We start from the raw sequence: 1,153,433 nt of genomic DNA, 5'->3' as shown, positions 1-1,153,433 counted from the left end.
AATTAATTATGCAAATCGTAATCAACTGTCTTTGAAGAGCTATTCAAGAAAAATAAGCTGTACTAAAAGGGATTCTATCACTCTATCAACCAAAAAATGTGTCAGACACGCCTATATCATGATAATACCATATTATATTGTGGGAGTCATGATTTGGGTGACTTGAGGCCCCATCTAGAAATTTGCCAAGTCACAATATATGGCATACTTGTCTTTTGCAGAAAATCTAACATTTCCTGTGAGCAGAAAATTTGCAAATATTTTTTTCTTAATAAAACACGCTTCTTAAAATCCAATGAAACACACACAAACAAAAACCTAGTTTGTTAGTGCAGGGGAGGAAAAATAGTTTTCCCTTTATCCTTCTCAGCTGAGATCCTTGTAATAAAAGACAAATTAACAAAAGAAAATGAAACAGAGTTTTATTACCATGTATACCTCATGTATAGAAAAAATAACCAAGGAAAATTTAGTAATTCTCAGAGGTATCTTAGAAATCCGGCTTAAATACCATCTTTAAGGGAAGACCGAAAATGTGGTAACCAGTTATGGGGAGGCTACCTGGGAAAGCAAGATAAACAAGAGTAAGGTTTGTTATGCAGATTTAAGTCTGTGCCTTCTCTAGTGTCGGGGGTCTGCAGTTGTCTCCCAGGATTAACCTTTGTACTTCCTGTTAGAGAGGGGAGAAGGGACACATTAGCAAATTTATGTCCTGCTTTTAGGCAAATAGAAGAAGGACAAGGGGCTTTTCTTATATCTACTTCTTCCTAGTCTCTCAACTATAGTGGCCATTTCTTCCACCCCCATCAGCATGCTCACCCCACCCTTTACTGGCATCTGCATAGCTCTTCTTCTCCTCACCATTCCATGTATTTATCTGTTAGTTGGTTGCTGCATTCAGGAAAGGGAAGGGAAAGAAAGAGATTGGAAGCGCAGGAAAAAGATATGAAGGGAGGATTTAAAGGCAAAGAAAACTAGGAAGAGAAAATAAGAAGAAATGAGGATTAATACATGTGAAAAATATCATATAATCATATAAGTGAATTACTAAAAAGAAATGAAATAAAAAAGACAAGCTGCAATTTTTGATTACTAGATTCAATAGATGTAAAATTGCTCGGCCAAATTGCTATAAACATTTCCTCTCAATTTCAGTATTTATTTTATTGCAAATGAATTACCCAAACAGTTTAGGGACTGCTCATCTAAAGTTATAAATTTCAAAACATTTGTCTGTTTTTAAATCCAAATTAGACTTTTATCATTGTTACATTACTTTATGCACGTACATTAAATTAGTTTTTTGAGTGCATGGTTTTTACAAATGCAAGAAGCTACTGAGTATAGCAAAGAAAGGCTGTACAGTGTTAAATATACAGATCAAGTGATGTTATCTGATTATTTTATTTTCAAAAATTTGCACTTCTTTGCTAACAAAACGATGTTCTATGTTGATAGTTGACATACTTCTTTCTGGAGTGCTGGTTCATGTTCTTTGCCACTTTTTTTTAAAGGATAGATATCTAAAACCTGATTGCTAGGAATTCTTTATATATTGTGCACATTAACTTCTTGTTCATAATATACTTTGCAAATCTTTTCCTAATTTATTGTTTGTCTTAAAAAAGAAGTTAAATATTTTTGCTTAACCAAACCTACCCCCTTTTCTTTGTTTTATTATTTCTTACCTTCCTATCTTGCTTTAACAAGTCTTTCCTGCATTTGAATTATAAAAATATTGGTCAAGGGCCTTGTTTTTAGTTTTTATCTTCCATTTAAACATCTAATCTATTAGTTGTGTTTTTGTGCCTGATGTTACTTAAGAGGTTATGGATTATTCCTAATTTTATTTCTAAATGCCAAACCAATTGTTGCACAATCCATCTTTCCCTCTCTGTATGGAAATGCAACCATTATGAAACACACAAACATGGATAGATCTCAGGAATTTCTATTATTTTCTAGTGATCCATCTGTCGATTCTCATATTGGGACCATGCTACTTAATTACTATAGCTTTACAGTAAATTTTGATATCTGGCAGAGCAAGTCCTCTCTCATTATTTTTATTCATAATTGTCTTTCCTATCGTCATGTATTTATTCTCCTGGTTAAAAGTTATTATCAAGTTGTCAAGGTTTAAAAAAAAATACATTAGGATTTTGATATGAGTGGCACCCTGTTTATAAGATGATTTTGGGTAAATTGACATCTTTACAATCTTTAGTTATCCCATCCAGGAAGGCAGTCTCTTGTCAGCAATTCAGGTCCTCTTTTATGCCCTTCAGGAACATTTTATTTTTTATAAGCCTTACTTATTCCTTATTATGTTATTTCTAGGTATTTCATAAGTTTGGTTGCTATTCTTTCTTAATATGAACTTTTACAATTACATCTTATAACTGGCTCTTCACTTTAAAAAGAAAAGCTAACTTATAATTAACCTGGCTACATCACAATACTCTTTTGGTAGTAATAGTTTTAATAACTTTTTCCTCATGGAAATTTTAGGTATGTGAATATAATATCTTCAATAAGTCATCACTTTATCATTTCCTGTATAACATATGCCTCCTGTTTTTTTCTTATTACATGGTTCAAAAACTTTAAAATGACACTGAATGGTAAAAGAAGGAAGTTTCAATGAAAAGTAAAAATTAAATCATAAATACGTATGATGCTCACCAATGCATTCCAGCAAAAGTGGTTCCATGGTTTTCATAGGATGTGTGCTTGGTGGCCTCGTTAGCCCAGCTGCATTCAGGTACTAGTACTGACTGTGTGAGGGGATTCCTTCCCTGCACTGAGGATGGAGGTAGTGAGAGTTCGGGGTCCAAGGATTAAAGAGGAAATGAAAATGATCAGCAGGATGGTTTTTCTCAAAGTCTGAAGATTGGATTAGTGGGGGGGGGGGGGGGTGTGATGTGGTTATTAGTAAATCCTCCCAAGTGATAGTCTACTAAACATAAACAGCTCATACGTTCTACAGGGTCCCAACTTCTAGTTGTATCAGTGTCACCCAAAGCTGAAAATTGTCCTCCAGTTATTTTCACTTTTGATAGTTCCACAGGTAAGCATGAAGATGAAAACTTGGAAATTTCCACTGTGACTAGAACTACATTAAGGGTTTATTGCAAATTAGAATGAGGAGACATATTTTGACCCAAATTATAGATACGGTTTTCCAGGACCACGCGTTATACGCAATTTGCTCCCATTGCAGTGATAAAGCTGTTTGGCTGGTGAGTGCACAAATCACTGATAAAGACGTGTAAAGTGTGGTGTTTACAAATAAAAGGGTGTTGTTGCATAACAGATTTTGTTCCTGATTTCCTTCTTTTGTTCACTGATTTGGCCATCCTCTTAGGGCAAAGGGCTTTGAGCAGGGGAAAAAAAATAGGCAGGATATCACCTGCAAACATGATCCCGTCGGTAGGAGAAGCCAACATAAGCTCATATTGAACATCATTCCACAGTCTAAATATGGTAGCAAGAGTGGCTTTTGTGGCAGCCCTGGGTACATAGCATACCTCCATCCTACATGTTAACATTCCAAAGTGCTTTAACAAAAATCGATATGACAGAAAATGTTTATCTGGCCCCTTCCGTGTGCTTACACAAGCTACTATAACATGCTTTGGCATTCGCGCCTTAAATCAGAGATGGCATTTTTTACGAGTATAAGGCCTTTGTCCTTCCCTGTCCATCCCTCCTTCTTAAATCTCTCTCAGAATGATCTGCTGGTCACTCACTCTAACCTTCACATCTACCGGAAACACCTTCACTCGAAGTCTTTGCACTGGTTGATCATTTTCATCTTCTTGGCTTCTTTTTCCTTTTTTTTTTTTACACCCTGGTTTTGCAATCCAATGGACCTGTTTCTCTCTCTGAGACTGACACTGTTAATCAAAAGACATCCTTCCTCTCTCTCGGCTTCTAGTTTGCCTGTTTTTTTCTCCTATCACCTATTAGCTACCCCTCCCTTATCTGACAATTTTAAAACCAGCGGTGCTTGACCTCTTGCAGATTCCTGAATTTCTTTGGAAATCTACAGATGCTCTTCTCTACAAAAATATATGTATATATGTAAACAATGACTCTTTTTCATGACATTTCACAGCTTACGCTTCCATTCTCTCACTTGGTCATCACAACTGTCCTGTTAAACGTTCTGTATTGTACACACTTTATCAATGGAATCAAAACTCAGGGAGTTTCGATGACACACAGACTGACTTGGCACATGGTACGGAACTAGGTAGGCCAGAGAATCAACAATCGAATCTTGGGGTTTCGTTGCCAATACAGCAAATTGGCTGATAAAAGACTTTTGAGTGATGAAGACCACATCAACAGTCTTTATTTTTTTTAGAAAAATGGATGTGATTCCTGAGACAACAGCCTCAACCTACATAACCATCTTTTAACATTGATCTTTTAATCATTATCTCTGGCCACAATGACATTTTTTTTTTCTTCATGTCTTCATATCTTATTCCTGTTCAAATACTATATTCATAGGTTAATCGAAGAAGCATATTTTTGGGGAAGGGTTTTAGTCAGATGCAGAATTATCTTTCAGCCACTCATTTACTGTTCTAGCAACCTGTTTACCTGGGTTATTTATATATGATATACCGATCAATCAACTCGTATTAAAAAGTTGTAAAACATCTCTTTCAAAATTACATATATATAGAAAAAGTGAAAGACAGTTTAAACAAAGACCTACATGTAATAAATTTCCCTTGGGATCATAAAATCTTGAGCAGTAAATGGAATTTCCCTGGGAAATCAGCATTATGGTTTATAAACTCCTTCCTAATCTATTCCCTTGCACATTTATTTGAGATTTCCAAATTTCGTAACAGAGATGTGTCTCTTTGAGGCTTGTGATAAAGAAATAAGAGTAGAACTGAGAAGTTTCTGGCAGCGGTGAAGGTTTAGATTACACGAGCGAAGCAGGCTGGATGCTTTCTGTTGAAATAGACTGTTAAGAACTTTGTCAAAGAATGAACTCTTACTGTAACCCACACCTCATTTGTCACCCTGATGGGCTGAGGAAAAGTGACATTTACAAACTGAGAATGAAAGCACATCCATTTCGCCAGTCTGACACCCTGATATAATAACTATTTACCTTGAGAAAGAGGCACTGAGATTTCCGATTCTTGTGAATCTTCTCACTTTGGCACTTATTTTCTCACTCTGTCAACCAGCCTCAGATTAATGGAACAATTTGTTCAACAAATCATATTAGTAGAATGCACAGAGGGTAAAGAGAGAGAGGCGGGGGAGCAGAAAATTTTGACTCATTCACAGCAGTGGTATCTGTGCAAATAAAAATGTAGTTATGCCTGACATTTACAGAGGGACAGTGTGAAAGGGAAAGAGTGTAATGACTTTGGGCAGCGGAGAGATCATTTTGTAAGAACAGTAGTGCTCAAAGGGGAATAAGATAAAGTTACACATAACATCTAGATTGAGCTTCCTTCTAGAACATATCTGTCAAACACAGCAGGATCTTCTTGTGACCAAAAAAAAAAAAAAAAAGTTTTCCATTAAAATTAAGCACCTTATGTTTTTTATGCTACACAAATATACTTCTTTCCAGCCCACATGTGGGAAGTCTCAAAGAGTTCCAGAAACATCTTATTGCAAAAGAGATGATTCAATACCTCAGGACAGATTATTGATACAGAGTCTTGCACGAGATTATGTAATTAGGATTGAGATCGCTAGTTCTGCTAGGCCTTCAATTTACTTTTCAAAGGCAAAAAATAAAAATAAAATAGAATACTGGGTGGAGCTATTACAATTCATAGGTGTTGTGCCTTTGTGCCAGATGAGGGCCTAACACTGGCTACACCAAATGTGTTTATTTAAAAATATATCATCTATTGCTCCTCTTCACACACCCACAATAATACATAATGCCATGTTTTCCCACTAACTTTCAAAGGACACTCAAATTTGACTGTGATGTTCATTTATTTGTGTTAGGGTTGTCACACTGCTATTATATCTTGTATCTGCAACAGAAATTGACACTCACTTGCCCCGTTGCCGTATACCATGGCCTTGGGTGTCAAGGGAAAATATTGCTCTGCATTTTTGCTCCTTTGATTTCTCTTGCCTTTCTCTTTTTTTCTTTTTTCTTTTTTGAAGGTTCTTGACATATTTTTTGAGCCGTAGGAGAGATCCCAAACACCTCTCGACACAGAATTAGTTCCTGGAAACCCCTAACTAATTTAGAGAGAATGCTTACCCCTTTCCTGGTTTGGAAGTTCCAATTGACAAATGGTCTTTTTTATCCCAGGTTTCTTCTAGGAAAATCTAAGGTTTATTCTGTTTAAATCATTAAGGAATAAGGACAGCTCAACAAAAGACTCATTTCCAGTGGCGTTTAAAGGTAACAATTGGAAGCCTCCTAGGCTGTCATTGATCCAATTGCCTCCGGGAGAGTAAGAACCCTAATCTTAGGTATTCATTCTGTAGGAAAGTATTTTGTTTCAGAAAGTTCAGGCCGCTCTGTTCCAGCTTACTTGCCCCACTTTTCACCCAGTCAATATTTTATCAAGGAGGTTCAAGATATTTTGTGTTTCTCTGCAGGAATCTTAGGGCCTAAATGAATAGGAAAATAATTGCTACACCAGATATCTAGTGATTGTTTCTGTTGATATGTATGTGTGCATACACATATTTATTTTAAAGAAAACATATGTTCATGTTAGAAAATTTGAAATGTATATGAAAGATAAAAAATGCAAGTCTCTTCTAAGTGCATAAGTATGCATGTTTCTGTGTATCTATGGATATGTATTTGTCTATATTATCTATCAATCCATCATCTATATCTATCATCTATCTATCTATATCTAGATCTATGTATCTATCTATCTGTCTAACATCTATCAATGATATAAAGGCAGAGATGATTGTCTCAAATCACCTCAATAAGTAGAGACGTGTTTTAGGGCTATGCGTGAACTAGAACTTGTGACAGTACACTCTCCTGGGTGCAGATAACTGTAATTGGCTTGTCTGTTCTGTCTTTTTACCACAGTCATAGTCACATGGTTTCTTTGCTACCCTTCTTGAGTTTGTTCTAGGCTATCTCTATTTCTGTATAAGTTAAGGTGACTAAGCACAATACAAGTTCGCTATTCGCTCAAGACACAGCCCCACACAGGAATCCAGGTCAGGGAGCAGCTGTCCTGCCACAGCGATTCAGGGATCCAGTCTCTTTGTGCTTGTGGCTCTTTGGTCCCTCTGGACTTTGAGGTCTTCTGAGCTTGGCTGTGTAACAGGAGAAAGACAGGAGTCTGTCTTTTAGCCTAAAAGGCCCAGCCCACGGGTAACACATATCATTTCTTTGGATGCAAAGAGGACCGGGAAATATTATTCCTGGCTTCCAGGGACAACTACCCATTATGGAGAAAAAGGTGTAAAGCCAGTAATTGCTAGTTAATTCATTTTCTCCACATTCCACGAAACCTTCAAGAGAGCACCAACTGCGTGGATTTCTCTATTTGGTTCTGGAAGCTTCTGCTTCCTTATGACACAATTGAGGTCCTGGTTTCACATGACAAATAAACATCCGTTTCTCCATGTAGATAGATACAGACTTGCCATTTTAGTTTTCAAGGTATAGTTCCCTCTTTAGTCTGCTACCACTTCAGGAAATAGAATATGTCCACGTTGGAAGGAGGCATTTTGAATTCATGGTGGTTTCTTTAAAAAGAAGGAATCAGAATATTTGTCTTGTCTATGAAATATGTTACTGCAAATCAGGAATTATGGTCATAATTAGAGAGAAGTTGAGTTGAATTATTTTGATATGCCTATTGATAGATACCATTTATTGAATGTGTGTATTTTTTGTTTTGTTTTTTCCTGCTGGGCACCCTTCCAAACCAAATTTTACATTCATTGTTTCAGTTCCCACAACTTTCCCAGGTAGATGTTTTCATCTCTTTCTTCAGAGGAAGAAGTGATGGTTCAGAGAGATTATTTTACTTGGTGAAGGCTCCACCACTAAACACAAGATCTGAATGTCAAATTTAGTTCTGCCTCTAAATCCTATTTCCACTGTATGTCCATAGCCCCTCAATTTGAATATATTGTGTTATCTTGCTGTTCCTTATGTCTTTACCCAAAATACCTAACACAATACAGCAGAGTACTATAGAGTCAACCACCGTTTCCTGAATAACCACCGTCACAAAGATTATCTCATTTATTTCTTCAACAACCCTGGCACATAAGTATGATTAGTCCCATTTCATAGATAAGAAAACTGAGGTTCAAAGCATTAAGTAACTTGTTTGGGCCACAGTCTTTAAGTGGCAGTGGCCAGGAGTTGAATATAGAACCTCTGGCCCCAATTCTGAGACCCTTTCTACTTCTTCTTGAGTTTTCAGTAGTTAATCAAAATAGTTCAGAGACAATGATTGCTTTCCATTAGCTTCCCACTATAATAACCTCTCAGTTAGTGTTCCATATATGTAATAAACAAATTAAAGAAATTACGTTTTGTATCTAATGCTGAACTAAATCTGTCACTAACTTTTTTTTTTTGCTGCTGCTTTTCCTTCGTGCTTTCCTTTTGATTTGGTGTGACTTTTAATTGGGAGGTGTGATAAAAGATAGTTTTCAGGAAAAGAATTTAAAAGTTTCCGAGAAAATCATGACTCTCATACAGATGTAAATATGAAGACATATTAAAGAACTTATTTTTCTCCTACAATATGAGGGAACCTGGGAGATCTTATAACCAGTTCAAAGGAAAAGTCAAAAGAGCACAAATGTATGGGGAATGTATGCAATAAGCACAGATGTCTAAAGCAAAATTGAGGAGAATTACAAATGGAGACAAAACTGGTTTTTGCACAAGAGAGTTTGGTGTTCAATGGAATCTTTACTAGATAGGACAGAATTTACATTCCGATCAGTAACCTGCAATTTACAGAGTTGCCAAAGAGCTCAAAGACAATGAATGATCAGGGTCTCTAGAACTGGGCAGCCACGAAGGGTGTGCTATACATGATGCCTATTTTCCCATTGAAATATATGTTCTTTTTTCTAGTAGGCCCCGGGGTGGTCTTGAGGAGCTTATTTAAAACATTATATGTAGTCAAAGATAAATAGGCAGTTTGAAACAAACGTAATGTGCTAGTCCCATATAAAATAGATTTATGAGTGAGTGGGTTGTTTTTTTTTCTATGCTATTTCCCTGATTCTGGTGGTGATGTCTGTAGTTAACATCCCTGTAGGTTTGGTGTAAGGGAAACACAGAAACCTACCACAGCAGAGAAACCGGGATTGAAGTGCTTCTACTCTAGAGAAGACAAGGGTATCCATCAGACAGACCCCGTTCTCTTAGATCCACTAGTTCAAGTGCGTTGGGGAAGGCCTGGGGCAAGGATTTTGAGCAGGTGAGGTGGACCGCTTTGGCCCTGGCCTGCCATCCCTCAAGGGTCTCAAATTTACACTTTTAGAATCCCTTGGTCTCCAAATGCGGTTGAAGGGATTGAGGAAAGAAAAATTTCATCATACAGCTTTCAATGTATCATTTCCCACCACTATTGCTTAGAATTAAAAAAATATATATACATATATATCTTTGAATCTTGTAAATTAGCTGCATGCTATTGATGGGTGCCCTTGTGCATGTATAGATTAAACGCGTTCATTTATGGGGGACTTTTTTATTTTGGCGTTGCACGGTGAATTTTTGTTTTCTTAACCATAAAGCTCACCAAGGCCAGTGGCCTTGACTCTTCCAGAACTGGGAACTGACAGGTCTTACCCTGGCCCGAGGCCAAGGGCATTTTCTCTGGCAAATCGCTGGAGATGCGATCTGTTTGACAAAGCTCCTTTAAAAGTCCTCTGGAATGCCTTGGCTTGGTGACACCTGAGGGGCGGCCCCTCCACCCTTCCGGTTTAGGAGGGTGGACGGCAGGGCCTGGGGGGGTGGGGGGGCGGTCACAATGGCCAGTGTCCCTCCAGAGGGCGGGCAGCGGCGTCCAGGTGCGGGCGGGGCTGTGCATCCCTGCGGCCCGGGAAACTTTCACTGGGCGTCCGCGGGGGCGCAGACAATGGGCCGGGGCCGGGCCTTATCGGGGCGCGCAGGCCTTCCCTGAGCGCAGCGGGCAGGCGGCGGCGCTTCCTCGGCCCCCGGGCCACCCGCCCCCGGCCGCCCGCCGCTTCCTCCCGCGCTTCCTCCCCGCGACCCTTCGGCCTCTGGGAGAGGCGCGGCGGGCGGAAAAGCTTGGTGGGGTGGCCACTGCAGCGACACGCGCGGCTGGGCCCGGGAAAACAAAGGGGGGATGTGTGCGGCCGAAAGTCCGGAAACGGGGCGCCGGTGGGGGACGCGGGCGGGCGTAGTTCTGCCTCTCGGAGCCTATTGTTTGCCGGGTGCACATCCACACGCGCTGAACAAGAAATTAACACATCCTGCCACCTCTTATCAAGCCATCGGCCGCCAAACACACTGCAGTATTATTTTGCACGGGGAGGGTTTTTTTTTTAATGTGATGACCAGGCCCAATTCTATCTCAGGCCCATCCTAGAAATCCTTCTCTTTGTTTCTACCCTGCCCTTGATACCATTTATGATGGTCATGCCCTGAGCTTTTAAGAAACATGTATGGTGACGGAAGGACAACTGACTCTGGGTGGTGAACACACAATGGGATTTATAGATCATGTAATACAGAATTGTACACCTGAAATCTATGTAATTTTACTAACAATTGTCACCCCAATAAACTTCAATTAAAAAGAAAAGAAAAGAAAGAAATGTGTTACTGTTTGGGCCCAGGGAGGCCGAGGTGGTCGTCTTTAATTTTCTTAAGATTCTGAAGATCCGCAGAGTAACGTGATGATAACGATGGAGAAGATGATGATTTTGCTGCTAATACTAACATTCATCTGGTCTTAAAACGTGCCAGGCACTATTGTAAGGGCTTCATGTGTCTTCTACTTCTTTTTCTTTTAATTTAATTATATTTACTGGATTGACAATAGTTAGTAAAATTACATAAGCTTCAGGTGTATGATTCTATATTACATCATCTATAAATCCCACTGTGGGCTCACCACCCAGAGTCAGTGGTCCTTCCATCACCATATATTTGACCCCCTTTACCCTCATCTACCACTCCCCTCCCCCCTTACCCTCTGGTAACCACTAAACTATTGTCTTAATTCTTTATTCTCCAAAACAACCCTATGTGTTTGGTGGTATTTTTATCTTCATTTTCCAGATAAGGAAAGACAGACACAGAGGAATCCCACCGGAACCCAGAGATAGTAAGTGGGGTGGTGAGGATTACAAGGGAGCTGGTTCTGTCCTCTGCAGAATCTGGGCTCTTAACTTCTGGAATGATGTCTCCCAACTTAGTTTTTCAACTCTTCGTTGCCATGGTTTTGATTTTAATTTTACTTTCTGATCACCGAAATAAAGAACATTTCTCTAGCCTATGCTCTTGCTGAACTGGTTGTCTAGGAAATCTGGTATCAAAGCAAAATTTCACAGGCCGTCAGAGAAGCAAGGAACTTCATTGAGCATATATATTTTGTTGTTGTTGTTGTTGTTTTTCCTTATTAATGACTTTCCACACACTTTAGGAATTAGGCTTTCTCTGGATTTTTGAGGAAGTGTGGTCGAACTGAAGTGGAATTTGTCCTTTCTATGAAAAGTACATGTTGTTCTTGCTATGCTAAGTGTTCCAGTGGAAAAATCGAGCCAAATGAGCACCAGTAAGCTTGAAACCAATTAATTCATCCATGTGGGTAATTAGTTCAGAGTTTCAGTTTTCTGATTCCTTCAAATTGGGTGAATATGGTCTGCATTCCCCACCAATGAGTGACTGAACATGTTTCGGGTCATCTGGACCCTGGGTGCTGTTACAGAGAAATGTCAACCCCACTGCCACAAACCAGCCTCTTGTAACAGTGGAGGTCACCCCAATTAACTTGTGCTGAGTTCTCACTAAGGCCCAAATGCACTTTGGGGACAGAGGGCTCATAAATGAATAAGACTCTCTTCATATCTAAAGCAATAACTCACTGGCTGGCCAGGGAAGATAATAACCAATAACTAAAATGTGATGTGATAAGTGCTGTATAATCTGGAAGGAGAACACAGAGGAGAGATCAGTACTTCCACCTTGAGGTCAGCATGTTACAGAGAGGTTCAAACACTTCAAAACACTCCTATTGTCTACAAATGACTTTTAAAAAATTATTCATTCGACAACTAGTTATTGAATCTTATTAGCTGCAGGTGCTGTGTTAAAACAAAACACTTATAGATCCTAATTTCATGGAATTTGTAATCTAGTGGAGGAAGATAGAAATGAGTTAAATAATTACATGAATACATGAATATTGTAATTACTCATTTGTCTGGTAGGAGGTACATGATCTTTTAAGATATAAAATAGGATTTGTGCTCATTAGGGCAGACAAGTATGGGCAAAGAGAGGCTTCTAGGCAGAGAAAAGGGCAGATGGCAGTTTCCTACTGTGGCAGTAGGACGGTGGTGTATCTTAGAGGAGAATGAGCAGATGCGTGTATGGCTGCAGCTCCTGGAGTAACGGGGAGAGAGTGATGGGAGAGGAGGCTGAAGAGAGGACAGGGCGATCAGTGCACACGCTGTAGCACATGTTAGACATTTAGGTCTTTAGCTCATGAAAAATGAATGCCATTTAACGGTTTAGACAAGGGGTTGAATGTATATATGTGTGTGTATATGTATATGTATACACATACACACACCCACACACACACACACAGTGCCAAAAAAGATGTATACACATTTCAAGAAAGGAAAAAAACTGTATTAAAATTGTAATACTCAATATATAATGATAACAAGATGAATACAAGTCACATTTGACGTCTGCAATGACAAGAGGTGCTCAGAGTGGTTACTGTCAGTGTACTTTTAATACAGTTTTCTCCTTTCTTAAAATGTATATATATATATATTACTCTCTTTTGGCACCCTCTGTATATAGGTATTTCCCCTGTAAAGTGTCTTTGACTGCTCTATGGAGAATAGGTTTGAGAGGTACCCTACTGTTACGAAGATACTGTGTTAGTTTGCTTCACAAATGATGGCTGATTCTATTGGAATGATGAAAGTAGCAAAAAAAGAAAGGGGGGGCAGTTTGGAGAAATAGGTATTTGGGGGGTGAAGTAGACAGAACATGATAAGGGGTGGGAGGAAAAGAGATGTGACAAAGATGACCTTAAATTTCTGGTTTGTGCAACTACAGGGAAGGTGGGGCCGTTCCTGAGAGTGGCAAATGTGGAGAGAAGTCAGGTTTTGAGGGGTGGTTATGAGTTAAGTTTCAGGCATATTGAGTTTGAAGTGCCGTTGAGTCATTGAGTGGAGCCTGGCGAGGTTGATGGTGGTCCCAGGAGGAGCTTTGCTTCTCCCGGGCAGTGTCTGCACTCAGTCTGTCGCCATTTGTCAGCTTCACCACATAGATGTTCTGTAAGTGTGCATCCTGCTCCAGGTAAGAACCGCTTGGGTCTTGTCTCTTTCCAAATGTGCCTGGCCCTCCAGAATTCATGGTGGTGGTTTATCTTACAACTTCAGATCTGTGATGGAGCTTAGAAAAGGCATTGGTGTCAGGTGTTTTTTTTTTGGTTTTTTTTTCTCCAGCTTTTACTTGTTATAAGGACAGACACCCACAACTTCCAAGGTCTCTATATGTCAAAGCTGAAACTGGAAGTCCTCCCGTTGATAGACTTTTTAAAAATGTTAAACCAACCTTGCATTTCTAGGATGACCATCACTTGGTTGTGATGCATAATTCTTTTTATATATTCATGGATTTGATTTACTGAAATTTAGCTAATAAATTTTGGGTGTTATTCACTATTGGAGGTTTTCTTTTTCTTCTTTTTTTTTTAATGCTCTTTTTTTTGCTTTTGGTGTATCAAGTTCACTTGCCTCAAAAAATAAGCTGGGTTTTCTGAAAAGGTTGTTTTTTTCTTTGTTTTTTTGTATTTTTAATAATTGGAATTGTTTTATTCTTAAAAATTGGCTAGAGTTTATAAGTGCGTGTTGTACCTTTTTCGCACGACATGTTCTATAAATGTCAATTAGGCCCAGTTTGTTTTTAACAGTACTGAAGTCTTCTGTATTTTTACTGACTTCCTATCTGTTCTAATAAATTACTAAGATAGGAATGTGGAAAGTTCCAACTGTAACATTTGTTTATTTATCCGTTCAGTTCTGTTAGCTTTTGCTTCATACATTTCAGAGTTCTCTTATTTGGTGCACATTCAGGATTGTTATGATCTTTTGATGAATTGACCTTTTATTGCTCTTAGTCTTTGGGAATATTGCTTATTTTTTGTCTGACAATCAGATTTCTTATGCTTAGTGTAACTTATGTGTGCTTTATACTTATTTATTGTAACTAGGATATAATTGCCTCTTTTTTATTTATCCTGACTGAGACTTGAATCTCGGTCTTTTAATTGGAGTGCTTAGAACTTTTACATTAAGTGTAATCATTGATGCAGATGCCTTTAAATCTACTATTTTGCTATTTGTTCTCTAATGTTCTCTTCTTTGTTCCCACTTCACTCTGTTTCCACTTCTTTTTGATTAATTTAGTATCCTAGTTCATCTCCACTAATACCTTCTTGTATTACCTTTTAGCTATAACTTCTTGTACTATTTTTGCTATTTTTCTACATTTAACAATATGCACCTTTAACTTAGCAAAGTTTATCTTTAAGTAACATTGTATCATTTCATAAATAACATATTACTTAAGCAGTATACTTCTATTTCCCTTGACCTTTTCTTTCTGCTGTTGTTACATATTTTACTCTAATTTTGTTTCAATCCCTACAATATGTTATTTTAATAACTTTGCAATCTCTAATGTAGTTGATTGCTTTCCCTTGTTTAATTTTCATAACTATATCCTTGTTTCATTGAATCAGCTCAAATGCTCTTCAGATATCAAATACTATCTGTTCAAGCCCTATTGAGTTTAAAGACAGAGCTATTGGAGGAGATAACTCTAGTGTGGAGAGTTCTGTGTAAGGAAAACTGTAGTTAATCCCTCCTTACCCCACTAAACAAATCAGTTAAAGTCTTACTCTCAGCCCCTTCCCCAAACTAGAAACTACCTACATTATAGACTACCTGTCCTATAGATTTGAAGGAGTAAAGAGTAAGGATGAGGAGGAGAGAATCCCCAAGGCTATTTAACCCAGACCTTTTTTACTCTGAGATTCTACACGTTCTGAATGATGAATATTTGCTTTCTAGGACTTCCATTCTGTGTTCATCTAAAACCATCATCGCTGTTTGCTCAGCATCCTCAAAGGGAGCTCCATCTCCTTTGGAGGAAAATCCAGAGTCATAATTATGACCTTGGAGGTCTTCCCTGACTTGGTTGACACCTTCTCTCTGTCCTTATCTTCTACGACTGTCCCCAGTTCATTCTGCCCTGCTGACACTGCCCTTCCTACTGTGCCTCCAGCACACATGTACACCCCAACACACCCTTCATATTATTTCTTTCTAGAATGCGCTACCTATAGACATCAACATTACTAGTTCCAGAATTCCTTCAACTCAACACCAATTTGTACCTTAATATAGTTTTCTCTGAACACCTTATATAATATCGCTCCCCTACCCTACTGCTACTTCCTATTCCTTCTATCCTATTTTATTTTTTGTTTTTGTCATAGCACTGGTCATTGTCTGCAGTGTTATATGTCCATTTATTTATTTGCTCACTGTGTGTCTTTCCCACTAAGATGTACATTTTTCAGGGCAAGGCCTTTGTTTTCTTGTCCACTGCTCTTCAGCCAGCACCTACAATAATGCCTGATACATAGTAGGTGTCTCAATTAAGATTTGTGCAAAAATGACCATTAATACAAGTAATCATACTGCAAAACATTAAATTACTTTCACAGAAACATTACACTTATTAGGCAAAAATAAATTGCTCATTGATGCACAATTAAACCTTTTGTCAAATCTTCCCCCACTTATTTCCCAATGAAATGTAGAAGGTTTAAATGTAGGATATGTGTTTATGTAGGTTATGAGCTCCCACAAGACTGAGATTCAGTTCTTTTACATTTGTTATAGGAAATAGCCTATTATGAGTGCTGAATTAATATGGATCATGATTGATTTAAAATGCATGGTGTTTTGCACTGGTATTCAACCAACGTCTATATTCAATTAAATAATCATTACAGTTGCCTGTATTTGTGCATTGCATTATTGGAAAGAGCTACACTTGCAAAGGCTGGCTTTTATTCTGGGATGATATAGGTAATATACCAAGTCTGGGTAAGATGCCGAAATTTTAATTTCTGTCTTCATACATTAGTTTGCAGAGTGTAGGGTCAACTCATAACAGCCCCTGATTTTAAAATCTCCTTGTGCACATAACAGAAAACAAAGGGATCCCTCATTTCTACTGAGTTTGGACGATGACTTGGAGAACAAGTTTGCATTAAATTTAACTGTAAAATGTGTCCCTTTTCCTCCTACGTGAAGCTGTAGGCAGCATATCGTTCTGTAGCTGATTCACCTGCTCTGCCAGGTGTCCTCACCCATCATATGTATAAATATTTGTCTAAATTCTTCCTTTTTTTTTCTCATTGTGTTTTCTTGTGTATTAAAGAACCAGAACCAATTTGCTCGGGAAGAGCAACTTTCCCAGCTTCTTTTGGCTGGTGGTAACTTTGCTCTCTCTGTAGTCTCTCTGTGCTTGGCTGGTAGGAAACAAACGTCTCTGAGCTAAAAGCAAGCTCAGCATGTTAAAAAATAAAAGACAAAGGTAACCTATTCTCTTTCTAAGTGTCTCAAGTTGCACAGATGTGTGAACATCTTTTCAATGTGTCTTTTCTCTGGGAATCATTTCACACTCACCCTTTTTATATGGTGACAGGCTTAGCGGCTTTAAAGTCCCACAGACTTGGATTTGAATTTCACCTTTTTCACTCCATAGCTCTGAGATCTTGAGCAAATTGCTTGATCTCTCTGGACCTCAGCCTACTCATCCATGAAATGTGTGAATGTGCATTGCGGGCTTGCCGTGCAGCTCTTCCTTCAGATCCCTGCTCACATGTCACCTTCTCAGCGTGGCCTTCACTGACTGCCTCATGCCAAAGCACAGCCCTGCCCCAGGGCATAGGAAGCATGTAACACGGTGTCTGCTCTACAATGGATGCTGAGTTCATATATCCACCTTTATTTTGACAAAGCCAACAAAAGGGGGTGCTGGGACTCTAGAACCTGCTTGGTTAGTCCTCTGCTTTGCTGGATTCATGAAATCAGTGTACAATAGGCCCAATGTGGACATACATATTTTTGAACATGAGAGAGTTCTGCATTTGCACGGGGTTTAGGAGAAAAGTGGACCCCCAAAACCTTAGAAGCAAGCAAACCAACAACAACAAAAAAGAGTGAACTCAACCAAAGTCAGAAAGTTAAATGTCATTAACTAGTATTCAAATTAAATCACTAAATATGTCCTGATTCCCTGTTTAATTTTACACAGAGGGAAAGAATCTTATCTACCATATTACTGATTTTTTTTTTTTTTTTTTTTTTTTTGTCATTGAATTCGGTTTTCATATGGATTTTGTCTGGACACATTTTGGCACAGTGGGAAATGGTACTAAACTAGCAGTTAAAAATGAGGAGTTTAGCCCCTTTCTCCATCAATTAGCTGAATAAAATTAGGAGGGTTTGCAAGTCATGTCCCTGAAAAATAATCTTGCTTCATTTAATTTAAAAATCATTATTATTGTTGAGAGAGGCAGATTGATGTTTAGTCTGTTTCATCTCGTAAGTCCCCAGCAATTTTTGACTCCTCTGCTGACTTGAGACCAGAAAGTTGGGGAGGAAATTACAAAGAGAATATGGCTGGTCTTCAGCCAGCTTGACTGATCTTGTGTAAACTGGATAGAAGAAGTTTTGGGAATCTTCTTGAAGTCATTATGGCAAGTCTTCTAAAAATGTAACTTATTAACATTGAATTATAGCTGTAAGCGAAATGACATTATATGTAAAGGCAGGTAGGTAGGATTTTCTAAAAACCATGGATTCACTCAGTATCATTTGTTTGGACTGGAGAGTCACTCAATATTTCTGAGTTTCACGTTTCTCATCTTTAAAACAGGCATATAATTGTCTAACCTGTAGGGTTACAGGTTGGATTGAATTAACTAATATACATACTCTATTTAGCCCGAGGTTCCTGGACTGTCTTGTACATGATTATTTTTGAGACGAATAAAAGAAGCTGGTAGAACTTCTACTGCATTATATTGGAACTACAGCCTCATACTGCGGGTTCTTGTAGATGTTTGGCTCTTGATTCTTATAAGGTACAACTTCATTATTTAACTTTTACAACAAAACACAAATCTATTTACATGTGTTTGAGTCATAGAAGTTTAAAAATAAAATATAAATAACATATGCTTGCAGGCAGGCTAGATAGCACATTACAAGTCTTCCTGTATTGCCTAATTGTCAAGAGAGATTTGCTAGTTATCTTATAAGGAGGATGATTTGAACACCCTAATATCTGTATTTAGACTTTCCTTTATTCCTTTTTATAGTCCATCCAGTAATTGCAAGCTTAATGTTCATGAGAATTCCTCTGCAAATTATATATGGCATATTGGGGGTGGGGGGCTCTCAATGTGGTTTTTACAATAGATGGTTATTAACACCCTCGAAGATTTCAGGATTTAATTGTCTGTACAATGTAGCATTCCATCCCAATAAGTATAGCAAATAATTCCAAGGAGAATTATTCTGGCTCCAATGCCATGTGTATAGGTATTTACCATGTTTGAAAGAGACCCATGGCACAGGCGTCAGTGACCATCAATCCTCCTTGAGGTCAGATCTATTTGACTTTCCATTAGCTCAAATTGACTACTTCTGATATTATTAACTTATTCTTCAATCTCATCCAGCCTTTCCTCCCAGTTCTAGTAAGGCTTCTCCTTCTTTACTCCCTGTGGCTAATTCCTTAGCTTAATAACCTTTTCAGTTTCTCAGAGTTTTGTATTGATTGCTTAGCTACCCACTGGTTCAAGGGCTGCCTCCATCTGGCTATGGTCCAGGCATCGCAACTCTTGCCCAGCTGGACTTAAGTCCATCGATTGTCAGGAACTCTGCATATTCCTGTCACTAGAATCCCCGTTGATCCTGTTATTGCTGCTGAAGTTTCTCTGAGGTGATGCTACCCTCTTGCCTGGTCTACGCGCACACACTCACCTGTACACCAGACACTCAAGAGACAAAAGGCAGATCTTGAAGAATGTTTCAATTTCCTTGGTCGGCTCATCTTTCCAGTAATTCTACTTGCAAGTGGAGTAAGGGAACCCTACTAGAGAGCTTTGCAAAAAGAGTAAACATCTGACAGTTTCAGTAATTCAGCTCTCTCTGTAACAGTAACATGAGTCACTGAAACAGCCAAATTCTAAGAAGAAATATATTTGACTCTGATTCTCATAAATCCATCTGTTCAAACTGGCTGTAGTATACTAGCTACATGTAGTTTTAAATTGGTGCACATTAGGACGTGCAGCTTTATGGCTGGAAAGAGGGACGGTACTAATGAAAACAAAAAGTATTCAGAGTTTTTCATAGCCCCCTTTAAAACAGTAAGGTGTGCTCCTGGGAGAGCTGCAGAGTAAAAGATCCATGGGAAAACAAACCCCAGGTTAGAAATCAAACAACACCGAACCATTTCCATTTTCAAAACTCAAATAGGGTATATATGTAAATAGTCTGCTACCTCTCTGATGGCTAACCAACATGCCTTGGTTACAATTCTTTTGTTTCTCTCTGTTTTCACATTTAGATGTCTTCCTTTGGCAAGTTGAAAAAGGAGGAAAAAATAAATTAATCCTCTAGAGCTGAAACAGAAACATTTGGTTCTTCTGTAATCCTCAGCTCTTAACCTAATGTGGCAGCTCGTAGGGAAGCTGTCGGGTCTGCAGTCCTAATTACTCTAAGTTGCCTCCCGCGTGTACACATGTAACGGTCAGGAGTGAATGTGCGTTGACAACTCATCCTCTCTGTCCCACGGCTGTAAACATCCCTAACGTGCGTGGCGTTTTATCTCTGTGACTCTTCGGTGAGCTACATCAGGGCACCTAAGTAAGTGGTAGTTGCTGGAGTGGCCGCTAGTGTATTCTGAGAATACCCCTAATGGGTACTGAGACACGCATGGAAATAGAACCTTACAATGTTATGTGAGGCATGTGGTGGCATCAATCCAGTGGAACGTTGCTTCTTCAAGGTCACAGCCACTGAGACGGTGACACATAAAGGACCCCACCGTATATGTTGCATTGAAACACTCTAATAACTACGTACGAAAGTGCAGTACAACCGAGAAGAGTTCCTGTTAGCACTAGTCAAATGCTAGTGGAGTGTGGGCTTTTATTCTCATGTTGAAAACGTTATATGGTGTTTGTGTGTATCTTCCCACGTAGCTGTGTACACACATGTGTGCACATACACACACACACAAAACACAGGGGACTGTCATTAAATCAGTGTGGGCAGTTGGTAAATCCTCAATCAATGCTTGTTAAACTAAAAACAATACCAGATATAACTGAGCTGCTGTAACAGGTATTGTCTCATGCTACTCTAAGGGTAACTGGTAGAGGGATTTAATCAAATTGATATGGTCACTTATACTGGGGTAGAAGAAAACCTTCCTAGTTTTTGGTACTGGAAATTGGTGAGAAATTTTACATTTTTTGCAGGACTGGAATTTTGCGGTGACTATGCCCTTGAAAAATTGATATTTAGAGCACAGGGACCTTTCATTTTTCTAATCAAAGGCTGAGTCTTTATTGACATAATAAAGTTAGTAGGTCTCCTTTGTAACATGGTAAAGTTTTAATAAGCTCCCCTGTTCTAAAGGATTGACGATGAGCTAGAGAGGTCAGCCCCCACCTCATGGTCGCTGCCATTTTTATCCCCCAGCCCCTCCCTTCGTCTCCTACTCAATCCTTATAGAAAGCAAATGTTCTTCACTAGTGCTTCTCAATCTTCTCTACTAAAATTCTTGTAACAGCAGAGGAATCTTACTTTGTTCCCCAGGAGTCTGGAAGGCAGGGAGGGTGGAGGCATGCACTATAGCCTGCCAAATTTGTTTGCCATCTTATGTATGATTTTAATGCACTCAGGTAATTTTTTACATTCAACTTGATTACATATATGTATGTTTTTGTATTAAATTATCCCCCTCCTTCCAATGAAAGGAAGTTGATTGTTTACCATAGTTATTTGATGGCTTTTAATACACTTTGGCAGATGAAGCGATGTATGCCCATTTTGAAGCTTTGAACTTTGATTATTCTAGCTTCTTGTCTACTGATGGTTCACCATAAACCAGCTTGGTGATAATCGTGGGTCTGTGGCTCCATCTGCATAGGTCCTTTGGTAACCAACCCCTCTGGGGCTCAGGTTTCATTCGGTCTTAGGGCTGAGAGCTTCAAGTTATGATGAAGGAGAATTAGGCTCCCTCCATCTCTTGTTCAGATTCAGGGAAAGCTCTAGACCAGTTTTGTATCAGCACCTAACAGCACCTGACAGCACTGAATGTCAGGCAAGAAGAGCCTGTCTGTCAGTGTTGCTCCCATTTGAGGAGAACTCCCTCGAGTGAGAACTGCTGTAGCTCGTCCTTCCTGGTCCCAGCAGAGGCAGGTAACAGTAGTGCTGACAAATGCTGAATGACTCTTCTTAGTCATGATTTGGTGCATCTCAAGTATTCTAATTGTCTCGTTCAATGGAAATGTAGTTACCGATCAGTTCTCATTTAATAAATAACACCATTTGCTTTGCAATAGGATTTCTGTGGTTTTCCATTTATTCAAAAATCTGGAGGACAGATGGATAGACCCACTTTTGAAGATGGCCTATTTTATCTATGCTTGATTGCATATATTTTATAAAGTGGAAATAGAGTTACTTAGAATGGGAATTTCAAATCATCTCTTTCTCTCATTTTGTGTCTCTGAGGAATAATCATCTATCATTCTGTAGCCCACTAGAAAATAAGGACTTTGCCTTATGTCTCTCTATTCCCAGAATCTAACAATGCCTGCTCTTGGTGGGTACTCAATAACCATTGACGGCGGGGCAGATGAATGGAGTCACACTCCTAGCTGCTATATAAGTACATATCTGGCAACACTCTGGCCCAAGAGGTAGAGGAAGAGAGGCTGCGGGTGTGGTGCTAAATGATTCTGCAGTGACAGCTCAACTGACTACTGTCATCTTACTGAGATAAGATGGAGATGCTGATGAAATAATTTGGTATGAGTGAGGATATTTGGCATGGAGTAGTTACATGGGTCACCTAGCTTCTTTGCTCTCCTTGCTGGGAGGAGATAAAGCTGAGGAGAAATTAGTATTCATATTATTAACATCATCATTATTAAATTATTTATTAATCTATAGCTGAATTAACTAGACCTTATAAACATCAAAAAATAGGCAATTCTGGCTGGGAACGAGATTGATAGCCAAAAAAATTTCAAGGATCTGCTGTCACATACAGAGTTGAGGTTTATCTGCGATGTGTGCAGGGCATGGAACATCGTACATCTCCTCTGAAAATATCTTAAATGCTGTGACATTAGTCACTTGCTTATAATTAAAGTATGTTGCCATTTCACCAAGCTTTCATTTACAGGAGAAAGTTCAAATTCCATTCCCCTTGAACTTTAGCTATTTCCAACTTTTTTTTCTTTGTTCTTTTCTTTAAAGCTTTGCGACAAATGCATCCCCATATGCTTATATTAGTTAATCTAGTATTAAACATATTGGCTGTGCAAAATGTTGGCATCCATTAATAAATGTTTTCATTTTTTCATTTTCTCTCTTTTTTTAACTTTAGATTCTTCCTTTGACTACATAAGCAACAGCTGTCTAGCTACTTGCACAAGACTAGATCTAATGCCTCTACAGAAATCTAGGTCAAAACACTTGGAATGCATGAATATCAAACAGAGTTTTCAAAACAGCAAATGAATACATCTTTAACTGGTGACATTTTCCTGTAGCATATGGCTGCAAGCTCAGGGGACTGGATGCTTTTTTGATGAATATATTTCATCAAAAACTAAGGGATGGCAGTCAGCTTTTGCCACCTCCTGTTTTGCCTTGTGAAATGATAATGCAAATGCATAGATAGATCTAATGACCACAAGGCTTTTACCTTCAGACTTATTCTGAAGGTGCATTTTCCTTTTTGGATGAATCATGTTGTCTTGCGGTGGACTTGGGTTTATACATAGCTGTCAAAGGTGACAACCCATGGAAGCAGTTGTCTGTCTTGGGCAGAATTTGGTGAGTGGGAATTTTCCAAAAATTGAACTGAGCAGCAAATATTCTCCAAAGAGAAAAGTTGGGAGTTCAGTCACATGGTTAACTTATAGCCACAGCAGCAAAAGGTCAATCCCAATCCTCGTCAAATGTCAGTATCGAGAGGCCGGATAATCATTTATGAATGAAGAACACAGAGGAAAGTCCTGGCAGATTGGAGGCTGGCTCCTTAGTTCCAGGTCTGCCACCAGTATGCCACATGTGACCTTGGACATGCCCCTTCATCTCTGTGCCATTACTGTCCTTCTGCTCTGTTATGTGTAGGGTCTTAGTCCTAGGCTTCTAAGTTTGTGTAAGGTTATGAGGCTCTTTTATTGTGTGTTGCATCTGGTTGTTGGAAACGGTATAGCACGGAAGAAAAGGCTTTGATTTCTTTTTTCATTGGCTGAAGATTCATTTCGTAAAAAGAAAAATTACCCAGAATCCTTCCTCTTCCCATTTATAAAGTAAGACAGCAGTGGAGCTATTCTGGTGACGCAGAGGAAGGGAGGGCGGATGTGCCCTCGGCTTCTCCTGTCCCCACCTCTCCAGGCAGCATCTGAAACCTCGGTGTGGAAAGCCGCTGACTCCACCAAACCCAGCTTGAAAACCACTGGCTAAGAAAGTGTGTGTGTGTGTGTGTGTGTGTGTGTGTGTGTGTGTGTGTGTGTAGGAGGGCATTTTGTAGTAATAGTGGTGATGGTGAAGAGTTGGAAACTGCACTCGTTTTTTTTTTTTTTTTTTTTGCATTGACCATATTTGTATTAACCAAACAGTCCCTTTAAGTTGCAGGTTACAGTTTAAGCTTCATGTACTGCTCCTGGTTTGCCTATTGTTTACAAAATAACCAGCACAGCTTGTGTTTGGCACAGGAATCTATAAATGGGCCCTTTTATTCTCCAGGTGGACTTGCTATCCTCACCATGATTTGGTGGTGTCACCAGCAATATTCTGGAAATCACATCTGGAAACATGCTCATTATTTTAGAATCACTAGACTAGAGGTGAGTTCTTCCTTCCATCACAGTCAGTGTGTTTCCAGGTGTCATTTGCAAGAGCTACCACTGTTCCAGGTGCTTCCCAGGCCATTCAGTGTAGTCTATGCATATTCACTTGTATGTATACATGATTTTGTGTGTGTATCTTTCTTTTTAGCAAAGTGGTAGTATATGGTACATACACATAACGCTTTGCTTTTTACACTTAATATATCTTAGATATCATATCCTAATACAAATGTATAATCTGCATTTTTTCCCCAAAGTCTTCTTAGCCCCTTATTATGGATGCACAATTTTTAAACCAGTTCATTTCAAAGGGCATTTGCTTGGTTTTATTTTTTTTCTGTTTACTTATGAGGTAGTAATAAATATCCATGTATGTGTGTATTTGTGAATAGATGTGAGGACACCTAAAGGCTAATCTCTTAGAAAGAATATGGTGGGTCAGGGATATGTGCACACCTAATTTAGGTACACAGTGCCACATAATATTTAACTATAGTTATTATTTGCACTTTAAAAATAATATTACTATAGTTGAACATCTTTTCATGTGTTTAAAAATTACTTATATGTAAAAACTCTGTTCATATCCTTTGTCCATAAATGGAGTTAGGACAACTTAGTAACCATCTGGAAAAAAAAAAAATTGTATTTCCAACACCAAAATAAACTCCAGATGGACCAAAGATTTTACACTAAAAATAAATGCATTAAAGTACTATTAGAAAACATGAGAAGATGTTTTTGTAAGTAATCCAGAGCTAAGGAAGGTCTTTCTAAACATAATACAAAACCTATAAGGACGGAGTCTAAAGATATATATAGTGTCAGTGTATTTTGAAAATAAATGAAAAGATGAGTGATAAACGTAGATGAATGACAATGACACATTTGACAAGAGTTGAATGCTTTAAATGGTTTGTAGCTTTAAATGGTTGTACCTTCTAAACTCAGGATGCAGAAAATTCAAAGACTGTTGTTCTCACCCCAATGAGCAAAACAAGCTGGATAAGCTACAAAATCATAGTTTATTTAAAAACCAGCAGAGGGCTAAGAACACGAGAAACCTAAATGCAATTAATTCTAGAAAACGGAGATACCTTCATAGGTGGCAATAGAGCCACAGCCGCTGCCATCCCTGGTGGAGCTACGGGAAGGAGAAGACAGGCTACAGATCAGGGTAAGGAGACACCAGGCTAAGTTTTTTAAAATTTATTTTTCAATTAAAGCTGACATGGCAATATTATATTAGTGTTAGGTGTATAACATCATGATTAGACGTTTATCTCATTTAGGACGTGGTCATCCTTTGATTGGCTCTGTGTGGGCTGGTGGGACAGATTTGAATTCCACAGTGTCTCAGCCTTGTGCCAAGTCTGCCCCCACCCTCCAGCTCTTCCCCCAGGTCCTCATTGACTTCTCGACAAAGTGCACTAAAGGCGGGTGACATTTTAGGATGCCTGAGAGCTATATGCAGTCCACCACAGAGAGCAAAGCAATCACCATACACCGACATAGATAGAAATATAGATGACATACAGAGGGTGCCAAAAAATGTATACACATTTTAAGAAAAGACTATTAAAATTGTAATTCTCAATATATATAGATAACAAAAGAGGAATCCGATTCACGTGTGACTTCTGCAGTGACAAGAGGTGCTCAGAGTGGTTCCCATCAGCGTCCAGACACTTCTGATGATGGCGAACTACTGCTTGAGCAACGCTGACCAAAGTGTCCCCTTGTAGACATTTTTTGGCACCCCCGGTATAGATAGATATAGATATAGATATCTATAGATATATGAAATAGTAAGTGCAAGATTTTTGAGATGGAAATGAATCAGCTGCCTGAAATTAATTATAAGTAACAACTTGAATATTAAACTCAAAAGCAAATGTCTTCTTCATTTCCTTTCTTTCTTCATCCATCCCTCCCTCCCTCCTTTCTTTCTTTCTCTCCTTCCCATTTTTGTCCATTTGTTTAATGATTAAAACAGTAACTGTGCAACAAAAGGATAACTATGATAAGCCCATAGACCAGAATATGGAATTAGGAACTTGTATTTTCTTCTCATGGAAAATGCCTTCATGTGAACCTACAAATCAGGAAGTCATTAAACAGTGGTCGCCTGTGAAAGCAGCCTCAGAAATCATCTGCTCTCGTTTTACAGATGAAATCATAGCTTTTCCAAGGTCACACAAGTAGTTAGCAGAGGTGCAACAGGAATCACATTTCTTGACTCTCAGTTCAGTAGTCAAAACAATTCTCTCCAGTGTCAGAAGTCTAATGATTAACTTGTTGATGTTAACTCTTAAGTTATGAGTAACGACACTTGTGATTTTATTAGATCTCCTTGGTATGTCAGAGAACATTGATACCAAGGGGGCCGAGATGGGTTAGGAGACCTGAGAGGATTGGCAAAAATTGGAGGCAGAGAGGGTGAAAAAGACAGAGAAGTGGTTTATTATGATTCCTGCCTCTTGATTTGGGTCATTCTAAGGGTGGCAGAATTTACCTATTACTGTTTGAAAGCCATCTCTTGAATTTGACAGATGTTGCTGGTTTGATAGGAAACAAGATATGCTCCTAGAGTCCCCAGGATTGTTTTCTAGTGTGGCCTTTCAAGGAATACTGGAGAGGGACATTGCTGCAAGATAAGACCTGTGCTTTTTGGACTGATCCGTTCGTTGGATATTAAGGAACGCCTGTGGTCTTTGTTTCTGGTTTCTGGGAGGGAAACTCTAAGCGCTTGGTATTTCCCAAGTAACAGGGGTGTCTTAGTTATTCATGGTGGGCCTCTCAGACCATACCTGAGCTTATGCTAATAAGTTGAACCTGTGGTGCGCCCCCAGATGTATAAAGATGGGTGCCAGTCATGCCAGAAAGACCAAGCACATGATTACAGGGTTGAGGGCTTTGAACCACGTAATAGTGACCTGCCCTCCTGAAATCCAGAGAGAGAGGAGGGGTCTGGAGATCGAGTTCAGTGATGTAGCCAATGATTCAATCAGTTGTGTCCATGTAATGAAAGCCCAATAAAGCCTCTGGATACCAGCGCTCAGGTGCATTTCCCTGTGGCTAATCACACATGAATGAGCTGGGAAGGTGACGTGTCTTGGGGACATGGAATCTTAGCATTTGGAAACCTCCCTCTGCATCTTTTCATTGGCTGCTCCTGATTTGTATCCATTATAGTAAAACTGTAATAATGGTTCCCTGGGCTTTGTGGGTTATCCTAGGAACTTACCAAACCTGAAGGGGTAGTGGGATCCCCCAAATTCTTAGCCAGTTGGTCAAAAGTAGAGGTGACCTGGGAACCTCTGAGTTTGTGGCTGGTGTCTGATGTGAGGGCAGTCTTATCGAGAACCATACTCTTAACCTGTGAAATTTGACCTCCATCCCAGTAGTAAGTGTCGGAATTACATTGCACCAAGAAGTAAACACTTGCTTATGTATATCTGTGTAAGTGAATGCACGTTGTACGCCTCAGATGTCCCAGCACTGCTCTGCCACGTCTCAGCTTGGACAAAGAGCTGCCCTTCCTTTCATAGTTTTCAGCCTTTATTAAATAGAAATAGTAGAAGTAACATCCTTCTAGGGTTATTTTGAAACTTAAATGAATTAGTATGTCTAAAGCATTTTACAGTACTGCCCAGCACCCATAAAATACTCTTCAGACTATTTTAAAATAACAGTTCATGGTTCTTTTCACCAAAATAATAGAACATTGAGAAAGTTTCACCTAAAAAGTAACCTTTTACTTCCTCAGTCAATTGCCTTCTTAGGAGGATTAAAACAGTTGTAGTGGAAATAATACATTAAATATAAGGTGCCATGTTTATATGAAAATTATTCACATATTTGGAGTAGAAAAATGTACTAATTATTTAAAAGATTTTATCATCTTACTAAAGTTTCCCTTACCACCTCCACAATGAGTGAACTTTTGTCTTGTCTGTAACACACTGTCTGTGGTCCAGGCAGCTCTCCAAAACGGAAGAACTCACTCTAGAGAAAGTAGGATAAACAGGAGATGGGCAGTCACATCTAATCTGGGATAGCTGTGCTGATTTATGTTCTGTGCTTATTTAATTTTATTTTCTAAATCAACATTGAGAAGGAAAAGTTGAAATATTAATTACCCGTTTACTGTCAATGTAGCGGAAAATGTAATTTATAGCTTACTTGCAAAAAAAAAAAATTAAATCTGCGTGCTTAATTTAAGAACTCAAATTATTCAAATAACATTTTGAATTTGATTATTCATTTAATTTAAATGTTGCTCTTTCGGTCAGAATTGCTTTTGAGATTCCAATTTCAGCAATAGTTAACTAAGAGCTCGCAGTGGAAAGGATAGAGGGGAAATCCACAGATCAAAATGCAGGGGGAAGTAACTGTGTTTGGTGAATTTACCTGAAAGAGATGGTCAAACTCATTAGCAGTGTTTTTTTTTCCTTCATAGAAAGAAGTCAGGCTTGAGTTGAGGAGAAGAGAAGGTCAGTATTCCAGGGTCAGAAGGGTCTGCGTCAGAAAGAATGTCCCTCTCTTCCTGCGATAATGATATCTTGTGGCTGGCTATCCAAGCGAGGGTCTCAACTCTGCAGACTTCCACACTGAAAAAAAAGACAGCAGATACACTCTGCTAGACAGATTTGGCAGAATTTATTATTTTTATCATTAGTAAGGTCTAATTTGCAAACAACAAAATTTGCAGTTTTTAACTACACACTGAATGAATTTTCACAATTTTGTACGGTCATGTGACAAACACCGCAGTCAAAATATAGACCCTTTTCAGGACCCTGGAGTTCCCACTTGCTCTTTGCAGTTGATCAATGTCTCTGACCTACAGGCAGAAGCAACCACTGACCTACCCTCTGCCATTATAGTTCTGCCTTTCCTAGGATTTCAAACGACAGAATCGTGCAGTATTTCATCATTTTGGTTTGATTTGTTTGACTTAGCATAATATTTTTGAGACTGCATCCATGGATTATAGCAACTTGAACACACACATGAAGGTATTCCGTGAAGTTATGCTATCATTTCCTTTGGGTAAACACTTAGGAGTCAGATTGCTGGGTTATACGGAAAGTGTAAGGTTTACTTTGTAAGAGATTTCAATATTGTTTCCCAAAGTGGCTATACCGTTTTGCAATCCCACTGGAATCATCTGAGAGTTCTAACTTCTCCATATCGAAAGACTTGAATTTTAGCCATCCTAGTAGATGTGTAATGGTATTGCTTTGTGATTGTGTTTATTTTTCTAGTTTTATTGCGATATCATTGATGTACATATATTGTGAAATGATTACCGCAATAAATGTAGTTAGCATTCATCATCTCACATAGATACAATGCAAATAAAAAGCAAGAAAAGGAAAAAAAAAATCCCCTGTGCTGATAACTCTTAGGATTTACTCCCTTAATAACTTTGATGTATGTCATACAACAGTGTTATCTATAGTTACATCCCCAGGACCTACTTACCTTATTACTGAAAGCTCTGCACCTTTTGACCACCTCTGTCCAATTCTCCTTTCTTCTACCACCCACTTCTGGTAACCACAGATCTGAGCTCTTTTTCTATGAGTTTGTGTTGTGTGTTTTAGATTCCATACATAAGTGAGATTGCATAATGCTTGCCTTTCTCTGTTTGATTGATTTTTTATTTCACTTAGCACAATGTCTTCAAGTTCCATCCATGTTGTCACAAATGGCGGAATTTCTTCATTTTTAGGGGGGAATAATATTCCATGATTTTATATGGAGATACACACACACACACACACACACACACACACACACACACACATATTTCTCTCTATATATGTAGAGACAAATATATGTATCTATATATTTCTAATTTGTATCACCCTGATGACTAGTGACATTGTGCATCCTTTCATGTTTATTGCCACTCATATATTGTCTGCTTTGAACTATTTGCATAAATCATTTGCCCACTTTTTAATTGGGTTATATTACTCAATTCTAAGAATTCTTTATAAATTCTTGATATCATAAGCCCTTTGGCAGATATATGCTTTGCAAATAATTTCACCTTATCTATGGTATCCTTTTTTCTTTTCTTAACTACATTTTTGCAAAAGCAAATGTCTTTAATTGTGTAGTTGTTATCATTATTATTTTCACTTGCTTGGGTTGTGCTTTTTGTGTTCTCTTTAAGAAATATGGCCCAAGCCCAATATCACAATAATTTTTCACAATATATTTAATAGTTTTATCATGTATAAACCATTTGTTTATGATGTGAGGAGAGAGTTGAAATTGATTTTTTCCCATGCAGATACTAATTTGTTCCAGCACCATTTTTTGAAAGGAGTAACTTTTCCCCATGAATTTCCTTGTCACCTTTGTCAAAAATCAATTGTTCCAATTCAGGTCTTACAATCCATGAATCTGTTATATTTCTGTATTATTTAGGTCTTCTTAATTTTTTTCTTTTATACTGTTATGCAGTTTTCAATGTACAAATCTTGCATATCTTTTGTTGAGTTATTTCTAAGTATTTTTTCAATGACATTATAAGTGGAGATACTTTAAAAATTTCATTTTCTAATTTTTCATTGCTCCTATGCAAACACAGTTTATTTAAAAGTTATTTTTATTAGACCTTGTATCCTTCAAACTTGCTAAGTTTACTTTTATTTCTAGAACTTTTTTTTTCCCCTCTAGATTCCTTAGGGGAATCTAGAACTTTTTTTTTTCCCTCTAGATTCCCTCTAGATTCCTTTTCTCTACAAGCTATCATGTCATCTGTAGATAAAGACAGTTTTCTTTCTCCCTTTCCAAACTGTATGCACTTTTTGCCTTATTGCTTTGGCTGAGAGGGCAGGACAATGCTGAAAATAAATGGTGAGAGCAGACATCCGTGGTTATTCTTGTTTCCAGGCAGAAAGCATGGATCCACTTACTGAGGATGATTTACCTGTAGGTTCTCAGATATTTCTTTACTCAGAGGAAATTTCCTTCTCTTTTTAATTTGTTAAAAACTAAAATTTTTCTTCCTGTGTCAAATGCTTTTTTTCGTCATGTATTTCAGTGGTTATACGGCTTTCTCCTTTATTCTATTCATTTGGCTAGTTACACTGATTGGTTTTTCAAATGTTGAAACAACATTGAATTTCTGGGGCCAGTCACATTTGCTTATGATGTATAATCCTCCTTATGCTTTGATGGATTTAATTTGGTAATATTTTGTTAAGAATTTGTGTCTATATTCAAAATGGATGCCTTGTCTCGTTTTAGTATCACAATTCTACTGCCCTCATAAGACGACATAGTGTTTCTGTCTCTATTTTCTGAAAGAGGTTTTGTAGCATCAATATTATTTCTTCCTTAAGTGTTTGATAGAATATATTAAGGAGGATACCTGAGTGTGTAGTAAAGAATTTGTCTTATCTGAAGGTCTGGCCTTTGATCATAGCTCCTGGGAAACGATCTCTAAACCTTGGAATGTCCTGCCTGATAAGAGTTTCATTGTTTACCTGGCAGTCTTGGGCCACGCCAGATAGCTTGCAGTGTGTTTTAGGGTGGGGCTTTGGGCGACACTGTAACAGCTTCACTTCCATACCTGCTAGAGACTATAAAGGTCAACCACATGGCGACTTGTATGGTCAACCCTATTTATGTGAATGACTGAACTCAGTAAAACTGGATTAATAAGGCTCAGGTGAGCTTACCTGGTTGGCAATACTCAGTGTCTGTCAATAGACATTGTTGCTGGGAAAAAATTAGCACTGTCCATATCTCTACTTGTAGAAGACAATTTGAAGCTTTGCTTTCAGAAATTTCCTGTACATTGCACCATGGGTATCTGTCTTTGCTGATTTTTCATCTGTATCTTTTTACTGCACTAAACCATAACCTTAAATATAATAACAGCTTCAGTGAGTTCTGTGAGTCCTTCTTGCAAATTATCAGACCTGAGGGTGATCTTGGAAGACCCCTCCCTCCCCAAACTCTGCAGTGGGTAAAGTTCTTTATTTAGAACTTAATTAAAAAAAATTAATTAGAGTTATTTGAGGTTTATATTTCTTTCTGGTTCAATTGGTAGTCTATGTTTTGAAAGGAATTTCATCTAGACTGTTAGATTTATTGGCATAAAATTGTTCATAGTATTTCCTAATCCTTCTAACATCTGCGTGATCTGTAGTGCTGTCCCTTATTTAATTCCTAATTTTGATAATTCTATTTCTGTTTTCCTCCCTTGGATCAGTTTGGTAAAACATATTTTTTAAATCTATTCAAAAATCTAGCTTTTGATTCCATAACTTTTCTATTATTTTTTCACTTTCTGTTTCATTGATTTCTGCTCTTATAATTTTTCTTTACATTCTTTGGGTTTCATTTTTACTTCTTTTACTAATTTCTGAAGATGGAAACTCAGATAATTGGATTTAGATCTTTCCTCCTTTGTAATACAAACATTTAAAGCTATAAAATTTCCCTAAGTACTGCATTAATAACATCCCTGAAGTTTTGATACAGTGTATAGTCATTATAAATATTTTCTAACATCTCTTGTAATTTTTTGTAATCTGTAATCTAGAGGATTATAGATAATCATGTAATTTCTTGTCTGTCATACACACACACAAATAAATGACAAAAAGTACACCTGACATCTATATAACTTTACTAACAATTGTCACCCCAATAAACTTTAATTTAAAAAAAAGTTTGCAGTTTATCTAATTCAACTTTTAAGTTAAATTAAACTACCATCATTTAATTTTATTTTTTGATGTCTATATTTATTTTTCTATTTTTATTTATTTGTACCTGTCATTGTAGTATTTTAAATGGAAGTCTAGAAATCTTCTCTCTTTATACTTTTATAAAGTATGTTTTTTGAACCTCTGCATATTTTGTACATGAGACCCATTAAGAAACACCATTAACTTAAAATAAGCAAAGAGTATCCACACTTCGTATCCAAAACAAATGAATCCCATGAAGATGACGCTAAAGAGGACTTTTTCTAGTTACCTAAGCTAGATAAGCCTCAAGGATGAAGGGAAAATCTTTTTCCTTGGTTGCTGAAAACATCAAATGTTACTGTAGAGTCTCACATAATATTTTTACATTTTCTTCTAAGAATACTGATTGACATTTTCATAGAGGGCTAGCCCGACTCATTCTAAATTCCCTTCTATGCTGTCATTTCTTACTCTAATGCCCCCTTTGGCAGGGAAGAGTTAAAAGGCCTCACGAAACTGTAAATGGCTGACATTTAGCTATCCCGTGTGAATCTGCAGTTAGAACATCTGTGCCAATGAGGTTCAGGTTTGCTTTTTAAATATGGAGCACCCTGGTAGCTCTCCATTCCTCCTTTTTTTCTTCTGTCTCAGCACTTCATTACGGAAGGGGACAAATTGTAGTAGTTTTTCTTTTCCCCCTCTGTTCCAACCCCACTGAGAATTAGACTTTCCAAAGAAGGTTCTCATTCTCATGCTTAAAGCCCCTGCTATTTCGCGTGACAAATTAAAGGTGGACTGAAAGAGAAGCGGGGGGCTTATCTGTGAAACGTTTCTACCTCTGTCTGTGCAGCCAGTGGCAGAAAAACTGGAGCAGCAGAGCCAGCCCAGGGACCCCCGTGAACAATTTCAGTGTCTGAGTGGCAGCTGGAGACAAGGCGCTGACTGTTTGCCTGCTGCCCGTTCTGGCATTATTAGGTAAAATGAAAGTCCTGTTCTCCGAAAAACTTTTTTTTTTTCCCCAATAAAACAATTCTCAGTCATTCACAAGTCAAAAGCAAAGAAGAAAGAGCCTCAGTGTAAATGCTGTAAAGTAGCACATTGTCTTCTGTCATTTTCTCACTATTCACAGCTGAAAGGGGAAGAAGATGAGAAGGGGAGGAAGGGGCGCGTTAAGGCATCTTTCCACAGGAATGTCTGATGGCAGCAGCCATGGGGTCTTCCAATCCTGTTGCTCATTTGTACTGCACAATCTGTTCCAGACTCGCCAGCCCTCCCTCCAGGCCTAATTCCACCCTCTGTCGCCTCAGCCACTTTTCTGTCCCTCGACTCCTTTCATTTTATCCGATAAGGCAGTGCAGACCTCTAGCCCATTCCCGTTTGTGGCATTCTCATTCACGGTTTGGTTCCACAGATATCAGACCGTAATACATCTCGTGATTCAAGATGCTATTTTCAAAAGTCGAGCTGAATGCGCTAGCCTCACAGTGTTTCCACATAGTGTTGGGTGTTTTCGACGGTGACATTGCGTCTAGAAAAGTTAACAAAATGGCAAAGGATCTAAAACCAGTGGTAAACAGATCATAAGCGCATCCCTTCTGCTTATTGCTTTATTTGCATTTCTGTCTTAGTCATGGCAAGGTATTTGCCCATAACTGATGTCCTCATGGCCAGGACCCCCGTGTTCCAGGAGGGAGGTTGGTCACAGAAGATGAATGACCATAGTGAAGTTCTAGGCCCTGGTGGTGGGCAGCGGGGGCCCCTGTCACCAATTCTCCACGTTAGGGTTTATGTTTGTTCGTGGGCTGCAGCTAGTTTGTGTTGTGAAACCAGTGGTAGCTTGAAATCAGCCAGGGTAGAACTATGAGTATTTACACCACAGAAATTGGCAAATGCTATAGATGAGGGCATTTATTTGTTTGTTTATTACTAATTAATTTTTCCCCCCAGAGAGCTGGCTTACTCGCACACCACTGCTTACAGTGTACCATACTTCAGACAAGGCCATCCAGAAGACCCCTGAGATGCTCAGGATGAAAAATTAGTGGTTTATCTTTGAGGTAGCAAACATGCTAGAAATTCTTCCAAATGTTGTCTTCTGCTTAAACCTCAAAGCAATGTCTTCGATCAAATAGCCAATCCTGCATTGGCGTATTTTCACATATCGTGAGTATCCCACGTGATCCTGAACCAAGCCCCTAGCTGGTTGCCATCTGAAGAGATTCCACGAGTTTTGTACCTGCCAGGTTAACTGCTCCCCTCATTAAGATTAAAAACCCACTAACTTCCTCCACTGGGTCAAGGGCGCCCCCCAATTTTATTTTCCTAGTCCTCATTTCTGGGTTAAGCACAAGAGACTTAAAATTGAACTATTCTTCATGGGATTGAGTAAGGAGAGGATTCAATTCAACAAATGGCTATTGAGTACGTGTTATGTATGGCATAATAAATACATAAAGCATGATTTGAAAACACCCAACAACTCTATTGAAGAGTAATAGAGATGTTTAGAGAGTGTTTATTTGGGAATGTGGATGGAGTTTATATGCAATCTCACAGCAAAACATCTTTAAGATCCTTTTCAGATATTTTTTTCAACTCATTTTTTATTTATTTTTTATTTTTTTATTATTACAAATGCCTAAATCATTCTCATGGCCCCATTTTTTTTTTTTTTCTTTCTCTATCTTTTTGCACGCTTCCTTACTGCCTGTTCCCCTCAGGTAACCCCTGTCTTTCCTATTTTTCCATCTAGACATCTTCCTCTCTCCTTTGTTTTTTCTCATTCATCCACTTGACCTCCCTGGTTCTCTCTAGTTGAACAAATATTTTCATGGTGCTGCTCAAGTCAACAGCCTATTAATTCAGACACGAGTCTTCTTTTTCAATAGCAGGAACATGGGTTATTAGAAATGCTTACAATTTTGTTTCCAGAAATACCTCTTGTCTATGATTTTCTGACACATTCGGCCTTTTATTATAAAGAGATATTTTAGTAGTTCCTCATGACAGAATTACTATTAGGTTGGTGTAAAAGTAATTGCGGATTTTGCAATTTTAACCCTTTAAACCGCAATTACTTTTGCACCAACCTAATAATATATTGGGAGCCAATGCAATTAATATCTCATCTTCGTGGCCTAGTGGACTACCTTACATGTACTGTATGCTTGATATATATTTGCTAAGTGGAAAAGAGCACAAGTGTCACAAAAGCCAAGTCCCACCTCTGTTGGGTCTATTAAATAAACTTTATTTTATTTATATGACACTTAACTAAAACCAGTTTCCCAGAGACCCAAATAAGTATTATGCAGAACCACCTAGAAATGAAGTCAGTTTTTTGACCTTGAAAAGAACGCAATGCCCGTATTGTCAAAGTCAGGGTGATGAAGCAGACATATGTCTAGTAGAATTAGCACAGGAAAGAGAGAAAATGTGGATGTACAGTGGCTAGCTGCAGGAGAAGCTCGTCCCAAAATGCAGAGTTACTGTGAGTCTGAGTGGTTCTGTACAGGACGCTGTCCCAGTTTGGTGGCCATTGCTCAAGCCTGTTTTTCGGTTGAGTTGCTGTGAGATTTTAATTCACTAGAGGGAGCCTGTGGGTAGCAGTGATGCACTTCCCATACAAGGATGATGGATGGCCTTCATTCAATCCCCACAGCCTGAAAAATACTTCCTATTTATTTTATTCAGGAGCTTGTTGTAACATATCCCAGAGTTGCCTAGTCATTTTTTTCCACTAGTGAAAAGTCTAATTTCCTTTTCCATTTTTTATTCCTCTATGCAATTCGCTCAGTCCCCATAATGGCCTCATGTTCCACTGTATTTGACTCTCTTAGTCCTTATCGGGTCTCATCACCAATGTTCTTTTTTATCCCAGAGAGTGGTCAATATAAGAGACAATCCAGTTGAGGTGCTTACCTATTCCCTATTTGAGAGATGAACGTTTTTTCCTGATTGTTCAACCACTGTTTGAACAGTAAAAAAGATTGACTTAACTTTGGTTTGTAATAAATCTAACATGCCTTACTTACCACCTTAACAGTGTATGTCAAGTACAAGGGACATATTTACCAGCATGGTGTTTTTTTACTTGTTTTTAGGTCAGATTCGAAATGAGAGATCAGTATAATTTAACAAAAATTATTTTTCATCTTATGAGTCAGCTCAAACCAACTAGTAAGCAGCAATTCAGATATCAATCATTATAAGCGTCATTTTGGTATATGTGTTTGTATCCTCACTGGGAAGAAGGGGTGAGGGAGCACTCTAGGGCTTCCTGTATCAGGCACTCGTCCCATTCACGAGGGCTCTGCTCTCGTGCCCTGATCACCTCTCACAGGCTCCACCCCCTAATGTCATCACCTTGGCCTCTAGGATTTTAACGTGCACATAGGGCAGGGTCCAGGGGAAACCAAGTGTTCCCTCTCGATGGAACCAAGCAAAGGCATGCTTAATGGTATAGGAAACACACGTGCAGTGTGGCCAACTAGGGAAACTCAGTCACGCCTTGGTGCCCAGGCATTTTCTTGGTACCCAGTGACACAGACAGGCAGTGTCTGTGAGTCATTTGCCGCTGGAGTCTGAGTTGCTCCTCAGAATCCAGCCCCACCAGAGCAAAGCAGGCCTTCGTCATAGATCACATTGTTAAGATCAATGTATCTGGACACCTTGCTAGAGTAGACTCAAGGCCTCAGGCATATGAAACCACTCTCATCATGCAGAATATTCTAAGGGCTCAGAGCTTCTTTCTCATGAGCTGGCCAAGGGCCAGGTTTGAAGACAGGTCTTTCCTGAGAAGGTCCAGGATTTGAGCCACCGAGGCTCGCTGAGTTCAGCTTTTCTTGTAAGTGTGACTCAAAGATAGATTTCCTAGGCCAAATATTTGGGACAGACTGAATGGAGTAATAATAAACAGCTTTCTCCATCCACGGCCGTGCTAAGAGCCACTGCAATACTGAAGTGTGTGAGTGTATGTCTTTATCTTCACTATGTCTTTCAAAATCTTCCCCCTCCTTGGAGATGGAATGTTGTTCTAAATGATTCTTCACACTTGAGCAAAGTGTCTCTGTCCAGTCAAATGAAATGTTAGCTAATGGGGCCAATGGAAAGACAAGTTGAAGCATAAGAGTTACTGATAAAGAATCCATAGTTAGGTATTTGTCATGAAGGATTGTGTTTGTTTTTTCTTAGTATCTGATGTCTCTACCATGTTTTAATTGATTTCGACTATTTCACAAATCTTCATCTTGATAGTGTTTTGGTAATAAACGCAATGTGTTTTCTTAACTTACGTCACTCGTATCGTAAAAATAGATACTGGGGTAATGTCATATTTATAGGAATGAATGTCCATGTCAATACATAAAAAGTATTTAGGTATTAAAATATAACAAAATGTCCTATAAAAATCGGGAGTTCATGTTTATTTAAAAAAAATAATCTAGTTTCTGAACAAAAGGTATTCCACATTTTAACGTATTGATTATGTTTGAAATTGCCCAGATATCAGCTAGAATTGACTGAGCCTACTAGTGGGACATTGAAATTCTTCTTATTATAGTTGTTACTCCTATTCTTATTCTGTGAAATCTGTGGCAGAGCCACGTGAAAAAAAAATGGGCAATGTAAAAGGCAATTTGAAATTAGCAAGCAGTCATTTGAAAACTTGGTTTAAAAAAATCGTATGGTCCCATTAATGCAACATAGTGTGAAAACACTCTCCCCAGCGTTTGTCTGACATAAAACCAGGCAGTGCACACATGGATTCTGCAGACAAAAGGAGAAATGAAATCAAGCCAACTTGTTCACAAGAAAATGTCTCAGGGTTCAAGGATTATGAATCATTTATTCAGTTCTGAAATCTAATAAAACGTCTTTATGAAAATGAAAGCATGTTTCATTACCAGGGACAGTTTTGATCTGATAGCGGGCAAGTTTTCTCTTATTTGTTGAGCATATGCATTACATATGTTTTTGACATAAACACCGATGCCTAATAAAATAAATACTATCCAACCAGGCATATTTAATATGTTCTATGTTGTGCATTAAATGGACACATTCTAAACACATAAGAAGCCTATTAGAGTATATTTAGTATGAAATACAAAGTATTTTAGGCTCTGTCTGATGTTCTGTGTATTTTTCCCATAACTGGTATCAATGAAGGCAAGCAAAAAATACATCAACATCTTTTCACCTTTGTTTTTTAAATAAAAGATTCATAGACTCTGAATACTCACACTTTTAGAGTGTAGAATGTGGTAGTATATCCTCATAACAGGTGGTGTGATATGTTTAATCAATTGATAAGCCTTGAAATTCAGCAATCAGCAAGAACAAAAAGCTACAGTGCACAGCATTTCTTTCTTGGTTTTTTGTTTGTTTGTTTGTTTGTGGGTTTTTTTTTTGTTGTTGTTGTTTTGTTTTTAAAATCTTTGGAGAATATTGGGGAACAGTTTGTTTTTCCAGGACCCATCAGCTCCAAGTCAAGTAGTTGTTTCAATCTAGTTGTGGAGGGCGCAGCTCACTGGCCCATGTGGGGATCGAACCGGCGACATTGGTGTTACGAGCGCTACGCTCTAACCAACTGAGCCAACCGGCTGCCTCTCAGAGCAATTGTTAATGTACAACAATGTGAAACCAAAATTCAAATGCACATGAGAACGGCATCGTAGGAAGAACAGGTGGGAGAGGTGTGTTTCCCATAGTAGACATGACAGGAAAACTCACCCATGGTCCTCAGGCTCATCGAGGCTCTTTGGCACCATCAGTTGCTCATACAGGCCCTCAGATATTTGAAGAAGCTCAACATTTAGACCTCCTTTATCTTCCCACTCTAGCTTGCCGTAGGATTTAACCTCAAATCAAGTCTCCTATAGACAAGAGGGGCCTGTAAAGTCTTCTGCAAATGACAATCCTTAAGGATCTTGGGATTTCATTAGACAGCGGTGTGTGTGGAGGGCCTGAGCCAGGATATGCAGTATCTGTGTGAGTCGCTTGGGCTGAAACCAGTCTCCAAGCTGCTTTATCATGCCTTGTCCTGTATCATATCATTTTTAAAAAATAGAATATATCACACAGAAATGAATTCAGGCTTTTCTTGAGGAAATCAGTACCTTTGGTAGCAGTTGGCATGACGACACCATGTAGGACCCATGTACAAGCTAGCCCTTCTGAAAAGACATAGCCATTCATTTCTCCATACGGGCAGTCCTCACTTAATGCCATCGGTAGCTGTTTGGAAGCTGGGACTTTTAGTGAAATGATGTATAATGAAACCAATTTTACCATAGGAAAATTGATAGAAACAAGAGTTGAGTTCCTACATCTCATCAACATTATAACAACGTGGCGTTGAAGGGAATGACATTATTTGAGGACCCGCTGTATTTGTATCTGTCACCTGTCTGACTCCTGTAAACACATGTGCTCCCAATTCCTGGACTCAGTTCACCCAGTTACACTTAAGAAAAAAATAGAGAAAAACACATTAAAATGAGAGTTGCATGGGTATTTATGGAACAGATACAATTTGTGGTCTCCTGGGAAATTGAATGTGGACTGTCATCTATTTTCCCTTAATAAGGATAACCGTCTGATTTGTCCCTCAGTGGGGCTGCGTGTACCCATCTGCGGACTGATATTAATAATCACCCTTCCAATGGGAAGGGGGAAATATAATATAAGAAAAATAAATTACTGAACTTGGGCTTTTGAAATATGCCTACCCTGGTTGAAAGTTTGAGAGTTAAACTGCTACCGCATTAAGGGTAGAGAAATTTGGAGTTTTAGAGTAGGTTCCAAAAGTTTGAGAGTTGCTCATTCATCATCAACTATTTGGTTTAGTGGAACATTGAAAATACGGTGGTGCCAAATTCTGAAATTCCTCCAAAAACCCTCAAAGAAGGAGGACTTTAGGTCTCGTGTGGTCTGTCTGCACCACCCTCGTGCACCATGTCTTGGTGAGTTTTTACTACAATTCTCGATATACACTGTTCCATAAACGTGCTTAGACGTGGAGCTCTTGCCAGCTTCAAGTTGTACAAACACACACACCAAAGGAATCTTTCGATGCCTTTTTACTTGCAAAAAAGATGAGCTTTATAATCGCCCCAACTCCAGCACTCGGCCGAGAAACTTGGTGACATGTTGAGTGAAATGCTGCACTGTGTTAATAACGGTTTTGAAAGAAATCAGGGAAGTTAATCATGTGTGGACACAGGGTTAAGAAGCAATGTAACAGACTATTAAGCTTAATATAGATATGTGATATAAGCATATGCAGACAGCCATTAGCATAAATCCACGTTACAGAAGAGCAGCCCGGCATGCCATTCGGTGGGTTCCTAATGTATGCGAGGGTCAGGATGGAGATCGAGAGGAGCTGAAATGGGTCAGAGAATCCATATATACAGGTCCTGGATCATGTTTATAAAAACCACTGCAAATTATATCCGCATTATTTTTTGAATGGTGTTATTGCCTGACTTTATTCCACAGACGAGTCAAGTAAAGTTTCATGGCAGGGCAATCTCCCACAGTTTCCGGTGGGTTCGGCATGAGAAATAGCCACCTCTCGTAGGAGAACTAGCTTTCCTTAATGCTCCCAAACATCATGCTGATGTTGAATAACTTTTATAAACCAGAAAGTAGACTATTTTGCTATCTTTTATGGGAAAATTTGTAGATCTCAGTAATTCTAGAGGTAGCTATCTCTCGACAGTCTTTCCTTTTTTATGACACCTCACGCCATAAAAATTACATATGACCATCAAGCAAACGTATTCAAATACTTAGCATTTATAAATAATTTTCTGGGGCTCTGTCTTTCAACTAAAACAAGCAAATAAATTCTTCTCTCTCAGGTTCCATCAAAAACCCCTTATAAGACTTTGTGAATTATGTCTGGGAATCCCCACTGTGTAGATGTTTCACTTTTTTTGTTTACACGGCATAACAAAGAATTTTGTCCTTGAGAAGGTTTTAATAGATCTGGAAAATAAAAATGCCTTCAAGAACAGAAGAAAGCAGTTGTCATCAATTTCATGGTTGAAAATTTTACTTGGATTGGGTCACAATCTGTCTTAATTGATATATTTTTTTCCTATTTTCCCTAATTTCTTGGAATTGAGAAATTCTCTTTCTAGCTGACATGTTCTTAGACTCAGATAATCAGAATCAGAATAAACAGTTTCTAATGTTTTTAAAAACCATCACCCTGCCCACTTTTTTTCTAGGAGAAAACAAAGCTTGTAGTAGGTTTAGTTATCAGTCTCCCTCCCTCCCTCCCTCCCTCCTTCCCATCCTTACCCTCCCCTTTGTTTTTCTCTTTCTCCAAACATCTCTAGTGCCTGTAACTGGTATCAGAGTGTGCTAGAGATGACTACCATCATTTCTTTTCTGGGAAGCTCTCAACATCCTTTAGGTTTCGCTCTTTCTTCACTCCTGACCAGCTGTTTCTGACCTCTCATTCTACTGCTTAAACTCTATCCCTTTGGCTTCTTACTTAATATCTTGTAAATATATATATATATATATATATATATATATATATATATATATATATATATATATATATATATCCCTGGAAAGACCATCATTGAAAGCTCTTATCCTTGTTTTGCTTCTTAGGTTAAAACATGGGGGTGAGAGGAAATGAAAGGCCAGTGAGGCCAAAGCCCAGAATATGAAAGAAAAGAGAAAGTCAAAGGGAATCCATGAATCAAGAAGGGAAAAGAATCAGATGCATGGGACACCATGAGCGCTTAAGAAAAAGCTTTCAACAGTGAAAGTGGTAATACCAGTGCTATTATCATATTCACGGCAATGACCATAGCTAGCGTGTCATAAGAGACAGCCCAGCCCTTTTCTGTAGATTATACGTGTGTTATACCCCTGCAATCACACGACAATATTCAGGAGCCCAAATTTACTGATGATGAAAACAAGAAACAGAGTTTAAAAAGCTCCCTTCACTAAAACCTCATGCCTTTTCCTTATTTCCACGTATTCCTAATGATGAAGGAGGAAGTCCAAATCACAGTTCTAGATTGCATGTAAAAAGGAAGGTAAGGTGTCCATGAAGAAGAAGGTAAGCTTCTAATGGAAAGGGTGGCTGTACAGAGAGAAGCTAGGGTTGGCTCTAGGATGAACAGTGAAGTTCCTCCCTCTGTGGAGAATTTTTAAGAAGTTTAAATGTACAACATGAGTTTTTCCTTGGTACTTTGGCAAAAGGAGTTATAAATATAGCAGTCTTTGCTTAAGGACCTAGAGAGCAAAAAAAATTAAGTCACTCTCGGATTTGAACTCAATGGAAAATAAGTAGCAGAGATTTAAGCTGTGTATAATATAGTTTTCCAATTGGAATTGCAGTGTGTGTGTGCCCACGTGTGCACATGTGTGCCAGGTGGTTAATTAAAGGCAAGAGAGGTAGCTAGAATGAATTTAGTACGACGGCTCATGCCCACTTTTATTAAAATTTGGAATGGGATTAATTTAGTAGTTTCAAGATATTTTTAGACTCTTGGCTGTTTCTGCAATATGTTTTCCACATCTGAGAAGGGGAGACGTGGTTAAACGAGAAAATGGCTGTTTCTTTAATTTCTAAGTTTTCATGAGGAATTTAAATTGCTTGGAAGTTGGCCTACTAGGTTCTAGTGGTAGCATTAAGAATGCCTAATGGTTTCCTCTCTTTATCAGGCATTTTTAATTTAAAGTTTTCAAAGGGATCTTTTCCTACCTCTGTGATCGGCTGCTGACCATTGATTTTACGGTTTATACCAGGTTCAAGGTAAGGTAGTAAGGAAAGGATTGATTGAAAGTAGGTTTTCAGTGATTTTGCTGCTGGGCAATGAGTAAGGGATTCACCTTGGCTGTCTCCTTCCAGGTTACTGTTAAATTGGTCCTTCCTTTCACTTTTTGAGCTTTTTGTTGTACGTCCTAGATTTCCTTAATGCATGACGGTTTTCTTTTCCTAATAGTAGTTAGACTGCACACCTCTGGCAACCAGTAAGCTCCTGGCAAAGAAGAATGAACATTGTCTTGAGCTAGTAATTTGAATGTATCTGTTATCTTAAATGAGACCTTCTCAAGGTAAATGAAAACTATTTTGTAAATCTTCGAAGTCATTGAGAATCCTACAGTTGACCCCACTCACCCTGACAATGAGAAGTGTTGGTGAGCTGTTGGGCTGCAATGGACCATGGGTAGCTAGTGGCATCCCCTAAGGAGAGCACAGGAGCAAGTTCTGACAGCCTTGTTCCCGGCCCGGCCACTCACGGCCATACTCTAGGTGCCTTGGAGGGACTATAAGAACATGATCTAAGAGGTCTAGAAGAAATTCTGTCCAGGCAGCACCCCAATTTCCCAGTAGGCCCGTGGCCACTTTTAGTTATCGCTGCAAAGGGAGATTCCTTAATTCTCTTTAAGGAGAAAGCCAAGGCAGGGACGGTTTATTCCCCGGAGTGGTCACAGTGAAGGAAATTGAAATCCCAAGGAAATGCTGAAGCATCCACATAAACCTGTGATGACAGGCTGACCCGTAGGAGCCTCACAAGCTTCCCTGATGATCACAGCACTGCCAGGGTCAACCAAGTAGTGGGTGTCCCACTTTGATTAGTAAGTCACTCAGCTTGGGAAAAAGAGGAGAAGGAGGAGAAAGAAGAGAGGAGGAGAGGGTGGGGTGGAGAGAGAGACAGAGAGAGAGAGAGAGAGAGAGAGAGAGAGAGAGAGAGAGAGAGAGAGAGAGAGACAGAGAGAGAGAGAGAGAGAGAGAGAGAGAGAGAGAGAGAGAGAGAGAATCCCCCCATATTCAAAAATAGCAATCATCTGAATTACATTTTTGAAGCTCTTTCTTTGATGCCAAACAGCAATATGGGTGACTTGCACTGCTTTTGCATACAAGGTCAATATCCAAGAAACTTTGGGGCCAGCCCCATGTTGCCAGGTAGAATATAACACGCTCTCGACAGTCAGATCACAAACTACGGGTGCTTTTATGCTAGGAATGTGTTGAAATTCTTGAGGAAGTCAAGGGGGAATACAAAAGGGGTAAGGTGTTGCTCAAACAAAAACTAATGCATGCAATGACCCTCCAATTACAGAATACAACAGCTCTTCATAACAGAGGAACCATGCCATCGTTGGATGAAAAATAAACAGTGTGTTTTATAGGACATGCAGACATAGTGTGCTTCCCAAAGAATATTTACCCCCATCTACCACTGTCATACTGTCATCCCTTTCCCATTTCTTATGGGAATTGCAAATGTTAAAAGAAAAACCCAACCCAAACCAAACCAAACCAATAAACAAACAAACACAGTTTCCTTTGGTGCTGTTGGAAAGTGTTTGCATGTTCCAAGTCCTGCCCTGGTCCTCTATGGCCAGGCAATCAATGGGTTAAGTTAGATCACGGTCACGTGTTCCCTGACCCTGGAATGCTTCATCAAATGTACTCATTACTGATTGAGCAAGGGAATGAATAGTGGTGAGTTTCAGCTTAAGCGCTGATGGGATTGTGTGTAAGCCCTAACGTGGTCGAGGTATTTAAATTTTGATTTTTGTAATGGGCTCTGACATGTTTCATTTCCTCCGAGGGAACACTCGAGACCTCTGAAAGTAAATGTTGCTAAAAAGTCATCAAGGCAGAATATTAAAATGCCATCAAATGAAAATTTCACTAATGCAATCCGGCTAGAGCTCCAGGTAGTGGAGCGAAAAGGGGAGTGTCAGAGGTCCGGGTTCTTTTGGCGAAACGTGATTTGTTCCTCTTCACTGACTGTTTCTCCAAATAAATTATTTAAAGTCTTATTTCTTCTTCCTCCTGGGCCTCTTAAAGTTCAGCTGTACTGAGAGGTAGCAGGAGAGGCAGTAGAAGGAGAAAGAGATGGCACAGCTAGAAATCCCAGAAGTGGTTGTATGGTGAGCACCTTCACTTTTGTGAGCTTCTCCCTTCATCCCACAAGCGCTGTCCAGCTGCGAGGTCAGGTGAGAGGGTAAGAGTCCTCAGTTACCACCTGAGGGCTGAAACAGACCTTATAGGAGTAAAGCGTAGTCAGAACTTTAAGAACTCAGCAGGTGTTAGGAGTGTGCGAGGTCATCAAAGCATCTTCAATTAGTGATGTGTGCAGCACATTAGAGCTTGGGAGAAGACGCTATTATTTTTCTCAGTGGTTTACCCAAATGTCTTTGCGATTTTCCTGATATTTGAGTTTTAGGTAAATTTTGTATTGCTATATTTGTGGCTGAGGGAAATCAAAATTAAACTCTCTGGATCTCTGGATCTGAATTATTTATATATATATATATATATATATATATATATATATATATACATACACATACATATATATACATATACATATGTATATATATATGTATATATATATTTTCATACATATATGTATATGTATTTGAAATATCTATCTATCTATCTATCTATCTATCTATCTATCTATCTATCTATCTATTTGAATTCTAAAATGCCTACTTACATTGAATAGTTCCTGGAAATGAAAAAACATGGATTTCCCTAAACTTCATTTTTGACAGATTTTTCCCTAAGTGTAAGGGATTCTATTTGCTTATCTTTGGGCTACTGTTCCTACTGAACCTATAATTTCCTCATTTCTCCTGCTGACTGGCAGGATCTGTGCCAACCAACATCTGGTCTTCTATTAACTCAGCTTGACAGCTTCAGTTCTGTCCATCTAACCCATAAGACATATTACTTTATTGAACCTGTTGTGTGAAATAGCAGGTCTGCTGTTGGGAATCAAATTTCTGCCGCACACTGTTGAAACAGCTTAATTTTAAGTGTCCAGAAGCAGAACTATTGGCTAGAATCTTGAGTTGGTTTTCCAGTCCTGTTGGAAAACAGGGCTTTAACGGTCTGTGTTTTATACCAAAAGATGATGTATTTTCATGGTTAAAAGGGTGACCTCTAGCCTCACATTGTCTGGGTTTGTTTCCCAGCTCATCTATTTTTGACAGTGGGACCCTGAGCAAGCTGGTGAATCTCTACGTCCCACCAGCAATAAAGCAGTACTAATAGTATTTACTTCATTCGTTCATGAGACTTAAATGAGTTACATGTAAAATGCTTAGCCTAGTAGTAGATGAATAGTAAACCACTTAATGAATGTTAACTGTTAAAATTAGAGTTCATTTCATAAGTGGTCCCGTCACAGTGACTACAGATGGACCACTGAAAAGGCAGAAGAATTCACAAGGCATTCTGGTTAATATTTTTGAGATGGCATGTTACTTAAGAGGTTATGTACGGAAGACAGAGAAAATAGATCTCCTGATATGCACCTGTCACTGTCATCTCAGATAAGAGGAATTTATCTCTGAGATAATTGCTCAGGCAACTAAGACATACAAATGACCAGTCTTACAAAAGGCAGGCAACAGTATCTTTCCACCTAACTGGTGAGAAAATGCTTTTCAAACTTCAATTTGAAGTAATTTGCTGAATAGAATATCGCTTTGAGAATTTTTGAGAAATTCTAAGAATATTATCATGATACAGAATCCACACCTTTGCTACTTTAAAAAATGGTTTTAACATAAAGCTGTCTCGTTACCTATTATTTTGAAAGAAAACCAAACATTTATTCAATTATATGTGGCCAAGTAATTGTGTTAATTACAAATCATTCCAATGAGTACTTGTCGAACATCTATCACGTTCAAACAACGTTGCATTATCAAAGCTCCGTCAGATTTCTACTTTGTGTTTTATCATATGTGCCTGAGAGTAATTTGTGGAACCTCCTTTGAAATGACCTCTCATGTCCACTCTTCAATAATTCTGACTGGCCGTCGCTCCACAATGACCATTTGCTATGTGTAGAGATCACGTTAGCACATGTTAGGTAAATGTATCATTAACTTAACATCCTAATTATCAGAAGGCATGAAGATTTTTAAAAGTTGACTTGAATTGCCTGGTCATCCATCTAGCTATTCCTTCCTATATGGCTTCCAGAGAGCATTTGCATTTCTCTAGTTTCAATTCTCTAGAGAAACGAGAATTGAGGCAGTGGATATGGATTTTCCAGAGCCTTCTGCTATGTGGTCACAAAACATAAAGTACTGAATGCTGTCTTATTAATCAGCTGCTGAAAGTTTTGGAGGGCTCCTTAAATGGGGTACCCCACAAGAATAGATAGTGAGGACTGATACCTCTCACTTATTTACTCTCAAGGAGTTAGAAGGTTCCTCAGGTCAAGACTTGATGGGAACCTGACTGTTGATATGAACACCTCTAAAGAAAATCTGTCATTGAGGATGGCAGTGGCCCTGAAAAGCAAGGGAAACAATAAATTAGAGAAACAGCATAGGGCTGTGGTCTCTCGGCCGGACACAAGAGAAAGTACCTAGGCTCTTGAAAGTAAGTGACACTACACAGGCATCGGAATATCCCATTGCGTGGTTTCTGCCATTATGATCAAATATGCGTCGGTAACACCTCTTGTTCTGGTCTTTTGACCTCCAAGCAGTAACCCTTAGATTAAAGTCTCCTGCATAAATCTGTCCACTGAGAGAGAATATTGTAATTCCATTTGATAGTGATAAGCCTTTCTGGGAGTTAACAAATTGACTGTTCTGGTTTTATTCCTCAGTTTTCTTAGGTAATTGTTTCCCGTAATTTAGAAGCCTGGAGTCCAGTCCCCCCTGAGCATACAAGAAAATTGAATTGTCGTGCCTATGCAGTTGATAACTAGGCTTTGAACTTGGTAGCCATCTATAAATACTATCAGTGATTGCAACTCAACCACTGTATCTTTGAACAAATGAAGTGAATTCTCTGAGCACCTTATTTGTAATATGTAATATCAGCATTGCCAAGTAGACAGCATCTAACAGCAGTGTTCACCAGTTACTAATTGCAATTAGTATATAAACATATAAAGGGTAACTTTGGCCTTAATAGTTACATTATTATTATTGTTTTTATTGATCAGGGGGAGTTGGGGGTAGAGAGCTTTGTGCTAATGAATCAAATCAAGGAAGCTGAGAATTCATTTTAATACCCTTATTTTGTGGCTCCTGCTAAGAACCAAAGGAAACTGCAGAACAGTATTTTCTAAAGGAGCATCTCAGATTGGTATAGGACAAGTTACATTTCTTCTCTATGAGGGTAGTTTTTCTTGTTGGATGTAGCAGATTATTTTTCTTCCAATTTTAGGGCACCTGACTCTTCACCTCCGAGATAAAACTTCCAAGAATAGCTGGAATAAGTGAAATAAAACCTTTAGCTTATGAGAAATTATATATTCTGTGACATGGAAACTTTGCTAGGCCGATTGTCTATGGCTATTTAGGATCTCATCAGATTTCTTGGGGCAAAAGAAAGTATACTGAGTAAGATGCATTTGTTTGATTAAATATCAAAATGTATAAGCATCTAATATACTTTTCTGGGTAGAAAGAAGTATAGTCCTGAGTCAGCAGTGGTTGGGTAAATGAAATTGCTGACGAGAAAAAAATTTTTTCTGAATAGCAGGAAATAGAAACTGTATAGCAGCAGATGAACCTCAATAGTTCACTGGTTTGGGTTAGGTAATCCCTCTCACGCTCACAATTTTATCTGAATTACATCAATTAGGGGTCTGGTGTGGGGATTTTTTTTACAATTTTCTGTATTTCCTTATTCTGAGGGGAAAAATACTACTATTATATTCTTAATATATCCAATCGGTGTGAACCCAGGCATACACGATTCAGCGTGTCAACTACATTTTGAGGAACATTTAAGATTTTTATTCACATTAAGCTTAATTGGGGTCTTAGATTATGTCAGCCTAAATCTTCTTTCTTCACCAGCTATTGATGGATTTTTAAAAATTATTATTCCATTTTGTCTCCATTATTGGCCTATTAGTTGTACCCATTTAACAATTTTTTTAATGGTTGCCCTGTGGTTTTCAATAAATCAAATGATACATTGTTGCTATTTTGCTTTAACCAGTGAATCATTTTTTAGAGTAATATAAAGTATGAAACAAAATCTTTTACTTACCTTTTTTTTTCTTAAAAAAACTGCAAAAAACCTTTTCCAGAGCTCTTCATTTTTTTATGTGAGTCCATGTCTTTTTGGATATCTTATTCCTTCTGTCTTAGTAACTCCCTTTAATATTTCTTGAGGGTAATACACTGAGAACAAATTCTTCAAACTTTTTTTCCCCCTGAAAAAAATCTATTTCACCTTCACGTTAAGAGATATTATCACTGAGTATAGAACTCTGAGTTGACAGGACTTTTTCTTTTAGTACTTTACGGATTTCACTCCACTGTCCTCTGGCTAGCATGTGTTAAAAATTACTTCCAATTTCCATATAGTATTTGTTTTTATTTTCCACTAAACAAATAGGTTGCCCTTTCCCCCTTCCTCCTCTCCCTTCTTCTCTTGAGTTTTATGCTACTTGATATACTTTGGGGACACTAAGCCCATGACATTTTGTATTTGTTGCAAATATTGCCTGTTACTTTGTGTCATTCACCTCCCTTCATTTTTTAGTTTGTTTTCATGTTTTTCTTCTACATTTTATTTTCATATGTCCTGGAAATTACTTAGCCATCATATCTGCCAATTTTTCTCTCCCTAGTCCTTTTCTTTAGAAATTGCAATTAAACATGACACATGTTCTCTTTCTATTCTTCATGCTTTATTTAACCTACTTTTCATATTTTACATACCTCTGTTTTCTTAGCTCTTGTTTGAGTTTATTTTTCATTTATATCTTCCAGCTCACTAGTTTTTTCTTCATCTGTGCCAAATATTTTGTTTATTTCCTCTGTATTTTTTATTTTCAACATTATGTTCTATTGTCAGAAGTTCTCTTTAACTTCTATTCAATGCTTCCTCATCATTTTGAGAAAATTTTAAGCATTTGTTCATTTTTATCAATAAAATTCTGTCATTTTAAAATCATTTTATACATTTTAAAAATCTATATTTGATAAATTAAAAATCTGAGGTATTTTTAAAGACCCGAAATCTGTTGTTTTTCTAAATCTGTAATTTAAAAAAAAAAAAAGTGTGCTAGTTGTCACAGCAGTTTGTTTCCTTGTATATTTGGCAGTTTTACTATTTTTTTTATTTCTTCATACTTTACCAGGTATTTTCAGGGTACTAGTTTGAAGATCCTTGCTCTTTTCTCTATAGAGAATTGGCATTTTTTCCTGTTATGTGTGTGGTTGACATGAAACAGCAACCACCTTAATTTCTTTACCTGGGATGCTCTGAAATTTGGTGATAGGAAAACATAGGACCTGTGGTTTTCTGGCTTGTAAAATCAGGCCTGTCTCTATGCATTCTCAGAAGAGACCACTTTATTTCTCACCTGGAGCAAGATCACAAGCAAAATTTTTCTCTGCCTCACTTTTCACTGATGGTTTGACCTTATTAAGTATCCTTTCTTTACGTGTAAGTTTCCCATTCAAACCCTTCAATTCTTGTGGGGCCAAGGCATCATCTTTCATTTTTGAGTAGCCATTAACTAGAAAACTCTGTTCCCCAGGTATTGGTCTTTCAATAGAATACCATCTTCTGTGTTACCTTTGCTTACATCTGTGTTTTCAGCTTACTCTTTCGTTCTTCAACTTCTCTTGTCTATTCAGAAATGCATTTAAAATTACATCCATTAAAATTCATTCATCGTCTTGGTGTTTTGCAGGGGTGACGAACTAATCATCACGCCCACTTTCCCAGGTCGCAGGAAACGTAAGTTCTATGCCTCATTTATTCATTCAAAAATATTTTGGGGACATTCACACCTAACACTGTTTAATTCCTCCAGGGTTTTGTTAAGCTTATAGTAACAGTAAAGCTCCCTCTCTTTATGGAGTCTTATTAACTCATTCATTCAACAACTGTTTTATGAGCACTTACTAAGTGCCAAATTACTGTGCTGGGACTAAAGAGTTAATGATGATGGAGAATGGCCTGAGCACGTTTGTCAGCCTCCATCACATTTACAGTCCAGCTGAAAGGGTCCAAGGTGAGGTTCGTTTTGTAACTGGTATAGCTGAATGACCCACACGAAAGGGAAGAAAAGCTGTGTGTCCTATCTGTCCCCAAAACTTCAGGGGGCTTTTAGAGAAATCAGATATATTTTCACATTATATTTGGGATAAGATTTAGCAGAGAATGTGAATTTAAGGTAATAACATACCCTGGAGGCATTAACTCACAGTCGTGACATGACTTGGTTTGAGTACTTAGAGTACCAGACAAAATAACGAATTAACCTTATAAGATTAGAAATTAAGTAGAGAAAACATGTAAAGTGGTATGGTATTTCTAAGTATAGAATTTCCGAGAGTTTTCATTTTATAAGGATACATCAAGTAAAGGGTTTACTAAGAGTAAGATTTCAATCCAAAACTGATATGCTATCCCCGATGTTTGGGGCAAATCCTGAAATCAACTAAATATTAAGAAAATGCCAAAAGCAAATTTATGCTGTCTACCCTTTACTTAACTCTTCTGAACATGGTGGTAATCAAGGGCAGTCTGAAAGATTTTGGTTTTACTTAATTTTTTCATGTCGAATACACCATGGTTCCTGAACACCATGGCCCATTATAGATGGTAAAATGCTATTTTTTTAATTATTAAAAAAGTATCTTGTATGATCATGGTCTTAATTGACCTGCATTTCATTGTGTTAGGCTGGATAAGAATGATTCTAGATCTTAATTTTTCTCCTAAGGCGTACTGTATCCTTCATTTTCTTCATATGATTAAAAAAAGGAAAGAGAGAGAGAGAGACAGAGAGGGAGGGAGGGAGAGAGAGAGAGAGAGAGAGAGAGAGAGAGATAGAGAGAGAGAGAGAGAGAGAGAGAGAAAGAAAGACCCTAAACTTCTTTGAAAACAAATTAAAAAGGCAACCATTAGGCAACTCGACTGGTGCAGCAGAATTTTCTGAATGAGCAAATAGCAATGTGAAAATAATCAGTGCGAGGAGAGGGAGCTGAGCCTCAGGGACTACATGGTTTGTATTGACTGTGGAAGGTGCTAAGGAAGGCTGCAGATGTGATCTTTATTAATCCCAATATTTTATTGTACACCTGAACTTATAATTGGGTCTTAAAAACTAAACGCGATGTCATTACTTCACCATCTGTTGTTCCAAAAGGAAGAGGCCCGCTTGGATGTTGTCAAGGGTCACTTTACAAAGATGAACCCTTGTCGTGTTCAAAAGCTGTTTCTGCAGCCTTTTCAGATTACTTTCCATTTCAATAGGAGGGAAAATGAGGAATGTAAGTGGAGAAGTTGCCCCCAGCCTCGTCTTACTGCTCAGCATACATGGGATGTGATTTATTTCTGAGTGCTCTTCTCAGTCCCTCAACACCCCCTTCAGGATAACCGCTTGGATTTTGATTTTAGAAGGAGGAAGGGCTCCATTCTCCCACAGTCAGGCCCAGCCTGGAAGGGTGGCCATTTTGTTCCCAGTGGTGACCCTTTAGGTGTGAGAGGGGACAGATCTGGCAGGGTGCTGCGGTGAGAATCTCGCATAAGCTATGCACAGTGTGATTGGTGGGATGTCTAGTAAAATGTGTACAGTCTGCTTTCCTTGATCTGCCAATCTGACATCTCACTAAAACATAAGAAGATAGGGACACACATATTTTCAGCCTTGGCGTGGTTTTCTTTAACGTAAAGCAAACAGTTTTATAGCAATCATTTTATTGTCACCTGAATAGGGTTCCCATTATGTCTGAGTTGTAGATCGAATTGTACATACATGTGTGCATGTAAATATTTTTGTAGTTATGGCTTAAAAACATATATATGTGGTATCCTACATATACATATCATACAATCATGCATGGATACAATCTATCCAATACCATGAGGGCAAGAATACCAAATAAAAACATGGTCCTGCAGTGTGATAGGTCATTTGTTTTTCATCTGGGATCTTAACTCAAATTTGAAGCCAGATTTCGAAAGTCAAATGGCTCAAGACACAAACCCAGTGTTTCCTGAGCAGGATGGAGACGGGGGGATGTTCTAATATTGACCCGGATGGGTCCGCATCTGTCAGAGGCCTCAGTGTTCATGGTGCTGAAATCCGTCACAACCATGTATTAGGTTGGTGCAAAAGTAATTGCGGTTTAAAAGGTTAAAAACAATTGCGAAAACCGCAGTTATTTTTTCACTAACTTAATAGCTTTCAAATCACAAAGCCTGTGTGTTCCTAACTCACACCATGAAATTCCATGGGAAAGAGCCCTGTGGACTTCTGCGTTCATGGAGGAAATTTCTGCCTACCACCGGAAATGGAAGGGGTAACCATTTCCTCCTTATTTCCCACCTTCCCTACCTTCTTTCTCCCACCCGTAAGCCGAGGTTAGACCATTCTGAGCCTGAATGTCTGAACAAAGTACCGAGGAGGAACATTGGAAGAAATAAAAGTCAGGGTACTAATTCCTGCACTTTTTTTCATGGAATTTTAATGTATATCTGTGAAAAAGTAATAAACGAGCTATAGTCCATTAGGCAAGAACAAATTTCCCCCTGTAATTTTATCTATGTTTAATTGAATATTTAATTAGTATAAATATAAAACTAATTTTGGAATGTGTTCAGTACATTTAGCAGGAAGGGCTGGCGCTGGGCTGTGTCCTGAGAAGCACTTGTGTGGCCGCGGCCGGCCACCGTGCCCTCCTCGTCCTCCTCTGCGTGTGACAGAGGCGAGTGGGCCATTTGGCATTAGCAGAGGAGTAAGTTAGCATTTGCACTACGCTGGATCTTGCCAGACTGTGCATATTGGAAGCTGCAGACAGAGGCCCCTTTCACGTTGATGAATGGGTTTTTTCAAGCGTTCTGCTCCCTAGTTATGAGAAGGGTGACCCGGTCAGGAGACGACTTTATGAAGCTATAAAAAATGTATGTCACTTCGGACTCTCTAATGTCACAGGGAAAAAAAAAAAAAAAGAACCTGTGCAAAAATGGCAGCGTAATAAGGCTGTTTTCAATGCTCGAAATGGCTTTCTGTCTACAGTCATATGTAGCCCTGAAACTGGGGCAGTGGAGAGGGCCCACGAAGCACTGTTGCTGGTGGATTAGGGGGAAGAAAAAATTTTGGCTTTGTTTGGCTTTGCTTGCCTTCACAGAAATGCGTATGGCGATGACAGTAACGGCTTTCCGAACACAGGTCCGGTAGCTGTGTTAGAGCTGGGGAGGTTGCCATGTCTGGTTAAAACCCAGCAATATGCTTAGGTGGTGACGACTTCTGGGTATGTGCAAGCGCCAGAAAGGGACTCACTGCAAAGCAGACACATTTTGAAAGGGGTCTTTTCATCTCCTAGTTTATAAAGGTTTTTCTTTTTTTTTTTTTTTTCCCTCTGCATCATAAAGAATTCAAAATAAAAAAATTAAAAGATTTGCCAGGTACACTTGCCCCTATGCTTTCTGGTGACTACTCTGGAGTTTATAGTGACATGCAGATTGTAGCAAAAGCGGTTCTCTCTAGACCCACAATTTAGCATTCATTGAATTCTCTCTCGCCTCTCATCAACAGGCACATTTCGTGGTAGCAGGTGCTTTCTTGTTGTGATAGGGCACATGTTCCATAACTTGGGTTCAAATGTTAATTTCCACAAGGTAGGGACCCCACAGGACCAAGGTCAGAGGGTTCGCCTTTATTAGGGCTGGAATTAGTCACAGGTGAACCTTAGAATGTCCCCACTGGATCCACACATTGGTTTTGTCATGGTTGAGTGGTACAACAGTGGAGTGTCCCCTTCCAAACCTGGGTGCCCTTTGTCATTTCTTCTCTGGGGCTTTTAAATCTCCTCTGTCAACAGGCCCGGAATGGGGGAAAAAAGAAAAGAAAAGAAAAGTATATATTTTTTAATATATATATATATATATATATATATATATATACACATATATACATACATATATATGTATATATGTATATATATATACATACATATATATGTATGTATATATGTATATATATAAAATATATAAATATAAATATAAATATATATAAATAAATATGTATATACATATATATACACATACACATACATACATACATATGTATATAAACATACATATGTATATACACATACACAAACATAGAGAAGGTTCTGATGAGGAAGGAGAGACCCGAGCTTCCCACCCACAGGATACTAGTTCGGCGTTTCTCATCCTCATCCTGATGAAGATGTCTGTACACCTCAGGCCATAGTCGGTTCTCTGTATACGGGTCGCTCTGCTTTCTACCATGTCATCTTTCCATCCTGGCCACCGGTAACCAAAGAGCCCATAGAATATCTTGACCTAAGAATTCTCCCCAGTGTGTAGACTGCTTTGTAGGGCCACTGTACCTCTCCATCAAGTCTACAACTCGATTGAAGGCGCTTGAATGAAAATACACAGAAAGAGTCAGCAGTCCAAAGAAGCCTGCAGAAAGAAAAGGAAAGACAGGAGGGTATACTGAATCACAGGATGGACAGAGCTGAGATTGTCGCTGTACCTTAAAAAGCTATGGTGTCAGAACCCAGTCAGGACTTCCCAATCCCCGACTGACTGCTTGTCCTGACTTCTCTGGGCGTTGTAAGTTCTCATCGCCTGCAAAGTTCCAAGCTGCTTTCTCTTTGTAGCTTGAGTGACACAACCTAACACAACAGGCTGCTGTCGTATTTCAAAAGAGACCTCGAGTTACAGTAGAGTATTTATGAACTTCACATGAAAAGCAACTGAGAAAGAATCGTCAAGGGCTCGTTTTTTGAGGTTTTTTGGTTGTTGTTTGTTTGTTTGCATGGCTTATATGGGATTTTTATTTCATTTTTTTAATTAAAGTTTATTGGAGTGACCATTGTTAGTAAAGTTACATAGATTTCAGGTGTACAATTCTGTAATACATCATCTATATATATCACATTGTGTAGTTATACCCAGAGTCAGTTCAATAGTTTAGTGGCTGCTAGAGGGTAATGGGGGAGGGGAGTAGTAGATGAGGGTAAAGGGGATCAAATGTTGGGTGATGGAAAGTGCTTGTTTTTAAAGCATCTTAAAGAGAAGAGTGAACATACTCAGTGAAGGCTTCAGATTGATTATTTACCGCTATACCCTAGAAACCAAAAATCGTTTCACAGACTTGGCCTTTCTACCTGTTTGTTTGCTTGCTTGTTTGTTTGCCTGTTTGGATGCATCGCTTTGGCTTAAGGCAGCCCTGAGAGTTAAGGTGTGAGGTCCATGATGTGAAAGAAAATCAAATCAGATTCATGAAACTTGTCATGAAAACTGACTATGACAGAATCTGTGGTGCTTCTCCGACCCGCTCTCCTCCTGGCTCAGCAGATTCCCACAGTTTAATCTCCTATGAAGGGCTAGTGGGCAGTGGGTAAGCTATGCCCCAGGAACAGGCAAAAAGGGGCCACATTGTCTGCAAAGAATCTCAGAACAATGATAAAACTGGTGAAAAGTAGATCTACTTTTTATTATCACCACCATTCCCTTCCACCCTGACCCTGGGAACTCCAACCCCATCTTGTATAAAGACTATGCGTCTTCGCAATACAAAATGAAGGAATTCTTGAGTAGGAAACAGATTCAGCTTTCTGGCCGTGAGTGATCCGAAGGCCTAAATTTGTCAAAATGAGGAATGGGCACCAGGACGGATATTTAGAGCTCAGTTTTCATTATTCCTGAGTCCCACACTCTCCAACTCTTTGAGCCCAATAGCATAAAACAGATAATTTTTTCAAGAAAAACTCCACATCACTTAAGAATTTATTAACAATTTACATAATTGCTTAAGTAATCTGCATAATTGACAGAAAGTTTAATTTGACCCTGGTTCAACTGTAACACTTATGGTTTTAAATTGAAATTGGTATAATTCATTTATGAGAGTAATTAAGCCACGGTGTCTAACAAATACAACGTATGATGCCTGAGGCCTCCAAGACCAGAACATGCGATTAGAATGTTTTATTTAAATACATCAAATCTGTTCATCTTCACAGCCACCCATGTTCAACTAGAGCAAATGGCTTATTTGACCTTGAGAACAGGGCTTCTGCGAGAGGGCTCTGAAGCACATAATTTAATGATCTTTCTAGAGGAATCCACAAGCTAAAAAGTGTTTAAAGGAAGCCTAAAGTTTACCTAGGTTTCGCTTCCGGGACGTGTTGATACATATCTGATTCTACCATAATCGCAGAAGTTATTAAACCTCAGTTTTTCAGAAATGGATGGAAAAATGCCCCAGACTAACGGATTGTTAACTTATGATAACTAAAATTCATAACAGTGAGGGAAGTGGGGAATCCCTCCACTGCTCCTGAAATGCATGCTTTTTTATACTTACATGCATAATTAATTCAACTAATTGAAGGGTAGTCATCCCAAACAGAAAAATAACAGCGCTGACAAGAGCCCTGCATTTGTCTAGAGAAGGGCAGAGATTAAATTCATCAAGAGCCCATGGCATGCAACAATCTCTTCACTTGGAAAATAGTAGATCTGGTGGCTTTACTTTGTCACTGCCACCTGTGCAGCCTAGGGGACCGGAGGAATATGGACGAGGGTCAACTGCAAGTGACATGGTTATGTAGACAAAGTCTCTCTTGGGCACATTCAAGATCCATCCTTTTGCAACACTCCCATGAGTGTTCTAAAGACAATCCTATAATGTATCATCACGCATGACACCATATTCCGACACTCCAGGCGCCACGGTCCTTTCCCTCATTCTGCTCTTAGAATTTATTTCCTGTTCCTTTTTATCATCGATCCTTCACTCTCCTGCTCAACTTTCCTTTTTCCCTAATTCTCATTTTCTCTCATTTGCTTTCTCATGAATCCAGAGTCTCCACCCTGCCCTTAAGTTTTGCACCACGGAGTTGATAGTTACCGCTATTGTTCAACAACTCCTTCGCCACTGCCAAACGCCATGCCAGGTTTCTGAAGTCATTTGTCTCATGCAGTCACCATTGCAGTCCTGCCAGTTATCTTCATTGAGCAGATAAGGAAATGGAGGGTTTAAAGGGATTAATTGACATGCCCGACGTCCCGAACAATCTGGGTTGCAGCCATGACCTTATGACCAGGTACACATACTCTTGAAGAGTTCCCCTCTGCTATATAACCTCTGGGATTATGCCTTCATCTCCTTCTGTATTTCATAGCAACAACAGCAACACATACAACACAGAACCACAGAAACAAACCTGTAGCTTAATAAATTATTATGAGGCCAAATCACCATCCTGATCAAGACCTTGAACTTTGTTTGCTACACCAGCACCCCATGTGTGTCCAGTCCCAATCCCAGCCCTCTTCCTACACGTCACAACACCACCCCTTCTACCTGACCATCATCATTTCTTTGCGTTTCTTCCGCTGTATCATCCCTGGATATGATCGTGTAATCCCTTTTCAAATTAATGTCTCTTACACTTATTTTAGTCTGTAGGTTTTTTTCTCTATTCCTTTCCTATTCTTTCGGTATGACTAGTGAAGGCTTATAGAGTTTCCCACAGTCTGGATTTTACCGATTGCGTACTGAGTGCAGTTTTTCATGCTCCCATGTCCTCTATAGTTCCTAAAAATTGGCAGAGAACACTGAGGTCTGATGAGACTCAGGTTTGGTCCCTCTGACAAGAATAAAAGTGAACTCAGTTCTTTCAATGAAGGCATGTAGTGTTAGCTTGTCTTTTTGTGAAGTTATCCGTCATTGATACTCAATGCCTAAATCCATTGATTCCTTGGGGGATTACAATATGGAAGCCATTCTAATTCTTTCAATTCTTTTTTTTTTTTTTTTTTTAATGTATTATCTGGAATACTTTTAGAAAGAGATGCTTTTCCTCTTTGGTCATGTAATGGGGCTGTTCATGTAGAAAGGTAGGATAAATGCTTGATTTTTTCTTCTTAATTATCATTTTTTATGACAACCAATATGCTCCTAATATTATCTTGAGGTGACAAATTATCTTGTTTTTCATATCAGTATGAACTATTTTAATAATATTTGTTGGTTTTCAATGCATTATATTTATTATCGTTACCGATGCTCAAATTGTTACATCTTTGGCAATGGAAGCCTTTTCAAATTGGCTTTGAGCTTGTGAAACTTTCAGTATGTTAATCCTAATTTAAGTTCTCAAATAAACACTCAGCTTTCTCCTAAATTACCATCAGACCAGCAGACATCCAGTGAGCTCCAGCTCACTGGATTTATCTATATGTCTTTCCTTCCATCAATTTCCATAGCTCTATAATATGCCTTGAAATCGTGTAAATTGATTCCTCCCACTTCCGTCTTTCTTGAAATTGTTTTCACCATTATAGTTCTTTTGATTTCCATACAAATTTTAGAATAAGCTTGTCTTTGACTATAAAAAGAAATCTTGCTGGGATTTTTATTTTAATTATGTTAAACCTATTTATCAAATTTGGGAGGGCTGCAGTTTTTACCATGTTGAGTTTTTAAATTCATAAATATGGTATGCCTCTCCATTTGTTAAGATTTTTATGAATTTCTTTCATCAGCATTGGCAGTTTTCAGCATTGATGTTTTGTTTCGTACATATTTCATTTATGATATGTTTTGAAGGATGTAATGCTTTTCATTTTGGAGTCTACATGTTCATTGCTAGTATATACAAATATAATAGGTTTTCCTATCGTTATCTTGTGTCCTGTGACCCTGCTGAATAAACAACAGTTATAGGCTAGTGTTTATATTTTTGGTAGATTCCTTAGGATTTTCTACACATACAACTGTGCCTTCTGCAAAGAGGGATAGTTTTATGTTTCATTTCCAATCTGTGTGCCTCTTATATCCTTTTCCTGCCTTACAGAACTGACTAGAACTTCCGACACTATGTTGTGTAGGTGTGATAAGAAGGGGACATGCTTATCTTATTCCTGATCTTAGGAAGAAAGTATTCAGTCTCTTATAACTAAGTATAATGTTAGCTGTAGATATTTTGTAAATGACATTTATTAAGTTGAAGCATTTCACTATCTGTCTCTGGATGACAATTGGCCCCGCACTACTTCCTTCCAGCCGTTCTTCTTCGAGTCCCCAGGCTGGCCCGCTCTCCGACCTGGCCCTGATTTAGTCTATGAGAAACTTGTACTCATCCTTGGTTTTCATGAGTGTAAGTGTGTTCGGCTCCTAACTTGGACCATTCTCCCCTTTTCCCCTTTAGCCAGATTTTTCTCTTTGGATTGTTCACTTGATTCATACTCTACACAGCCTCGTGTTTTCAGCTCTAGTCCACTGTGCCCTATGCCTTCTCCTAAACTCTAAGAATCACATCTCAAACTCTCCAAGTGATCTCTTTGAAGACTCTCTCACCAGGGCTGAGATAAGGGAGAAGCACACTCATTCCTTTAGGAAAAGGAGTGAGGAAAAAGGCGATAGAATTTTAAGAATCTCTTCAAAGAGATTCTCCAATTTCTAACACCTTTCGCCGATTTCCTAGACTTGGCTTTTATAATCTGGAGGTGGGCAATAGGAGAGGGTGGCAAAACTAGTTTTTATATACATCCTTTGCAAATCCAGAAAAGATTGCCTGATGTCTCTTTGCTTTTTGGAATGTAGATTTGTTGGGTGCTGCTGTGGTGGAGGGAAGCTGGGACTGGGTAGAAATGGGGACAAAAAGAAACCCATTTTAATACCCTGATATCCATGGCACACGTATGAGGGAGGAAGGAGTGTGATGAAATTGTGTTTATCATTGAAAATCCCTGCTCCAGAAGAAGTGAGTTTTTAATTAATTATCGATCATTTTGTACAAAGTGAAATAAGATTAGGTAAGTCATGTTGGAAGCAGGACAACAGGTCACCCTCTAAGTGGCAGCCGATAAGGGTCCGTGATGTGAGAATAATGTCTGTTGTACGAGAACAATAGGAAACAGTTGACCAACAACAGTTGTACCCCAATCTTACCCCAGTCTGGACTCGGTGTTAGAGGTGCTCCAGAAAATTGTTACTATGACAATAGAGAGGCTACTGAAGGCCTATTCTGTATCCTGAAGGAAGACATTTTCAATAAGGTCTCATTTTCCAAAGGAAACAAATACTCTACCTGTGCAAATTAAAAATTTTGACTTGCTTTTCTTAATTGAGGAATTACGTAAAAAATGCTTTTTTTATTGCACTGATCGAGCCAGAAAAACACACACACACACACACACACACTTGAATGATTATAAGTGACACGTCTAAGTGACACATCTTAGTTATTCATTATTTGGAATAGGCTGAATCTAATTGTATGGTACTCATAGCATAATTTTTCATTTTAAAAATAGAAATGAAATATTAGAATTTCTTAAGGGCAGCTAACATTTTTCACTTCTGAGGGAAAAAAAATAATAACTGAAGACATGTTATCAGAGATATTGAAAGAAATGATTTTCAAATTTGGCACCACAGGTGAAGAAATATTTTTCAGAGCTGAGTAAAACTGAGAGAGGATTAAGAATCTAATGCAGCCCTTACTGTTCCAGCTTTGAATGTCAGGAGAGATTAGACATGGCGTCTGATAGTGTGAAAAGAGGAACTTTCAGTGAGAAATATTTTCATAATTTGAGGCACATTTTAGATCTAAATATCCAGAATTATCTGACAGATGCTACCAAACATTTGCTGACACATGCTACAACAGAGATGAAATTTAGGACATTATACTGTAGGATTCTGCTTATATGAGGCACCTAGAATATAGTCACATTCACAGGAGTAGAAAACAGAGTGGTGGTTGCCAGGGGCTGGAGGGAGGGTGGAATGGGGAGTTATTAGCGGTTATAGAGTTTCAGTTTTGCAGGTTAAAAATGTTCTGGAGATTGACACATTTGACGCTATTGAACTATAGACTTAAAACTGGTTAAAATGGAAATTTTGTTATGTGTATTTTACTAAAATTTAAAAAAAAATCTTAAAAAATTTTTTGAGGGGACCAGATTTACTGTTAAAGTCTGCCATCAGCTCAGTCTTTTATTATACTGAGTACTTTTCTAACAGTCAGAAACATCAATTGTTAACCACTGTCAACCATTATTCCAAAGGTCCTATAAGTTTATACATTTATCTACACTGGGACTCTAAATGGTCTAGAATAATGGCTTTGGCTCTCGTTATTTCGCTTGTCTAAGAAAATTGTGTTTATTCTTTACTTTGACGGAACTGGGAGTTTGAGAAAGAAAATAATGGAAAGCCTTTCCACCAGGAAATTAAATGCTGCCTTGTGCATTATTTGTGGGTCTGAGATATGTACGTTTATGTCGTAGCCATATGTTTTCAATATGTGTACATCGGCAGACACTTTACTCTTCGTATCCTGTTGTGCTGAAGATTTCAAAGCACTTTATGAATAACAATTTCCTGAGATGTTAGCTTCTGGAAGCTACAATCAGTTTTTCTGATAAGAGGGCATAAGCTTCATCCTAAAAGGTGTAGGGAATGTGGAAAAGAAACCTTATCCATGTGCAGGGGTGGGTTTAGAGAGTGAAGTGTGATGGGACAGGAAGAGGAGAATACCTCCCTTTGGCCTCTTGCGGTAAAGTTTTAAAAAAGAATATAATAATCATCAACCTGGTATTTAGAATGGCATTTAAAAATGTGAAATCAGTAGTGCTTTCCTTGAATATGTTAATGAGTCCAAAAACAGACAAACAAATAAGCACTGAACACTTATTAGGTGTTGTGAATTGTGAAGAAAAGTAGGGTACAAAAAGGAAAACAACAAAAACACAAAAGAAGCTGAGTTCCTAACAGGAAGACCTTCTCCTGTGTGTTAGTTTTCCGTTGCTGGGTAATAAATCACCACAAAGGTAGGAGCTCAAACAGCACAGACTTATTATCTCACAGCCCTGTAGGTCGTCAGTTCAGGTGCGGATCAGCTGGGCCCTCCGCTCAGGGTCTCCCCCTCCTCATCCAGGACTGGGGGATCCTCGCTGCGTTGCACCCACCCTGAAGGGGAGGCAGTCACGCAAGGGGTGTACACGATGGGCCAGGAAGCTTGGTGGGTATCTTAAAAGTCTGCCTCCCACACCCTCTTAGAGTTAAGAGAGAGACGTGCATGAATAGATCAGGGGCCGTTTTAAAATGGTAACGCTGGGAGCTCTCTGCTCAGGACGTCATGACGTTCAGAGGACTGTGAGGATATGAGAAACCTTGGCTAATAGGAGGCCACCTGAGTCTTGGGAGACACGCAAGACTAAGGTGGGCACAAAAGGTTGAGATGGGCATAGATGAACTCAGAAGAGAATGGAGAGAGAAGACATTGGGGTGGGGTGGGGAGGGCAGGCGAGGAAGCAGGGCATGTTGGAAGCAGGGCAACAGGTCACCTCTTCCTGGAGGGAGAGAGAGAGAGAGAGAGAGAGAGAACACCTAATCAAGAACCCTAGGGAAGCATTGCTTCAATGGGGCAAGAAGAGGGGCTTAAGAAAAATGATCAGAGAAGCACAGAGGGAATGAAGAGTAACCCAGAAGCCAAAGAGGTAAAAAATGGTAAGGTGTGAGAAATTATATTAGTTTCCTACGGCCGCTGTGGCAAAGTACCACAAACTGGGGGACTTAAAACAACATTCTGTGAGAGTTCTGGAGGCTGGAAGTCTGAAATCAAGGTGAAGGCGTGGCCGTTCTCTCTCTGAAGGTTTTAGAGGAAGAATCTTTCCGTGCCTCTTCTTAGCTTCCGGTGGTCGCCTATAATCCTTGGCTTGTAGATGCATCTGTCTGTTCTCTGCCTCTGTCTTCATATGGTCTTCTCCTCATGTGTCTGTGTCCATAGTTTGCTCATCTGATAAGGACAGTAGTCATTAGATCAGGGCCCATCCTAACCCATTATGACCTCATCTTGACTTGATGACATCTGCAAAGACCCTATTTCAAAGTAAGGCTCCATTCCCAGGTTCTGGGGTGAGAACATTAACTTATTTTTGAGGTGGACACAAGTCAGCCAATGACGATCACAGTGCTTAAGATAAATAGTACAGGAAAGATAAAAATTGAAAGGTGACCCCTTGTTGTACTAGGAGAACTCAGGGGCGAGCTCTGCCTGAGAACTGGGACTGTAGTGGTTGGTGAGGGAATGGGTGGTGCAGAAATACAGACACGGAAGGAGAGGAGAGGGAGGGGAGAACCTAGAGGAATCCATGTCTAGGTCAATGGGGGCTGCTGGCAATGTTTAGAGAAAAGGGAAGCAGAAAAAAATGGGTATAGAAATGACTACACCTTGGGGAATGTCAGGTAATTGCAATCACTCGCTCTTCATGGCCTCAGCATTCTTCATGAATTAGGATGTGGGGCTGAGAAAGGAGCCATTGGTGATGGATTGGGCTCTTGAAGAGGGTGGCATCATTTTAAAACTACTCAGTCAGGGCAACGTGAAAGAGCTAACAAACGTTGCTGAAGTTGGAGACTGCAGTGTGCGATCCGTTTCCTGCAAACAGCAGCAGCCAGGGAGGCTCAGGATGAAGATGACGTGATTCAACCAAACGCACGCCTTCTGCTGGAAAGCTGAGGCCAGGGCTGGCTACCTCATTTGCAGGAACCTGGGGCAAAATGAAAATAGGGAACCCCTCGTTAGAAAAGCAGGAAATAAGCCTTTTCTTCCATGGTCTCGCTATTGACCTGTTACCGTATTTTTTTATTGGTTGTTTGAGGTTGTGGTGCTCCCTCTGGGTCCAGGATACCTGTGGGTATCCTCCCAGGCCCCCAGAGCCCCACCCATACTCAGGGTACAGGGAGCATGTGCCCATCCCCGATCCAGGACCCACCAGGGGTGGAGGGCCACAGTGGTTGTTGGGCAGTGAGTGAGAACAGGCAGGTAGGAGCTTGTCCCTGGAAGGTGAGGGGGTGGGAGCAGGTGGGTCCAGGAGCAGAGGCTCCAGCCCCCTGACACATACTTCACTGTCCCATCAGGTTTTATCTATAAAACACTAATGCAAAGGTAAAAATTATTAGTAATTTCAAGATGGCGACTGGAGAAAAATCAGCCTCAAGTTGGGGGCTGCTTTCTGATCGTGTGTCCCTGTGTGACTGTACTGGTCCCCGCCCCAGTTGATGCATAAGGTGGAGGGTGTGAGGCAGTTCATGACGCTGGTTCAATGAGGGATCATTTCAAAGAAATTATCCATAGGGTTCAAGGTCGAGCCCAGAGAGAAGAGATGCCAGAAATGTTCTGATAGAAGTAGTGAAGGAATCGGGCACTAAAAGTCGTGGTGACGTTGAGAAGAAAGTAGAGTGTGACATATGGACTGAGAAAGACCTGAAAAGATAGGAAGTCACGATCTGAGATTGAGAGGTGAGAGTCTGACACTTTGGTGGCCAGGGTCCAGGAAGCTGAAGTGGAATGCAAAGCAAAGCTTTCTGTGTGTGGCCGTGCAGGAGCCACAAGGACGGGTGGTGATGGCGTCTTGTCACGTTCATCCATTTCTTGTTCTCCTGCAGCCCCCAACCTTCTCTCTGTAGAAAGGCAGGGGAAAAATTGAGTCACAATGTTTTCACTTAATAACATTACTATTTCTAACCATCTCATACAGCTCCCAAAATGTACAGGCACAAATCATCAATTTGTGTGAGTTAATCATGTGAAAATTTCCCCTGCAGCTAAAATATCACGCAACTGCTTTATTTCATTCTAAAAAGAAATCACAAATGTGATACTGGAGACACATAAATGCGACAATTTGTTATTTGGGTGACCTTTTTTTGGGGTCTCTAAAGGCAAAATGGAAATTTAAACATACATAGTCAAGGCAGCCTGTGTGTTTAAGAAAACAGAAAAATGCTTTAAAATATTTCAACTGTATAATGGAATAGCAAACATTCATATAAATACCTTTTGTGTGGAAAGGGAGATGAGAGCATAGGGCAATATTATCTCCTTCTGTTATGTTTTGTATTAAATTTGTTTTAGACATAATTGATTAATATCACATGTAACAGAGCTTTTTAACTGGAGAAGAGACCACTGAGGAAAAAAAATAGTTATTTCTAATGACTCTTTCAGGATGTTTTCTTATTGTCAAGGCTCATAAAATTAGCAAAACATTGGGAAGAAGTATCTTATCTGAGAAAGAATATTAAAAGCAAGGCAGGTGACTTCATAACTATAAGAAAGAAAGAAATATTAAGGAACTATAATTTCCTTATACTTGTACAGTTTTTAAAGCAGTGCCCACTTCAGGCATCAATTCGAGTTTATATTTCATCTTCACCTACCGATGAAAATACTTTCCTTAAAGAGAGGCCAGAGGCCCCACTTAAAATCCAAATATATAGGAGCTTCAAGTTGAAACAAATTTGTAAAAGAAGTCCTGAGATTCTGCTGTGGCACTTTTTTCTCAGTGGGAGTAGGTTAAGAGTACCCCATTCAAAGACCAAATCACCCACAGAGAAGAGCGTAGAAAGGGTCAGTGAGAATGTCTCTTTTTTTATTGCCATCAGTTTGAGAGTTACACCTGGCTGGACTCTCCCATCAGTTAGACATTTAAAATAGACATTTTGATGATAGGAAGAAGAAAGAGGAGAGTTGCAAATGATGACAAGATGCCTGGGCCATTTGAATGCCATCTGGATTCCTAAGTGTGACATTGTGATTGCACTTTTCTGGTGACGTAAAACAGCATTAGGGACCCATTAGGAACCTGGTCTACCAGCGGATCAGTTTCACAATCTCTCCTAATGCCCTGGCTGCAGTCCTCATAAATTTTAAATATCACATGGCCCCTGGTACTTCAAAAGAGATGTAGTAATGCACAACTCAGATTTAAAAGAGGGCGAAAAGAAAACCAAAAACCTGTTGCATGGAAGATTCTAATGCGAACGTTTTCTGGGTTTCTGTTCTGCTAAATGCTAGGATTCCTGCAGATGAAAATAAAACCTCCTTCAGATTTTAAATCAAAGGGCAATTCACTGTATTGGGGTGACGTAAAAGTTTGATTTAGGGAAAACGTGCGTTTATGTATTTGTATAATGAACACAGAGAACAGAAACCGGTTTTAAAATGTGTCCTGAAGAGTCGTTCTCTTCTTGAAAAAAGACAGGCTTTTTCAGAGAGCGTCATTTCATCCAGAAGCAATATGCCTGCTTTTCACCTAACAGGAGTGGGAAAGATCCGTCAGCTCATCAGACGCGAGGGGTTTAAGTACAAGTGAATTATTTTCCGCTTATTCTGGTGGCTCCAACCAGGCACCAAGTTTGCATCCCGGCACCATTACATGGCCTGGAGTTCTTAATTACCAAACAAATGGAAAGTTGCTGCCTGATGCTGACAGCTCCTTTGTGGATCATTCTTCCCAGAACATGAATGATTAATGGAATTTTCCCAACACAGTCAAAGTTGTTTACTGATGGAATTAAAGCTGACGTTGGCAGTGTCCTAGTAGGAAGACGTTTGCCGTAATGTCAGAGACCTGCCAAGCTCTCCAGATGAAAAATAGGAAAAATTAGCAATGGCCCTGAGTAGTTCTGGATAGTCTTAGGGTTTGGTTCCAAGTGAATGCCACCTTTATTTGAAAGTTGTATTGGGGGAAGGTACTGACATCCTGTCCCTCTTTGTGGATTATAAACATCAGTGACAGGGTGTGGGTCCCCATGAAAGCACCGTGCTTTTGTCAGTAGTAAGTAGGAAGGTGGCATCTTTCCAAAGTCTGAGCCAGAGAGAATGATCACAGTCCAGATCTGTTCGTTTCAGCCCCATCCCTCTAGAAGTCCCCACACATTTCTGCTTAAGCTCTCCTGGGAGGGGATGATGGCTTACGCTTAGCTTTATTAAGAGCTGTGGCTCTGGAGACAGGATATTCTTAGTAATTTAGGTAGGGGGGAAACATGGTTCAGCCTAAAAAGATAACTCACCAGGGTTCTTCTGTACATGGTAACACCAACCGAGTGCCAGGTAAGGTTCGTGCTTAGTAAATGTCATTGATGCTGGTGTTGGTGTGAACAACAGGATATCAAAACATTTCATTAGTTTCAATTGGCAATAAACCCTGCCAAATATACTGGATACCACTCTGTGTTGTTTTCCTGTTGCCTCTTGAAATCAGCTCCCAGTGAAATACAAAATAAAGGACACGTTTTGATCGCCCTAAGAGCTCCACTGGGACTTCTGTGGTCTGTGCATTGCAGACCTGTCTGTGTCTGAGTGAGCTGGTGTATTTTCACACATTTCCTCACCTATTCCAACCAAAGTGCTGGGTGCCATGCTCGAAGGCAGATGCCAGGGTGATTAGCTAGAAAGCCACGTAGAAAACCTCCTCTCTGAGCAGTTCCAGTTTGGAAAGGGCTGTGTGAGTTGTCTCAGTATGTTTCCAACACCATCAGAGACATACAATCGTCCCCCTGGGGGAGCAGAAGGAGCAACAGATCGCCAAGTATCTCTAATCACCAGGGGAATAGTTATTTTATAATCATCGCATCCTTTTTTTTTTTTTTTTTCATCGTCCTACAGTTTATAACAACTAATGACTTAGGCAAGCCAGGGTGTGAAGCACAAAATATTTCAGAGAGAAACGATTTTACATTCTTTTCCCAACTCAACATTCAACTGGTTTTTACTGCCGCCTTCAAAATCTGCCCCGTGACTAGAATGAGCTGAACACACACAATGCATCAGGCAGACCCTGGGAGAGCACGAGAATGTGGTTTCTTTCCTCTGTAGATTTGTAGATTCTGGTGCGTGATCATTTTTAAAGATGAAGGTAAGAATCAGGGAATATCCAGTGGCGTATGAAGAAATGACGACCCAGCGATTCTTAAAGTGAAGTCCTCAGATAACACGCATTTATACGCCCTCTGAGGTTCACACCTTATCAAACTTAACTAATGTCTGAAGGCCTTGGGAGCAATGGAAGCCTAGTGACCAAGAGAACTGAACACAGCTTATTAGTCGTGTCCCTGACGAGAGTTCTTTTCACTCTTTGAGCTTTGATTTCCTCATTAGTTAAGCAATCTGTATATTTGGTATACAATTACGGTAGTGATTACATGAAGTGATCTCTGTAACTGCAAAGCACAGTGTTTGGAACACAGTCAGCAGTCGATAAATCGGCAATTTCATTGCCATTCTGATCATTATTATTATTATGGAGATAAATTCTGGTTTTTCAATAGCTCTTCCATACTGAGTGGCCCAGAGTTTTGTTTTTGCATAGAAATAACCAAATTGACTAAATGCTACGTTTAAAGGTGTGTGGGCGTGTGAATGTGTGTGTGTCCAATCTGAGACCAGAGTTTTACACTCTCCATGGTTTGCTTATCTTGACGATAGAGCGTTGAGGCCTCCAGAATAAAAAGCCCGTGGGTTTTTGCGCCCAGGAACTCCATAAAACTTATGAGACAGAAAGAGAGGGGAATGAGCCATTCCTTGAACTTGCACTCTCTGAGATAATTAACTCCTCCGTTTTACTTTGCTCTCCTTGCCACACCAAGTTTGTTTGTTTTTTTCAGCTATTCTGCAACTATGAGTCTCTTATCTCGTTTGTTTCTTGGAAAACCTGAAAAACGCATGAGGATTTTTATAATGAGGCCTCAAGGCGACACATTCACCGTAAGCATTTGGAAACTATCCATCCAACAGGATGAAGATAGCCTGACAGGCAGTGCTACCTTCTCCCCCCGCCCTGGAGGGAGGCAGCTGGCAGGAGAACTTATGTTGATAGATAGGATTAGGTGAAGAGAAGGAATCGAGGAATTTTTCTCTGTATCAAATTTTGACAAAACTCGTTTGGAAAAAAAAAAGGAAAACAATTATAAGCTCTTGGAACTTGGGCAGGTTATATAACCTCCCCCTAACTCAGCCTTCCTCACGTCTAAAACAGGGATAATAATAAGTATCTAACGCATCAAGTTGTTGTGAGGATTCTATGAGTCCATTTTTGTAAAACATGTAGGACAGTGCCTGGTACAAGGTAAAAGCGATATGAATATTTGTTAAACAAATATATTAATGAATCAAGTAGGATAATACAATTATTATTGGTATTATTGATTTTCTTCTTATAATAATGCATATATTATATATAGATATTTATATATATTAGAAGATACCCAGGAAATATGCAATAAGGAAGACGTGCATTAATTTTGAGTCAGAAATCTAAACCGAAATTTAACTCAGTTTGTTTTTGTTATCCAGATCTAAAAGTTTCAATGTTCTAAATTTGGTAGACATTTCCAGAATTCTCTTTGGAGCCCAGGAATGTTCTATCACTTCTCTGAACTCCGAGTATTCATCTTTGAAGCTCTCTAGGCCCCTTAGAATTCTAAGGGTGTGTGATGGTAACAACCTTTGCTAATTATACAGGAGGCAACCCTTGAGTTGCGTGCTGGCATTCTATTCTACAAAGTGATTGGTTATGAGTCCTGTTCGTTGGGGTCTCTGATGGTAATCACCTCCTCTATCGTACAAAAGCACTCCTGCTTTATTTATTCATATTATTATGTTCTATGAAGTGATTGGTCCTGACTCCTGTTCAATTAGTGAGAATGACACTTGGCTTCTTGAGAACTTGGGCTAGTGGAGCTTCCCAAGCCCAAAATTTCATGGAAATTGTTTGGTTTATTCCTTATGAAGAAACTAATCAGAAAAACAAAAACAAAAACAAAACAAAAAAAACCACACAAACAAACATAAAAACCAAAACAAAACAAACTAACAAAAAAAAACAGTCAATCAAGGAATCAAAGCTAGTTTCATCTTTGCTTGTCTCCTTTTTCTTGGAAAATGTTACCATGGCCCAAATGAGCTGCTACTCAGGCTTGCTTACTATGGTCATATTCTGATAACAGTACCTAAGACTCATGTCTGCACGGATAGCAGGAAAGAGCCAACTAAAACCTCAAAGGCCTCTGATTTGAACCACCAACCACCAGGGACCCACCTCAGTTGTTAAAACTCAGGGGAAGGGCCCAGAATGAGGGAAGGTAGGGGCAGGGGCAGAGAGTGCACTCAGTATTACAACCGTGGAGATTGTTCAGTGACCCCTCAGAATATCTTCTCAGTCTAAGACCTTTTTATCATTTCAGCCTACGCCCAGGACCCTGTCATGCTCTTTTAAACATATAAAAAGTGCATCAGCGGATACTACCATAAAAAAGACAGTGTCTATGGGGTTTTGGTTGTTTGTTTGTCTTGTTTGTTGCTTTCAGTTTTATATCCCGTATGTGAGTTAAATCATATGGTTCTCGACTGATGGGTCTGACTTATTTCGCTTAGCGTGATAACCTCAAGATCCATCCACAAAACAACAAATCAACTATAAACTCATAGACCCAGACAACAGTTTAGTGCTTATCAGAGAGTAAAGGGGAGGCAGGGAGGTAGAAGAGGGTAAAGGGGGTCAAATATATGGTGATGGAAGGAGATTTGACTTTAGGTGGTAAGCACCCAAGGCAGTATATAGATGATGTATTACTGACTTGTACACTTGAAACCAATATAATTTTAGAAACCAATGTCACCCCCAATAAATTTAATTAAAAAATTAAAAAAACAACAAAAAACAAAACAAAAAACAACAACCAACAGCACATTTAGATAGCAACCATGGTGACCCTGTCCACCTTATTCCTCATTTTTTCTTTTTTAAGATGAAAAATGCAGGGGAAAAGGAGATAATTGGTTACAGGAAAAACACTAGCAGAGCAAGCCCTGTTGGAACCCAGACTTTTCACCATGGTGGGAAAGCCTTCCAAAGGGGAATCATATCCTGGGCAGAATAATCCCGAACTAATTCCATGGGTTTTCATCTCACAGTAAAGCTTGCCCCGATATTCATTGTTAACTCATAGTGGTAAGAGTAAAGCGCAGTATCACAACAGATGTCAAAATCTTGATTCTACTCCCCACTAACTACTTTGGTACTGGGGATATAAGACACCCTCTCAGCGAGCCACACGCTGTCACTGCCCTGCTAATACTTGCTCTTCGGACACTGGTGAGTGAGGCTGAGTGGTTGGAAACTTCCCCTTAGGTACTTAGGATGGAGACCTACCAAAGCACCTGCAGATAACGTTATGTACACATTCCACGGGAGTGCACAAATGTGTTTCTTTCCAAATCATCACAGGATAGCACTTCTGAGGCACGCTCTTGGGAACATTTCCCTGGCTTGACTCTATTTTTGGGTTGGTGCTGTGCTTTCTAACGGCTCAATGTACTTAAGTTCTTCACGTGTGATGAGTAGGTATTCTGTCAGGAGGCTTCACTGCACGCAGCAGAAAGCTGTCAATGCTGACTGCTGAATGGAGAATGGGAGGAAGATGGTGACAGCATTTTGGATTATTGGATTCATTGCTCAAGGCTTTAAATGAAAAGTGATGGTGCCCATTTTTCTTGGGCTCTGTATTATCGTAGACTTCAGCGATCTGTGCTTGCCCCATCAGAAGTTGTACTGCAGTGAAAAATAGCCTTAGAAGAGTACTTAAGAGACCAAAAACTCCACGTGGCACTCTGATTGGATCAGTCTTTTTCACCTGGGTGTTCACCAGTCTTAGCCTGTAAAATGGAAGTGTTGGATAAATCCACTCAGATTGGACTTCTAACCTAAAAGAACTTTAGACAGTGATTTGTGTTGATTTATGATACAATGTTTGTGATAATTTGTTACACACCACAATTGAAAACAAATACCATAACCCTAGAGACTACTTGTTAATTATAAAAGGAAACATGCACTTTTATAGTGGAAGTATCCAGTAGTTATCACACTGACAAAATTCACAAATCAAACAGCGTCACCAATCAAAGGACCACTTGACATGATGCCTAATGAAATACACATCACCTATGGAATCATCTTGCCAAAAAAGTTTAACATAAATCTAGTTCATCCTCTCTATCTATTTCCTAATTAAAAGAAATACAGGGGATATGAAGAAAAGATAAATAACACCTTGAGAAAGCAATAAGATACATCTACAATGAAGCATAATCTACGACCAACTGGCCTACAGGCTTTAAAAAGTCAACGTCCTTAAAAATACAAAAAGGTAGGATAGAATTCTTCTGGTTGAAAAGAGAGTAAAGAGAAAAAGATCAAATGCAACAACCTAGCAATCAACACAAGTAAAATATTAATACGAACTCAGTAGCAATTAAAAACCAAGGACAACTCACTGAGACCCTAATGATGCCCTGATAACAAAGCTTACTTCCTGGAAACGGTGGGAATTCCCACCATCTGCTTATGTACCTAAACCAGAGGAGCTTCACAGCACTGCTAAGCTTTCTGGAGCAGCCAGACTTCCTGGCACCATGCTGGCTTCAAGTCCAGAGTAAACTCTCTTAGCATGCTAATTTTAGTTTATCAATATCCTACGTTAGGACTTTTTCATAACTCATTTAATAGCTAGTAGTGGAATTTGATGTCATTTGCATATAACCAGTGCACAATGAATTTAAAATTTCGGGGTCAGTTCTGGGACCCTCCAGAAAAACTTCATAGTCCACAATGGGACCAATGCTTTCACCTTGAGAAATACGTCTTAAGTGCCCACCAAACATTGCAGCAGAACAGGTGTCACTCGGTACATCTATTTAACCCATACCTAACGTCAACTTTTTAAATAGCAAAATGTAGAGTTACATGGATTTGAGTGATGCTTCTATGCCATATAAGGGTTCTCACTCCTCTTTTTAGGAAAAGTTCTTCCAGTGGATTATTCTTCCTCACTTTTGCTAATTTTCTCTTTTATACTTTCTCATGAATCCTGAGTCTAAAAAGAAAGAACGTCATCAGATCAGCGCTAACATAGAAAAGATCAAAATTGGGGATTCTTTTTCCTTGAAACGGAGGCCCGTGCTTATTTTAACTTCATCGCAGGCAGGAGGTACCTGAATGTAACTGGTTTCGACTTTCTGGACCTATTTTCATACATACTTTGGGAGTGTTTTAATGATTTTAATGAGCTCCCTAAGCCATTGCCTGTTGATACACAAGGTTTTCAAGATCGGGAGTTCTGTCTTGAAAGAAAAAACAAAACAAAACAAAAAAACACCTCTCACTAGCTACTCCCATATCCTTTCCCTTTTAAAATACAGCATTGCTACACTTGAGTGAGTATAACAGACTTGACACCTCTGAAAGTAATGGGATTACTCTGGCACCACAGTTCACTGGCTAGCCTCATTTTGGAAAATTCATCTCTCTTAATGTTGTTACAGTAAGGTGAGGCAGCCCTAACCTGGTAGAAGTTACTTCTGATACTCTGTCTGCAAGGGAGGGGCGTAGAGTAGCCCCGCAAAATATGTATGCACAAGCTTGGAGAAGCAGCTGAGTAAAACGATCTAAGATTTCCCACTAGGCCCAGGAGAGTCAGATTTTTTCATTGATGTGTCATATTCACTGAAAACAAGGAAGAAACTGTGATGGTGAGAGAGAGAGACACGGGGGGGGGGGGAGAGAGAGAGAGAGAGAGAGAGAGGGAGAGAGTTAGTTCACAGTGTATAGCATGGGGTTGGAGATATTCACAGCTGCCCACCTCTGGATCTGGCCAACAGGGAATATGTGTATGGGATATCCTTTGCTCAGCACTGTTTGATTCAGCAACCATTCATTTCCCATCTACGAGGTCACAATCATAGCACTGAATCGAGGAGTGCCTTGTAGACTCTATGTTTGGGTCCACAGACCAGTAGGAAAGGAAACTCAAACAAATGTCCTCGACTGTATCTGAGTGTGGTGTCGTGTCAGAACTTGTACAGAGTAAGGGGTCGAGGGGGTAAAAAGGGAAAGAGACATATAACCTCCCAGGGCAGGGAGAGGAATCAGGTCAAGTCTTCTGTAAGGATGAAATGCTTGCTTCTGTGAGGTTTTGAAGCGTCAGTATCCAGGCAGAGGGAACAGGCTGAGCCGCTGGGGTGCCGTCTGAAAACAGTCAGGGATTTGGGCTAGCATGGGGTAAGGCGGTGTTGTGCAGGGTCACGAAGAAAGTTGTGAGCTACACTCAGGCGTTCGGGCCCTGCTGAAATGGGCAGATGGCATTTGGCACATCCCTGGGCTGCTGTGTGGTGGCCAATGGGAGCTGGAGGGTGAGGACAGTAATGAGTTGGCTGGTAACGATAATCCAGGAGAGACCTCATGCAGGATGGACCTAAAAGCTGGGGTTGTACCAAAGGCATGGAGAAATGAGTACAAACAGAAACACACAAAGTTAAACTGCACACCCCAGAGTCTTTCGTCGCGGTCAGGATGCAGATGGAGGGACTAGGGCTGTGCTGGTATTTGGCAACCACAGCTAATGCCCAACTCACAAGCACAGCTTCGTCCTACCGGACAATTGCAAATATTAGGTGGGTGCATAAGTAATTGCGTTTTTTGCAATTGTTTTTCACCCTTTAAACCGCATTTACTTTTGCACCCACTTAGTACACGTCGTGCCTCTATGGCACGGGGACAGTTTCAGTTTCCACCGCAAGTTAAGAGGTGTGCGGAGGGCGCTTATGCAAGAAAGGATGGTAAATGTTGGAAGGTCCTTTTTCTCTCATCAGTAACCCCCAGGCATAGTGCATGAGGCAGAAAAGAGGGCGCCAATTTGGGCCTTAAAAGGTGCCCGGCTTGTAGGAACCTTATGTGCAGAAACACCCGCATATATTCATCACTACCTGAATATGGATGTCCATTTCATCGTTGATGAAAGAGTGAAAATGGAAAGCAAGGCTAAGTATTCGGCACGAAAGGAGTCATGTACCTGGACTGTGGAACATTGTGCAGATGTTGAAAGAATGTCATTACTCTACAGGACCAAAGTGGAGAGATGGGTGAGACGTATTTTCCAGAGAAAAGGGCAAGCTCCTGCTCAGAGTGTAGAAAACAGGGTATTTGGGGAAATGCCTAGGGAAATGTGAAGGATCTATACTAAACCTTAATCTGTGCTTTCAACTGGGAAAGGGACAGGGACTTGTGGACTGTGGGTAAAAGGGCCTTTTCACTATAATCCAGCGTCATCCATGGAACCGTCCACAATGATGAGAGTTCGAAATGGGGAAGGTGCAGCCGAAGAGCTGAACTTTGAATTGTATTCAGTTTTAACTAACTGAAAGGCTAAGGTGCGTTTCTTTTGAAATTGCCAACCATCGCCGCCATAAAAAGTAAGGGGGTAGGACAGAGAGGCCCAATGTGATTTTTAACTCTCTGAGTTCAAATTCCTTTCTTTTTACTCAGATAACATATGGGTCACCTTGCTTGGGCACTACGTGAATAGATTAAGGCGTTGAGAATACAAATAAATGCGTGAGAGGGATACTTACAGAAGTATCCCTATGGAGATAGGAAAGAAAAAACAAACACAAAAGTCTTGGGGTATGATATTCTCCTAACTGCTATCATGGAGCCATGTTGTTTTTTGATGCCACTGCATCCTGTCCTGAATTTCTACCTAAGTGGCTAATGAGGCAAACTGATGGATGGAGCCGGGATGTGGAGGGATCTGCTGTTAGAATATGAGGGTGGAATTTCTCTGGTGCCAAGTAGGGCCACCTAGACACCCGTCTCTTAGAGATCTGAATCTCTCAGCTGCAAATCTCCGAGAGACGTTGCATCTCAGAGAGTAGAGAAGTCGAGCTCCGAAGCTCCATCATCCTTACCAACCTTCCATGTGGCTCAATGACATAAATGTCCCCCTGCACCTTTCAATCGCTTTGATGGTGGCAAGCTATCTACTTACTGCCGTAGCGTCTACAAGGTAGCAGTCACCCCGGCTGTCTAAGTGATCTGTGGGCTGATGAGAAAGGAGAGGAACACGGAGCCTCCACAAGGTACTGGCAGTGTGGCAGCCCAGCCTGTGCTAAGCAGGTGTCCGCGAAGCTCTGACTTAGAAAAGTGGACTTTTTGAAGTTTAGAGATGCTTCATAGAGCCATTCGATGTTCCACCATGCTAGAGAAATTGCCAAAAAAAAAAAAAAAAAAAAAAAAGGAAAAAGAATACACACCACAGGTTATTATAGGAAGGAATGCCTGAACATGGAAACATGATTGGAAAGTTTAATAGTTGCAATAAGAAAACCAAGTTTCATTTTTGTCTAGAAAGAGCTGGAAAGTGTCCAGCCAGGTCCAGTGTTTGCAGAAGCAAGATATGCCCCTCTTACTTATAAACACGAAAGATCAAATATATGGTGACGGAAAGAGAACTGACTCTGGGTGGTGAACACACAATGGGATTTATAGATGATGTATCACAGAATTGTACACCTGAAATCTATGTAATTTTACTAACAATTGTCACCCCAATAAACTTTAATTAAGAAACGAACAAAAAAAACAAACAAAAAAACACACAAAAAAAGAGACACAGCCCTGATACTGTAGCATAAATGCTGCATCCACTGGTGTTCTTATTTCTAAGTAAAATAATTCAACAAAAGAAAAGACGAAGAAAAACCAAGTAGCTTTTTAGAGAACTAGTTATCATCTATATTTTAAGAACCAAATAATCTAAGTCAGCCTACATCGATGACAAAATTTACATTTGTTTGACATATTGTGCTGCAATATTTGCAATTGCTAATAAGTCTCTCAAGCTACTTTATACACGAAAACAAATTAAACCTGCCTATTGTAAAGAAATAACACCAAATATATGAGATATTAAAACACACAATGTTTCCCTTTAAGTACTTTCTTAAGGCAGGCCTTTAGGAATATATGAGAAAGGATGTAAAGTTTGTTGCTTTTTTTAGCCTGTGCAAAGCCATTTATATTTGCAAATGCCATTCTGAGCGGCCTCTGGAGTGGAAATGTCATCTTCATAGTGTGTTTTAAAACCAGCCTGCATCTATGGATGGGAATGGGGCATAACGCTGACAGCTTCTGATCTAACATAGTAGTTACTGGGGAAGAGAAACCTTTTTCCATCTTAGACCTTGGAGATCAGGTACATGAAAAACTATATTCAAGGGAAGTCACCATTTGTATAATTGATCAGTTTAGTGCGTTTGGAATGTTTGCTACATTAAAAAGGAAGATCCTTTTCAACCTGGAATTGTACATGTTCTTTTAAAAAAAATCCCATGTTTAAGCTGTCACTTTTTGAAATGATGCATCACATTTGAATCCCCTTTAACTTGCATGACATCCTGCCCCATGGGAGAGAGCTGAAATTAATCAAGGTAATTCTGTTGTATGACCTACGCTGGCATTTTCATCTGACGGAGCCAGGAAATGGGCTGGCTAATAGTCCATTTTGGAGTATTCTAAGATCTTAGCAATTCCATATTTAAGGAGGTTAATAGGATACTAATTGGGGCCTAGGTGAAAAGTTCACAAGAAAAATGAACTCACCTGGATATGAGGACTGCACACAGTCCAGTGGCCTCCCCTGAAAAACTACTCTTCTGAACGCCTTCCCCTTGGAACTCTGAGGGGAAGAAATCTCGCACCTTGGGAGATTTGCACACCCAGCATTCTGACTCCTGGCCCCTGGGTAACAATGGCTGGCCCAATGCCAGGGTCACAGGCCACTAGCAAGATCAGCATTCTGCTTCTTATGAAACGGAAATAAGGGGAAAAAAACACCAAAGGGGGAAAAATTCATATCGAAAATAAGGCCTATTTCAGAGCTGTTATGAACTTTTAGGAAAAGCACATGTTTTGTTAAGACTTGAGACGTTCTAATTAAAAAAGAAAAATCAAGTTCTATTCATCACCTCTGCAAAAGTAGAATTAAACCATTTTTCTGGAAAAGAAAACACACAAAAAAACCAAACATGAAAATCCAAGGCCTGGGTCATTATTGACTAGCCAGTGGTTCTGTTTCTCAAGACTAATAAGGAAGCGATGATAATATTCTTTCTCAATTTTCTTCCTTGTAAATATTTGCAATAACTCCTGGGTGACTCAGGACATTTATCAATATAAAAAGCAGTCTCTGAACCATTTCAGTCTCTCCCGCCTGCCTTGTAGACCCTCTGGCAATGTTACACTCTCCTAATGCTGTCTTAGTATTATCATTTCTCCCTTGTTCTCATTACACTGCATCCATAGATAGCACACTGTGATTTCCTTAATATTCCCTTAGCTTTTTATGTGCAGAAAGAGTTAAGAATTTTTCTGCTGCAAAAGCTATGGCACGTCTTTCCGTCTCTCACTCAGTGTGCAATCCATCTTCCAAGTTTCCAGAAGTGGCTGAGATTTTTAAAAACAGCTGTAATCTGCGGTCATTGATGGTGGAGTAGATTGTTGGCCAAACTATTACCATAACTGTCACCCGAAATCAGAAAAATAATCTCATCGTGCTGGACAGATGCGTTTCCTGCATTATTGATATAGTCACTCCAGAGTAATAGAGGAATATAAAGCATTGTTCTATTTACAAAAGGAGATTGGCCAAGTCCTTGAAAGCGAGCATGAGGGACAGGCATTTACAGGAAGTGAGATATAGTCAAGTCGGTAAAAGTTATGTGTCAGGGCCACGTGACCTCTAAGTCAGCAGTAGAATGGCAATGCTCACGCGCTCTCTCTCTCTCTCTCTCTCTCCCCCCACCCCCAACCTGGCTTTCAGGTCAGTTTTGTGGCTTGTTCTCAGACCAAAGGAGTTCCAGAATTGATGGGTGGAGACCCTGTGGAATTTGTGGTGCATTCTTCTCTCTGTCACCCCAGCAGTACCCCTAAATATGTAAACTGTTCTGATGCATTCATCACACGCCCCGGGAAGCGAGCGAATCTCTCCAGACCACGACATTACAGAATAACTGAGTTTGTCTGTTTCAAGCATATGATCCCAACATTCCATGGGAGCAAAGAGTTCAAGATACCTCCTGGCCTCTGGCATTGCAGGAAGGGTCAGCCATGGCTCCACCATCATTAGAGCGGCGAATAATGCTGAATTTGAGTAAATTTGTTTGTTAAGCACACAAACCATGGTGCACCAGCCATTTTACATTTATTCACATTTATTATCCACAGAACATGCTGGCTAAGGTAGGGATATCTTTTTAAATCTCTGTTGTACTGCTGAAGACATTGATATTCAAAGAGGTTGCATGGATTGCCCGAGGTCACACAGCTCTTAAATAATCAATCTGGAGTTGGAACCCAATTCTAGCTCCAGGTCACAGGTCCACTAGATCACGTTCCGTTCCATCTTATTGAGATTGAGAAGAATACATCATGCTTTTGGAATATTTGTCTCTCTCCAGTGCCCCTTCCCCAAATACTTATAATTGCACAAAAAAGCCGTTATAAAGTTATCTTGAAATCTCCTAACAACCCATGAGATTTTGAATTTATGAACTTTTATAACTTCTAAGATGTCAACTTTTGGAACTTAACAGTTGAACAAACTGGTTTCCAGACAGTTGATCTAACCTGCCTCCCATTATAGGCACGTATTCAGATCTGAAATTCCTATTACCCTCTTCCTGATACCAAACTATATGTCTTTCCCATACTCCAGATGGTCTGGTACATCCTCTATCATCTTGTTGCCTAAAAACACTTATTTTCGTTCAAAACAAATAGACTATAAAGGTGCAAATTATATAATTTGGAGCACCTCTGGTGCAGTAAATAAGGCAAAGTGATTTTTCCTTAGGCAGACGGGACAGCATGTTTTCCCCTAAGTTGGTTTCCAGGACTTGTCTTCTTCCCTGAGCACTTGATACCCTGAGAGGCTGAGAGCATCCAGGTAACATTAGTAGACCAGTTGCCGAGTGAAATAAAGACAAATTAACTCATCCTCCAGGTGAGGACAGAGTTAATTGCTCTGCTTGTGGGCATCATACGTTATTGCTTGGTACGTTCTGTGGTAACCCATGGGCAAGAAAAGGATGGTCATCTCATTGACAAAATTTGACTTGTTTGCCCAGAATTAGGACCATCCTGCAGATACACATATCGAACTGGGCACTGGCGTTAGGGTGCTTGCTACCGACTTGCTAGATGAACTTCAGGAAAAACTGTCCACCTCCAAATGTCTTTCTCAGTGACTCGGAACATAATATTGTCTCAACAGACAGATAACGTTTACAAGAGAGCTTTAAAAAAATGTCTCCTTAAAAGAATTGGGATAGGAAAGTCCTTTGCGCCCCTGCACAACTATTTCTGAAACATGTATAGAGACTCACGGAAGTTACCGAAACAATTATGAATTGATGCAATTAACCTTTGTGTTTTGGTTTTGACCCAGCCTTTATAACTGCCTCTTAAACTCTGGAACACCCCGAGCCCAGAATGTAGGCGTGTTTGTTTTTACACGCACACACACACTCACACATTCACACACACACTCACACACATATACTCTTACGCAGATACACCAACTGCAATAGCATTTTTTAATTGAAAAGCATAAATTTGGACTGCTAAATCTATTAACGATTTGTTTTAATTAGGAACCCAGCTGCTTCCTGAGATTTTGCAGTCTGGGTTTCAGAACTTTTGCCATACTGAAAATGAGTCTCAAGTGGGTTGCTTCAGTCTTCCAGATCAGCATTTTTAAAGACTTGTTGGAAGGGTAATGGCAAATGTTCTTCTGCTGTAAAATTATAGCTGCCTTCATCCTTGGGTGAGGATGGCGCTGCTTTGTTAGTGTAGCCACTGCCCTTGACCTCTTCTCTTCAGTATGCTCAGTCTAGGAGCCTGCCTGATCTTTGGCTCACCTTGTACACTTGCCAACTTGGCTCTCAGAGATGCCGCATCATGGTCGATTTTGAGGTCCCTGCTTATCCCACCATCGGTAGGGGGAGCTGTTACTTAATTGAAGTCTAAAGCGTCGAATATCTCTTTTTTTTCTTTTGAATTTTCACTAGCTGAGAATATAACTCTGTGCAAGTCAGTTTACTGAAGGAGGGTCTGAGGAACAACAACATTTTTCGCACTTTTCTGGTGTTCAGCTATTGCCAGCCAAATAACTTGTTATTTGGGTAACGTTACATGTAGCATCACGCGTTCTGTTCATCCGTCAGTATGGGAGACGTTCCTTAGTTTGCTCACTCACTCTCTTATTTGCTCATTTAGTCATTCATTCTTTATTGGTTGCCTACTATGTGAAAATGCAAGGAGATAGGAAGATAAGGATTATTAAGGCACTGCTTCCGCCCGTCAGGAGTGTATAGTCTAATGGATAAAACACGGAAGCAGAAGAAATAATTACTATAGTGTGTGATAAATGGAGGTGTGTACTGAGTGCATTGGGGACATGGGAGAAGACTAAGAATGACTAGGATGGAAGGAAGGGGGTCAGGAGAGATTTTGTGCCCATGGCACCAGGAATATGCTCACTAAATATGTGTTGCATAAAATATTGATAAAAGGAAGAATGAATGAATGAATGAATGAATGGAGAAAAATGAGATGATTGGAAAGTAGGGTGGAGAAGAGCAGGTAGTCCAGAAAAAGTGGCGTGAGGGCTTAATAGAAAGGACTGGTGATTGGAAACCATGAGCAACTTGCTGTAGTTAGAGCAGTATAACATGGAAAGAGAGGAGGCGTGCAAGAGAAAAAGGAGACTGTTCAGGAAAGGCTTACGAGACTGCTGGGCCCGGGCAGTGCTGAAGTCCGAGATGTATTATAGAACGGTCATTTGGGAAACGATTTACATGATGGTGCAGAAATGTAAGACTAGAGGCAGTACAGAAAAAAAGATATTTTCAATAATATGAAACTTTATTTCGAAGTGTGAACTAAAGATTGTGACAGACTGGAAAGAGATTTAGAAAACAAATCAGTATGCTCTAGCAGCTAATCGAATACGGGGCATTAGCCAGGTTTCGGGAAAAAATAATCTCCATTGTACTCCTGTGTGAGTACAGACACACATCTCCGTGGAGACCATGTTTCTAAACACTGATGTATACAGATCACTAATGGATTGCTTGCTCTCTATTTGAAGAAGTTACCTGAAGAAGTCTTACAGCCATTTTGAAAAAAATATAACGATAGAGTGTAGAGTTTGGGCTAGCCAGTGTCAACATTTGTATAAATTGAATTATGCATGGAATATTTAGAAATACTCTATTTGAATTCAAAGAGCCACTGATGAATTAATTCAAATGTATTTATCGCTTCCTTTACCAAGAAATTAATTCAGCATTGATATAATAGGAAATAAGGGTAGACTAGGAATTGGTAAACCACAGCCTCTGGGGCATATCCAGCGCTCACCCTTCCCTATCTCTTTTTGTAAATAAGATTTATTAAATAAAGTTTTATTGGAACACTGCTAAGTTTGTTCACATGTGATCTGTGGCTGCTTTCGTGCTGCAAACACAGAGCTGAGTAGTTGGGGCAGAGACTGTATGGGCCAAAATCTGGCCCTTTATAGTAAGAGTTTGCCAAGCCTTGAAATAGACTATCAGAAAGTTCTTACCCTGGAGAGAGTTGAAAACAGGAAAATTGAAGGGAAAAACGCATCACTTATTTGGAACGCTGGTGTGCTGTTGTCCCATTGTTTTTGGGCTCGGGGGAAAAGAGGAGCAGACATGCTCGGAACTTCTTGCTGGGACCCTGATTCACTCAGTCCATTGGTTGGTATGAAATGAGAGGTAGTTCGTGCATATGAGGCCAAGAGCAGTGAGTAGGCGTGTGGGGCTGACCTAGTGAGAAGGTCACTAGAGCCCTGATGCATAAACAAGATCTGGACACCCCAAGAAGCAACCACAGGAGGGCGGCAAAGTCACATGACACTACAAATATGTACATGAATGCAGTAGTCGTCACAAGTGTGTCGATTAAAAAACACCATTTGGCATTTAATGGGTTGGGCACCCATCTCCGGTGGAAATTTCTTCAGCAGAAATATATACGCCTGATAATCTCTGGTGGATCCCAATTAAGAAACATTCAAGAATAAAATCGGCTTTTGGGAGAAGCCAAATATGCAAGAGAACAAAGCACTTTGATTAGGATGAGATGTGTCAGTACAGGCCACTGAGAATTTTTACTTCATAGAGCAGCATGGATACATGTTCATTAAATAACTAGTATTATTTTGACTGACTCACAGGAAGAAAAAGATGAACTCATCCCAGCACATCGCCCTTCCATGGAAAAATATTAATAGTGTATTTTTATATGTTTTTCTTTTAAAAAACAAAACAAAACAATCAGCATTGAGAAATAGCATCTTTTTTTCCTTTTTATGTCCCCTCACATTTATTTATTTTGTGGCATATGTGTGCCAAACATTGCACTAGAGAAAGAGGATCTAACATAAGAGTAAAAAGAGAGTGATGGAGTTATTTTATAATTTAAAAATTTTACCCACACCAAAAATAATAACCGTCTCTTAAAAAAAAAAAAAAAAAGCATGATTTAAAATTTTAGTTTTGCTTTTCCCTCCATTTCCTTGCCTTAATCTTAGACATATATTAAGCCACTTCTGAGTTTCGAAGGGTAGTCAGTCAAATGTGTTCAGAATCTTTGGTTTGGTCAACAGAAAGAAGTTTTTCATTTTAATGTAGACAAATTTACTCATTTTTTTCTCAAGATGTTTTTTAAAGTTGGTTTTTAAATATATATTAAATGTTTCACTAAAATTCTAAGTTGTTAGGATACTGATATTACAACTGAACAAGTCATTTCTCAGCTATGACCTGACACTGGTGCCTGTTCCCTAATTAACTTTTGTCACTGGTAGGTGTTTCTTATTTGCGTGTAGTGCATCTATGATAAATATTCGCTGAAACAACGATTTCCTCCCCTAATATTTTTAAGGGAAACATTAATAATTATTTGAAAGTTCTTGATCAAGGTCAAATTTAACCAGATCTTTCCAAATGAAGAGAAATGATTAGAAGCTAATTAAAACAGTTAAAAATGTGAAAATTTTTCTTTTATGTCAATAGTTAAAGCCTTAGACTTTGGGAACCAGAACGAAATTTTGTAAAAATAAGGAACTTAATCAAACTGTGGATATGTCTGTGTGTGTGTGTGTGTGTGTGTGTGTGTGTGTGTGTGAGAGAGAGAGAGAGAGAGAGAGAGAGAGAGAGAGAGAGAGAGAGAGAATATCTTAGCTTTGGGATAGCCATAAAAAGCTGTGGATAGGTATTTATAGCTCTTATTTGTTGACCACAGTCCATGTAAGCTGTAGAACAAAAGTTTGTGAGAAAATAGCACATTTGATTGCTACATACAACTCTTCCTTTCCCGCTTCACTTTATATAATTTCTCCAGGATAGCATAACTTTCTCATTTGAGTTCTCTGAGCTTGGCTTGTAGGATGTTTTGTCAGCCTGATGGGGTGAAGAATTCTCAATTTAGCCATGGTCTCCTACAACCCCACAGTGTGTAGATTAAAAACCCATTTGACATCTAGGGAACTTAAAATGGGATATTTGGATTCCCCCAACTGAGTTCCAGGTAAAAGGGTCCCTAAGCCTGAGCAAGCAGACAGAAATCTCACTAAACAGACGATCAGGGATTTTAGCTAGGCGCCCCAATGTACAAAGGGACGTGGTCACAGCACAGAACGCATTACTAAGTGGTCTCTCCCAAAGTCCGTTTATCAACGTGTACTCTTCCTGATTCACTGAAATCTTGATGTTTCCCCATAGTCATTCCTCTGTGAAAAACAGGTGCTAGACTTATAGTCATACTTTCTCCGATGAAAAATAAAAATGAAACAAAAATCAGATGAAGAAATGAAAAAAGAGAAAAAGAGAGAGTATTAGGACCTCGTGCAAGCTTTGGCTTCGGATCACTGTCTAAACATTTCTTGAGCCCCTTCAAATGGGAATGTGGTTTAGAACAAAAGCTAAGGCTCTGCTTTTGAGAAGCTTGTACTTTTTAAATAAGAAAAGATAGAGGTGTATTTCATTGCATGCTGATATATGGCATTTGGACTTTAAAAAAAAAAAAATGCCCTGGGAGTCTACATCAGAAAAAAATATATATAGCTATTTGGAAAAAGGAGAGGATTTTGTTTTCTTAGCAGCTGGCCAACATATAATATATGTATTTATATTGCTGATAAAGATATAATGTCTATGTTTCTACATAACTAGAAGAAAAGAAAAAACATACGACCAAAAACTAGGACAAAAAAAGACCTTATTTAAGAAGTTAAGATGTGGCCAGTTAGTTCAGTTGGTTAGAGCGTGGTGCTAATAACACCAAGGTGGCCGGTTCGATCCCCACATGGGCCACTATGAGCTGTGCCCTTCTTAAAAGAAAGAAAGAAGGAAGGAAGGAAGGAAGGAAGGAAGGAAGGAAGGAAGGAAGGAAGGAAGGAAGGAAGGAAAGAAAGAAAAAGGAAAAAAAAAGTTAATTGGGGGGCCGGCCCGGTGGCTCAGGAGGTTGGAGCTCCATGCTCCTAACTCCAAAGGCTGCCGGTTCAATTCCCACATGGGCTAGTGGGCTCTCAACCACAAGGTTGCCAGTTCAATTCCTGGAGTCCCGCAAGGTATGGTGGGCTGTGCCCCCTGCAACTAGCAACGGCAACTGGACCTGGAGCTGAGCTGCGCCCTCCACAACTAAGACTGAAAGGACAACAACTTGACTTGGAAAAAAGTCCTGGAAGTACACACGGTTCCCCAATAAAGTCCTGTTCCCCTTCCCCAATTAAAAAAAAAAGTTAATTAGGTCCTTAATTCAAAAGCTTCACCCAGTTATTTGTGTTGCTAAGGGAATGATTAATAAGGGGCATACAGTTTTTAAAATGAACTTTAGTGGCATTTTGTTAAATTGAAAAGAAAACTCCTGTTGGTATTTTGATTGGGATAAATAGCAATTATTTAATATTGTAGGGAGATCTGACAAGTTTACAATATTGTCTTCCCAGTTGAGGGCAAACTATTTCTTCTCATTTATTCATGTCTCCTTTTGTAGTCCTTAATAGAGTTACAAAGCTTGCTTTACATACGTAATAATATAACTGGAAATATGTGTGTGTGTGTGTGTGTGTATACTAATATATATATATTAATTGTTAATTTTACTTTTTTCATTATATTATTATCTGATTATTTTTGTAAATATTATAAAAAGTGCATTTGAGAATTATTGAGATATTTCTAAAAAGAGAATAGTATGAGGCTTGATTAACCTAAGCATATAATAAAATATTTTGTACAGGTACAATTATTATACTGCTATGATACAGGTATACAGGTACAATACAATTATGCAGGTACAATAATTAAAGCAGTTTGGTAGTAGGGCTAAAGAATATACAGATCAAAAGAATAGAATGGAGAGTCCAGAAATGGATCTAATTGCAAATGAGAATTTAGTAGTTCATAAAACTGCCATTTCAGATTAGTGGGAGGAAATGTATTTATCCTTAAAATCAAGTTGTTTCTAAAGCATGACACATGAGCCAGAAAGGAAAAAATAAATAAATCTAAGCACATAAAATTTAGATATTTTTGATGGCAAAATACCACAAATAAGGTAAAAATACAAATAGCAAACTGAAAAAGTTATGACAGATGGAAGACTAATTTCATCAATTTACAAAGAGCTTCTAGAAGGCAAAAAAATCAAATATAAAATTGAGCAAAAGATTCAAGAAGGCAGTCCTTAGGAAAATAAAAACAAATGGCTAAACAAAGGGAAAAATGCCAACCTTATTCATTTTGAATAAATACAAAATAAAACAAAAGTATATAACGTTTTTCTCCCATCATTTTAAAAGTATTTATTATACTTACTGTTAGTGGATATATAGAGGGAAAAATCACTTTACTCTTCTAGGGGTACACACTGTGATACTATTTGGATAAAAACTTGGAAATATCTATTAAAATTACAAGTCCACATGCACTTTGACACAGAAATTTCAATTATCCCATAGATATATCAACACAAGTGTTAAATGAGCTATATATAAATATATTTATTTCAGTGCTGTTTGAAAAACCTAGTAAAGAAGATCATTTTGTACATGTATATGAGGCCAATTAAACAAACGATGGAAACCTATGCTTGTATTAAAGCATTAAGTAAGTTTATACACATACTAATTTCGAATGGTATCCAGGATATACTGAACTGAAACAAAAACAAAAACAATTTGCCCAGCAGTAGGTGTGGTTTGATTCTATTTGTGTTTAATAGACACATCTGTGTAGTTACCAGGGTCCAGGGGTGGGATGGAGAGTATCATTACAAAGGGACAGCATGAAGGAATTTTCTGGAGTAATGGAGTTGTTCCCTGTGTCATCTGTTATCGCGTCCTGATTGTGGTGGTGATTACACAAATCTACACGTATGTTAAAATCTGTAGACCTGAGAGTTCTGTTAGCAAGATGGCGGCCATGGAAGCTGCAGACGCTCATTTCTCCATGGGAACATGAACTAAACAACTGGAAACAAGCACTGTAGATCAAATGGACCTAACAAGCACGTACAGAGAACTTCATGCAACAGCAAAATGCACGTTCTTCTCGAGGGCACACGGCAAGGATGTGGAGACATTCGAGTTCTTGTACACTGCTGGTGGGAAGTAAAATGGAGACGCTGCTGTGAAAAACAGTGTGGTGGGTCTCAAGAATTAAAAATAGAATTACCATATGATCCAACATTGCCACTTCTGGGTGTACACCCGAAAGAAATGAAAGAAGGGACTCAAAGAGACATTTGTACATCCATGTTCATAAGAACGGTATTCACAATAGTAAAAGGTGGAAGCAACTGAGATGACCATCAGCAGATGAATGAATAAACAAAACATGACCTGTACATACAATGGAATATTATTTGGCTTTAAAGAGGAAGGAGTTTTGGGTGAACCTTGAAGACATTATGCTAAGTGACATAATCCAACCACAAAAGGACAAAGATTGAATGATTTCCCATGTATGAAGTATACAGAATAGTGATATTCATGGCGGTTGCCATGGGTTCAGTGGAAGAGGGGATGGAGAGTTATTATTTAATGGATGTGGAGTTTCAGTTTTGGGAGGTAAATGTTCTAGAGATGGGTGGTGATGAAGGTTGTACAATATTGTGAAGTACTTAATGCTACAGATCTGTAGACTTAAATATGGTGAAAATGGGAATTTGATGTCATACGTATTTTACAGCACTAAATAAAGCAAAACACATCATACAGCCATATAACAAAAGAAAACAAGTCAGCTGCACTGTATGGTTATTACAAATTAAAAAAGTATTTTTACAGACCTATTCTTAAAAACACAAAACAAAAATAAACTGTCATTCGTGGTTGTTATCTATGGAGTTGGAAAATGGCACTGGAATGGGCTGATGTACGGTTACTGGTCATTATTAATCCTGTTTCTTTGTATTTAAAATCATGAGCACATTTTTTTCAGAATTTTAAAACAACATATTAAAATATCCCTCCCTCACTCAAAAAAAAAAAAAAAAAAAAAAAAGAAAGAAAAAGCGGTGTACGCCTGTGCGATGTGTGCTATTCTTATTTGCATTGGGCTCCAAAGGAGCTCAACTTGAACTGTATTACAAGAGGCTGCCTTACAAATGCTTTCTTTCCTTGCACTTAGGAAGTATTTCTTTTTTTTTTTCTTACAAGTTTTGAGTAGAAGTAATGTTTGGCTTGGCAGATATGTGAGATGTATGAGACTAGAGTGTGTGTGTGTGTGTGTGTGTGTGTGTGTGTGTGTGTGTGTATGTATGCTTGCATGCGACTATGGAAGTCAGCAGTTACTGACCAGAATTTGGATCTCATTCTGCCACTGACCTGAGTGAGATGCTTCGGAGAGAACAGGTTGTGGATGACCAATCCTGCCTCTTCCGCTGGGCTTAATATAAATCCCTCTCTGAACTCTTCTCCACCAAGTTCTAACTCTGTGTTGAGTTCGAACCATGGTCTGTCTGTTGCAGGCTTCAAGGCAGTGCACTAGACTAAGAAACTCAGACTTGGGGTCGAGGTGTAGGTAGAACAATGCTAACAGATCTTGGGGGTGAGGCACGTTCCTGCTGATGGGGTTTCAGGAAAGGCAAAGGGAGGTTTCCATCGCAGAATACCTAATGGCAGAACTCAAAACCGTCTGTTCAGGGATGCACTTGTAACAGAACTTGAGAAGAGTATAGCAGCTTGAAGGCAGGTGTACAGTTTAGGTTGGAAATGTAGGAGGTGTTTGGCTTCTAGCAGTATCCCTTGAGAGTGTTGGTGATTTTCTTGTGTTTGGGCAGACCAGCCATTGTCAGCTTGGCCACGTTCAACAAGGAACATAACTGCATCCAGTTAAAACAAGGGCTTCTTGATGGTCCAGAATAGATAACAGGACAGGTGTGTTTGGCTAGGCCTTGCTATTTCACCGCTGGACTGCTGAATCAGTACTCCCCACTCCTGTAGTCAAACAGGGCAGACCCAGTTCCCTGGGGGGAAATACAAATTGACTGGACAAACTTGCCGCCATGATGGTCTCCATCATCAGTGGACCCCGTGCTCTAACTGCACAGGTGAGAGCTGGAACCCCTTATTCTTCTAAGCTTGGATGCCTTCCTCCTTTCCCTTCCTCTTGTGTCTAAAAGTAGCTAGGATGTGTCATTAAAGCTGTTTTGTTTGTTTTGTTGTACTCTTATCATGTGAGTCTCTCTAATTAAGAAGGGGATAATACTGCTGTCAACTCTACCTTTGCAACAAGGAAATTAATTTTAACCAGTATCAACCTCAGAGGTTAACAGTTCACGGCATTATCACAGGAAGGGAGCCTCTTTGAGGCTCAGATAGCAACGTTCAGAAATGGGGTGTGCTTTTTCCTTTAAGCACCTGACTCCACATGCTCTGTTATTCTGGAGTGGGCTCATAGCATCATATTCCCCTGAACATAGTATTATGATTAGCTGTGGTCATGTCGATTTTATTTTAGTACGATCTAATTGGCTTTCTTAAGTGATTCCTGAATCGGGCAGCCTCCCACATTGCCACTAGAAGGGTGCTCCCATGAGGTAGATGAGTTGCACAAAATGGAAGGTTTTTCTGGGTAGAAAGAGGGTGGGACTAAAAGAGTGGATTATTTCACGCCAGGGTGATCTGTGCTCCTGGAGGAAACCACCAGTGCCAGGGCTGGGCCTGTAGCAGGAAGGAAGCCAGGGGAAAATAGGACAATCCCTGTCTCCTCTTGTCCTGCGGTCTTTTCCCACGGCCTCCCAGTGGTGAACTAAAAGAGTGGATTATTTCACGCCAGGACACCCTCGCTTAAGGAAGGCAGGGGCTCTTACTAGGCAGATTCCTCACTGGTGCTGATTGGGAAATTCCAGGCTGATTGGTTTAAAAATTCACTCCTGGGAGAGGCGGAAACTGCACTTAAGTTAGGGATTCACTTTTGGTGGGGTGACATGGCTTAGAAAAGTGACTCCGTTTTGGCCTGTTGTTACTTTTTTTAAAACAAAACTTCAGGTAGGAAATTAGCAGAGGGATGTTCCCTTGCGATTTTCTACTTGCTGTCCAGTGCAGCAACCAGGAAGTAGGAGGTTGAGTTGTGTTTCTATGTGGTCGTTTTTATTGTCATGACAAACATAAAGAGCACTTATTACGTGTCAGGAACGGTAAGCATTTTACAAGTATTAACTATATTAATATTAAAATCACAGATGGTGGGATCCCACCAGACTGTACAGGAAGGGGCTACATATGAGCTGTGGACAGGGCAGAAAAGACCAACCAGGATATGAGGTACCAGAGGCCAGCGAGAGCGCATAGTCTTGCCACCGTCAGGCCTAAAGGGAGTGAAAGACATCGTGAGCAGAGCTCAGTAAGACCTGGGTCGGTCTTGGGGATCTGTGCTCCTGGAGGAAACCACCAGTGCCAGGGCTGGGCCTGTAGCAGGAAGGAAGCCAGGGGAAAATAGGACAATCCCTGTCTCCTCTTGTCCTGCGGTCTTTTCCCACGGCCTCCCAGTGGTCAAGCCCAACGGTCAGCCAGTAGCCAGGGTTATGCGCCATAGAGGTCAGCTTCCCTGGGCAGCACCACGTGGGCAGAAAAGGGATCTGGGGGGACAGTCACTGGAAAATCAGCCCACACCTCAAATCAGTTTTTGGAATGAAACAGAGAAAAAAATAGCAAAATAATAAAGCAAATCCTAATCGTTTACGTTTTCTCCCTCACTTGACACACCACCCACTTCCTCCTGGACCCTTACAAACTACTGAAGTCATACATGGCCTGTAAATGTCAAGATTCTAGCTGCCAGGGTACAGCTGAGCATTCAACACCTAGAAACGAGCCCAGGCTGCTCCCTGATTGGACAAAGATTTTACAGTGACCATTTCCTTTTGCTGGATAATTCTAGGGTTCATCTGTCACCCTCCCTCACACCACCCCAGCCTGTGATACTGACACTTAAGAAACACAGGGCTGTTTATATTTTGGTGGAGAGCTCATACTATCAATTTGCACATTAGTGAGGGCAGCTATTGCTCTCTTCTATCTGGATCTATTGAGTGGCAGCTGGAGAGATATCTGCTGTTTAAAAAAAAAATATTTAGCTGTCTGATGAAATGTTTTAAATGCATAGTGTTCACCTTGGGGTTGGCTGCTGTTCAGATTTTATCCATTAATAACACACAGGACTGCCTCTGTGCTCTCCGGGGCTGAGAGGAAAAATAGTAGTACTTACAAGTCCTTGCTTTGCCCGAGGGAGGACATTCCAAATGCTGGTCGTGGGTTCCTGTACACACACACGTACATATGTGTGCACACTCAGTTCACACGCATGCAATAGTGCTTCCTGGAGGGGTTTTTGTTTGTTTGTTTGTTTTGTTTGTTAAATGACACGTAAGAGGATTTTTCCATTACAGAATATTTTCTTAGGATAGAACAATTTTTAAGAGAGAAGAAGACAATGTGAGTGTCAATGGGAAGACTGAACATACACATATATTTCACACAGATACCCATGGATGTATTAACATCATTACTTATTTCAAGTCATTTGATAGCATGTTTGGACATGGAAAGGGAAGGTAAACCCTGAAACTGTGACCCCTTTCCAGTTTCTGCCCTAATAGATCTTAAGCTGACATTTGACTCTACGCTATGAGCACAATTAGAATTGCTACAAGAAGCCAACATACATGTATTACCTGGAGATGTTGGCTTCTATTTACGTTCTTAGCAGTAGGCTGCTGACTCCCATCACTCTTTCTTTGGGACTTAAAGGAAAAATTATGTTCAAATAAGAGCCGCTAACGGATTAGGTTTCTGCCTATGAAGAATTTGGCATCCTTTTACTAAGAAAGTACTCGATGTATTGTATCCCCTGAACGTTGCCGATGGGATTATCTGAATTGTGTTGCATTGTTTTCTCACTTCCAGTGTAAACCAAACTGCCGTTTGCTATGGAGAAGAGTTATTTAAGATGATGAGTCTTTTATGTATAGAAGCATGAAAAGGATAGGGAATACTGAGATGGAGAGGGGAGGTTATCACTGAAGGATTTTCTGAAGAGTTGTGCTAAGTAATTACATTTAAAGCAAGAGAGGGATGGATGACTCTAGCACTTGGCAAGTGAAAAGTGATTTGCTAATTTTTCTTTCTCTGCAAAACTCAACTGCTTCAAGTTGACAAACACCTTTTCAGTCACATCATTATATACTGAATATTTATTTATGCTATTAGCTGTAATGGCGTTCAGGGCTAAAGTTAAGTGAACACGTGCACCCAACCCCCATTTCTGGAAATGAAATTGATTATCTCAGAGTAGTTATATCAGACACTAAAGCAAGCAATTGTCAACCTTGGGTTCTCTATGTTGGGTTAAGCATTTTATTTTACAATTATCTGTTCTAAAAAATTACTCTTAAGCTGAATTGCCCCATTATTTATTATTATTATTTTTTTTTACCAGAGAGAACTCACTGAATTAGAATGGACTAGAGACAGTTGAGTCTACAGCCAAAATTGCTATTGACTCAAGGCTTAATACTTGTTCACTAATTAACTAAATTCTGTAAAGATGCTAAAAGACCATGATGCCTTAGAAATATTTCTACACATATGGCATGTTTATTTTTAGACGTTTCTTGTAATTTTTTTTCTCATAACTTGCCATAGAAATGACATTGAATTCCTGGCTTTGACATTAACTGTGTGACCTTGGGCAAAACACTTAGCCTTTCTAGGTATCAGGTTTTTCAGCCTTTAGAGTGGAGATAGTAAACACTTCACGGTGGTTATGTGACACTCAAGAGAACTAAAATATATTTATTCTTTAAAAAAAGCTCTTGGTAAAATGTCATAGAAGAATCTGTTTATGGTGTGAAAGAAAATGATCACACTCAGAAGGAAATAGACTGAGGGCAAAATTTTATTTCTTTCTATTTAATTATTAATTTCTACCGTGCAAAAGGTCACTAAAGGCATAATTGCGACCAAAATATCATTAGAACCATGATATAAGGACAGGAGTCAAGTGGTGAAATGATGAAAATTCAACTTAAATCAAAGAAAGTCAGAGCTATGGGTCGCTGAAAACAAGGTCCACAGCCCAGTTTCATGTCTCCTCATTACAGTACAAACCAACACAAAACAACAGAAAGTAAGATCTATATAGAAACTGCATACTCAGCATAACCTGAAGAAAGATGAGGCCTAACCTTCAAAATCACAGTGATTTAAACAAGAAAAATCAACAAAATTCCAGCTTAAGACCTCTCTCTGTCCCACCACCACTCCATCCCAAAGATGAGGCCCCCAAGGGAAGGCCCCACCGTTTTTCAAGGTATCAAGAAAATCTGGCAAAATACAGAAGGACTTACAGAAGCTAATGAAGACGACAAAGTGTATTCTTAAACTACCCCAGAAAAAGCAAGTCTACCCCTAAGTCTAAAAACTATCCTAGTGGAGCAATGCATGAACTATAGGGAAGGGTTTTCGGTGTTTGTGGGAATTAAAGTGGCAGGCCGAATTTAACAGGCAAGTATGAGACGAGAAAGAGAGAGAGAGAGAGAATGAATATATCACTATTTGGCAATGGGTAGTGAAGAACAAAAAGAGAAAAGGGGAGAAATGTAGGGTCCTGAAAGTCAAAAGTGAAATATAATTGAAAAGCTTACAACCCCCATCCCCACCCCTCCAAAACAAATTAGCAAACTGGCCAAAACATCTGGACTGTTACATTGATAGGTCAGGATTCTATTAAAGTATTAAGTTGGTGCAAAGATAATTGTGGTGTTTGCAATTTTTAACCTCTTAAACCACAATTATTTTTGCACCAACCTAGTAGAAATCATGTAAAACAACTTAATACTATAAAAGTAAACCAATGGAAAGTCAAATTCAAACAGAGCTATTACAGAAAATCAGGAAACAAAATCTCATACATATTAAATGAGGAGCATTCCCTCTGGAACAAAAACAGCTATGAATCAGAAGACACATATAAGTTAATATTTCAAATAAAATTAAATCTGCTCAAACAAGCAATTAATGTATGGAAGGTCAACTTGAGCCAGAAATTTTAAAAGTAAAAACAAAAATGGACATCAAAATTGGAAGAAATTAAAAGAAAGTTAATTTAATTCAGGAAAGATATGGCAGAAAAAGATAAAATTTCCTCAGAAATGTGTAATGTATTGCAAGGAAGAATAGACTCAAATGATAATTTGATAAAAGTCATTGAAGAAAGACAGGAAAAGAACAAAGAGAATAAAGATGAAAGGGTCAGAGAGAAAATAGTGGAAATGGGAGAAAAGCACAGAAGGAATCATATTTATTAAACTGGACTCTTTGAAGAAAAGTAAAGAAAACAATGGAACAAAGCTAATATTTAAAACTATAACCCAAGAAAAATCATTCTTATAGCCTTGATATTTGAAGGACTGATTTACTATACATAAAATGCTTGGTTCACTGTTCTTTTTTTCTTTTGTTTTTTTGAAAATGAGGTGTTTTTGTTTTATTTTGAATTGGGCTCCATCATTGTCTTATTTTTGTATGTTGGTTTAAAAAAGTCCTATGCCTGCCTAATTTTTCTGTCTGTAATAGTGATTTGATCTTTTTCCTGAAATCCCTCAAGATTTTTATATTTACCTTTGAAATTTAATAGTTTTTCGAGGATATTCTTGGAGTTGATTATTTTGGGATTTGATAATCTCACTACTCTTGAGTGTCTGATAGTTATTAACTGAAATCACACATTTAAAAATAATGACATATCTTTAACATATCAAATATACTACACAGCAGAATCTACAGAGTATATTGAAAGTGGTGATCAAAGGAAAATTCACAATACTAAACATCTTCATTAGAAAAATAAAAGAATGAAAATAAATAAATTAATTAAATTCTCAGCTCAAAAAATAGAACAACAAAATAAGTTAAAAATGCAGAAGAGAGGAAATAATGAAAGTAAAGCATAAATTGATGAAATTAAAAATAGTAAAACAATAGATATAATTAATAAATCCAAATTCTGGTTTTTAGTAAATTTAACAAAATAGACAAACTGCTAGCTAAATTTATCATGAAAAAAGGGAGTACAAAATAAGGATTAACAAGGGGGAAATAAGCACTGGAACAGAATGAAATTTGAAAATCATAAGAGCCTGCCTTGTAGCTTTTAATGCAAATAAATATGAAAACCTAGATAAAAATAATAATTTGACTGAAATTGTCCCCCATTGCTAACAGAAAGCTTAAAAAGACCAATTTCCATTGAAGGAGAAGAAAATGCTGAAAGAAGTGTGTTTGTGTCACAGAAAGCACAAGGCCCCAGTAGCTTCACGGGGATTTTTATTCCATCTTCAAAGACCAGGGAATAGCTCTATAAATTATTTCAGATCATTGAAAAGGTAGAAAAAAATCCTAATTTCTACTATTAAATTTTATAGCAACAATAATTATTAAATTTATATTATATAATATATGGTATTATTATTTTGATACATAAAAAATTTCAGTCTTCAAATTCGTAATCCTTTAGGTTTTCCTTTCCTCCACTGAGAGTCTAACCTTTGATTAAAAGGCCCAGATTTTGTGATGGGATGATTCCCAGTTGAGGAGCAAAAATGTTGCCCTTCATTAATAGTAGGTCTGAAGTGAGAAATTTCTGAGAATTTCTTGCCAGGAAAATCTTTGTTTCCCCAAGGATTCCAAGGAGCTTTTTTTCATTCTCATGGTGAGAGCTAAATATGTAAATTCCTGTGTCACATGTGTTTTTCCTTACTCTTGAGAAAATCAGACTCTGATTTGATATTTATTTTTGACCCAACTATGAATCCATATGGTAGAAACATTTCTTTCCTTTCTTTCTATTTTTTTCTTACGTATTTCTATTATTTTATTGAATACATGTTTTAATATAAACTGCCTCGTATTCTTTGGAGGAAAAAGACTTACCATAGGATTTGAGCTTGCACTGGGAGATGTTTGAGGAAGATTTTGAAAAACAGGAATCTGTTTTGGATTGGGCATTGGTTGTCAGGAAGCAGAGGCAGTGTAGCCCCGGGGCTCACTGCTTTTTATCTAGGAAAAGTAAACAAGGTGTTGTTATTAAAGAAGCAGTAAAGAGGGAGATGTCTGGTCATTTTTCCGGTGGCACAGTGGCCTTCTCTCTACTACAGAGTGGTCTTGTGTTTGTCCTATTTCATCATAATCATGGAGCAGGCACATCTGATTGTCACTATTCTGTGAGATTGCCTGTGTTCAGCGGGGGAATACCAGTGTAGTTGGTGGTTGCCAACAGCTAATTGTCAGAGGCTCAATTAGCAACTCTGAGAGAGTGGGCCCAACCTCAAAGCATTGGCACATTTGTGACATGAAAGGAAATGAGCAAGGCCACTGTTTGGCAGTCTTGTGTTGAGGACGGTAGTAGTGAGAGCCTTCCCTTCAGTACTCTGGTGGACATGCAAAAAATATTAACATTGGCAGTACCTCATTCATTCATTCATTCATTCATTCAAATATTTATTGTCACCCTGCCAGATGGGGTTTGTGATGGCAAAGCCATAATCCTCAGCGGTTAAGACAAGCAAGAGACGTTGCTGTAGACTGAGATTCTGAAGTCAGAGACTAGAGAAAGGGTATGGGGGGGTGGGGGTGGCAGAGAAATGTGTCAGCCACCCAGAGCTGTGGGTTTGAACTATGTATGATTCTATCATGTGGGGGGCTCAGAGTCCAGTATGGTCTTATCACTCTCACAGTTATACGCTTTGACTGTCTTCCCAGTTGGACAGGTCCCGGCTGTAGGCCAGGAGGAGTGGTTGCAAAGAACTCAGGGTGGTAGACAGCTTTGGCATGAAGGGGTTCCCAATGGGCCTCGCTAGGATGTGTCTCTGGTGTGTGGATTGTTTTGAGCTGAAGGCCGTCGAGATCCCCGGCTCACGAGAAACTTTTATGTCTCCTTTAAACAATTTAAATTGGTGGCCTTGCCCATATTAAGAGTTGTTATCAGAAATAACTTCTTATGACCTGTCTATACGACAGGGCAAACATGTCATTACTGAACTCTTCTTATTGTCCTGTGAATGACCCTCCTCCCCTCTGAAGCCTCAGGCCCCTTATCTCATCCCTTAGCTCAGGATGTTACATATTCCTTATTTCACCTTTCCATCTCAGAACCCCTCATGTATGTAGGATCTTGAACACTGTCATGTATGTGGGGGTTTTATATACGCATGTAATTAAAGTCGGTTATTTTCTCTTGTTAATCTGTCTCATGTTGATGTCATTATTAGGCCAGCCTAAAGAACCTAGGAGAGTACAGGAAAGCATTTTCTCCCCAACAAGAGAAACTGGAATGGACTGGGAGGAGAGATCATAAATGGCATAGGATAACACTGCTCAGCAAATAGGCCCCATAAAGAGAGAAAACTAACGTGAACAGCATGAAAACAATTGTGAAAAAGACAGACCCCCTCTATTTTAATCTTCACTCCTGTTTAATTACTCTGCATATTCACTAAAAATGATAGCTAGCCGAAAAATTGTTTTAGTTAGAAAAAAACGAACAGTTATGGGACAAAAGAACCCAGAATCAGTCCAAAGCATCATCATCATGATAATTTGAGCAAAGCAAGTATTGACAAATTCAGAGTGGCCAAAACCATGTCTTCATTAGCTCTGTTTAATGTTTAGAATGTCTATAAGTACTTTTTTTTTTTTTTAGCAAAAATTAGAAAGCTGAATCTCCTTGGCAGGAAAATAATTGTGAAGTTCTTAAGTAAATGAAAAGGGCTCTCTTGTATTGAAATGTAAAGCTTCCATTGCCTCTCTTTAAATGTTTAAAGAATTTTTTTGTCAGTTTCAGCATGAAGAAACATTAAAATTCATCACAGCCGAACCCATGCTGGATAAAAAAAAAAAAAAAAAAAAAAGATGTTTAAATATCAGCAAATGGATCTGATAATCTGCAGAGTATTTCTGCTGTCAAAGAAGGGACCGTGGGATAAAAATCACATGTTTTGGATTTGACATCCCTTGGCATCTTGTAAATAGCCTCCACGAATCCATACCTTAAAACTGCCAACACCAGCAAAATTGTGCCCAAGTTTCTAGTAAGTTAAACAAGCAAAGCAGAGAGAGGAAATGCGGCTAGATTGCATATAAAAACCCAAGGACCCTGAAAACTGACCTCAAACTCATTTTACCAAAAGATAGTCTGTGCACTTTTGCAGAATTGTCCGTTTATTTATAAATCAAAGAGCATTTTTGTGGTGTGTACATATGAGTACATAAGAATATAGAGAGCTGAACATTAGGTGGGGCAGGGGAGGATGATGGAATAAGTGGGAAGAATTTTCCATGTGAAAAAAAAATACTTGCTGAATAATACAAAATAGATTTTTCTCATTATTAAAGTTTCTGCCTCAAGAGAATATCGAAGTGATCCTTTGGCCTGGATTTCTAACATTTTAACACCATCTTCTTCAATAGGGAAAAAAATGCATTTATCAGTGTGTTTTCAGATTCAAAAGTCAAAAAGGTGAGTTTGCCCTGGAGTTGGGAAGTGCTTTTTCCCTTCCTGTGCAAATCGCTAACAAGGGGTCCTCCCAAGAGACTAAGAGAAGGCCCATAATGCATCCTGCTGCGCAAAGCTTTGGGTGACTAGCCACAGAGCTAATTGTTTCCCCCCAAAACTCAGAGCTTTGAAAAGTTTGTTCCATCCACCATTTCTATTAAGTAATAGCTCACTCCTTTTCTTAAATTATTAATTGAGGAAATGACAATTAGAACTTCTTATTAGCAGATTACCTGTGAACACTACCTACCACGAGTTGTTATTCCCTCCCCCAAAAAAAAATTCTCTTATTTTTGCTCTCTGAAAATTTTATTTGGATAACTGTGTATCTTGATACATGAAAAATGACAATGCCGTTGATGGAGCATATATTGTCCAATAGAGTTTTAGAAACATTATTTTATGTCATCCTTATAATGAATTAGCAAGGAATGAGAGGGATTAGAGGAGATTGAGGTCTGTAGAGTTGTCGAGAACTTATGTAGCCAGGCAGGTGCAAAACTGAATTTTGAGCACTAATCTGCAGGACGCTAAAGCCCAAGCTTTCTCCCTACTCCCTGATGCCTTTCTGACAAAGAGCTTAGTCGCCCATAGTTTCAGGGGCTCACAGGTTCTGGGCACTTCTGCTTGGACACATCTGCTTCTCTGACCCTTCTCTGACCCTTCTGAACTCTGACCCAAACACATGTGGACGTTTTCCATTACTTCTTGCAGTAAACACCAATAAACATGCCATATTCAAAAATAAAATTTTAATAAAGCCATTTTGCAACTTGTGTGTTCTGTTAATACCTATAGATCAACCTTTTAAAGGCAGATTGTTAGATACCGTACCATGATGTATGAATATTCACTGTTTTCTCTATTGACAAATGCTTAGATTATGTTCCATTTCTTTTGCTATCACAAACAATTCTGCCACAAATACAAACATTTATTTTTGGTGGAGGTGCACAAATTTTTCTGATCTCTAGCACCCAGACTTCCATGGGCACGTGACTGCATAGCTGAACATTTGAAAGACATTGCTGGATGGCCCTTCAAAAAGTCACCATGATTTTTATTCCCACTGACCCAGTTGAGAACAGCCTGTTTCCTAGTCCACTGGCCAACCTGGAAATTACTAACTTTTTTACCAACATCATAGGAATAATAGGTGATTATGTTTTCATTGCATTTCAGATTTTTAAAAAAATGCTTTGTGCTATTTTATAGGTTTTTTGATTACTTACACATTTTTTGAGAATTGTCTGTTCGTATTCCTTATTCATTTTCTTTCCTTATTGATTTGTAGGAACCAGTGGTCTGATTTGGATACTAGTGCTTTGTTACACCTTTGTTTGTCTTTACACTTTGTTTAAATGCCTTTTGCTACATAATTAGACCAAAAAATGTGTAGTCAAATTATACGTCCTGCTCGTCTAATCACTTGGCCCATGAGATGTTTTCTATTATTTCCCACATTGTACAGATGAGAATACTGAAGACACGGGCACCCATCAGCCAGTTGCTAGGATAGCAACCCAAGTAGTCTGGCTGCAGAGTTGCTAGAGCATATGGCCCTTTTCTGTTGATTCCCCCCCCACCCTTTAATGACTTCTGAATTGAAAACGTATTTCAAAGACAGTAGAATTATGAAGTTCCCAGCTTCCCAGAATAAGAGAGAAGGCTTTGGACTGCTTCTCACTTCCCACAAAAGGTTAGGGCTATGGTAGAGTGTTTTGCCTTTGACGGTTGCTTTGGGTTGGCCTTCCTACGCCAAGGGCGACATAACCAAAGTAGGCATGGATACAAGAGTCCACGTATGTCCTGAGAGCATAAACTTGCCATTAGTAATATATGGGCAAGATACACGGAGAAAAAACATGCCCTTCAACACAGTTCCACACTCTCCTATGCAAAGGTGGTAAAGGTGAACATGGCCACATGCAGAAGACTCCACAGCGGAAACCCCAGGCTGCTGGAGGAGGTGGTATGAGACCGCTCTCCGCTGAGATGGATTTGGCTATCGCCCGGCAGCCTGCAGGGTTGACAGGAGTGTTTAAGCAGCTCTGCCTTCCTCGGGAACACTTGCCCAAGAGCGCCAGAATGAATTCCCTGACTGGAACCCTGGTGGAGCCTTAAGCTGCCCGACTCTGTCCACTCCTGGCCTTTCTGCTCAGGCGGCAGCCTCTCGCATTCCCCCATCCTTGCCCCTTAAACTCAAAGTTCATTCTGTTTCTTCCAGTCACTCTCCCAGCGCCTCCCAGCTGGGTTCTCCCCTCTGTTTTGACAGTGTCCTGAAGTATAGCTCAGAGGGTCCCACCAGCCTGAGCCCCAAACTGTGCCCCAGGTGGTGTTCCCATCTCATTTTTCACAGGCCTCACAGACTCCTTCCTCCCTCCTGAGGCCGGCTTTGGAGCTCTCCCCTCAAAGCTCTCCACGTCTGCCTCCCTAACTGCACAGAAGTTTCTCCTCAGCAGCAAACAGTGGCTGTTTCTCCACCAATGGCCCCACACGTTGTCCGATTCTGTGTGACTTCATGAAAACAAACTCGTCTGTTGCATCTAATCAGCTCCTCTGCACAAATATGATAATGGGCCACAAGGGCTGAATGCTATTCTGTCCTCCAAAGGATCAGATAGGGAGTTAGCCGTGAGGGCCCTTCATCAGATAATACCTTAAACCTCCAAATCTGGTTCAAATGATGAGCACCAAAGCTTCCACCCCCTGAAAATAATGCCTATTTTCATTATTCATTAAATTACACTGGAAAGGTGAGCTACCCACTCCAGTCTGCATGGAGCTCGGTCTAAACTTAATCAGTAGGTTCAGAGAATTTTTCAAAATCCCTTTCTCATTTCACAGATGAGAACTGCTCTTCTTTTTGTGTTTAGTGTGTCCGTGCCAGAAAAATGTCCATACTTCTCTGCTCTGCCTAGCTTGTTACACAACTCCTCAATGCGAAATTTGATATGTGAAAATTGGTTCTTTTAAAATTTTTATTTGTATTTTTTTTGGCAGGCTCTGGGAAAGGCCTGTTTCCTGGCACCAAAAGTAACCAGTCTTGGCGTGAACAGCCCCTGACAATTTCCAGCATATGGTAAAAGAAGATGCTTCTGCCCACCCATCAGGTAAGTGCCATCTTTCTGACTAGAGCAATGATCGATGCCGTGCTTGGAGAGCAATGACTGCTGGGAAAGGTGCCAAGCAGCCAACTGGCCAATACCAGTGAGTAGGTCAGAATGTACCAGGCCTTTGGGTGAGGCGGCCTGCTTGTTCCCAGACACACGGAGGCCATACGCTGGAAAAATGTACTCAGACAAGTCCTGAATTTGGCTACAGAGCTGAATATCATTATTTGTTTTGCTAATGTCTGTAGGGTGTTCAATGAGAATGGCAGTATCTCAGCGTAAATTACAGGAAGAGAATGTTGCTTCAGCTTTCAGGGGAGAACCCCATACGCCGACCCTGTTATCTCTGGAAAGGACAGAGCCATCTCAAAGAGGGGACACTTAACAGTCCAAATTTCTGCTACCCAGTTTATCAAAGCATTTTACCTTCTGCATGGGCAGCTGTTGGTGTCAGTCATGGTATCATTTTGATTCTTCTGGAATCTACTTTGTTGTTTCATCCAAAAATATGTGTGTATGCTCAATGTAGAAAAGTGCAATGATGCATAAGAATGAAGAACGTAAAGATTATTCCGATTCCACTACCTAGAGATTATTGTAGGTAATGCTTTGGAAAATGGTCTTATAGAAATCTCTCTGTTCACGTACACAATATTTTATGAATGAGCTCACGCCGTGCATGCTCGCTTATAACCTGCATTTTTCATTTAATACTATATCATGAATATTTTTTAAATGTGACATCAGAGGCCATTGCATATGTGCACAAGTATTTACTTAAGCAGTCCTCCAGGGAGGACATTAGGTTGTTTCCAATTTTCTAAGATTATAACGGTGCTGCTGGGAATATCTTTTTGTGCTTACGCAATTATTACTTTACGAAAAATTCCTAGAAACGGGATTGTTGAGTCAATAGTGGGGACATTTTGCCCTTTGGTGTATATTGCTAAACTTTCCAAAATAAATACTTTATTGATTTCCATATTCTTAGCAACGTGGAGTTTTTGCAAATGTTATAGTAGGTGTTTATGAATGAATTTTTATTTGCAACCTGGGAAATGATAGCAGCTGGTAGTTTTCAGGTAACTGCAATGAAAGTGCCTGCTAAGGAGGTGGACTGGGACCCTTTGGCGGATATTGGTGGGGGCCATTGATAAGAAGCTGGCAGAAATCTCTGCTGAGATTCTCCAGATTTACAAATGCCAGTAGTTTGTATGTGTTACATGTGTTTCACTTCTTCTGTTGCGTTGACTAGGCCATGGACATCCATGGTGAATCATACAAGTCAGAAGGCGTAGACATGAAAGGGGATGGTTTTAATATCCCACCTACGTAGAATGCTTGCGTGAGGTTTCTGTTGGTTCCCTAGCCCCGTGGTTCTCACCAGCATCAATGTTACCACCCCCCACCCTGGAGACATTTGGCAGAAGATTCAGGAGGATTGCTACCGGAATCCAGTAGATAGAGAGCAGTGGCATAGCTCAACATCCTGTAATGCACAACACAGACCCTTCACAACAATTATCCTGCCCCAAATGTCGGCATTGCCAAGGCTGAGGAACCCTGCTCCGGCTCATGATACCGCTCAGTCTTTAGGGGAATGGACTTGGGAGACAGATTGCCTGGGGTTGAGTCCTGGCTCTCCCACTTACAGATGGTGGGGCTTGAGCAAAGGAGGGGAAGGCTTTAGTACGTGGTCTGTCATTGCTTTTGGAGATTCCTCCACATGCCATTGAAGAGTATAATTAGAAAATAGCATATATACAATAAACCCTAATTAAGGGGGGAGCCATTGGTTTTCTGTCTCACCGCACTTTGGGAAACAGTTTTGGAGTTTTGTTTTGTTTTTTTAAATGGATTTGCTCCCCACGGAGAAAATGAAACCGTGAGGAAAGAATTTGCGTCCCTGGTACCTGAGTGGAGCACTCCTAGGCAAGTACTTCCTACATATCTTGCTCCTCTTGAACTTCGGTAAAAGCCCATGTGAGATAATGAATCTTGTGGTTCCATGCTTCTGTCTATTAGCATCTCTGAAAGTGACACAATAAGCAGCTCTTTCTCTTGTTGGCCAAATTGAGTTGCCTTGGAATCAGAGCAGCTTACCTTTCTCTCCCTGCACTTACGTAACCCAGGAGAGTGAGACTGACCCTTCCTAGAGGAGGAGGGAAGAAGGGTGCCATCGGCTACCCCATACTGGTTCCTTTTCTTTCATTTTCCTCACATCCTTTGAGCTGTGTTCTGGAAGAGTTCCTTTGGTTTTTCTGCAGACTGAAAATTACTCTTCAACTGTTTATCCCGTCTGTTAAACTTCTCATTGATTAGGTGTCATTTCTCTATTTGGACCATTATATTTTTGTTTTCCTTTTCAAGGGGTTTAATGTTAGTCATAGATAATGAATATAACCTATAATGTAGTCCCCATAGTAATACATGATACATAGTTGTCTACAGAGTATGCACTCTTAGCTCTAATGGTCTCTTCCTTTGATTATTTCTGTAGCCTCCTATTCTGATGCCCTATTGTCGTTTGCCAACCTTCAATCTCCAGAGTGGCCAGGGTGCTTTTTTAAAATCAGGACATGTCATCAAACGACTTCAGATACGTCAGTGGGTTCTGGCTGCATAGTAGACGGAACCCTTGTTGTTTGCTGAAGACCAACAAGTTTCACCAGCCTTTGCTCCGCTCCACATGGCGTTTCCTCCACTTCGCAGATGCACTGAGCTCTTTTTCATGTCAAGGACTCTACATATTCGCTTCCTCCCTCATTCTCCTCCTGGCTACCTCCTGTTCCCTCCTCACATCTAAGGTTCCAATGTCCTTTCTTCCTCTGTGGACACTTCCTTGAATCTTCACTTTGAGTCATCCTCTCGCTATTAATTAACAACACCCTGGTTTTCCTGCTTACATTTCATAGTAAATGGACAAACTCATACGGAGTGAGGGATTGTGTGTAATGTCTAGCTCGTCCTTGCAGGTGGCTCCGTTAGGGTGGTCTGTGCCAGCCCAGGGCACCGCTTTATCTTGCGCACGCAGCTCAGGCCTGGCCCACAAATGCGGGGAGGAAGTCTGTGACAAATGATTGAATAAATACATGGTCACACTGAGGGTCGCACCCCAGAGGACGTCTATGGGGTTCATTCAGTCTCCCCGGAAGTGCATTCCTGGCCCCTTTCCTCTCCAGATCTTGCAGAACGGCACTTCTATGGCGTGTAGAGTAGGGCTACTGGAGTGTTGCAACCACAGTACCAAGAAAGATGTCACTAGTACTTGTTATCTTTCAGTCAGGGATCATTTCAGGAAACCCAGTAACGACATCACAGGGCGCTGCAGCTTTTGTCTGCGGAGGCAAGTCTGCACGGGAGACTGGAACACAAGCTGTCCCCAAGTACCTGCACTTACTGCCACCTTGGGGACCGCAGTTAGCAGGAGAAAAGGGGTCTTGTTCTCCAAGGCCCCTTCCCGGCTGGGGCTTTCTGCAGATCTCATCAGCAGACGTACCAATTAGTGCTCATTAGGAAGGTGTTTGGGTTTTTAAATTTATTTTGTTTTCCTGATGTGGATACCAGGCCTGGAAAGAGTGGACTGAAAAAACAACGTGTTCAGGAAAGAGCGCATTGTTGAGGAGACAGCTGCTTTCCAGACGCCACAGAGGGAGGCTACTGTAGGCCTTCATGACTGGACCGTGCAGACCCTGTCCCCAAGTCCCCAAGTCCCCAAGGAAGGCGCTGTGAGCGAGTGGGGCTGCCAACTACCCTCGTACCTGGCGGCTCTGGCTAGGTGGCTCCTCCTGACGCAAATTAGTGTCACTTCATAGGGACACCAGTTCCACTACAGCCTGTGTTCGGAGACTGTGGATACAATGTATAGCTGGGTTGGTTACAATTGTTAAACTACTTATCCTTTTTGGACAAGGTAGGATGAAGTGGGCCGAGTGAGTTTCCTGAACTGGGTCCCAACCGCCTTATGGGTCTTGTGGGAAAGGAGGCGAGAAGCACTGATCTGGAATAATGGGCAATTGTACTTTGTTTAATGCATATCAGCTCCCCTGCTTCTTCCATGTACACAGTCTTGTGCAGGATAAGCCCTACTTTTTCTTGTATAATTTCTATTTTGCCCGAAATGGCGCAAAGAAGATACAGATTAAAAACCGAGGCTCTCCATGAGCACAGGATTTAGTCACAGGATGTGAATTCCAGCCCCAGCTCTCCAATGCCTAGCTGGGTGACCTTGAGCTCATCATCAACCAGTGTGAGCCTCAGTTTCCCTAATGGTGGAGCACAGGTAATAATACCTGCTCTGCTTGTACCACACGGCTGCTGTGCCTACTAGTAGAGTGTTATAGACTTAACGTTTGCATCCCCCCAAAAAAAACAATTGTGTGATAAAGTCCTAACCCCCAATGTGATGCTGTTAGGAGGTAGACCCTTTGGGAGGTGACTAGGTCATGTGGGTGGAGCCCTCATGGATGGGATTGGTTCCCTTATAAAAGAGGCCACAGATCTCCCCAGTTTCTTCTACCGCATGATAACACAGTGAAAGACAGCTTTCTGTGAATCACGAGGCTCTCACCAAATACCTGGTCTGCTGGTACCTCCATCTTGGACTTCCAGCCTCCAGAACTGTGAGAAATAAATGTCTGTTGTTTATAAGCTCCCCGTCCCCCCACCACTGTCTATGATATTTTCATTGTAGCAGCCCAAACAGACCGAGACACACGATGTTGTATGCGAAATTTCTCTATAACCCAAAGAAACTATGGATTTAAGTCTCCGTACAAGGATGGTCAGTCACTTTATTGCTGAAAGCTTTATTTACAAAAACAGTTGAATGAAGCCAGCATGACCCTGGTAGCAAAACCGAAAAAGAAAAATTCAAACCAATATCCTGCATGAATAGAGATGCAAAAATTCTTCACAAAACATTAGCAAACATGCATACTCTTGAGAGACAGGCTGCTGATTTATACTAACGTGTAAATGACTGATGGCTAATGATGACAGTCAGCGGTAGTCATTGGAGCCGCATAAACCTAGATGAGAAGCCCGGAGGTTCAGCTGAGGAAAGGAAGAGAGAGAGAGATACCAGGTATGGGAAAATAGCTCCCTCTGCCACCCCCCCAAAAAAATGTACAGTACATGGACTGGCTAGTGGGCAGTTTTGCGTTGGAAATGTGCTGATGGTAATTTCTAAATCATGCCATCTGGAATTATTATCTACATTTGAATTGGGGCATTTCTTCATTCATTTATTCACTCACTCACCAGCAAGTTGTGTTACGTATGTTTTCTCTGTACAGCATGTGGTAGGTGATCTAGGAGAGAGAAGAATATATAAAGCAACCTTCTGACTTGAAGACGTTTGCTATCTCAGATGGAAGAAGAGAGAAATTGGAAGACTAAGTGTAACCCAGGGCAGTGAGATAGGGGCAACAACCTTTAGTGGTTCCCCACTGTCCTTGAGGTAGAGGTGGTTTGGGGTGATTGGGTTGGGCAGTGAAGGGTTTTCCAAGCAGGGGGAGCAGCAGGAGTGACAGCTCAGTGACCCGGCTTCCAGATGGGCCTTCAGTTAGACATTGACTCTTCTCTGCTCAACAAGTCTTCTCACGCTGTCTGAGAACACCTGCCTTTCTGCTTCTTTCTCATCTTCTCCTTCCCCAGGAGCAGCGAGGGCAGCTCCTCTGGCCTGCGTTTCTGAGAGCAAGACTGCCCCCTCCTCTCTTTTTGCGAGTGAGGGTAAGTTAAGTCCAGGTGTTTTCACTTCAGAGACGCCAGTAGCCACCATACGCTCAGCACTTGGGAGGTAACAAATTTGCGATGTCACAGTTGATAATCAACTCTAGTAAAAGAATGTCCAAATCAATTGAGCTTTAGCAAGGGCAAACCAGCTGGACGCAGGCAGGCTCCCTGCTCGAGCTGGCTGGGCTTGATAAATTTGCCCTTATTATAGCTATTGATGTTTAAATTTCTTCAGGGATGTTGTTACATGGGTGCCTGGTGGTGACAGAGGTACGGTGACCTCCTTCGATCCTTAATCTACACCTGTTAGTTGGCTCCCTGGTTGCCTGTGCGTATACTCAAGCTTAAAGGTTAACAAAAGAAAAACAGGCCAAGTTTACGCGACTCTAGCACTGGATCAATGCAAGTAAATAACCTTCTCTGTCTTATTTCCCCAAGCATTATTGATCCAAGTTCTTTGTTCTTTGTCATGTTTCTGTCTTCTTTTCCTGGGGGACACTCAGCGATCAGCTCGTATTGGACCTGTTAACTGGCCCATTATGACAGCTACCATTTTGTCACTCATTGTGGTGATATGTACACACACACACACACACACACACACACACACACACACACACATACATGATTTTACTTTGGTGTTTTCTAAGCTGTGGACTAGTAAGTGAATCTCAGACATAAACTTCTTCCGCTCCAATTTCTTTTCTTTGCTTTCTGTGGCAAGTAGTTAAATTCCGTAAACCCCTGTCATACTAAGAGGTTGACTTATTTGTGTTAAATACCTATCGAAATAGATGACGATCTGACAGTTTCAAAAGCCAGTCACTCATCTGCCGAAGGTTAGGGCATATTCCCGCTACATTCTCCATGCCGATGTCTGCTCTGACCCCTGGGACTTATTTTTCTTTAGAAAACGGGTCCTTTCCTTTCACAGTCATTTCCCCTCCATTTTCTTGGTGGAACACGGAAGGGTGTTACAGTGATGGCAGCGGCCGTCCCAAACAGCCTCCTTTCTCCGTGGGTTCCACTGGCGCCAAACGGGATTTGTGCTCGCCACGGTGAGTATTGATTTGAACATGTCGAGCTCTGTTACCGAAGTCATTCAATCCCATCCAGGTGTAGGCATGCAATTGCAAACTAGAATTTTCCATGGAATTGAAAAAAAAAAAAATTCTAGGAAGGCAGGAAAGCCATTGCACTTTGAGACACATTTGTTTAGCTTTAAAAAAAGAAAAAGAAAAACTTCCCCTTTGAGTTAGTAAATAAGGAAAGCCGGGTGGGCGATAAAAGGTGGCAGTCTGTGTAACACCCCTCTCTGTGGGTCTTCTCAGCTGGGATGGATGGTTTCGTTCTGAATCAATTCTTGAAAGAATGTAAGGGCATCATCAGGTATTCTCACCCTTGGCATCCTGAGAGGTAAAACGACTCCTTTTAAACTAAAAGCTAAGTTGAATGAAAACAAACATAGGATGCCGTGTTTATTGCTCTTAAACATTTATCATGTCAAAGAAGATGAGGCCAGTATTAGTTATTTTGCAAAGGAAAAGGTAGCCTGTTAGCAACTAGCTAGTGCCAACATTTCCTCTATAGATAATCGTTTAAAGATTAAGTCGATGGTGCTGGTCTAATGTGGTGAAGCAGACTGTGATTATCCAAAGTCCTAGGGTCAAATGGCATAAAAATCTTGTTTCTTAAACTATTTCACCAAACAATCGTCACTTGCCCAGAGATGTGTGTATACTGTGTGCTTCTCTCACTCTTTTGCCAAGCATTGAAATGCCCTGTGTATCTTTTTAACACCACTATGAAATCCCTTGTTTCTCAGTTCCCAATTTAGTATTCTGTTTAATCCCCTGAAGAGTCACCTTTTAAGTGATGAGTTGATGCAACATGAAAGCTTATTTCTATCATTTCTCTACAAGCAGAAATCACTGCAGGCGTTGCTTGGAGAAGGTGGAATTGGTTATCATTCATGCTTAGAGCTTTTCATCCTGGGTGTGCTTTGCAAACACTAATTAATGAATCCTTGTATGACACTCACACCAAATGGAGTTGTTAGTGTTTTCTTCATAAGAGCTCCTGGCTTTTGGCCACTTAACCTACCTCACTATTTCAGAGACAGCTTCAGTTTAGCGGGACAGGTAGCAGCCCCAGGACCATATGCGTCTATGTGTCATCTACTGGGATGTTCTCTGAAATGGCCAATGCGTATTCCTGTTGGATATGCCCATCTTACAGCATCCCGTCTTGTCTTTTAGTTGTGTCATATCTCTGTTTCATAGAATCATGGCACTAACACGCCATTAAGAAAGAACATTTTGTTTGCATGTGTAATTCAGCAGATTATACCATATATTCTAGAGATAATTTTGGAATTAACCTTCATTTTTAAGTTTTTGGGTCCCCCCCCCCCCAAACACTGGCTCTCCCACAGAAGGTCAGTGCCGTTTTAAGAAAACAGAGTCAAACTTTGAGCAGAAATAAAAATGAAGTCAACTGAAAGTATTTCAACCTTTGGATTTCTGCCAAATAACCTATTCCTTTCTATCCCTCAAGCTGTTGTTGGAAGTTAAAGGAGACAAAAAGGGCTATTTTTGAAGCTTTACAGTATTTGGTTTTATAGGAAGGGTCTGTTTGGGAATTACTTATCCCTCCAAATAGAATTTTGTCAGTTCATGCCATACTCCGTAAGAACCATTTTTTTTTCCCTTTTTCCCCAGAAATGGTATTCAAAGATTTCTGTAGGGTAGAGAATGAAAACATGACCATTACCATTTTTACAAGGCTTGTATTTATTTGTTTTCTATCCCTTTCAAGATATACCTTTCTTACAAGGGTTTCAGTGTTTAAATAAACCGTGTAAAGTGTTTAGATATTCCCAGGGTTTACCCAAATCAAAAAAAACAAATCCATAGTAGCTTTGCTTGGAGAAGGTACCAGTGTCAGAAATGATAGAATCTCAGGTTGTACAACTCACTTATCCAGAGAAATTGGAATATTTGTAACGCACAAAAATTTTAATTCCCCCAACATAGCTCAGTACAGTGTGTATTTACGTAGGCTGCAATAGGCAACGCATGCTAAATAAATTTTAATAATTCAACTGCCTAAGATGCATATCAGAGGCTAATTATCATGAACATTCTTGCAGCGCATGACCTCATTGTACATCAGGTACTGCCCTTCTTTTTTGTACGTTGAAGGTCACTATGACCCTCCTCACTTGTTTATATCAAGCAGTGCCGCTGAGACGGTTGTGAACTTGACAGCACAGCCGGTGTCTTGGTCTCCTTTGCATCCTCAGTGCCTCGCGGTGTCTGCATATGGAAGGGATTTCATCAATGCATGTGTGAAGACTGATGCTCACAGCCCCCAGGAAGGGATAAGTGGTTCTGTTCCATTTTCTGTTACACTCTGTTTTACAACTGGGAAATGGCTATGCTTAAAAAACAACTGAAGGCATTTGTGATGCCGTGAGCATCCATTCTTTTTTCCCGGATGATGGTCCCATAGCATAATTTAACCATTGTTTGACTACTCGTGGCTTACAAGGAAAGTATAACCAGTCAGAATAGGTTAGCGAGTGCTGCAGGAACAATAACCCCCAAATACCCATGGTTTAAAGAATAATGTTTTATTTCTCACTTTTATGGTACATGTCCATTTTAGATCAGGATTCTGGGGTGAAAGGACTATGTTTGTTGACGTTATGTGGGGACATTGGCTGCTGCAGCAGCCACCATCTTGACTGTTCTAGTTGCCAATTCAAAGTTGACACACCACATTCTGGAGTGTTTTGTGTTGATAACTGGATGCACCAGCACATGTAATTTCCTCTTACAACTCATCGGTCTAAACTACATACGTGGTCCCATCCAACCAACACAATGGGCACGAACTATCATCCCACCATGTTCCTGGAAGGGAAGTAACTAGGAATAGTTGGCAAACACTCCAGTGGCCAAGTTTACACTATCAGACACAAACCTTTAGGCTGCCCCCATACCCCTGAGCTGTCTCCACTGTGAGACTAACTACTCACTTATCTGGGAGTGCCAGGCCCCCCTCCTTTTTGGCAATACAGTGGCCAAAAATCCTCACAATCGCGCACGTGGACCCTCCCACCCCACTGAGACTCTGAATGCAGGGTGAGGCGTGTGGCACCCCTCAACGCTGCAGAAGGGAAGAGATGATGCCCATCAGAGAGGTGCCTGGGGGTTCACCCCCAACCCATCTTACAGCACCTTACGCCCACACCATGCAGTCAGCTTTGATTAATGACAAAGAGAAACTCTCTCTCTTTCTTAACCTTCCAAAACCGCTGCTGAGGTTTAACCTTGCAGCTATCAGGAAAGCCCTACGGGCTTAGCAGACATGTCTACTGAGTGAGCTTAAACTGCTGTAACTCCCGGTGCCTCCTCACCAAGGAGCAACCAGCCTCACAATCCAACACTACAAGTTCCCTTGCAGTGTCTCCTGCCTCAGTTTCCTTTTTTTCATCTTCCTCAACCTGGGCTTGCACCTCCCAAATGAAGGATTGACACTTGAATCCTTGCTGTAGGCTCTGTTTTCTCAAGAATCTGGTTGTGCCACCTAACAAATCCGGTTCTGCTTATACACAGTGCCATCGCAGACGTCTAACCAGACTTACTATTTCTGATGCAACATGGAACCCGACCAGGTCATGTTTATTTGGTGGGAGACCTCCAGAGAGCTTCCGTATTGCCAAACTAATATTTTTGGTCATTTTCATGTTTAACAGCTTGGGTAAGAACTTATTCAACTATATCAGGAACGGAATCAATCATTATTAAAACAAAAATATTGCCTTGGCACTAGTATCATCTTGTGCCATTATTTGGGATGAATAATTCTTTGTTTGGGGGGCTATTCTGTCCGCTGTAGAATGTTTAGCAGCATGCATGACCTCTACCTACTAGATGCCTGTAGCACCTCCAGCTGTGACAATGAAAAATGTCTCTAGACCTTGTCAAATATTTCCTAAGGAACAAAATCAGTCCCGGTTGAGAATCACTAAACATTTTAGCAGCTTAAACTTTACAAGGTCATTACTTTTTAAGCCATGATTTAAAGGTATTGAATTGATCTTCCATATTGTTACATGGAATAGGAGATACTATTTATATAGATGTGGATTATCTATAATATAACAATTTCTATAATATAATTGTACTTTTCTCCAACAAATTAAATACCATTAATATGAAAAACATGGAAGAATGCCATTCTAAATTAATGAAGATGTGACCTCTCAGAGTTAGACAAATGAAGTTAGAAAGATGCATACACAGGTAGGTAGGTAGGTAGATAGATACAGATGATAGGAAATCATAATACACTGAATATTTCTAAATAGATGGTATGCTGAATACACTTTAAGAGCAGATACTATGTCTTCATTGCATACTCATTATATTTATGTACACATGAATACCTTACTTATTTTATAACTGGAAGTTGATGAAAGGATATTTTGAGAAATTGAATATGTATTGAAAATTAATACACCTAACTGACTTCTTAATGAATTTGGAGATACCATCAAATAATGCAGTTCACTGCAGCTTCTAAAATGAATAACATAAAAACACATTTCTACCTTTTACTTACTTTAATGTAAATTGGAGCTTCTTAAATGTGGAACATAATAATTGTTCAACATATGTTAGATCCAGTGGGAAAAACTCATGTTACTGTTCCTTTGTTTAAATGCATTGCTATGCCTTTATTCCACAGTAATTGTTTCTCTACTTTTAAATTTAATTACACTAGTCTATTGTATAATCTATGGGTTCTACCTAGTTTTCTTCAATAGACAAACTCATGTTATAGGCTTCATTAAATTGATTCGTTTACTTGAGTCACTCTGCCTGTGTATGTGACCCCTAGTTAAAAATGGCTTCCAGATAAAGATATACGTTATAAATGTATAATAATGTCTCTCTCTGAGTGGTAAGATTAAAAACTTAAAAAAAAAACCTTTTTCTTTATACTTTTCTGTTTGAATTCTTTACAATAACTACCTCCTATTTTCACCAAATTTTTAGGTGTTCTTCAAAACATTGTTCGGTGCTTATTGAAACATTTTAAGTGAGTAATGTTTCAAAAATGTTATTCATTTTTAGTATGTATTTAATTTCTCCAAATATCCTTTCACAAACTTCCAACTATAAAACAAGTCATAGTGATGTAATGTATAGCATAGGGAATATATTCAATAACATTGCAATAACTTTGTATGGTAACAGATGGTAAGTAGATTTATTGTGGGTATCATTTTGTAAGGTATATAAATATCGAATCACTATGATGGACACCTGACATTAATAGGATATTGTATGTCAATTATATGCCAATAAACAAAATCCCTTCAGAAGTGGAATATGGTGCCCTGTATTTTAAAATACTATGTATTAATATAAGAATACAATATTAAAATAATTTCTTTCATGCTTTTATTTAAATTTTAAATATTGCTAGTTGCAAAAATTAGGACTTAAAAGAAACACATGTAATGGTACTATTTTTCAGCATTTCAGTTTGACGTCCTAGTTCTCATTTTTTGATTCGTTCACAAGTCTATTATTTCCTTTCACTGGGATTGATTTGTTACATGTACATATGCAAGTACACTGATAGTTTGTGAACAACAGCATTGATGTGACAAATTCTTGCAGCAAATTTTGCAGTTACGTAGATAGAATTCATTAAATAAATGAGCATTATATTATAAATAAAATATACATTATATGTACAATATATATAAAATATTCTACATACTCTGTTTCCCGGAAAATAAGACCTAGCCAGACCATCAGCTCTAATGCATCTTTTGGAGCAAAAATTAATATAAGACCCAGTATTATATTGCATTGGACCCGGTCTTATAAGTAAAAAAAAATTTTTTACTATAAAAATTTCTTTTTAACATAAGTAAAAAAATTTTACTTATAGTCAAATAACATTGGCTCTTATATTAATTTTTGCTCCAAAAGATGCATTAGAGCTGATGGTCTGGCCAGGTCTTATTTTCAGGGAAATACGGTAGAACACTCATTTGTTTAATTATGTCTCTATAAATAAATGTATATAGTATGTAACACACACATACAAACACACATACATAGGAATTCATTAAGGAAAAGAGTCCTCAGAGGACATAGCATTGACTTAACTCCTCATTTTTATATATTACTTAAATATATACAAATATAAAACTAAGTACAAAGTCTTCATGCTTCTCATTCCTTTCCAACTGAAAATTCTAAACAAACACACAAATTAAATGTATGCAATAAACCATTATTTTCAACATGCTGGATGACTTTATTTTACTCAAACCAAAACACCGAGGTTCCCGTTAGAAACATGTACCTTCAGACATGGTCCTACATTCAATTTATCTCTGTGTTTCAGCTCCAGTATTATCATTGTAGATGTTATGTGCCATATAACTATATATGTAATATACAGAAAACAATTGCCTTAAGACTCTATTTACTATTCTGGGGTTACTAGAACTCAAACTTTATCCAAACTCTTCATGTAAGCAATCTCCAGACACCAATTTTAATGAATCATGTGATATATCTGCAAGGCTTTCTTGTTCACTTGCATATAACGTTGGTGTTACTGCTTTATTGATAACTGTGCTAAATGGGCATCTCATTTGATTGTTGCTGAAAGTGGGAATATAAAATTCTTCACTGTCTTTTTAACATTACACCTACTGCTAATGAAATGGTGCATGCTGTTACACATAAAACACGATCCATTCAACGTGTCTGTCTCCAAGGTGAATATGGCATTCATCCTTGACACACTTTTGTTTAAATAATAAACCCAGATGCAATTTGGCCTTCATTTGGGTTTAATATATCCAAAACAAAAAATGCAAATTACAGCGCTGAAATAGAGTGGCAGAATTTAATTTCTAGACATCCAGAATATGCTCACGGTGTTTTGTTTATAGACTCATTTTTTAAAATTAGAAAGGTGTTGTAAAGGATTAAAGATCCCAGAAAATGGGTTTCTAGAATAGGTCCCAGGTTGAGAAAACCCTGGTTTAGTGGAAGTCACAAGTTTGAAACTCAACTCCTGTCTACTCATTAATTAAAAATTTTTACTGAGTACCTCTTATGTACTAAGGGGGTATTCGAGACTAGATGAGTGGGATAGACTTGTTCCAAGACCTCCAGGAACTCAAAAGGTGATGGAGTTCATGTAACCGGGAAGAAATTAGACTCTCTCACTTACTATGTGAGCTTCAACTCTCTGAGCCTCGACTTGCTCAGCTATCCAATGAAGGCAGAACCTTCTCTAACCATCAGATGACAGGTCTTTTAAATGTCTAAGTAGCGGACAAGAGGAAAACAATATTAGTCACATTTATGCCAAATTAAGTCGAAATCAAGATAACTACTGACAAAGCCATTTGCAAATGAGTTCAACTTTCACCATAGTATGAGTGCAGCTAGCTACATGAGTAATTTTATAGTTCTAATCCCCATCAAAACTAGTCTGTTTGAACTCTAAATCCTAGTCGTGAAATCTAAATCCAAAATAATGGTTCTGACGACATTGTTACGTCCCTTATTGAAATCAGTCATGTCTGAGTGTGACATGGCAACCATCGAGCAGCTGTCTGAAGTCCTACAGATAGATGGCAACAAAAAAGCAATGTTTTCAGCTGAAATTTCAGGGCAATGTTCAAAGGAGGTAGCACATGGTTTCCTACCTTGGAATGCCTCCGGGATCATTTGAATTACCAAGCGCCCAGCACTGGTGGAACATAGCACGGGTGCTTTAATGAGCATCTTGACTTCTCATCTGAAAGACATCATTTCTCACAGCCAAGTGTCTGATGCTTATAGCACAACACATGAGGAATTAGTGGGGTAGTAAATCATCACAACACTTTCTGCAAGAGAGGGTTTACTTTGATCCTTCTGATATTGAAAAGAAAGGATCTGAAGCGCCTGAACTGCTAAGGCCCTGAGCTCACCTTTACTCCAAGGCCACTTTCCCCACCATTAGTGGGTTTGTGCTTAGGGAGCGCTCATTTTAATATTGGCTTAAGGAAAGCATAATTAGAAAGATAAATCTGCTGAGGGGACAATCAAATTATATCTTTCTGTGTGTGTGTGTGTGTGTGTGTGTGTGTGTTCTTTAACCAGATATTTCAAATTATGTCCATTCTTCTAGAGCAGTGCTTAACACACAGTAGGTTCATAATAAATATTTCATGAATGTATAAAATAATCTCTTACGTATTCCAAATAATCAAAAGATGAATTGTATGGCTACCAATGTCTAAAATTGCCTGAGTTCAATTTTTGGATCAAGGCAATGTATACAAAAATAACTTCAAATAATATGTATTTGAAATTTTATATGGCTATATATTCCTTTTTCTGACTTTGAAAGTAAGATACACTTCTAGTAGGAAAATTTAAACATATATAAAACATAACTGGTTTATAAGCCATCACTAATCTGTTCATCCATTGATAACACTATAGGATAACACTTTAATGTATTTCCCCATTATTTACATATGTATATAATTTAAATGAAGTGTATAATTTAAATATACGTATGTATATAATTTAAATTAGAGCATTGTCATTGGTGGCACTCGTCTTTTTTGGTTCCTTCCTGATGCTCCCAAAATTGGAGCCTATTCTTACTGAGAAATAAGAGACATATTTTCCAGAATAAGTCCAGATATGGCATCAAGCATATATATTAAATTAAATTAAATGTTTAATATAAAAGCGAATTAACATGTTGTGTCTTTAAGAAAAGTTTACTAAGCCAATTTTGTCTTGGGTCAACACAATTCATCAAGAAAGGGCATACAGGACTAAAAATGCTATGAAATGGTATTTTCCCCCTTAGTATAAAATATTGCTCATTTACGTCCCTTTTTATTCAATATCATTCCTCTGGCTTTGCAGCATAAAGCAGAGCTGCCTGGAAACCTTATTTAAAAATTGGGGGGAAAGAAGTAGAGAAAAGTGTAATGATATTAATGTGTTTCATTAATTGTAGAAAGTGTAACCTCATTTACTCAACCGCCCTGGGGATACTGTTGCTGCTTTAAATGGAAAGCAACTGGCAAATTGGGAACCAAGAGTTTTAATGCTTAAAACAGAGCTTCTAGTTCAGAGACAGAAAGTTATGTTCCAAAGAAAGCATAGTCTCTGCTTTGCCCATTTAAAGCTGAACAAAATGTATTGCAACTGAAGAATGTGAGGGAACATGAAACAGCTGTGAAATCCTGGGGGGAAAAAAAGAGGCTGAGTAAAAGTGGAATTTTTGATAACTACATCAGCATTATCTTTCCCAGTGGTGATTGCCAAAACTGTATTTGTTTATAGTTACTTGAAGATAAAGAACTAACTTTGAGCTGCGGGAGAAATACTATATTTCCATGAGAATTAAAAGTGTTTGAGATTCTCTTGCAACGTCTGGAAATCATGCCAGACAGGCCCGCCTGTGGGGTATTTCCTGCTTAATTTTGTAGTCCTGAGGGGTCATGATATACTCCAGAAAAAAAAAATCCCTATTAAATTGTGCTATTAATTTGGGAAGAGTTCAGAGGTGGGGATGATAAACTTGCAGTTTGCCCAAGTAGACTTAAACCTGCAAAGTAGAATATCATTGTCAGGCTGAGTCTCTTCGGATCAGCTCTGTGGATTTGGGGAAATGTTGATGACCCCTGGTTTCTGAGCCTGTAATTCATTCCCTTGTGAGTCATGAACTTTCCACGCTGTCCTGTCACATATTTTATAGAGCATTACATAAAGTATTCAAACTCTCCCCTATGGTGTATATGTCCTCCATGGTGGGACCTTGACTCTACTGACCCTTTACCTTCCCCTTTTCAACATCTTTCTCATCAGTGGTCTACTTCTATGCTCTAACGGGACCGTGCTCTCTGGGTGGGCAGATGAAATCTAGAGGGTTGGAACTCCTGCATCTAGCTCAGATCTTTGCAATAGGCAGGTACCAATGCATGTTTATTTGTTCATTGGACTTCTAGGCTGCTGCAGGCAAGAGTGAAATACTTGTCAAACCGTTTTGCAGGCCCTGTGGATAAAAATGCCTCCCCCCCACCCCCTTTGGAAATGTTTCATAGTACCGGATTGGCTTTCATAGAATGTTTGTAGATGAGTCCCTGTTTAAGGTTTAAAATGCCAGTGAATCGAAGTAGTAAGAGCTCTGAAAGGCACATAAGAACTTGGGGTAGGGTGGGAGCGGGGTGCAAAAAAGACTTGCAGAAGACATGGGTGAGGAAAAGATCCTACACAGGCCAGGTGTCAGGTATGGGTTGGAAGTGGATGGATAGGGCCCATTCCAGGACTGGAAGAAATGGTTAGTTAGACCCCGATATTGTAAAAGTCAGGATTCTTTGTGCTGTTCAAAAGGCAAGTGGTGCAATTTCTCTCCCCCAACCCTCCTATTGCTTTTCTTCTGCACTCAATTTAACTACAAAGTGGATTTCTCCCCCTATAGCTCTAACCAGGGAGGATGTCTCAGGTTCTGCTCCCAATGGTAAAATGTCACCACGGTCGGCTATTTGCAATGCAAATCACCAGGCTTCAGCATCCAAGATTGATGTCCCGGTGAGAATGTACTTAGTTGCTGGGCTGGAGCTGAGTGGAAGTGACACAGGTCTCTTCCCAGCCTGGAGTTGTCGTCAGAGGTAACAAGGCAGGGCCAGGGGACAGATGAGCCTGTGCCCTTTTGCACCATCCATTAACAGCACATGGTATTAATGCATCTAAATTCTAAATTTAGTTGGGGCCATCAAGTCTGGGCTGAGGGCAGATGGCATACCCAAGCTGGGGCCGAGGGCAAGAGGACTTCCCATAAACTATTCTGGAGACTAGTGAGAAGGCGCAGAGCCCAGAGAGGCATGCACCTGTCCGGGTCAGACGCCCATTTGCATTCCTCGCGTTTCTAGGCAGCTCAGGGTGGTGTCAGGTGGTCTTCAGGCCAGGACCGGAGTTCCCTGGGCAGCCAGCCCTGGATGCTGAGATTGGCCTGTGGGCCCCCAGGAAGTGGGGTCATTTGAACCTGGGCCAGACCCTTTAGGTGCAAGAAATTCACAAGAAAGTCTGGAAATGCTCTGGAAAAAATAAAAATTCCATCTGAAACCCATCTTTTCCTTTATGTGGTAGTCGTTGCAACTGGAAAAAACAAATGCTTTTATTAAACCCATTACCATCTGTGGAGAGTTTGATTTGCTGACAGTGGTGTGGGAGGAGGAGACTTCTGTCAGGGCCCCAGAGATGGCAGTTATGCAGCCATCGCTTGGCTCGTATTCTCGTAGATCTTTGGATGAATGTTTCTAAGTACTCTGGGAAAAAGATAACATACACCAAAGAGAAATAAAGCATAACCGTGTATCTCCCTTTATAAGTATAATTATTTTGTAATTATGAATTACAGGATCAATATAAAACACAGAAAATACCAGCAGAAAAAAAAAATCACTTCTTTTGAGAGTCACCAAATAACCTAAATATTTAGAGAAAATATGTAGGCTGTGAAAATTTTGTTTAGGGCTTTCTAGATAGACACTCATACACACCACACTCAACTTGCAATATAGTATAAACATTGTATAATTAATTGTTAAGAAGCAGGAAATAGCAATTTTCTATCATTGCTTTTATCAGCCGCCGAATATTTGATTGTACACTTGTACTGTTGTGAACCTTACGAGTTACCCCTCCAGAACTGTGCACTTAACTTTGTTTTGCTGTTAAACAAAACAAAACAAAACAAAACAAAACAATGAACACCATTGTGCTTTCGTCTTTAGGCATCTCTCTGGTTAAGCATTCCTATTTTTAAGTACAACTTTTTTGGATCATTTGTCACTCTGTTATTTTCTATTGATCTTTCTCATGTGCCCTCATAACCTCCAGGCCCTTTTTTAGATTAAATGATTCAGAAGAACTTGTCTCTTTGGGTCAAGTTAAACTTGGCAACGTTTCCACCATATTTAAATTTGGGCCACCTTGGGAACAGGCAGAAACAAAAAGATGATGTCACTGTTAAGTTCCTGGCATTGCTTCCTCTCCTACCATTTGCAAGTTGAGCTTCTATAACTATTAGTGCAAATAATGCGCAATGTCCCAATGTGTTACCCCAGAAACTCATTTATAAATTGGACACTTGGAACTGGAAAAGTGTTTTTCCATATAAATAATATTTAAAAAAAGAATGTGTAACTCTTCCAGGAGAGTAAAACAAAGCTTACAGAACCCTAGCAATAATGGTATTTAACATTATTGAGTGCCTTCTCTGGGCCCAACAATTTATACACATCACCTCTAATCCACATGGACCCTAAATTATTTATGTTCGTAATTTTTTACTGTAGGCAGTATGATAAAGTTATTTTTTTTCCATTTTAACATCATAAGTACATTTACCTTACCAATTTCATGATGTATTAGTGAATATAAAAGAATTAAATGTGTTCTGTCGTCATTCTCCATTTTGTTATACTCCTAAAAAACTAAAACTAAAGGGCAAAAACAATTATGTGGGAAATAGCCTTTATTGACCATGGAGTTAGTATTCATGATGGGTGATGGTCTTGTGAAGATTCTGAAGCGGCCCCTCTGAGATACTTCAAGGGCCAAGACCAGGAATGACCCTGACCCTTTCCTATGTTGAATTTTCTTTTACAATTTATAACAGTTTTGTCCTTGATTGACATGATTCACAAGTGTACTACTTATCAAGGTGTCAGAGGAAGGAAGGCACTATTCTCAAAGGAAGAAAAATCAAGGTAGGAAATTGCTAAGTCCTTTGGTATGAGGTAACGTACATGCTTCCCTAGTCTCAGTAGAACCAGTTATGTACCCAGTGGGAGATGAAAAAAGCCCAGAGAAGGTCCATGAAACAGGGCCACGGAGAGACCAGGAATGAAAGTGGAGGCTTCAAAAGTGGGCAGGAATCATTGATGGAAAGCAGTGTTGACGAGTAGCATTCACAAGACGTGGACTGGATGGGGCCAGTCCTTCCATGGGGGAAGTCAGAGAATTCCTATAAGAGACCCTTTATCACAAAGTGAGAGTTGAACTCCAGTGGGCCTAGAAAATGCTCAGTGACCAGAGGGAAATGAAGGCAGGGAAGAAAACGACTGGGAATATGACTTTCTAAGACCACGTAATGAGCTAGCTTGGATGTGCTAACTTTGGGACCTGTTTTGCATGATTACCCTTTCATATAAAATAATAGTGTTAGAAAAGCAAACGTGTGTAAACTGCTAATTAGTTACTTGTCAGTTAGGATTCTTTAAATCAAGATGCTATTTAATAATTCTGATAATTCTATGAAGGTGATACAATTACCATTCTTGTTATCCATGGATGACTGAGGCTTAGAGAGTTTTAATAACCCAACTCTAATCGCCTGAAATTCTGACCAAGGTCCCTGACTGCAGAGCTATACTTGGAACTGCCTATATTAACCTATACCTTGAACATTCTGGCTTCTGTTTTTAACTCTTAATTTAGATGGCGGGGGAAGCGAGACATTTAGGGGACAGAAAAATTGAGAAAAGTGGCTGTGGCAGTCCTTTGGTGTACAGCCAAAGCCATTCCCCTTCTGCCTGGCAAAGAGAGTGGATTCTAAATTCCTCTCCACTATCTCTGCAGTCTCCATTAGAGATTCCGACAGTTACTAGATAAAGTTAAAGACTCATGTAGTGATCTCCACACTAATTGGACTGTAATGTATAGCCTCGGCCAAGCACATCTTTCCCAGCACTCCTCTCTGCAGACGGCAATCAAGCCATTTACAGAAGATGCATTGGCTGCCGAGACCCTAGAGCAACCTTAAGTGCCACTGGCCTTTTAGCAGAAAACACAATTAATTTTGATACTGAAGGGCAATTAAGACCGGGGTTAAAATAAAAATCTTTTGGAACATAGAATGTCAAAGACGGGATAGCAAATGTTTTTCCCTCCTATATTTCAGAAGCCCATGAGTCTACCAACCTCTGGTTAACTCCAAGTCAAGTTGCCAAATTCCTATTTGATTTCAGTAAACGTGAATTGAAATGAATAGCTGTGTTAGCCGTGCTACTATTCTGAAAGGAGATCACTTACATGAACTCTTTTACCAGCAGTAGCTCTGAAAAACACATGCGTTCCCGGACACCTGTTACATTCATACATTTGTAGAAACAACTACACAGATTTTTTTTTTTAACGCATGCACACATCCATGGATAACACACCATGTGTCACAAGTTGCTCCAGCTAATTTCAGCTCAGAGAAAACCTTTCTTGGAAAAATGTTTTGTTTCAATAAAAGAACACTTCAAAAGCAGGGGAAGACCCTGCTGATAACACATCACTTAGAAAAGATTCAATAATTGCACGATCAATTGGAAGAAAAAAGTGGAATAGTGGAGAAAGCCTGGTTGTGATTTTGGGAGAATGCGTATTAATGTTACATGTGTCACTTACCTGGTTTCCACCTACAATTAGTCAATTAGCTTCTCTCTTAGTCATCAAGTTTATTTTTTTAGAATTTCGGTTTACAGTATTTTCCCCCCGTTTTAGTGAAAATATGTGTTTTCTTAAAAAAAAATTAACTTATAGGAGGTTTTATTAAATGTATGTTCTAACACCAGTTATTTGCTTAATATATGCATGACAATAACCTTTTCCCAGGACGGCTGTCTGATGACCACAATATTGTGCTGGTGGACATACACATTGGTACACTTCATTTAAGCTGGATATTGCATATGCTATGTTCCAGGATTTTCATGAGACATGTATGAAGGTGCTCCCTGAAGCATTGTTTGTAATAAGAGCTAATTGTTGCCAAGGCCTTACTATTTCCCAAGATCCCTTTTAAGCTTTTCATTTGTATTACATAATTTAATTCTCAAAATGACTCTATGTGATACGTACTGTTGCTATATGAGTAAACCAAGGCACAACAATTAAATAATTTCCCCCAAATCACAAAACAAATAGGAGCAATCCAACAGGGATTAGAGCCCTGGAATTGTGGCTTCAGAATTCACACACATAACCTCTATGCTGATCTGTCATCAGTATGGGACTGAATAGACTGCAGTTTATTGTTCAATGAAATACCATTCTGGTAAACTGTGGATTTACATGCGTCAGGATAGATAAATGTCAAAATGATAATGCCAAGTAGAGGAAAGCTAGTTTCAAAGACAAATGCATAAAGATAAGGTATTACTCAAAGAACACACAAAACAATATGATATAAATATATACTCATATATTTTGTGTATTTATTAATATGCAAAAATGTGCAAATATGGTTAGCATTAGCAGGTGTCAACCTCAAAAGAGGAGTAACCTCTTTAGAGGGAGAGAAGTAAAGATAATAAATATATTTCTTTCCTTAAAAATTACAAGAGGAATCTGGAGCAAACATAGCAAACTATTACATCTGTTAAATCTGAGTAATGGGCACAAGGATAGCTGATCTATTGTTTTCTCTACTTTTCTGTTTAAAATATTTCAGTAATGAAAACTTTAAAAGAAACAAAGAAAATAATATGTGAGGGTCCTTTGTAAAACTCGCATGCTGTACACATGGGAATTTTTATTAGCCTAACCTGCAGCATATTTGCTGAAAAAAATCAACAACAATTGTTTGACAGCCCAGTTGTCTGAGTCAGAGGTAACAGCGTAGGCTCCTCTCAGGCTCTGCGTGAGCCGTCAGTGAAAGCTGCCTGTCAGACCACTGGGGGCACACCCCACAGAGTCTCTAGCAAAGCTTGGGAGAATCCCTGGTTTGAAAAAAGACACCCAAAGAAACAGGGAAGTATAACTCCTACACAGAGGGTGGGGAAAAAAAGCAATCAAAGACGCTGACTCTGAGGAAACTCAGATGATAACTTCGTAGAATTTAAATCAGCTAGCATACATATGTATGAAGTACTACAGGAAAACATATGTAGACAATTCAGGGAAAGAATGAGAATGTGAATGTGTCCCCAAGTGAAGAATACAGATAAAGGGATGGAAAGTATAAGAAAAAATAAGTAGAAATTCCACAGTTAAAAGCACAATAACTGATATAAAACATTCACTAGAGAGGCTCAACAAGAGATTAGATAGATAGAAGGAAGAGTCAGCAACCATGAAGACAGGTCAGTTGAGATTATGCAGTCTGAGTAAGAAAATGAAAACAGAATAAAAGGAAATAACAGAGCCTCAGAGATTTATGGAGCAGTGTCAAGCATACCAACATATGGATAATGGGGACCCCAGAATGAGGGGAGAGAGAGAAAGAGTATTTGAAGTTAAAATGTCCAAAAGACTTCCCAAATTTGACACACACACACACACACACACACACACACACACACACCTGCAATCCAAGTGGAATAAGCAAAGGGCAAACCAGGAAGTGGGCCCTCACCACATATCTGCCAGCACCAGGACTTCTGGCTTCCAGAACTGTGAGAAATAAATGTTTGTGGTTTAATCCACCCAGTCTATGGTAACTTGTTATAGCAACCCAAATGGACTAAGAGAGGACCACAATTTAAATTGTCAGCAAGCTAGCTTCTCTCCAACATCCCCTGATCCTTTATTGTTTCACTTTCCACTCTTCTCACCTCCATCCTCTGCTGGTTTCTGGGTCTGCCCATTTGGGGTAGGAATCCATACGAGGTCCCCTTGGATCTATTCCCTTTACCTCACTCCAAATGGATAACCCACGTTTGAGATGTCCCAATCTACCCCTCCCCCATCTTCATTGACAATGAACATTTCTGGATCCATAAGTGCTTTCCAGTGTTACTTCCATGTCCCTGGGAATAACAGTATCTGGAGTCTGACAATTCCCCCTCTAACTTTTGGTAATCTTGGCCAAGTTACTTAATCTTTGAGCTGAATTTTCTGCATCTGTAAAATTGAAATAATAAGGTATATTCTCCTTTTCTCAGGGGTCTCTTCTATGGAAAATTTGAGATGAGAAAGTGTTTTGCAACTTATAACACACAGCAAACACGCTGTTACAATGTTTGTTGAAATTATGATAATGTATCAGATAAAATAGTTGTTCTATTTTTGCTGGGTATTAAGGTAGACTCTAAATTTTCCAATTACAAAATAGTCTATATAAATAATAATAATAATAATAATAATAATAATAATAAGTTGTTGTAAGTAAATGAAATAAAATTTCTTTGTGCTTAGCTTATCTTTTTTGGTGGAGATAAAAATACCGGGGGTGCCAAAAAAATGTATACAAGTGGACACTTGGGTCAATGTTGCTCAAGCAGTAGTTCGCCGTAATCAGAGTGTCTGGACGCTGATGGGAACCACTTTGAGCACCTCTGTCATTGCAGAAGTCACACGTGCCTTGTATTCATCTTTTGTTATCAGTATCTATTATTACAATTTTAATAGTTTTTCCTTTCTTAAAATGTGTACGCATTTTTTTGGCACCCTCTGTATACTAGTGTATTTCTGGATCAAATGGTATGAAAACTCCTGAGTTTTTCTCAATTTATTGATAGCTTGCTTTCCAAAGTATTGATACAAATGTATCCCAATTTAAACCAATGAATACAGGCTCTGATTTAACTGCACTCTTGCTTGAATGAAAGTGGTCGTTAATTTTTTAATTACTTATTTTCAGTTAATAATGTAAAGTGTTCTAATGTTAGCATATTGCTTTGCATCTATTTGAGAACATTTAAGTAGATCTCTGTATTTGTCTTTCTTCTCCTTTGAATTTATTTATATCTTTTCTTACTTGCTTTTTTTTGGTTTAAATATAAAAAGAGAACACTTTAATTTTTAAAAGAAAGCTTAGAAGAGTATCTCATAACATTAGAGTAGGGAATTTTTGACAAAAATTTGACAAATAAATGACAAAAATGAGAAACCATAAGAAAAGATATTAACACGTTAAATTATTGATATGTCCTGTGATTTTGATTTGCATTTTTTTTTTTTTTACTTACTTTTGATATACCTACATTTTGGGTTTTCTGTTTGTTTGTTTCTTGAACTCTTGAAAAATAAGATGCTATGCGTACTTGGAATCTTGTCCCGTAGTCTGATTTCTCTCTAACAGAGTGGGGAGAAGGCAAAGAAAGAATCAGAACCCCATTGCTCCGTCTCCAATAGACCTGGGTTTCCCTCCTGATTGCTCAGGGGCTTATTTCCCTCAGTAGGTCTCTTTACAGCATAGCCACTGCTTTCTCTTCATAGAATTGGGAAATGCTCCTACAAGTTGTATGGAAACCACTAACTGATGTTAGATTTGCACAGTGGGTAGTTTTTATAAATGTTTCTCTTGAAAAGCAACATCACAGGGAAATCCCTGGGAGGCATGTACAGCGCAAGGCTTGCTAGCAGCTGCCAGACTGTGCTGGAGGTTCCCAGGGTTGAATCTATTGCTCCCAGGGATTGATTCAATTTCTGTTCTGTCAGCCAGCTTAACTGCGAGCTGTAGTGTTGCTCCATGATTTTATACACAAAAGAAATATGGCACGAACAGAAGGCAGGATCCCAGAGAAAATGTGAGCCAGTGCATCACCATGCAAATGCTACACGTTGCTTGACCCCAAAATCTGGTGTGTGGACTCCTAATGCAGACAAAAGGAAGTGGGGCCCGAGGCAAATATCTGCATCGTGAAAGTGCAGATATTATTGGGCCTAAATAGTCAGACGGTTGAAGCAAAATTGAGGCGATTTGCTTTTGCCTATAAAACAGAAAATAATTGATTTGTCTCAGTCCCCACATCATTTTCATTTTTCATGTGGACCGAGTTTGGGGTTGGGGGGAGGTTATTGATCTAACAGGCAGAGCCCTGGGCTGGGACTTGGGGCCTGAGGCCACTGTCAGCGTCACCACTAACCAGCTGCATGGGTTGCACTTCCCTTCTTGGAGCCACCTTTGCCATTGGAAAAACGAGGGTATTGCACCAGGCAATCTCTGAAGTCCCGTCCATCCTTCAAAATCTGTCACTCTTTTAGGGACATTTAGGCCACTATCTTTTTTCTAACATTACATGGATTTTTTTATGTATATACGAAATAAGAACTGTGATATGAAATATCCCTGTCTAATCTTGCAGGGTGCCAAATGGCTGCATGGATATAGTAGCTGGACTTGTGTTTGATTGAGACCAATAATAACACCTAACCTTATCATAGATGCCTCAGTACGTTGAAAAAACACAGCTACGGCACTTCTGAGAACCTACCAAGTATGCATATTATTAAAGAAGTCTGCATATGTTTTGTTTTGTTTCTAATGTTTGGTTTCTAGCTCACAAGAGGTCAGTAGATTCTGGGAGGAAAACTAGAAATCAGAGGGTCCCAGAGGGAGGGAGTTCCACAGATTCCCAAGGACATCAACGGGGGTCTTTGAGCTCCCAAAACATTTTTCAAGAGACAAACAGAGGACATATCTTCTCTGTAAAGTTGGAAAAAAATGTTGAAATGATCTACTTTTGATGTGGATGATATGGTTCAGTACATCGGAATCTATCTTGATGTGATCTCATCCTGATCTTAAGCTCGAATAGGCAGCTATATAAGCTTTTAGTTAAATAGAAAGAAAAATTATAAAAATAGGTTTCTAGGCAAAACACGTCAAATGATGGGGTAATGCAGTTCAGTGCGTACCACGAGGAAGGGCAGGAAGAAAGATCTATGGAAAAATAATCTCCATACGACATGCTATGTTCTGCCATTGCCCTTTACAACTGGTCGTCAGGGGGTACACAGAAAGGAAGGTGATCCTGGCAGGTGGAATGCTTCGGCTGAATCATAAAAGGAAACTGAGGAGAGAACCTTTGAGGGAGATAGTAAAGGACTTCCCAGGAAAGCAAGATCATCTCTGTAAGGGCAAGAGGTGGTAAAGACTTTGATGTGTTTGGAGAGCTCCGGGCATGAAGTTTGAGGAAGTGGTTGGTAAGAGATGCATCTGAAGAGGCAGCAGGGGTGCTGTGGTTGGGGCCTCATGTAGGCATGAGAAGGCTTAGACACTTCTATATGTGGACAGTGGGTCCTACAGACAGATTTCAAGAGCGCGTGACAAGGTTAGTTTTATAAGGTACCTATCGTGGAAACGAATAAAGCATGCTTATGGCTGAAACATTTAGGAACAACCGCTCTTAAGTAGTCAAGCAACTGTTTTACATTTCATTATTTCCCTGCACGTCACCTTTCACTCCATGTCGGTTGCCCAACATCACCTGCCCTGCTAAGCTAGAGAAGGGTCAGTGAGTCTCAATACATTTGTATATTTATGGCTCCTCACAGCAGACAAATTTCTCTCACACTAGATGGAAATCGATGTTAGATAATTAGCCAATACCAGGTCAGTAGCTTATTAGTAGTCACTAATAGTCCATGATAAAATAAGCTGTATTCCATGGATATGGAGATCATTCCATGTAAAGAAATCAATTAATATGCTATATCATCAATATATCAAGGAGGAAACATCTACTCATCTCAAAATCTGCCAAAAGGCAATCGATAGATTTCAACATACATTTGGAATAAAACTTTTTAAAAATGTGTTCATTGATATTTCTTTAGTATGAGTATGATAATATATTTTGATAAATAAGTAGCCAATATTATGTGTAGCTGCAAAGCACTAGAGACATTCCATTAAAGTAGAGTAATTCCAACTGTTACTGTTACTATGTGAATTGTCTTTAAAATGCTAACAAATGCAACATGACAAGAAAAAAATAAGTATGAACTAAAAAAAACATAAACATAATTTTTACCATTTGTAATAACTGTCTAGATGGAAAATCTAAGTGAATTAACTGGAAAGAAAAAACTTGCTGGAATTAATAAGACAGTTCTCTAAAATGGCCAGTTGTCAAGTCAACAAAATGAAATGAGCATTTACCTATTTATTGAATAGCAATATCTTATACTGTAATATAAAGAAATCTGCTGTTTACTACAAATTAAAATCATAAAATGTCTAGGAATACTTGTATCAATAAGTCTTCTTAAGATCCATTTAAATCAATTTACTTTTTTTTCCTGAGTGACAAAAAGGCTTTACTACATGGAGAAATATGGGGTGCTTTAATACACAGATTATTAAGTTATCATTGGCCTAACAATGTGCACTAGGTAAAGCCTGCCGAGTGCTGACATACCAGGCACTAGACGCACACCTTCTGTCATTCTCAGGCAATTCTACCCTAGAGGTAGAATAATTCTATTTTGTGATGGAGATAATACGGCGTGAGGCACTAAGTAATTCTGCAGAGCCACCCATTGGGAGGGGCGGAGTTGGGATTAGACCTGAGCATGTCCAAACCCAGTTCCAGTGTTTTTTGTTCACCTCACACACCATGGAGACACTCCAAACTATGGGTATGTGTGCATTGTCGGTGACTTTTTAAAATTAAAAAAAAAATTTTTTTTTTAGAGATTACATTTTATTTTTATTTTTTTAAGGAGGGTGCCACTCACAGTGGCCCACGCAGGGGTCGAATCAGCCACCTTGGTGTTATTACATGGCACCATGCTCTAACTAACTGAGCTAACTGGCCACCACCCTTTAAAAAAAAAAAAATTCTCACTATGTGTGTTTTCCAAAAGTTCTAAAGTAGGTGCACATTGCCTCTAAAATAGAAGAAACTCTTGTTTTTGTTTTTTGGTTTTGTTTTTCAGTAAGAAAGACAGCTAAGGATATAACATAAAAAGCTGGTGAAGGGTAGAAAATTAAAATGAGGTTGATGATGGTCAGCTCTCGGCTACCCTTATAATGCAGCTGGGGAGAGCAATGCATTCTTAAATATTTCAGGTATACACACACTGTACACACTTTCCTCTTCTACTCCTTACAAGGAACCCCAGCTTGGATCAATATGTCTTCTGTGATGTTCTTTGATGTGAAAATATGGCCGTTAGGCTCTGATCGGGTGAATGTCTCTGAAATGCCCCTTGGGTTGCTTTGATTGGGGCTGCAGAAAAGTTGGAGAGTTTGGTTTAGTTTTGCTGTATTTGGATGCCCTGTGGGCCTTCGGTGGTCTTGGGCATGGCCCCAGCTTGGGGTGAGGAGCAGCTGCACCGGAAGGAAGCCAGCAGGTCTGATGTTCCTCCCAGGTACCCAATTCACCTCGAGCTGCCTCATTATTTTCCTCTATGAAATAGTTTCACTCTGTGCCCTCGAATTGAATTTAAAGTAAACACAGAAGATGACGTCTCTGTGTCCTCACTGACGTCTCCATATTGCTGATTCCTGTGTACTCCATTTTCTTTCGGCTCCCTCTTTTACTTGTCTGTGTTTTCCTTTGACTCTAGCTTCAGTGCTAGGGCTGGGTCACAGGCGATGCTCAGAGTGAAGGATTGCTTCTTCTGACCTGGAGCAAGCACTGGGGTTGGTGGTGCTACCTCTTCGCAGGGTCTAATTTCTTTCTCTCCGCCACTCATGTTTCCAGAGCCCTCCCTCCTGAAGGCAAAGACTACCTTTGATGTGTTACTCCATTAGTTCTGACACTTAAGGAGTAATAATAACAAATCAAAGGCATTTGTGTATTCGGAAATCTATCCCCGTACTTTCCAAAGCATCCTGTCAGTTGTCTTGGGACGTTCAAGCTCACTGGCTCAGCTGCTGTGTTAAGCCTGCCTTGTGGCCGTACCTTACTGGGCATTGCCCTCTGAATCCCAAGCCCTGTTCATGGGTCTGACTGCTATGTGACTCTGAGGCCCCATTTGTAATCACCATAAACCGGAGGGAAGAGCCACAGGGCTACCATCAGCCCTGCAGAGATGGCTGAGCTGAGGAGTCTAATTATGGAAATTAAGGTCTGGAAGAGACAGGGGTTGACAGTGAAAGATCTGAGAGCACCTTGAGAGCCGTTGTGCAAGTATCTCTGGGTTGCAACAACGGAAGTACGCCACCATTAATTAGCTTGCTGCACCCGAAGAGAATAATTTAAATGCAGAAGATAATCTCACTGCCCTTTTGAGGGGGAAAAGTTGTCCTAGACCGAAAGTTTTGATTTGCACATCGGGAGCGTGTGTGCTTGTACATTACAGCAGCAAGGGAGGTAGAAAAGAACAGGGAATGGGCAGACGTACATTTTTGTTTTTAATTTAAGTACAGTAGGCATTCAATATGATACCAGTTTCAGGTGTGAAATACAGTGATTTAACATTTAGCTACCTCATGGTGTGATCCCCACACTGTCTAGTCACCATCTATCACCATGCAGTTATCACCCCTATGTTCGTGGCAGCATTATTTATTTACCAAGGGACAGACATAGTGTTTTGAACAGTGGCTCTGCCAATCACTGTGTGATCTAAGGTCACACCACTTATCCCTAAGTCTCTGTGTTCAGTTTTACCCCTTGGAAATTTGTAAAACTCGTACTCATTTTCATGGTGTACTATGGATTAAATATAACAAAGTGGATATTATCTGCAACAGATGAGAAAAGTCCCAGGCACATTATATCCTCTAGAAAGAGCTGGGTATTTTCTATGTATATATCCAGGCATCTGTGCACATATAATTTTTTACCAAGTCCTTTTCATCTTGGTATTGCCATTTAGTCAATTCTGCTGGCGGTTATTAAAAGCCTTCCCAACACAATAGCAAGGGGTGGTCAACAAAGGAAAGCACACACTGCAGTGAAAGCTATTGAAAAATGTTCATTCACCCTCCCCACACCCTTAACCTCGAGAATCAGATCACTAACTTTTCTGCTCTTCATTTCCCGTTCCTGCGTCCACAGTGAAGGGAAGTTGGTTGCAACCTTTTGCAGATAATATGACACGGGGCACACAAGAGCGGAAGGGAGAAAAGCATTTCAACAAAAGCCTGGACCGTCGGTTTAGGTAAATTCAGGAAGGAGAGAGAGAGGAAATGGCAGCAGCTTTGCCAGGAACTAAAGGAAAAGGATTCTGGCAGGAGCCCCAGAGCAAAATGTTAGGTCATCTATAATAGGGGCTGGGTGAAAAACCTTCAGCTCAAAAATGGAAGATACAATGACACAAAAAAACTTATCGAGGCAACCTTTGAAAGCAGCTGGGACATCAATTCTTCTTTTCTAAAGAAAGTCCTCAGACAAAAGAGATGCCCTGATCAGTCTGTGGTGAGTTCCTTCGAGTATAAGCTCCCTACACTATCTCATGAGCCAACTTTCTCAGTCAAATTTTTTTTTTTTTTTTAAATTTGTGAAGAAAAGGAAAGGAAACAGAAACTTAAAAATAAAATGAAGATGATTAAACTCACTATTCCTCAATTAAATATCTTTAATAGGTAGTTTCTCCTTTGGACCAAATTTCTTGCCATTTACATTTTCACCATTATTATCAGTGGCACCGACAGAATGCAACTGGAAGTGACAGACAAGTCATCCAGCTTACATATAAATTCCGAAGAAACATGTCCTAGCCCATAAATTACTTTCCCTTTAAAATTTGAAGATGAGAGGGAGAGGGAGATCGCCAGCGACAGCAATGTATTTTTCTAAAGAGTGCACAGTTTGGTTCTCTTGGCACTAGACATGCTGAACTTCTGAGAAACACGTAAATCATGAGATCATAGCTATCTCACAGCTGAATGGGATAGGCTGATTTCACATATTCTAGGTCTGAAATGATTGTCTTTCTCTGCTAAAATTTGACTCTAATCAGACATGAATTAGACACATCATTCTATATTAATTTCAGATTGTTTTCCAACCAATTGTTTACAAATGGACCGGTTATCTTGCACAAATATTATCCAGACCTAAATGCCTTAGTAGGAATGCCATCTTGGTAGGAATGATGTGCTTATTTCGACCCTAGCACCTTAAGTGACTCAAATTATTTTTGTGAAAAAAATAGGATGTTCTAAAGCCAATATGGGACCGTTTTGGTGTTAACATGCAAAGGGAGAGAAGAAAACAAAATCGTTTTTCTCCTCAATAATCTCCCCAGTTGTACAGTCAAGTAAATGGAAAAGTTCTGTCCTTTGTTGTGTGAAATCCCTACCTATCTCCTACCCTTGGGGTTGATGAGGAGAATTATTAACCACCAATGAAAGTGCTTACTGTCCTGGAACACTGCACATACTGGGTGGAAATTCTTTCAAATGTATGTTAGAACCTTCTCTTTAGATGGCAGGCCATTCTGACTTCGTGTCTGAAACCATGCATTGCCTGGTCCATCATTTCTTCATTTTTCTGGGGCTTGTTTAAGCACCTCACGTAGGAATTTTAGACACACTGCTCGGGCTTTAGTTGAAGACATATCCCTTTTCAGTTTGGTAAAAGTCTACCCAGCCATGTTCCCATAATGCACTAAAGGACACATTTTAAAAATGTTTTATTTATGTAGGCAATGGTAACTATCACCTCCCAGGTATTAAGCAATTCTCTAGCAAAGTTTTCTTCTGTGACAACTGCCAGGCCGTATCTTCATTTTATGGGTGAGAAAAATTTTGACGCAAGAGAAATTTGAGAAACTTGTCTAACTTCTTTCTACTAGCTGAGTGACAGCTGAAATGTGAACTTAGGATTTGCTGTTTCCAAAGTCTGTATTCTCTTGCCTTTATGTTCTAATGGCTTTGTGTTTTACATAAAATACTCATAAACACCTTTTCCCTTAAAGCAATGACTATTTATTATTAAGGTTAATAATTTCCTTCTCGGTCATCAAAGAGTTGCTTTTCTATAATGTGGTTTCAAGTTGGTTTCAAACAGGACTGGTGATCCTTGTGTCTTTTCAGGTTCAGGGCAACCATCCTCTCCAATTCAGCCCCGACCCTCCCATAATTGCTGCCCCCATACCCACCCTGAGTCCTTCCTTTTCCTATTTGAGCCTCTTGATGTATGCTCAACACACTATTAATTGCTGAAGCAGCTCATTTAGTCTTGCCTTGCAAAGTCTTAAAATCCAGAAATTACAAAGAAAAGGGGACTCTTGCATGTGAATTTTGGCTTTTTCTTTTTGTCATTGTAAACACTGTCCATAGAAAATTAAAAAGAAAAATAAGAGCCCATAAAGGTTCTAGATATAAGCAACTTGATTAAAATTATTTAGCCATTGAATCAGAGCTTTAGGGAATCCATGTGGATTTCTCTATCTTTGTAGTCAATCTCATCCATGGCTGCCCAGATTTATTTATTTTTTCCTTTGGAAATCAATTTAATTATATACTCGAGTCTCATTTATGTGCCCCGAACCTAAGCAGTTGGAATACAGATTTCTCCTTGCTCCCCACTCACTGACTTCACTTTAAATTCTTCTCAGCTGATGTGGTTTTAAAACTAAGTATGTTTTCTTTCTTTTATAGCTTAATATTACGCAAGAATTTCTCTGGTTCTTCAAACCCTCATGCCACACATGACATTCTGTCCTCATCAAAAATCAGATCATTTCTCTCAGAACTGGCATCCAGGCAAACCGTGGAGATGAAAGGAAGGGTTAAGTTTACTTTCAATATTAGGGAATGATTCGGAAATAAATGTCAAGGTTAAAAAGTCCAGATGGTAATTCAACTGTATCCTTACTATAAACATGATTTGATTTATGAGAACTACTAATGGTATCTCCGTTTAGATCTGGACTGCTTTGCTTTCTCTCATCTGAGTTTTAAATTCATCAGATTCTTTTACTCCCACTATCAATCCTTCACTACAAAGAGACCCTCGTAATCAAGAATTTGGGAGTATTTTAAAACGCAGAAATTGATAAATGTTAACAACCCTAATCCATGCAAATTACTGTCTGTTGTCATTATTTATAACCTGGAGGAACTGCTTATTCAAAAGCTCCTCAAAGGGCTCTGACAAATCATCTTTGCTCTTTTTCCCTCTCATAAGGGGATCACACTGAATTAGTTTTCACTTTTTTTTTTTCTTTGCCTGACATGGCAATTATTAGCTTTCTTGGCTTTGTCAGAAAAACCCATCAGAAATGTTTATCTCCTGGGGCAAATCTCAGGGAAACAGCATGTTTATCACTTCAAGGGGCTGTAATCCAAAGGCAGCCCCCGGCCCACCAGTTTTATAACACAAGAACTGGAGGAGAAATGTCCACGTGATTGAGCAGCTATGGTACAATAATCCTGTCATGAGCCTCACGGCCTTGCCAGCCCTTCTTTGTTCTCTGACCTCTGCTGATTAAATGGACAAGCTGAAATAATACTAATTTAATCTCTGATTTGCATCTGACTTTGGCGACTAACAAAGTATTGGTCTAAAGAGTGAACATCCCCTACGATGAGGTCACCTTCTCCCTTAGTGAGAATCAATGTGTTTCATGGGAAGCTAATGCTGACTAACATCTCATTTGAATATCATGCTAGGGAAGAAGGTAATTTAAATCCCAAGGATGGTCAGAATACTCAGCTCAGCTGCCTTTTACCTTATTACCTTGCGAGGATACATGTAACCGGGGTATCTGTTCTACGAGAGACGTGTAATTTTGTATTGTTCTCCCCATTCTTTCCAGGCTCAGTTCCAATGTCATTTCCATTATGAAAGCTTTCCCCATTCCCAAGGCTGAATGCTCTACTCCATCCCCTGTGCTGCCTGCAATATTTTGGATACACTGTGATTCATTCGATATGCAACACAAGTTTTTTAAAGTTCTAGGCACATGTCAGAGCACATGAAATACAATCAGGGCCAATATAAGTTGAAGCACTCCAGAGAGAAAAGTAATGGGCGGTTACAATAAACCATCCATCGTGGTAAGTTCAAGATCTGATCGGGGCACGTAAAAAGGGCATCTTTCTTGTCGGGTTAAGGGCATGACCTTCCAGAGTTCACAGAGGCAGTCCAGCCCCAGTGAGTAGGAATAGAAAGAAGGCGGGAAAAGCCTTCTTAGTAGAGGAAAGTGGATGTATGATGCTTTCTCTTTTCCGAAGTGGAAGAACATACTGGGGGCGGCGGGGAAGAACTTCAAATAGAATCAATTGGTTTATGCATAGAATTCAATACCAAGAATTGATTAAAAATGGACTAGACAATTAAGCAGAGGTCAGTTCATAAAGGATTATGTTAAAAATTTACGTTTTATTATAAGGACAATGGAAGCTGGGATTTACAGGTAGTGATAAATGGAGATCTGAATGTAGTGAACACTTAGGGGAATGGAGAAAAGCAGAGAGAGGCAGAAATTATTAGAAGATAAAATCAACAGAGATTGTTGAGTATTTGGGTATGAGAGAAGTAAACAAAAAGGTGACACACAGGTTTCTGTCCTGACAACCTGGAAAGTAGTGATCTCTTTGGCTGAGAGAGTTAGAAAGTACCACTTGGAGGAAGAAAATACTGAGTTTAGTTTCGGTGTTGAGTTTATGTTGCCTGTGAAATATTCATTCGAGATATCTAAGAAATGGCTATTTCTCTGCTGAGTTCACCTTCAGAAAGACTTCCAGACTGGAGATGAGTATTTGGGAGCAACAGCCCCTAAAGTTGGCAATTGATAGACGAGACTGTTTAGGACACGTGTGTAGCATATAGGATGGGAAAGGGGCCTATACTGGTACACGGAGGAAATGCAACAATTTTCATTTGAGTACAAGACTAAGGAGAACTGACCAGGGAGGTAAAGGAAAACAGGGGAACTCATTACTACAGAAACCAAAGAAAAAGAGCATTTCAAGGAACAGATGGGGTCAGGGGTCATACATTTCAAGGAAGTCAGTAAAATTGAGAGCTAGTAAACAGCCATATCATTTTAGAAGTAAATAACTCATTGGTGGACTTGGTTGTCGCATTTTTAGGGGTGGGGGGGTGGGGGCCAAACAAGAATTGCTGAGACCTGAAGAGTGACGGGAAAAATAGAAACATGCAGTACAGTTTTTCCAAAGACTTGGATGAGGGTAATAAGTATCTTTACTACAGACCAGGTCATTTCTTTGCAACGCGCAAAATCTCCTCTTCTCGCTGCCCCAGTCCACTACACTAGACTGAATTTTTGTCGTCAGTTGAGTTTTTCATTTATTTTGAGATTCTCGGTGACTAGCCTACTGCCCGGAGTCTCAGAAATATTGTTAAATAAATGAGTGACTGGGGCAGAAGTGATGAACATTTTTTTCCCATCGCTACTTTCCAGGGAAACACCAATTATTGGGATGGAAATTATTCTGAGAGACTGGAGTACAAATCTGTGTGACGTGAATTAAGTCTTCATGAAGCCAGGATACCACGTACTTAATTATACTTGCAATGAAAGTCAGTGATATCCTCCTGTCTGATGGAAAACTAACTTTCTAAACAATTAAGTGAATCCAAATTTGTGTGTGACAGGGTTATTATTCCAGCACCAGAACCACTGCAAGCATGTGAGGCTGTCATAGCAGTAAGTGTTGAACTAAAATAGATGTCTATACAGACAGCTACACACTGAGTGCCCGAGGCTCAGAACCAATCATAACTCGAGCTGAACTCCATTCCTCAAAGCACCGGAGGAACCCGGAGGAGACTTCCAGATGACCTCTGGTTGACTGGCTTCTGGGATATACATAGCACAGGCTGAAGTGTGCTGTCAAGACTCCGCAGTTAAGTATTCTCAACTCTGTTAAAATATTCCTCTCAAAAAGAAAGAATGGCAGACCCAGTGCAGGAGCCATCTGCTTTGTGACTTCCAGAATCTGGAGCTCAGCAGGCCAGTGGAGCTGGAGATATGGATTGGGATGTGACCAGGAGAGGGTGCCTCTAGCAGGGAGGGTCAGTGAGAGTGACCAGAGAGCAGTGATATCATTGGTGGAGGAGAGGGCTGTGTCCTGAACCCTGTGGAACACCGGCATCCATCACTAGGCAGGGAAAGGAAAAGTCTCAAAGGAACTTGTGAGGAATGGTCTCTGTGCTGCAGCCACGTGCATTCTATTTCTAATGTTCCTCCTTTGGCGTTTTGTACAAAGGAAAACAAAATCCATCAACGCAGGCATCAGAAGTCTCTTAAGATAAGTTTTCAAATATTGCGTCTTCCCTTTAAAATATTTCCAAATGTGTTGGTTAGGGACTTTGTTGTACATACTCAGCCAGAATTTACTGAGCACCTACTATGTACCCGACACCCCAAGCAGCAGCGAGACACATAAACTTGCATTATTTCATAGAAGGCCCCCCACCTCAGGCTAGTGGTGAGGAATTAAGGCCCACAGAGAAAACGGTCCTGCATCACATCGCAGTAGGGAGGCAAGGAGGAGCTGAACCCGTATCTTCTGAAGTCTGTTTTTTTCATGATGGTTCATATGGCTATTTATACACATATTACCATAGAACACATGTTCTCACATCTTTCTCAAATCTTTAAGATTCCAAATCCCGTAGAACCAGTCATGTCATTACCCGGTGACATTGCTAATATTTTAAAAGGCATCAGGTATATAACCCTTCCCATAGGTGTCTCCTTTGCTTATTCAGAGTTTGCGTGGCCGTGGACCAGAGGTATAGAGTTGGGTGATTATCCTCTGAACTTGCCTTTCTCCATATTCCAGTGTATAGAAGAAGTACATGAGACAATGTGTGTATTATACTGGCCCAAGGTCAAACAAAAGGAATCATAGCCTACATGTGACCTTGAAAATACAATTTTCTGTATTTTAGAAAGTGTGTTGGGCATCTTTTCGCCTTAAGGGATAATCCCTGATAATTGGGACTTCACGTCAGTTTGGTTCTTTTCCATCTGTAGTGGGGTGGATCAATTACATGGTAAAAGAAGCATAAGCACCTTAACCACAGTATAACTCACTAACCCTCATAGGTTGGCATCTCCTACAAGAAAAAAGGGAATTTCTAAGTGGCACCCTGTGTTCATAGAACATTAGATAACTAAGGAAAATTTCAGGAAGAGTAGAGAGGAGGGACTTGATACTGTCAGCTTTCTGAGAGATCAAAGAGGAAGAACCCTCTTGTTCTCCAAAAAAAAAAAAAAAAAACAAGGGTGGAATAGAGGGCTGTAGGGGGAGGGACCTGTTCTGTGATCTTAGGCAACCTGATGTGTAGTTTCAAAGCTTCAAGTGGCCTGAGAGCTATTTATCCTTATTTTAAAGCTTTCATTACTGTGGATAGAAAACGCATGTACAAAAATGTATCCGTGACACATGTGAAAGAGCTCAGTGAATTATTATAAACACACGCATAGGTAATCAGCCCCTGCATCAACAATTAGGGTGCTCCCAGAAACCCCGCCCCCAGCAAACTCCTTACCCCAAACATCACTACTCTCATGACTTTTAAAGGAATTATTTCTCTATTCTCCTTCTACACTCAAAACCTACATATACATCTCTAAACATGATAGTTGAGTTTTGCCTGTTTTTCAACTTTACATAAACTTTGTATTATTCTGTTTCTAGCTCCATTAGCTACATTATGCTTGGGAGAGTCGTCAGGTTTTTGTGTGTAACTGCAGTTCATTGATCGGCTTGCATATTCCAGCATTACATACTCATAAACTGTTTCCTATTCTATCATGTGAGTTACTTTGGGTTTAGATCTATTAAAAATGTTGTGTCTGTGAACTTTCCTGTATCTGTCTTTTGATACATGTTTGAATATGCATATCTTCAACGTTAGAGAAAAAAAAGCTACACAATTATTTAAAGTGGTTGTGACCAGTTTCTTCTGGTAGCGGTGTATGAGTGTTTATATAGCTTCACTTAGTAGTTTTTGGATTTTTGTTTTTGGGTTTTTTGTGGTTTTTTTTTGGTCTGTTTGTTAATTTTAGACATTCTGGTGGATACTTAGTGATATCACCTTATAGTTTTTTATTTTGTTTCTGTCATAGGTAATAATATTGAGCATTCTTTTGTATATTTATTGATCATTTGGATATAGTCTTTTATGAAGTGCCTTCCCAAGTCTCATGTCCATTTTTCTATTTGGTTGTTTTTCTTCTTATTGATTTATAGAGGCTCTTTATATATGATAGACCCAGGACATGAGCTAATTTTATTACTTTTGTAGCAGATAGCAATGAAAATAGTTTGTATTGATTGGTTTGTGTTGAACAACCTTGCCAAACTCACTATTGATTCTAAAAATGTGTTTGTTGATTATTCTGAATTTTGTACATAAAAATAATGTCATCTGTAATAATTGCAGGTTTATTTATTCGTATCCAACCCTTAGGAATTTGATTTAATTTTCTCGTTTCTTTCATTAACTAGTACACATAGGAAGTATATTTTTATTGCTATAGCAACCTTGAAAGAAAAACTTGGAATATTTCACTATTAAATATGATTTTATGTGTAAGTCCTGACAAATACTCCCTAGCAGAGTAAAAACATTTGTTCTATTGATATCACACTCACGTTTTTTAAACAAATATGAAACATATTGATCTTTAACAAATTCATTGTTTCTATTTATCAAAATACTCCTATCATTTAAAAAATTTATTCTGCTACTGCAGTAAATAATAATTTTATATTTCAAATGCTAAACTAACCTTGCATTCTCTTGCAATAGCTCCAAGTTGACCATTGGATTTGCCAATTTTAATTTTTATTTAATGATTTAAAAATTTATTTCTATTCTCCCCATGTTTCAGATTTTGATATCAAGGTTATGCTGACCTCAGAAAAACAAATTTATGATTATTCTCTCTTTATTTGCTCTCTGGAACATTTTGTGTGAGATTTTTCAGGGTTTTTTTTTTGTGTGTGTTTTTTTAAAAGCTTCGTGAAATTTGCTGGCAAAATTCCCTGAAGTTTTTCTTGAGGCAAGAATTTTAAATCATTGATTCAATTTGTTTCTAAAAGGAATGGTATTCAACATTTATATTTATTTTACATTCCTTTTGCTAAGTAATAATTTTCTAGGAACTTGCCTAGAGCATCTAAATTTTCAGATTTAGTTCTCTACATTTTCTCAAAATATCTTTTTATCTTTGAATGTCATAGGCTTAGTAATGATGGCCCTGACATAAATTATTGGTTCCTTCTCATGTATTTTTTTTTTTATCAAACTTACCACAACTATAGCAATTTTATTAATTTTTGTTCTCAGTACCCAACTTTTACTTTGTTGATTCTCTCCATTATATATTTATTTTCTATTTCATCCATTTTTGCTTTATATGTATTATTTCATTTTTTATACTTCCTTTGAGTTTAGTTGTTCTCTTTCTGACCTGATATGGATTTTAAGATTATTACTTTTCAGCCACCCTTATTTACTAAGATGTGCATTTAAGGCTATAAATTTTCCTTTAAGCATGGCTTTAGCTGTGTTCCAAAAGTTTTAAGATATCATACTTTTTATTATAACTCAGTTCCAGATACTTTTGAAATGTTCTTTTTGATTTTTTTCCTTGACCTCTGAGCTATCCTTCCTATCTCCTGGAGCATAGTAAACACATTTATTTTAAATTCCATGTTTGATAGCTCCAATATCTCAAGCCCTTAAGAGGCTTTGTGTAATGTCTGGAGTTTCTTCTGGTTTTCCTTTATTGTTTCATAAGCTGCTGATATTTTATTGTGTGCTGTAAATTATACTGTCCAAACTGTTGGTAGAAATAACACAAAGCCTAGGATGATGTATCTTCCTCCAGATATGATTTGCAGTTGTTTTTGCCACGTACCGGAGACATGAGCAGTCTGGAATTCTCTTCATCCGATTTGCTGATTGAGACCATTCAAAGCTGAGCTGCCATCTCTACGAGGTCCACGTCCACTTCATTCTTTTTCCTAAACTTTAACTCTTCCGTCTCTCTGTGTAAATGAGAGTTTTCATCTAGGCTCCTTCTACTGAGCTCTAGACTCTGGTCTCTGATTCTCTTGTCTCCCAGGATGGGCAGAATCACTAATGATCCCTCATCCTCTCCAGGGTAAAAGTGACCTCCAGTCTTAGACTCATTCTCTTTGGATCTCTGTCCTGTTCTGTGTCATGACCTAGTCATTTTTCAGAGACCTATTAGCAATCTTATACCTTCAAAGAGAATATATAACCAGCTTTGATGGTTATCCTCACCAGTCCAAATTGCCTAGTTCATCTTTACTAGAAGCAGAAGTCCAGCCAGAGACAGTTTTCTTCTATAATATAAAAGAAAGACAACACAAGTCTCCTTGCTTTTGAAACAACAAATTTAACCCGACAATATAAGTTACCAGGCTTAACTTACTCACTGTCTTAGCTTTTGTCCTGATGCAATTGGATCTTTACTCAATTATATCGTTATAGCATATTGCTCTGAGCGACTTTTCCTGTTATAAGCATATGGTGTTTTTAGTTCTACTGTTAATTCCTTTCCACTGGACTTGTTTAAAACATGCTCAGTTTCAATTTAGATCCAGGGTTATGCATGCATTACTTTCTAAAATGCTTGGCTAGCTTCCTCAGGAGATGAAATTATGAACTGGTCACTTAGATTTGCATGCATTTTCCTGGACTTATTTGCAGAATTATCAAGTACCAGCTATGCAGGCTTTGAGAAAGTTGCTGCACACAAGCCTTGCTAAACTAGGAAGCATGGCCCACTCCACCCTCCCTTATTTCATGTGGAATGTCTCTCTCAAAGCAAAAGTATGGGAGCCCTCACTGGAGACAAGTGTTGACCCTAAAGTTGTATGAAACTATTCCAAAATTAATTCATGGTTTTTAATGAAAACTTACAACCAATGGAGCATGCACCTACATACTTGTTACTGTGGAATGGATTACCCAGGCTTCCTTGAAGCTGTCAATCAAAATGAGGGGAAATAAGTCTGTGTAAGAACGCTAGAATAAAAATCCTTTTGTTTAGATTTCTAATGATATTTTATCTCTTCTGAATCTCTTCTTTCTTTGGGAAATATCTTCCTCCCCACTTTGGAGAAATGGCTTCCACTTTCCTTTTCAAATATGTGATCTGAAATGGTGCCACAGTTACCTCCATGGTCAGAATGTGTGGTCTATGTATGGAAACATTTCATAATCTGACACCACATTTTCCTCTCAGCAGCCACTGCTCTGAGGGGTGCGTAGATGACCTGAGCCTGGGCAGTGAACCCAGAACTTGTCTAGGATTGTGCGATGTAAGCTAATTAAGAGAGGCTTTCTTTCTTTTTCCTTTGTGATGGCAAATCTAGGAAGACGTGAGCCCGAAGTGCCTGGCAAAATGAGACCAGCCGAGGTAATGAGGCTCACACAGAGAGCGGCGTAGAGGAATAAAAGTGAAACTTCTGATGATGCTTGAACACCACGCCCCACTGACCAGGAGGCCCCGTAGAACTCCTTACCCTCCTAACAGTGGGACAAATGGCCCGTTAACTTCCTCTTCCTTGGTCTAAGCTACCTTGAGCTGATTCCTTTCATTTGTGGCTAAATTTATAAGGTTGCTAGATAAAATAAAGGATTTCCAGTTAAATATGAATTCAAATAAACAGAAAAAAGATTGTAGGTGTAAGTATGTCCCAAATATTTCACGAGACTTCCTTATACTGAAAGTTATTTTTTGCTTACCTGAAATTCAAATTTAACTTGACAGGCTCTATTTGTATTTGCTAAAACTAATAACCTTGAGTTAAAAGAATCTTGACCCATCTATGGGCTATATTCTGGTTGTACATTTTGAACCTTCATGGATAAAATTATTCCATTAAAAATGTGTTAAAAATAAATAAATAATGTGCTATTTTATTAACTAATTTATTCTTATAATGACTAAATTATTTTTACTTAACCTCCATTTAACAGTTTTACTTTTATTAAATGTCTGCTATGTGGCAGACACTGTGCAGGCTGCAGTAAGGGGTAAAAATAGATGTGTAATCCTTGCTTCTAAGGACTCCAAAATCTAAGTAAGGGAGAAGAGCTAAATTTGTTGTTGTAATTTGTAGAAAATATAAAGCAAGAGAATGCAGTCTCCTATTTATTTAGCACTCTAATTTATAAACTATTTTCAAATAACTGTTCTCACTGAATTCTTACAAGTTTGTGAAATAGCATTATTATATTTGTTCCCATTTTTCAAAGAAATACATTGAAGTTCAAAGACAGACAGTGAATTTTCTAGATCTCCTGGATACCATGTAACACAGCCAAATTTTAATTCCAGTTATTTTTACTCCAAAGTTTTCCATGAGAGTTTCCCATTTCCATTCTATTACCCTTCCATTAATTATTAAGTAAATCTTTGGAATAGATGGCATAGAGTCTACTGTGTTTCCCCGAAAATAAGACCTAGCCGGACAATTAGCTCTAATGCATCTTTTGGAGCAGAAATTAATATAAGACCTTATATAACATAAGACCCGGTCTTAAATTATAGTAAAATAGGACCAGGTATTATATTATATTATATTATATTATATTATATTATATTATATTATATTATATTATATTATATTAATTATATTAATTATATTATATTATATTAATTATATTATATTATATTAATTATATTATATTATATTATATTATATTATATTATATTATATTATAGACCCGGTATTAAATTACAGTAAAATAAGACTGGGTCTTATATTAATTTTTGCTCCAAAAGACACATTAGAGCTGATTGTCTGGCTGTCTTATTTTCGGGGACACACGGTAGATCAAGGGCGATGTAAGGAAATGTCAGGTGGACTCAGTAGAAGACTTTGTGAAAGATATAGGACATGAGACGGGCTTTAGAAAATGGATATGATTTAAATAACAGAACTCAGAGGAAATAAAAGGTATTTACGAAACAGGAACTCAAGGGATTTGAGAGGAGCGGGAGCATAGATTCATAAGAGGCCACTGGAGTTGATAGTCCTTCTTGGATAGAAGTTAGCAAAGTTATGAAATTGAACTCTTCCTGCACTCACCTGGGTGAAAGAGAAAAACATGATCGTCCACTCAAGACACTGGCAGGAAATTGTAACACATACCACTCATCCATTGATTTGACCACTCTACTGAAGAAGCATTTTATGACATTTTTATCTTTCAAATTTCCAACACACCCATCTTCATTCTTAGTCTCAGCTGATGACTTTTGTTTCTGGTTCATGGGGAAACCAGAAACCCTTAGTCAAGAAGGTGCTGATGACTTCTAAATGTAAGTCTTCAGACTATTGCCTCAGCTCCATGCCTGTATATCCAGTGGCCTGTTCCTCACATTCATTTGAATACCCAATAAGTTCTCTAAACTTCCCATAAGCAAAGCCTCATTGCTGATGTTCTCCCCCCATTCCTGCTCTTAGCAAGTGGTAATGCCAGCATTCCACGTGATTGGGCCACGATCCTCAACTTGTCTCCTTCTCACAATCCATCGAAGACTCCTTCTGGTGCAATACATCAAACACGCCCACAATTTAACTGCTTTCCACCAGCTACTATTACCCCCTTGGTACAAAACACCATTATCATCACCCAGATTATTACCACTGACTCCTAACGGGACCATCTTCTAGCTGTGCTGTTCTTCGATCTCCTATCTGCCGAGTACCTGAGTGAGCCATGTTACCTGTCTGCACAGAAACTGCCAGTGGCAGCTACCCTTCCATCTTTGGCACAGTACGAGTCCTTCCAGTGGCCTACAGGGCGGTGCAGGGCCTGGCCTTCCGTTGTCTCTCAGACATCTTCTCCTCTCAGCCTTTTCTTTCCCAGCACTCTAGCTACCGTGGTCTTCTTGCAATAGAGAAAAAACATGTGACCCGCTCTCCATCAGGGCTGTGCATGGATGTATCCCTCCCCAATAGTCTTACTCCGTCACCTCTTTCAACCCTTTTACTCTCCTGTGATTTTTTTTTAAATTTGTATTAAAAATGTAGCTAGCATACAGTATTACATGAGTTTCAGGGGCACACCATAGTTGTTCAACATTTATAGACCTAAAGAAGTGGTCCCCATGATAAGTCCAGCAGCCATCTGACACTGTACCATGTTATGACAATGTTATTGACTATATTCTCCATGCTGTATGTTATAGCCCTATGACTTATTTGTTTTACACCTGGAAATTTAGACCACTCTTGCCTTTCACCTCCCCACCTCTTTTTAAATTTTCTATTACAATTGACATTCAATAATATTTTATATTAATTTCAGGTGTATAGCATAGTGGGTAGACATTTATATAATTTAAGAATTGATCACCCTGACTAGTCGAGTATCCACCTGGCACTATACCACATAGTTATTACCATATTATAGATTATATTCACTATGTTTTACTTTACATCCGCGTGACTATTTTATAACTACCAGTTGGTACTTCTTAATCCCTTCACCTTTTTCACCCTTCCCCACCCCCCTCCCGTCTACCACCCCAGTAACTCTAGTACCCATCTGGCATCATACATGGTTATTTCAATATTACTGACTATATTCCCTGTGCTATATCCTACACCCCCATGCTACTTTGTAACAACCAATTTGTGCTTCTTAATTCCTTCCTCCTTTTTTCACCCACACTCCCAACCCTCCTCCCATCTGGCAACCATCAAAATGTTCTCTGTATCTTTGAGTTTATTTCTGTTTTGTTTGCTAATTTTGTTCTTAGAGTCCACATATAAGCAAAATCACATTGCATCCGTCTTTCTCGGACGTTCCACTCAATACAATACCCTCCAGGTCCATCCGTGCCACTGCAGATGGTTAAGAACCTATCTCAGTCCCTGGCTGAGCAATATTCCATTGTATGTATGTACCACCTCCTCTTTATCCGTTCTTCCATCTCCATTGACAGATACCAACGCTGCCTCCACATCTGGGCCATTGTAAACAATACTGCAATGAACATATGGATGCACATGTCCCCTTGAAATACTGTTTTGGATTTCTTTGGATAAATACCAGAAATGGCGTTACTGGGTCCTTCTTTGTCTCTTGTTATAGCCTTTGTTTTAAAGTCTATTTTGTCTGGTATAAGTATGGCTACTCCGGCTTTATTTGTTTATTTCCATTTTTATGAAATATCTCTTTCCATCTGTGTGTGTGTGTCTTTCAATCTAAAGTGAGTCTCTTATGGGCAGCATATATAAGGGTTTTGTTTTCTTATCCATTCAACCCTCCTATGTATTTTGCTTGGAGCAGTTAATCTATTTACATTGAAAGTAATTGTTCATAGATATGTAGCAATTGCTGTTTTATTATTCATAATTTTGATATTTTTCCCCCTCCATCTTAAGGAAGTCACTTTAACATTCCTTGTAATACTGATGTGGTGGTAATGAGCTTTTTTAGCTTTTTTTTTTCTTTCTTTCTTTCTTTTTTTTTTTTTTGTCTGGGAAGTACTTTATGTGTCCTTCGATTTTAAATGATAGCCTTGCTAGGTAAAGTACCCTGGTTGTAGGTCCTTGCTTTTCACCACTTGGAATTTTTTGTGCTACTCCCTTCTGGCCTGCAAAGTTTCTGTTGAGAAACCAGCTGACAATCTTAGGGAAGCTCCTTTGTAAGTAACTAGTTATCTTTCCCATGTTGCTTTTAGGATTCTCTGTTTGTATTTAACCTTTGCCATTTTAATTATAATGTGTGTTGGTGTAGGCCTATTTGGGTTCATCTTGTTTGGGACTCTCTGTGCTTCCTGGGCTTGTATGTCTATTTCCTTCACTTGGTCACTTGGTTAGGAAAGTTTTCAGTCATTTCTTCAAATAGGTCCTCAATCCCTAGCTTTCTCTCTTCTCCTTCTGGTACCCTATGATGCAAATGTTGTTACACTTGATGTCCCGGAGGTCTCTTAAACTCTCCTCATTTTCTGGATTTTTTTTTCTTTTTCTTTTCGCTGTTCTAATTGGGTGTTTTCTGCTACCTCGTCTTCTAAATCACTGATTTGATCCTCTGCTTAATCTAATCTGCTGGTGACTCCTTCTAGTGCATTCATCATTTCAGTGGTATTTTTTTACTTCTGACTGATTCTTTTTTTTATGGTTTGTATGTCCTTTTTCATGCTTGCTATCTCTTTGTTGAAGTTCTCACTACATTCCTTGAGCATCCTTATAACCATTGCTTTAACCTCTGTATCTGGTAGGTTGCTTGCCTCCTTCATTTAGTTCTTTTTCTGGAGTTTTCTCCTGTTCATTTATTTGGGACCTATTTCTTTGTTTCCTCACTTTGGCTGCTTCCCTGTGTTTGTTTCTATATATGAGGTAGATCTGCTCTATCTCCCAGTCTTACCAAGTGGCCTTATGTAGTAGGTGCCCTGTGGGACCCTGGCACAGGCTCCCTGGTCACCTGATTTGGGTGCTCCAGGAGTGTCCTTTGCATGGGTTGTATGTGCCCTCCTGTTATAGCTGAGTCTTGATTGTTTTTGGCACATCAGTGGGTGGGGTTGACCCTCAGGCTGACTGGCTATGGGCTTTTGCCAAGTCCACAGCTTATAGGCTGCTGTGTGGGGGGCTTACCCCACTGAGTGGAATTCATCCCAGTGGGCTCTGGTGCCTGTTGAGACTTCCCTTTGTGTCTGCCTCTTGTGGGGCTAATTGGGTGGTGCTCTGCTGTGGTCTGAAGCCAACCTCCAAGTATATAAGTTCTAGGGCCTCTTGGGAGGGGCTCTGGTGCAGGCCCAGGTCACCCACTGCCTGTGACCAGCTAGGGACTACCTGGTAGGAGCTACAAAGTGATCCACAGTTGTTCACTGCCTGTGCTAAAATTAGAGGCACGTGGGAGAGGCCACACTGCAAACCACAGACAGCTGCCACTAGTACCGGGCCTGGGGTAGCTCCACAAAAAGCCAGGACCCCCCAACGCCTGCTGCCACCTGCCGGCTCTTTTAAGGTTCAGCCCCTGATAAAGCCTCGTGAGTTCCATGAGTTGGGTGAGGCAGGGTCTCAGGGAATCAGTAGACTGTAAAGAGTTGTTGTGGTCACCAGGTTATATAAATTCTGGTTTGGTGCCAGTGCTGAGCCTGGAGCTACTCAGCAAATGTCTCAGAGCACATGGAGGTCACCTGCCACCCACCTGGGTCCTGAGGGTAATGCAGGCAGGGCTGGTGGCTGCAAGAAAGTGCCTCTGTTGGGGGCGTTGGGTGGGACGGGGTCTCAGCGGAGCTCACCAGGCCAATCAGATTCCGATTTGGCCGTAAGCGTAGGGGGCGGGCTCAACACTGGAAAAATGGCGCCTGGCTGCTGGCTGCCTGGGAGGAGGTCGCTTCACAGGGAAATGCTGACTGTCCACCAGCCCTGGCCTTGCAGCCACACACCTCAGTCTACTCCCCGTGTGCCTCCGACAACCCGCCCGAGTCACCGTCGCTTCGTTGGAGCCTAAGATGAGTCCCTGTGAGTGAGGGAGTCTGTGTGCGGCCTTTTAAGAGGATGCCTGGGTATCCCACCACTTTCTGTCCCACACAGATGGTTAGAATCCCCACTTTTTTCACAGTCAGATGTTGTAGTGGCTCCTCTTCCTGTCACCAGTATTCCGGGCTGGGGAGCCTGGAGTGGGGCTGGGTACTTTGCTCCTCTGGGGCAAACCTGTGTGGTCGGGTATCCTTCCTAATTTTCACCTGCCTCATGGAGGTTTGGGACCAACCTGTGTCACATCTCTACCCCTCCTACCAGTCTTGACATGGCTTCTTCTTTTTATCCTTAGTTATAAAACTGTTAGCCAGACTTGAGATGGTTCTCCAGGTTGATGGTTCTATAATGTATTTGTAATTTTAATGTGTTCACAGAAGGGAGCACTCTCTGTGTTTGTCTCTTCCGCCACCTTGGGTCTCCTTTTTCACTCTCCTTTTTAAAATTGCAGTTCCATGCCAATGCATGTCCTTCTGTATCCGCTTTCCCTGCTTTATTTGCCTGTACTGCATTTATTGTAATCTGATAGATAACATTTATTTTACTTACTCGTTTATTGTCTATCTCTGGTCGCTAGAACATAAGTTCCACTGGGGGAAGGGACATAGGCTTGCCCGTTGATGGATTCCCATCGCATTTCACATGGTGTCCACACTGGTCAGCTCTTCGGCAGGCTTTGAAACCAGGAAGTGAAGTGTAAAGGCACTGAGCCACTAAGGTTCTTGGCAAGATAAAAATATTTGGGAATTAATATGGCAGAAATAGCTAGTATATATCAGGTAGTGGAGAAATTAAGATAATAATTAATTATCTGAGAAGCTGGTTGGTGGTGGTGGCAGAGCCCTGGAAGGCCACCACAGGGTCAGAGAAGGGAAGTTTCTTCAAGTTTTCTCACAGTTACAGGGTATGATTACTAGACATAAAACAAAGAGACCAGATGGGTGGCTGTCACAGTATTCCAGGCCTGAAAAGATGCGGATATGGATTAGGAGTGTGGCTGGCAATGAGGAAGACAGAGGGGCACATGTTTGAGAGCCCATTAAAGAAAAACACATGGGATCAAATGGCAAAGTGGAAATAGAATGGATGCTGCAGGTAATTGATGACTTTGAGGTTTGCAAATTAGGATATTGGAAAGATAATTGCACCCTGGATTTAAAAGAGCTATTTGGCCAAGTTAAATGTTTTTGTTGTTGTTGTTTTACTCATTTTGTACTTCTCAAAAAAAACAAAAACAAAAAAAAGTGGAGGCTGACTTTATAGTCACTAGAGATTCCTCAGTTTTCCAGATTAGTGAAAATTCTTTTGGAGATTAGAAAAATACTTGCACATTCTCTGGGTCCCTCCAGATCTGTTGGATGTTGTCAATTTGTACTTTTCTCTCAGTGGTATGATAGAACCACATATTTCCTGTCGTTTTTTTTATTAAAAGGCACTTTTTTATAGTTGCTGTCATCCCATTATGCTACCAGTAAAGATGTGTTTGGTGGTGTTAATACAAAGTAAAGTCAAGGTCACTGGGGAAGTTTTTGGCTTTGCTGGGAATTCTCACTCACTAAACTATCAGTAGTTATGTATGGGAACAGGTCACGGTTACGGTTTATCAGCCATGCTCAGTGGTAGAAGCTCACACACCATCTGTTCTCAGATGCCTGGTTTTGCCCAGAGCTATTTGTTCCTTTCTTTTTTTTTTTTTCCCCACCAATTTTCACAAATACCAAGCAGGAAAATCTTTACAAATTTTGCTCATATTGGAGTGATGGAGTGTTAAAGGAATTAAGCTTGGGGAGGCCATGTCTTCAAGGGATGGTGTTGAACTTCATACATACAAAGAAATAGCAATTGCCCTGCGAACACGTGAGTTTTCTTTTCGGTCCCTGGACAGACTTGTCTTAAAAGGTTAGGAGGAGATGAGAAGTCATTCCCTCTTCGCTGTGTGGCTCCTTCTGCCAGCCACTAACGCGGAGGGAAGGAGGGATATTCCCATTTACACAGCGTTATAGTTACCTGCCATTACTGAGAGTTACCTGTGCTGGTCTCTCTACCTGGCCTTTTACGCATAAGAGCACCGTTAGTAAGAAGTTATTTAGGTAGTTCAGTGAAATCTTTTTTTTTTTTTTTAAGAGTGAACTCATCTTTAAAAATTAGAGTATATAGATGCCTTCATCCCATCCTGGTGAACTTATTCCAGAGGAGAAGCTGGGGGAACCTGTGTGTTTAATAAGCGACCAGTGATTCTGGGTTGGGCAAGCGTGGACATTATGAAGAGGGGAATAAGCTAGTTAAGAAGCCAGAGGAACTGGTGGCAGTTCCAGCTCAATGCTTACCAACTGAGGCCACTTTGATTCCATCAACCTCCACCAATCTTGGTTTCCTTGGTTTTGAAATAAGAAAAACAGTATACACTTAAAAAAAAAAAAAAAAGAAATGCATAGGGGTAATCACCATTGCACACGCACCTCGTACCAAATCAATATAAAAGAAATTAAACCTACTATTAATTTTAAAATTAGAGGACATAAATACTTTGATACATTTGAATTAAGAGACTGTTCAATGATTAATAAGCTGCAAGTAAATAAGGTTATGATGCTTAAAATTTGGACACCAACTAAGAAATGGAAGCCAACAAACCTTTAAAATCGCTCAGGGCCTCCTGTTGAACCTGACGTAGTAAACCCTGTAATTCAATAAAGCAAATCAAGATGACTTGTGCCAAGGTCGGAGAGTATAGACACTCCGAAAATCCAAAATATATAGATGAGCCAGGTGGGGTTTGAGATAGTCTATTGGATACTTTATAACGTTTTGCCACTTGTTTAGTTTTGCTTGTGGAGCTATTCTAAGTATTACATAATCCATTATAGGCAGTTTGGAGTGAAATTTTAGACAAAGGCCAACAAAAGTTTTAAGGGAGCTAGGGTTTACAATGCTAAGTAATTTTCTCTGTGTTCTTTCATTTAGTACTTTTTCAGTCCTTCCACACACAATGTCTAATGCTGGCCACTGAGGAAGAGTATAGTAACACTCAAAATACTGCATTTATAAGTTAGTGGCAACATGGAGGGGGAAAGTCAGAAAAGGCTACAGTCAGAGAGGGAAGATTACAACATCTGTGCTTTCCTCCCTCAGAGATGCTAAGCCTCAGCTCTGTAAGTCACGTGTGTCTGTTTTACTCATATAGATTAAAAACCTGTTCATTTCCCTCCTGACATTGCAGCTCTACAGACATGGAACCAGGCGAATATCGCTTAAACGTCAGTGTTGATTTTAGCCATGTCCACAATTGACCTGCTTCTCTAAGTTGAAGGTTGTATCCTAGGGGCTCAGAAATTAAGGAGGGAGGAGGCAAAGCAGTTAATCAACCTGGGGTGGCAGAGATTTGGGGTTGAGCCCCTGTCTGCTTCTTGCTTTCCATGCAACAAATATATAGGTTCAGGGCCTGGTTTCCTCATCTATAAAAATTGGTACTCTAGTGAACTAGCCAGAGAGGCCTTTTGATAACAGGAAAACTGCTTATTTAATAGGTAAATCTAAAGTCCTATTACTCTATAAGCTGAGTGGATAATTAATGATAATAATTACTGATCTAAAATTTTAGAGCAATGATATTAAGTTTGTTTTTAAAGAGGTCTTATCTTTTGAAGGTATGTATTGACGCCTATGGAGGTTCTTTGTCATGCTATCTTTACTTTTATATACTGAAATATATAAATTGAAAAATACATACATTTATACATTGAAATGTTCTATAACAAAAAGTTTAAAAAATGCAAGTTATTTGAAGAATGGCATGAAGGGAAGGCCTTTCCCAAAACCAAAACCTTGGTTTTTCTCCTTATCTTTTTCATGGCTTTTGCCATTTTTTCAGGGATCCACTGGGTATGCATAGGGAACGGAAGGAAAACTATGGAAATAATTCCCCAGCATCCTTAAACTAAAAAGGGAAACCATTGTACGATGCCAAAATTAGGGAAGGCCCTCTAGCTTCCCCACCCCAGGACCCCTTTTATGGTGCCTACTACAATGTGAATTTATGTTCACCAGAAAATCACCTACTGTATAACAAGTAGAGTATGAAGTACCATATTGGGTTACCATATGGCTACTAACCTCAGAGGTTGGTAGCAACTATCAATGTAGAAATTTGAGAGCAGAATGAGCCTCAGGATAGAACCAGTTCTCACTCAAGCATGCTATATAATTGGCTGTAGTGAGAAACTAAAAAAATGTCTCAGAAACCAGATGGGTTTGAAATGTTCCATTATTCATAAACACTTTTTTTTTTTTTTTTTTTGCATTTGTACTTGTTCCCATTCCCAAATATTCTGCCACAGAAATTTGCTGAAGAAGGTGTGAAAAGGGACAAAAATCTTTGCTTGCTTTTCTGGAAGGTGTCTCTGCAGCCACAGCATGCAAAGAGTTAAAAGAAATGGCTGGGGCATTTGTATTATCAGTGAGTGCATGTGTGTGGGGACACCTGGGGGGGGGGGGTCAGGGGAAGGCTTGTTGTGAACATAGGTAATCATGGGCTCTGTGAGTTTACAGCTGTGGAAACTCATCCTCTCCAGACTCCAAGCTGCTAGTTCCCCCTTTTTAAATCATTCAAATGAAGTCATTGATGTCCTTCTGACAGGAAGTGGCTCCCCCAGGGAGAAAATTGCTCAGTCTACTTCCTACCTCCAATACTCCCCCACCCTCCACTCCTTTCCTCCAGTTGGAGAGAGAAGAAGGCAGGGTGCTTTGATTGGAGGTGGAGACTGTTTTTCAAATAAATAACGCAACAAAGGAGAAACTCATCAGTGTCATGTATGAACAATGGAGGATTTCAAAACCCTCTCAGACCAGCAGCTTTGCAGTTTGCTGATTTACATACCAGATGAAATGCAAGAAGGAGAGCACCTTTCAAAGAGTGTTTGTGGGAAAAGAAAATCCAGGCTCTTTGCTCTGTAACATGGTAATGGAGACTGTAAGATTGTACAACCATGGGACACCAAAGCCATCACATTTCATCAGACATTTTCACTCTCCTTAGAAATAATGCATCTACTCTAGGGAGGTTTGAGAAAATGTCTGTTTTAGGCATTAGCGTAATTATTGTTTAGGGGGCAGTTTGTTTTGTGTGATTTATATTGAGAACTAAATAACGGATGGATTTGAGGTTGGTAATATACAATTAGTATGAAAGATTGATCCTATCCATGCTTTCACACCTAAATCTTCCTCATCCCAACTTCAGTCTGTGCCGTCAAAATTGCCAGTGTGTATAAAACAGGACAAAATCCACAACTGAGAACATCAATTTAAATGCAGGGAAATGGAACTGTTGTAATGATAAAATTCAACATGTGTTTGGTTAGGTCACTAATAATTTTATTGTAGCTACCTAGAATTTTTATGTCTGGGTCTCAGTTTTGGAGAAGAATATGCCTTTAGATGACTCAAATAGAACACAGTTTGTGAATGACTTAGCTATAACTGAAGGATATATTTAACATTTTACAGAAATTTTACTTTTTCCATATATTAGTACAGTAGTAAAGATGGCTTGCAGTTCTCTGCACACATATCACTTGAGATGAGCAATCCTTCTAATCCAGCTTTCTAGGCCAGCGCCAATCCCCAGCCCCTCAGCTCTTCTCTGAAATATTTCCCAGGGACTGCTGCCTAATGCTGCCACTAATACTTGTGTATTCTCAGGTGTTTGCTTTCTGTAGCATGTGTTATCTCTGCCAAACAATATTGTCTTTAAAATCTCCCACTGTTTTGTGGCCTAGAAGAAATCTTAGAGGCCATTATTTTCCCCCCAGTCTTCTCTTTCTGTAAACTAAGGGACAGACATGAAATGACTTGTCCAGGGTCAAAAGCTGTTTACAAAACCAGAAGAGGAAGCAAAATCAGCATATACTTCTCAGAAGGCAAGATACCATCTGATTATAGTCAGTTTCATATCATTGTTCAATCGCTTTGATTATGACTTATTTCCTGACTGGTTTATAAAACCTTTGATAGCAAGGTTTTTAAAACCTTTTATAAACCTTTTATAAGGTTTTATCTATTTTTCTCCCACAGGGTAATGCTGGAAACACACTAGAAAAGCAATGACTACCGTGTTTCCCTGAAAATAAGACCTAGCCGGACAATCAGCTCTAATGCGTCTTTTGGAACAAAAATTAATATCAGACCTGGTATTATATTATATTATGTTGTATTATATTATATTATATTATATTATATTATATTATATTATATTATATTATATTATATTATACCCGGTCTTATCTTACAGTAAAATAAGACAGCTCTTATACTAATTTTTGCTCCAAAAGACGCATTAGAGCGGCTAGGTCTTATTTTCGGGGACACACGGTAATATTCCATCATATGGATATACCACAACTGGTTTGTTCATTCATCCAGTGATGGACATTTAAGTTGTTTCCACCTTTCAGCTCTCATGAATAGTGCGGTCATGAACATGTGTGCGTATGAATTTGAAGAACTATTTTCAATTATTTTGATTGTGTACCTAGGAGTCACATTGCTAATTAATATAGTGATTCTACGTTCAACTTTTTGAGGGACCGCCCAACTCTTTTCCATATGGCTGAACCACTTTACATAAAAAAAATACAATCTTGGATTAGAAAATTATAAAATACAGTATGATTTTAGTGTACAAAAAAAAAATACTCCTTGGCAATTTGGTAAGAACTGCTGTGCAGTTAGCCATTTATATGCACACTCCGTTTCTAAGTGGGAACTCTGGCATATCCGGATTTTATAAGATGCATATGGTGAGTTTTCCTAGGATGTGTTTAATTCATGAACCCTCACAAGTTGATATCAATGCTTTCATTTCTGATCTCTTGGATAATTAGTAGTGCTGCCACGCACCGTCATTCAACTTGTGTACACCCTACAGTGCCATGTGCAACTAACCTGATTAAAGAGTATTTGATTCCTCAGACTCCAAACTTGGCCTTTCTGATATGAGCAGCTATCAATCTAATGTTTTCAGTCATCCTTTGAAGTCGAAATACTGACTTTCCTGCAATCAATCAGCAGTTGTAATATCTCTAATGTCATGCCAGATCCTCAGAGGGTTCCAAAAGGTATAAGATGGAGGTCTTACTCTCAGGGAAGTTAAAGGTTATGTAGAGAAATGAGACTGGCAAGCTTGAAAAATCCACTAACAGTATAGAGAGTCATTGTGTAAAAAAATAGGAAGAAAAAATAATCTGGCTAAATGATGACAGAAGATTTGCAGAAAACATGTAACTTGACTTCAGTTCTGAAGAAGAGGAAAGTGGCTGGCATTTTTAGTGTATTGTATAAGGAGTAAGCAAAGGCATAGAGCAGATTTAAGTGGAAGACAGAATGTATGCAGCAGAGTCAGGAGAGGTATGAGATTGTCATGTTCTGGTCCACTGGTCAAAGATTCGGAATGTCGATCTGGTTTCATTCAGAAGATACAAGGTCTTTGAAAGGGCAATAATGATGCAAAGCAGTCTCTTAAATATATTACTCCGACAAGATGGACTGAAGAGGGAAGAGGGTTATGAAGCTTTCATTATACTCCGGGCGTAACATGATAAGAAAGGATCTGAATTAAGTCAAAGGCAGAAGAAACTGAGGGTCTGTGAGAGAATCTCAATGATCAAATCAAGAGGTCTTGGTGACTGATAGCGTCCGGGTGTTAGAGGGAGGCAAAGGAGTGGGGCTGATGGGCCCTGTGAGGTTTCCAGCCTGCAAGACTGAACACACAGTGGCATTCTCTCGCGTTGGTTCATGTGGACCAAGGGAGGAGAAGAGAAGCTGGGTCAGTGAAGACTAGGAGGCATTGAAGGAGACACATGTGCTAGGTCATCGTTTTAGAAAAGAGACTGTCATGTGACACCTCTCACCTTTCTAGAAAAGGGGTTTGGAAAGTTGTGTGGATAAGGTGATGTGTGAAAGCGCGTGAGATTTTTGAGGATGTGTGCTCAGCGTACTTATTTTGGGACGTCCCCTTTGTCTAATCCCAGGCATATATATATTTTTTGATACGTTTATTTCAATGAGACATATCCCCCAAAGAGAAAAAAAACAAGGAGTCTTAATGCTCTCCTCCACCACCCCTATCAAAAGCGATGCTGAGAAAAATACAGGTATTATCCCTATTGTGTTCAGTACACTAAACCTGAACCTGTGAATTTCCCGTCTTCTGAATGACCCTTAAGAGCCAGAGGTGGTGTTGGGCATGTGGTGGCTTGGAGCTCAGTCATACTTCTGTGGCGTAACCAGGTACCAAATCTAACCTGAACAGGGGCTCATCTGACTATGACTTTCTCCAAGGTGCTATTGCAGGTTCTGTAGGGGGTAAAAAATCAATCAGCATATCACTTTGCCTTACTTGGAATAAAGAGGGACAAGCTTTATTTTTCCTAACTGGTCTGAGGAGACAGGTGACAAAAACAAACAAACAAACAAAAAAACCCCCAAAAAAACAACACGTGGCCATGGTCTCTAAGCAAAGAAAAATTAATTTAGAAATTTTTAAATATTACTCATTCTGCCATAGTATCTTTCAGACAACATTGCAAACATTGCCTAAGAGAAAAGATCATAATCTTTTCTCTTAGATTTATTAGTTTCAGCTGTTCCCAAAACAGGTAAAATTGTTCCATGGTAGTTAGTGCCAAGTGTTCTTGATTCCAAGCAGGGAATTCATGCCTCTTATTTTATAGGATACAGAAAATATTTTCAAGAGTTATGGTGGAACCATGACTCGAGAACCCATGGAGATTTGGACAGTGTGACTATGTAGTTGTCACTTCCGCCCAGTCCAGTGACTTCCTCCGAGAAGGTGTTGTAGCTTGGGGGTGGGAACATAGAAGGTGGTGTAAGACTGAGAAAACATCACTTTGCAAACACAATGCACATTCCAGGTTTATTTTCCCTTAAATCTTTATATATACCGGGGTGCCAAAAAAATGCATACAAGTGGCCACTGTGGTCAGCGTTACTCAAGCAGTAGCTCACCGTCATCAGAAGTGTCTGGACGCTGATGGGAACCACTCTGAGTACCTCTTGTAATTGCAGAAGTCACACGTGACTTGTATTCGTCTTTTGCTATCGGTATATATTGAGTATTGCAATTTTAATAGTTTTCCTTCCTTAACATGTGCATGCATTTTTTGGCACCCTCTGTAAATGGACTTAGCTGGATCTACTTCTGCCTTTGAAAGTGTGCTCTTCCTTCCTCATCATCCTCTAACTGGTTTGTGTGACCATTTTTGCTCTGAGTGCATGTGATGGTCCCTGCCATTTCTAGTCCTTGTCAACCTTAAACAACCCGAGCACCACTAATATTTTAAACATCTTTTGAAGCTCCACCGACCACCGCCACCAAAGAATGGACACATGTGCTGTATGGATCAGCATTTCCTCTTGACTATTGAACAAAAACCTCCCTGAGAGGTTGATAAGCAAACAGACAGCAACAAGAGAATGGCAGTGAATTCCCCAGGGAGGCTGACGGAAGTCATACTTCCCAAGTCAGGAAAAGAAAGGCAGGATGTGGGTGATTCAGGGAAAGGTGCAGCGTTTCCGGGACAGACAGGAAGCGCTGACATATGGCCACTGAATCAAAGGGAACCGTTGAGTCTCTGTTCGATTGTTTGAGTCACAGAATCCATGATCCTTAGGCAATGAGGTATTTTGACCATAACTTGAGTGACATCAAAAGCAATGGTCGATGGCCAGGTCTGTGAATGAAAGAGCATTGCAGAAGGAGTGAGAATTCATTGTCGAATGAATATGAATGAGATATTTGGCTTTGATTGTAGTTGAGGGTCATATATATGAAGATATATTGTCTAAGGGCTTTGGGTTTTTTAAGAGGTTCATTTGCATGAAGATTTTGAATCTTCGTAGAGCGTGTGCTAATTTAAAGTAGAACCGAGATGAATTCCAATTAAGAGCTAGAGAAGCCATACATGGAGGAATAAGAAAGTGGTTATAAAAACGTTTTGTGAACTCTAAATCATGATTTAGACAATAATAGTAACAGTCCCACTGAAAAGGGTCCAAGTCAGGATCACAAACCTCTGGGTTTGCTAAGTTTTTTATCCGGTTGCAAAGGAAATTCTTTGACAGAGAAAGTAGGTAAAATCCTTTAAGTAGAGAGGCAAGGAAGAGAGTGTGGAACCCAGGACTCCTAAGGCATGTCACTGCCAGCCTGCTTCCCCGGGGCAGTTTCTGGCCAACACACAGTGGCCACCTCTCTCTTCCTCCATCTCCTGAAGTCACTCAGATAAATCCCTGTTCCTTGGAACAAATAGAAGTCCCCACACTCGTTAGTCTCGTCCCAACACATGGCCCATTACACTTATCTTACGTCAAAGATACACTTGAGATCCTGGAAATGCCCTATGCATGTATTCACAATTCTGAAAGGGGAAAGAAAGTAGCAGGAACAGACAGACTAGGCTGTGTGTTAGAATATGTGGTAATATTGAGATTGTCGGGAAATGGAAAACACACCTGATACTCCACATTCTTATTAAAATAACCGTAACAAAAATCTAGAAGATTGGAGGCCTGCCCAGGAACTTTTTCCTTTCCCTGGCACTTGTAGTCCTCTTTAAGATGGATTTCATTTTCAGTGATATCTGGGGTGAGTAAAATAGCATTTCACTCAAGAGTTAAAAGGGGTCAGTTTGGGTCTTGTCGGGGTGGTTTGGGTCTTTCTTGCTGACCTGGAATTAGTGCAGGTGTATCTAAATGCTACTTCAACTACCCACCACACCATGAAATATGTTTTCCGCTACAATGATATTGCTGGCAGGGCATAAAACAAATGGACTGGGTCAGAAATAGCCTGACTCCACCTTTCCACGGAACCTTCCGGATATATGGTACCTGGGAGAGCACTTTCCAAAAGTTTCTTCTATTACTAAGATTTTTATTTATAATTTTAATTTCCATCTATAGAAGCTATGCATAACCTCAATTCATCCTTGGAACAGCTTCGTGGCTGTTATGTGTTGTAAGCCCCAAAGCACAGGAAACAGGTTCAGAAGCTTTCACGTCTTGTCCCACTTCCCAAGCTAGTAAGTGGTAAAGCTGGGATACAAACCAGGAGCCTGGAAACCTCAAGTGTGTGTTTTGGTCTTGTCTACTCTGCTGCTCTGACTCATTTCGTGTGAAAACTTCATCAGTTAGGGTTTGGGTTCTGCTACATACACCAGATCATGCAAATAACCAGAGGTCAGGTAAGACAGAGATTTAGGTTCCTCCCACATGACGATAAATTAAGAGCTAAATAGTCCAGAGCTGGTAGAGAGAAAAGGCTGTCAGGTTTTCCACTCTGATCAGGCCCATGGAGGCAGCTGCCATTCCAGCCATTGTGACTGTAACCCAGGAGGCAGAAAAGAGTTAGAAACAAGAAGAAAAGTGGAACCTATGTCAGGAAAGCAAAACTTTTCCAGCAATACACAGAGATGGCCAGAAATGCATCTCATGTGAACACTGGTAGTGGTCTAGCATCCTTAGAAATATAATTTTTTCTGATAACATTACTGACCTCAACAAAACAGAGGTACTGTTAGTAAGAAAGAAAGGGGCAGTGGGTTTTGTATATAAGCATCCATAAGTATCTTTCCCCCAAGACGTGTACGTCTCTACTTCAAACATCCTCAGATGTTTCCTCGGGGGCATTTTTGTCCCAATGGCATACTCCTACTCAATATTACATATTTGTCAACTGACAGCTTGTACACATGTTGACCGACAGTCACTTTGATTGACACTTCATCTGCTATATAAAGACTCTCCATACGACTATGAAGACCACACCAGGTAGAGGCTTTACCTGTTCTAGAGGTTTTGATGTTCTTCTAGTTCATACAGTATCTTCCTGGGTAAAGTTACAAAAAATAATATTTTCTGGAGGAGTAAGAGGGGGAAAGTTTGGAATACATAACTCAACTAATTTCAGGTATTGAAGAAAGGCAACTAAAATGAACAATATTACACGACATCTGATATGTTAGCCAGTCAAGAAATGCCGTTAGAGTTGGAAGATGACCTATTGCCATGGGTATTTGTTTCTCTTGAGTGTAACTCATCTTAACCGCTGATTCACACTGTTCACTCTGCCATTTGGCAGTGGAAATCAAATGCCTTGTGATTCAGTCTCAGCCTTGGAGAAGAGATTTATAATGAAAAAGGTTTATAATGTCCCTAGTCTCCCTTGGATTCCTCTCCCTCCCCCTTAAATCCCTTCTAGATTAAGGGATTTTATAAGGACTTGTTCTCAGTTCTTGCTGAGCCAGTGAAGTTGTTTACAAGGGATTAGACTGTCAACTTCCCAGCCATCAAATTGGCTAATTAATCCCAGGTCATAATGAACGTGCACTAGAGAACATGAACCATCCAGAGGATGAGTCCGTAGGACATAGGGTGAGGTGGGGTGGGGAGGGTCTGAGGAAGAGGAGACAGCAGTAATGACTGAAAAGGAACGGCCGGTGGGATTGGAGGAAAGCCAGGACAGTGTGTGGCTCCACGCCCAGGTGAGGAATTTGAGAAGACCACTCTAACCTCTGAGTAAGACGATAGGAGGCTCTTGGGTTTGGAAATGATGATATAACTGATGGGTTGCTAAGGTAGTTTCAGAAGTGTGGTCATGGAAAAAGAACTTAAAAAACAAAACGGTGTTCAGTAGAAGTTTAGAGAAAAGGGAAATGTAAAGTAGGGATGTTAGTGGCTGACTGCTCAGTTTTTGGAAGCATTCTGGTGAAGGGAAGGAGAAAGAGATGGTGGGGACCAGGGACGTCAGCAAGGTTGGTGGCCAAGGTTATTAGTACGGTAAAATCTTGGGCACACTTCTAGCCTGTGGGGATGTAGTCAATAGAGGAAGGATGGAAATGAGTTTGCAAGGAGATGGAGCCATGGCTGGACAAGATGGGGAGAATCTTATATCACACTGTATTAATATTTAATTAATAGCATAGACAATGCTTTCCTATGATGGTCCCACTAAATACAGAATATTCACTTCCAAGTACTAACAGAATACAGACACACATATAGACACATACACACCTTTATATAAACCCCAGGTATGCACAGTGTTACAAACGTCAATGTATGAGAACTGAACGCATAACATGAGTAATTTAGAAAGGTGATTATTAGATGATAATACATATAATAAAAATAACATATTTCAGGGTTTCTTTAAATGTTTACTCATCACTCCACACAATTCAATACCAGGTCTTTTGGGCATTTTAATTTGTTTCCTCTTTTCAGCTGCACATACCATGAGCAATACAGGTTCTGTAGCTATTAATTTAAATCTTCTCTCATATTTTGTCTGTTGGCATTGCTTTTTTAGTAGGATGTTATATTCTTTACTTATCTTTTAAACCGTCATACTTCTTGGAGTTAGGTTTCCTGATTCTTGATTTTGGTAAAGGTTTTTTTTTCTTTCTTTTTTTTTTTTCTTTCTTTATTTTGTTATCTTTTAAAGTTGTGGACTCAACTTTAGTGAAGATAGGTTTATTTTTGTGGGGTTCCCAAGCCAACACAGCTATAAGTTTTATTTTTTCACACACTCAAAAGAGGATGGGGACATAAGGTTACGTTCTTTGCCTAAAAGAAAAACAAAACAAAACAAATCCCTCATACCAAGTTCATAGGTGTACCTAGAGACCAGATGGAACCCCTCTACTCCATTCCTTACCCTGATATTAGAATAATCACATAAAGATTGAAATTGGGCTATGTTACAACTCTGCTGAATAGACTAGCATAAAGCATAAAGTCCATTCCTTTATACTTTATTCTGAACAGAACCGAGCCAAAACATTTACTTAGTTGAGCACCCAACTAAACTACCACTCCAAATCTATCTGTATCCCTCTGGGGCCTTGTGAATCAGTTCTCATCAATGGAATTATGTTTACGTGAAAAGTGCCTCTCGTAGGTCAAGGCAATAAAAAGTATATGTGCCTTCTCTGCACACCTCTCCCCAGCACAGACCTCCGGACTGTAAAGCAGAAGTCTTTCATCCACCAGCATCACATCAAACTGTGAGATATGCGAACGAGCATAAACTTGTGTTTTGCTATGCCCCTGAGATTTGGGGGGTGTTTGTTACTGCAGCATAGCCTAGCAAACACTGACTAATACACTTGGCCTACATGGCCCTCCACAATAAGCTTTTTGTCTACTTCTCCAGGCTCATTCTGTACAATTCTCCCCTTGTTCCTTACACCCCTAGCACACTAGCACTGTTCAGTTTCTTAAGTACATATCGTTCCTCTGTCAGGGACACTCGTCATTGTACTCTTTGCCTGCCTTCGTCTTCAATTCTCAGCTCATACACCAATTTCTTCGGGAGCCTTTCCCTTGTTCTCCATTCTAAACCATGCACGCTTTTATCGATTTTCTCTCTCATAGAACCGTATTCGTTTCTTTAATAGCATTTTGTTCAATATTTAATTATGTGTTTGTTTATACATTGTCTCCCTTCACATGCTCTCTGTGCTGCAAGGAAAGGAACTGTACTATTTACGCTATGCAAGACAGGGATTGAACACACATATTTATCGATGAATATTTATTTGTTGTGGAATGATTGAATTGCTCATTTTGAAATATTGCATTTGGTAAGTCCCTAGGTGAAGGGCTTCTATTATGCGTTCTTTTGTGAAATGTGGGGTGAAAAGTATGATACTCAGCTATTCGAATTTGATAATATTCGTAAAAGTCTCCTGAAACTTTCCTTGTCATCCTAAAATTATCTTTACTAATTATTATAATAATTAAGCTGTATAATCCTGGACACATCTGGTAGTGTTTTATCAATAGATGAATGGATGATAATAGCTTCATGCCATAGAGTTTTCCCTGAAAATAGAAAACCAATATACACATATTTAATACATGATTATATAATATATAAATAATTCATAGATATAAATATATTTCATTGTTGATTATAGAGTCATTATTTTATCTTTCATATCATGAGCAATTTGAAGACATAATTTTTTAAAATTTTCTTCATAATCTTGGAAATTTGCTGCTTAATGTTCATCGCATAATAGATGCTCAATGTGTTTTATGAAAAATAAACAAATGACTAAATGCATTAATTTTCATCTGATTAATAATAATTATAACAATAGATAGTGACCACCATACAACTGAAAGAAATAATAAGAATTTAATTCTAGAACCTCAGTTTCTTTATGAAAATGCTCATCTACAGGTGATTTAAGAGGTAAAAATGTCATGAGAAGAAGAGGTTTCTGACACTCTGAATCATCCAAGTCCAGACAAACATAAATAACAATGAAATGATAATACAGTGCATTACCCATTGGATATTCTTATTACTATTCTGAGAAATCCTGCCCTATTTCCCTGAAAATAAGACCTACCCGGGCAATCAGCTCTAATGCGTCTTTTGGAGCAAAAACTAATATAAGATCCGGTCTTATACTATATAAGACCTGATATGATATGATATGATATGATATGATATGATATGATATGATATGATATGATATGATATGATATATGATATGATATTATATTTTATATCATATAAGACCCGGTTTTATATTATATTGAAATAAGACCGGGTCTTATATAAATTTTTGCTCCGAAAGATGCATTAGAGCTGATTGTCCGGCTAGGTCTTATTTTCGGGGAAACACAGTATGACTGGATTTATCCTGTAATGATTCCAAGCCAAACATAGACTTCTTAACAATTGGCTGCAGTTTTGAAATTCAGTAATTATATCATTCATGTGAGATAAAACTATTTGACCAGAAAACTATTACTTGTTCAAAATACATGTAAGAGCTTTGTTTTTCCAATGCGAAATCAGCTGTTTCTGCAAATATGGAAAAGAGCATCCTCCTCGGTGAGCACATCCTGATGTAAAACTGAAGGATTTATTAGGAAAGGTGTTCAACATGCGGTCACTCTGGCTTTCAGTCCCTGGGGAACAAAGGACAAAGTGGCAGACGGTGAATAAAAGCAAAAGAGACTTAAGAAAGTGGTCGTGAGAGTCAAATCTAGCTTTTGAAATAAAAGTTTAATTAACACATGCGGTACTCAAGATGACACCCAAAGCCCCAAATTCTCAAGAGGTTAAAGAGGGCTTCTGAGAGAGAGAGAGAGAGAGAGAGAGAGAGAGAGAGAGAGAGAGAGAGAGAGTGTGTGTGTGTGTGGGGCTTACAGGTTAAACACAGCAAACTCCGTCTCTCACTAGGAAGTTGAAACCTCACACCCAGGCTTACAGCCTTGGGCTGAAACTGATGGATGCATGTCACAGCGAGGAGCTAAAATTATTTCTCATTGTCGACTTCATTCCTGTCAAGTGTGTGGACATATGAAAGGTGGAGAATTGAGAGAATCTGAAAGCAGAGGCCCAAAGAGCTTGGGAGGAATCAAACGTATTGAGCAAAGCGACGAGCAGAGTCTGATGAGCTTGCTGTAAACAAAACAGCTTTCAGCTCCCACTTCACACTGTTCACTACTCAGGTCCCTGACCTTGTTCCCATTGCTCAAGCCGGGTGAGGCCCCGTCTGGAGACAATCCACCCATCAGTCATGACCAGGACTTGGTTCCCCTTTGGGGGGGCCACCCTCTTCAGGGGTATTGCCTCCTTGTGCCTGAAACCCTTGACCCATTCCAGCTTTTAATTCATTATTCATCAATTTTCTTAGTCCATTAAAAAAACAAGTGGTAGGGTTGCTGCTCAAATATGGGGTGGGGGGGTACGGGGTAGGGAAAGTGGCATTCTGAAAAAAAGGACAACCCTGTCAAAACATGACAGCCGATCCAAAGCCTGTGTTATACTATTCATAGAAAATGCCAAATTCTGCAAATAGTAACCACATGCAAACTGGCTTCGCAGACTCCGTGTTCTGCTCCAAAACGAGACGTTCTTTATTTTAAGCGTGTCATCAAAGGCGGCGAGAATATCATTCTTGCTGTGTCGGCTTAGCCCTGTGGGGTCTGGATTGCTGGAAGTGTCACATGATCAGCACACACGTGCACACACGTGCACACACGCCCAGGCCACATGAGCAGCGACCCTGGTCCACGCCACCACCACCCGGAAAGGCGATTCGATTCACAGATCTGTTCCCAGGACGTTTTTATTCCTAGCCATGGGACCGTTAAGTGACAAGCCTGCATCTGATGTGATTCTCTTGCTTGCTTTGCCAGAGTGCAGGAGGGGGGCAAACAGCTCACGGGAATCTGTAGCAGGAGGGGCATGCAACCACTCAGACGCCTGTGAGCTCAGCAGCCAAGGCAAGGGTGCCTGAAGACCATCTCTTGCCCTGGCTCCTGGCCGGTGCCTTCCAGGATTTGTTTGGATGCAGCAGGACTGGTGTTTCAGTGCAAATCGCTTGTGCCCTGCGCTGTCTTTTTGGAGGGCCTGGCTGGGGCTCCCTTGTACTAACATTTAAAAGAGCGGCTGCACAGAACTGAACAGGAGAGGGTTTTGTGCACAGCGGACCCAACTCGATGGCTACCAGCTGGTGCTGCGGCTGGGCCCTGCTGTTGCCCAGGAATGCTTCTAGCACCTTCCACATGACCACTGGCTCTAACGGGGCCTCCTGTTTATCTTCTCCTCCACAGCAAATAGTCTCTGTAGCGGCTGCTGTAAATCTCTTTTGGTTTGGAAGCCTTAGCCACGGCTGTCTGTCCTCTGGCCTCTCAGGTCTAGCTGGCTTCTCCCCCCTTGGCCTGCATTTGCTCTGTTCTTGACAATTATTTCAAAATGTCTGTACTTAGCCTCGCGATGAAAACAAAAGATGCCATAAAGCATAAGGAAACTTCTCCCTCTTTCCATTGGGACTTGAGTACCCGAGCAGGGCAGCATGTCCCAGGGTGATGGCATCCGCCTGCTGTTTCCAGCCTCCAGCCTTCACCACACAGGCCCCGGCCGATCCTTTCTAATGGCAATAAATAAATGACGGAAGTTTTAGGCACCAGCCTAGTGAATTGGTGGTTAAGCCTCAGGCTTTTATCTCTCTGACCCCTGTTTGAACTCAACCTTGGTTCCTAAGAGCAGGGCAGACAAAGTGGGGTGGGAGGAAGGTTTCTTATCGACACGAACACCCCTTCTAGCTCAACAGAAAGAAATATGATGCCGTGTGTGTGTATGTCTGTCACGCGGGGGCTACGGTGGGGGTGGGAAGGGATTTGTAGGAACAAAGTGACAAGGGAACCAAGTACCAGCTATTATTTCTTGATGCTTCTCCATGGTTCAAGAATTTAATAGAGGACATATTAATTAATTCCATCAGCATTTACTGGGGCGGGGCTGGGGGGGCCTGTCACTTTTATGCAAGGCGCTGAGCACGCTGCTGAAGATACGAGTTTAGAAAGACAAAGTGTTTTAGGAATTTGGGGACGAATAATCCCAGTGCTGGCGCTAGCCATGGCTAACATTTGCTGAGTCGTAAATATGCCCACCGCGATGTGAAAACACGTTATCTGCATTCTTTTGTTTAATCCTCATAGCTCTGTGAAGCAGGTACGATTACGCTTTCTAATTTTACAGATGAGAAAACTGTGATTTATCTCAGGTCACATGCCTGGTAAATGGTGGAGCCAGGAGAAAAAGCCTGATCTGTCCAACTTCATATGACATCACCTTCTTAAAAAAGGAGCTTAGCACTTACCATCCGCTGCTTTGATGCATGAGGACCACGCGCCTCAGCCCAGACTCCACGTGTGTATTCTGGCAGTTCCAAATGTCCAAGCGACAACTCTTGGCTGGACTCTTGGAGATTCGGCTTATATTCTCTCCATGGAGTCCATTGCCTCATCTGAAAAATGAACATAAGCATAATGTTCTCCAGTGTCTTTTGGGGGAGATGAGTGTCAAACCAGTTTGTGGAATGAATGACTATCTGGAAACAGGTTGAGATGTCATTTGAAAGCAGCTGTTTGCCATGCCCTCCGGCCAGATACCCAAGCTCATTGTCAGAACAGTACTTGCAGTGTTATTGCTAACACCTTGAATGTTAGAGAAGTTGGATTCTAATTAGGAACCCTTGAGTCTTCTAAGTAGGAACAAGGCAAAGGGGGGGATTTCATGTAGGTTTGTTTTGGTTGCAATGGTGCATGACCAAGAGACTGGTCAGGGCGGGTAGTGCACATATTGGTGGAAGGTTGACAGAATGCGCCGATCTGGTTTTGGTTTAATAGAAAAAGAGCAAGTAGGCATTTTCGGCATTTGGATGTTTGCTTTCTTTGATGTCGAAGAAAGGCTTGGATACTTAGATGTCAGATTCCATCTCACATTCCTGGCTACTGTCCTAAAATCCAATCCAGCTTCTCCGCCGAGATAGACCTACAGATTTGTGAATATAAGCAATGAAGGCTTGCTTCTTGTAAGCAGCTTACCAAAGGAGGTCGCAAAGAATGACCTCTAGGCCGAAACACCCAAGCCTTAGGGAGTCTTTGAAAGGGAACCACGATGGCTTAGGCGCTGGAAAACACGCAGGTATGTCATTGCCCAGTGGAAACGTCTATGTATCCCCATCTACATGTCACCCACACTCCTTCACCCTCAACAAAATGAGCCCTAATCATACCTCGCACTCTAACTTCCTATGTTGCTGCTTTTTCTCTCTCTGACCCGAAGGTCCATGTTCTGATTTTCCTCTAGATTTGGATCAAGACACACGTCATCCCTTTGCCTCAGGGAGTCCATCACCCACAAGGCAACAAGTACTTGGCATCGTGTCTTTGTGTCTCATGCCAAATTCCCTAATCTCATAGAATCTCAATTCCCCCATTGGACAAGGGCATGGCAGCGTCGGAATTACATGAGATAACATGTACAGATTTGCTTCCAGTAGGTGTTCTTTTAAATGTGCTTTCTTTACTACTTGTATATAGAGTTTATTGAGGTACTTTTGGTCTCCATATCCTCTACGAAGGAGATGCAACGTTTTTATCTTCTATACTATTTAGGATGTAAATTATTAAATTAGGCGTTTAGTAAACACTTTCCAAATGAATGATAGGGACGAATTAACTAATAAATCCCTTCACAGACACATGCACAGTTTAAATGATATGGGAGATAGGGTAAAGGCTGAAGTTTCTTTTACTGGAGGGAACTTTTCTTTGCGTTTCTTCTTCTTTCTGTAGTAACAATAAAATAATATGGTTAATTAGTATGGACTTTTTTTTTTTTTTTAAAGCAAACTTTTGCACTTTAATGTTTTGGGGAATTTAAAGCAGAATAATCTATTTTCAAATATGGCATATATATTTTTTTTAATTTTATTAGTTTCAGGTGCACAAGACTTTTTTTAAAAAAGCTTCAGTGCATAATCACAGTGAAATACATTCATTGGGAATGAGGCAAGGTCCAGAGGCGTGAAAGTATTTACTTCGAATGGTTTTACACCCCTCCTCACCCCACGCTGGATATTTGTCATGAAAGACTAAGGGGAGCAGAGGGTTTAAAGGGAAGCCGAAAGAACTGAACCGTATTGGAAATGCAAACCCAAACTTGTCACCTAGACAAGCTCAGAGAACTTTAATTCTGGACCTTTTTCTAGACTCTAGAAAGGTCAGTATAACCTATTATGGGCAAGACCATCAACATCTAATAAAAATTACTTGATTATGAGCATTTTTATTTCAAGTTTTAAACAAATGTCTAAGCAGAGATTTTTTAGATTTTTACTTTGAACATACTCCCCCATTTTCCTGGCAACATGTTTCCATGTTTCCTTGAAAAGTCATTTAAAAGTATTTTAAGTAACATTTTAAAACCTCCCCTCTGTTTTTAAGGGAGAACAAGGGGGAAAAAATCATGAAGTTGCCGAAGAGAAGTGAGGTTGTTTTCTGGCTCCTGTAAAAATTGGGGATTATGTTTAACAACAAAAACTGAATGGGAGCGCTCAGTCTAAATTAGGCACAGCTACGTCAATGGCTGAATTTCTGAGGGCGTCTCACTTGGGGTACCGATGAGACAGCAGCAGGTCCAGCTACTGAACGGGGGTTGTTGGGACCCTTTGGCCATTTGTAACTAGTAAATAAGAAGCTATGGAGTGAGTGACGACCAACTCATGACAACACTGTCACACAGCATGGGACATTTTTCTTAGCCCTGATGGGCCTCAGCTAAGGAGACCGGAGGGGGTTACAGAACATTCTAGGGCTCCAAATCTTTATCCCCTTTTGCTTGTGACAATGTCCTTCCCACAATGCCTGTTCAAGGGAAAGTAAAATTTATACTCGCACTGCCTTAAAATGCTGACATTCCATGTTTACATGGATTGTTTACACAGAAAATTAATCAGTTACGGTTTTAAATTTTAATTAAAGAATGTTTTCCGGTGTTATTGCAAAACAGACAAAAGCCCATAAAGTGTATATTTGACTGCTGTGGTGTGTTGTCTTTGGATGGAGGCACAGTCTTGAGATCAATCATGCGTGATATTTTTGTGAACTTTTCTTTTAACAGAACAACCTTCCCATAAATTAGGTTCATTAAAAAATATCCATCAAAATAAAAGTCATTCTGAGAAATTGCAGGATGGAATTTCCTTTCCACTTAGCAACAAACTCCTCCCTACTTGTTCTGCAAATGATACTATGGGGAGACAAACAAGTAAACCCCTCAATTGTGCAATAGGCTGCTCATTGCCAAGGCACCAGAAGTAACTTTATAGGAAGCTACACATTTTACTCACATTTTGGTCAAGAAAAAAATTATTGGTTCAATGAACATTGGTGAAAATAGTTTGGTTCCAGATGGTGCTGAAAGCTATGCATATTTTAAAGATTTGTCTTGTTTTTTTCCATTTCTATTTCTTCTTTACCTTGCTTTATTTCCCTGATTACGTAAGAAACACACGATTCGTATATAAAAAGGGAGAAAAGATGTACATAAAACCACATGTTTTTAATAGTCTCTCTTAATAACAATTGTTAACACATTTCTCCAGTTTTTTCAATGCATGTACTAAAATCATTTATATATTTATTTGCATAAAACCTTTATAAAGTGCCAAATAGCACATCAAATGTGCATAATCCTTGCCCATTGAGAGCTCAAAATCTAGTGCTAAAAGCACTAGTAAAAATAGTTACTATGACACTACCTAAAATTAAAAGTATATATACTGCAAATAAAATGTGCAGCATCTTGAAAGTAGATAGATTTATTGTAGAATATTACCACTATAAAAAACAAAACTAAAGCATCAGATGCTGTTGCATATTGCTTTCTATTGTTTAAGGACTTTGTTTTTTTCATTCACCAGTGTATACTAAGCTTTTCCAAGTATGTATTCTTCCAGCCACGCTTTAGTGAACTTATTTATACACGTCGGATATTTTGTTAAACTCTATTGCTTATGTAAGAGCTTCTGCAGGATAAACTGTTAGAATTGGTCAGTCAAAAAACACATTTTATTTTTCATTACATTTATTTACATTTTTGACAACGTAATATATGCACATATTTTTATAAATAAAAAAACAAAACACTGAACAGCAAATAATAAAAAATCGTGACTCACCACTTCTTATTACCCCCATTCCTCTTCCCAGAAGCATCCACCCTCACATTTTCTTTTTTTTCTCTGGATTTACCTCCACATTACTAAATGATATGTTTATGCGACTATTTTTTTCAAACACCAAAGTGGGCAAAATAGTATCTCATCAATCAAGTTTACAAATCATCAACCAATGACCTACTCTGATATATCCTCACCCCCCCCCCCCAAATTTATACCTCCCGATCCATTTTGAAGCAAATCCCAGACATTGTATAATTTCAGCCATAAATATTTCAGTATCTGCATTTAACAGATAAAGGTTGTTTAAACATAACCATTACACAATTATCATATCTAACAATTTTTAAAATAATACCTTAATATAATCAAATATTCAGTAAGTGTTCAAATTTATAATTATTTCATGAATATCATAATGTCAAAATTTTTTAGCCATTTAAAAAAAAAAAAGAATCCAAATAAAATGTAATGCATTGAAAGTGGTTGATCTCTCTCTCTCTCTCTCTCTCTCTCTCTCTCTCTCTCTCTCCCTCTTGCTCTCCCTCCCTCCCTTCCTCCCCCCCATCAACACTATTTTATAGTACGTTTTCCATTGCCATCAAAAGCCACATACTATCTGGTTACCTATCCTTTTGCAGTATTAGCAGCCAATAATACTTAATACCTAGAATCATAAGGCGATATCATGTTATTTTCTTATTTGTTTATTAGCTGGACTACCTCCATAAATAATTATTTCCCCTGATCTCATATTGCGTTGTCTTGGTGTTAACAGTTTTTACTATAAGGAAAGACAGTATAAACACTTAACGCATTCCCTTCACTAACCAGTTTTCAAATAAGAAGATAGCTGTCTAGTAGTTAAAATAACTTCATGTAGCATCATTATGAAGTCAAAAATTCTAACATATTTTGTGTGTTTACATTTATTGCAGTTATTCTTAATGAGTCTCACATTTCTTCATCTTTTGCAAAAGGAATCTTTTGACATTGGCTCCTGAGTCCTTGGACCTGACCCGTAGTCTTTGATAGTTGCTTTGTTATTATTATGACAAGATGTTCTAGAATAGTCTTGTCCAGTGCCTGTCCATGTCGTGGAATCAGCCGTGTTTCCAAGGAGAACTGGTTCCTTTGAGTGGACAATTACAGCTTAAGAACACAATTTGGGGGTTAGGAGTGCTCATTGTTACTGGATTGATTGATGGATATAGGCCTTTTCAGTGACACAATAAGAATATGTTTTTTAAGATTAAAATACATATGAGTTTATACTAATATTTCCTGTTCAAATTCAGACTATAACATTTTTAGTTAACCTCTTGTATTTTCCCGATATTGAGAATTCTGATGCTCAAGGTCACTAAAAATGGTAGTACTGGAATATCACTCACTTATTTGCGTTATCCCCATTCCTCCTGGACCTATCTCAGAATAGCAACACCAACATGGCCACTGAAAATATGATTAGTAGAGAAAGCTAACACAGTTTTAAAGCAATGTGGATGCAGTTTTTATCCATAAATTATCCCCACTGGTATGTGCAAATCATTGTATTTTTAAGAAGATATTTTTTGGGGGGATTACTACATAATCCAGCAACATGTGTTAAGTCTCTTTTTAAAAGATCTTCATACTTATCAGTGTAGTAATTATACTCCCAAAGATTTACTCAGAAGCACACACTAAACTATTTTCAACACAAATTTCCTATTTATGAGAGAAAAATTGAAGCAACGTAATTGTCCCAAAATATGAAAGTAGATAAATTGTGATAATAATATAATAATATGTTTCTTAGAATGGCATGCATCTGTTAAAAATATGTGGGGACAAAGCACCAATAGAACCAAATTTAAAAGGAAAGAAAGAAAAACAAATTTAAAAGGAAGAGTGAATTTAAAAACATAAGAACAAATACATACAACAGACAATGCCTTAAGGATAGAAATGTCACCTTTAAAATGTCTCAAGGATCTAAACTAAATTCACTTTGAAACTTTATTACTGGACATTCACAAGCATGTCAAGTCCTCAATTAATAGATGAAATATTATCTCTTTTTTCACTCTTAAATGTCTTCCAAAGCATTTCATAGACATGCAAAATAGTTGGTTGATATTTTGGGGAGTATCCATGGAAGTAATTGAGCACGCTGGCTAAGAGTAGTTTTTGCACTAATTAAATATTCCAAACTTCTATCAAGATTATTGTCACCTATTTAATGGCTCATTGAGTTTACAAGCTATGCAAGTTCTCTTTCTTCAGTAGAGTTAGGACATCCATTCTTGAAATGACAAATTAGAGAGCAGGCTAAAAAGGGAAAAGAACATCTGAAGAGTATTCACATTTCCAAATTTCTGACATGGACAATTCTGTTCATTGATGAGATGAAGAATCTGATAAGCTTGGAAGATTCATTTTCTTCAAAGAGCCCATTTCCCCTTTATCACATAACCTAGGGCATTGAAAAGTAATGCTGTGGGAATATTGAAGTGTACTTATTTGAGGCATATGGAGAAAAATACCTCTAATATAGTTGTAAAATCTTATCTTCAATAGAAATTTTTAGCACATGTATTGAAAATGGTTGAAACATGAAATTTTAAATATTAGCTCTATCGCTTTTCAGTATAATCTATCCAGATTCAGTGCTGGGACAGGGCTTTTCTCAGCTGTGACCAAAGAAGTGCACGGATCATACTTTTAGACTGACATTAATGCTCAAGGCAGCAGAACCACCTATTTAGTTGATTTTGTTCCATCAACTTGACTGGTCATTGGGCTGAATTGACCAGGAGTCGCCATTTTGCAGACACAGCGAGTTCTGTTTTTCTAGAGAATGTAAGCTATGCATTGAAACCTGCATTAACTATTTTAGATCACATGACTAGTATCCTGCCGCTGAAGTGACAATGTATTTTAGAATCAACTTTATATGAAGAAGGTGGTGATGTCAGAGAGATAAAGATAATATATGGGTTTTCTTATCTGTACCATCATATCTGGGTTGTCTCTTCAGTTCAAACAGCACAAATTGACCCTGATTAAGTTAAGCGGAAAAGAAATTCATGAAAGAGTATGAAACAGATGTTAGGGATAATATGACACTTGAACAAGAGGCAAAAACCCCGGGCACCTCCTTGACTAATGAGTGCTTGGATCCTGGGTTGCTGGGACTAGATTGGACTGGGCTAGTTTCTTAGAATTTGTTTCCAGTATGTGTGTACAAGGCTGAGTATCTCTCGTAGTACGGCTATTAGTACTAATAACAATATTGCTTTATGACACACAATGAGGTCCTACTATGTGATGGTAAGCAATTTATGGCTCATACAGACTTAGGAATTAGTACTATGCATATCTCCATCTAATACGAGAGGAAACTACAGCTTGGAGAGATTGACCTTCCACAAAATCCAATGGTTAGCAGGTGGCAGAATCAGAAACCCTACCCATAGAAAAGCAGAGCTGTATTCTTAACTTCTCTTCTAAGTAGCTCAAGTCAACTTAAAATAATGGTATGTCTGGTTAGTTAGTACCATGTAAGGAAACACAGCCAGGAGAAGAAATTGATTTTCATTTTTAATTTTTCTCTTCATCATTACACTTTTCCTTTAGGCCTCTCATAAGCCTGTGTGAATATATGCCTATGATTAAACACCCAATATATACAATTTTCAATTTCCACTTAAATCACACCACACACATATTACCAAGGAAAAGAAAGAATTGACTATAAGGAAAAGAGAATTTTTCTAAAACATGTTTTCAAAGGATTAGGAAAGCTCAGCTAAGACGATATAACATACTAGTTATAATGTGTTGAAAGAAGCAGAATGATACTCTTGCTGTATGAAAATTATAAACATGGTTTTAGAATGGAGAGACCTCTGAAAGACGTCTTCATTTCCAGAATTCTGGCAACTCCAACATCCAGCACTCGAAATGGGAAACAGATTCTGTAATGACTGTGAATGAATAATGACCATGAAATAAAAATAGTAGAGGGAGAAATTCACAGTGGTAAACCTGCTGTCAGACTCATGTTCAAAATCAGGTATGCAAGATTTTGGGTAAAAGAATGCTGTGATTCGTAAATGGCGTTGGAAGTTCTCATAAGCAACAGGACTTCTTCCCTGTACTAATTGTAAATCAATCTTATTATTTATATTTAGCTCCTGGTGCAGATAGAAAGTGAAGGTGCAAAGTGTTTCTCACAGTAAATTATTTTTCTATTTCTAGCAAAAAACCTAGGGGTGCAGATTTCTGGGTAGGCAGAAATACAAATATATTGATTTCCTCTAAGGGGAGATATATAAAAAAAAAACCTTCCTGTGTTTTTGTTTTTATTTGTTCTCCACATACACCATTCAGTGGAATAAGATGTGACCAATCTGGAGAATATAAGCAATTATATCCATTATATTTGGTTGAAATACCGTTTCCATTCATCACCCACTGACAGCCCAAATTAACATGAAGAGGCTTAGCTCTAAAATAAAAGTTATTTACCTCTGTATCTCACTCAAAATAAATACATACCTTCTATTTACATAAAATGCAAACTGGAATCATTTAAATGAGGAAAAGAGTAGAACTGCTGAAAATAATGTTTTGAAAAGTTTTCAGGGAAGAGTGTTCACAGCGTCTTGGCAACACTTTGAACCAGAGCTCAAATACATGAGAGCGGAGTCACCTCACACAAAGACTCCTAATCAAATGGGCCTTGTTTTGCAGCTCATATTTTAACTAGAAGTTCATTTCCAATACCTGCACACATTCTTCCATTCATATGTAAATTGAATCAAAGCTGTTATTCTTTCTTCCCCACAGTCCACTTTTAAAGTAATAATGCAACGTGTGAAAGACCGCCATGAGAGGTAGGGGCTCACGGACAATGGCGGGTTCTGGCTTTGCCCCAAGCCCACGGTGGCCAAAGTGAAGGAGAAACTGTGTCTCCCTTTCCCTCAGGGGCTCTTTGGAGCATGAAGGGGTTATCTCTGGAACTGTTATGGGCCGTAGACATTTCCACTGAGATGACATTTGGATTCCAATGGCAATTTTATAGCTCCCTTTATAGCTGTGATCACAGTGGAGGTGTACAGATGGCCTCACTGCCTGTCAGGGTAGGGAAGGTTGTCTGCTGGTCAGAACAGGACAGGAAGTCACACACCCTGGCTTTGCCAGTCACCTGCTGGATGCCTGGAATAAGTCACATAAGATTGCAGGGGCCTCCCTTTCTTCTGCGTGCAGATTAATTGCCTGTGGCAAATGTTGCGTGAAAATTTCAAGGGCAATTGAGTCCTGTGTGCTTTCCCACTTGCTCCTCCTTTTTTTTTTTTTTTTTTTTTTTTTTTTTTTAAGGGCATGAGTTCCCAACTTAATGTGCAGTTAAGTCGTGTGCATTCCCCAAATTAAGTACGGCACCTCAACTCACTTTAAAACTATCAATTGTACACATATCCATGATGTGTGATTTCTCAGGGGATGAACCCAATTCTGCTTTGATGGAGTCATTTTTTATGGACACTTCTTCCTATTTTACAAGAGTGCTATGGTTATTAGTTTACACCAAACAGGACATTTCGTTCTTAATGTGCCTTGGTTTCTCAATGGGTTAAAGTATAAGGAAATAAAGCACATTTACAGAGCGTCTCAATTTGTTAAAGAAGAGGAAGGGTTAATACAATTTCAAAAGTATAAATACAGAATATCAACAGCTCTTGCATGTCATGTGCCCCACGTCGTGTGCACCATTTAAAATGGTAGTTTTTAAGTGTGTTTGTTAAAGAACTCGGCCAAACTATCTTCTCTCAGGGAGGGAGCTTTGAATCAAGAGGGCCAGCTGGGATCAGACAATCATAGATTTAAATCCCAGTTTGGTCAATTGCAGACTCTGATTTTGGGCAAGTTATTCTCTCCTAAGCCTTAGTTTTCTCCTCCTTTCAATGAGGGAAATGCAAAAAACAAAACAAAACAAAACGAACACAAACAACAGCAAAAACTTACCTTGTAGGACACCTGTACCAATTAAATTCCGTAATACATGAAAAACCCAGCCTCCACCAGGAGCTCTGAAACCAATGACAGCCGTTATTTACCACTTCTCAAAAGTTCCTTTTCGGGAAGGCTGTGATTCAACCATCTAGAATCATATGGAATAAATACTGCAAATGTTCAGGGAAATTAACTAGGCTATCTGACGCAGGGTTGGTCAATAAAATAAGTAGATATTTCAACGTTTCAATAATAGTACTGGACTTGTGCAGGCAGAGGTGATGGTTATGATGCATTTGCCCTGCTTCCCAGCCCTCTCGCCCTATAGAAACCGACAAAAGTAGGGCAATACTCTTTCCACCAAAGGTCCTTCTGTTAGTGCTGTCGGTTCGCTCATTCACCTCATCTCGCTCCATCTTCCCTAGTTTCCCCTTTGGTCTCCTTTATATATCATTTGCATAGTGTCAAATTTAACAAGTGACGTTAAAGATAATAAATCCCACAACTGCGATTTCTGTTTGAAAACCGTGACACAGTGGGGCGAAAGCGCCACACAATCTGGGGTTGGCTCATGTTGGCAGGATATATTTTTTTTTCTTCGCATATTTTACTGTCACTTCCTTGACATTTTTGTCAGCTTAGAACTGGAGGGCATAGGTGCTGGCGGCAGGTCTCACCATATTTTTATTCCCCATTGCATTTTCAGAGACTATGAAAAACAGGAAACGGAGCAGAGGATGGGGGGACTGAGCAAGGTCTAGGAAGAGAGGTAATGCTGTGAAAGGCAGAGCAATGTGACAGGAAGGTTCTGGAAGTCAGAATGTGCAGCCTTTTCTCTGGCAGCTGGCCTCACCATGCGAGGGATTCCACGCTGCTCCGTAACAAGCCCCCCACCTAACACTCCCCCAAAAATCCAGACACAAAAATGCAACGTACTGTGAAAGACATGCCATCTTCTCATTTCGTCATTATGCCGGGCAGGTAGAAGGCAAATACATGAACCTGTTTGCAGAAGAAAAAAATTTTTTTCCCCTGACACACTGTAGGAGAAGGGTCTGCACAAAACAGCTATTGTGTGTCCTACAACATCGCCCCTGACTCTAATCACCTTTATGGTTTTCTGCCCTTTAGAATTAGGAGATTTATTTATTTTTTTTAAATTCATGGAAAAACATATACAGAGTGGCATTCAAGAAGTGTTAATTGTTGGAACTATCTTTTCTCAGCATCTCCCTGCTTTTGTAAACAAAGGGGAGCAAAAGGACTATCATGGGCATCTATTCAATTTTGACCCCCAACAATACTCAAATAACAATAATAATAATAATAATAATAGTAACAATAATAAAAACTACATGTATATTATATATAGTTCAGGACCATCTTCTCAAGGAACCCCTGGTAAATTTTTTAAATTTCTCTAAGACTGTATTTGCCAAACTATTCACAAAAGAAAACTTGTTTTCTTATCATGTACATTTGGATAATGTACATTCCCAAACTTCTTCTAAAATGGACCCCCTTATTTTCCCCATCAGAACATGTATTAATATGGAAGGGGGGGGTATAGGGCTCTAGAACTATGAACAACATAGTTCTAGTAGCCAGTTTATAATTTCACCTTTTTGAGCACATTCACTGTAGGTTTTATTTAGTGCATCTGATGACTTGCTTTCATTGCAAAGGAAGTTCAAGTATTTGACCATTTCGGAGAAGGTCAAAAGTTATGTTCCAAACTATTTCCAGAGTATGCTGTTGTTCCCTTGGATATTAGAACAAAAACAGAAACATTTAGTAAGGCTTTAAAAATAGAGAGTTGAGTATAAAAATAAATAAAGTCGCTTTTACTAGCCTGCGAAGATGGCCACGCTGATATTGACGATTTAAACAACGTAAGATGTGAATATGGTTGGAAGAGTCAGACAGTACAAATATCTGCAGACACATCAGTAGGGCAATTGAGTCAAAAGGGTCATACTTTCACAAATTTGACGGATGTCACAAACTGCCTTCCAAGCTGGTCACATTGATTTATACTTCCACAAAATCATTTTTGATGTATATTGTTCTTTTTTGTTCATTTGCCCTTTCATATCATTTCTTCATTTCTCTGTTGGACTATAGATGCACTTAAGTTGATATTTTAAAAGGATGTTATCAACTATATAAATGAATTGGGGAAATTGACGTCATGTAGTATTGAATCTCACTCTAAAATAGTCCCCCTCCCCCCAATTTTTCTTTTTCCCCTGAGTTAAGTTGTAGTTTCTTTTAAATGGTGATCAGTGTTTCTGGGTAAGGTGCTTGGGCGTTTTATATATTGCCTTGTTATTTTAGGTCAGAGTTTGCCTGATTATTTTTTTAAATAAAACTGACTGGAACACAGCCATACCCATTCAGTTACATACCATCTATGGCTTCTTAGACTTGAGGAATTGCAACAGAGACCATATGACCCGCAAAGCTTAAATTATTTACCAGCAGGCCCTTTACTGAAAAAGTTTGCTGAGTCCCGCTTTAGATCATTTGTTTCCTTCCATTATATTTTTAATCTTCACTTCTATACAGAAAAATTATCATTTCATTGTTAATTTTGCAACTGATCCCGTTACTAAGATCTCTTATTTGTAGTCATTTCTGATGATTCTCCTGAGATTTTTAGGTATTTAAGATAACATATAAAGTAATTATAATTTTATATTCATATTCCCATTTATGTGCTATTTTTCTCATTTGTCTAGTTGTAGTAACATATATAGTATATGCCGTGTTTCCCCGAAAATAAGACCTAGCCAGATCAGTTCTAATGCATATTTTGGAGCAAAAATTAATATAAGACTCGGTTTTATATTATATTATATATGATCCGGTCTTATATTACAGTAAAATAAGACCGGGTCTTATATTAATTTTTGCTCCAAAAGATGCATTAGAGCTGATTGTCCGGCTAGTTCTTATTTTTGGGGAAACAGGGTATATAGGATTTTATAAATATGTATATTATATATAATTTTATAAATATATATTATATATAATATTGTGTTTTCTTTATGTATATATTTATATATTTATTTTTATATATAATATTACATAACTTAGTTTTATTTTATTAAAATACAATTTAATCAAAAATGGATGTTGAATGTAGTCAAATGTTTTCCCACATTCATTGAGATATTCATAAATAATGGCCTTTGACCTTTGGAGATGATGCATTTTATGAATAGATTTTCTATTTTTAAGTCATGGGGATGAGACTCACTTGGTTAGAATATTTTATTTGCTAGTGATTTATTAAAATTTGCATCATAATATTCAAAAATATATATTTCTCTAGTCTTGTGGTTTGTAAGTTTAGGGTGTTAAAGTTTCATTGGGCCTATAAAAATAATTTGGATGTTTTCCTTTTTTCCCATGCCTTGGGTTAGTTCAGATCATCAGAACTGTTTTTTTTTTTCCTTGAATGGTTAAAGAATGTTCTTATGAATCCATTTGGACACGGGGGTTTACTGGGCAATATTACTTTAATACATCTGTCAGTTTTCTTCATCACTAAAGGACAACAAGCTCTGTATTTTTAGGAAGAAATTTGGTATCTTATTTTTATTAAAAATAACATCTTTACTTTTACTATTCATTTCACTTAGACACTTGATTTTATTTGTATAGAAGAATTGTAAAATACAGATTTTTTTCCAGATTTTTAAGGATTTACAGAATTTACTTTCTGTGTATCCGTGGTGATATTACTTGACATACTTCAGGAAAATGAGGGTGAATATCAAGAAAGGAGAGAATGTGTGATTAAAAAAAAAATGGTGGCAATATTCCAGAAGAAATTTACTGGATATAATTTCCTGGATCATGGCTTCCTAAAAAAGCAATGAGCCAAAAATAAAATAGGAAATCAGTGGGTCCCTAGATAAAGAAAAAAATGAAATCTATGTAATAGAAATGATACAAAACTAGAATTTATAAATGAGAAGGTAAAGAGGCATCTTTCAAAAAACCAAAAAGACAATTAGATACTTAAAAATAACAAGATTGTAGAAAGAATATCTTGAGACAATTATGAAGCAAATCATAAAATGGAGTGATTGTGAAGATGTTATGCAGGTTACCAGAGGGTAAGGGGGTGGGGGGAGGGAGATGAGGGTAAGGGGGATCAAATATATGGTGATGGAAGGAGAACTGACTCTGGGTGGTGAACACACAAGGGGATTTATAGATGATGTAATACAGAATTGTACACCTGAAATCTATGTAATTTTACTAACAATTGTCACCCCAATAAATTTAAAAGAAGAAAAAAAAAGATGTTATGCAGAAGACGTTGAAGCAAAGAGACTATGCTCAGCCTGGAAGTTGGGGGCATCCTTTGACTTGTATGGGTGTCATAAAGTGAGCCAGTAGGAAAGAAAATGTAACTGCAATATCCTGTTGGTTCAGCAATAGACGATAGTTCTGCAGTCATAACGTGTATTTGGTTTTCCAATTTTAGAATCAACCTACAGACAACGTCTGAAAGATTTCAGTGTAGTCTAAATGTGATTTGTCTGTGCTGAAATGTGAGAATGGAGAGGGGTAGGACAGTGGGGAGCAACATAGGAAGGAAAGTAGGGGCTGCAAGTCTTACACAGAGAGGAGCAAAGAGGTACCTGAACATGAAGTAGACTTTTCAGAAGCATCATTTAAAATTTGAAAATAACCCACAGAACTACTAAAAATAGCATTGTGATCTGCCTGTCAAATGTTGACAGGATAGGGAAGTGGGATATTTTAAGCAGGTTTAGTCTTCTCTCCCAGTGAGAGTCAATCATTAAGTGTCTAAAATTGGCAAGCCAAATATTTTTGTGACCATCCATTAGAGGTGGGGACGTAGCACTAGAAGGATTAGAATAGACAAGGATTAACATGGTTGCCTTTGAACGGAGGACCCAGTAGGAGAAATTACTTTGGAAGGAAGAATATGAGCCCATCCATTTGAGTTGATGACTGATTGATTTTTTTTCCTATGATGTTCATAGTTTACTACTGTAAAAGACCGTGTTCACTTGGGGAGCTTAGAAAAAGCACAGACATGTTGGTTTCCCTCCTGGAGATGTTGGTGGAGCCCAAGAATCTCATTACTTAAAACGGCTCCAAGGGATCCATTCTTAGGCGCATTCACCTTGGGAACCACTCACTGCACTGCTCTTGTTTCCTTTTTTCCTGGCCAAATTAGGGCTAAATTAGTTCTTCGACTTTAATAGATACGTGAGACTCCACAACTTCTGTGTCTTTTCCCCTTGATGTTGGTCTTTTCATTTTACTTGGCTATATCTTGGTCCAGACATCTTTTGTTTTAAGTGAATAGAGAAATAAATGCATACAATTCATGGACTTTCTGAACAAGTGGTTTAGATGAGATTTATTATTTTGCTACTTGTGCAATACAAGACAATCTGCTCTGCTAAAGCCTCTAGCTGCCTGGGAACAGGGGTTTAGCTTGGGCAAACCCATTTTACTGGTTTCTCCAGGGTTGTCACGAAGGACCATAGTATGCATATGGCAAGTTGTCTCTATGCCCAAGGACAGTGGTACGTGAACGTGACCTTACCCGCCCAGAGCTATGTATTTACATTCCATACACCTTGCAAAGAACAAGTCTTTAATCACGTGGATGAGAGGCCAAGTTCTAAGGAGACTCTCGGTGAGAATTCCGTCGTGGGTAAGAGAGTAACAGCAGTCTGTGGTTATGATGGTGGTAAATGTGCTGGTGGAGTGGAAACGTCATGCTTTGGAATTTTCTGTGACACGGATCGTGTCTGCTTTTGATATTGTGGGCAATTTTAAAAATCTAGATGTTGAGAGGTTACGTGTCATGGGGCTTTCCCTTCAGTGGACTCTCAGAAGCAAGGCAGCAAACAATTTAAGAAACTGGGAAGAGTGATGGTCGACATTGCTGGCCCCAGTTTCAGATTTTTTTCCCCCTTCATCTTCAAAACCAAGCTCCTTTTAATGAGCATGTTTACAAGGCATAAGGAGACACAGAGCTGGTTATCAAGAATTCACCTTGATGTAGGATGGTCTAACCCACAAAGGTCATTCTTTCTTTCTCTCTGAAAGGGCGTTGGAGGCAGGAAGGGAGGGGGTGGTAAGGAGACTTTCAAGTCCTGAAAAAAGCTGCATGGTCAGCAAACTCAGACAAGTGAGCTATTCTGGAATCACTGATCTTCCCCTGGACATCATATGGGGGCCAGTGGATTTGAACGATGACCCGAGCCTTCTGTGGCCCATTAGCCGCAAGCCCCCCAGGCAGGTGTCTTCTGAAGTATGAAGGAAAAATTAAGCATGAAAAGTTTGTTGTATGTCTTGTTTGTGTTATAGCTCTAGCTGAGACAAAGTGAGTTTTGTGGAGTCCTATCCTCTCTTCCCTAGTGAGCTTGGAATTGGATATTAAAGAAGAAAAACAAAGAGATATTTGTCTTAAAGCTTAGCGCATGGAACAAAACAGAGTGTGGGAAGGCAGTTAACCCTTCTCATGTGCGTCCAGATCGCGGTTGCTGGGCTTTCTACATATACTACACGCTCATGGAAAATACAGAAAATAACATAATATTCATGCTCACGTGTATAGGGGAATATTGACTTTGTGTGTCACATACTTCATTATAGTTATTTTTTTTAAAGGGCAAAGTTCGTGGATTGGCGACTTTAATTTAAAGAAATGATGTCTTTATGCATACATCGAGGTACCAAGTCCAGATTTTTGAAAAAAGAGACACTATTTAGTGCAAACTAACATTTATTTCTCTTCCTAGTGTGTGTGGGTGAGGGGGTTGGTGACCTTTTTTCTAAGTTATATAATTCACTAAATCATGGTGGGAGAATTCTGGAGAGTATTACGCAGTCAGGAAGATTTCTAAAAGTTTTAAATGTTTGAAATAAAAAAAAAATAGTCGTGATATGTATGGACTGCAAAACAACCTCTTCCTCTACCAAAATGACATCCCCTTACCTTCATTTCTTTCCCTACATGCCCAACTAGGAAAAAGGAATTGGAAAACTTTTCTATTATTGGGGCTACTAGAAGCTAAGAAACTCTAGGAGAATTTAGATAAAGCGGATATTCTCTTCCTCTCATTTTCCAGAGTGTGGAGACAGTCTCTAGCAGTGATAAAAGTGGGACTAATTCATTATCATTCAGTTGTTGATACCAACATTTTCGGACACCAACCATTCTTGCAAAAGAATAAGCCACACGTGGATGTGTGTTTTTTTGTTTTTTGTTTTCCCATATCTATGGGGCAAAGCGTCTTTCCATTAAAAAAAAAAAGAAAAGTCATCCTATTGCCTTGAATTGCCTTAGTTGGAAGTCATCTCTTCTCCCCTCTAAGGAGATATTTTTGGCTATCATTTGTCGAGTGCAATAAATGCAGTTTTTCTGTCATTGCAATTTTCCCCCACTCCTCACGTGAAAAGCCTAAAGCTTAGATATTTCCAGGAATGTCCTCGCCTCCTCCCACAATGTTGCCCTGCCCCTCACCCCATTAAGCCACGGGGACATCACTGACGATTCAATGAAGTTTATAAGTGACAGCAAGATATTACCTTTACAGCCTTTTTGAACTTTCTTCTACAGCACCCTTAGGTCATATGAGAATATCCAGTCGGGGATACTCTGAGAACAATAATCGACGTCCTCTTTTCTTTTTGTTCCACCACTTCCACTTTCTCAATGAGGAGAAGTCAGGGGTTATGATGCATGAGTTCAGCAGCTGAACTGGCTGCACGTTTCAGCAGCTGTGGCCCGAACAGGTTGCGTGTTCTTCACCAGGTCAGCAAGAACTGAGAGTTCACTGACAACTGTAGAATCTAAAAGCTCGAAGTTGCTTTTCCTGTGGCCATTTAACAGGTCTTGGCTCAGTAACGAGAGCAACCATTTATCGACCATTTCCCCCTGTGCCTGGCACTCGCCTCAGAGCTCTCCTACATTTTCTATGTAATCTTTTCAACAACGTGACACTTTTATAAGTAATAAGAACAATGGTAATTACTCTTTCTAGATAAGAAATGGTAGATACATGTGGATGACCACCCTACTCTGTACATTGTTGAAAGGAGTATAAAGGAAATGTAGGAAAGCTATGAGTACAGTACATTTGGCTATGCCATTCTAGCCATAATGGGCATCAAGATCACATTAATTTTCTGTTGCGACTATAGCACAGACCACTACAAAGTTTACGGCTTCAAACCACCCCACTTATGACCTCAGGTCTGCAGGTCAGAAACCTAGCCGGGGCTCCCCTGGATTCTCTGCTCACACAGGGCTGACATAAAGGTGTCAGCCAGGGCTGGTTTCTCCTCTGGCACTCAGGGTCTTCCACGCTTCTTCAGGCCGTTGACCAGGATGCAGTTCATTGTGGCTGTAGGATTCATGGTGACATTGCTTTAAGGCCAACAAGCAGCATTTACTGGTGTCCTTTGTTTCCTCAGGGGCTCATAAAACTCTTCATTTGAGGGGACTCCAAGTCAGCTGATTAGGGACCTTAATACACGAGCAAATCTCTTTTCCGTTATAATGGAACATGATTGTGGGAATGATATCCCATTGTCCCATTGTAGTCACCGGTCCCGCCCACAATTAAGTGGAAGGAGATGATAAAGAGCCTTACACTGGCCGAGAGTGAGATCTCGGAGGCCATCTTAGAATTACCTACCACCAAGGGGGCTCTCACTTTTCTTCCATTAGCAGCAATGTGGACATTACCTGGCAGAGTTGCAAATAATTTTCTCCTTAAAAATATTTAATAGAATATAATTCAATGTTCCAAAAACATTTAAAATGTTCAGCTTTATGTAAAAGGTTTTATTTATGTATGGGTTATTTTCATTTGCATCGTGTCTATTCTATAGATATTTTAAATATTTTTTTTAAAAGAGCTCTTCCAAAATATATGTGAAAAGTAATTTTAATTCATTGACATTTTTTACAGTTTCTTGATTAGCATTTATTGGGAGAGATACTCTGTCATGGGCCCCGAGTTTTCCTGCATGTCTTTGCTGAGTGTCTCAAACCACAAGGCCTTACTGTCCTCACCCTGAGATGGTTCATATCACCAGTTAAATAGTTTCCAGTGCATGAGTACCCAGAAACTGCTCACTCTTCCAGGGTTTAAACTGAGGCCATTGAGGCCCTTTTTCATATATTATTTGCCTGTTGACAATCCTTCACATCAAAGACAGACTCACCTAATTTAATAAGTGGTCAAAAGACATGAACAGTCAGTTGACAAAAGAGCCATGATTCCTCGCCTGGGAATATGCTAGGCTTATTAAGACAACTAACTTCACAACATCCAATCCCATTAAATCGTGTTCCATCAAGGTATAGATTAGGAATTCCAGAGTCTGACAGTGCTGACACCTAGAAAGTCTTCCATCTTCCCAGGAGTTGATGAACCCACTGATCTGAGAAGCAGGAGAGGACAGAGAGATGCTAGTTAACCTGAAGATGCATCACTTCATCCCATCAAATAGTTCTCTTAAAAAAAAAATTGTGACATTGGATAGCAGAAAGAGCAAATGAATCCAGAGAAAAGAACATTTGATATAATATCTGTCATAGTCTGCAAACTTGATGAAATAACTTAAGCCTGTTTTGAACAATTTATACCTTTGAAATGATTGCCATAAAGCAAAGAAGAAAAAGGACATGACAAAATGAGATAAGTTGTAGAGTACTAAAAGAACCAAACTAAGGAATAATATGTAAACAAACCAAAAGGTAAATTAATTTTGAAAACTGGTTTCTCCTCTCTGCCATTGAGATTTCAGATACTTTTCCTATGCGTCACTTACATGTTTTTGCTTTCATGGCAGTAGTTTTCCCAGAGTCATAAAATGCTGATGAGTTTGGTGTCCGACTGGCAAATATGTTTGCAGGCATTTAAACAGACCATGACTTGAGGAAGACAACAAAGTCAACTGCAAATGAAAATCATACTCCTCCCACTCCTTCCACATCCATATACAATCACCATGGGGTTAAAAGAAAAATAAAATCTCCTTTCCCACAAAGACAACCACCCTCCCAATGTCCCTTTCCCAATCAAGTTAAGAAACAAAGCCCTCTTGGGTAAATCACTGCAATGCTAATGAAATCCAGACAGGCAACGTGAAACTTGAAACAGAAAAAACAAAATTATCCAATGGAAATCATTCATTAGCAGTCCCTGGTTCATTGAAACTAACAAAATGTGGAAGAAACATGACCTAAATGTGTCGTGGATGATAATGATCTGATGCCTATGCTGAGCTCTCTACGCAGATGGATCCAAAACCCTTTTCAGAGTTTCGTAAGCGATGGGAATAAGGCAGTTGACCATTACTACAAATTAATAACTTCTGGGGTAAGTATCAGCGTAGGTTCACAACTAGATTCCATTATGACCCAAGAGTTTTAAGAAATGCAGCATGACTCTAGCTGCCACCTACTTCCACTGGAGGAACCAAATAAAGAAAATGCCCTATGAGCAATCCATGTTGACGTCAGACCTTACACTTGCCTTTAGAACCAAGCATAGAAATAATGAAGAACTCCTTTTATCTCTAGTAGGATAATGTTCACTTATTGTTTTGATCGCCTAAGCTCTCTCCACCATTACGCTTGCAAATGTTAAGCCACCCCAGAGTGAGTCAAGTAGCAATTCCATGTGTTTCCCTGTTCTGTGTAAATGCTGGCTGGCAAGGCGGGCTGCTCCGACCTTGCCATCGCACACACAAACACATACGCACACACACGCTCTTTATCACAGGGCTCAGAGAGGGGTACAAGCTTGGAAAAGTTACTGGACAAATGACAGGGAGGAAAAAGAAGCACTGGCCGTGGAGTTGGAAGGCAGCCTCTGTGAATCTCTCTTTTGATTGACTCCTTCACTCAACTGACTGCTTAGTCAGCATCTATCCAACCCTCTTTTGAAAACATTCACCAACTGCTGTCTGAAAAACAATTCACCCACTTTAGATGGAGTCTGATGACGGAGTTAATCAGGCACCCTGCCCTCCCTTAGCACATGGCTGGTACCTCTAAGTTAGGCCAACTGGATACTCTTTCCTTGGAATCTGAGCTGTGAATAGAGAGGCAGAGAGATTAAAACTGCCTGGAGTCATTTATTCTATCTCTGAATAGAACTCTCATGAGTTCTATCTCTGTCACTTATAAAGCTGCAGTAAAAAATTCACTTCAGGCTTCCGTTCCAAGAGACGTTTGTTTTAAGTAGACCTTTTCATCGAAGTATAACATATATACAGAAAATGTACGAATCATAAATGTAGAATTTGATGAAATTTTACAAGTTAAGCCTGTATCCTGTGTAGCCACCATTCAGAATAAGGTACCAAACTTAGCCACTCAGAGGGTGAGCCACTTACGAGCAGCCTTGGCATTATCTAGGAGCTTATTAGAAATGGGGACTCTTACGTCACTCCCAGACATGGTGGTTGAAATCTACACTTCAACAAGATTACACTGAAGTTTCAGAAGCATTGATATAGAACATGGCCAACTCTCTAGAAATCTATTAATCTGTTGAGTAATGAAGCCCTCAAAAATAACTGCTTTTCTGACTAACCCTAGATTAGTTTTGCCTGTTCTTGAACTTTCTATACATTGAGTCATAGTATATATTTTTAGGGGCTTGGCTCCTTTTTCTCAGTACTATGTTTGGACGTACTTCGATGCTATTGCATGTACCCATTTGCTCTCAATTTTTTTAATTGCTGAATGATCATACAGCATTGTATCTATACCATGGTTGATAATATTTGGGTTATTTTCTTTTGGGTGCTATTATATGTAATATTGGTATAATCATGGCCTTTGGAGAACATATATATTTCTGTTGGGTGAAATTTTAGGATTAGCATTGCAAGGGCATGGAGGATATGTGTGTTTGGTCATCACAGGTACTGACAAAAAGGTTCCCAAACTGGTTGTCCCAATGTATTGTCAGAGTAGGAAAACTCTAGCTGTGCTACCATCCGTTATTTGTCCTCACCAACGCTGATATTCTTATCGGGAGTTTTCCTCCCCTCACATTATACCTTGACCATAAAACTGAGCGAATGTTGAGACAAAATAACCCATGGCAGGTGTTACCTGCCAAGTGTACACTGGTACATTTACCGAGGTCATCCCAGCAAACATAATTTTGTCTTGATTTCTTGGATACCAACTCCTTTTGTCAAATCTTTGTTATGCACCATCAGTATATCAGATATTTCAAAAGACACTGGGGTAATTATTCTTCCCTGTAGACCGTATGACATCAGAAGGGGCATCTATGACACGGAAGAGGAAGGAGCATGGCTCCTCCTGCTAAGAGGAGAGGTGATACTGAAGCTAAAGATGCAGCCATGCATCTTTACATCCTGCAAGGAGAAAAATGAAAATGGCATGATCTCTTTCCTCTAGTGCATCTTGATTTGGAAAAGACATATTTCATTGTGGCCAGCCGTATAGAGAGTAGGACCTGTTTATTCAACACATTTTCATGCAAAGTACGTTATGTAATGCTATTTTCTTTAATTTGATATCAAAACTGATGAGCTAAGTAGCCTTATTACTATTTTACAATGAGGTCACTGGGGCTCAGAGAAAGGTTCATAAACAGTATGGCCCCAGTCACACAGCTGGTAGAGATCCACCTGACTCGAAGGGCATGACTTTCCCATCTCATCACACTCCCTCTTCCAGTTGGGATATTTCCTCACCTAGATTGCAGTCCTTTACCTAAGTGGCTGGACACTCCACGCCCCTGTGGTCCCTCTCCCTCGTCCAGCAGGACGCTCCCATCAGCCCATCCACCGCCGCTACTGAAGAGCAGCGAGAGACTCGAAGAGTCAGCAGAGATCAGAGCAGGGTCCTGTGGGGCGGGAGCTGCAGAGAAAGGCTGAATGCCGTAGTCCCATCCCCTATGTGGTTTGCTGTGTGTCTGAACATATTTCTTAGTTTTTCTCCCTCCATCTTCAAGGCCTGAGCCTTCTTTCCAGGTTCCATCGTTTGGTTTGCTTGTGGAAAAAAATTTTTCATTTCATTAGCTTTATTCAACTGGAATCCCCCAGGACAAAACATGCTTTGTTCTCTAAGGAATTAAGCAAAGACCGTAAGAGCTTTTAAACTTTAGAAGGTCCTGGAACACTGGTTTTAGTAATTATGTCCTGTGTGAATAATGAACACACCTGGGCTACACGAGACCGTATTTCATAAAGAGTCCTATTGTAGTTTTCACTGTCTTTGTATAAAACTAAATCAGAATCTGGAGTGTGAACTAATGAGAGGAGGGGATTATGGTGAAAACAACGTGTGCTTTGCTGTCCCGTCATCATGCGTCATCCAGGCCTGCCTTTACTTGTTGTGGGATCGCAGGCAAATCACCCAAAGCGTTCAGATCTCAGTGTCTGCACCTCTGCATGTGTTAGGATGCGACAGGAACATGGGGTGAGCCCCATAAAGGATACAGATACAGCAACACTATGCTGGGTGTTCTCCATCTTTGTAAAATGAAAACTTATTCAGATAAGCCCCCGTAGTGTTCAGACACTAGACAGGCCTGTCAAATCTTGTCCAGGAGTGTGGCCATCTCCAGTGCATCAGGCAAATGCGCAGCACAGAGAATCCAGTAGCTGATGAGAAGTAGCTTAGGGGAACCTGAGATGAATGATGTTTAGAAGGCCAGTGTGCGATTATGAAGCCGAGCCACTCCTATGAGGTGAGGGAAGACTGTGTAAACCCCAAATTCGGGAACTGGGAACCTAAGTAAAAAGCCTCACTGATGAAGGAATTTAAATGGAAACTCTGTGAGGCTGGGGAACCAGACAGAAGCAGCCTCCTCTCTCAGACTGGATTTAGAAAACCAAGCAGCAGACCCAGGGTTAGGAGCGAACGAGTGACATGGAAAAGTATGTAGAACCAACAGCTGTCCCTCATCGTGCATTCCCCAGCGTTGTCCAGAAGTAATGCCGTTCTCTTTTAAGTATTTTCAGAAATCTGCCATGCGCTCTTGGGAGGGGTCTTCCCCAGGTCAACTTCCATCGTTACCTTAACTTCATCTTACAGCTTTTGAGTGGTCGTTTGTGGCCACTTTCTTCTGATCATATCCTGATTCATCCATTGCTGTCTTAAGGCGAAGGGGCCTGCGCGCGGTAATATTCTTGTGTATTTCCAGTGGCTACACTTTCTGAAACTTAAAAGTGCTTTGGCAAGGAAGGGGGACAACTTAGATAACAAAGGCTGCCCTGCCCACCCCCACCTGCTGTTAAGCTAGATCTCTAACCCAAATTTATGCTGTTTGTGGATCTCAGTGGCAGACGTCATTCATGTCTATAAAACACAGTCTAAATGATTTTAAAAGATCTCCCTGTAAAAAGGGACAAAACCCCTCCCGTTAATTTTTCTTGTGTCTAATTCTTACAGTCAGGTTGCCAGATTTCTGACTAGGCTCATTAATTTACTTAATTATTAGATTTTAGAAATAATTGAACCCTCAATTTAAAAAGCCCCAGGGCGTAGCTCAGTAAAAACTTGCATTAAAATATCAATGAGCAGCTGCAATAATAACAAAAATAAAATCTATCTGCATAAAACTGCAGACTTTGCCCACTCCTTTGTCTGGACAGACCAATTTATAAGAACAAGTTTAGCTTCCTGGAATAAAATTAATTGTTCGGCGTTCCCTTAGGCCTAGCATGCATGGGTTTAAGAGACATGTTTTCCCTTGACGTGTGCGACCTCTGGTACCTTAAACAAGAAATTGAGGAAGTGTTGGGTCTGTTGGGAGGGGCACTGGATTAGACATAGTGCGATTTGGAGACATCACACCTTTGCGTAGGTCCCATAATTTATCTGGGCCTTGCCTTCCAAATCTTAAGATAATGTTATTGAGATAGATGACCTTCGTGTTTCTTTCCAGCTCAAAACTTCTTTGAGTCTATGAGGAAAGGAGTCAGTGAATTAATAGCCATACCAACCAATCAGAATTGCGTGGGTATTTTATATCTTGGGTATTATCCACTGCAGCCGGCTAGTTGATTTGTTTTCCAAACTTTAGGATCAGGCCATCATTAGCAGTTCATATTCATTTAGGATCCATGGGCCCAAAGAGATTTGTGGAAGTTTATAAAGCGCAGAGAAGATGTGATCCCTGCCCCTGATGCACTTACAGGAGAACTTTTGTTTTGCTGCACACTCAGTTCTCAGAACAGACTCCTTGCCCATATGCAGAAACCTCTCCCAGACATAATTAGCTGCATACACAAAACAATTAGGTGGTTGCAACCTCATAAAATGTGGTTGTTGGTTAATTGGCTCATATTCACATTGTGATATGTGCATCTACCACCATACCACCTGCAAAAGTTTAACTCACGAAAATAGAAGCAAGGTTTCAGAAATATGGCCTTGCAAGTGTAGTCTACATACCTCAGTGTGACCCGCATTTTCTGTGGGCATTCTTAATAGCACTCAAAAATGTTCAAGCATGTGGACATATGAAATGTTAATCTCTGGACTGCAAACTCTTTGTGGGGAGAATAATGAGCGCCAGGGGCTTGGAGAAACACCCAGACTTCACCTCTGTTTTCTGTACAAACCTGGTTGGGTTGCTCTGTGGGCTCACCCCTCAGGTCTCTTATCCCTGCAGGTAGGGGTTTGTATTTTCTTTTTAGTTTTTTGAAAAATGGGAACAGTTCTCCGATGGAAGGCCCATGCATGAGAAGCAGGCTGCAGATGAGCACAGCATATTTTCTTTGAGTGGAGTTTTCCCCTTTTCGTCACGGTTTGAACTGAAAGCTTCACTTTCTCTCAAAAGTTCTTTTTAGTGACCAACTACATATTTAGCTGTGCCTACTTCGAGAACCCTAAACACGGTGTTGTTTCATATTTACCTTTAATCTGTGGCCTAAAATTGGGAACCAGAAATCTGCCACTGACAAAGTAAACCAGACCAGGCCCTTGATATACTGAGAAAGATTCTCTGCTTGATCAACCTTGAGCCAGGCTCCTCTGAGCCTTTTCTCCACTAGGCCTCAGTCTTGCCTCTAAAGAACCGAACAAACAGCAACATGGTTTCTAACAGCTCAAGGCCACATCCTTAGCATAACTCTAAAGGGTCTGCTTGAGAAAACTCAAAGCTGCCAGTAGAATATACCTCTTCTAGTCCGCACCTGAAGATAAGCCCTCTGTTTGCCAGCCTCTCTTAGGGCAGGAGCCAAACTTCAACAAGGGCCAGTTGGCAAACCCAGATGGGTTTCGCATGGACCAGCCCCCATTCTCACTTTTTGTCATTTTTCACTGCCCTGACTGGGGAGCCCCTGCTTACCCCTTTCCCTACGCCCTCATTCTCCCTGTCAAATGCCCCATCACCCCTGTACATACTGGAGTTGAGTGTGGTTCACACTGGGCTCTTTTCCTATTGCAATAGAACATTACTGTTTTAAATTTGTCCTTACGGCTTTAACTCATGTGTGGCTTTGTTTGCTTCTCTTTGACAATAGCTACTTCAAGGCCCCAGAGGGCACATGGGACCCAGTAGGCTGAAACAATGACAAAAGAGATATCTTGGCCAACAGTCTCTTGGACTGCCATCATCCCTGCCATGTTTGGCGTTCGAATTACTAGTCACACCTGTTGAATCCATGACCCAGAACGAGAGTGCCCATATCAGGAGGAAAAACCCTACATGTTTCCCCTGCCTGGTGTTGGTTTCAACCCTCCCCTGTCCCTGACTTGTTGTTTAAACTGCTGAGGTGGATGTTTTCAACACCTATTTGTTCAGCAACCCGTTGGCTCCTAGCCATCAACTTTTGCCTTTCCTGATAACATCTGATTACCGCTTTGTCGCGTTGAGAATTGACGATGCTTATCAGAAACCTGGGCAGCTTCTGTGAGGCCTCGATACATGAAAAAGTTCATTTCGGGGGAGGAGGAGGAGCAGGAAGAAAAAAGAAGGGAAGAGAAGAGGATGAGGAGAAGGGGGAAGAAAGAGGAGGGGGCAGGGAAGGCAGAAGAGGAAGGGGGAAGAGGGAAAAAGAAATGTCTGACTGTATGGTAGAGCACCCTCTTCAACAAGCCTGGGATGGCTTTTTTTATTTTATTTATTTTTATTGTTTTGGAATTTGGAAAGACGTCCATGGTTTCTTAATCTAGATGCCTTATTTTGGTGTTCACAAAGCAATGCGTCTCAGGAGGGAGGAGAAAAAGGAAAGAAAGAAGAAAAGGACAAAAGCCCTTTGAATATCAGAGAATGTCAGTAGGGGCCACCTAAATGCAGAGAGAATAGATGGAAGCCCAGCTCAGAGCATTACGCCACAGCTGGTGTGAAAACTGAATTCAGAGGAGGCTACCTGGGCAGCGGTCCTGTAACTCCAGTACTGTGTTCTGCTTACCCTTCACTCACTAGTGAACACTCGCCATCAACGCATGATAAATGCTGCTTCGACACATTAGCAGACATATGCTACGCTCAGTTCTTAACTGCAAGGTCAAGATCCACTAAACATACTATGGAATAGCCCTAAATTTGATAGACTCCTAAAGATTACAATTCAAACATCTTTTGGAGAGGATAAGGAAGAGAGTTAAGCGATGTACGTGTACAGTATTAGGCAAGAAAAAAAACAAAAAACTTCTCTCAAAAACTATTTCTGAAAAAAGACAGGGGCAGAAACATGTTTGCCAAAGGGAGGGGTGAACGCTTTGCAGATTGAGACTAATAAGGCTAAACTTTTTAAGGAGGTGGGATCTGGTGTCTATTTCCTTTATTTCCAGTGTGATAACTTTGTAAGTTATCATTCACGGAAAGGAACTAACCAGGAAATAATCAAAGCAATACATGAAGTTTTATAAAATAAAAGTTGGATTCTAGTTCAGGACAGGTTACTGACGGTATGAATTTTCCTCCTCTACCTCCCAAACACCGAATAAATGACAATCAAGGATACTAAGAAATAAAAATAGACATAAATCGACAAAACCCCTAGTCATCAGAGAATCCGAAATTTTGCCACATTTCTGGAAGCAGACAGTATATGCGACATATCATATTATAAAGTCAATGAAGAAGACATAGCCCAGAATGAGTGTAGAGAAGACTGATGCTGAGCAGGCTGGATGCAGGCTCCAGAGAGGTTTTGGCATTAGAAGGGATGACGGAGTGAGCCTGAAGGAGAGGGAGTAGGTGATGAGGGAGAGTCAACTTCCCCTTCCGCCCAGCAGGCATAAGTTTTCACAGTCTGATGTTTACTCCAGGCTAGGGTGTCACACAGCCATTCTGTAAAGGAATCGAACTGCCTAGAGAAAACCTGGGAGTTGATGAAGGTTTAGGACTCCAGAAGAAAATTCTTGTTGTAGCCTCCCTGGGTCGTTGCCTGTCACCCTAAATCAAAGTCCATCAATCAGCGAGCCTCACCTGAGTGCTCAGAGATTCCAGTCAAACTTATTCTCCCCTCATTTTTGAATAGGGAGAGATGAGCATCTCTAGGAACTTGAGGAATATTCCAGCCTAAACAAAAAAGCTTTTTTTTTTTTTTTTTTTTTTTTAAAGGAAGAAACAAATAGAATTCAAAATAAACTCCCACAGGAGTTTGGGAGGATAAAACAGACGATTGCTAGTAATTGTCCTCAGAAATGTGAGATGTTGTATTCCTCAAACAAGAACAGGTTGCTCTAAAAAATGAACTCCTGCTGAACCAGAAGAGCTTCTAGGTGTTTAAGATACGATTTTAGAGGGAAATCAAGAGAAAGAAGGGTTTGAAAATAAAGATAAGTACATCTCTCAGAAAGTGGAGCACAAGAAAAAGAGACCGAAATTGAGAGAAAAATGTAGGAAATAGGAGAGTTAACTCCAAAAGTTCGTAGTATCAGAACAAGAGAACAGAGCAAATGAAGTGGAAGGAAAAATATTCAAGTTATTATTATTATTGTGACTCTGGAATGAAATAGCAAGTTACCAACAGTAGAGGCAAAACAATTTCACACAGATTTGGTCATTATTGCTAGACCTCATACTTGCAAGTAATAAAAGTTGCTGCAAGCATACCTTTTAAAGAGCCCTTTAAAAGCAGTACAGTTTGTTGTTATATTATGGAGAACATGAATTTTATCTTCTGGATTGCATTTAAAAATGTACTCGGTAACTTGCAGTTTGGGATAAAATTACAGCGACAACACTGTCTGGATTCAAAAAATATCTATATGTGAAACAATTAAGAAGAAAGCAAGGACGATTTTGAAACAGCCTTTAATGACTTCGCAGATGGATCTAGAGGCGACAGGGACATGTACAGAGGGTGCCAAAAAAAAAAAAGTATACACATTTTAAGAAAGGAAAAAACTATATTAAAATTGTAATACTTGGGGTGGGGGGTGGGGGGTGGGAGATGAAGGTAAGGGGGATCAAATATATGGTGATGGAAGGAGAACTGACTCTGAGTGATGAACACACAATGGGATTTATAGATGATGTAATACAGAATTGTACACCTGAAATCTATGTAATTTTACTAACAATTGTCACCCCAATAAATTTAATAATAAAAAAAATTGTAATACTCAGTATATACTGATAACAAAAGATGACTACAAGTCATGTGTATACATTTTTTTGGTACTCCCGGTATATAAAGACTTCAAAAAGAATTTCTCCATAGAAACATAAAAGTAAGAAAATATTTCTAAATTAGTAGTATGTATATATTACACCTTTCATATATTCTTCTATTACTAATTTGGTAAATTAAATATAATAAGTAGCCAGTTGACTCTTTTATGGCATATAAATGTGTATATTCAAGTTAACCTACACCTTATGAGAAAGCTTTTTATGTGGAAAAATACAGAATCTGTAATGATCTCAGAACATAATAGAATTATGTTAGTAAATTAATAATAATAGTAGATCTGACAGAAGATGAAAGGTAAAAAGGCAGAGCAAGAAGTAGAACAAGATGTACAGGTTTAATTATGTTAAGTAGAGTTATAGAAATATAAACAGAAAGTAGGACACATGAAATCCTCATCCATCATAATGGGAATTTAATGGATACACTTCAAGTTGCTAAATAAAGAAATAGAAATACGTGTAGCATATTATATAATAATTTGGAGGCAAATGACTAGAATTTTAACAAAGTTGGGTAAAAGTGATTGTCTCTGGGATGGGAGAATATATTTGGGGAATTGTGAGCTTCGTCTAGAATGTTCTTCATTAAAATGAAGACGGTTTAAACTTCATAGATTATATTCAATTATACTAGAGCATACTGAGAGCCCTTACTAGAAGTCTGAGAATTTGGTGTTATTCACATCCTCGGTTTACAGGGAGGAAATTGAGACTCAGAGAAGTTAAATGACTGCCGAGGTCCAACAGCCTTATGGATGGTACAAATGAAGCTTTTATAACCAGATTTTCCAAATGCCATTCTCTTTGGAAATCTCAAAATAGGAGTGGATGCTAAACAATATTTTCAGGTCTCCTCTCATCAATGTATAGAATGTGGTTAAATCCAGGTGTTGGCAAACCTTTTTTTTTTTTTTTTCTCTGTAAAAAGGCCAGATAATAAATATTGTTTGCCAGCCTGTGGTCTCTGTCACAATCACCCAACCCTGCCATTGCCATGCAAACGTTGCCACAGACAATACTTGTATGTAAATGGATGGCTACATGGGCTCTATAGTTTGCCAACCCTTGGATCAGTACATTAATTCTCTCTTTTAATTTTAATTTTTGGTTTTACGTCTAGGGGCAGGGTTGGGAATATGTGTTCACTGAACCTAATCCACAGTCTTCTTCTAGCCCTTGCCATTGTTATAGACAGATAATAGTGCAGGTTATAAACTGACAATTACATTACTTTTTTTATTGGGGTGGAGGGGTTCTCCTGACATCAGACATGATGAAATGTCTCGTTTCATCAGACAAATGTCAGTACAAAGTTTTATTCACTGTTTTCAATGCTCAGCATTGAGTAACATGGAAGGGGCAAAATTTCATCAGCCTAGGGACCTGTCGAAGTATTTAGTGAATATCCTAAGGGGATGATATCCAAATTGTATTTATAGGACACCAGTGGGCACAGAAGTTGAGATGGAGCCGGGAAGGCGCTGTTCATTTGATTGGTTCATGGAGCCATGATTCATTTGAGATGACAGAACTGGGCATGTGAAAAACCCCATGGATTCGATAAGTAGATTCTTGAAATACCATCAAAGCACAGCAGATAGGGACATGTACGATGTGTCACTCAGTGGTCTAAGAACAGAAGAGCAGTTGCTTTAGGGTGCTTCCCACAGAAGAATCTGCTGTTTTGTACAGGTTCTCTAAGCTAAGATTCAAATGCCTAGGACGGAGAACCACTGCCCGCTCCTTGGGCAACAGAGAACAGACACTGATCCTTTGTTACTCTTGGACGGGATGCGTGTCTTCAAAGAAAAATCAAAGTGCTGCTACCACAAAAATAGGGAAGAGATGGTATGTACTACAGTTTAGAATACACAATATCAAATTTTGAGAAAGGTAAACCCACTGTCCATTCTAATAGTCTGCCTGTCTCCTTAGGCGTCTCCAGTATTTCCCCAAGTGTTTTCTTTAGAGTAGCACCCCCACAAGATACTCCACCAAAAAGGAGTTTTGTGGACTAGTAGTTTGAAAAATGCAATGTTTTCCAAAATCTGTCTAACTTTATTTACTCCATCGTTTCACAGACTTATTTGACATGACATGTTTCTTCCAGAGAAACTCTTACTAACATACACTGATGCACTAGTATTCTCAGAAACCCCAAATTTAAATACCTTGAATATCTGATAATATATTCATGAGTAATCTTAAATAGTGATCGATTTTATTTGTTTTATTTACTGAAAGCCTTGGAAATGTGAAAAGAAATCATAGCCTCTTGGTTTGTAAGGCAAAAGAAAAGCATAGTGACAAAATAAAAAATCTGAAGCTCAACACAAAATGACGTGGTAATTCAGCATCCTCCAACTGGAAAGAGCAGAATTCAGTGATAAGAAAAATGTTGTTCAACGTTATGTGTAATTTTGAGTAAGACTGGGATTTTTAGAGTTCTAATCCTGGCATTGACATTTGGATTTAGAAAGTTAGAAGAAATAGAGGAGAAACGAAAGAAACAGTAGTCTTGTCTCCTGCCTCTGCTCCAAAGGGTCCTCATCCTCGGCTCATAAGCCCACATTCAGATCACCTAACTATAGACAAAGCTCAGCTGTCTGGGTACCCACAAGTCAATGGGAGAATTCCAAGTCTTGCAATTACAGAGTGTGCATATGTGTTTGAGAGAGGTGGGGGGTTTGAGTGAGGATACAGCCAAAGTATTCCTAGAGGTCAAAATAGATCCTTTGAGAAGTCTCTGAGGATACAAACAAAAAGAACTTTTAACTGATAGAGGCCAGAGCAGCGATTCATCACTTCTCAGAAGGAGTACAACATTCTAATTGGCTAATACCGTCTACAGAAAAGAGTCTTTCAGGGGAAAAGGAAGCAAAAATCAACAGGAGAAGTAGAAAAGATTTTTTTTAAAGTGGGAAAAAAGAAGACAGTGGAACACAACCGAAAGGGGTGACAGGATTGGAAGGTCTCCTGAAGGTGAACCGTGGCTGTTCTAAGGAAAGAGAAGGGCATAGAATTTATTTATTGAACATCTTCTGCTTCTACTAGGTGATAAATTGAGTCATTTACTTTGCGAGTGCATTGACCTATTGTCAGCAACTTTATCAAGTGGGTATTTAATTACTACGTTACATATGCATTCAGGCTCTGAAGGGTTAATTGCCCAAATTTTACATATAGTGAGAGAATTTGCAATTTAGACCTCGTGACTCAAATGCCCACATTCCCTCTCCTACTCTCCCTGCCCCGCAACAAAGCGGAAAGAACATGTGGCAGAACATAAAATAGTTGTGTCTGAACGTGATTGTGTAAGGCAGGTTATTGAAATTCAAGTGGGTTTTGGCCAAATGGGTACCGATACCTGATGGGCTCCTTGGGGCAGTCATGTAACATTCCGAAAGGATGTCATGCAATGTAGTTCAAGGACTAAGGTACAGACTGGAAAAGAGTTGGGTTAATAATCTTCACAAAGAAAGTTTTCAATATAAGATCAATTGACTATTGAAAAACTCAGGCAACCGTGTGATCAGTTTTTGAATGCTTTCATCAAGAGAATCACAAATCAAAATGGTTGAAATGCAAAACACTTGAAAAATCAGACTCAGGGACTTCTTGATTCAAAAAATAGCATTCTCTGTGGAGGTCAAAGATGATCATTTATTTTTTATACTTTTGCCTGTAAATGTGGTCTCTCATGGCTCATGGACAATGGACACTAAGATTGTCCATAGGGAAGACACTTGAATTTATTTTCCCACTGGTGCTGTGTGTGTAGAAGATTTTGTGGCCTCCCCTACCCATTCACAGACTTTCTATCAATAAATACCTCTTGGATAGGAGAGTCCACAGAGAACAAAGTGCATCTGCCGTTGTCTTTTCCTTAACACCATGTGCTGGATACCCAAGGGCCATGTTTTCTAGAACAGTTAACTCAGTTTACCTGTGACAGGCAGGCAGATGAATGGATGGACAGATGGACAAAAAGAAATAGAGAAAAGAAAAAAAAGAAAGGAAGGATGGATGAAAGGAGGGAAACAGAAAAGGAGGGAGGAAAAAATGAGGTGAAAAATAATGATGTTATGCTGTAGAAGAAAAGAACGTTTCTTTGAAATAGCTAGTATTTGTGAATTCCTGAGAGTCTGCACGACACATGGCCCTGTGTCATGGTACACAGAGCAGTGACGAGCACTCAGGAGAGATGAATTCTTTTTTTTTTTTTTTTTTTTGCCATAGACTTTAAAGCCTTAAACAAATCCTTTCACCTTATGCATTTCCTTTTCCAACTTGAAAATCTTAATCTAGAGGAAAGCACACTGGCATCGCCTGAGCACGAGAGAACGTGGACATTTGAGAAAGACCTGAAATAGTTAAAGGCATGGCCAGGCTTGGGAAAGCTTGCTGGGGCCACATGTTTTCCCAGTGTGTGACCTCCAGGCACACACCTGGGCTCGGTCAGGTTACAGCTCACTCCTTCCCACCCCCAGGTCAGGCCCTAGTCGATGATAGAGCCAGAGCCCTCCTTAATTAAGTGTACCAATCACCTAAAGCAACAAGAGGGTATTAGGGAATATTGGATGTCATTCAGTCTCTCTTTAGACTTCCTTTCCTTTTAATTACTTCAAAAGAAAAACACTAACTGTTAAAAAAAAAAAAGTCAGAAATAACAAAAGCAAAGCCCCTTAAAGGGATAGATAGCTGTAAAGATTAAATGATGGCTGCCCGGACTTCTTACTGCTCTGTACTTGCTGCTAAATTTGATGTGAAGTTGAATTTAGGCAGCTCTAGTTTACCTATTCCCACTCATTTGCCCCTCCAGATGCCTCATTTAGGAAATATCAATGAGCAGTCACCATCTGGTTTCCTAAAGAAAAGGTTTAAAAATTCTTATTTGATTCTTTCTTATTTAGAATTATTTTGTTCTTGTTGTGGGTGTCAGAAAAGCATGCGTTTGAGTGCCAGTCCAGTCATTTAGAAGTGATGTGACCTTGGGTATGTTGTTTACTTCTTTGTATCTGACCTTCTTCATCTGAAAAAGCAAACAAACAAAGAAACAACCACAGACAACTATCTCCCCTAAGTGATGCTATAAATGTTTTTTTAAAAAATTGCAGCTCTGTGTGGTGATGGATGTTGGCAAGACATTTTGTGGTGACCATGTCACATGACACAGACGTATCGGATCATGATGTCGTGCCCCCGAAACTAATATAATGGTATCGGTCAAGTATAGCTTAATAAACAATGTCTGTAAAAGCCACAGTTCACCAGCTGGCACACAGTAGGCTTTCAAACACTGGGTGGCTTCCACCCATAGAGGGAAAAAAACCCTGTGAACAAGGTTGCCAGGTCTTCTTTCCTTCACAAGAAGGATAAATTTGAATAAAAAATTGAGTGTAGGAATTGAATACACCAAGTTCAGACAATCGGAGGCTAAATATTTTCTAGAAGACACAGGTTTTCCTTTGGGTGAATAATTTCACAGGAAAGGACAATGAGCCAACCATTCTGTAAGAAAGATGGAGGGTTTGTTGCCTCAGAAATTACTGTAGCTTCAAATTAGGCTCACTGCATTTAAAGTGAGCTTGACTTTAAATCTTTCTGAGTCCATACCATAAAAGTTATAGTTGCAGTGAACAGGTTCTTTCTATTAAACTCTAAACTTCACCGGCATAATTAAGACTCATCGAAAGTAGAATTAACTTTGACATGTGGCAGGAGAGGCCGTGCTGAATTTCTGTTCCTTCTTACCCCATAACCTTGGATGTGTGGGGATGTGTCCCTGGGGTGGTGCAAGGAGGCCAGGTGTGTGTCACCCACTTTGTAAACATATCTTTTCTCAGGCGTGGGCCTCCCCTCAAGAGAGAGCTGCTGAGATGCTGGCTCACTCCACGCCTTATCTTGATAATTTAAAGAATTATGCAGCTACAGCCTTGGAGGGTTCCTCAGAAGCCACGGAGCTTCCCTCCAAGTACCTCAGTGTTTACAGAAAACCTTCCTAAGGGGAAACCAGGGATATAAACTTAAATCCATATCTCTAAGCAAAGGGTGGCTCTCCTCCTAGGCAGCTGTGTTTGCTTCTCCCTCCTTTCTGGGAAGATGTTGGAAATTGCCTAAACCTAAGGCAAGAATAAAGAAAGAAAGAAAGAAAGAAAGAAAGAAAGGAGGGAGGGAGGGAGGGAGGGAGGGAGGGAGGGAGGGAGGGAGGGAGGGAGGGAAGGAAAGAAGGAAGGAAAGAAGGAAGGAAAGAAGGAAGGAAAGAAGGAAGAAAAATTCTGATATGGCTCTGCTACAACATTAAAAAAAAGAAAAGAAAAAAAGAAAGAAAAGAAATAGACTTTACTTCTAAGTATCATGATACGATAGGTAAGAAATTACTTTCTAGAAGAAGAAAGGAAGGACATTTAAATTATTATTATTATTATTTTGGCTAAGGGCAATCTGAATGATATCTCATTTAATTAATTTGAAAACTCTACAAAAATTGGCTGTTTTATCTAAACCACAAATAAACAAATAAATGTGGAGGTCTAGTTAATAGAACATTTCACGTTATAGAAGTGTTATTATTTCAGCTGTTTCTTTTAATATAATTTATTTAAAGCTCATTTTTCTGATGGTAGAAGTATTATTTATTACAATGAGGAAGAAATAAAAATTATTCATTATTCTCTTATCTACTCAGAATTAGGCATCAAATATTTTGAATTTCTTTCTAATCTTCCTTTCATGTGTTTGTGTGTGTATATTGATTTTACAGAATTAGGGACTTATTGTGTCATATATGTTACTTGCTTTTTTCATTGAAAGTAATTTCATACATACCATTTAATATCATCAAGGCAAGATATTACTGGCTGTATGTTATTCAACAATAAAAATATATGCCAGCCACTGCCTGTTACATGGCAATAGTAACATTTCACATCAACTGTGAAAGATTGGATTAAACATTGTTGATGAAAACCTTTGGAAGGAGTAAGGGTAGAGTTAGTTTCCTATCTCACATCGTATAACAAAATAAATCACAGACGATTAAGGTTAAATGTAAAAATCAAAATGTAAAAATTTTCTAAACATACAGTAAAGCCTAAAACAAAAGTCCATTAAACTATAATTTAAACAATTTGTTTAATAATATAAAATTTTAATCAAATTAGGAAAAATATTTGCAACATTTACAATAGCCAACATATGTACATATATAATATGTAAATATAAGTAACACAGGAAAATAACTACAAATTAGAAAAATACGAATTCTTAAGAAAATTTTGAAAATCACATTGAGGCAAATTTCCGAAAAGAAAATACAAAATACTCAACTTCATTAGAAATCAAAGATGTGCCCCTCATGCCACTTTTTATTCTGTATTTTTCATCAAATCATATTGTAAAACATAGATAATATTTTTATACCATACATTTCCCCCTGAATGCAGCATAAAGTGTTGTTGCTTTCTTGTTCACTGTCGTATATGTCCAGTAATTGACCCAAACTGGGTCTCTGTACTAGTTTTTATCTCAGATCTTCAGTGGGATAAAGCATCTGCTTTGTGTTCATGAGTTTCTGAGTCAGCCAGGATGGTTGAACTTCATGTTGCAGCTTGGCTAGGATGGCTCTCCTCCACCTGCCACTCATGCTCCTCCTGGGACCAGCAGGCTTGGCGGGCCATATGCCTCTTCTGAGGATGACATAAATACAGGAAAGCACCATCAGCCACAAAGTCTCGTTCCAACTCCCTCTTGCATCATATCTCCTCTAACTTCACGTTGGCTAAAGAAAGTCACACTGCCAAGGGATAAGAAGCATACGCTACATTTTGTGAATGTATCCTGCAAAGGTGTGTACAGAGGGTGTGGATACAGGGAGGACAGAGAATTGGGGGCACCGATCCTCCCCAGTGTTTTACATATATATATAATGTTTATATATGTAATACTGAGAGAGAGGGAGAGAGAGAGAGAGATAACATAACAAAAAGATCACTTTCATCTGTCAATTATTCATGTACTTAATTATAATACGCAATGTTAATGAGAATATGGAAAATTCAGTTCTATATCATTTGGCCCAGTAGTTCATTTTCAGGAAGTTAACATTTTAGATATAACCAGGGAGGCACTCAAAAATTTACTTCTGTGATTTTCTTTTTTATGGCAGTATTATTTATATCTTAAAAATACTGGAATCAACCTACTCTTATTCTGAGATAACGCTTTCTTATAGTACTTAATTTGACCTAACACAGCCAACATTTCTCATTATTACATATAATGAATGGTTTGCATCTTTGACCAAATAAGAGAAATGCATTTTTCCCTATTAAATCTTCTACAACTAACTGTTTGAGTTCATTAATTAAAAAAATCATTTATTGAGTACCTACTGAATTTTAGGAATAAATTAGTCATATTCCTTCTGGCCTTGAATTGCTCAGGTAAACATCAGAAGCCTTTGGAGAAAGTCTGTGTATAAAAATCACAAGCAGATAAAAAAGTGCAATGATAGATGAATATATATTTTGGATATGAAGATGTCCAGATAAAAAACAACTACCTCAGGTGGAAGAATCCGTGCAGACCCTTTAAGGAGGAAGAGCTAATTAAAATCTGGGCTTTGGGTTTAAGTATGATAAGAATGAGAAAACCTTAGCAAGGGCTAATCAATATTGTCAGCTTTGAAAATGCTAAGATTAATTTAAGGTCTGTGCCCATGGCTTTTGATTGACATCTCTACCCCACTTCTAGAGAGGAAGGGAGTTTCCCTTCTTCTAGGTCCAAAGCTTTGGGGGGGGTGGGGGATGGAGAGTTGGCCATGTTAAGTGACTGTTGAAGGGGACAGGGGCAGATTTCAGGTGGCCTGATAATCTGTAGAGTGCCTAAATTTGCTTCTGACTCTGACTTCCGGTTCTAGGTTTCGGTTTTTATTTCTATGGTACATATTCTGTGAGGGGGGGGGGGGGTCGATCCACTTATCAGGGTTGGTTGAAAAAGAAGCTACTTGTAATTTAATAGTCTTCCTTCATTTTATAATATCCAAAATATAAACTCATGGAAAATATTGGCTTCAAAAGGCCACTGTTACAGGCAGAAGAGTGTCAAGTAGGTGGCACGGCAAAGCCACTGGGGGACTGGTAGGATTATATTTCTTTCTTTCTTTCTTTTTTGGTTCATCCATGTATTTAGTTGTTTAGCAAATATTGCAACAAATATTGGGAAACTTGACTCCTTCATTTCTTTTAAATGGTTGAGAATCATGAACAAATTGTTTAGGATCAATTAACACCAGGTAAAATTTCACACAGCGGGTGGTAAGCCATTTTCAAATTAAAGCCCATACACACCCTTGCGTAATTGATTAGAAACATTGCAGTTAAGACACAGGAGTCTGCCTTTCGGTCTCATCACGTAGGAGTCAAAAGACCGAGTCGGGAATCCGGTGCATCAGAAATTGTCCTTCTGCCCTAAAAACATAAACAAACGGAGGCTCACATCAGCCCAACAATCCATCCCCCATTTTGATTAATTTTGAGTAAAAATGGGCGTCAAGTGTGGGGCTGGGACCCCTGAGTTGAGCAGCATCAGCAAAAAGAAACTCATCTTTATCTGGAATTAAGTACAAATTCAATTAGAATAAAAATCTCTGCCAACCTCGTGGAAAAGATTTTACACAAAGAAAACCAGATGTTTCAACAACATTGAAAGTACTTCGCCTAGCAGTCTAAGGAATTTTCCATCTTGTAAGCCCAATCACTGGTGAAAGTTACACAGATCCAGCTTCCCTAACTCACTAAACGGCTTCCATTTCCCATGCTCCTTTAATTAGATTTACTTCTCTAACCAAAGTAATATTGAGTTGAAAGAATGGGCAGGAGAGGAGGGCCTCTACTTAATACCGGGTTAGCAAGTTTAGAGAAGGATGAAGGGTGAGGGTTCAGGTCTATTTGGAAGCTCTTTCTTTCACAGATGAAGCTTTTCGTATTTATTATGAATTTATTCCATTGGAGAAAAATTGTAATAAAATTAATCACTTGAGGTTGTGCTAGGGTCATATCTTAGTTGTATTTTCAGCTTCGAACAGATTATAGGACAATGGAGCATAAATGGAAAGTAGGAGAGATTTCGAACAGAACAGATGTCATGTCACATTTTTTCACATGAGGATAATTAACGCATGAAATGGCCAATGAGGGAAAGTTGTAAAGGAAGAGACAGCAGGATCACTCAGGCCACACATGGGAAATGAATACAAGCACCAAAGGAACCCAGAATGGCTTCAATGACTTCTGCTTAGTTTCTGGAGGCATCTTACGTTTATATGTTTTAAGCTTGCCTTAATTCGTATTTGTTTACTATGAATGAATATCAATTCATATTTGTTTAATCTCTCATAGAGAGAGAGCCCGAGAGACCAAGTCAAGCTTTGTTGCAAGAGCGACGTGGTGAATTATAAAGGCAAAAATACGAGTGACCACTCTTTTATAGGTGTGTTTGTCACTACATTCGGCAGAGCAAACCCACCTGTGGCTCAGTTTCCACTTCTTTCCATACTGCAGTGTTCAAATGAATCATATCTTTGTTCAAACTTCTCTCATTATGATTACCACTGTCTCCTAACAGTTATTTCTAGTCCTCTTAACTCTATTTTGCAACAATGTATTCTCAAAACTACAGTAAGAGGGAGTTTCCTAAAATACAAATCTGATTGTAGAGGCCTCTTGTTAAACATGGTTAAGGTTCCCCATCTACATATGAAGGACAAATCTCCTGGCTCCTTATTTTCGACATGCCTTCCTCCTCCGTCCTGGATCATTTCCTGTCGCCCCCTTGCCACTCTCAGATCCACTTCCTTGAATGTGTTCAGCCCTGCCTCGACTTGTCACTGTCCATTCAATTTATTTTAAAATGAATTGATTTAATGTCTCCTATGTATCCGCCATGCGCTAGTGTAGGTACTGGGGATAGCGCAATAAAGGACAAACGAGGGACATTCGATGACCCCATAAGGCCCGTCTCCCACTGGGGGCTGAGAAACTATATGCTCAGAAGCCAATAAGCACAAGTGTGATTGGGAAGCATACTATGATGAAAAGTGAGTAACGAAGTGAAATATAATAAAGAGTGATGCTTAGATAGGGTCGCCAATGAAGGTCTCTCTACAAAAGTAACACTGGAGTTGACTAAAGCGAGTGAGGGGATGAGAGGATGGCATGGTAGCAACCTGGGCACCACCTTAGAGCACCCAAAATTTTGGGGGTCACAGGCCAGCCGCTGAAGCTTCTTAAAATTGCTCTAAACTATTCTCATGTTTAGCTAAGAAATGTGGTTTCAAACCAAGGTAAGGGATTTTGCTTTAACTTTGAGTGGCATGGGAGGTCATCAAATACAGAAGGGACATCACCTTATTCATGCATTCAGTCTCCCTCTGATTTCTGAGTGAAGAAAAGATGGTGGAAGGCATGAGGGGAACCTGGGAGAGTAAGTGACAAGCTCTTGTCCTTGACCCGAGGAGAGATCTTGGGGACCTGCACGAGGAGGGTTCTGTCGGTTGTGATAACGAGCCGGGCGGTCAGGTATAAGCTGTGTGTTGAAGGTGGAGCCCGCGGGATACCATCAGCTTCGTGCGTAACGTTCCCAGTCCGGAGAACGCTAAGTCCACTTCTGTACATTTTCAAATCCCATTTGGTCCAAACAGTTCCTTGCCCTCCTCACCACGGGAGGTTGTTACATGCCTGGCCCCTGTGGGCATCTGACTTTGTCACCTTCTCTAGGTGCCCGGTAGGCTCCACAATGAAGTGCTTCCTTCTCCGTGTTCCCATGGTACCTTCGTGTCCTGAACCATCTTCCCATTTATTATTGTCTTCGCGTACGTCTCTCTCTCTCTCTAGATTATATTTTAATTATCTTCATGTCTCAGGGATTTAGCACAGGGCCTCGCAATTAGTGGGCGTTCGGTCATTCTTGAGTGAGTGATGAAATGAGTGAATGAATGAATGAACAAATGAACAAATGGCTAAGTGGATGAATGGATCTTTTGTAATGTAGTCACATCGCAGAAATCAGAAAACAGAAAAGTTGTGCGCTACATGTGGAGTTGTCATGCCTCTGTTCGTGAAACATTCCCTAACCATCCTAAGTTAACGTAGCTGTGTGTTCTCAGTAGGTTACGAACACGTCCTCAATTGTAAAATGGTGTAATAAATGACATGCAATAAAAAAGCATCAACATGTGAGCTACACACTCTTCTGTCTTTCTCCCGTCCACAGGCAGGATCTGAGGGGAATGTTGTAAGGAGAGAAAGACCCAGCCCCATGGCCTAATTCTGTAACTGAAAGGAGGGAAAGGAATGCACAGCAGAGAAGCTGTGTGTTGGTGGGAACTCCTCCTGCTGGGCTGTGTGCAAAAAGCAGGTGAGCGGCCAAGATGGAAGGTTTGGTTTGGCACTTTTAAGGAAAGGAGAGTGAGGGGGTCCCTGGAGCTTCCGGGCATTGAAGAACCAGACACAAGCCTTCCTCCAGACTGTGGACATGGAAAGTCTTGGGTGCCTGAGAAGGATATGATGAAAGATGGGAATTTCTCTTTAGTGACACTTCTTTAAAGGTCACATACTATGCCATTAAGGTACAGGGGCCAAGCTTTTAAAAGTTTCACATAAAATACTACCATGTAGATGTAAAGTAAAGGATACACTTGTCTTAGCTTATAGTCTGGTACACGGCATCCAATAAATGTTACTGGTTTTGGTTTTGTTTGTTTTTGGTAGTACGCGACGAGTGAGGACTTGCAATCATTTTTCCATTTTCATTGCATCCTGACTACAACTAGTGAAATACCTAGGCAGGTAGTATGATGCCCCTTCAATCGACTGGGAGTCAGGCTCAGAGGTGCCGAATACATCTGCCCAAGGTTACATAACATTCAGGTGTCACAGTCAATATTTGTTGTTTAAACTTGAAGTCCAGAATAATAGAGTTGCTAGATTAAAAGTCTTGGGGAACTTTTTAAAGTACCATTTTTATGTTGAGATAATGTAGATTTATATGCAGTTGTAAGAAATAATACAGAAGGATAATTTACCCTTCCCCAATACTAGCATATATAACCAACAGGATATTGACATAGATACATTCATTCTACAGAACATTTCTATCAGCATAAGGATCCTTCATCTGACCCTTTTATAGCCACACCCACTTCCCTTCCACCCTTACATCCTTCTGAACCCCCATCGGTTCCCATTTCTATAATTATGTCATTTCAGTAATGTTACACAGGTAGAGTCATACAGGAGGCACCATTTTGAAATTGACTTTTGTCCCTCACCATAATTCACTGGAGACTCTCAAAAGTCAATCGATTTTGCTGTTGCTGCTATTTATTTTCCCAAGGACTTAATGTTTCTTCCCAATGCAGAATGCCCAAAGCACCCGATGCATATTTAATATGGAATGTTTTAAAGTGTGGCCCAACAACTGGGTGATAGTGAAAAGGTCATTTAACCAGTGGGTTGGTTTGTCATGATGGCATGAACGAATTATTTTAAATGATTTTCCACACTAAATTTTCCAGATGTTTTGGCCATGGGCCAAGATAATTAATAGGGCGAATCCACTGGCTCGAGCTCATTCACAGAGCTGAGAATTGGAGCTCAGTGTTGGGTTGTTGGTGAGCTGTATGTATTATGTTTAAATGAAACGTGCTGGTCTCATGGCTGACCCAGACCCCAAATTTGTTGAGGTGCTTGAGATGATTACTCATTGTACATCATCAGAAAGTAAACCTACAAAGGAAAGATACCATGTTTTTTGTTTATTTTTGTTCTTCCCTAGAGAGCTCTCTCTATACTCATGACAAATTTGAAGTTCAACCCTTTCGTCCTTTAGAAGTTTTCAGCAAAAAAAATTTAAAAGACAGATGCTCATTTTGAGTGGAAAAAAAAAAAAAAAGACAAATACATATGTATATTTTTTCTTCTCAAAAAAATCATAAATAGATGCACAGATTTTTGCTGAAGCATTACATATATTCATATGTTCCACTCCTAAGAAATTACCAAAATTATTGGTATTTGTGTTGTTCTTGCTTCTAAATATAATAACACTGCTTAAAATGCTCATGATATGCTTTTACTTTAGGTGACTCCACTTTATAAAACGCCTGGATCACACTGCATATGTTTTCTGAGTTTGTTAAACTAGGAAATATGCCCTCCATGTCCACCTATAATAGCACAGAGAAAAAGTCTAGACATCAAAGGAAAGCAACTAAAATTGGGATAGAAACTTGCCTTTTGGGCACAATTTGGGGCATCGCCACCACAGACGGTACACAACCTCAATTTCCCTTTCACAGACCCACTGACAAGAGGGTATTACAATTTTTGCTGACATCAGTGACCTGCTATCGCTGATTTATTTCCTGCTTCGGTTTACAGAGGAATAAGCCAGTAATTAATTATATATCAGAACATGAGACTCGACCTGGCAATAATGTACAGGCTAAGAACGCTCTATTTACATATGTAGGTTATTTAAAATACGCCTTGTTAAATAAATATTTAAAATACCTCCTTATTTAGCCTATAAACTGTTTGGACTGAGGCTGCAATGTGACTCACTGCAGAATGTTCTAAAGAGTGAGAGTTGCAGAATATTCTCTCGGCAAGGCAGATAGCAGGTCCCTTTACAGAAAACACGAACGTAAACTATCTATATTCACACAGAAATATAGAATGTCAGTAGAAAGATGATGCTCAGAAAAATCACAAAACTTACCTTTATCTTGAGAGCAAGTATGTGGAACAAGGGATCTAAGCATAAATTAACCACAATGAACATGACCGAATTATTTTAAATGATTTTCCACCTCAGAGAGAGGAGCGAAATAGACAGGACGTCAGGGAGACAAATCATTTCACAAGAAAGTGTTCTCCCCCCTGTGGGTTGTTTTGCCCGTGTAAATGGCCAGGATAATTTTTAAAGGGAAACAAAATAAAACACAGGACTTAGAGTTTTCCCTGTCTCTCAAATCAATACAGAGCCACAATTCACAACAATAAGGAGAGCCCATGTGACAAGTCAGACAGTTTGGGAGGACAGAGCTTTGTACCTTGCAGGAGGGTTATGCTCAAAACCTCTCAGGGGCCGAGCCAGGGATTCAATGTATTTCTGGTGCTCTGACAGTTTTTTCCTGGAGGCTATGTCTGTCTTACCTGGAAGTGCCCAGTTTTCTCCCCAGCATCTGGGTTCCCTGCAGAATGGAATGACAGACAGATCAATTCCTAAACCACCAGGGGGAGCAGTTCACCAGCACAAAACAAACCTTCCCCAAAGGAAGCGACTGAAGGCGCCTCCTCCCCTCCATTTACACAGCTGGCAAGGGCCCCGGATTCGGTACGCGCTCCGCGCATACCTGCTACTGATTTCACGTGCCTAACCTCATGCTGGTGGGAGACATGTAGTTTGGTCGCGAGCACAGATGCCCACAGCAGACTTTGCAAGAAGACCTCCAAATTAGTCACTGTAATTGACAGAAATTCCTTGTTTTGTTGTAGGAAATAATTTAGTGCTGGCCTCTACTATCTTTTATGCACAAAACCAATGGATTTATCAAACTGGTTATTCTATATGTATCGTTGTGCTGGGGTTAAGTTAGGACTCTGATCTTTAATCTGGGTGTGTGTGTCTTGAAGCCCGGCATCTACCACAGCTTGCTGATACCACGTCTTCCCCCTTCATCAAGCCCTTTTCCTTTCCTCTGGCCAGAGTCCTGGGGCTGGGAAGGAAAACAGCTGTCAGAGAAAGACCCGTGCTGATGATAAGCCCTTTGTGTGTAAGCTCAGACTTCGCCACCGCCTGTCCAAACAAAACAGCTGTGGACCTCCGTGGACCTGTGTGTGGGTGGAAAACGCCAAGCCTCTGGATGAAACAGGACAACCAGAAGCACATACTGGCCCCTAAGGTGTTTAACAAATGGCTTCAAAATCCAGGGAAAGAATTGCCCTAGGAAAGCCAAGTTTCACTTTTACTGATGGTCTGTTTCTAAACCTCTTTCAGTTTCTTGCACTTCTAACTGTCCCCTTGCTACTGAAGGCGTAGATTCGATGTCAACAGCTCTGACGTCACCTGGGGACCTGTTAGAACCTCAGCCCCCACCCCAGACCTCCTGAGTCAGAATCTGCCGTTGAGCAAAACCCCCACGTGATTGCAGTGCAGAAAGAAAGTTGAAACTGTTCACCAAGACTCTTGGCACTGGCTATGTTTGCTTCTGTTAGGACACAGATACGATGCATAGATGTATTCTTTCAAATAGGACGCAGAGATGGCAAGATTATTACATGGCCTAGAGCATATGCAACTGACTCAAGTAAAAAAGAAACCAACAGCTTTCAATCTCACCTCTGTCACTTACCAGCTCTTCCTTATCTGTACCTCCTGCGTATTAACTCCATGGTGAAGGTTACATGAACACCTGACGCTTGGAAGACTCAGTTGACATTTTCTTTCCCCTTAGAATTGAGTTTGCGATCTATGAATATTATCCCGTGATTTGGTTATTAAGTCTTTTCCCTTCAACTTGATTATTATTTCTTTCTGCTTTTTTATTTTATGACTCCCAAATAAAACACAGAGAAAGAAATCGTGAATCTCAGGCAGCCTATATATCGTTACTTTGTTGAGTGATTTTTTGCAAAGGAGAAAGTTGAAAGAGCGAGAAGAATCATTTGGGATTTGAGATGACATTCCAAGACCTATCCTTAACACTGTCATATCCAGGATTGTCAAGGTAGGGGGACTCATTCTAGAGAAGGAAGTAGAAGATACCCTTTTAAAAATACCTGAAAATGAGGGAGGAACAAGCTAGAGCCTAACCAACACATCTCTTACTGCTGTCATGGGAACGCTGTCACAGCTGGATGGAGTCAGTGTGTGTGGTACAGTATTACAACATACTGTGTGCACTTCTTTGAAGGAGAGGACTTATGCAGCAGTATTCTAGATTGCTCCTTTTCGTTCCGGCCTTTTGCATTATTCTTTGGCAAATTCTGAATTTTGGCCCAAATCTCTTAGAAGGTAAAACTCACCTGGATATCAGCTGCATAGTCACCAAATTGGATGCATTCTCTTCTGTAGAAAATCAGTGATGGAGGTATTACAATATGGGGTTTATTTTCTGACAGAGCAGCAGGTTTGTCATGGCAGACAAGAGGGAAGGCTGCTCTCAACCTGAGGACCCAGTTTGGTTCAGGCCTAACCAAATGTCTAGATCCTTTATATAAAGAAGTGTGATGTGTCCCCCTCTCCCCCCATCAGTAAGGTCCAGGGTGGGGGGAGGGGCAGCTGGCTGCTGAATGTAAATAAGGAGGGCTGGAGGGAGAAGGTGGCTTGTAGCATCTCCAAGAAGTTTTTGACAGCTTCCCCAAGATCTTTCCTGCCCTACCAGGGGACCTTTCTCAAACTGTTTTCCTTCCTTGGGTCTCCCATTCAGTTTTCAAAGGAAATAGCTGCACTCCAAGTGATGAACTGAAGAGAAGTATATACTTGTTATTCCAGACCCATTTCAAAGCGGCCTATGGATTTAATAAAACATAAACAACTTGGTAATTTGCTCCCCACCCCTAAACCAACCTCATTGTTTTATTCGGTCAGCCAGATCATTTCACTGATACTCTGTGTATATTCCAGGACATCACATGTAATCTGGTTGAACTTCCACATATCCAATGGAAGTTCAAACAAATTAAATAGGATGCCACCCCCACCCCAATTTCTACTCCAAGCTTCTGGGAGACCTAGCAGTGGGAATGCTACATTATCGTGAGAACGTCTGATATGGTAGAATTCCATCTTGACGAGAAATGAAGATCATGAGCTGCCAGAGGGAGGTGGGTCTCATCCTATTTCAGAGTCGTGGCCAACACCAAAAAGGGTGAAAGTCCCAGGCGTGACAGGAGAACAGGATACACCAGGCCCAGTCTGAGCTGGCTTGCGTAGCCTGGAAGTCTGAAAGAGTCGGCACGTCTGTTGCTGGGTGTGCACATGATTTAGATGCAAGAACTCTGCGAAATGGAAGCTTTTTGCTCTCAAAAACACAGCTCTTTCCGTTCCTCCTGGGTTTCTTAATTTTTACAACCATCATCAAGGAAGCAAAAGTTCTTTTCTCTCTTGTCAAGCCTTAATATACAAGCGGAATAATTAGTATGAGTTATCACTGCTCTTGTTTTAAGCCATGTAGCCACATTCACAAATATCAAAGTACTTTGCAAGATGAAAACAATCTCAGACATGTAGGAGTGAAGTACTGCCAACATCTAGGAGAGAAAATAAAATGTCTTTCATTCTTTCATTCCATCTCTGGACCAAATTTCTTTGGAGAGGAACTTTTACTGGAATGGTGAAAAAATTTGGAAAGTCTGAATATAGTTTGTAACTGGCTTTAATTGGTGTCCTTTTTGACCTTCTGGGGAAAAAAAAAATGAATCCAAACATTGAGAGGGCTTTAAGACTAAGCTATTCTCTTAACCCTATAATTGCTTCTAACCTGCAAAGGAAAGGGACGAATCAGAAGAAAGATTCTCATGATCAAACTCAAAGTAAAGAAGTGGTTTTCTGTCACTCAACTCTGTTGCACTTTTATCCCAGACTTATTTACCAAACATCTGCGATAAAAAGGCAAGAGGAAGGGTTTAGAAAAGTGAAGGATCCTCCGGAAGAAACACAACTTGCATTCTTATGAAGTTTCTTACCAGAGCAGAATTTTCTGATACAGGATCAGTATTTCCTATGTCAATCTCACTCTGAAATCTTCATGTAATAATAGACCCACAGGAAGTGTCCCTTGGTGAATTCTTACAAACAATTCACTGCTTCTAAAATCATCTTTAAATGAGGTATCCTGGATACAAGTTAGGTAACTGTAAGATTTTTAATAAACACTTCAAACCTTACTGGTCTCAATATCTCACTTTGCAGTTTTGGGGGGTTTAATTTTTTTTTTTTTTAATGCAAAAGTACCATTGAAATGTTCTATCATAGGGTTTGTCAACCTTGGCACGATTGGCATTTGGGGCCAGATAATTAATTCTTTGTTGTGGGGGCTGTCCTGTGCATTCTAAGACGTTTAGCAGCATCCCTTACCTCTACCCACGAGATGCCTGCTGGGAGCATCCCGCCTCTCCAGTTGTTACAATTTAAACTATTTGCAGATGTTGCCAAAAGTCCCTGGGGCCAAAGTCAACCCCAGGTTGGGAACAACTCATTAGCTGCTGCTTTGCTTACGTGATGCCAAAACAGTCTGTAGCAAAATGTCATTCTGTGCAAAAGTATATAAGGACTCTTTGGTTTAACGTAGTTACTTTACCTTTTGGCATCATTGAGCCTAAGTTTGTGACCTCTCTTGAAAAGAAACTAGTTTGTTTTTGATTGGGGTCAGTCAGCTCCTGAAAAATATACCCCACCTGCTACTGTTGCTATTTTCCTGTTTGACTTCAGACAATTTTACAGCAATGCCACTCTGAGTTGTCTCATTTGTAAAACAGTGAGACCACTAGGCTTTCCTTCAAAGTAAAAACAATTAATCAAAATAATAGGCTAAAGGTTCTGACTATGGGAAGAGGCTATAGGCAGCAAAATCATACCAAATAGTCATCCAACAAGTATAGCAGAGGTTACATATATATGAACTATCAATCGTTACCGATGTATGTTAAAACATACCCCGAACCACTACCAAGAGTGCACTTAAAATCTGGAAACATAATAATATAAAATCCAACTCAAGAAATACCTTTTGTTCAATGCATACCTACTTTTCAACTCAGTTTCAAACAGAAAATGTCACTCTCTTTTTAAATAGACAGTTACACAGTCTAATTGGAAGGGTGTTTGGGCAACGACTTTTCATTCAAAGACGGGTGGTAAGATCAAGTGACTGTGGGAGGATCCACTTTCCTGGGCTCAATGTCTTCTGAGAAATGGGGAAATCGGGGAACAAAAGTGAGGATGGCGTAACAGAGAGGTCGGCTTACGATTGGAAGGTGTTCTTAGTAGGCCTGAGTCGTTCCAGTGGGCCTGGGCATTCATTAGCTGAGCCCTGCACAGAACACGCTGTGATGTGTAACACAGGATACAGCAAGTAGGGCGGGGGCAGGCAAGAGAACACCACCCTTACATCTGCGTGTTGCTTAGGCGGTATCACGTGACACTCACCTCCCTAAACGGTGTGCGTGGTGTGTCACGGGATACCGTGATGTGTAAAAGAAGGGAGCCGAGGCAGATTCTATCACTCCGACCAACAAAGATTTCTTTCTTAAGCCCTTTGAAAGGGGCTTTAGACACAGTTGCCTTGTGTAGCAATCGCTAAATCCCATTCTCTCGGAATCGTGATACATCCTTGCTCCCGGCTACTCTGTGAGTAACTTCTCTCCTTTCACTGGTGGTAGGTGACCTACTTTACCGGACTTTCCCCACACATCGCCCCAGTTACCTCCAAAATTGATTCTAACGAGGGTAAGGCCATCTTGGGGAAATCAAAACGCTTACGCCACCCACCACGATGGCTTGTGCAGGGGTTGTGCCCACTTATAAAAGGCTGGTAGTTTGGTCTTTTTTCTCAGGATTGAACCTTAGCTTCAATAAACCTTTCATCTAAGAAAAAAAAGTGTGATGATAAAATAAAACTGTCTCAACCTGCAAGCTTTGATTTCTGGGTAGAGTGTGACAGTCTCGTCAAGGTGAGGCCGCGGGCCCAGAACACAGTGAAGCCGTGGCATGAAGTCTGTTCTGACTTACTGTCGAAAGAACCAGAAGCCATCCGAGGGCCAGATGTGCTGTGCCCATGGGCCTGTCATCTCTTACCTGTCATTTCTTCATTAAGTCTGACCGCTTTCACCTATTAAAACAAACTAGAATAGAATAGTTTCTGAGGCGAAGGGTTGGGAGCATTTGTGGGTGAAAACCGTATTTGTCCTGATGGGTCATCGTTACAGTTGCTGAGATTCTCAGTCTGAGTTCGAACCCAAAATCCCAGCTAGCTTGCTGTCGATTTGTGAAAATAATAAAAAAAAGAAAAAAAGAATTAACAACAGGTTGGAGTTCGTTTATATAATAATGGTGGTAACATCAACTCTGTCTGCATCCCAGTTTTGTGATTTTCTTTCCCCATGTAGGATAGAACTGGTCGAAGGAACTAACAAACCCCTCGTTGGTTGGTATCTTGCCTGTGTTGTAGATCAAAAGGGGGAGCCAGGTGAGACAAATATATCATTTCTCCTGAATAAAGCAGCCCAAGTGTAGTTCTTTGGCTACTGGAGTCGTCCATAAGATTTATACTCTCTCCGAATACGATCTTAAAGCAAGAGAATTTGTTGTTGATATAGCAATGAACTTTCTTCTTCTTCCAATTGAATCCGTCAACCTGGGTGTATTGATTTCAGCCGCCCTGCCTCAGCATGTTCTTTCTTTCCTTTCTGAAGTAATCCCCCTTGAAATTTGTAGTTAAAAATAGAATTCATCTTCTTCCTTCCTTGGATCCACTGGTCTTGGAATTGAACTCGGCTTGAACGCAGACGTCCCAGAGAGCCCGGATTTGAACTTCTGTTTGTGGGCTGGGAACTGTATCCGTCGTCTCACTAAGCGAATAAATGATTTAGGGTTTGCAGAATCTTTTCTTGTCTCTCTTTAAACTAATCTCAGAACAATACTCAATCGTAAGGTCATTGTCAACAGCTTGCTTAATTTGTCCTTTTAGAGAACTGTTCCTTCCAAGCTTGGCCAGCTGCAGCCTCTTCACTTTAATGTGTTGCCATGTATCAGCCTTGGAATTCTGTCTGGCCTCGCATCTCCGCTGACTTTATAATTCAAATATAATGCCGAGGCACTTTCAAAAAACCAGGAAACTGGGAATGCTTATTTCAGTTTAAAACAGCATCGGTGTTTTATCGTTGAAGAATGTTAGCATGACCACTAGAAAAATGTACATTCATCATCCTTTATAACCTAGGACTCTGTTAGCAGGTTTAGTCTGGAGATAAAGGTTCATAGAGTGTTTTGTCTACTTATGTTGGAGAGTCCAACATGCCAAAAGTGGGTTTGTGACATAAGAGGTGAAAACAGGAGCCAGGAGTCTGTTTTCTAATCTCAGCGTTATTATGGACTCATAGAATTGCCATCCTGTTTTTCCTTCATGCATCCCTTTGGTACATAGCTAAAAGATGTGACGGTATGTCCCGGCCATCCCTGGGCTCTAGTAGGGAGGGGGGTCTCTGAAACACAAGCCCCACCCCCTGGGAGTTCTTCTCATGGCTTCTGGAATCACCCTCCTAGTTCAGAGACTGGCACCCCAAGACTGACCACTCGTGAGAGGATATGCCTCTCATCTCCCCCCACTTACACCTCCCTCCTAGCTGCTGCCAGGGTGGTCGTTCTAAAGCACACATGTGGTGACCCTTCGTTTGCAAAACCCTTTGTTTACAACCAAACCCCTAAGCATGGCGTTCGAGGCTCCTCGCTAACCCACGCCGTCCCTCCACGGCACCCTGTCTTTGGCCACTCAGAGCTTCTTCACTTGCCCCATCTTGTTCTTGTCTTCCACACCGGAGAGTCTTCTCATGTGCACTTCTGTGGACTACTTTAAATGCCCTTCCCTGTTTCTCTGCCTGATCCCAGGATCCACACCCATGACAATCTATAGAGTTACATCTCGTCACTTCAATGAACCCTTCAGCCCTGGGGATAGAGAAAGTGGCTGTGCCCTCATTGTTCACCAGGGCCCTTTCCACCTAAGGTTTGCCACCCTGGGCTTATTAGTCTACTTGTATGTGTTCTCACACCCACCTCCTGGAATTGTGACCTTCTTAAAGTGAGAATCTCAGCCCCATTAATTTTTGACCCCCAACCCCTATTGCTCAACAAATGAGGGAGGGAGAGAGGAAGAGAGGGAGTGAGGAAGAAGGGCCTTGTGTGTCTCACAAACATTAGATTTGGACTTAGGTCCCAGTGGGACCTCTCGATTCTTCCTACCCCCAAACACCCGACACCATGTTCCGGTCTCTCCCCTGACTGCTCTGTTTCACACACCCATCTGCTTAAAGCTTAGACCTGAGGGTCTTCCTTCGGCCTCCCTTTCCCCTTCCATGGCCAGGCCTTGTCTAATCTGTCCTCCAGGCCCAGCCACTTGCCCCCTCTCTACTCTCGGGTTCTATCTTCCTGGGCTGAGACCACAAGAGCTGCAATGGTTTCTCCACAAGTTCTCTACACTCTTCCCACCTCCTGACCTTGTAAGCCAATGGTGACCGCAGTGTTCCTGCTGTACACCCCCCACCCCAGCTAGATCCGTCTCATCTACTGGACTTCAGCTGAAATGTGATTTCCTCAGAGACCTTTCTCCTCCCTGTTTGAAGCATCCACCCCCATCTCATTCTCCTTGTTAATACTCTAGGGCAGCCCATTTGTTGACACCAGTTTGATTCTTTTATGCATTTTGCTGCTTACACATAGTCTGTCTCTCTCTTTAGAAGGTGTGTTCCATGGGTCCCTGAGGTCCCATGCGTCTCTGGGTCCCCAGCACCTGGCTCTCCTAAGCTGTCCTTTCCTGCTATCTGCTAGGTTATCTGCTCCCAATAAGTCCTCATGACCCTCGCGTGACTTGTGAGTGGTTTTCCTTCACGTCTCTTTTTTCTTTCCTGATGAAGGAGAGCCAGTAGGAGACATACTCCCTCACGGGTCTCACTTGCATAGGGAGGGTAGCGCTCCATTAATAGGTGCAGCTTTCTACTAGCATTCTTTTGTAAAATTAGAAAACTCAGAGACTCTGTCAAAAGCCTAGATCCTAAAGAGTAAAAATGCCCCATAAAACGACAGCTAATTAATATGTAAAATCAAAACGGGTTGTATGCTCCTGAAGTCTGCTGATGAGAAATGATGTAGATCCTGTAAAAAAAAAGTGTTAAATGAAAAAAAAAAAATTTAAAAAATAGAAAAATAAATCAGCATTAAAAAAAAAAAAAGGAGGAAAGGCAAACGTCTAATGGGCACTAACAACCTCCACGGAGAGTCCACTATTTAAAATTCTGTGATTAGACTCGCCAAAGCAATCGTCCCTGTTTGAAACTTCTCCAACTGGTTTTACCTTTTAAACCATCTCACGGTGAACACTTATTACCAAAAGTATAAAAAGCATTAGAATTATTTCAAAGTTCTATCTGAAATGGGTGTAGCACGTGAAAGAAAATGTGCTTTTATGTAGCGAGATTTCTAATGTTCCGCCCGGGAGGGCTCTGGGCTCTTCAGACTGCAAGGTTTGGCTGCATGTGGGTCCTGTGTGAAAAATCTGCTTTTACCTCATCTCCAGATGCTGGTACTTCACAAAACTAAGATGCTTTTGAGAACACCAGATGGTCCAATCATGGTGGTTTAAAGAGTGGGTCTCCTTTGGGGGCTTTAGTGCCCGTTACAACTTTATCTACCCCCATTTATATACTGAATTTTTATCCTTATCACACCTTCTAAATAGGATCTGTATTGTTCCTCATAGGTGGGCTTCAGGAGAGAGCAACGTGTCTTGATTTTATTTATTAATTCACTGTTATGTGTGATGGGGCATTTTCCTCTTTGGGAACTGAGGCTTTTGACAGTCTTTGAATTCTCCTATTTAAAGACCAAAAAAATGAATGCGGTTTAAGGCATTTTTAGATCTCATGATTTTGCAATGAATTCATGAGACAACACTTCAGATGGACTATTAGAAAAATCTTTGAGCTGGGAAATAACACCTCACAGGGGAGAGGAAGAAGTCCCACTGCTTGAGTCAGACTGGTTTTGATAAAACTCAGGAGGGCGATGGAGCAGGGGGACCCAGCCAAAGGGAAGTGCCTCTGCATAACCCAACACGTCCTTCCATCTCTAATTTCTGAGTTTGTGATTTTTGTGAGAATTTTTCAACCCCAAAAAAGTGCCCTTTTTCTGCCCCGTGTAATGGCCTGATGAAATAAACATATATAAGTTCCCAAGGATAAGATCTGACATCAACCACCTTTTTTTCACCTGGCAGTGGATGTTTTACCATCGGTGTACTGGTCATGTGATTTACCCCCCACATACACTGAAGGTCAGATCTCTGTCATTTGATTCTTCTAAACACTCTGATGCCTAAATGCCTAGTGATTGAATAAATTTAAATTTTGTACACTTTCTAACGTGCAGCAAAGAGATAATTTGACTTAATCATCTGCTTGTGGTTTTCAGCTGAATCGCCACAGATCTGGCCCAGGCCAGAGAGACCCATTAGTGATAGGGTGAGAGGGTCTTAAACAGCAAGTGAGGTGGACAGAGCTACTTGGGCTGTGAAAGTTGGATTAAAGAACCCAAACAAAGACATCCGATGGCAGCCGTGACGTTGCAAAAGTTGGTTTCTGCTGGAATGGAGCTCGCTCAGGTTTGAAGTTTCCAGGCAGAACTTGTGGTCTCCCACCAATAGGCCAAGGCAGAGAATCTTACCCTCTTCTTCCCTTGGTAAATCTCTGTCAAGAGGCAGCCTGCAACTTGCTTAGCTTTTCATTTCTTAGAGTCGTATGATTAGTCACGTTGCACTGAGTGTATTTCACCCCGAAAACAAAAGTGGAAAGGTGGTATGTTCCCTAGACCTGAGCAGCTGTAAGCTCTACTTAAGCCGAGGAGGGAAGGAGACCTCCAGCCTCCTTCTGGGTGGAGGGTTTTGCAGACATGAAATACAGGTGATGTAGAACTCCCTTTGGCCACTTCCTGTTTCCTAGGTCCAGAACCCTCTTCTCAGACCCAAGCTTGGGTATCCCGGAGACTGTTCTGCTTCCTGTGGCTCTTATTATGCTCTCTCTGGTGTAGGATGAAACTTTCTCTCTGCTTAACAGTAGCACGTGGAAAAGTTAAATACAGTGGATGGATCACGAGGAGATGTGAGGAGAAGAACGGAAGTTCCAAAAGGTGTCTGAAGGTGTTCTCATCTAGGCTTCCACAGAAATAAGATGTGCTCAGCTTATTTCTCCCATCATCATTCATTTGAATTGAATGCAGAAAATTAGAAATGAGCATTTTCTCTCAAGTTAGGTATACCTGGCATTTAATTCTGGCTATTATGTCCTAATTATTTGAGCCTTTAGACCCTCATCTGTAAACGAATGGCAAGAATAACATTTCCCTACAGAGCTGTGATCTTCATGCGTGCTTCAAGAATTTAATGTCCTTTCTCTTTCAATATCCCTGGCTCCATTTCTTCTTCCTATTCTTCTATAGTATAGACTCTGATAACTTAAATGCTCCAGTATTTGTTTTTAGGACCTTAATACCTGTCTTCACTCCATATTAATTATGCACATATACGCAATTATTGGATATAATGTAACTATATGTATATATAACTATGTGTATATGTAATATATATAATGTAATTATGCACAGTGATAGTTTATACTGTAACAATAATATCCTAAGAGGAAAGTGTGTGTGTGTGTGTGTGTGTGTATGAGACATGAGGTCTTTCTACCATTCAGTGAGAAGGTTATACTGTGTTTCACTGGGCGTATAGAATCATGATTTGACTTAAACTATTAATATAACTAAATATTTGGAACAATGGCAATCTTTAGAACAGAGTGTTGCTAAGTACATTTCTCATTGTCTCCCGAGAATTGAAAGAGCTGAGAAATGTGGCTTAAGAAGAGTATATCATTCTGTCAGTATTACTTACTATTTTACCAACTCTTAGATACATGGCCAACACCCAAAGCAGGCGAGAATAAAGTGGCTGAGAGATATAAAATTTCCCCTGTAGCTTTATAATTTGGTATTTTAAAAATATTTATAATTTACAAGAGAAAACAATGAGGTAATGGTCCGTAGGGTTCTCTGCGGCCAATTTGGACGTAAAACAGTGGTGGGTCACTCTCAAAAATCTGAACTTGAGAGTTCAGATTCAGTTTGGATCAGGATCAAGGCATTCAAATAGATAGATGAGGTTTTTCAAACCTCTGGAGGTTGGTAATGTCAGCTGGAAATCTCATGTGCCTTCATGGTATTTTTTGATGCTTCTGGTTTGGGTAGGAAAATAAAAGAAGTTTAAGTAAAAAATGTTACTAACATTTTTACTAAAATATAATCTGTCGGGAGTCCAAATATGGACTTTCTAGTACAAACACGCATTAAGCATGCCCCTTTCCACAGTTCACACGCATTTTGGAAAATAGTCTTCATAATCTGTGTTAATTTCATTTTTAATTGATCCCTTGTTTTGGATAGTAAACAGTAGGATAATTTATACAGTTGACCAAGTACTCTCTCCTTAGACTTGTTCAGCAGATCCCCAATTTTAGAAGTGGATTGAAATATTACTTACTGTCCTTTTTGGGTTTTTTTTCCCCTGGAATTAGGGAAAACAACACACTTTTCCCAATTCTTTAGAGTTATTTTAAGTGCTGCATCCTATTGGAAGGGAACTCACACCTCATTTGGTTAGGTACATTAAGGTTGGGTCCACACAACTGGAGCAAGACGCAAAGATATGGTTAGCCTCATTTTCTGGAAAATGTGGATGTCACGTTCTCTGGGCAATGTTGGGGACGGTACCTCCAGGTCCATGCAATTTGTCTTGGTGGTGAAGATGAACGGGGGCAAGTCACATCAACTGACATCTTTTGGGTTTGATACGAATTAGCTGAAATTGCTAAAATGTACACTAGCACACTTTCCATCATGTAAATCACAGAAAGAAACTATAATTGGTTCTCAAGGACAGAAGTGCCAGTCGGCTCCAAAAGGTATGTTACGATGTTCTCCTCTAGGCTGCCACCTGTCATAAGTTTGCAAAGAAGTGCCCTACTCCTGGAGTTCATTACTCTTTCCATGATGTTATGGGTTTATTTGGAGCAGAAGCAGCTCAGGAAGGAACTGTGGCACGCCCATGACTGCAACCAATAAACAGGCAGGCAGTCTGTGCTAGCTACTCTTTTATGGTCCTACTAAGTGAAGCTGTTCCTTGCACATAGTCGGTGAGCAGTAGTAAGTGCTTATTGAATGCAACATATTTCACTTGGGCAATGTAATTCAGGCTCAAAAAGCAGAAGAGAGATGAAAATGCTGAAGTAAAGTCATAGAGTTTACTTGTTTTGGTGTCACTCCCACCTGTACCCCACTCCCAATTCCCACAAGAATCAAGGGCAGATTGGAAATCTTCACTGAGCAAAGGAAAGGATTTATTCTCCCAACATTGAGAAGGCAGCACAGACCTGGGTTTAGGTCCCAAGTCAAATCCCGAGCCCACCATATCCCAGCTGCCATTTTATGGAGTACCTTACATGTGCAGCCCTTCCACAAAGCTACAGGGATTCCCAGGAGATGTGTGACGTGCCGGGCACTGGAGATGGGGCAGACCGCAGCCTGTGTCCCAGATGCCAGGTGAGGTATGTGCAGCATCAATATTGCCAAGATGCCTAGAAACGTCCCGTTCTCCTGCTGCAAACTCCCCACCTTGGGATCTCTCTGGTGGAGCCCAGGCATCTGTATGTAGGAGGCAAGTGCCAGAGGTACAAATATGGTGAGGACAGTTTCTCCGCTCCAGGCAGTCCCCACGTGGGAGAATCACATGCAAATGAGTCATTTTGGGACTCTGCTAAAATTTTTAGTAGAAGTAGGAGCTAAGCATTCTGGAGATAGTCAGGATATTTTTGACATCTGCCTGGTGAAATTGGAGAATCAGCACTTAATGTTTTAGGAGAGGGTCACTTGGGAGAAGAGGTGTGACGCTATTGGATAAATTGCATCGTTGATATACACATGTAAACATGTGTCTGTGTATGACTATACACACATATGCATTACACATATGTGTATGTGGTCACATCGATGTCGTGGGTATCGTATACACAGCCAAGCATATTTCAAGTTGCCATTATTTAAAAGGGCTAAAAAGAAAAAAGAGCTCGAAGTTGTTCAACACGTGAGATCAACTTTATGTTTTGAAACTGTGAGGCCATTGCATTAGCACTTTTTTGAGAAGCATACTTAACGTTTTCCCCAAACATTTAATATTAAAGATAATATTTGTGTGTGTGTGTGTGTGTGTGTGTGTGTGTGTGTGTGTGTGTGTGTTTCTGGCTTCCTTCTTTTTTTTTAAATCCTCATTGCTCTTGTTTATTTCTTTGTTTTTCTCCAACATATTAGGTGGGCAAAAACTTTGGTTAAGGACAATTCATACAACATAGAGCAACATTCACTATTTATGCGTAAAGATTATTTTTCTTCCATATCTTATGGATAGGATAGAAAAGCACCACTATTCTTTTTAAACTCCCAAGTTAGTATTTCATTTGATTTTTTTTTTTTTTTTTGTCTAGCCTGTAATCAGTAGAATTCTGGAGAGGTTTACTTGTTTATTTTTTCCTCCCATTAAATGCTTACAGACACTTGAGTAGCCTTTTGTGCCCCCACCCCTCCCCCCATGGAAGTTGGGATCCAGTTCCCACCCACAACAAGAGGGACATGAAAAGCAGACAGGTTTGGACTTTGAGTGTCACTGCTCAGTATTATTCTGACCCTTGGAATCTTCATTTTTGGCCTTTTTTTTGTTCCTCAAGTCATGGACGGCGAAGATAAACACAAGCACTTCTGAAAGCAGTCCCCTGAGCTGCCCTTCTGGAAGGTTCTTGTAGGCTAGAGAAGGTATCCATCCCACTGCCCCTTCTTTTGAGCCTGGTTTTGGTCTCCAAGGCGCACCACAGCCTGACTTCTTACTGTACGCAGCACGCAAGTCCTCTCAAATGCTTTTCTTTGACGGGGTGCAGGATGCGGTGTGTTTCCCGGCGAAGCATGCTGTACTGTCTGCAGGGGACTTGCACAAGTTCGTTAGGCAAGACCTTCCCCATAAATCTAGCAGGCCGCCTTGGAAGAGCCTCGGCTTTTCGAGGTGTTCTTTAGCTAAAGCCCACGCCAAACATGCCCAGTACTTCCTTTCACACCTGATTTCTTTTCAGAGTCCATGAACTCGGCACCAGGTGAAGTCATACTTGAAAAATAATTTAGTGTCACCAGTCAGTCCGGTGTCAGTTACAAGGCCTGAAGTTCTTCTGGGGGCATCCCAGGATGCCCTGGTCTTATTCATTATTAAGAAGTAATGTGGGTCATGGAAAGACTGAGCTTTGGAGAAAAAGTAGTATTGGGGCTCAATTCTGACTTTGCCATGCGAGGTTTTGGGGCAGTTATTAGCCCCTGCAGCCTAGTTTTTCTTATAAATATTGTGGTATGTACTATGTTTAGTATAGGTTTACAACTATTATAAGGACTAAATATAAACTATGTACAGAGAGCCCAGCACATAGTAGATCCTTCAATTTAAAAAAAACAAAATTTAAAATACATATCTGTTGAATACAGTTTTCAAGGACTTGTCTCTTTAAATAAGAAAACCTCTTAAATATAATTTTAATTGCTTTTGTTTACTCAACATAGGCTTTTGCAAATTTCTCTAACGTGTAAAGAGCCTCTTCTCTCTTCCTGTTCTCATAAAGTTTGAAGTGACAGAAAGCTTTGCACTGAGAAAAGTTGGCCAAAAGAGTAGAAGGACAATGGTTTCTACCGATTAGACCTGAAAAGGGTACAATTGACTTAAAGATAACTCTCATTTAAAATAATCATTCCCTATTTAAAACCTGGACGTTGTGGCCAGTATTTATTTATTTTTATTTTACACACCTCTCCCTTCCTCCCAGCAGTCTTCCAATATGCTAAAAATAGTCTTCCCCTAAACCTAACTGAACTGGCCTCTGATTATTTTTTTCTTTATACTCCTCAGTCTTCTCACTGCTCTGAATCTCTGACTATCCTGCCAGAATGTTATAGAGAATGTGTTTTGTTTATTTGAACTGAGCCAATGACCTTTTCCAGCATTCTCATCATAAGCTGCACATTACATGGAGTACCTTCTGTGCATAACGAACAAATGGGATCAAATTCCAGGGCCTTATGGGATAAAACTACATTTTCCCTCAGCTCGTCAACTTTTTAAGGAGATGTTGTGCAGAACAGACAATGTTGACATGATTTTATAGAGGCACATCGTGACAGGATAGCATTTTGTCACAATGGTGATGTGTGAATTTCAGATTTGGATCCCAAGTTTGGACACACTGCCAAGAATGTGGATTCCTTTTTAACGTATCCAGATGTCTTGTGTCGGTAGAACTGGGCTTTTACAAATTGTTTATTTGTTGGTTTATAGCAGGACAAGAAAGAGTACATTGCCTTCTTGAATCGAATTCAAGCCACTTCCAGAGTCTGAGAAACATACCATACTTTCAGACTTTTTTTGTTTTTTTCCCCTGCTTGGTAGTGGATTTTTATTGATGGAATCAAAGCTATACTTACTTTAAAAAAGAAAAGAAAAGAAAAACAACAATAAAAACAAACCCTTTATTTTAAGCCAATTCAAAATGTTGAATATCTTTTCATAGAAATTGGGGAATGAGATGGAAGACGGGGGTTGGTATCAGAAGCTGGCTTTTTATCATCTTGATGTTTCCACACAAGCACCAAAGGGAAAGCGAGCAGGATCTTTATGACCTTTCTCCCTCGTGTGCTTGAATAGATCCCATGCTAGTTCCGTGTCAATCGTCTTTACACAGCTGCCTCTGTATGTAGATCTCAGTGATGACCACCAGTGACGGCAGCTGGATTTCTGAGGAGCAAATGTATCATCGATTCATGGGTAGTGTCATTTGTCTAAAATATAAAGATCACTGAGGGTTTGGATTCTCATGAACCATCTTTCTCACCTTACGCTAGTTCTTCAGAAATCTGACCAGCTCTAAGTCATAAGTAGGGGGTCCTAATAGTTCAATCTGGAAATTCGTATCCTCTCAACGCAGGACTTTTGGGCTGTTTTGTTCACTATTGTACCCACAGTGCCTAGAAAAACACAGGACACGTTGGTTGCTCCTTAAGTATTTGCAAAAGGAATGAATAAACCATCCACAGCAATATTACTAATTGCTTTCATTCTGAGCGTAGAAGTCAGATCCATTTCATCCAATTCACAGGTTTTGTTGTCGTTTTTCTTTCTTTGTTTGTTTAGATGAAAGATAGGCTTTCCCACAATGCTCAGTGACTTGTTATGGAGATGGTTTGATTACAAGGAGGAAACGTGTCCTGCTTTACCCTTGGTGACAGGCGTGAGGATGCCTCTCTCTCTGATGTGATCGCTCTGATTTGGTTTTCACCTGCCTCCATATTGGAATCTGTTCATACATTCGCAGTGAGCCCTTTTCCAAACATTATAAGCATTCACGGTTTTCATAATTCTTGTTAACGGGTCCTAAGTCCTGTTCCTCACTTTTGTGAAAGAATCATCCAGCATATGAAATGATGGAAACCTTGATGAACCCATGGTATGGGTCTTCTCATATGTAGTTGCAGAAAACAAAATAACAACAGGGCAGAGGTTACTTTAAAGGTGCACCACTCACATCCAGGACAGGAGCGGTGATCTTGTGTGTCAGCTCAAGGGAGCCACTTGAGAGCTTGAAGCAGAAGGGAGGACCCTTTTAATGCTACAGTGTACCAAGGTCTAACCTCAAATGACGTTTTTCCATTTGTTCGTTTTTTAACCAATGATGTACTTGCAAACATGCAGTCTCCCAGGGGAAAAAAATTAATTTGGAAACTTCTAAATGTATACTGAGGTAGTTGACAAAGAGCCCTAATAAAAGAACTGGGAGAGAACTTAAGAGTCCCCTGGCCAATCTTCCTCCTTTGTGCCCTCTTTATACCAAGAGAGGGAAACAGTAATGTGGGAACTACCTGGTACGGATTAGCCTTGGATGAGCAGTGGAAACTTTCCGGGGAAAATGGAAGAGAGATCTATGGAGTATTTGTGTGGTCACCTTATTTCATCCTCTCAACAACACTGTATTTAGTGCTTTGCCTCTCCTTATTTTTTGTATACATGAGTCAGCCATGTTCCCATGAAAATTAAGTGAGATAATGCATGTAAACGTGTTATCTAAACCGACATGTGCCAGGCTGTATTCGATATTGTCAGAGCCCATGAATTTATAAGAATTCTGGTTCTTAAGGTCGACAAGACTCTGTGAGCTAGCAGCAGAAGGTTGTCTGTCCTGCCAAGTGGCCCATAAGTAATGTCACCCACACAGAATAGGGTGGGAAGGAGGGGGAGTTAGGGTGCTGGGTAGTAACGAGCTAATTAGTGAAAATTGCTTTCATTCTTGGTGGGGGTTCCACTTCCATCTCTCTGGCTTACTACTGTGTTTCCCTGAAAATAAGACCTAGCCGGACCATCAGCTCTAATGCATCTTTTGGAGCAAAAATTAATGAGACCTGGTATTATATTATTATATTATATTATATTATATTATATTATATTATATTATATTATATTATATTATATTATATTATATTATACCTGGTCCTATGTTATATTAAAATAATACCAGGTCTTATATTAATTTTTGCTCCAAAAGATGCATTAGAGCTGATGGTCCAGCTAGGTCTTATTTTCGGGGAAACACGGTAAAGAATAATAAGCCTTTTACTGGCTTCCTGGCTTTTTAGGATGTGGACATCAGCGTTCCAACACACTGCGGCTAAATCTGGTAGCGAGCAAGAAGGAAAAGTGGGCCCCTCCCCTAGGGGGTGTTATAACTGGGAAAGAAGGTATGAGGATTCCTGCGCAGGAAGCAGTTTCTGGGGCTGGAAGCCCACTGAAGGTTCTTCCTGAACTCTAACTCAGGTTTGGACAGATCAGGGACGTGTTAGTGCAGGGGCTAGTAGGGACTTCAAAAAGGGGTCCTTTGCCCTGAAGTTGTACTTATGCCTAATTACATAGCGTCGGTCCTTAGAGAAGGGTATGTGTAGGTTGCTACGACTGTGATGTCACCTGTCAGCTGACCAGAGAAGAAAAGTGCTGGTCTGCGAAACACGGAAAGCTGGGTTTGGGTGGTGATGAGAGGAGATAATCCTTTTGGATTTCTCTTTGCTCAACACATTTCCATGTCCACTTCCACCGCAGACCAATTGACCTCTACCTTCAGAGAGTGGTGTCTGTTTGTTTCCTAAGTTTCCTAAGTGTGCGAGAACCATTGACTTGGAAGTTCTAAGATGAACATTTGCAAGGAGCTGCTCTTCAAATCACCATTCCTATTGTTCCGCAGCTGTCCACTCTCCAAGAGGACACCAGGTTAGGTGTCAAAGGGCAATTATTGGGAGGCGATTGTTCTGGCAGGTGGAAACTGGTACGACCTCGGTGGGGCTTCTACCGTGATCACTTGTTGCCAAAGCTTCAGGGTCTGTGCCCCATCAGGAATGAGGAGGTAGCCAGGCAGGACCCCGGCAGTGTCTGTTTTGTGGGGCACATGGGGTGAGTGTTCTCTTTTTGATGCCACAAAGGCTTCTCCCCACCCCAGTTAGTCCCCCCAGACTTGCGTGTCTGCCTCCTTTTGAAAGGAACCGGTTTGCCAGCCTCTGTAATGGACTGCAGCACACGGCCACTGCATTTCTATAAAGTTCACCGATGCTGCTTGTTTGGGTCCACCGACATACACGTTTCCGCCAGGTTCGGCACTGGGATGAGAGTGGAATGCTGGAGGCCAAATCCCCGGAGTTTTGGGGGGACATCGTTCGTGGAGACTGGAGAGTTACAAAGGGGTCGAGAACCTATAGGAGCACTTAGCAGGTAGCTAGGACAAGGGATATGCGTGAGGAAGCCTATGGAAGATTCCTGCTGCTGGCCTCTCCTCTTTCTTCATATTCTGTGCGAGGATTTCTCCCCGGTTCCAAGAGTTATGAAAGAGACCAGCTAGAACAGAAGGGGCCAGAACCTGGGGTTCTGACAGCGCACCGGAGGCTGTTCCAGGAGGGGGCTGATCTTTTAAAAGCTCAGACGTCTGGAGGGTGCAAGACTAGTTCACTCGTGGATAGAGACGCGCGGGGGCAAAGTAGGGCTTCAGGGGTGGGGGGTGCACATCCATGTAAGTATCACGGAGTCCGTGGAACCTAGTCTTCAGCACTAGCATTGTGGGAAAACGTGCCCGACTCTCGAAGAGCTTGTTCTGGGAGCTCAGAACTGGAGTACTATGTAGGACAGCAAGGCAATGAGTCGCGTTTGGATTCACAGGGAGGAAGAAGTATGTTAAACTAGGCGAAGAGTGAAAGGCTTGTCCTGCGGAAGAAGCCTGGAGCCTGGCTTCTAGAAACGGGCAACAGATTTTTGTCCCGCAGCCAAGGGGACTTCATGCTTGGCTGCTGAACTTCTGGTCTACAGCTCTCTGAATTTCCCCTGGCCAGGGTCAGAATGCTTTCCAGAGTCATTTCAGGGCTGGACCTGTAGGTTGAGGTTAAGTGGTTCCAGCTTCTAAGGTTAGCAAGATACAGACGCAGGAAGCCAGAGGAATCCTCACCATAAGTATTAACAAAACAAAAAAAAACAAACAAAAAAACCCCTCCATTCTGCTTTCCTCCCCCAACTACAGTTTTGCTCTGTGAACATATTCTATGAGCTTGTTCAGAGGAAAAAGATTAAATAAACTATTCCAAGTCAAACATGGTTAGGGCCGCAGCACTATGGCCAAAGCGACCGCATACAGTCCCAAATTATTCGCTGCCAGAAACAGTCAAATGCATTTTATGTTCTTTCATACTCTAGACTATCTGGGATTATGTGGGACCCGTGATATACTTTACGTGCCTATAGATACATGCTCGAAAGCTATAATTAAGATGGAGTGATTTCTGGATAAAATATGATATTTTAAAAATCACAACTTCTCCATTCTGACTTAAAATGGGTGCTTATTTAAAGCGTTTTATATTTACTTAAGTCTTTGCAAAACTTTCTTTGTATTTTCTTCCTGTAAAAAAGAAAATCTGAAATATTTGAAAGATATATTGCCACCATATATTATATCACACATACACACACACACACACACACACACACACACACACACACACCAATAAAACAACCCAAGAAAAGAGCTTGGGAAGTGTTGTGTTAACCAACAGATTGCTGAAGTTAGCGGACTAAATAACCAGCTACATACACCCCTTTTGTATTATCAAGTAGTATGCATTCTTAAAGTGATAATGGAACTAAATTTGGAGAGAACAGTCCCTTAAATTTCAATTTATTTGTTTCACAATCACAGCCTCAAACCGAGGGGAAATTACACTGCGGTTTGATAAATAAAGCACTATACATTCAAACACAAAATGCAAAATGAAAACTTTTAGAACTTCAAATAATCAAGGATCTTAGATTAATTCCATCAGTGGTTGAGAGTTTTTTGTTGTTGTGAATTTGCTGGAGAATTTAGGATGAAAGCACTCTAACTAGTGTCTGATTATATCAGTGTCTCTATTTCCTTTTAGAACACACATCTGTTGTTGTGGGGGGTTTTCGGAGGGTAGAGTGTGGTTGTGGTTATTATGGAAATACGGCAAAACCAAATATTTTAAAGCAGATGAGAAGAAACCCACAAACAGTTGGCTCACAAATGTAAGGCTTTCCACACCCAGGCACAAAGCAAGCAGCAATCACAGCAGCATTCCTGGTGGCCTCTGTTTTATCTGTTTCAAACACTACACTGCTCTTGTTAGTTAACTGACTGGAGATTGTTTTCTCCTTTTATCCCCTCTCTCTCTTTTTTTAATTGTTGTTACTCTGTTTTGCCTGAAAGCTGCAGTATCTCACTGTTCATTATTCCTGGTTCAGTCAAATCCTGTCCAAAATTAACTCATGGTGTGCTGGAGTTGTTCTCTCGCTGTATTTCTATATGACATGCACAAGAGATGCACAGAATGGACCATTCCGTAGCTCTTTTAAAAAGTTTACAGATCATATGTGATTCACTCTTTCAATTAATTTGATGCTGATTTGACTGTTCTGTGTTTTTTTTTGCATTTGCATTTCCTAACTAGAAATGTTTCCAAATATTTGACAATTTGTTCTAAAATCCTAAAATTCCAGCACATTTCAATCTTCTCTCTTTCTTTCTCTCTGTCTCGCATATAGACTTAGCTCTACAGAACCTGTTTTTACTTTAGTTCCCCTTTTCTATTTTATTTTGAACTTTTTCAAGGAGACTTCTGAGACTCCAAACTAAAGCTATAAGACAGAAAGAGAGAAAAGAAAAAAAAGAAAAGAAAAGAAAAAAGAAAAAGGAAAGCACCAGTCAGCGAGGTTGGGAAACCAGTTTCTTCTATCAGCCTCAGATTCCTGAGTAGTCAAGTTGAATTAAGTGCAGCCATCAGAAAAACCCTAGAAATGGGAAAGTTGCTGTTATAAATTAATGATTATTTGCTGGGCATGTTAGAGTGCCTTTTGGTTCCACATTTTATTGTGATGTTTTATTCTTATTCAGTGCAACAGTAATTGGGTCTTAAACATGATAAAGTATCTTAAAGCAGCACTGGTAGCTAAACTGCCTACAGCGGGTTTTTTAACTGTAGTTAAAGAAGGTTAATCAAAGCTAATGAATCTGTTTTATCCAATGCCACCGACTTTATAAAAAAAATGTGCCAAGAGGTGATGGACTAAAATCCAATTGTTCAGCCGCAAATGCAAACACATTTTGAGCATAATAATTTTGCAAGTGTCTTTGATGGCCCTGGGTTCATGCATGGCTGGTACCTGCCAGCTCAGTAGTTTTCTTATCTTTCTGCTGCCCACTCTTCTGCCATGAAAAAATATGAGACTTAACAAAAATACAGAGGAGGAAATGCAATGCACACTACAGCCTTCAGCGTGAGAATATCAAGCGACTGTTACATTCAGAAGTTCAGAATAGCTCTGCTCTTTATGAAAGAATATGAGGAGCCCCTAATAAGCCTAGTTCATTAGAACGAGCGTTTGTTACTAAAACACATCACGCAGGACCACAGGCATCTCGGCCAGACAGTGCGGCAATTAAAGTTGCCTGCCTCCAAAACGCAGGCTGCCCACCAACTCTCACCCACGGACTCTGTTTTCTTTTCTTATTAGAAATGGCCCTGAAGAATGCAAGTTCATGATTTGTCAGGCGGCAGAGGAGCAGTAAGTCTCTGCCTGTGTGACACCGGTCTGGTCACTTTAAATAAGAAGACATTTTTCAAATTGTGTGTGTCCTTTTTGAAAAGCTGTTTGCTCAGGGGGATACACCTTGCTGTCTTGAAAATATTGCCTTGTTGCATCTGAAAAAACACACAGCAAGAGACCATCCTCCAAATACCTAAATTCACAGTAGTGGAGAGTTTTTAATCTTAATCCCAGCATTTAGAGAAAACTGCACACACACGCACACTCAAGTCTGCAGTGACACCTTGTTCCCCCTTTGGTGGTGGCAATGCCTTGGAATGAGATTCATAGCCACTGAGGGCTGTCACTGGCAGGGAAACCCCCCCTGCCAACAATACAGAAAGAAGGGGCAGGGAGAACCATTGTCGCTTTCCCTCCTGCTCTCTTTTTAAACCTAAATCATATTTGTAGTTTTGGGGAAGGGTGTGAAAGAGGGATCCACAGACACAGGAAGCCAGGCAGACCCCAAAAAGCCAGGGGGAGAAAAAGACACCCCAAGACTCAGTCTAGCTTTGGTCCAAAGAGGGCCTACATCGCAGGTTTCAAAAGCATATTTTTCAGTTTCACAAGCCACAACCCCCTTGATGAAAACTAGTTGCGAAATTCACTGCCTGTTAGGCCTCAGCTAATTAGAAAAAATGGGCTTTTTTTTTTTTTCTTTTCCTTTCTTTCTTTAGCACCTTTTCTTTCAAGCATTTAGTCTCAGGAGGGGGATCCAGGCTCTTGGCGGGGCTGTTTTGAAAACACGCCTTTGAATGGCTCTCCCTAATTCACGCCTTTTGTTTTTCAGCTTTTGTGTTTGCCAGTTTGACCATATAACGTTATACATCTGGTGTATAGCTTGTTGGGGGCTTTTTTCTCCCAGGGACCCTATGCATTCCCTATAGGACCCTCCTGATCTTCAATTTGAGCGATCGTGTAACATAAAGGGGTAAAGGAGAACGAGGAGGCTGGGGAGGGAGGGAGCCGAGGAGGGGCGAAGAGGCCTGGGGGAGACAGAGAGAGAAATGAGTGAAACATAAAAAAAAAAAGTTGAAAAGAATTCTTTCGCTCTGCTCTTTTCTTCTCACTGTTGCGACTGGACCCTGAGTCAGCCGGCAACAAGGCCTCGGTGGGAAAATGACGGGACCACAGAATAGATAACTCATTGGAATTCTGGCAACATATTCGTAAATAAAACAAAAGTGGAGAGGCGGGAGGGGGGAGGGGGGGTGTTTCTGGGGACTCGTAGAGCTGTGTGGGCCGGGGGACATTTCCAGGGCCGGCTCCCTGGCTCCCCGACTCCCTGGTACAGGGGGAGTCTAAGATGGTCAAAGGAAAGGAATTCGGACTGTTTTGCCCAGGCTTGTGGAGCAGAGCTCTCGCAGCTGGAGATGTTTATTATTGCAGCGAGGAGGATGCCTGCGCAAACACACTTTGCAAGCCCAAGAGAGCTGAAATAATCCTTGTGTCTTCAGAGCAAGCCATGCAAGTTCTGGGCTTCAGAAAGGGTTCTGTTAAAATAGGAACCTACCTGGGCCTGGCTTTTTTTTCCTGGCTTCTCCAGAAGCAATACCCCCAGATGTAGTTTGCATTTCTCTATCCCAGCTCCTACCTCCCACACACACCTTTGACAAAACAGCTTGTGTACATTTCCTGGGAATTATGGTATTTATGTAAATTTCATGATGTCAAAAGCTCCCAGTCTTTTAGCTCGATTTTGCCACTAATGCATATTGATGGATCATCTGGACAAGCTCCAAGCTCCTACCTCAACTTCCCCATCTGTAAAATGGACATAGCATAACCAGAATCAGAATTCTTCGTTTTCACTTACTTTATTTCTATAATGGGTTTATTTCATGTATTATATGTATGTATACACACACACACATACAGATATATGTGGGTTTATGTCATATATAGGTTTGTATCATACATATGAGTTTATTTTATACATGATATGTGAAATATCATGTATGAAATAAACCTATCACAAAACCCTTCATAAATAAATATACAACATCTTGATTTGGGCTGAATGAAATAAAACCTAGAATAAATAGGAAAACAAAATGCGTATAGCTGGTGTTTAAAGCTGATACCACCAGCCTTCTTTCTTTTTTGCTACACAATTTCAAAGCAATACTAGACACGCAAGCAAAACCAACTCATTTCAGTGCAAAGCTTATGAGTTATTTGTGTTTCCCAGAATTCAGTGAGGGGGTGGGTAGGTAAGGGATTTGGTTTAAATATAGAAATGTGGAAAATACAACAAACAAAGCTGAGGATCTTGGAAGGCTCTGCCACTCACAGTGCAGAGTTTATTAGCGATAGGATATAACTTCTAGATGTGGTTTTCAAAAACAGGCTAGAAATATACACTGTGAGAGAGCTCCCTGGGAAAATACCACTTTTTTGATCATATATTTGTAACTCAGGTTACCAGCTGATTCACCCCTTGACGAGAGTTTCTTTATGTGGAAATCTATTATCTCTATCTGTCCTTAATCAATCCAGCCACCTAACCAATAATGCAAATCCAAGAGTTAACACAATTAACTTAGCAAATGTTTGGATGGAAATGGTAAAATCTTTTCTTAAAAGATTTTTAACTAAGACACTTTGCTGTTCCAGTCAGACACATAATAAGACAATAGGCTAATTTTCCAAGAGTCTGTTTTTTCCTAAACATTAATCAAACCGGTAGAAAATGTCTGCTATTCGACATGGAGATATACTGTAATTCCCTCGGAAAAGTAACTTACTTTAGGGAAATATTTCACTTAAGAGAAAAACACTGTTTATTTACTATGAGTTCCTTGCAAGGCTGTTGTCTGTTTTTTGTTTTTGTTTAAACTGGTTTCAGAACATGGAAAAGTAAGACTGTCTTGAACTGAAACAACAACAGAAAACACAGACTTTACAATTCTTACATGAATTCTTTAGCTTTAAAATGTGAAACTGTCCCAGCAAGAATGTCACAAAGTGTAAGCCACAGAAGGATCTGTATTTAACTGAAAACATTCTCTCCGTTAACATCCAAAAGATATACAAAGAGTGAGTTGCTCTGATTTATATTACAGTGTCCGTATTTATTTTATTTTCAAGTACCCTGAACAGTTTGATACTATTTTCTCAAGGATTTCTTAGTCAGACTGGGGCTCCTCACTCACCCACCTGCTCTCCTAGTCCATGAGTTTAAATTTGAAGAAAAATGTTCTTTACGTTTCTGTGAAAACTGGCTTTATTTCTAATTATAAGAGAGTTCAGAATTAGAGGGGAACTTGGAGGCAGGTAGCAGCCGAAGCAGGAAAGTTAAAAAAAAAAAGAAAAGACAAATAGCAGTTGCCCACTTAAAAAAATACCATTCTGTTGATTGACCGACACCCTTTAAATTTTAGCTATTAACAACTCTTACAGAAACAGGAACTGCCAATAACAAACTTGATTTCCAATGTCCCCAAGGTAATAATAATAATCCACTAATTTGACTGTGTCCCAGCTGGTCCTTTGTAGCAGCTTCTATTTGGTTTTTGAGGCAGGGAAGACTTATCCTTCTTTGGGGAAAAAAAAGGGGGGGGGAGGGTGGAGAGAAGGGGGTGGGCAGTAAAGTTAAGAAGGAGTGTGGAGAGAAAACACATGGAAATTTAATGTGAAAGTTTCTTGTTGCAATAAAGCCGTTAGGTTTGGCATGAAGACTGTTATCAGATGGTTCCTTTGACATGACTTGAGCCTTTCAGTAAGTAAGACAAGCCTGAAGGATTAGGTTGGCAACTTCAGGCTGTCATCTTTGGGGTGGAGGGGGGTAGGAAAAGAAAAGTTTCTTTTCCTTTCTTGTTTATTTATTCATTTATGACCAGTTGGGGTTGCGCCTTTCTTCATCAGACCTGGAAGACAGGTCGTTAATAGAAGGCAACTTCAACCCCACGTTGATCACGAATGTCCTGCTTTTAAAGACAAATGAGCCAACCAAGCTGTAAGACAAATCACCCTGAACAAGTATGAATTTATCTAAAGAGGATTTCATGTGGAACCCCCAGAACTGGCCGCCAAACGGATGACTGCACACTTTAAGAAGTTAGTGGGCCTTCTCCCAGTCAACTGTCAGGCCGCATGAAAGGTCTGGAACGTGCTGACTGAAGCAAAGGATCTTTAGCCATCTCGGGATCCCGTAAGGCCCAAAAGTTGGTTTTGTGGGGGCTGACAGGAAATATTGATACATCTCAAGTAACACTCCTGATGCAGAAAGGAAGACATCATTCCTTTCCGCACTGTCTCTATTTACAAAACTGTCCTGTGTTTTGAAAGCAAGGTGGGGGCAGGGAAGATGCCAAACTCAGCATTTCACCTGGGACTTTTCCTGTGTTGCTGGGACTCCAATTGGGTGAAAATAGGACTCCAGCGAAACGTGGCTTTTTCTCGGAACAAGGAATTGGAAGTTGCAATCTCTTTGACTGTGTAGCTCACAGGTGAACTTTGTCCATAGTCCCAAATCTGTCTCTTAAGTTTATTAAGTTAGAAAATGTGCCACGGATAATGTCTTGGTGCGTGGGTGTCCAAACTTTTTTCAACATTTTTCACCAAGGGCCATATGTGGTAAAATACATAAACATCCGGGCCACTCACTCGAGGTGAAGTACGTATTGCCTCACCTGGTTTATTTAAGTAAACTAAATATATTTTTGGAATTTGCTGCAGGCCAATTAAAAATGGATTGCGGACTGCAATTGGCCCGCGGGCCGCAGTTTGGACACCCCTGTCTTGGTGTGTGCCTCTGGTAAAATGTCTTAGAAATATCTGGCTATCGAGTCTAAAAAGCAAATGCTCTGAACACGTCGTATGAGCCAAGGCTTTATTTTTGTGAGAAGGAATAATACCCATCGTCTTACTGATTCCTCACTTTTAGTGTTTCAACCACGTGGGGTGGGTGGGGGAACCCCATGATGTCCTGTCTTGGCAAACTTTGATTGGGCACATTGATCAGTACCTTAGAAAAAAGCTTGGGTTGGAGGCTTTAATTTAAAAGGGGCGGGGGGACAACAACCACCTTATTTTATCAGAACACTCTAAGCGTTCTCCCTCAGTGAGGTTGTGCCTGAGGTTATCTCCTTGAAGACGCTGGAGGTGGCAGTGTTAATGAAATACCCATGGGCACTGAACTGCATTTCTAGAATCCTGATTGTGGTACTAGAAAGGAAAGTGAAATTGGCAATAAACAAGGGGAGCTGCACAGAAGAACCTGCTCGTTCGGAGGAAGATCGCTTCCAGTTAAACAAAGAAATTTAGGGTTGTCTGCTTTTCATGAAAATCGCATACATATGGCCTTTGAAATTTGTCACTGAAGATGGTTTTGCTCTAAGGTAAAATTCACCACTTTATAGCTTTTCAGCTGCAAATCTCTGGCTTTTTTTTTTTTCTTCTTCCCTCTTTTGGCCTGCAGCCCAAAATGAATGTATGATCGCTAGCACAATAGTTAAACATCTGAGTCTTTTTGAAGTGCTTACAACGTTACAATGATGTGATGGTTGATTGCCTAGCAGTCAGTTTTAGAAAAGAACTTCATTCTGCCCCCTAGTGGCAGAGATTAAAGTTTAATGACTGCTTCATAATACATAAAGCCTTCCCCCGCCTTTCCCATATTTTAAGGCCATAGTGTGTTGTGAGAAGTGCTAATGCATTTCTTCACCATCAGTAAAATGTGTATTGTAAACAGGAAATTTTCCATACTGAATGGACAGTTCGACAAAGCTGGAGGATCATTTCATATACGTATTACGCATTTTGCTGGGCTTTGATAAACAATACATATTAGCGCTATAAACAGACAGTATATTCCCAATATAGCATTCCTCCTGGAAAAATTCTGGGACTTCTTAATGGAAGATCTAACCAAGAAGTGGGTGGCATTGCTGACATTATGGATCTATAAGTATAGACATATAAATATTCATATGCAATATAAAATATATTCATATATATAACTATATATTCAGAGAAAGCATTGCATATTGTCAGATATCATTTTACTTTACATTTCTTCTCCAAATGACTCATTTTCTACAAGAGGCAATAAAAACAGTTCTCACTAATTATAGCCCTGGTTACTCCACAGGTCACATTTCCTTTGTGTTCAAGTTCATACAGAAAGCGACATACACCCAAGATCAAGAAAGGGTTTGTGATGTTGGCAAGATTTTTGCTGTGGGACTATCCATCGCATACTGCCCTTCTGAGCTGGTTATCCAAATAGAAGGGATCTGTTTGGGTTTTTATCCTCTCCTGGTGGGGTTTTGTTTGCTTCCTTGTTTCTCTTCTTGAAGATAGAGTTCAAATCCTGCAGGCAGGCAAGCGCAGGAGGGCACGTGACATCAAGCCCCCCTAACAGAGGTGCCGTCTACTGGGCGTGAGCGTTGGTCTTGCCCAAGTTGGAAGCTTAGGTTGGAGGCAGACGAAGAAGATTGAGGAGGAGGAGGAGGGGTGGGGGTGGGGGTCCGTGGAGAGTGGACAGGACAGCTGGACCGTGTGCAACGTGTCAGTTTGCTTCTGTGCCACTATTGTGTTGCTCATGTCGGAATGCAGAGAAGGGGTGAGTTTATTGAATAAGGAGCCATGTAAATTCCAGCTGTCAACATGTGATCAGCCCTTCAGACAAAGAGAGGGGTTTTTCTCCTCACCCATGGTTGGTTTCTAGTCGCAGCTACACGTTTTCCTGAGCCCGTTTGCCACCAGGCTGTATCTGGGTAACCTTTGGAAACTCAACTCTTTTTAGACTGGTTCTGCAGGTTGAATACCTGGCTTGGAAAGGTGTATGGTCTGGAATTCAAATGACCGGAAGTCGGGATTTTTTTTAAAGGAGAATGCTAGCCAGGGCTGTAGTGATATTGAATGATCGATAGCATTTGTAAAGGAGAATACTTGCTATTGTTTTATTCCTATCAGCATAACAGGGAAACACTTTACTCAAAATGAATAGAATAGTCGCAAAAAATTTAATATCCTAGATGGCTGTTCTTATTGTGACACATGTCAGCTGGGTTGTAACCACATCAATTTAATTCCTTTCTTTAAAAACTGCTCTAGGGAACCACATGACCCACACTGGGCCAAAGAAACACCCCCTTCTTATCAGGTGGCCTTGCTATCTAGCTCCCCACCCTCTCCAGGTGGTTTGGAAGAGGCTGCTGACATTTCTGAGATTTTCAGTGGGGTTCTGGGAAGCTCTCTACAAAGTGGAAGGGGAGGAGGAAGAGGAGAAAAGTGTTCTGTGAATCAGACTAACTCCAAAGCAGCTTGAGTCTCATGGGAGTTTAATTAGAGAAAAAAAAAAAATTTGTCCCTGTTCACACAGGCAAAAATTATTCCAGAGGGATCGCAGATGCCATTTTTTTTTTTTTATCATAGGAAGCCTAGAACATAGTGGTGTGTGTGAGGGGGGGTGGGGGGGTGGGGGGGTTGTAGCTTTTCTTTCTCCTCTTTGCAGAATTTCATCTCTAAAAACAACCCAAAATGCTTTCCTGATGCCACTGATGAGGGAATCCATAAAACTAACTGAGTGCGGCAAAGGGGACTTTGATAGCTTCTTTAAAAAAAAAAAAAAAATAATACAGATTAAAATGTACAGATTACATGTGTATTTCATGAAGTGATTGAACACATATCAGTGATTTCCACAGGGGTACTTTTTAGAAATATGTGGTCAAACACGGAATGGAGACATTTCTGGTGTGAGGGTTGGCAAGACAAACTCTTTGGAACTAAAGAAATCGTCATCTTTTGAACCCCCATTCAGTTGCTCGCAAAGGAAATCAAGCACAACTCAGAAATGGTCTGGGGACATGGCACCATGTTGATTTTCAAAGATGTAGAGTGGGGACCTCATGTTGACATTCTCCATCGGTTCTTTGGGGGTTTTCATCACCACCACCACCCTCTTCATTCACTATCGAATGGTTTCCTGCTAAGTAAAGAATGCTATGCTCCACAAGGGAAGTCCGCACAAAATGATTTCCTTACCTCGGCTGGGATTATGGTGAGGCAAGTGAAGCCTCCCCATACTTTAAATAAAGGCAGGATGAGTCACTGCGATTCTCTCCAGCTGCAGGGGAGCCGGAGGTGAAAGGAAACTCAGTCGTAACAATCTTGTCTTTATTTGAAATTTTGTTCACCATGGATTTTTGCATTCATTTTTTGTTTGTTGTTTTTTTGTTGTTGTTGTTGTTGTTTTTTTGTACACTGCATTCAGATATTATTTATCTTGATCACCGAGGTTTGGGGTACCTCGCCCTATAGAGCAGGGAATAATGATAGCCCACCTGCGTTGCTTCTCTCAATTTAGCTTTTTAAAGTTCAACAGAAACCGATTTTAGCCCAAACATCCTGCCATGGAATCATCACACACACATTAATATGTGATGACTTTCTGCATCGCCTCCCTAAGGGGTTTTGTAGGGGCTCCCGACCCTCAAATCAGAACTATTGCTGCATGCACTGTTTTCTCTGTCTAGGAACTAGTTTATCTCAAAATTAGGATGGAGGAAAAGCTATTTTCCCAGACACTGTCTGTCTTGTGTCATTACTCTAATACCATCCAAGCCCACTGGTCACATGGCTTCTCGGGTGCAGAGTTTCTCATCAGGGCTGGGCTCTCTTGCCATCTCTTCCGGGTAACAGTGATTTGCCTCCTCCCAACCCACCCTGACTAACTGCCCTCGTCTGCTTCCGAGGCCTGTTATTAGCCACGTGTTTCTCCCTGATGCTGCCCGTTGGGCAGTGGGTTTCAGATTCCCATGCATAGGGCAACGTAAAGCGTCATGTCAGACACGGCCACTGCCAGGAATGCTGGATAGGGCCAGCTCCAAAGTTCTCCCTTGCTAATTCCGCCTGGAGGGACAGTGTGCCAGCCCAGACAATCACATGTGTCCACAGGGCATGAATGCGCAGCTCTACCCTGCTCGTCGTATTTGACCTAGAAGAAAAAGATTACCATAGACTTTTTTCCCCCCAGTAGATTGTGACTTGACTTAGACGACTGGAAAAGACAAAGGGGGGGGGGAGAGAGAGAGAGAGAGAGAGAGAGAGAGAGAGAGAGAGAGAGAGAGAGAGAGAGAGAGAGACTCTGAAAGAATATATATCTCTATTTGTACCATTTAGCTACAAAGAAGGAAATGCAGAAACCACCTCTCAAGGCAGGAGAATACTCCAACCAGCCAGGGTGTTATAAATTAGAGCCTGTCAGTATTACAATGTATATTAATAGTCACACCTCTTTTTAATGAGTTTGGCATTGGCAGCTGAGAGGAAATACAAGTCATCATGGTTGTGCTCATGCAAACCCCGACAAAGGAATCCGTAATAAATCTTCCTAGAACAGCACTCACCATAAATATGTATCACGTAAGGCATCTGTTTTACATTCTGCATATAAATCAGCAGAGCGCTGAATAGCAATGAATCAGCTTCTCAATGCCTGATTTGATAACAAATCGACTTGGATCTTAGGAGAGAGAATTTACAGCCCTCACCCTTAAGACAGATAGTCAATACTTAAGATGAGTGCCAAGTTAACTTTTCTTCAGCAAGCGAGTTTCCAGAACAAGAGTCTTGGTACTCCTGGTGGGGGGGTGGGATGGGGAGTGGGGGACAGGGCTGGGAAGTTGTGGGGGAGGGAAAGCAGTCTCTCTTGGGAATAGGGTGAGGATTTTTAGTTTCAGGTTTGAAGGACCCTATGTGGCATTTCTCTGCAGGTGAACGTTTCCTCTTGGCTCTGTCTCCTTCCTTGGGTCTCCTGCAGGTACACTTTCTGTAGGACCTGGGGATAATGGAGACATCTTAGTCATATAATAGTAGGGGAAAACCCCAGCCCCCCCACCCCCACCCCCGGGCTGGGTAGGGCTTCCTCCTTACACAGCCCTTTCACCTGTCCCAGCCTGGCTGGGGTGACTCCCACGGCTGGGGGAGGAAGCAAAGCTGTGACCCCTTTCTTTACAGACCATTGATAATAACTTCCTGTAAAGACCTTTTATTCCATGCTACAAAATGAGTGAACAGTATTTATGGCATCTTTCCAGTATCAGAGTGTTGATGGGATCAGGTCACAGGGGGAAACTTGAATGGCTCTTTATGTCAGAGCCCTGCCTGGTAGGGACATGTTCAGCCACACAGAGATATGAAATGCTTAAAGACCAGGCGGGTGGAGACGGCTCTCCAAAGTGTTTGCCAAGATAAAGGCGGCTTTTTGGCTGACTTGGGTGGGTGGAGCCGAGAGCAGGTACCCATGATGCAATTGGGTGTAACCTGGGTAGGACATGCTTTTTTGCAAAGTTCTGAAGGCCATGTTTCCTTTGTTCCTGTTTTCTTGCACTTGGGCTTTGGGTCATCCTTTCTCTTTCTGTCAAGACATCCCTGTCATTGCTAGTAGGAAGCAGCCACTTACCACATTGGGAGATACAAGTCTCCTTGAATGTTGGCTATCTCCTTAGGCTGAGCAGTTGTGATATTTTTATCAGCTCGGTTGTTGTGGCTTTTACAAATAAGTACGTGTTCTGCGGGCCAAAAAAAAAAAAAAAAATTCTGAATTTTCACACTATCCTGTCTGATTGAACCAAACTAATCAGAAATCTTCTAGTTACTATTTTTCTCCCTCATTCTAGAAGATAGGCAGGCATAATTATGAATGGAGGGGACTGTTGTATTCTCTTAAAATTCAGATTTTTCTTGTTAAGAATCTAGAACTCATGCCAAGAATAATGACAAAAAAATCACCCTGAACTATAATCGATTTCAAAGACCAACCCACTTAACTCTTACTATTTCTCTCTTCACGGACCAATTTGGATGAATGTATGTTAACACTAGAACAGTAGTTCTCGAATAGGGGTCATTTTGCACACACACACACACACACACACACACACACACACACGCACACACACACCAAAGAGACATTTGGCAGAGTCTGGACACACTTTGACTAATTTCTTGTTGTCATGATTTGGTGAGAGGGTGCTAATGGCATCTAGTGGGCAGAAGCCAGGGATGCTATTACACATCCTACGATACACAGATGACAGCCCCACCCCCATCCCCACATTCCCATGTGAGTGCCACGTTGACAACCTCCAAGAGAACAAAGGCAAGGATTATGGCGTCAGAAGCCCTTGGGTTGGAACCCATCTTGGCTTCTTAGCATGTGACCTTGATTAAGTTACCTAACCTGTCTGATCCTTATCTCAAGTGCAAACTGACCTCACAGGTTTGGTGTGAGAAGTACATGAAAGAGTATATGTGTAAGCGCTGGCCCCAAATAAGCTCAATAATAAAGTTTCCCTTCCCCTTTCTTAACAAGTCTCCACATCAAAGTGAATTCTGGGAGAACATAATTTTGGAGGTATACTTGCCTGGAAGAAAATGATATTTTTCACTGGCTCGATTATGTCTCAAGGTTTTGTTGTTTATTTTTAAATAATAATAAGTGGCAGCCGGAGTTAGTCGAACTGAGCAGAAGTAGTCCTCGGTTAGAGAGACTGCATAAAAGTTCTTAGTTCCCACTGAGCTCTTTCCGATGGCTTCCAATGCCTGTCATAGATTTTGTGTGTTGTAAGCAGGAAACATGGAGATTTGGGAGTCAGATGGACTTAGATTCAGATTTCATGTCTGCGTTTCCTAGCTGTGTGAATTCAGGTGCAAGATACTCTGTTCCAGCCTCAGTTTTACCCACTGGCAAAAATGGGGGTGATGATTTTCATCTTTCAGGTATGATTTTGGACTCTACGTAATATGGATAAGGCAATGCTGAACACAGAGCTAGGAGGTGGTGCTGAGTCCCCGCCTTAATTACAGTCATTTGAAGTAACTATTCTTCTTGCTTTCGTTTTTCTTACTTCATTAAAGAGATGAGAGATAGACCAAAGGGAGGAGAACTAGGGTGACCTTTTAGGTGACAAGAACAAGGTGCAGGGGACAGACCAGGCAAGAGAGCTCACTTTAAATGAACATCCAGTGCATAGCAATCAACACACTACATTTGAATATGATCTTTGACTATATCGAACAGGAGAAGGCTCCTAATATCCTGTGTGGTTTCTGCAGAGAGGTAGCACACATGGCCAGAAGGGCTCAGTGACAAATGCTAGCCCTCTCCCATCCCCAACCACACATTGAGAAACTCTATAAATTAATTCAAGGTATTTTATTTGAATATAATTTTTGATATGCTCATGTGTTTCATATAATAAGTGTAATGCAAACTCATTATAGGAAATTCGGAAAAATTTACGAAAAGAATGTAAGATTTAAAAAATCAAGGTCGCAGTGGTATTATATATCTTTTTGATGAATTTCCATTTTCGAATGGGTTTAGCTACAGAGTTCACATACAAAATTATAAGTGCATGATGCTAAAACTACATTTTTACATCCAAACCAAAATGCAAATTAAGATAATTATTGCAAAAATTTAGGCCCAGAACCTGCTTCCCTAAACAATCCCTATAATTCAGGAAAGGTATTTGGGATAATTGCCTCAATTTACCACTTCAGTTGTTCCAGGGAACAAGGTATCAGAAATTGGGTGGCATAAGTTTTCTTTTCTGATTGTATGAAATGCTTAATCATACCATTTTTCTCAACGTATTTTTTGCTCAATGAAAAGCCTTTCTTTATATTGAACATACTTCAACTCAGTTGTGAAAAGAATATTCCAGTTGACAATGCCCAAATTACCAATGAATTCTATCAATTTAGTGAAAGAAAGAAAGAAAGAAAGAAAGAAAGAAAGAAAGAAAGAAAGAAAGAAAGAAGAAAAGAAAGAAAAAGAACCAAAAAGTGATCAAACCGGTTAATAAACTCAAAACATATTTCAAGATATACAGTGGTCCCTGGAATATTTCTAACAAGGAAAATGAAGCCTACCCTTGGCTTGTGGTGCATTATGCCCGATCAGAATTACAAGGAGAAGGGGAGTGAACGAGCCTTGGACAGATTTTCCAGTTTCCTCCATCCTATGTGCATATTGTTGGGTGGGAGGCAAGGAGGTGGTCTGAGAAGGGAATAAACAGGGCTACAGTCCCAACAATTTATGAGGTTGGTGCAAAAGTAATTGTGTTTTTTGCAATTATTTTTAAACCACAATTACTTTTGCACCAACTTAATAGAAGAGACTGCAACCCTTTTCCCTCAAGACTTAACTGAGATACAAACCCTCCAAAGGACAGTTTTTTGTTGTTTTTTTTGGGGGGGTGCTTCTAAGTTTATCCTCGGTGTCTTATACGAAAGGATGTTGAATAAATTCTCAGGTTGAGCTCATTTTTAAGAACCATAAGGAAAATTGATATCATGTGAAATAATCAGAAGAACAGATACTAGGTAAGCAAAAGCTTCCCTTGGCCTTTGGTTTAATAGTGAAGGGAAATATAGATTAGAGAAAACAAAGCTGGAACCCAGAATGACACCGCCATCAGGGCCTGATGGAAAAACCAGGAGACTTACAGATGGACAGGAGGAAGGTGAAGTGGGTACAGAAGCCATACACTTGGGAGGGGGGTAGATGGGGACTTTTCCACCCAGAAAAGGATGGAGTGGACGGCTACCCAAGAGCTGCAAGTTTACAGCTCGCTCCAGGCACACTGTCCACCTATCTAGACTGTACTTCCAGTGTGGGTTCACTCCCTTGTTTGTTTGTTTCTTTCTTACATTTAAGATGATCAGCTTGAGAATGGCCTGCCACTCTGTGAGTCATATTATGCAAAACGGAGGCAGATACATGTACAGGGAGAATCTCCCTTGCAAAATGAAGTCTTGGATGAATTGAGAATTGGTTAATTTCTCAGAGTTTTTCTTCCCCTCCGCCTCCCCACCCCCAAAGTCAAGCACTTTAGTTTCTACCTGTCTTCTTCTCAAATGTGCTTGTTTGTCAAGTCACGGTTGCCTAATGAATAGTTCTTTGCCAAGATCTGTCTTGTGTTTGGGAGAACACAGAAGTGTATTGAACGGGAAAATCCTCAAGCTTTGTTTCAAAGACATATACTGCCTTGAAATGTAGCTTTGTGTGCTTGACAAACATGCCACAAAGCCTAATAATCCGGACGAATACTTTTCTAAAACTTCGAGTGTGCGACTGAAGTTTCAGAAATGAATGGGGCTCGTTTCAAATGTTACTGGGGCAATGGTAGGTCTATCTGGTTCTCTTCACGGGGGCGAGTGTCCTGCTGCGGTGTGTGTGGTATGTGAATTAGTCAGGGTCCAATTGGAACTCCAGTTTTCCGCAGATCATCTTCCTCTCACTTACATGTCCTGTGGCAGCAGTCACTGGAGTAGATCACAAAAGAATTGGGGTATTTATTTCCAGGTTTTAGCTGACTAAGGAACACCTAAGAGACATGTGTAATTCTTGCGTGTTTGCTCAGACAGTGGGATTTCTCTCTCCACTTGGGTAGTTCCTCTTGTAAAATCAATCAAAACGATCTCTGCAACTGTTCCCATACTTAAATAAAACAAACAAAATAAACCAGGGATTGTATTCAATAACGTAGGGTACATAATAACAATGTCATCTTGTAGCCTTAGGAGAAGTAGCAAATAATAAATGGCATGACTTCTCTCTTCCACATCCTTACCAACGATGATTTTTTAACTAGGATAGAACGGGGAGGGAGAGAAGAAAGGAAAAAAAAAAACACCCAAAATAGGTGTTCTATATGAAAATCCAGAGATAAATAGAATATCATCTTGAGAGTAGAAATAACAATAATAATAATGGCAAACCAGAAACGGATAGTACTAAATTTCCCTCCCATTTCACCACCTTACAGGATATCCCGTCTAGCTGCAGAAACAAAACATGGAAATGAATCAGTTGATAAAGGATTTTCTCCCATTAAGATGTTGGTGATTTTGTCCCATGTAGGGGAAGTTGAACGTTAAGATGGATATTCATAATCTGTGCAGACCACAGTCGCTTCCCCCACCCACCACTGTGAGATGCAAACTTTCACGTGTGATACAGAATGTCAAGCAAAAAGTAAAAGCACTTTATCTAAGTATGATAAAAAATCACACCATAGACTGACTTAAGCATTTAATTTTTTCCAACATTGATAGTCAATATCTTTTGACTGCTCCCCTCACTACTTTATTTTTCTTACTAAATCTCAAAAAAAAACAACACACACACAAAAAAAAAACCTGATGTCTTTACAAGTGTCACAACTTTTTCATTGGGGGACAGGGAGGGAGAATAAAAGCAATGCTTGTGAGGACGTGGAGCCACAGGAAAGGCTAAGAAAGGCTGTTTTTATTCAGGAGAAATTCAGAGGTCATTCAGAAATTCTTGCGATATTTTTTTCATTTCAAAGAGATGAAAATTCCTCGTAACTAACATTATTTTCCAAAAGTTAAAACCAAAAATGTTAATTAGTTTGACTGTAGTGATGACGTCAGAATGTGAATATCAAAACATCGAGTCGTACACTTTAAGTATATGCAGTTTTTATCTATCAATTATACTTCAAAAAAGCTGAAAATTAAATTAAACATCAACCATTTGAGAGAGAGAGAGAGAGAAAAGAAAGAAAGAAAAAGAAAGAAAGAAAGAAAGAAAGAAAGAAAGAAAGAAAGAAAGAAAGAAAGAAAGAGGAAATGAGAGAAGAATAAAAAGTCCCTTACATTCCCAAGGCTCATATGACCTAGATAGACATGAACTTGTCCTAAGAATCAGGTTTAAGACATTTAACCAAAGTTTTAGAAGGATGTTGGCTTTCACTTTTCCTGAAAGATAAACTTAGTATTACACATGTTATGATTGTGTTGGGATCAAAATGGAGGATTGGCTAGGATGAAATCTTTAAAGAAGGAGGTGAAGAAAGATTTATGTCATGCTGATTTCAGGCAGCTTTCAAGGTTCATGTCTGTCCAAATTCACACAGCCAGCTCCCCTCAACCCAGGACCACGTGGTCAGCTCTGCAGTGCTTGCCACTGGCACCCACCACATCTGTGACCTGTTGGCCTGCATATTTTCTACTGAGCATTTGGGGAGCCTGCAGGCAGTGAGTATAATGTAGATAGGGGGAAAAAAAGTAAAGAAAAGCCAAGAAAAAGTAGGACCATCATAAGCCATCTAGGTATCCTGCTCAGGCCTCCAAAATGGGCACTCAGACAGGCCACCCAAACTGCTGACATTCTTCCTTGACCCTTGCAAGCAGTTGTGAACCTGATCACTCTGTCTTTAGGTTTTGGAACTGAACTTGACAGGGATTGGGTCCAATTCTGGGTGGTGCTGAGAAAACTCAACCAGAATCTGGCCGAGACCACCAGAGGCGTTTCATGTGAGGGCCAATTCCCATCATCTGACCAGAATGGCCTATGAATGTCCCAAAGGCGGAGAAAGGGCCGTGCCCTGCTCAGTGAGGAGACCACACAGCCGTCCTCTCTCCCCTCTGAGTAGTTAGAGTTCGAAAACCACACCACCTCTCTCGTTCGGAAGCTGAGGGTGAAAGTGGAAAAATCCAGAAACACTCATTACCTCCTACAGCTGAGAAAGCCTTGCTCTTGGAAAAAAAGCTAGAAAATAAATAAATAAAGGGGGAGATCCAAATGGGATTGCTCTTCAAACACACAAATGATCTTATGTTAACAGTTGGGATTAAACAGCTGTCTCGTGGTTATGTGATCATAACAGATGCTATGTGCAAACGTTTCCTGCTAGTTTTGTTTTTGTTATTGCTGTTTGTGCAGTCAATAGGCTGAATTCAGCTTAAGGGATACAGGTTTTTATGATCGTTCTGTGCTGCCCGGGCAGCGTCATCATCTCTTTAAGAGGAAAGGAGGCCAGGACGAGGGAGCGATGGAGGGTGGGCTCTCCCATGTCAAACTGGGAATGATGTCATATTGATGAAATTCCAATGCTCTGGTTTACAATCACGTTGTCATGAAAGTACTCCCCAGTTCTATTCTGGTTTTTCCTTTTTTCCTTTTCTCTTGTGGAGGCTGTCCTCGCCTCTAGTGCAGTTTAGGCAGCTGGAAAAGAATTTATAGAACACAGAGACAGTTTTGTTTTTTTGTTTTTTTTGATGACTAATAAATTACAATGCTGTAATGATCCCTATTTTCTCTTTCTTCCTCCCATGGCCTCCAGAGGTGAAATATACTAGCCAATTTTTCTTTTTCCTACAAATATCTTCCTCCTAGCAGTCGGGATCACCCTATCTCTGTCAGCCAAGTGACATAGTGAACTGACACTATTTTTTGGAAGTTCGAATCTGGGAGCCATTTTGGCCTGTGTTATAGTACTTGTTCAAAACCAAAATATCCTCTTGGCTCAGATTCTTCAGAGAACTGCCGTGATTCATAACACACTTTACTTACCAACAGATTTAATGTCTATTACTTATATATTCCCCACTTAAAAAATATATATATATGATGTCAATGGCAAAAACAACATTTCTGGGTTCAACAGCCCCTGGCTGCCATGCGGAGGAGGTAGTGAGAACATGGTGATGGCATTTGGCAGGTCTGGTGTGGGTCCTGCCTGCTCCCCCGCTCCCCCCAGGACCTCTGTTGTCATCTACAAAAGGCTGACCCTCCTGCGTTCACTGGCCACTAGCTCATCTGCACCTTTAGAGATTTTGGAAAGGGGGAAGGGGGGAGCAGGTGCCATCACTTAACACCTTATCTTAGGAATGGAGCCTTTGAGTCCAGCATCCTACCAACATTAAGTCTCTCCCCTCTGACAGCTTTACTGAAGAGGAGGTTTTCATAATATGTAAACATATTTAAGGAACTGAACTTAAATCGCCACCTTATTCTCACCCAAAAAAGCGATGTAATGATTACGGTCATCCCTCCGTATCCACGGGGCACTGGCTCCAGGGCAAAGGTTGCTCAAGTGTGTTATATAAAATAAGTAGTATTTGCATGTCACCTACGCACACCCTCCCGTGTACTTTAAATCTTCTCCAGATTACTCATAAAACCTAATACAATGGAAATGCTGTATAAATAGTTATACCATTACTGTATATTCTTGTATCAAAATAACAGGAAAAACCAGTCCATACATGGTTAGTACACACTCAGCCATCACACGCCTAACTACATACTACATGTCAGTAACAGCCTTATTTTTTCCCCCCAAGTATTCTCCATCCACGGTTGGCTGAATCCTCAGCTGTGGCAGCTGCGAATACAGAGGGCCAACTGAAATCAGACCCTCGCTGATAAGTGGCCAAGGCAATACCATATCTATAATGACTTGAAGACATTTCAAAGCAACTTCCTCTATATCCAGCACTTGATTCTAGGAACAACTGAGTCCTGGGGGCATTTTCCTAATGTTAGAGAAAAGCACGTTGAGATCCATCCTATAGGGTGAGTTGAGTTGTCCAAGTTTATTCAAGTAGTGAGTAATGGGGTCCACTCTGGTGCCCACGTTGGGAATCTATGGCCACGTGATAGGGAGATGGCCCAGAAATGTCTGTCGTTGTTGTCTTTGTCATTGGGAGGGTGGGAGGGAGAGTGCTAGCTACACGACATCAGCCTCCCTCTCGGGCCTCTGAATCGTGCAGGCAAAGATCACCACTCTTCTTCCAGACATCTGGGTCCTCTAGGAATATGGAGAATTTGTTTTCCGTTGGATCTAGAAGGACTAAATACCAGCTCCCTTTGTGGGATTAAGCCTCTGGCAAGCAACCTCAAAGCAAAAGGTCCTTGCCTGACCGCTGCGCTGTATACCCGAAGCTGAATAATATTGAATGTCAACTATAATTTTATGTATTTATATATTTACAGCCATGGAATGTGGAGTACAGCATAGGGAATAGAGTCAATGGAATTGTAACAGCAATATACAATGTCAGAGGGGTAATAGATTGGGGGAGGGGGGTTATCACTTTATGAGGGGTATAAATGTCTAACTATTGTATTGTTTTATACACCTGAAACTTAAAAAAAAATGTTTCTGAAGGAAATACACAAATGGCCAATAAGCACATGAAAAGATGTTCGACCTCCCTAATCATAGGGAGATGCACTTCAAAACTGCAATAGGAGTCTACCTCACACTTATTAGAAGGGCTAATACCCCCCTCACCCCCCAAAAAACAAGAACACCCTGAAAATAACAATTGTAGGCGAGGGTGTGGAGAAACGGGAACCCTTGTACACTCTTGGTAGGAATGGAAGATGGTACAGCCACTGTGGGAAACAAGGTCATTCCTCAAAAAATCTAAACTAGAATGACCGTATGACCCAGAAATGCTACCTCTGGGTATGTACTCAAACAAGTTGAAAACAGAGTTTTGAAGAGATATTTGCACACCCACATTCATTGCAGCATCATTCACAATGGCTAAAACGTGGAAGCAACCCAAGAGTCCGTCAATGAATGAATAGATAAACAAAACGTGGCGTCTACCTGCAGTTCCGTGTCATTCAGCCTTAGAAGGAAGGGAATCCTGACATATGCGACAACATGGATAAACTTGAAGGACAGTCACAAGAAGACATACCACATTTCTCCACTTATATGCGGTCCCTAGAGTCGTCAGATGGATAGGGACAGAAAGTAGAACGGTGGTTGCAGCGGGCTGGGGAGGAGAAAATGGCAGTTACTGTTTATGGTGCAGAGTTGAAGGATTTGGAATCACGACAGTTCTGAAGGCAGATGCTGGCATGGTCGCACAACAATACGAATGTACTTGATGCCATGAAACTAAGCTATACACTTAAAAATTTTTACGTTGTGTGCATTTTACCACAATTTAAAAAATTGGTACAAAACAAACCAAAATGTCTACTCAGGTCATCTGCCCAAGCTGCTTCCCTCAGCGTCTTTGGCTCTCGCGACTTCTCCACTGTAAGGTTGAATGTAACAGGCAGTTTTTCAGCATTCTCAGTATCCGGATACCAGAGTGCATACAGATTAGAGATCTGCAGAGAAGTGCAAATCGAGCCATCAGAGAGGTCTGATTCATACCTTTTCCTTGATGATTAGAAGGATCTCTCAGACCTTCCTTCTTTTCAGGTCTGATGCCAATTAAAATGCAAATCTTTCCAAGAGAGAATGTTTGGAGCATTTTCATTTTTTAATGAATTTCCGATCCTTTTATCTCCTGCCTCTTGTTCTAACACAAAGCTTCTCTTTAATAACACAGGTAAGAGAGAAAAAGGGTTAATAGCTAACATATAACCAAGAGCTCTTACAAACTGTCAAGATGGAGACAAACAGAATGAGCCTGTGCTGTGAGAAGACAGGAGAGGACCAATCCAAGATGGCTCCCATCAAATAGAGATGGTCAAAGTCACTTGGCAGCAGGAAAGGGGAAATAATGAAATCGTGAAGCATAGCTTTATAGTCATCAATCTGGCAAAATTTAAAAAAAAAAGGAAAAAGCCTTATCACCTATTGATGGTAGGAATGTGCTGAAGGGGTACATTTGTACATGGTTCATAAAAATGTGGTGACTTTTTGCATTTTAGAAAAGCAACCTGATAGCATATTTTAAATGAAAAATACGTGTATCTTTCCATTCAACTGTCCCATTCTTAGGAATCTACTCCAAGAAATAAAAAACCTTCTTCTTTTGGGCAGTATGTATGACATAATTTATGAGGATGTTTACTGTAGCACTCTTTGTAGTGGCAAAAAAAAAAAAAAGAGAGAGAGAGAAAAAAAGATTCAAACTCAGTATACCCATGAACTATAATGCAACTACTAAACAGAAAAAAAAAAATTCTTTTTGAGCCATATCAAATGACACAGATGAATTTCCATGAAGAATTGCTAAGTAGGAAAACCCTTCTGTAGGAAGTATAGCCAATTTTGGAAAAACAGGTAAACACACACACACACACACACACACACACACACCCTCCACGTGCACCCATAGAGATCATAGCAGTGCATTTGTATGAGAATGTATGTACTTGAAGACATATGGAAGGATTATTGCTACGTAATTCATATTATTTCGCTGTGCAGTAATAGGCAGATGTGAGCAGAGACAGAAGAGGAAGAAATAAGTTGACAAGCTGAAACAAAAAGCAACACACAAAAACAATGGCACCAAAAATGAAGTGTGTTTTTTGACATTGCTTTTCCCCCCTAGAGTGTGAAACTTTACAGGAGATGGCTGAGTTTTTCGGAAACACCCCAGGTCTTCTTGTGTTTTACTGGTCAAGTCAAACTGTTCCTCAGATTTCTTTTTTTTTTTTCTTTTTTTCTGGTTCTGGCATTAGACCACATGCCTGGGCAGTAGAATTTTCTTGGTCCTTTAAGGTGTTGTTGTTGTTTCCTTCTGTGACTCATGCTTATCCAAAGCGCCGTCCCCCCATAACTAGTGTTAAGTGGGACCCTTTGGATGCCACTCACTGTCCAGTGAGGCGCTGACTGAACATCTCCTCTAAGATCTTTGGCGGTTGTCAGTTCCATGCCAGTTGCCCTGCCCCAAATCCAGTATTGAATACCAGTGACTCTGCCAGACAAAAATTGAATCTTACCCTAATCCTATGGCCTGGCATGTGATATAACAAATATACATATACCAAGGGTGCCCAAAAAATGTATACAAATGGACACTTTGGTCACCGTTGCTCAAGCAGTAGTTCGCCGTCATCAGAAGTGTCTGGATGCTGATGGGAACCACTCTGAGCACCTCTTGTCACTGCAGAAGTCACACGTGACTTGTAGACATCTTGCGTTATCAGTATATATTGAGTATTACAATTTTAACATAGTGTTTTCCTTTCTTAAAATGTGTATACATTTTTTGGCACCCTGTGTGTGTGTGTGTATGACACCCCGAGAACTAACCTCTCCTCTGAAGGACTGTGCACCTAGGCACCCCACCTGCCACAGTGAATTGTCCAAGGCCATTCCCCACCTTATATCACAGCAGCTCTCCCATTGCGTGTACTGCACACCTGTGTCTCCGCAGCTTGCTCTGAGAGACAAAGATTTCCTATCAATGTTAGAAAGTGAAGTATCCATGTGCAGGAAATAGAAGGGGTCACCTGAGTCTGAGAGCCTCCCCAAACTCTGTAGCTACATGTCATATTGCTAAAGGTGGAGATCCTCATGGCAGATGGTGGGGGGGTGGGGACTTGGGGGGCTGGGGAAGGGAAGTGCAAAGAAAGGGCCTTTCAACTCCCATTCTCTCACGGGGCATAGCAGGGGTGATGGATTTCTCTTTTGGGCCAACGTTACAGTTCATGGAAATTGTTCTCAGTTTTGCTAAAGGTTGTCTGTCAGTGGGGGTGTTCATTTTTCTCTTCTCCCATGATCCCATAGGTGTGAAGACTACTGTGCAGAAGACGTGGGAAACTAAAGTCCTTCTACTTGCTTTCTCTCGTAAGCAAAGCTGAGCAAGGGCAGCAGAGGAAGGGGAGATGGGAGATGTGGGGAAGCAGCCAGGCAGCGAGCGTGCTTTGAGGAATTGGTTGTGGATGCCGACTCGTATTCCGTAAACGAGCACAGCCCATCTCCACAAAAAGGCCGCTTTGGAGCCTGCAAAGTCCCAAATTGATTTGGAAAATCTGGTAACATCATCCAGGCAGTTGCAGGCTTTGACTTTGCGCCCTTCCTTTTGGCTATCAGCCTGCCTTCCTTTGCAGGACAAAATCCTTTCTCCACAACGGAACACACCTGCCCCCAGGAAGTCTAGCTTCTCCTCCACCTGGCGTCTTCCCCCCACCTCTCCATCAAAACCATTTTTTTAATCCCTGCAGTGGCAAATTCTAAGCGGTTGTTCCCTAGTTCCAGGTAATTTCTAGCTGTCTCACCTGTGGACACTTAATGTCCTCCGAGCTGCTCCCAACGCCCCGTGGCCCATAGAAAATCATCCTGCTGTCTCCTTCACTTCTAGTAAAAGCTTCTGTTCTGCTCTTCATTCTGGTTCCTACCCCATTTAAACAGGCAGGTCCCCAGGCAACATCTTGTTACAGGATCCACGGATCAAAAGTTCTTCCAATTACTCTTTCAAAAACCAGTTCATTTACAATTGGGGCTGCTTTGTTTCCTTTTTATCCCGTATATATGCCAGGGGTGCCCAAAATGTATCCACATGACTTGTATTCATCTTCTGTTATTGGTATATATTGAGTATTACAATTTTAATACAGTTTCTTTCTTCCTTTCTTAAAATGCGTAGACATGTTTTTGGCACCCCTGGTATGTACATGTATAATTATAAAAGGTTTGGGGAAGGAGCTCTTATCTGTTTGTCACATTCTTCTTAGAGTTTTGTTGAAGTTATTGAGTGAAACTGAGTCTGTCCTGTCTTCATGGGAAAATTGCTCAACCCTCTCTCTCTCTCTGAGCCCCTTGGCTATGGAGACCCTGGGCCCTTTACAGCCCCGGCTAGATGGGCCTCACATGCCTAATTTCCGCTTCTCACCGCCCAAGGTATGTAGCCTGCCTTGCTCAGCTTCTCTTTTTTTTTCTTGGACCGTTTCTTCCCAGAGGAGCAGGATACAATCACCACAGCTCTCAGTGGACTTGTAGCTTCCAACAGTTAAGTTCACAGACTCTCTAATTTTATTTAATGGTTTCATAAAGAAGCAGTGGAGATTGCAGTGCTTTACGCAAGCTGATACCCAGGGCATGTTTACAACATGTTTGTAACATTTTTCTTTCCATTTAATGGATACATAGAATCTTCATAATTGCTACAACTGGGTTTCACCTCCTCTTTGTTAGGTGGGTTAGAACCCTTTTGTTTACATGATACTCTAAGTCTCAATTTCTAGGACTCGAGTCTCCTTAGTTCTGGCCAGGGGAATAACATTTGCCTCAACTCGCATGCTAGATGCTGAATTAAACTTCTTGGACCCACGCCTAAGACAGGATTCTAAGTCTGGCAAGATTCATACACACTCCTGTCTAGAAACTGCTTCCTAATTTTCAGCTCAGGTGCAGGTTCCAGGTTCCATTCTGATTTCCCAATATGGAAGGCAGGCACTTCCCTAAGCCTTCAAAGATTCTCTCTTCCTAAGCTCTAGAAAAATATACAAGTTACCTTTTTTTTTTCTTTTTTTTTTTTTTGCAAGGCTCCCAGACTTTCCAGACAGTCAGAGATAAGCACGCTGCAATTTACCCTCAGAGAATGTGGATTCTTCCCACCCTTAATATTTCCTCAATAGGTGTAATGGGGAGAACTGCAGGCAGATTAAAAAGATTATGTCACCCAGAGCTGATGTATCCCAAAATCAGAAACTCACCCTTCCCCCATCTGACTGGCCCTCTGATCTTCAAGAAGAGATGTATGGAAATCAACATGGAGTTAATTATCAGTCATTCATTTAGCAAATACATACTGAGCACCTAGCATGCTGTAGGAGGCATTTGCTAAGTACGAGGTTATATTACGAAACAGGCAGTCACTGCACACAGTCTTACAGCCATAGGAAGGAGGCATACGGTTCACGCGTTGTTCATTGTTTTATTAAAAATAAGTGTCGTACAGCATTATACATAATAGCCAAAAATGGGGAAAAACCTAAATGACTATTAACTGGTGAATAGAAAAAACAAACTCTGGAATAGCCATATAATGAAATATTGTTTGGCAATAAAAAGGAATGAAGTCCTGATATGTGTTATACCATGTATGGATGGACTTGGAAAACATTATGCTAAATGAAAGAAGCCAGACACAAAAGAGCACGCATTATATGAATCCATTTAAATGAAATGTCCACAAAAGGCAAGTCTATAGAGACAGAAAGTAGATTAGTGATTGTTTGGGCCTGAGAGGGAATGAGGAGTAACTCCAAATGGGCGTAAGGGAGAACTTCCAAAACGGAATTGTGGTAATGATTGTACAACCCCATACGTTTCCTTAAAACAGAAAACATTGCATGTGTGCTTATGACAGTTGGATTTCATAGTATATAAATAATACCTCAATAGCACTATTAAAATATCCTTAAAATTAATTGGGCCATAAACCCCAGACATCATTACTTGAATAATAATAATTACTACACTAAAGGTATTGAAGAGGGGGGAGAGAGAGAAAGGATTAGTGTGTGTGTATATGTATCTCCTTAAACAAGGTGCCCAGTGAAGCTTTTGCTGAGGCACTGACATTTAATGGGAAACCTGAAAGGTGAGAAAGAGCCCGCCACCAGAACCACTGGTGGAGGAGACTAGTCAAAGGGTTAGCATGTGCAAAGGTCCTGGGATGGGAGAAACATTGGCCTATTAGAGAAACTGTAAGGCCCATGTGAGAAGGAACAGTGATGTATAGGGTGGCCCATAGGCCCCATGTAAAGGAACCTAGATTCCATTCTGCGTGTAATTTCAGTGCACTGTACTTGGAAGAGCAGGGAAGCATGCTTTCTTCTCCTTCTCCTCCTCCTCCTTCTTCTCCCCCACTTTCGTTTAGATTAACCTAAGATTGAACAGGGCAAGAGTAAAAGTGGGAAAATCAGACCAGAAGTTGTTCCATATCCCAGGAGAAAGATGGTGGTGTCTTGAATGAGGGTGGCAGAAGGAAAGATGGACAGAAATACATGCATGTCATTTTTATGCTTGAGATCGATCCTACCACAACGGCTCTGACATCTGGGTATTGAAGAGCAAGGCAGCGGGACTCATCAATGATGATTCCCATTTTCTGGTGAGAGAATTTACTAAGATGAGAAAGATTGGGGCAGGAATAGGTTTGGGAGACAGGACGGTCAAGAGTCCCATTTTGGACACACCCAAAGAGCAGTGATGGAGAAGACGATTGAAATAGAGGTTTGCCAAGGAGACTGAGGAAAGGCCAAAGAAAACTCAAGAGAGTGTGATATAGGATCTTATAAAAGAGAGACTTTTGAAAAAGAGAGATCGGATGTCAAATGCAGTGAGGACTGGCAAAATGGATGTCCATGAGCCTGACAGAAGCAGTTCCTGTCCGGGTGAGGGTAGAAGCCATAATGAAATCAGCTGAGACCTAAAGGCAGTGAAGATGTGGAGGCTGTATATGTAAAATGACCCAAAATACTCAGGTGTGAAGGAAAGATGAGGGTGTGACAGCAGTTTTAGGGACATGAGGGGTCAAGGGAATGTTAGCATATCAGTTAGGACTAGTTTGGGCTCCAAATGGGAAGCCCTGCAACGATAACTTACAGTAGGTAGAAGTCTATTTTTCTCCCCCATTGTGTTATGCGGTAAGAAGTTCTGGGCTGCAGTGGCGGCCCAGATCCTTCTCACTGAAAGTTGTGTCAGCGTCAGCATGGGAGAAAGTGATGAGAAGGTCCTCCCATTCTGAGGATGCAACCTCCCGAGAGGTTGAAATGCTGCGTCTGCTTCTTTACCTACGTGGCCACACCTGGGAGCAAGGGAAGCTGCAAAATGTTGTCTAGTCCAGGTCTTTATGGATGGGAGCCAGGCTTCAGCTAAAAGCATAGGTTCTTTCATCAAAGGCGAAGGCTGGAGCGAGGGAAACAGGCAGTCAGTTCTCATCCTTTGCCAAGGATAGCGTTTGATTATTCTTTGTTTGCTTTTTTGTGTTTACATGTTTACACTGTTTTAGTTTGTAAGCTGCAAAGAAGGAGCGTTGCATGCAGGATAGCAATGGACCAAAGTCCCAAACATCCTTGAAAAGGATGAGGGGTACGATGCGGAACCTCAGTAAAACGGCTGGCCTTTCAAAGCAAGAGGCACTCTTTATCAGTTGCAGTTTTGAAGGAAATAAATGAGACAGTGCAGGTGTTGGTGAGTTATACTATTTAAAAGTATGTAAAAGATGAGAGATTTCCCAAATGATGGCATCTATTTCCCAGGTGACATTTGAAGCCAGGTCAGCTTAGAGTAAGTAAACTGGAAGTTTCAGGAGAGAGAAGGCAGCATGGACCTTTTTTTCCCTCTTGTTTTATTGTCATGGAGATCTAACTTAGTAGAGGCACAGGGTGGTGGGAAATGCCCATCTGTGGCGTGGGATTTTATTCTTAGAGTGACACCAAGGTTAGCCAGGGTCAGACCACATTAGCCCCGTGCAGCTGCTAGCACACGTATGGGGATGGCAGATGGTTGAGTTAATCCAAGGTTGGCGTTTGCAAGGCAGGTACTAAAGGAGGCTGAAGACTGCGAAGTTAGTACAGACACTTGGGAGGAAGTAATTCTAAGGGTCCTCACCATTATCCCCTTCAATCCATTCCAATCACTTCCTGCCTCATTTGCCTAAGGCTCTGGTTACTTCTAAGGATTGATATTTTGTAGTTTCTCTTTGTTGTTCGGAAAAAAACCTCTTTCTAAACTTTCACGGTCCATTTCTGTACATAGGACATTTTTCCTAATTTCAGTCCATTTCCCCAATTGCTATTATTTTTGCTTCTGAAGAAGAATAGTCCTAATTTTTCCCTTACAGATATTTTCATACTCTTGTCATCTTTCCCCGTGACTTCCTCTGTAGAACAAACAATTCTCTCCACACGTCTCTGCCATTCTCTCATTTATATCATTTGGATCCCTCTTCCCTGAACCCCGTTCGAGTTCTGGAGAGGCAGCAACTTCATTTTAGAAGGCGTCCTGAAAGGAAAAATGGGAAAAGGTGAAGGGGCAGCTGTATCATCTCGAATGTTCCCATCTTGGCGCAGGTTGGGTGGCCTTTCGGAAGACGCTTGAGTGTTAATTTGTATTTCCCATGGCTCTGCTTCTGTTGAAGGCATTTTCCCAGGAGAGTACAGTCTCACGTTAATATAACTAGATTGGGACAAAAGTCATTATTGGCACTCAAATGCATTCAGTGCTGTGTTGTTGAATGTTATCCATGTACATGAAAAGCCAACTTTTGAAGTCCACTTGTGGCAGAGCTTAACAGTTCCCTTTAGCATTATTCAATGGCAAAAACTACCCACGTTTCCAAGTGTGAAGTACACCCACAGTGCGATATGAGGTGGTAGGTAAACTAAAGGGGACGAGGAGCGATTCCTGACCCTTCGTTTCCTGATTCCTGGCGCCCTTCGCCCTTCGTTGTCTTATTCCAAGAGTTGGCTACAATGGTATCTTGGACTGCTTTACTCTGTAACAATTATTGCGCTGTTCCTTCTCAATTTCCTGGGGGCTGCAAGGAGACCTGTTCTTGTTCCGTTTGGTGGTGAAGTTTGCCAATGGGAGACGATGGTATTTCAAACTATTTCTCTCAGAACAGTAGCTCAGATTTCCAATGTTATTTTGTATTTGATTTCTCATTTCCAAACTATGTGCTTAAGGTAGGGTCATCTGCAAAAGTGGAAAAATGAGTTCTTGGTTTCTAGCTCAGCTTGCTTGTCACCGCATTGTACAGAATAGGTGGTAGGACCAGGGCCCTGTGACTGCATTTGCCCTTCCAGAGGCTCAGCCACTGGAACTTGGAAGTGACCCAGGTCACAAGTTGCCTTTTCCTTAGGCTCATAAGAAAATAAATAAAACCTGTATGTGTTTTATATATATACATACATACATACATACATACATACACACATATGTGAATATACGTGTGTATGAAGGCACATATTTGTGATTTGTATGAATATTTATATATGTGTAAATACATAACTATACTAGGTATAAATGTAAAACACCTTCTCATTTATCACTTGATTACAATCTAGAGGCACTATTTTAACTTCTGCATTTATTGTCCCCAAAGCAAATATGAAGTAACAGCATTGATAACCATTTCTCTAAAGGTGATAAAATACCTAGTGCCATTTATTCTAAAACACTTCATTCATTTATCACCAGAATTATAGTCACAAACTCACCAATATTTTTCCTGTCTTTTCCGACAGATGATGTCTCGTCCATTTGCGACACGTCACAGATTCCCCGGGAATGCCCCAAATGATCAGGGCACCTGTGGTACCTGGTATTTGGCTCCCCAAGCACGCTCTGCAGACCAGGTGGACTGTGGGAAGAAGAACAGGACATCTCAATTGGCCTTTGTCTTTAAGAAAGTGAGTAATTGTCTCTCTCCTGGTCTGCTCCCTCCATGGAGAATTTACTGGCCCAAATTTTTAAAAAAGCTCCTGCCGCGCTCCCCATTTGCGGCAAGTGCAGTTCGTTGAAGGTACAAAATTTGGAGCAAAGAGGCCTCTTGTGGCCTGTTGTGCCTGCGGTTACCCAACTGTGGTGCGGTTTTTCAGTGCACAACTGATTGCACCCACAAAAAGAAAGGCTACACTCTGAAAATGGGTCCCTTTAAGACAGTTGGGGGATTGCATGCTTCCGGTTGGCAAATTGCAATCTTTTATAGAGGCACAGCCATGGCTCCAAGTCTGAAATCCAGGTTAGTCTCCTCAGGTGAGGGAGAGGCCTCCCTCTGTGGAAAGCAGGTGCTGAGCCCCGCCCCCCCGCCCCCGCCCCCGCTTCACCTGCACCACCTGGGGTGCAGTGCATTGGGGTTCAGCAATCCTGACTCCATCTCTTGCCGAGTTCAGCACTCACTCTCCAGAATGTTTGAAGAGAGAAGCTCGGTCACGCTGTCAATATAACACATTTAACCAACTCTAAATTTGCTTTAAAGAGACAGCCACAAAGATTGACTTTTGCAAAGTGACTCCCTCCACCATGCGGCAAAAGATGTCCCCACTGTTATTAACTGTGTCACTGAGTCCATAAGAAAGGGTTTGGAAGGAATTCCAGTGTGAATCCACTAATTTAATAACCCACTAACATAAATTCAGGTAATGGATATGAACACTGTGTTCCAAACATGCTCACAAGTTTTATATGTGTCTTTCCCAAGCAGACAGAGCATGCGTTGTGAGAAGCTCCTGATGAAATAATAAAACCCAATTCTCATCTAGGAAAGAAAAAAAAAAGAATCATTATAGGAGGATGGTAATTTACTTTATATGACCTTCAATTGATTATTCTGTGGCTGCTACACAAATATCACAGGAGCTATTGATCGTAAAACCTACCAAATAGATCTCTAATAGCTTTTACTGGGGAAAAATAATTATGCTTGCACTGTGGTCAAACACACATAAACCAATGTGGAGGTATTAATGTATAGTATTATTACCCATCTGTCTGCGGGGTATGGGGAAGACCCTTCACGGGAGCACACTCTGTCTATGCCCATGAAAGCTCAATATCCAAGCCAACAATTACAGCCAGTTACACGGAAAAATTGATTACTGTAACTAAAAGCTAGAGCTGGAAAGCAGAGGCCGCAGCTTGCTTAATAAAAGTAAAATAATAACGACAGAAATCCTAATTGAGGAGAAGTCCTACTGCCGTGGCCGTGTGGCCACAGAAATTGAATTTCCCTGTGGTGTTGGCAGCCCAGTAACTTCAGAGTCAAGAGCTTTCTATGCAGCCCAGATGGAGATCAATGGTCAACACCCATAAAAGGTCAAGGTGTCTAATCAAAGCACAGATCACTTATGGTTTAAGGAAAAGTATACAACATTATCCAGAAAGGCGGCGAGGAAAACCCAGGGAAAGAGAAAGTCCAGTTCTACTTGGAGGAAGAGTCAGGGTGCTGGGGTCCCTGGTGGGCCATCCACGGAGGCTCAGGTAGGCGGGAGCGGACAGACCAAAGTCTCAGCTGAGGGAGGAACATGCCTCAAGTTCTGTGGAACACATTTTAGACTTCAAAACTCCTCAGCTTGTCTATCACTTGTCCTCCATCCCACCCAGCCCTCCCAAGCCAGTATTTTAAATAATAATGAAAACATAAATGCAGCAAGAGTAAAACCCAAAAACTGCTCTCAAGGTATTAGAATGAGGAAGGATATACGTTTTTAGCACCTAGAATAAGTAGACCAGAATGCTAATGGATATGAGTGATTGGATGAGAAAAAAGGAGAGAGAGAGAGACAGAGAGAGAGAGAGAGAGAGAGAGAGAGAGAGAGAGAGAGAGAGACACTGAGTATACCCAGTGTGTGTGTGTGTGTGTGTGTGTGTGTGTGTGTGTTGGACAGGGGGTAAAGAGTGAGTGAGGGACAGGGGACAATTGTGTCCCCTGCAACAGGGGACAAAATTAGAATGTGTACCTGGATGACCGTGCATTCCAGTCACTGGACAAAGGACTTCTGTCCAGACTGCACCCCAGAACGCTGCTCGAAGCATGGGCACTTTCTTAAACACAACAACAAAATCAAAACCAAAACCAGGTGAGTGTCATGTATGTGAAGGCAGGTTTGAGACCACTGACTCCAGGACAGACCTTTGCTAGCCATGGGGGGTCTCTAACAGAGGCGGGACCTGGCGTGTCCCCAGGGCACGCTTCTGCGGAAGCCCCATGGCTCACATGTTCGTTTCCCTTCCTCTTCTGCATTATCAGTTCCAGTTGTTAAAGGCAGGAAAACTGGAGCCACCGCTCTCTCTCGCCTTCATGAATTATGATTCAGAAGCAAGACGGGGGTGGACAGTTGGGGCATGAGGCTGGCTGCTGTGGTTGCTGTTATTTTATTTTATTTTTTATAGAGAAACATGCTTTTCTGAGAAACCTTGTAGGCTTGAAGCCACCTAGCAAGGCTGTCTGTTTTTTGCTTTTTTTTCCAAGGCTATGCCTGGACAGAACTGACATCTACATAGATACACTCCTGGAATATACTACAAGGGGGAGGCATGGGGATTCTGCCTGTCCTCGGTTGTTCTCAAATTACATGCTAAAGTTGCTGCTTGGGAACCCTTAAACCAGAAGGAGTTATGGAACATGGTTATAAAATCCACCCAGTTAGCAGGACGCATGGTAGCTGCTTCTCCAGAACAGCCAAGGAACTCAGCCTCACCCTTTGAGGCAAGGTAGACACATTCCAGTTGGTTCGCCTGTTTGGAAAACCAAGGTTTCCCTCCCTGTGGTTTGAGGTTCAGCTCTTTTCTCTGAATTGTTACAATCTGTGTTTATGGCCCTTGAGGTTTCTGTGTGGGGTCGTGTTTGCATCCTATGGAGGCTAGTTATTAGCGTTGTGCTAATATTGTTCCCTTAGGTCTGAGGGGAATCCTGCCTTAAGTATATGCACGGGCCAGGCGGACTTCAGACTTGCCTTGCAAACTCCATCATGGGTGCATCATACTCTCAAAGAAACAGACCAGAGGCAACGAATTCTGTCACTTAAATGTGTCCTCACTTACTCTTCCCTTCCAAAGGTAAGCATCATAATTCTTCCACTTTTTAAGAGACTAGACGCAGTGGAGGGCCCCTGTGGTGCCACACACACACACACACACACACACACACACACACACACACACACACACACACGGCAGACCAACCCAAAGCGTGCGCAATAAGGCCGAACGTGTCCTCCGGTCCCACGTTCCTGCGCCCCACTGGCCGCCAGCGGCGGGCTCAGCTCAGAGTACTGTCCCTGTCCCCGGAGTGTACCTGTCCGGTTCTGGCCTTGGAGAACGCAGGGGCTTGTAAGGGCACCGCCAGCCCGGGAGGCGCGGCTAGGAGAGCGGAGGGAAGCTGCGGGCTGCCCCGCAGGTGCGGCCCCATCCGCCGCGGGATTGGCGGTGGCTCTGGGCGCACGGCGGGAGGAGGGTGGATGATGGATGGCCTGTCTGCCTGCTGGGGTCCGAGCAGCGGGGGACCCGCGAGTGTAAATACGAGCGTGCTTCACACCGCCCGGCAGAGCAAGTTGCCTGCACAAAAGGAGCCGGCTTGGGATGTTTAGATTTTGAAGATTAGTTTCTATTATATCTCTGTGGGAGAAAGGAAAACGCACTCTGGGAAAGTGGAGGGTGAAGAAGCCCGCATAATTAAGGGCCGATGTTTGACAAATCATTTCACCATCAGAACAATCCCCCAGCCTCCCCTTCCCAAACTGTAGTTTATGGCTCCTATTTGTCATTTCTGTGAATGACGCCCTATCAGCCTCTGAGAAACAATATGAAATCAGACCTGAACCGTTGCATTCCCTTATCTTGGGCAATATTAAAATCACTGAAAAGAGGGTTTTTTAAAACATGGGGAGGGCGGAAGGAGGGAGGCAATTGCACTTTAGATGATATAGGCAGAAGAGAAATATAAGACAATTGATATTAAATGCTAAAACAAAAACAAAAACCACCGTTTTTTTCCCCAAAAAAAGAATAGCAGAAAGATGTGTTTGAGCTATATAGTTTGCCCATGGGCATGTGGACATTTTTCATAATTTATCTAGCTTTTATGTGTTGTAAAGTCATGAGCAATTTGGATATGTTTTGTTTATCCTTGCAAAAAGAGGACAGCCCACGGTCTCAGGCAATGTGACTTAAGAAGTGTCCTTTGGAAAACTCATTAGGTTGAGAGTAGGGATTGAAGCAGACAGACAGATAACAGGAAAAATGATGTCTTGGAACACTGTGGAACGAGGCTGGTAGAGACACATTGCATCATCCAGGCTCTTCTCTGGCAACTGAAGGACAGGTCCATTCACCACACACATTTGCTCCCATTCAGGTGCAGTGCTGAAGGTGACACATTTCATGTCAAGACATAAGTTGGTCCTGCCTGTACTCTGATTAATTTGCCTCCGAGAGCAAGATAGTTTCAAAAAAATGGTGGGATTTGTTGTCCATAGAAGGAAAGGGTTCTTCCGACTACGTGTGCTTTGGAATACCCACCACCCCTTCTGCCCTAGCCACTACCTCCGCTAAGAAAACGAAAGCCACGTTTAAAACTGCAATAGCTGAAGCTGAATCGTGTCATGGAGGTGTATTTTATATCGTTGTGGTTGAAAAGTGAGTGAGTGGGGAGAGAAAGAACTTAGCTGCATGCATTTCTCTTTTAAATACCATGTCGTAATAGCATAACAGAGGTTTAGAAAAAGGAAAAAAAAAAATTAAAAGAAGCTTAATAACCCCGTCAGGCTAATACTGACTGATAGCATATAAAAAACACACATAAGTTAAATTCATGCATGTTTCTTTCTAGAATTGGTTTTATATATGCTTAAATACTCATAAAAGAGTACATTTGACTCCTGTGGGTTTTTTCATATAAATGTTACATCAAAAGAACTTTTTAATATTAGGAGATAATAGCCATATTAATCAACTTTAATAACTGCATAATATTTCATGGGGTGTATATATAATTTGCTTAACCATTTCTCCTTTGTTGGATACTTAGATTTTAGCAAAGTAAATAATACAGTAACGAACATCCTAAACATCCACGTTTTAATTTATTGATTGCAAGTAAATTTTTAAGTGGAATAAACAACCATGCTCTATGAATATTTGATCGTTTTTATAATAGTTCCAAAACTGCTCTCAAAAAAAAAAAAAAAAAAAAAAAGGAAAAACAAAGTTGTAGCATTCCATCCTACAAAAAAGAAAATATTGGATCACATATTTTACAGTATGTTCAGTGTTTTTGAGACTGCTAACAGAAAACTGTCTGATAACATAGCAGGTGGAAATGATTTCTTTGATTTTCATTTCCTTTGAAGATTAATGAAGTTGTCCTTTTGTTCCTGTTTTTAAAAATTGGTTTTCTTTCTTCCCCTTTCGCATTTGCGTTCTCGTTTTACTTAATTGCTGAGGTAGCTCTGAAGGCAACATATAAAACCAGAATATAGCTTTTTTACAAATCACTCTTACAGGGTGTTAACTTAGAACTAGGGTGGTAACCCCTGGTTAAAACAATCTCAGCAAGAAGTTCCCCACAGCATTGGTATAAGTTGCAGTTTGAAACAATCTGTTGACTTTAGGTTTATAGCAAGCCTCTGCTTTCCCTCCATTGTGGCCCATATAACGATATTATCATCTGTTAAATTACTCCGGAAACTTAAGGGACTTTATAGCAAATCATAGTCTCTCATTAGGAAACTCAGGATCGTTGATCCTTGCACTAGCTTTCTCTCTTGTCTGACATTTTCTGTTGTTTTCTTAAGCCGTGATGTGGTCCTTTAAAAATGCCGTGGTGCATTTCAGCACCTTCTACAAGTGCTCCAGTGCCCAGTAAATAAAGTAGCAGCCCATGTCCCTTTTAGCAAAAGCTATATATCTGTTCAGACTTGTAATTTGCTCCGTTTATATCCTTTGCCCTTGAACTCTGGTTATTAACGCAATGTTTCTCCAAATGATGCCATATAACTCTACTCCGAGCACATTCACCGTGACACCACGAAAACATTCCAAGGACCAGGGCCGGCTGAGGAACGGGAGAGATGACGGCTGAACTGAGCGAGTTGTGGTGCATTTACTCAAAATGGAAAGGCTGTGAGGCTATGACTGTTAACATTCAAATTGCGGTGGCAAGGCCAGAGCCAGACTCTGCTAATATTCTGAGGTCTGGTTGGAAGGCAATTTAGCAGCATAGCTTTGATTAAAAAAGGAAACAGCCGGAACACCTCTCCCAAGAAATAAACTAAAAATCTATCAAAGGATTTGAGGCAGGTGTCCTGGTTACACATGTTAAAAAAATTTCTTTGTCGTGGGTTTTTGGGGGGTGGATTTAGACCAAATTCTTTTGTGCCACCTGTCATGGTGGGGTTATAAGCAGTTTGCATCATTTATTTTATATAAGACAATTGAGCATTGACTATGTTTAATGTTGTTTTCATTTTAGAAATAAAAAGTCACAAATTAATATTTTGTGACATTTTGGGCGAGGAGTGGGACCAGTCTCCCTCTACAATATCTGTGAAGGGAATTACTGATTAACCAAATTAATAATTTAGGTATGATTGCAGTGACGGAGTGAAACCTACTTTGGAACGGAAATTGTTCTCCCACATTTTCGAAAAGGGCATTTACAAAAAGGTCCCTCCTTTTCTAATAAAAAAGTCATACATATGGAATAACGTGCCCATAGAGGAGCTTATCCATTTAGACTACTTCAACATGTGGTATTTGTTTCAAAATAATGTTTTAAAAAGTTTATTTTCTCAAAGTCTTTTTTGGAAGATTTTAATAGATTCACATTAAAATGACTTTACTGCAAAAGTCCTTTTGTTCTGGCATTTTACCTTAAAGAAAATTGTTCATAGTAATGAGATTTAATTTGTACACCATCTCCCCCAAATCCTAAGTTGTGCTTAATGCAGTTCATGAAAAAAAAAATTGTTGATGGGAATGAGAAAATAATATACCATCAAATATCGAATTTCATGCTGAAATATAAGCTGCCATGAAACCTCTTGAGCACACATCTGTATTCTTAGTACTCACTGTGTGCCTTTAGAAAGAAGTAAACACACACACACACACACACACACACGTACCTGCTGCAATTGACTACACTATTATTTTTTTCATACACAAAACATAATTTGAGTACATTTGCATGTGCAAACACACACATGTGAATATTGTCAATACAAGATAAATAAGCCATCGGTTCCCAAGAACTCCAAACACTCTTAAAATGTTCACTGCTCCCATTTTGTTATTCTTCCAGAGGAAAATGAATTCTAGGTGCCAAGTAAGATGTAGCAATAATACTTTGGTAAACAAAGTATGGAGCTGTCCATTTTCTTTCTTTTTTTTCCTGTAATCAGCTGAATCTAAACTAAAGGAGATTTTTCGCCTTTATTTAAAGAGACCAATCTAGTGATCTTAATTTGAGAATCAGGCTTGACTAAAGAAGGTGAAAAATAGGTGAATTTTTAAAATTTTCTGAGAATTGTAGAACCTTCTATTTAGTGGATAAGCAGTCATGAGGCAGACACCGGGGTTGTTGCATCATTCCTCTCTGAACCCCTCCGTGGTAAACGCCCCCACTCTTGTTATTAAATAAATGAATGTAGTTGAATGTTTATTGAACATCATTTGATTAGAATGGAATGAAATTATGGTCTTGTTCATATCCATCCCTGATTCTCCCTTTTTGCTAAAGGCAACTCCAACTTTCCACATTTCTACTGTATTCCTTCCAAATCCACTGCCCTACCTGTGAGGAACATGATTGTATTACTGCTTCAAACAGCTGCTGCTTCCTTGCCTTCTCCTAATTCTTAGGATTGGTATTATTTTCGTTTTGGATAAAGAGCATGAATATTTCTCACTCTTTACTCTCCGTGCACCCAACTATATCCATGTCCTTATTTTCTTAATAGAGTTATATTGTCGTTTTCAAAAATTCACACTCGTTCTGTCTTATCACTAATGTATTCTAATAAGGGCTGTGCTACAGAGTAAACATTTTTCTTTCACAATTTCTGTTTTTCCTGATGTTAATAATTTATTTGCTTTTTTTTAATTATTATTTTTACTTAGCTTTTTAAGTAGTTGTCATTAAACTCTCTGTCAGTCTCTGATTCGCCGCTCAAGCCATCAGGTACTTCAGTTACTCCATCAAGGCTTTCTTTGAAAAATCTTTCCAGAACCTTCTGGTCTACCTCTCTCTAGACCCTGGTTTCTGGGCACAGCTGTCATGCTCTTCACAACTATCCTGTTGTGGAACACTTCACCTGGCTCCTGTATTGGGTCTCATATTTTCTGTATCCTTTTTCTTTCTCTTTCTTGGTTTAGTCTCTAAGATATGTGGAGCCTAGCTTCCCAGGGCTGTGGCTATAAAAAGATGGGGGAGACCTCACAGTCTAAAAGTGTTCTGTTTTATATATACTGTTTGCTGCTAGTTTGGCTTATACTAGAACTACAGGGTAGAAAACCTTTTCTTTTAAGTTTTACATGTATCATTATCCAGAACCTAGTTTTTTGTTGTTTGTTTGTTTTTTAAATACAAATAGACAATAATGTAGTTAGGGTAATCTATTAAAATGGAAAAAGAAAACATCTTTCAAATGAAGATTTTGATTATTTTGTTTGTGATTATAAAGCATTTTGCAGTTTTTGACAATTTTTGGTTAGAAATACTAAACCCCTATAATTTATCATTTTCTACCTTTCTAGAAGATGCAAATTATGCATACCACATGTCCTTTACTTAAGATGATTTCAATATTTACTTTTTTTTTTTTAACACTATCGAATTTTTTTTTTCACGATCTAATTTTAGAACATTTACATCACCTTCCAAAAAAATACTCCATAACCGTTAGCAGTCACTCTCCCTTTTCCCCCTCTCCCTCATCTTTGGCCATTACTAGTCAACTTTATCTGTATGCGTTTGTCTTTTCTATACATTTTATATAAATGAAATCCTAAATAATTAGGTTTTGTGATTGGCTGCTATCAGTTACATAATGTGTTCAAAGTTAATCCATGTGTAGCATGTATCAGTGCTTCATTTGTTTTTATCCTCATTTTGTTTCCATTGTACAGTCTCACCACATATGTTTATACATTTAATTGCTATTTTATAAGCGATATATTATTAACTAGTTCGGCAATTGATGAGTCCCAACATTAGTGGAGAATGGCTGACTATAAAGTAAAATAGGCAGAATGTATGATGCAAAATTGAGTTCGCCTTGGCCAACAAAGCAAACGGTGCCACACATTAAAGAAGATTAATTTCTATTAGGAGATTATTGAAGTGTAAAAATTAAAATAGGAGAAATAGATTATAGAAGAGTTATATTCAACGATGTAAGATTTAATTAAAGTAAGTTATTCCAAATTCTACTTGCATATGCAAATTCTAATAAACTGAGTGCTCGGCCTTACACACACTTAAAAAACAAAAAAAACAAAACCTTAACATAAAATCTACTAAGTATTGAAATATTGAGGGAACTATTGTTCTGAATATGTTATTGTCTGCTGTCTATTTGAATAAACATTCAACTTTACCATGATTTAATGAATTAACCTCCACACATTCTAATTAACAAGAAAACTGGTAGATGTCTAAAAATGCTCCATAATCTCATTGTTTCCAAGAATTGTACCCAGTAAAGAAAAAATCAGAGTGGATACAAAATAAGATTTTAAAAATATGACCAACTTTAATATCATTCTCAGAAGCTTCCCACGTCCAGCGCTCTATATTTCAAGCCTGTTGAAGGTCAATACAAAATGACAGATTGAAATACTGTGCGTGACTTGCAAAAGTCATTTTTGGGCAAACCGTTTCCCAAGACTTAAATGAAATTAAAGCATACCTTGCATCAGACATTTTTATCTTAACTGGATTGTGGCCTCGTTTTCAAAGAATATCACTTTTATCCCTGGTTGTCCAATAGATAGCACCATCGTGACAATGAGCTGGGTAGCGTGTGGCAAACACTGATGAAGAACTGGCCCTGTTCCTTGAAGAAATAATTTTTTTCATCATGGGGAAATAAAATGCCAAGGGTTTTTCTCATAATTTGCAACTTCTCCCTGAGGTTGTAATTGATAGAGGGGGCAGGCCTTAGTGTTTATGAGCACCGGATTTGAGCCACACACAGTTGGCCTCCAATCCCATGGCTGCCACTTTTTCGTAAGCTACTTAACCTATCTGGGGCAACCGGTTACCTCGTGTGTGACGTGGGGGTAGTAACGGTGTTTGTCAGACATCAACCAGGCATGCAGCACAGTACCTGACTCAGAGGGCGCACACACCAATCTAGGAGTCATTCTCACTACTGGTGATGTGAGCATTCGTCTAACACCTGTGTGATTAGTTTTTATCTTTTTTTATTATTCACATTTCTTCCAACTGGCATTATCATTGCAGTGCTCTTGGCTTTGTATACTAATAACGTTAGAGATGAAGATCCTGAAATGACTTGTGGTTCAGCCAGATCACAGAGTTTTCATTCTCACAACTTTTCAGTATGTTTTGCAACCTAGTAATAGAGTAAGGTCCCGTTAATATTCTTGTTTTCTAAGCTTTCTTGACTATCTTCATATGTATTTTCTTAGTGTCAACTTGTCAAGTGCTGTTAAATATTCTGCTGCAATTTTGATTTGAATTCTATGTAACTCAGAGATGTATTTTAGTAAAATTTGTATTTTTCTATGTGACATAACATTTCCACTCTCCATTTCATTGGGTATTCTGTAATGTCATCTGGGAAAGTTACATCTTACTTTGCTCACACAGGCATTTCTCATTTCTAATGTTATTCCTAGGTATATTACAGTTCTTATTACTGTTATAAATGACATGTCTTGTCTCTATTATATTTTTTAGTTGACTATTCTTATCTTAAGAAAGGATCTTGCTTTTACAATATTGATCTTGTATCTGGTCATTATCTTATCAATTGTATTATTCTCACTACTAGTTTTTTTCCATTATTTTCTTAAAACTTCTATATAAATAATTATAGTGCCTCTAAATTGTAACATTTCTGTCTTTTCCATTTTAATATTGCTTTCTCTTATTTTTTTATTTTATTACATGAACCGGAATTTCTACTACGGTGCTAAATAGCAGCTACAAATGTCATCCTCCCTGTCTTTTTTATAAGGGTTTTGGTGGAAATGATTCTAATATGCCAGCATTAAGTATGGCGCAGATTATACATTTCTGGTAGATACCATTATTCTTATGAGGCATTTTTTTTCTGTTTTAGTTTATGTAGTGTTGCTGTCATTTACTTGTTTTTCATTGAAATCATGAATTTTTAGAGAGAGACATCACAATGCATTGGTTCAGAGAGCAAGTTGCAGAGTCAGAATTCTGTATATCCTGCGTCACTCCAACACGTATCTTTCCTGTGCCTCAAGTTTTGAGGCAGATGTAATAGGATCTACTCCACTGGATTATTTTAAAGACTAAGTGAGTTTATAAATGTTAAAGACCTTACCATTGTGCTTGGTACACAACACACAGTGAATTATTTGTTATTATTATTATTATTACTATTATAGAAATGCTCATTTGATATTGTGACTTATAGTAATACATTTCTTACATTTCTTGATGGTGCACCATCTTTTCATTTCTGAGATATATCCTGTTTGGTCATGATTCGTTTAACCCACTGCTGGATTATATTCACTGATACTTGCAACTATTTATGATAGACATTTTGGTCTACAGTTTTCTTTCTTTGTGAATGAGTGAGTCAGTATGTGTGTGTGATCTTTATACAATTTTGCTGTCAAGATTATACTAGCATCGTCTCATGAATTACAAAGACGTGCACATCTTTTTGTGCATTGGGACACTTTCTAGAAAATAGACCCTTATGTAAAGAGTCTATAGAATTAATCCTCAAAAGTCTGGAGTCTGACAAAAGTTTCCGTTTCTTCAGTGATTATTGATGTACTCAGGTTTTTCTTCTCTTGATAGAACCCTTATACTCTATATTTTTCTAGAAGATAGTTTTATTTTTTCTATGATTTCTGTTTTTGACATGAAAGAGTGAACATATTCGCATTTAACTATTTTTAAATTCCCTCCATCTTTAGGTCTATAGAATGTTTTTATTTCTTATTTTAAATACTGTTTTGCTCTTTTTTTTTATTTTCATATTCTTGGTTGGACATGACAGATAATGTGTTTTCTTGGTGTTTGCTGAGACTAATGTTTGGATTTACTGTCATCTAATTTATTTCTTAATTTAACCAAATCTATGCTTTTATCATTATTAATTCATTCCTTCTGTTTTCTCTGGTTTTGGCATAATGTCATTGTTTGTAGTTATCGATAGCATACTTAGATCATATATGTTTAAACTTTCCTGCTCTCTGATGTTCCATCTTTTCTCCAATCACTGCAGTGATTATTGAACACTCATTCAAGGAGCATAAATTGAGTTCCCACTAAAGGAGTACTAAAATTATTTTCCAAGAAATTTGAGAGGCCCTGCTGATATCTTCCAATTACTTCCAATTGAATAAGAAAGTAGATTTTAGAAAGGAAGAATGCAAGAAGACACTCAAGAAAGTTAGCAAGAAGGAAAGAAGGAAAGAGAAGGAAGGAAGGAAAGAAGGAAGAAAGGAAGATTACATTAGAGAGAAACAGAGATACACTCGTTGACAATAGGCATGAGGTACTGTAAAATGATAAATCTGTAACTGAGGGACAAATAATTGCTCTGCTTACCTCACAGCATTGTTATAGGAAACAAATCAATTAATATATGAGAAAGCATTTGGAAATCCTGTACAGAAAGATTAAGTACAGTAGGTCAGGTGGGTGGGATAAACCTAGATTTCCACATGCAATCAAGAATGCTGCCATTCTCAATGTCAGCTCCATCCCTAATCGTGTCACATACTTTTTAAAATGTCACCCAGGAAATTCGTATTTAATTTGTACCTAGCATTTCACACATATTGTGACTGAATTCTGTGCTCTGCAATACTTTTCTCTGCTATAAAATATTAAATACTTTAAATTTGTAGCACAATTGCTTAATTACCCCTGTCCTCAAGTTATCCTCTTCAAATCAACACCTAGCTAGGCTGTGCTCAGTCTTCTTTCCCTGTTGCTTCCACTAAGCAATGCTCCAGAGTCACAGCTATACATTTGGCCCACATGGCCATAAGTCTCACACAAGAACACATAATCCCCATTTTCAGAATTTTGGGGAATGTGTAGTTTGCAAAAGCCCCATCATTCTTCATTTAATCTGTGTTCATCCACTTCCTTCTGTTCCCTTCACAAGTCCCTCCCTGATATTAAGAGACAATTTGGTTGTTGCTGTTTTGGGGCCACAACTATAAAGAGGTAATACAGCATACATGTTAGATAACATATTCTGAGAACTTACCAATCAAGATCTCCAAGCTGTTAAGACAAATTCTTCTTTTGAATCTATCATCTTATTTCCTGGGACTTTCTAGGAACATTCAGTTGCTTTGTGACTTTATTCCTTTCAGAGACATCCGTTCCTCGATGTGGTTTGCAGTTGTACTGAGACTGAAATGTCAGGAACTATAGGATAGGGGTTATCTGTATAACCACTGTTTTCTCCCTCCTTTAAAAGAACCACTTTCTTCTGTGCAGAGACACATGTTTCCTTGCCCCAATCATGTGGTTCCAGAAGGACCTGTCAGTCAGGTAAACTGCCCCCCTGGCCAAAGGAGTAAAGCTCTGATCTAAGCCGGGCCAATCCAAGCACTTCAGTTCTCTTGTCAAAACTGTTGGTTCAAGAGGGTTGTGGTAGGTGCAAGTATGGCCTTCCAACAATGTCTACATCTCGTCTTGATGCTCAGAACAAATGCATGTTATGTTACGTGGCAAAGAGGAATGAAGGCTCCAGCTGGGATGAAGGTTGCTAATTAACGGACCTTAAAATACAGAGAATACCCAGAATGAGGGTAAACCCAGTGCAATCACAAGTGCACTTAAAAGTTGAAGAGTGAGGCCGAAGAGAAGGTCAGAGTGATGTTATATGATGACTCAACCCACTGTCACTGGCTTTGGGCGGACAGGACTATGAACAAAGGAATGCTGCTGTTCTCTAGCGGCTGGAAAAGGCAAAGAAATGGGTTTTTGTAGAGCCTCCAGAAAGGAACTCAACTCTGCCAGCCTCTGGAATTCAGCTCAACGAGACCCGTGTCAGACTTCTGAGCTTCAGAACTATAAGATAGTAATTTTGTGTTGTTTGAGCCAGTAAGTCTGGTAATTTTTTATAGCAGCATAGCTAGTCGGTGAAGTACAAGGCTGGGTAGATGTGAGCCTAGAACTGCCAAGGGATGTTGTGAGCAAGCTGGTCTGCAGGATGAGCTGAGAAGAGCAGAGAAGGAGGGAGAAAGCGTCCCCAGCCCTCCCCTCCCCATGGCTGGGCGCTGCAGGACGATGCACTGTCCTTTCCCATATGCTAGCTTGCACTCAGATATCCGGTCACTTGCAGTTTGCCACTTGAAATGTCTTGGGAAGCACAGGGATGAAAAGTTTATGTCCGAGAGGTTCCCATTGAGCTCAGCCCCACCGGGAGCGAGACCTCTCCTTCAAACCAAACATCTACACGTGCACAACGTTTTTTAAAGATAAAAATATGGTTGAAGCCCCTGGTCTCCTCCAAACCCACCCCTCTCCAGTGTTTCTTCAGTAGGTCAATGCTTGGCTCCTCATGAATTGAGATCTTTGAAACTCACGCCAGGATGACACAGTGACTCAGGAAACACTCCCCTGTGCACAGTTTGTGTATTTTCTTTATTTCTGTATTTGTTTATTTGGGTTTTCTCATGGGCCCTTGCTCCCTCCTCTTCATGGAGGGGAAAGGGCCATAAATTGGAAAACAATCTGGTGATCTCAATTGAACAACAATCATTTGATCAGTTTCTATAGACAATCTAATATCCTTTGGATAAAATATCCAGTCCTCCTTTCTCTTCTCCAAGTTGGTATCTGGACACTTGTTCTGATTTCAAGGCTCACGGAGAGATGAAGTCCTTGTGTGAGGGTATCCCTCCCACCAAGTTGCTGCTCTGGGCTTCTTCCGGCATAAGTGACACTCAGTGTGACGGCCACCTCCCTTGGCTGTGCCCAGTGTCTTCTCTCACTTACCGTCTGCCTCGTTCAGCCTCATCAGGGCCCACGGTGGCTCCGCCGTCAGCCTCACGTCATTTCTCTTACAGTACAACTAGCTCCTCTGAGTAGTGTCACATGCCATTCACCTGGCCCTGGGCTGTGTACTTGATGTCCTCTGCTCTGAAGTCACGTTGCCTCCCCATCCCCATGTGCCCACCCCGTGACAGGTGACTGTCCCTCCGTCAGTGACTTTTGTGCACCATCTCAGGTGGCACCTGGGTGCTTCTATAAGTTGCATACCTGAAGGTAGCATGAGAAAGTCAGCTCTGTTCTCCTCCTCTCTAACTGCTGTCACCCCAAGATTATTACTGTGCTTTGCCAGTGTCCAAGGTGGTGTGTGCAGGCTCTGAGGTGACCCCCTACCAGGTCCCCAACATGGAGCTGGACAAAAAGGCATGTGTCCTTCGTATTCCCCTCAAATTATCAAATGCATTTCCTCTTTGGCTGAAACTTAGAAGGAAGATTAGGATATCTGTCTGGTCTCCTCTCCCATCTTTTTCTCCCTTGCCTTTAAGGGTCAGACCTTTCTTTCATTTCCCTCATGAAATATCTTCCTGCATCCTGATTTCCTATAACCTTGAGAGGGGTGGGCATAAGAATAGAGTGAGACTGGTGGAATTTTTAAAATGTTTCACTAGCTATGCGTATTTATAGTAGATTTTTGTTTAAAAATCGCAGAAGAAATCTCATTCAATTATACTGCACACAGGATTGAGAGAAGATAGTGATCTTTCTTTCTGTAAATAGCCATAAAACATACCACTTAGCATTGTTGTCAACGCTCTCACGCTTTGTGAAGGCGTGACCACGGTGCTAGTCACATGATTACAAGATTGTCACAACAGAGTAATTAAAGCAGCTTCCACTTTCTGAGTGTGAAGATTCTGAAGGTTATGCTAATGTTCATCTTGACTTATGGCCCCATGGAGTGGTCAGGGCTATGGGAAGTTGGTTTTGCGGGAAGAATTGTTTCCCAGATGTCATCCAAACGTGGAAGAGAACAGTTAAACAATCGAGACAGTGACATTTTTAAAAGGGGGCTACATAGGAAGTGGAGGGAGAAAAATGCACTGAGAGGAGAATAAGTGTGTTGGGAATCTGCTGGAGGCTACCAAACTGTGGCTTCGATACGGACGCCTCAAACACTCGGTGACAAATTGTCAGGTAAATAAGCACAAGGATGGCTAAGTATCAGTTCGATTCCTTTGTCTGTGTTGTTTGGGTGTCTAGAGAGCCTATATGTGCTTTGTTGACAATTTACAGGAAATGGGACCTGAAGCTTAGAAGGAAAAATAAAAGCTCGGAGGTGTACCTTTGAATGCGGATATTGAACAGATATAAAAGTTGCAACATACTTTCTTCTCTCTAAAGTTCATTTTCCTTCTCACCTCCTTCTCCATTTCAGGGATAATATGTATAACAGCAATTTGATTTCTGACACAAAAATTATATCTATAAATCGATTTTTGTGGGGTTTTTTTTTTGGTTTTTGTTTCACTTTTACATGTGAACGTTTTACTGTTTTACTGAAGACCCTGGGCTGACGCCGCTCGGCTGCACGGTGGGCCTCCTGCCCTAGGTCTTTCTCCCACATGACCTCTTCAGGAGTCTGAGCTCACTGCGCTCTTGAACTTTGTGCCTTAGTTCTCCTTCGGTGCAAGTCAGACTTCACTGGATGCTGCTGACTTTCTCAGCGCAGGGCAAAGGCTGTTTTCCGACGATGCCCTGAGCGGCACAATCTCATACAAACAGTCCTGCTAAGGACAGCGGACACTCCAATGTACACTGGCCATTGTGGATAACTTTCTGCCCCTGCCTTCATGGAGTCTGCAACATCTGGCCTGGAAGCCACAAAGTAGTTTTCCGCAATGTGCCATCTAATGGAACTCTGCAAGGCAGAGCTGGGATCTCAGCTCCCAAACGTGTGCTAAAAACAGCAGAGGGCTTGGAACTGCACCCCTACTCTGCCAGCTGTGTGACCTTGAGCAAGTTACTCCCTGGGCACCACAGTTTCCTCATCTGAATAATGGGAAGAATAACCTCTCACTGGCAGGATTAAATGTGATAGTCTATCTAAGTCTTATAGTTGGCAATTCTCATAATATCTCACAGCAATTCTGCCATTTATTGCTCGTAGGAACTGGCAAATTCTTCTTTCACCCTCTGTTGAGGTTTATTTATTGAGCATATGAAAATCCAGGATGTCCAGTTAAACTTGAATTTCAGATAAACAACAAATTTTTTTTTTTTTTTTTTAGGATGAAAAGTGTTCCGTGAAATATTTGGGGTATAACTTAATCCACACAAAATATCTGTTGTTGATTTGACATTCAAATTTCAGCACCCTGGGTTTTATCTGGCAACCCCAGCATCTGTTTCCTTATCTAATAAATGAATGCATTCATTTTAACCTATCTTAGATTGAGCGGTGCTTGAGAGATGACGTAAAAAAAAATTCACGCAAGAGTTTTCTTAAATTGTAACGTGTGATTCAGACAGGAGGGACCGCTCTCATTATTAGCGTAAATGTTGTAGTCATCATCCACTCACAGGCAGGCTGAGGGGTGAAATTGAAAATCAATGAGAGGAGATACTGTAAGTTATAGACCGTTAGCCTGGTCACCTCTTTCGAGGGGCCAAGAACCACAACCCACTGTCTTACCTCATTAATATGCATGTGTGGCTTTCACTGGTAAGTAATTTTTCTGCTTGGAGAGAGGCGAGGAGGAGTTTAAGGAGGATCGTGAAGGGGACTGCCAACCTCTATACAGGGAGGGTTATTTCCTTTTTAATTAAATTTCTAGACATGCAATTTGCCTTTTCCTATGTATTAGGTTTTTCATCACTTTTTTTTTCCTCGTATAGTGGCAAATCACGAAAGGCTTATTTCAGGACTTGTCAAGGGAGGGGCCGTTTCGGTACCCACTCATGCCAAAGCTGCATTTTATGCATAAGTACTCCTCGAAACCGAGAATTACAAGGAAAAAGTCAAAGTGCAAAAAACACTCGAGGAGATTTTAACTCTCACATGTCAGGTGCATTCAGGAAACGGAAGCATTCAACTATATCCATTTTCAAAGAAAAGAACATACGGTATTTTCCATTCCTTCTTGTGGCCTAGAACGTAAACCCAGAACAAAATGGGTTCCCTGCGTAACTCAGCCAGTGTCTCACGATATAATAAATAAGGAGAGGATGCGACTCAGGTCTCCACAATGCCCAATTTGCTAGCTAATTCTGTCCCTTTCGTGAAAATGAATAATTTATTATGTCAGATACTTTGAGCCGTTATTGGGCGGGATGCAGTTAGAGGAAGTCTGGGTTCCTATAACTGAACTTGTGTTTTAAACCAGCCTTGCTAGCTTCGCATAGACAGTGCTTCTGAGAAGGGAGACCTGTAAACCAAGCAACTTGGCAATTTTCTACCAGATACAGAGAAATAAATCTCAGGGGCACCCTTGGCCTTTGACCTTGGATGCAGAAGCCTTGAGTGAAGACAAACGTATGCTGGAAACCTGCTACCACGCACAGACAAGCAAATAAGCCCACCCCCAAATGCAATCGGTCATTTCCCCACTCAGGAACCTGATTCTCAGCTGGCAGGCATAACAGACAGGATACAACCTTTCGTGCAGAGACACTCAGGGCCATCGCATTTTACGGACACAAATTGAAGATAAGATCTAGTGATGGAGTCTCCGGCCACAGCTTGAAACCAGCCCATCAATGTCAGGTTCGGTTAAGCCCCTGATGCCGGCACTTTGCAACAGTTCCGGTGGATGAAGGCTCTGGCAGGGTCAGCGTTTCAAGAGAAGTACAGACTCTCATTTGCCATAAATGAAGAAGATGGGAAGTGAGCTGTGAGATTTTTAGACTAATATTTAGATAATTGCAATTTATCTCCTCTTAAGGAGCAAGCTGATTGAACCTGAGCCGAGTTTGAGCTAGACTGTGTTTACAAGGCCTCCTTCCTCAAGCTAGATGTTTAAAGGAAAAAAGAAAAGTGAGAGCTGGGGTTTCCGGCTGACCTTGGAACCAAGAATGACCAATCCCAATAACAATAATAGCAAGAATAAACAGTCATGACTAGGGTTGCAAATGCTCCGTCTTCAGTGCTGAGAAAAATTAATTTCCTATTTGCGTCCCGTTCACATAAATACTGATAACGATGTATTCAAATCCAGACTCTGTGAAATCCTAAGCCCACAGTACCTGAGCCAACAGCATGAGTCTTGCATTTAATCGGTTCCTGTAATAAACATATAAAATGTTGTGTTTTTTTTTTCATGAGAGGACAGAGCAGTGGCTACATAAAAGGACATCAAATGACACATCCTCCATCTCCCAGCAAATAAAAAAGCCATCAGCTCATAACAAGGCGGTGATAAAAGGTGCTGAGGCCAGTAAGATTAAGACTTTGTAATAAGGTTCGGGCGCCAAAACTGACAGCCATTTTCTTTTATATTTATCATGTCCTCACATCGGGGTGAGAAGCCGTGGCTCTGTCCCATTGCTGGCTAGAATTTATAGCAGCTCCATTATTAGGAGATTGCAGTGAAATGGGGTAGAGGTATGGTTTTCTGAGAATGTTACGATAGCCTCCTACATTATACACTTGACAGGTTTGTCAGCTCTTAGTAACAAGCCTTGTAAAGTACTTTAATATCATTAGCACTATTTTCTTAATGTGTCTGCTCTCCTCGCAGCACGAAAATATCATATATCATAGGCTGGAGGGTAGCATGAACTGCTATCGCTCCTTTGCTGGCGTCTTAAATGTGATTTCATAGTAACACATAGCGTTGATATTTTAATCAAAATAATGCAGCCATTTTCCTTTATTGATTATCAAGTAAATATGTATAAATATGTAGTTAGGGGTGGGCAACCCTTTTAGAGGATATTGAAAACACATAACGAATGGCTTTCTGGGGTAATCTTGCTGCCTGCTTACTTCAGTTACGTTTTGTGCCAAGAGGGTTTCCATTCTGCTCTCTTCACCCAAAGATCTGGGGGGGCCACATGCACGAAAGAGGGGCACACACCTGATCCCAAACTCTGGAAGAATGTTCCAGGTAAGCAAGACCTAGATCAGATGGCTTTGAAATTTCTGCACATTTCTGCATGGCTCCCTTTTTGTAAATGAACGTAATGTATACAATATACTCTGTAGTTCAGGGTACATTTCAAAAGGATCTGCCTTTAATGTGAAATACAGAAATTCTGTAAGGCTTTTAAGGCTTTCATTTCCCTTTCGGTGATAAGCATGACTTACGTATGCCTATTTCCAATGCTAGTGTAAACCGAGAAATCCAACAGTGCAAGAGTTTTATTAGCGTTTTAGATTTCAAAAATAAACATGTATTGCTTTGTGAATGTAATAAAATCATAAACTTGGCTAAGATCTCATGTTTAAACAGGACATACATCTTAATAGGGGTCATGTTTATCCTTAACATTGTAAATATTCTCGTATATGACCTTGACCATAAAATTTTAATTATTGTCAACAATAGCATGAATTCTATACCCAAAATAAGGACACACACACACATACACACATACGCTATCAAGGGAATTTTAGTATCTCCAGTAAAATCTCAGTCAAATTGTTCTGTGACTTAAACAAAGGTTAAAGTCCAACATACAGCTCAGCTCTGTGCTGGAGCTCAGAACAAAACATCAGCCTCCTGCAGGCAGTACCAATATCACGTTTTTTTATTACACATTGCCCCAAATGTGTACGAGTATTTAGCTAGTTACTGGATACATGCCCTAACTCCTGCCACCCTTATCTCCAGGGGTCTGTGGGCTGCTTTCCTTTCAGTCAAAATCATTGCACTGAGCTCAGGGCCTGTAGCACATAGGTAATAAGGAAATAACAGTTGGAAGAGTAAGTAAATGAATCTATAAGTTCCTCCATCTTACCTTGAGATTTCTGTTCCTATTCGCCCACGGCCGTCACAAGGGGTGACTAAGCAAGAAACGAACAGGCACCAGATGACAGGAGCTATAACATGTTGATCTGAGATTAATTAAGTCTATGTTTTTCTTCATGAGCATCCATACGCGTATATGCTTCTGCCTTTCAACAAGACCCTAGGCAGATGATTTCAGGGCAATAATAGCACTAGCTGTGGACAAATCCAAAACTATTCTGTGTTTGTTAACACAGAATTTAAACGTACCTAAAATATTTGTCATTAACCGTTCAAAAAATATTTCAAGAATACACAACCCAAGGAGAACGTGGGCCATTATCTCTACGACCACATATGGTCTTTATGTTCCCGGCTTGTACAGTTATTCCAAGATCTATTTCACAAGGTGAAACTGTCAGGTTAAAATTTGTCAACTTCACAGTCTTGTTTCAAAACTCCTTCCTCAATTCTGTATTTCCCTCATTTATGTGAGAAGAAGAAGGGTCATACTCTGGACCATCTCTCTACCCACCTGAGACAGGGTAGGGTCTAATCCATATTTTGTCTTTTTTTAGAGTGAATGCAATAATTGCTGCGGATGGGATAATTATATAGTAACTAAGGCTGGTTTTTCTTAGAAAGGACACAATTAAATGGTATCTTTTTCAGTGGGGTCTGGTCACCACATGAGGACCTAGCCTAACCTTTTTTAAAACTATTTTATGCCTCGTCATTTGAAGGAAAACCATTAATTTGATGTGCTGAGAATTTTTCCTGTGAAAATGCTGCCATTCACACAGTCTAGTTAACATGAACACGTTTTTAATATCCATCGATACATGACTTTTCGCCATCAGTCACATAGCTGGTCATAAAATCATTTGGTCTATTTATTGCTAGAAATCATTAAGAATTACACTTATGCAAGTCTGTAAATTTACCAGGCTTACAACACTTGATCCTCTCTGAGAAAATATCTTTTGATTAAGTCTTTATGTGTGAAACACCAGAGTAATTAGTCAAAATCATTGACTGAGGATTTATGGACAGTCACTCATGGGTCTGAGCACCTCTAGAGTTGCTCTATACTTTGCAGCGACACCCAAAGGTACTACTACAATCCTTAGAGCTAAAAGGAGCTTTCAGCATCACCTACATGGTCTTCCTGAATCCCTAGAACGAGAATAAGTCCAAATTGCACTGTGTGAGCTCTTCCTTCCTTGACATACACCCTGGGCAAGAGTGGTCACATCCCTTCTTCACCATGTCCAAATGACGCACACAGGAAAGAAAGGTGGTCTCTGTATCAGCCCTCTTTCTGTCTCAGGGTACAATGTGTCTCCCTACCTCCATCCAACTTTGAGGTTCCAGAGTCTGTACGACATTTTATTCAGTCAGATAGCTCTGGACAAAGTCCTGGACGAGCATCTTGACTCTGCTTTTAATGTTCCACAGAAAAAGCCAATGTGGAGCTCATTAGCTAAGAACAATTTAGTTACCGTATTTATTAGACTCTGAGACAACTGACTGTAAAATCACAATGTCACCTTGATGATTTGTTGCCCCTCGATTACATTGTTTTTCAATGAAAATGTCATTGTTTTGGCTTGACGAGGATATAGGACAATGGGAGCTCCAGCCACTGCTGATTGGAGAATAAATTGATATAACCGTGTTGGACAACAGGTGGACATTATTATCAGGTGATTTGGAAATGTGTACACCTTCCAGTGCAGTGATTTGGTTTCTGGATGTAGACCTGCACAAAAATCTTATAAATGTGCCCAGCAGTATTGAAAATAGCCTAAAACTGGACACAACTTCAGTGTAAAATTTAAAAAAAAAAAAAAAAGTGGCATGTTCATACAATCATACAATGGAAATTATATACTGGAAAAAAGCAGTGAATAATCATGTGAATAGGCCATTAGTAAATCTCAAAAACATAGTGTTGAACAAAAGCAGAGAAAAATACACATATTATTCCATTTACATAAAAATTTTAAAAAGCAATTCTGAACTTCATACTGATTAGCGATCCATGTGCAGGTAGAAACAAAAAACTTTAGAGAAAAAGGAGAATTATTAACACAAAGGTCAGGATAGTTGTACGATGAGTAGGTTGGCTAAGGGATGGGAATGCAATGGAAAGGGGTAAAGAGACCCCTTAATACACCAGGAATATAATACCTCTTAGCCTTGGGAGGTCGGGAGAGGGTGTTTTTCAAGACACCAGTTATTTAAAATGCACATGCAGAATTGATGCATCTTTTGAAAATAAATTTCAAAACACACAATGGGATTTATAGATGACGTAATACAGAATTGTACACCTGAAATCTATGTAATTTTACTAACAATTGTCACCCCAATAAATTTAATAAAATAAAGTTAAAAATAAAATAAAATAAATCCTAATAATTAAAAAAAAAATTTTTCAAAATTCAAAAAGAAAGACACAATAGGTAAATAAAAGGAGAGAAGGGGTGGAGGTGACGCCAAACGTGCAGCTCCAATTCTTTCTCTTGTTTTCACTTCCAAAAACAAAACAAAACAAAAAAAGCATCTCTGACACAAGCATCAAGTAGTCTTTGGTGTCGGGAAAAAAGGGGCACCCCTCTAAATGGTGCATTTCATTTCACAAATAGAAATGTCTTTCTGTAGCAGATCAGATTTAAATCAAAGCTAGACAGAGATTATTTAACATCCATGAGAATTATATGCGATCTCTTGTGTTCCATGGAATATTTTTCTAAACGCCTAATAGTTAACAGCATGCACGAAGATTATGATTTTAAATCAATTATTCAGATGTTGAAGTTAGCCAAATGCAGTCCATTAAAATGCCCATTGTTTTATGTTCCTGTCTCCTTTTAAAACAATTTTCAAAGACTAAATCAGGCACTTAAAGCACTGTCATCCCATTTCCCCCAGATGTGTTCATGATGTAACTTTAAAGTCACCACTGTTGTATAATTTTAGGAGATTTAGATAAATCACATTCTTGCATTTCAAAATAGTGGATACCATTGGAGTAGTTTGTACCTTTCTCTTCGTTTCCAAATGGAAATCGGAGAAGGTGGCAGACACTCAATAACATTTGCTGAAAGACACACAGAGCATAATATCTCACTTTAACCTCTCTCCACCATCCTGTAAGGTTCATACTACTAATTATCCCCGTCTTACAGAGGAGAAAACTGATGTACAGAGAATATGAAGACTTGCCCCAAGTAAATGTCTATGCTCAGGTGTGAACTATGGTGGTTTGTCTTCTCTACCACTCTGATATCTATAATTCGGCAAAGAGTTTATTACTATAATTATGCATATGTTATGTATGTATATAGGAAAAAAAAACTATCTTCACAATGTTCATGTACCTCATTAAATTAGTTTGCAAATTCTCATTATGAGTAACATTTACTATAGGCGAATTATGTCCACACCAAGCAAATAATATCACCATGTCTTGCAGTTAAAGACATCAGAGAAAACGGTAAAATATTTCCTTTGAAAACGTATTTTTCCACTCCCACTTTCCGGAGGAGACTGACATTTCTTGGAGATGACTGATATGTGCTTATTTCCATTTTTCAGCGTCCATCATGATCGCACTAGGCTGGTAATTAGTGAAGAGAAAAATTGCTACTGGCTAATGCACCGTTTTAACTGTCATCCTACTGGATGGGGGGAAAAGTTATTCGGTAAAATGAGAGCCCACTGGTGCTACTGTATTGACTTTTCTGTCATGTTTGCTTCGGTTTACTAGTCAAAACAAGTTTCCTGGTCCAGAAGGTTCCGTTTGCTTTATGAAAATGAAGCTGTCTTGTTTTCTGGTTCATAAATCATTGTCAGGCAGAGCTAGGTAACAGAAACAAGTTCAGATTCCAGAATGATTATCCTTAGAGATGATGTATTAAATATACAGAATCCAGCTTGATTTTCATAAGGCGTGTTGACTTTGCAGAACTAAGACTGCAGGGGAAAATTATCTCCTAAAGGGAGGTGTGAGAGTTTGCAAAGGCTAGCCAGGTGGGAATAATGGGGAGGGAAGGACACAGGCATCTTCTCACATTTTCTCTCTGTTACCTACCTGCTGTCATTGCTTAAGCACGTATGCACCTTTTTCTCTTATTGACACATAAGGGGTGTCTTTAGAAGAGGTTCCCTCTTTCCTCCGTTATCTGTGGCATCTCTTCCATCTTCTCAGAATATTGTGATAGCTTGTCAGATGGTTCTTCCACCTCTTGACATCCTAACCTCTTTCCCCCTGAAGTTAGCCTATGTTGGAATCATCCCTTTGGGGTACCATACCTCTTGCCCAAGAGCCTTTTTCATGCCTCGTCAGAGAAAATCAGGGGCCATGGGATAAAAATCTGGAGAAAAATCACAGTGGAGTCAAAAAGACTCACAGGGATGCCCTGAGATTCAAAGTGTCCCTGTGGCAACTGGCAGAATAGATTTCTTGTACATTCCTTGTCCTGGAAGAATTAAGGCTGACTTTTCCTTTGAATGAAGGGTTCTGACCTCCGAGAAGGAGAGATGTTTCTTCTGTATGAAGTGTGTGTCGCTTTCTACCTGACTTCTCAGTTCCTGTAGGAGCTTCAAGTCTCATTTCACACAGGAGGAGGACTCAGGGACGCCTCCCCTTACCCCCCCCCCCCCACAGCCATCACCTGGGGCCCAGTTTCTCTGGGCATTTCCTCAGAGCACACCTTTCACTGCTCCTTTTCCTACTTATTACAGGGATAATCAGGCATTCGTTGTAGTATTCATTTTTCTCACTATTGCTCTCACTGGGTCAGATGGACGTTGCATGGAGCTAGGTGCACGTCTGTGCACACAGCTGCCCTCAGGTGCATGCCACACAGTAGGTTTGCATTAAGTATTTGGAACCAGAGCATGAAGAGAAAAAGACATGTACCCGAAGCCATTCCAAATTCGGAGTAAATTCTTGTTCTAGCAGGGCATTTGGGTGGAGGTTAAGTTATAGTCACGATTTACCTCTATTTCGATTAAATTTTCTTGCTCAGAATGGAAGGCACCATTCTCCTAAGAGCACAATAACAGAAAATGTATACATGCTGCCATATAGCTCCTCCATTATGAAAAATAAGATGCTGGGGCGTGGGGTGGGGTGGGGAAGTGACTTGACTTGTTTTACAACTAAGCCCACAGGACTCCACTTTGGGATTCAGAAAGCCAGGGTCTCAGAAGGTTATAATCTTCCATTACCTTGCTTATTTGACTGATTTATCATTTATTTACATAGGTAGCCTTTTTACTCATTTATTTAGCTGGAGAGAAACATGAGGAATTGGAAACTTATTCCAAAACTTTGGGAAATGCATATGACCAGTGAGGTCATCACCTCAATGTGTACCCTCAACAACATGGTTGGAAACCTATTATCTTCTAGAAAATTATCTCAACTTGTCACTTCACTGTAGTAAAAAAACAAATAAACAAAAAGAACCACCCAACTTGGAATTCATAAGCTAAGGGTAAAATATCTACTTGGACTTTGGGGTTTTCTAAGCTACATGAGATTTCCAAGCAGTTGGTTAACTCATGCGGACTTTGTACCTTTTATAAATATTTAGACATTTGTAAGTGTAATCGTGTTTTACATATCCCTATTGTATAATAGCACTGGTGTTTTGCTCTGTGGGAAGAGTAAGTTTCTACAGTGTGATCAATAGAGAAACCCTGCATGGTTTATTTTCTATTACGTATGCCTTGCAGGTCATTGAGTCAAGTACAGTGGCGGGATTTCTAAAAGGCTGATGATTTTTCGGAAAGATCGTCAATAGCATATGTAGCTGAGCAAGCTAGAATAATTATAGTCAAATTTCATGCTTCAGGGCATAGAATGATTTCCTGCAAGGGTCAGGAAGGAATTATACTGTCTTCACCAACGTGTGTCCCATTGGGTAAATGACCCACCTATTTTTGTTTGCTTTGGCCCTTTTTTTTCCTGAAACTGACATACTGATGGGGTTTTCTTAAAAATGCAGATCAGGTGAGCCCATGACCTTCCATGCTTATTTTGCCTTGTCTACTTTCTTCTTGATAGTCGAGAACCAATGGTTCTGTGGACCGAGTCACCGGATGGAGTACTGGTTGGGAAACAGCTCCTAACAAATGTAAATTGTTCCTTCTTGGATGCATTGCTAAAAGTTGCAGGTCTGGAGGATGAAAATCAAGGCAGAAGGCAGAATGATCTGATTTGGGATTTCAGGCATGCACTCGTAAACTACACTGAGGATTCCATTTTCTCTTTGAGGTCCTCTCAACCCATCTACTTCCAGTTCAGGTCCCATTACTCTTGCCTCTTTTCTGCAGCAAAGTTTTGTCCCTGGCTCTCCGTCATTCAATCATCTCAATCAAAACATGCATTTGCTCTTAAAACAGCTCCAGCATCATGAACGACAGATTTTTAACCTTTGTTGCCACCCTTTTTTTTTGGGGGGGGGGGTGGGGTGTAGGGGAGGAGGACAGAAGAGCACATGGTCATTCTCAGGGACGCTTGCTTCCACGACAAACTTAGCACAGAGGCCACTGAGGTAATTACATTCTGTATGTCTGAGCCAACTAGCAGGGCTCACGCTGACGCTGCGATACATCTGGGCCTGATAACAATTGCAAATACTCAGGGCACGCTATAAAAAAGAGCTTATGTTACAATGTGAAACAGCATGTTTTACAGTCCTCAGAACAGTCAGATAAATAAAACAGCTCCGAGTCCAGAGCGTGATGGGGGGAAAATGTATTTTGTAACATTTCATTTAAAGCAGAAAAATGTCCCCACTGACAAGGGAACATTTGACCCAAAGAAAATGTTAAGTTCCACCCACAGCTGTTTGAGGAAATGGGCGATAGAAAATAGGGCTGGCCGCCTTCTCTGATGCGGGCACAAAGATTACAGTCACCTCTCATTCAGAGGGACAGTTTTGGAGATTTGGGTTCCATTTGAGAGTGGAGAGGAGCATTTATAAAAGCTACTTCTGCATAGCCACCCAAGGAGAGCAAGTAGGAAGGAAAAGACTGCACATTTTAGGACACATTCAGCATAAATGCTGAAAGGATAATTTGAGTTAATTTAGAGGTGTCTTTTGGGGCAGGTTGAATGTGTTGAACACAGCTAGGTGGCTTTCCAAAATAATCATTCATGTGTTGGGGTGATGTTGGACAGGGTTAGCAGAAAAGGGAAACAAATCCCAAAGCCAGAGTTTTGCATAAGACAGTAACACTTGTGTTTCCACTTGGCAAAAACCTCCCCACCAACCTCCTTTCTGCTAACACCCGCTGTATTTCAGCAGCAGTCCTGTATCCTTTTGTGGAGAATTGCGATGTCATGTGTATCACTGATTTTAATCTGGCAAATTTCCCTGTGTTTTGAGGTTTTTTTTCGTTTTGTATTTTTGTTTGTTTGGTGTCTGTGTTTTTTTTGTTTTGTTTTGTTTTGTTTTTTAGTGTAGTTTTGACATATGAATATTGCCCTTCCATTCAGCATGCAATCGTGTGGCACCAATGCCCATGCCCCGTGTACTCATTTTCTTCATCTCAAACCCCTCCTCTTCCAGAACATTTTTACTTAAAAATGGCCTGTAGTAGCCACAATTTCATTACAGGGGATTACAAAAAATAAATAAATAAATAACGTGCCATCTCCCATTTGTAGAGCACTTTAGATTTTACTCATGAGTGCATATTTTCTCTTTTAATTCTCAAGCCATCAGGGAGGGATGTCAAGTCCCTCATTTGACAGATGTGGCCCCTGATGCTCAGATAGGTGGAGAAAGTTTGTCCCCAAGTTCACAGTCGAGCCAAGCTCAAATCCACAACTCACTGGCATCTATAACTAAACAAACTGCCTTTATCCATTACACAACCTTTCAATTGCATAGCAATTTCAGTTTTCCAATGCATGCTTCTTTCTTTCCTATATCATCTCCTTTAACAATTACATTCGATAGAACTCACCCATTTAAAAGTCACTCTCAATTCCGAGGCACAGGGAATGATTACATTTATTGAGGAAGATAAAGTAACTAGTGAAATGGGAATGTGGTATATGTAAAACATAGTCTTACGTGTATGGATATTCAGTATACCTACGAACGGATGTTGTTTCAATGATTACATGTCCCATCTCCCAATTTGTTCTGCCATGAAAGAAAATAAACGCAGAGTTTCTTGAATATAATTAATGGGTTTAGAGACCCTGCTTCCAGTTTTCCTGGATCTCAGACTTGCTAAGTTTTAAGGCCATCTCTCCTAATGCAAAATAGCCTTTTTTTGGTAAGTTGCAGGGAGGTTTTGTTTGTTTATTTGTTGGGGGGGCAGAAATCGGTTCCTCTGGAAAGCTGGCCCCTGTGTTCTCAGGGGTTATAAAAATGGGAATCATTTTTATTGGCAATCCACTGGAATAGTGCTGAGACAAATGGAAACTTGAAGATAAAGATCCTCAGAGGTGAGAACATACAGCTGTTGGGAATTGCGCGAGAATCTGACCAATAAAGGAAGTCACTATTTTTCCAGGCCTAAAGTGAGTTATAGGGCGAGACGGGTGTTGTATATTTATGTAAGGCAACAGCAGGGAGTTTAAGCGGCTGTATATTGCTGAAAGAGCATCATTCACGTTCAGGCCGAGACAAAAGGTGGAAATGAAGTAACATCCTGGCCCAAGAAGGCCTCACGACAGAATAATAACATTTCAGAGAGGGGGGCCGTGTGCGAGGCTGTGGGTAGGCCTCAAAATGAGGAAATGATCAAGATACCTTGTCAGGCCTTCAAAAACACAGTCACACACACACACACACACACACACACACACACACACACTCAGGATTAAGGCCTGACCAAGCGTCCTTGGACAGGAAGATCATTTATCTTTCACAGAAACGCGTACACAATTACTTGCAACCTTCATCAGTATAGTCAGCAAGATAGGTTTTCCAAAAGTACTAGAAAAAATATCTATCAACACCCATAACACAGTGGAGGCCCCGTGTGGTGTTTATTGTTATCATGCCTCAGCGTGGATACTAATTCAGGACAGTATCTGAAGAACCAGAGTGGTTCTGGCTGCTGCACAGACTCAAGGGAATGCGGGGGGCTCCGTGGGGGTGGGGGGAGAAACTGTCTTATCTTCTGTGTTTATTTATTGAGTCCTTTTGTGTAGAGGAAGTTGCAAGTAGAAGAAAAGGGTCACGGAATTACACTCCTCTAATGACAAATGGTGAGAGGGAAAGAGAGACAGTCCATTTCAGGGAAATGATCAAAAGCGAAGCAAAGAGTTTTAACATTCAAAAAATATACGTAATTAGTCTCAGGGACTGGACTCTGAAAATACTGTACGTGTGTTTAATAGAAATAGTTGAGGGTGCAACCCAAATGCTAACTAAAGCGCTAACATTTTTAATGGCAGAGCGTGATAAATATCTCAGAAACGAGTCATTTTAGGAATAAAAAAAAAAAAGCACCCCCGCAATGTCAAGTAAGACGCTCCAGTCATACGAGAGCTTTTCGCTAATACTAAATTAGTGTGGTTATTAAATATGTGATCAATCACGTGGAACTGGGATGAAAATAGTATATCTTATCCTTGAGGTTTATTTATTTTTGCAGTGAATATGACAATAATGAAAAACTTAAGTAAAATTAAAAGGCTTCCTATAAACATGTTTATGGGGTGGACCCCGCACTAAATTTGAGTTTTCCTTATTAGGACAAAGTGCAGTGAGATGTCAAACTGATTTTCTACTAGGAAAGCTGAATTTAAAACATGAAACACATATTTACAACCTCGAGACTATTTTGCTCAAATTTGAAAGGAATAGTGGAATCAGAAAACGAATAGACTTGCGCCTATTTTTTCATTTACTTTTTCCCTCTGCTGTTTTACGACTATTAAACTCTCATTTCAAAAAAGAAAGAAAAGGAGGAACAGTGGATGGACATGATTTAATTTCCTGTATTGACCCTTCTTTAAAAGTGTTCTTCTTTATCCTGGCTGACACTCCCGACGACTTTGTGCGTTCAAACCCAAGGTTATTGGGACGCGGTATTTAGCAACCTTCTCAATAGCCAAAGGCAACGACGACTAGGAGAGAACACAGAGCCCGTGTCTCCCTATAAAAACGAGCAATTTGCAATTGGGAACATCTCATACTGCACTTTGCAGGTGAATTTACCAGGCACACAGCTGAAGCCAAAGATTTCCAGGAATGACATCCATGAAACACATCCATGAAATGATCCTGCCTGCCAATTGCCTATTTTTTCCACAGGGGCCGTCTGAAGGGCTGGGGTCATGCAAATTAATTCCTGGCTTCTGAAGCATCAGGTAATAGCCACTGCCAGAGGCGGGATTCCAAAACCATTAGCCCCCTGGTCTGAGCCTATATGGGAAAACCTAATATCTCCACCACACACCCCATCTCATGGCACGTCTGCCTGGTACTAAAAATGCATTGGTACAGAACATACTGAAATAGGTCACTCACTGAAGCTTATCCTAGAAATGCTTTAAGAAAAAAAATTAAAAAGTCATTTCCACAGAGTTTGAGATCCATTGAGAAAAACAATAAATATAGATTGTTCAGTCTCCACTCCCATTTTATATATATATATATATATATATATATATATATATATATATATATATATGTATGTATATATAATCTCTTATCTGTATGGAATTTCTTGAAGTAAGAATTATTGGTCACACCTGCAGCAGTTCATATAAAAAGCAAGAGTGGCCGGGGGAATAATGTCTTCCTCTCTTTGGTTTTCCCCTTAAATGTTTGAGAAAGAAACCATCAGTACAGTTGCAGGCATCCATGTGTTGTGTGTCAAAAAAAAAAAAAAGAAAGAAAGAAAGAAAAGCCTCCATTTAAACTCGGTTTTTAACCTTTCCACCTTAGGCTCTTACATTTTCTTTCCTTCTACTCAAAGCATTTAGGTAAATTAGGGTGAGGTCCCTCCATAAAAATGCAAGGGGATCAGTTAAACTTTCATCTCTAATTTATTCATGAAGGAGCGAGGTCCTGCCTGGCCATGCTGTGCGTCATCCTGTCAGAATGACTTTCTCTCTCGTTGAACACGGAGATGGAAGGACAGGAAATCAGGGGGCTTGGGCTTTGCCAGTAATTGCTGTGAGGATAAAAATGCAGGCGTCATCTTGCTTGGTTAAGTGAATGTGAGCCAAAGTTTCCAAAACGAGGATCAGAACTGAATTAGCATCTCTTACGCTAGTCAACACATGTATGGTAAATAGAAACATTGATTATACACATGTACTATATAAAACACATATTTTATACAGTACATGTCTACTACAAATATCTATTCCATCTGTCTGAACCATTTATTGATCATTATTATTTTCTGGACAGTCGTTTCAATGTACAAGTGGATACGGAGTATTTCCAACAATGAATTAAATTTCCTAAGTGATACTGTTTCCAGCTCTACTGTAGTTGTAACTTCATGTAAGCCTGATGCTGTGACTGCCCGCTTTCACAATCATTGTTCTCATGCATAAAGATTACGTTCACCATTGCCCTCCGTGTACAAGCAAACCCGTGTGCATATCCTTGAACACCTGCAAGTTCAGAAGATTGATTAGTCTTTTAAGAAAGCCCTCATTTTCTTTTTCAGTGGTAACTGTACTTTAATATGTTTAATGTTCTCTCTTAAAAGTTCCCCCATCTTTTTTTCTTTTCCAATCATTTCCTGTTTGTTTGTTTTTTTGCTTTTTTTTTTTTATGTATTTTTATTTTTTCCTTTCCTCCACTTTCGAATATATTTCACAGTTAGAGGCTTGTGGGAAAAGGAGACCAGAGTCTTATAATGTGAAAGACCTTATTCTAGTTGATGAATAGTTTCCTCGGTTTTGCCATTCCCACCCCAGCATTCAAAAATTATCATCTTTTATACATGTGGAAAAAGGGAGGGGGTGGGATCTGGTATGAGTTCTTTTAGTCGTCAGGAAATTACAAAATGTACACTTGCGAAGTAAGCAATTTTTGCAGTCGGCCTGCACATCCATCTTTTTAATGAGCCTTGTTTATAACCTGACGCCATGTTTCTAGTCACCTACCCTGTTTACGTCTTTGGCCCCTTTAATTAAGAGAAGAACCAGTTAAAAGAAAGTAAGACGAAATATTAATATGATCTGATTAATTCAGCTAGCAGGAGGTTATGGGGTACCAAGGTTATTATAACCTATAAAAGCAATGTGAATAAAGCTGTATTCATTTGTAATTTTATTAGGCGGAGCAAATTAGTGAGTCTGCATAGCAGTGACAAAAGACCCATTCCTATTCTCCCTTACCCCCTACTGCAAGGGCCAGGTGCCCAAAGTTAGGCTCCATATTAGGCAAATGAGATCTGATAAATCTCAGCTGCACATCTAATGAGAGCTTCCAGAGCTGGTGCTGTGCTAATTTGGAAAGATTAGCCGGGATGTTTGTGTATGGCTGGTCGAAGTCCAATGAAATCAAAGTGAGGCCCAGGGAAGAGGACGCTAAACCTAGAAAGGGTTAAAGAGAGAAAGACAACCGTCTTCTGGAAAAGGGAAAACCAGAAAAAATTGATAATGGGCAAACTATTAGAAATGACCCAAGGCAAGTTGGAGAGGTGACGTGAACTTTCTATTTTAAAAGAAATATCAGTGGTAACTAGTCCTCCCCCGTGTAATGATAAAAAAGCAATAAGGTCTACCTGAGTGGACTTCCCCTCACCTGGAACCTTCCCATTCCAGCCACCTGACATCAGAGCCCACCTTTTGCCCACTTTCATGAAGTCAAAGGAAATTGCAGTGTTTATTTCCGACACAGATGTGGTGAGCCCTCACAAGTTAAGGACAATTCAAATGGAAAGAAACTAGAAATGACTTGGAGTTTTTAATACCAATATGTTGATATTCATTAAGGGGGGACGTTCTCATGGGCTGGCTTGTGGCTTTTGAATAGAGCCTTCATTCTTCCAAAATTTTGTCTACACAAGTTTGGTTGGACCACTCACCTATAAATTGTAGTTTCTCTTGTCTGTCTTCTCATCAATTCTTCTAATGTCAGACTTGCTGTGAATCTGGCATCTGTTCTGGCCTGACTTGGCATCTTCTGCCAATAGTGCCAATCCTTACCTGGCTTCTCCTTTATGAACTTATCCCTGAGAAGCTGGAGGGCATCCCATTCCACTTAGGTCTACAGCTACGTTTCTATTTAGTATATTTCAACACTTAAACTAGATTGCGATAGTTCTTAGTCTGACGTATATCCTGAACAGAGAGACCAACAGGGCCCATCCGAGCTGTTAACCAACTCCAAGTTAGAAAATGAGCCTTTTACCATTAATAAGGCATTCTAAGGAGTGTATTTTTTATAATGAGAAAAACCATCAATTGAATAATGGCAGCGATATAGTCCAAACAGATGACTTCAGAAACCTACTGAAAAAATGAAGAATATTCATATTAAACAGGGACGCCAGTGGTCGAAATTACTTGTTTTAAATGATGAGCATAAAATATATTTAAAAAAATGATAATATAAAAAAAGCCCTCTCTGGTTAGTAGGGAAATGACTTCACACACACAAAAAATCTCTTATTGGACATCAGTAAGACAGCATTATTTTGAACTGAAGTGTTCTCTCACTTCCAAGCATAATACAAGATTGGAATCCTGAAAATGTGGGGCGGGGAGGGGGGAAGTCATGCAATGCTCTCTCCTTATTCCAAACGCATCTCTAAAATTTTCAGAAATTCTCTCAATCAATAGGTATGGAATGTGGGAGGGGGTCCCATGATGAACATATTTAAATTCCTTCCAAACTCTTTGGGATTTTCCCTCCTGCATGATACTCGCGTCATTTAAAATCATTGTGACCACTTTTTCGATGGAAAATGATCATTTCCATGGCCCTTTGAGTCTCCTAGTGAGCAACTTGCTTCCCCAGGTCAGACGAGGCCAGGTTAAAATGCACTCAGAAGCAGCTAGGGTGAGAGAGACTCGGGGAAAAACGACTGAACACATAAGTCAAATAAGTGTTCAGAGGCATATCACTTGGGAAAGTGTCCTGTACTTTTCAATCCGAATCTGTCCTTCTTTCTTCATTGATGCCACAGCACTCAGAGCATTTGGCTTATTACGAGGGGCGGAGGTTTGGAGCGTGTCCTCTGGTCAGAATCCCAGCTCTGCCTCTATGTGCTGTGTGTCTTTGGGCCCCTACCTTAACCTCTCTTTGCCTTTGTTTCCTCATTTGTACAAAGGGGAAAATAATGGTAGTGTTTCTTATCTCTTGCAGTTCATTTGGGAATTAAATGGTACAATACATGTAAATCGCTTAGAAAAGCAATTGGCGTGTCGCACCACTCAAATGTCAGCTCTGTCATCATTTTGTCTTTTATTTCTGGTTAGGTAGCAGTGTTTATAGCAGTTTCTTCCCTACACTCCTCTACGAGCCCCCTGAAGGGAGGGATGGTCTTATTCACTCTTATGATACCTGGGTACCTAAAAGCTCTACCTAAAAAAAAGGACTCGTGACATGGTGACATTTTTGACACTGGCTGGGGTAGCAGTACGTGAAACAACCCTATCTGGAATATTCACTCTTAATCTAGCGCCCTTAAAAGGCTTTCCCTTTTCATCTTCTGTATTTGTTTTGAACAGCAGCAATAACACAGCATCAGATAATTACCATACAAAGCCACATGGAGGCTTGAATGTGAAATGCCACCTGTTGTAACAGTGATCAAACGTTTAGCTGATGTCAGTATCTGTTGGCTACAACAGGGGTCCATAAATGTATGTGACCTTATTATTTTCCTCAAAAAAAAAGAAGAAAAAAAAAAAGAAAACCAAAAACAGTCATAGGTATTCGTATAAAGGAAGAAACAGAGATTCTGTATTAGGTTGATGTAAAAGTCATTGCGGTTTTTGCAATTATTTTTAACCTTTTAAGCCTCAATTACTTTTGCATCAACCGACTAAAACCGGCTCTGTCACCTTTTCAGCTCCTTTTTGCATCTATTAAATGGTAACACTCTCCTCTTGGGATTGTGATGAGTCTGGTGAGGTGACATACGGGACACATGGGGCTCAAGAAGTGATGGCTATTGTTATAATCATTATTTGTAGACAGTTAACTCAGGGCATTCCCATAAGCATGGAACACTTAGAGGAGCCATTAGTTGGTAAGAGTTGTCTTAATGGTTGGTAATACTGCTTCAATGAGAAGGGTCTGAGTTGGAGCCCCCACTCAGGAATGGGTCTGTGATCCCTCAGCAATTCGGGTGTGGGGGTGGGGGGTGGCCCCACTTTTCTCACGTAGCCTTGAGGCAGGGTTCTTTCCAAGCAGATCTGCCCATGCATTCCTCTTTGGAAGCCTGACGAAGCCTAGAAACCCATCTCAGAAAAAAGGATGTTTACATGAGCAACATAACATGCATGTTAAAACCCAAGCATTAAAATGTTAAAACAAACAAACTCATGATACCACAATATATGTGTTGCTTATGTTCACGTAGTAAACAAAAAGTCCTCATACCTCCCATCATGCCAAAGATGAGTTGAGCATGTACCTGATTTTGTGAGACACCTGTCACTTATGTGATGTGATACGAACATACCTATGATACCTCTTAGTGAGCAATCGTATCTATTAAGGACATTTTTTGATGTTATCCACATTCGTAATGAAAGGGGAAGTCCATTTCAGTTAGAAATTAGTGAAAAGAAAGATGCAACTTTTGTCCATCCAATGGCATAGACCTGTTCCCTGTCACCCACATGAAGAACAGCTGTGCTAGAACCCCAAGTTAAGTACCTCTAATCTAAAACCTGGAAACTTCTTTTTATTTACTCAGCTTGGCACATTGTTTTTCATAATTACACTCCCCACTGGCCTTTCAGTATATACTCTGCCATCTTATGAAGGTCATAAAGACATTTAGAGTCCAAGTGTTAGAAAATGTTATGGATACTTAAATTGTTTCTCCTGCCTAGACACTGGCTGATATTATAATCATTATGGTGTTTACGTTTCTAGTCAATTGAAATATTTTGGTGTAAATGTTAGAATCTAAATGATATGAGTAGTCAAGTATGAAGGTAGAGGCAAGGAAATTGATACTAAGCTATGACAATATTTCAAGAAATTAAATGCTTTGAGGATAGTCATAAACTAGCAAGGGCCGTAAGCCTTGGGAAGCCTCAGATCCAATGGTACAGGGTGAAAAGATTAGTCAACTTTGGACAAGCGTGCAGACTGTGGGAGACTGAATTCAACCAAACCTTAAAGCTTTTGGACATTGACCCATATTCTTAGATAAATGTAATAATTCATTCGCCTAGATATGAAACAATTGTTCATACTGTTAGATTAAAAGCCCAGAGTGTATATATATAGCTGGGTGTATCAAAACCATTTGGTCCAATTTGATGTGTAGCAGTAAAAAGGGAAACACAATTAGATTAGGAACCCATTGTAAAGACAGGATACGGGTCTAAATGGATGCGTTAGGTATTTACAAATGTTTTGCATGTTATTGTCACTCCGTGAAAGCAACATGCCCAAAGGAATGGGGTTAAAATAAAATCTTATTCACTGGCTACATATCTGAGTGCTGACTGAGAGAGAACTCAGGGTGGCATTCCACTAAATGGGACCCTTCATAAGAACACAGACCCAGTGTGGCTCTTCATTGCTTGTTTATATTTGCAATACTACAAAGATTAATTGATTGTTCAATAAAGTATCACTTTACAGATCGGGTTAGTCTCTTAAATGAACCACTAATCGTCTTGTTAACCTGTAGATATAAATGAATTGTTTTCAATAAGATGAACATTATCCCCTATGTAGGTGTGGCAATTAGGTTATTGATTTTAGGTAAATGTCTAGTTAATTATGCAATAGGCTTCATTTCTTCTGTTAATTAAGCTACTGCTCTTTTAAGTCAATAAACTATGGCCTCAGGAGAAATGAGAAGTTTCCTGTGAGAGGGGTCCGACGACGTCCCCTCCCTAGTATGAGGCAGAATATGGGAACCCTCTTCTTCCTTCAAATGAGGAAGAACTTTGAAGAGTGAATTGTGTTTGCAGTTCACTCATCATCCGTTTCTAAAATCCGGATTAAATGGAAATTGAAACAGAGTTATTTGAGGGGAAGCTACTTTCCTCGCTTGTGTAAAACTCCGCCTAACAGACAGTCAGTTGTCTCTGTCTCATTTGGTTTCTTAATGAGGAGCTTTAACCTGCCTTTCGGTCATCTCCACCCAGGACCCAACCCCTCCCCAAATGCTGTCATGTCATTTAGGGGTTAATCATTAACCTGATCTATGATGCAGAAAGGACGGTTTTCAGAATTGTCCTGGGAAAAGAATCCTCACCCACATGCCTCACCCTGCTTCTTTAGTTTTGACCAAAGTTGAAGCCATACATGCTGACTTTTGTCCTGCACTAATTAGGAATATTTCCTTGTTTATGGTATCTTTTTTGGGGGTGGGGGGTGGATAGTAGGTGGGGCTGTAGTTGCTTTTCCTGGGGACACCTAGAATCTGAATTTGGATCTGCCCCTCCAATTTCATAAGTTAGTGGCTTCCAAATCCATTGAATGATTCCAGATTTTCCTTTCTCTGCTCTGGCTTTAGTGCCAAATCTCATACACGTCCTGCCTTGCAAATCTGATTATAGTTTGCACATAGTAGAGGGACACTATTAATTGAATAAATGATGGAAAGCTGGAAGCCATGTAGTTTATTTGCAAAAAGCTCTGAGTAAATTCTATACAGGAAAGTCACTAGGTCTCATAATAATGAACTGATTCGTTTTTTCTCTTAGGCATTGACCTAAGGGGAGCCCTCAGACATAATAATTACAGTCATCATCATTGCATTTATTGAGCGCTTACTATGTTCCACACATCAGTCTTAAGATAAATAGCATGCGTGATCTTATTTAATCTCCACAATAGCACTGTTAACACGTCTTTTATGATCCTTATTTTATAGATGTTGAAACTGAGGCACAGAACCCAATGTCACATGATAACTAAGCAGTAAAAGTAGAACTCAGGCCCAAGAAATACGACTACAGAATCTGTACTTTTCACCACTATCCAGGCATTGGTGGGCACTCAGTAGACAAAATGGCCAGAGCTAAAGGAGCAATATTGTATCCAACTGGTTCAGTTGACCTGAAATCTCTTTGGTAAAAATAATAGCCAATATTCAATAAGAACTTATTTCATTTCCTCAGTTCCAAAGTGAACATGCCGACTGCCATTTTATCAATCGCAGCTCAGCCACGCAAGAGGGGGTTGGTGTGCTCTGAAGCAAAGTGGGTACGGGACCTCATATCCCTCTTCCTGCTCATAATTTGAGCACTAGACATGAAGAATGCATACATAAAAATTCTTTTCTCCTCATTGAATTCCTTGCTCATAGCATAGAAGTAGCTGCAAATACGCAGTATACTTTCCTTCGACTATTCACCAGCTAGTTTACAATAATAGTTGGATATAATCCTACTGACCACACAGACTTTTGCCACTTCTTCAGAACTAGGATGGGTCCTTTTATGGTCAAAGTTATAATTAGCTGAAGAAACTGTACTTGTTAAAAATAACGCCCATACACAAAGCATGGTAGAAGTTGTGCTGGTGTTTGCACAAAGCCTGTTATACATAATTTTCTGAAGCTGTTTTCAATCATGCAAATGATTTTTTCCTTTGCAATATGCTAATGCAATCTGATTTATTTCAGTTGTAAAAGTTAATTACAATGTGTTTGTGAGTCCCTAAAGATGATGTATTAAATGTTTATAACCAGGATTATTAAAATGTCCTGTCTCGATTACAGAGCTTCTCTTTCAAACAGTAGAACTAATTGTAGCCTTAAATCACAACAACCTCACCGTTAAAATTAACACAAGGGCAACATTGCATAATTTTAATTAATTTTAATTTGGCCAAAGCAAATTAATTTTTGTTTTCTAGAAGGACAGCTAAACTCTTTTGTAGCCTGCTTCCGCTGAACGTGGAGTTCATAAACTTCTTTTCTTTCCAGTGCGTTCATTCCCCTGAGGATTGTACCACAGGATGGAATCCTTGTTTATGTTTTGGTTCCAATTTGCATATTTGGTTCTCTTGGCTCCTCTGTGCATTTCAGCAAGGAAATGAAAGCAGAGTGGAAAGTGTACAGTTCTGTGGCCAGGAAGACGAAGTTTTCACTGTGAGTTTCATAATTATCTTAACTCAGGTCTTTACGGATAGCAATGGTCAGAGCCTCGCAGATGTGAGATGTGTTCTCTGAGATTTCCACATGTAATGCCCATTACAAAAGCTGCCAACAACTTCTTTCAAAGTTTGCAAAACAATTTTCTAAGGAAGATCTTCTTAGAAGACATCGTATCTAGATTCTTTCTCCTTCTCTGTGTGCTTAACATGTGCTAACGTTGATTAGTTCATGTGAGTAGCTAATATTAAATCTTCCATTGTTACGTCAGGCTGTGTTGAAATTGAAGAATAACAGCAAACAGGCTGAAATTATATTTGTTCCTAAAAGTGGCATATCCTTCCCTTGAAAGCTCCACCTCCAGTCCCCATTTCTCTGGATAGCATGGCTGTTCTCTCTATTCAAATGAGAGTTGCTTTAAAATTGGGGACATCCTCGATAAAGAAGCTTGGACATAATATCTTAGGAAGTCAACAGTTCAGATTTCTTGAACTGAAATCTTAGACACAATCTCCTTTTATGGCCCAAAAGTAAAAATCATAGCCAAGAGACACCAGGAGTTTAGTATAAAAATGTTAATTTACACCATATAATGAAACTCTAAACATATCAGATAATTCTTTGTCCTAACCAACATATCATCATTAAGAGTAAAAGAGGACGATATTAATAAGTACGTGAAAACATTATGTGTGTCAGTGGAATCTCCTGGGCAAACCAGAGGGTTTGCTCACCCTCCATATAGGGAAATGAAGTTGTGGGTTCAGTTTATCACATTTCTTCTCTTCTGTTCCTTCTTTATAGCAGTGGTTTTCTGGCAACCTATGTACTGCATGATCCAGACCTGAATATGGCTGAGTGCCTGGGGTATGGATATATGATTGAATTAGATCTTATAGAAGTTTGCCTTCGGTTGAATAAAGCATTGAGATTGTTGGGTTAAGCTTTGGGTACAGTTAAATCAATATTAGGCAAAACTGAGAGTTGTGGTGAGTCCTATTTCAGCCCATGAGGGGTGTATATTTAGTATACAATAAAGATGTATATTTCAGTCAGGGATCAGGTCATAGCAAATGTGACCGGTTTCATTTTCTTGTTTCTGATGAAGGAAGAATATCTGTATGTAAAAATTAAAATCTGTTTATAAAATAATGAAAGGAAATTTAAAGTGCTTGTTGGTTAAGAAAATAGTAATATGACCAAAATTACCTTATTGGCAACCTATAAATAACCAGTGCGAAGAATTATCAATTTAAACTCAATGAATTTTAAAACAAATCTAACAGAAAATATATAATTTTTTGAATAATGGATTATTTTTAAAATCGTAAATTTTCCAATTAATAAATTCTGTTTTTATCTTGAGTTGAATGTGCGCTGATAACACCAAAAAAGTATACTTTGTTTTTGGATTTCTTTGTAAGTGAATATTTGCAGAGAAGTTTAAGGCCTTTTGTGTCTCTAAATGCTCCTAGAATTAAATAAGTGAGTGTGAAAAGGGAAGAATTAATGATCGTGATTTTTATATTTGAATATCTCTCATGCTTATGAACTCTTTTATAGCAGGACAATTATTTAATTCATCCTGTATCTCCAAGTTCTTAGCATAATTCTAAGTACATATTAGATATTCAACATACTAATGTGAAGAGAAATGACTGAGAAGGTTTGGTCTAGTTTAGAACAAAATTAGACCAGAGCCATAATATTCATACTCACTGTTATGCAAATCAACAAAAATAAAACAAAGCTTAGAGCCTTAACCAAATCCCTAGAAACTCTTGACTTATGAGGAAGTTTCTCTTAAATGAAAGGAAATTCAGTCAGTGAGAATTAGGATGAGCGAGACTAATTAGAAGACGCTCGGGCTCATACTAAAACCTCAGGAGGGAAAAAACTTTATTTTCCTTGTTATTGACTCCTAGCTTAATAACATTGTGTTCAGAAATTATATCATTGCAATTTTAAAAAGATTTTGTGGCTTGTTTTATGATGTACTAAATGAACAAATTTTGGCAAATTTTTCAGTAATGTAACTTAAACAATATATTTTTACTGTGTTTTTTTTGTTGTTGTTGGCTTCTCTTGTTGTCAGTTATTAAGAAAAATGTATTAAATTTAGTTACTATGATTTTGGTTATTTCATTGTGGTTCTGACAGTCCTGCTTTAGAGTGTTATAGCATCCCATTTAATTCACTGACACTTTCATTATTATGAATTATCCTTCTTTATCTCAATTCATACTTTCCTATAAAGTCTACTTTGTCTGTTATTGATATAGCATTATAGTTTTCTTTAGTGTTTGCATGGTGCATCTTTTTCATTCTTTTGCTTTAAAAATTCTGTATCCTTATTCTTTAGTTGTCACCTGTACACAGCATAGCATTTGCTTTTGAGTTTTTTCACTGGTCCAACAATCTTTGTATTTTAATTAAAGAATTTAGTCAATTTATATTTATTATAATTTCTAATACTCATGAATACGTGTTCCTTTTTCTCTACTCCTGTGTCTTTATTTTGATTAGTGATTGTTTTATTAAACCAGCTTTTCTCTTTGTGAGCTTGGAAATTATATATTTTACCTTTTTTTTTTTTTTTTTAATAGTTGCCATAGAAATCACACTATAACTACTTGATTTGTAAAAGTAAAATGTTAATTCTATTGACCTCTTTCAGGGTAATGCAAGGTAGTTTGAATATTTTGTCTTCATTTTTCCTATCTCCAAACATTTATATCCCTGCTTTTGTATGTTTTCATAATTTATATTTTAAAAGCCAGAATATATTATTATTATTGCTTAATATACAATAATTGTTTATATTTGCCTACATACTTATCATTTTGCTGCTTTTTGTTTCTTTCTGTGCTTCTGAAATTCCGTCTGCAGTCTTTTTTTTTTCCTGCATGGAGAACATACTATACTATTTATCCTATACATAGTACCCTATTATACTAATATTATAATAAATACTATACCAACATACTTGACTATGTTCTCTCTCCTGAGTATTGGAAATTCTCGTCTATTATTTCTTCAACTATTCTTTTCTTACTCATTTTCTCTCTTCTCTCTTTCTGGTATTTTAACTCACACATTTATAACTGTTTTTGCTATATCTTCTAAATATTATGTTCTCTCCTATTTTTCAAGTGTTTATTTCTTTGTTCTGATTTCTACATATGTTCTAAACTAACAGTGCACGAATTCTCTTTTTATTTGTTTCCAATCTCCTGCTAAACCAAAAAATTGTGTTATTAACCTAACACATATTTTTAATTTTGTGCTTTTTATAATTTTCAGCTCTTTGCCTATATTTTCCATTATGCCTTTTATCTCTTAAAACACAGTAAATATAGTTGTTTTACAATGTGTGCAATATAATAGAAATACCTGGAATACCAGGAACATTTCATTTTGTCAGTTGTTTTTGCTGTCTTTTTTCTCATTCCATCATGTGCCTGTTTAATTTTTATTGTGTACTGGACATTGGATCGAGTCCTGAGCTCTCAACCCAGATTCACAATTGGAAGAGTCCCCTGCACTTTCATTATTCAAGGAGAGAACATAACCCAAGCAGAATTAACTATAATCTTTCCCAAGGACTCCCCGCCCCCCAAGTATATTAAGGAAGATCCCTAATTTTCCTAATGGAGTACTTTATTAGAGTGGAATTTTGCTCCAGAGTTCTTGAAGCTGTCTTGTTACCACACCCAGAGATTCTATCTGAGAAATAAAGCAAGAATAATTAATCAAGGTGAAGAAATGAATTGTTATACAGTCCTGATTTTCTCCTATTAAATGATAACTTGAGAGCCATATCTGTATCAACAATTCACATTCCCCATTTGCATGGCTCAGTGAATTCCCTTTATTAGTTTAGATACTTTTAAATTGGATTTTTATAATTTTTAATTTAAAAAATTCACTAATTTATTGAATTTAAGGATAGGAGGGGGTTTGGTGATTATAAAAAGAGCTGGAGAAGTTTGACTGCAAGTAGAAAGACAGGTAGAAGACTATTAATATGAAAATAAAAATGGTAAAATTATAAATCAATGGCAAAGGAAATGGAGGAAGACGTGGGGTATGGATATATCCCATGTCTTCCTCCATTTCCTTTGTCATATAAATATATGCATATATATATATATATATATATATATATATATATATATCACTATTAAGAATAGAGAGGGGACATGTTAGACGTGAAAACTTTCTAATGATATTTTATCCATTATAGCCTCTCTATAAGTTAAGGACAGCCCGTTCTATAACTTTCATGTATTGGCCTAAAATCAAACTGTATACAAATGCTAGTAACTTAGCTCAAAATATTTAACCTGTGGGCAGATTACTTGCTCTAGCGATTTTCATTGTACTTTTTGTACATTGCTTTATCTGGATGATGAAATACGTCCATTGCCCACTAAACAAAGGAACTTTCCATTCCAATCCCAGTGGAGGTGGCAATTCCATTTATCTTCATCTTTGCAAGCAATGATATAAATATAATTTGCATTGTTCTACAGAAACTATTTCAGTTAAAAAATGCAATCAGTTGCCTTCCTCTCCACCTTACGGTACATTTGACCAAGGAGACCTTTCCACAATAGTGTTGTAAAAGTATTTAGATAATAGATAAGGGCTATTCTGCCCAAACTGGAATAGATGCAAGAAGGAGATGATCGACATCTTTCTTGAGTCGAATGTTTCTAGATAAACATTTCTGGTCGTGGATGATTTAAAAACACATATCTGCTTTCCTGTGTTTTTTCTGTTCCCTCTTATTGTTGAATCCAACTCTAAAATTGGAATTTGTGGCAGAGTTGGGACTTTTTCTCCATGAAGGGTTATCAAGGCCATAATAGGCCGTTTTCCTCTTTCCAGAGCCTTAATTGTACTAGTAATCTCACCATTTACTTTGAATTGTGAGAAATGGGGGTGGGGGGGAAGCAACAAGAAGAGTGAGTTGGGTTGTGAAACATGGAATTGTTATGTCATAACTGCAGCGTTTCTCATCGGAAAATCTCTTTCCCAGCTATGGGAAAAAAATAAAGATTGCTTAGAAACATCAGAAGGAATGAGACACTTCTCCCCTCATTCTCTCACATTTTTGCAGAGAACTCCCATGTCAGGATGAATCACCCAATTGGAATTCACACATAACATAAGATGAGGGAGCTACATGCTCCAAAATGCCAGATGCAAATGTTGCAGTTACAGCACATTTCCTAAAAGACAACTTAAAGTCAGTCCCCTGCCACTCACTCTTTCCAAATCCTGGTTTGTGTCTTGTCACCTATAGTGTAAACAAAGCAGTAGCGTTCATAGAGATAAATAGAGAGATGTGTGGGGACAAAGCCAGGGAACGGCTTGGGAAAAGAAAAGACAGAGAAAGCCTGCGTGCTTGAAGCCAAGAATAAAAAACTTACAATTATGCAACTGAGATGTGGGAAGATTCCTCAAATCTTGTTAAAGAGAGTTAAGTTCAAACATAATTCTATCAACACTGATACTGACAGAGTTCCAAAGTCAGATGGCTGATTGTACCCTGTGTTTCATCAATGGCTGTGGTATGGAGGGTTGGAGGGAAAATCTACCAGGTACATCTGGCAAGAATGTAGCAAATCCCCAGGAGGTCTGTATAAGGTACCCATTTAACTAGCAGGTGTCTCCACATTTGCATCCAGTAACACTTAACTCTAAGTGTTTTATGCGAAGAGAACATGTATGTAGATTCTATTACATAGTATAAGTTGCTGACTGCTTGGTAATTGTCTCACTCTTCTTATTACAAATGTGATAAATGTATAGATTTGAAAGTTTAGAAAATGCAAATGCATACATGCACCCAGAGGAAAATAGCAAGGTTACCCCAATGGTAATATTCATTTCTTTAAATCAATCTATTTGTGTGATTTTAACGAGTGAAATTGGATGCGTTATTGCAATATCCAAACTCAAATTATTTTCAAGTAGTTTCAGGAGAAGGATAGCCAAATGGAGTAAGTAAATGTGAATCAAGCTCTAAAAAGAGGAGGAAAAAGAGGACGTATTTTCAAAAGAAGTTCCCCGTTAAATGGGGGGGGGGGGGATTATTAAAAGAATACAACAAGCCAGAAAGACTTTTGGCTTTATATAATTATATTGTTTAACTCCTCATGAGAGTTTTAATAGATGTAGGTTTTCCTTTTACCTGAATTTATTTGTATCTCACATACTTAGAACTTTATTATTTATTAGCCAGTTCTCACCCCATTTTTAATTTTTATTTTTCAATTACAGTTGGCATACAATATTATATTAGTGTCAGGTGTACATATTTTACAAATTTTTATTTGAATTCTGTACTTAAAAGCCGCCCATGAAAGCCTGTACTGTAGGTGGAGAAATGGATTTGAAAGATGAGTTGAATTGTCAGATGCAACTAGTTGAATTTGACCGAGTTATGGGGCACAGTGTGTTAATTGGTGAGGGTTTAAGCTTGAAAGATGGAGAACAGTGTTTAAATCAAGGAGTCCTTATAAACTCTGCTGAAAGTATGGACATGACCTTGAAGTTGAAGAGTTGTTGAAGGGATGCAAGCAGAGTGACGGAAATGCGTTTGTGTTTCAGAAGCATCCCCTGAGTGGCAAGCGAATAGCGCACGAGAAGAATAGACCTAGTCAAGGGAGATTAGTTGTCATCGTCCAGATCCCCATTCCTTCAACATCCACAACATACATGAAAGATGGGGGCCTGCATTACACCAGTGGTGGGTATGCAAGATAGGAGACAGGTAATATGGAAATTCGATCATAGAAATAAGACTTGATAACTTTGGGAAGATGGCGAGGGTCAGGCAGAGGGTGGGGGAGTGTCAGCCAACAGCCAGGCTCTGGCTTCATCTCTGGAAACAGTGATAAAAATCTTTCAGAGAAAACAGCTAGGGGGAAAGATGTTGTGGTAAGATGATGAGTCTCGCTTTGGGTAAGATTTTGAGATACTCCTGGGACATCTGGGGACAGTTAAGTGGTTTTAAATATAGATTTGAATTGCTGGACAATTATTGAACTTAGAACTTACTTGATGTTCATTATGTTCCAGAAATTTCTAAGTGCATATTTTAACCCATTTAATCCTCAAAACAACTCAATGAAACTTAGTTTGAGATGATCCAAAGTCAAAGAGAGCTGTTAAGCAACTTTATCATGGTCACATGGGTAGAGTATAAAATAGACATTCGTAGAGGAATAGAAAAACAAAGAAGAAGACAGAATGCAAAGGAACGTACACAGATAAAAAAAAAGAGAGAGAGGAGAAAGATGAGAAATCAAAGGTGGCGAAAGAACAGTCAGGAAGTCGGGGGAGAAAACAGGTGGCATATTATGGAAGCCAGAACCAGAGAGCAGTGAAAAAAGGTGGGAATTGAACAATGGTCCGTGTGTGCACTCAGTCTAGGGCCACTTTCTCAGAGCAGTTTCAGCATAGCGGTGCCGTGGGTGGCTAGGCTCGGTGGGTCGTGAGTGGAAGGACTGAGGATGTCATGACTTCTTTTCCAAGTAGTTTGACTGTGAAGGTAAAGAGAATGTGGCAGTATTCCTTCAGAGTAGCTGGAGGTGAGAGAAGGTGGTCTTGACATCATTTTAAAAGTATTGTCATCGTATGAGCATGATTTAGGCTGAAAAGAAAAGACTCAGCAAGGAGGAGAATGTTTAGGGAAAAGATCATTGATGAAGTGAGTTTTCAAAAAGACGAAAGACAGAGGTGGATCCAAAGTGAAAATAGATTAGCTTCGGGCAGAGGTTGAAGTTCCCCTCCCTTTGGGATGGAAAGTGAAAGGAAATGGGTCGTGTAGGACTTCACAACAGGCCGTTAAAGAGTTCATGCCTGAAATCCACGTTTTCTCCCAAAAGAAGAGGTGAGAATACTTGTTACAAGAAAGGCAAGAAGGAAAGGGAGATTTGAAGAGGCTGATTGTATACATGTTCTAGAGCTGCCCTAACAAAGCCCCACAGACTGGGCGGCTTCAACAACAGAAATGCATTGTCTCCCAATTCTGGAGCCAGAGGTCCCAGATAAGGTGTTGGCGGGGTTGGTGTCTTCTGCGGCCTCTCTCCTTGGCTTGTGGGTGGACATGCTCTTCCTGCGTCCCCACAGGATCTTCCCGTGGGGTGGGTCTGTGTCCAAACTCCTCTTCTTATAAGGACCAGGTCAGATTTGATTAGGGCCCACCCTAATCAAACATCCTTGTTTTAACTCAGTTATCCCTTTAATGTCCTATCTTACAATACAGGCGCCTTCAAAAGTGCTGAAGGTTAGGACTTCCACATATAAATTTTAAGAGGACACAATTCAGGGCATAACATAGATAATACTTGGAATAAATACTGTAAAGAAGGGAGAGATGACTCTGTATAGATCTGCAGGTACCTGAGTGGTATGGAAGCTAGTTGGATTTAAGAGTCACCTCTGTAGTGGGACAGAGGTGCCCATAAGTGACCCACTGACTTGGGTGTATGAAGCATGTGTGGTAGGGAGACCAGGTGTCAAAAGGGCCAAGGAATTGAAAAAACGTCCTTTACATGTCCGCCTAGAATGAAAGCAAGGGAAGTAATGGCCTGAGTTTGTGTTCAGATAACAAGATAGTGACGGTTTAATGGGTAGCCCAGTTCCTGAGAGTGATAAAGTCAAAATGAAGGTCATCACTCTGTGTTGGTGGAATGGAAGTGACAGCTATTGGTGTTGAAGTCAAGAGGTATAAGTCAGGATATCGACTGCGTCATTCCCATGGACATTGGCGATTTCTAGGATAAAAGTGAGAGGAGAGTTTGGAAAGTGGGTGGGCCAGAATTCTCTGTGAGTAGGAAGGAGAGACAAGGTTGGTAGTTGACACCATTTAGCGTGATCCTCATAAACAGAGAGCTTCGGGCTCCTATAATTATCAACACCACTGTGAATCAAGCCAGAGTAGCCACAGACCCTTGGATGCTGAGTTTGGCCCAGTAGCTACATCCAGAAGGGACCACCCCAACAGCCCTCAATATCTATCATTGAAGAATTGGTTCAGGTATAACCTGACGTCCAGCTGTGGTAGACTGGTAAGGAGCTTAGGTTCTGGAATCAAACAGGGCAAGTTCAAATACAGCCACTATCATTCCCTAACCCATACAAGTCATTTAACTTCCATAGACCTTTATTTCCTTGTCTGTAAAATGGCAATAGTGTTGGTTATTTCTGTTTCAATTCAGGGAGCTTTGCAGATTTTCAGCACTGGGTTTGTAGTAAGTACACAATCCATTTTAGCTATTGTTGTTTAAAAGCCATCTCCCAATTCTACCCTGTTCCCACGTCCATATTAACCTCTTGTCACATTTACACCAATTGTTTGTTTGAATCTCTGTCTCTCTTTTGAGCTGCGAGCTCACTTCGGCACCTGGATTACTCTCCCTGAAAAACCCACTACCTGCCACATAGCGGTTACTAGCAGCTTGCTGAATAAATTAATGAACCAATGAGAAATTTTTTTCAGTACTTGAACAATATAATAACAGAGGAAAGTGGCTCTCAGCTATTTCTGACCACCTCTTCAACCAAGAGTCATATTTTCTAAGGCTTATTTTAAATGGGGTTTAATATGTACAGGGGAGCAGTGGCAAATAGATATCCTGGAAATCGTTATTTTTAAAAAATTCTTAGATTGATCAACATTAGACTCAACTGTGGCTATACGTTTTATTGCTGTGCTACTTTGCCATCCAAAAATATATTCAGAGGCTGTATCAATCACCTCTCAGGGAAACAACCACCACAAAACCATGGGGGAATTCTCTGGTGCCTGCAATTCTGCGGAGCACCAGGTGGGGTCGTCCGTTTCAAGCAGCAGATCCCGCTGAGCTGCTCTTCCTGCCTCTCTATGGCTCGAGCTCTGATCTGCTTCATGTTTCATCTTTCTTGGGGCCCAGGTCAGAGGGGCAGAATCTCCATGGAGGAAGCTTTTCTTGTGGTGCACGGCAAAAATGCAAGCTGGCAAACTCAGTGACACAGACACACTTGTATCCCCTGCTTGTGTGGAGTCTGCTAACTTGCAAGGGCGTCACGTGGCCAAGCCCAAAGTTAAAGGTGCGGGGAAGCCCAGTCTAGCCCAGTCTCCTTGTGTGGGAGGGACTGCAAGCTTACCTAGTGAAGGGTCTGGACACAGGAGGAGCATTGGGCCTCATCCTTCAGTCCGTCCCAGGGACCTGGCCCTGTGCTACGATTCGACGCTGGTTCAGCAAAGAAATTTTAGATAACATTTGCTCTGCTACAAGAGAATGAGACACTGCATTTTAGGATATTTAAGGTCATAAAGAACTTTGAAGTCAGAAATAACCAAAGGTGGAATGAATTGGACCTTTCTATTCCCTAAGCCCCATCCAGTGCTGAAGTACCAGATTCTATGCTGGTTCATTTAACCCACACTGAACTCAATATCCCATTACTCACTCACACGTCCTAGTGAGTCCGGTAATCCACACAAATCCTGCTTGTAATATACAGAATTCATGTGCAAGTAACACAGACAGTAAATCAACCAAATTTCCGTAGCACCAAACATGTTTTCTGAATTAAGGAGACAGACAGAAACTTTAACAAGCTAGACACTCACTGATAAGGAAGTATTTCACAGTGAGAAGGAAGATGAACTTGGACCCAAAATGTGCTGGTGGGAACGTTTCCCACTGGGTATTTACAGCTGATCAGGCAAAGCGTTTAACCTGCTTTTCTCATCTTTAAAATAAGGAATGAGCCCTATCAGATCCTTGTTTAGTACAAATAAATTGCAAACTATTACTATTTAGTTAGCCTGACAAACACCTATATTTACAAATAGAATGATTACAAATGCAATGTAAATAAAATTGTTGCATTGCATGGTAGGTACAATCCTACCTTTTATATAGGATTGTATGTAAAGTGTATATATATGTATATGTATATATACAGTGTGTATATATGTATATATGCAGATATACATACACATATATATGTATATATACATATATATGTATATATATGTGTGTGTGTGTATATCTCACAGTAAATAAGGAATACAGCATATAGCGGGTGCGCAAAAAGCACTGGTTCCTTTTGACAGCCTGTCCCTTTAAATACACAACTGAAAAACTGAAGCAGATGTGCCCTAACCAAAAGCTACATTTTTCTCTCCTAATTATTCAGAGGGAAGGAAATTCCCTTTTTATATATTTATGCCTTTCCAAGTGCAAATTGGCAAAAACAGATTCTCAAAACATCCAAATATGCATTTTTTGCACTTTAAAAGGCAAAAGACCAATAACTGCCCTTCTTCCCTCTGGGGAGATGAGTTTGATGATCTCCCTCCCCATTTGTCAGAAAGGGGAAGATGCCTAGGGAAGCAGCTCCGACAGGCCTCATGTGTTGTAAACAGGCCCCCGGGAATGCGTGGGTCACTGAGAGGCAGAACTGTGCTCTAACTCAGGGGACACGTTACAGCAGTGACTTCTGACCTCTTCTGAGCTGGGGCACCCTAGTGACACAGGGTTGATTGACTTTTCCACAAGCTCCTTCGTTGCCATTAGAGGGCCCGGCTATTGTTTCTAAGCAGGTGAGTAAAAATTAGTGGTGTTTTCTGTAAAAGTTCTTAAGATAGTCAACAACCATGTCTAATTTTTTTTTTTTTTTTTAGCGAGAACTGTTGATCTTCAGTCATATAAAAAAGTCAAATCAGAACAAAGCTATTTGAATACCCTCTCTGTTTTAGCCACTATATATCTCTTATAAAGTAGGTACTAGTTTCCAGGTCCTTCAATGGGAGAGATGAAATTTGGGGAGGCACACCAGGGACGTGTCTGAACTCAGTCACAGTAGATAGGTATAAGACCTGGGACTTTTCCCACTTGGCCAAGCTGTGACTGGTATATCGAAAACACCCCCTACATGCTTATGAAACAAGTGGCAAAATGAAGCCAGATGAACTTGAATTGAAAGAACAGCCATATCTCCATCTTATTCCCGAATGTCAAGCACAAAGGCTCTTTCTGAAGCACTTGTCAGTCCCTCTTAGTTGTAATGGGGATACTTAATGTACACCTTGGCTTGCAGACCTAATTGGTGTAGTACATGGGAAGACCTAACACAGTTCCTGGCATGAGGTAGACAGGTAATAAGGGTGATGGTGATGATGGGATGATGATGGATGATGGATGATGACATAAGTACTTGTTTGCGTAGAAGTGGTGTCCATAATTTTGAATTGTGATAGGACTCAACTTCTCAACAGGCTTTATACAGTGAATTGATAAATTAAGACGGGGTGGTTCCGTGGGCAAGGTTTCCATTAGTTTTCTGTCAACTTACTCAGATCATTGTTTCTAGTCTCTGCTTTATATGCGCCGTGTACATGATGGCCCATGATGCCTAAACCAGCAACCTTACCAGCAGATGGAGAAATTCAGCTAATTGGGTGACCAGCTCTAAAATCACGCTGGAACCAGCTGGATCACCCAAGGTTTCCAGCCTCAGGGCTGGTGAGCCTGGATGCTAAGGTACTCCGGACCTCTTCCAGGTTTTACAAAGCCCTTGTTTCAGGTGTCACCTGGCTATTTAAAATTTTTCTTTGAATAAAATGTATATAGGCCTCTACAAATCCATGCCCCAATTTATTTTATGTATGTATTCTTTTTTTTTTTTTAAGAAAAGAGAGAAAGCAGATGGCTTGAATCATATTTTATAGTCATTTTATTTGAATTTGGAAATATGCACATGTTCATGCAGTAGTATCTCAACAACTAAAAAATGTGTATTAAGCATAATTATATGGAAAGTTACTCTGCTCAAATGAATCATTATATTAGGTTGGTGCAAAAATAATTGCAGTTTAAAAGGTTAAAAATAATTGCAAAAACCGCAATTACTTTTGCACCAACCTATGACTGTGTTTCCCCGAAAATAAGACCAAACTGGAAAATAAGCCCTAGCATGATTTTTCAGGAGGATATTCCCTGAACATAAGCCCTAATGCGCCTTTTGGAGCACAGCTTAATATAAGACCTGGTCTTATTTTGGGGGAAACACAGTACTTGAATGCTGGCTTGAAATAACCTAGGCGATTATTCTGCTACCTGGTAGAAAACACTCTAATGCTTACTTACGTTTTAGGTTTTTATAGCTGAAAACAAATAAGTGGGTTTTTTTGTTTGTTTTTTTTTTTTCAGAAATCAAATAAATGGAATATTTTATTTCTTTTTTGTCACAGTGCAACTAGATAACATCTTCTTCTCACTACTCCAAACTAACTCTGTCACGCGTGCTGTGAAAGCTGTGAGTGTCCCTCCACCAAAGATGCTGTTTGTGTCCATTTCAGAACTCACTTGAAATAGATTTCTAGAGTTCCCCATTGACCGGGCCACTTGCAGTATTAAGTGGAGGCTGATGGGTATAAATAATAATGGCGTCTCAGATCTTTTGGAAGAAACTACATTCTCTGTTTCACCTGGAATTTAAGTCTGTTATCTCAGTGATGGCCCGCGTTCAGGCTGTCATACAGCAGAAGTTTATAGGAAAATGGAAAAAACTTATACCTTTATTCACATTCTATTATTGAGAATGCCCATCGTTTATTACCTACTGTGTACCGAGCCCCAAACTAATGGTTCCTGTGTTTTGTCATTGAAACTTCACAAGGAAGCATGAAAGAAAGAAACCTCTCTGTCTCCATTTACAAATGGCTCAGCTTAAGCTCAATGAGGAAAACAATTCATTCAGGATTATGACTTTGCTAGACTTAAAACCTTACATGATCTGACCACCTAATTTTGCCCATTCCATGGTCTGCCTAAACCCAGATAACTAGATGTCTGACATACTGCGGCAAATACCTCCCTGTGGGAAAGGAAAGAATAGCTTCCTTTGCACCTTTCTATATACAACAAAAGTTTTGCAAAAGATCACGCAATCGGGCTGAGCGTGAAATGATCAAAATGGTGTTTTCCTCTTAATCAATGTTCTGATGATTAAGGGTCATTAGGGTCAATTTAAGGTTGGCTGGTGTGTGCCAAGGATCTCTGTAGACAGAAGCGTGTAGTGGCTGAAAAATACTAGTGTCAGTTTCGTAAGATGAGCTGATTTTAAACTGAACTAAGGAGTCATTCCTTATTCTTAAACCTTTTCTCCAATTTTCTTCTCTCATAGCTGAATTGAGACAGGCGTGAGAAGTACCTCTCCATTCTATTTCAAGTTAGTTCTGACAGGGACACAAAAGTCATCTTTGGTAGATTGGACGGTCACATTTTTCATAGCCTGAGTGACAGAAAGTGGCCGTTTAAGAAAATTGACCCCTTAAATAGATCTGGCAGAAAAGGAAAAGAAGTCGGGTTCAGTGGTGAATGACTTCAGGCTTCATGCTTTAACTTTCTCAAGTCTCAACTGTGGCGGCCCAGACATAGCTCTGAGTTTTCATTTATTCTTAGTGAATCAACATCCAGTGGCCAGCTACCATCTGCTTAAACCCCCTGCCATGATTCTCAGAGCAGGGATTGATGAAACCAGCTAGCGGGAGATGGGCAATATTGGTCTGTGGACCTATCTGTTTGTCTACATATTTGTTGACAGATTGGTTTCAACATGGTAGACTTCCTGGCCATTTTATGGCATCTCACTGCTGTGTTACCACATTGGAAACGAGGATATGTAAAAGACCTCATCCAAACCAGGGCATTTTTCTATCTTTTATATTTTTCAAATTACTGGGTCTGAGGGGGTTACGGAGAGAAGTATTCAATTAGAACTTTTCCAGGTGTAGACATTACACACTCAAAAATTAAACCAATGATTGCTATCAAGTTCAGAACGGGAAGTGTCAAATTTTTAAGTGCAGAAGGGAAAGTTGTCGATGAGAAGTCTGTTCATATTTGCCAATGCAAATGGGACAGGCATATTGAGAATCCAACATCTGTAATGTGAATTACCGAGATATGCAAATATACCTGGGTAGCTCTTAAACATGGAGTTTTTATAGTTAACCACAAAGTATTGCAGTAAAAAGGCATTATTTAATCACGTTAAATAACTTGACCACCTACAGTTAACTGATCTAGTCCCAAATTTTATATTTTCAAATACAAATGTATTGTCTTTATGGTGAGGAGAAGGGGGTGACCTATAAGCCCGAGAGCCTAGAAATGTAGTCGCTTTTTTTGTTCTCTGTTTATCACATAATGATTACATGATTAGGGTAAGTAACTTTTTCTTTTTAGATTTCAGTTTCCTGATGTATAAGCTAGGTCTAAAATGGTACCACTCAGGAATTATAAAATATAGATTACAGTTCCGGCATCACTAGTGACACCTTTTATGAGTAGGGACAAATCTTTTAACGACTCCTACGCGTTACTTTCCTCACCTGTACAGTTGAGGTGGTGGTGGGATTGGAATTGAAGGACTCTCAGTCTGTACTCTTTGGATTCCAAAGAGAGCATTCCGAAGGTCCTTGAACCCATTGGTTAAATCCAGCAGTTCTCTGTCAAGATTGTGGCTCTACGTCTGTGAGTATTTCTCCCTAGGAAAATAGGTCCATTGCTTTTATCAAGTCCTCAAAGGAATCTGTGTACCTCAAAATGTGTAGATCCCCTTAACTAAATGTCTCTATAATTTTTTTTCCCCAGTAACAGCATTTGATGACTCTGTGAATGCAGAGTAGTAAGATATTCAGATGTGGCATTTAAAGGTTGCCACCATTAATTTCCAATTTTGAAGGTGAGCTAATGATTTTCTTAGGGTTTCTTAATCAAGAGGCCTACATGCCTAAAGGAACTATGGAAAGACCATCTTAGGGATCTGTGGGTTCCTGATAATATATGCAAAATTCTGTGTGATTTTCTAGAAGAATCAATAGCCTTCATCATATTCTTAATCATTAAAAGGTCAAGAGTCACTGATTTAGTGGTTTGAATTTGCCCAAAATATTTTCACTAAAAATGGGTGACCAAGTAGCATTAAGACAGGTCATCTTGACTGTGCTATTTGATTGGCTGTCTCAGCTGGTAGGTAGACATGCTGTACCTCTGGAACAGAGCCATTCATTGTAAAGTGAATTGATTAATGTAAATGCTTAAGACATTTAAATACTTCCAGCTTCCTTCCTTCTTTCTTTTTAATCCTCCCATTTTCCCTTTCTTCATTAGTCAATGCTCTGGAGAGTAAGGCCATTGATTCAAATATTGTGAATATTTTGTATACAGTCTCTCCCCCTGAAATAATTATTCTTATACCTGCAATTACTTTGTTGTTATTGAAAGCAAATTAGCATTATTAATCAAAAGCCTTAAAAAACTCCATACTCTTTGGTCACATAATTATATTCCTAGGAGTCTATCCTAAGGAAAAACTAAAATGTAAATGGAAGATATTAATTTAAAGTTTTCTTTGTAAAATAGTTTTTTAACTCAAATAACAAACATATGAAACTATAAGATATTAATGAAATAAATTATGATGTATCCATGTAATGCTATATTATCCAATAATTAGAATGAAACATGCTCAAGGGCCAATATTGTGAGAGTGAAAAAATTAGGGAACATTATTTTATAGTCTGTACAAGAAAGGCTAGTATTAGTGGTTACCATCAGGTACAGGAAGAAAGGATAATTCATTATCTTCCTTATACTTTTCTTTCTTTACACATTTTTATCATGATAATATATTACTATAAATATATTTAAAAGGGTTTTCTCACCCTTTTACGATGCTAATATATCACAGTACAGTGATAACGTAATATTATGTACATTATATTAATCTGTACATAAGCAGAGAACTGTGTAGATGAAAATATTCATTTCAATAACTGATGTTCAGTATTTCTATGCGTTTCAGTGATTTTGAAATGAAAGAAATATTTTCAAGTACATTTATAATCGGTCAACCCGGCCAAAGTCAAAGCTTCCTTGATGACACCACTCTTCTTTTTTTCTTTTGTTTCGTAGGCAAAACAAATTTCTGGCACTGCTTATTTTGCTCATGTAGACTGCAAATATTATACATGATTTTAAGTGCACCTCTTTGATGAGGGGAAAACAGCACACTTTTTAAAATTCACCTTACTATGGCTAGAAGGGCAAAAATGTTACGATTCACCAATATCCGTAAATGTTGCTGGTCTAAGTTGGCAGCCTTGGGGGACGCTGGTAGTGCAATGGATAAAGGGAGGCCACCGTCAAACTTACAGCCTCATCTGAGCTACGTTCAAAGTCAAAATCCTTTAAAGTCGCTCTTATTAAACTCCAACTCTCCTGAATTATCAAAAGTTACTGGTTTTTGAGCATCACAGATTCAAACTGTGGAATTTTGAAAGGCATTATTATATGCACAGTATTTAAGGGGAAATGAAAGCCTGCCTTTGTGATTGCCCCACGGAGGGCAATTGCAAAGACATGCGGTCTGAAGGAGAACACGGTCTGTGGATCTAGTATTTTACTCCTTTGTAGTTGGTACCTCGAATAATAGAAAAGTCCCTTGTGTTGTCTTGGGGGGCAGGGGAGAATTTTCATTGCTTACTGGCCATTTCATGCTATCCCGAGCATTTAGCTTAACATCAATACCAGAATGTCAGACGAGGGAGGTCTTCCTATCACTGAACCATACTATTGGAGATTTGTTTGGGCTTTGGACAGGAGAGGACAACTGGGAGGCATTTGGGTCAAGGGGGAAAATGGCACTTTTCTGAACTGGAGTGATGGATTAGAAAGCCCACCGGTCTTTGTTCGGGAGGAAACAACAGAAGTACCAACCAATTGCCACAACTAACTAACAATGAAGCCGACGGGCTGTGCCCTTGCACGATTTTGAAGATAAGAAAGTTAAGATGTAACAGGCAAAGTGCCTTAACTAGTTAGGAAATGGTGGCGGCCACATCTGCAAGTCCAGCTTCCTTTTTCACCGAACCCTCTGCCTCTCTGAAGTGAGGAAAGGTAGCAGAGCTTTCCCCTTAAGATACTAAAGAGTTGTGTTCTAAAGCTCACACTGGAAACTATACAGTGTTGAAAAATGTTCTGTAGGAGTCAACCAGAGTGCATTAAGTAAGGTTCTGGAAATAAACACCAGCATGAAGTTTCTATCTCCTTGAGGAAGCTCTGAAACCATGACCTCTAGTATGTCCGCTAAGATTCTTTGGGGTTCCGTCTGGAGGATAACTTTGGTAATTCAGTGATATGTTCTAATGACTCATTCAATCATGCTATAGATATTTATTCAATCCTGCTAGATTATCAGCATTCCTGCTCATAGACGTATGTCGCTATAAGGTCACCTCCAAGTTTAGGAGACAGTGAAGTTTTAGACTAAGAGAAGTATCGGCAAGGTCATGGTATTATTAAATCTATTCCTATTGGGTGAGGGATCGGAGCTTATTCTAGATTCCTCCGATACCCTGGGACCTTTCCCTACAGAGCTATCCATGCCTTAGACGTGAAAATGAGTGCAATCCAGGAAGTACTGGGCTGTGTTCCAATGGTGGTCATGTTCTTTGTGAGGTCTGTGAGGACACACAGACTACCTGTCCTCTCTGGTAGCCCATGGTCATGCCAAGTGTGTAATATCTAGTACATACTCGGTGGACGCTTGTCAGATGGATGAATAAGAACATTGCAACTCAGTTATGGTGGAAAATGATGCTGTTCGTTTGGAAAGATTGAGCACCTCTATATGGACACATTCAGGGAGGAGCCACACATGAGGCCGATGTCATTTTCTGTGCCGACATTATATAATATATTCTTTCCCTGAGTGGTCAGCCATGGAACCGCTCACCTTACCAGGAAGCTCAGAAAAAGTGTTAGGTGTATATGTAATAATCACCCTACTGCCAGTAGCATATTTAGATGGCAAGAAATATTTTAGGCAATAATAGTAGAACACATTTTATGAATATGTTATATACGTAGAAAAGCAAAACAAGAATATGGCGTATGTACTTTCCGCTTCCAAGAGACTAAGCATTATACAGATAGAGCCTAATATTGAAAGCATCATTCCTCATCTGTCATGCATGTGTTCATTTGTATCTGTTGAGCGTCTGTGAGTCTATTTTGAGCCAAGACTGCTATATTCTGGGGGTTCGAACAAAACTGGACAAGAACCACAGGGCCTGCCTTCTTCTTGCTTGAAATGCATGAGGACAGCAAGTACTGAGCCAAGTATTAACTGCAATAAGTGCCATAAAGTGAAAGGAAAGGATGGGATAGGAGATGAAAGATGACAATTCATAGAGGTCGGGGAGAAAACTTCTCTGGGGGAAACAGTACCAGAGCTAGGGCCTGAAGGATGAGTTCAAGCTCTGCAGGGGAGGAAACACGGAGAGAGAGAGAGAGAGAGAGAGAGAGAGAGAGAGAGAGAGAGAGAGAGAGAGAGAGAGAGAGAATTCCTGGTAGAAACCGCAACCTGTGCAAAGGTCCTGGGTGAAAAAGAGCTAAGCAAAGAGAAAGCCAGGGGGTCGGAGTGTAGTGATATGAGGCAAGTGGTCCAGTTGCTATATGTGTGGACAGAGGTAAGGGACATCAGAGATTGAGTGGACTTGCTTCGTTCATTCATTCATTCATTCATTCATTCATTCATTCACTCATGAATATATTTAACGGCCATAAGTTTTCTAGTGTCAAATATCTAAAAAAACATATAAACCACCAATATATTATTTATATCAGCAATCTTTAAAAAAAAAGAAGAACAAAACAGCATAGCTAGCACCTTTCCTTTCTTTGGGTTTGGACCGAAATTGAAGGAACCTGTTTTCCTTTTGCCAAGCCTGGGTGTGGTCCAGGCCCCCACAGGAGGGGATGGGAACCAATGAACTTGCACCACGGTGGTCTTTTTGTTCTCCAGAGTGGCTGAGCTTCAAATACCGAGAGGAGAAAAATGCTTCTCCCTTGTGTGTGGGGCTGGGTTGCCTATGTGCCTCTGCCTTGCTTATAAATATCAGAGGTAGCCCCTGCGCGGCTGCCTGGTTGAATGATGCCCCTGACAAACCTCTCCTAGGTTCTTGAGTAAAGGTTTCCCTTATTAATTTGACCAACCAGCATTCACTTAGCATTTGCTTTCAGGCATAATTGACAGGCAGGGTGACACCCGCTTGAGAGAGAGCCATAAATCAGAAATAATTTCCAAAATTGGCTGAGGGGCTGAAGTGTTGAATAGGCAAATACAGGTAAAATCTCTTTATTAGGGCTGACAGGGACCGTGAATGTCAGAGAAGTGTTTCCTAATGTACCGGGTGAGATTAATGTGGGGGGGCCCTCCCTGAGTCCATGTTCTGTTGTGCGTTCTCTAACCAGGGGACCGTACTGGGCTGCAGAGAAGGGCTGTGGTGGGGTCATAGATGAAGACGGAGCTAACTCCAGAAAGGCAGGCGGCTTCATTTCTGGTACCTTCCCCTGCTCCTGGAAATTCACTTTTCTGCCTTAGACTCAATTTGCATTTTGTATCTTTTGTGGAAAAGAGCTATAAGTCATGACCCAAAGAATTTGGCACAATGACCAAACCAAACAAGGTGTCCAAAAGGAAATAAATAATCTACTGCACGACAGCAAAAGAAAACTTGAAAAATAAGGATTTGGGTAGGGAGGACTGAACACGTGTGTAATCCTCCTCCATTTAAAATAATAAAAATAATTAAATTAAATTCACATCTTGGGGTAAAAGAATAATGCCATTTTTTCCCCCTTCTATTTCACTTTCATGGAGAGTTGAGCATAGGCTCTCACCACCCCTGCTTCATAGATCCCTATTAAAAGGATAAAATTTGGTCATTTTATAAACTATATACACAGATGCTTGTGGTATAAATTTTTTAAAAACTTGCAGTGCATTACCCCCCGCTCCAGATATCTATTTAAAGATGTTTTCCTAGTTACAGCTGACAGCAGCAAGATGAAAAAATAGAGAATAGGATGAAAATGATATGCTGGGGAAAATTATACATCAGTACATTCTGAAAAGTCTACAAAGTAGCAAACTATTAATCCCATCCTGGAGTGTTCTCCTAACAGGTCACAAAAGAGATCAGGCTAGAGACTTTAAGATGAGATGTCATTAAGAAGGCTTATTTTTAGACAATTAAGGAATGAAGATACTTCCTCGCTACCATCAGGTATCTGAATAATACTTTTGAGGGCCACCTCATTGGGCAAGCAAAAGATATCTAGATAAGGAAATGCTGCATGGCTGCTAACATTAGACATCGATTCTATGCCAGACACTGTTCCAGGCGCCTTGCATGTTTAATCTTCATGAAACCTACAAGGTAGTGATTTGTATTGAATTCTGTGCAAGCAGCGGAAGCTCAAAGTCATGATGATTTAAATAAGACAGGAAGGTATTTTTCTGAAACGGAAATATGCAGAGGTGAGCCGCTCAGGACTGACATGGTGAAGGCTCCTCAGGGTCCCACCAAGTGGAACTAGCCTTTCAGCCCAATGCCCTGCTCAGCTGAGGGTGCCGTCCTTCTCCTTATGGTCCAGGATCTCTAGCATCTTGTGTATTCTGCTCATCAAGATGAGGAAGTGAGGAAGAGATGAAGAAGGAAGGCAAGGATGCTCTCTTTTCAGAAAGATTCTGTGACGTAGTTCTGGGACATTTGCATGTCATTTCTCGGCAGTTAACTGCAAGACAGTCTGGGAATCACAGCTTTTATTCTGGGCAGCCACGTGCCCAACTGAAACCAGAGCTTGTCTTACTATAGCGGAAGGCAAGAATGAATATTGGCAGACAATTGGCAGTCCTTGGCATGTTATTTTTCTCCCATTTTGCAGGTTAGAAAACGGAGGCTAAGAGAGGTTAAAAATAACTTTCCCTAGATTAAAAAAAAAAGAAAAGAAAAGCTAGTAAACAATTCCTAAGCCTGCATTCTTCTCGTTTTGCTATAAGGCATGAAAAGGATAAGAACCAACCCAATTACATTTTTTACACTGTCACTTTAATTCAGTCCAATCCAACTAATTCTGAAAGCTCACATCTTGTGCTTACCGTTAAGTAAAATAGTATTTCAGGCATAGGAAGGGCACTGCACTGGTTATGAGAGAATTTATGGAACATAAATATGGAGGAAAATACAACTTTGTTAATGTCATTTTGCTATGTCCATAGATGACAATGTTGATGAAAACATAGACTCAGGCAAAATCAGAGTCTGGTTCATGGGAAAGCGGAAGGAGCTTACTTACGCCCTAGGACCTCTCACTTCCTTAAGGCTTCAAAGCCCTCCCACCCCCAACCCTACCCGCACGGGGGGTGGGGGGGGGGATCATTGTATTACATCTGAGTTTGTAAAATTTGCAAAAGATATTTTCAATGTAATGGGTTAAGATTTCCATCTCTTTCCTCTTTGATTTGGCCTTTTCCACATTTTCCCTTATAGCAGGTAGAGAACTGGAGTGGCCTTAGGCATTTAGGGACCTATCGTAGGGGACAAATTGGGAATTCATTTAGCTAGGAGGGTATTTATCTGGTTTACTTTTGCTTCTGGGCATAGTTAATTTGCTATTGTTAGCAATCCTAGTGGAAGAAATGGTTTCAATAGTGAATCCTTTCGATAGTGAATCTCATCAATACATTTGGAAAAAAATCAATTTTAACTAATTTGACACAAAATATTCGCACTGAAAAAGCTAAACATGATACTTCACTAGAAGGCAAAATAGTTAATGAGTGATGTCAAAGGGTATTTCACTCCTCAAGAAACACTGAAACACTGAAATCTTACAGCTCATATATAAAAAGGCTTGAGAGAGGTTTTCCCACCTTTGACAATAATTCCAACTTTTACATGAAATTGCCCATGATGAGAGTTGTGAAGTTTAAAAGTATTTTTTCAAACATTCAATAATGTAAACACACTAATTTTAGCCAACTATGTTAAAAAGAAGGAACTATGATGCTATATTAATTTTTTTTCTTAAAGAGGAATCCCCAAATTGTTTAAGCTTCAAGGTAATAAAACCAGTCTACTTGTGGATAAAATTAACTACAAGAGGAATCAGAATGTGACTTTCAGTCTCTTTAATGGCTACATAGTAGGTGACGATTTGTGGATTTGGAGTGGAAATTTAGACTAAAAAAGATTTGTTTTAACCTTTTTTAAAAACTCTTTTTTAAGCATTTAAAGATCTACATTTCCTCTAAGAACTGGTTTAGCTACATCCCACAAATTTTGACATGTCATTATTATTCATTAGCATTCAATTACAATAATTTCAAATTCCCCTTTTGATATTTTCTTTGATCCTTGGGTTATTTACAAGTCTATTGTTTAGCTCTCATGTGTTTTAGGCTTTCTTATCTATTTTGTTGTTTATGACTTCTAATGAAATGTCATTGATTTCAGAGAAAATAGTTTCTAAGATTTCAGCTTTTTAAATTTACTGAAATTTATTTTATAGCTCAGCATGTGGCATATCTTGTTGAACAGTCTCTGTATAATTGAAAAGAATATGTATTCACAGTGTTGGTATCAATTGAGTCAAGTTGTTGGTAGTGTTTTTCAAATCTTCTATATTTGTAATCACTTCTTTTTCGATTGTTCTGTCAATTTCTGAGAGAGCGGTGTCAAAAATCTCCAAACATGACTTCTTTTTTCTACTTTCCCTTTTAAGTCTACTAATTTTTTGCTTTATTTATTTTGAAACTCTGATTAGATGAGTGTACATTTCAGGTTGTTTTGTTTTTAGATGAATTGATCTTTTTTTTCCATTATGAAGTAACCAAATTTATCTTTAGTAACAATATTCCCTCTTTTCAAATCATTTCTGTTTAATATTAATATAGCTCAATAGGCTTTCTCATGCTTACTGTTCCCATGGTATGTTTTTCCCCATTCTTTTACTTTAAGTGTATCAGTGATTTTATATTTAAAGTGCATCTCTTGTAAAAAGCCTATCGGGGTTTATTTTTATCCATTCTAAAATGTCTAACTTTTTTACTCATTTTACATTTACATGTTTTTCCCATTTACATTTAATGCGCTTATCTATAAATTTGGGTTTAAGTCTAACATTTTTTGCTGCTGGTTTCCTGTTTGTTTTCTCTATTTTTTATTGTTTGTTTCTCTTGTCTTTGTTTTGGGTTAATATACAAATTTTCAGTACTCTATTCTGTATCTTCTATTGGCTTTTTAGTTATACCTCTTTGTATCATTATTTTAGTGGTTGCACTAGAGATGACAGTATTCATTCTTATTTTATCACACTCTATCTTCAATTTGCTTTGTATAATTCTGTGTATACGAAATACCCCTATAGCAGTATCATATCATGTGTACTTTCTCCTACTTTCTGTGCTGTCTTCATCGTACTCCTTACTTTTACACAATGCATTGTTATGAGTTTTTCTTTAATCTCCGAAAGAATTTGTGACTTTTAAGGAATTTAAGAAAATAAAGAACGTGGTCTATATTTACCATTTCTCTAAGGCCCAGGCAACTGTGAGACCACAGATGGGGACGCTTCATGATGGTGGGACCCCAGTGAGATATCAGGAAACTCAGATCTTGACACTGGGAGACTGTGAGTCTGTGAAATCTTTCTGCTTCCACTTTCGGCCTCTTCTTAATCATCTCAATTCCCCTGTAAGTGACTTGGCTGAGAGGATTCCCTTTGCATTTGGGGCACCTCCAGATGCAGTTTTCCATGGCAGCCCATACATTCATCAAAAAGTCTGGTTTGTTTCTTCTTGTCTAAGCAAAGACTGTCCTTTCTGATCGGTTTGCTCTTCTGCCCACCTGCCCCCAAGGTCCGTGACTGACCCCAGGTTTGACTGTGGCTTCTATTTTCCCTTTACCTGGAAAAGTCTTGTCTTTCCAGTGTTTAGTTCTTTTGGATTTTTTTGTGTCCACAGCTCTTTGATGGTATTATTTTTAAAAATATGTCAGTTTCTATTTTGTCAAAGAGTAGGTGTGTTTCTTTCTTTTCTTTTTCTCTTTCTTTCTTTTTATTCAGCTGATAATTTCTTATTATTTCCTTGGATGCTAAAGTCTGTCATTTCTTTCTATAGCCTAAGCAAAAGTGGATACCTCTAGAATTTCCCTCCCTTCCTTCCTTCTTTCTTCTCTCTCTCTCTCTCTCTCTCTCTCTCTCTCTCTCTCTCTCTCTCTCTCTCTCTCTCTCTCTCTCTTCTGTGTACAATAGATTTCTTCCCCACCCAGTCTTTCCACAATCCAAGGTCTACCAGTCATCTAAAGCTCAGTTTAAGATTCTCTGCCCCCCAACTTGAAACTCATTCCCAAGTATATACACACAATTCCACCTCAGCAGCTTTCTTCCCTCTTCTGACAGAATTGTATTTACCAGCTCTGTTACTCCTTTGGTTTTGACATAGACTGCTTTGTGTGGTTAAGTTTTTCTTTTACATAAACAGTGCATGTACATTAAGTGCTTCTGTCCAAAAAGAGTTCCACTTCCTTGAGTGTAGGGACTATGTTTTTTGTTTGTTTATTAGTGGTTGTTGTTTTCTTTTTTTAACTCATGGCAGCTCGAGGGCCAGCAGAGGAACCATGAGTGAGTTTGTTTGAAGATAACAGTGAACATAATGATGACAACAATTCTCTTGTTTGAAATGGTAGGAAATAAGAGATACGAGGTTGTCTTTTCCACGTAATAAATCTTTTTTGGTACAATAAAAGATGTAATGAAGCACTCTCCAAATACACATATACTTACTATGTATACATTATTGTAATGTAAACACCAGTATCTTTTAACATAAAGTCAGGATGTCTGACGCTGCCGAACATAAATATACTCAAATGTATTGATAACCTTATGTGCTGTGACCATTTATTTTATTCTGTGTTGGATACAAGTGTTTAATATAAGCTTTAAGGATTTACAAATTAGGATATACAAAAACAGAGAATTATGGTGAAAGAACTGAATTCTATTCAGGAGACTTACTCATCATTGTAAGACACATTGAGGACATTTTCAGTGACGGAAACTTTTTTTTTTTAATAGTGCAACACGTGATTCAATATGTCTTTCTCTGAAAGCAAATCTCTACTTCTCAGGTGCCCTCTTTTAGTATCCATTATACTTGTATGGATTATTCTTCCAGTTCAGAAGTATGTGCTATAAAAATGTTGTTTATAAGAATGGATGTTCATGAAGATGGCCTTGAACTAGAACATAATTTGCATATCTAAAATACATAATTGTTGAGGCATTAATTGAGAAATGTGAAGTATCATTTGGGTAGAGGAAGAGAATTTTCTAGAGAAAAGTTACCTACAAATGCTACGTAAAAATTATTTAGCACAAGAGAGGGAGCAGAATAGAGAAGACAGCTTGAGTGGACCCATGGGCAAAGGTCATGACCTAGGATTTGCACCCTAGCAAAGGTTTTGACAGTCAGGGTTTACAATCCAGCCTCTGACAAGCACTTTTCATGACATGAATGAAACTTTGAATAAAACCATCTTAAAATGAAGTAGCGGCATAGCTCACTTTTACTTCAAAGATTCACCAGCCCTGCTTTTTGCTCGTTTTCCATGTGCTCCAGAGTTACCTGGACCTATTTGGGTTCCTGCGAGGATTCTTAATTCACCACTTTTCCTCTCCCATCTTTCTCTCTGGTTCTCTAAGGTCAAAAAGAGCAGAAAGAAGTGAGACTGATAAGGAACTTAAAGACGCTAAATTTTTTGGTTAAATCTTTGGTTTAAAGCGTCTGCTTCTAAAAAACAGTTAAAGAACTTTAATTAGGGTTTTGAAACTCAAACCCAAGAAATTCCCTCAGTGCACTCAAAATAAATAAATTTAATATTTTTAATGTGTGTCTTCCCTATTATGTTGTGCAATATTACATAAGGACCCAAGGAATATCTTACTCATAAATGTGTCTCTCGCACTTCACCAAGGTCACGGTTAAATACTAGCTCAAATTAACTGAAAAAAGAGTCGGGGGGAGGCAAGGATTCTTTAACCATGAGTTAAACAACTTGGACTTTAAATTTGTTTTAGTCTAAATCCTAGAAGAAAAGTCATGTATTTTAATTCCAAATATATATTTAAAATATATATAATATATATATATATATATATATATATATATATATATATATATATATATGTGTGTGTGTATATACATATACATATACATATACATATACATATACATATACATATACATATACATATACATATACATATACATATATTTTTTTAAAGCCCTCACACTAACCCTGTCAGATCTTGGTTGAATCTCTCACTAATTTGACTTGACTTCTATGTGAATTATCCCTTGCCCTTAGGTACAAATCTGCAGGTATCGTATAGATGGAATACTGACCGGCATGTTTGCATTCCATTGTCTCTAGAAAGTTTCTTCTTGAAAGCTTCAAGCCATTGCCTGCTCACATGTTCCTCCTCTTAGTGAATCCGCATCTTCATCCACAGATGCTCCCAGACGAGTGGTCCTTCTCATCCACGTGTATGCTAAGAAACAGAGACCCCATTCAGATGTGTTAAACGATAACAGAAATGTCCAAAAGGAGAGTAGGCTTTAAACTTAGAATTCTCCGTGATGTCACTAAAGACTGGTTTCTCTATTCTGATTTATGTAGAATCGGTTTCATCCATGATTTCAAAATGGCAGTCAACAGCGCTGGGATAAACATATTTCCTCGTCTACAATGAGAAAGAGAGAGACAGTCCCCTGGATTTGAGTCTATTCAAAAGCAAGAGAGAAGTTGAGAAGTGGAAACAGTGAGTATGGACAAATCTGCATTATTTATTTATTTATTTTTTATTTATTTATTTTATTATATTTTATTTTTGCTATAAGGGAAGCAGGAAAAAATGGAGTGATAATTGGAGGGAAATGTGGACTCACGGGGGAAAAAAGAGAATGAGTTGGGGATGATGATGATGGTTTTTCCAAGGACTTGGGCCAAAAAAAACTTGTTTGAGCACGTTTTCCTACGTTTATTCACTATTTCTATCTTTTTCTGTAAACTACTTGTTCTTTGCCTGTCTTATTGGGTTATTTATCTTCATATATTCTTGATATTAAGTCTTTTTTTTTTTCTGGATGTATTGCAAATATTTTCCCCAAACTGTCACTTATTTTTAAATTGGCATTTTACTGTAGAAAACGTTGACGGCTGAAATCAAATGGTTATTTTCAGGGAGTATTCAAACCTGGTCTAGAATCAATAATCTTTTTTTCTGAAACACTTATCCTAAAACTTTGGAGTGCAACATATAGTACAAGACACCATTTTAATAATATCTATGTCTTAGAACACTAGAATAATAGCTACCATTTGTTAAAGGTACAACTAGAGCCAGGCACTGTATTTAAAAGCTGCATCATTCCCTTATTTAATCCTCACAATTTTATGAATTATATATTATGTCTCAATTTCACAAGAGGACGAAAATGAGTTTCAGAGAATTTCAGTACCCCACCTGAAGTTACACATTAATAACAGGAAACAATCCAGATTTGAACCCCAGTCTGATTCCAAACCACTCTTCTCAACCCCTGAAGTATAATTTCCAATGATCGTTAGAATTTAAACTGGACTTGAAGGTCTCTTATCACAACTACTGTATGAGATAGTATAGGGTGATTGTTTTGTGTGGAGCTAAATCCTGGCTATGCCATCTATTAGCAATTTTCTGGGCTTCACTTTTCTTACCTGTGTGATAGTTTCGTATGAGTAGCGTATAAACCATTCACTGAGCTGCTTTCCAACAGGGCTTTCAGTTGTACCTTCCTTCACGTAACACTATCCCCTTTCCTTCCTTTTCAATCTGGTGATACATTTTAGGGACCCCATAGATGTGGTTGCATGTTTTTATCCAGTCTACCATGATCAAACATTATAAATCTGTGAACATGTTTCCTTAAATAAGTTTTTCAAGATTTCTCAGCTTTAATATCCTCAACTAGAAAATTCAAAGGATAATAATACTTACCTTGAGGGATTCTGTGGGTATTGACAGATCATACATATTTACATGGATACATATTTACAGATCCATACATATCTAGACGTGTTTACAGAATGCCCATAATAGGGGCTTTAAAAAAATGGCAGCAGCTGCTATTAATTTTGTTATCAGAATTGTTGCTTTTCTTTTTATTATTACTATCATCATTATTATATCTCTTCTCTCTTCTGTGAAGCTTGTCCTATGTCCCCTTCTGTTTACTCTCTGGGTTCCCCCAGCCTTTCATTATCTGTGGCTAAGATAACACTTTTTCCCGCAGTTGTGATTGCTGGCTTGTGTAACTAGCTGTCCCACTACTGTGTGATTATTTGGAGGGCACACCCAACCCAGCATCTGCTCCCTGGAAAGAAAATACTCCCTGGATCACATCACCGAGGAGTGTTCACTTCAAAGACTTTTATATACCCTGAAAGTCATCAGGAAAAGTGTGAATTACCTGACACTGGAGAGCCTGCCACCGCCAGGCTCTGTGCTTTAGTGCAGCTTTCTGTAAAAACAGGAAAACTGCCTCCTAAAAAGGTCGGTGCCCCTTTCTGTGCAACCCTCCCTCTACAGGCAGTCCTCCTTGATTTCACCATACCTGGCCTGAGCTGCCTTTCTCCTGAGCTCCTCCATGTTGTTTATTTCTCATTAGAAATCTCCCTGCCCCCTCCCTTATTTGTGTCTCTCTCTGTCTTGCTCATTTTCTTTCTTTTCCTCTTACATGCCTCCCATCCCTCAGTCCTGTCAATCTTGACCTTTTCTATACTATCATTTCAACACTCAGTTGGTCCCTGTGTCCTCTGCATCCTGACCACTGCCCTTTTCTCATTCAAGCCTCTTGCTAATAATGGTCCAGCAGTGAAGAGCTGGTGGAGAACCCATATTTTACAAAAGGAATGAAAAAAAGAGAAAAGTATGGCTATTTCCCCCAGTACATTATAATTACAGCAAATTATTTCTGTTAATGAGCATACAGAAGAATGACAAGTGATCTTAGTCCGGCAAAACCGGTGTCCCTTCAGGCATGAAAGGTGAGGGTTCCCGAGGTGTCCAGAGAAGGCTTTATCAGGTGGCTCGGTCAGACACACGAAAGGGCAATTTCTCTTTCTTAGCATTAACCCTCAGCTGGGAGTGAGTCCAGGGAAGGCCCCGCTCTTCACAAACACTCCAGGATAAGGTGATAAGAAGATTACAAATAAAGCCTCTCTTTAGCTATTCCACATCTCCTGTCAGACAGAGCAAGTTAAATTACAGCGCAGGCCACGATGCATTGATCAGGCGCTGGGCTTGCATGACTCCGGGTTGTAAAGATCCATGCTAAGGATCAGTGAAGTCATCTCAGCAAAGTTTATTTTAGCAAGGAGGGCTCACCACGGTCAAAGAGGGGAGGTTCTGCGAGGGAGCCCAGACTCCCCAGTGCTGAGCTCGGTTTCCGCATGATCTTCCTCAGCGAATATTTCCTTACAGCCCACGAGAAGTGTTGGGGGAACGGAAAAGAATGTCAGAGCCCCAGCTTCTAAATGACTTACATGTGTCTCTCTGGGCTGCCCGGCCGCTACCCCATCCTGTAAAGCCAGGCTTAAAACACAGAGAACGTTGCTCAAAATAGTATGGATCCTATTTAGAGTTCCGATGTGAGTATTCAAGATGAAGCATGGGTTATTATAATAAGTCATAGTACACTGTAGGTGCTCTGTTCTGATTTATTCATAAGAACTGAAGTTTAGCTTTTTTTTCTAATTGTCGTTTAGACGATATACTCTTTTGTATTACGTTTCAGTTACCCTCATGCAGCCTATAAAACATACCATGAAATTGAACAAAGATATAAATTCTTGGAATGGTTTTGATAGTCCAGTCTTCCTAAGAATCAGACAGGCCATTTGGAGGCTAAAACAGAAAAAAGAAAAAAAAAAAAGATAAATCATTAGAAACACTTAAAAATTCTGTGCGTGACACTCTTCTTTATTAAAAAGACCCATTGTAAATTGGAAAGTTCCGAAGGCTTTGTGGCGAAGGAGAATGAATTATAATGACATCACTGGGTCGTGAACTAGGCCCACTGGCTACTTTCCAGGATGAAATTGACTAGGAGAGATCAGATGAGCCCATTCGTAGCACAAGACATCTGGGAGGCAGCCAGGGAATAGAGGTCCAAGCCCCCTATTTAGGGCACACTTCCTCTTCCTCTTTCTTCATCATCAAATACAATGTGATTTCCCAGGCAAGGCATCTAGCCTAACAATGCGTTGCAATTCAGATTCTAAAGAACACCCAAAAAGTTCTTTGTACTCATTCCTCAGTGAAAGAGCTCATGAAAAATATTAACATGTCAACATCTGGCTGACACCTTTGATACATTTTCATCATGTTGCTGATGGGAAGCATTTTGCCTTCAAATAAGCATAATTTGCCAGTCTTTTCCATCTCCTTTTTTTGTCTCTCTCCCCACGTAATAAATGGTGTCTGAAGCCCAAGAGAAACTCATTTCTGTTAACAGATCATTTGTAAATCTTTAAGGGCAGCTGGTGAGAAAGGGGCATTTTTTTCCCTTCTGTCTTAACTTTCCTGGTTGTCTTTCTAAATGCAAAATGACACCTCATTCAAAGCTTTCTGGTGTCATTTTAATCTCCCTTATTTTACACTTTCTACCTTTTTCATATTGCTGTAGACCGCATGGCGGCTTTTTACCTAATACTGTAATACCTATTATCTGAGGCATTTAGGTATATAGGCTCTTGCCAGCTAAGAATAATTCAGATCAATTGGATGTCAGCAGCCCAATAAAGTCAGATAGTGTGTGTGTGTGTATATATATATATTTTTTTTTTTTCAGGGTAGAAAAAAGATGTCTACCCACCTGACCTTAAAGCCAGCATATTTCAATGTTAATATATTTTATGCATGCATGTGATAACGTTTTACCTTTCTTATGGATCTGGAGAGAAGTCTCACTTTTCTCTGTGGAAGATTATTACCTATTCTTAGGGGGCTATGATTAGACATACTTACTAAGACAAGAATAATTGACCATAAAAAAACTTTTATAATCCCACAATTATTTTTGCATTGACTAAAAGTGTCAAGAGAATCTGATTTTATTAGCCAGCCCCTAATTTTTGGACTCCATTTAATTTTTTATCTGGCTTCCCACCCCCACCCCCCACCCCCGGCCAATATGTTTTTAGTCTGAGATACTTGGCAATCCTACAAAAGAACAATTTGTTACAGAACCTTTACCCATTGGAAGTTCTATAATCTACGCATAACATCAAGTATCAAATCAAATCAAAATGTATGAGAGCAGCAAGGGAACATGCTCCAAGGTAGGGAACTGGTCTAGGGCCTACAAAAAAAAAAAAAAAAAAAAAAAAAAAAGAAAAGAAAAAGAAGTTTAAATCAAAATTTGACTGCTCAGCTATGAAGTAAGTCTGTGGAACAAAAGGTCAAGTGTAGATTTGACCCCTCGTTCCCCTCCACCCACCAAGAGGTCAGATCCCGTCAGCGCTGAGCCTATTTCCAGTAAACCACAAGGAGCAAAGATGTGCTTATTAAGAAACAGGGTGGACAACTCTAAAAGATACTTGAGGGGAAGAAGGAGGAAATGTGTTGGCTCATCAGGAAGTAGGGGTGTAGTGGACAGAAGAAATAGAAATGGCAGGGTACCCATTTGACTCTTGTGAACCAAATCCACTCTGGTTACCACATGTGCTTCTTTCCATCCCTTTGCTCTTCAGCATATTAGAAACAAGGCCAAATCAAGGATCACGAATGGACATGGTGGCCAAAGGCATGGCTGCAAAGAATTCAGACCAAGAGAAACAGGCTGAGGGTTCCAGTTTTAGTGCTAATGGCAGAGGATACTTGGCAATTCATTTCTAGTACTAGCATTCTGATTTGGGAGATTCTAAATGCATTGGCTTCTCAGGTGGTAGAGGACGTGGTAGGAAGGAGGAGTGGCATTGGACCCCTCTGACCCTTGGAAACAGAACTATCCTCCCTTGATATGTATACATATATCAAGTCTGTTCTGGGGACAGTTAGGGCAAAGGAGGGGAAGAAATATGGCTCCAGTATGAGATACTAGTTTTAAAACAGGCTAAAGTGAGTTTTAAAATCTGAGAAAGACGAAAGAGTGAGGACCTTGCCAAGTGAGTTTTTAAGAATGGGAAGTGGGGATTTTGACGTAGCAGGATCAGGTTCTAAAAATAAAGTAAAACGACAACAAAAAGAACCTGTTTTGTTTCTCACCCAATTTATTAAGTTTCCGGAACAAACCAGTTATACTGCTGAGAAGTGAATTATGCGATCTGTCAGTCTGATTTAAAAAATCGCCTTCTGACTTGTTTAATAATTTAATGAAAGTACAGAAAAATCTAAATAGATTATTAGGGGATTATTTGTCATATAACTAGTTGTTGATGGTTACAAAGCAACCAGGACTGCTTTGTCAAATTTAGTTACTGGAGTGGGAAGAAGGTCCTTCGCTTCCATACAACCTTATTTATTTAGGAGCGCTCGCTGCCATTTCTTGGAGCCACTTCCAATTGTCAGATTTCATTTCCGAGGGACAATAGCAGGCACCATCTATAAATAAACACACGTCACTGATTTCACCCTCAAAATAGATAAGAAATCATACCTTGCACTGTGCATTCTCTGTGATCATTTTTGGTACCTCAAGGAATGAAACAACACGTTGGCAGTGGTATCGTGTATTTGATTGAAGGAAACAGACCCATGCGATAGATATTTCAGGTTAATTATTATAGCAAAGGTTGCTGTGGTGATCAAATTCATTCGTCCATTTTCAGGACTCCACAGATGTGTTGGAGTATGAGTACAACCACCATGATGAGAGAACAGGAGGCTGTCCATTTGGGATTCCATAAACAATAGATTATTCTGGTATCCTTGGGTCAACCACTTCTATTGGGTTGGTGCAAAAGTAATTGCGGTTTTTGCAATTTTTTTTTTTTTTAAATATTTTAAACCACATTACTTTTGCACCAACCTAATATTTATCATGCATTTCCTAATGTACCCAACCCTGAGGTCACAGTCTGGAGTAGCCTTCACCTCCACTCTCTGCCAAACCTACATGAGCTGTCTACTTGGCCTGGCCTGTGGGCTGGCCGGATTCTGTGTATAATGCCATGCCTGGCTTCCTTACTCTTTGGCTTGTATCAGTTCAGTGCTTGAAAAGACAGTCGTCATCCTGATGTCTGTGTCCTGTGTCTTTACCCCTTTGGGATATTTCCTTCTCACTCTTTGACCTGGATTCTTGACCCCTTTGGTCCCAAAACATAGCCTCAAGAGCAGACCATAACAAAATGTGTTGGAGTGCCTACAGTTTTTAGTCCAGAGTGTAACTGGCTCAGTCATCCATAACAGATCCTATAGGAAACATTCCTAATATAGCAAGTGTCCTGAAATTAATTCAGTCATAGAGTCTTCAAATCCTAGTTCAGTGGACCTCAATGAATACACTATTAGTGTCAGGAAGACACCTTACTTCTCTCTCATCCTTGGAAACCATCACTTGACAGAGCCCAGGCTCCCAATCAAATTTCTGTTGATTCAAACCTCGGGTCACCACTTACCAGGTATGATCCACAGGCAAGTTATGAATACGTAAGTTTACCAGGCTGCAGTCTCATCATCCGTTAATGAGGACGCTAATAGTAACTCAGTGAATGAAGCGCTTTGTGTAGGAATTGAGTTAGTATTGACAAAGTGTTTAGAAAGTGCCTGGCCATGGTTAATGCTCAATAAATGTATGAATGACATTATTGTAACACAGTATTGTTCTGTTACTACCCATAATTATCAAGATAATGAAGTGACTATGAAGTCTTCTTGGCAGGTTTGACTGGGAGCCAACTATAGTCCGTTAGTGGATTGAAGGGGGTCTAACCCCAGAATTTTGAGGGACAAAGTATCCCTGAATTGGCCATAGAACCACCAGGATCCCAGTTACTCTTCACCTCTTCTGGGAATTAGGGAATCACTATCTCAGGGGTTCCTGATCAGGCCCCAGCCTTTGCTGAGGAGCTAGCTCTAAGCTGGGTGCATGGGAGAGAAGATACAGCTCTTTTTGTCTCTTCTAGAAGAATCAGTGGTATTAGAAGAAATCCATTTCTTTGCTAACAGGAGCAAAACCTGCTCAGCTGGTTTTCATGAGTGACGGGGAGGGTATTACATGTCTATCAATGCTTAATATGTGACAAGCTGTAGAATGGAAAGACAAGTCTCATTTCATCGATATATAAATAAAAGGACCAAGAACCCCACCATGATGAAGACACTGAATAGGAAATTACATATATTTAGAATGAAAATATTATACATATTTATTATACATATTTGAATTTATATACATATAGTACATACATATATGTATATATATACACACATATATACATATATACAAACATATATACATATATATACGTACTATATGTGTATAAATTAAAATATGTATAATTTTAACTTGAAGACACTGTGGGGAATACAAGGATAAAAATCTCTGGCTTCTCTAGTGTGTAATAAAAGTAAAATAAGGACACAAATAGCTCTAATGCAAAGCAGGAAGTAGTAAATGTCAAAGAAATCCACAGATGTGGTGCATTGAAAGGGCTAAGGTGGTGGAGAAGGTTTCCTGTATGGGGGACTAGACAGGGCCCTGAAGAGGAAGTGGCATTTGAATAACTTTGAGCTTCTGTTAAGGGCTTTATGCCAACCACTAACCCTGTCCCCACCACCACAGGACCAAGCAATAACCCATTCCAGGGACACCCCCTGGGCTTCCCGTACCTGGCAAAAATGTCCTCATCTTGTGAGATTTACCTCAAGGGTCACTCTTTCTATGCCCCCTCTCCAAACAGAGGTGGTCGTCCTTCATTTGGGAATACACACCATTTTGTTCCAGCATCTGTCCCTTTGACATTTTAGCTCATTGCTATGTTATGTCGTGATGCTCCCTGTCTTTTTCACGGGACTCTGATCCCCAGAAAGGCCTGGATAAGTGCCTTTGAATCCTCAGTGCCCTGGGATTAAAAATTTTGTGGAATCAATGAAGTCGGCTTTTGAAAATGAGAAACTGAAGACTTTCCCTTGCCTCTGTAATTGTGTGTGATTGTCTGCTGATATATTATCCGATTTAATCGTCACGATCCAAACATTCCCAGGTAACATTATTATCTCCTTCTACTGCTGTGCAAATTGAGGTTCAGAGACTTTAAAGGACTGGTCCAAAGTCATAGAGCTGGGATGCAAACACAGGTGGTCTCCTTCACTGTATAGCTTTCCTGAATGAGGGAACGCCATTGGCAGAGTGATGAAAATGCACTATCTCTGAATGTTACCTGGCATTAAAAAGCCAATAACCACTCGGACTGAAAAATCTGTAATAAGTGCTTCTCGCACCCCCCTCCCTGGACCACTAGGGAGTTTGATGTTTAAAAAAAGTTTGCTACCTTGGAAGCATGCATTTGTCTTCTGTGATGAGAAAAGCAGTGTTCTCTTTCTTTTTCCCTGTTTCCTTAATTTCTTCTTCAGTCTCTCCCTCTCTCTCTTCCTGATGATTAATTCTCTGAAAAGATGGTGATGATGATGATGATAATGGTGATGATGATTTGGTCAGGCTTCTGCTAGGATGTTGGCTTATTTCCTCAAAGGTCTGCCCCGGGTTTCAATTTCTAGGATGGTAAAAGATTTAAATTTGGATTCAATTTTCTCGATCATAGGAAATAAAGCAAGCTGAATTTTTGTTTAAAAATTATTTTTAAGGAAAAATCAGAAATTGAAAAAATGATTTCCGTGAAAAGTAGGATATCATTTATCATTTTTCTATTAAAGACACTGGAAAAACTAGAAATTACTTAAGTGTTCAATGATAAAATTTAACAAATTATGGTAATCAATACATATGGAATATTCTATGTTCATTAAAATATGTCTTCAAAGAGTAGACAAGAGATGGACTAGGTCATGATATGTTATTGAGATATCAAATTATAAATATGAAAAGAAAAATTCTAATTTTATAAAAACTACATATATGTATGAATTTGAGAAAAAGATCAAAAGATTGGAAGATAAGATACTAGAACTTTAAAAATAGTTAGCTCTGGTTGATTCTGTAGTTGGTGATTCTTTTCTACAGTTTCCTAATATTTCATTATTAACATGGAATACTTCCGCAATTAGGAAAAAAAAACAAAAAACTCAGGTTTAACAAATGCTTGTCAAGCAGGTGAAATTTCATCTTGGAATTCTTCCTAGAACCTTTTTTCTTTTTTCTTTTTTTCCCCATTTGTTGCTTCATTTCAACCAGTTTCCAGAAAGGAAGCTCTGTCATGCTGAAGCTCATTTACTCACACCTCCTCACTCTTGCGCCCCTCAGTCTGCCTTTCAAAAAACATCCTTTATACAATTCAGTGCATTGAAATGAATACCAGCGTCAGAATGAGGCAGACCTGAGCTGAAATCCATTTTCCTGTGTTTCTTAGCCATGCAATCTTTGGAAAACTCTACCTTCTCTGAGTTTCAGCTTCCTAATCTGCTGAGAATCGAACGGGATAACATATGTGGAGGGACCAACACGGGCCCTGGGACACAATACATTAGTCTTCAACACAGATCATTACTTTCTGTTGCCTGTCCTCTCTGCATCTATGCAAACTTACCGATTCTTCAAGGTCCAAATGATATGCTAGCTCCTCTACAAAATCTTCTGTGACTCTGGATAGCCATGATGTCAGTCTATGAATATGTTTTCTGTATAATTCATTAGCACTTATATACAGCTTCATGCATTTAGTGAGTAGATGGCAGGACCCCAACCAGAATAGAAGTATCACCTCCCCACCCCATAGCATCCGTGACTGTCATTTATTATAAGCTTTCTATCAACAGTTTATGATGGAGAGCTGAATCTTTTCAGATGAGTTTTAAATGTTAATGTAAATTGTGAGTCCTAATACAGAGTAGTAAAAAGTGAAGTCTCTAGTCGTGTTTCCTTTCAGTTCATTTAGAACACACTGAAAACCTATCAGTGGCCTGTGGGTGGTACCTGGTGGCTGGATCTGAGTTGTCAAGATAGATGTCACCATCCCCAGAGACATCAGGGCTCAAAAAGCCCCAGAATAGTCCTGATTTTTGTCAGACTGTGGAAAAGTGCTAAGAACATAAATTGGTGAGTGCATTTGATAAGGTGAAGTAAAGTAGTTGGGTCCTACAGCTATAATTTCTTCTCCCTTCCAAGTCCGTCAGTCAAGTAGATTACTTGGGAACTAGGTTTCTATGGGATGGAAGCAGAAAAAAAAGAAAGAAGAGCAGAGACACTCAATATCTTTCTCAGGTATATTTCTATTAACATTATCAGTCTAAAATTATTGATATGTTAAATCTAATAATTAAATCCTAAGTGTTTAAGCTAAAATATATCAAATACCTGAATTGTCTATTTTACTTCTAAGAAGCCATGAATTCTTTGATTCTCATATATGGGCTTTTCTTCCAAGCAGTGAACATAGATAAAGCTATTTTGATGTTTGGTAATTTAAACGCAGTGACTTAATAACGTTCCTTTAATAGAACATTCTTTTCAAACATTCTTTCAAGATGAGTCTCTTTTTTTAATTAGTGAGAAAATAAGCTACCTTTTCCTTATGGTGTCTAAAATGTAATAGGAATAAATGCATAGGTCGACCTCATGTGTTGGCCTTTGACTTGAGATTTGCTTTCTTCAAAAAGTTGAAATCAAAATATGCTAAACAGTGTCTGGACGACTCCCTTTTTATTACATTGTCCCCATGAATGAAAGTTCAATTATTTGGCCTCAGCCAAGTTTTCAGGAAATTTATAAATGAAGAGGAAGGCAAGCTTTTAAGTAACCTTTGGTCATAAATACAAATAAGATTTCTATGCCAGAGATTAATTAGTGTTTTGTTCGTCTTTTGAATAGCAAGTAAGGAGGGTTTGTTGGCTCTCTCTCATTGAATTCTGTTGACCTGCCAAAATTTCACAAAACTTAGTGACATCCATTATTTCTTTTTACATATGCGTAGTTATCGCTGTCCCTTTTATGAGATCTTATTTGTGTTATCTCATGTTTCTTCCTTCCTTTTCTTTATTTATATGTCATAAAATGCTGAATTTGTACAACTTTCAGGTAATTATTTTTATGAGCTCACTGGAGGTTATCTGCAGAGCTATCACAAACCTTTCCAATGGTCAATAAATCATGCAGAATATTTCATGATTCTTTACCCAGGATTGCTACAGGGGCATAGATCTCTCCATAGAATTAGTTTTAAAAATTGGGAGCAAAGGGTATTGTTATAACATGGGTTGACTTTTCCTAATTATCAAAGCAGTACAGACATTGCAAAATATGTAGAACGTAGAAAACCGGCATAAAGAAAAAATTAACCATCCCCATAAATATAGTTGACATTTTAATTTACATCTTTTATTATATGAAGTACATATACATATATGTACGCATGTAGAGTTTTTCACTCTGATTTATTTCCATTTATAGTTTCCTTTGTTACCAAAGAGTTTTCAAATTTCTTTAATAATTATTTATATAGGCATTGCCTGAATAGATGATAATTTAAATTGATATCAGATTTTAGACTATTGTAGGGTTTTACTTGAAAAAAATACATTATTTTATACAGTTGAATTTGGTCTGGTTATGCATAGTCTCCCTTACCCCGTCCCTGAGTCACACATAATTAAGATTCTAAATTCAAATCCAATGAATTAAAAAAGTTTAATGAGTCTTTTCTGAAGTAACAAAAGATTCAGGTTAAAGAAAAACACCTTTATTCATGTAAAATAATAGTTATAAATGGTATGTAGCTATCACTAAACTGAAAGGCATCCAAGAAGGGCCCATCATTCTATAAGATCTGATACACAAACTTGAACTAGAACTTCTGAACTCTAGCTCAGAAGTAGCCACACTATGACCCAAGGGCCAAATCCAGTCCAATGACTGCTGTCGTGTCACCTGTGAGCCAAGAATGGTTTTCACATTTGTAAATGATTGAAAAAAAGTCTAAGGAAAAGTAATATTTGGTGACATATGAAAATCATGTGAAGTTCATATGTTAGCATCCCTAATGAAGTTTGATTGGAATATGGTAAGCATTCATTTGTTTACCTATTTCAATGGCTGTTGGACGCTACAACAGAAGAGTTGAATAGTTGCTAGAAAGGTGGTGTGTAGTCCAAAAAGTATGCGCTATTGACTCTAGACTTTTACAGATAAAGTTTGCTGATTCCTGTTCTAGGTGATCAGGTTTTGAGTAGGATAGAATTAGAAAAAAATCTATGCTCCGTTTCTTTCAGCCCTCAATCCGAATCCCCTGCCCGTGTTTAGCAGTATTATTTGTGTCCATCAGAGAAACAAGAATTGTCAGTATTCATTTGCTATCAGAGCTGCCTTTGAACTTCAGGAAACCCACCATCTTGTTTTTGTTCACTTCTCTAAAGCTTAGTGTCTGCAACATGAAACACTAGTAAGTTCTTTAAACTTCTTGTTATCTTGAGACAGGGCAAGACCTTTACCCAATTTATTTAGTTATGGAGGAGGAGGATGAAAGATTGGGTCCTAAGTGTTAGTCAATGGCATGACATGGTTTTCCCTGGAAAGCAGCCAGAACTGATGCTTATGAGGTGTTTGTCTGATGAACTGTACCCCTGTGACACTAACCAGAGCCCGGAGGAGGTGGCAGTCCATCTTTCTAACTCAGGTTTGACTTACAAATCAGAAGATTGTGCAAAGCCAGTGGAAGCCAGACCCACCCCTAAGACAGTCTAACAAGGAAATAATGACCCCTGCTTGTGAATAACCATTTGGAAGGTGGGATGATTCGAATTATTGGTGAAGTATATTACAGTATTTTCATGAAAGCAAACTAGATCCTAGGCAACTGCTGACTGTGAAATTTGCTTTAGTAACTGGAAGTTTGGAAAATAATTATTAACCAGTGTCTGTGAGTTACAGATAAACTTTCTAATTGAAGGAAATGTTGTATTGAATCTCTGAGGACTTCTAGTGCTGCCCACTTCAACAGAAAAAAAAAAAAATGACAAGATTTGAGAAGTTGGGACTATTGCGTCAAAATGCTTCCAGGATTAAATTCCACATTCAGAAAAATAAGATGAACCCAAATATGTGTCAATGAATTTTCTTATAAGAGGATTTCATTATTTCAGAAATCTACATACATATCCCATGAGCTACTTCCTGGTACCTCACTTCCCTGAACTTCAATCTTGCACTCAGAGTAGAATTTTACATGCACTGAACAATTTCATGAGGTTCTAAGAACCTGATTTCAGTTCTGGCCACACAAACAAATTCTGTAAGAGTGTTTGACAGTGTTTATATAATAGAAAGTAAAATTCTAGTTATCTGAGGTCAGTATGAAATATGCTCACTTTGCATAAACATGATTACAAAGTCACTGCATTAAATTTAAGTAATGTTTTCATTTTTCCAATTAAAAAGTTTATTATAGAAAATTTTTAAAATGCTGAAATTTCAAATGAAACAAAAATAACCTCCATAGTCCCTCTACCCAAAGACATGATTTAAGAATTGTGTCCTTTGAGTCTTTTGCTGTGATATTTTTTTCACAGTTGTAATCGTACTCTATGTTCATTGTCTCTTACTTTTTCACTTAATTATGTAACATAATTTCTAGATAAGACATTCATAAGACTTAGAGAAGAATAGGCAACCTGTTAGAATGTTACAGTCAAAACCAAAACCATGTTCTCTCAAGTCACAGAATGAGCAAAACTTCTGTAACTTTCTTTTTTATCTCATGACTTCTTTTTTGGCCATGATCTTATGGTCTGAGTGAAAACCAAAAAAAAAAAAAAAAAAAAAAAAAAAAATACCAGGAGGGGTGGGGGAGGAAAAAAAAATGAAAAGACCAGAGAATTGAAAAGAAAATACCACATTCCCAAAATACATCTGGTCCTGCCGAGAGTCATAGCATTTGTATAAACGTGTAGACAAGTCCATAGCTGAATTTTTTAGAGTAACCTACCTTTTGACATCTGTTGCATTAATCCCGTAGTTCACATGTTTGAAATTCAGTAACAAAAAATAGACCAAGAACAGAATCCATTTTTTTTTTAAATATTGAAGACTCACTAAATTTTTCATTTCACTTTTCTGTTTCTTATTTAAACATAGACCAGCTAGATGTGGAGATAGTGCCAATGAAAGATTGGTAGGATTGGTGCTGAGCTGGAAGGGAGTTGTCTGTATGCAATGAGTGACACAGCATGAGTGCGGCTGGATTCAGGAGCAGTCTAGCCCAACACAAAAGTCACAGGCTCTCATGCCCGCAGACAGGGAACAGTCATTCCTAATGTTTGACCATCTCCAATTTGTTACGCGACCCACAAGTTTTTCCTGAGGGCTTCTTTTTTTGGAGAAATCTATGTTGTACTATGGTTGTGTTCATCCATGACACAAAGATCCCAACTGCCACTTGCTCTCTTCATGGGAACCAGGCGAAAATGTAATCGGAGCTTTTTTTGGTCTATCTCTACGCTGAGACATCATAACATTGAAGTGTAGATTTATAGCATGCTTTATGTATATTTTCTTAGTCCCAAGGCCCCCCTTTTCACAGATACATACACAACATGTCATGTAGAAAATATAAATTGTTGATCGTACAGGCACTTTCTTCCTTTTTAAACCTTTCCAAAGGTCTTTTTGTTAAATACACCCAGATGCCGTTTGACAGATGAGGGGCTAATTGCTCTGTGAATTACCTCTATCGATTCCTGTTTCATGTTGAGCCAAACAAACAAAAGATATTAATGCTTTGAAAAAAATGAATGATGACCTTTCTCTGCAAACACAGCTTGCGGTCTCTGATTATTGGTGATTCCAGAGAGCAGCGGTCAATCGCAATAGCTGTAACGCTATGATCACTATAATAAGCTTGCCTGACCTTCTCTGCCATGTTAAGTGGTTTAAATTTATTTGCCCAACAACACAAGAGCTTTCATTTAAAGTCACAGAACATTCAATTCAATTTAAAGATGTAGTGTCTTCTTTCCTCTACTTCCTTTCTTGTCTATTTCCTTACTTCATACACCTATGTTCCAAGTTTACTAATAGTAATAGTTTTACCGTTGTAAAATAATCACCATGCCTGTGAAACAACGCTGCTTCAGTTCTGTTTAAAATTCTGGATCCCATTTTCTCTTTTGACTTGTGCTTTCTTGTTGTAAAATACTAGAAAAATTTTGTTTCTCTCTCTTTCTAAGTTTTGTCCATGATTCATGTTCAGTGTTCTAGATAATATGAGCAGTATCCAAACTCAAGAAAGCAAGAGGGTGTGATGCTAAACTCCCTAGCCTGGAAACCAGGGCACCCAGTTCCATTTCTGTCCTTAATTAATGAGACCTTGAACCAGTCTTTTCTTTCTTTGGTCTCCAAAGCAGGTCCTTCCAGCTTGGTCAATGGGGCGGGTGACTGGGTCCCAGTGACCTCAGAGCATTTTTCTAATTGCAACATGCTAATTTTCCAGATCTTTCTACTTAAGCGACTGTTTCATACAAATGGCAGAATTATAACTTCACAGCTAAGAAAACATGATTGTGGGGCCTTTAGGAACTTCCTGACTTTTTCTCGACAAGCCTTCATGGTAGTGAACCGCAAGTGGGTAAAGCCTTGAATGGTTAGGAAGTGGATTCAACCCCCCCTTGGTTTAAGTGGAAATCTCTTGAAAAGGGTATCCCTGACACGTCCACCAGTTTCCTGGTAAGAGACATGCCAAAAATACCAAGGAAGTAGTTCCCCTTAGAATAGCTTGGTCCCTGTGCTATAAGATTAAAGCAGGAAGTGAAGAGAAAAACACCACCAATAATCAAAAGACTTCCTGCCTTGATCTGACATTCTCAAGAAGTCAGGTCTGAATTTAGATAGAAAGCTGGGCACTTTTATGGCGACTTTTCCTTTAACATTCTCTCTAGTTTCTACTCAAGACAGTAGCCAATAACATGGCCATGCCAACCTTGAACCATACTTGACTTAGTGAGGAACCATGTGAGTTTAAGGAAAGCTCTAGGCGTGGTTCCTGCCTGGAGTGTCAAGTCCTAGTTCTGCCCTCAGAGCACCAGGCTTCTTCTTAGCAACAGGATATTTGCAAATGTTATGTGCTTTGTCTGCCTACAATGCCTGTCTATACGTCTCCACTTTAAAATACAACCCTAGCGCCTCCCTAATCCCCATTTACCCTTTAAATGTTGTCTAGGCTTTGTCCCTCCTCTTTCAGAATGCCTTTTGTAGCACCCTGGTCAGGATTCATCTTAGCACCCAATGCATACTTTTATATCAGCACTTTGCACATCTGTTGCACTTACTGTTCAATTTATCTCTTTCCCCTGGAAGTTAGCACTTCAGACTGTTGCCACAGAACTTGGGGCTTATTAGGTGTCCGATGGATGTTTGACGATGAATGTATAAGTGAAAGACCACATGACGTTTATTATATCAGATAACTAGCGCTGTTCACCAAAATACTCTACGATGCAGTGGCTTTAGACAGCTATGTTTATTATCACTTCTGTGTCTGTAGCTCAGCTGGGGTTTGGTTGATCAAAGCTGGGCTTGGCTGGGATGGTTCAACTGGGGTGACCCTGTTTTCCACGTTTTTCATCTTCCTCTTGGGATCAGCTGTGCTCCTCAAGCCACAGCAGAAGCACAAGAAGGAAAGAAAATTTGCACAGCCTCTTAAGGCACACAAGTCATTTCCACTTTATTCTATTGGCCACAGAAAGCCATATGGGTAACCCTAGGTCAAAGGACAAGTAAATATGCTTTTCCCCTTTAGTTACATGACAAAGTCACCTATCAAAGGGTGAGGAGAACAGGAGACATGAAAAATAAGTTACAGTAATGAAACCACTCCTACCAAGAAGGAAATACTGATAACCATATTAAGATAAAAACAGAAAATTGGTTACTAACCACTAGGGCCGCTTGACCAATCTCTAATCTCTCATCACCCTTAGCCTCATATCACCAACCCATGATAGACCAGCCACTTCATGGCCTTTGTAATCCATAAATATTTCCCAACTGAGATCGGATCACAGATAGTCAACAGAGAAATCAGAATTGGAAGAATTCTGGTATCTGTATTTTGAATGCCTTTTCAAGAAATGTGCTCGGTGGGCAGTTGTGTTATAAACACAAAACGGGAAGTTTTACACACAAAGCGTTTGTCCTTCATGAAGACACTTTCACTTATGTTTACATATTCCACTAGAGAAGTAAGTTGGTTTAAAAAATGTTAAGGCCCAATAGCAGCACCGATGCCCGCCCCCCTTTCCCCTAGGCTCCTTCTCATGTCACTGCTAAGCACGCTGGGAGAAATGTCACGTTGGCATGGCGGGGGCTTCTTTCTTCTTTACAGAGTTTTCTGCTCAATTTCTGAGTTATTAAACCTCCAACGTCCAGGCATTGGTTTACCAGGAAGAGCATAGTTAACTTAAAAACAGAAAGAGCCCTGGCAGGAATCAAGCCCTGTGAATTCCTGGCCCTTGTCCTGGAAGGCCCAGTGGGGCCAACCCCACACCAGGCACACTGGGTTGGTGGTCCTCTTATCATAGAAAATTCCACCAGTGCAGCCAAAAAATACAGAAGGAAGCACACAAGAAAAATGTGAATATAATACACAGGCCTGTGGATGGAGTTTTATGAAAAGAAAAAAAAAAAGGAGGGGAATTTTTCTGAGCTCTTTTTCATAGTTCATAGGACAAGAAATAATGGGACTCATTTCTTATCAAATGTGAATAGTTTTGCTATTTTTAATGGCAAATTAAACACTACGAGGGCCTCTGTAAAATGTCTCTAATTTTACCTTATAACGAGATAATTTAGATTTAGCTATTTGAGAAACAGAAATATACTTACCCCCCCCCAATTTTGTTTTATGTGCTAAAGAGTTTGTATTTATTCAAAATATGCAAATCCTAATATTCCCCAAACTTGTTTCTTGCTGGATTTCAGTTTGTAATACAGTTTAGTATCAGAACCCTGCCCTATAGTTAAGAGACACCAAGTTCGTTGAGGGAACAACAGCCTTGTTAGTTTCTTTATCCCACCAGCCTTTCAAGTCTAATCCTTCCAGTTCTAGCAAATGTAAGTAAAAGGTGAAAATGTGCCTTCCTCTTTTGTCCAGCCTGGTCTCCTCGATTGCTCTGCATTTCAATATGCGGTCTTCCTTCCCTGGACCAGCTGCAGTGTTTTACTTTCTCTGTTTATAGTGCCTCTCCATTTTCCGCTGAGAGAATTTTTAAGTTATCAGCTGAAAGACTGTGTAAATGTTGAAAGCATGTTGTGATACTATTAGAGCGACAGAATTCTGGCCGAGTTCTCAGGGCCATTGGTAAAATTTCTTCTAACGCGAGCCTGGACCTAGGAAATGCAAAAATTCTTAATAAATGGTATATGCAGTGGTCAACTTCATATCTGTTGCCTTGAAAACATTAGAAATTAGTTTGTTGCTAGGAATTGATATGATCCCAAGTCCTCATTCATTCTTTCCTGTTCTGGCATTGACTCTAAATCTGGATAAGACACTACCGTGTTTCCCTAAAAATAAGACCTAGCCGGACTATCAGCTCTAATGTGTCTTTTGGAGCAAAAATTAATATAAGACCCGGTCTTATGTCATATAAGACTGGGTAGACCAGCTATTATATTATATTATATTATATTATATTATATTATATTATACCCAGTATTATATTATATTATACCCGGTCTTATAGTCAAATAAGACCGAGTCTTATATTAATTTTTGCTCCAAAAGACTCATTAGAGCTGATGGTCCGGGTAGGTCTTATTTTCAGGGAAACACGGTAGTTGGAGGGAGGGTAGGAGAGAGCAAATTGCCAGGGGTAGGAAATCAAGCTGCTTTACAAATATGCACAGCTGCAGCTCTGTAGCCATGCTCCATATTCCAGTAGACTTTAAAAAGGCAAATTCATAAGTTATTTTGCCATAAAAGGGAATCAGCTCTTAAGTCCGGCTTCCCAAAGAGCTCAGACACTGAATTACCACAGCTCTCCCTAAGGCCCAGAGCACAGGCTCTTACTCCCCTCCCACATCCCTACCCCGAAGAGTTTTCCCACTAGATAAAATAATTAAAAACATTCTCAGAATGGAAAACAACTTATTTATGGCTTGAACATGAGCCTTGTTTCAGGAATAATCAATTTATTGCATATTGGTGGTTTGATATGTCAACAGATGTGAAACTATCAGATTTGGGATTTAATTGCGTGTAAGAACAAGGTGTGCAAGAGTAGTTGCTCTTTTTGTTTCAGTTTTGTTTGTTCTGCCTACCTCTGATTTGTTAGCAAATTTCAGGGACAATCCTTAAAGCACAACACACCAGCCCATGTCGAGTTATTGGTTATCCCCCGAGTGGGGAACCTGGCTTTTTAAATCCTGTCTAGGTAAATTACCTTTCCAGTGCCGGGCATTTCCTTCTAGGAGATTCCTTGGGAAGGGCCTCCAGGGAACTGACTAACTTTTTAATGGTTCACTCAGATTAGGAGGAAGGAAATGTGAACTCCTCCGGGGGAGGCACCACTCTAGGCCGGGCTGCATCCTGTAATTCTTCCCAAATCCGTGAATCATACTTTTAAGACTCCTTTTCAAGGGCATCTGCCTTCCTTTAAGAGGAGGCCAAAGTAGCAAAGACTAGGTTTAAAATAGGTCTCAATCAAGCTTTCGCCATCAAAAACAATTGTGTGATTCTTTCCCTGTCTACCCAGAGAAGGTCTCTCTGGGTTCTTTACCTGCATGCCCTCAGCTTGCACAATACGTGGCTGGAATACTTTGTTATTTTCTTTGCTTTCAAAATTAAGATGATTTCTTAAGATGATTTCATCCAAGTGTCTTTGAGCTACAATGCTCAATCATGTTTCCCATTATGACCAGCCTCTGAGACTGTTTCACTTAAGCTGTCAGACTTTGAAAAACTGAGCTAGATTTTTCCAAATCCTTTAGGTGAAAATCTTGCTTTTAAAGCCACATCTTTATTTAATAAAAATATCTTGGATGTAGGCAATTATAGACTATATTTGCACTTTTTCCACAAAGTCATGAACGCTTCTGAAAATAGTTTTGATGGTGGGTGGAGTTTAACAGGCATTTCAGATTTGTCATACTGCAGTATCAGTTACTCCTTGGATAAAGTATATTTTATTGAGCATCTGCTAAATGAAGACTTCTATTTTTTTTCTAAGCTACTACTAACAGTGAAAAAGCCCTGTAAAAATGCACGAAAGGGCAAATGTGTAATGACAAGGAATACCTATGTGAACCCTCATGTAAACTGGACTTTGGGTGATAATGATGTGTCAAAGTGGATCCAGCGATTGTGACAAATGTACCACTCTGGTGGCATTTTGGCAATGAAGGAAGGTAGGCATATGTGGAGGACCTAGGGGGCAGATGGAAAAATCTCTGTCCCTTTCACTTACTTTTGCTGTGGACCTAAAACTGCTTTTAAAAAATAAAACCTTAAAAAGTGCAAAAGTGAATTTAGATTATATTTAAATTAATAGAATGCTCAGAGTTGGTTTGTATAGATCCATAATCCATTGTTTGAGATTTCTTAATTTAAGAGTCTCTAGAAAATTAATATGTTTTGAGGGGGGATCTTTATGGCAAACAACCTGAATTGTCTTGAACTTATATGTAGCAAAATGTAGCCTAAACTGATGTAGGTATGCGTAGTCTTTTTTTTTTTTAATCTCACTTGGTGTGCATGTTCATATGTGTTGTTGCATATATATGGATATATATATATGCAATGCCACCTTCCAAAATCCTAGCAGTTATAAATTAGAAAGCATATCTTACCCCAGGAGTTTGGGACAAGCAATTGTGGACCGAACACATTGGAAGATAGAAAGCAGGAAAGGAAGGGGGAAAAAAGGAAACAATTGAATTCTATTTTATTTCTTCCCTGATTTTCTAAGAGATTCTAGACATAGATTGGCTATGCAGGTCTCCATTATTATAATGGTCACTTTTTATTGAAATTTACTGTCAGCAGTAAAGTGCAAAAACCTAGTAATGTAATTGTGATTTCTACTCAGATATATCTTAAAGGTTTTAATATGACTGTCGATAGCCCACATTGTGGTTCTGTAAGTCTATTCCATGAGCACACCCAGAAACTTGTTTTCATTCCTCTAAACCACTGGTGATTGTTGTATAATTCATTGGTTTAGAAAAATAGGACAACAAATATATTTGAAAGTCAACTGTGCATTCAATTTGTAGCAAACTTAGGTCCAAGAAAATAGACCAACTAATCATATCTTCTGGGTTTAAATTTTAAGCATTACACTTATGCTCCTTTTCATTTACCTCAACATGTTAAGTTCCTATTAAGTAAAGAAGCAAGACACTTAATTATATCTGTTGAAGGTTTCCAAACAATATTGCCAGCCAGCAGACAGAAGTCCAAGTAACCTAATTACACCTGTAACTCTGAAATTATGTCCTAAACACATAGTCATTTGATTTTTATTTTACATTCATTTAATTTTAGAAATATTTTCTTTTCTCTCCTTTGGGTTCCTTAGTCCCAATCTTCAGATTAGGTATCTCTTGTATTCTATTTGCCAAACTATTGGATTCTTCTACATACTTTGCATACACTTCATACTCATTGAATAAATACTTGAGAATGAGGCCCATGTCTTATCCAATGCCTATCCAACGCAAGAAGGCTATTTTGCTTTTAAAAACATACTGGTAAAGCACTATATATATATATATATATGTGTGTGTGTGTATTTTAATATTAGATTTTTTTTACCATGTAATCTAGATTTTTAAAGAATTTCAAATTTTTATTTACTTCCTTGTACTGAGTATTATGGTTAACAATTTCTTTTTTGAATGTGAGAACCACAGCAAAGACATTGAAAGATGCAGTGGTAGGTTTTATTTTTTATGGAGTCATATTCGTTTGAGGTAGCAAAACTGAGAGATAGCCTTGTTTTTCAGTGAAACGTCTGTGTTTCATGGTTTTCGACTGGAACGAAGATTAGCTGGGACTTTCAATGAACATAAATCAGTTTGGAGAGTCTGTGGGAGGAGTTAGGGCTTATGGGAGGAGTTCTCGTTCTCTATGTTATCGCGAGAACCCCGCAGGAGGCACTCTAGGCTTCTAATAAAACTCTATGGTTGTAGTTGCCCCTCCCCTGAACTTCCTTTACAAACGTCATTATTGTGCGTCAACTCTGTCAGCGGACCTTCTGCAGGAGAGGCAGGTGCGTGAGGCAGTTTTGAGTCAAAAATTTGGAGGCTTTGAAGTGTTTTAGTGTAAGTAAACTGCTTTCATCGTTAAAAAAAAAAACACGTTTCTCTGTCAAAAAAGTAAGAAATGTGAGGCGAATGACTGAAAGCATAAATTAGGAGTTTGTTGGTAACACGAAAGGAGGGAAGGAAATAGAGAAGAAGGGAAGGAAGGAAGACCAAGGAAAGACATTCTAATTGGCTGGGTCCTTATTAAAATCTTTCCAGGTGCTTGAGAATTGAAAAGAAAGATGTCATAGGCAGATTCCAATATTCGAAAACTGCAATCCAATTGCATTAAAACAACTTTAAATCTAGATCGTTTGGGAGAAAATATTTAAACATCCTGTATTTTTTTGTTTAGCGCTGATATCTATAAAAATCTGTTCTGTTACACAGATCTATATTATAGAGATTATATATACAAATATTTTATTGCTTATGCATAAAACATGATTTGTTGGGGGATATAAGCTATGGCTTTCTCAGGTATCGCTGCTACTTGATTGTTCTGAGTATTGGCTTTCTGACAGGGTTTGGAATGAAGCCATTTTTATTAATTTGGTTATTTTTGCTGATATAAAAGGCCGTCTATCATGTTAATGATGTATCGGTCTGTGGTCCCACCGAACAATAATTACAGAATGTTCCTAATAGTAAATCATTTGTCACAATCACAGCTCAGTACCACAACCTTTTGTTGAGCAGTGGAAGACATTATCTGAATAGCAATACACCTTTATGCGAACCCATTAGAAGGTGCTTCTCCCCGACAGACCCGCACAAACCTGAGAGTTTCAAGTCTGACATGTCCGCCTCCAAATCTCAGTTCAGGGATGTGCACTGTGCCCTGCTGAATTTTCCGCGGTGTTAGCCTGTCTTATTAGATGGGACCAAAACATTCTGCTCAGGAGAGAATAGAGGTTTCACAAGAACCTAAAAAGAAAGAAAGGAAGGAAAAGAGGGAGGGAGGGAGGAAGAAAGGAAGCAAAGGTCCTACTCTGAGAAAGTAGCAAAACAAAATGATCAGAAAAAAGGAAAATGTCACAGATTTCACTGAATCCTCTTTATGTTTAGTAAGAACTGGGCAAAGAAAGGATAAAACCCCCAAAATGAAAAATGGGGGTTCATAAAAAGGCAGCAATACCGAAATTAAGTGAAAATCTCATCATCCTCATAATCAGACTCTTCTTCGTAAAGATTCACAACTTGTTGTAGTTATGCTTGAGCAATATTTGCAAGTAATAAGAGCAAACATTTTTGAATGTTTCTGTGTTTAGGAACTCTTGGGTTTTTGTTGTTTTTAACAGACTATTTTTTAGAGCAGTTTCAGGCTCCTAGCAAAATTGAGAGGATGGGACATAGCATTCCCATACAACTGCCCCCCACACATGCATAGACTCCCCCATTATCCTCATCCCCCCACCCCGGAGTGGTCCATTTATTACAATTGATGAACCTACACTGACATATCATTATCACCCAAAGTGCCTAGTTTAATCAGGACCTCTTTTAAGCACTTAATATGCATTAATTCCTTTCACAGTTTCAAAAACTTTGATGTTAGCTCCATTTTTTGAAAATGAGGAAACTGAGGCACAGAAGAGGTAAGTTGGACAGCTGTAAACTGTGGAGAAAAAAAGGTGATTTCTGAGATTTGGCCAGTTTTAAACCCTAACCGAGCTGATTAACCTCTACTCATGATTGAGGTATCTCAGTGAAATAAATTGACATCATTTATTGAGCACCCATCCAGTTACAGATTTTTACCAAGGTGACGTCAAACGTGCTTGTTCGGCAACAGTGTCCCCATTTCATACACAAAGTAACCAAATCTCTTGAAAGCCAAGATTTCAATAAAGGTTCTTGAACGCGAAGCCTGCATTGTGTCATACTGCCTCTGTCCCCACATTCTGTAGGAAATGCTGCCATGGAACCTTTAACGAGAAATCGAGTCATGCATAGCTTTGCTTGGATGACTGTGATTTTACAACATTGATACCTCATCTTGAGGTCTATTGCTTTTGTTTAAAAAACAAACACACACACAAAAATGAAACACCTTCGCGTTAAGGGAAGATTTCTGTTTTTCACTTTTCTAAATATGTGGATTCTTGGTTAGAAATTTTATTTAGAATGGTATGGAAAGAGTTGCTATACAGGAGGAAATTCTAAAATGTGTTCAGTAAGCCCAGTGAATTGAAAATAGCCTCAAGATCAATTACAATTAGAGGGTAAGGGGAGCCATAAGCTGTGAAGTGCTTCTAAAAGACCACCTAGCAGTCATGATAAAGAGGTTTTCTTCAGCATCAACAACAGAAGTTGTTCTAGAAGTTTATGCAGAGGAAGATGGTGAGGGGTGCAGAGCCCATGCTTTCAATTTTCTTTGGGTTTTGAAAAGCCACCAAGAAAGAACTTTGCCCAAAAAGTGAGTTTGTGAGCCTCAAGTTAGCATTAAATAGAATCATTTGTATGTGCCCTCACCCCTCAGATGTTTACCACTTCTTTTAATATCTAGAATCCTGTTAAAGTTATGTGAGAACTCCGGTAGGCATGTCATGCTTGCATTTCTAGTATCAGATCCCAAATAAGGGTTAAATAGTATAATAAAATAGCATGTTCTTATGGATTTTTGGCCGCCACTGGTAACAGTGAGGAAATCTTTCGCCAAACCTTGACGAAATCAGGTATTGGGACACCAAAGAACCAGAAATCTGGTTTTGGCCAAGCCCTTGAATCTTCCTTTCCTCATGTTGGCCGTTGAGCCTGCCTGTAATAGAACTTAACAGTGACTTCCTGAAGGAACCCTGTTCAAACACACGGGCATCCTTGACATGGCACTGCTTTTCCAAAGGGGAGAAAGTCCCGTTTAAGGGGGGAGGGGGGGGATCGAATGGCTTCCTCTTGCCCCAACCCCGCTGTCCCCTACCCCTATGTTCTGTCCAGAAGAAAAATCCCTCAGCCGCAATGGTTGTTTTTATTAAATTCTCCTCAATAAAAAGCTCAGGCAGGATTTATTAGGTACTCAGGGCGGACGTTTAGTATTTCGCCAGTTATTAAGTGAAAATCAATAGAAAGCAAAGAAAATGGAAGTCACTGCACTGTTAGCGCACTGTTGTCGCCCAGATATTATGTCGGCTGTCTCGTAGATTCATGACAGACGAAAGAGGCCGGGAGAGAACTTTCTGCTTACATTGCACGAGCCAAAGTGGGGTTATTCATTAGAGCAGGCAGCTGGCCAGATGGATTTCCAGTTCAGTTTTACCATTTATCTTTAAAACGCCTGTATCGAGTGAGAAAGAACACTGATATTATGTGATATCAATGGCAGGTTTATGTATCTAAATCAGGATTTATTGTTATTTTGTTCCAAAGACCTTTTTTTCTCAAGAAATACCATTTCACTGGAAGAAAATAATAGCTAAAACCTTGTCAAAGATAACCTTTCAGGCTGTCCGTGCACCACTAGCTGTAAAACAAATAGAACCCGATATATAAATAGTTTTAACCACATCCTTACAAGTCATTTCTTCTGAGTCTGTTTCCCCCATTTCAATATGGTTTTTTTTTAAATGCTACAAACATGAAATTTAGTCATTAGATGTTTTCTTTGCCAGAAGTTTAACCCTAAATAATGTCAGCAATTGTTTTAATTGCGTTTAAAAGGTTTAGCTGTTTTATGTCCTTCCACAGAATGCTACTTTTTTCAAAAAGCATTCTTTCGAAAAGCAAAGTGGCCTGCTGTTGTTTTTTTCTTCCCCCACCTTAGAGTGAGTTTTAGGGTCAAAACCACCGATCACCTTTTTTTAAAAAACTACTTCAGGGTCTTCAAAAGCAGGGACATGTTTTCCATTCACTAGAATTGACTTTTTCCATAGCTTCCGTTTTTGTTTTTGTTTTAATTTTTTTTATTTATTTTTTTTATTTCTTCTCATCTAAAGGACAGATTACAGCAGACCTGATCAGACCGGCTCTCAGGCAGGCCTGCTAAGTAACTAAGATGGCCATATGCCAGGGCGAACCATGGTGCTCTCTTTATAAATAGCTCTTAAGAAAGAATACAGTCCATACATTTGTAAAATGTCATTAGTGACACTTTATGATTGGGAGAAAAAAATTACATCTGGGTTTTGAGTGAAGCTGTTGTTAATAGGAAATTGTGAACATATTTTTAAGCTGCCTTATTTTTACTTTTTTTCTTCATGTTTGGGAGAAATGATTGTAAATTTAGCTTTATGGGGACCAATATTAGACAGTAGCCAGACACACATGGTTAAATATCAAAGTTCACTAAGTGGCACCAACTTAGAAAAATTCTCTGAACATCAACTGAAGCTTTTTGGTCCCATTGAACAAAAGTGGTATTATATTGCAGAGTAAGAAAATTGAGGTATAAAATGCGTTATAGAATATTTGCTCCCTGATATGTTTCTTCATTGAACCAGGTAAATTGGTCAAATTGGAAAGCTCAGTTTTACTAGAATTATCTTCTGATATTTTCCTTTTTAGACGTGGAGTATAATTAAAAGTTATTCTCTTTTAAATGTGCTGATGATCTAAATTTCATTTGCCACATAGATGCTACCCTCACGTAAAAGCAGGGGAGGATCGGTCTGTACTACCTGTTTCTTTAGAACAGTCATTCTATAGTTCTTCTGTACGTGAAAACTACTGTATGCATTTATGTGTGTGCCTGGGCTGTGTGTGGATGGGGAGGGAATAAGGGGCGGTGGTTAAGAACCGGGCTCTGGAACCAGACTGCAAAATTTCCCACCCTGACTCTGTCATTCACTGGCTGTATGATGGAGGCAGGTTATTACAGAGCCGTGCGTCCGTTATTAATATTTCCTCTGTATAATGAGGATCGTAATCTTATAGATTTCTGACCAAGAACACATGGGTCGGTATATGTAAAGTTCATAGGATATTGCTTGCCTGATATTAAATCATGAAAGTGTTAGTTAGCTCTTACTTTGGGTGTGCAAGATCCAGAACCTAAAGCTTCCCATTTTTATGCTTTAGTTTTTGTTTTGTTTTGTTCTATTTTTTAACAAAGTGGACTATAGTCTCTTTGGATATTAAATTCATCCTTCATTTCTGTATTTATTCATGTAATTGGACACAAAGTCTTAAGTTTCCATCGTAATGAGAATCCCACTTAACTGAAATTTTGTATTAAATACAATTTAAAAAATATATATATTTTTCATAGTATCAACATTCAACCTGGAATAATAATGACAGTCTAGGAAGATAACCACACTATTGATTTATTAGTAGCTGAAATGACACAGTGGGCATGAGGCTTATTGTCTGAGTGGGGTCCTATTTATAAACACCGCCTTCATCTGTTGAAAACAATGTGTAGTTAGTTCATTATTAACAATGCACATCAATAACACATGCAGCTATGAGAAAGAAATGATACTGCTAATTGATATGACTTGGGCAGTGAGAAAATGAAAAGGTTCAAGCCGAGGAAAATCAAAGTCGGTGACTCAGATTCCCGCTCGTGTGTCTCATGTCACTTGAATATTTGCCCAGACTGCCTTCCTCTCTCTGACTTTCCAGTGTTAGCCCGCTAACCTTTCATCTTGCTTCTTCTCTCCGAACTTTAGGTTTCTGAGTGGCAGAGCAGGTATGCTATTCTTTATTCACACTGTAGTCGAGAGCTAGAGGGAGAAATCGGAAAGCACTTATTAAAAGGAAACAACACATTTTATAGAGTCAGACTGGTGGGAAAACTGGTACAATTTTAAAACGCAGTGATGTTATGAAAGATTAATTACTGTCTACTTTAGTGCCTGTTACTCCACATTCTTTTAGAAACATTGTGCGACTGCTAATGACGGAGGTTTAGAGCATAAACACTGGTGTCAGGCTGCCTGGCCTTGTCCCCGTTCTCCCTTTTAATATCCATAGGACCTGAGCTGGTGAGTGACCTCTCTGAGCCTCAGGCTCTTCGTTGTAGTATTGAGATAACAAACACTGCCCACTTCTGTACTAAGTGAAATGACTACTGCTTCCTTGTGTGTGAAGTCCTACACATAAAATGCATAGAATGGCGCCCAGTCAACGCTCTGTCAGTACTTTTGCTGTGATTTGCTCTCTGTGGGCGCAGTGTAATGCTGATCAGTACTGACGAAGAGTCCCTAACCTCACTGAACTCCTGGTTGGTCAGGGGACTCAGATAAGCCCATGGGCAACTTCCCTCCTGCCGGCTGTTGAAGAGGACAGTCTAACTCTTCTTTAAGGCATGGGTGGGTGGGTAGGAAAGACTTCCTCGTGGAGGTGATAGCTAAGCTGAAAGGTTAACAAGGTCAGAGGGCCATGATCTTCTGATGATGTAGTCCTACGGTGCCCAGGGCCTCTGTACAGTGCTGGGACTATCTACAGTGGCACTGCCCAATATGGTGGCACCTGCCCCGGATGACCGTGTGCTTCAGATGTGGCTAGGGCACACGAGAAGCCACATTTTTCGGGTTATTTACTTTTAATTTTTTAAAACTGAAATAGCCACAGGAGCCAGGTGGCTAATGTACTGGACAGCCCAGCTCTAGACAGACAAAAAACATGTGATGGACTAGAGGTCCGGGAGTTTCTATATGTTGATTATCTGATTTTTTAAAGAGCAGATTCTTGAAGGATGAGACTTGTGGAAATTAACAGGGGCAATACGTGGTTCACTGAAAAGTGCAGGCTTTTATGAAGGACCATGGAAAGCCATTCAGTGACAGTAAGAAGGAAAGTGCCATGGTCAGACTTGCGTTCTAGTAAAATCACTCCATCTGTCGTTATAACAGTCGGAATGATCAGCACTTTATTATCTATAAATATTTCTGATAACCTGACCCCCATCTTCTAATCAACTATGTGAGCTATCTCTGTATTTCCTTTTCTGTGTCTCTACTTACTTCATCTTCAACTCAGCTACCCCTACACCCTCACAGAAGACAAACCTGATAAAAGTAAAACATTCCCATCCTACTTGTGCACAGATTGCAAATGAGAATGTTCCATACATCAGTTGGGAACACGGCAGCAGCTTACTTCCAAAGCAGTGTTTCAGAATCTTTTTCCTACATGTGACCTGCCATTGCAGGTCCAAATCCCTGGGGTCATGGTCCCGCGGGCCGGCCACCACTCCTGGCATGTCAGTTCTCCCCTCCTGTCATTGGTGGGGATCGTGCTGCGCTTCTCTCTTCTCACCAGAGGAATGATGAGGGCCACGCCCGCCGCACCCTGCTTCGCAAGGATGTCCTTTCACTCACACAGCCGTATCCATCCTCTGTTCCGAGACCAGGGTGTGCACAGCAGTAAGCTGACAGTTGGTGGTTGCTGGCCTGACTCTCCACGGCAGGTCTGAGGACATACAAGATGGTGTCCTTCCAAGTGGACATGAGGAGGGAGCACAGCCCTCCACGCTGGAACCCTTCCTCCCAGCTCGCTCGCTCGCTCTCTCTCTCTCTCTCTCTCTCTCTCTCTCTCTCTCTCTCTCTCACACACACACACACACACACACACACACACCTCTTTCACTCAGCAATTCTCTCAGTATGAATATATCAAAAAAACACTAACATCTAATTTGATTCGATCAAGTCATTATCTCTCTCTTTTTTAAGGAAGATTATTAATAAAACCGTATTTCCTTAAAAAAAAAAAAAAGACAGGGAATGTAAATGCTGCACTAATTTAATTACACACTGGCTCTGTAAGACACTAATGTAAATATTCTGGTGAGCAGGGCTAAGACACTTGAAGTAATTACTTAAGGACTCCCTTTCAAAGAAGCTCTCCCTTTTTTATTAAATGCCTTTTAACATTAGCACTTTCTTCCTGACAAATTAAATGAAATTTCATTACTCTCCCTGACTTAACGGCATGAGACTCCCGCCGAGGTGTGAGCTAACCCTCCCTGGACAGCTGACAAGAGCCTCCACATTCAGTCAGAACGCCACTGTCCTAACACAGGAGAAAGGAGGCCTCGAAGAATCCTTTGTGTTTTTCCCAGAGTGTGCAGCATCCCTCATTTCTTTGGTCGTTTTTCAGCTGTGGTCCTTACAAAACTCTAAGAAACCAATAGTACTGGTTTTGTTTGGTGTTCCCAAGTTCACAATATATATAGATACAGATATATATAGTTTTCAGCGGAGACCCGGATCATGGCTACATCAAGGACAATAACAATAGCAAATAGTTATATAGAACTTATTAAATAACTTCCAAGTAATTGACCTCTTTTTAACTCATTTAATTTCTCACCAAAAAAAATGCTATAAAGTGAATACTATTAATATTCCCACTGTAAGATGAGGATATTAAAGTAGAGCGTGGTTAAGTAGTTTACTGAGGTCACGTGGCTTATAAGCAGTGAGTGGGCTCCAACCCGGTTGGCCAGCCATTATCACGCACTTTCACAAGTGCAGCTGTGGAATCCTCAGTCCTGGATACACACAGAATTGTTTCCATGTCCCTTTTTACATTTGTATAAACTGAGACTCAGAGATGTTATACAGTAAACCCAAGATCGTGACAGTCATATCCAGCATCTCCTCTCAGCCATGCCTGAAATAATTGTGCCTCAAAATTGCATTTCCATAGGGTGGTCCCTGAAAAATTTTCTTTCTAGACCTGCCTTATTAAACCTATTAAGGAAAAATAATAATGTAGTAATTTAATTTTGAAAGCGAAAAAAATGAAGCAGATTACTTACGAGATCGCATTTATTTTTAATACCTTAAGTATCAAGTTATAAAATTACAAGGAAATTACAGAATGACTACTCAGGAACTATGGAGCCGAGGTCCTTGTACTACAGGTCTCAATATGAACTAAGAATAAATATGCATTCATTTTTGTTTAAAAAGTCAAGAAAGACTTTACGAAACAAACCCTGCCAAAGTTGTTCTGTTTTGAGAGGACTTTTGGTTGAGGCTATGCCAGAGAGAGAATTCTGAGATAAGCTTAAACTAATGAGAATGGCTTAGGAGTGAATGGGCTTTCTAATGGGTATCCCTGGCCCTTTTTATTTTGGTCTTTTTTTCTGAAGAAATGGTCATATCCCCTTGCCCCCAAGTTTCACCTCTAACCTTTTCGAAGACCACTTGTTTTTCCTTGTTTAGAACTCACTTTCCTTCTCACTTGCATTTTGGTTTTGATTGTGTCCTATCTCCCATAGTGTGGTCCTTCCATACATCCTGAGGTCTGGCCTGCACAGATTCGTGATGAGAGAACATTCTGTCTGGTCAGCTTCGAGTTTTAAGGGCTAGGGCCAACTTTTAATGAGAATGCATTATAGTTTTGTTTTCCTTCTCTCTATTTGACCCAGTGATATTTCTCTTTGGCTGAAGCTGTTTTCTCTAAGCACAATTCCTTTTCCTGTTCTTGTCACCAGTAGCTTGAACTTCCCGATGTCATGTTCCATCTTACCGAAAGGGTGTCCTTTTGAAGACCTCAGGCCGTGTGGAAGACAGATAGTCAGCTCAAAGTTCAGAAGACAAATGTTGCAAGCGTTTTTTTTTTGTTTTTTTTCTTCCCCCCCTCCCCTTGGTTGTTCTTAAACATATGTAGTTTTAGGGATCAGTATGTCAGTGTTTTGAAAGAAGCAAAATCTTGAATTTATTTTGGTGCAGCTATCAGATTTTGAGGGGCTGGATCATTTGTTTTCCTCTTGTGAGGTCCAGGTAAAAGTTCATTCCCTCCATGGCCGGGTGCTTCTGACAAACAAAAATCAAGGACCCAAAATAAGTATTTTATCTAAAAAATGTGAACTATCCCAAAATAAACAAGAAAAGGCACAGCTGCCAAATTCCACAAGTAAAAAGAGTTGGGAGGTTGAGACAGCGCAGGATCTTGCTGGGGAGTAATGGGTAAAGTTTGGCCAGCTGCCCTTAAGGCCGTCAGGGACACTCAATCCAATTGCCATGTCTTAGAGGATGTGAATTTCAAGGTTACACCTGGGTGTTCAAGGGCAGGGCCAAGTGTAATCGGCACTTAGATCATAGATTAATCTTATTTGCCATCTATTAGGTTTGATTCCTCTTCCCTCTCCCTCCCTAAAGCCAGGATTATTGTGCTAGTTTAAGATAATGGATTCTAAGGGAAGAAAGGTCACGCCAGCATGGAGATTTGGAACCTTAAGATAATATGATTAATCTAAAAGCCTCTTTCTCAAAGGGGAGGGCCGCACTTTTCATATGTCTAATTGAGAGTGGAGAGCTGAGAGACCGAGAAAGAGCAACAGAAAAGGGGGTGCAAAGGAACTGAATCCTTGTCAACAACTGCAATTAATTATCATTGTCAGGATGATCTTTCATTAGTTTTCACACTAATAAGATAGATTCGCCTCATGCCTAAAGCTGATAAAACCTTGTTGGCAATGTTGATAAGACAGTGTCAGTACGGGAGCCGTTCCTGGACATCTTTATTTTATTCTTCTAATTTTCCAAATGACTCTAATTTTAAATGACGCTGGATCCTGCTGAAAGTAACTACGTCTAGGTTGGTGGGACCATGATATGGAGGGAAAGAGTTGAACACAGCGGTTGGCATAACCTCAATAATAACCATTGTTATAAATGCTACAGACACATGAGTACATGTTATGTATTTTAATGTCAGCAGTTTAATCCTGTCCCTTTCAGATATTTCAAGATAACCCTAACCAGCCTCCATGGAGAGGTCCATAGGAGGAAATTAAGAATGTTTGTTTATTAATCATGACGAATCAAGATTCTAGGCTTCTAGAACAGAAACCATTAGTCTTGGTCCACCTACGAGAAAATCGGAGCTTAAATGTGCATTCTCTACAATCTTATTTTTTCCCATTCTTTTAAGACAGTAACTATTTTGTTGTACTCTTTATTTCTGCTTGCTAAATAGTTTTCATCATTGTGGCTCACTGTTATTTTTAGGTTATTTAAAATGTATAGAAATATTTATGTGTCCCTTTGCTGGAGAAATATATATATATAGATATATATAGGTATATCTATATCGATATATCTATATATAGATATAGATATATCGATATAGATATATCTATATCAATATATAGATATATCTATCTTTGGCTTGATATACACACATATATAAAATCTTGGATTTATACATATATATATCGCAAAACCATTATTATTAAATCCAATTTACTTTCCTCATTTCTTTTAACTAAATAAAAATGTGCTGTTGGGTCGCTTAAGGGAAACAACAGAAGAGAAGAATAACCCTCTAGTATGGCTGACTCCCTCCCAAAGGCTCAGATTGTAGCCTTATGGAGAGTAATATGTGATTTTAATTTCCAATACCATAAGTAGGTTCTTCCCTTTAACAAATGGAGCTCCCTTGGTTCATTCACAAGGAAAACAAAACAAACAAACAAAACAGACAACGTGGTGTTTCCTTAACCAAGATAATAGAACAGGATATGTCCTTGGACATACAAGGAATGCACAGAGTGGCAATACAATTAGAATGTGAGATATGGCTGCTTCATACAATCTAGGAGATAATGATATATGCCCATCATCATTCGTTGAGATTGTCAAGACTCTGAACAGTATTAAAGCTGTATGAAATAATTAGTCCTCAATCCGAATCATGTAGCCTAGCGTGAAAACCAGCTGCAGCATGAGGGGAAATGCCTCTGTTCAAATCAGACTAACAATCACTTCAAGATTAAGTACAGAGAAGCTAGAACAAATTGATGTTGAACATGTGGAAAAATAAAACACATCCGCCTGGGTGAAACTTCCTTTTTCTGAAATTTTGAAACTTCTAAGTAATGCTGTAATTCATTGACTTCCCTACTTGAAAATATAGTAGTCACTAATTCATTCTGTAGTTTAGGGGAGAAAAAGGTATTTGTAAGTTCTGGACCAAAAAATTATTTTCCTGTTCTCTAAAACCAGGTTTCAATTAAAAAAAAAAAATCTACTTTCAAAAATGTGTAAGATGGAGCATTTGGAAGTATAACAAGGCAAAATATGTGGCTTCAAATCCTGACTCAGAGAAATTTTTCAATTCCTGACTACTTGTTAAAAGTGATTGCTTGAGACCGAAATGTTCCAGATTAACTTGTGATATCAGTTCTTAAATGTTTTGTTTAATTTCAGTGTTTAATAATTGGAAAGAAGAACAAATAATGTGTGCCCTACCCCATTCCTCTTTTCAGAGCGACCCCCACAAAACACACCCAGGCAAAAATGGAACACATTCCACTTTGCCCACTCAGTTTATTTTGAGCTGGAGTCTTCCAGGAAAGCTGACTGGACTCCTGTCTGTAATACTCTTTCCTCCCCTAACCTCATTTCCACTTTCTGGTCTTTCCCCATTCTCAGAAAGAGGTGTTGGCATTCAGCAACCCCCGTACATCAAAGCTTTCCCTAATATATGATGTGTTTATTCTTCCCCGGCCGCAGGCCATATCACTCTCAAATGAGTGACAACAACTGTAAAATGAAGTGGGCCCACACTGGGCTCTGGTAGTTATGGGAAGCCCCTCTAGTCAAACATAAAGCAAATTAATATAAGTCCCTCCTGCACCTCCAGTCTGGAAATGGCATAAAGTAATAAGCAGGGAGCCCCTCACAGTGTGGAGGGCTGGATTTCAGTAGATTTACATATTAAAGGTGCAGGGCTCATTTCCTATGCTCTCACATCAAACTAATAAGTTTCTAAATTCTAAGTTCTGTGTTTTAAAAGGCAGTTCTTAGTGTAAGCTGAATGCACAGATGAGTAATGACACAAATACGATGATAAATCCATCTTATTCACTTGAAAATTTAGTTTTCAAGAATGAAATAAAACAAAAATTTAGAACTAATTTGTATGGCTCTGCGTTCCCAGGATTTACATAGTGTCAGTGTGTGCGTGTGTGTGTGTGTGTGTCCATGAGCACACGTGTATGTATGTCTTAAGAAAGTGGTGTAGAAAACACACTAAACAAGGAATACGGAGAGGTACAGTAGGAATTGACAACAAATTTTTAAATTTTTTATATAATTCTGATTTTATCTCACTCCACCAGTGCTGGGGAAAGTGTTTAAAAAAATGTGGTAGACTTACTGATCGATTCGCTTTAGGAGACTTACAAAAACAAATGCATAATTTTTATCAGTCTTTGAATTTCTGATATCAAAAATATATGGTTTAAAAATGTGTCTGAAGGCCATCTACTCTGTGATTAGATGGCTACAGAATGGATAGGACTTTTTTATCCCTGGTTTCCAGCTTGCTTTGGTGAATTCCTTTGTTCTCCAGCTATATTTGGTATGACTTTCCATCATTTCAGTCACCTAACCCAGTAAGTTACTGGTATGCCAAGTGAACATAAGTTGTACGCTCATTTCCTTCTCCCTACACACGCACACAATTTTTGGTTCTCTCTTCTGGAAGCAATAAAAAAATACCTGAACACTGCTTAAAACTGGAAATACCTATGAGCACACAACACAATTTTGTTTTGTTTTGTGGAAGACTTATTTATCTAAAAGGTTTCAAGTCAGTTTACAAATAAAGTGCAATGTAAGCATTCTTCTGAGTGATAATAAGGCAATTTATCTCTTAGTTAAAAAACTGAGTAGAGTTTGCAAACCCTGATCATTTTAAGAAAAAAAAAAGGTATGGAATGAATATATATTTCTTTTTTAAAAAAATTAAAGCTTCGTGATATATCCCCAGAAGATTTCATTACTTGGAATTTTTTTCCTTTTTCTTTCTTTAGTTCTACATTTTTCTTCTTTTCTGGTTCACTCAGAGCCATAACTCCTATATCAAGCAAATGGAAGTAAAACACAATTTCTCAGAAAACTTTTCAAAACCAAAAGCCAAACAGTTGCATCAAATTATGCAAACAAAGCAGAACTGCACCTGGCCTAAAATATGTTTTATTAAAGGATTACTCATATTCTCTTAATTTTCTTTCTTTTAGATTATGAGCTTTACAGGTAAATTTATAAGCTTGTGAGATTGCTGTTTGTGAAATTCAAAGCAAGCTTTCTGACATCTTTAGAAACTAAAGGGTTTTAATATTATTTGTGTGTGTTCACTGTGGTGTGTGTGTGTGTGTGTGTATGTGGTCAGGCAGTCACTTTGATCCACAGAACCCAAGTACATTCTTCCTTGTGTAGGAAGATAATTCAACATCTTACTAATTACAAAGCCCAAGCCAGAAAAGACACATTTAAAATAACGTATTCTAAAAAATAGGTTCTCATTTTCTTTATAGAAAATAAAATAGATATTGAAAACAGTTTACTTCCATGTGCCATAATAAGTAAACTCTGCTAGTGTGACTTGGATTACAGGTTTTGTTTTTCATTCGTTTTATTAATTTTGTATTTATTTCAGAGAGCATTTCTGCTTTTATATTTAACAAGAACTTTCTTTATAAAAAGAGCTTTTATTTAAAAGCTTAATAAAGACTTGGCCTGACGAAGGGAACATGTGTTAAATGTTTAGGTCTTAAAGAAACAAGTCATCTTGTCTTGTTTGTGAATAATCCTAAAAATTTAGAATATGAAGAGGGTTAAAGGGAACAATCTTTTCAGTATACCAAACTGGTTAACGCAGAATTCCTGATGCTTCACTATCACAGTATTTTATGATACGCACGGTCATTCTAAGATGTTGTGTTACATACATGTAGCTCCACAATGTTCTAATTAGGTGAAATCCCAGAATTGATATTTGAAAAGAAACTAGTAAAACTTTGCCTATTAATAGACATAAAAGCCCGGAGCCGGACACTAAAAGAACCTTAAAAGTCTAAAGATCTTTCTACCTTCAAACCCCACAAGGAGAAAAATCATCAGACTCCAAGATGACCTTTCATCAAGGAGAAAAAACACATGCCTTACAGAACATCTTATTTTTTAATGCATTTTAAACTGAAGTGTATCCACAAACAAAATCAGAAAATACAGGCGAGTTGATGTGCATATGTGGGGGAAAGCTATGAGTTGCTTTTGTTTTTGTTTTGGGGTGGGTAGAATTATACCTTTATTTCTGTAGACACACAAATAAAAGATTACCTTTTAATAAAGAGATACACATTTCCACTATATATATATATATTTTTTTTTTTAATCAGTAATTCTTTGCAAGTAAAGCTTTATTACTTCTGAGTCCTTGACAGGCACTTGAAGAAAGGTCACGTAATAAACTGTGCTTATTTCTCATTGCAAAAAAACAATAAGTCATCTCTGCATCCATTATTTACCAAATTGTCTTCATTTTTCTTCACCTGCTGGGTTTTCAGCAGTAAAGATAAATAATATTAGAAAACTAGCCTAGATATTTTCACAATTATCCAGAATTTGACAGTGAGCTTGTCTTCTGGAGTGGATGAGGGTAAAGGAATTAGGAAGAATTTGCTCTCCAAGCTGTTTACTAAAAATATATCGAAGGCTATTTTTCACAGAAAGATGCATCTAGAACCACAAATATATGTAATTGGGGGGAGAAACACTTTTAAACAGAAAGTGATGCAAACATTTTTCATTATAGTATTTGCTTTCAAAGAGATTATATTCTATAGGTAAACATTAAGTATATCCTTTTCCAAATCTTTTTCTGCCTTCAGTGCTCTATCATGAATAGTTACTGGCCTGACTAAAATCCTCATTAGATAGCAAAGCAATATTTTTAAATGTCTTAGCAAAGAAAATAAAGTATTATACAATTAGAATAATGTAGTGGCCTCTGTGGTCAGGGGCCAGATTGCAAATCCAATCCCTGATCATTTATGTCCTGAACTGGTGGTTTAATTTCTCTGTGCCTCAGTGACCCTATCCAAATAAAATGGTGGTATGCGTTCCGTAATATCTGGTGTTCAGAACACTGCCCAAGGTCACATAACAAGCCAGTGGAAGCATGGGTTTGAACACAGTCCCCTGAGCTTCAGCACCTGCGCTCTTCACCACGACCCAGCATGGCCCTTGCCCTTCCACGACAGGAAGACAACCTTGCACCAAGCCCTGCAACCCTGATACTGTTTCATTCAGCCCATCCAACCTAGCTCGGGAGGATGTCTCATCACAAGTTGAAGAGCAAAGAACTCCAACTCAGGAGACATGCACACTTAGGAATGTGGCCCACCCGTCATCTGCTGTGGTGAAGGGGACAATCTGTGGAGAAAGACAAAAAAGCAGAGGGTGAGGTCTGCAAACATAGAGACCCACAGGTCACTAGGAGAGAATGGAAGGGTCTCCGGGCTCCTGAGAGCCTTCCAGGCTTCCTTCCTTGATGGTTGTGAGTTTTTCTGACTGCACGTTACACCCTTGGCCACTAGGAAAAAATGTACCTTGGGTGTGTGTGCACGCATGTTCATTGGGGAAAGTCCTAAGATTTAAGCCAATTTGAGGGAGTTTCTATTCTTTATACAAATAAAATGTCTGAATGCATATTGGTGGTAACACTTTGCTATTTTAATTAAACTTCAGTATTTACTCTTTTTCCCTGCGGTTTCCCACTGCATGTGGTATAAACGTAATGTTTTCCAGCCTCTCCTTTCAGGCTCATTACCACCCTGCCCCCAGTTCTTCTCCCACCCTCCTTTTAGCGTTCCAGCAGCTTTACCTTTGCCCAACCCTTTCTTTCACCTGCATTCCTTGCTCCCGGATTTCCTAGGCAATCTACTCAACTCAGCACTCGACAAAATATTCCCTCCTCTGTAGTGTCTCCTGAATAATTCAGGAAGAATTAATAGTTTCCTTGTTTGTATTCACACAATATGTTATATTTGCTTTGTAGTATGTTATCACCTGTGCTTAAAGTGTTTCCCTCCCAAGGACTGTTTCTCTGCCCAATCTCTGGGCAGTCTATAGTATTTAGCCTTTTTACTCCGTTACTTAGGATGGTGACTGGACATCACAGGTACTCAGAAAAACCAAAATGTGTTTCTGTATGACTGAACTCAGCACACATCCCTGGAGATTTATTTATGAATACGTGAGATCTTGTGAACTCTGGAAAGAAAGTGTGTCATCCTACAGTAGAATGAATATATATGATAAGAACTCTATACAGCATATGCTACTTAGCAAGTATAGTGGTTAATGAAGAAAGAGGAATAAATACATGAAAATGAAGTTTTTGATAAACCAAGAAGCAGACTAGTATTTTCTCTCCTTTTTTCTTAAAAAAAAAACAAACTAAAATATTGATAAAAATTCACAGCTTAAAAGAGCAGCTTTTTGAACTAGACCTACTTATTCAAATCTAGTAAGGTTTATTCTCCATACTAGTAAAAATATGCATATTTGTGCATGTGTATATTAATGTTTTAAAACATGAAGTGTCTATTATTTTCCTCAGTTCAGGTGAAAATGTTCTTACGGACTTATTTTCTTATTACTGCATTTGGCAATACATTATTTTTTTTATTTTTTTATTTTTTTTAATCATTGGACACACATCCTAGTAAGAGACTCTTTTTCCAGTAGTGCTTTCTCTATCTGCCTATTCCTGGCAAGAAGGGACGTCACACAGCATTCCAGACGGCAGATCTCGGCCCAGCCCATCAGCCCTCTGTGTGAAAAGTCATTTGGTATCTTAGTTCTTCAGTCTGGCCTTCTCTCAGCAATTCTCTACTTAGGTTGTTGTGAAGATAAAATAGGGTAATGTGCACGCTAGTGCTTCCAAAAGTATAAAGCACTCTCTAAATGTAAGATGTTATTGTAAAAGGGGGTTTAAAACGATAGCATAAAAAGACTTGTTATAAAAATAAAATAAAAGTGACTCTAGTCACTTATTTTTATGAGCTACTTTTCTCTCTTTGGAAAAATATAATTTACTAATTCAAGAGAGAGCTATTAATTTCCCAGTCCTACACAGCCATTAAAGCAGGGATGATGGTTTCAGTTCAGTTTACAAATGGAGTGGGCATACTGCAGGGGAATGCTCTCTCAGGTTACATATAAATGGAATTAAATTAATGAAAAGAGAAGAAAAGCATGGGTAGGTAAACAACTAACTCATCCCCTATGAGGCTCAAGCAATGTTTGAAATAAGACACCAGTTAAAATATATTAACTTTCACATATATCCTTCCCATGCCCCTTCAGATGTTGGAAATTGTTCCTAACATACTAAATATAAAAAATAATATCTCTATAGCACCTGTAACACTATTATGAGTAAAATTATCAGGTTTTAAATTCAGTGGGGTGTAGTAAGCCTGTCATGCATTCACAGTAACATATCAATGAGGGGACTTAACAATTTTATACAATGTTTACAGAATCCATAGCTCAAGTCACCCGAAGTCAGAAAGTCATCTTGGTAAATGGTGGAAAACTAAACTCGTGACAATACATACTTTTAATTAGATGAGGATATTCGCTATGCTTTGATTATTTAGACTATTATATCAAACTGCTCTGGGTTTTGTTTTTTTCCTAAGTTCCAAAATATGATGACAGACCCAAAAATGTGGAATGTAAGAAAAGGAAAGTGATTCTCGAAAAAAACTCTCAGCGCTTCATTTGTTGGTTTTGGAGGTTACCATCCAAAGTAGCCTTCTTAATGCTTAGTGACAATTTGCTGCTGGCAGCAAATCCTGTTGGGTTAAAGAAAAGGGAGATCTCTGGGTGACCTCAGGAAAATTTGTGACCCTCTCTGAGACTCAGTTTCTTTATTAGCAATATGTGGGCATTGATACTTAATTTTCAAGCTCTTTGTAATGCTTGAAAGAGTTAATTGTTGTAAACCAATTTACACAATGCCTCGAAATGAGTAAGCTCTGAAAATGCAGCTTTTTTTTTTACTATGCCATGATGTTGTATAAATATGTGTTTTTGGATATACTGCAGTTTAAAAGGGTTTTAAAAATAAGATGTTCTGTAACGTATGAGGGTTTTGGTTTTTTTTCCCTCCTTGATGAAAGGTGACCTTGGAGTCTGATGATTCTTCTCCTTGTGGGGTTTGAAGGTAGAACGATCTTTTAACTTTTAAGATCCAGTGTCCAGCTCCAGGCTTATATTCCTATTAATAGGCAAAGTCTTACCAGTTTCTTTTCAAACATCAATTTTAGGATATAGCTATGAGAATGTTATTTACTTTTCCAAACCTGAGGGTAGAATGATACCATCCAGAGTGGGCTGATAGGAGGTAAGGGTGAAATAGACGGGTCCAATAGGAAATCTTCTTTTCAGAGCATAATGTTAAACCTCAACTCAGAGAATGCATTGCTCCGGAAAGTTAAGATGCTTTTGCCCTGGTAATTGTGGTCTGATGATTTACTTTAATCTGAAAATAAAACTTGGGGATTCTAGGTGTGTGGGGGTGGGGGTGGGGGGGGAAGATGGCTTATTTGTGCCTTCAACCATGACACTGAAATATCACGTCGCAAGCTAGTCTTCGGCAAGAGTTCATGTAAGATGAATTTCTAGTTGAATATTCCGACAGAGGCCTATATAACTATCAGATAGTGTTCCAGGTCACTACATGTGTTCTTCAGTTCTGCTTGGTCTGCTGTTTGTTCACCGGACCAAAATGATATTGCTATTACTATTAGTAGTAATAATAATATAATATAATAATAATAATTTTATGATCAGAATTTTCATTTCCAAAATCTTTCATTGATTTTTTTTGTTTTTTATTGGATTACATAGCTTCTTACATCTCTTTTAGGATTTTAACTGTGCTTATTTTAATGTATTTAATGATCTGTTTGCTCTATTAACTCTGTTTCCCAAAGTGTACTTTGTAGAGGTGGGTGCCGTTGTTGTCTTTGCCCAGTTGTGTGTGTTTCTGCGACATGTGCCCAAGTTTGTTTATCTAACTCGGGAAGCCTTCCTCCAGCGATGGTGTAGACACACAGCAGGAGTCACCTGGTGAGGAGGGAACCCTGGCACTGGGTCTTCTGAGTAGGGAGACATCTTTTTCAGCCGGAGGTCACCATCCTCTGTCTCTGGATGCCTTCAGAAAGGTTGAGCAGGAGAATGGGCTTGGTTCCCTGACTCTCAGGGTGTGGTGACCCACGTGTCACTCTGTGGAGTGCCCCGTCTGCCATCGCTCCATGGAGATCATTCTACCTTGTACCGTGGTTCTTTCCCGACAGATTTCTGCTCCTTGTCTCTTTCTTTGGTCTAATTTCACATGCCTTTTATCTTGAGATTTCTTTTTAATTTCTCATGCAGTAGGAGTTTTCCTCCCTTTTTGAAGTGGTAATTTAAAAATATACACATATATTTATTTTCTGTAATACTAGGTATGTGGGGCTGGGGCGGATGGGGTGTCTGCCATCTTGGTCACATTTTTCCTCCTTCTGTGGGCTTTCGAATATTATTCAAATGCGTGCTTAATTGAATGGCTCCCTGAAAAAATATTTGTGATGAGTGGAACTACCAAAATCTAATTCTAACCATGATCAGATCTTACTTACAGAATAATATAAAGGATTTACTCTATTGATTCATGAAACTGAACATGAACAAACCTAACGTTTAAATTATGATTTTCTGTAGCTGAGATATCTCTTTCATAGCTCATTGACTGTTTTGTAGAGTATAACTGCCTGCACAGAAAACCCTCATTCAGTGATTTTTATATGGTGCTTTCCATTTAGAAAAATAGTCCTCAACTGTTTTTATATTCAAACCTTCTGACAATTAAATTTTATTTTCAAGATCATCTAAATTCTTTTTCTCTTTTACATTACTTCTCATAACAGTAGTGCTTGTAGTAATTGAACGGGGGTTTCCATTTATAAACTATAAAATGCTGTTAAGAGAGAACATGCCATTTTAGCTTCATGGCCTGAAACTGCAAAATTTGATAAAGTAGTTGTTTGAGCAGTTCCAAAACTTGAGAAAAGGTAGACAAATTCTTTAATTTCATAGATAACATGGAAATACTTATTTAAGGTACCAGCTGTTTTCCAGCATTTCCAGTAGCGTCTGGGTCACCACCCCCACAGTATACAAGAAGAAGCAGGAGGGCGACTCTTTCCTGCCCAGTGTCCCACGGGTCGGTGACTTGGTTTCATTCATGTTTTTTCTTCTAATCTTTTGCTACGAGGTTCATTCTAAGCACACGTTCACACGCACGCCAAGGAAAATGATGTCAGTCATTTTAAAGCCTTTTTCTTTTCTTTCTATTTCCCCCCCTAGTACAATGGATCAGAAGCCTGAATGGAGATTATTCATGAGACAGATATCATGTTGAACAGGAGTGTATGCTTTCAATAGGAATAATGGTCTCTAAAGCTGAAAAGGCACCTGCTTTCAAACACAGGTGACCTCGTCAGCGCTTTCTAAATGACTAGAGAAACTCAGTTTCTTCTTCTGGAAAATGGAATGGATGATATTAAATATTTGGTGAACGGCTATTTGGATGTGGAGCTGCATAAATTATATCCGTGATATTAGTCGCTGATAATTGCATTTCCAATAGGAATTACAATTAAGACCCTTGCAGTATGACATACTTTTGATCATTTTAATTTCCTTTGTGATTGCAAAGAACGATAATTCTTTGGGGGACTTGACTCCAGTTTTCACATTACAAAAAGAAAAGTGTGGATAATGGAATACGGCAGAGCTGGAGGAAGTCTTGATCTGCAATCTCTTATTTCTCCCGTTGCCATTTCTGCGGCGAGGATGCCACCTGTGTTCTCTGCTCATTATAAAACTTTTAGCGCGAGGCTAATGAAATGCAAAGCTTTCTATAAGACCAGCACTAGCCTTCCTATCAAATCATCTGAAATATTTATTTGCCCTCTTGAATAATTGATAGGGGCATCAGCTCTCCCGGTCAATTGATTTATTAAGGGACTGTTTGGAATTAAACAGCTTAAAGATATTAGATTTAGCAGCGATGTTGCTTGTTAGCATATTCATTTACCTACGGGGAGCCCCCATTAGATATTGTTAATACATGACGTTTTCAGTCACGGCCTGGGTCTCCTCAAATTGCATTAACGCCAGGCTGTTTAGCCACAGAATAACAGGTTTGATTGAGTGCTTGGGTTCGGTGTAATTAGATTTTCCTAGAAAAGGGGGGACTACTTTAATGCCATGTGCATTAAACTAGATATGTCATCAGCATTATTGTAATCGGCGTACAGGAGTGCTGCAGGCCTGGCTGCGTGTGAGTGTTGGTGTTTATGGCTCACCCGTCCATTCTCACAGAGGGGACATAACAGCCATGCTTACTTACATATGCATGGCCCTCCAAAAAGGTGGGGGGAAACTCACCTCTTTAATAAGCATCTCTTTTGAAAAAGGTGGAAAATTCTATCCTGAGTAATGGGATCAATTTTTTGTTTTTTTTAAAACTGCCAATTATTTCTTGCACTGAAAAGGTCATGTGGCTGGTTAATCAATGATGAAAATAGTCTGTGAATATATGTGAGTATATTCATGTGTTTGATTTGCATTTCACTCTAAGACTGGCTGCTTGGGTTTCAAACTGCTCTTCTGATTAAGGGCCCAGTCACGCCGGTGGAGCTTTCTTTTACCAACGCTTTCTCCGAGGAATCCTACCTTCTTATTAACAGGTGCCTACAGGAAATAAAATCCTTTCTGATCACTTTTCCCTCGTGGAGTTGATTCATCTTGTGTGTAAACAGCACTAACTTGGCCCATCAAGGTACAGAGAGCCCCAGGACATAACCTGTGTGGGGGATAACTTAGGAGTGTTGCATGAAGTTGGTGCTACACAAGTTGGGAAGTAAGCCATTTATTTTTTTCCCCATCTCCGTTTCTGTTTACCTTCTCGCTTCTCCAGGTTTAAGGTATCCTTGCATGGCATCTTAATTGTCCACAATTTAAACTGGGATGCCTACATGTCTCCGCCTTCCTCTTTCTCTAAATCACATCTTAAATTTATAAAAATATCCTGGCCGCCTTCTCTGTTTGCTTAGGTTCCCCCCCTCCCCCCGACAAAAAAAAATATAACACGGTTTTATTGTGTGTTACATATATTAATAAGCACTAATCAAACATGCATGTGACTTTGTCATTTACAAGGCACAGACACATGGCTTATCTCATTTCTTGCTGTCACTTCTCTGTTTGGTTAAAGACTCTGAGGCTCAGGGTGACCAAGCTACTTCTCTAAGCGCAGCCAGTTAATAGTAGAATCAGCACCGTATCATTTCCATCTCCAGGCCCGTTCCACTGCATTATGCCATCTCCTTAATGACATCACAGTCACCAGGTAATTTTTTGAAGATGGCCCCTTCATGCAAAGTTGGGGCTCAGATTAAGTTAATCTGGGGAGGAAAAGATAGACTGATATAAAACGGCAGTCCCCTTGTCTGGATTGTAAGATTGACTTAGGTGAATGGGAGTTTAGAGAAGGTATCATCGCAGTGGGTTCTTTTGATTAATGTTTTTATTTGGGGGGTGTTATTCAGATGGCTTAGTAAGTGGCCTAGTATCCTTTCAATTCTGTGTTAGCAGCTTGGACTCTCAAACATGAGACATTGTTCACGAGGTTGAAGAACAGTAGTAACTCCAGTTGTCTCTATGGGAGGGAACGAGAGCAGAAATGATGGGAAGGGGAACTTGTTTGAAGCTCTGGTGACGGGTGACACAACAAACATCCTGCTTTTACTTAGATTGGGGATTTATGCAGATTATATGCCTAGCTGGAAGACGGCCTGTCACCCAGCCCCCTGACCATACCTACACTTTGAGAGAGGAGGGAGTTTGGCAAAACGGAAAGAGTTGCCTCATTTCACTTCTGTTGACCACTTGTAGGACGGGCATGAATCTGTCTGGTTGCAAATAGTATTAATGTAAACATATGTGCAAACTACAGTCTTCACTAAAGTTGTGATGTCCTTCTAGATCTCCAAATGAACTTCTCAAAAAGAAAATGATTCTTAATTGTTTTTTAAAAACTTATAAACAATGAGTTACATCAGTGATTTTCCACAAATAAAAGTGAAATCAAGTGGGAGTAAAGAGTTGGTTGAGGCAATTTTATTCCATTATGTTATCACCTTATGATAATATCAATCTTATTAACCAATTTCTTAAAAATACAATCTTAATGAGACACGTTCTCTCTAGTAATGGCTGTGTAGTGGGTTTGTCTATTAGTACAGAGACTAATGAAGGTGCTGCTTCCTAGAAAGGCAGGTAGTTTTTTGTTTGTTTTTTTGTTTTGGAATTAAAATTCAGAATTGACATAATCTACTTCATTTTCTTGAAAAAATATACATATGTGTACATTTATAAATGTATATAATATATACTATATACTATACTATATATAACATAAGTATAATATCTACTATATAGAATACTATTGGTGTATGTAAAGGAAAACAATGACTTTTAGTATTGGGACTGGAAACTGGCTCCCAAGTAAGAGGCAGCTTTTAACTATTATGAGTGTTGTTGAAAGTAGTAGTTCATGGCTTTGTAAGGGAACTAATTTTCAGTATAGTATTTACTTGGGGCAATTCTGCAATGTTTATGTAAATATGCAAATATTTTTTTAAATTCTCTACAAGTTTAGTATCATATCACCTCTCTCATTCTCTCTCTCTCTCTCTCTCTCTCTCTCTCTCTCTCTCTCTCTCTCACACATACACACACACACACACACACACACACACACACACACACACAGCCGGCTTCATGGGCTGTGATCAGAGCAGGTCCCTTCCCACCGCCGTGCCCCACCTCCTGTGGGGCCACCAGGGTGCAGGTTTGGAGAGGGTGGGGATAGGTAGGTGCCTACCTCGTTTCGGGGCCCTGTTCTCGCAGCAGTAGGGTGCCTTCAGCTGACCAATCAGCAGTGCCCATTCCAGACACCCAACCCATTGGGGGTGAGGGTGAAGCTGAAAGGGTGTCCTCCCTGTGCTAGATGGGGAGGGAACGTTGGGTCTTCAGGCCCCATATTTTCATTTTTCACTGGGCCCAGCAAATGAAATAGCCACTCCCACACGTGCACACATATTGGCTCAAAATAATGGCTGCCGTCAAACATTAGTCAGCCTCACCACTCAGTAATTATTCAGTCTAACTATCGTTCCCAGCATACACACAAACACACTTTAGACTGAGAAATAATACACCTTGTAATGATTTAGTGATTTCCGTACATTTACAGAATTCTCTTAATACTTTTGTTTTTCACAGGGAAGTGATTGAATGCTAGTCAAATTTGAATATATTTATTATTATTATTATTATTATTATTATTATTATTATTATTATGTCACTCTGACAATTCTGGGTCAAATAAATCAAGTGCCTCCATTCAGTCCTGTTACCACTGCCCTCCTGTGTCACGTGTACACCCACAACTGCATTGAAACTTCCTTTCTCTTTCTTCCCCGTCTTGGGGTTTCTCCCCCATCTCTGCATTTCCTCTTCCCCTACCACATCTGGTTTCCAACACTCAGTGTCATTGCTGAACAGAGTTAGCATCGCTGTAGGGACCCCAAACGAAGATGCTGTGCACCCCTGATTCGGACAGTTCCTCCAACAAGAATTTTAGTTGCTTTTCATAAACTACTCTTTTTAGAGACTTGGGGAAAGAATCGATGCAAATACGTGGTAATTTCCTTTGAGGACGATCATCTCCATATGTGAAGACGTTAAGTCTTGGAGAGATTTTCTTTTTTTTTCTTTTGATAAAAACGTCCCATGTCCTTGACTCTTCCCAGGTAACCTTGACGCATCCATTCTGAACCAGGATCAGGTACCACCCCAAGTTGGGTGGCCTAGGTTAGGGCTAGAGACTGTCCCCTCCAAGGGCCTGACAGGGTCCAGTCATCTCTCCTGAGCCACTAGCCCGCACAGGGTCACAGTTCTGATTCACCGTCAGCTGGTCAGGGGCTCAGAGCCGTAGCTACCATATTGGTGGAGTTCATTATTTTTTTTCCTCTGATGTGTGACCCTACACTCAGAACACCTCATTCTGCTTGTTTCTGACCATTTCTCCAAGTTGTCAGAGTGTTTTTGAATTATACTCCCGTATTCTAGTGTTCCAGTCAGCCCTCTGTGTTTGGTTCAAAGCACAGGTTCAATGAGTACGCTTTATGTAAAAACACTTTTATGGTGAAAACCAAACATAATTTCAATTATTTTGGCAATGGTGTTATAAAAAGGATTTTTAAAAAGCAGGCTATATATATATATATATATATATATATATATATATATATGCATTTATAGCTATATCTATATATATAAACTATACATATTTGTAAGTAGATGGATTGATGTGAATGTATAATTATCCATGTGGAAATTATTCTTCTGACTTAAGAAAGCAATTCAATGAAATGACATGTTTCTACTAAACAGTACACATTAAAGTTTGTTATATTGCTTCTGATTTATCCCACGTATTCGAGAGATTGAGATTATGTTATTCATATTACTGAACCAGACAAATAAGGAGTGGATGTTCAATTGAACAAACTACCGCTTACATTCATGGCTTGATGTTTTATTTAGGAAGGCAATTCTCATCACAAGTCCAAAAAAATGAAAGTGAGGGAAATGAACATCCTGCAATATTTATTTTATTTTTCAGGAAAACAGGGCATCGCACCTATAAGGAACAGGCATCCTTCTGTCTCCCTAACTTCATCACCCACTCTCTCTAGATCTCAGCTTTGGCTACACTGATTTTTTTTTCCCCCTTTGGTTTCTGTGTGTGTGTGTTTGTGTCATGTGTGTGCACGCACGTGTGTGTGTGTAGGGAGGAGAAGCCATGCATCTGAGGTGGTGACAACAGTCAGCGGAGCCAGAGCCTTAATCACTGTTTACTGATTTAGTCCATTTTACTAGCAGGCAGCGCTTTTCCAGAGAGCTGTTTTCCTGGCAGGGTGCAAAGACTGCTTTCAGGGGCAAAAGTACGTGTCTCCGTGCTGTCTCGCTCGCCATCCCTGGCACAGCCTTGCCACCACTGGCAGGGCACCCGCACCGAGGCCGTCGTGGGCCGGCATGTCAGCCTCTGCTCCTGCCGGCGCTCCTCCGGTGGCAGTGTTAATGAGAGCTCGATAAAAGCTGGAGGCAGGGCACCGAGGACCCACCAGGGCATCAAAACAATACCTATGGCAGGCAGAGCCAACACATTTCACACTGCGTCTCCGCTCATGTGGTGAAAAGAATTGAAAATGACAGATTGAGGATTTTACCTTCCTCTCTGATAGGCTTGTTTTGTTCAGTTTGTTTACACTGCTCTGGGGTGGCATGGCTGTTACTGTCATTGGGGTCTTTCCTCTCTGCGTTTTCTTACAATTGTGTCCGTGTTACACTTAAAATAACGGATGAGACACAGAAAAGAAAGCGGGCCAGTTAGGAATCGCTGTATTTTTCGAAGTGTCTCGTTCCTTTCAGTATTTCCCTTCCCTGTTCCACTGTTGGTTGTGGTCAACTCCTGAACTCCCCCATATTCTGGGAAATCCAGATACTTGTGTGTGGGAGGGCTATCCTGTGAGATTAGGGCTGCAGCTAAAGAGGGACTTGGGGGACACGAGTGCTGGAAACACTGACAGTGTTTACGTCAGCCTGTGCTCTTGAAAAGTGTCCCTGGGCTTCCCTAGGTGACGACTCGGAGAAGCAACCGAATGGCTGCGATTCATCCCCATTCGCATGTGTCATGTTAGAATCTGTTCAGCATGAGAAGACCAATCAATTGCCAGTTGCAGGGGCTTTCGTTGGGCTTGGGCCTGGGAAATTCAAGGGCATGCGTTTAAGCCAGGGGTGGGACTCAGGGCTTTGTCTAAAGGGGAGCATGCCGCCCCATGCGCGGTGCTGGCCAGTGATCCCCAAAATGAAACGTCCCCTCCCTCTCAGGTTCCTCACTCCTCTGCTGTCGAGTTCAGATGCTTTGGGGGTGGTTTACAGTCTGTGCTCCCTCCTTTCATTTACTCGAAGGAATTATTTATTCCCCCCAAATAAAATGTTCAGCGTTAAATTGAAAAGCCACCAGTAGGGCTCAGCAGTAGTGATGGACAGAAGATCCTGAGTGCTTTGAATCTATCTAACCCGTCATCTCCATCCCCTCGCCATCCAGAAGACCTTCCCACACAAGCAGTGACTCTGTCACACCCACTCCCCAGCTGCTGTCCTCCTCCTCTCACCAATAGGACCTAACAGCCAGTGCCGCCAGCCCATGTCTGCTTTCCAGCAGACAGCCTCCTTGGCCACCTGAGAATTCTCTCTACCATCTCCTAGTCTCATTAACTCACAGGACCCAAAGAGATTGGGGAATGATGTAATGTCTATGGGGCATCTTAAAAACATTTGTTGCAAACTGCACTTGCTATCTTAACGCACTCCGTACGTTCTCAAAGCATCGGCTTAAGAACGCATGCTGCTTTTAATTCACTAGGATTTATCATGGCCTATGCAAGTGAAGTACCCCTTTCCCACTTCAACAAAAGGCCTTCTGATTTCCAGATTATCATCATTATTAATATTGATAATAATATAAATAAAATATTCCCAACGACCTTAGAAATAGACATCCAGATTTTATTTCTAGGACGAAGTTTTGGAACATCAGAGAAACATCTGACCCTCTTCCCATAATCAGACTAATCACCATCCCCGCCTGTGTGAAAAAGACTTGACATCACCGACATTAATATTCTGTGCAGTTGAACGTCCACCAGATGTAAGTGGCTGGAGTCTTGAGAGTCACAGAGGCAGATGCCAGAACCCCATTTCTGTTCTCCGTGACACACCGGCATCACATAAAGGGCTCTGACCCACCAGGGACGTTGTTATAGATGTCACCTGCTTTGCTCGAAAATTCAAAGTGGTAGCTGATCTAAAACAAACTGGAAACATCTCTCAAAAACATACCCTTTCACTAAATAAAGCATAACAGGGGCACAACACCATGCTGGACTTTTGTGTGGGCCTGAATTATCACAGGGACACCCTCATCTTCACAGATACCCCGAAAATTGTGTCACGTTTAAAGTTTTTATCCTCTCCTTTTCTACCAAAAGTAGATAGTAATATTTAAAGTAGAAGTGGGGGGGGGGGAGAGAGAGAGAGAGAGAGAGAGAGAGAGAGAGAGAGAGAGAACAGATGAAGTGAGAAAAAGAAAGGAAGAGAGAGATCACCTTTAAGTCTTTTCTTTTCTCTTTCTTTCAAATGACACAATAGAATTTTTTTTTTCCTAAAGTTGTATTAGGGATTCACTTAAGCAGAAATGAACTGTAATATGCAAATAGTTCTAATTGGACTGCTAATAGAGCGTGTCTCTGTTGTTTTTTTGTAGGGAGTTTTATGCCTATGTAATCAGTGCAGACAGCCGTTAAGTAAATGAAGAGGCAACTAACAATGTCAGAAAAGAGACCGGGCGGTTCCGGCTGACACTACCCTAATCTTCCAGGACCCATTAAATGGCAGTTTCAACGCATTACCTACCATAACATCCTTGAATATCACTGATTTTATTTGCAGTATCAAACATTCCATTTCATGCCCCATTAACAGTGGGAGCCCGAGCTTTTTGACGCAGCTAAACATTTTACTAAGTACCTGGACTAAGTAACCAATTAACTTTTGGAGACAATACGGCCAATTAAGCGCGAAAAGGTAAGGCTGTCATCCCCCACGAAAATTGAATTTCCTTTTCCTGATGGCACTTATTGTCACCGCTCAATTGTTAATGGGGATTTGGTCCCTATTAAAGTATGAAGGCAAAGCGGAATGGAAAAGTTCAGAGGACTTAGTTCCTACAGAGTAGGTCACCAAGTGTCCCAATTGGCCACTAATTCAGTTAACTTTTCTTCATGCCAGATTACTTATTGGATGCGACTGTAGCAGGGCTCTAATATGACATTCTGTGATAGTAGCGCAATCTGGTAGCTTCCGGGGAACCCACAGGCCCAGGGCTGTAGTTTGGGACCTTATATGGGAGGTTTGGGGGGGGGGAACCTGTTTTTTGACAGCAGAAATATCAGTGTCGGACAAGGTATTGCCCTGGTTCTCACCGGCTTGGACTCCAGAGATAAAAACAAGCCCTCCTGTGGAGAGGTGTGCTCCAAATTAACCCTCTGTGGCTGGGAAGTCATTTTCTAAATGGCAGACAAGGTCACGGGTGGTGATTCTGGTTGGTGGATTTGACTCCAGTTGACTGGAATGGCGCACAAGTAATGAACTTGGAGATAACATTTTCAAAGCTTGAGGCAAATTCCATCGCTTTGGTAGGAGTCTTTCATCTTTGTTGGTGCAGAAAAAAAAATTGTCCTGGGGACAGTGGGGGGGGGCATCACACATAGGCCCTGTATGAATGAAAAACAAGAAGCTTATGTAAGAGTCATAGCCCACACGTTGGACTCAGATAGCTGTATAGTTTTTTCAAAAGAACCAGATCACATCAGCTTTGTGAAAAAGCAACTGTTCTAAATAACGGAAAAATCAAGGATTTTGAAAAGTGTGGAAAGAACAGAACTCCAATGATGCTTATTTGAATCTGACTATATTATATAAGTGTTAAGGCTGGCTTATTCGATGTTGTCAGATCATTCCTGGAGTCATACGATATTTTGACGTTTGTTAAAAGCCTGTGCACGTACATTTAAAATCTGATTTGAGCCTGAAAACTCATAAGTAAAGCAGTGATCCAAACTGGGCTCAGAATTAATCATTTCCCATGTTGTTTTGTGGTAAAAGGTGTTGGTCCCCATAGGACAGCTGTTGAATTGCCATGGGAAAAAAAACACAGATTCCGTTGTTATGTTACTATTCTAGCTTCATAATATTTTTAGGTTGTTTCTGCCAGATTCTCTGGTGATAGGAGGCAGGAGCAAAAAGGATTAGTGTTATATTTTTCAGGTTTAAGTGCCTTTAGAAGATTTGGGTAAGAAATGTTACTCCAAAGATTTGAATAAGAAATGATTCTCCTATGTTCGTATGAATCAATTAATAACATTGATCAAAATTTCCCTTTGAACTTCTCTTTGGATTTTAGTATCTCTTCTCAAGAGACACAGTTTTCTTCACAGAAGCAATAGCTGTGGGCTATTTATTTTAGCCATTTTCCCATGGCAATGGATGATTTAAAAATGATTACAATAGTTTGAACTTCCTGTTATTTCAGATAGAGGAGTAAAACCAGATTGCAAATGCTTCCCACTCCCGCTGTATGAGAATAATGAAAACAAACAAGCAATGACAAAATTAAGTCTGTGGCACTCAAACTGTGGGAAGGGCTGGTGGCCAGAAGCTTCCAGACTCCCACATCACTCAGTGAAGGTGGCAGACATTGTAGGAAGCTCCAAAGTTTCCCAAGCTGCTTTGCGTCCACCAGGAGCCATTTGGGGAGACCCACGTGCCATTCATTCCAACCCTGTCCACTGTTAGTGGGGAAGCCGAAGTCTTTTGCCTCTCAGGTTTTATGAGGAGTGAAAAATGAAGAGGAAAGCGAATGACCCAGGACGTCTTGAGGCCAATAAGTCTTCAGGGCCCACACTGTGTGTCTTCCACCAGGGTGAGATACATCATGGAGAGGCCAGCCTCCCTCCATATTAGAATTCAGCAGGAGGAGAGGGCAGATGGGATCTCTACGTCTCTACGAGGTTACGTAGAGGCCCCATCCCCAATCCTCAGCCTGCAGAAAACCCAGCCCTGAACCACCTGTAACTCTAAGGAGAGGATACCTGAGTGATGAGGGTAGGAGATGCATGGGGAGGGGGCGGGGAGGGGGGACAGAAGGGGTGAGAAGGGAGTGGGGAGGAGGGAGATTGGTTGATTATATGGAAAAACAAAACAAAAACAGAGTCTCTGACCTTACTTCCCATACTGCAAAACTATATGTATGTATATAAATAAAAATTAAAAACTCAGATGCATCAATCAACAGACAAACAGTTTTGGAAGAACGCATAGATACATTTATTTATCATCTTGCAGTGGGTAGGTCTTCCTAATAAATACAAAACTCAGACATTTTAAGAAAATGGTAGGTTTACTTGACTAAAATATTCTGGATGACAACTACAAAAATAAGTACCACAATTTTTAAAAGTCTCAAGATCAAAGCCAATCTAGGGGGGGGAAATGTGTTCATCACTTGACGAAGGTCTATTTTTTTAATTAATAAAAGCTCAAACAAATCCATAGAAGAGTATAGAAAACTGCTAGTTTACAGAGAAACAAATAAAAATGGCCAATAAGTATATTTACTTTCTCAGTTTTACTTACAATTTTGAAAATTGCAACTCAGAGTAACAGTAAGTGCCCATTTTTTATCTCTCTGACAAAACCAATGCCAGGGTTGGTTTCTTGGTTTCTCTCCAGAGCCAGAAAGGGTAGAGGCTGACTGCTGCCACTCCCAACCTTCTGCAGAGCAATTTGCTGATCCATTTCCAAGTTCAAAATCAATACCCTGCTAGGAGTTGTACAGGTTACACACACATATGTAGACTTACATATTTTCCATAGGTAGTTTCTATAACTTTTTTGTAAAAATGATCTTAAAAATAATTTTGACAATCAGCATTACTGTCCATAAAAGTGTTAAATTGTGATAAACTCCATTGAATAGAAAGATCCCTCCATGTAGGTTATAATAGCAGATGTACCATGATGATGCATATAATGTGATTTCTTATGTGTACATTATATTTTTCATTAGATATGCATATAAATGTATGCATATAGATTTTATATATATATATTTTATTTCTACTATCATGTATAAATATAAGCATATGTGTGTGTGTTTGTGTATATATACTATATATACACACATATATATTGCATAAACTAATACATTCATGAATGTTTACGTCTTCTGGAGGGAATCCATAAGAAATTATGTATTTTAGCTACTTTTAGGGTTTGGTGGGGTTTTTGCGAGAGAGACTTCCACTTTTTACTTTCTTTGTTTGAGTTTTTAAATTACTCATATGTACTCTTATATTATAAATTAATATCAACATTGTTAATGAGAGCAAGCAGCTATGGGGACTTCCGGCTTATTTGACTTGACTTTTCTTTTTTTATATTTCTTAATAGAAATAATCCAAATTGCTTTTTTACAGTAATAGATTTTGTTTTCTTGTTACCTATGTGGTTATATACTCATTGTAGAACATTTAGAAAGCACAGACTTCTCCTACTGTCACAGCCCAAGATAATTTGTCGCTATGGATGTCTCTTAAAGCCCTTTGTGCCTAGCACTGTGTTAAAACACAAACACGGCTCTCCCCTCAAAAATAACTTACATTTTAATAAGGGATATATATTCTAGTAAATTCTGCAAGTGTGTGATTAACAATCCTTTAAGGACATTTGAAAGATTGCTACAACAAAATATAAGTGAGATGCCTAATCGTGAGTGGATTGAATTAATAGTTAGCTTTTTGAAATAATAGTTTTTTATTAATAAACTAATAGAGTACTCATTTACAAAACTTAGAAAAATGCACACAAGTTAAAACAAATGTCCATTTTTAAACAGTTTTATATCTTGCTTTGCAGTGAACATTTAAATAAAGGAATGTAGGGAAAGGGTCGTGCGTTCCGTTGAAGGCTCAGTCCTAACATTACAGTTAATGTCATTTTGAAAACATTATATCATGAGCATTTCCTTATAGCAGCAAATCGTCTTTGAAAGTATAATATATACAATTCAGTGATGTAATATAACTTACTCAAGAGCCCATACTAACTAGACTGTCATTTTGGACTTTATTTTTTATATGCATGAGACCTTTCTTAGCTATGGCTTACATGTGCTCTTTATAGAAACCTTAGTCAGAGTGCTCCTGAATGAGTCTGCACCTCTTCTGAGGAGGAAATAATGGGGTGGAGGTGGCCACATGGTAGAACTGGAAGCTTCTGCCCAAGTAAAGGCCCGCATGCTCCACCTTGACTCCCAAACAAACCTGCTCCACTTGCCATGCTCAGAGTCTCTTATATAATGTACATTGCAGGTTGGAAAACCTGCATTATAAAAATCATGTGAGACAGTGCCGCTAAACCTGAATACTTTACAACCATAGTTTTATTTGCCTTCTTTGAGGAAGGTTGGACTGGCAACAGTATGCAATTAGGAGAAGAGACGTGAGTCTAAAAGACCATTTGAGAAATGGCTCTAGGTGTATAGTGGTGCAGGTTGGAAGTGATGTGAACACTTCACAAGGAAGAATAGGTGTGAAGGAACACAGTGTGGGACTCACTGATTGGCTGGATAGGTCATGAAGGATGGGCTATGTAGGAGGAGTTCAAAGGAGACCCTTGGATTTCAGGTCTGGGTAACTTTAGGACGTGATCTTGACAGATACAGAAATGGAGAAGGGGAGGAGGATTAACAAAGCATGTAATGGTGAACAGGAAGTTAACTGCTTATTCAGAGAAGTTGACGAGTTACAATTTGATGTAAGAGGCTATGGAGTCTCTAAGATTTGTAAGCCCCAAAGGAAAAGAAATAGAACCATAGTGACTGAAGAATCTTAGATGCCAGACCCTTGGAGGCTTCTCATCGCCACCAGAAGTCAAAAGACTGGGCTTCACGCAGGGCCCTAACTGTGGCTATGGACAGAAAAGAGTGGGTATGAAAGGAGCTGTGAGACTCCTGAGAACTAGACGAGCCTAGGTCTTTACAGGAAGAGTGGAACACAAGGTAAGTCAAAGTTCCGAAAATGGGCGTATGGTTATACGACCACAGACAAAATGGGGGAAATGGAAGGAGAGACTTAGACATTTTTTGTTATGGGGTTGAATTCATTCAAAGTCACTTAGATTGTAATAATGAGGTTCATTTAAGACCTGGGACTTGCTGAAATAATATGGTTAAAGCCATGAAACATTACGATTGTACTTGCCATAACAGAACCCGTTTGGGCTATTATTAATCTAATCTCATAAGTGCACATAATACCCAAGCAAGCAAACCAAAGCTTTGAATTTGGTTTACGCTAATAGTAAGACTATCTCGTGGGCTTTTCACTGGGATTCTCAGTACCATTAAGCAATTACTAGTGGCTAGAACCCTAGCCCACATGTCGCTATTTCTGGTTAGGGGATTTTCTTGCCTGCCTGACTAAATCTTCCAATTAAATGCAATGGTACTACATTGATTTCAGCTCTGCATTTACAATGCACAGTGGAAAGTATTGTTACTCTAAGTAAATAGTTTTAGGATCTGTTAAACCACACACAGAGCATTGCTGAGTTTCAACATTCCACCGGTGATAAGATGTCATTGTGTAACAGGTAAAAGGTAAGACCTGGAGACAGAGAAGTCTTTTTTATTGATGTAATAGCATCATCTTTACCAACAAAGTCACACTGTCCAATGACACCTTCCAACAATTTCTTTATATTCATCTCTGCTCATTTCATCAACAGTGTTATATTAAAATTTATTCTGTTTAAAGTTCTTTATAAAATTGAAGCCCAACACAGGACAAAGGAGCACAGATAAAGTTCCTTCTACGGTGATCATCATAAATAAATTTAAAAGTTCTAAACAAAATCGTAATGGTGAAAATGACGATGATGATTTATTATGTTTTTGTGCAGATGAAAATAGAAAAAAATAACTGGATTTTTTTCACAACTCCATAGATTCATACCTGAAAATTAATATAGTTAGCAGTAGAGCCAGTTCTTGAAGTATATTTTTTGTTTACAGTGAAGATCTTTCTTTCCATACAATCATGATGACGTGTAAGATCAATATGTAACTTTTCCTCAACTATCAGAAAACCAGTACTAAGTGATTATCTCTGAAACACAGCGTAGTAATTAAACATGCAGACTATTAATAGCATGATATCTGATTTCATGACAATTCTAGCATCAACTAGCTTTGTAACCCTGGGAAATTTCCTTATCCTGTCAATGCCTTGGATTTATCTGTAAAAAGAGAACAGTAAGAGTACTTAACCACATAGAGTTATTGTGAGAATTAAATGAGATCCTAAATTAAAGAGCTTACATTAGTTTAATCATTTATAAGCAAGTACATTTTTTAAACTCTAGGGACTATACTAATGGTTTAAGATAATGAATATATAAATATTCAAGGGGATTTAGATAAAATCATAGATAATGGTGGCTCCTTATTCTTTTATTAGACTAGAATCTGGTGTATATGGAATGTGTTTCTAGATTTTAATGATAGAATCTTGCACGTTACTAGAATTCCTGAGAAAACGCCTCATCCTGAGATGGACAATGCATTTCAAGACTCACGGGTCCTTCCAGAAGGACCTGCCTTAGACACTTCTAGAAAGATTTATTCATCATAATTGGTGTTGGATGAATGCATACTTTGTTTATATGTGAAAAACACCTTCTGGCCCTCCACCCCTTGGTATTCAGAATGTTAGGTGTCTCCAAAACGCTCTTCATATTCTAAATGGACAGAAAAACTTTTCTCTGGCTGACTTTGAACTTGATAATATAATAAGAGGAGAGCCTGGGTGAGATTTCTTGATAATGTTAAGTGACATCCTGCTCACGAAAAATCCAAAAGTTTTAATGCTGTGTATCTAACTCCTCTAGAATTCCATATTAGGCTACCACTTTCTCTATTAGATTATCTCTAAGAATCACTCTTTCAGCTGTACAAAGTGGGTGGAGAGTGAGACATTTATATAATTTAAGAAGTGGTCCCCCGTGGGATGGTGTCAGATGTTTGCTGGATTTATCACGGTGATTACTTCTTTAGGTCGGTAAATGTTGAATAATTATGGTGTACCCCTGAAACTGCTATAATGTTGTATGTTAGCTATATTTTTAATAAAAATCTTTAAAAACAAGAGGGGTGGGGGGTGAGAAAGAGATTGATTCAACCAAAAATACTTCTTGAGTGTCCAGAGAGTCTTTCTGACGGTGAACTATTCTATTCAGACACAGCAAACTAATACAGGTAACCATAGCAAACTCATACTTTTGGTCCATTCTTTTGCTAGGGAGACTTTCGTATTGCACAGTTTACCTTTGCAGAGGCTTTCTCTCTGCTGTACACGTTTTTTTTGTGTGTGTTTTTTTTTTAATTTAATCTCTGGCTTTAAAAAAAAAGGAGCACCAGAGAATTTTAGTCTTGCTTTTCAAAGGCAAGAGTGATGTTCAGTGATAAAAGTTTGGGGAGTTTAATAAGATAAGAGGGCCACCATTTCCCATTATAAAACTTTACAACTGCTTCTTCCTACTTCTTTTCCAAACTAAAAGCCTTACTCTTTCCCTCAGAGTCTGCCCAGAATGGGTAACTACCTGGCCCAAACCCTAGCATACAGAAGCATTAGGCATCGACCCGGTGGCTTCCTAATAGATCTGCAAAGTGCTTTGTTCCCGGAAATCATCTGATGAGTACTTCAGTGCTATTGTAGATCTTGTTAGAGCAGCAGAAGCGACACAAAATGAACTCACATCTCCCTGCAGACTTGGTGCATCCTATGTGGGATTCTGAACTTTCCATAGATTCCTGTTACGAACTTGGGTAGCCGTGGTTATAAGTCTGTACAGGGGTTAAATGACAAAGACAGGGCCGCTGTGAAGTGTCTTTTGAGAGTGACAAAGCTCTGGGCATGGGGGCCTGGGAGAGGAGGGATTCCCCCTAAGCTCTCGCCAGCCCTGTCCAGTTTTGTCACAGACAGAAGGGATAACGCGGATGGCCTTAGATACTGGCATCTGGCGTCTCACAGCCTCAGGCAGGACCGCCGACCCGCTCAGCCTTCGCATTGCCCCTCTAAAATGAGGGGCCTCCTGTATTATGGAGTTTACTGTGATGGCTGAATAGCTGAGGAGGAAGACAGCTCACTTAACTGTTATACAGTGTCTCATCCGCCTGCCTATCTCTATCTATCTATCTATCTATCTATCTATCTATCTATCTATCTATCTATCTATCTATCTCTATTATCTGTCTCAAAAGCAACACATTTCTGACTTTTAAATATTAAATTGATAGTCTCTCCACTTTTTTTTTTTTTTTGGTTTGGGGGATTATCAAGCATCAGAGTCATCTCCCCAGCAATACAGTTATTGCTCCATGCCGATCTCTACAACTGTTACATCTTTAAAACCACTTTATTGAGGTATAAAGTATCCATAATTAAAGCACACATTTTCATACATTTTGACATACATGTATACCTGTGAACCCATCGCTACAGTCAAGGCAGGAAATATATCCATCACCCCCAAAGGTTTACTTGTACCCCTTTAAACTTCTGACAGACCCTCCCTGCCCATCCTCAAGAAACATCTGATTTGCTTTCTGTCACTATAGGTTACTTTACATTTTCCAAGGATTTATATTTTTTTTAAAAAATCACACACTGGATTTTATCTGGATGATTCCACTCATCACAATGAATTTGAGCTCTGTCCATGTTGCTGCATTTATCACCAGGTCATCAGTGGCTGAGTACGATCCATTTATTGGATACATCAGAGTTTGTTTATGCAATTCCATGGTGACAGGCCCCAATACAGGGCTCTCCTATACCCTTCAGAGTTAGGGACAATACCCAAGACCCACATTTCACTTTTCATAGATCACCGTCTTCCCACTGTTGTTGACTTCAGTTTGTGAAGGGCTGAGCTTCACTGTATAATTACTATTTGGGGGTTTTCTTATTTTAACATAAACTTTAGAAAGATGGGAAATTTTATGATACCTCTTTTTTAACTTCACCACATTTCAGAAAGTTGCAAGAACCTCTCAGTGGGGAATGAATTCCATTTGCTTGTGTGTGATTATTTATTTTTCCTTCGGCTTTTTTTCATTTCTTTTTCTTCTTTTTTTTTTTTTTTTCACAAGTCATCGGATTTGAGTTTGAAGTCATTCTGGGATAAGGCTTTTTTTTTTTTAAATCTATTGACAAAATTCAATTTCTGCCTGTCACAATCCGGAGGAAGGAAGAGAAAAACACATGAGGAACTTGCAACTTCACGAAATAATTTCATTCTGTAGCCTAAAATCGTTACTAACCTCTGCAACACTTAATTAATTGAAATGACTCCAGCCTGGGATTCTGTGGTGAAGAGGTTCCTAATAGTTACATGTGATTCAACCTGAAATTCAGTTAAAACTGAAGGATACTTAAACATAGAGCAATAAATGAAAAATGAAGACTCTGTTGAACTCTGTTAATCAAGCATTTGCCTCTTTCTTCTGTGTCTTGTTTTTCCTCTGGAATTTAACAAATGGATTGATAGCTAAATGAACATTGAAAATACATTTGGTTAGTCGATATTTAAGAAAAACAAATTTTGTTCAATCTTTGTTATAAGGTAATATTGTTTTAGTTAAAGAATACCAAAATGCATATCCAATTCATTTCTTGAAAATAATATCATTCAAATCTAGTCTGATAAATATGGTTATTGACAGGGTCATCCATATATCACTGATAAGAAATTCTTACAGAAAAAGTTCTGTCCAGTAAAGAATAAACCCGTTTACCACATATTTATGTCTAGGGCATCACGACCTCTAGAACTTAAACCAGGTCTAGTGCAATAGAAGTTTATGAAATAGCCTTTGAGACCCTGCCATAGACCCTGAAAAAAGTGACTGGCTTTTAAAGATGGAACCACAGTATTTTGATATTTCCTTCATGACGTCTCTTCTCTTTTCCTGAATTTTTATTTCCACATCCACCACTGCGATTGAGGCCCTACTTAACTTGCACAGTGTCTCCTGGCTTCTTTCTGCATCCAAGGCTTGTGCTGTTTCCATCTGATGAGTCTTCCTGGATCACTCCCCACACCACCCTCAATAAATATCTATTGCTTTGGGATAAAGTCTGAAGAATTTAGCCATCTACTGAAGGTCTTTTCTCTCTACCCCCAATCTTTAGTTTAGGTCCTACTCTTCTCATTCCAATCACTTGGGTCATCTGTCTTCTTGAAAGGCTTTGCACATAATATTCCTCAAGTGCTTAAATAAGCTGGAAACCATGCTGTGTCCTGGAATTGTATACTTGAAAAAATAAGTGACGGGGTGGCAGTGTCCCTGCCTTCAAGGAACTTAAAGTAAAAAGATAGAGAAGTAAAACAGTGAATTGTTTGAGCACAAGGTGGTAAGTTCTAGGGGAGAGGTATTATGAGCAGCCTGCTGTCAACTCAGGAAAGGGACACATAAGTAAGGTTTTGGCAGTGGCAGCGCATATAAAATCTCAGATTTTGTCATTTTGCTTGATCAGTGGAAGCAGTCATAGCAAGTACATAAAGATGGGTGTCATATATTGGAGATGATGGCAGCTATGACTCTTCAAGCATGTAGGAGGTGTCATAGTTTGTAAACTCATAAAATAAACATGAAACATACCTTTGTGTTCTCCCTGTTAGTATTTCGTTAACTCTAGGGTAAGATGGGGACATAGAATTCCTGTGAATCCCCTTTCCCACACTCAGAAACCCTAAAAGAGTGGCATAGTTCTAAAACGAACAAAAGTGAAAAAATGGAGAAAAAGCAGTGAAAAAAGTTCAAACAAAATCACGTCTTCATAAATTCAATAAGAAGAGTGATCCCTTGCATCTGTCTGTCTCACACTTTTGTTTGAGTTTCCCACTATGATCTGTAAGGAGTACACAAAACGGACAAGGCTTTATAACCCCTTTTCTTACAGGAAGAAATAGAGAACTTAGGCCGTGTTCAAGGCCACCCAACTTTATGCATGAGTGTCTAACAAGCTTCTTTCTGATTCAAATCTTCCTGCCAGAAACTTAATATTTTTCTATCACATCTGCAGGTGTGATTGGAGAGATTTGATTGGACAGCGTCAGCAGCACAGTTCCAAGATTTAGTGGTCTACGCTCGTAAACAACCCATATCTGAGATGCAAAAGAAAAGGTATGTGAGACTTAATATCTAATATATATATAACAACTGACTGAATTTATATAAACAGTGTGGTCTTGATTTGAGACATAGGTTCAGTTGCCTAGAAAGATGCTATGCATATAAAGATTGATTGTTGTAGTGGGTTTTAAATCTATGTATTTATCTCTGTCTGTGCATGTTTAACAAGCCTCAGTGAAAAGTCCCACTGTGTTCCACTTTACCCAGTCTGTAAGATACAGTCGTACTAAGCGAACGGAACAGAATCTGAAGCCAATATAGTAGCATTTGCGTTTCAGTAACAGTTGTACTGAACAAATGGAGTCAAAGAAAGGTGCACAGTGCAGAGTGCTACGCAGGGGATGAGCTGCTCAGAGGAAGGGAGCTGTGGAAGGGAGCTGCCAGTGCAAAGAAAAAGTGCAAAGCAGCACAGTGCTTCCAGGAGCTCAGAGTACTCTTCTGCCCTTTCCTTTGATTCAGGTAATCTCCACAGATGATACAAAATGAGGTGATGAACAAATGTAATAATGTGATGGTCAATATATTTCAACCATTCTGATACCAGGGTCATTTTGAATGGCTTAAGTAATTTTTTTTTAATTATAAAAGTAATATGACAGCATTATGGAGACTTTTGGAAGCCAAAACTATGTTTTATTATACCACTAACCCACAATTATTATTCATTTGTGCTTATTATCTGAAATATTTTATCATAGGCGTATGCATTTTATAATTGTAATCATAGTGTATGTACAACTTCATGTTGTGCTGTTTTACCTTTAATTATAGGATAAGTACTTTTCCAGAATGCTAAATAGTTTCCTAACTACATATTTAAATGTTGTTTGATGTTCACTCCATTCATTCCATTTTGTTGGCTTAGGATTGTAGCCTTCAGTTTTGTTTTTATACCTGTTCTTTTCTTTTGCTTTTGAAACTAATATAATACTGTTGTGTAGTACACACAGGTTTTACCCAAATTCATGGGTATTTCCTCAGGATAGACTTTCAAAAATATCCTGCCATAGGGTCTGAATATTGTCTGGACATTTTTAATATGCACATATTGCTAAAATGAAGCCTGCAAAGGGTTCTCGATGTAAAATGAAACCTGGGCTTGTACCGTGACATCAGGTTACAGTCGGAGAATCAGAGTGTGAGCTGGTTTTCTTAAAAACTAACGGTCCAGAGGAGGAATCAGCTCCCTGTCCATACCGACCTCCAGGGCCACCTCCCCTGTGCTCACCCCTGACCCAGCTCCTGAAACTCAGACCAAGTTCATGTTCCCACGGGTTTCTGAGAGCCACCCCCACAAGCCCCAAGGATGCAGAGGCACAAACTCAGCTCAAGGAACCCACGGAGACCCTTGCAAGTGTCCTAACTGAGCACAGGCAGCTGACAGTGGGCCAACTGCACTGTCATCAAAGGTAAGCACTGGTCACTCCCTGTAACGTTTGGTCTGTAAACCAACTGGAACGAAACTGCCCTCTTGCCCACAGGCCTTACAGTTCACCTTAGAGTTTTAGGGCGAATAGTGCATTTGCTTTTTAAAAAATGTTGAATTATCCCTTAAATTCAAACAATAACATGTTTGCAATAGCATAACATCCTTCTTCACTTTCAAAGGGCTCCCCTCCTACCCACCTGTTCTTCAAAGCACTTCCTCTGGCAGTAGCAGTAATCACCTAACCCTCTGCGGATGACTGCCACGTATCCGTCCCTATTGTTTCGGCCTGTGCTGCCCCACACCATGTCTTTCATCCAGAAGCTCCCCCGTGGAGAGCTTTTGTTCTTGGGGCACATTATGATACCCCTTCTCTAGCTCAGGCACGTGGCTGCTGGGAATAACCACAGTGATCTTAATAAGGACCAACAGTAAATAACAAACACAACAATAGATGCAGGATCCGATAACAACTCAGATCACAAAATCAGCCTTGCAGCCAGAGTCCCCCGACCCTGGCAGCATGGGCTCTGCAAGCTTTTCACCAGGCCCGAGCGAGGGGTCCCGACCTCCTCTGCGATGTGGCAGAAGTGCTTGGCTCTGCAGAAGACAGATGCAAGGCCGCACTCTGTGTTAGCAAACGCTCTGGGCTTGGTGCTATAAATAATAATAAATATAAATAATAAAAAAAGTGAAATGTTTTAAATGAAAGGTGATGCACTGCGAACTTAAGACACTGGCCCTTTCGCCTTTCTGTTAACAAGGTAATCTGATTGCCATTGATTTTTTTCACCTCTGTTACTAAGAAGGTGATGAAATGGTGTCCACATAGATGTATTGAAGCAGATACTAAACAGAGAGCAACATAAAGAACAATTATCAGCAACCTTGCTTTCAGCCTGCTGATTATGACATTACTGGAAAGACAAGGTCTGGGTGACTTAAAAAATAAAGCAGGGGGAGGGGTGTGTAGATAAAAGGAGTGAATGCAGGTAAGATTTTTCTGAGTCGAGACATGTTCATTGCAGTAGAATTTCTCCAGGAGCTTTTCCTCTGCTCCATAGCTTTAAAGGGGGCCATTTCTACCTCTGTCATTTACCAATAGGCATTTTAGTGTGACCTAATTAACAACTTCTATTATGCTACAGCTAAAATCACGTGATAGAGATGAGTCACTATGCCCATGATTTTGCTGTACAGATTGTGGCTGTGTGTCGTGCAAAAACAATTGTTTGTGTGGCCGATTGGGGTTCTCCAAGTAGCCCCCAAGAGTGAGGTAAGAAGACCCGAAAATGCTCTGAAAGAAAGGCCACACTTCTGACCAGTTAATGAACCTCATAGATGGTTTGTAATGAATGATTAAGAGATCTTGTCTGAAATATATGACAGGGGTGGAACTAGCTTATGAATGCTGACTTCGTGGCCTATGCTGAATTAATTTCTAATCTCAGATATTTCCGGCTTTTCTTGTTTATTTCATTTCAATCCACCTGGTTGCTAACATCCATGGTAACGCCGTGTATGTATAAGTAGTTTTCGTACTTTCGAGCATATGCTTTGGCCTGAAAAAGAATGCCTCCGTTATCTTATTACCTTTGATGACGTTTGCTTCTATGGCCATATCTCATCGTGGCATTTTCTCAAGGGCAGTGCTCCCGTTCCTCTGCCCTGTCCTGCCTTGGCAGCCACCACTAATTGACTGTGAAAGTGGAAAATGCAGTCGTGTGAAGAGATATCTTTTTGGAAACTCTAGTACAGTTTGGGAAAGGTAGTCAACTGAAGCGAAATAAGTTCAGTAATGTTATCAGGCAATATGGTGGTTCTCAAACAATATAGAAAAACTTGCAAAGGAAACAACTGGTCACCACAGTTGTTGACTATATCTTCAATACAAGGATAGAATGCGTCAATGAAAATAGGATTAGAATTGCTGGCTATACACATCACTCTCTTTAGCCTCTGCCAGGCCAGAGTCTTATGGAAATCAGACTTATCCATAGGGGGAAATATAGAAACAGGGGTATGGAGTCAGAAGATAAACTCCAGGTAGGGTAGACAGAAGCAAAGAGGGAAACTGAAGAAGTAAAATATATAGATATTTTGTAAATTCAGAGTAAAAGGAGAAAACCTTTCTTACAGTTGATACTTTTGTGTGACACACACCAAAAAAAAATTGGTCAATATAACTTGTCCTTACTGGAAGCCTATTTAGATGCAGATGTTACTGACAGATGTTGGGGGGGAGGAGTGTAGAGGGGGAGGCAGTGGTTCTTAGTGAAACTGGAGCGCGTTCCACATTGACTTGGAGGGCTTGTTAAAGGGGTTTCTAGAGCCCTCTCTGACATTCAGGTCCGCGTTTCTAACAAGTTCTAATGGGGAGCCAGTGGTGCTGGTTGTAGAAGTATCTATGGGGTATCTGTAAGCTGTAAGGCTTTTGTCAAGGGAAATGGCTTTGCATTCTATTAATCCAGTAGAAGTCTAAACTGTAGAGGTTTGGTTTAAAATCTCAGGATTACCACTTTCTCACTTGTGCACTAATACTTACTAAATGTCAATGTCCTCATCCACAAAAATGCAAATAATATTTCTCATGCAGATTAAATAACTTACATAAAGTAGATAACCTGAAATCTAGCAAAGCATAATGAGATAAGCTTTCTTTACTTTCTTTTCTTTGGTTGAATTGTAAGTGTCTAGCTCTTGGGGAGGAAATAGGGTCCAGTGGAAAGAACTGACATCATGGATTCCATCACAATACAGAAAATGATGACTCATTGTGGAAGCGTCAACAAAAATTGTTCCATTGGCTAGAGCTTCCCCTGGGAAATTGTGGGTGGCCAGTGGGGTTCAGAAAGGCAAGGAACTCCAATAAGTATTAGTAGGTTGAATATAGTTGATATTAATTGTTGTGTTCTACTTAAAACGTACCACACTGATGACATTAATGGTGATACATGTACTTTTATTTCTCAAGGGGAATTTTAACCCATCTTGGATGTTTAAGGGCCACGCAATTTTAAGATCACGGTTACGATCCTCAAACACACATGGGAGGGCAGGGCAGAGAGAAGGTAGTCTCCTATAAGGCTGTACGCAGTATAAGTTGGCTCAGCTAATACGGCGATGTATATCAGAGGAATTACAAAATATACACATTATGACTCAGAAACTTCAGCTGGGGAAACATCGCATAAGGAAAGTCATAAGTACAGAAGAAACCATGATTTATGTATATAGATAATCATCAAGGCACATTCATATCATCAAAAAAAGAGAATACTGAATAAAAGAAGTGGTTAAGCCAATTACAGCTCAGGTTAAATGAGAAAAACAAAACGTACAATTTATTTGGAATCAGATCAGAACTATGAAGAGAGGTAAACTGGTTTTTATTCCTGCCCATATCAATGACTGGGAGTATGACCTTGAATGGGTGGTTCTCAACTGGGGATGAATCTTCTGCACAGGGGACATGTGGCAATGCTTAGAGACACTGTAGATTGTCACAACTGGGGAAGGAGTGCTATTGGCATCTCGTGGACTCGAGATGCTGCTAAATGTCCTATAATGCACAGGACAGCCCCGGCCACAAAGAATTATTTAGCTCCAAATATCAGTAGTGCTACGGTTGAGAAACTGCTTTAAACTCCGTAGCTTCTCTAAATGTGTTTTTCATTGTTGTTTTTGTTCAAATAAGAAAAAAAAGCAAAAAATGAAAAACAACTTACTAAATAGGATTGCTTAGGGAATTAAAAGAGATGATCTATATAGAAAATCTGGTCTGGCTTTTAGTCAATTCCCAAAGAAGTTTAATGTGATTTATCTATTACTATGCATTTCCATTTTTAGGAAAAGATGAAGGAGTGGTAGCAACTAAATGACGTTTATCCTTCCTTCAACTTTTCCATTTTTTTTCCAGACTTTCTCCAACACGCATAATTAATTCTATAAAAAACAAAATATTTTAAATATTGTTCTTCAAAGGAAAACAAGTTTGTTGTAAAGATGATAACCATATGTACGTTTTCATGATTATTAAGGAAATGGGGAATTTGAGAACTTGTATGGCAAGGCAAACTTAACAAGTATCTTTTCCATTTTGGCAAAAGCATCCAGCTGTTGCACTATAGCAAGTGAAGTCTGCCAGCCTCTCCTACTCAACTGAAATGATTTATTTTCCAGTTAAACTTTGAGATAATGAAGGTTCTAAGCATTCCAAAGAGACAATTTTAGGCCCCGCTTTATGCAGCAGCATTCCTGTTACAAGAACAGTGATTGGTTCATAGTTCCAAAAAGATAATGGCCACTGTATTGAGGGCTGGCAATGTTTTTGGAGGCTGACCCTGGATAAAAGTAAAGTAGTGCTTGTTATTATAACTATTGAAGAAAGACAAGGGAAGAGAGATAGACGAAGAGTGTGTGTCCGTCTTCTTAACTCCAATGCTACAGAGTCTAATTAGTGTTAAGAATGGAATTGTGGGGGAGAAAAAATAATTCTCCCTCTAGCCTTCTCTGAGACTCCTGTAATAAAATATTGTGCGTATATCTCATGTATACATGAGAGGTACCCAGGAGAAATGAGTACATCAGACAAGTGGCTTTAGAATTCAGGTTCAATACCATCATGTAGGTAAAGAGGGTGGGCTATAGGCCTGGTAGGGGAGAGGACATGATTTTGGGAAAGATGGATGGGCCCTTAGAGGACTAGGTGGGCCGTATGATAGTGGGTGGCAAGGTTTGTCTGGGTGTGGTGTGGACTCGGCTCCTCCTCTGTGATAACAGTGAGTCCTCCCTAATTGATGAAACCCCCAGGGAGGGGACTTATGGCAATTGAGTTCCGTTTGGAGGATTTATCTTCTGGTGGAAAAGGGAACATTCAGGGAAAGCCTCTCCCTGCATTTGCTGTTTCTCACACGCCTATAGTTCAAAATAATCAACATATACCAAAGTAGTGTATTTCGGGGTGGTATATTCTGCTACCTTTCAGAATTCTGCTAGAATCCTCTGTTTGTCCAGTTTGCGTCGTTCTGAGCAGCTTAAGTCCTGGTAACAACCCGGTGAGGTCCGCTGGTAAGATGAATGCCACCAATCCAGCAAGGTCATTCAAACTCCGGGCAGTGGGTAGGCAAAGTGATAGGACGGTCTGGGGAGTATTTCCAGGAAAGAATTCCCCAGATGATAAACAAGTGGGCTTGAGACCTTCCGAGGGGCTCTGTGCAGCTGGCAGGCGTTGCCTACGCCGTGCTGTGCTTGCTGTCTCCAGGCTCCTCCGTGGGCCTGCAGGATCAGCTGCAAACTAGGTGCACTGGAGGCGCAGGGCCCTGGGACATTACGTCTTTCTGTCTTGTTGTATTTGCTTTCTCCGTATTCTTTAGAGAGGCAGTAAAAAGAAATATTTGAAAAAAATATTTTCTTGGTATTTAAAGTCGACAAAAAAAAACACACAAAAACACAAAAAGAAGCAAATAACACAAATTTTAAAAGAGACTATGTGTGTGGGAATTCCAGACGATTTTTGCCAAGCTAACCAGGCCTGATTTTTTGGACAAAGTTAGAACAAGTGCTTGAACTTCTGGTGGCTGTCCAATTCAAACCTGCAGCCTTCTGGAAGCTCCTTATTAAATATTAGCGTTAGAAACGGCCTTGTTTCACCACGGCCTCTGATAGGGAAGCCTTGGAAACATGCAGGTCTAAACTGGGGAAGGCTTTTTATTATTTTTTTTTTTTAAGCAAATAAAACCGCAGAATGGATTTTCTTTCCAAGATGTGTTTTTCTTTTATCACAATGACCTTTCTGAGAAAAGATGAAGCCAGCCTCAGGTAAAAAGAAATGGCCACATTTCATCTACAGTTAGCCTCCATGACCCTTGAACTTGGTTTTTCCATCCGAACCTCTTTTCATGCACCATTTCTCCTGGTGTCTGATAAGGGACACTCAAGTGCTTGAGCAAGGCCAGACTGGAACTCTGACTTTCATAAAATAGCCAGTAAACAAATTCTGTGTCACTTTCATTGGTGGTATCGTTCCTCGGCTTTGCTTTTTTTTTTTCTTTTTTCCATACCACAAGGCAGAATCCAGAACAGTAAGATGAAACCATTAAATCAGGCCCCATTACCAGTTGGAGACCCCCAGTTGTCATGCATGATGTTATTATATAAGTATTTATATATAATACATAGATATATACATACACACAACCACACACTTCTGCGTGTTTACATACACAAACGATATCGTCTCATCTTTTTTATTTTTTTTCCCCTATCTCTAACACAAAAGTCAAGGGGTTTGGGAGCACGCACAAAAAAAGAGATTTCTAAGAGAGCAGGCGATTGGGCTGGGGTCATTCGAAAGGGTAATTATTGTTAAATGTCAGGTTAACTCAGAAGGCCTCAGCTCATCCAACTGAGAGCAGATTAGCCCAGATGGAGACATTTTCAACACGGTGCTGTCTGGCCAATCAGAGACAGCTGGGATTAGCCAAATACCTTCTCTCATCTGCTTGCTCACAGAAAGGTCAGTTTCTGCTCATTGCTTCTCTTTTAAGATGTGCTTTTTTTATTTATGGCAGCCGTGTGCAGGAAATCGGTCCCTTTTATCAGTGAATTAAATATTCAACATCTAAAACCCACTTTTTGAGAGTCAACTTCATTCACTTTCAAGACCACTTTTATCTTTTTTTAAGTGCTGAAGATACACGGGGCGCGTGTACACAGTGCATATTTTAGCCCCAGCCCTCCCGCTAAGCTGGAGGTCTGCCTGTCCTGTTCTGCGTATTTTTGAAAGCTTGCTTGTTGCATTTCATGCATTTTCTTCTTTAAGGGCTCTGGTTTATGTTTCCTATCATTTTCTTCATGAAAAAGAAGAGGGGAAAATGAACCTAACTAACCCTGGAGTGCTCTAAAGGATAATCTGTTTTTATGTACAGCTTTTTTCTCCCCCTAAGCAACGTAAATGAGCAGATGCATAAAAATCATGACAGAAAGGACAGTAAGAAAAACAAAGAGCATGGACTACTGCTTCTTCAAACTGTGTGTGTGTGTGCATATTTGTGTGTGAGAGCACACACACACACACACACACACACACACACACACAGTCTGTACATTATCTATAGGAGGCACATCAATATTTGCCGGATATATTATTTAATAATTTCATATATGAATCTGTGTGTATTCTTAGGAGAAATATGTGGTTCCACTTCTGTATGCCTCTTCCAATGTAGTTATTTTCCCATTTCAGAAGCAATCAATGTGAGACACTAGAACACTCATCTTCTGCAGAATTGGTTAGAAAAGCAGAATAAGGACGTTGTGAGGAAACCCTGGCATTGCTGCTACCACGGGTCTATGTTCATTGTGCTACTTCCAGACTGTGGCGTTTTCTTCACCCCTGCCCCAACTCCTCCCACTGCTTGTTATGAAAGTAAAGATATTTTGAACAACGGGACAAAAATGGTAGGCAAAATGGAGGCTCTTTAAGGAAAATTTACTGCAATTTTATATAACATAGTTGCTTTAAACAAATGTGAGGCTAAGATGCAAAAGGCAGTCGTAAATAATGATGACCCCCTTTTCAGAATACCTGCTACAGTTGAACTGCATTATTTATAATAGATACAAGGCAATATTTCAAAATCTGGAAGAGCTAGCACCCAGATCTTGGTTTCTAATGTCATTCTCCACTGAAAGGAACCAGGGTTCCATGGAGGACGAGGACAGATACAAGATGAGCCTGTGCCGTTCAAAAGGAAGTACTCAGAAAGCAACCCCATATGTCAAAGGGACAAAAGAGGCCCCTGGAAGAACGCCCAGTGGCCAAAGCTGGAAGAATGTAACCAACAAAATACATAAAGTAATATTGGATCGTAACTCAAAGTACAAAGTAAATATCTAGGAGCCCATACTGATATAAATAGATGATTGAATGAATAAATAAATGGGGGGAGTGGACACATCCTCCATGCAAAAGAATGCCCAATAATTTATGTAGAGCTTTGCCCTCAAAGGGGGAGCATAACTGCTAATCCTAAAGTGCGGGTTGTGCAAAGTGACTTATTTCTATAAGCACCGTATGGGGTGTGGGGGGATCTGGGCACCTTGACAGAGGGGAAGACGGACAGGCACTCAGCCAGGGGACCAGGGGTAACATAGTGACAAGTCATACTGCTAGTACGTACCCTTGATACGATGTGACGAGGTGCGCTCTCTCTCCGTGTCTTTCCTACCAAAATGCAGAGCCCCTGTCTTATCATGAGGAAAAAACAGCAGACAAATCCCAACAGAGGAAAGTTCTGCAAAATACCTGACTAGTACTCCCCAGAACTTTCAAGGTCATCGAAAGCAAGGCAAGTCTGAGAAGCTGTCACAACCAAAAAGAGTCGCTGGAGAGATGACAGCTAAATGCACTGTGGTGTCATGAATGGGATCCTAGAATAGCACAAGGACATTAGGGGGAAAATGGGAAATTATGAATAGAGTGTAGCCTTGAGTTAATAAAAATGTATCAGTATTAGTTCACTAATTGTGACGAATGTATCATACTGATGTAAGATGTTAATAATAGAAGTTAAGTGTAGGATATACGAGAAATCTCAGTACTTCCTTCATAACAATTCTGTGACTCTAAAACCGTTCTAAAATTAAAGGTGCATTAAACAAAACTTAAGTTAATATCTTGAAAAAAAATCATATCCGATGTCTAAAATTTTCAGTATTTTCAAAATAGTTAAATATGTTCAAATTGCATATGGGATAAAACAGCTTACTAGTGTTCTTGAAAGAAAAATGGAGGGTTGAAGAGCTAGCATGAGAATTCAAAGAAGGAAATATAACAGTGCTTTTAAAAAATCAATTCATAAATCTAAAATCTCTTCTGAGGTGAACTCATCCAAACTCCAAATCATGTGTTTCTTCAAAAATTCCAGCTAATATGACCATTCCAGCTAATATGATCCACTCTTACCCTGTTCCCAGGAACTGACTTTCTCTTCTCACCTCCACTCTGGATTTGCACCTGAAATTTGGCCTCCAGGGGTCTTCAATATAAGAAGCAAAGCCCTGGGAAACACAGAAAGTGTTTATATAAATACAGCCATTACCTGTTCAGTGCTGGCTGATTGCCCTTCCCGGCTTGGCACTAAGTAGATGGCATCATTCCAGATCATGCAGATAACATACCCATGGAACACGCCACCAGATTTCCCCTGGATTATCTAAGTAGTACAGGTAGAAACAGATCAGATCAGTGGCTGGGAATATTTATACCAGTGCTCTTTCCATTCGGGGATATATAACTTTCATACCAAACTTCAACCAGTCGTTTCTCATTTCATCAATAATAACTGTGCTTCCAGTTGCTACGTTTGCTTAACTACTAAGCATGCATTTTTGATGTCCTGCACATAGAATTTTTCGAAGTATTTTCAGGTTGTTGATTCTCAAGAATGGTCAAATGTGAATAAATTATAATGTCTGCACGACAAATTCATTTCTAACTTTAAATAGTAGCAGATATTTTGCTTCTTTAATTTACATTGTGTTTTGCAGCTAAAATATGTTGGACCATTTTGGGTTTTGGGGGAGAGATGAGCTTTCTTGCTAATTTAACATCTAGAGATTAAACCACGTAGTGACTATGATGTTAAGAAACGTACAGTCTTTAAGAATTTTCACTTAATGACGTTTGAGAAGCTTTACAAAAGCAAAACCTCAGAGTAGGGGGTTTCCTTATACAGTCCCTGTAAAACAGCTGGCTAGTTTAGGTTCACAAAAGAAATAGAAAATTTCTCAGTTTGCCCATTGCTCTCTTGTAGCAAAATAAAGCCACAGAGAAATATCTTTTAAGGCAATAAAAGGAAGGTGTCTCCTAGTACAGACATATTTCAATTGTTATTGTTTTCTGAAGTGACTGGATGATCCTGGATAATAATGGGGATATTTTTGACAGTCTCTTATTTATGTGTCTCTGGATGAGTTTGAGCACGAGTGTGGGAAGCATCAGTGCTACACAGATCAGAGTAATATTTAAGGTTAATATGGTTGAAATGCATTTATTTACTCACCAACTGCATTGATTTCTAGATTTCTCTAAAACAACTTTAAATTTTACACCCACCACAGAGCTTATTTACATACAAAGCAGGACATAAATGCAAAAAAGGATTATAAAAATAATATCCTGGAGGAGTAACTGAGTTCAGCTTTGCTTTTTAAGCCACCCAAGTAGTAAAGTTGTCGAGCAAAATTCGTATTAATTTACTGCAGAAATAATTTAGTAAAGAAAATATTTGAGCAGTGACCTTTCTGGTGCAAACATTAATGGAGGTGAATTCATTTACTACGGGGACAGAATTTCGGCAGGAGTTTACTTAAGATAGTATATTTTGCAACTTGGGCTTTGAGTAACAATCTGTGAAACAAAAATGTAATATCAGTGGACTGACTGGGTTGTACAGCTATGCTATTATTTTGATGTCGGACTATTTACATAAATGTTTGATTTCAGCCTGATCAGTCTCAGATCAGACAGCACATTTCCCCCAACATTTATTAAGCATATACTATATGCCAAACCTCATATAGGTACTAAAGAACCAGAAAAACTCATGTTGCTTCTGAGAGGCTCAGAGCATCCTTTGTGTTTTTGAGGCTTTTATAAGTTGTAGTTTATTAATTATTTCATCAATTAGTACTTTTCTATCCCCATAGATTATATGCTCCCAGATGGCAAAGTTCATTCTTGTTCTCCCCAGTACCTAGCAGGGTCTTACATACAGTACATGTTTAAGAAGTATTTACCTAAATACAAAGAATCAATAAATAAGAGACTCTGCTAGTTGCAAGCACAGTATACATTCTTCGTATTTTGTTTTCTTACTATCAAAATAGTAGTTCAACTGAAAAATACACGTCTTCAATTTCCTTCCAGCTTCCAGGTAGTCGTGGCTGGCACCCCAATCCACTAATATCTGGCAGTTGCATTATGAAAACCATTCTTTAAGGATGATAAAGCAGAAAGACAGATATATAACCCAGATCCTGCTAGTATCACAGAAGCCCCTGACCAGCGAATAAAGGGCCTCCTTCCAGACTTCTTTACCATCATTGAAAAATCAACTTCTACCTGATTTAAACTGGTGCTATTTCCCGTCTCTGTGACTAGCAGCTCAACACAATTTTTCTCATTGATTCAGACTATTATAAATTCCTATTGCCGATAATTGGGTATATGTAGCAGACAGACTAATCCTAATAAGACTAGTGTGTTATTTCTTCTCCCCACAATTGAAGACCTTTGTTGATTAGGTTAAATCAGTGGTTCTTCATTGGGGCGTTTTTGTCCCCCCCGCCCCCCAGGACATCTGACAATATGCAGAGGCATTTGTCACAATTGAGGGAAGGGGGGTGTTTGTACTGGTATCTGGTGGGCGAGGCCAGGCGTGCAGGTCTTACGGTGCATAGGACAGAGCCCCACAAGAAGTTATCAGGAGCAATGTTAGGAGTGCTGAGGTTAAGAAGCCCCAGGTTCAGTCTTTGTTAGTTAAGTTGCCTGCACAGCCCACCTAACCATCATTACCTACTGATGAATGCTTGTTTTGTAACGTGAGCCAATATGGTTGACTTTGCTTATCCAGAAAACGGTCATTTTCCCTTAAATCATGAAGTAAAGCGTATTGAACAAAGGTATGTTTTACATTTGCGATTCGATGAGGGAAGTGGGTGACGCACGAAATATTGGCCCGCTGAATTCTCCGTAAGAGTAGAGACATGTGACAAAGAGCCCAGTCATTAATGGGTCGGTGTTAGAGACACAGCAGTTAAGGACTGTGCTACAGCGTGAACTAAAGATGGTTGTGCAGCTCACGGAGCTTTTGACTGGAAATGAAGCAAGAGTAGAATTGGAAATTGAGACTTCGGAAGACAATCCCTGCTACGAGAGCGTGAATGAAACTGAAAAAATTCCTCGTAAGAAACTCCATCTCTAAGACTTTCTCATTTTCCTCTTGGATCCAAAAATGGAAAGCAGGAAACAAAGAAGGAGGGAAGGAAGAAAGGAAAGGAAGAAGGAAGGAAGAGAGGGAGGGAAAAAACAATTATCCGGCACTAAAAAATGATGGAACCTGTGAGTCATACATCAAAACTACCTAAAATTAAAATAAATAAAGACGAAATTCACAAAAGCCCCCTGAAGTGTGGAATGACTTCCTGCTTGCCAGCAAAGTAAAACCTCCCCTAGCATCAAACAGTTAATATTTATAGGTAACTTTGTAATCATTGCTATCAGCAGAAAAAAGCTACAATAATCCGATTGCCATCACTTTAACCAAAGCCTGTGTCGTAAACCTTGTAATTTTCTGCTGTCATGCTCAGCCACTTTCAACACATTTAAATTAGAAAGGACTATGCTAATTTCGCTTCATGGCCAGAGTAATTGTTGTAAGACATAATTATCTTTTTTTTTCCCAATCGTTTTATTCTCCAGTTTTGTTTAAATTCAGTCTCAGTTACCCCATGTTCTTTCAAGCCTGTGCCATCGCTCTCCCAAGCCTGCTGGAAGGAACCCTTTCATCTCCCTGAGCTCCAGAGCTTAGATGTCCTTTTCCAATAGCCATGTGAGTCCTCTGTGATCTTCCTGAGGAATAATGTGTGAGTCTAAGTGGATGAGTTAACTCCGTATTTAATTAAAAAGAGCTGCGCTTTATTTTCCTTATATTAATGCTTAACATACCATAGAGTCGACTCGAGTAAAAGTAATAAAAGGATGACAGTTGAAACATTTGAAAAGAGATTTGGGAGGTGGGGGGCATCGTTGCTGCTTTTAAGTACATGAAAGAGAGAAAAGACTTATATTGATCCAGAAGACGAAACAGACAAATGAGTAGAACTGACAGGGGAGGACATTTGGACTCTGAATAAGAAAGAATTTTCCAGCAGTTGAAGTGGACAGGGTTTCTTTATGCAGCAGGGAGTGCCTGAGCTAGGGGTGTTCACCGTGCTAGAACCCCCAAACTTAGAGGGAAGGGGCTGGTAAGCTTCCTTTTTTGTACAGGACAGATTTTTTTTTTACCCCTAACAAACTGCATAAATGTAAAGTTGATATTGATTGTATAGTATCCAAGGGGTCAAAAGACAAAAAGAAAATGTATGGATGGATAAAAAATATTTTGCTGGCTGATCGAGTGGGTATCTTCTCACTGTTTTAGTACTGGACGTGGGAGATAAGATGACTCTTTAAATGCTCACTCATCTGAGAAATCTATACCAGTTGAATTTACCTCTCTTTATCCAGCGTCCTTCAAATTCTTCCTCATGGTGTGTGGTGTCACTGATCTAAAGCCTCCTAAGCTGCCAGGAGCCACCAGGAGCTTCAGTCCCCCCTTGACCGTTCCCTGCCCCTACCCCACCATTTAGTAAGAAGAGTGTCGTTAGTTATGTTTCTTTAAGATCCTGAACAGGAGAACAGGTGACTCATGGAGTGTCATCAGCTAATCATTTATATAGATGTTCAAGACAGTCACCATGCTTTAAGCCCAACCATGACAAGTCCAAGTGTTAAGTTCTCCACTTTCTAAAAGGCTGGCACCAAAGAAGGGGGTGTGCACTAATGTCAAGAGATGTATGGTGTTTCTACTAGGGGTGCCGGCTCCCCAGTGAGCCTTGCACCTCTCTCCAGTGTTTTGGACGCTGCGGGAGTCGGAGTGGAAGGAAAGGGTGACAAAGGCCAGGATGGAGAAGCACTGATGAGTCACTGAGGTCTCAGGTCCTTCCTGTTTGGCTGTGCATACGCTCACGTCTGCAACTTGTATCAAAGTATGAAAGGGGAGACCTTGGCAAGAAAGAAATTCAGCTCAGTCTTGAGGCCAACAGATTTGAATAGGTTCTTGAACTTTAAAACACATTAAAAATGTGTTCAGGTAAATTCCACAGCCCAAAACAAAATGCCTTGTACATATAGAGCCAGCGTGCATATATACACATTCATATGCCTTTATTTAGTGCAGCCTGCGCCATTGGCCCACTGTTGAGATAATTTAGTTGTAATTAGTATAATGCACTAAAAAAAAAAAGTGGAGGCATTTTCTAGAACTCTCCAAATGACTACCTTATGCCTGTGGATATTGGCACATATGACACGTTAGTAAGGAAGACATGGGTGCACTTAGGCAACTGAATTAGGAAAGGTAAAATCAGCTTCTATCAGGCTCTATTATTAAAAGCTCTCTCAATACACCTCAGTTTCCTAACCTATATAATGGGGGTACGACTGTTGCTTTCTACCTCTCAAGGGCGTTTTAAAGATTTATGAGATCAGTTTTCTAAAGTATTGTGAAGTTCTTGGGAAAGGGTGCAATGAGAAATAAGCATCATTATTCATTTTGTTCTGAGACAGGACCACTGGGGGTGGGGGGGGGGATCCTGTAAAAGAACAAATAGAGTCATTTTTATTGAAGAGAGAATTGTACTAATCTGAAATTCCAAATTCAGTGGGAAACAAGGTTGCTGAAAAACCTAGTCCAGTTCTATCTTTAAAACTGTTTGCATTCCTGTACTTTCCCCCCTCTATTTGGTATCCTAGATTATTACATCAACTCAGGTAACTCTGTGTGTGTGTGTGGAAAAGAGAGAGGGAGAATTAGAAGGGTTTATAACGGAACACATTTGAAGAAATTCATCTTGGTTTATCTGAATCACTGTTGAATACCAATTTATAACAGCTCCTGTACATTCTAGTTGGTTCTCTACTTGAAATTCAGAAGAGGTGCTTTGCTTTGGATGGTTTTCCTTTTTTTTTTTTTTTTTCTTTCCCCATTCTTCTTCTTCCTTTGGTAGAAAGAAACAAAATGTTATATGGACCACCAGGCAATCATCATTATGAAATATATTTCTGTTCAGGGTAATAGAATACAGTTGTGTGGAAATAAACATTTTTTTTTCTTTCTTTTGATGATATGATCGTAGGGCACCAGTGGCAAACATTTAGAAAAAATACAGTTTTGCAAAGGAATCATTTTGGTAGAATTTTTAACTCTCAGTTATTCTTATGTTCACCTCCTCCCCTGAAAAAACACCAAAGGCCGGCAGGTAGGCTTTCCATGCTGCCCCATTTTTCCTGGACATTCCGTGGTGGATTGGCACATTTTTTTTCCTCCCACCTCACTATCTAACTGCTTAACTCTGAAGCCTCCATTGTAACTCACCTTTGACCTGAAATGAGGAAAAGAAACATTAAGTGTTCTTTCTATTTGACATTACAAGTACTGTACTGCCCCTTGGTTATTATCCAATCTTGTAATCGAGCCTCCGATGTTTGGTTTTCTTTCTTAATTTAAATGATCTTAACACTGGACAACTTGACAGTTCTGAGCTTGGAACTGCCCTGTTCAGGCATCGTGGTCTGGGCTCCAGCTCCCTGCTCCTGGGGCTGGGCGCCAGAGGAGCTGTTTTATGGACTTTGAACTCTACAGGGGGCCCTATAGGATGTTGATAGCAATAGTCTGATTCTGCCTGCTCCCCTCCTGCTCTGAGAAGGGCAGTTGCCTGCATAATTCATTGTTGGCAGCCCTCACGGTGAGGACCAGGCTGCCTGGAGCAAGTCACTTTTTCATCTCCTTCCCAGGACTCACTGGTCTAGTCTTCCCGTTCTTGGCTGCATTCTCACTTTCCACCCAGAAGCACTAGACTTTGGTGGGCTTGCTGGGATTCAGCTATCCTGCCCAGTTCTAGAACCACAGAATTTAAAGATTAAAACCGAAGGCAGAGACCATCTAATCTCTTGCTACTCAAAGGGTGGGCCTCAGACCAGCAGCGTCAACATAATCTGGGAGCTTGTCAGAAATGCTGACTTCTGGGTCTAATTAGTATCTGCTTTTTCTCAATATTTCCAGATGATTCATAAGCACATTCCAGTTTGAGAAACACTGGCCTACTAATATCACATGCCCCCTGGTTTAAAATTGTATTGAATTCTTGACTATACAAAGAAAGGAGTTGGAGCTTTAAAACTTCTAGTTTAGTTTTTCAGGGGCATAGCCTCGGCGTCAGTCTCCCATGTGATTCCCATGGGCACCCAGATCTGAGAACCACAGATGGCTCCAAAGCAGTGGTTCTCAAAGTCCAGTCCCCAGACCAGTGGCGTCAGCGTTATTTGTTGAAATGCAAACTCTCCAGCCATATCCAAGTCAGCCTATGTCAGAAACTGTATGATTGGGACCTGACAAGCCATCCGTGTCGTCTGATGCAAGTTCTGTATCACAGCTGTAAGGAGTAAGGGTGCTCCAACTCTCAGCACAGAAAAATGTGTCTAGACTTGCACTCTTCTGTGATTGTTCTAAGGTAAATTCACTTAAATTAAATAAAATAAAACATTTAGGTTCTCATTTGAACTAGCCACATTTTAAGCACTCAATTGCCACAGCTGGCTAGTAGCCACATAAGGGACACCATAGAAAGAATATTTCCATCTTTGCTGAAAGTTCTACCAGAAGTAGGCTTTGCACTAGAGGAGAACATACTACATAACAGTAGCAACCACAATGGCAAAAATGACAATCCCTATATATTAAGTGACTACTATGGTATTGAGCTAAGACCTCAAGTGCCCCATGTTTTCCCTTTTCTCTCTATTTTCCTTAAAGATTGTCACAGACAACTCCCATCCACTGTCCCCAGCTCCTTCTGTAGGCTCCCATGTGACTGCCTCACTATGCCCTGTGACAAGTCCATTCTCTTCTCCTCTTGCCACCCCTCTCCCAGCTGCTGGCGTGCCCACCATCGAATCGTCAAATCGTGAATCTCCGCATGCTCTCTGAGACCTGCTAGGGCCAAGGGTGCAGCTGTGAGCATGGCCACCGCTCTCCCGTGGCGCTTACGCTCTACTGATAACCCTTTTGAGACCAGAGTTCCTTGGGCACAGCTGGTTTCCTCTCTGACCTCTGGGAAGGCAAGCATACCGCGTCTCCTCATTTTCCACCCACCTTTTGAGACTGGATCAGACTCTTACAAGCACGTCACAAAAACACTGAGGGTACGGGAAGTACACGCCCTAGAAGCCACAACTCTTACTAGAAGTCGTGATCCACTGGGCTTCTGCTGGAACAGAGTTTTACCAAACCTTTACATTCTCATTACTCACCAGCTTTGAAGTACGGCAGCTTCCCCGAGGAACAAAAAGGTTAATTGAAAGGTCTCACCAAAGTGGACCCTCCCATTATAAACAGAGGGTCTGTCTGAAAGGCAAATTCCAGGCTCCACCTAGAAGACAGAAACTGCTTCAAAGACCTCAGGGTGCAGTTTTCCCAGCTTCCAAAAATTAAGGTTTGGTCTTGATTACGCTAGCATTTTATCTTTTCCCTTCCACTTGCCAACCGTTCCCCTCTGCCCCATGTTTTCCCCTTTCACAATGAGAAGTAAACAAGAATACACAGAGGGAATGTGTCCTGGGGTGAGGCGGCCTGGGGGCTCCCAGGAGAAACTTTGTGAATATGAGTCAAGCACTGCCCCCCCCCATACATTTTTATCTTCTGTTCAATAGTGACAGACTCATAGAGTTTCAGGATGGAAGGAATTCAGACATCATCCATCCCAGTGAATTTTCAAATGTGTTTTAATGGCAAAAACCTCTCTCCAAACAACCTTACACGAAAGTCCAGCGTATGACTCATAGTAAAACAATGCTTTTTGGGTTGAAACAAGGAGAGGCAGTGGGACCCTCCACCCAGCCCCCTTGGGACAGGCTGCTGAGCTCTGTTTGAAATCATGTATCTGGCCCAGCCCCTCCTTTTACAGATGGAGACTCTAAAGCCAAGACAAGTTAAACCATTTCTAGAAGATACATGTTTGGTACACAGGCCTTTTGGTTACCCATCCTGCTTTCGTCTGGTTGCCCCGTGATGCTTTTCATACCGTAGTTGTTCAAGTGTTCAGTTAGAAGCTGTCCTGAAAGAGGAATCGCTTAGCTATGAAACTGATCATATCCTTCTGCTTAAAACCATCAGTTGGCTTCTCATACAACTCCAACGAAAAGCCAGCATCCTTTCAGTGGCCTCTGAGGCAACCCCTGTCTGTCTCCTTCTCTTTCTGACTTAATTCCTAACTCTCTGCACTAATCTTGCTCTGTTCCGGCCACACGGGCCCCTTATTCTTCTCAACACATCAGGGGTAGTCCAGCCTCAGGACTTTGTACTTTTGGTCACCCTGCTTGAAAATCACTGCCTATAGAGGCGATGACCATCTCCCTCACGTCCCTTAGTGCTCTGCTCAGACGTCACTGTATCAGTGAGGCCCTTAGCGTAGAAGCTGCCCTTGAACGATGCCCCCGGCGCCCAGGAACCACGTCTTCTGTGATCACGCCTTGTTGATTCCTTTCCGCTTTTATCTCAGGGGCCCTGCGACTTGCTCTTGGCCACTAGCAGGTGGGAGAAGGACACTTCATGACTCTCAGGGCTGGGGCTGACTGTGGGATGGGTCCGCATGGGCTGAGCTCTGGGCTTCCAGAAGGAAAGTTACAACGCTCCGATGAGCTCTTAACAAGCGTTGCACATGTGGCTAAATGGGTCCACATTCTGGTGACTCGCCCACCACCTGGACTGCTCTTCCGTCTACTCTAAAGTTACGTCTCCGAGCAGGGGTGCACCGAGACCAGCCGCCTCTTCGTTTCCTTTGCTCGACAAGGTTATGATCCTTCATCTATGGAGAGAGAATGAGACCGAGGGCTGTCCGCGGGGTGGGGGTGGGGGACATGGCTTAGAATCAGAAGAGGAGGCTGGTTTTCGTTTGAACTTTGTGTGGCTCTTGCTTCACCTCGTGCTGTTTTTCCCCCTGTGTTTGCACCAGAAGGGTCAGCGGATCCGCTCTTCCTGGCTCTGCTGCCCCACTGACCAGAGCTTCCTGCTTGCTTTTCACTTGAATGGGTTAACTTCATAAAACGCCAGCTCTTTATTCCAGCCTGAGATTTCCCATCATACTTTAGGACCAGCGAACCGTCCCTTCTTTGATGGCACCTTTTGGCTCCACAATAGAAGCCAATTTGTTAGACTTCTTTACAGGTCAGGGGCTGCGTGAAGATGTGGAGGGCGCAGCAGTGGGCACTGGAAAATGAAGTTGTATTCGCTTGGCAAATTATACGTCTGCTGCACTTTATGGGCCCTGCCTGATCTCCTTCCCTCTCCGTTTCCCTCGCTCTCTGCCCCCTCCCCATTTTCTTGCCTTTTCTTTAAACTGAGGAAGCCTGTCTGTGAGATATCGTCACATATCCAGTTAATGTAGGTTAATAGATTGATTTCAGTGACACGGATCATAATGAACAGTAAATTGTTTTATCTCTTAAGTCTTATTTGGTCAGCCAGGAAAACATATGAGGTAATATGGCTCGGACTAAATGGACCGTATAATAGATCTCCTTCTAAAGAATAAGGACGGGGTGACAGCGCCTCGTATGATTAATGAAAATAATAATGGTCCTGAAATTGAAATTTTTCTAATTTTTTTTCCCTTCTCCTCTCTTGGCTGCCACCAAAAACTTCAGCCAGGAGATGATTTGTGCACAATAACTGGCTCTGACTTCTTCCTGGGCTAAGAATACACACTTTGAGGGTGGGGGGAGAGGAGAAGGAGGCAAAGGAATGAATTGGTTTCTAGAATTCTAAGTGTGCCACGTGGAGGAAAGGGAGAGCATGAATGCAGGTTTCTTTCCATAAGGTTCTGGTCTAAAGACTTCATACAGAGTATGAGCATTTGGGTAAATGTTTTTCACATCAGATGGTTATAGGTCAATCTGATTATTTAGCTGGATTCAAGTAAATTCTGTCTTTAGACTTATTTTGAAATGACATCATTTCCACTTTCCCCTTCCATTTTTTCCTTTGGCAAAGGAGTTCTGTTTTCTCCCATGTGTCTACATCAAGGCCTATCTTCTCACTGATTATCAGAAAAAGAAAAAAAACAACCCCAAAAAACTGCATGTATCAATTTTTCACACAGTAACACTTTGAAACTCTTTGGGAAGATAGGAGAGGAAGAGGATTTTGATTAATTGTTTATCAAGAGACACAAAAGCATGACCACTTTTGAAGGAAAAACATGGCCACAGTTTCGATGGTGTGTCCTGTTCCATGACAGAACGGTACATCGTGGGATCATGAAGCGATGAGAGAAGGCTGGTTCCTTGGGATATGGGGAGGGGAAGAAATAAGGAGACCCAGCAAAAGGGAGAAGGGCCTTCAGCTTCCACTTGAATAAGGCCCATTACCTTCGAGTCATTTCCTCTGCACTGCGGGTCACATACCATCTGGACAGCAAGCAGCCTGAGAAATGTGTTCAGGCTGCTTGGGGTAGAAGCGACAGACATAACTGAGGCCCCATCTTTCTCTCAGAGTCTGTCCAAATTCTGTCCAAATTGATTTCCCCAGAATTTGTCTTGCACAGTCTTACGTAGTTGCTTCTAGACATTCTTCATGGCAGTACAGTCTTTTCTATTTGGTTTGGCCAAAGCACAACAGATAGTTGTGGAATCAGGCAGCACCAACAGGTGGCAAATGGTTGGGCAACTTTTGCTCTCCTATAAAACCCACGTCAGAAAATATCATTAATCCAACATAGACAGTTATTCAGTGTCCCTTTGAAATCACACTTCCTCCAAAAAACCCTCCAAATGATTTCACTGAAATTTCTACTTTTCAACCAGTTACCATAGCAAGATATAAAAACAAAGTCCAATTTATATAACAATGAAAAAAAAACACTGTAGAAAAGGAAAAATGGCTTTTAATATATTGATAATTTTTTTTAATTTCAAACTAATATAGGATGTGATTCTATTTTATGTTTACAAGTTTATATAATTGTATATAAATTTATATGTTTTATGTATAGTCATATAAATTTTACATATATATGCTTATATTTGATACACTATGAAAAAGTGAGTGATCAAATGTTCAACTTTTATCACCTTCATACAGATGAAATTTTAGAAGTTGAACTAAGTTAAAGATTGTAGAGCATTTTGGTAATTTTTGAGATGTCTCAATAAACAATCATTACCTTTAAAATAAAATAGGAAAGTATCTACATCGTGTCTCTAATTGCTCAAGAAAAGTGAACAATAAATAAAGAAGAGAACTTTAAACAGTATTTAAGAATGCTCACTTTTTCTACCCATTTGGTAAATTTCCCTTTCCAGGGCATTTCTTGATATCCAAGGATTGTCAGGTAATACTAATGAGTGTTTCTTTAAAATGACAGTAAGAGCATGTTCTGGTTATAAAATGTGTTTGTCCTAAACTTAAGAAATAGAATAACCCATCAAGAATCCTGTTATGCTGTTTTTTAATATCTGTGTTGCATTTTATCTTTTTACTTTGTCAAATATAAACATATTTGAGATTCTTATTCTTAACCTATCCTTTTACAAGAAATTTTTTTTCAATTTTATTATTGTGTAGACAAAATCCATACTACCTGCATTTGCAAAAACCAGAATTGGATTTAGAATACAAAATACACTTATCAGAAAGTGATTCTTGTACCTAAAATGACTGCTAAGTACGCATACATGAATATTTTATAGATTTTTTGAAATTAGAACTCACTCATATTGGTCTGAAATGCTTAATGTTCAGTCTCTTTGAAACTATAATGAGAGCTCCCCCATTTGAGAAATCAAATTGTATCCTAGGAATTAGAAAGAAGTCTTAAAAGATTTGAAATCTTCAAACTGAAATTAAATATCATAAATATTCCTAACCTCAAGTAGGGATGGTAGAATGTTTTATGATCCATGATGTTTCATAACACTGAAGAGTGTGGGACCCGTCTCAGGCCAGAAGATATTATATAACACTGTAGAAAATGTCATTATGTCACAATACGTTGTTTGAGGGGCAGACTCTATACATGTTAGTTTGCTGTGTTTTTAGGTGGTATTTGCAGAGCTTGTAAACAAACCTAAATATTGCTTATTCCATTGATACGTCTACTTTCTTCATTTTTTGTTATCAAAACAAGCTGTTCATATTAGTTGTTAGTTAAGCTTATGTATGTTAATGTGTATAAATCTTTTTAACCTAGGTTTTCAATAACTTATTGAATGAATTTCAAGAAATCCAGAGGATTGGTTGATGAGGGAGTGAGTAGGAAGAACAAATAGATATCTTGGTCCCCTAAATTTGAATGGTGATCTCAAGGGGTTCAACTTCTGCCATGTCCCTGCTTTTAAATTTAAAACTAGCTAATGACCACTTTCTTTTATTTTGGCATTCCCCATGTAGTAGTATAATATTTATTTCAGTCTCCCAGAGTATATGTAATAGGAAAACCAGGAATGAGATTGTATAGAAGATGTCCGGTGCAGCATTATTTATCGTGGTGTACGTTAGTAAAACATCCAGATATCAAAAGGATTTGATTAACCTTCATTCCATCCATATGAGAGTATTATATCTATGTATCTATCTATCTATCTATCATCTATCTATCTATCTATCTATCTATCTATCCATCCCTGTCACCTATCTATGATATTTAATGTGAAAGGATAAAAGAAATAAATAAAAAATACAGACAATATAATTCTAAGCTTATTTTAAAAATAAACAAACAGAGAGAACTAGAGAAAGCTGTGATCATCCCCAGCTGTTAGGATTAAGATAGCATTTAAAAAAGAAAAAAAAAAGAATTTCTGCATCCTACTAAATTTTGACATACACATATTACTTCTCTAATTAAAAAAGTAATAGTTAATTGTTAATATGTGCTAGGCATTGTCTCAAATACTTTTCATAAATGAACTCATTTAATCTTCACAACCACACTTTGAGATAAATATTATTTTTACCCCATTTTATAAATGAAGGAATTGATTCCCACAGAGGTTAAGTAATTTGCTCAAGGTCATACAGCTGGTACATTGATAGTGCCAAGATTTAAACCCAGGCTGCCTAACTCCAAGGTCAGAGCTTTTAGTACACTTTCTAAATCCAACTGGTTGTCCAAAAAGCATATTTGTGATTGCTTAGTTCTTTAAAGTACATGTTATTACCCAGGAGGATAACATTAGCTCAGGCAAACCCAAGTATACAATGTTGAAATCTGAATACAAACAAGCACATTAACATATTTCTGATGTCAGGATTCACAGTTGCTTGATTTTATATCATTTAATTTTCTTTATTCTAATAGTAGACTTTGCTAACAAGTTTATCATGGGCAATTTTTACCTTCTCATGGTCAAAAAGCACATGCTATTAAAGCCTGGACTTTTGCAGCTACGTCTGTGTGCTACTAAAGTAGGTGGTGGTATTCTGTCTTCCAGTTAATACATCAATGTGGACAGAATAAATATGCCAAGACCCCAAAGCAGATAATTTCTTAGCTAATGTGCTCAAATTCATTGCATAGTTGTTGACTCTCCACTTCGGTCTGAAATGCTTATGGTCATGAAAAAAAAATTTACCTACTTTAAATACGTTTGTCCTTATGAAAAGGACTCTGTTCCCAGAACAAAGTTCTAGCCATCTAGGAAAGTAACTATAGGATCTTACTGGCCCCCAGTTTTCTCTCGGCAGGGACCCATAGAGCTGTAAATGTACTCCACCATCCAGGGTTCTAAGCACAGTGAACAGGGGCATGACTCAAGGCTATAGTCTTACAGCTTCCCTTCCTCCTCAGTGCCTCTCCTCACCGGTCTCTTTGTAGGCCTTTGACCATCCAATGGCCTACGAGAGCCCCCGAACCCAGGGTGCTTAGGATAATTCTCAAGGCTTGCTCTTCCACCAGCCTTTCTTCCTGCCTCTGGGCCCTGATGATGGGAAAACAGGGAACGCAGCCTGTTCTTTTGTCTTCCTTTCCTCTTCAGTCCAGTCGGTTTATTCCATCCCACATAACTGTGTTCCCACTTCTGCCCTCCCAGTCTCATTTCTTCTCTATGTTCTTCCAGATCATGCCCACTTTTTTTGTACCTTTGTCCCATTTTCCTCCTTAGTGGGGAGAAAGAAAAAAGTAAATACTTAAAAAAAAAAAAGGAAAATAAACTAATGATGCCTATTTGGCGTAAATGCAAGTCTCCTCTGTATCCGTGAAAAAGAAAGCCATGAATCGTAAAAGTAAGCTAGCAATCATGAGAACTGGTGTCAGCAAGTACTGAAGCTCTTATAAATGCCCTGAAAGAGCCCTTCAAAATCTCCACACAACATTTCTCCTCCTCCTAATGCTACTCATTTTCTTTAAATACCAAGCACATACGTAACTACAGAAGTATTTCTTATTACACATGTTCTGACAACGTTGCTCAGAATTTCACCCATTTTATACGTTTTGTTTTGAGTTAGCCTGGGAGCTCAGGCAGCATTTAAGCAGTTTTCTATGAAATTCTGTTCTAGATTTCAAAGATACAGATAAACTCTTGGAGTACTTCCTAAACCTTCTTCAATAAACGCGTGGCTTTGTAGACCCTCATTCTGGTTCTTGCAGAGAATATATGCCTTTACATATTTGGAGATTCATGTGTGAAAGTTGAGATTAGCCTTCGGGAGCCTTGTGTTAATTAAAAAAGGGAAATCAATGGGCCCATGAATCCACCTTTTCCTGGGGTTGATTAAATTCCAAGAAGAAATTAAGACCAAGTTTAACAGAAACCCTGCATAGGTGGGAGAAATATTTACGCCTACACACAACTCTCTGTCAAGCACATACAAAATACATTATTTTATTTTTTTGAAGAAAAAAGATATTAAAAAATCCAGTGACTGATTTTGCTTCTTGAACCAAATCAAATATTTTCTTGTCAGAGTGCTCATAACTGCAGCCTGCAGAGGTCACGGCCTTAACTTTCTCCTTCAGATGGTCTGTGAGTGGAATGTCCTTACGATTAAGGCTCCTTTTGTTTTCCTTGGGAGGGTTTTGCTTACACTGGCAAGCGCCTGAGACGCACCAAGGTTCTCTAGACTCTGTTTATTAGATTTTTATCTTCTTATCAGAGTCTTCCTTCTTAAATCATGTCAGCATTTTACCACTCTTCAGGGATTCCTGGTGTTTTATTGTCTATAAACTGCTTGGGGGGTGGTCGGGGAGGGAGCTAGCTTAACAAATATAACATTTATATAATAGTAGGAATGGGGAGGATGCTACGTGCTCTTATTATTCCCACATTCACCGAAGCTTCCTCTCTCCCTGCCCGTGAACCCCCGGGAAGCCCATTGCCCGCTCTTCCCCATGCTTATTTGTCAATGGAGTGACATGGCTTCTCTGTGGACAGCCTGCTTTTCAGTCATTTTGAGTGGCTCTTTAAACCCGCATGTACTTGCTTAAGCCATTTTCCATCATCCACAGAGCCCGTCGGGTGAGTGGGTGATTGCTTTGAACTGTTACTGGATTTTAGTCACAGATGCGATTTGGTTGTAGAGAGCCCACCCACCCCACCCTGCTTCTTCTGTTCCTGCCCTTTCTTACCCCTTTGGCCTGAAACTTGAAAACAGCCTCATGCAAGAGTATCCAAACTTTATAGCCTAAATAAGAAAAAATGGCCCAGATTTTGCTAAGGGTGAGACCTTATGGGACAGTGGAGGGAGGTGGCAGGAAACCAAGAAAGCCAGAGGGAGGCTCAGAGTTGCGAAAGTGAACCATCTCGTGTCCCTTTCACTGGGCACCCACATGACTCATATCAGTAGTATTTATTTTAACCATAGACTCATCTTTCTAAGTCACATGTGGTTTTTGGGTTTTTTTTAAATATAGGTTTTAACTAATAATGTTAACTTGCAAATCCGTCTTAGAGAAAAGATCTGTATCTTTCCACTGAGGCCATCGTGTTTACTGTATTGTTACGTATCGCTTTCAGAGTTGGTTAAAAACTGTAAGGCTCTTAGAGTAAAATAACTTCCAAAGAGGCTCGAAGGCAGAGATTACACTGATAGGCAAATCCTCTTGGATGTGAATTGATTTGTATTTATTTCCTATCTGCTCATATAAGGTGAGAATTTGATCTACGCTGGGGAACAGAGTTATCAAAGAGCATTAATGTCTTTTCCAACGTTCATCTACCCCTTTGAAAAGATGTTTTTTGAGTGCTTACCTGCATGAGGCATTGTTTGTCTTGGAACGGCTGGTCTGCTGGGACACTGGCATAACTGCCCAGTGTACACACCGTGGGTACGTGCACCCTCGCCTTGCTGCACTGTACCTGGGAACAGAGAATTCTCTTTCCACCAATTCGCTCCTACTCTTGGCTAAGACCTCAGGGTATGTGCCACCTTCCATGATGAGGGAAGTGTGAATTCTGTGGAGAATCAAGTCGTTTTTGTTTTTCTTTTTCCTCTAATGAATCTTCAGTGACTATTTTTTTCCTTAAGAACATGTTCCAACTTATTAAAGCAATAAGTTCCTGTGGAAAAGTGCTTAGCATAACAGTTTCACGGCCAGCTTCCCCTCCCAGCTGATAACATCGCAGCGAAGGAGGAGCCCACGGTTTGGAAATTGGGGACTAAACACTACCAGCATGTTTTTTAAGATAAAAATGAACAGTGATGAAAGATGTTTGAAAGTTTATCACGAAGACTTGTGTTCATTTTTCAACTGTTTCTATTTAAATTGTTTCCCCCCCCCTCCATTCCCCTTCTCATTTCAACACAAGTTTTAGGAACTCAATCTCTCGACTAACCCACGTACTCCATCAGCAAGATTTTCTATGACTTGAGGTTTCCAACTATTTAGGATTTCTCTTACTTCTTCAGCATCACCAGTGTTTGTAATTGGAAGAGCCTGGAGCAGGAAATCATGAGAGAGAAAAGTTAAAGAATGAAATTATCGATCATGTGTGCCCATCTCTCAGGCATTCCTTCCATGCTGAAAGATTGCCCATAGGCCAGCAAAGGTCGGCCTTATGTAAGACTGTATCCACAGAGAGCTTCATGCAAAGCGCTCTCTTACCCCAGCCTTGCAACCAAAGCAACAGTGGTATGACCATGAAAGGAGAGAATGCGTGGACTAAGGACCATGCGTGAAAACTGGTTTCATTGCAGTTTCTCTGCAAGATGGTCATTGGAACTTCCCTCGTCAGTGGTTTTGTTGTTATTATTGTTGTTTAATTCTAGACTTAGAAAACATAACTTAGAGACTAAAGGAGACAGATAACTAGTATGAGAGGAAACTGACGTACACTTTTTTTTTTTTTTAATAAAGCAAATTGGCACTCTGTATCAGAAGTCTTTAAATGGGATGGCCATTAATCCAGTAATTCGTTTTTAGAATGCAGACTAAGGACGTTGTCTGAAACAAAGAAATAAAGTTTTAAGCCTGATGCCCCACAGGCATCAATATTGTATTATTTATAGTGGCAAAAGTTGGGGTATAAGGAAATATCCAACAGGGAACATGGTTAGTAAATTATGAGGCATCCTCAAAGTGGTATGATAAACTAAATTTTTGTTTATGCATTTTTTGTAGTAACAAGGAAAATGTAAATGATAAATTGCTGAGTGAAAAAGCAGAATTCAAAATTCCATACGCAGAATAATATCAATGATGTAACAAAGTTTAAATAAATAAACAAATAAAGGTAAAAGATTAATGCCAAAATACTAGTAGAAGTTACCATAGGTAATATGATTGTGGATAAGTTTTTCATTGATACTTTTAAGTATTTTTCAACTTTTTCACAATGAAAATGTGATTTTATAACAAAAATAAATAAGCTTTATTTTTTTAAAAAAATGCAATGGCATTGATTAGCTCTCTTTAATTAGCTTTATCAGTTTCCGTTTTCCCAGTGGTTTTATTATTTGAATTATATTATGTAGGAGTGAAATTCTTAGAGACAATGCAGGTGCTCTTGGTACATTAAAAACCTATTTCCTAAGTGTCAGGTGTTAGGAGAAAATAGGTCACCTGGTATTTAAATGTTATGAATGTTGTGAATATCCAAGCTAATACCAGTTTCTCAGAGCTGACATCTAACTCCTAAAAAATGTGGGATGTTTCTGTTATTGTTGTTTACGAATTTCAGACTATGTGGAGTATTATTACCAAAGTTACCAAAACTCCAACAGTGGAAACATGAAGTGACCTATTATACACTTTATTTTTATATCAAATTTGCCATGTGGATAATGGGAATGGATTAATCACCTATTCATAAATTACTAAAATTAACAGAAATTTATATTTCAGTGATGGGGGAGACAAATACGTATTGAGTGCCTATTGTTCTAGAATATGTTAGAGAGCCTTGAAATTCTGAAGCTATAGCCCAGAGGTAAAGAGCTCAGTCTCTGGAGTGATACAAATGCCTTTAATTCTCAACTCCAGCAAGAATTGTGACCTTGGGCAAGTCACATACCCAAACATCAGATTCCTTTATCTACAAACAGGGCATAGTAATAGCAGTGATTTCATTTGTGCAAAGTTTCCCTGAAAACACAGCACGGTCAGTTCCTGGACCTGTGAATTCTCCAGTGAGACTGGGCTGTAGGTAGGGTATAGGTAGGAACAGAAGAGACAGGCAGATGAGGTCAAGACGAGGTGAAGCAGGCCACATGGCAGAGGGCGCTGGATTTAATGCCCAGAGGTTTGATGTCATCCTGAGGGCAACGGGGAGCCATTGACTGGATGAGTGACAAGTGCTTTTTCAGCATTTCTGGAATTACAGGACAGGGAATTAGAAACTTCTCCACCCAGATGGCCAGGAACTCACCTATGTTGTTGTTAGTCATCTGAGCGTAGAAAGGCATGGTTTCTGAAAGGTACAGAAAGTCTTTAAGGCAGCTTCTTTGACTTTCTGGGTATGAACAGCCTGGCTTAAGGTTTTCCTGTGGCAAAACTCTCCAGTTCTCTTCCTTGCTCCCTCCTCCCCAGAGATGGGCAGACTTACGTGATGGGTGAGTTTGGGTGATGGGTGAGTTTGGAAAGAGGACGTGAGACCCCCGGGCTCAGCCTCCCTCACCTCCCCGCAGAGGGTGTGGTCTCTCTCCATCTCACAGGTGGCTTAGCAGAGGAGGCCTTGCCCCTGACCTCCAGGACTGTCTACTGCAGGGCGGCGAGGTGAATTCAAGAGTGCACTATGGGAAAAGCCACTTGGCTACCAGACCTAAAGCAACACTCTTCCACCCAACCTGAACAGACACTATATTTTGATCTCCAGGTACACGATTCTTCTCTTGCTCAGCCACCTCAGAATTAGACACTCACAAGCTCCACCAAAAGTTCCAGGAGCAAACTCCGTATCAGCAAGTACAGTGTTGAAGGTATTTAGCACGGAATGAGTATGTTCAGCTGGTAGAGTACAACAGCTTTATAATAGTGCTTCGGGAGAACCTAACAGCTGCCTCATATGCTAGACATATTACAGTATGGTCATGTAATTCTATTTCAAGGGACCAGACAGGATTCATTTTCCATGGAAATCCACTTAATGATGAGCTGTGATAGCATACGGTCCTTCTGCATATAGGAAAATACGACTGGACAGAGCTAGCTTGTTCTTATGTGCCATTACAATGCTGTCCATTTGTAACGACAGGATGGCTAAACACCCCTGATGTCACCAGACGACATGCTAGCGTCAGCCAAGGAATCTCGCCGTTTTGGCCCATAATGGTTGCAGTGTGTTTGCTGCTGTAGAAAGACGTGCTGTGGCTTATGGAATGTTCACTAATAGAATTATGCTGTTTGCTCTGAATTAGTGGCTATGGATGAACACGAGATCAAGTTCCTTTGCCAAATTCATAATCCACAATGAAAGAGTTACCTCTATTTCAAGACGGTCACCAAAGCTGCTCAGCAAAGCCTGGTGTTAGTTCTGAATATTTTTCAACCATATGGCACTGCACCCATGTAGAGAAGGCAATGTCCATTTTGCGGTTATGTTGCAATCATCATAAAAAGGAATTTGGGGTCATTTTAGAGAATTGGAAATCGCCAAAGGGAGTTTGTTCTGTAGAATTAGCTTAGCAGCACTATAGAAGCAAATGGACTGAACAAATTACTTCTAGAACGGGATACTTACACCAAATTTTGAAACTATTTGAAGTTGTCCCATTGAATTTCTCTGCTAAACAGCAAAAAAAACAAACCAACCAGTACGATTTCAATGATTATGGAACATACACGTTCTAAGTCTCTAACTTTACGGGGGGAGGGGGGACGTTCTTTCTCTTTTCACATTAATGTGTTTTATAGTTCTACATGATATAATGAAACATATTCAATTGTCATCAGTCCACCAAAACTGGGGAGAAGAAATTCTGTTCTTTTTTTCTGCCTGTCTTGCTTAGGGATTTCTTAAACCATTAATTGGTCTAGTATCAAAAATAATAATCGTGTATGCACATTTTACACATATACATGCAGGAAAAAAAGACTCATTTTTAAAGAAATAACCAGAAAAGTTACCTTTTTTCCCATACTCCATCAATTCTTTAATTTTGCCATTACAAGGCTGTAACTTCTCATAATAATGACAATCTTAAACAGCTGCAAAAAACAGGGGTACCTATAATAGCGTAACACTGTGTTTCGGTAATTCATCAAGGGTATGATTAATTCAACAGTGGCATACAAAAAGAAAATGAGCAACAATTATTCTTTTATTGCAGATACAAATGGTTGTCGATCATCCTTATTAATTATTGTTATTATATTATAATAAGAATATTTGATGGGGACTGGATGGTTAGACACTGAGCTGTGCTCTCGCCCTCATTCAAATACAGCTGCTCCTTTCTCCCATAATTAATACACATAGAAGTCATCTCTACAAACCGTGTTTAGTATACCTCTTTTGCAATAAATGAATTCACTTACAAGGAGAAAATTTTCCATTAGTTCACGTACAGTCACACATTTTGGGATGGAGCTATTGTGCTCTTTACGTTTACCCAGTATTATGGCCACTGGTACATTCTGTTCCCTCACCCTAAAACACTCTTCCTTCTATCCTCTAATCTCTTTTTGACTAGATAACCCCTATCATATCTTCAGGTATTAGCTCAGACATCGCTTTCTCTCCTTTTAACAGACTGCATTCATTTGCTCTCTCAGTTTCATAGCATCGCTGTAGTGGAACTTACATAGCAATTGGAGTTTTTTGTTGGTTGTCGTTGTTGATACTCATGCTGAATCATCACCCTCCTTAGAAGGAGAAAACCCTGACGATGGTTTTCTTAGCACGTGTGTCAGATCCTTGCGGCCTCACCTGTGTCCAGGGCCTTTGGCTACGTGTCCCCATCTCAGCTAACCCTGGAGACACTAGTTCTGCGAGGGCGCCACCCAGCATCCCGGCACCTCACAGCACAGCTGTAGAGCTCCTCACTGCGTACCCATCCTTCCCCGAGGCTTCATGATTGAAGCCGGAAACGCAAGCGAATTAGCATTCTGGATGGCAAAGGTTTGACCAATAGGGAACCATCACTAGCGGATGAAGACTCCTTCCTTCCTCCTCCAGAATGAACTGTGCCGAGGCACAGCTTCTTCAGTGATGTTGAAAGCAGTTATGTGAGATCCGTTACACTGTGGGAGCTGGCTCAGTAAGAAACCCTCACAGGGCCCCCTTTCTCTTCCTTATTCTCCTTTTCCCCTCTTTTGCATTTCTGGGATTGTGCTCCCTAAAAAGGAAGTGGCACATACGCCACCGACTAAGGCTCTACCTTCTGGGGACCCAGGCTAAGACAGACAGTAACGAGCACACAGCAGCTGTTTATGAAATAGTTATTAGTTAACACGAACTTTTAGAATCAAAATGGTAAAGACACACTCTCTTAAATATTTTCAGTTCAGAATCTCGAATGTACAGGGAAAAAGCAATTCAGTCTTAGAGTAGTTACCATGAACTCTGTAATTTTTAGAACTGAATTTCATACAGGAATACTGTAGAGACACATACGGTGTTTTATCTAGCGGTCATTTACAAAGGAAAAATACGTGTTAACCCAGAACTTCTGCTGTATCCCCAAAGGCTTGAAGTGCTCTTTAGCATAAGGCTTGGATGTCACATGTAGGACAGAGAGCAGTTCATTGGCAAGAGAAGGGGCTGGGACACACATAACCTGGGTTATTCTGCAAAAGTCAGGCAGCAGAAACCAGATGCTTTGGATCCCGGGTTCCAATAGCTGCTGCAGTCTCCCAGTCTCCCACCACGGGCTTCGGGACCTGCCTCAGGGCTATAGGCTTCTTGTTTCCCAAACAGCCTGTGTGTGAGGCAAGTAGGAAAGTCAGACTTCTCAGAGATGGAGTAGACTGTTGGCTTGTTTGTTTAAACCTGCTTTCTGGGTTAGCTCTATCTCACTTTGTGCGTTTTGGGCTGAAGGTTAGACAAGGGTCAAGTAGGAGATTTCAACACATCTGTTAGAGGTTTGTTCTTCATGAGAAGAGGAAAGCTTTTCACCAGTTGGGCTCAGTGTTCCCTGTCCTAAACTCTTTGTACTATTTGAATGTGTAAGGAGGTTCAGGGCAGCACAGGGCAAACGTAAACCCCAACGCACCAATCTATAACATTCAGCATTATCTATCTGTGGGAACTATTATACAGCCTCAAAGCTCGCTGTTCAAATATGACCGTTGCATTATCATTGACTAGGTCACACTGGATTGCATTAGTGGATTAGGAACCAATTGCAGACTTCTTTTTTCCTTAACAAATTATCACAGGTAAATATTTGTGAAAGCAAAACAAAAGAGTGTTCTTGGATATTTAAATGCTGTATTTATTCTCTACTCTTTTGTTTTTTAAGTGCAAGGATCTGCAATATTTTTTCATAGATGACTCTTTATTCTTTAAACCTATTACTGTTTGTTTATGGGAGTAGATTCCAGTTTCAAGTACTTTTATAAATCTCCAAGAATGCTACTAAAAGTTCCACCTACCTCAATGACATCACTGTTTTCACAACTACATTTTAGGAGAGAGAAGGGGGGTGGGGAGGAAGAGAGAGAGAGAAAGAGAATGAAGAATAAGTTGTAAAGACAGGATGGCTGACTCTGCATCACACCGTCGAGTTCACACTGAGAAGGGAAACCACCCCAAAACTACTTGTTACACCCCACAGGGATTAGAAAGGGGATGGGGAGATGTTCCCTTGCCCCCATTTCCAAACCCTTGCATTGACTTACTGCTGCGTCCAGATCTTGCTTAGGATACTTTTTCTGAAATACCAATGCATATTTCTAAAGTATACTATCCCTTTATATTTAATCATCTGTTGTTGTTTTTTTTACTTGTTTGTTTGTTTTGTTTTGTTTTTTGACTGTCTTCCTTGCTAGATGATTGTCAACGTCTGTGTCATTCGCCTCGGAGTTCCCAGGGCTTGACACAGTTTCAAGAACAGAGTATGTGCTCAGTACATGTTTAACAAGTGAAATCAATGCACATTGATGCCACATCCACTTGATGTAAAAGATACACCCTTCACCGCCCTGCACACACTTACATATACATAATAGTCAGTGTCCACGCGACTGAATTCCGCATGTTTAACTAGCGGGATTGTCTTTTCGACTCAACTCTGACGTCCTTCAGCTGTGTCATGGCTGAGCGCTGCCCGGCCCACTTTCATAACTTCTCTGTTGCTTCTCCTGAATTATGCAAGGTGTCCTAAACAATAAAATCTTGAGCTGCGTTTTGGCCCTCCTCATTCCAGGGCAATAAATAAAAGAGCAAACAATTTTAAAATAATGCAATATCCTAAGTAAGGTCTAGCATCCTGCAGACACAACAGTAAACAAATAGCCGGGTAGCCGCGGAAGTTGTCCAAGTCTCATACAGAGGAAAACAAGACACACGTGGTGGAATTACATGGCAAGTCAAATATAATGCAACTGCATTACAATTTCATAATTAAGCATTTTCCTTCACATTGCTTTCTAATTAAATCCCAAAGCCTGTCACATTTTAAATACTCCTCCACCACTGTTCCGTAATATGGAGGCCTACGCTAGCAAACAGCTCTGAATGTTCTTACCCCCATTGCATCCTGTGTTGCGCTTTAAAGTTCAAATGACCATATGTAAAACTGCACATTGCGTGTTTCTCATACACTGTGATTTCATTAGATAATTGTTTGGCATTAACTGTGTAATTAATATTATAGCAGTCACCTCATCCTATTAAGGAATACTTACAGGAAAATGACCCACATGCAATATGGGACATGGTGGGTATGCGTCCATGGTTTTTACCTTAGGACGCTATCACTGTATATTGTCAGTAAATAAAACCCTCGCTCCTCCTAACACTTCTCTTTTTGTCAGTCATTCCCATCTTTTGAAGCAGATTCACTGTCTCAGTGATAAGGAGCACGAATCTTTTATTCCCCAGCCAGTCATACTTCAATCTTGATTTTACTTTTAAATTTCACATTTTCTCTTTTCAGTGATTCTTCTTCTGTTCCTAAATATCAAAATCAGAATAGGGGATGATTCATTTACCCTTGATATTTTAAATAACCTAGACTTTTCACTCTGACTGTAGATCTCGAACATCTCTTCTTGGAGCCTTACTCTTGCCAAGTCAGGTCCCATCTTTGCTCCCAACCTGAAACATCCTTCCCACTGTTTTATATCCACTCAAACTTACAGTCTTTTAAAGTATGCTCCCGTTCTTTTTCACTTCTTGAGGCCTTTTAAGACAGAACAATCCACAGTGACATATATCTTCCTGAGTTAATATGGCAATTTTCCACAAGGTTCCCAATTACCAATTGGTAATACACTGTATTTCTTTGCTTACTCATTTTATGGTTATTAGAAGCGGCTCTCCAATGAGCTTATGACAGAGCCTGCAAACTCTTTCTGTAAATGCCAGATAGTAAATATTTTAGATAACGCAGACCATACAGTCTGTCACAACTACTGAACTTGTCATTGTAGGGTGAAAAAAGAGGTAGACCATATACCGTGTTTCCCCAAACATAAGACTTAGCCGGACCATCAGCTCTAAGCGTCTTTTGGAGCAAAAATTAATATTGTAATATAATATAAGACCGGGTCTTATATACTACACCTGGTATAATATAATATAATATAATATAATATAATATAATATAATATAATATAATATAATATAATATACTACCTGGTATAATTAATATAATATAATATAATATAATATAATATAATATAATACAATACAATACAATACAATACAATATAATACTGGGCATATGTAATACATAATGTAAAACTGGGTCTTATATTACTTTTTGCTCCAAAAGACGCATTAGAGCTGATGGTCCAGCTAGGTCTTATTTTCGGAGAAACACAGTATAAGTGAATGGAAATGGGTGTGTTCTAATAAAACTTCATGAATTGACAATCAAATTTGAATTTTATGTAATTTTTACATAAAACATTAATCTTTTGAATTTTCTTCAACCATTTAAAAGTGTAAAGACAGTTCTTAGCTCACAGACCGTACAAAACCAGGTGGCAGGCTGGATTAGACCCACGGGCCATAGTTGGCTGACCCAGGATTATAATCTTCTAAAGGCAGAAACAGGTCTTAGAATATTGTATGTCTTCCATGGCACCTAGAATTTTAACAGTCCCTTCTACAGCCCAAATATTGTTCATAATTCATGTAACTTAAGGCAAGGAACCAACAATTTTACGGTGTCCAATTTGGGAAAGTTAGCAGGGCATGTAGGAACTCTTAAAAACAAAAACAAACAAAAAGATTTCAGATGTTGAAATTCTCAAGGAAGAGGGAAACAAAGCCTCAACTTCCCTCGCAACTTTGCTAAGTTATCTGGATGTCTGTTTTCAAACACAGTATTTCTTTGAACTAAGCAGAAACTCAGAAAGGGCAGAAGGCAGGCTCAAAGCTACAGATGCCATTTTGAATGCAAGCTTCATATGGTCTCCGTGGGAGTCTGTAAAACCCAGCGCTCTGCTCTGTGGGAGTTCTTCACTGTTAGCGTGATGGCTCTGTATTTAATTACACTGTATATTTTCTTCTTTAGTGCTGTGTGATACAGAAAGACAGAGACACCGAGAGTGGAGGAGATAGAGTGAGCAAGAGCTGTGCTCGAGCCCTGTAGATAAGTGACATCCTCCATATACAAACCACGAAGCACACTTAGGTACTCCCCCCTTGACATTATTTATCTAGAATGTTCTCTCTGAGTTATAGTACCAAAGGGGGAAAATACTCATTTAATGAAGTGAGAGTTTGGTCCAGTTTAAAAGCCATAATTTTGTATGCATGTCAGAAAAACACATAATCTGAGCCATAAATTCACACAGGCAGACTGAAGGCCCACTTGCCACTGGAATCTGTTTTTCTTTTTAATATAATGAGGCGACATCCCTATCCTTGGAGAGGAGAGTTCAATAGTTTAATTTTTGTTAACTGAGATCTCTTGTACGAAGGTAAATTACATCGGCTTTTCTATTACTAGCTCTGTTAATTGTCAAGCAATCAGAGTTTATGCGCTCATCCAAGACAGCAGAGAATTTCCCATAATGTTACAAAATAAAACCTGACAAAGCACAATAATCTTTACTTTATTGATGTGCTACCAGGCTGTTGAAAGCATTGGATCAGTAATGTGCTTTGGTTAGGAAATTGGGGTCTAGGGAGAAATATTGGGAGTAACAGAGAAAACATCAGGGCTGGAAGAAAAAATATATTAGGAGTTAAAAGGCAAAAAAAAAAAAAAAAAAATGTTTGTGGTGGGATTTTAGACTTTATGAAAACCACCACCAACAACAACAGTGAGACCTTGTAGGGATTCTGAAGAAAAACACGTCTGGGGTGGACAGATGAGCTTTGTCCCCAGTGACCAAAAGAGATTTATTTTTTTGGTGGAGGGGGAGGTGGCACCTATCATAATATAAAAATGCATACAAGTGCCAGACTTCCAGAAAAAGCGCACGCTGAAGATATTTATAGCAAATAATGAGAGCTCCTATATTACGGTTTAATGAACAAAATTAGGTGGCTAGGATGACAGAGCTCAATCTAGATTTGGCTTCAAAAGATGAAAAGTAGGGGCTCCATAAAAAATATCCCAGGTGCTTTCCTAGTCTCCTTAGAAATCTGAACTTCCAATGCTGAGAAAAAATAATTCAACATTTGCTTGGAGCCTTGGGGACTTTTTAAGACGTGCAAAATTTATTTTTGGAGCATGATTGCCATCTCATCTCTCTCTCTCTCTTTTTTTTTTTCCTGCTGCGCCATTCTGCTCCATGTCTGATAAGAGACCTGGCCTGGGACTGGCCATGCCAGACCCCTGCAGGGTGAGCTGGTGGAGGTCATGGTGAGGCACTCTGGCTGCCTTGGTGACAAGACTAGTCCCGCGGCCTCCCAGGCCATGCTCCCTCTGAAGCGCTCGGAGGGCTTGGGTTTCCAACTTGAAAGTTTGACTTCTGTAGCCGTATTGACTCTAGGCGTTAAGATTTGAGCGGCTTTATTAAGTTGTTCCCTTAGATTGGGATTTTCAGCTCTAAGAAGCTAAATACTTTGCCTCCTGGAAGAGAGAAATTTGGGAAGCAGCTTTCCATTAATACCGAAATCACAGTCAAACTGATTTTCAGAGTTAAAGGAAGAGAAGGTATAAAACCTCCAATATACAAAAGGAAAATGTTGATTAGGCAACTATCTTCACAACCCCAATTCCAAGCTAACTAAAGGCAAAAAGATGATACATTTCTGATTTGGCTGTTGGATATTTTTTAAAAGGATAGATTGAGTGTAACAGTTTGTGACTGTATGTGGAAGGTAGGTATATGTATGTGATGTGTGTGTGTGTGTGTGTGTGTGAGAGAGAGAGAGAGAGAGAGAGAGAGAGAGAGAGAGAGAGAGAGAGAGAGAGAGAGCCCACACAGGAGAACGAAAGATTGAGATTCTCTACCTTGCAATAAAAGATGGCAAGGTGATAAATTAGTGCTCTCAACTGAAATTGATTACTGTGTGTTCCCATCCAGTTCATATGGCAGCCACACAGATGCTCTGAAACACCTTAATGGCACATTGGAGAAAACTCCTCAAGTGGGCCTCGTGCAGTGTTCTTTTCCTCCCTCCCCCCATTGGCTCCGAGAGGGAACTGCTGTGTTCACTGCACGCATTAGGGAAAGTGCCATGCAAACACCCCTCAACTCCCTCTTGCTCAGAGATGTCTTCATTTTATATCAGGAGTCCTTTAGACAATCCTAGGAGCCTAAATGCTAAAATGACAAATGTAAGTGATTTTGTCTTTTCAATGCTTGGATATATCTATCCTCAGCTCTCTGGAGAGGCGGCAGGCACGTAGAGCAAAAAGACGAAGCCGCATTGAGCCACCTAGAGGTAACTGCATCCAAGCCTGCCCAGCAAAGCAAAGCAAAATTATGGCTTATTGCCATAATTGTTGGGTAAATGAAACTGCCTGGTGTACTTGCGGAGATTAAAAGGAACAAGTTACCAATAGACTTGAATTAATGGAGGTCTACCCAAGATGGAGTCATTTCAATCAAGGCCTCAGTTTTCAACAATTGACAAATTCTCCTTATGATAAAATTCCAAGAGGGATGTATTGATCACTGCTGAAATGTAATCCTTTCCATTGAACTGCAGTTGTGAGAAAGGTGATGATCTAAGAAATGTCAAAAAATTCAGAAAAAATATAAATTCCAGAGGTTTCCATAGATATTAACTTTTAGTTACTATAGAAATTTTCATAAGTATAAGAGAAAATGTTTAAAGTAGGTTTTACCACTTAAGGATCTTATAGCTGTGAAAGTAGACCCAGATTTCAATGTTTGTGTAAGTGTTTAACTGGCTCTAGTAAGCACTGCAAAGATTGATCAAATGTTCTATGAGTTCTCCATACATTATTTCCTATAGGCTTAATAATCTGTATCTGTATTTAAATTGCACAAGTTTAGTAATTCTGAATCTGTATCCACTATTTTTAGTGTTTTATAGAATCAAACTCCCTGCACTTATAATTTCCATCTGGTATTCTTAAACATTGACCAGCTGTCACAAGAGCAGCGGTGATTTGGTGGACTCTAGTCAATATAGGACACTAGAATGGCTAATAGAGGCAGGCAGTGGTACACGTTCCTTTCTGTACAGATTACACGGTAAAGAATACAGCTCCCTACCCAAATGAATACAAAAGCCCTTAAGCCCCTATCGAGCACCTGAATGAAACCCGTCCTTGTTAGAATTCAGTGCCTCTTGAGATACCCCTCAGGACCCTAGAGCTCTGGCCAACTTGGTTTTAAAATACTCCTCCCAAACAACTGAATTAGAAATACACTGCCTTGCACAGAGGTCTCTTCCCAACTGTACATTATTGGTGAGTTGATTCAATCTCCCTTGGCTTATCCACTCTCCTCATCACAATTCTCACCTTGAGTACAAGCTAGAACTCTCTTCTTTTGTGATTTGATTAAATATTCCCTAGTAACATTGATAGAATTCACGCAAGCTCCTTTTACCTTCATCTTAGTTCAACGTTCGAGAACAGCCTTACTGTTGAATAATTATTGGTTGAGTATATTCTGTGTGCCAGGTACTGTGAAATCTGAGGGTTTCTGTTTAGAAGTCAGGAAATTCAATTTCATTGATCAAATCTCTGCCTTGCTTTGCTTCCTACTTAAGAAACCTCAGATTTTCAGACGTTTAACCCAAAAATGGAAAATTCAAGTAGACGAGAGGAATTCTTATTTCCATGGGAGTCTTCAATTTAATGGTAAAAGGACAATTGAGATAAGTGGGAACTCACATACAGTTACACTCAGGGAGGTGTAAGCAGACTTTGTAAAATAGTTGTTGCATTTCCTCGTATTGAATAAAATAATAAATTATTTGAATAGTTCTATTATCTATCCTTAACTGAAACATACAGTGCCTGTCCTATTTCTTCAAAAAGCTTGTTAATATGCAATCACCTAGTACAACTGCTAAGTTTTTAAAGGTCACCCATGTTTTATTCATAAAGGGTGGTTTTCTGGAGGGGAAAAAGGTTACAATGTCATGTAATACCATATTCTGATGGGGCTTTGCTTTCTGAGATATGTTCTAATGGATCAGATGGGGAGAGGGTGAGATTTGGGGACAGGGAAGTGAATTATTTCACAGATATCAATAAAACTTCATTTAGAACCAGGAAAACTTTCCAACAGGGGAGAAAGATTTATTCTATGTTTTAAGTACCAAGTAAGCATGGCAGCCTGTGTTATTTATATTCACAAATACTCAGTTTTCCCCTAAGGCCAGGTACATGAAAATAAATATTTCCTAGCCCTCTTGAAGTTAAGCGGCCAGGTGAGTAATTCTCTCCAATGAAATGTGAGTAGAAATGACTAGTAATGTGTGTCGCTTAGCAAATTGCAGATTTTAATTGACACAATTTGAACCACATGTAAGTGGCGAGGACAGGGTCTTAAATGTATAGAGATCACTGACCACTGAGTTACTGCTTGAAGAACCATTGCTCCAAAGATTTGCCCAGTTGCGAATTTCATTGGTATGAATTCACACGGCTAAGCAATGAATATGTGTCGTGCTAAGTCACTAAAATGTTGAGGTTGTTCTCTGTATTTGTCAGGAGTCTCCCGAGAAACAGAACCAGGAGGCCATGACAGATACACGTGCATAGGAGGGCAGGTGGTATATTAACCTCAAGTCCATGGTGTAAGCTGTCGGAGAACAAAGCCCAAAACACCAGCATCGCTGATGGCCAAGGGTGGGGAAGATGGATGTCCCAGTGTCAGCAAAGAGTACATTTGCCTTTCCTCCATGTCTTAACTCTATTCAAGGTCTTAATGAATTGCATGCTCCCACACTCATCGGTGGGAGAGATCTTCTTTGCTCAGTCTTTTCTGGATTCAAATGCTAATCCAGAAACCCCCGGAAATGATGGTTTAAGAGCTGTCTAGGCACCCCTTCACCCAGTCAATTCTGCAGATCAGCAGAGAGCACTCATTAGGCAATTTGAACCAACGTGAGTCAACACGGATGCTGAAAAAGAACGTATGGTAAAATGCAAAAATAGACAAAGTTAAGGCCAAAAAAAAAATAAGTTTTAAATTTTGTCAATATTAATAACGCTAAACAAGAAAGCAGAAACTGTGTCAAAGTTTCGGAAATATTAGTTTAAAAAAACCCTGAAAGTTGAAGGGCCTATTTGTTTTCCCTTTAAGCAGCTTAAAATCAAGCCAAACAGTTTTAGTAATTTTTTAAAAATCTGTATATATATATTCATTTCTTTTAACCAGAGTCATACATTCCTTTGTATTTAAAAGAACCAGATGTCTTTTCTTGAAAATTATCCCTTCCCACACAGGCCCCCCTTTTTCACTCTTCAAATAGGTTCAGAAAGACCTCCACTATTATATCATAGGTCATAAGGTAAAACTTAAATTGTAAGGAAGTTGTACAAGGGATAGCCTGCCAGATGAGTAATAATATGAAATACACTGGTTTAGGTACTAGGTTTTATTTGTGAATATTGCTGCTGTTATATTTTAAGAATATATCGTAATGAATGATTTAATTATTCTTCTACTCAGAGGCTTCGCACAAAGGATGCAATTTTAAAATGTAACAAATGGATTAAATGGCTTGTGTGCATGTATAATACATACTCGTTATGTGTCTCTGTGTGAAAAGCACAGTAAGATCAGTGATTTGATGGTCGATACTCAAATATTCAATTTGACCTCGTTTCATTTTTTTTTCTCCTTAGAACTAGAAGACAGAGCCCAAAACATTTAAATTGAAGCTTAAGCAGTTTCATGGTTTTTCTTTTCCCATATTAATAAGAGACAGAACTATCTAATTAGCTATTTTCAAGTTTAATAGTAGAGTCCAGCACCAAAATTACCCGTTTTCTCAACACTTGCTCCGTGTGTGTGTGTGTGTGTGTGTGTGTGTGTGTGTGCTTGTATGTGTACGTATTAAGAAAAGGGCCAGTTTTAACCTGAACATTTGATTCTGTGGCAAGTAGGTACTCTTCAGTTGCTTTTACTTTTACGTACACGGTTGTGTATAAAGGACTTTTCCTGTTTGAATTGAGAAGAGGAAGGTCTTCAGCCCACAAGTACTCAAACACCTGTATCCAGGATTCTTGGCTTGATTAAAAATACAAATGTACCCAGGACTGTGTTAATACATTTATCCTGTCGAGAGGATGAATTTAATCTAAGATGCATTCTGCACAATTTAGATAAGATAGGCGGGTCTGGGAAGAATTGAGCTGTGGGTAGAGTGGGAGAAGGCCACGTGCTCTACATGTGAGACCTCCCACCCAGTGCCGTGAGTGGGACTGCAGGGCTTGGAATGAGATCAGACCCACTGGTGCCTACGTTTACATGTTGGAATCCGTAATTGTGGTCTTCTCAGGAAAAGGAACAAAAATTAATGGGGGGGGAGTGTCCAAATTAAACTTCCCCACATTCTCAGCTGAAATTCAAAGTGAAATTGTGTGTGTGTGTGGGGGGGGTATAATATATATTATAATTAATAGAATTATATTATTTATATATTTACATGTATAGGTTATATCTATATATTAACACATCTCTATATTTACACATAATGTGTTATATACCTATATTTATATAAATAGTTGACCCTGAACAGCTCAGGGATTAGGGGCATGCGCCCCTGTGCAGCTGAAAATTTGCATATATTAACTTTTAATGCCTCCAAAACTTAACTAATAGTTTACTGTTGACTGGAAGCCTTACCGATAACATAAACGAGTAACGCACATTTTGTATGTTTTATGTATGATATACTGTATTCTTATCACAAAGTAAGCCAGAGAAAACAAAAGGTTATAAAGAAAATCAGGAGGAAGAGAAAATACATTTATAGTATTTATTGAAAAAAGTCTGCATATAAGTGGACCCACATGGCTCAAACAAACTCATGTTGTTCGACGGTCAACTATAGCTAAAATCTCCCAAAATTCAAATAGTTCCTGCGTTGATAGTTTATCTGATTGCAAAGTTTTGGGTAGGTTTTGTAAAGTTGATTTTTCTCTCTCCCCTTTTCTGTTGGTTCTCTAAGCATATGGTTTGCCCAGCTCTGGCTACAAATACGTTATACTTTCCAGTCATCACAAGCAAAACACCAAAATAACTTTCCTGAAACTTTGTTACATCTTGCAACTACTGTTTAAGACATCTTTACCTGACGTGTTCTTTAAAATGTGGTCTATACCAAACAACTCAGTTTCTCCACCAAATATTCAAGTACATTTCCAGATTCACTGTTTTCAAGCAAATTCCATGCCTTGCAACTTCCCCACCATATAAGGTTGCCAGATAAAATACAGGCCATCCGGTTACATTTGAATTTCAGATAAACAACACATACCTTTTTCGTATAAGTGTGTACTAAACATTTGCTAAATCTGGCAACCCTATTATTGCCTCATGCCTGGAAGTGTCTGTTACAAGTCCTCTGAGCGCCCCAGGCAGTAGCCCAACTGGAAGGGGACCATGAACACAACACACAACCTGGACTCCCCACTAAGCTACTTTGGAGGCATCAAACATGTCTCAGTCATCTGGGGGAGCAGCTTCTGTCTGCTCAGTGATGGCTCGGCATGGGGCTAGGTGCTGGGCTTCGCCCTGTAAGTAAAGCAGTATTTTTGGACTAGAAAGAGAAATAATTTTCAGCCTCCAGTATTTTCAAGAAAGGGTCATTTATTTTTCTCAATGAAAGCTTAAGTCAAGATTTCACACATACAGTATATGAAGCAGAACTGTTGTGATCATTCTTCCTTGAAGATTGTCTTCAGTGATCGAGAGGAACTTATCTGTGACTCCACCCAACACAAGATAAAATCCACCATCTTGGGTAAAGAGAAGACTCTGAGGGAAACAGACAGGGTGAGAGTCATCTTTTCAGTGTTTGGGGCTCTTTTACCACTTTCTCTGTGACGGGTCGTCATAGTTTACTTTACCATAAATGCCGTCCAAAGAAAGGTTTTTTTGTTTTATTTTGTTTTCTCCCTGTTTGGCAATCTACGGACTTCATTTGGCTGTTCAAGGATTTACTGTGTAGAAAATTCTCATACCCAGATTTAATAAAGCTGTCCATCTGAGAACATCCTTGCAAAAGACATAATATCTGTTGACAGATATAATACCAGTATAAAATATCTTAATAGGGTTGGCCAGGTGTGTGAATTCCCTGAAGGTGTGTACCCTGCAGGTATATTATTTTAGGAGAGAAGGCGACTAATGGGCCACTGGGACAGATATTTTGTTTTGGCCAGGCTTCACTGGGGACAATTTTTCAACCTCACTTGGCTGAAGGCAAAGCTAAAAGCCACTTGCTCAGTGGTCTGCCTGTGTTTGTGTTGGTGTTTTATTATTACCACTTTATTCAAGCCTGAGAAACGTGCCTCTGAATTGTAAGTGAGTGAAGCAACTCTTTACCTCTTAAAAGTAGCAAGGTCCTTAGAGTTATTAAACCAGTGAAGAAATAGTTTGTTCCAGTGTTTAGATTCCAAGAGCGCTCACTAAATAAATCTCAGCATAAGTAAGGTTTTAAATCTCTGCATTCATTAGGACTATTTACCCGCAGTGACATTTCTCTGGCCTCTCTTGGAGTTTTGATTTTGCTCATAAGTTGAGACCTTGACACTAAGAGAAGACAGTCAGTAGTCTCTACTTTTCATAGCAGCCATCTTTTATACAAGTGGGATTTGGCAATATGTAGGTTGCAACAAAGGGACAGCGGAGGCAAAAATTGAGAATATTTCGGGAAGGAACTATTTTACTGCACTGTACATCTGTCACTCTACAGCATCATTACTTTGCCTACCCATAAACCTCAGCCCCCTGTGTTGAAAAGTGCAGCTTTCCTCCCCCAGCCCCATTCTCACTCAGGTCTCATTATCTTAAACCTGTCAAAGGTACATTTATTTTACCGAAAACTCAGTAAGTCAGTGTCAGAGCTTCTCTTCCCAGTTTTACAAATGGAATCATATATCAACTTTCAATTACCAGGGATATCTGGTAGAAGAGAAAAATTCACAGATTAATCCCGAATCTTAATTTGGCGGTGGCTTCAGCCTTCCCTTCTTCAAAATGAGTCTCAGTGAGCAGCCAGAAGATCTAAAAAGTGACTGAACTGAGTAATAATAGTATTAATATTAATAATGTGACTTTAGAGTTTTCAAAGTGTTTTCACATTCATCATCTCATTTGGTTTTTATAAACTCTGTGATGGAGATAGAAAGTGTGTGCTTTCATCAGGCTTTAAAGATGAGGAAACAGAGAATGAAATTTAGATCATTTGCCTGTGTACTTGGTTAGTTGGTGGCTCTGTTACATGACATTAGACAATACAAAATTTAACAATCACAATATGTTATCTGTACCTCTATATTCGATGAGTCGGCAATGAGCTAATGAATTGTAGGTATAAAAGAGCAAACCTAGTTTTTAATGAGTTGTTTTAAAACTTCCCTCGGATTCCTTTCTATTATCTTGGTAAGTCAATTTTGTGATTTCTTGATCTCTGTCTGAATTTCTAAAACCTACCTTTCTCTTCCTGCATCTCTTTATATTTGATTGTCTTATTGTAATGAGCAGTAAGCCAAGTTTGATACTGTGACAGGCTGAGATAGAGGGCATCATTTACCATGTAAAACGGGATAACAAAGCTATGTTCAAATGAAAGTTTCTATTGATCCTGTTTGTTGTTCTAGCCTGTGTTGTGAGTTTTATAACCTAGGTTCAAACATATGATCTAGGAATTGAAAAGAGAATCACATAGCCTGCCCAGAGTCTTTTCACTTCTTCCTGCCATGTGTAAATAAAAGAAGACATTTTTAAGGCATGAAACACCGAATCTAATCCTCACTGTCCTCTTATCCTCTCCCTAGTCTCTTCTTGTTCAAGATTCCAAAAATCAACCCCTTTTCCTGGGGTTGGCAAAAGATGAGAAGCAGAGAAATATGAAATAGAAATATTGGTCAGATAGTACTTGCCTTTATTATATTGTGTGTGTTTTTCTCCTAAGACTATTTTGGCTTGAGAAGGAAAAGAAAAGCTAATCAAACTATGTGAATCTTTACTTGGTGTCAAGTTTTGTTTACAGCCAAAACATTAGGCAGGGCTTAGGTGAAAAGCTTACTGATTTTTCTTTTTTTAATGTTAGCCACAAGTTTAAACCCTATTATATGATCATTTTTTATTAGATTATTTCATGGAATATTTTTTCCCTTTAAGTAAAAAAGTAAATGCTCTGATTTAGAAACAGTCTAATTATCACTTTTAAAATAGAGCTAAATGTTAATTTGAAGGAACATGTAAATCGATATTGTCAAAAATGTCAGCAGTCAAACTCTCCTCTTTATACCTCATTCATTTATCCGAATTGCCAGTAAGCACAGGAAAAGAGGCTTAGCATCATTAGTGTTAAGGAAATTCAAATAAAAACCACAATGAGATACTATTTCACACCCACTAGGAAGGGTGTAATCAGAACGTCAGAGACGAACAAGTGTTACTACGGATATGGACCAATTAGAACCCCCACACACTTCTCGTGGGAATGCAAAATGGTGCCTGCAGTTGGGGAAATAATCTGGCAATACCTCAAAAGGTTAATCATGAGTTACTCCCGACTTGGCAATGCACAACTAGATATATACCCAAGAGCAATGAAAACATATGTGCACACAAAGCCTTGTACATGAATGTTCATAGCAGAATTATGCATAATAGGCAAAAGGTAGAAACAATTCAGAAGCTCATAAATTTATATACCAGGGGTGCCAAAAAATGTACACAAGTGGACACCTTGGTCAGCGTTGCTCAAGCAGTAGTTCACCGTCATCAGAAGTGTCTGGACGCTGATGGGAACCACTCTGAGCACCTCTTGTTATTGCAGACATCACACATGACTTGTATTCATCTTTTGTTATCGGTATATATTGAGTATCACAATGTTAGTACGATTTTTTCCTTTCTTAAAATGTGTAAACATGTTTTGGGCACCGTGTGTGTGTGTGCGTGTATGTGTGTGTGTGTCACTGTTATTCAATCAATAAATGTGATATGTAAACAATGGAATATTATTTGGCTATAAAAAGGGAAGGACGTGCTGGTACATGCTGCAAGATGGATGAACTTTGTGAACATTATGCTAAACTTGGCAATGCCGGCTCGAAAAATATTCTAAAACATATTGACTTGTGCTACAACTTTTGTAGAAAACTAGTTCAGTGAGACGTTTTGTGAAAAGAGGGGCCCGTCATAGAATCAGTGTTGGCAAACCCGACTGTTCTTGGAGGACGAGCAGCTCACGTGAGCCCAGTTGAAGTCTCTGAGAAATCCTGCAAGGAAATTACTTGTTGGACGTCCTTGTTTTCCCCATTGATCTCCAGACTTATTGGATCATGGAGATTCCATGTCATCCTCTAAAAATGATTCTTCCCAGGGACACTGTTCTGCATAGTGGAACCTGGAGGCATTGCACATCCATTTTCCTCTCTTCCTCTCTGGAAAAGACTAGGAATAAGCTCCTGAGGAAGAATCTGGTTCCGCTGGGTTGAAGGGGGGAAACCATCTACCATCTGACAAAAGGGCTTGCACATTCAGCTGCCCAGAATTGGTTGTCAAAGCATTACGATGCTTCTCTAACAGGTTTCACATAGTCCCTGCACCCCGATTCTTGCCAAAGATTACTACCATAGACTCTCCGCTCTTCTATCTGTACGAGATACTAAATGTGAGATGCAATGCTCAGAAGTCTCGCAGATGAAAGACGGTAATTCTCGGTGTCAGGAATGAGAGCACGTATACAAACCCTCTGGATTTCACTAACCGCCACCTCCCCTGGCCACCACAGTGATCACCTCGGTACAGTTCGGTTTAGATGTCACTTTTCTCAGTTCTACTCTGGGGAAATGCAAGATCATAAGAGGGTTACATTTTTTTTCCTGCATGGAATTGCTTTTACTATATTTTACATGGATGGTAGGTCAAAGGTATACTTCAAGGACTATTAGAAGAATTGTCACATCCAACTGAATATTTTAATCATTGTATGGATGTTGGCAAGCTTCCCACTCATCAGACAGTACAATGTTCTCTAAATGAGAATCCATGACAAAATTTTCCCTCTCATCTCAATATCTGGAAAATCTCTCCTGTTTGGTTTTAACATATGGTCTGTTGCCCAGTACGTCTTCATAACTGATCACATGTTTTTCTTGCTTTGATCACTGGGAAGTAAACTTGAAGCCAAAAGTTTGATTTATTTCCAGCAACTTGACAATACCTCATGGAAGGTATGCCTTGTTTGTTAATCTTATCTTACCCTAACGTTTTTCCTATCCACATTTTTCTTCAACAGGAGTCCCTGCAAGATTTCTTTAATATAATATAATATATATTTGCATATATATATATTTATATGTTATATTTACATATATTTGTATATATATTATATCATATATAATATGTATATATACATTATATATATATTCACACATACACATATATACACACACATATACACACATAAACATATACCTATGTGTAAATACTTATGAATAATCACAAATCTTTTGTGGGATGGGGTAAGACATAAATAAACAAAGCTATAGTGTGTGTGTGTGTGTGTGTGTGTGTGTGTGTGTGTGTATTGTCTCAGTGTCAAGCACAATGCCTTACAAATAGAAGGTGCTAGATAAATATTTCCAGATCAGTAACTGGGGAGTGGAGAATACTTGAAGCGTCTTTCATGTTAACATCTCTGGTAGCTTTATTAGTGGTGTGTTTTCGATTCTGTGCACACTAGAAACCATTTCCAAAGCATATTCTTTGTTATGACTCACTAAAGGGACATAGGTTCCCCCTGGGGTGTAACCATGCTCCTCTTCAAATGGCTGCGAGGATCAGGGAGCTCCGAAGGGGTCTGAGGCTGATGCCAGGCTCACAGGATGGTGCTGGTTGCTTAATGTTTGCAGTGGGTACAGGAGGTGTGAGTGGTAGTACATATGCCACACACGCCGTTCCTGCGTCACAGTGACATCCTCTGCAAAATAATTTACTCCACGTTGCCCATATTTCATCCATGACACAAAAAGGAAACCAATTGCTTTCACTTTAACAAAGACATATTTGGCCAACAAAACGATCTCCAAATCTTCATTTGTTTCTGTAATGATTCCTCCAATTGGTGTCAAAATCAACGGAGGAAACAGTCTTTAGCGTTGCATAGTTTTAATTCTGTTAGCACGCTCATCTTCTGTTGCTCTAAAGGTTTAGAATATCAGGAAAATGCTTCCCCATTGATTCCTGCATGGATTTGCCATACGAGGAAGACCAAAATATATGTAAGTATGTTTCCGAACATGCTGGTATAAAAACAGGGATTAAATTTTACTCACCACACTCCTAACTAAATTTCACAGATGTTTTATGTGAATTAAGGATTGTAAAGCAGTTAGAACAAAAGAGCAAGTGCAGTGATTACCTTAGACTCAGTTTTAATGCCAGACAAGTTATTGCATCTGCTACCAAATGGAATTTCAAATTAACAAATCTCTACAACCTGTTCATACCATTACGTGGAGCTCTGATATTTAAATGTCTACATTGTAAAAATTTCAAGTGATAGGTATGAATTAATTTGTTTTGAGATTTAATACTTGTGTGGAACTTCTACATTGGGAAGAAAGTCTTTGTGTAAGACCAGTTATTTTCTAGCATTCCAGCCTGCCATAGTCGTTGTCAAAATCACGTGACTCTTCTAACTGATTTTAATATTTCACTTTAGTGCCCATAGAATAATCTGCCCACTGCCTGTTTCCTATTATTCTATTCTAAGTTATTCTATTACCACCAAGATTCATATACAGGACTGTCTAAAATCCTAAAACTGTTTTTCATAAATTTAGAACCTCACTCAGTAGTAGTTGTTTTCCATAGAATGGTTGTATTTTTGGATTTTCACAGCTTTCTTTTACCCACATATACCTCACATAGCTGTATTTCCTAAAAGGGATAAAATGAAGTAGATTGAGATGAATTAGTCTAATTAATGGCTATGAACTGGCCTTTCACCCTAACAATTGTAGACAAGTTCAATCTAAGAACTTAAATCAGGGTCTGCTGTTCCAAGGCCTAGTGGACATCAATTCACATCATATAATTTGGCAGAGTTGGCCCAGAAATGAACTTGCCATGGATTTGACCCTCCCCGTCATAGATGGGGCAGCACACGGAAAGGAAGCAAGAACAGACATGCAGACGCGCCTGCGCGTGCGCGCGCGCACACACACACACACACACACACACACACACATGCACACACACACACACACACACTCACACACAGAGAGCATTGCAGCTGCTGAATTTCGTGAAAAGAATTGAAGATGCCACTTGAAAGGGTTTTACTTGAATTCATTGGTTACCAATGAAAATCATACAAAATAACATCATTGGTCATCACTCTTCCCTTCATTGATTCAGATAGAAGAATTTCAGATAAGACTCAGACGTAATCTGTTTATTTATATCCTCATTTAAGCCAACTGAACACTAGTCTTGTAAGACAAGTAGGATTGTAGGCATACAGCGACCATTCGCATTTATACAAGTTCCTCTGCAACTTAATTAAAGAAGAAAAAAAGAAATCCATAAAAATAACATGGTAGCATGTCACAAATAGTGCACCTTTTAATGAAATGCATTTCTTATTGCATTTATAAGCTTTGTAAAACAATGTGGTGATTATTTATTTGTATGTGTGTATGTTGTTAGTAGTATTCAGACACCAGCATGTGGCATTGCTTTCCTGAGAGTCCCCCACGTTTGTCAAAAAAATTCATGGAGAGTAGCCCCAGTGGTCAGAGCTGCCAGTCAGCCCAAGACAGAGGGTCCCCGAGAAACCCCTTGCCAACTGAGGATGGCAGGGTTTGGGGCCACAGGTCAGCCAGCCAGTGTGGGCACCAAGCTGGTTTGAATCAGAAAGCAGGGAATGACGGAGAGGCGAATGGATTTCAGAGAAGGCTTCTGTCACGGAGGCCCTGCTAGGAATGATGAAGCACTGCTCAGGGCGTTGGAGTCAGGTTGCTGTTAGTGAATGTTTGTACATTTGGCAGTAAGAATATTATTTTACTGTTAATGCAATTTTCTCAATGCTTGGTGGCTGAAATATGCAGTCCAACCTTTACCTAAAGGTCACATATCCCAAAAAAAGGAAAGTAATACAATTTCTACAAACAAAATATTCTTTTCTTGAAAAAAAAAAAAAAAAAGAAAAAGGAAAACAAAACTATGTGAAATTCATGCGAAGTCTGATGGAAGTGTAGCTGAAACATTCGTTCATGGTCAAATGCAAAACTGAAGTTATAGATTTTTATGTTCTAAATGCAGAATCTCTTTGAGTAAATGTTAGGGGCCTCCAACTGAAATAACTACATCTCATGGTAACAGGTCTCTGATTAGCTTTTTACAGTGGCTTTCAGGCTGATTTTGCTCAGTAAAACTTTGCCTAATCTATAGATTTTGATTTTTTAAGGCCTTAAAAAATAGGCTCCTTACAGCAACAAATAAATGAATGCCAAGATATGCTCATGTCCCATTAATAAAAGTATAATCATTATACGTGGGGAATACTGGTTAACCTTCTTTAATAATAACACTTGGGTTTTCTTTAGGTTTATAGCTGATGACTGAATGATTTAGGAAGGGTGAAATAGAAATTATAAAGTAATTTTCTGGATACGTAATTTTAGGAAAAATATAAGTATGCATACACAGCAGTGAATTTTGGGACGAGTACAGTCCAACATTGTATTGTAATGATCAGATAACCACGCATCCTGTTTCTGATATGCAGTGGAGCCAAGATAAAGTGTCTTGGTTTACAGGCTCTTTCCTATTATTTCTTTTGCAAGCCCCATTCCATTATTTTTCTCCCCGAAGCTTCAGTGGGATTTAAGCCATCCTTGTATAATATTATTATTGAGAGCGAAAGAAAACGAGCAATCCTAAAGATTATAAAGAATTCTAAAGACCAGTCATATAGATTCTTTTGTCTTTAACACATTGCTAAAGAGACTCTCGGCATCAAAGTGTGTGATAAGTTCATTCTGCTGAGAAAATTAGGAAGTTGGACGTATTTATACCAATCTTGGGAAAGCGCATGTAGTTAAATAGGTCATTTCCAATTTTAACAGTTCCACCCCCGATTCCATTCAGTATCTTTGACACAGAAACCCAGTTTAACTCCTCCTGGGACGGGCGAACCCCTTGAGCAGCAGTTCCCTGCGTGGGGCGCACATCCCTGGGATCTGTCCTTTACTTAAGGACAGATTCTCCAACATGCGTGCTGCTCCCTGCGGACGTGCTGGCATGACACCAGGGAAGGGAAAATTATTTAAAACAAAAGGCAAATTTACAAAATGTATTAACTGCAATACATGAAGGAGATGAAAAGACACTAGTTTTTTTTTTAAAAAAGAATTGAAATAAGGCCCCCAGGTTTGAGCTCAGGTACGTTCATTCATCTCTAAGAACGCTGCGCGTACTACCCATAACTTTATTGTCTTCATAGTTTTCCTTGGAGAGTGTCAAGTCCAGGATTTCTTTGTAAAAGCCTTTCACAATTGGTGAGGCTGGCAATGACCACGTTTCTTCTCATTGGAGAAAAGCAAATAATTTCTTAGTTGTTGGCTTCTGCTTATAGAGGCAGAGACTGTACTCAAAACACGTTTCCCTGTTTACCGAAGGCCAGAGACTCCAAAACCTCTTGCAGAGTTGCTCCAAGTTGCAATCTGAAATCACCTTCCAGTGCCCACATACTGTGCTGGGAGGACACACCCAGGGAATAACGCCTGCGATCAAAAGCCTCGTGAGGAATAACAATGGTTACTGATACAGAGGCTGATGGCAGAATAAATTGGGTCATTGACCTTGAACCTCTAAAGGCCTGAGGTTAGATCTGGATTAAATCATCAGGGAAATGATCACAGAGGTTTTGCTTCAAAAATTAGCACTCGGGTTGATTCACTTTGACAGGAGAAGGTGAGCATGCCAGGGATGAAATTAAATAGAATTAGATTGTTATGCGTAAGTGGGGCATCTGTTGAGGATAAAACTTTATTCTCATCCATCTTAACCTAATGAATACCCAAGTTGGATTTCTTCTTTTTTTTTTAATAATACATGATTTAAAAATAGTTCTGAGATAACATAAAGGATATCAAGATAGCACAAGAGGCTAAAAATGCACAGTGGCTGCACTAATTTGACAAAAATAGTTTTTAATTAATTACAGTTCAGTTCCAGTCCTTGAAACCTAGTACATACATCCATGTTTCACTACAGTCGTCTTTGAAGTTCATATTCAGTCTCCCCCTTTCTCCAACCTCTCCCCAGTATTGGGGAAAATATATACATTTAGTCTAATGGATGTTATGAGTGTGTGGGACATAGTATCTCAAAAGCAAGATCTGTTTTTTAAAAAGAAGCAAACCTATAGCTAGTACTAGGTACCATGTATTTAATGAGGATTTTTAAAAGTTCCAGAAACTTTGTAAAATATATGTATTACTTCAAGTGCTTTCCAAAGTATGGCATAATTTCGCGTGGCACAAAGACAAACAATGTATATCTTAAAACAAGTAGTCCTAAAGTCACTCCCTTTCTCATTATTCCACCTGAAGAAATTATATTTTATTGATTCTTTGAAAATCTATCACAGTCATGTGATTCAGAATTCAGAAAAATCTCTTTTCGCCCCTGTGTTCCAGTCATTCATTTCTCATCCTGTTTATCGTATATCTTTATAGAGATGCTTTATAAATATATACAGGTATATAATTTACATGGATGCAAACATACTGTACACATTTTGTTACATTAAGCAATATGCATTTAAAATAATTTTACATCAGTCATAGTTTTCTTATGCTTTTATTTAGTTATGTAATATTCCACCTATTTTTCTTTTCAATCCTTATTGAAAAGAAGAAAGTCTTGATATGGTGCAACTACTTCTTAGATGGCTGTTAAAAATGTTCTAATCTCTTTCCACACACACAAAAAAAAAAAACAAAAAAAAAAACAGAACAGAACTCAGCTACATACTCTTAAGTAGAGGCCAAGAAATGCAATAGCATAAAACGTGGGGCTATGTTATGGTGAGGATATTAAAGAGACCACTCGGTCTAGCCAGGAATTCTCAGGGTCTCACTGTAAGATTCAATCCATCCAGGCCCTGGATACATTTTGGTACCAACTGACAGTATTTACTCTGGTTTCAATACAAGTGAGAATGATTCTCCATTTTGGAGCTGGCTAGAGGTTCCAGGACAGTGGCCATGGTTTCCGAACTCTTCCACTTAGTCAGTGACCATTTTATCCACTGGACCCAGCGAGACTGGGTCAGAAGCGTGCCCAGAGACACACTGTGTGCATCCTGGCTTCCCAGAACCAAGAGTTGGCCATTTCCCTGCATGCTCGCACCTTGGCTTCCATATTTCACTCGCCCCATTTGCAAGGTAAGAACTCTTCGGCCTGCATAGTTACCCACAATGCACATATGCTCCAAGCAGTTTAATTGCGCAGCTGATCAGAAGTCCCTGGTATGACTAACTGCTGTGCTCTGTAGGTCTATCTGGAACTGTTTGAATGAGGACTACAAGACAGAGACGTGTGGCTTCTTCATGAATACGATGCTACTAGATTTAGGGTGTCCAGACTCCCAGACCAGTGCCACTGTTGTCACTCCCCATATCCGGAACACTGTTAGTGTCTTTCCCCAACCAGGACATGAACGCCAGGTGACCATGTCTTCATCTGTAATCATATCCCAATGAATTTGACCTCAACATAATGAAAAACCCAATGCTTATCTAATGCTTTGCACATGGTTGGAGCCAAATAAATATTTGCCTCCTGTCTCTCTTCCTCCCTCCTTCCTAAAGCATGAGTTCTGAAGCTAAATTCTTTGTCACTAAATTCCTTGTTGGCAAAAATCACGTGGCTAGCACATAGCAGGGACTCAGTACATAGTTACAGACCCCAGTGACTTGAGTTTTAATCCACCACTTACTAGTCTTTACTAAAACTCTAAATCTCAACCTCTCATCCTACAAAATGCGTGTTGCACATACCGCAATGAGACATGGTATGCAAAGAGCCTGAACCATAGTTGAGTAATTGATCTTCAGTAAATATTGGTTTTTCTTCTGTGTTTCATACCAAAACAAAAAACAAAAACAACCTTAGGATTTTTATAGTAAACGGTACCTTAAATAAAAAGCAAAACAAACAATAACTTACTTTCCATTACAGTTTGTCTACATTTAATAAAACATGAGTGATGTAAATAGTGAGGGTACAAATCATCAGGAAAAACATGAATTTTGGCTATTTCTGCTTCCATGTGAATCTTACTGGCCAACAGAATCCATTCCGGCCTAAGTGAGGGCATTGTTGATGGGTGCAGTTGCATCTCTGAAAATCCCCCCTTGTTAAGAAGTGTCAGATCCACATTCTGAGGTGAGGCCAGAAAAGGGGACAGGATCAGCGAAAGGGTCCACATTTTTTAGCACATTTTAGGGGCCAGACACCATCTAAGCCTTTCCTACACCTTTTGAATTAATCCTAAATGACATCCTTTGCACTAAGCTGTGATGCCATTTGGTACATAAGGAAAATGAAGCTCAGAGAACTTAGTTGTTCCTTTTTTTTTTGAACAAATCTTTTATTTTTTTAATTTATTTTTTAAATTTATTGGGTGACAATTGTTGGTAAAATTACATAGATTTCAGATGTGCAATTCTGTCTTACATCATCTATAAATCCCATTGTGTATTCACCACCCAGAGTCAGTTCTCCTTCCACCACCATATATTTGAACCCCCTTACCCTGATCTCTGACCCCCCACCCCACAGTGTTTAGAGTTCATCTTTAAGCATCTTGAGCAGACTGAGTTATTTATTTCTGCCCTATTCTTCTATTCAAATACATTCATTAGAGAAGTTATAGCATGTTTTTTATTGGCATAGAAGTAACTGAGACTAGTACTAAGGCCCAGTGCTGCTTACAGTAAGCTGTCAATTAAGAACTTTAAAAGTTCCAATCTCTTATCTCCCTGTGACTGATGGTCTGACCTTGGGAAATCTCCTATTCCCATGTAACCGTGTCTTTTTATTATTTTAAATAAAACTGTATCTTGAATAAGGAACTGAAGTGATAGCATGCTTTTAAGTAGATAATAGATCATATAGGGTTTTTTTCTTTCCTTCAAGACTACCAGAAAATTAAATATTTTTGAAAGTCAAAAAAGTGCTACTGAGACTTTCAATTATTTTCCATTTCCATGCTGCCTCCAAACTTCCTGATTCCAGCTGGGATTGTGATCAAAAATGCAAAAACATATGTAGAAAAGTTATTCTTACAGAACATCTGACCGGAAGCAGGAAATGCAAGATACCTCATGGGACTGCCTATTATCAAAATATACCCCGTCCAGCACTGCAAAGACAAGAGGAATTTGTTTGTCATCCAGTTAGAGAATCATGGAGATTAAGGGGATAGACACATCCCTGTGAAATGATGGTGGGCAGCAATGCCCCTCATGGGGCACGGCCCTGGTCCACTTGCTGTGTTCCTGTGTGAATTAAAGTCACACATAACCTCTGCCAGCTGCATGAAACACATCTACAAAACAAATTTTAATAATGATAGCTTTAAAGTACATATCCTTAAAAAATTCTTGTATGTTGGAAAAGCCCTCTACTTATTACCCAATGATAAATAGAAGACAATTTATGCTCAGTGCAGTAATGCTAAAGATTACCATAGTAACCTACTCCATCCTTATGCGCATGTAGACACACACACACACACAAACATACACACGCGCACACACACACACACTGACTGCTATTTGAATTTAAAATTAAACATTTAGTTTTCCCTGTAAGTCTTGAAAATATTTATTTGAGCTTTCCCAGTAAAATTAAATTTCATGAAAATATGTATTTTAATTACATGGTAATTAAGTTTTATCCTCTTTATATACATATATAAAGTAGAATAAAGAGAAGAGAAACACTCTTCAAGAATTCTAGCCAGGTATCCTAAATCCATCCATCATAAAATCATTGGCACACAGCAGGCAATGGAAAAAGGATAACTTTTAACCTCAGCTGGCATAAACGTGTGTATTTATTTTTAAGAAGTGGAATATAAACAGACATGCTGAGAGCCAAGTGTTTTATGAATAAAAAGAAAAGATTCCATAACACACACACACACACACACACACACACACACACTTTCCCCAATGGGCCACCGAGGATTTATGTGGATGTGAACTCTATTTACTGTTAGTATTAAGGAAATAGTGGCTTTTTAACAAGTTACTCATGCCTGGAAAAAATCCCAGATTTGCAAGTTATCCAAGATTCTTTGCCAAGTGTCCGTGGGAATCACTGGGATGGGAAAAGTTCAAATTTGTTTTAAAAGAACTTGCTTAATGGAAAAATCAAAAAAAAAAAAAAAATAAGTAGAAGAAAACCAGCAACCCATCGTGCTAATCTTCTGGTTAAATAAGAATAAAGTATGGGCTGGTTGCTTTATTTTTCTTTAGTATTATTTTAAGAAAAGAATAATAATAAAAATTTTCCATATTTAAATTACCCGTAAAGTCACATTTAGGACTTTATTTCAGTTAGTCAAGGCCATGATGACTTGCTAGCTTCGGTTGGTCTAAAACTGTACCGAAGAGGGCATGCGGGCCCTCGATCTGAGCCATTAAATCAAAGACTTGACTTGACTCTTTGTCTTCAGTCATTTCTTAAAGTTCTTTTATTTTCCAATCGAACAGCAATGTCTGGTTACATTGGTGCTGTCATTTTCAAAACTGCAAGGGACTGAAAAAGCCAACATTAAAAGCCTTGGGATGTACAGTTACAAAATAATAACAGTTCTACCTGTTCTAGAATTTATGGGGTTCCAGGAACTGTTCCAAGTGCTTTCATATATTCACTACTTTCATGTCTTACAACAGCCTTATCAAATAGGCACCTTTTAAAAAAAAAAAAATTCTCCTTTTACAGATGTGGAAACTGAGGCCCAGGGAGATTAAATAACATCCCGGCGCCCACATATTCTAAGGTGCATGGCTGGCTTGGGGACGCAGGTGGAAGGACTCAGATTCTTGCTTTTTATCTCTTAAACGATGCTGCTTCTGAGAAAGTACATTCCATGGATTCTTTTACCAAGAGATTTTATTAGAATATATCACAAATTAATGTGGTTCTAATTTGATATGACAGAACTTGCTTTTCATGCAATAGGGAATGAGGAAATGAGAGCTATGCTTTTCCATTTTTGATAAAACAGATGGGAAAATTAACTTGTAGTCATCCACCCAAAACCTGTGCTATTCTTATTCTTTTTTACTCATCAAAAGCACAGTTGGGCAGAAGCATCAATGTAAGCAGCCTCATATCTAGAGACAGTTCTTATCTAAGTAAACAAAGAAATAAACACAAACAAACCCTATTCTTCCCGCAAATAAATCTAGATGTTTACTGTCTAGAAAAGTAAGGTGGTTAAAGGAAAATGCTAAATATTTTCTATTTCAACCAAATTGTTGTTAAGCAAGCTGGTTCTCTTAGGTAGACATCTCATTCAAAAGAGTTTTTCACTGTCTTAATAGTTATATTTTTAAAATAGAGTAGTTGAGCATATTCTAGAATTTCTGCCCATCATTCATTTCAGCATTCATACTCCTGTGGAAAAATAGTACTTTGGGTTCTTTTTCTTTTTTCCCCCAGCATTGATATTCTTTGATTTTTATTTTTTTTTTCAGAATTTAATATCTTGGCGATTGCTTTTACTTGGCATAATTGGGAAACACTGCCAGTCCAGATCTAAATATTTTCACATACAATGACAACAACCAAATTGTGCTCCGCTAAGCGTCATTGATTTATAGAGCTTAAAAAGTAAGGATTTCAGAGGCGATTTTGCCAAGTTGTAAACCAAGAAGTCTTAATTTAAATTTTCCCTGACAGGAACGCTAATTTTTCATCTGAGATAAAATATTTTAGTATTTTCACACTCATAAAATAAGGTTTCTAAATTGCATTCTAGCTGGTATTATTCATACTATGGCTTTTTTAATACCTTGATATGCAACATAAATGTTCAATATTTTCACAGGGTAGAGTCCTATTGGAATGAGCAGGACCCAGTTTATGCCACTGATTCTAGTTATAATTTTTATAATAAAAATACCAGTCAGCATTATTTTATATTAGAGTTGAAGATACAACTTTAAGTTATAAAAGAAAGTTTAACTTTCTAATTGATATCCAGGAATTTCTCTAAGGACCATAAAATTCATAAAAGTAACAAACATGTGCTTACATTTTTAAGTGTGACATTAATATCTTCTACAGTCACAGGATTTCATGTATGACTTCATTGTTTTGTATGTTGCTATTAAAATACTCATAATAAAGGTGGCATTTCAAATCAAATGAGGATTAAATTATTCACTAAATCCTGTTGGACCGAGTGGCTATTGTTGGGCAAAAATTAAAGTTAGATTCCTCCTTCACATCATTTACTTAGATAAATTCCAGATGTATTAAATTTAAATGAAGGAAAGAAAAAGCATAGAAGAAATAAATGAATAATTATTTTCATTCGATTAACACGTAAGCCTTCGATAAATGTTTACATTCATTACAAGGGGACGTACTTTCGAAGCAGAACACCAAAAGAACACTGATTAATAGCATCACATTAGAGAAAAAAAAAAGTTTTGCATTAAAAGATCACTATCAGCAAACACAAGGCAAATAAAAACCTGCATATAATATTTAAAATATTTGACTCATCAAAAGATAACATCCTTTGTAAATGAAATGGTCTTAAAATTCAGTAAGAAAAATAAGCAGCTCCTTGATAGAAAAATTGGTCAGGACATTTATGAGGATAAATAAAATTTTACAGGTTAAAAAATGTGGATTAAAATAATTTGTTACAATGTTCATCTTTGAGATTGGCATTCATTACTATAGTGAACGATCCCTTGTGTGTGGTGTACAAAGTGATACAGATAAAATATTTTTGCACTCCGAAGGACAATATCCCTGAGTCTAGGAATTTCACTTTTAGAAATTTATCCTTTGGGGAAAGGAAAAAAATAGGGATCTCCATTAAGAAATAAGTCGAAGGATAATAATTACAGTAGTATGTATAATAGCAAAAGTTTGAAAACAAACTGGATTTGTAGAAATATTAGATTATTTGAAGAAAACATAGAATCACATAGTGAAATATGTCCATACATAAAAAATACTATCCAAAAGTATGTTGAATGTCATGAAAAGTTATCCATGTTATAACAGTAAGTGAAAGATCTAGTTGCAAAACAATATGAACAACATGACTTCATATTTGTATGAAATAATACCACACACATACACACTGATATGAAAAACAAAGTTCAATAGTTCTTTCGTCTCCTCTTCCTTTCTTTCGTTTTCTATTTTTCTATTTATTTGCATTTTCTATTTTGTCTTGTGATTACATATTGTCTTTGTAATTTAAAAAAAATGATTTTAATGTAATCATTTGCTATTTTGTAGAAAGGAGTACCTAAATATGGTAAAAGGTCAATAGATGGGAGAAGTTTTGATCACATATTTTGATCAAAATTCGAAAGAACAGTGGCTCCTTCATTGAGCTCTACATACTGATGTTTTTCTGTCCTCATCAATAAAAGTCAAACACCAGTTTTATATCATCTGAGTCACAGTTTGAGACACATGCAGGTGAAGGGCCAAGATGCCACTGTTACTTCTCTTGGTTCTGAATTCGGGGGAGTTAGAAGCTAATGAGGTTTTTAATGATGGAAGTGCTATATTTATGAAAACCCAGGGCAGCCATTAAATGAACAACTACTACTTCTTTTGTGTTTTTCTTTCGAGGGTCACAGTATTATTTCAACCAAGGTTAGCTGTTTTTTTTTGTTTTGTTTCCTGGCTTTATATTGTCAGTGTGGAAAGTAATTTAAACTTTATGGTCCATTTGAAGCCAGATTATTTACATCTCTGTGGCAGTGTCCATGTGTGTGCGTGTGATTTATACTCCATCGCTATTACTTCTCAAGTTCCTCCCACTTAAGCGAATTTATTTCCATTGTAAGGTTGCTATTTTTCACTTTGGTTAGTTAGAAATTTGAAAATTATTTTTTAAAGTTATCTAACTAAGGAGCAACAGCTGGTTTTTGTGTGTGCTTGTATTTTTTTTTTTCTTTAGTGTTTGAAATTTAGCTTTTTTTTAGGTGGGAAATGAACAACACAGTGAGAATGATGTTAGATAAGGTTTCAATTAATCTACTTAAATACTAGCTTAGAAAATCACCCCCAAAACATTATGGAGGATACAGAGATAATACATTCCACTGAAAAAGCTGATTTTAATCAATAAGGCAGCATTATAGTTATAATTCAGATTAAAGCTTTATAGCCTTAGTGCAAATTAGAAATCCTTCATGTTAATTTTAATTCCAGAACCTTGAATTCAAATTCTAGCTTATCATATTATATGGCAAGGGGAAAATTTCTCTCAGGAGTTAAAATTTCATACTTGGATAGAGTCATTGCAAACGTAAGACAAGTAAAGATTCTCTGATACTACATTTGAGGAAAGGGATGTCTGTGACGGGACGTCACTGTGATCGTTGCATTCTGTCCGAATGCATCCTGACACAATTGTGTGTCATTTCCTTTGAGCTGGTGTGTGTAGCCACGAAAGATGCTTTTAAATACTTTCCATTGTTAAATGCTTTTCCAGTGTCTGTGATTATACAGTGTGCTTGTCTAAAAGGAAGAACTTAAAATGAGCCTTTAGGTCTTCAGGGATGTACAGTATGACTGAAAAACTTCCCCTTCTGTTGCCCCCACACCTCAAATTTCCACGTCTCTAGGTGGTGGCCCGGAGAGAGGAGGCATGAATGTTGATCAAAGGAAGCCTTTATTCCTTGAATGTCCACATTCCTAATTTTGCCATAATTTAAAAATTTCACAACACTCTCCATGCCGTTCTCTGCTTAGGAGTAAAATTCTAATTTCACCCAATAATGAAGTTTTCATTGTGAGTTCTCTGTCTCTTTTCTTGTCCATGAAGCTAAACAAAGAGTAAAAGCTAACTGTTCGAAAGGGAAGTTGAAGTAAATCCTAATATTCAAAGAATTTGGGGACAACACCCAAAAGAAGAGGCTTATCCTCTTTCTCCCATCTGAAATTTATAAGAAAATAGGATTACTCAGAGGTCTAGTGCTTCCCATTAAAGGTCGTCTTTCTTTCCATTCGGAAGAAGATGAGGTTAAGTGGCTTGTACAGGAAAATGACCAAGAATGGGGTACAGGGTGGGGGGGCGCGGTAAAACAACTCCTTCTGCAGAAATAATAAATGACTCTGCAGTGTGGTTTTTAAACAAAATTCCTTCTAGAAGCAATCTCTCTTTTATTCTTCTAAGTGGCATCTGATCCAGGTATAATAAGCGAACACCTTAATCTAAATAATTTTTGGCCTTTGTTTTTTTTTTTTTTATGAACTTACATGAAACTTGTGGCTTTATGTGTTTGGTTCCTATTGACAACTGAATCAGGCTACTTTTCTGCGGAAAAGACGAAGACCAAAAATGGAACGCAGTCTATACAACAGTGACCATTCATCTTTTTGCTAAAGAGAAACCGTTTCTTGTAAGTTCTTGTAGGGCACGTGAGTACATTTTATATAAATGCTCATGATTTAGAGTTGCGATCTTGGGCTTTGAATCAGGAAAATTCTCCCAAAGCCCAATTCAAACCCTCAACTGCTGTGGGTTTTCAAAAGCTGACCAATTTTTCCCGCTCCTCCCTGTTACTGAGAACTACGCAATAACATTTCCATGGAATTCATAAGATCATAACACAGTCTGTCTTCTAGAATAATATCTAAGAGCCATTTTATTATTTGGAGTGAGATAGGTTCCCAAAATAAATTCAAAGGGAGGAGTGTGGGTGGAAGAAGGTATCAGTCCACAAATGCATTTGCAAGGCATTGCGATTAAAATTGATATAATGCCTCTGTAGATCTCCTTGGCACCTGTTGAATTGTACATACCCCATTAGCACTCCATTTAATACCAGAAGGCAGTTAATAAATTTTTCCTTCCTGTGCAGGAAATTGACTAAAAGACACAAAATTAGCTTTTAAATTTTAAAGAATTAAGATCTGTACTGCTGACTTTTTCGTTATTCACTTACCTTGAGTATACGCTCTGAACCTAACTGTTCTCAGTGCCGCTAGAACCTGTTAGATCCTCAGACCTCCGATTTTTTGCTTCTGTAAGACCCAATATTGGTCATTTTCAGGTGTTTTCTGCAGCAGTTCTCAGGAAAGATGGAGGCTTGGACGAGCGTCTAGGCCTCAGGCCCCAGAGGCCAGAGAGGTCAGGCTTTTGTGCTGGGATGTTGCCAGAATTTCTTCACATTCTTTGTCTGAGAAAAGATGGTGACAGCTTTTTGCACCAGCCACACTCCACCCCCAACTGTACGCACAAAAGGCACTCCATCCAACAGAGGATACACCAAAGAGGGACATCTTTATGGCTTCCATGGAGATTTTATATAGCTATTTTGAATTTAAGAAGCAAAAAGGCAAATTCTTCAAAAAAGATAATGCAAGGGTTTTAATTTTTTGCAACCAAGTCCCAGTGTGAGAAAAATGCACGTAATGAAGTCTAAAAATAGAACCTCTCGGTTGATAAGACTCTCATGTAGAACAGCTTATGAAACTTATAAATAAGAAGATCCACATAAATGTCTTGAGTTGGTGTAGACACTAACTAGTAAAAAATCTTTTAGTATCTGTTAGGTTGGTGCAAAAGTCATCGCAGTTTTTGCAATTGTTTTTAACCTTTTAAACCGCAATTACTTTTGCACCAACTTAAGAGCAGGGGGCAATATTAGGAGGGTAGTGGTTTTTCATTGTGTGTTGTTGTTTGACAGTTTAAGGGTTCATTTGTTTATGATATCTCTTCACTTAATAAGCAGAGAGACATACAGAGGATGCCAAAAAATGTATACACATTTTAAGAAAGGAAAACTATTAAAATTGTAATAATATATACCAATAACAAGCAATGAATACAAATCGCGTTTGATTTCTGCAATTACAAGAGGCGCTCAGAGTGGTTCCCATCAGCGTCCAGATATTTCTGATGACGGCGAATTACTGCTTGAGCAATGCTGACCAAAGTATCCACTTGTATACACATTTTTTTGGCACCCCCCAGTATTTACTATTCTTATATGCATTCAAAGGAATGTCTGAATTCTTTGTCTCCATCACCCCATCCTTCCTCAAAACTTTGGTAAAGAATGCATCTGATGAGAAAATCCAACAAAATGAATCCGTTTATTTCCCCCACCATCAGGGGTCTCATCATCTTCTCTAGTGGCCTTCAATAGTAACAGCAATCTACAAAAAAATACTCGTAACTACTTTAGAAAGGAAGAGTTTACATCTCCCCAACAAGAATGGCCCATTATCAGCTGAGACACCCATAAATGGTGGAAGCACCACCCAAAGCAGGGCAGCTGTTTATGCGCTCCTCTCAGCAGTCTTCACCCTTATGTTGAGTGTTTATGTATTTGGCTTTTGAGGGGGGCAAAAACAAAACTCTACCTAAAGAATGGATGTAGAATGGGGTTAAAAAATAATTAAATTTTAAGAATGCATTTTTAATTTTAGTTCTAGCCGTCTTTACTGTACACTATTGTATAAGTCTTTTGGTGGAATTGTTTTTCTTCTTTTTGGGACTCTTCCTAGAAATCACTGATTGCTACCTCTACCAACCACCCTCTGACATCATAAGGGCATATACATAAGAAAATTCAATTTCTCTTTAGTACTGAAAACACACTCTTCAAATATTTAATAATATAATCCATTGTCATTAATTATCCTAAAATCCTTACCTGGTTGCCATTAGCAATGTTTCAGCTGCAGTCATTCTTTGTATCATTGTATTCCTTTGGTTTGGTTTTAGAATTCCATTCCTCCAAACTGACTTTCTTTATAAAGTAATGGGACGTGCTATTTTCTAAAGCTACAACCACTAATGAACCTTCCAGTAAACATAAAATTATAAGAACCTGAGGTTTTAGAGAATCTTACCAAGCACATGCCATTGGGCAGCATTTGCCAGGTAATTCTCATCTTTAGTGAGAGAGACATTATAGGGTAAATCCAGATTTTCCAGAATGGTCTTCCAGAGGATGGTGCCAAGCTTTCCGCAGCTGCCATAAATGCTTTGTATTTGCCATAACATTGAGCCCTCTGCAGACTTTCCATCTGATTCCTTAAAGCGAGCTGAGTGTCCATATCTGAGCCATGGCCTTGAACAGGGCCCAGCTATAGCCAGGGAGTTGCCAGTGGTAAATGTGATGCCATCTACAGGAAACTGGTCTCAGTGGTGATGGTGTCTTTGGGGCAAGATCCTAGATGTTTCTGCGGGCATGCTCATAACTGCTCATATGCATCCATCATCCGGGTTTGCAATGTGCCACGACTCTTTGCCCTGGTCTGAGGGATCTCACTCTTTTATCCATTCAACAAACACTGAGTTCCTGCATTGTTCCTGGTACTGTGTTAAATGATAGGCCTGCAGTGCTTAACACCATTGTGATAGATAATTAAAGAGTATCAACTATATGCCTCGCACGATTGTAAGGAGATATAAGAAAATCAAAGGGATTCCTCTGCCTTTGTGGATTTTAGTCTGGTTGGGGAAAAAGTTGTTCACGCTGAAAACTATTATGGAACAATACAGGGCAGTATTCTTTTCTACATTCTACAAAACGTCTCCCCTTTCCATAAGTTAAAAAAAGAAAAAAATCTATTCAATTTTTGTGAATTTAAACATTTCTGGGACAATGTATAGAATGAAAGTATCCTAGATCCAGAGATATTTTCAGAACACTCTTTTCTCCATGAACCCTACAATTCCTTGTGCAGCTGAGGAGCAGAAAGCCTGCTCTTTACCTGACTAATTTGAGTTTTCTTAAATGTTCAACCTAAACTGTAAATCAACAATTCGTAACCAATGATTGTGTTTTCATGTTCTTGGAGAAGGCATCGTGTTTTGTGGATTGAATGTGTTTTGCAGAAGTCACTGAAACTCAGATTATCTTAGTCTCTGACCTACAAAGAGGGCGTCCCACACAGTATGAGTCCTTTGCTATCAGACGAGTGTTGGCTTGCCAGTGAAACAGAGGCAAGATCTGTGGCTTCCTGAAATGTTTTATTTGATTCTTAGGTTTCACAGGTATACTGTTTCCGAGCTTGTTCTCGACTTGTTTTCACTACCTCTCAGAACCTGCCTTTTACTTTCATCTGTGTATTTCACAAGAGGAACTTTAATATTCTGTCGCATTTGGAAGTTGTACTGTGGCTTGATCTATATACGAGAATGACGAAAAGCTGGGAGCCCCAATTTCCAGGCCTCTTTCAGTCAGAGCTTATTGGACAGGGTTGCTCTACCTGGCTCCTGGCTCTGGTCACAGAGCATGGGAGTACGGGAATGTCGTTTGGTTGGCAGGTACATACTGTAGACAGGATTCTCTTGCTTTTCATCACTAATGTGCTGCCCACCGTCCATCCTGAGACAAATTTGAAACAAATCCGAACGCAGGGAAACATTGGTTTCATCACTGCCATGTTGTTGAAATCACAGAACAACATAACCAGAAAGCAGAAAGGCAAATCTGATAAACAGCCTAATGTATGGCGCATGACGAAGTGATAAGTCTTGACACGTTTACCAAACAAAGTGCAAATCTTCATTTGTCTTGCGGAGAGAGAAGTGTTCCCATGTGTTTGCACATGTGCGCGGTCAACATGTGGCAATTATTGTGCGAAAAAGAAGATCACTGGAACTGCTGCTGCAAATTACAGTACATTGATTAGTGCCTTCCGCCCCCCACCCCCCAAACTCTCCACCTCATCGCAAACAGGGAGATACGCACACTCAAGGCCTTTGAAGAGAGTTTCCCCCGACCGTTTTCCCCAGCAGGCTCTCCAACACCATTACACCGTCTTCGCTTTTTGTTTCAGGATGTCTTGACTATGTCTTGCACACCGTTCGTGTGTGTTAGCTTCAGCACTAAAATTAACTACACATGAGGAAACCATCTGCGGAGAACCGAATTCATAAGTGGAATAGCATATTGCTGTGAAGATGTGTGTTCGAGGAACATGGAAAACGCGCCGTTCTCTGTGGAGCTTAGTATTTCTCACGCATTGCTGAGAATTGTTGAATGGGTCCCAAGTAATTTTGGTGTCTAGGGATTGCATACTGAGGGTGGAAACCTCACTAAGAAGTTCATCCCATGAAATGTTTCCAGTTCCTTGTACAAGAGTTTCTATCACGCAACTGTAATGTGATACACACATGTTATGACATTTGGGAAACTGATCAAATGCAGACTATAGAATGCCAATTGCTGCGTACTCTGAAGAGGCTTCTCCTTAGACTTCTCTTCTGTTTTCCCTCCCACATCAACCAGACCTGATTTGGGTTGATTACTTTTCAAGATATGTACGAGGGACAGTCCCAGATGATGTGAAACTGCCCCACTGCATCTATCAGAATTTCTTGGGAAAGCAAAGAAATAAAGTCCGAAGCAATCATCCATGAGCTGCACCTGGCTTCTATATAAATAGATGGAGGATTGATTATTTATGCCATTTCTGTCAAGCCCTTGTTTGTCTTTATTTCGCAAAGTTCATTTTGTGCTAGAGATGCTACACAGTCTGGCTAAGTTAGAGAAATGGAATTTGGCCTTTGAACCTGTTGCAGGGCCGAGTTAAACTGAAGTTCAGATTCATTTCCTTCATGCCCGCCTTCGGTAAAAGAAGCTGATATGTGCCCAGCCACGCTCCTGTCTTACAGAGTGAGGATGGGTCTGCCGGGGGACTTGCTCCTTATGGACTGGCTCTGGGTAAACCAACTCAAATTAAACCCCAACAAACTTTCTTTCTGCTCTCACAGTAGGGCTGTTCTTGCAGCAGCAGCTCCACCTGAGGGTTTTGTTGGAGGGTAGCTAGGATTACTTGCTATTTTCAGGCAAATTTCATCACCAAACCATTCTTTGATGGTACAGCAAGGAATTCTATAAATAACACAGAAAGGGAAAACTCCGGGCCAACCGGTGGTAGCTGGAACTTGGCATATCTGTTGTTCACATAAGGACGTCACCTGAGTTTCAGCATTTCCTTGGGACAAAGCTTCAGGTTCCGTTTTTCATATCTATCCTCCTCCAGATACCTGGAGAACATTTTTATCCTCCAGCTCCCTTGGTTTCTCCACTGCACAGAAGAATTCCCATAGACACGATGGATTACGCCAAATGAAAGATGAGCTTGCTCTGGGAACTGCCCTCATCCCCTCCCACTGCTGAAGTTTCTGCCCCATTGAGGCAGTTCCTGATAACATTTCCCAATCTGTGGTTATCGATGGATGTGGATCTCACTATAGGAAACACTGTAAGTGGTTTTTCTCCGGAGATACTGACTTAGGTGAAGTATTTAACATCGGCATACTTATTGCCTGTTATTTAAGAATGGAGGGAGAAACAGTAGGGGACAGACACTTGATAAGTACTCACAGTGCTACTACACTAAGCTAGGCACTTACACAATGTCCTCATTTAATCCCTGAGGGCCCCCATGGGAAGAACATTAAACTCACAGAGATGATGGAACTGAGGCCCCTGGAGACAGCCAGAGGGAGATCTTGAACTTGAATCGTATGTGTCTAAATTCAAAGCCCCCGTCTTTCCTTCAGACTGCTGCTTCTTGTTTTTAGTGATTTTTTTTAATAGCCCTGCCTGTAGCTCATCATTGGAAAGTCTTACCAGCACCATTGAAGTCTAATTACATGGCCAATCTGCTGTGATATGACAAAATGCTCTAACGCCAGAAGTAATATTAGCAGTCAGCTACTGGGTGAAAGAATCGGCTTTAGCACCAACTAACTGTGTGATATTGAATCAATCCTGTAACCACACACGCAGGTTATTTACATTTAGAAGGAAATGACCATTCCTATCCTAAAGGGCACTGATGGATCCCCGGTATCCGTTGTACCTCTTCCCCAGTCGGTAGCAGCTGTCAGTTGGGTGGATTGACTCAAAATTCAACCCCATTTCAGTCTTAAGTAGCCCAACACAATCAGCCTCACCTTGAGCCACCATGACGGGTTCAGGGGTGGGCTATGGATCCAATCCCAGCGACGCCTATGACATTGTATGGAAATAGGCAACTACTCGTGTCTCTTTTCTGGATTGGACTGTGTCTGGATGTGTATTCTGAAACTGTGCAGCCAGGCTTTCACCATTAACCAGGCCAAGGGCTTATGGGCCGAGCCAACAGGCAAAGGAGGCAGAGAGCAGAGGGTCACCTAGACATGGAGGTGATCAAACCTCTCCTCCCACACCTGGGACATTCCAGGTGTACACGGCGATGAATTCTACTTTTTAAACTAGGTTGATTTGGATTTTGATCATGTGCAGTCTAACTTACCAAAAATTGTACGCTTACCCATAGAGCCATCTAGGCAATGGAGGTTCCATATTAAAGGAGGTAAAGGAAGAGCTCTGTGACCGTGTTTTGCCCTGAAGTTGTATTATGTCTCCATAGCATCCCTCTGGAGTAGATCCCTCTTGGTGTTTTTTCCAATCAAAAGTACTATTCTCTGCCTCATAACAGCTTGCCTGATACATATGCCATGGTTTCAGTATGACATTCTCTAAAATCGAAGTATATTAGCTAATCACTCGACCAATGTTAGGTCGCCCTGTTGACCTGTGTAAAATTACCCTCCCAAGTGTAAAAGTGCAACTGACGAATGGCCATGAAGCGCCTCCATTGCCTTCGGAATCCTGGGTGACTGTACAGGTGACTGAGGCGAGCTGGCATCCACGGAAGAGGTGTGAGCACACCTCCAGTGACTTGTGCATAAATCCCACGTGGGCTCTTCAGGCTGGAAAGTAATGACCCTTTTAGCCCCATCCATCGGACCGATTCATCAATTCAAAAAAACGTGCGATTGATCCTTATTTGTCCCTTTGTCTCAAATCCAGAGGTTGCCTTCCATTTTATTCCTCAGGCCACCCATCAAGTGAGAAAGGAAGCTGGAATGAAAACATGCAGAATCTCCTGATTTGAACCTCTGTCCTGAGACCACCAGGCAAGGCTGCCTCTCCCTGATAAAGCTATTTTAGCCCAGGAAGGCCAAGCCTCAAAACGATGCTAGTTCTGGGTTTTCTTTTTTCTTTTCTTGTTCTTTTTCTTTTTTTTTTTAATGAAGTTCCCAAAATTGTGGATGCTTATCTGGATACTATCTGAACTATTTAGGTCTCTGGGGAGAGCATAATTGGACTGGAAATTTCCTAAAAACAAACTTTCTTGTAAATGTTTCAGGCTGGCCTGCTTTGGAACAGGCGAGAAATAGCCTTTCTCTACCCTTCTGGCTGATTTCTGCGGTGGATGTCAATTGGGACCGCGAGAGTCTCTGGTGAAAAATGACAGGATAGCCTCAACACCCCCCGAGAACTTTGTTGCTGGGTCCTCCCCAGATCTGGATGTTTCCCCATCACCTGAGCGAGGAGTTACAGGTCCTGTGGGCGTCTCTCCAGCTGGCCTCATTAGAGGATAATTAAATGAAAGCACTCTCTACCCTTCCCCATAGAAAGTAATATTTTAATAATGCTACGTCATTCTTAGGACAAAAAACAGAGAAGACTAGCAAGGGACATCAGGCCTGGAACACTGCCCAGAATCTAGTATGAGGTGGCAGGCAACAGAAATGCCAAAGAAGGAAGGAGAAGGCAAAGAAACACATTGCCCAGAAAGAAAGGAGAAAGGAACAGCGATGTCTATTTCACAATGTGAACTCATTATTTCCTAACATCAGAGGCTTGTTGATTGATTGGCATTCGACTATTACAAACACAGGCCTGAGAGACAGTCTCTTGTATTTTTTTCTTCTGATTATTTGGGTTGAAACACAGAGAGACAGAAATGGCTTCTCAGGCAGTCGTTCTCCTTTTGAAATGTAGATGTCAATTTTCCTTTCATACAAGGTGTATTGATCACTTTCCAAACAAATGTAACTCAGAGAAAATTGAGTCAGCCTCGTTCCGCTAATAGTTGGTATTTTCTGGTAGGCTGTGGCATGGAGCTGGAAATTGCATGGAGGTATGAATTTTCACATTATTGCATCTGACTGTTGAGTGAAGCCTAGTGGGATTGTGGGTGATTTGTGACAAGCTAAGGAATTCCTTTCGCAGCCTGCAGTAAGCGTGAAGCACATTATTTAAAAACCTACCTAGATCATTGATATATTGTCATCTTGTGCTTTTAAGAGGGCCCTTTCCCCATAGCATATAATTTTCTGTATGGCCTTTGGCTTTTTTGTTTCAGATCTTACTCTTTGATGTTATGTTACTTTTATCAAGATAAAGAACCATTTAAAATAGTTATCTGTTTATTAATTTGATTATAGATGACTTTTTTTTTTGCGTTCCATTATTTCCTAATTGATTTTAATACACATTTACTTAACTGTACTAATGAAAAAGAATAAGCATGTAACTGCCGTAAAAGGACTCTTTTGCTCTATCATAGCTGAAGGTTTCTCCCTAAAAATGTAGCTCGTGTGGGTGCTATTCTTCCCTGAATCGCTACAGTCCTTCATTCTGTTTTCTTCATTTGGGCCGTTATTGCGGCTGTTAGTCTCGCACGATGCCGTCCCGTGGCCCCTGCTTCCTGCATTCCTGGCCTTGTGTGGTCTCCTCCCTGACCAAATGGAACCTGGGCTGTGACTGGTGTTAGCCAGGGGACTGGGGTGTCTGAAGGGGACACTCAGCCTTTGCACTGTGGGGAGATTTGAGACACCAGCTAACAAATCCTGCTACCCGGTGACTGTTTTAAACCACTCCTTTTGGGGGGATCCTCGTTTCTGTGCTAACTGATACATCTGTAGTTACTGAACTTCCATTTCCTTCTGTTTTATCTGGCGCTCAGAGGCTCTTGCCGACTGTTTCTTTTGTATCTTAGCGCATAGCTGAATGCTACACACAGGACACATTGTAAATAGTGTCGTGTGAATGAAGGAATGAATGAATGAGCACAGAGATGATTTCGTATTGCTACAGAGAAAAATCAACCACACATTGGCAAGGTGTTTCATCCGAAATAGCTGAACACATCCTTCGCGTCTTCATTTCAGTTTGTCTGTGTGGACCCCATCCAATAAGGATGGCGTCTCTTTTGCCTCCATTACTTCATTATCGATCAATTTCTTACCTATCCATGTACCTGTCCGTCTAAATGCTTGCTGCTCGGGCTGTGATGAGGGACACAAAGCCCCAGCGTTACCTGGAACTTAGGAAAAGCACAGCATCTCAGGCCCATCCCAGGGCTCCTGAGTCAGAATCTGCATTTTAATAAGATCCCAGGTGGCCGCGTGCGTGCACCGTATAGTCTGACACGTGTGGCTCTAAGCCACACGCCTTCCTTTGTTCTTTTGTGCGCATGCCAAATAAACATGCTGAATACGTGCTTAAAAATATATGACAATAAATAGGATTCTTTGAAGAAGATATTATTTGTGATTGACTGTGTTTCACAAACAAGTGCACTCTGATGTCAACAGCGTCCCCCGTTCTCTAAAGACTCCCCGACGCAGCCCCAGTGTCACCCAGCTGTGACAGCCTGAGTGATTTCAAACACCACTGATTGACATCTTCAACGTTGCCTGGAAATGCCGCGCTCTGCAAAATCCTTCATCACAAGAACACATCTGCCTCCAAGCCCGTTGCCCAAATGCAGGAGCATTTCCTCCAGAAAGCAAAACACCAGGCTTTCATCTCTTCAAAGCCAACCCACGTTTTTGGTACAAAGAGGAGTCTTCTCGCCTCTTCCCGGCTACTCGAGTGCCCCTCTGGGGCGAGCAGGGGCCCTTCGCTTCGGGCCGTGCCCTCAGAACAGCCTGGTGGCAGGATTATGCCGATGACAAACCTCAGAGTCACCGAGCAGTTGCCGTACAGCCCAGGATCGAGTTGTGTGAATGGCTGACAGGAAAAGCCCAGGGGGATCGGGTTACAGGAAAGGGCTGCCATTGGTTTATTTATTTTCCTCCTTGGGTAACTAATTCCTAAAACAGACCCTTGCTTGGGAGCAAGTACAAGAGGAATTCTGCAAAATTCTAATTGGGGAACAGTTGACTTAATTGGTGTCCATTTGGCAGACAATGGGAAAGGCTCCCCAGCTGGGCTGGAAAGGGACCCAGGGGGAATATAGCCTTGCAAGAAGCCTGGACACCCAGGGGACTGATTGTTTCCTGAGGTGAAACCTGGAGACCAGAGCTTAGATTAACTCTACAACTGTCAGGCTCCATTAGGGGCAATCAGAGGAGACCAAGCGCGGGTTAAACACAGGAAACGGAGCTGACAATAGAGGCATATGTCTCCAAGGGCAGGGAAGGGAGACAGGCACATATATGTCTAATAACAAGCGTAAACATTTTTCTTTCAGGTTCACATGTAGCACTGATGGGTCAAAGATATTCCTCAGTATGGGGTGTTAAATGTCAAATATGAGGAACCCTAAGTGATTCAGTTGCACGTGCAATCTGTTGGTGTGGAAGGCATTCCCTGAGCATCCCCAGTCCGCAGAGAATTCAAGTGGCTGCTGAAAATCAGGAGCTGAGAGCTGGCTGGGCCAGGACCCAGTACGGCCAGACGCCATTCCTGGGAATGGCTCTGCCGTTAACCAGCTGTCTGTCGCTGGGCCACCCTCCTGAGGACTCCAGGTCCCCGTTAAGTCACTTTTTAAACAGGGGGTCATTATTGACCATTTCTGAGGAACCTTTTAGCGTTAACATTCCACTAGCTTGTGTCTTACTTGAGTTCAAGAAATACAGACTCTTTTTCTCTCACGTGTGGGTGTGTGAGTGTGCAACAACAGCACGTACAGCGTGGAATACGGGACCCCGCGTATCTGTAACACGGCACTAAATCTGCTGTAGTGTAACTTTGTAATATTGTAAAATACTAATGATGGGGTTCAGGACCTGCTACCAAAAATACGGCTCCTTGGCATGTTGACTCTTTTAAGCTGAGGGAGTTTGAGAAAACAGTGGAAGTAGGAGGTCACACTGACCCTCCCCCACTTGTCCTTCTTCCCTGAAACAGGTCATCAAACCCTCAAGTGAGTCCAGGGAGAGGCGGCCTCCTTCTACTGAAGGAAGGGAACCCCCTTACCTGAGAAGATAAAGGGACACCGAGAAGAATCAGGACAGGCCTGGCTCAGTTTCTACCAGCTCACGTACTCTCACTTGATACTCTTCAGTAGCCTCGTTATAACTGTCCAGCCTTCTTTAAACCTAGCGTAGAACTACTCCTGTTTAACCATTTCTTCAAATCTCCATTTCCCAACAAAGGCTCCCGTGTCACATAAAACTTAAGTAAACGCGTGTGCTCTTCTGTTAATCTGTGTGTGTCACAGAGACCTAACCAGGGACCCTGAGAGGGCCGAGACAAACTTCTTCCTGTCCTACCTTAAAATAATTGTGATCTATCACAAAATATCATAAGATCTATCTCCACAATACATGATACTGTCCACTAACATTTACAACAGAATACGAGTGAAACTCACATTATATGACAGTATAGAGAGCGCATCTACAGAACAGTCAAAACTTCAAAACCACGTTTAAGTGAATGTGCTTAACTCTGTTCTGAGGAAAGTGGCACTTTTAGGAACTTTTGACACAAACGTTTCATCTCCCCAAGGAAAGGAGGCCTAGCGTCCTTTTTCCCGGCATTCCCTCACTGATTGTGGGCTGGTCAAAGACCAGAGCTGCATGGACTTCTCATTATGTGGCCAGGGCCCGGTGTGAACAGAAAGCCCGAGAGCATAAGAGCACGTTAGATTAAGTTGGCCAAGGGCTTTCTCCGTTCACAAGAGTGTACTTTTGGACTGGTCTGGAAGGTTCTCCAAGAACAAACTCCAGAGTGAGTGATGGTCTGATAGGTGAAAGCAGGAAGCCCAGTCCTTCCAGAAGACAAGTCCATAAACATGGAATACTTCTGAGCACTGTAGCCTTGAGCAGTGTAGACTAGAAGAAAAGATGAGCTCACGTGTCTTTTTTTTTCCAGAATTGTCCCCGGTTCATAAATTAATACATTAAACATCCTTCCTCCAGCTCTAGAAGAATAGCACACATGACAGGAAGTCATTTTGCTGTCGTAATGCAGGCGTCCGTCTGCAAGCATTTGAAGTCCCAGGGAGAGCAAGGGAAGAATTCTCTGCCTTTTGTTCATGGGCGTTTCCTGAATGCTGGAAATGAAGTCGGGAGCCTTAGACTAAAAACACAACATGAGTCTGCAACAGCCTTGACCTTTAAAATGGAAGGTTGGCAAAATCCATTTTGATCTGAGTTCACCTGTCTGCCTTCCCTTCTCTTCTGAAATGTCAATCTCACAGAAGAATTTGGTTTCGTGTGATATGAAAAAAATGGGTATTATAGGTAAAACGAGTATTTAAATGCAGCCCTTTTCCCCTCTCCTGTTAGATTGTTTGACCAGCAAGGGAGAGCTGGGAGTTTCTGGGCTCTTTTTCTTTTGCTTTTACTCTGCAAGTTTAACTTTGAATTAAGGGAAGTTCCTTCACTTTCCCGAGAGGAGTAATTAATTCAAAAGGGGCTTTTCTTATTCGGGTCAAGATATTTTTAAAACAGGTGAGCCGTTCCTGGTGATGATAGGAGGTTAAGAAAAAAAGAAGAAAACCTTAGTGACTGAAAATGGATTAAATTGAAAAAATAAAAGCAATAGTAGTAAGAATGAAAATACAGCATTCTTTGGCCTCATTAAATCTCAATTACACAATAGAATCATCTCTTCTTTTTTCGCCCTAACATTTGTGTTACAGGCTGTCCTCTTATTCTGTCCAGGTCAAGTGCTGTTTTTTAATATCTTTTATTTTTGTGGTTGCGTTCTGAGTCTACCATTCTGCCTCCCCCCTCCGATCGAATAACTACTTCTTTTGTTTATCTTTAATTCTCCCTGTCTCTGCATAACTGTAGTGCACCTATGTCTTTGTTCTTTGTATCTCTTATACCGGGCCCACTCACCCCCAGGGCTTGTCAATTTTATGATTCATGGGCATAGTTTTTCCTAGCCTCCTACAAAGATGTTCTTGAAGTAATTTTTAAAAAACAGGTATTTCCATTGGCAAGCGGGGTTGGGAAAAAAATAACTTATTGACTGGTCTCATCTTGTATAATATAATCTAATAATAAGACCTGCTCTCAGAGGAAATGTTCAATAGATATTATAGCGTTAAAGCAGAGTTTACCCAGCGCACTCAAACACATTAACTATAACAGAAGTGTCCAGTTAGTTTCTATTTACAATGCCACTCAACAAGGAAGAGTGCGATAGATATAATAGTTTTCTCAAAGCCCAAGGTGGTCCCTTCTATGCTAACGTTTCACGAGCCTATGAGCATATGATTTGCATTCCCCTTAGACACACCTATAGACAATAATTAAATGGCCAGTCATTTAGAGAGCTTTTTGCAGTTTTTCAGGTAGCTTAATGCAGAATAACAACCTAGTTTACTTACAGCAAATGGATAAGAGCAGCTCCCTTCACATGCCAATAAATTCTTTCATCAATTATCATTTTCTGAGTGCTTTGTGAAAAGTGCTGTACGTGCAAGATTGCCTCCAACCATGCAACTGTATGAACAGGCACTTTGGTTATTTCCATGGTACTTGGGGGTGACAGAAAAGAAAGTACGTGGTTATAGCCATTACGTGGTTGATAAGTAGTAAGGCTGAGATAGAATCTGTGCAGTCGAGGTCCATTAGGATATGCTCTTAACCTCACTATACTGCCAAAAATATTCCATCTCCAGTGTTCCATTAATTTCCACATGTGATTATTTTATCGTAGAAATAGTACTTGGCACCACAAGACGGGAAGGTGACAGGAAGTTGCATTTACTGAATACACACCATACACCTGACACTGTGTTACAATGCTTTATGCGTTGTCTTGTTAAATTCGTACACAAAATGTCTTATTATCTGTACTTTACAAGCAAGGGAATTGAGGCTTAAAACACGAAAGAACTTGCTCTAAATCAACACAGTATTATTTCTTCAGTGTGAGATTTAAACCTCCGTCTGTTTGTCTCTAAGGTTTATTCTCTTTCTACTAGATTTTCAAACGTCCTGCTTTACTGGAAACACAATGCTCCAGTTTCATTTCATGAAATAAATCCTTCATGTTGATGGGCATATACCATCAATCTGGCATTTTCCCACTGCTATGATCAATATTCTTAATTGACTCTCTCCATTCCACTTCTTCTTTCATTCAACATCTTTTGGCGACTCACATACTATGAACCAATGTGCATTTGCCGAAACAGAGATGGTGGCCGTTTTCAGAAATCCAAGAAGACTTCTCTGTGTTGTTGTTGCGAGAGGAGACTCTTCTGAATTCCTTACCTTGCAGCACACCAACGCTCAGTTAGTCCAGAAGTAATTATGGAGAGAGCATTTCTCATTGTGTGCGAGACATTGCACACAGACCTTCCACTAATTGCATGTGGAGATTGCGCTTATTCTCCTCAATCTACACATTTTCTAGACCCTGAGCGCCTGCCATGATGATTCGAAAGATGTTCCAAAAGCTGGTAGAGACTTGTGTCGGAGGGTGTCCGACATTCCTCTTCCCTTCCCACCTAGAGCATGATGTGAACCTGAAGTGCATTTCCCAGTGGCTCGGTTTAGAAAGCTGAAACATCTTTAAGCTTGAAATTTTAAACTACCCTTTCCCCTACTTTTGTCAAGTCCTGGAATGTTTCCCTTCTGAAAAGTTTGAGTAAATCCACCATCCCTTTTCTGATACCATCACCCAGCCCCTTGTCATAGCTTAGCTAACACTCCAACTTTCTATCTCATCTTCTGATTCAGGAGACATGCCCCTTCCTTCTGTCCCTCCAAAGGAATGTAGTGTCACTTTGGATCTAAGAAGCCATAGGTCCCCATTGTCAAACTTGTTAAAATACCTTCCTTTTCCCACAGTGAGAAATGGTAGTCAAACAGTGGTATTCACTGAAGAATCACTTAGGATTCTGAAATATTGGAAACAAATCTTTTTAATAATCCATAGGAGACTGTTAGATCAATTATGGCACATTCACACAGGGATACATAATCCACAGTTATTTAAAAGAATGAGGTAGTATTATAAATGGAGAATTTCAAAATTTCTTATGTGTAGAAAGCAAGGAGCACTACAATTTGAGTTTTTAAAAACTTGCATAAATGCATACTATATATATGAATATTTTGGAAGATTATACTCAAACGGGTAATACGGCAGCCTACAGTGATGAGAAAACTAGGAAGAGAGAGACTTAAGTTTGACCATAAACCCTGTTGAAAAATTTGCATTTGTTATGATATGCATATATTATCTCTTCAAAAATATAGTATGTAAAAAAATAGTTTGCCTAAGATTTGAACATTTTCCTTACTTTGCCTCTTTCCTAACTTATTCTTACCAGAAAATATGTTTTAGGAAAGAATGTACAAGACCATACATTTCTTAAACTGAAAATCAGTTGTTTTTTATTGTGGCAAAACATACATAACATAAAATTTACCATTTTTTAAAATTTACCAAAATTTACCATCTAACCCTTTTTAAAATGTACAGTTCAGTGGTATTAAGTACTTGCACATTGTTGGGCAGCGATCACTACCATCCATCTCCAGAAATGTTTCATCTTCTCTAACTGAATAAATAATAACTGACCATCTGCACCTCCTTTCCACCGCTGGACACCGCCATTCTACTTTCTGTTTCTGTGAATTTCACCCTTCTGGCTACCTCATATGATTATAATATATAATATTCGTCTTTTATATGTCTGGCTTATTTAACTTAGCGTATATCATCAAAGTTCATCCATGTTGTAGCATGTGTCAAAATTCCATTCCTTTTTAGGGCTGAATAATATTCTATTGTAAGTATGTCTCACATTTTGTTATTTATTCTGCATGGATGAATATTTGGGTTGAAAATCTGTTCTCCCATCTAGAATGCTTTTGATTAGCCACATTTTAAGGAGACCTCCCTGTAAGAAATTTTGAAGGTGGCAATATCCAGATGTCATCACAGTTTTGTGCTGGTGAGGACCCTGCTAGGACATGTGAATGAACACTCGCAAATGATTTTTTAAAAATTATTTGCAATGAACAACATAATCAAATTAATAACTCTTTCTCCATAAGAACTTTACCTACAGTGCTTTTTTTTTTTTTTAATATACATATTGGTTAATACTGTTCAACACAAAGTGTGGGCTATACTTCAAGCAGTGCCTTAAATTACTAACACAGGCCCTTGTATCATGGGCCTCGTAAACATAACTGTCTTAACTTGTGAAGTACTTAAATACTCATCTAAATAACTTAACAGGTTTTTAAATGTGAAAAAGAAGCTTCCAATATAAACTTATCTTTATTAATAATATAGTAGTTTAAAATTGCCAAAATTTAGTTACTACTTTCTGTAAATTTACTGTACACATAAAAATTATACCACTAAATTTAAAAGAAACCCCTTTTGGAAACTTGCTTTCTTCATTATCATTATTAGGATTACACATATTTTACCTGGTGTAATCTTGACATGTCTAATCTATTTGGATCATAAATCTTTAAAGAGAGTCTTGAAATTAAGAAAAAAGAATATTTGGAGACTGAGTAAATTACAGAGCAGTTGGTCTACAAAAGGAATCCAGCCTTAGGCCAGACATTACTCTAGGACATGATACAAATAAGAATTCTTTATCTTTCTTGTTTCTCCACCAAATTCTCATTTCAGGTCTGTATTTATCACTCCTTGTTTTCATAGTTAGTTCTATTACAGATACACGTGGCCCCCCACACATGGCTTCTCACCTAGGAGCTCCATTGGGTCATTTTATATTTTAAATTTCTGTACATGTTAAACGAAGTCAATGTTACATGGAGTCTTGGTATGGGGAAAAGAGCTCTTGAATCAGAGAAATTGGTGTTTGAAATACAGCTCTAACACTTATCAGCCATGTCCTTGGGAAAACTACATAGACTCTGGGTGTCTTTATGCTGGGGAATAAAGTAAGACAATTCCAATGAATCCAGAAAGAATTGTTATGAAAATTAAATGCAAGGAAGTGTGTGCTGTACTGGGCCCAGTGAAATCAAGAGCAAGATACACAATCACCCAACACTGGTTCTCTTTACTCCTTCCATGTTGTCATGTAATTGTATGGTGGGTTCCCTGAAAGAGTCCCTTTTATTAAAATATGAGATATTTAAGAACCCATAAGCACTCTTTGTATCACCATATTCAGTTCTTTGCAGTAGAAGTTCCTAAAATTTTCTGCACTGATTTATAACCTTTGAGGGAGAAAGCACTTCTTAATTCTCCATGGTTTCTGATCACTTAGGTTTTTCTGGACTGGGGTAACACAGCATGCCACATGTTTTCCTAACAAATTGCATTCGGACACTTTCCGACACTTTCATTATTTTAACTCAGGTAATAATTAGTCACTGTCAGAGGAAGGACTTAGGTTGTGCAAATCAGAATAAATTTACCTTGCCGTAGCAGCAGTCACAAATGAAGCAATAAATTAGAAATAGCAAATTGTTACGGACTTAAGAGATCACAAATCAAAATCGCTCCCTGAAATCCAGGAAAAGGTAGAGAACTGCCAAGATTTCTTTGAGAGCTTAATTTGTCCAGATAACTTTTGAGTTGAATCAGTTTGTGACAAATCCCAGAGACGTTGCAGGCACCGATCATGGAGACGACGTTCTGGCATTTCGCCTCTGTAACATAAGCTAGTTCGTAGTGCTTCTTATTAAGGAAGAAATGCATTTTCTTCTTCTGATATTTGGGAGCTCCTAACTCTGTCATGTGCGCGCACACACACACACACAGCCTACTGAGAAAATTAAGAACTCTTCTGTAGAGTCACTGAGTATACAAAGCCTTTATACAAAGCCTTTCCTCCTGTACCAGTTGATTAAAACGGTAAAATGTGAGATCACGAGAAGGTCCTAGACTTGGCGGAATGTCTATTTCCAGAGGTGGGTAAAGAAATGAGTTGATGTTGCTGAGGGGAGATGTTTCTAGAGGCGTGTCATCACCACCCCGCGCTCAGCCCCATCCTGTTCCACGTTTTTATCCAGGATCAGAACGATAATCTAGAAGGCAAGCTCAGCAAATTTTCTTACATGAAGCCAGACACACTCTTGAACACAATGAGTGAATGGGTGTGACTGATGGGCCAAAATACAGTTATACATACAGAGTGAATGTAAAGTTCTGCACCTTCATCCAAAGAAGCAAAAGGCCTGAAATTAACGGATGAGAAATCTGTGGCTTCATCAAAGCATCTCTGGAAAAGATCAGTGGCTTCCATTCTGCAAAAGAGCAGCATGTGTCAACTGTATGGTATGACACCCAGGAAGCTAGTCCAGTGTTGCTTTGATTAGGCAAGGAGAGGTACGGTGTGGCAGGAGGCGCTTGTCCCGCCTAAGCACTCGCGTTGTATTCATTTCTGGGTGCTACCACTCATAGAAACACTGGGACAAGTCCCAAACTGCGAGGACATACCAGTCCTTTCCAATGGCAGGGCATCCATCTGTACCGCTCAGAAGACAATCCTGTGTCAGGGTGAATATTCGTGCAAGCCGTCTTCCACGACTGACAGAATTCCCATATAGAGGAAAGAATAGATTTGATCTCTTTGGAACAGAGATAAAGGACAGACATTGATCCCAAGGGATGTAACTACACCCAATGGGTATATTTCTGGTTAAAATGGACACTTGCTGTTGAGCCTCTAATTTCCCCCCCCCTCCTGCTGCCCACCGAAGCTACCAGTAAAATTATCAAAGTTTTCTAATTAGGGAAAAGCCTGTGTCATCTTGATGACAATTTTCTAAATTGTCCTTTAAAACCCCAATCATGGCATAAGTTCTATGATAAAGTCTTTGTGGACCAGTATGTTTCAGAAACAATCTATACTATATTCTCTCTCTTAGGTGTTTATAGCGCACAGTAGAAATTAGACACTTGAAAATCTTGCAGCAAATAAATCTGTTTGTCCTAGAGACTTTCCCCCCCTAAGAAATTTTATACAAATTCTTGGTTTTCAGTTGTTTTTGTTTGTGTAATGCAATAAATATTAATGTCTGGCAGTCACTAGCATTCCCCATAACACACTTTGGGAAATGTGGCTCCAGGCCGCTATAAGGGGGCACCACTGATCACGTACTCTGCCTCCCAGAAACTTGTTTTGGTTTTGTTTTATTTTGTTTTAAAGGAAACTTTACTTCTTGGACTAATTTGAGTCACATGCAGTGTGATTATCAGGTACTTTGGCAAAGGAGACGTGAGAACAGAGAACCTTCTGGCCCAATGAGAAGGTAGACAGCTGACACCTGGTCTTACGTGAAAGGCCAGTCCTGCAGAGGCCAACCCAAGTCCGCTGGCTCCTTTCCATCCCCTCAGTGCGGCCCTAGCCCTTCTCTCTCCCACAGATTAGTCTAACAGCCTTCTAACGAGTGTCCTGTCACCTGCCTTTCCCTTGGCTGTGGCAGGTCATCCGTATGAAACAGACTGTTACCGTACGATCCAGCCATCCCACTTCCAAGCATTTACCCAGAAGCGTTGAAATCAGGTTATTGAAGAGGTATTGTCACTTCCATGTTCATTGCAGCATTATCGTTAACTAAGATGTGAAAACAACTTAAATGTCCGTTGGCGGATGAATGAATAACGAAAATGGGGTATATACGGAAGTGGGATATTAACCAACTTAAAAAAAGGAAATCCTGCTATTTGCGACAACATGGCTGAACCTTAGAGAACGTTGTATTAAATGAAATAGGCCAATTGCAGAAAGACAAATACTGTATGATTGCACTTATATGAAGCCTAAGGTAGTCAAACACACCAAAGCAGAGGTAAAAGGTGGTTACCAGGGCCTGGGGAGGGGAGAGGTGGGGATTCGCTACTCAACAGCTATGAAATTTCAGTTATGCAAGATAGTAAGTTCTAGAGATCTTCTGTGCCACGTTGTGCCTGTAATAAACAATACTGTACATTTACTTAAACATTTGGAAAGAGGGTAGAGCTCAGGTTAAGTATTCTTACCATAATAAAAAGAAAACTGGCCTGTCCCTTGCTTGCGTAAGAATCCACAGTGACTTTTTCTTTTTAATGGGATGAAGCCTAAACCCCTTAACAAGCATCCCTAACCTTTCATGACCCAGCAGCCCCACTTCTATTTAGCCATGTAACCTGTCTTTCCAGAGTCCTCTCTGGTCTGGCCAAGCCTATACCTCACCCATTCTGAACATTCACCTGTTCCCCGAATATGACACACTTTTCCATGAGTCCAGACCGTGGCACGTGATTCATCTCCTGCCCCAAATGCACTCCACCAAATTTCTCTTTTCAGCACCTGCTTTCAAAACCTAGCATGCCTATTCACTCACCTGTGACTGCTCTGGGCAGTTAACCTCTCTTCTCTGGGGTTATTATACTGATGGCAGTTACCGTGGCTGATACTGTGTTTCCCGGAAAATGAGATCTAGCTGGACAATCAGCTCTAATGTGTCTTTTGGAGCAAAAATTAATATAAGACCCGGTCTTATTTTACTATGATATAAGACCGGGTCTTATATACTATACTATATATACCATACTATACTATACTATAATATAATACCGTTTCTTATATTAATTTTTGCTCTAAAAGATGCATTAGAGTTGATTGACGGCTTGGTCTTATTTTCGGGGAAACATAATAGACCTCAGCCTTTGGCATTGAGACGTAGAGTCTCTTTCGGTTTGTCTTAGTCTGCTCAGGCCACCACAACAAAAATGCCATAGGTGAGGGGGCTTAAATGACAGAAATTAATTTTCTCACAGTTCTGGAGGCTGGTAGTCCCCGATCAGGGCGCTGGTGTGCTGGGATTCTGAATGAGGCCCCACATCCTGACTGGCAGGGGCTGCTTTCTCACCAGGTCCTTGAATAACGCGGAGAAGCTCTGGTGTCTCTTCCTTTTCTTCTAAGGGTACTGATCCCATCATGGGGGCCCCACCCCCAAATACCATCACGTTGGGGGGTAGGGCTTCCACATATGAACTTGGGGCTAGGAGTGGGACACAAACATTCAGTCTGTAGCAGAGTAACTCGTACGTTTATCCCCGTGTCTAGCACATAGCACGGCTGCTGACACATGGTAGAAGCACTTAGTATAAATCCATGGACAAACCAACCAACCTACCAGTGTCATTCTAGTGAAGTGGTAGAGAGACAGATTCAAATACAAGACGTGGAGATGTCTCTGTTAGCCCAGGAGGCAGTAACAAGAAGCCTTAAATTGGCAAAGAAACCCATCCAGGGGATTTGGAACAGGAGATTCAGGCAGAAACACGACTCTCCTAAATGCCAGAAGCAAATGACACAAAATGAGCTTCCCGGGACATCTTGGATGTATCAGTTCAGTGTGATTTATATATTCTTTTTGCCTTTACATACTTCTGGAATCTCAGTAAAAATATATTTGGCTTTCTCTGTTTAAAAGAGAAAAAAGAGGATTTAGGCAGCTGGCCAGTGTCTCCAAAGAAAGAAACTCTCTAGCATTCAGTCTTGGGACTGCAACGTGCTACGTCTACCTAACTGCTTACTTCTGTTAAAAGAGTCCATTAGGTTTGATAATCTCAAAAGGAACGAAAAGTAAATTCCTTAAAAATTATTGGAAAAATTCCAGCTCCATAGGTCACTAGGGGATGTGAGTAAAACCTTGTTCATTCAGTACATATTAGTTGAGGGTCTACAACGTGACACGCTCCTAGGTACTGAGCATAGGGCAGTAAGCAAAGTCTTTAATGAAGAATGAACTGTTTGTCTCTTAGCAACTCAGGAGATCTCTTAACCAATTAACGAGGCAGACGTCCATTTGTTACCTCCTTAAATGGCTGCAAGGGCTGTTGATGGCCGGATGCCTTGCTCAGGAAACCACCATATTTGCAAACACAAATGCATATTTACACTCTGATGAATAATGAAGGTTATTTATTGCGTGTGCTTGAAATAATGGTTGATTTTGGAGTGCCGTTCATAAAACCCGCATCAGAAAGTGTGTTATGGCCTGACGTTTTCATTGCAGTTCAAGTAAAATAGTCCTTGGAAATTGTCTTGCTACCAAATTGCAATCATAAAGGCAGGAGTTCAGACTGGGAGAATCACTTTATATTGTGAACTTGTGGATAATATATAACATAAAGAGTTTAATTGAATCATTCAGTTGGGTTTTTGCCCAGAAAAGTAGGAATTTAAATGCTGATACAGCTTCTGCTTCCAATGACACTAGTCAGCACTCCTTAGATTGGATGTAAATAATCCTATTTGTGGATATGCAATATGATGGGGTATACTTGTCTGTAAACTTGCTAGCAAAGGTAATTAAATAATTCCATCATGTCTTAATATATATGAAAAAAGTCACTGACCTCAAAGTAAGATTCGATATGCATTTTCCTTCTAGCAACTAGAAGAAATCACTGAATTTTTAGCACCCTTTATCTTACTTTGGAACTGCAGAAGCAAGATAGAAACACACACACACACACACACACACACACACACACACACACTAAAAGCTCAGAAGTTACCATAGCAACAGTAATAACTGCTCCTGACCCACGTTTGGACAAGTTTGCTGCAAACACAGTCCAACCTGATGGGCCTGTGTGATTCTTCTTTCCTGGGATTAGAGAGTCGAATTTGGTTCAAATTCTACATTTTAAAGTTCATCTTGATCTAAATTCTGAACTTCTCAAATCCTGTATCCTGAGCTCCAGCCTTATCATAGCATTCATGGGAAAATAAATCAGCTACAAATTTCACTTAAAACACTGCAATCGAATCAACACATAACAGGAGTGAAATATATCTCAAAACAAAGAGGCTCTTCCAGCAAAGGTGCTTTTGGGGTTAGTTTGTTCAGAAAGAACTCTTCTCAGTATGTTCCAAACGGGCCCTACCCATGTAGCTAAACATTGAATTAATTTATAGACAGAAATTTTTTTGGAAAGAAAGGAAGAAAGCATGGATTAGAGTATCCTTTCCTCTAGAAATCCATCTCCCTATTATCATAAAGGATAGTAGCATAAAGCACTGTATTTTGGTATCACCTAGATCCTCTCTCATGATTCTTTATCTTCCTTGTGAGTATTCCTTCTCAGTCAATTTTGTTCTTCCTCATTGATTTATTCATTCATTGTTTGACAGTTGGTATTCCCAGGATGCCATCTTGCCCCTTTCTGTCCTTACCAAAAGTTCTGTTCCCTCCATGACGTTAGTCATTGAATTTGCTACCACGTCTCACCTAAGTCTGTATCTCCAGCCATAACTGCTCTCCAAAACTCCACCCTGTTTCTGAGTTGTTTGATGATGTTCACCTGACTTTTTACCAGTGCCAAAAACTCAAAATCGTTTTCCTCAAATCACCTTCTTTATCTCTGTTAGTTGCTCCTTCTTCACTTTTTTTAAACTTTATTTATTTTAAGTGTGTTTCTCCAAGACCCATCAGCTCCAAGTCAAGTAGTTGTTTCAAGATAGTTGTGGAGGGTGCAGCTCACAGTGGCCCATGTGGGGTTCGAAGTGACAACCCTGGTGTTACGAGCATCGTGCTCTAACCAGCTGAGCTAACTGGCTGCCTCTCCTTCTTCATTTTTGTACTTAGGCTTGAATATTTGAAGTTATGTGAAACTTTTCTGTAAGCACCAGGTTTTCCTTTCAGTGTACTATCAACTTTTACTAGTTTGACTTCATTAAAATGTCCATGAATCTGACCCTCTCCATGTCCCCTTGTGTTGCCTTTTGTCTGTCCCTCATTTCTCTCTCTGAGGCTCTTCCAAACAATTTCGGAGCCGTGTTGTCTGTTCTGTCTTCCGTACTGCGATACTGGGAATTCTGAGATAGTCATTCTTCACCTACAGTTCTTGTTATCTTCTCACCCCCAAAACCCTTAGAATTTCTTAAGTGTTGAGAGAGATAAAGGTGTATTTTGTGATGTTAAGAAGGTAACTTTGGGGCGGTGGCATGCTGGTTGCCAGGAGAACCAACCCTGAGATTAGAGGTTTGGACCCACAACCCCAACCTCTGACCTCCAGGGAGGGAAAAGGTGCTGGAGATTGAGTTCAGTTGCCAATAGCCGGTGACTTAGGTGTGACTTTGTAATGAAGGCTCCATGACTACCCCAGAGGACAGCTCGTTGGCCTTGTTTTTGGAGAGCTGCCATGTTGGGGAACCAGAATGCTTCTATGTGCTGCCGTGCTCAGTCCCAAGTTCCATGAGGACAAAAGATCCTTTGTTTGGAACCTCACCTTTTGTAGCCTTACATGTCTCTTCATCTGGCTGTTGATTTGTAGCGTTTAATGACCTTTGTAATAAATTGGAAATCCAGTGAGTTACATGGGTTTTCTTGCGTTCTGGGAGCCGTTCTGGCACATTATGCAACCCAAGGAGGGCTTGTGGGACTTATAGCCAATGTGTCAGACACGCAGGTAACAGCCTAGACTTGCCATTGGCATCCTGAGTCGGAGGGGATCGTGGGAACCTCCAATCTATAGCCAGTTGGTTAGAATCACAGGTACCAACCTAGGATTGCATCTGGCCTCTGAAGTGGAGGGTGGTCTTGTGGGACTGAGCCCTTCACCTGCAGAGTCGATTCTATCTTCAAGTAGATGGTGTCAGAATGGAGCTGAACTCTCAGCCAGCAGCAGGGTGTCCAAGCAGTGCTTGTGGCTGTGGGGAAGCCTCCATCCACACCCTGGAATTGGGTCCGGGAGCCCTCTTCACATACCATTCTCTATACTGCCCGAGATCATCTTTCACTACAGGTTGTACCCTGCTTAGATGTCTGCCAGGACCCTCCCATGGCCCACACCGTGAGCGTCAGTCTTTTGGTCTGACATCGTGCTGCCCTTTCACTTAGCTCGCCACTTCTCTCTCACACATGCCTCTCCCCTGCCCTTCCTTTCTCGGTGTCTTAGATCAGAAGTCTTGACCTAGAATGTCTCCTGGGTGCTCAAGTAGGTATAAGCTTGTGGGGAGTCATGGGGACTGTGATAAACTAGAGAGTGTGTGTGCATTCGGAAGCAATGAAATGTCATTTCAAAAACACTGTGCTAGGCAATCACAACTCCTCTGTGGGCTTGAAGCCACCTTGGGGTGGCTGTCGCCAGCTGTGCTTGTGTTCTGGCCAGTCCGAGACTTCCATTCTGTGAATAAACCCGAGTTCTGGAAGCTCTGAGCCTTTTCATGGGCCGACTTCTCTAGACTGTTCGCTGCATACCCATAACCTCCTGAAGAGGTTGTTTCTCTCTCCATTTCCTCTAGAGAATTTCATCCGTAAAGGCCGTCGCCCACACTCTCTCCTGACCAACGCTTCTAGGTCTACCTGTGTCTCTGCCTGTCTGGGGCCCTGAATGGATAGGAATATGTTAGGCAAGGTCGCTAAGGTGATGTGTTGTTTCTTTATGAACTTGCAAATCACAACAGCGAAGTTTAGCATTTGCATGGCGCATCGCAGCTTCCTAAGCTCCTCCCTGCATTTGAATGTCTGGAAAGAAGGGGGACTTGAAGACACATGAAGAAAGCTGTAGGGAAGAGAAGAAATCTTATTTGTAGGCAGTGGGTAGATGACCTGTTGCTGGTATAACAATTAAAGACATTTAAACCATCATTCTCTGTGTCCGAGGCCTCTATACTCACTTGCAAGTCCCATGCACATGCGTGATTACCCCAAAATCTAGTTTATTGATTGACTCCAGGTACACTGTGCCTTAAATTTGTTTTTTGAAAGCACATACCAAGTTTTTTTTAATTATAGCCCCATCATGCTTCTATGAAGTTTTCTTATTTGAATTTATGGAATTGTTATATTGAAATGGAATTGTGTTACACCTTGAAACCTCCAGTGGCTACTAATATTTTATTAAATACAGCTGCCACTAGGCAATAAAGATCTCCAAGGGGCCGAAAAAAAAAAAAAAAGAGTGCAGTGTTTTTCATATCTGCTTCTCGCAGCAGCCATATGCTAGTAATACGTATATGCTGTCTGGTGTTCGCTATATACTCCAACTCTGTATATAGTTAGCCTAGAGCATTACATAGCACCTGCATAATTTCAAAACACTGAACACTAGATGTCACAAAGCAAAACCCTACGCTGTGCTCTCGAGCACAAATGCACTTACAGTCAGTTAATGAGATATACAGAAAGCGGCTGCAAAGCCAAAGAAGTTAATTTCATTATACAAGTTTAGGAAATAACGGTGGACTTTGGAGGACAGATATTCTGCAGCCATAATTAGCTTCAAGATAAATCCATTTGGTATGCATTTGGTTTTTCATTAGGACACGCATTTTCACTCCCTTGTGCAGTGTTTGAAAGGTTTACATTACATGAAATTAGGGCTGTATAAACTGTGTGCTTCATCTCTTTTCCTAATGTGACTGCGCTTTCCTAGGAACACAGTAGCCTAAATGATAGCCCCCATTGTATGCCATGCACGTCAATAAATACAGAACATGAATGTGAATCAATATGGTGTTAGTACTGGGATTAAGCAAGCTATTTTCTCTTCCTTTTTTTCTTTCTTCTGGGCAGATGAATATGAGTAAATAAAATGAGTGTTTGTCTGACGCTGTGCTGGGGGATTAGGTTTTGTGTGTTCCTTTTGAGGAGAAGCATGCCTAGTGGTGGGCCTCGGCTAGCTACCTGGGCCCAGGCCATGCACACCCTTGGAGCAGTTGGACGGCCGCTGTGAAGGGCGCAGGGAGGTGGGCCAGCTCGCGCCCATAAGAACCAGGTGCAGTTTCTGCAGCCGGAAAGGTTAGGCTTCATATGACTTCGTTTTCTCTCTGCAAATTAAAGGACAATTTATGAGTGTCTAGACAGGAATTAATCGGAATAATATTGGCTGCTTTTGACCCGAGAGTGCTATTACGATAAAGTATACACAACACAAATATAGGACAAAATCATTTATATAGCCTATTATCATGCCAGCATCCAGAGGCACCTTACCATAATAAAATGATTTACAAAAGAAAACACGAACAAAAACATATCTCTGATGATGAATGGCTTTGAAAAGCAAGCTCAGTGCGTTCCTGAAGTTATAGTTAGAGAGTCTCTGTAAGTGCTTACAAGATAAGGAGATTTTAAATGATGGTAAAATAATAAAACAGATTGGTGGTGGGAGAGCTACAGATCTAGGACAGAGCTAGTTTCTACGATTTATAAGAAATCAGCATGTGAGAATCTTCCAAAATCCCTGTAAGTACTAAACCAGGAGAATATATGTTCAAATCTAAACATTAAATGCCACGAAGTGGAAACAGAAATGTTTTACACAAAAAAAAATAAAAATAAAATAAAATAAAGAGAGAGAGAGAGAAGAAAAATGCTAGCTTTTCTTGCATTGATGAAATTCAGAAATGGGGAAAAATGTTTTTACACAAAAGAAATGCATTGTTTCTCAGAAAATTTAAAAAAATATTCTTAAATTTGCTGGGTAAAGATAGAAAACATTTGAAAAATTGAACAATTCATAAAGAATTTCAATATGTTATGTATTCTCCCCTACCAGAAACAACTATTTAGACAACCTCACTTATGCTGCATTACCTGATTCAGCTGTCTATTTTCTGAATTGAGGTAGTTTACTAAATGAAAGTAAACTTTTGTCTTTAATCTTTTGTTTGGTTGCATACAAATATTTTTTTGTCAACACAAAGAGAATATGATGTACATTTTTAAATTTTAAAATAGCTTTTCTTTATTACTTGATTATTTAACACAAGCTTATTATACAAAACTTGGAAATTACAGAAGAGTAGCAAGAAAGTAACAAGAGTCACACATGATCTTCAATTCCAGGTATAATGACAATATTTTGGTTATTTTCTTCAAAATGGAATTTTTTCCAAATTAACTTTAAATTAATTCCAGCCTCATTTTAAACTGGAAAAATGAAATACTCCAAAGAAAACTCCTGCCACATCAGATAGAAGTGAGATTCATGGTAACTGTTGGGTCAATTTATTTCCCTTCAATATTTTCACCTATTCTGATAATTATTATAAAAATATTTTAATTGAAGTATCATAGTTTTAGTACTGCAGTTTAGTTTAGGAAAGAGAAATAAACCTACCTTTATTAAAACTAAATTTTAATTATATTTATATGTTATTAACTTCAAGGTGTAAAGTATTTAGTCATTTACTTCTTTTTGCCTATGTAAACTAATAAATTTAGTCTCTTATGTATACACACATGCATATACGAGTATACTGGTATATATTAAGGTATATATACATATATATGTGTGTGTGTGTGTGTGTGTGTGTGTGTATATATATATATATATATATATATATATATATATATATATATATAGTTTCCTGTTTCCTTTCTTTACTATAAGAGTAGAAATTTTTCTACTGTCTTATATCTGTCTGGTTGCTCAAAAAAAAAAAAGAAAAAATGGGGCAGAAGATGGGAGGTTATATTTCTATTTTTCTCCGGCAGCCCAGCCATGAATGAGTTGAGTCAGCTGAGAACAGACTGCAAAGGCTGGTATCCTCTGTCTAACTCCACTGAATGCTGGCTGGCTCGTGGCTACCTGGGAGGGACACCCTGTGTCTTATTTCAATGTGGATTATTTTGAACGGTTCAATTGTGATTGCTGTTCTAGCGGGGAAAAGATCAAGGTCAAAATTGTCACAAAGAAAATACAATGCACATATAATGGGAATACAGTCCGACCAAAGGCTCTTAATTTGAACTTCCATAAATAATTTGTTGTCTCTCTGCCCCTTACATTTTTTTAATCCATTCTCAAAGATGCGAGAAAAACTCACCTCTCTACCCCAATGCAATGTATCGTCTTATTTAGCTCACTACATGATTGCCAAAGTCAATTCCAAAAGCTCTAGATCGTCTTGCTTTTCCTTTTCCTATCCCATACAGACATAGACCAAGTTTTAAGGGAAATTTTACTTTGTTAGATACTTCTTTGTGTATTTTCTTTTTTTTATTTTAAATTTTACTATTCCATTTCCTGTGATGGTGGTGGTTACCCACTCTGTCAGCTATTGCCTTTTAAAACAATTAAGTAGAAAAATTGGGTTTGAACAGATTAATGAACTGAAATCAACATCTAGACCTTTACCTGGCCTTTTGACTAGAAAGATAAACTCACACCAACAGATAGTTGTGGTTAGTAGAGTTTCATTTGTTTTCTTTCATCGAAAACGTCCGTCCTCTGTAGTTCCTCCTAATATGGGGTTGTCATGGCCTACTCTGGCTTCTGTCCTGTGAAGGGAGGAGCTCCTGACCCCAAGCAAGCACTGTGGCGCCACCTTACCCTTGTCTGGGGTCCACTCTGCAGGGGCTCCCAGGAGCAACGATGGTTGCGGAAAACTTCTCAGAGCTCGCAGTTATGACAGAGAACGCTTTACCCTGTGGAGTGGTTCATGGGGTGGACCCCAGTGTCAGCCTCAAGGGCAACCCTGTGAGCTTAGGCACCTGGTGGAATTGTCCATGCCTTGGACTATAATGTGGGAATAATAGGTAAGAGCGTATGTTATTTATTTAGACTGGAAGAATTTAGAATGGTGCCTAACCCACAAAGTAGTGCTCAGCAAATTCTAGCTCACATTAGTAATTGCATTTCAAACTCGTACTAGTCTCATTGTCTTTGAACCACGTTTGCACATTTTTCACACAGGTTTTCCCATCATTTTGAAGAAATAAGTCCTTTTAGATAACCAGCAGTTGTCAGACCTGCTTGAATTGGGATCTCAATTTTGCTCTTTACCACACATGTAACCCTGAACCTAGGAACTTTTAGAGTCAAGGTTTTCTTATCTGTGGTACAGCAGAATGCCTCACTCTCCAGGATTTTGTGAGAATTAAGTGAGATAATATATATGTATACATACATACATATACATATATATATATACACATATACATATATATATATATATATATATATATATATATATATATATATATATATAAAACCCTAGGCTACTAATATAACCTAAATCTACCACAACCATCTTGGTGAATTCTGCAGTGTCACTTGCAGCCAGCCAGATGTGGGCAGTTTCACAAGAGAAAACTCTGTTAGGGGCTCCAAGAAAACACTTTGCTCGCTTTGATCAAAGAAAAAGTTCATTTTGCATGTGGCCTGTACTGTGTGTCTTGGATGCATCTGGGGAAGGTTGACTTGCCTGGAGCTGTGGCAGCCATGTTATAAACAAGAGGCAAATATTGAGGACGGTGGAGCAGTGTGTTGGAAAGTCCTCAGTGAGGAGCTGCGCACGGACCGCAGAGCCCCCTCTGTCTGGTCTTTCTGGATGGGGCATAATTAAATTAATTGCCTTAATTGCTTTAGCCACCATTAACTAGATAATGCTATTACTTTCAGTAGATGCAGCTATATATCTCTAAAACTCCTATTTGTTCAGTCTTGCTCTCTGATTTCTTGTTTCTGCTGCCTAAGTGATGTGTTGCGATGTTATAAGTGTGTGTGTGTGTGTGTGTATTTACATACACATAAAATTAAAAAGAATTAAGATGGGGCAAGATGTTTCTAGAGTCAGATGAGAGGCTTCATTTGTATAAATATCCTTCAGCTTTCTAGCTGAGCAGAAATAACGTTACTATAAATATAACCATAAGCTACCAGTTATTCCACTTTCTCTCTTGCCAGGCTTGTTACTAAGCCTTAACCTGCATTATTTCACCTAATCCTCCCACAACCTTTAGTGGGAGATATTCCCATTTTATAGATGAGAACCCGCTGTAAACAGCCAGTTTCCCAGCTCCCCTCCTGAGTTCACATCCGCTGTTTCACCCTAATTCTTACCCATCCTACAGGCGTGAATGAAGCATCACCTCCTTGGAAAAGCCTCCCGTGACCCCAGACCAGATTACCCATGACACACACGCTATTAGCACCCTCCTCAGCTTCTTCACAGGCTTTCACACTCTCACAATTATTTAATGGCTTATAATTACTTTCTTTTTTCTCCCTTAAGTTTTGTGGGAGGAGTCTCCATGTCTGTCCTGCTGTCATTGTAGCCACAGGGTTTGGCCCTCTGCCTCGCGTGGGATACTTGTCATTCACCATGTTTTTGTGTCCTTGGCACTGTTTGGAATTCTAGAAGTTTCCACATCATGTGCAAAGGAAATTTAGAAGACTCAAACCGCCTTGAGAGTGTTTGAGCACATGCAGAAAGCGTCCGCCATTAGCCCTCTGGTTGCTTGTTTCTCCTTCCACGTGTGTACCTAGCTGGTCCCTTACCCACCATGGCTCGGCTTAGGGATTTCCCAAGCCCCCTTCTCATGTTAGTGGGAGACATGGCTCCTGACTCAGCGGTGCTGCCCACTGAACCTCAGCCACATGAGCTGCTCAGCAAGTCATTTACCCAGGCGGTATCTCCATAGAGGATTGTGATGGAGGCCGCTGGCTGTCATCCAGCCATCTTCTGTCCTTCTTGTTAGTAACAGAATCCTCCTCCTGAGTCTTAGGTAGCAGATGACCCCCCAACTGAAAGCTACATTTCTCCGACTTACTTGTGCCTTGCTGTGGCCACATCCATGGCCTTGCCAATGGTACGGAAGCTAAATGCAACGTGTGCAATTCCCTCTTTATCCCTCGCCCTGCACTACGTCACTTTCCTCCTTCCTGTGAGTTTCTGGGAGTCGGCTGCAACCACCTCATGAAGGCTCCACATCAGTGGCTGAGCAGCGCGGTGTCACTGCGCAGGGGGCCAGGACTCCACAGACTCTGTGGCAGAAGCAGCCAGCACCCAGGCTGCCTCCCTCTCTCAAGACTGTTCTGTGACACATCCTGGTTTTTATCTCATTTGAGTCACTGTGGTTTTGCTTCTCTTGATTATCAAAGTTTAGCCTGTACATCAAGTAATGCCGATAAGTATATGTAGCTGTAACAAAAAGAAACTTGACAAATCAATAGAAATTTGGTAGAAGTGCTGAAGTTGCAGGGTGCCATGGGCCTAGAACATTCCTGTCTGTTACCTACAATGATTGGGTGCGTTGATGTGATCAGCTGTTCCCTGGACCAGGAACTCTCGAGCCATGGCCACCGACTGCCCCTTACCTTCCCAGGTAGCTGGGTGGGGAAGCAACACACTTGGGAAGAGAGAGTGGACACGCTCCATGTGATATTGGGTATTTAAATATTTGTGAGAATGGATATGTTTGGCTGTCAATTTTGCACCGATGACTGTGCTGTGTTACTGTGCTGTGTTCTGTCCTGTTGTTGTAACAGATTCTGCTAAGTTCCCGGGAGAGGGTGGCAGCAGGAACTGAACATGATGATAATGGTGGCCATATGGGTGACCAGGTACATAAAGATGACAGTAATGAAGAAATGATAGCTTTAGACAATGACAAAACTGTCATCAGGACTGACCAGGAGCCAAGAGGACGGAAAGGGGGAGAGTAAAATAAAAACTCTTGAGGATAAGTGTGGCCCCTGCAGTGACAAAAGGAACAGCAGAATGAACTTGTATTGGAAGGATTTTACTCACCGTGTGTAAAGATGTGAAATATGGCTGGGCCTCTGCCAGAATCAGAGTGCTTGAATTAGGAATGAGACATTCTGCTTGCAGGAGGCTCTCATGGCTGTGTGTATTGTTATCCTCACCCATCTGATTATATCCCCTCCAGGATGGGGTGAGCGGAGAAACCTGGCTTACATTTACAAAATATAAATATCTACATGTAAAGCAAATCTTAATTATTTATCATAGAGGTCTGCCTGGGAATCATAATAAACAATTATATAGTGAGCAGTGAGACCGGCATAAGAGTGGACCAAACTCAATCCCGCCAGCAATGAAGGAAAACATTTTGGGGTCAGGCCAGGCTCCTCTGGGGATGTTTTCCACAATAACAAACTAGACAGACATACTTTAGTCTCCGAGTGCATTTCAGAATTCCACGATGATCCAAGTCAGTTTTTAGGGATCTTTAGTTGATATAAACACACCGATATTTGTGTTCTCAACCTACCATATGCAGAACATCAAGAATCAGATGTTCACCACATAAATCATTCAAATTTATGGACCAAAAATCAGGAAAGAAATTCCAGAACATGCAAAGCTATTAACATAACAGGAATGTGAGGCAAATGAAAGTCAATTAGTCTAAGGAACTTGGGAAGATAGGAACAGCCAATCAAAAAGTTCATAGAAGAGGCAACTAGAGTAAGGAATATGCATAAATGATTATTTTTCTTAATATAAAAACGTGATGTCCATTTATCTTACATGTTTCCTTATGGTTTCATGTATATGTTTTCTCTATTTAACTGTCTTGTATGCTCTTTGGAAACTTACAGTTCATTTGTAATTCATGGTCACCAGTAAATGTAGCAACATCTCAGAGATGGACGTGACCAAGAAATATGTGGGGCAGAAATCAGTTTATTGGTCACAGAGACGAGCGAAATAAGGCTGAAGGGATGGGGAGGGCGTCAGTCACGAGAGACCCAGGAGCGTCTCCTTTATGATTTTCTCAGTTTATAGTCAGATGATAGAAAGTTTGTCGTTTTAGAATTTTGAATACGTTGTTATTTATGCTCACTATTTCTTAAATATTCACCAACTGAGGTCTGGTTTGATAATTAGATGGATAAGTTTTCCATAGAACTTGGGAAAACATAGTGATGAAGAATAGAGGTGGTATATGTGCAGTTTGTTAATAATAATAATAAACTCTAAATAATAATAAAGGTAACCTGCAGCCTTGGAATATAGTGGGTCTTGCATCCACCTCAGAACACTTTATACATTTTACACCAGTGAACTCTTTGAGTCCCCACAATTATGTCAGGAGATAAAAGAACCTCTGTTTCTGGTGAGGAAACCCCTATATAATGTGGCCTCCCTGGATGGTTTTGCCAAGTCTTCTGAAACATTAGTAATCTTCAAACACAGATGACGAATATATAATTTCAATTTGTGAAAAGGCCAACTTTCGTGTAATGATAACATTACAAATAGCGTCCATTTATTTGGGAAATTTCTCTATCTTTGCATCTGAAAAACAGGGGCTCATGCAACCTTTTAAAAATGATCATAAAATTACAATACGTTTTGGTTTCATGTAACACAAGACATTGAATTTATACAAGAAATCCAGAGGTTTGGACTAACTTCTGTGGTTTATAACCGTTACAGGAAGGTTGAACTGGGGGTTAGTCTTCCAGTTGATCTTAATTTGAAGGTGTAAAGAAAACACATAATTCAAAATCACAGCACATGAATTAATGTCTTTCTGTCACCAACCTCTTTTTTTTCCCCTGCTCAGTGGGTCAAGGGCCCCATGGCCTTTCCTTTCCTCTCTGGGGAACTTTGGAAAATACTTTTTAAAAAACATGGCTCCTGAGTTGCTAGCACCTGTATTTCGTCTCAATCAAGACAGGTCTGCTTGTTGAGAAAATATTTCTTTAAGAAGCTGAGAATGCTCTTGGTGCTCACCAGTTGAGAATATAAACTAGCCCACTTTAATCTTGGTCAGGGAAAGGTGACCGTGTAATTTATTGTCCAAACCTAGATACATTTGAGAGTGAAAGGGGGTGCTAATAAAACTGACAATGGGACCATAGGCATATCCTTGTCACAGGCGAAGGGGAACAGTCTGTGGGTCAAGTTAGGGATGATTTTTCTCATCCTCAGAGCAATGGGAAGCCAACAAAATGTTTATGTAAAGTGAAATAATCAACTGTATATTTGGAAAAGATAGATCACTATAGTATGGAGTGTAACTCCAGGTTAAAAACAAAAACAACAAAAAAAAAGCAAGCCAACAAATATTATGGTCCCCAGGATCATAGTGGGACAATGGAAATGGGTGGAAGTACTCACCTGTCAGAGATCATTTGTGATGAAAACCAGCTGAGTATGCAGTGGTTTGGATGGGGGAACAAACCATCAGCAGATGAGGGAGAGGGAGGAGCCAAGGATGATTCCTTTGTGTGTCACATAACTGGATTGGATGGTGATGCAGTTCATTAGGAACTGGCAGATGGCTAAGGTGTGCGTGTGTGTGTGTGTGTGTGTGTGTGTGTGTGTGTGTGTGTGTAGATCATGTGTTCAATATATAGGTGTTAAAGTTTTGGAGATATTCACAATGGCATCTGTACTAGTCAGCATTCTCCAGAGAAACACTACATAGATAGGTAGGTAGGTAGATAGATACCGTGTTTCCCTGAAGATAAGACTTAGCCGGACAATCAGTTCTAATGCGTTTTTTGGAGCAAAAATTAATGTAAGATCGGGTCTTATATAACGTAATATAAGACCCGGTATTATATTATATTATATTATACCCAGTCTTATATTATATAAGATCCGGTATGATATTATATTATAATTATACCCAGTCTTATATAAGATCCAGTATTATATTATACCCAGTCTTATATAAGATCCGGTATTATATTATATTATATTATATTATACTATATTACATTATATTATATAAGACCCGGTGTTACATTATAGTAAAATAAGACTGGGTCTTAATTATAGTAAAATAAGACCGGATCTTATATTAATTTTTGCTCCAAAGGACACGGTAGAGCTGATTGTCCGGCTAAGTCTTATCTTCGGGAAAACATGGTAGATATCATGAGAAATTATGTAATTATGGAAGTCAAGTCTCAAGATCCGAAGAATGACAAGAGCTGGGGCCCAGGAGGGCTGATGGTATAGTTTCAGTTCCAAGGCTAGCAGGCTCGAGACCCCGGAAGACCTAATGTCACAGTTTGAGTCTGAAGCTGGGGAAAAAACCCTGATGCACAGGTTCTAAGGCAATAAGGCAGGAGGAATTCCCTTTTACTTGTAGGAGGGTGAGCCTCTTGAGTCTATCCAGGCCTTCAACTGATTGGACGAGGCCCACCCCATTTGGGAAGGCAATCAACTTTACCCAGTCTACTGATGAATTTTACAACATAAGTCTCATCAAAAACACCCTCACAGAAATCCCCAGAATAATGTTTGACCAACCGTCTGGGCACCCATGTCCCAATCAATTTGACACATAAAATGATCACCACATCTCAATAGAGTATACAGATTTGACCTCAGAGAAAAGATGCAACTTGTAGATTTAATTGAAGAACTATCCATGCAAAGATGGTAACTGAAGTATTGGACATGAATAAAACTGCATCATAGAAGATATAAGAGAGTTTAGTGTTCTAATACTGGACCTGCTTTTCATTTATTCATTTATTTACAATTTCAAAAATATTTACGGCCCCTTTGCTGTGTGTTAGCTCTATGCTAGGAAAGGGGGATTCAGCAGTTAAAAAGCTAGACGTGATGCTTTTCCCTTAAAATTCATGGAAGTTTACACAGGCTTACTTAGAAAGGTGCCATCTTTTGGGACAAGACCCAAATGCCCCTTGCATGATAGTCCCCAGCCATCCCAGCCTGCTCAGTTTAAAGCAAAGAAGAAAGTTTCTGCCAATCCTTATTGCTTTTTCAGGGATACCATTTGCTCTGTGTGTCGACAAAGCATCTGCTCACTAAAATCACCAATGTTGCAAACCCCTTCTGCCCACCCCCGACAACTTATTCAAGACGGCAGCCAAGCCAAAGCACCATTTCGAACTTGCTTGAAAGGACACAAACCCTTTTAAGCTGCTTAGGATATTATCTCTTTCCCTTAAGTGGTAGCCAGGTGACCCGAAAAGGCACATTGAGCTTCCAAAAGGTGCTTAACAAAGAATGAGGGAGGTGCTTTGGCCTAAGAAACTCTGGATCATTAAATAATGCTTGCCTTAAATGCACTAATAAAACACTGCACATTAAGGTTTGGCAATCAGAGAGGTGAGCCCGAAGACGGCTTCTTCAATTCCTTTTAGAGGAATTGGAACGGAGATTTCCTTTGCTCATGTCCCCATCGCAGAGGGTGATCTCCCCGAAGAGTTTATTGGCAGAGGCCTCTTGCCAAAAGTGCTCGCTGTCCACCGTGCTCTTTCCTCTCCTCTCTGAGAATGACAGTCCCGTGAGAAAGCACGTTTGCACTGCTGTGCTGTGGGAAACGCCAGGAGAAGGAATTGTCCCAAATCTGTGCGAATTGAGCAACTGGGGCAACACTCACAGGCTTTCTTGTTGGTGGTGTTCTCTGTAAAACTCTCCGTGTTCGTGCTGAATTATGTCAGGACAAACATTCAAGTCAAAAGAATCGCCAGATTTATTTTAATAGCTGAGAAACCTGGAGAGGTGTGCAGTCTATTCTGCCTGTCAATTGATGATCTTGAACACACTTTTTTAAACTGACGAGTCCTTAAATACATCCCAGCTCATTTTGTTCGAGCCAAGTTTTATAGATGCCGTCCTAAAAATCAATTCGAATAGCAGCCATAAACTCAAAATCTTCCTCCTTGAAGTGTCTACGGCAGAATGCAATTTTGTTTAATTTTAATTGACAGAGATGTCAGCCTAAGAGAATATTTTAGAATATTAGTAGGAACAGTAAACTTGTGCCTTGACATTTTTATGGTCTAATGGTGTAATTCCCTGGAAAAAGTCTCCACTGTCAGGATTTACACTAAAGCAATACATGTGTTACTTTTTTCCCCCCACTTAGCAAAGGAGTGACAAATATATTACTAATTACACAATTGCTTTATTATGTGGAGCTGTAGCTAAAATCGTTTCTGAATTTTCCAGCAAAATTGAGCTTCTTCCTAAACGATTAATTCTAGTAAATGGACTTGGGTAGAAAAAATTGATTCCAGCTGAAGGAAAGCCAGCCCCCTGTCCTTTTCAGTTAGAGTTCTGGGCATGAGACACAGAAACTATTATACTTAGGACAGACTTCCAGGACAGAAGATATATCAAATTTTACCAGTGCAGGAGATTTCCAACAAGAGATGAGAAAAGCCAACAGATTAATTCTCCTATATATACACAAAGATAAAATCTAGAAGTCCAAAGATAGTAGAAATCACGGTTACTTTGGGCTTTTGTACCTTCCTATTAGGGCAAATGGCTCTTTTTAAATTTCTATAACACACAGTGCATACATCAGCTGTACAACTTACTACATTTTGTTGAAATAATATCTTTATCTATATGTCTTCACCATTAGAGCACACTGGGATGTCTTTATTAACTTTGTATCCATGTCTTGGCACATAGTAGGTACTCAAGAAAATGTGTGGAACTGAAAGTGGTCATTTTAACTCGGTGAAATCCAAGCCACGTTGTGATATTCCTGTGACTTAGGGATAAAACAAAGAATGCCACTTTTCTACAGAAAGGTTTCTGCAATCCTAGGACTGACCCTTGGTCCTCCAAAGAAATGTGCATTACTAGGGTGTGAAATATGCTCTGTCAACTTCTCATGGTTTCTAGACTCTAAAACAGTCTCCAAAACAACAGCGAAATCAATGACCACAGCAAGATATTAATATAAGACATCTTCAGGGTTTTGATCAAAGCAAAATCAACTTAGAAAGATGGCCTACTTTCATCTCAGACATTGAGTTTCAATTTAAATACAATTTTAGTATGCTCTATTGATTTCAGTAAACTTCACTAAGGCCCTTTCACTGTGAAAGAGGTTGTGATCACATGGGGGGGTCGGGGGAGGGTGTGGGAAAACAGATAGGTACCCCTCATGGCATAGATTACAGATGCAAACTTAGCACTGTGTGTGTCTCAGAAGAAAAAAATGCGTAAGAAATGGGAATTAAACTAATAATAAGAGTTAAGTATAAAATGAGGAAATATGTTCCCAATACGACTATCAGTATAAATTGCTAAGAACCAGAGAAAAAACTAGTTACAAGAAGACTAAAGAAAGCTTCCTAGCATTTGATACGGGTTCTTCGAGGATACACAGGATTTTTTAAAGTGACCATTGGATGAAGGGATTTTTGGGAACTGGTCCCTGTTCTCCAAACTATGTGCTTCCCTGTCTCCCTGCCTTGGCGTTTTGTGAGCCAAGGCAGGGAGACAGGGAAGCACATAGTTTGGAGAACGGCGACCAGTTTGACGGTACTAAAATTTAGTTTGGTCTGTGTGTAATGGGTGATCAAGATGAAATGGTATATTGGGGTTTCTTCATGGCAGGCTATAAATGCTATAATAACTCATAAGAAGTTAAGCCAAAAAGTTAATGCATGCACTATCTTTACTCACCTCTTAAAACTGCCCATTCTGGAGCCCTTTTTCCTGACAAGATAGACAATGTTATAAAATAGGGACTAAGAGTTCCCCTAAAAATTATTGCCCAATGTGTTTGAATTTCACCTACTTAAAGCAATGTCTAGGAGTCACCCTTGGATTTTTATTTGTTTCCAACGGATTGAATTTATATCAGTGTTTAACAAATTGTGTTCTGAGAAGCACTGGTTCAGTAAGGAAGTAACTGGTGTTTCCCCACCAAGACTTCAGTGGTCATATGAGTTGTAAAGATGCTGTGAAGACCACCTTTCTCGGAGATTCATGATGCGCATTTGCAGAGAAAAGGCTCTGAACATCCTGCAATCAAAGTATATTTCATCCCAAGTCTCACAAACCGGTTTTCACCATGAAAACTTCCTCTGTGTGTGTGTGTGTGTGTGTGTGTGTGTGTGTGTGTGTGTGTGTGCATGTGTGTGTGTGTGTGTGTGTGTGTCTAGAATAACCATTCCTATCGCACTGACTTAATGCTTTAGGGAACACATTTGGGGAAATTTTCAGAGCAATTCCTGAGCTGTTGCAATTGTAACTCTGGGTGGAACTAACAATCAACTTGGAGTTCCATGCAAAGCCTTATGGAAATGCTTCCGGGTCTTTGCTGGAACAGACTGCTCCCACCCAAATTATATTTAAAGCCATTCTAGAAAATTATTACCAAATCCATCCAACCTCATCATCTAAAATGTTTTAGTGAGCTGTATAGACTGCCCCTGCTGAAATGTTTCCACATAGTAAATGGAAAGCAGCCACCTTGCCGGGTCCTGTTCTAAGAGTTTGGCAGATAAAATGAGTATATCTACCTTCTTCCTACTGCTTCAGCTCAGTAGAGCCTCGCCTGCTCGCTCTGTGGATAATGTGATGCAAATGAGTTATTGTACGGGAGTGTAACTTGACTAGCAGAACTCCCCAAAGTGGGAAGGTGAAGGCTGCCTTAATCGCTCAGGAGCAAATGTTACGTAGAAAGGAAGTGAGGCACCAGCCAAGTTCAGTATCTTGCCCAAGTCCTATAGCTAATTCATGACAAGACTGCCTTGGATCCCAGATTGCCTGTTTCCTCTCACTGTTTATTCTTTCCCCAACGCTCAAGACCTCTCACTCCCAACAAGGGGAAATTTCCAGTGACTTAGAGATGAAAGCTTGAGAAAAAACATAGATGCTCCTTATAAAAATTATTTCTAGGAGGAACGAAGAGGTTATTGCCAAGTCAATCAGCAACGAAGGCGACTTTGGAGAGAAGAGACAGAGATCTGGCTTCTGTCAGCATGTCTGTCGGAGAATATGTTTGCAGATACACTTGTCAGGGAAACGAGCCAATTGACCAGGTAGAGGTGACCAAGGGACCCAAAGTCAAGGGAAAAAATTCAGTGCCTTTTCGGATCTGCGTCTGATTTCAGAAGGCACTGACCATCTCTGTCTCTGCTTTCATTCTCTGGGCTCCCCATTCATCATCAGCACATTTCTAGTTGTTTTATCCAGCAGGAGAAATGTAGTGTTGGGGGGGGCGGGGCAAGGAGAGGGAGCCAAGGGCAGTGCAGCCGACGCTCTGTGATCTGGGAGCGTGTGAATTTTAGGTCAGCTAAATCAGGACACAAAGCTACAGCTGCTAAACCACAAAGGCCCACATAGACTTTCCCGTCCCAGCTTCAAATCTGCGGAAGAGAACCTTGCATGGGGGAACCTTATTCTTCCCCAATTAGTGCCTTTTCACAGTGGCAGGATGGAAAAAGGTTTTACTCGGCAACATTCCTGAAGATCAGTAATATGCAAAAGCTCTGTGAAATCAATTCCCATTATTTCAAAGGACGCAGCATAGTAAAAATAATGCATAGTAAAAACACTGTAATGAAGCCACTGCTTAATCGGCTGTGATTATCTAAGACGAACCAGCAACTGTTCCATCCTTATTTTGTCGCATCTGCTCAGTGGTACAAAACTGTGTGTGCCACAGCAAGGCTTCATGCTATGGCGGTTGAAACTGTGAATTTTGGGGTGTCCCTGGAATAAAAGTTCTGGGGGATTGCATGGCAGGCTTAAGATCATTAAACTTTTTTTTCCATTCTCACCTCTCTTGTTTCATTTGTTTTCTGCACTGTTGATTCTCTGAATTACCTTTTCGTTTTGTTTTTAATGAAAGGAAAAAAAAAAACACTCAAAGAAGAATGAACGGAAGCAAATTGTTCTTTTTTTTCTTTTTTAAAGCTACGTTGCTCATTATGCAAATAGCATACAGCCTGCATGTCCCCTCCCCCCAGATTGCCCCTCTGCCCCTGGCTAATAACAGTCAGCCTTGTTTGGCCGCCGGTTGGCAAAACTCTCCAGCATTTTTGCCGCTTCATATTTCAGCCATGACTTTTGTCATATTTTGAAGAAAAACTTGCACCTGGCCAACCAACCCAATTGCCAAGCTCTACCCCATTGAGATTTAAAAGGGATTTGAATCGATTGTCCTATGAAATTTAGAATGTATAAAAAAGGGGCAGCAGTGAAGTCACAGTAGCGTTTTCTCGTGGAATTGAAAATAAAATAAAGGGTATTTGTGGTAGGCAGCACTCACTTCCCAGCATCTTCAAAAACACGGGCAGTACTTTTTTGCCATATGCAAAGCTGAGGACAGAAAAAGCAGCTAATAAAATGTGTCCTGAGAGCAGCACGCATTTTTCTCTTGGCAGAGCTGATGCAAAAAGAGAGTTTGTGTTTTTATTATTGTCATTACGACTTACACTTTACCTGATGTGCAGGTATTTGCTACTGGATAATTTGCTATTAGTTACCTTTTGGGTACTCACCATAGTGAGAAACGGAGCCCTCCTTTTCTAGAAATTTCTGGTTCCCCAAGAACTATCTCCAGCATCTTCTCAACTCTTCTCTGGTGCTTTCTGCTCAGCCAGGAGGAAAACAAGTAGAGAAAGGTCAATTTGTCAATTTTGGTCACCAGTGAAAACTATACTATGGAGGCAGCGAGCGTCTGAAATTGCTATGTGACCAAGAGCAGACTGGCCCTCTACTAAACCTGATGGTGCCCCCAGAATGCCAGGGGGCCCCGAGTGCAGTCAAACAGGAGTGTGCTCCAAATCACTTCAGATCTTGTGAAGAGGGAGATTTTGAGAGAGTGGATGTGAGGTTCTGCATTTCCAGTAAGCTTTCAGTGACAAGGGATGGCCGCTGCTCCCTCCACGGACCACACCCCGAGCACCAAGTTTGAGTAAACAGTCCTTTCCTTTCACTCCTGTCACCTAAGTTTTAAAACCAACTTCTGAATGGCATAGAAAAATGGGCCCAAGCCCAGGAAAATTGAAAGTCATGGCCCCAGAACCACAGACACAATCTTTTCAAGGGTACTTCTAAGGTCAGACAGCATACTTCCAAAAATGAGGCAGTGAAAGCAAGGTAGTCAAGGTGAGACACATAATAAACATCAGACGGACAGGAGGTCGAGATCCAGAGACTGTCCTTACACCCTTAAGGACACCGGCTGGTAATGGCATCACTTTTAATATCTCCAGTGGTTTCTAGCTGTTCTCATCTAATTGTATTTAATGTGAATATATCTTTCCTTGAGAGCAGGTTCAGATCCACTTTTTAAAGAAGAAATCCCTAGACTTTAAAAAAAAAAAAAAAAATTTATTTTCACTTCTTGTGTAACAAAAGGGTACTTATCATTTGTGATACTCTGTATAGTGAAGATGTGGCGGGGTGGTTCATCATTTACAATGTCCTTGGAAAATCCACCTTAAGTTCTAAAAGCCTCTTGACCAATTTCATGGATGCGTTCTGAGAAATGGAGCTAGTGGCGAGCCGAACTGTAGTTTTGTAAAAACATTTGATCGAATAAGAAACCAATAATATTGTCTGATCAATGTTATACATATAAAATGCATTGCAGGTGGCACCCTGACTTAGCCTACAAAAAGAACACAAAAGATTAAAGATTATATTTTATTTAAAACTCTCAAAAACAGCTGTGGAATGACTATTCCTGTGGCTTCATCGCTCAGCGCCTGTTCCATTCTGCTCGTAGCATCGTTCTTGGTGGAACTGGACATGGCGGCCACACTGCAATAACGGCCTCTGGGTCAGTGCAGTCTAAGCCAGAGAGTCTCATCAATTATAAACCTATCTTGTCTTCTGGCAAAAAGGAAAAAATGTAGGAGCGTAGTAACACTGCCACTGAATATTCGTATTTCCCTTGACGTTGCAATGCTATTTTTATAGCGGGCATCCAATTTTTAAACAAATATTGCAAATAGGGATACTATCGGAAGGTAGCGATTTCATCTCAGACACACAGGAGCGATACCGCTGAGGCACAAAGCACAGATGTGATCTTCAAGTGTACAGGGCATGAGTCGTGGCTAGGTCGAACTTTACATATATAGCTTGTACTTTTATTCCTACACAGAATTGAGAGAGGAAGATGGATTTTTTTCTTAATTCACTTGTGGCTTATCTACTGAGATAAGATTCCCGTACATATGAGCTGGATAAAGGGATGGCAAGTGGCTTATGGAGATAACTTTAGGAACCTGACAAAAATAGTTTTTAAAACCCTTTCTAATAAGAGAATGTAAATCCAAATTAAATACCATCCACTCAAGGTGCAGTCTACTTATTTTGGCGGTGAACCTATCTCCAAGTACTGTCCTGAAAATCAGGTTTTACCCCTTAACAGAGATAGAAGCAAAAGAAATATAAAGGGCAGTAGATAAAATGCTGTTTCCTTCCTGATTTTGAGAATTCCTTTTCAGGAAGGTTAAAATCCTAAACTGGCTTTGAGAATGATTCACTTTTTCTTCCACAGGTAAACTCTTTCTATCCTCATCGGTCCAAATCCCACCCCGCCCCTAATGCAATGTCAAACGTATCTCCACCTTTAGAAGTGACTAATTTTGTAAATGCCACAGTTTACACATCACTGCCAAAGAATCAAAATCTGAAGTACGCTCTTTTTACAGAGAGGAATAAACAACTACATTTGGAAGTGTCACTAGGAGCCTGCATTGCAGCTTGTGAATTGTTCCAGTGTTACTTCTACAAGTGATATGTTTATTTTTGTGATCAGCTAGAGGTTTGGTCTGTGAGTCCCCGCTGAGAATCGCAAGCACTTCCTCAGTTCCCAAGAAACTGGAGAACACCTGGAAAAGAAGGGCTCTCACTGAAAAATACCAAAAGTACAAACCCTTACCCCAAACCCACGCAGGCAAGACGTGCACCAGAACCGTTGCTCTGTCCAGAATCAAACAAACAGAAACACAAATCAAATAGACTCTTTCTGTCTGATTGTCCTTCACCTCCACGCTTTGGTTTAAAACAAGCAGATAAAGGAAATAAACATCCCCAAAAAGCACCCCCCTCCCCGTGCCATTAGGACCTCCAAAGTAAATAAAAAGTGGTACTGCCGAGAGCGAATTGCCGCTGCGATTCCGGGGAGAATTCTGATTTTAGCACCACTGTACCAAATTTGTCATTTAGGGAAGCTCTTGTTCCCTTTATTGAGTTCCACTGTAGCGAACAATTTCTGCCTGCATCCCTCGTGTGTCCTTTGCTTTATTATCTTTCACTGCGGATTGAGCCTCCACAATCAGTTTCATGGGAAGCCTAATTTCACTCACTGCTTATACATATGAGGAGACACCCCTCCCAGCCTCCCCTTCTCTCAATGTTCTTATCAAATGAAGAATGGTGGCTAAGGGTTAGGTGCAGATAAACATGAGTGTAGCACTTCCAGAAAGGTCGTGACCCCCCCATAAGGTGCTTCTTGTTATGCCTGACCTTCAGATTTTCATCATCAGCCCGCCTGACAACTTAATAATGCAGAGGACCAGGATTCATTTCGCCCCTCTGAGAAAGCCAGCACGGGCCGCCCTTTTCTCTGATTATTTCCCTGCTCTCCCGGCTGCCCTTTAGAAGCCAACCAGAACGCCATCAATCACGCTCCTCTCTCCTGCGCCTTCTCAGCCCCCAGATCTGAAGGCTCTAAAGCTGCCCTGTTCCTTTTGTCTGGGGCTGGAATGTGTATACAAAGATCCCCAAAAGGGGGGGGGGGGTGATGGAGAAAGACACCTTTAGCAAATAACCGCCCACTCTCTGTTCTGTGCATCTGTGTCTGAACACGGGGAATTTCTGTCTCTTTCTTGTTGCTGTTTTGGGGTTTTTGTTTGTTTGCTTGTTTGTTTTTTTAAGAAATGCTTTAAAAAGTTCTTATCCTTACTCATGTGTATTACTGTCATGCACCATCTCTCTTAATGAGCTTCGATAAGAGCTGGGGTTTAAAACACCCTGAATGTAAGTTAGAGGTTTTCTGGTTTCTGGCCTGGTTTCTTCGTGATTGTGGGTATTGCTGTTATTAGAGTTTTTATTGTTCTAGAAGTAGTAAAAGGAGATGAAACCTGTTTTACACCTTCCTTCCTAACCCTCTTTTCTCCTAGATGAGGCAGAGAGAAAGGCTAAGAGAGGAGAGACAAAAACAGAGACAGGGATGAAAACATAGAGGAAAGGGAGCGTTGGTTTAGGTGTGTGGACTCATCAGGTATTTATTTCGCCGTGATCAGCATAAAAGTGGCACACAGAAGTTTGGAAGGTGCTTTAGGAAGGTGTTGATATGGCTCAGAATTGGATTCTAATAGCTGCGATAAACTTGTTCTATAAAATATGCATGGATTTCACCCGTCACCTCGCATGTGCTTCTCAGCCAATAATGGAGGGATTTCAGAGGACAGTGTGATCAGGTCTCCCCAACGGTCCAGTGTGCCTTCTGCTGGCACGGGGACGGCGGCCTGTGGCAGCTGCCTGTGCTGTCTCGGAAAGGGAAGGCATGTCCCCCAGGCCGGTAGCTCAGCTGGATGGGGGACCGTCAGCATATCCAACTAGTCGACTGGCTACCAGGCTGCCGGGTAATCTGCGCCCAGCTGGACTGGGGTGTTAATGTCAGCTGCTGCGCTGAATTAGAATGTTTTTTAAGGAAGAGAAAGGAGGAAAATACACTGTGGAAAATACAATGGATTTCACTCGATTGCCAAATAGCCATTAAAAGAAAAACACAAAAGGAAGAGATCCTACTTCATCTTTGAGAATAACAAAGCCAAGAGACAAGTGCAGAAAATACGTCACGTAATGTTGAATCAAAGGTATATATCTAGCCTTTCCTTCCCGGTAAAAAATTCAAGGCGCTGTATTGAAATAGAAAACAAGTTACCCAGATTTCTTTTCTTTCTTTCTCGAGTGAGTAGCAGCTTCAAGCGAGTGGGTCTCCCAGTAAGCCCAAGAGTGAATGAATGTGCATTTATTAAGGGCCTAGTATGTACCTGGTCTTAGAGAGATGTCATGATGCTCAGAGCTTGATGTTAACAGGAAACTTGTATTAGAGTCGTGTACGGAAACTAAAATCAAGATTTCTGATGTTAACATCTTATTCTGAACACCTGTGTCCAAAAATGAATAGAATTAGATTGGAGCGCTTGACTTGACCTCCAGGAATTTGGTCTGCGTGTGTGTTGCTCATATTGCATATGTTTATATTTCTTTTAGAATAAGAGAGTCCCTATAATTATGCTGTAGTTTGTTCTGGAACACCAGAGATGAAACAGAAACCCCTCTACCAACAGGCCTTTAATTTGGTACAGTGGGAGATTGGGGACACTAGGAAAGCTCTCCCATGCCCTCCCCGAACCCCACGTGCTTCTCATGATTATACTGTAGTCAGGCTAGTGTAGACCCTCGACAGAGAAGCAAGTAGAAAGGGGAAGATGATGGATTTATCTTGATATTTCTTGAGTTTGATGCTTGCCAGACACCCAGGTGGCGCTATCTGTGGATAGACAGTTGTATACATGAGTACTGGGTTGAGATCAAGAGTAAATAGATTAGTTGAAACCATGAGAAAAGATAGAAAAATGTCAGGGAACACCAAAGACGTAAAGAGAGAAACCTATAAAACACCAACGTTAAAGGTTGCCAGAATAAAGAGAAGCCCAAATAGGAGGCAGGGAAAAGTTAAGAAACATGAGATGAAATGACTTTGCAACATGTGTGACTTGTGTACGCTTCCTCTCCACCTTCTCCAGCCTGTAAGTTCCATTAGATCAGGGATATGCTCACAGATATATCTGGGATATGACAGAACACCAAACGAATACTCGTTTACAAGGAAAATGAATGATGAGCAAAGGGAAACCCTGCAGAGTGTGGTAGCACAGGAGCTGGTAGCAGAGCTTAACAAAGAAGGATGTAAGAATGCAACGCAGGGAGAACGCACAGGGTAGGGACCAGCAAACGCACGTCCGTGAGCCGGTGAGGTGGTCAGTGGCGCCTGGCGGAGGGTTCCGCCGCAGAGCAGGGAGAGCGCAAACGGCTTTGTCGAAAGCTAAAAAAAGGCAAGAAGACGATACCACTTAGGCTGCTGAATGTAAAACGTACTTTCAGGAAATGTTTGGAGAAACAAGGGCCGGGAAGCCAGGCATGTGGGTAGATTTGCAACAGATGCTTTTCTCCCTTTGCAAGTGTTTACTGCTGTGGCTGGAGCTGAGCTAAGGCAGGCTTCTGTTTTGCTTGGACTGCTCAGGTAAATGTAGTGATAAGTTAATACCTGTAGTTAAACAGATGAGGAACTAGGGTCATCAGAGGTCCTTTGTATTATAAAATAATGCGTAATTATATTATAACATTAAGAAAATAAAACACATCTTTTTATCCATGTTTCATATTTTGTTATATTAACTTCTAAATTTTTCTCTACATGTATTTAAAAATTGAACTATTCTTTGTTTATATTTTTACATCTATATATTATATATATTTTGTGCACTATGCTGTTAAGTGTTCTTAAATCTGACTTTTAGTTGACCCCATATTCAGCCATCCTATGGAAGTGTGTATATACGTGTGTGTGCATATATATGTATACATATATGTATATACATATATATACATATATATATACACACATATATATGCACACACACATACACACACACACACGGTGCCAAAAAAATGTATGCACATTTTAAGGAAGGAAAACTGTATTAAAATTGTAATACTCAATATATACTGATAGCAAAAGATGAATACACGTCACGTTTGACGTCTGCAATGACAAGAGGTGTTTAAAGTGGTTCCCATCAGCGTCCAGACACTTCTGGTTACGGTGAATTACTGCTTGAGCAACACTGAACAAAGTGCCCACTTGTATACAGTTTTTGGCACTCCCGGTGTGTGTGTGTGTGTGTGTGTGTGTGTGTGTGTGTGTGTGCGTGTATGAATAATGTAACTCTTTTTCTACTAGGGGATATTTAAGTTTGTGGAGAACATTTGTTATTCTTTGGCTGCCCAGCCACTTTTGAACATCCCTCTGCTATCCGAAGAATTTCCCACACACAGATTCTGCCTCCCATGATAAACCTCCACTCGCCCTGGTAGCCTGCCTTGCAAAATAGGGAGTCATGTGACCCATCTCTCCCAGCCTGACTCCCACGTCGTGCCCGTCACTTAGGAAGAAGGCAATGGGAAGGAAATGGGCAGACCTGTCTGTTAAGGACAGTGATCCTGGCGTTTGGCTTTTGCGGGTCACAATGGCTGGAGTCCTGACATCTCAGATCCAGCCTCTGCGGTGTGAGCTGTGGGCCTTTTGACAAAGGCAGTTTCAGGGTCTTCACTGGAGTGGCTCTGTAGTGTAGCCTATAGCCCTTAAACCTGACCTCAGCCCTCCCCGGGGGATGCTTGTAATGTACATCAGCAAGGCAGGGTCTACTTTTGTTCATTTGTTTCTTTGCCTGTTTAATCTAAAGATACCTAAAGAGTCAAAGTTATTTGTCATGTTTGTCTGGGTGGAATATTTCTATGCACTAACCTTCGACCACCTCTCTGATTCTTCCACTTTGAAGATGCCTTGCAGAATGTGTGAGTCGAATGATACGAACATTGTTAAGATTCTTGATATAGTTTAACAAACTCTTGAAAGACTGTCCCGATGTGGTGTGTGAATAATGCACGTGCATGGAGTCATCGTAATGAATCCTCACTCATATCGAATATTATCTCTAAAAACTTTTAAATTAAGTGGGCAAACAAAATAGCCCTCCATCGTAGTTTAATGGGTGCTCCCTTATCACTGAGTAAAATGACTTCATGTGTTGTCTTCTTTATTTTGTCCTTTATGGTTTATCTGTCGGTTGTCTCAGTTTTATTAGGCAGATGGTATTGGAGTTGGGGCCCTAGCACACAGCCAGGAGAGCACTGGGTTTTTGCCTCATGGAGGACTGATTTTTAAAATTCTTACCACAACCAACCAAGGTCAACATCTCCCTGACGTTAAAATAATAATACTAATAAATATTAGTATAGTCTGTAACTACTTCCTCGTAGCATCTGCCTTGCCTTAACTTTCACCAAACTGAACCTACCAAGCTTCAAGGAATCCGTTCTGTTCTGTAAAGGTCTTTTCTGTGAAAAAGATGAACATCTGCAGCCTCTCTTGTTTTGAAATAGAAGGCTCTTGTGGCATGAATGGGTCCTTCCAAAAGGGAAATGCTGTTGGAGGTAAGTCCCCCTCCAACCTGACCTGCTCCTGGCTGGAGGGTGAGCTGCAGCAAATGAGGGGGGTCTCCCCCTGTCTCCCCGTACTCCTGACTGTGCACTGGGGCTGTGACCTCAGCATCTCCATTCTCTCTTGGCAGAAGCTCCTTTTGGCAGAGAACCAATCGGCAGGCCTGACTAGATTAGGATGCAAAATATTTAACTTGAGTATATTACAGAGGAATTCTTTCCTATTCTGAAGTAGAGAGATGAGCCACTGATACTCACTTCTAAATAAATCCCATTCTCATTATTGGGGAGAGCCGGTTATTTTGGTAACTCAAGCAGGATGGCCTAATTAAAACTTGACATAAAAATGCTACATGCCATCTAGTCCTTCACCTGTCCAAGGTAAACACAGACCAGCACAGTTTGTTTCACTGCAGCAGCCTTCATGCAAAATTACTAGTGAGTATATCGCAACCAATTACAGGCCACCGTGTATGCAAATTATTACTCTTTCAATTATTTATAGAGAGCTATGAGTGTACACAGTTCTCTACAGAACATCAAACGCAAAAGACAAGGGCTCTGAATGAGGAAATCTGATTAGCAGGGACTTCTCGTGGGATGACATGATTGGATGGCAGGGAAAAAAGAAATGTGTTAAAGAAGGAAAGGGGTGGGGGGGCTTACGAATTATGCTGTTCAGGAAAGCAAATGAAAACGAGTTACCAGAACAAGGGTGGCCCCCGTACACACTGGGACCATACATAGCAAAGGTTTTTATTTTCCTAGCTTCTGTCCCCTAGTGCCAATACTGCTATATCATTAACTCTAAGTTATGTGCTAGACTTTGTTTTGATTTTCATTTTCTTCACTCATACTTATGTACACTGAAAGACATTGTAAGCAAAGTTAAGAGACAAGAAACTGAAATGCAGTTTTTCACCATATCTAGCACTCGAAGATAAAGATTTGACATCCATAAAAAATCCTCAAGGTCAATCAGAAAATGACAAACTACCCACCCCTGATTCATCAACAAATTATATGAAAATGCACTTACCACATATCGAAATATACGTGATTGATGACACATATGAAAAGATGGTCAACATTGCCAGTAACTAGGGGAAATGCTAATTGATATAAGATGCATTTTTGGCCAACAATTTAAATATTGGTATTGTATTGGAAACAGCAAAGGGAGACAGCAAACCTCAAGCAGTGGTTTCGAGTGTATATTGGTTTGGTTATTTGGGAGAAAACTGGCAGTCTTTATTAAAATTGTTTTTGAAAGTGCATATCTGGTGCCCCAGCCATTCCACCCAAGAAATAACGCTTATACTGCACATAGGAGATATATTTAACAATGCTTTTAAAAAACTACTTAGGGCCGTGAACTTATTCTGTATGATGTTGTAATAGTGGGTACATGGCGTTATGCACAAGATAAAACCCATAGAACTTTACAACACAAAGAGCGAAACCTGATGTAAACTATGGACTTTATTTAGTGACAATACACCAATATTGGTTCTTCAGTTGTGATAAATGTATTACACTAATGTTAGTACAAGAGTTAGCACAGGGGAAATTCGGGGCGGGGGGCGAGTCTGTGGGAACCATCTACTTCTTGCTCAGTTTTTCTGTAAACCTAAAATACTGATCTGAAAAATATAGTTTATTAATTAGAAAAAGAAGAAGAAAATGGCCGACCTTTAATGTTATTTCAGATGTGGTGGTGTTTACAGTGGCAATGCTGGCGATGAGGATGATCTAGAAAGGAGAGAAGGAAAGTGTGTGTGTGTGTGTGTGTGTGTGTGTGTGTGTGTGTGTACAGGTGCATGTGTTAAAACTACAAACGGTGGTAGTGAATATGTCTTCTTTTTGTCATCTTCATCTTTTAAATGTAGACGTGAGTTTTCTCCATTTAAAGAGTAAGCTACTTGAGAAATCAAAGGCTTTCCTTTATAATCACCCTAAACAGAGAAATATTAAATGTTCACTTATTATCTGAATGACTGTTACAACTTCCGAACAAGGGATTTCATTTTTGCATTGATAGAATAAACTTAAACTATGCCAGAAAAAATTTTTCTATGATAAATTTCTATTTTCAGTATTTCTGAAACCACTTTGTTATCATGGTCTCCACATTTTGCGTCCCCCACCGCCCACATTTGTACCAAACCCTTTCACATGTACCTAACAGTTGAGATTCTAATACAACAGATACGAGTGTCATATTGTTTTGCCCCTTGTTTGTCGGCTGGTTTTCATTCTTGGCATCATACCTCTCTCACTTTCACCTCTTTCCTGCCTCCTCACTCGTAAATCTTAATCGGATGCAGTAACGTTGCCAGCTTTCATCTGCCTCCCATCTTCCAAGTCTTTGTGTCTAAACTTCTGCAAGGCTGTAAGCCAAAGCTTCTAGACAAATTGGACAGCATATTAGCAAGTTGCCCAGTAATCCCTCAATGCATTCAAAAGACAGTATGTAGAGCCCCAAGCTTAAAGTTCAAAAACTAAAAAACCTTCCTGGATTTTAGCTTGGGTCTCCGAGATATTGAAGTTTACACAAAGAGGTCACCGTCATCTGATATTTGAGAAGGACTCTGGAGTCGAACCAAAGGGCTGTTGAAAGATTCAAGCCATTGCAAATTGAGGAGTAAAGAAAACCAGTGCAGTGTCACTTAGAGTAGCAAAAATCATATGCTTGACTCAGCATCCATTACTGAGGAGGTGACAGAGCCAGAGAAACTTACAGATCTGACAAGCAGGGCCATGCTTTGTCAGCTGGGGCACAATACGTCCTCTCGCTCAAGTAGTTCTATAAGGATGTATGTTTTGCCACGAAGCTGCACTGAAACCTGGAAAATACGGTATGCCTTGATTAGGATGGGCTTTCATTTCCATTCAGAAATTCTTGGACGGCTGCTTAAGACAATAAAGGAGAGATGTGATGGAAGTGTTGGCACATTCAGGCGAGACAGGTTTCTTGTCAAGAGCTTAAGTATGTCAGGATACACGTCTGTCTTTCTTAAAGATGGAAAGTAACTGGGAGGGAAGAGAGTGTGCAGAGGTCCTGAAAGAAGCTTGTTATTTCAGGCTGCTTAGAATTTAGGGAATAATGTAAAAGAAAACAAAACAAACAAACAAAAATAATTTTAAAAACTTAATTACTATTGACTAAAATGATTGTTTATGAAAATAGACATTTAATAGAATCTTAAAGATATAATAAATAAATAAGGTTATTTCACCACCAAAACAAATATTTTTGAGGAAACTTTGAATAAAGTACTAAGTAAGAAAATAGATGTAGGAGAATTTTATATAAACAATACATCTTTTGAATGAGCGTGATAATATGGTAACACTAAAATTGCCTGAGAAAACTTTTACCTCCTTTTAATAGCTCCTGAGCCAACAGGTGAAAGAATAAATTAAAGTACATAGCAATAAAATTAATAATAATTTATATTGGTTATTAAGATAAAGGTATCACGAAAACTGTAAGGCTCAAACTTGTCCAGAAATATAACAGTGTATTTGTTACTTTTTAAAATTAAATTTGTTAAATTATAAAATAGAAAAAAAAATTATAAAATAACACCCTGTCATTGAAATACAAGTTGTATACAGAAAAAATAATAATATTATTCCCCTCCCCACCTCTAATCCTATCCTTTTGGTTGAATGTTTCCTTCCACATGTTATCATGATAAACTCTAAAACTATTTTAAATATTCTTAGATCAACCTTGGGAATCCTTGCTAACATAGATCATATATTAGCCATAGCCTCAGTAAATAAACAATAAATGACATGAATGAATGAATCTTTACCACTGTTTGATAGCAAAATGTCTTGAGTCAAGATGTTATATCTTATTAATCTTTGCATTCTAATTAACTGGATCATTTACCTATAATAGTGTATAAGCAACTCCTTTTTCTTGGGTTGTTGAATGAATGCATGAGAGAAGGTGACTTTCGATACTAAATTGGTTAATTACAGGCAAAATGAAAGAGAAAAATAAACAATAATGAAACATAAGGCAAAGAAATGAAGAAAGTATGAGAGAACTAGTGAGAAAAAAAAATCACTTCCATCACATCTTTCCTTTATTATTGTAAGCAGTCATCCTAGAATTTCAGAATGGAAGTGAAAACCCATCCTAACAAAGGCATACCTTTCCAGGTTTCAGTGCAGCTTCATGGCAAACAGTATGTCCTTATAAACTTATTCAAGTGAGAGGACTTCACCTCAGAATTTCAAGACGCCACTGCCAGGTGGTGAGAAGTAGCATAAGAGATGCTTCCAATTTGCCATTCCTTATATGTGACATCCAAGAACTCCTAATTTAGCTGGAGACAGTACGTACTCCGTAAATGTTGATGTGTTTGAAGGCACTATTTTGGTGAGTAAAATGTGAGCTGTACGAGTTCAGCAGAGGAAGAAATAAATCACTGCAGGTGGGAGCAGGAACAGGGGTGAATTCAGGTAACTGGTCTACTATTGGGTCTTGAGGACAGACTTAGAGTTTATTGGGGGAAGTGTTCTAACAGAACAAAACATTAAGAACAAAAATGTAGGTAAAGGGTGAATGTGTTCTGTATTTATCATGATGCAAAGAGATATTTTTTTAAAGAATGTGTGCTAGTGTCATTTCTTAAAGCACAAAGGAAATGCCCAACTCTAGTTTATTTAACTATGACTGTTACCTTCACTTGCCCTCATCCATGCCGCCAGTGAATTTTAAACTTCAGACGTGTTCACCTTCAGCTTGTGTCTTTCCAGCTCGAATTTAAATTTTCCAGTCTAACACTTCTTATCCCCTTGAGTTTTTTCTTTGTCATTCTCTATACAAGTTGCAAGCACATGGACACTTTCTTGAGAAGAGTATAGGACGTGGTGACAATCACTTCTCATGTGCAGGCTTGCATGAGTTTATGAAGAAATGCTGGTGCAAACCACCATCTCAGGAAATCATCTTGGACAGGTAGTTCTTTGACTTTAGCTTTCGCACATCATCCATCATTAACCTCTTCCTTTATTCGACAAAAATGTATTGGGTGCCAACCGCCCACAAGATTTTGCCCAAAACATTGAGGTTAAAACATTAATAAGATTAATAAGGAATGACCCTTGTCCCTCAATGACCCCAAACATCTCATGAAGACTACAGGTACCTAAAAAGATAATTTTTGAAATGGGCCAAGGTCAATGATAGATATGCCCACAGACTGTCTTAAGAACAATAAGAAGTGATGTATAACCTGGCTTGGTAAAGGGATAGATCAAGGAAAACTTTAGTGAAGTAATGTTAGCGGGACAAACAGAGGGCCGTCAGATCCGTCTCCTTAACAGAGATGGGAATGCATTGCTTATCCCATTGCACACTGGCTTATGTCAGTTGTTATTGTGAATCAGACTATAATACATAACTGACTATGCTTTGGCTTCTAACCAACCGCCTACCCATATTTCAACACTGTAATACCACACTCGAGGTTTATAGTTCTGTGTTACTGATTCAGCATGGAGGGTAGTACAGTGACACAGGCTGTGATGGTTTGCAGATGGTTCAGGAGGAATCCACTGCCCAGGCCTGAGAAAATAAAGTGATTTACCCTAGACAGTGCTTCTTCAAGTGTTATCCCTGGGCTTGCAGCATCCGTAATACCTGAGAACTCACTAGAAATGCAAATTCTCAAGTCCCACCTCAGATCTCCTGAATCAGAAACTCGGCGTAGAACCTAGCAATCTGTGCTTTCACAAGGACGTCAGGCATTTCTGGAATACTTCAAGTTTGAGAACAACCTCCCTAGAGAGGAACCAGGTCACACCATACCAATGAGCACTGGTCTCCTCAAAGTAATCTGGAACCTTCTTGCCAGAAAGGAAGAGGAACAGATGCTAGCCAGCCAATAAGATACGTCAAAAATTTCTGAGAGTGAGAAAGTAAGGTATAATAGCTAGACTCTTTTGTGTCCAAACTGAGCAATCAGCTGTTCGATTTTATTTACAAATACAATATTTGGGAAAAAATAAGATAGTAACAGTGTGTAGAAACTCCATTCTATTTCTTTAATCATTTTAATTAGTGAAATAATTAAGGACATTTTAAATAGGTCTTTTTAAATTCACATGGCCCTCAATTAAATCAAAAGCTTCAATTCAGATCTTTCTACTGTATCCATTTCTACTCGGCATTAGAATCTTTCTATGCCAAAGAAATATGGAAATCTATATTTTGCCATTGTACCATTTTAATATTCATTTTAATGACATAATATAAAAATTCCACTTTACTAAGAACATCCATAGCATAAATACCCTATAATAAGACATTTTAATTTCAGTAGCAAAAAATGTGTTCTCTTGTATCACTCTTAGCATGATGGATAAGAGTATCCAAATTACGTTTCTAGCACAACCTTTGGACCACATTAGCAAAAATAAATATTAACATAAGAAATATATGATGGAAAATCTTTAGCACTCTATGAAAATTAATTCAAAATGGTATATTGATCCTTAAGCCTCCTAAAATAAAATATATTAAGCAATTCTAAATATTTCTCTAGGAAAAGCCCTCAGTATTTCACCCTTTTTTAGACAACTGAAGTAGGAAGAACTTAGCAGACACTGAGGCAAATCCTGATGACTTGGGTAGGAAATGAGTGCGCATGCTGAGATGGAAGTCCGTAATTAGAGAATATATTCCTGTAAGTGGCTTTGAAGTCCACTTCTTTAAGATAAGTAAACAAGATGCCTTTTGTATTTGGATCCCCTACTGAAAAGAGAATAAATATCCATATAAATTACTCTCATGACTTCATGCTCCTTTGGATGAAATAACTGATGGATAGGGAAGCTAAAACCGTGAGCGGAAAAAAAAGAAAAACGAATCAAGTTAGAGAAAAGAAACAGGAAAGGGGGTCCATGTTATGTGAACAAACTGGCCAAAATAAGGTAGGAAATGAGAAACAGAGGAGCAAAAACCAGAGTGGGAAAATTCCAAAACAATAAGACAATGGACCTAACTCCAACTGTTCCACTCATTACGTAACATGGAAGTGAGCTAAACAACCAATTAAAAGACAGAGATTTTCATACTGGGGTAAAAAGAAAAAATAAAAGATGTTGTTTAAAAGAAACTCACTTTAAATATAATGATGGAGATAGGTTAAGAGTAAAGGATGAAAAGCATAAAATGCAAACACTAATTTAAAGAAAGTTCTCGTGGATATATTAATAATCAGAGGAAGTAGATTTCAGAACATTTTTAGCTGTTTCTTATGAAATTAAACATAAATTATTACATCTCACTACTAGGTATTCACCCAAGTGAAATGAAAACCTACACATTTAAAGGAGACATATCAGAAGCTCTATGATTTGTTCCAAAGACAATGACCTATCAAAATATAACTTGGCAGAAACACGGTTTAAAGAGATCATGGGTGAAAGTATAGGGTTTAGGACAGGGTTTCAGTAACTTCCATGAGTTAACACTTAGATTTTTTTCCCCCCTGAAAACCCCATAAGCAAAATACATGAAAAGGAAGGTAGTAGGTAGTATAATTGTTGGTTGCAGTTCATTTGTTAAAAGATTTATAACAACTGAGGCAAAACTAGAATTTTTTTGTGCCATAGAATCATGGTTCAAAAAAAATTCCATGAAAAGTCTAACAAACAAACACTAAACTCTGAAAGGGCTATCGTAGGAACTTACATTTTGTGGAAGAGTTCCGTTCTGCATAACTTTGGAGTGAAGGCAGATAAAGGACCTATGGGAAAAAGAATCTTATCACATCATTACCCTACTTAAAATCATCAGTGACTCTATTTTTGCCACAATAAAATATACATTCTTGAACCTGCCTAACAATTTCCGTCATCTGTTCTTTTTCTACCTTTCACCTTTTTTCCTGCTTTACAACTTATATTCGCCCATCAGTACCAAATGGCTTGCACTACCTCAAACTAGCCAAACTTTCATATGTAAACTTCTCGAGTACCACATGGCTTTCCTTTTCAATGTCACTGACAACTCTGTCTAGACAGACAACTCCTCCTGGGCTCTCTGAGCTGTGCTCACTCCTGGCCATGTCTTCCGGAAACTTTCCAAATCTCTCCCACAGAATAGTCTACACATTTCTCTCAACGTTTCAGCAGCCATTGAAATTATTTGGATACATCTTCTCTCTCCAATATCAGGGATGATGCCTTATTTGTTTTTGTATCGTTAATATGTTATTAATATGGTAAGGTGTTGGCTCTGAAATCAACACATGACTACTTGCTAAAGAGCCTGTGTTCTCCACGTGTAATGGTGGATGAGGTGAGCTAGGGCAATGTGCAGAAACAAAGCCAAAAGCAATTTTTGCCTCTATGGAAAACAATTATCATTCTCTTGAAAAATACAGCACTTAGCTTTGGGGACTCCAAGTCTGATTCCCTACAAAGAGACGCAATCTAATTTATTGCAAAAATAAAAACAAAATTTTCTGAGTCACCAAAGGAAACACAGCCATTTCTTTTTATCTACATAGTATGAAAAGCTACCAAAATAAAAATGAGAATGTCATTGCAAACTTTATTATGGATCAAAATAGACAAAAAATGCTATTTACTACAAAACAACAGTTTATAATAATGTATGTGTGAGTAAACTCCTCTTAAATGCATAGAGTAGGCCTCTAAAACCCTACAGCTTGTATTTGGTCCTAAGAAGCTCAGTTTCAGCATTACCTACTAGGAGCTCGTGAGACATGTGAATTCTTAGACTCCATCCACCCCAGACCTACTGACTCAGAGAATTCATTGAACAAGATCACTAAATCATATACACATTAAAATTTGAAAAACGCTGCCCTAAAGATATCTAGGATATCAAGAAGAAAAGTAGAGTTTGACTAAAAAATCTGTGAAAGAGAAAAATGTGGTATTTTCTCTTGACATCGTGGTGGTATCAATTGAGCTGCCTCGGGAGGCTTTCCTAATACAGGAGATGGCTGAGAGCATTTGTACCCACCCTGTACCCTTGTTCCCAGGCACCCACACTGTGCATCTGCTGTGCACAGATAAAGTTAGCATTTTTGAGATGAGTAGCTGTATCAATCTATTTGTCCTCAAATAAGCACCTAGTGTTTATTTTCTGTCTGTGGAAGAATGTGCATGAGTCCACACACTCCACTTCACTTCAGAATTTATTCATTCTTTTTGAAATTCAAAGAAAAATAGAAATGCACACTTTGGGGACTACATTGAGTGTAAGAGATTAAAAATTAATGGTAAAGAAATGGACCAGGTAAAACTGGTTTCCTCGTGGATTCCTTTTCATAGCTGTGTTTTCTGAAACTGACTTCAGTGTCTCTCTTCAGATACAATTTGAAATGCAAATAATAAAGTTATTTAAGTTCCTGCTGATTATGCTGGGATTAAAAAGGAAGAAGAAAGCATTTTTGCTAAAAGAAATGCTTGAAATGTAACGACCTGTTAAGAAGGGGGAAAGTGTACTGAATGGAGTTATATAAACAGTACTTTTTTTGCATTTGAAAAGCTGTAATTTGACACTATTGGTGTATCTTTCAAAACAAATGGCACATTAGCCAAAAAGTATTTTCGTCGCTTAACTATAGATAAATTGTCCCAACAATTAACAGACAATACCTGTAGCAGAAACAGGGTTCTTTATCAATAGGGTTCTTTATCAATAGGGTTCTTTATCGTCCATCTTTGCTTTCTTAAGTCTTGATGCGTTGGTCTAAAAATACATCATATCTGTCTTTTGAGAGCTATGGATCTGGGGCCCTCTGGACTCTGGGAGGAAGCTTCCATGGGTCATGCCACTATTCACATACTCACGTTTTCTGGAAGAACCATAGCAAGGGGCAAAATAATTACACCTGCAATCTACTTAGATGCAATAAGAGAAACTATCATTCATAGCCATTAAAAAGTTAAAATTTAGTATAAAGACAATATTTTATTTAGTTATTCTAGAAACACATTTCAGCCAACACACTTTATAAAATAGTTTTAAAATCTTTAACAGAATGTAATAGACGAGGTTTTAATTTTCCTACTGGCCTAATTTTTAACCTGAGAGAGAAATTATTACTTCTCAATGCTTACAGATAGGATATATCTACTCACTTAAATTAATTCAATTGAATCCATGTGTTTCAGTTGATTTGGGGGTAGAGTTTAGAGAGATTGCCGTTTGTGTTTTGGTTTCTTTCTTTCTTTTTCTTTCTTTTTAAACATTACTGTATACTGTATTTAAAATAGGAATAGAGTAAGTCCAAAGATGAAAATTAGGATTTATTCTTTTGGGCTCTGTGCAAAATGTGAAGATTCTCCCCCAATTTCTAGAAAGTCTTTGTGTGTTCTGCCTCACACTGCTTGCTTGCTTGTAATGGTTCCTAGGATCCAGCAGCTTGTTTATGGAATGGGGATGAAGAATGGCTCAAGGTAATAAAAACTTGGGGAGCCACAAAGGTAAATAATGCTTTGTTAATACCATAATTTACACATAACATTTTAAAAGGATGTCCTAGAGAGTGAAAGTGCTATGGAAAGGGGTCTGGACATGTTTCACATGATTTACTCTTCCCCTTCCAGAGCTATTGACAGGTCTTTCTTAGATCCTCACAGGATTTCTGGAAAGAAAGACCCCCAAGATGTGGCTGTAGCCTCCCAGAGTTTTTCCATCTCACACTAACCCACACTCCGCCCCCAGCAATACATCAACACGACCATTTTCGTTTTCTTCAGTTTACAGACCCAGAGGTTTCTGCCCCTGGCACACAGATCCCTGTTGCTGTATCCCTTTCAATGTTTCTACATCTTCAGATGTCAGAGCGGCAGTTGGCTTTGCCACATGAGTTCTCTGATGCAGCTAAAAAAAAGTTGTTGATTTTTTTTTTTTTTTTTTTTTTAGCTTGTCCGGCTTTTTCTTGTTGTCAGGAAGGGAGTGAGTATTTCCAAGCTCTTTACACATCAGAGCTAAAAGCAGAACTCCTCAGAAAAGAAGTTTGGAGCCAAAATATGGAAAAGCTTATTCTAGAAGTTTAACTTTGAGAACCCCAGATGGTTTGAAACAGAGATCGTGTGCGTACCAACTATATGCTAAAGGAAATATTAATGTGTAGTTGTGCTAGAGTGGGCTAAGGTCAGAGGAGAGGGTGGGCGTGCAGACCCCCTGGAAAGTTATTGACATCTGTGCAGTACGTACTGACATCTTAAATGGTGATAGAGAGGGAAAGATGGGCATAAGAAGAACCGCAAAGGCAGAAGAGACATAGTTTACAACTCATGGCAAGTGGAGGAAGAGGAGGGGGAGGGAGCAACCAACCAGTGATGATTCAAAGATCTGAAGGCAGAAAGCAGCGGTGGTGACTTTCACAGAAGAGGAGGCAAAGCTTAGAAGAGACATGATGACATTGCAAGGCTAGGGAAATACCCGTTTAGAAATGTCTCTCTCCCAGTGAAATTCCAACAACTCACTAACAATATGGCAGCTGGAGATTTATATTTGGGAATCAGCCACGTGGACACTCTAGTTGAACTCAAGTGGCTGATTGCCTTAGTGGATAGCAAACTCTAACATATTTCAATGAACAATATTTATTAATGAGCTACTGAAAACCAGAGTTTATCCAAGTGTGGTTTGCTCTCTTTCTTGTTCAATCATAGGCAAAAAAGATTTTGATCAAGATGAAATGGGACTTTAAGGAAACTGATCAGGCAGAGGGCATCTATGGGAGGAGCTGGGGCTTAGGGAAGTTCATGAGAACACCTAGGGGAACTCTGTGGTTCTAACTTCCTGCCCCCCTGCCTCAAATACCCTCCATCTTGGCACACAGGCCAGGATGGATGGCTTGCCATGTCTGCATGTGCTGGGTTGCAGCCCTTTTCTTTCCTTTTTCTTTTTCCTTTTCCCGAATAAATCCTTTCGGGTGATGGAAGAGCTACTCGATATTATTTTTCAGTCAACAATTTAAAACAAGGTACAATTAGCTGTCAATTAACCAAGTATTACCTAACAGATGCATTTAATGTGGGCCACATTTTTAATGGACCTCCAATGGTGTCACATTTATCAGGCTCAAATCTATAGCCAGCGGTATTAGGGAAGTGTAAATTTACGGATACAATTCATTAGACGTGAAGTTGACCATAGCGCATGGCTATTTTCATCCTGACATCACTAACGATGGAAATGAAAAGCAGTGGGATCTTACTGGAAACATCGAAGAAATTCCCATGTAATTCATATCTATACATGTTTTATCCAGGAAAGGATATTTTCTTTGAAGTTAGCATATTTTGATACATTCAAATTCTGTGTATTGATAAATATAAACAAACATGTAATAATAGTGATTAGTAAATAGGAATAAGTATATAGGGGAATAATTTCTAATAATATAGTTATATATTTAGTGAACTTCCACATTAAAGAAGAAACTAAAACATTGAACACTGTTGCTATGTTCAAGCTCACACATTCATTTGAAAAATTAAAGAAAAAACTTGGTGGATCAATGACTATTAGCCAACTCTCTTCAAATCAGTTGACTTCTGCGTGACTAACATTGTCTTCTTATGTGTTTGCGTGGGTCATATCACCCAGGATTTTACCCCGACGTCAATTTATAAATAAACAAATCATCAACAACACATCCCCCAGCATGGCTCTGTTCACTTATCAGGGTTATAATTAGACCCTGGATTCTTTCTAAAGCCACTTTGACTTTGCGTGTCCAACGTTCTTTCAGATTTTGGAGATGTGCAGGGGTTGTCATGTAAAAAATGAGCTATTTCCTTTCAAGCTGCAACACATTTCTGTACAAACTGTTGCAGCCAAAAGCTGCAAGCATAGCCCCTCAAGCTTTCTCATAGGAGGTTATGACTTCTGTGCAATGGCAGCCCATATATAAATATTCTAGATTTATATATTCAAAGCATATGGCCTTACTATAAAAAGTGCATTCACAGTTATCATTTATTTTTAAATAGCTCTTGGGTTAGTGAGGTGCCCTGTGCACTCAAGGGTTTCAATGGAGCTCCAGACCGATCAGAACTCACTCTCTGCTGGACTGGAAAATGCAGGAAAGGCCGCTTAGGCCCATCTGGAAAATGAGAGGTGGTCCAATAGGTGAAGTGAAGGAACTTTCCATTAGAGGACATCTGGTTCTACTTGGCCCAAAGGTGAAAAGTGAACTTTCCTATCTTAGCTTGGGTGAGAGAGTACATGAGATTACACAACTCTACATGGTTCCTGAAATTCTTGGATTAGTTCTCTGTATTGATCAATAGACGGAACACTTGTTTTCCATTTCTTATGATGTAGACGAGGTACAAAGATATTATAAAAGTGAACTGAAAGCAGGAGGGGTGTTAGGCATGGCTCCGATATTTCCTAACACCAGCATAAACCCTTTAAAAAGCGTGACCAGATCGCCTACTGTTACATGTGTATTATTTTCCCTTACATGTATTAGTGATCTCTAGTACTCTACTTAGAGCTACTGAATGATACATTTCTTTGAAGAAATGAGAACCCATTTCTGAGTGATAAAAATGCATACGGTATGAAGGACTTAGTAAGGTCTTCATACTCTGTTTGGTCCATACTCTGTTTGGAATTCTCTGATCCTCTTGGCCATGAAAAACACTATGTATTTTCCTAAATGGGATCTCTGTGAGGCAGACTTTTTCAAATATAGTATTTCTTTGTTTCAAACAGTTTAAAAGGAGCATAGGAGGACGTTAAGTAGAATATTGGGTTAAAATATCATTGGGAGCATAAGGGTCATATAAATGATTGGTTTTAATATAGCAAATAATTCTTAAAACGCACTTACACTTTATTTTCTCTTGGTTATAAAAATACATGCTAACTTTAGACTATTTAGAAAACCTAGGGAAAAACTGGAAAGTACAAAATAAAAATCGGTTGAAATCTTCCAAGCCAATGGACCATTTTTTATCATCTTGGTTACATATTCTCCCAATGTCTTTAAATAGCAATGGCCACTAGAAGGTTTACTTTTCTCCTAATATATTAAATTCCCATTTATATAATAACATTTTTTATACATATTATTAACATAGTTGCAGATTCTAACAGAATACAAAAAGTGAGTAGGAAATTTTGACCAAAATGTCACTTTTGGGTTTTAGTTTTCTGATCTCATCAGTTATTGTGATTTTCCTCACCTAAAATAATTGGATTACTATTTTCCCCGGCCAACTTCATCTTGCGTATTTTAAGTGTATTTTGAACAGAATCTTACATGATCCCACGTCACTACCACCCACAGGTAGTTGAGAGAGGAAATAGACTATTTGAATAAAGGATAAATACTCAATGATTAGTGTTGCAAAAAAGATTAGTATTGCTTTGTACAGTATCTAACAGAGTCCTGCACTCTTACCTAGCTGAGAAGGCACGGGCGATTAGACTGTTCTCTGTTTTAATGCCTATTAGAGCCATTGTTTAAGTTAGTTCTCATTGTTTCTTTCTTCACTTCAAAATACATGTCAACAAATATGACAATATTCCTATGAGTTAACGTCTGTTTTTTCATTGCAATCTCACTATTTTCTTTTTTTATCACCCCCACCCCACCCCAGACTGCAGCAAAAATGTCTAGATTCCATTTATTTTATGCTAAATTATTACTCAGTTCGAGCTTTAAAAATGCATTCACAGACAGCTCAAGTTAGGTGCATAAACATGTTTAATTCATTTTGTCATTAGGCTGCGTGACACCTTGTTCCTTTCACTTTGCAGCCCTTGCAGTGGGCTAGCAAAAGTCTCTCTTTTCTGCGTGGGTTAGTTAAGCTGTATCTGGCTGTTTTGCACTATCTTTAGTATGCAGGGAGCAGAGAGATGGAGATAAAAGGCGAAATGTCTATCTTTGAGTCCTCCGCAATCCCGAATAAGTTATCAACCCACCAACATGCATGTCTGAATAGAGTCCTTTGGCAACACTGAGATCTTATCATCCATGACATGCGAATTCCTCCCTCATGTCAGTCCATGAAAGTACTAAAGGATGAACGCGCTAGTCAAACGAATGTGGCAACACCACTGGGAATGTGAGAGCGTCATATTTTCCCCCAGCACCTTTAGAAAAAATTCCTCCAGCTGAATCCCCGATATACATATAAATTAGTCAGCCTGAAGAACGGCTTGAGAACCCGTCTCTTTCATCTCATGGGGTAGGCGGAGTAGGCATGGGGAATATACTCTGCTGAATGCTCAGGGGCCGTGTCTTCTTCCCCTTCAAGTTTGCCATCCTTCTTCACACCCAGCTACGCAGGTGGGACTCAAGAACATGTAGGCGGAAGCTGGGCAGCTGCGCTGGCCAAATAAACATACGCTGGACTGTGGCTTGACCCAGAGTGGGCTAACACACAGCAAAAGCAGACAGACCATCCGCCTGATCAATTCATAGTAACAGTCATAAAAAATAATAACACTGTTGGAGTAAAAGCCCGAGTCTGGCAGATGCTATAGGAGCACGTTGTGTCCATAAGCCGTTGGTTCCTCCCAATAAGCACGTGGGATTGTAGCTCCAGTACCTGTACCTCTAATCCTCTGCTCTACTGATTTCTTCGGCCCCCACCTCCCTTTTAAAGCCCACAGGATGTTCTCGCCTCTCCATGATGCAGTAAGGTAGATTTCACTATCCCGCTGCTTCAATGTACGCACACTGTATTGTAGGACTCAAAGATCAGATGCCCCAGTGTAAATTAGCCACTTGCCTGTTTTACTTAGTAGGGTGGAAATCGAGTCACTCATGAATCGACATGATAACAATGTGGCTTCAAGAATTTTAAGGCTGCAAATGGAATGATGTGCCTTCATTTTATTTCTTGAACTTGGACCAAGGTCTTGTTGGACAAGTTCGGAGAAGCACATGATACAGTGAAGCTTGTAACACTGGAATTTGAAAATGACAAAGGTGTAAAACTTGAAGTCCTGGTAGTACATTGCGCAAATGAATGTCCATGGTTTTACTATGGGTTTATATGTACCAAGACCATTCTAGAACCAAGGAATAGGACAACTACAAGTAAACCTTTATTTCAATGGGTGTTGCTATGATATAATTAAAAATACCAATCGATGACCATCAGTGCTTATATCCCAATCAATGAATCTATCTATCTAGAGAAGGGAGATAGATTAGATGGAATTTATATAAAAAGAATAGTAATAGCTAATGGGGTGTCTGTAGTGGCATTTAATTAATCATAATTTTATTGAAGAAGCAATTATTAAAACTTTCATCATATATAAGGAATTCTGCTAGGCAATATAATTAATACAAATTAAAACATTTTTAATGCCATCTCTGAAAGAATTTTCACTCTTGGTAGAAAAGAAAGAAAAGCTATAAGAAATGGCCAGAGAAAAGAAGTCTCAAAAACATGAACACGTCCATTCTGAATAAACATTAAGAACACAAAATGAAGAAGCAAGTCAAAGGAGGTGTGTTCAGTACCGGAAGAATTCTTGGATGAAGAAAGATGAACTAAATTTTGAAGAAAAGGATGGGCACGAGCTGGAGAGAAAAGAAGAACACCCATACCATAGAAAGGTCCTATCCAGAGGTATAGAAATCCCAAGCCATGTTAACTGGCTGACGATAAGATTTGATAGGAAGAACCCATGAAATGACAGTACCACTGAATATCACAAAAATAGAATACATGGTGCTAGCTGAAGGTTAGAGGGGACAGATGCCCAGGGAGGACGTTCTCTGGTATCAAACAAGTGATAGGGAGCAAATGTAATTCTGGAACAATCTGTAAGACCCATTGCAATGGGTTGATGGAAACATGGTAGAAGCTTTGTAAAGCAACTTTTGTTCTTGGAAGGAAAGGAATTACTATTAAAACCCATATGCTCGTGACTCTGGGCCTCAGGTAGAGTTTCAAGAATTTGTCAGGCTCACCTTAGCCTGTAACATGACTGAGAAAAGTCTGGAAGTCTTTCATCATCCACAATGGAGTACCTAATATGTGTGGAGATGGCACTGGTGTTTAAAGAAGGTGAAAACACCACACAATTTACTTGCCAGTTATCACAGTTTGAAAAACCCATATTATGATTTTTTATATGTAGAAAATAAGGCTCTGAGAAATTAACTCCAGTGAATCACATTCTCAAGCCAGAAAATAGTGCAAATAAGACTGGAACACAGGCATATCTGAATCCATACTTCTACCCTCAAGATGGTTGTATTCCACATGGAAAGACGAGATTCGGGGTTCTCTGTCTTTTTCTACTCCATGTAAATATTTTTTAGTGCTTTTCCATTTAGAAATGATGTGCCAGCACTCATAAATTAGTAGATTATAAAATAAATTCCCTTCCTCCCCATTTCCCTGTGCCCTCTTTCCCCTTCTCTATTTGCATTGGCATGAGAACCTCTAGTTCCACCAAATGAGTCATTTGGGACAAGAAAATTAATTTATTTGAGCAGATGTATATAAACGTTGCTCAGAATAGAATCACAAAACAGCCCAGTATTTACATAAGGTCCCTATAATTGATGACCTTTTATAGTTTTGTGTGAAGAATCCGAGGAGCTGACTAAGAAGCTACATGGGAAATACCAACATGATTAGAAATAGAGGCTCATCTCTCGAATTCTAATTCTGTGGTGACACAGGGTGAACCTAGAGGGGGAAAACAGCCACAGAATTCCTCCACACAGCAATACGTTCTTCATCCTATATGCCCTGGGACAGCTGACACCACAGTTTGAAAGTGTCAAAATTAGCATAGTCAACATTGTTAATTACAAACGTGTGTAGTTCCATTTTTTTTTTTTTTTTTTTACAATAGTAGGAAACATCTCAGTTTTAAAACAAAACCAATCACTTGTCTTGAGTTGGCCTTCAATGGCCCCATTCTATTTATGTTAAAACTAATCCTCTCCCCTGTGTGACATTTTCAAACTTCTGACTGGGATCTTTTGCACAAAACGAAGCATACTCTCTTTCAAAAGCTCATGGCTAAACATAAGTCTTATTTTATGGATCAAAGGATTTCCCTCCAGATTAAGACCTTTCATTTCACAATATTGCAGATTCTGTACTTCTTGACCAAAGTGGGGGTGAAAAGCCATCAGTTGGACTCAGAATTCTTGACAGCAGTGGGTGGAAATTTCCAGGGGAAGAAGAAACATGCTACTAGGTAAAAGTACCACAGATTTCTCCAAGCATAGATGAATACCCTAATGGAATAGCCAAATACTTCAAAAAGTAAATAAAATAACTTGAAAACAGACCATTTTGGACAAGAACCAACCATCTGAAACGTTAAGTGTATATGTCACTATAAATGGCACTTTATTTTGAAGAATTAACAGTACTCTCTTTCCTCAGAGATTTGAAGGCCTAAAAAGACAAGAAAGGCACGTAAAACGAATAGGTAACACACGGAAAAAGGGAAAGGAAGAGCAAATTCTCTGAAGGAACCTGAAAAAAACAAAAACAAAACACAGGCAATTTTCAGTGGGAGAAAAAGAGTCTGGCAATTTTTTATCAGTCCATTCTGACAAGAATTTCATGAAAAATCAGGAGAACATGTTTGTTTGCTGACAAAGGTGATAAGAAAACAAAGCTTGATGACTAGTAAATGTGTGCCTGTCTAAAGGTGCCCCCATTAACACCCCAATACAATGATGAAGCTTGTCTAAGGAGACATTGAAGATACTTATTCATTTATCCTTCAGTAGGATATTGAGTACCTCCTTTGGCAAGGCAAGGACCTATCCCCAGAAGATATAAAAATTCATAAGACGCTTCAAGACAAAGTTGGGGTCTGGCCCTCAAGGAGCTCACAGTTGAGTGAGCAAGATGGAGAAATTACTCCCATTTTTAATTCAGCTTGTCAGTGTTATGTTAGAGCCTAGGGCATTGTGGGAACTCTGATCTACTAGAAATGGCCTCAGTCAAGCTCAGAGGCTGATCCGCCTTTGCTCTTGTGGAAGCATGAACATTAACTACTTGTGAGAGGGCAGTGAGAAGCTCTTAGTGGACTTCCACATTGAGAGAAAAACTACAGAATGAAATGAAAGTGGTTGGTATATGATTCCAGGTTGCCATTGAAGCGCCCTGTTATTTTATATTTGTAACATCAGTTTATTAATTAAAAAGGTATATCTGTTCATTATAGGTTGAATTGGGAAATGAATTAAAAATAAAACTCAGTTCTAATTCAGCCCCCCTACTCACTGCTGATATTATATGTTTGGTCAATTTTTCTGAATCATCTCTAATATTGAACTCTGTATTTCTAAGCCTATCTTGTTAAATATTCATAGAAAGCTTTTCTATTTCCTAAACACCCCCCCCCCAAATATTTTCCATATTTCCAGTGGGAAGAACCATGTGATTTTTCGAGTGTGTGTGTGGGATGCACGCTTCCAGAATGAACGATGTGCTGAGTAATCCTGGAGACACCCTAGTTGATGTATCACAACACATTTGTTTTTCGCATCCTGCACGATCTTATCAATGTATGCTTTATCTCGCCAACGAGACAGTGGTGTCTGTGTGGGCTGGGACCATCTCTTAGAACATTTGCATTTTCTGTGCCACTAGGACAGTGCTGGGCATATAGTCAGTGTCAAAACATACTTGATCGATGGGTCTGTCAGGTCGCAGACTTGGGTAAGAATTTAATCACCCACCCTTGGCCTCACAAGCTCAGGGCTTGGCACTCAGTTAAACTTGCCATAGATGAATAGGGACTTGAGGCAAAGCCTCCTGGACCTTCACCCCTGAAATCCTGGGACTTGCATGTTGTAAACCTTTTAGACTCTTTCCATGTTAGAACCATAAATTACCTAATTCGTCTTAACACCAATTACCATTATTTGATCCCTGAGACACTTGCATTAGTTGACCCTGAACTTCGGTGAGCTCATATTTGAAACTGAGTTATGATCCTTCTCTTTTATTTTTTTCAATTTTTCCAAAGGTAAAGTACCCTGAGGGTGGCCTTACTCTGAGGTGACAGGATGATGATGTGATGACACTCAGGTCACAATGTCATGAGCCATTGTCCAGCAAGTGATAACCCTCTTGTCTGCCCTCCATCCTTGAATGCTGAGGTTGGATGCAATCTGGCCAAATGGAAAGTGAGCAGCCAGACTCAGCTAGGTGCCCAATCTGTCCTTCCAGATCTATTCTACGCAACCCGAGTGCCTGAAAAAATCAGAAAACAACAGCAAAACTCAGTGCGATGCTGTAGAACCAGTTCCTCTGACAGTTAGAATTTGTTTGGTATATTCCTCAGTTTACTGCTTAAAAAAAAAAAAAAAAGTTAGCAGCCTTTTTTCTTCCCTCCTCCCCTCCTCCCTCCCTCAGGGCCTCAGCTTGTGTCTGTGCGTAAGTCCTGGGGTCTTGGGTGTCAAATGTCAGGCCTTGTACTGAGCTGTCAGAGAGAAGAATGGGCTGAGATGATTGATGACAGGGAGGCCTGAAACCCAAACCTCCACTGCAAATGCTTCTTTGACAAAAAAGCTGGGGCTGCCCACAGTGCTATATTCAAGGTCACTTCGCATGCCATTACACCCACCGCTTCAGGCTCCCAACAAGCCGGGCCATTCACAGGGGCTGACTTCTGTTCTCGGCCGGGCAGGCTCCCTCTTCCTCCTGCCCCTCCTCTGCTCCCCTCAGAAGCCCTTGCCCAAATGTTGGAATACTTAATCCCAGTCAAATAAAAAAAAGTACACGGAAAGATATGGTCCTTTTGTTTGGTGTGGTTTCGTCTTGTTTTCCTTCAGGCTACATTTGCTCTGAGCAGCCGTGGACTGGAGCACAAGTCAGATGACAAGATTATTAATGGGAGCAGGGCAATGTCATATCTGATTTCATGCATATTCATGAAGGGAGCCACCCAGCTGGGACCATGCGCTGTGGGGAGGGAAAAGAAAGCGTTCTCTACCCCCCACGCCAGGCATGAAGAATGTCATTGTGGAGAAGAAGAGCCTGACTGGAAAAGTTTAAGTGACTGTATCCTTTATTGTGAAAAGAGGAGGATGCAATTTGTGGAAACAAGAAAACAAGCTTCGGGTACTCTGGCCAAACTCAGCAGCTCGATTCTGACGTAGAACCTCATTCCTAAAATACCTACCTGGAAACTCTCCTGACAGACGTATATAGAGGGACATCCTTTGCAAATGATGGCAACAAAAGAAGTAGATGTGTTGAGGAAGGAAGGAGGGAAGGAGGGAAGGAGGGAAGGAAAGGAAAGGAAAGGAAAGGAAAGGAAAGGAAAGGAAAGGAAAGGAAAGGAAAGGAAAGAAGGAAGGGAAGGAAGGGAAAGAAGGAAAGAAGAAAGAAGGAAGGAAGGAAGGAAGGAAGCAAGGAAGGAAGGAAGGAAGGAAGGAAGGAAGGAAGGAAGGAAGGAAGGAAAGGAAAGGAATCAATGAACAGAAAAAAGTTCTTCATGGCTGTTAAAACGTGGGATAGTCCCCCAATAAAAGGTAAATTATAATTAGTTATGAATTAAACAATGTGAAATGATAAGAGGGGTAACTCTTCCTTGGTAACTAGGACCAGGATCCAATACCCTTTCGATGCCATCAGTAGGACTGGCGGGAAAGCATGTAGACACAGGAAGAAGGTGTTGCCTGCAGCCCATACCTCTCCGGAAGCCTCTCTCTTAGGTGCCACATCAGGCAGGGCCTGGGGTTTTGTAGCTCTCTTTAGTCATGAGAGCAGCACTAGCTCAGGAAGTACAATGGCCCTCCTCCTCTCCAGGGGGTCCTCTTTTCAAAGGTACCAGCAGATTCCTCCCAAACGGCCCACATTTGATCCTTCAGAAACCAGTGCCACCTTAGAAGTTTGCAGCAGTTCCAAAGTATCCCTGACTTTGTCTTCTGACTTCTCCAGGTGGTGGTGAGACACCATCAGCTTCTAAGAAACAGGCCACTCACTCAAAGAGGAGAAAAATACCTCTGTCTCCTCAATCTCTACTCTTATGGTGGGTGATCAATAATTCTGGCAGAGCAAGTTTCAGGCACAGCCTGCTATGCTGGCCCAGCTCCACCTTGTAGGCTGCGAGGGTTCTTGGAATACTTATTATATTCTTTCTCAACCATTGCGGCCCTGGCCAAAAAGGACACAGAAAAATGCTATTATAATTATCACTAACGGTAATTATGTATAAAGGCAGATATTGGTTCTCTCGTGAGAAATGCCACTCTTATTATTTACCTGAAAATTAATAATGGGAAAAATTATTTCCAAGATGACAAACCACATATGGTTTATATACTGAATGTATATTAAAATGTAGATTGAAAGTGACCTATTTATTACAACATAAGTAGTACATAAAAATTGATTTCATGGACTAATTGGCATTTTTTGGTATCAAAAAATCTCTCCCTCCCCCCCCCTCATGCACACATAAACACAACTGGTTAATTTATTTTATAAATGTTATAATTTGTTTCTCAGCTACAAACTTCAGGATGCTATTCGTAGCCACTATGCCTCGAATAAAATGCTCTGGGGGCAGATAGACTATTTTATTACCAATAAGTTAAAAGACAAATTCAGAAAGGACACATAAAATCTTTTTCACTGTATTTTCCTTTTCTAACTTTCAGTTCTGAGACATCTTTTGGCTACTAGAGGCATCTTGCTACAGTTTATACATATTATGATTGGATGAATAAAGCTTCACAGAACCGTTGAAGCTCATTGCACAATTTCCATACTGCTTATTAACTCATATTTGAACATCCATGTTCTAGGCTTCCTTTCTTTAACCAATAGTCCACTGTGGACAAAGTAAATCAGTTTAAGAATAAAAAATAACTCACCTGCCCTCTGTCACTACCAAAGCATCCCAGGGTATCCACGTGATGGGAAGGGGGTGGGTGATAGCTCACGAGCCGGGCTTTCTGGGACCCAGCAATACCAGACATGCTTGACTTTCAAGTGACCTTTGGAGACCTTCAAAGCATTCCACTTTTGAAGAGGAAATATTTTGATAGTTTACTTATTGATTTAAAGTAGAAATTAAAACAGACCCCTTACTGCCTTTCAAGACAAGAAGTATTTGGGGCTTTTGGATGCCTGGGATAAGCTACTAAAGATGGAGGGGAACCACTAAAGGGATTTGCACTGAAATAAGGCCTCATCAGATTTATCACAATGTGGAGAACCAGTGAGAGGTTAGGTGGGTGGCAGGGGCGCATACTGGATGAAGAGTTTAAGAGGTTATTAGGACAATCTGAGGGCAAGAAGATAATGACTTGAACTAAACCAGGAACAGTTGGGATTTGGAGAACTTAGAAGGACTCTAACCATTTTAAGGAAAGAAAACCTACGCCTTGATAATTGCTTGCTTGTGGAGGGTATGCGTGAAGAAGAAGACAAAGATGGATGTGAAAGTCTGGTTTGGGGCACAGATTAGGTAGTGGTGTCACTCACTGAAATAAAGAAGACAGGATGAGGAATAGGTGTGGTAGAGAAAGATGATTTCAGTTTAAGATATTTTCAGTTTGGAGTATTTGTGGACAATTGAAGGGGCTATGTCATCCAGGACTCTGGAGAGGAGACTGGGAATAATTGGGGTCAGACCACGTTTTGTAGAAACTTGTGAAATGTTCCCATGTCAGGGACTCACTCCAGTTGTTAACCAGTTGTTAATCAACAGCTAGTTAGCACTCTCCTAACATAATACTCACCTTGTATATCAATTTAGGGGCTGTGACTCCAAAGCTGAATTCTGTTTGCATGTGGTATATGTGTGCATTAGCCATCCCAAACAATCATAAAAGAATTGGGATTCAAACAAACTTGAAATGTTCATTACTTGTACCTTACTGCCTCTCCTGAAGTAAGATCCCTGTAACTAACCTCTTTTAAAGCAAAGTCCAAATAGTAAATTCTGACTCTTTATTTCAGACCACTTCGGTTCATAAAAATTAGCAAAAATGAGAGTTTGGACAAAACTTGGTGGTTAAACCCAGCAGCGGTATTGAGTAGCATCTACCATATCTGCTGCACGCTCAGCTACAGGCTGCTGATACTGCATATAAAATCCGCTATTAATATCCTGCGTTTAGACTACCACATCATTTCTGCAACCAGTCAAGTAGTGGATAATTTAAAGCCCTAAGAAAAAATAAAAGCCCTGTTTTCTCACGCCGCTAAAGCAAAGAAAAATCCGCCGATAGAGATTTTAACAGTGTGAAGAACATGACAGAGAGATCAGAACAGAGGAAATAGCATGTTAATGACATTCAATATTCTCCCTGTGTCAAGTCATCAGCATTTTTATTGCCACTATTTCTCAGGATACACTATTAGAATTTATTGAGTCAATCTGTCTCCATCACCTGTGATATAATATATTTTATTCAATAAGATATGGAATAATATTTATCTTTCAACTCCAATGACTGGCTTTCAGGACAGTAACTGCTTATCAACCAAGCATTACAGGAGTAGGAATGGTTGTACATTTTAATATCTGACCCGAGGGTTGTCATTTTAGCATCTCCACATTGGGCATTAAGAAGGTGAGACTTCAATCCAAGAAATCATTCAGATTCAGCAGTTATCACAAATGATGGCATCAAATCAGGTTTGAAAGTTGTAGCCTAGGGAAGCATATTGCAAGAAGATGAGGGAGGAAAAGACTGGGCTCTAAAGTTTCCCCTGCCAGACCTTTGCACTGGGTTCTCTGTGCCAGAGATGAGACGCAAGCTCACGCCCGAATTTATTCATCTCCTCAGAAATACAGGAACAGAAAATGGGTTGGTTTTTTTTTTCAATGCGTGAATAGCCCTCATAGAAGTGAATCTGTGTGTTATGTCCTCAAGTTGTCGGTCTGGACCGGGGTACATTCAGGGCTGGACATCGGGCTTGGGTTTTCCATGTCTTCCATGTACTTGACATTCCATGGAGGCCATTTGGAAGGAGAATTGCGTTGTTGGTGGCTGCTTGGTTCTGTGGTGGGAGGTGTGTAGGTTTTGGCAGTTGTGCAACCGCATTAACCAATTTCTCAACTTTCTTCACAGTTTCGGTCCCATTGCTCAGCTTACCTCAGGGAATTCTGAGTAAGAAAGAATCAAGTATTTTGTTCTCACATGTGCTTTGATAAACATCTATTTCATATTTGCTTCTTTCCAGGTTTCTCCCTAGAAACCCTGTGTCAATGTGTAGACAAAGGGTTGTCACAGCACTGACATGATTGAGCTGGTATTTGGTGGTGTCACCTCAGAAACGAAGGGGTCCAGAACTCCTGCTGATAAAAAGCACTAATTCGTCTGCTTATTAGCTTTGCTCACCAGGAAGTCCCCTCTCCCAGCCAGAGGGCATAGAATTGCACACTTGCTGCTTCCTGGTGGGCAGATTATTGCGTGATTGTGTCAGGAGTGTGTCAGGAAGCAGGTAAAATGCAAAGATACCCACCTCCCAACAAGTACGTGTCATCTCAACACGAATCATGTTATTGCCATCTGTGCCCAGTGCAGCCATCTTTATTACTCACTGCCATTTTTCTAACCCTGATCTCTCATTACAATCATAATCAATGGCAGTCAACTTTCTCTGCCTAACCTACACACACGTCTTTATGTATTCCCTTTTTTTTTTTTTTTTTTTTTTTTAAGGAGGGCACAGCTCACAGTGGCCCATGCTGGGATCGAACCAGCAACCTTGGTGTTATGAGCACCAAACTCTAACCAACTGAGCTAACTGCATAGAAAAAAGTGGGGAAAAAAATTGGGTGTTGGAATCATCCAATTTGAATTCAAATCCCAGTTGAGCTACTTCCTAGCTGTTTGATTTTAAATAAACCCATCTCTCTGCATTGCAGTCCCTTTGTCATTAATGCCTGCCTTGAAGGGGCTATGATCAAGATAAATAAAATAATATATGTAAAGGGACTGCCTCCCAGTTCCGACTCACAGGAGGTACACTTGCTTCCCTCAGGACACAAAAAAAAAAAAAAAAAAAGGAAAGAGAAAAAGAAACAACTCAACTTTTAGGTTATATTATCCTCTCAAAAGAAAACAGAGTAGAATGTTGCTTGTTGGTTCATTTATTTACTTATTGCTGCACAGGAAGGGGAAAACGGGCAGGAGGAAGTGTGGTTAGCAGAGATCATGCATTAACCCCATTGGGAATCGCTCTAAGTGTGTGTTTTGTGTATCCGACTTATAGCTTCTTAGAGTCCTCATTTTCAAAGCACGTCCTTTCTTTACTTTGGCAGTAACAATAGGATTAAAAGGAGTGTATCTGGTTTGAGATTTGTCTCGAAGCTTTACGGAAGCCAAAAGGAGGCGTTCTATTCCCAGCTTAGCGGGGCAGCACTTGGCACAGGAAACCTCAGCCCCAAATCCCTGGCTGTCCTCCATCGATTTGAGGTTGCTTTGTTGTGTGTGTACCTTTTTGTGCTGGTATTGGGGGGTGGGTGGGTGGAAAGAGCAGGCCTAGGAAGAGGGTGTAACTTTAGGGAACGTGAACAGAGCAGGGGCACCTGATAAAGGGATGAGCTAGTTTGGATCAGATGTGGAATTTCGTACAGGGGCCGAAAGTCTTGCGCAGAAATGTCAACTCCACCAACCTCTGCAGTTCCCGCCGTAGACAAGCTCTTCCACCCTGAGGCCCTTGATTTGTCTGTAGAGCGGGGAGGAGAACATACACCTCTGGGAAGCCGAATGAGGCAACGTGTATAAAGTACACAGAACAATGACTGTTTATTATTCAACATGTTAGTTTCCTTTTAGAATGCGGCTTCTTACCTTATATGCTGACACAAGTGCACCTGGATGAATTGCAATGTGACATCTATTCCCCATGCAAGGGGGCTGACCAATGAAAGCCACCTTAGATCTTAGGCTTTTCCATAGAGAATCCATTTCGAAACTTCTCTCCTATTAAATGAAACTAACTACACTTCCTTAGACCATATGTCCTGATTGAATGTTCCAACTACATGGTTCTGTGAACCCCACATGGCTCTCTTCCTTCGGTCTATAAAAATGAGCAATCCAATTTAATTGAATGACATATTGAGAACCAGCTAACTGCCAGACACTGTTCTAGGTAAGGACATAGAAGGAAATATGATGTACAGAGTCCCTGAACTTCATATGCCAGCATGAAAACAAACGAACTATCAAATATGTACATAAAGTGGTATCAGTAGTAATAAAATTCCTAGAAGAAAATCGAGGCAGGGTGATGGGATAGAGATAAAAAGAAGGAAGGGTCTGTTTATAGCCAGGATGTCCTCTCTGAAGAGGTAATGGATCTTCATGAAGTGACGGAGAAACCTAGGCAATGAATTGGAGGGAGGGTGGGGGGGGAGGGAGAGGCCAACCTGATATGTTATAAGACTAGTACACAGTCCGCCATGGCTGGGGCTGGAGGGGAGGTCAGACAGGAGCCCCAAAATTCTAATCCTTTAGTCTGGGTGAAGGAGTTTGGATTTTATTCTGAGTGTGGCATGTAGCCGTTGATGGGTTTTTGCATCTGAGAATGTTGTTATCTATTTTATATTTTCCCAAAGTTCTTCTGGCTGCTCCATGTCGGATTGACTGTAAGCAATGGTGGACGAATTACTATTTGGGGCATGATTTAATCTGTGCAGTGATCCCATGGGGAGAAAGGCAGGTGCACAGATTGGAGTGTGCAGACCACCCCTTACTAGTGGGCTGACCCCAGGCAAGGTACCAAACTTAAGCCTCCTTTATAAATTAGGAGGAAGCTCCCCGACCCACAGGGTTCTGAGAATGTAATAAAGGGCCTAAGTGAAATGTTTAATGATATCGCTGGGACATGATACGTATTCAACAATGTTAATTCCTTCTTGCTCCTCGCCTCAATCCGTTATTTAGTAACTTAAGCCCAGTTGGCCGTTACCACAGGCTGGGTGCTTCCGTTACTAGCACACGCAGGGGTCTCAACCGAGCAGGCCGGGAAGGGACGCGGGTAACCTGGAAAAGCAGCAGGTCAGAACCACAGGAATTCCCAACAGCCAAGTGACAGCTCGCTGCCACAGTGAGTTCTGGGAAAGCTCTGTGGAAAGAGTGATCACGCCGGAGTCACCAGGGGTGGCTTCTGAGACCTCAGAGAAGTTGGTGAGGAAAGGGCAGCGGAAAGCAGCCTTTAGTCCACCTGCAGAGAAGTAAAGATACCTCATAGAACAGGAGTAGGAAGTGTATCTAGAAGAACAGCATTAGGCTGGGAATGATGGAAGGGAATGGTGGAAAGCTGTGACGGGTCCCGGCCATGAAGGCTTTGAGACACTAGGTGAGAATGCCCTCTCTTTGTTCTCTATGACCTGCAAGTCCCAACAGTGGAAAAAATGACCTCGAGTCAGGAACTGCGCCGTCTGTGTTTTGCCACCCTGAGAGGAAGGTATAGAGGGTGCTCGGTGCCGCAATCGAGGGGGTTCCATCGCCACTGGTGTCTTTATGTGAAGAAACATGTCTCTGATTCTGAAGTCTTTTAGTTACATATGGTGGAGTCACACACAGGGAGTGGTGTGGCCAGGGCAGGCTCAGGAGAGAAAGGGTAGAAAAGCATGTGTGTGAGGGAGGAGAGGGCACTGCCTGGCCCCAGAGGCTGGAGTTTGTCTACTGCCATGGGGAACCACAGCCATGGTGGGTTTCAGCAATAGAAACCGCTAACACGTATGACATGGTCAGTAGTGAAGACACCAGCCAAGAGACTTGCATTTCGTTTCTCAGATGCACACTACCCATCACTAGAACGAAACCATGATCAAGGTGTCTCCTAACACAAGCTTCACGAGGCCATGTGCTCCTCCTGGCCTGCCATCCACCCACTAATAGGCGTCTGGAAAATCCATTTCCTACTCTATTTGTTAATAAATCTTAGTAAAGCATGAATTATAAAGAAATGCAATGTCTTCGCTGAAAGAAATCAATAACGTTTTTGAACACAAACTCATTAGTATTAAAAATTATTCCCATTTTTCATTAGATTGAGAAAGAAAGAAAATGATAATCGTATCAATGGATGCCGTCCGTTGAACTAACATGATGTCAAATACATTGTCTAAAACATTAAAGTGTCCCATACACATCAGATGTTATTTATTTATTTGCTACTCCTTTTTGTTTCTCAGCAAGCCTTTCACCCCTCCAACCCCCACACATGCACACAATGCTTGCCAGAGACGGAGACACCTTATTAAAAAAATGCATACAATTCACAAGGACAAAAATAGATAAAGAAATCAGAGAGGCATGCCTTACTATTAAAAATAGCATGTCATATAAATGATAAAAGAACAATTAATATATCATGTTTCTTAATAATGGCTGCTTTCTAGCCTATGATCTAAAAGTACTCTATAGATATCAACCTATTAATACTCCTGTTATATTAGCCCAGGTAATTCACTTTAGAGAAGATTAATATTCAACAAGATATCATGTCATTTGAGATTACTGCAGAAACAATCAATATTCTGGAAAATAGTTTTCTATGTCGTAGGCCATTTTCACAAGTTCATGTAGGAATCATAATAATAACTTTTAACAAGAAAATCTCACTACAATATTGTCTGTGCATGCCAACCCAGTTTTATTCACACATATTCACAATTTATTCACACATACACATACGCTTCTGTTTCAGTATATATATATATATATATATATATATATATATATATATATATATATATACTTGTTATGTGTAGAGAGACAAAGATATTCCCAGAAAGCCACTGTTGGAAAGAGGCTCTGACATTTCATAATTCTTGTGATGTGCAAGCCAGTACGCCCCAAGAAAACTAGATGGCTGGCCTTTTGCCAAGCAAGATTTGATCACTGGGAGACAGCTACTTGTCCCCACCTGTGACTATACCCGCAAGGTTATTGTAATAAGCACTGGGATTCCTTACAGATACAGGTGTGAGAGTAAGGTGACCCATGTAGACTGGGGAGAAGAGCTAAGAGGATGACACCATGCTAATCCTTTTACAAAAGATGCAAATCCACAAAGTGTCCCAGTGACAACCGGACATCTCATCATGGTAGAAAAGAATATAATCAGCAGAAGTGTCCCGAGAAAGCAAAACCCTTAAAAGCGCTCTAAAATTTTAGCAGTAATATGGGCATTCTACATAAACGTCACTTCAACTATTTATTATAGAGTATTGCTTTCTTTTTCTTTTTCTTTTTCTCGTTGCTCTTTAAAGGGAGGAAATTTCATTAACAAACCATGGATATAAAATATGAAATCAAGATCGCCTACTGCCGAGGAGAAGCCAAACATCACTAAAAAGGATTAGTTTCTTTCACTGTCTAGAAATTTTTCATGGAAGACCTTGGCTGGCCTTTTGATATTAAAACTTCCTAACAAGTATTACACAGGAGTTTTAAATTAGAACTTGCTGTCACCAAGACAGTTATAAACTGTTAAATATGTCCTTTCTATGCTAAGCTCCTGTAAAGTATGCACATGGCCGTGGCCGAGACACCCTTCCTGACAAGTAGCAGGGTGAGATCACAGAGATGTTTGCAAGCTGCCTGCAAGGCTATGCAGGTGGCCCTGCAAAGTGTGTGTGTGGACGCGTGTGCGTGTGCTCCAAATAAGCCACACATCTCTGCTTCTCAAATCATATCGTCCCCTGCAATGAAAATATCTCATAGAAAGGCATGTTGAATGTTTAAAAGATGTCCGCCCACCAAAGAGTGATTTTCAAACTAATTTTTCATGAACGGGACTCTTTTAACATTGAGTTCTCTCAAATAGTAAGAGCTTTTAAAAATATATCACTCTGTTTTATCATTATTCATAAGGTATCATAATTTTACTGACTGTGAAAAAATTGTCATCGCTTTGGAAATTATGTTCCTGTTATCATGACTTTTCACAAAACAGAAAAGTGATGGATTAGGTCAGTGGCCACGTCATAGAAATCAGGCGGGAGGAGTAGAGGAAAAGGACACTTACCTTCCACTTTTTTTATTCCCATGTTTCATCTTGTGTATTTTATAACATTTTCCAAACAACAAGTATCTCCTTCAAACATTTGTTCTGGAGGTTGCATCATGGACCCTGCTTTCTCCTATCTGACCGGTAGAGCCTGTAATTCGTGCTTAATTATAGTTTATAAGGCCACGTTGGCTGAGAAGAGCAGCTTTGTTACAGTCCGTGAAGTATTTAAAGCTATGCCCAGGACAGGCATGGGTTTATTAAACACTTGGGTAAGCCATAATAAACGTGCATTGATTGGGCAGTTCGATAGATGTCTTTTATGTGCTGCCTACAGAAAAATCTAGGTGGAATTGAAAAATAACTGGGGACCCTGTTGCATATGCTGAAAACACCCAATTTTCTACAAGGCCCCCATAATAGAAGAAACATAGTCTCTTCTTCCAATAGAAATTGACTCTCCAATCACATGAGGTATCCTTGCTTCACACGAGGATATGGACCCATCTCATGTTATATAATAATAGTAACACACCTCGACAGCCAGGCAGTCTCAGCTATTTCCTGAGGTACAAAGGTTAAATTATTTGCCAAGGTCACAGAGCAAGTATTCAAATCAAGGGAGTTTTGTTTCCCAATAGGAGCACTTGACTCTGAAGTTGATTTTGACTTCCTTCAGCCTCAGTAAAGAAGGATGCTGCTTGTGTGGACGTTTGCCTTTTATGATTTAAAAAATTTTTTAATTTATTCTTGGCTGACCTTCCTTCCAAACTCACACCTTGCTGGGAGACAGAATTTCCCTCTCACTACAGAAGCTAAAGAGACTGGCTACTCATTTGGCACAAGACTTTCCTTTCCTGCTCTAGGGCCCTGAGTCTGAAATGACTCCATGTAAATGGAGTGACCTCTTTCTTTTTTATCATTTTTCAACCTCTGACAAGGGTTAAAGACGCCTCTGATTCACCTTACGAAGTAGTACACTTAACATAAATGGACACATTTGTCCAACAACTTTATTCAAATTTCAGAGGATCTCAGTTTTCTCCTAGAACAAGAGCTAGATGTTAGCTTTCACTTTCTTCACTAAATGGCCATACTTGGTGGTTTTCTAAAGCAAAGAACGTCTACCATGAGGGCACAGAGATGCATTTCCAGGAACCTAAACCAGCAGCTCCCCCCAAACAATAGCTCCCCAATTACACTAAACAGATTGCAAATACTTTTTCAGTAATATTACCACTGCTGAATTCCCATTTCCTCTCACCCCAGTGGATAAGGAATACTCCTTGGGTATCCCGCCCCAACCCGTGGCCAAATCACTTGCATTGGCCAAGGAAAGGTGTTTGGAACTGTTGGGTGTCAATTTCAAGCAGAAATTTTAAAAGCCAGTTGTGCTTCTTCTCTCTTAGTCTCGATGGCCACTAATGTTCTAGATAGAGGTTGCCCTGTCAGCGGGGGCCCAAGGAGAAGACAGCCCGACAGTTACAGCCTAAACAATGAATGCGTAATAGAAGTGAGAAGCACGTTTTTATTTGTGTAAGTCACTGACATCATGGGGTTCATTGTTATTGCATTAGAGCCTAGCCTATCCTGACTAATAAGCTAGGAAGCTCCCTGCTCAAATATAAAACATTATTGTTGGGAAGGTCCATTGATGAGGAATAACTGTACATTGATATGAAAAGGATTCCAATTACAGACAGCGATAGCGCAAGGAGGTGAAGTTGAATTGATGGACAAGCTACTGTGTTTCCCCGAAAATAAGACCTAGCCAGACCATCAGCGTCTTTTGGAGCAAACATTAATATAAGACCCGGTCTTATTTTACTATAACATAAGACCAGATCATATGTAATCTAATCTAATCTAATCTAATACCCTGTCTTATATTAATTTTTACTCCAAAAGACACATTAGAGCTGATTGTCCAGCTAGATGTTATTTTCGGGGAAACAGGGTATGTAACAAAGGGCACAAAACATAGTTTGTGAAAATATGTTTACAACAATTGAACCAGCTGAAATTATTTTTACCATTTCTTATAAAGTAGGCCACCTTTCCCAAATGTCAGAAGAGCTGGTGCGATTGCCTAGTAATCCTACACAGCAGTGATTGACTGGAGCTGATTTTCATCTGCCCCCTTTAAACTTTGCCACAGACCTGTACACTCGCATAATAAATACCAATGCCCTTCACATCCACCACGGCAGGCCTTGTACCTACGCGACACCCCGTCTTGCCCTAAGTCAGCGACGGTCGCGAGAGCAGCGACTGTACCCTGCTCATCGCTGCAACCTTAGCCACGAGCACCGTGCTTGGAACACAGCATATGCTCTGTGCATATTGGCTGAACTTCTGTACTAGAAGCTTCCACAGAGTTAAAAAACGTAATCAACTAGGCTTCCGATTCACTCTGAAGTTGATGAGCATATCAATCCATCTAAATAGCAATGAAATCCAAACAAGTGTTAAGGACAATATGTGATCAAGAGGGGAGAAAAAGAGCAGAGAGACTGGAGAAGCCAGAGGGATCTATGCCATTAGCAATTATGAAGCCTACAGCGTGTCTTCCAGTCCTAAGTTGGACATCTAAGGTCTCATAATGCAGAAAATTTAAGGATGTTTTCATCTCTGGTATTTAGTATCACTTCATATGAGACTCCTGCTCCAAGCCAAGTGTGGTGAGGTCCATCCCGATCTCAGGAAGAGAGGATAAAATTTGATGTCAGTGAGATCGGAACTTGAATATTCATCACAAAGTCTGTATCCTTTTCCCAAACCTGCTGTATTTCACTGGCCCATCCTTCCTTCTCGCCATCTTCTTCTTTGCTCCATTACACTTTATTCTCTCCGTGGGCGTGGGTGGCAGAGGGAGAGGTAATTCACTCCATGTCCTCCGACTGTGTGCAGGACATATCTCCCGTCAAGGTGAATGAGAGTAAGTCAAACTGCGTTTAAGGGATGGGAATGACATCAATAGTCAGCAAAATAATCACATGCAGAGATCAACAGAATCTCAGGCAAAACGGATCAAGTACAAAGAGATCTCTTGGATGTAGTTTTATTTACTTCCTGATATAGTTAAGAACAGGTTCTAATGCGTGTAGACGTTTCTGGACTTGACCTGGGAAGGTTGTGGGTGACGATTTTTCATTCACAATTTTATTTCTTTACAATGTAAAGAAATGATAGAGTTGCACTGATTTAATAAGAGAAATAAATATATAAGCAGCAATTTTAATTATATTTTACCTTTATGATATACTTGATTTGATTAACACTATTACCACTTACAACATTTTATGTATTTTTTCAATTACAGTTGACATTCAATATTGTATTTGTTTCAGGTGTATAGTGTAGTGGTTAGACATTTATATAATATACAAAGTGAACCTCCCATTTAGCCTGGTACCCACCTGACCCTGTGCAGAATTATTACCGTATCATTGACTACATTCCCTGTGCTGTACTCTACATCCCCGTGACTACACTGTAACTACCAACGTGTACTTCTGAATCCCTTCACCTTTTTTCATGCAGCCCCCAACCCTCCTCCCCTCTGGCAACCATGAGTTCTCTGTATCTATGAGACTGTTTCTGTTTTGTTCATTCATTTATTTTGTTGTTTAGATTTCACATATCAGTCAGGTCATATGGTATTTGTCTTTCACTGTCTGACTTATTTCACTTAGCGTAATATTCTCTAGGGCCATCCATGTTGTTGCAAAAAATCTTTTTTATGGCCGAGTAATATTCCATTGTATATATGTACCAATTTTTCTTTATCCAGTTGTCTCTTGATAGGCACATAGGCTGCTTCCATATCTTGGCTATTGTAAGTAAGGGTGCAGTGAGCATAAGGGTGCATATATCTTTTTGAATTAGTGTTTTGGATTTCTTTGGGTAAATATCCAAAAGTAGAATTGCTGGGTCATAAGGCAGTTCTATTTTTAATTTTTTGAGGAACCTCCATACTGTTTTCCATAGTGGCTGCACCAAATTGCAATCCCACCAGCAGTGCATAAGGGTTCCCTTTTCTCCGCATCCTCGCCAACACTTATTTGTTGATATATTGATGATAGCCATTCTGACAGGTGAGGTGATATCTCGTTGTGGTTTTAATTTGCATTTCTCTGATGATTGGTGAGGTTGAGCACCTTTTCATATGTCTATTGGCCATCTGTATGTACTCTTTGGAGAAATGTCTATTCAGGTCCTCTGCCCATTTTTTTAATGGAACTATTTGGTTTTTTTTGATATTGAGTTGTATTAGTTCTGTATAAATTTTGGGTATTAACCCTTTATAAGATGTATCATTGGCAAATATCTTCTCCCATTCAGTAAGTTGTCTTTCATTTTGTTGATGGTTTCCTTTGCTATGCAAAAACTTTTTTAGTTTGATGTAGTACCATTTGTTTATTTATTCTTTTGTTTCTCTTGCCCAAGTTGCTATGTCGGAAAAAGAAATATTACTAAGAGCAATGTCAAAGGTTTTACTGCCTGTGTTTTCTTCTAGGAGTTTTATGGTTGCAGGTCTTACATTTCAGTCTTCATTTTGAGTTTATTCTTGTGTGTGGTGTGAGAAAGTCATCCAGTTTCATTTTTTTGCATGTATCTGTACAGTTTTTCCAACACCATTTATTGAAGAGACTGTCTTTACCCCATTGACTACATTTCCTGTGCTGTACTCTACATCCCCATGACTACACTGTAACTACAAAGGAGGCCACAATGTACTGTACATTCTTGCCTCCTTTGTTATAGATTAAATGATCATATAGGCATGGATGTATTTCTGGGCTCTCTATTCTGTTCCATTGATCTATGTGTCTGTTTTTATGCCAATACCGTGCCGTTTTGATTACTATAGACTTGTACTATAGTTTGATATCAGGTAGCGTGTGTGATACCTCCAATTTTGTTCTGCTTTCTTAATATTGCTATGGCTATTCGGGGTCTTTTGTGGTTCCATATAAATTTTAGGATTATTTGTTCTAGTTCTATGAAAATTGCCATTGGTACTTTGACAGGGATTGCACTGAATCTATTGATTGCTTTGGGTAGGATGGATATTTTAATGATGTTAATTCTTCCTATCCATGGGCACAGTATATACTTCCATTTATTTGTATCTTCTTCAGTATTTTTCAATATCTTATAATTTTCTGAGTACAGGTATTTTACTTCCTTGGTGAAATTTATTTCTAGGTTGTTTTTTTTTTGTTTGTTTGTTTTGTTTTTTGGATGCATTTATAGATGGAATTGTTTTCTTAATCTCACTTTCTGATAGTTTGTTATTGGTGTATAAAAATGCAACCAATTTCTGAATATGAATTTTGTATCATGCTACTTTACTGAATTCATTTATCAGTTCTAATAGTTTTTTCGGTGGAATCCTTAGGGTTCTCTAGATATAGTGTCCTGTCACCTGCAAATAATGACAGTTTTACTTTTTTCTTTCCAATTTGGATGCTCTGGGCTGGGGAGCCCAGTGTGAGGCAGGGACCCCTCCCTCCTGGAGGGGGAACCTCCATAGCTGAGATGTCCCTCCCAATTTTAAACCTCCACTCGTGGGTGTGGGACCAGCCATTTCGGGTCTCTGCATCTACTACCAGTCTCAAATTGGCTTCTTCTTTATAGCCTTAATTACCAGACTCTTGTTCAGCTAATCTTCAGATGGTTCTCCAGCTTGATTGTTCTACAATTTAGTTGTAATTTTAACGGGGTCATGGCAGGAGGCAAGCACAGCGTTTACCTATGTCACCTTCTTGACTGGAACTCTCCCACTTACAACATTTTATAAAGAACTGCTCTTAAGTAGAACTCTGCATTCAACCTCACTCTCTTTAGTGGTCTTATCACTTATCTGCATTACGCATGGTTTTACAACAGGAGAATCACAATATCTTGTTTTAAAAAAAAAAATCTTCAGTGAGAGGAACTTGCTTATTCATAGGTGAATTTCTATTGTCCATTATCATTTTTATCTAATGTGAACCATTCTACACTGCTTGCCTCTAATCCCCATGCTTGTTAAGGAGTTTAAGAGGAGAATCGGTTGATTTCAGGGCCTTTTGGAGTTCAAGGGCAAAGTGATTATTTCCTTAAAGGAAAAAAAGATCATGGACTCATCACAATTTCCAAAGTTCAGCTCTTTTTTGCTTCACTAATTAGAAGTCAGACCAAATGCATATCTGGAGGCTTTTATACAAGCAGTCAGCCCTTTGCCCTGGGACCAATTACAGAAAAGTGTCTTTTACACATTACTTTCTGTGACTAGTGTTCGTACAAGCTGTCACGTTTCACCATGAGTCATACTAAGACCATATAATCACATAGTTGAAGAGCTAATGATATGTTTTCTCTTCTCATCTACAAACACAACTTCACTTAAAGGCCTGTGGCTTATCTGTAGCTTAAACATAAATGCATAGAAATATACATATATGTAGACATGTTTTAAAAGGGACACTACTTAATAAGTAAAAACATCACACTCTTTCATTTGAAAACTGTTCTTCTACCTAATTCCAACCCTAGCAATAGTTTTTGGGGTTTTTTTCCCTTGCAAAATGAAAGCAACAGTTGAGTGTGTGCTCAGAGCGTGGTATAGATACCAGCAGGAAATGTGGAGTCTTTTTCAATGACAAATATTGACGCACTGGTTATGTAGATCTATTGCTTAAAATGGCTTCGTTTTTCCAACTGTATTAGTCTGGGGATGGGAAGAGAGGGATAAATTAAGAAATTAAGGAAGCGAGAAAGGCAGACCAAGGTCCAATGGCTTCAATACTGAATTCCATCAAATTTTCAAGAAAGTTTATGCCAATCCTACTTACACTCTTTCACAGAAGATTAAAAGAAACTTATTCTCCAGCCCTTGTCTTAAGGACAGTATAACCTCATTACCAAAATCTGACTACAAGAAACTAAACTGACAGTACCTGAATGCTGACATTTTAGAAAACTGAATGCAACAACCTATAAACGTGATAACCCATGACAACTAATTTGGGCTAATTCAGTTATTCAAGGTGGGCTTAATATTTAAGGAAATCATTGTAGTCACCACATTAATGAAATGAAAGAAAAATTGTATGAACATCTCACCAAAGGCATGCAAACATCTGGAAACCCCTAAACTATGTATTCATAGTAAGTACATTGTGGTATATTAATACAGTAAAATACTAGTCAGGGATAACAGTGAGTAAACTGTAGCTTTATACATCCAGGAATAAGTCACACAAAGATAATGTTGGTCAAAAGACACCTGACACAAAAGAATAAATGCTGTTTGAGTCCCTTCATATAAAGTGGAAAAAATATTTTAGGCCACAATGTTTAGGATGCTTGCTTAGGTGGCATAAAGGAATGAGGAGGGGATTATTTAAATGCCAGGATAATGATTACTTATGGAGGTAATAATTGAGGGGGGCAGTTTTGGGGATGCTTTTCATGTTTTCTTTCTTGATGTGGATGGGGTTTATATGGATGCTCATTTGTGATAAATCGTTAAACTCTGTCTCTTTCTTAGGTCCGGTTTTCTGTACAATTTTTGGCTGTATTTCATAAAAAGTCTTTACCAATTATATTTCCCTCACAAAGGACAGATGTTGATGATAGTATCAAAGGTATATCACAAATGTGAAAAACTGGTATTTAAAGAATCAGTATTCAACTTACTCATTCACGTTAACAAATTCAGAACAGAACTTTTTGGCCTTCCTTCTTAATTTACTTACGCTTCAAGCAAGGACTAAATCACCTTAGGGAAATACGAAAAGTAAAACATATGCCCCATGTGAAGCAAAATCCTTATTTAAGATCACGTGGAAATTCTGAGCATTTCGCAGTTTAGAGAACAATGACCTTAGCCACTGAAAATATGCCAAAAGCTTTTGCTCATGCCATAACTTGGAGAATCATGCTTGAGATGTGAAGCATAAACGTAAAGCCACAGCAGATAACCTCTAGTTAAATTACGATAATGAATAAATGAGTTTATCAATTTAATTTTAGAAACAACACGAAAATCGCACAGAATGCATAATTTTAATCGATTTTAATGTGCAAATACTTTATGAAGCACTCCATTCATGAATGAGATTGTCACTTTAGATCTATCAAAACTGAAACACCTGTCAAGGACAGACCCTGAGTGTTATTTTTCTTTTATTATCTCTACAAACACCCATCAAAAGATATTTGTTAACTTGGTGTACACCTAGTTTTGAACAAACAGAATCTGTAAATCAGGTAAGAAAGAATACTTAGGCCATGATGAGAGAAATTAAGAAAGTCACAGTGGAAAAGGGTGGTGTAGAAGGAAGTGAGGACCCATCCTGCAAAAACTCTAAGAAGAAAGAGAAAATTTGAAATGAGAGAGCCGTTAAACCAATAGACTTGGCTGGGAGATGGGACCAACATAGGATTCCACTAGAAACTGAACATTTTAGAAACATGTAAGCTATGCTTTACTGTGTAAAGTTAACTTTGAAAAAGTAGGGGTACCTTAAAAGAAGAAAAGAAAGTAAAACAGGAAAAGAGCATAAAAAAAACAGAAAACTGAGGGAGATTTAGGGATGGATAGTTTTAGTGAGTTTCACTACAGGGGGAAGGTACACAGAGGAATAGAAACAGAGAGAGAAAATTATTTTGCATGAGGCTAAACATAATGCATTACACATATGCACACGTACACGCGTGTACACACACCTGCACACAATGATTGTAATGTTTGATGTTTTTTAAACTTAATGTCAGTCTCAAAATGTCTCGGGAACAGCGTGGGCACACATGGCACGTATACGACACCAATCAATCAATTTAACCCTCTGCTTTTCACTTTTGTACCCGGTCTTTCAGAATCATAAAATTGCAGGTCTGACCAACTTTTATCAAGCAATAGAACTCCCTCAGCCGCAGTTCATGGCAAGATGGTTTCAAGTGGCTCCCTGGCAGGGATAGAAAATCATGAGAGAGAGTGAGAGCACGAACCACAGAGCAGTACAGACCGGCCTTGTAAACGGCCGGTCCTACAATCTGTTCCTTCAGCAGAGAGATTAGGGGAGTTCTCGGTCAAGGGGCAGCAGAGGGCACTCCAGGCCACAGCAGGTTAAGTTGTGGTCACTTTATCTCCTGTTGTTGACGCAAAGTCCCGAGGCCACAGCTCAGGGTTTTCCTGCCGAAATGTGTTTACAAGCAGGTCAAGGACTTACAGACAGATAACCATTTAGCAAAACAACTTTTCTATTGACAACAGAGCAAAGGAAGGTGTGTTTGCAGATGAATTATCACTTGCTTCTTAAAGGAAAAAGGAAAAAGAAAAGAAAAAGCTCAAACACATCCCTAAGTCCCAGCTTTCTTACCCCAAGACTGAGTTTTCTGAGTGTAAGAAGAACCGCTTCTTGTTTTTCTCATGATTATACTCATATCTTACCAACTGCAGATAAATCAGTAATGGGACTTTTTAAGACTTCAGTGATATCTACAAATACCCGTTAGGGTCTTATTAAGATGAATCAATGATTTTATGGCAGAGTGAGAAAAAAACTGGATAAATGCTGAAATAGCAAGGAAGTATTTAAATCTCTTAGGCAAGTTTTGGGAGTGCTTTATTGGTGGAGAAAGTGAATTCTCGAAAAGTGCTAAAATTTCCTGGTTTGAACCTGTGTCATGACCTTTGGCTGAAGATACTTTTGGTTAAATCCTAAATTTATAAGGACTGAACAGATGAGGGAAATAATCTGAGGACGTCGAGGGGAGGGGGGGGGAAGCAAAACAAAACCAATCAACAAACAAACAAACTGAAAGACTTAAGGTTATCAGAAACAACATGAATGAAAAGCTTAGCTAATGGACATGTTTAAAGCTTTGAAAACTGTAGCCTATTTCAGCTTCGAGTGTTAGGTAACTCTTGCATAGAAGCTGCGAGGGAAATATTTCCTTACGTCATGGCTACTCTTATGCTAAAGAAGGAAACTCACATTTTTTACTAAGGGAGAAAAATCTGAACTTGGGAACCTGCACATGGGTAAATATGAGCTGTCTCGTTAGAAAGATACTTCTCAATTAGTTTTCTTTTCATCCCTCTTTCTTTGGCCTCTCAGCCCTCTTACACACACCCACACAGACAGAGTTCTGGGCTTGCGAAGGGTCAGAAAGGTTCCTGCCGATTTCTCTCCATAGAAGTCCTGACAATGTGGCATGTGCAGCCTGGACAATGGCATGCCACTCAAAATCCCTCCCTTCAGATTGTCCCTCCCTTTAAAGGAGACAGCCAACGTGAATGAAACACTTTTTCCCCCTGGGGACGTCTGACTTGCTTTTATTAACCCAGATACAAAGTGCCACTCAGAGGCCTCGGACAGTAGAATTCTTTCTTCTCTTAACTAGCAATTCATTTGACCCTCAAGAATAGTATTAAAGCTCTATAGTTTTCTATATTTCTTATTTATTTTATGTTCCCACTGCTCTATGAGGCATGCTTATAAAAACATCGTCAAGTCTTCATATTAAAAGGACGTTTTAAATGGTTTCATCTGAACATGCTTCTGTCACTCAAATTGGAAAACTTTATGCGAGATCCTTTCCAAGCTGTTAAAGATTAGCTTGATGTAGATAAGGCTATTCCCCAAACTCATTATCTGTCTTCCAAATGCACCTTAAGGACTCCTTAATAAAGTCAAGGTTACATGAAGAGTATTTCACTGAAAATCAGTGAATGACTATTAATAAATCTGCATTACAGACAAGTTATTTTTTCTCCGTCTCTCATCTTTACAATGAATGATCCTTTTTATATGTTTTTAAACATAAGGCTATTTTCTTAATTTTACAGCAGCAGCGAATCAGTGGTAACTGGTTGGAAGCAGCTAGAAAGTATTTCCACCGGTTTATAGATGTAGACCATATATTCTACTGTGTATGTTATTAATATATAAATATCTTTGACTTCTACACCACCCCAAAATTAAAACTCCTCCACACCCCAGCTATTAAAGACACGCAGGCAAACACACACACACACACACACGCACACACGCACACACGCACACGCACACATCTATTTCCTAAATAAGAACATGGAGAGTTCCCATGTGACCTTTTTAGCTGTTAATCCCAGTAAAAAGAAATTCCGATCCATATAATTACGTAACAGGTGTTTCTCCAGCTCATACAGATCTAAAGGTACAACGGGGTCACAAACTCAGTAATTCTGTTGTCACCCCTGAGTAAGAGGAATGCCACCCCATTGTTATTTGCTAGTGTTTAGTCTTCCATTAAACCCGTACCTTTCCCAGCACACACAGCAAATATCACATGTTGCTTGTGTGAGAATCACCTTTTTCCCTCTTGCAGTCAGGGTTTCTAACTCCTCCACATTTTCCTCCTTTCTTCACCAGACCCAGGGTTATTGGAAATTTTTATTAAAAATAAAAATTATTAATTATTGATTTACCATAAACCATCAGTGCGGGTCTCTCCTAAGGTAAGATTTGTTCACAGTGGAATTTCTACAAATTTGCTTTTACCACGTACCACGAAAGTTGCAAGATCTTTCAATGCCTGTGGACTCAGAAAGAAACATTTGCCTCAATTTCTCCTTTCTAGACCCTGAGTCATATTCAAATCTTTCCTTGAAAAAGAATGTTTACTGGGGATCTTCCCAGCACGGGCTTGCCAGGAGTGATATTCTCACCTCCCCAGTGTGTGTGAATCGGGGTGTTTGGGGTCGGTAGTCCTCCCGACGGAGGCCAGCTTGCCTTCTGTCTGCCTTGCCCCCTCTTTTTCATCCTACGTGATTCATGGCTGACAGAGTGGTGCAGGCGGCAGTGCAGTGGTGTCATGGGCTCCTGTGGATGGCAGTGCCCCCAGCAGGGGGTTTCCGGGGCTGTGGATCAGCGTGGCCACCCCACAGTCACCACACAACTAACCCCAGTGACTGTGGGAAGATCCATTCTAACTGAGAAAGGACTAACTCACAGGAAAAAACACGTTGAAGGGACAGAGGTTGCACATGAACCTGTAACTGAAAGCCTTTAAAATATTTTTATGTCCTGTAAAAGACAATCATAAAAGTACCCGTGAAATAAAGAAAATATCAATGACATTTTACACAGTTTAAATTAGTCACAATGAGCACTGTATATTTTAACTTCCATTTGCGATCCTTTACTTGCTATAAATTTTCATTATCTTCCTCTGGCTCCTCTTACACTAAGACACTTGGATGTTAAAAAAAAAACTATATATACCAAAATATACTTTAAAAAAAAAAAGTCAAACATTTTATTATGCTCAATTCCTTCCTGATTTTATGACTCAGATTTATAAGCTCTTAACTTGATAGTCCCAGTGTGGGTCCTGAGACCAACTCCCCATAGAAGCTTTTCTTCCGGGCTTCAGGTCTGGCTCTGAGATCCATTTTTCAACCGTCTAGCCAGAGGCAGGAGAGTGTAGTGCTCAAGATAACACACTTTAGAGTTAGACCTGAATTCAAATCCCACATCCACCGTTCACTAGCCATTAGACTTTTCTCTTCCCTCTTTGGAATTGGTCAAAAATCAACTGCCTGCATATATCTAAATCTAACTGTGCATATCTCATTTGGTTTAAGTTATCTGCATTGCATGTCATTCCTGAAGACAAAGCCACAATGCCTTGATTATTGTAGCTTTATAAATCTTTAAATCGGGTGGTAGACCTCCTCCAGCTTTATCTTCTTTTACAAAATTGTTTTGGTGGCTGGCTATGTCCTTTGAATGCACACATACATTTTCGAATCAGCTTGTCAATTTCTACAAAATCAATTTTCTGGAACTTTGATTGGGATCACATTGAATCTATAGATCAGTTTGGGGATAATTGATATCAATATTCTTGTTTTCAAAAAACTAGCACTTGACTTTGTTAATTTTCCACATTATTTGTTTTCAATATCATTGATTTCTGCTCTTATTTTCTTTTCCCTTTAATTACTTTGAGTTTAATTTGCTTTCTCTTTTTTGATTTCTTTTTTTTAATTCTCTGTATCATTTATTTATTTATTTACATTCAGTATTATTTTATATTAATTTCAGGTGTACAGCTTAGTGCTTAGACGTTTATATAATTTAAGAAGTGATCCCCCTGACTGGTCTAGAACCCACATGGCACTATACATGGTTATTACTGTAACATTGACTGTTCCCTTATTGTTTGCTTTACATCCCCATGACTATTTTGTAACTACCAATTTGTACTTCTTAATGCCTTCACCTTTTCCACCCTGCCCTCCAAACCCCCTTCCGTCTGTCACCCCAACAAATCTAGTACTCATCTGACACCATACATATTTATTAAAATATTATTGACTATATTCCGTATGCTGTACCCTAGATCCCCTTAACCATTGTTTTGAACTCTGTATCTGGTAGGTTGCTTGCCTCCATTTCCTTTAGTTCTTTTTCTGGAGTTTTCTCCTGTTCTTTCATTCGGGACCTATTTCTTTGTTTCCTCATTTTGGCTGACTCTCTGTGTTTGTTTCTATGTATGAGGTAGATCTGCTCTATCTCCCAGTCTTGGCCAGGTGGCCTTATGCAGTAGGTGCCCTGTGGGGCCCTGGCACAGGCTCCGGGGTCACCAGCTCTGGGTGCTCCAGGAGTGTCCCTTATGTGGGTTGTATGTGCCCTCCTGTTATAGTTGAGGCTTGGTTGCTATTGGCACATCAGTGGGGATTGGACTTCAGGCTGACTGGCTGTGGGGTTTGGCCGTGTCCAAAGCTTGCGGGCTGCTGTGTGGGGAGTTTACCCCACTGAGCGGGATTCACCCCAGTGGGCTCTGGTGCCTGTTGAGACCACCCTTTGTGTGTGCTGCTTGTGGGGCTAATTGGGTGGTTCTCTGCTGTGGTCTGAAGCCAACCTCCAAGTATGTAAGTTCCTCTTGGGAGGGGCTCTGGTCACCCACTGTCTGTGCCTGGACTAGGACTACCTGGTAGGAGCTATAAAGCCATCTGCAGTTGTTCGCTGCCTGTGCTAAAATTAGAGGCACGTGGGAGAGGCCATGCTGCAAATCCAGGACAGCTGCCACCTGTACCTGGCCTGGGGTAGCTCCGGAAAAAGCCAGGACCCCCAAGACCTGCTGCCACCTGCTGTCTCCCTTAATGTTCAGCCCCTGATAAAGCCTTGTGTGTTACACAAGTTGGGGGAGGAAGGGTCTCAGAATCACTAGAGTGGGAAGAGTTGTGGTCACCAGGTTAATGTAAACTCCACTTTGGTGCCAGTGCTGAGCCTGGAGATACTCAGCAAATGTCTCAGAGCACATGGAGGCCAGTCCCTGCCTGCCTGGGGCCTGCAAACTCCTATAGTTTCCCAAGAAAGAGTGCAATGTGTGTGGGGCTGGCTGCTCCAGAGAAAGTACCTCCGGCATTGGGGGCGTTGGGTGGGGCGGGCTCTCAGCGGAGCTCACCAGGCCAATCAGATTCCGATTTGGCCGTAAGCCTAGGGGGCGGGCTCAACACAAGAAAGATGGCACCAGGCTGCCGGCTGCCTGGGCGGAGGTCGCTTCACAGGGAAAATGCTGACTGTCCACCAGCCCTGGCCTTGCAGCCACACACCTCAATCTACTCCCCATGTGCCTCCGACAACCCCCCCAGTCACCGTCACTACATTGGAGCCCAAGGTGAGAGCCTGTGAGCGAGGAATTCTGTGCGCGGGCAATTTAAAAAGACACCTGGGTTTCCCACCTCCTCCCGTCCCACCTGGATGGTCAGAATCCCCACTGTTTTTCCCCACAGCCAGGTGTCGTGGGGGCTCCTCTTCCTGGCCTCATTACTCTGGGCTGGGGTGGCCAATGTGGGGCTGGTGGCCTCTCGCTCCTCTGGGGGGAAACTTCGTAGCCGAGATATCGCTCCTGATTCTCACTGACCACGCAGGCAGGTATGGGGTCTGTTTCGCGTCTCCGCCCCTCCTACCAGTCTCAACGTGGCTTCTTATATCCTTAGTTATAAATCTTCTGTTCAGCCAGGCTTCACATGGTTCTCCAGGTTACGTGTTCTATAATTTAGTTGTAATTTTAGTGTGTTCACAGAAGGGAGCACAGTGGTTATCTACACTGCCACTTTGGATCTCTCACTTCTTTTTCAGTTTCTTAATGAGGAAGCTTAAATAATTGATTTTACGTCTTCTTTAATTTGTAATATAAGCATTGAAAGTTACAATTTTCTTCTAAGTGCTGCCTCCACTTCATCCACCAAATTTTGTGGCTTTATTATTATTCAACCCAAAGTATTTTCTACTTCTTACTTGTGACTTATTTTTGGATCCATGGTTTCTATAGAGGTGTCTTGATACATTTTTAAATGCTTAGGGATTTTTTTCAGATATTTCGTCACTGTTAATGTGTAATCAAATACCGTTGTGGTCAGATGATATAAACTGAATGATTTTAAGCCTTCCATATTTATTAAGATGTTTTACTACTCAGTCTAAAGTCCATTTTAATAAATGTTTCATGTGTATTTGTTAGGTATAGCATTCACTAAATATCAGCCAGATCATATTGGGTGATACCCTTTATTCTCTTGTTTTATTATATTTTATTGTTATATATGTTATAGATCCCACAACACATTATTATTTCTTTTTTTGCCTAAAACAGACATTAGTCTTTTAAAGCTATATGTATATCTGACATGAAAATTCTACAAAAATAGGTCTTTTATGTTTACCACGATACTCACCCTTCTGGTACCCTGCAATCTGTCTTGAAGAAGATGCTAAGTTCCATCTGCTACTATATTTTTCTTTGGGCTAAAAGAATGTATTTTAGCATACATTATAGTATTGAGTTTTATATATTTCAATTGCTTGAGATTTAATTTCAACTGAAAAATACTACAATTCCTTTGAGCGAAAACTTCTGAGTTTGGAATACAAAAAGATAGTGTGGGCTGCTATTCTTACCTCTACTTTCCCATATGAAAACTCAGAAAGAAATGTTCCAATTCCCCATCAGTCAGAACAATGAATATTAGTTAATAATATTTTAGACACCGAGATAAATTGCCCACCTTGTAGGAAGGTAGAATCCCTCTGGCATTTGGAAGGGTACCTAACCTCTGGGTGGAACATACCTATATGTCCCTGGGGTCTCAGCTGGACAGAACAGATATTCAGTTTGTCAGAGTATGTCTGAAAATCTGTTGGTCTGTGCCAAACAGAGACATATTTGTGTAGGAAATCAGAGGCTCTCTGGGAAATAATTTACCTGGAAGGAATAAGAAAACTAGGTACAAATATCATTAGCCAGTAAAGTAGCTGATTCCTTCAGTCTTTTCAGAAGGAAAGATAATGGCTCTAAGTCATAGATTTTTTTTTTTTTTTCATGAATACACATAGAAAAATCTCTAAAGAAGCTCATAAGAAATTTAGAGATCTAAAGGGTATTGATGAAAATATTATGTGAATGTGATATTTGTACTTATATATGAATAAGACCAGACCAGTTTGAATTATATAATGATAATGACAGAAAATCTGAAGAAAAGATTAGTGGATTTGGCTGAATGCAAAAGTAATCTCCTGTGTTTTAACCAAAATTTTGAAATTATCTAAAAGGCAATGATCAACTCAAGAAAAATCAAAACAAAAAAAAACTATCATATATTAAAAGCTCTTAGAAAAGAATGCTTCCATTAAAAAATTTCATGAAAATATTAAGAAGGCACTTCACAGAAGAAAATCACTAGAAAATAAACATATAAAAAGTATTCTAAAATGCCTGGTAGTCAAAAATTCAAAATAATATAACAATAAGATATACTATTTCATTTATAGCAATGGCAAAATATTTTAATGATATTTTTGAGTATTGTGAAAGTTCACTTATAGACATCCAAGAAGCTTTAAGAAGTTATGTCTCATTCATTGATAGGAATCTAGGCAGCCATGCAAAATTATTTAGAAGAAAATACAGCGTTATGGAAGACAAACCTATATTGTGCTGTTAGAGAAAAAGCAAGTTACAAAATACTATTATTCCATTTTTGTGAAAGAAAAAAAAAGTATAAATATGTAAATGTAAAAGACCATAAAGATGTATGTAGGTAGTCCTTATTAATATGGAAGTAAAATTTCTAGGAGTCTAATGAAAGACAAAACCGCAATTATATTGACAGTTAATGGGAAATAAGGTTTTTACTGGAAAATAGTAAAATGCCTTATATTGAAAGCATAGAAAGTAATGTTACAAACTGAAAAGGATCTGTAGTGTTAAAAAAAAATCTGCTTCGGTAGTTATTTAACACCTGATTTTCCTTCTTCATCTTCCAGTGAAATATTTTTCATGCCCTTTATCTACTAAAGGCAATTGTATTATAAATTATGCGCGTGCTATTTTGAATTTTTTAACCTGTCTTGTTGTCGTTGATCCTCTTTCCCTTTCATTTCATTTTAACATGTTTCCGCAGTTTAAATACCTCCCAGATCTTTATACAAAAATCACACTTTTGCATGTCTCTTCCCTTTATTTTCCTATCAAAGGGGTGGAGTTTAAACATCTCATTCTGTACTTTCTGAAGGAGCCTGAACTGAATTCCACATAAGTAAATAGGTGTGGATTTTAAATGTTGGCAAATGATCCAAAACAGTGTCATCTCAAAACTTCAGTTAGCAATGCTGGGGTTGGCAGAGGATTATTATACCTCAAAATACAAATCATGATTGTCTGGGCAGAATTAGAAATAATTTTTTTCCACTGTAATTTTTTGTAATTTTCCAAATGTCTATAATAACATGTCATAATCATACAAAATAATGGATGTTATATAATGGATGTAATGTATATAGGTATATATGTGTGTGTACATATATGTGTATACACACACATATATACCTATAGTTATTTGGGTGGGGGACTAGATCTAGAAATCGTTTCAGGGGTGCTCTAGTTGGCAGTAATTGGGTGGTATTTTTTTCCTGCAGAAACCAAGAGACACAGCATCTCATCCTGTCACCTGGGGGCAATAGGAAGAGATAAATTTGTGTCTTTTGGCCCTGAAAAGATCATATTTATCTGGTTTCAAGGAGAAAAGTGCAATGTCATCATTTGTGAAGTCCATAGCATACCTACATAGGTATGCCCAACGCCATGCCGCTTTTTAAAACTTAGAAAAAGGATTTAACCTGATGTTGGCACAAATGAACTTTGATGAATGAGTATGCCAATTCTCATCGAGGTTGCCGTTTTAAGAAATAGGAATAAAAGAACCAAAAGCGGGGGGGAAAGAAAACATGCTTTCCTTTGAAGCAAAATTGGATTTTCAGCATTTCGTAGTTCTGAATTTCACATGATGATGACCTTAAAAATAGTGACCATTAAAACAGTTGTTAGAAAAGTGTATTATTTACACACCATGCGCTTTTGAAATAGAGGTTACAGGAAGACATAATCGTACTGTGTAGTGTAACCTACTTTGAAAGGTGTAGGCAGCCTAGCAAAAAAATGTCCTGACATCATACTTGTCAAGAAACAGAAGTTTTATTACCAAGGAATTTCACTTTTGCTGCTTATTCTTAACACCAGCCCAGGGAGTGAGAGGATTTGTTGATCTAATATAGATAGCGATGTCTTGGGTTTGTTCAGATTTATATGGACAGCATCTCGGGATCAGGAATTACATTTAAAATGTAATAAAATGTTCCCGCACACTTTAACTTACAAATACTATCCTTAAAAAAGTAAACATCAAATAATCGCAGATATCTTTCAAGAAAATGTTGACATAGCTCATGGAGCTCACATAGATATCTTTGAATCATTTCTAAGTAAACTTAATGGACTCATTTTCGTCTTCTGTTGCTGTAGAAAAAACTATCCTACCTGGGAGAAGAGATACCAAAGCATATACTCTCATTTGCTCCAAAATGCATGTTTTCTGGTTTTAAAAAGATGATTTCTAAAAACTCTATCAGAAAGGTCCATTCAAACTAAAAATCAGCATTTGTCAAGGACCGTCTTACCAAGAGACTCCCATAAAAATATCAGTCACCTCACATAGATGAGCAGAAACCCTCCCATTGTTTTCATCTTATTCTCCTGAAGCCCTCATGGTTACAGTTACTGTGAGGCGCTGGCACTCCAGAGCAAGGACCTCTCTGTCTGAAAAAATACATTACACCTTTGGACTAAATAAAACACTTCCTTCCAAAATTTCTTTAATACCAAAACGAGGAAATTCACTCAAGTGAGATTAAAAAAACAATTCAACTGCAAAGTCTCCTATGTTGACTAGAGAAGGTCAATTACCAACATTAAGTCTGATTTTCTCAAGTCATTTGCCTGAGGTCCAGGAAGCCTAGAAACTCTTTTTTTTTTTTTTTTTTTTTCCTTGTCCATCCAGAAACTTTCTTTAAATAATTGGTTGACAGTATTGTATCTCGGTACATATTAACTCAGCCTTTCCAAAGTTGGTGTGTTTACTAAATCAGAAGCTACATGGTGATATTCGCTGAAGGTCTGATTTCTGAAGGCTGCCTTCCTAACCTTAAGATCCTTGGGAATATGCCTCCAATCACACACACACACACACACACACACACACACACACACACACACACAAAGAATACTGGAATATGGTGGAAAGAAGGAGGAGCTTTTAAAAATCTTACTTGGATAACTTCTTTTTAGAATAACCACATCTTGGTTATTAGAAGTATGGAAATTTGTTTTTGCCATGTTCAAGACTTCAGGCAACTTTCTTATCTTCCACAGGACACTTATTTTGTTGGTAGAAACAGTGGGCTGGTATTATTAATTCAGATAACAGCAGAAAAATGGTACTTGAGTTTAGGATGGATATCAGGAGTTAAAGTGAAAAAATATTCTACAGCTCCAAGGTGAAGACGAGAAACCGGCACTAATGTTTCACAAAAGCTTCAAGCAGCATTTTGAGCTATGAACTAAATATTAAATGAAAGCTCAAGCGATTAAAATTAACCAAGTGAGAATACATAAACATATATTTCTATATTCTCACCTGGTTAATTTTAATATAATATTATATTGAGCATAAAGGAAACAAACCTGATAAATTACAACAAAATTAAATCTTAGGCTCAAAATTCTATGGAATTTCATTAAATTATGATTTATGATATTCTTTTTGTCTTATGAGCCAAGACAAGAACAAACACTTAGAAACCCCTGCATTGACCACACTTGTAAAAGACGTCAACTGACAGGAAACATGGTCTCTGCCCACAGAGAAATGACAAAGTCCTAACACTCTTCTCTAAAGGGAATCGCTTACTCCTGGGTCACGTGCGGTACTAATGGAGTATGATGTACAAATATCTAGGTGCCTTGGAACAGAACTCACCTGTGTTCTGTGTTCTGTGTCCTTCTGTTGGTATATTCCCAGGAGAAATCCAGTCCTACCCTTGGGACCGTCTAGACCTAAAATTCTGAGCCTCCTTTTTCTGTGTTTACCTGCTTTTTAAAGTTGCTGTTTTGATTTTTTATTGCCACTCTATTTGGAGGAATAGAGCAAGGAATTCCAGATTACAGATTCCGTCTTTATTTTTCACTCTATCAATTACAAGCATGAATAGCAAAAGTAGATGGTCCCTATAGGACTTACTAAATGCATTTTAAAAGTACACATCTGTATCTGTATGCACTTGGAGCGCATTTTAAACTGTTCTTAGGTATTATTACCTTATTAGGTGTCCTAGTCTTCTATTTTGGGTTCACCAAATAGTTCCTCTAAAATTGTTTCCCTTATTGTGCACACAGCACTGCTAAAATCGGGAAAATTAAAATTGAAAAAAATGCAGAAAGTTGTGCTACTCTAAGAAAAGTTTCCCCTGTATATGTTCTTTTCTGTGCTTGCCTGCTTATTTGCAGGCATACATTTGCAGTTGTAATCATTGTATGGATATCATTTTTGTGTTCTTCACTTTTTATTCAGCTTCCGTAGTAGCCATTTTCTCATATTGTTCTGCACTTTCTCATTTCTCTTTAGGGCAAATCCCACTACTTAAAACTACTTTCTGGATCTGAAAACATCCTTATATGGTAGTAGTTGAGTTTTCCCATTTTTTTCCTAGTCCTTACCACCATTTCCTATATGTTGTCTTACCCAGAGACAGATAGTTGTTCCAATACTAGATCCGTAGGTATTTTAGATCTATCCAATGTTGGTTGTACTGTATCTAATTTGCAGATACACAGTTTCAAAGGGACAGGAAAAACTAAAGTAGGTACAGGTGGAAACAATAAAAATGATTAAAGGATGGGAAAATAGGACCTCTGAGGAAAGATAAAAGGAGATGAGATTATTTGTTCTTCAGAAAAGAAAACCAAAAACTGAAGGGTGCTTTTACAACGTTCTTAAAGAATGTGCAGAATTATCCTAAGAACGAATGTTTCCAGTTGTTCCTTCTATTTTGTAATTGAACATGGATAAATGAGTTTAAATTGTGATTAGGGTGGGCACAAACATCACGTGACGGCATGCCTCTGGGGTAGAGCACCAAGAAACATTCATCCGGGAAACCTTGGAAAGATACGAAATACTCAGGGGCTTCCCATTTCGCTAAAGAGAGATGTGCCACATGTTGGTCATGACAGTTCCATTCTGCCTTTCTACAGGACACTGTTTATTTTCCAGGGTGTCCAGTGTCTATTCCCCATAATTATAGCCTCTGATTAATGTATCGATGTCACACACACCCTGTGCTGTTCTGATGTGTTCTTCTCACAATGGGTACGGAGCCAGTCCTCCAAAATGGATTGAATCTCCGGTTCTTACTCCTTTTCCCTGGATGGTTAGGTGCTTTTGAGTGCCAAGATCCAAGAAGCAAAGAATTCTGCCTAATAATATTCTACTTCCCCCTGCATCTCTCTTGCTTAGCATAGCGGCTGCTTAGATGTAGATTTCACTAATGAAATTTTTGGGGAAATTCCTAGGATAAGAAAAAATATGTCAACTAGGTAATTTTCCCATATGGTATCATTTTTTTCAATGTATTTTTTTTTTTTCATGAAAATAATTCTCTTGGAATCACTTCTTGTTTGCCCTATTTTTAATCCCAATTCTCTAAGGTCCCTCGTATTATTCACAGTTCCCCTTGGCACAAGGAAAACAATCTTTTTGACATTCCTCTGACTTCTCATTACTGGATCAGAAATTGTTCTCCTACGTACTACAATTCTTTAAATTCTTAAAAGCAAAAGAATCCCAGGATTTTGGAGAGGCTCTATTGTATAACTGACGGACTCCATGGCTTCAAATTCTGGCTGGAACACTGAGTGGTTTGGTGACCCAGAAAAAATTCTTACTGTGACTCAGTTTCTTTAATTCTCAAGTTGAATTCATAGCAGAACTCATTTCACATCATCGTGGCTTTAGGACAATAACCCCCCATCCCGCGTTTCCATAACCTTTCTAAGCGCTGTCGTCTATTCTTAGCACCTTTACTGCAAGATAAAATTTACTCTTCAGTGTCCACTCCAAAACAAATAAAACAAACATAAAACCACCTTCAAAAGTTTAATGGGCTGTAATGATTTCGGGTGAGGACGCCCATCACATGTTCAATAGTTTTACAGGTTTCCTCATGTATCTGCCTTCTCTCACACCACTGTTAATCACCTCCGTGACATTAAGAAGTCCAAATCCTTCTGTGAGGCATTTAGCCAAACATGATCCTCCCAACAATTGTCTCCCTGCAAGAATTGGGTGGCAGATGGTATAAGAATAACACTGTCCCCACCCCGTTACTCTAGAATCGAGTCCTGGCTCAGCCACTCCATGGCTTTGTAGCTTTGGTCACATCAGCTCTCATCTCCAGAGATCAGTCCCTTGACTTGGAAAGCAAGAATTAGAGCATCCAAGGTTTGGAGCAAGTGAAGGCATGTGAAGTGCTCAGCAGAGTATCTGGCAATCACATGTCCATGATAAATGCTAGCCATCCTGTTCCTGAATTTACAGAGTTCTTATAATAATCAAATTAAGAAGTCTGTAAAAGAATCGTATCGATCGTAAAGCCCCAATTGTTACTGATAACATCATAACCATTGTTGAGATTTACCCCTTTTTCCTCCTTGAATCTCTGTGATTCTGTGTGCTCAGTGCTAGTACTGCTGTGAATTTTGCAGCAATCTTCATATGCTCCAAGTGGATGTGCCAGGGAGACGGTGTGATGCTTTTGTTTTGCAGAGTCCCGGGCCAGCCCTTGGGAAAGGGACCTTGGCATCCCCACTGCTGGGTTCTGTCGCAGATATAAGCAGAATTCTGGATAGGGAAAGATTAGTTTAGCTAGGAGATTCAAACAGACTGGACCTACCTCACAAAACGAAGTGATACACACACCTTCCTCTTACCTTTATAAGTTAATGAATAACTCGATAGATGTTGGAACAAATCTAACTTGAACTTGTGATAGGACTGAGTGTCCATCCCATAGTTAGTATCTTTATTGTCTTTGAGGTGATTGCAAATTATCCAAGTGATTTTAATAGGAAACAGAAATCAGTGTGGCAGGTTTTCTGTCATGTTACCGTGTTTCCCCGAAAATAAGACCTACCTGGACAATCAGCTCTAATGCATCTTTTGGAGCAAAAATTAATATAAGACTTGGGCTTAGTTTACTATAAGATAAGATAATACCGGGTCTTATATTAACTTTTGCTCCAAAAGATGCATTAGAGCTGATAGTCCGGCTAGGTCTTATTTTTGGGGAAACACAATACCTTCCAGTATTGCAATATTTAGAAGAGGGAGAGCTGTGTCTAGAGGACTCAGAGGTGGCTTGTACTGGTGTTAGGTGGGGCCTACAAAGCAAGTTGCTGCAACTTGTTTTGAAAAACAAGGGAGAAAGAGGTTTCTTGATGTAAATTTCTTTTAAATAAGCTTAATCTGGCTCTGATAGAGAGGAAAAAATGCACTGGCAGGGAAAGAATAAACTGTGGAAGTCACACTGCGCTTTCTTTTTATTCTAGCAAACCCTGAAAACATAGCTTTGAAAAGATCTGACGTTGCTGAAAAGAACGTAGCACAATCTAAAGTTGACACTGTCAAAGGTAAGAGAACACAAACTTCACAGATTTTCTTGTGTTTCCTTTCCAATTTTTCAATATCCCGTAAAGCGTCAGTGATTTTTCTGTGATACTTTGGAGCCTTGTGCACAATTTGGGAATTTCACCCCTAGCTCAACATGGTCAAGTTTATTAATTTTGCAAAACTAGTGGGCGTTAAATGGTGCGACATGGTGTGATTTGCATTTCCCAACTTACTAAGGAGATTGGAAATCTTTTCAAGTGTTTATTGGCCAATATGATTTCTTCTTCAGAGAATTACCTGTTAATTTTATCTGTACATTTTTTTGGAAGTTTGTGTGTCTTCTTTTTTTGTTATAGAAGTCCTTTATATATTCTGAAAACTAATCCCTGGATATTATACATGAACAAATACGTTCTTTCAGTCGAGTTCTCATCTATAACTTAGTTTATTGGACTTTGTTTGCCAATACTATTGAAGTGGAATTTAGACTAAAGTGCAATTAGAACTTGAAAATTCAGTACATTTATCTGCTGTAAATTTCTTGTTTTATGGAAGAGGAAACTGAGGGTGATAAAATATATGTTTAAGATTCCCATACTGGTTAGTGGTACAATGAAAATTAGAGATTGGGTCTCTTGATTTCTGGGTTGATGATTTGGAATCATACCTTCGTATTCTCCCTCTGGATTCTGGTTAAAGTTGAATTCTTAGAGGGGGGAAAATATGTACACACCTACTACTAGTTCATTATGTCTTGAATTTTTCACATACTGATTTTTTTTTTCCAACAAGTTCATTTTTGAGAGTCCTTCTTTCTTCCTCTGTCTTCCCTCCCTGCCAGGCTTCATGTGATAGCCGTGAACGGTGGATAAAGAATAAATATGGCTTTTCTGTACCCTAGGACTCTCTTCTGCCTTATTTATGTCTGACCTGGTACAGCGCTGCTGACCTTGGAAAGTTTAATTGAGGCTGGAATGATATGGCACAGCTTGAGGCCACCTGAATTTAGGGGGTGTGATGTGCACAAATACACACACAGACACACTCAGCTCCTCACACACACGTTGACAGTGTAACAGCCTGATGAGCTGAGTGTGTGTGTGTGTGTGTGTGTGTGTGCACGCACGTTTGTGTGTATGTCTTTAGCTTTGATGAAATGACAGCGGTGAAGCAGTCTATTGTAATTTTTACTGGGCAGAAAAATCTACCTACATTTCTCTATAATTAAAACATAGAGTTTTTTCATTAAAATAATACAGAATTACTTAAATATGGAAGTTATTAAGGTAAAAGAAACAACAGTCAGTTGTAACTAATTCAAGGCATAACTATCCTGTGAAACATTTTAAAAATATTTCATAATAGATCAACTGCTTGATAAATACTGCCCTTTCCACTATGTCATTAAGGTAATTTAATAACATAAAAGTAAACAAAAATTTTGCTAATTGATTTGTTTTAGATAACCATTTAAATTTTTAAAGCATCTTAAGTGATTAATTATGAAAAATATAGTCTCTTATATTTAATAAGATTATGACCAAGACTTTGGGGATGATTTGTACATGAAACCACAGACATTGCTATTGAGAAGAGCTAATTAAGTTAATTTTTGTTTATGAATTAGCTAGGTTAAAATCACTTGTACTCCTGACCATATATTCCCCAATTATCATTTTACTACATGGTAGATTTCAAACTGTTTTAGTACAGATGACCTTGTAGGTAAAGCTGAAAATTAAAACAGGCAATGTTCAGTTATTATACTTTTATATAGTTAAACAAATACTTATACCACTGTTTTCAGAGGTATCACTGCATATCCTGGGTAACTAGTTAACAGCATGCTAAAGCCCAAAAACATTTGCAAAAATATTTCCACTTTGAAGAAGTGCAAAACTTATTTTTCGTTTCATTCAGCACAACTAAAACTAGTTCCAGAAGTTCTCTGTAAGTAACCACAGAGTAAGATTAAGTAAATCAATATATGACATTTTCATTCATAATACACACACACACACACACACACACACACACACACAAAGTTTCTAGAGAACATGCTTTTCAATAACTAAAAGTCTATGGAAAACATTCTCTGTCTCTGAATTATTTTTTATTTTTGGCACAGATAAGCTCATAGATGTGAGCAATGCTCAGAATTTATGAAACACAAAGGAAAAACTCAAGCTTACCCACAGGGCATTCTAGAGTCACATACATAGAAGCTGGACAGATAATTACACCCATATGCACCCGTATAAACTCACCCACAAAGGAGGTTTATAGCTGTCAGTGAAATTCAAGATGTCACCAAGTCCTAGGATATAGCTTCATTAATCAAAACAGTCAATGAAATTATTTTAAAATTAATTCTCAGAGCTCGAGCATTTTCTTCAGTTAAAAAATTATTTCTCATAGAATATAAAATAATGACTCTAAAAATCACATCAAAAATTTCAAAAACTCAAAATCGACGATCAAACAATAAGAAAAGAATGAAGACTTAGTCCCTATTCTGCCACAAGTCCCAGGTTTTGCAGATTTTGGTTGGTTACGAGGCCCAGACAAATTAGATTGCCCCAATAATTGTGTCCTAATCTAAAAATCTGCATTGACAAAGATAATAATAATTGTGATTAGCAGCGCTTACATAACACTGCATGCCAGACACTCTTCTAACCACCTTACACATCGCAATTCACTTAATTATGGTCACTCATTAGTCAAATATTTTTGCATGTGGTAGGAAGGAATTTTATTTGACTATTCAGAGGTCATGTTGAAGCAGATTTTTCGCATAAATAGTAGGAAACATGGAGAACAAGGTGTCAGCCTATATCCAACCTCACATTAATTTCTTATTCTGGGTCATAGCACAGAAGCCACAAAGATTTATGAGACTTCTGTTTAAAAATGAATGGAAATGTTCTTTTGATACCAAATCTTAAATTGTTTTCAGTAAGAGAAGTAGATAGCTTTAACAGTAGCAGAAAGAAAAAAAAAGAAAGAAAGAAAGAAAGAAAAAAAAAAGGCCAAAGTTAGATTTTCTAGCTATGATGATTCTCTAAACATCTTAATAATTAACTTGGGGAAACTTTATCTTTATCTTCCATGTTCCACACAAGCCTGGATTCCTCAATACCTTCTGAATACCAACAGCGCCCTGGGCCCAGAAAGCCGAGTGTTTGAGAATTTAAACTAGCTGGAGAGTGAAAACATGAACTATTTTTTAAAAATAGGTATTGGATGATGACCCTGTAAATATCCCAGTGGTCCTCACCACCAGTTCCTGATGGATTCTGGTTTGACTTGGTGCCAGTTCTGTTCACTCATGATTCGATCGATACCCAGAGCTATTAGTAAATGTGACCTATTTATGGCACTGAGTTGACTATGCCTAGGAAGGATTGTTGTCACATTCAATCGAAATTAGTACTGAAAGTTGATAATATTGGTTTCCTCCCATTCTAAGGTGGTAGGAACCCCCCCCCCCGTAAAGAATTAAATATGTCTTTGTCTATTCTTTTTCAGTCTGTTGAGATACATAGATATTAAGCTCTGAAATAATCTGTCGATAAATGCTTAAAAACATAAATTCAACCAGATGAAAGGTGTGTGTGTGTGTGTGTGTGTGTGTGTGTGTGTGTGACATAAGAACAAAAGAGAGTCCCATAAAATGGCTTGAATATCTGCTATCCAATAAGGTGATCCTTCTTCCCATGGCCCATCCCAAGACAGATATAAACAGAGCGTGTGGAATGCTGAGTCTCGCAGATGTGCCACCCTGTGCAGGGGGACGTTTGATGTGCCACCCTGTGCACCTGACAGCACAGCCACACTCAAGCTGCAGGCCCAGGGCCATCGTCATCCAGGGAACCGCTGGAGTTCCTTTTTGTTCAGATCGCCATCTCTTTCCAAAGGCCCTGAGATGGAGCAAATTCACATGTAGGGGGATTCACTCTATTAAAACCCGTCTGCTTTGGGTCAATTTAAATTCCATAGTCGGACGTGAAATATCAGTAAGGACCCATGACTCTCAGAATCTTTAGCTCCTTAGAGAACTATATACATTTAAAACAATAATAAAATTATATGATGAAAAATGAATTCTCCCTACACAGCATCATAAGCAAAATTCCCACCACTGTTTTTGAATCTGTGTTTTGATTGAGTCAATCCTGCGTTTACCACATGGCAGCCATGCAGGTTTATGGGGTCACTTCCTCCAGTGTGTAAAGAAGGTCTGTTTATTCAAGTGACAAACTTCACTAAGACTCACAGGCATCAGTCTGAGGCTGTCATATCTATAACATGACTCCAGCCAAGTTATTTTGGTGGCTGTGAATAGAATCCCAGCACTGATGAACATTCTGTACATTTATGACGAGTAATATAGTAACAAAAGGGCTGGGACTGGAAGGAAATATTTTTGGATTTCTTATTTATTACGTTTTTAATAGAAACTCAGGAAAAGCCTTATCAGCTGTCATTTGGTTTAAATTCCACAGTACTTTTTGTATTTGACCAAATTCCCTTATCTCTTATTTCCTTGTATTCTGCTGTGCCAGCCTCCTAGCAGTTGATATACTTATCTATGGTTTTCATAATAAAATTTTAGTTTCTACTGAGGGAAAAGAGAAGAAAAATAGAAAGAAAAGGAAAGGCCATTCCTTAGATACTAAATATACCAGCTGTCTGCGTCCATTATGTGACTTTGAAATGGCTGCCTGTTCGTGGCATAATTGGGAAGCTTGGGGGTTAGGCCCATGCTTCCAGTTTAGAGGCAAATCCTGCGCCTAGTGTCATAGCTTTTTATCTCTTTAGAGAAGAGAAAATGGACACGGTGTCACAGGTGTACAAAAGGGAAGAAATGAAACACATGTAGACACAAACAAACACACACAACCAAATGGCAAAACAGAAATAAAAAGAGGGTAGAAGTCGGGTATTCCTAGGGCTTCCCTCTCGGTCTTTCATTTCAGTTCGAAGCAAGCCATTATCTCTCTTTTGAAATTGAAGAAAAACCTGGATAGTTTTTTGGCATGCCTCCCTTATGTGATATTAAGTACTTGTTTTAATTCCAATTCAAAAAGTTAGGAAAATTCAAAACCAACTTACCTCAAAATGTAAACTGTTAGTTAGAAATCCAAGCCATCTGATGTCTTGATTGAGTGTGGATTCTAAAAGTCTCACAGTCCTCGTGCAAGGAGATGAAATACAAACTCATAAACAAATGCATAAATATGCTGCTAGAAGTATTGTGAGCCATGGCAGTTTTTCAAAGGGTTTGGGACAGTGAGCTTTTCATGCTGATTACCAGTCTAGCAAGGTCCAATTCAACAAACAGTTGCTAAGCACCTACTATGTGCTGTACTCTCTCCTGGGTACTGGCTCTTCCATAAATCAATAAAATATAATCCTGATCTACAGTTTAGTATCATTTCACCACCTACCATGTATAAACTCACCTGACCTCTGAACCTCACTTACCTCATCTGTAAAATGGAGACCGTGCTAGCCGTTCTGCTTGAAGGCAGAAAACAGAACCACCTGATATTTTCAAGTTCCTGCTGTAATGTATAACTTAGTGACTCGAATTATTTCACTGGTTCTATGGACCCAAATGATGTTCTATGCAAAATGGACTCCACTCGAATCTCCTTGAGGAACCAAACTCAGCTTTCCAGGAAGCAAAGTTGGATTCTCAGTTACAGGAGATCAAAATACTATGACTTTGTGTCCCTTCTGGAGCATTCTTTTTGTGTCCACTCTGCCCAGCGTGTGCTTACACTGTGCCGAAGACGCACATTTTGTTCACTGTTGGTCAGGAGTTCACATTTGGTGCCTCCCCAAAGCTGGGACCTTGGAAGCTGACACGCTGTCACTTTTCCCTGGCAGTAAATTCACCAGGCCTTCCCTGCGAATGTTCGTGAGGACGATGGAAACCCTCTTCCCCTCCCTCGTCTTCGCCAACAGATGTTTGCCTCTGTGACACAGAACAACAAACCTGTGAAGTAATGGAGGTGGAACTCACACTGAAACACCGGTGACTTGGGAAGGGAACACACCGATTAGATTATTTCCACGGTGTTCAGCTGTGACAGAATGTGACAACTATCCCTTTTCATTTCCCATCCAGCCTCCAGGAGATGGAAGATTTAGTATCCTTTCGCCCACTTTAAATCTGAGAAACTTCTCCTTATGGCTTCTTACGAGTACCGGAGGCTGGAAAAAAGCCAAGTTGCTTTAGATTTGCAGCGAGGATTCCTATTAAGTTGCTTCAGTTTGCAGTAGAGATGCTGGTGGCACTTTGCAAATACTGTCACCATTGACCTGCAAAGGTTGTACATCTAAACCTGAGTGCTGCTTTCATGTCAGCAAATGAGCTGTTTTCAATCCCGGTTCCACATTTTTTTGCTATTTTGCCAGGTTCCAAGCTGAGACTGTCAACATTACTATAACTTGTGATCTTCCACAGCCATCAGTTTAAAACAATTTCCATGCACATTTATTCAGGCCGAGACACAAGCAAGAGGTCCCAGGGTGGCAGGTTCTTGCATTACTCTAATCCAGTTACCACTGAGTTAAAATGCTTTCATTACAGTTTCAAACCCCTGGGAGAAAGTAGGTATGACAAGCTGGGGTCTGCTTATTATGTTTTAAACCAAGATCGAGTCCAAGAAATAGTAGCAAGACTGAACAAGTACACTTGTATGTGCTTCCCTCCTTCTGTCGTTTGGAGTTCAGATTTTTAATTCTGCTGAATTTGATCTCTCTTGAAGGTCTTTCAGCCCACCTTGTTGGAGGTTTGGAGAGCAACGATACAAGCAGTAATGATAAAAATATTACTTATTCATGCAAAGTCCGTTGGAAACTCCTGTGTCTCGGGCGTGCCTCCGCCTGCCCCTAACCCCTCATGCCACGAAGATCATTTGAAGCTGCCTAAACCCGTTCACCCAAGCATCAGTGAATTATTAAAAATTAACCACTTCCCTAACTACTTCCTTAATCATTGCCGATGAACACTCTAAATCAAACATTTAAGGTACAATTGGATGTAAAGCAACTTATTTATTCAATTAATATTTATGAAACAGCTACTTAAATGCAGGTAGTGTACTAAGCATGGTGTCTCAAAGGAGTAGACGTGCCAGTAATACCAACCTTTCCCAAGTTCACCGTCTTAGCGGGGAAACTGGACAAGCAAGCCATCGTACTATTTTAAGATGCGTGCGATCACAGGAGAAGGCAAGAAGCTGCGGAAGGGAGTCGCAGGGTCTCTTGCAGAGACCCATCTCCTGGACAAGGCATGAAGCAGGCTGCCTGGAGGAAAATGTGCCTCAGCGCAAGCCAAAGGCTCACCATGTGTTTAGGGGAAGGACAGACCACTTTCATGCAGCACGATCGCCTGTGCTTTGTGGAATAAAGCCAGGAAAGAATTTTGAAAGATATTTGAGAAAGGAAGACAGGGGAAGGGTTGCTGTGTTGTAATGCATCTATACCTGCAATTTCCTTTGCACCGAGCTGCCGAGAGGCCATTTTTCTGAGCGCGTCAAGCTTACACTGTGTAAGTGTCCAAACTTTATTTCTGTTTCAGTCACAGAGACCTCTATCTTAAAGGCATTACCTCATGCCCTGACTTCCCAGCAGTGCACCCCAGTAATTTTTCTGTACCTGATGTCTAGTGAAAGAAATGAGAAATAGTTACGAAAGTGATTTATCTTCCTATCTAGTGTGTACGATCTTTGACTTCCTGGGCCTTACTTTTTATACTTTATGTGCTCTTAGCTCATATCATGTGCTGAAGTTATATTTTGGAAATGAGTAAGGCTTGAGTGAATGCACAAATGAATACATGAATTTAAAAATAGCACAAATAAGAAAAAAACTAATCTGGACAACAGCTTAACTTAGAGAAACATAAATAGAATATCAGATTTATCCTTTGTGTTTCTGTAGTGCTTGGCTTAATTATTTTATTAATCATTTTAATAGAGTATTCTAAGTTATCTCCCATATTATTCTTATAAAAATGCATACTGTGGAATCTCATAGAAAGTTTGAAGAATTACATATGAAATTCACAGGGAAATAACTCAGCATCTCAATTATAAAGATGCAAACTTTATTTTTCTTTTAAAAATGTTTGCATCCTGCTATTGGTAAAAATTAATGGAAAACTGCAGCCGTTATGGAAGGCAGTGTGGAGGTTCCTCAAAAAATTATGAATAGAATTACCATATGACCCAGCAATCCCTCTCCTGGGTATATACCCAAAAAATCTGAAAACATTTATACATAAAGACACGTGTGCTCCAATGTTCATTGCGGCTTTGTTTACGGTGGCCAAGACATGGAAACAACCAAAATGTCCTTCGATAGATGAATGGATAAAGAAGTTGTGGTATATATACACATGGAATACCATTTGGCGGTAAGAAAAGATGATATAGGAACATTTGTAACAACATGGATGGATCTTGAGAGTATAATGCTAAGTGAAATAAGTCAGACAGAAAAAGCAGAGAACCATATGATTTCACTGATATGTGGTATATAAACCGAAAACAACAAAAGAACAAGACAAATAAATGAGAAACAGAAACTCATAGACACAGACAATAGTTTAGTGGTTACCAGAGGGTAAGGCGGGTGGGGGGTGGGAGATGAGGGTAAGGGGGATCGAATATATGGTGATGGAAGGAGAACTGACTCTGGGTGGTGAACACACAATGGGATTTATAGATGACGTAATACAGAATTGTACACCTGAAATCTATGTAATTTCACTAACAATTGTCACCCCAATAAATTTTAAATAAGTAAGTAAATAAATAGATAGATAGATAGATAGATAGATAGATAGATAGATAGATAGATAGATAAAATTAATGGAAAACTGAAGGTGGTTTTCTTCTTATTGTGCAGTTTATATTTGCAAAAGTAGAGTTGAGTTTGCCTAACACCAAGTGTGAACATCTCTGAGAAAGGTATAATCAGAGTCTAAGGCCAGACTAGAGTTTGATTCAGCTCAAATCTATGTTTTGGAAGGTTGAAAATAATTGGTGGACAGGGAAAACTTCATAAATCTTTTGTAAAATGACTGATGAATGGGTTACATGGAAATGTACATTACCCAACACCAACCACCACAGAAAATTACCCTGCTATGTTGATTACTTAAAACTATAATTCACAATCCCGAAATTCTCTAAAATTTCTTTTTAATCTAGTTTGAAGGACATCAGTAGAAAACTATTAGGTGTGGAGGTCTATGTAGATTGTATAAATATTTATCAAGTGCCTGCTGTGTTCAAAGCAATGATGTAAGAATGAAACAGATAAAATCACTGCCCTGAGAGAGTTTGCATTCTACTGGGTAGAAACAGGCATCTAACAAATAACTGAAATCTATAGTACATGAGATGGTGATAAGTGCTATTGAGAAAAATAAGTGTATAATAATTTTAAATATCACAGTCAGAGGAGGCATCACTGAAAAGAGGAGATTTAATCCAAGACCTGAAGGAAGTGAGGAAGAAAGCCACGTAGCTGCTCTGGGGAAGAGCATCCCAGGCAGAAGTGATGGCAAGTGCAAAGGTCCTGAGGCCCGTCACGAGTTGGAGAGACAAAAAGGAGATGGCATGGCTGAGGCAGAGTTAGCGCAGGGCAGAGTAGAAGGGAATGACATCAGTCAAAGACGTGAGTGGAGACAGGACTGGTGAATTGTGTAGAGCTGTTGGAAAGACGTGGTCTGTTACTGTGAGGGAGACGGGAAGCCACTGGACTTGGGGGCAGGGAGTGACATGATCAGATTTGTTTTTTTGCAAGAACACTCCGATTGCTATTTTGAGAATTGTCTGTTGAGATGTAAGAATAGTGGCAGTGGGGTGTCAGGAGCGGTGTATTACAGCGACCCAGTGAAAGGCCTGGGGCCTGGGGCCAGCGCAGGAGCAATGGAAGTGATAAGTAGTGGTGAGATTCTGGAGAGAGTCTGAAAGTGGAGATAAGGAGACTTGCTGATGAACCAGAAGTGTGGACATCAACAAATGAAAAGACTCAAAGAAAACAGGGAGGTGTTGATCTTCAGCAGCCAGTCAAGAGACTTAATTTTTCTTGGGGAAAAAAAATGAGGCATCAGAAACTAAACCAAATCAAAACAAAACAAAAACTTTGTTTTCTCTGCTTGGAGAGTAAAGGCAAAATAGGTTTCTTCATTGAAGTGACATGAAATGGAAACTACTGGGCTTCAGAGTCCGCGATCTAGTTTTGAATCAGGACTTTCCCACTTTCTCATGGACCATATGGTCATGGAGGACTTATTTGACTTTGTTCAATTTTCTTATCTTAAAGGAGGCGATAATAATAGCACTTACTTCGTAGAAGGGTTTTACATACTCGAGAAAGTTCGAGTAAAGTAATCAACATACTGACCAAAGCATAGTAATCACTGAGGATAGCAAATTGACTTTTGTGAAACTGGAGATAAACCAACCATTTCAATGGTCATCAAACTTCCCATAAACCTTGAAGAAATGATCATAATATTAGCATACAAATAAATCTTTTTGCAACACAGATTCTTAGTAACACTAGTTCCTAGTTGAGCTCCTAAACGGGAGAGGTGATAATAGAATATAAAAATAAACAGCATGGCCCCCATTTTCAAAGAATTCACAGATTTGTGGAGGAGACAGATGTGTGCACAATAAATCGTGAGAATCAATGAAAATTGAAGAAAAATAGTGATTTTCTTCCACTGAGAATGGAATTAGTTTAGCTAAAGTTTCTAAATGGGAATAAAAGCTTTAGACTATTTTGATGGTATTTCCTGAGCCAAAAATCAATACTTGTAATCCAAGAAACATAGATATGGGGACAAACAGGGTCAAATATTTGAAACCTGGACTGTCCTACAAAGTTCAATATTTATAATAATTTAGAAACATATTATTACATTATAATAATTATTACATGAGCCACTGTGAAAAGGTTTGCCCTCTAACTAACATTCATGAAGCGGAACAGCCCCGTGGGGGGATAAGCCAGGTTTTCTCTAAGAGAAACCTAGAGATACATTTAGCCAAGTCCTGAATTTGGAGTGCTTATCTGAACTAAAATCAAAACCTTCAAGTTTGTCACTGTGCCATTATTAATGGATGTTTAACACCCTGCTAAGCTGGTCTACCACTCAGCTGTTTTCTGCAAGTTGCTTGAATAACTTGTATTCTTCCTGCTTGCAAAGTCTTTGTCAGGGTGCATATTGCAAAACCATCCTGAGTAAACAGTCTGTGTCATCTATATTGAAGGGAAGTATTGTATGGATTAGTGGATAATAGCACGGGTTAGGGAGAAAAATGAGTCACCAAAGGAGCAGGTTCAAAGGAATAAATAACTAAATCATTATCTTGATGCCTGACTTAGAAAGCTTGAGTTCTGAAAGGCATCATGTCTACAATATAAAGACCATTGTGTAAAGCCCCATTACGGACTGAAGGTTGGTAACTTAGGATGGAAAACTACGGGCTGTGCCTACACTTAACAAAACACAGAATTAGAAGGGAAAAAAAGGAAAAATTATTAGGACAGTCAGCCAAATTTCTTACTCCCTGATGGTGAAAATTAGAAGCCATTGCCATAAAAGAGATGTGGTAGGTAGAAATGAATTGTGTTGCTTATCAAATAGAGATATACCAGGAAGCATCTTTCTGAAAAGGTTTTTAATGCATGTAGGGCATCCATTCTATGTACCTGGTGCAGGGAACACACAGACAGGTAAGATATGCCTATCGTCAAGGACAGTACATTTAGGAGCAGATATGGCAAATAGATGTTATGGCTGTATCAATGCCAGTTGGTTAGAAGAGGCTGCCTGTCGCACTGTTTTGAGGAGAATCCTTACTCAGCAGGAGGAAGTACTGTGATCAATTAGTCACGTCTAGCAGAGATGCTCTAATGGAAATGAACGCTCAAGTGTCCACTGCTTGACAACAGTGGCCCAGTGGGAAGAACAGCCATAGAAACAGAGGTGCACAATAAAAGGGTAGAATAGAAATGTGCAGGAAGTAGTACTGTGGGGGCGCAAGAGAGGTGAAGTGAGTCAGGGGACGTCTTCAAGGGGAGATGATATTCAGTTCGCCTCTTGAAGGGCGATCCGGTTTATACCTGTGCTGTGGACTGAACGTCTGTGTCCCCCTAGAAAGGAGTAACATGCTGAACATAATATGCTGCAAGAGAGCGTCAGTAAGGAGAGAGAGCGAGATCACTCCAGCAAGCTCTGTCTCTCAAAGAAGCACGATGGAGAGCCATGGTTTTAACTTGGGGGGGACGGGATCCATAAGATTCTGTCTGCCAAATTGTTGTACGTGTATTTAGCGGTGCAGAATGCTTTCTGACTAATTTTTTGTGGTTTAGTAAATGCTTTATTTTGGGTGCACCTAAGAGTTTGTTTAGGAGATAATTTAGAATTGAAAAAAAAAAAGAAACTTGAAATGAAAAAGCAAGACTTCTTTCTTAACTCTGTCCAAGTTTCTGTCTTTATTTCTTCCTTCCCAATCTGTTTTGACATCAAGACTACCTTGTTTTGTCAACTGCGCTGGAGACAGATAAGGATGGCAGGTATGCAGTGCACTAATCATTGAGTCTCAAGTTGTCTTGACATCTGCCAATAGCTAAAACACTTTATTTTTAAGTCTGAATTATCTGCTCATTCACTTTTCCTGCTATTCAAGTTCAGTGACACAGCCAAAATAACACCACCATTACCCACAAGAAAACGACATTGTAGGAAATAGAAAACGCATTTTTTAGAAAGCTGAATTACTTTCTATTTATTTTTAAATTACTTTTGCAAAAAAGAACTTAGGCTAAATCAGTTAAGTTCAGATTTAAAGCTGTTTTCTTTTGAACTCTCAAAAATTAGAAGTCTAATAGTCAACAAGAGTGCTAATAAATTTAGAGTGCAACTCCACAGACATTTCAGTAACAAAACTTGGTTTAACAATCCTTTACTTAGTAAGCCTATGTACCAATAATGTCCTTCCAATTTGGGAAATCTCTCTAAAATTCAAAAAAAAAAAGTAATATTTAAGTGAAAAATTATATTTCAAAATAGTTGCAACTGATAATTTTATAGATGTACTATAAGTTTACATAGATATTATCTACTTATTTTACAGTTTAATACAATATTTAAGTTAATTATTAGGCACAGTATAAATGAGACAATTATTTATAAAAATATTTTTTTAAACCGTTTTTAAGTTCTCACTAATATTTCTCAATTTTGGAATTATTATTTTGAAATAAATAATTTTGAAGTGTTCTTTTGGCCAAAATTGAAAACTACACGTAGCCCTCAAAAAATGGAATAGGTATATTTCAACTCAGTTGTGTATGACATGGAATTCAAATTTAGGTTTTTAAATGGTGCCAAAAAAAAAAAAATCAACAAAAGGAATGCCCATATACCTAGTCAAAGATTTCTTTGATCCATATATAGGTGAAGAACTTGTGTACCAAAATCAAACTACTTGTTTCTAACTTAGGTAAATAACCCTGGGAAAGTTACTATACCTATGTGGATTTGAGTATCCTTTTCTGTAAAATGCATTGAATGAATATGTCATAGTGTTTTAATGAGGTGTAGTTGAATTAAATGGGTAAAGCCCTTAGAAAAATGTTGACACATATTTAATATCAATACTTATTGACTGTTAATATTATTACCAGAGGTAAAACTCCTCAGACTTTTGCGACAAGTGTGTCCTATAAGCAAGGAATACAACATCAGAACATGACCTTTCAGAGTCATGATTTAGAAATTTAAAGTATAAATTGAGTCTAAATATTACTAGAGACAACAAGCCCTGTAATACAGTGCCTGAGTACACTGTATTAGTTATCATATCCCCACATAGTCAAGCTTCCAGTGATAAAGGGAATTCTACTTTTAGATAAAAATAAAATTTTATTTTGGAATTCTCAATGAAAATATACACCTAAGTGATGTTGATTAAAAAGATCCAGAATATCCTTCTGGATATAAGGAAACAATCTGTAGTAGGCTAACCCTCTTGGTAAGAACAACCCCAAATTCTGGAAGATTATAGATTATAGATATAGATATATACATATAGATAGACATGGGTATATGTATAGATGTATAAATATATATAATGTTACATATAAATATATGTGACAAAATGTATGTATTTATATCAATTTATATATCTTTACCTATGTTCTGGATTTTTAAGTTGTTCTTGCCAAGACAATTGGCCTGAACAAACTTTTCCCTTATATCCAGAAGCATATTCTGGATCTTTTTAATCAATACCACTCAGATACACATTTTCATTGAGAGTTTTAAAATAAAATTCTAATTTTATCTAAAATAAAAATTACCTTTATCTCTGGAATTTTTAATATGCGTCCCGTGATAAATAATGATCATAAGAAAAGATGATATAGGAACATTTGTGACAACATGGATGGATCTTGAGAGAGTAATGCTGAGCAAAACAAGTCAGACAGAAAAAGCAGAGAACCATGTGATTTCACTGAAATGTGGTATATAAACCAAAAACAACAAAAGAACAAGACAAACAAATGAGAAACAGAAATTCATAGACACAGACAATAGTTTAGTGGTTACCAGAGGGTAAGGGGGTTGAGGGGTGGGAGATGAGGGTAACGGGGGATCGAATATATGGTGATGGAAGGAGAACTGACTCTGGGTGGTGAACACACAAGGGGATTTATAGATGATGTAATACAGAATTGTACACCTGAAATCTATGTAATTTTACTAACAATTGTCACCCCAATAAATTTAAAAAATAAATTTAAAAAATATATATATATAAAATTAAAAAATAAAAAATAATAATAATAATGTGGTCACACGCATAACGCTAAAAATAAATAAACAAATAAATAATAAATAAAACAAAAGGCAGAAGTCAAAGGACAACTACTGTATGACTCTAGTAATATCCATTGTTTACAAAGGAAAATCTATTGTTTTAGGTTTTGATGAACTCTGGAGTAGGGGCAAGAAGAACACTTCCCTGATCCTGGGGGTGTTCTGTTTATTGATCTGGGAGACCGTTACATGAACACATTTTGTGAAAATTTATCGATGTGATCACTTTTCTGAATTTAAGCTATATTTAAACAAAAAGCTTAATTTAAGAAGCAGAAAGGATCCAGATTAGTATATTTCTTTTGACAGTGCAAAATGACAACTTTAGATATAAAAAAAATAAGAAAAAGTCTATAAAAACCTATTTGGCAAAATTCTACTTTTGATTCACACCCTAAACCATCAATCCAATTATTTCTAGACATTGTAAGTGTGATCTAAAAGCCAACTAAAGTATCATTACAGTGACTGTTAACAGAAATGGGGCTCTCAAAATATGGAGAAACTCCCACATTTGCTATTTTATTGTTATTTTAAATATGCAATACATAATCATGGCACATAATTTGTTATATGCATTTTGGTTGTATAGTATATGTATGTGTATACTGAAGGTGCCAAAAAATATATATATACGTGATTTGTATTCATCGTTTGTTATCAGTGCATATTGAGTATTACAATCTTAATACAGTTTTTTCCTATCTTAAAATGTGTATACATTTTTTTGGCACCCTCGGTGTATATACACATTATATGTTTGTATATTTCTATATGCGTATATGTATACGTATACATATGATGCATGTGAAATATGGACAGTAGACATATGTATAGATATGTGTGTGTACGTATATACACACACATACATATACACACACAGATATACTCACAATGCTCACAAATGGATATACATATGGTACAGAAACATGCCTTTTTTTCTACAACTTGTAATTTTCACTAAAAGATGCTTTACATCCTTTATGTCATCTAAGCTCCTCTTCACTTTCACTTTTACTGATTTATTTATCTGTGGCAGTGGGACTTTCAACATCCTTTTCAGTGCCTGTCCACTGCTCTCATTGACCAAATATTACATTGACCAAGCATTGACTAACAGTCGTACATCTCTGTAATGGTGTTTATTACACAGTCCATTCTGCTGCCTACTTCCCCCTCATCCATGTTTCTTCATGTGATCGCTTCTGGCTTTGCCCTCTTGCCACGGGGCACTCCGTGGGGTATGTGCTCTCCACTTTGGCCATTCAGGCTCACAGCAATAGGCATCCAGATACTGCCTTCACCTTCTCACACCACAAATAACACCGCGGCAAAAAGCACGTTGACGTTTGTCCTCATGTAGACCTGAATGAGAATTTTCTTTAGCACGTATGCCTAAAAGCAGAACAACTGGTTTATCTGGTATGCACCTATGTCATGTATCTAAACACCACCATCTTGCTCTCCGGAAGGTTACACGCGTCTCATATCATGTGTATTCCCACCAGCACAGCACAAGGGTTTCCACATCCCCACGTAACCTTTCATGCCTGGCGTCACCCATCTTTCCACACTTAGGCAATTTAATAGGTAAAGTGGTATTTCATTGTTGTTTTAATTTGATTTTCTTTAACTTGTAAATTTTTTGATTTCCACTTAAGTACATTGCCTATCTACATGTTTGTCTATTTTCCTTGTGATGTCGAAGCATCTTTTCTTGTTGATTTGCAGGAGCTCCTTGTGTATTCAAGCCACTAGTTTCTTGACAGTTTTCCATATTGTAAATATCTGCTCTCATGCTGTTATCTATCCCTTAACATTATGTATGCTGTTGTTTATTAAGGGCAAATCCTCATTTTTTTATTGTAATCAAATTCATTTTTTCTTACGGATTTGTCATTTGAATTTGTTTAAGTTATTCCATATCCCTGAGTCACAAAGTTTGTCTCGTGTTTTCTTACATTAATTTTAGTTTTGTATTTCACATGTTTCCACCTTGTCACACTGACGTATACTGAGTCTATGTGGTGTAAAAATGGTTACTTTTCAGTTGATTAGCCCTTATTCTTCTTAATGATTACATAGTATCATGTCATATAAATACACTTCAATTTATTTAATCAGTATGCAATTAACAACTGTTGAGATGATTTTTTAGAGTTTGTTATTATGCTCAATGATGTAAGGAGTACATTTGTGGAGTTGCTAGGTCAATGGTATTTTTTTTTCTTTCTTTCTTTGTATTGATATTGTCAAACTGCCAATATCATGATTCAACCACAGCATAAATACTATTCTATCTGTGCTGTCTAATAAAAATACACTTTCTATTTTATGTATATACATTTATAGACAATCAAAAGTTATCTACAATTTGACATTCTATGGTGGTATTTTTTTTAATTTTTAATTCCATCACCCATACTAAAGGTTGAATTCTATTTTTGTTTGAGATCCTTCCTTAAATTTGTCTTGATATTCTTTGATGTGTTATATTTAATGTCACTTTCTATTGGGGGGGAAATGGAAGATGGTGGTTGAATGGTAGCAAACATGTTAAAAGAAAAAACAAATCGTGAAAATATAGTAATTCATGATTATGTTCCTCCCTGTGGAGAGGTGCAAATGAAAATGGACATCTGAACACTACATGTTAAAATCAGAAATATCACTTGTAAATGGGTTATCCAACCTCAACCATAATCACAATTAATTTTTGTAAGTATTTTCGCCAAAGGACTCTTGTCTTATCAAATAGAATGATGATAATTATTACCAAATATTTTGAAGGTACTTGACTGTAATTTTGGCCCAAAATGAAATATTTGCTTAAACCAGAAAGCATTTATTTAGCAGTTGGTCCTATTATGAAAGACAGATTTTAACTTATTTGTGGGGAAAAAAATACACTTGGCATATAAATATATCACTAACTCAATTATAAGCAAAAGTAATCATTTTATTTCATGGCAGGAAAAATCTCCTACATCAATGAAATGTTTAGTGGCTGAGCTAAAATGAGACAGTACTGATATATTTTTATTTTAACAGCATGTTAACTAGAGTGTGAGGTAATAGACACTTTCATTCATTGCTGGTTGGGCTAGAAAATGATAGAAACTCATAGGAATAGAATTTGGCAACACATCCAATACATTAAATATAGAATGTTGGTTAAAATACTGTGGGGGTAGTTATTCAATGGAATATTCTGTGGTATTATCAAAGAGAATGTTTATACACAGAGAAAAGCCATTAATATTTAAAATAAAAAAGTGTTTTAAATAGTCAGTACTCTACATATTTTGCTCTTTCTTTTGCTCTTCAGTAATTAGAAGGTTATATACCATGTTTCCCCGAAAATAAGACCTAGCTAGACCATCAGCTCTAATGCATCTTTTGGAGCAAAAAATAATATAAGACCTGGTATTATATTATATTATACCCGGTATTATATTATATTATATTATATTATATTATATTATATTATATTATATTATATTATATTATATGTCTTATATAAGACCCAGTCTTATATTACATTATACCAGGTCTTATAGTAAAATAAGACTGGGTCTTATATTAATTTTTGCTCCAAAAGGTGCATTAGAGCTGATGGTCCAGCTAGGTCTACTTTTCGGGGAAACACGGTATATTCTCCCCTATTCATTTATTACTGTCAGTTATGAAACAATATGTATTTAAACCCCAAAGTATGTTCACTCAACATCTTTTATTTTCTCCCTTTCTTTACTTCCCAATAATTTTAGATTTGAAATCTAGATGATTAATGATACATTATCTTTACTTTATTAATCTCTCTTTTCAAGAATACATTTTAACATGTTCATTATATTCCTTAACTATAGCTTGCCATGAGTGTTAAAAAACAGCTAAGGTTTATTGGTTTCACTTCTTTACCACTCTTTTCTTTTACATCATATTCTCTCAGTTCTTGTTTCTACTGCTTTGCTTCGTTTTTCATTGGGTCAGAATATGTCCTCATGCATTTTTTTACCGTGAAAGTTTCAGAGTGGTCTATTTTTGGACCCGGTGGATCTGAGAACCTCTTTTAATATCTCATGTTGAAATGATAGTGAATCTCCTATTCTGATAGAGTGACCCACTCTCCTCACCCAGTCTTGTTCCGACACCTTCATCAAGCACCCTCAAAACCCAGCCCATAGGTACTCCCATCGTGTCCCCCTGTTTATGTTGATCTTCTTGCAACTCCTGTGGCATAAAGTTGTCATGAGGCTCAGCCTGTCCTGAAAATGCTATGACTTACCCTCACTTTTGGGCTTGGCAGCCAGTAGGAGTGTGACCTTGCAGGGGTCAGAACTTAGTAGTCCTCTTGTGCGGGGGAAACACAAGCTCTTACTAGGAAGAGGCGATCCACCTCTTTAGGCTCTGAGGAATTGAGGGGAGCCAGAGTATTTGGGGCACGTCAGGTTTACTAGAGTACGTGAGGTTTCCTGCAAGAGGAAAAGGCAGAATTTGGCAGGAGAGCCCCTGACTGACATGTAGATCTGGCAAAGCAAAGCTAATTAGACAAGGAGCTCCAGGGCAAAGATTGCCCAGGAGAGGGGTCCAGCATTGGGCAGAAAGCACTGGCTCTGGTACCTTCTGCCACAGGCAGGCGTTGGATAGAGCTGTGTGGGAGGAGCCTGGTCTCAGCTGGAAGGCTGCAGTGGGTCCTGGAGGTGCTAGAACTGTGGGCTGTCAGCTGCTCTGCTCCTTGCCCCTGAATGGAAAGGTCTTCATTGAACGATCTCAGAGGCACAGTCTATGGCTGCTATAGCCAGTAAGGTACCCCCCGCCATGAGAGCTGAGCGACAAATGTCAGACTCACGAGCGGCGTCTCCTGTTTACTCCCAGGCATATGCTCAAGGAGGAACAGTGAGCAAAACAGCCCAACACCACACGTTCCTCTCTCCCTCCCTCTCTCCTAAGAACATATCATTTAATTTCCCACAAGTTAAACATATGCTTGCATGATTCAACCACAGCATAAATACAAACACTGAAATCATTCTCTTCAATTTTGTTCGTTCACCACCTAGAGCTCTTTACTACGATACAGTCCCAATTTCCAGATCTGAAACCACAGAAAATTATACCTAGATGGGACCTTAATGTCATCAAGTCAGCCTTCACATTTTATGAGTGAGAGAAACGACATTCAGCTCTGTTAGCGAACTATGAGTGGAAAAGACAGTTCTTAGGAGTACAGGTTGCTGTATTTAGCAAATAATAAAAAATACAGAATGCCCAGTTAAATTTTCATTCCAGGCAAGCAACAAATAATTTTTGGTAGCATAAGTATACCCATGCAATATTTGGGATAAACTTATTTTAAAAGATGACTCATTATTTATCTGAAATTCAAATTGAACTGGGTGCCCTTGTGTTCTATCTGGCCACCCTCTCCAAGCTTCAGGCTCACTGTGCCACCTGAATATTTACAGCGTCCACTCCAAAGTCCTTGGGGTGTGTTGTAAATTTCTGTTGGGCACTTAAAAGCAAAATCCCTAAAACAGAGACAGTGGAGGAAGGCTGTGCATGGCCTTCGTAAAAAATACAAATGCGTGTAAAACCTTCCTTATTCAAGAAGCACACAGTGATCAGATGCTGCGTGCAGCATGCCTTGTTGGGCGCTAGACCAGTGCTTTGCACGTGGGGGTCGGAATCATCAGTAGGGCTAAGAAATCAGTTCAGTGTGTTGTGACCAGTATTTTTGTTTTGTTTTGTTTTGTTTTTAATGACACAGGATAAACGGGAACAGGAAGTATCATCGTGTAATTACATTCACTAAGGGTAACTGTTGTAAAACTTTTGATTTCATTTTATAGCTGTGTGTGTGTGTACCACATTGCACTTTACTAGGCCTATTGAGCGCTGACCACAAAAAACTAATCTGAAATTAGCCATGAGAATGAAGAGTTATTCTTTTCTCACAAATCCATTTCCACAGGGTCTCAAAGCCCAGGGTCACACTAACGGATAACAGCCACTGACCACATCACACTGTCCATCGCCATGGGAAAAGAAAAAGGGGCTCTATCTCAAGGCCCAAAAAGGCTTGTGACAAGTAGGTAAAAAGCCATGAGGTTTCAAACATTCTTAAACAGCAGGCAGTGCATCCCCCAAGCTGAATGGTTAAGATCCATTGGACTATGAAGGTCACGGAAAGTCAGGGCAGAGCTTGGCGACTTTATAATGAAGTCACATGTGAACCAACCTTCCACGTTAGCTACGAGCATTTATTTCTTCTAGCGTGAACACATTATCAATTCCTCTGGGCTACAATTCTTAAACGTGCAGTCTTTGAAAAAAGTCCTTTGGAATTCTGTGCTTTTAAATAGTTAGAGTAGTTTAAGTTTCACTCAAGTTTTCTTTTCTTTCCATTAGATAGCAAAGCATGACATCTTGCTGATGACATGTTGAAAACAGTACGTTGATTATAAATATTGGCTTTGTTTTCCCTGCCAGAGTCACATTTTAAAGAGGAACATGATTGTAAAATGAAAACAACTGAAAACACGAACAAAGCTGCAGTCGTGGCTCACAGCCTTCCTCACAAGCACGGCTCGCACCCTTGGCCAGTGGGTTAGACAACTTTTTCTAGCTTTTACGGTTACCCACCAGGATAAGACAGGAGTTAATACACATTTTTCTGTAATTATTTCCTCTCAAATATGTTGAGGTTTTTAAGTTATATAAAGTGATCAGACATCACCTTTTCTTTTTTTCTCCCCTAATCTACCACTTCTGATTTAGTGAAAACGTAACAAAATAATAACCAAATTCCATCAGAACACAGCACTTTCAGGTTACTTGATGTTATTTGTTTGGCTCTTTTTGCTTTTTCTTACTCCCAAGGTTGAAACTACATCAGAGAAAAACGTCATTCTACATAGGTCTCCTAACCTAGTTAAAAAATAAATGAGAAAAATATCTGAATTCAATATTATACCAACTATTAACTAAATTGAATCATGTCTACCCTTTTCATTTAAAGTACTGGCAAGTTGAAATATTACAAAGGAGTGAAATTATTTATATCAAACGAAAGTGAAAAAGTTGGGATTTTGCTGTCTATACTTGTAAACATTATATAAAGTAGATAGAACGAGGAGGCAGAAGGGTGGTCCCATGGGGATAACCAACCGTACGGCATAGTCTTGGGGACACGTCTTAGAACGTCCTCTTAGAATCGCTGTTTCTTTTTACGGGGGCAGAGCGAACATCAACAGTGGCAGCAGAAAAAGGAACAGCTCCACTCCACAGTTTTTAAGCTCACCGTTAGAACCGAGCATTTTTACAAAGGGTCACTTCCCATATGCTAAGGAAATAATGCCCTAGAAACTGAATAGGAAATAAATATCCTCAGATTAATGCTATATAAATACATTTGCTACAGGATTCATTAAATATTCATGGTACGCACATGTACGGGTCAAATTACCTTTAAATATTAAATTTCTTTCCAGTGGTGGGGAATTTCAGATTTATTCAGTGTTTGTAAGGAGCCAAGATGGAACCCATGCATTTATTATCTGCCAGCAAATTCAGCTGCTGGTTTAACTGGATCCCTAAGCTTAGAAGGGAGTTAACTCACAAAAATGGGAAATGGCCTCGAGTGTGTTGTCCCTGTCCTGGAAATCTCAACTGGAGCTTAAAAATGTGCTGAAAATCTAAGTTATTGTGCACATACTTTAAAAAGAGACGTGGATTGTTTGGGGCCTCCTGCATATTACGCCTGAGGCACGTTACGCAAATCTCATTTAATATAACCAGACCACTGAAGTAGGAAGCATTACCCTTCCAAACAATGCAAGTGACAAAAGAAAGATTCAGAGTGACATCATAAGTTGCATGTGACCATAGGAAATGGCAGAATCGGGGTGGAAACCTGGTTCAACAGGGCCCAGCGGTTCACATGTGTCTCTGGTAGCATTGCTGGTTGCATGGGGCACTACAGATCACAACGTCCTGAGAGCATCAGCGGCTGAGACAAGGCAAGCATCAGGTACCTTTCCTTTCATGCGCTGCCGTGGGGAAACGCTCTGCCTTCAAGTCTGATGGGTCTCAATCTTGTCCTGCCTCTGACTGACTGTTGGGGTGCATTTGAACATGTCGCAGTCCTCTGATTTTTTTTGTCATCAAGGGTAAAACAGGAATAACATTACAGACTCTGCCTACCTCATACCGTGTTTTTCCGAAAATAAGACCTAGCCAGACCATCAGCTCTAATGCGCCTTTTGGAGCAAAAATTAATATAAGACCTGTCATTATATTATATTTATTATATTATATTATATTATACCCGGTATTATATTATATTATATTACATTACATTACATTACATTACATTACATTACATTATATGAGACCCGGTTTTATATTATATTAAAATAAGAACAGGTCTTATATTAATTTTTGCCCCAAAAAACACATTAGAGCTAATGGTCCAGCTAGGTCTTATTTTCAGGGAAACACGGTAGTAACATTACCTATGTCAAAGGATCAACTTCGGTAATATCTGGGGCCATGATATGGAAAATACCAAGTTCAAAAACAAATGTGGGGCTTGTGAGGGTCTCATCACCCCCCCACCCCCGCAACAGGCTGATCCAGCACCTCACATCCATTCCCAGCTCACCTTCCAGTGTCACCGCCATGGAGATGACTTCTCCATTCGTTCCCAAAGCCCATTCCCGAAGTGCCTCCAACGTAGACTTTTGATATTTCCATAAATAGGCTTTACACGGAGTTACCGAGCCACATGGAGAGAAGGCGCTCTGTATACAGGTTTAAACATATTCCTAAGTTGGCCAAACAATTTATCATCCAAACTGGGACATTCTTGGAGTGCTATTAATAATTATTTTGGGACAGTGGGTGCACAACAGACTGCCCCAGGCAGAGTGAGGGCAGTGATCAGCTTCCATATACCCCATTATAAAACCAGGCTACTTAATCGTCCATGCAGGAGTAGAGGTGAGGAGCTCTATCCTGATTTCAAACGAAACAAAAGATGCAGTTGGATTGTTTGTGGGGACTGAACGTGTTATTTTGATAAGCGTAAAAATATTCAATATGCCATAAAGTTTCTAAGCCTTTTTGTTGTTGCTGTTGTTAATATACCAATTACTTTAAAAAATAAAGTTAAAAAAAGGAAGTGCTCCAGATGTCTTGGGGCCTCAGGGAGGCTCTGTCCACACCCCTCGACCTGCCCTTGCCCCTGGTTCTGTCTGTGCAGTTTAAATTGCCTGAGCATTCTCAGTTCAGTGTCTCCTCAAATTGAATACAGGTAAAACCAAACCCCCCTGAGACAGGCTCATCTCTCTTGACCGTTCTAGGGACAGTAGGTGACGCCCGTGGTTCCACTGTCTCTGTGTCCAATACCTGCCTAAGATACCACAGTGTGACGCTTTGCAAGTCTTGAGCTACAAAGGAAGCAGAAGAGTGGAGAGATGTAAATGAGCGTCAGGCCCGCATCCCTGTTTGGTGGTGCGTTCAAAGGCGTCTGCTGCCTGTGATTTCTCACTCTCCATGGGGCGGGGTGCACAAGCTGCAATGTCAGAGCTCCAGGATCAGGGCGGAGAGCCAGGTCCCTAAGCCTCTGCTGGCAGCGTGGAGAGACTCAGGGAAGGGGCTTCTGGGGGGAATGAAGGTGACAAGGACACATGCTGGTTCCCCATCTGACACTTACCTGCAGCACCATCTGTAGCACCTACTCAGAGCCCAGTCCTGTGGCCTCTGGAGGAAACGAGAGCCCTCCACTGCAACCCTGTAGACCCTGAGCTGATGGAGGCCTGCTCTGAAAGAGCAGTGGCAGTTGCCGGGTCGGGTCGTAAAGTCCTCCTGGGTTAAAGACGCCCTTTGAGGATCCTCCTGCAGGCTCCGTCCCAATGCCTGTGGAATACCCTCGTATAACTGCCCTCTTCTGCACATACACCCCAACACCCACACAGGCATCCATACACACCCCGCATGTGGTGTTTCCGCACCTCTAAGCCCGAGCCCCAGAATATTATCCGGGCCCCTGTGACACAGCATCTGCCTTCATGCAAAAAGCATCACGCCATCCACATTATGGTTGGGCTGCAAGGCAGACACAGTGGGTACTCTGACAGCTGTGGTGCGAGGAGCCCCACGAGGCCAGGAGATGTGGCAGGGGGTCGTTTCTCTGAGGGTCCTTGCAGCAGACAGAGACCCCTCGGTGCCCTCATGCCCTCAGGCCGTGACCAGCCCCTGAGGTCACTAGAGCCATGTCCCTTGTCTGTCTGGTGTACCTGTGCTGCTGGCATCCACGGAGGAAGTGGGGCTATTACATCCCATCACGGAGACTTGCTGAGTACAGCACCACTGGGCAGCCAGGAATAGTCCCTCAGGCGTCTTTGTGAGGAAGGGGAACTTCTGTGTGTTCAAGCTACGGTCCTTCAGGCTCCCTGTTCCCGAAACCTAGCCTGCAGCTAATTAATAGTGGTGCTCCATACATAGTTCATGTTTCCTCTTTAAAATCAGGCGTGATTATCCCATTTACACATCAGAAAACTGAATGTCAAAAGGTTATGTTCCTTTCTTAAGTCACAAACTAGTAAATAGAATAGCCAATGTTTAAGTACATTTTTTTATTTTTTGGCAAGCCTACATTTGGAAATTTTACTTCACCAATTGAATATTTCTTCTTAAATAAAAATAAATATTTCCAATTATTACAGAAAATCATTTGGTTTCTAAAAAGTAGAGAGAAGAGTAGCCTGGATTCTGTGTCCACCATTAAGTGTCCACACTGCCATCAAATTAGGAAATTATTTAACAAGCAATATGTTTCTTGTTAAATGATTGTGAATAATTTATTATGTTTACAGGGGGCATATGTTAAAACAACCGGTACTATCTTTAAACGTGGGTTATTACAAAATCAGACTGAGGATCGCAGGGGATTACAATGCTGACGGCCTCGTCTGGCAACTAAAGTACTTTATAGAAAATGTTAAGAAAACCGTATGACCATATTTGTGTCTTCTCCATGACTAAATCATTTTCTTCTCAAAGCCTTGAACCTTCTTCAGTACAGTATTTCTGCCAGAGTAGTCTTTTCTCTACAAAACGCCTCACTTGTTTCTGCGCGTGGAATAGATACTTAAAACATACTTATTTACTTAACTTGTCCAATTTTCCAGTCATCCTTGCAGCCTCTGAGAGTAAAAAGTATTTGCACGGCGTTACTGTTTATCAGTCACTTTTATAAATGACATTTTTAGGTGCAGTTGCTATGATCACCTCCCACGTAAGCTATAGCAGCCAGAACTGAGTTTCCCAAAGTTGACGTGGCTTCTAACAACCATGTCTTGACGAGCCCAACAGGGATCTTTCGGCTCTAGATCCTGTGGTCTTGCTTGTGTGACACTGCAAACTCTGCTGAATGAATGGACGTGCCACTCACTCAATCAATCAACTGATGAAACCCTTGGAAAAGGGGCACCCAAAGCACGTTGTAAAGCAGCCGGCTAACTGATGATCTGTTCCAAGGTTGTTATCCATGTGTTCTTCATTATTTCTTTTTCAAACAAGAACGAGGCAAATGAAAAGCAAACAAAGAAGGTACCCCAGTAAAACAATAGCTACATTATGGACGAGGGCCGTGGAGGCGTCCTTGCACTGAGAGAGGTTCAGAAGTGCTTGCTCGATGAAAAAGACTCACAAAAAGCTGAATCGTTTGGCATCACAGCCCAAGTGGTTCCTCGTTGGCGGTGGCCATTGTCATAAGGCTGGATTTCACTTCAGAAGTATCGCGTGCCATCTGGCTCCAAAGAGCAAATCTATTTTTATAATATCAAATTTGCAATGAGGGAAAACTACACGCATGGCTCGGAGTTGGCTGAGCTTCCATTTTCAACACGACTGACTTTCATTCGTTTTCCTGGGGGCCCCGAACTGGGTGGGCTCTTTTTCTCTGCTCCAGGCTTTATCTCTCTTAAGTTGTACGATTAGAATCCCCAAGTCACTGAACAAACAGGGTAGGATTCTCCATAACAGACCTTTTGTTCATATACATTTCACTGGCTTTCGTTTGAGAAGGCAGAGAATGGCTATCATCTCCACACTAATAATATCCTTCAGTGAATGATAAAGTCAAGTCCAAAGGAAACCGAGAAGCTTTATCAGCATGTCAGAGCTATCCCCTTACAGCCTTGTACTTGCCAACTGTGCATCCTTTGCCTAGACGTGGGCTTGCTGCACATTAAAAGGCACTTACAGAGTGGGTGTTTGTTTGCCGAAGGGGAGCCGGCTGCCCTCTAATGCCAGTCACCGGTGTCGTTCTCATCAGAGGAAGAGAGGGATACTTTACAGCTCCACTCCTTCCTCGATGATCTCTTGACTCAAGTCTGGGGGAAATACAGCGCTTCCTGCCAACGTATTCTCTCCCTTTCTCCTTGTTAATATTAACTGATGGACTTCTCGGAGGGAAAGGATATTTCTTACTGTGACGCGAGAGAACGCTGTGGTCGACCAGTTACTCTTCCACCCCGTTGTCAGAGAAGATGAGTCAAAAGGGATTTACACACCCAGTTAATCCTAACAGATGGCCCTGCCCCTGTATTCTGAGAGTTGAAAATCAATCCACATTCTCTCCAATTCCAAATTAGGCAAATTAGCACACTGGCCTTGATGGTTGGTGAGCAGATTTAGCAAAAGGGACACAGTAAAAAAGATGAAAGATGTAAAAAATTTAGAAAGTACCATATCTCGTCTTATTTAAAATTCTGTCCCACGCCCACTCTTGACATACCAATGATGCTTATCTCTAACGGAGTGAAAGCAGTAATAGTCTTTCCTTCCTTTTCCTGTGTGTGTGTGTGTGTGTGTGTGTGTGTGTGTGTGTGTGTATGAGGCTTATTACTGTGTGTCCAGGAAAGGTTGCTATATAAATTCCTATGCTTAACTGTGTTTCTCTGAAAATAAGACCTAGCTGGACCAGCTCTAATGCGTCTTTTAAAGCAAATATTAATATAAGACCCAGTCTTATTTTACTATAGTACAAGACCCGGTCTTATATAATAATATAATAATATAATATAATATAATATAATATAATATAATATAATATAATATAATATAATATATAATATAATATCGGGTCTTATAATTTTTGCTCCAAAAGACGCATTAGAGCTGATGGTCTGACTAGGTCTTCTTTTTGGGGAAACACGGTATATAATTTATGTAAGTGAATACGTAAATATATAGAATGTTTATGTTGTATATACTTCATACACCCAAATAGCACGTGGGTCTGTAGCCACAAACAGAAACAATGGAAGATGCTTACATTGGAAAATAGCAATGTGTTGCAGGTTTTCTTGGCTTTTTTTTTTTTTTTTTTTTTTTGCAATTGTAGACACATATTCCCCTGGGAGTGGATGGCTCAGGGAAGGTGTGATGGGGTAGGAAGCCTTTCGTCATAAAACCCCCACATAAAAATCCTGTCAAGATTGATAGGGCCTGAAGTGTACATAACACCGGTGCTGTGTTGGTTTCATTCCAAACACAGCATGTTTCTGAACGATCTGTCATTACCATCAGACCTGAAGGAAAGAAAAGCTAAGAGAGAAACCTCTCATTGCCACCTATAGGCTGCAAGGGGAAGGTCCAGGTGACAGCCTCGTGCTCTGGGAGGCAGCAGCCAGGAGGAGGGGTTCTGGAGGCCTCCAGTGGGTATTCACCTTGACTCTGCCTCGTTCCTTCTTTCAAGGAGCATTTCCTGGGCCAACCTTGCGCTGAGATGTGGTGGAGGATCCAAAGGTGAAAAAGAAACATATTCCTCACCTTTGGGAGCACGTGTTCTAGGAACTGGCGAGCGACCACTGTGACCCAAGTATTGGATCAAAGCAGGGGACAGAGGCCTCCTGGGGGAGGTGATATTTGATCCCTGCTAAGTGCTCTCACGGGCCAGTAGCCAGGGAGTGGAGAAGGGTTGCATTCCAGGTCAATGAAGATGGCATGAGCAAAGGGGCCACAGCCTAAAGAATAACTGAACTACAAGAAGTTCTGTGTGTGACTGGAGCTTTGCCTGCACTCCAAGCAAAGGGAATAGTGAGGCCTGAGACGGGACTGAAAAACTGGCAGAAACGTCAGACTGTACAAGGCGCAGGGACCACGCTGTGGTATTTGGAGTTTATCTCCGAGTCCGGGTCGCATCCTCTTCGGGACCGTGGTGTCACCTGGTCATGAGAATGTTGCTGATCAATCTTGGCCACGTAGAGAGTCGTCAGTAGCCTGACCAACAAAAGGGAGAAACAACAGACTGAGAGAGAAAACAGTGATGAAAGCAAAGCTATGCAGTTCCAGTCCAAACTCTGCCTCATTGTTCCAAATCATTAATTTCTATAAATGTAAACTCGACACCTCTCTGCAACTTCCACCCTACCAGCATTAGGTTGTTTTAAGTGCGATCAGCATTTTTAGAAAACGAGAACCTTTCTTATTTTCTCGTTGTAATTGACATTTGGGGGGTGTCTATCCCCTCACAATTTTTCCTTCCTTATGAACTTCCCCCACTGTGCAGAATGCCCCTCCGTGGCCGCATGTGTGTTTTACAACCTCCCCTCTGAGCACCACAGGCTGCATTGTAAGACCCCAGGCCCAGGTTGGGCCAGTGTTTTTTCTCACATGAGCTTCGTGCCTTCAACATAAAGTCACTGGGAGATGAGTTAACTAATGATAGGTCTCAACGGGGGAGGTCAGAGCAACTGCGATTAGAGGTCACAGGACCCCAACACTGACGTGTTTCCACACTTTCTGAGACCACTTGATTCAGTCCTTTTACAACCACTACAGTATCCTTCCAGTGAAGAACCTTTTTCGAATAAGCGACGTCAAACTTTTTTCTGCTGATTGCAAACCAAAGAAACCACTAATGTGGTTTATTTCATTTTTAATATTTTATTATTCTTAATTAGTAGAAACCTTCTTGGTGACTTTCCTTTGACAGATGATGATCAATTCCCAAGGGAAAAAAAATGTTCCATCTATTTTCAGAGCAATAGCATGAGAAGCCAGCGAACATCCAGCTGTAAATTCAATTGTAAGTTCCCTGAGGAAAGTTCATATTTTTGGTAGTGCACTCATACAGTTCTCCAGAGTGGCCACTAACTAGTTATCTCCACCATTTGATAGCCCACTGAATAAAGGGCTCAATTTTTACATCGAGGTTCTATCACTCAGTGACCTGCTGGAAGGAACATGCAAATACCAAACTCCTACTTCAGAATTAGAGCGATGCATCCATTTCTAAGCCCACTTATGTGGAGCTGGTTTTCTCTGTTTCATTAATGTGTGTAAGAATGACCAGACACATTTCACATCTACTTAACAGCTGAAAAGAAATTCTGAGCAGCCGCATTTACCATTACCAAGGTCTCCATCCATGAGCCTTGTCATTGGAGACAACCTGTACTCGGGAAGACCTTCCAGCAATCCCCACTGTGACTCAGTTTTTCAAATGAAAAGGTTTGCCCAGCAGTAGAATGCCTTCTGCCCTCCCGCCTCCCCTTTTCCTGAACTACCATCTGGGTAGAGATGCATTAAGGCAGTGCCAAAAATTGCTTTATTGAACATTAGGTGTCACTATGTGACAGCATCCAAAGATGAAGCTGTTCCCTCAGGGTGGTGACAGGACAAGAATGAAAGGGTCCTAAAGACCTCACATTCAGTGTCGGTGGAGACCTGGTGTTTGGGTGGAGGGTGGTTTCTAGCCCAGCCAAACTGAATCATGTGTGTCTTACTCTCTGCTGTCCAGTGAGCCTCTGTGATGGGAAAGAGCCAACAGTGGACATCTCGCTAGTGTCCAGCAGCCTGAGACGGCGAACTTGGAAAGCCTTTGCCTCATAGGCAACTGTAAAGCAGTTCTAGTCCAAATGCAAGTTTCGATTCCGTAAACTCACTGAGGAACAAAGCACTGCTCGCTGTCATCCATCATAACTATGAATTCTATCTTCTCACGTTTGAAAGGGTTTCAGTTCTGAACCTGCTTTTCCCCTAGCTGCTGGAGTACGAGATACGTTGAGATGAGATTGTTAAGAGCTCAGATGGTAGAAGTGTATCTGGCCATCTGAGTCACTCAGAAAGCCCCAGGAGCCCTCCTTTTGCGTGGATTATAATAAAACAAATTATTCTGGTGTCACAGACCTTGAATACCTACTAACCTTGATAAGCACTTACATCGAAACAAAGAGAGAATCAATTTGCATTTTCCTTTCTGCTGGCTCACATAATGCTTCGTTTTACAGTTGCCATTAAGAGTGGTTGCTAGCTTTACATCCCACATTAGGCAGTTTGCGTCCATTGTCCACGCACAATTCCATCAGCATGTTTCAGGTTGAAGGCATTTTCACAATGATGTCGCTTTTGTCTAGCCCCACGCTATTCTCTCGGCTGCGTTCATCCCAACAGATCTCTCCAAGACCTGAAACCTGTCCCTCTGTGAGCACGTCAGTCATCACCTTCACTCACAATCAGAACAAACAATGCTCAAGGTCTCAGCACGCGTGAGCGCGCGCACACACACACACACACACACACACACACACACACACACTTTACCTGGGTGAGGGGATAGGGAAAGTTGTTAAGCTTTCTGGTTGACCTTAATGAATTGCAACCTGCATAGGCTCAAGCAATTCCTTGAACAAATCATAGCATTCTAAGCTATCTCACCAGGCTGACAAACCATACCAGGCCTGGCCTTTGAATTCGCATTTTCTCCTCTGATCTATGGCCTCGTAATTTTCTGGGGCAGAGGAAACAAACCGCAAGCATTCATTAAGCAAACGTCTGTGTCCGGGAAGAAATGGGAAGCGTTCTTATTCTGGAAATCACAAATACTTGAGTTACAATAATTGAGAAATGGCCACTGGCAGGTAAGGTAACACAATTATTATAGATGTAACCTTTGGGGAAGTGAAAACTCGAAAGTCTTAACCTAGCAAGATAGATGCACTCGGTGAAAAAGAATGATCACCAAAGACCCATTTCACAATGAAAAAGCATATAAGTAGTGGCTGCAGAACACTATTCCAACAATGACAAATAGCTTGGTCAGAGATCAAAAATTAAAGCATAAAATATTGATATTTTAAAATTGAGTTTTCATAAAAAAAAAAAAAAAACACTCAAAAGAACCATTTTCTCCCAGCATGTTTGGCGACCATATTTTATTGTATATTCAGCTATTCTTTATTCTTCGTTAGTCTCGTTCTCCTTGTATGTCCTGATTCCATTTTAAATCAATGAAGACTACGTCTGGAATATTTTTACACTTGTGAAAAGTCTAAATCTTGAATGCCAAATACTTAATCTGTTCATTGCTGATGAATCACATTGAGCCACGAAAAAACTAGATTCCAAGATCCTAATGGACAGGTAAATTTTCTTCAGGTCCTTGTGTGAAGTAGTTAATGATGATAGAGGAGCTGCTGATAAAAAAAAAAGAAAGAGAAAAAAAAAAACAGAGGCAGAACTATTGATCCTTGGAATATATGGGCATCCCACAAAGAATTTAAAATACAATAACACTCCATCAGAAACTACAACTTGGTGTGTAGTCCAGTGAAAGAGAAGAAAACACGTCTTTATGAAACAAGGAAGTGTAGATTCTAGGCCGGTGTCTGGAGTCAGCCCTGGGGAAGCAAAGGTGAATGAGGCTATGTACTTGCTCTGTGGAATTTTCCAGTGCAGCCTGGAGTCTGACAAGAAAGCAATCAGGACACAGATAATGTGATAAGTGCTTGGTTTCCCTGTGCAAGACCAAAAATATTTGACTGTTGCCATTTCCTTAATCCTCGTGATTTCCCTATGAACCTGCAAAGAGTTTAAAATATCACAACACTCCATCAGAAACTATAACTTAGTCCACAGTGGGACATTTGGGGGATCTTGGGAGATTCCATAAAAGTCAGGTAGGACGTCTAGGCATGGAACCTCAGTTTCCCTCCTCCTACCATTAGGGAGGAGTGCTTTTTCCACAGTGTTTCCACTGGAGTTTGGAGCCCATGCATACTTTTAAGTTCCTCCCAAAAGAACACAAGGCCCTGACAAAGCTGTTTGTTTATTTATTTATTTTTTAATTAAATTTATTGGGGTGACAATTGTTAGTAAAATTACATAGATTTCAGGTGTACAATTCTGTATTACATCATCTATAAATCCCATTGTGTGTTCATCACCCAGAGTCAGTTCTCCTTCCATCACCATATATTCGATCCCCCTTACCCTCATCTCCCACCCCCCACCCCCCACCCCCCTTACCCTCTGGCAACCACCAAACCATTGTCTGTGTCTATGAGTTTCTGTTTCTCATTTGTTTGTCTTGTTCTTTTGTTGCTTTTGGTTTTTTTTTAACGTGTGCTGGCAGCGTCACCTGTCAGCCCCATACCAGGTTGACAGTGCCCATCAAAAGGTTGAACGAATATTTATGGGATTCCAGAAATACCCATTCAAACCATCTGAAGAGCAAGCCACTGTCGTTCAGTGTCTCCCCACGCACAGCCCACCATCTCATTACAATGCGCCCTAAACTCTACTAAAAAGGAGGGGAAACATGTACTCTGGTCAAATGAGCACAATTTTTTTTTTCAGAAATAAAAATACTCTTACGATGACTGGAAGCTCCACTGAAAGGATTTTAAAATAAAATTCAAAGCCAATAAAAAATTGTTTAGTGCCGAATATTTGTATTACCCAGAGACTTTTCCTTCTACGAAAGACTCCCTACAGAATTCTTCTAAATGGTGGATTCCCCTGGTGCATTTAAACGGTGTTTACAGATCATTAACTACTCACAAAAAGGCTGGTGCAGAAAAAATGCCAAAGTGTGAGATTCTCCCATTGATTAACCAAAATTTAAGGCAAGGATGCCTGAGAGTTGGAATTCAGTTTGCCAGACAGGAATTTTCTCACTGAATTTTGGAATATGTCTGGGTATACAAGATTTCTTCCTTGGATGCAAACAGAACATTATTTTTAATGCTGTAATATTTTGGAATTATGTGAAAATATTAAAATTTGTCAAACTGTTAGCCAGATTTAGTATTTAGGTGATTCTTTAGTTTTCTTAGTTCGATAAATGACATCAATATTATTAGCTAAGTGCACAAAGTTTTGTCCACATTTCTGCTTGATTCCTTAGTATTAACTTGTAAAGCTAGAAGTAATAGATAAGATGCACATACTTTTTTTTAACGTTCCTGATATAAACTGTTAAAATACTTTTCAGAAAGATAGTTCAGAAAGTTCTGACATAAGTTCCTTTTACCACAATGCCTTCTTACTGACTCTTCACCAGAAGTGGGTAGCAACATTTTGAAAATGATTCCTAAGGATTTAGTTAAAAATAGTACTTTTGTTATTTATTTTTAAATAGCTGATTACATTTAAAGTTGAACACGTTTATTATTTTAATTAGTCATTCATGTTTCCTCCTATAAACTGCTTTTGCCCTTGTAGCATTTTCCTATTGAGAATCTCAGTACTTATTGATTTGTATGAGTTCTTTACATATTAAGGATAACACTTTTCATAGCAGTTACAAATGTTTTTTCTAGTTAGAGGTTTGAACTTTAATTTTGTTTGTGGAATATTTAACATGTGTTTCTGATTTTTTTTTTTACCAGTTTTGACTTAGAAAACCCTTTCCCCAGAAATTATATTTTTAAAAGTCGTTTATGTTGTTTTCTATTGTTTTCAAGTTTTTTTTAATGCCTTTACCAGCTAGATGTGTAGGGCCACTGTCCTAATGTCTCTCAAACGGCTTTCTCCTTTATAGTGTGGAAATTATAAGTATTTTACTGAGTTCTAGGCACTGTGTGATACATTTGAAAGTTCTCTATCTTCAGAAGTTGATAAAAAGGAAAGTGCAATGTTATTATAGGTGACAGAATCTGACATGCCAAAGTGTTCCAACATGTCTTGACCAAGCAAAGCAAACCGAAATTCATCTTGAATAGCTTTAAACAACACAGAAGTCAGTTTGCTTTGGCCAAATGCAAAATGACTAAATTTTATGTGAGCATCTTTGAACCAAATTTGATGACATTTTTGCCCCTTTTGTTTCCATTGTTTTTGTTTTTCTCCTCATAAACCTTCTCCAAATAGTGTGCAGTGAGAGGCTAATGTGTCCCAGAGACGAATGGACTCTTCTGAACTCTTTTCACTCTGTGGGAAAAGATGGTCTCCCCCAAAAGCCACCGTCGCCACCCTTTCCTCACTGCCCAGTTCCGTATGGCTTGGACTGTCTTCTCATATCCCCAGCTCCTATCTGACTCATTTTCAACACTGAATTCTGATCATTACACACAAGGTCACTTTTTAATTAGAACAATATAGTAAAACATATGCTCGGAAGATAAATGAGGTACAAAGCTAGCTGTGCTACAGTGAACCCTTTTATTGGAAAGCCCTTAAAAATAATAAGCGTCATGTATAGTCCAGGGGCCTTTACAACATATTTCAGTACGCAAAGTGCCTGCCATGGTGAGTGAACGCCCTGTTATCGTGAACAATCGTTTGGCAGCCTAGGTTATTTTAATGGACACATCACTTTACACGAAGCCTTCGCCATCTGTTCTGCCCTCTAATTACAGATGCAAAAGAACATAATTCACAATTGCATCATAAAAAAGTAAGATATAAGTGATTTAAATGCATGTGTATCTTCCTTATTCAATGCAGCATGCAGCTGTTACGTTGTTTTCCTGTTTCAAACATAAATGAGGGTAGAAATCGCTCTTCTCTGATGGAGTGAATTCCCTGATACAGGACATGTTGGGGTGTGGATAAATGGAAAAGTGGATGCTCTCCTAGCACCTTTCACATCACCTGAGAGGCAAGGCCATTCCGTAGGGCACACTGTGATCTGTTACCATGTGCAATGGAGGGCCTGTTTATGTTAAAATCTAATTTTCAGTTGGTTCTCTATTAGGCTTTCACATCTCAATGACTGTTCTGGTAAGTGTACTTTTGCGGTCACCAAGCAGTGTAGGTAGTTGTGTGGTAACAAGCAAATCGTCCTTCAGAATCAGGCAAGCACCCTGGTTGCCCCAGTATCAGAGGCAATTCTTGGCCTAAGCCCCTATAAATCTTGTGTGAATCCTTCCTGATTTCCCACGACTGACTCTTTGGTATTAGAAGCAGAAAGATGGAGCTCCAGTTCTTTCCCCTAAAGTCTCGAAAGTACTTCAGGACTCCCTCGTGGATTTACAAGTTAATGATGACTCGTTTGGGGGAGGATGTCTTAATAGTGAGCTTCAAGGTGAACTGAATTTCTCACTGAGAATCTGTAAAACCTCCCCTGTCATTTAGTACGGACACAGTCACAATGTACCCAGATTACAATTTTGCTTCTTAAAGGAAAAGTTTGTTTGATTCATCTTAGGGATATTCAGTTTGCTTTCAAACAATGAAGTTGGACAGTTAAATGCAATTTTAATGACATAAATATTTACTTCTTAGGGCTACCTGCTAGGGAATGGTGCTAAAAAAAAAAAAAAAAAAAAAAAAAAGAATTGATAAAGCATGGAAAAAAACAGCTTGAAAAGCAATGCGGATTATTTAAAATGTCATGTTTAACCCTATTAGTGATAAGAAAATACTGTCTTGCCGAAGTTTTTCCTTCAGCTTCTCTGTGGTCTTGCTAAGAACAATTTATACTTCACATAGTCATTGCTAACAAGCAGGTGCTACGAAGGTGTTTGTTAAGTAGTTTGAAACTCCATCCTCTCCCAACAATCAAATTTACATTTCTAATTTTCCTCATGGCTATTCTATTTTTTCACAGATTAATCAGGGATAAACAATAGTTGGAATAGTCCAAACATCAGCGTTGCAATGATGGTATTCAAAGTGTATAAATATATAAGACTGTATACTGTATATTTCGGCGTTATCACTAATGTGATTTATGGACATACATTTGTATATACACAACAGAGATTATATTCAGCAAAACATAATGATTCACCCAAATTTTACATACACTAATATTTCCCATTGGTCAATGTTTGTGCAGAACTGATTGTTAAATATTTTGCATGTCACCTCTAGGTACCATCTATGAGGAATTAAAGTATAATGCTAACCAAGGTTACCCTTGAGTGGTTATATCGCAAGAAAGTAATCCTGTTTAACAGTCTTTCCCATTCCTAAAGTTTCTGTAGTGAATGCGTATAAATTATCAAATAATCAGAAATGTATATATATTAAAACCCCAAAAAGAAACACATTTGTACTCTAAACACATAAAGTACATTAGGTACTCTAATCCATTTTCAAACCTCCTATTGAATTTGTGTTTTTCTGAGACTGTTCTAGTTTGTTTATGATTTCTCTGTGCTGCCATAAAAGACTTGATCACACGTGACTGGAACTAGAAATAACCAATCAGTTCATTGTATCAATTAATTTATAGGATAACTTTATAACTCCCTTTATGCATTTTTAAAAATACCATTTTTAAAGAGAAAATAGCCTACAATCAGACAACCACTTAAATATTCCGTTATGTTTCAATGGCACTTCTGTTTAAGAAAGTACTAAAGGAATGCTTCCTTATTCCCAAACCTCAGTTAACATCAATATGAGAAAAGTTAAGGACAGTGAATTAAAACATAAAATGTACTTCATAATTTTAAACTTTGTTCTGAGCTTACAGTTCTTGTACTTTTTTCTGATTTTTAATTAGAAATGTGCAGTAAGTGATGGAAAAGGAAAACCCATGTTGCATCTTACACGGATTTTAAATTTCCTTCTTTGTAAACTTCAGGGTGTGCTCAGGAATCTTTAAACTAGCTTGAAAATGGAGGTAGAGGATCTGTGGAAAGGAAAGCAAGAAAATCTGGTATACATAATTTTTTTCCTTTTTTTCTCAGTTAACTAGCTATTTGGACATATCTTTTCAATGCAGATTATACATTGGATAAATCTGTACTACATCATATTAAAGTTGATCAAATGTAAAAATGAGCAAATCAGTGTTAGCAGCTCAGGAGCTCATTCATACATTTTAGAACATTCTTTTATTTTTTATGATACACAAACCATTTTACGATAAACAATGGAATTTCAGGAAAATCAAACTGAAAGGAACAGTGTCCTTGATAATAGAGTCTACACTCAAAACTCTTTACATTATTTTTACTTCGGGAGAATTAAAAAAAAATAAAGTCAAATTAGTTATTTCTGAACATACAGCTTTCTGGACAAGAGTGCCTCAATAGTTGTTATTCAGATTATCAGTTCTCTTTATTTAAATGTGTGTCATTTGCCCTTGAAAAGGCAAAATGAATCACAAGCAAAATATGTTTTACCTTAACTTTGGTTTTCAATTAAATCACAAATAACTTTTTTTTTTTTTTTTTTTGCACAGTTTTAGTTGCATTTAATTTAAAGGAGAGATAATTGGTGAAAGAAAAGGTGCTGGTCAACCATCAATTCAGTTTTAGTTCAGCCATTTCAGAGCTATTACTTGCTAGTAAACTCTAAAATTAATTAAAAAATAAATATATTTATTGAATGGCATATAAATAGAATCCACTTTTGGATCAAAGATGCTGAGTAGTTAAAGTCCAAAGTCCAAATTGGAGGTGAAGGCATGTGGAGGGAGTCACAGATACTATCCCCAGGACCCTCCCCGAAGAGTGTCACATATGATACATGACAAGTGATGATTTCCGGTTGCGCATTAATGAAATGCAAAAGTCTTCGCTCTGGGAAGATGAACTGAGCCTAATATTTTATATCCTCTACTCAGACCACACAACTGATCTTAGTACTGGAACCACGGTCATCATTTTGGTCACTGGTGTCCAGTGACATTTAGAGATGTCTGGACTCGTGATGATGACGATGATGATGACAGTGGTGATATTTAACACATAAAATGGCCTTGTGCCAGGCTCTGTTCTAATTGCTTTATTTTTTTTTTTACTCCGTTTAATCTTCTCAACAACCCTGTGAGGAAGTCGCTGATACATTAGAATGGACACGCTACCGGGACAAGAAACCCTGTAGAAAAACACTGGTTCTGTGAAAACCTGTAGCAACTCACCTCAGCTCGCGTGTGCCAGTCCTAATTTGTTCTACTGTAAATCTGTTCTTTCTTGGCAAACACTTGCGATTAGGATAAATGGGGGAAAAACAGGTTCAAAAGTATTTCATAGTAAATTAAAGTTTCAAAAATGATTATTGTTGTAATTACATTGGTATAGACATAGAATACATCCTACGTAATCTGTTTCCTAACAATCAAAGTGGAAGCCTAACAACACACATATCTGGACAGAGTGGAAAAAATAAACCAAAACAAAACTGAGATGCAGCACCTCTGTGCTCAAGACAACAAAAGGTAATTAATTTTCAGTCAACATATACCTGCTGCCTGAAAAACACTGGGTTAGATGTTGGAGAGGAGACAAAAGGAATTAATATCCATCTCCAAGGAGCCTATCATCCAGTTAGAAGTACAAGCAGAAACTCATAGAAATATAACAATGTAAGACCAAAAGATACAGCCTTTCTAATTAATTAAATGGAAAATACCAAATCACTTTCTTCTTCCTTTTAAAGCTCTTTCACAGCCCCGTCTCGACTGGATGGAGCTCATCTCTCTTAGAACTCGTTGGCACACTATTAAAACACCTTCATTGAAATGAGCCTGTTTGCCCCTCCATTTTCAATCTGTGAAATGGGGTAGTGAGTAGCCGTCTCATAGCGTTATTGTCAGCATTGAATGAGTCAATGACAATAGAATGCTCAGAATATTTCCTGGCACATACGAGGCACTCAATCAATAATAGCTAGTGTCCATGTTATTAGTATTACTGCCCACCTCTATATCGAACTTCCTGACCAGATTTAATACACTTCATGCAGTCTTGTTCATAATTCTAGCAGCTTCCAGAAGACTGCATTGAGTGCTTTATGTGTCCTCTCCAATGAGAATAATGAAGTGTGTAGTAATTGGTGATGGTGCTGTTAGTATCCAGAGGGAGAGTAGAGAGGCATCGAGGCGGCTTGTGAGGAATGTGAGTTTGAGTGTATGCGGGCGTGAAACGTGTCCCATTCTGGGTAGAAGAACAAAGTGGAGGCACAAGTCATGGGAGCTTTAGCAAAAGAGGTAGCCAGCACAGAGAAGGATATTAGGTGAGCGATGAAAAAGGGAACTTACTTAGGGGGCTGTCGTCATCGTTTCGGCATGAAGATCTGAGTGGCCAACTAAATGGGTGACAGAAATAGAGCACAGAACCAGAACATGGAAGCCAGAAAGATTCAGTAGGACTAGACCACTGTTAGCACAGAGAGCGACAGAGAAAGGGAAGGGAATGTTCCGAGGTGTGGCTAAGCTTTTGGAGTTGGGGCAACAAAAGCAATGGTAACAATACAAATGGGAAAACAAAACAGCGAGCAGAGCCCCTTGTCCTAAGGAAAACCAGGAATCGAGTTTGAGATGTGACAAGTTTGAGGTTCGCAGGTTATCAAGTCGTACATGTTTACTAAGTTATTAGGTGCAGTTGAGTCACTGTGGGGGTAACAAAGCTAGAGAATAGAAACCACTTGGTCGTGTGCCATGTCCTCCTAAACTTGTCATCACGGTGCATCCATAATCACAGCCCCTCACCAGAAGTTTCTTGGTGCCAAGAGCAATGAGAAGAGGGACAACACCGACACAGCCATTCTGTTTCTGGTCATGTTCCCATGGCCTTGGTTCCACAAGGACCCAGCACCTGGGGTCTGCGCTGTGCTTTGCACAGAGGGAGCTCTTCAGCCTTTGCACCGCCAAACAAAACACTCCTTTTGATCTGCAGCAGTAGTCTAGCTCTCGAGACAGACTGAGTGAGGAAAAAAGGAGGGCCTTGCCGGCACAGCCCACACACCAGAGCCAGTGTGACCCTCGGCCTCTATTGGCATAAACACAAATGGATGGAAATATGCAGTTGCCCTAGAAGAAAGGTACATAGCATGCAAATAAAAATAGAGTTTCATCACAGAGTAAGACCTTCGACAAGCCAGAACTCAAATGTTTATTTAAAAGAATTTTTAAACTCGGATTCAGACTAGGAAAGCCAGGCCAGTCACTGAATCCCAGGAGGGCATCCATACGCGGAAGTCTCTGCCTGGAAAGTCAGCTTTTAATGGTGTGTTTACAAAACTCTGTGTCCTCAAGTAGAGCTAAGAAAACTCCAAAGACATATCAATTCCAATTCCACGACACGGCCTAAATATAGCGTGGAGGAAATGCTTGGTCAAATATACACAGCAAATCAACTGACCTTTCTAGATGTGATACCATCAGTACCTTAAACTGGGAGTATATTCTTCAATGTTCAGTCGTTTCCTTAAACATTGTCTTATTCCCCCCCACCCACCCCACAATTACTTACAATGCAGCTCACTGTTAGAACATAGGGAGCAAGAGAGAAAGAAGAAAAGCATTCAAATATTTTCCCCATCAGTGGAGATATCTCTAAACCCTAGCCTCAAGCAATGTTCTCGAAAACGAGATTGCAGCAGAGTCAGAGAGAATAACATTTTTGAAATAACTTGGATGAGTAATTTCTAAAGTATATGCTCGAATGAAGCAAAGAGGTATCCTAAGTAGAAGGAAGCTCGAAACTTGGAGAGTTGATGGGGGGAAAGGGAAGGACAGCACAGCCAAATGTTGAAAATCAGATCATGTGTGATGGATCTGAGTTCCACTGTTGGTGTTTAAATGGAACTTTCCTCTGATATTCATGTCTCAACTCTAACTTTTCTTCAGCTTGGACTCCCGGGACCTGTAGGTATTTGAGCTACTGCACTTTTCTCTCTCTGCACATAAAATGCTCTTTAGAACTTGAATGCTCTGAGTCTCTTGGAATCCATTCTGAAGACAGAGAGGTCTGACTAGAGATAGATACTTGTCACGGGATGGCTCAGACGTGATCTTCCAATGAGGCTCTTTAGAGGGTGAAACGACAGAGCCACAGATTTAGGATGGCATTCAGCAAGGTGAGCCTCTCCAGCCAATTGAATTTGGCCTGCAGTCATCAAGTCCAAATGGGTTCTATGATCTGCATTTCAAATTTGTTCTTCCCTAACGAAAAAGAAATAATAAAAAGGTTTGCCTCCATTGATGCCCAGTCAGATGAAAACGCATGATAACAGCAACCGAATGTGACAGACCACACAGCTGACACATTCCTGCTTTCAACAGCTAGCATTCTTGAATTCTTGCATTCTACCTAAGTGCTTCTTTTCAAGTCTTATGTTCCCAGGAAACCATTTTAATGTCTGGCTTTGTGATAATCAGAAAGATACCGAGGCCGTTTTAAAAAATCTTTTAAATCATATCATTGTACATAGTTTACAGTCTTGCTTCCTGCATCCATTTTTCCCCTCTAGGACCATTTCCAAGAATCTCAAGAAAATGAAAGAAACCACTGTGACCAAGATGGAATGCGTGAAAACCACACCACCTCCCCATAGAGGACAAGGTACAGCTCCCCGACAGGACTTGTCCCTTGTCCACAACCCTTCCCTGCAGCCACATGTCCCCTTGCACCCTCACGGCCATCCTCCAACCGACTCTCCCGCTGCTCCCTAGCCAAAGGGAAGACACTTATATCTCCTGGGGCCATGATGTGACACCTGGAAGGAAGTGTTGTCTTTGGGGAAATAGCAAAATTATGTGACTACATTAAAGTCAACACTATTTATCTTCACCTCTTGTCCTGTGGGCTGACAAAGGGACACCACTGTTGGGCCCACCCCCCTGCACAGCTGCAATAGAAAGAAGGCAGGGACTGGTACTTTCAAGTGTCAGACCTTTTGTGCCTGACGACTAGTTTATGAGGCTGATGTCAAGCATTGCAGTCAATGAAGCCTTTGTCCGAGGTGTACAGGGCCGGACAGTGGAAAAACTGCCCTCTCTTCTATCCCAGGCCCATCCATCTTCCCCTCGCCCTGCTTCTCAACTTTGCTGTCTCTGGAGCTGACAGAGAGAGGATCCCTCCTGGGTTAATGTACTGGAAAATTGCCCTGCATGTTTATGAGGGGGTCCCTTCCAAATGAGAGAGAAAAGGAAAGGAAAAAAAAACTGGGAAGAAGAGTCGTTTTTCCCACTGAACTCGTTGGCCTTATGCTTGTGGGTCTGACCCTGATTAAGAAAATCTGAATGCCTTTCTAGGAGGTTTATTGTCAAGTTTGGCAGAACGCACTTCCGATTGAAATTTTTTATTATTTATAATCACAAAGTGGTTTTGAACAGCTCCCATCACCCATCCCATCACCAACTACACACACACACACACACTCACACACACACACACCACCCAAGCCCTTACCTTTGAAGAGGCCCATGTGCTCACATCCACTTTGCCTCAGAACGATCTACTCTTCTCCCGCGAGCTGGTTTCCCCAAGGAGATTCTCCATAAATAGCAAACATGTTGTTTTCATACACTTTTCATGGGAGGTTGCCTGGGTGAGCTTCACTGCAGACGTGGAACCCAAAGGAGGCTGCCTTCCATGATATCACACGCTCTCTTATTTTAACTCGGTTTCTAACTATAGATAATATCCTCTATCACCCACCCTCCCACATGCACACATTTCAGTCTCCTACTGAAACTGTTAGCCTAAAACAAAGTGTCGTGTAAGCAGTTGAGGCATCACTCTGCATGAAGCATGTGTGCTCCTGCCTATGTTACATGCGTATGTTTGTGCCTGAGGTGGCACCGGGATTTTTTTACAAAACCCAGATGACTCCTTCCAGAAACTTCTAAGCAAAACTAATGGGAAATGGGAACACCAAAGCCTGGATAATTGTAACCAATGCAAAATGTGCACGTTAGAAGCCAGCAGACACAGCAAGTACTCCGTTTTAGAAAATGAAGAAAAAAAAATTAGCAGCTTAGTGCATTTTCTTCTTCCTTCAAACCATTTTCCCAAAATCACTTTATACGTCCATTGATTGATGAATTTGACCAGAGAAATTGGAGGTGGAGATACTACCGTATAAAAGCTCTAAGTCTTTGGTGACAGAAGAAAAAAAAACTAGGATTCTTTTTTAAGGGAAATTGGTGGAAAAGGAATAACTAAAACTCAAAACCAGAAAGGTTAATGAAGAAGTGGAATCAATGTTCAGTCTCCAACCTCCCCTTAAGTGTGAGTTCTAGGACACAGATCTCTGAGGCCAATGCCATGCGTAGTTATAATTTCCTGGTAACTGAATGACCAAATCGTAGCTCCTGTTAGGAAGTTTATTGCAGAAAGTAATAGAGCACAATTACAACTTTTTTATTATTATTAGTCTATTTATGATGTCAGAAGAGGAGACGATTCTGTGAAATGATTCGCTTCTAGCATGCGAAGCATTTGCTGGGTTTTTTTTTTTTTCCTTTCCTAACCTTTCCCATTCTGTATTTTCACCAAAATTCCCCCTCTTGAAAGTTAACATTTTTTCCTGCAGTTTCAAATGCTGTCCCACGAGCAGCCATGGGGCTTATTTAAATATTTAGCAAGATGATAAAAAGAATTGGGGTGAAGCTGCCCAGTCCTGCCCAGAAGATGGGGATCGTTAAGTCTTACACAAACATTAATAGGACCCCCTAATCTCTTAGTCTGTCCCCTTTTGTGGAAGGAGGTCAGAAGCGTTTGGTCCCCACGCCTGCTCCCTAAAGACCCTTAACAAGCAGATGTTACTGTAACATGCTCAGGGAATCAAGCATAAATATGACCCCTGACCCCAGCTGTCAGCTGATCCACTGAGTCCCTTAGAAATATACTCTTAACTTTTCTAAATTCCCATTCTTTCCCACCATCCCCCTCGGCTCCGCCAGGCGCCCCTGCCTTGGGTTTCTATGCCTGTGCCGCCTGCTCTGGAGCTTGCACAGTGGTGCACAGAGCGACCTTTCTCTTCACCCAGGTCAAAGGCCCGAGACCTCGGGCCTGCCTCTTTTCTTGCTAAAGGCCAGCTGATGAATCACTCCCAACTTGAAGGGAACGGGGAGGGGGGTGGGCTCTGAAGGCCCTTGGAGAGGAACAACTGTGGCCTATACATCAGCATTTACACTGTTCTGACACTTTGAAAACTCACGCTCCTTTCCAGGAACCACAGAAAGAAGGGACGGGGGAGGGACAGAAAGACCTCACTGACTGGGGTGGAATAAATAAGAGGGAAAGAACGAGAAACTGATACCAGACTTCAGGACTGTGCAATGAGAGACTGTCTGAGAGACAGAGAGAGAGAGAGAGAGACTATTCAACACACACAGACACACACACACACACACACACACACACACACACACACACACACATCCCCGCCCAGATTCCAATTTATCAGAGTCGCTTTTCACAACACGGTAGAAAACGAGAATGTGTGTGTGTTTTTCCACACTGCAGTGAAAGTTTGGTCAAGAGGACTTTGTTGACCAACCCAGATTTTTCCTGCTTATCATTTAGAAAAGTATAAATGATCTAATTTTTTAAAAAGAAACTGTATATGTGTGTTCTTTAAGAAGATCCCGTGTTAGTAGGCTCAGGAGGGAAAGATGGGGCTGGAAGCTGGGATATGTGGCTGAAATACCTCCAATATATTTCATTTTCACCGCCCTTTCTTCCTATAAATTTCTAGCCTTCATCTTTCATTTGTAAGCAGCATATAGAGTTGACCCTCCATATCTGCGGGTTTTGCCTCCGTGGATTCAACAAACTGCAGGTCCAAAATATTTGGGGGGAAAAATATCCCAGAAAATTCTGAAACGCAAAACTTGAGTTTGCCCCTCATTGAGCACAACGCTGAAACCACACTAACAAAGTGATGTGTACACGTGCCCTGCTGTCACCTCTACGCACACGTAGGTCATATGCAGATACTGTACCATTTTATACAAGGGACTTGAGCATTTGGGTGTAGGGGAGGATGTAGGGGTCCTGGATCAATGCTCTGTGGATATTGAGGGGTGACTGTACTTTACCTGCGGCCGTGGAGGAAGTCTTCAGCAGCCCTCCCGGAGGAATAGGGGTTGGAAACACCATTGAGGACCAAATACTAGAGGCAGGGCTGAGCCAGCTGACTGCTTAGGCTCCAGAAAGGAAGGAACCCTAAGATGAATCCTAACAGGAGCTCGAGGAGAACAGCACGGCTTGGACTAGAGCCTGATTTCTCAGTGTGGAGCCCACCAGCTTACAGGTCTTCAAAGGCTTAAGCATGGTGATTCTCTTTTACCATTTCAGTAAATTCAAAGAGTAACTGTGGAGTAAGTTATGCCACCCAACATAATGTGAGTCTAGAAAAACATCTGGTTGAATTTTTCTTTATCAACGCTTTTTTAAAATGTCCTCGTATTAGCCTCTGCTAACTTCAAATTTCTCATATTAAATTGTTTTCTTTAAGATACAAAATAAATAGGAATTGTATTTCCATCTTTGCTTAGAAATAATGTACCATAGATATTCTCTTGCTTGCTTGCTTACTTCTCTTCTCTTTCTTGTTCTTTCCTTATAACAAAATTTGTAGAATATAGTGAAAGCAGGGCATAGTGGTAGATTTATAGTATTAGATGTATACTTTAAAAAAGGAGGAATGTCTACAATCAATAACCTAAGCCTCCATTTTAGAAACCTAGACAAAAAAAGAGCAATTTAAGCAAGCAGTAGGAAAGGAGTAAAAATTAGAACACAAATCAATGGAATTGAAAACAGGAAAACAATAGAGAAAAAAATGTTTCTTTGAAAATCACAATAAAAATGAAAAACCTCTAGCCAGACTACCCAAGAATAAAAGAAAGAGGGGTCATTACTACTGATTCTATGGCATTAAAAGAAAAAGGAAAATAATGAGAAAATTTATCCCCATAAATTTTGTAACCTAGGTGAAATGGACTGATTCCTTGAAAGATGCAAACTGTTAAAACACACAAGAAGAAATACATAAAAATAACCTGAATATCCCCTATCTCTGTTTTTAAAATTCAGTCAATAATTAATAGCCTTCTTAGAAAAAGGCACTGGAGTCAGACAGTTTTACTAGTGAGTTCTACTAAATATTTAAAAAGTTAATAACACAAATTCTCCATGATTCCTTGTAGAAAATAGAAGCAGAGGGATCACTTCTCACCTCATACTACGATGTCAGAATTACCCTCATTAGGCAATTGCTATTATCCTAATAGTAAAGCCAGATAAAGACATCACAGCATAGGAAAACTACTGACCAATATCTCTTACAAACACAGAACAGAAATCTCATTTGTTATGCTTTTTAAAATCACATTTGCTCAAAAGGAAGTACTTATTCAAAATTAGAACTTCCCTTTATAGTTGCTATTATGAAAAATAATTTTGTCAATCCACAATGAAGAGACTGATACCATTTTTAATACCATTTTTAAATATTGTTATTATTATACACTCATTGTAAGTAGGAGGCTAATGTATTTCTCCATGCATTCTTAACCAATCAGACTTATATATTGTTACGTGTTCTGATTAAATTACCCACCTCACTTTGCTTAATCCCAGTAGATTTTCCTATATTCATAGGAAGCAGTAAAAGAAAATGTTATCCTGTTTTGATTTTTGGTTAGTTTCTTATCAGGCTGCCGCAGACTTTAATGAAAATAAGAGGCAAAAAAAGGATGGGCAAGATTTTCTTTTCACAAGTCTTCAGCCCTGACAAAATCACTTTGGAAAATGAGTTTTACTTTGTCACTGCCTTTCCTTCTTTTGCTTCACACCCTGGTCAAAGTTCACACACTTCCTTTGATCTGCTCTTTTGAGCAAATCTGAAGTGAGTTGTTATTTAGAAGAAGAAATTAATGAGAGAATACTTGCCAGTGAAAAGCGTTTCCATTATCTTGGTGATCACTTCTTCAGGTATATAAATGTTGAATAACTATGGTGTATACCTGAAACTAATGTAATATTGTATGTTAGCTATATTTTAATAAAAATCTTAAAAAAAAGAAATTTTCCCGGGTCATGGAAATCCCACCCACAAGTGAGACCCTTTAGTGGGCGGCCCTTAGGGAACAGGAAACCCTCTCTGCAGCACTGGCATTAACAGCTATGGGACCCGGCGTACTGAACACAGTTGGTTAGATTGTCACTTCAGGTTCAATGACAGGACCTGGGTCTGAGTGAGGGGCAGGGAAAGGGACACGTACCGCTGAGGCAGGCAATGGCATCAAACTTCCCAAGAGTTAGGAACATGGTCGTTAATGTGTACATATGTCAGGCGTCCAAACGTTTTCTCCAATCGTGCCCCGAAAAAAGAGACTTTCTGAGCTGTATTTTCAGTAGCTTTGTGGCAAACTGCTTAAAGAAAGGGGGGATTTGGGGATTCAATTAAGAGATTAGCCTGAACAGTAGAGCAATCATGCAGATCCGAACCTGAGCCAAGCATATGACAAATGCAAACAAGTGACCAAGGTGTTATTGATAGAAATCAATGACAAAGTAAATAGTGGGGCTGCGAGAAAAATGTAGGGAACAAAGGGGATCTCTGAGACGACATGTATACCTGTGAAACTGAAATGAGGGTGAAAATATTACGAGATAAGGGAACTAGGAGGTACTAGTGGAGAGGTTGTAATTCCATCTGGGACTAGAATTGAACACTTGAAAATCATAACTGAAAACTAACTTCAAGATCAGTAAGCTGTAGAACCTGTTGATATAATCTTGGTCATCTTCTGTAATGATGCTGATTTATGGCAGAAAATATAACATCCGTCATCAGAAGAAAACATAATTACAGCTAAGAATAGTTCTAGGCTTATGGTGGATTAAGCAAGAAAGGGACATTATGTACTTAAAAGTTAGATATAGCTTCATGGGAAATGGCAGATACTTGGGAAAGGACATAGAGAAGCAAATCCTTGGGGATGCAAAATAGGATCAATGAAATTCCTTGGTACTACATTTTTAAAACCCCATGAGGAAAGGGGGATAGACAGATGGTCCTTTAAAGCGTAGGATGACCTTTTTTTTTTTTTCATCTAAGAAAGAAAAACTACACTTGCCCTTAATTCACCCTCAATAAATCTATAAATAGAGTCATGCATGCCTTTTACTAAAGTAACATGGTAATGTTTAAATTTTCATTTCTTGAATATCATCCTAACACAACAAACACATCAATCTCTTTGATGCTGTGTCCTAATTGATTTGAACAAAAAGCGTGAGAAATTAACTTGGTCAGTAAAGTTTTTTCAATAGTCACTCTAACGCGGTGCCTGTGTATATATTTTTCTTCACCAGAAATGCATTAAAACTTTGCAGTCAGTCAAAATGATATATTGAGAAGCTTCCTTGTACAGATGTGGTGACTGGCAGCATCAGAATATATAGCATCGCCTGCTTTTTGAAAACGTTAACACGTGAAGGTGGTAGGGAGCTCAAGAAAATAAATATCTGTTTTGCTACTGTATCAGGCCTATAGAATCCAACTCGAAAAGAAGCTCATAAAACAAATGAAAACTTGAAAACAGTATCTTCCGAGAGAAGGCATACACCTCAAAAGTGTTGATCGATTCCACTGTTATATTTTTTATTAATATCTGCATTGATGGGTTGTTAAATTGACACGCGCTTTTGTTCAGCCCATGACCATGTGCCGCATGCTTCTGCGAGGATATTGTTCTTTGAAGATCATCTATGTAGCCCGTTGATAACCCTGTCACTCTTTCTCATGAAATTTGTAATATTCAGAGACTTACTAGTTTCTTCAAATTCATTAACTCAGTAAAAATACTAACTCACCAAATACCCTGTTTCCCTGAAACTAAGACTTACCCGGACAATCAGCTCTAGTGCATCTTTTAGAGCAAAAATTAATATAAGACCCGGTCTTATTTTACTATAATAGAAGACCGGGTAATATAATATAATATAATAAATATAATATAAACCGGGTCTTATATTAACTTTTGCTCCAAAAGACTCATTAGAACTGATTGTCCAGCTAGGTCTTATTTTCGGGGAAACACAGTATTTATTAGGCACACAATATATAAAGCACATCAGACAAATTAATTTCTTAGATGACTTACCTGGTTGTTTGACCAAGCTCACTGGAGGGATTTATAAAAACAGTTAAGCTAATTATGTGTGTAGAAACAGCAATGTAATCAATATCTGGAAAGACCTAGATGTTTAATGTCAGTGGACATAATGATCTGGGAGTTTTATTCAGATGATCAAACAAGTTTCAGATTATTTGTTGTCCTGAAGGCAACAGATGTAATATGTCAATAAATCAACTGTAGCGTGGGGACCGGGAAAGGAAACGTTTGTTCTTCAGTATTCTGTTGGTGGCTGGGTGGGTGGGCATACATTACTTCTTCTGTTCTGACGTGTTCTCCAACCATTTGTACAGCATACTCTAATAGTTCTTCTGTTGTGATGTGTTTTCCAACCATGTGGCGGGTGAAGGCTGCCCTCCGTACTAAAGCCACCGACACAGGATATTTCTATTACATAATAAAACATCTAAAATATGGAATACATATTCTTTAAGTGAGATTATGCTTGCTGCCAGATTTATCATTTCGGTTTTCACAATTCCTTTCTATTATTGTTACTTTCATTTGTTTATTCAGATATTTACTAGTACATACTACATTCCAGGCATTATGTTGGACTGTGGAGATGAACAAGGGAGAAAACGTTACCTAAACAAATATCTAACCAATATGCTAAATACTGTATTGGAGGCTTACAGATGACATAGTGGGAATGCAAGGGAGAACATCACAGTGCCAGGGAGTGCCAGGATGTCTTTATGTTCTCGGGGGTCCTTCTAAGCTGCAACTTTATGGACGCAGAGTTAATGAGTCGGGTGGAGGGTGGGGGGTAGGGAAGTGAAGTGACCCATCCTCGGTATTTCACAGGATATTTAGTGGCAATACTGGGACTAGAACATAGGCCTAAAACCCAGATAGACTGACGTCAGGTCCAGTGTTATTGCCACTAAACCACATAGATCCAGAATTATTCAGAGTGCTTAATGTTTTATCTGTCTGATTTTGCATTTAACCAAGGTGTTCGATGCCTTAATCCAAAATCCGCGGAGATTTGTGTTTTCATCTTTATTCCCAGTGCTTTGTATAGTACAAGTCATAAAACATATGCTCAATACATATTTGTTGAGTGAATAAATAACTGAATTGACTGCATAATGTAGGCACAAAGTAAAGCTATGAAAAGGAAGGTAGGTAGGTAGGTAGGTAGGTAGGTAGGTAGGTAGGTAGGTAGGTGGACAGATAGGTAGATAAGTAGATGGGTGGGTAGATAGATAGATATCAGAAATACTTTTTGGTATCTCAAGTTATTCCAGAAAACCAGTTCTTTTTGGTATCTCAAGTTATTCCAGAAAACCAGTTCTAAGCTGATGTTACTAGAGGTGTTATGATATTTTCCTTTATTACTTTCACTCAAGATTGTAACATACAAGTCAAGTTTAACCCTGTTGCTAGTAGTCCCCATTGCCCAACTAAAAATTTAGGATCTCCTCTTTTCATCCACACATTAAATTCCAGATTACTCCAGAAAACTCTAAGCACCAGAACCTTTGGCAAAAGAACCCTTTAGCCACAGATACATAAAGCTAAAAATGTGAATGAAAGGGCGATATTTGCGTGATTATAATTATTGTACAGAAAAGGATACTGAGATTCTGCAAAAAGACTCATTTTGTACTTTTTGATCATGATATTTGGGAGTAGTCAGCACATTCTTTAAATATTATAAATTGAAATATTTTTCAATTAAACATGCACACAAGTCTCACATCCTTTTCAAATTGTATCAAAGGAGTTACACTATGAGGTCCTCATTTTCCTCTCCTTACTGCATTTGAAGGAATATCGAAATAAATTCATCAAACGAAGCACAGCAAAGAAAGAAAAACTTTTGTAGGAATCTTATGCCTTCCTCATGTGTAATCTTGCAGATTGGAAATTACAATCACATGAATAAATAAATGATATTTTTCAGATTTGGTGTTATTGGCAGTGTATCCAACCTCAACTAAAATTTTGATTAACCAATTAAATTTTTACTTTTGTCATCATTTAAAAAATAATTCGCTAACAAGAGCATACTAGTCTTCATTCTTCTCACATACCTGTCATCAATAACATTCTTTCTTTTCCTTTACTTAAAAAAAAAAAATACTTTGGTAAAGTTTCCCAAAACTCACAATATTTTTCTTATCCCTTACTCCTAAGAGGAAAAAAATGTTTAAATCTTCCAGATAGAATTTCTTCAGCTCACTTGAAGAATTTCACCTTCTCAACACCCTTGCATTTAACTTAATGTTTTTCAGATTTCCAAACTCTATTACCACAATGCTAAACAAATAACTATAGTTCAGGGGTCAGAGAAAGGGACCTATTGGGTGAAAGGTTGAATAACTTGAAAGAAAAGTGTTGCAGGTTTAAGAAAGAGGTTTAACAGGTTTGGGACCTTTTTGCCTGCTGGCAACAGTCAGTTCTTTCTTATTTTGGCTCTTTACCACTAAGGTGTTAACTTTTTAGCTGCTGGGGATTTGAGCTTTATTATATTTTCTTCTGCCATTTACTTATTAAGTTAGAGGAAACATTACTTCATGGCCAAAACAATATTTCAGATTTTATGAATTAGCTTGCCTTAGGGAAAAACCAAGTTAAATTTGTACCCTAAATTTGTTCTCCGATTTATAACCAAATTAATTCTGTAAACATAATTCTTAAGAAACACACTGAACCATTCAGGTTAAAACAGATGTTACTCATCCATACCAAAAAAAAAAAAAAAAAAAAAAAAAACCCTCAAATGTGCTTCTTTATGTGTCTATCCACTCAGGAGGAGAAGGAAATCAACCAAGTCTATGCCAGGCCAAACAAGGGCATACACAAAGAGTTCTATTACCATATTTAAGTTCTTCTTTTCCTCTTATTTGCCCTCCTTGAGATTTTGGCAAAGAGGAGAGATTTTGCGGAATCTGTTTTCCATGACTAGATGGCCTGCCTGTGTCTTTGAATGAAAAATAACTAGCTAGGAAGCTTTGAGGGGCCACAAATGTATTAGAGAAATGGGGAGCTGATAGATTTTTGCAGAGATGAGAACATGGAAACTTGGTGCTGATAAATTAATTCACCCATTCATTCTCCGACCCACTCATTCAACAACTACCATGTGAAACCCACAAATGAGTGAGACACAGCGCCAGGTCCAAAATGTGACATCCACTGATGAAAGAGCCCTTGGAGACTGAGTATAAGGAGAGGATTGATGTTAGACGGTTGAATGGAAATGGACCCTGAAGTTCAAAGAAAGTGTATTTTTTTAAGTTGTGTAAAATTGGGCTGTAAAAAGAACTGCACGAACACTCTTTAGGTTAAAAAGGGATGTAGGGAGGGATTGCCCATGTTCAACTCTGGCCTAGCTATGTACATATGTGGGTTTGGAAACCAGATGTCCATCAGCTGTGCTAACTTCTCCTTGCAGTTAGACTCAGAGCAGCCTGTGGCCACTCCCCAGCCTCGCGAGAATTCACAGAGCTATGGCCAACTTACACAGCTAAGTCATTTCTACCCACTGGATACGTTTTCAGAATCCACCACGATAGTGGGGAAAGTGTTTCTCCACCCTACAGGCTGAATTTTTCTTTGAGTAACCCTAGAGATACTGGATGATGAAGGTGGGGTCCGTTTTGTGCATCCAGAGGATATCTGCAGTGTATCCAGGTTTTTAGAGAACTTTCTGAGTTACACTTGACATGTCATTTCTTACTCCATTTTTTCACTTTATTGTAAGTAAAACTCATATTTTGTTATAAGTGAGGTAATTTTCGCTTTCTCCCCTTTAATAAGTCCCATTTAGGTATATGAGCTAGTCTGGAGCAGACACCATCTTATTGGCTGTTAGATCCTTGAATGTTAGCATATCTTGGTAGGAAGAGTTAAATATACTTAACTGACTGTACCCCAGAGGAAGTAGAGTACTATAACTTCAGACTGGAGCTGGTCACGTGAATACTTACAGAATAGAAATGAAGGATGGGCCGCGTCTTTCCAAAAGGCCATGGCTTTCAGATCTATGTTCACAGAGTTATTCTAGAACTTGACAGTCCCCAGATGGTTCATGCTCAGCTTGTGCCTGGCCGACAGTTGCAGGCTATTACTACAGCCAGAACACGTGGTGTTGGTCTATGCTGTTGATAAAACACCTTTCCGATAGGCCAGTCCAGGGTCAGACCACAAAGAGGCAAGGCAAGGAAGAATGCAGTTTTTCCAGCAGTGTCTCTTCAGTGGCCAGTGGCCCGCGTGACAGAAGACCTTCCCATGGTAGGCATCGGTAGTTATTCCCCAAGAAACAGGCCCCGTGCTTTCACCTTCACGCTGAAAAGGAAGGCGCAGCTCTCTAAGTTTACAAGCAGTCCTGGGTTTACCATGAATTTCATTCCTGCAAAAGGCATTGTAATTCATAATGATGCAAAGGGAATCTGATTTTCCCATTGAAGCCACGTTGTAACAGGGGATTCTGTGTCTGTCCAAAGATCTGTTGCTTGATGAGTTACAGAAATGACAGCAAACACCACATATAATTAAATGTGTAACAGATTTCAGTGCTATAAGGTGTAAGGCTTTCCAAGGTGTGTAGAAAGGATTTAAACTGGGAGCAGAATGACAAGTTCTCCAACTTTTATCAAATGTATTAATAGTTTCTGAAAAGGATAAGAGGAAAATGTGGAATTGAAATAAAGTGTTCAAAGCCGACACTGGATGAAATAGTGTGCAAGACAAGCAGAGAGGAAACATGTCACCATACAGAAAAACCGGGCAATACAGTGGGCACAATGCCTGCTAAAAACCGCAAGTGGTGGCGTGATGTGGCTGGACAAAGAATGGTGTACATGCTGGTCAGTCTGAAGCTTAAGTGGTAAAGGAAAACAAAACATTAGCCCATGAGCAGGAAATCTAACTTCACAAGATACTAAGAGCAAAAGAGCAAGAGAGAAGGAAGGGAGGGGAGGGGAGGGAAGGAAAAGAGAAGAAAATGAAAAGAAAAGAGGGAAGGGAAGGGAAGAGAGAAGAGAGAAGAGAGAAGAGAGAAGAGAGAAGAGAGAAGGTTAAAAGGCCTTCTGGCTAAATATACCGGATTTACTGCCTCCTAGGGATTTCTTTGCTAGCATTTCAGAAAGAAAACATAAATGAAGTGTGGGTGACCATAGAGGTGTCTGTTACATTTCTGTAAAGCTCTGTATATTCTCAGGGTATTAAGTTTAATGTGATGAGCACAATGAGACAGGACAGAATTTTAAATTGTATAGTTATTAATAAACAAAACTAAACAAAAGGTGAAAAATAAAAATTTGCAAATGCGGAGAAGGCAGTTGAGGTGGTTTTAAAAGAGTAAACGGCAGGAGAGAGAGAGAGAGAGAGACTCCATTGAACAGTTTCTGTAAATTCTAATTGGATCAGGAATCAGATAAAACAGTAAAATGACATTCTTTCTTTTTCAGTCTGATGGAAGAACAAACTGGTATTTGTCAAAATTCTTGGAAATACATGATCCTCTTCCATCAAAGAAGTAGAGTCACAAATTCTAAACGATGTACAGGAGTAAATACTCAAAAATAGATCCAAATACTATGATTTAAATTATTTAATTAACACTTTTAGGTGTAAACCGTGTGTGCACGTGTGTGTATATGTGTGTGTGTGTGTACATCTGTATATGTGAGATCTCTCCTCCTCTTACAACTATTTTTCTAGTCATTTGAGGAGAAGCAAAGACTGCTTTATAAATACAATTCAATTTCTGAACCCAGGAGATCCAGCCTGGGATGAAGTTGATACAGTCTCCTCCCAACATCCAAAGGTAAAATCCAGATCCTTCTGATAAAGTTATGGAAGAGACACGTTCCACTTCCCCCTGGATGCACAGCTACTCTACGCTGGAAGTTGGGCATGGACGTATGACGGTGGTTACACTGAAGGGACATCAGCAGGGTGACCGGAGCCAGTGCCAGGCTCAGAACGATCCTCGGGCTGTGCTCCCTCTGCAGCAACCATGGCAGCCACACGCTAAAGATCTAGGGCCCCAAGAAGAAAGAACCTGGGCCTCTGGCTTGCTTTTCGGAGGACACCTCCCTGGAGAAATGCCCGCTTGGAATTTCCGTGATCAAGAAGGAAATCATATTGTCTGAAGCCACTGAAACGCGGGAGAAGTTTGACAACACTAAGCAAGTTCTCCGGCCTTTCTGCTCCCAGAAGGCTTGAGAAGTCTGAGCTGCCCAGCCTCCCCAGTTCACAGGCCTTGCCAGGGACTCACTTTGCTTCTATCACATAAGCAGTGCACGAAGAGAAAGACCTGGAAGCCCTTGCTGTGTTCCAAGCACTCCCGTAGTCTTCTGGGTATCCTCACGATTACCATCTTCAGAGCAGGAAATAACGTGAAGGGAGGTTCAGAGTTGTGCACTGCAAACTTCTGGCGGTAGGAGTCACATAGACTCACAGGAATAATGACCTTTAAATTTGCTCAGTGTGCAACCTGCACAACCCAAATGTAAACTGATGAGTAGTACCAAGAGGAAATCTCTTTTTCCCTCGTGACGTCTTTTCAATCTTTGGTTCCTGGCAATCTTTCTCTGCTTTTCCCTTCCTGGAATTGCTCACTCCTTGGAAGTTTCAATCCCTTTAATGAGCTTTGTGGCACAATTCGCTCCCCACCTTGGGGACTAGTTAGCACTGGGTTGCTAGATATGCTCTTCCATGCCATTTAAAAGCCTATAATTCACTGGGAAATGGGGTTTTCCCATTTTTCCAGCCTTAAAAATTATTTTCTGTTTCTCTAAAGCAAAGATTTCATGAGGGGGTTTTATTAATACCTCAGATATAACCTAAGAACAATCTGTTAGATAAAGAGTATAGAGCAAGCAGGAGGAAAGCACACTGAAATTTTCAAAAGCAAACTTGTCTCCATTTATTTTTTAAAAATGAAATAAACAGAGGCATGATTTATCTGTTATATCACCTTAAGTTCTAAGGCAACTGAGTTTCCAGGTGTCTTGTGCAGACCTGGCCCATTACAACTTTCTGGAAATTTTCCCATTTGTGGTAATTATCCTCAAGTCACGATGACCATGCCCACTGGAGACTTCTCTACCATGAATTGAGAGTTAAGAGGGAAAAATAGCCACCTACATAGAAATAAAGGAGTAAAACCCATCAGTGTAGCATTTAGTTTTAGGCATTGCACAAATAAGCATTTGACACATCCCAACATAAGTTGAAATATTCTAACGATTCTTTTTTTTTACTGCAATGATTGGGCAGGTGTCGTTAAACAGAACCCCACTAAGTGAGAGTGTGAGCCATAAAAGTCTCAGAAAGAATCCTCAGACGGGGCCTCTCGCAGCATCTGGGAGGCGTCAGGATGCAGAAGCTCCCACTGAGAAGCTGCAGCCCTGCGCACAGCGGTGGGAGGGTGCAGAAGTGACAGGTTTCTCGACAGCGATCTGGAAACCGTGTGATCTGTCCTCAGAGATATCTAGAGAGAACCAGGTGGATAGCTGAGGCTTCCACCAGGTAAAGAAGTCCTCTGTTTTTGATAGGGAAAAGTGAATGCACGAGAAAGATGTAGTGATCATTTTATTTGAAGAGGACAAACAGTGCTTCACGTTCAAAGTCTCATGTACGTGTGTTAGACGAGGTCCTGAAGTATTTCTCTTTCCTCTGCTTCATTAACTACCTGACCAAATTGCTTCCACTTATTGAACACACCCTAAGTGCCAGACACTGCACTGAGCGCTTGATAATCATTATTGGCTTTAATATCAGTCGATTCAACAAACAATTTTAGTGAGAACCTACTATAGAAGAGGTAGGTCAGAGCTAAATGCTAAAAGCATATCCCCTTTTAAAGATTCCTTTTCAGCTTTCCCAAAGCTTGTCAGCATAACTGGGGAAATAAGATGTGCAAACGTACACATCCAAAAAGTACCAGTTATGAGGTTGGTGCAAACATAATTGAGGTTTTTACAGTTGTTTTTAACCTTTTAAACCGCTATTACATTTGCACCAATCTAATAATATGTTATCACGTGATCATGGTTGTCAGGAGACAGGGTGACCTGGAAGGACGGGCTGACCAGTTCTAGAGAACCTTCCACATTTGAGAACTTGGGGAGAAACCCAAGTAGACCGTCCAGTTGGGAAAGTGTGCTTCCCACAGAAGTAATTATGGATGGTCAGAACAGAGGGCAAAAGCACTTATCAGGACGCCCATTTTCCCATATATTTTATTTATTCACATAAAACGCAGACCATAACTTTCAAATTTTCCCATTTCCCCCCCCACACACAACAAATTTTCCACATAATGGCTATTTATAATGATAAAACTAATCAGAACCGTATCTATTTTCCCCCTTACTTTAGCTAAATAAACTCAAGTATTTATCTGGAAATCTTGGATTTAAAAAATATATGTCCAGTTTTTTTAAATGGCCAGATAGTTGAGGCCGTAATAAAAATCTGTTTTGTGAGCCAGCTTGTCATGTCAGATTGTCGTTTTATTTTGCCATTGCTGCTCTTTTTGTTTTGTTTTAGTTTCACTTAACTGCCTCTCTGAGCTGGGGCAGGTTGAGCTTCCTGACATGACCGCATTTAAAATTAGTGCATAGGCGCGTACAACGTAAATGCATTGCATATATGGGACTGACTTCCTCATTCATTGTACGAAAATGAAAACTCTTAGCTTGAAGGATAATTATTACACTTTCCCTATAAGAAGAAAAAGCCTACCTTGGGGAATAAATGCGCATCGTACTTTCATGAAATTTGCACACAATACGGGTCAGGTGGTTAATGAAGCCATAAAGTATATTATGTCTGAAATACGAAGCATCGCCGTATTCCGTTGGCCTCGGTGGTTAAGAGAGCGGAAGATGTTTATTGCCAGAAGCCACCCTTCTCGCTTTGCGAGGCCCGTTCATAGCCAGCTCTTTGTAAATAAACATATAACCTTTGCCAAGGTAATTTAAGGCTGTGCCTTAAAGAAGACGCCAAGGGTGCGAAGAGGGAGAGGGAAGATAAAAAATCTCATGAATAAAGTGGAAGGCTGCGGGCTAAGGTGATTATTAAGTCCCAAGCTGTTTTTCCTTCACTTTTCCTCACCGCTGAAATAAAAACAATTATTGCTGTGATGCTCTAAAATTAGAACACATTTATCGTTTTTAAAGGCAGCTACAGGTAAACTTGAACTCGGCAGTCAAAGGGGAGGCAAAGAAAACACTTGTGCCCGGGGCCTGCCCTCTGCAAGTGTGGCATCACCCGGGGCAGGGCACTGTCAGCTCGAGGGGCGTGGCAGAAGAGGCATCATAAACAGGATTTCAGAAATCCCACTGGATCATTTCCTAGGGCAGAGATGCTGCAGCGCGTACCCCTGTTGCACAGACAGTGCTGCTAAAACGCCCAGCACAGGGATTGGCTGCAGAATCCCCCCCTTCCCCCGGGAAGGTAAGCTTCATTATTCCAGATGGCAAACCTTCATGGAATGCGCTGGTGTGTTCCAGAAAACCAGGGGTTGTTAAATGAGTTTATTCTCCACCCTCTTCTACAGCTGCTCGGAGAGAGACTTGCCTAAACAATCAAATATTAGTGACCAAAAGCCTCTCCCTCAGTGTGACTAAGAGGGAAACCTCAAAATTGGTGACTCTGGTGCGCTCACCAAAGTGAATTAGCCAAATGAGTCTTTTGCTCAGAAAAAGCAAGGGTTCCTGCCTCCCCTAGCCCACATTTTCCTCAACTTATTTAGACATCTCTGCCAAAAAAGGTTCAGCCGGTCCCCTTAATTACTGAGATAATTGCCTTTAGTTCTCTCTTCACTTTGCTAATGTAGTGTGGCTTTGAATCTTATGCTTTATCCATTAGATCATTGTAATGAGGGGGGGGGGGGAACTGGGTTATGACCCAATGAATCCTAGCCTAACCTTTTTTTAACAATGTTATGAAGAGTGGGAAGATATATATATAGATATATATATAGATATATATATATATATAGATATAGATATATATATATATATATATATATATATAGAGAGAGAGAGAGAGAGAGAGAGAGAGAGAATGACTATATAGTATGACTGTATATAAAATATAGTTATATAAAATTTATTTAAAATATATAACATATAATATACATATATGTCCAGTCATTACATGAAGCAAACCTAGATTTCCAAGGGAAAATTATTCTCACATTTGCAAGCACAAATTTTGAGATTGCTTAAGTAAGGAAATTCGTTTTCTGTCGTGTAAATATTTGATTGCACTTACAAATAGCATTCTACCATGAATGTGTTGTTTTTTCAAAAACAAAACAAAAAATTTAGAAAGCGAAGGCTGAGGGATGTGGGCCATGAGAAGGCTGAGCGCTGATGTTTGGCCTCTGCTCTGTTCCCCACAAATCCACAGGTCCCAGGTCTTCCGCGGCTGGGAATACTCATTTCCTCTGCTGCCTTCCACCATCACGAGGCGAAGGGCGAGCTCCAATCCGGGATGCAGGGAAAGGATTGTCCTCTGTTCCCTCGGCCCCCCAGGCTCCCCTTGTTTTCAGGATAAAGTCACAAACTGCTGGCTTTTAGTGTGGACCCTGTGGCAATTCTGAGAGAACTGGCTTTCATTTTAATGCTATTGTAAAATGTCTAGAGATGCTTAGCTATGAGGCACTATAAAAGTTTAAGATATTATTGTTAAAAGGACAGCAAAGGTTCAGCTGTGTGCAAAGCACAGGGGCGGAAAAGTAGGAGGAGAATCCGGGAGGGTTTCGGTTGTCGTCCATGTTGTTGTTTTGATTTTCCGTTGCAAGTCTTTCTGTCAGCAGTTTTTACCAGATATAAGTATTTGAGGTGCTACAAAGGGACTTCACATCAGCTTTTTGTTGTTGCTCCGGAGAGGTCGTTGCTTGAACTAAAAAGCCTAAAAGCGTATATCATCCTCAGAACAGTCAAAGAGAGCGAGATGAATTTATTAACCAACAGAGAATTCTTGTGCCGGATTCTGGTCCTTAATTCTTTCGCACTTGGCTTTGGTCTGTGGAAATGCCACTTTGGTGATTACAGACCCTACCTTTACCACATCTTTCCAAAAGGCGCTGTGATGTGTCTAGATCCATTTTCTGGTCATTCTGATTCAGAACCCTTTGGTAATTGAAAGCTGTGTTTGAAATTTCAGTATCACTTCCTCAGTAAATACTGAGCATCTTCTTTCTATCTGTGGGCACCGGACTGGCTTCTGAGGATGAAACACTAAGAAAAAGTGAGCCCGGCACCTGCCCTCGTGGAGCTCAAATCAAGCAAGGGAGACACACATTCATCACATGAGCACACAGGAAAGTGAAAAATTCTAACCGATGCAGGCGTTATGAAGAAGTACAAGGGGCCATGAGTGTCTAAAATAGGGTATATGACCTAGCCAAACACGTTGTCCTGAAAAATAGTGGAAGCTAATATTTATCGCAAACTCACTATAAACTACTGTTCAAAACTTAGATATAGTTTCCCTGTGAGACAGATACTCTGATTACTTCTGCTTTAGAAATAAGAAAGCCAAGGGGGGTGGGGAGTGCGAGATGAGGGTAAGGGGGATCAAATATATGGTGATGGAAGGAGAACTGACTCTGGGTGGTGAACACACAATGGGATTTATAGATGATGTAATACAGAATTATACACCTGAAATCTATGTAATTTTACTAACAATTGTCACCCCAATAAATTTAAAAAATAAATTAAAAAAAAAAAAAAGAAGAAGAAAGCCAAGGCAGACTCTGAAGTGGAGACCTGAACTTTGAGTGACCTAAGCCGAGATAGGCAAGGTTATGCTGTGCTACCAAGTGTCCCCAGAACACAAAAGTGTATTCCTTGAGCAGGAACGATTCGTGGCAGGCCCAGACCCTTCTCGAGGGCAGCTGTCCTCCACCTGGTGGTTTGGCATTCCAACATCCTGCCGTCTAGCTTAAAATCCCTATCTCAACGGAACGCTTTTTACTTTGTTGCAGCAGGAAGGCCAACAATAGAGACTAGGATGCTGATTCTTAAAGACTTCCACTGGGGAGAAACACCTCGTTTCCCCCTGTATTTTATTGGCCAAAGCCAATCCGACAGCCATGGCTAACTTTGAGTGAAATCCTTTGGTAAGATCAGGGAGGGGAGAAGAACGAGTAACATGTGCCACCGGAAGGTAGGGACAGAAGGGATGAAGCCATCATGTGCGAGACCCTGAGCAGTTGAAGGACTGGAATGATGGCGGAAGGTCCGTTTGGCAGGTCGGAGTGAGGTCATCCACAGCCCATCCTACTCTGCGTACCACAGTGAGCAAGCGCAGGCATCCCTCGTTTCACTGTGCTTGGCAGACGTGGCGTTCTTTCCAGATTGAAGGAGCTCGAACCTGTGACTGGATTGCTCTCATGATGGCCTCTGATTTTGAAAGAAGTTCTGCAGAGAAAATGCTATCCAACAGCATCGCGTGTTACAGAGAAATCTTTCGCAAAAGGGAGAGTCCACAGGTGCAGCACACTTCCTCGCTGTCCTATTGTGAGAAACCGCCACAGCCACCCCAACCATCGGCAGCCACCACCCTGACCAGTGAGCAGCCATCAATATGGGGACAGACCCTCACCAGCAAAAAGCTTGCGACTCGCTGAAGGCTCAGAGGATGGTTAGCATTTTTTAGCAATAAAGTATTTTTTAATGAAGATACATAGATTGTTTATTTAGACATAATGCTATGGCACACTTCATAGTCTACAGGACAGTGTAAATGTCACTTTTATCTGCGCTGGAGAGCCAAACAGCAAATGGGTAACTTGCCTTATTGGGATATTGGCTTTATCGCGGTCGTCTGGAACCCAACCAGCAACCAACTCTGAGCCAGGCCTGTATTCAACAAATACCCAAAGTGTGCCACGTCTCAATGTAGTCTCTTCATTCAATCCAGTACTCAACCCCCAACAGATGAATTCCACATTTTATTAAATCTAAGACACCGTCGTGTGTCACTCAAACCTTTAGTTTATCATTACAAAAGAAAGGAAAAATGGGAAGGCCTACCAATGAGACTATGGCTCAATGCTTTCTTATCACTCAGAATGTTTATTTTGTACTTATTGAGAAGGTACTTGTAGACCTAAGTATACTAGTTTTGCCCGTCTATTATTCTTGTGTTTGTATGGGTGGCCATATATGCAAAATAACTGAGTTGGGGAATGCTGAGTACTTCTTTACATTCATGCATGACACGACTGAATCACTTTTTTACTCAGCTTTCATTTCCAGTATTGTCCTGTATGCCATCAGGGCACCTGGTGACATAATCTTTTAACAAAAATCACTAAAAGCTATTGGCCCTGGACCTCTCGGCTAGCCATCATGGAGAGTTAGCCTACTCTGGACACCCACTTCAGGAATGTCACTAAACATGCCTGATTTGTCACCTCCCTCTCCCCTCTTCCCATGCCTGTTCTGCTCCTAATGATTAAAAGAGTGCTCACTATAGTTTCCGGAATTTTTTTTTCAAGTCATTAACAAGCATTGTGCTAGATGCTAGAGTTTTTTATATTTACACATATAAAGGCAGTGGCAATTATACCCCAGCTGCTACCTGAACAACAGCAATTATTACGACACAGTCTATTGTAATTCATGTCTGATTTCAAGAATATTAAAATATGGGAAAATCTTGGAATTGAATAAATGTGGTAGTAATGTTTGTTGAGATCTTGTGCCAGATATTATTGAATTAAGCACTATATATTAGCTCATTTAATCTTTGTGATATGCCCAAGTCGGTGTTATTTCTACCTCAGTTTCACAGAAGAGGAAAAATAATTTAACACCTTGTCCAAATCACGGACTCTTGGTGCGAAATCATGATCTGAACCCCGAATCGTCTGGCTCTCAAGCATTTACATTACACAGCTGAGGAGAGAAATTATTATAAGCCATCTAGAGGTGACAAGCAAAACTCAAGGCTATTGAGTGATCTTGCTTACTCTGATTGGCAAAACTGAGTCTATTGCTCAGTATTTTGCACTTGGTCTATGTAGATGCAACCTAGATCTCTGTTTATGTGTAATTGATGCCTACACCTCAGGTATGGATTTTAAACTGTTCCAAATGGAGAAATTGAACACGTGAAATATGGTTGCTTTTTCTCAGTGGAACTTGTTGCGATGATAATACCCAAATTGAAGAACAAGATATATCTTTCTCATTGCTTGGTGTTGACCTGGGTCTGAACTCTAAGCACACACTCCCCAGTAGCTTTCTGTCCTCAGAAAGGGGGCGCATGGTATGCTCAGGTACGGATCTTCTGCGAATTTCCCTCAAGTCCCTCAGGGTGACTTATGATTGATTCACCTCTTTCTCACCTTCTAGGAAGCTGTCCTTTTCCTGGACATATATATTCCTTCTGTCAGAGTCAAGTATAAAAGTAACGAGGAGCTTAAGCAGGTCTAGACTACCCTTGGAAGCGTGTTTGACAGCTTCTGTTACTCCCAGCCTACCACTTGCGTTACTATGAAATGAATACTTACAACTCAGTTAATCGGTGTTTCTCTGATTAGATCCTGATGACAAGGTGAAATTACCCATTAAGAAGAGCCGAGCTAACGGTGAAAAAACATAGTTTTTCTACTTCTATTTCAGACCCCATATGAACCTGAACAGTTCAATCTCAAACCAAAGTTGAGACTTTTAAGCTCAAATTCCTTTCAGCCCAAAGCTGACATCTTTATGCAAATATAATAAGAGTTTAAAGATGGTTTTAAAAAACATTCATTGGGGTTTTTGGACACCAGAAGTGTTTTATTAAAAAAAAAAAAAAGAAATGTTCAATGAGTTCAGTTTAAATGAATCAGAAACATAAGGGTCAAATTTTCCTTAATATACACTTGGGCTTAAAAATTAAGGGAAAAGTACTAGGAAAACAAAACTTTCTCTGGTTGTGCGGAAATAAGAACATTTGGAAAGAAATTGGCAACATTTGACAAATCTAAAGTATAGTCAATTTCACCCATCTATGGGGGACAAAAGCCTGGGGACCATGCTGTCATCATTAGGGGAAGGGTAGAACGTCATGATGGAAGACCTTGGAGAAATAAATACTTTTTTCCCCCTTTCAGAACTTGAACTCTTATATGTACACACAATTATTTCATTCTGGTACAAAAAAAAAAAAAAAAGATAGCGACATACTCTGAAAGCATTCTGACTTGGCTTCTCATGGTATATTAAAAGCATACTATTGAGGCACGGACTCAAAGTTTGGAGGTTTAACCCCAGGGAGAGAAAATTATGGTTTTCTCCATTTATCCATGAACCCTGCAGCTGGTAAGACTGCTCTCTGTTAGTAATTACACTGAACAGATGAGGGATTTTTTAATTTTTTTTTATTTGACCTGCAGTTAAACAAAATTTGCTTGTTTTATTTTTGGTTAAAAAATGATGAGGCAGCACCAACCCCAGTTTCACCCCAGAGCTGTTGATTTTTTTTTCCCCTCCTTCCTAATTTGTTTCAGACTACGAGCGTAGAGTCCCATTTTAGTGGGAACCATTTGCAGCCAAGACCTTCAGGGGCCTTATCTGCAGTTTATTTTGTTAAGTACAAGTTTAAGATTGTTGTGAGGTTGTTTTTTTTTTTTTTCTTTCAAACTTTGCAACAAGAAAGTTCATCTGCTGCTTTTAGGAAACAGATTTAAAGCAAAAGAAAAGAAAGGATGGGTTTGGAGGAGTCCAAAAGTATCTGAGAGCTCCAAAACCAATGATAGTTATAAAGAAGGATAATAAAATGACACAAATGAATTCACTGTCTTCCAGATTTCGAGAATAGCCACGCTCCACTCCCACCCTTCCCCTTGTAATTCAAATTTAACACTAATAAAAGAGAGGAACTAAAGATAATTGGCTAGAATCAAGCATTACATATCAGGCATTTCGTAAGCTGACCCAGCAACTCAAATGCATTTTAACTGACGAGTTTAAAACAAAAAACAATGGTCCATGAGGTGGAAAGAATGTGGTACAACACCCCATTGTCCTGGCTGGTATTTATAAAGTTTTGGCACAATTTCATAACAAATTTTGAAATAATGTGAAAGCGGCCCGCTCCCAGTTTCCTCCACACACCAGGCCCGCCCTGAGGAGGTTGTGGTCAGGGCGAGTGGCCAAGGATTTCTCTTGGCGACAGCGATGGGACAGGCAGGCTGCTAACAACCCTCCAGTTTGTACAGTGCTGCCTTGTTTCTATTTTACGTTTCAAGGAACTTTCCTATATGACCTTCCATTCGACCTTCATCACAAGCCCGGTAGACCAAGCTGCTTGTATTTTCCTGATGACGAAACCAAGGTGAAGAGAGAGGAGGGACTTGATCAGGGGCACGAAGTTAATAAAGATTCGCCAGCAAGATTCAAATGTGGGGGGCGGGGGGTTCGCTCAGTCGGTTAGAGTGCAGCGCTCTTAACAACAAGGTTGCCGGTTCGATCCCCACATGGGCCACTGTGAGCTGCACCCTCCACAACTAGGTTGAAATAACGGTTCGACTTGGAGCTGATGAGTCCTGGGAAAACACACTTAAAAAAATAAAAATTTAAAAAAAGAGATTCAAATATGGAAATAACTACCCTAAATCTTCTGTTTCACTCTCTTTTCTGTCTTCTCCAGATGGCTCCCACCGTTCCTTCCCTCATCACAGGATTCTGTGTGTCACCCCAAGAATGGAAGAATATGGGACCTCCCTCCCCGGATATGACACAGCAAACCAGGTTTGACCCACTGTTTTATAAAAACTATAGCTCTCAACTCACTGATCAATGTTTGTTTTAAGAAAGAAAAGCGAATTATCTCATTTAGAGGGCAGTGTGAAAAAATGCAGGCATCTTTTGCTGCTATTATTAAAATCCTAAGTAAGCTAGCCAACCTATAAAATGTAGCCACATACATATCTTCCTCTGTGATCTATATTTTATCACTTGAAATGTGTGCTCTGCCTACCGCATGAATGGCGGGCGATGCATCTAAAGGAAGCCCAGTGTGCTGGAAAGAACAGAGGCTTGGGGGCAAGAAAAATCTGGGCTAATATCTTATTTCTACCATTGAACAGTTATGTGACTTTGGGCATGTTATTTCACCTCACTGGAACTCGTGTCTTCTATAAGACTGTTCATTGAATCTTCGAGGATTCTGGTGAGGATAAAATTAGCACGTATCATGCATGCATTCAGAGGTAGCCCCTTTGTTGAGTTCTGTTCCCAAATATTTTAACTCATGGAGGCTTGAGGAGCTCATTTTGCAGCTTTGGGTGTGTAGATGCAGTTCTGGCCTGTAGCTGTATCTGTGTAACTGTCCTGTGACCTAATTAATGATGGTATCATTTGCATGGAATAAAATGGCACAGAGTTGGGTAATGCAGTTTTTTTCCTAGAGGAGACCTGCCTGCACCACTGGTAGGTTGTGGTAGGATAGATAAAGTGGAGTAGGAAAGAGGTAATATGTGGAATAAGTACTACTAAATTCTTTAAATATACTATTTCATTTAATCCTCTCCACAACCTGGAGTGGAGCATTAAGCAATTATATAATTATACAGCAAATAGATCAGCTATTTATATAGCCAAACTCAGTAATTAGGACCGAAAACATTATTAACTGAGTTTGTAAATGAATCCTTCAGGTATTTATCTGAACTCCCTGCTTGTCTTTGTTCACTATAAATTATCAGCCCTAGGATAATTTATTCGGTTTACTTAATTGGCACTAAGGCCCAATCAGATAATTCAGATCTAAATTATTCCCATTGTCTTTCAAATTATCCCAACATTAAAAGAATATTCCCACTTCTCTTCACCTTTTGCATGAGTTTTCCTCTGCAACAGGACAACCTACCTGCTATAAAATTGTGAGCATATGCTCGGCTTGGCTTATCCCATCTTGGGGTTGGAAGGAGGTAAAACAAAGTTTTCTGGTTTTAAAAACTAGATCAGCGGCCTTGTGAGAGTAATAGGCAATAGGAAATATTTCAGGGCCTTGAGCCAAAGGAATCTCTGGAGGTTTAGATACGGGATTATTCCAGGGTCCTAAAAAATTGAAAACTTAAGGATCAAGGGGTATCCACCTAAAATATGAGTAGAATCTTCTATTTTTAGATGTCTATTCAAAGTTGACGTGTCTTTCAAAGCTAAATATCAAAATACAATTGTAGGAGAGAAAAAGAAAAAGGTAGAACTGAAGTTACAAAAATTAAAAGAATTCCCTATAGACTCATGATCATTATTTTATTGTCCTCCACCAAATTCTGTAATTATCTGTTTAGATACTTATTCATTCTTGCTATATACAGGATTTAATATAAAAGTAATATGTGCGTAACTACTAATACTTGAACGCTGAAGAAATTTGGCAAAGGATCAAAATACATTGATAAATACAACGGGGATTTCACATATGTGGGATCTTTCAAAAACTGAGAAGAACTATAATCAAAACTGGGAAAACACAACAACAAACATATGTCTTATGCAAAATAAAAATGTAATTTTATGCAATCTTGAAAGCACTACTCAGTGTTAAAATCATAGTAATTTCAGACTTTAGACAACCCTTTGCCATTTCAAAATTGTGGTTTGAGTAGTATTTCCAGTTCAAACCTACTTTCTAGATCAAAATTAAGGCATCCGTACATCATTGGGCTTGAGTATCCACGTACCTTGAAATAGAAGGTGATCCTTTTAGGAAGGTGCAAACATATGAGGTTCTCCCAAACCATACCAGGTAGGGGCCACAAAGTGCTCGGAATTGGACCAGGAATTTAAAATACAATTGCTATGTTTTTTCCTCTTCCTCTCACTGTATTTTTCTCATACATACTGAACCACCAAAGGTTGATGATACAAGGATTCCAGACCCACCCATTTTAACTTGTAAATGGAATCAGTTCAGCCAATTTTCTTATAGACAAGAACAGGTGGTGTGATATTTTATCATCAAATGAATTTTCCTTTGCTTTACTGTTAAAAAAAAAAAAAGTTCAACGCCAAATGACGGTATATTTCTCACAGACCTGTGGCATTTATATACTCAGAGCTTGTTTCAGCTCCCTGATCTAACGTGTGGTTGAGTGTGGCTTCTTTTGTGTCAGCGGATGTATCAAATAAAAAAGCCCTTTTAGAAATGGAAATATCTTTTTCTATTTACACTATACATGTGGGTTTAAAAAGAGGGGAAAATAGTTTACCCACCTTTGTAAGTGAGGTTCCCATTGTTCAGATAATGGACTCGCTACTACTTGTCAGCTCAGCGTTCTTTCACTGCACAATTAATTATAGAATATAGTCAAATGTGTACACTCTGCTGTGTGTACACAAAGTGGACATTGCAAGAAATCACTTGAATATTTCAGGCAGGAAAGTACTTTATTTAAAACATACAATTGATTAAGAGAAAGTAGAGAATGTTGTTTGTGTTATTAAGAGAATTGTGTGCTGTTAATTTCATCCTTGTGAGGGTAGAGTCATGTCTTAAATAATTCATGTTCCCTTATGACCAAGTTTTCCTCCTTTGCTCATATGTACTTTAGAGGTGATTATAGAATCCGAACCTGTGACACGTTTCCATGAATGTATAAAACCCGTCAATGAATTTCCTAATATCCCATCATTTTTATTCTTTCCTCTGTCAACAAGGTTATGTTCTCTCTCAGTGTGTACCACATTCAGGACTACCATATTGATAAAATTTAAAGAAATTCAGGTTTTGAAGAGTTTGTGCGCTCTCTCTCTCTTTCTTTCTCTCTCTCTCTCTCTCTCTCTCTGTGTGTGTGTGTGTGTGTGTGTGTGTGTGTGTGTGTGTGTGTGTTTCTTGTTTTCTCTTTGAAAAATGGAGGACTTCGTTTCTGTATCCATTTTACATCTAGTTTCCTTAGAAGGCACTGGAAGCTGTTACGATTTGAAAGTTTGAACTAGGAATGGGAAAGTGAAGTCAAATCAAGGTATCCATTTAGCATGAATCCCTTTATAACTCGTGCTAATTGGCAATTGTAGGTGGTCTTGGTAGAGCGACTAATAATTGAATGGGAAAGAAGTCACAGTTCCCAAGGCACACCTGCCAGTCCCCAAGCAGTGTCATAGAAACAAGAATGCACTGGTTTTCAGCTAATTTCCTCACCCTGCTGCCAAGGTAAAGAGGGGACCCAAGCTTGACTGTTGGGGTGCTGTCTGTCACCAGCATCAAATTTAGTCCCAAGAGGCCGAAGGAAACTATGTCAGGCCCATCTTGAAGCATCTTTCTGATTCACAATGTTCCGTGAAGGGTTTGCAATAAAGAGTAATATGTTGGGGGAATTAAATCATGAATTGGAGCTGTTAATTACACACACATTGGTTTAAAGCTGAAGCAAATACTTCTGTCTGCCCTTGGCTGCACACTTTACTTGCCTGCCTTTTCCTCTTGCTGCTGCTCGGTCTGTTTCTCTCTAATCTACCGCCCCAAACATCCCCACACCCCAATTCCAAGCGCAGACGCAAATGGAAAATGTAAACTGCGGCCTAGATTGCTGCCGCTGGAGAGACCTGGGTTCTGTAACAGCCTAGAAGGGCGGCGGATCGACTTCCATGTCCTTGCATATTGGGGAGCTCTTCTCTCACCGGTCCCTTTCCTCTGTGGTTTCCCATCCAGTTTTGTTCTTTGCCCAGTGGTATACATTTCCCGTGTTTTTGTTGGCACAGAAGAGAATGCTTCTGCCCTAAAGCCCACTTCCTTAGCATGGAATCTTTTTTTTTTCTTTTCTTCCTTCTCCATTATAAAGCCTGAAGGACAACTTAGCCAACATCTCCCTCCAGCAATAATCTTACTGTGGCATCCCCAAAGCTTGGAGGTATGTTTGATCACGATAGCATACTCTAACTCCCATCCCTGCTGCCTAAGCGCTTTCTGTCAAAGCAGTGGTTTTGCTATTCTGAACTCGAAGGCTAGTGTCATTCAAAAAGAGAGAAAAACCTAGCCAAGGCTCAGGTGGGCTAGGAGGGTGAGGTCAGGGTGGTAAGTGATGCTGCAGGATACAGAGCGGCAGGAGATGGGCTGAAAAGAAAGACTCAGTTCCAATGAGGGTGGCTCTTATGCTGTATGCATTTGCATTTCCTCCAGGAAGCAGCAGAAAGGAATCAATGGACATCTTTAGCCAGTGACATTGCCCACTTCGTTTTTCAGAAGAAAAACAAAAACAAATTCTGCTGGTAATATGGAGAATTAATGAGGGAAGGGAGAAAAGCTGTTGCCACCATCAGAACAAAAGATGGTGTGACCTAGTTTGAGGCAGTGGGGGTGTGTGATGGAGGAGAGGACTCTGATTTGGGGGACATTTGTGAGGCGGAGCTATGGATGGTACTTTTGAATGGTACCTGGTGTTCCACTGATGTGATGGGGGAGAGGAGGTTCAAAGTGGATAGTGCATGACTTCCTTAACCAAAAGCAAACAGGAGAAAGAACCAATGTCGCCAAATAGGATCCCACTTTTATTTTAGTTACAATGAATCTAAGATCCTTAAGGATCCTCCAAAACAGGAAGCCTGTTGGTAGTTGAAAACCTAGCCTGGTTTTGCATAGTGGAGTCAGGGCTGGAGAAGGAGACCCGGGATAGAGCCAGAAGACTCATTGGAAGTGCCTACAAAGAGAGTGGAAGGTGACTAGAACTGGGAACAGGGTGACCTTGCCAGCCAAGGAACTAGAGCAGTGCAGGTGACAAACGTTTGTAGACGCCACTGCAAAATGGCAAAGTGGGCAGTGCCTCTTCTGACAGTTTGTCCTCTCTGAAAGCCACTACAACCCAAAATATCCTTTGGGAGTCAGTATCTAAAGGTTCCCATTTTAATTGGGAAAGCTGTTGTTTGTTTTTAATCAGCACAATAAAATGGGGCTTTTCCAGATTATTCGTTATTCAGTCCTTAAAGAACACACTCAGCAATGAATTGAAGCAAATATAATTATATTAGTGATGTGTTTCACTTAGCAAACATCAGCCTGACCTAAGTTTTTTTTTTGTTGTTGTTTTTTTAATGTCTATTGCAACTTTTATTTATTTGTTATTAGCTTGGGAATTCTAGTGACTATTCACCGTGACTGATGAGCATTAAGTCAGAAAATCATTACTTAGGCCTGTACTGAGGAATCCTGTGTCATATCTATGGTGGTTACTTCTGTTCTCAAACTAATGCTTTATTTATTTAGCTGTTCGTTGTAGGAACATGAAAAGCATGTTTTAAAAAACCCCAAAATTAGCCTTGGGAACAGATGAATAAATATGAAAACAATTTATCCCTTTAACAGCCTAATAAAATATGTTTTCATTATGCTAACTGACCCTGATAAATTCAATAGCCGTCAGTTAGATATATCCATCATCCTTGAGAAGTATATCCAAATGTTTGCTCATTTTTTGATCCTCAATGAGCCTTAGTCACATGGTCATCATTAATTGTGACATCCACAATGTAATACTTTTTGGCTTTCACTTTTAAAAAGAATGGTAAGGAGTCTTTTCACTTCAAAAAAAAAAAAAAGGAAAGCTTTGAAATCCTACTTCAAGCCATTTTCCAAATTTTGATTTAAGTCCGTTTGATTTCTCTTGTTCAGTCCCTTTAGATCCCTTCAACAGCTACTTTAATTGCCTTTTACAGTTACAGAGTTAATGGCATCAATTTTGTTTTCTAAGTGGGAAGCACCAGGTACCGACTTGCCTCTTAAGTGGTGGAGACTGCAGTTGTCACATCCAGCTCTCCCTGTTGCCACGTTTTTCTCCATGATGCCCAATGAATCACATGGGACCCAGGATGTCGGGTTTTGCTCATCACCCTGCATTTCAGGACTAGCACTTAGGATGCATGCGGAGAATGGGGATGCTAGCCAGGTGCCTGCCAAACCTCGTGCCACACATTGCATCTGAAAGCACGTGGATCGGTCAGGCCCCTGAGAAGTGGACAGTTTCAGGCAGAGTGAGCCCTTCTCCCAGCCGGAGCAGGGCCGCCACCCTCAGTAGGCCAACCTGGCAAGCTTAGAGGACACCATGGCTGACTCTGCCCAGTTAGCAGGTGTTGATAGATAACTAAACATGACCGGTAGGCAGGCAGCCCAAGCCAGCCTTTCTGGCCACGTCTTTCTTGTCCTTCATTGGATAGGCTATCGCCCTTCCTCCCTCCCCCACAGGCCATTGCTGCTCCAATCCCGAAAACCAGGAACACGTGCCCTTGTTTGCACATCTGGTCTGGGCAAGCCTGGCTCCAATTTAAAAACCTACATGTTGGTCCAATTCCATTATTGGACAAGGAAATTCTGTTAACTGGTGGGCTCATTTGCATGTCATTACCCAGAATGCCTACCCAGCTCACAGATGTTTCCCAGACGTGGGGTGAGGAGAGGGTGGGGGAAAGGTGATGCTTTGGAAACAAACAGAGAGATGTGTGTATATGTTAGTTGAAATTCTTTTCCCTCTGTTTTGTATCAAGAAACAACATGTAATACAAAGTTATGAATTTCCACCTAGCTTTGAGAGAAGATTTTCACCCTATTTTCAGGAAATTTAAACAAATGTGTGCAGATAAAACAGAGTAACACGCTCATACTATATTTTCAACATTTGTTACAGAACTTTCTTTTTCTTGGAGATCAAAATACTTTTTTTTAAAAGTGATGTTAAATTGATAAGTGTCAAGGATGGGACTAAATTTTGATAAAAGCTACAGTCTGTTTGAAAGGTTTCTACCTGGATAAGTGGCCGCCACACTATGCTTGCCTTCAAACCTGAACTCATTTAGTCACAATATAAACTTCTCTATTGCTTTCTGAAAAATAGCTAAAGGATTCTGAGCAACAGCTGCAGCATTGAGCTCTCTGTATACACAAAAAAAGAAAAAAAGAAAAGAAAAAAGAAAAAAAAAGAAAAAATGATTTTTTTTTTTTTTAAGAATGCCCACTGTGAAAGATTTCAGGGTTTTGTTTTGTTTTTGTTTTTGTTTTTTTTACTTACATTTTACAAAAGGAAGGAGTGCTTCATTCACAAGAGAGAGACCAAAACAAAAAAAAAAGAAAGAAAGAAATGAAATAAAATTTAAAAATAAAATACTATAATTGCTTTGGGGACTGAAGTTAAAATGCAGGTGTTTTGAGGGGAACATAAACATTTTTTCCTAAATGAGGCGTTGAGGGCTGGGAGAAGGGCAGTAAAATTAGTGGAATTACTGCCTGATTTTAACCAGATGATTGCTGCAGTGGACACCAGCGAGTTTTCATTAGGGACTCTAATTTACAAGCCATTCAACACATTCCAGTGGAACTCAACAACTCCCCCAGGTCCTAAAGAATGCCAGCTCTCCCACTTTATGGCAGAGATGCCGAAATGCAAGGCTTTTAAAGGCAGAGTGGAACACAAGCTCTGTGAACTGGGCATGATCACATTGTCTCCATGAAGGAGATTTTCCCAGGGAACCCACTTCTGCCACTCAACTCACACACAGTGTCTGAACACACGGTCACTAGGTGTTGCGCTCCCAGGAACCGTGTGTCAGAAGATGTTTGTGGGATGCTCGAGGAATGTCACGTGTTTGCACGCACCAGTCATAGATGCGCTTGCAACCTGCGTCCATAAAAAGTTGTCTAACCCTGTTTCCTTCAACACTGAGGACTATCGGTCACACAAGCACATTGGATAAATACTTTTCTGTAGTTCCATAGCATCCATCATCCTCTTTGGACCAATTTTTGTGGTCTACCCCTCATGCATTGCGCCTCAACAGTTTATATATTTTTATTGTGATGTGTCAGCACATAGGGTTAGAAAGCCATGTGGCAAGATCAGACGTTCAAGCTCTGCTGAGAGTCTCAAACCTGCTCTATCCTCAGCAAGGTCAACAGTGGGGAGAAATTGTATGAAATTACACCGCGGCCAACTCACCTCCTAAAGAGGAGGCAGCCATGTGTCTCCAAAGACCATCAAGGTCATTATGATGTAAACCAGAAAACAGAGCGCGCAGGCCCAGAGCAGTGTAGACCTTGAATATGCTAGGATTGAAGCCTGCCATCTTGAAAGCATTAGACGTGAAGCCTGGACAAAGTCACATGATGCTAACTGGAGGAGTTGGCCATAGATGAGGCACCCGAATCCTTCTAGAGTCACGAAATCTCTACCACTGTAGACAGTGGCCCAAATTTGCAGGTCTCTAATCCCCTTGCTGAGCGCTGGTTAGACTTAGCCATCACCTTAGGAAAAGTTGACACACTCCATTTATCAAGTCATACTTCCCGTATCATGACAAAAAACACCAGCTCTTTGGGGGCCCTGCACGTGTCCACATGTGCCGTGATTGTCTGGACTTGACCGTTCCCTCTTACCGTTTTGCCGTGGCTGGTGGAGGGTGATACAGGCTGTCATCTAGAGAACTCTAGTGCTCGTGTTTGTTCGTATGGTAGCTGCGTGGGATGCTATACGATGGTTGAAACCTAATGAAACCTACCGAGTACTTACTTGGTGAGTGGCCAGAAGCCGCCAGAAACAATTGCGAGTCTCTGGTGGGTGACAGCACCTCAGAGCCTCATGCTGTAAAGCCAGTGTAACCAAGCAAGGACTTGCTGCTTCATGCACATAGAAGCTGATAGTGTGGCACCGGCTTCTGAGAAAAGCAAAACGCTTTGATGGCGAGGGCAACCGGCAAAGAGACAGGAAGCAGAGCTCAGATCTGTCTCCTCCATGCAGCGTGGCGGCGGGATGTGAAAGTGTTTCAGCACTGATTCTTCCTGGACAGCGGACTCTTCGCTTCGGAAAGGGGTCCTGCATTCAGGGTCGAGTCAGGGCCCAACCTTTTGTTCCGTGGCGGGGAGCAGTTAAGGGTTCACAAGTGGCACTCACTCGTACGTGGTGTATCCAAGGTTTAGACTTTGGTTCCGGGTCTGGTTAGAAACAGGACAGGACCAGTTAGAGCTGCTTCTGTGGTTACCTGTCTCGAGACAGCTAATACTAGACGAAATCCGTATTTAATGCATATCTAGATCGGCCATTGAAGGTACAGAATCACTCTCTATAATTCATGACTGAGAACGTGTGTTCTGTTTGTTTTATGTTATATGGGTTGAGAGAGAAGGTTAAAAGTTTTTCCTTGTTTGGTTTCTCCAATTCTATACTAAAACCAAATAATTTCTTTTCTAATCATATGAAAGTAAGGAATCTTTCATAAATGTATGGAAAACTGACTTCTAACTCATGGTCAAAGTTTCAAACTACTCAGGTCATCATATTTGCACATAAAATTGTTCATAATTTTTTGTGAAAAACTTCTAGAAAGTGAATTTTGGGGTTATCATTACTTACTACCAATATCGTAAAGAATACCATTAACTTGATGAGAAAAATCATCAGACGTCCATTCACTTAATACTAATTCAATGGTCTGGCCACGTGAAGTTCCTTTTAGACATCAAGAAAAGTTCCAGAATATCTGCAGAATAGTTTTTTGATTATTCATTTTTATGGAAACATCTTCAAAATACATCCCAAGACTTTATCCATGTTGAGCTTGAACCCTCTTTGTGATATTTCATTTAGCTGACCTATAAATTCCAGCTGTTCATTCCCAAAAAAAATAAATCAAGAGCTTTATAATAATTATTCCTTTCTTTATTATTTCAACAATTGTACTTTGCATTAGGTACCCCAGCTGGTAGGAATTCTGCACTTTTACATTTTAACTAGTTGAATTGAAAGCTGTCCAAGCGATAACTTAAGTTTCTGAGACTAGGGGTATGTCAGGAAGTAGGAAAGAGGATTTTGGGCCATGAATAAACCCTCAAAAGTGAAAAAAAAATGTTTTGTTATGTTTTGAAGTGCTTCTATATAGATTTTAACTTTTTTTTAAAGACAAATTCTAAGAAGATAAAAATGACTTGTAATCCCACCACCCAGAGAACTGCCATTTGGTATATATTTTTCTAGATTTTAGAACTATTGCTTTCATAGAATATATGCTGCTATGTAACAGTTTTTGCTTCTTCTAACAGTATATTAAAAATACTTTCCCTTATGAAAGATTCTTCTCAAGCAAAATTTCTAATAGCTGTAAAGTTATTCCATTATATGTATTAATATAAATCCCATCATACTGTGTTGGACTTTGTGTTCTGTTTTTTGGGATTTGTTTTTGTTTGTTTGTTTGTTTGTTTGATTTTCACTATTTTAAATAGTACAACATAATGGGGAACTACATTGTAATGGATATTTTTTTAAATTTTTTTATTAGTTTCAGGTGTACAAAACAATGTAATGGATATTTTAGATTTAATCTTTTTGTTTACACTTTTGATTATTCCTCAGGGTATCAAAATTTGAATTTTTAGGTAAAGTACATATATAAGCCTTGCTTAAGGCTTTTGATTCATCTTGACAAACTGTTTCCAAAAATATTGCACCAATTTTCACTCTCATCAGCAATATTTGGGAGGGCTTTTTGGCCTTCATAGGACTTTTTGTTTTTTAAATCTGTATATTTAGTAAGGAGCCTATAAACGGTTCAGAAATACCTTCTCAATAGGACAGGCTATCAATTCTGTTTGATGCATGCATAGTTCTTTATTGCAAGCCTACTCTGCGGTAGACCTTATGCTGTCCATTTACTTCACTTACGTCATCCAATGTGATGTCCTGAGATGTGAGAGGGTAAACAACACATCTACCATGTATCCAAGCCTGGCCGTGAACCGTGATCTGTTTTATTTCAAACTGCAGGCCCTTAACTAGTACTAAACTGCCTGCCTCTGTCTCATCCTGATAGCTGCCTCTTAACCAGCTACGAAGCATTCTGCTCAACCACAGTCTTTGGCTTTTCCATTAACTGGCTCATAACCCAGGATAGAGATGCTCTTTCTAAAAGGAATGTCGAAAGGCTAATCTAGTCCATCTCTAGATTCGTGTTTTCACACCTTTAAATTTTTTGCTTCAGCCAAAGCACAGGCTACGTCTGGGTTCTGTTCACGCTTCCAAGGGCCTGCTGAGTACATATGACCATAGAAGAAACAAACATACTGAAGAGGCTTCTGCCAACAACACTCTCCGGGCTGCTGAAAGGAAAACATACCACCAAAGCAAAGGAATGTTTAGCCTGACCTTAAAAAAGGGAACTTTCCCTTCCTCTCCTGTTTTAAAGTTGTGAGCCCTGTGTCAAGGTTGACATTTAAACTTTCCCCAAATGTCTGTGCAGCCAGATGGACTGTGAGATTATTGGGATTTGATTTTCGGATCGACCACAAACCTGGATGAGCTCATGTTATTCCAGATGCATTATCTCCTAATCTCCAGGAAGAGGCTCGTTCAGCGGGGAGCAGCATGGAAGGACCCTCCCTGGGAGATCAGTAATAACCGTAGCTAATCCCTGCTCTGCCTGGAAAGGAAAAGGCTCCCTTACCTCCCATGTCAGGGCAAGAATCAGAATTCCTCTCAAATTCTGAAAACGCTGCAAAGTAGAGACCGGTAGTAACCCTAACTATGATTCATCCTTGAGTTATTAAAAATGGAATTCATTTTACCGGAAGGAAAATGATCCACAATTGTAAATTCCAAAGGCAAGGGAACATTTTTGGTTTAATAACAATGAGAAAGGGTATGGCTTCCGATAAGAGCTTGGAGAATGTACTTATAAGAATTAAATCTAATTAGTTAAATCATCTGAGTAATCAGGTAGTCAAGAAAATAAACGAAGTAATCAATTGCAAAAGCGGTTTTCCACTTAGAAGAGGATAAAATGTAGGTGAGAATAATTTTCAGACAGCAAAGATTCAGCGATCCACTTTCTGAATAATTCTTACGATTGCTACGTTCCAGTCTTTTCATCCATAAAGGGAAAAAACAGTGTTCATTCCACAGGAACTTACTGAAAGCCAGTGTTTTCTAAGCATGGTTCCTGCTTTCACGGTTCTTACAATCCGGACTGTAACTTTAATGAAGGCATTTTAGGGAAAACAATTAACTTCTGATAACTGTTCTGAGTTTTCAACTATAAGATGAAGGCCAACAAATCCCTTCAGATTGCATCATCTCGTGGACAGACCCTTATACCAGACTACCATTGAGTCTCCCAGTTTTCTCAATTTCAGTTTCCTCGTCTTTCAAATGGGAAGACCAAAGGTGGCACTTACTGATTTTCGGGTCTGCTTCCAGTTCTTACAAAATGTGATTTTAAGTATTTACTGAGCAATTGCATTGTACAAGGTTCCAACCTGCATGCAGCTCAGTTCCTTCCTGATTTTAAGAACAAAGCAAGATAGAACCAGGAAATGCTATGTGTTCCATGGCAATTTTTAAAGGATTCCCCACGCAGATGGTTCTTTGGTCATCCTTAGTGCAGCAAAAGCTCCCTGAGGCTCAACGAAGAACCAAGTTGCATTCTTCCAAACTTTCCCAATTTTGATGATTTGCATAACGTGATAAAAATCTTTCTGTCATTTATTTTCCGTGTGTGAACCATTTCTCCGTGGGTTCAATGATCCCTTTATTTTGCTGACCACCCACTCTTCAATCTTTGTTGTTTTTCAAGTGACATGTTAACTACCTTTTGGGTGCTTGCGGATGTGTACTCAGCACATTGCTGGGTTCAGATTGATTGAATTTGATTGTGGTCTCAATGGCCTGTTCATTTGTTCAACAAGGGTTCATTGAACTCTTACCATAATGTCACCACAGCTCACACATCAGACAGCCAATGAGAGCTATTACACGTCTCAGGGCATAAAATAGATACATGTTAATTACGTCAGCGACTTCCAGTCTAAACTAGTTTGACGCAGTTCAAGTCTTCCATCAGATCTTTAGAGTCCTTTCCAACTACTTTTCCTATTTCCGCGTTTAATTGACTTCCCATTGCTCTCTTACTCTCAATTTCTTTTGCATTCATTCCCTCTCTTACTCATTTCCAATTTCTCTTTTTAATTTTGTTTTAATTATAAAGGATTTTTTTACTCAGCAATAATGTATATGTAATAATAGACTGCATTTATCATATTATTCTGTTATAGAGTCTTCATAACGTACGACAACTCAAAATTTCAACTGTATTTCAAAATAATGTCTTCTAGTTGAGCTCTACAAGACCCCTTGTTTTCTTTGGAATATGTTGTGTAAAGTCTCCCACCTTCATAACTCACTCACAGTAGTTCCCTCCCCAACATACCATCTTCCTTCTCTGCGCCTTTCTTGTAAACTTGCCAAACCTCTAAACTGAAATAGCAAAACTGATTCCCTAAGTCCACAAGTGACCAACATGGAGTTTGTATTCTCATGGAATTTCTTGCTTCATGAGATATTAAATCATACTCCTCCTTGTATTTTCTCCTTTTTATATGTTATCTATTCCAGTCAACAGTGTATAACTTTCCCAGGATCATGCATCTAGTAATGGGCAATGCCAGTATTCAAATACTATTCATCAAGCTGGTTGCAAAGCCCGTGCTCTTTCCGCTTATCCTTAAGAGGAAATACGAAAGAAGCATCGTCAGAATTTAAAGATTAATTTTAAATCGGTATAGAGAGAGAGATGAACACCATTAACAGAAAATAGAGAGTAATTTTTATTAGTCTTTGGGTTAAACTTGTTCTTAGAACTGATATGTGTAACAGAAGAACCCCCAAGACATAGGTACTGAAAATTTGGAAATTTGATATCAGAGCTCAGTGATGATACCAGCTCAGATATGTAGATTTGAGTCATAATAATAAAAATTATGGGACTTTAATTTTGAAAGTGGTCTTAGAAAGTAACCACCCAACTCCTTTATTTCCTAGATAATAGATATGTAGAGAGAGGCCAAATGTGAGGGAAAGATACAGTCATTGAGAAAAAACAAAGCGCAACTAATTATGCTTTTTTAAGAAAGTTCATAACTGGGGAGCATAAAGAAGAAAAGGAACCAGGGGAAGAAAAAAGAGAACTAGAAAACCAGGATAGCTTGGGATCGCCACCACTGTGACCTTTGCTGATATTAACATGGGTTCGGTCACCTGACCCTATTTCCAAATTCTAAGGCTCTTGTGTCTACAGGTCAAGATAATCACCACTAGATGGCAATACAGTTTTCAGAGGCCTCATGCCAAAAGGTATCTTTTGGCGTTGATTCACGAGGGTTCCTCTAGCAATCTTTTAAAAAGCTAGGAGTCCTTTTGTAAATAAAATTAATTTATTAAGGTATCAGCCTCAATATGGATGAACTTGATAGACTATAAGGATACTAAGGGCACTAGAATATTAATTTAATATAGGAATAAATAAAATGGAAACGTATTCCCACATGAGCCATTTTGTGCTATTTCCAATAGTTAACGCTTTTTGAGAAATTCTAACATGCTTTCAACCCTGACAGTCTCTTGTCTTTCTTCCCCTGAGTCAGAAGCATCTGGGAACATACACACTTCTGTCCTGCTCCTAATAGCTTTCCCAACAGTTGATCCTAACGCTTCTCTGGTATTTGGAAACCTGGAAATACGCTCGTATTTCTGCGATCCTTGACAATCTCTGCTGAAAATCAATGTCTCCGCTTACTTCCTCCAGACACTAACGTGTTCATTGGATGCTCATCCAGTTGCCTTTATGTGAGGCAGCTTTCTGCCATAGGACCATGCTCTTGCCGGTACATAGCAACATAAACTGTTGAGTAGGGCTTGTGGTGGGGTCTGACTCAAGGGCCAGGCCCCTTTCTTCTCTCTTCCTTTCCATTCTTCCTGCCTTTGATGCAGATATGATGGATGGAGCTGCAGTCAGTCATTTTGCAGCCATGAGACAAACCTGTCTAGGGCCACTCCATGTTTGTTTGTCTAATTCATTAATCAGGTCCAAAACCCAAAAGGACCTTAGCGGTTTTGTTCTCTTGATACCTCTAGCCAGCACGTAACAAAATATGATTTTGTTAAGTCTTGCTGAAAGTTCCTCAAAACCTAAATGGGCTCCCTAGGATTGGAGACTCACGGTATATAGTAAAATCTTTTGAGAAAACCTGCACTAGAGAAACTTGTTTAGCTTAACCTTTCCACAACTTTTCTGATTACGAAACACTTGTTTTTCCCCCATGAAACCCCAAACATTCCTTAGCGCAAGTTGGCAGCAAACTGGGGGAGATGCTAAACCACTTTGAATGTCTGAAACGGAAGCACACAGTGAGTGGTCACTAAGTAATTGTGTTCTGGAAGTTTCCCTACAGAAGTCAAAGGAGGGGAGACATTCAGGGAGTGGAGGGTCTTCAAGGTGATCACGGTGTCAAAATCCACCTCAAGTTGCTCAAAGACAAAGGCCAAGAAAATGCCATCAGTGGTGCTAATTCTCTATTTAATGCCTCTATGACCTTTAGCTTAAGTATAACCTATTTTGGGCTCCAGACATCTTCTGGCAGATCTTTCCATAAAATGATTCCTAGTCTCTTTTGGAAAAGGATACAGAAATTTTATTAATTTGCATGTTGAATAGTCTTATTTGCAAGCTTCTTGTAAATGTGCGCAGGCTTGAGCGTGGCTGAGCACTTCCTCTGCCTTTCACACGCCCCGCTTACTCTTTGGAGGACTGGTTAACCTTAGCAAAGAAATTATTGTCAGCAATAAATATTTACTTTTCAAAAATATCCTGAGGAGACTTGAAACAATATGGGCAAATCTCCCCGGTACTGTTTTTTTCATTTGGAGATGACAAAAAGTCTAGGGAAAAAGTGACAGTTTTAAGGGCTTTAAAAATATCTAATGCTTTAGGTTTGAAATTGGCAGGGAGCCAGGTCCTGTCTTAAAGGGACAGGCACTTTATTATACTTTCTAATTCTTCCAAAGTCTGTCTTTACGATATATGAGCTGCCTCTAATATGACTACTCTATTCTCATCCTCTTGTGGTAAACTCTGGTCTTAGCTCATAAATTGAAAACTGAGGATCTGTAAATCAGGGCAGACTATTTCAGAGAGCCATTGTGAGTTTCCAGTCAGATCATCCAGTTTATCTTAAATATTTCATCTTAATGTCACCTTAAGAAAAGTCTTTCATTCAAGTAAGTTACAACATCAAGTTCTAAACTGATTACACTTCTCCACTGACCTTCTGCTAAAGGACTGCTTTTCAGTGTTAATGGCACTTCTGCCAACCTGCTGTTGAGCTAAAGGTAGACTTTTTCAAAAACTCAAATTATTTCACTATAAACAGATACAGAATAGAAACCCAAATGTTGACAGTCTACCAGCTGCCCTGTGGGAAAAAGCAAAGGAAAGGATCACTTTCTGTTCCTTATTTGCTATTTCTATTTTTATGACCACTTTGTTTTAAACATCCAGCTAATATTCAAACTATCCTGAGGTCCAAGGGGATTGACTTAGGTTATACACCAAAGTGTCTACTCCTAATTAGTTGCCAAACATCTGTTGTAAAAATTACGTTTATTCTGTTTCACCTTCTCAGTATATTCGCAAGTATGTGAACGTCTGCCAACTCTGATTGCCCTTGGATGACTTTTAAAAAAAAAATTGCTTCCCTCATTTTTCCCTTCATTGGAACCACTGTTCAACAGGTTAAATGAAGTTGAGGATATTTCCATGTCTGTTTGTTTATACAGGAATCAACATATCTCACCCTTACTCACCCACTAACAAGTTTGATGTTGAACTTTCTTGTCGTTTGATCTAGCTTTTAATAACCTGTCAGTTGAAAGGACTTTAAATAAACATTTTCGTATAATATTTAATACAATTCAAGGGCATGTGCCCTGAGGCCAGAGATGAGTAGAGAGAGCAACAAGCCTCCCTCTTTAGTAATAGATATATGTACATACACACATGTATGTGTGTGTGTTTCTACACATCCTAATCCTTTAGTCCTTGAGACTTAGAGGCAACAGCCTTGGATCCACAAGAATCCAAAAATAAATAAGGTAGAAATATACGTTATGATTCAACTTCCTGTACAAGAGCCTCTTAATTCCCTCTCCCCGCTCTCTGTAGTCGGCTCCCACCCACAGAATCAACAGGGAAGCAAGGAGCAAGGTTATTCAATTTTTGCCAAAATAACTTGAGATTAACTTGACGTTGAAAATGTGAAACTTGTCAGGTATCCAGTTTTCCCAGAAGCAAGAATCCCACCTGGGTCAAGGTTAGAGTGGTGGGTTAACTGATTAGTGCACACAGACCTGAGGACAGAAGGCCGACTGGACGGCCCACATCGAGTCATAAGATGTCAAATGACTGAGGACGATGTGGCAACGTTCATGTTTGAGTTGGGCCAAGGATGAGATTATAGAGAAGGGGAAAAACTAATGGCAAATTGGAATAGTTGTAATCACATCATCTAAACGCATTCAGGGTTCAATTTTAAAATAACTATGGCGGCCAATAAAAAGGATAGAATGACAGAATTTGGTCTCCAGTGTGAGACCCAGATCTTCATGACGAACACGAACTAGACCAATGATTATAAAGTGCAAACCCGTCGGCCCAACCAAGAAACATAATTGATATTAAAAATGAGCTGTTCAGAGAATGGGATGGGCCATCATTTCAGACAATTGATTCACTGTTTTTCTATGCTATCAAAGAACCACTTATATAGAATTCAAAAAATGGAGCAAAGACCAGATTTAGTTATTTGTCTAGTTTAAAAGTTGAGCTGCCTGATAGTTAGTTGCCTTTGCAATAAATACATACACCCACACACACGTACACACACATGCACACACTCATGCACACACAAACACACACACACACACACACACACACACACACAGACACACACACCACTGACATCACCAGAGGACTCCTAGAGGGCTTTTAAAAATAAAAGGAAAATGGCAATGGAATAGCATTCGTTTTCATCCAGTTTTCTGAAAATCCCTGTAAGTTCTGGTTTTCTCCCATACTGTTTGCTCATTACTGGTATGTCCATTTTATAGTGTTAACAAAATTTTTTCCCCTCCCCTAAAGGCCTTTGCCAAACCTTTTGTCCTTAAATTGGGCCAATGACAAAAAAACCCTTTTTCTTCTCTCTCCTTAAGTTAAAAGAGTAAGTGTACCCCCTCATTACACCTGAGTTGGCACCGCAGAGAAAGTACTCAATCCATCTATCCCCTGACTTTCCCAGTGCTTTTTGCAGTCCTCTGTGTTTTGGGAAAAACGTTTTTCAGAATTTATCTCAGATATTAGATATGATTTCATGTTTGGTAGTCATTATATTAAGCACATTTACATTCAAAAAAGGTAGAGATTATTATCCAAATTGACAAACTGTAAATTAGATAAAACATACCAAATCTACGTTGCAAACAGATGTTACACAAGCATTGAGAATTTCACCATTGAACTCAAAACCTGTGTCCTGTTCCATATGTAATTCTCAAAATTCAAAACTTTGATACGCTGTTATGTGTAAACTGATTCAACTCTTTCCTCCTCTACCATGTAGTCAAGAAAGTTTCTCCCCCAAGAAGGAGTCAAGTGTCCTCCTTGTATTGTTCTCTGATGGAAAAGACAAAGTTGACTTCAAAAGAGAGTCACTGTCACAGGCCACTTCTAGTATGGCCGCCAAAGAACTCTTCTCTTTCAACAATAGTCAAAAGGGTTGTTTTATACCCACAGGCTTTGCTATGTCACCAACCATGGTTGTAGAGAGTCACATCCTGCAACAAAAAGCTCAAAGGAAACTTACAGCCCTGAATCCAAGCCTTGAATCCACTCACTGAGTTTATAGGCTGGGTTTGCTTAATTAGATTACAGGTTAGATCTGTCAAAACTCATATTCCTTACGAAGAGCAATGGCAGGGTCACTGAACATTGGAGCTTAATGACGAACCTGACATATCCTACATTACTTATTAAGCCAAAGTGTATGTTCAACACCCAACAATGTGTCTCTCTCACACCAATCAATGTAAGACCATTAATACTTTCTAGTGTGACCTATGGACAGCATTCGAGGTTATTTTCTCTTTACCTCTTCCAGATCCCTAACTTCTGAATCCTCCAATAACCTTCAGATGAAAAAAAATAGATAAAGGTGTCCATTTTTAAACACACACACACTGTTTTGCCTTTGCTTGCTCTTCACAGCGTTAATTCCTTGTCCTACGTTGGGTGGAATCAAGGATCACCACACTGGCTGACTCTGCCGTTATCCTAGAGCTCACTCCTGCCTGGAGACCGTCCCAGGTGCCATCACTCAGAAAGGGCTTTAAAATCTCAAAACACCTTCTGTCAGTCCCACCCAGGGCCCTCCATCCCTTCATAAAAACATGCTACATTATTAGCCCAATGGACCCTACCAGCAACCCGTGCGCTGTAACATGGGGTCGCTGGCAGAGAGCGCAGCAGAATCATTTTTATTAGGTTTTACCTCAGCAGGAAGGAGCAAAGTGACCCCCAAATGCAAAACTAATGGGCAGTGAACAAAGAGGGTAAGACCGGGTTTTCCTTACAAATCAACAGGCTTTTGTTCCCTGGGATGGGTGTCTGCCTCACATCCAACTGGCCAAAGTGTTATACCTGGCTGGGTTTAATTTGTTATTTATGTCAGCTTTGCATATTTGTAAGGTTCAAGGGTTTATTGCCCTGGCCTGACCTTGCCAAGTCAGAGTTAACATGTGGTTCTGTAGTAGCAGTTTCTTTCTAATAAACTTTACTTGAAAGAACATGTGTGATAGATTTTGCTCATGATTAAAAAGAACAGTTCTATGTTCATTGTTCCCCGATTTGGTTTTGAAGTTCTGTTGAGAGTCACCTCTGAACTTGAAAAAAAAGAAAAATCCAAAATATTGGATATTTAAAATAGTCTCTTTTAAATTTCACTGTAGACCTGTGTTTTACTTTACGTATTAGAATGATGCCTTATTTCTGACTGTTCTAAAAGATTAATGCAATCTTGCAAAGCCAAGCTAAACGATGGGCTTGCAAATAAATGGTTCGTAACATCGGATAGTGTGATTTTGGTTGTGAGAATGATTACAATTCATTTAGCAATCTCCAGTTTTAAAAAACAAAATTGAGAAGGAGTTCAGTTAGCTTGCAAGTGACTTTTTTGTTTGTCCAGCAAGAGCATCTAAGACAGCAGAGCAAGTGAACCCTATCTGTAGTGGGGCTAGTTTCATAGCATCGCTTTTTGGGGGGAAGCTGCTTTGAAGATAGCATATACCTAATCTATGGCAATCATTTCAGGCCTTCCGGGGTAAGAAGCCAACTCCCGTAGCATCGGGAATTGGCTGCTAGAGAGAGACTCCCATATCTAGAGTGACCCGATCAACCTGCTTGGTCCAAGACTTTTCTGGTTTTAAAAAGCCCCGTATTCCAGGAGCACCTCAGGCCCAGGCCAACCGAGACAATGAGTTCCCCTCTAGCCCCCATATCTGACTGGAGAGATTTCTGCCTCCGTTGCTTAGGTCGATCTAGCGTGCCCCATAAATATAAATATTGTGTTGAGGGTTAATGGACAGAGAGGCATTCATCAAAATCTTAGTACTTTCCTTGACCTGTGTATTGGAGTAAAAATGAGTGGAGGTTCCTTCAGCTTAACCTGTTGCAAGCAGACACCAACATGTTCTTTTTAGTTCATTTCAAAAATCTTGAAATCAGTAACCTTGGTAAAAAGCCTCTTACATAGTATATGATCATTAGTTTTCTTTCCTTTTTAATGTTTTCCTGCCTTAATTTTGAGTTTGATTTTGAAACCTCGGCTCCTTCGTGAGGACCTGAAACCATGGCAAAAGCATCCTTCTGTTTCCATTAAAATCTAGGCTGTTGGGAACTGTGATGGGGCAGGTCTAGACGAGGGCGGCATGTGAGTAGATGGAGCTCCTTAAGGACTGGATGTCGGGGACGCATTTATCTCCAGAAAACCTGAATGAAAACTGGCTACAGACAACTGTTCTTACTCATAGAGTCCTGAGCTTGGATAAGGACTATCTTTTTGGTCACGTAGAGATAAACGATGCCGTGCTATGTCTTATTATTTAAAAATGAACATGATGAAAACAATTAGAGCTTCTACAGTACAATAAAAGTCAAATTAGTTCCAAGTCATGTGACCCATGAATCGAGAAGAAGATCATTTAGCAATTTTAGGATATTTAGGAAACATACATCTTATCTATATTTCTATAGCTATAGATGATATAGATAAATATACATATAGAAATATGGAAGTAGATATAGATGATATAGAGATATTTAGGACACAGGAGATGTGTATCTATATATCTATATATAAAATTATGTGTGTGTGTAGATAGATAGATAGATAGATAGATAGATAGATAGATGGAGATATGTAGAGATATACATATATCATATAATACAGAGGGTACCTAAAAATGTACTATACACATTTTAAGAAAGGAAAAAAACTGTATTAAAATTGTAATACTCAATATATACCGATAACAAAAGATGAATACAGGTTACGTGTGACTTCTGCAACTACAAGAGGTGCTCAGAGTGGTTCCCATCAGCGTAATTTTAATACAGTTTTTTTTTCCTTTCTTAAAATGTGTATATATTTTTTTGGCACCCTCTGTACATGCGATAAACATTTTCATTTCTGTTTGCGACAGTGACAATTGGAAAGTGCGAGATTGAGCTGAGAGAAGAGAATTATTTAAATAGATTTGTGTTTCAAAACCCCTAAAAAAGTACCACAAGGCGTATCGAAGGGAGATTTTTCTTCTGAGATCTCTGTACGCTATGGGGCAGCTGAGCCTTAGCAGGACACTCTCCAGCCACAGCGTGCGCTCTATGCCTGTTCCCCTCCACCGTCGTCTGTTTCTGTAGCTGGAATCACACATGTACTTCCTCCCTGGAACCCTGTGCTCAGAACAGTGCATATTTGCGTGTATCAAAGAGGTGGGGCAACGGCATGTGGAGATGAAGAGCTAGATGTGAATTGGACCATAAATGCGTTATTGGGGGTTTATATCTTCCTTTGAAGTATACAGCATTAGCTACTGTCAGGGAGAAGATACCACGCCAGGCAGTAATTGCAATAATGGAACAGACAAATGGTCTATGTCCCCATTAAAGCCATCAGCACCTCTAATTTCTGAAAGGGCCTTGTTTGAAATACAGTAATTGTGATTATGTTGTCCGTAGAGGCTATGGGTGATCAGCAATTGTAGGCATTTCCAGGGCCTTTCCAATCGCCTTCTGAACAGAGTGAACTAAATCTGAATGCGAAAGCACCATTTATTTCTGAATAACCCTATAGAAAGGGTGTTTTATAATGTTTAAAAGTTTAATACAGTATGTATCTAAGTAACACCTTCCATTTGTAACAATTTTTCTTTCTTTTTCTGAATTTTTTTTTGTTTTATTTTAATCTCTGCTTGCAAGTCCTTTCATATATACCATTTGCTCCAAAACCAAAGAGTCTGGTCCTCCTTTTTTATCCTAACGTTGTGTGTCCAACCCTTTTTGTAATTATGCTTCCCCACGTTTCCTTGATAATTTCCCCCTGGGCGCTTCTGCTTTTCCTTTCAAGGTCTCATTTTTCTCCTTAGCCTGCCTTTCTCCCTCTGAGTCTAATACTTGTGTTTCAACAAGGTCGCAGTTGGAAAACAAATGACAACATAACATCTAAAGCAGTTTGTAAAGGGAAATCCTCAAAGTTTAATGGCAAGAGGAAAGGAGAGTTGTCATTTTTAGAATGAATCCTTAGTATCTTTCTCAAAATCCTAGGGACCCAATTCTGGTGATAAATATACTTAGTTTCAGGGAGCCAAAAATGCCAGGAAAACTAGTCTGATTTTGGAGATCACTGGGCATTTTGAGATGACTGTTTAGGGTGGACCGTGAGCCATGACATTCTCAGTTCATACCAGAAAAATGGCATCATTCTAGTTGCAATGAGCATCATCATATAAATGACATAAATAAATGGTATAAAATTAACTGGAAGTGAGGTGTCATTAGCTTTTTCTGTTACCTTTCTTCTAACGATCTAGCAATTGATCTCAGAAAAAAAATGTTGAAACTACACACCATCTACTAGAAAATCTCATTATTAACAAGATCCCTTCATCCTGATTCTTTTGACCCATCAAAAGCCGAAACTCAACACTTCGCCATTTAATCTTTAACAAGGTCCTAGGCCATTGAAACCAGTATGAAGTGAAATTTATGGGCTAACATTTAACTGTGAAATTATTCCCCAAATCTTTCCAGCTTACTCTCCACTCTGGTGACCCATCTTTTATTAGCAAGAGTAAATATATAAAAGCCTACTGTTAAAACACTTAACAGATCTCCTCCGAAAAAGCCTTAAACTGCAGTGTCCACTCCATGTGGAGGCCTCTGCTGCTCTTTTTCTCCTTTTGTTTAAAATGTGCTGACCACACAGTGACCCCTCCTAACCCATCGGGCGAAAATTACAACCAGCCACACAAACAAGCGGCTCGGGGTCAGAAGGAGCAGGGTCTGCTAAAAGTTAGTAATCATACATTAATTCCCTGACATAATTAATCAAAATGAACCACCGTTATCTAGCAAGAAACCTTTAACCTATTACAAAGGGGTCAATTTGCGAACCACTTGAGCCTGGGAGTTTGGTACAAATAGCAAACGCCCTTCATCCGGGATGCCCTAAGTAGGGAAAAATGCCTTTGAAGTCCCAAATCTACTAGATTTAGATATAATTTCATCAATCAAGTTAAAAGCCTGCCTCCCTCCAGAAGGATTTCGTGAAGCTCTGTCAACCAGCTTCATTGAGTGGTGACTGAAAATCCACTTGTAAGGCTTTTTTCGTCACAAGCCGGCTGGAGTTGGTCTGAGCTGACAAAAGAGCCACGGGTTTATCAAATTGAAGAGGAAGAAGAAAGATTTGTGGAGAAACTTGTTCCCCTCTTGCAGGGAGAGCAGTCAATTAGCTGTTTCTGGTGTACGCATCCATTTACCTTGCTTCTAAATATCTAGTTCTTAGAAGATGAAGCCTGCCAGGTGTTTGGGACCCGTACTTATATCCACGGAGAAGAGGAAAAACAAATTAGAAGAATGAAAACTCTTTAGCTGTAATCCAGAGAACTTTTTTTTTGTAGATTACACGTGTATAAAGAGAGAGGTTGCCCTCTGTCATAATGCAAGCACCCTTATGGGATATACATCGGTGTCTGTTTGTGGAAAACAGGTAGGCATGAACCACGGTCCTTTGGATTGTATTCGTCTCGCCCATTATTTCTTACGTCTCCAGAGACTAACAGTATTTCCAAGGGTCACAAAGGTCCTTTCCAAGGGTCCTTCACTTGGAATTGTGGCGTCATTCATGTGCTTAGAAACTTATTTCTATGATGTCATTATTTCAGAGTTCGAAGGCATTGAAAACCCTGGGAAAGACACATTGAGGCATCATCTATGCTTTGAAAATAACTACTAGGTCACTATGCACCGTCACCTATTTCGAAGGAGCATGATGACAGTTTCAGAATTAATGTCTGCCAAAGCATTGACGCAACTCTTACCATGGTCACCTGAGAAATCGATCCCCATAGTAAGGCCATATCCTTTGTAACCATTTACCTCGATCCTGGCGGAAGGTTTTATCCATTTTAACAGTTTTTTTCTGTCAATTGCTCTCTTTTAGTTTAGTTTCTTATCTTTGAATAAGTGCTTTCCGCACAATCGCATGACCTTGATCATCCCGGGTTTTCTGGAAGGTTCTTCAGTACGGCGCGTACTGTCACACAGACCTGTGGATAGGGCAGCTTGAAGGATGCATTTGATTCTTCCAAACACTAGGCATTTGGAGGTCCCGTAACACTCACCTTGCTATGTAAGGCTTGACTCTGTTTTCAGCATGAGGAAACAGAGACCCTCATGGAGATTAAATATCTTAACCGCGAGCACACGTCAGCAAGTGGCTGAAGACGTGTTCAGATCCAGGCCAGTTTGTCTGAGGCACCTGTGGCCTCTGTCCTTATATCAAATTCATGTTTTAAACATTGGGAAAACAGCAATTTTGAAACAGAGTAAGTTTGTGTGGAGATGAAACACAAAAAGAATGAGCCAGAGCAGCCCCTCCGTTTTTCCAAGTGTAACTCACCACCCAGAACAAGAAAGCGGAAATAGCTTTCCTCCGCGCCCCATCTGGTTTATTTGCTCAGCTGAAACAGCAACCCTGAAAACCCATTCCACTCACCAAGCTCAAGCCCTCCTGGTCCTCTTCCTGTTCCTACGAAGCATCAAGCCTGTCTCCTCCTCAGGGTCTTATTCCTTGCTGTCCCCTCTATCTGGAATGTTCTTTCCCCTTGCACCGCTCTGCCAGCACCTTCGCATACTTTAGGATTCAGCGTGGATGTCCTCTCTTCAGAGATGCCTTATTTGGCCTGCCTGTCGGAAGCCATCGTTCCTCTCTCATTATCCCCTAGTGAGGTTCTGTTCACAGCTTCCAGCATCATCCAAAGAACATTGATTGTTTTGTTGTTCAACATCTCACCCCTCCCATCCCCTCCACCACGGGCAGGCGTCTTATCTGTCTTGCTACCCATCACATCCCCACTGCCCAGCACAGCGCCTGAATGGATGAGTGAATGAACGAATGCTCTGGAAGAGTCGCGGCCCAAAATGGAAATTTTGGAGGCGAATTCTTTGAACACTTGCTCATGGGTCCTGAAGGAAGGGCAGCTGTGGCTCTAGAGGGTTCTGTGACGTGCTAACAGGCAGCAAGGAGGCTGCGTCTCTTCCGTGGCCAAGCCCTAAGGACCATCCGTCTGCGGACTTTCCGCTCAGCACAAATGTGAGGCAGTTTGTTCTCGGTCCTCCCGGGAAAGTGGACACACACGTCTTCTGAGATTTCTTGGGAGTTTTCATACCTTCTTTCACTGTAGTGCTTTCTATAGCCGATCCTGGTTATGACAAAGGACTTAGAAGCCGGCTCTTGTTGAAGGCTCCCCATGGGCCAGAATTGACAGATACTTTTCTGTCCTGGGAACAACCCTGAAGAAACGCCTCGTCCCCACGCTGTAGATGAGGAAATAGGGTACACGAGGGTCGGCAGCACCTGGGAAGTAGCCTCACTGCGGATTCCTTGTCTGCCCCACTGTGTGCTGTCTACTCCTCATGCAGGACGGGAAGCAAACAACGGGCACTGGGTCTGAACCCTGACGGCCACAGAAGACTGTGCGCGCGGTCATGACTTTCGTCACTTGCAATTAACTGGGTCAAATTCACTCAGGATTCATTCTGGATAGGCTCCTACTATCATTCACTCCACTAATGAACACGCAGGTCGATTTTCCTTTTGCAAAGGGCTGGCTGACAGTCACACACCACGTCATCCCTGTCCCATGGTGGCCATTCTGAGGATGCTCATGGGTGTGCAGGCAGAGCGCTCCTGCTTATACATCCCACGGGCCCCTTCCCGTTCTCTTTGTGAATGTGCAGCGGGGGGGTGGGGCAGAGTGACCTGAAGTCACCTACCAGGGTGGGGGCGTGAACACAGAGCATCTTGACTTGACTCGCACAGCCTCCTGGAAGCTCTTCCTCTGAAACCGCCCAGAACTTCAAGGTGAAGTCAACCCATCACCTTGAGACTGGAAGGTCACACCCGTGAGGGTGGCTCCCCCTGCCCGCCTTGCATGCCTCCCTCTGGGAGAGCTCCCGCAGGACCAGGTTTAGTCAGTGCCCTGTTCCGTCCTCACTAGACAATGGGCACAGCCTCCACACCCCACTGTCCCTGGGCCTGCATAGCTCCGAGCATGCCGCTGGCCCCCACACATTTTCAGTCCTGTCACTCCTGGGAGAGGTGGAACCCTGCTGGGGAAATGTGACACCTGGGCCACCCTGCTTGCCTTTGTGCAAAACTGTAGATGAAATGCAATGCTTAGGGGCCTGTGCCTCCACGGGGCTGTCCAAACAACCAAGTCATGCCAAAGTGGCCTGTGCTTACACTGCTGAGTGACAAGACAGGCCATTGTGATCCTGTGAGCTGTCTGCACGTTGGCTCTGGTTCGTATCAGGTGCTTTCCAAGGATACGAGGCCAGCGACATGATTTTATAAGTTTGCAAGGGCCTCACACCTCAAGACAAGATCCTACTTGTACAGTGGATATGCAAGGAAGAAAAAGGTCTGGAAAGAAACTCTGCAAGTCCTACTGTTCTCAAGGAAGGTAGAGACCTAGGCCAACCAGCTCATCAGAGCCCTTCTGAAAATTTCTACTCATATGTTCACGCTTGACAAGGAATGAGGGAATTATAGTCAGTTAAATTTATATCTTCCATATTCTCCCACTGAAACGATTTATTTTATTTTATTTTATTTTATTTTATTTAGGAACAATCTTAGGTATTTATTTTACAAAGTCATTAAAACCAGATGAAGGAGCCTATTAAATTGTGAGAAACTTTACATACACTGTAGAAATCTTAGCCCAAAGAAGAAATGTTTCACACTTCACAATGGGCCCTGGTTTTAAGTATTATTAACAAAAATTTGCCAGAATACTATGTGCTCCAAAGAATAAATGCTTCCCGGAGACAGAGGTCAAAGGGCCTTCAAAGCAATTTCAGTACGGATTTCGGGAACCTCCCGTAACAGTATATCTTCCCAGGAAAGAAGATAAGGTATTGGTAAGAAATTTGCTATTAATAGAATCAGAAGAATTTAGGTTCAAATCTCAGCTCTCCTCCTACTAGCTGTTTGACCTTAAGGTGGTCACATGGCTCTCTAAACCTTAGTTTTTCCATCTGTAAAATGGGGACACTCCTTCATGAGATGATGAAGATTAGCAGGTGTGAGGGGCACCTAACAAGTTGACACTGTTTTATTCCTTGAAGATTTACCCAGTACAAGTGCAGGATGATTTTCATTTCTCCAGATTGTCCATTTGTCTGAATGGGATGCAAGTTCTGACTCTCCTGGGCGCCATCATACCGCCGTAACTGCTCGCAGATGAGGAATTTGGGTCTGAAGCTACAGAACCCAGAGGGAATTCTTCCTAGGAGGAATTGGCTCTGGTTATTAAAAATACTTTTTTTTTTCTCCCTAGAACAGCTATACCCAGGCGAGGTTGCCTGACACCCCAGGGTATCTCAAATGATCTCCAGAGATATTGGGAAATTCTCAAATTACTCTCAAATACAAATTATGTTCTTAATAAACTCACGGGGGTTTTTGAATTAGTATATGGACCTGACTAGATGGTTGGGTGAGAATGCTATGGAATGTAGAAAAAAGTGGATGTCAAAGCCCCAAGAGATTGAGAGTCCCTTTAACATATGGCTCTTCATGGCTTTCTTATTCTCATTGCAAGGATTCTCTTGGTTTCCAACCTGGGACGTTCAAGGTGGGATGCAAGGTGGGGCTAAAATCATCAGAAAACGCCAGGGACTTGTGCTGGTGTCTGTGTATATATTTAAAAGCGGGAAATGTTGATTTTTCTCACTTAAGTGGTGGATGATCGTTACAGCGATGTCTTGGTGGCAGCAAGTAGATACTGGGTCGCTGTTCCGTCTTTCTGGGACCCTTTATTCAGATCTCAACTTGGGAACCCACCACCACAGGCCTGAGTCCGGTCACTGGTGGCCACTGACTGTCTAACAGGATGACTGCTGAGCAGCAGGCTTCTCTCTGGGACTGCTAGCCCCCCTCTCAGCCCCCAGATACGCACCACCCCCAAATATAATACGTACGTGGTCCTAATTAAATCCAGGGCAATTCAGAAAATCACAAACGCCTCCCAGAAATGAGGATGGGTTCTTCCTCTGTACTGTAAAAAAGTAATCTTAAAGTGGTGATAATATACCTAAAATTAAAATCAATGCACAGCATGCAAGGAAAGAAGGGAAGGAAGGGGGGAAGGAAGGAGGGAGGGAGGGAGGGAGGGAGGGAGGGAGGGAGGGAGGGAGGGAGGGAGGGAGAGAGAGAGAGAGAGAGAGAGAAAGAAAGAAAGAAAGAAAGAAAGAAAGAAAGAGAAAGAAAGAAAGAAAGAGGGAAAGAAGGAAGGAAAGAAGGAAAGAGGGAAGGAAGGAAGGAAGGAAGGAAGGAAGGAAGGAAGGAAGGAAGGAAGGAAGGAAGGAAAGAAAAACAAAGAAATAGAAAACTACTCTCCTCCGAAGGTCTTTAATAGCATAAGCAAAACAACTTCCGTCATTTTAAATCATTTCCAAAGTGAAAACCTTACTAACTTGATTGGGATAAAAAAAAAAAACAAAAAACAAAAAAACACATCTCCCAAGGACCATCCCTTTTCTGACTGGTAAGAGCTGAGCAGATTCCTCAATTGAAAATAGTGAGTTTCTTTGTCAGTGATGAAAACTCCTTTTCGACCCACTCAGACCCTCCAGGTTTAAAGGGAAGAGGCAATGAAGGGCTTTTAGAAGTATTACTTGTCAAAAGTAAATGCCAGGCAAGATGGCTGGCACAAAAGAGAGTATTCGTTTTTGGGGGCCGTAGCTTGTGGAATTTCGTCGGAAAATCTATGAGAAAGGACCAGGGGCTGTTGATGGTGAAAAGTAATAAATAACTTTTTTTATATTTACAAAGAACACTAGAGCAGGTCGAAAGTACTGGTGGTGCTCAGTCTAGATGGGTTGCTGTTATCTTCTGCACGTTCTCATTTTATCTGGAAAGAAAAAAAACTGGCTTTTTTTTTTTTTCCACAATCAAGTCTCCTGGCTCTTCCTGGTTTGTGTCACAAGTTCAATTAGGTTATTTAGACACTTCGGACATTTAAATTCTTTGTTTGTGTATGTTTAAAATCAAGGGAAAATGTCATGGAAGGTTACCAAATCCATGTAATTTACCCAAGAAATGAGTCTACTGGGTAAATACATATTGAGGCAATTTTTAAAGTCATATTTATTTACTCTACACACCTCGGTCGGTGGAATAAATAAATATTTGAGCTGTGCACTCTGTGTTAAAGCACCTCATGAAAATGTATGCTGACACTAGATGTGCAAGAAGAATCTGTCTTCTAAGTTTTATATCTGAGCCGTTTGACTTTTGGGGCAGAAAAAAGGAGGAAATGGAACCATTTTTATGGGTGTAATTACCTGCCCACATTCTTTGCACCCCACCCCCCACCTCCCACCGACCCCCATCAAAGCATATTTAAGATCAGGGTCTGAAACTTTCCACAACTTTCCCCTTTTCTTTTCAAAGCACTTCCACTGCACCAAAAAGTGTTCTTTCTAATGAATTCCTTTCAAGCTTCCCCACACCTCTTTCTCCAGGAGACATCAAATCATTTCAGAGGGTCAAGTCTGGGAGTTGGAGATGTTTAAATGGATGAATCTTAAAATCTGCGGTTGTCTTTCTTTGTTCTCTCCTGGAGACCTGGGAGTAGTACCCTTCAGACATTTTATTGATCTTTCTCCCCCTTTCTCTCATACATGCTAATTGTACCTCTGTAGCAAAACAATCTTATTATCATGTTAATTAGTGGGAGGGCTGTTGAGGTTTTCCACTTCATTACCTACTAATTTCAAGATAAATGAATCCACAGGTTCCTAAGTAAATAAGGTCACCTACCAAGCACTTGTAAACGTGTTTGTAAACAGGGAGGGGGAGGCAGAAGGAAACAAGCTTGGTTTTCAAATGAGTGGGCCTGTTGGGTTTGGCTTTCGGGGGAGCTGGGAGTCCCCGGGCGGGGGGGGGGGGGGGGGGGGGGGGGGGGAGCCCTGCCCCTGAACTCATTTGTAATGGAAAGGCATCGTTTTCTCTCCACCTGGCTGCCCAGTGGGGTACTTCCTCCAGCGCTCTCAAAGGGCTCTTTGTGGCCCTAGCTTTCCCTGTGTTGGGCGCTCGTTCTTCGTGGTCCCTTTTGTAGAGAAAGCCAGAAGTGAGGTTTACACTTTTCATGAGAACTTTGAAAGGGGCTGGCCGGTGGGTGGTGTGATTACAAATCACACTTTCTGGGTTTCCCACCCTGACTGCCATTTTGGAGCTGGGGTGTTCCTAGCTTCTCTGCCTTCAATAGTGGACGAATTAGTTACAAGGGGGTGGGGGTCGAAAATTAGGCCAGCTCAAAGTAAAGGTATCTAACAGGTTTCATTAAGACAAAAAGGGAGGGGAAATGTTAGGGGACTTTCATCTTAAATACCAAAGACTTTACACAAAAGGGTGGCTGGCTGGGACTTTCTTACCCCTTTATCCGGCTGTCTTTACAAAAGGTCAATATGAACATGTTACTGTTTTGCCTTTGAATCTGTTATTGATGTCTGTACTTAAAAAAAAATACAAAATGAAGAAAAAGAAAAAAATAAAAATTGTGATTTTTTTTTTTTTGTCCACCAGCAGATTTCAGTCTGGAATTTTGTGAGTGTTCTGTTTTGTGTGTTTTGTGTGTGGGACCTCCAGAGGCATCCTCATACAACAATCTAGCTGGCGTCTAAAACGTTGAATTCTCCCTTCTTTTTTTTTTAATTAAGATAATAAATTGGTCTTAAATTATCCCTGAAATCAGACCAGTGTTGATTACAATGGGGCTCATGCTGTGACAGCTCAAGACGATGTTATTTTTATTCCTTTTCAACGAGATCTTAATCTCTCCCTGCGTGTAAACAAATTGTCACTGTAACCTTGTTCTAATCTCCCAGTTGAAGACCTTTAAAGCTTTGGGAGATAACAGATCAGGCCGAGATTTCATCAGCTCTTCAGTTAGTGGGAATAGGCCACGTTTCGCTCCCACTGGCTGGGTATTTAAACATTGAAGGAGAGTTAATAACTACATCTTACATGAAAAGCTCCGCGGAAACGTTTGAAATCAGTATGTGCGGTGCAGTTAGTTCCAAAATTGCAAGTCACCAGTCTGGGCGACAAAACGCTCTAGCTTCCACAAGAAGGACCAGAGCCAGCCTTCCTTGCCCTCAGTGCCAGGCTGCCCATGGGCACAGCGGGGGATGGGCTGTTTGGGAGAGGGACGCACAGGGGGACCCCAGAACAGAGACACTCAGAGACAGAGGGACCCAAAGACAGACAGTGAGAAACCTCCCCAGAAAGGGAGAGGAGGAGAAAAGAGAGGTAAAGCGACACAGTGAGGGTGAAAAAGAGTGAGGGAGCTGGGGGAAATGTTTGACCCAGCGACTGGTAAACACACCGCGACAAACCACTTTGCTCTCCTTTCCCCTTTGCTTATGTGCGAAAACATTCCAGAAAGAGAGTGGATCAGGTTACCTGGCCAGCCATTTCAAAATAATCAGTGTGTGATTTCTATTTGAGAATGTTCTTGCATGCCCTGAAAGGGACATTCTGTAAACATTACCAGACAGATGAGCAAGAAGCAATGACTGATGAGATACCCAGTGAACCCCCAGCCCAGAGCCCCCAGATAGATGAATGTGGGACTTGTTTGGTTTGCAGTCAGTTAGGAGACAGGCCGAGGGCATCCCAGACGCTCGGGACAGATTCTAAGAGAGTGGACAGCTAGAGTTGGCATAGGGTGAGGCCTGGCCCCCAGACTCCCGCAGACATTTTCAGACTCCCTCTTTCCTTCTTTAGGTCTTCCTAATCTGACTTCTTCTGTCCTGTGGCTCCCCAACCCTTCTTGGCTAATTTGGTTACAAAAATAGGACTTTGAGGTTTAATGGGTGGTTTTTCTCTTCAGTTAAGTAGAGGGCTTTGATCACCAGAAGGGGTGATTCTGCATAGCAAGGGTGAGCTCTGAGTTTGCCTGGCCTCTAAAGAAATGTTTTGGAAACTACGTGAATGTTCTTGTCCCAGCATTTCTGAGTAGAAAAACCTTGGATTCGGGTGCAGCTGTATCACCTCTGAGGATCTGTAAAATGGGGGAAATTGTGAGATCTTCTCCTTAGGCTGGTACAAAAATTAGATGAGTTAACGTAGATAAAATATGAAGGACAGTGTCTTGTACATTCAAAATAAATAAAATAAAGCTTTTCAGTATATGTTTATTTTCACAGCCGCCTCCTTCCTCAGAACACACCAGAACCTGAATGGAAGCACCTTTAGTTGTAGAATAAAAGCATTTGTTCTGAGGTCTGAGTAAATACCTTTGCTCCAATAGACAAATGAGTAGTTTATAAAAGAAATTGCTTGGCGATTTTCAGGAATGCTGTGAAAAATCGTCTTGCACATAAGGACAATTTTTTCCTGGGTCAGGGGCTGCTTCTTTCTCTAGTTTCTCCTGAGATGTTTTTTTTCCTCCTCTTTAAGAAACACTGGCTTTTATAATATTAGGTGATGTTTAAGTACCTGCTGGGTATTAGTCTGCTTAATTTTATTTTTCATTAAGTCAAAGGATTTGCACATAATTGGTTTCCCTCCGGGCTTCCATACCCACCTGTGGTTTGCAGCCGCAATTGGGGAAAGAGTATCCACACAAAGGTGGCTTTGCTTCTTTTTCCTTCTTTTTTTATTTTTTAACAATTTTTGGAGGCTTACATCAGGTCATTGGTTTACTTCATTTTTGACAATAATATTTATTGCACTTTTTCTGAATTTAAGAGTAACGTGTTCGTTAAAGAAAGTTTGGGGGGGGGACATGTATTTCCTACCATTTACTGAGCACTTATTATTTGCAAAACCCTTGTAAAGCTCAGTGCCTTATAGGCATCTGCCACTTAATCTTTGTAACAATTTTGTGAAATAAGTAACTTATCCAAGACCACAGAATTTTACAAGGAAAGAGTCAGAACTTGAATGTGAATCTGTCTTTCTCTAAAGGGAACAGTTTTTATTCTCTTTATCCCTACCTGTGCTATTATGTGTGATACTGTGTTTCCCCGAAAATAAGACCTAGCTGGACCATCAGTTCTAATGCGTCTTTTGGAGCAAAAATTAATATAAGACTCGGTCTCATATAAGACCCAGTCTTATATTAAAATAAGACCGGGTATTACATTATATATTACATATTATGTATTATATATTATATATTATATATTGTATATTGTATATTATATATTATATATTATATTATACCCGGTTGTATATTATAGCAAAATAAGACTGGGTCTTATATTAATTTTTGCTCCAAAAGACACAGTAAAGCCGATGGTCTGGCTAGGTCTTATTTTCGGGGAAACATGGTAAGTAGGTTGACAAGCAAAAAGCATGCATTTATACAAAGAGGGATACTAAAGTATAACCAGCATGTCCACTGTTCTTGGTTAATTGAGATTTTTTTTTTTCTAAAATGCAGCTCATTGGAACACGTGTTTGAGCCATGCTGGCTGACAGCGTAAGTTTTATGCCCAGCGTGTACATGTTAAAGTACCTGGACCATCCGGGGTTTACCAGATAGGACTTGGAGTGTCTTAGTCTGTTCCGGCTGCTATAACAAAATACCACAGATGGGGCGCTTATCAATAGCGAAAACACATTGCTCACCGTTCTGGAGGCTGGAGGTTCATGATCAGGGGCCCACCACGGTCATGTGAACCCGACTTCTGAGTGGTCGGCTTGTCCTTGTAGCCCTTGTATCCCCTGGTGGGGGGAGGGGGGGAAGGGCTCTGTGGGGTCTCTGTTCCAAGGCCACTCATCCCACTTCTGAGAGCTCTGCCCTCATGACCTCATCGCCTCCCACAGGCCCCGCCCCTTAACACTGTCCCCTTTGGGAGTTAGGATCTCAACATGTAAGTTTTGGGGGACTCACACGTGCAGACCACCGCGCTAAGTCACTCCGCTCCTGTCCTCTCTTTCTTCATCAGTAATATAAGCATTCAACTCATAGTTTATTGTGAGAATTCGTTTTTAAAAATGTACGTGCTAGTTGTACGTTAGCACAACAACGTAATAACTGAAGCATGTGAGAACTCATTACATGCAGATAACACATACACAGGCTATCTAAATTCGTAATTACAAAATTCAAATGACACTCCACGTAGCATTCATTCTCCAGCGTATTTTTAAATTTAATGTTACAATTCTGAATATTTCCCATTTCAGCTAATATTCTTTAATAGCAATATATTTTTCTTTCTTGCAGTTTCACCATAATTAATTTAATTTGATGATTATCTTATTGTTACGCATTCATTTCAAATTTTGGCTGTTTTGAATAATACTTCAGTATAACAGCCTTCACACATGAATCACTGAGCAGAATCTGTGTGGATTTTTTTCTTTGAATGGTCCTAAAAATCATTGTGTAAAAATATATGCACATTTTCTAGGTTTTCTGTAAATATCAAATGCTATTCTGAAAAAAAAAATGCAAATTTACATCCTAAAAAGAACATGAGAAGTAATTTGGTTTGCCTTGGCCGATAGAAAATTGACAATTTAATATGTTTTAAAAGTCTCTTTGATACTTTAATTTTCTTTTCCAAATAAAAATAATGTTTACTTCTTTGCCAGTGTTAGTGAAAATTTTCACATTACAATTGGCTAACTGCATAAATTTTCTAAGTTATTAATGTATGTCTTTTTTCCAGCATTTATTCGTTTAGCTACTTGATTTTTAAGAACTCATATCTTAAATTACAATTTTTCAATTCAATTGGCTTTTAATTATATGTATATGTGTATCACGCAAATTTTACTGTTAACGTAGTTAAATGTCTATTTCGATATTTTCTCACATTGCATTTATATTTAGAAAGAGATAGAATATATTCATCTATATATTCTAATTATTTTCTGATTTTATTTCAGTGGTTACTGGTGCTTGAGTTTAGGTTTCCTTTTACGGAAAATATTGTCATAACATCTAAAACTGGGTTCGTGGAGATGTATAAACATTATCTCATTTAATTCTAACAATAAAAAAAAGAAACAGTAAGGCAGCTGTTAATATATTCTTTTGAAAATGTATCTATCCAGGTGAAAACCTGGACTTGATCTGAGTTTAAGAAACATCAATTGGCTGAGTTGTGATTCAAATTCAGTGGTGCTTATTTAAATAGAAATAGAAAGGAGACAGGGTGGGAGTCATAAAATTATCTGGTGTCTTTATCTCTAGGAGGTGATAGGTAGGAATAGGATGAGGCAGGGAGGGAGGGAGGGAGGGAGGGAGGGAGGGAGGGAGGGAGGGAGGGAGGGAGGGAAGAAGGAAGGAAGGAAGGAAGGAAAAGTCAAGACAGCTTATCATCCTCACAAAATGTCTTTCTCTGCTTGGTAGACCATTATTTTGGTTTAACCTAGAATCATTTCATAACCTTTCAGCCTCCAGATGAGTCTGTATTATTTGGGGGGACTTGGGAGAGTCACGGGTTCAAATTAATTGACATGGATAAGAGATTCTGTACTTTGTGAAACCAACAATTTCATCCTTTTATGCCAAAGTCCATCCACAAGTATGCATTTCAGCTGCATGCTTTGTACAGGTTAAGAGCAAGGGCTTCTGGAGCTGACTGTCCAATTCTGGATCTCAGCTTTCTAGCTCTGTGACATCAGGCAAGTGAGTTACTTCATTTCTCTGTGCCTCAGTTTCACTATTTGTAAACTGGGAATAACAGTTACTGTCCTAGAGGGCTTCCCCCCCAAAAAAAAAAATCAACGAGTTGATGAAAACAAACCCCTGTAAATAATACCTGACACTCAAAAACCACTACTGATTATTATTATTTTCTTAATAAAATTGTATGTGGTTTAGAAGGGTAACTGTTTCATAAACCGCAAGAAAATTGCAGAGCGATTTCCCTGAGTCAGTAACATGGCCCTACATACTCCCAGAAAAAAATGTAAGAACATAGAGCTACCCAAATGGACTATACGATTAACCTTAAGAATTCAGTCTATTGGGACACATATGGTTGTTCTGAGGTTACGTAAGTTACGCCTAAATTTCTTCAAGTCACTCGTCACGGCATCATTTACATGTAAAAGTCACAATTGCTGTACATGTTGAGATTGCATCGCAAGGATTATCTCATGTTGAATCAGAAACAATTTTGTAATGAATACATCTGATAGGCTTTGGCAGTACCTACATCTTGTTGGAAAGTAAAACTTAGGAGCCTCTAACGCTAGTGTTTGACAGGTCAACTGTGTGAGTGTCTGTGGTGTGTGTGTGTGTGTGTGTGTGTGTGTGTGTGTGTGTGTGTGCAGTGTAGACACAGTCCTAAATTGCCGAAGGTTGGAAAAGCAGACAGCGACAGCAGAGGGGGTATAATAGCCACATGTTTAAGCACCTGGAGACTTGATGGAGAGAGTCCTTGAGACCCCACATCCAGAAACGCTCCTCCGCCTTCTCCCGTAGGACCCTGGCTACCCACCATGCTCAGGATGCGGCCTGTGCAGTCAGAGGGCACAGGGGACACCCACACAAACAGAAATGGCCCGAGATCACCACAGTTAGAAGTTTACAACAGAGCAGCACCTGTCTCTGGATAAGCAGTCCTGGGGGGCGGCTATTTTTCTTCTCGGATTTCTGCCATGTCTCCCCTCACGTGTCATGTATATTGTGTATATTCTACCCACGACGCCAAACGAGCCCCCAGGAACTCTGATAGGTGGGGAATGATTGCACTGGGGGGAGGCTGGCTGGTAAGTCACTCTGCACTGAGCGGAATCAAATGAACAGAGTCCCAGTGTCTCGTGTTAGTGATTTAATTTATAAAAGTAAAAAGTTTAATCATTTAATAGCTTCACCGAAACGCCACCAGAAGATGTTACGAAAACAATCATCCATGTCTTATAAGAAATTGATTTCTTTCTGGTACGCAGTACAAGCCAAATTGAAACTATGCACTAAAAATACTTACAACTGCTCAGATGACAGCCAAAGGGAAACGTGATGACAATGAGTAGTTGAATCTGTATTTTAGCTGCAAATACACCTATGTTTATTGGAACGTGAAAAAAACGATCACAGTAAAAGAGTTTTCACAAAAGGATCTTGTATATTCCCTTTTGAAGAAAAGTATAATACCGTGAAAATCAAATAATATATTTTATAACTGTGTCATTCAAACAAACACAGATGTTTAGAACATGATGTGATGTCTGTGAGTGGGGTAGGAAATAAAAGCATTCTAGACGAATGCACACTGTTGCACAATAATAGTTTCATTTTTTAGCCAGAATCTCAGAGGACTGGATGTACTAACAGGTTGCTTTAGGATAATGGAAAATATGATCTCATTAGCACCAGGTTTGTTATTTGTACTATAACAAAAAAAGTAAATTACAATGGATTAATGCAGTTAGTGTTGTTTTTTAATGTGCGTGGGGATACAATAAAACTTTTATTAGGGAAGTGTGATGGCATGTTTGTGCTACAGTGTCAGCACCCGGCCCTGTTTCAGCAGCCAATCATATGGCCCAGTGGAACATTCTCATAATGATGTAATAAAATTTGACTCTGATATTGTAAAATATGTTTATGGTAAGGCAGTTGGGATATTTTTATGCAATCTTATTAGAGCAGGTGCCTAAACCTATTATATTTTGTAGTCCAATTTCAGTGGAATTTTTTAAATGTCAAATTCCTAATCTGGAGTTTGAACGCTGAAATGATTACATTTGGGTGCAGAATATTGCGTGCAGACCGTCGCCCCTCCCCCCCACAGGCCTCACTCATATGAGAGAGCTTGCAATTGCCATCTGAAAGCAGAGGTCTGAGTAGGTGTTTAGTCAGTTAATAGAATGCTATTGGCCAGATTGTGGAATTTTTCTTGTGGGCCTTTGGACATTTTCTAAAACAATAACTACAGGTATATGTAACTCCATAATGTTTGCCTGGGTACTGTGGATCGAATACTGTGTGTTCTGAGTTATTTTGCTTCTCCTATTGCTGGCCTCTTTTCCCTTCTGGCTCACCATTATTTTGAGGCCTTGGGAGCAAGAAATAACAGATGTCATCTAGAAGACACTTGACCAGGAAATCGAAAACAATGCTCAAGAAGCGTAAAGAGCCCATCTCTCTCTAAGCTTTGGACTAGGGCTAGGAGGTTTATAAAACTTTTTTTTTTTCAGAGTAGCATGCATTACTCAAAACTGGGTGTCATTAATTTTGGGTTTTTTTTTGGGGGGAGTACCTTTAGTGCAAAGAATTGTTTTATTGCATAAAACACGATAACTATATCCAAGATACAAGGCTAATATGTAATAAAATGGTGAGAAGGGTTCAAACTTTTTAATTTTTAGAGTACAATAAGCATACAACAATTTTTCAAAGTGCGTCTTACAATACCAGCTTTGGGAGATGTGCTTCAAAAAAAAAATGCGTATCAAAGAAAACATTGCATATAGTACTAATTATTGAAAATTTGCTGTGTACTTTCACACCGAGAAGTTCTGAAGCAAAAACTGGATGCATTAATGGAGTTTATTTAAAAATTATTCAATCATGTTGTCTACCTTATTATTTTTTTTTATTTTCACTTTTTGCATAACATACTGGAAAATGCTATAACAGAGATGAAAGTATAGCCTATGTATACCATCAGAACAACTGTTGAGGAAAAATATGTTTAACTTTTTTGTTTAATTAATTAGTTAATTACCATTATACATTTTTAAAGCTAGAAAGAACCTACCACCATTATTTATGTGTCACTTCAGGGCAAACAGGTTTTTCTTTTTAAGTAATATTTTGTATCTCCTTTCATTGAAAAAAATTTTTATGAAGCAAGTTGTATTAATTTTGTCTCCAAAAGGTAAAATCCTCGAAAAATTTCTAAATCAAACCTAAATGAATTGCTATCCTCAGGGAATCAAAATTCCTGTTAATTAAAATTTTTAGTTAACCAGAAAAGCCTTTATGGTTTAACTTACTATTGAAAACTTTGCTTAAACGTGTGGGCCTATTTTTGTATTTGATTATGGACTGATCATACTTGAGTTTTTCCCCCTTCATTTAAAATTTCCACGATGCCTCTGAATTGTCATTCTGAGCTCTAAAGGCCATAGTAATAGATACATAACAAGGAAAGTGAATTGACCTGGATCAGGAAGGCCCTTGGCCCCCATTGGCCAGATTTGGGTCCCAGCCCAACCCTGGGGGGTGCATTGAATGAGGTAGGAGGGGTGCTGTCCCACTGTCACCACAGAGCATGGGAGTGGAGAATGGTTGGCTTCCAAAAGTGAGAGACACGGTCCTCGAAAGCAAAAGATAAAAGCAGTGTTCTGCTCCTGCCTGCACACATGTGCACACATACAGACACACAGAGAGCCAATCACTATAATAACAAATATTAAATATTATCTTTTTATATTTTTCTATAACATTGAGATACAGAATTTCTTCATATGCCAACACACAAATCATATCACATCGTTTTTAAAGGAAAGGTTGGAATTCTGTCCATAAGTTGGTTACAGGTACATCAAAATAGTGGAATTCAAGTATTTTCCAAATTTACTAGCTGTAGAGAAGGTGTAGGTAGTTAACCATAGGCTCATGTCACCTCATTGTGTCTGTTCGTGGGCCCTGAAGGAATGGGTGCCCCATACCCCATCCCAGCTGTGTCATGGAGTCACATCCAAAGAGAACAGGCAGAGGATGAAGAGGCAGAAGAAGCAGAACAAAAGGGTTTTCCCTCAATGAATACACACACCCACTCTATGGTCCCGGAGAACCCATATCAAGACCTTATCAGGCAGAGAGCGGATGTGGTCACGTGCTTCCTGGCCTGGGGACAAAGTACGAGCTTTAGAACCTTCCTTTTCTCACCTGTAAAATGAGTTCTTTAATGACCAGCAAAGCTCTTAAGTTCCTTTCATTGTACGTCCCTCTGCAATGATTTGTATGTCCCATCCCATTTCCTTCCATATATTAGCTTCTGGATAAAACCAAGCTGAATTTCCTGTTGATTCAACAAATAGCAATTATACAAAGGGCGCAAAAAAAAAAAATGTATACACGTTTTAAGAAAGGAAAACACTGTATTAAAATTGTAATACTCAATATATACCGACACCAAAAGATGAATACAAGCCATGTGCACACCTGTTTTTGGCACCCCCGGTATGTGAGTGCAGGGATTCACCAGTGACCAAAGTCTCCATTCTCATGGAACGTGTGTTCCGGATGGTTCGTAGAAGTACATCTGTCTACGTTTGAGGAATAGTTAAGGTGTCGCTCCCACATGCTGTTGGATCTCTTTTTTACGTAATTGTATCTATCTCTCATCATTTAATGATCTTGGTTATAAGCACCCTCAAATTATTTTTAGGAAAGCAGGAAGGTCCTTAAATAAAAATACATCGTGGCTTTGGACACTGTGGAGAGGCATATATGTATCTAAGAGTCCCAAAACTAAGTATAAATTACCAAGAGAATCCTGGAGAAGAATTGTGTTGTTGGCAATGGCCGCTTCAAAAAAGATGTTTCTGTAATTGATTAATGCGAGAGAAGAACAGGAACGTCAGGGTGGAATAGTTGTTACCACTCATACCACTTAGGAAGGTCATTGAGGGAGAAGTATCCATATAGCTTTTTAAATTCTCCCTACTTGTAATGCAAGGAGCAAAGCTTACAGGAAAGCACAGCTACAAAAATTACAAATGGTAATGCTATTACTTGGCACATAGTTGCCAAAGGCATTCGATATAAAGATTTTACAGAGGTGTCAACTGATATATAGCAAACACACAAATAGTCTCAAACACTGTAAAATATGCAAGGAGAACTGGGGCAAAATATTAGGCATATGAATTACATTTTTTTTTTTTTTTTGAGTGTAGGCTGAGAAAGTGCTTGCTAGGCACTGTAGTTAAAATGAGCAATAAATACCAGGGTTAATGCTGCCAGTGTCTTGTTGGGGGTGGGTGTTTCCAGCCACCATAATTTGGGTTTTGCAAACCATGTTTCCAATCCATATTTTGGATAACGAAGTGATTAGACGCTTTCTTCCTGGTCTGGTACACATTTAAAGCAGCTTTCAGCTCTCTCTCTCTCTCTCTCTCTCTCTCTCTCTCTCTCTCTCTCTCTCTCTCTCTCTCTCAGTTCATTTCTACAAACACACACACACACACACACACACACACACACACACACACACAAACACTCTTCCTCCTGCCCTCTCTCCCTCCCTCTCTCCAAGATAAGGCCTAGCAGTGGAGGCCAAACATCTCCCTGCCTTGCTCCTCCCCACTCTGGATAAGGAGAGGCACAGAATCAGTATGTGTTGCAGCAGAAAGCAGTTGTTCACTTTCTCTTTGTGTAATTCCACTTTCTGTGAAACATAAACTTGAATCTGAGTAGAGTTACCTAGTGTGAGAATAGCAAACTCTGCTGACCCGGTCACAGCCTGGGTAAATGAAATGGTGACTATTTTCCATTTAAACCTCTCATATCAGTCTTTGATTTTACTTGGTAAATCTAGTGAGAGAACACCACCTTTCTCTAAATTCAAGTAAAAGTGATTTCCCAGTTAAACATGCAAAGTTTGGAGAAGGGGAAAGCGAAGAACGGAATGGGAAGGGCAGGGGAAGAGGAAGAGCTTTCTGCCTGTTGGCTTTTCACTCTGGATCTGTGCAGTAGCAAGAAGAAAACTGTGATGTATGGAATTCCACATAGGAAGTAGTCACTTTTTAATTTAACTTTGGGGTAAACGTGATCTTCTTATTTGTTGTCAGTGTCTCTTCGGTTCTGTTTTATGTGGGGTAATGTTACTGTAAATCAGCGAACCCTCAGAACACATCTAATTCCAACTTCTCATTTTGCAGATGGAGAAGTAAAATCAAGTCGGGGTGGGGGGTGATCAGATTGGAACTCAAACTCAGGTCAGTGGCTTCCAGCCAGAACCCCATCCATGCAGCTAACACAGGGACTGGGGCTCCCTGGGCAGGGCCGGGGGTGCCTGCAGGGCTGGCATTTCCGCTGGGCTCTGAAACAAAGCTCCACTTTTCAGATGGGACCGATTACAGGAGCAGCCTGTTAGGGCCACACACCCAGGGCAGAAACGTTTCCATCAGTCTGAGTGCTATAGGGACAGACCATGGCTTGGACGTGCCCCCACCCTGACCGTCTGTCACTCCAGGTTGCAGCACAGTTCCCAGGTGACATGCCATCCTGCAGTGGGGCAGCGTGGGTACGAGCATTGTGTACCCACCTGTGTTCTCCACATTCTGCTGTCGCCTGCGTCTGGACAGCCCTGTAGTGTTTACCGAGCACTTCCATCCCTGTCCTCAGGACAGCTTGGACCAGTGAGGAAACTGAGGCTCAGCCTGGGAACTCTAGACTTGGAGCTGCTTTTCCAAGCTCTGGCCCTCAGCCCACGCACTCAAGCACTCTAAATAGTGTTGAGTTCTAGAAAATGGAAGGAGACAAAGTTGCTTCTTCTAACCTTTATCATTCTAGGAGGTGCTTTCTAGAAAGGTGAACACCTGATAGGGGATAACACGTTCTATAAAGACTCAGATTTCCAAAGCGGATATATTTGACAGCAGTTGCATTGGACTGTAAAGGAAACTCAGCCCCAAACCAACTCCGTATTTTCTAAAGTCACCTTTCTTCAAGAGATAAAACAAACAAACAAAAACCTTAGTCTACTCACATTTTATGAACATATCCATGTAACTAATTAAAAATACGGGGATTTTAAGAAATAAAAAATTATTTTTATAAACACAGTGAGTACCTATCATGTGCTAGGTGTTGGATGCTCTGAATCCTGAGAAAATAAAACAGTCCTAAGCCTACAAAGTCTGCAGAATCCATTTACCGTGTCTCTGTTACGTGCCCAAAGTACATCTTGTACATTTGCAGGCATGTACAAAAGCTGGCGTTGCAGAAAATATCATAGGATGCAGACATTTACCATAAGGAAAGTCGCAGTGATTTGAAAGTTTTCGGAAACATCTAATAATTTGTACGTCTTCATCTGTTATGATCAAAGTCAATTTTTATAGGTGGCACATGAACCTCAGATGGGATAGACGTGCTTACTGGTTTGAGCTAAAGCACTTTTTAAAAAGCGTATCCGAAACAAGTAGGTGTGACTATTGTTATCACAGAGAAAAGTAACCTAATTTATAAAATCAGTAAGTCACCCACAGACATAGCTCTTTCTTTTATTCATAAAAAAAGGACTCAAGACACGCCTCGCAAGCGAGGTTGGAAATGCTTGCTCCGTTGCCGAGAGCCAGGGCACATTACATCTTCACTTCAGGACCTGACTAGCCATGTCCCGTTAAGATATTTACAATTTGTAACACATTCATAAACACAGCGACGCAATAATCTCTCTCTGCCCCTTCTGTAGAAATTCAGGAGATGCTGCAGCACGAATTCACCGTCCCTGCCAGGCTAGACCTCTCGCCAACCTTATTTTCGGCACTTCACCTGTTAGGCTCACAAGGGGCTCGAAAGAGCCTGTTGGGCTCATGCCACGGGAAGTCGGAAGTCCCACGACCTCCGTGCAGCTCATGAGCTGCTGAGAACTCACAGCTCCAAGCCAGGGACAGACAGCGGTGCCATGAAGGGTGAGGTGGCCGCCACCCGGCGCCCTGGGGGCAGGACTCTGAGCCGGGCCTGCAGGGAACAGAGAAGGAGGGACGCTCAGACACGGCAGCCTTTCAGACCTCCTCTGCTCCTCTTCATTTCTCGTGTTATCTGGTGTTGGTTATCAGAGTTAGAGCCGAATGGAATCGACAAAGGGTTTTCTATGTTCGGTCTTTATCACCAGGAAACTCTGGCAATTGCACACAATTATCACAGGAAAATAGTGTTGATGGGCGCCGATTAAGTTTTCCCACACCTGTCAGCCTCATCACAAGATCCCACAGGTCTTCTGAATGTCACATCTGAACACCCAGGAAGAACTTGTTCTCAAAGTGCAGAGGACGGCAGTTGGGAAATTGGTGAAGCCCAAGGGTTACTTGACGAGCCGTTGGCTTCTCACACTGGCCAGTTAGTGGAAGGTGCCTGTGCATTGGTTCGGGGTCTTTGTGTGTGTGTGTGTGTGTGTGTGTGTGTGTGTGTGTGTGTGTGTGTGTGTGTGTGTCTTCCTGACAGCAGAGGTCCCACACTGGTCCCCATCCCGGAGAGAAGACAGAGAGATCAGGAGAAGCTGGAGTTCATTCACATGACCTCTGCCCCAAGTCTTAGAACAAATTTGAAAGCATCATGTGAGCAAACGACAGAGGGTACCAAAAAAATGTACACACATTTTAAGAAAGGAAAACTGCATTAACATTATAATACTCAATATATAACCGATAACAAAAGACGAATACAAGTCACGTTTGACTTCTGCAATGACAAGAGGTGCTCAAAGTGGTTCCCATCAGCGTCCAGACACTTCTGATGACGGCGAACTATTGCTTGAGCAACGCTGACCAAAGTGTCCACTTGTATACATCTTTTTGGCACCCTTGGTATTTTTTGTTCTGGATTTGAAAATCTCCCTGAGATCATCTCAGTCCAGAGAAAAAGGAAAGAACTGACAGAAGTGATCCAATAACACTCTCCAGTGTATCCAAGTCAGGCAGTGGGACCCCGACCCAGATCTGTGATGGAAAAGCCTCTGTCATTTCCCAGGACTGGGCCCACTTCTTTGGTCACCCCAGCATATCCCAGGGAGTACAGCACTATGAGTGCTGCCTTTGGCAGCGTTAGCATCCCCACAGGCTCTGTGCCCAGGCCAACAAGCTCCACATTTATGTGTGGATGATTGAAAAGCCCGGGAAAGCCTTGGGTGTGTGTGTGTGTGTAATGATATGCCTAGGAACTCTGACACAAAGACAACACTTCAAATCACCTTTGATACATGGCACCCTAAAAAATAGACAACTATAAATGATAAACTTCAACACTGGGTAAAAATATGAGATTGAGGAACAAAAATTTGAAATCCATAGTTCCAAACCTCCAGTCTCCTAAGAATGAGCAGCTGGAGGTATTAGAGGGGGAAAAAAATTAAATAGAACGATGCCTGATTATTGAAGCGTATTTAAGTTCACTAAAAATATAAACATTAAGATTTAGAGGGCTGTGATTTATTGCTCTAGCTAAAAATCCAATAATACATCACTGAAGATGTGAACATGGTATCAACTCTTAAAGGGTAAAAATTAGATATATGTCCTGGATGTCTAGTAGTTCCCTCCCCTGAGTTCTCCTGCTTGTAGCTGAACAGAAATTTCCTCAACCTTCTTTTCCTCTGGAGAGAGGCAAAGAACCCACTGCGGTCTTAGAACTCATTACCCAAGGTACTTTAAGTACATCTTCTTTAGTCCTCAGCCCTATGATGTAGACATTCGTGCCCCATTTTCTGCAGAGGAAACCAAAAATCAGAGACGTTAAGTAACATATCAGAAGTCACACAGCTCAGGGAGGAAAACTAGAACGCAGAGTTGTCAACTCCAAATTTGTGCCTTTTTAAGCTCTCCAATCCCTTCCCAAACATACAACATTCAACACCAAGTTACTTCATAATCTCAGCCTTGGTCAAACTTTGACCCTGTAGATTCTCAGACAATATTATGTACAATTAATAATCTTATCACCCAAAATAGCTTTTTCAATTCTTTATGTTAGAAAAGAAAAAAAAAAATGATCAATAGCTGAAAAATCATCCCCAGTCTCTCAAACAGCCACCCTGTCACTCAGGAGGGCCTGCCTGTTTCAAGTATTCTGGTCCAACTTTTCTATTCTGATCTCATAGGGGAAAACTCGGCATGATTTTCCAGTACTTTCGGAATAAGCAAGCCACGGCGCTTTTAATAGAGATCCTGGTTTAATGCCCAAAATTGTGGAGGGGAGCTGACCATTTTCTCTGCAACTGTGTGTAGTTCTTATCAGGCACAATCCAGCTGCTCGTGGCTAACTAGCTCACCGAAGTGACTCCCCCGGGCCCCAGCTAGGAGCAACTAAAATAAAATGCAAAATGCACAAGCCCTCCCGCCTCACAGATAAAAGGCTGTGGAATATATAGGCCTCATTTTAATAGGGCCTCAGCTCGGTCTCTGTTTTTTGCACCCGCAGCTAATTGAAGGGGCGAGCAGCGCAGACACAATAGAACATGCAGTTAAGGAGACACCTGACCACCTGGCTTGCACACACAATTAAATATTTGCACCTGCAATGGTAGTATGTGGGAACGTTATCCCTGTAATTAGTTGTTGGGTAGAAATAGATGTATTTTTTAAAACCCTCTCTAATTCCAATAGTTAAGGAACTTCTAACTAATTAGTGCTTTCACAAGAAACGATTTCATATTGAATTCTTTTCAGGTAACCCACTCAAAATACAGCTTTCTAAACTCTTCTCTCTGTACCTCCATTGCAGCACTATTATTTTGGGGTATTTTCAGTGGGTTTGGCATGGGATCAAGTCTACTCATTTTTTTTTCATTCATTCTTTCATTTTATTTATTCGTTCCATAAGCACACCAAACGTATACTGTACTCTGGTTCTGGGGACACAAATGTGTGTAAGATGGCACGTCTTCCTCGAGGCTCACACGCATGGGGTAGAGTTTAGATTGGTGTTTTCATCAGATAATTATAATTCAATATGGCAAGTGCAGGTCACTTACCAGAAGCGATGGTCCACGCAAAATACCATGCAAGACTTAGATCCCCCAAACAGACGTCCCAAGGGACATCCTTGAAAGTTGGTTGTTCCTCACCTATAGAACCAGTGGAAGGATGGCATGTGTAACGATTTTGACAGTGACACAGCTTCCTCATTTGAGGAGATCCTGCTGTTTAATTCACCTCCGTTGTAGTGGGATGACATGAAAGATTTGTCTATTTTTGACATGCTGCGTGAAGTAGAGCGATACAGGATTTCAGCAAATAAGCACTTTGCCGGAGCGCCTCTGAGCGTTGATTAAAGATGAAATCCCCTCTCTTGCCCCCAAGAGAGACAACACACCAACATTTTACAAACACATTCAGTCCTGATTCTATTGCATCTCTCTATCCATGGTGGGTCTGTGTATGCTACTTCTCAACCCCACATTCCACCTATTATTTCAACAATGAAAGAAAATGTCTACAGCTCTGAGAGTAAATCCTCAACATCTAGACTTCACGTGGCTTGTTCCTCTTGTCTTCACTTTGTATTGAAACTAATGATTTCTTACGTCTCAAAATGTACTGCTCGGATCCAAACACATCCTGCCCTCCGATAAACGGGCCTGTTTAGGGTTGGCCTGTAGAGATTGTTTTTAGTCCCAAATCCTATGATTATCACACACTATGTAATTTTGACCCAAACCTTTTCAGTGATCAGAAAGTCAAAAAAGGCACCAAGAAGACCCATTTTTTCCAGTGAGATGGCCTGCAAGGGGCGCTTGGCAGGAAGGCTGAGCCCAGCTCTGAGGAGAAGAGGGGGTGTGGGGGAGGCTGGGGGTGGGGAGCAGCCCTCCGGACCTTGAAGGGCAGCAGCTGTGCTTTGTCTTTGAGGCTAAGGATCAAGCAGAGAATATGAGATAGGCAAACGTTGGCTTAAACTTTCTTCTCTCTTTGATTGTCCTTGGACATCTGCCTCATCTACTGTCAAGAATGTTTGGCAGCTGTTAGCTCTCAGAATAACACACTTCTGCTGTGGCAGCCGCTACCCCAGGCTTCTAATACTTTAAGCCAACTACCCTCCGTTCTATGCCTGGCCCGATCCACAGCTATGCTAATGCCTTGAGCTAACTAGCTTTCTATCAGCCACGGAAAACACAAGGGGAGAGTCTTTGGTGTATTTTCCTCATGTGCTAATTGGCTTTAATTGTTGGCCAATTGGATTTCAAGTTCAGAAAAGAGTGGGCTGCACAAAGCCCAGTGTTAACTCAAGACCGTGGGAGAGGCTGCCCGGCCCTTTGGTCTCTAGTGTAGTAACTAGACTTTATGCAGATACACATGTATCCTGGACACGGGGGTCCAGGGGAGAATTCTCCAGGCCGTCTGGATGGTTTCTTAAAATTCATATTTGTCCCCATAAGCCACATACCGAGCCCTGGGATAATTTCCCAGAAATCGGGAGGATATTCATTTCTATATGTCTGTCCTCACGGTGAACGTATAATAGAAGACGGACTGGAGCATGTTTGCTCCCTTTCAGTCCCAAGTGTTTATTCTAAGAGCCTTCTTTCTCTCATTAGGAAATTGCTATTGTGAGGAGAGAAAGTGCTGAGTTAAAAATAGTGAAAACGGACATTTTCTACTTAATCTTTGGGATTGGTATGCCATGACAATAAAAATGCAGATTTATTCCACCCCTACCCCTCAATATTGCCCTCATGGGAATTCATTCACAGTAAAACAGAAACTTTGATACCAGCCCCCTGAATAGTTGGGCTTTCCAAGGAAAATGCAGAGTCAGTCACCGTAGTGAACTGGGCAAGGAGACCAGGGCAGGTCCAACCAACAGCATTGGTTCGTTTCCCGTAATGGTTATGGACTGTGTCCCAGGGAATACTATGACTTAAATTCACCACTGATCTGGGATGATACTACAAAGTGGCGACTTAGTACCCGCTCTCTGAGTCAAAATGGCCCTCAGGGAGATTACTACAGGACTAATTCCCCAAATTCTCTTTTTCTATATTGGGTCTGAAATGTATCTACAAGCACAAATGGTTCTACGGCTTTGATGGAATTGACCAGTCGGTCAGTCTAACACCTGTCAATTCAGTCACAGAATTTTTGACATTTTTGACTGAATTGACCAGGTGTGAGACTAAAGCCACTGGTCAATTTCATCAAAAATTGTCAAACCAGCTTTCGTGACAGGACAAAGCCAGAATCCACACCCTCATTAGTATTCCTCTAAGTACCTTGGTTACACACGTATTTTCTCATTTTGAAATATCTAGATGCTGAAGCACCGTGATTATACATTTATTCATATGTGCATATATGTGCAGATCTCTGCCAACTAACTTTTTTTTTGCATTTGTAATTCACAAATGGTATAGCATATAGCATCCATCCCTGTAGCTGTAGTTCCAAATAAAATAATCACTTATCAATTTATTCTACTGACACCTTTCATTTCTAGCCCTAATATAGCAGAGTGTGGCAAGAGCCTGGTGATTTTTGCTTGGGAGGCCAGCCAGTTGATTCCAGGCCACATGGCGTAACTTTTGGAGAAAGCTTTTCCTTTTTGTCCCCATAAGACTTATCAAGCTCAGAAATCATTTATTATGAGGGTTGGCCATTGCCTAGCCCCGCCTCCACCTCCCACAGGAATTGAAGAAGCATGAGACCAACAGTCTTTGTCTATCTTATTTCCTGATGATTTCCAAATGCCTAAAACTAGGCTTAGTACTTTGCGTCTAGAACCCTGGCCGTGGTGCTTGGAGATGTTAGGACCAGTGATATCCATTATAATGCGTCCCATTCTGGGACTTCTTTCTCGCAACAATTTCAGCACTTTCCACTTACCTAACTTGAGTTATTTAGCCTACTCTGCATTACATTTATGGAGTTGTTTTGCTCTTTTTTTATTTATTTTTTTGACTGTTTTACTCTGGCCTCTGAATTCCCAGAATATGGATAATGCCCTAGTATATAGTCCCTACATAGCATATAATGCCCTAGTATAGTCCATACTATGCCAACCACAGGACCTTACAAATAATAGACAGGGAGAAACGTGCATGGGTTTAAGAACATTGTCCCTTATGAATGAAATAGCAGTGTTCAGTACAGGTGATCACTGCTCATTAGAAAACTCCATGAACTTGAATAAATAACACATCATTCTCAGGCAATTCTGCTGGGATGGGTGGGGAAAGAAGGGGAAGTGATGTCCGAATGATTAGAAACGAAGCATATTTCCTAATTCATTGATGGTCTCACTTAGAACCCAGAGTTAGCATGTTTCCCTGACATTAAGACAAAGTGTTCTCAAAAACATGTATCAGTGTAGCCACACATTCCCCAAATCAAAGCCAAGTTGTTTTAAAATATACAGTGCTTCTAACACAGGACACCGCTGAGGAGCTGTGTTTGTGAAGCGAGCTAGCTCTCACGAAGAGCTTCTGATGAACAAAAAAGTTCCATCTCTTTTAGACAGTGGTTGTTCTTTCCCTTGGCCCCTCTCCACCCTGTCTGATTGCATCATTCAGCAAGTTACCTGGCCAGGGGACAGAGCTGTCATTTCAACACTTCCCATGAGCTAGACACACAGCGTTTCTGGGCTCCCTCCACCAGACTAGCTACATGCACTTGTCGCCCTCATTTTCCTGCAAGAGTGAAATCCTCCTGAAGAGCTAAATGATATTATGAATGACACATGCCCTGAACATCAGTTACAGCCACAGAAGCCATCCTCCTCAGGTGAAATATGACCATCATCTCAAGCCTTGAGAAGGTCTCGTCCACTTACATTCTCTCTTTCCCAGTGGCTGCCCCAAGCCAGGGTCATTCCCTTTTATAGTTTCTTCTGAGAAGCCTCCTTTCCCCAAGTCACCTAAAATGATTAGACTCATAAGAGTACTGCGATTAGAAAACGGTGGGTTTTTTAACCATCGAGAGCTCTTGATCTGTGTTAATAAATAACAATTAAAAAAATGATTGCTGAGTATATTACCTGCCAGACACTGTGCTAAACACATTGGTTCCATTTAATCCTTACAATATGCCCACTGAAAGTTTCTTTGTAACTTTATTCTTCATGTGGCCTCCAGCATGTCTACTCGTGAGGACCAGTGTCACCAGGCACCACCATAGCCAGGCTTGTCCTGGGTACACGTTATGATCAGCATCAAAAGCCAGCAGCCAGGAAAACTCCAGGGCCACTTCCCACAAGACAGGGCTGCTTTTCCAAAAAGCAAAGTCAGGTAAAGCTTGCCGTTGAGCTCAGGAGGTACGGAAATGGGGCATGGAACTGTGAACTTCGAGTTACGAGTCTGAATCTTCTCTCTGCCAAGGACAGGCCCTTAAGCAAGCCACTGACCCACTCTCTTCTGGCTTTCTTTTAAACAAAAGGATTTTTTTATGTCAACTTGTCTTTTGGAACTATCTATAGAAGAGAACAGAAGTGAGTAGACGCAGTCATAGTCTGTTGTCAAAGCAGTTGCTCCTTTCTCTGTCTATCCTCACTTGTCTTTACGTGCAGCGTTGTGAAGCCATTGTGAGAAGTGAGTCCACGGTAGTTACAGCCGAGGTGCCATGGCACCGACACGGTCAGTGCTGTGTGCTTCACGATGACCACTTGAATAAAGCCGCAGTGTGGGACCGTCACCCTACCCCAGCGCCGAGAAATGTACTCTCTCCGCATAACTGAATCTGAACCCTGGGACAGTGCTACATTAATGCTTTACATTTCAAAAGTGAGTACAGAAATTCATCAAAGTACAGGGACTGATCGTTTGTGCCATTCAAAGGTGATCATAATTGTTTTACTCTGGGCGGTGTGTGGCTCCACCTTTGAAATGTCCAAAGAGACTTTGAAATCTTTTTCTGGACCAAACAGTTCCCAAAATTAGCATCTCTCATCTGACATCAGGCCAACAGTCCTTTTGAAAAAAACACACAAAAAAACCTTTATTTAAAAGCTAGAAATCATATATGGTTAAGGGCTTCCAAACTCCAAGTGGTTTGCATTTTACACACAATGATTTTTTTTTTTTTCCTCTTGCTCCTTTGATATATTTCATGTGGGGAAAAAAATGCAAAGGAATTAACATACAAAAAGATAGTTTTCCAGCCAAAAGTAGAAGCCAGCTCAGCAGCACAGCTGTTACAGGGCAGGGCCTCCACTCGGGGCTCGACCGACCTCAGGCTGCTGCCTCCGCTGTCTCTTGCAAATATCTCATCCTCCCAGGTGGGTCATTTTCCTTTGAAGACTGATGCTTGGAAGAGCAGTCTGGAAAGCCTCTTGCTATCTGCTTTTCTCTCTGCACAAGACAAGACCACCCAGAGGTTTGCTGCAGAAATATTACACCCGCTCCTGGGCCTGAGCTCAGACACTGGCCCAGGTTGCACAGTGAAACTGACAACAGGCCCAGGCGAGGCAGTGAGAACGGCTAGCTTGGACAGTCAACCAGATTGTTGGAGGGTCACATCACTCCAGACCCATCCCTCTGTCCCCTGCCCCAGTATTCAGCCCCGTGACTAGGTCCATTTTTCACAGTTCATGTCAACAAATCATTGCTCTCATAAATGTTCCTTATTACCCTAACTCTCATCACAAAAATGTTGATGCCAACTGCAGCAGAGTAAGCCCCCACGAGGCTTTCATTGTATGGTGACCACCCACTGTGTCCATGACCCCAGAGGAGGCTCCATGAAGACGCTGCTACTTACCCCTTGATACAGAAACTTACACAAAACTTCCCATCGGGGGAGCAGCTGACTGTGAGCTTCTGCATTGGGCGGGTGCACCCCTCTTATACCACCCTGCCTCCCTCCTCCTCAAGAGTTTCCCTTTTCTGTCTCCTAACTCTTTACATGATCAAGCAAGGACATTCCAAACTCGCCGAGAAAGCCAGCTGCTTCTTTGGTAAGCAGGAGTGTATCTTTCCGTAGTTTCCTTGCTGGTGATTTTTTCCCCACACTACCTGGGATACACATTTCATGGGAAGGCAAGACCTCGTCAGTTAGGCTCCCATTGAGAGCATGGGTCCCTATAGAGCATGGTTTCTCTATCTGGACACTCTTGACATCTTAGACTGAAGACATGTTTTTTGCGGTGAGGACTGTTCCGTGCATCTCGGGATGTTTAGCGGCAGCCCTGGGCTCTCCCCTGTAGGTGCTGGTACACCCCTCTAGTTGTGAGAACCAGAAATGTCCCTTGACATTACTCAATGTCCCCTGAGAGGTTGTGAACCACTGCAATAGATGAAGAGACACGAGGAAGACAAAGTGAGAGAAGGTATGAAATCTGTGGCAGAGAAAAAAAAAGAGCCCGTTTCAGGCACAACCTCCTTGGTCCGGCTTTCGAGGTCTTTTGCGATTAACCCCATCCCGTCTGTTCAAGCTGTACTTTTGCCCCGCACCACAGCTCACAATCCTGCCACACCTGCCAGATCAGCACTGCTACAACTCACCTCCTTTTTCCACGCACCATGTGCTTAATTAGTCAGGTGCTTCCTTCAGTTCAAAATCCCATCTCCTCCTCCTGGCTACCGCGCAGGGCTCGAGCATCCTGTAAGGCCCAGGCTGGGCTCAGAGAGCTGCTCCTCAGTGACACTTTCTTTGCACAAGCCCCAGACCTGTGTCTCCCCCAGCACTCGCTATGCTGGTCCTTGACACCTGTCTGTCTTCTCCCAGATGAGCCCCAGAGCGGGAACTGGGTACCCCGTTCATCTTTGAGACCCAGGGAAATGACATCCTGTTCTGCAAATAATAGGCCTAATGTGAGTGTTCCTTAAAACCAAGAGAAGCAGAGGTAAATATGGTTCAAAAGAAGCCAATAGTCTGTCTAGCTAAAAAAACCTTCACTCATTCAACACATATTTATTGAGCCTCTATTATATGCTGCCATTGTGCCAGCTGCTGTGAATAGGACACTTCAGAAATTGGTCATTGCCATTCTAGGGCTTGGAATCTAAGTGAGGAAGGGGCAGATAATAAACATTTTAATATAATTTTTAGATCGTAATAAGTGCAATAATAATGTGTGAGTCACGGCGATGTGATCAAGAGTAATGGATGGAGCTAGGTTAGATGTGGTGGCCCAGGGAAGCCTCTTCGAGAAGGTGACTGTTGAGTTGAGTCTTAATAAGAATAATCCAACCATGTTAAGATTTGGGCTAACATTCCAGGGAAAGATGAGATAGAAATAATTTTGAATCATAGTATAAAGGGAAGCAGCTAGGAGCGCAGGCTACACCCACCCTGAGAATCCTTAGGCCTGTTGAAATAATATTCTAAGTTGTAGTGCTGTGGCTTTGCAACTTAGCTTATTGAATCCCAAGATCCCCCTAAAAGATGAGGATTATTATTTCCTTTTTTTAAAAAATTAGGAGACTAACCTGAACATAAAAGTTAAGTCATTTTCCCAAGATTATACAATGAATGACAGAGCCAAGTGTCAAATCCACATGTGCTCCCACCCTGTATGTTCGTAAAAATTAGGAAAAAACCAAGGTTTCTTTCCAGGACGTAGCAGTTTTCTTATTGTTCTAGTAGAGCCAATGGTTACATTAAAAATAAGTAAGGTTGCATCACTGACTAGGAATTGCCAAGTAGACTCATAGGTGAATCAAGGATTCATGCATTTGCAGTAACTCCAGTTATGTTCTTGATCACACACATTGTAATATAGAAGTGTGTTATTACCTGCAATGTCAACTTTTTTCTCCATGGCCTTGGAAAGCAGGCCCCTTGGTACAAATGGCTTGGAAATGTGGAGAAATTCATATACTCAGATCAGAAATTAGGGACTCACTAACACCTTCAAGGATGGCCCTTTGGAAATGTCTAGAACAGCAACAAAAACAATGGCAAAAAAGGAAAATCCCACCCTGATAATGGTAGCAAGAAATGAAGAGAAAGAAGTTGTATGGGATATCCTTTGAATGCTTAAAATAAATCCTGTTACACGGCTAAGAAATAACTGCTGAAGAGACTCTATTCAAACATTCAATTAAAGAGTGGAGCTTGGGTTTCCACAGTGAGAGATGGTGTGGCTTGGCTGAGATACAGTCGTATTCCAGAATCCATCTCCAAACGTCTTCTGGTTTGTGTTAGCAGCCATTAGATCTGTGTAGAAGCAAAAACCAAGGGTTGGGATACCATTCGTCACTGATGGGACACGCTCCCCACTTTTTCCAATTCAGGATGAATTTAGAGGTGGCTCTAAACATCAACTGTGTCCTCACAAACTGGACTGCTGGCCCCCGAGAGCTGGGGGTGAGGTGGGGGGCACCAGCATTCCTCTATGTGGTGGTCCCTCCGGGCGGGCATTGGATTACATTGCCCAGCGGCCACCAGCTCTTCCTTTGGCCTCAGCAAACTTTGTGGTGGTGCCTTTTTTTCCTACACAGCAGGCCCCACTAGCGCCTCTTTGGCTGCTGGGCCAGAATCCCAGGAGTCAGGGGGTGTGGGGCTCAAATTGATAACTGTGTCCATTGACTTTCCGTTCCCCATTCCACCTCTTTCATTATGTCAGAGAGCTTTGTCCCAGAGAAGGAGAATATGCAGCGGACGGCAGAGGAGATGGGACTTCAGAAAGATAGAGCACACAAAAAAGTGTGACAAATTGCGATGACAGGGCTGCAGTGGTCACTTGTGATGGAGTGAAATTAAATCCCCCACCAGACAATACAGCTTTATTCTATGTCTATGGGGACCCTTGTTGGGCCTAGATTGAGAGAGAAAGTCAGAAGAAGAGGGTAAGAAAGATGCGCTCACACACAGTCCGAAGGATGTTTTTTTCCACATTCATTGGACGTACTTTCCTCAACAAAATGGCACTACAGCACGTATCTAGCTATGCAGCCAATGTATCATACTAGCATCCCCAAGCACTTCTGTAAGAGTGCTTGTATCTTACTAATTCTTTTAGTCATAACCCTGAGTATCAGATGCAAAACCCAGTTTGTCCTCACACCCAATGTCTGATCCACACAATTTCTAAGGGATTGTACTAGGATTCTGGTTAAAAAAGAAACTTCTGCACGAGCACCTTCAGCCCCTGTATCACAAGCCCCATTCACTCGGCACCCTTTCCACCTTACGGCTTATTCCAGGACCCTGAGGAGAACTGATTTGCGTTACTGCTGCAGGCCCCGCGGAACTCAGAGTGCAGGGAAACGACTGGTCATGAAGCCACCCTTTTGAAATGCCCCAGAGTAACCGCCTTAGCTCACTTCTAAAATCAGCACAGCTGCCCATCAGGGCCTGGCAAGTCTCCCCACCTGCGGGAACCCTCTCAAAGGGTGTTGGTGTCGAGAAGGGGGTGAATTAAGGTGATTGAAGCTCAGTCTCACATTTACAACGTGTTCTTTATTGTGGTAAAATTCACATGACATACAAGTCACCATTTGCAAAGTACACTGTTCAGTAGCTGGTTTATATTGTGCAGTCATCACCACTGTATCATTCCAAAACATGGTTCTCAGAAGAACAAAAAGGAACCTCATACCCTTTAAGCAATCACTAATCTGCTTTCTGTATCTTCGGATATTCTTACTCTGGACTTTTCAGACAGAATGCATCATGGAGTATGTTTCCCTTTATGTCTGGCTCCTTTTATTTAGAATAATGTTTTCAAAGTTGATCTAAGCTGTAACACACAGCCGTATTCCATTCCTTTTCATGACTGAATAATATTCCATTGTGTGAATAGACCGCGTTTGTTTATCCATCCCTTGGTGGTCACGTGGGTTCCTTCCTTTTTAACTATTGTGAAGAATGCTGCTACAAAGATTTGTGTACACGTTTTTGTTTGAATGTAAGTTTTCACTTTGGAGATGTGTATGTACCAAGGAGTGGAATTGCTGGGTCCTGTGGAAATTCTGGGCTTACCTTTCCGAGGAGCTGCCAGACAGCTTCCTACAGTGTCTGTACCATTTTACATTCCTGCCAGCAAAGTGATGAGCGTTCCAATTTCTCCACACTCTCACTAACACGTCTTATTTTCCTTTTTTTTAAATTAAAGTTTATTGGGGTGACAATTGTTAGTAAAGTTACATAGGTTTCAGGTGTACAATTCTGTAATCCATTATCTATATATCATGTTGTGTGTTCACCACCCAGAGTCAGTTCTCCTTCCATCACCATATATTTGATCTCTTTTACGTTTTCCATTTTTTATAGCCATTTTAGTGGGTATAAAATGGTACCTACGGCCTTGTGATTACGATTTGCATTTCCCGAAATACTAATAACGTTGAGTGTCTTTTCATGTGCTTATTGGCAATTTGTATACTTTTTTTCCCTTTAGAGAACTATCTAGTCAAGTGCTTTGCCCTTTTTTTAAGTTGGGTTGCCAGTTGTTTTGTTGTTGAGTTAATGCATTTTGACAGAATTGTGATAAACACCTCAGGAGACCCACACTGTAGGACAGAAGGAGCAGGAGGCAGAATGAGACTGTTTTCCCTGGGAACCATGGGACGCAAACCCGGACCGAGTCCTTGCTCTGTCATTCAGTAGCTGTGTGAGTTGAGGCACATTTTTAACATCGCCATGTCCTAATGTCATTGTCTGTAGAACAGCAAAAACTATGACTGATCTCACAGGGAAATGTGCAGATGACATGAGAAAGTGTGCATACGCTACTGGTACAGCGCCTGGCACAGAGCAGGTAATTGCAAGTAGACCTCTGGCCTGGATAGTCAACTTCTGGAAAGATGGGAAACTGAGGATTTAGTGCTAAGTGTGCAGCGCCCCCCACAGTGAAACATGTTCTAGATAGAAAGACCGTGTCTGCTCCCCTCCCCAGTAGAGGAACCTGGAGACACAGTCCCATGTCGCACACACAAAACACAAGCACAACTAAACTTGGAATGGGATTTTCGGGGAACATTTTAACCAGAAGTTTATAGGGCTCTGCTATTTAGTAATTCAAGCAGTCAGTTGATAAATACGTGCTAAGCATCTACTCTCCTCCAGGGGCACAGAAATAAAGAAAATATAGTGCCTGCCCTCGAGGAAAACTGGAGATGAGCTGATAAATGGAAAGAGGAGCGTTCCTATGCTGCCTGAGAGGCAGGGGCCCAGTGACAGACTGAGTTTAAATGGTCATTAACAGACAACTCTTCCAGTGGAGAAATGCTACGTTGACGATATCAACCTGTTTAACTAAATATGCTAAACAAACAGTTGCAGAAAACAATCTTTTGATCATTTTCTTAATGAAAAATTGCCAGCTTTGCTTTGGATCTGTGGTTTAGGAAACATATGGTATTTTAACTGAATATATCATAAGAGAGGTATCAAGATGCTATAAGTGCTTTTCTGTTTGATTGCTTCTATTTTCTTTAGTTAAGAAATAGAAAGTAAACGATAAAGTAAAAAAAATGAACTTCCGACTTTAAAGACAACATCATCCACCAGGAGTATGAGAAAATACCGAGTTAAAAAGAGTCTATTTGCTAGTACATGAGTTGCGATCAATAAAACTGTCAATTAGCTCTTGTTTGATTTTAGCCCGTTCTTTTCGATCTATAGGTTAAGTTTGGGAAAACATGGCATGTAAATTTTTGGTCAGTGATTGCCCCAGAGACTTACAGGCTGAAACAAGGATGGCGTATTCTCCTTATTTTTAGTGCTCTTGTCATTAGGGTGTCTGAATCGAGACTATACTTTGCTCCCCTGTTCCCACTACCTTTCCCCTAGCATACGCCTGCGGAGAAAGTTGAAAGAGAGTTCAGGTTGTATGGATAAACAGCTAGGTAGTCCACGATACCATGCCATTGCATCATAAAGTAGATTATTTCTATCTACTGAGGTTCACCTCCCAGTTTGTTTTTTTTCGGGGGGGGGAGGGCAGGGGGCATTGTGGCAATTATTATAACATATTTCGTTTATTTGAATGCAACAGTGGTTCAAGCTGAGAAAACTTTTAGACACCAATCCCCCTACTGTTTCTCCCTCCTCCGTCCTTCCCTCCCTCCCCGTGCACACCCAGCTTCAGTTGCCATGGCCAGACTTTAAAAACATTTCAGACTTAAAAGGTTAAGATCTAAGGGCTGCTGATTTTATCTGAGCTTTTAACTAACACAGGCAGGTGGATTAGAGATATGTGTACAATCCCGACTCTAGACACTTGGGTAAATATGCACAAGCACTAAGGCAGCCGAGGAAGCAATCGATGTCATTGTCTATTAATTCCAAAGTGGAGATTAAAGAAATCAGTAATGTAAATATCAGAAAGGATTTCCACTTCCATAGAAGAACATTACTCCGGCAGGCTGGTCGTCCCAAATTATATGAAGGCCTTTTTGCTTGAAAGAAGACGGTGAATTTGTTTCGCTTGAAATTTGCACCGTTTCACTCTCTTTGTCTGCAAGGAAGGTGCTAACCCAACCCAGTATTCTGCTCACATGGTAGCAATTTGTGCAACTTATAGTTTCCATGTCCTTTTACAATCACAAGTATATTTGCCTGAGTTGTAATGTCGAGTCAGATTGTATTTTTTTGGTCTCCCTTTATGTAACATTTCCTAGAAATGCCAAAATATGGGTGAGTGAAGCTATGTCTCAAGTTCAGAGCACGTCTGACTTCGGACAGTATAAGTTCCCCACCCAGTGCAGCTGACTTTCCATCTGAAGTTTAGAATCCGTGCTGCACTTAAGTCACCTTTGTGCCGCCACAGATGAATGCCGTGTGATGGCTGGGAAAGTTCTCCGCGAATGCAGCCATTTTCCACCCTGCTACGCGTGGGCTCAGACAGGCATTCCGAAGCTCAGCTTCAGGGAGGGGAACGTCAATTAAAATGCAGGTGCCAATGTCAACAAAAGTCATCAAGAGTCACCATTAGCTTTTATTATACTATCCGTGCATTTCACACACACACACACACACACACACACATGCGCACACACACGCTCACACAGCTTTTTAATCAGCCCAGCAGCGCAGCCTACAACTTAGGAAAAGAATTTCAGAATTTTCAGAAGTTGGATTCAGAGGTGACTTTTCCACCCTGTTTTTTGAGACCCAAATCACAGCTCTCAGACCATATTTAGAGGGTGGACTCGTGCACTCAGAGTAGTTTAACGGAACCCACAACGACTCCAGAACTCTCTTCTGAGTAACTATGACCCTCCCCCACCCACCCCCCCACACACACACATAAAAGAAAAACAATACAACATTATCAAAACTGCTGTGAACTAGGATTTAGGACATCACGATATCATACCCAAGCAACAGCCAGTGATAACAAGGTACCTGGTCATTCCAGTGAGGAATATTTTTAAACCTATTTTGGCATGAGTTACAGCAAGCGTCAGAGACGAGCGTCAGGTGTCTGACTCATGGTCACTAAAGCATGGGATGGGGGAGGAAGGAGATGAGAGAAGCCCCTGCCCTCCAGGCAAGGCCTTTAGAAACCTTCCCTGTCAAAAATGTTATCTCGTATACGCGACCAGTTAGAGTTCAGTGTGGCTACACAGGGCTCTGGTTCTTGTCTCCATCAAAAAGGCTTCCTTTTGGCCCTAAGACCAGCGCATCGTTCCTTCACATTTTCGCACAAGCAGCTTTCACACAATCAGCATCTAGTTTTCTAGAGAACAGCAAAGTGGGGTTCACACTGGAGAAAAGAAAACTATGGCAGCAGTCGGATGGGGGGGTGTCCATTTGAAGGGCAGGAGTGCTTCAGGAGAAAGGATGCTTGGGGAAGGTGCTTTGCATGCCTCAAATGGCAGAAGGTCAGGAAAGGGGAGGGGAGAAACAGTGGGCAGAAATGGAACTGAAGGAACACCCAGGGACTATCTCCCTCTAGACCAGGGGTGTCCAAACTTTTTTCAACGTTTTTCACCAAGGGCCATATGCAGTAAAATACACAAACAGCCGGGCCACTCACTCGAGGTGAAGTACATATTGCCTCACCTGGTTTATTTAAGTAAACTAAATATATTTTTTGAATTTGCTGCGGGCCAATAAACAATGGATCGCGGGCCACAGTTTGGACACCCCTGCTCTAGACCAACATTTTGCCCAAGGTTTGGTTCCACCAAAAATCGTCCAACGTTTTGTCGATGAAGCCACACATTCTTCTCATTGCTGACTTTGAAACAAATATTTAAAACCTGATCACCATGTGGACATTTTCATTTTCAACTGTTCACGTGGACTTCAGCCCAGGCATGATTTCAGCCTAGCACTGGACTGTGGATTTGTCGAAGAGCTTGATAGATTTCCAACTCTGGCATGCAAGGGCATTAACTTTTGATTCTCTTCACTTTGGGGATGAGGTTGGTCACATGTAAACTCAGACTAGAACTGATTTAGGAAAAGATGGAAGGCTAGGTGTGTCTCAAAAAGATTTTTCTGAAAATCAGGATGTGTGCTATTGACAGTGAGCTTGCTGTGAATTTGGTGAGCCAATGTTGAAACGTGGGGAAACTCTAAAGAAGCAAAGTTTCCAACTCTATCGTGTTCATCTGGAAAGATGAGTCTCATTCTCACCTTTAACAAAATGAACAGAGAACAAAAAAAAGTGAAAAAATACAGCTGAAATTTTTCTTGGTTTAATACCATACCCTAAAGAGTACAGTGTTATTTATGTTTTATCCAGGTGAATGTTTTCAAATTAAAGCAGAAAGTAAATGTAGGGACATGTCTTTTGCACCAAAATTTTATAAGGATTGTTTTGAAAATGAAAATACATTAGGTGACTCCCTCATTTTTGTGCAGATATTTGTGTCTTTGTATAGAAAGCTGTGTTTGGTAGCCCAGTTGAGATCTACTTATATTTTAACACTCACTCACAAATCTGGAGTTTAAAAAAAAACCCAAAACAATGCAGTTTCAATAATTGTGAGGTTTCTGTTGATAATTTTCCCGATTTTCAGACATGGGAAGAAACATCAAAGAAGGAAAACACAATTGTGGAACTCTCAGGGTGTTCTTTGGGTGAGTGTCTGGGGTTGGGGTAGGGGAGGGAAAAGAGTGGTAAAATCAGTCTTTGTGACAAGTGATTAATAGTTCAAAGTCCTGATGGCTTTTCTATGAAGAACAGACCCATGAGGACCAGTATGAAATAAAACAGATATCCTCAATTAGCTTGTCCACACTCTCTTTGGGGTTCTGAAGGAGTACGCCGTCAAGGTGAAAGGGCATTTCAAGCCCCCAGCTCTCAGCACACACCGCACATTTGGGTGTCTCTGGTTTCCAGAATCATAGCACCTGGATTCTGTTTGGTAATTGCACCGCTCTCTTAGCAGCAGGCAAAGGCCTTCTTATAAAAAGAAGGGTATGGGTGGACAATGCCATGTAGCTGAAAGAACACTCATTTCTTGTCATGAGATGCTTAGACAAGTCCCTCAACCTTTCCTAGCCTCAGTTCTCACATCTGCAAAATGGAAACAATATCTTGCTCTAGGGCAAGGGTCATATACCAAATGTATTAAAGCCTGTGAGGTATTCTCTACCTGATGGAAGTGTTACGATTCCAGGTTCCTCTGTCTGTTTAGTTCCTGTATGCCCACACTTAAACAAACAAACAGCAACAACAACAAAAAACCAGGACATATGTTTTATCTATTACAAAGGCACACTTGTGGATTCAATTTCACTGTCTTCCATGTTGAATTCTTTTCCTTGTCTGTTTTTCACTAGTACCAGGATCTTTCACAACCAAACCAGTTTCAAAGAATCCAGTGAACTGAAAAACAAAAACAAAAACTTTTTGAAAAAATTAAAGAAATATATAGATTAGCACAAATCTAAAAAAAAAAAGAAAGAAAGAAAAAGAAAAGAAAAAGAAAGAAAAGAAACTCCCCAGCTTCCTGCCACAAATCTCTGAAGCCCAACTCAAACTCAATGAAAAACCAGAGCATTCCCAGAAAGCCGGGGTCAGCCCCAAACATGCACACCCTTTATACAAAAACCAAATCAGTTTCAGGGTCCAAGTCAACTGGAAATCAAAATCATTGGCTGGATCAGGAAGCTATTCCACAAACAAGGGGCTCCAAAAAAACAAACCAAACCTCGTCCCCGTGCACCTGCTGGAGACACTGTCTTGCAGCCTCCGAGTTCCAACCCTCGCCTATATTTGATGTGCTGTTGTTGCAGCTGTGGGACCAGGGCGGTTTATTTAAGTGACTCCAAATGCCTGTCAGTGTGGCAACCAGCTGAATACATAAAACAGGCTCTCCAAACCCTTTATGGCCCAGGGTCAGAGTAAATGGAATAATAAAATCCAAATGCTTTTGTCTCATTTTCCATCGCCCAACCCGTCCACATAAATCTGCAGCTTTGCGGTGACCTTCGTGTTCTGTGCGGGACGAGGCCGCGGGTTGGAGATACATTTGGTCTGCATCTTGGGTCTTTAAAAGCTTTTTCCAATTAATTTTAACTGGCTTCTATAAGGATCAAGTACAGCTTCCTCCCTCCCACCACCCTTCCCTCCCCACTTTTTAACCAGCCAAGTGACAGAATGCTCTAGAGTACTACAACAGGTATCAACCCCATTAGGCTCCAAATCACCAAAGACAAAACATGATTTCGAACCCCAGAACATCTCAAAGAAGCAACGTATCCCTATTTCCAAACTATGGAGATAGACTTGAGTTTTATCCTGTGGCCTCAGCTCTAGCTGCTGTCTAGCTACTCAAAGTGGAAAAACTATTGCAAAGTCATTCTGAGAACACCCCTAATTTGGACTCTGCAGATCAGGGCATTTGTCCTTGGTGTCAGCTGGAGAAATCCCCTGTAGAATTATTTGTGTGGCATTGGGAAGCACAGGAGTAGAAAACGGCTGTGTCTCATAGACTTGTCTTCTATGTCCTTCAGAAGACTAAGAAAGAAAGAACGAGCAAGAGGTAACCTGCGACAAACAGAATGCAATGGAAGAGGAAGGTCCTGGGACCTCTTCCTGCCATCACTTTCGCTGGCCCCAAAACTGGAAAAAGAAACAAACAGCACCAGAATGAAACAACAGGAGTCACGTTTGTTGTCATTCACCAGAGTTCAGTTTAATGCTGCGCACTTATGTATCATGCCATTCTTTGTGCTAGCTCCAGGAGGGATTCAGACCTAAATAAGACATAAGTCCAGTTCTCCAAGTCTTCACAATCTCCTGCAGAAGGCGACAGTCACAGAGCTTCACTCCAAAAAAGCAAACAGTGACTCACTTCGAAAACTATTAACATTGTTAACAACAGAGGTGGGGGAGATTTTACATGAGAACTTGGAGTCCTTTGTTTTCATCAGCAATTTAGGTTCCCTAGTCTCTCCTTGCACTGGGCCGCCCCTGCTCCCATCACACTGGGTATTTTCTGCTTCCATTTTGTCTCTATTTTGCCCTTTTCCTGTTTCCAAAGTTTTATTCCCCTCTCTTACATTTGCTTTTTCACCATGTATGTCTCCAGAAAATAAAAGGATTTATAAAGAAAGGAAACCTCAATACAAAATTTGAAAATATATTGATCTACAAATTCTGTCGTGTTTCATAAACCTATGAAATGTCCTAGCAGGAAGCGACCCTGGGATTTGTTTTGACCATCTTCCTTTTACAAGAATACAGAAAACTGAGCAAGAGACACAATGTTCAAAGCCATAAACCAGTCAATGGAAGGACTGGGTGACCATGTTTCGTGGCTGCCATGCACTCAGCCTTTTGTCTGACTCAGCGCCATGTTACTACTTTCTAAACCGAGGTAACAACCATTCCTGAATGAATTCTGTTCAGGAATTCTTCTGCTGGTGAGCCTCAGTCATCACGTTTCATCACTTCCCATTCCATATTTAACTAACATGGAATCAGTGAAACTTCAAGCAAAAAGAGTATACTTGAAGGTGATATTCTTGTTACTACAATGGCTGATGAACTAAATAAGAAAAGGAAATTTGACGCAAGCCCAGGAAAATGGGTCCTCTGATCTGTGAGGTCAGCATCACCCACGTCCTCTAAATTTGACCTATGTAAGAACCCAGACAGATGGCATTAAAGGTATAAAGCATGAATGCCGGAAAAGAGATTTCCACGTGAATTTGTTAAAAAAAAAAAAAAATTGGTTACAAGGCAGAGCCTTATGTAAATCCGCCCTAAAAGTATTAATAAGGACATCTTTGAAAGGAACACTTATGGGCCCGCTGAAAGAGGGATCAAAAAGTGGATCCTGTGTGCTTTGCTGCTTTCCAGGGAGTTTCCCCACAAGAGAATGAAATTATGGAATCCTATGGCCCTTGACCATCATCCATATTCATCCTCAATCATCTTCATTCAGCATCAGCATGAACAATTCCCTTGGAAGAGGGACTTAAGACTTTTTTTTAGGCAGCCGCTAAATTTCTTTCATATGTTTTTGTTACCCTTTTAAATGTAATTTTTACTTTCCTTTTCCTGGTTTTAACAGCTCATTTTTTCAGAAGTCTTCATTATACTGTCCAGAACACATCTCTGTGGTACTTCAAGGCTGGCTGTGCGGTATCATGGAAAGAGCGTGAGGGCTCAGAGAAAACATCTCTGGGTCCAAAATCCACCTAAGTAACCCTGAGCAGACTCACTTCAACTCTCTGATTGTCAGTTTCTTCATCTGTGAAATGTGGACAATAAAACAGACTTTGTAAGGTTGTCACAAAGATTAAGTAAGATAGCACAAATTGTGTATGGTTGGCATATGTAATGGAGGCATAGTAGCAAATATCCCCGCAGACACACACACACACACAAACACACACACGCACACGCTATACTAATGTGTTGTTCTATTCCTCTGTCTTTGAGACAAGGTTCTTTTTCCATGTGACACCTGGCTATTAGCAGGCATGGGATATTTTGCCAGGTTAAACACTCCCATTTGCTTTGACTATGTCTCATAGTCCCTCCATACTCCAATTCTCCTCTGGGTATTTTCCAATTTTCTAATGTCCTTCTCAAGGATGCATGTTATACATAGGTATAATTTTTCAGCGGTGAGTTAACTAACATGAAGAAAATGGATGTTTAGTTGAGAACTTCACATTAATTCAGCCTAAAATATATCCAAGTCTGGTAGCTCACTCTATCCAGGAAGTATATGGCCAGTTGGTAACTTAGGCTAGTCACAAGGACAATCAATACATTGTCCTCCGTGGCCGTGGCCTGGCTTGGCCAGAGTCGACTGCCCACTGTTCACATTACACAATTTGAAGCACAAATGCTGCCATTTCTGAATTTGAACCAACCGTTTCTTGCGGACCCTACTTATTTACTCTGGCACATATCTCTGTTTGTTTACAAAGACTTTGTCTAGCCACCAAATTTCTCTTGTACAGAAAGCAGGACATTTTTCAGATGAGCTTTTAATAAAGTGAAAGGAATCTATAATAGATAAGCCCAGTTTCTCCTAAGTCAAACATAGAGTTTAGAAATAAGGAACCAAATGTTTTGGTCCAAAATTCGAAGCATAATTTGACTACGTAGTTTCTCAGTCTGGAAATGATGACGTCTTCTTCATAGATAGAGATAAATATCCATTATGTTGATTGATCCGGGCAGAGTCTGTGAAAGCGTAGATCCTTTCTGGGCCATAACTCCATCCCTGTTCACTGATTGTTCATATTCCAATTCAGGGGCATGAGTACTGGCAAAGTTGAAACTATTTAAAGAAGGAATTCACTTCTTTTGAGAGACCGAGTGGCTCAATATGAAATCAAAATGGTGACATAATCCAAATCAAGCCACACATTAGTCAAGGTACCCATGTCCATCCTACCTATAGCTTCAGATTCGGGGCCACCATAGACAATGCAAATAGCGTGAGAATATTCCCCAGACCTCTTGTGTCCACTTCCGATCAGAGCAGTAATGGAAGCTTTCCAAAGGAAGCCCTTCCTTCATCAGAGTTTGCGCCTCAGTCTTGCTGCGAACTCGGGCCGTGGTGACTTTGAAGGCCATCATCTCTGGTCTTCCTTCTATGATTCCCCAATCTGGGCCTCATGCTTCTCGGAGCCACTGGTGTACCTTCCGCCGGGACCACACAGGACATCTCATCCCCTGTTGACTTCCCTTCCGTTCCAGGCTGAGAGCTCGGGCAGAACTAAGGCCATGGCGGATTGGTTGTTGCCTCCCTCAGCGTCTGAAATGTAGCAGGCGTCCAGTAAAGCTTTGCATGATTTTTTTTTTAAGTGAATGAATGTACCTGAAAACTCAGAGCTAAGGAAGACAGCATAAAGCTTGTGCATTTCGCTCATTCTCGGCATAGAGGCTCCAAAATTTGAATGTTTTGTCTGTGCACCTAGCTCAGTGCAGGTCACAACACAGGCGATCAATAAATATCCATTAGGCTGACACACACACACACACACACACACACATACACACACACACACACACACTGAGGGTTCCAGAAAAAGTATACACATTTTAAGAGATGTTATCTTAAAATGTATACTTTTGGGGGGGCATCCTGTGTGTGTGTGTGTGTGTGTGTGTGTGTGTGTGTGTGTGTGTGTGTGAAATGTGCAGAGTCAGGGTAAAAAGAATGTTGTATAACACCTTCTAAAGAATAGTTGACAGCTGTGGTGGAATGGCAGGGACAAGATAGGACAACGTCTGGTTATCTCACCATGGGTGGGTCCGTGTGCATGAAGGCATGAAGGCAGCCAGGGCCGAAAGACGCAGGCCTGAAAATTAAGGCTGGGGTCCAAATACAGCCCAGGGCAGCAAAGCACGTAAGGGCGTGGAGGCCGGCACACGTGATTCTAAGCCACGTCCCTCACGCTAGCACACAGCACGTGACCTCGTGCTTCAACTCCCTCATCCTCCGGTTTTTTAAACCTATCAACTGGTAACCGTAAGATGTATTTCCCAAGGTTGTTAAAAGAAGAAATGCGATGAGGCAGGTAACAAGCTTGGCAGAAGGTCTTTCATGTTAATACTCTTTGTAAGGCAAGTATGGATAATTTACACCACAGGTAGGCCATAGGCGATAGAAACTTGCATAGCAAAACCAGACAAAATGTCATCTGCAGTCACAAAGGACAATTGAATATGTGCTTGTGAGGCCAGCGTCTTTGATAAATCCATCGTATGAAGTCATAAATATTTTTACCTATCTGGTGAAATCACAATCTTTTCTGGAGAAACCAACTCCAGTGTTAAACATTGAAGTTCTTAGTCTCAGGTTGAGAAGGTACAAGTGGATCTTGAGAAACTCATTTAAAAACCCCAAAGTGGGATTACTTTCACTAATACCTGAATCACTGATATCTGAATGATAAAATATCTGAATGACTGTATTCACTGAATCTAAGATAGCTTCGATTTTAAGATATTTTACGTGCTGCAAAGAAAAAAAAATGCTGCCAACTAAATTTTGATGTGCTATCAGTAAGATGTATCTTTTTCAGAGATATTAAAATGTGAAAAAATGTGCAATGAAATACAGAATTGAGAAAAAAATGCGAAACATCTCATAACTAGCATAGTTTTGAAGTCAATTTTGACTCCGTGTGCGTGCGCACGCTCCCGTGCGTGTGTTTCTGGGGGGTTTTCAAACACAGTGACTCTTCAGCAATTTCCCAGCTGTTTGGTAACCATAATTTTCCTTCAAGATGAACATACAAATACCCACCCGCTTTGCCTCCTGAAAGTAAAAGTTCCTTTAAGCCTTGACACACTCACTGTGAGGCTACATTTACAGTTCTGACTTTTATGTTAATGCTAACAGGTTTAGAGAAAGAAAACTTGAAATTATTTCTAAACGGCTTACTTTGGGGAGGAGTGATGGCATGGTCACTGGTATTGCTTGGAGCGTGTGTACTGGTCTAAATCAGTTTAGGTTCCAACGCTTAATTTTATGTGTAGCACAGAAAATTTTAGATAGATAATATAAATCTCAAAGTGGCCATTCTCTTGTAGGCCTGGATGTGTGTGTGTGTGTGTGTGTGTGTGTGTGTGTGTGTACAGTTATGTGTGAACAGTTGCATTTACTCATTTATCTAGGTTCATGTGTTTTAAATTAACCCAATGCAGATCCAGTAACGCCCTGAACTTCCACAGAGCTCACAGGTTGCAAAACTTTCATCTCCTTTTACGTCTCCTTTCGTTTGATACATTTAGGATAAAGAAAAAAAAGTCTGTCAGCAAACGTTTGGGTATGCATAGCAGTTCCATTTTCCTTGTATTTATTTATCATATTTGTTTTCATTTAGAAAGACAGACTAAAACCAGGGTCTTAAACCCCAGAAAAGAAAAGACAGTATGAAGTCAAAACCTGGGTTAGGTTATTGCATGCCTCCTTTGTGGGGTTTTTGAAATCGATCAGTGCAGAGACAACTTTGGTGATGGGGGAAAATCCCCTATTAGCTAACGCCCACTCTGCTATATGGCTTTGTTCCTGGACAGGGAATGGCTTGTAAGCCCCTAAATATAGTCCCCAAGTCAGTGTATGTGCTGCCAATCTGTCATGCCGGCCAGCTGTCCTGCTTTCTGGCATGGCCATGCCTCTTCAGCTGGTCTATGTCAGAGGTCTAGTGATGGGGAGGCTTTCCAGAAGCTGCCTCTGGAGCGTCTGGCTGCCCAGATCAAGGGTGCTGGCTGTTTAACATCACACCAATGGGCCAAACATCTGGCCAGAGCACGATAGAGAATGGGAGGCATAAAGCGAGGGACATGAGAGATGATGGGGAAGGAAGTGTCCGAGAGGACGGGGGGAAGACTGGCAGGAGAGAAGATTTTGCTGAGATTTGGAGCTTTTCTTAGTAAGTCTCAGTCGTCAAACATACTGTGTCCCAGGCTGCAGCACTCAGGGAGCAGATCTGCTCCCCTCCGTCGGCCAATGGACAGAGGTTTGGGGACCCTGCGACAAAGGCAAGCAGCCATGAGCAGCCCTAAAAGACCCGGGTAAGCAGCGCCTGATGGAGAGCAGTTTTCCTTTGTCGAATGGAAGTTTTATTAGTCAGCCTCCAGATGCTTCTCCTTAAGACAGATTAATATCAAGTTCATTGTTCCACTTGAGATTGAGGAATGGGAATGGCGGCGTTACAGCCAAACACATGTGAAGTGTTCAAGAGCCCCAGTAGGGAAACGTCCTCTGCAAATAATTTATGAGTGAGCTCTGATGTACTTTGGGTCGGTCACCTTCCACATGCCAGATCAGACAGGAGAGGCCGGGAGACTCGGCCTCCTCTAGGCGGTAAACGTGGGTTTCGAGACAACCTCGCATTGACTACAAAAGGTGGCCCGTGCTACTTGGGCCCTGCTGTATTTAAGAGGACTCTGCTTTGGGGAGGAGGACGTGAGGCAGCCAGGCTGGCAGAAGCGCATGAACAGAGAAAGGGGAGAGATTTCTCTGAGAGGATTCTAAGGAGAGAGAGTTAATGGCTTCCAAATGACGTGCGCCAACAGATGATTGTGAAATGGACACCAGCCTCACTTGAAAACAGGTGGTAGGTATCCAGGAAAATTCCAACAGGCCACTCCTGTTCTCAATTACCAGGAGAAAGGGGTTCTGGGGCTTTTTTCATTGGGGCACATGAAATGCCTATAAATGACCACCATTTTGGCTTCAGTTGTCTTCCAAAGTGACAGGATGTAGACACAGCTATGAAACTGTGCAGAATGCTAAGGAATGTCGGCACTGGTCCTGAACCAAGCTTTCTAGGGATAGTGTCACAATTCCCGTATTTAAGGGCATCAGAATGACAGATGTACCCCTAAGTCCATCTTCACAGACAGCACAGGGGGCTCAGAGCCTCTCTGACAGTCATATGGCCCTTGTAGAATGAGTCACCATGGCAAAAATTCTTAGAAACTATAACTTGAGGCCAAATGCCCTTATAGAAATGGAGGTGCTAAGGTGGCAATGAATACAGCTTGTACCTGGCTTTGCAGCGCTCCCAGCCCTCCATTCTGCACAGAACTTGGAGCGTTCCCAGCAACTGTTGGTGATGGAGTAGGGCATTTTCCATTTAGAGAGGTGATTTTTATTATTATTACAGGCTTTTGTCAGTATTACAGAAATTGGGGGGAGAAAAAGAAAAGGGACTAATCACAAATGCTATTTACCAAACCACATTAGTCAAAATACTGCATTTTAAAACCCCTTAAGTTGTTATACATCACCATATAAGTCATCGCCAAGTAGTAACACAAATTCTTGAGAGTTATGTTGACACGGAATTTGTCAGCCGAAGTGCTAGAAAATTTACCTCTGCTCATATATCTGTAGTCATATCCTCCAAAGAAATTAACATATCATAACGCTAATATTTCAAGGTAATGTTTTTTCATGAGGATGCCATATTTTATCAGTTAATATCATCTGTGTAAAAACTATTCAATTACAGTATCAAGCTGTATATGATTAATATTGATTTCGGCACGGTAACAGTGATTCTGCAAGGCAAGAGAATCTTACAGTCAACTCCACAGTGAACCTGGGGAAAGAAATGAATTCATTTCCGCTAAATAACTAAAAGGCAGGCGATTTTGGAGGTCACGAAAAACAGACATGAATAGACCCACTGAGAGCCAGCCATCTTTCCTAACAGTTCCAAAGCTTTGGAATTCTCCTTGACTCTTAAACGCAGCATCAGGGGTGGGGGCCTCTGTGGAAGAGCCTAAGGTGGGGAAGGATGGGGGTGGGAAGTGGGGAGGAGTCCTAGCATGCAGATTAGTAGGCTGCAAGCCTTCATCATCACAGAAAAAATCAAAAAACAATTTTAAAAGAATACCCAGTATTTGTTTTCCTTGCTGCTCATTGTCTTCACTTTTAGTATCACTATTTTCTCAAAACCGTTTGGTTTCCTCCCTTCTTTGCCACCTTCAGCCTTCTTTGCAGTTCTGCCACCTGCCTTGTGCCCTCTGCCTACTTTAGACCTGCAAGCTTTCCCTCCTCACTCTAAAAATCGCTCCTGAAATGTTGCCTCTTGAGAAGGGTTTCCTGACGACTTAGATGCTTGCCAGAGGTAGTGGGGGACTGTATAGCTTTAACAATAACTTGTTTTTGCCATGTAGGAATGGGATACTAGTGTGAACAGAAAAATCTGAATCTGGGTTTGTATGTGTCATCTCCCAACTAAATGTGGGAGACTGGGGTGGTTTCAACAACCCAGACCTGCAGGCGGGGTCAAGTTCTATAGCTGGCAGTCTGGTTTAGAGTGCTGGACAACTTGTTCCTGACAAGTGTGGATTGAGGTGTGGTTGGCAGATTGTATGTAAAGCAATTTAGACGGAAATAATCTCTGCCCATTTCATCTATGTCAGTGTTTCTCAAAGTGTCTTCAAGAAGTGCTACTTACACCAACTGTTATTAGGTCAAATATATGGTGATGGAAGGAGAACTGACTCTGGGTGGTGAACACATAATGCAAAATATAGATGATGTATTATAGAATTGCACACTTGAAACCTATGTAGTTTTGTTGACCATTGTCACCCCAATACATTTTGATTAAAAAAAAAAAGGACTTTGGGGAAAATATGTAAAAAAAAAAGTCCTATCAAGTAAGTCTTCAAAATGTTGATCAAAATAACAATAAAGAGACAGGAGTTCAGAATGTCAGAGTGAGAAGTCCAGCACATCCTCTTCCTAAAATAAGTCAATGATAAAACTGGACAAAAGAGACAATTTCAACAATAACAGTTGGAGACTTCATTACTACACTCACAGTAATTGATAGAACAAGCAGACCCAAAATCACTAAGGGTATACAAGAATTGAACAACACGATCAGATAACTTGACCAAAATGATATCTGTAGAACACCACCTCCAATTCAAACAGAATATACGAGTACATTCTTTTTTAAGTTCCATCTTGGAACATTCACCAAGGTAGACCGTGTGCTAGGCATAAAACAAGTCTCAGTAAATTTAAATGGATTGAAATCATCCCACAAAATATACCTGAATTGCCCAAGTTCACTGGCAGCGTTTGACACAGATTATAACTTTGGCTCTAAAATTCCCCCTGATTCCCAGAGCCTGGTTAATCCCAGACAATGTGGGTCAGAGAGTCCCTCTGGGTCTTGGTGATGAGCAATAATCCTATGCTTCTAAGTCTTACTCGTGGAAAATAGAGCAGAGTGGATGTAGCTAATGATAGCCGCTATGCCACACTTGAGTCAACAAAATATAAGCCCAGGGAATATTGAGTTAAGTTGGAAAACCCAGGGGAGCACCGACAGCTCACCTCTGGAGTAAAGCAAGAATAGATGCAATACTTAGAGATGTGACAAGTGACCCAAGGGACCCACTAGTGAAATAGGCCTGCACATCCATTTTGAGCGAATACACCTATGAATTCAGCAGAGTTTTGACAGCGTCTAGTCACTTACGCGGCTGTCCAATTCAATGAAAATGGTCAAGTTAGTGATGCTTGCACTGAGTCAAATGTACCTTTCAACAAACTCTAAGAAGAATGGGATATAGGCCTCAGTGAGCATCAGGAGAGTCTGTTCTAGAGACAGGAGACACACTCATGGTACAGCAAATAAAGTGCTGCACGAAGGGTCGTTTTTATTCATTATAAGCTATCAGGTTCTCGCTCAGCCTGTTCCAAGTTGGTGGTAACTCATCAGCAGTGAGCAGGGAAAATGATGCTGGGGGGCAAAAATCCAAGATCTTTATAAACTCTAGTTATTTCTACTGTGGCCCAACCATTGAATACCTATCTTGCCCAAAGCAGAGAACTAAGTTCTCTCCACACAATTCTATGTAATTCTCAACACAACCCTAAGCCATCCATACTATTTCCTTTTTACTCTTGGGGAAACAGAGGCTGAGAGATTGGCTACTTGGCCCAAGTATGAGCCTTTACCAAGTCATCCAAGTGTTGCCCCAGCATTCTCGCAAATGTGGCAGTTCTCTGGCTTTATTTTGTGAAAATCCAGATTAAGAGGCCACATTTCTAAAATCCAATCGTTTGATGTCTAAGGAGCGATCTGGTGACCCAGCCACTTTGGCCTGTGCTTCTGCATGGCAAGCGCCCACTGGAGCTGACAGTAGCTGCTCCCTGTGGGTAAGGGGTGTGCCCCCCACTTCTACACAGTCTCCCCTGGTCTGTCATCTTCTTGATCATAGTCTGGTTGGCCACTGTAGACATCTGAGCTTGAACCCCCTGGTTGAAATGGTACCAACACAACCAAGCGAGCAGTGATTTGCTGTGAGACCTGCTGGCATCTAGGATTTACCAGCCTGGGCTCCGCTGACATTTGGGTCTGGATCATTCTTCATTGTGAGGGCGTCTTATGCATTATTGGAGTATGTTTAGAGCATCCCAGGCCTCTACTCACTAGATACCTGTAGCACCATGTACCCTAGTTGTGACAACCAAAAATGTCTCTAGACATTGTGAGATGTCCCCTTGGCAAGAGAGAGAGAGAGAGAGAGAGAGAGAGAGAGAGAGAGAGAGAGAGAGAGAGAGAGAGAGAGAGAGATTGTCCCCCGTTGAGAATCTTGTCCTGAAACACTCCTTTTGAGGCTCAAAACATTTAAAAATAGTTAAGCAAATAGGATCTAGTTAAGTCAATAGTATTACAACAATATCGATATTCTGATTTTGAAATGTATTATGCATGCGTATGATGTTTTATTGGGGGAAGCTGGTACCCAGAAAGTTTCTTTGCTATTGTTGCAATTTCTTATGTGTCTTTAACTATTTTTTAAAAGCTATTAAAAAGTAAAGCAATAGCTGAGCAAGTACTGAGCGAGTGAATGGAGACTGAAATGGGGACCTCTTCTTAATTTTTACTATCACGTATTTGGTTTCCTCATGAGTAGCAACCCTCATGGGTTATACTTCTCTATCCCATCTGCTCAGTAAGGTGTCTGGTACAAAAAATCTTCAGGATGTAGTTATGGTGGAGGTAAATTAAGAAGTCTGTAAGACTCTAACTCACGTATATACACCACTTGGCAAACTCTTAAAGACAAACAAGGTACTTTTCTTGATAAAGAGATAGGCAAAGGAAGGACATTAAGGAGATAATAAAATGGACAGGGATCAACTCATTTGATCTCTTTAACAGAGGGCAGCACATTTGTCAAAGTAGAGACAAAAAGAAAGGGGGGGGGGGAAGGCAAGCTGTAAAGGAAAAGAAATTATTCCTATAATGATTCTCCGTCGTAAACACATTTTGAGCAGATTGTAAAAAGTAATTCAAGTGAAATTAGATTACAAAGAGCACACAGTACACTAAGTACAACTATATTATGGAAACGGGAAGCTAATTAGTCTAGAATATGGTATTTCCAATAGTCTGCAGCAGTTTGCGTCTTCTTGGTGGCAGTCTTGGGTCTTTCCCATAAGGTCCTGTGAGTCACGGTAGCATGACATTTCTAGGCTTTGATCCTGGCTCACCAGTACCCACCGCAATTAGTCACTTGATCATTAATTTCAGTCGGTGTGGAGACACCTGGATTCACGGAGTCGGGGTTGGGGGCATGCGGTTACTAAATTTTTGGAGAACACTGGTTCCTTCCAGCTCGGCATTCATTTAATCCGCTAACGAAGGCAGCAGTATGCCAGCGAGGCTAGTACTACGTGGTAGTGGGCCACCTCTGTGCAGGTTTTGTGATGCTCTCCCTCCAAAATGAGGAAAATGGTTTCTGATTATACACTAACGCATTATTCCGCTCATTAATAATTGTAATAGTCAACAACTAATAGATCCATGGAGCGTTCCCGTCCCTCTCATAGCATACTGGGCCACACTGCAAGTTTATTATTTCATTTCAATATGAGAGCATTGGATTTGATTTCCTTGGGCCAACACGAAAAAGCGTGGTAGTGATTTTTGAGGCTGTAAATGAGGGGCACGTGGCAGCCTTTTTGCAAAAAATGTGTCTGCATTTCAGATAAAAAGAAGGTTGAAAAGATGCTTAAGAATCTCCAAGCCCTCTGAATCCAGATGTTGTACGATGAGCTTTAGATTCAGTTAACACACTTTTATGAAGAACTGCATGCATCATGGTCTGTTTTTCTCCTCGTCATTACGAACCTATGAGTTCAGTGTCACTTTTTTTCCCATTTCACGTATTAGGACATGAAGTTTCAAAGCAGGTAAATGATTTGCTCACTGTCACACCTAAGAGACGGAACTGGAGCTAAACTCAGATTTGAATTCAAACTTGGAATCCCCACTGCCGTCGATATGGGGCCACAAACATGAATAACACAGGTGCTGTGAACAGAAAGCGTGGAGCGAAGTGACGTGTGCAAGCGAAGAGGCACTCATCCCTCAGACCCATGTCCCCCGCGCAGGGTTACCGTCACATCCATCCTGAGGCCCCGGGCACGGATCCTTAGAATGAGAACTCTGAGAGCAATCTGATTTCCATCACGAGTACCACCAGGAAATGCCAGAGCAAGGCCCTCCAACCTCATGCCTCATTTCCTGATACAAAACACCCCCATGCCCGCTGCTCTTTTAATGAGAGAGGCTTTGCCACTCCCCAGACCTCTCATTTTAATTTCTGCTGGATCACGAGGGAGGCAGAGGCTCGGCCATTCTCCCAGCATCGCTCCATTATCGAACACACTCCTTGTTCCCACTACTGGCTGCTTAGGGAGATGTTAACTGATTCCCTGCTTTCAATCCACAGCACTTCAAAAGGCTGTTCTGTCTTCACGAGCACCAAGGCCTGGCTCACGGCCACGGCCAGGGAGCTGTGTTTGGCTCTTGAGTCCCAATGCAATCACACACTGTCTGCTTCTCGCTGCTTCCAAGTTCTGCAAGTGTTTTCAAAAATCCTCCAGTGTTGCCCGAATGACAATTGACTCATGACAGCCAGGGCCATTCAGGTGATGAGAAAGGCCTGTCTGAGGCAGGCCGATTAGAGAGAACCGACTCCATGCAAGAGGACCAATAACAACACTGAGAATAGCATGCTACTGACTCCACTGCCTTACCAAGTGGACATAAGATTAAGGAAAGGCCCCCAAAATAAAAGGTGCATTCACGAATTTACTTACAAGCCAGAATCTGTCCTCCTCATACTTGGAGGTTGTTGAAAGGTGTATCCACATAAATATAAGAGTGAATTCTTCCCTAGGAGTGTGAAAAGGGGGACAAAGGTGGTTGAGGTACCACCCAGGGATATTTCAAATTCAGCCGTTCCAAGGGAGCAGACGTTGCGTCTCTCAAACCAGCACTGCTGCTCATAGCATCCCTGTTAGAACTGACAGGAATGGTGTTAGGCAAGGAGGACAAAAGGACTCACAAGAGGAAGTAACTGTACAAAAGAATTTCCACAAACACCGCCAGAAAAAAAATTACCTTCTTTGCTTGACGAGGCTGATCAAGATAAAAGATCCACTAAATTACAACAGTTCCTGGAAAATGCCATAAGAGAGACAATAGATGAGGGGGAAAGAAAGAAATTTAAATCAGGCCCGGGTTATGCCAAGTAGAGATTGTCTAATTAAACAAAGAAATCAGACGAAATTAACGTACAGGAACTTTTCCTCATGCAGGAGGAAAAATAAAGCCTGACAGTTTAAGTAGGAAAGTTTATGGTAATTTTTAAAGGAAAACAAAAAAAGTGATGATAGAGATTGGTTGATTTCAGAGAGTTGACACTTGCATATAGACTGATATTTCTCAACACAAAGCATGAAATCTTGTGGCCACAATGGCTGAGGGCGTCAGGCAGGAGAGGTCAGGGATACAACCCCAAAGAGAGTAAAGAAATCAACTGGGTGGAGAATACTAGTTGCCCACCAACATCTGTCCTTTTCTACCACCTGGGCATATGACTAAAGAGCATTCCCTCACCTTCTCTGCATTTAGATTGTGGTCATATGACTGACTTATGGCCAAAGGAATGTGAGAAGACGTGATGCCTGCCACTTCTGACCTGGGCTTTGAATTGTTGCCTCCCCCATGCCTTCCCGGCAGCTGGAACTCAGTGGGGGCTGTGACCCATGTCTCAACCTGAGAATGCCCCATGGGAGGCGCCTGGGTCTGTAAATTACTCTGAGAAAGAGCTCTTCCACCAACCTGGACCACTCATTTTCTAGCTGAATGACTTGTATCGTCTTTACGCCCCTGTCTTTTTGTTTTTGTACCTTTTCCTTTCCCTGATCTGTGTACCAATAAGCAAAAGATTCATTCAAAACCATGTACTGAGAAATTCCTAAGCTCTCAGTCTGGTTTTAGGCACTGAACCCTGAATGCTAAGTCAGACACATGTAGTGTAACCATCACCCTATTCTGGAGCCAGGCACATGGTGAAATAGGAAAATGAAAGAGGGGGCATTTCATTCTGGTTGGAGGAGGAGAAGGAGGGATCCATGTGGCGATGGCATTTGGAATGAGCTCTAGAGCAGGCGTCGTGTGGGCACAGAAGTGGGGAAGGAGAGGACATTCCATGGCGCGCTCAGCAAGGGCAGCACGGCCAGTCAGAGGGTAAGTGGCTGAAGCTGGAGGTAGGGCGGGAAGGACAGGTGACAACCAGAACGTGACAATTTGGCCATCACCCTGCAAGACAGCACTCAGTCCACTGCGGTTTAAAGTAAGCACTTGATTAGGCCAGATTTGTGCACTGGAAGAGGCCTGCCAGAGGGGGTGTGCAGGGCAGACCAGAGTGGGGAGAGCCAGGACAGGGAGCTTAGGGAGCAAGTGACCCCTTAGCCTAGGAGAGAGAGAGTGGGGTCCTGAATGGGACTGTGACAGTGAGACTGCAGAGGAGGGGCAGCTTTGAGAAACCTTTCAGAGGGAAGGTAGACAGAACATGGCGACATCTAAATGGGGTCCACCCACTCATGGCTCTCACTCCGAGTTCTAGGCTGCTGCTCTCAGGTCTGAAAAATGTAATTCACTGTCCCCCTCCCTCTCTCTAAACTGTATAGCAGTCCCTCTTAAGAAGGTCCTCATGTCATTTGCAGGCTACTTCCTCCATCCCTCCTCCACCACTCACTTACCCACGATCAAATCCCCTCCTCCCTTAATCCCATGAGCCTGTCTGGGCCTACCTTCTAGAACCTTCTCCTTGCCCTCCTGTAGCTGAGGGTAGACCACATTTGACTTGAAGGACGGATAATAAGGCTCAAAACAATGAGAATTGGAAAAACGGAGAAACATTTTTAAGTGAAGGGAAGAGATAATGAGAAGGGTGAAAAGCCGGACGACGGGCGTTAGCCTGGACGGGTTATAAGCCTGGGCTGTTCACACAGCCTTCTCTGGCTCATGTTTGTAAAATGAAAGGATTATACAAGAGATTCCCTAAGAAGCCCGATATCCCACACAAACCTAACAAACAAATTATTCTAGAACGATGAAAAAATAATTGTTCTTGAATTGTGTATTACAGAGCAGCTAACAACAATGTGTAGAGTTCAGATATGATCAAATTAACTTTGTAAAACTATCTAACTAAATCACAAATTAAATGAGCTAAGAAATGAAGAAGTTATATGAGTGCATGTTTTTAGGGCCTAAACAAACAGTGGTTTTAAGATTCAGAATCATTTACCAGGAGTCAGTGTAGAATATGGAACTAAATTAACAATAATTGCTATTCTTAAAGAAGGAATGATAATTTTGGTAACCAGAAAGGATATATAAAATTAATACTAATAATTACAGAGAAATTACTTAATTATCTGACTTATCAAGAGAATACAATCAGATGCTATTAAGTAGAATTGAACCTTATATTACTTTACTCTTATGTGTCAGTCAAACTGATTTTTTGGAACAAAGAAGCAGTGTTGAATTGATGTATTGTTCAAGATGATGGTTAGCTAGAATAATTATCTGGTCTAATTAATTTAATTTATTTTATTATGCCCTGGGTTCAGAGAGGTACATAAATTGTAAAATATTGGGGGACATTATACAATGAGGCAAACGTTAGGGAAACTGAGACCCTTTCATAAACTTTAAAGCCAACCTGCCAATAAAGGGATTCATGACATAGCTGTTATACAAAAGTCCCCAGGATGGTGAGCATTTTCTCAAATCGTTTTTACCTCAAGAGTGAAAATCCTCTCTGGACAGCATTAAGTCTAAGCAGATCATAAAATAACATACAATTATGGAACACCAAGTGTCTGGCACTCATCTAAGTGTCTTAACTCATTGAGTCAGGGCAGCAACCCTAGGACATTGGGACAAAATCGGGCCCCCCAATTTGCCGGTGAGGAGAGCGAGATACAGGGAAGCTAAGGACGATAGAGGCAATAAATATCTGAGCCAGGATTCGAAGCTTCCAGAGTGGATGTTCTTACTGCTACTAACCTTGGCATCAATTTCGATGATTCTTCACTCACTGGTCAGTAGGGAATTCGTGCCCAATTCTTCTAATGGCTGTTCGAAAACCAGGGGTCAAAGAGCACTGACAAGGAGGCAGGATGGCGCCTTCTTCACTTGAAGCACTTTGAGCATCTCTGTGAAGACTTATGCCACTTAGTGGCATCCACCACTTCCAAAACTCTGGGTCAGGCTTTGCAGACCTGCCGAGACCGAGCTTCCAGCCTTTACACAAGGCACAGAGCATTTACTGTAGGATAAGTCAAGTATTTAAATTTGCTTTGCTGGACTTGCCTCCATAATTCCTGCCGAAGCTTCCATGGACAGCCGTAAATAGGAATATTATCCACCACAGGCCAGATAAGTCAGCCCAATGTCCCCAGGCCCAGGTCCAGGTCCAGTGACTCACAAGGCACCCAAAGCGTGTTCAGCTTGTCCTTAGGAAAGATGGGTAACTTATTCCTGATGTTTCCAGTGACAAGATAATTTATTGTCCAAATCAGGCACTTTTGAGAAGGAAAAGGGACACTATTAATAATGATTCCAAGAATTAAAAAAAGACAAAAACTCTGCTTGCCCTGTGCAAACTGGGACATATTGTCGTCACACTATCCATGGTTTATTTTTCAAATCTGTGCTATGATACATTATGTCTTTTTCCACTTTTGCACTCCTTAAATTCAGTTTTAAGTTTTTCCATGGAGACAGAGACACGGTTACGACCACGAGTCAACAAAATCATTTCTCAGTGGCAGATAATGAGAGGGCCACAAGGCAAAGAGCAGATGTCCTCACAGGTCCCACCGAGCCTTCCAGTGGATCTGGCACCACATGGCCTCTGGGTGACTCCTTCAATACAGGCGAGAAATATCTGAGCCACAATGTGCATTTATGGAGAGGCTACCTGGAAGAAGCCCGAGAATTTGTCTGTTTACCAAATCTATTAGTGGTTAAAGAGACTTATCTCGACAGTGGCGAATAACTAGCTTTCTTATTTTGCCATAGGATTCACCAGATTTGTTATTTTGGAGAATTTTTTGAAACGTTTGATCGTGGCTCTCAGAACCAGTAGGCACATTTCATTCATTCATTCATTCATTCATTCATTCATTCATTCATTCATTCTCACACTGATATATTTTTTTAAACAGATAGTTACCAAAACTGGAGATCAGTGCTTCCCTTTATTCCTGGAAATAACTTTAATTCATTCGTTTATTTGTGCATCCCACTGGTTTGAATGGTATGCGTATTGCGTGTGTACTGTGTGCCCGCAGCCCTTCTAGGCACTGAGACCACAGTGATAAACAAAAGGGACATGATTTCTACCTCCTGGGCTCCACCAGGAGCCCTGTCAACTGGGGAGCACAGGCAACAAAATAAATAAGCCCCGGGCTATTTTTAAATTGCAGAAATGCCATCAAGGACTCTAAAGGAATTAAGCAATAGTGCAGGGGTGAGCAAACTGTGGCCCGTGGACTACATGCAGCCCACTCACTGCCTGTTTTTGTAAATAAAGTTTTATTGGAACACTACCACTCCCAGTCATTTATGTTTTGTCTACCGCTGCTTTAACCGTAAAACTGCAGCGTCGAATAGCTGCAACAGAGACCGATGACCCACAAAACTGGAAATGCTCACTATCTAGCACTGTAGAGACAAAGTTTGCTGTCCCCTGGAATCGAGAATAATAGCTGATGACAGGTGGGAAGAGGGAAATCCTCCATAAATAGAATCATCAGGGAATGTTTCTTTGCAGATATGACACTTAACCAGAGGCCAGAAAGAGAGGGGACTAGTGCCAGGAATCAGTGGATGAAGAGCCTCCCTGTCGGAGGAAATTACAGGAGCAAAGGGACCAAAGCAGCAACAAAGCCCAGTTGCTCAGAGAAGACCTGGGTGACCCAAGTGTGGTACAGCAGAGCAGGAGCCGTAGGCAGGGTCAGGTTGGAGAGGTGGGCGGGTGCCAGATGCAAGAGGCATTGGCGTTTGTGATGAGAAGATCGGGTTGCATTCGGAAAGCGGTGGAGAACTCGGAAGGATATCACATAAAAGAGTCATGTGATGGGTTTGGAATTTTAAGAGATTGCTTTGACTGTTGGTTAGCAATTATCTTGCAAAGGTGGAAGCGAAATGTTGAGAACATGTAAGGAAGGTATGCCCGTTGGCTAGGTGAGCGCTGATGAAGGCCCGGCCAGGATCGTGGCAGTGGGATTGGAAAGCTTGGTGACGTAGAGCATGTTGGAGCTACGGTACCAGAGCCAGTCAGATTCTGAGTCGCACTTGAACTTTGCCGGCCACGGATGAGCCACATAGTTCGATGATTAGTCTTGGTCTGATGACATCATGGCGATCCTCTCAGCGGGAACGGCATGGCCACACACTGTTGTGTGGCCCTGCCTTAGCTGGAGGGACCTCCCCAAAGGGCAGAGGCAGAGGCAAGGCTAACAGACTCCACACACAGAGCTGGGTGAGCATGCTTTAGTAGGTCCCGGGGGGGGGGGGGGGGGGGGGGCCAGGCCTCAGTCCGTGTGGGCCCTTCTGGGGCTTTAGGTTGAGCTTCAGAGCTTTTCAGCTGAGTGCAGAAGACAGGGACCTTCTGGTCCCAGGGCAGCGCTGTTCAAGACTTTCTTCATGGGTTGCTCTGAGTAATGCATGCATGGCTCCAACACGGCATCGGAGAAGTTTTGGCCCAGAAACGTAGTTACCTGGAGGAGCCAAGGGGAGGGCTGCCAAGCTACTGGCGACAGCTTATTGAGTCGTCATGCCTTTTGCTCCAGCAATAGCTCAGGTAGAAAGTGTGTCTCAACCAGGTGGTGAGAGGCACAAAGGTGTCCGAGAAAAACCCTGTGTGAACTGTGAAACACATTGGTACACCCTCTCCCATTTGACCTTCATAAAGACCTCTGAGGTCTTCATGGGATTCTTTAGCAAGACTTAAGCTTCCCATTTTGTAGATGAGCAAACTGAGCCTCAGAGTTACCACAGAAACAATGTTGGAGCCAGCACTGGAATCTCTGTGTGCTGATCTATCGCTCAGCTAGCACTCTTTGTCTGCAGCTGCTCCTTCTCCCAATAACGGAATGAAAGGCCAGTACAACTGAGAAATGCGTTCTTAAGAGTACGAACGCAAAGTGAGTGGGGGGAAAGCTGGTGTTGCCTGGAAGGGAGCAGTGGCAGAAGGCCTCTTGATGAGGCCATCTTGTTCGAATGATCCAGTGTTTGGTAAACACATCCTTAATCACACACTTCAGTATTGTATACACTTATAGTAATGCCATCTCTCAACTTCCCCCTTTCCCCCCTGAGCAATCCGAGGCTCTTTGGTCTCTGGGCCTATGATAACGTCGGTTTCTCATTCCAGGTCAATCCCCCAGTTTTGTGAAAGCTTTCTTGAGCAAGAATGCAGATGTCCCACAGGGTGCTGAAAAATGCGAATTACTATTTATTAGTTAAGAAAAACAGGATCAGTTCAAATGTGTAACCGAGCCAGCCCCCGAGGCAGAAGTTACCACTCATTTAGCCCCTGTCCCTTACTGGGCAGTGACTCGTCTTGTGTGCTTAACTCTACACGCAGAGTTCAAGCCAAGCTGTAATGACCGCAGAATCGTCACCTATGTTCCCACACTTCATAGGAAAGCACCTTTGGGTGTGCTTCCCTTCTTTGGCTGTACTCAGCTGACAAGGTGACAACGTGGGGGGAGGATGGGGGGTCACACCTGAAGGCTGCAATGATGTGACCACCTGTTCCTCCCAAGCACTTTGTCCCAAGGAGTTAAAATAGCTTTGTTATAAAGGCCGATCTAGATTCCATACTAATTTACATAAATAAAAGGAAATCACTAGAAAAGGTCCTCCCTTGAACTGGCATTCGTAATTTTGAGAGATCTCACTTTGGATCCCATCCCGTATGCCTCTACAGTTACTGCCAGTTCAAACTGGAAATGAATGTGTAGACTCCTCCTTTACAACATTGATTGGCAATAACAACCCTGTCCCATAGCATGATATGGTGTGGAGACCACGGTTTGTAAGTAATGATAAACCCTACTGTTGGCAGGTGCTTGACCTTGAATCACACTTTTTTTACCCTTTTGAGCCCTAGTTTCCTTTTCTCTGGAATGGAGACACAGAAGAACTGGGTGAGCAGGGCCAAGCACATAGTAGGTATTCAATAAGCTCCAACTTAATATTACTAATAATGGCCATAGTATTATAATCCAAAGGGAAAACTAGCCTGTCCAGTGACCCACAAAATTTGCCCAAATAAACATTCTGGGATCTCCACTTTGCTGTGTCAACCAGGAGTTTCCTGAACAAACACTTTCCTCTGCGACCGCATATAAACCGGCTTCTCTCTCCTCCCAGCAGACCTTCTAATTATCTCTGCTGTTTACATCATCCAGCCCCTCCGCTACCAAATTCTCCATTATTCTGACAGCCAACAAACTAGACCTATTAGAACCCGGCACAACTTTTGCCTAAGGCAGGAACTTTGTGAGCCCACAAATCGTCTCGGTATTAAAAGTCGGTGCATAAGAACTGCCCTCAGCTTTTGCGCTAAATTGGTAGTTTGAAGACATTCATTGCAGTATATTGTATTTCCAGTATATTTTGCTTTAATAGACTTCGTGGTGAAGTGTATCAGAAGAGTTTTAAAGCCCGAGGTAGCACACAGCCCACTTTTTTTTCCCTTTTATATATTTCTCCATCTTTTGTTTGTCACCTTATATTGTTTTTGTTGCTTCACATACATAAAACAACCTGGCAATCACAGAACAATCCCCAGCACTTAGTTGGAGGCACATATTGACTTTACTCTTAAAAGTTGAAGCAATCAAGCTAAAGAATCTGTGGCGTCTTTTTCTGCGACTTGCATGAGACTTTAATTTTAAAACAAATGGAAAATATCCCCTCTGAATGTAATAGAGCTTTCGTTGACCTTGGTTTGTTTCTGTCCGCTTGCATTGCCTGCCTAGGACAACTCTGCAGTGAAAGGCAGAAGTAGAAGAAAGCATTTCCCCAGCATTTTTATCTGAAAGTTCAAAGTGCTTTCTAGCCATGATTCTTTGATTCCAAGTCAATGGGTAGGCTGAGTGATGCCAACGTCCCTTGGCTTTTCTTGGTCTTCCTTTGTTCCCCTTCATGACACCATGGCAGAAACCGAGGTATCCTGCATGTGTTATCCTATAGCACTGGAGATAAGGGAGACTAAGCCTGGTCTCGTCTTCATGTACCATATGACTGTATGATGAGTCTCATGAGAGGAGAGTAAATAGCCACACAAACACATCTATGACCATAGATGCCAGGGACCTCATTATCATTAGAGTTCTAAAGAAACTGTATTATCAGAGGACCAACTTTGGATGTGGGGTCAGAGGTCTTGCAGAAAAAGACATGAAGGGGTTGAATTAGAGTTTTCTGAAGGAGAAGCACTAAAAGAAGAGATCACACATGAAAAGGCCCCAGGGCAGGAAGAATCTATCACCTTCGAGAAGCCGAGGCAAGGACCGACCGCACTGGGGTACAGAGGATATGGGCAAGAGAAGTGGGGGTGGGGCTGGAGTGATGGCCAGGGCTAGAGCAGCGAGACCTAAGAGGTGATGACGGAGAGTGGGGATTTTATTCCAAGGACAGTCGGAGGCCATTGAAAGGATTTCAGCATAGGAGTCTGTACAATCCACTTTTGGAAAATCCCTCTTCCTCTGTCTTTTGTATGGAGGATGAATTGAAGGAAAGCTGGAGTAGAAGTTGAGAAAGCCATTTTTAGAAAGATGGGTCTAGGGGAGAGAGAACAGTCACTAAAATGAAGGGTTTGGGAAAAAAGATATTTGGGGGAAAAAATGAAAGTGATTTTAGGGCACACTACATATGGTGCTAAAAGAAGAGAGACAGTTTCTAAAAAGATGCTCAGATGTCCAACTGAGCAACTAGTCGATGGAGGTACAGATTTTGAGCCGGGAAACACTAAACAGAGCAGATTTACAAGAAGATCAACTGTTCACTTTCAGACACTTGGAGAGTTTATTTAAAATGTGAGTAATCGGAATCCAACTCCAACTAAAGCGGGACCTATTGGAAGAATGCTGGGAAGTAATATCTAAGAAGAGGAGAACCAGGGCAGCCCAGAGATCTGGACGCAGGAACCCATTGGCTGGCTGAGCTCTGAAACTGATACAACTGAGTTCAGCGACGCCCAGGCTCTGTGTCTGTCAATTGCAAGCGCCACATATGGGAAAACAGAGTCAGATTGGCCCAGGTTAGGACAGAGGCCCACCCTTCTCCAGTCAGTACTGGTCGGGGAGACAGAAACTTCTACCACAAATATGGCCACTCCAGCCTCTTCCACGTAGTTGGTGGTACTTCTCAGAGAAGGCTGTGAGTTGTGAAATGGGAAGACACCCCAAATGTCTCGTGTGTGTGTGTGTGTGTGTGTGTGTGTGTGTGTGTGTGTGTGTACAATCTCAATTAACCTTCAGAGCAACCCTCGGAGATTGATGCTGCTATAACCATGCTATGGAGAAGGGCGTGAAACCCAGAGAAGCTCATCAGCCTTTAGGCCACACAGTTAGTAGGTGGTGGAGCTGGGAGGTAAACCTGTGTCTGTCTACAATGCCTTAAAAGCCCAATGGATTCGGTCTACACTCACAGCTATTCAAAAGGTACTTTCCCAGACATGGCCTTAGTATGCTGTATGCTGAGCACTCCAGAGGAGACAAATGAGATTTGGTTAAGTTTAATTATGTTCTAGTTGATTCATCAGACTTCTGGAATCTGAAATGCATGCCTTTCCGCAGAGGGTTAACATGATTAGAAGGATAAAAGTGCATTTGCCCAGAGTTAAATGTAAGGTTGGTGAACCAGTACGATACTTCTATTTCCAAGCCTGGCCCAACAAGTAGTCAACACTGTTCTTTTGGAGACCTAAAGAAAGAGTGAGTATCTCCGTCTGAAGCTGTCTCATAGACTGTTTACAGGTCTTTCTTTGAGTCCTGTGATAGATAGATGAGATTCATCTTGACTGAAGTTGGAAGAATGGAAATACCTCCATCAACATCAGGGGGAAAAGAGTGATTACATGTAATAAAATACCCTCCACCACACATCATACTCCCCTTTGTATTGAATGAAGGTGTGAGTGGCAGTGGAAAATGTATTAGTTACATTATAAAGAGCTCCTAGACATGTACAGTGTGTTGACCAGATTCTCTCTTATAAGAATATAAACTTGACAAAAGTAGAGACTGTCTTGTCCATTGCAATATCCAGGGTCAAGACCAGCGTTTGGTATGTGGTACCCAAATGCCTAATACGTGTTTGTAGAAAGACGGAATGACTGCAGTTGCCCAGAGAGATGTCAGTCTAGGTGTCATTTTGTAAAATTCTTTCTTCAGAACTTTCTGTGTTTATGACATCACTACAAAGATAAGCTCCATCTACATAGAATCCAGTAAAAATGCAATAAGGTTGAACACAGGAATGGGCAAATTAGTCCTAGAAAATATCATAATTGTTTGCCTCCAGAAATTCCTTGGTTTACTTTACCAGTCTTCACCCAGCACATCTTTCCCAATAACATATATGTGGATAGGGCTGGGGAGAGGGCAGATAAAAGCAAGCAAACAAAAATAAATAAAAACGACATGAAGCCTTCCACTCTTAGAGCATGGGCATTTAAGTGCTGATGGTCTCACATCTACCTCTCTTTTGAGCTGCTAACCTCTGTTTCCAGTGGAATGGGTGTTCCAAGGGTACTCAGCCTAAAACAAAAGTCATTGTCTTGCATCACATACTTTTGTACTCTAGTTTTTAATGAACCACACACCCTCCTCTCCCCAAGGGCCCTGAGCTGGAAGCTCAACTCACCATGAACTGCTCCCTCCACCCGCACCACTGATTGGAGGCTGACTCACACACATCTACTCCAGCCATTTTTCTCAAACCTTCCCTCTCTGTCGTCATTGAAAAGCCCTCATCCTGGTCTAGAGCCCTCTTTTCTAGGTCCATTGCATTAGCCTCCTGTGGGACCCTCTGTCTTTACTCTCTACACTCTACTCAGTCGACCTGCTAGAACTTCACCAAAGTGAGCTCGGAGAGCACACATCAGATTAGAGCGATCCCTTCGTTAAATGAATTTAAGGCATCACAACACTTTTAGGCACACGTTATTTGTCATGGCACTTAACGTCTTCTATAATTTCCTATATTCAGCAACCGAACTAAATCTTTCCAGCCTGTCCTCTCACTCCCTTTCCCTGCACTTATTCTTTTATGGGGCCTATAAGAGAGCAGTCCCTGCCCTTGGAAAGCAGTTCGAAGTCTTGGGGACAATGTGTTGAGCAAATAGATAATCATGGCACCACCTAGTAAGGATGGCGGTAGAACATCACAAGGGCCTTTGCTGACCAGATGCTGTTCCTCAAGCTTGTGACACTCGGGCTTGGCACACCTCCCTTCTCTGACCACATGCCCTCCTTTCCATCTGCCACACCCAGGCAGCTGCCACTTGTCCTTCAGCATCCAGTCTCATCTCCAATAGCTGAGCTGATTCCAGCACCTTTGCTTTCTTTTTGGCCTTAAATCAGATATTTAGGCATCTGGAGAAGATCAACCACTGGTTGTCTAAGTCAGCAAGCAGCCTGCAAATACTTATTAAAGTATTAATAAGTAATTAATAATGAAGTCTCATCTACAGCATTTATTTAAAAAAAATGAAATTAAAAAACACTGATTCCCAGGTTTTATGCCAGACCCACCGAATCAGAACTTCTCGGTCTATTTAGCAAGTGCACTAGGGAGGTTGGAGAAATGTGATTCTGAGTGGATGGTACTCAAAGTGAGGCCCCCTGACCAGCTGGTTTGGACCAGGTGATGCTGCTGCCACAGCTCCACCAGGGACCACCTTTGGAGAATCGCGCCTTCAGGTTGAAATTCCCTTTCTCTGGCAGCCTCATGACACAGTCATGTCACAACAACAACCTCCTGGAAGAGGCAGGACAGGGAGTGTGGCTGCAGATGATGGAACCGATGCTGAGCCAGGCTGCTTGACTCACAGATGGTAACATCATCATGCAGATGACAGACATACTGGCATCAACCTGCGGTGCTTCCTGTACATGCATGAGCGAACCCTTCACGGTGCTAGAAACACAGGAGGCCCTCGACAGGTCAGGTAGACGGCCGTCTGCAAACCAGGAAGAGAGCCCTCCCCAGGATGCTGATTGTGGACTTCCAGCCTCCAGAACGGGAGGGCACATCATTTCTGACTCCATCGCCCAGAAGACACGTGACTTTGACCACTCTTCACCTTTCCCGTCACAATCCACAGTACACCACCTTTGAGGAGCAACACACGGGCAGTGGAGCACGTCCACATGCTACCGCAGGTGGGAAGAGCTTCCCATAGGCCTCTGCGTTTCTTCTGCAGCAGACTTTGTGTGCTCATCTGGAAGGGAAGAAGGTGAAAGAGGAACCAGCAAGTAACATCACCTTGGAAGGTGTTAAAAATGTACATCGTCAGGCTTCACACAGAAACTCCTGGGGGTGTTGAGGTCCAGCAAAACCATGTGTCACCAGCCCTCCAGGAGATGCTGGTACATACTCGGGTGTGAAATCCACTGCTCCAATCAGTCCCTCGGAGGAGAAAATGCAATGTTGGCCTGATAAATTAAATGCCGTCTTGGTTGCCTGAAAGCATAACTCCATCAGGACCTTCTTTTTGCCAGAGGGTGGCTGGCGCTAAACTGACCAACAGACACAGAAATTTCAGAAAAGCCATGCAATCATTTGGGCCTGAAATCAGAATATTCTGTCATATTACATCTGGAACCATTGAAACTATAAAGGCATTTCCATCTTGTGACCAAATACACACAATGAACTAAAAAAGGCAGCACAATCCAAGAAACTGAGGGAAAAGTGAAATCAAAAAGCCTTCAATTATCTGGATGTTTCAGGCAGTGGAAGCAAAGATTCCCTGGATCAGTCACTGTCAAAATGTGTTTTTATTTTATTTTTTAAGTGTAGTTGATAGGCAATATATTAGTTTCGGGTGCACAATATAGAGATTTGACACTTACATACTGTACGACGTGAGCACCGCACGAAGACTGTCGCAGTGTAGTTATAACACTCTCATTGGCTGTATAAAAACAAAATTTGTTTTTAGCCAGAGCCCTTTCTTCCAAATGTACAGTAAGTTTAACCCCAATATACAGAGGGTGCCAAAAAACGTATACACATTTTAAAAAAGGAAGAAAGTGTATTAAAATTGTAATACTCAATATATACCAATAACAAAAGATGAATGAATACAAGTCACATTTGACTTCTGCAATGACAAGAGGTGCTCTGAGTGGTTCCCATCGGTGTAATTTTAGTACAGTTTTTTTCCTTTCTCAAACTGTGTATACATGTATACTGATGGAGTCCAGCCCTTCTTCAGGGACCCCGAGGCCCCAGTGGCATTTCTGTGAAACCCCACAGTTATAGAAAAGGCAGCTTGAACACTCTTTGTTCTAAAGAGTATTTCCTTCTTAATTCTCATAGGCACAGACAACTGAAAAGACAAAACTGAAACTGAAGCATCTCACAGCCGCCAAACAGAAGATTGTTTTAGTTGTGACTCAGTTGAGGTCACTGGACTCTGAAAAGATCGACAGAGTTAGTAGGTCCAAAATGATTTGGAATTTAACCAAAAAAAAGAGAGGGAGACAGGGAAAGAAAAGAAAGAAAGCAAAAAAGCAAAGAGGAAGAAGAAAGCAGGCAGCTCTGAACTACTCAACAGTGTCAGTGGTTTTACTTTTCATCTCGAGAGATGCCTGGAAGCACTGACTTTTGTTGTCACTCTGGGCCCAAGGCGTCCCTTCTTTTCCCACGCTGACCTCTGCCTTTCCTGTAGGTGGTTTACATAGCAGACTGCAGGGTTACAGCTCTTGGGCAAACTTCTTCACAGCAGAAAGGGCAAACAAGGTTTCACATAACTTCCTGTTTCTCAACAGAGCTACGGGTCTTCCCTCTCCCCCATGTTTTTGTTTTTCTGCTCCTTCTCATGGAAAAAAAAAAAAAAAAAAGAAAGAAAAGAACTCTGGAGATGGTTAGAAAAGGAAAATAACTTAATTAGAAGCAGGGAATAATCAGAAACTTACATGGGGCTAAATGTGCATTTCCTTTTTTTTTTTCTCTCTCTCTCCACAACGTATTGGAGAAGTTTGTATCTAGTCTGTGAATTTTGTAAGTGGTGAGTAAAGAAGGTAACATATGTGTAGCCTTTTATTCATGTGTTTTATGCACTTTTTTTTTTTAGAAGTCAGATGCCCTGGAGAGGTTTAACTCTAGGGGTATTGTGTGGAGAAGGCTACTTGGGATTAAGATTTTCAGATGAGGCTAAGGCTTTTCGGTTGACCCTTGACATGACCTTTAGCTGGAAGCACCTCCAGAGAAGGAACGTGGGCTCATTCATCTTTATGACCCCTGCACCCGTCATCATAGTGCTGGGTACAAAGTGGACACTCAGAAAGTTTACTAAGTCAATGTGGGTGGAATGTCATAACCCCCAACTTTCATTTGCCAGCTGTAAAGATAATAACACGGATGCAGAGCCAAGAAAATCATGTCGTTTGTAATTTCTTAAAGCCCTTCAAAATTAGTTCCAGAAAGATTGTCAATGACTCCTTGAAAGAATAAGATGCAAGATGTACGGTTTTCAACCCTGACCTTTTTCATACAAACTTTCTCCTCCTTTCTATATGTATAGCTTCCCAACAAATGTAAAATGTTACGTTTCCGATGAGAAGGCATTATGCCAAAACAACCGGCCAATTACGTAAAACGAAAACAGTCCCCTAGAAACAACCAGGTGGTTCACTATGTTGTTTCAATTTGCCAACCAGGGGTGGGAAAATTCTGCATAGGCCTAGAAGATGCCCTCGCCCTTGGATAATAACCTAGAAATCAAAATGTCTCCTGGCAGTCTCTGTCATCTTTGATATGGGCATGAATGCATTCTTTAATATGGAACTATTCAGACACCCCCTCCCCAAAGCTGGGAGAATTTTATACGAGGAACGCTTTTATCCTTGAGAACAAACAGGTAGATAGAACCCCTACCATCCCTGTCTTAAGAAGTCTGGTTGTCCATGGTGCTTTTTGCATCCCAACACCATATTTTTTGAGAATTTCTTTTACTCCAGTCCAGACCACTGTATTCAAACTCCCATCAAGATCATTTGCCAATATGCACACTTGGTGAAGCAGTTTGAGAACAATGCAAATCACTTCACATGTAATTAATGAGACTGCAGTCGTTTCTATATGTAACTGAGAGGGAAGAAAGACTCCAGAAAAAAGTCACTTACAAAACGTGACCTCAGCTTAGTTATTCATTGCAGTGTTGTTGGGATAAATGATGGGCTCACAGCAGATCTGTGCTCATACTTTCCTGGACTCTTATTGGAAATCTATCTAAACTTCGTTAGAAAATTATATTGGACCAGAACTATATTGGAATGAGAGTTCTCGGATCAACTCCCTATATTTTGCTCTTGTCAACCAAGGGATATAAAAAGCAATTGTCTTAGATCACGCCAACTACGAGAGAATCTGAAAGAGGATGGGGAAGGAAATATTTAGGGGAGATGGGGTTCCAATGTGCATTTAGAAAACCATGCGAGAAAATCCTATTTTATTTTTGTGAATCTGGGATTTACGCTGAGCAAATTGGGCACCCTGTTATTGGCTGTACTAACCAGTGTGCAGCAAACAGAAGCTGAAGCGAAACCTGAGGCAAAGCTTCCGATGGGACATAGAAGAGTAAGAGTCAGAGAAAAAGGGAAGGCGAACAGGAGAGGGTCAGAGAGACGGAAAGGAGGGCAGCGCTGGGAGAAGACATGAGAAATTAGAACAGGAGCTCAGAGCACTCGGGAGAGCGGGGTAAATGACAGTTGAAATTAGAACAGGAGCTAAGAGGAGCGAGCAGAAGGGGACGGCAGGAACTAAGAAATTTAAGAGGGAGAAACGACTGAGAGGAGTGGACAGAAAAAAAGAACTCTCAGCTTCACTAAGAGGGCCCGAGATGTGTGTGTGTCCCGTAGCCTGTATGGATCAAAACAAATTATTTGTCATTCTGAAATGACTCTGAAAGGGGGAATGGAAGGTGCCCCAACAATCAATATTAAATTTTATGCCTGCTGCACCTTTCAAAAGCCTCAAGAAGACATTGATTCAAGTAAGTGTCACATTTAAATGACCTTTGATTATTCACTTTAATAGCTTTAGAGCAAAACTTTGCACCCTGAGTTGGGGACCAGTGAACACCGAAGGGTGGTTTCCAGTTGTGGTTGTGCGGTTGCCAGGGTGTGCTGGTCAGTGTGGCAGAGAGAAGGAGACTCTGGCAAGAGGGGAAGTGCTATTTCCTGGCCAACTGGCGCTCGCATGTGGTTGCTGGGGATTTTGTTTTTCATTATATAGCCGGCATTCTTAGAAAGCTGAGAGGAGTTGTGCTTTCTGGCTGGTCTGGTGGAGTGGTTTGGGGCACTTTGTAAGTTGTATTTTTGTGGCTAGTTTTACAAGAGGAAAATATCTGATTCCAATGGAATGGTTTGGGAAACCTAACGGTGGGTTTCCCAGCTGAGGCCTTTGTAGAACTGGCCCATCAGGACACTGGATTTGCGGAGTCTTTACTGGTAAGGTAACCAGTGCTCTAGGAGTCAGACCCCCGTGCCGGGTCAGAATTGGTTATGCCAGGTGAAGGTTTGTGTCTGGGACTGAAGGAGTAGGATTTCAAGCTGGGGTGCATGATGCATTCATGCTCTGTATTTCTCTGTACCGAAGTGCCAAAACGAGAGCTGAGGTGTTAGGCCTAGAATACATTCTCCATTATATCAGAAATCCCCATGGATTGATGACCGGTTTCTTGGGAGGGAGCCCACGTCTGTTCTGTGTTTGAGTTGAATGCTACCATGCTTCTTCCTTGATCTGACTCTGGACCGTTGGTTCTGGTGACCCATTTTATCTTCTAACACTAACTGACTTCCTGGATTCAGCTTCTTGATAACCCCTGACTTGGGAATCCCTCACATTAGCAGGTGCTGAGGAACCCAGTTCCTCTGCCCCATCCCACACAGGAGAGTCACTCCATCACCATCCCACCATGTTTTAGATGACCTGCCACATCCTGACCACTGACCGCACTTCCAAGTTACTCCGTGATTATGTATTCACATGTTATCCAGCTAGCTGCTTTAGAATATCTATCTTTCCCCCACTGGCTCTTGTCTTCTGCCTACAAGGGTACATGTATCCCCAGTCCTAAAAATTCATTCATTCATTCATTCATTCATTCATTCATTCATTCATTCAGTGGATGTTTACTGAACCAACATGCTATTCTTGTGTAGGTACCATTCAACTTTTATTCAGTTGAGTTTTACTGATTCAAATGTTTATGGAACATAATAAACCACATGGTGGGGAGTTTTCGAAATGGTGGAGATAGAACATAGAGCAGGGACAGACATGAAGTCCCAGATCTTAAACACTTGAGTAGGTGGAAGCCAGAATTACATAACCAAGTAAATATGGTAGGTCAGATGACGATATGGGAGGAAATAAAGCTGAGTAAAGGTTAGGGAGTTCTGAGGATGGAGGCTATTATTTTAAATTATTTTTAATATAAATATTATTTTTGTGGCTAGTTTTACAAGATATTTATATTTATATAAATATTAATATAAATTATTTTTAATTATTTCTTATTTAAAAAAAAAAAGGTGACATTTCAGCAGAAACTTAAAGAAGTGAAGAAGCAAGTTGTACAGATTTAGGGACAGACTGTACCAGTAACGGGAAGCAGAACATGCAAAGGCCCTGAGATATTTTGTTTATTTAAGAAAAGTCCCTGGCAGTTGGCATATGAGTGGAAGGTGGAGAAGGAGAAGGTGAAGTAAAAACATGACTCAGGCCCAGATCAGAAAGGACCTTTCAGCCATGGAAAGGACTTGGGCTTTTACTCTTGGAGAGGCCTGGAAAACCACTGGAGTCTCAGCAGAAGACTGGGATAAACAGTATTGTATTTTATTTGAGATATATCATATTACTTTATTTGGATTTTTCTCTTTTTTATTAAATTTATTGGGGTGACAATAGTTAGTAAAATTACATAGGTTTCAAGTGTACAATTCTATAATACATCATCTACCACATCGTGTGCTCACCACCCAGAGTCAGTTCTTCCATCACCATATATTTGACCCTCTTTACCCTCTTCTACCTTCCCCACTCCCCCACCGCCCCCATAAACAATATTTTTAAAGAATCCATCTGGCTGCTGCGTTGGGAAGAGACTCTAGGGAAGCCAGAGACCTGATCGAAAGCTACTGTAATTGTCTAGGCGGGAAATGATAATGATTTGGACCGTGGTGGTAGCAGTGGGTGTGGCAAGAAGAGGTGAGATGCTAGATAGAGGCCAAACAAAAACTTGACAGCATTGGCTGATGGATTGCTTTGGAGGTGTGAGGGAAAGGAAGAAGTCAAGAATATCTGCAATGTTTTTGTCTGGGCAACTGGATAAAGTTGCCGTTTACTAAGAAAAGATGAGAGAAGGAGGAGGTCGGTTTGGGAGAGTGGTGTTTAGAAAGGAGTCACAAGTTAGCTTTAAGGAATGTTAAATTCAAGACCTCTTTTTGATACCCAAGTGGCTATGACACGGCTCTACATAGTAATATCTGGAGTTAAAGTCCACGCTGGAGACAGGATTTGGGAGTCATCAGCTTTTAGATGACATTTGAAGCCAAAGGCAGGATGGGATCACCTGGGAAGTCAGTGTCCGTAGAGGCGAGGTCAACAAACCAGGGTTTGTGTTTCAAAGTCAGGACGAGGAGGAGGTACCAGCAACCACATGGAAGTGGTGCCAGTGATGCAGGACAAGGACCAAGAGAAATGGTGTCTGAGGGCCAAAAGAAGCAAGACTTTGAGAGGAGGACGTGATCAAATGTGTACAAATGAAATCTGTGACGTGCCTGGCATGTGGACATCATTGGTGCCATTGATAAGAGCTGTTTCAGTGAAGACGTGAGGAGCGAGAGGCTGGTTCGACTGAATTCAAGAAAGAGTAGGAGAATGTAGGATCTTAAAGAAAAAAGAAAGGAAGAAAGGGAGGGAGGGAGGGAGAGAGGAGAGAGAGAAGAAAGAAAAAGAGAGAGAGAGAGAAAGGAGGGAGAGAGTGAGGGAGAAGAAGGGAGAGAGAGAGAGAGAGAGAGAGAGAGAGAGAGAGAGAGAGAGAGAAAAGAAAAAGAAAGGAAACTCATTTATGAGTATATACAGAGAACAGATTGGTGATTGCCAGAGGCAGAGGTTGGGGCTGGGCAAGTGTGTGAAAGGGGTTAAAAAGTATCAACTTTCAGTTATAAAATAAATAAGTCATGAGGATGTAATGTACAGCATGGTGACTATGGTTAATAATACTTTATTGTATATTTGCAAGTTTCTAAAAGAGTAGATGTTAAAAGTGCTCATTACAAGAAAATAAAATTTGTAACTGGTGATGGATGTTAGCTAGACTTATTTTGGTGATCATTTTGCAATATACATAAGTATTGAATCACTATATGGTACTGCTAAAAGTAATATAATGAGAATTGAGACAATTATATCTCAATTTTTAAAAGTTATGCTAAAAAAAAAGAAGTTCTGATGAATTTTGTCCAGAAGCTTTTAAAAGGCAAGATGGATAAAAATATTTCAGACTTCTGAAAAATAATAATAGGGCAACATACCTCAATAAAAAATAAAAAGATTGTTGAGGGGGAAAAAAAGTAGGAGGAGAGGAACTGAGGCAAAGAAATGGAGAAGAACCTGGAGAAAGCTGGATCATGAGACAGGATGTGTGTGAGATGTGAGGAAGGAGAGCGTCCCTGGACAAATAAGGGGAAATAGGCAGGTAAGCGCGAGAGAGGACCTCACTGGAGCCATGTCCCTGACTAGGCGGGAAGGATGGGACACAGCGTCGAGATGATGGCTGGACAGGGGAGCTTGGATCAGATAGGTATTCCCAGTCGCAGGAGGAAAGTAGATTGACTCTATGGGGTAAAATATGGGGACGGTCTCCTCCGATTAGTTCTGGTTTTCCTTGCTAATTTATCGAGGTAGTTCATCAGCAAAGAATGAGCATGCGGGCGTTAACGGTTTCGGTGAAATGACCTGACCCAGGATGGTGAAGAGGGAAAATGGGCAACTTGAAGAGATTGTACTGGCTGCGACTTGGCCTCCCTGGAAACTGGAAACGCGGGCTGCCTCAGCTCCAATTCCCCACGGCGTGGGCCGCTGCTGGCGTTCACGCTGGCTTCCTTGACGCCCTGCATCTTTGCTCCCAGCACTTTCTGCTGGGCCTTCCATCATCCCTCAGCATGACCTCAGTGTGCTTTTCTCAGTGCCCTCAATGTATCTGCAGCAGCCCATCCCACACCACGGAGCTCCCCAGACTGCTCGAGAGGCTCCCCTCATTTCCATGACCTTATGACAACGAGGTGATATGGGAAAACCATTCTTTTCCATGTCCTCCAGTAAATGTTAGTCTTCCTACTCTCCACTAAAACTGCCCTCCCTAGGGTCGGCCTGCCCTCTTCATCCTCCTTCAGCAAGAAACCCTGCTCATCACCGCCGCCAGCCACCCCCATCTAATCTGTGTTCCCAGGGCCTCCAGCCAGACCTTTCCTGCGTTCTCCATTTCAAACTACTCAGTAAGCATTTCTGATAAACTCTTCCGCCACAATACGCTGTTGCTTGTTCCGACCGAGACATTTTGCGTCGTAATTCTCACCTTCCCCCCAAATCAGTTTCTCATCCTGATGTGTCAGTTGTTTTAAGTACCATGAAGAGGCCTTCCAATCTCCAGGTCTGTCCATGAGAAGCTGTTGTGATCGTTCCTCTTCCTCTCATCCTCACATCCAATCAGCTTCCTGATTGTCTTCACAGCCTGGACCTCTCAAAGCATCTCACACGGGGTCTTAAAGATAACAGCCCCTTGGTGACTGCGCTCAGGGAACACGTGTGTGGTACTTAGCCACCTGCCGCTTGCCGGCGCCGTACTGTGGTCCTTTCCCCTCATTCACCGCTCCCAGTGCCTTCCGTCCAGCCCACTCTGCTTTGGCTCTTGCACTATTGGCACGGCCTGCTGGCTGAGCCAGACGAGAGGCCGTCCCAATTTGTGGTAAATCACAAGAGGTGCAGCACGTAGAATGACTGCATGTTACAGAAGGAGGTGTCTGTGCAGAACACATCCTTCATGGCTTTGCAAAGAGGTAAAAATGTCAAGTCAGCTCTACTCTGCAGCCATTTGGAGACATTTGCAACAATGAATGCATGATTAAGTTTATTGTTTAGTAAACAGTTTGCAGACATTAGCCAAGGAAGAGTTATGGCGGCAGTTTACAAATAATTGCAATTGAATTAGGAAGACTGCAGTGTACAAGCGGTACAAATAACTTGCCAATTCCATAAAATGTTTTGCAAACAGATTCTGGGAGAAAACAGAAGGAGAAAAGCAGAAAATCCAGGAAGGGGTGTTTTCAGAGTCTGCTCTGCAGATAGTGAAAGGATCTGCGCTCGTGTTTTTACCACGAGAGAGAGGTGCCGGTGAAAGGTGTTTATTTCTGCTTTGCCTCAGAGACAGACCTTGGCACCGACGTCAGAGAAGGAAAAACGGGGCATAATTTGGCAGTTCACAAATTCAATCAGACACAAGTGGCAGAATAAACTGTACCAGTGAGTATGTGTTTGGACAGAGGGAGACTGTGGTGGAGGAATCCTGGCTTGTGGAAATGGACCACTCACAGCGCTGTGCAGTCAGTCCCCAAGGGTACACCTTTGCTCAAGGTCAGAACGCCGGGTGCATCTGGAGTATGTGTAGCAAACAGTATTTATCTTATTAAGTGTATGTTACATATAATACATGTAATACCGTGTTTCCCCGAAAATAAGACCTAGCCAGACAATCAGCTCTAATGTGTCTTTTGGAGCAAAAATTAATATATAAGACCAGGTCTCATATTACATTATATTAAATAAGACCCAGTCTTGAAGTAAAATAAGACCGGGTCTTATATTAATTTTTGCTCCAAAAGACACATTAGAGCTGATTGTCCGGCTAGGTCTTATTTTCAGGGAAACACAGTATATAATATAATATAATATAATATAATATAATATAATATAATATAATATAATATATAACATTGTAATATATTGTAACATATAATATACTTACATTATTTATAATATGTAATTATATTTATATAATATTTATGTTATATAGCATGTTATATGTTATATAATTATAATATATTACACTACTTATAATACATAAATGTGTTATATAGCATATATTTATATTTTATTAAATATATTATTTCCTATATATTATGTAATATATTAAATAAATGATATGTAGCCTATGTATGTATATATGATTATGTACATAGAGTATAGATGTGTACATATCATATATAATGCATATAATATGCATACATGATAAGTATGTGATATTTAGTAATATAGAATATTTACTAACATACAGTATGTCCATGTCAAGGTTACTTCTCCTGTGCCAGGGGGGAAAAGACATTCCATTGCTTGGCCATGTCCTTTGCTTCCACCAAACTGTTTTACTCATTTCTTACCACTGATTTTACAAATTGAAGATACAAATGCAACTATAAACCCACTGGAATGAACCTAGAAATCAAATAAATAAAACCCTTTACAATGCCTAGAATTATACAGGCACTTTAAGTTGGCTTTTATGTTTGAAAGAAGAAAAGCACAGAGAGCATTCAGAAAAAGCGTGAACATGATTTAGTGCGAGATTCTCTGGGTAAGGAGTAGCCACAGGGCTCGAGTGGTTAAAGGTTGGTGTTTTGTCTCAAAACGCATCCTGGATATGTGGTTTTCCCATTCGAACCACACCCTTTATCATGTGCTATTGATTTTGTAACAATCCAGTGAGATTCTCCGATTCAGAAATGCATTTGGGGAAGAACAGATGATGTAAAGGAAACTCCCGCGAGCCCCATCCCACATTCTGGGGGATGGGACAGTTGGTTTATGTAAAGAGCCAGCTCCTGTCTCCTCTGAGAGAGCCCAGCTCAATCACACGTTGATAAGAATTTGAAGCAGTTCAAAGTATGAATTAAGAACGTGCATTTCCATCCCTTCTCCACAACATTCTGAGGTCTACAAAAGATGCATAACGTGTGGGTTTCCCACAAACGGTTTTTAAATCCTTACATCTGCAGAGTAGCTGAGGCTGGGGGAATGCATCACTTGTATAATTGGACACTTCTTGGCATGCAAACCAAATGCAAAGACTACCTATCACTTCCAAAGACAAATTACATTTATGCAGTGCCTAGCCTCGTTCTGCACAGTCAGACGTGTTCATTGTCTCACACCAGGGCCATGCGGGCTGAGAGAGATCATACCCGGAAATGGAGTCGAACCACTGGTAGCATTTTAGTTACAAAGCAATTCTGTGTCTTAGAGGTTGGCACAACAGGAAGCTTCTGAGTTGGAAACTAAATGCAAGAGGACAGACATTAGATGGCAAGGCGTCCAGGCGCTATCACTCCCTTTCACTCTTTGTTCTTGTGTCCCTAAAAAGAACCAGCAGTTTCTCTTTGCAACATACAGAGGAGAACGATGCCTACCCTACTTTCAGCACTTGTTGATCCCATTAACAGGGAAGATTGACAAGAAGTAGACAATTATATCTGACATGAATATGGGTATGGAGGGGATTGTTGAAATGGAGACCCTTGCTAATGGAAGAAGGTGACCCCAGCCTTTTGACAGATGTCAAGTAGATTGGAGTCCAGTGAAGTTATAACCATTTAATCTGCATCACAAGAGAAGACAAATTGTATGACTGATAACCTCTTGTTTTCTTCTCTAATTTTTTACTCAGCAGCGTAGAAAGAGATAGTGTTCTCAACTTGCTAATGTGGGTCAGTATTATCCATCCAGAGTTTCAATGGCACCGGAGCTTTTGTTAGTTGGTGGCCCCTTCTCTGGGTCAAGGAAGAAAAGAAATAAATGAAAAGAAAAAAAAAGTGAATAAAGAAATGATATAAATCAATCCAAGAATCACAGCTCTTCAATGAGATTTTGACCTCAGTTACAGGAATGCAATTTCTAACTCCGTCTGAGAGGCATTACTGGCTTATTTAATGCATTATATGAAAGTAAGGGAAGTATGAAATATGTACTTGAACTCCATTTGGTTCTAAAACACAATGGAGACAGAAATGTTTTTATTTCAAAATAATATTTTATCTTTTTGAGGCGTGTGTGTGTGTGTGTGTGTGTGTGTGTGTGTTTCTGGGTAAAAAGTGTTTTTAAAAATAGTTACTTTGTTTTTCTAGTACATTAGTACAGGGAAAGAGGCCCAGGGAAGAAGAATTCACTTGTGACTCTGGCATCCATTCGCATTACTTCTTTTATTATTTTCCTTACATAGCGAAGAAGGTTCTCAAAAAACTTCCTTCCATGCCTATGTCTAGAGCCTTTGAGCCCTACTCAAGGCCATTTCAGTTGGGTAAAGCTTTGCGAGTTCCTTCAGTTAGAAGAAATGTCCTGACACTAAAATTGGACGGCACCCCAAAGTGAAAATGCAGAGGAAATCCCACCCACTGATGACAAGTAGTCTTCTCTGAAAGATGCAAAGGAGTTGACAGCGGGATTCAGAGGGAGCAGCCGTCACTCCCAAGTGAAGGCACAGAGCGACCAGGAACCCCACCCCATGAGCCCAGTTACCGGGTCTGTTCCTTGTGACGCTCTTGAAGGCAGGCTGGGGCTGCAGATGGGATGTGACATCCGTGGCTCATAGGGGGACATTCCCGGGCATATCCTTTCAATGCAATGCAATCATATAAAGAGGTCAGTGAGGGAAGAGTAGGTCGGATGGAAAGAAGGACGTCCTGATAAAGGTCTGAATGTTCTCTGCTCAGCAACGCCGTAGCCACAGAAAGCTCACAGCGAGTCACATGTGGGGACACCCCAGAGGCGTCCAGGCCAGAGAAAGTAGTATGAGGACATTTGCATAGTGGTGACATAGCGTGACGAGCGATGAGTGCTCCCAGCAAACCGTGCTGTCCCAGGTCGGCCTTGTGCTGCCTCCTGTCTCACCTGTCAGTTGTAATCTGATCGGCCCTCCAGCGCAGCTCCAACCCCGCTCATGGTTGCCTCTGTACGCATCCTGAGTTATAAAACCATTTATAATTATACACGTTACTGCTTTCTAGAACATCTCCTCCGGAACTCCGTCAGGACATAAGCCTCCCAGATCCGATGCAATGAAAGGGCTTAGTGTGGATCCACACACCTCATACTTATTAAAACGCCCCTGTGTGCCAGGCACGGTGCTAGGGCATGACGGATACATAGTTTTTTCCCCAGAAATGCATCTGCCATCCATATGACCAGTGCATATCATATGCGCAGGCCTTGTATTAGGAGAATTTATGAGACAATTGCTCTTGTCTGAGTCAATCCTCTTGACAGTGATGGTTGTCAAGGCCGTGTCTAGTCAGTAGGTATTTGCTGTAGTTTTGGTGTGCCCTCCCACCTGTCTCCAGCGGCAGATTTCATCCTGTAGAATTGCAGGAGACAGTTCTAGAACTTAAAGTTAGCTGAAAAAGAAAAGATGCCACACGCTTTGTGTTTTTGGTGTCAAGCTAGTCCCAAGGTTTATTGTTAATCGTATGCTCAAAATAGTGCTTTAGTTGGAAAATGTTTTTTTCCTGGAAACCTAGACATTGAATTTGGAAGATATAGTCGCTGGTTGTTCCGTTGTCTGTACATGAAAGGCAAAGTCTATCAAAGATTACTTGAAAATGTTTTTGATGATTCGGTGAAGGAAAAAGGCTGCGACGAGCACATGTGACTGGTTGACCAAGGACACCATCTTTGGACCTGGGTCTGTTGCAGATGTGTGACCTAGCTGATCATCTCACCTCTCTAAATCTCTATTCCTCCACCGTAAGATGAGATTTTATCATGACAAGCATGCTATTCTGATCATGAGTTAATGGATATAATGCATTTTGTAAATTCTAATATGACCTAAGTAACATTACTAATATTATAGATGTCTCCACAATTATGCTGTCTCACTAATATTTCAGTATTAAACAATAAATTTTACCTAATCTTAAATTCCATCATCATTCCCAGATTCGTCGTGCACATCATTTATGCATGAAAAGGACAGCCGCAAAAACTCCTATTGTTATGTCTTGGAGTCTGCTGTATTTGAAGTAGAATCGTGTCTTTATTCTTAATATGCCCACGTGACGCAGATGCATTATTAGGGAAAACGAGTATGGGCTGATGACAGTCAGGCAGGATCTGGTTTTGCCTTCTTGTCCAAAGTCTGGGGTCAAGAGAATGGTTGACAGTGAAGGGACAGAGTGAAACTTCCCGGCTCACCCAACACTAAACCATGGTCTCTCTAGCACTGTGCTTTCCGCAGACATTTCTGTTTCTGAGGAATCTTCTAATTTTCAGCAGCTTGAAGTAACTTCCCAAACGTTAACCACCTATGGTGCTTACCTGCGGGCAGGTAGATGTGGCTCCGAGGGGCCTCTCCAGATAGCCCAGAAATGTCTGACTTTTGATGCAGCAGACTCACCTTGGAGCCCCCCATGTACAAATTATAGTCACCATTTAAACCATCATCACAGTATTTGAGGTTGGTAAAACATATTGCTTGAGCTATAAAACATTCTAAACTAGCATTCCAAATGTCTCGCCTCCAGCAAGCACTTAAATTAAAGTTTCAGACAGCTGGCACTGGAATCATAATAACAGTTTTACACAAAGGGATTGGCTAAACATGATTATTGTTTTGATAATTTATTGTCAACAGGCATTATTGTGCCCTGATCCCGACACTTGGCTTTCTTTTTTCTCTATTGTCAACAGGTGATGGCGAGGTCTGGCCCGAGTTATAGGGAAGGTACATTCAATGCCCTGGTCCTAGGTAAATCACACGCACACATGCACGCACAGAATCACGGGATATTGTCATGCATTTCCTTAATCGGATCATTTTTACTGTCTCCTTCCTGTGAATCGCTTTGTTTGTAGAGGCCAAGACTCTAAAGGTACTATTCGTAGCACCCTAATTACAAAAGAAAAAAGAAAAAGAAAAAAGGTTGGCTACCTAAATACAGTCTATATCCTCCAAGAATACCTATGTAATAACTAATTTCCTATGCCTCCTTTTGGGGAATACATCAAAGCCCCAAGTGCCATATTCCTCCTTTTGTCCTTTCAAGCATGTATACTGCACCAGTAGCCTTGGTCCATTTCGGCCTATGGTGTGCTGGTTCAGCCAAGAGGCAGAGAGTGCTGACAACAGCGCTTTGCCCTTTAGCCAATTCGAAAACACCATGTTTTGCAGCCTTATTACCATGTTTTTCCAGTAGAACAGATTCTTTGTTCACTCCATCTTGGACCACCTTGAAAGATTTTATTTCCACCAGAGGGAAACACATGACAGACAGCGTCTTCCATTTCACTCAAACTGGACCCATTCACAGATTCCCTAACAGAATTAGAAACATACAATTACATTTTTAAAATATTAATACGGAGTCTTACAATTCCTACCGGAAAATTTTGCGCTCAGCCTTTGTGAACTGTTGGAAACAGTGTGGTGACATGTTTACCATTTTGATGAGAAAGTAGCCGCTGCTTATCTTTGGGTGGTGACATTGCCATGTACATGCAACAGGTTTTTCTGGTTTGTCTCTCTTCGGTGCACAAAACATACTTTAAAAAAAAAAAAAAAAAAAAATGGAAAGAGTCAGAACCAGTCAGCATGCTTGGATCAGTCAAGAGGGAAATAAAAGGACACATTTGAGAACCTTTACATTTTTTTCTGAACACGACTTTTCCGTTGTCTTTAATTAAGGTTTCATTAAACCCTGAATTTGGAAAGCTTTTAATTGAGAGAGAATTTGCTTACTGGGCATATTTTTGTTCAGGCTGCGAAGGGAACAGCTATAATAAATGGCTCTTCCAACTTTATAGTGAAATTCAACTTTGTTCTACCTTTGCAGAAATTGGTTATAGATCCACTCTTAAGAAATGAGCCATGCCACAATAAAGATTTTTATCTCATAATCAAGTGGCACAAAGTTGGCTCCAGTACACTTTATAAGTATATTGCCTGCTGACAAATTAATCCAATTAGCAAAGGTGAAGGTTTATAATTGGGGTTAACTAGAATTTAACTGGTCATTGCTAATCAAACCCTCCCTCACCTCGCCGAGAGCGGTCCCCTAAGTTATTAGAGGAATCGCATCTAGTCCCCTGATCAAACCAAAAGTCTGACTTCAAAAGTCCCCTTTCAAGAAAATCCGAGAGAGCCACCTTTCCAAAGCCATGACAACAATGGAACTCAGTGGCTTCTATTTTCTTGCTGTTTGGGAGAGTGACGCTCCGCCCCACCCCCTCCCCACTTTCCTACTACTGAGAGTATTTTTATATAGTTCAAGTCCCTGTTGGTCTGCAGTTTGCAGTGAGGTTTAAAAAGTAATACATCTTTTCTTAGATGTACCCCAGTTTCTGCTTTTTAATAGACATGATAATGAGCTTCTGGGTCTTCATTTCCCAGTGTGCAGAGAGCTCGAATAAATCTTCGATTGTTCACAACCCAGGAGAAGGTTCCGGAGCGTTGGGATCCATTGAGGTCTCTCTAAACAACTATTGTTTTAAGCGTATTTTTTTTTTTTTTGGATGTTGGACTTTTCTGAGGCCATTGGATTTTTTTTTTCCCAGCCTATTCAGTGGCATCTGCTTATAATGAGCTGAGACAGAGTGAAATTCTTTTTGTAGTGAATCAGAATGAATGAAAGTCCCCAACTGTCTTGGAATGGCACGATATGCTAGCTGTAATATTTGCTCTAGAAAAGGGTTCCTGGTAGGTAGCTTTGCAGTAGATTTTTACAGAAACATGTCTGCGTTTTGTTTCCTAGGTTTCAGACTTTTGTGCAGATAGATGTATGCCAGTGTGAAACCTGCTTACCACTCTGGAGTCTATTTGTTGCTTTTGAAGACTGACTTATTTACTTCGAGCATAATTTAATTCCTTATTTAAAAAAATGCTCTCAAAATGTTAAAAAAAAACAAAAAACAAAAAAAAACAAAAAACGAATTCACGGGCCGATCTGAAAAATTAGAAATATACAATTATGTATTTCTTTCAATTTTTTAAAAAAATTGAAATGTCCTTTGGGCGATTTCTGTTTTCAGTTTTATTGACAACTCTGAAAATAGAAATCCTGATACTGCACAGGCCTGGTGTTGCCAGGTTTTTAATAAATTTAATGGAAAAAATTAGACTTCCTCCCTTCCTTTTTTTTTCATTGGTGGGAGGAGAGGAACAATGGCATCAGGTATATATTTTAATATGACCTGAGGTATGCTTAAAAGAACTTATATTACATTGACTAGAATTTTTGGTTATTATAGCTGAGGTGATTGATGATGCTTCCAGTAATTCTGGCATAATCCATTGGAAATTATCTTCATATTACTACAGATATAACTCCATCTATTTCCCTAGCCAGCTGGATCTGGTAGGAGGTTGAGATATATTTTCGTTTTTAATTTTGTCATTCGTGTCCTTATAAAAAGAAGAAGATGGTGGCTTCGGCCTATCCCCAAAGCTTTAACCAATTGACTATGATTGAATACTTTTCCTTATTGCTGCTCACTGGGATCTTCTTATGAAATGCACATTTCATTTTTATCCAGGACCTGGGGATACGGGGGGACAGAGGGCTATTACTTGAGATTCGGCACACCACGGTCTGTAGAAAGCTGCACACCGAGATTGTGGAAGAGTTATAATTTTAATTCTTTTTACAATGACAAGGTTTTCCGAAGTTAAATTATCATTATCTGTTAAACCAAACAGCACTGTGGCAGTTTGAGGAGGAGAGGGTGGCTTATTCTAATTGGTAGGATCTGTAGATTCCCATGCTGAATTTCAGATCTAAGCATTTCCAAATTAATAGGGTGATTGAAGAGAAGGGCTATATTAGCAATCTGTTGGGGCTGAAATGGGTAGTTGGTGCCACATATCTTCACGCAGCAAGCCGTCACTGGGATGATTACGGCTTCCGTGATAGCCAGGTAGAAGCACCTGCTCTTTCTCTTAGCTTCTCCAGTTAATCCCTAACAATCAATTGATTCCAGACAAGCAGTAATGACCAGACAAAGATGCTTTCACAATATCAAAGGAGGACGTGTTTGACATTGGTCAGTGGGAAGGCTGTGCTTGCAGATTCCCAAAGGTTTCAGAGCGGGGGTGCTCAGCTGAGGTGTAGGTGAGCTGAGGGAAGCACGACAGAATCTGTTGCCACTTTCTGGTGGTGGTTTTGTTTTGTTTTTTTTCCGTGTGAGTTTCAACTGTGATTTTTTTCTGCTGATACAGTCTGTGTCAATACTAATGTTTGATTACATGACGCATGCAAAGATTCTGGGCCTGTCATTTTGTTAGCCGTATTTTTCTGGTTTTGCATAAAAAGGAAAAAATAAAACAGAGGGAGTTGTTTTACCACAGATGCTATAATAGGAAATATATATATCAAGGATACATATATTCAGGACTGCAAAAAGAACCACGAAAATTCAGAATCATAGTAGAATCAAAACAGCACATTTATTGTGTGTACACTATTTAGCAATTTATATTTCCACTATGTCATGTATCTTTCTCTTGAAGGAAATTAGTTTTGAAACAGATCAAATAACTTGGCAAATCTTTCAAAGTGGAAAACTGGGAATTTTGTCCATGTTTCCCACAATAGCAACAGGGGTTTTTCTCAATCACTTTACACTCCCAGACCAAAAGGAAAAAAAAAACAAACAAAAAAAACAAATCCAGACAAATTAATCCAATCAGCGCTCTCTAAGGACTGGAACATCTTTCTTAAAGCAGCTATAGGAAAGGATCTACATTTGAGCAGTGGCCGACACCTGAAAAATTGAGAGTTAGAATAAAAATATAGATTTTTACATTTTTCTTAAAAATTCTGATCTGGCAACTCTGGACTTTCATTTCCATCTATAAACAAAACGTTTGATCCGAGCAATTACCCAGTAAGACCAAGCTCTCATGTGCCACAAGCCCCAGCCTGGCCCAGTCACCTCACCGAAGTCTCCAGAGTGACCATCGTGACCTTCTGATTGGTAACCAATCTGTGGCTTAAAATGGGAACAACCACACCCTCTGCTCCTGTCACCTCTAATTCTTTGTCAGAAGTCACCTTGGGCCTTGCCAGCCCTGTCTACCCTCTTCCATCCTTCATTTGCTGGTTTCTACCCTTACCGTTTTCCCACGTCATTTTCACCCAGGAAAACTCCCCTTGCTCCAATCCATGTGAGGAAAACAGCCTTCCGTGTAGCATTTTTGAATCACTGTCAGCTCCACGCTGGCCCCGATTCTCTGCCACATCCCTTTCACTCTTTAATACATGATCCACTCAACAATGGCGTGTGGTATCAAAAATAATAATAATAATAATATTGGTTGAAATCAATGTATCTTCAAGGACACGGGTCTTCTCACCAATTCTTACAGTGACACGGTGGGAGTCCTGTGACAGGCCCTCCGACCCCCCCCCCCCACTTTGAGCTAGAATTAGACCCCTGCCATCAGATATTTATAATAATTGGTTGTGTTCCCCTTTACATGTTTTCCACTTCAGTCTTACATCCGTGTCCAGTCTCCCTAAATAAGATAGGGAATTCCCGAAGTCAAGAACAAAATCTTCCCGATGTTACAGCCATTGAAGAACAAGCAATTCAAATGTTAAAACCCTTCGCGCTTGCCTCAGAATTCACATCACATATTGTACCACTTGCAATATACTAATCACATTTTATTTTATGTTAAATAGTAGTAGACTGTACTCTTTTTAAAGGGAGGGATTGTATCCTATTTAACTTCCTGAAAGATAATCACCCTTCATTGTGTTTGAATCAATGAAAGGTAAGCAATCATCAGAGAATAAGAACAGATGCTGTGGACGTGAGGACATACGTTCCCGGTGCCTAACATCAACATTTAAAGTCACCAACCACCCTTCCATGATTCACACCCACAGCTTGAAAAGTCTGCAGGTGCCCCCCAGAATAAGGACTTAGCCAAATGAGGAACCCTGGGGGGGCAGTGAGCCAATGTGCGGGCAGCGTATTCGCAGGAGAGTGCTTCTACTTCCTTCAAAGTCCTACGCCCATCACCACACCCCTTTCTTGCTGGAAATACTAAATTGTAATAAGAAGGCAGTTAGTTAAATGTAGACTAGGTGCTGTCCACTATTGAGTCCTTCCTTTCATTTAAGGCCTTAAATTTTCCTGATCAGATAAACACACATCTGAAAGAGTTCTTTCCTGGTAGCTCTAGAATGGGAATCAGTTTTTCACTGTGTGTCGCCCAGGATAGTTCTTGAAGGAAAGGGGACACAAGATCGGTAAGTTTTGATTTATGAGTTGGGAATGAGAATAAAGAGCAAAACTGTGTTGGGGACCTTTGTATTAGGGCAAGATAGGTACGGAGAGGTGCTGCCCTGTTTTGTAAAGAGATGTCATGTGAAAAATTGTGCCAAGGGTCATTGATTCGGGCTGTATTGGGGTATCTCAAACACACTTCATACTTTTTTTGTATTATTTTTCCCAGAATAGAAGGAAAATTATAAAATCCTATGTTAATTTTTTTCTAGTTGTATGTTTCATGTCTGACTTCAAAATCAGAGTGTCAATTAACATAACTTTATAGCTCATATGTGCAAAATTTTGGGGAGACCCAGTTATTTATCCAAAGTTAATGGTAGTTATGTCTCCGTCATTATGGTCTCTCTTACAGGTTTCACAGACTCTATTAAAAATTCTGAAAGAAAGAAAGAAAAAAGACAATCCCGAAAAACACTACCATTTATCATTTTGGGGATCTTGAACAAGTTTCTCAGACATTAGTTTTCCCATTTTATTGACAAAGACAAACGAGACCCTTGCAGGATTATTGTGAAGGGTGATAAAATGTGACGTCAACACATAGGGTGACAGGCACATAGTGGAGACTCAATAAATGGCTGTCCCCTTCCAGTTCCCCAGCATTCCTTTACTTGGCTATAAATGTGTTCAAAGAGTCCTTTGCAGAAATGTTCATAAAATTTGTATCTTTACCCACGTCAGTCTGAGTTTCCACTTTTGTTACAACTGGCATAGGAAAGACTTGTGAAAGCAGAAGCTCAATGAGGAAAATGGAGGGATTGCTACAGGCTACCTTCTTGAAGAGGACAGCTGGGCAACAGAATCAGTCCGTTCCATGGTTGGGAAGCTACGTCATTCAGAAGAAAAAGGACAAAAGAAGTCTCCAGATACCTATCTTGGGCAGATTTTCTTCATAGAGTTGGATTTCTTGGGTTCTTCCATCTAGATTATTAAAAGATCATAGAAGAAATGAAAACCCATATAACTATTCTTTTCCAAATATATTTCAACGTCCCTGTCAATATCCACTTGGGATATGCCACTGATTCCGAGATCGTCAAAGGACATTTGGTCTAGATTAATAGCCTAAATTAATTAATTAGCTTTATTGTCTCCTTGCCTTCACTTCTCTTCCTCTGTCTTCCCTTCCCCCCCCTCCCAATTGCTTTTCCTCTGTGTCTTTCCTTTCCCTTCTGGAGGAATAATTTACTCATCCTTGAAGATTTGCTATTCCCCCAAGAATTTTGCATATATGAGCTGTGAGGTTCTGCTAATTTACATTTCTATTTTGAAGTCATATATGAAACATACAGCTAGAAAAAAAATTGGTGTGGGATTTTACAATTATGTTCCTTTTATTCTGGGGGAAAATGCAAAAAAAAAAAAATTACAGGGAACATTTGAGATAACTGAGAAATCCCAATGCACCCTGAATCAATTAGCCTTGGTGCAATTTTTGGGAGCGATCACATGAGGTCGGTCGAGGAATTCACTGTGTCAAGCTGGGAGAAGAACCACCACAGACTGAGGTGGGTGGCAAATAGTCAGTGAGTCAACACTCATGATTTCTCCAAGATCACCATTTTGAGACTTCCCCAAATCCAATCCTACTTCAATAAGAGAGACAAGAAGGAATTTACCAGCTGTACCCATCAATTAATTATAGGGACTAAGGGTCCTCTGAAGTTTCAGAGAGGCATTCGCTTTGTTTATGTTTCAAGTAAGCCCTTCTGTACAGGTAAAGATCCTCTTTGTCAGGCTCTAAGTTTTAATAAGAAGTAATTACATCAGTTACGTAGGGTTCAAATGGAGAGAAGAATAATAAAGATAGAGAGGTGATTTAATAAGTGGAAATCGAAAAATAGGGCTAGAAACCCTTCTTTCCTCCTTTTTCCCTGCATCACTTCTCCATCGACAACTGATGTTTCCTTGTCCTGCTCCTAATGGGAAGGCCACTGAGCAGAAGACAGTCACCATGAGGGCAGCTAGTCATGGGGTTTGGGCCAGTTAATCAGTATCTCTGTGCCTGACCATTGTTTACAGAGAGAAGGGGACCCCAGATTCTTGATCTCAAATACTGGAGGGCTGCACGTCAGGGCCGTCAGCCCCTCAGCCAGCCACGCAGCCTCGATTTAATTAACTGCCTATCCCTGCCCTGGTGTGACTTGCATGGCCAGGAAGGTGTTTCCAAGGAAATCAGAATGGGGGGCAGAGCGGGAAAGGAGGGAAAAAAAGGTGAGTTCAGGAGGGCAATGAGACGGGGGTTAAGAACGCTGCTTAAGATCAAGGGCTGGAGTGCTGAGATGCTGCCAGACTTGAAAACTTTAATTTACTGTCACTGTTAGCCCCCTTTGAGGTTTATGGTGGTATTTATACACACAGCATCAATCACATGAAACAAGGAGGGGATTTATAGTTTGTTTTAAAGACTGCAAATGCAATGTAATGCAAATAGCTTGCCTCATGGGCATTTACGTTTAATGGGAAAATTACAGATGCAAAAGATTGGTAGAACAAATTTTAAATTGACTTTATTACATCTAGTGCTTTTCAGAGAATACTATTAAAAAAAAAAAAAGAAAAAGAAAGATATGGTAATGGAGTTCTACACTGTAGCCTGACAACTTAAATTCCACTTAACTGACTTTTTCTTTTCTTTTCTTTCTTCCTCTTTTTCCTTTCTTTTTTTTTTTCCATCTTTCTGCATATATTACTCTTACAGTAAGTTTGGCTGAAAATTCCCCAGGATCATAAACTGATTAGAAATTAGGCTTTATTTTATTCAATGGTACTTTTTTCTAGGCCTATGTATATTCATAAAATTATATGATGGTTACATATGCATGTTTAACCTATGCCATAAAATGACTTCTTTGTATATTAATATGTGGATGCCTTTAATCAAGGATTTAAAATTTTAGAATAGATCACTTCTCCTGTCCTCATTTTCTTAAAATATACATTTCGAGGGATAAATGGTTCATTGACTTGGAACATTTTGGCAAAGATCTTTTCCTGAGATCGCCAGAAGTTATCACTTTGATGGCGGTTGAGTTGTTTCCGTAGGATGAATTGGTGCCCCCAGTTCTACTCTGGCCAGTGCCTGGTGCCCCCTCCACAAAGCTGACATTCAAATTGGTACCCCCGATCAAAGAACAGACAAGGCTAAATAGGCAAAAGAGGGAGCATGGCTGGTACTCATGGCTGCCCAGCTCCATCTTCCAGGCACAAAAACACAGTCTTCTTATCAGTTAATGAAGAGCACATCCATGGGTAAGCTGGCCAGCGCCAATCTGTATGCATTCTAAAAGGATTTTTCTTAGGTCGATTTGTCCTTTTTCTCTACCTCCTTCACAGAGAACTTGGGCTGGCTCACCAAGCTGTATATGCTTATAAATACAGTAATTTGTGGATTATGTTCTATTTTTTAACTTGATAACTTGATTTCACAAACTCCTATGCATGCATATATATATATATAGTTCATATGTATTCTAGTTTCCATATAAACCACCTTCGGTAAAATACCAAAGCACACATGACTTGTAGCGTTTTCCCGCCTTTGCGATTATTTGTCTATATTCTAAACAACGAGCAACTAAAGCTAGAAACAAAATACTCCTTTTTCCAGGAACTCATACTTTCCTAAGAATAACAAGGAAGTCCCCATCGTGCCAAGTCTGTACTTGGCCTCCAAATCCTTCTGCAATAAGAGTAATATGTTAAGGCTGGATTTCACTGCGCATAAAACCAAATTCCAGATAACAGAGGTGAGAATAAGAAATTGATCTCCCCTGTTTTAGGCTGATCAAAGCAGCTGTGGTAGCCCTCTTCCACAAAGTTCAGAGGAACTCACAATCTTTCTTTAGTTATGCTCTTCCATACATGACTTTCACTGTCCAAGATGGCAGCTCCGGTTTTTATCTATGATGTCTTCATTTTAACCAGAGGGGTGGGGAAAGGAGCAAGGAATACCACAATGCACCCTCGTCCTAGCTTTAAAAGCGCTGCTCAGGAATTGCCTGTATCACTTTCACTTTCACCTCATTGGCCAGAAGTTTGTCACCTGGCCACCCTTAGCTTCATGGGAGACAAAAAAGGTACTCTTATTTTTCCTGATGGCTATACATCCTGTGAACATTTTGGGATTCTACGCTAAAGTAAAAAGTGGAGTATCAAGTAAAGTATCAAGGCAAAAATAGCAGTGTATACGGTATATTACAGCAATATATACCAGAGTCGACAAGATTATTTTTACCCATATTTTGACTAAAACTAATTGCTGTACTCAAAAGAGTAGGATGATAATCTGTATCTATTGAGAAGATGACCAGAAGGAGCAATTTAGGTGTGTGATGGTCAGGTAATCAACTATATGGACGTCCCTCGATTCACAAGACCGGTACTTTCGTTTTTAGCATTAGTGATATGCTAAGGTCTAATATTTTTTTTTTAAATTGACACGTATGGGAATGATATCAAGATTTGCATCGTTAGCTACTTAATAGTTTCCATCTGGGTGCATTCGCTCAGATATTCAAAGCAAAACAGCATGCATGTATTTTTCCTGATTCAGCAAATAATGGGGGGAGGGGCGTATATTTGACCTGTTATATCAGGATCAAAATTGTGTGAGTAGCTTCCAGTCTTCTTGTCCTTTATGCAGAGTCAACTAGTATGTATGAAGACCCCAGCATTTGCCAGACACTGGGCTTCAGGTGTTTGTTTCATTTAATCCCAGGGGTAGGTAGTGGGAGGAAGGTACGAGTCCCCCATCTCTATTCACAGATGAGACTCTGAGGTTCAGAGTAGTTAACAAAATGCTAGTTACTGTCAAGAGCAAGATCACTGATTGGAAGACCAGGCAGACCGAGGGCAAATAGGGGGAGCCTCAAAATGTGCACAGGAACAGAAAGTGAAGGGAAAAAAGCATGCCATTTCCATGTATATTAATAGTGATAATATAGCTTCCTTCAAATGATTAAGCAGACTTTAAAATGCGAAGGCAAGTGACCAATGAAGGCTTAAACTTTTGAAGTTTATGTCTATCAGGACATAAGCATACAGTAAAAAAGACCATGTGAAAACACAGGGAGAGAAGACCACCTACAAGCCAAGGTGAGAGACCCCCGAAGAAACCCATCTTGCAGACTCCTTGACCTTGGACTTCTAGCTTCCAGAACTAGGAGACCGTATGTTTCTGTTGTTTAAGGGACCCAGTCTAAGGTACTGTTATGGCAGCCCAAGCAAACTGAAAAAAAAACCTCTTAAAGATGGTAAGAGACTATCTCTCTTGGGGGCATTTGTATATTCACTTAAATTCCATGCGTGAGTGAATCATGCATAAATTTGGGTGTTGCATTTTGCTGGCCAGACACCAGCACGTGCTTCTTATGTGCATACCCTTAAACCCCAGGCTCACAACCTTTTCAGTTATCCCATAATTTCTTTATCCCTTGATGGCCATTTTTTTTTTTTTTTCCACAAAGAAGCCAAGTTGAGAGGTAGATGCTAGTTCATCAACTAGACAACTCAACTACATAAATGACTTGTTCCCATAGATATTCATAGTAGTACTGGACTGAAATTTGTGCCTCAGTGAAGATTCTAATTTCCGCCTGCCATCGACCTTCTGATTTGCTCAGAAATAATTGTAATCTGAAAAGTGACATCCAACTCTGCCGAGATCTTTGTTTACTCACATAGTAGAGTGGATACATTTTTCTTAATCTATTATATTTGGTAGCAAACGTGTTATAGTTATGTAAATTTTGTCTAGGAAAGCAAATGTAATTGCAAGCTACACAGCAACTATTTACTTAATTTTATTATTTTTTATTTCATATGTCCTTGACTTGATAAAAAAAAAAAAACTGTTAGGCTAGTCATCTGATGCCAGTTTATTTTGGTTTCTTTTTTTTTTTTTTTTTTGGGGGGGGGGTTCATTTATATTAATCACCACATCCTTTAGTGGTACTTTGGGCTCTTTGACAGACTGCCATTATGTGTGTTTCTCACAATTTGGCATCAGAAGTTGTCAGTCTGCATTACAGCACTATTTTGAAACTAATTCAAAGAGGCATTATTCTGTGCTTCTTCACCACAGGCCGAAGGCCTGCTCTCATCTGGGAACTGCCCAGCGAGAGCTGCAGGCCAAATCTGGCTTGAATTTATCCAAAGAGTGGCCTTAGTGTTCACATTTCAACGCTCAATGGGCTATTGAATTCCACTATCCCCAACCTCTTCCGTCTTCAAGGTTGACTGTCCTCCAACAAGGAATTTGTAGATTTTTTTTTTTTAAACTTGTTAACATCTTTGTAATGGAGCATGATGAGGTGTTTCCTCTTGTGCATTTATTAACACAGCATTGAGTGAGAATAAAGATACGAGAGACAGACACATACAAACAATTTTCATATGCTTTTGGAATAGCTAGTCTAATGTGGAGACGTAAATATAGTCCACACGTTGACCCAAATCTTAAGTCCAATCTGGGGTAGACCGGAATGCTTTTGACATTGCTCAAGTGTATCAAGACTGTTTCTTCTGCAAAGTTTCCTTGGGACATTTCAACCCATATGGACTCCTTAGCAATATGGCCATTGGAAATATAGTTGTCATTGAGGCCTCAGTGTTTAAATGTTCTCTGATTGCTTTCTACACATACAGTCTGTCTTCCTTGGTTGGCAGGGAGATCTTTAGGGTCAGGGAAATATATGCCAGGCTCCTTCTGAACAGTAAAAGCAATTTGGAAAAGAGATGGCAGTTTCTTATAAAGTTAAACATGTGCTTACCATGTGACCCTGCAATTCCACTCCTTGATATTTACCCAAGAGAAATGAAAACATACGGCACACAAAGGCTTGTACAGGAATGTGCATGGTAGCTCTATTCATGATAGCTAAAGCAACGCAAACATCCATCAACAGGGGGAGAGAGAAACGGAGTATACCATACCCATGCGTTGAAATACCATTCAGCAATTAGAAGGAATGAACTACTGACAAATGCAACAACGTGGATGAATCTGAAAACCATCAGACTCAAAGATACCAGATACAAAAGAACACATGCTATACGATACCATCTACAGAAAATTCTAGGAAGGTATATGAGGGACATGTAGGGGGGCAATTGAAATATTATGTATCTTGACTGTTTCCGTTGCTCACAATACATCCAGCTGGACACCTAAAATGAATGAATTTTTATGTGTCAATTATACCTATGTAAAGTTGAATTTTTTTAAAAAATGAAAGAGTCTACTGATATGATCTCAGCTTTCTTGACCCTTTCTATGGTATGTGTTCGATAACTGATGACAAAATAAGTTTTTCAAATGTTACCTATCCCAAAAGGAGTCCCTGGAATGCCCCCAGTTTTAGAAGGAACACAGTCTTGAGTCAAGTGAACGAACGAATCTCCAGGGGTGGAATGTGTGACACTAGAAGAGCAGAAATGCTAATGTACCACCATCCAGGGAGGTTCTCACTGCCAGACAGCGTGAGAACAGCTTCTGTACGTGATTTCTAATTAGGCTGGACTTCCTGAAAGGATGAGCAAATCATTCCCATTTTGTAGTATTAGCACAGGAACACCTTCTGTTTTCTGTGCTCAACTTGGCTGCTCTCAATCAGAAAGTCAATGTATATGACGGAGAAAGAGCGATCAGAATTGGATACCAAGAGAAAGAAAGGAGTAGGGGGAAGGTGGGAGGGAGAAGGGGAGGGAAGGAAGGAAGGAAAGAAGGAAGGAAGGAAGGAAGGAAGGAAGGAAGGAAGGAAGGAAGGAAGGAAGGAAGGGCAAAGGAGGGAAGGTGGGAGGGAAGGAGGAAAAAAGGAAGGAAGGGGAAGGAAGGAGGGAGGAAGGGAAGGAGGGAAGAAAGAAGAAAAGAAGGAAGGGAGGGAGGAAGGAGAAAGGGAGGGAGGGAGGAAGGGAGGGAGGGAGGGAGGGAGGACTAAAGCATCATTTGATAAGTCAGAAAGAGATAAGGGTGATAAAACAGGAAAGCCTTTGTCTAGATGGATTCTGTGACTAGCTTAGGCCTACCCTTTGCTATCATTGTTAATCTGGGAAACTGTTACGATGACATCGGTCAGAGACCAGTGAAAGTAACAGATTCCTCTGGGGAGATGCAAAATTACCAACTATTTTCTTTAAAGTTTAATATCTAATGGATACTATGAGAGAGCCGGAAGCCCAGAATCTGAAGTCAGATTATTTGAAGGTTTTCTTAACCCTTTCTGACCTGCATTTTTATATCTTCTCAATATTCGATGGGCGAGTGTATTCTAATGCAAGAATTCCACTATTATTCATTAGCGAGAGTCAAGTCCCATGGTACTGACAAGGCATGCCCTCTGCATTTGGTTCTTAGGCAGACTACAGACTGATGGGAACTGTTCTCCTAGACTTGGAAAATTTCTGACTCACCTCACTGCAAAGTCCAAAGAGGCCATAAGGAACAAGTTAAAGTGGTGGGGGGTGGGGGTGGGGCGAACGCGCTTGACAGACAGGTCCGAATTAAGTTTCTTGTAATAGCCAAATACCATTTCTGACAGCGCTGCGCGATCGCTGTGTCCATCACACCTCCGCTCAGGCTGAGGCCTGCAGCACCATAAAGCAAACCTGTGGGTATGTCTTGAGGCAATTAGAAGATCAAACACTTGGGAGAGGCAAGGGCTTTGGCTGGCTCTGCGATTGAAACATAGGCCATAAAGTTCTGGAAATGAAGGTTTCTCGGCTATCAAGCCAATGATTGCCACATGCCAAAACATAAACCAGATTGCATAATGAGTAGGTTTTTCATAATTTCCTCAAATTAGGTTTTTATTAATGCCTGTCAACAGCAAATGATAGGCATGTGTTGCATTAGCAGCTGCCATCGGCTATGCCAGCTCTGATATTAACAGCTAATCTAAAGCTTACAGTAAGCCAAGGACCCATAGGCTCTCTGGGAATGAAACCTCAAATAGTTTGTAATAAAGAAGAAATAGTTGGGTTCACCTTTCACCATTAATGGTGAATAATTGTTGTTGAAAGTGGTTTTAAGTAAATTAAATTGATTTTCATCTCAGAATGAATGTCCTCACTTTTCTCCATTGTTTGCAGACAACTTGATTTAGTGCAGGCCCTCTGGCTCTTTCTGGGATATTTCAAGGGTTCTGGTCTATTTAAGTTCTACCCTCTTTTAGCTTCTCACACATAATCATGAAAGACTTGTTTTCTCCAAACAGGGATACTGATGATGTGGTTGATTTTAGAGAGCGTCACGGTGGGCTTCTAGAGAAAAGAGCTAGAATGCAGCCATTTTTAAACAAAGTGCTAGACAATAAATGAGCTCAGCTGATTACTTTCCCTTTAATGGAAAACACAGTAAAATAGAGACATCGATACTGCTTACTAAAAGCTAAAACACTTTTTATTAATACTATACATTGAAAGCCCATAATTATTGGAAACATTTTCATTCGGAAAAATAGTTCCAGGCACAGGATTCAACATAGTAAAACCTAGACACCTGTGAGGGGATGAGGGCTTTCCAGAGGCCAGGCCTCGTGAGGAGGAAATCCCGTTTGTAGGTGTGGGATCAGAAGACCAGACAATGGAAGAGAAACTTGCTTGGACTTCAGAGTAAGGAAGGAGGATATAATGCAGCGTACCCCAAAGGTACATTCCTAAATGTTCCCTACCACAGTGGTAACAGAATTTTTAGCTGATTATTTGAAAGAAAGCTGTCTTAGTCAACTCAGGTTATTATAACAAAATGGATTGGGTGGCTGAAACATCAGACATTTATTTCTGGAAGCTGTGAAGTCCAAGATCAAGGTGCCGGCCTAGTTGGTTCCTGGTGAGGGCTCTCTTCCTGGCTTGCAGACGGCCACCTTCTCACCGTGTCCTCACATGGCAGAGAGCAAGAGAGCTATGGTGTCTCTGCCTCCTTATAAGGGCATCAGTCCCGTCCTGGGGGCTCCAGCCTCATGACCTCATCTAAACCTAATTACCCTCCAAAGGACTCAACTCCTACACCACATTGGTAAGGAGATAAATAATTCTAGACAGAGAGCAGAAGGGCACACAGGAGGATAAATAAATATTCAAAGTCGGCAAAGACTATGGACACAAGGAAATGAACCAAGAAGCAAGAGACCCTTGTATTTTGGGAAACCAAGAAAGTGGCAAGTATAGCAGAGAGGCTAGGGCATATCCCAGTGGGAAAAGTCAGTGACTGTAGTAACCTTGAATGCTACTGGATATTCCATTTTGCTCTTTGGTGCCGATAGAACACGTGCATGGGACTTGAAGGATAGATTTATCCCCCCAAGTAGTGCCAAATTCCACATGCTGGTATAAGGCCTCCCTTCTCCATCAAAGCAGAATCCACAGAAGGCTTTGTGGACTTACTACCAGATTCCATCTCTTTCTCAGCCCATGTCTGTATGTCCCATTATTATTTAGGGAATAATTCCTTATTTCCCTCCACCCGCCATTGTCTTCCCCATTGCTGGTCAGAGTCACACCTTTATTAGCAACAATTCAGGAAGATAAAAGTAGAAACCAGAACCCAGTCAGTCAGACCCTTCCCAGCTTTTGGCAGGAAAGTATGTTGAAATGATTGGCTAACAAAGCTATTTATTCACTGTTGCCCTGTTTTCCAGTAACACAGAAAATCATGAATTGGCTGTAATAGACATGACAACATTTAAAATATATTTTTAAAAATCATGTTGGTGTGTATTAAATAACTTCAATTCAATGCCAAATTTAATTTTTCCACATTGAATGAAACTGGCATACTTCCAACTGCCAGTTACTCATGTAAGCACATTCTTACCTCACTGGAAAGCAAAAGGAAAATGCAAAAACTCACTAAAGGCAGGGTTGGGTCATCTTAATGGATTCAGTATATTGATCATGTAAGTGCTCAGTGATTAGTTGCTAAATTGAAAAGGAAATACTAACATTCTCACTTTACCAAACTGCCACCACTCTATGTCTTCCCACAAATTCTCAAATATTTCACATTGCTAACATTTCTAAAGATGGATGACTCAAGGTTAGATTTCAAGCCCTGTAAGCAAATGCAAAAAATGTATCCTCCCTAAAAAATTAATTCCGCCCTCTTTAAAAAAAAAAAAAAAAAAAAAAAAGTTTGCAGGAAACCTTGCAAGTTTTGCAATGTTAAACAAGTATTTATAACAATAATTAGCTGTGTGCCCGTGACCACAACTCTTAATTGATGAAAACTCTTAGCAACTCTTAATTTGCTAACAAATAAGTAAACTTGGGAGAGGGGAGGGTAGAGATAGGTAATAAGTTTTTAAGTGCCTGGAAGAAAATGGAGTTTCTTGTTAAATGAACAAAGCACGTGTGGCATTTGGATGTAATAACAAATTAGAATTGAAATGTTGGTAGTTTGGAATGTTTGAGGAAATAAGTGAGCTTACATAGCACATGGCCTCTTTACTCTCTATATTAGAACCTAAAATAATTGAAAAGCCTTTAAAAGTGCTGAAATAAACATCCTAGCTTTGTGTGGTGGTAGGAAAATTTGTTTCCAGGGATCTTCGAACCTCTCGAAATTCCCTTGCCTTTTTTTTCAAAGGAACATTTAAAAGTGAGCTCTTGATCCTAGCTTCATCGCTCCTCTATGGCAGGTCACCTCGGCCTCTTAACCAGGACAGACATGACCCCAAGAGTTTTAACTAGAAAACTAAAATAGTGGATTTTGATCTGTTGTGAAGTGGACTCCAGGTAACATTTAACTAATAATAAAGGTGCCAAGGTTTGGAATCATCACACACACACACACACACACACACACACACACACACGCACACACACGCACACACACGGACAGACCCAAGTTTCATCCTATAGCACCATCTTTCTGTCCCTTTTGCACAGGGCCACGTGTTCTCTCATGGGGGTCATATGTGTGGCACCATAGTCAGCTACCAGAAACTACCTTCTAAGATCCAGGGAAAGACGTAACTCACTTGTGTGCTACTGCCAAAAAGAAGTTTCATCAGAGAGAATGCAACCCACGAGCTTTCCTCTGGGGAGCCTGGGACTGTAACTCGATTCCACTGAGCCCCAGTGTAGCGCAGAATATCCTTAGATGAAGAGCAGCTGGGCCTTCAAACAATAGTCACTATTATCCACAAACAATCATTTATTAAGTGGATTTTATACGCACGGTCTTTAGTCTGGAATAATATATGGTTTATTTTGACTAAAGGACAATATGGGCGCGTACCTCTCATCACAACAAACCTTGGAACAGGATTATGAGAAAGGCTAGCTTTTCCTTGTGTGTGGCTGTGTGCTAGAAATGGTGCATAGTTTATTTCTATTGTTCATCTCAACCTTGAAAGGGAGGTGGCATTGCCCTAATTGATAACAGGAAATTGCGGTTGTGATAAATTAACTGGACTAATGTCACTCGGACAGCAAGCTGCCAAATTGGGGTTGAGGCCCCATCTGTGAGAAAAGCTGATATATTTCTACCATCTCACACCACCTTCCAGAGGTGTCCTAGGATGCACTTCCCTGAAACAAATCCATCTCTAAAATCCTAGGATTTTGGAAGCGACTGAAATCCTAGGGATCATCTCATCATTCTTGTCAATGAATTAAATTCTCCCCAAATTCTTGGGTCCTGGACCAAAGTCATGATTATCCTTCACAGATTCATGGTCATCCTTCTTTTCTAGTTTTCCCAGTGCACAAAAGACATCACCGTCTATTGGGTCATTTCAGCTCATTGTTAGGGATCTCTTCTCCTTCAGTCTTCAACCCAACGCATCAAGTGCTGTCAGTGGGGCCTCTTAAATAGCTTACATATCTCTTCACTATGTCCAGTCTCCATGCCATTGCTCCTGACTACTCTACTGCAACAGCTGCCATTCTGCTTCATCTGTTTCCACTCTCCGTCTTCTCCTCCACAAAACTTTTTGCAGCTTGACTGCCTCGGTGTCATTATTTGACTGATGACTTCCTTTCCCCCACTGACTTGAAGCCCAGTCAAGGACACATGCCACCTCTCTTTGCTCACTTTTGAGTCCTCAGAACCTACCAGGGTTCATGCTCTCTGGTGGATGTCCAGTAAATGTTAATTGAATAAATCTTCCCTCTCCATTTTCTCGATGGAGGGGTGAGTAAATCTCTCAGGGCACGGGGCTAGTTAGTGGCAGAATTGAGATGTAAGCCCCTCCCACCAGCACGCACACGTCTGCTCTCTCCTGTTCTTCCTGTGCCTCCTCACCTGCTGACACATGCGCACACTAGATATATTTAGAAGGCACAGTGCAGCCAATTCTTTGCCAAGTGAAGATGGCAAAGCCTAAAGGACTCTGTCCCCAAAGTCACAAGTCCAGTAAACAGCTCCAGCTTCAAGTCTGAATCCTCAATAACCCTGTCATCTTGGCAGGAGGAGGGTTTTACCCACCTGTCACTGTCCCATCAATTATTGGCTTCGGCAGGGAGGGAGATGATAAGTGTGTCCTTCTAACACACAATGGAAATTGAAATGAATCTAATTAATTTGAAGGAGCACTTTAGTGCCACAGTGATAAGCACGAGATGCAGAGATGAAAAGCGGAAACACAAATGAAAATTGATGGTCCTTCTCTGTCCACTTTTAGGTTGGAGATAATTTTGGGGGATTTGTTTTATCATTAAAATTCCATACACCGATGACACCCCACTGCGTAACTCTTTAAAGACTTCCAGACACACACACACACACACACACCCCTTCATAACAGGTTGATAATAGGTTACAAAGGTTGCAAACAAGTCAGTTCTAGCTTCTGGAGTCCTTCTTTGGCTTTGGGGACTGTGCAAGGTGTGACTGTATTTTGTTTTGGTTTTTTTTTTCACTGTAAAATATTTAACCAGAATGACCAAGATGAATTTGCATGGTAGCTTGCAGTGAATACTCGGGGTTACACAAACACTAGTTCTGTCAGAATGCGAACCCTGTCAATAAATTAACCAGCCCTCCATCACCTGCCTCTGCCCTATGGATCTCCCCTTAATGTGATAAAAAGATCACAAACATTGGCCCCTATTTCTAACGAATATGGTACTTTCAAATATTTCAGAAGGAAGCTACCAGAACATTAGTAAGAACTAGTGACTTCATTTGAAACAACTGAAGTGGAACCCAAGAAAGAATACATCGGCAGCTGTTCAATATTAGTTTGTATAATAAAATATTCATATCATCATATATTTCCCACCATAGAGGATGGATCTTAATGTCATTTTAATATTTTTCCGACTAAAATAAAATTTTAATTAAGGCTAAAGATATATCGCCTAAGGAAAGCTAAACTGTTTAAAATTATTAACTGCTTGAATACTTGTTGCTACCCTACAAGCTGCCATAAAAGAAAAGAAATTAAGTACTCGAGGGATTAAGGCAATTTTGAAAGCCGCACCCCCTCCTCGCTTCCCTTTTAGATCCGCCTAAGCGAGCCATAACTATTTTTCTCCACTCAGCCAGACTCCAGCTTTGTGGCTTTTTTAATAACCTGGCTTTTCAAGGCCCCGCTCCTGAGAGCCTTTTCATTTCTGCCGCAATACCTACAAGCAAATTTCTTCCAGTCGCTCACCAGCCAAAGGCCTCCCTTTCTTCGTTGCTGAAGCATTTCATTGCCGGTCCATCGCCGGGGTGGTGTTCTGTTACAGGGGAGTCCATGGCCCGGCCTGCCCCGCACACCATTCGCTTGTTAGTCAGGGCCTGGGGGAAGGGGGTGCAAAGCCCACAGTACAGGGGCCGGGGGCTGGGAAACACAGGAATGCCAGCAGCCCCCGCGGTTTGTCTACCACCTGTCGCTGTACAACATGTGTGAAGTGAATTAACTTTTGGGGGGCCACATGCCTTAGAGGTCAACTGCAATGGAAGCCTTCAGCTTATGGCATCTGTGAACTCATTACCAAAAATCCGCCTCCCCTGATTTGTTCTTGGTTCTGGGACCAAAAGGGACCGTTCTCTTGGAGAAGCTGAGTTTGACAAACAGGTTGGCCATGGGGGGTGGGGGTTAGTTAGGAAGGGCGCACCGAGGGAGGAAGATGGGTTTCTTAATTTATTTTTCAAAGTAAATGGTCTGCCTGCTTCTTGATTACACATTAATAGAAAACAGTTTCCACTGTTAATGTCAGCACGCTGTGGGTTTCCGTGTGGGGAGCTTGTGTGTGTTTCTTTCTGAAACTCCTAACAGGACTCTTTGATAACTGGGGAGTCTTAAGTTTGTATTTTCTTTGTCCAAAAGTTGGAAACACAAAATAATGAAAGAGTAAAGGAAGAAATAGCAAAGTATGATGCCTGGCTTCTTGGCCCACACACCAAAAAGGAGTGTGTGCCTTAGAGCTAATAGGGGATTAGATAATTATTGTCTATTAGATGATTACGAAGTGATGTGACTTTAATATATGTGTTTAAAAAAAAAAAAGCCTACCAATTCCACTGTGGAAAGCTGTGAAATCAGCCCCTTAAAGCGTCAGTGATGTCTTCCAGTCAACCTCGGGAAATCTTTTTACAGATATGTATTATCCAAAGCCACGTCACCCCAGACCACAAAAGGAAATTCTGTGCTTAGTACATAAAGGCACTAGGGTCTGAGAAAGGTTTGCTTTCAGCACTTGAAGTTTTCTCACAAAACCTCCATAACCTCACCACAAACCACAATATAAACCAGCACACTTCAGATATGACTTGTTAACTTAATTCCACCAAATTAATTCACCCGTTTTAAAAAGGATTTCTGACTAATGATGCAAACAAAAGCTGCAAAGCCATGAGAACACCCATTTGAACTCAAAGGTTGGCAGGGAAAATATTAATCTTTTGAAAAAGACACATACAAGGAAAACACTGAGGCCTCCAGTGCCAAACGTAATTTTTTTTAAGTTTAACTGAATTTGGTCTGAGAAAGAAATATGTCCATTTCAGAATACAGAACGTATGTAGCACCCCAAGTCCATTTCCCTAAAGAGAAAAAAGGATGTCTGTTCTATTTTAACTTGCTTGGTTGCTGGTCTTTCTGCTGTTCTTTATGGATGGTTGCTAGACAGATATTACAGAGAAGTTGAGTTCTTATTGACGTTTAAAAATCTGAGTATTTCATTTTGTTCCCTCTCCCCTGGGTCTTGTCGGTATATTTTGTTCCATGGACATTTGCTGCCCACCAACAGCATGCCCACCCGTGTAGCTGGCAATGTGGGGTGCAGGCACACAGACGTAATCCAGAGAAAATCAAGGGCCTGCTCTCTCACCTCCAACCTCGGAAATTCCTCAATACACCAAGTTATGTAGAGTGCGAGGACAGAAACTCATTCCTAGTAGGTAGTAAACATAGCAACTCCCCTAGAATTAACTGCGGTTGCCTTTTTCAAAGACACATTACCCACACCCCCTTCTTCTCCACAATCAGGACTTTCTAACACTGCCCAGGTTTTCATAAAAAGATTGGGTGACGTAGACACAAACACAGCTTCGCACTAGCAAGTCGATGGCTTTTTCTGCAATCCCACAGCTAACTTGAATGAACCAATTCAGGAGCTGCCACTAGGAAGAAGTTAAAACGGGTGCCATTTAAAAAAAAAAAATTAGAGCTACACGAAGAAGACTGATTTGTTGTTCCATTGTGATTCCTGCTCCGAGAATTTTTCCTGGCGGTTCCCAGATCCATCCATGTTACTCTGGTTCCAAAGTGAACAAATGATATATGCATTGTGTAGACAGATACATGCATAGGCTGTAGAGCTGAAAACCATGTTTGGAAGAAATAGGGCACAATATTTGCAATTTCATCATTGCATCAACATTCTGCTGAAATTTCTGTTTTCAATTGAAAGTACCTCGCAGTGTAAATTGCAGTCTGCTTGGTCATTTTTAGTCACTCCTGCTCAGCGTGAGTATAAATTTGTTTTATTTCACAAGTACGTGTGAATAGCTGTTCTTGACATCTCCTAACAGCAGCCTATAGTCAACTCTACACAGTGAGAATCCTCTGAAGTCATGGCGTAAAGGATTGTGCTTCCCTGCGACGTTTCAGGCCATGTTCTAACTACTCCCGTCTGCCTGCCACCTACTTAGGACGCACCTTTAGCCAAAGATTGATTCCATCACTGCCTGTGATCCCCTTCCTGCAGCAGCCCACACACAAAATGTGCACATGGGCAGACTTCTCTAGTGAACGTCCAGATGGGCTTTGTAAGATCAAATAAACTCACAATAAGCTCTGAAAGAAAAGTCATAATGGATGCTGCGATCAACTAAACTCCTGACATTGCTTGAAATAAGCAAGACGAGGACTCACCAGATGATTGAACAGGCGACTTTCCTGCCCAAACCCTGACAGGCATCGTTAAATCGTCCATTTTGCTTAGTTCAAAGAATAGTACATTTGAAACTTGTATTATTATTACCTGTCTTTCACATGAACAGTGCATCCACTTTGGGATAACCTCAATCATTTCTCTGAACTTGGACCCAGTTGGCCATTTTGATGATTCAATAGTTGCATCTGAAACATGTCTGCGTTCTCTAATACTCGCCTGTCTACATGATACCATCGCATACGATGTTCAAGAAATGAGGTCCATCTTTTGGGGGCTCCCTTATAGGCTATTAGTTGCCTTTCTCTTACTGCTTTTAAGATTCTCTCTTTGTCTTTAACCCTTGCCATTTTAGTTATAATGTATCTAGGTGTGGATCTGTATGGATTGATCTTGTTTGGGACTCTCCTGGACTTGTATGTCTATTTCTTTCACCAGGTTAGGGAAGTTTTCAGTTATGATTTCTTCAAATAGGTCCACAATCCCTTGCTTTCTCTCTTCTCTTTCTGGTACCCCTATGATGCAAATGTTGTTACACTTGAGGTTGTCCCAGAGGCCTCTTAAACTTTTTTTTTTCTTCCATTGGGTGTTTTCTGCTACCTTGTCTACGAAATCGCTAATTTGATCCTCTGCTTCATCTAGTCTGCTGGTGATTCCTTCTAGTGCATTCATCATTTCAGTTGTTGTATTCTTCACTTCTGACTGGTTCTTTTTTATGGTTTCTATGTCCTATTTTCTGCTTGCTATCTCTTTGTTGAAGTTCTCACTAAGTTCCTTGAGCATCCTTATAACCATTGTTTTGAACTCTGCCTCTAGTAGGTTGCTCGCTCCATTTTGTTTAGTTCTATTTCTGGAGTTTTCTCCTGTTCTTTCTTTGGGAGTATATTTCTTTGTTTCCTCCTTTTGGCTGCCTCTCTGTGTTTGTTTCTATGTATGAGGTAGATCTGCTATATCTCCCAGTGTTACTGGGTGGCCTCATATACTGGGTGCCCTGTAGGGCCCTGGCACAGGCTCCCTGGTCACCTGCTCTGGGTGTTACTGGAGTGTCCCTTGTGTGGGTTGTATGTGCCCTCCTGTTATAGTTGAGCCTTGGTTGCTATTGGCACATCGGTTGGGATTGGCCTTCAGGCTGACTGGCTGTGGGGTTTGGCCACAACTTACAGGCTGCTGTGCAGGGGCCTTACCCGCCCCCTAGTGGGATTTGCCCCAATGGGCTCTGGTGCCTGTTGAGACTGCCCTTTGTGTGTGCTGCTTGGGTGGTGCTCTGCTGTGGTCTGAAGCCAACCTCCAAGTATGTAAGTTCTGGGGCCTCTTGGGAGGGGCTCTGGTCACCCACTGTCTGTGCTTGGATGGGCACTACCTGGTAGGAGCTAAAAAGCGATCCGTATTTGTTCGCTTCCTGTGCTAAAATTAGAAGCATGTGGAAGAGGCCATGCTGCAAATCCAGGACAGCTGTCACCTGTACCTGGCCTGGGGTAGCTCCAGAAAAAGCCAGGACCCCCCAAGGCCTGCTGCCACCTGCCGGCTCCCTTAATGTTCAGCCCCTGATAAAGTCTCGTGTGTTACACAAGTTGGCTGAGGCAGTGTCTCAGAGTCACTAGAGTGGGAAGCGTTGTGGTCACCAGATTAATGTAAACTCCACTTTGGTGCCAGTGCTGAGCCTGGAGCTACTCAGCAAATGTCTCAGAGCACATGGAGGCCAGTCCCTGCCTGCCTAGGGCCTGCAAACTCCTATAGTTTCCCAAGAAAGAGTGCAATGTGTGTGGGGCTGGCTGCTCCAGAGAAAGTACCTCCGGCATTGGGGGCGTTGGGTGGGGCGGGCTCTCAGCGGAGCTCACCAGGCCAATCAGATTCCGATTTGGCCGTAAGCGTAGGGGGCGGGCTCAACACAAGAAAGATGGCACCAGGCTGCCGGCTGCCTGGGCGGAGGTCGCTTCACAGGGAAAATGCTGACTGTCCACCAGCCCTGGCCTTGTAGCCACACACCTCAGTCTACTCCCCGTGTGCCTCCGACAAACCCCCGAGTCACCGTCACTACTTTGGAGCCCAAGGTGAGAGCCTGTGAGCGAGGAATTCTGTGCGCGGGCGATTTAAAAAGACACCTGGGTTTCCCGCCTCCTCCCGTCCCACCTGGATGGTTAGAATCCCCACTGTTTTTCCCCACAGCCAGGTGTCGTGGGGGCTCCTCTTCCTGGCCTCAGTACTCGGGCTGGGGTGGCCATTGTGGGGCTGGTGGCCTCTCGCTCCTCTGAGGGGAAAGTTCGTAGCCGAGATATCGCTCCTGATTCTCACTCACCCCACAGGCAGGTGTGGGGCCTGTTTCGCGTCTCCACCCCTCCTACCAATCTCAACGTGGCTTCTTATATCCTTAGTTATAGAACTTCTGTTCAGCCAGGCTTCACATGGTTCTCCAGGTTGGGTGTTCTGTAATTTAGTTGTAACTTTAGTGTGTTTATGGAAGGAACCATGCACAGTGTTTATCTACTCCATCTTGGATCTATGTTATTTTCCAATTTTTTAAATAATTTTTATTTTTCAGTTATAGTTCACATACACTATTATATTAGTTTCAGGTGTATAAGACAGTCATTAGACATTTACATAACTTACAGTGTGATCACCCCAATAAATCCAGTGCCCATCTGACACCATGCTTAGTCATTACAGTACTAATGACTGTATTTCCCATGCTATACTCTGCATCCTCACAGCTGTTTTGCAGCTACCAATTTGTACCTCTTAATCCCCTCCCCCTTCACCCATCCCCTCAACCTCACCCCCCAATCCAGCAACCATCAAAATGCTCTCTATACCTATGAATTTGTTTGTTTTGTTTGTTCATTTATCCTGTTCTCTGGATTCCACATATAAGTGAAATCATATGACATTTGTCTTTCTCTGTCTGACTTACTCCACTCAGCACAGTACCCTCTAGGTCCATCCATGTTGTTGCAGATGGTAAAGTTTTTTATTTATGACTTAGTAATATTCCATTGTGTGTGTGTGTCACCTCTTCCTTATCTATTCATCCATTGAGGAACACATAGGTTTCCTCCATATTTTGGCTATTATAAATAATGCTGCAATGAACATAGGGGTGCACATTTCCTTTCAAAGTAGTGTTTTGGGTTCCTTCAGATAAATACCCAAAAGTGGGATTACTGGGTCCTTCTTTGTCTCTTGTTTTAAAGTCTATTGCCTTTGTTTTAAAGTCTATTTTGTTTGGTATAAATAAGAGTTTATTTATACCAAAATAAATATTTGTTTTGTTTGTTTTGTTTCCATTTTCATGAAATAACTTTATTTTAATTTTATATTATAATTGGCTTTATATTAAGATTTGCAAATGTGAATTTCTCATCCTAGGCAGCATTTGTCTTTTCATTAACAGATTTTTAGGACATTTGCTTTATATTTTTTTTCAGGAACTACATGTAAATATACATAAAATTATAATTCTACAAGTTCTGTTCAGTCAGGTAGCTCTTAATTCTGTCCATTTGTTTGTTGATAAGCAGTCCACTTGGTGTCTTGAGTGGGGCTTCTGCCTTTCTCCCAGTGTTGCAAATGAATTAACAGGTGGCGATGCCACCACACTCTAGAGCCAGACTTCACTGTGATGGCCTTCCAGCCCTAATCTCTTCTTTCCTTTCTGCCTTGTGATTATTTCCTACAACCGATTCTGAGGCGCCACACATTTGCATTTCCACCTGGTGAGGGGGTCATAGGCTAAGGTCCTTTCTTCATTCTAAGGAGTAGACTTGCTCAAGAGAGACACAGGGAAGTGCTAAGCTAAGGTTGGTGCTAGGCTTCCTCGCCCCTGTTTGTGTGTGGCACGGGAAATAGGCTCTCAACCTTTGGGTAAGAAGCTTTACACCCAGATTGTGGCACCTCTGTCTACGGAGTACTCTTTTAGGGTAGGGGGTGAAAGGTCATCCATCAGACTGGATGGTTCTACTCAACCAGTTACAAGACCCCAGTGTTTCTACAAAAGAGATCTTTGAAAAGATTCTTTGCCACCAATTTATAAAAAGCACAATTAAGAAAATGGGAGCATCATTCAAGACTACTTGGTGGAAGAGGTAGCATATTTTAAGTTCTAGTATAATTGTTAACAGCAAAAAATATAGGTTTGAAAACCTCTAAATAACCTGTGCCCTATCTGTCTAATAGACTACATTACACCTGCATTTATTCATTCAAGTTCCAAATGTAAAACAAGGTAAACACTGTACTATTGAAATGCTAGAACTCAAGAAATCTGAGCAGATGCTTATGGAGGCAACACTCAGCAGCAAAGCTATGGATGACCTTGGACTCCCAACTATACATCTTTATTTTTTCTGTTTAACTTGGGGAAGTAAAGCTGCTTCAATGAAAAGGAGATTGGATTATATTTTTCCCTTTTTTTTTCTTTCCTCTGGTCATCATTCAACCAAGGACAGTGCCTTGCTAGGATTTTCCCCTTTCTTGAAGGGCAATTGTCAAATATAAAACTCCAGCATAAGACGATGCTGAGTCAGGGTGTCTCTGTGTCAAAGATTGTAGAGCCTATCACAGGTCTAAAATGCTCTCCTTTGGCCTTAATATAATCAGAGGGAATTTAGGTCAACACTTGTGCCGTGATGAGCAAGTATATCCATAGTTAATACTTTTTTCCCTGAATTTCTTTAGGGCACAGCATGAGGTTTTTGACAGATCCCTGCTCTTTTTTTCTACACAGAAAAATATATCTTGTTGAGTGGGAAACCATTTTGACCAACAGAATTTCAACATCGGAAGGAAATGGTTCATTTTTAGGACACGCATTCACCCTAGCATCTTTGTTACCTCATCAGACACAAAAACAATCACACTCTTCAAAAACATGTCCTCACAACTTTTAGGAAATTCTAAATAGTAATAAAGCAGTGTACTACCATTCTGTAGACTTGAGGTCTGGAAGTTAGCGAGTTTACACTACTATGTGGTAAAATTGGGCCCAAATGATCATGCACTTGGTTCACAGACATTGACTGAGAACTTCCTGTGAGGTCTTGGTGACCTCACGGCAAAGCAGAGAGCAATGAGGAATCAGCCTAGAGGTAGCTGAGGGCACAACCCTGACGGACAAAGTGCAGAAGACGCCAACAGAGCGTGACCAATCAAAGGAAAGCAGAAAAGGGAAAGAGATTTCGATTCATCACATTTTTACATTCAACATCCGAAAAAAGATCCGATTATACTTACAGGTTAAAAAATAACACATTAATGGGAAATTTCAAGGGTAGAGACCGTGAATCTGACGTCACCTGGGTCCACAAAGGCAAGTGAATGTAGCCGGAGTGGGGACAGAAACGTCCTCATACTTCCTTTTAAACTCTGCTCTTGAACAAAGCACACTAAACTATCACTCCAGACAGTAGAGATGCAGTGTCTTTGCAATTCCATTTTTTTATGATTCAATATTTGTATTTATTGTGACATGATCACAGTAAGTCAACATCCATCACTACACACAGTTACGATTATTTTCTCGTGATAAGAATCTTTCAGATCTACTTTCGTAGCAATTTTCAAATATATAAATACAGAATTATTAACTGTAGTCACCATGCTGTACATTACATCCCTAGGACTTCTTCATTTTTTTAAATGAGGTGGTTACCTGGGACCTATGTTTATTCCTCCTAAAGAAGCGGCGAAAAAGCAAAATCCTCGATTCCATTTTGGTCATTGAATGTTTGCTCGGAAAACCACAGGGAATAGCTGACTCCATTCCTCACCTAATTCTTCAGAAAAATAGTTATCGTGAGTGGGAGAGTATAAGAATTCCACCAGTGTCCATAGAGCCTGAGCAAATCTTTCACAAACTGCATAAAAACAAGCGTAACAATAATTGTGCTCACTCACCCAGCAGAGATTTCTTGAGTGAAAGCCCAGCTTGAGCAAGGTATAGTTCTAGGCCCAAGAAACAAAACAGACACAAACGTTGCCCTGGCAGCGTTTAGATTCTAGTAAGGAAAGGCAGACAGGATCAGTGAAGTAAAGGATTATATCAGACGGTGATACAAAAGGATGAGGAGGAGAAAAGTAAATCAGAAACGGGGGTGGGGGGACGCACTGGTATTTAACCTAGAGTGGAAATGGAAGGCTTTCCACAAAGTGAACCCATGGGCACAGACCTGAATGAAATGTGTCAGGGCCATGAAAACGTCCGGGGAAGAATATTTTGGGCAAAGGCAACAACAGAAGCAGAGGCTCCGCCACCCACCCACCCCCTCAGCCAGGCAGGAGTGTGCAAAGCATGTTTGTGTCACAGGAGAGCGTTATGACAGGGCTGCCTGAGCAGGGTGGGAGGGCAGGGAGGTGAGACTGAAACTGAAGCAGAGATAAGCAGGAAAAAGATCGTAAAGCTATTAAAAAGGTTGTGTTTGCTAAAGACGTGCTGTTCTAGTGAGATGAGATGCCATTGGCAGGTTTCTAGTAGAAGAGCCTCAGGATTCCAGAGCAGATCTTAGGAGAGGGTGGCAGGAGACCTAGTGTGAGATGGTGGTGGTGGGGGGGTTGCCTTGGCCCAGCATGACAAGGAAACACGTCCACAAAACCGTGACATTTCCTCCTTCTCCACGAAATGGTCCTGGAGGAGCAGAAAGAGTTGTGTGGGGCTAATCCGAAACTGTGGTAGGTATTTGGGAATTCAGTGCCATCTGTGCAGCATCGCAGCCAAAAGGGGTCCCCCCCGCCCCACCCCTGCATGACCCCACACATGACTGTGAAAGTGGGCAAACAGCTTGGCTCCACATTCCTGGTGTAGGAGGATTAATATTACATGAGTCAATGAATCTTCACTTCTCGAATTTGCCACAAATGAAAGAACTTCCTCTGCCCCCTCCAAACATCTGGATGTTGCCTGCCGGGCCTCAGATCCAAGTGGAAACATCTGGGTGTCAGTTCGAGGTAGAAACTGGGTGGCATCTACACATGATTTTTGAAAAGTTGCTCGAGTAAAAGCATTAAAAAAAAAAATGTTTAGCCTGGTAGCATGTACATCTACAATATACTTAGATGGGCTTGGTTATTTTTTCCTGACTCCTTCATCCGTGAGCATCGTGGGGGAAAAAATGTAGCTATGTAACCAGGCAGGCCTTCCCCAGCCAATCTATGAACTCCTGAACATGGAGCCTTTTCTTTTGTTCTGTCCGCTGGGAGTAGTTCGGTTCCCTTTTTGCAATTCTGGAAGTCTGGAATCCATGGGTAATGTTTTGGCCAATGCAAGCACCCACTCCGCATGCTTTTGGGGTGACTGGTTTTCACTGGGGAGGTTGCAGAGAAAAATGGAAGCAGTGTATGTGACAGGGAGAGATGTGGGCATTAGTCATTGTATCCCATGCATACTGTGTTGTCATCACTGTCAGACGTAATAAAAGTGCAGTTAAAACACTTAACCGCATATTGATCTGCTCCCACGTCGCCTGTAGAGAACTTAGAGCAACAGAACCCCCGCCTCACCCCCCCACCACCACCCCCGGCTTTAATGCAGAGGGGAGTCAGCTTCCTGTAACTGTTTATTTTGGATCCAGTTGAGGAAGCATCTGACCTCAAACTTTCCCATTGTTCAGCTATTGCCATATAAGCCTTTGTATGAACTGGAATATCTTGGGTTGTTACTAGGATTATTAGTGTTATTGTTAACATATGACTTTGGGTACTAGTGCTTTTTTTTTGCTTCTTTTTCAAGCCATGTACTTTCAGCCTGATTACTAGGTACTGGAATGAGAACCCCCATATTTGGAGGGCTCACTACACTATAAAGAACTACAGTAAGGGTTTTACATAGATGCTTGTGAGAATTCTTGTCACAGACCTCTGAGGGACAAAGTATCACGTGTGTTTTACAGATATGGATGCTGAGGCACAGATAGAAAGAAAGAGAGGAACAGTCTCTCAGAGAGTGATGGGCGGGCCCGGTGTTTGAATCCTTGTCTGTCTGACTCTGGAGCTCAGGTTCTCAACCGCTTTGCTAGGTTGCAAGTTCACATCTAGAATTGGGAAGACTTCTTCCTGCTGAATAAATATTCGTGGTGGGAAGCAAAGCTGGGGACTCTGCGCTGTGACGTCCCAACCCCAATGTAGAAATCAGGCCTCAAATTCCCAGCTGTCCTTGCATCTCGCATGGTGCCACATCTGTCTGGGGATGGGTTTCAGACGCCTGAGGGAAGCTTCCATTTGGTCGGTACAAGTGGCAACGTAGGTGACTCCAGCTCTGGGTGACCACGTTGGGTGCCCAGTGCAGGCTTGGCATCCAGTATGGGCAGCACGCTGGTTGCAGAGAAGTTCTGAGAATCCTCTACTCATGGCAGAGACACCTGTCTGCTTATGCTACAGCTTTGAGGCCTGATGTCATAAGAAGCATAGCAACAAAATTTGCAACTGCTTCAACTTTCCAATCTTATCCTATCCCCTCCAAAGTCAGTCATGCAAGGTATGTTTACACTCCTGATGTAACAGCAAAAAGGCACTATTTTTGATCCAATAACTCCACTTCTATGGAGTATATCAGGGGGGATAAATATAGGCAGCCAAAATACATAGGCAAGATTATTTGTCATCGCAACAACTGGAAATAACCTGCATATCCAGGCATAGGGGAATTATTAATCTGTATCCTGTAAAACTATAATAAACAATTATAATGAACATTATGTAATGATTAAAAATGAAATCTTTAAAGAATATTCGATAGTGGGAAAATGTTTATGAAGTGAAAAAGTGGCATTCAAAACTGCATGAGATTGGTCCTAGTTGTGCGTACTTTTTCTTAACAGAATTCACTTGTTGGCTGAAAAGACTAGAAGAAATAATGTCAAACTATTTGCAGTAATAGAACTTTCAGTCACTTTTTTCTTCTCCATATTTTCCTAATTTTCTTTATTATTATTATATAATACTCTATTTATATCACTGGAAAATCAGTAGATATGACTTCTAACCACTGAAACAAAACCAAACACTGACCAAGCAACACCCTTTCATTTCTTAACATGATTTGAGGTCCAGAAAAATGGTTTGATCTTCTGACTCTAGGTATATTTACTGGGGGGTAGGGGGGAGCGCCACGCTTGCAGCAGTAAGAAAAAAGGGGGGATGGGATCACCGTGGGAAATAGTCTAAGAAAAAAAATTATTGTGAAGTAATGTGCTTCATGTTCTGAGAGCAGCATCCAGAAGTTACCATATAATCTGTTTGCCCTAAGAATGGGCTACTTTAGGATCAGCAAGAAAGTATCTCTTATATTCCTGACAACCCCAGTTCCCAGCCATTATTCCCTCCAGCAATTTCTGCTCCAGCCTCTTTGCAAAACTCCATTGTTCTGTAAAGATGTTCATTTCTATATGGGCCTGTCTTGTTTGCTGTGTGTCCCCCGTGGCAGCCTTTGTGCCTTATATTTCCAAATGAAAAGTCTGGGAATTTGGTCTTACATTGGAAGAGGATATTTAAATTTTTTACTGCCCTAGAAAATTTGATACCTCTGAGTATTCTCTGGATTTAGGTTTAATAAGTTTATTTAATATGATGAGCATAACGTTGATGATGGTGATGATAATGATGGTGATGATAAATGGTCCAGTTTCGTTACCTGTAAAATGAGGAAATATGTCTTTCATGGGATTCTGGGAGAGAAGATAATGAGATGATTACATATCAAGTCCATAATAACGTCTGGCAATGAATTGGGATGGCTAGTACCTAAAAGATAGAGTGTTCGAAAGGGAGAAAATAATATGTGTGATATGTGGCAAAGTCCACAGAACCCTAGAGAGACAGCATAACAGTGTGGGCTCAAGCCACATTGCTTGCGTTTGAATTCCATCCTTGTGAAATCTTGGCAAAGTGACTTAATTTCTCCGTACCTCAGTTTCCCCACACGTAAACTGGAGCTCACAACAGTTCCTGCTTGGTAGGGTTGCAGGGAGGATGTGCCAGGCATGCAGGAGACAGCCTGGCAAACAGTGCTCACTGTATGAACTAAGGTTATTATCGTTCTGTTCTGACTTGTCTCTGAGTCAGACAAACGCAGTCGCCTCGGGCGTAGCACTGTCAAGTTCACTGGGGTGTCCAGAGTTACGTTCTGTGCTCTCTCCCCTGTTTTAGGCTCCCTTCACCCACATATTCATTTCTCCATCCTTAACTAATGCATTTCCTGATTGTGCCTTATTCCTCGTCATGTCCCCAAAACCTAGCACCCTCTATGTCCACACTAAAGGTTTCATAGCACTAAAAATAGGCTGCAAAAGAAAAAAAAATAGGCTACAACACTTCATATGGACAATGGATTTTATTAATGTTAGGCTGTTTTATTCCATCACACACACACACACACACACACACACACACACACACACACACAATATACCCTTTAGGGAAATTTTGGAAGAAAGGACACATGTTAACCTCATACATTGAAAGGTATTAATAAATCTGTGTTCAGACATATTTTTAATGAAATGTGTATAAAACTGTTAGGTTTCTAGCAATTAAAATTATATCATTTACCGGAATCACCTCTTACTTTGCCTATTTATAGAGACATTGTCATTTTGCCAATTTGAGCTGCTAAGAAAACCTTACGCAGACACTGTTCCACCAGTGATATCTATGCTGCTGAGAATGAAAACAGTTAAGTTCCCTGACAATTTCTGGGTAGATGTGGGTTCTGGATCAGGTGACCCTGGGGAAGTCACTGCACCTGCCAGGTCTGAGTTCCTTCTTTATGTGGCAACAGGACAGAAAAACGGTCTAGAATTCAAGCTAAGTTAGAAAAGACTCCTGAATGATTCGGCCCCATTCAGGAGGTAGCCATACATTAAATGAGTAACTGAAGTTCATGTTGCTGGAAACCTCTAGATGAAATTTCTAGATGCTTCCAAAACAGGGCTGTCTATCTAAATTTTCCTAAACAACTAACTCCAAGCCATCCTTAAACTGCTCACAGAATGGACTTTCCCAGGCAAAGTGTTTCAAGCCGGAGCAGCTCAGCAGCACAGATCATATCAAACGGGGTTTCCTGCTGTGTCTCTTTACACCATTAAATTTCCTCAAATGTAAAGCCAGGAGAATTTTTCCAGGTGTTCACATTCCTGGAGGGTGGGGAAAGTGCTGAGCCTTCTATTAGATCAATACCACGCTAGAGTGAAACACAAAGAACCTTTCTCACGGTGTTACCCCCTCTGGAGATCGCTATTTTGGAGGCAGCTTTGGCAGGGCCCACAAGGCCGGCTGTCACTTTGCTGTGACCCCTACTGCGCGAGCAGGGCGGCCCCCAGAGCTCTGGTGCCGGGGCAGCCACGCAGCCCCTGGGCACAGCCTTGATCAGACCTGTGCGGCTTGCAAGGTCTGGGGGCGGGGCTCACCTGCGGGGCGCACCTAGCGCCTCTGGCGGGACTGGTCGCCCAGAGGGCGTCAGAGCGTGAGGGATCGGCCCGCCCGCTGCCTCCACGAGCTCTATTTACATGAAGAAAAAGGGGATTCCAACCAGAGCTACTAGGTGCAATCAGAGCGAGAGCCTGGGCTCCGCCGCGTCAGGTGAAGAAAGCTGGCAAGGTCGCCCATTCGGTCACCAGGTGGTGCATTTAATTTAAAAGGAGTGTTAACCTTGTTTATACAAAATAACACCAATATGCAGAGACGCAGTAAATCCATTGTCGTTAAACAGCGGGGAGCCGCTGGCGCTGGCAGCCTGCCCACCGGCGACGTGAACTCGCCTGGCACCGCGCAGGGAGTGGCGGGGCCCGGGCCAGGCCTGCGATCCGGCCAGCCTCGCAAGGGAAAGGCCCGGCCTGTGCCCTTTCTGCCCTCCAGATGACTCTCTGCATTCTTGTCAAATATATTTAGAACAAGAGGTGTCCACTTAAAGAGAAACATTTGTTAATCACTTAAATGCAGGCGCTTGGCAGCCTTCCAGTTCCACCTTTATAAATATGTCCGATGGGTTTCCAGCGGAGCAGGCGAGTCCCCTCGCATTGACCCAGGGTGAATGTCCCTCGCACCTTATTAATTTTCTAACCCAGCGGGATTTCCGAAGTCAATGCCAGCCTCCTCTATCGGAACGCTGGCGGAGATAAATAAATGATACACGGTGGGGCGAGGAAGAGAGTGGTGTTTCTTTAAGCCAGGGGCAGATTTCAGTCAAATTCCCGTTGACTGGGGCACTGGTGTGGACAGCGTCCTTGTTTACCAGCAGCTGTCCCATTAGTGACGCTGATAAGTTGGAGGCTGCCTGTGGAAAGGGGTGAAGCAGATAAAGGGAGTCTGTGTAAAGAATCCAGCCCTGGACCCTTCTCCTTGTAACTTCCCTGCATTTTAATAATCGCTGCAACTCATCAGAAGTGGTGCAGGGGCTTTTACTCCCCGACTTTTCAGTTCACAACATGAAAACGGTGGCAGCCAGGCCAACCCTCTGCCAGCAGGAATGGAGATGGGGACTGGGAGAGGCAGCTGGTGGGCAAGGTGTAAAGGTCAGCGCTAGGTGTCCCGAGGAGCTCATCTTTTGTTTGAAAACCACTGACACTTCCCCACCCCCCAACAAGTGTCAGTTAGGGACAGGCCAGGGAAAAGGATTCAGCATTAGGGTTAGCCACATGACAATGGCTTTTCATATGTGGAGCAGTCTCTGTCATAAGATTGTGACATTATGGGGGGGGGGGGCGGCTTGGTGGCACCCAGACTGATATTCTGACCTCACAGCTGAGAAAGCAGAGAGGTGCCCAGGCGGCCAAGGGGGTTACCTGCAGCCTCTGAGCAAGTTCAGTGACTGGGGGTAGGGCCCAGCTCCCTGCCCACCACTCCTTTCGAACAGACAAGACAGAGAGATATCAAACACACACTTTATAATATACTGATATTACATTATACACGCGCATAAGGAGAGGAAGAGGAAATTTAAAGATAGGTATCTTTAAATATATGCAAAGAGATATGCAACGATATGTATCTTTAAATTTCCTCTTCCTATCCTGGTCTAGTTGTCAGACAGCAGCTTTCTAGTGTGTTCCAAGCTGAGGGGAAGCCAAAGCCCTCACCTGGCTCAGGGCCCAGCCAGGTAGATCCGTGGGCTTTCCCCGGAGGCCCACCTCCGCCCTGATTACTTCATAAATACGATCCTTTTAAACATCAACAAACCTAGAATCCCATAATCTTTTTCATGCGCTAACCCGTCAGGCAGACATACCTCCAATAAAGCAAAGGCAGACACATTTATTTCTGCTTCTAGAAAGTGAAGATGGTATGAAACAAATGATCTTAACGTTCATTCACCTGTTTTGTCACCTATAGGGTGTCCCATATCCGACTCAAGAGATTTTTCGGAGGAGAAACAAATAAATAAATACATGGCAAAATATTTTAAGATGCTGAGAAGACAGATGGTAACATTTTGATCCATGCGATTTCCTCAGGGAAGTACAATATTTTAAAGGATAAACTGCTGTAAAGTATTTTCCAGTGGCCTACAGTAACCCAAGACTCATCAGTCATATTTCCAAGCTGCAATGCCGCCACAGTTTTCTCTGTGCAGCAAGGTCTTATACAATGATTCCACGAAATTTAAATTTAGCTTATAATCCGTTGGTGGCATTTCCTTAGCTATTAACTGTTACGGGTTGAGCTGCCTTTCCCTAAGTGCGTATGTTGAAGTCCCCACCCCAAATAGCCCAGAATGGGACCTCATTTGCAGATTGGGTCTCTCCAGAGGGAATCAAGTTAAAATGAGTTCATCAGGGTGGGCCCTGATCCAATATGCCTGTTGACCTCCTACAAAGGGAAAATTTAGACATAGAGACAGAGAATACGTAAAGAGTCAGAAGGACTAGATGGCCAAGGAGAGAGGCCTGGAACAGACCCTTCCCTCGGAAGGACCCAAAGCTGCCGGTAGCTTGATCTTGGACTTCCAGCCCCCAGAGCTGTGAGACAATAAATTTCTGTTGTTGACGGGGCCCAGCCTGTGGTGCTCTGTGACACCGGCCTAGACAACTACTGTACCAAGCCAGCGTTAACCATCTCAGTGACTCTAAGTACCCCTGGAGTCAATACTTCAAACACTCATAAAATCCATTTAAAGGGCTTAAAATTATTCTTAAAGTGTGACATGGAATGTGAAGGCAAACAGAACTAACATTTCTTATTCACCTATTATGTCTTGGATAGGATTTGGGGGAACTTTATATATTTTTGTTCATTTTACAGGTAGAAACCATGCTTTACAGGATACAGTTTTACCTAAATAGATGCACATTTTGTGCAGTAAGAACATTTACAATAAACATGAGTGATTTAAATGAGCACCAGTTAAGGGGATGGCGCCTTGCTTAGCATATTTCAATAAATTCCATGTCCTAGAAGATAGAAACTTCTCTACCTTGTGAGCAGTGGTCCTTGGTGAACTCGTCTCCATCATTTCATCCGCATTTCTGATGACTAATGGAATTGACAGGTGAAAAGTTTATAGTAATTTTGTCAAGGACAAAAATTAGCAGAAATCTCTGCTCATAAATAAGCACAGTCGGTCGAGAAGCTTCATCACGTAGGTACTCTGTAAAAGCAGAGGGGAAGAGGGGAGCCCCGCAGCGCCTACCTTTGGGTACCTAAGAGATTAATTGGCGGAACAGGCCATAAGCAAGTCAAGAAAGCAAATTAGAATTATACTTCCCAACAATGTCTGATCAGTTCAAAAGAAATGAACCCCAAGAGGGGCCCACAGACCCCCCATGGCTGCAAAGCTAGGCCCAGCTAACCCCTGCTGACTATGCTCAGCTGTGCTTTCCCACCCCCAAAGTGTCCCAGCATGATTGAAAAAGTCTGCAGCCACCCTACCTCTGAGTTTCTCAACCTCAGCACCACTATTCACATTTTAAGATAGATAATCCTGTGTTATGGGAGCTGTCCTGTGCATTGCAGGATGTTTGCAATTGAAATTAATATAAGACTCAGATATTATATTATATTATATTATATTATATTATATTATATTAGACTGGGTCTTATAGTAAAATAAGACCTTATACTATATAGGTCTTATATTATACAGTATATATTATACTTATACAGGTCTTATACTATACTATACAGGTCTTACATTAATTTTTGCTCCAAAAGACGCATTAGAACTGATTGTCCAGCTAGGTCTTATTTTCTGAGAAACACGGTAGTTCCGGCCTCTACTCACTAGATAACTTTAGCAATCCCTTCAACCAGTGTGACAACCAAAAGTGTCTCCAGACATTGCCAGATGTCTCCAGGGGGTGGGGGTGGGGGGCAAAATAACCCTCTGTGAGAACCACTGTTCCAGCCCAAGTTTATGGAAAGGTTAGGAACGGGTATGTGCAGGAATGGTGATTGAACCGTGGAAAAGCATCTTAAGAAGGTTAGATGTCAACATCTGTAGATAAGGAACCTGAATTGGTTGAAGAGAAAGAGGACATTCTTCATATAAGAGGATGAAAATGGAAAGGGGCAAGTTGAAAGTCTGGAGTAGAAGGGAAGGCAGTGACCAGGAATAAAGCCTGGGGCATGAAGCAAGTTAACCAACCTGTTTACCAAGCTAAGGCTATACCTATGCCCCCCTCGAGAACATTGAAAAAGCAGCAAGATGCTAAAATGTCTTAATTCGTGGGGTCCACTGTCTGGACGTCATGCACCAGAATTAGGGTGGTTACATGGCTTAGCTCCTTTAATGTAAATAAAGAGGCAGAGGGTGACAGCCCCCCTCAGTCTTTTCCCCAGAGAAGAGCATGATTACAATAATAATAGCAGCTGCCATTTATTTAGTGCCTCCTGTATCCCCGACCTTTGCAGACATTATCTGGTTTAATCCCCTCCAGACCTTGGGAAGGGCAATAGCAACTCGGCTGGGGCTCCGTTTCCTGAAGTTCAGAGTGAAGGTAGGTATGTCACGAATCTCTGCAGTGTCAGGGCCAGGACTTGAATCCAGGTTCAGCTACACCGAGCTCAGCTGTGTTCCTCTTACCCCACAGCACTGGCTGGCAAGACAGGGAGCAGATGAACTTCTGGGGGAGGAGAGAACGCAACCAACCTAAGAATACAGAAGCGATGCCGGCAAAATGGAGGAGGCAGGTAAGTCGTGCTCTTCTTTACTTCACATTAACCTTTAATGAGTGTGCGTATCCCTGTTTATCCAAACGAAGCTGGTTGCTTTCATTTAGTTGTGAGGCAATCATTTTGGATTAAGAGTTTCTAGCCTGATGTTTAATATGTGTGTAACAATATGATTCTGGACACTGCCTGTGATGGAATGCTTCAAAATGAAAACTGGAGATCTTAATTTTTGTTTAAGACTCTCGCAGGTAAGGAGATTCAGTACCCAGAGGCGGGTTGTCTTCTCGTGGCATTTCGTTCTTGGTTCTTCACTGACTCGGTAAATTTAGCTCACACATGCGGCTGGAAGAGAGCTATCTGGTTACAAGGAGATCTCTGTGGAGGCAGGAGTGCTTATGGGTTGTTACTGTCATTTGCTTTTCTTTGCCCTCTACCTCATTCAGCCAATTGGGGAAAGACAAACTCCACGTGGTTGCAGGCTGGTGGAAAGGAACTTGCATTTAAATGTAGTCACACATGATTGGTGCTAAGGAGAATTGTTAATCCCTCCACAGAGAGAGAGAAGACGTAGGGTACCCCAGAAAGTACGTTTTTTGCCTGTTTATGTTGGACCAGCGTGGTGTCTTCCATCTGCTGTTTCAATGTGTCAACCCCCAAAAAGCCAGACATAGGAGATATGTTATAACCCCATTACTTAGATGAACGAAGGGACAATCAAGAGACATTAAACAACTTGCCTGAGATCCCAGGGCTAGGAAGGAATATGGCCACAGTCGAAACCCATCTACCTAACCCCAGAGCCTATGTTCTTTCCACTAACCCAAGTACCTCAAGGAAAACGTAGCTGTTTCACTTAAGAAAATGAGGAGATCCCACGTCCAGCCTACCCCAGAGAAGTCAAGGTGAGCCGAAGGTCAAGGGAGAGGTATCAGGACTTCCGGTTGCCGAGATGCAGCCAGCATCAACCCCCTGCAGCGCCCTGCGTGACCCCTACTCCTAGAAGAGCAGGCCTTGAACGTGACCTTGTTCTCTAAGACACTGACACTCCCTTTGCAACCCTCAGCATGTAAACCTTATGCTAGACGGTGGCTTTGAATGATGGTTTCTGGTATAGATGATGTTGCAGAAAGTTGAAGGTGAAGCAGACGAGGTCACGGGGCTCTGAGCACAGGCTTTTTCCTCTTGCTCATGCTGCCGGGGGTGCCATCGCCAGGCCCCTCGGAGAAGGGGGATCCAGCTCGCCCAACTGGTTGGTCTCACTCCTGGGTGGATCGCTTGTCCCCACACATTGTAGCGTCGTGGAAGGACCAGGAGAGCACGCTGTGAGGGCGCAGAGGTGGGAGGGGTTCACAGGCTGCCGTCCCATCCGTTCTGGGGGAGGGTTTGCAGTACGAGGGAAGATCTTTGGCTCTTTTCTGCAGAGAAACAGGAGCGGAGAGGAATCACAGCCCGCCAGCCGTGTGCAGGGGTCTGTGTGTTCTCTCAGCAAAGGCTCTCTACTGTCCCCTGAGTGACAGATGCGCTCCTAGGAATGGGGGCTAAGTTCTGGGCGAGGCACAGTGCCCCCACGCAGCGTCTGTTCTTGTCCGGGAAACAGCGGACCCAGGAGGAACTAAGGGAGGTCAGAGCATGAGGAGGGTCGGGAGGTCATGCCCTAGAGCGTGTTCACACAGGTCTTTCCGAGGAGGTGGCATGAGAGCACAAAACCAAACAAAGCCCAGGAATGAGCCACAAGTGTATCTGGGCAGAAGAATGTTCCAGAAAGAGGGAGCCACAGATACAAATCCCCAGCAGGAGGACAGTGTAGTAGAAATAGAGGAGAGCACAGGGGATATAACAGACAAATGAACTACTGGGGGGTCTGCCTCATTAATGAGTTATTATTATAACTCAGAAGTATTCTGAGTTTTAAGACAACAGGAGATTATTCAAAATGTGGATTTTAAAAATTGTCACCATAAACATCCTTCCATAGCAATCACTTAAATTATTATGCTATGGTTTCATTCTGTACTTACTCCTGCTTTTATAGAGAATAAATCTTAATATGGAAAAAGCTGGATGCTGGAATGTTAGCTCAAACTGAAAAGCAATGTGTCCCTAAAAGCATTCTCTTAAACCCATTTCCTGTGAACAGAACAAGCCCACGTAGTCCTTGAAGTGATTTCCCAATTAAACTCTCCTAATAGAGTTTCCTGAGATGTTTTAAAAAATATTCCTAACTTGAAAAAAAAAAATGCTGGGTTTAAAAGAATATCGTGAAGCATAGGTTTGTGGGACCTGGGATTTCAGCAGACTTCACTGAGAACCTAGATGGGAAGTAAATATTAGTACAAAATAAAACTATCTTTCAGGGCAATGGACTTGGCAGACTGCAAACTCAAAAATACTAACAATAATAATATATAGTTGCATAATGATATAATTATAGTAATAAATCATCTAGCCTCACAATCCAATTTGTATATGTTTATTTTACAAAACGCAAGAGCTTGCCTGCCAAACACCAGCATACACCTAGCCCAGGGCCATAGGTCACAGAGGACAGTGGAGAGATCTGAATTCAAGGCTCCCACCAGGGCTGGATGCTTGATCAGGTAACCTGAGGAAGACAGGGTCGCCCAATGAAACCATTCTCAGCCCCAGACGTGCCCTCCATCCAGGTTTTGTATTGCTCACACTTGTTTCAATGCATTCCGCCGTCAAAGTGACTTTTCTATAATCACCTGTCTCCCGTGATTTTCCATGCGTCCCTAACTTCAGGCCGCTAAGCCTGTGGAAAGTGGTGCTGGGGGGGGGGGGGGCAGGTGGGGAGGAGGGAGGAAGGAAAATCACTGCAGCTGGAGGGACTAGTACAATCCATCCAACCCAACCGCTCCTGCTTAGTGCAAACATTTTACCTTCTCCCCAAGCCTTCCCAGTGGCCTCAAAGTACATTCTCCTCTTGGCCGTCTTGCCAAAGACCTGCCAGGCTCTACTTGGCAGACAGCTGGGATCCCTCCTCCATGGCTCCAATGGCCTATCTGCCCCCAGTCTGGACGGCCCCCTGTCAAGGTGACCATAACGCAAGACACAAACACGGTCCTGGCCACTGTTTAATTTAGACCTTGCTAGCAGTAAAGACATTTCTGATAACATTTTTAAGCCATCTTGTTATTTGTATACTTTCCAGAAGTTGTATGTTTATTTTTCTTCGTTGCTTAAGTTCACTTGTTGCTATTTATCTTGAAGTAAGACTAAATATTTTAAAATTTGGAATGACAAGTTGATATGGCCGAAATTCTTTGGCCTCACCAAATCCTGATTTTTTTTTTTAATAAGGATCCTGTTTGCAAATTTATTTTGGAAAGGGCAGTTGCCTCAGAAAGTCATTCTTAAGCTCAGTGGATTTATCGAGCCTGTATTATTTTTAGGTTGTCTAATCTTCTTTGATACATAACATACAAAAAAAAAAAAAAAAGGCAGAAAAAATAAGCAGGCCCAAGACACGCCAAAAATAAAAACTTAAGGGTTTGAGCCTTTATAGATGATTTCTCTGCTCATTGATGTTTCAAAAACAACTTAAGAAAAATAATTCTATCACCATTGATATGTTAAGTTCATCGGGGACATTTTTATAAAGTGCTCAAATCCCTTTTCATTTAGTCCCAAAATAAGTAAAATAAATAGATGATAATTATATTTAGCCTGTTTCTCAAGCATTCACAATGTGTCAGACACTTGACATACACCATCTCATTTAATCCCCACAGAAAGGCAATTTTCATCAGTTGCTTACAAATAAAGGAGCTGAGATTTGGAGAGGTGGGGGAATGGGTGAAATGACACAGAGATGGTCAGCGTTGGAATCTGCGTTGTGCGTCTCTAACCTTAAACATTGTGCTGTGGTGACCGAGCCAAGAGGTCTCAGGGTCAGGGCTGCTCTGGGGAGAGCGGCCTGGAGCAAAGCCTCGGGTTCCCTCTCCACCTGACCTCACACCATCACAGGCTCTGGGTCACCACGCTGCTGCCCTCCTGGTCATGTCCACCCAGGGTAGGCTGAGCGATGCGTTGCTGTTCGAGTAAACCTTTCTTGGGATATTAGATACAACTGCAATAGCAATAAAATTGTATTCATTCCCTTTCAGTTAGTTAGACCTTCCCTTTTTGAGACATGAGTTCAACATGAAACATTGTATCTTAAGGCCAAAACTGATTCATTTGTAACACACTCATCCATATCCACTTGAACTTTTTTTTTTTTTTTTTTTTTTTTTGATGTGGTCTACATAGAATCACAGAATTCTATGTAGACTCACAGGAGTTTTGAAAAAGCTAATAGGTTCATTCTGTTCATTCCAGTAGAATTGATCCAACTGGTTAAGAATTGACTGTTCCTTTTAGAAGATATTTTTCCACTAGATTTAAATTGGGTGATTTTTATCATGATCTATACAACCAATATTATTCTCACACTAACTTACTGTCTGCAATCAGATTTTCTCCATATACATATGCCCTCAACAGCTGTTTACTTCTAGTCTAGACAAAAATGGTACCATACGTTAGGTAGATGGTATACATGCCGTAGGTTTTCCAGGTCTGTGCATTTCTGTGCCTTCTGGTGTGAGACATGATCAAGTGAAATCTTTCCCTTAGTGCAATCTAGTAAACGAGTAGGAGAGTTATCAGTCCCATTTCTAAACACCGGTTTTATAGTTTAGGCTTGCAGACACCAGCTGCTCCCTAATACAAGTTTGTTGAAAGGATGGAAGCCACCAGTAAATATTAGAATCTATTGTTTGCAAAATATCTTCGGAATGTAACCTGTTTTTAGTTTGATAATAATTAAGTAGACTCTTGGACTCAATACCATGTTTGAAGAAATACTTAAGCAGTGCTAACAGATATTGTAGACCCACAACACAGCCCCACACCCTGATTTGTATGTCTTTGATGTCGCCATTTTAAGCGCCATTTAATCATTAAGAGCTCTACTAGTGAGAGATGTGCGTGGCTGGCCATTGACTCTTCCCAAGCAGGAGATCTCATTTCTGGCCCTAAATTCCTCCCACACACCTCTGGGATTTCCTTCAGGATTTCCCAAGGCTCTTCTGTTGGTCCGTACACATATGATGGGGAAAGAACTACACACTTCAAGTCAGAAGAACCGCTGGGAGGACAGGGGACAAGAGAAGGCCACAGATGGATGGGTATCTGCCCACGTGTCCCGCAGGGCTCAGATCCAGGAGAGGTGAAACCATGGGTCTAACAGAAGCTGTGCGCGGTCACTGGTGCTATACTTCCCAGATGAGGAAATAAAGACTGTGGGAACAGTCTCCCAGCTGTGGCTCCACCAGCGTCCCTGTCTCTGGGTTTCTTGTCCAGTGCACCATAGCAGTGGCCTGAAATCAGGGGCCTCATAGGTCTTCAGACTTCCCAAAGAGAGCAGCGGAAGCCCTGCACCTATTTCCTACAATTGGAAAAGCCTACGAACCCCCACATTTATCATCAATTAAGCCACACAACGTACTTACTAAATGGAATGGGGTGTTTTTTTCCTGGGGATTCAGAAGCAGATAATTAAAGGGGTACCTGATTTTTAAACAAAAGTTAGGGACTGTTGCACTGTAGCACAGTACGTGCTCTGAGGAGCTGTGGGGGGCACGTGCTTGCGCACGTTTAATGTGGCCACATTGGTGGCACACACGTGTATGTGCCAGCGTCCCAGCGTGTCAGAAACCTGCAACCGCCCCCTCCCAGGAGAAGGCGTGCGTCTGACTGAGGCCAGGAGCCCTCGGATGTCCATACATGCCCCCAACAGAAGTAAGAGGAAGGGAAGGAGGATTAGAAGGAGAGGCACAGAGAATAAAGCGGAGCAGAGTCTAAGACTTATTCAAAGCTTGAGGACACCTGACCCAACCTGAAAATACACCGAGATTCAGTGGCCACGTAGGGAGGTGTGGTATGGGGCTGGTTTCCCTACAGTCTGAAGGGGAAGAAAAAACAGACAGTGGTTCTTTTTTCAAGAAGGAAGTCTCAGGAATCTCCCCGTCAGCCAGGTCTGTATACCCAGTTTGCCAGTTCCCAGAAGGGAGATGAATGGGGGCAGAGGATCCGAATGTTTGCTGATGGTCCTTTGCCTACGGTGTCGACAAACGTGATCCCTTGTCACGTGCTCTGGCACCGGGCCCTAGTGCGGACCTGCCTCACTCCCGTGCCACTGGCCCTCCTGCTAAGCCTGCACTTGGTTGGCATGGTGCATCCGAGCAGATGGGCACAGAACCATCCTGCCAGGAAAACAGTATGGGCGTCGTGTCAGTGGGTTAGGGGGCGGCTTACCATGCCAGAATCCAGCTGAGACGTCTGCAGCATATAGTTCTGTGTTGGAAAAGAAAGGAGCAGGGAGACGCCAATTCTTTGCCTCTTTTTATTTTTCTAAGATTTAGGCATAACTAGGGAAAAAAACACAATTTATGCAGAAAATGGAGATTAGAAATAATCGATGCTTAAAACTTTAGTGCTGGAATTTGATTTTTTCAGATAACTTCTCATTGCCAAAGAAATCTTTTTTTAAAGGAAATATTAGTCAGAGCCTTAGTATATAGCACAGACAAACAGCCTGGGAGGCTTGTGGATGGGGTGGTGGGTAGCAGGAAGAGGACGTATCCTCACCCTCCATCTTACAGCCTTCTCAGCCTCAGAAGGATTGGTTTTAAAAGACACTGAAAGACACTGACTCCTGTCAAACTGAAAATGTCCCCTCAAGGATTTGTACTCTTCTAAAGCATATATTCCTAGTGTGAATAAAGGCACAGAAAGGGACGCTTGTGGATGTCACATAAATGGTTCCTTCTTGAGCGGGTCAGGTGCTCCGATGGTGGGCGGAAGTAGGAAGAGTGTGGTGTGGTCCCGTTTCCTGTGAGCAGGCCCAGCTTTCCTTTCAGTTCTAACAACACTGATTGAGACCCTAATATTGCAGTGAATCCTAGGGGTGCACAACTGGAGCCTGGAGGAGTGTTATTTAGCAAGCACTGAAGTACTAGCTTCTATGATGGGACAAGAACTAAGCCAGATGCCCTGTCATGACACCCCCCCAACCCTCAGCTATTTGACTACCCCCGAACAGAACATAGACCTCGTGCCCCAAAGGTTGCCCACTGAGCCCAGGAGTTTCCATTAGCCCACAAACGTGCCTTACTTGGCTCTCACAGTGCCTGATATGGTAGCATACGATACCATAGGATACGATATGTGTAATATGTAAATAAAGCGTACATACAAAGCAATATGTACATATAAAATAACCTGCACATCTAAATTAGGATTTGGATATACACATACTTCACCACTTCAAAAATCTCATGAAGAAGTCACGTACTTTTCGTCTTTCAAACTAAAAAAAGCGAAGAATGAGTCCCAAAAGAACTAAAGAACTAAGGCAAGCTATAAAATCATCACCATATGTATATGTTTGTGTGTGCATGTATATCTATATATACATATATATAACTATATATGTATGTATTTTTATACTACATATATCCTTTTTTCTGTATACACCTATATGTCATATATACACACACATACATACATGTGTATATGACATACACATACCTCCTACATATTAATATAGGATATAAGCATATATACACACACAAGACTGACAGTTTCACTGCCTTTTAGAGTAACAATAATACATAATTTTCTAAGTCAACACAAAAGGCAGATGTGGTTTCACTATCGTGTTGATATCAGAAAAGACTCTATGAAACCCCTTTGACCTTCATCTGTGCTCCTGGTATTGCTAATTTAATTCCCAGAAATGTAAATATAAACTAATGAGTAGTTTTTCTATTGTCATTTTACGAATTGGAGATATGGTAAGCATTTCTTCTGCGCATCCATAATTCTTTAATGATAGCTACATAGAGGCTTTTAATTGTATGGGAATAGAGATAATAATTATACAGGCCACACTTGGCTGATAAAATATACATATTGTTCCAGAAAAAAAATATTAGAAATGAATAAATTCTGCCAAGGAATGGCTCACATGACGATTTTCAACAATGAAAACCTAAGTAACCTTCAGCTTTTACACTTTTTAGGGGGAAAACTTCTGGTGTGTTGAATCAGACAGGCTTTTTTCTCTTCTTTTTTTATGAATCCCCCCTAGACCTTTTATGTATTTTCTTATTCTTTGAGTGCCAACTATGTGCCTACTGACTCTGAAAAAGACTAGTAAAAAGAAATATTTCCTTGATTTTTGCACGTGAGGAAACCGATCTGGTGGCATAGCAGAATCCAGTGTTAATCTCCTTGTGTGTTTGTCAGTGCGTATGTTTACCAGAAACCAACTGCATCATTCTGCGGGAGGAGTCTCGTCACATCTCTTCATCTCTTAACTATCTGGGCATCCAGATGTCTGTCACATTCATATGTATTCACCAATATTTGTGAAATCGAGATGAAACAAAAATCTAGCACTTACGCATGTGATAACTTTTTAAACAGTGTTTCCTTCTGATACGTAACTGGCACTAAAATCACAACACATAATTCAACAGTCCCAGGAGACTATTGTCTTCTAGAAATGACTGAAAATTCAGAATGCAGTATCCTTAGGTGAAACTGACAGCTCACTAAGCTGCATTCAAGGCGTAATTGCAATGCCAACAACAAAGTCTTACTATTTGGTTTTTCTGAAAACTGCCAAAGGAAGCATTTATTTTTACAAAACCGATTACGCTTTTTTTTTTTTTTTTTTTTTTTTTTTTGGCTTAATACAAAGAAATAATACTGAAATAACTTCATGAAATGCGAATATTTCTATATTCGCATTTCACGATTTGGGTTCAGAGAGTGGGAAATGGAGAAATTAAGGCTGATCAATGAGATTAGTGTTTCAAAAATAAAAAAAAAAGAGAGTCCAATTAGAAGTGTCCTGGGGTTATTAGTGATAACACTGCTCATATCCAATTAAGATGAAAACCATTTTACCAGCTTAATGGCCACCTCTGGCAGAGTGTGGGTTTATTAGTTTTATCAGACTCGAGAACTGAAACTTGAAATGATACGTGTGCTCGGTACCAAAGAGACACTGCTACGTCTGAGAGATAATTGGTATCAAATGAGATGCCTCAAAAGTTGTTGATTAACAAGCGTTATGAATTTAGGAGAGGGGAAAACATTGGTCATTTTGGACAGTATTTGAAAGGGACGGTGCAGTGATATTTTTGGAATCAGCAAGGTACCATGACCTTCTTTGATGTCCAAAAAGGCACTAATATGACATATTCATGCCACACAAGACAGCCTTCCAGATCCATGGTGCACCTCCTCTACAAAAACGCAAGTGAACAAAAGCAGTTGTTTGTAATGTATGTCAGGTTCCTTGTTTCCCCTTCCAGATTAAAGGATACGCTAGCTAATGATTGGTATTAATAATTAATAAGAACATCTCTCATATTATGCCCGAGTTCTTCTGGATAGGCTACACAGCAAGGAAAACTTATTTTTGTTAATTAAGTTTTATTCCCTTATGTTTTTAAGCAAGCATTTGAACTTTTCAAAAAATAAAATTATCTTTGCGTGTCTATACCACCGAGAGAACCACAGAATGACTAAAAGCAAACAAATGCCTGTGTGACAAAGCTCCCCACTTAGGCAGCAATGAAATCACTGTGGCGTTGCTTCGATAGACATCTCCTTGACTAATGAAATTCTCGTCACTCATTTCTGGACCTGGTGGGGAAAGCCTTCCCTGTCCCTGTCTGGGTGTTTGTCTTTGGCAAAATATTCAGTGCACAGCCAGGAATGTGTCATGGTAATTGTCGGTGAGGCGAGCCTGCTCTGGCAACTGGTGGTCTGAGACAAGTAGTTCTTCTGGGAAGTACCCGGGTATTTCTGCTAAAGCATTCGAGCCCACATACGAAAGCCCTGTTCCACTGATACTAAGGAAAGAACATAAAAGGCTGGGGGCAAGAGTGGCCCATTCTGGGGCTGAGAGGGTGGCACGATCAGGTAGAGAAACACAGGCCATCTCAGCTAGATCGTGAGGTAAGTGGAATATTCCGTTTCGTAGGAAAATGTGAGGCTCCTAAAGGTGAATGAGCCTTGTTTTGGTAGATACTTTTTAATTGTTAGTAAAGTTACATAGATTTCAGGTGTACAATTCTGTATTACATCATCTATAAATCACATTGTGTGTTCACCACCCAGAGTCAGTTCTCCTTCCATCACCATATGTTTGATCCCCTTTACCCTGTTCTACCACCCTGAAATTTCTTATCATGTCTGTTTCATGTGAGTCTTTCAGCTTCATGAAGGAGTGGACATTACTACTCTACCGGCAACCTGGATGTGTTTTTCTGCCAAATGAAAAACCAAGGGCTCCAAATAAATCTTAAGTTGGCACAGGTCACACGTGACTCTTCAAGAAAACAAAGTAAAAATTAAGATTAAAAAAATCATGAGGATTTTAAAAGTGTGTGTGTGTGTGTGTGTGTGTGTGTGTGTATGTGTGTGTGTGTATTAGTTCTCTATTGCTGCCTGACAATTACCACAGACTTAGCAGCTTAAACAACACATTTTATGATTTCATAGCCTGCGGGTTAGGAATCAGGACAGCCCTTAGCTGAGTCTTCTGCTTCAGGAGCTCTTACAAGGCTGTAATCAAGACGCTGGCTTCAGCTGGGATCTCATCTAAAGGTTCAACTGGGGAAGGAGTTACTCCCAAGCTCACTCGCATGGTTGTTAGTTGGCGTCATTCAGTCTCTTTGGGGTTTGGGGACTAAAAGACTTAGTTCCTCACTGGCTGCTGGCCACAGGCTGCCCTCAGTCCTTTGCCACGTGGGTCTCTCCCTCACAGCACCTGGCTTCCTCACAGCCAGCAGGAAAGGGAGTTGGCCTGCAAGACAGAATTTGTACTCTTAGGTCATGGAATCACAGGAATGATAGCCCATCCCCTTGGCGCCATTCTTATGGGTTAAAAGTGAGTCACAGGCCCACACTCACAGGGAGGGGTTTACCCAGGAGTGTGAATACCAGCAAGCAAACTCACCTGGAAGGACCATCACCGTCTAGCCTGCCTGCCACCGTGAGTCTGTGGTTGGAGGGGTTAAAACGATCTGGGTTATGCTGGCAAGGTGTCTACACAGCAAAGGTATTTCTGAACATGATAGAAGATAGTTTCTCCAGCTGTGCAAAGTGGTGGAGAAAAGAAATTAGTTTGCCTTTTAAGAACCCTCAGTTTGAAATCATTGAGTTGCTTTAGGTATAAAAATTGATGCGATTTGGATATTCCCATAATTATCAAAAAACATTTAAATTGGTTAGATGTTAAAAAGAATCCTTGTACTGCCCCTTGTGGCTTTTATAATTTAATATTTAATTGAATTTAAAACATCTTAATGAGTAGACAGCTGGTGTGTGCAACACACTTTAACTCGCCACGTTGTTTATTTTCTCAGAAAATAAAAATTACCTAGTCAAATATGACTTTTACTGCATTTCAACTTCCCTCTTGCCTCACAATATAGATGTGTGCAGCAGTAATTCTGTGGGATAGTAATAGTTCTCTCATTGGTAATACGTGGCATCTACTTGAAAAATATCTCTACTGACCTCTTTCAAAGACAGGTGTACAAACATGCAGTCACAAGGAAGAGGGACTGGTGACAGACGACATTAGGTGGTTAACTTCCTGATACCTCGCTGTGTCCCATTTTGCTCATATCCACATATTTTCCCTATTTCGCCAATGATTGTCTGTTCCCACAGTGAAAGTCCATTCCCTACAAGCAAGGTGCCATGTTGGAGAGACGCACATGGCCCATGGGACCCAGGGCTGTGTCCGCCTTCCCCCAAAGTGGCCTTTAATGGCCAAAATGAGCAGCTGGAATTATTGGGTCAACTGACAGAAATGTATTCTCTCTTCTGGCCAAGAAGAGCTTGTTCTCATTGAACTTCCTTTTTTTTTTTTTTTTAGGAGATAAGAAAGGATGAGGGGTCAATAAATGAATGACTTTTTAAAAGGGCTGACCAGAAACGGAAATGTTTGTGAATAAACTGAAATTTAACAATAAAACAGAGACTGCCCAGCTTCGTTCCATTAAAGAGGAAAAGACTCAGTAAAGTTCAAAAATAACCAAGCAGCCAGCAGGGCCCACTCAGAGTCAGGGGGTAATGAATCTGCAAATCATTATTGATTAAGCTGTGAATCCAGGATTGCTTATTAACCTAAGATTCCTTGACCCATATTTTTTTTTTTTCTTTTATTTTGTCAAATGAATTCAGTTAGGAGTTGCTGAACACTTATCCAATGCATGGTACTCTAGGAAGGTGAAAAATCATCAGCTTCAGTCTTTAGCCTGTTTGTGAAGGAGCACCGTTTTCGCTCTTCCAACCCAACACAAACTGTCTCCTCAACGCAGAAGGCTGGGTCATTCACTGATAGGACCTTCTGCCCTGTGACTTATGCACGTGCACTGCGCTTGGGCTCTTAGCATTTTTCTCTATATCTGACATTTTACAATCTGTGTATTTTTTGTTTTTGTCATTTTGTCTAAACTTAATGGAGGGCTTGTCACAGGCCAAGCAATGGGTCATTTATGAACTGTATCATTTTATCTTCCCAGCAACCCTCTGTGTTGGTATCATTCTCACTTCGTAGATGACCAACCTCTGATCTAGGGAAACAAGGGCCTTGCCCAAAGTCATACAGGAAGTGTGTAAAGGGTCTGCCGGACTTCCGGCCTCCGTCCATCACCCCCAGGGTATTGTGATAACGTAAGATTTGATATGCTCTCTGTCTCTAAGAAACTTTACACTAACCTGCGTGGTTAGGGTGTAGTTATTCTCATATCCCGTAATAAGAAACAGAAGCAAGTCATGTCACTGAAAAGTGCTGAAATTCGAACCTCAGAAGTTCTTCCCTTTCCATGATGTTTCTCATGGAAACAAAATATTAATAAAATTCTGCTTAAAATACGGGCTTCTAATATTTGTCCATTTAATATTAGGTCTTTGACCATCTTTCAAGGGCTTCTATTTACGTATTAGATATGCTTTCTCCCCTTCCAGGTCTTTGTCTTACCAATGTTTCCCAGTGGCTTTTTTTTAGCCCATCAAAATCGAAATCACAGTGGCCACTGCTTATTTCTCTTCTAAATAGTCCTTCTCGTTCCCATGGTTTGCTACCACGCGACACATGCCCAGCCGCACCCCCTCCCCCGGAATTGTGCTCATCCACCTCCATCTCCTTGAGGTCTTCCCCCCCAACTTGGGGTCCTCAGAGCACACCTACCCGGAACACAAAAGACATCACCTGAGGCAAAGAACACTAACATATTTTCATGAGTCACAGCCCATTCCACTTGAAACACACTTTCCCTGTCTTCTTTCCATTCTGGTAAGAATATTTATCTCGAAAACTATGTTTATACTTTTAATAAAAAAGAAAACAAAACATTTCCTATAGTCTGGGATGGCCAATTTCACCATCCTGATGTACCTACGATTAGTGCTCATAGTGAAGATTTTTATAGGAATCTTTTTATTTTTAAAACTACCTTCGTATACAATATTTTAAAAGCAATAGAAGGCAGTAAATTGCATCACCAATACTACCAAACATTCTAAAATGTAGTAAAAACAAGATTTTGAATCAGGCTTTTTAGATTCATTTGCTTCCTAGCACTAAATACTTTGTCTCCATCCTTATGGAAAATGATTAAGAATCTTTAAGAAACAAAGTCTGACCATAAATTTAAAACGTAACACCTTACAGGATCAAATCTTGACCAAGTAACAACTTTGGCATGCAGATTTGGTCATTGTTGATGGTGAGTTTTGTGTTCATTGAATATATTGCGGTGGGACAGGGGGGCCGAGGCGGGTGGTGAATGAGTACAATTTAATCCAAAATTCACTTTAGAAGGAAATCGAAAGTGCTTCCAGACTCGTCACTGTTGAGTTCTAGAGCTGCCGTTCCTGCGGTCGGTTCCCCACCCCCCACCCCCTTCCTTCCATCTGAATATTTCACAGAAGAGCAAAGTCCTGCTCTCTTTTTCAGCTGGAATCACACCCGTTTCTGTTTCTAACCTGGGAAGAATGTGGTGGGGGCCGCAAAGCCCCCCGTCCTATTGTTAGGCTCCCCGGCACTGATCCTCGCTTTTAACATCATAATGAACGTTGCTCTTTAGTGGATTATCTTGAGAAGGGATTAACTCCTTCAAGTCTTCTAGGGGGCAAGGTGTTTTGAGCCCTAAATACACACCAATTGCCTGCTTAACTTTTCATCTTATTTTGAAAACTGCCCAGCTGGAATTCAAATTCTTTTCCATAGAGCTGAATTTTATTAGTAGCAAAGTTGGAGTTGGGGGCAACAGATGCTAAATATAAGCACTGTTCTCTGAATCTCGTGGACCAAGATAGTTGACTGAGACTGGCGCGTCAGGAGGACGAAACTCAATCGAAACGTTGCTGTAAACTGCAAACGCTTCCCTCCTTTGCGCCCACAGCTGCCAGGCCCATGACTGAAGCATCAAGAACACTGCACTTTACTAGGACTCTGCCTGGGAACTCCATCCGTCTACCTGTGCTGTGGCTTTTAACAGTACTCTGGGCACTGGTTTAAGTCACACTCAAGGTAGAATTCAAATGCCTGGAACACACACACACACACACATACACACACTTGAAAAGAGGACTAATTGCTCTATAATTTATAATCAAGTGGTTTCTTTAGCCTTTGCTGCTTCATCTTAATAGCCATTTATTTCTGTCTGCCTATTACATTAACACAAAATCTTACATTTGTTTCAGACGCATCTTACCCTCCTCTCTAACCTCAATTCTAATATTAACTACTCCCATTGTATTATCCTGCCATTTGCCAGAAAACTAGATAGCTCTAAATTTGTTCTTTCTTCTACTTTTCTGTTCATTTAAACTTTTTTTTCCTTAATAGCTGACAACTTTTCCTTTGTTCGACCCAAAGAATATTTCTGCCACTAACAACACTCATTTTAAAGATGTTTGTTAAGTGAGAAAATTCCTTTTAAACACACGCACGGCAACATTTTTGCTTGGAACTTCGTCTTTCAGGCTGATTTAGTTTTTTAATCAAATAGCAATACTCATCACTGGCAGCTTTAAAAAATAATGTATAAGTGAAGTTTAAAATGTTCTATTCAATGTGTAAAAGTTTCAAGCATCTGTACACCAGAAAAAGCAACGGAACGATCTTGGGAAAAAATGAAGTTTCATAATTTTTTTTAACCTCAGAAAATCCAGGTGCACTTTCTTGTGAACAAAATGAAATGAACTCTGATTCTTTGTTTAATATATATAATAACTGTATTCTAGAGGCTCTGCTTAATTGTAAATAATCCTTCACATTCTTTCAGTGTAAACTCTTTAAAGAGTCATGAATTTTATTTATACTCTCTCTCTCTTTGAGAGTCTTTTGTTTATTTGCTGTTTCGTTCTTTGTGAAATAACACTCCCAGAGGAAAATCCCCCTCACTGCTTAAGGAATTAGGCCAGAGACAAAAGCAGGGAATTCTTTAAGCCTTGTTTTGTGCTAAGAGAAATGTTTGACATTTCTGTGGAGAGGTGTTTAGTTTGGATTCATTAGGTCTTAGGGACTCTTTTCTCTTTTCTGGCCTTTCAGATTCTGTCACTGTTTTTTTCTGTGTTGGGTAAGACTGAAGAGACAGTACCAGAGTGTAATTAGGTTTCCTACATTCGAAGAGCAAAAATCCACTTGTTTTAAATGGGGAGACCAAGTGTTCCCCTCGCTCAGCAGGCCCAAGCCTGAGTCCCACTTTCTGATACCCATCAGGGTGGAAGCCCGGGCAGCAACAAAAGCAAGAAGTGGAAAAGGCTTTCACAGAAATGTATGTCCTGGTTGAAATAAACACCTCCCATTAGCATCTTTACACAAAGTTACGGACCGCCACTCCCACAGTTCCACCCACGGAGGTCTGGGCCTCAACCAGAAACACGAAAGAAATTCAGCTTCAACATAAATTTTTTTAAAACAAAAGGAAATTTTAAAATATTTTTTATTTTGCAACACCTTGGCTAACCTCCATTCCTCCCCAAGGTCACTGAAAAGATGCCTGTGGCCTGGCTTGGAGATGGTGTTTTCTCAACAGGGTGTCGCAGCCAGATCATTTATTTGCCTTCTGCTAAACAACAGAGAGGGGCTTTGCTAGATCACTAGTTTCACCACCTGAATTAGCAGAAGCTCAGCTATTTGGTAATTCCCCAAACCCTAAAGCCAGAAGTAGAGCTTGGTCGTATTTTTCTTCTTCTTCTTCTTAGACGTGGCCTTGTAGCCTAAACTACCACGATTTGCTCTCGGCTTTTACCATGGTCGGTAGCAAAGCATGGATGAGGTGGAAGCTTCCCGCAAGAACATTTCAGACCATATACTATATATATATAACTACAGTTGACATTCAGTATTATTTTATATTAGTTTCAGGTGTACAGTGCAGTAGTTAGGCATGTGTATAATCTATGAAGTGATTCCCCCCACCCCCATCTGACACCCTACGTAATCTTTACAACGTTATTGAATATATTCCCCATACTGTGGTTCACACCCCCGTGACTATTTTGTGACTATACTTCCTAGTCCCTTCACCGTTCTCACCCATCCCCCAACCCCCATCCCATTATGTTGTTTTGTACACCTGAAACGAATAAAAATTAAAAATAATTCAGAGATTAGCGAGCACTAACCATGCAGATTGTACAGGCTCTTTTCCAACTAAATCCCAGGTGGTGTTCCAAAGTCTCAGCCCAAAGGCCTCTGACTTTCAGCTTAAGAAACATGAACTTTCAGCTTCAGAAACGTGCCCTGTGGCAACTGTGGGCCCTCCGTTCTCCATTCACACTACACCTCAGAGATGGATGGAGTTCACAGGGCACCTGTGGCTGAGCCTTCACCAGTGACATCCTCATTGGGACACGAGTTTCTTTGGCTGGCTGACAATAACCCTTTGGCAGATCTGGCTGGGAAAGCATTAACCAAAAACAAAAGACAGAAACACTGAAGAAAGGACCTGAGCTCCCAATTCAATAGGAGAAACCAGATAATAACATCTTTAACTAGGGGCCTACACCATTGTCAAGTATGCGTCCCCAACCCTCCCCCTTAAAAGAAAAAGCACCAAATTGTCTTCATTGAAATTGTGGAGGACCTTTCAGCCATGTCAACCCCTCCCCAATAACAAAGATATATATAATGCACTAACCACTTCAGCTGACTATGTCCAGGAAAGCTTTCAGCATGCACCCCAATGGATCTTTTTCCCAGTGGATGTTAAATTCAACCACGTTTGCTAAAATTATTCTAATCTTAAGGTTATTTCGTGGAGTGAAAAACTCACATGGTTTTTCCCCTTCTTTTTGAAACCCTGGATTGTACATTGTAATTCAGCTGCTAGGAGGACCCAGAGAGGTACATCAAAAGCCATTTTGCAGTTCCACGTACTTTAGAAGGCTTTGAGAATAAATATGAACTAAAGAAAAAGCAGGGGTTAAAATCACTGGTTCTTTAAGAAGGTTAAAGATAAATCCATTAGACTTTGTTCACTGAAGAATAAATAGTAAGGGGGTAACAAGATAAGCATTTGTGAAAAGGTATGACTATCAATCAATATAAATAATTATTTAAGACATTAGAAGAAAGACTTAATAATCCAAGTATGAATCATGGGTTGAAATTTATAAGTTTCCTTTCCTAAAAGAAAGAACATAATGGTCTCTGGGCAGGAAAAGGGATTAGAAGAAAAAGGAGAAATGCCAAGCAACATAGCACATTCAAGCATAACACACTGCATTCACCCAAGTGTCTTTCTTTGAATGGAGGTCTGAGAAACTGGTCAGGCAGGAGTTTTGCCATAATGGAAAAAGTCCCCAGTCCCTGAGTAAGGATGGCATGTGACTGATGAGTCCCTTTGGTAAAAGCTATCCTTCTCAACAGTGAGCCCACGTTTTAGAGAAGCGTGTCCATCTTTATCCCCTTCACTGATCCTAACGTGCCAGGAGGGTCAGGAAAGGGAGCGGGCAAAGGAGTTTCTACTTCTGACTGAGAGAGCAAGGGGAAGAGAATGGATGTCATAATTCCTTAAAGTCATGCTGCTTTGAGCGATAACACAGGTGAAAAAACTCGTGAGAGGAAAACTCAATGTGTCGCTTCATTACATTGAATACATTTAGTTGACCAGATATATTTTTAAATAGGTATAGTTACTATTTTCTCTCCTGTTTTAATCCTCAGCGGCAGGGGAGAGAAGCTGAGCAATTCTAGAGTCCCAAAAGAAACAAAGTTTGCTTAAACTGTGTTTTGGCATATTAATTATTCAGTGGCGAGCAGGTTGGGCTGTTTACCCCTGGAATGGCATTAAGCAAAAGGCCAGTGATAAGGACATCACAGTGATGGAATTTTCTCGGCAAGTCTGCATCTATTCACACCATATAAAATCAATTACTCTAATTCCCACAGGACTTTTCCCCCCTAAATCTTCCAAACAGACTATATTCGAATGTGCAAGGAAAGCTACGGAAAACACTCTCCATCTTAACCCTGCGGCCCTGACCCGCACCACCTCAGGGCCTTCATTAATTGTAATTAGTTAGAACCAAATGTGTTTCTATATTTTAAATCTCTGTGTAAATACACTTTCTGTACCCTGAACAAAAATAGCTACTATCCCTGCGTAGCATTCTTCTTATTTGTTCATTACCGTGCAGGTAATAACTTTGAGTAAACGTGATCCTTAAACATCTTAATAAAGACAAATCGCCTTCGTTAGCCATGATAAAAAGACACATATTTTGCAATCACATGTGGGTTTGTAGTTTTGAGAAACTGGAAAACTTAGCATTTCTTAAAAAAAAAAAAATAGAAAGAAAGAAAACCAACAGTTTAGTGGTGACCGGAGGAGAAAGGGGGTGGGGGGGAAGTAGAAGAACGTAAAGGGGTCAAATATATGGTGATGGAAGGAGAACTGACCCTGGGTGGTGAGCACGCAATGCGATATACAGAAGACATAATATCGTGCACTTGAAACTTATATAATCTTATTAACCAATGTTGCCCCCATCAATTTAATTAAAAAAGAAATAAATAAAAGATCATACTGTGGGGTGAGGGAGGTGGACACTTAGAGTTTCTTTTCAGGAGTAGCTTTTGTTTTCGTTGCAGTGAACAAACCTCTTCCCATCCTCCCTTGCTTACCTATAGATAAGGCATTAAAGATGTAATTATGTCTCATATATTCAGTTGGTTCCTAAATTTTCTTCTTTCTGTGGGACGTCTAAATGCTCAGGTCCATACTATAAGAAAATATGATTGATTTCCAAAGGGAATAGTTGAAACAGAAAGGGATGTGTTTCTGGAGATCTCATTTTGTTGAACCATTTCAAGAAATAAGCAAATTTTCTCAGAAAATTAATATAAGTACATACTGGTTCTTGACAGAGTGGATTTCATTTAGACTTTTCGATCTTTTATGTTGAACCATTAAAAGCTAGTGGTACCTTTTAGCATGAAAGCTAGTGGTACCTTTCTAACAATTGCAAACCTTACTCCTATTTCTCAGAAGAAGAACACATTATCCCTCAAAATTTGAAAAGATTTCTAAAGAAATTTTTTTCTCCCACCTTTAGATTAAATATAAAAATCAAGAGTTTTGCTTACAGGCGCTAAATGTGTAGTTTTGGTACTTAGTTTTAACCAAATTCCCAATATAACAAGACAATTTTCTATATTTGTATGGATGGATAGTAAGGGTTCCTTTGCAGATATTATTTTAAATGTGATTATCTCATCTCCCCTTTTTTTAGCATATATTGTTACAAAATAAAGACGTTTTTCCCCTTAGGTTGCCTGTCACTTTTGAAATGGGAAACATGATGAATTATGGCACATTTGCTTTGCTATGCTTTATCAGCCTCATTAGAGATGATGCACGATCTGAACTTTACAGAAGGAAAAAAAATACACGGGCACCCTCTTTCTTATCTTCGCTGTTTACCTCCGAAATTGTGCTGTTTTTACTTGTTGCACAAGCTGACCACCTATTAAGAAACAGGGAAATCTCATCTAAAAAACTCATGGTTTTCCTCTTGAATAGCCCTGAACTTGAGTTATGAGTTCTCAAAGAGTGACATTTCTAAATTTCTACCTTTTCAAACAAAAAATTTCATGTGCATGTCTAGATTTGATGAAAAAGATTATTTTTAACTAAATTTCCCAATGAGATAGCCTTCAATGAGAAAGCTTCAGTTTAATAAAATCCACTTTCATCCACAATTTTAAACAAATCTTATTCTCTTTTAGAATCATAAGGTTCGCTGAGTATTCATTTTTAAAGAACATTTTAAGATTGTGTTTTAAACTGATTTATGCCGAATAAGTTTTAAATAAGTCTTGAAAATACAAAAAAAAAATTATTACAGAGATAAAAAGCCATATTTTCTTACCTGTCTCTAAAGTACTTTGAAAATTTGATTTGCACTAAAACCTGGACAGATTCACCATGATGGAGGAGACAGAAAAATGTTTCCCCAAATTGAATTCAATACTTATCAGCTAGAACAATTCCTCTCTAATCCTTTAGATGTTAACCACTACTGAGATATAAAATGCAAATGAATATTATTTTTAAATGTTAAGTAGAGTTGGAAAAAGAACTTGGCTTCAAAATCAGAAAGGTGACTATTTGGAAAGCAAATATACATATTATCTGAATTTCATTTTTATTGCTATATTTTCATTTCTGGCCCTTGTGATTGATGAGTTAGTCTCCTTCATAATAGAAAGAACACTGAGCCACCTCCATTAAATATGATAACCGAATTCCAATATCGTGTAGAACTGCACTACAATCCCTTCGCGTTTTGCTCAGGAGAATCTTCTCAATGGCTCGTGAGTCAATCTTTACTTTTAAGGATGTTTTCAAAAAGAATATCTATGCTTTTGCCCTGTGGTGACCCAGTCAGAACTGGCCATGCATGCACTGATGGAGATGAGTGTAGAGGAAAGATGCATCTTAACCTAATCATCATTTAATCAGATAAAGAATTCAGTTCCTTACAACCCAGTGGAGTCCTGTGAAGGAACATGCAGGGGGCTCTGCAAGCACATGTCAGGGGGCCCCCAACCTAGTGCAAGATGCTGGGGTGGGGGAACCTACTGCAGGCTGCCAGGGGGCTCCAATCTCATGTTGAATGTCGGGGTAGACCTAGGTCAGGACGTCAGGGGCCCCTACCTAGCGTGGGACATCACGGGGTCTGGACCTAGCAGGGGTCTATCTCAGGGTCAATGTCAGGGATCCCCAAGAAGTGTGTTAAGCCTTCTGTCATGGATGGCACAGAGTGAAAGAGAAAGACGGGCCTGCCATCAGCTTTGAGCCCTCTTGGCACCCTGGGTTTTCAGGTGGCATTGCTGAGTAGGCAGTGGGGTAACGGACATATGGAGGGCAAGGGAAAGAACGCTAGACAAATATACAGATGTGGGAGCCATCCAAGAGTCTACAGGAAGAGCCAAGGCCACAGGTAAGGCTCTGGGGGGCTCCTGTCACATGACTGAACCCTTTTTGTTTGGCATAATTTAGCATCAAACTATACATCATCTCACATGATTCTAATTCCTCTTATAGAAAACTCTTACCTTGCCAGCTAAACTGTTAGATCCTTGAGGTCAGGAGAGTGTAACAAAATGCTCTTATATCCGATCGTTCACCCAAAATCAAAGCCAGGAGTTGAGGGAACTATGTAAATTCCACCACCTGAACCCAAGAAACCAAGCAGCATTGACTTAAATATTCCATTACACAAATCAATCACTGTTTTGTTCTGTTGGATGAACTGCCTGAATTATCATTCGCTTCTTAAAACAGGTGAGATCAGTGATTCCTCATGAGGTATGAGTGGGTCAAAAAGGGGGCAGCGGGTAACAGAATTTCTCTTGAATTTTCTGGAATCCAGGTTGCCAAATGCAATGACATAGTTGGTTGCAAACTGTCCTTTCAAAGACATGATGTTAGGAAAACCCTTTGGAAGTGTCACAGAGTAGAGCCTCTTCCCTCCGTCACCTCTGAGATGGACTCAGCCTTCTGTGATTGACGCTGAAATGTATGTTTCTTTGTTCTCAGGGATACAAAAATAGTATTTATAAGGCCAGTTTCAAATCCTGGTTATCTTTGTTTTTCCAATCCCCCTCTTTCTGTTTAAATCTGAAGAAGTGTCCCAACATGTGCTATTGTCTGAAAGTGTCCCCGCCCTCAAATCCCTATGTTGGAGCCTTCACACCCCATGCAATGGTATTTTGAGGTGGAGGGGTTGGGAGATAATTAGATTTCGATGGGACCCTGAGGACGAGGCCCCGTGATGGGGTCTGTGCCCGCTGCCTCTCCGTGTGAGCACACAACGTGAAGGTAGTGGCATGTGAGCCAAAAGAGTGCTCGCTGAGAAACGCAGTGGCCTGGCACGTTGGTCTTAGACTTCCCAGCCTCTACAATTGTGGGAAGTGAATGTTATTGAAGCCATTCAGTCTGTGGTATTTTGCAAGGAGAACCCAAGCAGACTAATACAATGTATACGCCCAAGATGAGACCCAAAACTTCGCAAAGCTCTTTAAGGTATAATGAGAGAAGTTGATGAGACTGTCTAACATGGGACTTTTAAATTATTTGATTATTTGGAGTGACTTTGAACGCTGTAAGGTAATAGGAATAAGGAGTAGCTGTGTATTCCCTTTAACCATATTCAATGTCATTGTGTAGGAATTGTGCTTTACTTGGTCATGCATCTAATTTTTATATTATTTTGCCACTTATTTGAAGAAATTCTGCCTCTGATACCAATATGTAGATTTCTCCAAGTAAACCAAACATGATGAGAGAGTTAAATTTTGTGCCAAGAATATCGTAAGGTATTATACCTTCTCTATTAGAAAAAAATTAATATTTCCAGATTGGAAGAAGTAGTGGTCCATTTTTGGAATCTGAAAATCGGTTTCGCATCCGGATCCTCAGTGGGGCACCTGGTACATTTCCCTGAAGCCTGTCTACATCGGTGTATTAGTACAACCGTTTCTTTAATAAATCTGCTTTGAAACACAGAGGAGGCATGCTGTTTAAAAGCTGGTGAAAGGTGATTGCTCGCCTTGAAATAAAAAAGCCGAGTTTCATTTTAAAAACCAAGACCCTTCTCAGTTTGACTGAAAAGCATTAAACAGGATAGAGAGACTCTCTCTTGTAATTGTCAGCAGATTGGCAATCGGACATATAATTCTGGCAAACCTGTCCTTAATTGCTAAAATATGACTTCCTAGCAACTACAAGTATATTCTGGCAATGTCAAGTTATCCCAAACCACATGACTTGACTTCTACTTTAGATTTAAAATTGAAGATTTATCCCAGGTTGAAGCAGTGCCTTGTGCATTCCGCAGGAACTCTGTAGACGGCAGACAGGAAAACGGGATATCGTTAAAGCATTGCAGTGCCCCAGGGGTCAATGTCAGATACAGTCTAATTTAACATCTTTATTAAGGATCTCGAAGAGGGAGTAAGCCACATATTAATGAAATGTGCAAATGATATTAAACTGGGAGCTGGTGTAACCACCAGTAAGGACAAAGAAATAATAGAAATGCACCAAAAGAGGTTAAAACTATGAGCAGAAAATTATTACATGAAAATCACCTTCCTGGGATTGACAGCTTTGGAGATGAGCATTGGGAGCCAGAAATCTCAAAGTTTGGGGGCTGCATCCAGTTGGGAATTCAGAGGAAGAAAAAGAGGGCAACCTTTAGCCAGTGTCTAATTTAGACACCGGTGTAAACAATTTACATCACATTATGTCAATTTATACAGTCTTTAAAATCAGAAAGAGCCCCCACTCTAAAACGTAGATACAAGCCAACTCAAATGTGGTAGCTTAACTAAATACGACACAGACAGCTATTAAAAATGACTAGTGCAGGAATAATATGTAGAATATATGAAATACCATTAAGTGAGAAAAAAGACAGAACATAAGGTATATGCATGATGATAAAACATAACATAACACAACATAAAATATGTGTATGCTCATTAAATGAGTTCCAGAGGTCTCCACCCACAAACCACTTTTCCAGTATAATTGGGGAAAAAACAAGTAAATGTGTGTGTGTGTCTCTCTCTCTTTTTTTTAAATGGTGAAACAATTTAGAAGCCCTGAACATCTAGCGTGTACTTCTCCATCCTTTCTCATTTTCCACCCAAACAACAGTTGGGACAACTGCCAAAGCTGTTGCTAGAATAAGATACCCCTGAGGCAGCCTCTGACAACCTTTCGGTCTTCCGGTACGAGTCCCCTGACTGCCTATAACTTCTTGAAATCACTCTTTCTGCCTTTCCCACCTCTGCTTCTACTTCCGTGTCAACAATCTTAATCATCCAGTCACTCTGACAAAAAAAAAAATTTAAAAAGCCAACACCCTGAAACAGTGGTTTGCATTTTAGGGCTTCTGCCCGTTTCCCATACCCCTTAGAATTCCTCACCAGACTTGTCGTAGTTGAACCACACAGAATGGCACACCCACAGCACAGAGCTGGAAAGGGAGACCTTACTTAACCACGTTTCATTTCAGCCCTCTCTCTATCTTTGGTGCCTACTCAGTAAAAGGTAGTTTCCTCTTGCCTTCTAATTCCTTCCATGAGTCTCTGCCTGCTTTGAGGATCCAGGAGGATCCAGGGAGGATCCAGGAGGATCGTGGGAAGTAAAGAAGGGAAATCCCCTGGTGGCCCAGATATACCCAAAGGAAATCCACTGACCTGGCTTAGAACCCACGGCCATGGCTCCTTCTAAAAATAACAAGACATGAGTAGCAAACCATCTAAAATGCAGGTGAAGTGGATCCAAAGAATGGAGTATACTGAGGGTCTAAAGCAGTAGCAAAAAATATTTCTGTACGTGCTTCACTCAAAGAACCTCGCCCACATCACATAACCGTAGTTTTTACTGCCTCGGCCTCAAAATGATTCAGGTATATTAGTGGGTAACAGGAAGGTCATGAGAATGTGCCAGTGGGGACACCAGGGGAGATGATAAACACCAAAGAAGGGTTGCAGCTAATAGGGGTAGAGACGCTGAAAGCCTTCAAAGGACAGCCTTGCCAATGAGGATGCATTATTTTATTTTATGTACTGGAGGAAACTAAGAGAAAGATGAGCATAAAATTCAAGGAGAAAGCAAGTGGACTAAATCTTACGGATTTTATTGTAGTCTAGTCTTTTCATGGACTTAAGAAACCTAAAGGTGAATTTAACGAACATGACAAGTACGTGCTGAAAGTTTCGTTCATGTTTCCTAAGTTACAATGAATTAGAATAAGCTTCTCCACATGAAGGTCAGATTTCCTTTAGTTCCTTACCCAAGTTCATTTACATGTAACCTCCCCGCTATATTAAGCACAAATGACCTCCATCCCACCCCCAAATGAAGTAATTTCCAATGTTAGAAAAAATATTTTCAAAAATGCGTTTACTTTGCTTAGATACTTTAGCTTTTCTTAATACACATCTATAAGCTCAACTATAGACATTTTGGGAATACTTTATTATGATAAATGGGACTTTTTGTCTCTCTAGAGAAAAATTAATTCGGCTTACCTGTCTAAGCCTTCTTCCACGTGTATATGATGTATAAATTGTTCATGTCACAATGTTTGGGAAGACATTTAGTGCCTGCTTTGTGCCAGCCAATCTTCTAGGTGGTGGGAATGCAGGGGAAAAAAAAAAATCAAAGCTACTCCCTACTTTTAAAAACCTCACCCTCACATGACAGACATTAACCAATGAAGAGTTTTATATTGTAGGCTATATTTAAGCAATGAAATTAGTAACACCAGTAGTTCTTCCAGGAATGCCACAAATAATAAATGACTTGGTTTTCAAATATTAAGTTACAAGTTCATGAAATGGAACTATGTGATTTTTTTTTTTCAAAGAACAAAATATTAACTTTCAAAGATCATCAGAAAAGCCTATGGCAAATGTAATATTGTTCACCCCTATTTAGTTCCCCTCTTCTGGGCACATGGGAGGATTATAATTCCCTGTCCCCTTGAAATTAGGCATGACCATGCGACTTGGTTTGGCCAATGAAATGTGAGTGAAGAGCAGAACTTCTTTTTCAGTGACCACTTTCAATTGCCAGCACTTGATTTCTCTCTTGCCCTGCTCCAGCAACCCCTGAAGTACATATTGAAAGGAAGGTGACATTCAGAGCTGTCCCCTGGAGGTTAGCACTCTGGAGAGTCACCCAGGTGTGCAATGAACTTTGCATGAGCCAGAATTAAACCTTTGTTGATGTCTCCGACACTGGGGGGTGTTTATTACAGCAGCCTAACTTTGCCTATCCCAACTGGTGCGCTCATTGCATTTAGGGACAGATACGATGTCTTCACTATAAAGCAAGTGTTGCTCAGAAAAGATATATTCATTCTATACGAGCTAATTGCCGGCTAGTCCAAAAGCATTTATTGCATGGCCACACGGTGCAGAATAGTTTAAGCAGCCATGTGACAGGATTTTCATTTTGCAGAATATTTTGAATTGATGCCTTTCCCAGCTCACAGCTACCCATGAATAGTAACCAAAAGAAAGGATCTGTACAGAGCCGCTGAGTTTCAAGTGGGCCTTTCTCTTCCATCACACAGGTAGTCTGTGGGCCTGCATCCGTACATTCCCGAACAAACATTTTAAAAATCCTCTAACGAAGGCAAAGTGATTTTCCTCCTTCCACTGTCAGACACTTAAAAGAGATTTTGACAAGGAAAAAAATACATGTGATCAGGAAACGGTTCTTAAAATTGTCTGTATAGTTATAATGATGGGTAAAATAAAAATAAATATGTCTAATCACAAAATAGTTTATCTTTTGCATTGAAGATCATTCTCTTGTATCTAATTTGGAAAGATACTTAACAAATAGTGTAACAAAGGCTTTCTTTCTATTATAATAAGTAATTGATGTAGACGTATCCACTTTTGCCTGATGGGTTTCAGAGCGGAAGAGTGACAGTCGCTCACAGTTACCATCATAGAAAAGCTGCAGTCTAGATAATTTGTTTTTTGTTGTTTAAAAAAAAAAAAAAAATTTGTATGCTTCTTGAAATGAGAAAACTTCCTAACCGTAAAAGAGCACTGTTATAACTGTTTTCTTGAAGTACAAGGTGCAAAACTTCAGAACAGCTTTGGAGGTCTAGCATATAAAACCATGGAGATGGAACGAATAACTGACCTGAACTTGGAGTCAGGGAACTAGTGTGCTGGTCTCTAGCCTCAGGTGTCCTTTGCAGCCAAACCGTCTGAGACTCAGGCACAGGAGCCAGGCTTCTCATTGTCAAGCCGCGTCCGTCCCTTCTCCTTGAACAACCCTCAAAGCTTCTCAATCACCCTGTGCGTAAACTGCAACCGTCTTATCCCACGCCTCTGTCCAGAATCCCTTCGTTCCCTTCGTGCCAAGTGGGTCTTGCTCGCCAGACTTACCATGCTCTTTCATTCTCTTATCTGAGATATGTTTCTTCCACTTCTGTTTCTCTGCTGGTGAACTCGTCTCTCAACATTTGCCCATATGATGTCTATTTGGGAAAGCCAAAGTCACTTGTTTCTTTCGTGATACCTACTGTGAATGCATATTTCTTTACAGTACTACATCACATGATACATTATATTTTATTATAATTTTTTATTACTTGTGCAGGTGGGCCAACCCGGTCTTTTCAGTGGCAAAGAATGTATTTTTATTTAACTTTACGTCACGTCCTCCCCTATCAAATAGCTCATGCGTCTGGCATATAATTGTGGGGAAATATTTGTTGAATGAGCAAATGAATGAATGAATGAATGAATGAATGAATGAGACCCGCATTCAGCTGACGATTGTACCAATAACCTGCTGCGTGACCGTGGCCAGGTCATGTCACCTCTCTGTGCCCTAGATTCCCGATAGGAGAAAGAGGGACAGTAATTGTTACCTGCCATAGAGGGATGCTGCGAGGATTAATGAAATAATTTTTGCAAAGCAGTTTGAGATCCCTGGAAGAAAGGCACTGTGTAAGAACAAAGTGCTATTATAATTATTATGTAGCACCTTTCATCTGAGAATCTCAAGGCACTTCACAAAACATTAACTCATTAATCTTCCAGCGCTCCTGCGAGGGTATTCCATTATCTCCGTTTTTGAAAAGGGGAAAACTCAGACAGCAAGAGGTTAAATTGCCCAGCCTGCTGAACGCGGGTTCCAAGGGCAGGTCTCCCTTTGAACCTCCAGGCACGGTAACTTCCCCCTTCTCCCTGTGCAGAGAAAGCCATGGAGAGCCTGGGCTGGATGGCAAAGATCCAGTTGGAATGAGAGGTCAGGTTAATACCTCCCACAGAAGAAGGGGTGGGAAGGGGCAGCGAGGTGAAGACCACAATCCTTCCCTCAACTGTAACACAGAGAAGTACTCCTTGCAATCCATGGCTCACCCTCCTGCAAAGGCTTTGCCTCAGATCTTTTCATCAGCTCTCTTTTAACTTGACACCTTTCTGAGATGTCTGTCTCTCAGCCAGAAAATGTCTCATCACCTTGAATACAAAGGTAGCAGTTTAGCAACCAAAGAAATAATCCTAAAGAAGACATTCAAAGGAGCTTTCCCCTCCTAATACTGTTTTTCCTGCTGCATCCCATGAATGTTAGCTGAGACAGGTGGTACTAATCCTCCTTCTGAAAGGAAAAAGGAAGAATGTTAGCTATTCTGCATATCCTGGGGAGGGAGGGGCGGGGGAAGCCATAGTTTGGATAAAGATGCAGTTGCATCAGGATTGTGTAGCATAGTGGAGCCATTGCTATTCATAGCTAACCAGGGCAGCGACCATTGTGCTTTTCTCACAAATGTTCAATTCATGCTTCCTGGACATGGCGGGCAAGGTTACTGGCCCAATACTGTGAGCAAATTTGCTACAAACATACACAGCTTGCGTGTCTGTGTCCTGGAAATAACAGGGTCCACAGCCCAGATGAATTCAGCATTCATCATTCCTGTAATGCTTCTTTCATACCCACCCCTTGGGCAAACATTGAATTTCGTCTGGATTTGAAATCCAGAAGAGCATAATTAGTTCATTATGATACGTTTCATGCTGATACCTCCTCTGACACCTGGAATGGAATATCCCTCAACTCAGTCCACACTAGTGACTCTTCTCTCAAAATTTGACTATCCTCCCCATCTTCTAGCTACTGAGAAAAAATGGGGGTCCTGAGTTGAGTGAGTTCAATTACAGAAAAGAAGAAAAAAGTACCAGTCGTGGCAATAACTTTTAAATCCACTACCCATAAAACCCCACAAGATGCAGCACTTGGTAAGTGATTCAGTATTTACTGAACAAAACAATTCATCTGTGATTTTTTTAGAGCCAGCCTTTATGTCTCTGAAGTATTTTGTCGCTGGTGAGATCTTGCTTTCCAGCTCGCGTTTTGCCCCTCCACTGTTTAGAAGTCTAAGCAACACTGGACTTTCCAAGTGCAAAATACGTCCCACCCAGCCACCCAGTACTCTGGCTGGCATTGCACACTTACTTAAAGGACGGGTCCATGTGGGGCACCTCATTTCTCAACAGAAACATTAGAGTGACCCCAGGTGAACTGGCTTCAATGTGTCTTCCACAAGTTTCCCAAAGAGAGCGGTGAGAATGACCACTTCCGTTTATACGCCCTGTATGTTTATCCACCCTGTACTATGGGCCAGGCGCTGTGCTAAACCCTTCGCAGACTGGTCTCCACACAACACGCAGGGAAGCCATACAATCCCCTCTTTTCAGTGGAGAGGTTAGTCACACAGTGAGCAAGTGGCTTCGCCGTGTGCTCCGCGGTGGGGCTCTTCTCACCACACCGCTCACCCCCCAGGGAAACACTCGCTGTTGTTTCCACCTTGGTGGGGCGTTTGCCAGGGTTCCCAACGTGCACAAAAATCTCAGTTCCAACTCACGCTCAGCAGAAGACACATTTTCCACTGTAGTTTACAAACACTGAAAATGGAAACTAAAAGTCTAGATACCAGAAAGGGTAATGAAAGAAGAAACTCTCCTTGCTCAGGAACCCGGCGGGACGGGCAGGGGCGGGGGGCGGGGGGAGGACTTGTTTTTAATGTTCAAATTGATTTCTTCAACATGAAATTTACCCAACCAGAATGAACATGTCAAAATAGAGAAGTCTCCATTGTGCAGATTCGGAGATTCAAAATGTCATGGAAAATTAAGATGTTTTTGAATGAAATAACTCTTCTGGTAAGTTATGTCTGAACATGACCACTGGAATTTCAGAACTGACTACAGGGAGATAAAAATGGAAATGAGCCCTGCCTGCGAGATCCCAGGCTATAGGGTTTTCTGGAGAGAGTGATACGAAATTGAATAGCTATGGTTTCAGCCCAAGAAAATTAACCTTGCATTAAGGGCCAAACTTCTTATTAATGCCCCAAAAACGCCCCCAGATGTTTCTATAACTCAGCTACTTCCAAAGAGTGGGGTGTTACTTAGGACAAAAAAAAAAAGAAAAAAATGAAAAGAAAAGCTCTATAATATTGCCCCTTTGCCAAACGTGGCTAGATTAATTAGCGTATTCTTTAACACAGCTCTTTTTAGATTGACAGTTTTCTTTCCAAAATTGATAAAAAGAATAATTGCCTGTCCATCCAGACCCTCCGCTTCTGCACTCAACAGGTTTTATTGGCCTTTGAAATTCTCACCTCCATTTAGGGACCATTTTAATTGGACCCTAGACCGCTGGGTCTCTCTCACACCTCCTGTTCCAGAAGCTTGAAGGGAGGGCAGCGAATCCCAGTTTCTTCAGCCGGATGACCAGTCGGTGTCTGAAAGGGAAGACCTACTGCTGCTTCCTTGTCTTTCCAAATTTAGAGTTACAGTTTTAATGTACAGACACGTCTAGACAGCTGCTGTAGCTAGCCACTGAGGCTGGTGTCACTTAGTCGGGTCAAAATTATGCCAGGAGGCAGGTAAACCCCACACCCAGAGCCAAATAAGATGCATCCAGAAGGAAGGAAAGGCAGTGAATTCTCAGCTAACACTGCGCCTTGAGGAGAAAAATCCAGATTGCAGTGTCGGCTGAGTGTGAGGGCTCTGGGATGTCCTTTATAAATCAGCCTAGAGGTCAGAAGAGCTTTTCACCTTTGGATCCCATGCCATCACAGGCATGGCAACCACTTGTTTACTGTATCTGTATTTCCTACTAAAAAATTGTAAGGACAGGGAGTGGATCGGTTCCCTTTACCAACATACCCCCAAAGCCTAGTGTAGTATCCACCAAGGAGTAGGCAGGCAAAACATTTTTGAATATCAGATGTTAACCCGGGACCTGGTTTTGTCTTCCAGACAATATTTGCTCATTCTACAAAAACATATTAAGTTGCCCTCTGTGTGCCAGACATAGCATCAGCGGGATGAGGTTGAACCATACATGAGTTCCGATGCGTTTCATTGCAGAGCAGGGGGTTTGGGCTGTAAGCTAGTAGCCTCAGCTTTAAGAGGCAGAGGAAGGAGCCAGTAGCTCCAGGCAGGAAAGGTAGTAACACAGCGAGGAAGGAGGGAACAAGGGACGGACACCCAGGCGGTCCAGGATGGCCTCTACCTGTCCTCCACTCTGGTCCTCTGCCTGGGTCTGAGTGTGGAAAGACAGTGGCCGACACGTGTGCTGGCGACCGGGTGAGGTAGAGCTCTACAGATGTTCCAAGTTCTTGTTTGCAGCAACGACCAAGCACTGGGTCCTTGGGGAGTTCTCCCAGCCCTAACAGCCGATTCCGTCTTATTCCCACCCACCCCAGGCCAAGGGCAAGCAGACAGCTGCTGCTTGCACGTCACCCTTTGGTCACCTTGGCACCAAGAGAGGAGGCGCCCTTCTGTGGAGGCCACACAAACCCTGAGACTGTGACGCTTTCGTTCAGTCCCACTCCACCTTTCATTAGTTCAGTGGCCTTAGGAAAACCCTTCTCTGATTCTTGCTCTTTCACCCACCCTGTGGGGACAATGATTTCTGCTCTTTTTTGCTTTATAAGCTTCTTGAGGCTACAAAGACGCACCGGGATCTTAGAGAAAAGTGAAATGTAGCATGACGGCTAAGCGATGTCGAGAAAATTATTTTCCTCCTAATTTTCTTCTCAAAACGGAAATGGTGATGCAAATGATAGGAGAGTTGGTCAATGAGTTTGAAAGGCTATAATTGATGTATTGGTGTATTTATTCAGCAAATTATTAAGTACTTGTTGTATACCGTTCCCATAATACCTTAAATGGAACTTCCCCTGCTGCTTGGTGATGCCTTATCATCACTGGATGTTATATGTGAAATTATATGTGAATCCCAAGCACGGATTCCAAGGGAATGGCTGGATATCAATAATATCCTGTATCAGGAGTGATACTAGGTTAGGAATTTGTAACTTCACTCAGAAAGGGGGGACCTTAGAGAGCAGCTGTCTTTTCTTCTTTCTGCTGTGTCAGCTTCGTCTTAAAGCTGTAAGATTGCCGGACATGTATTTGAATGAAATGAGACAGGGAAGAGGAAATATAAAACTGAGTCTTTTGAAAGTGGGGGGTGGGAGGGGCTCCACAACCTGTGTTCCAACAAGCCCTCTAGGTGGGTAGGTGTGTTGTGAAGCCTCGCGGCTACTAGACAGGGCGGCAAACTCCAATGGAGTGGAGGCCACATCCCCAAAGATGGATGAAGAGTTCAGTTTCTCCTCCTGTAACAAGGAAGCGTTTTATACACCACCTTAAATAAAATCGTTTTATCAAAAGACTACTGTGGCTATTATGTGTCTTTAAAATCCAGGTGGTACCGAAAGCTCTGATAGTGGCCTAATGGGAATGGGGAAAATAACCGTCTGAAAAGGAAAGTTTTGTTTTATGGTTCTGTTTTTTTGTTGTTTTGTTTCACATCCATCTCTCCTCAATGCCAAAGTCAAAAGCATTTTGATCTAAAGTGTCATATTAACCATATTAACGAGGAAATAAATTAAGGAAAATAATTTAGGGAAGACATGAACTTTATTTCCAAGCTCTTTGTTCAATAGGTACCTATGTCTTATGGTACTCTTAATTTTTATTGTTCTGTAAATAATGATCTCAGATAATAAATTTGTTGGCTGTAGGAATACAAATGATAAACAGTACTTTTCTTAACATCTTCAATACAAATTTCAATAACTAACAACCCCCCACCAACTCCAATTGAAGCCAAAAAAATATATAAAAAACCAAGCTAAGCTCTCTGAATTTGGGGCACTTTAAATGCAAGGAGATGACAAAGGCTCTTTTCCATGAAACGCTTTCTCCTTATGTTCATGTACTTGGCCGTGAAGTCATACCCTTGGGATGTAGCCACACTGGTTACAGAATCCAGAATGTGGCACCGCTGCTTGCTTTCATCAGAACTTCCCGAAGCACTCATCCTAAAGTTGATCTGAGGTCTTTTGGGGCACCCCCGTCCTCCCAGCTTGTTTCATTTGTTTACTAGAAACCTTCCATGAGGACAACTCTTCATTATTTTTTTTTCCTATATCATCAGATCGATATGGCTCTTTACCCTCCTGCGTTCACATTTAAGAACACTAAGTAGATGCACAAGCAAAATCAACTGGTGTTAATACCTCCAATTCAACAGGTGCTAATGTGAAAATAATGATGGCCACAAATTAAACAGCTGGTGCCCAGCCTGCAGCCTCCCCCCTTAATGCGACTATAAACAGGTCTGTGCTATGTATAGACTTGCATCTTATCAGATGGGGCTTATATGCAACTGTCCTTAGGAGCGCCTCTAAACACTGAGTCACAATCACGGATCATAACTCCTCTTTCACTTCACTTTTCCTAATTCTCATTCACCATTTTTTATCATATAACTATCTTGGCAATGATAGCATTGATAGCTAAAGAGCAAAAAAGTCAGCATGATTGGATGCTAATTCAGCTGAATTAGTATCGACCAGTAGTTCTGATATGCTTTTCCATCAGTTAGCTCTTGCGGAGGAAATGATTCCATAAAGACTCTGAAATAGAATTCTGTCTTCAATTCCCTCCACCAAATTTTTATTGCCCATCTACTATCGGCAATATTATATTGCTTTCTGTCTTTATTAATATTGTATCTAACAGTTCCTCACGCAGAACGCAGGAGCTAGTTTAGCTCCTAACTGCACTTAATCAAGAAATTAACAGAGAACTAGATAAACTGAACCAGAAAATGAATCCAAACAGTTCTTTCTCATATGGCATCTGCGCAAGAAAAGCCTACTTCTGACCTCTGTCTTCTGCCAGTTAGGACTTCTAGTCTCACATAAGGCGGGATGACAGTGTAAGCTATCTTAAGAATTTCATGTGTCTTCCCATTTACGGGGGAAAACGTAACATCATGCACTGGGTTGGCCAGTTGTTTCTTCCAGTTGACTGAACTGATGAGGTGTTCCCACGTCTTCTCATCTGAATCATCCAGGCAACGTGGTCAAACCAGTAGACTTCGAAAATTAACCTCACTCGCTCCAAAAAAATTTGTTTTCATCATTAATGCATGTGGGGTTTTTTTTAACCTTTTTTTATTGAAAATATAACTAGATGTATCACTTTGTACAAATGTAAGCTACACCTGTTAATGTGATACATTTATATATTGTTACATGATTTCCATTGTAGTGATAATGAGTACGTCTATTACATGGCATAATTATCATTTATTTCTTTTTGGTGGTTGGAGTAAGTTCTAGTCTCTTAGCAAGTTTGATGATTATAATACAACATTATTATCTATATTTGCTACTCTGTGCATTAGATTTCTAGGAGTCATTTACTACTAGTTGCAAGTTTGTACCCTCAAACATCTTTTGTCCTAGTCTCCCCACTTCCCATCTCCCAGTAACTTCCATTTTATTCTCTGTTTATATGAGTTTGGCTTTTTCAGATTCCTCGTATAAGTGAGAACATACAGTCTGTATCTTTCTCTGTCTGATTTATCTCACTTCAGCGCAATATCCTCAAGTCTCATCCATGTTGTTGCAAATGGCAGGATTTCCTTCTTTCACGTGACTGAATAATATTCCATTGTGTATTCATCACATCTGTATCCATTTATCCATTGACGGGCACTTAGGTTGTTTCCATATCTTGGCTATGTTGAGTAAACATGGGAGTGCATTCATCTCTTCAATATCCTGTTCAAAACAATTTAAAATTCTGATAAATTTCTCACCCAAAAGAAATAAATATGCCTTCGTACAACAATTGAATTATGAGAATAGAAAGTAATGAAAATTTAACAGTAACCTCAGTGCCAAAGAGGAGGGTTGATTGGCTAGACTGCTATGGCTTGTCCATCGTAACTTCTTTTCCACTATGTTCTATTAATGAATTCATCAAATGTCTGTTGAGCCCCTATCATATGCCACACACCATATTCTTGGAGTAGCATTTGTCTCATGCAGCTTATGAATACAAATTTGTGTGAAAGCTTCTTAATCCATCTACTACATTCATCAAAAATGTACACTACAACTACTAAATCTTTTTTTCTTTTTTTTTCAAATTGTGAGTCACAGCTTCCTACTATGGATATCAGTTTTGTGGTTTGCAACCAGCATTACTTTGCAAAGTGAAATAGACTACAATGGAAAATACCAGTGTGCACTGCATGTTCATAAACACTACACTGGAAACTTTGGTTTCCATAATACACATTTGCATCTGTGCTGCAATGTAAAATATATTGATTACTGTGGGTCTCAGGTAACCTAGTTTGAAAATCACTTCCCTAGATTACAGGCTCTTTAGAGCAGAGTTTGTCTTTCATTTTTCTATCTCTAATTGAGCTGCTGCTGAGGGGTCATTACCTCTAAATTGGAGAGAAAGTTTGTAGTTTGTTTCTTCTGAATACTGACTTTGAGAATTGCAAATGACGTTCTGATATTCGTAACGTGATTGTCTAGTCCTCCATTTATCAATGCATTATCAGATAGTGGGCTGTGTGGATAGCATAATTCAGTGACTTTCTATAAAGGAAAAAAAAAAATCTTTCATTACTCATGCACTCATTTATTGCTTTCCAAAACACTTTTCATCATATGGACGTGGTCTTAGCACCTTGAATGTTAATTATCCACTTAGATGATACTGGATAGTCCTAAGGGGAAAATCTATTGGATGAATAAGTCTGGGGGGGTTGGGGGGGGGGAGTTCGAAAACCATATGTTTTCAGTATGATTGATGCAAGGCCAATTTTGGAAAGTCACATGGGTCCAGGTCAAACCTTAGATTTGTTGTTCCACCCCATAATTATATGCATTCTCATGGATCTAGATTTTTAGTTGGTTAAATTATTTGTGGAAATGAATCTTTGTAGAACAGTGGTTGCCAGAGGCTGGGGGCATGGGAAATAAGGAGACGCTGGTCGAAGGGAACAAACTCCCAGCTATAAGATGAGTAAGTTCTGAGGATCTAATTAATACCCAACATGGTGACTCCAGTTCACAGGACTGTATTATATACTTGAAAGTGATTAAGAGAGGAACTCTTCGAAGTTATCACCACACACACAAAAAAGGTGATTGTGTGAGAGAATGGAGGTCTTCATTTCACAATATATACGTGCACGAAATCATGACATTGTACGTCCTCATCTTACATATATGTCAATAACATCTCAATAAAGCTGGAATTAAAAAAAAATAAACAAAAGGATAAGCAAAAAAAAAAGTCTGAATTATGTCAAATCATAACTTTCTGACACAGAAACAAGAATCGGATGTGAAATACGGAAACTGCACCCATCTTCCACAATATATATCCAACGGATTGTATTGTTGAGCTCATATGTATATCAAGTGCAGAATGGCTTTGAAGTCAGAAAAACTCTGGATTCGTTGGAATTGGGGCCAGGATGGAAGAGTATTTTGTAAATAATGAAGGAAACCACAGCTTCAAAAGGAAATCAGTGCTAGAAATTGGGCTGTCACCACTCCCCAGTGTTAAAACAGAATGTTAAAGATTAAACAAAGAATAAAACCTCACATCTCCTCCTCTGGGTGATATGACAGGCCTCAGTGCTGCATAGATTAAATATCAACTTTGTTTTTTCCTGTGCTTAGTTATAAATTGTTTGGGCCCAGCATGGAACCAAACAGGGTGGATGATGAAAAAGAGTTGCCAAATATTCGGTTCATTTGGTACTCCTTTGCCTCCCTCCTGTAGAGAGAGCTGAGCTTGTAGGCATGCTTGGGTTGGTTAGTACGTGCATTTTCTTTTGCCTTGCGACTTTATTTTATTTTTATTTTTTTGAGAAATCTCCGCCAGGCTCAAGCTAGAAGGATCCATGTCGTTGGATTTGTAATCTGTGATTAAAAGACAATCCTTGCTTTTGAGTGGCATGAGCTGGGTCCTTTCCAGCATCGTGACTACCTGCAAGACCAAATTTGGAGTGAAGAGTGTGATTCGATCGATGACAGAAATACAGTGGAAAGTGCAATGATTTGTTCTGAAACCCGTTAGGATTCCCATACATTCCGTGGCCTACATACGTGCAGAATGTTAAGGCTGTAAATAGACAGCTATTCCCAAAAGCCCCAAAATGCCCTTGCTGATGTCCCACTGCCCAGCAGTGATTGAAACACAAGGAGAAACTAGAAGAAGCAAGCAAAGGAAAATCTCCTATATCCCTTTTATTTGACCCACGATACTTTATTCAGAGTATTGAACGTTTTGTTTCACAAGCCATCCCCTTTCCCATCCTCAGTTATATAAAAGAGACCTAGAAGGGAAGAAAGGTTTGTCAGTATCAATGAAAATTTCCCATGACTCAGGCATTTCTGTTCATGACTCACTGAATAAGCCGTCGTCCACGTAGTGACTATAAGGGAACTCTTGTTACAGTTGGCTGTCCTTTTGCCTAGCCACCTGGTCTCAGTCACTGAATCCCAAACAGTTGACACAAAGAATATCTGGTTACTTCAACCCTCAAGACATTATAAAACAGGCATGATATATATACATACACACAGGAGGATGAACTGAAATGCTAATTCTAACACTAAAATTTATTTTGCTGTAAGAAAAATGTTCTTCCTTAATCAAAGCCCTGTTGATAACTCTCTCCCCTAGAATATAGACCTTGTCAACTTTGGGAAAATGTCAAACCATCCACCTAAAATTCATGCTCCGTGATTCTTTGTTAAAAAGGATCCCACCACCTCCCCTCAAGCAATGTCAGTTCTCCAAAATCAATCTGAGGTAGCTAGGTGATTCTCACCAAAAGCTGGCCTTGCGGTTACAACACACCAGGTGTACGGCCCCTGACCTTTCGAGGGGCCCCCCAGGTTTACCATGGCCTCTGATGAGTTAATGTGTACAACAGGACTGTGCATGTTTGGGTAATTTACTTATTAAAAACATTCAAAGCTTTGGGCTCTTTGACATCCAAAGAAAAAGCAGAGCAATCGAGTGACTCCTGACCCGAGCTTATCAGATGACAGGTGTCACCCCGTCAGGGCCTCCTCACTGACCATGTGAGGAAGGCCCCATTTTATAGGTGTTTACAACAGTTTAAGGTTCATGCTGCCAATCTGTGTCAACACCCGGCCATACGGGGCAGCCGGGCCAGTGAGGGGGGCCGAGCACGGGAAGAAAAGCAACGAACAAAAAAGCCTTATCTAATTCAACATCATGTCTTGTATTTGTTTTATTATTATTTTTTTGTTTGTCTTACAATTTTTTTAACTCAAAGGGAACACACACACACACACAGCAGAAAAGCAGTCTTTCCTTGTACATTTCTCTACATGGTAGTTTGGTGGCAAAGGCTTCAGATATTTAAGTACTGCAGAGGTGTCAGCCAGTCAGCCTGAACTCCTTGGGCCCCTGGAGAACATGGTCCCAAATTTTTGCTAAAGCAACAAACTATTATTTTTTTTTTTTAGCCTATATATTTTTTAGTGTTCTAAGAGAGAAGACTATTACCTTATTCCAATGAGAAACTTAAACAAGTTGTTGGACTAGTTGTATGGGGCACACCTACGTTCTAGAGTACTCGTGGTGTGTGTGTGTTTGTGTGTGTGTGTGTTAGAACTTCATGAGTTGTGTGTGTGTATGTGTGTGTGTGTGCGCGTGTACACCATATGCACCCTGGCTTTATCTAAATTGCAGGCAATAGTGACAAAATATCCCCCATTAATTGCCCTCTGTCTGGAGTCAGTGAGTCTGGGTTTAACACTGAAAGGAGAAAACCAGCTCTTTTGGCCAGTGCAGAAATCACCATATCTGACGTCCATTTGAATACTCTGCTTGACGAAAAGGGACATCTGTATGACTGAGATGTCTAATGGCCCACGTTCGTATTTTTATCCAGTACTTCATAAGAGGTTCTGCGAGCGTCTGCAGGAATGCTGCATGCTTCTCAGGAACCAGAAAGTGCCTGATTTGTGGGAGGTGAATACTCTCGGCCATTCAATGTTATCTTTCTTAGTTTCAATTAGAAGGGTTATCACTTGCTAACAAGATCTTCTGTATAAATGGTATATCTTCAGGCTGATGTACAGCTGAATTCCACACTTCTATGCTAAATCTAGTATCTCAAATCATTTAAATTTTCATTCATCTTGCACTCTTATGAGAGGAACTCAAAAGTAAATGGTTTGGCAGTACAAGTTCGGGTTTATGTATATACACAGGATAGCAAATTCACTCACTAAACTCAGATGATTAATGAAAAAAATGGCTTCTTTATGTGCCATAACTCATGTAAGCCTTCTCAAGGACCTTTCTTCCCCCACGCATTACCCCACCCCCTCCCCAGACAACCAGCCAACTGGGCCGTAGAAGAAAAGGAAAAAGTGACCTTGCTAAGCTTCCCAGTGGAAGCCTTCTCCAGTTGAAGCCATCACTTTCTGGTATCGAAACTTCTCTCAGATAAATGTCTTCTGGGTGTCTGCCCTTCTCCCTGCTTCAGGCTCTCTCTGTCTTCAGGGCAGTGGGAAGGCGGGATCAGATTCCCATAGGGCCCCATAAGGATTGGCAGGTGTCCTTGACATGTCACCATATGCATCTGTGTCCCAATGCTAGACCTCTGCTAGCGCACAACCCATGCCAGTCTGTCCACCTCACCTCAGGAAGGACTGTGGGAGCATCTGGGCCCAGCAGACCTGGTGCTGAGCCCAGAAGTGGTGCATCTCGGGTATACCTGTTAAGCCCAGATGCCACCATGTGGCTCCAGCACCAACAGGGCCTTTTCGGTGGCGTCATATTAGTAGCTCAAAATTAGCTGCGCTAGGAGTGTGGTGGGAATCCATCAACACCACAAATCAGGGCTTGCTTTCCAAAGAGCCAGTGGGTAAATGGTGACCAGCACACCACTGGAGGGAAGAACGTTCATAAGCAAACTAAGAATCCTGTATGGAAAGGAATTAATTTCGGGCCACCAGGCCCTGATCCTATTTCCTCTGTATCCCTGAAAAGATCACTGATAGCAAATGATTTAGCATGTTATTTTGAAACCTTGCACATGTTTCTTGGGTGGCACTCTTAAGCCACGCGAGATGAAATAACAAACTAAGATTTATAAATAGAGCCTCCTATGTAGAAGTTTCTCATTCGAGTTGCTTATCTGCTCTGGCTTCATTGATGGTGATTATGGAATTTCTATGCATCTTTTTCTCATTTGGTTAAAAAATGTGGATGGCTGATGGTCAGAAACAATAAAGGAAAAGGGAGGGGTAGAGAGAAAGGGGAGGGGAAGGGTGGAGCAGGAGGGGTATCGCTGAGATCCACAGGACACCCCTGCTCTGTGGGTTGCCTCCACCCTGGCTCTTTTTAATGCCAGTTCTGATCTCCCCCCACTCCAATTCTTCTCTGTACACTATTTAAAAAACAAACAAACAAACAAACAAAAACCAATAACAACAACAGAGTAGTCTCATAATACTTTAAAAATAAGTATTAAAAGAGAAAAGTTTAGGGGAGAAGTCAGAAACCCAGTCGAGATAAGTGACAGATTCCGTGAATAATCCAATAGCTGCAGGCACTTAAGTTTTGGGAATAGGGAAGACGCCTCACATTTAATTAACTAACCAAGGCCAAAAATTTCCCTTCATCTTTTCTTAAGCTTTGGAGTAAAACAACTCTAGATTTGAACTTACCCCAAGTCACATAACTTCTCCATCTGGGGCCCGATTCTGATAACACGTCCTTTGGGATCAGCCTCCTTCTTTGTCTTTACGTGAATGTATCAATTGATCGTGCAGTCTTCTGGCTCTTTTAATGGAGAGGCTTCTCATAAGAGAGTAAAAGTCATGAATGTTTTCAAATCCTCACACCCACACTCCGAAACATATATGGGCATTTTGTCCTGTAAGAAACAGTCAGACAAAATGTAGCGTTGACCTCAGGACAGAAGCAAAGGCGGGTGATTACGTGGGTTTGGAGCTGATGGAGTCCCACCTCACGCTCCCATGCCGTTAGCACACCGGACATTGTTCCCAGCGCTTTCCATGTATTAACGCATGTAATCCTCTCGAGATCCCAAGAGGTACTACTCGTTCTGATCCCCACTTAACAGTGGAGAAAACCAGGGCAAGAGAAAGGTTAGAGAACTTTTGGGGGAGCTCCTACAGGTGAAGCTATAGAGCGAGGATTCGAACCCAGCACTCTGGCTCTAAACCACGTACCGCTGTACTACCCACGTATATCTGTGCTTCATTTGTTTACTCATCTCCTAGAAAAGGGGTGTCCAAACTTCTTTCAATGTTTTTCACCAAGGGCCATATGCGGTAAAATACACAAACAGCCAGGCCACTCACTCGAGGTGAAGTACGCGTTGCCTCACCTGGTTTATTTAAGTAAACTAAATATATTTTTTGACTTTGCTGCGGGCCAATTAACAATGGATTGCGGGCCGCAGTTGGCCTGCAGGCCGCAGTTTGGACACCCCTGTCCTAGAACTAGGGCGGCTGGTGTTTACGTGGGGTCCGGGGAGCACCCACGCCGCGGTGCCGTGGTACTTGGCAAGAATGCAGGTCTGACACACTCCCCCGTGTCTCCTACACACACTGGTTCTTGAGAACCAGCGCCCAAGATACATCCATCCCCATCGCACCCCGAAGGAAACTGTTTCCTCGAGCCCCTTTCTCATCCTTTGCCGGACACCAACATATTAATGAGCAAGTAGTTTTGCCAGAACGGCTGTCAAGAAAAGAACACGTTCCATGGCTGGTCCTCAGGTCTGACTGTGCCTTGTTGGAAATGCCAGGAAACCGTGAACTGACCCAAAGGTCAGCAGCAGGGGAAACGTGGGCCTTTGGCCCAGCGAGCGACATGTTGAAAAATGGCTTCTCTCTGTTGAAGAGGTGTTTGAGTTTAGTTTAGTTTTGTCTTTTTATGTAAAATAATGGAACTTGAATTTCTTACATTCAATGTAAGTTCAGGCAAATGGGCAAGAACAAACATGTGATGTCACCAATTTCCTACTTCTTGGGTATGGAAATCTAGATACCGTTGCAAATACAGTGGTACCTCAGTTTTCGAACGTAATCCATTCCGGAAGACCATTCAAGTTCTGAAACATTTGAGAACCAAGGTAACGGTTTCCCCATGGAAAGGAATGCAAAATGGATTAATCCATTCCAGACCTTTAAAATCAACCCTAACATTGCAAATATAGCATAAATTTTACTATCTAATGATACCATAGATCCATAAAATTTACGGCGTTCATAAACCGAAATGTTCGTCAATGGAGACGTTCGAAAACCAAGGTACCACTGTACATCTTTGAGGAGACATCCTTGTCATCAAGGAAAGTTCTGCACTGACGCCTGTTTTAAAAAACTTACCAGAAAAAACCCAGACGACTTTGTTGTAGGGTAAGTGTCAGCTGTATGTAAAATACTTGGCATTGAGTAACCTCAGTACCCAGCTTTTGTGGTAATAAAAATAATTAACATTTATAATTTCATTCATTCACTTAGCAAATATGTTTTAAGCTCATGTTATGAGTGCAAATCCTAACCTTTCCACAGGTTAGAAAGATGCCAGAGGTAACTGGGTTTTGCCACCAGCAAGATCAGAGAACAGAGGGGAAGATATCACACTATGTTTTACTGATATAAGAGGGGCTGTGACTGGCCCATCTGGAGCCAGGTGTCCTCTTGTGACCCAGTCACCCATAGCTGCACTTCAGGGTCACCCTGTGCCAACTGGCCCGCCGTGGTATCCGTGTATTGGGAATGACAGAGGGCAGAGCTCAGGAGAGTCAGCAAGAATAAAGCTTCCCGCACAATGCTTGTCTGCAGGGCTGGTTGCATCATTCTCAGAACCCAGTGCAAAATGAAAATGTGGGGAACCTCATTCGAAAATTATTAAGACTCTTAAGACGAAAGCAGAGTACAAACCAAGTGTGAGACCCTCTGGCGTGTGGGGCCCTGTGTGACTGCATGGGTCGTTGGCCCACGAAAGTGGCCTCACTCATCTTCTATGCTTCTCTTTAAAAACTGAAAAGAAACCCTTGAGTGGTAAATTTTATCAAGTTAGCTTGCGTGTCAGTCAACAGTGCACGTTGACCAAGAGGCTGCCACGTGCCCATCTTGCCTGTGACACCGCGGGAGAGGCGTCCCATTTTCTATGGGAGAAAATGTGTCAGAGGGACCATCTCTTTACCCAAATTCTACAAATCCGTCAATTCCAAACGCAAGTGTTTTGAGCTTGGGGGACACTCTTCTTCTGCAACATGGCTGACACTGGTCTCCCTAACCACGAAGACAAGTACTGTCTCACTGTCTCCCCCCCCCCCCCCCCCCCCCCCCCCCCGCCGCTTTCTCCTCAGACCAGAGCTTCCATCTCACTGGCTGGGCGGCCTCTTTCCCTCCCGACCATTTCACATTTTGCCTTCCCTCACACTGTCCGGGAGCCCCCCACCCCCACCCCTATTGAACTTTTCCTCAAAACCCTGAATTGTCCACAGACAGCTTGGGTTTTAAATAAAAATTCTATTTCTCTCCACTATACTCAGAACAAGCAAAATAGGTTCCTTTATCTGTTTCATAAAACTTGATTCCATTTTAGCTGATTTTAATCTCAATTTTCTGTTGTTTCTATAGAAACAACAAAATCAAATCGTAGCATTTAGTATTCACACGTGAATTTTCAATTTATAAAATGGTCTTTCTCTATTGTTTTAATGTCTAGCAAATTCAAAAGTGCTGTTGAAATCAAGTTATTCATCATAAACTGTATAATAAAAAAATACCTCCACTCTCCCAAGAAAAACAACAATAAAGAAAATTCAACTGTATTTTCTAATGTTCCTGAAGCTATCAATGCCATCAAGTAACAAAGCATTGTAAAAAAAAAAAAACAAACAAAAACAAAAACAAAAAGAACAAAACAAACAAAATAAAAAATAAACAAGAAAAAAAACCACTTTGCTTAGTCAACTTGGTTTTAACATTGTTTTTAATGCTAGTTCTTTCTTTCGTGATTACTTTTACCTACCTGATTTGTTATTTCTCACCGCCTCTTAAAATGAAATGGAAATTACAGCTGTGCCCATCACAATGGAAATATTCTTAATAGTCCAGAAAGGTGTTTTAAGATGTGTCATTGCCAATGGAAAATTTCACACAAAGAAATATGGAAATCCAACTTCAGGAACTGTTCTGAATGTACATCACATTTAATATGCTGTGTTGGGGGGGGGCGGCTGGTTAGCTCAGTTGGTTAGAGCGTGGTGCACTTAACAAGGTTGCTGGTTTGATCCCCACATGGGCCACTGTGAGCTGCGCCCTCCACAACTAGATTGAAACAACTACTTGACTTGGTGCTGATGGGTCCTGGAAAAACACGCTTAAAAAAAAAAAATGCTGTGTTTGGGTAGAATAGAGTGTGTCAAAATGACTTGATTTAGAATTTCAATCTTGCCATTTACTTCTGTCCCTGAAGAAGATGACTTCAGGGACGTAACTGACCCTCTGTGTGCCTCAGCCTTTTCATCTGTAAAATGGGGGCAAAGTCTATTTTATAAAGTTGTTGCATAGAACAAATGGGTTAATTACAGTAGTAATCACCATTTATTCAGCACTCATGATCTCATATAACTCTCAGAATAACCCTGTGTAAGAGGCAAGAAAATGAAGATTCCTAGAGGTTAAGAATTTGTTCAAGCATTAAGTGGTCAAATTGGAATTCAATCCCAAGTCTCTGATTCTAAACCCTGTGCTCTTAACTTCCACTACAGCAAGGTAGAAAGAATTCATTTGCATCAGCTCATTTCCCCCCATTTTTGAAAAGCAGTCGTTCTCAAAGTCTCGTCCTCAGGCCCACAGCAGCTTCGCCTGGGGACTTGTTAGAGATGGAAGTTCTCAGCAGCTCCCAGGATGTGGCAGAAACCCTGGGGTGAGGCCCAGCAATGCGCCCCAACAAACCCCCAGTGACCGTGATACTGCTAATTCATCCGCTACTGTGTGATTCCTACTAGTTGTTCTTTAAGAGGGATTTATTGCTGATCATGAAACTCATACTTCTCAGTGCAGGAATCTTTACAATTTAGAGAAGTGTAAGGATAATAATAGAAATCATTTAAACAGGATACATGTAAACATGCTGAGGGAAATCATTTGAAAGATTGTGTGTGTGGGGTGTGTGTGTGTGTGATAGATAGATAGATAATAGATAGATAGATAGATAGATAGATAGATAGATAGATAGATAGATAGATAGATAGATAGATTAAACCTCAATACAACTGTCTGTCTTCTTTTTCATTTCACTGAACATAGTGGGCACTTTTCCAGGTGATCAAAAATTATTTGAAAACACAAATCTTGACAACTACATAAAGTTCTAGCTCACGGAGAGTCCACAGTTTACTTAATGCTCTGAGACAGCCATCCTTCTACACCAAGACTTGTTCACAAGTTTCAATTTCTAACCGTCTCCAGAGGTACATTCTTGCAAGTGGAATTAAGGACCAAAGGATAGAAATATTTTAGGGATCATATTACATATCATGAGATTGGCCCCCAAGGATGGTGCGCTATTTTACTCATCAACAAAAGTTTGTGAGTATCAATCTTACCATAGCCTCATCAGCATTCAGTATTATCGTTTAATGTATCTTGATCCGTGCTCTTTATAACAATGTAATACTGTTAGAACTGCTATGACACACTTGCATTGCCTTTTAACATAACCCGATAGTGACTTCCCTGACATTTTCAGACCATAACTAATCCCCCAAAAGACCACTTTTCTGATCTAGCCATTGTCAGCCTAGGAGTACCAACACGCGCTGTCAGTAGCTATCAATAAATACCCCAAACTATGAGAAGCTGCAGAGTGAAATGTCTCAGAGACCAAAAGAAAATCCCATGAGAACCAGGAGACAACAAATAAATCTAGCTTCTAAGACCTACCGCAAATTCATTTATTAATTCATTCATTTTAGTAATACGCAGGGTGATAAATTTGAAATAACATACATAAAGGGCTCCATTGATTATGAAGAGAACATTGGGTGCAGACAAGGTTTTCTTAATGCATGAGAGGTTAAGAATGATCGCTTTTGATGTTAATTGGAAGAATTCTCTGTAGGGTAGGTGCACTCTTGACAAATGAGTTCTCAGTTAATTTCAGGGCATGGTAAGTGACTGGGACACTCTCTAAGAACCAGTTTTCCTCTCATTTATCAGTGCTGTGCCCTATAATGCAGCACTTAAAATTGCTTTTGCTTCTGATGACTTTCTTAAAAAATTAAATTCGGAGTGAGGTCGTGTATATGACCACTTTGTTTTTCATTGGTAATTAGTTTACAAGCACAGAACACTTATGATTATTTCTCTCTGGGTTGTCCTGAGAAACTCCTGACAATACACAACTCGGCTCATGACATCACCTTCTCTGTGAAGTCTCAGGCCATCCCGGATTGAAGTAGTTAGTCTTCCCTCTGCTTCTACAATTCTCCGTGTCTGTCTCTGTTATGTCACTTGTCATGTGGCTCTGGAGCTGATCGGTACCACGTGGGTCTCCCCAGCTGGACTGGGCACCCTGGAAGCCAGGGTCCATGGTTTTGGTCTCCCTAGCACCATGCCTGTCATCAATACCCGTTTGTTCAAGGACTGGATTGCTGAGCAGATGCAATAGCAGCGATGGTGTATGGACACACCGAGTCCATTGATTTGGCACTTAGCTCTGCGGTGACAAGGACGTAAGCTAAGACGATGATGGTGGGAGTAAGGAGTGGAAGGCTATTTCATCCTAGCAAAGTCAGCGGGCATTGGAGAACATGCAGGGAAGTGAGGAGAACAGGTTAGAGAGATCCCTTTGCTGCTCGCCTGGCCACCATCATTTGGCACTTTCTTCTATCCCAATAGAACTCTGGTGTCTTGGAGCAGCAATGTGTCCAGATGTTTCAGACTACTTTTCTCTGCCTCCCTTGTAGGTCAGGTGGTCATGCAACACTACTTCGGTCAGTTAGACCACGGTTGTCAGCTCTGCTTTCAGGAACACACCCCTCGGCCAGCAGATGCCCTGTCGTTCTGTGGTCTTCCTTCCTCCCCCTTTCTGCTCGGGACGCAGAAGCAATGGCTCCGTCCCAGCACCTATCTTGAGAACAGAAAAGCAAGCGTCACAGGGAGTCCCAGACCTCTGCATCCGTCTGTCTCTCCTATAAGTGTGACAGACAGCATGAGATAAAAGTGACAGAGCTTACAAATAAACGGGGGACTTTCCTAGGATATGGAGGTCAAACAAGAGCATAGCGACACAGATTAATGCTGAAGCTTTGAGGTTTTCACACCAAGACAAGTTTATTTCGACGTACAAACAAAATTGCCGAAACCAAACAGAAGGGATGGGAGGCCTGGTGCAGAGAGAAAATGGATGAGGTCTGACTTTATATACTGCGTTTGAGGGAATCCAGGTAGAGATAACAACCTCAGGAGAAAGATGGTGGTGGTCCAGCCCTTGGGCAGGAGGAGATAACCGGAGTCGCAAGAATGAGTGGGTTTACCTAAAGATAAACTCTTGGGCAAAGAGAAGATGAGAAAGAACAGAATTCTGAGCTAGCACTTTAAGGCCACAGAAAAAGAGTCACCAGAACTGCAAAGGAAGCAATAGGGCAGCAGAAGGCGAGAGGAGGGATTTCCAGGAAGAGAGTCAGTGAGGCAACTGCAAAAGAGAGGGGTCGTCCTCTTGTTTTCTTTTGACCATCATTCGCAAGTTGTCATTGGGGCTGGTAAGCCAGAGAGTCTGTGAAGGATGCAGCTTCAGTGCTTGGGGGTGCAGAGAGCTAGGAATTCAAAACCCATGAAGGAGAAGGATGGTCCAGGAGAGCATTCTTGGAAGAATTTTGACTATGATGGAAGGAAGAGACCACACCATGTGACCCGTACTTTGAAGGGATAGCAGGCTAGCCATTCCCAAATTAAAAACGCCGATTAAAAACACATTTTTTTCCGTTGAATAAAGAATATGACCTTTTCATGTTTAGTTAAATCTAGTATCTACTACATCCCTACATTGAACATGGATAAGAAATACCCAGCGAAGAAGCTGCTAGTCCGATTTTGGGTCAGCCAGGTTTTTGGCAGTGAATACTTGTTTTCAAGACCACAAGCATCCTATGGAAATTCCTGATATAAAAATAACTTTTAGAACACTATATTACTATTTTAGAATTAAAAGACCGTGGGATAAGTGTTTCAACGCTCCAACGATTTCATTGTGGCCCCTGCGTATGTTTCCACTTTTTCACCTTCTCTTTACTGGTGAAAATTGGATGCTAAAAATTGCCAAGACCGGCATTGCTTCACGCTTGGCGATAGCTCAGCAAGTTTGTCACTTCCTCCCTTACAGCCTTACATTTAGCCCAACCCATGTTTTGGGTCTGACCCAGTACGTTATAGAAATACTGCTGACCCACTGCTACGTCCACTCACCCAGTGAAATCCTGTCACATTTGTAACTTTCTGGGAGAAGAGTTCAGAGACTTCCCAAGGGCCTACCCAGGTTTTCATGTGTCTGTATTTGGACTGGTCCGAGAATGCGAAGCCTGTGAAATCACCATCTTCATGATCACGTTATGCATGTATTAATGGGCACCAGTTTTTCTAGCATTAACGCTGTGCCAAGTATTTGATCCGCATTATTTCATTTACTTCTCCCAACACCACAATCCCCATTTCACAGATGATAAAATCGATGGCCAAAGAGTCTTAGGTGTCTTGCACAGGTGATAGAGCTGGAAAGCAGAGGAATGGGGATTTGGACCCAGATTGTGTTTGCTCGTGCAGTTCAAACTGTGAATACTTACCTTTGATAATATCATGGACACCACCATTTTGGAAATACTTTACTCCTCATAATGACCTATTTTAAATGAGTGTAATTATTTGTCATTATTCTTATAAACCTTACCCACAGGAAAGAGCCTCAGAAATCTGCCCTAGTCACTCAGCTCGTTATAGACCATCAGGCCTCAAACCCGTTTGTCCTACTCCAAACTCTAATCTCCTTGTTCTTTACGTTACTTGACCCTGGGACATAAAGCATGTTCATAAAATCTAGCCTCTGCTATAGTGACCAGATACCTGTATTATGATCTTTTTGATTGAGTGGGGGTATTTCTGCTTTTAGTTATCAATCACAAACAAATGCTCTCCACTGGTTTCTGAAATGCAGTAATCCACACTAGCAATAGATCAACCAGACCGTTTAGAACAAGGCTCTGAGGTCAATCATTTTTAGAACCCAAAGCAAAGCAAACCATTTTTAGTTTACTATTTTGAGGTTCTGAAATCTTCGGTTGTGTTCACTCCCTTTGGTCTGCAGCCAGGAACAGAGGCATAAGGGCTCAAATACCAAATGAAAGGGTGTTCTCACAGTGTTTCTGGCTAGGACCAGAGTCGAAATAGCGGAAAACTCACAAGCAAAGCTGTCCATTTGAGATTTTCATACCAAACCTGCTTTGCAAAAAAAGCAAGATGCTTGAAAAAAAAAAAAAAAAATTAAGTAGTTGTCTGAAGCAAATTCTTACTGCAACCTCTGCCCATCCTGACTGTGAAATTTACACATCCATCCATCCATCCCAAGACCATGTATCTATGTGTGTCCTTTTCTAGTCTTGCTTGAATGAGTAGGTGATTCTTTTATAAATACACCTCAACCAGAGAGATACAGTTTGCCACTTTCAGTTTTCATCCCCAGGAGGACATATTCCGCTGAGGCTGAGAATACAGACTAGGCAAACTATGTTACAAAAAAACTAAGTAATTACATTGTTTCCCAAAAATCTCTTAAATTATTGGCTTAAAGGAAATTGAGCTGTCCTCCGATAGCGCACCTTTATAAAACTTCTACCAAGTTTATTTATGACTATTGGATTAGTTTAGCTCTTCTAATTTTATTCCATTCCACTAGTTTCAAGGGTAAGGTATGATCTCACAAAATGTCTTTATTTAACAACCATGGGCTGGTGAATTTATGCTCAGTTATTAATTGTGTTTCTAAATTGATGGCGTCATCCTTTCTAGATCCTTTGTGTTCTACCTTCATGAACTCACACAGTTCAAGGAAAAACTACAATAGTTAAATAGAATCATTTCTAATATGAGAGTTCATTTAAACTAGTAGTTCAGGGGGAAAAAAGGGCAGGTGTTCTTTGGGATGATCAGAAAGGCTGGGTCTTAGACCTAAACACACAGTATATTTCCAGAGGGAGGTTATGGAACTTTAGAAAATTAGTCAGAGATCATGGAGAAGAATGACACCCCCCCATCCACCCCCCCAAAGTATGTTCTCTTGAACATCAATTAATAATTGCCACTTGAAAAGGAATTCAGTGGTTAAATAACCTCGAGAAACATTGTGTGCAGCAAATTGAGCTGGTTCTTTTCCTTCTGGTCCTTTCAGTTCCTTTGACGTGCTAATGGTCCCAGTAACAGTCTGGAAGGGAGTATAATGTAGACCCGCTAAACGTGACTGATGCCTGCATAGCTTTCCTACTGAGCGTCCCATGGCGCTTTTGCCCCTGAGAGTCCATTTTGGGGAGCTCTGAACCAGAACATCCAAGACCCACTGCAGGAAAAACAGAACGTGAACCTCTTCTGAGCACGGAGCTCATGGCTTAAATATAGTTCTGTGTATACTCTTCACAGCAACCCTATTCAGTGGCCAGGAAATGTATTCCTGTTTTGCAAATGAGGACACTAAAGTTGGAGGGGTTTATCAGTAGTTACCAGCTGCTTTTGAACAATGCAGGGACCAGTCTCTGACCTGTGAAACCCTGAGCAGTGTGGCTCAGGTGTCTAGGTGTGTGTCTGAAGTTCGACAGATGTTTTTGTTGTGCAGCTGTGGTTGAGAGCACTTAGCCACATATTTGGAAGTGAAAGAGCTGAGACTTCAACTTCTGTCTTCTGACTCCCAAGTCTAGTGCACTCTCTACTATGACGTGCCAACCCATGAATGATTATCTACTTCTGGGTGTCTCCGGGTAAACATCTGGAAATTGTCAGAAGGTACACACAAGCTGTTAGATGCCCTTTCACCATGTCAGTTCAAGGTGGAATGGTAACCTCTAAGATAGCCTGGTAAACAGCATGATTCTTTAGAAATAGGAGTCAGTACATTAAATTACACACTGACTTCTTGCAAAACCATCTAGAGACATATGTTTAAACACTGTATAAGGTTTTTGTCAAATATGAATGCTTTCCTTTCCATTGTCAAATGCAGGCATCGTTCCATTTCTCCCGAGTACTATATAGGGATTTTGAATGTTTGGCAACTTGTCCTTAAAAATCTAAATTAAACTATGTTCTCAAATATAAAATAAGCCCTTTTCTTTGGCCTCTCTAAAATCCATGAAAACTTTCCCTTTTCACATATAATAGTGACTTTTCCAGATCAGCTTGCCCTTTTATTCTGATTGTGAATGTTCCAGTTCAACTCCCATTTCTGCAATAAAACTGTTCGTTGAAAGAGGAAAAAAATTGTCAGCAATTATTAACCCCTTTGCTGCTGCGTCCTCTGGTGACAGATAGCAGTTGGGCAGATTCCCAATGTAAATACTGAGTTTGTCAAATTAAAGTGCCTCAATCTGGAATTGATAAGAGGGGGTAGAGTTTTGTTTGTTTGTTTGTTTGTTTGTTTGTTTGTTTGTTTTAAAGCAGTTGTTCTGTACTGTAGACATTTTCCATTTTCCATTCACCTTCTTAGACCTTGTATGCTTTGCTGGTGCCTCTGTTAAGAAGAAAAATCTAACAGGTCTTCACCAGGTAGAATGCCCCTCACTTGGACCACTCAGCAGATTAATGCATTTCTGTTATTCCTTGAGCTTTGGAACAGAGCAAGCAAACAGGTAAAACTTGGGGGGAAGAAACCTATCCCTTTGCTCTAAAATGAGCTAAGAAAATTACTTAACCAAAAGGAGTGAAGGAGAATTCAAAGAGAAATTAGTCTGTGCTATTTATTGTATTTACAGGTCAAATGCCTATTTTAGGATGCATTGTGCATATTTTGGTAATGTATGATATTCACTCTGTTGAGCCTAATGGCTCTTGGAAAGCCATTAAGGTGTACTAAGTAAATACATTTTTTGGTATGTGTGCTGATTTGAAAAACACACTTTTATTTATAAGGCACCTTTCACATTAGAACCCTCCGCTCCAGAAGAGGCCCACTGTTTGCTTTGGGCAGCTCGCGGAGGGAAGTAAGGTGAAGCTTTGCGGGTGAAAGTTTATGCTACGTCTAGGCAAGTTCTGGTTAAGAGAATTTGAACATAGGGGAAACAAATGTTTTGGGGGTTACTGACAGCATCTAAGAGCTGCAAGCAATTTCTGAGGAGGAGGAGCTAAGGATATCTGTAAGAGTTACGAAAACCCCTTTATGACACTGAGCATTAAATGCCTCATAAATTTGGGGGGACCTTTTGCACAAGTAGGGGTTGCCAAAAATGGTGGCTACCACATTAACTGGTTTCTAACTAATCAAAATTAGAATAATTTTTTTTTTGAGGGATTATTTGTCAAATCTACCCATTCTATCAATGGGGACCAAGAAGTCCCAACAGCTAAAATGACTTGTCCTCAAAACTAGAGTTACAAAGAAGTAACTTACCACCTCCATCACGTCTCCATGGCAGGCCTTCTCCACGCACCAGAAAAAGTGGTACATGCAGCTCCCATATCCACATTGCACTGAGGTATCCAAAAACCCACAGTCATGGCCCATGTCTTAAGGAACCCACAGCACGATCAGACCGTCTTTTGTGTACTGTTTCACGAACTGCCTAAGCATTCATGTCTGTGGATTCCCTGTCTCAGAAGAGAGCATCGCGTCAGGAACCAATGCTTCTGAGGTGGGGGTCGCCCTGCACTCTCGCCTCTTCCCCACGTCCCCGGGCTCACACATCCCACAGCCCTGACCGGCTCCCGCCCTTACAGCCGGTCCCTGGACCCCCGGCCACAGCCCCAGTGACTAGACGGCCGTGATCACCCTAATTGCTGTTCTCCACACAGATTTGGGCAGAGACATTTCAGTTCCGTCTGAACTTCTGATGTCCTACTGCATAAAGCTTAAGCAGCTCAGCCTGGAAAATGAACCTTCCAGGCTCTGGCCTCTGCTTGTGTCTCCAATAGCATTATTCCCATTACTGCTTGCTTCCAGCCTTGGGTACCACAGCACTGTCTGTTGGTATTTCCTCCCACCCCCCGCCCCCCGCCTGCCCCCGTGTGAGTGTATCTCTCTATACCTTTGATTTTCCTGACTCTTCCTGCAATGTCCTCTGACTCACTCCAGTCTCCCCCGCCTCATCCACCAAGAAAATGCCAACCCATGTTTAAGGCATCACATCCATACGCCAGCACCTCCCCCGAGAAGCCTCCCTGTCACCAGTCAGATTCCTCCCCCAGCGCCCCCATGAGGCCCTGTACCCCTACATTCCCTGCGTGTGGGTCTCTGTGTGTGATCTACACCCCAGACTCCAGCTCTTTGAACTTGGCAGTCGTGTCTTGTTTATCCTTGTATTCTAAAGGCCTAGCATCAGGCCAGACATCTAATGGGCACTCAGTGTTTGGTAACTAAATGGAGAAACAAAGCATTCGTATCCCAGATGATTTATTTTCCAAACATAGAACTCCAATATGGATTTTTACTCTAACATAAGTAAAATATTGCAACCTTTCAATCTTGTTTTTTTTAGATGTTGCAAGCATGTATTTTTTTAACTTAATTGACACTTAATATCAAAGGGTATTAAACGTTTTAAGCAGGACTCTTTTAATAATACTGTTATGACCTCCAGTTGTAAGTGAGCTGTCCTTTCCTAATTGAAAAAATCAGAATCAAGGATGGAGGTGGCAGAAGGGAATGGTCATACCCTAGTCACGTGGAGTTCAAATAACTTGCCTAAGGTCACGGTACTACCAGTGCGTGGTGGCAGGATTAGAACTCACGTCCACTGCATGTAACACCACATCCTTCCCCCTGCACCAAGCTGCCTCGAGCGAGAACATCATCACGTTGAATGTAAAAAGTACACAACCCTCCAAAAACCCATGGCGAATTCTAAATGTTTAGTTTGTGTGAAATTCACAGTTCTGCTTATAAAGTATTACATCCAGGTGAGTTTCATTATTTCAAATAGCTGTGCTTTGATTTTTGGGGTTTTTTTTTTTTTTAGAGAAAATAAACAAATAGTCAAAATAAAGATCTAAAAATCGTTCGCTCTGAGCATTGCTCACCATTTTAAGGGCTATGGACCATGGCCTCTGGCCCAGAGAAAGCCCCAAATGAGTTCTGTTTTCCCTTCTCCCTCATCCAGCAGAGCACAGCTTTGCAACCCTCTTGCCATTAACTACCCATTTCTTTTGCCAGCCCCATCTCATTTTAAAATGCCATTTTTTTGTGAAGAGTAATGTTACATGGTAGAAAACTGTAAAAAATTAATGGATAGAGTTGGTATAAAGAAAGTACATTATTTTGATAGTTTTATTGTTCTTTGTCTATTACACATTTACAGGTTTTATTGTTTATATGGAGATGTGTTATAGATGGCTCTCTTCAAAACAAATTACTTTAACACTTTGATCATTGAGAAATTTAAATCAACACTCGACTTGCTTTTCCACAGGATGAACTCTTTTCGTAAAAATACACCTGGCTTGTTGTTAATATTCTCATACTTTATTATTTTAAAAATGTATCAAAAGCTCTCACAGAGGATCATGTATAAACTTATCTTAAAGGTTGAATGCATGTCATTAGACATTAGTTACTGAACATCCAACAACCAATGTTAGAACATCTCTTTTTCTCAATATTTGCTTTTGTCTATCACAGATTCTAGTGCCTGGAACAGTGCCTGGTACCTAGTTAGTATGTGCTTTCAAAGTACGTGTTCAGTGAGAAAATGCTCTCTGGGAATCTGAGCTCAGTCATAAATGGATATTTCTCCTGTGTTTGCACATTTAGTCTATCACTTAGTCTCTAAATTAAGCAAAAGAGGAAAATTATTAGAGGCATATAGAGGGCTCAGAGCCCTCAAAAGCTGGGCACTGAGGGCACAGAAAAACCAAAGATGGGAACCAGACTGCTGCCAGGCCGTCCGGGGCAGGAACTGACCACTGTTTTATAATATGTGTAAATATTATGTGATAACAAGGAAATATTACATTTTATAAGTTTTATTGATAAATAACATATTATATTAATTTATAATATTAGAAGTAGTCTATTGTTTGATCACCCCCAAAACCCTTTGGGGTAGGTCTTCTGGTTTCTCCATGTTATACATTAGAGCTGGGGCCTCTGTGTTGAACTAACATTTGCTGCATCTCCTGAAGCTTCAAGGAGTCAGCAGAGACTCCAAGGGTCTATGAGGGAGAAAAAAGGAGACTTTGCCAAGCATGGGGGCGGGGGGGGGTGGTGGGGGGAAGGGATGGGATAGGCTAGAAAACAGAACTGGAAAGCTTAAGGTTTGTGTTCCGGACAGTGATTCATCCTGACCGTTAGCAAATGGCAACGTGACCAGGAACTCTCCATTTTTCTCCTGAAGATTTCAAAAAGAAGATCTATACATAGGTATATATGCATATATTCATGTGTGTGTATATATTCATATATATGTGTATATTACTTGTATCTTCTTTTTGAAATATATGCGTACGTGTATATATTATATATATTCGTACTCATATATAGATATGAATATATATATATATATATATATATATATATATATATATATATATATATATGTTCTTTTTTAAAAGAAGTTTACTTATCAAGAAGGGTCTTCAACCTCAGTTGTCTAAACCTGCTGACGTGCTTTGAGGCGATCAGCCTCCTGCTTACCCATAAATGGCTCAGGCAGTGTGAGCGCAACCCTATTTCAGAAGCCCTTAACAGGCACCTACCTCCAGATAACGTGTCCCCAGGTATCTCCTGTCATTTCCCAAACTTCCAAACCTGTAGCCAGCCCAACTCAGCTTGGAGGCTAGCTTGAACCCCCAAGGTTCCTCTTCCCTTTGGCAGGGAGACATGATAAACTGTTCTTTGGTTTGATTTTGAATCTATAGTGCCTTAACAAAAAATTGTTGACAGAAGCAGAAAGACATTCAGTACAAACTCTACCGGCCATTAGCCGTTTTCTGTGTTGAAATTCTAAACCAGTCAGTGGGCTGTAAATGCCTTGAGGGCAGAATCTGAGAATCATCCTCTCTGTTCTCCTTCTGAGCCAGCGCAGAGAGAGGAGCAGCCAACCTGACAAAATGATTTGAGCTACGACATTTTGATGCAACCTAAATATCAAACAATTTTTTTAACTTTACATTAAAATTACTAAGTCATTGTGAAACAGTCAAGTTCAACTCTATCAGGATGCCTGCCCCTGGGGAATAATAATATAACCAGTAGTCACAGATTTACGTTTTGGGTCAGTGTCACATAGTAAGTGCTCAATAAATGCTTGTCAGATGAAGATTTGAGGGACCAGAAGGTTTGTTCAGGAAAGTTTTACACTTGACTGCAAATTTAATGCAATAGTCCATTCACAATCTAGATGCTATTATCGTCGAGAATTTCCATGACATTTTTGTCTCCATAACTTATCAAGTTTAGTATCTCAAATGATATTTTTTTAACCTTATGCAAGTTGAGCAAGGAAGACCATTGCCCATTGCTCTGTAGTACATCAGAAAATAGCACTGTTTGATGTGGCATGTTCCTTCACCATGATGACCTCCCACCTTTACTGTAGTACTGTCAATTCTTAAGTGACACCTGCTTAGCTTGCAACCAATGGCTCATTGTGTGCCATGCAATAGCAGATGATTTGAGGCTTGACGTGTTAATGGCAGTGATTACTTTATGAATAGTGACAGCTGATCAGGGACATAATAAAACAACAGTGGCTGCCATCCTGGGAAAGGTGCTAAGTAGGGGTGACATGCTTCCTGAGGGCTGTACCTCTCTCTGTCTCTCTCTCTCTCACCTCATTATCAATTCCAAAGGGACAGCAGACCATCCAGGTTCTGGCAGGTTCAGGCCAGAGGAAGGAACTGGGCCAAAGCAAAGATTTCCCTCCAATTTAATTGGAGCAGGGGAGGTTGTACAGCTTCTAACATGCAAGCCATTTGGGGACGTGTTGATGTGTCTTCCCAGTTGTACTCGACATTTGACATCTGCTGAGCTTGTGGTCTGATACTCATCACTCTTAAGAAATCTGATTCCCACCTCTGTTCTGTGAATCACCGCCTTGAGCCAGGGCGCAAATCACCACGACAGACTGTGCGGAAATGGACTTTTCTGTCTAGTGACATATTTCTGAGGACCCACAGTATTCTGAACCAGTTTCTATCCTTGATTCATATCTCTAGGAAGAGTGTGTGGAAGGAATCGCAGAGAGGTGCCTGTTAAGGGTTATTCATTCATTCCACAAACTGGGCACAAGGGAATAGAGCAAATAAGGTGGCCGTCCTTATCTTCAGGGAGTACGAGAAAGGCATTCATAAACGGCCAGTTATAATCTTCTGGGTTATAAGCTTATTGAGTACAAGGTTGGGGTTTGCCTAAACAGTGTCACCAATTTATATACAAAACATATATACAGCACATATATATATACACACACAAATGTGTATAAAGTTACCCAGTAAAATACCCATTCAACATGATAATACGATAATAGCATCTAGACTTTCTCTAATCCTGGTGACTTAGCCTGGGTTCTCAACGTGCCTCCCCAAAATATAGAGCTTTTTGTTGTTCAAAGGAACATGAGTTCTTCCATGGTATTTCTGTTCTTTTGAGTCTTCTGGTGGGTTTCGTTCTGGTCTTAATTGTTACCCACATGGGGAAAATAATCTAATAACCTAAAATAAAAAGCACTATACTCAAAATACTTTCTACTTCCTTTGATGAGGAGGGAGTGAAAAGAAACATTGGAATAGATTGAGGGGCAGAGCAGAATAAATGGGTATGTCATCTCCATTTAAGTTCCGCTGAGCTTATGACCCACCGGCCTCCAAGGGCCAGCTTGTATTATGCTACATTAACAGACACCTCTTCTGTACGTGTGATCTGCCACCAGTGGTCTCTTTATACGTCTCAGGACCAAAACTAAGTGATAACTATTACACCGATTTCATTCTCCCCGTGACAGTATCTTCCCAGGGCGACTATTGTGAGTTACGATACTATGTCTGTCCTGGAGACATTTGAAGGTGCTGGTATACTCCAGTGATTTTACTTAATGTAATAATTAGTTTACACTAAAAGTCTCATGGAGATTTTTCCTGCTTTAGAGATGACAGTTTTTCTTCTCAAAATTAGTTCTGATGGTCAGTCATTTCATTTCATGCTTTATGAAGGATCTGCTGTATTGGTTAAAAGATCTTCATTTAAGGATGTAGAAAAAATCCCCTTTTACTAAGTGAAAGCTATTTTGTACATTCTCACTTGTTTATTATTATTATTTTTTTCCTCTATCCTGTATGGGATTGTTTATAATGAAAAGGCAATTTAGACGTATGGCTGACTCTTTTTAAGAATAACAGGAGTTTTAAATATAAAATGAAGAAAAAAGGTTCAATAATATCCAAGGCTTTGAAAATGTTACACATGGGTGTATCACAAGTAACAAAAACCCCACCGTACACATATTAGTTCAGTGAACATATTTATTGAGCACCTTCTATGTCCCCAACACTCCTAGGCACCGAGGCATGGTCGTGAAGACAAAATAAAATCCCTTCTCTCTTGAAATGTACATTCTAGAGGGGGAGAAAGAAAATAGACCAAAAAACAAAGGTAAGTAAATAATTCCAAAGAGAAAGAAGAATGATAGTGCAATCAGAGAAAGCTTCAGAAGTGGGGACACATGGAAAGAAACTGTGTAAAAATTACAGGAAGAATGTTCCAGAAAGAGGGGCTAGCATGTGTAAAGGCACTGACCTGAGAAAGAGCTAAAGAGTCCCAGGCGATGTGTTCATAACACAGTGAGTGAATCCTTGAAGATCGCCTCGGAACCTGAATTTCATTGATTCCCTCCTATTAAAAAGTGAGGTTGGTTTTCAAGCAGGAGACTCCTGTGTCATGTTAGCTATGTACAAGGGTGTGTGGGAAATTCTCAAGCTCAGCAGTGAAAAAGTAAGAGAAATAAGGCCAGGGAACTGGCGGTACAGATGGCTGCCTATGCCCTTGACACCCAGTTCCAACTCCAAGGTCAAACGAAGGATGCTTAGGAAGGGCCACTCATTGCCACCCAGCCAAAAGCAGTTCCAAGAACAGAGGCCACCAGCCTCCAATCTTTGACTTCCACCCTGAGTTGAGATGACCCTTCAGAAAAACATGTAGGTGGTGAGGAGTGGTTTTGCCCCGTGAGCCAACAGAAAATTGGCCCTCGGTTGTGAAGGGATTTTGTAAGCCCTGAGCAGAACAGCATGGGTCCTGACTAGGCGTGGAATTCGGAGTTGTAATAGAAAACATTTATTTGGCTACAACTAAACATCCTACCACATGTTCACATTTGTTGCCAATACGCTTCCTAATTAAAAACAACATAAAATCATAGGAAATCCTGTACCCTTGTCTTCATGCACTTTTCATGTATCGTGAGTTCCCTGGCCTTATTTCCCAAGTAGAGCTACCACACAAAAAAATGGGGGGAGGGGAGGGGAGGGGAGAGGGGGAGGGGGGGAGGGGGGGAGGGGAGGGGAGGGGGGAGGGGGAGGGGAGGGGAGGGGAGGGGAGGGGAGGGGAGGGGAGGGGAGGGGAGGGGAGGGGAGGGGAGGGGAGGGGAGGGGAGGGGAGGGGAGGGGAGAAAAATCAGGTTGATTCGAAAGTCCTGTTCCGCCAACCATGAACTGTTGTGTCATTAACAAGATTAATGTACATTAGAGAACCCACCACCAAGCACTTTTTTTCTTCTTAAACAAATGCTGCCATTAAAAACTAATTTAAAAAGAAAAAAGCTAATAAGCATCCCCCCCCCTCCACAAATGAAAGACCAACACCATTCGTTGGTAAGGTGTTGTCTGTAACTGATGTAAAACTTCAAATAGTTTTTCTAAGCAATGCTCTCTCTCTAGGATTGCCTGGACGGCTGGTGATGTTTGTATATTTTAGTGTGTTGAGCAGGTTTCCAGCTGAAGGACAGACCAGGGTATGGTTTTCCTCTAGGTCCTACTTAAATCCACGCCAATGTCATCGGAAAATATTTAGAAATATACCTGTGAGTCCTAAACCATCACCCCCTCATTACATACAAATAGGCATGTACGCTATCACTGCATAGGTAACAGTTATATATGATATTTCTAATTAAGGCTAAAATTTGTCTGAGTTTCTCGTAGAGACCCCTGATTTATCAGGTTGGATGTAGTTTTTGACCTTACATAGCCAAACTAATTGCTTCCTTTCCTACCATCAGGCAGAAATGAAAACTTTTTTTTAAATTTAAAAGAAGAAAAAACAGAAAGAAACTAACCACTCTGGCACATTATACATTAAGTTTCTCCCTCTCGTTTTATTTTGCTTTCCCCCCATGTACTGAAATCAGCTCTGAAATGACACAAAAGAAATAAAACCCGGGTCTGAAAAGTTATCTGAAAACATTTTCCATAGGCCTTTTTTAATGATTTTCAGAATTACTAATTTTTTTTCAAATGAAACCACATGCTCTCGCTGCCCCTTTCCCTAGCATGGCTTTGCATCCTTCTTGGTCTTTTCCCCCCTTCCAAATCTATTTATTGCTTGTTGTTCTTGGCCGGTTCTCACTTTCATTTTTCATGATTAGTGCTTTATGATCGTGTGTTTCCTTTTCTTCTCCCCGCCATGGCTGCCGGCCCAGTTCTCCTCTCTGAGCCTGCGAACTTCCCTTCACTAATGAAACAAGAGCTGCCTCCCTCTCTGGCTTTTGCCATCCAGCTGTTTCCTTTTTAAAATATAAACTCATCTTTATTCAGTGACGTTCCTGGGCAAATCTGACTCCTTTAACAGAAGAGTTGATAATCACATGAGAGATTAAAAAGGTTTTAAAAGAAAGGCGTATCTGGAAAGCTTGGGAGTGGGCAGAAGGAGGGTAAACAGAAACTCAGTTCATTTTTGAAACATTCTTGAAAAAAAAAAAAAACAACCAGAACAAAAAACTTTTTCCTTAATGCTTTAATCTTTCGGTGACTCTTGACGGCAAGTTGGTCTTGAGTAGATTCTCCTGGAGGTCTAGCCACGCCGTTGTGGCACCTTAAACCTCCCACCTCGCCTCCCTCTCGTCTTCTGGCCCCTGTGAAAGCAGCCTAACTAACATCACAAACCTGGATTGTGTACGATTCGGTGGTGAGACGGTGCCAACTGGAGGAGCTGCCTGCCAAGTCAGGTCAATTGACTAATGTTTGGCTGTGCAAGGAGGCTTTAATCCCTCTTCGATCGCTAGCATGCCCTTGACATCATGGAAATTACTGGCTAATGTCATCAGATGAACCCTGCTAACTATTTCAGAGACGGTTCCCTGGACAAAACAACCTGTTTACTTCATATGCTTTCAGATCCCCCCCCCCCCCATATTTCAGGGAAACAAATGAGCCCACAGCTATCCTTTTACAATAAAAGAGTGGTGAATTCTTTCTCTCTGTTATACCTGATAAGACCTCACGTGATGGGCAATGTATATTCTGCCCAAGCATCAGTTGAGTGTATTGTATGAGAGGCCTCATTGATTAGATAAAGAGGTTTACTTAATAGCTCAAACAGCTCTGAGTTAGGGGGTGGCGGGGGAGAGTTCTCTTTTAAATCTGAGAAACCCGCCCTTCTCTAAAAATATTTTTTCTGGTATAAAATTTCCAGTGGCATCACTTTTTTCACCAGAAATAGGAAAGGAACAAAAACATAAAGAAAACAAAATAGGAAGGAAACCCAAAAAAGTATTGTGTGAGATCATCTCACCTAAAAACAATTATCAGGTGAGACAAAAATCCATTGGAAATCGAGGATATCGTCCTCCATTGGAAAGACGAGGGGTTATAATCCCTGTTACAGTTAGAAAACATTTTCACATACAAGTATCATTTCATTTGAATTTTACAGTGACCACATTAGGGCGGGATATAGAAAGTGTGGGGTTTTTGATGACAAGCCTCAAGGTTTCCTAAGATAAACGTTTTCTTGGATCTCTGCTCATTCAGTTGTGCGCCTTGAATACTTGCACCCTGTAGGCTCTCTTCTGTGAGCGTTTCTCAGAAGAGTCTCCTGCCTTAAAAGGAAGAGACCTTGGGTGGGGCAGGATCATTCTTGACTATCGTATTTAATTCTCCAATCAGCTCTGGTAAAAATAATTCCAGAATCTCCCCAGTCAGAAAGAGCCATGTCCCCTTCCTGTCCTCCTCCAGGGTTTCAGGCCCAGCACTTTCGAGCCCCCAGACAGTCTGTAGACATGAGTCCGACCAGGGAAGGAAAGCGTGAGACAAGCTTCAGCCTGCGCTTACTACCTGCCCCGGCCTGCCAGCTGGAGTCTTGGCTCCGAGTTCTTCCTGTCCCTGGTTTCCGTCGCCTTCCGTAGGCCTCTCCGGGGTCCATGTCCACAGTGCGATGGCTCCCAGCTCTGACTCACAACAGACCTGCTCACAGATCCCGGTGTCTGGGTTCTGTTTGCCCCCCTGGTCCCCGGAGGTGTGCTGGCCGGAGGTTCATTTTGGTCCTACCTGTCCACAGGTCCTGCCACCTCGGCCTCAGGCCAGGAGCCGGACCAGCTGGGGGGCCCAAGCATTGTAAATTCGCAGGGGCTGTGCTCAAAACTCCAGCTCTGAGACATCAGGCAGGTTGGGAAAAGTTGTCCCAGGGCACAAGCTCCCTTCCAAGGCCCTGGAGGGGCGCTAGAGGCCCTTTGCTTTCACTATCTTGTCATTAAAGAAAGCCCCCCACATTGTATAGTCTTCAGGTTCCACAAAACCTGGATGTGCCCTGGTGAGTAAATTATGGATTTATGCCAAGTGAAGGTCAAATGATGTTTCAGTGTGTAGTGTGGACCGAAGCTTTGCTGTTTAAGTAGAGAAAAGGACTCAAATTGTTGACGCCCCATTCTAAAATCCAACCCTCCTCAGCATACCGGTTGGTACAATATCAATGCCATGAGTGGCGATTTAATGTTAGCAAACCGTCATCCATCATGTGACATCAGTGTTGTTCATTTCAGTCTTGTGTTTGTCATTTTGTTTTTTCAGTTCAATCTGTAAATTTGTTTTGGATTTGCGGTTGCTTCAGAGCCGTGAACTTAAACTTGAGCCTACTTTCAAGGGTTTATATACCTAAGTAATATTAGAATATAAAATAATTTAAAGTTAGAGAAGGGACAGAGGACAACTGTGTAGCCTAAGGACCCAAGATGCCCAAACCACCCCTAATTCTAACATTTCAAGTCTAAGCTCGTCTAGTCCTCCAGTGCTATAGAATGAGGTCTTTCCTGAGAAGAAGCTTGTATTCATTCAACAAATATTTCTGGTCCTATCATGTGCAGGGCAATATGTGAAGGCTGGGAAAATGCTCAAAAGTGCTTATTTTAATACAAAAAAAAAAGTGGGTGTGGTGTTTTTTTTGTTTGTTTGTTTTGGCTACATTAGCACCAGAAAATGTTTCTTCTTCCTTATTTCAATGGGCATGCTCCTTCAAGAAACTCCCTCCGTCGTTTAACTTCAGAGCTACTCTGGGGAAACCAACTAATTTTTAATATCAGGCTAAGCAAAACATAATTAGGAAGACAAATTTCCAGGGGGAGAGTCACATGGAATATTCCCAAGCCAATCAATGTGATTGTGCCACATCTGCTCTTTGAGTTTGCCACTGTATCCCCCCCCTTCACAGGTAGTCACGAATTGCCTAAATAATCCCAGGTAAATGGCAGCAGGGCCATCCCCTGAGGGTTGCTTCCCGGGTCTCTGCAACGAGCCTGGATTTTTATAGACACCACCATTGCTGCTGCCCAGTATTCTTTCTCCTCTTCATCTGCTTCAAACCTGAGCAGATCTAACCAGGCCTTCGCTTTGATCTGGCAGAAAGAAAGATTCTTCTTTTGTATCTACAACCACATCTGGGCTTAACAGCTAATTTCTGCTTCCTTGACCACTTCATACACGTCCTTCCAGGGAGCCACCCAGCAACGAAAGGCAGTACAGTTATTCTAGATTCATAGAATTTTAGAGCTCAGCGGGGCCCGAGAGGAGATCTCGTCTACCTAGGCCCAAAGAGGTTCACAAAGATTTTAAACATTCCTTTGCGTACTTCGAGAAAAACCTCGATAGACCTTCCTCGTTGGAATGTTTCATTCTAAGTTTTCCAAATAATCATTGACTCCTTTCTTCATAAATGGCATTAAACCAACAACTATATCATTCAGGGAAATAGACTTCTTAATCATAGGCTGTTTTGTTTATGAAAGAACATGAGCTAGGCTTTCAAATTTACAGACTGACTTCCAAAATGCAATCCTTGATTCTCTCCTATCTCACCAAAAGGGTAGCTGTGAACAAAGCATGGATGGATCTTGAGAGTGTAATGCTGAGCGAAATAAGTCAGACAGAAAAAGCAGAGAACCATGTGATTTCACTGATATGTGGTATATAAACCAAAAACAACAAAAAGAACAAGACAAACAAATGAGAAACAGAAACTCATAGACACAGACAATAGTTTAGTGGTTACCAGAGGGTAAGGGGGATGGGGGGTGGGAGATGAAGGTAAAGGGGGATCAAATACATGGTGATGGAAGGAGAACTGACTCTGGGTGATGAACACACAATGGGATTTATAGATGATGTAATACAGAATTGTACACCTGAAATCTATGTAATTTTACTAACAATTGTCACCCCAATAAATTTAAAAAATAAATTTAAAAAAAAGAAAGAAAGAAAAAGTAAAAAAAAAAAAAAAAGAAAGAAAGAAAGAAAATGCTCTGGGATTTTTAACTCAACTCTTAGAAGAAGAATCCTTGGTTCAGGTTGAATCAAATGATTTACCACCGTGTAACTCCACCGTTTCCACTTAGAATTACTGACCATCTTCTACCTGATTTACCCAGAAGTTTCAATTCAAAGATGGCAAGCTCAGTGTGCCTTAGGTCTGCCATGCAAAAAAGAAGAAACGACCACCAAGACCTGGCTCTATGCCACTTTATCCTCCCCGCTCTTTCCTTCCCTGGCATATTTCGATCTCGCTCATCTCTGTCCCACCCCCGTGACCCCACATCGAGTAGCAGAAGCACAGCACAGCCTCCAGGGAGCACCGTCAGTAAAAGAAGGGAAACTGAGTGATTTTAAAGAGGAGAACAAGTCACAGTTCCAGGAGGTCTGGATGTAAATTAAAATGCAAGTAGGAGTCCCTCATTATTCCTTTTTTAAGGATACCCCTCCACTTAAGTTGTAGATTTGGGTGTAGAATATATATATACACACACACAAGCACGCGCATATATATATGATGTGTATGATGTGTGTGTGTGTGTGTGTGTGTGTGTTTTATGCCTTTCTCCAAAAAGGTCAGAGTGCTCTCATATATGAATTTAAAACCATGAAATGCCAGTGCGGCAGGCAACAGTATAGGCTAGAGAACCACCTAAAAGCAGAGTCAGAAAGAGAACTCGATTCCAATCTATCTCAGCCACTTAGCAGCTATATGATCTGGGGTTAAACCCTCCCCTTATCTGTTTTTCAGAGCGCGTCTGTCAGACGAAATGATGTAATAGAGTGAAGCATTGTGTTGGTATATGGTAGTTACTCCATAAATGGCAGATGGTTTACTAATATTGTTACTGTATGTGTGGGGGGGGGGGCTGAAGCATAAGCAATTAGCTAATGCAGGCTCTGTCTACACAGCCGCAGAAGAGACATTTCTGATGAGCAATAGGTAGGGCATTTATCTGCATGACTCTCTGCAACTGTTAGGAATTACTTTTTCCCTAACAGACTCTCTTCGAAGGCCTACATTATCATCTCCCCAAATTTGCCCTCCTCCTGCGAACACCCCTACACACGCGCGCCGTTTACCATTTAATTGCCTGCTTGGTTGAGCTTCCTGGGGAGACTGTCACGGAACTAAATATAACTCTGTCCTTCCCAACTCGCACGCCTTTAAAGGAGCTAAATTGCCTTGCTTTGTATTCCCTACCCAAACTTGATCTCACGCGTCAGAACAGAGAAAGACGGAGGGCCTTCTACGATCGAATGTTTTGCAATTGACACGTCCACTGCTTGAGAGGTTTTGTGTCCTGGTAGTTAATCCTTGTTTCAGTTACAACCCCTGTAGGGAAATTTGAGTCCCGTACACGAGTTCTTCATTTATTTCTGAGCCAAGATAATTCTAGGATTACCACTCAGAAAATTGGGAGAACAGACTTCTGCATCGTTACCAGGCAGACGGCATTGAAGAAGGAGGCATGTAGGATTCCTTTTTGGTGACAAGGTTAGGGATAGGTATTGTGGTTAAAGCCCATTAGCAACAACATTACATTCATTCAGTGAACCCTAGAATGTGAACCGAGAAACCTCCCTCCCCCCTCCCCATTGCCTCGCCTCCTAAAGGCTGGCCCTGCAACACAGGGGATTCCTTGCCCAGGAAATGCCTCTCCCGAGTAAGTCACAGAGTGCTCCCCTGCCAAGTAGCTCCAAAGCCAGAACACTGCAGAGGACACACGCCATTCTCCCAAAAATCTGCCAGCATAAGCAATTCATAGGCTCCCTCTCCCTCTCCCTCTCCCTCTCCCTCTCCCTCTCCCTCTCCCTCTCCTCTCCTCTCCTCTTTCTTCCTTCTTGGGCAACCTTTATGTCTCAGAAAGTATTTCTCTGTGTTAATGCAAACACAAACTATTCTGCAAGCTTCATTTCAGAATTTAAAGATTCTATTAATCTGATGTCTTCATTGTTATTGAGAAGAGGAAACAGGAGTGCCTTTGTTTCCAGAATGACCACAGGCTTCTAAAACGTGGCCCCCAGTGTCGGAGTTGGCATCTCAAATTGCACGGAGCTCTGGGCTCAGTGGAACTTAAGTGGAACTAATTCCCAGACATTGAAAGGGGTGTGGAAAGAGCACAAGTTGGGTAAACTCGAAGCGAGCTGCCTGGGTCCACACCAAAGGAGCTTTTCTCCCATACCTTGGTTCATCCCAAAGATGGCTTTAAAGTAATGTTTAACAAATGTGCATTTCAAGACAAAGGGAGCTAATTGGGCAAACAAATGGCGAAACCACACACAAACACACACACGCACACACGCACACACGCACGCATACACGCATACACACTCAATGCTGAACAACAACATGCAATCAAAAAAGAAAGAAAAAAATTGCAATAATGAGAAAGAAATAAAAATCGGTGTCATTCAATGATAGTGCTCTGTGTACTTACTGTTTATGAGGCATCGAGAATCCAGGCAGAAAAAGAAGATTTAGCTGCTGTCTCCCAAGTATTTTCCTTCTGCTAGGAAAGAATAAATCCAGTATAGAAATCTGTATGATACACACGGAACGCACATCCATTTTAGGCACATAGAACCAAAAATAGCTCCATGGAGGGCGGGGTAGCATTTGAGTTGGGCCTTAGGAACCTGCAGAAATTGAACTTGGAAAAGAGCGCTGAGCATTCTGGTTGAAGAAATAAGGATGAGCTAAGATACAGAGGTGGCGTGATATGAAGAGTTCACAAGAAACTGCGCAATATTTTGGATTGGGCATAGGATGACTTAGAGTTTGGCAGAAGAGAAAACAACAACAGCAAAAATTGTGGGTGCTTTGAAAAGAATAGCTGACACTTAATACAGGAAATAAGTAGTTACAGAGAGCTTCTGAGCTCTGAAATAATGTGATCAAGAAATGATTATCAGGAAGAAAACTAAAATAGAAGGCACGATATGTGTTCACTCACTCCATGCGAATGTGTTCATTCAACAGACTTTCATCGAACACTTACCATGTGCCAACCCCTGGGCCAGTTTTTTTCCAGTTGAGAGGCAAAGCTCATAGTATCTAAACTATAAATAAAAGAAACAGAATCTATAAGACTTGACATCTTACAGGATGGAAATGGAGATGTAAGGCGGACTCCATGTTTGGGGACAGTGGGGTGGGGTTATGTACAGTTTGGAAGGGAGATGGTTAAAGGGGCATCTAGGGCAGGTTCACAGAGGGGACAGGGAACGCCCTTTGGTACCGGTTTTGGGGTATACTTGATGTATACTGGACTCCCCTGTAGAGAGTACAGCCAGTGGCCAGAAGAGATTGGGGGTAGCTGGACAGAGAAAGAGGAAAGTCAGAGGTTAGATAATTCCCATATCAAAACAAAAAAAAAATAACCTTAAGAAGAAAGAGGGAAAGCCAGCTTGAAAGAAGAACTTGATGTCTCTTAAATGCTCTAGAAGATGGAAAGGAATAAATAGTGAAACTTTACATATTTAAACTATCTCTGATGAAAATTTAGAAGTCCTGAAATAAATCGATCTAGACTAGTTCAAAATGTTACATTTCTATCCTGGAGATCCCACTCCAGTTGATAAAAATCTTGGGAATTGCCCAGAATTGATAAAGGGTTGGTTGTTTTGGGGAGGAGGGATTTCACCCTCTATCCTCCCAAATTTAACCTCTATAGTATAATTTTACTATCAAATTGTAGTAACCTTTCTGCAGAAGTGTTATCTGACAACAGCAAACAGTGTATTTTCCCCATGATGCACTCACTGCTCAGTGGTTACAAGTTTTGCACTGTGCATGCCAGTTACCCACTGTTTCTAGATTTGTAAATAAGCCCTGTGTATTCTCTCTCTCTCTCTCTCTCTCTCTCTCTCTCTCTCTCTCTCTCTCTCTCTCTCTCTCCCCCCCCACCTCCCTCTCTCCCTCCCTCTCCTATTACTAGGTTTTCAATCTTCCTGAAGCCAAAGTTTAACAAAATATTCCATGCTTGATAAGAATACACAATCTCTGAGTCTTCCCCTCGTGGGGGCCGGATGCTGAGCTCTGGGCAGACTTCATTGCTAAGCCGTGTTTGAGGTTGGCAGCGGAAGCGGTATTTGGAATTTAGCAACAGCACAGGCTGGGAGTTGAAAACATTATAATCCAGGTGCCTCACCTTTTCCTCCACCAGCTACTTTCCCTTCACCCCCTGCCACCTAAGAGCGTATTTACTGAGTCAATTAACAAAAGATAACCTCCCATTGTGCAACCACCAATAAATCAATCGTGTTAATGCCGTCTTGGAATGTCCCCCACTATTGACTTTCATATTGTTTACATTAGACACTCGAGAAGGCCAGATCCAGTGCTCGGGTGTTAATGGATTCTGGAGGCGCCATTAAAACATAGAACTCTCTTGACAAAATATTTCGGTTTCTCTGAGGTTCACCTGCTTTCTGAACCTTGGCAGGGCGCTCCCCGCCCTCCTGGCACGGACCTGGGGCACCAGGGCTGGCGAACACTTAGCAAGGCAAACATTTCTGAGCAGTAATGGAACAGTCACTTAGAGCACACCTACTTCTTTGTGATTTGAATAATCTATTTCCACCCACCCCAGCCCCCCCACTGTCAACAGCCCTCAACAATCTAGGGAATCAAATTAATCTTCAATTATGTGAAAGAATTTCAGGCACGAACACAGCTCAAGTTACTGAGGAACTTGCTCTTGTGAAAAGATTCATACTGCATTACAGCCTGAACGCTGGGACCTTTTGTGATTTGTTGTTGTGTTTTGTTTTGTTGTTTTTCTCTCCCCAACATCATAAGGGAAATCTCCCCAACCAGTGATCATTTCTACATGGGGAATCTCAGAAATGTTGAAAACTAGCTTTCAAATGAATGCAAAAAAAAAAAAAAAAGTTTTCTACGTGTCCTCCAGATATATAAAGCAAGGTTAAATATGATAATAATCGCAGAGTTGGATGTAACGTTTGGTTTTTGTTTTTCCTCTTTCCTTCTTAAGGACACCAGAACTACTTAGAGAACGGGTTTTTCTTAGGAGTGGGGCGACTCTGCCTCCAGACCAAGGTGCTTTGAAAAGGCTCTGGATGTACAAGGATTTGAAAGGAAGGATGGGGTGGGGGGAATTCCACCAGTCCTAAAGGTTCAGATTTCAGCGCTGGCTGCAGACCTGGGCAAAGTTCACTGCTCCCTTTTCACGACATGCTACATACTTTTCAAGTTCCCACTTGCTTCTTAGGGAGGAAAAAATGTGGCCTCGGAGTCCAGGTTGCTAAGGACAAAAGCTGAGGCAGTTGAACCATGCATTCCTTTTCTCAAAGATAGGCCCCGTGTTGTTGTTTTTTCCGCTGTAAATACCAGAAAGTCCTGATCCTCCCCACTCTAAACAAATACTTGGGCTGCAACTTTGAAGCCATCTTTCTTCCACAGTGGGGAATCACTGATTTTATGCGGTCGCTTTTTTGCTGCCTAAGTCAGACATCGTGACAAAATGGAATATTATTCTACTTTGCAGCATATCTTATCAGACACTGGGCTTTATTTTTCCCCTGATAATGGTGGGTATATAAAATGCACATGACTATTGGATAGTAAAAGAAAACTCTCCTTGTTCTAAGTCTTTTTTTCTTTTCTCTTTTTCATTTTTTTTTTTTTTTTTTTTTTTTGGTTTTAGTTTTTGTTTTACTTTGACCTCGTGATATATATGTCTCCTTAAAGGTGTTTTGAAGAGGGTGGAGGAAACGGACAGGACTTTGAAAGGAAAAACAGACATCTAATTGTCTGTCTCTTGCAGACCCTTCGGTGACCCTGCACTGAATACCTTTAACGGACATGTGCAATCTTGGAGCCTCCACTGTGATAAACAAATTTTATACCTTTAACTTGGTTTTAGAGCACAATTCTTTATTCTCCTCTGAAGTGTTTTCTTTTTAAATGAATATGCCATTAGCATAAGTATCTTTTAAATGAACAAGTCATTGGCATAGGTATCTTATACAAAGGGCTAAGATGGTTTTCCAATTTTATAGATGTGATATTTTTTTAAAAGGAATTTGGGTCAATCATCAATTTAGTTCATGTCAGTGTGTCACTTTACACGATGCTATAAAAAGCAGAATCCGTGTGCATTCAAAGTAATAGTGAGCAACTCCCCAGAGTTCAGAAAGTCTGCTCGGAGGCAATAATCCTTCCTCCTAAAAGGAATACGTCTCGGGACCTTGTTTACGTGCAGCCTGGAACACCTCGTGCTGGAAACCATCTTTGGGTCAAGGTGGAAAATAGTCAAAGTCAATTCAGATCCTTTCACGCTTCCAAAAGCCCATGAGAAGATTGGACAGTTTTTACTAAATGATGTGCCACTGGCGGGGGGTGGGGGCGGCATGGGGATCCCCCTGATTTCCATTGTTGTCAAAGTTGGGCAGCTCACCCCACCGAAGAGTTCTTCATTTGCCGCCTGCTTCACTTCCTGGGCGTGGCTGTGGCCCGTCATCCCCCTTTTCCCGCTGCCGGACCTTCCTTCCTTTCTATTATCCTCCCTTGTCTCCCATGTGGACTTTTTTCCCAACCGCTCACCACTGCCCGTCGAGGTCTGTCTGGACACATTGCTTTGCATCTCTACCAGCTCTTCTCCCCATGACCGTGTGATCACGTACTCACGTCTATTTAAATACTGTGGCTTCACTTATTCATCAGCTGGTTTTTTGGAGTTGCAGAGAGGCTGAGACCAGTGCCACATTTTGAGATTCTAGTACATGAAATAATAAAGACATCCCCAAACAGGGTTTTTAAAAATGGATTAGATTTTAATATTTAATATTCATTAATGTCATTGGAGAATGTTCACTATACTAGAGAATATTATCCCAGTGGTGGTATATCTTTATGTGGAAATAATGCCCGAATTCTACATCATTTCAGGCATGAATGTGGGATTTGTGTCCATCTGCCCCCCCCCCCCCCACATACCCCATATCAGATCCTGCTTATAGACAAAAACAAATGCAGTGTAATACAAGAGCATCAGAATGGGAGCCATGAGGATTTCATGAGATTCCATCTTCTCTGAGACTTGGTTTCATCCTCCGGAAAACGAAAATGTTGCCATAGACGATTCCATAGGGTCTTCTAGTTCTTTCGTGACTTCACATCGTGCTGACCACTCCTAGACGGAGCGGCCACCATTCCAGCCAGCTAACAAAGAAAACCACTGTGGAGTAACCCAGCACCAGGAAAGCTAAGCAGACGGGACAGCACATGTGCCGGAGACCAAGGAAACAGTGACAGCGGCACAGGACAAGGCTTATAACTTGGGCGTGAGGAGGTGCAAAGGGAGGTCTGCATCCTTCATTCCTTCCTTCCATGGGGCTTCGGGCACAGTCACATGACACTCAGACCCAAACCCACAGCTCTCCAGTTCTTTAGCAGCACCTAGTAGGTGAGCAGAAGTCACAGGAAGAGCCACGTCCTTGCATAATGCTTTGATGTGACCCATTTCCCATTACAAAGCAAAGATCTTCCATCTCCCACATTCTCCTAGGGAGAGTCAACGAAAGCCGCATTACCAGTCAGCTCCCACATAAGACCTTTCATCCGTTAATAAAGTGCCCTGAGGGGCCAGTCCAAGATCCAAGGGCAGGGGAGAGCAGCAGACACAGAATACTCTCTTACCTTGCTGTGTAGACCCGCCCACATTAGTGACTGAAATATCTGCCATTTCTTCTCGCACCACAACAACAGTTGAGTCTCGGGGTTGATGCCTCAGGCACGCAGTTGAAGAGAACACTGACTGTTCCTTAGAACAAGAGAGCGTCTAAGTGTCTGTTCATTCAGCCTGCCATGAAAAGCAGGAATTCCTTCGGCAACATCTCCCACGTGCCTATTCAGCCTCTCGGTGGTAAGAATAATAACAGTGATGGTGATTCTAAGGGTAATAATGACAAGTACTTCCTGCCCACTTACTAGGTGCTGGGCTGTGCGAAGCCGACTGAGGACTGATTGTAAGTCAGCACTGTATTTAGGATTCGTTACACACTCAATTATGGAATCCTGATAATGCCTCTAATTTTCTGTGTGAATCAGTAGAAACAGGAAGGGGTTAAAAAAGTCACAGGAGGTCACACGGCGAGACAGGGAGGAGCTGGGGAATGGAGCTAAACGGACTAGCTCTGGAACCTGTCCCGTTAACCCCGTTCTACCAATGGGGACAGGGGCAGAAACAGGGCGAGGACATAAAGTCCATTTCAATACAGCTGGATAGAAAGATCTTCAGTTTTCTGAGCAAAACCTGCCTCCTTTAGTCTTCTTATTACCCACTAGCTCTAAACAGAATAATAATTATCCCTCCTGCAGTTTGACAGCCCTGTATGTCAGGGGTTGGCAAACCATGGACCATTTTTGTGTGGGCCGTAAGCTAAGAAGGAATTTCAAATTTTCAGATGGTCAGAAAAAAAAATCAAAGAGGAGCAATATTTTGTGACACATGAAATTCAGTGTCCATAAATAAAGTTTTATTAGAACATAACCACACTCCATTTATGTATTGTCTTTGACTGCTCTCACTCTGCTGCAAGGTCAGAATTAAATAGTTGTGACAAAGACCAAGTGGCCCAGCAAAGCCTAAAATATTTACTACCTGGCCCATTGCTAAAAAGTTTGCTCACCTCTACTGTAAATATTTGAAGGTAGTTCTCATGTCCTTCCCTAAAGGTGCTTTTTTTTTCTTTTCTTTTAATGGTAAATATCCCTCCCTCCAGCAACCTCTCCTCACCCTAGAAACACTTCTCTGGGATTTCTTTGGTAGCACATATTCTGTCCCGCTGACAGTATTGCCCAGTGATATATGCATGCGATGGGGTACCGCTCCTCTATAAAAGGAATCAACCTCCCAGGCACACATGGACGAACCTCCAAACCGTTATGCTGAGTGAAAAAGCCTTACCCAAGACACTTTTGATGGTATAATTGTATGTATATGAAATTCTAAAACAGGCACAACTAAACTATGGTGAAAAAAACATCAACCCAATGGTTATCCACGGGAGAATGGGGCAGCAATTGGCTAGGATGGACATGAGGAAACTCTCTGGGCTGGCGAAAATATTCCAAATCTTGGCAGTCATTTGGGTTATGTAGATGTGTACGTATTTACCAAAATAAATCAAAAAGTGCACTTATAATTTGTACATGATGCTGTAGCGGCCTCAAAACAAGTCCTGTAAACAAAGTGAACTCTAGTGAGGGATGCTCGTGCTCAGATGTTTAGGGCTGAGTATCTGCAAGTTATTTTGGAACGTATCAGAAAAGCAACAGGACTGGATGACTGATTGGCCAGACGGATGGACAGATGGCAAGATATAGGATCAACCAAGAAGACTAACATGTTCACTGTGGAGTCTCGATGATTCTTTCAACTCCCATGTTTAAAATTTTTCACAGTCAATTTTATTTCTCAAAGTAAAATTTTCATTAAAAAATGGGTCGGGGGTATGAAAGCCATGCCCCATATAATGTAGCACAAAGTGGCACTATTATTTGTCTTCACCTGGAAACCAGTTTAGTGTTAACTTTTATTTTCCTTTAATGCAACTGAAGCAAAGAGCATGAAGTGCCCTTTCATAGACTCATCTTGGGTATAACTGTTGGGAATAGAGATAGACATTGGATGATAGAAGCTAACTTCACAGCAAGAGGCCAACTTTAATTTCTGCACTGCTTAAAGGCTCGGCCTGTGGTTTATTGTAAAAAAGATGCATAAAGTAAAAGGCACAGAAACATCCCCAGTGAGGTGCCTCTATCAAACTCACTTGAGGAGAACCACGTAAATTCCACTGTGAGTTGACACTCCTGCCTTGTAGAGTTGTAGAAAGCAAAGGAATGTGTTTGATCATGGCTGAATTCCTGGCCTTTTCGACCTGACCGGTAGGTTGTCGTGTCTTTCTCATACTACGGTTCACTATCATTTGACAAACAATATGCTCGCCCCCGTTACAAACATCAGATGAGCATAGGTGCATGATAAAAATTTGAAAAAGCCCTTAAAATATGCAGCCAAATCTCTGGATTAACTGTTTCTTTAAAGGGCCTCTGCACTGTATAATCTGCGGGCTGATTCTGTTGCTTTTATGCGATGCCAATATTAGTGCCAATAGCACAATCATGTCTCAACTATTTGGAGGTCAATTAGTTGGAACATTCTGCTTTCTGAATGGAAGCTAAGAACCAAGGAAGTAAGCGAGAAAAATCTGGGGGGCAGTCAAAGTACCTGGGAGAGTATCAGGATGCCAAGCTCATGCATTTGCTTCTGGAAGAGTCTCGAAAGCCAACGTGCAAAATCCCATGAGACTTAGGTAGGGAAAGTCTAACAAGTCCGGATTTCCAGCTCAGACCTTGGGAGAGGTCGCACATACCTCTCGCAGGCACGGTGAAAGCAGCAAGAATGAGAAGAATTATTACCCGCCATTCAAAACTGATAACCCACTATCATTTGGGAGGATGGAATTTAGGGGCAGAAAAAGGCCCACCTTAGTCTACAAATAAAATGATAATTCCCCAAGATATTAAACATGGTCTTAAAAATAAAGAAGAGGAGGGGCTGTTAATTAGACATGTTCAGGAAATATCGGTCTGGTCTAATAGTGAAAGCGTCAATATTTATATTATGATTTAGCAACTTGTAAAACGAACATTGGGTTCTTTTGTTTTGGATTTTTTTTTTTTTTTTTTTTTTGTCCTTTTCCCATTCCCTGATTTTCATTTTGCCTGAAACGTATTGATGCTATTTTCTCTTCTCATCGCAATGATGTCCATCCATCTGCCTGAATCTTCTGCTCTAGGTGTGGCTTTGACTTCTCCCACACCCTTCTCTCCACAGGTGTTTCCTGTCCTATCCCCCCCCCCCCAATTTTATATTCCCTTTACACAGTAATATGTTTTGTACACATTCCAGGCAGCATTTCTGGTTTCTGAGGGCACCTTCCAAATGGTCTACATGTTCACGTTCTTCTCCACTTCCCTCCCTTTTCATTTCCCTCCCTTTTCATTTCCGACGTTCTTTCCTCATCTTTTTCCTCCCCAAGTTACATGCCAAGCACTCTGCTTAGATACCACTTTTAAGTCCCTCCTGCGTTTCCTCTTCGTCTCACAGCTTTGCGCTGTTTTTCTGCTCTTGCTCTCCTCTGGGATTCCTATCTTGAATCCCAGCTCTCTCCTCTTCTGCCAACTCGACTGCTTCAGCTGAGACCCACCTCAAAAGCCCCATTCTCTTCCCATTAGTATAGTCCCCACACTTGCCCTTCAGCACGCCCTTTCCTGAGTGAGCCCATCGGCCCGCATGGGTCCAAGGATATTGCTTTACTCTTGTGAGCGTGGGGCTTGGGCCACTGTGACTGGTCATGTCCACCCTCCTGGATTTCGAGCCAATAGATCTGTGTTCATTCTTGAACTCTGCCTCTTATTCACTTGGCCCAGCCATTTAATTTCTCTGAGCCTCAGTTTCTACATCTGTAAAATGGCAACAATACTCTGAGCTTCTACTATCTTACAGGCTCGGGTGGAGCCAGTGAAGCCATGTCTGTGCAAGCTCTTCTCTGGATGTCACAGCTTTATTCCTTCACTTTGCAAGTTTTGTTCATATTGAAGACCTAAGAGTAGAGATTCTTCTTCTCTTTTATATTCTTACTTTCTTCTCATCCTAACAGGCCTGGGCTTATTCTCTACATCTCGCTGCCAAATCCCCCAGCTGAGAATAAATTCATTTCTGGTACCACTGTGTGATCAGAGCAGGGACTTGTGGTGGGGAGCCCGGGAGGAACGTGCAGCCCCCATTTCTGTGGCTGAAAACCTGGCTCCATCACTTACTACATGGAGGAAATCGGGAATGTCCATTCAACCTTTATTGCCTCAGTTTTCTCATCGTTAAAACGGGGATAATAGTACACATGTCCACTACAGAAGGTGGTTGTGATGCTTTGGGACAATCAAAGGGTGTCCAGTCTTAGCACAAGCTGGGCCTGGCAAATGGTAAGCACTCAACATGTCCACCCCTCAATTACCCGTTACTACCCGCCTTTCTGCCCCACCTCCTTTTTCTTCTTAGGTCCCTCATTCTCTGTTTCCTTCTGTCATCCCTGTCCTCCTGGCGCCCACAGGCAGTGGTGGCTGGTGCTGCCGGCACAGCCAGGGGACTCTCACAGGACCCGGGCCCCCAGGTCTACTCCTCCCAACTGCACATTCTTCCCTGGCGTCCTCCCCATGTTTCCCCTGTGCTCCTGATTAGAGCGTACTTCAGCAGGGCAGGATAAGTCACTGATATATTAATTTGTGTTTTTATCTCAGCGTTTGCCCCGGAGGCCAGGCCTTTCCATGCCCCTGCCTCAGGGGAGGTTTGTGTTAAGAGGCCAAAGCCCAGACACCTGGCTTTTGTTTCTCCAAAGCCCCAAGCTCTGGGTGGATAAGCTGCCAGGAGGAGGGGGAGAGAAGCTGGGGGAGGGGGTTTGAGAGCAGGGAGAAGAAGAGAGGGACAGAGATGGAGGAACAGAGAGATTGATTTTGATAGATGGAAAGGAATGAAGGGCAGGAGACCGGGCTCCTAGCCAGGCCTTGGTCCCATCTGTGGCCGCCCCCTGGGGAAGTAGCTGGGCCACCAAGGAGAGCTTTAAGGCTGTCTAGATAACCAGACCCTATCTCGGGGCTCAGTAGACATTTCGCCGCTGTCCCTACACCCAGTGCACCCATGGGCAGCAGAACCACAGAAGCTGTGACATGCCTGCAGGCAGGGACAGTGGCAACCAGAGGGGAGAGCAACAAGATAACACAATCGACCATAGCATCCCACGTCTGCTGCCCTGAGACTGTGCCAGGGGCAGTTCTAGGATCTTCACAGGTATTAGAACAGTTGCTCCCCAAGACAAGCCCATATCCCCATGTACACAGACGAGGAAACCGAAGCCCAGAGAAGTCAAGAAACTAGCCAAGATCACACAGCTAGGACCCGGTGAAGCCAGGAGTCCAGTTCAGGTTGAAATGTTAAAAGAGGCCACCGATTTATTGTAAAATGTTAAGGATGAAATGCCGCATAGGCCAAGTAACAGCAGTACTGAAACTAAAATATGAGGCACTCCGAGTGCCATTGGAGGGGGTGGTGGCAAAGCCTGCACAGCAGACCTGCTCCCTTTCCATCCAGGAGCCTATTTGCAGACTTCACCAGCTCTGTGGCCCTGCTGAATTGTATTTCAATGATGGCAATATCGTCTTGGTTCAGATAAAGCAGAGGTGCAGAAGCGCAGAATACGAAGGGTCGGCAGAGGTAGCCTGGGTTCCAGTTCTTCCCCCTTCCGCACTGCCGCTTCCTAACTTACCCCGCATACGTTGCTTGACCTGGCAAGTCTATTTTCCCGTCTGTAAATTCAAGATAAAGGAATCAGCTAGCTCAGCCGTTCGAATGACTGTCCAGTAATTAGGAATCACCATCACCATCATCACCTGAGTCCTTCATCGTGTGTCTGCCAGGCAGGCTCTGTGCTGGGTGTCGGGGGGTCCCTGCCGTCGAGGCATTGTGGTCTAACCGGAGAAGAGTCATGAGGCAGCGATCTTTCAATGCAGTGTGCTAAGTGCTACACCTGGGATTATCCCAGCATCCCAGGGGGGCCAGGGTTAGGGCCAACAAGGAGCCTGCAGGGTGGGAAGGAGAGTGGGTTTCCTGCAGAAATTAATGGCCCGAGTCTTGACAAACAACGCTAACCTCTGCCTCTCAGTGGGAAGCGAGCTAGGAGTCTCCCCGCTCCCAAGCACACTCCTGATACAGCTCCAGCAGTTAATTTGAGAGTTCTGAGCACGGCATAACTTTCATCATACTGGGCCACGGACCAAGCCAGTGGTGGAGCAGCCAAGGCAGCCCCGAGCTGCCGGCGCATTCCATAAACCCAAATCTCCAGTGCTGCCCGGAATAAGATGTGTAAAGGAAATTTTCCATGTGTCAATTAAGCTCGTTGACCATGTGACATAAAGAGGAAATGTCAATGAGGGAGCCTGATTGGCAAAGTTCAAAGCCTCTGATTTGGATGCCCAGATATAGATCTGCAAGCTATTAAGAGCACTCGGCTTCCCAAACCCAGAGGTTGTAAAGAAATGCCTGCTTGGCACATAGGGCGGGGGCGGGGGGGGGGGGGGAACACAGCACTGACTGGTAGGCTTGGGAAAATACTCTCCTCAGTTCCCAGAGCAAAACATACACAGTCAATGAGATCCAAAACCAGCTCCACTGTTCTCCTTACCTATAATTGCATGTGTCCCTGATGGACGCTCCGTTTCAAAGAAAGGGCTGTGCTTTTTGACCATTTTTCCCCCCCTAGATGTACTGGACTGACACAACGTTGCAATACGAAGCTTGACTGTGAATTGCTTTTCAGTTCCTATTCACTGTAAACTTAGCATCAAAGCCCGACCCCTGAGCTTCCTCAGAAAGTCCGTTCTGTTGCTGGCACAGTGATTGAGTCCACTTGTCTGTTCTAGGACACAGGAGGTATAACTAAGGCGGAACACCCCACGTCCAGCCCATGTATCTATTTATTACCCATCTCACTGGGAAAGACAAGCTGAGAAAACCTGAGAGGCATTTATGTGCATCAAGTACAGCAAAAGCCATCCCCTCAGACACAGGCGGGAGGGACAGGATGCAAATCCCCTCACCGTGGTGGCGACTGGAGCCAAGGAACGGTCCCAGCTGCTAAGATGGGGCTCTAGAATCCCGAGCTCCTCCCCGGCCCCCAGCCCAACCCTCAAAGATTACAAAGACAATCGGTTGTGACAGATTGCTCCCCAGTCTTCCGCCTTAAACGCTATATGATAAATTCAACATGAAGTGACAGTCACAGCAAATGTTCAGGGCTGAATCTAAAACCAAAAAAAAAAAACTAATTTTACTGAAGTTAGAACTCAATGAACGAGAAAATGTGGATGTACACCTAGGGCATAATGCAAAGCTTTAATCTCTATGAATGCCATAATGGTTATTTATGGCCAGGATGATATTAATATTTTAAAACCCTTCAATAAAGAAGCGCCCTGAGACATTAACATTGTATTGTTACGCAAAGATAATACTATTTCAATGGGTCCTTCCCTATGTGGGTGTGTTAGTGGAGCAAGGAAAAGAACTGCGCAGGCTCTTGGTACCCCAGCGGCCGGCATCGCAAGGCTGTCATAGGTTGAATTTCTAAGAAATAGCTCTTCTTCCTTTTTTTATTGTTTGGGGGTGGAAAAACGTGTTGGGCCGCCATTGTCTGTTTAAATTAGGTAAATGCAATTAGGATGCGTCAAATCGACAGAGGTTCCAGTAATGGTTCAAATGAAAGTCTCCAGTGGCAGCCCTAAGCCAGCTCATTGCTTACTCTCAGTTTTAGCCATTGCAAGTCCACAGAATGCTGATGTCTTGCTAGTGTTAGGGTTAATATAGGCCGACTGGGTAACTCGAGATAAACCCTGCAGGCTTGCTTCAACGTGCAAACACTTAACACTGACATTTTTGCAAAAAGGAAAACTGGGTTCCATTCCCCGGGACTGACTCAGAGACCTTTCCTTGGTTTCCTGTCCACTTACAGAAGCCAAAGAATTTTTCTTTTCTTTTTTTTGGTCAATTTTTGTTTTTCCCCCACCCCAAGGATCCTTGCGCTTGCTGTTGGTGTCCATTTCTTGCTCATTTCAAAACAGAAAGTTCTGCGTTTTAATCCTCTGTAACAATTGCACTTGTCTCCCTTTTCATAGTCATAAAGATGACATTGTGTTGCCTGATATTATTTTACTTTTGTAAAGAAGGCGTTGGTTCAGGTAGCCAGTAGATGTGAAGAAAACACTGTGCATGTAAAAAGAAAAAAAAGAAAAGGAAGGAAAAATAAAGGTTGACATTTACAGCCAGGAGAGAGGGACAAAATTGCAAAGGTCATCAATGAGTAAACAGATATTAATGGTTAGCCGGATAACTGGTACATAAACAGGTCACATTAATAATTAACACCAGGAAAAACTTAGCACTTTCCATCAAGCTCAGGAAAGTAGGTGCCAAGTAAACTGTACCCCCAGATGGATGAGAAAAACCCAGCGGTGATTTCTGGTTGTCAGAGAGGAAAAAAATTCCAGATCCATTTTTACGTTTCTCATATTCTCACCAAAAACCAGTTGGAGATGCTGATGATAGAAAGTCAGTGGGATCGTGGAAGAAAACCTGGGGCACCCTTTATTTACACTGACTGTTCCCTTGTTTCAGTGTGTGTAAAATTCCTCAGGAAATTTATTTGATCACTAACGTACAAGGTCTCCCTAAAATGATTAGCTCCGTCATTTTGTTATTATGCCCACGTGTTCCGTTAAAACTTCTGAGGCGAGAGGGTTAAATTTTGCGTGCATCGGTTGGCATTCACCCTTGTTTTTGTTGTTGTCGCTTTTTAGAGACTTTATGTTTTTCAGAGCAGTTTTAGGTTTGAATTAAAATGGAGAGGAAGGCGTCGGGATTTCCGTAGTTCTCTGCCCCACACATAGCCTGCCCCACTATGAGCACCTCCCTCCAGGTGCTTGTTGCGGGTGATAAACAGACAGGTCATAATCACCCAGAGTCTGTAGTTTACGTAGGGTTCGCTCTTGGTGATGTAGGTTCCGTGGGTTTGGAAGACACATGACATGAACCCACCATCGTAGTATCATACCAAGTATTTCACTGTCCTAAAAATTCTGTGCTCCACCTGTTCCAGTTTGTCCCTCTTGCCACCCCCCAACCTCTGGTAACTACTGGCCTTTTTACTCTGTCCATAGTTGTGCCTTTTCTAGACTGTCACACAGTTGAAATCCTATAGCATGTAGCCTTTTCAGACTGGCTTCTTTCACTTAGTCATGTGCATTTAAGGTCCCTCCATGTCTTCTCATGGCTTGATAGCTCGTTACTTCTGAGTGCTGAATAATATAAAAAAATAATATGTGGACCAAAATGTATGTATCCATTCACCTACTGAAGGCCATCTTGGTTGCTTAGAAGTTTGGGCGATTATGAGTAAACTGCTATAAACACCCGTGTGCGGGTTTTTGTGTGGACATAAGTTTCAGCCCTGTTTTTTATGGGGAAAAGTCAAAGCCAGATCTTAGGCTGTGATGGTAAAGGCATTGGTGGGTGGGATGGGGGGGCAGGCGGAAACTTTGGTGAGTGAGACGCCCCCCACAGACGTCGGAGGGAAGGCCCTTGAGCCCCTCAGTATCATCCTGGGAGCCCAAAGCATCACATCTTTTGATTTGTTTTTAAGGGAACCAGATGTTGTGTGAAATCTCCAGCCTTCTGGACTTTTAAGCATTGACAACTTTTTGGAACAATGCTTGGGCCAAACAATATTCATGTGCTATAAGCCATGATGTCCAGTTTAAATCCTGCGTCTACATTAAAAATAAACAAACAAAAACTTACCAAGGAGGAAGAGAGTCTGAGTGTATCTTTAAAATCTATTATACAGTCTCTCTCCTTTAAATACATAGTTCTCTCTATAGGAATATTAAAAAAAAAAAAAAAAAAAAAAAAAAAAAAAACTAATAAAATAACACAATAGACTTAATAGAAAACTGGAACATCTATAATGACTTCCCTTTATTCTCAGAACTATGCGAATAAAAGTCAGATGAGATACTTTGATATACGTGGCCTAACGGTTTACAGATGAGTGGGTAGCACTGCTTTAAAATAGAATGTGAAGAAACCAATTTTTAAATAAATGTGTAGTTTGACTATCGAGCCCACAGGAGATATTGTGACATACCTCACCCGAAAATCAAATTATTTAAGGTTGGTTATACTAATAATAGCCTCTAATAAAACCAGACTAGCCAAAGGCAGCAAATAAGGTGGGTTTGAGAAGAGGACACGAGAAAACCAGGTAAACTGGGCTTGCTTGCTAGTTAAATGTGGGATGGAGTTTAACATTTATGAACCACAGCGGGTGCATGGAGCTGGTTCCGGAACGTGTCGTGGGAGAGGTGTTGGTCTAACGGCCTCGTGAGCTGGCCCCTCTCTCCTCCACAGCTCCGTGCCCACGCCGCGATTTCTTCTCACCATTTACACTCGGCCCAGGGAGCCATGCTTTCCCGTCTTTCCCAGCCTCTCAGCCTCAGGCCTTCTTCACCCACATCACCCTCACTTTTGACACGAGCAGTTCCTTCTTTGTTCCATAATCTTCAGTCAAGTGTCTCCTCTTCCAGAAAGTCTCCCCTAACCCTCTCTAGGCGATCAGGGTGCTGCCCTTCTGGTTCCCAGAAGCCCCTCTGCCAGCTTCTGTCTTAGCCCCGACCTTGCACTAAGTCATGGGTGCCCTGACGCTTCGTATCTATGTCTCTGGGGAAGGCAGGGGCTACGTTATCATCCATGAGTGTCCACAACCTAGCTCTGTGCTTGCAAAACAGGAGGGCGGGGACGCCTTCCTCACTGTAAATGACATGAATGGACCTCAGGGCCATAATGCTGAGAAAAGAGACTCTGATAAGTAAAATCATAATGAATGAACCTGTTACACCTCCTTTTTTTTTTTCTTGATCTAAATCTTTGTAGTGTTCACTGCAACAGCATTTGTGATAGCAAGTTTTATCTTATGCATCTTATGAATCACGATAATAAAAAAAACCAACAATTCATGTCTTCCGCTTCCTTATATGTCGCGTGGAGATGGTAACACCTGCCATGCTAGGCTCAGGAGGTGGCTGAGAAGACAACCGAAAATGATGTATATGACCCTATAGGAACAGAGTCACCCTACAAATGGGAAAGCCCAAAATGGGTCGTCAGCCACTCATCTCTGTCCACACATCTCTGTCTGACGCTATAAAAATTATCTGCCTGCGGTCTGTGGCCCAATCTGTATATGAACAAAGACTCTGCCTCTAATCTCAAGCACCTAGTAGGACACTCAGTGCTTAGCAAGTGCTCCCTAAATGCTTCTAATACAACAAGGTACATGGCAAACATCGTGGTAATTTCATTCATTCCAATGGTCCTAGACAACATTAAGTAGAACAGAATCTGAAAGGAAACTGGGAAACAAATGATTGAGCAGCTACCATTTATTTACTGGGCACTCTATCTTTTATCTATTAACGGTAACCTTGGGATGTAGATAAACTTGTCCTTATTTTACATGGAAGGAATCTGAGTCCGAAAGAGTTGGGTGTCCCACCAAAGAACACACAGCTGCCCACAGGACTGGGCCCAGTACCCCCACACTGGCCCCCCCCCCAAGCTGAGTAACAGTCTCCAGCACGTCTGCTAGCACAGAACCAGTGCCTTCCAAAGGTGAACAGAAACTCGGGGTGCCTCTAGTCCAACCCCCAGATCATACATGACAAAATGAGGTCTGTGGCCACAGCCACAGAGACAATAAAAAAGATAGTAAAAAAGACAGTTTAAAATTTTAATATGTTCCCAGTCACAAGTTATGTTACACTTATATACTATTTGCATTAAGTTTACAAGTATATTTCACAATTCATAAAAGTGTTTAAATAATCCTACTTCGTTTGACTTAATGGACCTTTATTTAAAATAACATATACTTTCCATTTGGGCAGAATTAAATCTTTCATAAGTAAACAGTTAAGGTTTTCCTCACAAAATAACCGGTGACCACTGTCTGAAAATATAGGCCAAGACTACTGACTGAAAACCCAGCCGAGAAAGCTTAACTCAACAGAAAAAGGCCTCCTAAACCATAATGAAAATAATAATTAAATAGTAGAAAAGAGCAATCCTCCGCTCTTTTAAAAATTGAAAAAAAGAAAATAAAGCAAAACAAAACCAGCCCTCTGTGAAAACCACCTCAGTCCTCTATAAAAGCTTCCCCAAATTCCAAACGGCCCTGTTATTAACGATTCTTAATGCACGAGGTAGTCATTTAAGAATAAATCTTTAAGTAATTCAAAACAAGGACTCTTCAGTAAATAGTTGAAATTAAGGGGGGAGTTCGAGTCATCTGGTTTCCATTAGGATGATAAAATAGTTCACTTGAAACCTTTTACAAGATGCTTTGTTACTGGGAGGTGTCTGTGCATCTCACCCCATCACTGGCCATTTGACACAACATAAAAGGCTTCGAAAGCCATGTTAGGCCTCTTAATCAAAAACTAATTGTAATAGATATTGGGGAGTGTTAACACGGTGACCGCAAGGTTGTAGCCGTGGTATGGAGGCTCGGTGAACATTAAACACAACCCGAGTTGATAGAGCTTATCTCCGTTTCAGAGCTAAGTGCTAAGTACTACAGGCCCGTATCTCCTAGCTCTTGCTTTGTACCACTTTCAGAGTTAATTGCCCCATAAGGCTTCTCCTTCCTAATGAAATTTATAGCATTGTCAGAGAACTTGGGAGATACTGCTGCAATTTAGGAGATTTTACAGAAAACAGAGACATAAACAGAGGGGAAAAGAAAATACATACTTGGAGCCTAATGCATCGATAGCCTTCGCCCAGTGGAGCAGGACTGGCCAGGGGCACGATGGGGGTGGGTAGGCACGCAGCACGTTAACTCTTTCAGGCCTGAAATGGAATATTCACAGAGTGCACGCTCGTGCAAAGTTACTACAACAGCTGCTATCCTAGGGCCCTGCTAAGCATTCAATAAATACTTAGTGATCAAACTTGGGAGACCAGAAACGTCGGCAAGCGAGGAATGGGAGACACCTGTGTGGCCCCATCCCTACCACAGTATCTGAGACCTGGCTGGCCCTCTGGAAATGCTTTCTGAAAGGCTGATGAATGAGTAAATGATCTTGCTGCAGGAATATTCTTTATCATTTGCAGAGTGCTTTTATGTTTGGTGCCCACAGCCATCCCACTTGACAGGCCTCGGGTTTCACTCAGGACAGGGCCAGGCCTCAAGGAGGCACTTTGCACTTCCCACCCCAGTCTTTTGGACTTCAGACGGACTGGGGGGATACTCTGTGAATACCCGGTCCTCTAAATCCGGCGAAGGAGGATTTCAGATGTTAAAGACCAAATGTGACTTTTGGATCCTGGACTGGAGCAGAAAAAATAAATAAATAAAAGAGGAAAAAGTGGCGAAACCTGATAAAGTCTGCAGTTTAGTTAATATTATAGCATTATACTTAATTATATATCTATATATTAATACACTTAGTTACTTTCCTGGTATCAGGATTATGTAAGAGATTAACATTAGGGCAAGCTGAGTGAAGGGTGTACAGGAATTCTCTGTACTATTTTGAGTTCCGTAAATGTAAGATTATTTCAAAATAAAGTGTTTGAAAATAATAACTGCACGTTATCAAGATACCAAAGCACATGATAGAACACAATGACATATAAAACGGAATGAGAAATCCTATTGCCTTCGTCCACTTTCAAAAGGTGTTTTTAACTAGTGCCCACCCCACCCTCTCAGTCTTCCTGTGACCCTCCTTACTTTGTGTTATTTCCATCTTTTTAAATGTATATATACATATATGTGTGTGTATATATATACACACACATGTATATATATGACCTAGTATGGTCTCTCCCAGGGATTGCTCCTCATGCTTGAGAAGAATCTGTGTTCTGCAGTTGGATAGACTGTTCTACAGATACCTGTTAGGTTGATTCGGTTTATACTGTTAGGTTGATTCGGTTTATACTGTTAGAGTTTTCTGTTTCCTTGTCGAGTGTCTGTCTCATTGTTCTATCTATTTTTGAAAGTGGGGTATTGAAGTCTCCAGCTATTATTGTCAAATTTTCTACTTCTCCCCTCAATTCTGTCAGTGTTTGTTTAATATCTTTTGGGACTCTATTTTCACATGTGTATATGTTCGTAATTTTTAAGTCTTTGTAATGGATTCACCCTTTATATTGTAAAATGTTCTTCGTTATGTGTGGTAACAATTTTTTCTTAAAGTCTGTTTTCATCTGAATGAGTATAGCCACTCCCTTGCTGTTTTGGTTACTGTTTGTCTGGTATATGTTTTCCTATCTTTCTACTTCCATCTCCTCTGTGTCTTTGATCTCAAATGTGTCTCTTATTGACAGCATATCGTTGGATCACGTTACATCTATTTTGCCAATTTCTACCTTTGAATGAAGTGGTTAGTCCATTTACCTTATGCAATTACTGGTAAAGTGAAATATCTGCCATTTTCCTATTTGTTCTCTATGAACCTTATGTCTTTTTTGTTCCACTATTCATCCATAACTGCCTTCTTATGTGTTAATTAGATATTTAGTAGTATAGTATTTTAATGTCTTTGTTATTTGTTTTGTTTTTATTTTATTTTATTTTATTTTATATTTTTGTCATTTTCTTAGTGGGTATCCTGGGTATTATAATCAACACCCCAACTTACAGCAATCTTGTTTGTATTAATACCAACTTAATGCTAATAGTACATGAAAACTTTGCTCTAGTATATCTCCATTTCCTCCCCCGCTGTGCAATTATTGTCATACAACTTGTATCTTTACATGTTATGAGCCCATCTGCATAGTTTTATAATTCTTGCTCTATGCTACATGCAGTGGACTTTTAAATAAAATAAGAGGAGAGACTATTTAAAAATAAAAATACATTTATACTGTCTTTTATATTTGCCTATGTACTTACATTTACCAGTTGCTATTATTATTTCCTTTCAGCCTGAAGAACTCCCTGTATTATTTCATTAGAGCAGATGTGCTACCCACAGTCTCTCAGGTTTTGTTTATCTGGGAATAATTGTATGACATATTTAGGTATGGATCTCTAACTTTATTCTACTTGAAGTTTGTTGAGATTCTTGAATGAACAGATTCATATTTCTTATCAAATTTGGAAAGATTTCAGCTGTTATTTCTTCAGATATCCTTTCCACCCCTTTCTCTCTCTCCTCTTCTTCTGTGACTCCCATTATCTGTATTTTGGTACACTGAATAAGGTCCCATAGATTTTTTAGGTTCTGTTCATTTTTATTTATTCTTTCTCTTCCTGTTCTTCAAACTAGACAATCTGAAGTTAGCTATCTGAAGGTTTACTGATTCTTTCCTCTGTCAATTTGAATCTGATGTTGAGCCCCTCTAGCAATTTTTTCATTTAAAGTTTTGTACTTTTCACCTCCAGAATTCCTATTTGGTTCTCTTTTTATAATTTATATCTCCATGTTGGTATTCTCCAGTGGGAGAAACATCATTCTCAGACTTCCCTTTAATTCTTTAGATATACTTCCCTTTAGTTCTTTGAACTAGTTATAGTAGTTGATTTCAAGTCTTTGTTTAGTAAGTCCAACTTTGGGCTACTTCAAGGACAGTTTCTATTCACTGTTTTGTGTTTCTAGATGTGGGCCATATTTTCCTGTTTCTTTTGAAACTGGACATTTAAAAAAATATATAATGTGGTTACTATGGACATAAGATTACCCCCCACACTCCGGGTTTATTGTTGAATTTTTTATTGTTGCTGCTGCTGGTTTGGTTAGTGACTTTCTTAAACTAATTTTGTAAAGTCTGTAATGTTTGTCATGTACTTTATATTCAGCTAATGATTAGATAGAAATTTCCTTATTATTTGATCAATAAATCTCCCTGCCTTTCCCAAGAAGCTCTGAAAAGGGTGAATACTTTGAATGTTCAGCCAGCCAGCTGAGAACTCCACTTTGGCTTTCAGTTTCTGATTACACACAGCCTCAAGGTCAGCCAAGGGAGGGGGATTAGAACCTTCTCAGGTCTTTCCTGGGCATGTGTATAACCCCATACTTGCATGTGGGTTTCTAAATCCCCAGGAATATGTTCGAACCTTTCAAAGCCCTCTATAGACATTTCATTACTCAGTTTTTCCTTTTTAGTGCTTTACTCAGTCTCTTGTAGCTCTAACTATTATCACCACATCAGACAGCTGTATATTAAACAAAAAGCCACTAATTGTTTTTTAACAAACACCCTAGTGAAAAGGCTATTTGTATAGAGTGGGTTCTGAGTCAAGTCCAATAAAGACAATCTCTGAGAAAGGTCAAATAGTGAGTTTTCTGGCAGTGGGGCTTTTGGGGAGTTTTGAATCCATTTTTCTCTCTTCAGTTGTTTTCACAAATACCATGCTGTTGGTTTTCAAGTCTACTGGAGAACTGGGGAGAGTGAGATTGGACTAGGGCAACTTCAAAAGCTACAATGCTTAGTGTTCTTAACACTTTCTTGAATAAACACTCTTCAGATTATTGCAAGCCTTTGGCTAATTTCCAGAGTTCTGAAAAAGTTTCTATTGATAATTTTTGCCAGTATTCCCATTGCTTTTATGGAGGAGTGGATTTTTTTACATACTCACTCTACCATTCCAAAATTGCTTTTCCACATGTTTATATTTTAATCTAAATAAGTTTATATCTTCAAAGTTTGTCATCATGGCTTGAGTTGGGTTAAAATATAACTATAGCAGGGGATAGTGTTCCTTTTGAGGTCCAAAATAGTTCTTAGCCAAACCCAGACATGAGTCACTTCAGAAGCACTTTTGTAGAAAATCACTTAAAATTATAATCTTAACTTTGTTAGGATACCAACAGTGATCCTCCAAATATTTGAATTTCAGTAAACATTTATGGATTTCATATTACATGCAAGGTCCTATGCTGGTTGCACTCGAAAATCCAAAGATATAATACACAAGATCTGCTCCGAAAAGACTTCAGGACTGTACATATCAGAAGCTAAATAATAAAACAAAGATATATGCCTCCCATTTGTCCATAGGTGATACAGGCCCAGAAAACAAATAGAATTATAAATACATACACATATATGTACAAATACTGGGGGGTGCCAAAAACAGTATACACATTTAAAAAGATGTTATCTTAAACTGTGTATATGTTTTTTTTGACACCCTCTGTATATATGTACATACATGTCTGTGTATGTGTATTCTTTGCCTCTTCCCTCCTCTGCAGTTTGCAGAAACTCCAATTCTCACCTTCGTATACCTTCATATTTCCCCAAGAAATCCTGAGTTCTTCAGGAGGTATCCCACCATTTAGACCCCACTTAACCCAAAAGCTGTCAGGTCTAGAATAGGTTAAGAATAATGTCCAAACTAATCCTGTTTAATGGAGGTTTAATGGGCTGGGTAGCAGAGCTTGGGCTCCACGAAATAAACGATCTATTTTGAACCCCTCTTCCTCCCAAGACTCATTCAAACTCACTCCTCAACCCGACTTGATGTGGGCTTTGGACTCAGGCAGAGCAAGATTTTTGTCCCCACTCTCTCCTTCTTAACTTCAAGATGTCAGACAGAGTCATCAATTTTGTCTGACTCACAAAAGGGGAATACTAATGCCTACCACACGGGTTGTAAGAATTAAATGAGATGAAACATTTACATTGTCTGGCCCATGGAAAACACTCCATAAATGTTTATTCATGTTCTCAAAGCACAAAACCCTTTCTGGAACATATCCAGGAGGGAACGAGTCTTATCCTGATGGTTCCCCAGATTTGTGAAGACATCTCTTTGCCATCATTCTTGTCTCAACTGAAGTGTCCCCTCCCCAGGGAGTACTTCCCCGACCACCCACCCAAAAAATACCCCCTCTTAGTCACGCTCTTTACCATAACTGGAGTGGCCAATCATCCCAGTTTACCTGGAACCGAGGGGTTTCCTGGAATGCAGGGCTTTCCATGCTACACCCAGGACACATTGGGCAAACTTGGAAAAATCAGTTACTCTAGCATCATCCTTTGTTTTTGTTTATTTCTTTTCATAGGCTTCTATTTACTTGTTTGTCTTCTCACTTCCTTCAAACTAAACTGTAAACCCCTTGAGTGTAGGGATCAGATTTTGTCTGTGTCATTCACAGCACGATTTGGAGATGGCCAATGCTACTTGGCACATAGTAGGCCCTAAATAGCTATTTGTTGAAAGACTGAGTGAGTTGTTGATTAATTGACTGACTCATTTTTATAACACTCACCCTTCTATGCTCCAAGTTTAACAGCATAAACGCATAAGGGATACAAAGTTTTGTATGACACCACAATTGACTTTAAAAAGCAGTTTGTATCCTTTTAACGACTGAATTGTAAGCACTTGAACTTGTGTGGCAGTGAGAACTTCAGGCAGCTGTGTTCTTTTTCTTCTGAGCCTAAACAATCCCATTAAAGAGGATTCACTGAAATGTAGACGTTCCTACCATTCACCCTGGAATGTGGGCTCTGTCCCATATGACCCAGTCTGTAAATATAACATTAGCATCTGTGATGGAAAAGCTCTCCTCCATAACACTGCATGCAGAAGGAAATCGCCGTTTTTCTTTTCCCCTTATAGCAACAGCAGCGTTACTTGTTACTTGTACGGCCCATAATTACCTTCAATGTTCCACAAGGATAGAAGGGCTACAAATGTTAAAACACCACCTGAGACCATCTCTTCAAACTCGACAAGGAGCCAGATAAAAATGATCCCCTCTCCCCCACTATGAGTTTACTGTATAAATGAGAAGACATAAAATAGTTGTCGATTTAATTAAAGTAATTGACTGAATTGCGTTTTGTAGTTGTGTATTGCCGTTAATATCCTTGACCTCTCTGCCACAGAGATGGGCCAGAGAATTTTTCCAGTGGATATTTATTAGGAATATTATCACCAGGAAGCAGCATCAACATATTCAAATTAATTTTCACTTCTTTATGGAAGATTGAAAGCGTAACCAGCTGCCGAAAGCCATCCGTTCTAAACCATTTTTTATCGATTCAACACGGCTCAACCTCACGTACAATAGGGAATTTTAGGTGTGTGTAGACAGGTTTCTGTATATATACCTACATATACATATATATATAATATTTAATTTTATTTTATATCTAACGCTGGCCGCATGGATCCCGTAAATCTCCAGAGCCCCAACATTCATTTGCTCTTTTGAGCACTTACCCGGCCGTCCTCACGCCAGCGTGTTTTATGTCCACGTGCATATTCCGCGACACATGGACGGTTGGTCTTATTTTGACTGCTCGCAAAGAGCTTAATAAAAGACAGGCTTTAGTGCATCAAAAGAACTTAGTCCACAGGTGTTCTGAACAGGGCTAACTTGTATGTAGAACAAACAATTAAGCGGCTGGAATTTGAGACTCTAAATTGTATCAGTTGAGCACCCGTCCTGAAGGGAGGAAAAGGCCTTTCATTACATTACCTGCGGGCACGCCGGCTCTGGGCTGTGTAAGGTTACAGCAGCTCCTATTCAGGGGGGCTAGCGAGCGAGCCGAGACGCTGCTGCCCCACGGCTCCCAGCTGAACGTCTGGACAGAATGCACCTCTGTCCCCATCTGTGTTTGCCTTCCGCCCCTTTGTACCTCCCCAAATCTTCTGCTGTCACTGCTTATTGATTATGCCCTACAAGGCAGCCACTGTGCGCACGATCTGACATACAGCATGGCTTCTGATTCCTCCCCACAGCACTGCCAGGCTTAGAAAGGCTAAGTTGTGTACGTAGGGTCACGCAAGTTTGAGTGCTGGAATTGGGGTTCAAAGCCAGGTCCGGTGGCTGCAGGCATGAAGCCTTGACCACCATACTGTTTCCTGCGCGGCGAGTATGCAGTGACCCAGGCTCCAGGCCGTGTCCCGGCCAACCTGCTGGCTACTCGTCCCGTCCTTAGTTCTCCTGTTCTCTTGCAGCTCTATCCTTGGTCCTCTTCTTTCCTTTCTCCCTCCAAGGAGCTTCCTAATTGTCCCCTTCCACTCCCACGATGGCGCCAGTCACCAGCCACCAGCTTAAAACTCTGTCTCTCTCTTGCACTACAGGCCTGGAAATGACACTTGCTGCTCCCTTCGCCACATGGAGAGGAGGGGGTGTCTCATGAACTCCCAGAACTGACCCGAGTGAGCGTCTTCTGCAGCAAGTCTGCTTCTGGGCGCCTCTCTCTTTCTGTTCCTTTTGCTCGCCGTCATCCCGTTCGTACCCTCTCTATTACCATAGCCCCCAACCCATCTCTCCATAGCCCCTTTACCCTCCTCAACCCATCCTCCCCTCCACAGTGGATCTTTCAAAAACTGAAATGCAGGGCCTCGCCTTAAAGCCCACTGACGGCGCCCCAATTCCCTTGCACACGAAATACTGACTTGTTGACTTGGCCAGAAAATCGGGCCTGTTTCTTTCCCTAGCTTCAAGTCGTGTATTTTCTCTTACCTCGGCTTTCTTCTCTTGCCTATTAGGTCACAGGGTCCTTCTCCTTTTCAGAGTTCCTAGGGTTATGACCTTCTCACGTTTCCTTCACACCTTTGCTCACTTGTCATCCTAACCCAGAGGGCTCCCCAGATGTCCCTAACACCCCAGCCCCCGGACTCTGCTTTGCTTTTCTCGTAGCACAGAGCACCACTTGGCACATTCTACATTCATCTGCGTAGTGTTTGTTCTCTGTCTTCTCCAGCCAGGAGCAAGCCCCATAACGAGAGGGATGTTTCTCTTCTGTGTACTTTTGCATCACAACTACCTATAACTGGTTAGCACATAGTGGGTACTCCATAACATCTGATGCTTGAATAGTAACATGAAAAAATATATATGCATGTATAGTCCTCCTTTTTTTAAATTCACATGTAGTTATTATAGAAACTATAAAAGGGCTTTTGACATTTTATTTTGCCAAATTACCCTATCCTAGACAATCACATGTCAAGATTCAAGTGAAACCTAACCACGAAAGTGGTGATTCTGCCCAGCCAGTAACTTTTAGCTGCATGTCCATTGATGTCCAGACCACGTAGGCCAGGTGGTCACGTCAGCCACAAGCAGGGACCAAGCACCTCTTCACACAACTCACAGCACTCATATTGAACCAGAAATCAGAGGCAGTGGACTAATTCCTTGTTTGCTGATGGAATTTACTATGCAGATCTGGGTGGAGCCGAAAATCCAGAAAGCACAGCTGTTACAGCCACGGGTCCTTCACCTCTGGAGGCAGACCATCCCTTGCTAGGCAAGGGGTGTATCTAACGTACCTTCTCTGCCTTGCAGAAAGGAAGGCAGCCTTTTTAGATGCCACAATATCATAATATTCAAAAAATGTGAATGTCAGTGACTCAGGCAGTTGGAGCTCCATGCTCCTAACTCCGAAGGCTGCCGGTTCGATTCCCACATGGGCCAGTGGGCTCTCAACCACAAGGTTGCCGGTTCGACTCCCATAAGGGATGGTGGGCTGCACCCCCTGCAACTAGCAATGGCAACTGGACCTGGAGCTGAGCTGCACCCTCCACAACTAAGATTGAAAGGACAACAACTTGATTTGGAAAAAAAGTCCTGGAAGTACACACTGTTCCCCAAGAAAGTCCTGTTCCCCTTCCCCAAATAAATAAATAAATAAATAAATAAATAAATAAATAAATAAATAAATGTCTAACCACTATGCTGTACACCTGAAACTAGTATAGTAGTGTTGACTGTAATGAAAATTTAAAAAAAAAAAAAGTGAATGTCCCGGAATTTTGGACATGTACAGTCCCCATAACAATAAAAGGGAGGGTTTTTTTTGTAGTGGTACTAGTAACAGAAGTAGTAGTAGCAATAGTAGTAATAATATGCCGCTGGGTTTGTGTTATCAATTTATTTGACTAGTGCACCACCTCCCCTACCCCATTTGTGTTTTTTTTTTTTTTGCTTGTTTGGTTTTTCACAGAGCACCTGATAACATCTCCTCACACTGGCATTCTGTGGAAGCAGTTTCGGAGGTGCTATTGTGCAAAAATCCTGGGCGACAGCATAGGGAAGCTTGACAGGGGCTGTTTCCTGGAGGGCCTGGTTGCTCTGTTAAGAAGCTCTGTGGTCACCGACCGGAGAGCTGGTGAGCTTCCAGACAGGATATGACATGACCAGTTATTGGAAAAGAGTCTTCTGGCAGCAGAGGGAAGCCTCAGACCCAGGACAACCAATGTGGTCCAGCTGCAAGGTTGTGAGGGTCCAAACTCAACTAGAAAAAGAGTGTCTTCATCCTTTCCCATTTCTCATCACAATAGCTCTTGTGCCCTCATTCGTTTTGTGAGGTTGTTAGAAAACGCCATGGCCATAGGCAGTAGGGAGAAATGGGGCATCTAGAGAACCCTGTGAGGATCTGAAAGGCAAGCCCTAGAAGCTAACTGATCATACCATCTGCCGACGTCAGTGGCCTCATTCCTCTTAATATTAAAAATGAAATATTGCCCCTGTGTGACTGGCCCCCACGCCTCCCATCGGTCTCCCGGTGGGACAGCAAGTGCCTTCCCTCCTTGGACATTTCACTGGACTGTAAGGTCCATGAGGTCAAGGACGCACCTGGTTTTGCTTCTCCTGGTGAGCAGCACATAGTAGGGGCTCCACAAACATTGCTAAGTGAATAGATGGACAGACGGCTGACCCTCTGGAACAGACGTGGTGTGTTTTGGAATGCTTTCCAGTGGACTCAACCGACCTCCAGAACAGTCCCCCAATACCAAGATTAACACATTATAAAACAGAACCTTCTGAGTGCATATATAACTCTTTCTGTTTGACTTGCTATCTCACGTGAGTTCTCATGTTTCTGTGAGTCAGAGCCTCAGCTGCCAAGGACCCTATTTGTCACTTCTCAGCAGGCAGAAACCCAAACACCGCCATCTTGGATGCCTTTATCCTTTTTCCTATTCACAGATCTTCCCTGGGAGGCAGCATCCACTATCTCTGTCACGTACACCTGTAGCATCTGGACTTACCTTCCCCGCTGCTAACACCTGTTGAATTACGAAACAAGAGTTAGTCTATTTCTACTCTGAATTCTTTGCTTTCCGCAGCCAGAATTTCAGGTGGAATTCAGTCACGGAATTCCACGTACCTGTCCCCACCTCGGACTCTGGAGGAATTGAGACCTTCCAGTTGAATTGCTTATGCAGGTTAGACTACACCACCATTTGTGTATCTGTTTCCAAAGACTATTCAAGGTACCCAAGGCCTCCCATGTGTGGCCCCAGCTACCATTTTTCTTCTCATCTTCCATGATGTCCCTCAGTGAATGTACAGGTCAGCCACCCTGGCTTCTAAAGAGTTTCAACATCCAGAGTCGTATCTCATTTTCACTCGTGTTTCCCATTGCCCAAACTGTTTTTACCACTTTCTGTGGGTGCTCGTGCGGTTGCCTTCTTTCTCAGGCCAGCCAATCTGCTGCATCAAACTGAGTAGGGCTCGTAGACACTGATTTGAATGGGGGTGAGGTGAGATTTGGACATTTTATGCCATTAAGTGAGTTTTGTTACTGCCGCTGTCTGTGGAGGAAACCAGTGGGTCCTTTGAGGCTCCTTCTGGAAGAAATTTCTCCCTTATTAAAAAATGCCAGATAAAGCGCAAAGATATAAGGAGTTAAAGACAGATATGTGCACGGTGCTGGGCCTGGAAATATTTCTCTGCTTTGATTCTAGACAGCAGTCTCCCCTGATGACTCAGCCCCAGGCACACCTAAGTGTCACCACACCATACGTCTCACAGCGAAAACATAATTCTGTGCAACTCTAGGCTACCTTAGGGCAGAAGTGGGAAGAGATTGTCTCCGGACCCAGCCCAGCCTTCTGAGGTCTGGTTCATGGTGTGTTGAGAACTGTCTAAAAATGAATGACCAATTCGGCCATCCTCTGCTTTCCCTCGGTCTCCAGAAACACCCAGAATGTTCTCCGAGATGCCTGGGGGTAAATTTTAAGTTCCATTCATCTGTGTACACTGCCTAACAGTAGTCAGTCAACATGAACACATACCTTTGGACATTGCCCAGATAAGTTATATTTGATCTAGTGACCTAGAGGTGAATTGTAGGTTATACTTCATTACACTCGTGAGCCAAGAGTAAGTTAGTAACAAACCTTCCTATTTCGCTCCAAAATACTGTGAAACTCCTTAGGGGGTCCACTGATTATACTGTAGAGGTTTGTATGAACCAACTAGGGTAAATAATTAGACTATATTTTTAATTAATATTGCAGTGCCTTCTAGCACAACGATATTTAAGATTATGATAGTCTTGGAATAACAGCAAGTGAAGGCGCAGTCTTGCTCTCGACGAAGCCAGAAAGAACAAAGACAGTTTTGTCAGACCGACAGAAATAACTTGCGATTTTGGCAACCTTATGTTAAAAGTTTCTGGTGTGTTAAAGGAAGTTTTCAATTTAGCAAATGCTCTGTTTGCCAAGGTGAATATTGGTCTTTATTACCAAAAATAAATCCAGAGAAAATGAAAGGCAGGTACTGTACATTTCTAGTTGGCATAATTGCAAAATTTTCTGTAATCATGTGAACTTTATGGGAATAATAACAATTAACACAGATTTCATAATGGGTACCATTTCAGTTTTTCTTTCATTAAGCTTCATAAAAATATAAGCTCATGAAAAAGCCAGTTCAATTAAAGCATGAACTTTTCATTATTTTTAACACATTTTACCTATTTTTAATTGATGAAAGTGTTATGTATTTTGCCAACCAAAGAATTTTTCACACTTCTTTAATTCAAACCAGCTTCATTTTTGCAATTCAAATAAACAGGTTATTATTTCGTATTAACTGGAAATCAAATAAAGTAATGGTAAAATTTATTAAATAGATTACAATGCACACATTATTTCCTAAAGAAATTTATTTTATACATTCAAAATACAGTAAATACATTTTTGTTTAACCCTAGCTAATCCTCACAATTCCTTAATCAGGAGTTATTCTACCAATAATATTCTACAAATGAGAAAACCCAAACTTTAAAGAGTTAGATAGCTTGCCCAAGATTGTCTAGCAAGTAGAAGACGCAGGATCCTAACATATGACAGGTGATATGACCGCTTGGAATATTTCTGTAAGCTTAAGGTAATAAGCTCCTTGGGCAAAGGTTGTATCTTCTCTTATTTATTTGTTTATTTATTTCTATTTTTGTTTGCTTGCTTTTTCCTTATGCGCTGTTGCTGTGCTAGGGACATATCAGTATCTCAATAAATACAGGTAACAAATCATTTGTATTCAGCTTTCTAGTAAACACAGCTCTCTATAACTTGCATTTCTATACGTTTATGGTCAGCAACCCCAAGACACTGCTAGAAAAAAAAAAATACTAGACAATGTATCTCCAACTGCTGGCTGAGTTGACCAGCTGTATCTATAGGTCTTACATCTACCTCAATTATATCATGTCCCAAAGTCAATTAATTTTCTCATCTTCTACCCAACATTTCTCTTTACTGTCAAGCATCCCAATTAGAAATGCAGACGTCACCCTCTCTTTTTTCTCATTCATCCTCCATAAGGTCATAGAGTAGCCATCTCACCTGCTAAGTACCTTCCCATTCCATTCCCTCCTTTATATGTTCAGTGCCTTAATTCTGATCCTTATTTCTTTCCTGCCCAGAATTTAACAGCCTTGCATCTGGTCTTTTACCACTGGCATTCTTCTTCCCAGGTGCCCAGAGTTTCTTTCTGAAATAGAAACCATTCCCTTCTGAAAGACTTTTGGCAGCTGCCTCTACCCTAAAGCAGTATTTTCCAGTGTGAGATCCATAGGACCCTGTTAAAAACTGTGGAAAGGGAAAGACAAATGGGTTTAAGACAAGCTCTTTGAAATTTATAACACAGAGTGGCATGTTAGATGCTCTGAGAAGTCCTACAGGAAAGGACCCCATGTAACAGCCTAGCCCAGCGTTCCCCACATTTGATTTGCCCTTAAACCCCCCATTTTCCCAGACAATACCAGTGAACACGAGTGTTCTCCTAAGCACGGTTTGAGAAAATACCATCCTACCAGCTAAATTAACTACAGTGTCAGCTCTGCTCCAATAAGCACCACCTTCCTACCCCAGTGGTACCATGTTTGTGGCCATTGCCAAGGCGATCACATACTCTCAAGTGAAATGTGAGGTTTCTTTCAAATAGAATGTATGTTCCCCAGCCTGTCACCCTGAAGAACTCTTACTAATAACTTGAAGACCCAGCTCAAGTGTTACTCCTCCCTGAAGCCTGGCTCCAGTTGTTCTTGTGCTTGCTTAGCTGTGAGCCATCTTTCAAACCTTGCCCACATTTGTTCTGAAGTTCACCTTCTCTCCAAGACGACTAGGCCCTTTTATCTTTGTATCTGGAGCACGTAGCCCCATCCCCAGAAGGGAGCAGACACTCAACAAACGTTGCCTGAAGGTATCTTTTATTGCATTTGAATTCAATATCTCACAGATACCATGCTTCCCGAAAATAAGACCTAGCCGGACAATGAGATCTAATGCATCTTTTGGAGCAAAAATTAATATAAGACCCAGTCTTATTTTACTATAAGACCGAGTCTTATAGTATAATATAATATAATATAATATAATATAATATAATATAATACTTGGTCTTATATTAATTTTTGCTCCAAAAGACACATTAGAGCTGATGGTCCAGTTAGGTCTTATTTTCGGGGAAACACGGTAGGAGGTTTCAGTGCATATTTATTATAACATTTCCCAAGAGAAGTCAACGTGGCTTTAAAGAACCTGTAACCCATCCTCACTGCAGCTGAGATCAAGGTATTTTCCCAGAGGGAGAGCCATGTGTGGCCTGCTCTGTGTTGAGGGACAAGATTCGATCTGTGAATCCATCTGGCCGTTTGGTTATTCCTGCCTCCCGCAACTTCATGAGTGTACCTCCCGCATCTGTACCTCACTAGAAGAGGTCCGTCTTCCCCCAAAGAGGAAGAGAGATGTTTTTCAGCCGCGGACATAGTTAATCAGTGGAAGACGCTAGTGAGCACAGGGTTTGGTGGCGGACGCCCATGGAGTGGCTGTCCTCAGCCAGAGGTTCATGGAACTCAGTGGCCCTCGCGTTATAGAGGCTTTCTTACTTCTCCCTAGTAGGGCAAGGTCCACCGAGAATTACTCTAGCTCTGCGTGGCTGGGAAGAAGTTAATTTTCAAAGAGTTGCGTCAAGTCTTTCTTTAATGATGAAGCCGACCTGTAAAAGACTCTGCCACTTTCCAGCTGGCCAAGCTCTGTCAACCTCTTCGCATCCCTTTTCCTCATCTGGAAGATGAGGATGAATGAGGCAGCGTTTGCAGACATGTGACACCTTGCTTGGCACATCGCAGGCAATCAGTAAAAGTGATTCGATTCTGCTTTCTCCTGAATTTTACAGTTTATAAAAATAAAAAGAGGAACCACTTACATGAAATTAATAACCAACTCAGAAATCTGTTACTAAGTATGTTTTGGACAGATCCATTTGTCTCTGCCATTCTCTATGTTAAATTAAAATTAAAACACACTCTTTAAAAAGCCCTGCTAATTCAACAGAACAGCATTCAAAATGATGTGGGTGAGCCGTACATTTTAATGCTGACGGACTCAATTTATTGTCCAAAGTTTAGCAATGTGAGAACTCAATGTCTGTAAAATAAGGTTCTGGTAGGACACGCGCATCAATAGAATGGTTCTGTCATAGGCGAGTTAGACATACTGCTTCGAATGGCACAGAAAGCCAGTGTTTCCTTTGTGAGCTTCCATTCTCTTGGAAGGGAGCAAAACGCATGAGACAATTTACACAAGCTGGGCAAGGAACAGGCCACAGCTGTCACTGGGGGCTGGACCAAGTCACGCACAAAAGGTCTGGGCCACTGCAGGCTAAGGGTGCCGGTGCTTAGGAACGTGGGGCCCCCTGGCACTGCAGTTAATGAGGCCACTGGTTCCCTTATTTTCCTTTCCAGAGATTATCATGATCAATTTGCATGATGACGATGGAAAAAAATTAAAACATTATTCCCAAAGATGAAGTTAATCAAGGGCTTGGAGACTTAGAGTTTCCTGGAGGAGAAGGGTATATTGAGAGGAGCCAGAGTTTGGTTCAGTGAAGCAACAGTGAATTCCAACCCCCTCCCCACCCCACCCCCTACACACACACCTTTTTTTATTCATAGCATCTTCAACCTCAATTAAACCCTTGAGAACCTCTCTCCCTTAAGAGCCTGTAACGAATTTAATACAAATTCGAACGGAAATAAAAGGAGCAAGGGGGCCAAAAAAAAAATATTCGAATGAAGAAATGAGAATATGAAATTGTGGGATGTGCTTGTGGCTGAAAAGCCATTTGCTCTTCCTTCGGCCCTGTGACAGATTCTACATGTTCTAAATTCAATCTCAAAATCATTCTTCCTTTGATACTTCAAGCCCGCCTAAGAGCTGGATGTCTGCAAGTGGCTCACTCTTTTCCTTGGGATGTCACTAATGCAGTGAGTGCCTTTGCATACTCAGCAGCAGTGCCTTTTTCAGATCCATTTTCCATGTCTTTTGCATGAAACTGGATCCAGGTTTCTTCCTTCTAGAGAGCCGTGAGTTTTCTCCACCGCAGAGAAAGTGTTGAACCACCTTGAACACAGGCTTGGAAGGGGAAACCTATGAAAAGAGTTCCCATCCCAGTTCCCTTTCCACAGACTGTCCCCTTAGGGGGAGTCATGGTCAAAAGCCCAGCACATCAGGAGGGAAAAAGCAAGAAAGACCTGTAGTCTTAACATTTCTCTTCATGGCGCTACCACAGAATGAGACGAAATAAGAATGCAAAACGGAGACTGTGCCTCTTCCACCTCGTATTAAGGATTTTACTTTAGCATCTAAAGCATCTTTACAGAAAAAGCCAAAGGAAAACAATAGTTAAACCAATAAATAGTCTGTGTCACAATTAACTTTCCCTGAAAGCTGTTTCAATTTCTCTATTTCATCCCCCTTACCTCAGCTTAGGGAGCCCCATATGTGTAAACACACACATGTTCTTTAATTATTTGTGTCACCTCAGTTTCTTCACCCTTTCCTCTTAATTCGTGCTACTCTTGATTCTCTGTGGTTCACGGGCCCCGGTCACCAACAAACAAAAACAACCCTCACAGTTTACGTCCAGCGAACCCAGAAGGAGTGAAATACTGGATTTTTTTCCATGATTGGCCCAGAGGAAGAATCATGTTAAGAGGACAAATGGATACTGTTATGGTGACTTTTTACATTTTATCCACAATTCATCCATTAAGTGTTTCCAGTGACAAAAGTAATCTCTTTGAAAAACGCAATGCCATTATCCTAGGCCTAACAGCAACTGTAATCATTGAGTTTCAAACATTCATGTAGTAGGTACGTTGAGCCAAGCACCGTGTGAGGTGCCAGTGGGGCGTCCACAGACAGCTGTACAGGTGGCACCCAACCCGAGGGTGCCCAGCAGAAGGGACAGCTGAAATCCAGCTTGTTCTGCCACCAAGCCAAACACCCGGTGCTGGTTACACCTGGAGGAACGGTACCTTCTGGAATTCATCTGTTTCCGGATAAGCTGATTTGACAGAAGAAGCTCAGCGCCTAGGGATACAAGGAGTTTGTAACCTAATGAAAGATGTTCACGGAGGGTGGATAGAAATGGCGTGAAAAGCAGTCCTTACAAGAGACAAGGTGACCAGAGGGGGTGGCCATCACTTCCCCCTTCGTACTTCTAGCCTCTTTCCAAGCATCGAGTCTTCTCACCTCTGTGAGCACGAGTCCGAGTCCCCTTTTTCCAGCGGAAGAAAATGAGCCAGAAGTAAATCGACTTACCCCAGCCACCCAGCAGCTAATAAGTGACCCCAAGATCGCGTGTCCTCCCAAGGTAGAGGGACCCAGAAGAAGGAAGGTGGAGGGATCTGGTTGGAGCAGGAACCCGTGGGATTCAGCACAAGGAGGACCCTCCGGAAGTATTCATTGAACTGAACTCAGGGAGGAAGGCTGGAGAAGCACATTTGTGAGCAGGTCCAGGAGGCACCGAGGGTGTCACAGCAAGGAGGCCCTCAATGTGGGCTCGTTCACATCATCTAGTCCCCACCCTGCTGCCCCACCCCACCCCTCACTCTCCCATCAGCCCTCCAGGGTTTGGGGACTTTTGTTTCCAAGTCTCAGGGACAGGCAGGAGTTTGCACTGCTCACCCCAGTCTCACTCTTGCCTGCTCACTGGCCCTTCTTCAAGTTCACGGCCTTCCCTACACCAAGAGACAGGAAACCCCTTGAGGAAAGCTTCCCATCCATCTTCGTGGAGGTCTTTCATTTCTTTGCCAATAAGGCGATGTGCTTCACGACACATTCGATATACTTGACATCTGTCATAAAACCCAGGTCAGGCGTATCTGTCTTCCGTTAAAATAAGCCATTCGACTGCACTTCCTCTGCCGTGAGAGCCGCACCAGAAATAATTATTGACATATTGTCCGCGCGTCCAGCCAACCCCTCTTAATAGGAGCCGTAAATTACTGGGCCTGGTTTTCCCCGCTCTCATCAGAGAAACAAGGTAGCACTTACAGGACCAGCAGGAGACACCATGATATTAAAACTTGAAGGGGAAGCTGGAGCTGAAGTGACTGGCGTGAAATAAATACCTTCCTTTAACATCTTTCAAAAGTTAGTGACTGCGGCGATACACAGCTGTTTCTTTGTGGTGAGGCATGAATTTGCTCATAACACGTTCCTGAGATGAGTCTTACGTTCACACAGCCCAGAAAGAAGCTGATAGAAGTTTTCTGAGTGACGGCGATTCCTCTTTAGACTTAGAATGGTTCCACCTTCTAGGAGGAGTCCACATGGGGGAGAATTCTGGGCGCCTGGACTCCGCTTGCTTACTATGAATCCAGGAGAGAAGCACCAATCTCTTCTGATTCTAATTGTTCCCATGAGAGGCACCCAGGAAAGAAGCATGTCTCAGTCCTCCAAAGACCTGCCAGCTGGAAAACCTGTCACAGGATTATTCAAATCACTACTGCCCCTGAACAAAACACGTAACATGAAGCAAATATTTTCCTTACGGGAAGGGAGGGGGCTTGGAATAGGCGAAACTGTGGGTACATTCTAGATTCCAGGTCAACTTGACCAAATAGCTATTTGGTGGGCAGACATGGTGGGAGTTTCTGGGGACCAGGAGGGGTTGACACATCACAAAGGAATGCAAAGATGAAAAACCAGAGGTGCCCTTTGTTGGGGCCACCAGAGTAGACGAAGCAAATCTCTAAAGCCCACGCTAATAAAGTTGTTCTCAGCAGACCCAAATCGGACTTGTAAGAACAGAGGAAATTTGTGCAGACACAAGAGAAGCCCCCCAAATATCAAGTAGGGGGACATAAAAAATAATGTTTCTGGCTGGTAACATTCTTTCCAGGTCCTTCTTCTCACCCGGCCCTTGAAGAGATGCCAGACATTTGTGTCGGCACCCACAGGGCCTGCGTGCCCCATCCTTACATGAGAGCTGAACCGTCGTGCTCCAACTGGGATACATTGTTGACAGAAATGCAAGTGCTTAAGTGTCTTCTTCAGGACCAGGAAGTCATCTATCATTTGGACTTTGAGTTGGAGCATTGTAAAGAAGAAACTTTTTCTTTACACTTTACACTTGTGCTGCTAAACCAGGAATAAAGACTGCTGTTGAAAGAGATGCTTTACAAGTATCTGGGTGAGAGATTAGCTCTACAAGAGGCAGAGGAAATCGCCTATTTCCCCTTGTCCAACCCACTCAACTCAAACCGCCCCAAACTGTCAGTGGATTTGAAATGAGAGGAAGTTGCTAATTTGATGACCTAGAACAACATGGACGGTTAAGAATGTTAAGATAAGGGTGATGGAATTCATGTTTCTCACTCTCCGAGCAGATCGGTTGCAGGAATCACAAAAGCACCCGCCATGACAACTGGCTCAAACTGGGCAGCCTTAGTGTTCCAGACCCCAAGTTTTCAGAGCGATGTGTGTGGGGGTCATCTTAGCCCCAGTGGGCAGCCAGGCTGCCGTGGAGGTGGAAAGGGTGCTTCTTTACCGGGGTCCAGGCTAGACAAGCCTGTCAGTGCTGGCCAAGCCTTCCAACCGATGAAGGGGCATCTGTTCCCAAACTCATCTGTTAGCTGGCGACGTGTTGCCCCATGCCAGAGTCTGCTCTGTGAAGGGTTGGTAAACAGCAGGCCACCAGCAGGCAAGAGCATCAGGGCCTCTCCCACGTACTCACTTTCCCTTTCATGTGTAAAGGACCTCAGCAGGGTGACTGCAGCTAGCTGGTACCCGTGAGCAAGCGTGGAAGTCATGCCAGCAAGGTTGTTCCTTTTGCACTGGCGGCCACGGGGTGATTGACACACTGGAGAATGTTAAGTACTTTTCACATCAAAGCTTTGGCATGTGGCTTCCTTTGGAGGTTGGGGTGGGGGGGGAACCCATTCCACTGAACGCGTCTACACGTAGCAGATGTGCTGTGGACGATTTATCCTACATTCCTGCCAGATGTTGACATGTCGCCTAATGCCCAATGAGCGTGGCTCTTTTCGTGTGACTGAATATAAGGCAACATGGTTTCAGGCCAGCGCTGGCTTCTGATCCCAGGAACTACTCTGGTATTTGCTGCCCATGTGCCAAGAACAAAACGAATGTCGGCTTCCCCTTCTTTCAGGGTTATTGCTTCCCCGTGAGGCTCCGTACCAAACGTGAGCAGGCCTCTCTGCTGTCATCTCTGCGATTGCGCTTTGGTTTTCATCATGTTTGGCCCAAAAAGCGCAGGACAGGGGTTCAGGTTTTGTGCTCACACACTCCTTTCCCGTGACTCGCTGGCACTGAAACACTCTAAGACCACACTCTTCTCCTGGGTTGTCGTCATCTGCTGAAGCCCAGATCTGTGGCTGTAGACTGCCTGCCATTGCCCGATAGCGGATGATAACATTTCCGCAGCCATAGTTAAGCTTCTTAAGTTTCTTCTGCACCTCGGGAGTGCTTAGCATATCGTGTTCTTAGAACCATAGTCAACGTGCCCCTGGGTAAAGTAAGAGTCGATACCACGTTCATGGGAGATTATCCAGGACTAAGCCACTGAGCGACTCGCAGGGTCTCACTCAGCCGGGCTCCCCGGAAGCACACCTGTCTACACCTCTCAGAGGTACACTGGGTCGCTGGATGTTGTCTGAGCACATCTGGAAAATAGAACTTCTGGAGGGCTGCATAGCTCTCCTTGTTAAGGCGGAGGGGATAGACCGAAAACGTGGATGTGACACGTACCAAATGGTACTAAGGCATCACTTGTTTGTAAGCACCCAAACCGTTCGTTATCCACTTTCACTTCAGATGAGGGGGGGTCGGCGAGGACGCTGAATGCAGATACAGGCTACTGCTCCCACCCAAACTGCAAACCCCTTTTCTGGCATTTTTAGGTGATCAAGACGCTGTGTGCGGCTGCCCTGAGATTCCACGTTCCATCCTCCACCGTTCTGCTGGACCACAGGGGAGCAGAGGACCGAGCCACTGAACACAAGAGCCCACAGGTGAGCTTACAGCAGGTATTCACAGGAGTAGACAGGACAGTGTCTGTCCATGTGGCTGTTTCCATGTTAATTGCAAACACGACCGTGTGTGAAAAGCAACCAGCAAAATGACTGCCCTTCTAACACGCTTCCTTCACTGGCTACAGTACTTGTCTATAGGTGGAGATTCAGACATTCCAGGTATGAAAAGCCCTTCCTTAGCATCTCGTATTCCAAGCCAGGAACTTCTTAAATGATTGAGTAATGTGTTTTAAGGTTCTTACTTTCCTTAAAATAGTAATTAAGAAAGCAAATGAGAGCTTTTCCTTGAGGGGCGCGCTGAGGGTTAAACGGGCTGGCCCGCCGAGCTCACCAGACTGTGCTCTCTTCCTTGACGAGCACGGGTGCCAGACTGTTCCTTCAGATGAAGACAGTATGCTTGTAGTGACGAACCGCACTGGCCATCTATCTTTCTTTTGTGATCTGGCTCTCATCGAGCTGAACTGAAGCCATTTCTCTGCCTGTGGCTGATTAAACGCAGAGTAAATCCGCATCTCTGACGAGGCTGTAATGATTCTCCACAGCCCAGCCCACACCTGCAGGATCTGGCTTCTCCATTTCCATCGTCAAATGAAGCATCTGTTTCAGAGAGGTGGGCTCTTTTTATCATCCAGAGTACCACTCTCGTCGGAGTGGGTGCACCACCCGGGGTACACAAGGCTGCCCCTCAAGGAAAAGCTCACATTAGTTTTCTTAATTACTATTTTAAGGAAAGTAAGAACCATAAAACAGGTGACGAACGGTCTCCCAGGGAGTCTTGCTGTCCTCAGCATGAAAAGGACACAACTTTGGGCAAACACCTGTGACATCGACAAAAGTCTCCATGGCTCACATGCCATGGTCTTCTTTTAATAAAAACACGTCAGGAAATGTCAAGGGGAATCTTTGGAATAAGGCAATCCTTTATTTATCAATTTATTCTTTCATTCATTCAGTAGCTACTCTCTGAGCAACATCTATGAGTGATACGTGCTCAGTAAACCATTTGTGAAACGTGTACATCAGCTCGTACAAGAGACAAGCCAAATTGCTACATTGTCCGTCCCAGAATTAGCCTGCGGGACTTGGTTGAATGTTACACCTCTCAGCTACAACTCAGAGAGACCAGAACATTTTGTTACATAAATCCTTGTACCCAAAGATACAAGGTAGCACGTGTTCCATGAGTCATGCTCCTTGAGGCTGACCCCTTCTCAATGCAGCTGCCTGTCTGAGCGATAACTCCGTCTACAGTGAACGGGACCAGGTAAAAGTTAGGTAAAGATGGTCCAGCAACACAAGGGCGGTACCTGAAGCTTAAGGAAAAATGGCTGCTCACTTTCAGGCCAGAGACACAGGTCTACTGCCATCCATTTGGCAACCTCACTGCCAATTCCACCGTGGTCTCCTCATGGCTATGCTGAACATAGTTTGACACCCCCTCCAGCCCAGGAGGTCAGGAGCCAGTGGTGATGGGAGAACTCCTGTGACTCTAGGAAGACTTTCATCAACTGTCACTGACCTGACATGTGAATTCAGACACACCATTTGTCATCAGTCCTTTTCTTGCCTCCCTCGCATGGTAACGTTCTCCACTCCACATAAGGCGTCCAGCTGGGGGATGCAAGAAATGGGTGGATGAAAGACATGGAGGGGAACCCCCATCACTCGCTCTCTCTCAGGCTCAGATTCATCATCTGCGAAGTAATGATTGTAAGCCTTGCCAAGTCCACTCACCAGATAGATTTAGGAACCATACAAAGTCACAGGCAGACATCTTCAGGCGCGTCAAGTCTATACGAGTATAAACTGGTGTTTGATTTCTCAAGAGCCTTCTTTGTGAGTTCTGTCACTAGCTGTGACAGGGTTAACAAAACGAAAAATACACCACCCTTCAAAGTGCTTGTAGTCTAGTATATATGTCTAAGCACATTGAGTTAAAAAAAAAAAATCTCATACACACACACAATTGTTTTGCTAGCAAATATCTTTGTAAAGGAAACCAATACAGAGCTCACTGAAGCACAAACTAAACCACCTCTGTTTGATTTTTTAATACCCTCAGACCATTCTACTCAAATAAGTCTATAACAATTTCCCCTTTTAGAAAGGAGGAATAAAGAATATATAAACAGAATCCTTTATGTGAAATTGTGTACGAGCTATGTCAGAATCAACCATAACTAAAATGCATCGGAAAGAAGTCCCAGGTTGTATATCTCTCTCTTCCTTCCTGTACGGGACCAGGTGGCCCTACATCCCAAGCTCACCGCTTGATAGACAGATGTCAGAGACGGCAACACACAGCAGAGAACTTGTGTTGACCAAAAGGTGTGTTTTTTTCCTTATCAAAATACAGGCATTGTTGATATATTGCCAAAAGTGCTTAAAGCAGATTATATCTGCATTTGATTTTGTGGATATACTTTGTGCACTTACTTTTTGTAAGTGCAAAGACAAAAATCTTTGAAATTTATAAAGATTTCTGGATTTTTCTGCTCCAGAGGTTACAAAAAGCAACCTTCACTGACTCTCAGACATACTATAGCTTGAATGTTACAGGGACGTGAAATATATGTACTGTTGCTGTGGCTTAAAATTTCCATCCTACTGCACTGAGTTGGAGTTTACAAAAATAGCATCTGCAACATTGCCAACAAGATCCTATAACCTTAACACAAAGTAAATATAAAAGTAGAAAGGAAATGTAACCTTTTTAAAGTTCTCTCTATGTAAATATCATGCAGAAATCACTGACTATAGAACACTCCAACGTCTCGTAATATCTGAACCATGCCAAAAAAATCACCATGCAAGGACGTTACTTTGCTCTTTCACAGATTTCTTTAAATTCCTATCCGCTTTCTGTGATGGTCTCTGTTAATAGTAAATTTAAGAGTCCAATAGAGTCATACTCACAAAAGCAACTTTCTATAAAACTTCTGGGTCTATTTATCTGTTGACACCAAATCTCACTCTATGCTCAAGCCATCTTCTAAAATGAATGACAAAAAGTCAACTGAAACCAGCTAAAACCAAGAGGAATTGATTAGTTCACGTGAGTGACGCGTCTAGGAAGCTTTGGCTTTGGTCACGGCTGGATGCAGGCACTGCGATGGTGGCATCTCGGCCATGTCCCAGTAACTCCTGCTCTGCTCCGCTCTGCTTCTCGCTGGCTTCCTCCTTTGTCAGGCTCTCTTCTCCGGAAGTTATTGGATTAGATATGGCTACTCAAGAAAGGAGAGCACTTCTTTCTTTCTATCCCCCACCCAAGTCCCGGGGAAGCCTTGAGCTGGCTTAGTCTGGATCGTATACCCATCCTTGAAGTCATCACAGCCCTCAGAGCCATAAGGCATCCAATTGGCCAACCAAGAAGGAGGAGAAGGAAGGGGAGAAAGAAGCCCGAGGACTGCAGAGGAGAAGGAGATGTTTGGTGACAAATAGAAGTGTGACCCAGACTAGCTAGGCTCTCTTAGCCCAGAGGTGTCCTGCTCATTTTTATCTTCAATGTTATCTCAAAAGTTGAGCTCCCAATAAAGGAAGTGGATTATAGATCATTCCATCCTCATTTTTAGATTATTGATTGTATTGAAAGGAAATGAACACAGAGCTTTGAAGAAGGCAAGGCTTACGTGGATGACGGAACTTATTCCGTGGGAGGGAAATTATTTCTCTCCCAGCTTCGTTATACCTGGTGGAAATTATGATCCGTGCCATGGCACTTCCTTATACCATTCCAATAAATCCACACTCATCTTTCAATTCGTAAATTGGCAGAAGGAGACTATAGAGCGTGCCCCATTACACACTTACCATTTTTTTCTCAGATTCCAGAAAAACGATGGGAGTTCCCCCGTGGCCCTTTCTCACACAGTCATATCCCTCTGACCTGTTACACACAAAGGTCTCATTGATTGACAGAGCAGCTACACTGATTTGCAGGGCCAAAGGGTTGGGGATCCCGGAAATTCTCAACTGGTTCAACAAGAATGGGCACCACACCTTCGCAAAGCTCGCCAGTGAACAAGTCACAAAAAATGAGAACTGGGAAAAATTAGGGAAGTGCCTCAGGCAGCCAGGGTCTGTAGCGATGGAGCGTTCAGATAGGAGCAAATGAATATCAGGCAACTTTGCTTCATTCCAGTCTCTTATTTTTCCAACTAGGACTTCTGGACTTCTTTCAGAGAGAGAAAGAGAGAGCGAGGGGCCAACCAACCCAGGGGAGAATGTCCTCATGCCCTAATCCTAAACCCCCCACAGGCATTGCTCTTATTAAATTCTCTCCGTTCCTATGAATTTTTTTTTAATTGAGACCATCACTTTTTCCTTGATATTTCCTTTTTCCCTTAGATCTTTTTAGATCCAGGGGCAATAGCATTGCGTCAACTCATACTCCTCTATTCATAACATGCTATCATTATAATTTTGTGCCAGGCCCTTCAGCTCATTTGTGTATCACCTTTTGTTCCATTTCCCTTCATCTATTTTCCTCCCCCGACCCCTGGGCTTTGAAGGCTGTCAGGTTTGGTGATAGCCTGGAATTTGTATATCGCATCATGAAACACAGAGTATGTCCACAGATTTTGTTCTATTTCACTTTCTTTCTCTTTCACCCAGCACGGATTTTATGATCTATCTACACTGCTTCCAACTGCCGCACGGCATTGCACATAAGTCTCCTGATGTCTTACAATCTGTGTCCCCCAGTGCTGACCCCTCGTCGTCACCATGGTCTCGTCTCGCCCCCTCAGTACCTGTCTGAGACTTTCTCTGGCCTCACCTCCCAGGGACAGTGGGATTGGGCTCCACCTGTTTCTTGCTCACGACTCTTCTCTGGGGCGCCTACCATGATGACACTGTTGTGTTCCTATCATGTACACGGGAGAATCTGAGGCTCAAAGATGTACATTTGATGCTTAGTTTTATGAAATTCTCTGACTCCCAGGTTTGCACCCTTCCACCGAACCCACTACCTGACTTCCATGGGGGTCTTTTGATTCCAGGGCCTGCGCTACAGGCAGCAGGGACGCAGTAAGGCCAGAAAACCATCCCTTCCCTTCACCAGCATCCCTTCCCCCAGCCCAGAGGGAGTGGAGGCCCTACCCTGCCACAAGGGCCCAGGACTTACCGTGTTTCCCCGAAAATAAGACCTAGCCAAACCATCAGCTCTAATGTGTCTTTTAGAGCAAAAATTAATATGACTCAGTCTTACTTTACTATAATATCAGACCGGGTCTTATATTAATTTTTGCTCCAAAAGACACATTAGAGCTGATGGTCCTGCTAGGTCTTATTTTCAGGGAAACACGGTAGCTTGGGGTCAGCAGCGGTGTGTAATCAGAGGTGAGGGATAGCCCCGTTGGCCAGGGGCCAGGCGCGCTTAGCCCCCCCCCCACCCCCACACACACACCCCGATGCAGGCAGATTAACAGCTGCCATCTGGCAAGCAGAGTCTCTCCAGGCAAACTGCAAACCTCTTCTCTGGGTGAATCACTAGTGTGTCCAATACCAGTCAGGCCCGGTGAAACTTTGATGGCTCTATTAATGAAGATGAAAACTTGAGATATGCCAAATACAGATTAAATGGCATCTTGGTAACATGATTATCTCTGAATTACTAGCTGCACAGTGAGACAGCCAAGTGACTAATCCCGGGGAAGGCTGGGAGCGTTGGACAGAGGGTTCCCTGGATCCAGCCTCCGGGCGTCCTTTATTACATCATAGTCCTACTTTACTCAGAGAAGATTTCATTTTTGAAGTTCTGAGGTTGCAGATTTAGAGTGGTCTGAAACAAGACGAGCGGGGGTGCGGGGAGTGGAGAAGGATAGCAGCATCTGGCAAATGTTTCCGTACGCAGATAGCACCGTTGATGAAAATTGCAGAAATAAAAGGATACGGTAGGAATGATATTGAGGAATGCCTCAAAGCCACAAGTCACCGTCTCCCACTTTCTTTCTACTTCTGTCTGCAGCTTACTATTCTAGTGAGTTCTGCTATGCTAGTGCTTTCAATACCTTAGCTGCATTCATGCGTGTCATTTCAGTGAGTTAAGTATTGTCATTCCCATTTTCCAGATGAGAAAGTGGTTGTACTCTTAAGGAAATGCCATGTTTGACTTCCTAGTTTGCGGGACTTACAGAGACTTTGGGGAGGGTTCCAAAGATCATTTCCAAAACACCAGCCCCTCCAGAGAGATTTTGAAAATGTCATCGCTAAGACACAAGATTGAGACTTTGTCAAGTAGTGTTGTTAGGGGCGTAGGGGTGTTTGTGAAGATCTGTGAATAATTTGACAACTAAAATGTCTTGCAACTTAGCTGGAATTTTCTAAGAAAGTGTTTACTTGGCAACTGTGGAACGGACTATGAAACCGGGGAGAATCCTATTCAGACCCAAATGTCTAGAAATCTCCTTACAGTTGGATCAGAAGAGGCCAGAGGCACGGAGCATGGTTCAGTCTGTGTATCGTATTATCTAACTGCATCTTGAGAAAAACCCCACTCTTTCTCCTTTCTCTTGAAGTGCATTTCTCACTCTAATACTTCTGATACACTCTACCTTCCCCACCAGGAACTTAATTTTTGGTGAAGTCCTTGAAATCCCTTCCTGGAAAAACAAATGAGACCACATCCTCCATTCTCCTGGTTAAGAGTGTCATTATCACACGCAGATCCTCAAGCAATCAGCTAAATTCCATTGTCAGGCTGAATTTCTTCCCTTTCTTTTGCGATGCATTCACAAACTTATTCAGTCTTCTGCCTTCTCAATGGAAAAAAAAAAAAATTCATAGAAACTACCAGAAACAGCCCATAATTGTAAATGGTTTTAAAAAGCCGTATGGAAGGATGAATAATCTTCCTTTTTGTTTCCATCTTTCCTAAATATTCCTTTGCTTTGTGTTTGCAATACCTTCTATACCCAGCTTTGGTCAAAATTGTTGTTGGCCATTTGCCAGTTTGAAATGTCCTACAAAATGAATTGCTTCTTTTGTAAATAAGAAAAAACTTTGGAAAATATTGCTTTGAAATATTGTGCTGGAGTTAGAACTAGCCGGTAGCACTTTCTGTGGGGACCAAGGAGGGTGGTGAGTTTATTGTCTGTTTAACACGTATAAATCACGATCTGGGTAATATTGTGTGCTTGCCTTCATCTTCCAGTGTCTGGGGTTTGGGGGATCACACATATTCTCTCAGGAAAGAATCACATATTTCCTGTGTCAGAAAGGCCTTTCATTTTGGGTTAAACTTTCAAATGACACCAGTACCAGAGAGAAATTGGGACAAATGTTTAACCACTTGGCTGAGGCTTAATGAGGACACCATAATTTTCAAGTGAATGAGTTCACCCACTTTTACTGGTTTCCTTTTCTTATTTTTTTTTTTTACTTTAACAAGTTACTTTATTCCTCTTATAATTTAAATGACAACTTTTGCTAATATTATTCTTGCAAGGTAACTTATGATTTGGCTACTCTTTATCTTTCCTCTTTTCCACATCATACTATGCTTTTTAGAAAAATAAATAAATAAATAAATTACGTATATATGTGTGTGTGTGTGTGTGTGTGTGTGTGTGTGTGTGTGTGTGTGTATATATATATATATATATATATCTTAATGGTATATCAAGGACAAGTATCAGAGTTGTAAGATCATTCTTAAACCAAAGTGTTGTCAAAATTAACCCCATAATGCATTGCAGGGCTGTTCACTTGTAGGACACATTTATCATATAAATAATAATGTCTTATGATTTTATAAACTTAGAAATGACAGTGGAGCACACTAAAGGGAAAATTTTCCAAGCTTACATTTTTAAAAGAAAAATAGTTCTCAGTTTTTGCCCCTTTAAACTCAATGTAATTATAGATGTATATACACTATGAATCACTGTGCAGGGTTATTAAAATAACTTTCTTTCAATAATTTTCTTTCCTAATACAATTCTTCTTGAATCATACATCTTAATATAATATTCAAAATTATGAGGATAGAATGAAAAAACTTTATTGAAAAGATGGACCATTTAAGGTAGGATTGGATTGATAGTCAATTAAAGCTGTATCTCCACACTTCCATTCATTATGTGGTTTCTTTTTTTTTTTTCCACCTCTGAAAATTAGCTGAAATAAGATATATTATGCCAAGATATCTGGGCAGGAAATTGCCACTAGGTGTGAACAAGAGACATCCAATCTCTCCCTTTTAATGAAAATACAATCAGTCATATCTATACTGAGAAAAAAAGACAAAATATGCCAAAGACGCAAATATTTAGAAAAGTGCGATTGAAAATCAGCTCAACCTTTAATGAGAGGACCTGAACTAATCAATGAATGAGATCCAAAATCAATGAATGAGATCTTAAAAGCCTCACTGATTTTAAGACCCTCTTTCCACTTAAAAAAGTTAAGAAAAATCTATTTAAATGTCTATCTAAATTCAGGAAACAAACCAACTGTGTGTGTGTGTGTGTGTGTGTGTGTGTGTGTGTGTGTGTATATATATATATATATATATATATATATATATATATATATATACATATATATGACATCTTGGCTCTCCTCAGACACATTAAAAAAGAGTAAGAGCTATTCAATATATAAATTTATGAAATCATGTAAATACTCCGTACACACGTAGCCAAATCATAGCCAAATACTGAGCAAAAATACAGTTATGAGAGCCAGGTGGATAAGAAACACAGAGACCCTTGGTTTTTCGACACCACATCTCAAATGGCATTTCCTCTCAAAGCCAAGTTTCATGTTGGGAAACACTTCATTTTAAAGACCAAGGCCCAATATTCCAGCATCGTAAGGTTAAACAGAGAAGGTGGACAGAATAGTTTTAGTGGATATTTTAATGGAGAGTAATAGTTACAGATGTCACCACAAATAATATGTTAGCTTGAAACCTGTTAACCAACTCAGGCTTCACAGGTGTGTGTGTGTGTGTGTGTGTGTGTAAATTCAAGTGTTTTCTACAAATAAACTTGGCCATAAAACTCTTTCTTTAGTTACTAAGATGTATTTTTGTTTTCATGCGTGGCCCTGAACGCATTTCTGTAGTTGTGAACAACTACATTTGATTACAGTCTGTCAGATTTATCTTTTTAGCAGGAGAAAAGTAATATGTGTTTCTCCAGAAAGGAAATCAATGTGTCTTTATGATAGATGCGGAGGGGAAAGCTGGATGCTGTCACTTTAAGTGAAGGAGCAGAAAGACAGGGTGGCTGCCCGGCTATCGCCATTGGCTGCTGACATAACTCTTGGGAGGCAAAGCCCTGTTTAAATCTTATAATCCTTGTTTATAGGACAGACTTCCAGTCACTGACCTAATAGTCACGGCTCCAAGTTGTTAAATTACAAAGTCTTGCATCTGAGGTGTCCCCAGTTTGCTTTATTTAGATTTTCTCAGCCACATCTTCTAGCCAGAGCTCTGCCTGGTTGTTCTTAGGCACCGTGAGAAAGTCCTCCCCGCCCCATAGGAAGGACCAGGTCTCAAGGGCACACCCTCTTTCTTTCTCCATCAAACAGGAGGAGGAAACCTCGAAAGCAGCATCCAGATCGTGCCAGAGACAAATGCAGCTGAAAGCATCCTCAGAGGGATGTACTGGGGGACTTTGTGACAAAAATATGCCCAGAGATCTCTTCCGTCCTCTTGGGACCCACCCACCTCCCCAGATCCCCGAGGGGCTCCAGATAGAGCGGAGCTGGACAGAAAACAAAGCATCTGCCCTGGCATTGTGAGGTTATAAGATTCTCCACTCAGAGGTGGCCCCACCCCGGACACTGAGAAAACCAGGGTGAGCAGGGATGTCTTAGCAGCATGACTGCTTGTGCCTCTGACCGTTCTGATGAGCTTACAAAGCAGTGACAGGCTCTCTGAACTCACATGTCTTGTCTCATGAAGGACATCTATCAATAAAGTATTTCAACTGTTTGTTTACGGCCAGTTTCAATAATCACATTTCATGTATAAGCCCCTCTCCTAAGTTACTTTTTTTTAAAATGGTAGATTGGGTTTTGTTCCTTAAGTGATGGATGTTTCTGGAAGGCATTCTGTTGATGTGAGTGTGTGTGTGTGTGTGTGTGTGTGCACTCGGGGTATGAACCCAGACCTGATGAAACCATTAATGACACTGTATACAGAGCCCCTCGCCAAGGGTTTGGAACACAATCAATATTCTGCACAGGTCCATTCACTCCTTCGTTATCACTGCTGTCTCCCACTTACGTACCCTGCATAGTACATAAATAAGCGCAAATACGTAATGCACCTGCCGGAAGCTAAAGGATTCCCTCCTTTTCCCCCCAACATCCTCCTTCCAGCATCCCCAAGTTATTCAAGAATCAGGGTTTAAGAAATAATGCTTAATTTTTTTTTTTTAAAGATGATACAGGAACTGCTCTGTCGCATGGAATATCCTCTCTTGACAAACAATAGTTTCCAATTCGGGCACATAAACCTTCTGAGATGATGGTACCCATCCACATGTCTTCCTATACATATTTTAAAGCAATATCTTGACTTAGAGAAAAGCTAGACATAACCTGAATGTTTAATAAATGTGAATTGTTTAAATACATTAGTAAATCCAGACAGTGGAATCGTTTGAATCCATAAAAAGCACACTAAATAAATAGGTCTAGTGGAAAGGAGGTATTTGATGTCACATGCAACAGAAAAAGCTGCTTACAACATAAACGCAGATAGGATGCAGATTTCTATATCTGCAGGGGTTTATTCCAGTGGCATCACAATGGCTGATTAGCAAGGAAAGGGGAAATTCACTTTTGGGGCGTTCTTAATCCTGCTCTTTGTCTATCCTAAGTTTTCTCTGTAGCACATTTCATTGCTCTTCTATATCAAAAAACAATAGAAGAAACTACATTTTGGTGGAAACCGCAGTTGGGCACTTATCTCCACCAGCTGAAACCGTCCTCAGTTAAGCCTTTTAATCTGCCATCTCATCAGCCTGTGCATTTGTTTGATAGATGGCTCCGTTGCCTCTGGCCTGTCATATTGTTATTTGCTTTGAACTCGAAACATCTGGGTGGCAAAGACTGTAGCTGTCTAATATTGTTTTTTTAGTGTTTGAATATACAGAAAAATACGTAAAAAATCTTCTGCTCATCAAGATGATTAAGAACAACCAGTCCTGTGTGTTGAAAGGAAAATCAACCTCATAAACTTGGTAAACAAAGAGAAACAAAGGTTGACCCGCGTCACCGTCCTCTGTCCCCTACAGAGCGTGGCACGCTGAGTGCTCTCAAGTGTATTTAAAACCACCATAAATGCCATAGGTTCCTTCACTGCCTTGCATTTTCTTCCTGGTTTAACTGGAGATGCTTCCACTTCCCTTTGCTTCATGCTCATTAATAATTTTCCAAGTTCTCGTTTTTCTTATCCCTCTGAAAGTACACTTCATATATTAAAAGGTAATGAACACGTGTTCAGGAAATAGCAAAGAGCTGAATTTATACTTTTATTGAATTTATATTTTATGTTTACATTTTCTGATTACAATCAAAAGGGTAGCTGGTATTTCATGTACTTCTTAAGGAAAGAAAGACAGGGTTGGGCCTCTTCAAAAATTAAAATGTATCTGAAAACGGAAGATTTTAGTTGAACATCCAGACATATCTTTGTAATGTCAAATATACGGAAAAGAGGATTCAAGCAAGAGGGAACTGCGTGGTCGCAGGCATTATGTCACCCTGATGTGCTCAGACAATATACGTCTGTGTGACTAGAGAGCAGGATAGGTGGCATTTGGTGGCATTGTAGCATCAGACTTTAGCCAAAGTCTTCCTTTGCCATGTAAAGAAGTTTGGGTTTTGTCTCCAAGGCGATTGTAGAACTCCTACTGTAAGGATTTTTTTCACGGAAATGACATAATGCTATTAGCATTTTAATGTTTAAAATATTGTTCTGGCAACAGTATGAAGAATAGATTGGTAAGGAAGTAATACTGAAGGCTTTTGCAATATTCCAGACAAAAATAATTATTAAGGTTATGGGGTGGAGAAAAGGAAGCAGAGACAAGCAATAGTAAGTAGCTGTAGCACTAACAGAATTGGGAGCTGCTTTGGTGAAGGAGAAAGAGGAAGGGAAGAATCTAGAATAATCCTAGGTTCTTGCCTTGGGCAACAGAGTAGGTGGTAGCACATTTTCCCAAATAGGCAATACAGGAAAAAAAATATATAGTTTTTGTGTGTGTGTGTGTGTGTGTGTGTTTTTTGTTTGTTTGTTTTGTTTTTTCACGGAAATGAAAAGGAGGGTGGTGATTAGGGGAGATGATAGTACATTTTTCTAGGCATAGAAAATATCTTATAGGTACCTATAAGATATCTAAAGAAGTTATGTTTACTAGAATGGTACTAAGGTACTAAGAGCAGAGACCTTGCTGGTTCCGTTCAACCAATCAGACATGTGGCTTTCAAAATAATCATTTTTAGAACCTCCTCTGATGTCCACCAAGACCATTTTACAACCAGAAATATGGTGATTGTGGTCCACTCCCAAAGGAGTGATTGCAAAAATCTGACTAAAATTCCTCATGGTCTTACTACTCTTTGTTAACAGATATTAGCAAGGTTGTTTGTTGACTGGCCGAAAAGCAGAAACTGCACAATAAATCTCTGAAGTGGTCAGACTGGGCAGAATGAATGATAAAGTCATAGTGTTGGCGTGAGTTTCTGATATTGTTTAATCAGACATGTGGCTTTCAAGTTGCCATTGAAATGGTTAGGAGAGCCAAGTGTAATTGCTGTGATCTACATATACATAAAAAATTCTAAAGGGATTGTTGCATTAGCACGAGAAGCAGTGAGAAGTAGATAGCTCAAGTAGAAATCTGGAAAAGACATTAAGAAAAAAAAAAAGAAGAAGAAGAAAAACCTAGTAAATGGCTCTGCTACTTAGGAAAGTTGGAACAAATCTTCCTCGCTGGAGAAGCTTGAATTACCTGCCTAGCCCTTTAAGCATTTTCATGTACAAATCAAACACAGATGGCCCATTACGTTTATGACCTCCTGTCAATTACTCTAGATGGAGCATGCATTAATTATTGAAATATTTTCATTGTATACAAGTTTTTAGTGGTTACATTGCCACAGATAATTTCAACTTTCTGGTTAGAAACTGGTCTAAACAATTTTATTTACAAGAATTAATCTCTTGAATGTAGTAAAAACTACAAATACAGTAGTGGATTTTTCTTTTTCCATTTAACAAAACTAACCTAGAAATCCTGGGCCTCTATCTTTGGAAGTCAGTGTTATGTTAGCGTTGCATACAATACATAAACTCTGCCAAAATCTATTACAATTGTAGTAAATTTTGATTATAGGCGTTGTTTGTTATTTACGTCTATAAGATAAACATAATATTAGGAATAGCCCTCTTCTATTCGATGTGTCAATTACATCCATAAAATACGTTGTTTTGTAAATAGTAAAACAAAATAAAAATTTTTTAAAAGACTAAACTTGGTTTAAGCTTCAAATTGTTGCATCTACTTTAGTTCAAGTCAGGAAACACTTTAGATTATGTGAAAAGTCCACAGAGTGTTTAGATTTTGTAATGTGCCACTAGTTTTTGTCTGGCATGGCACACAAAATCCTGGGGCCATTTAACTGTCAAAGAACAACAGAACAGAACGGAACATTCCCATGAAACCACACTTGCAGAGAGTGTGAAGAAACACTTTGAGGAAACAGAGAAAGACATGTAGTTTCTGTCACTCTGGAAGGAAGCTATTCATTCAGCAAATATCAATTGAGCACCTACTATGCGCAGGGAAATTTTCTAGGCATTTGGAGTACATTGAGGAACAAAACAAAACAAAACAAAAAATAAAATTGATCGCCTCCTTTATTTACCTTTGCACAGAGAGAGAAGCTGAAGGTTAGAGAGGTGAGCTGACTAACCCAGGGTCAGCCAGTGAGAAGGTGTGGACGCCACAGTAAGAGCTCAGGCAGCCAGAGACCATGTTTTTGACCCAACATCACTCTCAAGCCTTTATTATTTCCAACTCACCTTTTCCAGGCTCAGTGGCCTATTAATCTGGGTCTTTGAGAAGTGAATACTTAAATGTAGTTAGCTGGACTTTCTTCAGGAGAAGTCTTAAGTTAGGCAGAGTCACCCTAAAAAAAAAAAAAAAAAAAAAAAAAAAGGTTGTCTATATCTCTTCTCTCAAAAATTATAGAAAAGAATGTTTAGGCAAAGAATGGGACAAATGAGATTAGCATCACAGGAATGCTGATTTCACAGCCCAGTGGGATGAGGGGGCCCCTGGGGGCAGCAGGCAAAGTCAACATGCAATCTTTGGCTCCTTTCTCTGGCCAAAGCCAAACAGGTCTTGAAAAATTTAATTCTAGCGAGGCACAAATGGAGGGGGCTGAAGGCACTCTGTGATCCATCGCGATAGGTTTGCACACAGTAGGAGAGAGCAATTCTCACCCAGCTCGATGCCACTAAGGCTAAAAAACTATGGTCCCCTCTAGAATCCTGTAAGGGGATTTAGCATATGTGTCAGGTGAAAATCATGTACCAGTGATCAATGCTTTGATATTGGGCCCCTCTCACAGACATTCATAGGAAACACTGCTAATGAGGAGAATTCACGTTAAAATGAATGTCATATTAGTTAAGAGCTGTTTCATAAATTTGGGATGATAATTTTGCCAAATGGCAAAGTAGTGTATTTTCCTACCACTGATAATGAAACTCTCCCAAGTTTATTTAGCTCTTCATACTTTTTAAAAACTTTTTTGCTGTTGGTGAAAGAGAGAGGGTCAGATGGCTTGTCTGAGGTCACATCAGATTTGACAGAGAACAGCCTAGAATGTTTCCTGGTTTACTCCAGGCACTGAACACTCTTTAGGGCGTCTTCTTATTTGATCCTCACCGAAACAGATAGAGAAGGTGTTACCATGTCCACTGACCCCATGAGACTGGGGCACAGAGTGAGTCAGTGCCCAATTCTGTTCCAAGTGGCATCCCTGAGGATACAAAGTCCACTGAGGGTGCGTTGGTGAGAAGGAGGATATGGGCAGGAGAACCTAAGGCCAGCAGCCGCAGCGTCACCTGGGAGCCTCTCGGGAGTAAAGAATCTCACCCCACCTAGGCATAGGGACTCCGAACACCCCCTTTCCTCTACACAGTTCAGTTTAAAGAACACTGGTCTGTGGCATCCCTCTTCTACTGTACATTCACCTCGTGAGGACAAAAAATAGGTCGGCGTGACATAGACCAGTCTTAGTGAGCCCATGAGGGGTCCACGCGAGCTCTGCTTCCATCTCTAGCTTCCTTCCCAGTCTAATACTCGAGATTTCCATCACCCTCCGATAAAGCATTCCAGAATAGCCAGTTAAATTCTGTCGAACCTCAACATCAGATTCAAGGACTATGCAGTGTCTGGAGCATTTCCAAAGCTCACCTTCGAAAGATCTGGGAAAGCAAACCGCCATCTGCACATCTCTAAATGTCCAACCATCCTCCCAGGTCCCACTGTTCCTCAGAAACGTAGTAAAATACGTGGGCAAGTGCATCTACTCGTTTCCTTTGCCCCTCGTAAGGCCCACCAAGGTCCGAGAGTCAGGTGTGTTCACAGCTGCTGGCAAAGCTTGTGTGAAGTTCCTTGAGTAGAATCAAGACAGCTTCTCCTTGTTTGCAAAGTCTGTACTCTTCCCGATCCAGGACAAGCCCTCCAGCTGGTATCCTGGGATAAGGGAGGAAGGAATTCTCCTCCAGTCTAGCTCTCTCCGCTCAGCTAGGAGCAATACTGCTGGGGTAACACTGGGATTTTTATATCCATCCATTATGACAACAGTCAAAGAAATAAAATTACTTGCAATCTACCATCCCAACAAGTTCATGGTCCATATACATGTAAAGTTAACTTTAGGTATGGGTTTGCTTTTTAACTTTCCTTAAGAGTACATCATAAACCCTTTTTTAATAGTGCTCTAGACTTCATTCCATTTTAATGTCTGCGTGATATTGCAATATTGATGTGCTATGTGTATATAATCAATCTAACGCCTGGACACATATAGCTGGCTTCCAATTATTCATTATTAGAAATAAATTCTAAAAGCCAACTTTAGAGATTTTAGAGATTCGATCCCAATATTCAATCCCAGTGTGCTTAGATTTATTTATCTTTTCTAATATTTGACAGTTATCCTTAAAGAATAGCAAAGGCTGGCCCACGGCCAGGATTACTTAGCTAACTTCCATTAGTATAATATCGTAAGAGTATATACCATTAGTCACGAGGGGGAACAGGCAGAAAAGTATAAAGAAAACTATAAAAGATCATTCCTTTTTATCTTCAAAATCAGCTGAAAGTACATGTTCTCCTAAGAGAACCCAAAGGATCATTTTCATCTGTTAATTACTAGAGGTAATATAGACTAAATATGTTATTAATGTGTATGGCGCTAGCTTCCCTGTACTTAAAGGTTCTGAGTTACAGACAGTTCATAGTAGGCCATTTCCTGATTAGATGCCTGCACTGTGGTAGAGCTAAATAGAGACTTGCTGTAGCCGAATATTTTAATACAACTAGCATCTGATTACTCTGTCACTTTCTGTTTCAGATGGTAGACAAGAAAACACAGAATGGCCTTAACCTTTATGTAGATTCCACGACTCCAGCCATTTCACATAGAGCTGGCCCAACATCTGTCTGACTTCTGTCCCCCGCCCCGTCCCACTCCCCCCCCCCGCCATTCAAGTACCTGTCGTTGTCCCCCAATAATGCTGACACTCGTTTTGGAGCCGGAGAGAAGACAGTGGAAGCCACAGGTAATAATCCAACTTTCCAAGGTCATTCCTGGAGTTGAGGAAAGGCATGGCAGGCCATGGGGAAAGCAGAGACAGAAAAGTTTAAGGCAGTGAGACTGTTTCGTTCTGCTAAGTAAAAGATACATAAAGGAAAAGGAGAAAATGCATTTTAAAAGACTGGTTTGAAGACACGTCGTGGAGGACTTTGAAGGGCAAGACAAAGAGTCTGGAGAATAAGAAATAATTTTAAGCAAGAGCAAATCAAAACCAGATTTGTGCTCTGTAAAGACGGAGCTGGGTAAAATGGATGGAAGAGAGAAGGGCATACAGAGACAAAGTGGCAATGGAGCTCCCAGAATGGTGAGAAGCTGGTAGGGAGGTCTGGATGAAGAGGCAGGAATGAGAACAGAGAGGGACGTGGGTGTCAGAGGCTACAGAAAGGAGCAGAAACCACTGTGTGAAGGGACAGGAGAGCAGTTCTTGGCAACGTCCCCAGGACCACCTCCTTCCAGCGCCCTCGGTCCCAAGCGGCCACCATGTTGTTAAAAGGCCATCTTCCCAAACAGTAAAAGTCTGTAGACCTCAGGTATAAAACTGGCTGAAACTGTTGTCTGAATTTGGACACTAATTCTCTGATTGAAATGGAAATGCATTACTGATTTTATCAACACAGTTATGGAGGACTCAGGGTATGGTTGGGTTTTTGGACCGAGTCCCCCCCAGTCTCTGAGTATCTAACCATCTCAATGGACCTGAACAACCCAATGTCTAAACATCAGGCCAGTGATCAGGCTGCTGCGTGCCCTGGAAGAAGGAAAACTCAGTGGGAAAGGCCCTTGGGACGGAGAAAAACAGGCAGAGTTTTAACAAAGAAGAAGAGTGGCAGGGAGGTTTGAGTAGAGTTGAGAAAAGTTGTCTCAGAGAGTCTGGTAGGACTTTCGTTTAAAATTAAAATTACTAGATGATTTGGCAGTAAGGATTAAAACACAAAATCCACATACTCAGCCATGTCACTTTATGTGACATGCTAGAAAAATACTCGTGGCATGAGTATTATGAGTATTACGTATGTGAGTGTATGAGAAATACTTGAGTACATAGGAAGTATGACAAGATATGCACTAAAGCTGGAAGGAATCTACGTGCATATTGCATGGGAATGACTCTGGGAGCAGTGAGATAGCCACGCCGTGGGAAATTCTCGAAACATTCAGAAAGAATGATGCGTATCTGTTTCTACTGACTAACAAGGTGAGACCTCCAAGACCCCAATGAGTGAGAACGTCAAGTGCACAGACAGTGTCTCTCCAGTGTGACACATGGTTTAGAGGTTCGCTTGGATGGAAAAGGGGAAGGTGGGCAGTCGGGGCAGGGAGTACTTACCTTCTAATGTTTGAATATTTACAAAGAGAGCAAGTGTGTGGTTATTGGTTTGCGTTTCCAATTTTATTTGAACATTTTAAATTCCTTGCTCCTAAGGTATTGCTTTTCAGATATCTGATCTTACATCAGAGACGTCTTTCCCCTAAATTGATTCACTTTTTAAAAAAAAAATGAGGCACTGGTTTAATCCAAAAATTAATGATTGAATAGTGATAGAAAGATAGATGATACATAGATAGATAGATGATAGATAGATAGATAGATAGATGATAGATAGACAGACAGACAGACAGACAGACAGACAGACGGATGGATGATGATAGATAGAGATAGGCAGACAGACAAACAAACCTCCCATTGGCTAATCCCCATTAGAACTACCAGTTTTGTGCAGGATTACCAAGACAATTCTATTCAATATAACTGTGCGCCTCCCCCACAGCTTAATAATACAGCCAAATAAATATCAAATGGCATGCCAGTAAACTGCCACGGCAGGAACGTCTCTGTGTGTATGTCATATTTAAAAGGGAGCGTGAAGCATCATACCTGCCTGAGAGGAGGTCCTCGAATCGAGCCGATGGAAAATCAGAACTATATAATCTCCCCCGGAGTTTTATTCCCTGAAATTTTTTTTTTTTTTTTTTTGGAATAAGGGGGGGAGTTCAGAAAGAAATGAAAGCCAATTATTTTCTAAATTAGAAACTTTGTCTACAGTACCTTTATATTGGCTCCAATTTTAGAGCACCAGGTAGAGCTAATGCGATTTTAATATAGTTTAGCAGACGGTGATTATTGCAAGGTCTTCTTTTGCCCCCTTAGGACTTTTTCACTTAGGAACTTGATGGTGTTTGAGGTAAAGTGTTATAAGAGGGACTCTAGCACATGCCAGAAAAGAAAATATTAACCCACTGTGTAGCCAAGAGCTGGATTAATCTTTTGAGCAATTCAGAAGAGAATCGGAACGTGAACCCTAGAAGCCCGTTCACATATTCTGAAAAGTGCTCAAATATCTCTACTTGCAACCGGCCACTTGGGTGGATTTTTAAGTATTTGGGTCCGATTGCTTTGCCTCCTTCATTCAAAAGCAAATTTTCATGTAAGTCATTTTTATTTTGCATGTGTTTGAAAGTAACAAGCACCGACACAAGTTTTTAAAAATATGTGTGTATTTTTGTGAGCCTAACGTTGAATACAGTCTGCCTTGCTGAGCACTCTGGGAAGAGGGTGTTTAATAAATAACTTTGCAGTGAAAAGGCCTTGAAAACTTCCTCTAAACATTAGACCCATGCTTTCTTTCTGAAACACATTAACAGCCTGCAGAAAGCTCAGAGATGCTGGTGATTCTGTCAGGCTGACTTCAGAATCCCTGACATTTCACGTGCATGAAAGGGTTTGCGCACATGCTCCACCCATCCCCACCCCTCCCCACCCTGTCCCTGCTCTCTGCCCACCCCCACCCCCACCTCTACCCCCAGCCAGTGTTTGGAGATCATGTTGACTGCAATTCTCCTGGAGAGAAAGATTGATAAAGCAAAGCAACCGGAGTTATTTCCTATGCATGAAATTGATTAAATGCTTCACTAAATGGCTTATAAATTTGCTTCTCATATTTCTGTCACCCACTGAAAAGATTACAGAAACTCTACATATAACCATGTTGTATACAATACCAAATTACAAAAGGTTGTAAAAACTAATGTTTTGTTTAAAGTTTTGAGCAGGACCATATGCCTTCAGTGACCTTGAGTAAGCTATTTTAATTCAAAACATTTCAGAGATTAGAAAGGGGAGAAATATTCAACTCCATAACCAACCAGATGAGTGGTGGGTAGACCTCACTTAACTGTTGCACTTCTGCTCCATACAGGGGCGTAGAGTGAAGCGCCTCCTGCCAACGCCTGGGTCTCCAAAACTTTTCCCAGCACATGTGGTGTCACCAAGGATATCGTTACAAAGGAGATAGAAAACGGGGCTCGAAGACCTCCCGAAGTTGAGTTTGCTCTATTATTTTTAGTTCAGAGACACATCCTAATGAATTCTGAGTCTCGCATGGCCTTGTAGGACTACAGAGAAAAGCTGACAAGTATTAGCCCGGGTGGTGGGATTATTTTATTTTTAGGTTGTTTTGTTTGTTTGTTTTTAATCTTTCACATGTCAGTGACGTGCTGTGCTCTCTTCCATGTGAGAATTCCATCCAACTCTTGTGCAACAATTGGGGGGATTTTAGCAAACAAGCGATTTATAGGCAAACATGTGACCTACAGATGTTACTGGGGAAACTAATCCCTTTCTTAACATGGCCTTAAAAGTACCTTTACTTCTGCAGGAAAAATGATATTCTTTCATAACATTTATAAGACATCATGTCCCCAGCAAGAATTAACATTTGGCGTTAACACACAGCTCTGGCAAGCACTTCAAGAGAACGAGTTTTACAACCAAGGATGTGCTTAAGATCCGACTGGCCTGACCTCTGTGGTACACGTCCCCAACCTCCTGTCACCTTCAGGGATAGCCAGTGTGGGAACCAAGATGCTGCCACTGCCACGGCCATCTGGAACCCAGCGAGGTGACATAACCAGGGCAGTTGTGTGAAAAGGGGAGTTTCCGTGAACTTTCTGAGTACATGGACAGAGTTGCAATGGAATTAGCTCTCGTTTGTGAAAATATAACGTAATCTCACTAGTAAAATCAAGGCTTTTTTCTTTTTTTTTTTTTTTTAATGAGTACCTGTTCTGGGAGATACGCCAATAATTCAGGGATGATTTAACCAGACCATCAACAGCTGGACGACTTATTTAACTCTTTGGTGATGTTACATGAACCTTCCTATTGGCTTCAAGCCACCACGTAATTAATGTTGACGCCTGGCACAGAGGGTTTCATAAATTATAACAAAGAAAGAGGCTTCTTATTAACAACCCAGAATAACTAGCTTCTGCCCGTCGGTGTATACCACCTTAAAAGGTGTCAATCCACGTTTCCTGAAGTGTAGTCCTCGGGACACTAATTCTACAAGATTACTCTTTATAAAAGAGTTTTGCTGATCAAATGGGAAACTCTCTCCTGGGGTATAGTCATGTGTGAGAGGCCGCTGCTGCAAACAATCTGATTTAACTCAGTTTCAGCTAGAGTTTCTCACTTGACCCCAGATTTTTTTTTCCCCACTGACTCTATTCCCTAAGCTGTACTCCACATCCTGTGACTATATATATATATATATATATATATATATATATATATATATATTATCATTGACATTCATTATTATTCAGCTTCAGCTTCAGGTGTACAGTGCAGTGGTCAGGCACCTACACGGTCCATGAAGTGGTCTCCCTAATGAGACAAGTGTCCATCGGATACCCTATAAAATCTTTACAACATTATTGATTATATTCCCCAAACTGTCTTTCGTATCTCCATGGCTTTTATTTTATTTTTTTATTTTTTTATTATTAAGGCTTAGAACCTTGCAATTGTTCTTTGAAACATACTCTGGGAAACACTGGTTTAAACCTACTACACGTCTGGCAGACTTGTCCACCTCTTTTGAAAGTTTGTCCGGCTCTGGGCTGCCCCTTCTATAAGATGCTCAGCCAAAAGTAAGATAATTCCCTGACCACACGGCAAGAAGGCCTTCATCGCTCCCCTTTCCCTGAGATACGGTGGCTCTGGGCCGTGCGCCTTTCCTCTCCTCATTAGCATGGTTGTGTGTTCTGTGCTATTTGCTCACTACTCAATCCAAGAGCCATTCGGCATCAAATGCCCTGATGAATATTAGTTACAGTGATGAGTAAGTAAATGCTTCACATACATTGATTTTTCTTGGATTCTTTTTTGTCTCTTAAGATGACGAACAAATCCACTTTCCCTTTCCAGTTTCCATAACAGACAAAAGTTTATTCTTTCATTTCTATAGTCAGAGTCACTCAAGCATCAGGGTCACTCAGGGAAACATAGTGGTGGGCAAGAGAATGAGCGTGACATGATTGTGGAGATAAGCTGGGATCTGCCCTCATCTAAACTTGTAACTAAATCATCTGTGCACGTCAGCCTCTTGGCGAGTACGAGTAACAAATTGCCCACGAGCAGCCTCGGGGTGACGGATGATGGCACTGCATTGCAACCCCTTGACTCTATGGCCTTGGTTCCCAAACCAAGTGACTATATATATGTATAAAATTATACATATATATAGTGTATATATATGGTGTAACAGCGGCCGTATTAAAACACAGATCTCTGAGCCACACCCCCAGAGTGTCCGATCCAGCCAGTCTAGGTGGGCCTGAGAATTTGCGTTTCTAGCAAGCTCCCCAGCGGTGCTGATGCTGCTGCTGGTCAGGGATCCCACTCTGGGAATTACAGCTGGACAGCAGTCCCGAAGCTGCCTGGTCAAAGTTCCCAGCGCCAAGCGACAGCCTGACATAGAATCTCTAGGAAGGAGACTCAGGAATCTGTATTTTCAGTAAACTCCCCAAGCGACTCAAAACATCTAGGTCTGGACCACTTCAGCCAGAGACGCAGGGCTTGCGTTTTAGATCAGGGCCTCAGGTCTCGAACCCCTACCTGCATCTGAGCATAGGGCGTCTCCCGACCGGAGGCCTCTTCAAAGTGCAGGGAGACTGAAGCCCTGTGCATGCCTCCTCCAATAACTTGTCTGGTAATTGGCATATTGATTGCTAATGTCATCATGTTTTAGTATATATAAACCCCTCACTCTATGACACAGCCCCCAACAATCCAAAAAGTCATTGTTTATTCATTGCAACTCCCAAACTGGCCCTTGTCACTGGCTGCTGGAGGGCTAGCTGATAAAAATCAGCAAATCATTGGATGCACACATTCTTAACATGACTGACCCATGACATCTCCGAGGGCAGCCAGGGAGCCTGTCATTACAGTACAATACTTTTCTTTCTTCCTCCTTATCTAGCCCCAGATGACTTTGAGATTTTTATTAACTCATTAATGACTGAAGATGTCATTAGAGCTAGTGGAAGGTTTTTGTTTTTTTTTTAATTTTCTTTTTTTTTTCCTTAAGTGGGAATAATGTACAGTTCGCTCATGGTGGGAGGGGACAAGCTCATTGATGAAACAGCTAAGACAAACGAAGGGAGAGACCCTTTTCCTTTATTAGAATTTGAAATCTGATTGACAGGTCCTGGGATTGAAGATCTGCAGACAGAAATACCATGTGGCTTCAGAAATATGTTGAGTAAGAAAAACAAGGCAATGTGATAAGGAAATAGCCACCCATAAAATTCAGCAATTCCTATTGTGTTGTGGACCCAATCTTAACCTAACAGCTAAGTTGTTTTATTTTGTTTTAATTCGGAGTAAGGCTACTGAAACCTCTAAATGTTTCTCAACCTACACATTCATTAAACCGTATCTTGTTTCTGCCTGCCTTTAATTTTCACATCTGCAGAATTGCTTTTAAAAATCAAATTAGATCTTTTGAAGGCACTTAAATTGCAACAACCTTATGTTTTTTTATATACTCTTGGGTTTCAGCCTTGTCTTCTGGGTTGTGTGTCCAATTAATGGCATATCTCAAGGAAGGACTAATCATTTCGAAAACTTGAGAACAGAAAAAGCAAGCAGACTATTTTCATTATAACTGATTGGATTGAGAATAAGCTACAGAGGAAATGTTCAAGAATTATGATAACTTTTCTTAGATGAGATCACAAAAAAATGTCAGTCACATAAGGTGCTTTTCATGGCAATGAAAGCTTTGAAGTCCTGTTTGAGTTGATTCATTTTCAGGGTTCAGCCTCGGGCATGTCAGAAGTCTCCTTAGAGACTAGGCTTACGCTGACTTTATCAGTCTGTATAATTCACTTGGCAAAGAAAACGTCTATTATTAGATGTATCTCATATGTTACTAAGTGTTTACAAAATTTTACTATTGTCAAAATGCATTGTAAATTAACGGACCCTCATAACACGTGGAAAAACTACTCCCCAGGAGAGAAAATTGTCTGAAGACCTAAAAAGATTTTTGCCCAAGGAAATTGTTGTCAGTCAACTATGACCAAGATTTAAGTATGCTTGAAGGCCAGTTTTAGTCTAGCATCACCTAATTACATCTTTCTTTCTGTATTTATTTGCCTAGTGGAGAATTTTATTCATTAGATGTTATGTTCAGTAGAAAAATTAGTTAATATTTGCAGATTAACTAAATACAATAATCTTATCTAATTCAGCAATAACGGTATTAGTTTTCTTCCCACCTTTCTGTACGTGATGCCAAAAACCTGGGAGAAAAACAGTCAAAACCCCAGATGCTTTTAAAGACCCAGATGTCAAGTAAATAAAACATCAAGGATTTTTACTAATTTTTTTCGATTTTCATCCAGATGTTTAGTGTCATATGGACACAGTCTGAATCTTTCAGTCATAACCACCGTGTCCTTTAATATCATTTACCAATATTTGAAAAACTTCTTCACCAAATTATCTCTAAAAATGCTGTTTAATTCATTCACAGTGTGGTGTGGGGGGGGTGGGGAACACAAAGATATTTTTTTCCGGAACAAAACTATAATGCCCAGTAGACTCATAACATAAGAGAACCAGCCAGAATGGTGCCCACGTCTTTATGTTGGAAAACACTTCCTATCTGCGCTTTTAAATGATGGAAGATAATTCAACTTAAATGGTTGGAATGGCAACTTAATTTTAATTGACCTGCATGTGCTAATTTCAATTCTAGTAATAGCTTGGGAGAGTAACAGGCTCTCAAGACTAAATGAGGGCCATCTTTTCAGTGGGCCCCTTTCCCAACTTATTCACTTATTACTAAATCCCAAACAAGAAGATTTGACCTTTTAGAAACAATGTCTGCTCTGGTGACTTTGGGTACATAGAAGCACTGGCCCGAGGATTTAAAGACTTGACATTGGATCCCAGCACTTCGATTTTCTAACTGTGTGGCCACTTAAACTCTGAGCCTCAATTCTCTCTTCTTTAAGATCGGACTAAGAACCCTGCCTCCAGTTAACCTGAAGATCTAATAAAAGAACTTTGGAATGACAAAAAGCTGCAAATATAAAACCATCATTAATATATAAAATATTTTATCATTAATTTTATGTATTAGCAATATGTTAATATTACTATGTAAAAATATCGCTAGTGCTAATATGGAATTCGGGGGCTCAGTAGAGATAACCATGCTCAGAAAGATCTGGTCAACTATTTACCAGTTACAAAGGATATACAGGAATGACTATATCCTTACAAAACAATACCAGACTCTACCTATCCCCTCCCTGCACTTCACCTACCTGAATGGAGAAATCGTTTTAGAGATACTCTCTTTTCAGTAACTAAATAAACAAATCATAGAGCCCATTAATTGGGTCTGTATTACATAGGGCGTGTCTGCCAATCTAGACCTGTTTCCTTGGCCAACTGGTCGACTTAACTTTCATGGGCTCATACACTCTCCGGGCCAAATCGCAGACTCAGGCCTTTGCATACAGCAACTTTGTGGCTGCTAAATATTCAAACAGACCTCATAGTTTCTAACAAGGGAGATTGCTTTCTTGCTTGCTTTTGTTGTTGTTGTTGTGGCTGTTGGTAAAATGTACATCCTGGGAAGTTGTCATGAAAGAACTGGCCAACTTTCCTCCCCACAGTATAAGAGAGTTTCTAGTGCAAAATCAACTCATGTTCTTTTAAAATGCTAACACTAAAAATCTTTCAAGCATTTTAATCTTACGCTTTTTTGTCACAACTCCAAGATATTTGGAAAAAAAAAAAACTCAAAACTTTTCAGTTCTACTTTTAAGCTATGGGAAGCTTCTTGAAGTACAAAAAAAGAAATAACATTAATAAAATGAAGACAACGTAGTTAACGTTAAATTAAATTTAAAAAAAAAGAGATCTGCAGTGTCAGAATGCCACAATAAACAAAGCTCACACATTAAGAAATTTCCTTAAAAGTTTAGTCCAACTTTTTTCTCGATTATGTGTCTATAGAGAAGATGAGATAAATAATCAAGTTTTAGTTCCTCAACTTTTCAAAGTCACAAATCGCTCATTAGCATGTTGCTATATTTGAACACTTGCTCTGAAGAGCCAAAAATCAATACAAAAGGAAACCATAATAATAAAAGGAAAGATTTCTATGGTCATAATAGGGAAAGGTGTGTGAGCTGGAAGAAAGTACAGTACAGAAGCCCATGACAAGTCATGATAAATGGGTCGTTATAAAATTCATGTTTAGGCAGCACCAGGCCGGGGATAATGCCATTCGTCATGGCAACACTAGCCCGCTAATGAGCCCTCATTGCATATTCATGTATGTGGTGTTTCTTCTCTCCCTCCCACCCTGAACTGGTGCCTGGAAATATCTCCAGCTCAAACTGAAGCTCAGTTTAGGCCTCTTCCACCTCCTCCTCCTTCTTCTTCTTCTTCTTCTTTTTATTTGCTATGTTGCAGCAATTACACTGTAAAAGTGCTGCCCGAGATTGATTGCTCTGATCTGTAGTTCAATTGTAAATTAGAATACACATCCCCCCAGGGACACACGGCCCCTATTTGTGATTAAGAAAAAAGCCCCATAATAGACTAATAGCTAAAGTTCCCTCTCTTTTACTTTCAGGCAATTAGCTTGATGAAATGGCCTCTTTTTGTGTACCCTGGAAGTGTAAACCGATATCATAATGAAGTATATGGTGTTTATTCTATTATTTTCACCTTGCCGGGTATGCAGGAATACATAAGCAATGGCTGCTTTGTCTGGTACGTTTACTGATTCACAAGTAAACTATTTCTTAAAGATACAGTGTGTGGGCTCGGAGGCTTGAGTTAAGCAAACCCTCACTGTGGGGTAACCTCCATGCAGAGGACTCTTCTGTTACAGAAGAGGAAAAACAACAACAACAACACTAATTTCCCAGGGAGGGGAGAGAGCAGGAATCTGACATTCAAGGGCCATCCAGGTACTGAGCTGCTCTGGGGTGAATGGGGTGACAAAATACAAATGGCAGCACTCAGGGTCAGTGAGGTCACGCGGTGGCTTTATGCCCAGCGAGACTCCCCCTGACCAGAATGAGCTCCTCAACTCCCTGGTCCGTTGTGGAACACCGACTCATGGCAGCCCTACACCTTTTGTATGTTATACAGCCATTTTTCAGTGAGCTGCACAACCACCCACCCTCCAAAAAAAGTCGTATCTTTTCAAGATCCAGAACTTTGATCTCATAAGTTGACCAGGACACATTCCTCAGCTTCCTCCATGCACCAGCTGACAGAGGTTTGGACCAGTCGGCCCATGAGCGCAATCACGTGTGGAGGTGGAGCATTTCCAAAGCTGTTGGTCTTCTTCTTAGGCAATATTTGAACATTTGCTTTCTTCTTATTCATGAGGGTCTCGAGAGTAAAGGGAAAAAATGGTGTCCCTACTGCCATGATAGAAATAGAAAGAAAGAAAACAAAAAATCTCTCTGGGTCTGCAGTGGTTGGTGGTGGGTTACTTATCAAGATGTTCGTGAATGTCCAATTCTAATTCCAGTTCCCTTCCACTAGTCAATAACCAGTTTCTACCACCCACCACATACTTCCTGGGCTTGTGTTGTCTGAATAAACCCATCCCTCTCCTCTTCTATATGAACCCTGTTGGAGTTCCTAGAGAAAACCCCTTTTAAAACAAAAAGATCTCATTTTTTAATACTGAATTGGATGTGAATTTTCAGATTTGTTATATTTGTTTCAATTAATGCATGAGATAGTCTTTTGTTCCGTATAAAACATATTTGCGTTTCTTCCCAGTTACTCTCGCCGTTTCCTGGTTAAATAAAACCTTCGGAGAAAGTTTATTACTATATCCTGGAAAGTGATACTAATGCTATATGATTTCCAAAAATAATACAAAATGAGTTCCCCAGAAATAGTTCAGGAAAATTCACTCGATACCTTTCTTGCTGAAAATCTAGAGGTGTTTTTTTTAACCAGTCTTCATTTGGGGTTGACTTCCTCTTTAATTTTTACAACACTGAACTGCCGTATAGATTATAAACCTGCAACGTAATACATGTACATTTCCATTCCTCCTAGAAAGGTTTGGATGTCTGGCTGCCATATTTGAACTATGCTGTTGTAAACTTTCAAGCGACATTGAGACGTAGAGTACTTGTCACATTTTTTAAGAGTACATTTATTCTATAACAATAATGCCTCATACTTACAGAGTGCTTCGTAATTTTTGAAGTTCTTTCCTATAAATTACATCATATAAATAGTCCTGTGAGATAAATAAATAATTTTATTATCACCCTAAAGTTTGCGGGCAGAGGAATTGAGGCTCAGAGAGGTTAAGTAACTTGCCTCAAGTCACAAACCAGTAAGTGCAAAGTGGAACCTTGTCCCCAGGCCTTTAACTCCAAAATCTGAGCTCCTTCTGGCAGGCCATGCTTCCTCTTTACTAGCTACACATTCACCATAAGCAGACTCTCACAGCTCCTGCCACAAACAAATCTTGTGATCTTTCTTTTTACCTGGACAAGACTAACATATGACTATAAAGACACACACACACCCCTTGTTAAAAACTTACAAAGAAAGTGATGGCATTCACATTGCAATGTTACCTACCAACCTGAATTTAAGATAAATCATCTATATTTGATTACAAATATACGCTTACATTGGGTAGAGAGCCACAAAAATTGAAGCAACTATCTAAATAATTCAAATTTGAGGGACTGGTTGAGGACCACTCTCTTCAAGAGACATGGGTTTGCATCCACATTTCCCAGAGATTTCTGCTGAGTGTTTTCACCCAGTGTTTCTCCAAGACCTTTGTGCATGCTACCCCCATTGCCCCACCCTTACCTCGTGTCACATTTTCCCGCCGAACTGACTCAGCTCTGACCATCAACCTAGAATCAGCTCAGAGATCACTTCTTCATGCAGATGGCACCTGACTTCTACCTGTGTCCCTGTTCGACATACCTTTTCGATCTGATCTCCACAAATGAGCCCACTTCACCCCAGTAACAGCCTCTCCCGTCTTGAAGCCAGTGAAGACAGGATTTGGCTCTAGAATCCGGCAGATACAAACTCTTTCCAGGGAGGGCCCGCCATACCCCAGGATCCCTGTCACACCAAAATGCCATGCTCAGAGCCCTGTAACCCTGTAATTAGTAAACCAGCTCTAGGCTGTTGTTTGCAAAGAATGGCCACCGCTTTGATGAGGGACAGGCTACTGACCAGGGTTTACCCCTTGTTGGCATGGCCTGGAAATGACAACTACATAGAAGCCATGGGCAAAATGAAAGGTGAAATCACATCAGCCGTGATTTCCTATGAAAAACTATTGCTGCCTGAACATGAGAAACCCCAGAAATGAGCCCCAAACAAATGATCCCAGAACAGACAGTGTACAAATGTGTCCACATCCCAGATCTGACATTACCTAAACTCCTGGGAGAAGTGGAGGATGTGTCATTATGTCATTTCCTGCACCCCTTGACCTGGGAACCCCCACCCGCTAGAGCACTCTGTTGTCGTTACTTGGTAATGGTCTTCTCTCCTTCACTCGGTAGTGAGATCCACACACCAGAAGACACATACGTCTTATTGACCATTTTTATGGCTAATGCCTGGTACGGTGGCTGTCACTTGTTTGTTTCATGTGCTGTGGCATACCACACTGTGTTGTACTCGTTGGCATGTTTTTCTCTCTCCTTATGTGAGCTCTTTGAGAGCAGGGTCAGTGCCGCCATCTTTGTCTCTCCAGTTGGCCCTCGATAAAGGACTTTTTTTTCCGTTCATTAATATACGGATAAAGCAATCAATATAAAGCCTCTTCATTAATGCCAACAACTCGACCTCCTCTTTAGTCAGCCACAGGATGTATAAAACCACATCATCTGAGACTCTTGCACACACACTGTCAGTACTCATTGGAGAGACACTGGTGGTTAGTGCATTTCTACACACGTATCAATATAGACCCAACAAGAGAAAGCACAGGAGAACTGCTGAAGTCCAGAGAAAGCCTATAACTGGTTAGCAGCTCCTTACTGTTGACAAGGTACTATGGTTACGTGAGATGTTAATTTAGGGGGAAACTGAATGAAAGAAGTAAGGCTCTCGCTGAATTATTTTTACAACTTCTTATGAGTTTTAAAACTGTTCTAAAATATTATAACTTCTTTAAAATAAACAAAACATATTTTTGTTCTTACATTTATACATCTGTATACATTTTTTACTTTTATATTCATATATTTTTATCGTCACAGATACTTCTAGAACAGATTGCATAATATTTTTCTAGAAAGAGAAAAATGGCAATAATTAAATGATGCTATCATGTACCACACAGCATACAGGAAAGGTAATGCCCTAATTCCAAGCAGAGTTCTTCTGGTCTGGCCAGGTTGGCATTTTAAATATGCTGGGAGAGAAGAGCAGTGCCTTACTTTTGCCTGATTCAAGCATATCCTCCAAACGATGTTTTCATAAACAAAGGGCCGACATCTATGATCTTGACTTCCCTCCTTTCCCTTTTATCCCAACTCAGGTCCATAACAAGTATTTCTGCTCTCTTCTGCAGATTCTAGGTTTAGGAAGAGAGAGAGAGCAATTACAAGCTGCAGGGAACAGTGAGTGAAAAATTCACACAAAGCCAGAGCGCTTTTACACTTCTTTCTACTTAGCATTGTCCTTTCAAGAAAAAAATGTCAGTTTTAGAAAGAGATGTTTTAAATAAATAAGGTTGGTGTTTACTCTCCAACAATGTTACTGGGGTTTTAAGTTATGGGTTTAAGAGCCCAGGGAGAACAATGTGGGTCATTACATCAAAAATCTGAAGCATAGTAGGCAATTTTTCTACTATTACGAGATCTGAAAACCACCAACAAGAAATCCATATGCGTATAGATGTAGCTAAAAGACCAATTTATCTTAACTGCTTAAACATATAAGTTCAGTAAGGACTTCCAAAGCAGAAAGAGCTGCAATTTCCAATACTACTCAATTACTAAGCTTTCTGTAATCCATATGAGGATAATTACCCTGTTTCCCCGAAAATAAGACCTAGCCAGACAATCAGCTCTAATGCATCTTTTGGAGCAAAAATTAATATAAAACCTAATGTTATATATTATATTATACCCAGTATTATATTATATTATATTATATTATATTATATTATATTATATTATATTATATTATACCCAGTCTTGTAGTAAAATAAGACCAGGTCTTATGTTAATTTTTGCTCCAAAAGACTCATTAGAGCTGATTGTCCGGCTAGGTCTTATTTTCAGGGAAACACGGTATGAAAACGCCTGCAGATATTACAAACATAAAGTCAAATTCAAAAAATGTATGACATTCCCCAAAGTCTCCCTTCTTTTCCTGAAAACTGCATATGCTTTAGTAGGTATATCTAAGAAGCGTACCTGCTCAGAAGTCCCTGTAGTTTTGTTTTAATTTAAACCTCTTTAAATTAAGTTTAGCTCAAGGTATGGTACTGCAGTGTCATCTCAGGCTTATCCAGAAAAGATTGTGAAGGATACAGTATGATAACCAGATGCCAGAAAAGAATGCCTCTCTGATTGCTAGAAACGCTCATTAGAGGAGGGCATCCATCTTTACTTCTTCAGGATAACATCCACGAGCTGTAAAGACAGAGTTCCACTCAATAAAGGAAAAGGGGGGGGGGGGGGAAATGCAAGAATGTTTTTTGTTTTGTTTTGTTTTGTTCTTAATATCTGGCTTATTGACTCATGAATCAAAGATGAAGAAACTGTAATTACCTCTGGTTCTATCAGAACTGAGAGATTTCTTCTACACAATCTTTTGTGTGGCGGTCACACAGCTTTCTTCCAAAGCAAATTCACTTTAAAATATCCCGAAAGAGATAAAATACCCACAAGATTCGGCAGCTCTTTAATGCTTGCCATGGGCCAAATCGTGCAATTAGGATCAGTCACTTTAAGTGCTGAAGTCGTATAATGCTAATAGATCACTTTATAATGTGAGCAGTTTTTAAAAGTCGTATTTAATTTTCCATTATTACTGTACTGAATGGTAGTGTGTCCATCATAGATTCTTAAGTCCGGGGGTGGGGGGCGGGGGGGTGGGAGGGGGGCAGACTGCTGCTTGCTGACACATTGCTCGATTCTGGTTTCAATTCTCAGAGACCTGAATTAGACCTCTAAAATAGACCACATTTCAAGTTTCTTCCTAAATGTGTTTATTTTTATTTCCAAACCAAATGATGAGGGCGCCTTTTGGTTTCTTAATTATTTTATTTCAAAAAAATATGGATTGAGCCAAAAGCTCCGATGATGTGTGTGTGTGTGTGTGTGTGTGTGTGTGTGTGTGTGAGTGTGCGCGCGCGCGCACGTGTGTGGTTTTCGGAAAGAAAATGAAATGAACCATAAAATAAGCCCTTAACAGTAACCTAAGAAATGAAACAAAATCATTTACAACACATGGGATTGTTGTAGGATATGTCAAGATTAGATGGTTTAAGGAAGCACTCCTGAATGTGGAAGCAATTATAATGAAATTCATGACTCATTAGCAAACATTCCATATTGTGTTTCTCATTTCTGAGTCAATGTTAACTAGGAAATACAGACTTCGGATTTAGCTGTTTCACTGGCCTCAGTGCTAGGTTACAGGTAGTAGGACCCTACAATGATACCAAGCAAAGACCGCCCGGTTTCAAAGCTCTTCGTTTCTCAATTGGAGGCAATTCGGTCCTGGAGGACCAAAATAACCTCCAAAGTGTATTGGTCAGAATTAAGTGGGTGCTGGGAGGGCTGTCTGTAAATGTAGAGTAAGAATTGCATGGTGCAAATACGCACCGGCGAATGTCGATGGGAATCTCACACACACGTTGCTTGGTATGCAACATGGCTGGTGAACTCAAGTACCCAAGACTCTGTGTAATGGGAACCAGATGTCTAGCAGAGAGAGAAAAATATTTTATAGCAATAAATGTGACATTGACTCTTAAAGGGTTTGCCGCTGTTAAACAACTTCCCAGTCTGATTTTCCCTCATATTTTCAAATAGTGTAAGTAGATTGTATGCAGAATTTGTTTTCAGATTTTTAACAGAGAAAGTGTTTAACGTGCCACAAAGTTCTAAAATGCATACATAAGGAGAAATGATCTGCAAAAGACAATTTGGAAATGCATTCATTTATGAAAGCACTGGGCTCAGCAATGCAAAATATCTATATTAAGGCAAATAAAGCATAATTCCGCCTGCCCTTTAGAAACTTAAAAATATACGAGATGCGATAAGATGTGCGCAGCGATTGTGCGGACATGGAAAGAGACGCAAAATTCAGAGGAGGAAGAGGGGATTCCTATGGCTCGCAGGTCCCGTGAAGGGTCCTCCTCCTCCATGTATCCCCTCAACCAGCCCCTTCTGCCCTGGGAAAGACCCTGCACTGCCTTGCCCAGTCCCAGCAGTGGTGTCCCCGCACCTCTGCTCTCAGCCTCCCCCACCCACTCCCAGTGCAGCCCTCACTGTGCCTCTGGGGTCGTGTTCAGAAGCCCCGAGGCCCGCTGGGTAGGACAGCATCCTAGTAACTGAGTTGCCACCTCTGTAGTTAGGCCTGGGGTCCACTTCCTGCTGGTGACCTTGGGGAAGGTCACTCAACTGACCTCCTTCTCCCTGCACTTTCTCTGCGGTTAGGTGAGGATAATGAAAGTCCATGCCCCATGGGTTTGGTGTAAGGATTTAATGAGATTCTGCACATAGCATGCTTTGCAAGGTGCTACCGCGGAGTCCAGAGTCAGAAGAAACTCTTTCAGCTGTTTTCCTATCTACCATCAGATCCAGTTTTCATAGGACAAAACCTGAAGTCCTGAGGGTGGCACGTGATATTATAGCTCCAGATCCCAATAGCGTCTGATTTAATCCTAAGGAAACAGAAGGTGCTGACTTAGCTGGAGCCCGATGTCCCCCCTCCCCAGGTCCGGTCAGCTTGAGGGAGCAGAGGTTACAGTTCAGTAACAACTGATTCTATAAAATAGCAAAAGGCTGGCAGGAAAGCACTGCCCATCTAAGTAGGAATTCTGTCTTTTGTAAGTAAAAACCATAAATACAGAGAGAAAAAGATGGGAAGCCCCCACCCCAAGGTATTAACAATGTTGACATCTACATTTGCCTTCTTATTTTTGCTTCTCTGCGTGTTCCAAATTGCCCACAGTGGACATGCGTCACTTTTGTTAAGGGGAGAAAAGGGGCCCAACCTCCAAGAGGATGAAAAAATGAACGTCTAGAATGAACGATACTTGAAGACCAAATGTAGACACTTTGGAACACACAGAGAAGCAAAGAGGAGAAGACAAATGTTGCAGATTTAAACATTGTGAATACCTTAGTGTGGTCCTTTCCATGTTTTTTCTCTCTGCATTTATGGCTTTCACTCACATTTACTACTAACTACATTCTGCCTGTGGCCTCTGTGTATGGAAGGGTTCCTCTCCTGCCCCCTTTGGTACATGCTTCTCTATCTATCACCTTGCTCTTCTGAAGAATAGATTTTTCACTGCTCTTCATTGATGACGTAATTGACGGTCGTAGCGCCCATAGACAGGAAGCTCTTGGAGATTGGGAGGTGGGGACAGCTGACATCGTGATTGGGCACTTGAGCAGTTCTAAGACTTGTCCACAAGTCCTGCAGTGCTCCTCAGTTCCAGAGGACGGGGGTCTGTGTGCCCTTGAGTGAGTGGCCTGAGTGAGCGGTGGGCCAGTAGAAGGTGTGCCGTGGCTAGTCCGTAAGGGACACGTTAGCTTTCACCTTGTTCTCCTGGACACTCGTCCTTGGAGCCTTGAGTGGCCAGGAGAGAAGTGCAAGGATGAGATGCTGTGACGCTCAGACCACACGCAACGACCAGGCGTGCCAGCTGATGGCCCCAGCTGAGGTCGCAACACGTGTGAGTGACAGGTGGCTCTCGCCTCAGCCACCATCAGACCTCGTCCCCATGAAAGGCTGCATGGGAGCCCTCAGTTGTACGCAGTCGTCGCTCAGAACCGTGACAGATGATACTGCTCATTGTGGTTTTAAGCGAGTAAATTTCACAGTCATCTGTCATACAGAAATAGGTAACTGGAACAGACATAGCTGGCTCTCAACAAGTGGCTGTTCAGTTTGATTCAACAGCAGATAAGGGAAGGCATCGTTTTCTCCAGCTTTCCTTCCTGATTTTCTGTTCCATAGTCAGGCTCTCCTTATATCCTGACCTCCTCCCCACTCGTATTCTTTTTCTCTCTCTCACTCTAGGCGAATCCAGAACTCTCCCCTTCCTTTTCATGGCCAGGGCAGTTATAGAAGAGAGATTGACCATCCAGATAACCAGGGCTCGCTCTATTCCTATAAAAGGCTTCCGTTTTCTCTCTCGGTGGGAAAAGAAAACAAGCCCAAGTCATTAAAAAAATGAACTGTTCCCATTTTCCTGTTCTTTACTGACTTTATCCCTCCTTCCTGAATGATCTTTGAGTTTTGCGTGTACTTTGTAGGTTGTAAAAACTAAGAACAAGAGACTCTACCCGGTGACGAGCTTGGCTGTGATTTCACCCTCACCTGGAAAGCGCTGCTGTGCTGGCCTCCTTTGCGTCCTCTCATTGCTGTCCACCCATCCGCCGCAGGGGTCAGGACTTGCTTCCTCGGGCGGGCAGTCCAGGGGCCTGCAGGCCGCAGCTACATTGGGAGCCTGGGTGGGAAGACAGAAAGCGGGGTGGTCAGGATCCTTGTAGGGACGCCCTGCGTGCAGCTTCAGGTGATGTGTTAGGTGAGGGAAGCTCAGGCCTGGTGGCCTGGAGACCCGCCTCGCTCACCTGGCTCAGAGAGGGAGTGGCACGCAGACCGGCCCCTGAGCAGCTGACAGAGCATAGCGGCTGAGGGATAGGCGAAAACTAGACCAGAAAATGTCCCCACCCCCTATGTGGAAAGGCCTCCACTCCATCTGCACTGTCCCTCAGGGGTAGCCTGAGCCACCACCTCAGAACGTGGCCTGTGACAGCCTAGGAGGCTGCAGTGACAGACCCGTGCCCTGGCACAAATGCGCACACTTTTGGAGCACAGACCTGCTCAGCAGGGGGCTGGAGAGGCAACCCCAGGAATGGCAAACTCGTTGCTGAAAGGACCACGTGCAGGGCTGGCCTGGCACACCCATGGCAGGCAAAGTAATATCATCTCAGGTCAAGGAGAAAGCCCCACAGCCCAAAATAGCTGCCCTTCCCAGTTGCCACAGGGTCTAAAATTATACCATTGAAGATTTATTCCTTTGCACACCTCACTTCCATTGGGTGCCGGTTTGGGCTGGGGCAGACGCATGAAGTGCCTGTATATTCAGATGCAAAAGGCCTGACAGCTTCCTGGGGGCGGGAAAGGAGGGGAGCGTTGAAAGGAGACAAACAGGCGAAAGAAGTGCTGGGGAGGGTTCCCAAATGAAACTTCTCCTATTTCAGTTTTACCCGGAAGGAGCCTGGCTGACAGCTACATAGTAAAACTGAGGCCTGAGCAATGTGCCAGTAAATTTGAGCCATGCATGTAAACAATTCTAATAATTTATTCCTTGAAATGCCCTTCTAATACATTATTATGCAGAGCTGCACTTGCTTCTACTTCAAATGGCCTGTCCTCCCCGCCCCCCCCCAAAAAAAAAAAAAGGAAATTAAGGGACAATTAGAAAAAATAACAAAAGGAAATGTGAGGCAATGCTATCTGCCTAATCACACTGCAGGCAGGTGATCTAATCATCCCAACCAGTCTCCATTTCTGGGGGGGTGGCGCCCTCAGAAATTCCAGCAAGGCCTCTGTTTTCATATACAGAAGTTTGGTTAACCTGAGCCCAGAAGATTAAACTGTAAACAAAAGAAAAGCAAGCAGTCACATTGGAAATACACCTCCAGGCCACTGTTGCAACAAGCAACAGCTAGCTCCATCTGATCCCATTTTTAAAGTCCCTAAGACATAGACGAAAATTTCATTAACGTACGTCCCCTCTAGTTAAGCCACCCAATGGGGAAGAAGCTAGGAACCCCGACACCGCTGAGCAGCTTCAGACAGAGGCAGGGTTAAAAGTAGGGAATGGTGAAAACAAGGAAGGCAAAGGAAAGAGAGAAAGGCGAAAGGAAGCCTGCTGAATGCTGAGAATAACTGCTTCCCATGAAAACCACCAAATTTTCTACACCATTTGGCAGGTTGTAAAGAACTGCCACAGAATTTTACCTCTAACTCTCCAGCCCCTATGAAGGATGGAAGTTTTACTCCCGTTTGCCCGGATGAGAGGTTAGGTGACTTCCCCAAAGTCATACAGCTGGGGACATGGGCAGGTCTTGACACCGAGTCTAACTAACTAAATCCCCTGTGTTTCTGATTCCAAGCAGTCTCCAGAGTTACCGAAGCTAGGCATTCCAGAAACTATACTGTAGGGTCTCTGAGTAACTTACTAAATGATTTCTGTTGCTAGGATTTCCCTTCTCAACCTTGAGTCATTCATTCACTCCACAAATGACGATGGCGTCTCGACTAGTGCCAGGCAGTTTCTCGGAGCTGGAGTTCATCTTCCTGGAGATTTCACGTAGATGGCTCCTTGGTGGCCGGTCTCAACTGTCCCCTTTTCAGAGAGCCACTCCCTGGCCGTGCAATCTGAAGTCGCCCCTGCCATCCTTTTCCAGACACTCTTGATCGATTCTCCCATATTCCTTAAGACCACCTGACACCATGTCCATCATATTTGGTATTCACTGCCTATTTTACTCTATGACTTCTCTCTCTAGAAAATTAGGTCCTTGAGAACCTAATTTTATGATCCTGTCTCATGGAAAGCTCACTCTCCAATGCTTAGAGCAGCTCCTGCACACAGTAGGTGCTCAGTGACTGTTCATCCAGGAGAGCTTTCTCCATTCCAATGCCTTCCATGTGTTTACACACCAATCACCTTATGGAACCAAGATTAAATAGGCCAAAATAGAAAATACAGGGAGAAGATGGGGTTTTCATTGTGGCACAGCCAGTGCTTAGCAGAATTAAAGCTCCGTTTGAAATGCCTGCCCCCTGTGCCAACTTAAAGCAAAAACAGCGGCCATCTTGTGATGTGAAAAGGTAACAAACTGTAAACGAATAAAATGCAGTGCTTTTTAAAACAGCGTGTAATCTACCTGTGGAATTCACTGCCGCAGGATATTATTGAGGCAAATAGTCTAGCGAGATTCAAGAAAGGATTAGACATTTATATGAATAGGAATTATATTGGCAGTTACACTAACTAGGTTAAAAAGTTACAAGGCATGTCCGTCCTGGGCTCCAAGGCATAGCTGTTCACCAGCTGGGGTGAAGTAGGAATTTCCTCTTGTGACAGAGCTTTGCATAATTGACCAGATGCATGATGGTGTGTGTTTCGGCCACCTTGGGTAACCCAGGCAGAGGCCACTGCCCGGGGCAAGTTCTGCAGTAGGACCCCGGACCAGGGACCTCTTCACAAGACTTTTCTGTCTTCTCCTTGCACAGTCCTGATCGGAGGTAGAGAGGACACATAAAACCTTTGGAGATTGGTGCCTGAAAAAAAAAAAAAAAATTCTCAATTTCAGGAACCAGAAATAGTCAAAATAATGTTCTTCTTCCTGGCGATGAAAATCTTTCACGGAGAAGGAACCATGTCCTAGCGGTGATTGCAGTGGCACGGCCGACAGTGCCAGGAGCAGCGTCCAAACTCAGAGCATCAGAGCCTTGGGAGAATGTCATACCAGAGCGCGGTCAACCCACTTTCAAGTCCATCTAGCACTGGGCTGTATGCACATGCAGTGGACACGTGTGTGTGAAGAGCGTGCGCTTCTGCAGGTGTGCTCAGAACACTGGTCATTGTGCTGTCCCCTCACAGGCCACAGCTCTTCTCTTCGCTACAGAGTCACCTCACACTGCCAGCCACAACCTTTGATTCTCGGTGATGTATGGCGCACGTGGTTTTCATCCTAAAATGGAAAACCCAAAAGGCAGCTGTTAGCCAGGCGTCCGAATACAAGTGCGCATATAATATGCTATCATGTTAAAGAAAACATTGAAACTATCGATTATATTGACTTTCCAAGCCTTAGTTATCCAGGTGCAGACAAGGCTCTGAAGAAACTATCAGTGTTGGAACTATCAACGAAAGAACATTCCCCCAAACTGGGGGACAAAGAACCTTCCGCAAGCCAACACAGAAAGGGAAATTTAATTTAAAACCTCAAGCCAGCAGTGGACCTAAAAGATTTCAAAGATCCCTGAATAAAAGTAAATAGATACACCACAAAAATGTTGTATAAATGTTAATGGATGTAGTTTGTCTGGAGCAAGAGAGAGCGAGAAAGAGAGACAGACCAGTCATATTTTCAAATATATTGTCACACACAAAATGTTAAGAGCACAGTCCACAGAAAATTTTTAAGTCACTCTAGACAAATTCCTTCAATCTGCCTGTCAGATTTGTTCCCTCGCAAGATTTGCTTCCTTAAATTGGCAGAATAATATTAATTAAATTCTCTTAGTATAAGATTGTACATATAGTATCAAATCCCATCCAGACTAGAGACCTTAAAACATTTCAATGTTGCTTCAGATAGCGGTCCCTTTATTTGCTGGTTGAAGACAAGCCTTTTCAAGTTGGGCTATCTTCTCTTGATCTCAGCTTTCCTATTTACTTTTTCATGGCATTATCATAAAACTTGTCAGATTTTTGTTTGTTGGTGTTGGGTTGTTTGGGGTTGGGATTTTGGGGGGCGATGTTTCTTTTTTTGGTGGTTGATGTTTGTTTTTATTATACTTAATTAACCACATATCATGAGGAATTATAAGTTAATTAAAAGTATAAGCTCTCTAGTCAACCAGGATGGCGTTCAAATCTCAAACCAGCAGTGTGACTTCAGATGAACGAATTCACCTTCTCCTGACTCTCTTTCCTTGTCTGTAAAATGGACATATAATAACATCTGACTTGATCTAGTGAGCAGATTACAGGAGACAGTGACATAAAGTGCCTGACATATTCTACCATATATTCAGTAGACAGTAAACATTACCTAGTATTATGATTGTGAATATTTTGCCTACATAGTTGTAATGGTTTGGAATTTATATCCTATTTCTATATCAATACATCATTCGTGTAGCAATCAACCTCAAGCAAATATTTTATAGTTCCATTTCCTATATTGTTAGGTTTACATTTAGGTTCTACCTACTGTAAACAATATTTCGATGAACACATTTGAGCCGTCATCTTTTTGGTACTAAGAATGGATTCCCAGTAGTAAAATGATTTGGTCAAGGGTTATAAAACGTGTTACGGCTCTTGCTACACACTGCCAAATGAGTTTCCAAGAGGGTTTTGCCGACATACCCTACCACAGCAACAGAAGAGTATCCATTTCACTGTTCCTTGGTGAACAACGGCAACCACCAGGCATAAAAAAGGAAAAATATAAAAATTAACAAAAAGACTTGTCCAAGTAAGCTTTTGTGCTTCCAGGCCTAGGAAAAAGAATTCTGTAAATGATGCAAATTTCTATTCCTTCAAATCAGCCAGTTTCCTTTTAAACACTTTCTCAAGGTATCGTACTCCACTTCTCAGAAACATACCCCACACACACACACCTCGTACTTTTCTGACTGAGCAAAGTCGCAGCGGGGAAGAAACGGTTTCCTGGTTTTCTGCCAGACATCCAGGGGTCCCAGGAAGGCCAGCGATTCAACTGCCTGCCGCTGGCATGAAGACAGTCAGACAGGACCACGCCCAGAGGAAATGGGACCTGGTGAAGCTGATATATAAATATTTTCTTGCGAGGTGGAATAACGTAGAAGGACACAGCCCACATCTGACCGCAAAACATAGACGGTGTAACCCAAGGAGGCCTATTCCCTGAGCTCTGACAGGGATAATAGGAACAGTTGGTCCGGGCAGCTTTGCAAGAGACCTAAATAATACCTGGTTTTTGTGGGGAGAGGAAAAAAAACAAAGACAAGAAAAGAAGAAAAAGAAAACACCTTGGCCTCTGGTAGTGAATTTACCACATGTGAAAGGTGAGGGATCGACAGTATTGAAATGGAAACGTTTCCACTGGAGGTGACCGAACAGAGGCTTTTTTTTTTACGCCTTCCACACGTGTCCTGGTGATTCCTTCTTTCTCTTGAAACAAGTTCTGATGAGTCCCGAAAATTCATTGGAAATGTGTGTGGACATTGTTCTCCTAAGATAACGTCTGACCTCCCTGCTCATCCGCCAAAATGCCGATGAGAAATGTCTTCTAAGTCGCCATCACTTATAAGGCTAAGTCAGCGGGCTCTCCCGGCTCAGTTACAAAAGAGGATTCCAATAAAAGGCGGAAATCATGGTATGTTTTGCTGAGTTCCAGAATCTGGTGCTGCTTAAGCAAGCTGAGAGGATTAATCAGTCCTCTGGGGACCCTTGCCAGGGCGTTTCATCCTGGCTCCGTGGATATCTCCACACCTGGTTACACAACACACCTAGAGGCAGGAATACAGACTCAGAGCTGTGTGACCCTCTGTAAGCCGTTAACCTCTCTGTGCCCCTGCAGTAACACCTGCCTTACAGGGTTATTGTGAGGAAAGCACCAGCTTCAGGTACACGGGAGATTTTTATGTCCACACACATACACACACACACACACACACACACACACATACACATACATGTGAATACATGTGCAAACACTTGTGTTTCTGAAAATCACTTACTCCTCTCCATCTTTGTAGCCCACAAGGTGATTTCAGAAAAGTCAATCAAGAAAGGAAGGAAAGAGAAACATATTTTCCTCCCCCAACCAGAAAAAGCAATTAAATGTCAAATATTAACTGTTCCTGGGAGTAAATTTGTTTAATGGGCTAACGGCTTGGCCATCATAGCCCTCCAATATGCCATTTCTAAGAAAGGAGCAGGCGATTTTTTTTTTTTTTAATTAAGTGGAAGATAAAATGCTAGAACCAGTGTATCCATTCAGAAACCACTTTTTTCTCCATTTTCAGGAGCTTCCCAATTGCATCATGCCTTTTAAGAGGCCCAATCTGGTTCACAGCACTTTATTTTAAACCCTCACATGTGAAAAGCATTGATTTATGATCAGGCTGATTAAAGCAATGGTGTCTTAAGCAATAATGATGTCAATTATAGGTCTTCCACCAATGTGCATTATTCTGATTTGTTCTCCATTCTTTCTACATTTTTATTCACTAAGGAAGGGAGGATGGGCAGGTGACATCATTCTGAAAAGACTGCAGACAAAGTTAATATCAGAAATCTATAGACAGGTGGACTGATGAGCCCTTTTTGGTGATGGGGACGTACTGCATTTTAATGTGCTCTGACCAATGCAAACAAGTCCCTGCGGAGCCCCCACCTGTATCAATAGGGTAATTTAGGGCCCCCCCCAACATGCTGCCATTATAGGGGAGGGCACCCCCCCTCACATTCCCTCCGAACCCACTGCTCAGACTCCCTCTGTGGGGCTGAAAAGACAAGCCACACTCAGACCTTTAACTCGTACAAATTGAACGGCGGTAAAACGCAAACCGAACGTTCTCTCCCCACCTGAGGGCCTGTCCCATGGACCAGGCTGGTTACCAAGAAGGTGAAGTCATCCTTAGAGGTACATGCTTGGGAATGGTGGCAACAGGGGGACGGGGGCCGTTGTCCCTGGACCCCCGCTACCTGTCAGCACGTGCCGCTGGGGACCAAGCAGTGCCACATCAGTTGACAGAACTTTCCAAAGAATCCAGAAACCCATACAATTACGTGAAATTGCAGATTCTCGATTTTTAAAGGTGAGACAAATGCTGGCCAGACTCAACCTACAGGCTACCTCTGCTATGCTTCCTAGTAATCGGGGAGAAGATCGACCCCACAACATCCTTTAATTAAAATATTTTTATTGGGCCATTTCACAAACACGTAATGGAAATCTCGTATGTGCTGAGAACCATATGCTCGGCGTTGGGAATGCAAAGTAAGGAACAAGATCCATTGTCTGCCCTCAAGGAACTGACAATCTAGCATTTATATGTGTGAACTATGAAGAATTTCAGGTTTAAAAAACTAAGGAGACACGCACCCTAACATCAGGGCTCAGTCCACCACATTGGATTTTAGTATCTCCTCTGCTCTTCACATAAGTTAGTTTGTCCCTCTGCTGTGCTTGGAGCTCCATTTTAATTGGAGGACATGCCCATAAATACTGAAGTCCACGTAAAGTACATTCCCAGTCACATCCCCAACAGCAAATGGAAGAGAAAATGCCAATAGCACCTTGACAGTTTTTCCCCATTGAATCAACTTTCCAGATGTCTTAATTCAGTTCAATTAACTGGATTCTTGCATGACTTAAATCTATTCTATGCTGCTGTAGTTTTTATGAGAGCTGACCAGCAAATGATGTATGCATTAGTCTCTCTGGAAAAATCACCTTACTAAGTTTTTAAACTTCTTTTTTTTTTTTTTTTTTTTTTTTGAACAGTAGAAGTCCCAGATGCAAATGAAAGCATTTGGGTCCAGCCATTAGAATTTTCAGCTCAGCACTTGAAAAATGATGTACCTAATTGCTTTATAGAAGAAAATCAGATCAAAGTTAAGATTTTTCCTTTTAAAGCTTTGTAATTATTTTTCAGACTCCACCTTGAGATGCCTTAAAAGTATTTCCATTGAAATGTATATGGGCTTCTTCCCGCTTCCTTTCAAATATGCTTTGACTTTGCTGCATTGCCTTCCGTTGCTCTTTGATGGCACTGCCTAAAAGGAAAGCCCTCCAATAGCACCACCACCACCGGCAGGGTATGAAATAAAGAAAACAGGTGGTGCTGTGCTAAGAAGGCATTGCACCGATTTCAACACAGCGTCTGATACGTTCTAAGTTGCTCCAAAACGGGCAATCACAGGTGACCTCGTTTTCTTCTTTGTATAGAATTCCCAGCCAGGCCTCAGCAGAGATCCCCTTAGCAAGCTGGTGTACTTCTCAGCTCTAAATCGTAGTTAATGCGCTCTACCTGCTCTGGGCACCGGGTGTGGAGGAACGCTGAAAATGAACCTTCTCATTGGCTTTTCATGGCAGGCGATTCTTACAAAGGTCGCTGACTTTCTCAGTTAGAAGCTACTTCGGTGATTCTTCTCCCACCCCTTCATTTGACAAATGAAAGAGAAGAGACTGAGAGAGAGAAGTGACTTGACCTGCTGGCCCTTTGACTGTCTCTGCTCCCACTCCCAGCCTTCATATTGTACGAATAACAGTTCTCAATACAGGGTTTTATTTAGGATTCATGATCAGAATGAATTGATTATAAAAGCATTGATGGCCGCCAGTTCTGAGCCAAGTGTCACCCACCTCCAGTGACTCAGCAATGAATGGGGAACATTCTGATTCAGTCTCCTGCTGATGGCTTCTCCTCCCTGAGGTGATGCAAAGTCATCATTGGACGTTGCAAAGAGCAACGTAAATGCTGGGAGGGACCTTAGAACTTTCTCCCCAACCTCTCCTCGCCTCCCAGAGGAGGAAGCTGAGTCCTGAGAAGCTGTAGAGCTAGTTCACGGTAGAGGCAGGTCTAGAACCCATGCTCTGATCACTGAGTCACGTTCGCTTTACTTCAGTACATTCATCTAATTCAGAACACAACCTAACAACCCAATCTGTCACATTTATCACAAACATCCCCTTTGTCACCCTTCAGGGAAGTTAGTTTGTCCCTGTGCTCTGCTTCGAAACTCCATTTTAATTGAAAGTCTACCCCCATGAATACTGAAGTCCATGTAAGGTACATTTCCATTAAAATGCCCAACAGCATTTGGACAATGGTCCCTGGGACCCAGGATTTAGCCACCTAGGAGACAGAAGAGTGGTGACTTGGCAGTCGCTGCCTGGGGACAGCGTATGTCCACACTTTTGTCTCATTCGAGGCAAATCCAGGAACCGGTATGATAAGCCAATATCAGCAGACACACTCAGGTTAATTTCTGTGCCTTCACCATTCTAATGGAAATTTTTAGGCTTGCCTTCGATATATTTAAAATAGTAGCTACAGCTTATACGTATTTTCCATGACCTTGGAAATCAATAGTGTTCAATAATCTCAGCTGAAACTGTAAATGGTAACTGGACCCATTAAAGAAGAAGTTAGATCTTCTTCCTTTTTTTTTTTTTTTTTTTTTTTTTTTTAATGTGGTGTTCCAGAAAGCTGCCTCTGGACATAGCTACAGAAAATTAACACAATAAGTAAAGCATTATAGAACAGCTATTAACTGATTACGCTAATAAAAACCAAATGGGGGCCTTAATTCTGGCCCTCTGAGAGAGAAGGACAGATAAAACAAACAACAGAAAAAGAATATGGACTAAAGGATAATTGATTTTAAACAATAATAATACAGAAACCTCCCACTAAGTTAAAAAAAAAAAATCCAGATCTCTATCTGTACTTTGGGAAAGATAGAAGAGAATTTTTATTCTGCCTTGTTAAGACCTAAGTTTGATCCTAATTAAGGTGTTTTTCAGGTTAAGGAATTGGAAAAATTAAGGCTTACCGCCAGGAAGTTTTCAAACGCCAGGCACACGGCACCAAGGACGATCTGACTATGTCATCAAAGTGAGGAGACTGTCCTGTCCCCCTCAGAGGAAGCCTAAATCATGCTCCCCTCCCCACAGAGCGGTACAAAAAACAAGGTCCAATGATACTTGTCATTTGGGCACAGGCCAGGCCAGACAGAGGAGAAAAAAGACTGGGGCAGAGGCAGGGGTGGGACGTGGCCCTTTAGCACGGCTTCCTAAAATTCTTGAGCGTGTTTGGGGTTAATTCTACGTAGAAATTCATAGTAGAGAAGGCTCTTTACTTTCCATTTTGTTGTCTACAATATGGCCCTGCCTTCAAACCTAGCCAGGAGCTAACGGTTTCTCTCAGTAAGTGCCTGCAAGTTGCCAAGTATCCCACCACACGTCGTTTCTCATTCTCACATTATGTTTGCAAGGCCAGTGATGAGCCTCCCTTTACAGTTGAAGAAATGGAGCCTTGACGCGTCGCAGAGATGCGTTCAAGTTCTCACCGTGTTAGGCCGGGCCGCCTCAAAGGCACTCACCTTCACCCTCCCCGTGGGTAACCTGGCACTATTGCTGACTGTTGCCGCTCTTCCTTCTCTCAATCGATTTTCTCCTACTGTTCAAACCAGTCTAACCCATGAAGCCCAATCCTTTTGGCACGACAGATGCAAAATCCCAGCTTATTTTTACTTTTCACTGGCAAAAAGTCAGCAAATTCAAATGACATGATAATTTCTACATGAGAAAATAGTTCAGCATTTTCTTAAAATGCAAATAGAAAAACAAAATCTTACACAAGACCCTGAGTTTGAAGTTGGCAGAATATAGCCTCAGAGGTTCATTTCATGCACAAATAAAACAACAGGGGTTCAGATTCGTAATGTGTGGCTCTGAGACCTGGAGGAGAGCCCCCCTACAGTAAAATGTCGGTGTTTCGACTAGAACAAAGTTTCAATCGGTGCGTAATAAGATTGTCTGTTTAGAGCTAGAATATTCTTATATATTAAAAGGGTCAGACTTGTCAGTACTGAGCAGAAGGCCTTAGAGCCATACCAGGGGACCAGTTAGTAGAAGATTTAGGGAGGGAAATTTAAATTTGAAGCCAAAAACACATTCTGAAAGCCAGAACTGCTCAGCGGTACAATGTCAAGCCATGATACTTGGTAGTGAAATGTTGGAGGCATTCCAAATAAAAAATATGTTAAAATAATTTGCAAGTTCTAATATTTTGCAGTAAGACAGGAAGAGATGAAAAAAAGTATATAATTTGGAGGAAGGGGATACAATTATCATTGTTTTCAGATGACAATATTTACCTAGATGGCTCAAAAGAATCAACTGGAAAACTGATAAGAAACCAGTAAAGTGGCAAATACAAAATGAAAATACGTAAGTAAATAACTTTCCTTGGCAAACAGTTACAAAATTTAATAGAGAAATTCTCACAATAACAGTGAATACAATTGAGACTATATTGAGAAGCTACACAAAGAAACTACAACTTAACAGAAGTTTATATGGAAAGATAAATGAAAAGGCACGCTTTATTTCTACCTGACAAAACTCAATATTAAAAGACCTCAAATCCCCACATATTAATGTACAAATTGCATTCTCTTACATTTTAAACTTGATGAGCTCTTATGGAATAACAAATAGGGGAGCATAATCCAGAAAATTAATTGTAATGAGGAAGAACTTGCATTACTGGATATGAATAAAGTATAATAACGGAAAGGGAGGTAATGGCAAAAAAAAAAAGTGATGGAGACAAAAAGATGTTGAAATAAAATTTTAAAACAAGGAAATAGGCCCAATGGTATGCAGTATTTAGGTCAATGAGGAAAAGAGCTTTTAGTAAATAGGTTCTTACCACATGGACCAAAATAAATGAGATTTAAATGTTTTTAAAAATAAAAAGAGCCACAAAAGCACTAGTGGAGAATATGTGCAAGGTCTTTCTAAACATAAAAGCAGAGGAAGAAAAAATAAAAGAAAATGTGTATAAAATCCTAAACATATACATTAAAAATCCATTAACAATTAAAAATCAAGCGACAGAATGAAGAAAATGTTTGCAATAGATGGTGGTGAAAGGGTTAATGAACTTAATATGTAAATAACTTCTGCAATGTAATAGAAAATCAATTTTTAAACAAACACAAATGACAGGCAAATCAAGTCAAATAGGCAAGAACCATGAAGAAAGTGGACATGACAGATAAAGAAACAGAAATCACAATTCTAAGTTTCTTATCTTAGTTTGGGCAGAGCTAATGATGGTTTGTGAATTCTGCATTTTACATTCACTACAGATGGGAATATAAGTTGGCCTTCATACTTGGGAGGGGCAACTCTGCAAATTGTAGCCCCCAAAACATGCTTTGGGACCCAGGAATTTTGCTTGCAGTCATTGCCAGAGGAACTGGAGATGCACACAAAGATTTTAGGAAAACGAAAAATTTCAAACAACGTACATAACTAACTGGAGGTCAAATGAATTATGATACCTACAAATAAGGAAATATGATGCCATCATAAAAATCATGTTTTATGGTATTTTAACAACATGAGGAGATATGCATTATGACTTGTCAGATAGGAAAACCAGATTCCAATACCGTGGATTCCAGCAGGGCTTCCGTCGTACTTTGCGAACATTCAAATATGGGTTAAAAAGTAGAGGAAAAAGATTAGAAAATGTATAGACAATGATTACACCCCAGCAATGGGGCGATCGGCAGTTTTTACTGACTTCTAAGTGCTTTTCCGTAATTTCCAAATGTTCTACAGGGACATGTATTATATTGGCAATCAAGAAAAAAAAAAACAAATATTTTCTTCTGCGTTTTAAGTCCTAGTTCACTGGAAATGTGGAAGTCTCAGGGAGACTGCCAGGAGAGGGTGCTGCAGGAGGATAAAGGGGACCCAGGCTTCTCAAAATTGTGAGTCTCTGCCTTCACCTTATTCGGGCCTGATGTTGTTGTTGTTTTCTTTTTTTTTTTTTTTTTCTTTTTTTTTTTTTCCTTTCTTTGGCAAGTCTGTTCTGGAAAAGTTCGCAGCTTCCATCACCATTTTATTTGCTCCTCCTTTGAGTGACAGAGCAGAGTGTCCCAACAATACTTAATGTATTTTGTGTCAGGAGCCCATGGGTCAGCAATAAACATAGCCTCTTGTTCTAATTTAGGTCCCTCCTCTCCTTCGTGTCTCTCTCCTCCTGTCCTGCTTTTCCTTTCGCTTCTCGTTCTGTCTGACCCTTTTCCCCTTCTTCCTGATCCGAAAATTCTGTCTTCGTTTCAACTCAACTTCTGGCACTTTTCCCATAATGCTTTGCTAAGTTGTTGTTGGTCCTGGAGCTCTCAGGGGGAATTTAAATTGGGGGAATATGCTTAGTGTCCTAAATCAATTCGATGCAGGCCAATGTGATACTGGGATCGGACATGCCCTGGAGGGTGGAGGGAATATGTAAAATGAAGACAAAATGGGGATGAGCAGGGGGAGTGCCTGGTTGTTGTTTTCTTAAAGAATTTCTCTTAAACGAGATTCACTGACCACAAAATGAGCCAGAGTTGAGAGGTGACTGTGATAGCCCTACGTGAAAGCAAGGTTGGGAGGCAGAAGGCAGCTTTTAATTATATTATTTTTCTGTTAAGATGAAAAGAATTTAAAGAGTTGATTGCGGATGTTTGGATGTGTGTTATTTCAATCGTATTTCCCATGTAGAGCTTGATGTAGTACCTGAACTTCTATTTGGAGTAAATCTTGTTTTATTTTTGCTGCTTGTATTACACAAACAGAAGTGACCATGTTGTCATCACCACAACCAAAATCTTACACACACGCTCTTCAAAGCCCCTGAACTTTCTGCAAATCTTGTTCAATTTTTTGGTCCCTTTTAACATTTGCTAACTGCAGCTTCAAACCAGAGATTACATTGGGAACTGAGAAAAGTCCATGGCTACACACACACACACACACACACACACACACACACACACACACAAATATGTATGTGCTTTTTCCAAATTTATTAAACTTCAGTTATTACTTTCTTCTAATAAACACAATATTGCATCTCCTAGCTGAGCTCTCAGGGAGTTACAAGTGTCAAAGGGAATTTACTTAACAATGATAAAGCAGTATTTTTATATGGGAAAATAAGTAAAAAGAAATGCATGATTCTGTGTTGAATTATTCATACTTTTCAAATTAACCTATTGCACTGTTCCGTATTCAAGAACGCATTATTTTTTAAATGTGACCTAGTCTACCTTTTTTTAGAATGAGTGGAAATCACTTAGCGTGATGTCATTTTTCAACACAGGATTAATTCTATTCTACTCCCAATTAGGGCCCTCGTATTGAAGAAATGGGGGTTGGGAGGAAACGAAGATATGACGAAGAATTTAATTTATTCAAGAGAAAGATAGTTTTTGATATCTGAATTCATTATCACAAAACATACCAATTTTATAGCATTAAAATTGCACCTGACTTTTGGTCTTCCCCACATTAAGAAAAAAAAAAAAAAAACCTACGTGAACTTTGAATCCGTTATGCATTTGACGTGTTAAAATGGTCACCCCCGACATTCACAGTCAAAGGCAGGGGTCCTAAACTCAGCTACAGTCTCCATTGGAAGTAGCCATTAATCAGACTGGACTGAATGTCTAATTTGGTTCCTTGCTTACTCTTTATTTTTCCATTTTCCTTTTGACTAGCTCATTCTTATCTGTTCTATCACACAACAATCGAAGGATGAGTATACCTTTAAATGTGTCATGTGAAATGTCTGGTCATTTGTCACTCATGGGATAATATTTAATTAAGGTATTTTCTTGAAAGGCAGTATTTTTCTTAGCATCCATAGGCTTGCGTGAGTGTTGACTCACTACAAGGCAATGGTGAGGGGGAGATTTTACTGAGTGCCCCGTGTGTATCACACAGGATGACATTTGTGTGCATGTCTTCAACGGAGCTTTTCTGTTCTGCTGAGTGCCTCACACATCCTTTCTGGTGTGGTCTGCACAATATCACAGCGAAGGAGACATTGTTACCCTCAGGAGACAGACAAGGAAACCGAGGCTTAGAGGCAACATGCCCAAGACACACAGTGAGTGCGGCAGGAAGTCGGGATTTGAACCCAGGCTCTGCTCGCCAAACTACAGCACTTCCAATGCTGATGAACAGACTTCACTTTTCTGTTTCCACTGCTGAGGGTTTGGAGTAGAGATTAAGGCCTAGAGTTTACTGCGGACTGAGCTTGAGGTCCATGACACCTGATCATTTGAAAGGTATGATTTGGGGATGTGTGAAAGGCAACCAAGAATCACATCAGATGACAGGGCAGAAAACATTAGGAGAGGACTAATACAGCGATTCTCATATTCGCGTGACAATAGGTGTGTTATTTTAACACCCACGACACTCTGTAACTCAAAAGGGACACACTAGTGACTTTCAAAAGCGTGGCATCTTCCTCCCCTTGTTTCATGTATTTTAAATATTCTATATTTAAAGAGGGTCACTGGTTCTAAGCTATCCCTTTAAGTTTGGATAAATGTGTTCTGAGGCGCCCCTGCGGGGACTTTTCCCCTCACATAACAGGGCTGGGTGCAAAGCACTGTTTCATGCCCTGTGGCAGACCCTTCCTTTTCATGCCCACTCTATTTCAGCTGTTTCCTAGTCCAGCCTGGGAACAGCAGGCTGTGGGACGAGGAGAGCATGCAGTGTGTCGGGCTGCAGTTCTCAGGGCCCGAGGGATAAGATTTCTTAGCAAAACTGGCAGCTTTTTTGTTCTTCCTCAGCCTTTTAAACACACAGCCCCAGTCTCTGTTTAGCTGCGCCTGCTGCGGCTGTGACTGGACTGGGCCCCATTTCTGCTGCTGACAACTCCCGCTGAAGTGCCACGGTGGCACAGAATCCGTGGGAGTTGTGTGTACATAAGCGCGGGCAGAGCTGGGCCCGCTGAGTGTAATAGCATATCTGCCTTGGGAGATTACGGGTATGATATGGGCGACGCGTAATGGATAGGGCAGTCTGTGTACAAATTTCAAATGACTCGCTACACCCCTTTAGGATGGCTGCTGTCAAAAGTATGACACACAACAAGCCCATATCGGATGACGGGTGGCCCCTGCTCCCCCAGAGTGGCTTCTCCCACACCTCCCAGTTGCTGCAGGGGACCTACTGAAAATACACGGAGGAGAAAACACTGGCGAGTTTTCTTCTTGGAGCTCGGCTGTATTAATAGAGAAGAAGGAAAACACCGACCATGTTTCAATGAGCATGGACGGAAGTTCAAAGGGAATTATGCGTAAAAGATATCTCTGAAAGATTTAAATTTTCAACCAGAGGAGAACTCGGTTTAACCTCTCCTGAAGCCACACCAAAGGGAGCATTGTGTTGCTAAGCTTGAATCAAGACTGACCCTGATGTCAGCACTTCATTTGGGGTGTTAATGGAAAGGTGGGGGGACGCAGAAGCCTCCATGCCCTGGGGGATGTTGGAGACATTTCATTTTTTCAGTGTATCTTTTTGACTGAGCCTGCGTATGGCCGGCAAACTACAAAAATGTAGAGAACAGGAACATCTGACACAAGAACACGAGCATTCTTGGGAGAAGCGCCTTCTCAGGCTAAAAACAGACAGTCTCCCCTCTCACATTGATGCAAGCAAACTGACAGAACCCTCCCTCTTTTTCTGAGTTGAGCGTGAATGTAAGTGTGTGATTTTTTTGGTCTTGCGCACTAAACGGAGACATAATAGATTAGCATCAATATGGGCATGAGTGACGCTGATGACCAGTCACAGAAAAATGAGCAGCCAAATGACCGCCGCAACAACGGTCTGAGGTTAAACTTTCCCTGGTCGAGATCTTTTATATAATGATATCGAAAGTCTGTCAGCATTAGAAACTGTAGAATGGCTTATGTTTTCTCTGCGTCCAGTGTCTAGAACACTATGGAAACCCACTCATTCATATACCCAATCTATTATTAGCCCCAAATACATTCTAGACACAGCGCTAGTCTCTGGAGATCCAAATATACACGAGATACTTTCCCTGTCTTCAGGGGTCTCGTCTTATTTTCTTTGTGTAATAAACAGTGCATGCTATGTGCCTGGCACTGGTCTAAGTGCTCTATTATATTCATTTAATCATCGAAACAACCATCTACCTTGTAGTTACATTATTATCCCCATTTTACAGATGAGGAAACTGAGGCACAGGTAAATCAACATGCTCAAAGCCACACACCTAGTATATCAGCAGGCCCAGGATTTAATCCAGTTCCAGAGACCCTACAACTAACTACTGCATACAAGTTAATTGAAGAAATAAACCCGTAACTATTTTCAACATAATCACTAGTGACATCAAAGACCCTAAAATCCCACAAAGCCTGGCTTCTACAGTATTTAGATCAATGATTGGGCAAAACTATAAAAGACAAGCTAGTCAATTTGTAAAAAGTAAAAGATGAGAGACAGACTCTAAAAGCTCCCAAAAAGCCAAAACAAAATGCAGTTTAATGGGAATAAACAGGAGATGTTTTCAGTGCGGCAGATCCGCTGTACAGCCCTAAAGGGCACTTGACTGGCCCATATGGAGGCTCCTCCCTGACTCAGGGCTGTAAAGCCAGTCACATGGTTTGGTGGACATGCTGACCACTGGACTTCTGAATATTTCACTTGTCTGGACACTTCTTAAGTGACTCTGGCAAACCAAGGCCAACTCAGGAAGGAAAACAAAACCTCTGTGTCCATGCCATATGGGGGATTCAGTCAACAAAACCACAGTGGTGGCTTGAGGGGGTGGGGAAGAATGAAAGTAACTTTCAAATGTTTGAAAGTCTGTTGCTTGGTAAGTGAATGAGGCTCAGATGTATTCCTTCTGAGGACAATATCCAACCCACAGGAAAGATGGCCCAGAGACACAGACTGGCTCTCGTCCAAGCAACAAACCTTTCTAAAAACTAAGCCCCCAATCACAGTAACCGTGGGGACAGGGAGTCATGTCCCTCCCATCTCTCGGGGTGGCTGGCCCTGGCCCAACTGGTAGCCTTCCTACCTGCCTTGAAGGTACAACTCCTGAAAATGGGTGACTCGGTGTCTGCCTGACCATCTGCCTGTCTCCTGACCTCTGGGTTCGTTGGGAAGTTGGACCAATGCTCTCCAAGCTTCTTTCCAAGGGGAAGATTCCATGACTTCTGGATTCCATTATGGAGCCTTGAATTCCAAAACATTTTTTTAAAACCGGTTGCCCCTGTTTTGTAGAGGGCTGAGTAACCAGCAGGATTAAAGGCAGATAACGTCTCCCCTCTCACACCTAGATTCCTTCTCACACTTGAATAACTACTTCTACACAACCAACCTTAGCATTGTTACAGAGCAACTTAGTCCTAACCTTATTCTAGAAAATTGGCCTGGTCCCCAGTGGCCACTATATCATTTAGCTGAGAGCTTACTATCATTTCTAATTTGTGAGTTAATTGTAAAAGTCAGGAAGCTCTGACACTGCAGAAAATGTCAATTATTGAGATAAACCAGGGTCAGAAAATTTCAACATTGAATAAAGTTGCTTTTGATCAGTTTTTATCAGAAAAAAAAAATATATATGTGTGTGTGTGTGTGTGTATATATATATATATATATATATATATATATATATATATTGCCATGAGAAGGGACTGGCGTGGCATCAAATTTGAGCTGCCTCAGAGGATAGCCCTTCATTAAGTGCACACTGGATTATTGGATAAAAATATATATATTAAGATTCCCACAATACTCGACAATCATAGCCTCAATCACATTTTCATCTAAATGACTGTCCAACCTATAGGACATTCAAAAGGAGAGCCTGGTCCCTACCTGTGGGTATTTCCAATTCGATCGTCTAAAGTAGTATTGACAGTGGTTAAATGATAAAACTCTGAACACATATGCATTCCGGCTGCCAGTGAAATGAGGACTTGCCTTTCCCACGAGGCTGTGTTCGGCAGGCCTGGTACTTCAGGAATGGATGCCTCCCATTTCTTCTCTCTGCTGCTTGACCTCTGTGGTTCCTTTCCCTCTGGCAAGGTCAAGCCCTTAACAACATGTTCAAAAAATGAGGACTATTCTCCCAAAATTTCTGGAATGATCAAGGGTGTGCAAAGTGGGCACTGGCCCTTCTCTGTAAAGGGCAAAACCTAAATCTCAAGCCCAAATGATTCAGCCTCCATGTCTGGGCCAAAGGTTGTCTCTTTTTTGCCCACAATGGCTGTATTTGCCATGATCTCCGTCTAACCTTTTTCAGCAGCATTGATTCTCCTGGTACTAACTTCACTATCCACCTTTGCTACTGATTAATCCACAGTATGTTGGAAAATGGACTTAAATCGGGGTGCTAGGGTAATTAAGCAAGAGCTATCAGAGAGCCTTTATTTTCTAACTTCTTTTGCAACAATCATTGTTTACGAGTGGCAAGCTGAAAACCCACCTCCTGACCCATCATACACAGTGAGACTCTTCCCTGAGTGGGAAACCCATGCCTCCTTGCAGGGGACCTGTGTGTCCAATAGACCTGGAAGACCATCTTCAGTTCCCCATTCAGTGAAGCTGCAGGGCGAGTAACAGGGATTTTCCGTCTGCTGTGCTCTGCGCTCAGACACGCAGTTCACAGGAGAAGTCAGCGTTAGGCTGAAATTTCTGTAATTTACAATCTCCAGCTTATGGGCCAGAGTCAAACAGCTCTTGGCTACAAAGTGTAAACAGAACATTGTTTCCTCTTAATCTGGGTAATTGGTCCCAAATGCTGTTGCCACTTTTCAGATCAGATGCTTTACATACTTTTGAAGAACCTGGAACTTTTCTCCTTTGGCAGGGAAAAGGTTAGAGTGTAACAATCTTTTCATCAGCATTAAGACTCCTATAAACAGCCAGGTGATTTCATTTGGGGGCCTGTAAACACAGGAAACTTGGGGCCTGCTTTGAGAGTTTCGTTCTGTGTTTGTATGTTCATCCATCTATCATTCGCTCCCCCATCCGAGCCAAACTGTGGTATGTTTGCTTGACATCCACAGCTTCTGCAAGAGCTGAGCAGACCGGGCCACCTCCTACAGGATGGCCGCCGGGTTGCAGAAGCAAGGCTATACATTCCAGTATAATGGGTTCTTATCGGTACGTTCCTTAGGGGTGAAGCACCGTAATCAATTTGGCTGAAACCCAACTGTTTTTTCACATCATCTGGACAAAGTCATGGGATGTTGTGTGAGAGATGATAGTGTGTTGTGTGGGCGGGACTCGGGGGGGACTACAGGCCGTGTGACCTGGGCAAGTAACACAACCGCCCTGAGCATCGGTGTTCATGTCTGTAAACTGCCCCTTGTAAATTCATCATGAGGGCTAAATGAGAAAGTGAGGGCATTCCACATACTATTTAAAAAGCATTTTTTTGAAACCATATTTTTAAGCCTTTGTGTTTCAACCTACACGAGGCAGGGAACCTTTTTTTTTTTTTTTTCCTGCAGAATCTCTGGCTTGGGCTTTAGTATTCCAAGAAAATATAGCTCGTATTATGGGTCTTGTAAGACAATGACAAAATCTGAGTTCCCGTAATTTGTTGTTCTCTTACATCTTCCTCTTGACCTCTTTCCCACCTCCCTAGTGACATTTAAGGCCTTCATCGTTTTTCTAAATTTCTAGAATGGTATTCAGTCCTATAATAAAGTACTGCTTCTCGAAGTTTTACATATTTAGTTCTTTTGATCTTTCCTCCCAGGTCACTCTCTTCGCCCTATCATTTTTGTACTTCTTTCTCTTTGAATTCACTCCCTTTATCTCTATCCCTGTGGCACTAAAGTATCCTACATGGGCGGCGTTCCAAGTGGAAGCCAGCAAAGCCTTCTGGGAGATTTGGGAAGTCAACTCCCTTCCCTCTTCTAGGATGCGAAGGTTAGACAAGAATGAGCTTTCTCTTGTTGGGCTTTTCCTACTACATTTACTATTGTTCCTTCTAGTTAAAAAAATGGAGGCATATCTCTCCCATTCATAGTCTGTAGCCAAAATTGCTTTTCAAACAACATCATAATTGTATTTTCTCTGGAAGGCACTATGGCAGTGGCTTAAGCACAGAGATTCCAGAAGGAGACATCCTGAGGTTCAAATCCCTTTTAGGAGCAGTATAACCTTGGGCGAGTTATATAACTTCCTTGGGCCTAGCCTTTCTCATCTGCAAAATGGAAATAACAGTGTTTACCTGATACTGGTATTAGTTTAGCTGGTTTTGGTAAACTAATTGAGTAAATACGGTGCCGGAAACAGTGAACACTCGAGAAATGTTAGTTAATAATATTTCATCTAGGTTCTCCTTTTGAAAACAAAACAAAAAAACTTTATTTATATTTAAGTGTTGATTTCCCCTCTGGGTTCTCATATGTGGTCCTCTTTCCACATACATCATTGGAAATTTGTTTCATACATGTTTTCCCTACTTCAGAGCATTACAGGAAATACGAAATAAGACAAAACAGCAGTTGCAAAAACATCTTCTAGTTCTGTTCCCCGGCCCATCATGTATTCATCATTAGCTAAAGTGGGATGAAAGTTTTATTATGAACCCAAAACACAACTGTAGTTTACCCTAAAGTTAGTGAGTCTGGGTTAGGTTTGGGAAAACCTGGTTTGAATTTTAAGTGAATCTCCTTCGACTCTCAAATGCCAAAAGAGGATTTATAGTTTCAGGTGGATACCAAATGAAATTTGGGAAGTTCATCTGAGTTTTACTTTGGGTTTGTCATTTGAATGAACTCAAATTTCATGCAGCCTTAATCCTTATATTTATGGTTTTTCTGCCATTTTCACCTCAGTCGATAAAAAAATAAATAAATAAAAATTGAGACTTGCTGTACAGTATTTGAGCAAATTGCAATATTATAGTATGTATGCATTTTTGTCTCAATAGTTAACATGGAAAATATAGTTTCGGTAACAGTGAGTCAAGCTATTTTTGCAAATATTGCATACTGTGTTTATTTAGCCTGGAAATTCCAAATTGATCAGATGATAATTAACAAAAGCATTTATTTCTGTCAACATTTACAGATATCCAGTGCATCACCTTTTATCCCTGGCTCAGTTAAACTGTGACTTTCAAATTTTAAATTTGTGTAATTTAAGCTTTCTCCATTTTTGCAGTTTGTCCCCCCAAAGTCAGAAACACAGACTTTAAGCTAGCTGATTTTCTCAAATTATATGCTAGAGGGTGGGGGGGATTTGAGGATAGCTCTTTTATGTCAAAATGATAGGTTCCCAGTCTCTGATTGATGATTGTGTACATATAAGTTATATATGTCCATTAGATCAGCCAGCTTTCTGGGCTGAGAAGACTACGCAAAAGTGAGCTTAAAGAAATTTCTAAATCCTACATTTGCAGAGATATGAGCTTCCAGTTTTATTATAAGGCAAAATAACCTTAAATAACTTACATACGGAGATTAATGTATCAGTGAGTTCTAAAATGGTCACTTGCCTAAAAATACGCTTTTTTTACTCCAACAGTTATATGGAAGCTTCGTAGTTATATTGCTTTGAATATCTACTTTTTAATTTAACTATACAAACTTATTCTGGGATATATTTTTTTTTCTCTTAAGAAATGTGCAAGAGATAAAAATTCCCCCCAAACACTCAGGATACCTTTTCATAAATGGACCACATTTTGAATTAGTTAAAAAATTAAAATCTGAAAAGACAAAAAAAAAGTCAGGGGTCTTTTCTTCTTCTAATCTGTAGTCCCCAAACGACTGCTCATAAAAATAACTTTACAACATCTTTGAGAATCCCAAAGAACCCCGGTCAAAATTTTCTTTGGCTAGAAAAGAAAGCAGTTTTAATATTCAGACATTTGCACACACACCCCCTTAGCCAATCCCCCAAAGAGCAAAATCAGCTAATCTTAGAAAGATGGTAAACTTAAGCGATTCTGTAATTCAAGTTAGCCCTCGATCATGTTTTAAAATATGATCAAACAGTAGAGACTGGGGAAAAACACAGAAAGTTTCAAAAATAACTTGAAATAGAAAAATGGAGCATTTCTTTAAGAGGCTTTTCTGTTTCTAAATTAGAGAATGAATAACATCTTACTGGAAAATAGCAAAGTTTGTGCTGGCATGCCCACTTCATGGTAACAAAGCAAAACAAACCAAAAAGTCCACCTCCTGCATTCTGTTACTGGACCATCTAAAACAGTATTAAACATCAGCTTTCTGCTGGCCTGGTATTCCAGGTGTCACCCTAGAAAGCGACATTTGGACATGTCCATACCCGGCCGGGCTCTAACCCTCACACAACCCACAACCCGGCGTGTGCGCACGCTCGTACACACATGTGCACACACAAGCGTACACACGAAACCAGACCAGGCTTTGCTCTGGGTGCTTGGTAACTTGGCATATTGTAAGCCTGGAAAGAATTGTAAGCTACATGGTTTGAAAATAGAGGCCTTTAAAATATGCTGCATACAATCTGTGATGGTCATCGCTAAAATGCTGCTCCATTATCCTATTCCATTTGGAATGAATGAGACTAATTAATTTCAGGCCATACTTGATGAGGTCAGCACCACACGAGGTTGTGCGTGCTAGACATTGCTAATCTCTTTCAGCTGAGAGTGATGAATTAAAGATGAAGCAGGCCTAATTTAGAATGTATATCAAAAACCTACACCAAATACTACTATACCACACAACAAAGGAAAACTTGCTTGCTCTCAGGCTCCCTGAGTTGTGTGGATTTTAAAGACATTTTCAGTGCTCTGGAATTCCAGCTGTGGATGGGTGAACCATATCAAGAAAATCACACATGGCCATGTGGACAAAAAGTGGGATTAAAGGAAAGAAAGAAAACAAAAACAAAAGACAACAATCGGGGTTTGATCCCTTGTGTGTTAAAATTCCACCTACACATTAGGCTTTCTTTTTATCCAGAGCTACCAGACTGACAAAGTTCCCAAATTAGCAATACCTATATTCAAGCAGTGGCCACCCATCTCTGCTGCGACATTTCAAAGCAACATGCTAAATGAGGCAGCCTGTTGTTTTAAAGCAGATATCCTAATGAGGCTTATTAGGTTTTTCCATGTCTCTATTTTGAAAGCCAGGAGAGATTGACCAGGTAGATAATATGATACCTTTTATTAAGCCAAGCAAGAAATTGTAATACAGATGCCTCCGGGCCAAAATGTTCTTATGAAAGTTAACGCTAAGCCAACTTCCTGAGTTGTGAAAAGGGAGGTATTCACTGATCTAAACTCTAAAGAGAAGAAGAAATTAGTCATAATTTCTCAAAGATAACTGGTCCAAGTCCCTGAGGGTGGCAAGAAAGGGGGTTCACCCTGGAGACTAGAGAATACCCCTTGCAAAAATGATTTCAGCGTACCTAGTAAGACAAATCCTGACGTGATTGTAATGATTCAGAAATTCCAACTGGTGGCCACCGCAGCTCCTGACTTTGTATCCCAGTAGCCCTCATTAGGACAAAGCTGCTTCGAATTAAGTCCAATCTACATGCTGAATCAATCTTTCATCCTTTTGATTGCTTCTGAAAATATTTATATTTCTTAATAATGCACATTTTGTCTTGCAACTTCTGATTAAACCCAGACGGGGGTTCCCAAAGCAGGCAATGTATGTGGAAGGGTGATTTGGGACAGGAAAGGAAAGATAAAAAACACAGGTTTTTCCCATTGGGGAACCATTAGACAATATAAATCTAGCAATTTTGGTTATGTAAGCATCAGAGGAGGGTTGTAATAAATACAGATTGAAATATTAGAGTGACCTAATGGAAATTACAGAATATTCTTATTATTGTGTGATTTTTCATTGCAGCTTTGACTCTTTGGCTGATTTAGCCTAATAGATTTTATGAAAAATTATAGTGGGAGAGATTTAGGAAGATTTCAAATTACAACCAATAAGTTACCATACAAGTTACCATATCATAAAATAGAAAAGTAATTATAAGATGGACACGACCAAATGAACTAAAGTATGTTTTTTGTTTAAAGAGAGAGAGAGAGAATAGCATGGGGGTGTTTGGGGCACAGTGGGGGTGGATTCCTGGTTTGAGGACCAAGAGAAAAGGGGTCTCTATTTTCAACTCTTGTCACCAAACAGCTGGGTGACCTTAGGTAAGTCACCTAACCTCTCCAGGCCTCAGGGCTTTCTTCTTGCTTTCATCTGTGAAATAAGGGAGGTAAAGATTTTTGTAAGATTTTAAATTCTGTAGTTTTCTAAAGCACCATCGTTGTGTTAAGTACCCAGTGTTCTCCAGACGCAGAGCCATCATCGAATGCCTAGGGTCCCCATGCCAATCTCTCAGAGACAGGAGCCAGGCCTTCTCAGAATGCCCTCATTGTGACTCGTCCCCACGCACCTGCTCAGGGATGGATACTGCTTCTCTGGTCCTCTCCTCTTTCCTCCTAGTGACCATCACAGAAGGAAGCACCCCAGAGCAATGTCCATCATTTCGTTTGACCTGATCACTCCATTTTAGAGATAAGGAAAGTCAAGGCCGAGGGTGTTGCGTTCACGTACTTAGTAACAGGCAGAGCTAGACTTTAAACCTCAGCTAATTATATTCCAAAAATAAATGGGATTTCTTGTGACCTCTCAATATAATTGGAAACAGAAACACAGGACACGGCAGTGGCTTCGAATTCAGACTTCCTGGATTTGAATAACCTGTCAGCAACTTAGTAGCAATGTCAGTTTCAGACAAGTCCCTAAGCCCCATGACCTTGTTTTTTTTGTTGTTGTTGTTTTTCCCCCCCTCTCTTGGATAATGAAAATAATAACAGTATCTACCTCAGAGGGTTGTATACAGATTAAATAAAGTAACATATGTATATGTTTACCATAGTTCTGGTACATAGTAAATGTTAGTTGCTATTAGTATCATCTTCTCCATTTATATAATGACTTGGAGTAAAAAGATCCTGAAAGGAACAGAGGAGACCTACATACAAAATTCTGACTGTGTTCCCATTAGCTTCTTGGCCTCAGATAACTCTCTGAGCCTCAGTTTACTCATCAGCAAAATGGGAATTCAAAATATCTGCCTGTACAGGATTTCAGTAAAAATCCAATGAGTTATGCAGGTGAGATAAGTTTTTAAATAGGTAGAACCCTATAAAAATACAAGGGTTGTGGCTTGTATGAAAACATTAGTCTTGCTACATTGAAAAGCCTCTGGAGTCAGTTAACAGATAATGGAAGAGACAATGCCACTGATTTGTTTCTCAAACAAATCACCTAGAAATGAGATATATGAAACACCATTAAATCATAAAAGAATAAATGCATTTCCTTGATTATCGCTGTCATCCATGTAACCCTATTCTCCTGTTCTCTACCTAAACTTGCTGTTCTGTCATAATTTCATCTTACCAGAGGATTAGATGACAATTAGTTCGCAGGGATGGGTTTAGAACAGGAAAACACAAACCTGTTCTCTTCTTTGCCCGCCAAGGAGAGAAATATCTCTAAGTAAACACATTTTATGCGATATTAAATGGTAGCTTCCAGGATGCCTTCATACCCAGGCTAAAATACTGTCAAATTTTGCTATTGACTAGCTGTCCCTTGAGTGGGAACTTAAAAATATATTCATTATGGAGATATCATTTTAAGCTAAAAAAAAAAAAAAAAAAGGCATCATGGGATGGGGAATTGTTTTCAGAGCAGATTATTAAAGACTTGGGGCCTAAAGGTGTATGTCTATTTTAAAAAGAAATTTTCTGATTGCAGATAACTTCTCAATTTGATTTAGTGTCGAACCATAGTGATGGGGTTGATAAGTGGGCATTCATCGGTAATTCATCTTGTGCTGGTAGAAATTTACAGCAAAGCAGTGCTTTCCCAACAATGACAAGCCCTATTAATCTTCTTCAGACACATTTCAATAGGTGTCCCCATCTGTGGCCAACATCTAAACACTCTGGCATCGCTGGCGACTTGAAGACACCTTCATTTCAAGTTACACTAGTGAAAATGTGATACTAGATTGTACTCTATTTTTTAACCTAATTCTCTTTCTTCATTCAATTAGCCTTTCTTGCCTGGATTTTCTGTTCATGTGTAACGTCATTTCCAAGGGAGAGTTCTCAAAGATGTGGTTTCTCAGAGGTGCACAATCTCCCCCAAGGTTAACCAACAACAACTTTTTTACACATTAAAATTGCTCAGATTCCGGTTCTGACGGTCACTGGCCTCTGATTTCATGTGTCTGTAGAAAGGAAAACCTGCTCAAATAAAGCCCGTGCGTGCATTGAGAGAGCTTAGGAGAAGGGGAAAGCTATAAAATCCATTTGTGCTCATATTCAGAGCGCAATTTATTACCTTCAACTGTGATGTTTAATTTCAGTACAGGGGAATTCTGGGAAAAGAAGAAGCAATTAGGAAAAGAGGGTGGTGAAAAAGAAACCCCGTGTTTTAATATCTGCAGGCACTCAACATATTCGGTCCATAGGATGAAACTTCGCATCTGCTGGAGGACATCCCGTTAGAGAAGGAAAAGCAATAATCACTTTAGGGACAGACCACTTTACTCAAATCACCTTTCTTCTCCAAGCAGCATGTTCTGTCTGGCTGCAAGGTTAGTGCAGGTGAAAAACGCGGAGGGGGTGTTGGATTTTGGATTGCATCTAAATGCTGTTTTGTGCCATTTTCAACCTCGTAATGGGGTTGGTCTTGCAAAGAAATAGGATTTGCACAGCATTTTTCTTGTGCATTTTAAAAAATCTTTCCAAAGGGAAAAACTCTGACGCATTCTTATTTTTGGAAAGGTTAGGCTTCAGCTGCGTAATGAATGGAATTTTTTAACTTCATTGAACTTTTTTGTCCATACGTGATCTGAAATATATATGTGTTACTAGTATGTGTGTATGTGTATCTATACATATGATAAAGATAGATATTATCAAAAATGTCTCCCTCTATCATGCAAATTATTTTTCACAATAATCATTTGAGTTTGTTATCGATCTCAGTAACCTTATTGCAGGTGGCAGGTTTAAATGTGCCATATTAATAACTTGTTACCCAAGACAAATTAAGTCCTTATGTGTCAAAAGCACTCGGCACTGGATTATCTACAAGACAAGTATTTATTGAATAAATGTTGAGTCCAATTTCATTTTAATGTGACTGACTGTATGTTTCAGCCTCTTAGGCAGAGATAAAAACACTCAGACCTATAAATGTGTTGCAACATTACACCTAACTTGTCTATTTCTATTATTGTCTCCTAACTTAGAATATGGAAAGAAGTCTTCTTTTTTTTTTTTTTTTTTTTGGTGGTTGTTGTTCTGAAGAGCAAGGGGAAAGATAGAAAAACGGCTGGCATTCAGCCTAAAGAGAAATCATTGAAACAAATTAATCCTGTGCCGTTTAAATTGACATGGTAATCCATCATCAGAGAAGGCAAACTCTGAAAAGCAATCTAGAATCTGCCCTGTTCTTTCACTGGCCCTAGAGGCACAAAGATAGATAGTAAAGGAAGGGGGGGGAATCATAAAAGTTAGGAACGCCTTCGAAAATAATAAAATTGGTTATATCAGCTCTCACTGCCTGGCCTCTGAAAACCTCCTTTGGAAAGGAGAGGTGAACTTCCAACAGTTGTTTCCCAAGGCTTTTCCCCAATTGGGTAGGTGTTCAGCAGTCAAGCTGTGAGAATCGGCCTGCTTCCCCAGGCTGCTGACTAGGTCTAACCACCGTCTGCCAGCGTTTGACAAGTAGCCCAACTGGCAGCCTTGGCATGACCCATAGTTCCCCAGAAACTTTCCCTACAGTGGTAAGGGGCTTACGATTGGGGCTTGGTTTGGTGTTTGTTGTGGTGGTTTGGGTTTTTACTAGTGAAAGAGTGGGACACCATATTTTTCTTCCTTTTTTCTCCTATATCATCCCATTTTGCACTCAATGAAAACAGCATGTTATTGTAATCTTTAAAGTAAAACTTTTGTAACAGCTCTAAAAACTGAGGCATGCCATCGTGCCCTGTCACTGTACTGTGACTTTCATTTTGGAGGCTTGTTTTTCAAATCTTCCTTCACTTCAAAAAGCTTGTGATGATATGTTGTTAAAACTTGCTTAAGGTTCAAAATTTATATGTAAAACTGAAGTGTCCCATCTTAGTAGGTAGTTAAGATGGAAAAAACCCTCTCTACTTTGAAAAAAAAAACAAAAACATGCCTATATTTTCAATACACTGAATCTTAAGGGTATTTTTTGTTTTGTTTTTTTTGTTTCATTTTGTTTTGTTTTGTTTTTTAAACCTCTTTAGCCTATCTATGTAATGTTTTTGTTTTTGCTTGTCGGGTTGGGGGGTAGAGAACCTCACCTCATCATTGCCTGAACATACAAATTTGCACACAGAAATAAAGGTTGTTTTTCAATTTAATAATGCATTAAGGTATAAAGGCAAGACGATCTGAAAATAGTTTTTAATCTCAAAAATCCACTCTGTTAACAATAGACAGTGTGTGAAGACAAAAACCCAGATACCGTAACGCCAAAGCCAAGAGACAGAAGGACACGGATATAAACCATACCCAACAGCTGCCCTATTTAAGTTTATCTCGGGTAAAGTTTCTTCTAGTTTATTAAGAAAACTTTATATGTTCCTGTTACTTTAGAGTAAACATCACACCTCTTTTCTGTGAGTAGAATTTTTGTTCACTGGTTTTTAAAGGGGGGTGAATAATTCTTGCATATTAGCTAATGCTTTTTAAAGTTCTTAAGCATGAAAGACAGGGTAAATGATAAAAAAAGAAAAAAGACAGGGTTAAAAGCTCCTATATAAAGATATCCATCCACAGCCAAGCTAGTTGCAATTTTAAGACTTGTTGGGAAAGAAGACTACGTTGGAGTGTTTATGAGTGTGCTTGTTTTTAACAGAACCTGGGAAATTTAAATAGTAGCTCTTCAATAACTGGACAAGCACACTTTCTGAAAAAGATCTGATGCCTTTGAATTTGTTTTTAATTTATAGACACTGTAGATTTCAGCAAAGTAGGATATCATTTTAAAAGCCATTAAAAGAACCAAAATTATATGAAAAATCAATGACTAAATAAGCATAAGTCAGAGGAGACTAAGAAAAAAAAATCTTTTTAAACCACCCCTCTCTCCCTGTCCAAATTTCACAATGCTAGCTTCTTTCTAATTGCTTGATAATACAGCAACAAAAGTATATGCAAATAAAAATTTGCAACATAAATTTGGGAATCAATAAATAAGTTATTCATCTACTTTCTGCAGAGAAAAAGGCTGCCTAATTTTCACTTCTTCTTCCTGACATGTGATGTGATGTGGTCCTGTCAAGAAATACCCAATGTGACAGTTTTCACAGAAGTCAGTATTCCCTGCCTTTTACGTTTTCACTTTTGCTTTAAACTATGTGAAGTGGTATCATCTCAATCAATTTGCCTCAGTCAGGCACATTGTAATCTCTTTGATAAGGTTGATTAATTTCTTATAAATTGTCATGGACAAATAGGAAAAGTACCTTTCTCTATCCTGTGTTTAAAATTAATAAATATATAAATTGTATTTAAATGTTACACTCTGTAAACTCTCCAGCAGACACTTCCTTTGGTCAAGGAGCTGAATATTATGTTTAACAGCCTACTCTTAATTTTGCACATAACTCTTTTATTTTTAATGTGTACCTTCAACATTTCAAGAAGTCAGCCTTTTAAGAGGAGAAATGCAGTTGATTATTAAATAATTAGTCATATTTTCTAAAGTCACACCTAAGTTTTCACTAGTATAGCAGCGTGTCTGTCTCTGTCCTTCCTCTTACTTCTCTCATCATATGCTTTATGTTGAAACTGGGTTTTTCCGCCTTCTAAAAACCAATATAGTCCATAAATTATTTTTCTCCTGAAATTCACCTTGAATCTGTGGTTGAGGGAAATTAAAGCAGGTAAATCCCCCTTTTTGTTCTGTTTGTGTTTTCTTTAAGTACATGGATGCAACTAATTAACAGTATTAATTTCTCTGGATATTTGCCTTACTAACACCTTCACATTTAAATGGCTGACACTTGATACCATTTGATTAATGCTTTTCTCGATGTATCAAAAATGAATTGTCATTTTAAAGATTGCATTACCAGGTTCTTGAGAAAGAGAAACACACAGAATCAGGCGATCTTTCCTCACTCTGTCCACTTCTAAATAAGAACTGAGTCCCCATGGCTTCAGAGGTCATTTTAGAACTTTCTCAGCAGGAGTAGCCTTGCAATATAATATTAAAAGCATGGATAGCCCACATCAGACTTGGTTAAATGGTCAACACGCTCCTTATCACCTTTAGCTAAAGTCTATTTTCTTTATAGTGTTCAACTCATTGAAAAGCAAAATGCACAGAGCAGCGTATTGTTGAATTTTTAAATCAATGTATCAGGCAAAAGATGCTCATCTTTCATTTAAATGCCCTGCCAAAGCTACCAAACTGAAAATTGACATTCTTACTTTGAAGAGTCTTTCTATGACTCTGCAAGGTACAATGGCTTTACCATTGCCAAGTTGCTTCAGCTTGTATTTCAACAATAGCGATGGCTCCAAGGGGCTCTTCGAGACCCCCAGCATGTACACATGAGTGACAGCCTCTAGCTAGTGCCTGGTATATGGACCTTTAATCCATCATGGGATTAAACACATGGGATTCTAACACCATAAGAATATACACATGCCCAAGTGCAGTCACCTTATATACGTATGTAATACACATAACTATTACATAACTACGCATTTAAATGCCACCAGGGTGGAAGCCAGCAGAATATATCCTAATCTTATCCAGATTTTATGGCTATAATTTGGCTGCTGACAAGATTCTAAATTAGCTTAAGTGAAAGGAGGTAAAATATGTACTGAGTTTGGGGTATTTTTTAACCCCTCCCCCCACACACACACAATAATCTATTGTTGTACACATGTGAGAAATACTGTTTGAGTGAACTGGATGGTCAGTTAGATGGAAGAAAATATTTCTCTACATTATGTTTTCTTATTCCCCAAAGTCCATCTCCAAGACGTGAGCTGCCTTGATGGATGAGAGCGTTGTCACAGGAAGGGTGGGGGTGGGAGAGGACGAGAGAAGGGCCGAGAGCTCTAAAATCCTTGCAGCTAGAGGGGATTTCCCTCCCTCCTGCCCTCCCTTCTTTCCTTCTTTTCTTCCTTCCTTCCTTTTTTTATTGCTTTTTTTTGCTTTTTTCCTTTTTTTTTTTTGCTTTCTACAACCCCTTTGGTATATTAGCGTAGTTAACCTTCGCTGGCCAAGACCCAGAAGGGTTAATGGAGGTTTGGTTCCTGACAGCCCCCAGGGCAGCGATGTCCCAGCTCCATCGCAGGAATTAGAAGATTATCAGGGATGGAATTCGAGGCACCAATCACCTCACACCTGAACAGCTCGCTCCAAACCACTGGGAAAATCCATTAAAAAAAAAAAAATTCTCCCTTCTGGAAAACGATTAATTGGATCAGTAGTTATATGTCCTGTTGCACGGAGGAGCCAGATACGGTGGCCTGAACTGAATTCCTCCAGCTGCCAAGAAGATCGAGCAATTAGGGGAGAAATAAATTAAATAAATAAATAAATAAATAAATAAATAATCAATCAAGCTATCAGTTTCTCCAGGAAGAGCAGCTTTTTAGGAAAAACTCAGGAGCGGGAAAAGGAAGAAGAAACGAAAAAGATTTTCCCACTTCCTCACCTTGCGCCCCCCCAAAAAAAGAAAATTAGTGCCTTCCTGATTCTTTGCAGCTGTTTGAAACCTCAAGGTTGGTCCACAGTAGCCAGCGAGGCTCCCGCCTCCAGATATGCAAAAGCATCAGGATTTTGCTGCCTGAGTTCGGGGAGAAGGTGTTCCTCTCCCCCCCACCCCCAGTAAACTCCCCCCAAAGCCTTGCTAACTTCTGCAAACCCTGCAGCCTTTACACCTTTTCAGGTTCCTGCACCCCGCCTTGGGGCCCCATACCGACTGCCATTGCTGGAGGGTGGCTTTCATCCCCCCAAAGCTGGTTTCCCACCCTGGAGAGAACGGAGACGGCCTGGGAGCCTCGTTGCTGTGTGTCACCCTGCCCCTGCCTTCTTCCTCGGCCTCAGACTTCCTCCCACCTACCCTGGAGCCCGGAACCTGGAATCCACTCGCCCTGCGGTCCTCAGCGGGTTCCGCCACCCCGCGGCCGCTCTGGACACTGGTGGACGCGAGGGAGAAACAGCTGCCAGGCTGGGCCGCTGCATCCTCTTCACAGACATGCAAGGAGGCGAGGGAGAGAGATCTGTCCAGGAGAAAGTTCGGGGATGCTGCGGCCCCGCGGAGCAATGCAGCGCGTTTGGGCCACACCTTGACTCCAAGAGGCTGCCTGCAGAGAGCGCGCCGAGGGGGAACCTGCCTGGGTCCCCGCGCCGGGCCTGCGATCCACTCCAGTGGCCACCTGGCCACTGCCACTCGAGGCATGGAGCCCGTGGCTCCCAAACCCTCGGCCCCGCCGCGGCCCTCGCAGCCCTCACGCGTCCCCACGCAGCCGGTCGGTGGCGGATGCCCTGCCGCTCCATGCGCCCCGTCGAGGAGGAAGGGAAGAGGGCCTGCGCCCGGGAGCTCCCTGGCGGTGGTCGGGCCGCCCCCCTCGAGGCTCACTCCCCCCTCTCAGCCTCTCCAAATCCCTGAAAGCCCTGGCCCCCTTCGTCACCCCGGGGGCTTCTAATCACTCGGTATCGATTTCCCTAACTCTTTTCATCCCGTTGAAGACACATCTTAAAACACTCCAGCGCGGAGTGTGCTCTGGGCTTTATCCACACTAATAAAATGATTTACCCTTGTCTCTGCGCGCTCCGCACAGAGGAAAATCGTTCGAGCCCTGCTATTTGTGTGTGATCAGTAAATATTTAGTGCGGTGACATCCTCAGCTAGGCTTCGGATCGATTCGGGGCCCACCGGGAGGTTCGCACGGTCCGGGCGGGGCCGCGCCGGGCCGCCGAGGGGGCTCCTCCCGCCCTCGCCGCCGGCCGCTGATTTACGGCCTCTGCAACCAGCAAAGGGGGGGCGAAAGCGCGCCTGGAAAATTGGCTTTTCAACCTTTTTACTTTTGACATTCAGCCACCTCTCCAGGCTCTAATTCTCGCCCCTACTCCCCCCAGCCCGCCCCCGACCCAGGGCGCCCTGTGCGCCCCGCGCGCCCTTCGTGCTGCCGCGCACCGCGCTCTCGCCCCCGCGGCCAGGGAACCACCTATCACAGCCCTGCGCTGCGACGCGGGGAGGCCCAGGCCCTGCTCTGGGGGTCGTGGCCTTCGGGCCAGATGCACTCCGCCCGCCCACACCTCAGAGGGCGGAGACGCGGTGGAGAAGCCCCGCGCTGTTTCCCCCGAACCTTGATCAGCTCTCCTCGCTACCTTTTCTCCAGCCCCCGGTCATTCCCCCATTTCTGCGGCTGGGCCTCGACGTCCCTGGGCCAGATGGCGTCGGGTGGCAACTTTACTTTCCTCACCGAGGAGCTCCCGTTTCCTTAGAAGCGAAAAAGCGCTTAGCTTGAAGGTGCTGGAAGGGGGCCTCCTACCCAGATCTTGGCTGCCAGAAGGCTGCGGCCGCGACAGTGGCAGTGTCCGTGCCTCCCGGCCCTGCTGGTCTCCCCTTATCTCAGGGCCTTGCCCTGCACCTAGCTCCCAAGCAAAGGCCCGACCCAGAGCGGGCCTCCGCACGCACTCGCCACCTCCTGCGGGACCCTCCACCTGGGACGGCCACGTTGTCCGAGGAGGAGAACGTAGCCCAGGCCCCTGGGCTTCTTCCACCCGGGACGCTGTCGCCCACCTGTTACCGGGCCTGTCCCTCTCACCTGGGGCCCGGGCCTCTGCAATTCCCGGGGGAAGACAGTGAGCGACCTTGCGGGGCCCACGCACCCTCCCTGACGCTACTGCCCTCTCCTTTGTCTCACACATGATTTTCTAAACCGCCTTATCTGCAGACTATATCTTTATACTAATGCATACTTAATTGGTCCGTCTTGACTGTCCTTATAAAACAATTTAATTAGGGTGCTTTCTTGCTTTGGAGAGCAAAGGAAAAAAATCTGCCCAGCGCTCATTGTATTTAGCACCAATACAGGCAGAAAATGTAGCACAAGTTTTTGGTTGAAAGAGCACCTCTATGCCCATTGAAGGGCGTTGATCCGAAAAGGCAGAAAGGACAAGTAAAATCGATTTGAAGCGACCCTCTCTGTCCCTTTCACACCATTCAGAAACTCCATTCCTTCTAAGACAAAGACCAGCGCCTTGGGAATTCTCAGGGAAAAAGCCTAGGGCACTTTTTAAGAATCCTCAATATTGCACTTAAAACCCGCTCTCGGAGCGGTGCCCCCAGTGCGGGTTTCACAGGCACCCCCTCGGAAGCGCCCGGTGGTGTGGCTGACAACCCCCACTCGTCCGGGCCTCGGCCTTCGCACCAGGCCAGACCAGCCTTTTGGGGTTAGTGCAGCCCTCACCTTTGACCCCCGAGAACGGAGAGCCTGCCAGAGGGTGCGGAGCCACCATTCAGGCCGAAGTGAAAACAAAACAAGAAAATATTTCTCTACTCCCAAACCCAGGGACACCGGCGGGGGTTCCGCCGCCTGAGCCACCTTACCCAGTAACCACCTCCACCCTCAACTTTTTTTTTTTTTCTTCTTCTTCTGTTTGCAATGAACTGCCCTAGCCACCTCTGAAGGAGAAAACTGAAGTTGTCAGGGCTGCATCGCCGGGTTGCAGTGAGTTGTCCTGCATTAGAAACCCGCACGCCAGGCTATCGGACAGGCGCCCAGGCTGACGAAGGCGGTCATCCATCAGACCTGGCAGGGAAGGGAGGAGGGAGAGGAAGGGAGAAGAGAGGCTGGGCTGTGATCACCTTCACCTGCCCCGAGCCCAGCCCCCTGTTCAACTGCCCCTCGACCTTCTCGGCTGGGGTTAAAGGAGGCGGGGACAGAAAAGGAGGGGGCACCCCCCGAGTTACCCCAGTGGCCCCCTCCCAGAGGAGCCTCACCATCCATCCATTCGGTATAACTGATGAGACAAACCGCAAGAAAAAACTTCTGTAGCCCATATTTATGGTATTAATGAATAGTTAAAAAAAGATTTACACGTCTTATGATCAATATTCTGAGTTATTTCCCTCAAAGTATATAATTACAGTGTCTTCAGACTTTTCATCATTGTTTGAGGTGGCAAAACCATTTGTAATTTTCATTAGCCAGTAAACATGTAATTAACATTCAGCGCTGTGTTTAACTTAATTCCTGTTTAAGACCAGGACAAGAAACAGCCAAGAGCTCTAGTTCCATTTGTCAAGTCTGACATACATCTTACCATAACAGTTTCCTAAAATAAAAGATCCGTGTTTCCCCATTATTCTTCTCTTAAAACAAAACAAAACAAAAATCCATTAGTTAAAACTGTATTAAACTGCGAAAGGCAGCACACTTTATTCTCATTTTCTCTAGTTATTGTATTCCTGCTTCCTTTATTCATTTTTTGGGGGGGTGGAGGAAAGGAGGGGTGAATTAAGCATCCATTATCTGAAGACAAGAAATGGGGAACCCCTCCCCCCCAAAGAAATAGGTTTCCTCTTCAGGAAAGCTCTAGAATGGGGACTGGGGAAAGGGGGGCAGGAATCTACAGGGAAGAGAAAAAAAATCACTTGGGGGAACTTGAGTTAAAAGTAGAAAATGAGGATTCCAACGGATTCCCAGGAAAAAACGTTGCCCTCCTATTTCAAGTTCTATCTTTGATCCAGGGTGAGGGGAGCCAGTCTGCAAGGCTGCTGCTTTTCCCCCTCCTCTCCCACCTCTGTTTTTTTCCAACTTGCTTTAGGATTAACCGCCATCCCTCTCGACCCCAAACAGTGGAATTTGGCTGTGCCTCGGGTCGTCTTGCTTTGCAATATCGCCTAGAGTTGTTGGCAGTTTTCTGCTGAGGCTGAGCCGTTTGCTCCAGCCTCCGACTAAACTCATTAAGTTGGGAGATTTTTTTCAATTGGACGGGTGTTTTTAAAGTCTCGTCTTTCCAGCCCCAAACAAGGTGTAACAACGCACTCTTCCTTGTAAGGAATGAGATGAGAGACGAGGATCACTCCAGACATCTCCTACCTACGGTTTGGGGGTTTTTTTCTTAAAGGCGAGGCTTGCATTCCTCAGCAGCTATGTACAAGCTCCCTGAAACCTCCTCTCTCTAAAGTTAGTGTGCAGGGTTTTCCAAGGCTGAGAGCGCCTGATACATGGGGAAGCATTTCCTTAAGGTGGAAGATCTTTCCTCTGGTTCCCTCCTCTCCTCTAGTGCCTACTTTTTATCAGTTTGCACAATCGCTTAGATAAACACCGAGGAAGAGAGTCTCTTTAATTATCAAAGACACATCTTTTCAGGGGTCCAACAAAGCGCTTATTTCACCCGCCAAACTAAAGGAGAGTTACTCCAGTTTAGAAGGAAGATGCAAGCGATTTGGGACCTTGAACAAAGCAAATATGGTTTTGGTATGTTTACTTACAGTATTTATTTCTCTCTCTCTCTCTCTCTCTCTCTCTCTCTCTCTCTCTCTCTCTCTCTCTCTCTCTCTCTCCTTTCTCACTTTCCTCCTTGTGCTCTGTGGGGTTGGGGGTGACTTGGGATTTTTCAAAAAAACGGATTGCTATCGTGTCTGAAATGCCTAGGACTGTGGTTTAAGGGGTTCGTGGAAGGGGGGACAGTCAATTCAATGCATTGCCATATTTTATTACATGTGTGTGAAAGGAGGGGGGGAGAGTGGGAAAATACAATTGCAAAGCTGCCAAAATATGATTAAACCAAAGCGTAAAGACTGCGGTGCCTCCCCTCTCTGCTCGTCCTGTCTGCTCAAACTCATCAGCTCCGATAGAGCAAACTGCAAACCAGTCCTCTACGCGTGTTTTTCCAAGCAATAGACGACTCGGTTTTCTAGCGAAGGAGCTGCTAGGCTCGCACTAAGTATCAGAATTTACTGTTCGATCTGCCACTGAGCTGCATTTTGCAACCTTGTGCAACTGACAGCCAGCCAGGCAGGGAGGGAGGCAAGCTGTGCCCGGCGCCCTCGGCCGCGGCTCGGGGAGGCGAGAGCTCGGCTAAGCTAGAAGGGGAACCGCAACGAGAAGGGTACTCACCATCGGGCGGGGTGATGGAGCTGGCGTGCGGATTTCAGGCAAACGTGTACCTTTTGGCTGTCTATTGCAACCGCGTCGGGCTGACTTTAAAAAGCAATTCTGGGCTCTGTCCAGAACGTTCAAGGAATGGTTCCTCATTTTTAAAAAGCCAGCGAGAGAGACGACAGAGACAGAGAAAGAAAAAAAGAGGAGGGGGTGAGGGGGACGCACAGAAACCCAGTTCAGGGGGAAAAAAAAATCATCACCTCTCCGCCAGTGACTCGGGAAACTCTAGAGGTGGTGAGATCCAGGTCCGGTCCGACCAAGCCAGAGCCAATTAATTTTAAATCCTGGAGAATTATTCAGATTAAAATGTACAGAAGTTTCATTCTCCTATGCCTACGTGAACCTCAAGTCGTTTCCCTTTAAGACCTTCTTTTCTTTTAAAGTTGAATTTTAGGCAGCGAGGACTCTTACACTAGGGGGCAGACAGATACTGTACTTGCTCCAATCTTAAGCAATTTTTTCCCTCCCAGCATATGCTCTGATTTAGCACTGTAAATTTTTCAGAGGACCCAACTCTGACAGCCCCTGGTGATTTTCAAAGTACCACAAGCCAGTGGTTAAAAATTGCATTGACTTGGAAGTTTAGAGGCATACAATGGCAGCCTCTTTTCCTATTCATGGAGCTCCAGTGGGGTGGGAGAGAAAAACACACACGGGCTGGATGGAGGGAAAGGAGGAATTGAATGAATCCTGGTGGACAGAACTGGTTTCTACTGAGTTCAGAGTTACACTCAGCATTTGGTGGGGTCTGTGTTCATAGCATGATTTAATCTCTGGAGAATCACAACCGTCAGGTCACTTTCTGTAAATATATATATATATGTAATATTCCTGGGCAGATTTTCTTTTTATTCCCAGAGTAAGACAAATGTTCTTCTAACTTTCTCCAGCCAAATTAAAGCTTGCCATTCTTCTCATTAAAATCAATTTACATCTGCAATAAAAGACTGGGTTGGGATTCTTTTTTTTTTTTTTTTTTTGAACAGTAACAATATATTGATATTTATCATTCAGTCTTAGAGCTGTTCAGAGGAAATGGGCATCTCTAAAAAAAGACATTTTAAAATAGTTCCCTTTTTCTTCTCAGTCTGCAGTCCTATGCAGTAACATTAACTGCTATATATATACATCTATAGGTATATAGTTATATATTGGTATATATGTGTAGATGTAGTTTTTTAATAGCATCTGAATAACTATGAATGAATCCTAAAATACAGAGTGAAACACTTCTCACTTCATGGCAGCTTTGTGGTCGTGTGCTTAGCCGGCTCCAGTCGTGTTGGAGATGGCTGGGAAATTCTTCATTTTAAATCTGAGCTCATCAAACCCCGAAGGTCTCTAAGTAGACTGGGAAAACTCTTCCTCCTCAAAAATGTTCCCACTCTATGTTTGTAAAGTGTGATCTTGCCTTGGAAGTATCTGTACAACCAGGCAAGATAAAGATTCCCCTATAACCAATTAGTCTCTCTTCTATTACATTGAGATGGGGGTGCCCACCAGCTTTCCTGTTTCAACCCCAGCCCCACCACAACTCTGCTAAGTTTGCCCCTAATCTACTGACATTTGTAAAATTAGTCAATTTCTCAAATTATGGAAATTGAAAGGTGAGGGGAGAAAACCTTCCCTGAAATAATTTCTTTTCCATCCTTCTTGTTCTCTTTAGGAGAAAGTTATAGTGAGTCTCTAATCAACCTGAAATTCTCAGCCTGGCTTCGCTTTGTGGCAATCGCTTTACTCACCAGGCTTATGATAGCTCAGTGTCCACTATAGAGTGTGTGTGTGTGTGTGTGTGTGTGTGTGTGTGTGTTTTAACAACCTTCAAATAATCCTAACACCTGCAGCTTTCGTGAAATATGTGATTTCAGAGGAGAAAGGGTGAGAGCTAAGGTTTCAGAAATAAAGCGGAAAGAGGATTTTTCCTTCCCTAAAATCTAGCCCCTATCTGCCTACCTCTCAACTTGGTCCCTACCTTTGTATTCTGCCTGTGTCTGTAAGGGATAGTGAATGCAAAATGCAATCTACACGTGACAGTTTTATGTACGGTTTATTTTCTTTTAAAAATTCGTCATCTCGGTTTTTTGAACTATCAAAGATGCTTTCCTCTGGTCGTTAATTACTGTTTCTATGTGTTCATGTTTTCTGCAGCTCACCGTGTCTTTTGTAAAATATTGTAATTGTTCATAAACCTAGTTGGCAAACCAGTTTACAGGGTTTTTTTTCTTGGTGCAAAATGTGTATGACGGAGTCACAGTTTTCGTCTGTGAATATGGAATAATCATAATCCACTAACTTGTCCTAACCCAAGAGAAAGTTTAGTGCATTGGAACAGAGTGCCTTCTGGGGTGCAGTTCTAGATGTTTGATGTTTAAAACCCAATGCCCTGGAATTCAGAGACACAACCTTCCAGATGATTCTAGCCCATTGAACAGAATGGCAGAGGCTTATGGAGTTGGTCTTATTGCACTGGCTCTCTTGACATAGGATATGGCTGGTGTGAGGTTCTTGTGAGTTGCTCTGGTCTTATTCCCAATTTAGGGCAGGATCTCTGGGTGTGTTTTAATGGCTATATGAATACTTTAAAGAAACTTGAGGAGCAAGAAAGTCCGTGCTCAACTGTTGTATGACCTAGAAGCATAGTGGCTGAAGTCTTTGTCTGTGTACATTGCCGAACGTGTGCGCTCACATGTGTGTTCAGAGGGTACGCGGGGAGTCTGGGAGGCTGCCTCTGCTTGTCCGTCAGCGGACAGGTCGGTCTTTTTCCCTCTCACCACCACTGGCTGCGTGGCAGGACGTTGGCTTGAGAGTTCGCCAAAACCAACGAAAGAGGCTAAAGTTGAGGAAAATTGATTTTAATAGCGTCATGACAATGAGATGAAGTCTATTTCTGCTTCTCAGCATCCGAGATGCTTTATTTGAGCAATTAAAATGTCAGGCCACATACCTGTGAAATGTTAACCCTACAAAGGAAAAGACAGAATGGCTCTTTTCCTCTTTAAGAAAAAAAAAAAGTCACTAAACCCAGCAAGTGATAAGAGTTGACTGAGAAAAGCGTCTCCCATCACCCGGATTTGGCCAAATCTTTCGTTTGGAAAATGCCTGCAAGCTCGGGTCGCGGCACCTTCCCACCCCCACCCACTACCCCTCTGCAAAGAAACCAGGGAACTTTTCTCTTTCTCTGGCGTCGTGCGCCGGGAGTCCCGGGTGGTGCGCGAGCGGCGGATTTCGTGGCATCGCCAAGTTGCGAGAGGCGAAGTCCTCGATTCCATCCAAAGCCTTTCGCGGAGCCTTTAAGAGGCGTTGTGTGTGCGCGCCGCGCTCCTCTCCCCGCTGGGGCGGAAACCTCGGGTGCGGGGTGCGGGACGCGGAGAGCGCGGGGGCCGCGCGCCCCGGGCCGGCCCGAACCCATCCCCCGCTCGGGGGCGGCGGGGGCGCGGCCGCCCCCCTCCCCTCCCCCTGCGCCCCCCGCGCGCCCCGCGCCGCGGCCGCTACGCCGCTCGCGCTAGGACCGAGCTGAGCCCGCGGCCGCCATGGCGGGGCCGCCGCGCTCCGGCCAATGACGGCGAGGGGGCGGCGCGCGCGCGCCTGGCCAGGCCAACCCCGGCTGCTGCCTTATAAGGCGCGCCGTCGCCATGGCAACGTGCGCTAAGTTGCAGCAGTCGTGTCAAAGTTCACTATATAGAGAGCTCAGTGAGCTGATCGCGGAGAAGCCACTTCTGCCAGCCCCGGCGCCTATAAATCGCATTCCCTCCCGCGCCCCCCTTTTTAGCATATTTGATCACTTTGATTCTCTGTTCTTTTCTCTCCGCGGTGTGTGTGTGCGTGCGCGCGTGTGTGTTTTCTCCTCCTCCTCCTCTCCCCGAGTTGCCTCCTTTCTCCGGGTGCCGTGCTGCCTTTTTCCCCCCTCTTTCATTCTTTCTCTCCGTCTTTTTCTCCCCGCTCTGCGCACGAAGGATGTGCTTCTAGGTGGTGATCTGCCCTCCTCTCTCTCTTTTATCGTTTCTCCCGCGCCGCCGGCGAGTTGACTCTTTCCCTATGTGTGTGAGGCGGCGGCGGCAGCAGCAGCGGCTCCGGCGGCGGCAGCAGCGGCAGCAGCGGCTTCAGCGGCGGCGGCGGCGCTAGACCCGGCGGCTCCGGGCCCGACCCGGCGGCTTCGGCGGCGGCTCCGGCGGCTCCGGCGGCCCGCAGGGAGCGGCGAGCGGCCTCCATCCGGCGCAGGCGGGCGGCGGCGGCGGCCCAGCGCCAGGACGACGCCGCGCAGCGCCCGACGCGGACCACTTTGATGCTGATTCCCCCGGACCCGGGCAGCGCTCCGGCCACTCCGCGGGCCGCCGGCCTCCGCCCCGGCCTGCCCGGCCCTCCGGGCGCGCCCGCGACCGGCGCCTCCGCTCTGCTAGTCCTCCCGATTGCGATGGCTTTCCTGAATGGCTGACTGTGGGCTGCCCTGGACTTGGCCCCCGGACAGTCGCCTGTCCTCCTTTTCCTCCTGCTGCTCCGACTCTCCGGCACCGCAGCTCTGAGAGCGACAGCGTGAGCGAGAGAGGGAGGGAGCGAGTGAGAGCGAGCGAGGTCTTCGGAGAGATTTTTTTTTTTTCCTCCTACTTCTGTCTTGAAGCCAGACAATCGACTTGCAGCTCTCCCTCCCCTCCCTCTCTCTCCACGTTCTGCTCCCACTCGCTCTCCCCCGGCCCCTTCCCCTCCCCTCCCGGCGGAAAGCCCCCCGAAACCAACCAAGCTGAGCCGAGGGACACAAACAAAACAAACACACCGGGCCAGACAAGCCATCGACAAAACTTTGCAAAAGCAGAAACAAAAAAGGAAAAACTAACCAACCTCAACCAACCAGCCCCCCCCTCCGAGCCCCTGGGGCGCCCTCCGCGCCCTCCCGCACCCGCGCGCACACAAAAGGCGGCGCGCCGGAGCCCGCGACCCGGGAGCAGGAAGTCCGGACGCGGCCCCCATAGATATGGCAATGGTAGTCAGCACGTGGCGCGACCCCCAGGACGAGGTGCCCGGCTCGCAGGGCAGCCAGGCCTCGCAGGCGCCGCCCGTGCCCGGCCCGCCGCCCGGCGCCCCGCACACGCCACAGACGCCGGGCCAAGGGGGCCCGGCCAGCACGCCGGCCCAGACGGCGGCCGGCGGCCAGGGCGGCCCTGGCGGCCCGGGCGGCGACAAACAGCAACAGCAGCAGCATATCGAGTGTGTGGTGTGCGGGGACAAGTCGAGCGGCAAGCACTACGGCCAGTTCACGTGCGAGGGCTGCAAGAGCTTCTTCAAGCGCAGCGTGCGGAGGAACCTGAGCTACACGTGCCGCGCCAACCGGAACTGTCCCATCGACCAGCACCACCGCAACCAGTGCCAGTACTGCCGCCTCAAAAAGTGCCTCAAAGTGGGCATGAGACGGGAAGGTATCGGCCTCTCATTTCTCCCCCTCCTCGCCTGGGGTCCCGGGGCCCTGGGTGCGTTTGGCTAGCCTGCTCTGGGTAAGGACGCTGGAGCCCCCAAGCTCCTCTCTTCCCCTGCAGCTCGAAGGGGTTTTATACTAGAAGCAAGTTCTGCACTGGAGCCCAGACCCCCCAGATCCGCATGCTTTGGCCGACTGATCTCCTCCTCCACTCTCTCTTTGGGCCGTTTTCCTGATCTTTGCGTGGACTGCGAGTTCATTCGAGTTCGCCTTTCTGCAAAGGACGGGGTGGTGGTTGCTGCTGTTGTTGTTTTAAAGCCTGGTTTACTTCTCTCTCTCCTCTCAGTTTCTCTCTCTCTCTCTCTCTCTCTCTCTCTCTCTCTCTCTCTCTCTCTCTCTCTCCTGGTTTTTCCTGCATGTTCAACATATGTCCCTCCTCCCCACCCCTCTCCCCAGCCCCCACCCTCTCAAAAAAAACACACACACACAACCTGAGATTGTACTTTTGTACAGGAGGTTCAAATTACAAATGGCAATTTTATGCACTTCGCCGTATTAACGCTGCCGCCCGGGCCCCGCTCATGTGACCCTCCGTGGATTAACATTCTGCTAAAAAAAAAAAAATCCTCTATTTTCCTTTTTCCTTTCACTTTTGAAAGGAGGAGAGCGCGATAGGGAGTAGGGAAAGGGTGGGCGAGGGCCCTCGGCGGCTGCTTTCGCTCTGCGCGAGTTGGGTCTTTGTGATAGAAAATTTCGCCGAGTGCGGCGAGCCGGGCTCGGCCAATGGCGCGCTGGGCTCCGGGCGCGGGCTCCGGGCTGGGGCGAGCGATCTCCGGGGTTTCTTTGTGTTTCTGGGAGAGCGGATCTCCCGGTCCGGCGTCAGATAACAGCCCCGGCCCGAGCCTCCTCGGCTCTCCCCGGCCCTCCCGGGCCCTGCGCGGGCTGCGCCGGCCGCTTGCTCCCCGCCTCTCCCCGGCTTCCTCTCGCTGCGGCCGGCCTCTCTCCGCCCTCTCCCTCCGTCTCCCTTTCTCCGAGCACTGATTACGCTGCCGCCAGACCTCGGCTCTCTGCTCGTCTCTCACCGAGTCCCCGCCCGGCTGGGGCTGGGACTGCGGGGTTTGGGGGAGAGCCGTTCCGGGGCGGCCTCAGGCCGTCTGGGGTGAGCCCTTGTGTCTTTTGCAAAAGCGTCTCTCCCTCCCCCTCCCCAGACTCGCCCCTCCCGCTCCCTCTCCTCCAATCAATAAGAAATATCAGCTGTTTAGCAGTAAAGAAGAAAGATGTCCCCAGAATGCTACCTCCCACCCACCGTGCCGGGGACCCCGAGGCAAAGTGGCCAATTCTGGGTCCTCGGCGACCCAGCCCCGAGCGGGCCTCGGAGGCAAGTGTGCCGCTGTGACTGCCAGAGCTGGCCTGGGTGGTGGTTGGAGAGGAGTGCTGCCGGGCTCCCGGCGACTCCCAGAGCTGTGGGGCCTGGCATGCTCGTTGGAGGGGCCAGCCGGCCCGTCCTTTCTAGGCGCAGGGTCTGGGTCAGGTGGGGGTGGGGCTGGGGCAGGCCCTGCCAGGGGCGCTGGGGACCAAGGCTGGCCATTAACGTCGCACCGTCTCCTTTCCTCCCTACAGCGGTACAGAGAGGCAGGATGCCGCCCACCCAGCCGACCCACGGGCAGTTTGCGCTGACCAACGGGGACCCCCTCAACTGCCACTCGTACCTGTCCGGATATATTTCTCTGTTGCTGCGCGCCGAGCCCTACCCCACGTCGCGCTTCGGCAGCCAGTGCATGCAGCCCAACAACATCATGGGCATCGAGAACATTTGCGAACTGGCCGCGCGGATGCTCTTCAGCGCCGTCGAGTGGGCCCGCAACATCCCCTTCTTCCCCGACCTGCAGATCACCGACCAAGTGGCCCTGCTGCGCCTCACCTGGAGCGAGCTGTTCGTGCTGAACGCAGCGCAGTGCTCCATGCCCCTCCACGTCGCCCCGCTCCTGGCCGCCGCCGGCCTGCACGCCTCGCCCATGTCCGCCGACCGGGTGGTCGCTTTTATGGACCACATACGGATCTTCCAAGAGCAAGTGGAGAAGCTCAAGGCGCTGCACGTTGACTCCGCTGAGTACAGCTGCCTCAAGGCCATAGTCCTGTTCACCTCAGGTAGGAAGGAGCCCTGCCACCTCCCGCCCAAGGGCTCCCAGCCGGGAGTTAGGGCCCAGAAAACTTGGGAGTCCCCAGAGCCAGCCCAAGCTCCCCACTGAGAGGCCAAACTGTTGAGTGCAACTTGGAGTGAGAACTTTGCGTAGCTGCTGGGCCCCACCAGGCCTGTCGGGGAGAGGAGAGGAGAGGAAGGCTGGGCTGCAGGAGGATGCTCCAGACAGACTCTCAAGTGGGCCAAGGGGACGCCTCTCAGGCCTGCCCCCTCCTGCCAGGCTGGGATGCATCCCCCTGCTAACCTCCCTCAGCCCAGGCCCTCTGGGCCCGCTAAGCCTGTGGAATCTTCTCTGCCCCATGGTTCTGTCTGCCACCCTGGCTGAGCCTCTGGGAGATGCACTGGGCCGGTCTGGCATCATCGTGCAGGGGCAGAGTTTGCCTGTTAGCCCAGTAGGAGTTGGGGCCCCAGGCACGTCCAACCTGATGGCACCAGTTTTCCAAATCCTATTCTCATTAAGACAATGCAGACTGCCCTGAAGGGGCAAGAGGAAGAAAGGGGCATCATAACTCTTCAGCATGTCTGCAGGGGGTGAAGACTCTGGCCTCTTGCTTCTCCTGCCCAGGCAAACACTTAAGGCAATTTTCAAACAACCCAAAGTGTCTGCCAACTTGGGTTGGATATGAATGTTGCCGGAGATATAAAAACCATCATTGTCTGTATTATGAAATCTAATTAGTTTGCATGTAGTTTAACCTGTGTGGGTAATAGATCTAATATTAATTAACTCTTGAGACCAAATGAGTTTTGAAGGTGTTTGGCTTTCCACTCTGGGCCACACCTGAGCCTTTTGGCTGCCTCCAGGCTGCAAGTGCAGCCTAGCCCAGGTGGGTGGAAATCACCCCCACCCCCACCCCCACCTTCTTGTTCTAAGTTGTCAGCTGATCCCTTTGTCACAGCTGAGAGGGGAAAGGACTTCCTAATTCAGCATTATGACCATTTGGACAGTGGTGGGGCTTGCAACCTAGTCACCCACTGGTTTTTGTTTGTTTGTTTTTTCCAGCTTGAAATCAGGACACTAGGAGAGCTTTGTAGTTCATGTGGCAGACAAAAAGTCCACAATCTCTTCCTTATTGTTCGAAGGAAATCTGGGGACCCAAGTCATTCGCTGAATCTCTTGCAGGTTCTGAACCCTTAACCCACTGTCTTTCATACATTGGTGCCTTTTCCCTAAAACCCCACACAGCCACCCTAAAGTCTGCCCTCAGAAGTCCTTGGGTAATCAATTAAAGGGCAGTGTCTGGAGCTGTATGCAGAGGCTTGAATCTGGAGGCTTTTTCTCAGGGGACCTGTCATAGCTGGAACGTTTGCCTGATGCAAATGTACAAGCAGGGTATCCCCTACCCCACAGCCACCTTCAGCCTCACACCCCCACGACCCAGCCTATGATCCCAGATGATGGGTTGGCTGTTAATTTCTTGATATCATTGTTAGCTCTTAGCCTTACCCTTGGTCTTTCAAGGAAAGAAATGCCTAGTACTGTCGTAACACTTTAATTCATTACTATTTGCAAAATGTAGAGGCCTATGTGGAGAATGCAAATCACCCCCCAAAGAGATAAAGGTTCCTGTTATCTGATTCAGAGGCCGATGCAGAGGGAAGGAATCCTGTGCAAACAGAGCTGTTCATTCCTGACCGTTCACACCTATACAGCCTGTAGCCATGCAGAGCCCCAGAGAGGATCCCATGTGTTCTGGTTCTTGGGGTGGAGGTGGCGGTGGCTGTTTTCGAAGATGTGTTTTGAGGTTCACAGAATGCATGTCTTATCTGGGGAGCCCCAAAAGGTCAGCTCACAACCTGCACCATCTTCCCTGAGAAGTGCCTCATTTCAAAGGCACGCATTGTCTTTTCACGTATCGGAAAAAGAAAAGTGTTTTCCTGAAGATAACGGGGAGGGGAATCCTTCTTGGAGGGACCTGCGTTTAAAAAAAAAAAATACGGGAGGGGTGGTAAGGAGAAAGAGAGAGAGAGGAGAAAAGGGGGGAAAGAAACAGCTCAAATGAACAGAGAGATCACAGTTTGCATGGCTGCCCTTCAATAGGCTAAACTGACAAGATCAGTTTTAAAGGGCCACTTAAATCAGTTTCAAAGACTGGAGAAAAATGAGTCGCCCTCTTTGGGGAGAATCTGAAGCTGGGTCGTGGACGCCATTACTCGGGGCTGAGCCAGGTTGTTGCCCCCCCCCCACACACACTATATAATTATAAGCCTAACTATTATTTACAGAAGAGGGGGGGAGGGGCACTGGCAGTTTGGGTTTCATCTGTTTGTCTCTCTGTTTACTGACTTGGGCCAGATTTCACCCAATGCACTTTGCTTGGGCCTCCCAGTGACCAAGCCTGAGGACCGGGACAGTGACAGCAGGCAGTGTACTGAGCTGTGTTTTATTTTTAAGCAAATAGCCCAGGACCATTGCATGCTCTCCCCGCCCCCACCCCCCAAGTTCTAAGTACATAGGCATTTGCTCCAACCCTGGTCGGGGCAGTTGGACAGCACTGTACACACACTTCATGTGACCCATTTCAAACCTCTTAATCTGATGACTAAATTCTTCTTTCTCTCTCTCCCTCTCTCTCTCTCTTTCTCTCTCTCCCTCTCTCTCTCTCTTTTTTTTAAACTTTCTTCCAGATGCCTGTGGTCTCTCTGATGTAGCCCATGTGGAAAGCTTGCAGGAAAAGTCCCAGTGTGCTTTGGAAGAATACGTTAGGAGCCAGTACCCCAACCAGCCAACGCGATTCGGAAAGCTTTTGCTTCGTCTCCCTTCCCTCCGCACCGTCTCCTCCTCAGTCATAGAGCAATTGTTTTTCGTCCGTTTGGTAGGTAAAACCCCCATCGAAACCCTCATCCGGGATATGTTACTATCCGGGAGTAGTTTTAACTGGCCGTATATGGCAATTCAATAAATAAATCAAAATAAGAAGGGGGAGCGAAACAGAGAGAAAGAAAAGGCAAAAGACTGGTTTGTTTGCTTAAATTCCTTCTGTAAGGAAGGATGTAAAAGGATGTTACAAGTTTGCTAAAAGAAGAGAGGGGAAGAATTTAATGGACTGTGAATTTCAAAAAAATTAAAAGACTGTCAAATGAACTTTTACAGAATGCATTAAAAAAAAAAAACTCCTGTGTCGGTCAGAACAACTTGCTACTTATCATTTTTGTATAAAAAGGAAATTAGTCTTTTTTCTTTTTTTGGTAAATTTTTGAAAAATATTGCTAAAAGTGCATTTAAGGAGATTGGGAGAAAATTAGCAGAATGGAGAAAGTAAGTCTTTTTTTTTTTTTCCAAATTATTAATTGTCCTGTGTCTATGTACCTCTAGCTGTTCTTTTTTGTACTTTCCTGGTTCCAAACCAGTTTATTCTGTGGTTCTTTAATAAGTTTTGATATAATCTTGGCTTCTTAAAAACTGTGTATCCTTAAAATATATGTTCTGCAAGAATTAAAACTGAGTCCATGAAAATATCATAGGAAGACATAAAACTTTAGAAGGCAACTCACAGATGATGGAAACGCACTTACAAGTGGTGACCAAAAAATTTAGGTGAAGTTGAGTGCTCTAATTTGAGAACTGGAGGAACCACATTACAACACTTAACTCCCCCTACCTGCCCCCCAAAAAGACACCATGACAAACCTAGCTTTTTAAAAAATATTTTAAGAAAGAGAATGAACTGTGGAATTTATTGGCAGCCAAGGAATGTGTCCAAGACACACGCTGAGGTTTTGAATAAAAAGTGAACTTTTGTAATTTGAATTGGGTCCCGCTTAGTTCTTGAATTGTTATGAAAATCCTATATCTGTTTGTATATTTGCAAACCCTTTGTATTATAATTGTTGATATTTTCCCTTTTTAAAAAAATACCATTGAAATCAGCATGACAAAATAACACTGTTGGCACTTATAGGTAATGTGATTGATTCAGTATCTTAGAGTTTACAGTTTGTGTTTTAAAAAAAACTGAAGGTTTTTTTTTTAAGTGCAACATTTCTGTATACTGTAAAAGTTATAATAACTGAACTGTTTGGTCGAGTCTTTGTGTGTTATATTCCAAGGAAAATTGAAAGTATTCAGAAATTAAAATATTATTTGATATCTGAAACCTGTTTGGTTGTCCCCACTCACTGTATTTCTATGAAGAGCCCCTGTGAGCTCTTGCTGAGCGGGGCTGGGAGGTCCATTTGTTTTTGAGCCTGAGTCAGTTTGTTCAAAGGTGGACTAGTGTATTTGTCTGCTTAATTTGGGTGTGTGTGTGGGGGAAGCTGCAGTTAATGGTTTATCTATGGTTTAGGAAGTGCCATACTGATATAGTAAACCACCCCCATTCACCTAATCCTCTTTTTAATTAAAAATGGATTTTCCAGGAAAAAAAAAAGGCCCTTATATTTGTCACACTTAAGTGCCTGCTTAGGGAAGGTATTGTGAAAGTATTAGAAATCTTGAGATCAGTATCTATTTTATGATCAGAAAAAAGTGTTTTGTACATTTCTGACAGTTATGTAGAAGACGGTGCAAGCAAGCTAATCACGGTATTGTAAATAGAGGGCAGTTGTTTGCAATGAGTTTTTCCTGAAGTAGGTGTGATTTTTTAAACATATTCTGTGGTTCTCATCTAGCGTGGTTGTTGAGAGATTTCAAATTCAGTGATACAGCTTCCAGCGCTGAAGGGTCTGTTTTTAATGTATATATAACCCGCAGTTGGTCTGCCTATCCCCTCCCCCCTTACGTTCATTCTGTGAGAGCATGACCACAGGTCAAGAGAATCTTTTCCATTGGAGTTATGTACATAAAAACACATCGACATTTTGACATTTCAGATTGTGTAGATACAATCTGTACTGCTCTTGGGATCCTTTGTCCTTAGAAGCCAAATGAAGAAAAAGGAGAGAGAGAGAAAGAGAGAAAGAAGGAAGGAAACTTTACAGGGTATGCTGACTTGGAAGTAGGAACTATTTTGTCTTGGAGTCTCTTTTTTTTTCCCTCCCCTCTTTCTCTTTTCCTGGTTTGGAGAAAGCTCAGTTCGTGGGAGCTTGCAGTTTGGTTCCTATTGAGGCTTTCCACCACCTTCCTCCCCATATTTCACTATGTTATGTGGTTTAATTTTAAAAGGGGAGGGTGAAAGAAAAGGGGTCATTTTGTAAAGCGTATCAAACTTTGATGCTCAGTTCTAGTCAATACATGTAGACGAGAAAAATCTGTCTGATTTGTGCATTTGAGCAGTTCTCCATCTGACCCTGAGCTTCTTTCTGTAGACGTATACATACACAAATATAAGTGTGTTCTTACCACAGGATATCGCTGACCTTTAGATGGAGGTTTTGTAGGTTGTTTATTTTCTCCTCTTGCAAGTGCTATCCATGTGAGTGTGTGAAGTTTCTCTAATAAGTAAAACACAGGCCCTTTTCCTTCTTTGTTTTGTGTTAGTTTATTGTAAACAGCCATTTGTTGTAAATTATTATTGGCATTAAATTATAATTTATGATTTTCAAAGCAAAAGACAGTCCCTGTTTTATTATGCTTTAAGCATGTGTTCTAGACGTTGGGAATCTCACTAAGTTTCAGCAGTCAGCTTGGGGGCTGCGAGGGAGAAAAACAGGAACCCCAATTTTTCAAATGGTTAAAACAAAACCCCGTGTATATGTTTAGAGTGGCCGGAGGAGGATCTGTTTAGAGTCTTGAGCTTGGTTTAAGTTTATTGCATTTAAAGAAAGTTTTTCTTTTCACGCTGAGTTAGAACAAAAGATCTTTGCTGCGACTGAATTGGACAAAAGACGAGGGCTGGGACCCAGCGAGTGCGTTCTGTGTGAAATTGACGAGATCTTTAAAAAAAAAAAAAAAAAGCTGCTAAACATGGCGACTCTTTCCCTTTAAGTGTCTCTTTTTCCTTGCTGTTTTTTTTCTCCCCCATCTGATCTGAGCTCGCTTTATTTCTTTTCTCAACCCCGCTCCCCCTCCTCCTCTCGGCGCTCGGGGGTGTGAGAGAACCCAGTTAGACGCGAAAGGCAACAATAGTCCGAGAGAGAGGGGGGCGATCGCTGCTTCTCGCCACTTTCAAACAAACGTGGGGAGACGGCTGAGCGGTGGGGGGGATTCCAGCCGGATCGCTCGGCGCGCGGTCGCCCAGCCTCGGCCTTTCACCAGGAGCTCTGCCTGGGCCGGGCCGCCAGGGGCTGGGGCGCAAAGTTAGCGGGCGGCGTCCGGGGCCGGTTCCGCGGACACGGCCGGGGTAGCATCCGGCGGCAGCGGGGCCGGGGGCCTGGAGTTGGCAGCAGCCGCGGGAAAGCGCCTGCCCCCCCGCCCCCGCCCCCATCCCCACCCCCCACTTACGCACGGCGGAATTCCGCCCGCGCCCCCCGGAAAGTCCGGGGTGCCGGGCGCGCGGAGCTGCACTCCCGGGCTGTGCGTTCGGCGGCGGCAGGCGGGGGGGCGGGGGCGGGGGGCGGTCAGGGGGAGCCGGAGCGTGTGAAACTCTGCCTCGAAGCTCGCTTTTGACTTGGTCCTATGAGCTGAGCCAACATGGCGTCTCCCATCGCTCCGCGAGCGCCGGCTGCCAGGCACGGCAGGGCCGGGTAATAGGAAACACATTGGTTCCTAAACAGAAAAAAAAAAAAAAAAAAAAAGGTGGTGGTGGTGGGGGGGCGGCTAAAGGCCATTCCATCTGCAGGCAGAAAGCACTCTTTTAAACTCGCGTTGGCCGAGGAGTGCGGTCCTCGGTGATTCTGTAATTAAAGCAGCAGAATTCGTAGGGGAAATAGGGGTCATGCAGGATCCCCTTCTCTGTTCGCCCCCACCCCCCACCCCCAATAATCAGGAGAGTTTATTTCATGCCTCTCCTCTCAACAAGCATCATATTAGGAAAAGCGAAAGTCTGGATCCTCCAACGATCTTAAGTGTTTTAATGCTATACGGGGAGGAGGAGGGGAGGCCAGTGTGTGCAGACCTCGGTCGCTTCTCGCGCTCATTAATGCAGGGGCTGCGCGGGGCTTTGCGCGGGCCGAGCTGGGGGTGGGGGCCAGGCTGCGGACCCCGCCGGACGCGAGCAGAACTTGGTGCTTGCAGGTCAAAGTTGTAGTGAAGGTGGCTTTCCGGGCGGAGGGCTGACTGGGGGCGCGCAGAGGCTGAGGGTCGGTTCCAAGCGGGTGGTCGCAGGCCCTAGAGAAGTGTGAACCCGCGTGGACGGCGCCCCTGGCAGGAGCGCGCTCTTAGCGGAGGGTCCCCGTTCTCTAATCGCTTTGAGAGAGGGAGAGGCCGGCCGTGGGAGAGACCTGGCCTCCCAGAGAGGGTCTTCCGAGGGCCTCTGCAGAGACCGAACTCGCAGCGGATGAGGCAGTTGCCCCATCCATCCAATTCCAGCCTCAGCTCGGGCCTGGAGACCCCTACCCTCAGCCGCCTGGGAGGGAAGCGAGGTACTCTCTGAATTCCGGGCCTCATCAAGATTTATTGAAGTTGGGTTTAAAAAACGTGCTTCAGATGATTTTTCCCATTTTCTCAGATTTCAAAGGCTCCCTGCAGTGCGGCTGCCTAATTAATGGTGAAATTCAACTAAATCTAATTATGCAGTAATTTTAAAGCAGTTAGTGCTGGGCGTTGGTTTGTAATAGGACCCCAGTTTTTTAAAGTTTGCTTACTGTGTTGGTTTAGGGGAAAGCCATCTTTTGTACGGCAAAGAAAGACGGGGAAATAGTTTTGCTGCGTGAACCACAGGCCTGAGAGCCGCTTCCCCCCACCTCCATTTCCATCCCCACTCCTATCTCCTTCTCTCTCTCTCTCTCTCTCTCTTTTCCTCTCCCAAGCTCACGCTCAGAAGCTGAGCGAGGTGCTAACCCAGCAAGGAGACCTGGTTTGATAACCAAAGAGAAAGGGGAGAATTTTTCCTAAGGAGACACAAAAGGGCTTGGTATCTGCTCCCCTGGACACATCTGTAAATGCCCGAAAACAAGGAAGGGACTCTCGTCTCAAATAGAGAACAGATTTCCTCCCCTTCACATCCATTGTCATTAAGGCGAAAAGCTGACTCTTGGAGTTATAAATCTTATCGTCCTTCTGATAACACACTTGTAATAAGTTAGCGTCCTATTCAAAGTGAATTGTAAAACTGCCTCATTTAATATGGCATCTGTGTCATTAAAACTTTTATTTTTTTTTTTCTTCCCTTGCGTCTTGCAGGCCTGGCGTTGGGGCGAGTGCCGAGGTGCCTACTGGGGTAGCGCTGAGGGGGAGAAAGGTGTGAGAGATGGGCTGCCTGGGATCAGGCTCGAGATTTAGTCTGGGGTGAGACACCCCTGAGGCAGAGAGGGCCTGGGGGGTAGGCCCCCTCGAAATGACGTTCCTTGAAAGAAACATGCTTGTGATTAGCTAAGCAAACACATCTGCTTTCGGAGTTGGGCCTTCGTTAATTAGCTGAACAAAGGGCCGTTTTGGTTTTTACCTTTTGCTGGGGGAGAGTGTGTTATTTCAGGAGTGTCGCGGGCCCTCCTCTTTTCAATTGCAGCCACGACGTTAATTTTATTGGGATTACTGATGGGAAATGAGGTGGCGCAGGCTTCCGAGAGGAAAAGCTTGATCATTACCCTCTTTGGGACTATATTTTCCCACCCAACCTCCTGCTCGCGAGGAGGGGGGTGGGGGGCGAACTGCGCAGTAAGTTCGGAGCAATTGGAATCAGGCTCGAGGTACGCTGATCTCGGGTGACAGAGCGTGTGTTGAAGCTGAACTCTATAATTTGCGCTTCTGTTCCTTTATTAGGCCTGGACAACGAACTAATGAGCTTTGGCCCAGCACAGTGTCACTTGTATTTATTTTCTTATGGCAACTTGGAGATAGCGGAAGTGTTCCTTACCAGGAGCCAGGGAGGGCCAGGAGTCCTGACAGGGTCTCTCCGGGCCCAGGTCGGTGGCGGCGTCCCGGGGGAGCGAGGACGCGCGCAGAACTGACGCAGCTCGGGGACTGGGCCTTTAGGCGAGGCCTTGGAGTGACCAGGAAGGCCTTAGGCCCTTTGGAGGCCCAGACACTCCTGCAGGCCCAGCTCCCTGCGGTTGAGGTGCGGGGGCGCGGGACAAACCCATAGCAGGTCCCCAAGGTCCAAGATGGTCAGAGGTGCAAAGGTGGCACCCGGCGGAGGAGGGATCCACGAGCGGAGCGTGTCAGGCCAGGGAACCCTTGGAGCGCGGAGGCCATCCCACCCCGTGGCCAGGCGTCTGCTTTGTGCGGAGGGAGGCCTGGCTCAGCTCTCTGGCCAACTGGTTTGGGGGTGGGTGAGACAGAGAGGATGCTTTAAAGGAGCTCTTAGGGTCTTGAAGTGCGGGGGCTCCCTTCCCTCTCTCCCTAGCTTGGCTGATCCAAGGAATCTCAGTTGCAGAGGCCTGGAATAAAGTGAAGGATGAATGTGAGGGGTGGGGGCAGAAAGGGGTCGTCTGAGGCAGCACGAACGTCCCTTGTGCCCTGGCACAGAGAACAGGAGCCCCCCACGCCGTGTGGGGTAGGGGTGCAAGAGAAGGGAATGCCTAGGGAACTGGGAGGCCAGCGGGGACTTCTCTGCTCTGCCGCCCGCGGCTTCCCGCGGCTCTCGCCTCGCTCCCCGCCAGGCAGCCCTGGCTCATAACGCCCAGGCTCTGTGCCCCCGCCCGCCCGCCAGCCCCACATCTCCTGGCCTCCCCTCGCTTCATCCCTCGGCCTTACTCCCCCCTCCCCGCCTCTTCCTTCCTTCCTGCAAATGGGTGTTAACGTGGGTCTTTATGTTCTGTCTATAACTAGTATGTAATCACGCGCCCCATGCCTCTCTCTAAAAGCATTTAATAAATGTCTATTAAAGCGCTACAAATGTAAGATGAATTTAGTGGCGCGGCTGCCTCCCTGAATCCGAACGGTAATGATGGATTTATCAACGGGGATTCGCCTTCGGCACAGCGAGGGAGGTTTACTCAGCAAATATGTCGGCGAGCACCCACCCAAATACAATCATTTGGTCCCCTGCGGGCGCCAGCCGCCTCGCCCCTTCCTCCGCCCGCCTGGCGGGCCTGGGCCGAGCTGGAGGACCACAGCCCCCTCCCCTCTGCTGTCCCTTTTCTCGGCCTGCGGGTCTCGTGGCGGCTTGGCGTGGGGGACCTGGCACGCAGGTTGAGAGGTGGGTAGCGGGTGGTGGCAGGGCGAGAGCACACGGTGACAAGCGGCCTGCCCTGGCTTTGCTGGGAGACCTCAGTGGACGCCCTTGTGCCACTCTTGGTTTTGAAAGGGTCACAGTTGTTCCTGAGTCTGCGAGGGGACTCCTGAGGGTCCTGGCTTTGACCGAATCTTAAGTCGTGGGATCCTCGCTGGGCCTGCCGCCCAGCCCTGGGTACCATTCTAGGGGAGGCGGCCGGCCACGAAGGCCGTGGGACCCCATGCCCGCCGAGGGGCCCCGGCTGTGCCCACTTGCGTGTCCGCTCCCCTTGGGTTCCCTGGACCCCGCCAAGCTAAAGCAGAGGCGGCTGTTATCCAAGGTTAGAATGTAACCTGAAGACCCAGGCAGAACTTCCAAGACGCTTTCCCTGAGCAGCCCAGGTTTCTGCCCACCTGCCCCGGCAGAGCCCACCCGGCCATTTCAAAGTTTCTGTGGCTGTGGATTTTTAGAATTTGGTTTGGACTGTGAGCCTTAATGCGCACGGCCCCAGTGACCACCCCCTCTCTCTTTTTGTCTTTTATCTTTCTCTTGGAGGGGGAGGAAAGTGCTGGCCTGTTCCATCAAGGCCAGTTCGCATTTGCTTTGGCCTCTGATTTCTCTTTCTTCTTTGGAAATTTCATTGAGATGTCTCTGTGCTTCGCTTGTCACTTATCTTTGTTCCTTTTAAATAAAGGGCTTTTAAATGGACTTATTGCTCCCAGCGTGGGTTCCTCTCTCTAAATGTTAGAAAATTGTGCCATCTACCCGCTATGCTGAGTACTGTCACACTCGGAGACCTCGGGGACCTCCGGGCGGGCTTCAATGCAGCCGTGTCAGGGGCCGCGGGCAGCGGGAGGAGGGGGCGGCTCACGTGGATTTTTACAGCTCTCCGCCTGCAGCCGGCCCGCGTGGCCACGCCAGGGCACGGCGGCGAACTTGGCGGCAGCGCCTGATCTCGGATCGAATCGGAGGCGGGGCTGGGGCTCGTCCCTTCTCCGAGATGCCCCGGGCCAGGGGAGGGGGGCCCGGGGGGCCGGTTCTAGACGCCAACAGCCACGGGGGTCCCGAGAACGGAGGACAATGCGGGGAGGCTGCCTGGGAGGGGCTGAGGGGGGGTTCGCAGAGCCGATCTGGAGCGCTCTGCCCGCCGCCAGTCGCCCGTCTCCCTCGGGGGAAGCCGGGCTGAGAGCGGCAGCGCAGCCGGTGGCGTCCCAGCCTCTCCGCGAGCGAGAGCGAGGAGAGCGCGCGCCCGCCAGGCCGTGCGGCTGCAACTTTCAGCCCCGGCTTCCCGGGGAGAGACATTTCTGGTGGCTTTTGGAAGGCCAGGGCTTGCTTCTCTTTAAGGGAGTGTGGTTGAGCTGGACCGCGTTTGAACAAGTCGGACGTCTGATGTGGGGGTCTCCTCACCCGGACCCCTCCCCCGCAAAGCATCCCACCCACAACCGCAGGTTCTTTTTGAATGAGTTAAAATGGATGAACGGTTTAGATTTTATTATGTGGCTACCCTTTCTCAGAGGCCGTTTTGTTTTTTAACCCATTAGGAGTATTAGCTAAGATTTCCAAGTGTCAGTTGGGTATTTGTGCTTGTGTATGTATGTGTGTGGGGGGGATCCCCGATAGGGTTTATGACTTTTATTACATGTTTCACACTGTTCGAGAAATGGAGTTTTAAGCAACATACAATTAAATCTATATTGCTCTTTGGAGAAGGGCCAAGGAACTTGACAATCAATTAGTTTAGATCTTCGGATACTTGTTGCTAAAATCAAAGTGTAGAACTGCAGCCCCCACCGATAGCTGCTTCCCCATTTTTCCTGGAGTCTTGGAACCACCACACAAAACATGGCAATGGCTTCCCAACGTGTTTTTCTTGATTATTCTGCACAGATTCGTCTTTTTATATAAAAAAAATCACACAGTTTTCTGTTTTTCCCCTTTCTCGCTCTGACTGCAGTCTCTCCTCTCCTGCCTTTTACCAGCCAGATTTAGTTTTTAAAAATACGTTTATTTTTAATTTGTATTATTTGAAAATGAATTTTCCATTCATCCTCTTCCCCTTACCTGACACTAAGAAGGAAAACTCTGTTAATAATCACAATGGTACAGTGGTTTCCAGACAAAGGCAAATTATAGTCTTTATAACCACAGCAGGACAGAGATAGGGGGTATATTCTCTCCCCCCACCCTCCGCATCTCTCATCTGTCTCTTTAAATAAAGCATCTTAGGAAATAATCTCCTGCATTGACCAGAAACTGCTTCCTCCTTGAAAATGCCACCGTTCCCACTGCCTGGCTTTCTCAGGCAATCCTCTAGCTGCCTAGCAGCCGTCTTCCTGCCCTTGACCCTGGCTGCTGGTGGGGGTGCACCTATGGAGACGGGGGCTCCTGAGAAGGCTGGGGGTCCTGCCCACCTGTACCCGGCAGCTGATAGCAAGTTCCAAAGAGGGCCTTGCTAATATATTCAATAATTCTTACTTCCCCCCAGCATCCTCTCCCGACAGCCACCCAGGTTCCCTGAAAGGAAGGTGGGAAGAGGGTAGGGGCTGCGCAAAGACCCCCCCTCCCCATTTCCTAGTCTGCTTTCCAGGCCCAGCCATCCCTTCACTGCCTCCTCGCTAATTTAAAAACACTGTGGCTTTGGGACTGACCAGGCCAGTCGTTCAACTGTCATCTCTACCAGGATGGACGTCTACAACATCCTGTGGTCTCAAAAAAAAAAAAAAAAAAAGAGAGATTCTGAACCAAGTGAAGTGATTGGGTGGAGTGTCATGAACCTCTCTCCAGAAGCTTCCTTGGCCTCCTAGGGCACCTGGGGCGGCAGGAACCTTTGCCTCCACCCGTGCTGTGCCCGCCCACAGGCTCTGCCCTGATTGGAAGGAAGGTCTGGGAAACATTTTCTCTGCACTAATTTTATATTTCCCCTTTCCCCCTGGCAACATTAAACATAATTTTGCGCTGTCATTGTCACTAAGATTGCGGTTTGTTGATGTCTCTACTTGGAAATACGACCCTTCCGCCTCCAACAGGGAGCCCTCCCTGTATAGTTTCTGGGAGGCCCCTTCTCCATCAGGGAGCTCAGGGTTTCTGTGAAAATGGAGAGAGAGAGAGAGAGAGAGAGAGAGAGAGAGAGAGAGAGAGAGAGAGAGAGAGAGAGAGAGCTCTGCCAGAAGGGTCCCTAGCAGAACCCCACAATCCTTTCAAACCCCCTTCCCCTAGGACAGCAGAAGCTAATGGGGTTTTGACGTGTGTTTGGTTGTTGGCTTGTTTGTTTAATAAAATCCCTGTGTTTTTTAAAGTCTGGGTGTCTATGACGTGTAACCACAGGCACTCCACTTTTAAAATGTCCCTTTGAATTTTTTTATTTGCTTTAGTGTCTGTCCTCTTCAACTTCTGTTCTTTATCCCTCTTTCTCCTACCCCCCGCCCCCCCATACATTTTCTCGGGCTAAGCAACACTCTGCAGGCCCAGTGGCCACGGCCCTGGCGATAAAATCCATTTACCCCCAGTTATCTGGGCCTTTGGTGACAGCCTGGAGCAACAAAGATGAAGCTATTTCTCATTCCCCAGGCCCTGCTCCTCCTTTTTCTTTAAAGTGCCAGCCTAGAGGGGCTCCGGAGTTTGGGCAAAGGTGCCCCACGCCCCTAGGTTTGCTCCCTCTGCCTGGTCATGGTTCTGGTTGCTTGTCGTTTGTTTTCCTTGTCTTTGGAGGAGGTGCTCTTACTGTCCACCCTCCACAACAGGGTTTCAGAGCCTGTTTGCACCAAGGCTGGTGGGTTGCAGAGCGATTATCTCATTTCGCTGGCGCAGAGCAAAACCGCTTGCAGCCCCTTTGCAGCCCCTGGGTCAAGCATTCAACGCAGGGCCCATGTCACAGACCCAACCCGAAGGTTAATTTTCCCTCATTAGCATCTCCATAGTTTGCTGTTGCCCGGATCTGGGCCCTGTCTTCTCCCTGCTTCCCTCTCGAATATTCACTCTCATGGTCCGCTCTTCACAACCTCACACTGTGCCAGACTCCTATTGGGTCCTTAGACTAATCATGGAAACTCCATCGATTTCCAAACAGTTTGCCTATTTCCATCCTAGGGCTCTTTTCCTCCATCCACGTCTCTCTCCGTCCTCCATGCCCGTCATTTACAGAGACATATTCTGCTTTATTTGAATTAGTTCACTTCTCCCCTTTTACTTTCTCTCCCCCCCCCTTATTCTTTAAATAAAAGCAAAAGCTACAAAATGGCCAAGTTCAGCTGCATTGTGCCAGGGGGGAGCCACCCATCCCAGCCACCGAGAACGAAGCAGGGGGTTTGTAATGACAGAAGAAACAACAAAGGAAAAAGAACTGCGTTTGCAGCTTAAGTGGGTGAATGTGTTTGTGTGTCTGTATCTGTGTGTGTTTTTAAGATTTCTTTGAACTGCCTTTGTGCTGACGACAGTGGCGTTTGCCGAAGCTAGTCATGGTATAGGGACTTTCAGTTAACCTCTTATATCAAATGAATCTTTTAATTTAGAGACCAATATATCTCCTTCTCTAGATACCTTTTGTAGACCCAGCCTGAGCTCGGTGACACAAGACTGGGGATTATAATAAAGACCAGATAAAGTTTGCCCAAGTTATTATCTTTTTCCCTCTCCATCCTTTTTTTGCCAACCTGAAAAATCCCCCCATCCAGCCAATAAAAGTTGAGGTCAGTAGCAGCGTTTCCTCCCAGAGCAGAAGGTTGGAATTTCTTTACCTTTTCCCAACAAGCCTGTTGACTAAAGTGGGTTGGTTTCTAAGCTCAGACACTAAAATGATTTATAGTTTTTCAACAAGTCATTATTTTGGTGTGTTGTTTAGGTGGGGCTGAGACCATCTAATAATCAATGGAAGGCTGGGGGGGAGGGGATTGTCTGTGACCAAGGGGACAGTTAACAGCACAACATAAAAGCCAGTCGGGTCTCCGGGGATGGAATTTGGGGAAAGAGCCTGCACACGTCTGCTCCTGGGCTGTAAAGAAACACATTGTTAACTAGGGCACCACAGACAATACCCTGGGCTCTGCCGTGAGTCGGAGCTGGGCTACTTTCAAGATTTTTTAGCAGCACTGTTCATTTTCATGGGGTTTCTGGACCATTTGAAATTCAACCTTTAGCTAGCCCGCTCCTGGGGGTATGGTTACAGAATTCATTTTCTGATTTACTGCCCCTCCTCCTGTATTTGCTTTATTTCCTGATGGTCTCCCAGGGGGCTAATCTTTTTTTTCCCCTTTCTTTCATATTTTCCAGTTTTGTTCTCCCCGTAGCCGGCTCACTGGTTTTCCTGTCTCTACTGATCACTCATTTGCTTCCTTTCTCTCTTTCCTTCCTTAAGAGAAAGAGGAAAAGAAAAAGAATGGCGGGGAGGGGAGGTTTCCAAATGGTTCCCTTCTAAGTGTTATTAATTACTGTTACAAGGCAGACGATTCTTAACTAATAACAAAGTAGTAAATTACCACTGACTTTCAAATATTTCTCATTTGTCAGGTCTGATTGATTTGATTAATATTCCACTCTTTGAAATAATTTTAGCCGCTCTGACAGTCAGCTCTACCCACGAGGCAAAGAGCATGGACCCTGCCCCTCTGCTTTTACTCTTCTTGTGAAGTTTTGGTTTTCATCCCAAGGCCCAGAATTCTGACCGGGAAGCAGTATTAGAAAGGTTCACAGGCAAATGAACTGCAAGGGAGGTGTGGACGGCAGACCTGTCTACGTTCAGTGATTTACGTGTAATTTTGAAAACAGGGCCGAGCAGGTTAATTGTATGGAAAGAACCAAACGGCGTGCATACCTAGGTCTCCCGAACATTTTTTTCCCCTCCAGATTCCAGGCTAAAGGGATGGCTTTTTAAAAAGATTCCTAAACCCAGGAAACACACCCAAGCCAAGCCCTATTTCTCCTTGTCCATCCGGATACCATTTCTAAAGAGGGATCTTACTCTTTGGGGATTAGTGGTGTGTGTGGGGGGTGGGGGGTGGGGGAGGAAAGGTGTGTGACTGTGGGAGGGGGCAGGGCCCAAAGGGCTCCCACCTCCGGAGCACCCAGAAGACCTTTGGGGAAGGGGCTTATATATTCCAAAGGCCCTTTTCCCTCCCACCATCATATCCAGAGTGCACTTTTTTGACGCTATCAATACCCGCTGCCTCCACTACCTCTTGAGTTTTAATCTTAATTATATTATTAAGTGCTGTCAGGGAATTGAATGTGATTGATGACGTCTGCCTATTAAACGATCGATTGTGAATATCGCTACTATCATCTATCAATATTCCTAGGCCGGGGGTATTGCTCGCCCCGCGGCGGTTATTTGTAATCCCGAAATGATAGACTGCAGGGAAAGACCATTTCTTCTTCGCAGGACTAGCGTTCCAGGTGCGGCAGGGAGTCCGGGCGGGGAAGCAGGGGACTCCCCGCGTTCCCACCACATCTCACACCCAGAGAGAGTTTAAAGACTTTTTTAAATGATAAAACCAGTGAATTCTCCCTCGGATCTAGTAGCTGGAAAACCAGAGTCGTTTTTTAGGGAAAGAGGTAACCTCTGCAGGTCGATAGCGGAGCAAGCGTTTTCTAGCTGCCAAGTGATTTGCTGTGAGACTAGGAGGAAAAAGCCAGCAGCCAGGGGACCCCTTTACAGGAGGGTGGTTGGATGGGGGCTGGCGGGGGGTACTGGGGGCAGACTCTATTTCTGGGCGGTGGGTATGTCCTTCCACCTGGAGGTGTCCAGTTTGGGGGGGGGGTCACTCAAGGCTCTCTACTCCGAGCCACCCCTACAAAGACACTTTCACCTGCTCCCGCCTTCTCTGCAAAGGTGGAGGCGGGTGCGAAACGCGCAGCGGCTGAGGCTGGAGGAGTCTGAGCGCCGAAGCCTTTTGTCTCCACACAGAGCGCCGCAGCGCCAGCTTCTTTCTCGGGGCACGGCACGGGGTCACCGGCGAGTCTCAGCCCCTGCTTTAGGGGGATGGGAAGGCGATGCGGTGAACGGAGCCAAACTCCCGCCTGGGACGGAGGCTGGAGCACCCCGGCGGGGTGGGGCGTGGAGCGCGGCCGGCCCGCGCCCTGCTCCTGCCCGGGGGTGCGCACCAGGTCGCCGAGGCCCAAGAGTCCCTCCTCCGGCTCCCAAGGCCCCGGGGTCGGTCAAGCGGCCCCTGGCACCGCAAGGGAGGCGCATCACCCTGGAGCAGCACCGCCAGGACCTACACCTGGCCTTCGCGGCCCTCACGGCCCAGTCTGCTTTTCTCCAGCATCCCAGGGCGACGAAGCAGCGAGAGCGCCCCTGGAACCTGTTGGTCTCTGCTGTCCCCGGCCGCAGGCCTGGGGCCCACACATCTACATGGCCACGCGGAGCGGGCAGCAGGCCAGTTGTCCGAAGACGATCGAAGCCACGGTGGCGCGGCTCCTGCCTGCCCGCAGCGCCCTACCTCACCGGGCGAGAAACCTCACCCCCCAGCCGTGCCATCCCCCCAACCAGTCACCTGCCCCCGAACCTCCGCCTCCCACTGGGACACCTACCCTTGGCCATGTGCTTTGCCCTCAGGTTTGGAGGCTCCCAGGGGCACGGACGCCATGGCGGGCACATAGTAAGCACTCAATAAATGTTAGCTGCTGCTGTTCTCAGTAAGCACGGTAAGCACAGCTGGCTGCTCTAGGAGCTCCTCTCCCAGACACATTTGTCGCAGACGGACCACAGTACGGCTGCCGTCCACCCTCTGCCGCCCTGAGCCCTGCAGCCACGGCCCTCCACCCCCGACACGCCGGAAGAAACCCCCAGGCCTCTGCCATGCCTCCCCCCTTCCCCGGGACGTGTGTTCAGGCCTGGGCCACGGTGAGCAGCAGACAGAGGCCTGAAGCAAGGGTTAGCAGGACCCGAAGGCGCCCGCCCAGATCAGCGCCGGGGGAGGGGCATTTCGGCCCAATACCATCCTTGGGGGGGGGGGGGAGAATGGTTCGTTGTTTTAAAACAAACAACGGAAGAGGGAACTTTTCGTGAGAAAGTGTGTGTTGGAAGGGGGGGGGGGGGAGAGCAGGGGCAAGCCGAGGCAGGGCGCGCAGCTGTAGCTGAGTCAGAAGCATCGGAATGACACCTTTTTCTTCTAGAAACAATTCTTTGGGTGAGCCTTTCATCGGCCTGGGCCGAGGGGAATGAGTGGTCGGAGACACGTACAGCGCCAGGTAGCCAGCCGGATGTCAGCTTACCCCCTTAAATAAACATAACTCCGCCTTCCTGATTTTTCTCATCAGTAATAGTAATACTATTGTCATTATTTTGCAAACGACATTTCAGCCCCAGCAGGCCCCTGGGACAGCGGCAAGAGCCACGCCCAGATCGGTGAGCACCTGCGGCGCTGCGACCCGGACTCCCCACCCCCACCCCGCGTCTGTCCCCTCCCCCTGCCCCAGGCTGGTGGATGTTCTTGGATGTGGACCCCTTTAAAAATGACAAATGTCTTGTCAATCCATCCACCCATCCCCTCTTGCTTCCTAATCACTTTTCGGGGCGCGGGACCCAGGCGCAGGCCCAGCGGCGCGTGTCACGAGGCCCGCATTGTACCGTAATCGCCAAAACCTTGGCCTAATTTGCAGCTAATAGAGCTCGAGCGAGGGAGTCGGGAAGGAATCAGCGGCCTAAGGAGCTAGGTTTAAGCTTTGGAGACATCGCAAATTAAGGGCCTGGAAGGAGGATGTGATTCGTGTGATTTTCTCTCCTCCCTCTCCCACACACGACTGTGCGTCTCCCCACTCGGCCTTTGGGGACGCGGCCCTTCGCTCTCTGCGGCCTGTGTGCCGTGTCGCTGGCTTCCCGGACTCCGGACCACAGTGCGTCTGGGGCGCCCTTCGCCTGGCTTCTCCCAGCCCCCGGGAGGAGGCGCTGGTGCCCGGGTCAGCCTCTGCTCCCTCCCAGCCGGCGTCTCGGAGCCCCCATTCACAAAGCCCCGCTTGGTGGAGGACACACACACACACTCACACACTCACACCCCCAAAAGAGGGGAGTTTGATCTTGCCTCATTGGCGTCTGGGCCTGAAAGGAAAATCGTTTGGGTAAACAGCCAAGCTTCCAGGCTTAACGCCCGGCTCCCGCCCCCGCCCCTCCACCCCCTTCCCGCCTCCCCCATTCCCCTTCAACCCCACCCGCCACCCACACTCCGCTCCGCAGCCCAGCTCGGAGCGAGCTCCGCGCGTCTGGGCGGGAGCCCAGGGCTCCCCGGGTTCAAAGGGCCGCAGCCCCCAGGGAATGCCCTCCTCGCTGTGCCCCGGGGGCAGAAGCGGACTGCTGGGCGGTGGGACCGGCCTGGGCCACGGTAGGAACCGCGAAACCTCCCGCTTCCCTAAGTGGGGCTCGTCCCGGGGGAGGGCGCAGGGGAGTTCGGAGCCCGCAGGGGCAGTTGCGCCCAGGCCGAGCGGAGGCCGAGCCCGGGCCGCCCCGGCAGGCACCCTGGGCCCCACCAGGCGGTCACAGGCCTGTGTCCACATGTGTGCAGGGCCACGGGCGGGGGCGTGGAGCCTCTGCAGGCCGCGATGCGCTCCACACACCCTGCGGTGATGACCGGGTCCCCACCTCCCTCCAAACGGCCTCGGCTCCCGGAAAAGCCTTTAATCTGATATTAAGCGTTTTTCGAAGTTTGGTTCTTTTTAAAGGAGAGTTCTTCTGTTAAGTGGCACAATTAATAGTTGTTAACAGGCAAAAAAAGACTTTCGTGCTGTTTAAAAGGGTATTGGTTTCTCTCTAGCTCACACTCTCAAGCGTGGAAAGAACCTTGAAATCTGAAAATATCCTGATTTGATTATTAGAGCTGATTATGTGACGACCCCCCTCCCCCTCCATTCTCTAATGCAATTCCTCTCCCTTCTCCCTTCCTCGGCCTTGTTCTCTCTCTCCTTCTAGTCTCCATCTCCCTCTAATCCAGGCGTCATTAGCAACACCCTCTGGCTACATGTTCTGCATCAATGAAACATTGTGACATAGTTGTAATACAAACTCTGCGCCTTGCACTGCATCTTGCGGTGGGAAGTGTAATAGCAATAAAAATCATTTTTCATCTCCAGGCATTATTCGGTGGGAAAAAAAACACACACCAGAAAATCGGAGTGTGAGAAGAGGGGTGGAGGAGAGAGAAATGGAAGGAGGCGAAGGAGGGAGGGAGAAAGAGAAAGAGCGATGGGAAACCTTGCCAATGTACAGACTTCTCAAAAACAGTGGGCATGGAGATTCAAGCCTATCCTTTGCTGGGCTCTACTCTCTTCTGCTTTTGTCCCTGTTCCTCACCGCTGTCCCTTGGTGGACCCCGGGGTCCTTCAGCTCCCAGGATCTCAGCTCCCAGCCTCTTGGCTCCCAGGATCTCTCAACAGCTCCTTGCTGCCTCGTGCAGCGTTCCTCCAGCACCCCAGGGGCCGGCCACCCCTCCTCAGCTGGCTGGGGTGAGGGGCCCCCATTCAATTCGGGGCCTCTTTCCTGTATGAACTCTCAGGAGGAATCTTTCCTAGCCTGATGGAGAAGGGACAAACCACCCAGAAAGCCGACCTGGCTATTTTCTTGGCTCAGCCCTGTAATTTCTAAGCTAAGGCTCTCGGAGAACCTGCTAATCTGCAATGAGGAGTGTTGGTTACAAGGAGAAGGCACTTCCCTGCCGGTTGGGAGCTCAACCTGCCAACTCAGGAAGGAAGGGTTTCTAAGTTGAGTTTACTCAGGTCGGGAGACGCAGGGGCTTAAACACCACACACACACACACACACACACACACACACACACACACGCTCGACCCCCACCCCCTACTTTCCAGTTCAGCCTGGGTTATAGGTGGCATCCACTGAGCTCCTTTAAACAAAAACAAAAACGCACTGGCAGTCCATTAGAAAAAGAGTCTAAATTATGTTAGGAAAAGATCCTGTCCACCCCCCTCAAAACAAAGACGCCGCACCAATCCTCACAGGACCACAAGACAGACACTCTAGTCTTACACCACGTTTGGCAAATTCGCAGAAGAAATCTTGTTTTGTGAAATTTGTTTTTCCTGAGAACACCTGTCTCTGGGGGTGGTGCGCGTTTTGCAACAAATGGAAGCAAAGACTCACCATACAGTGAATTCAATTTTCTCTATAGTATTTCGTGGCGAGGATTTAAGAGTGAGGTGAAACTCAGAAGTTACCAAATGGGTAAAACAGGGCCAGATGCCCAGTTCCTCCTTAGAGAGAAATGCGGTGTAATCTCTACCTTCTGCCTGCGGCCCTCACTGGCCGACAGGCGCCCAGGTTTCCGGGCTGTATTTTGTAGTTATTTTCGTCAGCAGAGCCGAAGGCTGCGGGGTACGAGGTTCCAATAGCCTGGCCACTGGCCTGGCAGAGCCCCTCTGGTGTCTGACTGACCGGAATGACTGAGTTTCGGTGGAAATCTAAGTGGGAAGGATGACTTCCTGGGAACCCGCTTGATGGGAGATATTTGCATAGGCCACAGCTGAGTGGCCCGAACCTGGCGGCCCGAACCTATGGTCTCTGAGAACACATCGTTCATTTCTGTTATCTTTTCTACCAACATAGCACTTTAGCTTTGCTGAAATTGTACGCATATATTTTTTTCTCTTTCTCCTGTTATTTTCCCTTGATCCCAATGCAGACATCGTGCGATACGTCGGTCACAGATCATGGGTGTTAGTGGGTGGGAAGAAGATTGAAGCTTCTCTTAGGGTTTGGGGGGAAAAGTCCGGGGACGGTCAAGTTAGGCTGCGTAAGGCTGGGAGGCATGGCCGCGTAATTCCAGTTTCCGCAGCGAGGTGGCGCTCCAGGGCACGGCAGCGCGCCCGGCTGTCCGCCGCGTTCCCGCTGCGAGGCCGCCGCCACCGAGCAAGGTGAATGCCGGCTTCCCAAAGCCTCCGCGCGAAAATCGGGCAGCTCTCCGACCCGCAGGGCCGACTGTCCGTGGGTGGGCGAAGGCCCGAGGCCACAGCCGGGAAAGGCGGGCGACAGCGGGTAGCGCGGCCGGGCCGTGGCGGTGGCTCCGGGGGAATCTGCGAAGTTCGAGTTTGCAGTGGGACGCGGGTGGGGCCGACGCGGGGATGCGGGCCCCGGGTCTGAACGCAGCAAGGGAGTCACCCAACTCAGGACAATTTCTTTCTCTCTCTGTCTCTCTCTCTGTCTCTCTCTGTCTCTCTCTGTCTCTCTCTGTCTCTCTCTCTCTCTCTCTCTCTCTCTCTCAGAAAAAAACAAAATCTTGTGCACTGGGATGGATATTGTTGTGTCCCCCAAACTTGGTAGGTTTCCTATTTGATAGGTTCCTTTCCTGTGATTTTCCTTCCCTTCCTTTCTCGTTTTACCTCCCCCCTTCTCTCTTCCATCTTTCCTTCCTTTCTGTCTTCCTTCCTTCCTTCCTTTCTTCCTCTCTCTCCTTCTTTCTTTTTTTTTTTTTTTGGCTTATGTCGGAGAACTGATTGTATCTGGGTGGGGGAGAGAGACAGAGAGAGAGAGACTAAGATCAGAGGTAGAAGACCCACCATTGGGCAATGGCAGCAAAACAGAAGAAGAAACTGTTTCGATTTATTGAACGCACTTCCATGCCCGCGGTTTCGTTCCCACACTTCTGCATCCCAGGGGCATCTGACAAGCCTTTCACCCACCACGCTCAACCTGTGGTTGTGGAGGCCCTTTAAAATCATTTTTGAAACAAAGATCGAAATAATAGTGACAGTAACCGTGAACAGCATGGCCACGCTGCATGAACGTCCTCGTGGGTTTGCAGCCCCGCTCCGTGGGGCCAGAGCAAGGCCTGTGGGTGGCTTTAAATTGGTCCCTCTTTTCAGGAATTCGTTGCAGCAGAACTCCCTGAAATTTCAGCTATCCCCCTACCCAGTGGCTGCGGCTACCCCGCCTGGGCCCTGGCCACCTCTGGGAAGCTTTGCTGAGCCGGCACCGGGTCACCAACTTGTCACCAGCTGCATTTCTTTTAGCCCGTGTTTCCCGGGCACCTCACCTCGATTGAAGTTTTCTAGTATAAATGCAGGAATTTTCAGCCCAATTTAGGAGTCTACAGACACTCAGAGGGTCAGGCCATTAGGAATGTTAACGTGGTGACCAAGAATTATAAACATGATCTAAAAGTCTCTTCCAATTCATTTCTTCAAGTATTTATTCGACTTAAGTGATGAAAAGTGACAGTTGTGAAATAGACAGCTTTTAAAAGTAATGAAGTCAGATGAGGCTTTAACCTGTCGATTGCTATGAATCAACCTTGAAAAAGACGAATGAAGAACATTATTTGAGCACCTAAGAGCCAGCATTTGCTGTGCTGATGGTGGGTCCTGAAACCAGCCCACAAGCTCAGTGAGAGTGGCTGGCAGGGGAGGCCTTGTGTTTGCGGTGTGGCCCTCTGGTGACCCAGCAGGCCTGGGACCCTTGCTGCCTATAGGGGACATTTTCATGAGGCTGGGTCTCCATTTCCACTTAGACTTCAGCCTTGGATTTGGGCCACCGCAGCCCTCAGCAGAGCTGGAAATTCAAAGGGGCCGCCCTGCAGGCCACGATATAGATGGGTGCTCAGCCCAGCTCCCCAGCAGCGGAGGGTGTCAACTTCCTTCTCCAGGCAGGTGGGGAAGGGCCAGGGCCTGCAGGAAACCGCGATCTTACCAATCTTTTGGAAATTATGGCTTTTGGCAGAGGCCTGGGAGTAAGGCGAGGAAGTAGAGCAGAAAATGAAATTTCCCAGAGGTCCTGGGAGGCTGGTGGGTGTTGGGTTCTCAGTGACATCCAAGGACCCTAATCTGCCAGGGAAACCAGAGGAGGGCAGGGGCGGGGGTCTTGTGCTGGGGAGAGGGTGTCAGCTCTGCACCGACTCCCCTCCCAGAGTCCAGGTATGGCTTCTGAGGAAGGTGCACTGGGGGGTGTTTTAAAATAAACACATTTTCTTGGAGATCTCAGCTCCCCACAACCGCAGTTTAGGTCAGAGCCAGACATGGGAGTGGGGTGGGTGCCTTCAGCCTGATCCCGGCATCCAATGTGGGCCCCGGGCGTCTGGGGGCTGCTGGGGTACGAGCCACAGGTCCTCCCCTGACTCCCGCACCCCTTCCCTTTTCCTCCTCAGTTCTGGGGTCAACAGGAAAGAGGGGGAGCCTCTCTCCTCCCATCTCCTCCCTTGACCATGGAGAGCAGTCCACGGAAGGTCAGGAGACAGCGCCCGATTTGGGGACAAGTGCCCGCCTGGTGGGACTGTCTGTGGCCCGAAATTCACTGAGCTTGAAATTCCCAGACTCTTGGCTGGTGGCTTGCGACTCAGAGGACCCCTCAGATCCGAGAGAAAGTGAGGGGGAGGGGAGCGCAGTGGACCACGCCCTCCCCTGGGACTGTCTAGCGCCGGGGACAAGCCGAGTGGGTGCGTCCATTCGGCCCCACCCTGGCCTGGGCAGCCTCCTCTCGGCCTGGGGGCTTGAGGCCACCTCGGGCAGCGTCCCCTCCCTGCTTTGGAGAGCAGGACGTGAGAAGGGAGGCGCCCACCCGGGTCGCACCAGGCTCTCGCTCTGTCCGCGTCCGGATAGCCCTCCGGGTCAGCGGGAGCTGAGACCTGCCGGCCTCGGGACTCAGTGGGCGGATGCGTAGCCACTGGCCCCTGCCCGCCGCCCCACTGGTGCCAGGGTCCCCACCTTCCCAGGCTGGGTGCCTAGGGCGCGGGGGAGAGGGGACGGCAACTTCCAGTTTCCATCCGGGCGGCGAGAACCCCGCCGGAGGGGGCCGCGGGGAGACTCCTCCTCCACTCGGTCCCGAGGCAGCCGGGACTCGGCCGGCGGCGCGCCTTCGCCCGCCTGAGCGTTTCCATAAATCAGGCCGCTGGCAGGCTGCTAATTAGCTCAGACCGAAAAGAATAGAAAGCGGGAGAGTCCAGTAGTGCGCAGGGGGTGGGGGTGAGAGCTCAGTAGGTGGGAGATGAGAATTTCCCCGGGACCAACAGGAGACTCCAGGGGTCGCCTCAGCACCCCCCTCCCGCGAAGGCCACCGCTGTCACTCCCACCGCTCCCCGTCGCGGCCTCCAAGCTGGGGCCTCCAGATCGCAAGCGTCACGCACCGCGCGCACCCCCACCTTGGACCTGGCGCGCCCACCCACGCCGAGGCCCCCTCTCCCCCTGGCTGCGCTCGCCCGGCGTTAATTAACTCTCTCCGCGGCCCCTGCAATATCGCAGGACTTTCAAAACTCATCCCCGGGTGTTTCCTCCTAAGCCTGAAGCCTGCGCCTGGAACAATCGCCAGGAAAGGAGGGAGCTGGGTCTGGAGGAAGGGTCAGACACTTCAAGGGTTTGGGATGACGCCCCCCACCCAAGGACTGGGGGGACTGTGTGGGGTAGCAGCTTGTAACCCTATTCCTCCGACTCCCGTGAAAAGGCGACACGGGTCATTCCAGGTTAGAAATAACCCTAAAGTTGGATTCTTGATTGCCATGGAAATCCGAAGCTGAGGACGCGGCGAGGGAGCGCGACTGCAGTTTATTTTCTTTCTTTTCCTCCCCCACCCTCTTCCAGCCGCGGGGCTCTGCGCCCCTCCCCGTTCCCCCGCCCTCCGCCGGGAAGGGACTCTGCGATGACATCACCGCGGAGACCCGTGGCCTCCCCGCCCCCGGCCCGGGACCCCGGAGCGGAGATTGACAGGTGTCGCTCGCAAGGACAATGCCTTCCAGGTGTCACCGTGGCAGTCTCATCCCTCCTAACCCGCCCTCTGTGCCCTCTGCACTTCCAACTCTCCTACCCCCGTTTTTTCTCCTCTGAGGGAAGAGCTCTCATCTTCCCTCGGCTCCTGGCATCTGGGCACCGGGGCCGGGTCTGCAGATGTGGACCCGGGCCGGCAGGCAGGGCAGGGGCGGCGGGGACTCGGCCTGCTGCCGGCTGCGGGGCGGCTCGGGGACGCTTAGGGCCCCGGGAAGGGTCCGGGCGGCGGCACACGGCGGGCAAAGAGGGAGCGGGCGTGTGATTTAAAGGACTCAGCGCGGTCTCCGGACCTCCCTGCCTTCGCTCTCCGCCCCCACCCCCACACATATAACAGACGCGGAGATAATCCTGCCATCTGGCAAATCCCAAATTTGGCAACTAAGCTCGGAAAGCGATGGCGACGTGTCCTGCGGGGCGTAGGTGGCTGGTCCTGTCCGGCTCTCCGGAGCCGAGGCGACGACCGCGAGCTCCGCAGGCAGCTGCTTGCACCTCGGCGGAAGCCCCATCCCTGCCCCGACCCCCGAGACTTTGCGCGGCTTTTCCTCGCTCTCGGGGCAGCGGCTCTGGGGGTGCGGAATGGGGGCGCAGGAATTGCGGGCCTCCCGTCGCAGGGCCACCAATACCGCCTCAATGAGCTCAAACTCAAATTCAGCTTCATGATGTAACCCCGAATATTAGTTCTAGCCCGGCGGCCTGTCGGCGGCGATTTAGATCATTTGGTGGTTCCAGGATCACACTTATTAGATGTCTTCAAAGCCAATGGGGGTTTCTATCTTCTTCTTCTTGTTTTAATTTTTTTTTTTTTTAAGGAGGGCATTTGTGCTAAATTGCCCAGTACTGGTGTGATAAGTGTCAAAAGTTTGACATCAAAGGACGTAATATTATTCAGTTACCAGAGAAGCTGTCTGTCTAAATAAGAATATCTTAATTACCGCATGACAAAGGTAGGAAAGCAGACGGATTTGAAAAGGGGAGCGCTGCTTTGATGCGCTATCTATATTAGCCCAATGAGCCTTAATCAGGCCTAGTCCCGTTTCCCTTCCTCTCCCCGCCGGTCCTCTGAACTTTATAACTATATGTAAACACGTTGTCTGTGGGGACATAATCTTCTCGGGCTCTTATTAGGAGAAATTTCCATCTTCTCCCGTTCTAGATTAGGCAGCGGAGTCCGCTCCGTCAATGAAGGGACGAAGGTTTCGGGGACAATAATGTGGCAATTGTTGATGGTTTGTGACCCATAAAATGTGGAGGTGACTGTTCTGGCTTTGGTATGTAATTATGCAAAACACTTTCTATAAAGACTTGCCATTCGATCTAATGGCAGTCCCTGCGGTCTATTTCAAAAAGGGAGGGTCTATATACAAGAGGGAAAAGTAACATTTGTTTTAACACAGGTTTTAGGGGGGGGGGGGATGAATAAATACAAACACATCGCAATGCCTCCCAAAGTATTTTTTTTTTTAGTCAAATTAAAATAATTACCAGGGCGTTTAATAAGTTAATCATAGCAACACAGCCCATCCAAATACAGAGAGAGGGGGTTCAGGGTGCAGCCCACCACTTCTCGACCTGGGACTGTGCTTGAGTCACCTCCCACTTAGGCAGGGGTGGGGTGTAACTGTGTCTCCACTCCATCCACCTGGGTGCCCTGCTGGGCTCTGAAGCCTCAGTCTAGGGCTAAGGTTATGGAAAGGGTGGGCCAGCTCTCCACCCCTAAAATCTTGTCCGTGGAATTATTTGGCAGAAGGCATTTTAACAAAACAGCCCTTTCCCCAAAGCCCTTTCCCATTCCCTTTCCCTGTAGAGCCCTCAAGCCCCCAGGATTTAGGGATCCCCAGAAAGGCGGGTGGGAAGGGGTGTCTGGGCAGGAAGCAGTGCCTGAGTGACCAGGCTGGGATGTCTAAAGCCTGAGCCCAGCTCAGATATGGCAGTGGCTGGGCAGATTCCCAGCTGCTAAAGCTACCCGGGCACCTTTGCAAGCCACCTGAGGTTTTGTTTTGTTTAAAAAATAATAATACAAGACCTTTAGAAGGGACTGAAGGAGGAAAGTAGAGTGACATGGGGAGTCGTCACTGGTCCCAAGCCAGCCCTGGCCGCTGGTTAAAAGCAAGTGTTTCTCTGTCACCCCAGGGGCCCCCAACCCTCCTGGAGATGCGCCCCCCTCAGGTGGAACCTCTCAGCCTCCTGCTCACTGGCCTTGCCGCCCTCTGCAGTGACGTGGCCGGTTGAGCCCTGCAGACGCGGGAGACAGGGGATTTTTCAAGGGGGAACCGATGATTAAAAGAGAGCATCGTCTAAATATCAAAGTGACACATGGGGAGACCTGGAAAAAATATTTAAGCTAATGAAAAGCAAATAAAGAAGCAGGCACTTAGGCTGGGAAATTAAATATTATGTTTAAGATGGTGCTTTTGGTGAGGGCTTGAAGATTTCCGATTCATGTACACATAATAAACACTCAGGTCTGTCATCTGGAGGTGCAAATCTGAAAGATATTCCAACAAATGAAGTGCCGGCAGAGAGAGGAATAAAGAGATCCGGCCTGTCAGGGGTCAGGCAGCCTGAGATTGCTTCTAGAGGTCTTTTGAAAATTTCACAGGATTGAAGGCTTAGGGGGCTTCACTGCACTCGCATTTCAAACTCAGATCAGCGGGCTCACCATCAAAAATAGAGGTCTGGGAAATTTTGATGCAAAGATGGTCACGGACTGCAGGGTCTCTCTCACTAGCTCCTGCTCTTTTTTTTTTTCTTCTTCTTCTTTTTTTTCTTTCCAAGACATTCTGACATGGCTGTGATCCTCTGGATGACAGAATCATCAGGAAAGGAAAAGAAAATTGCGTCTTGTCTCTCGTAACTTCCTTTCAGGGACAAGGGATTTCGGGTCTTCTTTCCAGTGGAAGAGGGAGTGGGGCATGATCCTTCCCTCGCAAGCAAGCGTACTAGGACCATAGCTCAAAGGAGTTTCATAATTAATGACCCGCTCCTGGCCGAGGATACACTTACACATATATGGACGCACACAGAACTTTAACCACTAAACAGGAAGGTTGGCCGGGCTGTCTCCTATTTCGTGAGAGTCAATGCTCACTCATATTTTGCCCAGCCCCCTACGATGTCAGCACATTCTGGTTCAAAAAGGACACAGAAAAATCAATTGTCTCTGTGATTGATCCACCAGGGGGGAAAAAAATAAAAGGAACTGGGAGAGAGTGTTCTATGAAAAGAGATCAAACTAAGGAACTCTGAGATGGGACCAGGCTGAGTAGATGCAAAAAGCTGGTTAGAGGCGGCCAGGGCTGGAGAACTCTGCCAATTATGCGAAAAATGGGACTCATCCAAAACTAATTTCTACGGGTTCGGTGAACTTTAGGACGAGCAGGCAAAAAGGACAAACGCATTATCCCTTTGCCCGTTTTAATTTGTACCCGGCTATCTTAGACAAACAACAAAGTATTTGGAGGCAGGGAATAATCTGAATTAGTTGGGTTTCCTTAACTCTGAGACCAAGAGGAGCAGAAGTCAGCTACCTGACAACTTTCCTTAAGTGCATATATCAGGGAGTCTGTCTTGAGGAGGGACCCCACAGGTAAGCGGGAGACCAGTATCAAGAACATCTCCTTATTTCCTGAATTATCGACTCAAACCGTTAACGTGTGTTCTGTAACAGGTGAGCAGAAAGGGAGGCGTAAGAGTTGCTGTAACTGGTTTTACAAGTTCAAATCCTTGACTCCTATAGCGTCTGCCAGGTGGGGCAGCTGCCCAAGACTTGGGGTGCCGGGACAGGACCCTACAGTCCTCAGGGCTGGCGGAACAACACCCCACAGGCCACAGGGTTGGCGGGACAGGTCCCAACCGGCCGAAATGTGGTGGGCCAGGCTGAGGGGAACTCCGCCCCTGGAGCCCTGGGTTTGGTGATTCCGGGAAGAAGGCGGGAGAAAAGTGGATTGCGTGTACCCCCCAAGTCCCACATCTGGCGCCTTCGCAGACACCCAAGGTGCCAATTCCAGCGGCAGGACTTCCCGCCTGCCCTGGAGGTTTTGGAGAGAGCGGCCCTGTGTCTACAGGGCAGCCGCTACCCTCACAGGGGCTTCTCCAAATACTTTCCTTCCACACCCCCCACACCCCCAGATTCACAGTTAAGGAATAGAGAGAGCGGGTCCTAAGTGGAACTTTTTAAAACTTGAGCAGAAATGCAAACGAAGGGGAGTTTTCTCTTTGCAGAAGGGCCACCCACAGGCTTCGCAATCTTGTTCTTTCTCGGTCTCCTACGTAGGATCCAGACCCCCAACTGGGCTTTCAAAGTGGGGGTTTTGTGCAATGAATACGATAGGGTTTGTGTGCTTACAGGAGAAGCGCTTGGAGTGAGAAGGGGCCGGCGGTATAACCCGAAGCGAGCAGAGAGAGGCAGGAGGGGACCTGAGCCGATGTGGATTGCACGGCCTCGGAGCCCGAGCCGCGCCGGGTGCCCAGCTGGGAGGCGGCGCAGCCGGGTAAGCGCTCGGCTGCGACCGAGGCCACCGCGGGCGCACGGAGCGCCAGGGACTTCCCCTGAGCAGGCTCCTCCCGCAGAGTGTGGGAGGCCTTGGGGCAACCCTCCCTGCACAATGCAGAGCCCGCACGAGGCTTCGCAAAGACACCAGACCCAAGCGGTCTTGAGCGCTGCCCGCTTTAACCAAAACAGAGGGGTTTTCTCGAGCTAAGAGGGGAGGTGAACCCGTGCGACTTGGCGCCAGCCAGCGCCGCGGCGCGGAATGCCCCTCCTGCGACGTTTTAACCAACAATATCAGGGGCGGGACGAGGGTGACAACTCCAAATCACAGGCTGCGAGTGACCTCCGGTCCTATTGACAGGTCCTCGTTTCTTACCGTCGCCACAGCCCTGGGAGCTGAAGACGCGCGAGTTACCTTCCTCTCACCGCCCAGTATCTCCTAACAAAAAAGAAAAGGAAAAAAAAAAAGTCAGGGTTCAGCGGAGAATTGCAAATTGGGGGTCAGGGGCTTCACGGAGCTTGAGAGCAATCCGCGCCTCTAGATTTTAAAGCAAAAAAAAGCCGGAAAGGACCCCAACGCCTTTGGCCGCGCACTGGCCGGAGCTCGGCGCGTCTATTAGGGCTGGACCCCTGCCAGGCTGGACCCCGGCGTACCCCGGCCAGGCTGGCCTCGAGTCACGAGACCCTGTGGTCACACCTCTTCCCATCTGTGGGACCCCTCTGGACAGGCTGGCTGGGGTGCGGGGCGCCAACCAGGGCAGGGCTCAGGTTGAGAGCTCAGGGGCGCTGAAGGCTGGGCAGCCACGGCCTGGGCCCCACCCCAACCCTGGACTGCGCGCCGTGCCCTCTCCTGGACTCAAGCACTGTCAGCCTCCCGGGCCTAGCCGAGTCCCGCGTAGGGAAAAGCAGAGCGCGGGAGGCTTTGCCCGCTGAGCGGAACACAGCGTTGCCAGCGTGGGAAACCTCCCTCCCACGGATGCTGGGAGAGGCCCGCTGTGCGGGGCCGCCAGAACGCGCGCGAACTTCCGTGTTGCCGTCTTAGCCTTTTCTAAAAGGACGGTTTAAAAAAAAAAAAAATCACGAAACTAAAAAGTCCAGGCGAGGCAACGCCTTTCTTTCCGTTTTGATAGAACCGTCACTACATACAATCCTCTTTTATGTCACCTCCCCTCTAACTTCAAAGGAGCGCGTGTTCATTTTACTTTCATGGAAATGATTGCCCAGGCTGCGAGGCGAGAGGTTCTCCCCCTCCGCCAGCCCTCCCTCCAGATTTGGACACAGGGAGCCCGGTAATGTTTTAGCGCCACTCTGGAACGCCAGTCCCCCAAAACCTTGACTCGCTTTTGTTGATATTGTTAATTTCCTGAGCTACTGTCTATAGTGTGATATGAAATGCACGTGCCAGGACACAAATGGACTCAAAGAGAGCAGACCGGACCTTTCCTCGGGCGCCTGCAGGCCACGCCACATGTGGAGTGGGCACCATCTCCTGGTACATGGCTTCGTGGTCTAAGCCCAGACACGGGTATTTCGGCGCCACGCACGCCCAGGTAACCACACTCCCAGGCGGCGGTGCCACTGGGGACTAACGATACGCAGGGAACTTCAGGCGACCTTTTTGAGGCCCCGTCCGGTGTTCAGCATCTCTTGCCAATTTTTCAGTGTGTTTCTGTCCAGATAGACTACACTGTTTGGAGTGAATTAACCTGTGGTCCAACTATAATTCATACAGAGTGGAGAAGCAAAGACGGAAAGAGGGAATTAGAAGGAGGAGAGGGAAATACAACAGGAACGTGCCTTGAGCTTGTACATTCCGTTACACCGGACTTTCCAGCTGAGACGAACGACGTGCGCCATTTACTGTAATTGAATTGCTGTTATAACACCTTTCAGGGGACAGCGATACGTTTCAAAAAAGTTGCCCGCGCGGCCTGCGGCTGCTTGTCCTTCTCCGCCGGCGCCAGCCGCCCGCCTGCCAGGCACAGCTGCCCCGAGGGGATTGGGGACACAATCGCGACCCTGGGCGGAGCGGCAGGAACCCGGCCCCTGGAGAACCCATCCCGGGCCTCGGACGCCCCCGATACTCTGGGGCCTGCCAGGGAACCCGCGTGGGCAGGAACCGGCCGAGACTTAATACGGGGTGAGGCTGAGAACTGGAATCGCAGAGAAGGGTCGGGAGCGAGCGCGGCGCCAGGAAGGCCTCCGCCCTCACGTTCCCACTGGACGGGCCTTCTCCCGCGCTGCCCGACCCTGGGGTTTGTAGCGCCTCTTTCCTCTCCGTCCTCCTCCCCCCAGCCTCGGTCTGGCCTCCCTGGGTCCCTACTCGCCCCGAGGAAATGGGGGTGTCCTGCGCCGTGGCCAAGAGCCAGAAGCTGGGCGCCATCGGAGAAGCCCGGTCTTGTGATTCCCTCCCCAGGCTCGGATTTCCGCCCCGCGGCCCCGGCAGGGCCTCGGAGCCGGCAGGAGACATCGCCGTGAGCTTTCAGCCACAGCCTCTGGCCTCCTTCCTGGGCCCGTGGGACCTCCCACTCTTGGTCGCCTGTCCCCTAACCCCCAAAAGTGTCCTCGTTTTGACCCCAGGGCCAGCTCTTCTCTCGGCCGCTCCTCACAGCGTACTGGCCCCCATCCGGGGCTCCACACAACTTTCTCGGCACACAGCAAACTTTAGATTCATACGCACCGGCCCCCCTACCCCGAGGGGAGCCAGTCCCCTGGCCTTCAGCACAACCTTTGGCGGAGTGGCCAGGAGCCGCAGGTTGAGAGAAGTGTCTGGGGGGGGGAGGGTGCAAAGGGATCTGCGCACCCCATCGCCCTGCATAACTCCCACCCGGCTAGTTTAAAGGGGCCCCAAGGGGAAGGCCAGTCCTGGAGGCTGGCGGTGCTTCACCAGCCCTGGGAGGGTGTCCCGAGTGTGGTGGGGACCAGCGCGTTGGGCGCCGGAGTCTCCGGAGCCCTTGGGCTTCCTGTCTCACGGACAAAGCCAAGGAGGCTGAGATTTTCCAGCCACACGGGCTCCCCTTGTCCTGTGCCCTGAGGGGTGCGGGGCAGAAATCCACGAGGCTCCACAGAACTGTCACGGTGGGGTTGGGGCTGAACCGCCAGAGCAGAACAGGCCGGAGGAGGAACCATCCTGGGGTCCGGTCCAACCCACACAGTGGGGAAGCCCTATGGCCTTTGTTTGGGGTTCATCTAACCAGCTTGTGTGTGTATGTCCATCCCCAAGATGGGGTGGTGAGAAGAAAACGTGGGATGGGGGCTTGGCATTCACCACGTGAACAAACACGATGACTCGGGTTGATCTTCTCTTTTTCTGGGAGGTCCTCAGCTTCCTCCAACGCTTGCTGACCTAAGGTTGTCTTCGGAACCAAAAAGTTGAATGTTCTCAGTGGTATCCAGCAGCCTGAGCCCCCCGTGTGCTTCGTGGTCCTGAGAGGTGGGGCTCAGTCACCCAATCCCCACGCCTGCATTGACGTTTCTGTGAAATCAAGTTCTTTTCCTTTCCCGCGTGGCCAGGAGATGAGACGCGGAGGACTCCCTGTCGCCTGGGCCTGGCGTGAGGTTGGGGAGGACGGTAACACATTCAGGAACTCGGGAAGGTGAGACGCGGGCTTGGAGGGGCTGTGTCGGGGGTAGGTTGCTGTAAGGCTCAGCTGACGACAGGAAAAGCCAGGTCCACGCCATTCATCTGGACCCAGTTTTCTCCCGGGGACTTGGAGTCGCACCTCAGCATCCCCAAGATGCCACAGGCCTGTGCCTGCCTCACTCTGCATCTTGGGGAGGGTCAGGAAGCACCCAGGGGAGAAAGGGCTTCTGAGTGTATTAAGGAGTCAAGGGCAAAACGTCTGCTGCTGGCCCCAGGTCAGCAGCAAGGCTTCGGTGGGTCTGGCTGACAGGAGACCTCTGTCGCCTGGGACCGCGGCCAGCTCCGCCCCTAGTGCTCACGAAACCCATATCCTTGCATTTTTGACCTTCCCATCCCTAGAAGTTCCTCAGCAGCCACATTCGCGGTGTATTAACCTTTGCACAGCAAAGATGATTGCCAACAGCTAGAAAGATTCTTTTGGAAAAGACGCGGAGAAAGATAGAAATAAGGAGAGCTGAAATGCACCACCATCACCTCTCTCATCCGTACAACACCCTCCAGACGTAGGGACTGTTTCCTTTTTGCTGCTGCATAAACTGAGGTTCAGGGAAGTTAAGAGGCTGGACCAAGCTTAGCCATTTCACAATCGTCTGTAAAATGATCTTCATTTCTCCCCACCCCCATCTGCAATGCAATGCCATATGTGTAAGTTTCCCCAAACATTCAGAAGGTTGCCCGGACTAATTCTCTCCTCTGTGAGGGGTCTTTGCTTATTCTTCACAGGGAGGGTGTGAGGGAACATGCAACCATGCTAGGAAAGGGTGCTTGATGAATGGGATTCTGGGATGCAAAAGAGCCAAAGCCTTATCCTGTGGGAAACCCGCTCGGGCTGCTTCTCCCCATGCCCACTGAGTCTGAACTACCAACCTTGGTTGGCAGAGGTAGGACAGCCCCAGCTTTCTTGCTTGTCCTCTGGCTAATCAGTGAGGCCCTGGAAGCCAGCTGAACGTACATGTTCAGCCAAACAGAAGGGAGAACCCAAAGCAAAGAGAACTGGTGGTTCAGATTCAAATTTGGTGGCCAGGTATATGTCCGTGAGGCTAAGGCATCTCTGTGAAGTTAAACATCTAATGTTTTTTAAGGCCACTGTGAAAAAGAAAATCGATGTACCTAGTTCTTATGTTGTTGATTGCAAACAACAGAGTGACAGAGGGTATTCAAATCTCCAACTTGTAGGGAGGAGCCACACCCACGTGTGTGGCTAACCTGGTGGGAGGTGGTCAGCTGGGTCAGTGGGTCCTAGGACACAGAGCAAAGCCAAACAAGGTCAGATCAGGTTCTAACTCCTCTGGGGGTAAAAGAAGGTCATTGTCCTTGGGTTACTGGATGGTTACTAAGTGAAGGTCAGCTGTGCCTACCTGGTCACACCCCAGGCCTATTGTGTATTTAGAGCTTCCAGCTTGGGAAGTGGGTCATGGGATGTTGGGAGGAGGCAGAAGTGTGGGCGAGGCTGTGTGTGTCGCACATGGGTCTGTGTGTGTCGCACAGCGAATATAGGAATCTAGTAGGAGGAGCAAGAATGGTTATTTTCCTACTCTCCATGGAAACGTTCTTATTTCCGTGTGTATTTAACATCCACTTATTAAGTGGGTAGGATGTTCCCGCATGGTACCAGGGGCTTGTGGGTACAAAGATTAATGTCATATACACTGTCCTCAAGAAGTTTTTAAGTCTATGGGGGAGAGGCAAGAAAACATAACGTAATACACCCCGAGAGCTGGTATGGAGATTGTAAAGCGTGAAGGAGGAAGTGCCATGCAAAACTGCCTGGGAATGACTAGAGTGGAGGCGATTTTGGCCTGGGGCTCAGAAGACGTGGGAGATGGGGCAGAGCAAGGGTGGGGACGAAAGAGAGAAATTGGAACTGCAGCTGGAGGAGGGAAGCACAGAGCAAAGCCAAACAAGGTCAGATCAGGTTCTAACTCCTCTGGGGGTAAAAGAAGGTCATTGTCCTTGGGTTACTGGATGTTGTGTAAAGAAACTGTAAGTTTTTTACCCAGTTCTTAAGATGTGTCCTCTGCCTCCGTGTCATTGTCATGGGCGAGGAGGGGATTTGAAATTGTTTCCAAGAGGATGGAGTTTTGTTTGTTTGTTTGTTGGTTGGTTAGTTGGTTTGTTTTGAAGTCCAACTGATGAGCTGCTACCTGTGTCTTTAAACCTGAAGATTTAAGACAGACAGAAGGACCCAAAAAAGTAGACAAGGTGTGGATATGTCAGAGGACATTAGCACAAGGAACATTGTGGCAGAAAAAAAAAAAAGTTCCTGCCAGAAAGTATTCCTAATTTTGCAGAGGCCCAAAGTATTGGTACCACTGACCCTCTTCTGTCTATTAGAGCAGATGAAACGTGCTGTTGGGGTTAGTTCTATGTCTCTCTCTCTCTCCCCCTTGGGGCTGGAAGCTCCTCAGAGGCTGGGAGGACAGCTGACTCACTGGTCTTCCCAGCCCCCGGTCACATAATAGTAAGACCTCAGTACATTCGGAATGGACCACTGATGCAAGCTTAAGAATATTGGTTTTAATGATAGTTGGAGCGTCTGAATATCTTTTTATGTTAGCCATTTTGGGTTTTTAACTGTGGTTGCATAAAGCAATCATTGTCAACTTAGTTTCTAATTATGGTGGACCCGCTGGTTGAAGTGAAGGGCGTGAGCACAAATGGACATTCAGCTGTGACCTGTGTCTCAACTTCAGACAGTCACCTTCAAGAAACTCAGGAGCCCGTTTGAAAACCCCTGTACTAGAGGCTTCAAATCTAATTGGTTGCTTTAGATTAGCAACCAATCTAATCTAGACTGATTGGTTGCTAATCTAAGGGAACCAATTAAAGGTACCTAATTGGTTGCTTTAGATTACACTACCCTGTATGGGTCTGTTTAATATTCTTAGCCATAGGGACATCTCAGTCGACCAAAAACAACCCCTTACCTTTGTGTATATGTTTTGTTGTAGCTGTCATTTTACGTATAGTCTGAACATTAGTCAAGATACTTTGTTAGCTGGACTCATATGTGGTTAAGAAGGCAGTATTTTCTTCCTTCTATGGCTTCCATATAACTTTTGGGTGACTAAGGAATAAGCTGGATTCTTGAAAGTTAGTATTTTAAAGCCACTTGCCCAGGGAGAGGGCGAGAGCTATGTAGAAGAAGGGTTAATCTAAGATGTTTCGATACCTTTTTCTGCCTCGCTGTTTTACGTTATCATTTTCCAAACCCAAGCATCAATTAGATCTTGGAAATAAGCAGGAAGAAAAACATGAAATGAGATCAAATCACGACTGGCTCCCTCTGAATTCGACCTTATGTTTCAGCCAGTCTACTGGCTTCTTGGCTTGGAGTAATTTCCAATTCCCACTGGCTTAGTGGCAAGACATCTTCTCATTCTTCTTCTCTGCTAAATACATTTTCCCTTAAAAAACAAAAAAATTCCCCCTCCCACCTCATCTCCCTTGTGAATTCTCTTTTTAGCATTCAAATTGCCAAGAAATTCACAAGTAAAATAGAACATATTTTTGAGCACTGTGTTTACTGTTATTCGTGGGCTCTAGGGAGAGATGTTCGTTAAAGAAGCTTTTGTTTGCTTTGAGGACAGCACGTAACCTTGATCATCGTCTCTGAGATACTGGCCTGTGTCTTGGTATCTAGACAGCGAAGGTACCGCCCAAATATCATCCAGCCACAGCTTGTGACTCAAAGAAGAGAAAAACTTTAAGGCTGTGGGCCTCTCGTGACAATGACAATATCAAACGCTCCCTGTTTTTTAATTTAAAAAAAATATTGAGGTATAATTGACATATACAATTATATTCGTTTCAGACCTGTAACAATGATTCAAAATGTCTTTATAGGGCCAAATGATCACCACAATTAGTTTAGTTGATAACACCTACATAGTTACGCTTTTGTTTCTTGTGATGAGAACTTTTAAGATCTACTCTACTAGCAACTTTTAAGCATATGATACAGTATTATTAGCTATAGTCACCATGCTGTACATTACATCCATTTCTTTCATAACTGACATTCACACCATTCGATCCCTTTTATGCATTTGATCTACCCTGCCCCCACCTCTGGCAGCCACCAATCTGTCTTTGTATCTATAAGCTCATTTTTTAAATTGTTTTATTTTATTATTATTTCTTTTTAAGATTCCACATATAAGTGAGTTCTGAAGGGATTTGTCTTCTCTGTATGACTTACATCGCTTAGCAGGACACCCTCAAGTTTCATCCATATTGTCATAAATGGCAAGATTTCTTTTTTTTATAGCTGAATAATATTCCATAATGGACTATTCTTTACAAGAATAATACTTTATAACAACAATAATTACTTTCAATAGCCTAGATATAACAAAAGAAGTTTTCTTTTTGTGAAAAAAGTTTTTTTCAGATCTAGGCTACCGTAAATAATGCTGTAATGAACATAGGGGTGCAGATATCTTCTTCAGTTACTGTTTTCATTTTCTTCAGATACATACTCAAAAGTAGAATTGCTGGTTTCAAACTCTCTTATTAACAGCATTGTAATATGGTTCCAGAGAGCCCATGACAAGAGATTCATATGAAATTGGATGACACAAATGCAAAAGATCTAAAGATGATACCATTTTTAGATCAACTGCCAACCCTTCCGCCTCCTGGTGGCTCTTTGAAGACTAAAAAATGGAGACTTCACTTCTGATCTGAAGGTCCTAATATAAAGCCGGTATAGTACCCTCTACTGCCTTGGAGAATCAAAATAATCATTACAGCAAAATGATATTCTCCATCTAAACATTCCCAAGAAATGACAAGGGAGGAAGGAGCTATCACACCGTTATGGGATAATTACAAATAACATTCTTCAACTCATGATTGTATTTATTGGATGTCAAAAACATTGGGAGGAAAATGAAAAATTCATTTATCATTGAATAGATACTAAAGACCTAGATGCCTGGGAATTTTTAGAGAAATCATGGAACAAATTTCCTACTTCGCAATCATAGGTTTTGCTTTGTACATGTGGATTCAATTTGTTTGCCATCCATGGACAAAGCAAAGAAAGAGGTGGTACTAAATTCTGTCACTTGCTGAGAAAGGTAAAGCTGAGAACAAATAGTACTTGCCCAAAATAAGCTATTATCTTAGCATAAATCTGAAAATGAAAAAAAAAAACAAAAACGAAGTAGAGTGAGTGGTAGAAATAAGGTTATTTGTTTGTTTTTTCTTGAATTTACCTGGTTTTGAGGAAGAGGGACTTAAAAAGACAAACTGTGTCCTGGAGTTAGACCCTTCAGAGAAGGATTTTGAGTGAAGGGGGGATTACTATCTAAGATCTGAAATTATAAATATGTAAGTTAAAAAGATACAAAAAAATAATTGTAATCTATAACTCAGGATGCTAGTAAATTTCTTTTTGCATCACGTATGGCCGCCTGCGCTATGTTTATTCGCACTGGATGGTCTTTCCATGGTCATCAAGGAAAAAATGCTTCCTGTGTTGCCAATTTAGGGAGCATACATTACTGGGAACCTTCTATGGAATAAATTATTTTCTTAAGCCTTCTCAGATGTGCAGCCAATGAAGATTTTAAGGCAGAAATGAAATGCAAAATTTAGCTCGAAGGGACATTGGTGGTATTGGGAACTGTCTCTGGAGCTGTTTTCTCTCTGCACATCTGTGAAGGGGATTATAGGGGCTACATTCCAACCTGAGGCTTTCTCAGCCACACGCGGCTCTTCAGAAACCAGCATGTGGTTTTCTTCTTCGATTTAAATAAAGCAACAAGGAAATATTGCAGTGTGGCCATGGCAGGGGGGGTGGTGGGAGGAAGAAGGGCACTCGAGTCACAGACCTCAACGTGCCATCACCTGACTTGTGTGCCTTCGCTGAGAACCCCACGCTACCATCGTTTTTTGTAAAGGCACTGTAAGTGCGATGCACGGTACTTACACATGCAAGGTAAGTTTAATTGATTTGTGGCTTTTTCCCCCCTGCTCACGGTGAAGTGGTGCTTTGGCTTCTGAAAGGTGAGGGGAACTTTATTTTGCTGCGAAGATGAGACTCTGCACTCTCAAAACTGACAGATGGGTGTTCCATTTCGGAATTCATGATTTGATGTGAAGGACAATGGTGAATGTTTTTGCATTGGCTAACCAGCTCAACGGGTCAAAATACAGTCAGACCAGTGCTAGTTCAAGGAATTGGAACATGGAAAATTATTGGGAAATACATTTATGTGGCAGTTGCTTGGTTCCCTGATGATCTTTTTCTGATAGGATTTTCTGGGTCATCTTCAGTGTACCCCACTGTCTTTGAGCTGCTAAGGTGCCCAACTAGAATTTTAGGTCTAGGTAACAATCCCACGACACCCCTCATCTAAAGATACCACCTGTCCTGATGAGGGATTGGCGCTTTCTGGGTCTCCCGCAGAGAGGGTGAGATGGCTCACCTCTGGACCCATGCCTAGCTATCTCCCTTCCCACCCCAAGCACATGGCTATACTATACGTCTTTTGTAATGAGTTAAACATTTTAAAAAGTACATGAAGAAAATTTTAAGTTTCCTTTCTAATCAAGCCCCCTCCACGGCTCTCCAATGATATCCACGAATTCTCAGATGACCCTCTTTGAGAGCTGAAGTCTAATTCTGACAAGGGACAGAGAACGACTTTGGAAGCTAGGTAATAAAAAGCCAACTGTGTCTTCTGGTTTGGGTGCATGCTCTCTCTTTTTCTCTCTCTTGCATCGCTGGCTCTGGGAAGCCTTACAGAAACATCCACGTGGCAAGAAGCCGAAGTCTCTGCCAACAGCCAGAGAGGCACTGAGCCCCCCCCCCAAAACTATGGGCGTGAACTTGGAATTGGATTCTTCAGCCTCACTCTTCAGATGACCTCACTCCAGCTGGTAGCTGGACTGCACCTCACAAGAGACCCTGAACCGCAAAAGCTCCCCACTAACCTGTTCTCAGATTCCTGACCCTCAGAAGCTGTGAGATCATAAGTGTTTATTGTTTTAACTTGCCAAGTTTCGGGTTAATCTGTTACACAACTATAGATAACTAGTACACCCCTAAGAAATAATTTGCACAGTCTCTGGTATCGACTAGAAAGCTAATAAATATTTGTGGAGTGAATTCATTAAAATGAAGAAGTGAAAAGTTGAATTTATGTCCTTCCACATCTTTCCCTGTTTTTATGGCCCCTTTTAAAGTAGCTTCATGGCAGAATGTTTTTGAGAGACAGTCTCTTTAGTTATTAAAAGTTCAGTCATTCAACAAATATTTATTACCGTTAACTATTTGTCAATAAACCTCTTTTCAACTGTGAAATACTTGTGAGCCCATTTGAGCTTCCGCCAAGGTTTTATACAGCGGTATTTATGGAAGCTCTCTCTGCTAGTGTCTGCTTCTAGAAGTTAAAGCCAGATGTGGGGGTTCACCAGGGGAAATGGAGGATGAACGGAAGGACAGACAGACTTCTCTCTGTGCTGCCATACTCAAGGCATTCGTAGGTGAAAATAAGACCAGTCATCGAATAAGGGGTATGAATAATGCAGGGCATTCAACAGTTAACGGGAGCATCTTGGGGGAAATGCAACTCTCTCATACTCTCTGTAGTGTGACATGTGACTAAGAATCCGACTTCACCCATTTACTAACCATGAGAACTTAAGTAACTCATTTAATCCTTCGGCGTCTCATTTTTTCATCTATGAATAAAGCAAAAAAAAAAAAAAAAAGGAGGATTTCTTAAAAGACAAGGCATTTAAAGGTTTAGCTTACTGCCTGGCGTGTCGTAGGTACTTCAGAAATTGTTAGCTACTTCTCTTAGGTAGATGAGTTGTCATTTTTTGTACATGGTTGGATCACATTCTCCGTGTGGTCTTCTGTCTAGTTTTGGTTCTGCCTTTTGATCTCTCCAAATGCGTTTGGAGGCTCTCCTTGCACCACTGAAAGTGACCTGGATGTCCGCGTGTCAGCCCCATTTACATTTTTTTTTTCACGTAGACCCAGTTATATTTTAGATAGAAATCTAGGGCTTATGCGAGTATCAATGAAATGCATGTGAGATTTGGGCATGATCAAAAACAGAGAGAGAAAATAAAACAAAAGAAGTAAAGCCAGCTCTACAAATTTTCTTTTTATCTCTACTTTCTGTTCCTGAGTTGACATATCAGTGTTGACAGATAATATACATAATCCATAGAAATTTTGCACAACTGATAAATCTCCTTGGGTTAGTGAAGATACTTTCAGCCACAAGCAATAGAACCTCACTAGAAACTGGCTTAATCAAAAAGAGGATGTATGAAATTACCTGATCAAACAGGACAGGGGAGAGCTAAATGTGCAACTAATGCCCCTAAGAAACGATTTTGTATCTTTTGGCCCTGATTTTCTTTGTGTTGGCTTCATTGTCAGAAAGAGTCTGTTCAAATGGAAGCAAAGATGGCTGCTAGTACCTCAAAGAGTGCATTTTACTAGCTTATCTTCTTTCTCAATAGTTATATCAGATTCACCTAGACGTCCTGATTGGCTCACATGCCCAGCCTTGAAAATAATCACCATCATTTTGATTGGTCAGGCATAGGTCACCTGCCAACCGCTGGAAACAATGAATGGTGTCAGCCCCATTTAAATCTAAGGCTTGAGAACAGAGAATGGGGGTGGTGTTCTAAAGGAAACTCAAGATACTATTACATAAAAGGGGGAACAGATGCTGGACAGAGAAAAATTACAGATATCTATTCTAGTAGATAGATATGTGCTTGAGTACTTAACAAACGCAGGAGGGAAAATAAATGATTATAGTCAAGGGTGTTATTTTATGTGGAAAGCAAGGAGAGTTATGATGCTAAGGACAGGTGGGAAAGTTGGATAGATGAAATTGCATCTTACGTTACCTTCTTCTCTTTACCATTACGTACATTTTCCCAGAGCTTTGCACATAAAATAGTGGCAGATAACATCTTTTACATTTTCATTTTTTTATAGAAAAATATGTTGGGGGAGGCAGATGTATAGGCTATAGAACAAAATTTTAAAACCGTATAAGTGATCCGTCTTCTCCAAATGAGTAAATATCAAGATGTTCTATTGATTCTTTAGATAAGACCTTTTTATTTCTTTTTATCCCCAGGAAATCATTCAGATGGACTTACCTTCGCTTAATCTGTAAGCAGTTCTGGTCCCAAACAGAGCTGTGCTCAGATGGACCACCTTACCTGTGGTGTTCCACTTTTCTGCAGGTGCCAGGGACTGTTTCCCCAAGCCTGGCATGACAGTTATGGGGCAGCCACCTCCTTCTTCAATAACATCCATTTATCTGTATGGGAAAAGGCCATCATTTTCATTTCGTCATTTTCAACGGTCACACCTAAAATCCCAACTAAATTCGTACAAATCCATCAACAGGCTGTGCTTGTAAATAAAACCCATCAACTGATACTTGCTTAGCACCTCCTTACTCCCCAAGTTCTTTCATGCAAAGCATCTCATTGGCTCACCCAGGGAGCTTTGGAAGGCTCCAAATGATACGATAATATTATCATTCTCATACTCTAAGTGATGAAACAGAGATGGAGTGACCTACTCAAGCTGATAATTAATGTCAATCTTCAGATTCCAGACCTCAGGTTTTTCCCACTACATCTCATTATCTGAGTTTGGGTGAGGGCCGAAGCATTGGCTAGAAGCTAAGAGGAAAGACTCTGGAATCGAATGACCAGTGGTTTGAAGCCTGGCTCTGCGGATGGTTAGTGGTGTGATCTTGGGCAAACTTCTTAATGACTTCGCCTCAAATTACTCACCTGTATTGTTATCATCATCCCATACGTCACAGGATTCCCGTGACGAGTGCACAAAATCGTGGACTACCCTTAGCAGAGGGTCTGCGTTTAGCCTCTGCTTCAATATGTTAGTTATTGTTACACTTGGGATCACGTATCTCTAAATGTATATTTATCCGGCATTTACAAAGAGAAGGATGAATCATTCGTGGCGATTGCTCCATGATTCTGCTTCTATTAACTGCGTCTTTCAGGTATATGTAAAATGGGAGGGTGGATTGCCTGAGTCAGTCCTTTCCCTCACTAGGTTTCCCTTCTAATTGCTTGATCGATTTTTTCCCATTCCGATCACCCACCACCAAGCGTGGTGTATACTGCATGTATTGAAAGGATTATTAGGTTACTATCACTTTACATATTCTAGGAGGTAAGTGAAACTCTGCAATATGATTAAACAATTAAGTTTAGACGTATGTAAAAACAATGCCATCATTTGAGTGTTTCTTTTTAGACTAAATAAGCCCCAAAGAAAAGTATGTCTCCCATTTTACCTTCTTTCAAAGCTTTCCCAGTTCAGACTGCATTATAGATTTTCCCATTATTAGTTTTACAAAAGGGTAAACCAATTATTTCTACATAACCCAGTGCTGGTTTTTCTGTGATGTTCAGATATAATGGCCAAACAACCATTTCATTTCAGAAGGCCCTCCCTGGCAGGGTGGTTCTGTGGAGTCCAGGTAAAAAGCAACCCGCCCCTGAGAAGCGGTGGGTTTTCCTGTTGGCCTTGGTTGTTTCTTTCATCTGTTTGTGATCACGGCACCATGTGTCAGAAATGGAACTCGGGGACGGCGCACAGTGGTGAGTGACCAGACCCAGGCCCTGTGAAATGGAGCTTGCAGCCTAACACTGGGTACAGAAAAGTGACAGGTAATGCAAGATGGCCGTGGAAGTACAGGGGGCCATGAGTTCTTGTAGGAGGAGATTCTGGAGTCCTTCTCAGAGGTGGTGACATCCAAGCAGAGGGTTGATGAATGAATGTGAGTGAACCACGTCTGTTTGTTTGATGGGGGGAAGAGACGACTCTTCCAGGCCCGGGAAGAGCAGATGCAAGGATGCTGAGGGAGCATTAAACTGAACTGGACTGTGGAGTGCAGGATTTAAGGAGAAACCTGGCAGGAGAGGGGGCAGAAGGAAATGTAGAAACCAGAGTAGGGAGAATATGTAAAAAATAGAAACTTCTCCCAGTCCTAATTCCGTGAAAGGGGACAGAACCTCCACTGTCCCTGTTTCTCCCAGGGGAAAGATGATTTCCCTTAAAACCCAGGCTTTTGGGGGATGGAAGAAAAATCACAAGGTCTGAACGCTTACATTATGTGCCACGCACAGTATTAGTTACTTTACATTGATTTGAACTTAACGGCTGTCCTATGATGTAGGCCACATCGTCCTGATTTGCAGATGGAGAAGTTGAGGCAAGGGGGGTGGAACGAGTTCCGTAAGGTGACCCTGCTGATGGGTGGCAGAGCCAGGACTGGCTCCTGAGATTGTCGCATCCACGGGGAGTGTTTACAGCAGTGGGGTGTCCCGAGAGCTGATTCAGGCACACTCTGTAGAGCTCCTAGCACGGCGCCATGCAAAATGTCTTGACATTGAGACATCTACTCTTATCTTTTTTGGGTGGAGGGCGGGACAGTGTTTTAATGAAATGTGCTTCTGAAAGTAAGAATGTATGTAAGTGCCCAATTATCACCGCTATTGTAGACGAGGATGGTTTACCATGGGAGCACTTCTGGACACGTTTTATCTTTACTCTTGCTTTTTTCTTTCACACGTTTTATCTTTACTCCTGCTTTTTTCTTTAACACGGGTAATAAAACTAGACAGGTCAATGTCCGTCAAAGTCAGTGACACTTCCTGGTTCCCCGGAGGTGAAAACGATGCCTTTCCAGCCCTGCTACACTTTATTGAAATTCAAAGACTATGTTTTACTATGACTTATTCCAAACGTTATTTTGCTTTGTAATTTTTTTCAAGCAAAATTCCCCCTGCTTTTTTTTTTTTTTTTTTTGGTAGATCGCGTGACGTTCTTTTGTCCCCAAATGGAAATGTGGACTCTAACCATAAAGAATGCCTTTTTCAGAAGCTTATAAATTAGAATGTCAAAGGTGCCCTATTGCTTTTGATGCATCTTCAGTGGCATAAATGAAGTCCTAGAAACTACCCCACATTTTCTAGAAAAATACGTTAAAAGAGTGGGGTAGATAGAAAAAAAAAAGCTGAATTTAAACTGTGATGGCTTTATCAAAGGACTTCATAACTGACAACATGACAACCTCAGAATTCAACATTGCTTTGTTAATATTTACTGTGTGTTCACCACTTCTGACTAAACTCTACTTCCATTGGGAAAAAGAAAGTCATGCATGTTAACTGTTTTCGAGTTTGGCAGATGAACGCTGAGAATCCTTGTCAGAGAATCAGATTGAAAAACAAAAACATTGCGTAATACTTATATTACCAGGAGAAAAATGCTTCCATGGGAAAAAAAAATATTTCAGGAACGTCTTTAATTAGTTGCTGGAATTGATTTTTGCATTGTTAAAATTTTTTTTTTTTTTGTCCCTGCCAAAAAACGTTTGTCATGTTGGATCAGGTTATTTGATCTTTATATCCTATTTCCACTTTCTCCTAGGACATGTGAACATGGGCAAACACTTTTTAATTATCCTGATCAAGTGTGGGGGACATCTTTTCGCTGACCCCACTTGTAATCAACGGTGATATCCTAGAAGGAGGTAAATTGATTGCTTCTATCCTTCCCAACTAGCCAGAGGAGTGGGTCATACATTATCCTGCCCCTGTGAAAAATCCCACTCAGTGATTGATTTTATGACTGCCTGTGGCAGCGAATTCCTTAGAATGAATTCTACCAGGTGAAGAAGTATTTCCTATAACTTGCTTTAAATTTCCTCAGCATTAACTTCTCCGAGGGGCCCAGTCTCTTATGGGATAACGTAATAAAGATCTATCAGTTTTATTGCCCAGTACATGCCTTTAATACGTAAGTAAATCTCTCTTGTTTTCCAGCCTACACTTCGTAATTCTAACTTTGGAAATCTCTCGTGGTGAGTGAATTGACACGGCATGCAATTTCTCACCCAGCTCTGGAGCTTTGCCTAAACTACATTCCTTAAGGTGAGCAAATGAAAGATGGAGGCCGTGATACAGATGGACATGTATCAGACTCTTCAATAATGCTATTGTTTGATGTCCTCTCTTAACTTTTTTATCTTCTCGATTATTTTTTTCTTTTTGCACAAAAAAGGTAAATTCATCGAAAGCAATGGGAAGCTGTTTTTGGGAGATTTTTTCCGTAGTTCCTACTCCTGTACAGTACAGTGCAATGTCCCCTCTTATACAGCGTGGACTTTTTCATCCGATGAGAAATGTTTTAAAGGGGCTTTGACAAATTGTTCCAATTTCTACATCCCCTGAGGTGGGATCAAGCCTCCTTTTGTATTAAATTGAACAGACATCTATTTTATTAAATAGATGGACATCACGAGCGTGAGTTACCAATGAAATGCAATTATAAATAAAGTGTTTAACAATCCAAAGACCACATTTTCTCTAGATTTTTTGCCAAAATGTGCGTCTCCATCTGTACCCTCAAATACTACGATTTTTAAGTGCCTTCCTTTCATGAGTTTTGTAATGTCACTGTCAAGATGGAATTATTGGATTACTACAGGAAACTCCGGTAAGATTTTCAAACCTTAAGTTCAAAAATGAGATTTTAATGAAACATATATTGTTATTTATTTGTTGAGGCATGTGAGAGAGAGCTATGGTACTCCATGCTTGCTGAGTGCATTGGCTTGGAAATATATTTGAATTGTCGAATCAGGGCCCAGAAGGAGAAAGAAAAAAAAAAAAAAAACAGATCAAATTTTGGTGCGCAGTGAGGCAGGGATGATTTCAATTTTGTTTTCATTTAGGTGTTTCTATGAAGAGAAGATAGAAGAAAGGGTGAAAAAGAGGAAGGGAGAGGTCACATGGGAGAGGAGTGTGGCAAATGGGACTCCTCTGCTGTGTCACCTAATTTTGCACTTCCTCTCACTGTCTTTTTCCCCTTCTCCCTCCTTCCCTACCTTCATTTCCTCCCTCTGTCTCTCAAAGATTATTGCACACCTACATGTGTAAAGATGGTCTGGGATGCAAATGGTCCCTAATTCAGAGCAAGAACCAGAAATCAAAAGGCAGTTGCCTCTAGCTCTTTAGGTGGCACCTACAGGAACCACAAGAGTGTGGATCAAGGGCCCCTGTCCTCGTTGAGGGGACTGGGAAGGTGTCCTGTGGGAACCTATGTTAAAACTGACACCTGAGGAATGCGTGGCCATCATCAGCCTGGGGAAGACCTATCTCTTAGGGGCAGAAAAAGTCACCCACAAATCACACAGAGTTTGTGGCCTAGGAGCTGAAGGGCATCTGCCAGGCTGGAGGGCAGCATTCCAGGGGTACGTGAGACGCCTGTGATGTGACGCCATCAGGGCTTGGAGTGCCAACTGTTACTTTGAAAACAAAACTAAGGGCAGATTTGGAAAGCTCATTGGGGAAAAGTAGGTATTCTTTTCCTTAAAGCTAAGGGGAGGCTAGGGACCAGGATCATGTGTGTTAATTCTGATTCAAAGAGGCCAAACTTTTATTTTGAGGGGCTCTTTCTACCTTTGCAGGACACCCCACTTTAACTGGACAGCCACGTCTGTGGAATCTCCCTGCCCAGACAACGTGCTTGGCAGGCTGGCATAGCCTGGGTGCACCTCTATTCCCACTCCCCAGGACCTCTCACCGAAAAACAAAGAAGGTCCCCAAAACACATCCATGGAACTGAATTCAATGGCTGACCCAGCACAGCGGGTGGCATCTGAGGCTGCTGAAATGCCCAGCTCCAGTGCCCATGCGTAAGCCCTGCTCCTACTTTTTCTTTTTCTGCCTATGTTCTGTTCTGGGTAGAAGCATATCCACAACGGGGGTGGTCAACTCAAAACGACAATGATAATGCATGAGACTGAGCACTCACTATGCATCAGATTATGACCAGCACCCTTATTCCTGCAGCGGCTGGAGGAGGTATGTCCCTATTACTATTTCTATGTCACAAGCTAGGAGATGGGACTGGTCAATGTCACAGAGCTAGTAAGGGGTGGACCCGGAACTTCACGTTGGTTTCTGCTGTCTGATTCTGGATGCTGGGCCATTAATCATTATCCAGACTCACCAGACTGGACCTTAAAGTGTGGAAGGTTCTAGAAAAGAAGAGAGAGTTCCCCGGGCCCGAGTGCATGCAAAGCAAAGTTAGAGTGGGCGGCTTCACCTTGACATTGATTCTTTCCTTCTTCCCTTTGTCCTCCGTTTCGTTCCTTTTCTCACCACTCTACTAAGCTGGACCAGGAACTGTGGGCCACTGGAGTCGGGCGGCAGAGCGAACAAGGGAGGCCCTGCTTATTCTGACCTCCTGACCTTCTCCTGTTCTCCTTCTCACAGGGCTGATGGGCCCAACACTCACAACCTGTCTGTGGCCGTCCCTTCAGACGACTCCTACGACTCCCTCAGTTCTGCCTGCCACCCGTGTGTCATTCCTAAGCAGGATTTTGAGCTCTGCTGTCCTGTTTCAGTTTTCTAGTTACTCAAAAAATATTTGGACCCAAATGTGCTCTTAGTGTCATGCTTTATTAATGTGATATGTCTCATACTAGCGAGTGCTTTTGAGTTATATGCCCTGAAGAAGTTACTGGGTTTCATTGTTTACCCTTCGTTAAAAAAAAAAAAAAATTATTCCATGTGCTCTGACCTAAGCCCTGCACATGCGGTGAAAACAGGAAAACTTGTTATCTGATCTCAGGAGAGACCGATCAGATGTCTCCACCCCCACTGGTGTGTGGGTGTGGTTGGTGGGGACCCACAGATGGTGAATCAGGAATGTGCACGAGTTTCTTTTTGGTTTGCTTGTGTATGTCTACAATAAACCCAATACGAAGAGATACAGCGACAGGGCATTTCGTTTTTACTGTTAGCGTATATCATTATGTCATCACACAAGCATTGCCCAAAGAAATTTAAAAAAACTTACCCCATGGGTTGCTTCATCGCCCTCCGCCTGCCCGTGGAGCTGTCTGAGAAAGAAAAGACAAGCGCGTCAGTTAGGGCCCTCGGGGCAAGGAGGTGTCTCGGTGGCAGTGAGCGCCAGCTTAGCCTGGGCGTCTGCGGAGCAGGCTTTGGCAGGCCACCAGCGAGAGGGCATTTCGTAATCCAGGACTTACCCCGGAGGATTGCCAGCCAGCAAGTCACCAACGGGAACCAGGGGCAAGACGGAGGGGGGTTATTCCATGGACCAAAAGCTCTGCACTTACAGACAGTTCCTTTTTCAGTTATGTTTCCTTTCATTTTTAGTTGCTGCACATTTTTTTTTTTTTGTTTTCTTACCAGATTTCATTCACAATGTATCAAATTCTTCTGTCAGTGGTGGTCCTGAATGCTTTGTTATAGACATTTATCACTGAAGAAGGTACTAGCTATTTGGGGTGGAAAGATGTTGGTTTTTGTAATAAGATATAAGAATAGTGAATATTTATTGGGCACCTCCTTATACCAAGTGGTGTGCTAAGATGTGCACAGAACATCTCAGGTACCGTGACCAAGCCTAATTTCCATGGTGGACACTGAAGCACAGAAAGGTTAAGTAACTTGCCTGATGTCACACAGCAAGTAAGTAGCAAAGGCAGGAAGTGATCCCTTGTAGCTTGATCAAGTTCAAGCCCTGTGATCCTCCAGTTGGGAGCAACTCGTGTCTTGCTGTCCATCAGGGCTTATTGGGAGGGTCTGGGTCTCCACCTTTGCTAAGTACCTATCATGCTAACTAATTTGAGCTTTAAAACCACCAACAAATGCATTGGGTTGGAAGACAGTTTGGCAACGTGTTACAAAACAAAACACACTCTTAGCATATGACCTAGCAATCATGTTCCTTGGCATTTGAGTTGAAGATTTATGCCGGCACCAAAACCTGCACAGGTGTCTACAGCGGCTTTACTCATCGCTGCCAAAACAGAGACCCCATCAGGATGCCCTTTGGTGGGTGACTGGATAAACAAACTGTGGTACGTCCAGGCAATGGCATATTAGGCTGCGATCAAAAGAAATCAAGCCATGAACAGACGTGGAAGAACCTTACATGCATATTAAGTGAAAGCAGCTCGTTTTTAAAGGTGACGTGCTGTGGGATTTCAACTATCTGACATCTGGAAAAGGCAAAACTATGAAGCCAGTGAAAAGATCAGCTGTTGCCAGAGGTTTTGTGGGGAGGGACGGTGGATGTCCCAGCCCGGGGGATGTTTAGGGCAGTGACGCTACCCCACGTGACACCATCATGGTAGACCCACGTGCCAAACCCACAGAAGGTACAACACAAATACTAAAGCCTAATATAAACGGTGGACTTTAGTTCATAATTATGTATCAATATTGGCTCATAACTTATAACAAATGGACCACACTAAAACAACATGTGAATAACGAGGTGTAAAGGTGGGGAGGAGGGGAGGGGATACAGAGAAACTCTTCATACTTCCCACTCCATGTTTCTGTAAACCTAGGATTGCTCCCAAAACTCTTATCAATTTTAAAAAGGGGCGTTGGTGAGTTTGGGTGGGAATTGCCAGGAGGTAGGACTGAAGAAACAGTTTTCACCCTCTCCTACTTTTCGCATATCTCAACTACTTATTCCAAACAAATGAAACATGTTTAAAGCCAGCAAAGGCAAGAATTCTCAACTTTGGGTATGACCGTGAGGCTACGGCCTCAAGTTTGGCCCGTTTTTAACGGTGGAATCTTGGTCCCCTGTATTCTCGAAGCACTAGGGGCTCCAGGCTCAGAAATGACCCCCTGGGTTAGAAAGTGGCCGGGGTTATGTGAAGGGACTTCACGCTGCCTGGTCCTTCACTTTCCAGCTTTGTACACGTCACCCCTGCTCCGAGGCCTCTTCCGGTGGGTGAGCTTGCACCTGAGGGAGAAACAGGAGAACAAGAAGGCAACAATGCTGAAGAAAGGGAAAAGGGTGCCTTCAGATTTTCTAGCAAAACATAGGGGCTGGAATGTTTCCTGATCCCTCTCCTCCTACTTCCAACCTTGGACGGAGCGTTATCCCAAAAGGGGGACGGGCTCACTCACGTCTGTTGCCATGTCCGGCATTCTCACCACCAGGCCTGGTAGACGCCATTAATCATATGACACGTCCATCTGTGTGCTTTGTCATTTCAGCTGCTCCCCATGGTCAGAAAAGCAGATGACTGGTGAATGCCAAGCCCTTGGCTGTGTGGGTCTTCCCCGGAGCCTGGGTGGAGAAGTTACTTCTCTTTGCCTACATTTTAATTTTCACTAAATCCAATTCACTCAGACAGGACGAGGCAGGGAGGTTCAGAAAGAACAGAGCAAACCCGGTTCCATTTGGCTTTCTCGCTGAAGTGACGACATTAGAGGTTTTAAATATGACGGGGGATACACACACACACACGCATCAAACCTGATACAATGAATCAGGAGTAAGGACTATCTGAACAATTTGGTTTCCTAGCTAATCATTCAAGAAATGCTTGGTTCTCTATACTGAAGCTTGGCTAGGACACGCATTTTTTTTTTTTTTTTCAGTTGCGTGACTTAAGTGGCTTAAGATTGGAAACTTCCAGTCCTTATTCATCCCCTTGTCCCCCAGGGAGATTATACCCATGAACTTTGATCTACAAGGAAATTTCCTGAGGTACAGAATATTATTTTCAACATTAAATCTTATTCATGATATATGGATCCCCTGTAAAGGCCCCAATAAAAATTAATTATTGGCTCAGTGTAAAGTTCTCCGAGAAGCAGGGCCGATGGCTCCTTTCCAGGTAGAGGTAAGTTTTCTAAGAAGCAGCTGGCTCTTCCTGCAGGTGCTGGAAGCTGCTGCCTCCAGGTTTGCTTTGATTCTTTCAGGATGAATCTTTAAACGGCAACATGGTTAATTGCAAACTCCAGAAAGGTTTGATCCTGTTTCTAGAATGAGCAAATAATGCCAGGATGTCAACAATCTATTTCAACTCTCCACATTCTCCTTCTGATCTCGACTCATCTTTGGACCAGTGAAACACACTACCTGAGTTTATCTGTTGTCTTTGGTGGTAGAAGTGGCCTTGGGCTGTCCACCCAGTGGGATACATTTACAAGAATGACTGACACAGGACAAAGGACATTCACTGGCCCTCGTTCTCAATGTTGGCTTCCTTCGTGCCAACTAAGCCTTTAGATCCAGACATGAAAAGCCACCAAGTGGAACTCTTCCCAAAGTGAGTATTTCACCATTTCCATGGGCCCGCTGAATAAAATCACAACAAACCACCTCCCACTTACTGAAGTGCTTTACACACTTTATCTCCAGCCCTGTTGGTATTACGATTTCTGTTCCCCAGAGGAAGATCCTGACACTTAGAGAGGTTCCGTCACCATCCTCGTCCATGGCAATCGTGGTGTTTACACTGAGAACTCTTTCCAGGAACACAGAAAGCATGTTCTTTCATGTATCCTCAAAGAAGTTTGTAAATTACAGACTCTGCATATTCCCATATTACAGAGGAAGAAACTAAGGCCTGGAGAATTACGTGATGTGCCCCAAATGCATCCCATACTCATCGCCAAAGCCTTTGGTCTCCAGTGTTACAATTTCTGGCAATCAGTGGAGTAAAAATAAACTAAAAGTCAATGTCCGATTTACACAGATATTTCATGAAAAAGAGAAAGGGAAAAATCAGGACAAAGGAGAAACACTATAATAACTTGTTACTGGAAGCTTCAAATGTTTAAATTTTGAAAAACTAAATTTTCCTAAGAACCACAGACATCCAACATTAAGTACAAATCTCTTCAATGCGACTGCTTCTGTTTCATAGTCAGAGGTGGTTTTTCTTTTCTTTTTCTTTCTTTCCTTCCTTCCTTTCTTCCTTCCTTCCTTCCTTCCTTCCTTCCTTCCTTCCTTCCTTCCTTCCCTCCCTCCCTCCCTCCCTCCCTCCCTCCCTTCCTTCCTTCCTCCTTCCCAATCAACTTTTTCCAAAGCTTAAAACAACTTTGATACTTGTGAAAGTAGAGGTTAGACAATAAAAAGACGTCAGATCCTGGGATAGCATACTTTTTTCCCCTTAAGAATATGACTCATATGTTGCTCAGGAAATCAAAATCCTGTGCGTGAACAATAATTTGGGATTGTAAGGATTATGTGTAAAAATCAAAGGAGAAATAAATACTGTTATAGATCGGATGGTCACCACTTAGGTATAAAGTGATAACAGGTGACATTATCCACTGAGGACAAGAGACTTGCTTCCTAGTTGGGACCCAGTCTCCCGGGTGTGGTTCTCCTGGTTGGTTACCTTCTGTGAATTCAGCATTAAACTCTTGCCATTCACCTCCCCTACAGAGGAGGGGATGACAAAACACAGATGAATGGAAGTAATGCCTATTTAGCAACGTGGAAAACAATCTTGGTTTATTTTATTTGTTGAGACTGACAGGAGCATCTGAAGGGAGACGAAGTGCCTTTCGTGGACTTTTATCTGTGGGCATAGAGTACGACCCGGAAAAGCACCATGTGAGCTGCCGGAGAGATGTGTTTGCACATGGCGCCCCTGGGAACCAAAGGGCTACCACCTGCCTACGTGGCATGGACCCACATTAAATTTTCCACCCCATTTCTGCCCTCTCTCCACGTCCAGCACTCGCACGTGTGTTCAGGCATCACAGGAGGGAGGGGAATTTATTCTCCACAAACAATTCTCTCTTTGGCCACTCTTAGAATGTGCCAACCAGGTTGCCAATTCTGATACAGACACCTGTCCATTTGGAACAGGAATGAAAACAGCCACTCATTTCCTAGAAACCATCAAACACCCTGTCAGGGAACAACAGCTCTCTGCTAACTGCAATCTGGGCAAGACACGAACGGGTCACATTGATAGCCAATTACCAATCCTCCCAGCCAGTCCGCTTCCCTCAGATTGATGAAAGTTTCTGACTCCTTTGCTACAACATAGTTTCGGAGGGTTGTCTTTTTAATTACGGTGATAAGGAAATGCTAAAGTGTTCATTTTTGTTATACCGTTGGGTCTTTAAAACAATGCTAACTTGCTAATGAGAGTCCAAGGTCAACCCACATTTTCAGGCGGCTTGCTGAGTGACACGGTTGTTCAAATAATAATGATTTCCAAACACATTGCTGTTGCATTCTGGAAATTTTGCATAATTTCAAATAGAAACAATATTCTCCAGTATGTATGTGTGGGGGGGGGGGCGGGAGGGGGCTGGTCCTTCTAAGTATAATACCCTCACGACACTCAGGTAAAACATACTTTAGGTTAGTTCTTCCTATGACTTTCAGATGAAATGCAGCCATTGAAGGGAACTTTCTGAGAAGCCTGGGTCCCACGTTTCAGAGCCCCTGCCTGGTGGAGGCTGGAGATGAATGTGGGTTTAAGGTTTTTATGAGCTAGGCGCCTGAGCAGTGTAACAATACGCGTCTGTTGGACATGTCTTCTGGGTTGTCACGTTCAATTTGCACATGACCTCCTGGCCAAAAACTAGGAAAGAAGTAGTAGAATGTGGGACTGAAAGCTCATATTATTGCTTTGACAGCTTCACTCATCTAGAAGTAATGCAAAATGCAATTTATATTTATACACTCTGACCTCCCGCGCAGACAGGGGAAGTACCTAATGATGGGCCAAAGGTAGGGGAGGAAGAAACAGATCTCAGTGCAGCTGGCATTTGTCTACATTTTTGCTTTTCAACCATTCAATTACAGTCACAAGCTAAATGAAACACAAACAGTGCCCTGGTGAGGTAGTGACACGATTATTTGAGAGTGACTGGATTCTGGCTTGGAGTCTTAGCAAAGGTGACCACAACACGCCTTATTTCACTGGAGATGGATAATCTGCCTGCTCCCAGGGGACAAAGGGCCTCGGCCCTCTGCTCGTAGGTGCACCATTATGCCCATCAGAGAGGAAAACAGACACCAGCGACTCAGTGACACTCTGGATCTGTATTTGGAAATTCTTGAGGGCCTAACACGTTAATCCTATTAACTAAGATAAATCAAGTCAGGCCCGGTGGTAACTGGGGCAGTCTTCACTTGGGAGTGGAAATACACGGTGGGCAGAAAGCACCGTTTTCTTTTGTGTGGCAGGAAATTTCCTTGCTTTTCTATGTGCCCAAATCCCTTCATTTTGAGTCAAGTCTATGGGGCTGAGTGGGGAGAAGGGCACAAGAATTTTCAGGATCCTCAAATGTGTCCTGAGTATTTCTGAACAGTGTTTTCAATGAGTATTGTTTCTAGGGTCTATAGCCTCATAGCTCCTACAAAAGCAGGACACATAGGGGCAAAGGATTCTGGCTTTGTCCAGAGATTAAAAGGGGCAGTGGCAATCACCTTTGTAAAGGCAAAGGGCTTGCACAACTGATGGCAAATGATCATTTTAAGAAATCCACATCAAGGGTCCTACTGGAGACCCACAGATCAACCTTGAGAAATAAACAAAAAGAGAAACCACGCCATAGAACATTCCTAAAATGATTGCTCAAACACAAGTACATTTTTCTATATTCTTGCTAATTTTGTTTTCCTTTGTCCCCCCCCCCCCAAAAAAAAAGCCTCTGCTACTTAAGTTTTCCTAGATGGATTAAACTTCTCCCCATTATATCTCATGGGTGCCTTCGGAGGCACAAGACTGAAATGCATTTTTTCCCCTTAACTGAACAGAATGGACTTTGATATGGAGGAATATCAAATAACCCCTACTCTCAAATCAAATCTTTCTACTTTCCCTCTCTTATCACAGTTTATGACACAAACTCTTTCCTTCCCCCATCTCCCCACCTCCCCCAAAAGGAAAGGGCCTGCTGAGTGCAGGCTGGCCAATTTCTTCAGGTTTCCTTTAGGGAATAGAATGTGGTTTGGGCTTTGAAAGCCCGGTTTGGAAGGTTTTACTAGCTTCCCAGTGCAGAAAGAAATTAGCAGCAAAGGTGGGCATTGGAAGAGGGTACAGAAAGTCTGGAATCTGTCACACAGGCCACAGTCAGAATGCATTTCTCCAGGGGACATCCCTGAGAAGGGAAGGTGCCAGACCTAGGGGCAAGGTGAGGGTAGGCTGTTTCAGCTTCTCAACTGGATGAAAATAAGCTCATAGGCCCCTCCTTGTTTGGGGGACCTCCCAAAGGAGTTCTGGGGTGGATGTGGGGTCCCAGAGGTCAGGGAGTAGATACTCAGGAACCACCTCCATGAGGGGTCTTTGTCTTTCCTTCTTTAAATAAATCAGCCCGGTGACAGAATAAGGCTCCAGGAAGGCAGCTGCAGGGGGGCTCTGCGTTGCCTCCCCTTTTTCAGTCACGTGCCCCCCTTACCTGCCTTTTTAACCCCTCTCCCCAGTTGGGATGACATCACAGCTATTAATTCCTCTCTGTCACAAATGCTCAAAGACAAATAAAAAAATGCCTGGGAGACTCCCTGGCTCCTATCAGCAACCTCAGGGTATTGTAAGGTGACTTTGCTGGGTAAGAAGAAATGGGGCCCGGAGAACCGGGGGCGGAGTACCCCTCGATCAGGAGGGTGCCAGGCCAGAGGTCTCGTTCAGAGGCACTCACCCATGCCTCGAGGACAAGGCATCTGGCCTGGTGGCCTGAGGGACACCCCGAGTCCCCGCCCTTTGGGGGATGCCACTCCCCTGCGCGCTTCCCCACCTCCGGTGAGAATTAATCTCAGCGTGTGGGTACCCTTAACGTTCACGTGCGGAATAGAAAATCTCGACTAAATCTCTCCCTTTTGATTCCTGCCCTAGGAAAACAATTATGAGCTGGGTCTGAGGAATTAAGGGAATGGTTTGAACCAGTTCAGTAGCCCCAGGGAAAGCTCCCCGGCTGGGACGGACACCGGAGGCGTGGCGTGGCCTCTGTCTCAGCCTTGTTTGTCGCCATCCTGTTCTCCTTGGTCAAAACCCCCTCCAATTAAAAAAAGAAAAGTGCAACCAGGCTGTTACGATTTTGAGAAATACGCCTTTGCACACGTGTGTGCGCAGCCCTGGTGGCCCAGAAATTTCGCCGCAATGTCCGCGGGCCCCAGTCCGGAGCTGGGGGGCTTGGGGTGGCAGGACCCCCCCTTCCGGACCTGGGAGCGGGGTCTCCTGGCCGGTCCCTCAGGAGTTAAACCCCCCGAGGCAGACAAAAGGGAGGCCGCACGTCCTTTGCTCGGCTGTCAGTTGCAAAGAGAAGCGCTGCCCTCTGGACTATAACTCCCGCCAGACAGGGCACTTTATTACAGGTTATGACAAGTTGCCGAGAGACGCGGAGAACTCAGTAATAAGGAGCGGCGAGTGGCATCACAAATGCTGGAGAGGTTTGGAAGACAGAGCGAGGATGGCTTCAAATGATAGGTGTTAGCAGGACTCGAGATGGAATCTCTGGATCGTCCGGGCGGGAGCCGCGCAGTGTCGCCGGGTGGGCGGGCGGGAGGGGACGCGGTGGCCCGGCGCTGCCTGCCCCCTGCAGCCACCACGGCGGACCCACTTTCCACCGCCTCGGAATCACTACTGCACCCCACCAATTGTCGCAAGAAATTAGCCAACCCCCTCTGCCCAAATTTGTTACTTTGTGTTTTAGGTTATAGGCAGGAAGTGGGCGCGCCCCTCTCTCCCCGCCTGTTTCTCTCTGGACCTCTGGGATATTCATCCTATAGACTTCCTTGTGTCCCCCATGCCCCCCGTACACTTCCACTAGACTTTTCTTTGAATTGTCTAGTTAAAACAGAGGGAAAATGAAATCAAGCCAGAGACATATTTTCTGCCAGGTGGAGATGCAGTCTTGGGAAGTTGCTGCTAAGTCAGGCCGCAGTGTCAGCAGCTGCTCAGGGAAGGGTGGCGAGGACGCCCTCCTCCCCCGGCGGCTTTTCAAGTGCTTTTCATCACCCATCGCCAGTGGAAAATAGTTCTGTCTCTGTGAGTGCCCAGACCTGCAGAGCTGGTCCTGCCCTGAACGGGGAGTGGGGTGGAGGACCCCAAACAGAACCCTCAAACAAGTCCCCAAACTGGAAGTGGAGCTTGCAAGATTTGGGGTGGTCTGAGGGTGCCAACTGAGTTTGAGGGGGGCAGAGCTCTTGAGAAACGCTAACGGAAAGGAGTGGGGGTGCCGTGTATTCCAAACAGGCTGATATGTTTATCCAAATTCCATTCCCATCGCTCAGATCTAGAGAAGACTGGTTAGTAGTTTCGAGAACAAGTCTCTGTACAGTGTTTGTTTCTTTGAAGGGACTAGAAACTTTCTGCCAGCAATATCTCCACACACTATGGCAAAATGCTGCACACACACACCCTGCAGATCCTTCTCTTTTCTTCTCCCCTTCTCTTGTTTCTTTTTTAATCTATGCAAACATCCCTGCCTAAATCTATCATTAAGGAGGGACAGAGAGTAAATAAATTGCAAATATGTAGCTAGCGTCCCATCAGTGTTTTCCATTTTCTGACGGAGGGCTGGGTCCTGCCTGTGTTTGAAAAGTTGCTCAAGGGCTTGCATGATGGTTGAATCGGATAAACTGTAACAACCCAAAAAAGTTTTAGAGAGTGGTTTCAAATAGGTGTGTTCTTGGGGTGACCACCTTGGACACATTTTGCCCTTTCCCCTCCCCACTGGGTATCAGACCATGGAAAACTAAACTTTGTTTTCCCAACCTCCACCCAATCTCCTCTAAGTTTCTTTCAGAACAATTTATTCCGGTCATGTCAGAGTGTGCCTGATTTTTATAAACCTTAATTATTTGCTCTCTCTCTGGAACTCTCACTTGACCTTCCCCTCCCCTCAACAACTCACACCAGACATAGAAACAGACTTCTCTCTCAAATTTTGACAGAAGTTGGAGAAGGTCCCCACTAAAACAATTGAGCCTAAAAACACGAGTCCTCAGTGCCCATTGAGGGCTGGTGCAAAACCTTCTGTTAAATGTAAAAAGACTGGAACTAAGTGAATGGAAGAGGCTTCTAGAAAATAGATAATTTTATCAAATTGCATTGAAATCACAACATAAATGGAATGAGAAGTAATACTATTTATTTTTCTGTTATGATGTACCATTAGTAATAATTCCACCTTGAAGATAAAACTGTATTTCCCCAAAGATCAGTTTATTTGTGTTATTTTTGTTTTAAAACTCCTCAGAACTAAAAAAAAAAAAGCAAAATAGTTGTTCTTCAAATGTCCATTGGCATTTGAAATCAGCTGAAAGGTTTGCAGTACTAGAGGGTTCTTTCCGTCAATAAGTGACACAGAAAAAGTTTTAGTCCTCTAGTTGGAAAACCTTCCTCTAATGTTTTCAAAAGATTGGGAGAGAGATGGAAACGAAATCACTTGGTCTGTGTAAACTGAAATTCTTAAACATCTGCTGGGGCAATACCAACAACAGGAAAATGCAAATTATACTGAGCGTAATGCTCACTGCATTTGGGCAAAGTTTTAACAGGTAAGACTCAATCTTTCTTCTTTTTCTTCTCTCTTCCTTTCTGGAATCTGGTTCTATATCAATTCACCCTCCAGCATCAAACTCAGATATGCTTAACACTTCATTCATTTCACAGGTTCTTCTTTTTTCTATATGCGGTGCCCCCTCTCTCTTTCTGGAAACAGCAAATTGTTGAGAGTCAAGAAAATCCAACATTTCAAACTTTCCCCCATACCCTTCTAAAAAAAAAAACCAAAAAGCCCGAAGAATAGAGATTTAAGTAGAAGATATATGAAGCTGCCACCAGCAACACCTCTGAAAAAAAAAACACAGCAGCAAAAATAAGAAAGATCGTCTGTAAGAAAGTTAAAACGAGGGTTGTGATCTGTAAGGGGAATTGTCCTGGCAGAGGAGTTTTTTGCCCTGTATTGTGGCAAAAAGTATGAACAGAATGGCCACCTGGAAATGAATAGTAATGAAGGTATTAGTGAGGAGAAAAAGGGACACATATTTGTAAGGAGAGGTGAATGAAAACAGGCAACATCCTCGGGAATACATTTTTTTTTTTTTGCAACCCTGTCCTTACAAAATTTCCAGGCAGCTTGGAGAAGAGCCGAAGACAAAACAAGGAAGATGAGACCAGAAACTGTGGAAGGTCTGGGCGGCTTTCGCCCCTTCGTAAAAGCTAAGAGGGAGACCTCTCTTTTTATGTCCTGCCCACCCCCCCACCTTTTGCGGTTTGGAATAATAAACTCAAGTGGCCGCCCGTCAGCCCCTGTCCATCTTCTTTAGCAAAGTTGACACAGTGGAAGAAATATGACACGTGAATTATTAAAGAGCAGCTAGTTGACTTTTAACCCTGATTGCTGTTCTCAGACCCCTTACCTGCACATTTACCTAGCAATACACTGCAGGAATTACAGGACGAGCAAGCTAGGAAGGAAAGTGCAAAGCTAGGCTTTTGTGAAGCTATCAGGGAAAAGCAGGGCATTTTGCCTTCCTATCTGTGCCACTCAAGGTGAACATAAAATGCTACAGAAAACAAACTACCCCTAAGAAAGGGTCGGTTTCCTGGTCCAAGAAAGCAGAGGCAGAATTTAAAGCATATTCATGACTTTCCCTTATATCTCGGATGCCCACTCTCTCATGCAGAGCTTCTGACCATTGTGATTTTTGTTATCTTTAACCTGATTTAAATCAATTCCTAATTTTAGGAGGAACTTTCCCCCTCCATCTCCTCTTCTTCCTTCTTTCCTGCTTCTCCTCAGAGGCAAACACGTCCCACAGGGGAAGAAACACTGTCCACAAGGCACTTTTAAAGATAGTCCACAGACCCTTCCCAAGTTGGACTCTTCCAAAATTTTAGGAACCTTCCAGAGACTGCTGAATTTGGGCCACTGATAACATTCTAAAAATCAGCAATAATCATTCAGGCGTTCAAACAAAAGTCTCTTTGTGCTAATGAAGCAGCCATTATCCTGTGAGGTTCAGTAACTGGGCAGCTGTTAGGCTCACACAGGAAGGAATTTTTGAACACGTAGGGATTTTTGTTTGGTTTGGTTTTAAATGGACAAGAGGAGAGGTGTAATAATAATAATAATAATAATAATACCCATTATTATTTTGTCCTTTGGCCGTAGATCTGTATATCTTTTGGCCAGGGTGCAGATAACAATTGAATCTCTTCCAAATCTGAGTGATACAGTAGTCAGAAAAGACTCCATCTGACAGGAGAGCCAGGAGGCAAGTGATAGATACTATTGTCCAAACGTGACCCTCCATTAACACCCCTATCAGCAGCTGGATCCTGTCACTACGTCCCATCCCAGAGCCAAGAGGGTTGACGGGCATATTCCAAGTACCAACTAAATGGGTGGGGAGCTTGACCCAAACCCGGCTGCCTCTGTCTCCACTTGCCTTATTACCCCTCTCCAGGCTCATTGTATGCCAGGTGCTGCCACGTTGCTCCTTATCCCATTCCTGTTTACGACGCCTTTTATTAATAACAAAGGGAGAGATGGTATTAATATTAATTAACACAATCAAATAAAACAGTTTTGGGAATCCACCCGATGAATCATCTCATCCTCTAATTGGAACTGGAGAGAAAGAGGAGGAGGAGGGGGAGGGGAGGGGAGGGGGGAGGGGGTACAGATGACCTACTGGGTGATAGGCACAGGTTGGAAGGGTGACATTTTATTGTAAGCCTCCCAATGAAAGGAAGAAAAGGAAGGGACCAGTCAATTTAATACAGGGACCAAGAGTGCAAGAGTGTTGCTAAGAGACAGAGATGCCGCTAAAGTTCTATCTGAAGCACGACTCTGACCTTATGCAAATAGAGGAGGCCAACTCTTTGTGGAACGGCTGAAAATTCCACCCCCTGTGTCACCAATACCTGGCATTGAGCCTTTTATTCAAATGTGCTCTGAAAACACACACAGAGGATCTGACAAAGCATGACACATTTAGGGGCTGTAAAGAAAAAAAAAAACAGACAAAATGGGGGGGGGGATAAAATAATAGTCATAATTTTTAAAACCTGGGGAAAAAAAATCAACACCAGCTCTTCCTGGGGAAATGTCACCCATTTTTACCTTCTGGCTGTCATTTTCCTTTGGCTGAAAGTAACCTAAAGATTCAGAAACTGCCTTCTCATCGCAGAAATAGAAGCTTATTAAGACACAGCAGTGACATTCAAAGTACTGTCATTAATTTACACCCAGGAGTGTGGGGGAGGGGGTGGTGCGTGGGTGGGAGGGCAGGGGGGTAGACTAGAGGAATCACATCATATGCCCCCCCCCCCCACACACACAAAATAAAGTAAGTATGCCTTTCCTTCTAGTTTAACTGTCCATTCCAGGACAAGGTTACGTGCAAAAGGCAAGAGAGGCTTGGGGACCAGTTGCATCTCCCAGCAAGTTGACCGTCCTTGCAGTTATATAAAGTGGGAAGGCGGGACACGTCTAGGCAGGGTGGAGTGGGGGTGGCACTCGGGCACCTTTGGTGGAAGGGCTACCACCAGTTCAGTCTTTGACAGGATTCAGTAGTGGGTGCACCTGCCCCCCCCCCCCGCCCCGCACCCCCCCATCCTTCCCCCCCTGCCTGCAATTGGGTGCAGAGAAGAACGCTGGCCGCCCCTGTACAAGGCATGCCTCCAGCTGAAGCCTGCGTCTGCACGCGCCTGACCCCACCTCTCAGCTGTGCAGCCCTTGGGGGACCCATGAAAAAATGCTACCCCATTACTCAGTGTGGCCTGGCCTGCAGCCCTGGCACTGCTACCCTTTGGGAGACTTTGGACAGCATGTTTTCAGGGTCCCTTCGTGTACTAGCACTTCCCACTGTCCAGGCCAAATTCTCATCCCCCCCCCCCCTCTGCTTTTTACTCCAAATTGGCATCTGTCCCTCTGGGACATGGAAAAGGAGCCACATTTCCCAGGACGATCTTTCTCCCAGGAAAACCTCCCGATCTTAGGGTGTCAATCCTGAAAAGCCGCAAAGCAGGTGATTGTTTCACAGCTCCTGTCGGAGTGTGTTCACCTGGGGCCAACCTCAGGTCTGTAACTTTGGGAACTTCTGGGGCTTTGGCTGGGCTGCCCTCGGGGGCAGCTGGGGGGAGAGAACCCCGACACACACCTGCCAGCCCCTGCGGCCCGAACCCCACACCACCTGGAACCTTCTGCTGGCCTCACCCCCCACCCCCAACGATAGGACCTGCGCAAGAGCAGACACTTCTATTCGCGCAGACACGGCACCACCACGCACAACTTTGCAAACTCAATTTAACCAGCGAGCTTTTTACCCACTCCATTCCCTCCCTCAGTTTTGATTTCAATATGGATAAAATGCCCACCGGTTCCGTCTTTATGGTAATAGTTGCAAATGAATACATTTAACGACTGCGGGGGTGGGGGGGGCGTTTCAAGCATTCAGTGGGGGATAACTTCCAGGGCAGCCTCTCCCACCTCCCCTCTTAATGGTGGGACTTTTCATAATGTACACAATACTATTAAAATTTCATATTAGCAGTGTGTATGGTGAACTTTGTAATGGGAAATTCAATAGCTGCTGTAAATATTAATGGAATATGAAATGAAGCCACAGCCTCCACCAGCCCTGACAGTAAAACCCAGTGAGCAAGTGACGGCCCGGGGCGAGAGAAGCCCACCCTCGTGTCGCTGTCGCTTTATTACATTAGCGCCGGCCTCCCCGCGCCGGCGTGGGCTCAGAAGCCGAGGCGCCGGGTCACCCATGACAAATGTCCCCATGTCTCGCCCACAGGCCCCGCCTGGCCCTGCCACTCCATCTGCCCAACAGGTCCCCGGAGAGTGCTTGCGGGTGTCAGTTTCAGGTAAAGAGCTCTTGAAAGCGCAAAGTCTCCAGAAACGTTACAAGGATTCCAGCTCCTGTTCCCGCAGCCCCGGTGGCGGCCACCGCAGAGGGGTTCTCCCCCGGAGGTGGAAGGGGCACCCTGAGAATTTCTGGGATAGAAACCTCTCTCAGGGCAGCCAGATCCCTACCTCCCACCTTTCTCTCCATCCCTCCGCGCCCCCTGCGCAGAGGACCTGCCTGGGGGCTGGGGAGGGCGTCTGGGAAGGGACCAGGGAGCAGGCCGCGTGGTCCTGCCGGGTCTCGATTTGTCCCCAAGTGCGCCAACGTGGCACGGGCCGCCCGGCGAGCCTGCGAGGAAATGGTGCGGGTTTGGGGGAGGGAGGACGGTTTACAGGGATCTAAGGTCGCTCGACCCCAGGGCCCAGCGTCACCGGCACAGCCTGTGCCTGGCGTGGATCTTCGCAAAACCGGGGGGAGGGCGCGCGGGGACCGTGGGAGGGGCAGCGGTCACCCACGCCCAGAGTGAATCAGTCCCCAGCGCCCGTCGCCGCCGAGGAGGGTCGGCGGAGGCACAGCTCGCTGACAAACGTGGCCGTCAACACCTCGAGCTGCCCGGCGAGTTATTTCAACAGGCTGGGAAAGATCGGTATTTTGAGTGGCAGGCGACGCCTTTCCTCATTGCCAGTGTTTATGTTGTACGGAGGGCACTTAGGCAGCTTAGTTTGAGACGGGACATTATTAATCTTCCCTGTGAAGAGATAGCCTGTCAGCATTTCGCCGGGCTTTCCCACTCGCGGCCACTCTCTCTGAGTACGATGTCCTCCCAGCCCTCCACCACTCGCAGCCAGGCCGTGACGTGACACAGGCGCGCAGGGCGATGCAGGAGAGGAACGGGGGCGAGGTGAGCGTGGGAGAGATGCCAAGCGCGCCCGCGGGGGAAAGGTTCAAGTCAAAATCCACTGACGTGACAGCCCAGCCTGGGCCCGCACTCTCGAGGGTCCTAACACGATCCCCTCTCCTTTTTGCAAGTGGGGCGAGTGGGGTATGAACCACAGCGAGGAGCATGGCTTTTCAGCCACAAAGCACACAGGGGCGAACCCCCTCTGCGAACTCAGAACAAGTGTCTCTTTTCCTATTACTGACCCCCAAGCTTCAGCCACAGGAGTCATCCTGACCTCCCCTTTCCCACCAGCTCTATGGGGTCACTTTTCTCTTAAAATCACTAGGGGCTCCCCTCCTTTTCAGTGGTTTCCTGTCCAGTTATTCTTCCCCCCAATGAACCCAGAATAGTTCCCTCCTCTGGTCCAGAAAGAGGCATGCCAAGGCAGGGCTGAAATGAGCTGAGCTGAGCACGGAATTGAAATTACATGGGTTTGCTTTGGTACCAGAGGGTTCACTGCAGGAATACTTTCAACAAGGTATGGAAAACTTCAGGTGTGGTGTTTGTATCCTCACGGCCCCTTCTGGCCAGCTCCCCACCCCAGCCGCTGTTCTTTGTACACCCCTCATGGAAAACCTGTGCCTTACTGCTTCTTTGGTGCCATTAAATCTTTTTCCTTCCCCCCTACCCCCATCATGGAAGTCCTTCCCTTTACCCTTTAAAAGAGTTACACTTTCTAAGAAGACTTAAGAAAAAGAAAGGGGTGGGGGTGGGACACACGGAATGGATATAGGTTTTGTAAGTGTTAAATAACTTTCCCAGCGTGTATTAAAGGAAGATTGTATTTTATCAAGCGCTGATTGACGCAGCCGTGTGATCTGTGGCTTTGTCTATTGCATCATATTTATTTAACCTGCTGGGGAACGGCGTTTGGGGGCAGCCCGCTCACGCTGACAAGAGCAGGCACATTACACACTACCCCAGGTATCCTGATTGATTGTCCCCACCCCAAAGCCTTTGGTTCATAATTTAGCACAGCAGGTTTTACCTCACAGACTAGGTTTCAAGGAAAAAAAAAAAAATCCTGTAAGAGATTTCAATGCACAACGACCGCCAAGAAACCCTTTTCCACCTGCCACCCCCAAATATTTTAAATGCCTCCTGAGATGGTTCAGTTTGTATAATTACAGGGCACACAACCTTTATTTACCCTCGTTCCCCAAGTGTGATCAGATTATTCATTTTAATTGGTGGTTTGACCAACATTCTCTGAAGGGGGGGTGGCAGCAGGGTGGGGTGGTGGTGACAAAAATGTCAACTCATGTGGGCTTGTCTTTTGCTCTCTTTCTTTCAATAACAGGATATGGGAGGTGGAAACAGTGGAAAGACAAAATGATTCTTTTTCACAGTCTCTTGAGGTTGCATTGGGAATTAGCTCATAAAATCTTTCGGAAGCAGACTGAGTTTTACCACCACCACTCAGCCCCCACTTCCACTCCCATGGGTGAGGGAAGACTTTTTTTTTTTTTTTTTTTTTTTTTTACAAGTGACCAACTGTCCAGTGTGGGGAATAAACTTCCAAAATATTTGTGTCTTTTCAAGTAAATAACCCCAATGATTTGGACACATCCCAGAGGTTCTGAAATCTGTGACCTGAAATTAGCATTAGCTGCTGAAGGACCCATGAAAAACTACTTCCTAGGAGATTTCTTTAAGGGAGAAGTCTTCTCCTTGATGCACTTTTTTTTTTTTTTTTTTTTTTTTTGCCAGCAACAACAGAGTACACATGTATGCGTGCTAATGGGCACTTGATAAATACTACTTTTTGATATAATAAAAATGAGACATTTTTTCTGTGCATTTTTTTGGATTATGATTATTTTGGCTAGCAAGGGTTTGTGTGTGTGTGTGTGTAAAAGGGAAGTTTCAAAATTGTATATTTTCCAATAATAAAAATGTGTTTCTTGTGCTTGCTGTTTTTACATTTTTCCTTCAGAAACTCTTGGGATGACTCTTCAAGCCTGAAAAGGCCCTTTTATGATCAGTCTAATTAAGAGCTGACCAGACAGAGACCCAAGATGGTGGAGGAGATAAACACGGTGCCTGCTTCTTTCCGTGAACACATTAAAATTACAACTAAATTACAGAACCACCAACCTGGAGAACTATATGAAGTCTGGCTGAACAGAAGTTTTAGGACTAAGCATGTAAAGAAGAGGCCACGTGGAGACTCATAGGAGAGTCAGAGACGCCCAATGGACCCCAAACCTCCATGTGGCGGCTGAGAACCAGGAGTATATCTGGGCCACAGAGGTTCCCCCCGACCTAAGGACTGAGAGACCCCAGCCCCACATTGGGCAGCCCACCCAGAGTCCTGGTGCTGGGAAGAGAAGACCCTACAACATCTGGCTGTGAAAAACAGTGGGGATTCCAACCAGCGGGGTGGGACGGAAGGTGGCGGGAAACCGGGCATCTTCTTAAAGGGCCGCGCGCAGACTCCCTCACTTGCAGGGACTCACCTTGGGCTCCAAGAAGCACAGTGACTAGGGGTGGGGGTTCTCAGAGGCAGACGGGGAGTAGACTGAGGTGTGTGGCTTCGAAGGGAGGGCTGGAAGACAGTCACCATTTCCCTATGAGGAAACCTCCTCCCGGGCAGCCAGCAGCCAGGCGCCATTTTTCCAGTGTTGAGCCCGCCCCCTACGCTTACGGCCAAATCGGAATCTGATTGGCCTGGTGAGCTCCGCTGAGAGCCCGCCCCACCCAACGCCCCCAACGCCTGAGGCACTTTCTCACAGCCGCCAGTCCTGCCCTCATTGCCCTCAGGACCCAGGTGGAGGGCACCTGGCCTCCATGTGCTCTGAGACTTTTGGTAAGTAGCTCCAGGCTCAGCACTGGCGCCAAACCAGAATTTATATAACCTGGTGACCACAACTCTTCACAGTCTAGTGCTCCCCGAGACCCTGCCTCACCCAACTCATGGAATGCAGGAGGCTTTATTAGGGGCTGAACCTTAAAAGAGCTGGCAGGTGGCAGCAGGCCTTGGGGGAGGGGTCCTGGCTTTTTGTGGATCTACCCCAGGCCAGGCACTGGTGGCAGCTGGCCTTGGTGGGAAGTGTGGCCTGTCTCATGTGCCTCTAATTTTAGCACAGGCAGCGAATAGCTGTGGATGGCTTTGTAGCTCCTACTAAGTAGTCCCCAGCTGGTCACAGGCAGTGGGTGACCTGGGCCTACACCAGAGCCCCTCCCAAGAGGCCCCAGAACTTACATACTTGGAGGTTGGCTTCAGACCACAGCAGAGCACCACCCAATTAGCCCCACAAGCGGCAGACACAAAGGGTGGTCTCAACAGGCACCAGAGCCCACTGGGGTGAATCGCCCTCAGTGGGGTAAGCTCCCCACACAGCAGCCTGTAAACTGTGGATGTGGCCAAGCCAGTCAGCCTAAGGGTCAGTCCCACCTACTCATGTGCCAATAACAATCAAGACTCAACAGGTGAAAGGATTAAGTACAAATTGGTAGTTACAAAACAGTCACAGGGATGTAAAGTAAAGCAGAGGGAATATAGTCAATAATATGGTAATAACTATGTATCATGCCAGGTGGGTACTAGACTAGTCAGGGGGATCACTTCTTAAATTATATAAATGTCTAACCACTATGCTGTATACCTGAAACTAATATAATATTGAATGTCAACTGTAATGGAAAAAACTTAAAAGGGGGGGAAGGTGAAGGGGAATAAGAGGTCCAAATTTCTAGGTGTAAAACAAATAAGTCATGAGGATGTAATGTACAGCATGGGGAATATAGTCAATAATATTGTGATAGCATCGTGTGGTGTCAGATGGTGGCTGGACTTATCATGGTGGTCACTTCTTTAGGTCTATAAATGTTGTGTAACTATGCTGTACCCCTGAAACTAATATAATATTGTATGTTAGCTATATTTAAATAAAAATCTTCCAAAAAAAAAAAAAGACCAACTCAGCATTGTTAGTTGTCTCTTCATCCATTAGCATTTCATTTGGTAAGTCTAGGTCAGACGGGAAGGTCATGACCAAGGTGATTCATTGGATATGTATATAATGCTGCACGGGAGGGTGGGGATTCACAGCATTTAAAAAAGATATTAAGTGAATAATTGGCCCCCAAATAACACATCTGAAGTAGTTGTCCCCCAAGCTCTTAGGTTAATATTAGGGGGAAATCCTTATGTACCCTGTGACAATATGACAATAATGGTGACATTTATAATTAAAACTTTTTTCCTCATTCATCTCAGTCTTTAATATTGTTATGCACAAAAGTGCATCTTTTATATCTTGATTGTGTTCTTTATAATGATGGTAAAGAAATTGACCAAGTGTGATCCACACCTTCCATTGCAGTTAGTATTTCCTTTTGTCAAATGTCCCTTATATTTGGGGCAGGTTTGGGAGACTCTGATGGTATACCTTCTTTGCTGTAATATCATGTTCAGCAACTTTTTAAAAAAAATCCCTAGATGTTGCTAATTTACCTTCAGATGGTGTTTAATGACAAAAACCAAAATATTTGCAAAATTCCAGGAAATACATCTTTCTGCTGAGAAAACCACTGTTATCAAAAGTAAGTACAGACACAATATCCAGGGAGAGAGAGAGAGGGCAAGCTGACAAAAGCAATATTTGCTTACGACTCAATGGCAGCCAGGGGGTACTAAGGCAGATCAAGCAAGGCGAAATAAAGGCCAATTTGTTTGTGGACAAAATTATACATTTTAATCACTGAGATACCAAGTGAATCGATTTGCAGCCATTTTCCAAATAGTTTTAAAAACCACTGGTTTGCCTTGAAAATACATTTTCAAAAGCCATTCACTACCAGTTTTCTTTAATAGAATACAATGTACATTACCCCAAATAATGAAGAAATTACTTTCACACGTTGTCTCCTGGGGAGAAAAATAAATTGGGTGGGGTTCTATTTCTTTTCAAGGGGGCACTTTTGCCGTATTTAATAAAAGCTCACACACACACACACACACACACACACACACACACACATACACACTCACCCAGACACATGTACAAATGAACATCTTTGAAGTTTGGCCACTTCCTGGCTGTGCGGCCCTGGGCCAGTTACTTCCTTTCTCTGTGCCTCAGTTTCCTCATCTGGCTTGCTGTAAGTAATAAATGAGTTAACACACGTGAAGCTTTTGCAGCAGTGCCTGACATGTGCTTGTTTCAAGATCTATATCTGCTCGTATCAAAGCTCATAGCATCCATTTGGGTCTTATTAGTCTTACTAGTGACAGTGATTTTTTTTTTTTTTTTAGTTATGGATACCCAGAAAGTGGTGACCAGACTCCACAACTTAAACTCTAAATGTGAAGTGTTTCGATGAAGGCATTGTGCTCAGATATGCAGTGCGCTGGAGTACAAAATTGCCCCTGAAGGGGCACAGCGATTACCATCTTTCTTCTTGTCTCCCTAGGCCTCAGACACACAGGCTTCTATGTAAATGGAAAACTAAAACGCAGCTCTGGGGAGCGATGGGTACGCCCCTGAAATGTTTGTACACCAAACAGCGGAAAGATCCCACCAAGTGCCTGTAAAAAAGGCCAACACTCGTGTGACCTGCTATCCAGCCATTCTGGTAAGGAACCTCATTTTGTCTCATGTAGCTAAGTCTTTTGTATCATATTTTAACATCTTCTGGGTTTTTGATATGCTTTTCCTACATACACTGTCCCCTATTAGGCTGTTCAAGTTTAACTGTGTTTTAACAGAAAGAGAGGTTTCTTGATAATATGTTAGCACATCGACTAGAGATGAGGGTCTCAATGTAAAAAGGAATGGTAACATTTCTCAGGGTTGGATTTTTCCCCCCGTGTTGACTTTTGAAATTAAGGCAAAACCAGTTTCCATTGGGAACTGGATCAGTATTACCTCAACTATGGAATATCTTTTCTTTTTCTTTCTTTCCTTTTTTTTTTTTTTTTTTTTGAGCTGATCTATTGCCACTTCACATAGCAACTTGCGATCAGAGCAAAAGTGAAACCACAGTGCTTGAAAGGCAGCTGACATCACCTTCCCCCCCACCCCCCAGGTCACCCTTACACAAGTACAGTATATGACTCGCGTTGGTTACAATTAGATCACAGAACCTGAGGTATGAATACTTTTCATTTTATGTCACTCCCCAAACTAAATCATGCAAACAAGCCGAGACAGGAGCTGGTGTTTTCTTACACGTGTTAACGTTGACCTTGCCACTTTGAACCAGACCCCTCATCTCTTTAAATCAGCCTTTCTCACATCTTTTCAATCTCCTCCATGGGGTAAGACAGGCTTTTCCTACTCTGTACATGTGCCAGAAATCTGTGAGGTTCTGAGAAGTTGGACTTTCCGTGAGGTTAAGATTCTGAAACACAGGTGTCGATTCTGTTCATTTGCTAAAATATTTCCTTCTGCATAGCACGCCATTGCTCTATTTGGTAAGAAAAGTGCATCTCAGCTGTTTAAACTCAGCGTCAGTGTTAGATGGTGTGTCACATTGTACTTAATCCATTCACTCTCTTACGTAAATCAGGGAAAGGTAACTTCAGTGGAATATACATAACTTCCTGCATGTGTTTTCGTGATTGTTCCATGGGAAGGCTTGGCATGAACCTTTGACTTTCTCATGATTGGGCTAATAATATCTTCGAAGTTGCCTACAAGCACAAAGCAAAGATATTAGAATATCCTCCCCCCCCAAAGAAACTTATCCCTTCGTTGTGTTCTGTTTCCTGTCTGTGAATGCTGAGATTTGAGACAATAACCGTGGTTTGCCTTTCACTCACATTGAGATTTGCAAACAGTTAAACTAGCTTACACCGTTCTTTTCTTTCCCTTTCCTTTTAAGTACAGCTCTTAACTAAGCAGACACTTTAACTCGCCGTCCAGCTTTTTCTTTATTGCCATTTCATAGTGCAGCTATCAAAAATAAGATAATGTCCAACATCTGTGACCTAATCAGCTTTCTAGCTGAGTTTAAAGAGTCTAGAGGCTGTTTAAAGGTAGCTCTGGTTACGTGTGCGGGCCCAGTGCAGTGTTTGCTCTGTCATATTTTGATGGAGAGGGTAATGTGTTTGCTAGATAAGGCAAAAGGGGCCAGCCAAAAAAGCAAGGCTCTGTTTGATAAACCCTGACATAGTCAGCCATTTTTCACACACATGAAAGGAAGCTTGAAAACTCCAAGGAAAATAGAGGTGTCCATTCAAGCACACTAATGTTTATCAAGACAAAAAAGGTAAATAGAGAAAACTGGCATCTTTTAGTCTATTAAATTAATTAGCTCTAGAGCTTATCATTAAACCGAAAAGCGGGGTAAAAATCCAAGTCTGTTTCTTGTTGGCATTATTCAGTGTGAAAGGTTTAAGTCAGTGTACATTGGAAAGACAGTTATTTGGTTTAGCTTGTCTCACCCTGGTGACAAGATTTGAACCCTGTATCTTCATGGGTTGAAGTTAAACTTTCATAAGAATGACCTGAAAGGATGTGAGATGAAAACTCGATTTGAAATCAGTGTTAACATACATGATGACATTCTTTGTTCAGTGATCTGCAGCCGGAAAACAGACTGAAATAGCCCGAATAAAAACATGCCACCTGGAATCTACTTATAATTAGAGGTTGGTCCAATTAAAAGAAGTTCAGACTAAAACAACTTCACAATCTAGAATGATTAAAAAATGCTGGAGGTGAACTATTGCTTGCCTTATAAGAACTTCCCTTTTTTAGAAAAAGTAGAGGAAAAAATTATCAGAAAGTTTCACAAACTATAGCCACCTCTCAACATAAGATTTTAAATGATGTGTGTATAAAGATAGTTTGGGGCTCAGTTTTTAAAAAATTATTCTTAGTTTCAGGTGTACAAAACAATGTACTAGAGACATTTACACCCCTCACAAAGTGATAACCCCCATCCCCAATCTACTACCCCTCTGACATCATATGTAGCTGTTACAGTTCCACTGACTCTATTCCCTATGCTGTACTCCACATCCCGTGACTATATATATATATATATATATATATATATATATATATATAAAATTATAGTTGACATTCATTATTATTCAGCTTCAGCTTCAGGTGTACACTGCAGTGGTCAGGCACCTACACAGTCCATGATGGGGTCTCCCTAATAAGACAAGTGTCCATTGGATACCCTACAAAATCTTTACAGCATTATTGATTATATTCCCCAAACTGTCTTTCGTATCCCCGTGGCAATCTTGTGGTTACTGATTGTGCTTTCTAATCCCCTCACCTTCTCTCTCCCTCATCCCCACCCCCTCCCACTGAGGCTCAGTTTTTATACTGTGATCACTTTACGTTCATTCAGAAGGAAATAGTGACTCTAAATTAATACCCTCGTAAAATGTTCTAATTTTTCTCTTTAGCAAAGATGCTTTTCTGATTTCTTATTTTTATACGCCAAAAGTATTTGAGAAACTGAAGAAATGGCTTCACAAGATTAGTTCGTTGATAGAACATTGCAAAATATAAATCACCTGAACCTCTAGAAATGTGTATCTTCTGTATATGAATCATTTTAAGTATTTTATGCCTTAGTGTTAATCTATGTGAGTGTAGATTTTTAGATGAATTTAATGTCAACCAGGGATTAATGTGAATTAATTAAATTGACTGTATTTTCTTTATTGAGAAAAAAGGATTTAGTTTTAATACTGATGATCTTAATAAAGCTTCTCTCTACTTCTCTGTATTTTCTCAACATTAGGAATTATTTTTATTAGGTGAATTAATTTAATAATGACAGAGTAGCAAAACATGAAATAAATCAAGTGGCTGCAAACCGACGTTGTTATTGAGGTTGCAAAATCAAACCAACTAAACTTCAATTAGAAAAAAATCAATTTGTGTAATTTATTTAAAAATAAAAACATAAATGGGAGTGCACATTTAATTTTGTTTTGAAATAGCCACTCCACGGAATTTAAAACACTACCTACAATGTACGGTAAATGTTTAATATACTTGATTCCATTCTCTAAATAGTGAAAAGTGACATCTTACAAATGCATTTCCAACAAAGGCTTTGTCCTAAAAGATGCATAGTCATAAAATAAAATCCTGGCAGAAATCTGTGATGTCTCTGAAATGGACTCATCACTACATGGACAAAAATAAACAAATCTCCAACCCATATATGGACTGCATAAGGTTTCACGTCACCTCCTGTAAACGATAAGATGCAAAAAGAAGATTAATGTTAGTTGAGCAAGACAGATGATCACCTTGTAGCTCTTTTTTTTAAAATTTATTTTCAGTTACAGCTGACACTCAATATTGTATTAGTTTCAGGTGCACAGAATTGTGATTAGACAATTATGTAACTTACAAAGTGATCGCCCCAATAAATCTAGGACCATACGTAGCTATTACAATATTACGGACTACATTCTCTATGCTGTACTTGACGTCCCTGTGACTATTTTTAAAATTGCCAGTTTGTACATTTTAATTCCTTCACCTAATTCACCCAACTCCTAAAGCCCCTCCTACCTGAGGACCATCATTTTGTTCTCTGTGAGTTTGCTTCGGCTTTGTTTGTTCATTTATTTTGTTTTTTTAGATTCCACATATAAGTGAAATCATATGGCATTTGTCTTGCTCTGTCTGACTTACTCCACTCAGCACAATACCCTCTACGACCATCCATGTTGTTGCAAATGGAAAGATCTCATTATTTTTTTTATGACTGAGTAATATTCCTTTGTATATATGTACCACATCTTCTTGATCCATTCATCTATTGATGGTCACTTAGGTTGCTTCCATATCTTGGCTATTGTATATAACGCTAAAATAAACATAAGGGTGAATATATCGTTTCAATTAGTATTTTAGATTTTTTTTGGATAAATATACAGAAGTGGAATTGCTGGGTCATATGGGAATCCTATTTTTTAATTTTTTGAGGACCCTCCATACTGTTTTCCGTAGTGGCTGCACCAAATTGCAATCCCACCAGTAGTGCATGAGGGTTCCCTTTTCTCTACATCTTTGTCAACACTTGTTTGTTGATTTATTGATAGACATTCTAACAGGTGTGAGGTGATACGTCATTGTGGTTTTAGTTTGCAATTCCCTGATGACTAGTGATGCTGAGTGCCTTTTCATGTACCTGTTGGCCAGTTGGATGTCTTCTTAGGAAAAATGTCCATTCTGTTCCTCTGCCCACTGTAAAATCAAATTGGTTTTGTTGTTGTTGAGTTGTATGATTTTTTAAAAATATGTTGGTTATGATTTGCAAATATTTTCTGCCATTCCAAAGGTGGCCTTTTCATTTTGTTGACTGTGTCTTGCGCTGTGCAGAAGCTTTTTAGTTTGCTGTAATCCCACTTGTTGATTTTGCCTTTTCTTGCTTGTACTCAATCCTGTTTAGAAGACAGACTCATCCCTAAGTACTTTACAGGTGACTTTCTGCCTAAATAAGTACACCTAATGAGAGACGGGCAAGTGCAAGGTGTTTTTTTCCTGTGCTACCTTCAGTCCTGACAACTTCTTCTGAGGTAGATAGCCTTAATTCGTAAGGGAAGCGACTCATTCTCAGAGAGGTTAGATAACTCATCCTAGGTCACACAGGCACTAAGTGGCAGAAGAGAGATTTACAGCAGGCTGTCATCATTCCAAAGCCTATTCTCTTTCTGTGATACTCCCGAATTTATGTGCACGTACATTAATATGATGTAATGTAATGTAGTGTAGTATAGCAGACTAGGATAGAATAGAATAGAATAGAATTTAGTGTAGTGTGGTGTAGTATAGTGTAATTAATATAATATAATACAGTATATAATATATATACTACAACACAATGCAATATAATACAATAAATACAATACAATATAATAAAATATAGTGTGGTGCAGTGTAAAATAATGTGATGTAATGCAATGCAATGCAATATAAGACAAGATAATATAACATAATAATATAATATAATATAATATAATATTCATACCTTGATCCATAAAGGACTTAAAGAGATTAACAAAAGTGTAAATTATATTGCTAAATAAATTAGAAGCAAATAAAGTAAAACAAGAAGAAAAGGAAGATGGAGTACAAAATGCCATTCCATAACGTCCTAGTCCCCTGCTAGTACTGGGACATGAACTTGACTCTGAACTCATAAAGAAAGGGCACCATATTACAGGATGATATGGCCCACGGGAAGGTACCATATTTCCCTGAAAATAAGACCTAACTGGAAAATAAGCCCTAGCATGATTTTTTAGGAGGACATCCCCTGAACATAAGCCCTAATGCGTCTTTTGGAGCAAAACTTAATATAAGAGCCATTCTTATTTTTGAGGAAACACAGTAGAGAGGAAGTAAAGTGAATGAGGCTGTCTCATTTCCCAAATGGGGCCCTGCCCCGGTCTGCACCCTTAGTCTAGGACGCCCTCTTGGGCGTGTGACTATCTGAGAAGACCACTGAAGTGCTCGTGGGTCTACCTGCCCTTGAGATCTATGGAGAGAAAACACAGGTGATACCTGTGAAGCATATGTGTTGCCTAAAGCAGCCTGCATGCCTTTGTGACTCTGAAGTCTGGGATCTTGTCCTTTTAATTCCATTTGTAATCTCTCCAGCATGGCACGGTGGACAGGTTTTCAGTTAAAACAGTGCCACCAGGTTGGTGAAATGCTTCAGGTGAATTACTTTACAGTAAATGCATGATCTTGTCCTTCATAGACTGCAACACTGGAAGTCCTTCTTTGGTCTTTCATTTGTTTCCAAGTTCAATCAATTTGGCTGGTACATGTAGGGAGGGCTTTAGGGTTGATGATTTCAGCAGAAGAAGAAACAGAAAGAGCTGTGGGAAAGACACGAAATAAGAAGATTTCTTCTTCAAGAGCAAGGAAGCTCTCTCACAGTTGAAGAAACTTCCAGAGAGCTTCTTTGCAAGTTTCCTCATCTGAAAATGAGGGGGTTACTGTTCAACTGATCTCAGGGGTTCTTTGTGGTTCTAGCACTTGGGAAGGCATTATTTGGGCTGCCATTTGATGCGATCAGAGATCCACGAAGGAGATCAAAGAAGAAATAGTCCTCAGGATACCAGAGCTGGGCATCCATCCCTGATGTATCCTCGAAGCTTCCAAAGCAGCCATGCAGCTGGCAGCATGGGGACTTGTCTCATTGTCACCTGCAGCTGTACACCTGAAGGGTCAGCCAGCTAACTCAGAGCAGGGAGTTCAACCCAGGTTGGAAGGCATTTCCAAGGCATTTAGATCTTTCACGAAGTAGATTCCTTGAGTCATGTCTGAACATCATATTTCAGTTATAATGCTCACACAGGGTCGTCATGCATTTTCCATGGATCTAAAGCAAAAGCAAAAATTATAAACTTCCAGGGGAAAAAGAGACTATCTTAAAGGATATGGGTTAGGCAAATATTTCTCAGAATATAAGGGCCTTTTAAAAAAGATACAAATTAAATATAAAAACAGATATATTACTTCATCAAAATATAAGTCCTATACGTCAAAAGACATTATTAAGAAAATGGATAAGATTCATTTTTGTCTCCATTTTATAAAACTTTGGTATAATTGGGACTCTTTGATATTTAGCAAAATGTATAGTTTTTTGAACATTGCTTTTAACTTACTTTCCGTCCCTAAAATTTCCTTTGCTTTCTTTTCCTCTGTTAAGCATATATATTTCTCTGTGGCTTTTACCTCTCAAATCCCAAATTTGCTAATGTCAGTATTATCAGAATATTAGCATTTGCCTTTCTATGTGTGTGAAGACTTAGAGCCAATTCATTCCATTTATGCAATTACTTCTCTGTCTATAAAGATCTCCGCTGGGATTTCCTTGGAAATATTTCAGTGATAGCTTCATTTTGCAGACAAAAGAAACTGAGAGAATAAAACATTTCCGGGAAATGTGACAGTCCCGACGTTGAAAAGTTAAGCACCATAAATTTAACAGATGCAAACAAACCAGTCCTCCTAATAAAATGTCAGACCAGTCCCTGAATTCTTATTTGATTGCTGCGGCTGAGACAGCATTTCCCATTCTGAGTTTCTCTCCTTGCAATACCTGAACATTGTGAAGAGAGCTATTCTATGAAAAGGTTTATAAAATGGCATGTGTGTGTGTATTAAGCATACCCTGAAGATATGTATTCTTTCTGACTAAAACTTCTTAAAATTCTTTTAAAATTTCTTAAAATTCTATTTTTGCTTAAATATCATGATTAAAACCTGATGCTGCTAAAAGGGAGGTGAGCTGGTAGATGAGGGAACCATGGGTGGGGGGAGAGAACGTCTTGCCTCCCCACTGATTGTGTGGAAATATGGTGTCTTGACTTTTCTAGCTCATCTCCACTGAGATGCATATCAGCTTGCACTCACCTGGTGGGTTGTCTTTTATGCAGGATTTTCACAGACCTGGTATTACTTAACCCTAAAAATCCTAATCCGGATCCTAAAAATTATACTGTGATGGCGAAAGTCCCCGAGTGGGAGCTGATACTGGTTTCCCCCAGTAGCATGTGTCATGGTAACATGAATGCATTTATTCTGAAGCTTCATGACGTCCCCTGGATTCTTCCTGTGCTTGACGGTGACGACCCCATGTGCTGAGGTTGTCCAGCTTCCATTCGCACGTCTCAAAGGACCGAGCCTGTGCAGCGTTCTGGGCCTGGCGTCCTGCCAGACAAGTCCAAAGGGAGAGATTTCTCTTTTTCCTGCCCCAGTACAGACAGGTCCGGACATGGGTCCCAAGCCTCACAAACAGACGGATGCAGGGGTACGACTTCTTGATACCCAGAGGCTGCCTCTGGCCAGGTGATTTCTGCATAAGGATGGTCCTGGTGAGACGGAGCTGCCTCTGTTCCTGCCCGCCCCCCACCATGAAAATACCCTGCGTCCCCATCTCCTTCCAGCAGATTTTCTTCACTTGACATTAGCTAGAGTAATTTTTAAAAGATTCAATATCACTAATGCACAATATTACGTTAGTTTCAGGGGTACACCATCATTGTTCCACATTTGTAGACCTAAAGAAGAGATCACCATGAAAAGTCCAGCCACCATCTGACACTGTTCCACGCTATCATGATCTTATTGACTATATTCCCTCTGCTGCACATTACATCCCCATGACTTAATTGTTTTACACCTGGAAAGTTGGACCTTTTATTCCCCTTCCCCTTTTTAATTTTTCCAATATTATTTTATATTAATGTCAGGTGTACAGCATAGTGGTCAGACATTTATATAATTTAAGAAGTGATCCCCTGACTAGTCTAGTACCCACCTGGCACTATGCATAGTTATTATCATATTATTGACTATCTTCCCTGTGCTGTACTAAATTACTAATAGCCACCCCCATGACTATTTTGTAACTACCAGTTTGTACTCCTTAATCTCTTCATCTTTTTCACTCTGTCTCCCACCCCTCTCCCATCTATCACTCCAACAAATCTAGTACCATCTGATATCATACATAGTATTACAATAGTATTGACTATATTCCTTATGCTATATCCTACATCCCCATGGTGACTGTGTAACAACAAATTTGTACTTCTTAATCCCTCCTACTTTTTCACTCACCCCCCAACCACCACCACCACCCCGTCTAGCAATCATCAATATGTTCTCTATATCTATGAGTTTATTTCTGTTTTGTTTGTTCGCTTATTTTGTCCTTTAGATTCCACATGAAATCACATTGCATCTGTCTTTATCTGCCTGACACTCCACTCAGCATAGTACCCTCCAGGTCCATCCATGCTGCTGCAGATGGCAAGAACCCATTCCTTTCCCTGGCTGAGGAATATTCCACTGTATATATACGTACTGCCTCCTCTTTATCCATTCATTCATTAACAGACACCCAGGCTGTCTCCGCATCTGGGCCATTGTAAACACCGCTGCAATGAACATATGGATGCGCATGTCCCCTCGAAGTAGCACTTGGGTTTCTTCAGATAAATACCCAGAAGTGGGATTACTGGTTCCTTCTTTGTCTCTTGTTATAGCCTCTGTTTTAAAGTCTATTTTGTCTGCTATAAGTATTGCTACCCCAACTTTTTGCATTTTTTGCATTTCCATTTTCATGAAATATGTTTTTCCATTACTTTACTTTCTGTCTGTGTGTCTTTCAATCTGAAGTCTCTTGTAGGCAGCATATGTAAGGGTTTTGTTTTCTTATCTACTCAGCCCTCCTATGTCTTTGGAGTGGAACATTTAATCCATTTACTTTGAAAGTAATTGTCAATAGACATGTAGCTGTTGCCATTTTAGTATTCATAATTTTGATCTTTTCTTTTTTTTAATTTGAAAAAAGTCTCTAACATTCCTTGCAATAGTGGTTTGGTGGTGATGAACTCCTTTAGCTTTTTCTTGTCTGGGAAGCTCTTTATCTGTCCTTCGATTTTAAATGATAGCTTTGTTGGGTAGAGTAATCTTGGTTGCAGGTCCTTGGTTTTCATCACATTGAATATTTTGTGCCAATCCCTTCTGGCCTGCAAAGTTTCTGTTGAGAAATCAGCTGACAATCTTATGGGTGCTCCTTTATAAGTTACTAGTTGCCTTTCTCTTGCTGCTTTTAGGATTCTCTTTGTCTTTAACCTTTACCATTTTAATTATAATGTGTCCTGGTGTGGGCCTGTTTGGGTTCACCTTGTAAAAGGATGCTCTGTGCTTCCTGGACTTGTATGTATATTTCCTTCACTCCCGGTTCTCCAGGAGTGTCCCTTGTGTGGATTGTGTGTGCCCTCCTGTTATAGCTGAGTCTTGATTGCTATTGGCACATCAATAGGTGGGATTGACCCTCAGGCTGATTGGCTCTGGGGTTTGACCACATCCATAGCTTATGGGCTGCCGTGCAGGGGGGCTTACCCCACAGAGCAGAATTTGCCCCAGTGGGCTCTGGTGCCTGTTGAGACTGACCTTTGTGTGTGCCACTTGTGGGGCTAATTGGGTGGTGCTCTGCTGTGGTCTGAAGCCAACCTCCAAGTATATTGTTTCTGAGGTCTCTTGCGAGGGGCTCTGGTGCAGGCCCAGGTCACCCACTGCCTGTGACCAGCTGAGGACTACTGGATAGGAGCTACAAAGTGATAGTTTGCTGCCTTGCTAACTCTGGAGGTGCATGGGAGAGGCCACATTTTGAACGTAGGATGGCTGCCACCAATACCTGGCCTGGGGTAGCTCTGCAGAAAGCCAGGACCCCCCAAGGCCTGCTGCCACCTGCCACTCTTTTAAGGTTAAGTCCCTGATAAAGCCTCATGAGGTATATGAGTTGGGTGAGGCAGGGTCTCAGAATCACTAGACTGTAAAGAGTTGTGGTCAGCAAGTTAATGTAGACTCTGGTTTGGTGCCAGTGCTGAGCCTGGAGCTACTCAGCAAAAGTCTCAGAGCACACTGAGACCAGTCCCTTCCTGCCTGGGGCCTGTGGACTCAGTTTTTGAAGAAAGAGTGCAATGTGGGCAGGGCTGGCTGCTCCTGCAGAAAGTGCTTCCGGCATTGGGGCAGTTGGGTGGGACAGGGTCTCAGCGAAGCTCTTCAGGCCAATCAGGATCTGATTTGGCCGTTAGCATAGCAGGCAGGCTCAACACAGGAGAAATGGCACCTAGCTGCTGGCTGCACAATCGGGAGGAGGGCTTTCTCACAGGGACATGGTGACTGTCTTTCGGCCCTCCCTTCTAAGTCACACACCTCAATCTGCCCCTTGTATGCCTCTGACAACCCCCCTGAGTTACTGTCACTTTGCTGGAGCCCAAGGTGAGTCCCTGTGAGCGAGGGAGTCTGTGTGTGGCTATTTAAGAAGATGCCAAGGTTTCCCTCAGCCTTTTGTCCCACCCAGATGGTCAGAATCCCCACTGTTTTTCACAGCCAGATGCTGTGGGGGCTCCTTTTCCCAGCACCAGTACTCTGGGCTGAGGTGGCTGGTTTGGGGCTGTTGGTCTCTTACTCCTCAGGTGGCAGGAGAGTGGGGGGGACCTAGATGGCCGAGATAGCCCTCCTGGTTCTCAACTGCCACACAGAGGTTTGGGGCCTGTTTTGCGTCTCCACCCCTCCCACCAGTCTCAAGGTCACTTCTTCATTATTTCCTTAGTTATAAAATTTCTGTTCAGTGAGACTTAAGATATTTCTCCAGGTTGGTTGTTCTATAACGTCGTTTTAATTTTAATATGTTCATGGAAGGTGGCAGGCACAGTGTTTATGTACTCCACCATCTTGGCTCTAGCCAGAGTAATTATTTTTATTGCTTTCCCTGAAAAGACCCATCTGTGTAGGTTCTCTCTTAGAAATGTGAGCCCACAGTCATTGTACCTAGTTTGCTGATGTAATTTGCAAGTAATGATACCCTGATTCCTTTGAACAAAAAGGGGGTGAATTTTTGGAGAATAGGACCTGTTAGGACTTTTCTCAAAATAATAATAATTCTGCTTCCGCTTGTATAGTTACCTTACTAATCAAAGAGATGAATTAGGGTTGTGTGTGTACAGAGTAGCACAGAATTCTGGTTTCATAGCAAATAATGCATGAAGCTGACCATTTCCCCCAATGGTAAGATAATAATTGTGCCTAGGATTTTCCAGGTGTGCAGTTTTATGGTAAGCCATATCCATGCATTATCTCATTTGCTTCTAAAAACAACAGGAAAAAGTAGGCACTATTATTATCATTATCCTCATTTTATTGATGAGAAATAAACGTCGGTTATGTAAGTTGCTGGTATGTGGCACAGCCTACATCCAAACTAAGGTACCAACCCATACTTTCTACCAACTTCTCTATGCTAATACAATAATTATGTGTTGGACCATAACGCCTGTTTTCTGATTACACAGATTGTGGAAATAGATAATATTTATTCTTCATGTTTATTCTTAGCTCCAACTACACATTTAGCTCATACATTTCATATTTATTTCATTTGTTTATAAAAATATACTTTGCTTTTATGATTAAATGACTAACTGGCAGGGGCTATAACTTAATTATATGTTGCTTAATTGGAGTATTAGTTAATTATATGGAGTAAATTTTAAAAATTAAGTCATTGTATTTTATAACATGCTACTCTTCTGAGGTCAATCATATTTCTCTGTTAATTTTGAAACTTTGACTCAAGTATTGTTAAATGCGTAATTAGTTAATTGTAATGCTAAAATTAGTATAGGTTATTAGTAAGATTATACAGACATAACACACACACACACACCCCTCAAATGTTCAAACTACTTATTTACAATCTGTGCAAAATATGTTAAATATTAAGAAAAATCTACAAGTAACTCCTAAAAGTGAGCCTCCATTTTGAGATGAGTGTGGAAATTTTGTTATCTAAATTTAGCATTTCTTGGTCTTAGTATTCGCTTCTATTATTTAAGTGGAAAGGATTATAGGTTGAAAACCTACTGTGAGAAAATGACTCAACTATGCTGTCAGCTTCTTTAGGACAAGGTCCCTGTTTTATATTCTCCATGTGCAATAGCTCCCGGCACAATAATGTTTGTTGAATTTGAATTTTGAATTTAAGTGAAATGATGCTGAAAATTTTACATTAGCTACAGCCATCCATCTGAGTTTAAGCCAGCAGTTGCAATCTTGCATAGAGGAATCATTAATAATGACGTTTCTAGTGAGAGTATTTTGGTGCCAGTACAAAATAAAATACTTCTCCTTTGAGCTTTCTGTGTCAATCATGCATGGCTCAGTCTTTAGGCTAGTGTCTTTGATGCAAAGGAAAATAATACAATTTATTATCATTAAGATTTCTGATACTTTATGGGACAAGAAATTAATAAATTTAACTCTATCCTTTACTTTGCAAGGATAAAGAAATTGAAACCCAGATAGGCTGAGTAATTTATTAATGTCACATAGCTAGCTACTTCCAGAAGTGGCTCTGAGTTTCAGTTCACTACTCCTTTGGTAGCACCTATCACAGAACGTCCAATTAAATGATTAGAAATGAATTATTACTTGTTATTGAGCTTAGCACTTCCCTGCTAGGCTCTCAGTTTAGACCCTTGCTCAATGTATATGATGTGTAATGAAAACAAAATTATCTAGTGCGCCATTTCAGGATAAAAATTTCCTGTGAAGTATTTAAGGCATTTCCAATTCTCAGGGTGAGGAGTGCTTAGTTGTCCAACACACTTCTGTGGAATTATAACTGGAAAGAGTTTTGCAAGGGATATGAACTGCCTTAAAAAAGTATATTCCTTTCAATCCAGCAGTTCCATTTCTAGGATGTTTTCCAAAGGGGAAGGAGATATGTGACAAATGCGTACACACACACACACCTTCATTGTAGCATTGTTCAATATTAGAAGCATATTTTATGTCCACCAATGGGATTGGTTCTGATATATACTTGCTGTGTTTGCTGACAGCGGTCACATTTTCCTAATTTGTGCAAAGGTGTCAGATAGATTAGTGTTAGAGCTAGTCTAAATTTTAGCAAAAACCACTGTAGTAAATATTGAGTCACTGACAGAGTTGATTTTTTTGTAGGTAAGGCGGGCCAGGAAACAACTAAATTGTAGCAGGGGTTTAGATTAGGTCGGGGAGGCATTGCTGGAGGTTTTGAAAGAAAAGACAGACTCCTGTGTTTCAAAGATGGTTCTCCATCAGTGACAATGCCAGCAGTAGTGACCCAACAGATTTCTATGAGACTCTGGAGTCATTACACCAGAACTCTATATGTGTTTATTTTCCTTGTATGCTTAAACGCAAATTAAATGGCGCTCAGTATTGAGATAGTAGAGTAGAACGTATTATTGGCAATTCATGCAGAGTAAGACTCTGAGAGTCGGGGACTCTGACCTATCACAACAAGTATAGAAAATATAAAACAAAATATAAACAGTACAGCTAACACTGCATCTCAGTCGATTTCCTTGAGTGGGACCTGGGGAAACCTCCTCTTTTCTAAGGACCTAATGTTGCTGCAACGACTGTCCCGCGCAGACAGCAGCTATCTGTCTGCAATCTTTAGAAAGGGTCCTTCATACACTCGAGTTTGGAAGCAGGTGAAATAAGGTCAAGTAAAAGTCAGGGCAAGGTGAGCTGCCTTTCTTCTCATGCATTCCAAATTCAGAGGCAGCAGATGGGTTAACTATGACGTAGGCCACCTTGAACCCCCGCACTCGCTTTATCTAGCTCACCATAATAAAAGATCAAGAGTTCCTGCTTATTATCTTATTTTTCCTGCTTGCTGCACCAGACTAAGGCCCCGTCTGGTTATGGATTAACACGGTGATCAATAGTAAGCCTGCTGTCTCTCTCTCGGCAGGGGAAAATGAACTCAAAATGCAGTCAAACTCTTATTGATCAAGGATATAGGTCTCACTTTCATTACCTCTGTCTCCCGATAACCCACAAATAATGTGATGAGTTGCTAATCTCTCTGATTTTCAATGGACCCCTCACCCCTCCTGTCTGCACACCGCGGCTCTTATTTTCATCATGATATGCGGTCTGTGTAATTCATGTGCCACTGACTCTCTCGCTCTTCCCGACAGACCTGGTCAATCAGAGCTAATAATAACACTCTTCACTGGGGATGGCGGCTCCAGTGAGTTCAAAATATAAGCATCCCCACACATGGCAAGGAAATGCAGTGTGCAGCCTCTTTCTTTTGGGGGCAAAGTGCTGTGACGTCGTCTTAGTGAAGCAACACTCAGCTTGGTGGTAACCTTCTCAGGATGTGACTGGCTTCTACCAACGTAGCCCCGATTTCACATGTTCACCCTTCAAATCCCATCTTAGCTGCTGCTGCTGCTTCTAAAAGGACCTGAGCTGATACACAACCCAAGCTTTTTTACCACCATGAATATTGGCTCTCGGTGTAGGCATGAGCTGCCGTGCTAGGAGGGGGTCCCCTTACCCTGGGCATCTTAATGACCTCAGAAATTCCTATGCAACAGCAGTAGAGAATGCTACGGGATAAGCCTAGACAACTGGTGGTATTTGAAAAATGATGTTGTATTGATTCTTTAATGAAAGGTAGTGTGGTCGGGCAGAAACAATATGGTTTTGGGGTGGAAAAGCCCTACTTTCAGAGTTTTGGACCTCCTACTTACTCAGACGGAGATGATGTTGTGCTTGGCAAAAATAGGTTGTTTTTGTCTAGAAAATTCTCATCGGCTTTAATGTCCAAGATGGGCATGGAATCCCATCAGAGTTTTAGGAAAATTACTACTTTCAGAAGCATAGTTTCTTTCCAATTTGTAAATAATGTATGTATGGCTTTATTACCCTTTTTTTGTCTGCCACTGTTTTTTTTTTTAGCAGCTTGAAAAAAGAAAAACCCAACTTCCATAATGTGTCATATCAGTCATATTAGTTAAACATCTGGCTTATAAAAGATGGCATCGAACACGGATCTAAGACAGAGGGTACTGGAATTCATTCTTTTCTACAGCCGAATTGTTGGAGTTAAACTAAAGCTACCATGTTTCCCCGAAAATAAGACCGAGCTGGACAATCAGCTCTAATGTGTCTTTTGGAGCAAAAATTAATATAAGACTGGGTCTTATTTTACTATAAGACCGGGTCTATAATATAATATATAATATAAAAATATAATATAATATATTATATGATATAATATGATATAATATAATGTGATATAATATATATAATACTGGGTCTTATATTAATTTTTGTTCCAAAAGACGCATTAGAGCTGATTGTCCGGCTAGATCTCGTTTTCGGGGACACACGGTAGCGACAGTTGCATTACCGGTCTGATGTAAAGTTAGGGACGCTCACCTATTGAACCACTTTTGTGAGGGCGGTCGTCATATTTCCTGCTGCCAATCTGATGAAAACAAGTCACAATGACACAAAGTCCTTTCTCTTGGAGAAAATACCAGATGACCAAGATCAACGAAACTAATGAACTAATCTGCTTGCTGAAATTCCGCCTGTAGGGTCTGAACGATGCTTCGCAGCTCCAGCCCCAACAATGTGTACACCTGTTGAAGAGAAACCAAACTATGACAGTGGTACAAAGTCCGGGGGATTAAAGTGATTTGCACTGAGCTCTTAAAGCCAAGGTAATTGCAGGTCTCATTTCCTTCTTTTGTTTGGCAGAGCTGCATTTGAAATTTGACAAGAAAGCCCCCTTTTTTCTTTCTTTCTTTTTTTTTTGCAAGGGACTAAGTGGAATTTCACCAGATTCCCCCTCCCTTCTGCTTTTGCTGTTTTTGTTTTGTTTTGTTTTGTTTTGTTTTGTTTTTAATGCTCTGGTTTCATGTGGCTTCACAGAAGGCGACGAAGGTAGTAGACTTCTCCATGTAGACTTTTGTTTACTTGGTAGATCTTGGAACCACTTTTGGTGGCCAGCTCTTGTACCTATTCTTTAAAACTCCTGAGAGCAGAAAGCCAGGAGAATGAGAGGAAAGTGGACTGGGTTTCAGCTGGCGTGAAAGCTTTGCATCCACACAGGAGGAGAAGGCACTGGGTCGGTCCTTCTTGTCCCCGCTCAGGGCTGCGTCTTCCCGGGGTGTGGCGTGTCAGGCTCTGATTTGCTCTACTTCTCAGGCTGAATGTACGCGACTGAATACGTTTGATGTTGCCATAATTGTTTGTGTGTGATCTTCAATCACGGATGTCATCAAATTTTATTAAACTTAATATAGATAAAGCCAAGACATTATTGATTAGTTCTGCCATGCAAACCTCCCAGGCTTCCTCGTAGAGTGGTTGTCTTCTGGGGAAGTTGTCTTTATCCTTCCGATAATACTCATGCCCTCGGAGCCACTGTGGCTTCTGAGTTTTCTTTTGAAGCCCACATCAATCATATAATTAAGACATCTTAATACAACTACAGCAATCTGGCCATTTCGCGAGGCGTGCTCTCTGGTCTGCCCCTGCAAAGTTAATTCCCGGTCCTCTTTCATGTGGGCGTAATTACTGCTGTTCTTTGTTTAGGGTTTTTCGTGGCATATTTCCCATTGATCCAGATTTAACCAGATAGACCCCTATTTGGATTTAAACTTTTCTCCTTTATTAATAAGATTAATTTGATTCTGACAAAGGAAGCCATATTTTCTTTCCCCTTTCTAGACATCTCAGCCATGCCCTCCGTAAACGATGTCTGGTGGTATCCAAGTGATGCCACATAGTCAGGTGGAAAATGAAGTATTTGGACAATCTTCCAGGTGTCCCAGATGGCCAGGTGTTTGGTATGACGTAGGCAAAGCATCCAGTCCACTGACTTTAAAAAAAAATAAATTATTTTTCATCCAGGTGTTTTGGCATTAGGCAAACACACCCAATTTCCAGCTCCCATTCCTCTGTTCTTTTTTCTTCCACACTATTATCCAATTTGGTAGTCTCTGCTTTTCTTTCTTTTCTCCTTGCCTGTCATGTTGCTGTACCCATCCTCACATCTGATAGGAAAACATGGGAAGGAAGGCAGGAGAGGCAGTGTGGGGGCCCCGTTTGAGCTGAGCAGTGCTAGTTCTGGGGCATTGCTAAGTAGCTGTGTTTCTAGGGTCTCAACCAGATACCTGCATTTCTCAAAAAGAACTAGACCTACTTCCAGATGAAAATATTGGCTCTCCCTGAAGAAAAAGCCTTTGGTTTTTGTTTGAATAGGCTTGGCCTCCTGCTGAGCTCGTGGGGGGGAAACACTTTTAAAACACAAGCAACGGATGAATAACATTTTCCATCTTCACGTCTAGTGTTTAAAGCATACGGTTCTCAGCTTAAATAAGTTCATAAAAGATCTTCACTGTAGGTTCTTGTTAGAGAATTATTTCATGAGATGTTGGCAATTCAACATCTGCTAGAGGTTTGTTCAAACATCTCATATTCATCTAGAATGTTAGTGTTTTTTTGTTTGTTTGTTTTGTTTTGTTCTGTTTTAAGTAGCTGGGCTATTTTGCCCAGCTGCCGGGAGTGATGGCGTCCCTTCCTGGCACACTGACGGTGTGAAACAGTCACCCATCAATATCTGTCAGGGAACATTCAGACAGAGTGTGTGTATTGCTTTTTTAAAACCATACTTTACATCAGAAACATTTTTCACAATAACGTGATAAAAAGACCACGAACTATTTTCTGACTTGAGTTTAGAAGAAGTTTTGTCACTGAAAACGGGTGCTTTTCCCCATCTTTTAGCAGAAAAGGAAAACCACGTGTCCAGCGCATGTGCAGTTGGACCTCAGCTACCGGAAAACTGTCTCTAACCTGGCATCAGTGCCAAGCATCTCAGGGACATGACAGCATCTGCTTCCTTTGCTGCCTTTGGAAAAGTGGTTTTCATTTTCTGAGCAGTTTTAAAAAATATATATTGGAGCCTGAGATCCACGCCTGGAAACTCTGGTTTAATTGATTTTGGCTCATAGCTGATTTGGTAAGACCTTTTGGAAGTTGGAATAGATAGACACAATAAACCAACTATATTAAATTCTTAGGTTAAGAATAAGACAAGATACACATAAAATATATACATATAGAACACAAATCAGCAAGCAAAGAAATAGCAAGGGGGCCTGGACAAGCCATTTAACCTGCCTGGCTTTGCTTATTGTCATTGCCAAGGTCCCGTCTGCCAGGGGCCCTCACTGTGGCCGGGGTTCCCCCCCCCCCCAGTCTTCCTCAGTCCTCAGCCTCTCACTGTCCAATTGGCCCCATTAGTCATTTCTCAAGACCCTCAAATGACTTCCCATTAGCTTCCAGGTCATATGCAAATTATTACCTATTGGTTTCAAGACCTTTACTCAGGCAATCCCTTTTTATGTCACTTTTAATCTCTCCTCTTGCTGCTCCCTCTGAGGGTGTCGGAATCGTCTTCCCCAAGCACTCCTTCTTTCTCTTTCTTTTCTCCTGAGCCCTGTTTGCTTCAGCCTCTGGGGAAAACTTTTCAGATTATACACACCTGACTTCAGCCATCCTTTCCCTCATTGCAGTGGTTAAGCCTTCCCACAAACCTCAGCTACCGACTGGTGCGTTACACCATATAACCAACCAGGTTTTGTTAGCCTGACAAAGCCAGAAAGTCACAGGGACCTGTCTAACTCAAACCATGTAGAGGCGACCCAACAGAGGACGGTAGGAAAAAACACAGATGGCATAATTTGTATTCTCTGCACACAATCCCAGTCACTTGGGGGTTCCCCCAAATCATTAATCAATAAATCAATTGTCCTCTCCCTCCACATGCATATGTTTCCTTGCCACTACTCAGTAAGTCCTTAAAATGGAAATAGAATCCAATACCTTAGATTTGGGGCTAATGTGATTACTTTCTTGTTGTAGAATATGTCGGGAAGGAACGCAAGAACTAAACTGTTATTGTAACAGGAGTTCAGATCTTCTGAGAGGATTTTCAAGCTTCACAATGCAATTAGCAATAGTCACCGCGTCTTCTGTTTTGAGTTTACTTTCTAACTGTCCCTTCAAAAAAAAGGGGGAGAAACAAATTCATCTTATATGACTTGTAGCCCTTAGACATCTTCTCTTACACATAGTGAGCATTTACTACATATGTATGTGTATGTGTGTCTGTGTGTGTGTGTGTGTATATATATATATATACATATACATATACATATACATATACATATACATACTTTTTTTTTTTTTTTGATGAAGTGAAACCATCCTCAGAGCTTTTTTACTTCTTGGACTAGTAGTAATAGAATTACTCATTAGGGTTTATGAGTGTGTGTGTGTGTGTGTGTGTGTGTGTGTGTGTAAGGAGTACCTGTTCAAGCTAAGATTCTGGGGCCTCACACTAGATTTACTGAATTTTAACAAAAACTGAGGAAATTTTTATGTACACTAACCTTTGAAAACCACTGCATATGATGATATTCAGATGTACTCTGTTATAAATTTTATTTGGAATCTATCAGCTCAGGTAAAATGAGTAGCCAATTAATGTGTTTATTGACATCCTACACCTCCACCCACCTCCTACAATATGCAGTTACTAAGACTGAAAAGTCAGTCTTGCTCCTAAATCTTTCTTTTTACGTCACTCATCACATTATAGGAATAAAACCGGAGCCAATCTCTGTGTGGCCTGGTCTGCTAATGAGCCAACCTGTCACTTTAGCTCTTTCCGTCTTCACGTTCTATCCTGGCGGCCCAGTGGGAGAAACAAAACCGCATGCCATGCCGCGCTACGTAGTTTCAACTTTTCTTAATTCACAGAGACTTCATATTTTAAAGACAACATATGAAAAGGGCAATATGTTCCACTTTATACTGATCTGAAGCTGAGCACCACCACTACCTATAATACAGTAAGAATTAACGTTAGGAAGGATGAGAATAGAGGTTTTGATTGTCCTACCAGAATGTCCCTCGTATGTTGTTCCTTAAGTGGACCATGAGCATTTCAAATGTACCATTTTTATGCCCGTAGGGGACAATGTTTATGCTCTTTGCTTCCTGGCCTGTGTTGGGCCACTTGGGACCACTCCACAGGGTGGATATGAGAGGTGCCATTTGGGAAAACAATGGGAAAGAAAATGGAGCGAGAAATACCACATTCGTACCCATTTACTTTAAAAACCATAGCGATGATTTCACTAAAATGTTATACCCCTTAGAGAGCTCTGGGGCTCACCTTTGGATCAGCTACCTGATGGCTGCCTTACCCTGAACTCCTGGAGGTCTGACCCGCTTGTTGGGAATTTCAACTGTGTGCTGACCACCTACTAGGAAATTCACAGTGCGCTAGTGGAGTCTAACTCTGTAGTTAAGGGCTGGTCAAAGACACTTAAGGCTTTGGAGAAAGAAAAAGGCAGAACCACAGAAAGCTCTTAAATTAAGTGGTTTTAAGTATATTTCATGAATTCTAAACTTTTGGAGTGTGGTTCCAAGTACAGGATATCTATCATCTATCTATCTAGCTAGCTAGCTATCATCTATCTCTGGAATGCTACACATGCCACGGGGTTATCACGACTGCCAGTAGGGACAATCCATTGCCAAGGGCTTAGTAAGTGCCCAAGAGATAACTGTTCCTATAATTGCTATCTTCAGCTATTTCTACTTATCCCTATACCTTCAATGTATACAAACATACAACGCCAATTGTCCAGTGTGACTTCAAATCATGCTAGACTTCAAAGCGGAATACTTGAAAACTTGAACACTTTGTTCCCAAGGCAGTTCTGGATTAGAATTCCATTGTTCCTGGAATTTGGTGCATTCTACAGAGCCCGGCCACTTTCTCATAATTGATGAAATCTGTTGTCTGGTATAAATGGAGGAGCAAGCAGAGATTTTACAAGTTGGTGGAAAGGAAAAGGCATCTTCCTGTTCTGTGTCTACCTGGCTGATGGTGGGATGGAGTCCCGAGGTGTGGGTGTTAGGCCATGCAAGGGCAAACCTGTCTCCCCAACGTAGTCAGGCCGTGCTGTAGAATGACTTTCAATTCTAATGACTCCTTTTATAATCTTCCTTTATTCTCTTCAATGCATTGCTTTTATTTTTGTCAACAAACTGTGTCATTTACGATAGTAAGATAACTCCTGTTGTTCCAGGTCTTTATCAGAGTTCCTACAAATCAGGTTAATTGGTGATCGTCAGAGCTTTTTCTGTCTTTAATGAGGCCCCGTAGCCCAAGGCAAGGCCTACCTCTTGATAAGGGACTTTCTTTTTTCTTATTCTGAACTCTTTGATCACTTTAAAACAACAACAACAACAACAACAAAAAAGCCAGGATGAACAACCACCGGGAATGTCATTGTTTTTTAATTGCCTGATTACCAAATGTTGGAGATAAAAGATAGATGTTCTCAATTAATAACATTTACATAGATTAGCATTACTAACAAGCCTCATTAGGAGCTGCTGATTTTTGTTTAGAGGGTATCCCTTGTCATTTGCTCTCTCCGGTTGTGCAATCCAGTGTACCTTTCGTATGACAAAACAGTGCCTTCTAATTTATTCCCATTAATCAAACAGTAAGGCATTTTAAGACGGTGCCAGGTTTTTTTTAATTAATTCAAAGTTAATATTACCTAGTGTAGATTTAACGAAAGGTTTCCTATGTTAATAAAGTCCAGAAACTGTTTCGAAACTCTGGCAATATTTTATGAAGCCTAAACACCTTCATTGGATGAGTGTCAACACAAAACAGATCTGTGTTCCCACAGATGAAATGCGTCCATTTAACTGAGTGCCTGCCATGTGCCTCATACTTTTAAAAAAACGAATCAATACATGTGTTCTGGAAAGAGCAGGATTTGAGCTGTCTAAGTTTATCATGATCTACGGACATCAAAAATAAAAACCTGAAACTTAAAATGTTTTCTATGCAAATTTCAATGTTACTATAAGTGGAGAGGTATACTTGGTTTGTCAAGAGAGGTTTTTATCCCCCCACCCAAATATTTTGATAAGGATATGAAATGGTTGTGGATTTTTTTTTTTTGGGAGAAAGTACATGTCAGTATCATGATGAACATTTCAGGTTTTCAAACTCTCTCTGTTCAGCTTGCTCACTCTTCCCTACTCTTCAGAAATCTGCTCCCTTCCTCAGAGATGTCCCGGACCATTTCCTCTTTCTTTCCCCCAGCTTTATTGAGATATAATTGACATATGACACTGTAAGTTTAAGACACAGAACATGTTGATTTGATACACTTACTTATCCCCAAATGCTCACCACCAAGATTTAGCTAACACTCCATCACGTCACATAATTACCATTTCTTTTTGTGGTGAGAACATTTCAGATCCACTCTCCTACAACTTTGAAGGATATAACATAGTATCACTAGCTATAATCTCCACGCTATACGTTAGATTTTCAAAACTTATTCGTCTTACAATTGCCAATTTGTATCCCTTTTTCCAACTCTCCCCATTTGTTTCAACCCCCAGCCACTGGTAACTACCACTCTCTGAGTTCAACTTTTTTAGATTCCACATATAAGTGATATAATACAGTGTTTATCTTTCTATGACTTATTTCACTTGATACAATGACCTCAAGTTTCATCCATGTTGTCACAAAGGGTAGGATTTCTTTCTTTCTCATGGCCTAGTATTATTCCATTTGGGGTGTGTGTGTGTGTGTGTGTGTAGTAAGCGGTCCCCATAGTACATATATTATACCTGCCTTTTCTGTAAGGAAGGGCTCCCTTGCAGCCCTGAGCACAGTGGCCGAAGCTCTACCTACCTTGTGACAACCTCCTGCAGCTTTCACAGGGGCCCTGGGGATCTCCTAGGCTCTGCTTCTGCCCCATCCATTTCAAACTCATGTATTTGCTATGCCATGAACGTGGTTAGATGGGCAATAGCTCTGTCCTAGAAACTGAGAACCAGTAACATTCTCACACGCCAGCCCGGGAGAGCAGTTCAGACTAGTTAGACTTTGGTTTTTGTGTGTCTTTCTGCTCAGCTTTTACATTTCCATATGGTTAGGCTTTTACACTGATGGATCTCACTTCCATTGAGTTAGAGAAATATGAAAATACACTTGCATTTCTAATCTCCCTTAATAGGGTTCCAATGTTAGCCTTAATCGATGACTACGCAGTCATGACATGGAATCCATTTACAAGGCTTACTACTCCGTTTTCTCTGTTAGTGCATCCTTGGGCATATTCTTGCTCAAAACCTATCAGAAAACATATTATTTATTTGTTTACACTCTAAAAGTTTGTCCAACAGCATTAAAGCATATTTTGATGGTAAATAATAATTAAAAAAAAGCTTTTCAGAGCTTTTTTAAAAAGTCAGAAAACAACATATTTCAATGAGTTTGGTATTTGTCCTTTGGCTTGCATTTTAAAAAATAAAATTCATGTTTTATTATGAGATTAATACATGCTTATTTTAGGAAAAAAGCAGAAAATAGGAGGGTCAGTTCCATTTAGTCTCACTCTAGGTAGACAGTCACTGTTAATAAGTCTGTATATTTCCAGTTCTTATTTTTCCTGAGTATTTGAAACCTAATTGTGACTTGATAAGAATGTGATATAGAAGAATAAAAAAAGTATATTTTTTATGATTATAAAAGTATAATTGTTGTATACAATTTGCAAAGTAAGTGAAGAAACCTATAAATCTGTTTTCAATTATAAAAATGACACAGAAGCATCATAGAAGATTGGAATATTTTATAAAAGTGAACATAAAAAGCTGTCTAGAATTCCACTTAACAGAGTAATTATTATTTACATTTGATATATGCCATTCCAGACATTTTAGGTTGTGTATTTTGATATATATATATATTCCTCACTTGCTTTCTCTGACACTAATTTTGCACTTGTACAAATTCTCTCTTCCTACTAAAGAAAATCACATTCCCTTTCAATCAATGTGCTTCTCTGGAAAGAACACAGAATAAAAATTAAAAAAAAAGATATAAAATCCAATTGATATAATCACTTTGGTGGATCTTATATATATATATATATATATATATATATATATATATATATATATATATATATATATATATATATATATGAATTATTTGAGTTCTAGAGGAGAATATACCATATATATGCATATTTATGCTTAAGCATCAATGGTACATCAAAATCCATGAGTCCTACTCGAAGACGACATGGAGGGGGTTAAATGGCAGAAATATTTGTCACAGGTGGTTCATTTATCTTTCCCAATTAAAAAACACAACAAATGAAATGGCTGCACAATATGACATTTAACACTGCAGAAAATCATTACATTCCTTGGTGGTGAGATCAGACATGCTATCCTCTTGGTAGCTCTATTTTGTGGTGGGGAAAATAATTCTTTTTTTTAATCTAATGATTCTCTTGGCACATTACTTCAAGTTGTTGAGCCATTGTTGGAGTGTACGGTTTTCTAGACAGATTTTGAAGAAAATTATAAGATGTATCGTATTTTCTACATGTTAAAAAATAAAATCTGACTGGTCTTGAAGACAACAGCCGGTCATTTTCACTTTTGTATTCCCAGAACTTAGCCCAAGCCTGGCGCGCCCACTCTCTCTCTCTTTATATATATATTTGACTGATTTCAAACAAAACGTCATTTGTAAAGTGCTATTGATACCTTCATTGTCCTCTTTTCATGATAAAATTAAAATACACTGCTTGTACAATTTCAAGCAATAGAACTACATTTAACTCAGAAGCTGAAAATACCTATACAATGGAATTATTGGGTATCCTTTTATTTCTTTCATTTTGGCTCTACTACATAGCTAGAAGAGTAGGCACTCGGAAAGTTCCTATCTTTTTCAGTTCTGCCTGAGCAGTGGGCAGCCATGGCTACCCAAGTTCACCATCGGGATGCACTCACTGACCTTTGCATCCCACCCCAGGGTCTTGGGGGTCAGAGAATAGGTCATTGCCATATCGCTGAGAAGCTTCTGGCCCCGGTGCTTGGCCAGAAGACACACAGCTCAACTTCCTCACTTGCTTTCTCTGACACTAATTTTGCACTTGTACAAATTCTCTCTTCCTACTAAAGAAAATCACATTCCTTTTCTTTCAATCAATGTGCTTCTCTGGAAAGAACACAGAATAAAAATTTAAAAAAAAGATATAAAATCCAATTGATATAATCACTTTGGTGGATCTTAGATTTTTATGTTGATTGGCACAATGCATCTTCTTTTTACTTTTGTTAAATGGAGTGTGTAGTTTTGTGATAGAAATTATACCCAGGATCTTTAGATATTATGCAAACTCGAACTCATGTGTACAACACCTTGACACTTGAAATTAGCTTCCTTCTTTTATTAGTTATCTAATAAAGATAGCAATCCTTATTCTCAGACTATAGTGTCAGAGGTGGATACAAAAAAAAAAAGCAACTGCTTTTCTAATCATTATTTTATTGAATAATCAGTTGCAGAAAAAAAAAGGAACTATTTTAATTGCCTCATAAAGAAATAGCTACCTGGAAAATAAAACCATACATTCTACTTGAGCTTCAAGGGGCCAAATTTGCCTAAGGTCACCCACCTAAGATTCAGATGGTGACCTCCTGCTCTGATATCAGACGATTTATGTCCCTGACATTTATGAGAGACCATGGTGTGTGCTTCCACCCATTTGTCTGATAAGGGTATTTCATGATGGCATCAGATGTGGAGGCTGAAAATTTTGCCTCAGGCCTTGGAGTTAGGTACGTGGCAGTCACTTGCCTATGAAACTCTCTAAAATCTTTCAATATATTTACTCATTCATTTTGGATGTTTGGGAAAACAATGCTAATGTGGCAAGTTTTCTTAAAAAATCCAGTACCCTTAAAAGCCTGGCTCTGAGTACAATGCAATTAAAAAGAAAAAAAAAAGACAGAATCACTCAGAAAGTCTAGAAATGATCCCAACAAAATACAGAGGTTTAATTTCATTGGGGAATTTCTAATTAATGATGTTTGAGTGGGTTTTAAATTCCCCAACCACATTCCCACCATCCTTACTCACCATTTGGGGAAGGTTTAAGCCTTAGGGCATCTTTTAGATGAATATTACTCTCCACATTTATGCTGAATGGAACAGCACCAGTAATGCAATTATAGTAGAAAAGAAATCTTTCATTCCCAGGATACTCCCGCAAACTCCATTACAACATCCCATCCATGTTTCTTTGTTTCATTGTGTTAAGAGTAGTAGCAAACGGCTAACTCAAAGCATAAGACAAAACTGTGATTTACTATTTCTCTTGGCCAGTCGAAGAGGGGGTCCCTGGTTTTTACATGGGCACTGTTTAGCCCCAGTACGTGCAATTACTTTTCCTTAACCAGTGATTTCAGCAGCGTAGAGAGGAAACTGTCTTGCTTCTAAAGCCATGGGCTGAACTTCCAGTAGCAAACCTGGGTAAGATGCATTCAGTTCTCTGTGGGATTCCATTGTGCGGTGCAAGAGATTACTTCTCGAAGGGTCTTAGTGCCTTAGGGTTACAAGCCATAGGAAGTGTGTCCCCATATTCCTCCGTGTTCTGAGCATCTCCACAGAAGTGGATTTTTGGAAATTGCCACATTTATTCCCTAAAACATTGATGATTTCTGGTTGTGGGACTCTGGCTTTGTGACATCCTAATTATCTTTATTTATTGCAAGGATGCTGTGAAATTGTTAAATTCAAGTTACTTTTAATTGATTACATAAACAATGTGTATCTGTCAATAATATTTTAGAAGAAGTTTGTTTAAAGACAGCGAAGGCTGATAAGTTGTGGTGGCATTATGAAAGTGGGGTAACAAGTAATCCTAATATCAAGAAATTATTAAAATGGTAATAGAGACTGGATTGCAGTACATAATTATAGCCTTCAATGGTGCTATGGCTGTGAAAGTATAAATATGGAATTAAAAATACTGAGTGGAATGATACTATTTAGACATGCGTGCATGTATTTGTATCCATGAAAAAAATATTTATTGATAAGGGAGTTAATAAAAACAAAGAAAAACTATTCAGAGTCTATAAAATCTCCCACTTTCCATTTGCCTGATACCGTACTTAAAAGATGGCTTATAATAACGTTTCCCAAGATCTGGAATGTTCTAAAGATTCAGGGTCACAGGTACCACGTGTCCTGGAACCCTTGACTCAGTAGGTAAAATGAGACTGGGACTTAGCTGTTTTTTGGAAAATTCTAAAAAAAAGTGATGTTTTTGATGTTCAACAATTCTGGGTCTTGCCACTTGCCATCAAAAATTCAAAAACTAAAACCAAAAAACATCCAAGCAAGGTAGTTCAATAAGAAAAATATGTAGTTATGTTTATTTGACAAAGGATGTCAGGTAGCTTAGAAACCCTACTCTAGGAGGTCCTTGGATAACAGAGTTAATTTACTAGTGTAAGTACACTTGGTATAACATCATGATGTGAATGACACACGTTGTTGTGTTTTATTATTTTAGAAATCAGTAAGTGGTTGAGTATACTATTTATTTTTTTTTGAGCCCCAGTTTCCTCATCTATTGGAAGGAAATCGGTTTTCTGACACCCACCCACAATGATTTTAGGAATCTATGACAAAATATTTTTCAAATGATGGAAAAATGTGAAGTAGTAGCTGCCTTGACCCAGGCACATATGAGAAGGGAGTCAGGAGACGATATTCTTATTTTGAAGAGAATGTGCCTCAAGGAGACGGAGGAGGAGAAGGCTGATGAAAATACATCGAGCACCATGGGCCGCGTCCAATACTCAGCACTTTGTATAAATTGCTTAATTTTTACTCCCCATGCAAAGCCTCAGCGGTTAGGTAGGTCTGTAAAATGAGAAAACCAAGGAGCAACAAGGGAGAGCTACGCTCCTAAGGATACAGGCTAATGAGTGAGTGGCAGGGTGAGCATTCAAACCATGACCGCTGGCTTTGCGGTCTGAATGGCACTGTGCCTTGGCTCCAAAAAATGCATACGTTTGACAATTTAGACTGGAGTCAGTAGAAAACTACGGACATTGCCCAGGGCTCCCTTCAGAGGATAATACTGCTTATTTGGAAGGAAATGTATAATTATTTTTTTCTGTAATTTCTCCTTCTCCCCACCTCCTAATACCCGAGAGCAGTGAGAAAAAAATACCTGAGAGTGGTTTGAAAATCATGCTTTGTTTGAGGCTTATCAACATGGACTCAAATATCTATATATATGGTTATATATATATATATATATATATATATATATATATATATACTATATATATATTTTTTTTTTCTCATCTGTGACATATTATGGTCAGATCACGGGCTTGTTAAAAGTCTGACAACTTTACTCTTAATAATTATGTTGAATTATGGTTTCAATGATTGAAGAAGTCAAGGCATTAAATAACATGGACACCATTAAAAAAGAAAAAAATATATTATTTAATTAGATGGCTACCCTTTCTATTGTTCATTTATTTTCAAGTCTGGTAGAAATAGGATCCCTGCTGTTTGCAGTTTCTGGCTATCTTTATTCCCCTCATTATTAATTCCTTTTACCCCTCTCCCTCCCGTCAGCCTCAGTGACATGTATTTGGAGTACTGTTTTTCTTGCATATTTCATTTGGGATTCCAGGGTGACAAGGAGACCCCGGCGAAGACGCAGCCAGCAGCTAGGTCAAGGGTACACCTTCGGAATACCACAGGCTCCTCTCACCCACAGTTTATGCAACTGTTACACGTCAGTGTCAGAGTTCATTGAGAATTTCCATAAATCTGATAGGTAACGTGCCAAATGAGATTAGAGAGGCCTTCTTTGTGATCACGGTCAAATGAAAATATCTTATGTTAGTTTCCCACTACAAGCTGGAGGCAGGTAGTTAGTACTTTCTGTGAAGAGACAGAGACACACATACACACGCACACGGAGGAAACACAAGCTGTTGTCTACATAGAAAGCGGAAGCATGGGGGGATTCTAGTAGAGAAAAACATAGATACTGGAATTGGTAGGGTTTGGCTGCAGGAATTTTACATTTTCCACATGATCGGCTGACTCTTACCCTAATTGTTGTTCTAAAACACACTTTTCATTTGCATCGATTTTATAGGTTGCCTTTATGTAGTTAGATGTCAACACATTCTTCAAGTTATTTTGTTGCAAAACAGAAAACCAAGGAGGACAAAAGAACATGAGCAAATGGAGGGGCTGTTTACAGATTTAATCTCTGACTCCTCACCCAGACGTGCATTTTTCTTTTAAGCCTTGACCTGAATCAACCCGATTCAGAAAAGTGCATTGTAAACCATCTTCTTAGACTTGATTCAAAAACATTGACTCACTTATATTTGAAAATAAAACAACATTAATATTTTAAGGCAATTGTGAGAAGAGGACTTAAGAAAACAGACCTGTCAGCTGTCCCTGCTCTTCTGGTCACCCAGCACCACTGAGAAGAGTCTTAGCCGTATTCTGTCTTCATTGACTATGCTGAGAAACGCCCAGACGGAAACGTAATTCAAATAATAAATGCAGGAAGTTGGAGTATCTATTATTGACGATCGGGGGTGGGGGGCTGTTTGTATTACAGAAATGTAACTCAATCTAACATGCATTTGTTGAGCGCCTGTCCTCACTACGCCTCTGAGATTACTGACGTGGGGAGAACCTCAAGAAGAATCAGGTGGTTTCTGCAGAAAAGTCTGTAAAATCTCACTAGGACATGAGGCCTGCATGAGAAACAATTAGGAAACGGTACCAGAGGGAACATGATGAAAAGGCCAGTTGTACAGGCAGGAACAAACCGGGAAGAATGAGTAGAACTCGGGGTACTTGGGGAATGGAGGTGTAGGTGGCTTTGGAGGAAGATTTGGGTAAGACAAGAAGGAAAATAAGGCCCCGTGAGGTGGCGAGAATAGCATGAGGTCAGGTGGGGTGATGGGCCTGGTTTGTTCAAGATCCCAGGAGCTACGTGAGCAAAAAAAAAAAAAAGGATCGTGGAGGCAGAAGACTCCAATTCTTATCCTCGCTCTGTCACTTCCATCTGGTAAGACCAGGAAAAATGTAGTTAACTTGTGTCCTCCTCAGTAAAATGAGGGGGAGAAATTTGGTGCTTTGGCCAAGAGGCAATGGGCTGAGGTCGAGAAGTGAGTAGGTTTCGGTCACCCTGTGTGCCAGCTCTCAGGCAGCCCTAGAAGAAATGTGTGTCATGTCCCTGAAACCCTCAGATGGTGATTACGACTGATTACACAAGATGCCATGTTCCCTAATCATATCACTTACATTCCTGCGAAAGGCGGTGACAAGCGTTTGAAGGGAGAAGATCACAGCTGTCTAATCAGAAAAAAAAAAAAAAATCAGATGAAGCATTTGTGGCCAGGAGATCACACACCGGCCTGTGAGGGAGCTTTGGCGAGACAGGGTTTCACCCTCTTTCTAACCCAGCTTAACCCCCGCCCATGCTCTTCTCTCCAGACCCCCTCAGTCGCATAATGACAGTTGTTGGGCTGAGGTGGCTCATACACTCCGTGTATTTATTTATTCTATTAGCTCATGTGCTCTGTTCTGTGAAGTGAACATTGTCATTGGGTAAATTTGGAGCGCGTCTCCGCCAGAATCTAGACAGCTCTTGTGAATCAAAGAAAAGCACCGTGGACACCCCCGCCCCCACCCCCACCCCTGCTGGCGTGTCTGATGCAGCCCCAAGCTTAAGACACCACCTCTCTATTCTGCCATTCCGTTTTTAATCTTCCTTCAAAGAGAAAGCCAACTGTCTTGAATTAAACACAGGCAGTTCTTGAAGTCATGTGTGATGAAAGTGATTAAGTAATTAATTCAAACAAAGGTGACTTCTGAGTCAGGTTGGGGGGTCAGGGAAAAAAAGGTCTTGATTTAAAGCAGCATTTACTCGGCCTGCTATGGAAAAAAAAAAACCCAACTATTTAACATGATATGAAATGGCCGTGCTGGAGAAGATTAACCTATCTCCTTGCTTCCTTAGCTCCAGGCATGCTGGCCTCTTGCCCTTCCTTGAACAGACCGGGGCTGGTTTTCTCTGCCTTAAGGCCTGTGGACCTCCTGTTCGTTTTTGCTGGAAGCTCTTCCTGCTGACATTTGTCTGGGACATTCTTTCCAGGCATATCCATCTCTGTTCAATTGTCACCTCCTCAGAGAGCCCCTTTCTGACTGTCCTAGCTATAAAATTGTCCTCACTTTGGTCTCTAGCTTGTACACTAATGTATTTATGATACCTATTTTTGCCTGGTATTCCGACCTCACCAGAACGTAAGCTCCATGAAGACAGCGTTTTATCTGTTTCTTTCCCCCCTGCAGTATCCCCAGTAACTAAAACAGTGTCTGGCACAGGAAATGGTGCAATAAATAGTGGCTCAATAAACAAATGAATGAATGAATGAACTTCCAAGCTTAAACGTTTCACTCTCTTCTAAGATTAAAATAAGCTCTCAGGAATGCTTTAGACAATGAAAGCCACTACACATACTTTTAAATACTAAAACCCACGCCCTAGAATTGTAAGTTCAGAGTCAGGCACCAACTGGATTCCTAAAACACAAAAGGGAACAAAACTACAGCTTTCAGCTGGGTGCCTCTCCCGCTTTGAAACGAACCATTGGCCGTTTGAGATTCCTTCTTCCAAGAGTCAAGAATGTTTATCAGAAGTCATGCATGGCTTCCATTTTGTGATGTAATGTGTCTCAGGAGAAGCTCACCTCCCGTGCCTTTTTGCTGGACGTGTATATCTGGTTTATAGCAAGTTAGCTGAAGTAGACAGATTGCGAGCCAGCGTCGTGAGTGTACGTGACGGTTAGTCTGATGGAGACTAAATTGTGTTGTGAGCCTGGCTGCATCCAGCTGTCTGGCTGTACTGGCCACAGTTGTTTGGTATGCTCTTGACCTGTCCAAAGTGGCAAGTGTGTAAGTGGGTTTGCAATCGTGATTCTTCTGAAGGTCTCAACACTCCTTCCTCATGTCTGCTATCTCTAGACACTCTGTTAGCTTTTCCCAAGAGCCCAACCCTGATGATAAAAACTCACAGTTCCAAAGTTCTCTTAAATAGTCTGCCCAGGTAGATGATGTTGACATATAGAGCTAGACAACATTCCTTGTCCCTTTAATGAAATTATCCAGTGATATTCTATCTATGGTACTAGGCAGTAGAACAAGCATAGAAAACTCGTAGATAAAATGGTAATTATTTATAATCCAAAATTAACTGTCCATAGAAAAATGAAAGTACAGGGCCGCTGGGTATTTCCAAGCCACTGTCATATTTGGGCATCCTTGAACACAGGTGACTCTGGGGAACATCGAAGGTTAGGGGCCAGGCAGTACAGGGATATGGCATAAATGTGAAACATCTAAAGGGCATTGCAAATTCAGGTGTGGGTGGGTAAGTTTCATGATAGAGGAGGCTGGGTGAGAATAGAGGTAAAGGGCCAGCATTGTCGTGACCCTGAGAGGAAAGGAGAGGCCTGTGGTGACAGCCCCAGCTTCAGGGCAGAGGTCAGGAAAAGCCAGACTTGGAGTCAGGGCCCCAGCAACCAGGAGGACACGGGGAGGGAGGCCTGCATTCCATGGGTGGTCAAGGGCAAGTCCAAGAAACGAAAGCCAGGAGTTAGTCCTGTATCACTGCAATCAGAGTGGGGAAAGGCTGGAGGCCACACAGGTGAAAAGTGGCCATGTCTGGGTCCCGGCAAACCGTGGTTCTGGGCTAATTTTAGTCTGTATTCTCTGTCAACTCTGTTAGGTCAAAGCAAAGATAACTTGCATATGGATAAATCTATTAATCAAAATAGCTATTTAAATGGGATCCATAGGTAATTATTTCCTATGACGATTTAAAATGTGCAGTAAATATTCTTGGGTGTGTTTTTTAAGTGCAGGATGACACACGATAATTAAATAAGTCTAGATATTATGTCAGGGCTATAACTGTGAACACAACTCAGAGAATCATTACAATTTTCAAGAATAATACATGCACTTTATTTTTTAAGTCTCTGTCTTCCGGAGAATCCAAATGGAAGAAGCGTGGCGGGAAGGGACCAGCAACTGTACGAATGTTATAATATATAGAGACGTAATTGCTGTCAGTGTAAATAATGTGGCTTTGTTGAGTAAAATGAGATGATTGCTTAGGGTTTTCCAAAACCCCCTAAAATTGCTTCTATACCACATGTAACCACATGTGGTATAAATATAATGTGAGTCAAAGGAATGAGGAAAGATAAACATGTAATTAAAAACAGCTCGGTAGAAACTTGGGCTCATTCATTTCAATGATGGCATCTGCAGTTTATGGAACGGTTATAGACCCGCAATATATCGGTGGTGACTACACGCCATAAAACACATCAATGCAGCTTGGGCCCAAATTATTATACACAAACAATAAATCCATCCCGTTAACAGGATAAATATGATAACTGTTGATAATGTTGGAAAGTGGCAGACTGTGATCCCCAAGGAAATAGTTCTGTGTTCTTAAGAAACAAAGACGACGTTAGCTTTTAGTGCACTCACGACTTCCGTTCTGTTATCTGTAGTTTGAATTAAAAAGAAAGATTGTGGCCTTGAAAGCATCTATGCTGATGACTGTTTGGGCATCTAATAAAAGACATCAGTCCAACCATTTATTTGTGAAAATGAAATCTTCATATGTTGAAGGTCAGTTTTAGTTGAAGTGATACAATAAGGCAAAGTCAAGGTTCCTTTGCCATTAAAATTGCTCTTGGAGCCAATCTTTGGTATTCTACCCTTAACCTTGAATCCTGCCCTGTATGTGGTAAGAAAAATAGCAAATGTTTGTCACAATATGACGATGGACTCAACATGGCTTTGAGTTTTTCTCTGGGAGACAGTTATCCAAACAGATGGAAAACCTCTTCACAAACATTCTTAAACGAAAGTCAGATAAAATGTATCTGAATATAGATTGAAAATTAGTTTTTTCATCAGCCATCATCTCATTTTGTCCTCTAAGAAATGGAAAGTTTTTTCAGTCTGGTTTCTGTCAGGGGCTAGTGTTAATACTAAGTACTTTGGGGTGAATGGTCAAGGAAACTAACGATACTATTTCATATACTATTGGTGTAGTATGGAAAATATGTAGGTATCATCTTCTTCTGAGTATGAAGGAAGCAAACAAGTATATAAAAATTTATCAAAGATGTGTCATTGGCTATTTTCTTATTTGAATGGAAAGGTTTAATTCTCTCCTCTCTCTCTCTCTATATATATATATGTGTGTATATATATATATATGATATATATGTATATATGATATATATGTATATATGATATATATGTATATGTGTTATATATATATATATATATATATATATATATATATATATATATATATATATCTCATATGTATGAGTATGTAGGGTATGCAGAGGGTGCCAAAAAATGTATACGCATTTTAAGAAAGGAAAACTGTATTAAAATTGTAATACTCAATATATACTGATAACAAAAGATGAATACAAGTCTCGTGTGACATCTGCAATTACAAGAGGTGCTCAAAGTGGTTCCCATCAGCATCCAGACTCTTCTGATGACGGCGAACTACTGCTTAAGCATAGATAACATCTCTGCAAATGTATATACATTTTTTGGGGACCCTGGTATATAATTTTTCTTTGAAGATTTTTAAATCAACGTTATTGAAATATGATTTATGTACAAACAAAAGCACTAATGTTAGCAATTTGATGAGTTTTGACCAACACGTACAGTCATGTGACCAACACAATCACAATATGTGGCATTTCCATGACACCCTGTGTTCCCTCAAGCTCTGATGTCATTAATCCCCTCCCCGTCTAGCCTATGGCAGCCATTATTTATTTCTGTCACTATCATTTTGCCTTTTCTAGAATGTCATATAAATGGAATCATAGCTTATATAGGCCTTTGTGTTTAGCTTTTTCCACTCAGTATGATGGTTTTAAGATGAATCCATGCTGTTTTGTGTATCAGTATTTTTTTCTTTTTAATTGCTGAGAAATATTCCATTGTATGGATGTCTCACAATTTATTTATCCATTCACCCGTTGATGAATACTTGAGTTGTTTTCAGGTTTTGTTTACAATACATGAAACTGCTATGAACATTTGAATACTAGTCTTTGCGTGGACGTGTTTTCATTCTCTTGGCTAAGAGTCTGTTTGCTGGGTCATCGGGTAGGTGTACGGGTAACTTTATAAGAAACCGTCACACTCTTTTCCAAAGTGGCAGGGCCATGTTACATTCCACCAGCAACATAAGATACTGAGAATTGTTTCTCATACCTGCCCGAACTTGCTATTGTTAGTCTTTTTCATTTTAGTCATCTAATGAGTGTATAGTGGCATTTCATGGCGGTTTTGATTTTCATTTTCCTTATGACTAATGACGTTGAACATCTTTTCATGGGCTTATTTGCCATCCATACATCTTCTTCAGTTGTTTTCCGTGTACTTTTTAAGTTGGATTGTTTGTCCTCTGATTGAGTTATGAAAGTTCTTATATAGTTTGGATACAAGTACTTTGTCAGATACGTGTTTTGGATACATTTTACCCGAGTTTGTGGTTTGCCCTTTGATTTGTTATGTCTTTTGAAGAGCAGCAGTTGAGAATTTTTGATGAAATCACCATTTTTTTTTAAGCGAACCCCTTTTTGTCCTATCTCAAAAATTTAGCCTAACCAAATATCACAAACCTTTTCTGTTTTCTTCTAGATGTTTAATAGTTTTAGCCATTACATTTAGGTCTACTACGTATGATCTACTTCAGTTAATTTTGTTGGTGATGAGAGAGGCATTAAGGTTCATTTTTCACATGTGGCCATCCAGTGGTTCCAATGCCATTTGTTGAGAAGATTATCCTTCCCCCATGTAATTGTCTTGGCATCTTTCTTGAAAATTAATTCATTATATATGTCTGGGTATGTTTTTTGAATATTCATTTCTGTTCCATTGACCTTTCTGTGCATCTTTAAACCAATACCATTCTGTCATGATTATTGTAGCTTTATAGTAAGTCTTGGAAAGAGGTAGTGTAAGTTTTCCAAATGCGTTCCTTGTTTTCAAAATCATTTTGGGTGTTCTTGGTCCTTTGAATTTCCATATAAATTTTAGAATATGTTGTCTATTTCTACAAACATGCCTTTTCATATTCTAATTAAAATTTCATTGAGCCTGTGAATGGATTACGGAAGAACTGGTATCTTAATACTAACAAGTATATGAACCTAGCATATTGCTTCATTTATTAAGGTATTCTTTAATTTCTCAGCAAGGTTTTACACATATTTTGTTAAATTTGTCCCAAAGTAACTTATGTTCTTATGCTCTTGCAAAGTTTATATTTTTTATATTTCCATTTACAATTGCTTTTTCTTAGTATACGGAAATATAATTGATTTTAAAAATATTGACCTTGTAGCCTATAATTTTGCTAAACTCACTATTAGTTCTAATAGCGTTTCAAAATATAGATTTCTTAGAATATTCTACATACATGATTGTGTTGTTTGTGAGAAATGTAAAGAAATTGTTGCTTCTTTTTCAATCTGTATGCCTTCTTTTTTTCCTTGCCTTATTGCACTAATTAGGGCCCGTAGCAGAATGCTGGATTAGAAGTAGTGAGAGTGGACGATCCAGTCAGTCCTGTTCTGAGAGTGTATCTCTATCATCTCATGAGGTGAGGGAAGACACCAGAAGTTTCTGTGAGAGACAGTGGGGTATAGGCAGATGGCACTGAGGTCAGTAATGCAACCATTCAATGTCAGGATGGCTTTCTTGACCCAAGGATGGGAAAGACCCAGGGACCCAAAGGATCCAGACAGTGGGTATCAGGACAAATCGTGAGCTAGCCCTGGGCATTAACACAGCTTAGCCTTGAACCCCTCAACTTGTCTCTCAGTCTTGGGTTCCTTGTCTGTGAAATGGGAGTGACGGCAAAGAGTGTCACCTGGTGGGCTTATTGAAAGCACGAAATCAAATGTACGAGAAGAGGCGCTCATCTATAACACACACTCAGAAAAGGGTCGTCTGCTGCTTCCTTTTAGGGAATTACATCCATTAAGATGCTTTTGGCAGCAAATAAACTTTTAACTGGAAAGGGTTGAAAGGGTAAGAGCTCATTCTCCTCATGTGGTATGAGGCGGGGGTGGGGGTGGGGGGTCCCAGGGGAGCCAGTTTTGCAGGAGATGGTCTGTACCTGCATGGCCACCATCACCAGGTCTCCCAGGACAAGAGCTGAAGCATGAAGGAAGGGGAAGGGTCTCTCTCTCTCCCCGCCCCCCCTCGCCCTCTCTCCCTCTCTCTCTCTCTAGCAGAGGCTTGGATATTTTTTTTAACCTTTCGTTGCACCCCCGCCACACACACACCTTCTTTGTGCTGGAGGCTGATCTCCCCAGACCTAGGTAGCCCCCCTGGCCTCTGGCTCCCCCCCCCCCCCCCCCCCCCCCGGGTCCCACCTCCAGTGAGCTGCACACTTCCGCTGAAGCCACAGCTCCTGCTGGGTGGCCCTTCCCCCAGTGAGAGCTGGTCTCTGGGTTCTAGTAATGCGTCCTTTCAGTCCTAGACTGGTAATAACTCCCTGCCGACTCTAGCCCACAGTAGATCCCCTTAACCATCCCTTCTAAGCTTCCCTTAACCTGCTTAGACCTTTGTACATAGTCACTTTATTCAATTCTCCTTAATCTGTGAGCCATCTGTGTCCTGCTGGGATCCTGACAGGTACAGGGGAAAAAACTTTCTCGGAAGCTGTCCCATCCCTCCTCCTGCCTCCCCCCAGCCCCCCCACAAAACAACAACAACAACCCAAACGCTTTCCTTTAGATCTCACTCTAGGATTGGATCACACCTTGGAGCCTGGGAAAGCAAGCATGTGACTTTCCAAATAACCATGCGTTGCTTTATTGGTTGGCACCCAACAATGTCTGGCTCAGGGGTACTTCCGCTCTTTACTGAGAGAAGAAACAATGTCTAGAGGCAGAATAGGGCAGGGAGGTGGGACAGGGGGCCCCACTCCCAGTTTTCTGGCAGCCAGCAGGAGCTCTTGTCGTTCCCGGTTTGCCAGCAGTGATGGTGGTTATGATGCTCGCGAGCAGCAAGAAGCTGCTCCAGAGAAGGTCCCAGGAGGACAGCAGACGGCTGCCGGCCACCTGCCACAGGCTCATGGAAGCCCCTCACAGCACCGGCAATGGGGAGAGGAGCCTTCAGCTGGGAAACGAGAGATCTTCAGTTCCTCCTTTCAAACTGAGACCCAAAAGGGAAGTGTTGCTGTTGTTGTTTTGTCCCGGTTTCTTTCCTTTGCGTCCCCCACACAGACAAAGTATAAAATCCTTTGGCCAAAATTCTTTGGCAAGTGTGCACCCAGGTGGTCACAGTGGGAATGGAGAGTTGGCTTGAGTGTTAGTGGTGAAAAAGAGGACACATCAGGATGACACAGGTTTTTAGCTTCAGCAACACCCATTGGATTGGATGCTTCCCCAGGATTTTGCCTGCGGGTCTCCCTGACACCTGGCTTCACCTCTGCATCTGGGCCGCGTCTCTGTTGAGGCTCTTTCTAATTTGAGCCGGAATCTAGTTAGGAACACAGAACTTTTGATCTTGAAAAGATCACAGAGATGTCCTAAGTGAACACTCTTCCATTACAGTTGAGGAGAGGGAGGCACAGACAGAAAAAGACTTGGAGGAGAAATGACTCAGAATTGGACAGATCTCAGAGCTGCTTTTGCCTGCCCAGAATATTCCATGGGGATTTTTTTTGTTTTAAACCATAAAGATGTATTTTCTAAACTATCCTTTGTTCCCAAGCAGGAAACAATATTGAGATTTTAAAAACACAGTGAAAAAACACCAACGGAGAAAAATACTAGGTTCTAAACCTTGTGAAATCTTACCTAACAGAAGCTTTGCCAGACACTCCAAAAATCGTAACAATTTGCAGTGATTCCTTTACTAAGTAACACAACTTGTAACAGTTTCACCAGCTGACAAACAAGAGGTTCATATCTGTCCAGATAAGTGTAGGAAAATGGAAACAAATTACTTCCACTTGTAACCAAGCTATTATGCCAATTCCAGACATCCCATAGCCTGTCTCTTGGCCAAATCCAGAGTATCAACATATATGACTTCAGATGCGTAAACCACTTCTTGGGCAAGAAATCACTCACTTTATTGTTAAGAATCAAGTGATTAAAATCGTGGTCTGCAAGAGCTCATTAGAATAAGGGTTAAGAAATGTGCTGATAATTTTAAGATCCCTTAATTATGTTGTTAGATGGCCAAAAATAGCTACCACATTTTAATTGACTATTATGTGTCTGGTACTTCATATAACTTGACTCATTTGAACAGCCCTACAATACCCATGTGGAGTGGGATAGAAGGAACCATTTGCTCATATTTTCCTTTTATCTCAACCATGTCCTGTTCATTGTGGGTGGAATATACTTCCCCATCCCACTGATGTAGGGCTTGGCCCAGAAACTTGCTTTGGTCAATGGAATGTGGGCAGGTAGAACTAAGCCTGTAAACGGCTTCATGTGTTTCTGTTCATTTCCACTTGAGTTTCTGACCTCTTCCATGAGAGAAAAGTGGGACCCGGGTCCTAGAAGGGAAACATGGAGAGCCAACTTCCACGTCACCTAAGGTCTGCAGTACAGCTCCTGAATGGGAAATAAATTACGGTACCGTGAGCCACTGAGATGTAGGGGATGTTTGTTACAGAGCATGATCGCAGTAACAGCTGACTAATACACAGCGTTGTGATGCCCATGTTATACATGATGAAACCGAGTCTCAGAAATGTTAATGGCCTGCCTCAGCTCTCAACACTGGGAGGTGGCTCAGGTCAATTTGTTCCTTCAAATTTGGTGGCTCATCCTCTCAGCAAACTGTGATTCCTTCCCTTCCCCATATGAAGAGAGGCAGACAGTTGATCATTTGGTCTATTATTTTTCTTTGTTTCTGGTGTTGTTATTTCTTATAAGATACACACACACAGTGCCAAAAAAATGTATACACATTTTAAGAAAGGGAAAACGTGTATTAAAATTGTAATAATGTATACCGATAACAAAAGATGAATACAAGTCACGTGTGACGTCTGCAATTACAAGAGGTGCTCAAAGTGGTTCTCATCAGCGTAATTTTAATACATTTTTTTCCTTTCTTACAATGTGCATACATTTTTTTTTGGCACCCTCTGTGTGTGCGTGTGATATATATATATTTCTTTTTTCCCCCTCATAATATCGATACAAAGTGAAGGAAATGTTAAGTGCATCGACTGATCTAAAAGATCACCTAGATATTTTATGTGTCATTTCTACGTTCAATTATATTGTGAGTCAGGAGTGCAAAACCGTCTTTCTGTTTTGTGGAAATATTGAATTTAGTCTTTAAAAATTAGCACAGTATCTATTCATGATGTAAAATATCGTTCAGAGAGGTGAATATTATCCTCCTCAGTTCATGGAATAAATTAAGACAGATGGGCGATTCACTTACTTTTACTTCATAGCAAGATAATATATTGATTTTCCCTCTCTCTTTCCTTTTAAATCTAAAGAAAAACTTCAAATAAAACCTAATTACATCACTCGGATGCTGAACTCTCCTGGAAATTACAGAGCTATCAATATTAAGTACACTTTACACCAATTCAGAAATCTATTTTGCCCAGACATATGCCCAGTGCCACTCTGATTTTTGTGTAATTGAGCCCTAAAAGGTGGTATAATGTGGATTTTCTAATTAGCTTATGCTAAGTTAGTCGGGCTTTTAAAATGTGAGATGGGAATTGAGCTGATCCTTGAAGGTGAAGGTGTTCACATAAGAAAATGGAAAGAAAGTTAAAAGGAAGGCAGCCCCTCCCAATCAGACCAACTCAGAAGGTGCAGATTTTCTGAAACAATGTGGGCGCCTGGAGGGTGGAAATTACTAGGATGTTCCCACCTGCCATTTGTACAGAAGCGACCCTGTGCCCCCCCGATTCTTTCACATTCAGGTTCATAGGACCTCTAGGTGACAGCACTTCATACCACTCAACTCAAAAATGAGCCGAGAGGGTACTCATCAGTTACAGCCGTGACGGTGACACCGATGGTCCCTCCCTGAGAGCTAGGACTGCACGTTGCACAGATGCCGAAGGGCTCAGTTCATCCTGCGTCCCCTGTTCCGATGACGTAGGAAAGGCACGTACAGGGGAGAGGGAAGGTGGCCGATACATGTAAAGGAACCTTGCGCTTGAAGATTCTGGGAGAGGGCTCTCCTCTCAGGGAAAGACAGGGTGGGGCAATTGGCATGGCTGACAAGGGGAAGCCGAGGCTGGACCTGCACCATCTCCGACTTCTCCTCCTGGCTCTGCCCTGCCTCACCAAGAGACCGGAGGCACAGCCTCCATTCATGGCCTGTCCCAAAGAGGAGGGGACCCGAGAGACAGCGGGCTGACATGAGCAGCCCTGGCCTTTGAAAAGGGAGAAAGAGGATGGATGTGGCAGACTGTAGACCTATGAGCTCAATGTCAACCCTGAATGAAATTCCAGACTGGATTCTTAAGACGGCTGTTGGGGAGCCCTTGGCAAAAGGAAGCAGGGATCTTAGAAACCAAGATGGGTTCACTGAGGCTAAGTCTTGCCAGATTAGCAACTTTGTTTCCTTTTTGGACACAGTTACAAGTCAGGGAGATGGAGTGTGGACAGACTCCTGAGAGACAACTGACTGATGCAGTGTCTCCCCGGGACCTTGCAAAATAAGGTGGAGAAACGCAGGTTAGAGAGCAGTGAAATCTGGGGCTGAAGGACTGAACAGCGTTTAGAGTGTTGCATGAAGACAGGTTGCTGACCACCTTGAAGGTGGCCCTAGGAGTGGGGCCCAAGGCTCTAGTCATTCCATTGTCATAGTCGGGCGACAGCTCAGGCGTGGCTCGTTCCATTGGTAAGACTGGCTAGACTGGGTGGCCGTTTGATCTAGAACGAAACGTACTATTGAAATGAGGGCAGGTCCTGGCAGGCAGACCCCCTCACACGGGCTGGAAGAAGAGCAGGTTGGATGCATACGGCATCTGAAACAGCCTGAGCTTTCACTGGAGCTTCCACCCTAGCGCTATTTGATATCACAGTGGCTCCTGCACAATCCCACATCTGGGGCCAGGAAATGTCACGTGACCCAGGTCTGGCCAATCGCAGCAGCAGATCTCACCCCGAGGGGCTGGTTAACCAGAAGCAAGGAGGTGTGTGCTTAGCATTTTGGACTGAGCTGTGTGGCAATGGGACTCACTACCGCTCTGCCTCAGAACACACTTTCTTATGATAATGTGAGTGTGGTGCCCTCACTGCCTGAGATATGGAGCCTGAGGACGTTGCCAGGACAGGGAACACATAGCCCGAGGGAGGGAGAGGAGACGAGTCCTGATGAGGTGGTGGCAGCCGTCAGTTCCGAACTAAGCCTACCTCTGAGCTCTGTTCTAGAAGCTCTGTCTGTCGAGGACAGACACTTCAGATGGGGAGCTCAAATCTGGCTTTCTAGGAACTGACTAGAGCAAAAGCCACCAAGCAGCTCTTTAACGCCTGTCGGTGGCTTTCAACATGTGGGATTCGGTGCCTCGGGGACAGATAAAGATTTCACCAGCCATGTTGAAGCTCAACATCGGTGGCAGGAGATTTCAAGGTGCCCAAATTAGCAATACCAGTGGAAATGGAAGGTGAATTAAACCTTTTTCGTATCATGAAGCATGATCCTGTAAATGGAACTCTGTCAAGTAAGCTGGCATTTGACATTTAACTGTCCAACCCTAAATAGAACATACACCCCGAGGTTCCCTCCCTTTTCCATAATTATCTTCTACCTCCAGCAAAACATTTGAGCAGTCAGTGAGAATGGAGACCTTTGCAAAACTTGCTGCAGGAGGCCATTGAATCAAAAGGTTTAAGATGAGAAAAGTTCCTTTTTGCCCATATGTTGAAGTTTCCTTTAGCCCAGGGAGTGGAAATGCCTTCCCAGCTGGAACAAGCTTATACATTCTGAATTCCTTTTGCTGACGAATGAATGCTGTACCTTTACAACCAACCTGATCTGTAAGTAGGGCATGTCAGGGAAAGGTCCTAAGTGCCACTGGCACCTAGAATTACATATAATAGATTTTTTTTAATGCCAAAGCCTGTCATTTAGCAGAGAGTAAACATATATCGTACTGTATAGATTTTTTTTTGGGTCTGTATGAGTCACAGTTGTGGCGTTATTTGCAGGCACAGAGATGGACAATTCTCTTTTCCCCGTGCTTTATTAATAGGTGACAGAACCAGGGTAACTTTTTAATCTCACTGTCCCTACAGCAACACCTCCTGGCCCTTGATTGCTTAGGTCCGCTAATGTAACCACACCGGGGAAAAATGTTTTAAATGCACTAACGCTTCGAAAGGCCATTTTCTCATCAAAATATTTTCCCTTATTGGGTCCACCGAGCTAATGCATTTATGAGACACGTGCATTAGCACAGCGGTCGTTCCACACCGTGACCCCTTCCTTCTAGTCAAGGCACACGGCCTGCTGTGGAGCGCAGGCCCCCGAAAAAGAAGGGAGGTGATTAGGTAAATTAGGTAAAAAGTAATACCTGCGCGATTGAGTAACCACTAAAGTGGCTTCCCAAAGTGTGGGTGTTTTAGACAACAAGTAAGGAAATAAATTGCTGGGGTCCGTATCTGTATCGATAACTCACGCTGCTCCGTTTAGACATTTCAGTCATGTGGGCAGGAGAAATCCTTGGGACCCACTGTTTATCATCCTAGTCTCCTCTCAACTCCTGGGCACTGGACTCCGTGTCCGTAATCTTCACCTTGCAATTCCAGCAACCTGATTGAGCCAGGACAATAACAGTGGAAAACGTGTCTAGAATCGAAATATGATCAGATAGCAGATGTAATGGGAAAGCCAGGCCCTTCTCTTTTCCATTTCCTTCGTGTTTGGTGTTTATGTGAATCTACGTTAAGTGTGGGGGTACTTGCACAGAGTTTGTGTGCTACCAGCAAAACGCCAATGTTGTCTGAAGAAAAAGGGAGAAGCAGAGAAACAGTTGGAGATAGCAAGGAAAGAAAGAGAATGACGCCAGCGAACTTGTCACCCCCCCAGTTCTCTATGGCTTCACAGCTACTGTTACCCCCACTGTGTTGGAAAAGCAAAGAAAAATAAGACCTAGACCCAGGGATCCAAATCTTGAGTATAAGAGAATGGTTCAAGTAGGGCAGAGATGAGTGGTGGTGAGAGCGGGGGTGGCACGGAGAAGAATGAAGACCGTGGGGTACTGCGTCAGGGTGTTGTTATAAACTGGCACTCTTACGTCACACGCCTGCGTTGATGCATCCTGGTGGCGTGGTGTGATTACAGGACAGAAACATCTCCTTAGGCCTGGGGGCACGCTTTCAGGAACTCAGGGGAGGAAGGAGCTGGTGTTGGCACAGCACGGGGAGCCTAAAAGCACTGACTGAATTTGAACGTGGAGAGAAGCACCTCTAGGTAGAGACAATGAAGAGTTTTCAAAGTGTTGGGTAAGAATGAAGAACATACATACCTACTTTACATCTGAACCTCCTGAGCCAAATTAGTGGGTTAAATGTCTTGTGAAATGTCTTGTGAGCAGGAGACCAAGGCAAACTTTCAAAAAGAAAACGTATGCTTTTAGACTCAGCCATTGTTTTTGCTTAAAGTGTGAGTTTTAAAAATATGGAAGTTTTTTTTTTTTTTTTTTTAAACAAGATAACCTGTGTCAACTGAGGAGGGAGAGGAATTAGTATTTTATTAGAAAGGTGAAAAGCTTTCTTAACCATTTCCTCAGATAAAGATAAAAACCTTGTATTCTATTATTGTTGTTGTTGTTATTTAAAGGAAACCAAATCAATAATGACATATAAAAAGTTGTACCCATATGAGAGATAGTCTCTCCTTCTTAGCTGGGGAGAGTGAAAAGAAATGGGCAGAAGGGAAGTTGGTTAACCCTGGAGCCCAGAGCAGACAAGAGTTTTCCAAGTATAGTTTCAGAGACAGGAAGCCCTTCCTTTTTCTGAGGTAAATTCAAAGAAGAGCAGACCAATAAAAAAAAGCCACTAAGCTTTTGTAAAAAGACAACCTGCCCGGAGGCAAAAATGAGAGAAAGTAGGAACTCCAGGAGAAAATTCAACAACAACAAAAATAGCGATATACCAAATTACATCATTACCTAAAAAATTCTTTTCACTTGCGCTGTCTCCTTTGCACTTCCTAAAACTCCTGTGACACCGGTGTGGTCTCTAGTTTACAAATAAGAAAAATGAAGCTCACACAAGTCAACAGACTTGAGCAAAGCCACACCGTTGGAAGGGAGTGGATGCTGGAACTAAAGTTATTCTTAAGAGATAGTTTGGCTGGTGGATTTTGTTGGTGGGAGTTCCTCTTTTCAATCATGTACAATGTACGCTTCTCTAGTCACTTCTCATGAGCAGAGAAACTGGTCACTTACCCTCGAGGACCCATTGTCTCAGAGAGTATACTTGTTTGCTTGCCACGGCTGAAATTCTGACCAATGTAGTCTCAATGTGCGGAGAAGCCAAGATGTTACCCGATAACAAGCTGGTGTTTATTCCGGGTTTACCTGCGCCAGTCACTGCCTACGAGTTGTGTATATTGCGTAATCCTCCAACAAGCTTGAGAAATAGGTATGATTATCGTCTCCATCTTAGGTCAAGGTCAGGGTAGGGACAGACCAAGAGACTTGGAGGGTGACCGGGGCACTCTAGCCACAGGCAATGCCTGAGGGGAGAAAGGCTGAGTGTTTTAAGGGAAGTGGTTTGGGTCAACAGACTTTAAATCCACAGTTTTCAGTTTTTTCCTAGGACCAGGATAAATATGTATTCGATTTGTTTTGTTTGTTTCCTTTGCTACACACACACTGGAGTTGTAGAATTGGGATGGAGGAGGGTGAGAGGGCAGCAGTCTGCTTGGAAGAAGGACTAGGGCAAGGCCCTAGAAGCTGTGACACTATTTTTGCTTTAAACCTTTTGAGGGTGGCTGGGGCGGGGGAGGAGGGAGGCGGCGGGACCGTCTGGTGAAGCCCCGCCCATCCCTCTCTGCACTGACCTGGTAACTACCTGTCTGTTTGCTTCCAATGTTTTTTTTTCCTCTCCATGAACTATTCCTGGCTTTGTTGGAAGAAAGTAGTTATGCACTGCATATTTTCAATGAAAAAAGATTTACTTCTATTACATATGAATTTGTAGATGTGTCCTATGACCCTGCCCAATCTTCTTGCAGCCTGGAAGCAAGCCCTTTATACTATCTATTTAAGTCTTTAAATTTGGTATTTAGGTTAAATACAAAATATCGTTCTTAGCATTATTCCAAGGTCGCTATTTGTGATGGAAAAAATGTTAAAAGCATAGAAGTAATGCATGAAAAATCCATTATTAGAAGCAGCACCCCCTTATCTACAATAGCAGTTACTTTAACACGATTTCCTTGCATTGTAGGGGAATGCTACTGCCATCATCGCCCTGGTAATGTTTCCATTATACATCTCTATTCAGCTTCTCCACCAGTTTATAATTCAATGTGTGCCTGAGCTAAACTTCAGTTTATGGAAATCTCAGTTTTAAAACTTCCCCGAAGAAATTAAAAACATATGATTGAAAATGTGCAGGCCCTCCCAGGGGAGCAAAACACCTTCTTGTTTGGGGGATTTGAGTGGGAAATTGATTTTTGTCTTTTAATCAGTTGTGACCGGGATTATAAATGCCATCACTGCAAAAGCATGCTGAACTAATTAAGAACCACAGAAACGGACAGGATCCTAGGAGGTCTCCAAGAGGAGGTTCTATCAAAACCTCCCAGACAAATGCGATGCAATGTCCAAAGGGCCCTGGGAAACCCACTGCACGATTGTTATTGAACTTGTTTCATTGTGTGACAACCTCTACTGTCAGGAATTTTTTTTCCTTATGTTTAACTCAAATCCTTAGAGTTTAAGCCAATTTCCCACTGCTTTTCAGGGAAATGGCAAACAGCTGTTTGACATTAAGAGATAATAACTTCTTTTATTTGATATAGCACTCTAGGAGCCCTCATTGGGTCAGCCCTCCCAATAGAACATTTCCTTCCTAGTTCCGGAAGGAGTTTTAAAACTCTGAATGTTTGTCAGTATTGTCATAAGTGGTAGAATCTCTTACTGGGCCCTGATCTCCAATAATAATCTAATCTCCTAGCATTAACCTACCTGCCCATTAATGCAGAAATGTCTCACGATTTTCATACGGTCGGTTAAAGTTTTCCAGTTCCTTTCATGTTTGGCAAATAAAATGTACCCTGTTATTTCTCTTGAAGTTGCACCTGAGCCCAGGTCATTCATTCTCTGCCTCACTTGCAAGAAGCTGTTTGGCTCCAAAATGAGCAGAGCTGAATGCAGAGGCGTGACTGGAACCCAGGTCTCTCTGATTTCAAAGCACTTTGCACTGACTCGTGGTGACTCCCCAGTTTCTATGTATGAAGGACTGATGGACAGAATCTGGCTGACAAGAAGGGGATGGAGATGTCCTAAAGATGCATTCGCTGAGCAAGTATCTGGATTTGACGTAGATTGATCATGGACTTAGATGGAATTGGAAAAATTATGGAAATTATAGGGCCGAGGATGGGGGAAAGCAAAAGCATTTCTTCACAACGCTACCACTCCCTACAAACCTAGGACCAATCTGGTGCCTCTAAGATGCCCAGAGCTGACGGTAAGACGTAATCCTACGAGGAGCAACATCCCCGAGGTACGAAGGCAGTAAGTGGTTCCAAAGCCAGTAACGGGGGCCGCCGGAATTTGAATGGTTTAGGAATTGCCTCCCCACGACAGACATACAGGCGAGAGTGTGGAAGTCAAGCCAGGCCAAGGCCAGCCCTCTGGGGATCTCAGAGGTAGGGGGCATTTACGTGCCATGCCACGAGACACGAGCAATTAGGACAGAAATCCAAAGTAGCCCATCTCAGGAGAGAGAATACTTCATTCTACTCTGACGAAGAGCAAGAGGGAAAAGACCCAAATGATTCGTTATAACGTGCAACCATCTGAAAGACAAGAGTAGGCAGAGGGGCCAGACATGGGGTGCTCAAAGAAGAGAGGGACATAGTTGGGTAAAAGGTTGTCTCGGGAACTAATTAGGTGACGCACCTCTTTGCCGTATCAACTTTTGAATGGCTTTCCTGCTGGGATACACCTAGGGCAGAGTATGTTCTTAAGACAAAAAGAGGATGAATGCCTGGGTCCACCCAAAGAGAAGTCTTTTGTGGCTGGTCCCTGGCTCTGCCCTTGATGAAAATGTCCATTTTATCACCGAGGATACATGGACCTTATCAAAGGAGGCATATGAGTATGATCTCAAGCTCAGAAAGTCAAGACAAAACTAATCATAGTCGATGGGATGGTGGGCTGAGTCCTCTAAGTAAGACCTATAAGGAAAACATGTGAACGTAAGCTAACATATAAAGTGAAAACGTCCACCGACGTAGCGAAGCCGGAGGGAGAGGTCAACGAGCAGTTAGATGGTTAGAAAGGAACCTGGAGTCTTTATTCGAAGCTTCCCTGGAGCCATTAATGGGGTAGGGATGTTAGGAAAAAAAAAAAAAAAGATTGCAGCTATTAGATAAAATAAAAATACAGTTCTTAATGTATGCTTCCAGGGCATGGCATTGTGGGTAGGGGAGTCATCCACCAAAAAGCCAGTACCCCCCTTCCCCCAGCCCTGGCTGGGAAGGGGAGTTGGGTGCACAGAGCCTATTACCAATCTGGAAGGGAGGTGTCCCATCTGGAAGGCTCTCCAGGAGAAGTGCTCCAGCACCTTCCTCACCAGGGAGCCTGGTAGCCAACTAGCCCACTTGCCTCCATGCTCTTCAAGGTCATTGTCATAAAGTAAACACTTTGGAAAAGAAGCACAGACCCTTCGAAGGGAGAAATGGTCCACGCATTGGGCTGGCAACTTTCCATATGTCTCCTGCAATGCCGCAGGAAACTCATGCTCCTTGCACCAGCGCTCTGGAGGCTACACGACTTGCTGCTTGGTGGGAGGACAGCTCAGATTCCTGAAGGAAACTAGGTGGCGTCAGTGATCTCAGGCATGGTGGCTACACGGTGGGATGAGAGCAGAGCTGTTTTGCTCAGGGCTCCTGCTCTGTGGAGTGTGCAGTGCTGGTCTTGAATTTCCCACAGGCCTATAGAACAAGAGACTCTGGGTGATGAGAAGAAAGAGGGGGCCAGTGCACTACGTATACCCCACGTATTCCCTTGGCTCTTGTGTGTCCTCACAACTTGCTCCGTGACTGAACGGCCCATGGGAAGCCACTATCAGCATTTATCCATTTTGCAATGTACACATGGCTTCCGGGCTTGGGTCTCTTCCCATGGGAAAGGATGGGTGCGTCTGCACGTACTTCCCCGTGTCTCTGGTAAGAGGCTAAATGCATGGCCATCTATTGTGGGCATCATGCAGGAATTCATCGTGCCCCGTGTGCAAGACTTGAAGCTTTCCAGGCACAGCGTCTGGCTGAAGGTGTAGAGACCAGGAAGTGAGGAATGATGACGGACTAGCGCTTCTCCTTCACCTGGGCAGGCCCCCGCCGGCGCCACGCACAGCCAGACACTGCACACCATTTCCAGTGATTGCTCGGTCACCCCACCGGGCTACACGTCCTTTGCAGGCTGGCATGACAACAGGTTCACCTTCGTATCTATTGAGAGCATCTGGCTCTGAGCAGGCTAAATGAGTGGCCAGGACGGCAACTGGTTTGTGTGTGTGTGTGTGTGTGTGTGTGTGTGTGGTGAAAATTGCACCAAGAAAGCGAGTCTCCCATCTATGTGGGTGCTGGTCTCACCGCGACCAGCCACGAGCTGTTAATTTGGGCAAGTCACTCAGGCCTCAGTTTCCTCTCCTGAGGAAATGAAGGAAGAGATCCCTCTGGTTTGCTCAGATCTAATACTCGGCAGATAAGGGCCTTGTTTCCTGCAGGTTCTGGTGCGAATTTGTAAACATCTCAGGGTCCCACAGTCTGAAACCCTGGAGAAAGAAGTGAAGAGCTTCAACGGTTTAAATTCACAGAGCAGACCCGACGGGCAGGTCCAGTGTCACACTTTTGTTCCCCAAAGTCAGTAGTTGGTAAAGATCCCACCTTAGCTGCCAGCCAGCCATCTGGACCAGCGTCCCTGCCAGTCCCTGCGCAGGGTTTTTACTTCCCCTCCAGTTGGGTTGGCTTGTCGCGTGAGTGTGACCAAAGTGTGTCTTCAAAATGAATTGGAAAATGGCTTTCTCATTCCTCTCTCCCCGAAGCAGTCGGCTGGGTTTTGGTATCACAAGGCGCTTGGTGATTCACGTGCCCGCGCCTCCTCCGACAGACAGAATTGTTTTTCCTGGGCAGAGACCCGGACTCCCTCTTCCAACAGCAGTTCTGTCTCTTGCACCTTTCAACCCGGATGCTTTCTTACACTGGTCTCAGGATGCAATCCAGAGAAACCCACACGCCCACACCACCCCACCCCACTCTCCGCTCCTGGTTGTGCAAAGGTCACCCTTTCGCTCGTGGAGACAACTTTATAAGTCTCAGTTGTATCAATTAAAGCGTAGCTATGTGAGACAGGCTGCTTTTTTATTTCTAAGGGGTCTTTACTGGGTGAAATATGGATTCTCTGAAACTCTTGGCCTTCCTCTTGGCCCTTTCGGCAGCCTCTTGTGTATCTTGTGTTGTGTTTCTGAGATTGCCGGCTTCCATCAGTATTTGAGTGGTACGTCCCTGAGACTGTCCACTCTCTCTCCTTATAAGCTCCTTACACGCAGGGAGGCAGCCTCCTTGAGTGGGCACCTCCCAGGCCCACCCCAGCTCAGTACGTGTTTATTAAACTCAGTTAATCTTCCACCCCATCCCTATCTCCCAGACTGCACTGGGATTTGGGCATCTTCTATAACCACCCTCGTTTGCCTATAACTCCTAATAATTTATACCTACATGTTAAAAAAATACAGAAAAAAAAAAGAGAAGAAACAACAATGCAATAAGCTCTCTTCATGGAAAGACAGACTTGCTTTGGTTTGATCGAGTATTTTTAGAGTGCCATCAGATGCTCTTATGGGTAGAAGTTTTTTAAAGGTTAGATGTTCGCCAGCTTGATCTTTGTTTCTACATGGTATTTTAGAGAGCTGTTCAATCTTAAAGGGCTTCATTCATTCGACAGATTATAGGTCCCATGGATGGTACATAATCTTTTGTTATTTTATAAATAATGGGCTTTTATTTAAATGTTGGAAAAAGTCAAAACCTATTGCACTTTTCTTTAGAGGTAGCCTTTCTTTTCTCTTACTCAGAAGGGGAAAAAAATGCGTCAGACTGGTGAGATTGGATGTGGTCCCCTGTCGGCATCCTGTGCTGGGGAGGCCGTGTCCTCAACGCTATTTGAATTCTCTTGGAAGCCTCTGATCCATGCCTGGTGTAAAGGGACCCTGCATGTCTCAATCTGCGAGGAGAGAAAGAGTTAAATGACCATCACCAATTACAGCCTTGGAGGGGGTGATTAAGATCAGAATTGCAGGGAGGTTTTTAATTTAGCTGCCTGGAGGAGCCGCCCCCAGTTGGGCCAAGCTCATCAGATCACACACATGCTCTGTTCCTTCACCCCGCACTGCCACTCAGGGTGATTGTATCAGAGAGGGCATCAAATGCACGGTGTGGCCCAATACCCTTTGCCTGCATGTCTCCTCGAGTTCCCTTCCCATTTTATCAGAGAGAGAGAGAGAGAGAGAATGCGTGAGAGGGAGCAAATCAAGTTAAAGTTAGGCACACCAAGAGAAAACTAAGCGGGGAGCAGTTCAAAGTATGACTTTGTACGAGTCATCCATGTCGCCAATGTGAATAAATATAGCTGGGGATTGTCAGACATAGGTTTTGGTTTCTCACCATGCGTGCTTTCTGCCACGGAATCATCTCCCAAACCTTTTTCATACATTTCATCTGAAATGCATTCCCCCTGCACCAATTTCTTCCTAATGCTCCATATAGCGCGAGATGATAAAGCACATTACACGGATACAATGTGTCCTTGATAATGAGGAGTTACTTTGAAGGTAACGTGTGAGTGAGCGGACTTCCTTTGGGCTCTCATGAAATAGTGGTGCTATTAGGGAATGGAAGGTTCTAGTAATACTGCTAACCACTCCTGCCATTTCTGCATTGCTTACCGTGCGCCTGGGATTGTGTTACGTGTTTGCATCATCTCTGATGCTGAAAACACCAGGGTCTGGCTTTTATTATCCCCAGTGCAGTGCTTCTGCACATAGGTGAAAATAATGCAAAACAATGCTTTTCTGTAACCATTGTCTGAATGTCATACACGACTCCTGAGGCACACTTATTGATCTACAATCCTTTATTTATATAAATAAGGCCAGTATAATTGAACTTCATATTAGCATAAATCCAGCACACATATTTACAAATTAACGTTTAATTAACATGTTGGTTTAAGCAGGTTTCCATTGGTAACGTGGAACCAAATGACTTTGTAAAGTTTCAGAGCTGTACACAGAATGTTTGTAAAGTTAATGAGCCTATTTTTCATTTGGAAAAAAACATAAAATGAGTGTAAAGTGAATCAGCCTGTTTTTCATTTGAAAAAAATGTAAAGTTAATACGCCTAATTTTCATGTGAAATTTTTTCACTTGAAAAAAAAAGTGCACTTTTCTTATGGTTTTCCTGATAATATATTCTTGAATATGAGTGTGGGCCCATAGTTAACTGTTCAAGGCCTCTTAATTAAATTAGGAATAATGAAATATTTTCAGGATTCCCATTAAGAGCAGTTACTGGTGAATACAGTTTATTCTTTTCAGACTAGAGCTTGACTTAATTCATGTTCTGCTTATATTGCCCTATCATGGTAAGGTGGCCTCATCAAAATAATGATAAGCCTCAATTCAGTACTTTGAAAAAGCCAACTTTTCTCCTTGTTTAATAGGGTCCAAACCAGTACACTAAATTAATCAGGAAAGTCTTCAGCTCGAGTAATGACGTGTTTTCAATTCAAATTTTTACTTTGTAAATCTATCTATTCATCGTGTGCTCCGAAGGAAAGTACAATGACAGTGAGGTCATTTACCGTCAGCTCAACAAAATGTCTGAAAAGGTTTATTTCATCCAGTTTTCCTTACTTGGTTGAATATAAAATATTTTCACACTTTAAAAGCTAAAGATTTTAGCTGTTCCTATTGCAAATATATATAATATTAAATATATAATATATGTCACCTAAATATATACACATGCATACATACAGATATAATATATATACACATACACACATAAAATCACTGAGCATTTTTAAAAGCGTGTTAGTAAATGTTTTTTAAAAACAGCTATGTTATAACCCAATAATATCCTATATTATCTCAGAAAGCTTCCTCTACATTTAAATGCCTATCGTATTTCTGAAAGACTCTATTTTTTTACCCTAGAATTTTCTCATTTATTACTATACAATCTGTTCCTGATTATAACACAAACCAGCTTATAGTAAAAACTTTCTTATATGAGAAAAAGTTAGTTTAGAAAATTGGTATTAATTATAAAAATTATTTAACTATTCTTTGCAAATAAATGAGACAATTTTTAGTTAAAATTTGTTATGTTACCTTTTGACAGATCTAAAAATGTTCATGAGTCATAACTCACATCTCTGATAATTCTTAGACATTAGAGTTTAAAGGGCCATTTAATGATCTCAGTCTTTAGTGATATATGCACATAAAAAATTTTTAAACTGACATGAATTATAGTAAAAAAAAAAAAATAGATTTTTGACACCCTCTTGAAGTTACCACAAACAAAATACTGGTCAATACTTTCACCTGTAACTGGGGCTGGTTACAGTTTGTCAAGATTTCAAAAGGTTTCTGAATAAATAGCAATGTAGCACAGACCACCCAAACTAGGAAAAATGGTTTCAAATTTAAATGCAGTAGACTCAAGTAAATATTGAGTTAAAAAAGTTTTAAAGATTGAGCTTTACAGATGGCAGTATAATTTGCATCTAAATAATTCAGAATATGAAAACTAAAAATATACATAATTATATTTTTCTTCAAATTATTTTATGTGGTCTATGTCTTAAATCTTTTTAAATATGAAGCAGTTTATCTAAGTTCACATTTGAACACATGGCACAAGTATTTTTCATAGTTTGATACCAAAGAAGTTTCATTTCTGAAAAAAAAAATTATGATGGTATTTTTTAAAGTTTCTCAACTTAAAGAGTATTATAATATTTCAATATAAACAATATAGCCTTTATGTTAATAATTTAAATTTCAGTAAGAAATAGACATTCTTTCATTCTTGTCCACTATCATTGCCATTTGTGGGGTAATTTTTCATTAAATCAAACACTGAGTTAAATGATCACACACTAATACTTACTTAAATTTAGTTTTTAGATATGGCTTTTCTTTAAGTTGCATACCAAAATGAAATAGAATTCAGAATATTGTGTTTAATATTTTTAAAAATCTAAGTTCTTGTGAGTCATTTAAATAATTTTACTGAAATTAATTGAATCAAAGCCATTGTTTAGACATTGAAGATTTATTTTAATAGTATCAAATTATAATAAATAGAATTTAACAACATTACTTGTTTTAATATAGAACTTTATTTTTTATTTTTCTCTGTTAGTATTTTCAGTATTTTGATATTTAGAGAAGATTAATTTTAGATACATCTGATTATGTCTCTATTTGGTTGTGAACTATAATACAATAAAAATAAACTTAAGTTCATGCAGATTTTTATATGAACTTTTAAAATTAGAGATATTTTTCAGTGATAATATATGTTTTTCATTCTCTCATAATGTATGAAAAAGTCTCTTTCTTAATTATAATTCCATGTAATAAAATTCAACTACAATATATATTCCAAGGGCAGTAAAAATGGGGAGGTAATTGTAATATTTTAAAATATTTTTGTTTCAATATATTTACTATATTGTAACAATCATTTAAAAAGGCAATATCAGGAATTGCAGAGAAAGTAATGATTTACAGGTTTGATTTTATAATTTATGATTTTAAGTCACTTATGATTTTAAAACGTGTCTATTATAGAAAACTATAATTAAATATTACTATTTCAGTTTCTATAGTCAATAATAAAATAGTAAAAAAATTCATGTGTATCTGGATTGAATCTATTGGCCTTATTTTCATATTCTAGATCATTTATACAAACCACACACACTAGTTGTAGTTAAAAAAGATTGAAAGAGGCATAATTCTGTTAAAATTCTAAGTTAATATCATGGTTAAGAAATAAACCATTTGGGTCTCTCCTGGGGTACAGAAAAAAAAAAAAAAAAGAGAGAGAAACCAGCAAAAAGTTTGACATCTTAATCTTGGTTATTCTTAAAAAACATAATAGTGTGGCAGAGAGTTTTGCTAGGAGAGGAAAAATTCTGAGCAGAAGGAAAGTGAATTTTCTGTTTCCCCTCGGTTTGTGTCAATATTGGAACAAGTGGACTGTGTTTGTCTTCTATTTGTTTTTATTTGTAAAAGTATTTCGTGGAAGTCTGCAAGATTCAATTCATTTTATTTGCTTTGTGCTTTTGGAGACTTAAATCTAAGTATTCTCAGGTAAATAAAGAATAAGGCTTTTCAAAAATAGGTAGTAAACATTCATTAAAGAATCACAAAGTTTTTCTTTCTTCAATTTATAGAATTTTTGGCATATGTTAATTATATTAAAATGCTTTTTTAAAAGGCGAAATTCCCAAAGATAAAAATAACTTTTGTGTGTGTGATTGACCCTTCTCTGTTTCTAAATTTTAATATCTTGGCATATAAGAATCAGGTCTCTTCATAAAAATTTATTTATGCCAATATTTACAAATCCCCAAAGCAAAAAACATTGCAACATGTACATATGTGGTCTTTTTGCATAAAAGATTGTGGCTGTTTGAAATTTGGTAAATTAATAAAATTTGATACCTTGATAAACACTACACTAATATTCCAAAACAAATGCCTAAATATTTTTCATGGAAAGTGAACATTCTATGCTGAAAAATAAAAATCAATGATTCCCTAAGACAATTTTAATTATTTCAATATCAAGTCTATCTCTTTAATTTATGATTTAAGTTTAGATTGCTCCCAGTATAAATTTTTTCACTAAGGTAATTAGTGTAATTAATTAATTATTCAATAATTGAAATGCAGGTTAACAAACTCCTCTAAAAGTTTTTTAAAATGTCCTTCATTCAGACTGTGAACTCTAAGCCTATAAAACTCTTCAAAGAACCCCAAGATATCAAGCAATCTTTTATTTAGCTAAACCTACCCCCAACCTTCACTTTTATTCATACTTAAATAATCAGTATGCTCACAGCTTGGAAGAAAGCTAGAAAGCCTTAATGGATCACTGATTTTAACTAAAGAGGTAGGTGAGTATCCCTTATAAATGAATTCAAAACAATTTTTGTTTTAGCATTAATAGTTTTCATCAAATGAAAACAAGCTTCTTAATGTAGGAGAGTGAAGTCTTGAATAGAGCACTTATTAACATATCTTTTATTTTAAACTCAAGGACAAACATTCTAAAACACTATCTGTTACATTGGAACATGGATGTGTTTTTTTTTTTGTTTTTTTTCCTTCCCATTTTCTAATATTCCAGCAGTGGACTTCTTTTGAGCAAAGGGTGACATAACCAAAGTACAAAGCGAAGGATTCAGTAAAAACAGCAGGAATACATAAAGCCAATTTAAGGAAAACAATATTTAATCTTGTCATAGTTTAAAGATAATGGAGTGAATATGTTTTAGCCTTTCATTTTTCACGAGGCATATATTCTCAGTTTTGGTGCTATGCCTTTGAAAGTGTATTTATGATTAAAGGTAATGAGATGCTGATTTGAATTTTGATCTGGCCAATGTAGAGAGAACATTTTAAAGACGCTTATACATTTTAGGTAAAGTTATTATAATCAATAGCAAGAATAATGTTCAATGTTATGGTAAACCTTCTCAAGATGAAAAATTATAAAAACCTGTGAGTGCTTTAGTTTTTTTTGTTCCTTAAATATCTACATAATCTCTTTTACCAGGCATACACTTTGTGAAATTTATGCCTTCTTTTTTTCTGAATAATCCTGAATGTCAAACATTGCTTTAAAATAATTTTTTTTTTTATCCTTGGAAAATGTGTGACAATTAGGAAATGGATGATGAAATAAATTATGACACAAATCTTGACAAAAACACTGAGAAGGGCAATTTCCATTTTTAACTAAAAGAGGAACTTGAACAGAATTGAATGCCCGTAGTCTTCTTTTTTCCCTTTCCTAAATAGGATACTAAAAATCTTTTAATATTGGAAACGCGAAACCAGTCATAAAACAGTCATGCTCACTTGTGAAATGTTGATCTTGTAATTACTTCTTTGAGGACAAACATGTATCCTTTAATGTGTGAGATGTTATCAAAAGAAAATGTTTGCAACATGTGTCTATTCCTTAAAAAGCAAGAATTTCCATACTGTGGAAGATGGATGTAGTTGCCGAATTACGAAAAAACATTTTCATCAAAAAGAAATCTATAACTCTTGCTTTCTCTTTTCTACATGAAGTTGAAAACAAACAAACAAACAACAACATAAAGCGGTCTTCTTGATTGTACTGATAAAAAGAATTCTTCACATATTTTCTCTGCACTCTTTGTCTTCATTACCTAGTTATCTTTTAGCATTTGGGTTTGGAAGTGTTCAGAAGAACCCTCTGTCTTTTTGACATTTCATTCGAATTTATTGTCAAGTCTAACCCAAGTAGTAATCACATACACAGGAAGACAGGAACAGTTTCTTTTTCTAACCTGCTCAGGGAAAACAGGTAGGGGCACGGATACGTATATGATGACCTCAGTGTGTCTGTGGCTTTTGAGTCTGACACTTGTCAGCTAGAAACAAGCTAGAGATGCTCTTATTACAAGAGCTCACAGATAGCACCAGAGTGTTAGGCTGATGAGGAAGGCTTCCATTTCTTTCTTTTCTTTCTTTCTTTTTGTTTTGTTTTGAAAGGATGCCACATCTGTAAGCTATTAAAAGAGGCTGAGAAAAAGACTTTTAAATGCTTACAAGGAAAAAAGAAATTCTAAGAAAAATAGTGTTGAAAATATCCAGTTCCCTTTTCTAGAGCAAATAGGCATTTAGGAACCCAAAGCTTTCATTAGATAAGTTAGATGACACAGCATAACATAACATAGCAAAATTAAGCATCACTACCAATAAGTATTAAAAAGCTCAACTATCCCAGTTAGCTAATTAAATATCAACAATTGGAATATTAAGAAATATCCTGAATCAAATGGAATTTATACTATTTTCCTAGAATCAAATTTTATTCCCTAACCTTGCTACAGAAAGCTAGTGAGGCAAATGATTTTCTTTGGGTATAAAACCCTTTCTTAAGGGAAAGGAAACTCTTCTGCTAATGCAAAAGAGAAAATTGTATAGTCTGTCCTTCTCTCTCATTTACATGATTTCTTTTAAATAAAATCATTTACTCAGTGACAGTAAATGCAACCAGCAGATGTTGAGTTATTTGCTAAAGCACGACAGTACATTAACTGATGGAAGTATCAATTGCAATTATTAAAATATATGCTATTTAGGGGAACTGTAGGATGCAGAAATAATTATTCATATAATTAGAAATTGGAAATGAGTCAACAGGAATAGTTTTGGCATAAAAAAAGACATTTGCAATGACTTTAAGTATGGTTCTACCAAAGTATATCCAATGCACATACTAGAAACATTAATTTTGCTGTTTTATTTCCAAGACCACAATGAGGTCTTTGCAACAGACAGGATTCGATGCAAATAAAAATCCTGGTAAATTATATGTATCCTATGGCAACAGTTTATCTGAATATCTTCAAGGCTGGATATATTTCAAAGTTTAATTTTATTTTTTGTGCCAATTAACATCTTCCATATCATTTTGGTCAAACTATTGCATATTATTTGACAGAACTCATGTATAGAGAAGACATTTAGGATTTGCTCACTGTGGGCAATTACACAGTTCTCTCTCTTGCCGTTAAATATATAGCATAGAGGAGACTATCAGAAGAGTTGTACGCTAAAGGAACTCGAAAGAGATTATTACATTCCATGGGAACAGCAATGCCTCTGTGATCATATTCCATCAAAATTAGCATCATCACTGAGCTGTTATTTGGATCCAACCCATCTAAAAGATTGAAAACTACCTAGAATAACCCAACTCCGTAAGAAAAACCCCATCACCAACCCCTGCAAATTAACCACAGTTTTGTTCACCAAGGATTTCATCTACACATTTAACTAAGGCCAAATTAGGAAGGCTGTGAGGCAAAGGCTCGCAAAAACAAAACACTGGTTAAGCAAAGTCAAAATTAATGACCAACAAAATCAAGTTTTCTTTTGTGGCTGATTTTCAGGCGGCTGCATCTAAATATAAAAGAGCCCTCCAAGGAAGATACCCATTAATTATTGACTCCGAACAACTTCAGAAAGCAGAGTCCTTAAACTTCCCTTGACACCATTCTGCCGGTCCCCTAATCTCGGCAAGTTGTTGGGAAGAGTCGCATTACAACACAGCATGCCACCAATCCCGCCGTTAACCACGGCAGCCTGGCAGACCCCACGAGAGAAGCGACACTTTCTGTAAAGACATCTTTAAGAAACGTTTACAATCTCACATTCTGAATAATCTCCTGGGTGACTCTACCTCTCAACCACACAATAGGTGTCACTAGCCTAATGGCAGCACATACGATGAAGAAATTCATCCGTGTGTGTGTGTGTGTGTGTGTGTGTGTGTGTGTGTACAGAACCACTGTCATGATTAAAAGCTGTGCTACCCTGTCGCTCAATGCAGTTAAATCTATAGAAGCCTTGGGGCTTTTTCAGTACAGAATAGAAAGAAAGGCTTGCGTATCAGTGACTTGGTAAAATGTGGAAGTATGTAAGGTTGTTAGGTAAGCTGGTGAGGTCCTTTAGGTAATTCAGTATTACTAGCAGTGTTTTCACAGTGTTTCATTCAAGTTCAATACTTTTCAATCTGTGAGATACTTTTGGGTTTATTGCAAATATCAAATACAATTTTATTTCTATAAAAATATCCTTAAAATAATCTATGTTAATATGTATGATTGAATGTTCATGTTTCTACTTGGGACTGGAAAGATCCTGGGGCCAAATACAGAGAAACAAAGTTTTTTTGTTCATTTTGAATTTTTTTATAATTCGGCATCACCACACTTGACTAATTCACTACCATGCATTTGTCCAAAGTACAGAGAAGCAAAACTCTCATGGGGCATATTTCCAAGCTGAATATCAACCTACTAAGAGAGATGGTTTTTCAAAAGTACCTTAAAAATGGACGTAAAAATGAATAGCTATGTAATCTAAAATTTTAATTTTTGTGAGTACTTTTTGCAGACATATCTCCATAGAAAGAAAACAGCTGTCATGTGGCAGGAGAAGACACTATTTTCAGACCCTTTGGGCTTATTCTCCTATCTCCATTTTTCTTTTTCTCATCCTGTCTTCTAAAAACTTAACAGAATACAGGCATACAACATCTAACTAAAAGAAGTGTTTAACAGTCATTATCCCTCATGGAAAATACCATCATGTTTGAAAAAAATGCATAAAAGCAATCATCAGTATTGAGAACAGGTAACAAACATTTATTAGATCGAGTTGATTTGTCATAAACTTCCCACCCTTTTCGTTATAATCCATCTGACCACCCACACTTGTTCAGATTCTCTCTCTCTCTCTCTCTCTCTCTCTCTCTCTCTCTCTCTCTCTCTCTCTCTCACAGAAGCACAGAACTCGAGTTATTCAAAAATCAAACTGTTAACTTTTCAAACCGATATAAAAAGAACAGGATGAGGAAATGTGTGTCTCTCTGTGTGATGATTCACATTGAAAGGTTTTATCTCTTTACTGTATTTGATTAAAGGCCTTGTACTGAGTTAAAGCAGCAAATCCAGGAGAATAATTAGTAGCTGTTGGTTCCCCCCACCCCCACCCCACCCCACCTTTTTAAATGAAAGCTTAAATGGGGGAAAATGGAATGTCGGTCAGAAATTGGCTTGCACCAATCACAATAATTATAATCTATTAGAATAAAGCCATAATCATTAGAATTTCTTCTTTTCTCCTACCTTTGATGGCCTGTTTCATCTGTTTCATTAAAGCTGTAATTTTTACAGATGCTCTTGACGTTCCTATGTTTTCATCAGTGTCTAAAACAGCCCAAAGGAAAGGAATAGCTGTTTGCCTATCGAAATATATGTTAATACATTAGTTACTTGAAGCAAGCAACTTTTGCAATATGTGTGTCTGGATGTCTATAGTTGTCTTTATTTAGGCCTGTCCAGCATTCTGTTTTGTTCTACTTTTGCCCGGCAGCTGGACCCTGACCTTCAAGTTCTTTTTTTTTTTTTTTTTTAAGAAAAAGAATTCTTTTCAGATTCCAACTTCCCCCCTTCTTACCCTCCCACTGACACCGTCCTATTCAGAATGGGAGATAACTTTATTCATCTACACATCATTGTATTGATTCAATACATAGGATGGCTCCCCATGCCTTAGAGCAGGACAGGACAGTTGTATCTTCATTCCCCATGGCACTCCCTCCCCCACCCCCCAGCTCCCCGTGCAGGGAGATTTTTACCACCATCTTTTCAGGCACGAAATGAACACCGTTCCAAAACGTAATTTCAAACTAGTGTGTGACTGCTCTGTTGGGTCATGGTAGATACATTTTCTGGCAAACCGCTCAGCTGGATGGAATACGTCCCCACTTAGAATCATCTCTAGATAACACACGCTGGAAAGGAAGGAGGAAGGAGGGGATTCATTTATTCATTAAGTTCCCTAACCTGCTGAAGTCAACTGGGATGAAAAAAATGGACTCAGATGCGAAGGGTTGGCTTTGGCACAAAATTCACGGCTTCAAGGCTTATAACGCCAACCCCATCCCGCAGATCACACAAGGAACTGAAAAGAACGCATTCTGCTCTCCCAGCCACCAAAAGCAAATGCCCTGTACTCAGAAAACAAAACTATCGGGTCTGTCTTTTCTGATTGATTTCGGAAGAGAGAGGAATGAAAGCTCCCCGCCCCCACCCCCAGGCGCTATCACACTTGGATTTCACTTTTGGGAGTTTGGAATTCTTAAAGAGAAAAATGGAACTCGCTTACTGCCAGGAGCATCAGTAACTGTTTGATGTTAGATTCTCTTGCTACAAAATCACTCTACTGTCTTCTAGTCAGGAGGACTGGGCATCAGCTTAGTTCAGGGAGGGGATGGGTTCGAATAACGTGGCTTCTCAATGGCTTTCATAGACAAAAGAGTTCTTTTTCTTCCAAAGTTGGGCTACTTTTTGAAAACTCCATAAGGAGTCCTTCTAAAAGAACACACCCTTTTGGATTCTGATGTTGAAAAAAACAACAAAAATCTTGGTCCAAGCATTTCTGAACTCAACCAGGCACCCGTGTCCATTCTGGGGACTCCCCGCCCACCTAACCCCCCCCCCCACCCCAACCCCGCCTCCAATATCAGAATGCAAAGCCTGAAAGAAGGTTGAATGATTAAAATTAAAGAGCATCTAAACTCCTTAGACCAGCTCGCCGTTATAAAACATTCTAGATCCTGAAGATAGAAAAGGAGAGAGATCTATTTAAAAGGCAGACTTACATCGCTGACTAGGTGTTTTCTGTTCTAGCTCCTATATGTGTATGGAGATAGAGGCTCTTGCAGACATTTGGAAGGATTTGGGAGTTTCAAAAGAGAGAAGTTTATACATTAGTGCTGCAAGTTGCAAAACACTGTTGATATTCAAATGTTTATTGTGCAAAATCTGGGATAAGCTTCGGCATGAGGGCCCCCTTTAAGTACCTACAACTCTTGCTAATTCCTCTCACCATTGAGGCTCACACAATAGCCTTAATCCAATTCCACTTTTTTCAGCAAGCCTATGGTATTTTCTCTCACATAAACTAACAACACTGGCCCATCGCACTGCAGAGTGGGTCAAAGAAAAAGCGCTCTGTTTATACTTCGCCAACACTTTGTATTTCTTGGGCAAGCATGGCAAGGGGCTTTAAGTGGTTCCCTAGGCCCCACGACTTCTTTAGGGGGAAAAAGCCTTCAGACATGGAGGGGCTGGTGTTTAAGGAGGAAAAAATGTACTGGGGCGGGGGGAGGGCTTAGGAATTCTCCTCTTCTGTTATCTGTAAAAAGGCAGTGATGGCTGGAGACTTATTCTTGTGGTTCTGATTTAGATGATAAAAGTCAGGCTGGCTTTGATTAGGTAGCATGCACGTCTTTACATAAAAGTGGTATTATTTTTCTCCAAGACTGTTAGTGTTCTCTCTCCCCCTCCCTGCCTTTTGCCCCTCCTCCCCCGCCCTCCCTCTCTCTGTGCCTTCCTTTCTCTGTCCCCCACCTCCACAACCCCCAGTACAATGGCCTTTCATTATTTCCCGCAGAGATGTCTTAAGATCATATAGATAATTCTCATTATATATTTTCTCTCAGTTACCAGTTGCCTTTATCAAAATGAGAAATTGATTTCAGCCCAAATGTTAGGCCTCCTATTTTTTGCACCTATAATTTTGGTGGCCATTTCTAATTTCCAGTGGAAATTCTGCTAGCAAATAATTACACCTGCTGTTGGCAGTGGACACCAGGCATTGGCCTCTGAATTAGAGCACACAAGTGACCAATTACTCTGGTAATTAAGTAACTGTGGATGCAATTAGAAATGACCATGGTTTTGTCCCGTAAGTGAATTACAGACGTGGGGGCATAGGGAGCCAAAATGACAATGGATGTGAGTGGATTTCAGACTTATTCTTTGACAATTGATGTCACAAAAATCCAACCACACAGACGTCTATGTCTCAGCTAGAGAGCAGGATGTCTTGTTTGTAGTGGTTTCTCTTCGTGATGGCAAACCGAGGAAACTCAGATTGGCTACTTTCAAATGTTTCCGCCGTTTCCATAAATCCTACGAGAAGAAATTCTGGTGGACAGATTTGAAGTTTATGTTTTTGGAACTTGGTGGCCAACTTTATGTATTTGTTTGAAAAGATTACTCTGTGTCCAGTAGCTTCTACAAGATACATTTGATGTGAGACAATGTATCTTAAAAACACTAATCTTTGCAGCAAGAGAATATTGTTACATAGTAGATTAACCTATGGCAGTCTTTTTGGCTTGTAACAAATGGTAATTTTTCAAATGAATCACGAGGCACATTTGAAATGGTGTCTGTTTAACTAGGTTACTGTATCTGGGATCAACTGGAGCAGTCTGAACTAAATCCCAAGTGGTTGGAAGAAAACATTTTCTATGATGACTTTGAGTAAGAAAAAATTATCAAGTCGATGGTCTCTCACAACCTAAATCAACCACACTTTAAGGCCTGATACAAATCCTCTGACTTCTGAGATTGTCTGTTTAAGCGTAAGAACCCTGGTATACTTAACCACTTTTTAGGATTTCCTGATGATTCGTATCTTAGAAATTATTTTCAAATACTTTTAGCTAGTTTAAAAAAAAAAAAAAGTCTGCATGAAGCCGCCAAATGGTGAATAATTCAGACATCATGAAGCAAATCAAGTCCTGCTGAATCTGGTCTGCTATCTAATGGTCAGCTATTACATTGTCGAAATTAAATCACTTACGTAATTAGCGTGGTATCCATCCTTGCAGGCTTTCTCGGTAGACAGACCAAAGACCTGAGTGAAGTTGGAAATGGATTTCTCTTTTTGCCTCATAAGGTCACACAACTGGAAGCAAATCTGCTTAGCACTGAGTGGGGCCAAATCTCTGCTAGGAAGGGGTGACTGGATCACAATTTCTCCTAAAAAATGGTGGTGACGTACCTTAATAACAGAAAATATGAAATGACGCTCTTTCAGTGTCATAGAAAGGTTTTTGGCTTGTAACAAATGGTAATATGCAGCCTAATGGTAAATAACTGAGATATAAACAAACAATGCAAATTACAGTTGAATCTGGCTTGGAGAGATCAGTCACTGGGGTCATTAGCAAAAGTGTATTTTTTGAGGTGTTTATTAAGTGGGGCCAAAGATCTGAGTGAAACATTGTTTTCCTCAAGGAAGGAAGGAGAAAAGAAGGAAAGGAAGGAAGGAAGGAAGGAAGGAAGGAAGGAAGGAAGGAAGGAAAAGAAGGTAGGAAGGAAGAAAGGAAAAGAAGGAAGGAAGGGAAGGAAAGAAGGAAGGAAGGAAAGAAAATCACATTTGAAGACCATATCAGAGCCAAACATTTAATCACCAAAATCTACCAGAGAGAATGGTTGGAAAATAAATAGTAGTTTTGAATTACTTTGTTTTAAAAGACCATTTTTCTTTCAAATAGACCTCACCAGTTCCATTTACCCAGTGAGATGGAGTGGAGATGGAGTTACGTACAGGGAGTTAGGAAATCTGAAAGCACTGTCATGTTAGCCTCTGTGCAATGACCGGAAACTCACATGCCTTCATGGCTGGGAGGCTGCAAGAGAAAATGGAGCTTCTGGTTCGGCCCATGGCCGGCTAGAGAATGTATGCTTTGCCGAGAGAGAGAGAGAGAGAGAGAGAGAGAGAGAGAGAGAGAGAGAGAGAGAGAATATTTGTTGTCATTTTTCCTACTCAAATGAAATGTATAAAGTGGTCTTTAACACACACACTTAAAATAGTAGCATAATGATAGTAGCATAATGATAGTGTTTTTCCACTGAACTGGAGCATTTATTTTCTTTAATTCAGCGTCCAATTTATCACATTAAAAAGATAGTGCTGGAGTGGGCTACAACATAGTCGATAAACTCTATAAGATAGTTCTGATTCCTGTATTGTCTTTACAACCCCGGCAGCCATCCCGTTAGTCTGACGGTCAGGCAATCTCAGCTGTCGTGGGTTTTCCTTCCAACTTCCTCCCTGTTTGAGGTCCTGGAGTGTGACACGGCAGCAAGGCACTGAGAATGTCCCTTCAGCCATCCTTCACTGGCTGTCGGGCCACACTTGAATGCTGACATCCCCACGGGCCTGGTAGTGGTCATGTCAGTCCGGTGGCTTTTCTATCAGGTTTGGGACATGGGTGAATCATGGCTGAGGCTGGGAGTCCCGTGGTTGGGTCTCCCCTCGGAGCCAACCCCTCTGAGCTCCTGCTGGCAGCAAGCAGAGGCACTGTCCCCGACATTTGCTTTCTTTTAGCCTCAGGGAAATCTTTGCCTCATCCTTCCCTTAACTCTGTCCAAGGATACACAGCATAATGTTTTCATGAGTTTCCAGGGTTTGCTGATGGGCAGAGTCAATACTACAAGATACAACAACACCTCCAGGGCTGGTCTGCCTGCTCTGACTGAGGTCATCGTGTTGGAGAAATTCAAGGGGAAATACATAAGATAGTATTTCGGTAAATCATCAGGCATGAAGTATAGTAATAGCAATTTTTTTTTTGTGTTAATTTTTTTCTAACCAACTAAGGGGTGTTAACTAACACACAGACATTTTATTCAATATGCATTTGGGTGCCTGCTGTTTACCTTGGTCTCAGGTGGATACAAATATATACAACTCTCAGGGAGCCTTTGTTATATACTGTTATGTACAGCTAATAAGAAACCTGTTTAAAATAAGCAATGTACACGCAATGCTTACTCCTCAAAACACTGGAGGGAGGCATGATTATCATGCCCATTTTAAAGATGAGGAAACTGAGACACAAATCGGCTTAGTAAGTAACTTGCTCAAGATCACAGAGCTGGTAAGAGGCAGAGGTAGAAGTAAGTGGTTGGTCGTTCTGACCTCATTTTCTTGGAATTTTTATATTACTCTGACTCTAATCTGATTATCCATATCGACCTATATTTACAAGGCTAGGTCCTGTCTTTTTATTAAATTTATTGGGGTGACATTAGTTCATAAAATTATATAGGTTTCAAGCGCACAGTTCTATAACTACTGTTCTTTCGGAGGCAGGAGGGGACTAACAATCAGAGCCTGGACAAGTTATTTGCCCAAATTTATGCTGGTGTAAAGGTGAGAATCCATTTGCCTAGACTCGGACATGGCCCCAGTGGGGAGCCCTCAGTGGCCGCCACGTCAGCACCCCAGAGATGCTTCCTGGAGGGTCCCCAGTCCCTCTGAGGTACTCCCTCTAATTGCCACCCACCCCTTCTCTTCACAGGTGGATCAACCAGCAAGGGCTCATTTAAACCCTCCTCTCAACCCCTCTCTCCCACCTTCTCAACTCAAAAGGGGACAGAAAGGGACTCACAAAAGCCTCTTCTTCCCGAAGCCCTTGTAATAGGCTCATTAAGCACCCGCCTGGGCTTGTTATAAAATACTTTGGAAGCAGCCCGTAAGTAGCTGACTGTTTGTAACAGATAGTATCAAATTGGAGAAACATGTAAAAGCACATACAAAAACAGTAAAATGAGATGTCCTCTAATGATACCAGCCAAACAAACAGGGAAATAATTAGTCACTCATGTACAGGGTTTGGGATTTGTAGCACAGCTAACTTTCCATGGGGCCACGGCAGCTTCTAACTTTGGTGTTTTGTGTAGGGGGTAAACAAACGATGTTCTACGGAGAATTCTTTACCGTAGGAAACTAAACGATGCTGCTATCTCACTAGACTCATCACACATGGTATTTACTAAACATTGTTCGTAGGCCTCTCCTAAGTGTTTTGATTATTTATGTGTTTCCTTTCATCAGATATGAATTTATGTAATGCAAACTAGTCTAATTCTAAATTAAAAAATATTTATCCTTTTAAAGATTTGTATTAAAAACAGAGAGAAATATTATATTAGCTTCAGGTGTACACCATAGTTATTCAACATTTATAGACCTAAAGAAGTGACCACCATGGTAAGTCCAGCAACCATCTGACACCACACGATGCTATCACAATATTATTGACTGTATTCCCTCTGCTGTGTATTACCTCCCCGTGACTTGTTTGTTGTATACCCGGAAATTTGGGCCACTTATTGCCCTTCACCTTACCGTACCTTTTTAAATTTTCAGTTACAGTTCACATTCAAGATTATTTTATATTAATTTCAGGTGTACAGCATATGGTTAGACATTTATTTAATTTAAGAAGTGATCCCCCTTCCCTGACTAGCCTAGTACCCACCTAGCACTATACACAGTTATTACCATATTATTGACTACATTCCCTGTGCTTTACTTTACATCCGCATGATTATTTTGTAACTACCAATTTGTACTTTTTAATCCCTTCACCTTTTTCACCCTGCCCCCCAATCCTCCTCTCATCTATCACCCCAACAAATTGAGTACCCATCTGACACCATACATAGTTATGACAATATTATTGACCATATTCCTTATGCTGTACCCTACATCCCCATGATTACTTTGTAACAACCAATTTGTACTTCTTAATCCCTTGCCTTTTTTCACCCATACTCTCAACCTCCCTCCCATCTGGCAACCATCAACATGTTCTCTGTATCTATGAGTCTGTTTCTATTTTGTTTGTCTATTTTGTTCTTTAGATGCCACATATAACTGAAATCACATTGCATCAGTCTTTCTGCCTGACACTCCACTCAGCACAATACCCTCTAGGTCCATACATGCTGCTGCAGATGGCAAGAACCCATTTCCATCCCTGGCTGAGAAATATTTCATTGTATATATAGTATATATGTACCATCTCCTTTTTATTCATTCATCCATTGACAGACACCCAGGCTGCCTCCACATCTGGGCCATTGTAAACAATGCTGCAATGAACATATGGATGCACGTGTCCCCTTGAAGTAGCATTTTGGGTTTCTTCAGATAAATACCCAGAAGTGGGATTACTGGGTCCTTCTTTGTCTCTTGTTATAGCCTTTGTTTTAAAGTCTATTTTGTCTGGTATAAGTATGGATACTCCAGCTTTCTTTCTTTGTTTCCATTTTCATGAAACAACTTTCCCATCTCTTTACTCTTAGTCTGTGTGTCTTTAAATCTGAAGTGAGTGTGTTGTAGGCAGCATATGTAAGGGGTCTGTTTTCTTATCCATTCAGACACCCTATGTTTTTGATTGGAGCATTTAATCTATTTACATTGAAAGCAATTGTTGATAGATATGTAGTTATTGCCATCTTATTATTTGATCTTTATTTATTTATTTTTTCCATCTTAAAGAAGTCCCATTAACATTCCTTGGAATACTGATTTGGTGGTGATGAACTCCTTGAGCTTTTTCTTGTCTGGGAAGCTCTTTATCTGTCCTTCAATTTTAAATGATAGCCTTGCTGGGTAGAGTACCCTTGGTTGTAGGTCCCTACTTTTCATCACTTTGCGTATTTCCTGCCAATCCCTTCTGGCCTGCAAAGTTTCTGTTGAGAAATCAGCTGACAATCTTATGCTTTTCTTTTGCTGCTTTTAAGATTCTCTCTTTGTCTTTAACCTTTGCCATTTTAACTATAATGAATCTTGGTGTGGGCCTGTTTGAGTTCATCTTGTTTGGGACTTTCTGTGCTTCCTGGACTTTTATGTTTTTTTCCTTCACCAGGTTAGGAAAATTTTCAGTCATTATTCTTCAAATAGATTCTCAATCCCTTGCTTTTTCTCTTCTCCTTCTGGCACCCCTATGATACAAATGTTGTTATGCTTGTTGTTGTCCCAGAGGTGTCTTAAACTATCATCTTTTTTCTTTTTTCTTTTTCTTGGTTCTTTTTCTTACTGCTGTTCTGATTGGCTGTTTTCTGCCACCCTGTCTTCCAAATCACTACTGTACTGGTAATTCCTTCTACTGCATTTTTCATTTCAGTTATTGTATTCTTCTCTTTTGACTGATTCTTTTTTATGGTTTCTACTGTGTTTTCCCCAATATAAGACCTAACGGGAAAATAAGCCCTAGCATGATTTTTCAGGATGACATCCCCTGAACATAAGCCCTAATGCATCTTTTGGAGCAAAAATTAATATAAGACCCAGTCTTATTTTCAGGGAAACATGGTATGTCCTATTTTCTGCTTGCTATCTCTTTGTTGAAGTTCTCACTAAGTTCCTTGAGCATCCTTATAACCATTTTTTGAACTCTGTATCTGGTAGGTTGCTTGCCTCCATTTTGTTTAGTTCTGTTTCTGGAGTTTTCTTTTGTTCTTTCTTTTGAGGTGTATTTCTTTGTTTCCTCATTTTGGCTGCCTCTCTGTGTTTGTTTTTATGTATCAGGTAGGGCTGCTACCCTGTTTCCCTGAAAATAAGACCTAGCTGGACAATCAGCTCTAATGTGTCTTTTGGAGCAAAAATTAATATAAGACAGGGTATTATATTATATTGTATTACATTACATTATATTGTATTACATTACATTACACTATATTATATTTATTATATTAGACCTGATCTTATATTATAGTAAAATAAGACCGGGTCTTATATTAATTTCTGCTCCAAAAGACACATTAGAGCTGATTGTCCAGCAAGGTCTTATTTTTGGGGAAACACAGTATATCTCCCAGTCTTGCCGGGTGGCCTGATGTAGTAGGTGCCCTATGGGACCCCGTGGCACAGGCTCCCTGGTCACTTGAGCTGGATACTCCAGGTGTGTCCCTTGTGTGGGTTGTGTGTGCCCTCCTGTTATAGTTGAGCTTTGATTGCTCTTGGCATGTCAGTGGGTGGGATTGACCTTTAGGCTGATTGGTTGTAGGGTTTGGCCGTGTCCACAGCTTACAGGCTGCTGTGTGGGGGCCTTACCTCACAGAATGGAATTTGCCCCAGTGGGCTCTGGTGCCTGTTGAAACTGCCCTTTGTGTGTGCTGCTTGTGGGGCTAATTGGGCAGTGCTCTGCTGTGGTCTGAAGCCAACCTCCAAGTATGTTGGTTCTGTGGCCTCTTGGGTGGGAGTGGCTCTGGTGCAGGCCGAGGTCAGCCACTGCCTGCGACTGGCTAGAGAGTACCTGGTAGGAGCTACAGTGTGATCTACAGTTGTTTGCTACCTGTGCTAACCTGGGAAGCATGTGGGAGAGGCTACATGGTGAACTGAGGATGGCTGCCACCAGTACTGGGTCTGGGGTGGCTCCACAAAAAGCCAGGACAACCCAAGGCCTACTGCCACCTGCCAACTCCTGTAAGGTTCAGCTGCTGATAAAGCCTCCTGTGGTAGCAAGTTGGGTGGGGCAGGGTCCCAGTGAGTCAGCAGGGTGGAGCAGCAGAGCTCACCAGGCCAATCAGATACAGATTTGGCTGTTGGGGGCAGGCTCAACACAGAAAAGATGGCACAGGCCTGCCAGCTGCACAGAATGGCCTCACATAGGGGAAATGGGGACTGTTGCTCTGGTCCTCACCCCTAAGTTACACAACTCAGTCTATCCCCATATGTCTCTGACACCCCGAGTCACTATCTTTCTGCTGGAGCCCAGGGTAAGTGCCTGCATGGGCCCTGTAAGAGGACGTTTGGGTTTCCTGCAGCCTTCTGTCCCACCCAGATGGTCGGAATTCCCAGTTTTTCACAGCCAGAAGTTGTGGGGACACCAGTACTCCAGGCTGGGGAGCATCGTTCCTTCATGGGGAACTTCTGTGACTGAGCCATCTCTCCCAATTTTCAACTACTGCATATGGGTGTGGGACTAGCCCGTTTCCTTTCTCCATCCCTCCTACCAGTCTCGACGGGGTTTCTTTATAGCCTTAGTTACAAACTTTCTGTTCAGCTAGACTTCAGATGGTTCTCCTGGTTGACTGTTGTATAATTTAGTTGCAATTTTGATGTGTTCATGGGATGATGCAAGCACAGTGTTTATCTACTCTGCCATCTTGGATCTCAGGTGTTTGTTTTAACAAGCCTTGTAGAAGCATAGTTTCTTCAGAGGAACCTGGAAATTCCAGTTTCTTTCCATCGACTTCAACTCCATTTAAAGTATTTCATGAAATGTACAGCTCTTGAAGGGATTTATCCTTTTACCAGGCTTGGTATTTGGAAGTTCCTGCTATGAGCAGTGAGGTTTTGGATCTCATATCAAAGGGTTTAAAGTTAATGATTTTAAGTATGGCTGGATTTTATTGCTTCTCCAGTGGGCTAAAAACTTCAGCCACTCTTTGACCTCTGCTCAGTCAATTCAATTCCATCTAATGCTCTGTGACTAATATGGTGGATATTTAATCTACTTTGCTGCTGAAATTACTTTTAGAGTCACTTTTTTTTTTCCTTGAAAAACTTCCTCCTGAGAGAAATTGCTTATCGTAAGCTCTAAATATGTTGCATATCACAGAATACATTTTTAAAAGCCTTTCTTCCAGAGACAATTAAACCTTATCACTTATTTTGCTATCACATTACAAATGAGACAGGAAAAGTGATATTATTCTACCAGCAAAAGTAGCATCAAAAGGGACAATGACCTGAAAGTGCCCTGCTCCTCGTATTAATGGAGATATCATAAGCAGTCGTGTCTTCGCCAAATATTTCCTGCGGTGTAATTAAATTGGAAGACAAAAATCAATGAATCACAGGGTTATGCATCCAAGTAGGTTCCTTTCGTCTGTTTCATTGTTAAGAAGACATGCGGCTGCTTTTTAAGGCATATTTGGAGGTGAATGTGGTCTCCGTGTTCAACCAGCTAGATGGTGAGTGTCTCAGGTGCTTGGGAAAGTGCGGGCTAATACTAGCTGAATGGATTCAGAGCTCTGACGTGGCCCCCAGGAGGGGAGGAACTGGGTCTAGCCTTTCCCTTTTAGTGCGGTGATCCCAGGGCCAGCCTTGGAAACCTCTGTCCCTGCCTGGGAGATCTACAAAGTGCCTCTACGGCTACCCATCTGTAGTGAACCTAGAGCAAAGCTAGGGTTATATGCGTGCTTCAGCTCCGATCAAGGCACTGAGGTACTCATTTAATGCCACGGTGGTCAGCGTGCGGTGGGCAGGATCCTTCTTTTGTGTGGCTAATCGTCACTCCTCAGGCACCTAAAAGACGTACAGACTCTGCCTTCCACCACCAAGCACAGTACATATAAAAGTGTCTTTCCAGGCAAATTTGCATTTAGACCAGTATCGGTGCCCTAAACTAAGGAGTAGCTGGGGAAAGGGAAAAGGCCCTGGGGTTTCAGAAGTCAGTTTCCAACCCTGGTTTTACCACCTACTCACTTGGCACCATCACTTCCCTGACCTCCAGTTTCCTTACCTAATGGGAGGGGTGAACTTTCATGGTTTCTAATCTTCCGTCTAACTATAAAATATGGCCATCTAGAGATAAAGACCTTCCTTGTGTATCAGAAATGAGAGCCACTTGCCTCCTTAAGGCCAGTCCTAACCCCAAGCATCCTCCCCAGTGGCCTGAATGGCCGAGCATGAGCCGGTGGTATGGTGAGACGGGAGCTGGATTCAGGTCAGCCACAGGCAAAGTTTTGTGCCTCAGTTTCCTGAATTATAAAATCAGGATAGTGGGACGCATCTAATGAAGCAGTTGTGATAACTCAGTGAATCTATGTTCAGCATCAAAGATACTTGATAAATGTAAATATCCTTCTATCCATCTATCTCTCTTCCACCATCATCATTTCTACCTCTCTCTTCCCCAAAAGTAAGATGAGCAGCTATACAAGATTGAATTACTGGCCCCCGTTTTTCACATCTCTCCCCTTGTTCCACTCAGTAAAGCCATGCATCATCTAGTTTCTCCAGCAAAAAGTGGACTGTGCATTTTTGCCCTGGGTTGTGGGGTTGGCATGTGACTTGGTTTGGGAGGTTAGCGGATGTGAGCCAAGCAAGGGCTTTAAGTGAATCTGGACAGTGGGGCTTACCCTCTTGGATGTCTACCATTGTTGTGAGAAGAACATGTCTGAATGGGTTCCAACGGGCAATGAGAGACACCAAGAGCAGAGCTACCCTGTGGACCCACTCATAAGCAAGACATAAATGATTAGTGCTTTACATCACGGAGACTTTGTACACGTTTTTTACGCATCGTTTTTGTGGCAGGTGTTGACGGAGTAGCCCTAGGCCAAGCGGCAGAGGAATAATAATAACAGCGATCTCAGTGTTCTAATCCATACTGAATACTTACCATGGTCTAGCTGTTGAGGTATAGTCATTTAACCTTCACAAGAACCCAAGGAGATATATCCTATTGGTATCGTTTGATGAGTGAGGAACTAAGGGAGAGAGAGGTCACATAACCTGTGTTGAGTCACACAGCTAATGAGAGGCTATGTGGGAATCTGAAGCCAGGCAATCTTGTTGGTTTCAAAAAGATCTTGGACTCCGATACCTTTCTTTTACTCTCATCGTCATCATCGTCATCAATAGTAACATAATAGCAGAAATAACAAGCAGTAACAATTGAGTGCTTGCCATGCCTCACGACTTGGGCCAGATACTGTACATAGCATGGCAGGCAGCCTCCATGGCGGCTCACAGACCCTGTGCCCATTGGTACTCGTACCCTTTTGGAATGCCCTCCTCCCTGAGTGGGGGCTGGACTTAGTGACTTGCTTCTAGCAACTAGGCTTTGGGAAAAGTGATCAAACGCCACTGCTGCCATTCTGAGAAGATCACGACTTCTGTGTTACTTGCAGTCTGTCTGTCCCTCTGACTCTTGTTGGCTTTCTTACTCAATGAAGCCGGCTGCCAGGCTGTGGGATGCTCTATGCCGAGACTCCTGGATAAGGAATGGATGCGAGGCTCCAGCCAGCAGCTTTCGTGGAGCCAGACCTCAGCCCAGCAAACCACGAGGAGCTGACTCCTGCCAGCAACCACACGAATGAGCTAGGAAGCCGAACCTTCCCAGGGGAGCCCGAGGGGACAGCACCTCCAGCAAGACCTTGTTTACAGTCTCATGAGACACCTGGAGCCAGAAGACTCAGCTACAGTGCATCTGGGTTCCTGATCCACAGACATGGAGAAAATAAATGTTTCGGTTCCTAAGTTTTGTTAGATAGCAATTGACAACTCACCCTGTTATATTTGTGCCTTGCTTCAGTCTTATATCTCCCGTGTGGAGATGGGGAAATAAATCATCTCGGAGCCAGATCACATGAGATTTGAAATTAGACTATTTTGAGACTCTCTGTAATTTTGGAGAGAGCCTCTGATGGGATCTGATTGCGGACACTAACCCCTGGTGAGGTGAGGTGCATGGTGTCACAGGCAGACGGTACCCAGCATGCCCTCGGCAGACAGAAGAATCTCAACCTCCTTTTCTGTCATGGTATAGCTCCTTCCAATGCTATCCTGCTGTCGTAATGGAAGTAGTCATGATTAGCTATTTTTTTCAAATGAAAGTACTATAGGTCCCACCTAAAATGTTTGGTCTGAGATGCTAGCCCCACATTACATAGTGGCAGCTGTTATATAATCACATCGTGAATTAGTTTGTCCATATCCTGGAAGGAGACTGAGGACACTGGACAGGACGAGGACCACAGGCAGACCTGGGTTCCAGACCAGGCTGGGCCAAGGACCAACTAGCTGTGTGATTCTGGACAAGTTGCTAAACCCTTCTGAACGTCAGTGTTCTAATCTTTGAAACAGTGACAGCACCTTCCTCAAAAGTACCTGTCAGACATGCACAGGATAATGCAGAGTGTGCCTTAGCTCATCACGTGTCAGCTGTATTAACACACTTTGGTAAGGGATAGTGGGACAGTGCCTTCTTGCGTCCCCACCTCCATCCCCTTTATTGAAGCTGTTTCACTAACAAAGGAATTACTTTTCTGCCCCTCTCCTGAGAGCACAACTTCTATTCTGAGTTTGAGTCTGTACTGGAACTAGATCTTGGGGGCTGCAAAGAATAATTGGGGAAGGAATCCCACCCAGGAGATGATGCCATATAGGACTGTGATTTGGAAGGTGTATTTATCACATAGTCCAAAACCAGATTCTCAGTGGCCTAACACAAAACAAAGTTATTTCTTTCTTGCCTTACAATCCAATGCAATCATCAGGGGAGCTCTGCTCTGCTCAGCGAGTCCCAGGCTCCTTTCGTCTTGAGTCTCCCCCCTGCTCTGCATACCCGGCACCCTTTACATCTAGGAGAGAGAAAACGTGGCGGATTCCACAGGATGTTTTCATGGGACAACCCTAATTGGGTTGAACACCACCCATGTCCTCATTCTGTCATCTAGAATGTAGTCACATGACCCCCATGTAACTGCAAGGGAGCCTGGGAGTGTGAGCCTGGGAAGGAGACAGGGATGATTTATTTGCAGTGACTTGCAACATAAGAACAGAAATGAGTGATTTGGAAAACCTGGGCTCCAGCAGAGACCACAGTGCTGTCTTACTTGGTGTGTCTAGCACTTTGATAACGGCTGTAACTCTTAGGCTTACGGTTAACCTGTAAGTAAAATGGGCCCCAAACGACAGTGGCTTAAATAAGATAGAAGTGAATTATTTCTCCCTCATAGAAATGTATGGGGGCAGGCAATCCAGAGATAGTGTGGGGTTCTTCCCTATGAAGCTTTCAGAGACCTACATTTCTTCCCACTCGTAATGCTGCATAGAGTGTGCCCTTGTTCTTGAGGTCCAGGAGGATGGCTAGAGCTTCCATCATGACAACTGCAGTTTAGGTAGCAGACAGAAGAGGTGAGGGAGGAGAGAATATAAAGCACACGGTCATGCTGACCAACTTTTCAGAAAATTTCTCAGAACCCACCATCCTCCTTTAGAATGTGGTCATAAGGCCATATCTAGCTGCAAGGGAGCCTGGAAAAAGTGCCTCGCTTAAGACAAGAAATTTTATTACTCTAAGTATTAGTTAGCTTTTCCTGCAAAACAAGTCATCCCAAAGTTTAGTAGCTTGAATAACCGCTGTTTTACTTAGCACGTAATTCACTGGGTCAGCCAAGAGGTTCTTTTGCGCTGGCCCAGTGCTGAAGTTTTAAACAATGACTTTGGTTGGCAGCGTAGCGTCACACCTATGTGGCAGTTGGCAGGGGTCAGCGTTGTTCACCTTTATGTGGTTCTCATCCTTCAGCAGCCTACCTAGGACTCGCTATATGGTATTATCAGGGTTGCATGTACAGCAAAAGGGGGCAAGCCCTCAAGTGCAAACATTTTCAGACCTCTGCTGGAGCCATAGGTCTCAAGTTGCTAATGATTCTTTGGCCAAAGTGGCTAATCTGATTCAGAGGATAGAGAAATACACTCCTCCTCTGGATGGGAAGGGAGGTATTTGTGGCTGTTTCTTTTTATCTATTGCATGAAAAGTAAGAGAAGAATGGATACAGTGGATCAACCAGCAGCCTTATGCTTTACCATGAGACATACTTCACTACTCCAACCAGGGTCTAACTGTTACAGACTGGCTATGACTAACTTCCCATGTGTTGTCTTCACCTGGGTGTTTGCTAAGGCATGTCAAATTCAACACCTTCAAAACATAACTTGTAATCTACCTCCCACACGTAACAAAACTAAACAACGATTATCCTCCTACAGCACCTTACATCATAGCGCTTCCAGTCAGTTACTCAATCCAAGTAGCTGGAGGTCATCCTCGATAACCACTTGTCTCTCACTTTCTCATATTCAAAGCATAGCCACATTCTGTTGATATCATCTCCCAAGTCTCTGTGGCATGAAGCAAACAAAGAGAGGCTCGGGAGGACCCTAAGCCAGCTTTCTGTGTCACCATAGACAGTGTCAAGATTTCAGTAGTTCATTAGGCAGAGAGCAGATGTCTGTTAGCTGCTGGGCGCTGTGCAAATGTGTTGCCAGTCCTTGGAAAAGCATGGAAGGAAATCTTCCTGGATAAAAAGCCGTCTGTGTAGACATGAGTCTTCTCAAAATTTCGATAAACAAGTTTAAAGGTGGGACACATGAATAAGATAAAAGCGTGACTAGTCACGGTGACCAATGCTGGCTGCTAAGAAGGTTAAGATACCTTTCAGCAGAGCCTCAGGCAGCTCCCACATTCAAGTACAGACTTCCTGCCTTAAAAGCAGTAACCTGGAGTATCACCTTTATGAAGCACCTGGATTAAAAGTACTTAGAAACTGTAAAGTTACTTTTCACAAAGCATCAAATGGATTTCCATTTTTTTTTTTTTACATAAGGATAATCTATGGACTACATAGTAGCCATTTCCATTAAATAGTCAGCTTAAAAAAAAGAGAAAAGCTTTGAAAACTTTACTTGCAATATCTTTTCATTCTTTCTTTGATGTATTTGGAGTGAGGAGAATACATTAGTGCCTTTTTTTTTTTTTTTTTTAGCTTGGCAGCCAACTCTTGCAAATGTAAGTAAATAGAAAAGAACTGACAAGAGTATTTTCTTCATTGTCGGAATTTTAATGTCAAGAGTGTTTCCTAAGAGGCCAAGGAAAAAATAAAACAGGTAGAGGCAGCGCTGAAGTTTTTAAACAATGCCTTAATTTCTTGGGAGTAGTCAACTTCAATTATATGGATGCTGTCACACAGGAGATTTTTCTCAGAAACAGCAGAAATTGCCAATCCTTGGACCACACAGCCCATGGCGGAGGTGACTACACTGACATCTGTGCAGGTGACAGGCCACAGGGAAAAGTGGCAGAAAAGAGTTAGCTTTAGCTTCCAGCTTCTTACTCATCTTGTCAGACTATGAAATACCTGCCCCCATCCACTCTCCTCTTCCCCCACCCCCAACAGGGAGTTTTGCTGCCACATGACCTCCTACTTGGATGGGTTTCTCCGCTTCCCGGATGGTTAGACATAGTCAAGTGATGTGTGTCACTTCCGGGTCCTGACCTCAAGACAAGGGAGTGGGCTCCTCCCTTCTCTTTTCTCTCTCGCAGGTGAGGTTTGGAATGTGTTCACAGCAGTAACCCAGCTTCTTCTGCCCAGAGGAAAGCGTGACTAGTAACAGTGAATGCCTTTGCTTAGGGCTTTACACTTTTGCTAAGTCGTTTATTTAAAAATGATGAAACTTCTGTTATGGGCTGTTTTCTGCTCTGGGAATTGTCATGCCAATGGCTACTGGACACTCGTGGGTTCTACGAGCCGTTTTCTTAGGGTTTGCCAGCCCTAACCTTCCAAGTCAGCTCTTCTGATAATCCCCTGCTGATGTCTGTCTGTCTGCCCCTTCCGGGAAAACTGGTGTATCCTAACATTGGCCCTTTGAGACACTATCTTTACCATAAACACCAACTCTTATGGGGGGGTGGATTTCAGGGAAATATGGCAGAAAGGTGGAGAAAAGCATATGGCCCAATGGGCACTTATAGTATCTCAACATACACACAAAGCTGTGACCTATTCCCATGATTGGACATCACCGCCCCACCTGCCACGATGTTTCAAACTCGAGATATATGGGTTTTCAGGAAATCTTAACATTTTGATAGTCTCTGTCTTCATTGATTAATTATAATCAAGGTTTCACCTTTCATTAAACGGCTCAGATTTGACTTAAAAATAAAATTTAAAAAGGAATTATGAATGTTAATAAGAATATGAGTGCATGCTTTCCTCAGCCTCCTCAGGCTTAGCTAAGTTTAGAAATACAATGCAACGCACACGGTAGACGCACATCCTTAAGTTACACGATGGCTAACTTTCAGTACAGCTGTTTTGTGATTTTAAAGGCGGTCTTATATGGCAGGATGTATAAATGCTTAGTTACGATAAAAAGCAAAGTTTTTAAACATCGTTATGCAAATGCATTAAATCTTTAAGAATTCCTGATAGCAAAACAATTCAGTCTTAGGAAGACAGGTGGCGACTCTCATTCCTAAAGCATTCAGCATGGGGTTTCTTTTCTAGGCAGCTTCTGTTGTGTTTCAACATTGTTTGATTTATAAAACTTATCGATGACCCCTGGGAATATACACAGGCAGAGGCTCTCCCCTAGAATGGAGGATAATAAAAAATCTTCCTTCTATAAATAACTGCTTAACATCTTACGGGCACCCACACCCACACACAGTTTTATCGATATGCAGCTCGTTTGCCCAAAATTCTGCAGGGAAATGCAAAGCTTTCCTTACCAAGTTGGTGGCAGATCAGGAGAAGAGGGAGACAGACGTTGTTACACTATCTAATTATATGGTGGGATGAGAATTCGTTTACTTATTAGAAGTTTGTACATGTTAATTTTAAGTTAACTTTTAGGAACGTACAGTTAAAATACATAAACCATCGGTCGATCCATCAGCTATTTAACTGGGCACATGTGCTAGATGCTGTTTTACACAAAGGCCTTCAGAAGTCAACCAGGCTTACTTCAGTCCTAGCTCGGTAAAAGTTTATTTCCTTCCTTCCTTTCTTTCCTTTCCTTCCTTTCCTTCCTTCCTTCCTTCCTTCCTTCCTTCCTTCCTTCCTTCCTTCCTTCCTTCCTTCCTTCTTGCCTTCCTTCCTTCCTACCTACCTTCTTTCGGTACATCAGAATTCTGTTTAATTAATTTAATGTTATTAAATTTATTGGGGTGACATTGGTTAGGATTTTCTTTTCTTGTAAGTCAATTGTAGGGCTCAGGAAATAACACAATACAAAGGAGTTGACTTGTGTCGGGTGCATAGAAAACATAATTTCGTGATAGCTGGGTGTGTGTTCTTTCCCATTCTAATTACGGAACATACCCACACCATCCATGGTTTTCTCATCAGCTAATTCCTTGCAGTTCTCTGCTTCACCCCCTCACTGCTCGCTCGCTGTCCTTTGAGGTAGGAATCCCAAACAGGAACTAGAGCCAACAGTTAGATGACCCACAGGATTTCGGTTCTGGGCTCTTTGTGGATAAGTGCCTTGGTTTGCCCCCACAGTGAAACCCTTGGATGTCCATCTGAGCTTAGGGAATGAGGGGGTGTTATAGAGGGCGAGCTGAGTGAGAGGGCCATTCAGGCCCCGCCAGGTGTGTGGTGGCTTGGCAGTCAGAGGTGAGGGGCCCGAGGAGAACCAACAACCAAACCTGCTCTGGCATCTTTGGGAGGAAGCCCGCGTATCCAGGAAATGAAGCAAAGAGAGCCAGAGACCAGCCACTTCAGAAAAACACCCTGGTGAGGCAAAGGGGCAGAGAAATCTTTTCTGGATGCAGCTCTGCTGTGCCGTAGGTGGGGAGGGAGCGATGGTTCTGGGCTTTAACCCAACCTACTCTGTCGCTTCCAAACAGCCTCCTGACTGCAGTACAGATGCTTCTTATATGGAATCTGTAAAAAGCCGCCCTAATTAAAAGTCATACCAGATGAGCTATTCCTTGGGGGATGATAACATGTTGGTGGGTGAGGTTGTATTGATGGAAGTTTCTAGTAAACCGTAGGTAATGTGTAGAAAGAAGAGCTGCTACAGGCTGTCTGTGAGATTGGTCTTTGCACTGACGAGGAGAGGGGGTGTTTCTAATTGTACACAGTTGGCATTTGTTTCTAAGATGGAGGTTGAGGAGAAGGTCAGTGCCACACCACGCTAAGCCAAGGAGGCTCGTTGCTGGTCTGGGGTGTGAGGAAGCATATGGGACTATGCTGCTGGTGGTGTTGCTGCTGGGGAAATTGTGTGTGGGGGGGTTATTTTGTTTACGTTGCTCATTTGGTGAGAGGGTGAGAGAGAGAGAGAGAGAGAGAGAGATTCCATGATCACTCTTCCCTCCCATATTCACTCTCAGAGGCAGTCCCTGCCCTTATTCAAAGTGAGATACATCTGCTCATAACGCAGGCTGAAGGCTGGTTGCAGGAATACAAACGCCTATTGTCCTCCTCTGTGGCAGAAGCTGGCAGCTTCCTTCCCACCCAAGAGCCCATCAGTCCCTGTCACGTCAGACATGGTTACCACACACAGTACATATCCTGGAACTTGGTGAGCACGAATTCCACTCCATTTAACTGTGTTACTTGGGAATACAGTTCTCTCCTGACCTAGAGCTAGAAGTGTATTCATCAATCTCTTCGTTCGAATCTATGCTAGGAACAACATAAACCAAATACTCCTCACGTTAAGTCAAGAATTCCATGACGTCCATACCTACCCCAGTGGGAAAGAGTGAAAGAAATCTGTCTCAAGGCAACCTACGTGATTTTGTTTTTAATACAAAAAAGGGATTTGTATTCCTCTTGTGAGAATGTAGTGTATATATATACACACACGTGTACAGCTGTGTCAGTCATTATGCAGATAGGAAAAAATCACATCTTATCCTATTCCGTATTCCCGATAGCAGGGACTATATACCATTCTCTACTGCTGTGTAGCAACCGATCGCAAAACTTGACACAACTTGACACAATGACAATTGTCATTTCTCATGATTTTGTGTGTTGACCAGGCATTGCTTCTGTGCATGGTCTCCCTGGGTGGTGAGACGGCAGCCAGGCCCCACACGGCCTCGTCCACAGGACTGGCAGCTGAGATCTCACCCAAGGCTGTTGACTGGGACCTCCTTCCTCCTCCAGGTATAGAAATAGGGTGCTTAGGCTTCCTCACATCATGGCCACCTAAGAGCAGTCAACTTCTTCCATGGCGGCTGGCTGCTAAGAGTGCCAAAGCCAAAGCGTCTCGGACTTATCACAGCTTCAGTATGAAAAGCTTCAGGCAGCCCCACTGCCGCCATATTTTATTGGTTAAAGGCGAGCACAGGGCTCCGTTTTAAAAGAAGGCATCCCCATTGGGGAACTGCTGGATCAAATATCAGGGGTGCCCCAAAAATATACACTCAGGACTTGTCTTCATCTTTCGTTATCGGTGTATACCATTACAATTTTTAATAGTGATTTCCTTTCTGAAAATGTGTATACATTTTTTTGGCGCCCTCTGTATATACACACGCTCCCTCCCCATCTCCCCCACTCTCTTCCTCCCCACCCCGCAAATCATTAGAATGCTTAAATGTCTTTGTCTTGTAAGACAATTCTATGCAGTGGGCTCAGTGTTTGACAGAGGATCTGACCTGAGAATTGAAGTACACACGGATGATACCATGTTACAGACCTTCTACTTAAACTTCCTTCTTTTCTGATGAGAGAACTAACTTATCACTCAGCCCTGTCTCCACTTGCTTAAATGTGATTTACTCTTTTTTTTAATGTTTTAATTTAATTTTTATTTTTGTTTATTTATTTTTTACTCTGTTTTTATGACAGTAGGAAGCAACCGTTTTGCAATGACTCAGTTGCTGTGACGTCCAGGGAGTTGAACAGTAAATGATTGTAATGCCCAATCACATAGCGCATTCACTAGCGTGTCATTACTCTGGGACGCTGCTAATGATCTAGCATCTAAATTACAAATGAAAACTCCAATTCTAGAGGCAAATAATCTGAACAAACTTAGTATACCTATGGACGTTTCCTTGGAGAATGGAAGGCAGTATATTTTGAAGAGACCTTAACTCTATGTAGAAGAGAGAATTCTCCCTGGAGATATGACTTTGCTTTACGGAATAAGAAAAAAAAAAAAAAAAAAAAGCATTTAAAAAATCCCCAGCAAACTTTAATTCACCCAGAAATTTCGTTTCCATTTACAATGTTGAATGTGAATATAAATGTTGTCTATAGGTAAGTAGATTTTAAACTACTTATTTAATTTTTATTAGGCCATTTTGGCCTGTATTCTGTTCAGTGATCCCCAATGTACTAGATAGTTTACAGAGATGAAGATAAAAGATATTTATGTACAACCATAGGGAGTTAAATTAATTATGATGTATCCACTAGATTTAACATACAGCTCTTACAACAGACGTTATAAAAGAATAATTCATAATAGCTTTACTGAAGCATAACTGATATATAGAAAACTGCATATTTAATGTACACAACGTGATGAGATTGGATATATGCATGATGTATGTACTCATGAAACCATCACCACAAGCGAGGTCAGAAACATGTATAGAAACACATTTAATACAGACAGAAGGCTCAGGATAAGCATCTAAGTGGGGGAAAAAAGAGTACTAAAGGTGATATGACACGGAAAAACACACAGTGTAGTCCAAATTAAAAAAAAAAAAATCTTTGTGCATAGCAAAGAATTAAAAAAATAATGGATTATTTCTGGTTCCTAGGCCAGAGGTAATTTTTACTTGTATTTTTCTAATTTTCTACAATCAATACATATTACATATTTGTCAATATAAAAAGAAAAGAAATTATTTAAAACTACAGAAAGCTATCTACCTACCTACCTACCTACCTACCATCTTTATCTACTTCCTATCTGTTTAGCTAGCTATGTATTTATTTTTCAACTTTAATTTTTCTACATTTACCATGTTCTTACAGGGTAGAAGGAGCCACATAAAAATCTTAACTTTCCAAAGAAATATAAGACTTGAACACTCCAGCACGTGTATTTCATTAAAATCGCACAACTGAGACCACTGGTAGCTTTCCCCCAGTACAGGGTCTGGGCATACACAGAACACCTAATCCTGACCTTTGCCTGTTCCCCCCATATCACCATAGCGTAATGCCATTTGATCCTAAGCCATCTTTGATCAATGTTTAATGATCAGAGTTTATGTAGTAATCAAAGACATCACGAAACAGCAGATATTTATAGCTTATGGCCAAGTGAGGCTCTGCAAAACAGCTTTTTCCATGGTGAGATACAGTTCAATTGGTGCCACTGGCATTCCACAGCACACAGAAACATATCAAAGAAATTTGTTCTGCTTTGAGCATGAAAGCGAAGTAAAACAGATAATTTGAGAAACTAGAAACTTATCAGGGATGGGGTCCGCAGGCCGCCTGTCAGTTGGCAGACGCTGCGCTGCAGAGTACATGGCAGGACAGCGCATGCATGCAAATGTGGGTCCTGTGCGGTGACACCAGGCTTTCCTCCGGCTGGAGGGTGTTGCTATGCAAGGGGGCTGATGAATGAAACCAGAATGGCCTCAACGGCTGCGGAAAGACGGGCAGGAGCAGGAGACAGCTGCGCGGGTGACCGCTTTCCAAGTAGAAGCCATCAATCTGAAGGCGTGAAAGGCCCAAATCTGGGGAAAGCTGGACCCCACCCCCCTGATACCAATCCTAATAGAGTGCCAGTCACTCATGCAAATACGCGGCCGCGGAGCGTCACGATGGTTCTTGCCTTCCCCGCAGAAGGATCTCAGCCGAAGTTGGCCCTTGTCCACATTGAGGGACAATGCCACGTTGCAGCTGAGAGCACTTTCCTATGACAAAGGTTGTTGCTGCAGATTGGAAATTGGAGTTGATTAGGCCCATTTGGGACAACTCCTTCAGGTGCTGGAGCATGGATGGTTCTAGCCTTTTCCATCAGCAGCTGAGCTCAGGGTATCCACAAGGAAGGAGCTAAACCACTGGGGACTCCAAAACTTGTTTCTCAGGGAATACGTGCAGGGATTCAGGGCATGGCTTCTAGAGCCAAACTGCCCAAATTCAGGTCCCCAATATAATCTGTGAGCTCAGTTTTCTCATCTGTAAAATGGGTTGATAACTTGTTACAAAGACGGAACGCTAGAGCAATGGCACCCAGTAGAAATATTATGTGATCCACATGACATAATTTTCTCATACTGATGTTAAAAAAGGAAAGAAGGAAAAAGTGTGACACTGAAATACTATTTTATTTAGCCCGATATGTCCAAAACATTATCGTTCAAGCATGTAATCAATACTAACACATTACTAACGAGATCTATTTTTTTTTTTTTTTGACTACGTGTTCAAAATCCAGAGACTAGTTTACACGTATGTCACATCTCAATTTAGACTGGCCACATTTCAAACACTCAGTAGCCAGGTTTGGCTAGGGGCTGCAGTATCAAACAGCATTACTCCTCACCAAGAGAAACAACACTATTTACAGACAGCCCAGAATTTTTGGAAACTAAACTACTTTAAAATGTGCCACAGATCTAATAGATAATCTTCCTGAGATTTAGGACGGAGAAAGCGAAGGTTTAGAATTTCCTCTGCTAGCAAAAACAACAGTCTTTTCAACAACAACAGCAAAAAGCCTAAAAACAAGTACTCTTGACGTTTATAATTTCTCAACTTCTGTCTCAATCAAAACGATCTAGGTGAGATAATAGGCCAATTAGTTTTAGAGCTCTTTAAAATAATTTAATAGACATAAATATGCATGTGGGTAGGCAACTGGGATCTGCAGAAAGTTGTCTTTGACCACAGATAAATTATGAATCGATAACGGGGTGTTAAATTCCAGGGACCCAAATGGAATCATCAGAACGAACCACCTTACTCCATAATGACTCTCGTATTCATCACCATTAGAAGCATTAATAACATTTAAAAAAACAAATACATGTATCCTAGAACATTCATAATGGTAATCTCGTCATCTCTGAAACTTATGAGACCCAGATACTATGCACAGTGGGATGCAGATATTACAGAGAAAATAATTAAAATATTAATTACACATTGGCTAGAGCACTGCTTATCATTATTGCATTATCATTAGTGTTCGGTTTGCGAATGTTTCTTTATTGCCCATTGGGCTTCATAGAGCCTTCCCGAGACATAAAATCTTTTGTGATTTTCCTATTTGCTCTGTTAGGCAACTTCAGCTCTCTGGGATATTAATGCACGACCTATCAGATGGAGACTATCACATGTGGCAACCAGGACATGTATTAACCTGGCTTTGCTGTGGGCCTCTGCTCATGAATCTGAAATGCTGAGCCTGCTCTGTGTGTCGTTGAGTCAAACGGATGCCTGAATGGAAAATATCTGGGACCTCCATTGTAGGCATGTGCTTGGTTAAGTGAATCATTGGTAAACATGTACAAAAAGGTAGAAAGTACCGTCGTCTCAGGTTCAGGTCTCCAATAATCACTTCTGAGGACTCGCTTGCTTCTGCCATTGCAAATTCCTCTGTGTTCGCAGCTGTTGCAACCAAAGTGAAAACGGGTGTGTGATGCTACGGGAGATATGGGTTGGTGGGATAAAGACTGTCCCCCTCTGTTCAGTTCCCTACTTCTCATCTAATAAAAGGCTTGTCGTTCTGATTTCAAAATTAGACACCTGGGAGGCAGTGTGACAGTGGGAAAGAAAAGGTCTAGCCCGTCACCATGACCAGATCTTGTCCTTGGTCTGCCATTTTTCTCATTCCTCCAAGCCTTGCTGTTCACTTCTGTAAAAGGGGGGGTGGGCTGGGTGGGGCGTGGGGCCTGGTCATACCTACCGCACAGTTTTGCAGAAGCTCTGATGTACCGTGTCTTTAAATGTACCTGCACATTGTACTGGCAACAGATTGTGTCCAGTGTTGTTCTTCTGTGTCTCAAATATTTAGCTGCATGAAACTGGTTCATTCTCTCTTGTAACAAACATTCCACAGGGGCCCATTTGCACGATACTGGGACCCCATTAGCAATATTTGATCCTCAAAAAAAAAATAGTTCTCTACATTCAGCCATCATTTAAGTTTTCATTTGTTTTTCTGTTTACCTCCTTGCCTACCCCTCTAATTTTCTTTTCATCTCTGACAATTGTGGAGCTTAATAGAAATCGCAGAAGAAAAAACAACAGGAAAAGAGTTGAAATTCAAAGTAAATCTCACTCATCTTTAAGTCAGATATAATGTTCATGGAGCAGAAGTGGTTAGAAGTATTCGTGATAATTTTTGAGTTTATATTTTTCGTCCTTTTTTTCCTGAATTTCAGGTACTGGAAAAATTTCAACCACTCCTGAAATGTTGTATAATCTAAATTCAGAACCATTCTATAAAACAATAGGCTCATCTCAATAATTTTAGGCAGCTGATTGTTCATTGGAAACCCAGTGCCATGTAAATAAAATCTTTGGCTAGATCGGCGTGCCAAAGCGTCTTTTACTGCAATGTCTGTTTTGCAAGTGGGAGAGAAATTCATGTAAACTCAGGGCTTCCTCCAGTCGCTTTCCGCCTCTGTTGAGGTGGGCAAAGGCACTGGCCTGGGTCTGTTTGTCTGAAGTCCCTGAGTATAAAGCTTGGGAGTTAGGAGAGCAGGTTCTTATTAACCTATAAGGAGAGCCCAATGTAAATGCTATTAAAAACTCATCGAATGGTATAGGAACTGATTGCTTACCCAGGGAGTTCTAAGTAAATCGAAGCAAATTGCCTGAGATTTAATTTAACAAACATTTATCAAGCATCTGCTCACAGGGCTGTGCTCACAGCTACAGGAGGTGCAAAGATAAAACAGAGGCCGGCTGCCCTCCCGGGGCTCATGCTCTGATTCGGACCCCCCCCCCCAACCCCCAATGGACATGTGCCTTCAGTGATAGTATGAGAACATTTTACCCACTTGGGGGCAAATTGTTAAGGGTACATGGCATACAACTAGAGAACCACTGACCTGTGTAGAGAACAGGGGCATTTCTTGGAAGACGTGGACCTTAGATGACCACTGGTCAGCAACAGGGAAGTACTAGAAGGACTTTCCAGGTAAGGGAAGAATGTCTGAGTAATATTAGAAAATAGCGATAATGAAGTGCTTACGCTGTGCCAGGCATTTTTCTAAGGTCTTTCCACGTACCAACCCCCTTAGGTCTCACACCAACTCTATGAATAGATATGGAAACGATTTCCATTTTACAGATGAAGAAACTGAGGCACAGAGAGGTGAAGTAACTTGCTCATGGTCACCCAGCTAGGAGGTAGGGGAATGAGATGCCACTCTTTCCTTTATCGTGTTACTGTGCTGCGTCTGAAAACCTCAAGGTAGGAAAATTTGGGGCGTATTCAAGTGTCTGGGCATTTCCTGGCAGGGTTGGAAGATAGATTCGTGGAGGTTTGGTTTGAAAACTAGGTAGGGAACAAATATGAAGATACTCTGAAGGAGATGGAAACCACCAGCGGTATGGACAGATAAAGTCTCTCTTTTAGGAAGAAAACATTATCAGCCTAATAAGGAATGGAATCGAGGCAAAATATATTAAAATAAGACAAGCCAATTATTAGTCTCTTGCAATAATCCAGGTGACAGGTGGGTAACGAGGGACCCAGACCTGTGGCAGTGGGGACAGAAAAGAGCGGACCAAGGAAAGAGACATGGAGACGATGGAGTGTGCCTTTATCCTCACAACCTGTCCCTTCCCACAAAATGTTTCGTGCTTGCTGTCCGGTTGACAGCAAACCCTATTGTTGACCAAACATGCCAAAACAACAGCTCCATGCCCGGAAGTCTCAGACGAAATGCTCGGTCTGAGACTTAGCCCTTTGTAATGCAGGCTAAAGCAACTTCCAGAACATTCTGTAAACAGCACTGAATGTAGCCTCAAAATGCCACGGTCCCAGGGTACAAGCTGACTACTTGAGGGTTTAACCCTTTTCAGTACTCCTGAGTTCTACGGCTTTGAGGGGAAAAAAAAAAGAGGAACAAAAAGTTAGTCTAGCCACTTAAAATTCTAGATTCCACGATCTCTAAAGCTCTTTTCTAATTCTAAATTCCAAAATTTCCCAGATCTTGTATTTAGATTGGTTACACTCTTTCCTTCTACTATTGTCTCTTCACAAAATGTTTTTCCTTCAATGTAAAATAGATCGTCAACCCATAACACTGTCTTCATGCTATTTTCTCTATTAAGAATTTCAAATACACTTAAAAAAAAAAAAAAAAAAGAAACATGAGAATGTCTTTTCACTTCTACCCAGTAGATGGGAGGTTTTAGGCCTGTGTGTTGCTGCCGGCTCAAGCAGTAATTCTGCCGGGAGTATGTAAAATGGGGACTTATTTGGATAATTTTTGATATTGTTGTTATTCCAACAAGGCATCAGAACCGTGTTTTTGAAACAATGTCTACTTGAAACCACCAGTGGGAGAGTAGTGAAAAGGCCTTGGAAAAGAAGCTGGCATTCACGAATTCTAGAATCACAGAGTTGCCCAAATGGTTTCAGAAGGGCCAACCTGCCGTTACAGACCCTGAATTATTCAGACCTGTGCTTTGAAGGAACAAGGCTTTAGTATGCTGTAGATGTTGTGTAAGGCTTCTGGGGTCAACGCAGATATTAAAAATGGGCACCAAGACACTAGACTGCTAATCAGACAATGCAGAAGGACTGAGCCACACTGTGGAATGCCTAATAATTCAAAGAGGGGCTGGTCCATAGCTTTTTTAAATACAGAAGCCACACAGCCACATCTCATTAGGGATACATTTGTGCAAAAAAAAAGAGAAACAAAGATTCTCCAGCGTCCATCTCAAGTTTCCGTAAGCCATGAGGAAACAGCTTTGGTGTGCAAGAAAAAATATTCTAATGGCTTGCCTGATGGTAAAGTCACCCCTACAGTGAAGTTATAATTACAATTTTGTCAAGAGAGTAGGGAAGTCAGAGTTTCACAGGGGGAAAAAAACCCCCCACAAAAAAACCTATTTACAGAAAAATATTATGCTTTTCATTTGATAGAAGTTATTGCAAAGGGACTCCTGGAAGTCTTGGAGACGGTCACCCGCCCTTTAATAAGTCCTTGTGTCAGCTAAGTGGAGATCAGGAATATTCTTTATCAGGTTTGCATTCAAGTAGCACTAAATCTATGCAGGTAGGAATTAAATAGTATCTGAGTTTAATTAAAATTATAAAAAAGGAGAAGAATGGTTGGTAGACTGCTCGACTGCATTTTAACCAGTAACCTCAGACCCTAATTAGAAATGCTTTTCATATCTTCTCTTGCAAGGGCTTAATCTGACGTGAGTCTGTGAGGAGGGCTTGGGGACTGGTGTTAATTCTGCATTCGATCTCGGTTTGTATGGAGACGGCGGCACTGATTGACCGCACGGAAGCACGGATCCCATGACCTTGCGGGGATTTTCATGTGAGGTGTTAATTGAGAGGGTGGGTTAATCTTGGAGTATCATTGTCCCCAAGCTCTGGGCAAAGTTTGTGCTTCGTTTCCTTACTCAACAGTACATTTGATCTCCACCTTGTGCCTCCAGGACAGTTTCGTAAGCCCACCACCAACTCTTGATAAATTTGTTGGGGGGGTGGGGGGAGGGAGATAAGCTCTCGCCCTCTTGTTTGATTTCATGAGCTTGTTTTGGTGCCCAACTCCAAAGGGAGAGGAGTGTCTCGCTGAATTATATGCGAGTCCTACTTACAGACAGATGCGTGCAGGCACAGTGAGAATCTCGGCTTCTCTGCCCTGCCCTTCTGCCCGCTACCGTGCCTTCCCTTCCTTGCATGGTTCAGTCTTGCAGGAAAGAGAAGAAAAGATTCATCTAGCGGGAGATGAGAGCATCGCAAGCAAGAAGGAAGCAGGAGGCAAGTTCGAAGGAAAGGGTTCAGTGGATTCCATGGGAGAGCTATGAAATCGCTGCTTTTTTTGTCTTCCAGCAGAAAGCCTAGAATAATTAGAAAAGCAGGGATACGATAGAGGGGATAGTGCTTCTGTAATAATACACACACACACACACACACACACACACACACATATACACACACACAAGTTTTGATCTAGCCCTGTGTCATGTACAAAAAGACAGCCCATTACTTTTCCTTTTTTAAAAAATAAATAATGAATGACTTTTTTTCCATGTGTTATTGTACGGGCCTGTCATTTTATCTCACGGAGTAAATTTTTACTCGAGGCAGGATTTATGTATAATAGCTGACCTTAACCATGACTCCCAAGTGAGCCGGATGGTCGTTAAAAGAGAAACAACAATGACTTTTTAAAAGAGGATTGTATTTAAAAAAAGCACAAATGTTAGCTGTCCTTGACATGCAATGCATTTCTCTTATTTGTTTCATTACACCAGCTGGAGATGAGTTTAATTACACTGTTTCAAGACCCTTTCTCGCACCAGCACTGAAATGCTGGGAGAACGCAGTGGAACAGTCGGAGGTGATGGGTGGCCACAGACCCCACCCGAGGCTGAAGGCGAGAGGGGAGAGGGTGTCGTCACATCTGATCACACAGTGGGTCACTGTGCCTTGCCAGGGGCAGGCTCCCTCCATGCCTCCCCGACTCCGTAAGACAAGAGTGAAGAAAGAGGAGGGGGAAGGCCAAAGCTGTAGGTCCATAGCGGTTGTCAGCGTCCCTGGCCATCACCAGGAGAAGACTCAGGCAGTAAGGATAAGTGTCTCCCCTCCCCCTCCTGCCTGCATTGCGCCCCCTTTTGCAGCCTGGCTTTTCATTATTTTAAATGCTATAGTTAATTAGTGTGAGACCAAAAAAAAAAAAAAAAAAAAAAAATACAACAACCCAATTCTGTTGTTTGAATTGAGTTCATTTCAAAGAATATTGATAAAGTCATATTCATCCTCATCCTCTTATTAATGAGTTAATGACTTTAACATTTAAGGACGGTTCATGGTTCTAATAATAAAACTAACCTTTGGCCGGCCCCGTTAGTCTTTTTGCACACACTGACTGATTTAATGTGCTGAAATCTATTCATTTCCTCAACGAATTCCTGGATAGTCTAATTCCTCCAAATCACACAGTGTTAGTGGCTAGAGAAATGGAAACTGTTTCTTGCCAAACACATTGTAAAATTCTCTGTGTCCTTGTTCTCTTGAGGAATGAGTCCTTTTTTTTTTTCTTCTTTTAAACCTGTTGGTCCTTCAAAGATATTTGTCCTATCCTTTCCCTTTATCAGAATCCTTTGCAAACTAAGATCTTGGATTTCATATGTAGAGATGCGTGTTTGACTCCAGCCAGGGATAAATGCAGCAGACCAGTCTAAGAAGACTTCCATTACAGCCATTTGGCATGCATTTGCCTTAAAAAACAAAAAAAACCCAAACACACACAAAACAAACAAATTAAAAAAAAACCCAAACAAACAAAACTGCCCAAACCCCACAGTTTCATCAGTGCGGCAATCAGCTCCCTGACCCCTAGGCCTAGAGTCCGTGTGAGTTAGGGCAGCGCCTCTGGGAAAATCAACGTCTTAAAACATTCATTTCCATCACTGACTGGCTGCGGTGACAGTCCACTGCCCTGTATCCTGTCACTGCTGCTGCTGCTTCATTCTGAGTCCAGATTTCAAATTAAAGTTTTACTTTGGCTTCTGGAAGGACAAGGTTTCAGAAGCTAAGTCAACAGCCTTAGCCTGCACGGAGGGGAGAAAGTCGGGGGAGCCAAGAGTGGAGGGAAATTGAGGATATGACAGAGGCCACAGAGAGTTCAAACAAAATTTGGCCTGCAGAATGCAGGAAAAGTCTCCTGGTGACAGGTGCCATCTTGTGGGTCATTCTGCCACTCTGCCTCCTGCCACTTTTTATAACAAGAACAGATAAAAGAGGAGTGGGTTCTTAGAGGCTTGGAATTGGAAAAGCAATTCAAAGAGATGTGAACAGAGTTGGCTCTGGGCTTTTTATACGACACTGTCAGCATTAAATATGTTGCTTTGCAGCGTGGAGTACTATTAAGAAACTTAAAGGAGCACGTAGAAGGAGAATAAAATGCTTGTGTACCTAAACATTTTCTATTTCAAGTACAGGAAATAATTTCTAAACAATTCTGAAATGTTTGTTTCTTTAGCGACGTAAGGAAAGTAAGGTCTTGCTCAGGCAAGACGCAGACCCCCAAACTATTTCAATTAAAATATGTCACTTCCAAGGAATGCATCACTAACATCTGTAAGACCTTCTGTTTGGCAAATTTCTTGAAGAAATTACCTTTGTACTGGTTCCCGTGTAATAGATAGATCCACAAAAATTATATTTCATTCTTTCCTCTTGAATTGGATTGTCTAATCATAAAGAAAGAAATACACTAACCAGAGAAGAGGTCAGCATTAGCAATAGAGGTGATGGTTCATTTTCTCCTTCCTTCCTTCCTTCCTTCCTTCCTTCCTTCCTTCCTTCCTTCCTTCCTTCCTTCCTTCCTTCCTTCGTTCCTTCCTTTTTCATTCATGAAGGTCCTTTTTGGTTTTTAGCACTTTGACAGGTGGTGGTGGATACACCATTCCAGGTCCAGCCCCAGTGTCTAGGGTACAACAGGCCCTAGAATGAACCATTTTGCTCTATAGCAAAGTATTTTCCTCCTAATAAAATTACTTCAGAAATAGGAGCCCCCATCTCTGTTGTGGTATCAGTCAATACAATTTTATTATATTTAATACAACGTTGTCTTTACACATTCACATATAAGCTATCTCATTATTGTGTGGACAATTGCATTTGGACTGTAAATTTCGTTGTCATGTACTTAAGCCTCCGATAGGGTCTATATTTCCTGTTTCTTGTGTTTCAAAGGACAATTAACTGAATAATGAGCTGTGGTGAGCCTTTATATGAGCTTAGTTTCGAGGCAAATTGCTAACTGTCTCTGAGGCTGGATTCACAGGTCCGGCCTCCCTTCGCTTAGTTCCAAATCTTTACAAAAATCCCGAGACACGCTCCTGACACTGGGGCTGTGCTGTAGGATTCCTCAGCAAATCATGTGGGTACTTTACTGGAACCCCCAGTTTTTGGATGGTGTGCTCGTTTTGAACTGGATCATGGATATTACCTTCAAACTCTTTGTGAGAAATTTTGACATTTTAATAGGGCACCATGAGAACTTTATTAAAGGGTCATAAAGACAAGTTACTATTCTGATGGCCCTTTCCTGCATCTTGGGCCTGTGGGCTCCACCCCCCACCTTTGGGGGGGATCTCTAACAGACCAAGGGGGACTGTGCTCCATTATTATCCCAGCCCAAGCAGGAACCATCTGGCTTTGCACAGGGTGGGGGGGAGAGGGGGGAGTGTGTCACTCTCCCCCAGAATTTCAGCATCAGGCAAGGGGCTTGGGCTGGGGACCTCTGCCCTCTGAACTTCTCCACCTTCCCACCAGTTCCCCCAAAACAACTCCTCGAAAGACAGGAGTCAGCCCCTGAAAAGCATACCAGGCATTTTTAAATACAACCCTGACATTTCCTCAGCATTTCCATAGCTAAGGCTCTTCCCGCGGGTAACACCCCCACACCCCCCTTCAATCAAATAGGGCACCCGCTCTCTCATACTACGGCAAAGAAGGAAGAAAAAAAAAAGTTGGCAATTTAATTCAAACAAAAGAAGCTTGAAATCTATAAGCACAGCAACTCCGAGGCTTCTGGCAAATAGAATTCTAATTAGTATGCTGCTATTTTTCTTTTAGACAGATGAGCGATGCCCCCTATTGACTCTAGCAGGCAGGCTGGTAAGGGGAAAAAAAAAAAGAGGGGGGGGGCAGGTGGGGGCTAGCCAGCAAACACTGCAGATTGCAAATTATATTGCAAACCTTGCCAAGTCCCGGCTCTTGGCATCAGATTTTTAATGACACCCTGGAAAAGGGAAAAAGAAGCCCTCAGCTAAGGGATAAAAATGAAGGGTTTGCACTGTGATCAAGCCTCGCTTAAAACCCAAATGGCCAAGCGCACATCAGGGTTTTAAAATATTCATAGATAGAAGTGAAAATGAGGATATGAGGAAGTACATTTGTTGATTTGGTCAACTGACAACCCATTCTGCATATTAATACGAAGTGATCTAATTTTAAAGGGATAGCCTATCCTATTTTTTTTTTTTTTAAAGGCAACTTTTGATGACTCAGAGACTAAGGGCAAAACATCACAGAAAAGTCTAGCAATGACACAGAATGCCGCTTTCTTTTGATGCAGACCTGGGACTACTGACTTCTTTGCTCCAGAATTCCGGGGACTTGAAAATGACGGTTTCCTTCTGGTTTAATCTCTCTGATGTATCTCAACTGAGCACTTTGATTTTTTTCCTGCCCCCCCCTGCCCCCACTCTTTTTCCTTTTGCAGCCCATGAGGTCCCTGGCAGTGGGAGGGTTTCAGACACAACTAGACAGATTATGATAGCCAGGAAGGACATTCCTTCTAATGACAAGGCCACCTTCTGTTTTAAGGAGCCACTTTGGGCATCTATGCTTCCACGTGAAAAGTCTGAATGCTAAGAAAAACGTGACGGGGGGCGGAAAACGTTAGCCTCTATCCAGACCCAAATGCCATCGTACTCTAAGGAATAGGAAACTCATGAAATTGCTTTCAATTGAAAACATTTTAAATATATATTCTAAAACATCCATCGACGGACTACACTACAGCCATTTGGGGGGTGCGGAAGTGATGGGTTTATTCTAGTTATTTCTTTGTCTGAATTTACATTGGGTTTCATCTTTGCAGGACCACATCAGAGGGGCAGGAAAAGCATTTGAAAAACTCTAAGAACGTTTTGACTTTTCTATTAGGGTTGGTGCAAAAGTAATTGCGGTTTAAAGGGTTAAAAATAATTGCAAAAGCTGCAATTACTTTTGCAACAACCTTATAGTTGGATATCACACTTTTTATGACTTTGGTACATGTGTTTGTCCTAAGTGGACAAAAAAATGACGTGTGTTGTGGCTGTCAGGTGAGGTAATTCCCCATGCAAAACAATGCGAATCTTTCAGAAACAAAGTGTGGAGATTAAAAGCAAAGTGCTAAGCCATGGCCAAGATAGCAGGTCATGGCCTGTGAAATGTGGAAAAGGGAAGGAGACAGGTATGTTTGTGGTCATACGAGCCTAGAAGTACTGACAGGGTGTATTTGTCACCTGGAAGACCAGCTACTAGCTACCCAAGGAAACAAAGTTCAATTCAGTTTGCCCAAGAAAAAATGGGGTATTTTTAAAGATATTGTTCAAGAAGGAATCGTCCCCAAAATTGTACAGAAAGCTTTTGCCGTTGTAAAGAGAAGTCAACATATGCCGGTCAGACCCTCACTGATGTAATTAGAATCCAGGGTTTCTTTGGAAAAATACAGGAAGAGTGACAGAGGGTCCCACAATGCACTCCAAACTCTATTTAGACAAAACAAACCCATAAGCTGTTTAGTTCACAAAGTGGGTTTTTTGTTATATGTAAATTTATTTAAACATTCCATGTAAAGCTCTTAGGAATGGCTCAGAAATGCACAAAAAATTTAACACGATTTTTTTACAGTTTGCCTGCAAAGGAGTTACTGCTGAAATTTCGTTGTATGAGATTATGTTGGATAGTAGAAAGTCTTAGAGAAGGATCTTTAAATGCTATCCTAAGTAACAAGTCCCCTTATTTGATCCCGTAGCAACTAAGTCAGTATTTTTAAGGACAGTGGAGAGAGGAGACTGGTCAAACCTTTAGCATATGAGACCAGACACAACTTTAGGGGCTTTTAATAACCGTGGTGAATGGGGGAGTCAGGTGTCGCTTTTGCGATGGATCCCACCGTTGAAAACGAGGGGCTTATCAATTATCAAAACTTGAGATTACTCCTGGTAGAGCAGCTTTTTAGTGAAAAACTTTCTCCATCTCCCTCTCCATCCCCCCCCCCCAGCCTTACGTACTGGTTGAATTCCGTTTTGCAGGTGAAGAAAGGTGACAACCAATTTTAGCACCCAATGGTTTAAAGGAGTTCAAATGACCATTGAAGTCATATTAACTTGTCAAATTGACCAGTATTTTCTGTCATTGAAACATTAGCATGAATAGCTCCAGACAATAAAATTGTTTCAATTATACTGCATTAGGCTTGGGCACAAGTAAGTAAAGATGCAAAAGGCGAAAGGGGGAGAGCAGGCCACGCGCGCGTACCAGAATGCTGACAGTAGAATTCCACTGGAAACCATTTAAACGCATACCTGTTAGGGGCACGTAAGGCAGGCAGCACTCATGAATGAATTGCCATTCGGGGAAGGGGACGAATAAGCCTACACCAGTCCCGCAAAAAGAATGCAACCGTTTATTGTTGTAATATTGGCTATGGATGTGAAATAGATTAAATGAAATTATCCCAAGTTCCCAAAGTCACAGTGAATGGGTACTAATTACACTAATTGAGTATTAATGGAGATTTCTTTTATAAATAGCAAGGAAGTGAGGTAACAAGGAGCAATTTTCGTAGTCCAAAATGAATCCAGTTCTATTCACCCTTCTGTTTGCCCCAGAAGAGGTACTGATCCTTTGCAATCCCCCCTACTTCGTTTTTCGAAAGGCTGCCTGCAGGAGAGAGAACTGAGCTGGTATGGATTCCTGCCCTGGTGCAGGCTGCTGCAGACGGGGAAAGCCAATGCCGTGTTTCCCAGTGGGGTAGCATGTGTGCGTGCGCGTGTGTGTAAGTGTGTCCCAGCCCAGACTTTGAAGCTCTACCAGGCCACTGGGCTATATTTATTTTATGCCAAGACTCTGGCTGTCCTACTCAGGCACTGTGTTGGATGATGGGCAGTTCTGAAGCCCAGAATCTGAGGGTTGGGCCGCCAGGCGAAGGGCAGATAGGAGAATTGAACAGATAGTGTTTGTGCGAGGGGTAGATGGGTAGCAGCTCTTCTTTTCACAGCAAAGACCCATCACGTGTTGTAGAGGTTTATCTATCTTTACAATGACCCTTTCTCCCACATCGAGGAGGCATAGAGCCCCTGCCTGGAAACTATTAGCATAAGAAAATATATTCTTACTATATACTTAATTTTATTTCTGCAGAGTTGGAATTACTGTAGTTGTGTGTGTTTAGGTTTTAATAGGCAGCCTGAATTCTGACCTATTGTGGTATGGCCAGTGTTCACAGTCCTTAACATTTTAAGTGAATGATCCTTTTCTAGTTCTGTTGCATCTCACAGGGCCATTGAACTTGACAGTAGTTACTGACCACCTGTTACGTTTAGAGCCCTGTGATGAGGAATACACGGGAGAGAAAGAGGAAGAGCTGGTCGTTGACTTCCGACTGTTCACCGTCGAGTGTGTGTGTGAACTTGGACGAGTGTGCGTTCAATCCCCACCGAAGGTAGAGAACCCCCTTTAATCGTTCCCTTCCCTTGTTTTTCTTTGCCTTCAGTGTGATAGGAGCCTCTTTCACTACCAAAGGAAATACTCCCTTTTGATGTTAAACTAGGAAGTCATGTTGGGTGCCAGTGGCAGCCACTTGCCGCACTGGTTGTATCTATTTTGCGGTAATCACGCTCTGAGGTAAATGGCGTTCACGTAGGGTCTCCAATTACCTGCTTAAGAACCCATTTACAAATTTTACATCCCACACGAAAAGTCATGGAGATGTCTTAAAAGTGTGTCGGTCTCTTTGTGACGCTAGTCATTTTATAGTTCTTTTCCAAACAAATCCCGTGTATATACATCTTGCATGATTAAAAACACCCCCACACATATTGATTTACTGCATATTTACGCTACAATAAAATCTCAAGGTAATTCTATGGTCAGGACAGAGCACGGACGACTCTCCTGTAACTACTGGCTTGATACAGTGAATTCAAAAGAGAGCGCAGGGGATTGGCGGTTCCAGCTGAAAGGGAAAATCAAGAGCCAGCAGAAGCAGGACTTTCGTCTTCAGCCTGCTCTTGGAGGTGGAAGACTCCAGGGATGGGAGCCCTGCCTTCCATCTCCCAATTCTGGTCATAACTCTGCCGCTGGTGACAGTTACCTTTTTAAAATGCCGATTAACCCATTCACTGCCTGTCTGGCATACTGTGAGCACTCAGGAACAGCTGTGTCACACACGCGAGCCAGAGAGGAAGAAACTTGCACACGCGTATATACACACACACGCAAGTGCAAGGAGGGAGGGCTGGGGAGGAGAAAGGCAGCAGTGTTCTTGGTGGCTGCACTAGGCCTGGCAAGTCTTAAACACAGCACTTAATTCCACATGGGAATTGAATATTTCTTTCCATTGATAAAAATCAAGAATAAGCAGATGTAGTGGGATTCCTATGCCATTGAGATGTACCACAAAGACCCGAATGTACAGATAGTATTCACAGGAAAGAAAGCAGCAAATGAGATTTGGCAGTGTCCCCCATTTTTAATTGTATCTCACCAGCCGGAGAAGCAACCGCAAGTGGATTTGAACCATATCACTTTGGCTGTTCGATGTAGTGTTTACTCTGAAGAAAGTAGCGCTGATTTCAACTCAACATTTTCTATTTTGAGCCAATTAATAAAATTACTGTTTACTTCCATGCCATCTTCTGCCTCCCACTTCAAAACACTTCCCAGCACTTTCTTGTGCCTTCTTCCTAGGGGTACAGTGGGCAGGAGAGGGATGTATTCATGTTATTTTGGGAGTGAAAAAATGAAGGTGCAGAGTCCCCCCTGCCGGGGTCCTTAGGGCGGAGGGGGTGAACCATGCCAGGTAGGTCTTCTTGTGAAGGCAGAATGTGTGCAACTCCGGGTTGGAATTCATTGCACGCTTGTCTGGACGACTGGAATTCAGTCATAACACAGTGAAAATTCATGGAAATTTTGACTGGCTCACCAAAGAGAGGTGGAGAGGGAAAGAACCACTCTAGTAACGGCAGGTACTGTCCAGACTCCTCCATTGGCCCCCAGTGAATTCATTGCTGGAGGTGTCGTTCAACACGCAGAACTTGCCTTTGTGGAATGAGGTGACTTTGGCCAAGAGTAGGAATGAAATTCAGACACAGATCCAAGTTTCACTGGCCCAAAAGCCGGCCGGGTAGCCCAACTCAACTGGTGTAACGAGAATGACTGCTGGGGAGGAGACAAGTCATTTCAGTTTCATGGTCAAATCGACATATCCAGGAGCCAGCGGGTTTGTCAAATCCAAGCTTTTTCTATTAAAAGCTGTTTTTAGGCTACTCTGTATTTCAGTGGCCATAAAAAGATTGATTGGAAGAATTACCCAAGCTGAACGCAGAGACAGTTGTTCGGCATGGTTAGTAGATGTGAATTTTGTTTTATGAACTGCTATAATTTTGCATCAGTAAATAGCAATATTGCTCTGCATTTGGAAATGTTTTCAAGGCTTCAAAATTGAATTCCCTGGTGGGAGACAAACACTTCTCAACAAGAAGCAAAACTTGAGTTGCTACCACACTTTTCTACGCACATAACACAGATATAACTGGTCAGCATTTCAAGTAAACTTTTTTTTTTTTTAGCTCGTGTCAAAGTATAATTTTTCTTCACTTGTTAATCTCTGCTGTAAGAAATAAGAATTAAATAGAGTGGTGGTTGCCAGAGGCGAGGGATGTGGGGTGGGTGAAATGGGTGAAGGGAGTCAAAACTTCCAGTTATAAAATAAATATGTTGTGGGGATCTAATGTACAGCATAGTTCATAACATTGTATTGTATATTTGAAAGTTGCTAAGAGGGTAAATCTTCAAAGTTCTCCTCACACAACAAATTTTGTAACTATACATAGTGACCAATATTACCGTGACGTACTGTGGCAATCATTTCAAAATACATACAAATATTGAATCATTTTGTTGTATACTTAAAACTAATGTTACATGTCAATTATAACTCAAGTAATATAAAATATGAAATGGAATAGAAAATAGCAGGGTACATTGAATATAATAAAAGGTTAATACAGTTCTGTGAAAAAAAAATTAAAATGGACACTCTAATTTGTCTCAACACTAAAGAGGGTTTGTTACCCGAGAGGAGAATTAGGCAGGTTGTGAATGACAGCTAACCCGTCAGGGCTAGTCATGTTTGACTATTTAGCGTTTTAAACGCAGGCATTTATTCCTAAAATGAAGATAAACAGTTCCTAATTTCTCTCTCTAATAAGGAAGGTTGAGTTTTCGAGGCGATTGAGGAGTGGGGAATGTTCTAAGTCTGTCCTTGAGCCACAATAAATAACTAAAATCTAATACAAACTTCCCTACTGGGTCTTTAGACTTCATATTTAGACAATATCACAACGTAAGCCTCAGGTAATGTGAGTGGCTTCTGCAGGTTTAGAAAGAACAATATGTATTGTTCCAGACAGTTTGGGAAGCTCTACAATGTTTAATTTTAATGTTCTCCCCAAGCCTGTGTGTGTGTGTGTGTGTGTGTGTGTGTGTGTGTGTGTACAGTTGATATGTATTCAATCTGAATCAAGACAAAGGGGATACATTTTGTGTATGCAAGAAGGCATATATACACAGAGGGTGCCAAAAAAATGTATACAAAATTTGAGAAAGGAACACTGTATTAAAATCGTAATCCTCAATATATACCGATAACAAAAGATGAATACAAGTCACGTTTTACTTCTGCAATGACAAGAGGTACTCAGAGTGGTTCCCACCAGCGTCCAGACCCTTCTGATGACGGCGAGCTACTGCTTGAGCAATGCTGACCAAAATGTCCACTTGTGTACATTTTTTTGGCACCCTGGTGTATGCATTTAGCACTCATAGGGAAAAAAAAGCAGAAAGGAGACATAAGTAACTCAAAGAAGGACACAGTAAAGCATAAAAGTGTAAGTCAATGGTCTAATTCAGTCTGATCCAAAAATGGGGATTTACATTTGAGAATACTGTGGCTTTGGCGTTTTCCCTAATATTTCCATATATTATACCAAAAAAAAAAAAAAAAAAAAAAGGTAAGACAAGCTGTAACTCACAATCTGAATCTCTCTCTCTCTCTCTCTCTCTCTCTCTCTCTCTCTCTCTCTCTTCTAAAGAATAAAATGCATCATGAAAACAGCAACTAGGGAAACCTTAATTTAATATTGGTGGTATTTTTTCCAATGATTCCTCTTTAATATACACTCCAAGCAGCCAGACTGGGTGTGGAGGACTTGTTTTATATGCAATGGACTGTTGCATTTTCTGTATCAACTGGGGAAAAAAAAATGACAATTCACGTCTGGACGCGGAAGCACCTGGAGTTATCCCAGATGTCCTTTAGACACTTACAGCACAGGCAGTTGACATGTTTAGGGTGAGGTGTCGTAGTGGGAAGCAGGCAATGTGGATTGGTGGCTCTTAGGTTTTAAGTAACACAGACCTGACTGTAGAGTTGTCAGGGTGGGAAAGACATGGTAACGTATTCATTTTAAATACTGCTGGTTCGTTGTTCATGAAGGTTAAATGATAAAACAAAGGTTAACTGGGGTTCAGTTTGTTAACAAAATTAATAAAGTCAATTTTATTTTATCTGTATCTGTAGATTTATAATGTATACATCTATCTATCTATCTATCTATCACCTATTATCTATATCTATCTATCTATCTATCTATCTATCTATCTATCTATCTATCTATCTATCTATCTATCTATCTATCTATCTATCTTTTTTCCTATCTTATTAAATTACCTAGGAGCATAATGCAGGCTCTACGTAGTAAGTACACTGGGAAGGGGGAAAAAATTCATTGCTGGACTTTGGACTAAATTGCCTTTTCATGTGAATTCTAGTATATACTATACAAATTTACTAAGAAATAGAGTTTAGTGGGCAATCACATCAGTGCCTTCCTGGTGGAAGTTTTATCAATTATTTTCAAAAACAAAGAAAAAAAGAAAAACGAAAAGACAGCGGTTGGACGCGGAGCGTAAGTTATGTCAAAAATGCGAGCATTACTGAAAGAACATAAGGAAAATAGGGAAAATAATTTGTGTGACGCTCTCCAGAGGAGACATCTGAGACATGCCGGCTTTCTGATCATAAACTAGAGAGCAACAAGGCTATTTGCTCCATCTTATGGCAAAAGGCTCACACCAGATTTTTGAAAGACAGTTTCACGGGCACATAAGAAAATAAAATTAAATAAATAAATAAATAAATAAATAAATAAATAAATAAATAAATAAATAAAATGTGGATGTGGATTTCTCTCTTCTCTCCCAGCCCAGCACCCATCAGGAATGTGTGTAAAGCACTGTAGGTGCAAACTACAATAGGCGCATGGATATTTACTCAAGGAAATTTGAGCCATGGCCTTTCATTTTCAGAGAGCTGCTACCTAATATCAGTGTCGTACAGGGACAAAGGACACCTCATTCCTTTTGCGCCCGAACTGCGAACCAACCCTTTGTGAACTACCTAAGTGATTAGAATAATGGCTGGGGGGGGGAGGAAGGGGGAAGATAAAATACAAATTTCACTCAGATCTGTGATGGATTACGTCCTTGGGCCCCTGCCTTTATGGAGTGATTTGGAGTTTCATTAGAATTCAGAATTTCTGTGGAGAGAGAAACCACAGTGACGCGGACTTCTCTTTCAAGGGATTGCAGGCTGACCCATCCAAATGAAAAGGCTCAATGTTGTGGTGACAGGTCCCCAAGCAGGCCTGAGTGACAGCTTCATTTCAGGAGTTCTCAGATGAGGTTTGAATCGAGGAGGGAGAGGTTGCTGGGGACACTTTGTTCCCTAAAAGTGTCACAGTCCACTCTGCGGTTCACAGACCAGGGGCCGAGGTACAAGAAAAGAGGCAGAAACAAGCCTCTGCTAACCCATCTCTAAATTGATTATTAATGCCGCACAAATATTCACTCCACACAGGATTTCATGGAAGACTTAGAGTCCTTAGCCATGGATTCCTGTTTATGACAGATGTGAGGCAAAAATAAAAAAGAGAGAAGAGAGAATGCTCTGCCAGGAGACTACAGCCAAAAGGTACAACCCTTTTTCCAAAGGAATCGTGATTTAAGTAGGGCATTCTCCCAACAAATATTAACAGTAGAAATCTCATCAGACGATGACCTGAAGTCTTATCTTTGGAAAAGAGAAGTGTAAGCTATTTCTCCTTTGATACGATCTGATTGGAACCACAGTAATAATGAAGAAGAAGGAGGCATAATGGTTGCTCGTAATTCTGATTCCCTCTCCTCGGATACATTTTGTATGTCTTTTCTGGAAGTAAGACACCTAATAACGTGAAGTGACTCTCGACCACTCTGTGGATGGAAAGCGATCTGATTTTTGTATTTCCAAGGCAGTAAATATTCACTGAGTCACGGTTCCCACCTTCCAGTGCCCCAGCCACAAATGAAAGGCAGCTTAGAAGAAGCAGACAATAGGCCAAATTCAGCTGCACCGTACATTTTTCTCATGATGCTCTCCATCTAATTTTCATCTAAAGAACAATATTGTCATGGATAAATAAAAATTACAAAATGTAGGCATACTTTCTTAAAATAATGCTCACACTTTGAAAACTTTTAAAAAGTATAAAAAATAACATATGGAATGCAAATAAAGAAATCCCTGGTTCCTCAAATACATCCACAATTCATCAGTCATATTTCTTACATTTCAAGAAAAGTATTTATTTTGCCTTCAAGTTACATAATAAAACCACAGCTCAGCACTGCTCTTAAGATGCATATATTTTTATTATTTTTTAATGGAACAATAGAGCCTGCAGTGGCATAAATCTATTGATTTACCAAAGTGAAAATGAGGGCTAATATGTAGGAAATTTTATCCTACATATTTTTCTTCTACTCAATTTTCTTATGTTTTATGTTTTCCTTCAGTAAGTGTGTATAAACTGCATACAAACTTGTGTGTCCTAGAAAATTAAGAGGACAGGAATGCATCTTTTCTACGGGAAAAGGAAGATCTTAAAAGCCATATGCATTTGTAATCAATCATATTAGGCTTCCTTAGGATTTTAAAGAATTTCATTTGTGTAACATGTGTGTCAATAAAATGCAGAATATGTTTTTCAAGCACCAATTAGTGTTGAAGTTTCTATCTCATGTTTCCAGTAAGAGTGAATTCCCAACTATCAGTTTTGTTGGGATTCTTTTATTTTTGGCTCCTAAAATTTTGTGGCTTCAGAGCAAGTACTAACTCGCCAAGTGAAAGAGTGAATTAAAAAATTATTTAAGTACATCTGACAAAACATGAACAAATCATTTGTAAAATAAATCTGCTTCAAACATCTGGGTATTTCTGTGTAAAAAATTGAGTGAGTAATCGTATGCGGACTTATCTAGAAACAGATGAAATCTCACCTTTGCTTTGCAGTTGAGTTCTTAAAGATACCGTTACTATAGGGCAACATGAATGGAATAATGTATGCTGGGAAGTTTCTTGCTTGATTCTAATACTTTCAGTTTCATCCCATTGATTTGACAACAATTTATTCAGCACATCTTATAACCATGCTGGAAACTCGGAAGTCAATCGGCAATGCTGCTCGGTAGGATAGAGACAGAGCCCAAGTTCATGCAAGTTCACTGTTTATTGGAGGTGACTGCTTTCATATGGGAAGCTCCCCGCAACACCCCACCCCGCCCCAGAAATGAACATTTCTTATTTTTCCTTATTCCTCAATTCATATCAAGAACTCTAGCAGGAAAGGTACAAAGTGAGATCCTAGATCATTACAGCATTATTTTACCCTATCTGGATGAACCTTTAATCTGTTGGTAAATTCTATTAAAATGAGAGTTTCCGTAGCGTAGGTATAACAGGGAAGGGAACAGCAGATGAGAGATGAGGTTTAGCAAGAGGGCAGGAAAGGACACAATGGTCCTAGAAGAGAAAAAAAAAGCAAAAGGAAACGGCAGTGTTGGGTTGGGAAAGTTTCAATACGTATTGATCTAAAAAATAAAACACTGCTCGTTCAAAGTCTATTCTAACTATATCTTGTCCCTGAAAATTCTGCTTGTTGTGACTGAAAACAACACAGAGAAATTTATAGATACTCTTATGGTCTATCCTTCTCACTGTAACACCATTCCTAATAGGTGTGGTACACCTTTCAGATTTGTGTGTGTAACATAAACATATGTAAATGAAATTATATATAGTATATATATACTATATATATTATATATATAGTGTATATATATGTAGTATATATACTATATATATACTAGGTATATGTATTTTATATATATTGCATATATTACATATGTAATATACATTATATATTATGTATACATTATTATATATGTAATATATATTGTATATATGTAATATATATTGTATATATTATATATTGCATATATATACATATATATGTACAATGTGTAGAATATAGTGCAACCATAAAAAAGTTGATATAGACCTGTTTTCCATGAAAATTTATGTATATTGTATGTTCATTCTTTTCTGATTATTTCATTGGAATACATTTTAGAAGTGGAATTCTTGGGTCAAGAGGCATGGTTGTTTAAAATTTCGCTGCATACTGCCAAGTTGCCCTCTGGAATCCATGATGATGGGCTGTGTATTAGAGAGCCTGTTATCACATGTCCTTGCCAAAATGACGTTATCGCAGTTTTAATCTTTACATTTTAGCATGTGAAACCTTAGAGTGCATGCTTTTTAAAACTTGCATTGAGGTTCAGCCTTATTTGGATTATTTATTGGCATTTTAATTCCTTTTTTTCTGAATTGTAGTTCATGTCTTTTATTCCTTTTGCGTGAGTTTTTTTGTGTATCTTGTAACTTTATTCAAACACTGGTTTTCATAATTTTCTGAAGGAACATGAAAGTTTTGACCAGATGATCAATGCTTTGGTTTTAATTTCATCACTGCTTTTTGAAGTGAATCCTTTCCTTTTTCTCCAGAGAGTTTTATTTTGTTGCTTTAGCAAATTCTTCATTATAATTCACTGATGGATGTTAGCATAAAAGTTGGATACAGAATTTGATCTAGAGAAATTATTTCAAGATGTTACTGTAGTCACAGTCCCCTCTGAAGATTAGAGACAGACACGTGGCTGTGTGATTTGTGATTAGTTTTATCCATTTGACGATCCTGGGCCCAAATTGTCTATATGATCAGTATTTATTCAGTAAATGGTGAATAAAAATATAATGCTGACTGCCTTTTAAAAGATTCTTAGAGGAAGAAGTAGGTCACAGTTTTAATGTTCTGAATAATAGTTTGAAGGCTGCGACAATTTAGAGGAAATGAAGTTCAAATCTGATGGTCATTCTGTAAAATAAAGGTCTCTGATGGCCCAAACTCCAAGACAAGGCTGAGAAAACTCTACAGCTGAATTGGCTCCTTAAAATATTCCTTACAAAGGAATCTGTTTCAAGTTGTATCTTAGCTTCCATGCAGCATGTAAGAATGAAATTAAAATACCTTCATAATTTGAATTAAAGTCTCCGGAAAAAATGATGACAGTAAATCACTAAAATGATTTCCAACCACGTCGTGACCTTTTTACACTAGACACTAATTTTTGAAGACCTTTTGAAAACTGAAGCAGGGGATGATTTAAAGCACCCACATTCCTCCCGACTTGAGCTTTCACAGACCTGAACGTTGATTGGAAAATCCTGTCATGCTTTTCCTGAAGAAAAGGGTAATAACGACTATATTAATATGACATTTCAACATGCAACACGATGATGCAAAACAAGGGTAAAAAAAAAAAAAAAAAGAAAGAAAGAAAAAAGAAGAAAAAGAAAACTGCCCCCAAACACCAACTGCTCTGGATATAATTTTAGCCCAGTGTGGATTTTATTTGCACCCCATTTCTCATAAACACCCAAATGTAACTCTTTCACTAGAACTCCTTTTGAGTCCAATGTGATAATGAATGTGAAGGGTCTATGGGGGGCGGGTAGAGCTGGAGGGGGGGAACTTTGTGATTTTGCAGGTTCACACCAGATAGGCATTTTTTTATAGCCTGAAAAGGGGATGTTTTCTTTTGTTAATGGCTTACAATCCGATGAAAGGACTCATCACTCTATTTTAGTGCTCCACCACATGGCGCGTATCTTTTATAAATTACAGGCTGGCGTTGTGTGCACTTGGGGAGAGAAAGGTTGGTTTTTCTCGCTGTGAGCCATCCTGCCTAATTGTCGTATGCAAATAAAAGCAATTATAAGGCTTTTAGGGTGAAGGGATGACAGCTGAGTTTGACAGTTGAGAAGGCCTCACCCACCTTGTTGGCATAGCAACAGGGAGGAAAGGACGAAATGGTGTGTATACACAGGAAATGTATATGTTTTGGTTGAAGAATTTAAAAATATATACCAATATTGAAATGTAAATGCCAATATGTGTGATGAATGCCTTTGTTTAAAATATTATTTAAATTAAATTCTATTTATTTCCCGGCCCTCTGAATGATCTTTGTCATCTAACTACCATTTATCTGCTATCATTTGTGATTTTAGTTGCTACTTTCAAAGTTCTGTGCGGATCATAACAACACATTCAATAATTGGGAGATTATAAGTTCTTGATGTTAACCACCCTTGGAAATACCACTGGGTGGAAGTTTTGTGAAAGGAAATTCCCAGTAAAGCAGATGATGTAATGTGGGAAAATGGTGCAAAGTATGCAGCTATCAGTGCATAAAGTTCAATATTAAAAAAAAAAAAAATGTTTGTGTTAAAGTGTTAAACAAGTAGAACAAATAGCATGCTGCTAGCATACAAAATTAAAATGAGTCACAAATGGATATCTTCTATGGCAATTTATTTCACAATTACTCTTGTGGAAGCTTTCATGAATTAAATATGAGTTCTGTCTTGAAATTAGGTGTTATAAGGCTAAATTACAAGAGGCAGGCAGTAATTGAGGTGGCAGCAACACGGGGTCTGGTGAACTAATCTCTTGCCATGTCACGTGGTTCACCTTCCACCAATAAGAAGCCTCCCCTCACAAAAACAGAGGCAGCTGAGAAAAATTGATTTCTCATCTGAGCCATATTTGATAGCTTTTGAAATCGAAAATTGAAATTAACTAACCTAAGCCCCGTTGTAACAAAAGAGCAAATTAAATATGCAACATGGTTTCCTATTGGCAGTAAGAGGGCCTGCCAAGGTAAATTTGTAAATAGAGTTTAAGATACAATTCTGTTCTCTCTCTCTTTCAGTGTAAAAGTATAAGTGTATAGTAGCTTTATAAATTATTTATTGAAAAAAAAAATCATCAGCTGCAAATGGGCACTGTGGTTAAGGACTTCCATAGAGAAAATCATTGCATTAGAAGACCTCATTGAATGAATTAAAATTAAAAATCATCCTCAACGATTCACAGATATTACGTAAAATGAAAAGTAGGAATATTTTAAACTTCCCTTTCCAAACTTGGCTTTTTTCTTTTCCCCAAAACTCAAAGAAAAAAAAAATCCATCATGATTTACTGAAATGAAAAAACAAATGTGCCATAAATGTAACCATCCAACCATCTTGTAAAGAATTATAAGAATTAATTTTGGTTTGCTAACTGCTGAAAGCAAACATCCGGCTCCATTGTGTTGTATGTGACGTTTTCAAGTATAGCATTCCTAAAATAATTTCCCAAATGAGTCCCAGTGATATAGCAGGTATGGCTATTGATTTTTGAATGTATAAATTTACTGGGTCAGATGAAGGAAACAGACGTCTCAGAGGCTATATTCTAGCTACTCCAGGAATCCAGCTTTTAATGTATTATTTCACTCCTGACCGTGGAGTAGTCTGCCTACAACAACGTTTCACCACAGAGCAAGTGTTTTTGGGTCCCCTCTTTTCATTGCGTGTGTAAGTAGGCAAATTAATTTTATGTATTTAAGAGACAGACGATTGAAGATAAAAATCAGGATATCATTGTACAACCCTAACTTTCTTGTTCAGAGCTGAACCATATACTCGTAGAATTCAATGACAAGTGTAATGGAAGATATTACACGTTGCCTGCCTGTCAGCCCACAGATCCCATAAAATCATTTTCTGTCCTAATTTATTATTTTTAGTGTCAATCAGACTCTGATGAAATGAGTAACATGATTAGGTACTGAGATCAACGACTCAGTACTTTATAGATGCAGTTTAAGTAGTTGTCATTGTCTGTACTAGAAGACATAGAGTTCAAAAAGTTTTTCTTTGGTGTAGAAATCGTGCTGGAAAAAAAGCCTTAGGAAGATAAAACCTAGACGCTGTTTTTTTTTCCCTTCTTTGTTTCGCAAGAATCAAACCGCAATGGGGCACTGGGAGGCCCACATATCACTTCCAAACTAAGTAACGACCTGTTCTAATTTCCCCCACGAGCCCCTAAATGGAACTCCTGTTTCATAGCCAGTGAAGACAGTTTGCTCTGCTCTCAATTTCTTACCTTCCCTCGCTCTCTAGAGAGAGTTGGAGGTGCTGTGGGAGAGAAATAAATGCACCCAAGATGAGAAGCCCCCAGGAAGATGACTTCCTGAGTATTTTCCTTCATCCCCCAACTCAATTTTCTAAGAAATGCTTTTATAGAAAACACCTTTATTTAGCTACAGACTGGTAACTTGCGTTGTCCGTCACTGATAGATTCAAAACGCTTTTCCCCAAACTATCTGATTGAGTTTCAGAACTAGCATTGCCTAGATAGGAATAAATGGTATTGTTTCCATTTCATGTGTGATTGATTTAAACAAACAAACAAACAAACAGTCTAGAGAAATGTATGGAGGCAAATCATAGATTTTTGTTGGTTACCTATCCTGGAGGTGGGAATTTAAATTTCTAAATTCAGATCATGTGACATGAATTTGAATCTCTTTCATTTTGTGAAATTGGAATTGTAAAATGTTCAAGTCCACATCTAATTTTAGGCACAGAGGGAAATGATATTCAGCTATTCTTTTATTCAACTGGTGTGATACGGAAAATATTTGACAACTGATGACTTGGGTGCTGATCAATAAAGAGGGATACAAGCTGTCAATAACTGGTGTGCCTATGCGTGTCAATTGAATATTAGCTGTGGACGCACCCTGTTTTCTTAAGCACCTACTATGTGCTGAGATCAATGCTTTGCATTCCTTGCTTTGTTCCATTCTCTTTATGTCCTTAACTGAGTAAAATGCTTTGCTGATGTGTAGACATATATCACATATCCTGCATTTTTCTCATGTCCTTCAAAATCGTAGCCCTCTCTGAAAGATGAAGCCCTTCACGAACCTTTCCTAGTGGTGAGACTTTGGTGCTCTTAGTGATTACAAAACATGCACCTAAAAATTTGGTCTATCTGTAAATGGGCATTCCATGCTGGTATGCTTGATGTTGTCCCAAGAGGCCTCTTAAACTCGCCTCATTTTTTGGATCTTTCTTTCTTTTTGCTGTTCTGATTGGGTGTTTTCTGCTATCTTCTAAGTCTCTGCTTCATCTAATCTACTGTTGATTCCCTCTAACGAATTCTTCATTTATGTTATTGTATGCTTTATTTCTGATGGGTACTTTTTATGGTTTCCATCTCCATTTTCATGTTTCGTATCTCTTGGTGGAAGTTCTTCTTCCTATTTCTTTGTTGGAATTCTTCTATAGATCATTGAGCATCCTTATAACTAGTGTTTGGGACTCTGCATCTGGTAAATTACTTGTCTCCAATTTGTTTAGTTGTTTTTCTGGAGTTTTGTTCTGCTCTTTTATTTGGGACATGTTTCTTTGTCTCCGCATTTGGTTCCTTCCCTGTGTTTGTTTTTATGTATTAGGCAGGGCTGCTACGTCTCCTGGTTTTAGTAGAGTGGCTTTATGTAGTAGGTGTCCTGTGGGACCCAGGGACGCCGTCTCCCTGGTCACCTGAGCCAGGTACTCCAGGTGTGTCCCTTGTGTAGGTTGTGTGTGCCCTCCTGTTGTTGTTGAGCCTTTGTTGTTGTTTACATGTCAGTGGGTGGGATTGACCCTCTGGCTCACTGGTTGTGAGGACTGGCCATAACTACAGTGGAAGAGTTGTTGTACAGAGGCTGACCCTACAGAGCAGGATCTGCGTCCACAGGGCTCTGGTGCCTGCCCAATTCGCCACTTGGGTGTGTCATCCTTGGAGGCAGTTGGGTGATGCTCCAGCTTGTTTTGAAGCTGGCCACTGGTGCCCATACTGGGCTTGGAAGTGTCTTGAAAGGCCAAGCTGCGAACCTAGGCCAGCTGCTGCTAGTGTGGAGCTCAGGACTGCACAGCCAGAGGTACAGGACACGCTGAAGCCAGATGCTGCTTGTCTGAGTTCTGCGAACCTTTGAGAGACCCTAGGAAAGTCTGCAGCTTGAGCCAAGGCAGGCAGTTTGTATGAAAAGCCACTGGAAGTGGCCTCGGTGTGCCTGAAAGTTGGGCTGGGTGGGGTCCCAAATCACCAGGGTGGAGCCAATGGTGTCAGTCAGCTTGATGGAGTCTCAGGTGTGATGTTTGCATGCGTGCATGTGTGTGTGAGTGTGTCTGCACGCAGGGAAGGGGTGGGCTCCACAAAAACAGTGGCTTCCATCAGCTCCTCCGTTGGGAAAAAGCTGTCCCTCCAGCCCTTGTCCTGGAGCCATTCTCTCCCCACCCACCTTATGTCCCTGTCACCTTTTAGCTGCTGCCTCAGCACTGGAGCTCAGAGCCAGTGGTTCTGATGGTAAGTCCATACGCGGTCCCTTTAGAAGGAACACGTAAGACTCCAGCCGCCCTCTGTCTCAGCCACAATCGCCTCTAGTTTTCACAACCAGAAGTTATGGGGACGTCTCTCCCAGGCACTGGAACCCTGGGCTGGGGAACCTGGTGTGGGGCTAGTTGGGACCCCTTGCTCCTAGGGAGCGGGGGGAACCTCTGCAGATGAGATATCGCTCCCGATTTTTAATGGCCACACCTGGGTGTGTGACCAGCGCGTTCGGCTTCTCTGCCCCTCCTTCCAGTCTGGAGGTGGCTTCTTCTGTAGGGCTTTGGTTCCACTAGATTTCAGGTGATTCTCAATGACGGTTGTTTTGTAGTTCAGTTGTCATTTTGATGTGAGAGAAGGTAAACACAGCAGTTACCCACTCCCCCATCTTGGCCCAACCCAAACTCGGTTCTCTTCTTTTTTTGTTTTGTTTTGTTTTGTTTTGTTTTTGCTTTTTATTACATATATACACACACACACACACACACACACACACACACACACACACACACACATATATAATTTTATATATTTTTAAAGATTACTAAAATTCTTCATAAGCATGATTTTTAGTGGCTGTGTCATTCTGAGTGATTTGCCCAACTCCCTACAGCTGAACACTGAGGTGGTGGCCAGCTGACCGTTCTCCGCGCTGCCAGACATCTGTGCACAGTTTTTTGTTTTTTTTTTTAATTTATTTTTTTAAATTTATTGGGGTGAGAATTGTTAGTAAAATTACATAGATTTCAGGTGTACAATTCTGTATTACATCATCTATAAATCCCATTGTGTGCTCACCACCCAGAGTCAGTTCTCCTTCCATCACCATACACTTGATCCCCCTTAGCCTCATCTCCCACCTCCCAACCCCCTTACCCTCTGGGTTCTCTTCTTAAAATGGCCATTTTACAGACTGTTAAGTGAAACCCTCAGAGATTAAGTAGCCAGGATTCTAACCAATATCTGTGTCCAAGGCACATTTTTTTTATACTGAAAAACGGTGCCACCTCACAGAGAGCAGGCGTGGCACTAGCATCAAGCTCTTCTAACCGTACTCGTCACATGAATAGGCGTTTTGTATGCTGGAGAGCAGAGAGCAATTTTTATCTTATGTTTACAAGTCACTTGTTAAGTCTACGTGACTTTTGAAGACTATATATATCCATATTATCATTAACATATAGTTGTGTAGACAAACTGTAAAAGAGATACAAGTTTTAGTTAAGTTCTGAAAAAAGGCAATATAAGGAAAAATGCCTCCCATGTCTATGCTGATAGGACTCCTTT

General features: G+C 41.2%; 2 protein-coding genes and 4 long non-coding RNA genes across 19 annotated transcripts; 3 read left to right on the top strand and 3 right to left on the bottom strand.

Annotated features, from left to right (window-relative positions):
* Positions 1 to 62,349: 62,349 nt before the first annotated feature.
* On the bottom strand, positions 62,350 to 79,551 carry LOC141568220 (uncharacterized). Its single transcript, XR_012491272.2, has 3 exons — positions 79,440 to 79,551; positions 65,934 to 66,621; positions 62,350 to 65,708 (listed from the first exon to the last, which is right to left on the bottom strand). It is a non-coding gene; the product is annotated as an uncharacterized LOC141568220 (long non-coding RNA).
* Positions 79,552 to 262,790: 183,239 nt separating this feature from the next.
* Positions 262,791 to 270,924, bottom strand: LOC141568232 (uncharacterized). The gene is made up of 3 exons (XR_012491305.2): positions 270,660 to 270,924; positions 267,082 to 267,224; positions 262,791 to 266,557 (listed from the first exon to the last, which is right to left on the bottom strand). It is a non-coding gene; the product is annotated as an uncharacterized LOC141568232 (long non-coding RNA).
* Positions 270,274 to 935,960, top strand: LOC109444957 (uncharacterized). Of its 2 annotated transcripts, XM_019726756.3 has the most exons (9): positions 270,274 to 270,421; positions 335,367 to 335,508; positions 398,790 to 398,890; positions 568,293 to 568,373; positions 610,727 to 610,818; positions 635,043 to 635,143; positions 778,847 to 778,946; positions 885,578 to 885,688; positions 934,315 to 935,960. In XM_019726756.3, the coding sequence occupies exons 6-9, from the start codon at positions 635,043 to 635,045 to the stop codon at positions 934,318 to 934,320; spliced, it is 318 nt and encodes a 105-aa protein (XP_019582315.3). In that variant the 5' UTR covers positions 270,274 to 270,421; positions 335,367 to 335,508; positions 398,790 to 398,890; positions 568,293 to 568,373; positions 610,727 to 610,818; the 3' UTR covers positions 934,321 to 935,960. The 2 variants fall into 2 exon arrangements, with proteins under 2 accessions (XP_019582315.3, XP_088645456.1); XM_088789330.1 differs by lacking the exon at positions 934,315 to 935,960 and having other exon boundaries at positions 885,578 to 885,799.
* Positions 882,257 to 960,035, bottom strand: LOC141568278 (uncharacterized). 10 transcript variants are annotated; one of them, XR_016018254.1, is made up of 8 exons: positions 959,649 to 960,035; positions 923,342 to 924,862; positions 921,471 to 921,600; positions 916,337 to 916,473; positions 902,462 to 902,556; positions 901,156 to 901,437; positions 899,754 to 899,860; positions 882,257 to 883,135 (listed from the first exon to the last, which is right to left on the bottom strand). It is a non-coding gene; the product is annotated as an uncharacterized LOC141568278 (long non-coding RNA). The 10 variants fall into 10 exon arrangements; XR_016018255.1 differs by lacking the exon at positions 882,257 to 883,135 and adding an exon at positions 887,212 to 887,320; XR_012491388.2 differs by lacking the exon at positions 882,257 to 883,135 and adding an exon at positions 917,321 to 917,539 and having other exon boundaries at positions 899,571 to 899,860.
* NR2F2 (nuclear receptor subfamily 2 group F member 2) lies at positions 958,530 to 971,394 on the top strand. 3 transcript variants are annotated; one of them, XM_019726682.3, is made up of 4 exons: positions 963,820 to 965,101; positions 966,306 to 966,475; positions 966,718 to 967,245; positions 969,926 to 971,394. In XM_019726682.3, exons 3-4 carry the CDS (start codon positions 966,735 to 966,737, stop codon positions 970,198 to 970,200), a joined length of 786 nt encoding a protein of 261 aa, XP_019582241.1. In that variant the 5' UTR covers positions 963,820 to 965,101; positions 966,306 to 966,475; positions 966,718 to 966,734; the 3' UTR covers positions 970,201 to 971,394. The 3 variants fall into 3 exon arrangements, with proteins under 3 accessions (XP_019582239.1, XP_019582241.1, XP_019582240.2); XM_019726680.3 differs by lacking the exons at positions 963,820 to 965,101; positions 966,306 to 966,475 and adding an exon at positions 958,530 to 959,006; XM_019726681.3 differs by lacking the exon at positions 966,306 to 966,475 and having other exon boundaries at positions 964,526 to 965,101.
* Positions 971,395 to 986,577: 15,183 nt separating this feature from the next.
* Positions 986,578 to 1,017,067, top strand: LOC109444965 (uncharacterized). Of its 2 annotated transcripts, XR_012491323.2 has the most exons (6): positions 986,578 to 986,741; positions 1,001,119 to 1,001,201; positions 1,013,715 to 1,013,817; positions 1,014,110 to 1,014,217; positions 1,015,756 to 1,015,983; positions 1,016,567 to 1,017,067. It is a non-coding gene; the product is annotated as an uncharacterized LOC109444965 (long non-coding RNA). The 2 variants fall into 2 exon arrangements; XR_002136972.3 differs by lacking the exon at positions 1,001,119 to 1,001,201.
* The last annotated feature ends 136,366 nt before the right edge of the window (positions 1,017,068 to 1,153,433 follow it).

Source organism: Rhinolophus sinicus, chromosome 13 (assembly GCF_057876585.1).
Source record: "Rhinolophus sinicus isolate RSI-liver-muscle chromosome 13, RSI-T2T, whole genome shotgun sequence".
Lineage (NCBI taxonomy): Eukaryota > Metazoa > Chordata > Mammalia > Chiroptera > Rhinolophidae > Rhinolophus > Rhinolophus sinicus.
Note: the sequence above shows the minus strand (reverse complement) of the source record. Positions and strands in the feature narration are given on the sequence as shown.

Coding starts and splice junctions, on each gene's coding strand:
- NR2F2 (XM_019726681.3), top strand. CDS start 964,660: ATGGCAATGGTAGTCAGCACGTGGCGCGACCCCCAGGACGAGGTGCCC. Junction 965,102..966,717: donor AGTGGGCATGAGACGGGAAG/GTATCGGCCTCT, acceptor TCCTCCCTACAG/CGGTACAGAGAGGCAGGATG. Junction 967,246..969,925: donor CATAGTCCTGTTCACCTCAG/GTAGGAAGGAGC, acceptor ACTTTCTTCCAG/ATGCCTGTGGTCTCTCTGAT.
- LOC109444957 (XM_088789330.1), top strand. CDS start 635,043: ATGGCTCCCACCGTTCCTTCCCTCATCACAGGATTCTGTGTGTCACCC. Junction 635,144..778,846: donor GATATGACACAGCAAACCAG/GTTTGACCCACT, acceptor CTTACCCCACAG/CACTGGCTGGCAAGACAGGG. Junction 778,947..885,577: donor CGGCAAAATGGAGGAGGCAG/GTAAGTCGTGCT, acceptor TGGCATTTTTAG/GTGATCAAGACGCTGTGTGC.